This window comes from Ambystoma mexicanum, chromosome 11 (genome assembly GCF_040938575.1).
Source record: "Ambystoma mexicanum isolate Mex_15411 chromosome 11, UKY_AmexF1_1, whole genome shotgun sequence".
Lineage (NCBI taxonomy): Eukaryota > Metazoa > Chordata > Amphibia > Caudata > Ambystomatidae > Ambystoma > Ambystoma mexicanum.
This window is the reverse complement of record NC_090934.1, coordinates 864,120,997-865,264,978: the sequence shown is the minus strand read 5'-3', so window position 1 is coordinate 865,264,978 and position 1,143,982 is coordinate 864,120,997. Positions and strand designations below refer to the sequence as shown.

The 1,143,982-nt window shown below is 48.9% G+C and overlaps 1 protein-coding gene across 4 annotated transcripts; it reads right to left on the bottom strand.

The window, feature by feature from the left end:
- Positions 1-254,445: 254,445 nt before the first annotated feature.
- On the bottom strand, positions 254,446-929,595 carry INCENP (inner centromere protein). Of its 4 annotated transcripts, none has more exons than XM_069623903.1 (19): positions 929,575-929,595; positions 830,698-830,842; positions 830,261-830,374; positions 815,598-816,412; positions 717,209-717,254; positions 634,158-634,191; positions 633,608-633,749; positions 557,360-557,405; positions 517,992-518,118; positions 517,753-517,902; positions 418,001-418,012; positions 393,304-393,413; positions 393,004-393,124; positions 392,756-392,878; positions 346,923-347,128; positions 346,609-346,738; positions 343,204-343,380; positions 304,128-304,284; positions 254,446-255,034 (listed from the first exon to the last, which is right to left on the bottom strand). In XM_069623903.1, exons 2-19 carry the CDS (start codon positions 830,832-830,834, stop codon positions 254,820-254,822), a joined length of 2,862 nt encoding a protein of 953 aa, XP_069480004.1. In that variant the 5' UTR covers positions 830,835-830,842; positions 929,575-929,595; the 3' UTR covers positions 254,446-254,819. The 4 variants fall into 4 exon arrangements, with proteins under 4 accessions (XP_069480004.1, XP_069480003.1, XP_069480005.1 ...); XM_069623902.1 differs by lacking the exon at positions 929,575-929,595 and adding an exon at positions 877,154-877,351; XM_069623904.1 differs by lacking the exon at positions 929,575-929,595 and adding an exon at positions 865,900-865,919.
- Between the last annotated feature and the right edge of the window lie 214,387 nt (positions 929,596-1,143,982).

Here is a 1,143,982-nt window from a genome sequence, read left to right as displayed (position 1 = left end):
CCACACCACAATGGACCTCCCCATCACCTGTGACCATACCCTGCAGATGGCCCACCCCTGACCATACCCCGCAGGCAGCCCACACCACAAGGGACCCCATCACTTGTGACCATACCCCGCAGGCAGCCCAACCCTGACCATACCCCACAGGCAGCCCACACCACAAGCGACCCCCCCACCACCCGTGACCATACCACGAAGGCAGCCTACACCACAAGAGACCCCCCCCATCACCCGTGACCATACCCTGCAGGCAGCCCACACCACAAGGGACCTCCCCATCACCTGTGACCATACCCTGCAGGTGGCCCACCCCTGACCATACCCCGCAGGCAGCCCACACCACAAGGGACCCCCATCACTTGTGACCATACCCCGCAGGCAGCCCAACCGTGACCATACCCCTCAGGCAGCCCACCCCACAAGGGACCCCCCCACCACCAGTGACCATATCCTGCAGGCAGCCCACACCACAAGGGACCCCCACCCGTGACCATACCCCGCAGGCAGCCCATACCACAAGGGACCCCCCCCCAAGCACCCGTGACCATACCCTGCAGGCAGCCCACACCACAAGGGACCTCCCCATCACCCGTGACCATACCCCGCAGGCAGCCCACACCACAAGGAATCACCCGTGACCATACCCCGGAAGCAGCCCACACCACAAGGGATCCCCCCATCACCCGTGACCATACCCCGCAGGCAGCCCACCCAGGACCATACCCCGCAGGCAGCCCACCCGTGACCATACCCCGCAGGCAGCCCACACCACAAGGGATCCCCCCCATCACCAGTGACCATACCCCGCAGGCAGCCCACCTGTGACCACACCCCGCAGGCAGCCCACGCCACAAGGGATCCCCCCATCACTCGTGACCATACCCCGCAGGCAGCCCACCCGTGACCATACCCCGCAGGCAGCCCACACCACAAGGGACCCCCATCATCTGTGACCAAACCACATAGGCAGCCCACCCGTGACCATACCCTGCAGGCAGCCCACACCACAAGGGACCCCCATCACCCGTGACCATACCCTGCAGGCAGCCCACACCACAAAGGACCTCCCCATCACACGTGACCATACCCTGCAGGCAGCCCACACCACAAGGGACCCCCATCACCTGTAACTATACCCCGTAGGCAGCCCACACCACAAGGGAACCCCCCACCACCCGTGACCATAACACAAAGGCAGCCCACACCACAAGGGATTCCCCCCATCGCCCGTGGCCATACCCCGCAGGCAGCCCACACCACAAGGGACCCTCCATCACCTGTGACCATACCCTGCAGGTGACCCACCCCTGACCAAACCCCACAGGCAGCCCACACCACAAGGGACCCCCCCATCACCTGTGACCTTACCCCGCAGGCAGCCCAACCTTGACCATACCCCGCAGGCAGCCCACACCACAAGGGACCTCCCCATCACCCGTTACCATACCCTGCAGGCAGCCCACACCACAAGGGACCTCCCCATCACCCGTTGCCATACCCTGCAGGAAGCCCACACCACAAGGGACACCCCCCCACCCGTGACCATGCCCCGCAGGCAGCCCATACCACAAGGAACCCCCATCACCTGTGACCATACCCTGCAGGCAGCCCACACCCCAAGGGACCTCCCCATCACCCGTGACCATACCCCGCAGGCAGCCCACACCACAAGGGACACCCCACCACCCGTGACCATACCACGAAGGCAGCCCACACCACAAGGGATCCCCCATCACCTGTGACCGTACTCTGCAGGCAGCCCACACCACAAGGGACATCCCCATCGCCCGTGACCATACCCTGCAGGCAGCCCACACCACAAGGGACACCCATCACCTGTGACCATACCCTGCAGGCAGCCCAACCGTGACCATACCCCGCAGGCAGCCCACACCACAAGGGACCCCACACCCGTGACCATACCCCGCAGGCAGCCCACACCACAAGGGACCTCCCCATCACCTGGACCATACCCCGCAGGCAGCCCACCTGTGACCATACCCCAAAGGCAGCCCACACCAGAAGGGACCCCCCCATCACCCGTGACCATACCCGCATGCAGCCCACACCACAAGGGACCTCCCCATCACCCGTGAACATACCTGCAAGCAGCCCACACCACAAGGGACCCCCCACCAACTGTGACCATACTCCACAGGCAGCCCACACCACAAGGGACCCCCCCATCACCAGTGTCCATACCCCACAGACAGCCCACACCACAAGGGATCCCCCCCATCACCCATGTCAATACCCCCCAGGCAGCCCACACCACAAGGGACCTTCCCATCACCCGTGACCATACCCCGCAAGCAGCCCACCCGTGACCATACTCCGAAGGCAGCCTGCACCACAAGGGACCCCCCCATCACCCGTGTCCATACCCCACAGGCAGCCCACACCACAAGGGAACTTCCCATCACCTGTGACCATACCCCACAGGCAGCCCACCCGTGACCATACCCCAGAGACAGCCCAAACCACAGGAGACCCCCCACCACCCGTGACCATACCACAAAGGCAGCCCACACCACAAGGGATCACCCGTGACCATACCCTGCAGGCAGCCCACAAAACAAGGGACCTCCCCATCACCTGTGACCATACCCTGCAGGCAGCCCACACCCCAAGGGACCTCCCCATCACCCGTGACCATACCCCGCAGGCAGCCCACACCACAAGGGACACCCCACCACCCGTGACCATACCACGAAGGCAGCCCACACCACAAGGGATCCCCCCCATCACCTGTGACCATACTCTGCAGGCAGCCCACACCACAAGGGACATCCCCATCGCCCGTGACCATACCCTGCAGGCAGCCCACACCACAAGGGACACCCATCACCTGTGACCATACCCTGCAGGCAGCCCAACCGTGACCATACCCCGCAGGCAGCCCACACCACAAGGGACCCCACACCCGTGACCATACCCCGCAGGCAGCCCACACCACAAGGGACCTCCCCATCACCTGGACCATACCCTGCAGGCAGCCCAACCGTGACCATACCCCGCAGGCAGCCCACACCACAAGGGACCCCACACCCGTGACCATACCCCGCAGGCAGCCCACACCACAAGGGACCCCCCCCATCACCCGTGACCATACCCGCATGCAGCCCACACCACAAGGGACCTCCCCATCACCCGTGAACATACCTGCAGGCAACCCACACCACAAGGGACCCCCCCATCACCAGTGTCCATACCCCACAGACAGCCCACACCACAAGGGATCCCCCCCCATCACCCATGTCAATACCCCCCAGGCAGCCCACACCACAAGGGACCCCCCCCATCACCCGTGTCCATACCCCACAGGCAGCCCACACCACAAGGGACCTTCCCATCACCTGTGACCATACCCCACAGGCAGCCCACCCGTGACCATACCCCAGAGACAGCCCAAACCACAGGAGACCCCCCACCACCCGTGACCATACCACAAAGACAGCCCACACCACAAGGGATCCCCCGCATCACCCGTGACCATACTCCGAAGGCAGCCTGCACCACAAGGGACCCCCCCATCACCCGTGTCCATACCCCACAGGCAGCCCACACCACAAGGGACCTTCCCATCACCTGTGACCATACCCCACAGGCAGCCCACCCGTGACCATACCCCAGAGACAGCCCAAACCACAGGAGACCCCCCACCACCCGTGACCATACCACAAAGACAGCCCACACCACAAGGGATCCCCCGCATCACCCGTGACCATACCCTGCAGGCATCCCACAAAACAAGGGACCTCCCCATCACCCGTGACAATACCCAGCAGGCAGCCCACCCATGACCATACCCCGCAGGCAGCACACACCACAAGGAACCCCCCATCACCTGTAACAATACCCCGCAGGCAGCCCACACCACAAGGGACCCCCCCACCACCTGTGACATACCACGAAGGCAGCCCACACCACAAGGGATCCCCCCCATCACCTGTGACCATACTCCGCAGGCAGCCCATACCACAAGGGTCCCCCCATCACCTGTGACCATACCCTGCAGGCATCCCACACCCCAAGGGACTTCCCCATCACCCGTGACCATACCCCGCAGGCAGCCCACACCACAAGGGATCCCCCCCATCGCCCGTGACCATACCCCGCAGCCAGCACACACCACAAAGGACCTCCCTATCACCCGTGACCATACCCGCAGGCAGCCCACCCGTGACCATACCCCGCAGGCAGCCCACGTCACAAGGGACCTCCCCATCACCCGTGAACATACCTGCAGGCAGCCCACACCACAAGGGACCCCGCACCAACTGTGACCATACCCCAAAGGCAGCCCACACCACAAGGGACCCCCCCCCATCACCCATGACCATACCCGCATGCAGCCCACACCACAAGGCACCTCCCCATCACCCGTGAACATACCTGCAGGCAGCCCACACCACAAGGGACCCCCCACCAACTGTGACCATACCCCACAGACAGCCCACACCACAAGGGACCCCCCCATCACCAGTGTCCATACCCCACAGACAGCCCACACCACAAGGGATCCCCCCCCCATCACCCATGACAATACCCCCCAGGCAGCCCACACCACAAGGGACCCCCCCCATCACCCGTGTCCATACCCCACAGGCAGCCCACACCACAAGGGACCTTCCCATCAACAGTGACCATACCCCGCAAGCAGCCCACCCGTGTCCATACCCCACAGGCAGCCCACACCACAAGGGACCTTCCCATCACCTGTGACGATACCCCACAGGCAGCCCACCCGTGACCATACCCCAGACATAGCCCAAACCACAGGAGACCCCCACCACCCGTGACCATACCACAAAGGCAGCCCACACCACAAGGGATCCCCCGCATCACCCGTGACCATACCCTGCAGGCAGCCCACAAAACAAGGGACCTCCCCATCACCCGTGACAATACCCAGCAGGCAGCCCACCCATGACCATACCCCGCAGGCAGCACACACCACAAGGAACCCCCCCATCACCTGTAACAATACCCCGCAGGCAGCCCACACCACAAGGGACCCCCCCACCACCTGTGACATATCACGAAGGCAGCCCACACCACAAGGAATCCCCCCCCATCATCTGTGACCATACTCCGCAGGCAGCCCATACCACAAGGGTCCCCCCATCACCCGTGACCATACCCTGCAGGCATCCCACACCCCAAGGGACCTCCCCATCACCCGTGACCATACCCCGCAGGCAGCCCACACCACAAGGGATCCCCCCCATCGCCCGTGACCATACCCCGCAGCCAGCCCACACCACAAAGGACCTCCCTATCACCCGTGACCATACCCGCAGGCAGCCCACCCGTGACCATACCCCGCAAGCAGCCCACGTCACAAGGGACCTCCCTATCACCTGGACCATACCCCGCAGGCAGCCCACCCGTGACCATACCCCACAGGCAGCCCACACCACAAGGGACCCTCAAATCACCCGTGACCATACCCTGCAGGCAGCCCACACCACAAGGGACCTCCCCATCACCTGTGACCATACCCCGCAGGCAGCCCAACCGTGACCATACCCCGCAGGCAGCCCACACCACAAGGTACCCTCCCCCACCCGTGACCATACCCTGCAGGTAGCCCACCCGTGACCATAACCCTGCAGGCTGCCCACACCACAAGGGACCCCCATCACCCGTGACCACACCTGCAGGCAGCCCACACCACAAGGGACCCCCCCCACCAACCGTGACCATACCCCACAGGCAGCCCACACCACAAAGGATACCCCCATCACCCGGGACCATACCCCACAGGCAGCCCACACCACAAGAGCTCTCCCCATCAACCGTGACCAAACCCTGCATGCAGCCCACCAGTGACCATACTCTGCAGGCAGCCCACACTACAAGGGACCCCCCATCACCCGTGACCATACACGCAGGCAGCCCACACCACAATGGACCTCCCCATCTCATGTTACCATACCCCACAGGCAGCCCACACCACAAAGGACCCCCCATCACCCGTGACCATACCCCGTAGGCAGCCCACACCAAAAGGGACCTCCCCATCACCCATGACCATACCCGGCAGGCAGCCCACACCACAAGGGATCCCCCCATCACCCATGACAATACCCCCCAGGCAGCCCACACCACAAGGGACCCCCCACATCACCCGTGTCCATACCCCACAGACAGCCCACACCACAAGGGATCCCCCCATCACCCATGACAATACCCCCCAGGCAGCCCACACCACAAGGAACCCCCCATCACCCGTGTCCATACCCCACAGGCAGCCCACCCGTGACCATACTCCGAAGGCAGCCTGCACCACAAGGGACCCCCGATCACCTGTGACCATACCCCACAGGCAGCCCACCCGTGACCATACCCCGGAGACAGCCCAAACCACAGGAGACCCCCCACCACCTATGACCATACCACAAAGGCAGCCCACACCACAAGGGATCCCCCGCATCACCCGTGACCATACCCTGCAGGCAGCCCACACCACAAGGGACCTCCCCATCACCCGTGACCATACCCCGCAGGCAGCCCACCCATGACCATACCCCGCAGGCAGCACACACCACAAGGAACCCCCATCACCTGTGACAATACCCCGCAGGCAACACACACCACAAGGGACCCCCCCACCACCTGTGACCATACCACAAAGGCAGCCCACACCACAAGGGATCCCCCCATCACCTGTGACCATACTCCGCAGGCAGCCCACACCACAAGGGACATCCCCATCGCCCGTGACCATACCCCGCAGGCAGCCCACACCACAAGGGACCCCCATCACCGTGACTATACCCCGCAGGCAGCCCAACTGTGACCATACCCCGCAGGCAGCCCTCACCTCAAGGGACCCCCCCATCGCCCGTGACCATACCCCGCAGGCAGCCCACACCTCAAGGGACCCCCCCATCGCCTGTGACCATACCCCGCAGGCAGCCCATACCACAAGGGACCTCCCCATCACCCGTGACCATACCCCGCAGGCAGCCCACACCCCAAGGGACCTCCCCGTCACCTGGACCATACCCCGCAGGCAGCCCACCCGTGACCATACCCCACAGGCAGCCCACACCACAAGGGACCCCCCCCCCATCACCCGTGACCATACCCCGCAGCAAGCCCACACCACAAGGGAACCCCCCATCACCCAGGACCATACCCCACAGGCAGCCCACACCACAAGAGATCTCCCCATCAACCGTGACCATACCCTGCAGTTAGCCCACCCGTGACCATTATCCCGCAGGCAGCCCACACCACAAAGGACCCCCCATCACCTGTGAACATACCTGCAGGCAGCCCACACCACAAGGGACCGCCCACCAACTGTGACCATACCCCACAGGCAGCCCACACCACAAGGGATCCCCCCCATCACCCAGGACCATACCCCACAGGCAGCCCACACCACAAGAGATCTCCCCATCAACCGTGACCAAACCCTGTAGGCAGCCCACACCACAAGGGACCCCCATCACCCGTGAACATACCCCACAGGCAGCCCACACACAAGGGACCTCCCCATCACCTGTGACCATACCCCGTAGGCAGCCCACACCACGAGGGACCTCCACAACACCCGTGACCATACCCCGCAGACAGCCCACACCACAAGGGACACCCCCATCACCCATGACCATACCCCACAGGCAGCCCACACCACAAAGGATACCCCCATCACCCGTGACCATACCCTGCAGGCAGCCCACACCATAAAGGGATCCCCCCATCACCCGTGACCATACCCCAGAGGCAGCCCACACCACAAGGGATCCCCCCCATCACCCGTGACCATACCCCGCAGGCAGCCCACCCGTGACCATACACCGCAGGCAGCCCACGCCACAAGGGCCTTCCCCATCACCTGGACCATACCCCGAGGCAGCCCACCTGTGACCATACCCCACAGGCAGCCCACACCACAAGGGACCCTCCCATCACCCGTGACCATACCCCGCAGGCAGCCCACACCACAAGGGACCTCCCCATCACCTGTGACCATAACCCGCAGGCAGCCCAACCGTGACCATACCCCGCAGGCAGCCCACACCACAAGGGACACCCCACCACCCGTGACCATACCACGAAGGCAGCCCACACCACAAGGGATCCCCCCATCACCTGTGACCATACTCTGCAGGCAGCCCACACCACAAGGGACATCCCCATCGCCCGTGACCATACCCTGCAGGCAGCCCACACCACAAGGGACACCCATCACCTGTGACCATACCCTGCAGGCAGCCCAACCGTGACCACACCCCGCAGGCAGCCCAACCGTGACCACACCCCGCAGGCAGCCCACACCACAAGGGACCCCACACCCGTGACCATACCCCGCAGGCAGCCCACACCACAAGGGACCTCCCCATCACCTGGACCATACCCCGCAGGCAGCCCACCTGTGACCATACCCCAAAGGCAGCCCACACCACAAGGGACCCCCCCATCACCCGTGACCATACCCGCATGCAGCCCACACCACAAGGGACCTCCCCATCACCCGTGAACATACCTGCAGGCAGCCCACACCACAAGGGACCCCCCACCAACTGTGACCATACCCCACAGACAGCCCATACCACAAGGGATCCCCCCATCACCCATGTCAATACCCCCCAGGCAGCCCACACCACAAGGGACCCCCCCCATCACCCGTGTCCATACCCCACAGGCAGCCCACACCACAAGGGACCTTCCCATCACCCGTGACCATACCCCGCAAGCAGCCCACCCGTGACCATACTCCGAAGGCAGCCTGCACCACAAGGGACCCCCCCATCACCCGTGTCCATACCCACAGGCAGCCCACACCACAAGGGACCTTCCCATCACCTGTGACCATACCCCACAGGCAGCCCACCCGTGACCATACCCCAGAGACAGCCCAAAACACAGGAGACCCCCCACCACCCGTGACCATGCCACAAAGGCAGCCCACAACTCAAGGGATCCCCCGCATCACCCGTGACCATACCCTGCAGGCAGCCCACAAAACAAGGGACCTCCCCATCACCCGTGACAATACCCAGCAGGCAGCCCACCCATGACCATACCCCGCAGGCAGCACACACCACAAGGAACCCCCCATCACCTGTAACAATACCCCGCAGGCAGCCCACACCACAAGGGACCCCCCCAACACCTGTGACATACCACGAAGGCAGCCCACACCACAAGGGATCCCCCCCATCACCTGTGACCATACTCCGCAGGCAGCGCATACCACAAGGGTCCCCCATCACCTGTGACCATACCCTGCAGGCATCCCACACCCCAAGGGACCTCCCCATCACCCGTGACCATACCCCGCAGGCAGCCCACACCACAAGGGATCCCCCCCATCGCCCGTGACCATACCCCGCAGCCAGCACACACCACAAAGGACCTCCCTATCACCCGTGACCATACCCGCAGGCAGCCCACCCGTGACCATACCCCGCAGGCAGCCCACGTCACAAGGGACCTCCCCATCACCCGTGAACATACCTGCAGGCAGCCCACACCACAAGGGACCCCGCACCAACTGTGACCATACCCCAAAGGCAGCCCACACCACAAGGGACCCCCCCATCACCCGTGACCATACCCGCATGCAGCCCACACCACAAGGCACCTCCCCATCACCCGTGAACATACCTGCAGGCAGCCCACACCACAAGGGACCCCCCACCAACTGTGACCATACCCCACAGGCAGCCCACACCACAAAGGACCCCCCCATCACCAGTGTCCATACCCCACAGACAGCCCACACCACAAGGGATCCCCCCCATCACCCATGACAATACCCCCCAGGCAGCCCACACCACAAGGGACCCCCCCCCATCACCCGTGTCCATACCCCACAGGCAGCCCACACCACAAGGGACCTTCCCATCACCCGTGACCATACCCCGCAAGCAGCCCACCCGTGTCCATACCCCACAGGCAGCCCACACCACAAGGGACCTTCCCATCACCTGTGACCATACCCCACAGGCAGCCCACCCGTGACCATACCCCAGACATAGCCCAAACCACAGGAGACCCCCACCACCCGTGACCATACCACAAAGGCAGCCCACACCACAAGGGATCCCCCGCATCACCCGTGACCATACCCTGCAGGCAGCCCACAAAACAAGGGACCTCTCTATCACCCGTGACAATACCCAGCAGGCAGCCCACTCATGACCATACCCCGCAGGCAGCACACACCACAAGGAACCCCCATCACCTGTAACAATACCCCGCAGGCAGCCCACACCACAAGGGACCCCCCCACCACCTGTGACAAATCACGAAGGCAGCCCACACCACAAGGGATCCCCCCCCATCACCTGTGACCATACTCCGCAGGCAGCCCATACCACAAGGGTCCCCCCCATCACCTGTGACCATACCCTGCAGGCATCCCACACCCCAAGGGACCTCCCCATCACCCGTGACCATACCCCGCAGGCAGCCCACACCACAAGGGATCCCCCCCATCGCCCGTGACCATACCCCGCAGCCAGCCCACACCACAAAGGACCTCCCTATCACCCGTGACCATACCCGCAGGCAGCCCACCCATGACCATACCCCGCAAGCAGCCCACGTCACAAGGGACCTCCCTATCACCTGGACCATACCCCGCAGGCAGCCCACCCGTGACCATACCCCACAGGCAGCCCACACCACAAGGGACCCTCAAATCACCCGTGACCATACCCTGCAGGCAGCCCACACCACAAGGGACCTCCCCATCACCTGTGACCATACCCCGCAGGCAGCCCAACCGTGACCATACCCCGCAGGCAGCCCACACCACAAGGTACCCTCCCCCACCCGTGACCATACCCTGCAGGTAGCCCACCCGTGACCATAACCCTGCAGGTTGCCCACACCACAAGGGACCCCCATCACCCGTGACCACACCTGCAGGCAGCCCACACCACAAGGGACCCCCCCCACCAACCGTGACCATACCCCACAGGCAGTCCACACCACAAAGGATACCCCCATCACCCGGGACCATACCCCACAGGCAGCCCACACCACAAGAGCTCTCCCCATCAACCGTGACCAAACCCTGCATGCAGCCCACCAGTGACCATACTCTGCAGGCAGCCCACACTACAAGGGACCCCCCATCACCCGTGACCATACACGCAGGCAGCCCACACCACAATGGACCTCCCCATCTCATGTTACCATACCCCACAGGCAGCCCACACCACAAAGGACCCCCCATCACCCGTGACCATACCCCGTAGGCAGCCCACACCAAAAGGGACCTCCCCATCACCCATGACCATACCCGGCAGGCAGCCCACACCACAAGGGATCCCCCCATCACCCATGACAATACCCCCCAGGCAGCCCACACCACAAGGGACCCCCCACATCACCCGTGTTCATACCCCACAGACAGCCCACACCACAAGGGATCCCCCCATCACCCATGACAATACCCCCCAGGCAGCCCACACCACAAGGAACCCCCCCCATCACCCGTGTCCATACCCCACAGGCAGCCCACACCACAAGCGACCTTCCCATCACCCGTGACCATACCCCGCAAGCAGCCCACCCGTGACCATACTCCGAAGGCAGCCTGCACCACAAGGGACCCCCGATCACCTGTGACCATACCCCACAGGCAGCCCACCCGTGACCATACCCCGGAGACAGCCCAAACCACAGGAGACCCCCCACCACCTGTGACCATACCACAAAGGCAGCCCACACCACAAGGGATCCCCCGCATCACCCGTGACCATACCCTGCAGGCAGCCCACACCACAAGGGACCTCCCCATCACCCGTGACCATACCCCGCAGGCAGCACACACCACAAGCGACCCCCATCACCTGTGACAATACCCCGCAGGCAACACACACCACAAGGGACCCCCCCACCACCTGTGACCATACCACAAAGGCAGCCCACACCACAAGGGATCCCCCCATCACCTGTGACCATACTCCGCAGGCAGCCCACACCACAAGGGACATCCCCATCGCCCGTGACCATACCCCGCAGGCAGCCCACACCACAAGGGACCCCCATCACCGTGACTATACCCCGCAGGCAGCCCAACTGTGACCATACCCCGCAGGCAGCCCTCACCTCAAGGGACCCCCCCATCGCCCGTGACCATACCCCGCAGGCAGCCCACACCTCAAGGGACCCCCCCATCGCCCGTGACCATACCCCGCAGGCAGCCCATACCACAAGGGACCTCCCCATCACCCGTGACCATACCCCGCAGGCAGCCCACACCCCAAGGGACCTCCCCGTCACCTGGACCATACCCGGCAGGCAGCCCACCCGTGACCATACCCCACAGGCAGCCCACACCACAAGGGACCCCCCCCATCACCCGTGACCATACCCCGCAGCAAGCCCACACCACAAGGGAACCCCCCATCACCCAGGACCATACCCCACAGGCAGCCCACACCACAAGAGATCTCCCCATCAACCGTGACCATACCCTGCAGGTAGCCCACCCGTGACCATTATCCCGCAGGCAGCCCACACCACAAAGGACCCCCCATCACCTGTGAACATACCTGCAGGCAGCCCACACCACAAGGGACCGCCCACCAACTGTGACCATACCCCACAGGCAGCCCACACCACAAGGGATCCCCCCCATCACCCAGGACCATACCCCACAGGCAGCCCACACCACAAGAGATCTCCCCATCAACCGTGACCAAACCCTGTAGGCAGCCCACACCACAAGGGACCCCCATCACCCGTGAACATACCCCACAGGCAGCCCACACACAAGGGACCTCCCCATCACCTGTGACCATACCCCGTAGGCAGCCCACACCACGAGGGACCTCCACATCACCCGTGACCATACCCCGCAGACAGCCCACACCACAAGGGACACCCCCATCACCCATGACCATACCCCACAGGCAGCCCACACCACAAAGGATACCCCCATCACCCGTGACCATACCCTGCAGGCAGCCCACACCATAAAGGGATCCCCCCATCACCCGTGACCATACCCCAGAGGCAGCCCACACCACAAGGGATCCCCCCCATCACCCGTGACCATACCCCGCAGGCAGTCCATCCGTGACCATACCCCGCAGGCAGCCCACACCACGAGGGACCCCCATCGCCTGTGACCATACCCCGCAGGCAGCCCAACTGTGACCTTACCCCGCAGGAAGCCCACACCTCAAGGGACCCCCCCACCACCCGCGACCAAACCCTGCAGGCAGCCCACACCACAAGGGACCCCCCACCCGTGACCATACCCCGCAGGCAGCCCACACCACAAAGGACCCCCCATCACCTGTGAACATACCTGCAGGCAGCCCACACCACAAGGGACCGCCCACCAACTGTGACCATACCCCACAGGCAGCACACACCACAAGGGATCCCCCCCATCACCCAGGACCATACCCCACAGGCAGCCCACACCACAAGAGATCTCCCCATCAACCGTGACCAAACCCTGTAGGCAGCCCACACCACAAGGGACCCCATCACCCGTGAACATACCCCACAGGCAGCCCACACACAAGGGACCTCCCCATCACCTGTGACCATACCCCGTAGGCAGCCCACACCACGAGGGACCTCCACATCACCCGTGACCATACCCCGCAGACAGCCCACACCACAAGGGACCCCCCCATCGCCTGTGACCATACCCCGCAGGCAGCCCATACCACAAGGGACCTCCCCATCACCCGTGACCATACCCCGCAGGCAGCCCACACCCCAAGGGACCTCCCCGTCACCTGGACCATACCCCGCAGGCAGCCCACCCGTGACCATACCCCACAGGCAGCCCACACCACAAGGGACCCCCCCCCCATCACCCGTGACCATACCCCGCAGCAAGCCCACACCACAAGGGAACCCCCCATCACCCAGGACCATACCCCACAGGCAGCCCACACCACAAGAGATCTCCCCATCAACCGTGACCATACCCTGCAGTTAGCCCACCCGTGACCATTATCCCGCAGGCAGCCCACACCACAAAGGACCCCCCATCACCTGTGAACATACCTGCAGGCAGCCCACACCACAAGGGACCGCCCACCAACTGTGACCATACCCCACAGGCAGCCCACACCACAAGGGATCCCCCCCATCACCCAGGACCATACCCCACAGGCAGCCCACACCACAAGAGATCTCCCCATCAACCGTGACCAAACCCTGTAGGCAGCCCACACCACAAGGGACCCCCATCACCCGTGAACATACCCCACAGGCAGCCCACACACAAGGGACCTCCCCATCACCTGTGACCATACCCCGTAGGCAGCCCACACCACGAGGGACCTCCACAACACCCGTGACCATACCCCGCAGACAGCCCACACCACAAGGGACACCCCCATCACCCATGACCATACCCCACAGGCAGCCCACACCACAAAGGATACCCCCATCACCCGTGACCATACCCTGCAGGCAGCCCACACCATAAAGGGATCCCCCCATCACCCGTGACCATACCCCAGAGGCAGCCCACACCACAAGGGATCCCCCCCATCACCCGTGACCATACCCCGCAGGCAGCCCACCCGTGACCATACACCGCAGGCAGCCCACGCCACAAGGGCCTTCCCCATCACCTGGACCATACCCCGAGGCAGCCCACCTGTGACCATACCCCACAGGCAGCCCACACCACAAGGGACCCTCCCATCACCCGTGACCATACCCCGCAGGCAGCCCACACCACAAGGGACCTCCCCATCACCTGTGACCATAACCCGCAGGCAGCCCAACCGTGACCATACCCCGCAGGCAGCCCACACCACAAGGGACACCCCACCACCCGTGACCATACCACGAAGGCAGCCCACACCACAAGGGATCCCCCCATCACCTGTGACCATACTCTGCAGGCAGCCCACACCACAAGGGACATCCCCATCGCCCGTGACCATACCCTGCAGGCAGCCCACACCACAAGGGACACCCATCACCTGTGACCATACCCTGCAGGCAGCCCAACCGTGACCACACCCCGCAGGCAGCCCAACCGTGACCACACCCCGCAGGCAGCCCACACCACAAGGGACCCCACACCCGTGACCATACCCCGCAGGCAGCCCACACCACAAGGGACCTCCCCATCACCTGGACCATACCCCGCAGGCAGCCCACCTGTGACCATACCCCAAAGGCAGCCCACACCACAAGGGACCCCCCCATCACCCGTGACCATACCCGCATGCAGCCCACACCACAAGGGACCTCCCCATCACCCGTGAACATACCTGCAGGCAGCCCACACCACAAGGGACCCCCCACCAACTGTGACCATACCCCACAGACAGCCCATACCACAAGGGATCCCCCCATCACCCATGTCAATACCCCCCAGGCAGCCCACACCACAAGGGACCCCCCCCATCACCCGTGTCCATACCCCACAGGCAGCCCACACCACAAGGGACCTTCCCATCACCCGTGACCATACCCCGCAAGCAGCCCACCCGTGACCATACTCCGAAGGCAGCCTGCACCACAAGGGACCCCCCCATCACCCGTGTCCATACCCACAGGCAGCCCACACCACAAGGGACCTTCCCATCACCTGTGACCATACCCCACAGGCAGCCCACCCGTGACCATACCCCAGAGACAGCCCAAAACACAGGAGACCCCCCACCACCCGTGACCATGCCACAAAGGCAGCCCACAACTCAAGGGATCCCCCGCATCACCCGTGACCATACCCTGCAGGCAGCCCACAAAACAAGGGACCTCCCCATCACCCGTGACAATACCCAGCAGGCAGCCCACCCATGACCATACCCCGCAGGCAGCACACACCACAAGGAACCCCCCATCACCTGTAACAATACCCCGCAGGCAGCCCACACCACAAGGGACCCCCCCAACACCTGTGACATACCACGAAGGCAGCCCACACCACAAGGGATCCCCCCCATCACCTGTGACCATACTCCGCAGGCAGCGCATACCACAAGGGTCCCCCATCACCTGTGACCATACCCTGCAGGCATCCCACACCCCAAGGGACCTCCCCATCACCCGTGACCATACCCCGCAGGCAGCCCACACCACAAGGGATCCCCCCCATCGCCCGTGACCATACCCCGCAGCCAGCACACACCACAAAGGACCTCCCTATCACCCGTGACCATACCCGCAGGCAGCCCACCCGTGACCATACCCCGCAGGCAGCCCACGTCACAAGGGACCTCCCCATCACCCGTGAACATACCTGCAGGCAGCCCACACCACAAGGGACCCCGCACCAACTGTGACCATACCCCAAAGGCAGCCCACACCACAAGGGACCCCCCCATCACCCGTGACCATACCCGCATGCAGCCCACACCACAAGGCACCTCCCCATCACCCGTGAACATACCTGCAGGCAGCCCACACCACAAGGGACCCCCCACCAACTGTGACCATACCCCACAGGCAGCCCACACCACAAAGGACCCCCCCATCACCAGTGTCCATACCCCACAGACAGCCCACACCACAAGGGATCCCCCCCATCACCCATGACAATACCCCCCAGGCAGCCCACACCACAAGGGACCCCCCCCCATCACCCGTGTCCATACCCCACAGGCAGCCCACACCACAAGGGACCTTCCCATCACCCGTGACCATACCCCGCAAGCAGCCCACCCGTGTCCATACCCCACAGGCAGCCCACACCACAAGGGACCTTCCCATCACCTGTGACCATACCCCACAGGCAGCCCACCCGTGACCATACCCCAGACATAGCCCAAACCACAGGAGACCCCCACCACCCGTGACCATACCACAAAGGCAGCCCACACCACAAGGGATCCCCCGCATCACCCGTGACCATACCCTGCAGGCAGCCCACAAAACAAGGGACCTCTCTATCACCCGTGACAATACCCAGCAGGCAGCCCACTCATGACCATACCCCGCAGGCAGCACACACCACAAGGAACCCCCATCACCTGTAACAATACCCCGCAGGCAGCCCACACCACAAGGGACCCCCCCACCACCTGTGACAAATCACGAAGGCAGCCCACACCACAAGGGATCCCCCCCCATCACCTGTGACCATACTCCGCAGGCAGCCCATACCACAAGGGTCCCCCCCATCACCTGTGACCATACCCTGCAGGCATCCCACACCCCAAGGGACCTCCCCATCACCCGTGACCATACCCCGCAGGCAGCCCACACCACAAGGGATCCCCCCCATCGCCCGTGACCATACCCCGCAGCCAGCCCACACCACAAAGGACCTCCCTATCACCCGTGACCATACCCGCAGGCAGCCCACCCATGACCATACCCCGCAAGCAGCCCACGTCACAAGGGACCTCCCTATCACCTGGACCATACCCCGCAGGCAGCCCACCCGTGACCATACCCCACAGGCAGCCCACACCACAAGGGACCCTCAAATCACCCGTGACCATACCCTGCAGGCAGCCCACACCACAAGGGACCTCCCCATCACCTGTGACCATACCCCGCAGGCAGCCCAACCGTGACCATACCCCGCAGGCAGCCCACACCACAAGGTACCCTCCCCCACCCGTGACCATACCCTGCAGGTAGCCCACCCGTGACCATAACCCTGCAGGTTGCCCACACCACAAGGGACCCCCATCACCCGTGACCACACCTGCAGGCAGCCCACACCACAAGGGACCCCCCCCACCAACCGTGACCATACCCCACAGGCAGTCCACACCACAAAGGATACCCCCATCACCCGGGACCATACCCCACAGGCAGCCCACACCACAAGAGCTCTCCCCATCAACCGTGACCAAACCCTGCATGCAGCCCACCAGTGACCATACTCTGCAGGCAGCCCACACTACAAGGGACCCCCCATCACCCGTGACCATACACGCAGGCAGCCCACACCACAATGGACCTCCCCATCTCATGTTACCATACCCCACAGGCAGCCCACACCACAAAGGACCCCCCATCACCCGTGACCATACCCCGTAGGCAGCCCACACCAAAAGGGACCTCCCCATCACCCATGACCATACCCGGCAGGCAGCCCACACCACAAGGGATCCCCCCATCACCCATGACAATACCCCCCAGGCAGCCCACACCACAAGGGACCCCCCACATCACCCGTGTTCATACCCCACAGACAGCCCACACCACAAGGGATCCCCCCATCACCCATGACAATACCCCCCAGGCAGCCCACACCACAAGGAACCCCCCCCATCACCCGTGTCCATACCCCACAGGCAGCCCACACCACAAGCGACCTTCCCATCACCCGTGACCATACCCCGCAAGCAGCCCACCCGTGACCATACTCCGAAGGCAGCCTGCACCACAAGGGACCCCCGATCACCTGTGACCATACCCCACAGGCAGCCCACCCGTGACCATACCCCGGAGACAGCCCAAACCACAGGAGACCCCCCACCACCTGTGACCATACCACAAAGGCAGCCCACACCACAAGGGATCCCCCGCATCACCCGTGACCATACCCTGCAGGCAGCCCACACCACAAGGGACCTCCCCATCACCCGTGACCATACCCCGCAGGCAGCACACACCACAAGCGACCCCCATCACCTGTGACAATACCCCGCAGGCAACACACACCACAAGGGACCCCCCCACCACCTGTGACCATACCACAAAGGCAGCCCACACCACAAGGGATCCCCCCATCACCTGTGACCATACTCCGCAGGCAGCCCACACCACAAGGGACATCCCCATCGCCCGTGACCATACCCCGCAGGCAGCCCACACCACAAGGGACCCCCATCACCGTGACTATACCCCGCAGGCAGCCCAACTGTGACCATACCCCGCAGGCAGCCCTCACCTCAAGGGACCCCCCCATCGCCCGTGACCATACCCCGCAGGCAGCCCACACCTCAAGGGACCCCCCCATCGCCCGTGACCATACCCCGCAGGCAGCCCATACCACAAGGGACCTCCCCATCACCCGTGACCATACCCCGCAGGCAGCCCACACCCCAAGGGACCTCCCCGTCACCTGGACCATACCCGGCAGGCAGCCCACCCGTGACCATACCCCACAGGCAGCCCACACCACAAGGGACCCCCCCCATCACCCGTGACCATACCCCGCAGCAAGCCCACACCACAAGGGAACCCCCCATCACCCAGGACCATACCCCACAGGCAGCCCACACCACAAGAGATCTCCCCATCAACCGTGACCATACCCTGCAGGTAGCCCACCCGTGACCATTATCCCGCAGGCAGCCCACACCACAAAGGACCCCCCATCACCTGTGAACATACCTGCAGGCAGCCCACACCACAAGGGACCGCCCACCAACTGTGACCATACCCCACAGGCAGCCCACACCACAAGGGATCCCCCCCATCACCCAGGACCATACCCCACAGGCAGCCCACACCACAAGAGATCTCCCCATCAACCGTGACCAAACCCTGTAGGCAGCCCACACCACAAGGGACCCCCATCACCCGTGAACATACCCCACAGGCAGCCCACACACAAGGGACCTCCCCATCACCTGTGACCATACCCCGTAGGCAGCCCACACCACGAGGGACCTCCACATCACCCGTGACCATACCCCGCAGACAGCCCACACCACAAGGGACACCCCCATCACCCATGACCATACCCCACAGGCAGCCCACACCACAAAGGATACCCCCATCACCCGTGACCATACCCTGCAGGCAGCCCACACCATAAAGGGATCCCCCCATCACCCGTGACCATACCCCAGAGGCAGCCCACACCACAAGGGATCCCCCCCATCACCCGTGACCATACCCCGCAGGCAGTCCATCCGTGACCATACCCCGCAGGCAGCCCACACCACGAGGGACCCCCATCGCCTGTGACCATACCCCGCAGGCAGCCCAACTGTGACCTTACCCCGCAGGAAGCCCACACCTCAAGGGACCCCCCCACCACCCGCGACCAAACCCTGCAGGCAGCCCACACCACAAGGGACCCCCCACCCGTGACCATACCCCGCAGGCAGCCCACACCACAAAGGACCCCCCATCACCTGTGAACATACCTGCAGGCAGCCCACACCACAAGGGACCGCCCACCAACTGTGACCATACCCCACAGGCAGCACACACCACAAGGGATCCCCCCCATCACCCAGGACCATACCCCACAGGCAGCCCACACCACAAGAGATCTCCCCATCAACCGTGACCAAACCCTGTAGGCAGCCCACACCACAAGGGACCCCATCACCCGTGAACATACCCCACAGGCAGCCCACACACAAGGGACCTCCCCATCACCTGTGACCATACCCCGTAGGCAGCCCACACCACGAGGGACCTCCACATCACCCGTGACCATACCCCGCAGACAGCCCACACCACAAGGGACACCCCCATCACCCATGACCATACCCCACAGGCAGCCCACACCACAAAGGATACCCCCATCACCCGTGACCATACCCTGCAGGCAGCCCACACCATAAAGGGATCCCCCCATCACCCGTGACCATACCCCAGAGGCAGCCCACACCACAAGGGATCCCCCCCATCACCCGTGACCATACCCCGCAGGCAGTCCATCCGTGACCATACCCCACAGGCAGCCCACACCACGAGGGACCCCCATCACCTGTGACCATACCCCGCAGGCAGCCCAACTGTGACCTTACCCCGCAGGAAGCCCACACCTCAAGGGACCCCCCACCACCCGCGACCAAACCCTGCAGGCAGCCCACACCACAAGGGACCCCCCCACCCATGACCATACCCCGCAGGCAGCCCATACCACAAGGGGACCCCCCCATGACCCGTGACCATACCCCGCAGCCAGCCCACACCACAAGGGACCTCCCCATCACCCGTGACCATACCCCGCAGGCAGCCCACCCGTGACCATACACCGCAGGCAGCCCACGCCACAAGGGCCTTCCCCATCACCTGGACCATACCCCGAGGCAGCCCACCTGTGACCATACCCCACAGGCAGCCCACACCACAAGGGACCCTCCCATCACCCGTGACCATACCCCGCAGGCAGCCCACACCACAAGGGACCTCCCCATCACCTGTGACCATACCCCGCAGGCAGCCCAACCGTGACCATACCCCGCAGGCAGCGCACACCACAAGGGACCCCCCCACCCATGACCATACCCCGCAGGCAGCCCATACCACAAGAGACCCCCCCCATCACCCGTGACAATACCCTGCAGGCAGCCCACACCACAAGGGACCTCCCCATCACCCGTGACCATACCCTGCAGGCAGCCCACACCCCAAGGGACCTCCTCATCACCCGTGACCATACCCTGCAGGCAGCCCACACCACAAGGGCCCCCCCCACCACCCGTGACCATACCCTGCAAGCAGCCCACACCACAAGGTACCTCCCCCATCACCCGTGACCATACCCCGCAGGCAGCCCACACCACAAGGGACCCCCCCACCAACTGTGACCATACCCCACAGGCAGCCCACACGTGACCATACCCTGCAGGCAGCCCACACCGAAAGGGATCCCCCTATGACCCGTGACATACCCTGCAGGCAGCCCACCCATGACCATACCCTGCAGGCAGTCCACACCACAAGGGACCCCCATCACCCGTGACCAAACCCCATAGGCAGCCCACCTGTGACCATAACCTGCAGGCAGCCCACACCACAAGGGACCCCCATGACCCGTGACCATACCCCACAAGCAGCCCACACACAAGGGACCTCCCCATCACCTGTGACCATACCCCGTAGGCAGCCCACACCACAAGGGACCTCCACATCACCCGTGACCATACCCCGCAGACAGCCCACACCACAAGGGACACCCCCATCACCCGTGACCATACCCCACAGGCAGCCCACACCACAAAGGATACCCCCATCACCCGTGACCATACCCTGCAGGCAGCCCACACCATAAAGGGATCCCCCCATCACCCGTGACCATACCCCAGAGGCAGCCCACACCACAAGGGATCCCCCCCATCACCCGTGACCATACCCCGCAGGCAGTCCATCCGTGACCATACCCCGCAGGCAGCCCACACCACGAGGGACCCCCATCGCCTGTGACCATACCCCGCAGGCAGCCCAACTGTGACCTTACCCCGCAGGAAGCCCACACCTCAAGGGACCCCCCACCACCCGCGACCAAACCCTGCAGGCAGCCCACACCACAAGGGACCCCCCCATCACCCGTGACCATACCCCGCAGGCAGCCCACCCGTGACCATACACCGCAGGCAGCCCACGCCACAAGGGCCTTCCCCATCACCTGGACCATACCCCGAGGCAGCCCACCTGTGACCATACCCCACAGGCAGCCCACACCACAAGGGACCCTGCCATCACCCGTGACCATACCCCGCAGGCAACCCACACCACAAGGGACCTCCCCATCACCTGTGACCATACCCCGCAGGCAGCCCAACCGTGACCATACCCCGCAGGCAGCGCACACCACAAGGGACCCCCCCACCCATGACCATACCCCGCAGGCAGCCCATACCACAAGAGACCCCCCCCATCACCCGTGACAATACCCTGCAGGCAGCCCACACCACAAGGGGCCTCCCCATCACCCGTGACCATACCCCGCAGGCAGCCCACCCGTGACCATACACCGCAGGCAGCCCACGCCACAAGGGCCTTCCCCATCACCTGGACCATACCCCGAGGCAGCCCACCTGTGACCATACCCCACAGGCAGCCCACACCACAAGGGACCCTCCCATCACCCGTGACCATACCCCGCAGGCAGCCCACACCACAAGGGACCTCCCCATCACCTGTGACCATACCCCGCAGGCAGCCCACCCGTGACCATACCCCGCAGGCAGCGCACACCACAAGGGACCCCCCCACCCATGACCATACCCCGCAGGCAGCCCATACCACAAGAGACCCCCCCCCATCACCCGTGACAATACCCTGCAGGCAGCCCACACCACAAGGGACCTCCCCATCACCCGTGACCATACCCTGCAGGCAGCCCACACCCCAAGGGACCTCCTCATCACCCGTGACCATACCCTGCAGGCAGCCCACACCACAAGGGCCCCCCCACCACCCGTGACCATACCCTGCAAGCAGCCCACACCACAAGGTACCTCCCCCATCACCCGTGACCATACCCCGCAGGCAGCCCACACCACAAGGGACCCCCCCACCAACTGTGACCATACCCCACAGGCAGCCCACACCACAAGGGATCCCCCCATCACCCAGGACCATACCCTACAGGCAGCCCACACCACAAGAGATCACCCCATCAACCGTGACCAAACCCTGTAGGCATCCCACCCGTGACCATACCCTGCAGGCAGCCCACACCAAAAGGGATCCCCCTATGACCCGTGACATACCCTGCAGGCAGCCCACCCATGACCATACCCTGCAGGCAGTCCACACCACAAGGGACCCCCATCACCCGTGACCAAACCCCATAGGCAGCCCACCTGTGACCATAACCTGCAGGCAGCCCACACCACAAGGGACCCCCATGACCCGTGACCATATCCCACAAGCAGCCCACACACAAGGGACCTCCCCATCACCTGTGACCATACCCCGTAGGCAGCCCACACCACAAGGGACCTCCACATCACCCGTGACCATACCCCGCAGACAGCCCACACCACAAGGGACACCCCCATCACCCGTGACCATACCCCACAGGCAGCCCACACCACAAAGGATACCCCCATCACCCGTGACCATACCCTGCAGGCAGCCCACACCATAAAGGGATCCCCCCATCACCCGTGGCCATACCCCAGAGGCAGCCCACACCACAAGGGATCCTCCCCCCATCACCCATGACCATACCCCGCAGGCAGTCCATCCGTGACCATACCCCGCAGGCAGCCCACACCAAAAGGGACCTCCCCATCACCTGGACCATACCCCGCATGCAGGCCACCCGTGACCATACCCCACAGGCAACCCACACCACAAGGGACCCCCCATCACCCGTGACCATACCCCGCAGGCAGCCCACACCACAAGGGACCTCCCCATCACCCGTGACCATACCCTGCAGGTAGCCCACCCGTGACCATAACCCCGCAGGCAGCCCACACCACAAGGGACCCCACGACCAAACCCTGCAGGCAGCCCACACCACAAGGGACCCCCCCACCCGTGACCATACCCCGCAGGCAGCCCATACCACAAGGGGACCCCCCCATCACCCGTGACCATACCCCGCAGCCAGCCCACACCACAAGGGACCTCCCCATCACCCGTGACCATACCCCGCAGGCAGCCCACCCGTGACCATACCCCGCAGGCAGCCCACGCCACAAGGGCCTTCCCCATCACCTGGACCATACCCAGAGGCAGCCCACCTGTGACCATACCCCACAGGCAGCCCACACCACAAGGGACCCTCCCATCACCCGTGACCATACCCCGCAGGCAGCCCACACCACAAGGGATCCCCCCCATCACCCATGTCAATACCCCCCAGGCAGCCCACACCACAAGGGACCCCCCCATCACCCGTGTCCATACCCCACAGGCAGCCCACACCACAAGGGACCCCCCCAAGCACCCGTGACCATACCCTGCAGGCAGCCCACACCACAAGGGACCTCCCCATCACCCGTGACCATACCCCGCAGGCAGCCCACACCACAAGGAATCCCCCATCACCCGTGACCATACCCCGGAAGCAGCCCACACCACAAGGGATCCCCCCATCACCCGTGACCATACCCCGCAGGCAGCCCACCCGTGACCATACCCCGCAGGCAGCCCACCCGTGACCATACCCCGCAGGCAGCCCACACCACAAGGGATCCCCCCATCACCCGTGACCATACCCCGCAGGCAGCCCACCCGTGACCATACCCCGCCGGCAGCCCACGCCACAAGGGATCCCCCCATCACTCGTGACCATACCCCGCAGGCAGCCCACCCGTGGCCATACCCCGCAGGCAGCCCACACCACAAGGGACCCCCATCACCTGTGACCAAACCACATAGGCAGCCCACCCGTGACCATACCCTGCAGGCAGCCCACACCACAAGGGACCCCCATCACCCGTGACCATACCCTGCAAGCAGCCCACACCACAAAGGACCTCCCCATCACACGTGACCCTACCCTGCAGGCAGCCCACACCACAAGGGACCCCCATCACCTGTAACTATACCCCGTAGGCAGCCCACACCACAAGGGAACCCCCCACCACCCGTGACCATAACACAAAGGCAGCCCACACCACAAGGGATTCCCCCCATCGCCCGTGGCCATACCCCGCAGGCAGCCCACACCACAAGGGACCCTCCATCACCTGTGACCATACCCTGCAGGTGACCCACCCCTGACCAAACCCCGCAGGCAGCCCACACCACAAGGGACCCCCCCATCACCTGTGACCTTACCCCGCAGGCAGCCCAACCTTGACCATACCCCGCAGGCAGCCCACACCACAAGGGACCTCCCCATCACCCGTTACCATACCCTGCAGGCAGCCCACACCACAAGGGACCTCCCCATCACCCGTTGCCATACCCTGCAGGCAGCCCACACCACAAGGGACACCCCCCCACCCGTGACCATACCCCGCAGGCAGCCCATACCACAAGGAACCCCCATCACCTGTGACCATACCCTGCAGGCAGCCCACACCCCAAGGGACCTCCCCATCACCCGTGACCATACCCCGCAGGCAGCCCACACCACAAGGGACACCCCACCACCCGTGACCATACCACGAAGGCAGCCCACACCACAAGGGATCCCCCCATCACCTGTGACCATACTCTGCAGGCAGCCCACACCACAAGGGACATCCCCATCGCCCGTGACCATACCCTGCAGGCAGCCCACACCACAAGGGACACCCATCACCTGTGACCATACCCTGCAGGCAGCCCAACCGTGACCATACCCCGCAGGCAGCCCACACCACAAGGGACCCCACACCCGTGACCATACCCCGCAGGCAGCCCACAACACAAGGGACCTCCCCATCACCTGGACCATACCCCGCAGGCAGCCCACCTGTGACCATACCCCAAAGGCAGCCCACACCACAAGGGACCCCCCCATCACCCGTGACCATACCCGCATGCAGCCCACACCACAAGGGACCTCCCCATCACCCGTGAACATACCTGCAGGCAGCCCACACCACAAGGGACCCCCCACCAACTGTGACCATACCCCACAGGCAGCCCACACCACAAGGGACCCCCCCATCACCAGTGTCCATACCCCACAGACAGCCCACACCACAAGGGACCCCCCCATCACCCATGTCAATACCCCCCAGGCAGCCCACACCACAAGGGACCCCCCCCATCACCCGTGTCCATACCCCACAGGCAGCCCACACCACAAGGGACCTTCCCATCACCCGTGACCATACCCCGCAAGCAGCCCACCCGTGACCATACTCCGAAGGCAGCCTGCACCACAAGGGACCCCCCCATCACCCGTGTCCATACCCCACAGGCAGCCCACACCACAAGGGACCTTCCCATCACCTGTGACCATACCCCACAGGCAGCCCACCCGTGACCATACCCCAGAGACAGCCCAAACCACAGGAGACCCCCCACCACCAGTGACCATACCACAAAGGCAGCCCACACCACAAGGGATCCCCCGCATCACCCGTGACCATACCCTGCAGGCAGCCCACAAAACAAGGGACCTCCCCATCACCCGTGACAATACCCAGCAAGCAGCCCACCCATGACCATACCCCGCAGGCAGCACACACCACAAGGAACCCCCCATCACCTGTAACAATACCCCGCAGGCAGCCCACACCACAAGGGACCCCCCCACCACCTGTGACATACCACGAAGGCAGCCCACACCACAAGGGACCCCCCCATCAACCGTGACCATACCCGCATGCAGCCCACACCACAAGGGACCTCCCCATCACCCGTGAACATACCTGCAGGCAGCCCACACCACAAGGGACCCCCCACCAACTGTGACCATACCCCACAGGCAGCCCACACCACAAGGGACCCCCCCATCACCAGTGTCCATACCCCACAGACAGCCCACACCACAAGGGATCCCCCCCATCACCCATGACAATACCCCCCAGGCAGCCCACACCACAAGGGACCCCCCCCATCACCCGTGTCCATACCCTACAGGCAGCCCACACCACAAGGGACCTTCCCATCACCCGTGACCATACCCCGCAAGCAGCCCACCCGTGTCCATACCCCACAGGCAGCCCACACCACAAGGGACCTTCCCATCACCTGTGACCATACCCCACAGGCAGCCCACCCGTGACCATACCCCAGAGATAGCCCAAACCACAGGAGACCCCCACCACCCGTGACAATACCACAAAGGCAGCCCACACCACAAGGGATCCCCCGCATCACCCGTGACCATACCCTGCAGGCAGCCCACAAAACAAGGGACCTCCCCATCACCCGTGACAATACCCAGCAGGCAGCCCACCCATGACCATACCCCGCAGGCAGCACACACCACAAAGAACCCCCCATCACCTGTAACAATACCCCGCAGGCAGCCCACACCACAAGGGACCCCCCCACCACCTGTGACATATCACGAAGGCAGCCCACACCACAAGGGATCCCCCCCATCACCTGTGACCATACTCCGCAGGCAGCCCATACCACAAGGGTCCCCCCATCACCCGTGACCATACCCTGCAGGCATCCCACACCCCAAGGGACCTCCCCATCACCCGTGACCATACCCCGCAGGCAGCCCACACCACAAGGGATCCCCCCCATCGCCCGTGACCATACCCCGCAGCCAGCCCACACCACAAAGGACCTCCCTATCACCCGTGACCATACCCGCAGGCAGCCCACCCGTGACCATACCCCGCAGGCAGCCCACGTCACAAGGGACCTCCCTATCACCTGGACCATACCCCGCAGGCAGCCCACCCGTGACCATACCCCACAGGCAGCCCACACCACAAGGGACCCTCAAATCACCCGTGACCATACCCTGCAGGCAGCCCACACCACAAGGGACCTCCCCATCACCTGTGACCATACCCCGCAGGCAGCCCAACCGTGACCATACCCCGCAGGCAGCCCACACCACAAGGTACCCTCCCCCACCTGTGACCATACCCTGCAGGTAGCCCACCCGTGACCATAACCCTGCAGGCTGCCCACACCACAAGGGACCCCCATCACCCGTGACCACACCTGCAGGCAGCCCACACCACAAGGGACCCCCCCCACCAACCGTGACCATACCCCACAGGCAGCCCACACCACAAAGGATACCCCCATCACCCGGGACCATACCCCACAGGCAGCCCACACCACAAGAGCTCTCCCCATCAACCGTGACCAAACCCTGCATGCAGCCCACCAGTGACCATACTCTGCAGGCAGCCCACACTACAAGGGACCCCCCCATCACCCGTGACCATACACGCAGGCAGCCCACACCACAATGGACCTCCCCATCTCATGTTACCATACCCCACAGGCAGCCCACACCACAAAGGACCCCCCATCACCCGTGACCATACCCTGCAGGCATCCCACACCCCAAGGGACCTCCCCATCACCCGTGACCATACCCCGCAGGCAGCCCACACCACAAGGGATCCCCCCCATCGCCCGTGACCATACCCCGCAGCCAGCCCACACCACAAAGGACCTCCCTATCACCCGTGACCATACCCGCAGGCAGCCCACCCGTGACCATACCCCGCAGGCAGCCCACGTCACAAGGGACCTCCCTATCACCTGGACCATACCCCGCAGGCAGCCCACCCGTGACCATACCCCACAGGCAGCCCACACCACAAGGGACCCTCAAATCACCCGTGACCATACCCTGCAGGCAGCCCACACCACAAGGGACCTCCCCATCACCTGTGACCATACCCCGCAGGCAGCCCAACCGTGACCATACCCCGCAGGCAGCCCACACCACAAGGTACCCTCCCCCACCTGTGACCATACCCTGCAGGTAGCCCACCCGTGACCATAACCCTGCAGGCTGCCCACACCACAAGGGACCCCCATCACCCGTGACCACACCTGCAGGCAGCCCACACCACAAGGGACCCCCCCCACCAACCGTGACCATACCCCACAGGCAGCCCACACCACAAAGGATACCCCCATCACCCGGGACCATACCCCACAGGCAGCCCACACCACAAGAGCTCTCCCCATCAACCGTGACCAAACCCTGCATGCAGCCCACCAGTGACCATACTCTGCAGGCAGCCCACACTACAAGGGACCCCCCATCACCCGTGACCATACACGCAGGCAGCCCACACCACAATGGACCTCCCCATCTCATGTTACCATACCCCACAGGCAGCCCACACCACAAAGGACCCCCCATCACCCGTGACCATACCCCGTAGGCAGCCCACACCAAAAGGGACCTCCCCATCACCCATGACAATACCCCCCAGGCAGCCCACACCACAAGGGACCCCCCACATCACCCGTGTCCATACCCCACAGACAGCCCACACCACAAGGGATCCCCCCATCACCCATGACAATACCCCCCAGGCAGCCCACACCACAAGGAACCCCCCCATCACCCGTGTCCATACCCCACAGGCAGCCCACACCACAAGCGACCTTCCCATCACCCGTGACCATACCCCGCAAGCAGCCCACCCGTGACCATACTCCGAAGGCAGCCTGCACCACAAGAGACCCCCGATCACCTGTGACCATACCCCACAGGCAGCCCACCCGTGACCATACCCCGGAGACAGCCCAAACCACAGGAGACCCCCCACCACCTGTGACCCTACCACAAAGGCAGCCCACACCACAAGGGATCCCCCGCATCACCCGTGACCATACCCTGCAGGCAGCCCACACCACAAGGGACCTCCCCATCACCCATGACCATACCCCGCAGGCAGCCCACCCATGACCATACCCCGCAGGCAGCACACACCACAAGGAACCCCCATCACCTGTGACAATACCCCGCAGGCAACACACACCACAAGGGACCACCCCACCACCTGTGACCATACCACAAAGGCAGCCCACACCACAAGGGATCCCCCCATCACCTGTGACCATACTCCGCAGGCAGCCCACACCACAAGGGACATCCCCATCGCCCGTGACCATACCCCGCAGGCAGCCCACACCACAAGGGACCCCCATCACCGTGACTATACCCTGCAGGCAGCCCAACTGTGACCATACCCCGCAGGCAGCCCTCACCTCAAGGGACCCCCCCATCGCCCGTGACCATACCCCGCAGGCAGCCCACACCTCAAGGGACCCCCCATCGCCCGTGACCATACGCCGCAGGCAGCCCATACCACAAGGGACCTCCCCATCACCCGTGACCATACCCCGCAGGCAGCCCACACCCCAAGGGACCTCCCCGTCACCTGGACTATACCCCGCAGGCAGCCCACCCGTGACCATACCCCACAGGCAGCCCACACCACAAGGGACCCCCCCCCATCACCCGTGACCATACCCCGCAGCAAGCCCACACCACAAGGGAACCCCCCATCACCCAGGACCATACCCCACAGGCAGCCCACACCACAAGAGATCTCCCCATCAACCGTGACCATACCCTGCAGTTAGCCCACCCGTGACCATTATCCCGCAGGCAGCCCACACCACAAAGGACCCCCCATCACCTGTGAACATACCTGCAGGCAGCCCACACCACAAGGGACCGCCCACCAACTGTGACCATACCCCACAGGCAGCCCACACCACAAGGGATCCCCCCCATCACCCAGGACCATACCCCACAGGCAGCCCACACCACAAGAGATCTCCCCATCAACCGTGACCAAACCCTGTAGGCAGCCCACACCACAAGGGACCCCCATCACCCGTGAACATACCACACAGGCATCCCACACACAAGGGACCTCCCCATCACCTGTGACCATACCCCGTAGGCAGCCCACACCACGAGGGACCTCCACATCACCCGTGACCATACCCCGCAGACAGCCCACACCACAAGGGACACCCCCATCACCCATGACCATACCCCACAGGCAGCCCACACCACAAAGGATACCCCCATCACCCGTGACCATACCCTGCAGGCAGCCCACACCATAAAGGGATCCCCCCATCACCCGTGACCATACCCCAGAGGCAGCCCACACCACAAGGGATCCCCCCATCACCCGTGACCATACCCCGCAGGCAGTCCATCCGTGACCATACCCCGCAGGCAGCCCACACCACGAGGGACCCCCATCACCTGTGACCATACCCCGCAGGCAGCCCAACTGTGACCTTACCCCGCAGGAAGCCCACACCTCAAGGGACCCCCCACCACCCGCGACCAAACCCTGCAGGCAGCCCACACCACAAGGGACCCCCCCACCCGTGACCATACCCCGCAGGCAGCCCACACCACAAAGGACCCCCCATCACCTGTGAACATACCTGCAGGCAGCCCACACCACAAGGGACCGCCCACCAACTGTGACCATACCCCACAGGCAGCCCACACCACAAGGGATCCCCCCCATCACCCAGGACCATACCCCACAGGCAGCCCACACCACAAGAGATCTCCCCATCAACCGTGACCAAACCCTGTAGGCAGCCCACACCACAAGGGACCCCCATCACCCGTGAACATACCCCACAGGCAGCCCACACACAAGGGACCTCCCCATCACCTGTGACCATACCCCGTAGGCAGCCCACACCACGAGGGACCTCCACATCACCCGTGACCAAACCCCGCAGACAGTCCACACCACAAGGGACACCCCCATCACCCATGACCATACCCCACAGGCAGCCCACACCACAAAGGATACCCCCATCACCCGTGACCATACCCTGCAGGCAGCCCACACCATAAAGGGATCCCCCCATCACCCGTGACCATACCCCAGAGGCAGCCCACACCACAAGGGACCTCCCCATCACCCGTGACCATACCCCGCAGGCAGCCCACCCGTGACCATACACCGCAGGCAGCCCACGCCACAAGCGCCTTCCCCATCACCTGGACCATACCCCGAGGCAGCCCACCTGTGACCATACCCCACAGGCAGCCCACACCACAAGGGACCCTCCCATCACCCGTGACCATACCCCGCAGGCAGCCCACACCACAAGGGACCTCCCCATCACATGTGACCATACCCCGCAGGCAGGCCAACCGTGACCATACCCCGCAGGCAGCGCACACCACAAGGGACCCCCCACCCATGACCATACCCCACAGGCAGCCCATACCACAAGAGACCCCCCCCCCATCACCCGTGACAATACCCTGCAGGCAGCCCACACCACAAGGGACCTCCCCATCACCCGTGACCATACCCTGCAGGCAGCCCACACCCCAAGGGACCTCCTCATTACCCGTGACCATACTCTGCAGGCAGCCCACACCACAAGGGCCCCCCCCACCACCCGTGACCAAACCCTGCAAGCAGCCCACACCACAAGGTACCTCCCCCATCACCCGTGACCATACCCCGCAGGCAGCCCACACCACAAGGGACCCCCCCACCAACTGTGACCATACCCCACAGGCAGCCCACACCACAAGGGATCCCCCCATCACCCAGGACCATACCCTACAGGCAGCCCACACCACAATAGATCACCCCATCAACCGTGACCAAACCCTGTAGGCAGCCCACCCGTGACCATACCCTGCAGGCAGCCCACACCAAAAGGGATCCCCCTATGACCCGTGACATACCCTGCAGGCAGCCCACCCATGACCATACCCTGCAGGCAGTCCACACCACAAGGGACCCCCATCACCCGTGACCAAACCCCATAGGCAGCCCACCTGTGACCATAACCTGCAGGCAGCCCACACCACAAGGGACCCCCATCACCCGTGACCATACCCCACAAGCAGCCCACACACAAGGGACCTCCCCATCACCTGTGACCATACCCCGTAGGCAGCCCACACCACAAGGGACCTCCACATCACCCGTGACCATACCCCGCAGACAGCCCACACCACAAGGGACACCCCCATCACCCGTGGCCATACCCCACAGGCAGCCCACACCACAAAGGATACCCCCATCACCCGTGACCATACCCTGCAGGCAGCCCACACCATAAAGGGATCCCCCCATCACCCGTGGCCATACCCCAGAGGCAGCCCACACCACAAGGGATCCTCCCCCCATCACCCATGACCATACCCCGCAGGCAGTCCATCCGTGACCATACCCCGCAGGCAGCCCACACCAAAAGGGACCTCCCCATCACCTGGACCATACCCCGCATGCAGGCCACCCGTGACCATACCCCACAGGCAACCCACACCACAAGGGACCCCCCATCACCCGTGACCATACCCCGCAGGCAGCCCACACCACAAGGGACCTCCCCATCACCCGTGACCATACCCTGCAGGTAGCCCACCCGTGACCATAACCCCGCAGGCAGCCCACACCACAAGGGACCCCCCACCACCCGCGACCAAACCCTGCAGGCAGCCCACACCACAAGGGACCCCCCCACCCGTGACCATACCCCGCAGGCAGCCCATACCACAAGGGGACCCCCCATCACCCGTGACCATACCCCGCAGCCAGCCCACACCACAAGGGACCTCCCCATCACCCGTGACCATACCCCGCAGGCAGCCCACCCGTGACCATACCCCGCAGGCAGCCCACGCCACAAGGGCCTTCCCCATCACCTGGACCATACCCACAGGCAGCCCACCTGTGACCATACCCCACAGGCAGCCCACACCACAAGGGACCCTCCCATCACCCGTGACCATACCCCGCAGGCAGCCCACACCACAAGGGACCTCCCCATCACCTGTGACCATACCCCGCAGGCAGCCCAACCGTGACCATACCCCGCAGGCAGCGCACACCACAAGGGACCCCCCCACCCATGACCATACCCCGCAGGCAGCCCATACCACAAGGGACCCCCCCATCACCCGTGACAATACCCTGCAGGCAGCCCACACCACAAGGGACCTCCCCATCACCCGTGACCATACCCTGCAGGCAGCCCACACCCCAAGGGACCTCCTCATCACCCGTGACCATACCCTGCAGGCAGCCCACACCACAAGGCCCCCCCCCACCACCCGTGACCATACCCTGCAGGCAGCCCACACCACAAGGTACCTCCCCCATCACCCGTGACCATACCCCGCAGGCAGCCCACACCACAAGGGATCCCCCACCAACTGTGACCATACCCCACAGGCAGCCCACACCACAAGGGATCCCCCCATCACCCAGGACCATACCCTACAGGCAGCCCACACCACAAGAGATCACCCCATCAACTGTGACCAAACCCTGTAGGCAGCCCACCCGTGACCATACCCTGCAGGCAGCCCACACCACAAGGGATCCCCCTATGACCCGTGACATACCCTGCAGGCAGCCCACCCATGACCATACCCTGCAGGCAGTCCACACCACAAGGGACCCCCATCACCCGTGACCAAACCCCATAGGCAGCCCTCCCGTGACCATAACCTGCAGGTAGCCCACACCACAAGGGACCCCCATCACCCGTGACCATACCCCACAAGCAGCCCACACACAAGGGACCTCCCCATCACCTGTGACCATACCCCGTAGGCAGCCCACACCACAAGGGACCGCCACATCACCCGTGACCATACCCCGCAGACAGCCCACACCACAAGGGACACCCCCATCACCCGTGACCATACCCCACAGGCAGCCCACACCACAAAGGATACCCCCATCACCCGTGACCATACCCTGCAGGCAGCCCACACCATAAAGGGATCCCCCCATCACCCGTGGCCATACCCCAGAGGCAGCCCACACCACAAGGGATCCCCCCCATCACCCATGACCATACCCCGCAGGCAGTCCATCCGTGACCATACCCCGCAGGCAGCCCACACCAAAAGGGACCTCCCCATCACCTGGACCATACCCCGCATGCAGGCCACCCGTGACCATACCCCACAGGCAACCCACACCACAAGGGACCTCCCCATTACCTGTGACCATACCCCGCAGGCAGCCCACACCACAAGGGACCTCCCCATTACCCGTGACCATACCCTGCAGGTAGCCCACCCGTGACCATAACCCCGCAGGCAGCCCACACCACAAGGGACCCCCGCCATCACCCGTGAATATACCCCGCAGGCAGCCCACACCACAATGGACCTCCCCATCACCCGTGACCATACCCTGCAGGTAGCCCACCCGTTACCATAACCCCGCAGGCAGCCTACACCACAAGGGACCCCCCACCAACTGTGACCATACCCCACAGGCAGCCCACACCACAAGGGATCCCCCCCATCACCCAGGACCATACCCCACAGGCAGCCCACACCACAAGAGATCTCCCCATCAACCGTGACAAAACCCTGTAGGCAGCCCACCCGTGACCATACCCTGCAGGCAGCCCACACCACAAAGGACCCATCACCTGTGACCATACCCCGCAGGCAGCCCACACCACAAGGGACCTCCCCATCACCCGTGACCATACCCCACAGGCAGCCCACCCGTGACCATACCCCGCAGGCAGCCCACACCACAAGGGACCTCCCCATCACCTGGACCATACCCCGCAGGCAGCCCACCCGTGACCATATCCCACAGGCAGCCCACACCACAAGGGAACCCCCCCATCACCCGTGACCATACCCCGCAGGAAGCCCACACCACAAGGGACCTCCCCATCACCCGTGACCATACCCTGCAGGTAGCCCACCCGTGACCATAACCCCGCAGGCAGCCCACACCACAAGGGACCCCCCACCAACTGTGACCATACCCCACAGGCAGCCCACACCACAAGGGATCCCCCCCATCACCCAGGACCATACCCCACAGGCAGCCCACACCACAAGAGATCTCCCCATCAACCGTGACAAAACCCTGTAGGCAGCCCACCCATGACCATACCCTGCAGGCAGCCCACACCACAAAGGACTCATCACCTGTGACCATACCCCACAGGCAGCCCACACCACAAGGGATCCCCCCCATCACCCGTGACCATACTCCGCAGCCAGCCCACACCACAAGGGACCTCCCCATCACCCGTGACCATACCCCACAGGCAGCCCACCCGTGACCATACCCCGGAGGCAGCCCACACCACAAGGGACCTCCCCATCACCTGGACCATACCCCGCAGGCAGCCCACCCGTGACCATATCCCACAGGCAGCCCACACCACAAGGGAACCCCCCCATCACCCGTGACCATACCCCGCAGAAAGCCCACACCACAAGGGAACCCCCCCCATCACCCGTGACCATACCCCGCAGGCAGCCCACACCACAAGGGACCCCCCACCACCTGTGACCATACCCCACAGGCAGTCCACACCACAAGGGACCCCCCATCACCCGTGACCATACACCGCAGGCAGCCCACACCACAAGGAACCTCCCCCATCACCCGTGACCATACCCCACAGGCAGCCTACCCATGACCATACCCTGCAGGCAGCCCACACCACAAGGGACCCCCCTATCACCCGTGACCATACCCGGCAGGCAGCCCACACTACAAGGGACCTCCCCATCACCTGTGACCATACCACGCAGGCAGCCTGTTAGGCAGAGTCACCTGCAGTACCCTTGGGGATCACTACAGGCAATTAGGTCTACAAGTGTAAGCACAATTTCACCTTTGGTACAAGCCTGTACTACACAGTAAGTGGTAGCGATGGCTGAGCAGCCAGACTTATCTCAAGCGTTTAAGTGAGCAGTAGAACAACTTACACAAAGGGCCAACCAATATAGTATTTCAAGTAACCACTTACTCAAGGTTTCTTGGTAAAAGAATATACATTTATTTACTCAGTTAGAAACCATTACTGTAGCACAAGCAGCTCAATGTCACACACTAATACACCACAAAAATCCAACCGGTAAGTAAATGAACAAGTTTACCTCCAAAGTGAAGTGGGAGCAAAATGGCACTTCAGATACTTAATAGGGAAGGGAAAAGACAACGTTATAACAATAGACAGCCCAAATACATTCATAGGCAGGGCAAAGGGTTTTAGTTAAATACAACCAGCAATTCTTCTCAATAGGCCTGGGCCAAAGTCAATGGTTCAGAGTTTTTTGTATAGGATAGCACAGTTCTGGTAAATAACGATTAAGTCTTTGCCACGGAGATTAGAATAATGTAGCTAGGAGAAAAGTTTGACAAATGTTTAGGTAAGGACAAGCCTTTGTAGTTGAGGAAAGTTTCACACACTTTCTTGATGGCCGAAAAGATTTCCAGACCGCATTTGCACAGTACCTGGTCAATGAAGAAAGCTGTAGCTGAGGCAGTTGTTCCTGGCAGTTTGAGCAGATCTCGCTGTTCCTGAGCTTCAGTCGTGGGGACAAGGAGGACGTCGGGAGGTTCCTGCACTGCCCTGGTAAGAGGCCAAAAGCTGTAGCAAGAGTTTGGTTTAAAGTTTGAGTGCCTTTAAGTCCATGAGCTGGTTTCCGTCCCTCTAGCTATCTGGTTTTCAACAGCACTCTGATGAAAATTCGACCAGATGGGGACGGTGTCCAGGTGGCTTGTAAGTTGGTTGTTGCCACCAAACTCAAGGGAAGAAGTTAACCTTGAAGGGCTTCTATGTCGTCGGAGTTTCAGGCAATTCTGACCTGCAGCAGGGTTTCACCGGTCATCCAGGAGTTGCAGCAGTCCTCTTCCTTCCTCTCCTCTACGGTTCTTTTGCTCCAGTGGTCGACTCTGCTTTCCGAGTCCCAGAGACCTGCTTTTAAACAGTTTTCCCCCATTAATTCCAGCCTGGCTGTCACTCGCACAGCAGGGTGACTGTCCTTGCCGGACAGCCAGCTGGCCAATCATGCCAGAGTGCACTCAGGTCTCCTAGGAGACTAAGCACATGGAGTTTCGGGCACCTCCCTCACATCCTGTCCACCCCAGACACTCAGGCGCCAGAGGAGGGCTTCAGCACTGAAGGCCGCCAAAGGCCAACGAACAAAGGGGCCAAACCTGTTTTGGCACGCAGAGACAAACACAAGAAGGACCTTTCCTAAAAGAAATGGCGAAAATAGATGACCAGAGTCTGTTTTTACATATAGGTCTTGGGTGCCATATTGAAAAACATGGCTGACCCGATTTTTAGCTACCGTTGTTAGCGGTCGGGAAAAATCACGGTAGTTGATCTAAACCACTGCCACCAGCCATTTTAAGTAGGAAAGGGTAACATTTTACTTTTACATGAGTATTTTGACTCAGAGTGCGGGAGGAGTTGCTTAGCTTCCCCTATCGGAAGATAGTGTGTGCTGGGTCAGTAAATTTAAAGAGACTAGTAAAGTCAATTTAACTTTACATGCTCTGGGAGACAGTAGTCAGTCCCAGAGAAGGTATTTAAACCTTGGGAAGTCTGAAAGGTGCTTTGTGACACACAGAAAAAGATGATGCCTTGGAGTTGTTTTAAAACTCCATAACCAAAGAACATAAAAGTAAAACACATATCAAAATACTCGAAAGAGAGACCGGCCACCAGGGGGCGCACGTATGTGGTTTGACTCAGTGTGAGCTCCGTGAAACTGGGTCCCTGAAGTGGATTGAGCCCCCACTTTGCGCCCCGCCCCGAAACCCAAAATTGCAGAAGAGCTTAATGAAGAGCCCCCCCCCAATCGAGGCGGCAAAAAACCTGATCAAAATCGGATCCTGAAAACCTGAGAAAGCTCGTCCCTCTTGAAGACCCTGCAAGCAGCAGCTCCGCGGCCCCTTTGAATCCTGCGAGGCCTGTGCAACAGCCAGGGGAGGACTCTGGACCTGCGGAACGGGGTGAGCTCCGAAATACCTCGCCTCCTGCGCGGACATCACCACACCCCTGGAACCCTATCCCAAACATCAAAACAGGGACCGGCGCCATGTCTTCTGCGCCTGCATCGAAAGACGAACCAGACAGAGATACGAAACACATTCTCCGCCGGAGGGAGGTAGGCGGCCGCCCCCATTTCACTATCTACAGCTTCACGCGCAGTGTGAAATCACACCGTGCTGTTGCCGGACCCTTGGCGCTTTCTCCCAATGAACCACGCGGCGGCGGGTTGAGGCTTCCCCCTCCTCCTCCCTGACGGGGATCGTGTGAAGCGTGGGCGGCAGGCGGCCCGTTTACGGATGAAGGAGCATGCCCTGGGGACCCAGAAATGTAAATACCCATAAACACACAGAATTAGCGTGGGAAAAGTGGAAGACACTTCAACGGACCCAAAAGGGAAGGGGAAAAGAAGAGGGAAGGAGGTCAGGAAAGAACACAGAAAAAGGAAATAACTGCAGACACTCAGGAGCACAACCCCATATCTGACCACAGTACAACCCAAGTATATAGTGTGCCCCTCAGACAGCTAAGACACCCCTTGATCTGACCAGCTATAACTACGCACAGCCCACCTCCAGGGATCCAGCAAGCCCAAGTTGAGGCGACTACCACATCCATTGAAAAAAGTAAACCGAAAGGCCCCCACGAGGAGATCGTGTGCTGTGCCCAGTGGAGACCTCAGGGTCACCCCTCTGTGACGCACACATCTGGACAGGTGAGCAAATTGCTGACAAGTACCCTTGTGGAGGAGAGTGGAGGAGAGTGTTCCACCCCGCTGACGCACCCCCTGACCGCCAACCATTAAGAGCTATAGCCTGGACGCAAGGCCTAATACGACAAGAGGCACAAGGTCACAGACTACGAGCATTGACCTCCGAACCCCTCCATACAGGGAAACTTAACCGGGTCCCCTACAGGCCTGAGGGCCAATTAAAAGAACTGCTGGTGACCCAGCGACTCTTGTGCACCCTTCACACCCCCCTGTTCATCATCAAGGGCTAAGGAAACCCCTGGACCCTACCCCCCAGCGTACGACGAATTGGCCACGTCCACGAACAGCGCAGTGCAGAGGGTTGGGCCCCCGATTCAGGGTCGTGTACCTCCTCTGCCCCCGACCCCATCTTCCTGACAAACAGCATTGGTGACACCACAGAATCTCGGGAGAATCAATGGACATAAGGGAGAAACTGGCCCCGTTCTCCTACGTCTGGACTGCTGCCGAAAATCGTGATCCCAACATGGCGAACCACAATACTACGGTGAATGAATCAGCAGCTACCAAAGGGGACATTGCCGCCTTGCTGGCCGAAATAAAAAATATGGGTGCCAGCATTGGCTCCAAAATTGACAAGATCACCCAATGCTTTGACACCATGGAGGAGAGGCTGGAAGGGGTCGAGAACAATCAAACATCCATAGACACCCTAGAAGCACAACTCGACCCCACGATGACCGAATTGGAGCAACGTGAAGAGAATTTCAAACTCAAGCTTGATGACTTGGAAAACCGGGAGAGACGGAACAACCTGAGGATCTTCGGAATCCTGGAACGAGAAGGGGAGACGGAGAGCGATCTGAAGAACACTCTGCATGATATCATTAAACTCTTAGTCGTTGACGATGCGGTTGATGAACCCAAAACAGAGAGGATACACAGAGCCGGAGGGCCTTCAGGTGGACCAAGATCTGTTCTTGCTCGATTTCACTGCTTTCAGGTCAAAACAAGGATCCTCGAGAAAGCAAGAAGCAGCGATTCAATTACCCTCCAAGAATCCCAAATCTCGATATATCAGGATCTATCATCCATGACCTTGGCACTCCGACGCATGTGCAGGCCCCTCACCGGACATCTGAAGGAAAAGAGCATAAGATATAGGTGGGGATACCCCTTCTCCCTCTCCTTCGAATACAATGGAAATAAAATCAAGCTAAGCTCAGAAGGGGAGATCAAGGCATGCATCTCCGACCTCCTTGGACCAAGCACAGAGGAACATGATCGGGGAGACCCACGTAGAGAAGAAAGAGGGCCCCAGAAGAAAACGAGTCAAGGGATCGAAGACATTTCAGAGAGGTAACACCCCTCCAGGGGGAGAGAACTGATGAAATGCAACACTGGTAAGATGACATACATACTATTACACATGTCCATGTCCCGGGCTGTGAAAGGATGTACAGGCTCAAAAGAGACTCGGGCCAGGTAAATGGGGGGGAGGGAAAGGGGGCTGAATCAAGACTATGATGTTATAATAACCTTGGGGACGTGAAGTAACGGTCCCCAAACGTGGTTCGATGCTGGACCTGTGTCTTCAACTGGGTTCGCTCAGACGCCGTCAATGTGGGAAGGGTGGAGGATGGAGGGACTGGGCAGACAAGAAATGGGCAAGAGAATTAGGCATTATTGACAACACTAAAGATCACTCAAGAAGACGTGAGTCCTTATGTATACTATATCTAGAAAAAAAAAAACATACTATATCTATTTAACATGGGTCACAAATCCACAACCGAAATATTCTGATAATGGCACCAATTGAAGAGCAGAAGGGTAGGGAGTCCCTTAGGGTAGGAACACTTAACGTGAAAGGACTCAACTCGCCGACCAAGAGATCACTAGTGGCAAGAGAATTCCGTAGATCTCAAATTGACATTCTCCTTCTACAAGAGACAAAGTTTGCCAAGGGGGAAGAGAGAGGTATACTCGGGAAAAGAGGGGGAAAAGAATTCTGGGGCTCTGGCCCACTCAGGAAGGGAGGGGTTGGAATCCTGATCAAGAAAGGAATCAACTTAGAAGTAGATAAAACCTGGTCTGATGTAAGTGGGCATGCCCTCCTGATATCTGGGACAATCGCAAAAGTAAAAGTAACAGTTGCAGTAATATACTCTCCCAACACAGGACAAGCCAAGTTCCTAGAGAAGATAATACCCAAAATAATGTTGGAAGCATCTGGCCAAGTTATTCTTGGAGGAGACTTTAATGAATGGGCAGATCCGACAAAAGATTGGGAACCGGGCAACCCCGAGATAAGAAACTAAACGAGAAGTGAACGCACTGAGCTCTCCGACATAATGGAGATATATGACCTGCAAGATGTGTGGAGGATTAAACATCCTAATGAAAGAGGTTATACATTCTACTCCCATCCGCACAAAACATTCACCCGGATCGATTACCTGTATCTCACTAAGGACCTCTTTGATACCACGACCCTATCTGAAATAATTCTGATAACATGGTCAGACCATGATATGGTCCTGTCAGATATACGATGGGCAGACTTGCCTGTTTCAGGAGGGAAGTGGCGCTGTAATGAAAGCCTATGGAAAGAAGCAGTATTTAAAATTGAAATGACAACTGAAATTGAGGAATATTTTAAACTAACCAACAATGGTGAAGTCTCCAAGCAAACAACATGGGAGGCCGGTAAGGCCTTTTGGAGAGGCATCCTGATAAGTGAGGGATCTACCAAGAAGAGAGAGAGAAAGATCATTGAGCACAGACTTCGGTCCGAAATATGCCAACTGGAAAGTGAGAACAGGGAACATCCAGGCACGGATCGCGACATCATAGATATGGCGCAACATAAAAGGGAAGAACTAAGACTATTGGAGCACGAACAAATCGTGCGCAAACTCCAATTCCTCAAACAGAAATACTACGAGATGGGAGACAAGGGTGACACACTATTGGCAGCCAGACTCAGAGAGCAAAGGGCAGAGTGGAAAGTGAAAGAGATAATCGAAGAAAATCCTACGACCCCCCCTAACCCCTCACACCATCCCAGAGAGTTTTGCTAACTTCTACGAGGCGGTATACACCTCGGAAGTGCCCCCCAGACAATCAGATACAGATCACTATCTCTCCCTGATAGACATGCCCAAAATCTCGTACTCTGAAACTGAGCTTTTAGAAGCCCCGATATCCGAACTGGAGGTCCAAGAGGCAATTAAAAGATTGACCGTAGGCAAATCCCCCAGAGAGGACGGTTATACCGCTGGGTTTTATACGACCTTCAGCGCCCAGCTAACACCATTCTTGACAGAGCTCTTTAACGAGATACTAGAAACAGGGACAGCCCCCGACTCCTTTACGAAGGCGCTCATAACAGTGATCCCAAAGGAGGGAAGGAATCCAGAACATTGTGGTTCATACCGCCCAATTTCTCTACTCAACTTAGATGCCAAAATGTATACCAGAGTTCTGGCCGCCCGACTGGAAGTGCTGATCCCCCACCTCATACACAATGACCAGGTCGGATTTATACTGGGTAGGCAAGGGGCCGATACCATGCGCAAAACTCTGCACCTCATCCACTCATCTCCAGAACTACCAGGTGACCCTGCCCTATTGTCAATAGACGCAGAAAAAGCCTTTGATAGAGTGGAGTGGGAATTCCCGAGGGCAGTACTTCGAAAGGTAGGGATAGGACCGAGATTTAGGAAAGGAATAAGAGCAGTATACACCTCCCCAAAGGCATCTATCTCTGTTAATGGGGAATATTCCAGATGGTTTGAAATGGGACGTGGAACTAGACAGGGATGCCCCCTCTCTGCAATTCTCTTTGCGCTCTCTCTAGAACCCCTGGCCCAAAATATACGATCCGACTCCAGAATAGAAGGCATGCGATTGGGAACGAGAGAATTATGCCGATGACATACTTTTACACATAACCAACCCCTCTGTATCTGCCCCCCGCGCTCTCCAACTAATAGAAGAATATGGCCAACTCTCTGGGTTTAAAGTGAATAAGACTAAATCAATACTGTTCCCCCTTTGCAAGGAACGAAAGAGGAAAATGAAACTAAGTTTTTGCCCCTAGGCCTCAGACTTGAACATTCTGCGCTCAAATACCTAGGCATCCAAATCATTAGAAACCTAACAGAACTATAAGAAGCTAACTTCCCTCCCCTTCTCCAGAGTTTCTCGGCCGATCTGAAAAGGTGGGACAAGCTCACAATCTCGTGGCTAGGACGGATTAATGTGGTAGCACAAAAACAACGGTTTTGTAGGAAATAATGTTTTAATGCTTGAAAAATCTGAGGCAAAAAACTGGAGGTGTGTATCCTCTAACTCATAAGTGCAAGGCGTTTACAGGAGAGTGGCATTTCCAAAGTGGTTAGTGCTGGTATGCCTCCCCCGATTCCTGTACCCTTTTCAGATGTTACCCATTGAGATACCAAATGCGTTCTTTGAATAGGCCAAAAAACTAATGCTTAGGTTCCTATGGCAGGGGAAGAAGGCGAGGATCGTATACGACACTCTGACACTTTCCAAAGATAAAGGAGGAGTAGGTCTCCCCGACCTGCGAGCATACTACAAAGCCTCACAACTACGTATCCTTATCCCACACTTGCGTGACCACAACCAACTCCAATGGGTACATATGGACAATCATTATTTCTCACCGGCCACAGTATCAGAATGGCTATGGACCCCTCACAAAAGAGTACAATGGAAACTTAAGGGCCACCCAATACTGAGTACCATTTGGAACATCTGGCAACCAGCAAAGCAATGAGTAAGATCACTACTTGGCCATCCCCACTTAGCCACTTATTGTCTCCTGGCATAAACGACCATATACCCGAAGTAGGAAGATCCTGGTACGAGGTGGGCCTTGAAAGGGTAGGACAACTCCAGAAAAAAGACAACTTCATCTCTCTTCCAGACCTAACTGATGCCCTAGGGATAGGCCCATTATCCACCTTTCAATACATTCAGATAAAAGGATTCCTCACAAAATCTACATGGAAGGAAAAGCTGCAGAGAGAACTCGCCCCATTCAAACAACTCTTGGATTCTGAAGTCTGAACTGAAGGGTTTGATATCCGCAATGTACAAAGAGCTTATCGAAGCAGGGACTGGGGCCACGGAACATCTCCGAAGCAGATGGGCAAGAGACTTGGGAGAGGACATAGATCCCGACCAATGGGAAATGATGTGCAAAACTGCATCCAAAACATCCTTATCCAGTCAATATAAATCACATGCCATTAAACTCCTACACAGATGGCAATACGACCCACTTAAATTGTCTAGGATGTTTCAGACACAGCCCAAAATGTTGGCGAGAATGTGGGGAGACAGCCGACTATTGACACATGTGGTGGAGCTGTCCACACATAAAGGTATTCTGGGAGGAAGTCCTGGCATGGATCAAGGATATAGGCGGCATACAAAGAGACACTGACCCACGTTTGTTTCTGTTTGGGCTGGAAAGAGATGAGGATGAATGGACTAGACTAAGGGGTCTCGCTCCACAGCTACTACTTGCAGCCCGTGCACTGCTAGTAACAAAATGGACATCTAAAACGGTCCCAAGTAAGAAGGAATGGATCAATTTGTCAACCAACATCTACACAATGGAAATGATCACAGCATCCCTACACAACAAAGCGTTGCAATGTGAGACCCTATGGTCAGAATTTCGAGGCAAACACCTGTCAGAGAAGACAGACTCCCAACCCGAGGACACTACAGGGTCCTAATAAAAGCCAGAAATCTCTAAACCCTTAACAAGAAACAGTTATGACCCAGGAATCAAAGGGATCTCACAATAGTGGATTGAACATTACCCACGATGAACAAGTCAACAGAGAAAGATGCCGCAATGATGTCTGCCCAATCAGTGGGGGGGAAGTGGGTGGGTGGGGGCTGTGTTATACTGACTGTTACAACTGGAGAACAGAAACGAATACAACGATGATCTACGGTGTAATAAGACTTTAATTTTGTTCTCTCGCTGTAACCATATGCTAATAGAGTTGTAGCAAGTGAAATGTTTACATTTTTTATGTTTTGTTTCAAAAATCAATAAAACCAAATTTAAAAAAAAAAGAAAATACGCGAAAGAGTGGGGAAAAAAAGGCTCACACTCTTTCCAGGTAAAAAATCAAATTCTAGAAATCCAGCAAAGTTGCTGGCGGTCTCAAAAGGTAAGGGAAATTAGCACATATTGATAATTCTCCCTAACACCCCCCACCCCTCCAACACATTGGCCCAACATGCAATCATGTAGCATATGCGCACTAAAATGCCACCACACGCCGCCTGTCCACAGTGCACCACAACACCCATCCATTGGTTGTACTCTGCAGTACATGCCCCATGGCATGGCCATCACAAATTCACAAATGCATGTTTCAGACCCTCCAGTTTTAAGCGATTTTGCGATCCCGCAAAATGCCGCGAAAACGGCCGTTTTGTGCAAAAACAGCATCTTTATAAAAAAAAAGATATATTTTTTTTTACATTTTTTTTTAAAGTAATCTGCAAAAATTACTGTTTTAAAAAAAATAATACTCAGGGTGCCAAGTTTTCAACTTTTTTTTACACAAGAAATGAAATGCGCTAACACATCTCATCACTTGCGCCCCAAAAAAGTGCAGCCCAATCCACAAGGGACACATGAATGGGCACATTTCATATGCGTGCCCATTCATATGGCCTTTTTCACCTCTTTGATCAAATAAAGTAGCGTTACTGTCAATTTAAAAGCGCATCCCTCATTTCCAAGCAAGATGCACTTTTAAATGTGCAGAAATTGTAAGCAACCCTATGCGCACGGGATGTGGGGCTGCCACTGCATGACGGGGTCTTTCCTGACCCTGTCATGCATTTCTTTTAAGGTATGAACCGCTGCTGTGTCGTTTGCATTTCTGTTCCTCAAACAGGATAAAAATGCATTTTTTGTGTCACATTTTACAGCGGCAGGCACCTGGAGGGCCTGTCCCTGTGAAAGGCGCTGGGAGCTTGCAGAACACTGTCAGGAGAGCAATTCTATTCAAAGTACTGCCCATTTTGATGACAAAAATCTATTGAATGTTACAATTTGACCTATTTCATGCAGTACTATTTGATCGATTTTTATAAATACTGAACATGTGTTGGGGGGGTGTCACCCTCTCCCCATGTTCAGTATTTTTGGTGTAGGGTGGTTGAAGAAGTGTTTTCCCCTTTTTCCTCAAAATTGGAGGCGGGGACAGTGTTAGGGAGAATTCTCTGTTTAGGCTGAATTTCCTAACCTAGTGAGTCCCCCAGCAGCTTTGCTGGATTTCTGGAGTTTGTTTTTTTCCATCCTGCCAAGAGTGAGACTCTTTTCTCCCACTCTTGGACATGTATGTGTGTAATTCCTTTTGAAATGTCAATGTGTTCGATGGGCTATGGGGTCTTTTACTCCATAGGGTCTCATACGTTTTTCTATGGGTGTTACACCGCACCCTACGTGCCGTAACACGGGGGCGCCCTAGCGGGTCCCCCACCATAGACTCCATACCCGGGTCTGACTACTGTCTCCTCGGGCATGTAAAGTCACCATTGGCTTTACTAGACCTAAATTTACTAACAGAACTAGTACAATCCATCTTATTGTGGACGTACTAGTAGGGGTAATTCGATTACTCCTGGATCTGTTACTCGAGGGGGCACTGTCCCGTCCCCCCTCGTCGAGTTTTGGCTGGTAGCAGTGGAAACTACTTGTTATGTCCGTCCCCGAAGATAACCCTATGGGATTCGTCCCATTGTTGGAGATTGATAACTTTTCTCATTAATCTCTGACGTACCACCGATCTACTTGTCTTACATAAGTTTATCGAGTGGTATTTTCTGCCAGAACTCGGTTTGTAAAATGGCGTCTGTGTTCGTCTCTGTGACTCCTAAACCAAACATCGAGCCCTTTGTTCCACTTTTGGTGGGCTCTGTACAGAGACCCTCCAAAGTGGTGCCATTCTGTCTGGGTTACCACAGTGGTGTGGGAGGGGGTTTAGGCACCCTGGACCGAGTTGCCTTGCCAACTCCGGTCGCACTCTGGAGTGATTGGCCCAGGTGGTGAGCCTTTCCGCTCACCACTTAGCATGTGTTGTTTGACAGCTAGGCTGAATGAATGGGGGTATTCTGCATAAAAGCAGGGCTTTTGGGACTGGATCTTCAGAAGTCGCCACAGGACCTAAGAATCCGACGAGGGTAACGCTGAGCCGACCTGCACGACGACACCTCTGGTGGAGCCCTGCGGAACCGACTCACCATTTCCCGACGACAGAGGAGATCTCCCTGCCGGAGAGTCTCTTCCCCTGACTGGTGGGAACAACCAGTCCCCTTTGCTTTTTATTCGCCTCAGGACGCGGTGGTCGAATTGCCCGTGCAGAAGCACCTCGGCAACCGGATAGCCACTACCCCTGAACCGCGACCAAAAGGTGGTGCCTTGTGACGGAGCACTCCGCGGCTGGTCTCTTCCCTGGTGGTGCACCGGACTTCATTTTCTTCGACGACGAGATCTACTCTTGGCAAAGAACCAACGTGCATCCACCACCAGGAACAACTGCCCCCGCCGGAGCTGCCCTCCACAACAAGGTACCATGTCCGCCTGGCTTCCCTTTCGATCGGTTCGAGTGAGGTGTCTTAATCCTCTCCGTTCCGTTGGGTCACCTCCAAGCTTTTCTCATTCGTTGTTCTGAACTGGTTCAATCTACCGATAACAATTTGCAATACAGACTTGAATGCATCTCCACTAGAGACTTTTTGGGACATTGCGCCTTGCCTCTCTCCGAGCGGGCCTGGCCTCTGAACTTTACGATCTATAGTGATTCTTGCCTTCCTGCCTTGCATTTTATCCAATAGGATCGAACTGTGTTGATTTCGTAACCTGCCTATCTTTTTCTCTCCCGTCCTAATTAATATTCGAGTGTCATCTGGGTTGAGGTATACACCTCTGTCTGAAAATAAGTGGTACCAGTAGAACCTAGAGTTGTCGATATTGCTAGGGGGATTGATCGTCTACTCCGTAGAGTAATTGTGTTTGATTTGTTTGCCGTGATTTGCCTTAGTGTTTTTCATAGACATTTTGTTATAAATAAATACCTTAATATCTTTACACTAAGCCTCGTTGCGTGTTTGCTTGTCTTGCTGTGAAGGATTGCCCTATTTTGTATACTCCACATACTGCTCTACTTTTCTTGAGAGAAGTCTGACTGCTCAGCCACAGCTACCACGTGAATCTGTGTGGTGCAGACTGCTACTAAGTGGGTTCACCGCCAACGCCTGTAGTCCTAAATCTTTTGCTGTGGTCCCAGAGGGAACTGCACAGGTTTCCGCCTAACAGACAGAAAAAAAGAATAACGAAAAAGGGACCCTGCGGAGTCGGATCCGACCCGCGTTAGAGGGACAGATCTGGCACCGCAGGGTTGCAGGGGAAGCAGCAGCGACCAAGCAGTTAAGTAGGGGAGGGGGTGGGGTGGTAGTGAAAGGTACATTTTGGGTTGTTTGGCTGAAGTGCAAATCAATTTGCAGCGAAATTGACTACGGTCAATTCCGCCGCAAAGAATTACACTTCGCTCAAACAACCCAGAACACCATTCAAGGCAGCTGGCCAGTGCACAATTTGTGCTACAGCTCAAGCATGTGGAAATGCGCCAGTCACTTTTGAGAATAAGGTGACCTGCTCATTTCCAAAAATGGGTTGTCTAAAAATAGCATATCCTCCGTTCTTTTTTTAAATGCCCCATTATTTGAGGAACTGGGACAAAATCTACATTTAAAAAAAATAAAAAAATGGTTACACTATGAGAGAGAGGGAGAGTGATGGGTGAGATGTGAAGTGATAGGGAAGAAAGCAGAGGGAGAGCAGTGGGTCAGAGGAGGAAGCGCTGCACAAGAGAGCAGAGGAAACAGTGATGCAGTGGGCCAGATATCTGAGAGCGAGCAGAGGTACAGAAAGTAGAGGGAGCGTGTGGTCAGTGAGCCAAAAAGCAGAGAGGAAGCAGTTGGCCAGAAAGAGGCAGTGAGCTGCAGATTGGGAAAAAGGATGAGGGAAGAGTGCGATAGAATGGGAGAAAGGATGCAAGATGCAGAAGCAGCACAAAAGAATGAAGGACTGTATATTGCGGGAGGAATTGTAGAGTGTAAGGTGTCAGTTGGGAGTATGATTTGGAGTGTGGCAGGAGCTGGGCAGTGCAAATTGTGACTTGACAGTGTGACATAGCACGTGAGTATTTGTATGACAGAGTGAGAGGTTAAGGAATGTAAGTTGTGATGGAGAGTTGGTGAGATGTGTGTTGGTGAGAGAGGTGTGTGGGTGTTTGGGAGATTGGAGAACATAGAAGGGAAATATTTTCAGCATTACAATTGATAATGATCAATTTAGTTAATACTATTAAATAGGCATGAACATTAAACCAGAAATGTAGCCAGAGCAAACACTGTTCTGCCAAGCCAGAGACATCTAGGACTCTTACTATTAAATTAATACAAAAGATACATAATAATGATACCCTGGCTCTCTTGTAGCCTTGCACTCTGCCTATTTCCTGCAATGTGGCAATCTTACACCCTCCAGTTAATACAAAATGTCCAGCAAAAATGCCGCAATGAATAAAGGTTTGTGCCGCAAAATCCTGGAAGGTCTGATGTTTGCACACACATGAAGAACATAGATCAAGAGCAAGGACACGTAACTGAGCAAAGGAAGAGTGAGACATGCACCAAACCATTGAGAGCAGACACCACTTTGATTGCAAGGTATAAAAATGTATTAACGTAAAAGACAACCAGTAAAATCAACATGAATGTAATCCAAATGAAAATAAAAAATGTGATGGAAATAAATGTAAAACACAAAAAAGTTGTTCATGTCCAATGATGCCTCTCAAATTGCAAACAGAAATAATACAAAAACATTTCTCCATGGTGAATAAAAACATCCCAAAAAAGTTTTGGTCCAACTATACATAAAGCTACAGGGTCCATGATCCCAAAACATAAATCCAAATCCGAAAGAAACACATGAAAGAACTATTTACAAGATGCGGAGCAAAGTCCATGAACTCCAAATTAAAAACAAAAAAAGGAAACCTAACCCTAATGAACTATTTACAAAGGCAGCGGGCTAGTCCTACGACTCACCATTTCCCCCAAGAGTTTTGGCCAGGGCATCATTGTACTCTGCGTTTATTTCCCTGAGGCAGGCCTGTGCTCCCCTGTCGAGGGCCCGCAGGGACTCCATCGTGCTCCTCTCAAACTCCCTGCGAGACTCCTCAAGGAACTCGGCCCGCCTCTCCGCCCGACGCAGAGTGTTCTCCGCCCTGGCGATGGTGATTTGTGCCCCCTGTGCCCGCTGCCGCTCTGCTCCGATGTGCTGGCCTATTCGCTGAAACACGGAAGACATCCTTGTGTCAAGGTCCATGTTTCCCTCCTGCCCGATGGCCAATACCTGCCCCCCTGATGTTGAGGGCCCGAGTCCTGTCGCCTCCCACGTCAAGCCTGCTGCTGCCGAAAAGCCTGGTGCCTGTGCCTCCGGGACAGCCTCCAGGAAACTACTGTACATATGTATATAATATCCTCTTGCAAATGTGTATAATGATTCTTTGCTAGACTTGCATATCGGAACCCATGTGTAATGATTCTCTGTTATACCTGCATATCTGTAACCTTGTACAAATTGCGCCCTGATGCCTCCGGGCCTGTTGGTTCGCGCGTTATAAATAAATAAAATACAAATGATGACAACCCACAGGGCTGTTGTGCACGTGCCCTGCCGCTTGGTGCCTGTACTACCTCCACTGCCATTAGTCCTGTTGCTGCGGTGAACACCTCTGCTGATCTTTCTTCGACTTCCGACTGTGGCAGGGATGTGGGCTCCACCAGACTGGCCGCCGTGATCGGGACAGGTACACAGGTGGCCCTCCTGGTATCTGGGCCAGAAGACGGCAGGGAGGACGACTGGCACAGAGTGGAAGAGGAGGGGGGTCACAGCAGTGGACAGCACACGTAAGAAATGTTGTGACTGAGCTGAGCTAGCCAGTTCATGAGGTGACATGCCTCATTGTGATGATGTGCAAGCTCATGATTGGAAACCTGCACATCAACACAAATGGCGCCTGTACGCCTTGCAATACCGGCTAGCATCAGCTCAACCCTGTCATGAATTGCTTCATCCGCAGGCAGTGGAAGATCAGATTCTGTGGATGCATCCGCTACCTGCAGATGGGTCCGGCCTGAGGCATGCCTGCAGGTGCATGCTGATGCAGAGTCAGGGACAAGGTCAGTCACAGGCCCCTCCACAGTGACTTGCACTGCCTCCGGCCCCTGATCCTGGACTGCACCAGTCACACCTACCTCATCACCCCTGCCGAGTCCCATGTGCTGGGCTGATGTGGCCGCCTCCTCCTCCTCGTCCACCACCAAGATGGATGACTCCCCACTGTCTTCCGCATCGGATTGCCCCTGTGTGGTCTCACCTGTCCCTGCCGCTGCTGAGGAGCCCACGACCGACTTCACCCTCTTGGGCCTTCCCTCAGCAGCTGCGGCCGTTGTTGCGGACGCGGCACCAGTCTCCTCGCTCCCGGAAGATGTTTGTACCTGGGAGGATGACTGGGCCCTGCGTCTCCACCTGGTGGAGGCATCCCTGCTGCGGGGCTCCACAGCACCATCTCCGCCCTCTTTCTCCATCGCCACTATGGATAGGGAAACATGGAACACAAACATCAGGCTACTGAACATATCTGTGTCTGTCACAATGCAAATGTACATCAGTGGTACAGTCAAAGGTCACAGCCGTCATCACCCTCCAATACATACAGGGAAGTGTCATTCACAAACAGACTGTCATTCACAACAGACATCAACACCCATGGACAAGGCACTAACACAAGAGGATGACTGGGCCATGCGTCTCCGCCTGGTGGAGGCATCCCTGCTGCGGGGCTCCACAGCACCATCTCCGCCCTCTTCCTCCATCGCCACTATGGATAGGGAAACATGGAACACAAACATCAGGCTACTGAACATATGTGTGTCTGTCACAATGCAAATGTACATCAGTGGTACTGTCAAAGGTCACAGCCGTCATCGCCCTCCAATACATACAGGGAAGTGTCATTCACAAACAGACTGTCATTCACAACAGACATCAACACCCATGGACAAGGCACCGACACAAGATCACAATTGTGGAATCACCTCACAAGTATCATGTGACATACACATCTCTTCCCCACACATCACTTGACAGTCATGAGGCAGGTCATGGAGATATCACGTCACAGTGTACTCGAGTGCAAATTTGCAGCGTGAGGAAATAAACAATCCGGAACTCAAGTAACATACGCGCCGAGTGTTGTGCAGCCAGACACTCACTACTCAGACACCTGCACATGTACAACATGCATGCCCATGATGTTGACATAGGCACCCATCTGTCACACCTCACATGCCCCAGTCCAAACACAGGTATGCAGACATGTGCGAGTCGTTACATGCCGGTGCATGTCAGGCATTGCAACATACACACCATTGATGTGGAACACGCTTGAATGGACTCACAAGCAGCACTGTGAGGGACATACACACAGACATCTGTACAGTAGGTATGCCAGACATAAGGGCATGGTGCACACTCCAGCCACACCTCAACATGCACATGCACTATGGTGGACAAGAACACATGACACTTACCAGTCAACTCCAGACAGAGCACCAAATCCAAAACCTGGGCGTACAGTGCTGGGTCGATGCACTCCAGGACCCGCATCTCATCGTTGGTCAACCGGCCCCGGCACCTCGCTCGAGCATTACCAGCCTTGAGGAGGCACTGGGCCTTGTTGAGGGTCCTGGACCTGAAGTCTTCTCAGCGCTTACGGACATGTCGGTATTCATGGGGTGCCACCCCTTCCGCGTTTATGGCACCCACGATGTCCACGCAGATCTTACTCTGTCCTTCCTTGTTGACTCGCGATGGTCCAGGGAAGAGGGCATCATAATGCCGCAGGACTTGCTCCACCAGGATGCCAACTTCTGTGGAAGAGAAGCTGACAGCCCTTTGCCTCTCTTCCGGGGGGGTTCCATGTCTGACCCATGCCTCAGATGGAGATGGGTCAGACATGGCAACCCACAAGGTAGTTGTGGGTGGGCAGGTGGTCCTGGGGCTGGGCTGTGGAGCAATGGAATGGCAGTCGGGAGTCTTCAGGGTCAGCATAGGTGGTCACAGCAACAGGATCACTGGAAATGGCTTCGGAGCAGGCACCAAAATGCAGGGCACGTGGGCAGTGTGGGCTGGCAGCAGCAGATGGCTCTCGGAGGCAGCCCGGGGCAGTTGGAGGCAGGTAAATGGCCTTGTGGGCAGGAGTGTGGGTCTTCTGTGTTCTTTCGTGTGGTCAGGCGGAAACAGTGACTCCACACGTGATGAAACAGCGCATTAGCATGTAATCAGATGAAAGGCCCTAAGCGCGTAAGTTACGTGACACGCGCTGGACGTTGGGTGTTGCTGTTAGTACGGGTTAAAGGTCTGCGTAGGACAACAGTGCAATGTGCATGCTTTTCGTGGACACTGACGCGTGAGATTCATAATTTGTGTGGGCTCACACGCAAATTGTTCACTACTGTGGCAGTGCGAACTTCTTGTTTTGGCGGGGGAGTTGCTTACACGCACACGCGCATGGGTTTTTCTTCATTTTTCCAGGCAGACAGTGAGTCGCGCACGCATTTTTCCCACTGTGGTTGCCCCTGTGTGTCGCGTACCCCATTTCCGAGGTCATAGTAGCCTACGTGTTCCACGCATTTTTTTGTGTTTCTGGGTGCCACAGCATACTGCGGCACATTTTTTCATCGCACGTGGGCTACCGAGGGGTCACGTGCACGTTTGTTTTTGGGGTGCCTGAGTGTTGCATGACCCATTATTTTTTCCCCAGGCGTCACTTACAGCCTTGCTGGAGCACAGTCGTATGTTTTCCATCAGGTACCCTGCCCCCTCACTCCAATTGCCCAGGACAATTGTTGTCTGTACCTCCCATTGCGCTAGTACATCAGTGCCATGACTGGGAGGGTAACAACTGGTAAGGGAGGCAAAGCTGGGCGACCTCCCAGGGGTGGCCGCGGTGTGCGAGGTTGGCCAGGCTGGCCAGGGTGGCCAAGGTGGACATGGTGGGCAATGTGGCCAGGGTGGTCCATGAGGGCAAGGTTCCAGGCCCATGCAGGGATAGCTATGCCCCACACCCAAGCGTGCCAGGGAGATGCAGCTGCTGCTAACATCCACAGCACCCGTCAGACCCGACGTCCAGTTTTATCTGCTGTCCCGAGCAGCCAGGGTGTGGAAGCTGCAGGGGCCGCTGCGGCTACCACCACCCAGGGTCAGGGTGAGCCAGCCTAGACTGCAGTGGTTGCGGAACAGGCATCGGGTGACTCAATGGCAGATTTCCATGTATGGAAGGCCAAGCCACGTGTGGGGCAAGTTGCTGTCACCAGGACACGTGGATCTGTAGCAGCAGTGTCTCTGCTGTCCCAAGCAGCCAGGGTGCGGAAGCTGCAGGAGCAGCTGCAGCTACCACCCCCCTGGCTCTGGGTCACCTAGCCAGGACTGAATTGGTCCCGGACCTTGGCAACAACGCAGGTGTGGTGCAGGGTCCTGGCAACAGCACCCAGCTGCCAATACCTGCAGTCCGACCTTTGGTTGTCATGTCATTGCCTGATTCCATTGGCTAGTCCACCTGCGCTTCAGCCCCTACTGCCCAGAGTGGCAGAAGCCAATCAGGGTCTGCACCACCTCGCAAGAGGAAGAAGCGTGCTCCAGCGTTACAGGCTGGGACCCCAGGCACGGCTCAGGAGTCCAACACGTCAAGAAAACAGAGTTTCTGTAATGAGGAACTGGATGCACTTGTGGACTACGTGTTGGTTCACGGCCACGACATGCTGGTGCGGGCAGGGAGCACACATACACCTGCTCAGCGTAGGGCCCACTGGCAGCGCCTCGCAGACGATATCAGTGCCTTGGGACATGAGAGGCGCACAGCAAATGATTGCGTTAAGTGTCATACTACTCTGGTGACTGGCAGTAGGACACCACTAGAGGACGATTAACTCACTGCACATGAGGAGATCATTGGTGATTTCATCGCAGTGGAGCAGGTCCAAGGCGTGAGAGACCTGCCAAATTATGAGACAATGTCCGGTGAGTGGTGATGCGTGTGTGTCCAGGCCATGTGTATGTTGCTTAGGTGATGTGTTATGATTGTCTGCCAGTTCAGGCTACATTGATATGACTGCCATGTGTGACCCATGTGATGTTGGGCTGATACGTGCTTGTTGTCATGCAGACTGCATACAAACTCCTGCACACAGAGGCAATCCTCATCACCACACCTGCTCCCTCCTTCCATGTCCAGCTCTGTGTAGCCTCTCTTGGCCCTATTCTTGCTCCAAACTATGGTTACAGATAGCCTGTGATGATCGTCCACTGAACACTACCCTTCTATCGTCACATGACTGATGTCTCTGTAAGGTCACCCTGCAAGCTGTTCCTCCTCAGAGCCATTCTTCCTTACCTCCCCATCCCCCAGCAGCTCACTGTCTCCATGGGACTGGTGATTCCGATGGCGGACTACTGCAGCGGCCTGTACCCACATTTCTGTGAATATACACTCTTCCCTCTGCAACTCTGCCAGACCTGGACTGTGTGGAACGTCATTTGACCTTGGTGCAGTGTATCTCACTCGGACTGTGTGGATGGCACAGGCTCACAGTGGCTATGAGTGTTCATTCCTGGACCCTGTGCATTCCTAGCAAGTCCATATGGGTCATGGGCAAGCAATCCATTCAACTCCATCTCCAGTATTTGCTTCCTTCTCATGGTATTTGATCATCCCTTTCCTGCTCACTCAGGGTCAGTTGCTCCTCATGGCCTTCAGTTTGGGGTTCTCGTCTGTGTTGAGCGGAAGCCTCCCTCTTGTACAGCCTCCCTGCCTCTATGCAACTGCTGTTGTTGTTTATCCAGGTCTGGGGGCACCTCTGATGCTTCCTCATGTGTTGTGCTTACTGTCCTCCTCTCCTGTAGTCCCAGATGACTGAAAGAATGCAATTGACACCTACCCACACTGTCTGCTACAACATGGTACTCTGAGCAACCATTTTGAGCCATGCACTGCCTCCAAGCCATCCCCTGCCCTTGGGGGTGGGGTTTACTGTATCCCTACAACCCACTACCAGCACTTTACACAGAATTACTGCACTTGCCATTACACTGCCATCAGTCCATGACATTCACATTACTGCCTCTGTGTTCTCAATGATAGTTGAGGCTGCACACATGTTCTGTACTGCACCCACACACTTCTGAACCCTGTTCTCCCCTTCCACATGCCTATTCACTTGCGTGATGTCAGTGACCTGCCAGTGATGAATCCATGTGCCTTCCTTCACTGTATTTCAATATCCTAGCGTCGTTGCAGCCTGTGACACATGTGTTTTATCATAGTGATTTCAATGAAATGTCAAATGACATGCATTGTACATGGCTCATGGACAGTAGTATTGAGTTTCCATCTCGGTCTGGTTGACAGTTCGGGCATGGCTATGCTACGTACCATCTGTGTGTTGGCATCTATCATGTTTGTGGAAGGACTATGCCAGTCACAAGCTTGTGTGTGATGCAGGTGCTATGCACCATGCAGTACATGTCTTATTTTGCCATTTCACACGGATCCATGTCTTCTTTCAGGGTCCCCTTCCATTTCATTGACACTGCATGCCTGAGTTTGTGTCATGTGTGACATGGCTGGTTCATGTGTTGGCTGTCAACATTATGATGCCTATGTGTGTGACCTATGCTGTTAACATGTGTGTTCGTCTTCTTTTGATTTTCTGCAGGTGATAAGCACCGGATGCAGTGGAGGAGGACGGGAAGGAGGAGGAGATGGTGGAGGGGGTGATGTATTTAGAGCCCCAACTGGGCACCAGTAGAGGCCGTTGTGTGGTGGCCCATGAAAATCCAATGGTGCTCCAGACCATCCTGGCCAGGGGTGTCTGAGTACACCTCTGAGGAGCCGTATACCTCTGGTGAGGAACCGGACATTGAACCCTCATTGCTGTCGCAGGTGAGTGATTCTGCTGTGGATGCTGTTCTGTCTGACACACCTGCAGGGGGGTAGACCCCTCACAGGGCCAGTCAGTGTTGGTACGCCCGTCTGTGGTGGTTACGGATGCCGGGTCATGCTCCACACCATTTGCTCCTGTTCCTGGGACCGATCAGCAAAGGAGGAATGCAGTCCTGCATCCACAGGCAGTGCCTGCGCAGCAAGGGCCAGGTATCCTTGGGCCCGACAGGTGTGGTGTCTGGCAACACAGTGGCTGTGTGCCACCCGGGAATACTGTGTGGGAGAAATCCATGTATGCCATTGCACAGCAACAGGGGGTGTCACGCGAGATGATGGCTCAGGGCGTGGAAAGGGTGGCCAATTCCATTCTCCCCCCCCGAAAGGCAGATGGAGCTCCAGCAGCAGGCAAGGCGGTCCACATGCCGCCCGCACAGGCTGGACATGTTGGCCGCCAACAGGGACCGACGGGCTGAACTGGGGGCTCTGCGCACAGCCATAGCTGCACCGGCAGAGGCCCACAGGGATGCCCTGAGGGAAGATAACCCCTCCCTCAGATCTACTCTGGCTGCACTTGAGATGGCCCGCAGTAGACTGGCAGAACAGCAGATGGAGAAGCTGACACACAACATCTCTGCTTAACTCCATGCAACCCGGGAGGTCTTGCAGACAGAACTCCATGCTACACGTGAGGTGCTGCATGGGGACCTCCGTACCATCATTATGCAGAATCAGACCTTTCAGGCCCGCATGCTTGCTGCCATTGAGGAGCATACCAAGGCTATGCGTGGTCAGCCTCCCTTACCACACACACCTTCTAATGTTACACCAGAGGGTGCCAACAGCGGCGACTCCTCTCCCACTATAGGCTAGCCGTGCAGGCCATGAACCCATGGAGGTTTTTTTTTTTTATTCTCAACATCCACGCATGTGGGTGTTGAGGTGCACCCTGCCTCTTTTCCCCCCTGGTTGCCCCACCCCCCTGGTCCACCGTGGACATTTTTTTTCTTTTCTTTTTTTGTCAATTTTGCATTCATGAAACCGTGTGTTGCTTTGTGTGGCATCCAAAGGCATCCACTGTGTGTTCCAGCTGGGCCCATGTTATGAAAGATTTCCTAATTGTATTTAATTTTCCCTCCATGTGTCAACCCCCAAACTGTTTGCTGCTGTTTAGACACCATTGACTGACTTTGCCAGAGAAGCACAGCCCTCAGCTGCACTCCTCTGGGCTTTCGCTCACTTTTTATGGGGAAACTGACATGCCCTTAAGACAGTCAGTACTGGGAGACTTTGTTTCCCTTAGTCCTTTTCCAGTATTGCAACTTTTATGCAACATGTATCAAGTGTGCAATGTATCTTACCATGCAGCACACTTGGGTCTATAGTCATTTCCCAAGGCCCTAGATACTCTCGCTGGATTTTTTATGAACTGTGCAGATGGTGGCAGCTATCTTTTCGCATTATTTTTAACGGTTTCCTGCCATGTTAACCACGCTAACCGCATTTGGTTTGAATCGGTGCCCTGGCTCCAAAATGGCCATGTCATGAGGTTCTTTGTCCTGTCCTTTGGCCATCTTGCCCCTTCACCTTCTCCTGGAATGGAATATGCCTATCAGGAATGGCACTCTGTCAAGAATGGCACAGGGTACCCAGGTAGGTGTTGGGTGGCTGTGCTGAAGTAAGGTAGCAGATAAGCACACACAGCAGGACGTTCAACAAGAAAGAAGAGTAGGAAACTGTAGCTGTGAGCCAAAAGGGGCAAAAGATACAAAGGTACAAACAAACTGGATTCCCTCTTGGGGTGTATGCTGAAATGGGAAAGAGTGTTCCACGAACCTTGGGAAACTCCAGCCTTCTGCACAGATTGCTATAACAGAGGCCCATGCTGTATGCTCATGGCTGGGAACAACAGCAGTGGGTGTCTGTAACACTGAATACGTGACAAGGGAAGGGGCAGAGGTTGCCTGCCGGAAACCAACAGGCAAGCTCTGTACAAAGGGATTACATAAGACACATGAGAAGACAAGAACAGAAATATCCAGCGAAAAGGAAGTCAATGAGCAATCTAGCAGAAGGAAATGAAGGAAAGGCAGTTAGACTGAAGTAGATAACCTAAGGTGGAATACAGAGGACTCAAGGAAGAAAACAAAGGAGCAGCAGTCAGGAAAACAGAAGGGCTGCAAAGTAGGAAGCAGGTCTGCAGTGAAGAGTGGCACTAGGTGCAGGCAAACTGTAGTGGACTGCGGAGGACTGTAGTAGGCTGCAAGGCAGGGAGTCCAGAAGAACAGTACAGAGAGAGATTAGTAGTAGGCGACAGACAGAGAGCCCAAAAGAATAGGGCCGCGAGGTAGGGAGCCCAGAGGAGCAGGGCTGTAGGCAGCTAAGTGTAAAACAGGCTGTAAGCCAGAGGAGTGTAGCAAGCCGCAAGGCAGGGAGCCCAGAGGACAAGGGCTGTAGGCAGCGGAGGGAGACAGGCTGCAAGGAAGGAGCCCAGAGGACACGGGCTGTAGGCAGCGGAGGGAGCAGGCTGCAAGGAAGGAGCCCAGAGGACAAGGGCTGTAGGCAGCGAAGAGGTGCAGGCTGCAAGGTAGAGAGCCCAGAGGACAAGGGCTTGGAGACAGCAGAGGGTTGCAAGCTGCAAGGTAGGGAGCCCAGAGGACAAGGGCTGTAGCAGCCGGAGTGAGGCAGGCTGCAGGGCAGGGAGCCCAGAGGACAAGGACCGTAGGCAGCCGGAGTGGGGCAGGCTGCAGGGCAGGGAGCCCAGAGGACAAGGACTGTAGGCAGCCGGAGTGAGGCAGGCTGCAGGGCAGGGAGCCCAGAGGACAAGGACTGTAGGCAGCCGGAGTGAGGCAGGCTGCAAGGCATGGAGCCCAGAAGAGCAGGGCAGCAAGGAGTGAGCCCAGAGGAGCAGGGCCGCTGACTGTAGAGGGCTGCAGAGGACTGTAATAGGCTGCAAGGCAGGAAGCCCAGAGGACAAGGGCTGTAGGTAGAAGGAGCGTGATCGGCTGCAAGGCAGGGAGCCCGGAAAGGGCACTGGATCAAAACAGGATAATGCAGCAACAGGAACAGCATACAAAGTAAAGGGTCAAGGCAAACAGGAGCGGGGAGATCTCAAGATGCAAGACACTGTGCTCCTGCAGGCAGCTGCTTATATACAGCCCTGCCCTGTTCTGAGGCAGGCTAATTGACAGCACCTGGAGCAGCACACCTGAAGACAATCCGCCTGCTCCCTCTCTGGTCCTGAGCAGGTGGAAGCAGCACTGGCCGCTAGGGCTTCTGGGGATTGTGGTCCCAATAACGATGAATGAGAATAGCCAGGAATTGAGGACTGTAGCCAGGTGCATTATGGGAAATGTAGTTAATTGAATAAAACAAGAAAGAACCAAAGTTGAGCAAATGGAAATAAAAGACCAAGGCGTGAATAGGAGTTGTTCAAAGAGGATTAGGAGGATAAATGAGTACCAAGTGGTCCATGATGGTTGCCAATGCGTGCGCCAGCGGCGCGGGCATGACAATGCCTTGTGTGTGCCTCCAGGATGTGGGCTGGGACGTCTTGTTCCAATACACACCCTGGGTGCAAGAGAGTCTGGAGTGACATGAACGACTGGGACCATCGTGGTCCGTGATTGGTCCACGTTTGGAGTGTGTGTTTGTGAGCAGATCTCCCATTGGGTCCTCTTTGTTTTGGCGGGAAGGGAACTTTGGATAAGAGGAGGACACCAACACCCATACCATGTCGATCTCCTAAGTTCTCACTGAACAAAGGATAGGATCCAAGTATCCTGCAACTACGAAGCCCGAGTCGAGGAACCACTGGTGACCCACTGGAAGGTTTGGCACCGTGAGCCCGCTGTCGTCCTGTGGGACCCCTCTGCATCTGGTCGTCCTAGAAGGTCTGCTAAGACACTTCGACCCATTGGAATAGTGGGACTAATTACTCTCAGCACCTTCATCAAACCCTGCAAGTAAGCTTTCTCAGAAGTGTCCCTGGGCCAACCAGTGGGCTGACCAGCTTACCCAGTTGCTTTGCTCTGTCATCGCCGCCGTTTCGAGGAGGCCCTCGAAACTTGGTAGACTGCTAGCTCTGTGTCCCTAGCACCCTCACACCAAATTTCGTACACTTGGTCTTCCCAGGTCTGAAGTGAGACGAGTGCACCAGGACCGGAGTGAAAGCGGTTACTGTGTTGCTCTGCTGTGGCAACGTCTTTTGCAAGTACGCTGCATGTCTGACCCTCTTGTCCCTGAAGCCTGCTGCAGTGAAACTGGGTCAATTCATCCACCCGGAGCGGAGAAATCACCACTGTCCCATTTGGGAATCATCGCTGTATATCAGGAACTGAAAGCCGCAGAGACGTCCTTTTGTGTTTGAACCTGCAACCCGAGTGGACTGAACAGGTGACATTTGTGTCCGAGTGCGCCTAGGACCGGTGAGTACTTCTAACACTAACTAGTGGCTCCTAGTGCCAAGGGCCCCTTTTACACACAGGTGGCCCCAGGGGGCCACTCTCCTTTCCACTGCTAGGGCGAACTAGCGACTCCATCCCGCTCTCTGGAACTGCCTCTGCCTTCAAGTGGAGGTCCTCCCTGAATAGTGGGAACTTGTTTTGCATCACCTCATCCACCTTCCCGAGCTGCCAGAGACCCCTGAAGAGACTCTATTTTGCCCATTGGAACAACCGCGTGCGCTTGCATTGCATGTACAAGGCTTCTCTCTTCTTAGGCCTTGGACTGCCTCTTAGTTAGGTGTATTGTCAATGTTGAAAGTGGCCTAAAGACTATCTGCACTGCCTGTTTCCTTCCCCTCTAGGTTGTCAACATATTTCGTGCATTTAACCCTTTAGACCCCAATGGTCCTGTATATACATTGTATTGATAGTGTTGTGTTGGTTTACTTAGCGTTACTGCGATTGTTCTGCTATGGTCTGTTACAAAGGCCTTGTAATAAATGTGTCTATATTTTTGATATAACCCCTTTCTGGAGTAATTTGTAACTGTCCTTGCTTTGTGTGCTCATTGAGGTCCTTCAGTCACCCTCACCCCTCCTGAGACTTAGTCTTGACCGCCTGTCTTAGCTACCCTGATTGGTCTGGCTTGTCCAGAGGTTACCCTGTTCCAAGAAACTAGGCTGGCCTTCTGAACCTGTGCCCCTCCAGGACAGAGTTCTGAAATCCATCTTAACAGCCCATACAGGCTTGTCTTGTGTTTGTGGCTTGGGGTCCAGACACATATGCCACTCCTGCTTCCCCTTTCCAAGAGCTTGCAAAGCGGGCAGCGTGTGACAGTGGCTTACACAGAGGCATTGGGCTTCCGTCATTTATGTGGCCAGTCTGAAGTCCAACCTGTGTATACACCCATAGTGGGGATTCATGATTGTTTGTCCAGTGCATGGTTGGCATGTATTTTGGTTTGTATATTGGTAAATTGGCATTTTTTAATGTTACATCTTCATGTATTACCTTGCCTGTCTCCATTATTGATACCCTTCATGCTGTATGCATTACCCTGCTCCCTTTAGCTAGCAGAGACACACTCAAGATGGAAGGACATTGTCACTGTTGGATCCTTTGTGTATGATATGTTATGCTGGTAAATGGATGTTCTTGTCTACTGTTTCATTTTGATGTGTCAGAGGGAATGGTTTCTGACCTATTTCCATTTGGCGGTGTGCACTTTGTGACAGTTGTGTCATGTGTTGTGCATTTAATTTCGACTTTTTACATTGCATGCCATGGTGTGTCAGCCGGGTGACATGAGTTTTGGGAGGGTTTAGGTGACATACCAGTGACATACCAGTATTTGGATGTGCTGTTTTGCATGGGTTAGTGGCATACTGCATCTTGAATGTGTACCTTTTGATCACACGGGATTGTGTTGGTTTAAGTAGCTAGGGATGCACACAATGTACCACTTCCATGGACACATTCTCAGGGTGGTATGGTTATGACCGTTGATTGTCCCTTTGTCATCATCGATTGTCAGCTGGAATGTGCCAGGCCTGTGTGCACTCCGTAAGGGTGGGATTTTAGGTGAAAAATTGTGCCACAAGAAAGCTATAGCTGAGGCAGTTGTTCCTGGCAGTTCGAGCAGATTTCGCTGTTCCTGAGCTTCAGTCGTGGGGACAAGAAGGAGGACGTCAGGAGGTTCCTACACTGCCCAGGGAAGAGGCCAAAAGCTGTAGCTAGACGTCGGTTTAAGGTGAGTGCCTTAAAGTCCATGAGCTGGTTTCCTTCCCTCTGCTTATCCGGTTTTCAACAGCACTCTGATGAAAATTCGACCAGAATAGGAAGGAGCCCAGGTGGCTTGCGAATTGTCTTTTCCCACCAAACTCAAGGGAACAAGTTAACCTTGAAGGGCTTCTCTGTCATTGGAGCTTCAGGCAATTCAGACCTGCAGCAGGGCTTCACCGGTCGTCCAGGAGTTGCAGCAGTACTCTTCCTTCTTCTCCTCTTTGGTTCCTTTGTTCCAGTGGTCGACTCTGCTTTCCAAGTCCCAGAGACCTGCTTTTAAACAGTTTTCCCCCATTCATTCCAGCCTGGCTGCCAGCCATTCATGCCAGAGTGCATTCAGGTATCATAAGAGACTAAACACAGGGAGTTTCGGGCACCCCCTCACATTCTGTCCACCCCAGACACCCAGGCACCACAGGAAGGCTTCAGCACTGAAGCCCACCAAAGGCCAACGAACAAAAGGACCAAACCTGGTTTGGCACGCAGATACAAACACAAGAAGTAACTTTCCTAAAAGAAATGACAAAAAAAGATGACCAGAGTCTGTTTTTACAGATAGGTCTTGGGCACCATATTGAAAAACATGGCTGACCCGATTTTTAGCTACCGTTGTTAGCAGTCGGGAAAAATCACGCTAGTTGATCTAAACCACTGCCACCAGCCATTTAAAGTAGGAAAGTGTAACATTTTACTGTTACATGAGTGATTTGACCTAGAGCTAAGCAACCCCTCCAGCACTCTATAGGAAGATAGGGTGTGCTGGGTCAGTAAATTTAAAGAGACTAGTAAATTTAACTTTACATGCTCTGGGAGAGAGTAGTCAGTCCCAGAGAAAGTATTTAAACCTTGGGGAGTCTGAAAGACATCCCTGTGTCACTGCATTGAAGTTGCTGTGTGGCACACAGAAAAATATGATGCCATGGAGTTTGTTTAAAACACCATATCCAAAGAACACAAAAGTAAAACACACATCAAAATACATGAGAGTGGGAAAAAAAGGCTCATACTCTTTCCAGGTAAAACATGAAATCCTAGAAATCCAGCTGGGTCTCAAAAGGTAAGGGAAATTAGCACATTTGGAGAATTCTCCCCAACACTCGGCACTCCCAGACTAAGGGACAGGAGGATTGAATCCACTCCTGGATGAATCTCCTTACTCCAGTTGGTCAAACATCATGGAGAGACCATCAGCATTTTGGTGGTGACACCCTGACCTGTGTTCAATGGTAAAATCAAACCCTTGCATGCTGATTGACCATCTCAGTAGTTTTGGGTTTTCCCCTTTCATTTGCATCAACCATCTTAAGAGTTGGTGGTCAGTTTGAATCACAAAAGTAGATCCATACAAATATGGTCTAAACTTCTTCAATGGCCACACACTAGCAAAGCATTCACGCTCAATGGTTGCCCACCTTGTTTCTGGTTCCTTCAGCTTCCTGCTGATGAAGCAAATGGGGTTCTCCCTACCTTTCTCATCCAGTTGACTAAGGACTGCACCTATACCTGTATTTGAAGCATCTGTCTGCACAATGAAGGTTTGGTTATAGTCAGGAGCTCTTAGGACTGGAGCTTGACAAAGGGCTTTCTTTAGGCCTTCAAATGCTTGAGTGCACTCCTCATTCCACCTGACCTTTCTAGGAATTTGGGAGAGGAGATCACATTCAAGGGAAAAGCTATGGTCCCATAGTTCTCAATGAAGTTCCTATAGTACCTAGTGAGACCTATGAAGGCTCTCACAGGGGTTTGAGTAGTAGGGGCGGCCCCGTTTTGTACAGCTTGTACTTTGCTAGGCAATGGCCTTATTTCACCTCTTACCTCATGTCCGAGGTAGACCACTTTACTCTGACCAACTTGACATTTACTAGCCTTTATGGTCAGATGGGCCTGCTCCATAGCCTGCTAAACATATCCTAAGTGGTCAACATGTTCCTTCCAAGTGGGGCTGAACACTGAAATGTCATCCAAGTATGTCATGCAGATGTCCTCCATCCCATTCAGAACCTGATTAACCATCCTTTGGAATGTAGGAGGCACATTCTTTAATCCAAAGGCATTACCTGGTAGAGGCCTGTTGGGGTTGAGGATGTAGTTTTCTCCTTGGCATGGTCTGTCAGTGCTATTTGCCAATAGCCTGAAGTAATGTCAAATGTACTGAGGTACTTGGCTGAACCAAGTTTGTCCACCAGCTCATCTGTCCTTGGTAAAGGGTGGGCATCCGTCTTGGCGACTGCATTAAGAGCTCTATAGTCCACACAGAATCTCAACTCCTTGGATCCTGCCTTTGGTACTAGAACAACTGGACTAGACCATGGACTGGTAGAGGGCTCTATTACTCCGAGATCAACCATCTTGTTGACCTCCTCCTTTATGTGGGATCTTACATGATCTGACATCCTGTAACCTCTGTTTTTGACAGGTAAACAGTCACCAGTTTGACTATCATGCTGGCCCCAAGGGGCCAAGCCTGGTGATAGTGCAAACAGGGAGGCAAACTGATCTAACAGAAACTTGCACTTTTCCTGTTGTTCAGGTGTCAAATTAAAAGAGAGAATAACTCCTTCTATTTTTCTCATCTAAAGGCTGGCCTCTGGGTAGGTCAGGTAGAGGTTCACTCTCTTCCTTCTCTTGGGCTGAAGCTAGGAGCAAAGCTCCCACTTCTGGTCTTGAGACATAAGCCTTTAAACGGTTGGTATGAAAGACTCTGCCTAAGTCCTACAGAGAGTTGACCTCTCCAAGCTTACCCACAACCTTGAAGGGTCCAATCCACTTGTCCTATAATGCCCTCTGCCTTGTAGGTACCATAACTAAAACTTGCTGGTCTTGAGTAAACTCAACCATGTTGGCCTTCTGGTCATGCCAATGTTTGACCAGAGACTGACCTGCTTTTAAGTTATCTGATGCTTCTGCCATCCTGTGTGACATTCTCCTCCGGAAACCTATCACGTAGTAAGTGACTCTCGCTGGCTTGGGGGAAGGAGCACTCTCCAACCCCTCCTTAATTAGGGCCAAGGGGCCTCTAACTGGACGGCCATAAAGAAGTTTAAAGGGACTAAATCCTACTTCCTCCTGAGGGACTTCTCTATATGCAAAGAGAAGGCATGGCAGGGAAGGTCTCACTTCCTTTTAAGAGGTTCCTCTAAAGCACCTATCATGCTCTTCATTATATGGTTAAACCTCCCTACCAATCGATTTGTCTGAGGATGGTAGGCAGTTGAGAACTTGTAAGTTACTCTACAGTTTTTCCACATGGCCACCATGTAGTGGGACATAACATTGAATCCCCTGTCAGAGAGAACTTCCTTAGGAAAACCTACTCTGGTAAAAATACCAAGTAGGGTCTTAGCAACAGCTTGAGCTTTAACAGTTATCATAGGTATGGTTTCAAGATACCTAGTAGCATGGTCTACTACAACCAGGATAAACCTGTTTCCTGAAGATGTTGCCGGGTCTAAGGGACCAGAAATGGAGATTCCTACCCTCTCAAAAGGGACTCCACCACTGTGAGAGGCTCCAAGGCTGCCATATCCTTGGCTCCACACTTGCCAGAGGTTTGGCAAGTGTGACAGCTCCTACAGAATGTATCTACACCAGACCCCAATTTAGCCCAGTAGAAATATAAAGAGAGCCTTTCCTTGGTCTTCTTAAAACTTAAGTGACCAGCCAAAGGTATCTCATGGGCTTACTGTAGGAACTGGAGTCTGCTTTCAAGAGGCACTTCAAGTCTTCTGTAGTCCCCTGGGATAGACTCAATCGGTTCACTGTAGAAGAGGCCATCTTCCCAGTACAACCTATGCTTCCGTGGCTCTTGCCCATCCAGCTGGGAAGCTGCCTGTTGGCAAAGAACTTCAAGAGTAGGACACTCTCTCTGGCCTCTGCTGAAGTCTGCCCTACAGGGTCCACCTTCTGCCAGTAAAGACTGCAGCTCAGGATGGTCTGCAGGATCCAGATCTTCAACAGGAGCAAGGTCCTCTTCCAGCTCTGATTCCTCAGCAGCGGATTTAACCACACAAGGTTGTTCCACACACTCAGCCTCAGCTGGTAGAGGGATCACAGGTGTGATCTTGGACAGTCCTCTCGGGGATGTCCTGGTTGGTAGCACATGAGTGCTGGCTAGTTTCTTCCTGGAGGTTTTAGGTTTCCCCTTTTCAGGTAAGCCACGTGCAATGTGTTCCATGAATCGGAAAATGGGTGCTTGCGTGCGTTTAGCACACAAGCGCCCCATTTTCGACACACATTTATTCCATGATTCACCCCGATTGTCTCTTTTCATACAATCTTTTGCTTTAGGTTCTGGTTCAAAAAAGAAGTTCTGGTCAGGAGAATGACTCCCTTCTTCTGACCCACCTTTCATAGTCTTGAGGGCTGACTTGGGACAATGCTTAGCAATAGTTCTTCAAAGTCTCTTTACTTCCTTCCAAGGGCTTTGGAAGGTCAGCTCCACAACTCCAGCACCTCTTCCCTGTCTTTTAACATTAGTTAGTGTACTTCTAGACAGCTTTTGTTATCTAATCTCTTCTTTTTGGTTATTCTGTATAATCAGTTTGACATGGGAGACTCCTCTCAAGGCACTCTTTATCTCCGAGTCCTTTTTGGCAATCACTTTAACAAGGTAGAGTACTTCCGATATCTCCTTGGTTGTTATGGGAGATTACTCTTGGCTTATATCTTGCTCTCTGTATGTTCCCAATATTCACTGTGCCAAAGGAGAAGACTCTTGGTACAACTTCCACTCTCTGTGCTTCTTGGGTATTTACCATGATGAGGGCGATTACTCCCAGTGTAACTTCCCTTCTCCGTGCCTCTTTGGTAATTACTTTGGCGAGGGAGATCCCTCCCAATACTCTCGTGGCTCTTGCTTTTCTGAAAGGTACTACTGTGATGAGGGAGATCACTCCTGAGGCTTTGCTGACTCTTGGGTCCCTGGGCATCACTACTGTGATGAGGGAGATCACTCCATAGGCTTCCTTGACTCTAGGTCTTCCCCAAACACCTACCGGATCTCCTGCTGTTCCCGTTACTTTTATCATGTTGGGAATGTGTCACTGGTTCTTCCTGGGGTGCTGGGCTGCCTCATGCTGCTTCAGCGTCTCCTTTCTTCACTCAGCTTCCCGCTTCGTCCCTGCCGCTTCACAGAGACTTGGGCCTCATGGCTATGGCACAGTTGCAGGACCACATGGTCCACCTCCACGAGGTCATGCCACTGCTGGCTTCTGTCTGGTTCTTCCATCGGTCAGGAGCTTGGCTTCGTTTGCAGAGCTCAGCTGACCGTTCCATGCTATCCTCCCCCTTGAGGATTTCTGTCCTGTCTGCTTCAAGTTTGAATTTCCCAGGCTGGACTGGCTTCACGCCGGCTGCTCTCCCTTTGGTTTAGTCCCTTCTCACTCTTTATTGTTTGGGCTCGACTCCTCCCCAGTGCAAAGTCAGAGTGCTTCCTTGTTGTTGGTGAGGTAATCATTAGTCCTCTGGGCCAACTCTTCTCAGTGCTATGATCAGTTGATGAGGTGATCTTTATGCCTCCTTGGGACAAACTCTTCTCAGTACTATGGTCAGTTGTGGAGATCATTATGCCTTCTTGGGGGGCAACTCTTCTCAGTACTATGGTCAGTTGTCGAGATGATCTTTATGCCTTGTTGCTTCTTTTTTCGTCTGATTATATTGATGCAAGGATCAAAGGCAGAAGAAACCTTACCATAACAGACAGAAATGCTTTCAGAAGTTTCTACCAGGGACTTTGTCTCAAGGGGAAGGGATTTAGGCAGTTCCATCATGGAACCAGAGTCCTTATCCCCATGAGGTCTTCCCGCTTGTTACCACCTCTAGGGGGACTGATGGGTAGCAACCTATCTCAAAGGTAAGAGCTCCCTGCTGAGGAGAAATGACAGAATCCCATGAATGGTCACACCTGCCAGTGTTATTTCTAAATGGTCTGCTGAGAGTTAATGACTTAATTGCAGTTATATGTGCTCTACTAGTGTAAATAAACATCTTAACCAAGTGTGCCTTCAGCCACTTGATTTATACCAGTTCCTTGCATGGAGTCCTGTTAAAAACAGGTATTGACAAAGGCAACAGTTTTGGCGTGTTTATATTCAAAGCCAGATGTTTCGGTGCTGGCTGTTTTCCCACAACATGTTTGGTGCAAGACCCCCTTCAGCACGCTCTGTTGACCACAGCCAGCATGGCACACCAAAGGGGGACCCAACACCTCGCAGCACCGTACTTTGAATATACGGTCATGCAAAACACTAATACGTGCAGTGTTGGGGCTAAATGTATATTAAAGGGATTCATGCCCGCTCAGAAAGTGACGCTGTGCTGTCAACTTCACTTGCCGAGCGGGCCGTCATTCCTTGAATATACTGTCATCCAAAACTCTGCATTTATTAGTGCTTTGGGTAGCCCAATAGGTACTGCAAGGTGTTAAGATTCCTGAACACTGCTGGTCACAGCACACAGGCTACACTAAACGGGGGCCTGCAGGAAACACACCGAACCGAAACAGCCGGCGCTAAAAAGGCTGCACCAAAAGAGGGCAGATTGTTTATAGATACTGCGCGGCATTGTTAACATATGCCCAGGTAACTACAGCATTTTTCAGCTGTTGGCATTTTATGGTCAGGTAATACCATTATGGCAGTAGGCCTACCCCCATGCCTACACAAAAGGCAAACATGTTGTCTTTGCCAATGCTTGTTTTGCTTTCCAAAAGCAAAGTCCTAGAGCGCACCCTACTGTTTATGCCAGGCTGATCATTTTAAGTGGCAGCCCAGCAGGCATATCTTGTGATAAAGTAATAACCCACCTGATTAGTGTTTATCACCATTCACTGTGTAATGAGGAAGCCTGTGGAGCAGGGCCGCAGCAGAACCCGTACAGCTACTAGTCCATAAACATGGGTACTGCATTAGTGTGCTCAGATGTGGCTGTTAATGCACAAGAGCAGAACTGAGACACTACTTACCCGTTGGCATAACATAGTTAGTAATGATGGTGTGGGCAGCAATGTCTCCCACATTTACCAACAATTGATGCAATGAAACCAACTAAAAAAGTACAGTCCAGAAGCCAGGCCACGTGCAGACTTGAAATCGGCTGCTGCAAAAAGGAAAGGACCAGAAAACAAGCCTTCTCTGCCTGCGCCCCAAGACTATGGAATCTCCTCCCGTCAGCATCAGACTCGCCCCCATGCTCCTACAATTCAGAAAATAACTGAAGACATACTTCTTCAAGGAGTCTCTCCTCCTTAACACCAAGGCAGGGGTGGTCTGGCAAGGGGGGCAAAGAGGCAATTGCCCCCAAGGCTGGCTGGGATGTTGCCCAATGAGCCAGAGCTGAAAAATGTTAAAAAGGAAATTGAAAAAGATGAAAATCCTTCAGAATCTAGCCTGCCACAAAGGAACTGACTGCTGCAAAGCCTGCTCAGGTTCTGTGTAAATGGGGCAAGGCATTCACCTTGATTTCAGCAATGTTGTAGATTTGCCTGGGTGGCCCCCACATATGGGCCTCCACAGAGAGAGAGGGGTGTCTAGGCTGCAGTGGCATGTTCATACTGGGCAGTGGCAATGTGTGCATGTAAATAAAAGATTCTGTAACCCTTGGAAGCAAATCTTGGCACCACTGCTCCTCATATACCATTTGCTTGTTACAATCCACAGCAGTTTACCACGACTCCTACTTGCCAACGAAGTAAAGGTACATATCGTATTAAATGTTATCCTCTGATGGATTCTATACGAATGCTTCCCCTATGTTCCTGTGAATTTCTTGATCACCAATGGTTTCATACAAAAAGAGTTTAATAGCACCCATGGATGTTACTTATATATTGGTTATACAAATGCCTGTTGGACTGGTTGACATACTTACTTTTGGATACCGTTGAAAAACACACATAGAAAGATGTAATATTAAGGCATTTTTAGAGGACTACAAACTAAGGTGGTCATTCAGAGATGGGTGGATTTTTTGATACAGCTGAAGAAAGTTACCAGCTCCGACTGTGGTGTTTCTGGAAATCTGCTCTACTTAGTTTGCCACCAGCAGAGGAAGTATTTTCTAGAGTACCTCAAATGCTAATTCGGAAATACCACCTTGGATGCTGGTAATATAACTTGGTTATTTTAACATTTCTTTCTCAGTAATTTTCAGCATCAATGTGAATGGATACATGGATTATGTACAGTAGTGGCTCATATCACTACTGTTGATTTTATTTATGAACAAAAGGGTAAATTATGGCCCATTTATGCATTATATGGGTAAGGTAGTTAGAGGAGGCAATCAGAGAGGCCCACTTTTTTACCCCCTCAACATGACCATTTGTACAACATTTTTCACTCTATTGAAGGGAAGTAACTGTGCTTCCATTCTGTACAGTAAAAAGAAAATATTTAAAAAGATTGGGGCCAGTTTTGAAAATTGTTTCTGAAACAACGCACCTGCAAACCAAAACCGCCAGTACCCTGGTACACGCAAGAACTCAACAAAAGAGTCATCAACAAAGAAGAGGAAAAACTGGTGCTGCTCTGGGACTGCATCCAACCTGGCTCTCCTCAAGGAACTGCGAGCAACCCACCGACAACTATTCAACACAGCCAAGGCCTTCTACTATCAGAATACCATAGCAGAAGCCAACAACAAAAGAAGAGCCCTATTTAAAGCGGTCAAACATTTCGTCAACCCGCTACCCAACTCTGCCATAACACATTCCATCGAAAAGTCACCCTCCATCAACACCTTCTTAATCGACAAAATCAGCTATATTCACCAGCACATACACACCAGCTCTGCATCCACAGACCCACCTCCCATCCCTCCTCGAAAAATCTCTACACCCTGGACAACATTCAAGACACACTCGAAAGAGGACCTGGTAGAATCCCTGGCCACCCTCAAAGCCAAATAGTATACAGATGACGTCCTCCCAGCATCCATCTTTAAGAACCTCCCCGCAGAAGCTCTCCTTCCCTACCAGGAGATCATCAACAGCTCCCTAACTCAAGGCACCTTCCCATCAACCCTAAAAACAGGACAAATCCTCTCTCTACTAAAGAAACCCACTCTGAATCCCAAGAATGTAGGCAACTATCGCCCCATCACCCATCTTCCTTTCCTAGGTAAGATCATCGAGAAAGCAGTAGCTGCACAACTGCAGCAACACAGCTACACCAACAATCTTCTCTAAACCTACCAATCCGGATTCAGACCCAGATGCTGCATGGAGACAGCAACCATACTGGTGGTCTACAACACCCTAAACATCCTTGACGATGGCGACCCCTGCCTCCTGGTTTTGCTCGACCTATGTGCCGCTTTCGACACTGTAGACCACCAGGAGGTTCCGGACACCATACATCGGCGAATGGGGATCAGCAATCTTGTCCTACACTGGTTCAAGTCCTACATCACCAACCGCAAGCAGTTTGTTCAGATGGACTTTAATGCTACCCGTCACCTGTGGAATCTCACAGGATTCCATCCTCTCCCCAGTGATCTTCAATCTATACATGAAGCAGCTGGGAGCCTTCCTAGCCACACACATTATCCACATCCACCAATATGCAGACGACACACAGCTATACCTCAAGGTCAACTCCATCAAGGACATCCATAGGCTCAAAACCTGTCTCTCGCTGACCCAGTCTTGGAGGTCCAGTGCATACTTGAAGCTCAACCCCTCCAAGACAAAATTCCTACTCACCAACAACACTGAACACCCAGACATACACACCTAGCTATCAACCATGAACTCTGAGGACTCCACACCCGTGCTCACCTCCTGCGCCAAGTCCCTTGGGTTCCACATAGACAAACACCTCTCCTTCAAGACACACATAGCTAAGAAAACAAAGTCAAGCCCTTCCTCCCTCCCGACAGCTTCAGATCCACCGTTCAAGCACTGGTCCTATCCCACCTGGATGGGGGGCAATGCACTCCTCAAAGTCCTCCTGTCATCCTTCCTTGTGCCCCTGAGAAGTGCCCTAATTGCAGCTACACGCCTCATCAAAGGTCTACGCAGATATAACCACATCACCCTGACCCTCAACGACCTTCACTGTCTCCCACTGCACACAACCATCACCTTCAAGTCTTGCTGCATCATCGATAAGGCAGTCGCCCCCAAGTCACCCAGCTACCTCGCAGAGAAACTCAGCATCTCCGGCGGGCAGCGCACCACCAGAAGCCAGGACACATGCAGACTTGACATCTGCTGCTGCAAAAAGGAAAGGACCATAAAACAAGCTTTCTCTGCCTATGCCCCAATACTATGGAACCTCCTCCCCATCGACATCAGACTCGCCCCCATGCTCCTACAACTCAGAAAAGAACTCAAGACCCACCGAGGCCATCATGTCGCTCCTCGTGCCACCTGACTCGCTAGACGCCGCCTGCCCCTTTGCTCCCCGCCACGCAGTACAGCTGTACCTCTCATCTGTCCCCCTCCGTATCCTAATCCCCGCTGTATATCTGTTCTGTTGTTACCACTGAAAAGCACTCCGTTATGTATCTGTACTGTTGTATACCTCTGTCAAACGCTCTGTTGTGTATGTTTATTGTTGTATACCACTGTCAAGCTCGCCATTGCTTCTCGAAGATAAGTCTGTCCTCCATAAATACATAAGTCTGTCCTCCATAAATACAATAAACATAATAACAGTAGGACCAGTCAGGAAGCAACATTTTATTCCATGTGTTAGCTATGTTTTACTACGATTGCTGTGCTTTCCTATCTTCCACTGTATTGCTCAAAAAGTGCAGGATATAACTCAGCCACAACCACATCCTTGTATGCCTCCTACCAAGAATTCTGCCTAGCGGTCTCCAAAGCCCCACCCCCTAGACCTCATAGTATATCTTTTATTTCACTTGTATCTGTGGGGGCAATCATGGCTCACAAATGACATCACTGGGTAGGCTTAGAGTCAAACCAGCCTGTTATATGCAATATATGCATGCTATGTTATGTTATTGGGATTTATACCACGCACCACTGCCATTTGCATGGTCTTCAAATGCTCTAGGTGAACTGAAAGGGGCGGGGGTAGGTTAGGGCAGAGATGAGGAAAATGTAAGATAGCTTTGCTGTTGTGTTGGTCATACAAATTATTATATCCAGAGGAAGGTAGTTTTCTTTCAAACCATACGTGAATGAGTCTTTTTCTAAAGTGCACGCTTAAAACTATCTAATTCTTAGACATCACATTGCTGGCAGATAAGGAAAGTGATGCATAGTGAGGCAAATTTATATACCCAGAATAACATAGCTTCGTCAAATGGGGACGCTGGAATTTGAGCCAAGGTTTCCAGATTCCATGGTTTTTAGTTTAGGCAGAAAGCTACCCATCTTAAAATTCCATCTTAAATTTTACATCAATTTACTTTTTGTGTGCATAGTTGTCTTGAAAAAGATACTAGTATTGTTTACTACATGTAGTCCGTGCTCAATAAAGCATACTTACATAGCAACAAACCACATGGTAAACCCTCGTGACAAAATATAAGAACACTTTATAGAAATATGTTAGACAAAACAAGTGTGGTTCTATGAAAGGGCAAAAGAACTCAACAGTGTGCATACCTGTTATATGATGTAAGGCCATCCAGAAAAGCATGTGCATTTGCCTTGCTCTCCATAGTACAATGCCAAATGCAAGGAAGGTACACAGACGCGTATATCAGTGAGTGCCTCTGAATTACAATGAGTAATTTTCTGGAAGGTTGACAAACTAGGTGGTAATCCCTACTTCCATATAGTGATCATTAGTGTGCCCTGTTCAGATATATGCAACAGCCTCCCATACTCCTTGTTTTCTACCTTAGGGGCTCCACCTCCTCTCACCTTCTCTGCAAAACAACTGGGAGTTGTTTTCAAAGGTCATCTTTCCTTCTCCTCTCAGATTCAAAATACTGCCAAGAAACCTCACTTTCATCTATACATTCTGAAATGCATTCTCCCCTTCTTGAGCATGTCATGAAGAGTACAAGTGTCTTTGGTCATGGTGATATCTGTCCTAGACCACTGCAGTAGCCTCTACCTGGGCCACCCTTAACCCTTCAACTGCAGGCCAACCAGAACAAGGCAGCTAGGTTGAAGCTTTGCCTTGGCCACATCAATCCAACGTTGCTTGCTCTTTGCAACCCACTTCGGCTTCAAGATGCTCTGAATCATTGAGAGATCCTTTTTGGGCATCCATCCTGGGTACCTCAAGCACAAAGTGACGTTCTCTCCCCCTCCCCTGCCCTAGGCTCCTACCCCCCAGACCCCCTGTGGATCCCCCTCTACCCTCGTACCCCCTTCCTCTGACCCCCGCCCCACAAACCTCCTTAGGTCCTAGACCATTGTCCGGTGTGAGGACACATGAAGCCTCAGAGGCAGTTCTCTTATTCCAGACTTAAGCAAAATCACTGATGGTCCCGAAAAAGACAAAACATGATCCTTTTCTAAAAGCCATTTGCTGTGAACCCTAGAGCCACTTGCATATTAGTGCCAGCTGCATTGCCCTCCACCATCGACCCCCATCCTTTTCTCTCGCCCCTCATGTAAGTTATACATTATGGCATTGTATGCATTCGTCCCCTCTTTGCCTGCAGCCACTGGGGCTTTGCATTAGCAATGTTATATGCCCTTACTGTCGATTATTATTCCTCTAACCCTCCCCCGTACCACTCGCACTTTACACATCTGAATAGTTTCTAGGCTTGTGAAATATCGGAGGTCTGTATCCCTTGCATTAAAGGCGCTACTAAGCAGCTGTACCTGCAACTGGCATCATACAAAACACCAAGATATGAATGAATAAATAAATATATCCCAACACAGAGGGCAATGATGGTAGCAGAACATATTATGTTATGTTGCCAGATTTGTAATGCGCAAGAAAAATAGTGTTTTGAGAAGGCGACAAAAATGAAGATGATTCTCGACTCCACTTACGGCTGAAGGGGCAGAAGGAAGGGGGTTCCATAGTTTGCTAGCTGCCACAGAAAAGGCCAGACCGCCCATCCTAGACAGGCGGAACCTGGGACCACAACAAGATGACATGGCATTTATAACGAGCCTATACACAAGTGTTTCAAGGTGCGACAGATGGGAGGGAGCAGAGCGCAAAGTACAATAGGAGTGGAATTTATCCTGCAAATAACCAGCACCTTGGTGGTAGCAGGCACGACGCACTGAGCACAGTGACTTAAATCTGACCCTCTCTGCCACCAGAAGCCAGTGAAGAGCCCAAAGTACCAGGCTGATGCGGGCCCGATAGGGGGTGTAGGGAGCAACACAGGCTGCTAGGTTCTGTAAAAGCTGTAGCCGATGAAGAACTCCAACAGGTTGGGACAGGTAGAGGGTATTGCAATAATCAATGCGACTCATAACCATGGCAGATACCACTCAGGGACGCAGCCCTGTGGCCAGCAATGGCAGCACCTTGCAGAGTATTTTAAGAAAGAAATGACCAGTTTTACAGGTGACACCAACCTGCGGACCATAGAGAGAGTAGCCAAGAACGTCACACCCAGGTTCTTGACCACAGCCACAGGAATAGGTAGATTTCCCAATTCAGAAGGCCAAAAGGAAGACACTCTGAGAGAAGGATCATGGGAGAGCCCACCGCCAGAACCAGAGTCTTGTCCTGTTGAGTTTCAGCTAATTGTCGACCATCCACCTCTTCACGGCCACTGGGCATGCACACAGACGCAACGACACTTCAGGCTGGTTCGAATCCAAACGGACCAGAACTTGAGTGTAATCAGTGTTGGCGTAGCACTGGAAACCGTAGGAGAGGATTAGGGCGACAAGAGGCTGAACATAGATGTTGAACAACATAGGGGACAAGGCAGAGCCCTGAGGAACACTGCATGAAAGCAAGTGAGAAGAAGAACGGATGGGAGGCAGAGAGAGGAACTGACTCCTATCAGATAGAAATGGCAAGAACCAGGCCAGGACGGGGCCGGAAAGGTCGGCCATGCAGGACAGTAAAATGGAGTGGTTCACCGTTTCAAATGCGGTAGAGTGGTCCAGCAATATAAGTGCCCCCACTCCACCATTGTCCACCCTCATGGGGAGGTCATCCAATAAACAGACAAGAACACTATCCGTGCCCCTGCCCAGCCGAAATCCTGACTGTAGAGGGTTCTGAAAACAAGAGGATTGCAGGAAAGACGAAAGAAGAAGGGACACCAGTAACTCCAGAAGCTTCATAATGAAAGAAAGGAGTGAAATAGGGCGATAGTTAGACAACACTGCCAAGTTCAATAGTGGGATAACAGTGGCTTGTTTTAAGTCTGTAGGGGTGCAGCCCTATTGTTAAGAGAGGTTGACTGCCTTAGTAATCCAAGGAGGTAAATATCCTTGTGCACAGCCTAAGGAATAGGCTCAGATGGAGCGATGGACTTCAATTTATTCGCGACACAAGATACATCCTCAGTAGAGAATACTGGAAACTCAGACCAGTGACCGGCAGAGGGAATTTCTTGAGAGGCTGGGTTTACCTTAGTTGATTTTCAGTCATAATAATAAACCATATTTGGGTTCTTTCCTACATAAACTCAAATGGAGATTTCTTGCTTCACTTGTTTGCGGTGCCACTGGCTAAATGCAAAAAATAAAGGTGGCCTTGCCAAATATTTTGCCCGGGGCCTCACCTCACCCTGTGACAGCCCTGCTTTCAAGGGTGTGTTTGAGGTAAACAAAACGTATTTTGTTGAAAACTTTCTGAGCAACCGCGCTTATTGTCGATACAGCAAATCGATGTTCCCTATAAACACAAATTAGGTCCAACAGTGTCCAAATTGCACGTGCCCAGCCTGAAGCCTATTTTCAGAACCACCCTCCACTTGCCCATCTCTTCACTCAATTATTGCATCAGGATCTTTGTGAATATCTTAGCACTACTATTCAGCAGTTAAATGGACCTATAATGTTCTTAATAGGCATCATCCTTACTAACTTTAACTTCAGTGATCGCCCCCTCTGTCTTGTACGTAAGAAGTCTTAAAGCAAAACAATTTGCCCATAAAAGGTGCAAGAGTGTACTTAAACATCCTATACAATTCTGCTTAGGTGTTCAAATGCTTTAATCGGAAAAACCACATCTACGAGGCTAGACGTAGTCTACACTGGCTTCTGGTGGCGGCAGGAGTACAGTACCGCCTGCTATTGGTTACTCATAAATGCCGCACTGGACCCATGCCAGCGTGTTTGAAGGATCTTCTCTCAGAGAAACATAACGTCAGATCTCTTAGATCTAATGATACGCAACAACTGAATATATGCAACACCAGTAAATATTTAAAAGGGGCATTTATTAAAGCTGCCCCTAGGGCGGGGAATTCACTCCCTTCGGACCTAAGGGATATCAAGTCCACCGCAATCTTCAAAAGAAAACTAAAAACGCTGTTCTTTTGCTAGATTCCACCCTAACTTCTTATATTTCTGCCTTTAGTAGGTCCTAGGTCCAGACCCTGTTCTTCTCTTACCTGTATGTCCGTCGTTTACTGTGCGCCCTTAAGCCTAGGGGTCCTTGGTTGCGTGTTACAAATGTAAAGTAAACCCACCAGGTTCTGATACCTTGCAATGCTGTGTATTTTCGATTGCCAAGCAGACCTCTTCTGAACTCAAAGGTCTTGGTAGGCCTTCCCTATCCATTTTACTCGGGGCCAGTAGAGTAGTCCTGTGAAAAAATGATCAAGCAAATCGGGATCTGGGACAAGCAACTCTGCATTGCAGTCCTGCTAGAAAAGTAGAAACAGAAAATTGATAGATTCATTACAGGGGACTAAAATGCCACCTGTGTTATCTTTCAAGGTATGCCCCAGGCCGCCACATGACAATCACATGCACCTGCATTCGAGAACACTCAGACACGTCTTGGCTCTCTGTGGTCACGGTGGCAACTGGCGCGCACAGAGTCCCGTTTGTTGACCATGCATGCGCGGCCCAGAATGAGGCTCGCGCATGCGCGTTACAAAGTGTGTTGCGCTGTAACATTCCCCCATTTCTTTAAAGAACAACAATCAACATGATTATAACGTGGCCCAACAGGGCTGACATTGTGGTACAAAATATATTTGCAAAGCCACAGACCCAACGTGGTCCCAATGGTCGTACTTGAGGCTCAGGGGTCCATGTCCATTATAAAGTCTTGGAACTGTGCTGGACATCTGCACCCTTCCCTGTTCGAGCACCTTCGACTGGCACCTTGGGCCGGATGTGGAGAGCCCATGGGTGGTGTGTCCCCACCGCCTTCGCTGTCACCAGCTGCTGAACTGGCCTCAGAGTTTCTTGGCCCATTGTCTATTTGATCACCTTCAGCCGAGTGATTCTCAATTTTCTTGAAGTATGACATGTTCCGTGTCACTGTCCTTCGTTCGTCGGCGGCAGTCACCATGGACCCTTTTACGTGTGTCACGCCCATGGGCTTTGGTTCATATGTGAGGGACAATTTCCCTTTGGGGTGGCGATTGCGCACCAGCACAGTGTCCCCTACAGAGATAGTGGGATGTCAGAGATTCCTCCGGTCACTCTCCCGCTCATTGCGTAACTGCCGCTCCTCTCAGACCCTTTTGTTGTCTATGCTTCCCGACTCTCTTCCCTCAACTTCTGGAATGAGGCCTCTGGGGCACCACTTGAAGAGTGCTTCTGCAGGTGCCACTCCTGTGGATTGATGCAGAGTCACTCTGTAATCCCAGAGGAACTGAAACAGATTTCTTCCTAGCTCCCACCTTCATTCAGTGATATCCTGAACCCTTTATTCAAGGTTCGCATGAATCTTTCAGCCTCGTCATTGGCCCTGGGCCAGAGAGGAGTTACTTTGCAATGTTTTATCCCACACTCCTCCATATATCTTGTGAACTGTTGTCCTTGAAAAGGAGGTCCATTATCCGAACACAGCTCCATGGGGAATCCATGGGTGGCGAAGATTCTCTCCAAGGCTTGGAAAGTGTGGACACTTGCTGTAGACTCCACTAGTTCTATTTCTGGATACCGGGACCACTGATCGATCACCACCAAAAAGTATGTGCCCCTCCCCGTGGATCCAAAATCTGTGTAAACTGTGCCCCATGGCTTTTCACTCCTATCCATTGATTGGATGTAGGTTCCTTGGTTGCTGGGCTAATTGCTTGGCACGAAATGTATTGACGCAAATATTCATCCACACTCCGATCCATGTCTGTGAACCACACCTTGGCTCGTAGGCGGGCCTTGGTTTTGGCCAAGCCTTGGTGCCCTTGATGAGCCAATTCCAACACTTTACTCACCAGTGCTCGTGGTATCACAATTTGGCGCCCTCTCAAAATGAGTCCTTCATCTGAGATCGAAAGTTTGTTTCGGGCTCACCACAGCGCTTGCAAGTCCTGCTGGGCTCCTCTCTCCCTCTGGCTGTTGTTGGCCAGCATCTCTTTCCTGTCTCCACTTTCCATGGCAGCCTTGACTAGTTGAAACATTTCATCTGCTCGGGATGCGTCCGCTGGTTTCGGGATGGTCAAAGCTACAGGCATGGCCACCTCTACTACGTGACGGACAACCTCAGCGCATTCATCTTCATCCGGTTTTACCTGCATATTGCCGGAGCCAGGATGTCGGGATAAATAGTCTGCCGGGTTGTTTGTTCCCGGTCTATATTCAAGGTTTACCCCATACTCCATCGAGGAGAGCATCCACCGCTCCAAGATGGGGATCAATGGTTTATGGTCCATAATTACTGACCCAGGCTTGCCCAAAATATACAGACGAAAATGCTTACAGCCCCATAAGATTGCGAGCGCCTCTCTCTCGATCTGAGAGTATCGCTTTTCGGTGTCAGTCAGGGCTTTGCTTGCGTAGGCTATTGGATGCATCTGACCCTGTGCATCAGGCTGTAGCAGCACTGCCCCTAGTCCCACGGGACTAGCATCTACCACAAGTTCTGATTCCCTTTTAGGGTCAAAATAGGCCATGGTTTCATCTCCCGTTAGTGCTGCTTTGATAGGATCAAACACCTTCTATTCCCGGGCGGACCATTCCCACAGCATCACTCCTTGTAAGAGCCCTTAAAGGTTCAGAGAGCGAGGCTAAATCTCGGATGAATCGACCGCAATAATTCACCATTCCCAGAAAACTTCTAATGTCTGAGGGCAATTCTGGGAGCGTTGCCTCTCTGATGTCACGTACCTTTTCCGGGTCCGGGGAAAGGACTCCCGCGTGGAATACAAACCCAAAAAAATCTATTCTGTCTCTGAAAAATTCACATTTTCCTTTGTGTACAGTCAGGCCCAGCTCACATATTCTGTCCAGGGTTTTCTCCAGCCTCTTCATATGCTCTGCTTCAGATGAAGCGAACACTAGAATGTCATCGCTGAGGTTTATCACCCCTTTTAGTCCTGCAAGTGCCCCTCCGATAAGATTCTGAAAGACTTCAGCTGCTGAAGATATCCCAAAGCTTAAAGTCTTGAACTGGTACAGGCCCTCATGCGTTGTGAACGTTGTGATATAACGCGACTCAGGGTGCAGCTCCAGCTGATGGTACCCCGAGCGGAGGTCAAGTTTGGAAAACACTCTGGCACCTTGAAGTTCGCCAACTATGTTGTCCAGTGTCGGTGTTGTGCCGCTCTTGACAGATTGCCATGTTGTGCAGCCTCATATCTACGCAGATGCGCACTGCACCTGGTTGTTTAGGCTTGGCCGCCACAACGATTGGGGACACCCATGGAGTGGGGCCCTCTACTCTCTCAATTATGTCCATGTCTATAAGCGCCTGAAGCTCATGCTCGACCTGCGCTCTCAGGTGGAAAGGAATTCTCTGATGTTTCAACGCAGTGGGCCTCAATGACTCGTCAATATGGGGGAGTATTGGGTCACCCTTGAGTTTGCCAACTCCCTGGAATATGTCTGCATAACGCTGGGTGATGTTCTGTATGTCCTCCAGATACACAGACATGGCAAAATGCACGATGTTGAGAGCTTCGGATGCTGCACAGCTCAACAACAAGTGCGGGCTCACCTCTGTCACAAAAAACCTTGCCTTTAAGGATTGCTGTCCATGAGTGACCGGTGCTACAAACGCCCTTCTCAACGGCAAAGGCGTATCACCCCCAAATGTATAAATTCTGGCTTTAGTTCCTTCAAGCGTGGGTGGACCTGGTAGTGCTTCGTAGTGCCCTGCCGCCAGGACACACACCAATGCCCCAGTGTTAATCAGCACAGGTGTCGAAGTTTCACCGATGTTGACTACACATGTTGGTTGACGTCTCTTCCGGGAACCAGATGCAATGTTGGAGATGAAAAACACTTCATCATCGTCTTCCTCTTCTTCGGCAATGTTAAGTTCCTGCATCCCCTGCTCGACTGTAGAGACACTCTTCTGCTTTCTCTGGCTGCCACTGCTGAATCTCACGGGGCCCCTTGATGCAGCTACTGGCATGGCTGCCCTGCAAACCCTGGCGTAGTGTCCTGACACCCCACAGTGACCACACACTCTCGTCTTTGCCAGACATTCACCAGCATGGGGAAGGTTGTATCCACAACACTGACATGGTTGTGTCTGTTCAGATTTCTGAAAAGCCTCCTGCCGTCTTGTAGTCCATCTCGGCTTCTGAGCTGCATTCATTGCTGAGCGTCCCACAGCAAAAGCTTCCTCAACCCTCCCAGGGCAAACTGCCGCATCCATTCGGGCACCCCTACTTTCTGCCAGCTCATAGGCCCTCCCCATGTCCAAAATTTGTGCCAACGTCAGGCCAAGTTCGCGAAGCACCTGCTGTCTCAGCTTTCCTGAGCTGCACCCCTGTAAAAGTTGGTTCCGCACCATGCCCTCTTCATTTTCCCACCTGCACGTGCTGGCCAACTGCCTCAGCCTCCCACAGAACTGATCCAACGTCTCCTCCCCAGATTGTTTTTCTGCACACATGACAAACCTGTCGAAGCCCTGGTTCGCCAAGGGTAGAAAATGTTCTTTGAGAGCATTCTTAACTTCATCGTAGGTCATTGCCTGTGTGTTTAGCGACACAAAAATACAATGTACCTCCGAGCCTGCCGAATATAGCATGGTCGCAACCTTGGCATCATCTTCAGTCTCTCCCGTGGCTCTGAAAAACATCTCAAGCTTCTTGACCCACAAGAGCCATTTGGGACCCAATTTGGACGGGGGCCCTGACAGATCAAATTCAGGCATGGGTGCCAAAGTTCCTTGCCTTCTGCTTGTGGGCTGTGCTTGGGCAGCAGCATCAACCGGGTCACCCATCCTCCCAGTCCGCACAAGCACCTCACCTTGACAAAGAGGCCGCCTGTCTGTTCTGCTTCTGAATGATGTTGGTAGTTAGGGTATACAGTTCACCGTAGGCCAGCACACTGCGCAGGCTCCACAGTCCAGAATGATATGGAGAAAGTCTTCTGTCCTCCAGAACGCTGGTATGGGGCTGTGTGGGAGTTCAACAGATGTATGTTGCCCAGCCATCTTGTGAGGGATAGCTGAGGAGATTCCAAAATGTTTCCAATGGAATAGCACGAATGGCGCACGAGCACCCATCAGTGCTGCAACCGTTGTGTATTCTGTGAAAGCAAAATGGTGCCCGCGATTTCCACGTATGATTCGGCGTCTAGTGTGCGTCATCGAAAACAATCTCGAAGAGAAGGATTGCTTTCTTGCCCAATCAGGGCCTCATCGTCACCAATGTTATCTTTCAAGGTATTCCCCAGGCCGCCCATTGACAGTCACACGCACCTGCATTCGAGAACACTCAGACACGTCTTGACTCTGTGGGGTCCCGGCGGCAACTGGCACGCACGGACTCCCGTTTATTGACCGCGCATGCGCGGCTCAGAATGAGGCTCACGCATGCACGTTACAAAGCGTGTTGCGCTGTAACAACCCGGTTTATAGATTGCTTCGATATTCCTAACATTGGACATTTTGGACAAAAGCTTGGCCAGCAGCTTCCCAAGTCTATTTCCCAGTTCCCAATAAATGTGGCATGTGTAGAAGACTTAATAATGTACTTTAATGGAGACAAGGGAATTTAATTAATCCCTCAGAATATCCATACGTTTTCGACGATTCAAATAACTTGCCCCCGAATAGCGAATTTCTGCAGCTTTCAGTTTACTTCTAAATCCATCAAGTTTAATTTGTCTCTCTTTCCCGGGATGACGCAACATACCTAATGAGGGCCCCCCATCGGGTAGTCCTTCAAGGAGTTTTTGCACTATGACGTCACCGCGACCGTACGTCCACGCAGAGCGGGTTGCTGGCTTTTTATTCAATATAAACAGGCTTTTTCAGAAGGTGATGCTACTATTTATATCTGCGGTTGAATGCAACATGCAGAGACTTCTGGTAAATTATTAATGCATTATGCCCATGACCTTTGAGATCCACTGCATTTTCCGATGATGAAAGATTTGATATTTTTTTACTTTTTCCGACACCTTTTTCTTCTTTTTCTACAGATTCTTGATGAGTCCAATGCAATTTGCCCTTTGGCTTGTACATTAGAGCTCTAGGTATGGTTCACCAGTGAGACTTTTAAATTTGATTTTTTAATATTTAATTTTGTTTTATTTTTTCCATTCATTCATTTTAACACCCAAGTGGACCCTGGATTATTATTATTGTTTCTGGATTTCAGATTTTCTACGCTGAGACACCATGTTTTGTGTGGCACAAAGATATAACTTCTAGGCTAGCCATGCAAGAGTGATCTGTACCTACTCTTGTTAAATTACTAGGTGTCACCTCTTGCGGTATGAAGGAATACTCGACAGGCAGTTGTTTCCTTTAAAGTTCCTTTATTTTAGCATCCACACGCTGTTCTGCTCACAGCACCCTCATCAAGGCTGACAAAACAAAGGCTGGGGTTCAATACACGACTGCTCTTCTTTTCCCAGTTCAGAGTCTCTTCTGCTGTTGCTTGAGTTTGTTCTTAGTACACCCACACATACTCGTCCTGCTCTCCTTCAGCACCTTCCTGTAGAGTGATAAGAAGCAAGTCAGACTTTTGCACTACTGTCCCCTTTTATACACCCTCTCCTCACCCCATTGGTTGATTGTAGTCCCTGCACCCGATCTCCATTACAGCCAGGTGTCCGGAAGTAGTGTATCATCACCCTCCTCCCCTGTGGCCTATCACATTCCTGTTTGCAAGAAGTATGCTGAGTTTTCCCTGAAGCCCTGCCCCGCTCCTCTCCACGGTGCGAGAAGCCCACAATGCTACCCGACCCAAGACCTCCCAGTAAATAGTGCATGCCCCCTTTTCGTTGGTGAGGGTGTCCTCAGAGCTGCCCGGTTTCCATCCTGTGTAAGGGTATCCTGCTTTGCGCAACCTCCCGCCCTCAAGGGAGATTTGCCCCATCACAGCCTCCGTGCTGGCATCCTCCCGGTGTCCCAGGCTCACTGCCTATCACCACATCCACACGGTTGCTGCTCCCACCCGGCGGCAATCCACCGGTCACTCCATCACAGACCCTCCCCACCAAGCCCTGACATTCGGCCAGGGCAAAGGAGGACTTAGAAAGAATATGTGCCTGAGCCATCAGGCGACCGGGCCGATGCACAGGAGTAAAAGAGAAGGCTACACCTACAAGAACCACCTAAAAATCCTGTGATTCGAGTCCTTATGTCACACCATCCAAAACAAGGGCGCATGATCGGTAACCAAAGTAAAGTGATGACCAGCAAGTAATAACGCAGGGGTTCAATATTTCACTTCACTGCCAGACATTCCTTCTCAATGGTTGCATATCCCAGTTCATGGGGAATCAGTTTTCTACTGATGAACAAAATCGGGTGTTCGAGCGCATCCTTATTTCGAAAGAGGACAGGTCCAAGGCCAAAACCCGAGCCATCAGGATGCAAGTAGAATGGCGCCGTATAAACAGGGCAGTGAAGGATTGCATGTTCATCCAAGGCATTCTTCAATGTCAGGAAGGCCCTCTCTGCCTCCTCCTGACTTCTGGCTCTTTTCTTGTGGGAAGATGATTTCAGCAGATCTGTTAGGGGAGCGGCAATGGTAGCAAAGTGAGGAATTCATCGTCTGTAGTAACCTACAAACCCTAAGCAGGCCCTTATTTGTCTAGGCATTGTGGGGAATGTCAAACATTGAATCACCTCGACTTGAACCTGTTATGGTCGTATGGTGCCATTTCCAACATAGTACCACAGATAGTTACTGTGGAAGCATGCCACCAAGGTTTTCTTGGGATTAATCCTCAACCCGACCGTTGAAGTGTATTAAAGATCGCTCTGAGATGTTTCAGGTGGTCCTCCCAGGATGTTATGTATACAATAATTTCATTCAGTTAGGTCGAGGCATATTGTTCATGTGCTTTTAATAGCTTGTTCATGAGTGATTGGAACATTGCTGGTGTCCTGTGTAACCCAAACGGGAGGACTGTAAATTGGTACAAGCCCCTCAGCGTGGCAAAGGCTGTCTTTTCTTTATATTGTGGACGTAGGGAAATCTGCCAGTACCCTTTTGTGAGATCAATGGTGGTTACGTACCGAGCCACCCCACTTGGTCCAAAAGATCCTCTATCCTGGGCATGGGATATGCATCGAATGTTGAGACACAGTTCAGTTTTCAAAAGCCCATACAAAATAGGATTCTACCATCTGGCTTAGGAACAAGCACGATAGGCAAGCACCATTGGCTGTGGGACGGTTCGATGACTCCTATCTCAAGCAGTGACTGAACTTCTGCACTCGCGACCCCGATGCGGTCTTCGGAATCCGATAAGGACGCAGTTGTAATATAAAACCAGGGGGTGTTGATAATCAATGCTGTGCTTCAGTGGTTCGACCTGTTAATGATGAAAAATGTATTCTGGAACTCGCTGAAGAGGTTGTCTAATTCCGTCCTCTGACTATCCCCAAGTTCTAGATTGACACACAATGCCTCCTTTCCAATGGCCTCCAACTTAAGATGCACCTCGGTAGTGGTTTGTTCAGTGCTTATCACTGCCATGGTCGGTAGGTGTTCAACCCATTTCTTAAGGAGGTTGACATGGTAGGTCTGTACCAGTGTTTGTCGATTCTCCTGTTGGACTTTGTATGTGACGGGACCTAGTAACTGATGTATGACATAAGGCCCTCTGCACGAAGCCCACATCTTGGTCTCAGAGCTAGATAATAATACCAGTACCTTGTCTCCTACTTGGACACTCCGGAGACGGGACCCCTTGTTGTAATGCTTTTCTTGAAGGCATTGAGCCTGTTGCAGGTGAGTTAGTGCAATAGCCTGTAACTGCTCTACTCTCTCATTGAGATGGTCTGCATACTGTGTCATCATTATTTCCTTTTGGGGCTCCCATTCCTCTTTCAGAATGTCCAACAAAGTCTGTTCTGGTCGAACAAACAACAATTCAAAAGGAGAAAATCCTGTGGATGTCTTGGGAGGATGGGTGAGTTCCTTAATGTCATCAGGATCCACAGAATCAGTCGGTCCTAGTTACGATCAGTCTTTCAGTGCATTTGTTTAATTGTGTGGTTATACCTTTTAACTAGCCCACCCGTTTGGGGATAGTAAACAGCTGCCTTCAGCTGTTTGATGTGCAACGTTTGACACAATTGTTGGAGTACAGTGGACAAAGTTTGTTCCTCAGTCTGTTACAATTTCTCATAGTATCTCCACTTGAGCTATGAACGGTACCAGTACATCGCAGATCTGTTGGGCCATGGTACTACGTAAGGGAAATGCTTCCAGGTATAGTCGACTATCACCCAAAGGTATCTGTGTCCCCTACTGGTGGGCTCTAGAGGGCCCACAATATCCATGCCTATCAGATGAAAGGGTTCCATGATCAAGGACATTGGCTGCAACGGCGCTTTTGGTACGTTAGCTCTATTTCTTACTGGCATTCTTAGCACTGCTGACCTTAATCTGACAGTTTGCCCATAGATACTTGGCCAAAAGAAACGAGCCAGAATCTTCTGCATTGTTTTCTCTGTACTGAGGTGACCCTCTCCCACTTGTAGATCTTCAATTTGTGGGGTCTAGTAATTGAAGCACAGGTTCCGTGGTCAGGTTTTGTGTTACACAGTAGTAAAGTCAGTTATTCTTCATGAAGTATGTCATGCTCCCTTTTCTCTCTTCCTGCATGGCTGACATTTGGGCATTATGCAGGGTGGGGTGTAACTCCAGGACCATTCGGAAGCTATCTTCTTGTTCATCTAGCTTCCAGTCCACCATGACAGGCAACATAGCCCGCTCAAGCCATTGCTTCTGCAATTCCCTTATCTCTGCTCAACTTTTAGGAACTTTTGTAGAGGTCTCTGGTATATCCACCCCTTGAAAAGGTGCCTGAACTAGCTAGCCTTCCTTGATTTTCTGTATAATATGTAGTAGGCTCGATACGTTGGAGCCCAGAATCAATGGTTCAGGAAGTTCAGGTATTACAGCGGCTCTTAATGTAATTTGTTCCCACACCATTTTAACCCCGATATCTTTGGTGGGATATGACTTCACATCACCTTGCAAACACTGCATGTTAATGCCACCCGCACCCTCTTACTTCCACCTACCAGTTGTTCACTGAGGACCATCTGCAAATTTCCTGAGTCCACCATGGCTCGAGTAGCCCTCCATCTCGGCTTCACAAGTATAGGGATATGGGGAGATCTGATGTCCATGCTCAGCTCTGTGTTTTTTCTCATCAAGAGGGGCATCAAACAGGCTAATATCCATGGACTCAGGCTTGGTTTTCCTAGGACAATGTCTGGCAATATGTCCCCACTCACCACACTCGTAACATTGTGGCTGTGGGGAAACAGCATGCTGGGCTTGACCCCACCGTTTTCTCCACTATGCCTGGGCTTTGGCGCTTACCACTCTGTACATCTATTTTGGGGGCCTCGGGGTCTACCACCACAGGTTCTGGGTATAATAGGCAGAGTTGGCCCCTTTGAATGAGGGGGAAGATTGTAGGCCATGAGTCTCCCTTGCCCCTCCTTCTAGTAGGGGATGCTGTGTTTACCACCTCTGCTAGACTTGGGCTATGGTGTTTTACCCACCTTTGAATGGGGGTGTGTAGTGCAACTGCTCCCGAACAATTTGATCCGCCAAGTTTCTTTAAGTTTAAGTTTCTTCATCGCATCCCAGCCGTTCAATGACAGACTTTTTCATATCCACATAGTTGTATCCCGTGTCGGGTTGGCAGCTTGGTAGGCACTCTGCATTTCACCCATCATTAGCAGTGTTATGTAGTGGCCCCATTTGTTCAGGGGCCGTTGAGCGGTTCAAGACACTCTCTTGAAGTTAACAAAGAAATGCACCAGGTCTTTCCCCGTAGTAAACTTTTGTAACACTGTAGCCGGAACTTCAGCATGCCGTCGCAACTCTGTGGCATCCAGTAGTTGGCCTTCCTGTAGCTGGAGGGCCTGCTGGAAAGCTGGTCGATCCACTTGTGCCTGCTGACTTTGCACCTCGAAGGCTTGCTGTAACTGCTGCTGGCCTTCACTCAGGGTCTTGATTAGAGCCTCTGTGGCGCTGTCTTATCCCACTTCTGCCACCACATGTCACCTCTTGCGGTATGAAGCAATGCTCAACAGACAGTCATTTCCTTTAAGAATCCTTTATTTTAACATCCATGTGATGTTCTGCTCACAGCACTCTCATGAAGTCTAAGAAAAGAAAGTCTGGGGTTCAATCCACAACTGCTCTTCTTTATGCAGTTCAGAGTCTCTTCTCCTGTTGCTTGGGACTGTCTTTAATACGCCCACACGTACTCGGCCTGGTCTCCTTCAGCACCTTCCTGCAGAACGATAAAAAGAGTCACACTTCTTTCACTAGTGTACCCTTTTTATACACCCACTCCCCATCCAAATTGGTTGATTGTAGTCTCTGCACTTGACATCCATTCCCCCCAGGTGTCCCGGAGTAGTATATCGTCATCCCCTCCGCTATGGCCAATTGCATTCCTGTATGCCGAGGTTTTCCTGAAGCCCCAGCCCCTTCCTCTCCATGGCGCGAGATGCCCTCCATGCTACTGACTCAAGAACTCCCGGTAAGTAGGGTACTCCCCCCATGCGAGCCTCTTTTCTGCTGATGAGGCTGTCCTCAGGGCTCCCCGGGTTCCATCCTGTCAGGGTATCCCACTCTGCTGGGGTCCCTGCCTGCCCTCTGTAGCCTCCCGCCCTCATGGGAGATCCGCCCCAGTCACAACCTCCCTGCTGGCATCTGCCCGGCATCACATCATTGCTTCCTGTCACTGCATCTGCGCGGTTGCAGCTCTCGCCCAGCGGCGATCCACCAGTCACTCCATCACACTAGGGAACTTTTATCGCATCAAATGAGCTACTTTTTGTGGATGGTCACTAAAAGATTTTTTATTTATGCACAGACATTGCCCTAACAAAGGACCAGTTTGTTCTGAAATGCATTCGCCATTTTCTGTATTCTTCACAGAAATCGAAGATATTTTGTTCACATTACACTGATTTATTATACACCACAACTTCATTTGTGTGAATATATGTAGGTTTATGAAAATTACACTGTAGTATTCACTGCTAAATTGTGATTATCTTCAGAGTATAGCTCACTCTGCTGTTTTGTTTAGGCCTTCGGGAGTCCTAAAGCACTTGTCACTCTGCTGACCCTTAATTTTTCTACCAGAATCATTGAACCTAGTTGTTATTGTTATTGTTATTTTGCACTTATATAGCGCCTTATATACCATTGGTATGGTCTGAAGGCGCTGGTAGGTTGAACGCCCTTGGGAACCGAAGTTCAGATCAGTAGAGAGAGAACGGAGAGTCAAAAAGGTGCGTGTGAGCACCGGGTATGTGTGCAGCTCGTGCGGTACTCGTGTAATAGCTGCTTCTTAGCGGTAGATGTGGTGGTTTAGAGATCAGGAGAATGTGTTCGTTCTGGCAGGATTTATCCGGAACGGATGTGGCTGCGTTAGGCCTGAGGAAAACGCCTGGCTGGGGGTGTGATACCAGCAGTGTTTACATAGAATGATGTGGAGTAAGCGGCGGATGTTGGTATGAGAACAGATATACCGAATGGTGTCATAGTATCTCTGTGTTCTAGTTGAGTGGTGATGTAAGGAGAGAGTAAGCGTGGTGGTGTGATATGATGGGTTATATGCTCTTTCAATGAGCACACTTCTAAATGCAACTTTCCCAGAGAGGGTACTGGGCGAACTTCTAGATTCAATTTTCCATAGCAAAGCTACTGGGCGAACTTCTAAATACACTTTTCCACAGAGAGGTTTATTGGGCACACTTCTAAATTCAATTTACCAGAGAGGCTATTGGGCACACTTCTAAATTCAATTTTCTGGAGAGGCTATTGAGCACACTTCTAAATGCAGCTTTCCAGAGTGTCTATTGGATACACTTCTATAATCAACTTTCACCGATGCTATTGGGAACACTTCTAAATGCAACTTTCACAGAGTGGCTATTGGGAACACTACTAAATTCACAGCGAGGTTATTGGGCATACTTCTAAATGCAACTTTCACAGAGGGTCTTGGGCACACTTCTAAATTCGATTTACCAGCGTGGATGTTGGGCACATTTCTAAATTCACGGAGAGGCTATAGGGCACACTTTCTAGTGCAACTTTCACATGCTAACAATCACATTTCTATCTAGATGCGACGCAGGCCAATATTCACAATTCCATCTAAGAGTGGACATGCTAACATTCATAATTCCATCTAAGTGTGGACATGCTAACATTCACAATTCCATCTAAGTGTGGACATGCTAACATTCATAATTCCATCTAAGTGTGGACATTCTAACATTCACAATTCCATCTAAGTGTGGACATGCTGACATTCACAATTCCATCTAAGTGGGGACATGCTAACATTCACAATTCTATCTAAGAGTGGACATGCTAACGTTCACAATTCTATCTACGAGTGGACATTCTAACATTCACAATTCCATCTAAGTGTGGACATGCTGACATTCACAATTCCATCTAAGTGGGGACATGCTAACATTCACAATTCTATCTAAGAGTGGACATGCTAACGTTCACAATTCTATCTACGAGTGGACATGCTAACATTCACAATTCCATCTGAGTGTGGACATGCTAACATTCACAATTCCATCTAAGTGTGGACATGCTGACATTCACAATTCTATCTAAGTGGGGACATGCTAACATTCACAATTCCATCTAAGAGTGGACATGCTAACATTCATAATTCCATCTAAGTGTGGACATTCTAACATTCACAATTCCATCTAAGTGTGGACATGCTGACATTCACAATTCTATCTAAGAGTGGACATGCTAACGTTCGCAATTCTATCTAAGAGTGGACATGCTAACGTTCGCAATTCTATCTACGAGTGGACATGCTAACATTCACAATTCTAAGTGGGGACATGCTAACATTCACAATTCCATCTAAGAGTGGACATGCTAACATTCATAATTCCATCTAAGTGTGGACATTCTAACATTCACAATTCCATCTAAGTGTGGACATGCTGACATTCACAATTCCATCTAAGTGTGGACATGCTGACATTCACAATTCCATCTAAGTGGGGACATGCTAACATTCACAATTCTAACTAAGAGTGGACATGCTAACGTTCACAATTCTATCTACGAGTGGACATGCTAACATTCACAATTCTATCTAAGTGGGGACATGCTAACATTCACAATTCCATCTAAGTGTGGACATGCTGACATTCATAATTCCATCTAAGTGTGGACATTCTAACATTCACAATTCCATCTAAGTGTGGGCATGCTGACATTCACAATTCTATCTAAGTGGGGACATGCTAACATTCACAATTCCATCTATGACTGGACATGCTAACATTCATAATTCCATCTAAGTGTGGACATTCTAACATTCACAATTCCATCTAAGTGTGGACATTCTAACGTTCACAATTCTATCTAAGTGTGGACATGCTAGTATTATGGCACTCTATGTTATTGGTAGGTAAGATAGAGTGACAGAGGTTTTCTGGAGTAGAGTGATTGCTCTATTCCCCACCCATGCCACACTCACGGTTTTTGTTGGTGTCTGTTGTCTTCCTTGGCGTCCCCTGCGGACACCTGCAGACACATCCTGGAGCCGCCAATGTAGGAGCCGCCCTTGGCCTTCGGGCCCTTAGCCGCAGGGGGCTGCCGGGCAGAGGGCTGCCCTGGGGGTTTCGGATTTGTCTGTCAAGGGGCCAATCACGGTGGGGGTGGGAAAAATACAATCGGAGAGCTGGTCGGGATCGAGGCAGCTTATCAGGGATGGTGGGAGGGAGCGAGGGCGGGCGCAAGGGGAGGCAGGAAAGACACGGGGAAAGACGCGGCCTGCGCTGGGGGGTATGGAGGGGCTGGGGTCTCTAAAGGGGTTACAGGCAGTGGATTCAAGGCCTAAGGAGGCTGGGGGGCTCTCCCACTCACCTGCGCAGCCCAGATGGAAGTGGCGTGCAGGTCGAGGTGGCGGCAACAATACGGAAATCAAGGCAGCCTATCAGGGATGGTGGGAGGGAGCGAGGGAGGGAGCGAGGGCGGGCGCAAGGGGAGGCAGGAAAGACACGGGGAAAGACGCGGCCTGCGCAGGGGGGTATGGAGGGGCTGGGGTCTCTAAAGGGGTTACAGGCAGTGGATTCAAGGCCTAAGGAGGCTGGGGGGCTCTCCCACTCACCTGCGCAGCCCAGATGGAAGTGGCGTGCAGGTCGAGGTGGCGGCAACAATACGGAAATCAAGGCAGCCTATCAGGGATGGTGGGAGGGAGCGAGGGAGGGAGCGAGGGCGGGCGCAAGGGGAGGCAGGAAAGACACGGGGAAAGACGCGGCCTGCGCTGGGGGGTATGGAGGGGCTGGGGTCTCTAAAGGGGTTACAGGCAGTGGATTCAAGGCCTAAGGAGGCTGGGGGGCTCTCCCACTCACCTGCGCAGCCCAGATGGAAGTGGCGTGCAGGTCGAGGTGGCGGCAACAATACGGAAATCAAGGCAGCCTATCAGGGATGGTGGGAGGGAGCGAGGGCGGGCGCAAGGGGAGGCAGGAAAGACACGGGGAAAGACGCGGCCTGCGCTGGGGGGTATGGAGGGGCTGGGGTCTCTAAAGGGGTTACAGGCAGTGGATTCAAGGCCTAAGGAGGCTGGGGGGCTCTCCCACTCACCTGCGCAGCCCAGATGGAAGTGGCGTGCAGGTCGAGGTGGCGGCAACAATACGGAAATCAAGGCAGCCTATCAGGGATGGTGGGAGGGAGCGAGGGAGGGAGCGAGGGCGGGCGCAAGGGGAGGCAGGAAAGACACGGGGAAAGACGCGGCCTGCGCTGGGGGGTATGGAGGGGCTGGGGTCTCTAAAGGGGTTACAGGCAGTGGATTCAAGGCCTAAGGAGGCTGGGGGGCTCTCCCACTCACCTGCGCAGCCCAGATGGAAGTGGCGTGCAGGTCGAGGTGGCGGCAACAATACGGAAATCAAGGCAGCCTATCAGGGATGGTGGGAGGGAGCGAGGGAGGGAGCGAGGGCGGGCGCAAGGGGAGGCAGGAAAGACACGGGGAAAGACGCTGCCTGCGCTGGGGGGTATGGAGGGGCTGGGGTCTCTAAAGGGGTTACAGGCAGTGGATTCAAGGCCTAAGGAGGCTGGGGGGCTCTCCCACTCACCTGCGCAGCCCAGATGGAAGTGGCGTGCAGGTCGAGGTGGCGGCAACAATACGGAAATCAAGGCAGCCTATCAGGGATGGTGGGAGGGAGCGAGGGAGGGAGCGAGGGCGGGCGCAAGGGGAGGCAGGAAAGACACGGGGAAAGACGCGGCCTGCGCTGGGGGGTATGGAGGGGCTGGGGTCTCTAAAGGGGTTACAGGCAGTGGATTCAAGGCCTAAGGAGGCTGGGGGGGCTCTCCCACTCACCTGCGCAGCCCAGATGGAAGTGGCGTGCAGGTCGAGGTGGCGGCAACAATACGGAAATCAAGGCAGCCTATCAGGGATGGTGGGAGGGAGCGAGGGAGGGAGCGAGGGCGGGCGCAAGGGGAGGCAGGAAAGACACGGGGAAAGACGCGGCCTGCGCTGGGGGGTATGGAGGGGCTGGGGTCTCTAAAGGGGTTACAGGCAGTGGATTCAAGGCCTAAGGAGGCTGGGGGGCTCTCCCACTCACCTGCGCAGCCCAGATGGAAGTGGCGTGCAGGTCGAGGTGGCGGCAACAATACGGAAATCAAGGCAGCCTATCAGGGATGGTGGGAGGGAGCGAGGGAGGGAGCGAGGGCGGGCGCAAGGGGAGGCAGGAAAGACACGGGGAAAGACGCGGCCTGCGCTGGGGGGTATGGAGGGGCTGGGGTCTCTAAAGGGGTTACAGGCAGTGGATTCAAGGCCTAAGGAGGCTGGGGGGCTCTCCCACTCACCTGCGCAGCCCAGATGGAAGTGGCGTGCAGGTCGAGGTGGCGGCAACAATACGGAAATCAAGGCAGCCTATCAGGGATGGTGGGAGGGAGCGAGGGAGGGAGCGAGGGCGGGCGCAAGGGGAGGCAGGAAAGACACGGGGAAAGACGCGGCCTGCGCTGGGGGGTATGGAGGGGCTGGGGTCTCTAAAGGGGTTACAGGCAGTGGATTCAAGGCCTAAGGAGGCTGGGGGGCTCTCCCACTCACCTGCGCAGCCCAGATGGAAGTGGCGTGCAGGTCGAGGTGGCGGCAACAATACGGAAATCAAGGCAGCCTATCAGGGATGGTGGGAGGGAGTGAGGGAGGGAGCGAGGGCGGGCGCAAGGGGAGGCAGGAAAGACACGGGGAAAGACGCGGCCTGCGCTGGGGGGTATGGAGGGGCTGGGGTCTCTAAAGGGGTTACAGGCAGTGGATTCAAGGCCTAAGGAGGCTGGGGGGCTCTCCCACTCACCTGCGCAGCCCAGATGGAAGTGGCGTGCAGGTCGAAGTGGCGGCAACAATACGGAAATCAAGGCAGCCTATCAGGGATGGTGGGAGGGAGCGAGGGAGGGAGCGAGGGCGGGCGCAAGGGGAGGCAGGAAAGACACGGGGAAAGACGCGGCCTGCGCTGGGGGGTATGGAGGGGCTGGGGTCTCTAAAGGGGTTACAGGCAGTGGATTCAAGGCCTAAGGAGGCTGGGGGGCTCTCCCACTCACCTGCGCAGCCCAGATGGAAGTGGCGTGCAGGTCGAGGTGGCGGCAACAATACGGAAATCAAGGCAGCCTATCAGGGATGGTGGGAGGGAGCGAGGGAGGGAGCGAGGGCAGGCGCAAGGGGAGGCAGGAAAGACACGGGGAAAGACGCGGCCTGCGCTGGGGGGTATGGAGGGGCTGGGGTCTCTAAAGGGGTTACAGGCAGTGGATTCAAGGCCTAAGGAGGCTGGGGGGCTCTCCCACTCACCTGCGCAGCCCAGATGGAAGTGGCGTGCAGGTCGAGGTGGCGGCAACAATACGGAAATCAAGGCAGCCTATCAGGGATGGTGGGAGGGAGCGAGGGAGGGAGCGAGGGCGGGCGCAAGGGGAGGCAGGAAAGACACGGGGAAAGACGCGGCCTGCACTGGGGGGTATGGAGGGGCTGGGGTCTCTAAAGGGGTTACAGGCAGTGGATTCAAGGCCTAAGGAGGCTGGGGGGCTCTCCCACTCACCTGCGCAGCCCAGATGGAAGTGGCGTGCAGGTCGAGGTGGCGGCAACAATACGGAAATCAAGGCAGCCTATCAGGGATGGTGGGAGGGAGCGAGGGAGGGAGCGAGGGCGGGCGCAAGGGGAGGCAGGAAAGACACGGGGAAAGACGCGGCCTGCGCTGGGGGGTATGGAGGGGCTGGGGTCTCTAAAGGGGTTACAGGCAGTGGATTCAAGGCCTAAGGAGGCTGGGGGGCTCTCCCACTCACCTGCGCAGCCCAGATGGAAGTAGTCCTCAATAGGTTTTTCCACTGCCGTGTCTCTCTGTCTAGGAAGGGTGGGAAAGTCCAGCAGTTTTTACTCCTCCGAGCGCCTTTGATGTAGCTAGACATCCTTATGTTTGCGTGATCAGAAATGGCTTGAACATCAATCTCTGTTTTAGATACATATACCAGGTTCCTTGAGACAAAAATATAGTTAGATCTCGAAAACATATCCTGGGTTGATTCATAGACATTCATTTGTCTATAAATTGCGTAATTGAACCCTGTCTAGCAACCTTTTAAAAAGAGAACTACCTACTTGACAAGGCTCTTGACCTACCCGATCTTCCATCCAACACCAGGTTGAAGTCCCCTCGTTAAGCTTACATTAGGAAAGGAAAGGGAGGACAAGGCTGATGAGATCTTATTTTATTGAAAATTGTGGATTTTACAGGTGGCTCGTACACACAAACAATTATGTTTTCTGCATTATTTATATGCGGCAATAACCGCACATATCTGGCTTTTCCATCCTTCAAAATCTTGCCACCACTAAAGGGTAAGCCTTTCCTAATCAGGATGGCCACCCCTTCAGATGTAGATATATGGCTACATGAGACCTCGGCAGGGAACATTTTGTTAAGCATATATGCTTTGTTCCTCTCCAAGAGGTGTGTTTCCGGTGATGGGACTAGGTTGTACCTGCACATTGTCTGGTTTTTGAAGAGGAATAGTTAATTTTCTTTTATGTTATCTATTTGCATTCTTAAATAAAAAATGTAATTTGCTGTGCTGACTTAACATTTTTTGTCAATTTACATCATTTATGTAAAAAGTATGCAATGAACCAGTGTGTGAAGAAATTTAGTTCCTTTCAAAAAATGAAATTGAGAGATCTGGGCAAGACGTGTTTCACTCAAAAGTGAGCTTCTTCAGGGCTTTGGATCTACCCAACTAAATTTGATAAATCATAGTAAAGTCTAATGAAACAAAATGTTTTAACATCATTCATGTTAAGAATAAATAATACAACTAAAATAATATCAGAAGAATACTCTAATTGGCTGATGTATGAAGTTTTTTGAATATGGTGAACATTCCCTTCTCATGTTAGAGTATTGCATTCTTTTGCTGACAGTAATTACTTCGTGGTACTTTACCACAAAGTAATTACTTCAAATTTTCATCGAATATTTTAGGGAATTGTGGGGTGAAAAGGAGGCGAGAAGGGGTTTGGGGTAGTAACGAAGGGTAAGGGGGGTACCTGCCGCAAAATAAAAAAAATATAATTGATGACAAAATTCAAAGTAATTACTTTGTGGTAAAGTAGCACCAAGCAACAACTGTAGGCTAAATAACCTGGAAACGTTATTTAGAATGGAAGTGCTTCAAAAACCTCCAGGACCTGCTGCCATTGAATTTTCAATGGCTCAGAGGACATATCCATCCCTGAATCAAGTGTGGAAGAACCTGGTGCTTGATGTCGGGAGCCAAACACTGAAGGCTCCCCTCCCCCATTTCCTTGAGAAGAGGGAACTTCTGTATCGAGACAGAGTGAATACAAGGGGAGATGGCATTAACTATCACCAACTATTAGTCCGATGCATTTGGAGCTAGCCCGCTACAACCAGATAACAGAGCATCTTCGGCTAGAGAAGACTCAGAAGGCATTGCTCAGCTGTTTCTATTGGCCATGACTATATGCAGAGACCAAGCTGGTCTGTGTGCTGCCCCTTCTGTCAGAAGACTTCGCCTGATGCTGGATCAAATCACTCCTTCTGCTGTTTCCAATAATAGAGGTGCCCTTCCACCGGATGGGCATGTAAGTGGACTGCCCCCTGAAACCATCCAAATCCAGCAACCGATACATCCTGTTGATTGTCGACAATGTAACTTGATACCCCAAGGCCTTTCCAATGTGTAGTAACACCACCAAAGAAATCTTTAATGAAGAAAGGGATTAGCACCTTACAGTGGGATTCCTGCAGCGCTTCTTACAGACCAGGGGAGTAGTTCCAAGTTGCAACTGAGGAATGAAATGAAAATAAACACTAATGAAGATCCAAAATCTATGAATTTCCATCTACCATCCCCAGACCAATGGCCTAGTGGAGAGGTTTCACAAAACCATGAAGCACATTCTTAGGAAACTGGTTTTGGAAGATTGTCAGATTTGGTATGATCTCATACCTCGAGCTCTGTTTGCCGTACAAGCAACACAGCACCACAGTAATCAACCAGACTTTCCACCGTCAAGCTAGTGATCAAACAAAACCTCTGTGAAGACGTATTCGACATACTGGGGGAAGAATGGGAGGGACCCAACAGTTGACAATTAGAAACACCCAAGATTATATGGAGAAGGTCTGGCAAATGGTGAGAACCCAGCTGCAGGAAGAACAGAGCTGAAAAGAATAGGTATACAACAGAGAAGCTACGCTGCATACTTTTCAAGTGGGGATGGGGGGCAGGTAATGTTCTGGTTGCTCTCTACACCTAAAATGGTAGCTAGATGGCACATGCCATATCCCATAGCCAAAGGGGTCTCCTCAATAACATACAGAGTACAGCAGGCCGACTGTTTATATTATATAGTTGGAATGGCTTGTGACAATCTAAAAAGCTGGAGGGAAAACAGCAGTTCTCAATTGCTCCATCTGTATGATCGCTTTACCCGTCGGGGTCCAATGAGTAACCATAATGGTAAGGCTAACCCTTACAGAAAAATCAAGCACTAGCCCAATGGATCAAAGGTCACTCAGTCTTCACCCCAAATCCGGGTTGAGTACAGGCGATAGTTCATAATATACCTACCCCTCCTGGAAGGGTAGTTTATCTAAAGCCCTAAAGATTACCCAAAGTCAGAAAACAAATAACTCACAACGAACTGAGGAAAAGGCTCGATCTAGGGGTTATTGAGAGGTTGCATAGTGAATGATCCTCCCCAATTTTGTCTGTCGCAAAACCCGACAACATGTGGTTCTGTGCTGACTTTCGACGCTTCAATGAGATCTCCCAATTTGATGCCTATCCAATGTCAAGGATAGAGGAGCTAGTGGTGAGGCTGGGCCCAGCAAGATTTCTTTCTACCATGGGCCTGACAAAAAGGTTACTGGTAGGTGCCTTTGGTTGTAGGGGCCCAATCCAAGACCACCTTCACTATCCCAAACGTCCTGTTTCAGTTCACAGTCCTACCTTTTGAACTACACGAAGCTCTTGCGATGTTCCAAAGATTGATGGACCACGTCCTGGCTCCATGCCATGCCTTTGCTGAAGCCTACTTAGACGATACTGTTGCCTACAGTTCAACATGGAAGGAACATCTACAGCACCTCATGGCCTGTCTGCAGTCAATTGAGGAAGGCCCACCTTACCGCCAACCCAGCCATGTGCCATCCAGCCCGGTCCTCTGTAAAATAGTTGGGTTTTTAGGTGGAAAATGGCCAAGTATTCCCCCAGAGAGCCAAGATAAACATGGTCCAGCAAGTTCTGCGACCACGCACGAAGGAAGACAGAATTGCCTTTCTGGGCTTAGTCAGCTATTAAACTGACAGACTCAAGATGAGCCGTACCAACATTGTACAGTGGGAAAAGGGCCAAACTACCTTTGATTAACTCAAAATAGCCTGGTGTAAAAGTCCCATTCTAATCATGCCAGAATTCTCCAAGGAGTTAATCCTTCAGACAGACTCCTCTACTGTTGATCGATCTTGAGGGAGCATTGTCAAAGTATAATTGAATTTGGAAGCCTTAGCCATCAAGTGGGCTGATTATAATTTATGGTACTATCTAACCGGCCAACGGTTTAAACTTGTCACCTACCACGCTCTGCTAGTCTGGATGGCCAGGAATAAAGACAGAAATCCCTGAATCCCAAGGTGGTTCCGGGCCTTACAGCCATTCTCATTCAAAGTTGAACACAGGGCTGGCACAACAAAAAGCTAACCTAGACTTTCCCAATATTATAAGTCAGTTAGCGGACATGGTGAGGAGGAAAAAGAGGCACAGGTAGGTGAAAGTAAAAGTTGTGTGACAAATCAAGTACCCTGGCCTTGTGAAGACGGGGCGGGTGGGAGGCTTACTAGTGAGGAATCCCTGCAGATGAACCATCAACCACACTGCAGGCAAAATGCCACTATATTCACAACTGGATCATTTCTGGATTGGCCTGTATTGTCCCTAAGAAACCTTTCAAAAACTCTCAAAAAAAGAAACAAGCCAAATGGTTCACCCCCAGACATTGGGGCTGATTCATGGAATTGTGCGCCGAAAAATGGGGATTTGTGCACCATTCTGCCTGCAAATCCCCATTTCTCAAACAGGCATTTGCAAGCAGAATGGCGCACAAATCCCAGTTTTTCGGCACAAATAATTCCATGAATCAGCCCCTAAATTACTTTGAAAAAGGAACATCGTAAACTAGAGAAAATCTGGAGAAAAAACAATCTACACACTAGCAAATTCAACAGTTGCACCTTCACAGGGCTGAAGTACTCAAAGAATCTGGTCTGTACCTTAACCTCAGTGAAATCTAAAAACCAAGAGCCAGGAAGCACCAACACTCTCACTCGCACCACCCTGATCCCTCTCTGCCCCCTCAACAAACTTTACACTACTAAAATCGCTCATACTTACACCTCCCACACTCCTTCAGACGAGCACCAGGTCTACTGTTTTTAAAAGAGTCAGACCCTATCCATCTTCTATCAACAACCATGCTATCAATTGTGGCATCCCACAATCCAAGGGCTGCCTAGTGTGGATCAACCACTAACAGATTTTCATATCAGCAAACGGGTAACAGGTACTTCTAACCTGCATTCATCAACACACACCAAAGGTTTCTGCATCTGCCTTCCTGCTATCCGATCAGCACACCCTACCCTAAGTTCTTACAGAGCCATGCCCAGTGGGCGAAGTTTATATATCAAGAAGCACACATTGGGGCATTCAGGAAGGGGTGGTTCATTAAAAAATTGTTGGTGGACTATCAACACTTTTACAGCACTGCAAGATTAATAGTTTCAGTTCCAAAACTCTCTGAACCCACATAGTTTTGCGTGGAGGACATTTCTTGTATACAAAACATTACCACATGTGGTAATTAGTGCACGCAGCAATCATTGATCTTCAGAGTCCAATGGAACTCCAAAACAGAATACCATAATGGTACGCATGACTAAATCATGCAGGGCCTTCCGGTTAGTACATAGACAAAACTCTTAATTAGACCCATATAGTATTAGCACGTGAGATTTTCAGTCCGAGATGGAGATGAAATGCCCTGGAGCAAATTCATGCAGGCCAGCCATTGGCTGGAGCCACACAGACGAACACAGGTGTGGTGTGTGAGCGACAACGGACAGGCAGGGGGCAGAGACAGCCAGAACCGGGCATACAAACATTGGCAAATATCGACCTCCAAACACTGGCGGAGCAGCCGTGGAATGGCGTTAGGGACATCCAGACAAACTGAACGCCAGACACGAAGACAGGCAAATTATGATTATGAGTGAGCAGAAATAGACATGACACAGAAAGGCGGGCGCAGCAGAAACGGACAGACCTGGAAACTGGAAGAGGACAGGATTTGTAAACATTGCAACATACACTTTGCGACACAGACACCAACTCATTCGAAATCTCTAGAGGGCTTGCAGGTGAAAAATAGCCGCGCCTGCATTTCTAAACAGTGAAGAGGAAGAATATGCGGTTATTTTTTGTACTAGGATACCACTATGGCAAGTCCATATGGCATTTCAGATCCAGATAGTCCACTTTGAAGTAAATCCGTCCATGTAAAGATGGTTTGCCTGATATATGAGCAGTTTTCTTAACACCACGAGACAAGCGAACTTGTGCGTTTTGGGTTCTTTGACGATTATTGATTAGACATTGTGGTTGGTCAAAATAGAGGGCCTTTGTGTAGTCTACTGTGGCGTGAGCGTCGGGGCCCACTACCAAAGGTTGGGAGGTGACGGGGAGTAGGGGCGTGACGTTTGCAGAATTTTAATCTGGAGGAAACCGTTGCTCGTCACGAGTGAACACATCTGCAGTGCTCTGGTCACATCCTCGAAATCGACTGCATGTTCAACTTTATGCAGTTTGTGTGAAAAGAGGTGGAAGCCCCACGGTTCTATATGTAGCCAGTTCATGCGGGAACGTGATGATTTGGGATCTGTCATTTTTTTAAACTTATGATAGGTTTTAATGAAGCCTTATAAAATGAATGGCACTAAATATACAAAGAACCGTATGAACCTTTCATTACAAATATGTTTACATAATGTAAAATATATATACATTTCATGTTTTCATCATGTAATCCAAAATCACTGTAAACTACCATCTCAATTTGTTTCAAAATACTGCTAATGCCAGAATTAGAGAAACTGTTCTATATTTGTAATCAAAATTGTTCATTAGGTAACATGTCAACATTATAAACCATTTACCCATGTGTCATTCATTACTAGTCTCCGATACAGCAGCACAGTTAATTATAAGGAGTTTTAAAGTCTCAGCCTGTGCCTAGACACCCTCCATAGCCAGTTATTTTTCTATCTGGCTCCTAGGGCGTATCTTGCCTCCAGCACAATAAATCGAAAACCCATAATGAACCGTCCTGTTTCCCTATGGAGGAATCCACCAACATATTTCTAAGATGCACGACACTTTTGAAAAGCCTTTACATATTCAGTTCTCAGTGATTGGCCCTCCAACTGTTGGCAATTGCTGTACAAGTCCAAAATGAACAACTTCGATGTAATGTTTTGTTTAAGTCGTTGTATTGGGCCAGCCCAGTCCACCAACAATCACTGATGGACCAACAAGAGGGTAGGGGCTCGAATTCCACCGAGGTGGTGCAACTCCCTTTAGCAGGGGTGGAATTCCCCACCGAGAAAAAGTATCAGCCGCTGCTTTTTTGATCTTAAACCAAATCAGGTAACCCTGTACGATCTGGATCACCTATCAAGTTAACCCAGTCTGCTGAGAACACTATTTAAAATACCTTGAAGTCTACTAATATTGCCGAGGCGCTACCGGATGGCATTGGAATCAGCAGGAATGCTGATAGCCCCAGTGACATCGATATCACCAGAAAGGAACGACGTAGACTCAAGCACTTAAATAAAATATCATGGAGGTGAGAAAAAGCCCCCCAAGAAAGCAGAAACTAAGGCACACTCGCCCCCCAAGCCCCCTGAAGTTACGATTATCCCTTCCACCAGTCCAAAGTTTAAGCCAACCAGTAGGAAAGTAAAAAAATGCGGGCTTAAAGACGGTGTAAGAGGTCCAGACAACCTGGTGACTTGTCAACCTGGATCATTAAACCAGTCACTACCCATCCCAATAGGGATACTGGTATTGTTCCAACAGATAATGTTGCCACGTGTAGTTTACTGCTGGACTTATTTAAGCACAAGCTGGGGGGGTCCGAGGACAGCAGACACTCGGGTGTAGTAAAAGTGCAGCCACACTTCCATCGGATCTAGATGTCAGCCTGTACTTTAATGAGTATAGGAGACACAGGCAAAGTTCAAGCGGTTTCAATGTTACCTGACCTGTCCTCTTATGAGGCAGGTGTTGGAGGTCACCACTTAAGTCACAAACGTATTTTACCATATGTGACATGTTTGCAGAGAATCCAGATGCATTCATGAACCGCCTGTATATTTTGAATCTGTTGGCTCATATTCCTCCTCTAAGAGTGCTGAGCTCCAGGGGAACCGAATACATAGAATTCCTGGACTTGACACCTGCGCCTACTATACAAGTGCACGGTCCCTCTCCGGTAATTATCAATATGATTAAGGAGCATAAACAAAGCTTCCTAAAACTAGTATATGACCTAAATAGTCGAGATCAACTTACATTGCATAAGGGCCCTGCGCAGAAAGCAGTAAGGGATTTAAAAATTACCACTTCTAGTGCAGGACAGGCATTTATCTGTACTACAAAGGATTGATTGCACAGTCACTGGTCTTGGGGTTGGGCCTGGCTACCAAGGTTCCTGCCTGCTAGACTAATACTAAGGCCATGACCGTGTACACTGGTAACTTGGAACACCAGGGGGCACAGGCATTTCACAAGCAGCATTTGGGGGGCGTGTGATCATGATCTCCTAAACAATGCTGATTTATTCCTGGCTTACCAAATCTTTCTATATTGTAGTTGATATTTATATAGCGCCTTTTACCATTAATATAGTCTCAATATGCTAGTGGTGGGAACGCCCTCAGGGACCGAAGTCCAAAATGTGGGAAGTCAAGGAGTAGGTTTAGAATGCGTGTGCGCAATTGGCCACGATAAGACTCAGGATGGCTCGCTGGGCTCCGGTAAAAAGCATCCCACGAAATCAAGCATGTGAATGGGTGCCGAGAGAGGTCAGGAGAAAGCGTGAGTGCGAGAGACTCGTTATGTGTTGTGCTGGCCCTAATTTGTCATAGGTCTTTGCTACATACCGATGGCAGCGGTGTTGAGGCATAGTCTGTTGCAATTTGGCGGAACAATGTGACCCGCGTTACCAAATTTGTTGTAGTTGTTGCTGTATTCTGATGTGTGCAGGTAGCCATGCCTGCAATAACAATATTGTCCAAGCAGCTGTAGGTTTAGTTTCAAATTATTTTGGAAAAACAGATATCACTTCAAAAATGATTTTGGCTATATCATGTTCTGAAAGCAATCAAGATAATCTTATAGTAGAAAATCAAAATTTATTTTCATAAATATTGTGATTCAAAGCACAATGTACAGGTGCAGCTGGTGTCCACCGGAGTGGTGCGTTAATTCATACCTAGAAACTCAGATCGAGGTTAGTTGCAGATGCACTGGTTTGATCAGGTATTGTCATCTGTCGATTCTTGCGGCTGTAACAAATGGTTAGCAACACAGGCTAGCCTTCACAAATTACCACTACTAGAGCATGGGCTGTACTGTCAATCTCTTCCAAGTGCAGAGCATGGCAAATCTTCAAAAATAGTGCACACACGCTAAACCTTCAAATTATTACACGTACCATGAATGGCCGAATCCAAACAGTTCATCATCCAAGTGCGATACCCAGCCACCCCTCACATCCTTTCAGTTCGTTTCAAGGCAAGTCATAGTTCATTCAGGTGCAATACATGAGAAAACCCCACCTGCTCTTCAGTCGCGAGACAACGCCATGTCACACAATTCCTCCAAGGGCAAAGCATTCCCAGACACCACCATTTATCCAGTGCAGCAGGACTGTGGTTTTATCACATATTTGATTGCAATTTGCTTGTTTTCCTATAACAGGTGCAGTGACTAATCAATCTTGTGAGATTTAATGGTGTGAAGTTGGGGGAGTGCAGGAGCCGGCTGTCTTATTGATGCAGTTCGGGTGGAAGGGGCTGGTTACAAGATTTTTCAAAATCTGGCCACTCAAGGTTAAAAAGGGCACCCAGTGTGTGGAATATTGGTGCACAGAATCACCCAATGGCCACTCAAACTGACCCGGTTAGAAACAAAAACATACTGGCCATAGTTACACAGCAAACTGATGGGAGAAAGGGAAAGCTGCTGCTTGTTTACATCTACGACCCTCCTGAGGGTGTTGAAATTAGGAGAATTATGATTGAGCTGTAGGACAGCCTCTTAAATAACTGAGGCAACTGGAGAGGATGCCATAATGGTGTGTGGGGACTTTCACAGACATGTTGTGGATGGGTCAACCAATGTACAAACAGATGTTGTTCTCCAAACCAATGTCATGAGACAATTCTTGCCCAACAAACAAGTCAAGCTTTGGGTGGCAGGTTCAAGGATGACTATCCTGGCAATTATACCTGGAAGTCAGGTGCTACCAAAGCGATTATGCTTATTGCAAATACACCTGCGATTGATTTAGCAGAGACTTAATCTCAGCTTTTAATGAATACAGGGTCCATGCTATAGTTTTACTATGCACATCCTTTTAAATCCAATCTAAAGATTGATGATGCAGTGATCAACCATGGGGCTAACAGGCTAGGGTGAATTACACAGAATTTAAATGTGATTAACCAATACGTGGGTAGTCTACATGTAAAAGACAGAATCCTGCCCCGGTACTGTAGACCAGACAGCATAGTAAAGTTGATAACTTCTCTTACAGCTACATTCCTCCCTATTAGGGCTAGGCACTCACACACTAGTGACTACGAGGCTGGGGTATTTGTAACAGTTTATTGAGAGGCCTTCGCTCCCCACTCAAGGCGTCACGCATAAAAAAACTGTGCAATGCATTCTCTTCTTGAGCCCTACTTCAGAAGCAATTATCATGCCGCTGGATCTGTCCCCCTGAGCTAACAATGAGCCAAGAACCAGGCCGGTGTACAGGAAATATATTTGCATTTATTTAAATTAAAAGTTATAGCAATCACACTGAACTACAAGTGCCACCTTCTTTCTGGCTCACCATTAACTTCTTGTTACTCAAATCAATTACACAAATTAGTTTTAAAAACACAAACCACAATTCTTTACTTTCTACAAATGTCACTTCAAGAAATATTTCAACTGATCAATAACCAAAACAATTATAAATGAAGTGCTGTGCAATTGTGATTTTCCTACGGCTTAAAAGGCTAGCAGTATAGTTTCAAGATTGGTACAAATACATATAGCAATTATGATTTCACCCACACTTTTGGTTTAAAACAAACAGGGTGATTTAGCAGTTTGTTTTTCAGCCCCCCCCCCCTCCCGCCCCACCTACTATGGTGTGGGTTGGGGAAGTTTGACAGAAAAATTGGAATGATCTGGGAATTTTGGATTTTTGATCCCCCACCACTGAAAGGCCTGTGTTGGGGAAGCTGGATGGTTAAATTGGTATTATTTGAGAATTTAGGTTTTTCAGCCCAGCCCGATTGAATGCCTGTGTTAGGGGAAAGTTGGAGAAAAAGATTGGACTGATTTAAGAACAAAGACACCCCTCTTCCTTAAAGAAGTCGGGGTCAACAGGAAAAAAAGGATTACCCAATTAAATTATAGGCTATAGTTTTTCAGCACACACTGGTAAGTGATCTTTGTTAATTTCGAATTTTAACAAAAATCACCTGTAGTGTTTCACCAAATGGGGAATTAATTAAATTAACCTTTTTAGTCAAGTAGGCTAAAGATCTACACCATTTTGCCCCCCCCCACCCCCAGATCCACCTATAAAGGGAAAGGATTTAAGGCAAGCAGACTCCCCCACCTTTTGGTTTCCCAGGCTCAGTTCTACTTGCATAGAAAGACTCTGTTTAAAGTTCAGGAAAGCCAGCTGTATTTCAGGACACGCTGGAAAGATATGATAGGGTTCTGGCCACTCCACTCTCAAAGTTGCCCTCCTGCTGTCCCCATAGGATACAGTCAGTTTCTAGGCCTTCCTAGAAATAGACAGCTCCATCCAGATGCACTCTGAGCAATCTCCTCTGGTGTCTCCTTGCAACTGTCAGATGGTAAATTTCAGCAGCTCTGCCGCTTTCTCCTAGGGCAGTCCCCCTTATATAGCAGCAATTTTACAATCTTGGGGAAGTACCCTGCAAGAGTTCTCGCAACTAGGATTGGATAATTACCCTTCTCTCACCTCCCAAATCCAGCCCATCTCAACAGATTGGTTAAAGAGCCTGGAGCAGATATATGGCAGCCCCATTTGCAATCCCCATTTCTTCTCCTGTCAAATTTGTGGCAAAAACTGGTTATGTAGCAAAACCTCATAATTTTACTCGCAAACGCCATAACATATAAACTTTCCTCTTCAGTTAATCATGGGGAATTAAATATGATAGCCAGGTGCGCACCATGTTGCACGGCCATCTAACAATTATCTGCTGTTTTCACAGAAAGCATAGTAGTTATGAACATGTAATTTATTACCCATATTACTAATTTTATCCTCCACCTGTTCACCAACTCTCACATTTGGAACATTTTCAGATCAGGCAGAAGCCCATTTTAGATAGCCTTTACAGTTCCCAGAGTCACAGGTGGATGAATTTTATATCACTACAATCGGCCGGAAATTACATACAGAATGACAGATGAAAAGAATCCTACTTATTGTTGCTGGGAAAAAGGCCTAAATTATAATAGTCTTTTTAAATTAACAGTAAATCTTCATGTGGGACAAATGACAATTCTCCTGCCTTCAGGCCATTTGTTCACACTGGGCCCGCCTGTAACCAGAGTTTTTTTATTTTATCAGTCTCATTGTTGGAACCTTGTTCTTTGAAGTTGGAGATTCACCCTCTTTTAATGTTAGCCCCCATCTTCACACCTATTTTCTACATTCTGGTGATGCATCAGCCAAGGAAAATGGTCATGCAGAAACAGCTAGTCTAAAGGACACTTGGTTTTCCACACCTTCCAGATCAAGCCACATTTTATTGTAGTTATAAACACTAGGATGTAAGCCTTCCAGTGGGAGAGTACTTGAAATGCGTGTTCCACAGCCAGCAAAAGGGTTTGCCTCTCACCTACAGAAACTTTTCCATGGAAACAAAGTGGGCATATCGTTTCAAATGTCTGCTGATATTTTGCATGCAAAACATAATATACATTACTTTTTGTCAGCACGCACCATGTGCCTCATTACGAGTATGGAGGTAGCCATGGTGCTATTAGCGCAATGGCTACACACATACCGGGTTCCTTGAATGGGGATTTACCGGGTCATTCCAACCTTGGAGGATCCGGTATTTCCCCATTCAGGGAAGCCACCCCCATTCCCATTCCCATTTGAGCCCTCATAGGGCTCAATGGGAATGGGGAGGGAGCTAATAACGGGCCCGTTATTAGCTCGTGGGTCCTTTAGCGGCTCCCGCTAAGAGCGGCTGGTTTTACTAGCTGCCCTTAGCGGGACACGCTATAGGACCTCAGAATGCAGCAGTTAGGGTTTAACGGCACCAGCATCCTTACCGGCACCGTTAACCCCTTACCGCCTCACTCGGAATGAGACCCCATGTCTTTTTCCAAGACATTTTTCTGTTAACAGTGGTCACATTTAAACTGCAAACACACATGCAAAGCCGCTTTTGTGTCAGTGTTTAAAAATCCTGTTTTTCATGTGAAAGGGACCTTTGATTCCTTCTTCTTTTGTGGATTAAAATGCTGCTTTTCCTTTGGTAGTGACAGGTAGGCCTTTTCCACCTGGCCCTTCAATTTTAACTTGAAAAACACACATGCAAAGCCGTTTCTGTGTCAGTGTTGAAAAATCCTGCTTTTCAGATGAAAGGGACCTTCTGTTTGGGGCCTTTGAATGCACCCCACATACATGATGCTAAGATAAGGGACGCCAAGTGGGACATGCAACAAAAAATAAAATCAGTGGCTGCCAAAACAGCGATTTTACGGATTCTAAAAGGCGGTCTCAGATTGGACTGGAAATAAACAGGTACAATAACTCGGTCAAAATTGATCATTTGCGACGATCAATGCGCAGTGTCAAACCTTGTATTATATCTTACAAATGGGGGACACTCAAGAATTCTGGCACCTATTAAACAAAACCAGAGGGACGACAGCAGCACAAATGATCAATCCTATAGTTGTTGCTGAATGGCAATTATTCCTCGAGAAGAAATCTGCTGGGGCAGGAGGAGAACGATGAGTAAGAGTGAACACAGACTATCACGATTTAGGCATTGATAGAGACAGCATTGAGGAAGCAAAAATAAAATTGTTGCGTGCACCACAGCCTGGCTAATGTCACGCTAAAGAAAAATCCAGAATTCTGGGTGCCTCAGTTATTATTCTTCGGTTATCACCAACAATTCTATGCCAAGATCTTGTACAACAGCTATCCAAGAACTGGAAAGGGTTCCGTCATAATCCTAACAATAGCCTGTTGGCTCTCCTTGGCATACCTGGAAAAATCTCTGCAATTTTGGACTTGGGAAAGCTGAAGCAATGGATCCTCGAACAACATATATTGAGTGACTATCAGATTGGTTTCAGAGCCGGTTCGGCCACTGCTCACAACAGGCTGACTCAATGTGTTGATTAATGAGGCCATGGTAAAGAAGAAATCCCTGCTTTATATCAAACGGGGTGGAAAAGTTCACATACAATATATAGTGTACCGCAGGAAGCTATATGTCAAATGCAGAGTATGTGTATTCCTAAGGGACTTCTCAAAATGATTGCCCATCTGCATAGTGACACTATTGTGCAGCTAAGATTGAATGGCATGGGAGCAGTCACTGAGGCTATTCGGACTTGCAGAGGACTCAAGAAGGGCTGTGTGCTCGCTCCCATGCTGTTCATTGGGAGCCATGAGTGTTTTGTTACACTTACCCAGGTGTTAGGGAGAATTCTCTGTTTAGGCTGAATTTCCCTACCTAGTGAGTCCCCCAGCAGCTTTGCTGGATTACTGGGGTTTATTTTTTTTCTCCTGCCAAGAGTGAGACTCTTTTACCCTCACTCTTGGGCATGTTGAAGTGTGTTTTCTTGGGTAAACCTTGTGTTGAATGGGCTATGGGGTCTTTTACTCCATAGGGCCTCATATATTTTTGTGATGTGGGTTACACAGCACCCTCTGTGCCGTAACCCAGGGGTGTCCTAGGGACTCCCCAACATAGACTCCATACCCTGGGACTGACTGTCGCCCAGGGCATGTAAAGTCACCAAAGACTTTACTAGTCTTAAATCCTGAACAGAACCAGTACAAACCATCATATTGTGGACGTACTGGCTGGGGCAATTCGATTGCCCCAGGGTCTGTTAGTCGAGGGGGCACGTCTCCGTCCCCCCTGATCGAGTTTTGGCTGGTGGCAGTGGAAACTACGTTTTATATTCGACCGCGAATATTTTCCTATGGGATTTCCCATTGTTTTAGGCTAACACATTTAATTATTTATTTACGGTAGCCTTAAACATACCGCCGGTTTATATATTTATTAGTGTAACTCCGGTTGGGATTTTTTGCCAAAACTTGATGCTAAAATGGCGTTGGCATTCGCCTCTGTAACTCTGATCCAAAGTGGAGCCCTTTGTCCCACTTTTGGCGGGCTTCTCCACAGAAGCCCTCCAAAGTGGTGCCACTCTGTCTGGGGTACTTAGGAGGGGTGGAGGGGGATTTAGGCACCCTGGACTGAGTTACCTAGGTAACTCAAGTCGCACTCCGTCCTGATTGGCCCAAGTGGTGAGCCGGCCGGCTCACCACTTAGCATGTTTGAATGACAGCTAGGCTGGGTGAATGGGGGTTTGCTGCATAAAAGCAGGGCTTTGGGGACTGGAACTTCAGAAGTCGCCACAGGACCTAAGAATCCAACGAGGGACGAGCTGAGCTGATCTGCTACGACGACACCGCCGGTGGAGCCCTGCTGAACCATCTCACCACTTTTCCCGACGACCGAGGAGAACTCTTAACGGAGTGGCTCCTTCCCTTGACTGGTGGGGACAACCAGTTTTCACCTTCTTTCCGCTCTTCGAGGTATCTCGTGGCCGCCTTGCCAGTGCCAAGCACCCCGGCAACCGGAATACCCACCACTTTTACCCCAACCGCGAAAGTCGGTACGACCCTTTAACCGGAGGACTCCGCGGCTGGTTTCTTCCCGGGCAGTGCAACGACCTTCTTCTTCTGCTCTTCAGCGAGATGATCTTCTCCCCTGACCGACGTCGAGCCTTGCTGCCACTGCCTGGAACAACTGCCCCCGCTGGAGGATCCTTTCCGTTAAGGTACCGTGTTCCGCCTGGCTTCCCTTGCCACCGACTGTACGGGGTAGTTTTAGCCCCCGGCTTTCGATCCTGGGATTGCCTGGGACACTTTGGCTAAACTTTCTAAGCCTCTCTAACTCTTTTCCGAACTCTTTTGCAAGACTCTGAATCCCTACCAACTGTGTGATCTTGGGCACGTTTTCGCTCTGTCTGCTCTAAGAGTGGGCCCTGCTTAGTGACTTTTGCTCACCTGGGACTTTGTGCTTCTTTGAGCTTACAAAAAGTGTTCTTAACCTTAGAGTGGTGTGTTTATCCTAATTCTGCTCCTTCTCCCTTCTTTTTACCTACTAGAGTGTCATCTAACGTTAAGCGCTCACCTCTGTTTGAATTATGTGGTGTTAACCTAGAGTTGTCTAGATAGGAATAAGGATTGGGACTGCTTTCCATATAACTGTGTTTAGAGTGTTTTACTATATTTTGCTAGAGTGTTTTCAACTTATGTGTTCTTAAAAATAAATAACTATATACTTTTGAAACCAAGCTCTGGTCAGTGTTTGCTTGTGCTATTGTGTCTGAGTACATATTGTGTATACTTTGCATACTGCCTAACTCTTCTTGAGGGAAGTCTGACTGCTCAGCCACAGCTACCAGGTAAATCTGGGTGGTGCGGACTGCTACCAAGTGGGTTTACTGCTATACCTGTAGTCTTAAATCTTTTGCAGTGTTCCCCAAGGGAACTGCACAGGTTTCTGCCTAACACTGGTGTACAGCGGTGGGATTTGTATTGAGTATACATTTTATTGTGCTTTAAATACCTTAGTGCAACTAACCGCAAAGCTTAGCACTGTAAAAGTAATCCTCTAACATGTCAGTTATAGAAAGCTATAGTCAAGAGTCCCTTGCAGCCAAAACTGCTGATTGTTTAAGAGTGCTCTGTAAACATAAGGATCTCCTGACTAAGGGCAAGAAAATGGAGCTGATTGAAAGATTGTTAGCTAACCAAAGTCTGGGTGATGGTTCAGAGGAACCTACCACTCCAGCAACTGTAGATGACAGTATTGAAGTTAACATGGAGCAAAATGTTGATGATTCTGAGGAAGAGTCAGAAGAGGAGGGTGAGGCTGTTGTGACTGCCCCCCCCCCCTAGGCCTCTACCTGCTCTACCTGCTGTACCTACTGGACCTTTACCAGGTCCCACATTTAGTCCTCAGTACTTTGAACTGGAGAAAATGAAACTAGAATTGGAGTATAAGAAACTTAATGCTCAAACTGACAAAGAACTAAGGCTAAGGGAAATGGAGCTCAAGTATGACTTAGAAATGAAGAAATTATCTGTTGAGAATGCTTCTCTCTCTGGCTCCTCTAGAAGTTCCAGTCCTAAAAGACCCCAGATGCCTAAAGAATTGGTTGGTATGTATGAGCCTAAGTTGGATGTGTTGGATTGGTTGTCTCTGTTTGAATATAATCATGGGCTCCAGAACATCACAGGAAATGACTTACTCCCCTGGTTGTTCTCTAGGCTTCCCCCTGTTGCAACTGATGTGGTAATGGAGATGGGGGAGGAGGATAAGGAGGACTATGAATGTGTGAAGCTAGCTTTAATAGCTAGGTTTGGGAAGACCCCTTCCCAGTATCTTAAGAGGTTTAGGAGCCTCAAAAAGCATGATGGTACCCCTTGGGCTACCTGGGTGAGTGAAGGGTTGAAAAACTTAGAGGGATGGATTAAGGGTTACAAGGTGAACACTTATGAAGGTATGAAGAATTTGTTTATGTTGGAGACTATTTATGATGCCTGCTCTCCTGAGCTCAGACAACACTTGGCTGATTCCAGGGAATTAGATTCCCGGAGACTAGCTAAGGCTGCTGACTTGTGGGTTGCCAACAGGGCCACTCACAAGGATTCTGGGGTAACTCAGAAGAAGGATGGGGAGAAACAGCCTAAAAAGGACTCCAAAGAGAATTCTAATACTACCAATTCCAAAGAGGGCCCCAAACAAAACTATAAGGGTAAGCCACAAGGGAAACCAAATCAGGCTAGTGTACCTTCTGGTCCCAAACCAGAAGGAGGTCAGAACAAGCCTCCATTCCGGCGAGCCTTTGGCTCATGCTTTGTTTGTAAGGCTACTGACCATGTGAAAGGAGATCCCAGATGTAAGGGTAAACCTTCAGGGGTCCAGCTTGCCTCCTTAGCCTTCGCTCCAGAAGAGGAAGTACATATGGCAAGTGGAAACTTTCTATTACTAGCTGATGAACCCACTGGAGTCTCAGCTAGTGTTTCTTTAGTCTCTCTGGGGTTGTGGGAACAACAGAATTTAGATGTCTATAACTCTATCCCAGATAATACTAAAGAGTATTATAAGGACAGTGTCCAGGTGAATGGTCAGGAGACTCCTGCCATTAGGGACACTGGAGCCAGCATAACTGTGGTGGATGAATCATTTTTCAAGGCAGAGGATGTTGCTAAGGCACCCAAATGCCTCACCAAGTTAGCTGGTGGGCCTGTGCAGATGTGTCCCCAGTTACCAGTTCTCATCCAATGTAATGATATGGCTGTAAAAATACCTGTCAGTGTACAATGTGAAGTGCCAGGTAGGGTTCTGTTGGGTAATGACCTCAAAGCTCTTGGAGTTGTGTCACATACCCCCAGACCACCTAGCAAAAGGTTACAGGAGCTCACAAAACCTGCAAGAGAGAAAACCCTGCGAGGGTTACCTCAGGAGATGATGACAGAAATCACTCCTCTCCCACTGGAGCAACTTACTGCAGTAACTACCCGATCAGGAGCAAAGGGGCAACCCAAGACTCCTAGGAAAAAGCCAGCAGCAAGCACTCCAGTGCTTCCAACAAGGACTTTCCCTAGGTTGTCCAAAGTTACACCTGTAACTCCACCTCCAGCTGAGGCTGAGAGGGAGGTACAACCCTGTGTGGTTGAGCTAGACTCTGAGGAAGAGCTAGAAGGAGGCCCCAACCTTATTGGAGATTTGGACCCTGAGGACCATCCTGAGCTGCAGTCTTTACTGGCAGAAGGTGGGCCTAGCAGGGCAGCTTTTCGTAAGGGGCAAAGAGAATGTCCAACTCTGGAAGGTCTCCGCCACCAGGCAGCTTCTCAGGCTGATGGGCAAGAGCCTGGGAAGTATAGGTTACACTGGGAAGATGGCCTCTTCTACAGTGAACCGACTGAGTCTGAACCTGGAGACTACAAACGCCTTGTAGTCCCACAAGAGAACAGACAACAGTTCTTACAACTAGCCCATGAGATACCTTTGGCTGGTCACTTGAGTTTCAAGAAGACCAAGGAAAGGCTCTCTCTCTACTTTTATTGGCCAAAGATGGGGGCTGAAGTAGATAGATATTGTAAGAGCTGCCACACCTGCCAGACTTCTGGTAAGGTTGGTTCCAAGAATGTGGCACCTTTAGTGCCTCTCCCAGTTGTGGGAGTCCCATTTGAGAGGGTAGGGATTGACATTGTTGGTCCCCTTGATCCCCCAACCTCCTCAGGAAACAGGTTTATCCTTGTTGTAGTAGACCATGCTACTAGGTACCCTGAGGCAATTCCTATGAGGACTGTTACAGCTCCGGCTGTGGCTAAGGCCCTCCTTGGTATTTTTACCAGGGTTGGGTTTCCTAAGGAGGTAATCTCTGACAGGGGGTCCAACTTTATGTCCCACTACATGAAAGCCATGTGGAAAACCTGTGGAGTTACCTACAAGTTCTCAACCGCATACCACCCTCAGACAAACGGGTTGGTTGAAAGGTTTAACAGAACCATGAAGAGCATGATAGGTGCTTTAGAAGAACCCCTTAAGAAAAAGTGGGACCTTCTACTGCCATGCCTTCTCTTTGCTTATGGAGAAGTCCCTCAGGAGGGAGTAGGTTATTCTCCCTTTGAGCTTCTCTATGGCCATCCAGTCAGAGGTCCATTGGCCCTGATTAAGGAGGGATTGGAAGGTGCTCCTCCCCTCAAGCCAGTCAGAGTGACTGACTATGTGATAGGTCTCCGGAGGAGAATGTCACACATGATGGCAGAAGCAAGTGACAACTTGAAAGCTGGTCAAGCTCTGGTCAAACATTGGCACGACCAGAAGGCTAACATGGTTGAGTTTACTCAAGACCAGCTAGTTCTAGTTATGCTCCCAACAAGGCAGAGGGCCTTGAAAGACAAATGGATGGGACCCTTCAAGATTGTGGGAAAACTTGGAGAGGTCAACTATCTGGTGGATCTGGGCAGACCCAGGGAAGCTCCTAGAGTCTTCCACACCAACCGACTAAAAGCATACATCTCCAGACCTGATGTAGGAGCCTTGCTTCTAGCTTCAGCTGCAGAGGAAGAAGAGAGTGAATCTCTCCCTGATCTCCTCAGAGGTGTGCCTTTAGATGAAAAAGTTGAAGGAGTCAATCTCTCTTCAGACCTGACACCTGAGCAACAAGAGGAGTGCAAATCTATGTTAAATCAGTTTGCCTCCCTGTTCTCACTGTCACCAGGCTTGACCCCTTGGGGCCAGCATGAGATACTCACTGGTGACTGTCTGCCAGTCAAAAGCAGAGGATACAGAATGTCAGAACATATCAGAACCCACATCAAAGGAGAGGTCAAGAAGATGCTTGATCTCGGGGTAATAGAGCCCTCTACTAGTCCATGGTCTAGCCCAGTTGTGTTAGTACCAAAGGCAGGACCCAAAGACTTGAGATTCTGTGTGGACTATAGAGCTCTAAATGCAGTCACCAAGACTGATGCCCACCCTTTGCCCAGGACAGATGAGTTGGTGGATAAACTTGGTGCAGCCAAGTACCTCAGCACATTTGACCTGACGTCAGGCTATTGGCAAATAGCCCTGACAGACCATGCCAAGGGGAAAACTGCATTTTCAACCCCAATTGGCTTGTACCAGTTTAAGGTCATGCCTTTTGGACTAAAAAATGCACCTGCCACATTCCAAAGGATGGTGAACCAAGTTCTAGCTGGGATGGAAGACTTCTGCATGGCATACTTGGATGACATTGCAGTCTTCAGCCACTCCTGGGAGGAGCATGTGAACCACCTAGGACATGTGTTGCAGGCCCTTGAACAGGCCCATTTGACCATCAAAACCAGTAAGTGCCAGATCGGTCAAAGTAAGGTGGTCTACCTTGGACATGAGGTAGGAGGTGGAGAAATAAGGCCTTTGCTCAGCAAGATTGAAGCTGTGCAAAATTGGACAACCCCAACTACTCAAACCCAAGTGAGAGCTTTCCTAGGCCTCACTGGGTATTACAGAAATTTTATTGAGAACTATGGAACCATAGCTTCTCCACTGAATGTAATCTCCTCTCCCAAATTCCCTAAAAAGGTAAAATGGAATGAGGAGTGCAATCAGGCCTTTGAAAAACTGAAGAGAGCTCTTTGCCAAGCTCCAGTGTTAAGAGCTCCTGACTACCACCAAACTTTCATTGTACAAACTGATGCTTCCAATGTAGGTATAGGTGCAGTTCTAAGCCAACTGGATGAGAAGGGTAGGGAGCACCCCATTTGCTTCATCAGTAGGAAACTGAAGGATCCTGAGACAAGGTGGGCAACTATCGAAAGAGAATGCTTTGCTATTGTGTGGGCACTGAAGAAGTTTAGGCCATACTTGTATGGTTCTACTTTTGTTATTCAGACTGACCACCAACCCTTGAGATGGTTAATGCAAATGAAAGGGGAAAATCCAAAACTATTGAGATGGTCAATCTGCCTACAAGGGTTTGATTTCACCATTGAGCACAGGTCAGGGTGTCACCATCAAAATGCTGATGGACTCTCTAGGATGTATATCATCGACTAGAGGTATGAGGTTCATCCAGGAGTGGATTAAATCCTCCTGTCCCTTAGTCTGGGGGGGGGCGAGTGTTAGGGAGAATTCTCTGTTTAGGCTGAATTTCCCTACCTAGTGAGTCCCCCAGCAGCTTTGCTGGATTACTGGGGTTTATTTTTTTTCTCCTGCCAAGAGTGAGACTCTTTTACCCTCACTCTTGGGCATATTGAAGTGTGTTTTCTTGGGTAAACCTTGTGTTGAATGGGCTATGGGGTCTTTTACTCCATAGGGCCTCATATATTTTTGTGATGTGGGTTACACAGCACCCTCTGTGCCGTAACCCAGGGGTGTCCTAGGGACTCCCCAACATAGACTCCATACCCTGGGACGGACTACTGTCTCCCAGGGCATGTAAAGTCACCAAAGACTTTACTAGTCTTAAATCCTGAACAGAACCAGTACAAACCATCATATTGTGGACGTACTGGCTGGGGCAATTCGATTGCCCCAGGGTCTGTTAGTCGAGGGGGCACATCTCTGTCCCCCCTGATCGAGTTTTGGCTGGTGGCAGTGGAAACTACGTTTTATATTCGACCGCGAATATTTTCCTATGGGATTTCCCATTGTTTTAGGCTAACACATTTAATTATTTATTTACGGTAGCCTTAAACATACCGCCGGTTTATATATTTATTAGTGTAACTCCGGTTGGGATTTTTTGCCAAAACTTGATGCTAAAATGGCGTTGGCATTCGCCTCTGTAACTCTGATCCAAAGTGGAGCCCTTTGTCCCACTTTTGGCGGGCTTCTCCACAGAAGCCCTCCAAAGTGGTGCCACTCTGTCTGGGGTACTTAGGAGGGGTGGAGGGGGATTTAGGCACCCTGGACTGAGTTACCTAGGTAACTCAAGTCGCACTCCGTCCTGATTGGCCCAAGTGGTGAGCCGGCCGGCTCACCACTTAGCATGTTTGAATGACAGCTAGGCTGGGTGAATGGGGGTTTGCTGCATAAAAGCAGGGCTTTGGGGACTGGAACTTCAGAAGTCGCCACAGGACCTAAGAATCCAACGAGGGACGAGCTGAGCTGATCTGCTACGACGACACCGCCGGTGGAGCCCTGCTGAACCATCTCACCACTTTTCCCGACGACCGAGGAGAACTCTTAACGGAGTGGCTCCTTCCCTTGACTGGTGGGGACAACCAGTTTTCACCTTCTTTCCGCTCTTCGAGGTATCTCGTGGCCGCCTTGCCAGTGCCAAGCACCCCGGCAACCGGAATACCCACCACTTTTACCCCAACCGCGAAAGTCGGTACGACCCTTTAACCGGAGGACTCCGCGGCTGGTTTCTTCCCGGGCAGTGCAACGACCTTCTTCTTCTGCTCTTCAGCGAGATCTTCTTCTCCCCTGACCGACGTCGAGCCTTGCTGCCACTGCCTGGAACAACTGCCCCCGCTGGAGGATCCTTTCTGTTAAGGTACCGTGTTCCGCCTGGCTTCCCTTGCCACCGACTGTACGGGGTAGTTTTAGCCCCCGGCTTTCGATCCTGGGATTGCCTGGGACACTTTGGCTAAACTTTCTAAGCCTCTCTAACTCTTTTCCGAACTCTTTTGCAAGACTCTGAATCCCTACCAACTGTGTGATCTTGGGCACGTTTTCGCTCTGTCTGCTCTAAGAGTGGGCCCTGCTTAGTGACTTTTGCTCACCTGGGACTTTGTGCTTCTTTGAGCTTACAAAAAGTGTTCTTAACCTTAGAGTGGTGTGTTTATCCTAATTCTGCTCCTTCTCCCTTCTTTTTACCTACTAGAGTGTCATCTAACGTTAAGCGCTCACCTCTGTTTGAATTATGTGGTGTTAACCTAGAGTTGTCTAGATAGGAATAAGGATTGGGACTGCTTTCCATATAACTGTGTTTAGAGTGTTTTACTATATTTTGCTAGAGTGTTTTCAACTTATGTGTTCTTAAAAATAAATAACTATATACTTTTGAAACCAAGCTCTGGTCAGTGTTTGCTTGTGCTATTGTGTCTGAGTACATATTGTGTATACTTTGCATACTGCCTAACTCTTCTTGAGGGAAGTCTGACTGCTCAGCCACAGCTACCAGGTAAATCTGGGTGGTGCGGACTGCTACCAAGTGGGTTTACTGCTATACCTGTAGTCTTAAATCTTTTGCAGTGTTCCCCAAGGGAACTGCACAGGTTTCTGCCTAACACTAGGTCAGGAAATTCCAGTTGGGAAAAGTGATAAGGACTTCATAAAACACCAAAGTAACGAAAGCTAGCTCCTTGAGAGTGCTACAGACATTTGCAAGCAAAACAGTTGGCTTTCGCCTCAAAGGAATTTTACTGACGTACAAGCAGAGTTTTATGTCTCCGGCAATGTACAGCCTGGAAACCAGCCTGGGGAACCACAATATCTTGTTGCAGACTGGAGGGCACACTTTGGAGGAGAGTGGCAGGGTGTCTCGGAGTATTCCGATTAAAGCCTTGTATATTTGATATCACTACACATAAATGTGCTTATAAAGAGTTTTTTTTTTTAAACGTGTTTATTTTAAACAGGCAAGTTATGACAATACAAAGCTTAATCACTTGCGACATGAAGCATACAGTAATACCATTTGACGCTCCTCCCACCCCACCCTCCGGACTCAAGTTCCGTCTTCACGTCCCCGCTGGGGATCTCCATCCTGAATGGTTCTCCTGGCCAGATGGGGCTTGAATGTCAGGGCCAGGAACCTTTGGTCAAAATCCAATACCGGACCCCAGATGTTGCGAAAGCGATGTAGAGTGCCTGCCCCGGCAGCCGTCACCTTCTCAGCGATCAGGATGTCCCAGACTTTCATCCACTAGAAAGGCATGAGAGGGCCTTCCGTCGTTTTCCAGGTGCGGGCTATCACGTTCCTGGCTGCAAGTAGGCATTGCGATAATAGTTTGGCTTTGGGACCAGACCTTGGGTAGATCCCGGGGATCGGTGCTCCAAGGAGAATAGGTTCGGGGGCCAAGGGCAGTCGCACCTGAGTGATGTCCGCTATCGTCGCAAGGCATTGTTTCCAAAAGGCTTGAGCCTTGGGGCAGGACTACCACATGTGGAAGAAGGAGCCTATTTCGCCGCATTGTCTCCAGCATTGTGGGTGGAGTGTGGAGTTCATGTGATGAAGTCTTAGGGGAGGGTAGTACCACCGGAGGAGGATCTTGTAGGCACACTCTCTGTTTGTGATGCATGATGAGGAGGTGTGGGCCCGGGACCAGATGTCAACCCACTGTTGGTCTTCAATCGGATGGCCCAGGTTCGCCTCGCATAGGGCCAAGTACCGGGTCTTGGAAGTTAAGAAATCCGTTTGGAGGCGTTTATATAGAGAGGAGATTCTCCCTCGGGGCGGGAGCTCATTAAGGGTCAATTCGATGGCTGTGGGGGGACGAGTAGCTGCCTGGTGAGTCTGTGGGTGGGTGCACCAGTGGCACAGCTGGATATATGTGAATCCATCTTGTTCCTGGATCCTAAAGAGTTCTTTGCATCGCTCAAAGGTGCAGGGTTGGCCCCCTTCAAAAAGTTGTCCCAGGGTCTCTAGGCCTCCTGCAATCCAGGACTTAAAATTCCAGGGAGAAAGACCAGGTTAGAAGGTTGGGTTCATAAACACCGGGGAGAGGGGGCTGAGCCCTGTCGGGATAATCTTATTTTTCAACGCCTTGTCCCATACCGAAATGGTGTGTTTGGTGGTCACCAGAAGATTATGCCACTGTAGCCGTACGGGAGGGGGGCTATGTGGGAGAAAGCGCAGCGGGAGGGGTAATTGCGCCTGTTTGAGGTCCACCCATCTAGGGCTGTTGGTAAGGACTTGCCATGATTGGATGCAGGACAGTTGAGCCGCCATTTGGCATTTCTGCAAGTCAGGGACCCCGAGGCCACCGAGTTTCGCGTTGCCCAGCATCGTGTATTTAGGGATCCTGGGTTTTTTCCCCCTCCAAATAAACTGCAGCATTTTCTTCTGTAGGCGTTGAAGGGCTGGCACCGGTACCGGGAGTAGCACGCGTACAGAAGTCTTGGTAGTAAGTTCATCTTACAGGCTGTAATACGGCCCATCAGCGATATCTCTTGTGCCGCCGAGTGCCTCAAATCTGCCTCCAAATTTGTAAATAATGGGGGAAAATTTGCCCGATAGGAGTCCAGATCCCTGCCAACCCAAGCGAGGCCTAAGTAGCTAATTCCCCTGGTCGTCCATTGTACTGGGCACAGCGGAATTAGGGCTTCTCGGTCTTCCCGGGTCAAACCCACTCCCATGGCAGCTGATTTCCGGAAGTTGATGGCAGAGACTGTGACTTTGCCATAGCTCGCTATCTCAGCCAGGGCTTGAGGGTGGGAAGAGCGGGGTTTCGTGATAGTCAGGAGGACATCGTCTGCATAGAGGGCCAGCTTGTGGTGTGCCGGCCCTGATTGAAAGCCTTCGACTGCAGGGTTCAACCTGATCCACTGGGCGAACGGTTCCATAATTAGAGCGAAGAGGAGTGGCGACAGCGGGCATCCCTGTCGGGTTCCACAAGTTAGGTTGATGGGGGAGGAAAGGGTGCCAATAACTCTGAGAAGAGTTTTGGGAGCGTTGTAATTTGCCAGCGTCATAGTGCAGAAATCCGGGCCAAATCCAAAAGCCTTAAGGGTGAGCCTCATGAACGTCCAATCTACTTTGTCGAACGCCTTGGTCGCGTCCAGGGCCAGAAGCACCAGTTCCTGGGAGTCTCGGGAGGCAAGTTCCACCAGATCCAAGGCTCTTCGAATGTTGTCGGCCGTGGAGCGGTGTCTGAGGAAGCCACTCTGATCTGCACTGATTATCTCCGGCAAGAACTGAGATAGTCGTGATGCTAGGATTTAAGAGTATATATTAGCATCTATGTTGAGCAGGGCAATGGGTCTATATGATGCAGGGTTCTTCGGATCGCCTCCAGGTTTAGGTAGTAAGACCGTAATTGACTCCTGCATGGACGAGGTTACAGTGCCTGTGGTCTTGAACGAGTTAAATAATTGTACCAAAGGTGCTAATAGTTGGGGTTTGAAAATCTTGTAAAACCTGGTTGGATATCCACCAGGGCCAGGGGCTCGGGATTTAAGGGCTTTTATTGCCTCGTCCACTTCCTCGTCAGTAATCGGCGCCTCCAGAGAGTCACGGGCTGTTCTTTTTAGCCGGGGAAGCGCTGCACTCCCTAGGTATTCCTTCTGTTCCTCCATGTCTCGCAACGGAGCGGTCATCACATGAGTCAGGTGGGCCGTAGCGAGCTGCAGTTTGTCCTGGTCAGCGTAATGGACCTTGCCTTGTTGGTCCCGCAGGCCCACAATTGTGTTGTTTCTCTTCGCCTTGGCAAGTTTGGCCACTAGCAACTTATTTGGTTTGTTGTTTTTAGCATAATAAAACTGTTCAGCTTTTGCCATTTGGTGGGCAGTGTGTTCGGCGTAGTGGGCCTCGATCTTTTTTTGCGCTATCCGGATAGCCCGCTGAGTTTTATGGTCCAGCCCTTCTCCTTATGGGTCCTTTCTGCATTTTTAAGTTCTTCCTCAAGGCCCTGGCGAGTTTGACGTTCGTGTCCGTGATAGGCCGCTCCTTGCGCAATCAGTTCACCCCCGCACTACTGCTTTCATTGTGTCCCAAGTATTGGCGGTAGAGGTGTCTTCACTGGGGTTTTCTTTAAAGAAGTTGGTGATCGTGGTTGCGATCGCGTCTCTGAGTGGCATCTCATTAAGAATCGGATCATATAGTGTCCATCTGCGGTGTTGGGAGTTAGCTTGTTCCTGCACTCGGATTTCAAGGGTCACCGGGGCGTGATCAGACAAGATTCTGGAGCCAATTGTCACATTGTTGGTGAACGTGAAGATTTGTGGGGACACTAGGAGAAGATCTATCCTGGAGAAGGTTCTGTGGACATAAGAATAAAAGGAAAAGTCTCTTTCGGATGGGTGGAGTACTCTCCATGGGTCCACCACCCCCAGAGTTCTGAATAGTTGTAGGAGAGCCAGGGCTATGGTGAGGTCTCCGGCGCTGGGCGGGTGCAACTTGTCTTTCGTGGGGTCAGGGACCCCATTGAAGTCCCCTCCAATCATTATCTGGCCTTCCAGGATGGAGAGAGAGTTGTACTCAGGGATTCATAGAACAGTGCCTGGACTGAGTTGGGTGCGTATACGGAAATTATAGAGTAGAGTTGTCCTAGTAGCAGGCATTTCACCGCCATGTACCGCCCCTCCGGGCAGCTTATAGAGTCTAGAATTTGAGGGTTCAGTCCCCTCCCAATTGGATAGCTGTGCCCCCCCTCTTGGAGTTCCCAGATGCGAAAAAGTTGCTTCGGAAGGTTTCGGGAGCGTAGGCGGCTATGGTCTGCCGGCAGCAGATGGGTTTCTTGTAGCATAGCTACTGCTGCCTCGTCATTCTGAAGCTTCTGTAGGATGGACTTGCGTTTGGCGGGTGAATTTAGTCCCTTGACATTCAGGGAGACGAACCTCAGAGTTCGATGTTCTGGGACCAATTCCGGGGCCGTTGACGAGTCCTGGGGGAGAGGGGGAGATGTAGAGGGATCAGCCATGTTGCGGAGCGTGTGGCCATTCCCCAACCTGCCTATGGGGTTTCTTCTCAGGCTGCCAACGGGAGGGCTGAGTTTTAACTGAGGGTGGCGGACCTTTTGTGGGTCTAGTGCCTCCCTTGGCCAACGGGGCCATAGAACAGTGTGTAGCCAACATGGCTAACCTTACAGGTAGTCTTAGTGGTTTGTTCCAAGGGCTCATAGGTGGACTGTGCCTTGGAACCTGGCATGGACCGTGGAATAATGCCCGCTGCTTTTAGGGATGGAGCTCATCTGTGTTCCTGAGGGTGCTGATCAGATCATGGTGGCGGGCTGATGAGCCGGGATAGAGGTGGTGGCTCCATCATGGGGTCGCATCCGGCTATTTCCTCTTCCGAAATCTGGGAACCCTCGACCAAGAATTTTGTGTGGGGTTAGGGGAGGCCACCAGGTCTGAGTCAGCCGTTGCTTCGGAGGGCAGGGAGGACGAAGGCTTGGAAGCATCTGGGCACAGGATGTTGTCAGCATCCTCCAGATGGCTAATTTTCCTGAGTGAGCCCTTGTAGGTAAATTGCAAAGCTGTGGGAAAGAGCCATCTGTAGGGGATTTTCTGAGCTTGAAGGGTGGCTAGAGGGCGGAGGGCTCACCTCTTTTGAAGAGTAAGAGGAGAAAGGTCCTGAAAGATCTGGAGGGAGGTCCCTTGGAATGTAATTTCGTCTTTGGAGCGGCTTATCGCCGAGATGGCTTCCTTCGTGGTAAAGAACTGCACCCTAGTGATGACGTCAGGGGGGCCATCCGATTCCACTCCGCGTCGGGTGTTCAGCCTGTGGGTGCGATCTAGGAGAAGCTGTGAATCTTCAAGGTCAGGGAGGAGAGATTGGAAAAAGAGGCCCACATATTCAGCCAACCTCTTGTCTGGGATCGAAGTGGGAACCCCCGAATACGGAGGTTGTTGTGCCGGGCCCTTTTTTCCAGGTCTTCCTGCTTGTATTCCAGGATGTCGTACTTGTCCTGCAATAGTCTGATTGAGCGTTGGACCTCAGTTAGAGCGGAGGCATGATCTTGGATATGGTCCCCAACAATTCCCACTCTTTGTTCAACCTCCGAGACTTTTTTATCCGTACTTTCCAGCTTAGTAGTAAGGTCCGCCATACAAGAGCGGAATTCTGATTTGATATCCGCCATGAATTCACGTCTATCTTCTTTGGTCGCCAATGGTCCTTTGTTGTCTAGGGATTCCCGTGAAATAGAGGGCCAGGAGTCCTGTTTCTTAGCTTTGTCAGATGCGATCAGCAGAGTTGCTATGTCCGAAGACTTGGTGGTCTTTTGTTGCTTAGTCATCGCGCCGGTTGTCAGCGGCGGGACAATGGCCGCCGGGAGCACTGTAGCGGTGAAGGAGAGTTGCTACGGGAGCAGCTCAGGGGCTCCCAGAGGCCAGGAAGCGCTACCCGTGCGGGTTATAGGCCTTATCCGCGGGCAGCAGGGCCGTGGGCCAGGGCGCCCCAGGAAGGGCTCAGTGAGAAGAGCATGCTGGCTAAGCCTACCTTAAATCTCTCAAGGGGCTCCTGCTGAGGGCTCCCGCCTCCAACCGTTGGGGGGAGGGTCTCCCATCCCCGCTCCAGGAAATCGAGTCGCTTCAAGGGCCGTTGCATATGTCTATAGGCCGGAAGGTAGGCCCCACCGGGCACCCAGAGGAGCCACCAGTGCAGCCCGTGTAGGTCTCCGTCCGCCGGGCGTGTAGCTGTAAAGCGGGTTGGGACGGGGCGCACCAGGAGGGAGAGGGAGCACAAAATGGGGCCAGGGAAGTGGATCACTCTGCAGGGAAAACCCCCGCCAGTCCTCAGTGCATGGGGTGCTCCCTGCCGGTTTTAGGGTGGGCCCGGGCCCCCCTCCACAGGCCGATGGAAACAGTCCCTGCTTCTTGTCTGGATGTCCGGATGTTCGTCCATCCCCTCCGGCTTGTGTGTTATGGGGAGGCTTGCCTCCAACTCCCGACTGCGCACGTCATCATACGTGCGCCCGCCATCTTGGATTCCCCGATCGGCAGAGGGGGGGACCGGGATTCAAGAGGCGAGTACGGACATAGTGCTCCTTCTCCCGGCTTTCATCTTTGAGCTGCTAGTGCCCCATCAGTTCCGATCCACATAGCTGGCATCGGTGGATCTTGTAGGCCACAGGAACCGTACGATTTTAGCTATAGCAGCGGGCAGTCCACGGACGACTTTAGAGGAGCGACTGCATCGCGTCGGCTCCAAGCCACTCCCCCCAAAGAGTGGGTTTTTATATATCAAGGCCATAACAAACCCTGTTTGTCCCTTATTAACATTACTGGGGAAAATATTTCAATGTGAAGAGAGCCCTCTAGGTACAGAATTCCAGAAAATTAACTAGACCAACTTTCAGGAAATAGGATGGGTCTCCCAATGGTATAGAGGTTCTTTTTGAAAAAGGAATGTGTTATAAGCCAAAGCGCACGACTGGGTTTGGTCACATATACATGTAACCAAATTAGACTGGTTTACCAGGTTCACCAGGCTAGAACACCGGGCCCCAATGACACAGAATTACTTGACAGTTCCCATCACCACCAACTCGCAGAACTACTAAGAATAAACAAGCTCCCCACCCTCGCAGTTTGTGGGGTATGGTTTGCCTGCTGACAAGAGATCTTGCAGAATATATAAAATAAGAGGATATAGAGAGTAATCACAATGTAACTTTCTGTGGTGTTCGTCGGGGGTGGTATGAGGAAGCCCTGGGGAAATATGTGCATATTGCCAAATCCATACAACCAATGGCCTTTTGGTAGTGATGTTGAGTTGGGAGGGCACCAGTACATAACTAACATTGGCTATTATCAACCTTTGGTTTATCGAGGACAGAGTAAGTTGTATTGGTATTCCTAGCACCAACGGCACCGATTAGGAGTCGACGTGGGTGTAGCTGTGCAGATTATCCTTTCCTCCATGGTAAATCTGCTGGGCTCCGCTCAAAGGTAACATGAGCAGCACAAGGGAACCACACTAAGTAAAGCACATGTTATCTTGGGGCTGCAATGTAACGTAATGATTGTACACTTGAAGAGGCTTTACATGATCGAGCACAATCTAGGCACAATGCAATGCTGCTTATCTCTATATTGTGTATCTGCATATAGTACTGCTGCACTGCAATATCGCCTGCCACACTGAATTGTACTACTTGCACTGTGATGACTTTGATCATTTGTACATGCACATTGCACTTCACCACTGCATTCTTGCACAATGTTGCAAGTAAAGGTGTACATCATTTTATACAATATATTTATATAGCACTTTTTTCCAAAGCTATTTACATAGCACATATTTACATATATTAGCATTATTATTATTATTAGCACTAGTTATGTGGTATAATGTATTTGGGGTGCAGTATAATGTATTTGAGAAGAGTTAAAGATGGGAAACAATTATTTTTAAATGTGGATATTTTTAATGGGAAACATTGTAATGTTACAGAAATTGTGCAAGGGGTTCCTTGATCGGTACATTGTAGAAATCAAATGGTAAAAGTGGTAAAAATGACAGAGTATTTACCAAATGTAGAATAATAACGAGACTGATTGAATGATTTACTGTTATATTGTTCTTATTGATTTTGTATCTAATGTATTGTGTACCAAGTTTTATTGAAACTAGATCACACTAATAATAATAAGAATAAATGAGGAAAAGATAAAACTGTTCACAATAGCCAATTTATTTTGCATAATCCTACCAACATCCATATTTTAATATAAAGTCAAATACCAATAACTATTCAAGATTTTAAAAAAGGTCTTCCAATATCAATGTATACTCGAAACTAAAGACTTAATTCGCTGTTTTACATAACACATAGCTCAGAAAAAACATCTAATATTGGAATTCTAATTCTATTGTACACTTATCTCTTATTATTAACAGTAGGTTGTTGGTCCAATTTTATAAGTTCCCAACATCTCACTTCTAAATAATTTTCATTAAAGGTGACAGTTGTATTGCAAGCATATGATGAGCTGAGCAAACAACTTTTATATCAGCACCACGGACAAGGCTTATGGAAAAGGCTCAGTTTTCCCTTTGAAATATATGGATATTACCAAATAAAAGCTTTTATTTTCCAGAGCAAAACACCTTGATGTATTAAAGGGTTACAGAAGAATGAGATTATAAAAGTTAAATGGAAGAGGAAACAACAAATTCATTTTCTTTGTCATTGGGAGTTTTATTGACATTCAATTTGGAAGGAAGGGGAGAAATCAACCTCCTTTCGCCATGTCACTTTAAGGAGTAAAAGAGAAAACTTCAGGATTTTGTATTTAATATATGTTTTTCAAAGGTCAAGAATTTCATCAATCTCTTTAAATCTGTTAGGTATGTTATACACTGCACTTACAAACCCAAATACAATTTGCTTCTACGAAAACCCAGGAAATAAATTAATTACTGGAAAAGACAATTATGGTCTAGTTCCTCTTTCAGTGACATATCTTGGAAAACAGGGTTCCTGCAAAATACTTTAAATTTCTATCTGGAATTTTCATCAACTCGAGACATAGGCCTAAATGCTCTGGGATGTATGTACTCACTCAGGGGTGTTGCAAGGGTTGTAAAAGATCCGGGGCTAGAGCTCATGCCATTGCAAGTTTAGACATCAAATAACTACATCATATGAACGCACGTGCCACATCACGCTTTCGAGCGTTAATATTGCATATTATACTTCTCATACTCATTTGGAAGTACTGCTAACATGAAACTATACTGCCACTCCAAAGTGTGAGCATTTATCCAATAGTGCTAGGCAATACCTTATGAGATCATGAAGGCAAGTCCCTTTACGCTCACACCAGAAATAATACAACCGTCTAGGGAAAAAGGCCAAGAGATTGCTTGCAATGAGAACAAGGTTTAGTTGTACAAAAGAAAAGGGTGTCACCAGAGGACTCTGCTACTTGAGAACGTTCTGTCTGAATTTGAATGAACAGTACATTATAAGAGTCCACAATGTCACTAATGATGTCATTACACAGGGTCTAAACCTGCACAGCTGATTGGTGTGACGGTATACATGGTCCTGCTCCATAAGGGATGTCAGGCTATTGATTGGTTCTTCTCTCAGCCGTCTGTCCTTTCCCACGTGGGTCAGCTGGACTCATCTCTCCAGGGACTGAAGCTCAGGCTCTTCACATGTTCCTGTTCCAAAGTTACTATTGTACACTAAGGCTACTACTATATCATTATGGCACGCACCTGGATGGGTCGGGAACTGGCACCAAGGGGAAGGGAAGGAATACACTCACTATGACCCAAACATTCTGCACTCTGTCCATATCACACCCCTTTGCACCATAGGCTTCCACCCTCGTTTTTATCTACAATTTATCCCTAGCTGTACTTCGTACTACAAAGGGTGTATTTATGGGCTGAGGTGAAATAGTTGTGTTCGTTTAGATCATTTATGGCCACAGGTTTTATTGTCGGTGGCTGGAGGTCACCCATTTATGGTGACAGACAGGGGGTATTGGACTGGGTCATTGGGGGATGTCATTACTCTTGGCGGGCTGGGTGGGGGTTGCTGGTCTGCTGTTGGTCGGGCTGTGATGAATGTGTGCCGCAAGGAGTCTGGTGCTGTCTTATGGTCTTGCAGGGTGCATTCCTCTCTTGGAGTAAATAATTGCAACAGTTGAGGAACAAAGGGAAGTTTCTGTGAGAATTAGCCATGCTTGTTCATCTGCCTCCGCTGGGCTTGTTCAAGTTCCTCGCCGGGCCTGTGTTTACTGCGCAGCCATGCAGGACAGTTTGTCTACCATAACTATTAAATGGCATCTCTTTATATGCACGCCCTACATCTATGCATCTATGATACCTGCAACATTGTACTTGCACCAGGTCTCTTAGCACGGCCCTTTCCCCCCTGGTATATTACACATTCATCTATTGGACTCGCCTCACTCTAAAGTACCTGGGGGGGGTGGAACAGACTCATTTCCATCCCAACATTCCCCCCTTTTGTTACTTCTACAGTAATGAATGCTCCCCCATACTTGCACTCATTTTCTCTCTTTACTGCAGCTTCCTATGGGGGTGTTCCCAGTATTGGCCTCCATGTCCTACACACATTTCGTAAGCTTTCTCCCGCTCATGCATACTGTTCAGGAGTACATGTCATATAGATGTATCCCTCGTCTCCCGGCAAATCTACCCATACTTCCTTATAGTTTTCAGGGTCTGGGGGCGGGACAATGGTCGTGTGATAGAGTCGGTCAACTTCATCTCCATAGGGGATGAGGGACTATTTGGGGAATGGGGTGGTCAGTGTGCACGTCTCCCTCCTTTGTGCTACAAGGTACTTTTGGAACGCCAATAGAGACCATCATCATTGTGCTACTAGGCACTGCTTTGGCACAACACTGGCACGTGCAGAAGATAACCAAGACAAACACAATGATGGGCACCAGCATCTTCACCAGTGTTCCCCAGCCAGGATCGGACCCAGCTGAAGGCCAATGCGAACCAGTCCTCTTCTTGAACCCCAGCTTCTTTTTTCCTTTTTGCCCCTAGATCATGCACTGAAGCAATGACATGTGACAGGGTCCCATTTTCTGCATCTTTGGAAGACATGAACGTGCAACATGAACTCCCGATTTTTTGCACACACCTCTGTCCATCGGCGTCAGCTTATCGAAGACGTAGCGGTTCTGCATCGTCATCAGCCTCAGTGCGCGCAGCTCAACCCTTATAATGTTGAACCCTTGCTCAGTGTCATTTGCCAAATGGACCAATTCCCAGCACACAAACTGGAGCCATTTGGCATTAGCTTGTACTTGTACACCGGGTACCAATAGTGATTCAAAAATGTCTCTGCTCAGGTGAATAGCTTGTATTCCTCAGGTATTTCTTCAAGCAGTTTCAATGAGTCTTTGGATAGATAGTTCGATGTTCTCTTTCTTCTGCAGCTGGCCATATTTTTCTTTCCCAAGGAGGATGTGAAAGTCTGGTGGTGGCAGCGTGTTTTGGTCTGTGATCGTCAGGGGCACTATTGGTGCTTCGTCCCCTTTGAGGTGTTCTTTTGGGACTACTAATAGGGCTGAGTGCAGCATAGCTAGCAAACAATAGCCCCTCCGAGAAGGTGGGAGGTGCAAGTACGCTTGTTGGCCACACACCCAATAGTAGTCCATCAGTGCTGCTGTACCTCTCTACAGATCTGGGATCAACACTGTTCTGTTACATTATTCGTTTGAGCTGACAAAGAAAGCTCCTTCGCTGAAAAAGCACAATTCACAGTTCTTTTCTTGGGGCACTTTCACTGGCTTCTCCATTGCTGCAATCCATGTCAGTTTCGTGATGTGCTCCGTCCATGTTTTTGTGCATGTTCGTTCTGCAAGGGCTACAGTTTTTTCTTGAAACCCCAGGAGGCCTTCAGCTTTGCAAGTGAGGGTTGTTTCTTGACACTTGTTAACATACTTTGCTCCATCGATCACCATATTGAGTTGCTTTAGACAGTTGGTGTTTGTAGGACTGGTTTTACATCTCTGGGCATCTGAATATTAAAGTTGAAGATGTACGTTGCATGCTTGGAAAGTGCCTTTGATCCTACGTAGTTCCCAAAAAGAAAAAGGAAGCGACACAACCACAATGCAGCCGGAAGACAGACATTGTTTATTGTTTATATATTGCTAGTTAAGGAACAATGGACACCCTACTACAATAACGCTACAACACAGTGCATTTGATACTATAAATATGTTAATAAATGCCAATAAAATACTTTAACAAATAAAAAAAAAATTAGCGCAAGATGAATCAGGCATTGTGGCTCTATAATCCGTACTTCTTTTGGTACTAGAACCTTGGGTGCCCCCGATGCATGCAGTATTGACGAGCAAATATAGCAACTGCTATTGGTTGTTCGTCTATCTACTGCACTCATGTCGGAGTACCAACTGTTCGAGAGCTCGGGATGACCGATCTCTTCAACCGCATCCAGGCCTAGGCCATGGCATGCATCATATTTGAGCCTAAACGCTTGTCTTTTCATTCTGTCATGGCACGATATACATCTTCTTGGTGATCTACTCCTGTTCATTGTGGTGTTATCACTACTATCTGTGCTACAAAAGAGGTTTTTAATAGTCGGAAGTAGCATTTCAAACATTTTACTCATGCATACAGTCATACGGGTACTGGTGTTATTTGTTTGCCTCATATCATACATATATACAGTTGTGTTCAATGGTTCAGTTGAGTGGTGTGCTTTTTTGGATGGCTTGCCCAGATAAAAGATGACCCCCAATATATTCCTAACAACAATAACATAAGGAAGGTGAACAAAATGGCCGTAGAAAATGCAGGCCGCATTGGTACAAATACATTCTAGTAGAACTAATAACAGTTCTATTGCTCTGCAGTGAATAATTTGACGTTGAACCCTTCATCTTCTTTTCACCTGTAATGGGAACAAGAACGGGTATGCAAGAGGTGAGGGGGGGGAGGGGACGAAGCAGAAAGGAGAAGTGAAGAAGGGGAGGGGTAGCGTGAGAGAGCAGTTTTAATTTACAGAGCTATGCTTCTAGCAGCAATGCATGTTTGGCTTTCTTTTGCACATGCCTTTATTTTTTCGGCATTAAGCGAAGGAAGGTTAGGTAGACTGGTCATGTTACGTTAAGGTTTCTGGTGTGGAATTTGGTGGTGCCCTGGTAATGTCCAAGAGGTGTAGCCACTATCAAGGCCCTTTCACCTTTACTGCTAGAGGTGTGGGAAACAAAACTTCGTAGGGCCCATGGAACCTGGGGTTGTTCCATTTGCGCACAAAATCTCTGACATACACCAGCTCCCCCGGCAACAGTGGTTGGACGGGTGCTATGTCAGCCAGTGGAACCATAGTGTTTTGGGCATCGTATGGGTGAGGTGGTATGATTTGCTGTGAGACGCATTTGATTGCACGTGTTAGATTCCTTGAATTGCTCTCCCAGAATGGTTGCAGCCCTATGGGCATCTGATGCACGCCTCACAGGGGAGATGGGTGTTTGCATGCATCTGCCTGTCACCATCTCATGTGGTGAATAGTGATGGTCCTTGCTGTGCTGAGTGCGCAAATTGAACAGGGCCAGGGGGCAGGTAGTGCATCCATTTCTTTTTCAGGGTGTTACACAATTTAAAAGCCTACTTTTGAGAAGGCTGTTGATTCGTTGCACAACACCATTCGCTTGGGGGTGATAAATGGAACACATGTGGTGCTTACTGCCTAACAGTGCTGTGATTTCCTTAAAGAGTTCATTAAAAAAGTGAGTGCCGTTGTCTGATCTTAGAACATCACACCCCCCCTCCCCAATCGGGTGAATGCCTCACGTACGAGGAATTTTGCTGCCCACTTAGCGTCTGGGTGGGCACAAGGGCCGTCCTCAACCCATTGCGAGAATGGACACCACCACAATGAGGTATCAAGCTCTGTTACATTTCTCATCCATGTCCGCATAATCAATATGGAGCTCACGGAATGTCCCGATGGGGCGGGCGTAGTGCCTCACAATGTGCAGATTGTCATTCCAGTACTGAACTCTTGACAGGTGGTCCATTGCATGACCATCGTGGAGAGGTGTTCTTAGAGGTTTGGTATAAACCAATCTTCCTGTATGTCTGCTGCAATGTGTTGTTTGTAGCTGTGAGAGGGGTAGTGTAAATGCTCAACGGCCGTGTGCAACAGTTCCACGGGCATAACTATTTTCCCAGTGCATTGTTGCCTCCACAATAGGTCAGTTGGAGACTGTACGCACCCACGCTTGAGCCATATCGCTTGTTCTTCCTGCAGTGCCCTACACTGAAGCTCTATTATCTGCGCTATGGGCATCGCTCTGTATGGGTCTGTTTCTAGTCTCGTGGTGACGGCAGCAATGACGTACTCGGCAGGATTGGGCAGCAGGAGATATGCTGTTGCGTCTGTGGCTGCGTTTCCCAAAGACATTTTTGTTAGCGTTATTTGTGTGTGCTGCGCATTTGACGTCCGCCACCACAGATGGCTCTGCCAGGGTGGAAATCAGGGTGTTGAGTAGCGCTGCATGCTGCACTGGTGATCCCTCTGAAGTCCCTCCTTTTCCAGCGTGAAATGCCCACATGCAACCATTGTGAGGACACAGGCAGAGGGAGTAAATGGTGGCATAACACCCCTTTGACGCCTGAAGTGCTTCAATTAGTGCTAGGAGTTGTGTTGTTTGTGCTGAGTAATGCATGGGTAATATTTTCATTACTAGAGTCTCATACTGCCCCAGCATGTCTCTTCCCTGTGCCCTAGTCGATTGTCACTGAAACATCAATGAAAAGTACCTCGCCCTCCTCCAAAGGGCTGTCTTTGACTCTGGGGATATCATCCTCCTCACCCTAATAAGTGGCAGAGTCATATTGCTGTAAGTCTTCGTCTGTGCACGGTTCTGTTACGAACGTGGCAGGATTCACTGTTTTACATCTTACAATATGGATATGTGGGCTTGAGAGGATAATCTTGTATGCTGAAGCCCGCTGGGTGGTGAGAGTGGACTTTGATCGTTCTAGGATAGAAAACACAGAGTGTTCCATATACAACGTCATTAAGCACCCGATTACAATAGCGGAGCTCTGCAAAGGCAGCTGCAGCAGAGCCTTGTTTGAATGCAAACTGTCCTTGCATCACTAAGTCTAGTGTACTGCTGTAGTAGGCTAGTGGCCCTTTGTGCTCTTTTGCGTTAGTACCGCTGTCATAAGTGTGCCTTGTTAGCATGAAAATATGTAGAACTCCTTTGTATAGTCTGGGGTGGCCAGAACGGGGGCTGTCGAAATTACTTCTTTTAGATCATTGAAAATCTGAATCATGTTTGCAGTCTATTCTATTTTACTGTTTTCTTGGAGTGGTCTCATGTATGCTGCATAATCTAGAATCCAAGCCTGCAATTGTTACATAACCCCAAGAATTGCTGCATATCCTTTACTGTAACTGGTCTGGGCGTGCCGCACACTGTCGCTGTCCTATCAGGGATAATTATTTTGCCATCCACAGGAATGAGCTGCCCTAGATAGAGTACTTTGTGCTGGCAGTATTGGAGCTTGGCCTTATCAACCTTATACCCCTTATGGGCTAACAGTTGCAATAGGGTGAGTGAGTCTCTGTCACAGTTCTGTTCACTGTCACTGCACACCAATAGGTCATCTACATATTGAATTACTGTGCTGGGTACCTGGATGTTACCTAAGTCTTTGTGCAGTATCCTGTTGAATATGCTGGGACTCTCGCAGTACCCTTGGGGCAAACGAGTATGTCCATAGCGCTTTTCACCATGTGTAAATGCTGCGAAATTCTGTCTGGGAGTAGTCCATGCCAGGACTACCGTTGTAAACGGTGCCGGTGCATCCGACATGCTGTGCTCGCGGGGTTCCGCACTGCCCGCCAGGTCAGACCTGGCGGGCTGACAGGTACCTGCAAGCACAGCTCGTAGTATGGCGGTACGGTAGCAAATGTGCCGGTAGCGCTACCGGCACCATTGTTGCCTTACTGCCATACTTATAATGAAGCCCTATGCCTTTTCTGCTAAAAATGAGAAGGCTCTACTAGGTGGTCCGCTCACACCGTCTGTATTTCCACATAGATAAATATTAAGAGTGATAATTCATACACTGGACTTCAGTATATTTCTCTACTACCTTACGCACGGCAACATGTTTTTAATGTAACTTCCCATGACTTCTTTGCATACTATAGAGTCATTCTGTGATCACTGATGTCACTATTCAAGCAAATTAGGGGGGCCCACACATCTTTGCTGCTCAGGGCCCTGCAAATACTAAGGCCGGCCTGTGGAAAGTGTGTCATTGTTAACACGTACTGCATTTGTATGCACACATTTTTCAGCAATTAAAATCGTGATTAGGGTGTTAGTACTTTCATGTAAGTGCCAGGGAGCGATTAGCAAGCCATGGGGGACAGGAGACGACAGCTCATTCTCACAGAGCGAGTTAACAATTTAGCTTACAATTTAAGATGCAGTGAATAGTTTCTTTAGAATATGTAAAGAAGTTAGGTGCAGAGAAATATGTTTGGGTTAAACGACCCAAACATCTAGAAGGACCTGTGCGATAGTTCACTTGTCTTTTACATGTCTATTTCATTTTATTTTGTTTTTACTCTTCCATTTTGCATATTTCATATATTCATAATTACAGTAAAAGCCTTTTCACAAACACATTGGTGTATATATATATATAAAAAACAGACGTTTTTATTTCACAAAGGCCTATTTTTTAATGTGTCCAATGCATTTGTCCTAATGGCCATCTTCAGGGACAATCTCAGCCTTGTTTTGCACTTCTGTATATAGTAAATTACTTTTTGTCAATTAGTTGAAAATGTCCATTGTGGAAAACCTCTGGCATCTTATCTTGTTCTTGTGTCAGCATTTCTAACGGGGTTCATGTCCTAGTGCTCTGGTTCTTGTTGCAATGCGCACCCACGGGACTCCAGGACCTCTCCGAGGTGCACCCACAAGTAAGTTCGCCCCTCCTCCCACAGTCTCTAAAGTTAGTTCCTCCAAAGGTTTAGCACCTTTGCTATTGAAAAAAAAGTAGCGCAACCTTGGGACACCTACCTAGTCGCGCTGGGAAGGTGGCTGGTGAGTTTAGGGGCTCTGGATGTAAATAAAAGAGGGGATTAGAAGGGGGGAAAAGGGAAATTAGTGCGGAAAAAGGAGCAGGCTGAAAAATAGGGGAAACAAATTAATTTAAAAAAAGCTTACCTTCTCCTCGACTTCTCAGGCCGTGCTGCTGCTCGGCCGGCATTGTGTCCACACAGCATGGGCCGGCCAGCTATAAGTGAGCTGCCTGCCTGCTGCCTTGCACCGCATGTGAAACGGAAACGCCAGTTGCAAGGACAACCAGCAGCAGCTTCTGGTGGCCTGTCCCTAAACCCTCTCCCTCCAGGCCCAACCACCAATGGGAGGCCTGGTTGGGAGGGCTTATCTTCAAATGTGCGCATCAGAGCAGCGCGGGCAGGGCCTTGGCCACACCAGCAGGTCACAGTGACTCTCAGCGTCCTGCTGGTGGCCAAGCAGATCAACTGTCAAGGTGAAACTCCGGGGCCGGAGAGAGAGAGACAGTATGGATCTCCAAACAAAGGGCCATTCATGCTACTTCTTCTCTCCAGCCGGGAGGGAGCTCAGCTCCAAATCCTTTTTCCTGGGAGGTTCCTGGGCACTGGAGCACCCAGACACTCGGCACCCCTGAATCTCAGGGCTCGGGTCAGTGGTGCAAGTGGAAAAAGGAACTAGTGGTACTCTGTCTGCATCCAAAACGGAGTGGGTGGGATGGTGGAACAGATGGGGGTTATTGAGGGAAGGGACAGGGCGGGTATTGACCTTTGGTTTGCAATGTTCAATGGCTTTTTGCATTGTGGCCAGACTGGATATTGGCTGGAATACTAAACTATAACGGCACTAGATTGGTCCCCGACAGAAATATCAAAACAATCTCTCACTCCACCTTTCCGCCTCCACCCTTTGATCTTACTTCTTCTCTTACTCCTATTTTTACTAATCGCTCGTACCTCCAATTACACCTCTGCCTCCATTAACTCCTACCTCTCACCCTACTTCCCCGCCTCTTACTGTTCCTCTAGTTATAATCTGTTTCACTCTACACCAATAGCTACTCCTATTCCTCCCACTCACCTTTGTTCTTGCCATCTGTCTATTATTGCTCCTACTTCGTTGCTAACAGTATCCCTGTACTAACTTTACCTCCTCCTACTATTATTAGACTCTTCTATTCACTAGTGCTCGCTATCACCTTCTTAGACCAATTACCACTCTTGTTTCTCTCACTCGCAACCTCGCTATTCCTGCTAGCTACTGTCTTTAATCCCTACTACTACTACCTCAAAAACCTCAGGGTTATGGTGCCCTGCTCACCCCTTCCACTATCACAGAACCCAGGGATATGTGCCCTCCATCTTGCGTCCTGGCCCCTGTGAGGCGAGTGTCCCCCCCTTATTCTACGGCCTCTGCCATTCCTGGCTTTCTTGTGCGACCTCTCCCCTGTCCTCTTACTCGGCCCCGACCAGCCTCCCATACCCCCGATTGGCCTTTCCTTCAGAGGAAGGCAAAACCACCTTCTGGGACCAGGACTGCTCAACCCCATCTTGCATCCTGGCCCCTGCGAGGTGTGTGTCCCACTTCCCACACTGTGCACTCCCTGATTTCCCTTTTTGCTGCTTTTATTCTGCTGTTTGCAGCCTTCTTCTGTCTTTCCTTTTTCTACAGCCTCTGCCGTACCTGGTTTTCATGTGCAACCTCTACCCTGCCCTCTTTCCCTCTTTCTGTTTTTTTCTGCCGTTTGCATCCTTCTTCCAGGCGCAGGTGAGTGGTGCTGTAGAGCCCCCAACCCCTTTCTTGTGGTGTTCTGTGCAGGATGCTTGCAGATCCCAACCCCCACCCCTCTACCCGTTTCCATTTCCAAACCCTTTTGCTCCTCCAATCCCTCCAAGCCCCGATTGGCTGTTCAAACTTCCACCAACACAGAGGGTTAGACCCCTGTGTTGTAGCCTCTCATCTCACCTTTTTATCTTACAGGCGCAGGTGAGGGGTCTGTAGAGCCCCCAACCCCTTCCTTGTGGTGGTCTGTGCAGGGTGCTTGCCTCAACCCCCCATTCCCAACACCTGCCCCTCTTCCTAACCTTTCAGAGGTTGCCAAGGCGTAATCCCATCCCCAATCTTGATTTGTCCAGAGCCCTCATAACAATATTTGTGCTAGGGCAGCCCACTGCCTGTTGCAGCCGTTGCAGTGAAGGACCTGATGCAAAGGACGGCGCCTGCAGAGACAGCTCCAGACTGTGTCGGCCCGTGTTAGCCTGTGGCGCCTGCAGCCGTCAACCAGCAGCGTCTGATAAGGTAGGTGCAGTCTGGACATGAGGCACCAGAAATGACTGCTCCCCATTACACTGTCCAACCCATCTACATTAGCCTATTATCAAATTGTTTGGTCTGAATGTATCTACATAGTGCCCCATAGCTATATCTTGCATATTGTAGGTAGATTGTTCCTCTTATCCATATCTTGCATCTCGGTAGACTGTTAAGCTAATGAAAAGAACCTGCTAACCCAATTCTAAAACATCAACTTTCCGCATACACTTCTGATACAGAAACTCACAACCACTTCTCTTCACAGCAATCCGCACGTACTTCACCACATTGCAACAACAGACTAACAAAACATAATCCAGCACAACAGCACATGCGAATTCGCACCGATCTGAAAACCGCACTTAAGCTCATCGAACGGTGCAAACCGAACTGAAGCTGCCAACAGGACATCACAACTCTCACTTTCCTATTCCCACTACACCCTACTAGCCCCACCCACTCTCCCCCTTTTTTCAAACCCTCCTTTTCAGATCCACCAGAGCGCCTGGGGACCACTCCGGTGGCGACGGTGCACGGTACAAATACCATTAACATATTGTTGCCCAGTGCAATGTTGCCTCTAGATGTTCCAGGGCGAAGAGTACTATCCCACACTGGCTTGATATCAGATTGCCTTGTGCACTGTTGGGCAGAATCCTATGCAGTTCCCTTAGGGAGCACTACAGAAGATTAAGACTAAAGGTATATGCAATAAATCCCCATTGGTATCAGTCTGTACCACAAAGATTTAGTTGGTAGCTGTGACTGAGCAGTCAGACTTATCTCAAGATGGAGATGAGCAGTATTCAGGGTTTACACAATAGGACTGCAATACTATGGAACAAGGAAACACTGACCAAAGCTTTGTATCAAAAAGAATATATATTTATTTTACACACTCTGATGTTCACACACAAATCACTATTATTTAAGTAAGTTAAACCAGTCAAGAAAAGTATACACAACTCCCTATTTAAATGGTAGACAAGTTTGAGCCAAAGTGAAAACTGAGCAAAACGGCACAGTGTAAACTGAAGAAATTGTTAGTGCCATTTCTACTTAGTAGAGGGAGGGAAAGGGCATGTCATACAGGGTTAGACTCCTAAACACACCAGCAACACTTCCCAATTAGATTGTGAACAAGTTAGGCAAGGCAATACTTTAGTATGAACAATACTTTGATGAAAACCGAGCAAAATGGCACTTCAGCAATATAGAAAGGGATAGAAAGGTGGTTATAAGAGTTTAGGTGCACCAACACATTTCTTAGTGAGAAACAATCTAGAGAAGGCAGTTGTAACAGATATAGCCAGAGTCAAGAGGCCTGTGCCAGAGTCAATGGTACAAGGCAAGTGCCCAGGATAAAACGGTTCTAGTAGCTGCAGTCAAGTCTTTGTTTAACGAGTTGAAAAGGCGGTTGCAGATATAAAAATATAATGTTTAGACGAAAGGGGCGGCCAAGCCAGAAGGTAAGTAAAGGATTTAAAACACCTTTAGCAGTACCCAATGAAACAGGAGGCCTGGCGGAACAATGTACCTTAAAAGTGGAAGAGGCTCCTGCGGTGGTGGTAGTTCCTGGCAGTTCCTGCAGTTCGGGAGATGCAGCAGAGGAAGAGAGGCTCTCATCATGGAGGAAGGTTCGAGTTACTGCACTGCCCAGGGATGAAACCAGCCGCAGTGATGCCCAGACGAATAAAAAGGTGCACTCTTTAAATTGCGGTCGTGGTGGACGGGTGCCTGGCTATCCGGTCTCCTAGTGCTTGGCACTGGCAATTCGACCAAGGCAGTTCCTGGAAGGCGATTGATGAACTGGTTGGCCCCAACCAGCTCAAGGGAAGAAGACTTGTGCAGGTGAAGATCTTTTCAAGTCGTTGGAGAAAAGTGGTGAGGATCTGCAGCAGGGCTTCACTGGTGGTTCAGTCATTGCAAATGTCTTCAGCTTCTCTCCTCTTCAGGATTCTTAGTTCCAGTGGCGACGTCTTGCCCTCCAGTCCTTAGAGCCCTGCTTTTATGCAGAAAAAACCCCATTCATACAGCCTAGCTGTCACTCACACAGTGGGGTGGCTATCCTGGCGGCATAACCCCCCCAGCCCATCAGGGCAGAGTGCGACTTTGGTTGCCTAGATAACACTCTTCAAGGTGCCTATTTCCCCTCCCACACATCCTGTCTACCCCAGACTCAGTGGCGCCGAAAGGAGGGCTCTGTGCAGAAGCCCGCCAAAAGGACAAAGGATCCCCGACCTGGGTTAGGATTTCAGAAAGACACGAGAAAGAATTATTATCAAAGATCTGGCAATAAAAACCTACCGGAGTAAAGTTAATATTAAAATAAACCGGCATTACGTTAGAGGCTGTCAGTAAAAGTGGTAGCCTTAAACAATGGGAAAATCCTATAGGGAAATATTTGCGGTCGAATATTTACGGTAGTAACCACTGCCACTAGCCAGAAACTTTGGAGCGAGGGACTGGGCGGTACCCTCTCGAGAATGAGCACCAGGGAAAAACTATTAATCCTTTCCAGTACTTCCATAGTAAGATGGGTTGTACTGGTTTTGTTCCTTATTATTGACTAGTAAAGTCAATGGGGACTTTACATGCCCTGGGAGACAGTAGTCAGTCCCAGGGTATGGAGTCTATGTGTGGGGGTCACCATGACACCCCTGTGTTACTGCACTGAGGGTGCTGTGTAACACACATGTTAAAAAGAGGATTCCTATGAGGGTGAGAAAAACCCCATAGACCATAAGCACACAAGATAGCCTAAAACGCACACTAGCAAGCTGTATAAGAGGGGGAAAAAGGAGTCTCACTCTTAGCAGGAGAAAAAAATAAACCCTTAAAATCCAGCAAAGCTGTGGGGGGACTCTATAGGTAAGGGAAATTAGCCCTAGAAGAGAATTCTCCCTAACATGGGCTATTTTCTGAAACTAGTTTTGGCCTTCAATCTCACACCCAAAGAGGTATCAAGCTCATCAAGCTCATTTAAAAAGCAAGTATGTATCTGTATCTGTACTTTAACACCCGATATGGCCCATTGACTAATTTTTGCAACACTTTGGGCCCAATTCATAGAACGTTTCCCTGTGCGATTGAGCCATTATAAAATGCTACTGTGAATCAGGCCCCCAGTCTTTTACCCTTCTCTTTTGCTGCGTTACATACACCACATTGCATTGACTTGAGTCTGGGACATGGAAATAATGTTCCCACCTAGAGAAGTTTTTTCCACTCTATAGTCGGCAAAGACTTAAAAATGGTACAGACTTGTATGATACACCAATGCACACCATACGACCTGTTGACCACTTTCTGTGCTACACTGTCTTAAGCTTCCTAAATTGCCTTGTCAACCAACTTTGCCTCATCTAGCTTTCTTTTGGCCGCCTATATTTGACCAATTTGAACACCTAGAAAAAATATTCTACATCTGGACTGCTATACAAGCCAACACTACAGGTGTGCACATTTTCAACAAGTAACAAATAACCCAAAAACCTGACATACAACCTAACAGCTAAGAGGGGGCAGCTGTGGTGGAGAGAGGCCATTGGGAAGAAATTACTCTTCTAGCATAAAAGGATTTAACCTGTGAAAATGGCAATGCCAAGAAAGGAACTAGCAAACAGGACCCCCGAACAAGGAGAAAAAAAAAAGGAAAAATAAAATCGCCACCAGGCACACAACACCCAGTAAAAGTAAATAAACTACCACTAGCTGGAAAACCATGCAGAACAGACCCAAAATACCATCTCACATTCCCTATCCACTTCTGGTCACAATGCAGGGTGCAAAGTTCAACAAGAGGAATCGGGCAAGAAAGCTGCAATTGAGGGAGATGATACAGAAACCAAGGAATCTATAAAGTCACACCTGATCTGCAATCATTAGAAGGAAACAGCCCAGCAACACCAACACCAAGATACCGGCCTCCTGGTCAAGACACATGCTTGGAATCGCATAGCCTTAACACAAACCTCCAAAGTGAGCACTATCACTTCACAAAAGCCTAGCATGTTGCAAAAACCTAGCAGAAGACTAATCTAATGAACCAGCATGCAGCCTACTAAATCTGTTTAACAAGGAAGCAACTATATCAGAGTTCCAACCAGTCTCAACAGATAAAGTTTGCAACTAAGACACTTTTGCACAACCTCAGAACAGGACCGACCAAGGAACATCAATGACACTAATAAGAGATCTAGAGGCAGTAGATAGCAGCCTAATCAGTGCACACTCCATATCACAACACACCAGAGGTCTTTGAGATTCACTGTCAAGGAAGAACAGCCATGCTATTAATAATGGAAACATGGTTATCTGACAACTACAAGGTAATAGCAGACACATATCCCCAATACCTTTAGACACTTTCAAATCAAATAGACAGGCAAATGAGAAGGAATAACCGTGGCTCACAAAGAAAAGAAACTTCAAATCATATGTTTGAATTACACAGACATCCCAGATTGCGAAGGACTATTGATTACCCATGAACTTAACCACCAGACAAATGTATTCTTTCTACTCATATGCAGACCGCCATCCCGCAAGTCAACATGTGCAGGAAACCTCAGACAGGTTATCAAACCTTGAGGCAGAACACAAAATCGTAATCATCCTTAGAGACTTCAATATTTTTTTAGAGGAAACAATCATCTTCCAGATTCCTAGGATCCTACAAGGCCAGTTTCCACATCATACAAAGGATAAAGTAAGCCACACACTGGGTTGAGGTGGTCATCAAGCCTTCTTGACAGAAAATACCATCCACTCAGATTACTCTGGAGCGACCATCTTGTGATACCTTTCAGCATCAATGCACCAATGCGTACTACTTTCTACTTGGAGGCAAATCAACCACCGCAAGAAGAAGCCAGAGAACACTATAGCAGGAAGAACTTGAAAAATGCATTGAAGACAGCAATCCAAATTGGCACAAATCAGATCTTACGTAGGAAGATTTTCCTTAAGACCCTGTAGCCAGGGTCTTCAAGTATACCTTCCTGATCAAGTTATTACTAGTGATTCCCTCATGCTCACCAAGGTCTGCAAGTAGTAGTCATGGCAGAGCAACCCAGATCTATCTCAGAAGAGGTGGAGTGGTTCACAGGTACGGCACACACCGTTGGTTAGTTACAAAATAAGAGCAGTCCAAAACAATATATTTGTATAAACAAATCTAATCTTTGTATTAAGATAAGGTAAACAGAAAAACAATACACCAACACAGTGGCAGAGCCAGGGGGTTAGGGGGTCAGCCCCCCTGGCTCCCACCTTGTGCCCAGTGTACCTCCAGCCTTCCACTGGTCCACTATTATCTGCCCTCCCCTGGCACCAAAGGCTGCCCCTGTTACTACACCAACAGGTAAGTAAACCAATCTAAAACACATAATGAAGCAAGCAAGTTTGCCTTTTTAAATAAGTTATTTTTAGAGTCAAAGAGAAGCTGTAAAAGTTACATAATAAGCTTCACAGTTGAGGCAGGAGAGTTACCTTACTGCAAAAGCACCCGCCCCCCACCCCCAAGGAGCTGCACCTGGAGTACCTTTGGAGTGAAACCCTCTCGAATTTGTGAATATTAGGTGCTTGCCCAGGGATGTAGAAATGAAAGACAATGCCCACCAGTGATGCCAGAATGACAGGAGAGCAAAACCCTGAGAACAGGTAAGCAGCTCTGTAGGATGCAGTTGGTGGGTTTTTAGAGTTTGCTGTACACGTTGTTGAGTAAACACAGCGGGCTTTAGCAACGGTACACCCTGCCCTTGAGGAAGACTATTCTAGATTTGGAGATTGCCAGGCATGGTGTTTGATCCAGTGGAGCAGACAGGAGAGACGGCTGTGATCAGCGGTTGCTGGTAATGCAGGGTTTCCACATCATCCTCGGGCAAGGAGTCTGGCTTCTGAGGAGGGCTGGGGGGGGTCGCCTGGTCAAGACCCCAAACAAAGCATACAATGAAGCAACACTGATGAAAGCAAACCAGAGAGGAGCCAGCCACTGAAGATGGACGGGGAGGGAGAGAGTGCTCCGTGGTCACAGGAATGGAGGCAGCACAGCCTCTGGCGCTTTCCAGGTGAAGGGAGACTGAACTAGAGCACTTGCCTGAGGTTCTGTGGTTTAGAATGTCTGATGGTTTTGTGGGCAGGACACAGACTGATATGCACAGTGAGCTAAAGTGTGGCTGTGGACACATTTGAGTGGGTACCTTCCCAAAGAAAAGGTCAATGGGCTGTGTTCGTTCTCGCAGAGGGGAGCCTATTGACTATTTTTTTAAGGGACTACGGTTAAGTCAACCTAAGTTTCCTAGGGTCATCCAGACGTGGACCCCTTGCACACTGTGCTCAGAGAGGCACAGCTCCACCTCACTGATGAGGCCCAACAAGGCTGAAATACGTGTATGGGGTTGCTGTTGGTATTCTTGTTCAGAAGGGAATTGCCATATCATTTCGGTGCTGGACTGCCCATGTGGGCGGGGCAAAGAATGATATGCAAATGGATATTTCCCATCTGTGAAAGGTACAGTGAGCTAAAGTGTGTCTGAGAACTCTCGAGTGGGTACCTTCCCGAAGAACAGGTCAATGGGCCGTGTTAGTTCTCGCAGAGCGGCGCCTATGGACTATTTAGTAGTTCCAGACTGCATGAAGCACAGAGCACCACATTGTGTTGCAGTTTGCCCTTTTCATCTGACTAACCAGCCCACTCTTCCAGATATCCACCAGAGCCCCTGGAGACAATACAAATGGTAGCAGTGTGCTGTCCAAATCCAATACACATTGAGAATATATATATATATATATATATATATATATATATATATATATATATATATATATATATATATATATATATATATATATATAGCTGGTGGAGTGCACTCCCAAGAGCAGATGCAGGGGAAAAAGTATCCCTGCAACAAATAAGAGGAAACCGGACACCTCAAAGATTCCTGGCAACAAAAATGTCTTCTTTATTAGTATTTATGCATCAGGAAAGGGAAACATCCTGGTAGAAAAAACGACGCGTTTCGCGGTATGCAAACCGCTTGATCACGTAGGTTACAAACAACACAGATGATGGACTGAAGTTTAAAGTCTTGACAACTCTCTGATTGTGTGTAGAGAGTGTCTACCTGCTGTTTACCGCTTTTTTTCTCGTTTTGCCAAGCGCACATCTTTAAACATTCAAAAAATGCATGATCGTCATGGGTAGTTACACATAGATTACATTTTTACACAACACAAACTACAACCTAGAAGGTTTTAAGATGCAATCGCTGTTTTCTAAACTGACATAGTAAAAGTAATGTAAATGCCGTTTATAAATAAAAATAAAACTACTTTTGTTAAAGGCATTTATTTTTGCATTCTGTGTAGTTTGGTGTCTGATGTTTAGTAGCATTACTGGAAAATGCATGAGATGGTATTATATAGTATTAAATGCTGTTTTATGGAAATAAAGAAAAGCAGCCTTGACAGGATGTTAATGAGCAATAATGTTTACCGCCTGCTCGAGCAGCATGATGCTGCGCTCTATGTGTAGTCATTAGAAATAAGATGCTAGAATTGTATGTGTGATCCAACAAAAATGGGCAATGCTAAAAAAAGGCATGATAATAATATTGCCCGTTTGGTTAGGCTGTGCAAATACGCAAGAGAAGGAAAATACAAATGTTGGTGCAAAATGCATTTTAACCCCAAAAGATTTGCATTTGTAAAGCAGCAAGAAATAAAGTGCATAGTGCTCTCCGTCCATGCATGCAATCCAACCATAAATATGGTGCTCCGTAGACAGATGTTTGTATATGGATACTAATATCCTAATTATATTAAATTAGAGAATATCTCTCCTAATTTATTTATCTTTGAGAGCTATCAATACATGCATGGGCTGCTTACTTTGTTTTTAAAACAAAGGGAAGAGGAGAAACATTCCCTCTTTTAATAAAGTGCAAGGTGCGTGCAAATGTTGCGTTGATCTAAAGTGCAAAGTGCATTACATATCCATATTAAAAAAAAAAAATTGCCTATAAGTCATGTTTGGATAAATATTTGCCCATATTCATGCATCATATTGTAAGTTATAAAAACAATACATTTCTAATGTATTTTAAAATTACTATGTGTTACACCCATTTAAAATGATCTCGAATTTTAGCAGTTCGACAGATTAAAACAAGTCCAAAGATCTCCGAGTTGAAAGGGCGCTTAAAATAAGTACCAAAACCTATACAGCTACCAATTATAAACAATATTTAAAAAAGAAATAAACCACTCAATCTACAGAGGGAACAATCCAAACCAAGAATATATATAAGTCCACACAAAATAACTCAAAAGTAATGGAATAAAATATTTATACATAAAATACTCCAATATGGTAGAAAAATTCATTTCATGTCTCAAGGAACAACAGAGACTATATTTAATCCAATCTATACCTGGAAAGGAATAAATGATTAGTAAACCACAATGAAATGCTTATAGGTTCAATACAAATAGTTCTGGAAAAGAGTCTAAAAAAGGCCTCAGGTACCCAGGAAGGTGTATAACTCCTCATCGAGGTTGTGACCCCTGGGTTTTTTTGTTTCGAGGTCTAAAATACATTTGGTTTCCAATTGTCTTCTTGTAAGTTCACGGTTACCACCTCTTAGTGATTTATTGACTGCATGAATCCCAAAAAAGGTAAAACCCTCTAATTTACCACCATGTTTGTTCTTAAAATGGAGGGCCATAGGGTAGGTCAGATCGGCATTCTTGATAGCCCTAATGTGCTGTAGCACCCTCAGTTTCAGTTTGCCTTTGTTGCTTCCGACATACCACTTATTACATGGGCAGTTTAAAACATATACCACAAATTCAGTTTCACAAGTGATCCTAGATGAAATCTTAATGTTCTTTCCTACAATGGGATGTAGGTAGCAGTTGGTATTAACAGCATAAGTGCATGCTTTGCATTTAGAACATTTTTGGAAGCCTATCCTTTTGGTATTCATCCAACTGGCTCCCAATTGACCATGGAGAGGACTCATGAAACTTGGTACAAGGGTGTCTTTAAAAGAGGATGATCTACGGAATGTGATGTTCACTTTGGGTGCCAGTAGTTCACTAAGATGTTCATCTAACTGGAGAACATGCCGGTGTTTCTGTATCACCTGGCGAATGTTCTGAGCACCACTGCCATAGGTCAAAATTAAACGTGTGTCCGCATTATCTGTGGTCTTAGCTTGGACAGGATTGGAAACCAAAAGTAGGGAACGGTTCATGTCCCTTGCTTTTAAGAACGCTCTTTCCAGTACTTTGATTTGATACCCACGGTCTGTGGGCCATCAAGGCACATTCGCTATCAAAGATGTCAATGTTGGAACAGTTTCTTCGAATGCGAACAAATTCTCCATAGGAGATACTCCACTTCAGGGCTGTGGGATGGCTGCTCTTCGCATCTAATGGAATGTTGGAGCTAGTGGGCTTCCTATACAGGCTGGTGGTGAGTTCACCGTGTACCACAGAGACTTTTATGTCCATGAATACAATATCCGTCTTACTTGACTTTCGGTAAATGGCAGGTTAAGCTCATTGGAGTTTAATACACTCGCAAAGTCCAACCATTCCTGATCAGTACCATCCCAGATCACAAACAGATCATCAATGTAGGGTAGCCACAGTGCTATTTTGTCTGTATGTTTGATATTACTGGGATGCCAAACAACAAACTTCTCCCACCAGCCCATTGTCAAGTTTGCATACAAGGGGGAAAACGTAGTACCCATGGCAGTGCCTTGGAGCTGGATGAAGAACTCTTTGTCAAAGAGAAAACAGTTGTTGGTTAAACAAAGTTTAATCATCTCTAGTATCATTAGGCTGTGTTGCAGGTAATTCATGGACCTGGTATGCAAGAAGTGCTTGCATGCTTTAAGTCCATCAGAGTGTCTAATTGATGTATAGAGGGAGACTACATCTAATGTTGTTAATAGAGAAGACGTTTCCCATGGTATACTTTCGATCCTACTCAAGAAATCTTTAGTGTCTCTCAAATAGGAAGGTAGAGTAGTGACAAAAGTAACCAATGTTTCATCAACAAAGCATGAAAGATTTTCCAACAATGCCCCGCATACTGTAACTATTGGTCTGCCTGGGGGTTTAGTCAGGCTCTTGTGGACTTTGGGCAGAAAGTAAATTGTCGGAATGATAGGAAACTTGGGATGTAAAAATGTACAAATGTCTTCATCTAATAAGTCTCTCTCCTTCCAAGTTTGTAAAAGATGGGATAGTTGAACACTCATGGCTTGTGAAGGATCTACCTGTAATTTGGCATAGCAATTCTTATCCATTAGTTGTCTATGGGCCTCCTTGATATAGTCATTCCGATTCATAATGACTATATTAGTTCCCTTGTCTGCCGGTTTGATTATATACTCCGTCATTGCACTTAGTTGTTTCATTGTGCGTTGTTGTACAAGGGTTAGGTTTGTTCTCAATGGGGCCCATTTTTTCCGGATCTTTTTAAGATCATTGATAACCAAGTCCTGGAAAGTCTCTACATGGCCTCCCGGATTAAACATAGGGTTAAATCGAGATTTAACTTTGAGTGCTGTTTTCCCTGGCCAGTTAACGTCAACATTCATTCATTAATTCAAAGTTTTGATTCATGGTATCAATGTGGTCTGTGCTTTCATATTCCAGATCTTCAAGATTGTGTAGGAGATGAGTGTCCTGGATCGAGATATCACTGATGGCAGGATCTTGGTTTAGGCGGGTACATTGCGAAGAATTTTTTTAACCTGATTTTGCGCATATATTTGTCAAGGTCTATGCGGGTTTCGGCATAGTTGTAAACAGACGTGGGACAAAAGTTTAACCCCAGCTTTAGAACCCGTTTTTCAGTTGGGGTCAGTACATGTGTGGAGAGGTTGATTATGGACATATCTGGTGTTGCAGGAGTGGTTAACTTCATTTCTTTGTTCCAGAGCGTGTTAAGCGCTCCGGTTTCTCCACATTCATTGCGGATAATGCGCCTACCTCCCCTTGTTTTTTTCTTCCTCTTTGGCCTACTGTTTTGCCACGTCCTCTGCCTTTTGTTTTTTTGCCATTGTTTAGTCTGCCTTCCATGCCCAGCAATCTCATCTCTTCCAAAAAATTAAGTTTTCTGGGGGGTTGTTCGCTCTCGCTTTCAGTTGTATCGATGTCTGAGGATGATGGTTCTGTAGAACTAGCATTTGTAGTGGTAAGCGGTTGAGTAGGGAGTTTTTGTCTAAGTGTGTCAAAGCGTTTTGCAAAAGTTAATACTCTCCCTTGTTCATAGTCATTCTTGTCTCGAATGAATTTCCTCTGCTTACGTAGTTTAATATCTTCCTCAAACGATTTTTTGATATGTTGATACGCATGTTTTTACCCTCTTCACTTGCCTCTAGATTCTTCAACTGTTCCTCAACTTCCTGTATTTTGTCCAGTATCTTCTGTCTGTCCATTCTGGCATATTTAATCAAAATGTTAAGGAAATTTACAGAGCAGGTATTGCTGGACACTACCCATTCTTGTAACATGGCAGGGTCTTGTTCTCCGAACGAGGGTGTGGTGAGGATACGTAGACCTCTAGGGATGCGTCCCACATCAATATAGTTTTGAAGAGTATTCGTCCCACCATTTACTGATTTTCTCTTTTTTGCAGCTTCTCCAATTCTCGTAGAAGTTTAACTTCATTGTTGGGCTGTGTTTCTGATACTTGTTCCTTGGGTGTGTCTTTATTGGGAGTGGGTTGCTTTTCACAAAAGAGTGATGCAGTTTGTGCTTTGTGCAGGTTTTCCCTTTCCTGTTGTGTTGTCATAATTGATGCGCACTGTGTTGTCAGTGAGGTGCTTGCCACTTAGATACTTGAACAAATGTTCGCTCTCATGCATGTACAGCCAGCACCAGTGTACATAGTCTGTATTTTCTTTAATAGACTGCCTCTGAGCCTCACAAAGCTTATGTAAAGGAAAGCAGGAAGGAAATGCGCATATACAGACCTGCCACCTCCGATATGTGCTCCACGTATCCTCCGACGCGTTGAACTCTTTATCTGCTAGGCGGCCGGTTGCTGTGCCACGCACCTTCTCTGATTCTTCGTGATATGAAGTCGCTGCAGGCAGTCCGGAGCGCTCGAGCAACTCCAAGAAAGGATCAAATGGACGTTGTTGCGCGCCTCTGTAAAGCGAGCGGGTGCAGATTCCAGCGCCGTTGAACCTCTGGCGCGAAGATATGGCAAAGGGAACCCTTTCCTGAGAAAGGCAGCTGGTGGAGTGCACTCCCAAGAGCAGATGCAGGGGAAAAAGTATCCCTGCAACAAATAACAGAAATATTTTGTGAAAGGTATGTTCTGTAAAGTTGCACTAATAACCTATGAAATTCAATGAAAAAACTTTGTGAAAGGAACCTTATGATTACAAGTAAAACCGAAAAACCTCTGAAATTTGCCAGTTTTGTTAAGGTAAGCAACTATAACTTGCACCATCACCGTGCACTGCTAAGTCTAACACCCAGGACATCAAAGAGGACATCACAAATGTCACTGATGACATCAAATGTGAAATACATTTTGATGAAGTCCCTACAAGGAGTTGTGTTTACAGTGTTGGTAAAAAGATGTCAGGGGTGATCGGGAGACCTATCATGAACTACTTTACTTAATCTATTGAAGAATGTACTAATCTAAACAACATTGTTTTGGAGTGTTGTTAATACAGGAGCCTAATCATAAATAAACGTAGGCAATGGCTGCAGACAATGGATGTACTATAGAAGTGCACTATTTATAATCTTTTAATTTTGGATAGTAAAATAATGAATGCTACCTTATCAGAGTTTTGAGCAATGTTAAACAGGTAATAACTAGCTAACAATTCAAGACTTATTACACACTTGTGCTAGTACAAACAATACATACGAAGACCCACAATGCATACACATCAGAGGTACATACAGGGAAACTAAAGTAAGAAAGAAAGAAAAAGCATCATCAGAAAATGCTAACATTAAAGTTTATCTTCATTTATACAAATTGTGTGTTTGAGGCCTGCTTATTGCCCCATGTATGTGCACCACGAGCTGAGACCAAACCCTAAGGAAAGTACTTTAAGAACATATGACAAGGTTAGCGTCTAGATATATGTCCTCTTTCGCCCCTTTTGTTTAATTTGGTCCTGGAGCCGTTGTTGGTTTATCTTAGGCAGGAGCAGAATATCTGTGGTTGGAAGTTGAGAAATGATGAGGAGAAAGTCCTAACATATGCTGACGATCTGACGGTGGTCTTGAGGAATCCGGAGGTGGGTGGACCCTTATTGAGGAATATGTTGCAAGAGGTGGGAGAATTGTCTGGCTATAAAATGAACTGGGGTGAAACAGCAGTTTTCCCGCTTCAGATGAACCCGGTGAATGGGAGGTTGTTGGATTGGGATTGCCAATGGGCTGATGTTTCGGTGAAATATTTAGGAGTCTACTTGGTGCGCGATATTAAGAGAACGGTAGAATACAATGTAGACAAATTGAGAGAAATTTTGCTGAAGGATGTACAAAAATGGGAAAGATTGACTAAGCATCTGGGTAAGAATCAATGCTATCAAGATGATACTGTTGCCAAATGTCCTGTATTTTATTCAATCACTTCCCCTTAAATTTACTAAAAGAGTGCTCCGGAGCATTGATAGGATTTTTATGGACTTCCTATGGGGAAAAGGTAGTAGGCCAAAAATTCCACGATTTATTTTGGTGCGTAGAGTTGAAGATGGGGGCTTTGGTTATCCGGTATTGGAGAATTATTGTAGGGGATTTGTATTGAAGAAGGTTTCTTATTACTTTGAGGAAGGGCGGGGATCAGACCCATATTGGCTTTTAATGGAAAAGGAAATGCTGCATCCCTTTTCCCTGGACTGTTTATATTCGTATGGGAGGTTGGCAAATTCTGGTACAAAATTGGAGACTCTAGTGATTTCTAAGTCAGTGTTGGTTAATTGGATTCTGGGGTGTGGGCAATCCATATATTTGTATGATTCGGCCTCTATTTGGCTGAATCCGGGTTTAGAAATTAATAATAAAATGCTTAATTGGAGGGGCTGGGCTAACAGGGGCATTGTGAAAATAGGGGATGTATGGAGAGGGGGAGGATGGTTCCGTTTGAAGAATTAGCTAATCATTATAGTCTGCATAATAGATAGGTGGGTAGATATGGGCTTTTGGAGCGGTTGCTGATGGAAAGATTGCAAATGTTGTGCGGACCTTTGAGTGGTAGACCTCAGATTTGTGAGATTTTTGCTACGTCTCCTAGGACAGTTTCTACATATGTTAGGTTGATGCCTTTGAAGGACTGTATGAGGAGTTCCTGGGGTCAGTTGCAAATGAAGTGGGTGTCTGAATTCGAAACTGATCTTTCTGGTGGCTTGTGGGATAATAGCTGGAGGGCTTCGGTGAGGGCCAAGGTTGATTTAAATCTGAGGTATATTCACCAACGTCTTTTAGGCCGTATTTATTGGACACCAGTGAAAATGAAGGAGAGGGGCTTGGCTGATGTAGATCTGTGCTGGGGGTGTGGGGGCTCGAGCGGGACCTATCTACATATGCTGTGGGAGTGTAGTAGAGTGCTGGACGTTTGGAGAGAAGTTTTGGATTGCATTGATATGGTAACTAGTATGACACTGCCTCGTACTTTTCTGTCAGTGATTTTCCTTTCAACTGATAGTCGAAGTGTGGAGATGTGGGATTGTTCGGAATGGATTGATAGAGCATTGTTGATGGCCATAAAACAAATAATGAAGGTGTGGAAATCCAGGAAGAAGCCACATTGCGAGAACTGGGTGTCGGATATGCGGACGCTCTCTTGGTATGAGAAGACTCAGGCAGTTCGACAACATCGGGAAACTGAGTACGTGGAGAGATGGGGGTCATTCAGGATTTATTTGGATGAGGTGTAGGCTTTGGTTTATTTTGTGGATATTGAGGTTGGAGATTGGTAGGGGTGTATGTTTTGTCCTTTTTCTTTGTCTTTTGTGTTGTCACGTCTTGCCATGAGATAGGAGGGTGGGGATGTTTTCGGATTTCGTTTTGAATAGCTGTTAATTTAGTAGTAATTTGCATTTTGTTGCACTGATGTATATGGAGTAATCTTTTGCTTGTTCCCATTCTGCAGTTACTCTGTTGTATTATGTTTTGTATAATTATTAAATAAAGTTGATAAAAAAAAAGAATTTTAATATTCTGTCAGTGAACAAAACCACCTGGCCTAGATATGCCAGTGAACAAAAACAAGTGGCCCAGATGTGTGATGTCATCAATGACATTTGTGATGTCATCTTTGATGTCCTGGGTGCTAGTCTTAGCAGTGCACAATGGTGGCGCGAGTTATGGTTGCTAAGCTTACCATAACTGCTGAATTTCAGAGGTTTTTCAGTTTTACTTTTAACCATAACGTCCCCTTAAAGTTTTTTCAGTAAATGTCATGGGTTTTTACCAGTGCACGCTATTGTCCTACAACTTACTAATATCATACTTACCCCAATATAGCAACATGTGTCCAATTTACAAACTTCCACCTTAAATCTCTGTCATTTCCCACCGTCTAGCATCATTTTTAACACTTGTATACACTTTTTGTAACTTTTCCCACTGTTTTTGCATCCGTTGACGTCCACGAACGTCTGAGGTCATCGCAAACCTTCCGGGCAGTGCCACGTGACCATGCGCTCACGTGCGGTATGACGATGTGGCCACAATTCCCGACCGAGTCCGTGATTCGAGGACAGTTCGGAATGGCATTTTCTACTGATCTGGGAACTTTCAAGCTCAGAATTTACCCTTGAACAGCTCATACACCTATTCTTACTCATTGTCCATTAACAATCTAGTACAAAGCACATACTTGGAAGTACATTAGCAAAACTGCCATTTATCTTAAAAATGGCATCAACCCTTGCCATTCAACCTCCCCAAGAGCCACCACCACAACCACCAGCTGGAGGACCTACACAAAAAAAGCGCAGTACTTCCAAAGACAATGAAGAGGACCAAGAAGGTGAGGTAGAGGGAGTGCCTACCTTTAGCATCCAGAGAGAATCATGGGTGCGGCAGTTCTTTACGACTGTTGGGAATGTACCAAAGGCTAAAGCTACCAAAGTGAAATACACGGAGTGCAACTTTGCACTCAGTTGCAGACTACCTGGACAGTACTCTTACAGGACCACCTCCATGCGCTGCCACACCAAATCCAACCACTGCAATGCTCTCAGAAAGGTTGTTCATTTCTTAGCAATTAGTAGGCTTACTTCCTCCACCTCATCTTCCTCAACCAACACCAACACACAGCCTACTTCTGTGGCACACAAAATCCTACCAGCTAACTTGCAAGCAATAAAAGAGTCCTCTGTATACACTGCAACACACCATGTTGCAGGGGGAAGGAATTTCGAAGTGCTTTTGAAGCTGTAATCAAGGAGCCTGAGAAACATTGCCCCCTACCTTAGAAGTAACACACACGTAACATCTTCCCCTGTCCACCTGCCCCCTCCATATTAGTTCCTGGTGCCTCTTCAACCATTTCCCTCCCCACCTTACTTTCTAACCTCTCCTACAACAAAAAAATAAAATACATCAAAAAACAACAAAAGAAAGGTTCCTTTAGGAACCACCTTTCACAGTAAAAAAATAGAACTAAAAGAAAAAACCTTATGGACTCCATCTACTTTACATTTCTCAGTAAAGTACATAGACTCAATACGATTTTCCAACATTTCAATTAGCATTTTGTGTTATGCTAATGGGAATAATGTGGTGTTCATCCCCTGTTCCAGGCACTGGAATGGGGAATTACGGCCCAGCAGCCCAAGTTATCGGCCCAAGTGAAGCGAAGGCAGATAACAAGGGCTCTGGGCCATTATCCCCGTTCCAGCCCCTGCAATGGGGGATGAAGGCCATTAGCCCCCTGGGCTCCCAAAGCAGGAACCCGGGGTGCTAAAGAAAAAAAGCGATTTTTATTCCTACACCAGGATGCGTGCGGCATGCTGGTGTAGAAAGGAAAATCCTTTTCCAAGATGGCCACCATAGGAAAGGGAAGGCAGGGCTCCGTACAAAGTTCCTCTTCCCTTTCCATGGCAGCCTGCAGAAGGCAAAGAGAGAACCTATGACCATATTTACACATGCAAATTATTTTTCCCTTTCAAACCTATCCCACTTTTGAATAACTTTACCACATAGCCGGTCCCAGGTGGACAAGGCCAATTTAACACCATTTGTCGTCCCTCGTGGTCATGGCCAGTAGCCAGATTGTCCGGGTCATGACCCTATGCCATGACCCAACCAATATGGCCACTGGCCATGGCCACAGGCCATACGCCAGTCACCAAAGGTATATCACTATTATTTGTACCTACATTGTGACACTTGTCAAAAAATAAAACACAGGCACATTTGCAAAACCATGTTTTAAGGTCCTTGCCAATGCGCTGTACACGAGTTTGCTGTAAATCCGCCCATGTTTTATTTTTTCAAAAGTGTGAAAATGTATGTACATACAGTAGTCATATAACTTAGCCCCCACTTGACAAAATCCATTCAGACTCTACACAAAAATTTAAGGTTGGAGCTATAATCTTTCTGAAAACTTTTTTCCACATTCGTCAAATTCCAACAAAGTTATAAGCCATCTAAAAATGTTCAGAACCCCCTCAAATTTGGCCCCCTCTAGACAGAATCCCATTAAACTTTGCAAATACATTTATATCTAGATTTAAAATTGTTTACTCTACTTTTGTGCAGATTCGTCAAATGGCACCACATTTATAAGCCTTTACAATATTTTGGGACCCCCCTCTAATTTTGTTCCCTCTTTAAAAAACAGCTCCACACTTTCCAGAACCATTCAGAATCAGGTCTAGAACAAAAATCCAGAATGTCATACAGTTTCATTGAGTGCCGCCAAAGTTATAAGCCACCCAAAAACTGCTCTTCACCAACCCTGTAATGCAGAAATAGGCATAGATGTCCCTGAACATCTGAAGTGTTCGCAAACATCACAGGACTGTACCGGCCATCCGGAATGTTAGCAGACTCTGGGGATTGAAAACACCCATTTTTTACCTTCCTACGGCCATATCCCAGCCCATCCTCATCACCCCTCAACTCCGCAGAGATTGTTTGATAAGTTTGACAAGTGCAATGTTGTGTTTTTTAATATGTTTTTAATGCAATGTTCGCGGACGTCAGCTGTCCGCAAATCCAACATGGTATGCATTTCCAAAAATCGGATTCACTTCACGGTTTTCACCATACAATCAGTGGGCACGTCCGATGTCCACGGACCTCATGCCTGCCCCTGGGCCAATCAGAGGCACGTCTGCGGACTGAACCCAGATATCACAAATTATTTTTTTTAACTACTTTTGGCCCATTTTTAAAAAAAAATAACTAATGGATGGATTGACACCAAATTTACAAAATCACGCTTTTTGGGACCAAGCGGCCGTTCTTGCCACAAATCTGGTAAAAATACATCCAGTGGTTTGGGCTGTACACGTGAGCAAAAATATGTTTTCAATACGTCTATGGAAAAAAACAGAAATGTTGGGACCCCCCCATAACTTTGCCCCCCCTTGACAAAACCTCACTAAACTTCACAGAATTAATCTGACAGGGCCATACACTTATTTTGCAAAGTTTGGTAAGGATTTGTTCACAGGGGCAAAGTTATAAGCCGCCCAACAAGTGTTCTTCCTATGGTTTGAGCAACTTAACCATAATTACATAGCCGCTACCGCAGGCCCTGTAATATGTATATATGTGACTAAACCGGTATGAGATACAAAAAGACTGTTCCTGATAAGTTATATTGCTCTTCTGGGGCTTGTAAATCTGTTTAGAATCACATGTTATGCATAGATTTCCAAACAGTCTTGGCCTTTGCTGGTGGGTTGCAGTTGGTAGAGTTGCAAATAAATGCTATAAATGCCTGATCTACTTATGAGTTAGTTTAATCCGTATACCTGTACAGTTGTGGTTTGTGGAAATTAAATTAACTATGTTACAACTTTACATATTGGAGGTCATTACAAGTTTGCTGGTATCCAGCCGGTAATACCAGCAGGATACCAGCAAACAGAATAAGCATTCCCGCCGCCGGATCACCAGGTATTTTCTGGGATATTATATATGGTGGGAATGCTGGTAATTCCTCCATCCATGGAGTCCTACAGGACCCAATGGGAGGATTCACCTGCACCAGTATTACTGGCTTGTGTTGAGTGCACCCTTCGAACAGTGGACAGCGGTCGGTGTGCAAGGGCCTAGCACTCTTCAATGCAACTTAATAACGATTTGAAAAACATTGCTATTGTTTTGCACGTTATCATAGGGGCACACAAGTTCAACCACATCTCCCTACCCAACGCAAGCTGCATTGGTTACCCTTCCAGCTGTTATAAAATGCCTATATCACCTACAGGGCTACCTTGGCCGGCAGACCAACTTACCTGGCGGTCAAGTTAAACGCCTCTGGCGGATTGCAAACTACGAGCAGTATGACCATTGACAGACTAGACGGGCCTGCAAGAAGAAAGCTAGCTAAGTCGTTTTCCTGCTACACTCCAGTCCTATGGAATTCCATCCTCGATAGAAATTTGGCCTCCTCCCTCTAGTTCTAGAAAGAGCTGAAAAACTGGCTATTTCAGTCAAACATTGATATTAACTAGACTTCAAGACTACTCACCAGCCATGGTGTGACTATTCGCAACTCAAAGTTTTACCAGATTGTGAACACACAAAATACTACATTACTGTCTGCCCCTCAATACTCTTGCCTGTTAATGTTAACCTAATCCTTCCGAGCTAGGTTTGTGCTACATACAAAAGTATACTCCTGGAATCTTAGATAAGGTTCAGACATACATTACACCTGCAGTTTGCTCACACTGTGAGTAGATGTAAATGCTACTGACAAATTATTTACAATGTCCAAAACATCTCATAAAGAGCTGAAGAAAGTGCATGTAGGTGCAGATGGAAGGAAAGAAAGAAAAACAAGACCTCACTTGTCATGGTTTGTGTAGCCATGATTTGCAGGAGCTTAGATACTCCTACGGGGAGGACTGATGCTGCGTAGAGGAGGATCCGCTTTCGAGGTAAGGAAGTTGAAAGTGGTGTTCAAACTGGCTCGAGAACGCTATAGAGGAGCAAAGATTGAGACATGAGGTAAAACCCCAAATGCAAGAGTACTGGCGAAGACCACTGCATTGAGACATCTGTCAGGGATGGGTGTTGTCACAGCTTTTCTAAAGTCCAGCTAAGGGCTTCATAAAACCATATCTGAGGTAGTACAAAACTCCACTCTTAGTAGAAGGCTGTACCACCCAGAGAGCATTTGGTAGCGTAGACAGAGCAGCCAGGCTTATCTTAGGAGGGAGAGAGGGCTGTAGCTTGGTACAAAGAAATTGTAGCATACATATGGGCCAAAGAGAAACAAACACTACGTATTGTAAAAATACATTGTTTATTTAAATACAAGTAGGCTGAGATAACTCTTGGTTAAGTAAGTACTATAACATCTCTTATAAACACAATTATAAAAATCAACTCAATACTTATGGGTTACAACCCAAAGTATAACCTTCGATTACACGAAGCAGTCAAGGGTATTCAAACCTACAACACCTTCAGAATGGCAGTCAGCTATTCTTGGGGAGTAAAACCAGGTTATATACACTTTTAGAATACAATCAGTAATTCAAGGGTAAGAGACCATGTCAAGTCATGCAGTGACAGAAATCACTTAATAAACCAACCCAGTTTTAAGTATACAACGTGTAAAAGATATTACTTTGTAGAACACAGTTCAGAGCTAGTAATGTAACTCATACTTTCTGGAGGGCCGTAAGTTACTCAATGATAAGTATGAACACTCAACCATTTAAAAAAAGCACTAAGCAATTCAGGGAAAGCAAACATGCGGACATGCATCTACCGGCATCCCAAAGGCAGTAATAAGGGATACCGCGATGCCGGTATCGCCGGCATCGCAGATCACCCGCCAATAGCAATGTGCTGTGTACCCAACTGCCACAGGTGCACACAATCAGCACAGGTGGAGGCAATGGCGTCTGGCCCAGCACAAAAGGAGCACACTCACACACCACACCCCTTCCCACACCAAAATGATCCTACTTGCAGTTGCGATATTGGGGCTGGAGGACATGCTTGCATTGCTACACCATGAGCAACAACTACAACAGGTGTATTAAACATGCAATATATACAAAGGGCATTTTCCCTCAAACTCCCCCACGCACCCCTTTCCCCCCCCCACAAACCTCCTCCCCCTTCCCCTACAGCTCCTCACAAATGCGCCTGGAGCTTGACTCCATGGCCCCCGTCATTGCAGCAGTGTTCTCACGGGCCTCCTGCCTTGTCAGGGCACCATCAGACACATACTGTTTCACAAGCCCTGTGAGTTCCTGCTGCCATCCCTCCATTTGTGCCATGCGCCACTCTCCATCCCAGATGCCTGTAGAGGTGGATGGGACATCTGCCGAGGGGCCCGATGCTGGTGTGTCCTCTGTGGAGCTTCAGGCCTCTGGTATTGCCTCTCATCCTGACTGATCGAGTGTTGTGTTATTGGGGGTGCTCAGTGGGGTGTGCTGGGGTGTTTGCCCAGGGCTGGGTGTGCCTACCACATCCATGGACAGGTTGTCGTCCTCAGGGACAGATACCTCAGCCTGGCACTGTCCTTCATCACCACTCTGGCGCGTTGGCAGATGCCTCCCCTACAGAGCTGTTTGCAGCAGACAGGGTCCCATCTGCCACTGCCTCGGGATCAGTGGATTCCACAGGTTTAGCCACTGTTGGTTTTGAGGCAGATCTTTGCCGCCCCTGTGCCTTGCCATCCTGTGTTGGCATTGCCTTGGGTGGCTGGTGTTGCTTGTCTGGGCACTTAGATGTGGATGGCCTTTTGCCGTCATCCCTGCCCCTGCCCTTTTTGTATGGTGACGTGGCCTGTGCAGCTGTGTCCTCAGCATCGCTGTCCGAATCTGAGCCTGTGGGGGACCGAGAGAGGGACGACATCAGTGATGGTTGTACATGCATCATGCATACATTGTTATTAGTGCAGTTGTACGCATGTGATGATTTGCTGTTTTGGAGTTGTGACATACAGGTTGCTTGCTATATGTGGGGGTTATTCAGGCATACGTCTGATTCACACGTGTAATGTGGTGTATGCTGTGTGACATTCCATAGTGTTGTGGACTGCGTGCAGTGTGACACATGCCATTTCGCCGTTTGTTGGTTGTGTCTCAGGTATAGCATTGGCGGTGCTGGGGACAGCATCTAGGCAGGGATGTGTCCGTGTGTGTGTGTGTGTGTGTGATGGCCCATGCATTGGCTCACGTCACTGTCACATTTGTAGCCCATCATGCTTTGCATTCCAGTGGTTTGTGTGGACACACCTCCAACTGCCGATGACGGGACTCCACGCTCCATGTCTCCCACTCCCTCAATGGCCTCCATGCCAATCGTGCTGGCACATGTTTTTTCCCATTGGGTTAGCTTTATGGGGGAGTTGGACCCGCCGCCTGTAGCCAGGCCCTGGCTCCGCTTTGCCGATAGGATATTGCACACACGGAGGCGCAGGTCATCCCATCTTTTTTTTTTTTTAACATCTTTGATGGTGCGGGGGGTGGTGCAGACCGCACTGACCTTTTGGGCCACTTGCTCCCATATTTTTTTGTTTTTTTAGCTGGGCAGGTCGCCTGAGGTCTACTGCGAACACCACTTCTCCATTCTGGGCCAGAGTGTCTGCCAGCATATTTAACTCATCCTCCGAGAAGCGCACCTTTCGCTGGCGGGAGGCACCTTTTTTGATGGCCTTAGGCATTGTGCTGCAGATGTAGCTAGTGGTGTGTGGATCCAGGTCCTGTATCTGGTGGATTGCAATGGATTGTGTTTTTCAAGATGGCCGCCGTTGCATTTCCCGTTCCGGCACGATTACTTTTGGTTCAGGTATTGCCGGACCCGTTATTGCCGGTGCCCGTTATTTAGGTGTGGACAAAGGCGGTGGAGGTGTCAGCGCTTTGCATGATGCCGCTAACGGGGGTTTTAGGGTCATCAACGGCATGCCGGTACAGATTGTACCGGCATGCTTCTACGCCCGTGCACGCATTCTCGTAATCGGCTGCTGTTAGCGGCGTCAGTGCTACTCAGATGCGGTAATGCCTCCATGACGGTAAGGTTTGGTTTTTACCGCGATTCTCGTAATGAGGCCCAGTGTATTTCAAGGTACGTAAAAAACCTCATTCTTTTAAGAGGGGTTACAAGAAACTCAAAGACAAATATTAACTCTGACTGTTTTAGGTCTGTACAAAGCAGATCGGGGAAAGAAAAACCAAATAGTACACTTTAATAATGACAATCTGTTATTCAAAGCAGGTACCCCTATTGGGAAGTGTTTACACTAATTCAGTTATGAATAATAAAACAGTACCAACACATTACTTTGTAGAAGGGGGTGGGAGGGCAGGACACCATTCAAAGCAAGTAAAATAACTTGTATACTTTTAAAGGAGCAACCAGCAACTTAAAGTTAAGTATAAACTTAGACACTTTGTAACAGATTATTTCACAGAGATAGTTATCGCACTAAATTCTTTGGCAAGTAAGTACTTTTCAACTATTATAATTTTCCAGATAGAAGCCTTATCTTTTGATGTCCTTCCCTAGTCTATAGCATGAGTTTTCTCAGAGGCAGAAGAGGGACCCTAGTGGTCTAGGAGCCAGCTGTAGGCAGGTCAGGATAGGGTTCAGTTGCAGGAGATTCAGAGTTCCAGGGGCTATCTTCTTAAACAAGTAAGCATTCACTTTAGAATTAGCTGAAAGTGTTCAGGGACTTCATAGAAGGATCCCTATATGCGTTCCAGCATTAGCCCTGGGCAAGTGTGAAGAGAAAACTCCCAACCACACAAATCACCCGCTCAGCCTCACAGGATTCACACAAGATGTAAGGTACGTTTTACCCAAGCCAACAGTACATTAGAAGAAAAGAAGAGCTTCAGCGTGGATGCCTCCAGGATGCTGCAGCACAGGACCCAGTCCTTGGATTCTTGGTCTGGAGACGAAAGAACTCGACACTGGATGAGCACTTGTAGCAGCAGTCATTGTAGGGGGCTTCCAGCAAAGATTTCTTCACCGATTCTCGCGGCTCTGTGGATTTGGTACCCTTTTCCAGGAGCCAGATGAAGAATGAATATTGCTGGTCAGATTCTCTTCACCCTCTTCTCCTACACTCTGGCGAGGGGACATCAGGGATTAAAATCGTGTCTCTGGAGGTCCAGAAGGAGCCAACCAAAGCTTCAGACAGAATCGGACTTCGGAAGAACATGCACTGCCCACTGGCTCGAGGTCCCAGGGTATTAGCGTTTTCAGCCAAGCAAGGTTGCAGCACATCGTGGGATGGCTCAAAATGCAGGTCTTCTAGAGACTACTGGATCTCACAAGCCTCTCGATAGCAGAGGTCATTTTCGGGACCCCCAGGTAAATTTAGGGGTTACATCAGGCTTCGGGTACATAGCAGGCTCTGCGGTCGCTGAAAATCGCTCCAGATGTCTTTTCATCTTCCTCTTCGGATTTAGCTCCAGTGGTCGACTTATCAGCAACGTCCAGAATCAGAGTCTTTATCGGGAACTACAGCACAACCTCTGCAAACTCTGCCTGCAGTTTACAGAAAGGGGCAGTCTGGTGCTCCAATCAGGACAGCCAGCCCGCATTGGGAATTGGTTCCTTTAAGGCAAGGTGAAAGACAAAGGGCTGCAGAGTTTTAGACTCCTCCCTTGCTGCCTGCCTTTCCAGACACTCTGGAGCCTCTGCGGGGAATAAAAAAAGATTCCTTTTGAAGACAAAACTTCAACCGAGGTCATTCCCACCTAGAATGGCAGAAGACGACCTAGGAAACAAGCAAATGAGAAATGGCGAAAAAAGAAGGAGCTCATGATTCTAGCAGAATGGTGGCCCTCCTCTGCATTACCGAGGCTGATTTGACAGAGTAATAATGACTAAAAGTCATAAAAGTAGTTTCCCTGCCACCAGCAATTCAAGTCAAATTGCAACAAAAATGTTACCAAGTAAGAAAGAAAAGGGATACATTGTATCCCTGGGCACTACACAGAACGTGGTGTATGCTGTCTCACAAAAATAAATGTAAAGGGGATGGGAATAAGAAATAAGAGAAATAAAAGGAAGCCACTGCATTTAAAATGCTGTGTTCTGCCATGGTGCATTACAGTCAGTCCAAAGATATAGGGAACTAACTACAATCACCCACCATGGAGAGACACAAAAAGGTCACCCATAAAAAGAGTAAAAGATAAGTTGAGAGGGGAAAAAGATTTCCGCTCACCTAGGAATAAGGTCTAGCAGAAAGTCCTGGGGTTGACAGGTCAGGAAGATTTATCACTGAAATGAAAATCTTACCCAACAACGGGGAATGCTGCCAAACTGACAAACCCTTACAAATAAGGAAATTCCTGTGGTAGGAGTCTCCTCCTAAGGGCAAGGCTCTAGAGGGCCCTGTGCAAAATGTGAATTGATATGAGGGTTCTACACTCTAAGGAGGACAAAGGTTTCAGGAGCATTGGAGGTTCCTCTCATGGTGAATGTTGAGACACTATCTTGGGGCCTGAAGCGCAATGTTGGGTGCATCACCAAGTAGTTCTAGGCATGGGGTGTCACAGGGACACAATGTGAGTACATGTGGAGGCTAGGATGAGAAGACAAGCATCCATTTGGGAAGAGCAGCTAGGTAATTGCCCTTTAGTGATGGCTGCAGAGTGGTACTTGGGTTCCATAGACCTTTTCAGGTTCAGAAGTGTGGTCAGTGTCTAACACAGCCAGTGCATCCTGTGACAATCCACTCTACATAGCCAGATGTGGCACTTCTGGGTGGCCCTTGGTATGATCAGGAAGTGAGCTCTTGCACAGTGTTGCTGGACCATGTTTTCCTTGTTGAGCCGCAGGAAAAGTCACCCTAGCGTGGAACTGGGTTGAGCAGGCACCTGTGCCTTACCTTTAACCCTGGGAGCATTGATCGATAGAAAAATTCCTCTCATCACGAGTGTGGAGGTGAGGGATTCTAAAGAGTGTCAGAAAGCACACTGAGCAGGCCCACAAGCTGCATTATCATTCCCATGGCCTGCAGAAATGGGATCTTGCCCTCTGCCTATGAAAATTGTCAGACAGAATCTTGATAGACAACAGTTAGCACTCGAGCCACAGATTAAAGCCATCACAAGGGACTGAATCTTTCAACTCCAAAAGATCTGACACTTGATGCCTCGCCTGACTTGCACACAACCATGGCAGTGATCGCTACAGTACTCTCAAGACTAGACCACGCCAACAGCACTCAAGATGGGGGTCTCGGATTACTGAGAGAACAGACTACAATGAGTCCAAAACATGTCAGCGGGGCTTCTGAGACTCCAAAGACATGAACACTTTACCTGAGCCATCTGAAATCTCTACAGCGCGCGATCAAAAAAAGGGATTCACTTGCAATTAATCCAGCCACAACTCACCAGCCAAGGATTACAGGCAATGAAACCATTGGGTCAGTCTCCTCACCACCTCTAAATAGAATCAGACTTACCCTCTCCCTTTACACCAAATTGGAACAGCAAAAACCCACACTAAAGGATCCTGCTCACTTAATGAGAATACCCCCCCCACCCCTTTAACCGAATCTCATCTTTTCTCCACCTTACACTGGACACATTTGCACATGGCAACAACTGCCTACACACACTAATGGAGCAACACCATTGCTCACTACTAGCACTATTCATGCTGTCTCCAAACCCGGCCCCCCATACACAAGTAGCAAACTAGGTCCTTGCAGCACAGAGTCCACCTGATGAACCGTGGGCTCTCCGCTCTGGATTAAAAACAAATCTCAAGATTCTGTCTGTCGATACTCGCAGAGAATAACACCAGAAGTCGAGACATGGTTACTTCTGGCTTGCAAGCATCAACAGCACATAATTCACATCTCCCTCCCCCTCTATCCAAATACCAGCCCCACCACTTCACTTTTTTCTTTTGTAGCCACATTTTTAGTAACACATTTACAATACAATAGGTAAACCGGCTAAGAACAAAGCATGATGTTAGTTTGTCAGATCGCGAAACCTACTCCAAATTTCCTCATACTGATTAACCTTTTTGTGCTAACGTAAGATAACTCGCTCGAGCAGTGACATTTTGAAAAAGGTCTTCATCCCAAGTTGACCAAGAAGGATAGGTGGTACTCTTCCAATCCCGCAATAGGATTCTTTTTGCAGCGATAGAGGCCCTAAACACATTTCTGCGGGTATGTCAGATCTTCCAAGAGCCCATCCTCCCCAAGACAATGGTCACAAAATCAAAATCCAGATCAGATCGCAAAACCCTTTTCATAGTATCTGTAGCTTCAAGACAGAGTGATCTCACTTTACTTCATTCCCATATCATGTGCTCAAATTAATTCAACCTACACCCACAACAGCCATCCGAGTCACTCATATCTCTTGTACACAATTTGGTCGGCGTCCAATAAAGCTTGTTGGAAATTTTGAGCTGCTGCACTCTTTCTCCCAGATTCAATGAAGTCAGAGCCACATTCCTATACAGATTCTTCCATCTCCCTTCCGTTATTTCTGTGCCAATTGTATCTGACCATGACCCGAGTAGTTGATCATTGGAATTTCTGTAAGTCATTAGAAACTTGTACATGTTTGAAGCAAAATGACACTTTCCTTTAAAATTCAGCAAATGTTCTTTGAGAACATCTTGTCAATTCACTTCCAGGTTTCCAAATGCTGCCCTCAATCTTCTGTATTTGCCATAGGTGCAATCGTAAACATCTTTCTTCGTTGATAGTTTGTAAAAAAGGATACAGATGTTGTCCATGAATACGTCTCCAACCTATTCCACACCATTCAGATACCAGTGTGGGCAGAAAATGGGCTTCCCATTGATCTGGACCCTTGTATTTAGTGATGTTCTGGGGGACAATGTGGCTTCCACCCCAGTCAACTCCTCAAGCTTGCACCAAGTCTTTCTCAAAAATGTCATCACTGGAGGAGAGACACAACGCTTGACACTCCCAGTCAAAAGCACCTCAGGGGCAAGCAGTGTAGCCATGCTCGATTCCGCCTGTGCCTAAACATCAGGTGATTCCTTAAGAAAGGGGATTAGATGGATTGCAGAGAAAGTCAGATGATATAGAGCAAAGTCAGGGACTCCCAAACCCCCTCTCTCACTGAGGAGTTGCAGTCTCCAGATTTTCAGACTCAGCTGTTTTGGTTTCCATAAAAACCTTTGCAACAGGCTTTCTATGCCTGACGAGTTTTTCTTCTTCACATGAAGAGGCAGCATACTCAGAATGTAATTAATGCATGTAGCCAAAGTCATCTTGATAGCATTGACCCTACCCAAAAGGGACAAATCCAACTCAGACCATCTCTTGAGATCCATTTTCAGGTTCGAGGTCAAATGTCTCATGTTTTCATCCACCATAAATCTGACCTTCATCAGCCACACTCCAAGATAACTCATCCTTTCTGTACACCAGCGAAACACAAACCTGGTGACGCCTGTACTTTTGCAAGGAGGAGACGCTGGCATGGCGTCAGACTTGGACCAGTTCATTTTGTATCCAGAGAAGGAAGTAAAGGCCTCCATCTGTTTCATCAAGGCAGGCAGTGAAGAACCCAGTTCCTGTATCATAGGTAGCATGTCATCAGTGTAGAGAAATAGGTTCTGTAATGTTTCACCATAATGGACACCCTGTCTTTAGGTGTTCAATATAATCTTCATGTCCAAAAGTTCAATTGTCAGTACAAATAACAAGGGTGAGAGCGGGCAGCCCTGTCTTGTACCCCTCACCAGTTCAAACTTATTGAAGGACCACCACTGTTGGCCTGGAGTATAGTAGCGAAATCCACTTTCTTATCCCTGGCCCAAATACTAAACATTCTAGCAAAGTAAAAAGGAAATCCCACTCTAGCCAATCAAAAGCCTTTTCAGCATGAAGGGAGAGAGCAGCTACGTCAGACATCTGTTTTTGTCTCTCCAGTAATGTCAGTATTAATTCCCGCATATTGGTAGATGGATTACTCCCCTTAACAAATCCAGTCTGATTGACATTCACAAGTTGCGACAAGGCATCCTCAATTTGCATTGATAATACTTTTGCAAATGTCTTATTATCTGTGTTTATGAGCCTAACAGGGCTGTTGCTCGACATCCCTATAGGGGGTTTGCTCTTCAATAATAAAGATAGAGGCATGTTGCGTTGACTGAGGTAGCGTCCACACCAGTCTTGATGCCTGAAACACTTCCAACAACAACTCAAATACTGCATCTGGCACGATGTTATAAAACTCAGTTGAACCAGGGCATTTGCCCCTGTTTAGGTGATTAGCAGCTCTTTTCAGGTCATCAGCTGCGAGAGCCGAATCCAAATTGGTCCTCGTTCGAATGCTGCAAACTACTTCTATCTAGATATCTGTTTTGGTCTTCTAACTCTGGCTTCACTTTTGTAGTAGTCACAGAACTCTGTGTTAATTTCATATAGTTTATATGTCACTGCCCTGGAAGCACCAGTGATGGCACTTATGATTCAGTCACGCCCTAAACAGGAGTCTGTCCACCCTCTCCGATACCAACTTGTTCAACTGATATTTCTTATGCACCGGTGACTCTTTTTGCTAGGAGGAGTTCTGCAATAGTCACTTTCCTCTTGCTAGAGAGCCCTACGAGAAGACCATGCATAAAGCACTTAAAAGCCAACCATATGGACTCCACACTTCCTGTATCCCGTTTGTGGATATAAAGAAATTCTGCTTCCTTCACCAACGTATTCACTATTTTATTATCGTCTAGAAGCATAGTATTCATTTTCCTATAGTTTGTCTTTGGGAGTGACAATGACAATGCAATCTCGATTGAAACAAGGGCCTGGTCAGACGAGTATAATACCAATGTCAGCAAGAAGGAAATTCTGAGTACATTGACCAGTCACCAAAAGCATATCTATGTAGGAGTGAACATCATGGAACCCTGAGTGGAAAGTGTAACATTTATGCGATGTGTAATTAAGTCTCAACACATCCACAAATAGGAATTCCTGTAACGGTGCGTGCAACAACTGGTTTCTCCCAACCCACTAAGTGGTTTGATCTACTGCTATGGTATAAGAGAGCGGTCCACTGTCTTGTTAAAATCACCACCCAGCAGTACACTGTTTTGACCCATTTTCTGAGGATTTGGGCAAGCTCAGAATCTTGTATGTTTATAGTTACATAGACAATGATCCACCCCTTATTGTCTTTGTTAGTAGAAAGAACACAGAGGCAGGCCCTTCCTAATCAAAATATAGAGGAGGAAGCAGGAAGAGTAAACTCAGCCAACCCATCCTCTTCTCAGTTTGTCCACATTAGTATCCATAAGGAAAGTTTATTGTAGAAGAGCAACATCCACCTTTAACTCATTGAGATGATCCGGGACTCTTTTCTGCTTGTTGGGGGTTGTTTAAACCATTAATGTTCCAAGAAATCACTTTCAAACTCTGCTTAATGGAACTAGACATGAATTACCTTATTCCTCCAGCCAGATAAGTAACACAACAAAATAAAGGACAAAGACAGACAAACAAAACACATACAAACTTCCTGTAGCCACACCAGGCCATAGACCGCTTCAAAACCTTGATTGCGCTCCAATTACTCCAAACCCGGCTCCCCCCGACGACTTAACTCTCAATTTGCATCTAAACTCAGTTTTTGTGGTTCTATTTACACCATCTATGAACCAGAGTTGTACATTTCAAGGAGACCCCGCTCATGCCTCCAGCACTGCCTTCAACAGCAATTGGTGCATACATCTAACCCCAAGACCCTTTCATGTGAACTGTGCATGCAGCTGTAGTGGGCCGTTGCTAAACGACTTATCCTAGTCTATGATTCACAAACACCAACATCCTATACAAGGACTTGCAAAACATACCAAAGATCGCTAGTATGCAGTTCATATTAATCTTTTTAAACTGACGTTTTAGTAGGGGACCAGTCTCAATCCTCAAACCTCATGTGAGGGTGCATTTGTACAGAGGGGCACGATGGGCAATAAAGGTGTGAGGTGTCGCCCTATCACCCATATCACCCTGCAGAGTCTCACTCAAAGTTCAGGGCAGATTGTTATTGTTGCATGCTAGTATGAGAGGGCCCGATTAACATCTACCACCTAAAAGAAGTTCATTTTTAAACAGCAGGAAGTAAACGAGTTAGAAACAACGTTCATGAGTAGGATGCAGAACAAGTATGCAAATCAATCCGGCTGAATACATATATAAGACAGGAGTTACAGAAATCACCAGATAGTCTGCAATTGGCAAAAGGGTGTAGAGTCTGATCACAAATAATGAAATCCTATCCTGATGTCCCAGGTGCCAGCATGACACCAAACTGGCTGTAGGGGTTATGCAAATTCCATTTTACCGATTTCAGCACACTAACCATGCAACGTTGTGAATCAGTCGGGATAGCCCCCATTGGCACTGTGATAATGCATTAATCTGCTGAACCTGCTCAGCGGAGCACCCAACACCCCCACTAGAGACAACTCATTAGTGTAACCACCTAGCAGCCTCTGTGGATAATGCCAAGTTAGTGTTGGAATCGTACTCCCCACAAGACCCCACTCCAATGACTCCTGTCGAGCAGTGCCGAAGATCTCAGCAGCCCACCCCAGAGACAATCTCCATAAGCCACAGAATGGCCGACAGAGGGTCCAGATAATGTTCCACACATGGAAAAGCAGACCCCTGAAGCAAGGACAACAAACAACGGAGCACCACCGAGACCCAGACCACTGCTCCCTCCCAAACAGACCTCCATAAAGCCATCATTTTGACAAGCACAGGCCCAGGAACTTGTAACATTTAGTCTCACCAAAACTTCCTCATAGTGGGTGAGCGGGAGCTCGTATTGAACATTTTCTGGGACTAATACTGCGAGGCACTGCAGTTAGGTCTCATGGTGCACCTGTGTTGACTCTAGGTTTGTAGCGGTGTGAGGGCTGAGTGGGCATTTTAGCCCCATCTCATCCTTGTACTTTTGCATTGCAGAATTTAATTTGTCACAAGTACAAAATTGATGTATTTCAAATGTATAAAGCAGTATGAAGATAACAGAACAAATTACTTCTCTTTCGGCAATGTTTTTGATGGATGTTCCTCCCACAAATTCCTCATCTATGATCATCAAATCCCCAGTGCAGCTGTTTTGATACTTTTCCGCTGGCAGGTGTGCAGGGCTGCTCTGTGTTGGCTCCGTCCTGACACCTCTACATGCCCTGCTCCGCACATGACATTAAGTCCAGAATATATTGAGGTGCTGCCCCCACTGAATTTATGGTTCTTTAGTAACATGCATGCAATGGATCGATTCACAGAATAACTAATAAGAGTCCAAATAATCGAACCAACTCGGGAAGATGGCAAAGGTTGCGGTTTTATTAACAATTAACTAAAACAGGGAGGTTACAACGTACATCAACGAACTTTCGCTCAGCTCTCGACAGTTTTACCATACAAACATCCTTATACGCAAACAATATGTCAGAAGTGATGTCATAGTATGTGGCAAATAATAAAAAAACCTATCAAAGGCTGTGATAGGCTTATGGGGAACATCTAAGTATACATTGCATATCGACTAGGATTGCGATTGGCTGCCCACCGTCAGGTGGACAACTCATGCCCACCTCTAAAAACGTGTCATCTTCAACACTATTAAGTACACGGTTTATCATTGGTCTTCAACCTATAAGGCACTTCGTTATACGGCCCTCGATAATTGGTTGTCACGCTTGTGCCATGTCTGGAACATTCGGTTCACTTAGCAGCACGTAAGCTCAGACCCAGCTGCCAGGAGGTGGACTTGACCTCCCCACCCAATTAGCCCAACATCTCTCATCACCCATGCCTTTTGCCATGACGATTGGCTTTGAACTTGGCCTTGCAAAGTATCCTTATCTGTGGGAATATATGGAAGTGCAGGCTCTTGCTATCTTTTTTCTAGGACTCCGAGCTCAACTCTATTTCCATCCTTGGCTCACGTGACGGGAGACCATGATTTGATCTATTCTGCAGCATTTAAATGTCTTAAATTAATAAAACTTGGCACTCTTGGTGTTCTTTCTATGCACCTTAACAAGGGATGATTCATCCTTTGCACATTCGCTGCTTTCAAGAATAGATAACCGACCTTGGCTGCTTCAGTTTTGATAGCAAGCCAGACAGCCTCGCCGATGTACTTCCAAAATCTCAGCTTATTCTTGCTGCGACAAAATTCTCAGCCTTTCATCTACATGGGTCTGGGCTTACTAAATTCATGACACCAATGTCCAGCTCCTGTGCAATGGCGGCTTCACCTGCAGTCTAATCACTACTTATAGCCAGCTTCTACGATGACTTAGTCTACTTGAGTTACAGCATCTGTACAATTATTGGACAGTTGATTTTCTGCAGCACTTTGCACACATGCAATCTTCTTTTCGCATATGAAAGTTTACTCGACTCTTAACTTCATCAGTTTCTTGTAAGATCCATACATTCTCTTCAGCCAGTATTCTCAGGGCATTGTGCATGTTTCATGTGACGTCACTAGCTTCTCTCTTTTGCTCCTTGTCATAATCCTTCAGGGAGTTCCTTCCTCAGATTGTCATCTGTTCGGGGATACATTTGATAGGGTTTTCTCCATGGGTACCTTCTTTCGAATATCAGCTGCGGTATTGGCACAACTGCTGGTGTCAAACATGGCACAATGTCAGGCTTCCAACATATAGTTGGTCGTGGGGCGGGATTTCCTGCAGAGGCATGTAACTGCTCCTCAATTGTCCCCACGTCTTGATATTTTCTCTTGAAGAAGTGCTTCTTTGAAGTCCAGATCTTCATCTCCCCCCCTCAGGGTGCCAGCTGATTTAGCATACTCATCTACACTCCAGGTCATGTAGTTGCATTGTCCATTTGGATTACAATATACCCATCGTCCCACATACTTCTTATGATTCTTTGTATACATGAACTTCGTTCCGTCAGGTGCTACGATGATGGCCTCTATATATTTTCTAACATCTTTATCCATCAATTCCTTGGGTCCAAACCCAGATTCGACATTGATCATGATCTTTATTCCTACCGCCTTCTTTGCTGTTTTCTTGCACTGGGCGATCACTATACTGCTCACATAGAATCCAAATATCACCATCACCAATATTGCTCCAAGAATCTTGAATAGGTTTGCCAACCGCTGCAGAATCCATGAGAATATGCAGGCAAATCCATGAGAATATGCAGGCAAACCAACTGTCATCCGCAATGTCCTCTGTCCCGTCTTCCATTTTGTTATGCAGGTTTGTTAACAACGTTATGGCCTCTGTCAAGGTCCCATTCTCGTAATCATGTGAAGGTATGAATGTGCAACATGATCGCCCAAAAAATGTGCAAACTCCGCCTTCCATCGCTGTGATCATGTCAAGGACATATCTGTTCTGTAGGGTCATTAGCCGTATGGCCCTCAGCTCTTTCTTGCTAGCATAGAATCCCTTTATGGTGGCATTGATTTTCTGCAGATGCTCCCATCTCGTAATCTGCTGCCACTTGGCATTGGCCATCTTTTGGATCCTAGGCATGAATATAGTTGTAAATATGGAGGCAGTCTTGCTGAACAACCTGTGTTCATACACAATGGAATCATATGCTTCCATTGACTTGGCTGAAGTAATTCTCTCTTCTGGTCCGATTGAGAAATTCAAGCAATCTTTCTTAAATGGGCATCTGCTTTTGGAAATTCTCCAATGTTCAGGTCACTCTGAGGAATCACTAATGCTGGAACATGGATGAGCATCAAGGAGCATACTCCACCCCAATCCTTGGCCAGCTTCATACAAGCTCTAGATCCACCAGCCCAATATCGATCCAGGACGACGGCTGTCCCATCTCCCATCCTGGAAACATCAACTGTAGTCTTACACTCCTTGTTATCCCCACATGATTCTTTGCATGTCTTCAGAAGCACGATGTCGCATTAGCCAATGGGATTACAACCAATGGGCCCCGATTCATCTTCTACCCAGGCCAACAGTTTGGCATGTTTGGCCTATGACTTCAAACATCCATCGTCCAGTCTCTGTACCTCTTGTACATATTCTGGCTTCAGTAGATGAGCTGCACAGGACAGTCGTCCTTCCCACCCCTTCTTGGATTTCACTTGTCCATAGGCTAAAACTTGGGTTCGCCCCCAACATCCAGGTGATCCAGCTATTTCCGTCACATCAGGGCAATTCATTTTCTCCTTCAATTACCACCTCGTCCTGTCCTGCTGCAGGATGCACAAGCATCTTGCTCTTCCATCCAGTTTCCTTTTCCATCTGTGTGGTTTTGATATAGTCATCATGATATGGAAATGACCATTTCAATCTCCATCGTAGAGTGGCCCAACTTCCTTGAAATTGTCCTCTGGTCATACATGCTGCAAGATGGCTGAGGCACCTAGCATCGTGTTCTTGGACTTCTCTGGCAATAAAAGTTTGCACTGTATTCATGGCATAGGGTATGAGAGAGCAACTCTCCTTAGATGTTCTACACTCCCCCTCACCTTTCTCATGTGCTGGTACCACATGTTATTCCCCAAGTGTGCTGCATTATCTAGGTATTTATCCCATCATCTTCCTCTGCATTTCTCGTGTCTCCCAAAGGTTGTGTAATAATCGTGCAGTAAATCAAAAGTATTTTTCATAGTAGGGAGAACCATAGGGACTTCTGCGTCAGTGGGAATACTAACATGATAGAGACTTTGAAAGATGAGGAACAGAAAGACAGAGTAATCGTACAGGTGTATATTATGCATTAGAACATGGGCATCAATTTCTCGCGCCATCCTACTACTCATTTCACTTGTTCTTTGCCTAGAACCGTGCCACTTTACTCTTTAATCATTTTTAATACAATCATCAAATTTGTTTATGCTTGCAACTGTAAAATATGCTCAATTATCGCAATAACAAGCCTCATCACTGGGCCATTTTTAGGATCCTGTAAGCAAGTATGAATACCAATGTCTCTTCTGACAAGAGCAGGATAAGCTTGAAGTATAAACACAAAGACAGCAAGCACAAACTGATGATCACCATCGGCAAGTACCATATGTTTAATTGCTTAGAACAGGTATTCTCCAAGAAATTAATCTGGATACTGATCTCGTTTCCAATTTCCAATCAAGAACTGACTTTTAGGCATATCTCTGATGCTTCAATGTATCTCTAAAAGTTCATTTCAAAATTCCTGAAATTCTCTACAAGTCTTTGCACGCCTGCTAAAATATCTATAAGGAGTGTTCACTTGAATTTCAGTCCAATACAAAATCTGCAATAACTGCTGGTTGCTTTATCGTCCTTCGTCATCGATCGAGTCTGCACACCCTGAAATAATTCTTCTTGTCTTGCTTCTGGATCGGCAACGGTGGGAGGGGAGGTCTCATCTTTATATCACCCAGGTGAAGCTAAGCACGTCTCCCTTGGGGCTTCACAGCTGAAGGTGTTATATTCTCAACACAAAAAGGACCAATTAAACGTGGCTCATGCCACTTTATAGTAAAATTCTTGATGAGAACTAGGTCTCCAACATATAAGTTAGGTACTGATAGTTCAATTGGGTTGGTTGATGAATTGTCTTCTGTGTTCTGAGACCAACCTCCATTGTGCTTGATTTGATCTGAAATGAAAAATGCTAGAGGTCATGCATTTTAAATAGTCGTGCATTTCATCACCTAAAGTTTTGACTACACTCTGGGCATCACTTTTACTTCTAGATGGAGGAGTAAGGGGCATTCTCATTCGACACCTTGTCACTAGTTCATGAGGGGCGAGGTGATGGTTTGATCCTGGCGGATTCCGAAGGGCATATAAAGCTGGTACAGCCAACCCTTCTTCAAAGTCAATTTAATCTTGGCAATCCTTTCTTTAAGGAGGCCGTTGAGTCTCACATATCCCGTTCACTTGTGGGTGATCAGCAGAAGAAAACTTGTGCTTAATACTCAATAGAAGCCCTACATGTTTGAACAGCTCATTAACAAAATGTGGCCCATTGGTGGATCTCAGCACTTGTCACACACCCACTCTTGGGAAAGCTTTGCGCACTAAAAACTTTGCTGCGCAAGTGGCATCAGGATGTGTACACAGACCTGCCTTTATCCACCTAGTGAAGGGACACCACCTCACAATTTTTCCCACCAAGCCAGGTAGCTATGTCAGTAAAAATGCTCACTCCATATGGAAAAAAACTCTGGATCTACTGGAACGCCTTGCAGAGTCACTTGCCCCGTGAACGCCAGTATAAATTCTCCCACGTTTAAATAGTGTATTCCTGGAGTGGAACACACTATTGCTTGATCAGTAAATGAAACTTTCATGTCTAGTTTTGTCATTAAATCTCTTCCCTAAATGTTAACTGTCTGTCGTGAATATAACAAAGGAACAGACATGTCACATTCTCCAATAGAGACTGGTAATTTATTAGAAAAAGGAACTGGACTTCTAGCTCCAGAGAATCCTTGAGCATTCATGTCAATTCCTGACATTGGATATTTTTCCTCCCGTACACACGAATGAGTTGCTCCAGTGTCTACAAGAAAAGAAAAAGATTTGCCTCCTACTGTCACATCGACCCTTGGTTCCTCTTGGGGGTCTGGTGTCACAGATATTACTGAACACATCAAGTCACACCCCTGTGAGCTGTCGCATTGTGGATTTCCTCCTACCACAGTGATACCTCCTATTCTGGGTGTCAGTACTTGTCCTGTGTTCGCATACTGCTGTGACTGCATGGGGGCTTGTTGCAACTGCCCTTGTGGTGGATTCATTTGCAGTCGTTCTTGTTGCTGTACCTGCTTTACTTGCAGTGCTTGTGTCTGATTTGTGTGATCCTAGGCAAAAACCTCTGTAGGCTATATGGTGGAGGATAAGCTGTCCCCCCCCCCTCTTGAAAATTGGCCATTTTTTATTTTTTTATCTGTTAAGTTGTTTATGAGTTTGTTCAACAAACTTTTACAACAATCACATAGCGTATAAAAAATAATCTTTCCATGTATCATTCTTAGATATAAACAGTTAACTCGACATCACATTTTAACAAAGCAATTTTTTTAAACGCCATACAACAATGTATTACCAGCACACATCGATTTCACTAATAAAACTGTGTTCTCCAAAAAAGCTCACAAATCCTTCATAAAACAATTACTTTTTGTAATTTCATTAATTAGCCCTATCTGTGGACTTCACAAACTAGGACTATAACTATAGACATTTGACACACCTTTGTTATAATTTAGAAGACATTTCTACCAGAAATGTTGCTAAGGACAACACTGTCTTTGTTGAGTATCCCCACATGAATGACTTCCAGCACCATTCCCTCGCAGACAACGTTAAGCCCACTATATCCCAACCTAAGAAAATTGGCCATTCTGTACATTCCACTGGCTGCCACATACGCGCGCAATGTACCCTGTCATCCCACAAGTCCACCATACTGGGGGTGGGGGTCCCATCTGACAAGCCCTCCTTGAGTACTCTGGTTCCCATTCTGCGTACCTTGAAACCCACCTTGATTATTCTGAAATCCACCTCCTCTTCCTCTATAGCCTGTACCTTTGCCTCGTGGCACAAACCCATATCCACCTTCATCTATCACGCGCAGATTACTCGCCTGCGATGCACCCATTCTTTCCTGCAGTCCCAATCCATCTCTGCTTGTCAATACCACCCCTTCTATGGCACATTGACACTTTTTTCTGAACTAACTTAGCTTCCTCGATTTTCCTATTCTCATCTTTCTTCTTATTTTTCTCTTGTAATAACAGACAATGATGTACTATCGTCAGCTGTATCTCAGCCCATGGCTTCACTTCCATCCCTACTTGTTTTTCATCTGCCTCTGTACTGGCTAAGGAAACACCTTGCATAAAATGTGGTAAAATAATGCCACTGTCTTTTCCCATGGCTGGCGAGTTTCAAGTTGCCATTTCTCCTGAATATCCTGAATGCAAGCAATAGGGTCTCCATCTTCTTTTATCTTTCATGTCATAATTGCACCCATATCTGATGTATCGGGGTACTGTACCCTGAGAGCCCTCCAAACATCTGCTCTACAATTATTAAATGGCGCTGTATTCTGTGCTGTCACACTTTAATATCATGCTCTTCTTCCTATGTCATCTGCCCTCTCCCTAAGAATAGCTGCCAGAAGACCTTTTATGACCCCCATGGCCAACGTATTTCCTCCTGTCATTTTTTCTAATTTGTATATCGATTTCCAGTGCCTGAAGTCAAACTCGGGAGCTAACACCTTAAATTATCCTTTTCCATCTGCGGCCATGGAATATACTGTGGTCTTGCTCCCCCTTTTTCCAATAGGGGAAACTGATTGAACACCCTCCCAGAGGCAGATCCCATCACTGGTCTATCAATGGCAGGGACAATCGTTCCTGTCGGTTTCCTCATGAGTAACAACCTTATCCTGTTCACATATGGCGGCGGCTCTTCCTCCTCACTGTCCGGATATGCTATAGGTGCTGGCATCCTATCTTAGGCTGTTCGGGATCAGACTATCTCACTTCTTTATCTATATGCAGGCTTCCTTCAGGGGCGCACACGCTCCCTTATTTTACCCCAAGACTGGACTCTTTCCCCATCCGACATGTCTATTCCCCAACTAGTTTGACTGAATCTGGATATGGGTGAAGGAGATGATAGTCTACTTAAAGACAATGCTCTACATCCGTGACTAAATGAATTTTCTTCTTCGCTTTGTAATTGAAATGCTAGGGATTGATCACCCTTCCCTCGAATCCCATACTTGCTACCTTCTTTTAACTGTTGATAGACCTTGTTGATCCTTTCTCCAATGCTTGCCACATCAAATCTTTCTTCCAATACTATTCTAGACGCTGCTGGTGTTGCTTCCTTTATTGGAAGGGACTCTTCTATTCTATCCCGTCGTAGGTATGGGCTTGGCCCTATTGGTTCCTTACGAGGGACACTGGTATCAAGACCTAGTTCTTTCTCTAATCTTTTGTCTGCTAATCTTTGCACTTCCACCTCTTCTCTCTTCCTTTCCTGTCCTGTCTATCCCTCCCTTCTATCACTGTCTATTATCATACTTTCTTTGTATGTGGTTTAGAAAGAAAAAAACCTTTACAAATATCATGGTAAGCAAAAAATAAAAATTATATTTGACAAAATACATAAAATCAGTTAATTAACATTACTAAGATATCAAAAATAGGCACTCTCTTCCTATAGCTCATATCAGCTAAAATATCTCTTCAGATAAAAGTTCGGACCAATTACTCTCCTTCTGGATCACAAGCAGCCCCAAAGAGACCCCCCGATCTGTACCCCTTACAACACGGAATACCTTTTCCTTCAAGTTTACACAATACCTTAATGCTTCTTAAAAATAGATCTGGTCAGATTATAAAATCACATTGCCTCAAAATCCCACGACAGTAGAGGTCAGTGCTAATTCATGGCCCGATATTCTATCCCAAAGCTGTTCTGAGATAATTCCCTCCTCCCGAGACGCAAATCGTCTAAGTAAGGCTAATTTCACTTTCCATGTACCCTCACAATCCATTAGTAAATGCTGTAGTGTTTGTTTGGATGGAATAGCACATGTTGTACAGAGTTTACTAGATTTTTCACCTTGGTTTCGCTCAGCCAGAACTTCCCCAGTCTGTATTAGGTTAAACCTTGTTATTAGAATGTTGGTTCTAACTTGTCAGTCTGGAAATTTCACCAGGTAGTGTGGAAGGCAACCCAACTTCTTATCAACCACCAGAAATGTATTTATTGGAACTGAGCTCCTTACTCTGGATATTGTTTCGATCCAGTCACATGATTCCATGGTCCGTTTTACTTTCTGTTGATTTGTGAGCAGTGTCTCTAAACCTAAATCGATTTTCACTAAAGTCTCTGTTGCCTTTCCTTCTAAAGCGGCAAGGAACCTGGATTTTGAACGATCGAGGTGCATTTTAATGTCCCCAAATAGGGAACAGGTCCGGGAGGTAAGGATCTCCCGGTACAAAGCAATCAGCTTCCAATTGACTAAACAGCCGAGTGATTTTAGAACCAACTCAAATCGTAGGTTCCAAACAGGAGCACTCATTGGTAGGCCTCTTTCCATATGCAGCCCTCCCACCTACTCCAATTTGTGCCTCAGATCTCCCTTTCTTTGTTCTTCCGCTTGTTCTTCGCTCTCTGCTCTTCCTTTTCGTCTTCTCTCAATCTCTTCTCTCATTCTTTATCCTTTCTTTCTTGTTCATCCTGGTCTTCTCTTTGCCTAAATTGCTCAATACTTTTCCCATCTATTTTAAGTAATATCCGTCCTTCCATCTGTTTGTTCTGCACAAGCGCTATCTCATCAGCTTTATCCTTCCCTTCTTTCCATCTCTTAATCTGTCTATTTCTGTTGACAGATTCAAACGCTCACTCCTTTCTTTGTCTTGTATGCTCTTATAGATCTCTTTTCTCTTACTCTCCTCTGGATTATCTTCACAACTGTAAGCGAAGGGGTATTTATATCAGATTGCTATATCCCGTTGCCGCTTTCAACTACTTTAAAGGATATAACCCTATTTCCTCCGTACCAGCACCTTTTGCTTCGGGTGAGGTAATGTCACGGCCACAGGCCCCAGAATATAAAAACCACACCATCTAGTGATGGGGGCAATGGTCACTTGACTCACTTATGTCCCTTTGGGACTTATAAGCACAGGGGCCCTGGCTGGACCCCGTCCTGGCGCCTTTGGCTCACAGATGTGAGCAGGAACAATTTTCAGCCTGTATACGAGTGCGGCAAGTTCATCCCTCCCCCAGCTCATTCTCAGTGGCTGGGCCGGTGTTGTCGCAGAGTGATGCTTCGTTCTATTCACAGGGTGCACGGTCAAGGCAGGCGATTACTTCAAAGAATGCCCCATTATGTCATACTTATGTATACTGGCTTCTCGGGGTGAATGGGCCTGCGGAGCAGAGGATCTTGGCAAGGATTATGTTGTCTTCGCCGGAGCCTCTCAGGCAGCAGCCATTTTGTAAGCCGCGCAACAGCACCCTCCAGTGATACATACATGTTTGCTCAGTATTCAGGGTATAAAAAAAATAATGCCAAGTCAGAGTTATTCCCCCTCACGCCCTCCACTGTGCACCCAGCCAATCTTGGGGGATACGGCTGGTCCCCTCTTCATTTCAGGTATTTGGGGATTATGGGTCGTAGTCCTTGCATGCTGACAACCATGAGTCATATCTACAAAGATTGACCACTAAGTTGTTGCTCTGGGCGAGGCTCACAATTTCATTAAAAGGGGGGTGGGGGATCGCACTGCTTAAGACTCTGGTGCTCCCAAAATTGCTTTACTTTTTCTGTAATGTCCAGATATGGCCCAGGAGGGTCTTTTTCACTAGGTTTAGGGCATTTGCTACAGTATTTATTTTGGGGCAAGGGGCGGTGTAGGATTACCTGGGGGACAACTGACCGAGCTGTACGTGTGCGGTGGCCTTGCAGCCCCAGATTTTGAGCTCCATTATCCAGCCGCCCAGGCCCACTTTGCTGGACACTGGTATGCTGTGTAGAATAGGTTGGTAAATATACCACTTAAGCGCTATGGGGCATCGGCCACTGATCGTAGACCATTTATCTTCAGTGACAGGTATATTGACTCCTGCACATTTGATCCAATCGGAACCATGGTCAATTCAAGGTTGAGGAGATTCTGTAAATTAGAGATCAAGGCACCCTATATCAGGACGGTCCCCCTGTGATGTTTTCCTGGTATTTCCTCCTCATTTGATAGGAAGATTAGAAGGGCGTGGGACAGCTCTGGTAAATTAACTATAGGGGACATGTTCCCTGATGGGCAATTTGTGTCCCTGGAGGACTTATGGTGTTAGTTTGGGGTGGCCCCTTTCGGATGCACCGAAATGATCAGGTGCAAGCAGAATTTTGCGGAAAATGGCCCTTTCCAGTGAACCCAAGACGCATGACTGCATTAGTGCAATTGTATCGGTAGACCGGATGCAGCGAGGGGTGTCCAGGCTTTATAGTCGGCTTCAGACCCAGATCCCATCTAGGAACACTGAGGATGTCAGAGAAAGGCACTTGGGGCTTTCATTTTGGGGGTGAAGTAGATGTTTCCAATATACTAAAACAGCTTCACCGCTGGTTTGCAGCTAATACAATTTAAGGTCTTAAACCATTTACGCTATACTACAGCTAGACTGGCCAAATTTTCACCAGACAAAATTGACACATCATTTAAATGTGGTGGAGCGCAGGGTGATTCCTTGCATATTTATGGGGCATGTCCTCCAATCTTGGAATTTTGGGGAAAGGTGGCAGTGTGATAGAGGCTATGTTCGATTGTCCGTCAACCCCTTCACCGCTCAAGTACCTGCTGGGGGACATAGAAAAGGTTATTAGGAAAGGCACTGATGTTACACTCCAAGTGTTGATAGTAAATTCAATATAAGGATAGTTGGGGTGCAGAGAAGAGTGTAACCACCGTAGCACCAGGTGGAGTATAATATCAAAGAAAGGAAAGAGTCCCAAGTAAGGACCCTCGCGTCCCCTGCACAACCAAAATAATGAACAGTCAAAATTGTTCTTGTTAACAACAAGAATTGCTTTATAGTTAACAATTTATCATCAAAAACAGTGATTCAAAGGCACTTTTAATGAGGATACTTTCAAAGTAAATTAGATCAAACAATCATGAATGATGTGGTCAAAATAATAGATACAGAGCTCTAAGCGTTTCAGGTAATCCCCTTCTTCAGGAGCTTGAATTAGGTAATCAGTTCAACAGTCTCAATCTTCCATTACTACAAGGTAAATACAGTATGTGATCCATTTCTGTGTTAATGATCATAAGTGTCAGAAAAAACTGTAATATACCTTCTACATCAGCATCCACAGTTCCTTTCTAAAAAAAAAAAAAAAAAAAAAGGAAAACTAGAAGCAGCACAAAGAAACCTAAGATCAAAGAACAAGCTGCCGAACAGCTAGTGGTTAATATCTCTAGCAAACAATTATCAAAGTCACAAATGGATGTGCTGAATCTTGGCCTCTCATTCACACTGACACAAAATTCGATTTGAAGAAAGTGTCAGCCTTTTTAGGCTTATTCGCAAGAGGAGATTAAAAGTCTTCTTTGATCTGCAACCTCCACAAGAAGAACTATCACATACCTTTGATTATCTAGAGATAAGACCCAAAAGTCAGTTTGATCCACAGATCAATCTAGCACTTGAGCTTTTTTAAAACAAAAATGATCAAAGACCTGAAGAACATTAATTACACTAATTACACTAGGTTAAAAAAAATACAACATCCATAAATATCAAAGTATGTTGATAAGGCAGCTAGCAGATACTACACTTACACTTAAATCTGCAGACAAAGGTAGCGCAATTGTAATCATGGACACCCTATTTTACAGCACTCAGTGCAGAGTGCTGCTGGAGGAAACCTACATCAAGATAGACAATTACCCTACACTGATCATTTCATCACATGTGTATCAAAGCATTAGAGACATTGCCAGCAGATAGCACTTTAGTCTCTTGATGTACAAAGTCTATACATCTCCATCCCACACAGATGGGTTAAACGCTCTTGACTGGGCCTTGCTGAGAGAAGAGAATTACCAGCCGGCCAACATTTTTGTCACCGAGTTGACTTTACATAACTTTTTTAGCTTTGACACATTTTACTTACAAGCATCTGGGACATCAATGGGTTCAGCTATGGCCCTGCCTATGAAACATTTTCATGTTTCATCTTGAGCTCATACATGTGCTCCAGAACATTGAATGGTCCTCAATATTACTTGACTGGAAGAGATATATCAATTATATTTTCGCCATCTGGACTGTCACTATCGAACTTAAAAGGTTTGAATACCTTAATTCGATACATGACCGAAAAGTTCGCAATGGAAATAAGTGACCCTAAACTACACTTTTTGGATGTAAAGATCGAGAAAGTCAACAATGAACCATCTACTACCATCTTTAGAAAACCAACAGATTTTTTTTTCATTTTATTGTTTTTTTCAAACCTTTAACAACACTACAACATGTAAACATACAACATTTAAACATACAAACAGGCACCAATAGTAACAGTTCCAGGACACACTCCTTGAGCCATCTGTCATTTCTCACAGTCTCAGATTTTTACAGACGTGTTTGCTCTACTGGTGCCATCGTCAGACAGTATTCAATTATATCCAGGAGCCGTGTTAGTGGGAGTACCAGTTTTAAATCCGTTCCTTGAAACATCAACTTCTACCATTCGTCTGCACAGAAGGATGGATGATTTACACTCCATGAACCCAAATGTATTGTTCTTTCAGATCTTGGCTTAGTGCAGAATAGCACTAAGTGCTTGAGAGATTTGTTAGCTTGCAAGCAGAATCTACATTCAGGTTTTAGGGGATCATTGCCCTTCCAAGAACGAAGACGCTCGGTGGTTTTGAACATATTTAGTCTGAACAGTAAAAGCAACCTTTGTGCTTCCGGATCTGGGAACAATGTAATGTAGCGTTGTTGGCTATTGAAGGAGCGTGTCTCAAGTGGCACGTCACACATTGATTTGGCAGCAGATCTCTCCATACAAGTTTTCTCCCAGTCAGTGCGCCAGATTTGGAGTTGGCCGCATCCGGATTTTCATGGAGCATATCAACTTTGATGTATTTCTCTAATAACGCTTCACATCTGTTCGTCCACAGACACAATGTTAGAATTGCCAGCTAAGGCGCCGTGAAAGACGTGAAGTTGTGAAATTTGCGCACAAATGCATGTTTTGCAATATAGATTTAATGAGCTCCAGCAGATCCTGGCGTGAATCGATATTATAGATAGCTCATATCTTATACACGCAGTCTTCAGGCCCTTGGGGAGGGCTAGTACTTTACACCAGAAACAATTCTCTAATGAATCCCAAGTTTCATAGTAACAGCCAAGGGCATTTTCTACCCCATATGTCAAGACAGGAATTACCTTTTGTTGGTAGAAGGCTTTAGAGAGGTTTTAACAAGAATTTCCCGAATCTTTTTTGGATGATCAACGCCTGGCTTGCAAGTTGTTTGCATTTTCTTTTTGTTTCAGCAAGCCAAGGTCCGTCGTTTATCGATTAACTTATTATCATTCCAAGATATTTTACGCTCGAAGATATTTGGAGCGTGTCTTGGCCTAAGGTCCATTTTGTGTTTTGTCTATGGGACATCCATCTGCCGTTTAGATTTTGTAAGACCAGTATTTCAAATTTTTTGGTGTTGATCGATAAGTGGTTGGATGTAATATACTGTTGAACCGCATTTAATTTTCTTTGTAGCCCGATGGGCATTACATCCAAAACGATCAAGTCATCAGCATAAAGGAGCCAACTTAGATGTGATTTGGCAACATTCAGCGGGAATGACTTTACTGCGTCTATTGATTTGCCTATGTCTGATATAAACAGGCTGGAAATTGCAGCAGCTAGCGGACAACCTTGTTTGACTCCTTTAAAAGTGTCAATCGCTTTAGATAAGAGTCCGGTTTAGTCCAATCAAACTCAAATTGTGGTGTTAGTATGAGTTCTCTAATCGCCGCTGTTAAATCTGACGGGCATCCCCAGCCTTGCAATTTTTCCCACAGGATCGATCTATTGATGGTGTCAAACACGTACAAAAAGTCTATAAATGCTAGATAGACTTTCGTATTCGATTTTATCGCTTCCATTTTGATGATGTTTAGCAATAGTACATTTAGCAAGCATCCCACCTGTTTTACAAACCCGGATTGTCATTTGTCCTCGTGATTCGATGTTATAGCCGAGGCTACCAGTTTTTGTTGTAGCATGGTGGCATAGATTTTACCCAGTACGTCCAACAATGCAACTGGTCGATAATTTTTAGGGTTCGCTCTGTCGCCTTTTTTAAAGACTGGTACAATGATCGCGGACTTCCAGGATTTTGGGGTCTGGCCAGTTGTGTTTATTCGTTTGAACAATGTTACACAAATCTCGTCCCAAAACTCTGGGTGCAGTTTAATAGTGAAGTTTGTGAGGCCGTCTGGGCCAGGAGCTTGCAAGTTTTTTGCTTTCTTGGTAATGGCCACTATGTCGTCTTTCAGAAAAGACAGGGCCCAAGGTTTAGAGGTTTCATTATCAGGGCCATCAAGTGACTCACTTGCTTTGTATAAGCCTTCAAAATGGGTTATCCAATCTGATTCCAACACCATACAAGCTTGTATGGCTTTTTGCGGGGTATGCAAGTTATTAATGAGACTCCAAAAGTCTTTAGTGTTTTTATTTTGCAGTACCGTCAACATATGTTCCGCGTCATTTTGAAGCATAACATGCTTATGAGATTTTAACCAGTTTTTCTAGCTTTGCTGCCTTTGTGTCCCGCTTGTGTGTCTGGTTATCCAGAGTCTTAGTTATTCTAATTTCGCTACGCAGCAGGCGCTTATGTTTCAAAAGGTCCAGGTCGAAGCAATGTTGACGCACAAAAGCCATATGTTTGAGCCCTGCCTTCTTGGTTTTAAATTGCATCAGAAGTTGGTCATATTCGAGGTTCAAGCTAGCGTTGTGATATTGATTTGACAGAAGTTCCAGTTCATGTGTTTCCAGTCTCAACCGCACTCTGTTCGATTCAACTTGAATTTTGTGAGGCCATGTTGCAGAAGGTGCCTCCAGTGTGGTTGATAATTCCGTGACTAACATGTCGTGGTCACTCTTTTTTTGGTGACTTTCAACGATTTTATCCGTGGATGTAAGGCTTCCGACACAAACATGTAGTCGATGGTTGAAGCCAGGCTGTCACAATGCCAAGTGGGGGCTGGTGGCATGTCATCACAGGTATTTCCATTTAATAGTTGAAAGTTGGTTGTAGACATCTCCTCTGACATGAGTGAGCCAGCAATATTTTTTCCGCAGCAGATGGATTAATCAATGTTTAAATCGCTCCAAATGATTATGTTTGCCCAGCCAGACTCTTCCAACAGTTGGGCAAGTGTTTCCATAGTATGGTCTATAAAGTTCTGTTTACCAGCTCTTTTAGGGTTCCAATACAAGTTTAATATGCTTAACTGCTCAGTGCACGTCTCCATGGCCATGCAGTTCCATTGAGGTTACTTGGATAAATGGTGAGTAGTTGGTTGAGTTCACAATCCTCCAGCCAGAGGCTTTTCTAACCATAGTAACCAAGCCCGCCATCGGACGTCCTTTTAAAGATTTTATCGCAGGGTTTAGAGCCACCTCAAACTCGTTCACAACTGGAATTTTGCATTGCCAAGTTTCTTGTAAGCATGCAATATCGAGGGACTAGAGCCAGTTCGATTTAAACAGGTGTGAGAAACCACGTGTGTTCCAGGATGCAAGTCTACATATTTTGCAAGGCATTATCTTGGCATTATTGTTGATTTTTGCAACTCAAGGCTGCGGACAATCATTGCCACTGGTGCTTTCTGTGGTTGTGCCCAAGGATTTGTTACTAGGCACATTAGGGCAATCCAAGCCTACGTTTCCGTGAATAGTAATTCTTATTTTGTCTTTTTGGAGCTCCGTCTCAGTGGCATGTACGGCCGTTTCCTGGCCGAGGCTTTTCAGGAATTACTGAGTTTTTTCAACCGTATGCCCAGTTTGTTTAGATAGACAGGAATTCGTTTTTAAGCGTAGTGCTGACGGCTCCTTCGTTCTTGTCGTGCTTGCGGCAGAGCCCCCTGATGAGAGCTTGTGACGGCGAGGCTCGTCTCCATGGGACAATGGATGGGATGTTTCGATGAATTTAAAGACCTCAAATCCTAAAGAAAACAAGGCTACGTTGGCATCCAGCATGGTCGATACGATTAGGGATAATGAAACATGAAGCACCAGCTTGTCATTTCGTTTTTCATCAAAAAACTCCATGATCTTCAAGTCGTTGGAGCTTTTGGCACGTAAGGACGGCACAAGGTGGAGCAGCCTAATCGTGTTACCTTGTTTCAAGATTAACTTATCAGAGGATTCTAGCCTTTTGATTACAAGTTTATAAATAGGGGTCGTCATATAGGCACTTCACAACGTTGTTTTCTTAGGCATTCGAGAGGGATTCTGAGGCACCTTTGGGTTTTGCATTGATTGTTTACAGCTACCCGTCTCACCACTGACAGGGGTTTCCGGAAGCTCATTATGCATCAGAGAGGCCGCCAGCATGAGGGGGACATGGGAATTGAGCCATGTATTCTCGTGGCAGCAAAGTCGTGGGTCCATGGTCATGCGCGTCCTCTTTTCGTGTAGAGTCATAAAGGCCGGGCAAGTTTGCAGAATAGGTTGAACCTGATGTTCCTCCTTTTCTACAATAATGTGACAAATTCTTCCAGATGTAACAGGTTCCCGTCACATAGGTTGCAAGATCTCCTTTGAACAACTACTTGATTTAGAATTCTTTGTGTTTGTATTTCTTTTCTGAGACCCATTTGTAGGGCCCTTAGCAGGGCCATCAATGATAATGTGAGTGCCCTTTGCTCCGTCTCCCATGGTGGGGGTCAGCATCCTCTTCCATGTCTTCATACTCTGCCTCATCGTATGCTGATAAGTTTAGAAGCTCACTGGGTATGTCGTGATCCAGACCTGCCAAGTCCACTACTCGTTGAGTTGAAGGTGTGTCTATAGAGTGTGGTACTTGGTGATTTTTGATATTTGTTGAGGAGGAAGCCTTTAAGCACTTGATGTTACTAGCCACATACTGGACCACATTTATGTTCCGCAGGAACTTCTGAGCCCCCTGCAACGCCTTGTTTTTGATTCCCTTTTGATTTGATTTTTTCGCTCATTTTAGGGAAAAACTAGTAGGGGGCTTGGGTGTCAATGCATTCTTTGAGCTATGTGGGGCCGCGTTAAAGATTGGGTAGATGGTCGCTGGGTCAACTACGGGGCATGTAGTGGGAGTGATATTCACAGCATCTACACATGACTTCACCTGCGAGGATGATGCTGCCTGAGCACCAAGCTGCACTTGATTCGCACTGCTCCTCGCCTGCTCGAAAGCAGTATGAAACGAGATCTCAGCGATGTTGTCGTCGGAGGATGACCCTGGGGTTAACGTACCTTCTAGTCCAGAAGAAGGCATGTTCCCAGCTGCAGATATCAGGACTGGCATACTCACACCGCCTGGAACAGATGACATCACTAGGTTTTTTGGGAGAGGGCCATTCTGTCCAGACAAGCATGCTTGAACGAGTGCCTCAGGAACAGTTGCTCTTTGAGGCTCTTGTGGGTGTAAATTAATCTCACTTGTGCCACGTTCGTTAGGAGGCTTATGGCACGATTTAAGTATAGTACTCTGAGTTGAAGGTTTCTTGCCGATTTAAGGAGTTTGTCGATGGTGTTGTTTTTCCTTTGCTCGTTTAACAGATAGAAGGACCCATCCAATCTTTTAATTCCTTTGTGTTGTTCGTTGTAAGAACAATCACATACTTGTTCAAGATGAATCAATTTAGAATGCATTAATGCCACCACCGTTGTCAAGTCCTTGGTGGCTTCGTGTATGTTTTCATACAATTTCATGAAGGGAGCCAAAGAGATCACGTTGATGAGATTAGTAAGGCTTGTAGCTCTGCAGGCGGCATAGATTGACTCCCTTTAGGGATATTCTCATGAGCTTGGTGAAATAGTTTTTTCTTTGTAGGTTCATTTCGGGCATGGCGAATTTTCGGGAACGGACATTTCATCAGTGAAGAGTCTTGAGTCGTCAGAAAGTGATCCGATGGCTGCAGGCGACTGACTTCTCAATGGGCGACTTGTGAGCGCTACTAAAAAGCCGTTGTGCAGTTGTCAACCTTTTTTGGGAGGTCAGCATGGAGTCGGATACGTCGTGTTCGTGGCGGCCTTTAGGAGTATGGTCGGTTGTTTTAGGACGTTTATAGCACACTTTGGGCCATATGTCTTCGTTTGCTCCGGTTAGTTGGGAGATTTGCCTTTTTGCTGGATGTTTGTCCAATCTTGTCGGAGATGAGGGATAACCTCTGCAAGCTCTTTCAAAGCACTCTTTATTCATTGACACAAGGTTTTCTAAGACCTTGTTTGCGACGCCAAGTGAATCTCTCCAGGCGTCACTCCATGGTGCACACATGTCAGGTTGAGGCGTGCCCACGGCTCTTGGGGGTTCGTCATCCTGGTAACGAGGAGCAGGCTCCTGACCTGCACAAGCGACTGAAGGAATTGAGTGAGCAAACACATCGTCAAGGTGAGCCTCACTGTGTAAAGTGCTTGACTTGTGTACAAGAGAACTGGCGGAGGACGGCGAGGGAGCCACGTCTTCCCCAGCCGTCCAACGCTCCCATGCTCAACCCGTCGTACACAGGACCACTCTCGAGGGGAGCACACGCGTCCTCTGGTGCAGTCCCCAGCCTCTCCTCCACGGCAGATCTGGCGGCGTCAGCATCACAGCTCACCATCCCCCCGCCTCCCCCCCCCCCGAAGCACTCCACCCACAACCGCCATCCACGGCACTCAAAGACAGACACGCCCCAAGCGCGTCGCCAGATAATTCGGCAAGCATAACGTTGGACAGTTGAGCTGTTTTACAAGCGTTTTCTTTGTAATCAGTAATGACAGTTAACTATTCAGCTTGCAATGCGTCTAAAGACACAGAATCGTTACTCATGCACACGGCAGTCGCATTCACGTTTGACCGTGGACATGCGGCTTCACTATCAGACTTAAGTTTTTTTTTTTTATAAGATTGCTGCGTTCATTGCTTGCAACGGGGGAAATAACATGTTCATCAATGTCTGTCTGGGTTAGATGTACAAGAAAAGTAACAGCTTACTTTGTTCGTGTGAGGACGTTGGTTGGATATACTGAAGACGGCTCTGCTTACTCCCATTGTTTTTGAGCCAGAGTCCTTAAGGCTGGTGAGGTAGAGTCCAGCATCATGGGCGTTAAGGGAACTCCTGCTTGCCAAACAGCAGGAGTCCACAGCCCTTCTCTCCTCAGGGCTTAATGCCGCAAGGGCAGTGGATGCAGCCTTTTGTTGTCAGCTGGTCAGGCAGTAGCTGAAAGCATTAAAGGCACACGCACCTCTTCACACAAAAGGAACAAGTTACTTACCTGTAACTGTTGTTCTCCAGCATGGGTCTGGCATGGATTCACAAGCTCATGAATATTTCCCGTCAGGCTGGGAATCCTCGGTAAAGAAAAAATCAGTATCAGTTTTGTTTCTGATCTGTCTTTCTTAGTAGTAACCAATCACTGATCTCTGGGTCGTACTGCCCCCAGCCAATGACTGCCCTCTCCCTAAGCCCCGCCTCTGGCAGCCATCCTCAGATTTGGTAGCACGCCAAGTGGCAGTATGACCAAGTGAAAAGCCGCAGAGGGGTAGGTGGGAGGGTTCGCATGTGAATCCATGGCAGACCCATGCTGGAGAACAACAGTTACAGGTAAGTAACTTGTTCCTTGTCCAGCATAGGGTCTGGCATGGATTCACATGCTCATGTATAAAAGAATACATAGCAGTATACACATGCACAACTACGGGAGGTGGCAACAGGCTCAACATTAAGCAATACAACAACTCAACATTAAGCATCTCTTACCTCCTCACCAGGCTCACCTTAAGCGAACAGGTTGCCCAGCACTGCTTGGCCGACCCTGGACTCCTCCCTGGAGTCCCGATCGACGCAGTAGAATCTTGTGAAGGTGTGCGTCGACCTCCATGTAGCAGCCCTGCAGATGTCCAGCAGGGGCACACCAGACAGGAACGCCGTGGTAGCAGCGATCGCTCTGGTCGAATGGGCTCTCAGACGGCCGGGCAGCGGTCGGTTTGCCAACCGGTGACAATGCATGATGCAGCCGGAGAGCCATCTGGAAATGGAAGTCTTCGAGAGAGCCTTCCCCTGATCCAGAGACCCAAAGTTCACAAACAGTTGTGACGTCTTCCGAAAACTCTTTCTGCGGTCCACGTAGAACTTCAGCGCTCTAGCTACATCCAGCGAGTGCAAAGTCCTCTCGGCCGGCGTCGAAGGCGACGGGAAGAAAACTGGTAACACCAAGGGCTCGTTGAGGTGGAAGTCCGACGGCACCTTCGGCACGAAGGAGGGGTGCGTCCTCAGCACCACCCTCGTGTCATGAAAAGTCAAGTATGGAGGCTTGCAAGATAGGGCCTGAATCTCTCCCACTCGTCGTGCAGAGGTGATGGCCACGAGGAACGCTGTCTTCCATGACAGGAACTTCAAAGGCGCCGAATGCATAGGCTCGAATGGGGCTCCCATGAGCCTGGTCAGCACCACATTAAGCTCCCACATCGGGGCAGGAGCCTTAACCGGCGGGAACGATCGGAATAGTCCCTTCATAAATTCCTTCACCAGGCGAGACCACAAGGACGCACGTCCCGTAGTCCTGGTATATTGGGAGATGGCAGCCAGATGTATTTTTATAGAGGCGTGAGCCAGTCCAGCTTTGGCCAGCAACAGTAGGTACGGCAGCACTTGAGGGGCCGTAATCCGCAGCGGGTTAATCTTCTGTGCACGGCACCAGACAGAGAACCTCTTCCATTTATGACCGTAACACTTGAGAGTTGAGGACGCCCTGGTCTTTGCAAGAACCTCTCTGCAATCAGCCGGGATATCGTACCCTCCAAACTCTAGTGCTGCAGGAGCCAGGCCTGCAAGTTCAGCATCTGTGGGTCGTGATGGAGAATGGCGCCTCCTTCTCTGGAGAGAAGATCCGCATCCGCCGGCAGCTTGACTGGTGGGGACGTTGACAAGTCCAGAAGGTCCGGGACCCAGATCTGCCTCGCCCACGCCGGTGCGACGAAGATCATCCTGCACCTGGACTTCTTGAGCTGGTTGATGAGGCGGAGCAGCAAAGGCAATGGAGGGAATGCGTATAGAAACAGGCCGTCCCAAGGGAACGAGAAAGCATCGCCCATGCTCCTCGGCTGTGGGAACCTGCTGGCGAACCTCTGGCAGTTGGAGTTCGTCACCGTCGCGAACAGGTCTATATGGGGTTTATCCCATCGTTGGAAGAGTCGATCCATTTGATCCTGGCGCAGTTCCCACTCGTGGCACGAGCGCAGCTCCCTGCTGAGTGAGTCGGCAATGGTGTTTTTGCCAGGTGGAAGGGAACCAGAAACATCCCCTGGGCGACGGCCCAGTGCCACAGATCCTGGGCCTCCTTGGATATGGCTGGGGATCTGGTGCCTCCTTGCTTCCGTATATAGAACATCGTGGTGGTGTTGTCGGTTAAGATCCTCACCACTTTGCCCTTGAGGGACGGAAGGAACAACTTGAGAGCCCAGAACACTGCTCAGAGCTCCAGAATGTTGATGTAGAGAGACCTCTCCTCCGGGAGCCAAAGGCCTCTTGAGTGGAGGTCTCCAGTGCGGGCCCCCCCAACCCTCCAGAGAGGCGTCAGTCGTCACCGTCTACTGAAACGCCGGGATTTGAAAATCTGTGCCTGTCGTGAGGTGAGCACGGATGCCCCACCATAAGATCGCCAGACGGAACTCCTCGTCAAGAGGGATCCAGTCCTCGAAACAGCCCCTCGCCTGAAGCCAGCGGTCATCGAGGAACTCCTGTAGCGGACGCATCCGAAGTCTGCAAAGGGGTACAAGATAGATGCATGAGGACATCATCCCTAGGAGGGACTTGATGGACCTCACCCTGGCCACGCCCGTGGCTACAGGCACCGCACCTTGTCCAGGATAGTCTTGGTCCTCTCCTCTGAAGGGGAGGCCAATTGCCCCACTGTATCAAGCTTCGCTCCCAGAAACAGTGCTATCTGGATGGAACCAGGTGGGATTTGGGATAGTTGATGGCGAACCCCAGCTCCGTTAGCAACCGGACGGTCCTCGCCGTGTGTTCGACAGCGAGTTCCCTTGTCCTTGCTCGGATTAGCCAGTCGACCAGGTAGGGGTAAACGTGGATCCCTTGCAGGCGCAGCTGCGCCACCACTGGTGCCAGGCACTTGGTGAAAACCCTGGGTGCTGACTTTAATCCGAACGGTAGGGCTCTGAATTGGTAGTGGCGTCCCTGAACCACGAACCTGAGGAACTTCCTGTGCCTTTTTAGAATAGGGATGTTGAAGTAAGCATCATCCAGGTCCAAAGACGATAGGAAGTCGCCTTCCTCCAGCTGTCCCAGCGTGTGCTGGAGGGTGACCATCCTGAATTTCTGCACATTGATGTACTTGTTTAAGCGACGCAGGTCCAGGATGGGGCGCCAACTGCCTGTCTTCTTCCTGACGAGAAAGTACCTTGAGTACACTCCGGAGCCCCGGAGACTTCTGGGGACGAGCTCGATGGCACCTTTCTTGAGCATCGCCCTTACCTCCAACATCAGTTGAGGGACGTGATTTTCCTTCCTGGCCACGGGAGGAATGCGAGGGCACTTCTTTTGGAATTCCAGCGAGTGCCCATTGGCCAGGGTGTCCAACATCCAACGGTCGGTGGAGATGGACTCCCACGCGCTGATGAACTTCGTCAGCCGGCCCTCCCACTGGGGTGCTTCGGTGGGGGCCCAACAACATGGCCGGGTCAGTCTTGCTTGGAGGCGATCCTTGCCGCCTTGGCGACGACGGTGGGATCCCCCTTGCTTGCCGCAACCTGTGTTGGCCTCCTCGGAAGAGGAGCGGGCCGCCTGGCGGTAAGTGGAGGAGCCACCGCTGGAACCTTTGGAGGCACCATGTCTGCCTCCGGAGCTCCGAAAGGGCCGTCACTGTTGAAGCACCCCTAGGGCCCGGGCCGTCTCCGAGTCGCTCTTGATGGCCTGTAGAGACTCGTCCACCGCCTTGCCAAAGAGGTTGTTGCCGTCGACCGGCATGTCCAACACTCTGGTCTGGACGTCCTGGCGAAAGTCTCTCGCCTTGAGCCATCCTCGTCGTCAGAGGCAAACTCCGTTGCCCAGTTGGCGAAATCCGGTATCGGCAATGTCCGTTGCCACAGTTATGGCGTAATCCGACGCCACCTCGCCTTCCTGCAGAATTTCTAGGGCCTCCGCCCTATTGTCGTCAGGTAGGAAGTCTAGCAGGGGAGCTATCTTGAATCAGAGCTCTCTGTCGTAGCGGGCCACGATCGCTAAGGCATTGGCCGCCTTAATAGTCGTCGCCGCCGACCAGATGACTCGTCCCATGGAGTCCAACTTCTTGCCCTCGCGGTCCAGCGGGGAAGTGGAAGTTGAAGCCGCCGCACCCGCTGCCTTCTTCTTAGCCGCTGCCGAGACGACAGAGTCCGGCGTGGGCTGGGCCCTGAGGCACAAGGGGGCGGTATCGGGGACTCTGTACTTCTTCTCGTACCTGTCCATCTTGGCGGGTGCCGTGGAAGGGTTCTTGAGGACAGCAAACCCCTCGTTCCAGATGTCATCGAGCGAAGGCACCGCAAGGACCGTCTTCCTCTTGGCCTCTCGTTGTTGGTACAGAAACCCTTCCTTTTTTGTTCTTCAGGGCAGAGCTGGAAGAGCTCGGATGCCCTGGTTATCATGGCGTGGAAAGAGCCAATTTCGTCGGCTGGGGAAGCCCGCGGGGGGGTGATAACGGGATGTCCGCTGTGTCATCGCCGCCGTCATCGTCCGTCTCCGTATCCTCTCTATGGTCCGCTGAGGACGAGGGGTCCACAGGTCTCGCAGGCACGAAGGGCGGAGCGGGGTGGACTCTCCTCCGCTTGTTCGGAGGGCTTCCCGACAGGCCCGGTTCTGGATCCTCCGTTGGGGTCCGTGGTAATCTAGTCTTTATCTCGGTACATAAGGATTGGATTGCCAACAAAATGGCCGCCGAGCTATCCTGGGGCTCGGGTAATGGCTGCGACGGACGGGATGGCCGTTCCACTGGGCCCTCTACGTCGCCATCGTCGCTATCTTCGATCACGTCAGCGGGGACCGTCCCCTAGGATCGAACCTCTCGTTGAGGCCTATGAACCTCTCGTTGAGGCCTATAGACCTCTCGTTGAGGCCCTTCTCGGTTTCCACCAGCTCCTCCTCAGAGGCTGATTCCGAGTCTGTAATGGCCACCGCCCCCCCCCCTCCCTCTTAATCCATCCGCCAGGGGCTTCACGGGGGTCTTAACGATGAGCTGGAAAGAGGACTCCCTCCGCGGTGGCAGGGATACTCTGGGCCCAGAGGCCGTTTCCACTGGCGTAGTCTCAGCCGGCTTCACCAGGGTCGCAGAGACCACTTCGACAGGCCTTTGCCGGATGGATCAAAGCCCTCACCACCTTAGGTGGGCCCTGGGCCTTCGCCTTGGGGGAGGGTCAGCGCCTCGCTCCCCCTTCGAGATCGACCGGGTCCGCTTCAGCGGCTTACCCGGGTTCTCGGACTTCCTCTTCCCTGAACCAGAGCGCTGGCTCGTGGTTGAACGTGCCGGGGAAGTCGCGCCCTGCCTGGCAGCCGAAGAGCCCGACCTTTCGGCGCTCCCAGTGCCCGCGGACTCGCGGTGCTTGGCCTTCTGTTGGGCCCCCGTCACCGGGGCGCCCTCATAGGACTTAGAAGGCCGCTCAGACTTTTTCTTCGCCTTATCACCTGCTGTGCCCTTCTCCAGCCAGGCGGGAACGGCGATCTTGTTTGGTCTGTTCCGAAAGGTTCTTGCAGAACGCACAGTCCTTCTCCATGTGCATCTTGTCCTCATGAAGACAGTAGAGACAACGCGAGTGCTCGTCCTCCTTGAAAATGTTCTGCAATCCTCATCCAGGGCAGCACCTGAACAGCTTGGATCTGGGCGTCGAGCTTCCCTTGTCCTGGGCCATGTCCGTTGAGGTAGGCCGCAGATCTTCCGGAATCCTCCAAGAAGTGTAAACTCGACAGAAACTTCACCCTTGAGGGGCGTAGAATAATTCCAAAACGGGTCCCCGTTATCGGAAGTAGAAACGGTGGAGCTTGAGGCTCGATTAAACCAAAAAAATTAGAAAATCTCCTGAAAAAGTGAAATCGCAGCAAAAACGAGAGCAAAAGCACGAGGACTCCCAACACGAGTGTGCGGTACGAATCTGAGGATGGCTGCCAGAGGCGGAGCTTAGGGAGAGGGCAGTCATTGGCTGGGGGCAGTATGACCCAGAGATCAGTGATTGGTTACTAAGAAAGACAGATCAGAAACGAAACTGATATTGATTTTTTCTTTACCGAGGATTCCCAGCCCGACGACTGGGAATATTCATGAGCATGTGAATCCATGCCAGACCTCATGCTGGAGAATAACGTAGTTCAGTGCGAGCCACAGCAGAAGGAAAAGTGAGTGCTCAATCCAAGCACTCGCCACAGCCCAAACAGCAGGAGTCCACAGCCCTTCTCTCCTCAGGGCTTAACCAACAGATGTGAACAATACCCTACATTGACTAAGTCAGCATCCTAGACATTTTAAAGACAAACTACCAGTCAGTTTTTAAGACTAGGTCGAGTGATTTCAGGCTCAGAAACATTTGAAGAGGAATGCTATAAACTTACATTGAGATACCGGGAGAGGGGTTACCCTATCAGTATATTACAAGAAGCTTGCACTAAAGTGAGTGCTAGAACACAAGATGATCTATTGACCACAAAACATAATAGCAGAGAAATGGCTTTTATATACACCATGAGATACTCAAGCCAGAGTCACCACATATCAAGGATCATAAAAAAAAAATGGAGGCTTGTCCAGCTTGATACAGCTCAATAAACTGTTTCCCATTCACCAATGATTGCCTACAAGAGAGGCAAAAACTTTCCGGACCGTCTGGTAAAGGTAGAAAAGACAAAAACACACAACAAACCAGTTCTTCACAAACATAAGAATGGTACTTTTGCCTGTCTAAGTTGCAATAATTGCAATAACATAATAAAAGGCACATATGTGAGGCATCCCCGCACAGGGGCTAAGATCAAACAGATTTTGCCACATGTGACTCAAGCAATATCATTTATGGACTGAGATGCTCATGTGGCATCTTCTATGTTGGTCAGACCACGAGACGTGCTAAAGAAAGGTGGAACGAGCACAAGAGTAACATTAGAACTTCGAATAACAAGTCCCCAGTTGCTAGACATTTCACAGAGAGGAGACACAGTGGCACACCTCTACTGTATAATACTCAAGATTGTACACAAACCTCAGGTGTGAATTTATCTAAGAAACTTGGTGTTTGGAAAGATTCCCATTTATGTGAAGTTTTCCTTCCAGTGTGTAACCCCTCAACTTTTTGCTGCTGTTTTAACACCATGGTCTGACTTTGCCAGTGAAGCACAGCCTTCTGCTGCACTCCACTGGGCTTTTCACTCACTATTATGGGGAAACAGACATGCCCTTAAAGACAGTCAGTACTGGGAGACTGTTTCCCTTAGTCCTTGCTAATGTTGCAACTGTTCTGCAGCATGTTACAAGTGCACGTACCTTACAATGCGCTTGGGTCCTCATGTCAATTTCAAGGGCCATAGACACTGTCAAAGGATTTTTCGGATAAGTGCGGATGTGCCTTGGACAGGGCTGGTGGCAGCTTATCTTTTCATGTATTTTTTAACCCTTGTAACCATGCAAACCGCCTTTACCGCGGTTGACACAGAAAGGTGGCCTGGCTCCAAAATGGCCATGCCACAAGGTTCTTTGTCCTGTCCTTTGGCCATCTTGCCCCTTCACCTTCCCCAGGTTGAGCTGACCCAGGGGAGACCTTATTTGGGCATGCATTCTCCCGCGAAACACCAAGCTTGAACAGGCTCCTGCATGCCTTTTGTGTGAGCCCCCAGGATGTGGGCTGAACTGTCTAGTTGCAAGCCGCATCCTGGGTGCCAGAGAGTCTGGTGTGCTGTGAATGACTGGGACCACCATGGTCCGTGATTGGTACACGTATGGTGTGTCTGTATGTGAGCAGATCTCCCCTTTGGGTCCTCTTCGTTCTGGCGCAAAGGAGATTCTGGATAAGAGAAGGCTCCAAACACCCGTACCATGTCGATCTCTTGAGTTCTCACTGAACGAAGGATAGGATCCAAGTATCGTGAAACTAAGCTGAGTCGAGGGACCTCTAGTGACCTGCTGGAAGGTTTGGCACCCTGAGCACGCTGTTGTCCCGCTGGACCCCTCTGCATCTGATCAAACTAGAAGCTCTGCAAAGATGCTTCGACCCATTTGAATAGTGGGACCAACTATTCTCGGCACCTTAATCAAACCCTGCAAGTAAACCTTCTCGGAAGTGTCCCTGGGCCAACCAGTGGGCTGACAAGCTTGCACAGGACCTTAGCTCCGACACCGCCGCCCTTGCGAGGAGCCCCTTGAAACTTGGTAAATCGCAAGCTCTGTGTTCATGGCACTCGCACCAAATTTCGTACACTTGGTTTTTCCAGGTTTGGTGTTTGGGAATCCCGAGCTGCTACAGACCCTGCAAGAGACCTCATTTTCCCCCTTCTGCACTACCGTGTGCGCCAGCATTGCAAGTACATTTGAGCAATAGGCTCCTCTCAGTCTCCACTGGACTGCCTTTTAGTTAGGATTGTGATTACTGCAGGATTGCCTAAAGACTCTTTGCACTGCCTGCTTCCTTTCCTTTACAGGTTGTGGATCCATTTTGTGCATTAATCCATTAGGCTTATTGGTCTTGTATATATATTTTAGTAGGATTGTGTTGGTTTAAAAGTATTACTGTTGGGTATTACTGTGTGTTGAACTTCAAAGGCCTTAAATACATGTATTTGTATTTTTAATATATATACACCTGACGGAGTGATTTGTAAGTGTCCTTTACTCTGATCATTGAGGTCTTTCAGTCACACTCACCCCTCCTAAGACCTACTCTTGACCGACGCCAAGGCTACCTAGATTGGTCTGGCTTGTCCAGAAGGTTACCCTGATCCAAGAAACTAGGCTGACCTTCTGAACCTCTGCCAACCAGGTCAGAGTTCAGAAATCTATCTTAACACTTGGGCAACGTGAACTGGCACGGAGTGACAAACTAAACTGGCTTCAACCGATAGGGATGAATGAAGAATTATATTTGGTAACCTTTCTATAGGCCATCATGTGACCAATCCAAATTGTATTTATATTGTCTAATTTGTTATTGTCTAGTACTCACTAATTGTATAATACTGGTCTTGCTGCTCCAATATGAAGTGTATGCACCAGACAACTGGAAGCACCTATGCAAGTTAGTTTTTCCAGCAATGTTAAAATTTTCCAGTAGAACTGTTAGATGTAAACCAACGTTCATGCTAAAGGCTACAGGATCTGCGAGATTGTGACTGTATCAAGGAGTCCATATCCAACTGGATTCCTGAATTAGTGGCACGTACCTTTGGGTTACAAATTCTAGCTCACAGCACAGTATTGCAAGCCAACTTACTACCACTATGCACAGCAACAATGCACTAGGATTAGCTGTGCAGTGTAATTGGAATGATCTATATTTTCACGGATCCGGAATCCTTGACATGTGAATTTGCGATAATTATACACATCACAATTGATCTGGAGCCACTTTACTATTATCTTGCACGATGAGGGTTATTTGCTCATTCTAATGTACATGTTTGGAGCCAGTCACATATCGATCTGGCGCTTTGTTTACATTAGGACGTCATTGCGCTCACGTGAGGATGTCACACGCAACAATTTGCTCAAAGGCAGCCATTCGGAGCGGCCCGCGATTCTCTCACCTTGACAGACTCACGAGACGCAAGACCACACTGAAGCGGTAAGCAGGTTATCATCATTATCCGTCATCCCTCACCTTTTGAGGTGCACTGGAATATAGACACTGGGTTTTTCTGAATATGCCGGTATCTACAGCATACCAGACCGCACCTGCCATCACAGGCAGTCCTGGATATTGACATCACTGCAAGCCATCGAGATTTATGTTGCATACCTACACAAGGTAGCTTTTAGACCTTACCGTAGAGTTTACTCTCATCAGTTGTTCTGAACACTAGTTGACCTAGTGGGGTACAATACTTACAACTGAATTGTATTTGAATGTAGAAACGAGCTGAGCATACCTCTCTAAACCATATAGCGAAGCAAGGACGCCTAGTGTCTCCTAGCTCTAGGTAAAATCCTTACCTTAGGTACTTTGGTTATCTCTGCTATTCATTTGCTCTTTGGAATTTCCACCAATTGTAATGTTCACGTTCCCGCAGACCCTAGTTGAGTTATAAAGTTGATGAAGAGGAGTTATCCTCCGGATGACAATTTTAGACTTGTCATCCACCGGAATCTAGGTCAATAGGTCCCTTAACATGGAAGGTAGGTTCTTCACTTTTTTCTGACACTAATGAAGTTTAACACAGAAATGGCTAACATACTGTATTTACCTTGTAGTAATGGAAGATTGAGACTGATTACCTAATTCAAGCTCCTGACGAAGGGGATTACCCGAAACGCGTAGATCTATGCATCTCTTATTTTGTCCACATTATTAAATGATTGTTTGATCCGATTTAAAAAGTATCCCAATTACAAGTGCCCTTGAATCACTGTTTATGATAAATTGGTAACTCTAAAGCAATTCTTGTTGTAAACAAGAAACATTTTGACGGTTTTCAGTATTTTGGTTGTGCAGGGGACTCCAGGGTCCATATTTGGGACTCTTTCCTTTCGTGGGCATAGGAATGGTCTGAGTGATTACTCATAATTTCTTTAACACAGCATGAGTAGTAGCCAAGAGTTGTATAATTAAATATTGGAAGTCTAAACATCCCCCCAGTGTGAAGAGCGGCTATGTGAATTAGAATACGTGAATGAGCAGGAAGAGGGCTATGTTCTATCTGTGCCGTCTACATGCTGTCACACATCTGGAATCTGCTTAGACTGCATTTGGCAGGCAACGTTTGATGGTGCCTGTGGCAGAGCCACATCCCCGGACTGAACTCTTGAGTGCGTTCTAGTGTTTTTCGGCCATTTTAATGCACCATGTGGCCTGTTGCTACTGGTTATGTTTATATCACGATATTTGGACGAGTACACGCTTTGAATATTGTAACTTTGCACTGTATGCTGCTCAATGTATGACTGTCATACATAAAGGTTTTAAAGTTTGGCCTGACTCAGAAGCACTAATCATTTTGAAAGTACTGTTCGCTTTCTTTAACAACTTGCACAAAGAAAAGGTACTAAAATCAGGAATAACTAAATTGATGGATGTCGTTTAAGGTGATATTGATTTTTTCAACAAATACAAATGTTCAAAACTTTGTAACTATAGGTCAATTATTACTCGGTCCATAACATATTTCCCTCATCCCCTCCCTTCTACCACCTGCTGATCTACCCTCCCTCCACTCAGTTCCTGATACCACTATTTCCCCAATCATTCCTCCACTTTATCCCTTGGTTCCATTTCCTGTCCATAAGAACCTTACGAGTCCCCAACCATTTTGCCCAAATCCTTTTACATTTCTGGGGGCATCTTCTGTCTCTGTATGGCCTTTTCTCGAGCTCAGCACAATAGTCCATTTCCTCCAGCCACTGCTGGAAAATTATAAGTTACTCACTGTAGTGACAAACGTACTAGTCCATAGTCTCCTTTCCTCATACTGCATGGGCGTCCCTCGCTAGGGACGGGAGACAAACTTTTTCACCAGAAAAAACCTTTCCCATTAAATTTAGAGGCTCCCCAGACTCCACACACCAGCGCCACTCCTCAGTCCCCATTGACGCATCGACAGAATATTACCATTGCCCAATTACACCAGTTTTATTGGGGGGGGGGAGGGGGAGAATAGTGGGACATATGAAGGAAAGAGGACTATGGACTAGGAGTACGTTAGTCACTACGGTCAGTAACTTAGTTCCTACGTCCCGTCCCCTTTCCTCCATACTACATGGGCGATTACAACTGAATGTAGCCCCAGGACGGAGAGGTGACCCTCCTTAAAAAAACACGTTCCTTAATACTGCCTGTCCGAAAGCCACATCTGACTTAGAGCCGGCATCCAAACAGTAGTACTTGCAGAAGGCCAAAAGGAGTGGCCCACGTGGCCTCCCTGCTGATGACCTGCCACAGAATGTGGCTCTGGAACACAACTGCCGTGGCCTTGGCTCCAATAGCGTGGGCCTGCATGTTTGCTGGAAGTGGTTTGTGCTGCCCCTCATAGGCCTCCTTCATGGCCGTAACCATCTACCTTGCTATGGAGGATTTTGAAGCCTGATAACCCAGCCTTGACCCCTAGAAGGAGACAGAGCCTCCGACTTCTGGAAGCTTTTGGTCCTGTCCAGATAGAATTTCAGAGCACGCCTGACATTTAGACAGTGCAAGACCCTCTGAGCATCGTCCTTCAGATCCGCAAAGAAAGTAGGTAACACTATCTCCTCAATTCAGTGGAACGATAACTATGCTTGTACCTATCTGTAATGTTCCAATTACTGCTACCTTGACCTCTGTAACTAAGCTCATGCAAGTAACAGCACCTCAATGCCTTTGGGCTGCTTGCGTGCTATATAAATATAAATAAAACGCAGAGACTACTTTAGGTAAGAACGCAGGCTGTTCTCAGGACCACCTTGTCTCTATGAAAGGTAGCGTAAGGTTCTGAAGCCACCAGTGCCTGGATTTCACTAACCCTGCGTGCAGACATAAGACCCACCAAGAGAGCTGTCTTAATGGTGACTAGTCTGATGTCCGCAGACGCCACTGGCTCAAAAGGTTTGTGCGCCAGGGCGCCCAACACTACATTGAGGTCCCACACTGGTTGTGGCTTCTTGATCGACGGGTAGAACCTGGTGAGGCCCGCCAGATGTCTTAACCACTGGGTTGGAGGATGAGAAATCATCCTCTTCCAAGTTGCGGTAGGCTCTTATGGCCGCCAGATAGGTACAGCATGTGTTTATTTGCACCCGAGTGTGCAAGGTGTGCAGAGAAGGATAGCACATCGTCCAATGTCCAATGTGCAAGTAAGCGTGTCAACTTTCTTTGACTCCGCCCAGTGGCAAAACCTAGTCCATTTACTTTTTACTGGCTCCTCGTAGCATCACTCCTAGCGCCCTGTATGATGTGTAGGTTAGCCTGTGATAGACGCAAATGCTTTAGTGTGACCTGCTCATGAACCACGCTGCGAGGGCTAACTTCTGCAGAGCAGGGTGGATGACCCTGATTCCCTGTTGCGATAGATGTGCCGGGCCCAGTGGAAGGTGAATTGGAGGCTGGTCCGAGAGGCTGAGCAGCTCCGAGAACCATGGACTCGCAGGCCACCACAGAGCTATCAGAATGATGCTGAGGTGACGTGATTGCCTTATCTTGCAAATCACTGTGCATCAGGGGGGGTGGGAGGAAATGCATATGCGTTCATGCTGTTCCACTGTAACTGCAAGGCGTCACCCAGGGAAGCCGAGGCCTTGTCCCTGCTAGGACACGAAATGAGGGCACTTCTTTTACCAGGTGGCAAAAGATCGATTTGGGGATGCCCCATATGCTGAAGATCCCCCTGAAGGACCTGATAGTTCAATTGCCCTTCGTAATTGTCTGAACCCAATCTGCTGAGCCTGTCTGCCTCCAGGTTGGAATCCCCCAGGAGGTGGATTGTGCTCAAGTGACTGTTGTTCTCCAGAGCCCACTCCCAAATGTGGACTGCTAGGCTGCATAGGGGAGACCACCTGGAGCCACCCTGATGGTTGATTTAATACATGCTGGTGGAATTGCCAGTTTGAATGAGGATAGTCTTGCCTGATAAGTGGCAGGAAGGCATTGAGAGCGAGCCAGATCGCCTTCAGCTCTGGCCAATTGATATGGGCCTCCTGCTCCTGAAGGGACCAAACTCCATGGATGCTGGGGTGCACCAGGGTAGCCCCCACAGCCTTCCAAGGAGGAATCTGTGGTAATGGTAAGTTGAGGTGCTGACTACCAGAAGGGTCTGCCTATCCGCAAGTTGCAGTCCGTGCTCCACCAGATAAGGTTTTGGTGGAGAGATTGAAGAATGCTGACCGTTCCGCCTGGGAAGCCAGCTCCTGACTCCATTAGGCTGCAAAGTGCAGCTGTAATCTTAATTTTCAGCCTTGTGCAAGGCACTGCCAGTAAGCAAGCTGCAATGATACCCAAGAGGTGCTGGTACGACCAAGCCGAGGTAACCGCTCTCTTGAGAAAGTGCCCTGTGGCCCTCTTGATGGCTGTGATCTTGTCCTTCGAGGGGAAAGCTCTCAGAGCTCGTGTCCCAGATGAGGCCCAGGAAAGAGGCTCTACACAGGCTGCAGCGCAGACTCGAGATTGATGGAAAATCCCAATTTGTGGAATGTATTCACGAGGGAGGAGGTGGCGTGATGGACCGCCTCCGAGGATCTTGCCCTGACGAGCCAGTCCTCCAGGTACAGGTAGACATGGTGACCTTGGGCCTCGAGAAGGGCTGCCACGGCATTCATCAGCCTGCTAAAGATCCTGGGGGCTGAATTGAAGCCAAAGGGTAGAACCTTGTATTGGAAATGGAAGCCCATAATCCTGAACCTCAGGAAGGACCGATGCGGCTGCCAAATCGGGACGTGTAGGTAAGCGTCCTTCAGGTCCAGGGAGCACATCTAGTCTCCCCTGCACACTGTCTCAGCAATAAGCGCTGGTGTAACCATCTTGAACCTTTTAAGCAGGAGGGAAAGGTTCAGGGTGGAAAGGTCCAACACAACTCTCTGGCCAGCCTGGATCTTCACTGACACTTCGACAGATAAACTGCACCCCCGTACAACAGAACAAAGGTAGGGATCCAAGAAGAGAATGGGATGACGCCAATCCCCTTACTCCCACTATCGATACCCACGTCAATTGACAAGAAATGAAGAAACAACAGAAGTCAGCAACCCAATTATCAATCTCACAGACCAATTCAATGCTGAAGCCGCCTTCACAGAACCTCTACCGCTCGGAGGCAACATAAAAGCACCCCAACTGAACACCCATAAACCAAAACCTGGAACAAATGATAAACCAAATGACACCAAAAAATATCCACTGCAATCCAACACAAGATCAATATCCAAACACGCCACCGAAATATACAACCTCCTAAGTGACAGAGGCATCAACATCCTTTTCATAACCGAAACATGGCTAGATGACAACTACAAGATCACCCTCAATAACTGCCTGCCCGATACCTTCAAGTGCATCCAACTAAACAGGAAAACCAAAAGAGGGGGTGGACTGGCAATCATCCACAAAGAAAAGAACACCTGGAAATTAATGCAGAACACCCATTAAACAAATGCAAATCCCTAATCATAAGTCCATCAACAAATGCCAGAACAAACCTGAAATTCATACTGATATACAGACCACCAACATATGATGTGGCCTTCATAGACAACTTCATAGAAGCAATCACCAACCTAGCTATCCAGCGTAACCACCTGATTATCCTCCGAGACTTCAAAATCTGGTTTGATGAACCACAACCTCACAAAAATCTCTTACCAGCCAACTAACAATGGAACTACATCAGCTGGTCAAAGGAGCAACCCACACGGCAGGACATACCCTGGACGCAATCTTCGCCAACAGAAAACTAATTACCACGGCACCACCGATTCAGATCCTCTCGAGCAACCACCTCATCATTCCCTGCCCTCCATAACCAAGAAAAACTACTGATCATCATGAAGACAAACTGGAGAACCATAAAAAAAAACTCTACTTAACGGAACTGGAGATCACCAAACCACAACCATAGGCGAAGCTGACCTAGACACTAAAATAGATGTACTTCACAACTGGATCACCACAACAATCAACCGGATCGCACAAGAAAAACCTTTGAATCCATCCCACAAAAGAGCAACGGCAAAATGGTTCACCCCACTATTAGGCGCCATGAAAAAGAAAAATGAAAACTAGAATGGAGAAATAATAAAGACAGCAGAAGAAAAATCAAACTTCAACATGCCCATGCATACAAAAAGAAAATACAAAAAGCAAAAAGGAAATACTACGACAACAGAATCCTCAAAGCACCAAACACCCAAAAATAACTATTTAAAATCCTAAACAAAATAAAAAACCCACCAGGCTGCAACAACGTTGCAATACCATCAAAGAAATCATGCAGTGACCTTGCAGACCACTTCAAAAAATAAAATCATGACCATCCAACAGTCCATACAAAACAAACCATGCAACCACAACACTGAAGACACTCACTGATGCAAGTAACACCAGAATAAACTCAGAAACTTCCCGCACATATCAGTGGAGACTTTCATCAAACTCGTAAATCAAAGCAACAAATCGGGCTGACTCTCCCCCCCCTCCCCACCCCCGACATCTACAAATCAATCCTCTCACAAGGAGCACCAATGGAATACTACAGGAACATCCTCAACCAATCAATCTCAACAGGGAGAGTGCCTCAAGCTTCAAATTAGCAGACATCAAACCACTCCTCAAGGACACAACAGGAAACGGAGCGGCCCTCCCCAACTACAGACCAATATCCAACATCATCTACATGGCTAAACTCCTTGAAACACATATATAGAACAACCCAAGAATTTCTAGAAGAACACTGCCTATTAAACCAGGCATAAGTGGGTTTCAGACCGATGAGAGGAACAGACACAGCATTTATTTCAATCTGGGATGATCTAAAGGCCAACACAGACCCCAACAGCAGCACCGCTCTGATACTTTTAGACCTCTCTGCGGCATTCGACACAGTTAACCATGACATCCTCATCATGAGGCTGGAAGAATTTGAAATCCCTGACAACACCTTACTTTGGATCAGATCCTTCCTAACAAACAGAACAGAAACAATATGGACGAAACCTTACAAATCAAGCCCACGAGAATCGGCATGTGGAGTCCCACAAGGATCATCCTTCTCACCACTACTATTCAACATCTACCTGTCACAGCTACTTAAAATCATCAAAAGACATGGCCTCACCGGTTGCAACTACGCTGACACACAAATCTACAAAATACAAGACTCTCGAAGACAACTCAACACTAGATAACTGCCTTTGTGAAATATACAACTGGATGAACTTAAACTACCTCAAACTCAACCCAGGCAAAACAGAAATAATGATCACAAAAAACAGAAGACAACCTCTACATCCCATGGCCAACTGAACTTGGTGAAACCCCAGCCCCATCATTGATTGTAAAAAAAACCTGGGAGTGCTGATTGACAACAAACTCACTCTAAAGCCACAAGTAAAAGGCCCTAATCAAGAAATGCTTCTTTCTCTAGCGATCAGCTAAAAGGATCCTACCATTCCTCTCATTCACCAACAAAACTACCGTCATTGCCCTCATCATGTCCAGATTAAACTACGCCAACAGCCTACATCTAAGCATGCCCGAACGACTCCTAAATAAACTCCAATTCATACAAAATGCGGCGGCCAGACTGCTCCTTAAACAACCTCGAAGAGAACACATCACACCAGCGCTGAAAACGCTAGACTGGCCACCCATCAAACAGCGGATCAAGTTCAAATCAATGTGCATAATGCAGAGCAATCCACAACCAAGGTGCAGCGTTACTCAGAAGAAAACTAAACGTACATCACACTACAAGGCCACTCAGATCCAGCAGCGACATCCGTTTGAAACCCAAATCATACAACACGATAAAACTCAGAGGATCCTCTTTTCTCACCTCACCCCAAAAACCTGGAACGAACTACCAAACATACGGAACACAAGAGATCACCTACAATTCAGGAAACATCACAAATCATGGCTCTTCACCTCATAACCAGAAAGAATGCCCATAAGGACATACGGAACAAGTTACTTACCTGTAACTGTTGTTCTCCAGCATGGGTCTGGCATGGATTCACATGCTCATGAATATTCCCCGTCGTCAGGCTGGGAATCCTCGGTAAAGAAAAAACCAGTATCAGTTTCGTTTCTGATCTGTCTTTCGTAGCAATAACCAATCACTGGTCTCTGCGTCATACTGACCACAGCCAATGACTGCCCTCTACCTAAGCACCGCCTCTGGCAGCCATCTTCAGATTTGGAAGCACGTGAAGTGTCAGTATGACCAAGTGAAGAGCCGCAGAGGGGTAGGCGGGAGGGTTCGCATGTGAATCCATGCCAGACCCATGCTGGAGAACAACAGTTACAGGTAAGTAACTTGTTCCTTCTCCAGCATGGGGTCTGGCATGGATTCACATGCTCATGAATAAAGAATACATAGCAGTACACACATGCACAACCACGGGAGGTGGCAAAGGCTCAACATTAAGCAACACATCAACTCAACATTAAGCATCTTACCTCCTCACCAGGCCCACCTCAGGCGAGCAGGTTGCGCAGCACTGCTTGGCCGACCCTGGACTCCTCCCTGGAATCCCGGTCGACGCAGTAGAATTTCGTGAAGGTGTGCGTCGACCTCCACGTAGCAGCCCTGCATATGTCCAGCAGGGGCACACCAGATAGGAACGCCGTGGTAGCTGCGATCGCTCTGGTGGAATGGGTTCTCGGACGGCCAGGCAGTGGTCGGTTTGCCAACCGGTGACAGTACATGATACAGCCGGAGAGCCATCTGGAGATGGAAGCCTTCGAGAGAGCCTTCCCCTGATTGACAGGTCCAAAGTTCACAAAGAGTTGTGACGTCTTCCGAAAACCCTTCGTGCGGTCCACGTAGAACTTCAGCGCTCTAGCTACATCCAGCGAGTGCAAAGTCCTCTCAGCCGGCGACGAAGGCGACGGGAAGAACACAGGTAACACCAAGGGTTCGTTGAGATGGAAGTCCGACGGTACCTTGGGCATGAAGGAGGGGTGCGTCCTGAGCACTACCCTCGTGTCGTGGAAAGTCAAGTACGGGGCCTTGCAGGAAAGGGCCTGGATCTCTCCCACTCGTCGTGCGGAGGTGATGGCCACAAGAAAAGCTGTTTTCCACGATAGAAACTTCAACGGGGCCGAGTGCAGAGGCTCGAACGGAGGTCCCATGAGCTTGGTCAGCACCACGTTGAGCTCCCACGCCGGGGCCGGAGCCTTCACCGGCGGGAACGATCTGAATAGTCCCTTCATGAACTCTTTCACCAGACGATGAGACCACAAAGACGTCCGCCCCGTGGTTCTGGTGTATCGGGAGATCGCAGCAAGATGAATCTTGATGGACGCGTGTGCCAGTCCAGCATTGGCCAGCGTCAGCAGGTACGGCAGTACTTGGGGAGCCGTAATCCGTAGAGGGTTAATCTTCTGTGCGTGGCACCAGACAGAGAACCTCTTCCATTTGTGTCCGTAGCATTTAAGAGTCGAGGACGCCCTGGCCTTTGCAAGAACCTCTCTGCAATCGGCCGGTATGTCGTATCCTCCAAACTCTAGCGCTGCAGGAGCCAGGCCTGCAAGTTCAGCGACTTCGGGTCGTGGTGGAGGATGGCGCCTCCTTCCCTGGAGAGTAGATCCGCGTCCGCCGGCAGCTTGATCGGCGGGGGCGCTGACAAGTCCAGAAGGTCCGGGAACCATATCTGCCTCGGCCACGCAGGTGCGACGAGGATCATCCTGCACCGTGACCTCTTGAGCTGGTTGACGAGCCGGATTAGCAGAGGCAAGGGAGGGAACGCGTAGAGGAACAGGCCCTCCCAGGGGAACGAGAAAGCATCGCCCATGCTCCTCGTCTGGGGAAACCTGCTGGCGAACCTCCGGCACTTGGTGTTCGTCGCCGTCGCAAACAGGTCGATCTGGGGTGTGCCCCACCGTCGGAAGAGGCGATCTACCAGATCCTGCCGTAGTTCCCACTCGTGGCACGAGCGCAGCTCCCTGCTGAGTGAGTCGGCGATGGTGTTTTTTATCCCTGCCAGATGAAACGGCACCAGAAAAATCCCTTGGGCGACGGCCCAATGCCACAGGTCCTGCGCCTCCTTGGACAGCGCTGGGGACCTGGTTCCGCCCTGTTTCCTGATGTAAAACATGGTGGTGGTGTTGTCGGTGAAGATCCTCACCACCTTGCCCTTCAGGGACGGAAGGAAGGACCTGAGGGCCCAAAACACCGCACGGAGCTCCAGGACGTTGATATGCAGGGACTTCTCCGTCGGGAGCCAGAGTCCCCTCGCGTGCAGATTTTCGGTGTGCGCTCCCCACCCTTCCAGGGAGGCATCCGTGGTCACAGTCACCTGGTGGGCTGGGGTCTGGAAGTCCATGCCCGCCGTCAGATGCGCGCGGGTGCCCCACCACCGTATCGCTCGTCGGAAACTCTCGTCGAGCTTGATCCTTTCTTCGAAGCTGCCCGTCGTCTGGATCCAGCGCGCATCCAGGAATTCTTGCAACGGGCGCATCCGGAGCCTGCACATGGGAATGAGGTAGATGCAGGAAGACATCATCCCGAGGAGGGACTTGATGGATCTCACTTTGGCCGCGTCGGCCACCAACATCCGTTGCACCTTGCCCAAAATGGTCCTTGTCCTCTCCTCCGACGGGGAGGCCAGAAGGGACACTGTGTCGAGCCTCGCTCCCAGAAACAGTGCGACTTGCGCGGGCACCAGGTGGGATTTGGCGTAGTTCACGGAGAATCCCAGGTCCGTGAGGAGTTGGACGGTCCTTGCTGTGTGGACCACGGCGAGCTCCTTCGTCTTGGCGCGGATGAGCCAGTCGTCCAGGTAGGGGTAGACGTGGATCCCCTCGCGGCGCAACTGCGCCGCCACCGGTGCGAGGCACTTGGTGAATACCCTGGGTGCCGACCGTAGTCCGAAGGGAAGGGCTTAGAACTGGTAATGACGCCCTTGGACCACAAATCTGAGGAATTTTCTGTGCCCCTTTAGGATTGGAATGTGGAAGTAGGCATCCTCCAAATCCAACGACGATAGGAAGTCTCCTTCCTCCAGTTGACCCAGGACGTGCTGTAGGGTGACCATCCGGAACTTCTGCGCCTTGATGGACTTGTTCAGCCGTCGCAGGTCTAGGATGGGGCGCCATCCTCCCGTCTTCTTCTTGACGAGGAAGTAACGCGAGTAGACTCCGGAGCCCCGAAGCCTCTTTGGGACGAGTTCGATGGCGCCCTTTCTGAGCATCGCCTTTACCTCCAGGAGAAGTTGAGGGACGTGAAGTTCTTTCCTGGCCACGGGGGGGACGCGCGGGCACCTTCTTTGAAACTCGAGCGCGTGGCCCCGGGCCAGGGCGTCCAGCACCCAACGGTCGGTGGAGATGGACTCCCACACGCTGACGAAGCCCGCCAGCCGGCCTCCCACCGGGGTGCTTCGGTGGGGGCCCGACCCCACGGCCGGTTCAATCCTGCTTGGACGCGGCCTTGCCGCCTTGACCTCCTTGGCGACGACGGCGGGGTCCGCTAGACTTGCCTCGTCCTCTGTAGGCCTCTTGCGACGACGAGCGGGCCGCTTGACGGTAGGAAGAGAAACCGCCGCCGGAACCTTTGGAGGCGCCCTTGCCTCCGCCGCTCCGAAAGGGCGTCCGTCGTTGCTGCAGGACTCCAAGGGCCCGGGCCGTCTCAGTATCCGCCTTGATGGCCTGGAGGGAATCGTCCACCGTCTTCCCAAACAGGTTGTTCCCGTCGAAGGGCATGTCCAGGACTCTGGTCTGGACGTCCTGCCGAAAGTCCGTAGCTTTGAGCCATCCACGACGTCGAAGGCAAACGCCGTTGCCCAGCTGGCGGAACCCCGCGTCGGCGATGTCCGTCGCCACGGTGATGGCGTGGTCCGAAGCCACTTCACCTTCCTGGAGGATCTCAAGGGCCTCCGCCCTCTTGTCGTCCGGCAGAAAATCCAGCAGGGGAGCCATCTTGTACCAGAGCTCCCTGTCGTAGCGGGCCACGATAGCCAAGGCGTTGGCCGCTTTAATCGTCGTCGCTGCCGACGAGATGACTCTACGTCCCATAGTATCCAATTTCTTTCCCTCGCCGTCCGGCGGGGAAGTCGATGTGGAGGCCGCACCCCCCCCCCCCGCTTTCTTCCTGGCTGCCGCGGAGACGACGGAGTCCGGGGTAGGCTGCGCCCGGAGGCACAGGGGGGCCGTGTCCGGGACCCGGGACTTCTTCTCGTACCGGTCTCTTCTAGCTGGCGTCGTGGAAGGGTTCTTGAGGAGGGAAAGGCCCTCATCCCAAATGTCGTCCAACAGAGGCACTGCGAGGACCGTCTTCCTCTTGGCCTCGCGCCGCTGATAAAGGAAGCCTTCCTTTTTCTTCTCCTCAGGGCAGAGTTGGAAAAGCTCGGAAGCCCTGGAGATCATGGAGTGGAAAGATCCGATCTCGTCGGGCGGAGAAGCCCTGGTGGGAGGCGACGACGGAAAATCCTCGTCGTATGCCTCGTCGTCCGTACCCGTCGCCGCTGTGTCAGTCCCCGTATCATCCCCTCGGGTGGATGGGGAGGAGGGCTGGACGGGGCGCGACGGTTGAAAAGGAGGTGGAGGATGGATCCTTCTTTTCTTGGTAGGGGGAACACCAGAAGGTCCCGGTTCTGGATCCCCCGACGGGAGAGGTTCCTCCGTCGGTAACGGTAGCCTCGTCCTTATCTCGGAGCATAAGGACTGTATGGCCAACAAAATGGCCGCCGAGTTGTCTCGTGGCGCTGGCAGAGGGGAATCCGACCGGCGAGCAGGGGCCCCGTCGGTATCCTCGACGATGTCGTCGTCGTCACCTGCGTCGGGGCCCATTCCGACGGGCTGGTCTTGTTCCACGCCTAGGCCGTGGCTTAAGACCTCGATCAGCTCCTCTTCTGAGGTTGAGGCCGAATCTACGACGACGCCCTGCCCCCCCTTCTTCTTCCCCACGGAGGGTTTCACGGGGGTCCTATCGATGGGCACAAAAGAAGACTCCCTCCGAGGAGGCAGGGAGATTCTGGGCCCTGAGGTCGCCACCACTGGTGCAGCCTCCACAGGCTGGGCCAGGGCCGCCGCGACCGTTTCGATAGAGGGCTTGGTCGGATGGATCAAGGCCTTCACCACCTTAGGTGCGCTCACCGCCTTATCCTTGAGGGAGGGGGCACTGCCACGCTCCTCCTCTGCCTTAGAGCTCGACCGGGGCCTCTCCAGGAGCTTCGCCGGGTGCTCGGCCTTCCTCTTACCCGACCCAGAGCGTTGGCTCGTGGTTGATGGTGCCGGGGAGGGTGCGCCCTGCCTGACGCCCGTAGAGCCCGACCGTTCGGCGCTCCCGGTGCCAGCGGACTCGCGGTGCATGGCCTTATGTTGGGCCCCCGTCGCCGGGGCGCCCTCAAAGGTCTTAGAAGACCGCTCGGATTTCTTCTTCTTCTCGCCAGACGGGCTCTTACCCTCCAGCCAGTTGGCGAGACGTTGATGACGGTCCTTCATGGTCCGTTCCGACATGTTGCCGCAAAACGCACAGTCCTTCTCCACGTGCGTTTTGTCCTCATGAAGGCAGTAAAGGCAGAAAGAGTGTTCGTCCTCCTTAAAGACGTTCTGCAGCTGGCATCCAGGGCAAACCCTGAACAGCTTTCCGGGCGTCGAGCTTCCCTTCTCCTGGGCCATCTCCGAGACCGGGCCTGAGAAGCTTCTGGAGTCCTCCGAAGTGTAGCTCGACGAATCTTCACCCTTGAGGGGCACAGACGAATCCGACACGGGTCCCCGTTGATCGGATGTAGGATCGGTGGAGCTTGAGGCTCTTTTGACCGAAAGAATCGAAGTTTTTTGTGAAAAAGCGCGAAAAAATAGCACTAACGCTCGAGAGCAATAGCACGAGGATCCCAACACATGAACGTGCGGTAAAAATCTGAAGATGGCTGCCAGAGGCGGTGCTTAGGTAGAGGGCAGTCATTGGCTGTGGTCAGTATGACGCAGAGACCAGTGATTGGTTATTGCTACGAAAGACAGATCAGAAACGAAACTGATACTGGTTTTTTCTTTACCGAGGATTCCCAGCCTGACGACGGGGAATATTCATGAGCATGTGAATCCATGCCAGACCCCATGCTGGAGAAACAGTGGAACTAGGCTGTGAGAAGAACCTATCCTGATTCCCTAAATCATCAACACTTATAAAAGTAAGGATATACGGATTTAAAACATATCCACTTATCAATTAAACAAACCACATTGAATTATACCAAATAACACCCACAGATCAATCGGGAGAGCAAGGTATGACCCAGCAATAGTACCTGGTCCACCTCGTAAACAAGGGCAGCAATGGACCACTGAGAGTAAATGGATAGGAAGGAGTGGGGAATGATAATATAACACCACTACCTACGCAGAGATAATGCTCAACACTCTAGGGTGTACTAAGCTTAATAGCTTAGCTGTAGGCCAGCCTCACCACTGCCCTTGAAACTAGACAGTCAGGAAAGGGAAAAGAAGAATGTGCCTACCCAATGGACCACCGACAGTAAATGGATAGAAAGGGGCTGGTGAATGATAATACAACACCATCAAATTAAGGGATAATGCTCGCCCAACCGGGGGTACTTAGCCCAAATTATTTAGCTAGGAACTAGCCAAGGTATTGCCCCAGAAACTAGACAGTCAGTAAAGCAGGAGAAAGAATATACCTACCCAGTATGACAACCTGATACATAAAAAAAAAAAAAAACAAGGATTACGAGACATATAACCCACTAACCAAACCCTCAAATTTCTGCATACATAATTCAGACAAATACCCACACAACTTACTCTCTCACAGAAAACCACACAGAACTCAACACACCACAACAATTAACACATAGATCGCAACAACAGCACGCGAGGACTCTCTTCGATCCTATATGCACACCCAAGCTCAGCGCAAAGTGAAAACCGAACTGAAGCTACCAACAGTACACCACCTCTCACTTTCCTACGCCCTCTTCACCCAACCCCCACCTTTATGTTTACAGATCCGCTTAAGCGCCTGGAGACCAACCCTGTTGGTGACGGTGCGCTATATAAATACCTTTAATATTAACATTGTGTATGGTGAAAATCCTGGAGTAGAAGCCCATGCCCTGCTAGGAGGCTGGGACTTCTTCCACTGCCTGGTTCTCTACGAGTGATCGAAATTCCGCCAACAGAGTTGTCCCAATTTGTGGATGTGGAGGAGAAGGAGGAGGAACCGGTATGCGGTATCCCGTGGACACTATGGATAGAATCCAGGGGTCCGTGCGCCAATACTGTGTGTGAAGGGCAAGCCTGTTTGCCCCACCCCCCCACCGGAGAAACGTGAACCCAGGGGTGTTTGGGGGGGCGTGCCATGCCTTCTATCCCTCTGAGGCATGGGGTGAGGAGGGGGGACTGAAAGAAGCCCTTATTCCCTGCCTCACCGTGTTTGCAGCGGTGCTGACTCGGAGAACGGTCTGGCTGTCTACACCTTCGTTCTTGGAAGCCCTGGTACTCGCTGAAGGCCCGCCCCTTGTCAGAACGCTGGTGCATCTGGCTGTACGTTTTTGGCGTGGACTTCGTGAGGATTGATAAGGATTTAGCAGTTTAGGAACTGTTCTTATCAAGCTCTTCATCAGTGGTGGAATGAAAAAGGTAGTCACCCCCGAATTGAAGGTCCAATATGCGTTCCTGGACGTCCGGGTTGAACTTGGTAGCCCATACCCAGGCAGTCCTTCTCATGTCCATGGCGATACAGATGGCACAGCCTGAGGTGTCTATATGCACTACGGTAGAATCCATGATGTCTTGAGCTACCATTTTTGCTTCTGGCAGCTCCGCCTTGAAACGGGCCTGACTGCACAGAAGTTCTGGAAGGAAGTCGGCTACTCCCCCCCCCCCCAAAAGCCTCTGATTAATGCCTGCGAGCCTGGCGTCTGCATTAGACTGACGAAGTTGTAGAGAGGCGTTGGAATAGACGACCTTTCCATAAGCTTCCAAGATCTTCTCCGACTTGCCTAGAAGTGCCTAAAACGAGGTAGCCAAGGAAGACTGAGGCTTTGAGTAAAGTGAGGCCGCAGCAACCACCGAAGAGTGTGGCTGAGGGTGTGCCGACATCAAGAGTGGATCCCCCTCCAATTGCCTGTACTTGGCGTCGAGGCGCCGATTAGTACGCTGCGCCGAATGGTGTTTAAGCCATCCTTTTTGGCCATGGCAACTATGTCCTTTTGCATAAGGATCCCTGTTCTGGCTGTGGGGCGTAGAGTGAGAACCTCGGCCATGACCCCCCACCTCAAATTGTTGAACCTCGGTCTGTGGAAGTCCCAAGTATTTGGCCAAACCTGCAAGTCGTTCATGGATAGCCTTGGCTGAAGATGGCATGTTGAGGTTGTCCTCCTCATCTGTGTCCACCAGGGTGTCGGGCTGGTCTGGTACCGGAGGAGTGCTGGACGCTGAAGGCTGAGGGGAGACCGAAGCCTGGTGTGGAACCACTTGAACTGTAAGAGGCAGGGAAGCTGGAATCTAAAGACCCAGAGTGGGCAGCTGGGGCTGTGTGGGGGCCTGAGGCACTGGAGCCATAGGAGGAATGACTATAGGCTCTGGAGGCAGCATGTCCCTGATCACATCCCGAAGGATGGCACCCATCTGAGGGGACCTCAGAAGCGTGAGTAATTTCTCAAAAAAACCTGTCCTCACAGGCTGGAGGGGTGGTAGGTGGTATTTACGGAGTAGTGGGCGGCTGTTGGGGCCTGTGCATACTTTGCCTTGCTGGTTGTGGGGTATACCTCCCCTGCGACACTGAAGGATAAGCTGTAGGCCACGTACCTGGGGAAGACCAGTCCCACCCTTGAAATTCGTTCTCCAAGGGGCTGTATCAGATGAGTTGCCATTTTGTCAGGCTGCATGCCATGTGCCAGCGTAGTGGTGCTTGCCTCGTTGGGCCCAGCCTCCTCCTGAACTCTTGGCGGTGGAGCTTGAGGCCTACCCTGCACCTCAGGCCGAGGCCTGGTAGGCGTACTGCCCTCGGCTGTCACCGGTAGTGCTACTTACAGGCACCCCCTCATACATTTGTCCGGTAGTAGGGCATAGCCTCCCGGGTGGACATCCGGTAAAAGAAACTTGCGGTCCCTCAGCACCGTTTCCAGAAGGATCTAGCGATCCCTCAGACTGGAGGCCGGTAGCTGAATCAGCCTCGGTACCCGTGCTGGAGTGAGAACCTGATCAGTCCCTTCCGCTCAGACGTTTCCTTGGGAAGGAGTCATCCTTGCAGGGTGTGAGAGAAAAGTGGCCCTACCTTGGGCCTTGACTGGATCTCTCCCACTCGTCGTGCGGAGGTGATGGCCACAAGAAACGGTGTCTTCCACGATAGGAACTTCACCGCTGCCAAATGCAAGGGCTCGAATGGGGGACCCATGAGCCTGGTCAGCACCACATTGAGCTCCCATGTTGGGGCTTGAGCCTTCACCGCCGCGAACGAGCGGAACAGTCCTTTCATGAACTCCTTCACCAGGCAGTGAGACCACAGCGACGACCAGCCCGGAGTTCTGGTGTAGCCGGAGATGGCCGCCAGGAGGATCTTGGAGGCATGCGCCAGCCCCGTCTTGGCCAGCTACAGCAAGTATGGCAGCACTTGGGGGGCCGTAATCCGTATAGGGTTGATCTTCTGTGTAACGCACCAGACAGAGAACCTCTTCCACTTATGTCCATAGCACTTAAGAGTAGGACGCCCTGGCCTTAGCAAGTACCTCCTTGTAGTCTGCCGGGATATCTGCGTCCGTCGACAATTTGACTGGGGGAGGGGAGAGGAACGCTGACAAGTCCAGAAGGTCCGGGAACCATATCTGCCTCGGCCACGCTGGCGCGACGAGGATCATCCTGCACCGGGACCGTCTGAGTTGACTGATGAGTCGCAGAAGAAATGGCAAAAGTGGGAACGCGTACAGGAACAGGCCATCCCAGGGGAAGGAGAATGCCTCGCCCATGCTCCCCAGCTGGGGAAATCTGCTGGCGAACCTCCAGAACTTCGTGTTCGCCGCAGTCGCGAACAGGTCGATCTAGGGACTGCCCCATCGTCAAAATAGGAGATCCACTTGATCCTGCCGAAACTCAACTTGTGGCAAGAGTGCAGCTCCCTGCTGAGTGAGTTGGCGACTGTGTTGTTCACTCCTGCCAGATGAAGATACCAGGAACATCCCCTGGGCCACGGTCCAGTGCCACAGATCCTGCGCTTCCTTGGATAGGGCTGGGGATCTGGTGCCCCCCAGCTTCCGGATGTAGAACATCGTGGTGGTGTTGTCGGTGAAGATCCGTACCACTTTGCCCTTGAGGGACGGAAGGAAAGCCCGAGGGCCCAGAACATGGTTTGGAGCTCCAGGACGTTGATGAGCAGGGACCTCTCTTCCGGGAGCCAAAGGCTCCCCATCCCACCAGGGAGGCGTCAGTCGTCACCGTCTCCTGGTGCGTTGGGGTCTGGAAGACCATGCCCGCCGAGAAATGTGCGCGGGTGCCCCCACCACTGGATCGCCTGACAAAGTCTCGCTGAGGGAGACCTTGTCCTCGAAGCTCCCCGCCACTTGCATCCAACGGGCGTCGAGGAACTTTTGCAGTGGTCGCGTCCGCAGCCTGCACAGGCGCACGAGGTAGATGCAAGATGACAACATGCCGAGCAGGGACTTGATGGACCTCACCCTGGCCACTTCCATGGTCAACAGCCGTTGCACATTGCCTAGGATGGCTTTCGTCCTCTCCTTCGACGGTGAAGCCAACCGTGCCACTGTCTCGTTCTGTGAGCAGGCGGATGGTCTTTGCTGTGTGGTCGAGTACTCTTGACCTTGCACGGATGAGCCAATCGTCCAGGTAGGGGTAAACGTGGATCCCCTGCAGGTGCAGCCGCGCAGCCACCGGTGTCGGCCCTTAGTAAAGACACTTGGAGCAGACTTCAACCCAAAGGAAGGGCCTTGAACTGGTAGTGCCTGCCTTGGACCACCAAACGTAGGAACTTTCGATGTCCTTTGTGTATCGGGATGTGAAACTAAGCATCCTCCAAGTCCAGCGACGATAGGAAGTCGCCTTCCTCCAGCTTTCCCAGCACGTGCTGAAGGGTAACCATCCGGAATATCTGGGCTTTGATGTATTTGTTGAGGCGCCGAAAGGTCTAGGATGAGTCGCCAGCCGTCAGTCTTCTTTTGGACGAGGAATTACCGCAAGTATACTCCGGAGCCTCTTTGGGACGAGTTCTATTGCGCCCTTTCTCAGCATGGGTCGTACCTCCAGAAGCAGCTGTGGAACGTGGTTTTCTTTCCTAGCCATAGGAGGCAAATGGGGGCACTTTCTTTGAAACTCCAGAGTGTGCCCGTGGGCCAGGGCATCCAGCACCCAACTGTCGGTGGAGATGGACTCCCACACACTGATTAAGTTCACCAGCCGGCATCCCACCGGGGTGCTTAGGTTGGGGCCCGATGTCACGGCCGTTTCAATCCTGTTTCGCCGAGGCCTTGCCACCCTGGGCTCCTTGGCGGCGATGGTATCCACCGGTCTTGCAGCATCCTCTGTAGGCTTACTGCGACGAGGAATGGGCAGCCTGGCGGTACAAAGATGAACTGCTGCCGAATCCTTTGGCAGCGCCTTGAGATTTGCCTCCGAAAGGCCGGCCATCGTTGATGAAGAGCGCCTAGGGCACGGGCCGTCTCGGTGTCCGCTTTGATGGGCCGTAGCGACTCGTTCACCACTTTCCGAAAGGAACAAGTTACTTACCTGTAATTGTTGTTCTCCAGCATGGGTCTGGCATGGATTCACATGCTCATGAATATTCCCCGTCGTCAGGCTGGGAATCCTCGGTAAAGAAAAAACCAGTATCAGTTTCGTTTCTGATCTGTCTTTCGTAGCAGTAAACAATCACTGGTCTCTGCTTCATACTGACCACAGCCAATGACTGCCCTCTACCTAAGCCCCGCCTCTGGCAGCCATCTTCAGATTTTTACTGCACGTTCATGTGTTGGGATCCTCGTGCTATTGCTCTTGAGCGTTAGTGCTATTTTTCACGTTTTTTCTCAAAAACTTAGTTTTTTTCGGTCAAAAGAGCCTCAAGCTCCACCGACTCTCCATCCGATCAACGGGGACCCGTGTCGGATTCGTCCACGCCCCTCAAGGGTGAAGATTCGTCGAGCTACGCTTTTGGAGGACTCCAAAAGTTTCTCAGGCCCATCTCGGTCTGACGCCACCTTGCCTTCCTGCAGGATTTCAAGGGCTTCCGCCCTCTTGTCTGGGAGGAAGTCCAGGAGGGGAGCGATCTTGAACCACAGCTACGTCATAGCGTGCCACGATCGCGAGGGCCACCTTGATGGTCGTTGCCGCAGACGAGATGACCACCCGCCCCATGGCATCCAGCTCCTTTCCCTCGTCGTCCGGTGGGGAAGTGAAAGTTGATGCAGTCGCCCCTGCCGATTTCTTCTTGGCCGCCGCGGAAATTACCGAATCAGGGGACGGTTGTGCACTGAGGCACATAGGAGCAGAGTCTGGGACCCGGTACTTCTCGTACCGGTCCCTCTTCGCAGGGGCCGTGGGCGGGTTCTTCAGCAGGGACAGTCCTTTGTCCCAGTTGTCGTCCAGTAATGAAACCGAGAGGATGGTCTTCCTCTTGGCCTCCCGTCGTTGGTAGAGGAAACCTTCCTGATTCTGCTCTTAGGGACATAGCTGGAAAAGTTCAGATGCCTTGGCGATCATGTCGTGAAAGGAGCCAATTTCGTCAGGGGGGGTGGGGGGAGAGGTAGGCCGGCCCGGGCAGGGGGGTGATGGGAGATCCGTCCCGTCGTCACCACCGTCGTGGTCTGTCCCCATAGTCGCCGTCAGTCACATCCCTCGGAGGGGATGGAGGTGAAGGCTTGAAAGGAGGGGGGAGGCTGGATTCGCCTCCGCTTGTTCGGTGGGCTCCCCGACGGTCCAGACGCTGCTGGATCCTCTGCTGGGGGTAAGGGCAACCTTGTCCTTAGCTCCATACACAGGGTCTGCAAAGCCATCAAGATTGCTCCTGAATTGTCCTGTGGCGTAGGCATTGGTTGCGACGGGATCGACGGCTGGGGCGCAGGGTCCTCAATTTCCTCCACGGCCTGCGGCTCCACCGTTGCTCTCCATGTCTGCCTCATCGGGATACCTCCCGTGTTAGGCAGAATCCAATGCAGTTCCCTTAGGGACCACTACAGAAAATTAAGACTACAGGTATATGCAATAAACCCCTTTGGCATCCGTCTGTAGCACAAAGATTTAGTTGGTAGCTGTGGCTGAGCAGTCAGAGTTATCGCAAGAGGAAGAGAAGCAGTATTCAGGGTTTACACAATAGGACTACAATACTATGGAGCAAGGAAACACTGACCAAAGCCTTGTATCAAAACGAATATATATATTTATTTTACACATTCTTAAGTTCACACACAAATCACTATCATTAAAGTAAGTTAAAACAGTCAGGAAAAGTATACATACTCCCTATTTAATTTAAATTGTAGACAGGTTTGAACAAGAGTGAAAACTGAGCAAAACGGCACAGTGTCAAGTAAGCAGAAATGGCACTCTAAAAATTTCTTCAGAGGGTGGGAAAGGACAAGTCATACAGGGTTAGACTCCTAAACACACCAGCAACACTTCACAATTTGATTGTGAACAAGTTAGGCATGGCAATACTTTAGTATAAGCAATACTTTGATGAAAACCGAGCAAAATGGCACTTCGGCAATATAGAAAGGTGAAGCAAAGGTGGTTATAAGAGCTTAGGTGCACCAACACATTTCTTAGTGAGAAGCAATCTAGAGAAGGCAGTTGTAACAGATTTAGCCAGAGTCAAGAGGCCTGTGCCAGAGTCAGTGGCACAAGGCAAATGCCCAAGATCAAACTGTTCTTGTAGCTGCAGTCAAGTCTTTAACGAGTTGAAAAGGTGGTTGCAGATGTAAAAAGATAATGTTAGACGAAAGGGGCGGCCAACCCAGAAGTTAAGGATTTAAAACACCTTTAGCAGTACCCAACGAAACGGGAGGCCTGGCGGAACAATGTACCTTAAAAGTGGAAGACGCTCCTGCGGAGGCGGTAGTTCCTGGCAGTTCCTGCAGTTTGGGAGATCCAGCAGAGGAAGAGAGGCTCTCGTTGTGGAGGAAGGTTCGAGTTACTGCACTGCCCAGGGATGAAACCAGCCACGGCGATGCCAAGACAAATAAAAGGTACGCTCCTTTAAATCGCGGTGGACGGGTGCCTGGCTATCCGGTCTAGTGCTTGCCACTGGCGATTCAACCAAGGCAGGTCCTGGAAAGCAATTGGCGAACTGGTTGGCCCCACCAGCTCAAGGGAAGAAGACTCTTGCAGTCGAAGATCTTAACAAGTCATTGGAGAAAAGTGGTGAGAATCTGCAGCAGGGCTTCACCGGTGGTTCAGTCGTTGCAGAGGTCTTCAGCTTCTCTCCTCTTCAGGTCTTAGTTCCAGTGGCGACGTCTTCTCATCAGAGCCCTGTTTTTATGCAGAAAACCCCCCATTCATACAGCCTAGCTGTCCGTCACACAGTGGGGTGGCTATCCTGGCGGGATAACCCCCCCCCCCCCCCAGCCTATCAGGGCAGAGTGTGACTTGGGTTGCCTAGGTAACCCTGTCCAGGGTGCCTAATCCCTCTCCCACACATCCTGTCTACACCAGACTCTGTGGCACCGAGAGGAGGGCTTCTGTGCAGAAGCCCGCCAAAAGGATCCTCGACCTGAGTTAGGATTTCAGAGAAAGACAAGAGAAAGAATTATCAAAGATCTGGCAATAAAAACCTACCGGAGTAAAGTTAATATTAAAATAAACCAGCGGTATGTTAGAGGCTGTCAGTAAAAGTGGTAGCCTCGAACAATGGGAAAATCCCATAGGAAAATATTTGCGGTCGAATATTTATGGTAGTAACCACTGCCACCAGCCAGAAACTTGACAGGGACTGGACTGTACCCTCTCAAAAATGAGCACTAGGGAAAAACTATTAACCCTTTCCAGTACTTCCATAGTAAGATGGGTTGTACTGGCTTTGTTCATATCTATTGACTAGTAAAGTCAATGGGGACTTTACATGCCATGGGAGACGGTCAGTCCCAGGGTATGGAGTCTATGATTGGGGTCACTATGACACCCCTGTATTACTGCACTGAGGGTGCTGTGTAACACATGTTAAAAGATTATTCCTATGAGGGTGAGAAAAGCCCCACATACCATAAGCACACAAGATAGCCTAAAACACACACTAGCAATCTGTCTAAGAGTGGGAAAAGAGAGTCTCACTCTTAGCAGGTGAAAAATATAAACCCTTCAAATCAAGCAAAGCTGCTGGGGGACTATAGGTAAGGGAAATTAGCCTTAGAAGAGAATTCTTCCCCAACACCGTAGGTCTCAAACAAACTTGTCCAGGATAGCTTTGACGCCAGCCAGCTCATCCTCGGAGGTGGTATCTGTCCGCTATGGCAACCGTGCCCCCCCCTTCTTGTCCAGGGGTTTCATGGGGGTCGTCTCGATAGGCTAGAAAGAGGATTCCCTCCGGGGTGGCAGAGAAACCTCCACTGGGGTAGCCTCCACAGGCTTCGCAAAGAGGCCACCACAACTCCTTCAATCGAGGCCTTCGCTGGGTGAATCAGGGCATTCACGACCTTGTGCTTCTGAGGCCTTCACCTTAGGGGGAGGGTCACCGCCTCGCCCTGGCTTTCTACGCCAGGATCTACCGGGGCTTCTCCCGAAGCTTACCCGGGTTCTCTGGGTTCCTTCCCCCCACCACCCCCCCAAGCCAGACAATTGGCTCGTGGATGATGGCATTGGTGACATCGAGCCCTGCCTGCCAGCCAAGGAGCCCGAACCAACAGCGCTCCCGGTGCCCGCGGAATCGCAGTGCTTTGCGTTTTGTTGGGCCCCCGTCACCGGAGTGCCCTCAAAGGTCTTAGAAGACCGCTCAGACTTCTCACCTGCTGCTGGGCTTTTCCCCTCCAGCCAGTTGGTGAGCCGAGTACGACGGTCCTTCATTGTCCGGGGGGACACGTTCTTACAGAACGCACAGCCCTCCTCCACGTGCAACTTGTCGGCGTGAAGGCAGTAGAGGCACCGGGAGTGCTCATCCACGAAGACATTCTGTAATCCACATCCTGGGCAGTTCCTTAACAGTTTGGATCCAGTAGGTGTCGAATCTCCTTTGTCCTGGGCCATATCCAAACCGGGGTAGGCCTCAAAGATCTTCCGGAATCCTCCAAGAAGTGTAATGCGATGAAAATCTGCCCTTGAGGGGGTGTAGAAAATCCCAAAACGGGTCCCCGTTGATCAGAAGTAGAATCGGTGGAGCTTGAGGCACGATTGACCAAAAAAATAAGAGTAAACTTAGAAAAAAAAGCAATATGCAGTAAAAGCTCGAGAGCTACAGCACGAGGACTCCCAACACTGAATATGCGGTAAAAATCTAAATATGGCTGTCAGAGGAGGCACTTGGGTAGAGGGCAGTATGACCCAGGAGCAGTGATTGGTTATTAGTAGAAAGACAGTTCAGAAACAAAACTGATTTTTTCTTTATCGAGGATTCCCAGCCTGACAGGGAATATTCATGAGCATGTGAATCCATGCCAGACACCATGCTGGAGAATGACTTGATTCACATGCAGAAAGGGCCACTCTGTGATAGTGCTTTGAATTCTAAAGTGAGTCAATCTCTAGGATTTCGATCATACCTACCTTTAACCTAGACGTCCCATACTCTACCGCCCACTATCTGAAGCCTAGGCCTCTCCTGCTGTCCAGTCGCCTCAGATCTGAGTGTTGTATTACCGTTCTCTAGAACCTAGATCTTCCTCTAGTTACCAAGGGGTCTCGAAACCAGCTACTCCAACTACCACCGGAGAATGTCTGAAACTCTGCCCTCTCTGGCCGTCCAGGTCCCAACTGAAACGTTAAGCACTGTGTGCCAATATCCATCATCAACATCATTGAAACCTAGTCCCTGGCACCAAAACACCTGAGAACCCATCGCTACCTACCTTAACTCAGTCCTAGACCAACCGACAGTTCAACGCCTTGCACTCCACCAAAACCCCCGGACATTGCACCTGTAGGAAACACCTGACCCATCGATAGGAAGTTCAGACAGAACCTGAGAGCATCCAAGCATATCAAGATTAGAGGACGCATTAATCCTGTCCTTGAACATCGCAATGGGCTGCACCGAGAATCAACCTATCCTGATGCAGAAATTGACTCAGAGAAAGCAAGATCATGCAACAATGGACAGGGATACACAAAACCAACTGCCCCCAGTAGAAGTGGCCTTAAATGCAGGCAACACCCCGCTTAAAACAGTTATCACCAGAACAAAGTACGTAAGAGAAAAATCCTTATATCTTACACCATACCTCGCGACAACCAGAGAGCATCGATACCTCAACACTGAAATTGCGAGACAAGCAAAGAAGCACCCCCCCCAGTCCAAACATCCAGAAAAAAGACCGGAGCACCCAATAAGAGTGGGATGACTCCAACCCCCTTAACCCATACATCACAAGAACAGGAGGGCACGATCGACACCCACAACACACCAGACAAGACGAGGCCCTGGTAACCAACAACCGAACCTTTGAAACACTTGTGTATGCGCACATTACAAATGCCATATCATATCATTAACCTAACAGACCGATTCAATGATGAAGCCAATGCTGATCTTCAACCAATTGGTACCACCGAAGAACCACGATAGAACAGCCATGCTATCAATCTATTGCACCACTTCAATGAAGAAGCAGCTGTCGCTGTTATTCATCCAACCAACATCAATACAGATGCACCACGACTGAACAACAAACTAAAACAAGGAACAACCACTAAACCGAACTACACCAAAATAAATCCACTGTAATTTAATCAACACAAGGTCAATGTCCAAACATTCAACCGAAACATGGCTAGACAACTACAAGATCACCCTCAACTGCCTGCAAATTTCAAATGCATCCAAGCAAACAGAAAAACCAAAAGAGGCGGAATGGGGGAGGCAATCATCCACAAGGAACACCTGCCGATTAAACTGGAAGACTCATTTAACATTGATCCATGCAAATCCTTAATACTACGCCTATCAGTAAACTCCAAAACAAACCTGAAATTCATACCGATATACAGACCACCAACCTACGATGCAACCTTCGTAGACTCCTTCAAGGAAGCAATCACCATCCTAGCCATCAATCAATCATCCTGGCGATGTCAACATCTGGTTCGATGAAGAAACCACAACCACACAAAACTCTAACTCCCCAACTAGCAGCAATTGATCTACAACAACTAGTCAAAGGAGCAACCCACTCGGCAGAGCATACACTTGACGCAATCTTCGCCAATAAAGAACTCATTACTACAGCACCCCCCAAATTCAAATACTCTGGAGTGACCACCTCATCATTCCATTCATAATCACAATGACCATTCCAATGAACAAGCAACAAGCCAAACCGCCGATCACCTTGAAAAGAAACTGGAGAACCGTCAAAAACTCCAACCTAACTGAACTCCTGGAACTCAGCAAACCACAAACACCTATGGAAGAAGCGGACCTGGAAAAAAAAGTAGCCCTACTCCACACCTGGATCGTAACAACCATAGATGACATAGGCAAAGAAAAACCTCACTACTTCACATAAAAGAACAATGGCAAAATGGTTCACACCACTACTCAGCTCCATGAAAAGAAAAAAAAAACTAGAATTAGAATTGAGGATCAAGAACACTGCAAATAAACTGAAATTTCTGCGCTCATACAAAAAGGAAATACAAAAAGCAAAGAGGAAACACTACGACAACCGACTCTTCAAAGCACCAAACACCCAAAAAGAACTCTTCAAATCATAAACGAAATAAAAATCCAACGGGCTGCAACAACACACCAATACCATCGATGAAACTATACAATTACCTAGCAGACCACTTCACAAACAAAATTATTACCATCCAACAAACCATACAAAGCAGACCACGCAATCATACTACAGACCACGCCTACCCTCACGAGGAACATCTGAACGAATTACGAAGCTTCCGGGAAATATTAGTGCAGACTTTCGTCAAACTGGTAAATCAAAGCAACTAATCAGGCTCTCCCGAGGACCCCTGCCCCTCCCCCCTCCGGACATATACAAACCAATTCTCAAGCAAGGAACTCCCATGGAATACCATAGGAAGGTTCACAATCTTTCAATCTCAACAGGTAAAGCGCCACACTCCTTCAAAATCAGCGTACATCAGGCCGCTACTCAAAGATACAGCAGGAAACAGAGGACCTCCCCAACTACAGACCCATCTCCAACATCCCGTGCATAGCCAAACTCCTCGAAACCTACATATACAAAACAACCCAAGAATTCATATAAGCGCACGGCCTACTAGAACAAGCACAAGTTGGCTTCAGATCAATGAGTGTAACGGAATCAGCTCTCCTCTCAATATGGTACGACCTAAAAGCAAATGCGGGCTCAAACATTATTGCCCTGATACTTCTACACCTATCCGCAGAATTCAATATTCAACCATGACATCCTCATAACGAGATTAGAAGGACTGGGAATAACAGACACCGCCCTACTATGGATCAAATCCTTCCTATCAAATAGAACGGAAAGCATAGGTTATGTTATTTTGCATTTATATAGTGCCTTATATACCATTGGTATGGTCTGAAGGCGCTGGTAGGTTGAACGCCCTTGGGAACCGGAGTTCGGGTCAGTAGAGAGAGTAGAGAGTCCAAAGGTGCGTGTGCGCACCAGGTATGTGTGCAGCTGGTGCGGAATTCGTGTGGTAGCTGCTTCTTAGCGGTAGGTGTGGTGGTTGAGCGATCAGGAGTATGTTCGCTCTGGCAGGATTTATCCAGACCGAGTGTGGCTGCGTTAGGCCTGAGGAGAACGCCTGGCTGGGGGGGGGAGGGGTGAAACCAACAGTGTTTACTCAGGGTGATGGAGTGAGCGGGAGATGTTGATATGAGAACAGTTATACCGAATGGTGACATAGTATCTGTGTTCTAGTTGAGTGGTGGTGTAAAGAAGAGTAAGCGTGGGGGTGTGGAATGGTATATGCTCTTCCAAATGTTCCCTGCATTCCAAAGCATATTACTTCTAGATGCAACTTTCAGAGAGGCTATTGGGCACTTTCTGGATGAAACCTTACAAGTCCACACCAAGAGACTCCACATGCAGAGTACCAAAAGGATCATCATCATTCTCCCCGCTATTACTCAACATCTACCTATTTTTATTAATCAAAAGCATCAAAAGACACGGCCTCACCTGCTACAACTACGCCGACTACATCTTCAAAATACAAGACACCCAAGAAGAAAAAACAGTAGAGAACTGCCTTCGCAATGTATTCCACTGGATTAACTTGAACCACATCAAAATGAACACAGGCAAAACAGATAATGATTGTCACAAAAAACGGAAGACACAACTACATCCCTTGGCCAAGAGAAACCCAGCGCCATCGTCGATTGAATAAAATATTACAAGTTACTCCCCGTAGTGACTAACGTACTCTTAGTACCCTTTCCTCCATAGTGCATGGGCGTCCCTTCCGAGGGACGGGATACAACCTTTTTCACCAGAAAAAACCTCCCCCTTTAAATTTAGAGACACGCAGCCCAGGGAGCATGCGCTGCCCTGACTCCACCCTGGGTGCCACACCTCAGTCTCCCATTGACGCGTCGACAATAGATTTAACATTGCCAAATGATACCAGTAATATTAAGGGGGAGGATGGTGGGACGTACGGAGGAAAGGGTACTAAGGACAGAGTACATTAGTCACTTCGATGAGTAACTTATAATTACTTGTACGTCCCGTCCCCTTCCCTCCATACTGCATGGGCAATTACAACTGAATGTAGCTCCAGGGTGGAGAGGAGACCCTCCTTAAGCAAATAGGTTCCAGAGAACCGCCTGTCCGAAAGCCGCATCAGATCTAGAGCCGGCATCCAAACTGTAATGCTTGCAGAAAGCCGAGGGCGTGGCCGCCCTGCTTATGACTTGCCAAGGGACATGGCGCTGGAATGCGATGGCTGTTGCCTTGGTTCTGACTGCGTGGGCATGCATGTTGGGCAGGAGCGGCTTGTGCTGTCCCTCGTACACTTCTTTGATGGCTGAGAACATCCAGCGGGATTTGGAGGCCGGATATCCTGGTCTTGAGCCCCCGAAAGTGACAAAGAAGGCGTCCGATTTGCGGTAGCCCTTAGTCCTGTCCAAGTAGAATTTCAGGGCACGCCTGAAATCCAGGCAGTGCAGTACTCTCTGCTTCCTCCTTAGGATCGGCAAAGAAATAGGAAGGACTATTTCCTCGTTCAAGTGGAAAGCAGACGGCACCTTGGGCAGAAATGCTGGGTGCGCCCCAGGACTACTTTGTCCCTGTGAAAGGTAGTATATGGTTCAGAGGCGACCAGCGCCTGAATTTTTCAGACTCTACGAGCCGAGGCCGACTAGTAAGGCCGTTTTGATGGTGACCAGCCCGATGTCAGCAGACACCATTGGCTCAAATGGTTTGTGCGAGGGCGCCCAAGACTATGTTAAGGTCCCACACGGGATGCAGCCTCTTGATGGGCGGGTAGAGCCTTGCGAGCCCCGTTTAATGTTTGACAATAGCATTGGAGGAGAAAATCCCCTGCTCAGAGGTCCTGTAAGCCCCGATGGCTGCAAGGTATGTATGGTAGGTGTCTACCTGCACAACAGAGTGGGCGAGGTGCGCTGAGGAGAGCACGTCCTCCAAAGTACATGCCAGGGGGGTTGATTATCTTGGAGTCTGCCCATTGGCAGAACCTAGTCCATTTACTTTTATACTGGGCCCTAGTAGCCTTACTCCTTGCGCCCTGTATGATTTCCAAATTGGCCTGGGAGAGGCTGATGTGCCGCAGCGTTACCTGCTCAGGCACCACGCTGTGAGTGTTAGTTTCATAGAAGATGTGCTGGGCCCATGGGGAGGTGAATCGGAGGCATGGCTGAGCAGAAAACCATGGCCTGGCCAGCCACCAGGGAGCTATTAGAATGAGGTTAAGCTGGCGAGACTCCTTGATCTTGCAAATCACTCTGTGAATCAGCGGAGTTGGGGGGGGGAGGCGTAAGCTGCGATGCACTACTTGTTGCGCCAGGTGGCAAAGAGATCCACCTGGGGATGACCCCATCTGTTGAAGATCTCCTGAATAACGAGGTTGTTTAGCTGCCACTCTTAATTGTCCACCCCCAACTGCTGAGTGTTAAGGAGAATTCTCATAAATGGCTAATTTCCCTTACTGAATGAGTCCCTCAGCAGCTTTGCTGGATTTCTATCCACCTGGTAAGAATGTGATCCTTTTTTCCCCACTCTTGCATGTGTTTTGCTGTGTGCGTTTTCACTTTGTGTGATCTTGAGCACTGGAGCCTCACCTACTCCATGGCCTCATATTTTTATGTGCGTTACACAGCACCTTCAGTGCAGTGACACAGGGTTGTCCGAGACTCCCACCGACTCCATTTTTTTGGGGGGGCTGACTACTGTCCCCCAGAAAAGGGTAAAGTTGCCATTAACTTTACTTTAAACCACAGACCCAGTACACCCCATCTGACATGGAGTATCGGAAAGGGTTAACTCTTATCCCTTTTTGTCTGTCTCTTGGAGCATTGTTTCGCTCCCTTTACATTAAGACTTGGCTGGTGGCGGTGATAACTACCCTAACTTTGACCGCAATTATCTTATATAAACGTGGTGTTGTTTTAAGCTATTATATTAGCCTCGAAGATAAACCCGCTTGACCAAATACATTTTATTTTGGTTCTGGCTGGCTTTATTCGACATTTCTTTTTGTTAAAGTCTTTCTCGTGTTTTTCTCTGCGCGCCAAACCGGGGAGGATTCCTTTGTTCGCTGTCTTTTCAAGGGCTTCTGCACAAAAGCCCTCCTTAAGGCGCCTGAAAGTCTAGGGAGGACGTGAGGGAGGAGTCTTCGGACCCGTGCCATGGGTTCCCTTGGTAACCCAAGTCACACTCCTGCTTGATTGGCTAAGGGGACTGTCCTTGCCAGGACAGCCACCCTGCTGTGTGATTGACAGACAGGCTGTATGAATGGGGGAAAACTGCATAAAAAGAAGGTCTATGGGACTGGAAAGGCAGAGTCGCCACTGGAACGAAAGAACCAACGAGGAACTGGCAGAAGAGGACCCCTACAACGACTGAACTGCCCAGTGAAGCCCTACTGCAGGTCCGAATCTCCAGAATCTGACAGAAGATCCTCCAAGAAACTTCTTCCCTTGAGCTGGTGGGACCAACCAGTTCGCCCAAACTGCAAGCCAGGACCCCTCCTCTGGTTGAATTCGCTGTACAGAACTACAGTTGGCCGATAGCCAGGAAGGTTGGACCCCGCTTGGGTTTTAAGGCGCGCACATTTTATCCGTTGCTTTGATCTGCTGCTGGTTTTTTCCCCTGGGTAGTGCAGGACCCTCCAGTCTTCCTACTTCGTGTCAGTCCGACAGTCGCTTCAGGAACCGTGAGCCTGCAGGAACTACCAGGAACGTCCGCCTAAGCTACAGCTCCCTCTCCGTTTTAAGGTACTGTGCAAATCCGGTTGTTTGTTTCTTTCAACCACGGTGAAAGTGTTTGAAATCTTTCTCCAATCCGAGGGCTGGTCTTTATCTTTGAACTAACTTTTCCATGCCACAAGCTTTACCGCGAACTACCCTGAACTGTGTGATCTTCAGCAAAAGGCTTTTGACCCATTGACTTTGGCCCTAAGCCTTTTCTATCTGATCTCCTCACTGAAGTTACTCTTGTTCAACTGTCCCGAGTACTTACCTGTTAGTTTGATCTAATATCTAATAACTTCTGCTTTCTCTCCCTTTTAAATTGCTGGAGTGCCATTTTGCTCCCACTTCATTTTGTGAGCTTAACTTGTCTGGAATTTAAGGGAAGTGGTGAGGTGTATTAAGATTGTGATTTTTGACTTGCTTATAATAGTGTAATGTTATAAAACTGAAGAGTGAAATAAATTTATGTTTTTACTTGAAAACTTTGAGTCATTCTTTGCTGTCCTTTGTGTAACTATCTTCTACTGCTCACTTACTCTTGAGCCAAGTCTGGCTGCTCCGCTACTGCTACCACTTTAACAGTGTAGTACAGGCTTGTACCAAAGGTGAATTTGTACTGTCACTTGTAGTCTTAATTCTGTGTGGTGTTCCCAAAGGGTACTGCATATAATTCCATCTAACACAGCCTGCCCGCCTCCAGGTTGGATTCCCCCGGGAGGTGGACTGCCGTGAGGTAGATGTCATTTCCCAGGGCGCCACTCCCACATGCTAATTGCCAGTCTGCACAGAGGAAGGGATCTGGTACCTCCCTGCTTGTTGACGTAGTACATGCTGGTCGAGTTGTCTGTCTGGATGCGGACAATCTTGCCCCTGAGAAGTGGTAGGAATGCTCTGAGCGCTAGCCAGATGGCGTTCAGCTCCAACCAATAGATGTGGTATTCCTGCTCCTGGCGAGTCCAAGTGCCGTGGACCGAGAGATCGTCCAGGATGGCTCCCCAGCCCTCGAGCGAGGAGTCTGTGGTGATGGTGACCTGTGGGGTGGGTGGCCAAAAGGGCTTACACCTTCGTAGATTGCCGTCCCTGGACCACCATGTTAGGTCCGGGTGGAGAGATGGAGTAACGTTTATCTCGGATTGAGAGCCCCGCTCCTGGCTCCATGAGGCCACGAAGTGCAGCTGAATCCTCCTCATCAATCTCGTGTGTGGAACGGCTAATAGGACCGCCAAGAGACCTAGGAGATGCTGGTACCACCATGCCGAGGTCACCTCTCTGCTGAGGAAGTGGGTGGTGGCCCTCTTCATGGCCGAGATCTTGTCCTCCGACAGAAAAACCTTCTCTGAGCACGTGTCCCAGATGAGACCCAAGAATGTCAGTCTGCGTGGGCTGCAGCTGCGACTTGAGATTGAGTGATAAGCCCAGATCGTGCGGTGTATTCATAAGGCCATGGGAAGAGTAGTTAACCGCTTCCAGAGATGTAGCCCTGACGAGCCAGTCGTCTAGGTATGGGTAGATGTGGAGGCCCTGCGCTCTGAGGAGGGCAGCCACTGTATTCATGAGCCTGGTAAAGACCCTGGGGGCCGAGTTGAGGCCAAAAGGAAAGACCTTGTATTGAAAATTGTAGCCCATGATCCTGAACCGTAGGAAAGAACGATGGGGCTGCCAAATAGGGACGTGTAGGTATGCGTCCTTCAGATCCAGTGAGCACATCTAGTCTCCCTTGCACAGTGTCTCTGCTATAAAAGCTGGAGTAACCATCTTGAATTTTTGTAGGGGTAAGGAGAGGTTGAGGGTAGAAAGGTCCAGCACAACTCTCAGGCCTGGCTGGTGGTTCTTCTGGATGGCGAAAATCCTGGAGTAAAAGCCCACTTCCTCCACTGCCTGGCTCTCTACGAGAGACCGGATCTCCGCCAAAAGAGTTGCTGTCCCAACCTGTGCTAGTGGAGAAGAGGAGGGAGGAGAGGCTGGGATAGGGAGGCGGCACCCTGTGGATACTACAGAGAGGATCCAGGGGTCTGCAAAATTCTAGCGCCAGAAGTGTGCGTGGAGTGCAAGCCTGCCCCCCACTGGAGACACGTGGACCCGAAGGGGCGTGTCATGCCTTCTTTCCCTCAGAGGCTGCTGAGGGGGACTGGAAAAAGCCCTAACCCCCATTCTCCCCCCTTTTGTTGCTTGTGCCAGTTCTGAGACAGCGAGCAGTCCGGCTGTATGGATCTCCGTTCCTGGAAGCTGGGGAACCCTCTGTACGTACGACCCCTGACGGAGCACTGCTGAGACTGGGTGTACGACTTGGGCGTGGTCTTCGTCAGGATGGATAAATGCTTGGCCGTTTTTTTAGCCATTTTTCTTTTTGTCCAGCTCTGTCTGTGGAGGAGTGAAAGAGCACCCCCCCACCCTCAAACAGTAGATCTAATGTGTTCCTGGACATCCAGGTTGAACTTTATTTCCTGGAGCCAAGCTGTCCTCATATGCGTGGCGATACAAATGGCATGGAAGAGGTGTAAATATGGGCCACAGTGGATTCCATGAGGTCATGCGTCACCAGCTTGGCCTCACCCAGCCCCAACCTTAAAACCAGATTGGTTTAAGGTAGGGACACCAGTAGGGAGTTCTGGGAGGAAATCTGCAATTTCCCACCATAACCTTTGGTTGGCAGCTGCCAGCATGGCATTGGCCTGACGAAGATGCAAGGATGCGTTGGAATAGTCCTTCCCGTACGCCTCCAAAATCCTCTCCTTGCCTAGCAGCGCCGCAGAGGACGAGGCTGAGGACGACTGAGGCATGGAGTATAGTGACGCTGCAGCAATCACCGAGGAGTGTGGCTGAGGATGGGCAGAGAGCAAGGGTGTATCCCCCTCCATCTGTCTGTACTTGGCGTTGATTGACCGGCGGTGCTGAGTGGGGCTTGAGCCAACCCGGCTTGGCCAGGGAGACTACATCGGTTTTGCAATGGAATCCCCGTTTTGGCAGAGGGGCCTTGTGTGAGGACTTCAGCCAGAACCCTGGCTGCTCAACCTCTGGTTGGGGTAGGCCCAGATACTCCGCCAGCCCTGCAAGACGTTCGTGGAAGGCCCTGGCGTGAGGATGGTGTATCAGGAGGATCCTCCTCATCCGTATCCTGTGGATCAGGACGATCCTGCGGAGGTGGAGGAGTAGTTGGCGCTGGTGTACAGGGACTGCGGCCGGAGGCTGATATGGAACAGCCTGCGGAGTCAGCGGCTGCACCGGGGTCGGGGGGTGCTTGTGGTGCACCTAGCATTGTAGGGAGGACTTCCCTAATGGCGTCCTTGAAGATAACCCCCATTTGAGGTGACTTCATGAGGCTGAGGAACCGCTCAAAGAACCACTCTTCACTGGCCGTAGGAGGTGGCAGGGATAATGACTGGTTAGACAGGAGCTGCTGAAGCCGCTGCATACCCTGCTGCATGGACAGTGGGAAACTGCACTGCGCATAAAGAGGATAGGCTGTAGGCCACGCACCTGGTTGAGGCCTGTCCCACCTTGACACTCATTCTTCGCTGAACTCCTGGAATGGCGTCAGACCGGTGCATCTGGCTGGCGCGGCAGCCATCTTGTCGAGCTTCCTGCCACGTGTTGCTCAGCTTGCTGGGCCCAGCCTCCCCCAAGACTCTTGCGTGTGGTTCACGAGGCCTACCCTGCTCCTCGAGCCTAGGCCCGGAAGGTGGGACACCCTCGACCTGGGGGTTGTTAGAGCTGCATTTAGTCACCCCCTCAGACATATTGCCGGTACTAGGGCATAGCCCCTCAGCCATATTGCCGGTACAAGGGCGGAGCCCCTCGGACAGCTATCCAGTACAAGAACCTTTCGGTCCCTCAACACTACCACCGGGAGGACCAGAGGATCCCTCGGCCCGAATGCCGGTAGCTACTGCAGCCTCGGTGCCCGTGTTGGTACAAGGACCTGAACGGTCCCTCCCTCTCAGGAGAGTCCCAGGAAAGGAGTCTCCCTTGCGGGGTGAATAGGAAAATATTGGCCCTACCTTGGGCCTGGCTCCATGTTTCACGAAGTTCTTGAGGTCCTCTGGAGGCGACTTCTGGAAGATCTCCCTCCACCTGGCCAATTTGTTCTTCAGTGCTTTCGATGACAGCGAGCCACCCGCTGTGCAGGCTTGCCAACCGGGGTCTGGGCCAAGGCAACGTAGGCAGAGGGCGTGGGGGTCTGAAGCTGGGAAGAGCCCGTTGCAGGATGGACACCTGCCGAATCCTGTGGAAGTCAACATGCGCCGGGAGGAGCATGATGCCCGAGGAACGAGTACCTAAATGATAGAAAAGACCGTATCATCAGTGCGTGGAATTACATGGCCAAAGCCGAACCCAGGACTGCTGGTGAATTCGGCCTGTTCCAGTCGACGCGGAAAAGGGGACCGAGTTGTGGCGCCAGAGGGCGGAGTCAGAGCAGCACATACTCCCTGGGCCGCACCCCTAAATTTAAAGGGGAAGAAGGTTTGTTCTGGTGAAAAAGGTTCTGTCTCCTGTTCCTTGGAAGGGACGCCCATGCAGTATGGAGGAAAGGGGACGGGACGTAAGAGTACATGGGGGTCCTGATCGACAACAATCTCACTTTAGAGCCACAAGTAAACGCTTTACTCAAGAAATGCTTGTCTCCTGCGAGCAGCATGAAGAATACAACCGTTCCAGTCATTCACCAACAAAACACCATCATCGCTCTCGTCATGTCCAGAGTAGATTACGCCAATAGCCTATACCCGAGTATGCCTGAACGACTTCTACAAAAACTAAAATGCATACAAAATGCAGCAGCCAGACTGCTAACCTGAAGAGAACACATCACACCTGCACTAAAAACACTACACTGGCTACCAATAAAACAAAAAAATTCCAAATTCCAAACCACATAATGAGAGATCGCAATGAGAGGACACTAAAGACTGAATACTTAGGCAGAACAAGACGGAAGCACTTTGACGAATAGCATCCTGGCCTTGTACCATACCCTAGCTCCAACAGACCCATTTCACACAGACGGCAAGGGAACAGGGGCCACCAAACCCCAGCTACGCTATTTGAGGAGAAGAGACACGCCCAATCACATTATACAAAGCTCATTAGACTACAGAAGGGAGTGCGCTGCGCTAACACCTACAACAGTCAAATGGTCAAGAAAGGATAGTAGCAACTAATCCCACCCATAGTAATACAAATTATATGAAAGATGTACCTCAACCAGGATTCTCAACCCACTAACCCTACCTTCAAAACTCTGAATACCCAACTCACTCGAAAATTCACACAACCAACTCTCGCCCTGCAAACCGCAAGCACTTTACCACACTGCATCAACAACAAAGCAACACAAATGGCACACAAAGTCTCGTCCCGGTCCAATACTTGCAAAGCTCAGCGTACAGTGTATACCGAACGGATGCTGCAAACAGCACACCACCTCCCTCACTCTCCTACTCCCTCTTCTCCAGACTAACCCAACACCAACCGCCTTCTTGCTTTACAGATCCGCCAGAGCACCTGGGTACCAACTCTGTTGGCGACAGTGCGTGCGCGATATAAATACCTTTAACATGTGGGCACACCCTGCGTTTCTACCTAAGGTACCCTCCACGTCCCATCTAAACGAGGAAATAGTCTTACCTACTTTCTTTGCTGACCCGAAGACCAAGGTTCAGAGAGTCTTGCACTGTCTGGATGTCAGACACGCTCTGAAATTCTATCTGGACAGGACCAAGAGTTTCCGCATGTCAGACGGACGTTTTTCATCACATTTAGGGACTCCAGGCCTGGGTATCAGGCATCCACGGCCTCTATTGCATGATGGATGGTTTCAGCCATCAAAGAGGCATACGAGGAGCAGCACAAGCTGCTGCTGTCTAGCATGCACTCCCACGCGGTCAGAGCCAAGGCCATTGCTTTCCAACTGCAGGTTCCGTGCCAGGTCATCAGCAGGACGGCCACCTGGGCCACCCCTTCGGCTTTCTGTAAGCATTACTGTTTGGACCCCGGCTCCAAGTCAGACGCAGCCTTTGGACAGGCGGTTCTAAGGAACCTATTTGCTTAAGGAGGGTCTCCTCTCCACCCTAGGGCTACATTCAGTTGTAATCGTCCATACAGTATGGAGGAAAGGGGACAGGACGCAAGAGTAATTTATAGTTACTCAACCCTTTCCTCCATACATCGCACCATCCTCCCCTCCTAATAATTCTGGTGTCATTAGGCAATGTTAAATATTGTCGACGCGTCAATGGGTACTGAGGTGTGGCGCCGGTGGGCAGGGTCGGGCGAGCGCATGCTCGCAGGGCCACACCCCTGCGTGCCTCTAAATTCAATGGGGATGGTTTTTTCTGGTGAACAAGGTTCCTAGGATGGGACGCCCATACAGTATGGAAGAAAGGGGACTATGGACTTAAGTATGTTAGTCACTATGGTGACTAAGTATACATTGATTTGAACTGTTCATTGTTTTCACAGAAATGTTCATAAGCACTGCCCAATTTGTCCAGTATTGTTTTGTGTTTAATCTATTAATACGAAAGAAAAACAAATGCAAAACGGCTAAGAATGGAATAATTATTAACATAATGGCTAGTTACATGCAATTAAAAATGAATAAAATTGATAGTCAATCTGAGACGGTCACCTCGATAAAACATGGTGTCGCAAAACTTTGTCTATGACGCCATGAACCTAGAACCAGGCTCTGGATGGGTTCCAAAGGCAGATTCACTCTAGCCATTACCTTTGATTAAGATTATATACACTAATGACGGAATGTTGAATTATTAAGTGGCAGAAAAACTTTAGCATAACTAGGATGAAGCAAAAAGGTTCTTCAGAACCGCCTGACAAAACATTGCATCGCTCCTGGAGCTGATGTCCAGCGAATTGTGCTTACAGAAGGCCGTAGTGGCCCAAGTAGCCAACTTGCCGATGGCATCCCAAGATGCATATATCTGAAAAGTGATGGCTCTGACCGCATGGGCATGAATCCCCTCAGGAACAATTCTGCCCATGGCTGTGTACACCTCCGAAATAACCGAACCATCCAACAAGCGATGGAAGCCTAAGAGCCGAGGACCCTCTTGAAGTCCAAGGAATGCAGGGCCCTCTCTGCCTCTGACTGAGGGTTTGGCAAGAACACCGACAGGCAGATCTCTTGATTCAGATGAAATGGGTAGACCATCCTGGGCAGGAAGTTTGGGTGCGTGCACCAGATGACTATGTCTTTGTGAAAGGTGAAGGGCTCGCACGAGGACAACTCCTGTAGTTCACTAACCCTGCGTGGGGAGAACCACCAGTAAAACTGTCTTTAGTGTCACCAAGCGGACGTCCACAGAGGCCACCGGCTCGAAAGGCTTACACTGCAGCAAGAAGCAAAATGGAGGTACCAGACCGGGTTCGGCCTATGCACGAACTGAAAAATCTTAGGCAACCCCTTAAGGTGGGCCTTAAACCACCGGATTGGCCGCAGGAAACATGCTCAGGCCAATTCTTGTAAGCCCCAATGGCTGCCTAATAAGTGCGGCAAGTATCTACCTGAACAAGCCAGATGTGCTATAAAAAAAGCCAGTACGTCATCCAGGGGACAGGTGACTGGGCCCAGAACCTTGTCACAAGCCCAATGACAGAACCTAGTTGATTTACTCTTATACTGGGCCCAAGTCGAGGGCCTCCAGACCTGCTGAAAGATGTCCCTGTTTTCAACCATAAATTGAGCATGTTTGAAGTTTCAGTTGCTCAGGAACCAGGCCGTCAGTGCTAGCTTGGCAGGATCCGGATAGTCCAAATCACCTGCCCTCCCCCCTGCACCCCCCCCCCCGCCCACCCAAACCACTTGCTGTGTCAGGAATTCCCTGCTGAAGATCGGAAGGTTGACAGGACTCTGGGAGCACAACCATAGCAGATATGAAAACCAGGGTCTCGAAAGCCGATGGGTGTGGAGGGTAATCAGGATGAGGCTGCAACACCCCAAAGCACGAAAATTGCAGAGGGTCTGTTGGAGCAGAAGGGTGGGCAGGAACGCATTACACCTGCGGCTGTGCCAACAGATCTGGAATGCATCACAGAGACCCCTGTCCACAAACCAAACTGGGGGCACTTTGAATTCAGAGGGGATGCAAACAAGTCCAGGTCCGCGAACACCCCGCCAAACGCTGGAAGTGGGGCAACAAGGAGTAGTCGTGCAACTCCCACTACTAGGAGTTGAACATCAAGCGGCTCAGAAGGGCCGCCTCTATATTGCCCCGGGAGGATAGCTCAGCAGCAACATGCTAGCCTTGGAAACAAGACAACACGAAGCAACACAGGTTCGATCCCCGGGTCTGCGCTTAGAAACCCCTGGGTATTAAGCACGTTATAAATACACAACCTAGACATTCCTGTAATTTCTGTGGGTGGGTCGCAGCACTCTATAATGGCCCTTCGGCGAGAGTCCTGGTCAATGGGGGCACCTCAGAGCCCTTTTCCCTCTCTAGGGGCACTCGGCAAGGATGTCCCCTGTCGCCCCTATTGTATGCCTTGGCAATGGAGCCTATAGCCATAGCGGTTAGAAATGACCCGGAAATTACGGGCCTACGGTGTGGCGAGTGCGAGTTTAAGCTTTCCCTCTTTGCAGACGACATTTTGAACTACCTAACCAACATTCAAGATTCCTTACCCCGGCTGTTTGATCTTATACACCTCTTCGGCTCTTTTTCTGGTCTGAAGATAAATGCGTCCAAATCAAGTATCATGCCCATGGGCTTGGGGGATCAGGACATTGGAAATAACACCGATATTCTTGGGGTTAGAATTGAACGGGTATCCACTAGGTACCTCGGCACCACCATCCCCAGGGATCTATCCCAACTATACCAGAGCAACTTCCCGGAGATCCTCGCTCAAGTCAGTAATGACCTCAGGCGTTGGGCACACCTCACGCTTTCCTGGCTTGGGCGCATGGTCACAGTGAAGATGAATATTTTGCCCCGCCTCCTCTATCTATTCGCAGCGCTTCCCATTGTGATACCCGAGTCCTTTTTCGAGGTGCTTCAATCTAGAGTTCTCATGTTCATTTGGAACGGTAAGAGGCCAAGGGTCAAGAACTCCACCCTGACCCTCCCGAAGTCCCATGGCGGTTTCGGCCTCCCCGACTTCCGGCTTTACTACAAAGCAGCCCAGCTCAGGGTGATGTTGGAGCATATGCGGGACGACATGGGCACTTATTGGACATATATTGAAGACGTTCACACCCACCCGAAAAAAGTTAGAGACCTCTTATGGGCCTCTCCAAGGGCTCTCCCCTCTCAAATCAGAACACACCCCACCCTAGCGGCCCTGTGGGCACCATGGAAACCCAATAAAGCTAATAAACTATTGTCATCATGGCCCTTACCGCTGTCCTCGCTCTGGGCCCCCCCCCCCCATGGATCTGGGCTCTAGGGGTTTCCAGGACACTCAGGCCTGGTCTGATATGGGGTTGGAAAGGGTCTCCCAACTCTTGCGGGAAGAGGGCTTCATAGAGTACGGTAGCTTGACCGAGGCTTTGGCAGACAACCCTTTGAATACCTGCGGTTGAAAGGGATTTTGACCCACCCTTGGTGGGCCGGCCAGCTTGGACGCCCCCTCACTCCATTTGAAACCATATTGGCTAAAAGTATAACTCGAGAGGGCTCGATATCCAAATTTTACGGGGTTTTGATAACTGCTGATCTAGAGGGTAGACAGCCCTTCAAAAGCATATGGGAAGAAAGGCTGGGCATGCCACTGGATGACCACACTTGGAGGGCTGTATTTAAAGGTATTTTCTCGGGTTCTCTGTACACCGCTGCCATGGAACATAGTTTCAAGATCCTTCATTCGTGGCATCGCCCCCCGGCCTTGTTGTCCAAGATGTTTCGGGATGTGTCCTCCTTTTGCCCAAGGGGCTGCCACCAACGGGGTACCTGGTTTCACATGTGGTGGGGTTGTCCGGCCATACAAATTTATTGGTCGGAGCTGCTTAGCTGGATTAGGGATATTGAGGGGTTTAGCCCGTCTCTTCATCCCCTGGAGGTTCTGGTGGGCACTCCCACGCCAGAGATTGAAGCTAATGTGTATCCCAAGGTCATCGGTGTCATGCTGCGAGCAGGGAGATTGGCGCTGGCCCAAAAGTGGAAGAGCGCCCTGGCTCCCTCTAAAGAGGAATGGCTCTGCAAACTTAGGATGATCTTTGTATATGAAAAAATTACTGCAATAGCAAATGATACCATGACTGATTTTGTTCAAGAATGGACTGCAGTTCTTCTGCACGATGATTGTGTTTCCATGAGGCTGTAAAACGAATACTGAGCTCGGTTGTGACGACATACCCTCCTACACCTCCCATGTACCCAAGATGAACCCTGAACGATGGTCCTCCTTTCGAGCCTTTCTCAAGTAATATTTTTTGCAACCATGTAATAAGCAAGTGTTCTCCCCTAAGGTTTGAGAGTTTGCAACACCCCTAGACTTGGCATGTTATTTGTTTGGGGGGGTGGGGTGGGAGGGGGCAAGGGGAAAGGGAGTTAATGTTAAAAAAAAAAAAGTGAAAATAATACTGACAACTTGGTTTACTTTGATGTTTTTTGCCGGTTGGGTCAGCATTCTTGCTCAACCTCATTTGCGTATTGTCAATAAAAACAATTTGGAAAAAAAAAATGCAAAGAACAAGTTACCAACTGTAACGTTCTTTCGATTGGATGTTCCTCCCATGTATTCCTCATCTTAGATATTTCCCTTCCCTTCAGCTTTGCTGCTCCGGAATATTTTTCTCTCCCCACCAGAGGGCGATCCACTCGAGGCCGGGGCGTCGATGTCCCTCGGCGGCATCCATCGAGCCCCGACATCATCCGCTGTATATATGCCACAAGCGTGCCTGTTGGCCTCTGTTCGGATTTTTCATGTATTGTAGCCCATGGATTATAGTTAAAAGGGCATGCCTCTTTTGACCCAGGTCTTAAAAAAATGTAAAGTGTAAATCACAAACTGTACTGTGGGGTAGGCTCGGAGGGTCGATGAGGAATATGTGGGAGGAACATCCAATCGAAAGAACATTACAGTTGGTAAGTAACTTGTTCTTCGAATGGATTGTGTCCTCCCAGATATTCCTCATCTTAGATAGACTTCCCAAAAGTTTTGTATTGGAGGTGGGAGTACAGAAATTTTGATCATGTACAGAATGAAGTACTGATTTAGCGAATAGACCTTGAGAAGAAGTCAAATCTAGAGCATAATGTTTTATAAAAGTGTTCATGGATGACCATGTGGCTGCTGCGCAAATATCTTGCACAGGGACACCCCTTTGAAGTGCTGTCGAAGTTGCCAGGCCCCTGGTTGAATGAGCCCTCAGCCCATCTGGCAGTTTCCCAGGCAATCTATAACATTCTGTTATAGCTAAAATTATCCATCTAGATAATGTTTGTTTAGTTACAGAAAGTCCTAGTTTGCGGCCAGTGTATCCCACAAAAAATTGATCACACTGACGTATTTTTGCAAATCTTGAAATATAGTAACTAAGAGCTCTTCTAGGATTTAATCTATGTAGCCATTCCTCTTCCTTACTTGCATGAGGGGGGAGGATAGAAAGTAGGCAGTGTTATTTTTTGGGACAGGTGAAAATCAAACAATTTTCAGCAAAAAAAGATGGTTTTACTCTAAAGACTACTTTAACTTTATAAAAGATGGTGTGAGGACCGCTAGAAAGCGCCTGTAACTCACTTACCCTGCGGGCTGAAGTCATTGCCACAAGAAGTATTGTTTTTAAAGTAAGGAGCCTCAATGGACAAGAATGTAAAGGCTCAAATGGAATACATACTTTAGAACCAAGTTTAAATCCCACACAGGAACCTGAAAAGGTATTGGGGGAAACACATTATTTAGGCCCTTTGAGAATTGAATTATTAAAAAAGGTATCTTAAAGTAAGGTTCTTCCTCTGAGGAACGCTTAAAAATGGATAGCGCTTCTAAGTATCCTTTTATCGTACCAACCTGGAGCCCCAGATTAGCCAAATGTAATAGAAAAGACAATACTGTGGGAATATTACATTGAAAGGGGTCCACATTCTTTTCTCTGCACCAGTTACTGAACTTGTTCCAACAACACAGATAAAGATTTAGTTGCTAGCCTTCTGGCCGAAAGCAAGATCTCCATTAGGTCATCCGGAATGTCCCAATCCTTGTATCTCAACCTCTCAGAAGCCACGCGTGAATGTTGAGTGTGTTGACCTCTGAATGGAGAATGTGACCTCCGTTTTGCAAGAGAAGCTCCTCTTTTTGGAAGACGCATTGGATGGTAGATTGACTTGTCCAGAAGGTCCGGGTACCACGTTCTCCTGGCCCAATCCGGAGCAATTAGGATCATGGTTTTCCCGAACTTTCTCAACTTTCCGATTATTTGAGGGATCACAGGGACTGGAGGGAACATGTACAGAAGTGGTAATTCCCATTCCACCACAAATGCGTCCCCTAGAGCTCCTCTTGGGGGAAATTCCCTTGAGCAATACAGTTTGCACTTCCGGTTGGCAACGGTCAAACAGATCCACTTGAGGGGTTCCCCAAAGGGCAAAGATCTCTTGGACTTCCTGAGCTAGCTCCCACTCGTGGGAGACTGCTCTGCCTGCTCAGAGCATCCGCCGCCGCGTTTTGCTCTCCGGCTAGATGAACTGCCGACAGATCCCTTCTTGGATTGCCCAAAACCAGAGCTGCATTGCCTTTCTGCACAGTGGCAGTGACCCTACTCCTCCTCTCTTGTTGAGATAGTATATGGCCACCGTGTTGTCCGTCATTAGGACATGCTTTCCCCGTACAGAGGGCAGGAAGGCCTTCAGCGCTAGTCTGATTGCCCTCAGCTCCAATAGGTTGATATGTAGTTTGGACTCCAGTGGAGACCAACGACCGCTGATTGTCAGATTGTTGGTGTGAGCTCTCCACCCCGTGAGTGAGGCATCCGTTACTACTGTTCTCTCCGGCCATGGTTGCCAAAAAGATTCTCCCTTGAGGATAGGTTTCATGCAAGCCCCCCACTGTAGATCCTGTGCTACTCTGGTTGGAACTTGCATTAGATCGGACATTTCCCCTGAAAATTCAGACCATTAAGTCACGAGAGCCCATTCAAGGGATCTCATCCTCAATCTGGCTTCGGGCACTAGAAAAATGCAGGACACCATTAGACCGAGCAACCTGAGAAAATCGAAGGCTGGTAGATACTGGGCATTCTAGAATTTTATTACCATCTGCAGAATTTGGTGAGCTCTCTTCGGGAGGTGAGGCTTTGCCCAAACAAGTATCCAGGACTGCTCCGATAAACTGGAGTCTTTGTGATGGTATGTTTGACTTTTTGAAATTCATGGAAAACCCTAGTTTGTGAAGGAAGTGGAAAGTCTTGGACAGATGATCCTGTGCTTGTTCTGGAGAACGTGCCCTGATCATCCAATCGTCCAGATAGGGGTAGACGTGGATCCCCCCTCTCCTGAGACTAGCTGACACCACCTCCATCAACTTGGTGAAAACTCTTGGGGCGGAGGTCAACCCGAATGGCAGAACTAGAAATTGATAGTGAGAATTGCCAACCGCCAACCTCAGGTACTTTGTGCTTGAGATGGATTGGCACATGAAAGTAAGCATCCTGAAGATCCAATGACACCAACCAATCCTGGAGTTGGAGAGCCTGAAGAATCTGAGAAAGTGTGACCATCTTGAATTTGTCCTTCCTGAGGAACTTGTTCAAGTCTCTCAAGTCCAAGATGGGTCTCAGTCCTCAGTCTTTCTTTGGAATGAGGAAATATGGGGAATACCAACCCTTGTTCCTCTCCGCTGCAGGTACATGTTCTATTGCACCTTTCTGTAGCAGGGTTAAAACTTCCTGCAACAGGAGCGGATCTGGATGTTTCACAGAGTTGTATCCCGGTGGGTGATTGAGGTTTCTTTAGAAAAGGAAGGCAGTAACCTTGGGATACTGTTTCCAGTGCCCAAGCATCTGAAGTAATGCCCCGCCATTCTTCCAGATGCTGTGAGATCCTGCCTCCCCCCGGCATCTTGTGGGTCAAAACCTCAGAGTGGTTTTGCTGCACCTGCTGAAGGGACAGATGCCGCTGCAGGGGCAGATCTAGCACCTTTTCCTCGCCCCGAGGACCTTTTCTTTGACCTCTGACTGGCCTGTCCCCTTCTTTTTCCAATTGAGGAATAAAATCGAAAGGGATGACCCCTCCAGTAAGATTAGCCCGTGTAGCCTCCAGGAAGATGAGTCTGTGTAGTGGTGTTGAGGTGGTCTTATAGCGGCACTGAGTGATTTTGCTGCCGCTTTGGAGGTCTGCAGCTTCTCCAAAATTTCATCTGCCTTGCTGCCAAACAACCTCGAGCCGTCAAATGGCACATTAAGAAGCCTGGATTGTACGTCCGGTGCAAAGCCAGACTTCCTTAGCCACGCAAATCTACATAGCACTGTGCTAGATGCCGTGGGCCTACCGTATGGTCAGCTGTGTCCAAACCTGACCGAAGGTATTCCCCCGTAGCCTCCTTGCCATCCCTTATTATGGCTAGGAATCCATCACGTTCCTCACCTTCTGGGATGTGCTCAGCTGCCGCTGACATGACGTCCCACAGGGTATATGTAAATCTTGCAAGGTTGCAAGTTACATTGGTGGATTTTAAAGCCATGCTTCCAGATGTAAAAATCTTTCTGGGCCATGCATCAACCTTTATCATCCCTATCCGGGGGAATTGTAGGGTATGCAGCATTTCTAGTAGAGGTAGCTGCTTGAACTAACAGACTTTCTGGAGATGGATTCTTGCTCAAGTATTCCGGGTCTGAATTACAGGGTCTATATTTTGACACGATTTTCTTATTTACTGCTGGAATGGTTTCAGGATGTTCCCATGCAGTATTAACCCTTCTTTGTAAGGCTACATGAAAGGGAAGTATGGGGTCTTGCTGAGGGCCTCCTGACAGGATATCAGTCATGTCATCTTGACAGGTGAATTCCTACCCCATCGCATGAATTCAGTAACTACTCATTAACTTTCTATAGCCCGCATCAGCATGTTCTGCTGGGTCAGGCTTTTCAAATTCGTATTCTGGAGAAGTATCCAGACCACTTGCTGATTGCAAGCCCTCGTGTAAGTCTTGTATTTTCGATTGAGGGTCAATTAATTCTTCAGGTACTGGTCTTGTGCCAAATTTAACACCAGCAGGAGAAACTTCATCTGCTGATTACTCTCCTTCGTATATGGATGACATGGTCCTAAAAAAATCATGTCTACTCTGGATGAAAAATCTTTTCAGGTGGTATAGGTTTTGATATTGGCATAGGCATGGGCATCGACAAACACGTCGATGGCGTCAATGTTCGATGTTGTAGCTACAACCTTCGACATTGTCGAGGTAGCCTTCGAAGGAATCGAAGGAGTTGTCGAGACCATCAATGCCGTCGAAGGAGCCTTCGAAACTGTCGACTGTACACTCAACGTCTTTTTAGGTGGAGTCATCAACGCCTTGTACTAGACCGTTCTCGATGGCTTAGAGGACGTTTTCGACGCAGCCTTTTAAGACGTATGAGAGTCTGACGCCATCTTTTTTACATCTACCTCCGATTTATGCACCGGTAGGCTTTTTCCATGAGGTGTCTGGGAGGAGTCCCTGGATGACACCCTCGACAACTGTCGGATTTTCTTGTTTTAGATCTTCCCCTGTCACTTTTGTGAGCAGGGGCATGGTCTTCGTCAGACTTTGAGGGGGTGTGGGCCGCGCTCTCAAAAATCTTTAACATAGAAACCCTAAAGGCTTCCCATTTTGTCGGAGGGTCATGTCTTGAAGGACATGTTATAACTTCCTCAGATGACGTCGAGGAAGAAGAGACCGGTGTAGTCTTTTTTTCACCTTTTTGGAGGTCAAAGAAGGACTCTCCTGATCAGCTCCTCGATCTAGATTTATTATGTTTCATCGAAGACTCAGTCGAGTCTTTTCTCCCCTTTGAAGAAAACTTTGAGGATCCCTCCCCCACCGCCAGTTGACAAGAACCGCAGTCATCTATACGATGGTCGGAGCCGAGGCACCAGAGGCTATTTTTATGGGTATCGGTCAGCGACATCTTTTCCCCACATTTCTGGCATTTCTTGAATCCAGTTTTAGGTGTGGAACCGTTCGATGAAGACATTCACACGAAACTGAAGCGCCGTTATAAATATCTGAAGTCAAGCTACCGGAAAAACGGAAAGAGGCCAACGGGCGCGCTCGAGGCATTTATACAGCGGATGACGTCGGGGCTCGACGGATGCTGCTGAGGGACATCGACGCTGCAGCCTCGAGTGGAGCTCCCTCTGGTGGAGAGAGAAAACATTTCAGAAGCAGCAAAGCTGAAGGTAAGGATATGTCTAAGATGAGGAATACGTGGGAGGACAATCCATTCGAATACATTTTTTTTTAAAGAAAGAAAAAAAATGTACTGTCCCTGGGAGGTTGATTGCTGAAATTCAAACCCGCTCTGCCAGGGCCCATTCCAAGAGCGACACCGACCCAATGCAGAGGGGTGTGGGGGGCGCAGAGATCTGGGAGAAATTGGTGCCACCCTGCTTGTTCAAATTAAACATTGTATTAAAATTAACCGTCCTGGCCAGACCAGACCTGTCCCTGATAAGAAGCAAAACTCCTCGAGTGCCATGCCCACTGCCCTGAGCTCGAGCAGATATGCATAAGGGCTTCCGACCTGGACCATGCTCCATGAATCGTGTGGCCCTCTAGCATAGCATTCCAAACCAAAAGGAGTCCGTCATTACCACCACCAGGGTCGGCTCTGGTCGGGTGAAGGGGATCCCAAGGAAATATTGCCATCCATTACTTAAAAGCAAAAATGAGGCAGTAGGAGTGGTGGTATTGGTATCTAGCTCGAGCCTCCTGTTCCCAATTAGCCACCAGGTGGAGCTTGAGGTGCCTTATCTTGAGGCGAGCGTGCTGTACATAGAGCACGCAGGGGGGCCATCAGGACCAGACTATGCTGGAACCACCATGCTGAGGTGAAGTTGGCCAGAATGTGCTCCACCGCCTTGTGGAGGGACAGGAGCCTCTAGGGAGTAGGGACCACAGCTAAACTTTAGTGTTCCAACGCACCCCTGGGAAGACCAGCTCCTGTGATGGGCACAACTGACTTTCTCTGAGGGAGAACCCCAGCTGATGAAGGTGATCGGTCGGTCTCTGGCAGGAGTTGGACACCCCCTCGGGGGACCCCACCCTCAACAACCAACCAGTCCAAGTAAGGGTACAGATGGTGGTCCTCCAAGCTGAGAAGGCCCACTGCTACTTTTATCAACTTTGTGGAGAAACGAGGGGCCGAGTTCAGGCCGAAGGAAAGCACCTTAATTGTGAACTGCAGAAACTTCCAATGCGGTTGGTAGATGGGTACGTGCAGGAACGCGTCCTTGAGGTCCAGGGAACACATGCATTCTCCTGCACGCAGACACTGCTATGTGCCTGGGAGTAATCATCTTGAAGTGTTGGAGCAGTAAAAACAGATTTAGAAAGGACAGGTCCATGACAACCCTCAGGCCAGCCTGGTTGTTGTAGGGTACTGCAAAGGTCCTGGAATAATACGCAGAGCCCCTGTCTGAAAAAGGAACCAGTTATATCACCTGCATCTCCAATAGTGAAAAGACCCGCCGTAAAGAGCAAGGGACCCGATCTGACTAAGAGGAGAGTAGAGGAAGACTGACACCTGTGGAGAATATGGATAGAACCCACAGGTTGCTGAAAAGACACATCCAGGAGTCCTGGAAAGGAGCCAAACGGCCCACCACATGTGTTCCCCAACCACAAAGTCACTGCTTCTTGGCATCAGTGGCAGAGGAGGGCGAGCGGAAAATCCTGTGCAAAGTCCTCTGCTACTTACTCCTGTTGTCGCTGGGCAACCAGTCAGACCTCTTTATACCACAGTCCCAAAACCGCTCGAAGCCGGAGAAAGTGCAGGGTTTGAACTCTGTCCTGCCCAGTTACTGAGGTAAGGATTTCTGTCTAGCTTTTGTCAGGATGTTCAAGGACATGGCAGGTTGAGTTGGTTTTCTTTTTGCCAACTCGTCATCGGTTGACGAATTATAGGTCCATGCCCTCGAAGGGCAGATCAAGGATCCGCTCCTGCAAGTCAGATGAAAACTTAGTGGCGTGCATCCATGCCGTTGTCCTCATCTGGAGACCAAGGTACAGTCCCCGGCTGGCTGTGTTGATGTGGGAGACCAAAGAAGCCATGAGCCAGGCGTCTGCCTTGAAGGAGGCTTGCTTGTATGAAGAGAGGTCGGACAGAAATTCCTGAGCTCCCGCCACAGTTTCTGGTTAGCCACAGTCTAGAGGGTGCCTGCGTTGACTTGCAGCAGATTCAGTCCAGAGATGGAATAACAGCACTTTCCTAAAAAGTGGAGTACTTTGTCCTTTAGCGCCACCTGCAGGACATCCTTCTGGAGAGTGATGCCAGACAGGATCATATTGCGCTTACCCAAGACCTCTGCTAGCACTCCCGACTCTTGGGGGGCTTCTGCAGGCAGAGGGACTCCCAGGAACTTCGCCAGGCCTGTAAGGCAGTCATGAAAGGCCTTAACGAATATCAAGGGTTCATCGCCCTGGGCGTCCTTCATCGCCCCCTGCCCCTTTTTAATAAACCAAGGGAAGTCCAGGCCCTGGGACAGGTGCCAACTGTGTTCTCTCTCCTTTTTACCCCTCCCAACTCGCCTTATACTCACTCACCCCCCCTCCAAGTCCAGAGCTGAAGAAAGGTCCAACAGATGTTGAGGGAGAGGCGGTGGTACAAAAGAAGGTGGAGCAGTCAGAACAAACAGTAGGGCATGGACGACTTCCTTCACAATGTACATCAGGAGCCCCTTTATTTGAGGGGAACGCATGCGGAAGAGGAAGCGCTCGAAGAAGCCGTCCTCGCAAACCGCCTGGTCCCTAGGGGCCCGGCCCTCTGAGGCACTGGGCCTCCGCTCCTGGTCAAAGCACTGAGGCGCCTGGTGTGTGTAGCCATGAAGCTGTGATGGTAGATGTATCCCAGATGAGACCAGAAGCCTGCATCGTATGATCCGCTGCTGCTTCCACAGGGAAGGTGGCTGGGATCATCCTGAAAAGCCCATTCAATGGGTGAAAGCAGTGGCGGGCCCCGAGCTGGATCCAAGATGGCCACCGGCCCGACAGTCTCCACCATGTGACTGCCATTTTGAAGTCTGCCCTTACAACCTGGGCGGGAGGGCGCGAAGGCCCTGAGCCAAGAGAGGCCTTAGACACAGGAGGATCCAGCTTGGGTCATGCACCCGAAGTAAAGGTGGAGAGAGATCACTCTGGTAGGCGCCGAGTCCTCAGCCGGTAGTTGAAACGCCCCGACTCTTTGAGCAAGCTTGGTTAGGCTGGACAACCTTGGCACCTGTGCCGGTAGCTGTGCTGGATCGAGCCGAAAACGCCCCCGAGCCGTCAGCTTGGGAGCCGGTAGCCTGGATGGCCTCAGGTCTGCCCCCGGAAGAGCCCCCATGCCCCTCGGCTCGGAAACCAGTTGCCTTAGATGCCTTTGGCCTGCCAGAACCCGAATCCAAGGAACCCCTATTCGTTGCTGCGCTGCACAGCCATGCTGAACAGAGGGCCTACCTTGTCTTGATGAGGTCCTGGAGACGACATCCTTGAGGTGGAGCAGAAGAGAAGTGTTGAAGATCTCCATCGGCAACAGATTCTTCAATGCACTGTGACTTAGTGCTGCAAGCCGAACACGTGTCCCAGCGATGGTCGGGCCCAAAACACAAGACAGTGCGTGGTGGTCGAAGGCTCGGGAACGAGCGGTCGAATGAGGCCCGTCTTGTGAAGCCTCCAGCAGCAGACATGCGTTGGGGGAGGCGAGCCACCCAGGGAAGTTAAATGAAATTGGAAAAAAAAACCAAGGAGCAAGCGGAAAGCTAAAACAGAAAAGTCTCTATGCTGGCTGACAGGTCTGACACAGTCCATGCAGAAAAAGGGACTGAGGTGAGGTGCCAGAGCTTCTGCGGGGTGTTTCTATGCCCCTGCATGCTATACTAAATTTAAAAAGGAAGCTCCATTTTTCACTGCCAAGGGTTCCGGTAATGTCCCCATGTTGGGGGGACACCCACAAGGATGGAGGAAAGGGGCTAGAGTTTGGTGGGTGGTGCCTTGTTGGTTCAGAAAGCCGGGCCACTGCATGCATGTGCCCCCCTGCATGGTTTAAAAACACTCCAAAAGTGTATTTGAGCCAGCTTACCCAGCCCACCTGAAAATGCAGACTATTCCAACCAGTTGTGAAGGAGAGCATGCAGGATGAGGATTTCTGAAAATGTATTGGCTACAGCTAATTTAGCTTTTCTCAAACCAGCTTCTCTTGTTAAAATCTGACCCAGAATCCAGATCATAGGTAGATACACTAGTGTTTGTTCAAACACTAGCTCTTCGTCATTAATCTGGTGTCCAAGAAGGTGGGACGAATTCAGAACAAGATTGAAGCACCAGAAACAATTTAAAAAATGCTTAGAGACCCATTACAACACTTAAAAAAAATACATTAAGTCCCATGACTTTTGTTAAAGAAAGCATATTTCCACACTGTCACTACTACAGACACATTTCCAAACAATTGGGACGGAGGCAAGAGAAAGACACCCCGTCAACCCCCCAGTCAAACACCAATGATTGGCAGCAGTATGGAGCTAAACTTTAATACAATATTTAAGTAATTAAAAAAGTAATTTTTGCATCCTTGCAACATTATTTTTTAAAAGGTGCATATACAAAAACCAGACAAGTACCGATCTCCCAAGAGACGGCATGCATGAAAGTCCACAGGCAGTCCTTATGTACAATAAATCCATAACATTCAGTGCCATTAAAAAAAAAAAAAAAAAAAAGTCACTGAAAAGTCGACCAATGTTCAGCAGCAAGTCTGTCCCAATACCCTTTAGCTGCTTGAGCAGATTGCACTTATGCAAGCACTCCTTGCCGTTTTCCTAGAACAAGCCAACTCGAGTGCCAACTGTTTTTACTTCCTCTGGTAGCAGGCGCTGTAGGTTATAGAAGTCAGTATTTTTTCATGCCATGTGGCAGGACCACATTGGAACAGCGATTGTTCATAGGAGGGGAATGCCAAACTGCAGAACTGGTGCGCTTAACGTAACGGGGTTTGCTCTTGTAAAACATTTCCTCCAGTTTTGGGCTCTCAATGCGTCCAAAGGTATGATCCACATTGATAGGGTTGTAGAATTGTTGGCGCATAGCATCACTCAAAAACTTGCCTGCGAAATAAACAAGATAAGTGATTGGTTAACACTGTGGTAAGGTTTTACTTGCTAGCATGAGTCTTCAGGGACAGCAATATCAAGGTCACCTGTACCATACCCACTATTTTAGGGTCTAATTTCAAAAGTAAATGTTAGCCATACCATGCATTTCAAAAGATGGTTTCAAGATCTGCGAATACTATGCTGTGAATCCTAGTTGAGAGTCTGAGCGCCTCGCCACTCAACCCCCCTCCCACATCGACCCACCTTGCAACAGAAAGTTGCACATTGCAGTGAACACTCCAAACCACTTTCTCATACTTGAAGCAGTTAGCGCCTTCAGGGATTGGACCGGAGGGCATGAAGGAGGAACCATTGAAAATACTGGTGCAGACACATGCAAGCCAGCAGTTGCTCCAACAAGCTCTCTGTCGAAACGGCCAATCTTTGTTAAAAGATTTAAATCAGTAAGGCAGTTTAGGGGGGCTGATGGGAGAGACATATTGAGAAAAGTAGATTAGTAGTACAGTAGTCCTTACATTAAGTAAAATGATACTTTCATGCAGGAATACATTTCTCTTAATATTAATTTCTTTGACATAGATGTGCATATTTGTTTAAATATTTCCTCACATTGAAGCAGGAATTCCAGCGCCCCTCACTTTACAATATACTTTAAGCATACAGGCTGTTCCATTATAAAAGCTTCACATTCATGCTTTCACTCTCCAAGCCTAGCCAACAACTAACTCCCAAGAGAGGTCTGGAGGGTTGCACATAAATACAAAAAGGTACAAAGTGTCATTGCAGAATTCCATTTTTGGGGTACTGTAGTCTTGTTAGGGGAGTTTTTACTAAAGTCCACTTTGTAAGTAGACTTCACAAAACTATCCAAATGGTTTGTAGATGCCCCCACCCCCCCAACTCTTCGTATCAGTCAGTACTACTAGAACATTGGTAGAGTGGCAGAGCAGTCAGGCATGTTCTAAAAGGAAGATGTGAGCTGTATGCAAGTACACTGAACCTAGTTAGTAATGCACAACAAAGAAACACATACATTTGTATTTGTTTATTATTTGTATTGCGCACCAGACCCAAGGGTATCAGGGCACAGAGCATATGATTCAAAGCTTACACAGGAGAATTACAGGAATAACCAATTAAGCACACAGAGGAATATGGTACAAAGTGAGAATAACAAAGGGAGGTACAATATTACAATATACAGAAGCAAGAGTAAAACATGGTAACAAGTAACATGCGGAGAAAAGCTGTACAGTTTGAAGGCAGGTATTTACAGTCAATATTTACAGTCATGTTGCAGTCCAGTGTCTAGTACCAACTATAGATCTGATTCTTTAAGCCATTTGATGGTACTCTTGCGGAAGTTGTGGAAGGACTGATCGACTTAGTGTAGGTGGTAGTGAGTTCCATAGTTTAGCTCCCTTGACTGGGAAGCTACAGTCCCCAATTCTCGATAGCGTGAATCTAGGAACTGCAAGGTGATTAGTGTTCGATAGTCTAGTGATCCTAGTTGAAGACATCTTGTTGAATCTTTGACAGGTAGCTGGGTGCAGCATTGTTGAAGCATTTATAGGTCAAGGTTGCAACCATCAACTTAATTTTGTCGAGTGTAGAAAGCCAGTTGTTGGCTCTTTGTGTGTCAGAGATGTGTTCTCGTTTAGCAATTCCTAATGCGGCTCTAAGAGCATTATTTTGCAAGGTCTGGATCTTTTTGATAATTTATTAGCACCTATGAATAAAGCTTTGCAATAGTCCAATTTTGATAAAATAAGAGCTCGGGCTAAGGTGATACAACTGCTATTTGTTAGCAAAGGTTTGCTAGCCCTAATCAATTTGCACATATAGGCTGTGGAGGAGGCCTCCGCATTGACTTGCTTGTTGAGATATAAGGTCGAATCTAGGTAAAATCCTAAAGTCTTCACCTCTTTGGTCATAGGGATAGTGTTATTATCAATATTTAAGGTGGAGTAATTAGAATTTAATTTATTGAGGGATGCAGTGGTGCCTAGGATGATCTCGGTCTTATCCAGGTATACACCATGGGTAGCCATCCATACCTGGATGACGAGGTAAATCCTATTCACAAAGGCCAAATCCTTGTCGTAATCACCAGAAAGAGGTAGGAGGATCTGGGTGTCATCTGCATAGTTAGTGTAGGTGACACCCAAATGATCCAGATCATCGAAAAGGGCCTTAGTGAAGATGTAGAGGGTAGGTGAGACACATGACCCCCTGAGGCACTCCACAAGTGATAAGGATGGGGTCAGCAGCTGCCGTCGGGGAGATAAATCTCACAGTCCGGTTGCTGAGAAAGGATTGTATCCAGACTATAGCTTCCGCTGAGAAGTGGGCAGCTGTGTCAAGGTGACTACATAAGACTATGTTCAAGTCAAATACCGCGGAAATATCCAATAAGAGAAGGACGACGGGAGTCCCCTTGTCTGAGTTAGTCAATCTACGCCTTTAAGTCTAATAAGGCTGTTTCGGTTCCATGCTGTGGCCGGAAGCCAGACTGACGTGAGCCCAATAAGGAGCTGGAACAGGAATGGCAGTGGTGATGGGTCGGTAGTTGGTAGGGCTAGTTGGGTCCAATGTCTGTTTTTTTTTTTTTAAGCGTGGGAGCACCCACGGTTCCTTTAGGTTAGCTGGGATTTTGCCAGATGAGAAAGAGTTGACCAGTTTAGTGCTGAACGGGGCCAAGTCTCTAGAGGCATCCTTTATAGTTGTGCCAGGCAATGATCTCCCTTATAGTTGGACGGTTTAAGTGAAAGGATAATTATTTCTGTCTCAAGTATAGTAACCTTAGTGAACTTGAAGCGTGGGGTGTGGTCAAGGCTATTGGGTGCTGTATCAGCTGTGAGGGGAGATGGGGGTGATGTTCTGATTAGTGACTTTTTGGCGATTTTCGTTTGTAGGGTCTTGACTTTCTTAACTAATGCGTGCTGAATGTCCGAGCACCAAAGCATGTCTTTTGTGCAGTTATCCGGTATAGGGATTGGGGTTTCCAGCTCTAAGTATAGCAAAGAGTTCCTTCGTGCTTGACTTAGCCTGGGCTATTCTAGTGTTTTAAGCTTCACATTTATGTTACAATATCGATTATATTTACACAAGAATCACTTACATACTTGGCACAATTAACAAAAACACTAAGGAGAAATACAATAAGTAAATTTACTCTGCAAACACATAAGATAATGACTTAGGAAGGAACATTGTTACTGTGATAAAGTTACTCGCTGTAGTGACTAGAGTGCTCATAGTCCATGGTCCCCTTTCCACCATCCTTGTGGGCGTCCCCCAATATGGGGACAGTACCAGAACCTTTGGCAGGGAAAAATGGAGCTTAGTCTTTAAATTTATTATAGCGTGTGGGGGTGCGGCCTGTGGCGCCTCACCTCTGTCCCCTTTTGACACATCGGACACTTAGATACCTGGCTACTCTTAGTACATTTTAGCCCTTGGCATACTACCAGGGGAAGGTGGGTGGGACGTATGGAGGAAAGGGACTATGGACTAGGAGTACTCTAGTCCCTAGGGTGAGCTATTACTCATATGTCCCGTCCCCATGCCTCCATCCATGGGGGTGATTCCACCAAACAAAACCATAGGGTGGAGCTGCGACGACCAGACTCGTATCTAGAATAAAGCGAAAATGTATTTCAGAACAGACTGATCAACCTCTGCATCGCGCCTGGAGCTGGTGTCCAGTGAGCAGTGCCTACAGAAGGCCGTAGTGGACCAAGTAGCCGTATTGCTGATGACATCCCAAGAAGCATTTTTCCGAAATGCGACAGCCATGGCCTTAGCTCTGACTGCATGGCCATGAATCCTCAGCAACCGGTTTGCCCATGGCTGTGTATGCTTCCGAAAATGGCCTAACTATCCAGTGGGCGATGGAAGCCTTGGATGCCCGAGAGCTTGTGGAGGTGCCACCAAAAGTCACCAACAATGCCGTGGACTTCCTGAAGGATTTAGCCAGAGAGAAAACTTGAGAACCCTTTTGGGGTCCATAGAATGTAGGGCCCTCTCTGCATCAGACTGTGGGTTCGGGAAGAACACCTGCAGGCAGATCTCTTCATTAAGATGGAATGCAGAGACCACCTTGGGCAAGTAGTTCAGTTGAGTATGCAAGACTACCTTGTCGTGAAACGTGGTGAAGGGCTTGCACAAAGAAAGCTTGCAGCTCACCAACCCTCCGTGCAGAGGCGAGAGCCACCAACAAAACAGTCTTTAGTGTCACCAAGCGGATGGCCACAGAGGCCATTAGCTCAAATGGCTTGCGTTGCAAAGCTGCCCGAACCACATCGAGGTCCCAGACTGGATGCGGCCTATGTACCGGAGGAAAAAGCCTAGAGGAGTGCCTTAACCACTGGGCTCACATGCTCAGGGGAATTCTTGTAAGCCCCGATGGCCACCAAATACGTGCAGCAAGTATCCACCTGAACTCCAGAATGAGCCAGGTGTGCTGAAAAAGCCAGTACATCATCCAAAGGACAGGTGACAAGGTCCAGACCCTTGTTGCGAGCCCAATGGCAGAACCTGGTTGAGTGTCTCCTGACCTGCTGAATGATGTCCAAGTTATCTAAAAATTAAAGCACGCTGAAGCCTCAGCTGGTCAGGAAGCAGACTGCCAGAGCCAGTTCAGCCGGGTCCGGATTTTCCACTGCCTCGCCCTGCTGCGTCAGGAAGCCCCTGCTGGGGATCTGAAGATGGACGGGACCGTGGGGGGCGCAACTGCAGCAGATCCAAAAACTAAGGTCTCAAAGGCCAGTGGGGCAACCAGGATGAGGCTGCAGCCCACCGAAGCACATAACCTGCAGAGTGTATGCTGGAGCAGAGGGATGGGCGGGAACGTCCAACGCCTGCAGCCTTGCCAGTAGATCTGAAAGCCATCTCCCAGTTACCAGCCCCTCCACCCCCTCCCCTACCTGTCCATGAGGCAAAATTATGGGGGAAATGTGAACAAATTGAGGTCCACGAACCCCCAGGTGGTGTTGTGCAACTCCCACTCGTAGGTGTTAAACCCCAAGCGACTCCGCTGATCCGTTTGTGCATTGCAGTCCCCCGGCAGGTGGACTGCTGAAATCCAAATCTCCCCTGTAAAGGTCCATTCCCAGATCGAAACCGCCTCCCCGCAGAGGGGAAGTGGGAGAACGGGTGCCACCATGCTTGTTCAGGTAAAACATTGTAGAATTGTCTGTCCTGACCAGACCAGACCAGATTTATCGCCGATTAGGGCAAAACCGCCTTGAGGGCCAGGCCCACTGCCCTGAGTTGAGCATTTTGATATGTAGGAGGGCTTCTGTCCTGCACCATGCTCCATGAATTGCAGAGCAGCCCCCAGCCCTAAAGAGGAGTACGTCGTCACCATCCGGTTACCAGACCTGCTTCTTTGATCAAAAAAGTTTGTTAAAAAAAGTTTGTAAAAAAAAATATTAACAAATTTGTTCACAAATTAGCAAAATTGGCAATTTAAGAATCATTTCATGTGCTTTTCCATTTTCAATGAAAAGTTATTTTGTTGATTTATCCTTCAAGATTATATTTTCTTTACTGATTCATTCTTTAAGGTTAGGCTCCAGTCGGGTGAAGGGGGCTCCCACAGAAGCATTGCCATCCATCAGCCACCAACGTTTATTGGGCAGAAGGAGCAGTGGAATTGGGATCTTGTCCAATTGCAACCCTGTCTCTCCTAGTCCCAATTGGCCGCCAGGTGGAGCTGGAGCTCACCTCGAGACTGACGTGTGGTGCAGTCAGCATGCAGGAGGCCATCAGGCCCAAAATATGATGGCACCACCATGCAGAGGTGGTCTAGTTGGCCAGAAAGTGCCCCAGCACCTTGCGGAGGGACATAAGCCTCTTGGTTGAGGGAAGACCCCAGATGATTGAGGGTATCCGTCGTCTGGGTGACCCTGCCCTAATGCCGTGCAAGCAGAGAAGGCCCGCCACTTATCAACTTCACAAAGACACAAGTGGCCGGGATCAGGCCAAAGGGCAAAACTTTGTACTGTAATTGGTACGACAATAGTGAACCGCAGAAGCGTCCCATGCAGCCAATCTACATGTAGGTACGCATCCTTGAGGTCCAGGGAACACATCCAGTCCCCTACACAGACTGTTAGGTGCGCAGGAGTAATCATCTTGAAGTGTTCCAGCGTTAGATTTAGAAATTACAGACCCAGGACTACCCTCATGCCAGCCTGGTTGTTCTTTGGTACTGCAAAAATCCTAGAATAGTAACCAAAGTCCCTCTCTACAAGAGGAACCGGTTCTATTGCCTGCATCTCCAAGAGCGAAAGGGCCTCCCGTAAAAGAGGATACCGATCTGACGAAGAGGAGGAGAGGATGGTGGAGGCAGAGGAAGACTGAATGCTGTGGGAGACTACAGATGAACAAGTTACTTACCCCTGGTAACTCTTTTCGATTGGCTGCCCCCTCACCCCCACACCTACACGTATTCCTCATCTTGTGATATTATATCTCGCCAGCTTTGCTGCTTTGGAATAAAAAACATTCTCAGCAGAAGGCGCTATATGCAATGTCCCTCGAGGGCCTCCGTCGACGTCAGTACAAATAGCGCATGCAGCACCCGTTGGCTTCAGTTTTTTTTCTCCCCCTTTTCGAGGAAGTAACCAGGTGTACCCAAGACCGCAAGCTCTCAAAGCGCAGAGTGTAATACATTTTACGGCGTGGTAGGTGATGAGGAATATGTGGGAGGAACATCTATGTTACCAGGGGTAAGTAACTCGTTCTTCGAATCGATTGTATCCTCCCACATATTCCTCATCTTGTGATTGACTCCCAAAGCAGTGACAAGTTGGAGGTGGGAGTATCAATCAATTTAATCATGGACCGAATGGAGAAGCAAAAAGCCCTTGAGTGGAGGAAAAATCCAAACAGTAATGTGTGCATGGAAGACCAAGTGGCCGCTGAACAGATGCCATTTATTGGGACATCCCTTTGGAGAGCGCAGAGGTTGCCATGCCCCTTGTGGAATTTGTGGAATGAGCTCTTAGCCCTTCCGGCAGGTCCTTTCCCGCAAGTCTAACATTCTCCAATGGCCAGTATGATACACTTGGATATAGTTTGTTTGGTGACTGCCAGGCCCAATATGGGGCCAGTATACCCAATAGAAAGTTGATCATCCTGGCAAAATTTAGCCATTCTTGAAATGTAAAAGCTTAGAGCCATTTTCGGGTCTAGCCTATGTAGTCTCTCTTCCGCTTTGCCTGGAGGATAGAAAGTTGGTAGGGTTATCTTCTGCGAGAGATGGAAGTCGGAGACTACCTCCGGTAGGAATGATGGTTTTACCCTGAGGCTGACTTTATCTTTATAGAAAGTAGTACAAGGAGGCTTGCATGAAAAAGCCTGCAACTCACTTACCCTGCGGGATGATGTTATTGCAATAAGTAGGACGGTTTTCAATGTTAGGAGCCTTAAAGGACACGTATGTAAAGGCTCGAATGGGATACATGACAGGAATTTTAATACAAGGTTTAAGTCCCAAACAAGTACATTAAATGGAACTGGAGGGTACACATTAATAAGTCCCTTCAGAAATTGTACAATCAAGGGGATTTTGAAATGGGAAACCTCTTCAGAGGAGCACTTAAAAATGGAAAGCGCTACCAGGTATTCTTTTATGGTTCCAACCTGGAGCCCCAGATTGGCTAAATGCGACAGGAAAGAAAGCACCATAGGTGTGCCACATTGAATGGATGCACGTTCTTATACTTGCACCAGTTACTGAATGCATTCCAACGACACCGGTACAAGGATTTGGGTTGCTGGCCTTCTTGCCGAAAGCCAAATCTCCATTATGTCATCCGGGAGGACCCAATCCTTGCATCTCAGCCTCTCAGAAATCAGGCGTGAAGGCGGAGTGTTTTGACCTCCGGATGGAAAACCCAACCTTCCTCTTGCGAGAGCTGATCCTCTTTGTGGATGACTTTGTAGAGCAGATGGACATGTCCAGAAGGTCCGGGTACCACATGCTCCTACCACAAGCCGTAGCAATTAGGATTATGGATTTCCTGACCTTTCTCAACCCCCTGATCACGTGATTAATGACAGGGACCGGAGGAAACGCATACAGGAGTGGAAATTCTAAGTCCACTACGAACGCGTCCCCTTGAGCTCCTCTTGGGGGAAGATTCCCTTGAGAAATACAGTTCGCACTTCCGGTTGATACTGGTCACGAACAGATCCACTTGAGGGGTTCCCCAAAGGGTGAAAGGACTTCCTGAGCTAGTTCCCACTTGTGGGAGACTGTGCTCTGCCTGCTCAGAGTGTCCCCCGCAGTGTTCTGCTCTCCGGCTAGGTGAACTGCCGATAGAGATTCCTTCTTGTATTGCCCAGAACCAGAGCGGACTTGCCTCTCTGCACAGTGGTAGTGACCCTACATCACCTCTTGTTGAGATAGTACGTGGCCACTGCGTTGTCAGTCATTATCAGGAAATGTTTCCACCGTAAAGAGGGCAGGAAGGCCTTCAGCGCTAGTCTGATTGCCCTCGGGTCCAAAAGGTTTATGTGTAGTTTGGATTCCGATGGAGACCAACGACTGCTGATTGTCAGTTCGTTGGTGTGGGCTCCCCACCCCGTGAGTGAGGCGACCGTCACTACAATTATCTCCGCCATGGTTGCCAAAAGATTTTCCCTTGAGAATATTGTCTTTGTAAACCCACCATAGAAGCCCCTGAGCAACTCTGCTTGGAAATCGCAGTTGGTCCGACATATTCCCTGAGAATTGGGACCACTGAGTCCTGAGGGGACATTGAAGGATTCTCATTCTCACTAGAAAAATGTAGGATGCCATGAGACCGAGCAACTTCAGAAAATCGAAGACCGGAAGATGCTGGGCATTCTGATATTTTGTTACCATCTACTGAATGCGTTGAACGCTCACCTCGGGAGGCGAGGCTTTCCCGAGGAAGTATCCAGGACTTCTCCAATTAAATGGAGTCTTTGGAATGTTATCATATGGGACTTCTTGTAATTGAGGGTGAAGCCCAGTCTTTGAAGGGAGTGGCAGGTAATACTGAGATGTTCCTGGGCTTGTTCGGGTGAATGAGGCCTGATCAGCCAATCGTCCAGGTAGGGGTAGACATGAATTCCCCTCTCCTGAGACTTGCTGCCACTACCGCCATCAACTTGGTGAAAACCCTTGAGGCGAAGGTAAACCCGAATGGCAGAACTCGAAACCGATAATGAGAACTGTGAACCTCCGGTACTTTGTGTTTGAGATGGATTGGCACATGAAATTAAGCATCCTGAAGGTTGCATGATACCAACCAGTCTTGGAGTTGGAGAGCCTGAAGGATCTGAGAAAGATTAACTATCTTGAACTTGTCCTTCCTGAGGAACTTGTTCCAGTTTCTTCAGCCCAAGATGTGTCTCAATCCTCCATCCTTCTTGGGAATGAGAAAGTAGGGGGAATACCAACACTTCTTCCTCTCTGCTATAGGTACATGTTCTATTACACCTTTCTCTAGCAGGATTAAAATTTCCTTCACAAGGAGCGGATCTGGAATTTTGACAGAGTTGGATCCTGGGGATGATCTGAAGGTCATTTTTTAAAAATAAGGCAGTAACCTTGGGCAACTGTTTCCAGTGCCCAAGCATCTGAGGTAATGCCCTGCCATTCGTTCAGATGCTGAGAAATTCTGCCTCCCACCAGGGTCTTGTGGGTGAAGGCCTCAGAGTGGCTTAGTGGCTGAGGGTAAAGTTGCCGCTGCTGGGGCTGATTTAGCACCACTTCCTCGTTAACCACGAGGAAATCTTTGTCCGGCCTGTCCTTTTCCTCTACCAATTGAGGAATAGAAACAAAAAGAAGGACCCCCACCAGGAAGATGAGCCTGAATGGGGTTGTTGAGGTTGTTGAATGGGGGCGCTAAGGGATTTAGCTGCCTCAGCTTCTCCAGACTCAACTGTCTTGCTGCCCAACAACCGTGAGCCGTCAAAGGGCATGTTGAGCAGTCTGGCCATCACGTCTGGTGCAAACCCAGACTTCAACCACGCAAACCCGTGAAGTACGGTGCTAGCAGCCATGGATCTGCTGATGCCATCAGCAGTATCCAATCCTGACTGGAGACGTTCTCCCATTGCCACACTTCCATCCTTAACTATAGCCAGGAAGCCGCCTTTCTTCGCCTTCCGGGATGTGATCAGCCGCCATGGCAACAGTCCCACAGGGTATAAGAAATCTTGGCAGAGTACAGGTGACATTGGTAGATTAAGGCCATGCTGCCTGATGTGAAAACCTTATGAGCCCAGGCATTTACCTTTTTTGCCATCTCTATCTGGGGGGGAGGGGGTAAGCTGATTGCCTGGTTGATGTGGCAGCCAGAACTACCAAGCTCTCAGGTGTGGGGTGCTTGGTCAGGTATTCTGGACCACTGCTGGATGGCCTGTACTTCCTTGGAAAGTTTGTTAACTGCAGGTCCAGATTCCGGGTGTCAGGCAAGGATGTATGCAGTACCCTTTGGGTGCACTACAACAACCTTGACCTCCTGGCAATAGGAACCCATCCTTTGGTATAAGTCTGTATTACACAGGTTGGTAGTGTGGCCGAGTAGCCAGGCTCATCTCAAGAGGGGTCAATGTGAGCTCTAGGAGAGTTAGAGATTCACATTGACAAGTATTTAAATAAACTCTTACACACAAGGTTTCTTGATTAAACAATTATTAATTTGTCAGTTAGAATAAGCCTTCTTCAGAAGGGAGCAATATAAAGTAACACAAATACACTCCAAAAATAAATACCCTTAGTTATCTAAATCAGCAAATACCCATTTGGGATGAGACACAGGCACTACCTACACCCTCATGTGACTGCAATGACTAGGGAGTGGTTGGCATCAATAGATCACTGTTGCATTTAGAATATTCTTAGTAGTAGTGTTAAAGAGAAGAGTTCAGAATAAAACAAGTATTCATACAGTTATTATCAAGTAGGTAATTACATTCAAAACAACCCCCCAATGCAAAGTCAGTTAACCCTTTCCTTTAAGGAAGGCAAAAACACTTAGGAGAGAAGAGTAATTCAGGGAGCCAGGCCAGCCAATGGTTAAGTTGGCAAACGTCAAGGTAACTGAAGCACTTCTTGCAGGTAGGTAGAAAGTATTTGCCAATGTTTTAAAAAGTCTGTAGAATAGGAGAAATCAAAGTAGGGCCACAAGCGGTTTAGGCTTGTGAGGTAAAGTAGCTCATAGCAACTCTACAGATGCAACCAAGCAAATCTCCAAGTAGGACAAGTGGCTACACAACAAGATGAAAGTTCTTAGACTTTCCAGTACCTTTAGGTTGAAGAAAAAGTGCAGCAGATGACTTCTGTTCCTGTGCAGATTTCACCGTTCCTGGGCCTCAGTCGTGGGTACAAGAGGGAGGACTTCTGGGGACTCCCACCGCTTGTAACTGGCAATCTTCAAACAAGTAGCACTTCTGTGTCAGCTCCTCACGTCTACCGCAAATCGCAACACTCCAGTTCCTGGCTGTAGAGATGGGCTTTCCTTGCATCTGGGATCCCGCACTCTGTTGAGGGGGCTCAGGCTCGGTCAGTACTGCTTCCTGGGAGCCCGGAGGATCTTCCTGCAGCTCTTGCCCAGCTTAAAAGCTTTGCACACAAACTGGTGTTCCGCTTCTGGCCTATCCGGTTCCAGCAGTGACTGCAGTGGAAACTCGACCAGCTTTGAGAGGATGTCAAGGTGGCTCACTTTGGAGTTCATTGGTTCCACAAACTGAATGGGAGAAGTTGTCTTTGCAGGGGCTTCGCTGGCAATACGAATTTGGAGTTTCAGCACAGCAGCAGGGCTTCACCGGGCAAACCAACAGTCCAGGAGTTGCATCAGGCATCCTCTTCAAGTAGTTCATCGAATTCCTTTGTCCAGTGGTCGACTGCCTTCCAAGCGAAAAAGCCTTGCCTTTTATGCAGCTTGCTCCCATTCATTCCAGCCTAGCTGTCAGTCACCCAGCGGGGTGGCTGTCCTTGCCAGACAGCCAACTGGCCAATCACCCAAGAGTGCATTCCTGTCTCCTAGGAGACTAAGCACAGGGAGTTACGGCACCTCCATTGCTTCCTGCCCTCGCCAGACACCCTGTAGCCAGAGGCGGGCTTCACTAGTGAATCCCACCAAATGCAAAATGAACAAAGGGACCAAACCGAGTAAATCTCAAAAAGGAACTTTCCACAAAGAAAGGTCGAAAAAAGAAAGGTCGAAAAAAGAAAGGTCGAAAAAAGAAAGGTCGAAAAAAGAAAGGTCGAAAAAAGAAAGGTCGAAAAAAGAAAGGTCGAAAAAAGAAAGGTCGAAAAAAGAAAGGTCGAAAAAAGAAGACTGGGGATTTTTTGACAAAAATGGCACCCATGGGTGCTTTACCGTGGCTGCGAACGCAGCACACAGTAGAATCCCATTATGGTAGTAAAACGTAAACCACTGCCACCAGCCATTCAGTGAGGAAAGGGTAAGAAAAGTGTTACATGAGAAGCTAGACATAGGGTTTACTAAGTAACCCCTCCAGCACCCTATGGTAAGTGTGTGTGCTGGGTCTAGAAAGTTACAAATATAAGTATAAGTAAAGTCAATTTCACTTTACTGCTCTGGGAAACAGTAGTTTATCCCAGAGAAGGTATTTAAACCTTTGGGAAATCTGAAAGACTTCCCTGTGTTACTGCACTGAAGATGCTGTGTGACAATGTAAAAGGTTATGCCTATTGAGTTTGTCCGGCTCCACAACCAAAAAGAAACCGTGTACAAAAATCACAAAATACATGAGTGGGAAAAAGGGTCTCACTCTCTCCAGGTTAAAAAAAATCAAGTCCTCAAAATCCAGCAAAGTTGCTGGGGGCTCCAAGGTAGAGAGAATTAGCACATTTCTGAGAATTCTCCCTAAAACCGGGGCTTCCAAATTTGCAGTAACCTTCCTCTGAAGGGCTTTGTGAAAGGGCAAAACTGGGTCCTTCAGAGGGCCTTGGTCTAGGATGTCGCTCACATTCTGTACATAGGCATGGGAAGCGCTGCTCCAACCGATATATTCTGTGACCCTATTCATGAGATTTCTATAGGCGGAACCCCAGGGTTAGGCCTGCCAAAATCCAGTACTGGCAAGGTGTCAAGACCACTAGCCGACTGGAGAGAATCAAAAAGGTTTCTAATTTTGGACTCTTGATCAATTAGTTCTTCAGGAGCATTCTGAACGCCAAATTGCAACCCAAAAGGAGGGGAATCTTCTTCAGAGGGCTGTTCCTCCTCATATATTGAGGACATAGATTTAAAGTCTGTTTTCACAACAGGTTTGTAAACCTTATCCTGAATGGGCAAAGGCTTTGACAAAGTCGAAGTGGTCGTCAACAGTGTCGAAGACAGCTTCGAAAATGGTGCCAGTTTACTCCATCACCTTTGGCGTCGAGATGTTTGACTCCGATTGAAGTCGGCAAAGTAGCCGAGTTATTCGACGATTTGTGTTTCTTCGATGGTATCTAAGGAGGACTGTGCCCGAGTCGCTACTCTCAACGACTTCATCAGGTCGAGCACTCTCTGCGTATTGCTGGCTTCATGCTCGGCTTCTAAGTAGTAAGCTTCGACTTCCCCGAGTTGTCCAAAGGAGCAACCGGGGCATGGCTCTTGCATGATTCTTTCGAAGGGGTCCAGGCCGCATTCTCGAAAATCCACATTTCAGATCTATAAGCATCCCATTTTCTCAGGGAATCTGATTTTGTCGGGACATCCGATTACCTCAGTAGAGGAATTGGCTGATTAAGAGAGATCTATGGCGTCTGTTCTTTGCCTTATTTGAAGAAGACCAATACTGCCTTGAACAACTCCTCGATTTCTTACACTGGGAGGAGTCTAAACTCGCCAGACTTTTTTTCTTCGAAGACTTAGAATGCTCCCTCCCCACTGCCAGTTTACCTCTGCGTTCTCCGAGATCTTCTGTCATGGCCCGACAGGACCGACAGTCAACAGTACAGTGCCCAGAGCCCATACACCACAGGCAGACGCTGTGAGGATCCATAATAGACATCTTCGTCCCACAGTCGTAGCATTTTTTTTTAAACCAGACTTTGGGGGTCGAAGGAGTCGAAGATATTTCCTATGAAGAAAACTGAAGACGGTTCTTGTAGGAGGCTTGCTTATCCGAAGGGAGGTCTGGCAGAAATTCCCTGAGGTCCCGCCACAGCTTCTGGTTAGCTGCAACCAAGCAGGCATTCACATTGGCCTGCCGCAAATGCAGCCCCGAGATGGAGTAAGGAACAAGTTACTTACCTGTAACTGTTGTTCTCCAGCATGGGTCTGGCATGGATTCACATGCTCATGAATATTCCCCGTCGTCAGGCTGGGAATCCTCGGTAAAGAAAAAAAAACCAGTATCAGTTTCGTTTCTGATCTGTCTTTCATAGTAATAACCAATCACTGGTCTCTGCGTCATACTGACCACAGCCAAAGACTGCCTTCTACCTAAGCACCGCCTCTGGCAGCCATCTTCAGATCTGGAAGCACGTGAAGTGGCAGTATGACCAAGTGAAGAGCCGCAGAGGGGTAGGCGGGAGGGTTCGCATGTGAATCCATGCCAGACCCATGCTGGAGAACAGTTACAGGTAAGTAACTTGTTCCTTCTCCAGCATGGGGTCTGGCATGGATTCACATGCTCATGAATAAAGAATACATAGCAGTACACACATGCACAACCACGGGAGGTGGCAAAGGCTGAACATTAAGCATTACATCAAACTCAACATTAAGCATCTTACCTCCTCACCAGGCTCACCTCAGGCGAACAGGTTGCGCAGCACTGCTTGGCCGACCCTGGACTCCTCCCTGGAATCCCGATCGACGAAGTAGAATTTCGTGAAGGTGTGCGTCGACCTCCACGTAGCAGCCCTACATATGTCCAGCAGGGGCACACCAGAAAGGAACGCCGTGGTAGCTGCGATCGCTCTGGTGGAATGGGCTCTCGGACGGCCAGGCAGTGGTCGGTTTGCCAACCGATGACAGTACATGATACAGCCGGAGAGCCATCTGGAAATGGAAGCCTTCGAGAGAGCCTTCCCCTGATTGACAGGTCCAAAGTTCACAAAGAGTTGTGACGTCTTCCGAAAAGACTTCGTGCGGTCCACGTAGAACTTTAGCGCTCTAGCCACATCCAGCGAGTGCAAAGTCCTCTCAGCCGGCGACGGGAAGAACACAGGCAACACCAAGGGTTCGTTGAGATGGAAGTCCGACGGTACCTTGGGCATGAAGGAGGGGTGCGTCCTGAGCACTACCCTCGTGTCGTGAAAAGTCAAGTACGGGGCCTTGCAGGAAGGGCCTGGATCTCTCCCACCCGTTGTGCGGAGGTGATGGCCACAAGAAATGCTGTTTTCCACGACAAACTTCAACGGGGCCGAGTGCAGAGGCTCGAACGGAGGTCCCATGAGCTTGGTCAGCACCACGTTGAGCTCCCACGCCGGGGCCGGAGCCTTCACCGGCGGGAACGTTCTGAACAGTCCCTTCATGAACTCTTTCACCAGACGATGAGACCACAAGGACGTCCGCCCCGTGGTTCTGGTGTATCGGGAGATCGCAGCAAGATGAATCTTGATGGACGCGTGTGCCAGTCCAGCTTTGGCCAGCGTCAGCAGGTACGGCAGTACCTGGGGAGCCGTAATCCGTAGAGGGTTAATCTTCTGTGCGTGGCACCAGACAGAGAACCTCTTCCATTTGTGTCCGTAGCATTTAAGAGTCGAGGACGCCCTGGCCTTTGCAAGAACCTCTCTGCAGTCGGCCGGTATGTCGTATCCCCCAAACTCTAGCGCTGCAGGAGCCAGGCCTGCAAGTTCACCGATTTCGGGTCGTGGTGGAGGATGGCGCCTCCTTCCCTGGAGAGTAGATCCGCGTCCACCGGCAGCTTGATTGGCGGGGACGCTGACAAGTCCAGAAGGTCCGGGAACCATATCTGCCTCGGCCACGCAGGTGCGACGAGGATCATCCTGCACCGTGACCTCTTGAGCTGGTTGACGAGCCGAATTAGCAGTGGCAAAGGAGGGAACGCGTAGAGGAACAGGCCCTCCCAGGGGAACGAGAAAGCATCGCCCATGCTCCTCGCCTGGGGAAACCTGCTGGCGAACCTCCGGCACTTGGAGTTCGTCGCCGTCGCGAACAGGTCGATCTGGGGTGTGCCCCACTGTCGGAAGAGGCGATCCACTAGATCCTGCCGTAGTTCCCACTCGTGGCACGAGCGCAGCTCCCTGCTGAGTGAGTCGGCGATGGTGTTTTTTATCCCTGCCAGATGAAACGGCACCAGAAACATCCTTTGGGCGACGGCCCAATGCCACAAGTCCTGCGCCTCCTTGGACAGTGCTGGGGACCTGGTTCCGCCCTGTTTCCTGATGTAAAACATGGTGGTGGTGTTGTCGGTGAAGATCCTCACCACCTTGCCCTTGAGGGACGGAAGGAAGGACCTGAGGGCCCAGAACACTGCACGGAGCTCCAGGACGTCGATATGGAGGGACTTCTCCGTCGGGAGCCAAAGGCCTCTCGCGTGCAGATTTTCGGTGTGCGCTCCCCACCCTTCCAGGGAGGCATCCGTGGTCACTGTCTCCTGGTGGTCTGGGGTCTGGAAGTCCATGCCCGCTGTCAGATGCGCGCGGGTGCCCCACCACCGGACCGCTCGGCGGAAACTCTCGTCGAGTGTGATCCTCTCCTCGAAGCCGCCCGTCGTTTGGATCCAGCGCGCGTCCAGGAACTCCTGCAACGGGCGCATCCGGAGCCTGCACATGGGAATGAGGTAGATGCAAGAATACATCATTCCGAGGAGGGACTTGATGGACCTCACCTTGGCCGCGTCGGAAACCAACATCCGCTGTACCTTGCCCAGGATGGACCTGGTCCTTTCCTCCGACGGGGAGGCCAGAAGGGACACTGTCGAGCTTCGCTCCCAGAAACAGTGCGTTTTGCGCGGGTACCAGGTGGGACTTGGCGTAGTTCACGGAGAATCCCAGGTCTGTGAGAAGGTGGACGGTCCTTGCCGTGTGCTCCACGGCGAGCTCCCTCGTCTTGGCTCGGATGAGCCAGTCGTCCAGGTAGGGGTAGACGTGGATCCCCTCGCGGCGCAGCTGCGCCGCCACCGGTGCAAGGCACTTGGTGAATACCCTGGGTGCCGACCGTAGTCCGAAGGGGAGGGCTTTGAACTGGTAGTGATGCCCTTGGACCACAAACCTGAGGAATTTTCGGTGCCCCGAAAGGACGCAATTCACTTGGTCAATCTTTGATTCCTGCAGTCCAGCACTCTGTTGAGGGGACTTTGATGGGTTGGATTGTGTCTTTGGAGGTTTACCTGGAGTCAGCAAAGACTTGGACGAATTTGCCCTGCACTTCAACTGGGTTGGTGGTCTTCTGGTCTTGGGGGTTCCGCAGCTCTGGAAGCACACAGGAACTCCGATAGCTCAGATTAAAATTTGTCTTGAGACTGGTTGTTCCCACCAGTCAAAGGGAAGGAGCCCTCTTCAGAGTTCCTTTGTCACACAGAAAACTGGGTCAGAACAGCAGTGGTCGCATCATCGTGTTGCAAAGGGTCTGCCGGCGTCTCTGGTCGTCTTTTTCGAGTTACTTCAGTTTCCAGTGGTCGATCTGCCCTTCACCTTAGGAACCTCACTTTATATACAGTTTCAGCACTCATTCCTCTGCAATCTCTCAGCAGTTTACAGACCGGGGCAGGTGGCTGTCCAGTCAGGACAGCCAGACCCCAAGTGGGAGCTGCTTCCATTCAGGCACTCAGGCAGACAAAGCAGGGCAGTGAAATACTCACCCCAATTCCTGCCTGCCCAGACACACTGGAGTCTAGGCTGGGACACTTAAGGGTTCCCACCAAAGGCAAAAAGACCTCCCACTCCCAGAACGGTAGAAGGGCTAACAACCACACTTGAAATGTTGAAAAAAGCAGCCACCAAGTTAATACTTGGGTGACCCCATTGTGCATAACCGGGGCTATGGACATAGCCTGCAGTCGATCATTCACACAATTCCACTGCCGCCATCCATAACTAGGAGGTTGTCCAACATAAAAGTCACAGGAGCAGAGAGAGGTATCCCCTTGGAACTCCACATAGGTAGTGTGTCTGGGAACCCTGTGGGTTCTCCTTGGAGATTCATTTGTATATCCTAGAGTAACTACAGTTCTTAAGGCTATTGCACTTGGTGCTTTTCACACTCCCATTTTGGCTCCAAGATGGTCACACTACATTGGTTTTAGGATGTCGGCTCTACCTTTTGGCTTCACCACTGGTGCATGCCCTTACCAAATTAGCAGCACAATGTACCTTTTGGTAGCCATTGGGGTATTCATGTTTTAGGGGCTTTTCTGTGTCTAGGAAAACCACCAGTACGGCCTAGATTGGAAGTTGACCCCTGGGCTCACTTTGATCCCAGATACGCACCCTCCATAACGGTTGAAATGGTCTACATAAGTTCCTTGCCATTACACATCTCGTCAGAGGTGAACTTGAATAATTATTAGCTTGTGTGTATAAAGATTTGTGGCCAGCTAACACGGTAGATTACGATTCTCAAGCCTGCCCTCGGGCACATGAGTATAGCTAGCTGAACACCCAAGCCTGCCTCAATTCTGCTGGCATACTGCAGGTTTACGTACCTTCTGCAGTATTCTGCCACAAAAGTGGCTGTGTTTTAGGAACAGGTTGGGCCATACGGACTGTTTTGGATCTTCCTTGTTAACTGGTTTGAATTTCTGGCTGCTGGGCATTCGTCATGTGCTGTCCTTAATCTCTCCCAAGTACCACCACACCGGATGAGCTGGAATATCCTTACATGAACTGCTCTGGTCTGTTTCACCGTTGCCTCGTTTTACCACCTCGATCCAGAGTCTTGGTGTAGGAACCTACTTCTGGATAATGGTATTGTGACCCCCCCTCAAACGCCCCTCCCCCCACCCACCCCAGTACTCCGCCTCTGATGGTAGTTTGGACCATACTGGGCCACCTCTATCGTGGGACTGTTCCGTTTGCTGCCTAGTCCTGTCCACCAATTCACCAGAATCAGCTTGGTCGGGTTTTACACCTTGCTCAACTGTTTTCACTCCTGGCTGGTGGGTCTCCTTCCTGTGAAGGCATAGTGTTCTTTTGGGTTACTGGGGTCATTGTTGGGTGACTTGTCCTGCAGCTCAACTTGCAAAGGAAGACTGTTCCCTACTTGCGAGCCCTGGGTTGCTGGATTGTTCCAGATAATTACCAGAGATTTCTATGGCCGCTGGGTTCTGTAAGCCCCCTTACACTGAATTTTCGCCTCTCATTTGCATTGTATTTCTTGCTGTGTACCTTTGTAGTAGGCCCTGATGGGGCTGGATAGTGAGAGTCTAAAGTGAACTTTGATACACTCATAGCTTTGTTGGACAAAATATATCCACTGTTTACGCTCTATGAGCTATACCACTGTGCAGGGTGGATATGCTTTATGTACATCACTTTTAGTGAAGGAGGAAAGCTGTAACTAATTTGTGTGGCATCTTGAGCCCTGAATGAGAGCAACATGTTTTTACTGTCAACAGGATGCTAATCTTTCAAAATCTATACACAGTGTACCACTTGGAACGGTAATTACATTTAAAGGTTTCAAGTAATTTATTAAGACTGCTTCTGGATAAGGTATTAGGCATTTCCACTGCGCCCATGTTATGTTAAAAGAACTTATAAAGCGCGCGTACACCCTAAGGCAGAATGGGGCTCAACAAGCATTCTGAAGGAGCTGAAGATAGCCAAGCCTGCCTATCTCATGCACTAAGTACAGCTCATTGCAATAGTCAGTATTGCAGAGTACAAGAGCAGCCACCACAGGGGCCTGAACTTGCACAGGAAAGAACAAAAGAACATTCCTTAAAATGTTAAGTTAAAACGGCCAGATTTACAAACTGAAGCGACCTGGTCACACAGAGATAATAGGAGATTTTAACCCCCAGATCCTTAATGGAGGAGGCAGGAGAAGGAAATGGTCCAGGAGTAACCGCCCAAAGGTCCGGGGTCCAGAAAGTCAGGGCTGGAGGTGCCAACAACCAGGACCTCGGTCTTTTCACCATTTAGTTTAGCCAGTTCTCGGCCATCCATAAAGCCAAGGCAACCCCTAAACCCTTCAGCAGTATCAGGCTTAGACAGATGGAGGCTAACCAGGATCTGTGTATCAGCATAGGAGTAACAACTGAAGCCATGGAAATGGATAAGGCGGAGAAGTGGCTGAACATAAATGTTGAATATTGTGGTGGAAAGAGCAGAGCCCGGCGGGACTCTGCAAGATAGATAACAGGTTTAGAGCAAAACAGAGAAAGAAAAACCAACTCGGAACGGTCCGCCAGGAAAGCAGAAAACCAGGCCAAAACCTGGCCAGACCTGTGCACAAAAGCCGGGAGATCAGTGTTGGATGATCAATAGCATCGAAAGCAGCAGAAAAATCTAATAAAATCAATGCCCTGACACCGCCAGGATCAAGAAGGCAGACTAGATAGTCAATCACGGATGTAAGAACTGACTCATTGCCTCTCCCACGACGAAAACCAGACTGAAAGGAGTCAAAGAAACGAAGATTCAAGGAAGGATGAGAGCAGAGGGGACACCAAAGACTCCAGCAACTTCATGAGAAAAGGAAGGAACGAAATAGGACGGAAATTAGACAGCAGCCAAGGATCAAGAGAGGGTTTCTTTAGCAAGGGAATGACCAGTGCATGTTTCAGAGCACAGGGAATATGCCCAGAGGAGAAAGAAATACTGAAGATGTAATCAGTGTAACAATCTCCCCCGGGATATCTTTAAGAGCAAGAGGAACATGATCAAGTGGTGAAGCAGACTTAAGCTCATGAAAAGCAGTGAGAAAGTCATGGTCAGAAAAAGTGGGAAAAGTAGACCAGTGAACATTAAGCACTGGTAAATAAACAGGAGACAAGGGAGTTGCAGATTGCATAGCAACATTACTAATATTCTGACGAATACTATTAATCATAATAACCATCACCACCGTAAAGGTCTTGCGGTGCCTGATCATTGAGAAAAAAAAAAAGCGTACTGTGATCCTGCAAGGGTGTAACTAGACCTTGGTCTGAGGGTAAAGAAAGGTGAAGGTAGAATCAGATTGACTAAGAAAGGCCAGGTGAAATTAGTAAGAATGGCAACAGGAATGAGGTAGAGCAAAATATAACACATGGAGGTGAAGACTAGGCGAAAGGCTGGGAGATCTGGTTGTGGATGCCAAGGATCGGACATGTAAAGGTGAAAGCGTGGGGAGAAACAGGAGGGGGAATATTGAAGAGGTGGCTCAGAGGGACCTTTCTAGCTCTCCATAGTGTTTGGATTTAAAGTTTCCCTATAACTTTTGGGCTGTATGTATTTTACTATGGCAGCACACACACCTTATGTGCTGGGTTGCCTTTGGGCTTTGCTTTTTTTTTTATGTACCCTGGGTGATTTCCAACCACTTTTTATTTTATAGGCGAGTCCAGCAGAGCCCACCTTATGTGGAGTGCTTGGAGATACCGGGTATCCCTTTCTCACTGATCCATTACATGGGAGTAGTTGCTTACCTGTAACTCAATTTATCCACCGATGGTATCGCTCATGGATTCACATGCTGTGAATATTCCGTGTCAACAGGCTGGGAACCCGGTCACTTTAACCTAGCATTTTCCTATGGAAAACTAACACTTCAGTGTCCCATCAACATCCTTTTTGGGTGCTTTAGTCCCCACCAATAGGACGTAAGCTATAAATAGCCCCGCCCCCGCGACTTCCCTTTAGATTTTAACCTCCAAATTAGAGGAAACCCGAATCAGGTTTGCCTGCAGGTGCGGCCGGAGGGCGCATGTGAATCCATGAAAGATACCAACGCTAGGAGTTATAGGTAAGAAACTACTCCCTTCTCCAGCATTGGATCTTTCATGGATTCACATGCTGTGAATAGATTACATAGCAGTACCAATCATGCATGGTGGAGTGTAAAGGCAAACCAATACAGACCACAGAATCACATACATGAGAAATAAACCCAGACAGTGATCAAGTTCAAAATAAACACCCTGAAGCTGCAGGGTTTACCTTATTGAAATAGGCGCTGCAGGCCCGCCCATCCCACCTGCACATCACCATGCTGCTGCCCCAGACAGTAACGCCGGGTAAAGGTATGCAGCACCACCCACGAGGCCGCCTGGCCTCGTGGGTGGTCCACCAGCATAATCCCGACCATAATGCCGCAGACAAAGCAGTAGACCTCGTAAAGTGTGCCTTCGGAGTCCTTCCCAAAGGCTTCCCAGCTTTAGTGTGGCAGAACGAGATAGCAGAGGACACCCAACGAGACAGACCTTGTTTGGAGATGGCCCGTCCCATGAATGGACGGCCCATAAGCCACAAATAGCCGTTTAGATTTCCTGAAATCATGAGTATGATTCAAATAAAACAAACGCCCTCTTTACGTCCAGCGAATGCTGAGCCCATTCTGCAGGCCTGGATGCTGAAGCAAAAAACGAGGGCAAAACTATAGAAGAGTTTTTGGAATGCTGTTGGCACTTTAGGGATAAAGTACAGATTGGTAACCAACACAACCTTGTCCTTCAAGAACCTCAAGTATGGGGGGGTCCACAACCAATGCTTGCAACTCGGATATCCTTCTGGCCGACGTAATGGCCACCAGAAAAGCCACCTTCCATGACAAACTGCAAAGGAGCCGTAGACAGCGGCTCAAAAGGCGGTCTCATCAGACCCGAAAGTACCACATTAAGGCTCCACACCGGTGCAAACTTATTGACCGGAGGAAAAGTACGAAACAACCCCTTCAAGAAATGCTTGATTAGGCGATCACTAAACAGAGGAGCCGCGTGACGCCTCCCAGTAAATCTAGAAATCGCTGCCAAGTGAACCTTTATGGAGGATAACGCCAGGCCCTTTCCGCCAACTGCAACAGGTAGGGGAGAACTTGTTCAGGGGAAATGTTCAAAGGGTCCACCCCCGGCTGGCTCTTACACCACACAAAACCTTTTCCATTTCCATGCATAGGAGACATTCGTGGATGGCGATCTTGCCGCCTCCAAAATTCGGTGAGTCAATGGAAAGCCTTAGAAGGCCAAACTCAGTAGTCAGGAGCCAAGCCGCCAGGCTGAGAGATCCCGGATTGTGGTGCCACACATGCGACAGAAGGTCCGGTGTTGCTTCCAACCGAATCGGCTCTGCCACCGACAGGTGAAGGAGATCCGAGAACCACGGCAGCCTGGCCCAGAACGGAGCCACCAGAATCACACGGCATGGGTATCTCTGAATCCACTGGAGGGTCCGTCGGATGAGCGGAAACGGAGGAAATGCATGCGCAAATGGCCCGTAAAGGGGAACTAGAACGCATCCCCAGAGACTCGGGATGAGCCTACCTGCTGGCAAACTCAATGCACGGTTTGTTCTCCATCATTGCAAAGAGATCCAATGGAGGATGGCCCCACTTCCTGATGATCATGGACACCTGTTGCTCCTTCAGCTGCCAATCGTGCAGCTCACCTACATCCCTGCTGAGCGCATCTGCCTGCACATTCAACACTCCCAGCAGATGAAAAGCCACAATGCCAATGTCGTGCCAAAGTTCCTGTGCTTCCTTCGACAGCACCCTAGAATGCGTGCCCCCCTGTTTCCAGAGATAAAACATTGTGGTGGTATTGTCTGTCAACACCCTCACCACCGAACCGCGTATGCGCGGCAGAAACGATTTGAGGGCCCAATGTATTGCTCTCAACTCTAGCACATTTATGTGGAACCGAGACTCCACCCGAGACCACAGGCCTTGAACTTGGGAGTCGCCGAGATGCACCCCCCCCCATCCCGTCTGAGAGGCATCCGCCACAATCGTAAATTATAACTCCAGCTCCAGCAACAGCATGCCCCGAACCAGATTGAGCACTGCCACCAGCGAAGAGCGTCCACCAGAGTGCTGTTGATCCACAAACTGTCTGACCAAGAGCCGCGACTCTGAGCCCACTGCTCCGCGAGGAACTCTTGCACCAACCTCATGAAAAGACGACAGTTTGGCAACAGCGGAATGCATGACGCCATGGCCCGCAGCAGAGACATGTAGGTCCGGACTGACACCCTTATACCGATCGTCCACTCTGCCGCCCTTTGCAGGAGCTTCCTGACCCTCTGGCCCGAGAGCTTCACAAGTCCCAGTTCAGTCTGAAACTCCGCCCCCAGAAACACCAATCCAGAAAGGATTTCTCGAAGTTTATGGCGAAACCTAGCTGTTGCAACAGCTGCATGGTAGCACCTAGATTTTCATGCATCTCCCCTGGCGACGAACCTCGAACCAGCCAGTCGTCCAAGTACGGGTATACGTGATGATCCTCCCGTCAGAGCCACACTGTCACTGGTGCCAAACGTCCTGGGGGACGACTTTAAACCAAACGGGAGTACCCGAAACTGGTAATGATCTTCTCCTACGACAAACCGCAGAAACTTGCGGTGCTGTCGACGCATGGGGATGTGAAAGTATGCGTCCTGTAAATCCAAAGACGCCAGAAACTCGTGCGGCTGTACCGACCGGATGACTTCCTGAAGAGTGAGCATCTTGAATTTCAGGCGTTGCAGAGTCTTGTTCAACGCCTGAAGATCCAGGATGGGTTGCCACTTGCTGTTGGGTTTCTTCACTACAAAGTAGCGGGAATGAACTCCCTGGCTTCACTCTGCCAACGGAACCAGTTCTATAGCCCCTTTCTGTAGCATAAGAACTACCTCCTGCCGCAGAATGCGGTTGTAAGGAATACACTGGAGGAATGGAAACCGGGGAACACTTGAACTCCAGCGAGTGGCCCAGATGCACTGTGTCCAACACCCAACGCTCCGACGTAATCTTTCACCACTCGTCCACGTGCATCGCCACCCTGCCCCCCAATAGGTGGCCGTGAAGGCAGTCATTGTTGGGGTCTAGCATGCCTCCCCTTAGAGGTGGAGGGCTGCACGCCCCTTTTCCATTGGGACTGAAACTTTCGACTCTTCTGCGCCGAACTCAGATACCCCTGGGAGGAATAACCCGACTGACCGTAACCCTGATCTCTGGTGGATGCAAACCGGGCATTACCCGAAGCCCCCCTGAACAGGTGAAAGGAGCGGAAAGAATGCCCACTCTGTAAAGTCCCCAATGATTTAGCAGTCTCAGTGTCTTCCTCAATCCCTTTGAGGGCATCAATTTTCTCACCAAACAAATGCTCTCCCTCACAGGGCATGTCGAGAACCTTATAATGCACCTCTGGCCGAAAGTCTGCACTTACGCCAGGCTTGGCGACGCAGCACTATCCCATTGTTAATCTGCTTAAAGCCGGATTCCGCTAGATCAACGGCAATATTAATACTGTGATTGGAAGCTTCCTCCCCTTCACGCACCAAGAGTATGACAGTCTTACAGTGCTCCTCCGGCAGATGTTCCAAAATAGGTGCTAGCCGATGCCTCATCTCATGATCATAGCATGCCACGATCGCTAAGGAATTGGCCGCTTTCACCGTCGTCGCCCCAACAGTCAAAACCTTCTCCACGAAGGCATCCTGTTTCCTGGCCTCACTGTCCGGAGGAGTAACACGTGTGCGGACTCCCGGCCTTACGTCTGGCCGCCGACACCACAGATTCAGGAGTGGGCTGCGATACTAAACACTTCAGCCAACAAACCAACCGCCGATTGCGGTCCGAGAGTCTTCTGCGAAAACCCTCTACAAATCTCGCAAGAGTCTGCCGAGTGATGGGGTAAAGGAAGTAAAGGCAATCCATATGCCCGTCCCTCTCATACACCTTCAACCCACAAGACACACAAGGCCGGAACAGAGACTTCCTCGGAGCACCAGAAGCCATTGCAATAGAGAATAGCACAAGCATGTGCAAAAAACACAACGAACACAAGGTGATCCCAACACTTTGGAGACGGTTGAAATCTGAAGGGAAGCCGCAGGGGCGGGGCTATTTATAGCTTATGTCCTACTGGTAGGGACTAAAGCACCCAAAAAGGACGTTGATAGGACACTGAAATGTCAAAGTTTTCCATAGGAAAACGCTAGGTTAAAGTGACCGAGGTTCCCAGCCTGACGAAAGGGAATATTCACAGTATGTGAATCCATGAAAGATCCAATGCTGGAGAATTTTTGTTACAAAAGCATGCCAACTTGCATAACTGGTGGCAGTGGTTGTAACTTAATGTCTTGTTAGTCATTACTCGCAGGCTGTGAAATCCGATGTGGTAATGCACATTCTGCTAGAATGGTGGTCTCCTTTTTTGCCATTTTGAGTACTCAAAACGATCCACTTTGAAAGAGACAGGGTCCCCTTGTCTACCAGCTGCCACTGAAACGAAAAACTGGTTTGTCTTTCTTAGTGGTCTTGTTCTTTCCAGATAATAGATAACCGCTCTCCTCACATCAAGTGTGGAGGCTTCCGTCACGTTATGGGGTTCTGGAAAAAGGTGGGTAGTTCTATTAATTAGTTCCCATGGAACTTTGAAATAAATGTAGGTGCAAATCGTGGTTGCGTGCGTAGGACCACCTTATCCTTGTGAATCGTGACAAATGGGTCTTGAACTGAAAGTGCATGCAGTTCACCAACTCTACTTATTGATGTGACTGCCACCAAGAAGGCAGTCTTGTAAGTGAGTGCTTTAAGGCTAGCCTTATGTGAAGGTTCAAAGGGAGGCCCCATTACTCTAGTAAGAACAATGTTCAGGTCCCACCCGGGAGCTGGGTTGGAAATAGGGGGATGAAGTCTTTTAACCCCTTCTATAAAAGCCTTGATTACTGGAAATTTCCACCACAAAACCTTCTGGGACGTGGTGTATGCTGAAAGTGCAGCTAAGTGGACGTTTAAGGAATTGAAAACCAGGCCGGAATCCAGTAGGTGTTAGGTACAGGACAATATGTTTTTGGTGTGCATTCAATAGGGTTGATGCTCTTGCCATTGCACCTGATAAAGCGTTTCCATTTGCTGGAGTAGCAAAGTCTGGTGTTAGGTTTTCGTGCTTTCCTAAGTATGTCCGTACATCTTTGAGGGAGTTGGAGGTACCCAAACTATGACCTAAGGAGCCAGGCTGGTAAGAGAGTTTGCAGGTATGGATGTAGTGTCCCCTACACCCTCTACACCGCCCAGTCTTGTGACAGAATGTTGTACAGGCATGGCAGCTTAATGGGAGGGAGACTGAAATTACCATAAGAAGCGAACCAAGTTCGGCGGGGCCCACATCAGGGCCACCAGAATCATTTTTCAGGGTGGCGGGTGGGATAAGGTGGAGAGGGATAAGGGGGGGGGGGGGGATAAGCATAGACAAATTTCCCTGACCATGTTATCCAGAGCCTGTTTCACTCACAAACTACTTTTCTCCTATAAACTGAGCACTCTGCATACTATCCCCAGCCAATGAATGCCTTCTCCCCAAGCCCCTCTGGCAGCCATCTTCACATTTGGTAGCACGTAAAGCGTCAGTATGACCAAGAAGAGCCACAGAGGGGCAGGAGGGAGGGTTTGCATGTGAATCCATGCCAGACCCATGCTGAAGAACAACAGTTACAGGCAAATAACTTTCTCCTTCTCCAGCATGGGGTCTGGCATGGATTCACTTGCTCATGAATAAAGAATACATAGCAGCACATACATACATACACAACCACAGGAGGTGGCAAGGCTCAAAAGAAGCTCTTACCTCCTCACCAGGCTCACCTTCAAATGAACAGGTTGCGTAGCACTGCTTGGCCGACTCTGGACTCCTCCCTGGAATTAGTGTCGAAGCAGTAGAATTTCGTGAAGGTGTGTGCAGACCGCCACGTAGTAGCCCTGCAGATGTCCAGCAGGGGCACAACAGACAGGAAAGCTGTGGTTGCAGCGATCGCTCTGGTAGAATGGGCTCTGACAGCCAGGCAGTGGTCGGTTTGCCAACCAGTGACTGAGTGATGCAGCCGGAGTGCCACCTGGAAATGGAAGCCTTGGACAAGGCCTTCCCATGGTTCACAGGACCAAAGTTCACAAAAAGCTGAGAAGTCTTCCAAAAACGCGCAAGCCACATCCAGCGAGTGCAAAGTCCCTTCAGTCGTCGACAAAGGAGTCGGAAAAAACACAGGCTGATGCGGAGGCGTCGGTATTTTATCTTTTTCGCCGGGGCTTACTGGGTCCGGGGGCATCCTTTTCTGTATTTCCGACACCAATGTGTGTAGGGTTACAAGGATGTCCAGCAATACATCTCTTATTGTAGTCAGAGCGTTAGGCCTACTAGGCGCCATACCGTTGTTCCCGTCGCCAGTGTCCCACACATCCTCGTGGATCGTGTGCGTGGACTCCTGGTCCTCCTAATCCAAGGAAGAAATATCTGTCTTGGGGGTATGGCCCGTGGGAGGCCCGAGGCTGCCTCGCCCCTTGCCCCTTTTTGCATCCCGAAAGGCCAGAGCCGGGCTCAGATACAGCATCCTCTTTTCCGGTGTCTTCCTCACCGCCCCAGCCGAGGCCTCCTGCCTCGGAGGCAGGGATACCCTGGACGTAGTCGGGGCTACCTTCACCAGGTCAGCCTCCTTGGCCTTTGTGAGAGCTGCCGCCACCATTTCAATCGTAGACTATAGATCTTGCGTCGCCTGGGCCTTCTTGGGCAAGCCGGCCACCTTTTCTTCCACCCTAGGCCTTTCGGACCTCTCCTGCAGTTTAGCCAAGTTTGGCGATTTCCTCTTTGATGAGAAGCTGGATTGGAGGCTCGAGATTGAGGCAGATGGTGAGGTTGATCGCACCCTGCCCATCGCGGGACCCGCTTTGCAGAGACCCAGACGGAAACTGACTCGCAGTGCTTGGCCTTATCTTGGGCCTCCACTGATGGAGCACCCGGTCCTGGGTGAGGCATGACCTTGCTTGGAGCCAGAGGCCTTGGCGCTGAGCCACGCCGCTAGTCTACTGTGACGATCCTTCATTGTTCCCTTCGAGAACCCGAGGCAGATTTTGCAATCTCCTTCGCTGTGGCCCAGGTGAAGACAGAGGCACTGAAGGCGTTTGTCCTCCACAAACAAGTTCCACAGTCTGCATCTGGAGCAGAACTTGAAAAGGGGGCTTTGCTTCTTTCTTCTCTCCCGAAATGCTCTGGGTGCGGAGTAGGCCCTAAGGTAGTCAGGAAACTTCAACAAAACTCAACGAGCTTTGTCCTTGTGGGGCGCTCAGATTTGCCGACAAACTGATCCCCGCTTCTGGGCAGATGAAGAGAACACAGGCTCTTTTTGACAAAAATAGGACTCTCAAAAAAGCACGAAAAAAAAAAAAATAGTTCACAGAGCAAAACTCAAGGACTCCCAACACTTGAACATCTGGTAAAAAACCAGAAGATGGCTGCCCGAGGAGGGACTTAGGGAGAGGGCAGTCATTGGCTGGGGGCAGTATGACCCAGAGTACAGTGATTGGTTTAGAGGAGAAGAACAAGTTACTTCTTACCTGGTAACGTTCTTTCGATGGGATGTTCCTCCGACGTATTCCTTACCTATGATAATTGTATCTCCAGCTTGCTGTCCTCGGAAAACTTTTCACCAGTAGAGGGCGCTGCACGTCGACGTCCGTCGAGTAGGTGTTCGACAGCCACTGTATCAACACCATCATGCCCATAAATAGCCACGCGCAGTGTCCGTTGGTCAGTTCCGTTTTGTAGAGTAAGATAGTCTTTGCATGAACTAGTTATTACCCTTGTAGGAGCGTAAGCTGCAACCACAAGGGAAGTGTTACTGCGGGGATGGATGGGAGGGGCGATAAGGAATACGTCGGAGGAACATCCCATCGAAAGAACGTTACCAGGTAAGAAGTAACTTGTTCTTTGAAGGGATTGTGTCCTCCGACGTATTCCTTATCTATGATAGACTCCCATAGTAGTGGTATGAGATTGGAGGCGGGAGTAAGAGATGCCATGTTACCCTTTAAGAATGGACAGAGTGTAACACAGCTTTGCCAAATCTAGTCTCTTGACTAGAGGAGGAATCCAGGCTATAGAATTTGGTAAAGCTATGTGCTGACGACCATGTGGCAGCTGCACATATGTCTCTAATTGGTACCCCTCTTTGGAGAGCTGAAGAGGCTGCGATACCCCTGGTCGAATGAGCCCTTAGATTTTGAGGGGGCTCCTTCCCTGCCAATTTATAACATTCCAGAATGGCCAAAATAATCCATTTGGAAATGGTTTGTTTCGTTATTGGTAATCCCAATTTATGTCCTGCGTAACCTACAAAGAGTTGGTCTGCTTGCCTAATCTTAGCAAGTCTGCTGATATAAAAACTCAAGGCTCGCTTAGGGTCCAGCCTGTGGAAAGAGCCTCTTCCTCTTTCCCCGGATGGGGAGGAGGATAGAATGAAGGTAAAGTAATCTTCTGAGTGATGTGAAATTCAGAAACTACCTTTGGGAGGAAGTTAGGTTTCACCTGTAGAACAACTTTGTCCTTATGAAAAATTGTATGAGGAGGTTTACAAGATAGGGCTTGTAACTCGCTAACCCTTCTAGCAGATGTTAATGCTATTAATAAGACAGTTTTGAGGGTGAGAAACTTCAATGAACAAGAGTGGAGTGGTTCAAATGGAGCACCCTTTAGGAAGTTTAGAACTAGATTTAAGTCCCATAAGGGAACTTGGAATGGTCTTGGAGGATAAACATTAGTTAATCCTTTCAGGTATTGTATTACTAATGGAATTTTGAAATACGATGGCTCCTCTGCAGTGCGCTTGAAGATCGACAGCGCTGCGAGATAGCCCTTAATAGTGCAAACTTGAAGGCCTGAATTTGCCAAGTAAAGTAAAAAGGATAACACCGCAGGTGTACCACATGAAAAGGGTTCGATATTCTTTTCTGTGCAGCAGCTGCAAAATTTATTCCAACGGCAGCGGTATAGAGTCTTAGTTGCTGGCCTTCTGGCCGAAAGCAACACCTCCATGACGTCATCTGGAAGGTCCCAATCCTTGTACCTCAACCTTTCAGAAACCAAGCGTGAAGGTTGAGGGTCTTGATGGCTGGATGGAGAACCTGACCTCCCTTCTGCGAGAGAGGATCCCCTCTGTATGGGAGATGAAACAGAGGGCAGATGGACATGTCCAGAAGGTCCGGGTACCACGTTCTCCTGGCCCAATCCGGGGCAATTACGATCATGGTCTTCCGAAACCTTCTCAACCTCCTGATCATTTGAGGAATGACAGGGACCGGAGGAAACGCGTACAAAAGTGGGAACTCCCAGTCCACTACGAACGTGTCTCCTAGAGCTCCTCTCGGGGGAAATTCCCTGGAGCAAAACCGGTCGCAGTTCCAGTTGATACTGGTAGCGAACAGATCCACTTGAGGGGTTCCCCAAAGGGCGAAGATCTCTTGAAGGACTTCCTGTGCTATCTCCCACTCGTGGGAGACAGTTCTGCCTGCTCAGAGCGTCCGCTGTCAAGTTCTCCTCTCCGTCTAAGTGAATTGATGATCGAGAGATTCCTTCCTGAATTGCCCAAAACCAGAGCTGCAACGCCTCTCTGCACAGTGGTAGTGATCCTACGCCTCCTCTTTTGTTGAGGTAGTGCATGGCCATCGTATTGTCCGTCGTCAGGACCTTTCTCCCCCGTACAGACGGCAGAAAAGCCTTCAGTGCCAGTCTGATGGCTCTCAGCTCCAACAGGTTGATATGTAGTCTGGACTCCGATGGAGACCAACGACTGCTGATGGTCAAGTCGTTGGCATGGGCTCCCCACCGCGTGAGTGAGGCATCCTTGACTACTGTTATCTCGAGCCATGGTTGCCAAAACAGTTCTCCTTTCAAAATGTTCTCCCGACAGGCACACCACTGAAGGTCTCGAGCCACTCTGACCGGGATCTGAAGATCGGTCATTCTTCCTGAGAACTGTGACCACTGAGTTCTTAGTGCCCACTGAAGAGATCTCATCCTCAGGCGAGCCTCTGGCACAAGGAATATGCAGGATGCCATGAGGCCTAGCAACCTCAAAAAGTCGTAGGCTGGGAGACGTTGGGCATTTTGAAACCTGGTGACCATCTGCAGAATATCTTGAGCCCTCACCTCTGGTGGCGAGGCTTTTCCCAGGGAAGTGTCCAGGACTGCGCCAATGAACTGGAGTCTCTGTGATGGTATCATCTGCGACTTCTTTAAATTGAGGGAGAAGTCCAGCTTGTGAAGGAAGTGGCAGACATAATCTAGTTGGATCTGAACTTGTTCCGAAGATACCGCTCTGATCAACCAGTCGTCCAGGTAGGGGTAGACTTGAATCCCTTCCCTCCTTAGACTTGCAGCCACAACCGACATTAGCTTGGTAAAGACCCTCGGGCGGAGGTCAGCCCAAATGGCAGAACTCGAAATTGATAAATGAGAGTTGCCAATTGTGAACCTCAGGCATTTCCTGTGTTTGAGATGAATTGCAACATGGAAATAAGCATCCTGAAGGTCCAGAGATACCAGCCAGTCCTGAAGCTGGAGGGCCTGAAGGGTATGGGAAAGAGTTACCATCTTGAACTTGTTCCTCCTGAGGAACTTGTTAAATTCTCGTAAGTCCAAGATGGGTCTCAGTCCTCCGTCCTCCTTCGGTACCATGAAGTAGGGAGGAGGAGGGGGGGGGGGGAAGGAAAGAGTATCAAACCTTGTTCCTTTCCGCTACAGGTACCGGTTCCATGGCACCTTTCTCTAGCAGGTCTAGAATGTCCTGCAGAAGGAGCGGATCTGGAAACTTCCAAAGAGTTGTTCCCCGGTGGATGGCTCTGAGGGGTGCGTAGGAAAGGCAGGCAGTAACCTTCGGCCACTGTCTCCAGAGCCCAAGCATCTGATGTAATAGCCTGCCATTCCGTCAGATGGTGTCTTAACCTGCCCCCTACAGGTGTTTTGTGAGGGGAGACCTCAGAGCGGTTTGGGAGCGGCTGATGCAGATGCCGAAGGTAAAGCGGCTCCTGCGGCTTTCTTTCCTCTACCCCGTCCACCATGGGTAAATCTTCCTTGGCCTCTTTGAGCCGGCCGTCCTCTGCCTCTTCCGTATGCGGAATAGCGAAAGGACCTTCCTCTCCAAGAGGATCCTGAGGGACAAAAAGTAGTCTGACGGATTGCAGCTCCTAATGATTTTGCTGCTGCTTTGGATGTTTGCAGTTTTTGCAGACTGTCATCCGCCTTTTTACCGAAAAGGGAAGAGCCGTCAAAGGGCATATTCAAAAGTCTGGCCTGTACGTCTGAAGCAAAGCCAGACTTTCGTAACCACGCATGCCTGCGAATTGTGGTACTTGCAGTCATGGCCCTGCTGATACTGTCAGCAGAATCAATGCCAGTTTGAAGGGACTCGCACATTGCATCTTTACAATCTGATATTTAAAAATGCGTCCCTTTCTTCTCCTTCCTGGAGGCAGTCAGCCGCTGATGAAGCACACTCCCAAAGAGTGTGGCTGAACCTAGCGAGCGTACAAGTAGCATTAATAGATTTTAATGCCATGCTACAAGCAGAAAAGACTTTCTTAGCCATAGCATCATATTTTTTGTCATCACTGTCCTGTGGAGCAGTGGGGTATGCAGATGTACTGCCTGATGAAGTTGCTGCTTGGACCACCAGACTCTCTGGAGTAGGGTGCTTAGATAGGTATTCAGGGTCAGCAGCAGATACCCTATATTTTGTGGACAACTTATTAACTGCAGGGATAACTTCAGGAGTTTCCCAGTTAGTTAAAATCTTTCTTTGTAAAGCAGAATGAAAGGGAACCACAGGATCCTCCTGTGGACCTTTATCCAGAATGTCTGTGAGGTCATCCTGTTGAAAAATAGGTGAAGGCGCAGACCAACCCATGAACTCCATGATTCTTGACATTAGGGTTCTATAAGGGGTTTCAGCATGTTCCCCTGGGTCTGGTTTGACAAATTCCACTTCTGGGGGAAGTGTCTAGGCCACTTGCTTCCTGTGTAAATGTCCTCGAAGGCGCCGGCAAAGGCGTTGAGAAAACTGGAAGAGGCCTCGAAGAACTCGAGAGGATCGGAATCCTGCTCGAGGATGTCGACGACGTTCGACGTCGTGCCGGAGGCTCTTGGTATAACCGTTGGCTGTGGAGTAGCCGTGGTTTTTTCTTTTATCGGCGTCGATTCGATCGACTGATGCGTCGAAAGACCCTTCGATAATGGCGTCGATCTATGCGTCGAAGGGGCTTTCGACGATGGCGTCGAAGATGCTTTGTTTCCCGATGGCCCGTGGCGCTTTCGGGTATATTCTTTCGCCGGGTGCTTTGACTCGCAGCGTTTAGATTTTTTGGGCTTTTCACCCGTGGTATCACCCTCAGCTGTCTTCGAGGGGGTCGAGGCTGCTTTCTCGAAGACGCTTAGCATCTTTTTTCTGAATTCCTCCCACTCAGCCTGAGAACTGTGTTTTGTGGGGCAAGGGACTTTTTCAGGGGAATTAGAAGACGAAGGGGATCTTCTACGTCTCTTTTTCGAGTGTCTAGATGTCGACGAGTGGTGGGAGCCACTTCGAGACCTACAACGAGAGTGTTTGACGGTGAGGAGACAAATGTCTCGACTCTACCGCGGAAACTTTCAAGGAAGTTTTAACTGACCTACCTCTCTCGAGCTTCCCCTTACGCTCCTTCAAGGCTTTCGCCGTCATGGACTAGCATTCCTCACACTCCGAACACTGGTGCTCGACTCCCAGACACCACAAACAGATCCTGTGAGGATCCGTCAACAACATTTTCTTCCCACAGTCTCGACATTTTTTGAAGCCGGACCGAGGAGTCGTGGGGTCGGAGGAGGAAGCCATCGAGTACGAGTCGGTATTCGAGGAATAATTAAGTATATTTCGACTGAAGAACTGAGCAACGATATTCCGAGGCACACGAAGCGCGGAAAAACGGAATTGAGCAACGGACGCTGCGCGTGGCTATTTATGGGCATGATGACGTCAGCGTCAATACGGTGGCTGTCGAGGAACACCTACTCGACGGACATCGACGTGCAGCGCCCTCTACTGGGAAAAAAGTTTGCCGAGGCCAGCAAGCTGGAGATACAATTATCATAGATAAGGAATACGTCGGAGGACACAATCCCTTCGAAATACAGTTTGGAAGCGAAAGTGACATTTTTCTTTTACCAAGGATTTTCGGCTTGATTGGGGAATATTCTTGAGCATGTGAATCCATGCCAGACCCCATGCTGCAGAAATATGGGATGCCCAACTTCCCGTCCCAAGGGGATGCGAGCAGGAAACAAGACTGATCCACAACCGAGTCGAGGTCCACTACATCCCTTGTTGAAAAGTTTCCGAGCAGCAGAGCTGGATGAGGATATCAGATGACTAATCTGTGGGAGAAAAGCAATCCATTGAAAGAAGAGATGTAAAAGCTCAGCACTCTTATGGTCTAGTCTGTGCAATCATTCTTCATCCTTACTGGGGTGTGAAGGCTAGAATGTTGGCAAAACCTATCCGAAATATGAAAGTCAGAAACTACTTTCGGAAGAAATGTGAATTTAACTCTCAGGACAACTTTGTCCTTATATAAAGTTGTAAATGGTGGCTTACATGATAAAGCTTTTAACTCGCAAACCCTTCGGGCAGATATTAAAGCGACGAGTAAGATTGTCTTAAATGTCAAAAGCCTCAATGGACAGGTGTGAAGAGGCTCAAATGGAGCACACAAGGAATGTTAGTACTGGACTTAAATCCCAATGGGACTAGAAATGGGACTGGAGGGAACACATGTGAGTCAGTTTAGGTATTGAATAATTAGCAGCATCCTGAAGTAAGACATGCACTCAGAAATTGAAGCGCTGCGAAGCAACCTTTGATGGTTTCAATCTGATGGCCCAGATTGGCTAGATACAATGGGAAAGACAACACAGTAGTTGTGTCGTACTGAAGAGGGTCCCCATTCCTCACCAGCTGCGGAACTTGTTCCAGTGGCAGGAAGGAACAAGTTACTTAACTGTAACTGTTGTTCTCCAGCATGGGTCTGGCATGGATTCACATGCTCATGAATATTCCCCGTCGTCCGGCTGGGAATCCTCGGTAAAGAAAAATCAGTATCAGTTTCGTTTCTGATCTGTCTTTCGTAGTAGTAACCAATCACTGATCTCTGCGTCATACTGACCACAGCCAATGACTGCCCTCTCCCTAAGCCCCGCCTCTGGCAGCCATCTTCAGATTTGGTAGCACGTGAAGTGGCAGTATGACCAAGTGAAGAGCCGCAGAAGGGTAGGCGGGAGGGTTCGCATGTGAATCCATGCCAGACCCATGCTGGAGAACAGTTACAGGTAAGTAACTTGTTCCTTCTCCAGCATGGGGTCTGGCATGGATTCACATGCTCATGAATAAAAGAATACATAGCAGTACACACATGCACAACCACGGGAGGTGGCAAAGGCTCAACATTAAGCATTATATCCAAAACTCAACATTAAGCAATTCTTACCTCCTCACCAGGCTCACCTTAGGCGAACAGGTTGCGCAGCACTGCTTGGCCGACCCTGGACTCCTCCATGGAATCCCGATCGACGCAGAAGAATCTTGTGAAGGTGCGAGTCGACCTCCACGTAGCAGCCCTGCAGATGTCGAGCAGGGGCACACCAGACAAGAACGCTGTGGTAGCAGCGATTGCTCTGGTTGAAGGGGCTCTCGGACAGCCGGACAACGGTCGGTTTGCCAACCGGTGACAGTCCATGATGCAGCCGGAGAGCCATCTGAAAATGGAAGCCTTCGAGAGGGCCTTCCCTGGGTTCACAGGTCCAAAGTTTACAAACAGCTGTGATGTCTTCTGAAGACTGTGCGGTCCACGTAGAACTTCAGCGCTCTAGCCACATCCAGCTAGTGCAAAGTACTCTCAGCCGGCCACGGGAAGAAAACAGTTAACACCAAGGGCTCGTTGAGATTGAAGTCCGACGGCACCTTGGGCATGGAGGGGTGCGTCCTCAGCACTACCCTCGTCTCGTGGAATGTACGGTATGGAGGTTTACACGGTAGGGCCTGGATTTCTCCCATTCGTCGTGCGGAGGCGATGGCCACAAGAAACGCTGTCTTCCACGACAGGAACTTAAACGGTGCCGAATGCAGAAGCTCGAATGGCAGCTCCATGTTATCGGAACAGTGCTTTCATGAACTCCTTCACCAGGCGATGAGACCACAGAGATGACCGCCCCAGAGTTCTGGTGTAGCGGGAGATAGCCGCCAGATGGATCTTGGAGGCATGTGCTGGGCCAGTGATGGCAAATACGGCAGCACTTGAGGGGCCATAATCCGCAGAGGGTTAATCTTCTGTGCATGGCACCAGACAGAGAACCTCTTCCATTTGTGTCCATAGCACGAGAGTCGAGGACGCCCTGGCCTTTGCAAGCACCTCCTTGCAGTCCGCGGGGATATCGTACCCTCTGAACTCTAGTGCTGCAGGAGCCAAGCCTGCAGGTTCAGCAATCCTGGGTCGTGATGCAGGATGGCGCTTCCTTCCCTGGCGAGATCATCTGCGTCCGTCGGTAGTTTGACTGGGGGGTGGGATGGCAGGGGGGACATGCTGTCATGTCCAGAAAGTCCGGGAACCAGATCTGCCTTGGCCACGCCGGTGCAACGAGGATCATCCGGCACCGGGACCGTCTTATTTGACTGATGAGTTGCAGTAGCAACGGCAACGGGGTGTTGGGGGGGCATCAACAGGAACAGGCCGTCCCAGGGGAATGAGAAGGCATTGCTCATACTCCCCGGCTGGGGAAAACTGCTGACGACCCTCCGGCAATTGTCGTTCGTCGCAGTTGCGAATAGGACGATCTGGGGATTGCCCCATTGTCGGAATAGGAGATCCACTTGATCCTGCCGAAGTTCCCACTCGTGACACGAGCGCAGCTCCCTGCTGAGGGAGTCGGCAATGGTGTTCTTTATTCCTGCCAGATGGAAGGGCACCAGGAACATCCCCTGGGCAACGGCACAGTGCCACAGATCCCGCGCTTCCTTGGATAGGGCTGGGGATCTGGTGCCCCCCTGCTTCCTGATGTAGAACATTGTGGTGGTGTTGTCTGTGAAGACCCTTACCATCTTGCCCTTGAGGGACGGAAGGAACGACCGGAGGGCCCAGAACACGGCTCGGAGCTCCAGGACGTTGATGTGTAGTGACCTCTCCTCCAGGAGCCAAAGGCCTCTCGCATGGAGAGCTCCGGTGTCTGCTCCCCATCCTTCCAGGGATGCATCCGTCATCACAGTTTCCTGATGTGCCGGGTTCTGGAAGTCCATGTCAGCTGCTAGATGCACGCGGATGCCCCACCACCGGATCGCTTGGCGGAAGGTCTCCCTGAGTGAGATCCTGTCTTCGAAGCGGCCAACCGCTTGCATCCAACGGGCATCGAGGAACTCCTACACTGGACGCATCCGCAACCTGCATAGGCGCACGAGGTAGATGCACAAGGTCATCAGGCTGAGTAGGGACTTGAAGGACCTCACCCTGGCCACATCCATGTCAAGAGCTGTTGTACCTTGCCCAGGATGGCTTTCATGCTCTGCGCCGACGGTGAAGCCAAATCGCGCCACTGTGTCGAGTCTGGCTCCCAGGAACAGGGCGTCTTGCAACGGTACCAAGAGGGATTTGGCGAAGTTGATTGAGAATCCCAGATCCTTGAGAAGTTGGATGGTCTTCCCTAGACTATGCTCAGATGAGCCAATTGTCCAGGTGGGGGTAGACATGGATCCCCTGCAGGCGCAGCCGCGCCACCACTGGTGCCAGGCACTTGAAGACCGTGGGCGCAGACTTCAATCCGAAGGGAAGGGCCTTGAACTGATAGTGTTGCCCTTGGACCACGAATCGCAGGAACTTTCGTTGTCCTTTGAGAATGGGGACGTGGAAGTAGGCATCCTCCAAGTCCAGCGATGATGGGAAGTCACCCACCTGCATGTGCTGGGACAGCTGGAGGAAGGCGACCATCCGGAACTTCTGGGACTTGATGTATTTGTTTAGACGAAGGTCCAGGATGGGTCGCCAACCGCCGGTCTTCTCGGACGAGGAAGTACCGCAGGTACACTCAGGAGCACTGGAGCCTCTTCGGGACGAGTTCTATCGCGCCCTTTTTCAGCATTGCTCGTAACTCCAGAAGTAGTAGTTGTGGGACGTGGTTTTCCTTCCCGACCAAAAGTGGTGGACGGGGACACTTTGTTTGGAACTCCAGAGCATGCCCGTGGGCCAGCTCATCCAGCACCCAACGATCGGTGGAGATGGACTTCCAAACGCTGACTAATTTCGCCAGCCGGCCTCCCACTGGGGTTCTTCAGTGGGCCCCCCCCCCCCCCCCCCAACGCTGCGGCCGGTTCAATCCTGCTTCGCCGAGGCCTTGGCGCTGACGATGTCCTGCGGCCTCTGTAGGCCTCCTGCAACGATGAACGGGCCGCTTGCCGGTACGAGGAACCGCCACCAAATCCTTTCGAGGCACCTTGAGACTTGCCTCCGGAGGTCCGAAAGGGCAGCCTTTGTTGGAGAGAACCCAAGGCCCGGGCCGTCTCGGTGTCCGCCTTGATGGCCTGCAGTGACTCGTCCACTGCCTTGCTGAACAGGTTGTTCCCGTCGAAGGGCATGTCCAGCACCCTGGTCTGCACGTCCTGACGGAAATCGGTGGCCTTAAGCCAACCGTGCCGGCAAAGGCAAACGCTGTTGCCCATTTGGCAAAAGAAGGTGTCGGCGATGTCCGTGGCCACCGTGATGGCGTGGTCCGAAGCCACCTCGCCTTCCTGCAGGATTTCAAGGGCTTCCGCCCTCTTGTCTGGGAGAAAATCCAGGAGGTGAGCGATCTTGAACCACAGCTCCCTGTTGTAGCGTGCCACGATCGCGAGGGCGTTGTCCGCTTTGATGGTCGTCACCGCCGACGAGATGACTCATTGCCCCCATGGTGTCCAGCTTCTTCCCCTCGCCGTCAGGTGGTGACGTGGAAGTTGATCCCGTCGCCCCTGCCGATTTCTTCTTGGCCGCTGCGGAGACCACCGAATCCAAGGGCGGCTGAGCTCTGAGGCACATCGGGCGGAATGTGGGACCCAGTACTTCTCATACCGGTCCCTCTTCGCAGGAGCCGTGGACGGGTTCTTGAGTAGCAACAGTCCTTCGTCCCAGATGTCGTCTAGTAACGGTACTGAGAAGACGGTCTTCCTCTTGGCCTCCCGTCGCTGGTAGAGGAAACCCTCCTTCTGTTCTTCACGACAAAGTTGGAAGTGCTCCCAAGCTCTGGCGATCATGGCGTGGAAAGAGCCAATTTCGTCGTGAGGGGAGGCCCGGGCAGGAGGTGAGGGGAGGCCCGGGCAGGAGGTGAGGGGAGGCCCGGGCAGGAGGTGAGGGGAGGCCCGGGCAGGAGGTGAGGGGAGGCCCGGGCAGGAGGTGAGGGGAGGCCCGGGCAGGAGGGGAGGGAGGCCCGGGCAGGAGGGGAGGGAGGCCCGGGCAGGAGGGGAGGGAGGCCCGGGCAGGAGGGGAGGGAGGCCCGGGCAGGAGGGGAGGGAGGCCCGGGCAGGAGGGGAGGGAGGCCCGGGCAGGAGGGGAGGGAGGCCCGGGCAGGAGGGGAGGGAGGCCCGGGCAGGAGGGGAGGGAGGCCCGGGCAGGAGGGGAGGGAGGCCCGGGCAGGAGGTGAGGGAGGCCCGTCCCATCACCACCGTCGTCGTCCGTCCCAGTCGTCTCCGTTCCCGTCTCGTCCCTCGGTGGAGGGGAAGGAAGAGAGGGCTGGAAAGAAGGGGGAGGATGGATTCATCTGCGCTTGTTCAGTGGGCTTCCCGACGATCCAGGTGCCGCAGGATTGTCCGCTGGGGTTAAGGGCAACCTTGTCCTCATCTCCGTACATAGGGCCTGGATAGCCATCAAGATTGCTCCCGAGTTGTCCTGTGGCATAGTCACCGGTTGCGACGGGACCGACGGCTGGGGAGTAGGATCCTCTGTCTCCTCCACGATCCGCGGCATCTCGTTTCCACTGTCGTTTCCTACGTCCGCCTCGTCGGGATCCCTCCCAAAGCTTACCCGGGTTCTCCGACTTTCTCTTCACAGAGCCAGAGCGTTGGCTCGTGGTTGATGGCGTCAGTGACATCGTGCCCTGCCTGGCAGCCAAGGAGCCCAAACCATCGGTGCTCTCGGTGTCTTGCCTTTTGTTGGGCCCCCGTCACCAGAGCATCCTCAAAGGTCTTAGAAGACCACTCTGACTTCTTCCTCTTCTCACCTGCTGCTGAGCTCTTACCCTCCAGCCGGTTGGTGAGCCAAACGCGACGATACTTCATTGTTCGCTTGGACATGTTCTTACAAAAGGCACAGTTCTTCTCCACGTGTGATTTGTCGTCGTGAAGGAAGTAGAGGCACCGAGAGTGCTCATCTTCCTTGAAGACAATCTGAAATCCGCATCCAGGGCACCTCCAGAACAGCTGGCGTCGTGTTTCCTTTGTCCTGGGCCATGTCCACGCGGGGTAGCCTCAAAGATCTTCCGGAATCCTCCAAGAAGCGAAAACTCGACGAAAATTCTCCCTTGAGGGTCGTAGAAAATTCTGAGTCCCCGTTGATCGGAAGTAGAACCGGTGGAGCTTGAGGCTCGATTGACCGAAAAAATAAGAGTAAACTCTTCGAAAAATTGCAACACACAGTAAAAGCTCGAGAGCTATGGCACAAGGACTCCCAACACTTGAACGTGCGGTAAAAATCTGAAGTTGGCTGCCAGAGGAGGGGCTATGGTAGAGGGCAGTCATTGGCTGGGGGCAGTATGACCCAGAGACCATTGATTGGTTATTAGTAGAAAGGCAGTTCAGAAACAAAACTGATTTTTTCTTTACCGAGGATTCCCAGCCAGACGGGGAATATTCATGAGCATGTGAATCCATGCCAGACCTCTTGCTGGAGGAAGTAAAGACCCGCAAATTAACAGTTGTGTGATGTGAACTAACAAATGGCAGGCTAGCACCTCTACCCACCATGGGCCGAAATACTAGACCCAATCAAGCAAAAACAAACATTCCCAACATGATGCATTTTAGCTGAGTACTCCGTGACGTGTCATTGTTAAACATTAGTCAGATGTTCGGGTTAGGGAAGTGACAATTCTTTTTAAAAAAATACAGGATGATCTACTGACAGGGGACAACTTCAGAGCAGCAGACATGCTTGAAAACGCAACTTTAAGTCTTCATCCTGGCTATGTCCACTCACCTCCCCCTTTCCACCGATTAAAAATGCTGGGGATGGGCAGTTTCCAAGAATGTGTAGGGAATTTCAGATTTCAGGCAATGCATGCGATTTTATGGGCTGTCATCCATATGCATGTGCAGGATCCATTTTATGCTGACCGCAGCAGCGTGGCAAGGTGTAATGAACATGATCGAGAAATGCGTATGGGCTAGTATAGGGCACAACTAAAAGGAGAAGCCTTTTCACGAGCGAGTCAGGGTGCTTGGAGCATCAGAGCGAGCGGACAAAGGGGACCTTGTTGAAAGCCTGACCAATGAGAAACTATTTCTGATCATGTGCCTGATTTAGTCAACCTTTTAATTGAAAACCGCAACAAGTACTTAGGTCAGTAAGTATTAACCAATGGCTCTGTGTTCAACATGGAAGCAATGAATGTTATGTCGATCAACCTTTTTTTTCATACAAAATACACTAGCTTCTTCCAAAATGGTCAAGTGCATGTGTTTTATAAATAATGGTGAAGGAACAAGTTACTTAGCTGTAACTGTTGTTCTCCAGCATGGGTCTGGCATGGATTCACATGCTCATGAATATTCCCCGTCGTCAGGCTGGGAATCCTCGGTAAAGAAAAAAACCAGTATCAGTTTCGTTTCTGATCTGTCTTTCGTAGTAATAACCAATCACTGGTCTCTGCGTCATACTGACCACAGCCAATGACTGCCCTCTACCTAAGCACCGCCTCTGGCAGCCATCTTCAGATTTGGAAGCACGTGAAGTGGCAGTATGACCAAGTGAAGAGCCGCAGAGGGGTAGGCGGGAGGGTTCGCATGTGAATCCATGCCAGACCCATGCTGGAGAACAACAGTTACAGGTAAGTAACTTGTTCCTTCTCCAGCATGGGGTCTGGCATGGATTCACATGCTCATGAATAAAGAATACATAGCAGTACACACATGCACAACCACGGGAGGTGGCAAAGGCTGAACATTAAGCATTACATCAAACTCAACATTAAGCATCTTACCTCCTCACCAGGCTCACCTCAGGCGAACAGGTTGCGCAGCACTGCTTGGCCGACCCTGGACTCCTCCCTGGAATCCCGATCGACGCAGTAGAACTTTGTGAAGGTGTGCGTCGACCTCCACGTAGCAGCCCTGCATATGTCCAGCAGGGGCACACCAGAAAGGAACGCCGTGGTAGCTGCAATCGCTCTGGTGGAATGGGCTCTCGGAGGGCCAGGCAGCGGTCGGTTTGCCAACCGATGACAGTACATGATACAGCCGGAGAGCCATCTGGAAATGGAAGCCTTCGAGAGAGCCTTCCCCTGATTGACAGGTCCAAAGTTCACAAAGAGTTGTGACGTCTTCCGAAAACACTTCGTGCGGTCCACGTAGAACTTGAGCGCTCTAGCCACATCCAGCGAGTGCAAAGTCCTCTCAGCCGGCGACGAAGGCGACGGGAAGAATACAGGCAACACCAAGGGTTCGTTGAGATGGAAGTCAGACGGTACCTTGGGCATGAAGGAGGGGTGCGTCCTGAGCACTACCCTTGTGTCGTGAAAAGTCAAGTACGGGGCCTTGCAGGAAAGGGCCTGGATCTCTCCCACCCGTCGTGCGGAGGTGATGGCCACAAGAAACGCTGTTTTCCACGACAGAAACTTCAACGGGGCCGAGTGCAGAGGCTCGAACGGAGGTCCCATGAGCTTGGTCAGCACCACGTTGAGCTCCCATGCCGGGGCCGGAGCCTTCACCGGCGGGAACGATCTCAACAGTCCCTTCATGAACTCTTTCACCAGAAGATGAGACCACAAGGACGTCCGTCCCGTGGTTCTGGTGTATCGGGAGATCGCAGCAAGATGAATCTTGATGGACGCGTGTGCCAGTCCAGCTTTGGCCAGCGTCAGCAGGTACGGCAGAACTTGGGGAGCCGTAATCCGTAGAGGGTTAATCTTCTGTGCGTGGCACCAGACAGAGAACCTCTTCCATTTGTGTCCGTAGCATTTAAGAGTCGAGGACGCCCTGGCCTTTGCAAGAACCTCTCTGCAGTCGGCCGTTATGTCGTATCCTCCAAACTCTAGCGCTGCAGGAGCCAGGCCTGCAAGTTCAGCGATTTCGGGTCGTGGTGGAGGATGGCGCCTCCTTCCCTGGAGAGCAGATCCGCGTCCACCGGCAGCTTGATTGGCGGGGACGCTGACAAGTCCAGAAGGTCCGGGAACCATATCTGCCTCGGCCACGCAGGTGCGACGAGGATCATCCTGCACCGTGACCTCTTGAGCTGGTTGACGAGCCGGATTAGCAGTGGCAAAGGAGGGAACGCGTAGAGGAACAGGCCCTCCCAGGGGAACGAGAAAGCATCGCCCATGCTCCTCGCCTGGGGAAACCTGCTGGCGAACCTCCGGCACTTGGAGTTCGTCGCCGTCGCGAACAGGTCGATCTGGGGTGTGCCCCACCGTCGGAAGAGGCGATCCACCAGATCCTGCCGTAGTTCCCACTCGTGGCACGAGCGCAGCTCCCTGCTGAGTGAGTCGGCGATGGTGTTTTTTATCCCTGCCAGATGAAACGGCACCAGAAACATCCCTTGGGCGACTGCCCAATGCCACAGGTCCTGCGCCTCCTTGGATAGTGCTGGGGACCTGGTTCCGCCCTGTTTTCTGATGTAAAACATGGTGGTGGTGTTGTCGGTGAAGATCCTCACCACCTTGCCCTTGAGGGACGGAAGGAAGGACCTGAGGGCCCAAAACACTGCACGGAGCTCCAGGACGTTGATATGTAAGGATTTCTCCGTCGGGAGCCAAAGGCCCCCTGCGTGCAGATTTTCGGTGTGCGCTCCCCACCCTTCCAGGGAGGCATCCGTGGTCACTGTCTCCTGGTGGGCTGGGGTCTGGAAGTCCATGCCCGCCGTCATATGCGCGCGGGTGCCCCACCACCGGATCTCTCGTCGGAAACTCTCGTTGAGTGTGATCCTTTCCTCGAAGCTGCCCGTCGTTTGGATCCAGCGCGCGTCCAGGAACTCCTGCAAACGGCGCATCCGGAGCCTGCACATGGGAATGAGGTAGATGCAGGAAGACATCATTCCGAGGAGGGACTTGATGGACCTCACCTTGGCCGCGTCGGCCACCAACATCCGCTGCACCTTGCCCAGGATGGTCCTGGTCCTCTCCTCCGACGGGGAGGCCAGAAGGGACACTGTGTTGAGCCTCGCTCCCAGAAACAGAGTGTCTTGCGCGGGTACCAGGTGGGATTTGGCGTAGTTCACGGAGAATCCCAGGTCCGTGAGAAGTTGGACGGTCCTTGCCGTGTGAACCACGGCGAGCTCCCTTGTCTTGGCTCGGATGAGCCAGTCGTCCAGGTAGGGGTAGACGTGGATCCCTTCGCGGCGCAGCTGAGCCGCCACCGGTGCGAGGCACTTGGTGAACACCCTGGGTGCCGACCGTGGACCGAAGGGGAGGGCTTTGAACTGGTAATGCCGCCCTTGGACCACAAACCTGAGGAATTTTCGGTGCCCCTTCAAGATGGGAATATGGAAGTAGGCATCCTCCAAATCCAGCGACGACAGGAAGTCTCCTTCCTCCAGCTGACCCAGAACGTGCTGGAGGGTGACCATCCGGAACTTTTGCGCCTTGATGAACTTGTTCAGACGTCGCAGGTCCAGGATGGGGCGCCATCCCCCCCCCCCCCCCCCCCCGTCTTCTTCTTCACGAGGAAGTATCTCGAGTAGACTCCGGAGCCCCGAAGCCTCTTTGGGACGAGTTCGATGGCGCCCTTCTTGAGCATCGCCTTCACCTCCAGGAGAAGTTGAGGGACGTGAAGTACTTTCCTGGCCACGGGGGGGGACGCGCGGACACTTTCTTTGAAACTCGAGCGCGTGGCCCCGGGCCAAGGCGTCCAGCACCCAACGGTCGGTGGAGATGGACTCCCACACGCTGACGAAGCTCGCCAGCCGGCCTCCCACCGGGGTGCTTCGGTCGGGGCCCGACCCCCCGGCCGGTTCAATCATGCTTCGACGAGGCTTTAGCGCCTTGTCCTTGGCGACGACGGCGGGGTCCGCCAGGCTTGCCTCGTCCTCTGTAGGCCTCCTGAGTTGACGAGCGGGCCGCTTGACGGTAGGAGGAAAAACCGCCGCCGGAACCTTTGGAGGCGCCCTTGCCTCCGCTGCTCCGAAAGGGCGTCCGTCGTCGTTGCAGAACTTCAAGGGCCCGGGCCGTCTCGGTGTCCGCTTTAATGGCCTGAATGGAATCGTCCACCGTTTTCCCAAACAGGTTGTTCCCATCGAAGGGCATGTCCAGGACTCTGGTCTGAACGTCTTGACGGAAGTCCGTAGCCTTGAGCCATCCACGCCGCCTAAGGCAAACGCCGTTGCCCAACTGGCGGAACCCAGTGTCGGCGATGTCCGTCGCAACGGTAATGGCGTGGTCCGAAGCCACCTCACCTTCCTGCAGGATCTCCAGGGCCTCTGCCCTCTTGTCGTCCGGCAAGAAGTCCAGCAGGGGAGCCAGTTTGTACCAGAGCTCCCTGTCGTATCGGGCCACGATAGCCAAGGCGTTGGCAGCTTTAATCGTCGTCGCTGCAGACGAGATGACTCTGCGTCCCATAGCGTCCAATTTCTTTCCCTCGCCGTCCGGTGGGGAAGTCGATGTGGAGGCCGCATCCTCCCCCCCCCCCCCCGCTTTTTTCCTGGCCGCCGCGGAGACGACGGAGTCCGGGGTAGGCTGCGCCCGGAGGCACAGGGGGGCCGTGTCCGGGACCCGGTACTTTTTCTCGTACCGGTCTCTTCTAGCTGGCGTCGTGGACGGGTTCTTGAGGAGGGTGAGGCCCTCATCCCAAATGTCGTCCAATAGAGACACCGCGAGGACCGTCTTCCTCTTGTCCTCGCGCCGCTGATAAAGGAAACCTTCCTTCTTCTCCTCAGGGCAGAGTTGGAAAAGCTCGGATGCCCTGGCGATCATTGAGTGGAACGATCCAATCTCGTCGGGCGGAGAAGCCCTGGTGGGAGGCGACGACGGTACATCCTCGTCGTATACCTCGTCGTCCGTACCCGTCGCTGCCGTGTCAGTCCCCGTATCATCCCCTCGGGTGGACGGGGAGGAGGGCTGGAAGGGGCGCGACGGCTGAAAAGGAGGTGGAGGGTGGATCCTTCTTTTCTTGGTAGGGGGAACACCAGAAGGTCCCGGTTCTGGGTCCCCCCACGGGAGAGGTTCCGTCGGCAACGGTAGTCTCGTCCTTATCTCAGAGCATAAGGACTGTATAGCCAACAAAATGGCTGCCGAGTTGTCTCGCGGCGCTGGCAGAGGGGAATCCGACGGGCGATCAGGGGCCCCGTCGGTACCCTCGTCGTCACCTGCGTCGGGATCCATCCCGACCGGCCGGTCTTCTTCCACGCCGAGGCCGTGGCTTAAGACCTCGACCAGCTCCTCCTCCGAGGTTGAGGCCGAATGTACGACGACGCCCTGCCCCCCCTTTTTCTTCCCCACGGGGGATTTCACGGGGGTCCTATCGATGGGCACAAAAGAGGACTCCCTCCGAGGTGGCAGGGAGACTGAGCCCCGAGGTCGCCACCACTGGTGTAGCCTCCACAGGCTGAGCCAGGGCCGCCGCGACAGTTTCGATAGGGGGCTTGGCCGGATGGATTAAGGCCTTCACCACCTTAGGTGCGCTCACCGCCTTATCCTTGGGGGGGGGGGGGGGACACTGCCTCGCTCCCCCTCCGCCTTCGAGCTCGACCGGGGCCTCTCCAGGAGCTTCGCCGGGTGCTCGGCCTTCCTCTTACCCGACCCAGAGCGTTGGCTCGTGGTTGATGGTGCCGGGGAGGGTGCGCCCTGCCTGGCGCCCGTAGAGCCCGACCGTTCGGCGCTCCCGGTGCCAGCGGACTCGCGGTGCTTGGCCTTATGTTGGACCCCCGTCGCCGGGGCGTCCTCAAAGGTCTTAGAAGACCGCTCGGATTTCTTCCTCTTCTTCTCGCCGGACGGGCTCTTCCCTTCTAGCCAGTTGGCGAGACGTTGATGGCGGTCCTTCATGGTCCGCTCCGACATGTTGCCGCAAAACGCACAGTTCTTCTCCACGTGCGTCTTGTCCTCATGTAGGCAGTAAAGACAAAAAGAGTGTTCGTCCTCCTTGAAGACGTTCTGCAGCTGGCATCCAGGGCAGACCCTGAACAGCTTTCCGGGCATCGAGCTTCCCTTCTCCTGGGCCATGCCGGGCCTGAGAAACTTCTGGAGTCCTCCAAAAGCGTAGCTCGACGAAATCTTCACCCTTGAGGGGCGCAGACGAATCCGAAACGGGTCCCCGTTGATCGGATGGAGTGTCGGTGGAGCTTGAGGCTCTTTTGACCGAAAAAACGAAGTTTTTGAGAAAAAACGTGAAAAAAATAGCACTAACGCTCGAGAGCAATAGCACGAGGATCCCAACACATGAACGTGCGGTAAAAATCTGAAGATGGCTGCCAGAGGCAGTGCTTAGGTAGAGGGCAGTCATTGGCTGTGGTCAGTATGACGCAGAGACCAGTGATTGGTTATTACTACGAAAGACAGATCAGAAACGAAACTGATACTGGTTTTTTCTTTACCGAGGATTCCCAGCCTGACGACGGGGAATATTCATGAGCATGTGAATCCATGCCAGACCCCATGCTGGAGAAAATACATTTTTTTTTAAATCAGTCATTGATTGATGAAAATCTTTGAGCGAGATTTGCAATAGGGTGAATTCTTCTATCCTACTTATGCACGCAATGAAAATGAACAAATTTGTGTGTTTACACTGTAAAAAACAAACAGCATCTGCAATTTGTTGAAGGGGCACACGGGGAAACAAACATTCTGGACATTTTTTAAAACACTGAAAAAACACCCACCAAAGTAAAATAATTTAATTACACTCATCAAACAGGAAACTGTATATACAAATCAAACTCATGTACAATAAGGCTGAAAGTTTAACTAAGCCAAAGGGTCCTCTCTCAGCAAACCATATTTTTTTAATCATCATGCAAAACATGGTCCATGATGTACTCACCAGATGCCCAGCTTGGAATAGGCTTACGTGGCTCGCTCTCGTCATCCGTGGAGTCACCACTGTTTAGATCCATCCCATAATCTTCATCGCAGATCTTAGGTGGCTTAGGTTTACTGCTTTGCGGAGTCATCTTGTACGATTCATTGGCAGGCGATTTCTAGGAAAAATGCAATACTTTGAGGGAATACTGTAACAGGGTACATTTACACCACAATACATCAGACTTGCTCAGATTAGGCAACACACCCAAGTGTTAACTCCTGCAATCTTGGTTTCGATGGTACAAATTGGTCAGGGGTATTCCTTCAATAAATAACTTCGCGACAAAATGTTGTAGAATGTTTACAGGAGCAGTAATTTATTTTTAAGTTTCCTCTCGTTAGGTGAGGAAGATCATGAAGATAAATCTTACCCGTGTCAACACCAGAACTTTTTTGCTTGGACTTGGTCATTATTTTACCTGGTAAAAAAATTTCATCCTTTACCATCTTTTACTCTTTTTATGGTTGACCTTTTTATGTCTCTCCATAGTGTATGCTTGGAGTTAGGTTCCTATAACTTTGCACTGACTAATGTACTATGGGAGCACAGCATTTTGAATGCAGTGGCTTCCTTTTTAATTCTCTTATTTCTTGGTAACTACTGTTCCCTAGAAGTAAGGTGTGATTTCCATCCCCTTTACATTCTATATAGTAAGCCAGCACACCCCAACTTATGTGAAATGCTGGGGGTATACAATGTGTGCGATTTCTTACCCAGTAAGACAATGCATTACTTATCGTAAAAGCATTTCTGATGGTTGTATCTGCTTAGATTCACATGCTGTGTATAGTCCGACATCCAGTGGTCACTGCGGAGTATTGCATTTTGTTTTTCGTAGTCGAAAAGGGGACGTCGACAAGGCGTGTCTCTAACACTATCCCTATAGTGACGTGCGGTGTACCCACAATCCCGCACGCGTCGAGGTCCCTCTGTATTTTTACTGCCCTGAGGGAGCCTTCTAGAGGTGAGTACAGAAAAGAGATATAAAAAGATGTCTATGTTCCTTCCATCCGAGCGGGGACGAAGGGTGGGCGCATGTGAATCTAAGCAGATACCGTAAAAGCATTTCTGATGGTTGTAAGTAATGCATAGTCTTCTGATGTTTGTTAATCTGCTTAGAATCACATGCTGTGCATAGACTAGCGAGCAGTACCCGGAGTTGGAGGTGGGTTGTGAAAAGGAACAGTAGAGAACAGATGTCTTAATACTGCTTGTCCCACCTGGGAATCAGATCTAGAGTGGGCATCTAGACAGTAGTGTTTTGTAAAGGTGTGTACAGAACTCCAGGTTGCCGCTTTGCAAATGGACTCAAGGGGAACATTTGCAATGAATGCTATGGATGCCCCAGTGCCTCGAGTAGAGTGTGCTCTTGGCTTGAAGGGTAGTTCTCTCTTAGCAAGAGAGAAACAGTTATGCATTGAACAATCCATCTAGATAAAGTGGACTTTGAGACTGCATCTACTTCTCTTCCTGCTGCCACCGAGACAAAGAACTGATTAGTCTCTCAGTGGTCTAGTTCTTTCCATATAAAAGATGACAGCTCTGCGCACATCAAGTGTATGCAGGCTTTTTTCTCCCAAATATGAAGGGTTTTAAAAGAATGTTGGTAGTTCTAGTGACTGTTTGACATGGAATTTCGAGATGAATTTCGGTGCAAACCTCGGGTGTGTGCGTAGAACCACCTTATCTTCGTGAACCGTTACAAAGGGGTCTAGAACAGAAAGAGCCTGTAGTTGACTTACTCTCCTAATGGAGGTGATAGCTATTAGGAAGGCAGTCTTAAGAGTGAGTTCTTTAAGAGTTGGCTTGAGCATGGGTTCAAAGGGTGAGCCCATGAGCCTGGTAAGTACCACATTTAGGGCCCAGCCGGGAGCTGGGTTTGCTATCGGAGGGTGTATTCTCTTTACCCCCCCCCATAAAGGCTTTAATAACTGGGACTTTCCACCATGACACTAAGTTGGGAAGTGGTGTATGCAGAAAGTGCCGCTAGGGGGACTTTAATAGAATTGAATACTAGACCTGAGTCCAGTAAATGGGTCAGGTACAGAACAATTTGTGTGGGAGAGCAGTAAACAGGGTTGATGTTTCTTCCTCTACACCAGATGACAAATCTCTTCCATTTGCTAGAATAACAGTGACGAGTGTTAGGTTTTCTAGCCTCCCTGAGGATGTCCATGCATCTCTGCGGGAGTTGTAAATGTCCAAATTATATGATCTCAGGAGCCAGGCTGCTAAATTCGTGGTCTGAGGGCATGGATGCAGTGTCCTGCCCTTGTCCTGTGACAGCATGTTGTACGGGCAGGGAAGTTTCACTGGAGGAGAGCGAGACATCTCCATCAGGTGAGCGAACCATGGCTGCCGGGCCCACATAGGGGCCACTAGTATCATGGTAACTTGTTCCTGGTGCATCTTGTGCCCAATCTTGTTGAGAAGGGGAGTCGGGGGGGGGGGGGGGGGGGGGGGGAGCGTAAACACATTTCCATGACCATGGAATTGATAGACCGTTCCCCTTGGATTGGTTCTGGGGGTACCTGGAGGCGTAATCTTGGCATTGTGAGTTCTCCAGAGTTGCAAACAGGTCTATTTCTGGGAATTCCCATTGTGTAAAGACGTCGAAGACGATGTTTTCGTGTAAACGCCATTCGTACTCTGAGGGCAGAGGGAAGTCTCTGCCGAGTTCGTCTGCTAGCAGATTGAGTTCCCCTGGTACATGTGACAGTAGGAACATGCGTCTGAGAGCCCACTTCCAGATGTTCTGGGACAGCTTGGACAGTCCTGGAGAGTGAGTGCCCCCTTGTTTGTTGAGGTAGTACATGGCTGTGGTGCTGTCCGTGAGGACCATCACTGTCTTCGCTTGTAGGTGTGCCTGGAAGGCTTTTAGTGCCTTGAACACAGACAGTAGCTCCATTAAGTTTATGTGCTTGAATGCTACGCTCGGAGTCCAAACTCTATGAGCAGTCTGATGGGATAGGTGAGCCCCCCCCATCCTGTGAGGGATGCGTCTGTGGTTAGAGTGGCTTCCATTGCGGGGGTGGAGAATGGTTTTCCTATTACCAGGTTTTCCTTCGACCACCACCGTAGCCAGAGAACCAAGGCCTGCGAGACCACCACTAGATCGTCCCATTGTCCGCTGGCCTGACACCACTGGCTGTTGAGCCACTCTTGCATTGGGCGCAGGCGCACGTGGGGTACCAGATAAATACATGACGCCATCATTCCTAGCAAGCGCATTGCTTTGCGTACCGTCACCTCTCGACCTGCCACATATTGAGGGATCTGAAACAGCATGTTTTGGATCCTCTCGTTGGAGGGGAAGACAAGGCCGTCCTTTGTTCGAATTAGAGCCCCTAGGAATTGTTTGACTTGGCTGGGGTCTAGGCTGGACTTCTTCTCGTTGACGGAGAAGCCCAGTTGGAACAAAAGGTGTACAGTCTTTTGGGTATTTGAGAAGCATGTTTCGTAAGAATCCCCTGTTATGAGCCAATCGTCGAGGTAAGGGTATACTGGGATGGACAACCTGCACAGGTGGGCCGCTGCCAGTACTTTTGTGAATACCCTTGGTGCTGATGCGATCCCGAAGGGTAGCACTCTGAACTGGTAGTGTTTGCCCTCTATCATGAACCTGAGGTATTTTCTGTGCGCTGGCAACATTAAAATATGAAAGTATGCATCTTTCATGTCCAGTGTTGTCATGTAATCTCCTTGTGATAGCAGGGGGATCACTTCCTGTAAGGTCACCATACGAAACTTTTGAGGTTTGACAAATTTGTTCTCTGGGCGCAGATCTAATACAGGGCGCATGGTTAAGTCTTTTTTGGGTACAAGGAAGTACACTGAATAAATACCTTCCGTTGCCCGAGATGGAGGCACGACCTCTATAGCTCCTTTTTCCAGTAGCTGGTCCACTTCTTGCAGAAGGATGGCAAGGTGTTCTGGTGTCATGCGTCGTCCCCTTGGGGGTCTGTATGTTGGGGAACTGTTGAATTCTATACAGTAGCCGCGGGCTATGGTTGATAGTACCCAGCGGTCTTATGTTATTCCCTCCCATGCTGGAAGAAAGGATGTTAACCGGCCCCCGACCAGCGATGCATGGGAGGGGACCCGAATCTTCGAGTCATTTGGTGTTGGTGGCTTGGGAACCTCTAGGGGTGGAACCCTGACTTCTCCCTTTGCCACAGCGTTGTCCTCTCTGGTTGTATTGCCCACTGGTGCCTTGGTTAGAGGACCAGTTGTTTGCAGAGTATTGCTGCTGCTGATTTTGCTGCTGGCGTTGGCCTCGAAAAAAGCGCCTATTGCCATAGCCACATTTGTTAGGTGGCCTAGAAATCTGGTCTAGGGTTTTGATGGTGTCAAACTCTTTCTTTGCCGTTCTTAGTGCCTCATCAACCGCCTTTCCAAAGAGGTTGGCATCTTCTATAGGCTTGTTGATTAGAGATGCTTGTGTTTCAGGTTCAAACCCCGAATTACACAGCCAGACATGGCGTTTGAGGAGTATTCCTTGGACTAGTGAACGGCCAGCCGTGAGTGTTTTTCACAATGCTTTGGTTGACTAGGGTCCCTTCAGTAATTGTGACCAGAAGCCGTGTACGTAGGGGTTCTGGTACCTCCTCGGCGTCCTTACGTAGCTTGCTCCATTGTGCATCTGCGTAACTTGCTAGCAAGGAGTTGTTGTTTGCAATCCTTGCGGAAAAAGCAGCGGAGGCTGTGATCCTCTTTCCCTAGGGCATACAATTTTTTACCCTCTTTATCTGGTGGTGCTTCGCTGGTAGACAGCGGGACCCCTGCTCTTTTCCTTGTATTTGTCACCACTAGGGAGTCTGGTACAGAGTGGCCCCTGACGTACAACGGGTCTGAAGGAGAGGGACTGAATAGTTTTTCTATCCTCGGGTTGACCCCTCTGACCAACGCGGGTGTAGATAGTGAAGGGATAATTTGTCTCCTTACTGAGGCGAGGAGGGGAATGGTTTGGCTGACAGGGGGGTTTCGCCTCGATTACCTTCTCCACAAAGTCAATGTCAGGAGAAATCTCCCCAGTGTCTATTTCGAAATGTGCTGCTGCCTTGCGTAGTAGTGCATTAAATGTAGGTTGATCGTCTATAGGTGACGTGTTCCTATTAGGCGAGTCCTCGGGAGGGGACAGGTTTAGTGCATCAGGGTCCGAAAACCCTGATGGGGACTGCCAGGGCTATGAAGCACCTTCCTCTGGGTCTTCTCCGAAGCCCCCCCCCCCCCCCAACCTATATCTGGATTATCTTCAAAACCCTCCTCCTCTAGGTTTTGTTCCTCTTTGTTGCCTAAAAATTCGTCCTCCTCCTGAAAGTGGGGGTCCTCTTCAGTAAGGTCATAAATCTACATCCACGTGGGAGGGATTATACAGCCTAGGGAATTTAGCCCTGGGGTCCACCTGAGGTCCCTCTCTTGCCCTTTTGGGTGGTGGTAGGTTTTGAGTCTCCATAAACCTCTCCATCTTCTCCAAACAGAACTGGAGTCTCTCCAGGGTCTCATGAGGTACCCCTGAGCGGTCTGGGGAGGAAAACAATGGGGTTTTGGGCCTGAAAATGCTTTGACCTCTCCCATTACGTTGAAGAAAGGTCTCTGTCTGAAAAACCTTCTGGCAGGCTAGGAGTCCCTTTAGATGAAGGGGGCAGTTCCTGCCTTCCGGCCTTTTTCTAGCCTTCTGATCGGTATTCGACATATCTTTCAACGTCCGCCTCTGGCTATCGGCGGAAACAATCCTCGCCAGGCTCTCGACGACTAGTCTGTCTGTGGACGGCTCTGGTATTGACGTTACGGGCGGCGTGTGTTCTACGGCGACGGGCGATCTCTGACGGAGCGCTTCGTCTGGCGGTTTGGGGGTAGCGCCCTTATCTGGGGGAAGCCCAGTCGCTGGTCGCGTCTGCGAGGGGGGCTTAAGACTCTTACGGCCTGAAGAGGATGCCGGTGGAAGCCCTGTCTGTTGGCGCTGATGGTCTCTTCGTCTTCGACGAAGAGCCGTGGGTTATGTGTTTATGGGAGTTTTTCTTGTGCGCGTCAGTGTCGCCGGGGTGTTCATCCCCATAAGCAGGGCGTGAGCCGAGCTTGTCGGGGCCGGGGACAGACTAGGAGCGCGAGCGCTCCTTAGAGAGGTCTACGACTTCCGAAACGGATGTCGGGTTATCACATTCCTCGTCACTTTCGGCGGCGGCGGGTGAGGAATCGGACCTCGACATGGCATAGGCTGCCCACCTTTTGACGCTGCGGTCCTTTAAAGTCTTAGGCTTAAGAAGCTGACAAGCCGCGCAGCCGTCTTCCTTGTGGATAAGGGGCAAGCAACAGTTACACCGTTTATGCTGGTCTTTCCAGGCGAACTTGGCCTTGCAACGCGGGCAAAACCTAAAGGGTGCCCTCTCCATAGCTGAGGAAATATTTCACTGTGATAACAACTCCGAGGGGGAAAAGGAAAGGCATTCTCACAGAGAAACAAGAAATGTCCCACAACCCCACTCTCCCTACTGTCTTTTGGCCGGCAAGGCCAGGCCACGTGTTCGGCAGCGCCGAAGGATCTCCTCCGTCTCGTCCCCGCCGTCAAAGTTCTTACTCGGCGGAGAAACAGCTACGTCGAGGGAGGGATCTATGTAATAGATATTAATAAGTAACGACCAAAGGTCGAGTAAATGAATTTGCAATGTCTCTCGAGGAGCTCTGCGTAAAGGCGACTAATATCGGGGCGGAAAAAAACAATCGGAGGGACCTCGACACGTGAGGGATACACCGCACGTCACTATAGGGATAGTGTTACAGACACGCCTTGTCGACGTCCCCTTTTCGACTACGAAAAACAAAATGCAATACTCTGCAGTGACCACTGGATGTCGGACTTTGCACAGCATGTGATTGTAAGCAGATTAACAAACATCAGAACATTTGTTACAATTACAAATTAACTTGAATGGCTGGTGGCTGTGCAACTACTTTTATGACTTTCAGTCATTACTCGCAGGCGGTCAAGCCTCGAATTCACAGGAGGGCCACCATTCGGCTAGAATGGTGGTTTTTCTTTTGCCATTTCTTGTTTCCTAGTTAGTCTTGTGCCATTTTAGGCGCAAAGGACCTCAGTTGAAGTTTTTGTCTTTGGCAGAAATCCTCTGGATTCCCGCCAGAGGCTCCAGAGTGACTGAGAAGGCCTGAGTGAAACTAGTTCCAATTGGCCGGATGGCAGTCCTGCAGGACAGCCACCCTGCTGTGTGATTGACAGACTAGGGCTGTGAATGAATGGGAACTTGCATAGAAAGCTTTTTGGGACTAAGAGCAGAGTTGACCACTGGAGGACAACATCCAAAGCAGAAGACACCAGCACCACCCTCCTGGACAGCGAAGTGCCCGGTGAAGCCCTGCACCTGTGCTGACCATGTTTTCAAATAGACAGGGGAGACACGTAAAGGACAACTTCCTCCCTTAAGCTGGTGGGTCCAACTAGCCTAGAGAAAACTATTTTGGCGCATCCCGACTTGCTGCGACTTCAAGGCAGCAGAAGCCCAATACCCGGGGTACCTCAACCACCTGTGAGTGCATGGTCTTCTGAACTCCGAATCTGGCAAGATCTTCGTGGGCATTCAGATGACCCTACAGAAGCACGAAATCCGCGTTGAGTCCCCCTCACCAGAGTCCAGGAATCCAGGAAATCCTAACCACAGCTTTTCGTTCTTTGGCGCTGAGAAAAAGGCACCAAAACCACAGAGCCACTGAATCGACAGAAATCTATTGCTGTAGAGTCCCTCTCTCGAGTGCTGCCGCAGGAGCCTGCCAGACATCCGCCCTTTTGTCACCACGACCAAGGACCTGCAACAAGGGTTTTCTGCATTGCATCGTGAAGGCATCCAGCTGGAACAACTTCATTTCAAAAAGTTACTGTGGGGTTTGTGGTACATTATCCTTTTGCCATTTGGGGTACTTCCTATCTTTGGCAATGCAATTAAACCCTACACTAAGATGACCTCAACTTACCTGCATTGGCCTTACAGCTTGTGCTTTCCAAAGGGGACTCCTCTTGCGTTGCTGTGATTTCTCCTTTGAACACTATTTTAGAAAATATTTCTTATAAGAGAATCAGATCTTTGACTTTGGCTGTCCTGGGTCCCTGACAGGTTTTAAATGTAAAACACTTTAATGCTGGGACTGTCTGCATCCCTTCGGGAGAATGTAACTGTTCGTACAAACCATCAGTCTGTTCTGATCTAATCCAAACCTTTCCTTCCTTAAATAACTCAATACTGCAAAGGTGATACTATATACATGCGATACTCACCTCAAATGAAGGGTGCTGGAGAATGTGTAACATGAAATACTCAACTGCTGTATTGTTCACCGTTTGAATTGAATCCTACCTTGGGATTAATGTTACAGCTAATTACTGCTTTTTAAACAATGCTTTAACTAGCTCTGTGTATAAATATATAACTAAGTGTTTAACTGGATATTTGTATTTACCGATTTCATTCTACAGCTCACATTAGTCCTCTTAAGGTAAGGTTGGCTGCTCAGTCACACTACCAACTTGTGTAGTACAGGCCTATATTAAAAGGTGGATTAACTAATACCGAGAGATAAGTTGTGTAGTCCCACACCAGTTGGACTGCACTAATTACTACCAAACAAGGGGGATACTAGGTATCCCCTTGGCACTCCACATACTGTGGTGTGTGCCAATGTCTCAGAAGAACAAGTTACTTCTTAGCTTGTAACGTTCTTTCGACGGGATGTTCCTCCGACGTAGTCCTCATCTTAGATATATATCCTTCCAGCTCTGCTGGCCTCGGAAAAAAATTTTCTCCAGAGGGCGCTGCGCGTCGACGTCCCTCGAGTCGATGTCCTTCGACAGCCGCCATATCGACGCTCGACGTCATCCTGCCTATAAAGGCCGCGCGCAGCGTCCGTTGCTCAGTTCCGTTTTGTAGCCCACAGTATGACTGTCTGGACTAGACTAATCACCCTGAAGGAGCGTAAGCTGCAACAACAAGAGAAGTAGAACTGCGGGGATGGATGGGAGGGTCGATGAGGAATACGTCGGAGGAACATCCCGTCGAAAGAACGTTACAAGGTAAGAAGTAACTTGTTCTTCGAAGGGATTGTGTCCTCCGACGTATTCCTCATCTTAGATAGGCTCCCATAGCAGTATTCTATATTCGGAGGAGGGAGTACTGACTTCACGCTGTCTTCTATTGATGAATAGAATGCAGTACAGCCCTTCCAAACCTAGTCTCTTGACTAGAGGAGGAATCCAGATTGTAAAAAAGTGTAAAGGTATGGACAGACGACCATGTAGCGGCCACACATATGTCTTTAATCGGCACGCCTCTTTTGAGGGCCGATGAAGCTGCAATACCTCTGGTCGAATGAGCCCTAAGGTTTTGAGGGGGCTCTTTTCCTGCCAGTTTATAACATTCCAGAATGGCTAGAATGATCCATCTGGAAATGGTCTGCTTAGTTATTGGTAACCCCAGCTTGTGACCTGCGTAACCTACAAACAGCTGGTCTGCCTGTCTTATCCTGGCTAGTCTACTAATGTAAAAACTTAAAACCCTCCTAGGGTCTAGTCTGTGTAACCTCTCTTCCTCTTTCCCTGGGTGAGAAGGAGGATAGAAAGATGGTAGGGTAATCTTCTGAGAGATATGGAATTCAGAAACTACCTTTGGGAGGAAATTAGGCTTCACTTGCAGGACAACTTTGTCTTTGTGAAAGATTGTATGAGGGGGTTTACAAGAAAGAGCTTGTAATTCGCTCACCCTTCTAGCAGATGTAAGTGCTATTAATAAAACAGTCTTAAGGGTAAGGAATCTTAACGAAAAAGAATGGAGAGGTTCGAAAGGTGTACCCATCAGGAAAGTTAGTACTAAGTTTAAATCCCATAGGGGAACTTGGAATGGTCTTGGGGGATAAACATTGGTTAACCCCTTTAGAAACTGTATTACCAAGGGTAATTTGAAATAGGATGGTTCTTCCGCAGTGCGCTTAAATATGGATAGCGCTGCGAGATAGCCCTTAATGGCGCCAACTTGAAGGCCTGAATTCGCCAAATATAGAAGGAAGGACAAAACCATTGGTGTACCACATGAAAAAGGGTCGATATTCTGTTCTCTACACCAGCTGCAAAATCTGTTCCAACGGCAGCGGTATAAAGACTTTGTTGCTGGCCTCCTTGCCGAAAGCAACACCTCCATAACATCATCGGGGAGGTCCCAATCCTTGTACCTCAACCTTTCAGAAGCCAAGCGTGAAGGTTGAGGGTTTTGATGTCTGGATGGAGAACCTGACCTCCCTTCTGAGAGAGTAGGTTCTCTCTGAGTGGAAGTCAAATTGGAGGGCAGATGGACAAGTCTAGAAGGTCCGGGTACCACGTTATCCTGGCCCAATCCGGGGCAATTAGGATCATGGTTCGCCGGAATCTTCTCAACCTCCTGATCATTTGAGGAATGACAGGGACCGGTGGGAACGCGTACAGAAGCGGAAACTCCCAGTCCACTATGAACGCGTCTCCCAGAGCTCCTCTCGGAGGAAATTCCCTTGAGCAGAACAGGTCGCATTTCCTGTTTAGGCTGGTGGCGAACAGATCTACCTGAGGGGTTCCCCAAAGGGCGAAGATCTCTTGAAGGACTTCCTGAGCTAGCTCCCACTCGTGGGAGACTGTTCTGCCTGCTCAGAGCGTCCGCTGTCAAGTTCTTCTCTCTGGCTAGGTGAACTGCCGATAGAGAGATTCCTTCTTGGATTGCCCAAAACCAGAGCTGCATCGCCTCTCTGCACAGGGGTAGTGATCCTACGCCTCCTCTTTTGTTGAGGTAATGCATGGCCACCGTGTTGTCCGTCACTATCAGGACGTTCTTCCCTTGTACAGCTGGCAGGAAAGCCTTCAACGCAAGTCTGATGGCTCTCAGCTCTAACAGGTTGATGTGTAGTCTGGACTCCGATGGAGACCAACGACCGCTGATGGTCAAGTCGTTGGCGTGGGCTCCCCACCCCGTGAGTGAGGCATCCGTGACTACTGTTATCTCCGGCCAGGGTTGCCAAAACTGTTCTCCTTTCAGAATGTTCTCCTGACAAGCCCACCACTGAAGGTCTCGAGCCACCCTGCCCGGAACCTGAAGAAGATCTGTCATTCTCCCTGAGAATTGTGACCACTGAGTCCTCAGTGCCCACTGGAGGGATCTCATTCTCAGGCGAGCCTCTGGCACAAGGAAAATGCAGGATGCCATGAGGCCTAGCAACCTCAAAAAGTCGAAGGCTGGGAGACGTTGGGCATGTTGGAACTTGGTAACCATCTGTAGAATATCTTGAGCCCTCACCTCTGGTGGCGAGGCTTTTCCCAGGGAAGTATCCAGGATCGCTCCTATGAACTGGAGTCTCTGCGATGGTATCATTTGAGACTTCTTTAAATTGAGGGAGAAGCCCAGTTTGTGAAGGGAGTAGCACACGTGATTTAGCTGGATCTGAGCTTGCTCCGGAGAAACAGCTCTGATCAGCCAATCGTCCAGGTAGGGGTAGACGTGAATCCCTTCCCTCCTTAGACTTGCAGCCACTACCGACATTAACTTGGTGAAGACCCTCGGGGCGGAGGTCAGCCCAAATGGCAGTACTCGAAATTGATAGTGAGAGTTGCCAATTGCGAAACTCAGGTATTTCCTGTGTTTGAGATGGCTAGGCACATGGAAATAAGCGTCCTGAAGGTCCAGAGATACCAACCAGTCCTGAAACTGAAGGGCCTGGAGGATCTGAAAAAGAGTGACCATCTTGAATTTGTCTTTCCTGAGGAATTTGTTCAATTCTCGCAAGTCCAAGATGGGTCTCAGTCCTCCGTCTTTCTTCGGAATGAGAAAGTAAGGGGAGTACCAGCCCTTGTTCCTCTCCGCTACAGGTACCGGTTCTATGGCACCTTTCTCTAGCAGGTCCAAAATTTCCTGCAAGAGGAGCGGATCTGGAGCTTTCTGAGAGCTGATCCCCGGTGGATGACTGAGGTATACGTAGGAAAGGCAGGCAGTAACCTTGGGCGACTGTTTCCAATGCCCAAGCATCTGACGTGATAGCCTGCCATTCCGCCAGATGTTGAGTCAACCTGCCTCCTACAGGTGTCCTGTGAGGGAAGTCCTCAGAGTGGTTTTGGGGCGGCTGATGCAGATGCCGATGGTAAAGAGGCACCTGCTGTTGCTGCGGCTTTAGAATATCTACCCCGTCCACCTCGGGTAGTTCTTCTTTGACCCCTTTGAGCCGGTCGTCCTCTACCTCTTCCGAATGCGGAGTAGAAGCGAAAGGACTTGCCCCTCGCAGAGGTTCCTGTGGGACGAAAAGGAGTCTGACTGATTGCAGCTCCTAGGGATTTTGCTGCTGCTTTTGAAGTTTGCAGTTTCTCTAAACTGTCATCCGCCTTTTTCCCGAACAAAGAAGAGCCATCAAATGGCATGTTCAAGAGCCTGGCTTGCACATCTGGGGCAAAACCCGACTTTCTCAACCAAGCGAACCTCCTGGTTGATGTACTTGCCGCCATTGCTCTGCTGATACGGTCAGCCGAATCAATGCCCGTCAGGAGGGATTCGCACATAGCGTCTTTACCGTCCTGTATAATATTCAGGAACGCATCCCTTTCTTCTCCCTCCGGGATGCAGTCAGCCGCTGTAGAAGCACACTCCCAAAGTGTATGGCTGAACCTAGCAAGGGTGCAAGTAGCATTAACAGACTTTAATGCCATGCTACATGCTGAAAAGACTTTCTTTGCCATAGCATCATATTTTTTATCGTCCCTGTCCTGTGGGACTGTAGGATAAGCCGTCTTGACATCGGTAGAGGATGCTGCTTGTACCACCAGACTTTCTGGGGATGGATGTTTAGACAAGAACTCTGGGTCTGTGGAAGATACCCTGTACTTTGCAGACAGTTTTTTATTTACTGCTGGTATTACATCTGGGGTTTCCCAGTTTGTCATGATCTTTCTCTGAAGAGCTTTATGAAAGGGCACCACAGGATCCTCTTGTGGGCCTTTGTCAAGAATATCCGTGAGGTCATCTTGCTGGAAAGATTGTGAAGGTGTAGACCACCCCATGAACTCTGTAATCCTGGCCATTAAGGCTCTGTAGGGGGTTTCAGCATGCTCCCCCGGGTCTGGCTTAGCAAAACCCACCTCAGGGGAAGTGTCTAACCCACTTGCCTCATGTAAAGAATCATGAAGATCCTTTAATCTGCACTCTTCAGAGGAAAATTCCTCTCTAACTGGGGTTACAGGTCCCTGTAACTCAAATGTGTCTTGTTCAGACAAATCACCCTCTTCTAAAATTGAGGATATAGTTCTTAATTGTTCTGAACTCATAAAGGGAGTAAATCCCATTTCCAAGGCAGAGGGTGCCGAACTTGTCATTATTGGCGTCGAAAACAGAGGTGGAGTCCTCGAGGACCTCGACAGAATTGGAATTCTACTCGACAATATCGACGCCATCGACGTCGAGGGCCTGGGGATCGTCACTGGATGTGTGGTCACCGTGACTTTTCTCGGCGTCGACGCCGGTGTCAAGGCCGGCGTCGAGTCGACAGACCCGTGTGTCGAAGGTCCCTTCGACAACGGCGTCGAAGACATAGACGTCGACGGAACCTTCGAGGAAGGTTTGGAGGTCATAGTCCTACTCGAGGGTTCGAGACACGCTCGAGAGGTTTCTTTCGCCGGGTACTGCGACTCGCGGCGTTTTTGACCTTCGGATCTTTCGACCAGAGCATTGCTCTCGGCAGTCTTCGAGGGGGTCGAGGCCGCTTTCTCGAAGACGCTCATCATATTTTTTCTGAATTCCTCCCATTCAGCCCAGGAACTATGTTTCGTGGGGCAAGGGATTCTTTTTGGCGAAACAGAGGAAGACGAAGACGGAGAAGGGGATCTTCGACGTCTCCTCTTCGAGTGCTTCGATCTCGAGGAGTGATGAGACCCACTCCGAGACCTGGAGCGCGAATGGTGACGAGGAGACGAATGTCTCGACTTCGTCGACGAAGAAGAAGCTTTAAAAGTCTTACCTTTCTCCAGCTTCCCCCTACGCTCCTTCAGGGCCTTAGCTGTCATGGACATACAGTCCTCGCACTCCGAACAATGGTGTTCGGCTCCCAAGCACCACAGACAATTTCTGTGAGGATCGGTCAACGACATCTTTTTCCCACCATCTCGACATTTCTTGAAGCCGGATCGAGGAGTTGTCGGTTCCGACGAGGAAGCCATCGAGTACGGATCGAATAACTCGAGGTAAATAGGATTATCTGACTAAGAAACTGAGCAACGGTATTCCGAGGCACCGAGTAGCGCGGAAAAACGGAACTGAGCAACGGACGCTGCGCGCGGCCTTTATAGGCAGGATGACGTCGAGCGTCGATACGGCGGCTGTCGAAGGACATCGACTCGAGGGACGTCGACGCGCAGCGCCCTCTGGAGAAACATTTTTTCCGAGGCCAGCAGAGCTGGAAGGATATATATCTAAGATGAGGAATAAGTTGGAGGACACAATCCCTTCGAATATGAAGTTTTAGGAGATACAAAGCATCTCTCTATCCTTAACGGTAGAAAGTAAGGATAAGGTAAGAATCTCAAAGGAGAATCCAAAGGGTTCCCAGCAACACTGCCCATAAGGAGTTGTGTGCTGCAAAAGTAAAAATAGATGCCTTAAATGAGATATGGAGGATAGACTACATAGAAAAAGTAGAGCAGCGTTTCAAACGGTAGAGCCCATAAAAATGAAGGCGTGGAAAAAGGCTCCACTCATTCAGGATATAAAGAAAAAGGAGAGGTTATGAAGCATTATAATGATAAATCTCCCCAACACCACCTCACCAGAAGCATCACCGCTCTGTGTCAGTCTGGAACTTTGATCGCGAGCTTGTGCCACAATTTGCCTTCTCCCTGAATTCCAGCTCCCACCTCCAAGGGAACCCGTCCTGGAAAAGCTGCTGCGACAGGAAGGACACTAGTAGCCTGCAAAAAAGTTGATCGTCGCTGGAACTCTCCTTCATCCAGTGAAGCGTTGCAAAGAGGCCTGCATCATTGGATTTTGCATTTCTTCACTGTTGGTGGTTGCAGTCTGCTTCACTACCCTAGACCCTGCAACTCTTTGGCACCTCTCACTGGAACAAATGGCGGAAGATTGAACCCCAAGCAATCCCCTACGGGAAACTGACTAGTCCCCAAGACCGTACTGAGAAGAAGAAATTACCTTTGGATAATTGACGTGCCTCCTACAGGTTCCTCATCTATATTGATTTTCAAGTGCCAGGTGCTCTGAAACTTTGCTGCCGCCAGTGGGCATAGGGCCACATCACCTCAAAAACACCCATTTTGCTACCTCTCTGATGCGGAGGGACTGCAGAAGGTGTACCAACTACCCCAAGAGGGGCAGGGAGGGCCATGAGGAATCCGTGGGAGGAACGTCTGTAAGCGAACATTGCTTAAAAGTAAGCTGTTCTTCTAATTAACTCCTTCATCCCATGAATTCCCCATCTAGAATAGACTCCCAAAGCAGTACAATTACCAGCAGGAGGGAGGGTTGCAAGCACACTTTCTAAAAGCAGATAATTCGGGAAGGACGCTCTTACGAAATGAGCATTCTCATTTCCAAGCAGTAATGCAAGACAAACATTTGCTTGGAAGCCCCGGTATTCACTTGGCAAATATCAAGAACATGAACTCTGTGTTGCAAAGCCGAGGTGGCGGTCAACCCTCTAAAGCGAGCCATGAGATCTCCCTGCCAGCTAGATCGTAAAATACTGTGATGCAGAGAATGATCCACAGAGACAGTCCGTTTGGTAATGTTGGTGAGATGTGGTCTTTTATTCCCCCTCACCATTTCCTCAGTGGCAGATCTCGCGTATGCTAAAAGGGGGAGACATAATCTGTACTAATTATCCCTCTGATCACTAACAAAAGGCAAATCACGTAACCAAGCGGAGACTCCATTTTGTGACACACAGAACACCATCTTTTGCTATAGTTCTCGTCACTGATGACATTTTTCTACCTTGTAATGTGCTGCCCGTGTTTTGTTGGCAGAGTGCTCTCAGGGCAGCAGAGTTCTCTGCGTGCACAACTATCTTATAAAAAACATGTTTTACTTGCAATCTATCCCCCTGGTCTCATTCCCTAGCGGGGTGTGTCCATTATTTAGACCATTGGTTATTGTGTGCTGGGGAGTGGGTGCCTTCACTAACCACCGTGCAAGCTCAGGTACATGGTCATCAGTCCCATTCCACCCCCCCCGAACCCCCATGGTGGCTTTTCTTTGTAATTTATAGTGTGCTTGTCCTTTCGTTCTCCTTCTGCCGTCCGCGGTTGGCGAGGTTCTGGTTGCAATTTGGTCTTCGGCGCGAACCCTTTGTGTAGCCTGCAGAGGCATCAAAGTGTCTCCCTTTGTATTCTTGTGTGCCTGAGAGAATGCCAGTCCCCCCTGGAGGGGCGGGTAATCCCGATTACACAGCCACCAGCCCCTTTCTGTAAACTGCAGGGAGTTCGCAGAAGATGTGTGGGTTCCTGTATAACGTGCCTGATTCTGGAAGCTGAAGACAAGTCGACCACTGGAGCTGAATCCGAAGAGCAGACTGCTGTAGCTACTTCCAGCGAGCTGATATGCCCGTGAACTTGTACATCCCGTCCCTTTTCCTCCATCCTTTTTGGACGTCCCACAACATGGGGATGGTGCAAGAACATTTGGCAGTGAAAAATTAAGCTTCCCCTTTAAATTTAGAATAGTGCGTCGCCTTGGACGTGGGAATGCCGCCCCCAGTCCCCGTTTCCACACAGATGGCGTCGGACCTGGCAGCTAGGCAGAGACTTTATAACTTTCCGCATGCTCCCATTTCTTCACCTCCCTTCGGTGCCTCGCCTCCCCGGCACATGTCAGCTGCAGGAGGATTCATGAAATGTGCATCCTGCGACATCTCGTTCGCAGCCTCAGATCCCACCCCCACCCCCCATGCTCTCTAATACCATGGGCCCGACGACTGCTGGGATGCGTGCGTGCATTGCAGTGCTCACGGTCAGCGGGCATTGAAGAATCGGTAACTTTGGAGAGAGATCGTCCACACTAAGTCACTTTGAGGGCATCTTCTCCAGGACCTAACGTCAAGACAAGGAAGGCCCTTTGTTTAGTATGGCTTCTTGGCACGGAGACTCCTTCCCAGGCGTCTCCACGGGCAAGGTTTCCTTGGATTCAGGTTCTGAGGAGCCAGGGGCTCTGCCAGGCCGTGCGTGGGCAGATCTGCGGCCGTTAAGGCTACCAGCTCCCAGGCTGACGGTGTGATCAAGATCGCCCTCTACCTCCAAGACTCTGTCCTTAGCACGATCCATCACGACTACCAGCGTAGGAGCAGAGGGTGCACAGCCTACCGGAGCTGTCTGAGGTCGTGCGTCAGGGAGATTCTACTACCGGCCGAGGGCTCTCTGCCTACCAGTGATCTCTAGTCGACACTTCTGTTTTAGGTTCAAGACCCAAGGCGTGTCCTCTCATATCCGAGTCAGCACGTGGCACAGGACCTCCGCACCCTCCCACCCCAGGCAAGGCAAAAGGCCCCCTCCCACCCCAGGCAAGGCAAAAGGCCCCAAGTATGAGCACGTGGCAAAGCCTGCTAGGCCAGCGGCCATCTTGGATTCAAGTCAGGACCCGCACATACTCTCACCCGTTGAGTGGGCCTTGCAAGAAGGTTCCAGTACCCTTCCCTCGGGAAGCGGCAGCAGATTAGGGTGCAGTCGAGTGGTAGCTGCAGGGCTACATCTACCCTTCACAGCCACAGCGCTTCGATCAAGAACTGAGGCCTAGCGCCGCAGAGGGCGAAGCCCCCGGGACCCGACTGCTTGAGGACAGCTTATTTGGGCACCTCCTCATGTGTTCCCCGCAGATGACGGGGTTTTTCAAAGATATTGCCACGGAGGTGACCCTGCAGGTTGTGACTCGGGCCTTCGCTTGTTCCCCTGGCGCTGCCAGTGCCTGGCCCTCCCCCGGTCTAGGCCTTGCCTATTATCCAGACCCCTCAGCCTACTCCTGTACCAACGCCTCCCCCTGAGCCCTCAGCAACTGTTGGATCCGTCTTCGGGTCTGGTCCGGGGTCTGTGGCCGGTGGCAGAGGACAGCAGGCCACTGGCACCCGTGTCTCAGGGTCTGGACACCCACCAGTCTTAATTTTTATTTTTTTTTAAAAAAAAAAAAGGTATTTGACGCCCAGAACGAACCCTCTGCATGCATGAAGGCCATTCATGACCACCTTCAGGGTCTTGCAGAGTTCCTGGGGGCCCGCCTGCCCGACGAAGCCCCCCCGGGAGTCAGGAGAACTAGCAGAGGTTTTGGGCAAGCGCACCATGAGCCGTTCAGGCATTCCGCTCCAGAAGTATTTCATGCAGGTGGCGAGAAAGGTGTGGGAGAAGCCCAGGGCCAACGCCCAGACGAACAAGGTAGACCGCAGGTTCAGGCTGACTGATGCAGAGCCAGTCTTCCTGGCCTCCCACCCTCACTCTTCAGTGGTGGCTGCGGCCTCGCTCTATTCTAAACCATAGTCTAAGTCTTCCCCCTTGGGAGCCACCTCGGTGGTCTATGCAAGGTCCTCAAATCTGTGGGCAAACAATGCTATGCCGTCTCAGGGCTGCATTTGTGGCAGGCCAATACAGACTCCCCTTTAGCTGCGGCTAACCAGAAGCTGTGTCAAGAGCTTAGAGTTTCTGCCTTACCTCTCCCTGGAGAGGCAACCCTCCTAGGCCGGTCTGACGGATGCCCGGCCATTGCGCGGGACCTCATGAAGTCTTTGGTCTCCCACATCGACACAGCAAGCAGTGGGCTGTGCCTTGGGGTCGATGACAGCGAGGATGCATGCCACTATTAATCTGATGTGCAGGAGCCGATCCTAGATCTTCCCTTTGAGGGTGTGTACCACTTTCATTCGCCCGACTACAAGTTGACAAAGAAGACCGACACACACTGCCAAGTTCTTAGCCATCCTGACAAAGTCAGGGCAGATGTCCTCCCCTCATTCTCAGGGCAGGGCCGACTTCAAACCCTGCACTTTCAGGCTTCAAGGGGTTTAGGGACTGCGGTACACAGAGGCCCGACAGGTCGCCCAGCGGCAACAGGAGGAAGCAGCAGAGTACTTTGCACAGATTTTTCTACTTCCCCCTGCTCCCAAGAAGCAGTGGTGTCATGGAACACAGCTTCCCAGAAGGAGGCCAGCTGGCTCTTTCAGGACAGCTGGAAGAGGTATTTCATGAGTCCTTGGATCCTTTCTATAGTGTCCATGGGCTTCAGTCTTCCTATTCCTCTACCATCCTCTCCTCCATGTCAGATAGGGTCCCCGACTCGCTTACGGGAGATCCTTTCTCTTTTGGAGACGCAGGCGGTGGAACCGGTTCCTCAGTCAGATTGGGCTCTGGTTTCTACTCCAGGATTTTTGCAGTACCTAAGAACAAGCAGGCTGGCCTGAGGGTAGTCCTAAACCCGACATTTCTAGACCGGTCTGTACCGCTCGAACGCTTCAAGATGGTTACTCCTGCACACAGCAGAATCTGTGTGTGCAAGGAACTGGATGTGTTCCATGCACCGCAAGTATGCGTACCTTCATGTCCCCTCTATCAGCCGCATCAGAAGTTTGTGCGGTTCACGATTGTCGTACCCTTTACAGTACAAGGTGCTGCCTTTCGGCCTGAACTCTGCCCCTCGTGTCTTCACAACATGATGCATAGTAGCAGGTCTCCTCCACCTGGAGGGCAATCACTTCTATCCTTACCTGGATGACTGGCTGGTGAGAGCCAGCTCGCCCGAGGGGATGGTGCACTCTTGCCAAAGGCTGGTGGACATTCTTCACCTGCTGGGGTTCTCCCTCAACAAGAGGAAGTCAGTTGTTCCCCTCCCAGGATCTGGTCTTCCTCGGAGTGCGCTGGAACACGGCCATTCAGCGGGTGTTCCCCACGCCTGAGAGGCTCCCCTCCCTTTGCAAGGCGATAGGGCACTTTCAGGCCAACTCAACCACCTCGGCATGGTGGTTCCAGCACCTTCTGTGTTTGATGCTTTGTGTGTTTGCAGTGCAGCAGATGAGGCTCCTCCGAATCCACCTGGCAGCAATAGGGACCAAGAGGCGGGTGTCCAAGCCTGACAGGCTCCTTCCGGATCGTCACTGGTTGTTGGACAATGCGTTAGTGGGAGCCCCCTTCACCTGACGGAGTTTACCCTGGTGGTGACGACTGACTCCTTTTTTGGGCTAAGGGGGCTACTCCGGAGGGCTACACGATGCTTGGCGCATGGTCCAGGGCGGAAGCATTCCTGCATATCAATCTACTCGAGCTCAGGGCTGTGGGCTTCGCTCTCAAGGCTATTCTGCCCCTCATCAGGGGCAGGGCGAGGGGTTTCTGGTCAGGATGAGCAACTCTACAATGTTCCACCTAAACAAGCAGGGTGGCACCCGTTCCTCCTCCTGTGCACGGGGCCGGTATTGTTAGGGGAGTTTTCCTGAAGTCCTAATGTTAGTAAGACATTAGTAAGCAATCCCATGGTTTGTAGATCTCGAATTCTTAGTATCAGTCTGTACTAATTCAGGACCTTGGTAGAGTGGCAGAGCAGTCAGGCTTATCTTAAGAGGAAGATGTGAACTGTAGTTAAGTACACCGAATCTAGTTAGACAGGCACAGCAAAGAAGCACTTGCACTTATAATTTATATAAAAGTATACATTTATTATATTGCTACCAAAAATCAAAATACTTTAGATTTTTATACTAGAAATGAACAAGTTACTTCTTACCTTGTAACGTTCTTTCGACGGGATGTTCCTCCGACGTATTCCTCATCTTAGATATCTCCTTCCAGCTCTGCTGGCCTCGGAAAATGTTTTCTCTAGAGGGCGCTGTGCGTCAACGTCCTCCGAGTTGATGTCCCTCGACAGCCGCCGTATCGACGTCATCCTGCCTATAAAGGCCGCGCGCAGCGTCCGTTGCTCAGTTCCGTTTTGTAGCCCACAATAATACTTTCTGGACTAGCCTAATCACCCTGAAGGAGCGTAAACTGCAACAACACGGGAAGTAGAACTGGGGGATGGATGGGAGGGCCGATGAGGAATACGTCGGAGGAACATCCCCGTCGAAAGAACGTTACAAGGTAAGAAGTAACTGGTTCTTCGAAGGGATTGTGTCCTCCGACGTATTCCTCATCTTAGATAGGCTCCCATAGCAGTATTCTATTATTGGAGGAGGGAGTACTGACTTCACGCTGTATTCTATTGATGAATAGAATGCAGTACAGCCCTTCCAAACCTAGTCTCTTGACTGGAGGAGGAATCCAAATTGTAAAAACTTGTAAAGGTATGGACAGACGACCATGTAGCGGCCGCACAGATGTCTTTAACCGGCACACCTCTTTTGAGGGCCGATGAAGCTGCAATACCCCTGGTCGAATGAGCCCTAAGGTTTTGAGGGGGCTCTTTCCCTGCCAGTTTATAACATTCCAGAATGGCTAGAATGATCCATCTGGAAATGGTCTGCTTAGTTATTGGTAACCCCAGCTTGTGACCTGCGTAACCTACAAACAGCTGGTCTGCCTGTCTTATCCTGGCTAGTCTACTGATGTAAAAACTTAAAGCCCATCTAGGGTCTAGCCTGTGTAACCACTCTTCCTCTTTCCCCGGGTGAAGAGGAGGATAGAAAGATGGTAGGGTAATCTTCTGAGTGATATGGAATTCAGAAACCACCTTTGGGAGGAAATTAGGCTTCACTTGCAGGACAACTGTCTTTGTGAAATATTGTGTGAGGGGGTTTACAAGAAAGAGCTTGTAATTCGCTCACCCTTCTAGCAGATGTAAGTGCTATTAATAAAACAGTTTTAAGGGTAAGGAATCTTAACGAACAAGAATGGAGTGGTTCGAAAGGTGTGCCCATCAGGAAAGTTAGTACTAAGTTTAAATCCCATAGGGGAACTTGGAATAAACATTGGTTAACCCCTTTAGAAACTGTATTACCAAGGGTAATTTGAAATAGGATGGTTCTTCCGCAGTGCGCTTAAATATGGATAGCGCTGCGAGATAGCCCTTAATGGCGCCAACTTGAAGGCCTGAATTCGCCAAATATAGAAGGAAGTACAAAACCATTGGTGTACCACATGAAAAAGGGTCGATATTCTGTTCTCTACACCAGCTGCAAAATCTGTTCCAACGGTAGCGGTATAAAGACTTTGTTGCTGGCCTCCTTGCCGAAAGCAACACCTCCATAACATCATCGGGGAGATCCCAATCCTTGTACCTCAACCTTTCAGAAGCCAAACGTGAAGGTTGAGGGTTTTGATGTCTGGATGGAGAACCTGACCTCCCTTCTGAGAGAGTAGGTTCTCTCTGAGTGGAAGTCAAATTGGAGGGCAGATGGACAAGTCTAGAAGGTCCGGGTACCACGTTCTCCTGGCCCAATCCGGGGCAATTAGGATCATGGTTCTCCGGAATCTTTTCAACCTCCTGATCATTTGAGGAATGACAGGGACCGGTGGGAACGCGTACAGAAGCGGAAACTCCCAGTCCACTATGAACGCGTCTCCAAGAGCTCCTCTCGGGGGAAATTCCCTTGAGCAGAACAGATCGCATTTCCTGTTGATGCTGGTGGCGAACAGATCCACCTGAGGGGTTCCCCAAAGGGCGAAGATCTCTTGAAGGACTTCCTGAACTAGTTCCCACTCGTGGGAGACTCTGCTCTGCCTGCTCAGAGCGTCCGCTGTCAAGGTCTTCTCTCCGGCTGGGTGAACTACCGATAGAGAGATTCCTTCTTGGATTGCCCAAAACCAGAGCTGCATCGCCTCTCTGCACAGGGGTAGTGATCCTACGCCTCCTCTTTTGTTGAGGTAATGCATGGCCACTGTGTTGTCCGTCATTATCAGGACTTTTTTCCCTTGTACAGCTGGCAGGAACGCCTTCAGCGCAAGTCTGATGGCTCTCAGCTCTAACAGGTTGATATGTAGTCTGGACTCCGATGGAGACCAACGACCGCTGATGGTCAAGTCGTTGGCGTGGGCTCCCCACCCCGTGAGTGAGGCATCCGTGACTACTGTTATCTCCGGCCAGGGTTGCCAAAAATGTTCTCCTTTCAGAATGTTCTCCTGACAGGCCCATCACTGAAGGTCTCGAGCCACCCTGTCGGGAACCTGAAGATCTGTCATTCTCCCTGAGAATTGTGACCACTGAGTTCTCAGTGCCCACTGGAGGGATCTCATTCTCAGGCGAGCCTCTGGCACTAGGAAAATGCAGGATGCCATGAGGCCTAGCAACCTCAAAAAGTCGAAGGCTGGGAGACGTTGGGCATTTTGAAACTTGGTAACCATCTGTAGAATATCTTGAGCCCTTACCTCTGGTGGCGAGGCTTTTCCCAGGGAAGTGTCCAGGATCGCTCCTATGAACTGGAGTCTCTGCGATGGTATCATTTGTGACTTCTTTAAATTGCGAGAGAAGCCCGGTCTGTGAAGGGAGTGGCACACGTGATTTAGTTGGATCTGAGCTTGTTCCGAAGAGACAGCCCTGATCAACCAATCGTCCAGGTAGGGGTAGACATGAATCCCTTCCCTCCTTAGACTTGCCGCCACTACCGACATTAACTTGGTGAAGACCCTCGGGGCGGAGGTCAGCCCAAATGGCAGCACTCGAAATTGATAGGGAGAGTTGCCAATTGCGAACCTCAGGTATTTCCTGTGTTTGAGACGGATAGGCACATGGAAATAAGCGTCCTGAAGGTCCAGAGATACCAACCAGTCCTGAAACTGAAGGGCCTGGAGGATCTGAGAAAGAGTGACCATCTTGAATTTGTCTTTTCTGAGGAATTTGTTCAATTCTCGCAAGTCCAAGATGGGTCTCAGTCCTCCGTCTTTCTTTGGAATGAGAAAGCAAGGGGAGTACCAGCCCTTGTTCCTCTCCGCTACAGGTACCGGTTCTATGGCACCTTTCTCTAGCAGGTCCAAAATTTCCTGCAAGAGGAGCGGATCTGGAGCTTTCTGAGAGCTGATCCCCGGTGGATGACTCTGAGGTATGCAAAGGAGAGGCAGGTAGTAACCTTGGGCAACTGTTTCCAATGCCCAAGCATCTGACGTGATAGCCTGCCATTCCGCCAGATGTTGAGTCAACCTGCCTCCTACAGGTGTCCTGTGGCGGCTGATGCAGATGCCGATGGTAAAGAGGCACCTGCTGTTGCTGCGGCCTTTGAATATCTACCCCGTCCACCTCGGGTAGTTCTTCTTTGTCCCCTTTGAGCCGGTCGTCCTCGACCTCTTCCGAATGCGGAGTAGAAGCGAAAGGACTTGCCTCTCGCAGAGGTTCCTGTGGGACGAAAAGGTGTCTGACGGATTGCAGCGCCTAGGGATTTTGCTGCTGCTTTTGAAGTTTGCAGTTTTTCTAAACTGTCATCCGCCTTTTTCCCAAACAAAGAAGAGCCATCGAATGGCATGTTCATGAGCCTGGCTTGCACATCTGGGGCAAAACCAGACTCTCTCAACCAAGCAAATCTCCTGGTTGTTGTACTTGCCGCCATTGCTCTGCTGATACTGTCAGCCGGATCAATGCCCGTCTGGAGGGATTTACCGTCCTGTATGATATTCAGGAACGCCTCCCTTTCTTCTCCCTCCGGGATGCAGTCAGCCGCTGTAGAAGCACACTCCCAAAGTGTATGGCTGAATCTATCAAGGGTGCAAGTAGCATTAACAGATTTTAACGCAATGCTACATGCCGAAAAAACTTTCTTTGCCATAGCATCATATTTTTTATCGTCCCTGTCCTGTGGGACGGTAGGATAAGCCGTCTTGACATCGGTAGAAGATGCTGCCTGTACCACCAGACTTTCTGGGGATGGGTGTTTTGACAAAAACTCTGGGTCTGTAGAGGATACCCTGTATTTTGTAGACCGTTTTTTATTTACTGGGTTTCCCAGTTCGTCATAATCTTCCTCTGAAGAGCTTTATGGAAAGGCACCACAGGATCCTCTTGTGGGCCTTTATCAAGAATATCAGTGAGGTCATCTTGTTGGAAAGATTGTGAAGGTGCAGACCACCCCATAAACTCTGTGATCCTGGCCATTAAGGCTCTATAGGGGGTTTCAGCATGCTCCCCTGGGTCTGGCCTAGCAAACTCCACCTCAGGGGAAGTGTCTAACCCACTTGCCTCATGTAAGGAATCATGAAGATCCTTTAACCTGCGTTCTTCAGAGGAAAATTCCTCTCTAATTGGGGTTACAGGTCCCTGCAACTCAAATGTGTCTTCCTGTTCAGACAATTCACCCTCTTCCAAAATTGAGGACATAGTTCTCAATTGTTCTGAACTCAAAGGGTGTAAATCCCATTTCCAAGGCAGAGGGTGCCGAACTTGTCATTATCGGCCTCGAAAACGTCGATGTCGTCGACGAAGGCTTCGAGTTGGCGTCGAAAACAAAGGCGGAGGCCTCGACCTCGACAGAATTGGGATTCTACTCGACAATCTCGAAGCCATCGTCATCGAGGACCTGGGGATAGTCACTGGGTGTGTCGTGACCGTGACTTTTCTTGGCGTCGACGCCGGTGTTGAGTCGACAGACCAGTGTGTCGAAGGTCCCTTCGACAACGGCGTCGAAGACACCGACCTCGGCGTCGACAGAACCCTCGTCGACGGCACCTTCAAGGAAGGTTTGGAGGTCATAGTCCTACTCGAGGGTTCGAGACGCGCTCGAGAGGTTTCCTTCGCCGGGTACTGCGACTCGCGGCGTTTTTGACCTTCGGGTCTTTCGACCAGAGCATTGCTCTCGGCAGTCTTCGAGGGGGTCGAGGCCGCTTTCTCGAAGACGCTCATATTTTTGCGGAATTCCTCCCATTCAGCCTGGGAACTATGTTTCGTGGGGCAAGGGATTCTTTTTGGCGAAACAGAGAGAGAGAGGAAGACGGAGAAGGGGATCTTCGACGTCTCCTCTTCGAGTGCTTCGATCTCGAGGAGTGATGGGACCCACTCAGAGACCTGGAGCGCGAATGGTGACGAGGAGACGAATGTCTCGACTTCGTCGACGAAGAAGAAGCTTTAAAAGTCTTACCTTTCTCCAGCTTCCCCCCTACGCTCCTTCAGGGCCTTAGCTGTCATGGACATACAGTCCTCGCACTCCGAACAATGGTGTTCTGCTCCCAAACACCACAGACAAACTCTGTGAGGGTCAGTCAGTGACATCTTTTTTCCACAATCTCGGCATTTTTTTGAAGCCGGATCGAGGAGTTGGGTTCTGACGAGGAAGCCATCGAGTACGGATCGAATAACTCGAGGTAAATAGGTTTAATCTGACAAGAACTGAGCAACGGTATTCCGAGGCACTGAGTAAGCGCGGAAAAACGGAACTGAGCAATGGACGCTGCGCGCGGCCTTTATAGGCAGGATGACGTCGATACGGCGGCTGTCGAGGGACATCGACTCGGAGGACGTCAACGCGCAGCGCCCTCTAGAGAAAAAATTATCCGAGGCCAGCTGAGCTGGAAGGAGATATCTAAGATGAGGAATACGTCCGAGGACACAATCCCTTCGAACATAAGTTACTCACCGTAGTGACTAACTTACTCTTAGTCCATAGTCCCCTTTCCTCCATACTGTACGGGAGACAGAACTTTTCACCAGAAAAAAAACCTTCCCCTTTAAATTTAGAGGTGCGCGGCCCAGACTCCGCCCTCGGCGCCGCACCTCAGTCCCCATTGACACATCAATAGATTTAACATTGCCTAATGACACCAGTATTATTAGGGGGGAGGTTGGTGGGACATGGAGGAAAGGGGACTATGGACCAAGTATGTTAAATTACTCTTATGCCCCTGTACCCTTTCCTCCAAACTGTATGGGCAATTACAACTGATTGTAGCCCCAGGGTGGAGAGGAGAACCTTCTTAAGCAAATAGGTTCCCAAGAACCGCCTGTCCGAAAGCCGGATCAGATCTGGAGCTGGCGTCCAAACAGTAATGCTTGTAGAAAGCCGAGGGAGAGGCCAAGCGCCCACCCTGCTTATGACTTGCCAAGGGACATGGCGCTGGAATGCAATGGCTGTTGACTTGGCCCCGACTGCGTGGGCATGCATGTTGGCCGGGAGCGGCTTGTGCTGACCCTCGTATGCTTCTTTGATGGCAGAGACCAACCAGCAGGATATGGGAGCCTTAGAGGCCTGATCGCCTCGTCTTGAGCCTCTGAAAGTGACAAACAGGGCGTCCAATTTGCGGAAGCCCTTGGTCCCGTTCAAGTAGAATTTTAGGGCACGCCTGACATCCAGGCAGTGCAGCACTCTGTGCTTCGTCCTTGGGATCGGGAAAAAACGTAGGAAGGACCATTTCCTTGTTCAAGTGGAAAGCAGACAGAACCATGGGCAGAAATGCCAGGTGTGCCCGCAGGACTAATTTGTCCTTGTGAAGGTAGTGTAAGGTTCCGAGGCGACCAGCGCCTGGATATCACCGATTCTACGATCCGCGGGGAGGCCGACCACTAAGGCTGTCTTGGTGTCCAGCCTGATGTCCACGTACGCCATTGGCTTGAACGGTTTGTGCGCCAGGGCGCCCATGACTATGCTAAGGTCCCACACCCTGTGCAGTCTCTTGACGGGCGCGTAGAGCCTTGCGAGTCCCGTCAGATGTTTGACGCTAGGATTGTTTCTTGACAATAGGATTGGGGAGGAGAAGATGCCTTCCTCAGAGTTCCTGTAAGCCCCAATGGCTGCGAGGTATGTGCAGCAGGTTCCACCAGCACGCCTGAGTGGGCGAGGTGTGCCGTAAAGGAGAGCACGTCGTCCAAGGTGCACGCCATGGGGTCGATTCCCCTGGAGTCTGTCCAGTGGCACAATCTGGTCAATTTGCTTTTGTACTGAGCCCTGGTAGCCTTGCTCCTGGTGCCTTGTACGATCTCCAGATTGGTTTGTGAGAGGCTGAGATGCCGAAGTGTTACCTGCTCAGGTACCTCGCTATGAGGGCTGATTTCCCTGGCGCAAGGTGGATGACCCTGCTGTGCCAGATGATGTAATGGGCCCATCTGGAGGTGAATCGGGGGCACCCTCCAAGAGACTGAGCAGCTCCAAACACCATGGCTTGCCTGGCCACCATGGAGCTATTAGAACGATGAGGAGATGGCAAGACTCCTGGATTGTGCAAATTACTTTGTGAATCAGGGTCATGGGCGGAAAGGCGTAGGCTTTCATGCCGGTCCACTGGAGGTGAAATGCGTCGCCCAGAGAGCCGGGGTGCAAACTCGGGACAATTCTTGTTGTACCAGGTGGCGTAGAGATTCACCTGGGGGTGACCCCACCTGTTGAAGATCTCCTTAATAACGAGGTTGTTAAGCTGCCACTCGTAATTGTCCACTTCCTGCCTGCTGAGCCTGTCTGCTTCCAGGTTGGATTCCCCCGGGATGTGGACTGCCATTAGGTAATGTAGTTTACCAGGGCCCACTCCCATATGCTGATCGCCAGTCTGCACAGAGGAGGGGGATCTGGTGTCTCCCTGCTGGTTGACTTAGTACATGCTGGTCGAGTTGTCCGTCTGGATGAGGGAAAACCTTCTCCGTGGTAATGTAGTTTTCCAGGGCCCACTCCCATATGCTGATCGCCAGTCTGCACAGAGGAGGGGATCTGGTGTCTCCCTGCTGGTTGACTTAGTACATGCTGGTCGAGTTGTCCGTCTGGATGAGGAAAACCTTGTCCGTGAGAAGTGGTAGGAATGCTCTGAGCGCTGCCAGATGGCGCACAGCTTTAACCGATTGATTTATTTCTGCTCCTGTCGAGTCCAGGTGCCGTGGACCGAGGGATCGTCCAGGGTGGCTCCCCAGCCCTCGAGCGAGGAATCTGTGGTGGTGGCGGCCTGCGGAGTGGACGGCCGAAAAGGGCTTGCCCTGCCATAGGCTGCAGTCTCTGAACCGCCAAGTCCGGTCCGGGTGGAGGGATGGAGGAACGTGGATCTCGGATTGAGAGCCCTGATCCTGATTCCATAAGGCAGCAAAGTACCCCTGAACCCTCCTCATACTTAGTACCGTGTGCGGGACGGCTAAAAGGACCGCTGCCAGTAGACCCAGGAGATGTTGGTACCACCATGCCGAGGTCACCTCTCTGCTGAGGAAGTGGGCGGTGGCCCTCTTGATGGCCGAGATTGTGTCATCTGATGGAAATACCTTCTCTGAGCACGTGTCCCAGATGAGGCCCAAGAATGTCAGTCTGCGTAGGTTGCAGCGGTGACTTCCTGAGATTGAGCAAGAAACCCAGATCGTGCAGTGTGTTGATAAAAAGGCATGGGAAGAGTGGAGAACAGCATCCGGAGAAGTAGCCTTGAGGAGCCAGTCGTCGAGGTATGGGTAGATGTGGAGGCCCTGCGCTCTGAGCAAGGCCGCCACTGCATTCATGAGCCTGGTAAAGACCACAGGGGGCCGAGTTGAGGCCAAAGGGAAGGACCTTGTATTGAAAATGGTAGCCCATGATCCTGAACCGTAGGAAAGAACAATGGGGCTGCCATATCGGGACGTGTAGGTATGCGTCCTTCAGGCCCAGGGAGCACATCCAGTCTCCCTTGCATAATGTCTCTGCAATAAAAGCTGGTGTAACCATCTTGAATTTTTGCAGGGGTAAGGAGAGGTTGATGGGGGAAAGGTCCAGCACAACTCAGGCCCGCCTGGTTCATCTGAATGGCAAAAACCCTGCAGTAAAAGACAAAGCCTCGCTAGGAGGCTGTGACTTCCTCCACTGCCTGGCTCCCTACGAGCAACTGGATCTCCGCCAAAAGAGTTGCTGTCCCAACATGTGGGAGTGGAGAGGAGGGAGGACAGGCTGTGATAGGGAGGCGGTATCCCTACGGAGGGGATCCAGGGGTCCGCGAAATTCTGGCACCAGAAATGTGCACGGAGAGCAAGCCTGCTCCCCACCAGAGACACATGGACCCGAAGGGGCATGTCATGCCTTCTTTCCCTCGGAGGCTGTCGCGGAGGAGGCAGACTGAAAAAAGCCCTCACTAAATCCTCCCCCCCCCCTTTGTTGCTTGCGCCGGTTCTGAGACTGCAAGCGGTCTGGCTGCCTGGATCTGCGTTCCTGGATGCCTCCAAACCCTCCGTATGTACGACCCCTTTTTGAGGGCTGCTGAGATGGTGTACTATTTGGGCGTGGTCTTTGTAAGGACGGATAAAGACTTAGCTGTGTGAACTGTTTTTCTTCTTGTCCAGCTCTTCGTCTGTAGAGGAGTGGAAGAGATCCCCCCGCCCCTCCTCAGACCACCCTCCAAAGGTAGATCTAGTATGCATGCCTGGACATCCGGGTTGAATTGTGTTGCCCGGAGCCAGGCTGTCCTCATGTCCGTGGCAACACGATGGCACGGCCTGAGGTGTCAATATGGGGACCTGGATTCCATGAGATCATGCGCCACCAGCTTGGCCTGGCTAGCCCCGCCTTAAAGTGTGATTGGTTCTGTGTGGGGAGTTCTGGGAGGAAGTCTGCAATTTCCTGCCATAATCTTTGGTTGGCGGCTGCCAGTATGGCATCAGCGCTGGCCTGACGCAGATGTAGAGTGGCGTTGGAATATAGTTTCTTGCCATACGCCTCCAAGATCTCCTTGCCTAGCAGCGCCACCAAGGAGGCGGCTGAGGATGGGCCGAAAGCAAGAGTATTCCCTCACCACCTCCATCTGCCTGTACTTGGCGTCCAGGCGCCGATTGACCGGCTGGGCCAAGTGGGGCTTGAGCCAACCCTTCTTGGCCAGGGACACTATCGGTTTGCTGTGGAATCCCCATTTTGGCAGAAGGGCGTTGCGTGAGGACTTCAGGCAGAAGCCCCTATGCGGGCTGCTAGACCTCGGGTTGGGGTAGACCCAGGTACTCTGCCAGACCAGCAAGACGTTCGTGGAAGGCCCTGGCTGAGGACAGCGTGTCTGGATCCTCCTCTTCCGTATCCTGCAGATCTGGAGGATCCTGTGGAGGAGGAGTAGTAGTTGGTGCCGGAGGCTGGGGTACAGGGACCGCGGTTGGAGGCGGAGGAGGTTGAGGAGTTGGCTGTGGAGCCGGAGGAGGCGGCTGCACAAGGGCCTGGGGCACCGATGGAGGAGTCTGTGGTGCCGCTAGCATGGCGGGAATTACTTCCCTGATTGAGTCTGAGGATAGCGCCCATCCGAGGCGACTTCATGAGGCAGAGGAACCTCTCTAAGAAAACTCCTGTCTGAAGCGGTGGCATGGGTGTCGAAGGCGTAGCGGGAGGCTGCTGAGGCCGCTGCATACCCTGCCCATACGGACGCAAAGGAAAGCTGCCCTGCGCGTAAGAGGGGTAAGCTGTAGGCCATGTACCTGGTTGAAGCCAGTCCCACCTTGACACTTGTTCTTCGCCGAATTCCTGGAATGGCGTCAGATGGGTGCCTCTTTCTGGCGCCACGGCCATTTTGTCCAGCTGCCTGCCACGTGTTGCTCGGCCCGGCCTCCTCCAGGACTTATGTGGATCACAAGGCCTACCCTGCTCCTCGGGGTAGGTGTGACTCCCCCGACCCAGGGGTCGGTAAAGCTGCGTTTAGGCGCCCCCTGGGACGTATTGCCGGTATTAGGGCATAGCCCCTCGGCCATGGTGCTGGTATAAGGGCAGAGCCCCTCGGGTGAAGACCCGGTAAAATAATCTTTCGGTCCCTCAACACTGGCACCGGGAGGATCCACGGATCCTTCGGCCCGGGGGCTGGTAGCTGCAGAAGCCTCAGTGCGCGTGCTGGTAGAAGGGCCCGAGTCCCTTGCGCGGTGCAATGGAGAATATCGGCCCTACCTTGGGCCTGTTTCGATGTTTCACGAAGTTGTTGAAGCCCTCTGGAGGCAACCTCTGGAAAAGCTCCCTCCACTTGGCTAGTCGGTTCTTCAGCGCTTTTGAGGACAGCGAGTCGCTGAACAAGATTGCCAACCGTGGTCTAGGCCAAGGCAACGTAGGCAGAGGGTGTGGGGGTCTGAAGTAGGGAAGAGCCTGTTGCAGGATGGACACCTGCTAAACCCTGTAGAAGTCGACATACGCACGAGAGGAGCGTGACGCCTGAGGACAGAGTACCTGAATGATAAAAAGACTAAAAAGAAGACAAATTAGTATTCGCATGTGGAATTACTTGGCCGAAGCCAAACCCAGGGGGGCTGGCGAATTCAGCCCGTTCCCCTCGACGCATGCTCCCTGGGACGCGCCCCTATATTTAAAGAGGAAGAAGGTTTTTTCTGGTTAAAAAGGATCCGTCTCCCGTCCCTGGGAAGGGACGCCCATACAGTATGGACGAAAGGGGACAGGACGCAAGAGTACACTTAGGAATACTTTAAACACTTCAAAGGTCACTTTCACTTGTGTATGTCCGCGGTTACATTGATAGCAACGTAAGAAAGGGAAAAGACAATGTTATCGTATTATCGGCTATTGCACACTCATGTGGTTTTCAACTGTTTATACAATAATGTATTTACTCTGCAAACATAGTAAAGGCACTTCAAGGGAGGAAAATGGTTAGTGTAACATGAGCTTGGTTCAGGGTTCTAGATAAGGTTTCTTCACATAGCAAGTCCTTTAAGTCCCAAAATGCAACCCTAGCTAAAGGCAGTTCGGCGAGAGCTTTAAGTCTTGACAAGCAGCAAATTATGAAGAGTTCTTGTGGATTTCTTCCAGTCTAGTGATATCGAAGCAGCAAATTATCTACTAACAAGGGAGACCTTAAAACGGACTTGAGGCAGCTTGGGTCCGAGGTAAGGGGGTTGCCCTGGACAACTCTACAGCCACTCCAATGTTCAGGAGGGGCTTCTTGGAAACAGTTAAGCAATACCCTCTCCCCCCCCACAGTTCCTAAGGTTAGAAGAAAATGTTTGTGTTAGATGCTCCGCGAGGAACAAGTTACTTACCTGTAACTACTGTTCTCTAGCATGGATTTACATGCTCATGAATATTCCTGTCAGATCGGGAATCCTCGGTAAAAGAAAAACAGTTTCACTTACAAACTGTCTTTCTCTTATAAACCAATCACTGAGCTCTGGGTCATACTGCCCCCTGCCAATCACTGCCCTCTCCCTAAGCCTCTCCTCTGGCAGCCATCTTCAGATTTTTACTGCACGTTCAAGTGTTGGGTGTCTGTTTTGCTCAGATAGCTTTTCTACGTTTTCAAGCTTTTTTCGATAAGTTCCTATTTTTGTCAAATAGCGCCCGTGTGCTCTTTCGTCCTTTGCCCGGCAGCACCAAAGGACACGGATGGCCTGGTCAATATTCACTTTCTGCAGTCCCACGCTCAGATGAGGAGGTCTGGGCAAGTTGGATCGGATCTCTGGAGTGCCCTTACGGTTTCAAGGATTTGGACGGATTCAGCCTTTCCAGGACAATGCACTCAAAATGGGCAGGTATTCCGGTATTGGGGTTCTGCACCTCTGGAAAATCCTAGGATCTCAGGAGACTGCTCTATTCAAAGTTAGTCTTGGGACTGAATGTTCCCACCAGCCAAATGGAAGGAGGAATCCTCTTCGGAGCACCTCTGTCGCACAGAAAACTGGGTCAGTACAGCAGTTGTCGCTACAGTGTTGCAAAGGGTCTGCAGGCGTCTCTGACAGTCTTCTTTGGTTGATTCAGCTCCCAGTGGTCAACTTGTTCGTCACTCCAGAAGCCTCACCTTTTATACAGCTCCAGTACACCCCGCTTCTGCAAGCTCAGCATTTTACAGAAATGGGCGTTTGGCTGTCCAATCAGGACAGACAGACTCCCCTATGGGAGGAGCTGGATCTATTCAGGCACTCTGGCAGTCAAAGGACAGGGGGGTGAAAAACTCCTCCCCTATTTAGCCTAGGCGGGGATACCCAAGGGTTCCCACCAAAGCCAAAACACACAGACCTCCCCCCTACCAGAATGTTATAAGAGCTGACACAGTACAACCACGCTAGTAACGGCAAAAAAAGGAGGGGCCCCAAGTTTGGCTTGCGTGCCCTTATTGTGCAGCACCAAGGCTATTTACATAGCTTGCAGTACCTAAAAATACACAATAGTTGGTAGAAAACATCCACTGCCACCAGCCATAACTAGGTGATTGTGACTAAAAAGACACAGGAGTAGAGGGGGGATACTAGGTATCCCTTTGGCACAGCACGGAAGGTGGTGTGTGCCAATTTCTCAGACTATAGAATTTTGGCAGAGACACCAATTATCTCTCTATCCATGAAAACTGTAGTTACTTGGGGATATTAAAAACTTATCTTAAAGGAGGACCCAGAGGGACCCCAGCAACACTGCAGTAGTAAAACACACATGCCTTTAAGAGCTATGTAGCAGAGACTATAGTATAGGTGGAATACAAAGAATCGAGTTCCAAAAGACAGAGCCTAAAAGAATGAGTGGAAAAAGGCTGCACTCATTTAGGATTTAAAGAAAAAGGTTCACAAGTCCAGCAAAACGTGCTGGGGGTCTCACTATGAGAGGGAATGAAGCATAATGATAAATCTCCCCAACAACCCTAAGAAGGTCCTCACTTTCAGGGGCTAGTCCCCCCAGCTTCCAAGGCTTCCATCGTTCCCGTTTTATGGTTCGGGACATTTCAGAGTCGAAATTCGGCCATGGGCAAACCTGTTTGAGGGGATTCATGCCCATGCACTAAGAGCTAAAGCCCAGGCTGTCGCGTTTCAGATGCACGCTTCTTGGGATGTCATCAGCAGGGCAGCTACTTGGTCCACTCCGCCGGCTTTCTGCAAGCACTATTCTCTTGAAACCAGCCCAGACGCGATGAGTTTGGTCAGGTGGTTCTGAAGAGCCTGTTTGCTTCGTCTTAGATGGTCTTGTATGGTGTAATCACCCAGAAGGATGAAGGAAAGGAGACGGGACGTATGATTAAAGTTACTAACCGTAGTGACTAGGAGTACCCATAGTCTCCTTTCCTCCATACTTCGCACCCGCCGTCCCCAGATTGTTGCCAGAGTCTAATTTATCAAATAGAGCCATATAGCTAAGCGTCCTATGTGTCAATAGGAGACTGAGACAAGGCACCAGAGGGCAGAGCTTCGGGGGTTACAAGTAACTTATTCCCTTTTGCTGCCAAAGGTTCCGGTACGGAGCACATGTTGCGACTGAGCAACTTTAATCACTGCTGACACCTTTGATGCAACAGGAGTCCCGAAGAAGACTACTCTGCCCCATAGACTGGTGGGACTAAAGTCTTAAGACCTGTATTTCGAGCCATCCCACAGCAAGCTGGGACCTTCCTGACCTGCAAACTGCCAATATCCTGCATACTTGCCAACCCTACCGATTTAGGCGGTAGGATACCGCTTTTTAAGCAGTCCTACCGCCTACCGATTTTTTGACATCAAATACCGATTTTTTTTTGTAAAAAAAAAAAAAAAAACAATTTTTTTTTTTTTACATTTTTTTTTTTTGCCCATACCAGCTCGGGGAGTCTTTCAAGGGCTCCCCCGAGCTGGCGTACCGGGAGAATGCCAGGCATGCAGGCTTTTAATGTCAAAGGCACCCACGGCGGTGGGCTAAAAGCGCCCTTCCGCCGCGGGTGCCTTTGGCAAAAGGCGCCATTAGCCCCCCACCACGCCAACTCGGGGAGTCTTTCAAGGACTTCCCCGAGCTGGTGTAGCGGGAGAAGGCGCGGCATGCAGGCTGTTAATGTCAAAGGCACCCACGGCGGTGGGCTAAAAGCGCCCTTCCGCCGCGGGTGCCTTTGGCAAAAGGCGCCATTAGCCCCCCACCACGCCAACTCGGGGAGTCTTTCAAGGACTTCCCCGAGCTGCCGTAGCGGGAGAAGGCGCAGCATGCAGGCCTTTGATGTAAAAGGCGTCCACTGCGGTGGGCTAAAGGCGCCCCTCCGCCGCGAGTGCCTTTCACAAAAGGCGCCATTAGCCCCCCCACCACGTCAACTCTGGTGAGTCTTTCAAGGGCTCCCCCGAGCTGGCGTGATGGCAGAAGGCGTGGCAGGCGCCTCATTGTCATTGAATGCACCCGCGGCGGCGGGCTCATTCAATGACAATGGGCTGCTGACGCGCCCTATTCCTATCATTACCTCCTCGACTGACTATTTTTGAAACTTTAAGATTCCTACAGATTTTTGGTCACAGAATGTTGGCATGTATGTATCCTGGGACCTCGAGTCCAAGTGTTGTGCAACGTTCTGAAGAACGAATTGCGCTGCAACTTCTCACTCCTGCTGGAGCTCAGGGACACGATTCCACAAGTCCCCTCACCAGAGTGCTGGGCTGAGATAGGTGAATCTGACCAGCGACAACTGTCCATCTGATGGTTTGAAAAGGGCACCAAAATCCGAGCCGCAAGAAGCGCTGAAAATTCCTTTGGGAGCCTTTTCAGTCAACTGCTGCAGCAAGTTCCAATCCAGTGTCAGTTCTTTCATCACCATGACCAAGAATCCATAGACTGGGTCCTGTGCTACCAGGTTTAAACTTAATCTCCTCTCCTAGGCAGACCGCCAGCACTTTTTGCTGGACTTCTGGACATTTCTCTTGTTCTCCTGAATGAGGGCCCACCCCCCCCTTCCATTCTTTCTTGCTCTGATCATGGGAACCCCCGTTCTGTAAGGTTTACTTCATGTTGTCAGTGTGCTTAGGGGTGCCACAGCCTGTGGGATGCCAGCAGTAGGTACTGGGCTGCCTTGCTAGGCTGAGCAGGGGCTGGAGCGTCCATGAGTTGAGAGAGCGTTGAGCCCAGGCTTGGAGCCAGAAGCAGATGGGTAGGAGGTGAACGCTACAGGAGCACAGGCGGAATTAGGTCTGCAACGATTCCCCTCAGGATAAGTCATTTGAGGAGTTTATTAGTGTGAGGAATTTCTCTAAAAAAAACCTTTGCACACTGGCAAGGTGTGCTCCTGCACAGGTACTGACGGTGTGCGACCGACATGTATTGCTGAGCTCTTCTAGCGTTGTACCTGGCCTGAGGGTAGCTTGCTTCTGTGTAGCGCACCTGTCCAGAGGGCACAGGGTAGGATCTGCACCACGTTACTTGCAGCATGCTCATGGGAGACCATTCCACACTCAGGGTTAACTCCGGTCTTTGGGGCTCACTGGAGTGCCACGCTTCTGCCCAGGCCGCCATTTTGTCTGACTGCGTCACCATTTTGTCTTGTACCGCGTCACGTACGGCCCGCTTGTCCAGAGGTACTGCTCTGGCCTCTGCCCGTTTGCTTGTGCGCGTAGGCTCAGACCTCCCCTGCACCTCAGGTGTGGAGCTGGTAGGCAGTTTGCCTCGGACATGGTGCCGGTAGTACTTTTGAGTGTAGGTGCCCTCTCAGGATTGGGACTGGTAGTAAAGCAGAGACCCTCGGGGGAACACCCGGTAAGCGCTGTTGGGATGCTACGCGCTGGGACTGGGAGGATCCGTGGACCACTCTGCCGTGAGCTCGTGGAGCTTGGTACCCTTGCTGGTGATAGAGCCTGATTGGCCCCTCACACCGGGTCGATTTGCGGGGTGCTTTAGAGAAGAGAACACTGCGCTTGGGTTGCCTATGTACGTACTCCTTGATCTGTTCGGGAGGAGATCTGAATAACAGCTCCCTCCACCTCACCAACTGGTCCTTTAGACACCAGGGAGTAAGGTGTTGCAAGACGAACAACCGTGGTCTACTCCATGGCACCGGAGGCAGAGCGCATGCGGGTCCGATGTAGGAAAGAATCAGAAAAAAGCTGGACACACAGTAAAGCCTGCTGCGGCCGACATAAGCCAGGGAGGGGCGAGGTACCGGAGGAAGGTGTACATTTTAGTTCCTATAAAATGAAATCTTGATTAGTAAATGGACAATAAAATAGGCCCAATATCCCTGGGGAAGGCTCCGAAGGCATGGAATAAGTGAAAAGGGCCTCAAACCGCATAGTTGAAGCAGGTCCGCTCCAGTCGACGTGGAAAAAGAGGACTGAGGTGTGGCGCTGGAGGGAGTCAAGGGAGCGCATGCTCCCGGGGCCACATGCATGCAAAAAAATGTAAAGAGTAAAGACTTTCTGGTGAAAAGCGTTCCATTCCTGTCCTTAGTGAGGGACACCCATACAGTATGGAGGAAAGGGTACAGGACGCAGGAGTAAATGCAAATGTGAAAGACTAAAAAAGGCTTCACTCGACTCCAAAAGTCAGGAAAAGTTCACACAATAGAAGTAGGGTGTCCTATTGATGTCTATGGAGGGAAAACAGCAAAAAGAAAAATCTTTCCCAACAATACACCTCGATACTTTTCGAACACAACTTCATTTTAACATGTATTAACAGTTAAGTTTCAAAGGTGCTTTATACCTCGATTTAGATTATTCTTTCAAAGTAATAAAGAGTTACCCTGCATTCATGCCCAACAAATTCCCTTTAAAGTTACTCAATCTAAAACAGTAACTTAAAGACAGCCAAGCAAAGCTTAAAGATAGATTATCTGCTTCAATTTAGTAAATTAGCACAAGCCTAAAGACAGCTGGACTATTCCATCTAACCAGGGACTTCAGCATAGGAGGGCCAAGGGCAACAATACCTGCATAATTGTGTTGCACAAAAAAGCCAATTATGCCCAACCTATCTCCTGCAGCCATAGTGGATTAGTGTAGTTGCGCCAATTCTGCTTCTGGGGTTCTATCAATTTTTCAACAGTTCTGTTTTATCAGTTTGTTTGCCGCCTGTCCCAAATGAGTATTTTTTTATAAGAGAAAGTGCACACCAATAGGTTGTTAGATGCAGAGATAAAGATGGATACATGATATGTATGGATTGAATGTAGTGCTAAAGGCTATTCAGGTGAAGAAAGATCTTTGCGTAGAACACAATCATTGATCCAATAAAAAGCTTTGTCAGAGTTGAATACCCAAGGTTTCATCCCTGATGCCATGTATTATCAAAGCTCAGCAACAACAGTCTGGCACATTTAAAAAAAAAAAATACATTCAAGAATTAGAAGTCGGCTCAGGGTGATTAAGAAGATTCACAAACGTGGAATCTGGGCTTCGCTGGAACAGATGAAATACTTGTCAACATCAGTGTACTTAACATGGAAGCAATAGACAACTCTGGTGCATACACCTGATTGAATACAGGACACCCAAATTGAACAAGGACAATAGTTCATACATTGAGGAATGTAGACCTAAGCTTGGCTTACATGGACCTCCTGCGTGACATTAAGGGTTTTAGAGGCCAAGATGGCAGCCTGCTGTTCCTTGGCCCTCTTCTCTTCTCTTGCTTTTTGCTCCTCCTTAGCCCGCCTCTCTTGCTCCTCCTTGGCCCGCCTCTCTTGCTCCAGGTCCTTGCGCAGTTTCTCATGCCGTTCCTGCTGCTCCTGCTCAAATAGATCAGGTGAAGTGGGTACAGTTACTCATCTGAAACACATTGGTAAATTACAGCTCACGTATGAGGTGTGGTATAAATCAGTACATACATTGATCCAAAGAAACACTTACACATTAAGTTATATCAAAAATAGTTATTTTTGATACACACAAAGCAATAAATGCACTATCAACTTAGAAACGTACACCAGGATAATAAGAAATAAAGTGAGTAAATCACAATATAGTCTTGCAACCAATGTATTGATGACTTTACAAGGGTAGGTAAAAGCACTTCTTGCAGTGATTCAGCAATACTTTGTTGTAGGTAAATCAAGAATGCAAAGATCCAACATTAGCAGGTAATCAACACTGTACCAAATCTTAGTAAGGCTTAAGCAGTATTCTCCCAACTAGAAAAAGAGTTCAGGTTTGGAAGAGAACAATCAACACCTGAAGTCAATAGAAATGGAAGGTTTGCTGTTTGGTAACAATGAATGCCAAAGTCAATGGATATGCAGCAGTTCTGATGAAAACCTTCATGGTACAGTTAAAAGGCTAGTTGGATTACACAAAAAGAGCACAAGGATTTCGGAGAAGCCTCTATAGATGTACAAGCTTTTAGGCCTCAGCGACTGAATTTGGGTTAACTTCCAGCTTGAGGAAACAGCACTCCCAGAACAAATGAGCGACACAAACAGCTCAATGTAAGTTTAACAAGAGCGAGCATTATGCAGCTGGACACCTTCACGATGCATGTATGTAGACCACGTCGCCTAATTCTTGGTCGTGGTGACGAGCGGGACCATGTATGGGCTTCTGCAGCAGTAATCAAGAGAAGGGCTTGCCAGCAAGGAAACAGTCTTACTCCCATGTCAGTTAGTGATTTTTGCACCATCAACACCAGGAGCGAACGATCTTTGCTGTTTGGAATCTTCCAACTTACTCGGTCCTGCACTCTGGTGAGGGGACTCTGGGGTGGATTCATGCTTCTGTAGGTCCACACAGATATGTTGGGACCCCTTTTGCACTATTATCCAGAAAGACTGGGGTTCTAGGTTGTGTGCGAAACACTGGAAGTGTGCTGTTTAACGTGTTTTGGATTAGGTTGGGTTTCATTTTTTCCTTAACCTTTTTGTTGCAGTCATGAGTCATCCCAGCTCAATGAGGTGGTAGTGATCCTATATAGAATTTAGTGATTGTAATAGAATCTAATGGATGAACGGGCAGTGAGGTAGTTTGGAATATTGGGCAAGATTCTAAACTCCCTTTCATTCAGCCATCAACCAGAGAAGGTCACAGCATTTTGAACTCCATAGTATTACAGATATCTGAACTGAGTAAAGTGAGTTTTGGGCAAGACCTATCGAAAGACGAAAAGTCTGAGTAGTAACAGCATCAAGAGAACCAGAAAAGGCCAAGTGATTTTATTTCAGATCAAACAGAACATTCTATAAACTGTATTTAAAGTTAAATCTAAATAATCCAGAAGACCAGTGATTTTAAACTTGAGTTACACGAAGGACTAAGAATTGTACATAGTAACTTAAGTCAGTTGATGTTGTGGATTTAATTTCCTGAGCTAAAGTAAAGAGAATTCAAGGAACTGAGCAGTATTTCCTATGAGTAACTGTTCATGTCAGCAAGTTATCTGAGCAAAACACAAGTTTGACAGGTTTCATATGTTTTTCTTAATCTAAGGTTGCTTTTCAACTACTAACTGGCACACGTGTATACTCTTTTCTTTGCTGTGCGCGCCGGTGTAGTGTTATATTTTGTTCCAATTCAAAGTCTACCCTAGCACCGGAGAAAGCCTTAGAGGAAAGGACCCTCAGTCGTGTATGAGCATGGTGCACGCCATACTTTTGTTTAATACATTGGGGAAAAACTGCAGTGTTTCATAACCCTCGTCAGGGCGTCTGGTGTCTGCCAGCCGACAGAAAAAAAAACACGCGTTGTGGAATAAAAGCCACAGAGATCACAGCAAACAGCGTGACAAGGAAAGTTAACAAATTGCTAGTTTTATTAGGAATTTCAGTATAAGACATTGGTGAAAGAAAGATGAGCATTTGAAATAAAAAGGGTTCAGATTAGTATCCAAGCTGCAAGATTTTCTTTGAGACATCCATAGACATTTTAAGAGACTAAAAGTGAGGAAAACACAAGATCTGGAGATTTGAGATACAGGTACAGTGAATTTCTGAAGGCCTTTCTACCAACAGTAAATGTTCTACAGGTATTATATTTTCTATGGGGGTGGTGGTTCAGTTGGTGGGCAGAGGATATCTCGAGTCAGGTTAACCATTTACATGTTCCATTGCAAGTAACAATCGGCAAGCAGGGAGCAGAGATAAAGCAGCTGGAAAACGGAGACCTTTTAGTTTTATCCACTTCCTCTTTTCCCCAGGGGTTGCCTATACTGAAATTGTAAAAGAAAGATTGCAGAGTGTGCAAACCTAGGGGGTCTGTTAGGTCATCATCCACTCCTGCAGGAAGAATTTGCTGGGACCTCTTAGGATGCCACCATCGTTGCAGCGAGATTTGATTGCGGCAAGACTATGCACACAGTTGATCGAGGTACCCCGGTCACAGTACATTGGGGACAGCTCTAAAGGTGGTCTTGAGGCTAGTTATGCCCACCAGGTCCTTGGAAGAGCTTCCCTGTTGGTATAAAAACAGCCCTCAAACATGGGGTGAGGGGGGGGGGGGGGGGGGTTGCGGTGTCCTACCCTCTAGAATTACAAACTTAGCAATTATTTAATGCAGCTACATTTGCACCCTTGCATGAAACCCATGAGGCTCAAACAGCTCAATCTCATGGGTCAGCGACCTAAAAACACACAACTAATATTTCTTCAGCTTTTAATTTAGCGGTTGTTGCTTAGTATTTTGTATTATATAAGATGAAAGTACTAGTGATTGTAAATATGCATTGTATGAGCATGATTTAAGTGTAAAGATAATGAATTATGTAAAAAGAAAAATTGTAAAGGTTTAAATATTATCCAAAAAAATAAAAAAAATAAAAAATGTCCCAATCTTCCAATTTGAGACTGCAGTAGAGACAGAACAAGGGGAATATCCCAGAACATGTTAAGGTAACTTCTTTCTTGTACTTTAATTGCACTGAAGAACAAGGATTAGAAGCTTACGTGATTTATGAAAGCAAATCGCCATGCTTTAGAGCCCCTCATTTACCCTGTACATTAGGATATTTAACTGAGCTGGGAAAGCATCACCTTTCTCTTGCGTTCTTCTGCCTCTTTCCATAGCCTCTCCTTCTCCTGAGCAGCCGCCTCATCACGAGCCACTCGTTCTTGATCCCTTTGCAGCTGGAGTATCTTTTCCTTTTCCTGGCGCTCACGTTCTCTGGAAAGTAGAAACAAATTAAACATGCAGTGTAGGACATCATCTTGGAAAACTGCAGGAACAAAAATCCAATAAATGAAGGTTTGTAGAGTGTGTTACCGCACCAAGCCTGGCATACACAATATGGAGCAAATGTTAATTTGTTAAAAAGGCATCCAGGGACGTTATAGACTAATTGTCTTACTTTTCTGCCTGAATTCGCTCCAGTTCTTTCTTCCACTCTAGTTCTTTTTCAGCAGCTAACTGCTGTTCCCGCTGGCGCTCTCGTTCCAGCTCTGCCTGCCTCTGCTCTGCCAATTTCTTGGCATCAGCAATCCTCTTAGTCCGTTCCTGCTCTTCCTCCTCGCGCTTCTTCTGCATGAGCTCCTGGTGTTTGCGCTCCTCCTCTTCCTGACAATAAATTTTTAAAAGGTTCACCAGCGGAAAGTGTTTTAGTTAAATGAACAGTCCTCTAAGTTACCAACTACAGAAAACGCTTGGTGCACTTAGTGGAACAATCAGAGGGAATTTTGAAGATTTAAGCAATGGTCGGGTCCATAGGATTCTTCATGCTAAGGGCAATGTCAACATACATTGCCTAACCTAGAAGTATATTCAAAGCAGAGTCTCAGCCCAACAGTAAACTAGTTGCAGATTTCCTCAGGCACAAGGTTGGCAGAAGACATCAAGCCATTGGGTGGCCTTCGGAAGGGAGCCGCATGGATTGTAAAACTAAGGTTACCAAAACAAACAATACATATCCTAGTCTATGAGGAAAAATCAAGTACCTGTAATAAAAACTTTCCACCATAGATTTTTTTAATTGTGAAAAAGTTAAATGTTGTGATAGTCTCCACTTCTACATTATCATCATTTAGAATAGGAATAGCAGCATGCAGTTCAAGTTGAGTAAATTAGTGATACACATTTAGAATGGCAATATGCTATTGAAGGGGAGTAAAACCACATCAGTACACACTTAGAATGGCCTAAGGCAAATCAACGTAAGAAGACCCCATTGGTAGTACATTAGGACGCATTCAGTTTCCAGAATATAGTTACACCAACATTCCTTTTCAGAATCATGGAAATTAATTCTAAGTTACGCAAGAACTCATGAATTACAGGTCACATTTACTAGGGAAAGGCTGCTCCTACCTTACACAAAGCGGTGGCGGAGGACCGTGTGTCCAACTGTTGATTCCTTGTTGGCATCTTCAGCCAAGCAGTAATGCTTGGCGAATGTGTGCTCCAGGTCGCAGCTCTGCAGATGTGCTTTATCGGTACCTCCGTGTGAAACACGACCAAAGCTGCTCTTCCCCTGGTGGAGTGAGCTGAAGGAGGTCTGGCAAGTGGGTCGCCTTTAGACTGATGGCAGGGACTTGTGCATTAAGTCACCCAACGTGACTTTTACAAGCTATGATAGAATCCAAAAAAAGCTAACCTTACTGCCAAAGATCACAATCGTAAGGCATCTAGCTCTCTTAGACCCGACTGCCCTCCTTTCCACTTCTCCCCAGTCACAGAGGATGAAGTAGTCCACATAATTGCCAGCCTCAAACCCTCTAATTGCAAAGGAGACCTATGCCCAGCCTCAATTAAGGATGGGCCTAAAGACCTAGCTCCTTTCATCACCACCTTGATCAATTCATTATTTAAGAATTTGACTGTCCCTAATAACCTCAAAGAAGCATGGGTCCTACCACTTCTCAAAAAACCCAACCTTGGCCCCAATATACCAACCAACTACAGACCCATCACAACTGTCCCTTTTCTCCTGAAAATACTAGACATAGTGGCCTGCCTCCAAATACATTTGGAAGACAACCTCTTAGGTCTGCGTCAATCTGGCTTTAGACCCAGGCATGGGACAGAAATAGCCCTCCTGGAACTAAAAATCCAAATGGACGAAGCCAAAGAGAAGAGCAAAGTGGCCATCTTGCTTTTGTTGGACCTGTGTGCAGCCTTCGACCTGGTTGATCATCAAATTCTGACCAAACATCTCTCTTCGGCTGCTGCATTCTCCCAGAATGCCACTCACTGGATTCAATCCTTCCTCTGCGACAGAACGACTAGGGTCTTCGCCCCCCTCTGCTGCGGCCAACCATGTCCCCATCCAAAGCGGAGTCCCTCAAGGGTCATGCATCTCCCCCACGCTTTACAACATCTTTACTAAAGTTCCTTTTCAACCGACTTGATTTGGGTGTGACATACACAAATTATGCTGACGACACCCAGATCCTCATTACCCTCACCGGTTGCTATGAGAAAGATGTAAAACTTAATGAAGTTTACCTTGAAATCCAAGCTTGGATGGCTACCCACAGCCTTTGTTTAAACGACGACAAGACGGAACTGTTGATAGTGGGCTCTCAGGCTCGTCTCAACAAACCCGACTCTAGGTACCAGTCCTTCACCATTGACTAACAAAACTTTCAAAAGAAGTCAAAACAGTGGGTGTATATCTATATTCTACGCTCTACCGTAAAAAACTAATAAACGCCACTAGCTCATCTACGGCATACACCAATAACTTGATCTATGCCTGTAAACAATTTCTTATCCTCCAACAGTTGCCTCACTTTGGCCAGGGCCCGGATTCTGTCCAGATTGGATTACTGCAACACACTCTTTCTGGGTACCACTGATCACAATCTGAACAGACTACAGGTTCTCCAGAACACCACCCCAGATGTGCCCTCAATATTCCTCGCAAGGTACATATCTCCACCTTCAGAAAGGAAGTCCATTGGCTCCCCATTCGCAACAGAAGTTACGCTCACTTGTCATTACACATAAAGGCCTCGCCATGACAGCACCACGCTACCTATCAGACAAATTTACCAGACAAACCAGACCCCCCCCCCCCTCCCATCTGCACCAACTAAACATTCCTAAATTAAACCTTAAAACAGCAGGGGGAGCAACCTTCCCTGTGCTAACAGCAAAATGTTGGAATTCACTCCCCAAGGACATCAGAGCTGACTCCTCGTTCTAGTCGTTCAGAGCCAAGATGAAAGCCCTGCTTACGACTCAGTAATACTATTCTAATGTACAGGTTTGAGGTATGTTTACCCTAAATCTGTCTTCCTGCATCACCTGTGCTATACTAGACTGACTACAATGTAACTTGGTCCATCGTGTAAATAACTGCTTTCTACGGACTCTGACCATTCTGTAACCTGGTCCCACATGCTATTTATTGTACTTATTGTTGTCTTCAGCATCTTACCGCTGTGCAACATTGTAACTGTGTAACGTGTTTATCTAGAAGTTGAATGCGCCCAGTTAACCCAGGGTTTGGCTTCGCTATTCAAACAAACAAACTAATGTGCAAGACTCGGTTTCTAGATATGCTGTCCGTTTGTGCGACCAGAGAATGCTATGAAAAGCCTTGTAGTGGAGTGGAACTCCTTGGTGCTTTGTATGTAAAATTTGAGGACTCGTGCTACATCTAGCGAGTGCAGTGTTCTCGGCATTAGAAGTGTGCTTCATGAAAAAAAGTTGGATGCACGATGTGCTCCGAAAGTGACATTTCCGATAGCACCTCGGGTAGGAATTTCGGATGCATTTTAAGGCTGATGTGGTCCCATTGGAACATGGTAAATGGTGGTTCTGACGAAAAGGCTTTCAGTTCACTGATCGCCCTAGCTGATTTGATGGCTACTAGGAAAGCAGCTTTCCAGGATAGCATTTCATGTCACACCTATGTATGGCTCATATGGTGATTCCATGAGCGCTGCCAGGACAGTGTTCAGGCTCCAAGAAGGAACCGGCGCTGGTGTTGGTGGAAAAGTACGCAGATACCCCTTTAAGAAATATTTGAATAGCCGCGTTGGCGAGTAAAGATCGTTGGTTTGGATTTGTGTAGGCCGATGTAGCGGATAAATACACCTTAATGGAAGCCAGGGAGAGCCCCGCTTTACCCAGGTGTAAGAGGTATGATAGCTCTTGTTCCACTGACAGTGAGTGGGTTCACCAGTGAGGTCTCTCACCATTTGGTGAAACTAGTCAATTTCTGGATGTATGCGGTCTGCGTGGACGGAGCTCTAGGGGCCTTGGTTATGTCCCAGCAAGCTGGAGGGTGTGAAATTAGCTAGTTTTCGCTGCTCAGTAACCACGCCTTGAGTGACAGACTTGCTGGGTCGTGGTGGTGAACCTTGTGATTCTGCCGTGTCAAAAGGTTCTGGTGAGCTCTGAGGTGAACCGGGGGCCCCTGGGAAAAATGACAGAGGGTTGGATATCAAACTTGACGTGCCCATTCCGGTGCAATGAGTATCATTCTGCATGTTTGTTCCTTCAATATGCGAAGTACTCGTGCTATCAGAGGAACCAGCGGGAAAGCATACAGAAACTTGCCTGTCCAGTTTACTTAAAAGGCATCCCCTAGGGACAGAACTTCTGGATATCTGGAGGCGAACAGGTGACATTTCTTGTTGACCTTGGTGGCAAAGAGGTCTATCTCCGGATGTCCCCACTCGCGCAATATCCGTTGAGCTTCTGCTTCGTCCAGTTCCCATTCGTGGGATGTTGAGAAGTATCTGCTCAGCTTGTCTGCTAAGACATTGTCCACTCCTGGCAGATGTTCTGCTTTGATCTGAACTTTGTGCTGTAGTGCCCAGGTCCAAAGCCTCTGTGCTTCCTTGGACAACATCTCTGATTTTGTGTCTCCCTGCTTGTTGGTATAATGCATGGAGGTTGTGTTGTCCGTCTGGATCGTTACTACATGCCCTGCTAGAACAGGCAGAAAGGCTTTCTGTGCCCAGCGTATTGCTCCGAGTTCCAGAACTTTGATATGTAGTTGGGACTCCTGGTCTGACCACGTGCCCTTTGTTTGCAGATCTGCCAGGTGCGCCCTCCCAGCCTGATAGTGATGCATCTGTTCCGAGGAGAAGCGTTGATATCGAGCTTGGAAAGGCATTCCCTGCGACAGATTTTGAGTTGTGCTTTGTGGAAGGTTACTGGAAGCTGGATGATCTCTTCCTATGACCAGAGTGCTCGTCTCCACTGGCGGTCCAAGGTCTCTTGGATTGGCCTCATGCGAAGTCTGCAATTTGGTATGAGAAATATACATGAGGACATCATGCCCAGGAGTGATTTGAAAGAGCATATCATGGCTGTTACTTTGTCGCGGAACCATGAGGTTAGTTGAAGTATTGCTGATATTCTGTCTGCTGAAGGCCATACCCTGGGTATGCTGGTGTTGAGTTCTGCTCCCAGGAAGAGAACTGTCTGGTCGGGTATTGGACAGGATTTGGCTTTGTTAATTGAGAAACCTAGCACCTTCAGAGGGTTAATTGTTTTTGTGCTGAGGTTGCAAGTCTGAATCAGCTTGCCCTTATTAAGCAGTCGTCCAGGTATGGATAAACCCCTGTTCCTTTTCGTCTGAGTTTTGCTGCCATCGGTGCAAGACACTTGGTAAAGACTCTTGGTGCTGACCTTAGCCCGAAAGGGAGAACACTGAATTGAAAATGTCACTCCCCTATTGCAAATCTGAGGAACCTTCTGTGAGCAGGGTGGGAATATGAAAGTAGGCGTATTCCAAGTCCAGGGTGGCTAGAAAGTCGTGTTTAACCATGGGAGGACGTTTTGTAATGTCATCTTGCATTTGATGCGCTCAATGAATTTGTTTAGCACCCTTAAATCCAATATTGGTCCCCACTAACCTTTCTTTTTTATCACAAGGAAAAAACAGGGTATAAGCCTCTTCCCCTTCGTTTTTCTGGAACTGGATCGATGGCTGCTTTCTGAAGCAACTTGCGGATTTCCATTGTCATTTGTTTAAAGAGGTGTACATTGTGTGGAATGGGAGCAAGAGTGGGGTGGGGTGGGGGGGGGGGGGGGGGTTCTTCCAGAAATTCAAAAGTGTGACTCTCGCGAATCGCTTGCAACACCCACTTGTCCAATGTTCTCTTCCGCCAGTGTTGGTAATAGCAGCTTTTTCCTCCCCCCCACAGGGGTGTGTTGTGGGTGGGGAAGGGGAGTTGTCAGTTCTGTTGGTTTTGTGTTTTGGCCTGGTTAGAGCCACGTCTCCCCTTTGGTTGTACCTGGCCGTCGACTGATGGCATCTGTTATCTTGAACGGTATTGCCCTGTGTCTTGACTGTAGGATGGATGCTTAAAACCTCTGTACTTGGATGATCCTCAAAAGGATCTGCGTTCCTTATCCTTAAAGAGAGCTGATAGCTCGAGCTGCATCAGTGTCAGTTTTAATTCCTTTGAGATGGTCATCAATCTTTTGTTCAAAGAGATTGTGTCCATTGAAGGGCAGATCCAGTATTTGAGCTTGGACCTCTGATTTGAAGTTTGTTGCTTTCATCCAGGCTCGTCTTAGTACCATACCATACCATGGGCCATTTGACGAAACCCTGTGTCTGCTACGTCTACTGCTGCGTCAATCATATGATCGGATGTAGCTTCAAGGACTGATATGATTGCCCTAGCCTCTTCTTGGAATTCCGCCAGTGGGTGTTTGGATAGCTATGACATGCGAAGCCATAGTTGACGGTCAAGGGGCAAGGTCACGGCCAGAGCGTTGGCCGCCCTGATGGTAAGTGAAGCTGACCTGCCCATAGCTTCTAATTTTCACCCTTCCTGGTCAGGTAGGGCTGACAAAGGAGATGACTGGTTCGCCAATTTCTTTCTGGCTGCCACTGATTACGGAATCTGGCTTCGTATGCCCTCTTAGGCAAAGTGGCGCTGTGTCCGGGGCTTTGTATTTCTTTTCTGGCCGCGAGACGAGAGCAGGTGTACATAGTATCTTTGCTCCCGAGCCCCATATGGCATCTAAAAGAGGGATAGTGAGGAATGTTCTTCTACGCTTATCACTATGTTCATATAAAACTGACTTTCTTCTGACGTAACTTGTAGCTTGAAAGGATCTGCCGCATTGCAGATAATTGTATGGAACGATACCAAATCATGTGGCGAAGTCTCTCCTGGAGAATCCTTTTTCTTGGGTTTCTCTATTATGTAGCCCCATTCGCTTTGTGTGTCTGGGTCGTAATCTCCTTCAGGTTCTGAAAAGTCACTAAAAGGGGTGAGAATAGGTTCACGCATGAATTTGGTGTCAGAATTTTTTTTCCTGTAGAATGTCTTGCAGCTCTGCAATCTCGCTCAAGGGAGACAACTGCGTTATTATTGGTTCTTCGTGGGCCTCTGAGTGTGTTATCACTGGTTATCTGTGTTATCCTCATTAGACGGCGTAACTGGGATGTCTGTGGACGGCGTCTCAGGCTTGTTTTAAACTGTCGACGTGGGAGTTGGTAGTTTCGTCAACGACGCGGATTGCTTTGTGGATGATGACTGTCGACAAGCGATGAACCCTTGGCTTAGACGACGAAAGCTTAGTCGACGAATGATGAGTTTCCTTTTCGATTGCTTCGTGGACGACGAGGACGTGCTCGTCGATAACAAGGTTTGAAGAGTCATTGTGGACGTCTTCGGCGATGAAGACTGTCTGGTAGTCGATGAGCCCTCATCACTGGTGCCACTTGTAGACTGAGAGGAGATCAAAATAGGACATTTTGAAAAATAGCTTGCAGGTTAGAAAATACAAAAAGCTCAGAGCTGGAGGATTCCCTGTGTCAGACTGCAGTAAAAAATCTGAGATGGCCGCCTGGAGCCGAGGTTAAGCCCTGCCACCTCATTGGTTAGGGTCATAAAGGACCAAAGTGAGGTGGAGGGACTACAGAAAGGAATGCCTCATTGGGCATAATGGTCAATCTCCATTAAATTTTTTTTATGGAAATGATATATAATTTTTAATAATTTTCAATCACTGAGGATTCCCGGTCTGACAGGGAATATTCAAGCATCTGAGTTTATGAAAGACAAAAATGTGCTCATTCCATTTTACCTTAGAGACCCCCAGCTCTTTTGCTGGACTTTAGACTTGATTTCTAACCTGGAGAGAGCAAGACCTTTTTCTCACTCATGTATTCTTCTGTGATTTGACAAAATCCATAGGCATTATCTTTACATTGCGACAGCATCTTCAGTGCAGTGTCACAGGGAAGTCTTTCAGATTTCCTAAAGGTTTAAATACCTTCTTTTGGATAACTACTGTTTCCAAGAGCAGTGAAGTGAAATTGACTTTAGTTACATTTTGTAACTTTCTAGACCCAGCACACACCATCTTACTATAGGGTGCCGGAGGGGTTACTTAGTATCCCCTTTGTCTAGTTACTGGCACCAGAAGAATGCAGTATGCCATGAGGCCGAGCAACCTCAAGAACTCAAACGCTGGGAGCGTCTGGGCATGCTGAAACTTGTGCATCATCTGCTGAATGTGAAGAGCCCTCACCTGGGGAGGGAAACACTGCCCCAGGGAAGTGTCGAGCACTGCTCTGATGTACTGGAGCTGCTGTGTTAGCGTCAAATGGGACTTCTTTAAATTGAGGGAGAAGCCCAGCCTGTGAAGGGAGTGGCAGGTGACGGACAGATGATCCAGGACTTGCTCGGGAGAGCTCCCCCTGATCAACCAATCGTCCAGGTAGGGGTAGACGTGAATCCCCCTTGCCTGAGATGCGCTGCCACCACCACCATGAGCTTGGTGAAAACCCTCGGGTGGAGGTCAATCCGAACGGCAGGACCCGAAAATGAAAGTGCGAGTCGCCAACCGCGAACCTCAGGTACTTCTTGTGCTTAGGATGGATCGGCACATGGAAGTAAGCATCCTTGAGGTCGACAGACACCAACCAGTCCTGAAGCTGAAGGGCCTGGAGGACGAGAGAGCGTAACCATCTTGAACTTGTCCTTCCTGAGGAGTTTGTTCAAACCGCGCAAGTCCATGATGGGTCTCAATCCCCCGTCTTTCTTTGAAATCAAAAAATAAGGGGAATACCATCCCTTGTTCCTCTCTGCTACAGACACCAGTTCTATGGCGCCTTTCTCCAGCAGGGCTTGAATTTCCTGTGCAAGGAGCGGATCCGGGCTCTGCAAAGAGGTTCCCCGGTGGATTGTCGTGAGGCCTCTGCCGAAAGGGAAGACAGTAGCCGTGGATTATGATCTCCAGGACCCACACATGTAATGGCATGCCACTCTACAAGATGCTGCGCCAGCCTTCCCCCAACCGGCGAACTATGGGACATGGCCTCATGACTGAGTGATAGCGGCTGCGGCGTTACCTGAGGGCAAAGAGGCAACTGCCCGAGCGGCCTTGGCACCACGGGTACCCTGTCGTCCACCTCTGGTACCCCTGCGCTGGCCTCTTTGACTGCCAGCTCCTCTCGCTTTACTGAAGGACGAGTAATGGCGAAAGGAACCACCCCTCCATTGCTGTCCCCTAGAACGAAAAGGCAGAGGTTGGCGAACTGCAGCACCCAACGACTTCGCTGCAGCTTTGGAGGTCTGCAACCTCTCAAGGATCTCGTCAGCCTTGCTGCCAAAAAGGTGTTCACCGTCAAAGGGCATGTTGAGGAGCAGAGACTGCACATCAGGAGCAAACCCCGACTTCCGCAACCACGCAAACCTGCGTATCACGGTGCTCGCCGCCATGGACCTGCTGAAGCATTCAGCCATGTCCAAACCCGACTGAACGGACTCACACGTGGCATCCTTACCATGCTGGACCATAGCAAGGAAACCATCCCGTTCGTCCCCTTCGGGAATATGTTCAGCCGCTAACGCAACACAGTTCCACAGAGTGTGTGTGAAACGAGACAAGGCACAAATGGAGTTGGCCGCCTCAAGCGCCATACCACCAGAAGAAAACACTTTCTTCGCCCAGCCATCAAAACGTTTGTCGTCCCCATCAGGAGGGATGTTAGGGTACGACGCCTGCTTTGCCGGGGCCGTGGCCGCCTGCACCACCAAACTCTCCGGATTGGGGTGCCTGGACAAGTAGCAGGGGTTGCTACTGGCTGGACGGTATTTTCGCGACAAGGACCTGCCCACCGCCGGGAGACTCTCCGGAGCAGTCCAAGCCGCCGCCACCCTTCTCTGTAGAGCCATATGAAACGGCAGTACCGGGTCAGTTGGGGGACCAACATCAAGGATGTCCGTGAGATCATCCTGCACAAACTCCCCTGGGGGAGCAGACCATCCCAAGTACTCGGAAACCCTAGCCATAAGGTGCCGGTACGAGGAATCGGCATGAGAGCCAGGCTCAGGCCTACAAAACACTACCTGCGAAGAGGTGTCCAGTCCACTGGCATCATGCAGTGACTGCCTCAAATCGTCAAACTGACTATGGCCCGAGACCATTTCATCTGGAACCTGACTAGGAACCAGGCCATCAGAATCCTCATCCACCTCCGAAATATATTCCAGGTGGCGAAAAGAAGGCACCCGAGAGTGCTTGCTCTTAACCAGAGCCTTCCTAGGGGGTTCCCCGTGCCACGGGGTACCTCCGACACCCCGGCCTCGAAAGGCGTCGAGTGAATCGGCACCAGCGTCGAGAGACCAGGCATCGGCACCGAGAGGATCGGCGTTGTCAGATGCAACGCCGCCAGCATCGACGGCGTCGACACAGTCCTCGAAGCCGGAGCTCCGAGCGTGTCCTTCGCCGACCTGAGCGTAGGCGACTTCCTCGGAGCCGGAGCCTCGAGAAAGCCTGTCGACGCCATCGACGCCTCAGGCGTCGATGTCTTCCTCGAAGACATCACAGGTGCACACTGTCTCGAACGAGTCGAGGACTGGGACCTGGAATGGGTACGTCGAGAACGAGTCCCCTTGTCCGAACGGGACCTCTCCCGTGACTCGTGCCGACCACTCTTGCGAGTGGTGTCTCTCGACCTCTCACGGCCGACCCCACTCGGGGGCGCGGACGGTTTAGTACCCTGCGACTCAAGAATCGCCAGCATATTCTTCCCGAAGGAAGCCCATTCCTCCGGCGTCGCACGGCTGGTGGGGTAAGCGACGTGCCGGGCAGAGTCCTCAGAAGAGGACCTGGAAGACGACCGCTGTCAGCGCTTCCGAGAATGCCTCGAAAAGGCCGAGGAGTGGCGAGACCGACTCCTAGAAGGAGACCCACGCGACTTCCGACAATGACGCGGAGAGTCACCTCTCGAATCATCCTTCGAAAGCCCCGCAGACTTCGACTTCCGGAGCTTGGACACCCGACCTACCGACAACAACTTCTTACGTTCACGTAAGGCCTTGGACGTGAGCGACTGGCAGTCGATAGGGGCCTCCCCGAGGCACCAGAGGCAGACGTCGTGCGAGTCCATCACCGACATCCTGGACCCACACTCCCCGCACTTCTTGAAGCCCGGATGCGGGGTCGAAGACGAAGTAGAAGACATCTTCACAACAAGGATTTTCTCACAAAAACGAACAGGTTCGAAGAACCGAGAAGAACAGAACTCCAAAGAGTCAAGGCGTAACCGAGATTCACGAAGCAACACGTTCGCGGAAAAAAACGGAACTGAGGCTACGGGCGTCGTGCGTCCTACTTATCACATCGGATGACGTCGGAGGAGGAGGTCCTCGACGACGGCGCATCGACGCAGGAGCCGAAAAAAGTTTCCGAAGCAGCACAGCTGTGGTGATTACATGTCATAGATATGGAATACGTCGGAGGACCCAATCCCCTCGAAACTGCCTTTCATTCAAGATATGTTCAGGTGTGGTCACAGCGCTCAAGAGCTCCACATAAAGCAAGATTAACCAGAGGAAATTAAAATCTATATCCCGATACAAGACCAGCAGAAAGAGCCAGGAACATTGCTTATCCAGATCAGTGACTGAAGTTATCACTAAGTCAAAGATTCAAGAAAGTATTTTCAATTCAGTTTAAAATTTGAAGTTGACTGTACAAAGTTATATAGAAGTTCACAGAGGAAAAGCAAAAGACTTTTCTACAAATGTCTAACAATTCTCAAGTAAAGTTAACTTAAGAATAATACTGAAAGAGTTGCTAAGTGTCAAGTTGAATTGCTTACTGTGCGCGCGTCATTGTAGAAGCTGTTCGCTTACAAGCCGGAACGCGCGCGAGTTCGGGAAGTTTATTTCGTATGCAATTGCAAGCGCGTCATGATCCGGCCTGCACTAGAGAAAAGGACATTACGGCATGAGGAAGCGTGATGATGCAAGGTGCGCGCGTCAAAGGAAGCGGTTACCATTGTAGTGGCGTAATATTAACAAGCAGCTGTGGGGCGCGGATGAGAGGTTTAAAGTGTAGCGGATCGAAAGTACATGAAGCGATTTCATTAATAACGTGTTCTGCGGCGGCATAATAGTTTAAGGTAACGCAAGTGCGCGAATTCTTGTACAGATTCGAAGAAGTAGCAGCGTTCAGTTAAAGATTCACTACGTGTGCAAGCAGTAGAAAATGTCAGTTGTGGCACAATTAAAACCACATTGACTCAGCGTTGATGTAACATCGCATAGAAAAAGAAGTATTGGAATAACAAGTGTGAAGAGACAAGCTATACAATTACACATGGCACAGCACAGTTATGACCAGAGGAATACATTAACAGTGAAGAGGTCTATGGCAACATGAAGCAAGAATTCCTTTAAGGGTAGAAATACAAAGCAAAATAAACTATGTACATTTAAAAGAAAGATTGATTCATTAGAAGTAGCAACAGTACGAAACAGAAGAGGTTCTGCAGAGCAAGGTAGTCACCTTAAATGCAGAAAAGGTGTTTGGGAACACAGAATTCAGCAGTTGAGTATCAGCAGAATTACAAGAACCCAGCTCTACTGCAGCCTCTCAGATATCAATATGAGGCAGTCAGGTAACCAGAGGTTCATGTGAGGTACATTATGAGAAGTGTTCGAATGTTTTAGTTTGATGTTAACTGTGATATGTAATTTGCATGAATCCTGAGTTCAAAGGCGTCTAGAAGCTGAGGAGACTAGAGCAATCCTGACTGTTTATTATTTTCTCCAATTCCCCTTTTCCCCCCACTCTGGTCAATCCAATAGTTGTACAATTGACTGTTGGGTGTACTGGTTTGAGGGATTAGGAAGGCTATTCGTCTGCTCCTCCAGGATTTAGGCGCTGGGACCTGATAGAATGAAAGGCCCACGTTAAATATCTGCCTGAGCAGAGATGGAGCCTGAAGCAGAGGTGTCTTTAGGCTCATTAGCTAGGATGCTTTCAGAAATGAGGGAAGAAATGGTGAGGTCCAGGAAAGAGACTACAGAGTTGAGTGATATGCTAAAGGAGTAGAGTGTTTTGGTGAATAATGAAGGATTAGAGGCTGAAAAACCAAGTGTTTCAGGTTTGAATCCAGAAAGAGAACAACCAGTGTTATATCCAGAAGTGGAGGGGTGGAGAAGTGTGAAGGGGGAGTTCCAGCGATTTCAGAGGCGACTCTATAGGCACACTGTAAAGGAGGCCATCCTCCCCGTACAGCCTGTGCTTCCCTGGCTCTTGCCCTTTCAGTTGGCGAAGTCCTTCAAGAGTAGGACACTTGTTGACCTCTGCTGAAGTCTGCCCTAGAGGGTCCACCTTCTGCAAGCAAAGTCTGCAGCTCAGGAAGGTCTCTAGGATCCAGATCTCACATACGGAAGGGCTTCTTTCAGCTCTGTCTCACCAGTAGCCGATTCACCATTCTCTGGTTGTTCCTCACACTCCGCCTCAGCTGGTGGAGGGCTCACAGGTGTGACGTTCAACTATCCTCTCTGCGATGTCCTTGTTATTTGAACAGGGGGGACACCTTTCTTTGCTGAGACCTTGGGTTTCCCCTTTGTCCTAGAAGTAGAAGGGTGTTCTTCCAGTGGACTGGAAGTTAAAGGAATCTCTAACTTTCCATTGAGAGTCATCTAAAGTTGCCTCTCTGGCCAATCTATTCTGCTCCTGTTTCCTTTTACTGGGAGGCCTGGGGGTGCTTTATACAACTCCAAGAGTTTAGGTCATTCCCCAACAGGACTCTCCCAGGCACATGGCTTTGTAGACCAACATGTATTCTTACAGTCTTATTGTTGCACTGGATAAGAGCTGGCAGTCAGGAATCAACTGGAGTGGGCCTCCAGCAACTTTAGTGGGAGCCTTAGCTGCCTCAGCAACATCCTCTGGCTTGAAAAAATCTTCATCCACCACTGTAATGCTGGCCTGACTGTCTCTAATGGCAGGGGTCTCCTGTCCATTCACAAGTACATTGTCCTTGTAATATTCTTTGCTATCTGTAAGAGTTATACACATCTACATTCTGCTGTTCCCACAGACCCAGGGACACTAAAGAAGCACGGTCTGAGACTCCAATTGGGTCTTCAGCCGATATTTGAATAGCTGCCACATGAGCTTCATCCTCAGAGATGAAGGCTAAGGAGGCAGTGTGGACCCCTGAAAGTTTACCCTTGCATATGGGATCCCCTTTCACATGGTCAGTTGACCCACAAGCATAATAATTACCAGATGTTCTGTTGAATGGGGCTTCTGCTGACCTCCCTCTGGTTTAGCAGCAGAGGTTTCACTAGACTGACCTGGTTTCCCATGGTGTTTACCCTTTTTCTGTTGGTGGCCCTCTTTTGGGTAGTTGGAATTTGAATTCTCTGTCATCTTTCTTGTGCTGTTTCCCCTCTACCTTTTTGGGAGTGGCCCCAGAATCCCTGTGAGTGGCCCTGTTGGAAACCCACAAGTCAGCAGTCTTTGCTAACTTCTTGGGATCAATCTCTTTTGAGTCAGCCAAGGGCTGCCTGAACTCAGGAGAGCAGGCATCATAAATAGACTAACAAAAATAGATTTCTCATTCCTTCAAATGAGTTCACTCTGTAACCCTTAGTCCAAAGCATCCAAGTTTTTCAAATATTCACACGCCAAGGTAGTCCAAGGGGTACCATCAGTCTTTTTGAGAGTCCTAAACCTCTTAAGGTATTGGGAAGGAGTTTACCCCAAATCTGGCTATCAAAGCCAGCTTCACATTCTCATACTCCAATCTTTCAAGTCCCCCCCCCCCCCCACCTTTATTACAGCATCAGTTGCAACCTGGGGGAGCTAGACAAAAGCCAAGGAATCAACTGATTCCCTGCGAGACCCTGAATTCCAAGATTGTACTCAAAGGCACCCAATCAATCCAAAATATAGAGTTTCACATCATACATACTCGCTGCTTCTTTAGGCAGCCAAGGCCTCTTGGGACTGGAAGACCTAGAGGACTCGGAGGGAAACCGTTTCAAAAGACAATTACTTAATTTCAAGAACATGTTGCATTTCCAATTCCTTGAGATTGATGTCCTTATGTTTGGCTGGAGCTTGCAACCTTTTAAATTCCAATTCAGTCTCATTTTCTCAAAACACATATTCTGGACTCAGTGATGGACATTTTTAGGTCCCAGTGGACATGGCTTGAGGCAAAAGAGCCTGCTGAGGCAAAGAGGTGTTCCTATCCTGGGACTCCTCTACCTCGGACTCTTCTATGACATCAGAGTTAGACTCTGAACTATCATCCTCATGATCAATTTCCACATTTCTTTGGTTAGTAGGTGTGACAGGCCTACTACCCAGTGTTTAATTTGTGCCTGTGTTAGCCGGTAACACCGGCACTCTTTTTTGGGGACCGGAACATCATTGGGCGGCTGGCGCACATGTAATTCCTTTGTTTATTCCAACTTCGACTAGTTTCCATGCTCATAAATCATTCTGCTGCTCTCCTTGCAGTTGCAGGCCATGACCGGCTGGGCCTACAGCACAACAACGTGCGTGCGTGTGTAAGTCACGTGGGTCTGTTGCATAGGCAGGCCACCTTCACTTCACAAGCACACTGTTAAGGCGTGGCGTGAGACTCGTGACTGAGAGCCTGCTCTGCACGTGTGGTTCCGTTCCGTCTGCGGCCTAGTAACTTGCAGCTTAAGTTCCTCAGGGGCAGGCCACTGCTTACTCAACACAGTAAGTCACTTGTCTTTAACTTAACTTTCTGTCCGGATTCGGCTAGGGCCTAAGCTTACATTATTGCGTCCGCCCACCGCCCTGAAATGAATACGAGTCGTCGTGACAGCTACAGCGGCGCCATAATAATGGTGCGAAGTACGGCCACACTCCAGAGAGCTTCCCCCTAACTTTGACCGCAGACGCCAGAGTGGCGTGCATGCAGCTTCTCGTGTGCCTGCGGTTGCCGCAGGGCAGGATTTGGCCCGAGCTGGCAGCAGGCTGCGAGGCAATGCGAGCGGCTGTGTGATAAATCTGCAGATCCCATAACCAGTGCGGCTGTACGCAATAATGGTAATTGTGAAGCGCCCCGCCCCCACGGCAGCCTTGGTCGGACGAGTCGATCTAGGCAGCCTAGGTCATCCGACCAAGGCTGCCGCTTACCTACATTATTATTGCGGCCACCGCAGGCGGTGGGCGCAATAATAATGTAAGGCAACTTAGCCTTAGGCTGCCTAAAGAAAGGCCGCCCTTCCTTGCAGCCTAAGGCCAAGTTGCCTTACAGTGCGCAGAACAGCAACTGACGTCCACCCTAGGGCAACCATTACAGAGGCACTTTTATGCAGACTTGCCCCAGAGTGTGGGGGCAGCAGTGAAAGGGTCTGGATTGAGGTAAGTGGCGAATCCGATGATCAAGTCATCGCGGAACAAACTCGCGTCGGCTGCAAGACTTTCCCATAACTTCCAAGTAAAATTCGGGGTGGACCGTGGACGCTCCGAGTCCCTGCTCCCACTGACATTATTATTGCGGCCACCGAAACGTACAGTCTTCATTCTGAAAGGCATGAAACATGTATGGGCAGAGGTTGGCTAATGGGATTCTCCACTTGCAGCGTGTGTACAAGTACAGTATATGGTCCTGAATTTGAACTTCAGAGCATTTTGGTACACACGAGGGAATTGCATGGACGTTTATCAAGGGGGTGCAGCTAGCATGTATGATGGATCCTTTTGCCAAGACATGCCACAAACTAAAATGTCTTGGCACTTTATAGTAGGTGATGTCCTCACATAATGTAATGGCGCTCGATTTATTGACCATAGAATGAGCCAGAGCTGCCCGACTTCCTGAGAAACAAACCTGCCGTAGTGGCTGCACACAGAGGTCAGCAGTAAGTGAAGGGACGGCGTCAGGGCATTTACATTTTTTCAAATGAAAGGGGACGGGGACAGCAACTGCCCCCAAGTTGCCAGTCAGCAGTGCCCTTTGCAAGCGCTCTCGTCACCTCATTGCCTTATAACACTGGTTCCTACACGTCATTGGTCACTTATTGACAAAGAACAGTCAGAGCTCTTTAGTGGGCATTTAATGTTTGGAGCTCCCTGCTGGCTGGCCTCATGATAATCGGCAGCTATTAACCTCATCTTTGTGGCCATTGTAATGACGGCACTCCACAGGTGTCTCAGACTGCTTTCACTCCAAGCACTGTCTGGGGCCCACCACAACCATCATGTTGAAATGGGCCCAGCTGCGGCGGATGTTTCTGCATACTAGGATAAAAACAGGCTCTCACACCAGAGCTCTGATACAGAAATTCCTCTGATTAAATGCACTTGTTTCAGCCCTTTCGCAATGCCAATGTAAATTTCAAGAACCGTCCAGAACAGAAAACGGCTTCATGGCGTGGCGTCTCTTCCTATTAAACCCACAGCCCTTAGAAGGACGGCACATGTCGAGTGGGAGGGGATGTGCTGTCCCTCTCGCACGAGCCCGCCCTGCCCAAGAAAGGGAAGCCATAGTGGGGGTGGCGGGGAGTGCATATCCTCGTGTCCTTACCACATCGCCTTGATTGTAGAGAGAGTTCTTCTATCAGGCAACAGAATATGGGACTGTAACCGAGCCACACCTAGCAGGCCTGCTCAGAAAAAAATGGAACTTGAAGAAAAAAGAAAACAATTGGTACACTGGGACCATGGCCGGAGGCCGAGGAAAAGGAGGAGGCTGGTATGGAACCACCTGCGGAGTAGGCTGAGGAGCCGGCTGCGCTGGGGCCAGAGGCGTAGACACATTGATTTTTTCAAAGGAACAAGAGCAGCATGTGGAGCATGTAAAGAAAGTGAGAAGTTGCGAGAGAACCACCTGTTCGCTAAGCTGGTGAAGAGCCAATTACACACGGATTGTGTGGACATTTTAGGCGTTGTGCTGTCTCCTGAAGGTCTTGAGATGGATTTGAGTAAAGTTAAAGCAGTGAGAGATTGGCCTCAACCGGCTTTATTGGATTCGTGAATTTTTATCGCTGGTTCATCCAGAATTTCACAAGTTGTCACTCCAATAACTAAATTGCTGAAAAAAGGAGTGAAGTTTGTCTGGACTGAAGAAGCGTTTCAATTTCTGAAGAAGTTCATTACTGGATCAATTTTGTTGCATCCTGATGTTGACCAACCTTTCTTCGTGGTGGCTGATGCTGGATTGTGGTATGGGTGCAGTACTTTCTCAACGTCATCCGGTAACGGGACAGATTCATCCAGTGGCATTCTTCTCAAAGAGATTTTCGTCGGCAGAAAGAAACTACACAATCTCCGATAGAGAAATGTTGCCCATCAAGGCGGCCTTCGAGGAATGGAGGCACCATCTTCTGGGAGGACGTCAACAAGTCAGTCTTGACCTATCCTAGAAATTTGACTTTCCTTTGTTCCGCTAAAACTTATCAAGACAATTACATGGGTCATTTTTTGATTTTGTGATTACGTTCAAGCCAGGACGTCAAAATGGGAAGGCGGATGCCTTATCCCGATGTTTTCCAGGAAGCACCTAGACGGATATTTGTACTCCTGTATCGTTGTTTGAGAAGAATTTTAGCGTGCGAGAGGTGCACAAAGGAATAGATCAGGAACAAATTCAACAACTATTGTCGAAGAAGCAACTAGAGGAATGGGAAGCCGAGGACCCTGTGCGAAGGGTAAAAGAAGGATTAACTTAAGTGGATGGAAAATTGTTTCTACCTTCAGAGGAGTTACGGGAAAAGGAATTGAAGGATTGTTATGATTCACCGTTGGGTGGGTGTTACGCTGACCTAGTATCACGGGGGCGCCACACGATACTAGATTGAGGTCTAAGCGCTATCCCGGACCCCACTCCGCTTGGTTATGTGCCAGACGTTGGGTAGCGCCTATAAGAGGAGAATGGCGGTTAGGAACAAGTTACTTACCTGTAACTGTTGTTCTCCAACATGGGTCTGGCATGGATTCACATGCTCATGAATATTCCCCGTCGTCAGGCCGGGAATCCTCGGTATAGAAAAAAAATCAGTATCAGTTTAGTTTCTGATCTCTTTCTTAGTAGTAACCAACCACTGGTCTCTGGGTCATACTGCCCCCAGCCAATGACTGCCCTCTCCTTAAGCCCTGCCTCTGGCAGCCATCCTCAGATTCGGTAGCACGTAAAGTGGCAGTATGACCAAGTGAAGAGCAGCAGAAGGGTAGGCGGGAGGGTTCGCATGTGACTCCAGGCAAGACCCATGCTGGAGAACACCAGTTACAGGTAAGTAACTTGTTCCTTCTCCAGCATGGGGTCTGGCATGGATTCACATGCTCATGAATAAGAGAATACATAGCAGTACACATATGCACAACCATGGGAGGTGGCAACAGACTCATTACGCAATACAACAACTCAACATTAAGCATCCCTTACCTCCTCACCAGGCTCACCTTAAGCGAACAGGTTGCGCAGCACTGCTTGACCGACCCTGGACTCCTCCATGGAGTCTCGATCGACGAAGTAGAATCTTGTGAATGTGTGCGTCGACCTCCACGTCGCAGCCCTGCAGATGTCCAGCAGGGGCACACCAGACAGGAACGCCGTGGTAGAAGCGATCGCTCTGGTCGAATGGGCTCTCGGACGGCCGGGCAGCGGTCGGTTTGCCAACCGGTGACAGTGCATGATGCAGCCGGAGAGCCATCTGTAAATGGAAGTCTTCGAGAGAGCCTTCCCTTGATTCACAGTCCCAAAGTTCACAAACAGCTGTGATGTCTTCCGAAAACTCTTTGTGCGGTCCACGTAGAACTTCAGCGCTCTTGCTACGTCCAGCGAGTGCAGAGTCCTTTCAGCCGGCGACGAAGGAGACGGGAAGAAAACCGGCAGCGCCAAGGGTTCGTTGAGGTGGAAGTCCGACGGCACCTTGGGCATGAAGGAGGGGTGCGTCCTCAGCACCACCCTCGTGTCGTGAAACGTCAAGTATGGCGGCTTGCAAGATAGGGCCTGGATCTCTCCCACTCGTCGTGCGGAGGTGATGGTCACGAGAAATGCTGTCTCCAACGCCGGGGCAAGGGCCTTCAACGGCGGGAATGATCGGAACAATCCTTTCATAAATTCCTTCACCAGTCGATGAGACCACAAGGACGCCCGTCCCGTAGTTCTGGTGTATCGTGAGATGGCAGTAAGATTTATCTTGATGGAAGCGTGAGCTAGTCTAGCCTTGGCCAATGACAGTAGGTAGGGCAATACTTGAGGGGCCGTAATCCACAGAGGGTTAATCTTCTGTGCACGGCATCAGACAGAGAACCTCTTCCATTTATGTCCGTAGCATTTGAGAGTTGAGGACGCCCTGGCCTTTGCAAGAACCTCTCTGCAGTCGGCCGGGATGTCGTACCATCCAAACTCTAGTGCTGCAGGAGCCAGGCCTGCAAGTTCAGCGACTCCGTGTTGTGGTGAAGAATGGCGCCTCCTTCTCTGGAGAGAAGATCTGCGTCCGTCGGCAGCTTGACTGTTGTGGACGTTGACAAGTCCAGAAGGTCCAGGAACCAGATCTGTCTCAGCCATGCCGGTGCGACGAGGATCATCCTGCACCGGGACCTCTTGAGCTGGTTGATGAGCCGGAGCAGCAACGGCAGCGGAGGGAACGCATAAAGAAATAGACCGTCCCAGGGGAACGAGAAAGCATCACCCATGCTCCTCGGCTGGGGGAACCTGCTGGCGCACCTCCGGCACTTGGAATTCGTCGCCGTCGCGAAGAGATCGATTTGGGGTTCGCCCCATCGTCGGAAGAGTCGATCCACTTGATCCTGGCGTAGTTCCCACTCGTGGCACGAGCGCAGCTCTCTGCTGAGTGAGTCGGCGATCGTGTTTTTTATTCCTGCCAGATGAAGAGGCACCAGAAACATCCCTTGGGCGACTGCCCAATGCCACAGATCCTGGGCTTCCTTGGATAGGGCAGGGGATCTGGTTCCGCCCTGCTTCCGGATGTAGAACATCGTGGTGGTGTTGTCGGTGAAGATCCTCACCACCTTGCCCTTGAGGGACGGAATAAAAGACCTGAGGGCCCAGAACACTGCACGGAGCTCCAAGATGTTGATGTGGAGTGACTTCTCCTCCGGGAGCCAAAGGCCTCTCGCGTGAAGATCTCCGGAGTGCGCTCCCCAACCTTCCAGGGAGGCGTCTGTCGTTCACCTGGTGAGCTGGGGTCTGAAAATCCGTGGCCGCCGACAGATGAGAGCGGGTACCCCACCACCGGATCGCCTGACGGAACGACTCAGTGAGAGGGACCCTGTTCTCGAAGCTGCCCGTCGACTGGACCCAGCAGGCGTCGAGGAACTCCTGTAACGGGCGCATCCGAAGCCTGCAAAGGCGCACCAGATAAATGCAGGAGGACATCATCCCGCAGAGGGACTTGATAGATCTTACCCTGGCCATGTCCGTGGCCAGCAGACGCTGCACCTTGCCCAGAATGGTCCTGGTCCTATCCTCTGACAGCGAGGCCAGCCGTGCCACTGTGTCGAGCTTGGCTCCCAGAAACAGGGCGACTTGCGACGGAACCAGGTGGGATTTTGGAAAGTTGGAGAATCCCAGGTCCGTGAGCAGCTGGACGGTCTTCGCAGTGTGCTCCACGGCAAGCTCCCTTGTCCTTGCCCGGATGAGCCAGTCGTCCAGGTAGGGGTAGACGTGGATCACCTGTAGGCGCAGCCGCGCCGCCACCGGTGCGAGGCACTTGGTGAACACCCTGGGTGCCGACTTCAATCCGAACGGGAGGGCCTTGAACTGGTAGTGCCGCCCTTGGACCACGAACCTGAGGAACTTTCGGTGTCTTTTTAGAATGGGGATGTGGAAGTACGCATCCTCCAAGTCCGACGACAGGAAATCGCCCTCCTCCAGCTGTCCCAGCACATGCTGAGGGTGACCATCCGGAATTTATGGGCCTTGATGTACTTGTTTAGTCGTCACAGGTCCAGGATGGGGCGCCATCCTCCTGTCTTTTTTTACAAGGAAGTACCTTGAGTAAACTCTGGAGCCCTGAAGCCTCTTTGGGACGAGCTCGATGGCACCCCTCTTGAGCATCGACCTTACTTCCAACAGTAGTTGAGGGATGTGATATTCCTTCCTGGCCACGGGTGGAACGCGAGGGCATGCCCTTGGGCCAGGGTGTCCAGCAACCAACGGTTGGTGGAGATGGACTCCCACACGCTGGCGAACATCGCCAGCCGGCCTCCCACCGGGGTGCTTCGGCGGGGGCCCGACCCCACGGTCTGTTCAATCTTGTTTGGAGGCCGCCTTGACCTCCCTGTTGACGACGACGGGCACCACCTGACTCACCGCGTCCCCTGTAGGCTTCCTGGGATGAAGATCTTGCCGCTTGGCGGTACGTGGAGGAGCCACTGCCGGATCCCTTGGAGGCACCTTGTCTGCCTCTGGAGCTCCGTAAGGACGGCCGTCATTGTTGGAGCACTCCCAGTGCCCGGGCAGCCTGTGCTGGTCTTGATGGCCTGAAGGGACTCATCAACCACCTTCCCAAATAGGTTGTTCCCGTCGAAGGGCATGTCCAAAACCTTGGTTTGTACATCCTGGCGGAAAGCCGTCGCCTTGAGCCATCCTCGTCGTCTCAGGCAAACGCCGTTGCCCAACTGACGGAAACCGGTGTCGGCGATGTCCGTTGCCACCGTGATGGCGTGGTCCGAAGCAATCTCACCTTCCTGTAGGATTTCAAGGGCCTCAGCCCTTTTTGCATCCGGAAGGAAGTCCATCAGCTGGGTGATTTTGAACCACAACTCCCCGTCGTAGCGGGCTACGATAGCCAGGGCGTTGGCCGCCTTGATAGTCGTCGCTGCGGATGAGATGACCCCATCGTCCCATCGTGTCCAGCTTCCTGCCCTCGCCGTCCGGTGGGGAAGTTTATGTCGAGGCCGATGCCCCCCCAGCTTTCTTCTTTGCCGCCGCCGAGACGACCGAATCTGGGGTAGGTTGCGCCCGAAGGCACAAGGGGGCAGCGTCAGGGACCCGGTACTTCTCGTACCGGTCCCTCTTTGCCGGCGGCCTGGTAGGGTTCTTGAGGAGGGCGAGCCCCTCATCCCAGATGTCATCTAGAAGTGGTACGGCGAGGACCGTCTTCCTTTTAGCCTCGCGCCGTTGGTAAAGGAACCCTTCCTTCTTCTCTTCTGGGCAGAGCTGGAAGAACTCGGATGCCCTGGAAATCATGGCATGAAAGGATCCAATCTCGTCGGTTGGGGAAGCCCGGGCAGGGGATGACGGGGGACACGTCCCGTCGTCGCCTCCGTCGTCATCTGTACCTGTCGTAGCCGTGCCTGAATCATCCCCATGGGTAGTAGACCGGGGGGGGAAGGCAGAGCAGGCCGCAGAGGTGGCGTAGGATGCGTCGTCGTCCTCTTATGCGGTGGACTTTAAGAAGGTCCTAGCTCTGGTTCCCCCGTCGGGTCTGGCTCGGTTACCTCAGTCGGGGGGGTGGGGGGGGGGGGGGGAAGGCAACCTTGTCCTCGTCTCCGAGCATAAGGACTGAATCGCTGACAAAATGGCCGCCGAAGTGTCCTGCGGCGCCGGAAACGACCGGCGCGAGGGCTCTTGAGGAACCTCGTCGGCGACACCGTCGCTCTCGTCATCGCCCTAGTCGGGATCCCTCCCGATCGGCTGGGCCTCTTCCACAACTTCGATGAGCTCTTCTTCAGAGGTCGTGTCCGTATCCACAATGGCCACCTGCCCCTCCCCCACCTTTTCCAACGAGGACTTCGTGGGGGGGTCTTCTCAATGGGCCTGAAAGACGACTCCTTCCGCGGTGGCAGGGAGTCTCTGGGTCCTGAGGTCGCCTCCACTGGCGTCGCCTCCACAGGCTGAGCCAGGGACGCTGCGACATCCTTAATAGAGCTTTTAGCAGGGTGAATTAAGGCCATCGTCACTTTCTGTACGCCTGGGGCCTTCACCTTGGTGGGAGGGTTCGAGCCTCGCTCCCCCTCTGCCGGAATCTTCGAGATCCACCGGGGCCTCTCCAGAAGCTTCGCCGGGTTCTCGGACTGCCTCTTACCCTAGCCAGAGTGTTGGCTCGTGGTTGATGGCGCCGGGGAGGATGCGCCCTGCATGGCAGCCAAGGAGCCCGACCGTTCGGCGCTCCCGGTCCCCGCGGTGCTTGGCCTTCTGTTTTGGCCCCCATCGCCAGGGCGCCCTCACAGGACTTAGAAGACTGCTCGGACTTCTTTTTCTTCTTCTCGCCTGACGGGCTCTTCCCTTCCAGCCAGTTGGCGAGACGGAGGTGGCGATCCTTCATGGTCCGCTCCGACATGTTCCCACAAAAACGCAGTGTCCTTCTCCGTGTGAGTCTTGTCCTCATGGAGACAGTAGAGGCATAACGAATACTCGTCCTCCTTGAAAACATTCTGAAGCTGGCATCCAGGGTAGGTCCTGAACAGCTTCCCGGGCGTCTAGCTTCCTTTCTCCTGGGCCATGTCCGGGGTAGGCCTCGGAACTTCTGGAATCCTCCAAAAGCGTAACTCGACGAAATCTTCAACCTTGAGAGGCGTAGAAAACTCTGAAACGGATCCCCATTATCGGATGTAGAAACGGTGGAGCTTGAGGCTCTATTTAACCGAAAAATGAGAAAACTCTCCTGAAAAAGCACGAAAACGCAGCAAAAGCTCGAGAGCTACAGCACGAGGACTCCCAACACTTGAACGTGCGGTAAAAATCTGAGGATGGCTGCCAGAGGCGGGTCTTAGGGAGAGGGCAGTCATTGGCTGGGGGCAGTATGACCCAAAGACCAGTGATCGGTTACTACTAAGAAAGACAGATCAGAAACAAAACTGATACTGATTTTTTTTCTATACCGAGGATTCCCGGCCTGACGGGGAATATTCATTAGCATGTGAATCCATGCCAGACCCCATGCTGGAGAAACTAGTTATGTGATGGGTGGACTCCCACCTCCCTCTGGTCCAAATCCCCTCCCTTGGGGTTATTGCTCATCTTAGGTTTTTGTACATTGAACTATCCGTCCTGCGTCTCTGAAGGGGCACGTAGTTGGTGCGGACGTTACGTGGACCTATTTGCTTCACTGGTCCGTGTGCCCTTATGCTGGGTCCAGACCGGCTGAGACTATGACTCTGCTGTCTTCCAAGTGAGTTATGTCTTTTCCGTCTTTATTCCGTCTCTTTCTTTCCCTTTGTCTTCTCAGTGTCTTGCTCCACTACACTGTTCCCTAACAAGGTCTTTGTTTTCACGGGGATGGGTGCCATCTTGGAGTTGCCGCGCCGATGGCAAAGACCACAGTGAGTTAGGATCGGGCTGCCGGAGAAGCAGATGAGCAGGAGCTGGACACGGTGAGAGTTACGCTGCAGGAGTGCAGAATAACGCAAAGCGTGTTCTGCTGTTTGGGTGTGGTTTAAATAGCCCAGGCCAAGTAGTTCCAGGCCAAGTAGTTCCAGGCCAAGCCACACCCAAAACACTAGACCGCATGACTTGGTTCTAAAGAACTGAGCTGTGTAATAGGCATCCATGTTGGATTAAGGTCCAAAACAGGTATTGCTTTATACCCGCTAATGAGCCTGGCGCCAAAGGCGCCAGGACTGACTCCATGTACGTTTCTGATGGAGTTTTAAGGCCCTTGGGGCCAGTGTGAAGGGCTTTAGCACCACTGCTGCCAGGGGGCTGTTATACCTGAGGGGGTCAGGGGCATGGATCTTGACACTGGGCACCCGGGCCTTAAGACGTTGGAATTGCTACGGAAAGAATTCTGGTGGGAGAAGATGCGTGAGGACACTGAAAAATTACATCAGAACTTGTGAAGATTGTATTCGAGCCAAGTCAGATCATCAGAGAGCTGCAGGGTTACTGATGCCTTTACCAATTCCACCGCGTCCTTGGCATACAGTATCCATGGACTAGTGGATTTACCGTCTGACAAGGGATGTTCGACAATTCTGGTGGTGTAGATGTATTCTCTAAGGCTGGACATTTCATTCCAATTAAAGGAGCCGCTACAGCTACGTCGATGGCACAGACATTCTTGCAGAATGTAGTGAAGCTTCATGAATTGCAGAGTCAGGTGATTTCGGATCAGGGGGCTAAATTTGTTTCGAAATTTTGGCAAGCCTTTTGTAAGCAGTTGGGAATTTAAATCCATTTGACTACCAGTTATCATCCTGAGGGTAATGGTCAGACAGAAAGGGTGAACCAGGAGTTGGAGAAGTATATACAGTGTTATCTGGGTTCTGATCAAGGTTGGGTGGAATTGCTGTGGTTGGCAGAGTTCTGTTATAATAACACAGTCAAGGACTCAACCTACGTCACCATTTTTTGTGAATCAGGGGTTTTATCCTGGTTTTTTAGGGGAATGGGTTAGAGGAAGTGGCGGTTCCAGATGTGGAGTGCAGGTTAAGAACTATGGGACAATTTGGAGAAGGCAATTAGGGCTTTGAAGGCAAGTAAGTGGAGTTGCAAGATCTCTGCTGATAGAAAGCGCAGAGATGCTCCTAGATATCAAGTGGGTGACAAGGTGTGGTTATCTACTAAGAATTTAGCTCTGAAAGGAAAGAATAAAATTTAGTCCCCGTTTTATTGGATCATTTGAGATTGAGCAGGTCTTTTCTCCAGTTACTGTAAAGTTGAGTATGCCATCTGGGTTGAAGGTTCATCCTACATTCCATGTCAATTTGTTAAAGCCATGCAGGAGAGACACTAGATTACATGGGTCTCCGGGTCCAGTATTTTCTGATGACGATAGTGAATGAGGTACAAGCTTTTCTGGATTCTCAGGTATTTTGAGGTAATTTACAATATTTAGTGTACTGAAAGAGTTATGGACCCGAGGAAAGATCTTGAGCGAGGACGTACATGTCCCTAGATTGGTCAGGAGGTTTCATTGTTCTAAGCCGGATAAGCCAAGCCCTGGGGCAGGGCTTTACGGAGGGGGTACTGTCAGGATTCCACACTATGTTCTGCACACTGTTCAGGTTTCAGGTAACTTGCCGTTTTAGGCATTTGTTCTGGAGGTGTAGAAAGGGAGGTCTGTTTAAGTATTAGGTTGGTTGGGAGAGTTTGCTTTGGGTGGCAGGTTTGGGTTTATGAGTTTGTTATCCTTAATTTTCCTTATCAGGAAGCCTATGTTTCCCCAAGCCAAGATGGAGGATCAATACTACAACAGTGATTGGCTCTGAAATTGTGTTGTCACCACTTAGAACTCAGTGGAGTTCTAAACTGCCTTTCATTTTAGTTTATCAGAATAGGTCATGATATCTTGTATTCCAGTAAACAAAAGCTTTTACATTCCTTAGAAAGTCTATAGACCCTTTGTTTAGTGATAGTTTAATGCCCAATCCATGTTCAGGTGAAAGAAGGAGTCTGCAGCTGAGGTCATTTGAAGAAACAAAAGTAGCAGAGAAAGCAGATTTGCAGTGCAGTTGAAGACCAAAGCTAAGTGTGCTAATATTCGTAACAGAGAGAAATTAAGTCTGGAGTAAACTGTAAGGAGAGCTGTATCTTCTACTATAAGAAGTGTGTGAAAGAGTGTGAATGCAAATCTGGAAGGAGATACAGTAGCAGTTTTTAAGAATGTGCTGAATTCAGTGGAGGGAACAGTAAGAGCAATAAGCGTGTTTTCACTTTAATCATCGGCACGTGTAACATACAATATCTATTAATTGGGCGAGCGCACAAAAATCGCTGCGTTACTAATTGTTTACATTTATTAAGTACTAACATTTGCTATGGGCAACTTTCCCTGGAGTTCGTTTGCGACGGCGGGCGCTTAACTATAGCTTTCCGCCTAGCGCAAGTTAGAGGAAGGGACCTTACGATGTGGCACGTGCGTCGCGGCCATTTTGCGGAACGACCGTGTCTTTTTGTCGAGACCGCAGCATTTTCAGAAGAGAGCGAATAATTCTGACTGAATATCTTTGACGAGGAATCTCTAATTCCGGACTTCGTGCAGCAGCAAGTGACTTTTCAGATCAGAATTTCAGTAAGTGGATATTAAGAGACTTTGCGCGTAGTCATGTGAAAATCTCATGCTCTGAACAAGTAAAAAAAAAACAATTGAGAAGACACGCAGAAATATTTTTGTGAGTAAAGATTAAATTGACATTTGGGCTAATTTAATTGAAGGTCACACCAGAGATAAAGCGAGAACAGAGGAAGATGCGATGAGGCTAACAGGGTTTTCAGCGTTTGAGCACGCAGAGCCAGTGTGACTAATGAAAGTTTCACAGCAGTTAGTTTACGAAGTTATTGAAAGCCTAAAGGGCAATAAAGTTTAGGCCACAGGTAAAGGAGGATGGAGTTGGGGGCGGAGGTAGTTTCCAGGAGGGTAATATGAGCAAAATTAACATGTTATAATTCCCTTTTAGGAACTCTACTGATTAGGCCAAATCGTGAAAAGACAGGCAGAAGACAAAAGCAGTAGAAGATCCAGAGTTTATTTTCTCCATTCCCCTTGGGTTTGCCTGTCCAATCGTTTTTTAAGTATCAGGATTGTTGGCCCGGCAGGCTTAGGGGGTCTGGTGGGCCAGCTTCACTCCTGCAGGATTCTTCACGCAGACTCAACACCCAACCTCCCTCTCGCGAGAGAAGGTCCTCTCTTTGTGGAAGATGCATCGCAGGGCAGATGGACATGTCCAGAAGGTCCTGGTACCACGTCCTCCTGGCCCAATCCGGAGCAATTAGGATCAGGTGTTTCCTGAACCTTCTCAACCTCCTGATCACATGAGGAATGACGGGGGCTGGAGAAAATGCGTACAGGAGTGGAAACTCACAGTCCACTACGAAAGCATCTCCTAGAGCTCCTCTTGGGGAAAATTCCAGTGAGCAATATCTTTAGCACTTCTGGCTGACCTCGGTCGCGAACAGATCTATTTGAGGGGCTCCCCAAAGGGTGAATATCTCTTGAAGGACTTCTTGAGCTAGTTCCCACGTGAGAGACTGCTCTGCCTGCTCAGAGCATCTACTGCTGTGTTCTCTCCGGCTAGGTGAACTGGCGATGGGGAGATTACTTCTTGAATTGCCCAGTACCAGAGCTGCATTGCCTCTGCAGGGGCGCGCCCTCTGAAGTGCCTGAGCAAGTGCCTGTCGAGCCTGGCGTGAGCCTCTGGTGAACGTTGTGCAAAAGCTGCTACGCGTTTACTTGGAGCCGCTGCACCTTTGTTTCTACTGTATTCGTGTTGCTCCGCCCCCCCCGCCCCCTGAACACAGGTCACCTGCAATATTAGGCACAGGCACGCACCCCTGCACGCGCGTCCCCGGAAGTGCCTCAGCAAGTGCCTGTCGAGAGGCTCTAGTGAACTTTGTGCAAAAGCTGCTATACGCTGCTACTTGGAGCCGCTGCAACTTGTGAGTGAAAACTGTTGCAGACTACCTCGATCTTTGTTGAACTGAACTTGAACTGATTCCAGTGGAATTCTTAAGTTTTTTTCTTCTTTCATTAGTGTTTCTACTATATTCTTGTTGCTCTGCCCCCCACCCCCTGAACCCAGTCACCTGCTATATTAGGCACGGGCACACACCACGGAAGTGCCCCAGCAAGTGCCTGTTGAGCCTGTCTGGCTATGGGTGGCTCGGTGGCGCAATTATGTTTATTCAAGTGCTCCTTTTATTTCTGTGCAAATTAGATCTGTACATAGTCGTATACTTATCCGGGAAGAGCTTTGCAGAGTTACCTGCTGAATTAGTGTGTGCTCTGACTTACTTTCAATTGCTGTATTCGGCGTGTATGTTTTTCTCCATCTAGTAACAAGCTAGAAGGCTGTAAAACTCCTTTGCGGGGCTTATAATATTGTGCTCAGAGCACTATAAGAGAGCCCTCCTCAATTGTAATCACCTAGGGTAATTAAGATTGCATATATTACGACTAATTATATTTTGCACATGGTGTGCTTGCCAGTTAATATCCAGCTTAAAAACAAGAATAACATCGACGTTCATCAAACCGAGACAGAGGCTTGCTATTCCTTTCATTGATATAAATGTGCCATGTTAGCAGAGTATAACAAATTCAATGCATAGCTCTTGCTAATAATTGTAGGTGGTTGTTTATTGGAGAGTCTATATTGATTGGATATAGAAGCTATTGGTGTGTGAATTTGTGTGGTTCTTTGGCCTTTTTTTGGTGGTTGTGAGCAGTCAGTTTTCGTGAGGGAGCAAATATGGAAACTAGTCTTCGGAGTGGTAAACGCCTTAAATGTCCAGAGATGAAAAAGGACTCAGTCGTTTAATCTCCGACCCGTAGGAGGGACGGGGACACATCCTCAAAAGGGGAAAAGTGTAAATTGGGAAACCAATTAACTTCATCTATATCAAACTCAGTACTCCCTACGTTATCAAAGCTGCCATATAATGCCTCGGTCACGCAAATAGAAGAGCAGGGACTTGCGATTCAGCACATACCTAATGATGAAAATGTGCTTTATCTAAATGAAGTCAATGGACTCCTAGAAATCCCGGTTGACTCCAGGTCATTCTGCTAAAAGTTAGCTGTACTGAGACAGTTAAATGAAAAAAATGTTTCTGAAGATATCGTTGATATCTCAATGTTAGCACCAGACATAATGGTGGAACGGACAGACGGGTTTGTCTGTCTTAAGGACCATCAACCCCAGTGACTAAACATCGTAGTCAAAGATTTAGTCCATCTGCATATCAACAGTGGCACAGATTTGCGCAGGAACTCAAATTCTACGCACATGTCATCAACTAAGGATTATGAAAAACCGATTAAACTATCTGACGCCCCAACTCTTTTTGAGTCGCATAAAGATTGTCACTCCCACGGGTACAGGGTTTTTGATTCTTTTGCAGTGGCATCCAATGATTATGATAAGGGAGCCCCTCGATAATCTTCAATGACCCATCAGGAAAATAACCTCATAAATGAGATTATGCTTGATATAAACTAGCAGAATTGTCAAACCTTTCCACTCTTGAGATCCTCAACCTTCTGGACAAGGGGCACAAATTCACCCACTTTGCCATACGGGAGATGAGGGTCAATAGTGGAAATGAGGGCATTGAACAGGTTAGACTGTTTCATGCTAGCCCATGAATCAATAGGACAACTTCAAGAAACGCAAAGGGCCAACTCTAACCTAACACACTGCGCATCTCCTTGTTTAATCATCCCACGTGGGAAGTTGATATCTCAAGCTACATAAACAATTTATATTGACCAGAAAGCAAAAACTACTTCCAACACATGTAAAGTCATCATTAGAAGATGCAGCATGTGAACCCTTTCAGGAAGACATTGAAAAGATCGATTTAATAAACGTAGCTAAATTGCATCATGGTAAGAGTCCTGTTAGAGAGTCTATTGATTAAGGCCAACCTAGTACCATCAGAAGTTGTGGGACAGCACTAGGTCATGCCCCCTAAGGAAGAGATCATAGATTAATCTGTGGAGACATCCGATAGTCCTTCTGCATTGACTGCAATCCTTGATCAACTGGATCTCAGCCAATTGTATTCATAGAAGATGCTGTTAAGACAGGATAATCAGGAATGGAAATACTTTGTCCCGTAAAGCGACAAAAGCTACAGTTAAGAGCGAAAAGACAATTGAAAGTACTAAAACGGAACCAAGTACTGCTTTAGAGAAAGCAGCAGTAAAAAATGACCAAAAAGGAGTACACTAGTACCAAATGGTAGTAGCAAGGACTCTAAAAACGTATCCATTCATGTGTTGGATGAGCCAGGTTTATATCTTAATCCGCTGGATGAAGAATCCAAGGCTCACCTACAGATGGATGATCAGGAACCTCAGAATGACCTTAGTAATACACAGAACAGGCCCTTAGTATTGAATAAAGCAGATCACCCCTCTGTGTCACAGGTCTTACAGAAACCAGTAACAGGAAACACCCCCTCTGTTTGTTCAGGCTCTTTGGCTGCCACTAATTCCCAAGGTGTATCGATGAAACATTCCAATTTGGCTTCATTTTATTAGACAACAAAAAATAAAAAAAAACCTTTAGAAGAGATAGTTTTGATGGAGAACACGCCAAAGTGGTAACCTTATTGGGACCATCAAAACAAATAGAAGCCAAGCCTACATACATTTGTCTGAAGCACAGTAACCAGAGTAAAGGAAATGTACCCACAACCCTTATTTGTAGTGGGGTTCTGACGGGTAAACCTAGTGCAAGCACAAATGAAGGACAAGAGACTGTTCTAAATAAGCTTGAAAATGCAACACAAAATGAGGAGAATCAGGAGCACATCAATATTAAGGGTGAGATAATAGGGGTAGATGGACCCATAAAAAAAGATGTAATCCAGTCTCAAAGTAATCCTGATATTGATACTATATATGACGATATACCGAAAGAAATGAAAATGTATATTGGATGGAGTAGCGATGTAACATTGCATGGAAATGATAGAATCAATTGCTCTCATTTACTAAATTTAATTCAACAAATTCCCACATTGCGTAGTTTAAACTCTCAGGACATAGAATGGATTAAACTAACAATAGGATGTTATGCAAAGTTAAATCTCTCTCAATTACCAAAATATTGTGAGAACCGTACATTTCAATCTACTCTGATACAAACTTTATGCCTTTGAAACCATACAAGATACAACACGCTTTATTGAATTTCAAACACAGAAGATGGCTCGTAGTGAAAATCTAGGTATACAAGATGGAACCAATTGTGTTCTAAATCAAGACACGCGAACACAGTTAGCTTCAGCTGTGAATGCCATAAAGGGATTAGCATGTTTAGAACCGTTCTTGAAAATTGCGAGTTCCCTCGATACAAAGCAGGTAAACTCAACCTTCAGTATTCTCCATTTATTGTTGGAATTGTTGTGGGTTTAGAAACGTGCTCAAATGCCATTCTATGGATTTGTTATAAACACAAGTATTGTTTTAATACAAGAAAGTATGGATGTGAATCATGTTAATTTGGATGGATTTACCTCAGTCACACTGCAACACGTGGGATTCTTGGTCGACCCTTATGAGGCCTTTTGACATTAGTTCATAATAGTCTAAAGATGACTACTATTTCTTCCACTAACAAATTATTGGTCATTGAGGTAATATCCATACTCTAATTATTAATTTATATTGGAACCCTAATTCACGATCACAAGAAAGCATACTATCCGACTTAGATGCGAGCTCAAAAAACGCGTTCCTACGAAACTCTCATTATGAGATGATTATTGGAAGAGATTTTAATTCGATATTAAAGGGTTATTTACTTAACCCTCTACAGCGTAAACATCCTCCAAACTTCTGAGAGAGGATGTTGTTGGGCTAACTTTTTGGTATATTGGAACATTCATTTAATCCCACATGCCAATGATCAGCTTGAATTCACTTTGAGGAGAGGCAGCTTGAATTCACTTTGAGGAGAGGGAACTCAGTCTTTAATCAACTACATTGCTGTGTCAGAAAACTTGTTACGGATGTGTACACTTGTTTCAATAATTAAGCCGGGCTTGTTTCAATAACGAACCTGGGTCTGAGTGATCATATGCTATTGGAGATTGGGCCAAGTATTCCAGTATAATTATTTGAGCAACTTCTCAAGTTATCACTAATTGAATCAGATCGGTATGCGCCATCGATCAGATAGCATCCGAAAGTGCAGACAACTAACATTTTTGGTGAACCGCGATATGTGGACCACACATACTAACCCAATGCCTCTTGGATCAAGAATTGGGATTGAAGATCGTAATATCTCTTTGATAACACATCACCTTTATATATATTCTCAAAAACAGGCTACACAGATAAATACTCAGCAAAACAGTTACCTTATAGAAATTGCGTTGCTTAAAAGTGAATGCAATAGGGATATTAGAAGGGCAAGAAGGTTGGAACCCGATTGTCTTTTAGTAAGATAAAAAAGCAAATTCAAACTCGAGGCAAGAATAAGATCAAAAGGCTGAAGATAGCAAGTGCATTGGCTGGTAATCAAAAAATGATCTCCTTATTTTGTAAGCGTGAGACAAAAGACATCTGGTCCATACTTTGTAATTATGGTAGATCAGTACCCGCTGAATAAGTGTGCAATTTCAGGCGAGGTGTGGAGTATATATATTAAAGAAAAGTATGCTTTACTCAAAAGCTTTCTCCCTGTTGACATTACTTCTCTGATTAAAAATATACCTTTGAAATGCTCATGGCAATTGGAGGATCTGAGATGGGCTATCAACAAATTGACTTATTCGAAGGCAGCGGGTCGCAACGGGCTGCTGCCCTGCCCATTAAAGGATGAACCCTGTTTTTGGGCAAAAACTCTTAAACCAAGACTCGACCTGATCATCGAAACTAAAAAGCACCTCTCCATCATGGCTCACTGCAATTATTGTTCCTATTCATAAAAAAAGGCCCATTGACGACCCATGTAATTTTCACCCCATTTCATGGATTGATGTACCAATGTCAGAAACAAGGGCTGGAGTCGAAGAGGAGGGACTAGAATTGACAATTAAGGACTGACCATGAAAAGACTACAATTCCCAGCATCAGGTGGGAGAAGAGTAGTTCTAACGCGTGCGGGTTGCCAGCTGCCGTAGATTGAGGACAGCTTAAAAGCAGGCAACGGCGCGTAGCAGGTGTGGCTTATTTTCATTTTGGGTGCGGTTGGAGTCGGAGCAGGACAGAGTTGCCGCAAGATCATGGAGGGTTGAGCTTTTGGGAAGGTGTCATATGTGACTTCTTGTAATTGAGGGAGAAGCCCTGTCTGAAGAGATTGTCAGGCAACGTTCAGATGAACCAGGACTTGTTCAGGAGAACGCTCCCCGATCAGCCAATCGTCCAGGTAGGGGTATTTTTTTGTTTTGTTTTATTCACATTTATATAGAGCAGAGCAGTCAAAGGATATCGTGGCACTTGTTGCAGTACAAAGCTTAGTTACAGGGTCAAGATTCATACATATGTTACATAGTGAGCATTAGTGGTACATAGGATAGCAGTATATATACACAGGTTAATATAGCTATATTACATTTATGTTACAATATACAAGACAGGGGTAGGGTAGGAGGTCGCGTTACTCTTCGAGGAGAGTGGTCTTGAGGTTGCTGCAGAAGACCGATGGAAGTTTCAGTACTGAGGGTGGCAGGGAGTGAGTTCCATAGTTTTGGTGCAATGTAAGAGAAGCCTAGCCCTCCAGCTGTGACTCTTGAGAGGTATGTGTAGCTGATTTCAATCCCCCCTCTCCTGAGACTCACTGCCACCAGTTTGGTGAAAACCCTTGGGACGGAGGTCCGCCCAAATGGCAGAATTCCAAAGTGATAATGAGAACCGCCAACTCCGAACCTCATGCATCTTTTTTTTAATGTTTATTTCTGTGCTTGCGATGGATTGGCACATGAACCATAAGCATCTTGAAGGTCCAAAGACACCAACCAACCCAGGAGTTGGAGGGCCTGAAGGATCTGAGAGTGTGACCATCTTGAACTTGTCCTTCCTGAAGAACTTGTTCAAGTATCTCAAGTACAAGATGGGTCTCAGTCCTCTGTCCTTTTTGGGAATCAAAAGATATGGGGAGTACCAACCCTTGTTCCTCTACAGTACAGCCACTGGTTCTATAGTACCTTTCTCTAGCAGGGTTAAAACTTCCTGCACAAGTAGCAGATCCAGAATCCTCAAAGAGCTGTACCCCAGTGGATTGCTGGGAGGTCTTTTTTATAAAAGGAAGGTAGTAACCGTGGGCTACGATTTCCAAAGCCCAAGCATCCCAAGTAATGTCTCGCCATTCTTCCAGATGCTGAGTCAGCCTGCCACCCCACCCCCACTGGTAAGCTGCGATTCAAAACCTCAAAGTGGTTTTGCAGCGGCTGATGCAGAGGGGCGATGGTATGGAGGCTGCCGCTTGAGCTGGCTTGTCCTCGTCCACCACGAGGAAATCTTCTCTGGCCTCCGACTGGCCATTCCTCTCACCCTTTCAACTGTAGTAGCAAAAAGATAAACCCCTCCAAGGTTGCCCGCTAGGACAAAAAGGCTGAGGTTGCCTAATAGCGGCGCCTAAAGATTTGGCTGCCACCTTTGAGGTCTGCAACTTCTCATGGCTCTCGTCAGCTCCGTTGCCAAAAAGGTGAGACCTGTCAAATGGCATGTTGTGAAGCCTAGATTGCACAGCAGGTGCTAAACAAGACTTTCTCAACCATGTAAATCTGTGCATAACGGTGCTGGTAGCCATGGATCTGCTGATGCCATCTGCAGAATCCAATCCTGATTGAAGGGACTCGCACATGGCCTCTTTGCCGCCTCCAACAGTAGCTAAGAAGCTGTCCCTTTCACCCCCTTCGGGAATGTGCTCTGCCGCCATGGAGATGCAGTCCCATAGAGTATATGAAAACTTTGCGAGAGCACAAGTGGAGTTGGCAGTTTTATTTTAGTATTCCATTACAATAAGAGTCATGGGGTCAACATATTCTGTCTCTACCCGTCACGTTATATCACAAAAAATACATAACTTTAAGATTGCTACGTCTAAAGTCCCTATATCAGAGTATAAGACCCTGTACAGAGAATCTTGCTGTCCATCACTGTGTCCTGTCCCTAGAAAGCACTGCAGTAAGTCCTATCTAGTGTGGGGGATAGACAAAAGACTCACATATCCTCTCACTACTTTTGCTAGATGCTAAAATTATTGCACACTGTTTGGGAGTCGATTTTTCTATTTTAATATTATCGCTTCCAATATGTGTGTCTTATTCTTCTCAAACAAATACTTCATTAGTCCTAATCAAGTGTTTAAAACACAATTCTGTTTAATCAATTGCTTAGTAAATCTAAAAAGTGATGTCCTTTAACCAAGCTCACAGAAAATAATGTGCGTCTCAGGTCATTATACCTGAACCTTCATTTTGTCGACCAGTTTCAGCGGGTTTGGGAACCTTTCCGCTTTCTTCAGGACATATACAAGGACATTAATTCATCATATACAAGAGTAAAAAAAGACAATATTCTAATTCTTTGTCTTGGTTTCCACGTATTGGGGAGAGCATCGCAAAGTTTCTCTGATGCACGTTGTAGTTTCCTTCCGCATATCCTAAAAGGGGAAAATACAAAAAGGCTGGGCACCATAAGTATCCCAACTCGAAAATTCTTTATTTCTTTTTAGCATCTATCAGGTTAGACAACAAAGAACTTCAAAAGTTTGTCAAAGACTTATGCTGAATCTCTGGTGAGGAACTAGAAGAGGTCCTTACCCGTCTTTCCAGCCACACACATTCCGCGTGTGGTCGGTTGTGTATTCAATATTGTGTGTGGACAAACCTGCAAATGAAAGAACTGCATTTATTCTCACATCAATGTCCTACACACTATGCGTGTTGTCCCGGATGTTACTGGGCAATATAGTTCCACTGTTAAGTGCAGTTCTCTGTATCACGTTCAGTGTTATTAGAGTAAAATCCCATACTTTAAACGATCCGTTTTAATGCGGATTGTCCTTCGATCGTAACATAGGAGGCACCAACTCTCCTGTGCGAATTTGAGCACGTCATAACTGTTCCCCAGGTATTATGGGAAATGAAGTCCTATTCTTTATATTCACACCATGCTTTTTACCCGAACATTTTTTGGGGATGTATCTAGGTGATATAGTTCCAATGTCTCGTGTGGTTCTCTGTGTCGCGTTTGGTGTTATTAAAGTGCAATTTAAACATTCCGTTTTAATGCAGATTCATTTTAAAATCGTAAGAAAGGCGGCACCAACTCTCTTGCTAAGGTGGACACCACAGTTTACCAAAAAGGTCATTGACAGGAACTCTTTTGGAATGCAATAGTTTCCACCAAAGGACACTCAAAGAGAACTTGCCCTTTGTGCAATTCCTTCTAAAACAAAAACTGCACAATGAGAACTGAATAGGACATGCAAGCAGAGAGATTAATGGGATATCTAAGAGAAACTATCCTGAAAAAAGACGCCAGAAAAAGGGGAAGGAACATAACCAGAGAGGTAACTAATACAACAAGAGAAAAAAAGTCAGAGGGGAGGATGAAATAACGGCTGTTTTTAGCCACTCACCAGTAGCCAACCACATAAAAAAGGAAATAAGGAAACTGTGGCACATCCACAATGTAGGAGATACAAATTTGAAGCTCCCACTTTTTGCGATCAAGAGAAGGAAAACCATCAGAGATGTATTGGACCACACATACAAGGAAAGTAGTAAAGAGACTGAGAACCATGAGAACCAGCCCACACTATGGGACTTACCAAGAGCCACTGGACATACTCAATGTGGAGGATGCTCAGTATGTCATCTCACAAAACGTACCACCACTATTGATATAGGTTAGAATACACCTTGGGAGCGAAGATCGCTCACCAATTGCAACACCACAAATGTAGTGTACAAGGTATATCTTGGCATGACAACAAGAGCCATTAAAATATGAATTTGTGAACACACGTCCTACATCAGAACCAGACGCGTGAAAGCTCCACTTGTTGACAATTTTCATACAGAACCATCACTCAGAGAATGACATCAGGTGAACAATATTAGAGAAAGTAATGGTCCCAAAGAGGTGGAAATATATGAGCTTTATTACTCAGAAGCAAACAGATGTGGATATATAGGCTCAAAAGTCATCAGGAAGGCCTTAACGAAGACATTTGCTGGCAATCCCTAGTAACATTATAACGTTTAAGTCCGGACAGGATTGAGTGGCTGACTGGTACACAAAAATGTTTTGAAAATGGAGTCATCTACTCAATACAGCACATCCAATCTCTAGGTACCTATAGAGACAAAATAACAGAATTAGAGATGGTAAATAGAAGCAGAACATACGACCCTGTACAAATCAGATACATACGAGACCACGTAATTGATCCAGTGACGCCATCAATAACCAGCGAGTAAGAACATAAACCAGCAATTCTGGGAAGAAGATGAAGCGAACAGGTTACAAGTGAATAGAACAACAAATGAACTATAACCAGTTGAATGTATGGTCCGGTTTCAAAATAGGCGATTACTGGCTGTAAACTATATTGGAACTACATTCCCCAGAAGACATGAGGAGAATGTTATGATGTACAGGCATTCACACATGAGTGTTGATACTGCCACTGTAGTGAATGACCAAACTGAATCCGCATTGAACATAGAGGTATTAATGGAAGGTCTAAGAATGAGTTCCACTTTACAAAAAATTTCAGTGTAATAGATAGAACGATAGGAGATAGCAATACCATACTACCCATAAAATGTTCGGGTAAAATGAAGGGTGTGAATAAAAACAATAGTACTTTATTTCCCATAATACCTGGGGACAAGTCATGACGTGCATGAATCCGTGCAAGAGAGTTGGTGCTGCCTTTGTTACGATTTAAAATTAAACAGCAAGTATGGGATTGTACTGTAATAACACCGAACGTGATACAGAGAACTACACGAAACAGTGGAACTATATTGTCCAGTAACATCTGGGACAACACGTATAGCACGTAGGACATTGTGAGAAACCATGTGACTAGATTCATTATACAAAATAGGTTTTCCAAAGATGGCGGTCGCAACCATAATCTGGATAGAAAATAGGATCCTGCTACGCTGCCATAAGCTAAGACCGAATAAGGAGAGATGGACCGCTTATTATATAGACACGCCACATTATGAACAACATGGAACAGTTCTGCCACCACCCCCCTGTTTAGCATAAAGCGATTTGTGAAGTGTAACTTGTAATTCAAAACCGCAACAGAGTTAGGTGTGGGCATGATACCCAGCATTTTTGTCATCTGTTTGTTACTAAGGAACTTGCCAATCGTATTGTGTAATCCTAAACTATGATATATAGATGTGGAGAGAACACTGAGCATTCCGATTGCAGGCATACCACATCTGTAAGACACCGCAAGGGAAATATTGTGCATAAGAATGGGACAATTTTGAACACCTTAACTATTCAAGAAAAGGTAAGAATTTATGGATACTTTCATATATAGCTGTCCACTAACGAATGGACAGAATAAATGCAGTTCTTTAATTTGCAGGTTTGTCCACACACAATATTGAATACACAACAGACCACAAGCGGAATGTGCGTGGATGGAAAGAGTCAAGGACCACTTCTAGTTGTTCACCAGAGATTCAGCATAAGTCTTTGACAAAAGGATAGATAGTATAACCAGGTTTCTGATTTACAGATCATACCAAGTCACTAATACACACGAAATGAACATGCTAACTAATATATGAAGAAAGGAAAGAACTTTTTAAGTTTTGTCTAACCTGATAGATGCCAAAAAGAAAATAATTTTAGAGTTGGGATATTTATGGTGTCCACCCTTTCTGTATTTTCCCCTTTTAGGGTATATGGAGGGAAACTAAGACGTCCATCAGAGAAACTTTGAGACGCTTTCCCGAATCCAATACGTGGAAACCAAGACAAAGAATTAGAACATTGTCTTTTTTTTACTCTTGTATGAGAATATGAATATATGTCCTGAAGAAAGCAGAAAGGTTCCCAAACCTGCTGAAACCGGTCAACAAAAATGAAGGTTCAGGTGTGATGATCTGAGCCCCGAGAGACATTTTCTGTGAGCTTGGTTAAACAACATAACTTTTTAGATTTACTAAGCAATTGATTAAACAGAATTGTGTTTTAAACTCTTGATTAGGACTAATCAAGCATTGAAGAATAAGACTCACATATTGGAAGAGATAATAAAATAGAAAAATCGACTCCCTAACAGTATGCACTAATTTTAGCATCTAGCAAAAGTAGTGATAAAGGATAGGGTGAGTCTTTTGTCTATCCCTCACATTAGAGAGGCGTTACACAAGGGACAGCAAGATTCTCTGTATAGTGACTTATACTCCGATATAGTGACTTTAGAAGTAGGAATAATCTTTTAACAGATTTTAGTGCCATGCTCCCTGCAGAAAATACCTTCCTCGCCCATCCATCTACGCGCTTGTCACTTTGGCGTCTATATAATCGGCCTGGTGGATGTCAAAGGCACCGCCGGCGAAGGAGTCTATGTTGTCAATGACCTTAACTTCCTTATATCTCGGATGATCCTTTGGTTTTTCAGATCGAGGCCTCAAAGGCTCATGATGCGGATCAGGCCTTTTACCCGGGCAGAGGGCGTGCAGATTTTTAGACTAGACCTTTCCAGTTTCTTTTGAAGGCTTGGTAGGAGCATGGCTTTGTTTTTAAAAAATCTTTAACATTTCAACCTTGAAGGCCTGCCACTTTGGCCGGAGTGGACTTTTTTTTTGTAGGGTAAGCAATCCTATCAGGGGAAACGTCAGTCAACCCACCTATGGTGCCTTCTCGATATCTCCGAGGACGAAGAGCAGTGGTTTGAGCCACTCCCCGACCTGGATCGCTTGGCCTTGTTCCTCCAAGGAGAATCACCTCTCGACTCGTCAGTTTCGCAGATTGGGTAGGAGATTTCTCTAGGGATTTTTAATACCTTTATTTTCCCCTTCAGTTCCCTCAAGGCTTTTCCCGTCATGGACTGGCATTTCGAACAGTCAGAATTGTTGTGGTCCGCTCCGAGGCACCAAACACAGATACAGTGCGGGTCACAGAGTGACATTTGACCCGCAATCCCAGCACTTCTAGAAGTCGGTCAACGAAGACATTCTACTCAAGAGGTGATTTTGTAACATCACAAGATGAGGCTTGCCGTATTTAGCTCGAAGCTATTGCAGAAAAACTTAAGGCCAACGGGCACTGCACGTGCTATATATGCCCCTTCAGTGCAGTGTCACTGAGAAATCCTTTAGATTTCTCATAAGGTTTAAATACACTTTGTGTGAACTAGTTCGCAAGACTAGTAAAGTGACATGGCTGCTTCACACAAGGATGAGCGTTTCTTCGTATGTATAAAGTTGAATCTGATGACATTTGTGGTCTGGAGATGCACATTCCAGCATCTCCACGCGATGGTCACCATTTCTGTGCCTGTGATTATTCAGTTTTATCAGTACGGGGGAGGGGGGCAGCAAATACTCTGTCAGCTGTTTCCAGATGGGTTCATCTGCTGGCATCGTTATTTAAAGGGTGGGTTTTTTTTGTTACAATTTGTGGAACGGTCAGTCTAGTCTGTTGCGATGTACACAATGGCTGTATGTTGTATATGAAACTTTTTTTTTTCCAAACTAAAAACGCAGGAAAAGGGAGGGGAAAAAAAAATAACTACATTTTATGTGGAGTGCTGGGGGGTTAGCTAGTAGCCCCTTATCCTACATTCTCATGTAACATTTTTTGTTACCCTCACTACTTTAAATGGCTGGTGTCAGTGGTTTACTTTTTCCTACCATTGTGCTTTTCTACCTCAGGCTGAACCCTCAGCTGCAGCACCGCACCCATGGGTGAACATTTTTTTAAAATGGCCGTCTTTTTTTGCCATTTTCTGTTTGTGTGGTGTTTCTTGGGTTTTACTCTGTGCGTTGACAGATTTTAGCCCTTTGTTCATCTTGCCTTTGGCGGGCTTCAGCCCTGATGCCCCGCCTCAGACTCCAGTGTGTCTGGAAGGACAGGATGTGAGGCAGGGTCCCGAAACTCCCCTGTCATTTGTCTCTAGGAATGGATGAATGCAACTTGTCTTGATTGGCTGGCTGTCCTTTCAGGTACTGTTTAGGATTGGGGTGCTTACCTTATTGCCTTGTAGCCATGCTCTTCTCAGTTGGGAATTGCATTGGCTTACTTTTAGAGTTGATTCCAACTCCCCCTTCTCACAGGTGAGACATTACGTCAGATGCTTGGGCTTTGGGGTCCTCCAGATGTCCTCCCTCTTGTCCCCACGACTGAAGCTCAGGAACACTGGGTCAGCACCGCTGTAACAGGACAGAATCAGCTGGACCACTCTTCAAACTAGTGGTACGGTTTAGACTTGGGGTACTTACCTCCTTGTCGTCTTAGCTGTGCTCTTCTCTGTTGGTAATTTCAGCTTACTTTTAGAGTTCATTCCAACTCTCCTTTGAAAGGCATAACAGCTTGTGACCCTTTAAGAGATTTTTCTACAAACTCTAACTTTGTGCAAGACTTATCTAAGGGTTGCCTCCGCTCCATAGAAGTTTTCGCTTTGGCTGTCCTGGCTACCTGTAGACTGAGCCCACTGACTGATCTTGTTTGTCCCTCATAAGTGGTAACTTATTGTTTGCTTGTTAGGTGCTTATACAATAAGAATGTACAGTTTCAAAGCGCCCTTGTGACTTATTGCTGGAAAAGGATTTCATTGGAAGATTTAGTTGTCCTTGCATATACCGAGTACCTGTTTAACCTTTTTCCTTCCTTACACCTTTCCTTTCTGCAACGTATACCGAGTGCAATATATAAATGCCATTAATGTCATTGTGATTGAAGTCACCTCAGGGTGTAGGAATTGTGTAAGAAGCATGTCCAAAGATTATCCCCCAACTTGTTCGGATTCTGAAAAGTATATTTACATTGTTACATGAATTGCCTTTTTAAAGAATGCTCATTTAAACTTGTCAAATAAATATTTATAACAAACCTTGAGTGTAAGGGTTACTTGTATTGATGAAATGTCATTGCTACAGCTCACATTTACCCTGCTTGAGATTGGCCTGGCTGCTCAATCACACTGCAACTTGTGTAGTACAGACCTATACCAAAAGGTGCGTTACCTAATACCAAACAATTAAGTGGTGTGTAGTCTCACACAGTGTGACTGCACCAATTCATACCCAACACCATACCAAACCAAAATAAGATGCCTATGTAGTTTGTCAGACTCCAAAAACAGTGAAAAAACAAAATCCAAATCAGGTCAAAACACGAGAGATTGAGAAAAAGGTCTCTTACCCCAGAGTTAAAAATTAAAAAGTCCCAAGTCCAGCAAAAGCGCTACGGGTCTAAGGTGGGAAGAATTTAGCACTAAAAATGAAAATTCTTCCTAACATAAGTACCTGTTTAACATTCTTTTGTGTTATCTATTGCGGCTAACTGTTCCGGGAAAAGCCAATTTTTGCCGACTTGTGACTTTCTTCCACACAAGCTTATATCTTCCACGGCAGAATGGTCTGGTGTACTTTCATCCTTGGGGTCTTCCCAAGTCGACTCCAGCCACTGAAGCCAGTGCCAAAGGGTGATGTGGGAGCTCTTCATCAAAGACAGCCACTGACACCAGCAACATCTGCCTGCTCCTCTACCTCCGGCCATGTCATCTGCCAATGTAGACTCCTTCCTAACAGTCTGAGTCCATATGCATCGTTGTGCTGTCACTGGAGCAGCATGTACAGAAACTGTCTCTGTAAAACTCCTATGGCCAAGAATCCTACGAAGAGCAGTAAGTTGACGACCCAAGGACAACTTCTGCAGTGGACCACCATGCCCTCCAGTGACCAGCTCCGTGAAGCCATGCTCTTCTGCAAGATCCTAGTTGGTGCTTCGACCCTTGGACTAATGGGACCAACTAGTGTCTACGCTTACTCAAGTTTGAATGCCCCAAGATCCTTAGGCAGTGTCCCTGGACTACCCGGTGGACTGACCACGTCCCTCATGGGCTACATCGCCGGAAGAGTCGCAGCTACGCGTTCGAAACATTGTCAGTCGCCAGCTTGTGCCACAAGTCACCTTCCCCACAAATTCCAGCTTCCCATCTTCAAGGGAATCTGTCCTGATCAGCTGACGCGACTGGAAGGATGGCTGTGTGTGCTACAGTAACCTAAGTGCCCTAAGGAGGCCTCTGCATTTCTTCACTGACAGATTGCATTTTGCAGTTGCACTGTTAAGTAGATTTTCCTTTTTGAGTGTAATTCTCCCCACTTTGTCAATCACCATATTATTGCTGGACTACGGGATTTTTGGACTGATTCACCCGAACCTTTTTCCACACTCATCCATTCTTTGACTCCAACTATGGTAACCCTTTTTGATAATTTTTTTTATGGCTTTAGGATTTCCTCCAACTTTTCTGGCATCTGAATTTTCCTACTGCAGTACTAAGCACTTTCAGTGCAGTGTTGCTGGGAACTCCTAGATCTTCACCATTTATTATACCTGGGCTAACATACTGTTACCAGGGCAGGGGGACACTGTCCCACCTGTGTTTCATGTTGCGAGATCAGCACACCCCACCTTAAGAGAAGTGCTGCGGGATACCAGGTCTCCTTTTCCCCGCCTCTCCAGTAGCTTAGTTACTGAGACAAGTTTATCTCACAGGCTTGGGACAGTACCTTTTTACACAATGTTGTGGACTTTTGTTGCAGGCTGTCTTAGCAAATGCAGTAAAGGACCCAAGAGTCACAATTTGCCTAAAAAGCCCTGTCCGATGATATGTTCTTTCTTGAGCCCTCTTTTACTTAGCAGGGTAAGGGCAGTCTTCCTTGTTTTTTTTCGCAGACTTCTTTCCGAAAGCCTGTGAAGACTAAGTGGCGGAACGGACAGGAAGTGGGAGAGGTAACCAAAACTCCCATGGTCTTTGTTCTGTAGTATGCCTGCCTGAAAACAGTTTGTGCTGGGAGGCTGGCTGTCTCCATAAGACAGCCACCCAAGTTTGAATGGATGCATGCCGGCTGAGTTATGGGCTGAGCCAGTTTTCCTGCATAAAAAGAAGTGTCCTTGAGCAGAAGCTCCGAGTCGACCACTGGACTGGACACCTGAAAGAGGAATCTGTAGGATTCCCCCAGCAACTTTAAAGCAACTGCAAGAACAGTTGAGTGACTGCTGCTGACCTGACCCACAAATTCCAAGCGACAGGGAAGATTTGCTCTGCCCTAGTTGCTCATAAAGAGAGTTTGGGTACATCTTCTATTTGAAATCCTGTCCAACACTTAGGCTAAAGGGGGCTCTGAACAATATAAACAACAAGGGGAAGGGTTTTCACTCTTGAAAGAGAAAGGCTAGTCATGAGTAATGGAGGCTAAGGCAGGTGCAGGTCAAAGTAGGGAGGCAACAGGTGAATGAGTAAACAAACTGAAGACATTTAGACGAAAAACACCAAATGGTTATCAACATATGGAATTTTTAATAATCTTTTTGCCAATTGTTTTTTCAGAATACTAATCGTGTGGAATTGTCCGATTTTTGAAGGGGAAAAACAGGCTTTTACCATCTGCTGGATTTTCTGTCTGCGCACCTCCTCGTCTTGTCTGCGACGGACCTCAACCTCCTCCATCTTCTTTGCAGTCATCTTTTTTTTGGCCTTTTCCTCTGCTAACCGATCCTCTCGTACCTGGTGAAAGCAAGACCATAACAGGAAGATTAAGACACCACCACCCTTTTATGCCATTTTAATTAACTCTACATGTTTCAATACTACTGAACTCATACTCCCTCATAGCACTTTCAAAGACTTGCCTTTTCACTCTTCTCATCGATTTGTGCAAATTTCTGCTCAATTTTCCTTTTTTTCTCCTCTCCAATCTGCTCCACACGCTCACGGGCCTGCAGCACCTTCCGCTGTCGTTCCTCACGCCTCCTGAAGGGGGTTGAAAATCATACAGACTGAACAACAGATGGGAATGGTTTAAAACTATGGCGATAGGGCATGGGAGGAGGAGACGCTGAAAAACCAAAGATGAAGAAAACCAAGTAATGAAAGCAAGGCTGTAAAACAGCAGGATATGAAAGGCCTTTGCAGAACAGAGAGGGTCTTACAATTTGAGCTCTTCCAATTTTCGTTTCTTCTCCTCCTCCATTTTCAGCTTTCGCTGGATCTCAGCCTCCTGCTTCTTGCGCAGATTTTCCAACCGCTGACGCTCTCTCTCCTTATATGGAACAAAAACAAGTTATTCAAGAAAGCCCACACCAAGTTGAAAACCACCCATTTCTTTCAACCCAAGAGCAGAATATCCACCCAAAGTGTTGTGAGGGAGAGATCCAAAAAAGGTGCTCCATGCCCACAACAAATGCTAAGCACATGGGCTCAAAGACCACAAGGGTGGGTGCGACCAGCTGCACAACCATTCACACAGTTAACCTATCAACATTTAAGGGATAAATTTGGCAGTACCGCATTAGGTTTTGCATTGTAGTATCACATGTATGCCAATTACTAACACTAAAATTGAGGGCAATCCAAGTCCCCGCTTCGATAAAAAAAAGCAACTTTTATCCTTTTATTCCCTTCTCCAGGTTTTCCTCTGTTCCGGGGATTTTTCCTACCTGTGGAGAGACTTTAGGAAACTATCCATTGGTGAACAGCCCCCAACTTCTAGTATAAATCTTTACTACTCAAGGGTTTGGTAGAATGGCAGAGCAGCCAGGCTCATCTTAGGAGACAGATGTGCGCTGCAAGTACACTGAACCCAGTAAATACATAGGCCCAAAGAAACTTACACTTGTAATTATAGTAAAATAGACGTTTCTATAAACACAAGGTAAGGTTATATTAAGTTGAGTGCTATTTGTAACTAATCAACAATAGAAAACATGAGCACATTTTCATTTGAGTAAACCAATAGAAGGGAATCACACAGATCATGAACACAGTTCACTGGTAAGTACAAACTTGTTATAGTAACTCAGAAAATGTGTTGTGGCAATGAAAAGGGTTATTCAACAATAGCAGTTCAATACTTTCACAGAATTGTAATACTTTTCAGAAGCCTTTAGCAGTTCGGGAGAAGAAGTTACTTTCTTACCTGGTAACGTTCTTTCGATGGGATGGTCCGACGACGTATTCCATATCTATGACATGTAATCACCACAGCTGTGCTGCTTCGGAAACTTTTTTCGGCGTCTGCGTCCTGCATCGATGACGTTGATGCGCCGTGGTCGAGGACCTCCTACGACGTCATCCGATGTGATAAGTAGGATGCACGACGCCCGTAGCCTCAGTTGTAGTTTTTCCCCCAGAACGTGTGACATTAGTCAACTGCCAGTCAGACACAAAGCCTTGCGGAACGTAAGATGCAATCGCAAAAGAAATTCTGCAGCGGGGAAGGCAGGGAGGGAGCGATATGGAATACGTCGTCGGACCATCCCATCGAAAGAACGTTACCTGGTAAGAAAGTAACTTGTTCTTCGAGGGGATTGAGTCCTCCGACGTATTCCATATCTATGACAGACTCCCAAAGCAGTACCAGAGCAAGGAGCAGGGAAGGAATTTAGAATCAAAATTTAGAATTGCCAATCAAATAGCAGAGCAAAGGACCACCTTGCCAAAGGCCAGATCCTGTCCTCGGATGGAATCGAGGGAATAGTGACGTACAAATGTATGTACCGAAGCCCAGGTGGCTGCATCACAGATGTTGCGAATAGGAACACCCCTTTGCAGGGCAGTAGATGCAGCCATACCCCTTGTAGAATGGGCCCGCAAGCCAGCCGGCGGGTCCTTACCCGCCAAACGGTAACACTCCGAGATGGCCAAAACAATCCAGCGAGACAGTCTGTTTCGTCACAGCCTGTCCCAAACGCTTTCCAGCGTAACCAATAAAGAGTTGATCGTCCGCTCTGACCAGGGACATGCGTGAAACATAAAAGCTTAAAGCTCTCCTAGAATCAAGCCTATGCAGCCTCTCCTCTTCCTTACCAGGATGCGGAGGAGGATAGATAGCCGGAAGAACAACCTTCTGGGCCAAATGAAATTCCGAAACCACCTTCGGAAGAAAAGAAGGACAAACTCTAAGGACAACTCTGTCCTTGTGAAATACAGTGAAGGGTGGCTTAACTGAAAGGGCCTGTAACTCACTCACTCTGCGAGCAGAAGTAACCGCAACCAAAAACACAGTTTTCAGAGTTAACAGCCTCAATGGGCAAGAGTGCAAAGGCTCAAACGGAGCACCCATAAGAAACTTAAGAACAAGGTTCAAATCCCACCCGGGCACCAGGAAAGGTGACGGAGGGAACACATTAGTGAGCCCTTTCAGAAACTGAAATCAAAGGGATTTTGAAACAGGAACACTCTTCAGACGAGCGCTTAAAGATGGACAGCACCGACAGGTAACCTTTAATGGTACCCACTTGTAAGCCCCTGTGGGCCAAAGAAAGTAAAAAGGACAGAACCATGGGGACGTCACATGCAAAAGGATCCACATTCTGAACTCTGCACCAGTCGCAGAACTTACGCCAACGGTACAGAGACTTTGTTGCTGGCGTCGGGCCGACAGCAACACCTCCATCACGTCTTCAGGGAGGTCCCAATCCTTATACCTCAACCTTTCAGAAGCCAAGCGTGAAGGTTGAGGGCTCTGACCTCTGGATGGAGAACCTGACCCCCCCCTCCCGTGAGAGCAGATCGTCTCGGTAGGGAAGCCGCGGAGGGCAGATTGACAAGTCAAGAAGTTCCGGGTACCACGTCCTCAGAGCCTACGCCGGAGCAATGAGGATCATCCGGGAACCGAACTTCCGTAACCTCCGCAGCACTTGCGGGATGACGGGGACTGGAGGAAACACGTACAGCAGCGGGAATTACCACTCCACCACGAACGCGTCTCTTAAGGCTCCTTTTGGAGGAAATTCCCGCGAGCAGAACCTCTCGCACTTCTGGTTGACACTGGAGGCGAAGAGATCCACTTGAGGGGTCCCCCAAAGGGCGAAGATCTCCAGGAGAAGCTCCTGAGCCAACTCCCACTCGTGAGAGATCGTGCTCTGCCTGCTCAGAGCGGCCGTCACGTTTTCGTCTCCGGCCAGATGAACTGCCGAGATCGAAACTTCCTGCTGGATGGCCCAGAACTCGAGCTGCATCGCCTCCCTGCACAGAGGAAGTGACCCTGCCCCCCCTTTTTGTTGAGGTAGTGCATGGCCACTGTGTTGTCCGTCAGGATCAGGACATTCTTTCCTCGCAGTCGGCAGAAAAGCCTTCAGGGCTAGCCTGACGGCCCTCAGCTCCAACAGATTGATATGGAGTCCGGACTCTGACAGAGACCAACGACCGCTGACTGTCAGCTCGTTGGCATGAGCTCCCAATCCCGTGAGGGATGCATCCGTCACAATCGTCACCTCCGGCCAGGGAAGCCAAAATGGAGCCCCCTTCATCAAGTTGCCTTCGACGGCCCACCACAGAAGGTCCCGGGCAACCGAGGGTGGCACCTGAACCGGGTCTGACATCCTGCCGGAGGACTGCGACCATTGCATCTTGAGTGCCCACTGCAAAGATCTCATCCGCAGGCGAGCCTCTGGCACCAGAAGAATGCAGTATGCCATGAGGCCGAGCAACCTCAAGAACTCAAACGCTGGGAGCGTCTGGGCATGCTGAAACTTGTGCATCATCTGCTGAATGTGAAGAGCCCTCACCTGGGGAGGAAAACACTGCCCCAGGGAAGTGTCGAGCACTGCTCTGATGTACTGGAGCTGCTGTGTTAGCGTCAAATGGGACTTCTTTAAATTGAGGGAGAAGCCCAGCCTGTGACAGGAGTGGCAGGTGACGGACAGATGATCCAGGACTTGCTCGGGAGAGCTCCCCCTGATCAACCAATCGTCCAGGTAGGGGTAGACGTGAATCCCCCCCTTGCCTGAGATGCGCTGCCACCACCACCATGAGCTTGGTGAAAACCCTCGGGCGGAGGTCAATCCGAACGGCAGGACCCGAAAATGAAAGTGCGAGTCGCCAACCGCGAACCTCAGGTACTTCTTGTGCTTGGGATGGATCGGCACATGGAAGTAAGCATCCTTGAGGTCGAGAGACACCAACCAGTCCTGAAGCTGACGGGCCTGGAGGACGAGAGAGCGTAGCCATCTTGACTACCATCCCTTGTTCCTCTCCGCTACAGGCACCAGTTCTATGGCGCCTTTCTCCAGCAGGGCTTGAATTTCCTGCACAAGGAGCGGATCCGGACTCTGCAAAGAGGTTCCCCAGTGGATTGTCGTGAGGCCTCTGCCGAAAGGGAAGAAAGTAGCCGTGGGTTATGATCTCCAGAACCCACACATCTGAAGTAATGGCACGCCACTCTAAAAGATGCTGCGCCAGCCTCCCCCCCCCCCCCCAACCATCGAACTATGGGACATGGCCTCATGACTGAGTGATAGCGGCTGCGGCGTTACCTGAGGGCAAAGAGGCAACTGCCCGAGCGGCTTTGGCACCACGGGTACCCTGTCGTCCACCTCTGGTACCCCTGCGCTGGCCTCTGACTGCCAGCTCCTCTCGCTTTACTGAAGGACGAGTAATAGCGAAAGGAACCACCCCTCCATTGCTGTCCCCTAGGACGAAAAGGCAGAGGTTGGCGCACTGCAGCGCCCAACAACTTTGCTGCAGCTTTGGAGGTCTGCAACCTCTCAAGGCTCTCATCAGCCTTGCTGCCAAAAAGGTGTTCACCGTCAAAGGGCATGTTGAGGAGCCGGGACTGCACATCAGGAGCAAACCCCGACTTCCGCAACCACGCAAACCTGCGTATCACGGTGCTCGCCGCCATGGACCTGCTGAAGCATTCAGCCATGTCCAAACCCGACTGAACGGACTCACATGGCATCCTTACCATCCTGGACCATAGCAAGGAAACCATCCCGTCCGTCCCCTTCGGGAATATGTTCAGCGGCTAACGCAACACAGTTCCACAGAGTGTGTGTGAAACGAGACAAGGCACAAATGGAGTTGGCCGCCTGAAGCACCGTACCACCAGAAGAAAAACACTTTCTTCGCCCAGCCATCAAAACGTTTGTCGTCCCTATCAGGAGGGATGGTAGGGTACGACGCCTGCTTTGCCGGGGCCATGGACGCCTGCACCACCAAACTCTCCGGAGTGGGGTGCCTGGTCAAGTAGCAGGGGTCGCTACTGGCTGGACGGTATTTTCGCGACAAGGACCTGCCCACCGCCGGGAGACTCTCCGGAGCAGTCCAAGAAGCCGCCGCCCTTCTCTGTAGAGCCATATGAAACGGCAGTACCGGGTCAGTTGGGGAACCAACATCAAGGATGTTCGTGAGATCATCCTGCACAAACTCCCCTGGGAGAGCAGAGCATCCCAAGTACTCGGAAACCCTAGCCATAAGGCGCCGGTAAGAGGAATCGGCATGATAGCCAGGCTCAGGCCTACAAACTACCTCCGGAGAGGTGTCCAGTCCACTGGCATCATGCAGTGACTGCCTCAAATCGTCAAACTGACTATGGCCGGAGACCATTTCATCTGGAACCTGACTAGGAACCAGCCCATCAGAATCCTCATCCACCACCAAAATATATTCCAGGTGGCGAAAAGAAGGCACCCGAGAGTGCTTGCTCTTAACTAGAGCCTTCCTAGGGGGTTCCCCCGTGCCTCGGGGTACCTCCGACACCCTGGCCTCGAAAGGCGTCGAGTGAATCGGCATCGGCGTCGAGTAAATCGGCAGCGTCAGATGCAGCGCTGCCAGCATCGACAGTCCTCGAAGCCGGAGCTCTGAGCGTGTCCTTCGACGACCTGAACGTCGACGGCTTCAACGACTTCCTCTGAGCCGGAGCCTCGAGAAAGCCTGTTGACGCCTCAGGCGTCGCTGTCTACCTCAAAGACATCACAGGTGCACACGGTCTCGAACGTGTCGAGGACCGGGACCCGGAACGCGTACGTCGAGAACGAGTCCCCTTGACCGAACGGGACCTCTCCCGTGACTCGTGCCGACCACTCTTGCGAGTGGTGTCTCTCGACCTCTCACGGCCGACCCCACTCGGGGGCGCGGACGGTTTAGTACCCTGCGACTCAAGAATCGCCAGCATTTTCTTCCCGAAGGAAGCCCATTCCTCCAGCGTCGCATGGCTGGAAGGGTAAGCGACATGCCGGGCAGAGTCCTCAGAAGAGGACCTGGAAGACGACCGCTGTCGGCGCTTCCGAAAATGCCTCGAAGAGGCCAAGGAGTGGCGAGACCGACTCGAAGGAGACCCCCGCGACTTCCGACGATGACGCGGAGAGTCACCTCCCGAATCATCCGTCGAAAGCCCCGCAGACTTCGACTTCCGGGGCTTGGACACCCGACCTACCGACAACAACTTCTTACGTTCCCGTAAGGCCTTGGACGTGAGCGACTGACAGTCGATAGTCATCCGTGTCGTGGGCCTCCCCGAGGCACCAGAGGCAGGCATCGTGCGAGTATGTCACCGACATCTTGGACCCGCACTTCTTGAAGCCCGGACACGGGGTCGAAGACGAAGTAGAAGACATCTTCACACAAAGGATTTTCTCACAAAAACGAACAGGTTCGAAGAACCGAGAAGAACAGAACTCCAAAGAGTCGAGGCGTAACCAAGATTCACGAAGCAACACGTTCGCGGAAAAAACAGAACAACTGAGGCTACGGGCTTTGTGCGTCCTACTTATCACATCGGATGACGTCAGAGGAGGTCCGACAACGGTGCATCAACGCAGGACGCAGAAAAGAGTTCCGAAGCAGCACAGCTGTGGTGATTACATGTCAGATATGGAATACGTCGGAGGACCCAATCCCCTCAAATTGTCATTTTAGTGCTGAATTCTTCCCACCTTTGAGATCCCCCCCACACCTCGCCTCCTCTACCCCACCCCCCTGAGCTCTTTTGCTGGGCTTTAGAACCTTTTAATTTCAACCCTGGAGTGAGACAGTTTTCTCACTCTTTGTTTTGACCTGATTTGGACGTGTTTCCACTGTTTTTGGAGTCTGACAAACTCCATAGGCATCTATTTTTTGTATGGTGACACAGCACGTTTAGTGCAGTGTCAGATAAATCCTTTAGATTTCTCCTAAGGTTGAAATACCTTTTCTTGTGTGAACTACTGTTTCCAAGAACAGTAAAGTGAAATTCACTTCACTTACCTTTTTTCTTTGTGCGGCCAGCACACACCATCTTATGTGGAGTGCTGGGGAGTTACCTAGTAGCCCATATCCTACATTTTCATGTAACAGCTGGTGGAAGTGGTTTAATTTGCTACCATTGTGCTTTTCTACCGCAGGCTGAATCCTCAGCTGCAGTACAGCGCCTATGGGTGACCATTTTATCAAAATGATCCTGGTCTTTTTTCGCCATTTTCTGTTTGTGGGGTCTTACTTGGGTTTTACTCTGTGCGTTGAGCCAGATTTGAGCCATTTGTTCGTTTTGCCTTTGGCAGGCTTCTGCCCTGAATCCCGCCTCTGGCTCCAGTGTGTCTGGAAAGGCAGGATGTGAGGGAGGTTCCCAAAACTCCCCCGTCCTTTGTCTCTAGGAATGTCCAAAGGCAACCAGTCCTGATTGGCTGATTGGTTGTCATTTTAGGACAGTCACCCAGCTGTGATTGTCAACCTAGGCTGTGCATGAATGGGAGAAAACTGCTTAAAAGGTGAGGGTTTTGGACTAGAGGCAGAGTCAACCACTGGGAGAAACACCGGAAAAAACTGAGAAGATTGCTGCATCCTTCTGGACCTTTGAATTGCCTGTTGAAGCCCTACTGCTGTGCTGAAACTCCTTTTTCTGATGGACAAGAGAAGCTCCGGAAGGGACGACCTCTTTCCTTGAATTAGTGGAACCAACTAACCTTTAGACAAACTCCACTGGACCAACCTCCCCCCTCCCCGATTGGCTGTACTACTTCGCTGCTGCAAGGACCGAGTGCCGGGGGTCAAGCAATCCGTAGTTGAGTTCAACGTCTACAATCCAGCCAGAAGCTCCAGGAGTTTAAGGACCCTACAGAAGCAGGACAACCAGAGCTCGAGTCCACTCAGAGTGCAGGACCCAAGGAGTGAAGGAAGCCCAATCGGTATCCGAGATATGTGGTGGTGCCATTAACCTAGCGCAAAAATCGCAAAGTGCCGCTGATCCAAAAAGAGCCCGCAACTGCCGACGACCACCGAAATGCTGCCGCAGGAGACCCCCAGACGTCCTCCCTTGTTTCCCCACACCTGAAGCTCAGGAACCCAGGATCTGCATGGCTGCAACAGGACATAATCCAGCTGGACCACCATTCTTCAAACCAGGGGTACTGTGTAGACTTGGTTGCTTACCTCAGTGTCTATTTGAGCTGTGCTCTTCTCAGTTGAGACTTGCATTGGCTTACCTTAGAATTGATTCCAACTCTGCTTCTCACAAGCTTAACAGCTTGGACCCTTTTTATCTAAGAAGTCACTCTGCTCCATAGACTGTGCTCCAATAGACTTTGGCTATCCTGGCTCCCTGCAGACCCTTCTAGTCCATTGACATTGATATGTCTGTCCGTCATAGGTGGTAACTTGTCCTAAACAGTTATTGCTGGGAAAGGCTTGTCTAGACTTCACTGAAGATTTAAGTATAATCACATGCCCTGAGAACCTGTATAACTAGCGATATATAAATGCCATTAATGTCCTTGTGAATGAAGTCAACTCCTGGTGTACGCAGTGTGTAAAAAGCATCTCTAAAGAGTATCCACTAACTTGTGCCAATTCTGGAAAAAGTTTTTTTTTAAAGTAGATTGTTACATATCTTGTCCTTTTTAAAGAAGGCTTATTTAAAAATGGATGTTAAATAACTAACTGAAACCTTGAGTACAAGTGTTACTTGGCTACCGGTATTTGTGAATTTCATTGCTACAGCTCACATTTAACCCTCTTGAGATCAGCCTGGCTGCTCAGTTGCACTACCAACTTGTGTAGTACAGACCTATACCAAAAGGTGGATTACCTAATACCAAGCAGATAAGTTTTGTGTAGTCCCACACATTGTTACTACCTAACAGCAGTCGATACCCATCTAGATAGGAGTTCTTACAAGTCAGATTGGAGGTAAAACAGATAAGGCACAGCAGCAAAGACAAAGTTCCAAAGGATTCATCCACTAAAGGTTAGTAAACCTGTTGGTCAAAAAGGTTTCAGAGACCTTGGGATCCTTATGGGCGGAAAAGCGTTCAGTCTGGGCAAATGGTATGGGTGAACATCTAAACACCAAAATCAGCACTCCAGAAGCAAAAAGGAGCAACTTGAGGTATGTACTAACATGAGTTCCACAGTACCCCAGGAGTTGTGAAAATGATGCACCTGGATTCTTTCACGGGGCAAAAGCGGTGGACCTGGTCTCCTGATCCTTGGTTGTGGCGAGGAAAGCAGGGACTCTGGAAGGGATGTCACAGCAACAGTCGAGAGAAAGGGCTTCCATCAAGGAAAGCTTTGTGCTTAGTCGGTCTGCAGTTTTGGCTTCTTTTCATAGGCTCCAAGGATGAACATTTACCACCCCTGGTCAAACTGCCTCGATTCATCAGTCCTGCACTCTGGTGAGTGGAATCTTGTCTGTGGAAGTCCAACTGAGGCTCACCAAAGTTCAGGGAGGATTCGTTCATGGGAAGACTATGCACTCCAACATGGTCGGAGGCCCGCAGGTATTGGCAGTTTGCAGTCCAGGAAGGTCACAGCACGTTGAAGGAAGACTCATCTTGCAGATCGTCTAATGGCTGGTTGGTTCCAACAACCAAAGGGAACCTCTAACCTTCACAACAGTAGTTAAGGAACATTTTAAAGGTAATGCCCAAAGGGCTCTGAGCAACACTGCACAAAGGGTGATGTGCGCTGTAAAAGTGAAACAGATGCCTTGAAAGTATGGAGGAAAGCAGGACTCCATAAAAACAAAGTAAAATCACCATTCACAGGGTTCCGATGGTCAGAGCAAAAAGGGGGTAAAAAAGGACCCCTCATTCAAAGCAACCCTAAAAAGGTCGAATTCATAACTTTAGTAATCCCCAAACATTGATAGCTTTTTGGTTCTAAAGACACTTTGCCGTCAGAAGACTTTTGGTCATGATGAAGCTGCAGTTCATTTGCATGTGCATCAATTAGCCTATATGGCTACCTGCTAGTCGTTGGCAGGCAGGGAGATGGTGGGGTCTTACATCTAGTGTTAGGAGTATGCTGCTGGCAGTAATTGAATGTACTTTTGGTTTTACCACTTAGTAGCCATTTCATTACATTAGTAACCATTTGCCCCAATATGGCGACATTAACAAGGCAGTCAAGGAACCTTTCTTTCTGCTCCAATTCCTTTCAATATGACACCTCTTACTTTCAATTGCATGTCTGATCATGGTCACAGTTAGATATGGTTTTCATGAAGTCATGGTAGGACTTTAGAAAACTGTCCTGAGGCAGTACAAAAACTCCACTTAGTACAAAGCAGTAGCACCTGAGAAAGAGGTGGCATGGGCAGAGGGTTGTAGCTTGGTACAAAAATTGTAAGACATGCATTACTTACCATAGTAGCATTTCTGATGATTGTCTCTGCTTAGATTCACATGCTGTGCATATGGTCCGACATCCACTGGTAACCGCACAGTATTGTATCTGGTCTTTCGAGGGCCGAAAGGGGACGTCGGCATAGGCGTGTCTGTAACACTATCGCTATCGTGACGTGTGTAGTACCCAAAATCCCTCACGTGCCGAGGTCCCTCCGATTGTATTTTTTCTGCCATGAAGGAGCCCAAGGCTATAATGAGCGAGTACATGAAGAGAGAAAGTAGTAAGACGTCTATTTTCCTTCCACCCCGAGCGGAGAGGTAGGGAGGGCGCATGTGAATCTAAGCAGATACAATCAGAAATGCTATTACAGTAAGTAATGCAGGTCTTCTGATGCTTGTTAATCTGCTTAGAATCACATGCTGTGCATAGACTAGCAAGCAGTACCCGGAGTTGGGTTGTGAGAAGGAACAGTAGAGAAAAGGTGTCTTAGTACTGCTTGTCCCACCTGAGAATAAGACCTAAAATGAGTGTCCAAGCAATAGTGTTTTGTAAAGGTGTGTACAGAACTCCAGGTTGCCGCTTTGCAAATGGACTCAAGAGGAACATTTGCAATGAATGCTATGGATGCCCCAGTGCCACAAGCAGAGTGCTCTAGGCTTGAAGGGCAATTCTCTCAGCAAGAGTAACAGTTGATGCATTTGACAATCCACCTTGAGATAGCCGATTTAGAGGCAGGGTCCCCTCCTCTACACCAGCTGCCACTGAAACGAATAATTGTTTAGTCTTCCTTAGTGGTTTAGTTCTTTCCAGGTAAAACATGACTGCCCTGTGCATGTATAGTGTGCGAAGGATTCTTTCGGCCTTGTTAGTAGGGTTCTGGAAGAAAGTGGGTAGTTCGATTGATTGGTTCACATGGAACTGCGAGATGAATTTAGGCACAAACCTGGGGTGTGTGTGCAGAACTACCTTATCTTTGTGGACTGGAACAAAGGGGTCTAGAACAAAAAGGGCCTGTAGTTCGCTAACCCTTCCAATAGAAGTGATAGCCACTAAGAAGGCAGTCTTATAAGTCAGGTCTTTCAGACTTGCTTTATGCATAGGCTCAAAGGGAGCTCCCATGAGCCTGGTCAAAACCACATTCAGATCCCTTCCAGGGGCTGGGTGAGAAATAGGAGGATAAGGAACAAGTTACTTACCTGTAACTGTTGTTCTCCAGCATGGGTCTGGCATGGATTCACATGCTCATGAATATTCCCCGTCGTCAGGCTGGGAATCCTCGGTAAAGAAAAAAAACAGTATCAGTTTTGTTTCTGATCTGTCTTTCGTAGCAATAACCAATCACTGGTCTCTGCGTCATACTGACCACAGCCAATGACTGCCCTCTACCTAAGCACCGCCTCCGGCAGCCATCTTCAGTTTTGGAAGCACGTGAAGTGGCAGTATGACCAAGTGAAGAGCCGCAGAGGGGTAGGCGGGAGGGTTCGCATCTGAATCCATGCCAGACCCATGCTGGAGAACAACAGTTACAGGTAAGTAACTTGTTCCTTCTCCAGCATGGGGTCTGGCATGGATTCACATGCTCATGAATAAAGAATACATAGCAGTACACACATGCACAACCACGGGAGGTGGCAAAGGCTCAACATTAAGCATTGCATCAAACTCAACATTAAGCATCTTACCTCCTCACCAGGCTCACCTCAGGCGAACAGGTTGCGCAGCACTGCTTGGCCGACCCTGGACTCCTCCCTGGAATCCCGATCGACGCAGTAGAACTTCGTGAAGGTGTGCGTCGACCTCCAAGTAGCAGCCCTGCATATGTCCAGCAGGGGCACACCAGAAAGGAACGCCGTGGTAGCTGCGATCGCTCTGGTGGAATGGGCTCTCGGACGGCCAGGCAGCGGTCGGTTTGCCAACCGATGACAGTACATGATACAGCCGGAGAGCCATCTGGAAATGGAAGCCTTCGAGAGAGCCTTCCCCTGATTGACAGGTCCAAAGTTCACAAAGAGTTGTGAAGTCTTCCGAAAACACTTCGTGCGGTCCACGTAGAACTTCAGCGCTCTAGCCACATCCAGCGAGTGCAAAGTCCTCTCAGCCGGCGACGAAGGCCACGGGAAGAACACGGGCAACACCAAGGGTTCGTTGAGATGGAAGTCCGACGGTACCTTGGGCATGAAGGAGGGGTGCGTCCTGAGCACTACCCTCGTGTCGTGAAAAGTCAAGTACGGGGCCTTGCAGGAAAGGGCCTGGATCTCTCCCACCCGTCGTGCGGAGGTGATCGCCACAAGAAACGCTGTTTTCCACGACAGAAACTTCAACGGGGCCGAGTGCAGAGGCTCGAACGGAGGTCCCATGAGCTTGGTCAGCACCACGTTGAGCTCCCACGCCGGGTCCGGAGCCTTCACCGGCGGGAACGATCTGAACAGTCCCTTCATGAACTCTTTCACCAGACGATGAGACCACAAGGACATCCGCCCCGTGGTTCTGGTGTATCAGGAGATCGCAGCAAGATGAATCTTGATGGACGCGTGTGCCAGTCCAGCTTTGGCCAGCGTCAGCAGGTACGGCAGTACTTGGGGAGCCGTAATCCGTAGAGGGTTAATCTTCTGTGCGTGGCACCAGACAGAGAACCTCTTCCATTTGTGTCCGTAGCATTTAAGAGTCGAGGACGCCCTGGCCTTTGCAAGAACCTCTCTGCAGTCGGCCTGTATGTCGTATCCTCCAAACTCTAGCGCTGCAGGAGCCAGGCCTGCAAGTTCAGCGATTTCGGGTCGTGGTGGAGGATGGCGCCTCCTTCCCTGGAGAGCAGATACGCGTCCACCGGCAGCTTGATTGGCGGGGAGGCTGACAAGTCCAGAAGGTCCGGGAACCATATCTGCCTCGGCCACGCAGGTGCGACGAGGATCATCCTGCACCGTGACCTCTTGAGCTGGTTGACGAGCCGGATTAGCAGTGGCAAAGGAGGGAACGCGTAGAGGAACAGGCCATCACAGGGGAACGAGAAAGCATCGCCCATGCTCCTCGCCTGGGGAAACCTGCTGGCGAACCTCTGGCACTTGGAGTTCGTCGCCGTCGCGAACAGGTCGATCTGGGGTGTGCCCCACCGTCGGAAGAGGCGATCCACTAGATCCTGCCGTAGTTCCCACTCGTGGCACGAGCGCAGCTCCCTGCTGAGTGAGTCGGCGATGGTGTTTTTTTATCCCTGCCAGACGAAACAGCACCAGAAACATCCCTTGGGCGACTGCCCAATGCCACAGGTCCTGCGCCTCCTTGGACAGCTGGGGACCTGGTTCCGCCCTGTTTCCTGATGTAAAACATGGTGGTGGTGTTGTCGGTGAAGATCCTCACCACCTTGCCCTTGAGGGACGGAAGGAAGGACCTGAGGGCCCAAAACACTGCACGGAGCTCCAGGACGTTGATATGTAGGGATTTCTCCGTCGGGAGCCAAAGGCCTCTTGCGTGCAGATTTTCGGTGTGCGCTCCCCACCCTTCCAGGGAGGCATCCGTGGTCACTGTCTCCTGGTGGGCTGGGGTCTGGAAGTCCATGCCCGCCGTCAGATGCGCGCGGGTGCCCCACCACCGGATCGCTCGTCGGAAACTCTCGTCGAGTGTGATCCTTTCCTCGAAGCTGCCCGTCGTTTGGATCCAGCGCGCGTCCAGGAACTCCTGCAACGGGCGCATCCGGAGCCTGCACATGGGAATGAGGTAGATGCAGGAAAACATCATTCCGAGGAGGGACTTGATGGACCTCACCTTGGCCGCGTCGGCCACCAACATCCGCTGCACCTTGCCCAGGATGGTCCTGGTCCTCTCCTCCGACGGGGAGGCCAGAAGGGACACTGTTGAGCCTCGCTCCCAGAAACAGAGCGTCTTGCGCGGGCACCAGGTGGGATTTGGCGTAGTTCACAGAGAATCCCAAGTCCGTGAGAAGTTGGACGGTCCTTGCCGTGTGAACCACGGCGAGCTCCCTTGTCTTGGCTCGGATGAGCCAGTCGTCCAGGTAGGGGTAGACGTGGATCCCTTCGCGGCGCAGCTGCGCCGCCACCGGTGCGAGGCACTTGGTGAACACCCTGGGTGCCGACCGTAGTCCGAAGGGGAGGGCTTTGAACTGGTAATGACGCCCTTGGACCACAAACCTGAGGAATTTTCGGTGTCCCTTTAGGATGGGAATATGGAAGTAGGCATTCTCCAAATCCAGCGACGACAGGAAGTCTCCTTCCTCCAGCTGACCGGGTACGTGCTGGAGGGTGACCATCCGGAACTTTTGCGCCTTGATGAACTTGTTCAGACGTCGCAGGTCCAGGATGGGGCGCCATCCCCCCGTCTTCTTCTTCACGAGGAAGTATCTCGAGTAAACTCCGGAGCCCCGAAGCCTCTTTGGGACGAGTTCGATGGCGTCCTTCCTGAGCATCGCCTTTACCTCCAGTAGAAGTTGAGGGACGTGAAGTTCTTTCCTGGCCACGGGGGGGACGCGCGGACACTTTCTTTGAAACTCGAGCGCGTGGCCCCGGGCCAAGGCGTCCAGCACCCAACGGTCGGTGGAGATGGACTCCCACACGCTGATGAAGCTCGCCAGCCGGCCTCCCACCGGGGTGCTTCGGTGGGGGCCCGACCCCACGGCCGGTTCAATCCTGCTTCGACGAGGCTTTGCCGCCTTGACCTCCTTGGCGACGACGGCAGGTCCGCCAGACTTGCCTCGTCCTCTGTAGGCCTCCTGAGACGACGAGCGGGCCGCTTGACGGTAGGAGGAGAAACCGCCGCCGGAACCTTTGGAGGCGCCCTTGCCTCCGCTGCTCCGAAAGGGCGTCCGTCGTTGTTGCAGAACTCCAAGGGCCCGGGCCGTCTCGGTGTCCCCTTGAATGGCCTGAAGGGAATCGTCCACTGTTTTCCCAAACAGGTTGTTCCCATCGAAGGGCACGTCCAGGACTCTGGTCTGAACGTCTTGACGGAAGTCCGTAGCCTTGAGCCATCCACGCCGCCTAAGGCAAACGCCGTTGCCCAACTGGCGGAACCCAGTGTCGGCGATGTCCGTCGCAACGGTAATGGCGTGGTCCGAAGCCACCTCACCTTCCTGCAGGATCTCCAGGGCCTCTGCCCTCTTGTCGTCCGGCAAGAAGTCCAGCAGGGGAGCCAGTTTGTACCAGAGCTCCCTGTCGTATCGGGCCACGATAGCCAAGGCGGTGGCAGCTTTAATCGTCGTCGCTGCAGACGAGATGACTCTGCGTCCCATAGCGTCCAATTTCTTTCCCTCGCCGTCCGGTAGGGAAGTCGATGTGGAGGCCGCACCCCCCCCCCCCCGCTTTTTTCCTGGCCGCCGCGGAGACGACGGAGTCCGGGGTAGGCTGCGCCCGGAGGCACAGGGGGGCCGTGTCCGGGACCCGGTACTTTTTCTCATACCGGTCTCTTCTAGCTGGCGTCATGGAAGGAGGAGGAGGCGAGGCCCTCATCCCAAATGTCGTCCAATAGAGGCATTGCGAGGACCGTCTTCCTCTTGGCCTCGCGCCGCTGATAAAGGAAACCTTCCTTCTCCTCAGGGCAGAGTTGGAAAAGCTCGGATGCCCTGGTGATCATGGAGTGGAACGATCCAATCTCGTCGGGCGGAGAAGCCCTGGTGGGAGGCGACGACGGTACATCCTCGTCGTATACCTCGTCGTCCGTACCCGTCGCTGCCGTGTCAGTCCCCGTATCATCCCCTCGGGTGGACGGGGAGGAGGGCTGGAAGGGGCGCAACGGCTGAAAAGGAGGAGGAGGGTGGATCCTTCTTTTCTTGGTAGGGGGAACCCCAGAAGGTCCCGGTTCTGGGTCCCCCGACGGGAGAGGGTCCGTCGGCAACGGTAGTCTCGTCCTTATCTCTGAGCATAAGGACTGTATAGCCAACAAAATGGCCGCCGAGCTGTCTCGCGGCGCTGGCAGAGGGGGCCCCGTCGGTACCCTCGACGATGTCGTCGTCACCTGCGTCGGGATCCATCCCGACGGGCCGGTCTTCTTCCACGCCGAGGCCGTGGCTTAAGACTTCGACCAGCTCCTCCTCCGAGGTTGAGGCCGAATCTACGACGACGCCCTGCCCCCCCCCTTTTTCTTCCCCACCGGGGATTTCACGGGGGTCCTATCGATGGGCACAAAAGAGGACTCCCTCCGAGGTGGCAGGGAGACTCTGAGCCCCGAGGTCGCCACCACTGGCGTAGCCTCCACAGGCTGAGCCAGGGCCGCCGCGACAGACTCGATAGAGGGCTTGGCCGGATGGATTAAGGCCTTCACCACCTTAGGTGCGCTCACCGCCTTATCCTTGAGGGGGGGGGGGACAGTGCCTCGCTCCCCCTCCGCCTTCGAGCTCGACTGGGGCCTCTCTAGGAGCCTCGCCGGGTGCTCGGCCTTCCTCTTACCCGACCCAGAGCGTGGGCTCGTGGTTGATGGTGCCGGGGAGGGTGCGCCCAGCCTGGCGCCCGTAGAGCCCGACCGTTCGGCGCTCCCGGTGCCAGCGGACTCGCGGTGCTTGGCCTTATGTTGGACCCCCGTCGCCGGGGCGTCCTCAAAGGTCTTAGAAGACCGCTCGGATTTCTTCCTCTTCTTCTCGCCGGACGGGCTCTTCCCTTCCAGCCAGTTGGCGAGACGTTGATGGCGGTCCTTCATGGTCCGCTCCGACATGTTGCCGCAAAACGCACAGTCCTTCTCCACGTGCGTCTTGTCCTCATGTAGGCAGTAAAGACAAAAAGAGTGTTCGTCCTCCTTGAAGACGTTCTGCAGCTGGCATCCAGGGCAGACCCTGAACAGCTTTCCGGGCGTCGAGCTTCCCTTCTCCTGGGCCATGACCGGGCCTGAGAAACTTCTGGAGTCCTCCAAAAGCGTAGCTCGACGAAATCTTCACCCTTGAGGGGCGCAGACGAATCCGACACGGGTCCCCGTTAATCGGATGGAGAGTCGGTGGATCTTGAGGCTCTTTTGACCGAAAAAACGAAGTTTTTGAGAAAAAACGTGAAAAAAAATAGTACTAATGCTCGAGAGCAATAGCACGAGGATCCCAACACATGAACGTGCGGTAAAAATCTGAAGATGGCTGCCAGAGGCAGTGCTTAGGTAGAGGGCAGTCATTGGCTGTGGTCAGTATGACGCAGAGACCAGTGATGACGGGGAATATTCATGAGCGTGTGAATCCATGCCAGACCTCATGCTGGAGAACCTGAGAAACTTTGTGTCCGTTTAGAATGGGGATGTGGAAGTAAGCATCCTCCAAGTCCAGCGACGATAGGAAGTTGCCCTCCTCCAGCTGTCCCAGCACGTGCTGGAGGGTGACCATCCTGAACTTTTGTGCCTTGATGTATTTGTTTAACCGCCGCAGGTCCAGCATGGGGCACCAACCGCATTTCTTTTTGATGAGGAAGTACCTTGAGTATACTCCGGAGCCCCGGAGCCTCTTCAGGACGAGCTCGATGGCACCCTTCTTGAGCATCGCCCTTACTTCTAACAGCAGTTGAGGGATGTGATTTTCCTTCCTGGCCACGGGAGAAATGCAGGGGCACTTTTGAAATTCGTGGGCCAGGGCATCCAGCACCCAACGGTCGGTGGAGATGGACTCCCACACGCTGACGAACTTCGCCTGCCGGCCTCCCACCGGGATGCTCAGGTGGGGGCCCCAAGCTACGGCCGGTTCAGTCCTGCTTGGAGGCGGACTTGCCTCCTTGGCGACGACGTCGAGATCCTCCTGACTTGCCGCATCCTCTGTAGGCCTCCTGCGACGAGGAGCGGGCCGCCTGGCGGTACGGCGAGGAGCCGCCGCCGTATCCCTTGGAGGCACCCTATCTGCCTCCGGCGTTCCGAAAGGGCAGCCGTCGTTGCTGCAACACTCCCAAGGCCCGAGCCGTCTGTGTCGGTCTTGATGGCCTGAAGAGACTCTTCCACTGTTTTTACAAACAGGTTGTTCCCATCAAAGGGCATGTCCAAAACTCTGGTTTGCAAGTCCTGGCGGAAATCAGTTGCCTGGAGGCATCCCCGCCGAAGGCAAACACCGTTGCCCAACTGGCGGAATCCGGTGTCAGCGATATCCGTGGCCACTGCTACGGCGTGGTCCGATGCCACCTCACCTTCCTGCCGGATCTCCAGAGCCTCCGACCTCTTGTTGTCCGGTAGGAAGTCCAGCAGGGGGGGGCGATCTTGTATCACAGCTCCCTGTCGTAGCGGGCCACAATTGCTAGGGCGTAGGCCGCCTTAATTGTAGTCGCCGACGAGATGACTGGTCGTCCCATGGCGTCCAGCTTCTTTCCTTCGCCGTGGGTGGGGAGGTCGAAGTTGAGGATGATGCCCCCGCCGCCTTGTTCTTGGCCGCCGCCGTGACGACCGAATCCGGGGTCAGCTGTGCCCCAAGGCACAAAGGGGCAGAGTCGGGGACCCGGTACTACTCGTACCAATCCCTCTTGGCAGGCGTCGTGGACGGGTTCTTCAGGAGAGCAAGTTCATCTTCCCAGATATCGTCAATCAATGGTACCGCAAGGACCGTCTTCCTCTTGGCCTCGCGCCGCTGATAGAGGAAGCCTTCCTTCTGTTCTTCAGGGCAGAGCTGGAAAAGCGTGGATGCCCTGGCAATCATGGCATGGAAGGCGCCAATTTCGTCGGGCGGGGAGGCCCGAGGGAGTGGTGATGGAAGGCCCATTCCGTCGTCACCACCGTCATCCGTATCCGCTCCCGTATCATCCCTAGGATCAGGGGAAGGTGATGAAGGCTGAGTGGGCCGCAAGGGCTGGAAAGGTGGGGGTGATGAACTCTCCTCCGCTTGTTCGGAGGGCTATCCGACAGGCCCGGTTCTGCTGGGTCGTCCGTTGGGGTTAGGGGCAATCTCATCCTTATCCCCATGCATAGGGTTTTGATTGCCCTCAAAATGGCCACCGAGTTGTTCTGAGGCTCGGGCACTGGGTGAGATACTGGGTGAGATGGGTGCGATTGTTGCCCCTCCTCCACGGGAGCGTAGTCGGCAACACCGTCGCTCTCCTCGTCCGCCTCCTCGTGCCCCCCCCCCCCCACTGGGACTGGACCTCCTCAAACCTCTTGAGGCCCTTCACGACTTCAACCAGCTCCTCCTCGGGAGGCTGTATCCATGTCCGTCACGGCCACCTGCTCCCCTTTTGCCACCGGGTTCTTCACGGGGGTCTTATCGATGGGCTGAAAAGAGGATTCCCACCGTGGCGACAGGGAAACTCTGGGCCCCGAGGTCGCCTCCACTGGGTTAGTCTCCACAGGCTTCGCCAGGGCCACCGCGACTCCCTCGATAGAGGCCTTCTCCTGGTGAATCAAGGCCTTCACCTTGGGGAGGGGTCACCGCCTCGCTCCCCCTCGGCTGATCCCTTCGAGGTCGACCGGGGCCTCTCCAGAAGCTTAGCCGGGTTCTCGGATTTTCTCTTCCCCGAGCCAGAGCGTTGGCTCGTGGTTGATGGCGTCTGAACGTGCGCCCTGCCTGGCAGCGAGGAGCCCGATCCTTCGGCGCTCCCGCTGCCTCGGTGTGCTTTGCCTTCTGTTGGGCCCTCGTCGCCGGGGTGCCCTCAGAGGACTTCAAAGACCGCTCTGACTTCTCACCTGCTGGGCCCTTTTCCAGCCAGCTGGCGAGGCGGGTCTGACAATCCTTCATAGTCCGTTCCGACAGGTTCTTGCAAAACGCAGTCCTTTTCCACGTGCGTCTTGTCTTCTTGAAGGCAGTAGACATCTCGAATGCTCATCCTCCTTGAAAACATTCTGTAATCCGCATCCAGGGCAGTTCCTGAACAGCTTGGATCCGGGTGTCGAGCTTCCCTTGTCCTGGGCCATGTCCACGAGGTAGGCCTCAGATCTTCTGGAAGCCTCCAAGAAGCGTAACTCGACGAAAACTTCGCCCTTGAGGGGGGTAGAAAATTTCGAAACTGGTCCCTGTTGATCGGAAGTAGAAACGGTGGAGCTTGAGGCTCGATTGACTGAAAAAAATGAGATTAAACTCCTTGAAAAAACGCAAAACGCAGTAAAAGCTAGAGCTATAGCACGAGGACTCCCAACACTTGAACGTGCTGTAAAAAAAAAAATCTGAGTATGGCTGCCAGGGGCGGGGCTTAGGGAGAGGGCAGTCATTGGTTGGAGGCAGTATGACCCAGAGACCAGTGATTGGTTACTAAGAAAGACAGATCAGAAACGAAACTGATATTTTCTTTACCGATGATTCCCAGCCTGACCGGGAATATGCATGAGCATGTGAATCCATGCCAGACCCCATGCTGGAGAAAGAAGAGAATTTTTGGACTACAGACAGTACCACTGGAACAAGGAATATGAACACGAAAACGGGCAGAGACGCCAGCAGCTCCTGCAAGGAATGCAAAAGCACTGGTGAAGCCTTTCAGCTGTGCTGACCCAGTTTTCACATCGACAGGGAAGACCCGCCAAGGACAACGCCCTCCCTTAGGTTGGTGAGACCAACTAGCCACAAGATCTTAATTTTGGGCCATCCCATGCTTTGCTGTGACTTTCCCGAGCTGCAGAATCCCAATATCAGGCGTACCTGAACCATCAAGTGCATCGTCTTCCGAAGATCGAATTCGGCTGAAACTTTGCAGGCATCCCTGTGGACCTACAGAGGCAGGAATTCTCAAATGTCCCATCACCAAAGTTCAGGACCGAGTAATCAAAGAGAATCCAACCAGCAATATTCGTTTCTGCTGGAGTGAGCTGAATCCATTCCTGCCGACCACTTCTCCAGAGTGCTGCCGCAGAAGCCTGAAAGAGGTTCTCCCTTTCGTCACCACGGCCTAGGAGCCGGAATCTGGGTCTGCAACAGTGCACTTTGAAGGAAGCCAGCAACATTTTCTTCTTCACTTTCAAGCTACTGTGGGGCTTGTGTTGCAATTACCTTATGCCATTTTCGGTGCTTCCTGGCTTGTGAAGTACAGTTTTCTATAATTGAGAGTTGACCTTAACCCCTTTGTGCAGGCCTTGCAACTTCTGTGATCGGGTAGGCTCCCCTTGAGCTCCTGTGTTTCTTCAGAACCACTGACTGGTTAACTAACTTCATCTGAAGATCAGACCTGGAACTGTCCATTTGACTTTGGCTATCCTGGCTTCCCAAAGGTCCATCTTCTGATCCTATTCGCTTTGGCAACGCTGGTTCCTCTATAGGTTGTAATTGTGAACACTAATTGCTAGGAAACAGACTGCCTATACCCCTCAGGGAGAGTATGTTATTTACAGTTGCTGGTTGTGGATGCATAAAGGGTACTCGTAGAGGGTAAAGGAGCGAAAGACACCCAGATAGCAGTAATTATGAAGCTGGCAGGTACACATCCTAGGGCACAGCGCCCAAGGGCTATGGATCATTGGCCACAAGACTTGAATAGATTGTTAGGGAGAATTTTGATTTCTGTGCCAATTCCCTATAACCTTACAAACGGGTTTGCCATTCTAAAAGAAAGTAGATGTGAAGGTATATCACTCTTGTTATTAGGTTGTGCCTCTTCCTAAAAGTAATGTGTTGGTATCACCAGATTAGTCCTTTGAGGATAATTGTATGAGTGTTCCCCAACTGATTCTTGCTTCCCGACTTGCTGATGGCCTGTACAGAATAAGTCTGTATTAATCAGGTTGTTGCCTACCTAGAATAACTGAGTCATTCAGTAAAGTGTAACATTAGGGTTTTCTTTCCCTGTGCTATCTAACCCAGTGTCTGTGGTTCTGAGATTGAATATGTTGGGTTTACTTACCGTGAGTTGGCTGTGTGCCATCCAAAAATAATTTACAAGAGTTACTGCATCTCTCCATCTGTGTTTCACGGATCTCAAAAGCACCTGTAATTTAATATTACATCCTTAAGTTTTACTCACCTTGTATAACTTATCACAAAAGTAGTTATATGTTTTTACTGTACCTGGAATAAGTGTTCCACTGTTCACAATAAGTAGTGTTTTGTTTGTATAATTGTGATTTCAGATGTGTTCGTACTTATTTACCCCTAGATTTATCTGGGCCTACCTGTATTTAAATAAATCCTTTATTTTTTACAATACATAGTGTGTGTTTCTTTGGACCATTTGTATTACAATTTCATTTTCACCATTTCTACAGCCCTCTCTCCCTCCTAAGATAAGCTTGGCTGCTCTGTCTATGCTACCATGAACTCCGGTGGAACAGCCTTATACTATACTAAGAGCGGAGTCTTGTACTGCCCCAGTTGAAAGGTTTTACTAAGCCCTTAGTTGGACTTCAGAAGCAAAAGGGGAGCTCAAAGGGAAACCCTGTAACAATATGGTTTATACCAAACGCTATCAAAGGATAAAATTACAAGGGCACTGGAGAATCTTAAAAATGGCACCCATAAAAAGAGTAAACAAACTTGTGTGGAGAAAGGTTCCCACACAGATATAGGGAAAAATAATCCACCACTCCAGAAAACATTTCTGTGGTTCTCAGAAGTGAGGGAGATTTAGCACTAGAGTTAAAATCTTACCCAACAGTGCACTCCAACGCTCTGGAGCGGCTTTCTGGAATAAGGTAAGCTTTAGCCTTTCCCCCAGAGAAGCTTAGGTTTGAACAACTTTCGTGCTGGATGCTCCGCGATGTTGCAGCTCTAGAGCAGATCTCTGGATTCCTTGGTCTGATGACGAAAGGCAGGACAATGAATGGGATCTCAGCAGCAGTCTCGAGTGGGGATCTCTGGCACGGCTTTCATGAACTTCTTTGGGCACTGCCGTTTCAGCGCCTTTTCGGCAGCACCAACAGATGCAATTCACCCGGCGTTTCATGCAGTCCCACACTGAGGGTGTCTGGACAAGTCGGATTGTGTCTGGAGTGTCGTTGAGAGTTCAGCAAAGACTTGGACAGATTTAACCCTTCAATGATGATGCACTCAAAATAGGCCGCAGGTCTCCTGGTATTGCAAGTTCCACAGCTCTGGAAACTCACAGGACCTCGGGTGATGGCTCAAATCAAAGTCAGTCTTGGGACTGGTTGTTTCCACCAGTCAAAGGAAAGGAGTCCTCTTCGGAGTTCCTCTATCACACAGAAAACTGGGTCAGGAAAGCTGTGGTTACTTCACAGTGATGTAAAGGGTCTGCAGGCGTCTCTGGTCATCTTCGGTTACTTCAGCTTCCACCAGTCAACTTGCTTTTCACTCCAGGAGCCTCGCCTTTTATCTAGTTCCAGCACTCCTTCCTCTGCATTTTACAGAAAGGGGCGTTTAGCTGTTCAATCAGAGCAGCCAGGCCCCCAGTGGGAGCTGGTCTCATTTTGGCACTCTGGCAGACAAAGGACGGGGGGAGGGAGGATACTCCCCCCGACTTACTGCCTGCCCAGACACTCTGTAGCCTAGGCGGGGTCACTCAAGGGTTCTCGCCAAAGGCGAGAGAACAGACTCCCAGAATGTTAGCAGGGCTGGCAAAGAACCACCACAATAGTAATAGCAAAAAAAAGAAGGAATGCCCCAAGTTAGTAATTGGGTCCCTCTATTGTGCACTACCGAGGCCATCGACATTGCTTGCGGTAGAACAATCACAATAGCAGGTAGGACACGTTCACTGCCACCAGCCAGAATTAAGAGTTTGTCTAGGTGACTAAAGTCACATGAGTAGAGGGGATGCTAGGTATCCCTTCAGCACTCCACATAAGGTGGTATGTGCCAATCTCTCAGACTACAAAGTTTTAGGAGAAATACTACGTGTCTATGCATAAGATATGGTAGTTCCTCTAGGATAAAGAAAAGAATCTCCAAGGAGGACCGTAAGGGCCCCCACCAACACTGCCCACAAGGAGCTTTGTGCTGCAATTGTAAAATACAGATGCCATTAAGGGTGAAGGACAGGTGAATACAAATAATAGAGTTCCAAAAGACAGCCCATAAGAATGAGTGAGTGGAAAACGGCTCCACTCATTCAAGATGTCAGGAAAAGTTCCAGTAGTCCAGCAAAAAGTGCTGGAGGTTTCACTAGGGGTGGGGATGAAGCATACACATGAAATCTCCATAACAATTAGCAATTGGGCCAAAGTACAAGGAAACAGTCAGGTTATTAATGGTTACACTAAACCTCAGTGCACACACCACAACCAACAGCCAGGGTCAAAAAGAAACGCAAATGTTGTAAGCAGCAACAGGGATGACCTGGATGCAAGCATGCATAGAAAGGGTTTAAGTAAAAGGAAAATGTACAGGATATCAAGCAAAAGAGCAATACTCACCACATCGCTCTGTGAAAGGGTAAATGGAAAAAGCAGATTACCAAATGCTCTACACAACCACACAGACCAGCTGAACAACCACACAAGAATCCCCCCTTTGAAACTGCAAAAGGAAGGAACAATACTTACCACAAAATCACCCTGGTCAGATCAAAGAGGGAACAGATGGAGGAAAAGAAAAAAAGAAAAGATAGGCAAATGAGGATTACCAAGTCTGAGCAACATATAAAATATGCAACAGCTTTCCACATACTACAGTCACAAATGTGAGATTGTCTCTAGTTGTGCCAAAAACCCAACCTAGCTGGAGCACACTGAAGAAGCCACATTTGGTCTGGGGTGGAAAGTGCAAGGTGGTGGTGGGCAAATTGTTTGGAACCAGGAGACAAATATCAAGTTGCAAGCTAATGGCCAGATAATCACTTACCACCTTCATTCTCCAAATAGAGCACAGTTTTAGTCAGTTAACACTAGCCGATGCTTATTGATGAGTGCACATATTGAGCTCTGCTATAACAGCCTTGCATGAAGCAGACAATATCCAGATAATTGCAGAAATACTTTTACAAGTTGTTCGTATTAAGCTGCATTTCTAATATCAGGCCTGGTCGACAGATTTTAGGAGGTTACCCTAGTTGTAGTGAACAGGGGGACACTGAGGTTAGTCAAAACCAAATCAAGGAAGCAATGGAAAGCAGTCAAGGCTTTTTCTGGGGAGAGAATTAGTAAGGTCAGGGGCCCTCAATAAATTCACACTGTACATCACACCAATTCAATTTAAATGATAAAAAAGATGATATGCCTTCTAACATACCAGAAAAGAAATCCAACAGCTAATATCACAACACTGAAACAAATATGACATGCATTACTTACAGTAATCATTTCCAATGCTTGTATCGGCTTAGATTCACATGCTGGTAGGACCGTTTCTAAAGTCCAACTAAAGGCTTCATAAAACCATACATCTGAGGCAGTACATAAACTCCACTCTTGGTATTAGGCTGTACCACCTGAGAATGAGGTAGCATGGCCAGAACAGCCAGGCTGATGTTGGGCGGGAGAGAGTACTAGCTTGCATATCGTAAAAAAAAAAAACTAAAAAAAAAAACGATGTATTGTAGAAATAAATGGTTCATTATTATGAATCTTGGGCAAATAAGACGGGATACATTACTCACCGTAATCGTATTTCTGATGCTTGTATCTGCTTAGATTCAGATGCTGTGCATAGGCCGACATCTAGTGGAAGCTGCAGAGTATTACAGTTTTCGAAAATCGAAGAGGGACGTCGACAGGGTGCCAGTAATACTATCCCTAGTGTGAGGTCCACTGCACCCATGGTCCATGCGTCGGGGTACCTCAGATTGTTTTGTTTCTGTCATGAGGTAGCATGAAGTGTAGCGTGCGTACAGGTGTATCCAAGCAGATATGTATCTGACAAGCTCATGATCATCCATGCACCTTCTCTCCAAGGGGAGGCAGGGTGGGCGCATGTGAATCTAAGCAGATACAAGCATCAGAAATACGATTACGGTGAGTAATGTATCCCTTCTGAGGCTTGTGGAATCTGCTTAGATCACATGCTGTGCATAGATTAGCGAGCAGTGTTCAGAGAAGGTGGTGGGTTGGGAGAAAGTTCATGGGCAAACATGTTTTAGAACCGCTTGTTCCACCTGTGTATCTGTCCTGGAATGAAGGTCAATGCAGTAGTGCTGAGTGAAAGTGTGTACTGAGCTCCATGTAGCTGCTTTGCAAATGCTGTCTAAGGGGACATTTGCAATAAATGCCAGAGTAGCTCCTGTGCTCCTTGTGGAGTGAGCTCTTGGCTTGAAAGGCAGTGTCTTGTCTGACAGGGAATAGCACAGTTGTATGCATCTGACTATCCATCTGGAGCTGGCATTTTTTGGAAATGCAGTCCCCTTCTCTGCCTGGGATTATGGAGACAAACAGTTGGTCTGTTATTCTCAGAGGTCTGGTCTTGTTTACATAGTAATGGACCGTTTACCTCAGCTGAGCTTTTTGGGTTCTGGAAGAAAGGACGCTCAATGGGCTGGTTCACATGACATTTTTAGATTAACTTCGGAGAGAACCTAGGAGGAGTACGTAAAACCAATTTGTCCTTGTGTATGACAAAGAAAGGATCCTGCACTGACAATGCTTGCAATTTACTAACTCTTCTTATGGAAGTAATAGCCACTAAGAAGGCAGTTTTGTAAGTCAGGTGCTTAAGTCTTGACTTGTGCATCAGCTCAAAAGGAGGTCCCATGAGCTTAGGGAATACTACATTGAGACCCCATCCTAGCGGTGGGTTCGAAATTGGAGGGTGGAGTCTCTTTACTCCCTCCATGAATGCCTTGATGACCGGTAACTTCCACCACAATACTTTATTGTGGGAGATGGTGTAAGCCGATAGGGCTGCCAGGTGGACCTTTATAGAGTTGAATACTAAACCCAAGTCTAGCAAGTAGAGCATATAGTTTTGAATGTGGGGTGGGGTACATTATATGGGGTTAATTTGTTTCGACTGGCACCAAATTACAAATCTCCTCCAGTGTCTCGTGTTAGGCTTTCGTGCCTCCTTGAGGACATCCATACACCTTTGTGGTAGGTTAAGATGTCCGAACTCTTACTTCAGGAGCCACGCTGCCAAGTTCAAAGAGTGAGGTTACAGGTGCACTGTTAATCCCCCGTGCCGAGTAAGTTGTTCTGGTACGGGTGCTTGTTGGAGTCGGATATCGCCAGTTTGCGCGGATGTTAAGGCTATGTTAAAAGGACATTTGTACAGCACACTATCACCACCGGAGTGGCGGCACTGAAAGAGGGAGGGGTTGAGTTAGTGGGAGGAAGAAGGAAAAGTGCAAGAGAGCAGTGATGTGCTGTTGGCGGCCTCAGCCAGGTGGGTCCGTTGGCTGGGCCTGGGGTGTTTGCGGCCGGTAGTCGTGTACTGTTGTGCAAGACCGTTTTTGTTTTGTTGCTGCAATGTAGTGAAGTTTGAGCAGTTTGTTGTGCAGTAGGTTTTATTTGGTTGGGTTTGGTTTGGAGTTTGAGAGGTGTATACAGAAAGGGAAATTGTTAGTAGGGTTGGTTAGTTTGCGTCTCCATCCCGAATTGAGGCGCTCGGTCCGCGCAGTCTCCTCCGATGCAGCACTGTCCCGATCTGGGTCCGACTGGCATACAAGGTTCCTTACTCCTCTGGCCCCCACCTCTAACAAGCTCTCTCATAGCTCCCCTAGTCCTCCCTTCATACTCCTGTGGCCAGTGCACGTGCCAATGTCAACCTCTCAGGTAGTGTGGCGATTGCCAATATCTCGACAATTCCACACCACTGTGGTACCTGGGAGTAACCAAGGGCATGCGAGGTGTTGGTGGGATGGTCTGTGGTGGTTGACTCGGTCTCTGTGCGTGCCGCCTGTGTTCCAGTCCATCTGGTGTCACCTGTCCAGGTGCTGTGCTTGATCGGAGGGGTCCCGTTGGTTTAGAGACTTATTTTCTTTTGCAAGAATTCTGCTCCTTGTCTGCCGATTGCCCTGTGCGTTATGCACATTGTTTTGAAGGTGATGCAATGTTTTACTGGGAGCCAGTGTAGTGTTTTTAGGGCTGGAGTGATGTGGTCTCTTCTGGATAGTTTGAGGAGTAGTCTTGCTTCTGCATTTTGGATCCGCTGCAGTTTCTTCAGGAGGTATTCTGGTTTTTTCCGAGATAGAGGTTGTTTGCATAGTCGATTTTTGCCATGATTAAGGCGACGATAGTGAGTGTTCTGTGCGTGAAGGAGAGGAAAGGTAGAATTCTTCTTGCCGTGTGGAGGAGGAAAAACATTTCTTCACTGTTGCATTTATTTGTGGTTCCAGGGTTAGGGTGTTGTCCATTAGGACTACCAGGTTTTTTACTACCTTCGATGGTGTTGGTGCGTTTCCCCATTTCCGTAGGCCACGGGATGGTGGTTTCATTCTCTTGGTCTTTGGATACGATCATGATTTCTGTCTTTCCTGGGTTGATCTTCAGGTTGTTGGCATCCATCCAGTTGAAGACTTCTCTTAGACAGTCGGTTAAGGTTGAATGGTCAGCATCAGTGTCTTTGATTTTGTAGATCTGAGTGTCATCTGCATAGTTGTAACATGTAATTTTGTATTTTTTGAAGATTCTGATGACCGGAGTCTGATGTTGAAATATAGTGGAGATAGTTAAGATCCTTGTGGCACTCCACAGTCGTTAACTCGTGGAGTAAATTTGAAATGTTTTATCCATAGGGTTTCTCTGTCTGCTAGGAATGATTTGGTCCAGCATAGTGCTGTGTCTGTTATGCCTAGGTCTTCTAGTCTTTTGGTCAGGGTGTCGTGGCTAACTGTCAAAGGCTGCAGAGAGGTCGAGCAGAATAAGGGCTGAGGTAGTGTTTGAGTGTGCGTTAGTTTTGAGGTCGTCCCAGATGGATAGTAGTGCTGTTTCCGTGCCTCTCGCCGGTCTGAAATCGATTTGAGCTTGGTCCAGCAGGTGGTGTTTTTCTACATGTTCTTGGGTTAGTTTATATACGTAGGTTTCTAGAAGTTTTGCTGGGTAGGGGATGTTGGAGATCGGCCTGTAGTTGGAAAGGTCATCTACGTCACCACTTGTGTTTTTCAAGAGTGGCTTGATGTAAGCTGATTTGAAGATCTTCGGTACAGTCCCTGTCGATAGTGATAGATTTAGAAGGTTTCTGTAGTGTTCTGCTGGTGATCCTTGCGCAAGGATTGATTTGCAGATGTCTGGGGGACAGGGGTCCATGGGTGATCCCGCTTTCTTGCTTCGTTTTACCAGCATTGCTAATGCCTCTGCTGATATTTCAGGAAAGCTTTGGAGTTTGTGCTGTGGTTCCGTGTTAGGTTTGTTGGGTTGTATGTTGTCGTTGGTTGGTCGCTTTTGTATGGTTTGTCGGATGTCATTGATTTTTTTTTTTTTAAGTGGTCTGCCAGGTCCTTGCATAGTTTTTCTGAGGGGGTTGGGGTGTTATCGCAGCCTGGTAGGTTTCTCATTTCTTCAATGATGCTAAACATTTCTTTTTGTGTGTTGGTGGCATTGTTGATTCTGTCATCATAATGTCTTCTCTTTGCCTTTAGAATTTCCTTCTTGTATGTGCGGATTTGTTTCTGGTACAATGTTTTTTTCCCTGGGTTGTATTCTTTCCTCCATTCCAATTCCATCTTTTTGTTTTCCTTTTTCATGTCGTTTAGTAGTGGGGTTAACCATTTTGCCATTGCTCTCTTTTTGGATGGGGTGAATGTTTTTTTCTGGGGCGATCTTGTTTATAGTATCTGCGATCCATTTGTGCAGCATCTCTGCTTTCCCGTCTATGTCAGCTAGCTCCAGTTCTGTAACTGAGGGTTTTGTTAATTCCAGTTGTTCGAATAGGTTGCTTTCTTTGACGTGTTTCCAGTTTCTTTTGGTGGTGGTTATGAGTTTCGGATGTAGGCTTGGGTAGGCAGGGTGATCACGAATGGGATGACGAGAGGTCGCTCCACAGTATTTGTATCGGAGGTGCCGTGGTGATGAGTTTTTCTTTGGCGAAAAATTGTGTGTAGGGTGTGTCCTGCCGGGTGCGTTGGTCCTTTGACTAGTTGTCGTAGTTTCATGGTGCCGAGTTGTTTAATTAGTGAGTCTTGGGAGTTGGCGTGGCTGTCTTCAAACCAGATGTTGAAGTCCCCCAGGATGATTAGGTGTTCGTGGTTGATGGCTAAGTTGGTGATGGCTTCTATGAAGACATCGACGAATGTTGCATCATATGTCTGCGGTCTGTATACCAGGATGAATGTGATGTTGGTTTTTGGGCTCACTGTTAGGTTTATTACCATGGTTTCGCAGTTGAGAATGTTGAGTGGTTCGTCAGTTTTTATTTTCAGGTGTTTTTTTAATGCTATACCGATGCCTCCTCTTGTTTTTTCTGTTTATTTTTAAGCATATGAAGTCAGTCGGAAGCAGCTTTGGAGTGTCATTTTGTAGTTGTCGTCCAGCCATGTTTCTGTGATAAACAGGATGTCAATTCCGTTGTCGTCGAGTAGGTCGAAGATCTCTGTTGAGTGTTTTGACATTGATCTTACGTTTATTAGATTGCAGTGAAGTTTGCAGGTGTTTGGTTTGGGCTTTGTCGAGTTTGTCTTCTGCTCGATGTTGAGGTTTCCTTCCTGGTCGGTCACTTGTTGGGCTGTGGGATTCGGGGTGTCAGCGTCGAAGAGTTCTTCTAGGTTCTGTCTTGGGTTTTTTGTGTTTTCATCGGGTTCGTCTTCCGGGGGTTGTGGTTGTTGATTGGAAGTTCTTCTTGCTTTGGTGATGTAGGGGGTTATTGCGTCGGTCGTCTGTTTGTATTGGTCATCCTTCTACTTGCTTGCGTTGGGTTGTTTGGTGTTGCTGCTTCTAATGTTGGGTTGGATTGCTGTGGTTAGGTAGAGGGATGTTTTTCTTCTCTCAGAGTTGCTTTGGTTTGTGTTCCTGCCTGTGGGGGTCCAGTCTAAGGTGGTTGTTTTAAGTTGCTGTTCTGGAGTGTTTGCTCTTTCATCTTAGTCTTTTCCTTGGAATGGGTCGTTTGCGTGGCATTGTAAGATTGAGAGTTCTTTAAGTTGTTTAGTCTTTGTTTGGCGACGTCTAGTTGGTCCTGTTTTGGTCTGGTTGTCTAGCGGTGTAGCGGCAGATGAGGGGGGTGTCCGCTACTAGTTTGGGCTCCGTCTGTAGGTGGCATTCCGGCTGGAGAAGGCGATCCGTTCAGTCGCTGTCCTAGGGGGAGGTAAGAGGGGTGGTAAGGGTTATTAAGTTGGGTGTTATCAGTGGCTCTTTTTTTCTGTCCGTCTCCCTGAGTACGGTTCACTGTGGTGAGCCGGCTGTGTCGGTTGGAGAGGGTGGCTTGGACGGGCGCAGCTTGGACTTACGCCTTGTGATGCGAGAGGCCCTAGTCAGAGTCACCCACCACCATAATTCACTGGTGGCTTCTGTCTCGCTTGAGAGTTGGCTAAATTTGCGAGTGAGCTAGATTTGAGAGTTAACTAAATTTGAGACACCTGTATAGTGGGAGAGAGGCCCATCTATGCAGTTTGGAGATCACACAATGCAATTTGGGCACAGAGGACCTGCTATCAATGCAGTTTAGAGATCACAGTGCAATTTGGGCACAGAGGCCCTGCCAAGTTTGAGACACCTCTACAGTGGGAGAGAGGCCTATGAAAGCAGTTTGGAGATTACACAATGCAGTTTGGGCACAGAGGCCCTTCTGAGTTTGAGACACCTATATAATGGGAGAGAGGCCCATCAATGCAGTTTGGAGATCACAATGCAATTTGGGCACAGAGGCCCTGCTATCAATGCAGTTTGGGGCAACAGGGGGTGATCACATTGACGAATGTTGGTTTTGCCTAGTGGTCGGGTATCTAGGGTCGAGCTGTACCTCTCCCCAACCCAAGCCACCCTACCTTACTGGTCCTTGTAGTTGCTGGTTGACGGCTGGCCACTGGCTTCCCCTGCGGACACCTGCTGACACTTCCTGGAGCCGCCTCTGTTGCAGCCGCCCTTGGCCTTGGGCCCTTAACCGCAGGGCTGCACGGGCAGAGGGCTGCCCTGGGTGGACCAGTGATAGAGGGTGAGAGGACCAATGAGAGCAGGGGGTGGGGGGGTGGGTCGGGAGGGTTGGGGAAACGGGAAGAGGGCACGGGGTGGGAATCGGGCTGCAAAGGGGTTGTTTAAGGGCCTTGCGGCCTGCATACATTTACTAAAATGGCCTCACAAACTGGGGCAGCACTCACCGTGCTCTGGGACACAAATTGAGCCGGTGGAAGCTAGCTAGTCAGGCCACTCCAGGCACACGGTCCAGGGACCAATGAGAGCGGGGGGGGGGGGGGGTGTCGGGGCGGGCGGGGAAACAGGATGTGGATAGCATCGCTGTCTTGCCCACATAGGGGCAACTAGGATGAGTCACTTGTTCCTTGTGGATCTTGTTCACTACTTTGTTCATGAGAGGAGTCGGGGGAGGGGGAAAGGAGGGTCGGGGGGAGGGGAATTTTGCATAAGCAAATCTCCCTGACCAGTTCATCCATAGGGCGTTCCCCTTGGAGCCTGGATGCAAAGTCTGGGCATGGTTTGTTTTTGCTTGTAGCAAACAAATCTAGCTTGGGGAAACCCCATTGAGAGAAGAAGTCGTCTTTGACCTGATTGTCTAGTTGCCACTAGTGTTCCTCTGGTAGGGGATCTCTGCTCAGCGAGTCGACTAGAGAGTTGAGCTCCCCTGGAACGTGTTGTGAGGATAGGAATATTTTCAGTTGGAATGCCCATTTCCAAATTTGTTGTGCTAGTTTGGACAGATTTGGAGAGCGTGTGCCCCCTCCAGTTTGTTGATGTAATACATTGCTGTAGTGCCGGTGAGGACTTGCACGGACTAGTTTGCTAGGTGTATCTGGAATGCCTGAAGAGCCTTGAATATCGCTGTAGTTTGAGCAGATTGATGCGGTTCTACGCCATTGCAGGAGTCCACACACCCTGTGCTGTGTGAGGAAAGTGATGAGGCCCACCCCCCCCAACCCGGCGAGAGACGCGTCTGTCATAACTATCGCCTATACTTCTGGATCGTGGAAGGGTTTCCGCTTAACAGATTTTCTTATCCACCAGCAAAGGCTTTGTACTAGTGTTGGCGAAACGACCACTAGATCCTCCCACTGACCGCTTGCCGGAGGCCACTGTTTCGCTAACCACTCCTGCATGGGTCGCATGAGCAGGCGTGCGTGTGGGACCAGGTAAATGCAAGCTGCCATCATAGCTTTGCATATGCTTATCTGGTGGCCGGCCTGATGAGGTATTTGCAGTAGCATTTTGGACTCTTGTCCGACGGGAAGACTAATCCCTCTCGAGTCTACTACAGCTCTGAGGAACTGTTTGGTTGTGCTTGGCACTAGCCTTGATTTTTTCTTGTTTATTGAGAAGCCCAATTGAAAGAGAAGGTTGATAGTTCTTTGAATCTTTAGTCTGCAAATATGGGGTGTGTCCCCTGTAATTAGCCAGTCGCCCAGGTAAGGGTACACTGGGATTGCCTCCCTGCGCAGGTGGGCTGCCACCACCGCCAGTACCCTTGTGAATACCCTTGGAGTGGATGCTACTCCGAAGGGTAGCACCTTGAATTGGTAGTGCTGGTGCGCCATCTTGAATCGCAAGGATCTTGTGCGCTGGAACATTGAAATATGAAAATAAGCATCTTTCATATCCAATGTTCCCATGTAGTCTCCCCGCTTTAGCAGGGGGGATCACTTCTTGTAGCGTAGTCATGCAGAATTTTTATGGCTTGACATAGGCGTTTGCAGGGGATAGGTCTAATACTGGACGCATTGTTAAATCTTTTTTTGGCACAAGGAAGTAGGTTGAATAAATACACTTGTTTATCTGGTTCGCCGGGACAACCTCTATGGCGTCCTTTTGGAGCAGCGGTGCGATTTCCTCGAGAAGGATGCGCTGCTCTTCCTTAGACTGAGTCTTGAAGCAGGGGATGGTTCTGAAGTCGCTGGATCAGTTCCACACAATAACCACCTGCCAAGGTGGATAGCACCCATTTGTCTGAGGGGATTCCCTCTCATGCTCGGGTGAAGTTTGAAATAGGCCTTCCTAGTGGAGAGGCATGGGAGGCCACCTGAAGCAGGTAGTCACTTTTAAAAAAAAAAATATTTTCAAAAAAGTTCACATCATAGAAACATATGTACAATAATATAACATGTAATAATCATAACAAAACCAACAAAACTATATACATCAGAACCCCCGCCCCCAGGAGTCACAAATCAATAAACAGGTCTAATACAGTAAAAGAAATGTACCCCAAATTTTGTTAAATAATGCATTTTTCTTTTCTCTCCGATACAGCACTCTCTCCATATCCACTAGAGAATGCATCCCTGCAATCCATTCCTCAATAGTAATAGGGGTAGAGGTTTTCCAATGTCTCAAAATTAGTTTCTTCCCCACCATTTCCCCTCGAAAGATCCATTTCCTCTGAGAAGTAGTCAGGTCGTCCAACAAATCCCCACTACCCAGCACTATGGTCTTAAAATCCATATGAACCTTCTCTTCAAGAATCTCTTCACAGATCTGGTCAAACTCAAACCACAAACCCCTCACCCTCGAGCACTCACATAACATATGCTCAAAGGTGCCCACCTCCTGTAAGCATGCTCAACATTGAGCTGTCACTCATTCCCCTTGTCAACATTCTCTCAGGTGTCCAGTATGTTCTATTCAAAATCTTTAGTTGACGAAACCTATCAGCAAGACAAAGAACACAGCTTCACATTCTCACAAATTCACGTCCAATCATCCTCCGTAATATCTTCACCAATTCCGATTCCAATCCAATCTCAAAGCATCATTAGCCCAATAGTTTGACACAACCAGTCTATAAACATAGCTAACTAGGCCACATCCACTCACCTCAGGCACCCAATCAAGCAGGTCTATATTGATTCTCTTTTCCAAATCCACATCCCCACCACCCTCCTGATCTTCCGATAGTCCGCCAAACAAAAAGTCGGAATTTCAAACTTCAACCGTATCTCCCTAGCCGTCATCCAATTCAAACCATTGAACAGATCACCAATCCACCGCACCCCAGCTAGGTACCAATCCTGTCAGAACAAAATGTTTCCTTCATGTGTAATACTCTGATTCAGCCAAATTGGGGTCCAATGCATTAAGAGATCCGAGTGCTTCAAACACTCACACAAGGCCACCCACGTGTTCCATAAACTCCTGGTCAGTGGGCCTTCCATCTTTGCACGAAGTGGCTTACTGGTCAACATAGCCCTAGGCTAGGTCCCGAGGGAGACAAAGGTTGCACACTGCGTGTTTGCCGACCCAGGGGAATTTTTTGTTGCACTTTCGGCAGTACTTGAAAGGGGTTCTATCCATAATTAAATGAAATGGCAGCTAGGCCAAGATAGTGTATGAAAAGTGGTAAATACATTCTCAATGTCCTCCCTCCTCTCTCCCTACTTTGTGGGCCGAAGCCCGAAGCAGCCCTCCAAGGCCAAAGGATCCGTCGATGGGAGTCTTCGACAGTCGTTTTCTTCACCACTGTCGGTGATGTTATCGATAGCTGGTGAACGAAAAATTATAAGTTATTCACCATAGTGACTAACATACTCTTCGTCCCCTTTCCTGCATGGGCGTCCCTTTCTAAGGACGGGAGACAAACTTTCACTAGAAAAAAATGTTCCCGTTTAAATTAAGAGGCGCACAGGGATGCAGTCCTGGGAGCATGTGCTGCCCTGACTCCGCCGCCACACCTCAGTCCCCATAGACGCAGAGACAATGGATTAACCTTGCCTAATGACACCAGTTTTATTAGGGGGGGGAGGGGACGTATGGAGGAAAGGGGACCAACTAGTCACTATGGTGAGTAACTTATATTTACTCTTACGTCCCGACCCCTTGTCCTGCTGTTAGGCGGAAACCTGTGCAGTTCCCTCTGGGACCACTGCAAAAGATTTAGGACTACAGGTGTTTGGCAGTAAACCCACTTGGTAGCAGTCTGTACCACACAGATTCACTTGGTAGCTGTGGCTGAGCAGTCAGACTTCCTTCAAGAAGAGTTAGGAAGTATGCGGAGTATACAAAATAGGGCAATCTACACAGTAAGACAAGCAAACACGCAACAAGGCTTCGGTGTAAAGATATATAGTTATTTATTTATAAGAACACATCTATAGAAAACACTCTGGCACTTAATACGGCAAACGATTTCAATCACAATAACTCTACGACTAAAATATCAATCCCCCAACAATATTTCGACAAGTCTAGGTTCAACGGCATCACTTATTTGCAGACAGAGGTGTATGCTTTAACCTAGATGGCACTCTAGTATTCGTTAGGAAGGGAGAGAAAAATAAAGCCGGTTATGAAGTCAACTCGATACCAATACTTTACGGACAAATGCAAGGCAAGTAAAGCAGGGTCTACTGCAGATCACAAAGTTCAGAGGCCAGGCCCACTCGGAGAGGGGCAAGGCAATATGTCCCAAAAAGTGTCTCAGTGGAAATTCGCTTCGAGTCTTTATCGCAAATTGTTATGGAAAGATTGGACCAGTTCAGAACAACAAGTTAAAGAAAGCTTGAAGGCGACCCAAGGGAAAGGTGAGGATTAAGACACCTCACTCTCCGGCAGAAAAGGAAGCCAGGCGGACATGGTACCTTGTTTGTGGAGAGACAGCTCCGGCGGGGGCAGTTGTTCCTGGTGGTGGATGCACGTCGGGTCTTTGCCAGAGATGATCTCGTCGAAGAAAAGTGAAGTCTGGTGCACCACCAGGGAAGGGACCAGCCGCGGAGTGCTCCTTCACAAGGCACCACCTTTTGGTCGCGGTACAGGGGTAGTGGCTATCCGGTTGCCGAGGTGCTCTGCACGGGCAATTCAACCACTGCGCCTTGGAGCGAAGAAAAAGCAAAGGGGACTGGTTGTTCCCACCAGTCAGGGGAAGAGACTCTCTGGCAGGGAGATCTCCTCTGTCGTCGGGAAGTGGTGAGTCGGTTCCACAGGGCTCCACCGGAGGTGTCGTCGTTGCAGGTCGGCTCAGCTTTACCCTCGTCAGATTCTTAGGTCCTGTGGCGACTTCTGAAGATCCAGTCCCAAAAGCCCTGCTTTTATGCAGAAAACCCCCATTCATTCAGCCTAGCTGTCAATCAAAACACGCTAAGTGGTGAGCAGGGCAGCTCACCACTTGGGCCAATCACACTAGAGTGCGACCGGAGTTGGCAAGGCAACTCGGTCCAGGGTGCCTAAACCCCCTCCCACGCCCCTGTGGTAACCCAGACAGAATGGCACCACTTTGGAGTCTGTCTGTACAGAAGCCCGCCAAAAGTGGAACAAAGGGCTCAACCTTTGGTTTAGGAGTCACAGAGACGAACACAGACGCCATTTTAAAAACCGAGTTCTGGCAGAAAATACCCTCCGATAGACTTAAATCTGTGGTATGCTAGAGATTAACAAGAGAAGGAACAAGTTACTTACCTGTAACTGTTGTTCTCCAGCATGGGTCTGGCATGGATTTACATGCTCATGAATATTCCCCGTCGTCAGGCTGGGAATCCTCGGTAAAGAAAAAACCAGTATCAGTTTCGTTTCTGATCTGTCTTTCGTAGTAATAACCAATCACTGGTCTCTGCGTCATACTGACCACAGCAAATGACTGCCCTCTACCTAAGCACCTTCTCCGGCAGCCATCTTCAGATTTGGAAGCACGTGAAGTGGCAGTATGACCAAGTGAAGAGCCGCAGAGGGGTAGGCGGGAGGGTTCGCATGTGAATCCATGCCAGACCCATGCTGGAGAACAACAGTTACAGGTAAGTAACTTGTTCCTTCTCCAGCATGGGGTCTGGCATGGATTCACATGCTCATGAATAAAGAATACATAGCAGTACACACATGCACAACCACGGGAGGTGGCAAAGGCTCAACATTAAGCATCACATTAACTCAACATTAAGCATCTTACCTCCTCACCAGGCTCACCTCAGGCGAACAGGTTGCGCAGCACTGCTTGGCCGACCCTGGACTCCTCCCTGGAATCCCGGTCGACGCAGTAGAATTTCGTGAAGGTGTGCGTCGACCTCCACGTAGCAGCCCTGCATATGTCCAGCAGGGGCACACAAGATAGGAACGCCGTGGTAGCTGCGATCGCTCTGGTGGAATGGGCTCTCGGACGGCCAGGCAGCGGTCGGTTTGCCAACCGGTGACAGTACATGATACAGCCGGAGAGCCATCTGGAGATGGAAGCCTTCGAGAGAGCCTTCCCCTGATTGACAGGTCCAAAGTTCACAAAGAGTTGTGACGTCTTCCGAAAACCCTTCGTGCGGTCCACGTAGAACTTCAGCGCTCTAGCTACATCCAGCGAGTGCAAAGTCCTCTCAGCCGGCGACGAAGGCGACGGGAAGAACACAGGTAACACCAAGGGTTCGTTGAGATGGAAGTCCGACGGTACCTTGGGCATGAAGGAGGGGTGCGTCCTGAGCACTACCCTCGTGTCGTGGAAAGTCAAGTACGGGGCCTTGCAGGAAAGGGCCTGGATCTCTCCCACTCGTCGTGCGGAGGTGATGGCCACAAGAAAAGCTGTTTTCCACGATAGAAACTTCAACGGGGCCGAGTGCAGAGGCTCGAACGGAGGTCCCATGAGCTTGGTCAGCACCACGTTGAGCTCCCACGCCGGGGCCGGAGCCTTCACCGGCGGGAACGATCTGAACAGTCCCTTCATGAAATCTTTCACCAGACGATGAGACCACAAGGACGTCCGCCCCGTGGTTCTGGTGTATCAGGAGATCGCAGCAAGATGAATCTTGATGGACGCGTGTGCCAGACCAGCCTTGGCCAGCGTCAGCAGGTACGGCAGTACTTGGGGAGCCGTAATCCGTAGAGGGTTAATCTTCTGTGCGTGGCACCAGACAGAGAACCTCTTCCATTTGTGTCCGTAGCATTTAAGAGTCGAGGACGCCCTGGCCTTTGCAAGAACCTCTCTGCAATCGGCCGGTATGTCGTATCCTCCAAACTCTAGTGCTGCAGGAGCCAGGCCTGCAAGTTCAGCGACTTCGGGTCGTGGTGGAGGATGGCGCCTCCTACCCTGGAGAGTAGATCCGCGTCCGCCGGCAGCTTGATCGGCGGGGACGCTGACAAGTCCAGAAGGTCCGGGAACCATATCTGCCTCGGCCACGCAGGTGCGACGAGGATCATCCTGCACCGTGACCTCTTGAGCTGGTTGACGAACCGGATTAGCAGAGGCAAAGGAGGGAACGCGTAGAGGAACAGGCCCTCCCAGGGGAACGAGAAAGCATCGCCCATGCTCCTCGTCTGGGGAAACCTGCTGGCGAACCTCCGGCACTTGGTGTTCGTCGCCGTCGCGAACAGGTCGATCTGGGGTGTGCCCCACCGTCGGAAGAGGCGATCCACCAGATCCTGCCGTAGTTCCCACTCGTGGCACGAGCGCAGCTCCCTGCTGAGTGAGTCGGCGATGGTGTTTTTTATCCCTGCCAGATGAAACGGCACCAGAAAAATCCCTTGGGCGATGGCCCAATGCCACAGGTCCTGCACCTCCTTGGACAGCGCTGGGGACCTGGATCCGCCCTGTTTCCTGATGTAAAACATGGTGGTGGTGTTGTCGGTGAAGATCCTCACCACCTTGCCCTTGAGGGACGGAAGGAAGGACCTGAGGGCCCAAAACACTGCACGGAGCTCCAGGACGTTGATATGCAGGGACCTCTCCGTCGGGAGCCAGAGTCCCCTTGCGTGCAGATTTTCGGTGTGCGCTCCCCATCCTTCCAGGGAGGCATCCGTGGTCACAGTCTCCTGGTGGTCTGGGGTCTGGAAGTCCATGCCCGCCGTCAGATGCGCGCGGGTGCCCCACCACCGTATCGCTCGTCGGAAACTCTCGTCGAGCTTGATCCTTTCCTCGAAGCTGCCCGTCGTCTGGATTCAGCGCGCATCCAGGAATTCTTGCAACGGGCGCATCCGGAGCCTGCACATGGGAATGAGGTAGATGCAGGAAGACATCATCCCGAGGAGGGACTTGATGGACCTCACTTTGGCCGCGTCGGCCACCAACATCCGTTGCACCTTGCCCAAGATGGTCCTGGTCCTCTCCTCCGACGGGGAGGCCAGAAGGGACACTGTGTCGAGCCTCGCTCCCAGAAACAGTGCGACTTGCGCGGGCACCAGGTGGGATTTGGCGTAGTTCACGGAGAATCCCAGGTCCGTGAGGAGTTGGACGGTCCTTGCCGTGTGGACCACGGCGAGCTCCCTCGTCTTGGCGCGGATGAGCCAGTCGTCCAGGTAGGGGTAGACGTGAATCCCCTCGCGGCGCAGCTGCGCCGCCACCGGTGCGAGGCACTTGGTGAATACCCTGGGTGCCGACCGTAGTCCGAAGGGAAGGGCTTTGAACTGGTAATGACGCCCTTGGACCACGAATCTGAGGAATTTTCGGTGCCCCTTTAGGATGGGAATGTGGAAGTAGGCGTCCTCCAAATCCAACGACGATAGGAAGTCTCCTTCCTCCAGCTGACCCAGGACGTGCTGGAGGGTGACCATCCGGAACTTCTGCGCCTTGATGAACTTGTTCAGACGTCGCAGGTCTAGAATGGGGCGCCATCCTCCCGTCTTCTTCTTCACGAGGAAGTATCTCGAGTAGACTCCGGAGCCCCGAAGCCTCTTTGGAACGAGTTCGATGGCGCCCTTTCTGAGCATCGCCTTTACCTCCAGGAGAAGTTGAGGGACGTGAAGTTCTTTCCTGGCCACGGGGGGGACGCGCGGGCACCTTCTTTGAAACTCGAGCGCGTGGCCCCGGGCCAGGGCGTCCAGCACCCAACGGTCGGTGGAGATGGACTCCCACACGCTGACGAAGCCCGCCAGCCGGCCTCCCACCGGGGTGCTTCGGTGGGGGCCCGACCCCACGGCCGGTTCAATCCTGCTTGGACGCGGCCTTGCCGCCTTGACCTCCTTGGCGACGACGGCGGGGTCCGCTAGACTTGCCTCGTCCTCTGTAGGCCTCTTGCGACGACGAGCGGGCCGCTTGATGGTAGGAAGCGAAACCGCCGCCGGAACCTTTGGAGGCGCCCTTGCCTCCGCCGCTCCGAAAGGGCGTCCGTCGTTGCTGCAGGACTCCAAGGGCCCGGGCCGTCTCAGTATCCGCCTTGATGGCCTGAAGGGAATCGTCCACTGTCTTGCCAAACAGGTTGTTCCCGTCGAAGGGCATGTCCAGGACTCTGGTCTGGACGTCCTGCCGGAAGTCCGTAGCTTTGAGCCATCCACGACGTCGAAGGCAAACGCCGTTGCCCAGCTGGCGGAACCCAGTGTCGGCGATGTCCGTCGCCACGGTGATGGCGTGGTCCGAGGCCACCTCACCTTCCTGCAGGATCTCCAGGGCCTCCGCCCTCTTGTCGTCCGGCAGAAAATCCAGCAGGGGAGCTATCTTGTACCAGAGCTCCCTGTCGTAGCGGGCCACGATAGCCAAGGCGTTGGCCGCTTTAATCGTCGTCGCTGCCGACGAGATGACTCTACGCCCCATAGCATCCAATTTCTTTCCCTCGCCGTCCGGCGGGGAAGTCGATGTGGAGGCCGCACCCCCCCCCGCTTTCTTCCTGGCTGCCGCGGAGACGACGGAATCCGGGGTAGGCTGCGCCCGGAGGCATAGGGGGGCCGTGTCAGGGACCCGGTACTTCTTCTCGTACCGCTCTCTTCTAGCTGGCGTCGTGGAAGGGTTCTTGAGGAGGGAAAGGCCCTCATCCCAAATGTCGTCCAACAGAGGCACTGCGAGGACCGTCTTCCTCTTGGCCTCGCGCCGCTGATAAAGGAAGCCTTCCTTTTTCTTCTCCTCAGGGCAGAGTTGGAAAAGCTCGGAAGCCCTGGAGATCATGGAGTGGAAAGATCCGATCTCGTCGGGCGGAGAAGCCCTGGTGGGAGGCGACGACGGAATATCCTCGTCGTATGCCTAGTCGTCCGTACCCGTCGCTGCTGTGTCAGTCCCCGTATCATCCCCTCGGGTGGACGGGGAGGAGGGCAGGACGGGGCGCGACGGTTGAAAAGGAGGTGGTGGATGGATCCTTCTTTTCTTGGTAGGGGGAACACCAGAAGGTCCCGGTTCTGGATCCCCCGACGGGAGAGGTTCCTCCGTCGGTAACGGTAGCCTCGTCCTTATCTCGGAGCATAAGGACTGTATGGCCAACAAAATGGCCGCCGAGTTGTCTTGCGGCGCTGGCAGAGGGGAATCCGACGGGCGAGCAGGGGCCCCGTCGGTATCCTCGACGATGTCGTCGTCGTTACCTGCGTCGGGGTCCATTCCGACGGGCTGGCCTTGTTCCACGCCTAGGCCGTGGCTTAAGACCTCGATCAGCTCCTCTTCTGAGGTTGAGGCCGAATCTACGACGACGCCCTGCCCCCCCTTCTTCCCCACGGAGGGTTTCACGGGGGTCCTATCGATGGGCACAAAAGAAGACTCCCTCCGAGGAGGCAGGGAGATTCTGGGCCCTGAGGTCGCCACCACTGGTGTAGCCTCCACAGGCTGAGCCAGGGCCGCCGCGACCGTTTCGATAGAGGGCTTGGTCGGATGGATCAAGGCCTTCACCACCTTAGGTGCGCTCACCGCCTTATCCTTGAGGGAGGGGGCACTGCCACGCTCCTCCTCTGCCTTAGAGCTCGACCGGGGCCTCTCCAGGAGCTTCGCCGGGTGCTCAGCCTTCCTCTTACCCGACCCAGAGCGTTGGCTCGTGGTTGATGGTGCCGGGGAGGGTGCGCCCTGCCTGGCGCCCGTAGAGCCCGACCGTTTGGCGCTCCCGGTGCCAGCGGACTTGGCCTTATGTTGGGCCCCCGTCGCCGGGGCGCCCTCAAAGGTCTTAGAAGACCGCTCGGATTTCTTCTTCTCGCCAGACGGGCTCTTACCCTCCAGCCAGTTGGCGAGACGTTGATGACGGTCCTTCATGGTCCGTTCCGACATGTTGCCGCAAAACGCACAGTCCTTCTCCACGTGCGTTTTGTCCTCATGAAGGCAGTAAAGGCAGAAAGAGTGTTCGTCCTCCTTAAAGACGTTCTGCAGCTGGCATCCAGGGCAGACCCTGAACAGCTTTCCGGGCGTCGAGCTTCCCTTCTCCTGGGCCATCTCCGAGACCGGGCCTGAGAAGCTTCTGGAGTCCTCCGAAGTGTAGCTCGACGAAATCTTCACCCTTGAGGGGCACAGACGAATCCGACACGGGTCCCCGTTGATCGGATGTAGGATCGGTGGAGCTTGAGGCTCTTTTGACCGAAAGAATCGAAGTTTTTTGTGAAAAAGCGCGAAAAAAATAGCACTAACGCTCGAGAGCAATAGCACGAGGATCCCAACACATGAACGTGCGGTAAAAATCTGAAGATGGCTGCCGGAGGAGGTGCTTAGGTAGAGGGCAGTCATTGGCTGTGGTCAGTATGACGCAGAGACCAGTGATTGGTTATTACTACGAAAGACAGATCAGAAACGAAACTGATACTGGTTTTTTCTTTACCGAGGATTCCCAGCCTGACGACGGGGAATATTCATGAGCATGTGAATCCATGCCAGACCCCATGCTGGAGAAAAAGTATTAATCTCCAACAATGGGAAGAATCCCATAGGGTTATATTCGGGGTCGAATATAACAAGTAGTTTACACTGCCACCAGTGTAAACGCGACGAGGGGGGACGGGACAGTGCCCCCTCGAGTAACAGACCTAGGAGTAATCGAATTACCCCTACTAGTACGTCCAAAATAAGATGGTGTGTACTAGTTCTGTTAGTAAATTTAGGTCTAGTAAAGCCAATGGTGACTTTACATGCCCGGGGAGACAGTAGTCAGTCCCCGGGTATGGAGTCTATGATGGAGGTCCGCTAGGACGCCCCAGTGCTACGGCACGGAGGGTGCGTTGTAACACACATAGAAAAACATATGAGACCCTATGGAGTAAAAGACCCCATAGCCCAAAGAACACATTGACATTTAAAGGAATTACACATTCATGTCCAAGAGTGGGAGAAAAAGAGTCTCACTCTTGGCAGGATGGAAAAAAACTCCAGAAATCCAGCAAAGCTGCTGGGGGACTCAGTAGGTTAGGAAATTCAGTCTAAACCGAGAATTCTCCCTAACACCTGCATGTACCTGTACACTTGTTCACCTGCATAAGTCTGTTATGTTGAGCAGGGTGTGGCCAAGGGCTACACTGTTGGTGTATGGCAAAAAGCCTGTAGCCCGTAGCCCGTAGGCCAGTCACCGAAGAGGCTAGGCCTGCTCAATAGCACGCCACCATAACGCAGACATGCACTTTTAAGTATTCATGTCTCTGATGGTGGCGACGTTGAAAAAAATGGTTCTGCAGGACCTTGTAGATGTGGTTGAACAGCACAAGTGAGGTGATGTGTCCGGTGCCATATGAGACCCATTATGCCACTACCTTGGACATTAGGGAGCCACATGGTGCTACTGGTAGTTGACATGAGTTGCCCTTTGCACCACCCATTATGTGTTACATTTCTGGATTGTGGTATGTGGGAAATGTTCTCATGAGGCCATTATGTTGTGCTGGGTGTAGTAAGGCCTACAGTATTTGGTACATGGCCAAGGGCTGTAGGCGGTTGGTTATGCACCCAAGAGTCGATCCCTTGACGACAGACAGCATACCATACTGCAGCCATGTAGAGTTGCCTCTGTTTCTGTCTGAGGATGGTGCCCTTTGAATAATGGGTGCAGAGAGCATTTTACACTTGGTGGAACAACGAAAGTGAGGTGCTATGCGTTCGCAAGCAAATGGTGTAGGTAATTGCATGTGTTGCACACCCAGCTCAACATTACAGACTTATGCAGGTGAACAAGTGTCCAGGTACATGCAGGTCACCCCTAGCCACTTCTAAGCATCCACTACTTCAGCACTTCTCCCACAGGACACTGGAGGAGCAGTCACTCCATCAGGTTCAGGCATATACTACATAGTGTAAGAATTGCAACCAATACCAACAACCATAAAAGCAACACACGCTTGCATCCCGTCCCCTTGCCTCCATACTGAATGGTCGTGCCTTCCAAGGGACGGGAGACAAACTTTTTCACCAGAAAAAAACGTCTTCCCCTTTAAATTTAGAGGAGCGCTGGGGTGTGGCCTATGGAGCATGCGCTGCCCTCCGGCACCACACCTCAGTCCCCTTTTCCGCGTTGACGGGAACGGGCCGAATTCACCAGCGCTCCTGGGTAAGGCTTCGGAAAGTAATTCCACGCACGGATACTTTGTGGTCGTCTTGTTTTTTTATCATTCAGGTACTCTGTCCTCCTGCGTCACGCTCCTCCCCGTTGCAGGTCGACATCTACAGGGTTTAGCAGGTGCCCATCCTGCAAGGGGCTCTTCCCGACTTTAGAGCCCCCACACACTTTGCCTACGTTGCCTTGGCCCAGACCACGGTTGGCAATTTTGTTCAGCGTGTGACTGTCCAAAAGTACTGAAGGACAGACTAGCCAGGTGGAGGGAGCTCTTCCAGAAGTCGCCTCCAGAGGACTTCAAGAACTTCGTGAAACTTCCAAACAAGCCCAAAGTAGGGCCGATATTTTCCATCGCACCCCACAAAGGAGACTCCTTCCCGGGGACTCGCCTGTGCGGGAGGGACCGCTCAGGCCCTTCTAGCGGTACGTGCACCGAGGCTGCTGCAGCTACCAGGCCGAGGGATCCGTGGATCCTCCTGGTGCCAGTATTGAGGGACCGAAAGGTTCTTTTACTGTGTCTTCACCCGAGCTGCTCCGCCCTTATACCGATACCGTGGCCGAGGGGCTGCGCTAAATACCAGCAATATGTCCGAGGGGGCACCTAAACGCAGCTCTACCATCCCCGGGTCGAGTTTGTCGCACCTACCGGGCCTAGGCCCGAGGAGCAGGCTAGGCCTCGTGATCGATATGCAAGAGTCTGTGAGGAGGCCGGGCCCAGCGGGCAGAGGAACACACTAATTTGCAACACTGTAAAGGGTGTAATTTGCCCACAGATAGAGGTCGGGAGGTGTTTTATAAACAGAAGCATGTGTGCTTTTATGTGCAGTGCAGGGATGTTCAGCACCAACTATGACAGCATTAAGGAGCAAGATTTGCAGTGGGTCCAAGGAAATGGCATTTTATGACCTTCATTGGCAATGCTGTCTTGTTTGCCACTCTGCATGCAGCATTGCCTAAAATCCTGTAGAACTGTAAGAGAAGAGTTGACTTTCAGTACGTACAAGTGTGAGGAGAAGGGAACAGAAACGCATCGAAAGACAAATAAAAAAAGGGTGTAAGAAAGCATGTACATAAAAACAGGACAAAAAACCCCCAAAAAACCTTTTCTTTTCTGAGACAGTACTAAAGACCCAACTCCTTATCCTGTTTTACAATTAATTCCCCAACCCACTCCTCCCTACCACAAAAAGTATGTGGTTTACACTGTACTTCGTGCCACATCCAGCCATTTTCTGGATGGGAGCCATGGAAAGGAAACTGGAGCGAAAGACATGGTTTATAAGGTTGGTGGGTCAGGTGTGTAACTCAGTGTATCAGAAGGTTTCTTTGCATGTTACTAACTCCAAAGGAATACAAACAGTTGATGCATACACCCAGGCTGCCTGCTCCTTGCATTGCTCACTTCCACCATAGCCTCCTGCAATTCTTTGCGCAAAGTGTGCCCAATATATTGTAAAAATATTGCCTTAAGTGGGGTAGTGCAGAAAACAAAAAACTTTGCAGTGTAAACGGAAAGTGGCAGGCATCCTACTGTCGTGTATGCATTGTGTGTATGATATGCGATTGTATGCTATGGCATTCATAATGCGCCTACACCGAAGTCTAGCAAAGCACAACGAGGCAAAGGAAGGCAAATGGAGGGGGGACAGACAATGAACGAACTAGCTCAAGTGCATGCGTGGAAGGAGAGGAAGGTATAGTACATGGGAAGAACAAATGACAGTAAGTAAAAATGTGGGCCAATTGCGCCAAGTGCACCGATAAGTTCACACACAAGGTGGTGGCTGCACTGTTAGGCATTCAGGAAACAGTCCTCAAGTGCAGGGTTTGCTAGAAAGCCAGTCTAGGGGTTCGATTGGCAGGGTGGGAGGTGACATGGGTCTGACATCACAGAGTCGTCAGGTAAGTAATGCAGATTAAGTGTACGTCATGCAGTTAGCTGGGGAGATGAGCAGAAACAGAAGACGTGAAGAGAAAGACTTTGCGGTGCTTCCGGAACCGGCGATCGTTCCCCCTCAAGTGTCAAGGAGGCAGGGAGCATGTTGCAGAGGGAGGGCCCAGATGAAAAAGCACATCTACTAACAACTGTTTTTTTTTTGTAGAAGCGTGTGACCCTGAGGGAGTTGGAGACGTATGAGGGAGGAGCTTGCGCACGCAGATATATAAGGAGTTAGATTTGAAGGTATTGTGGTCCCAGGAAGCAGAAGGTCTTCTGCATAATGCAGAGTCTTCTCACTTTACTCCGTGCAGCCACTGGGAGCGATTGCTGACATTTTGGTGCAGGAGATACCATCCCAAGTCGCGCACTCCTCTTCTGGAAGCCTCACAGAGGGCAGAGAGTTGAAGGGGGCAGATTTAAAAAGAGCCTGCTGTAATAATGCAGCCTACCCAGAAGTACAGCCGTGCAGACAATGATCTTTTGGAAAGTTGCCTTCCCTGGGTAGGATCCAATGCTGCTATTGATTTTTTTTTTTTTTAAACACTTTATTTTTAACTTTTTGCTGTATCAAATAGGCAGTGCTCCAACAGGGAGCTGCCTAATGCAAGCCCCAACAACAGCCCGCCCCCCAGCCCCGTGTCCACCATGACTTTGAATGTCGCTATCCATTGTTCAAGACAAATAGAAAGTCTTCCAGGTTGCCCCTGTATATCTCCATCCTATGGTCTCTCGCTCTGGGAGCTTGGATTGTTCGAATCTGAAGCCTCGGCAGTGTTCATCAGGTAAGTGATGTATGGGCCCCAGAAGTCGGGGGGGGGGCGCGCATGTAATGGCAGGGTCCGGATGAATTCGGTGTCCATATCTTGGCAATAAGTTATATCCTTTTCCCAGTCAGCTATCTTGGGGAGCGGGCCACGACCCCACGACATAGCAATTCTCCTTCGTGCCAGTGCCATGAGGAGCGCTGCTAACTTGCGTGATGCTGGCCGTAGATATTTAGTGAGGCCGAGAAGCGGACTCAACGGTAGGGGGGTCACCTGCTCACCTATAATGTCGGATGTTATCTGTATAACGGAAGTCCAGAAGCGTTGGATACCAGGACATCCCCATGCCAGATGAAGAAAATCAGTGCTGGCAAATGTACATCTCTCGAACTGGGCTGACACTTCAGGGTGGTGTCTATGTTTCCTGACTGGAGTGTAGTATGTTTGGTGCACAAAGTTAAAGTGTATTAGCTTGAGTCGGGAATTTAACGCTACCTTCTGAGTCTGACGAAGAATGTAGGCCCAGTCCTCCTCACTAATCGGTTCTTGTAATGCTGATTCCCACCTTTGTTGCACTTTAGGTTGGAGTTTCCGCGTGTCTCCCACCAGGGTTTTGTATAGAGTTGACACCAGTCTGCCCTCACCCTGCGCTAAGATGGTATTGTGTAGCAGATCCCAGGTGGGGGGTTGTTTAGGGAATGTGGGGAATAGCCCCTGGAGGGTGTGGCGAAGTCTGAAACAGAGGAAGACGTCTACGGATGTGTTCCCTCCCCGGTCTTTTGCCATTTGGGGGGTCAGAAAGGTGCCCTCTGGGAAGAGGTCTCCCAACGATTTAATCCCTATTTTATCTATCCATAACAGGAATACTCTTTCGTTCGTGAGGGGGATGCCGGGGATGAATTTTATCGGCAGAAGGGGGGAAAATCATATAGCCACTCCGTATTCGCCAGCAATCTTCTTCCATATCGCATATGTGGATTGGACTGTATTCAGTGTTTTATGCGGCACGGGAATGTGGCTTATTATGACTGCAGCAAGCAGGTCGGGGGAAGCCAGGGCACTTTCCACTTGCACATGTGGTCTAATGTAGTGGGTTGAGTACCAATGGCTTAGGAATTGGGCCTGTGCCGCCCAATAGTATTTTTCTATATCGGGGAGAGCCAGGCCCCCTTTTGATATTGGTAGAGTAAGTGTGTTGTACGCCACCCGCGCTGGTTTCCCCGCCCATAATTCAAGGATCGCGCTCTTGATTTTTGATAAAAAGGATTTGGGGAGAAGTAGCGGGATATTCGTGAAAAGGTATAGAAGTTTGGGGAGAATGACCATTTTTGTCAGTGAGGTTCTGCCCCACAGCGTCAGTGGTAGAGATTTCCATCTTTGAATACGTTCTTGTAGTAACTGCAGTGTGACTACGTAATTGTCTCTAAATATATCGTGGTGGCTTCGTGACATCTTAATCCCCAAATAGCGCACCTTCGAGTTTTCCCACTTGAACCCGTGGTCATCTGCAAACTCCAAAGTGCAAGGGGTCAGAGGGAACACTATCGATTTGGAATGATTGGTTTTGAGGCCTGACATTAACCCGAATTTTATCACCTCTCGCATTACGGGATTAAGATTGGTTTGAGGATCGCTGATGAACAGCATGACGTCGTCAGCGTATAGGGAGACAATTAGCCTGTGCGGACCCAGCTTTATCCCCTCGACCCAACTGCTCGGCTCGCAGCCTTGACGCCAGGGGTTCCATCACCAGGGCAAAGATAAGGGCCGAAAGTGGGCAACCCTGTCTCGTTCCGCGTTCTAGTGTGATCCCTGTGGATTTGGTGTTCCCTAGTGTGATGTATGAGCGTGGTTTGTTGTATAACAGAGCTACTAGCTTCAGGAAGAAGTTACCCAAACCCATCTGCCTTAGTGTAGCGAACATGAAGGGCCACTCGACTGAGTCAAACGCCTTCTCGGCATCCAATAATACCGCTATTGCCTGCTGCGCCGGGTCCAAGGCCTCAATGACGCCAAACAGTCTCCTGATGCCGTATGTTGTACTCCGCCCCGGAATGAACCCGGCCTGGCCACCCAGCACCAATGCCGGCATCAAGGGGAGCAATCTGGTTGCCAGGATTTTAGCTAGGATTTTGTTGTCTAGGTTGATCAATGAGATCGGCCTGTACGAAGCGCAGTTCTCTGTAGACTTTCCAGCTTTGTGCAGCATCATTACGTTAGCCTCGCGCATCGTGGGAGGGAGCGTCCCCCGCTCCACCGCCTCCTCGTAGACTTGTAGAAGAAGGGGGGCCACCACCTCCAAGTGCGCTTTGTAAAATTCGCCATTGAGTCCATCGAGACCGGGGTCCTTGGTGTTAGGCAGGGATTTGATTGCTGTCTGAATTTCTTCGAGCGATATGGGCGCGTTCAAGGGTTCGCGCAGGTCCTGGCTCACCCAGTACAGTTCTGTGTCATTAAGGTACTCTTGTATCGCTACGGGATCTGCTGCTCCTTTTGAACTGTACAGGTTTTGATAGAAGTCTCGGAAAACATTGGAGATCTCCTCTGTGTAAACCCTCTGGCCTTGCGCGTCTGTGATACATTCAATGCGGGGTGGGACTTTGTCTATGGTTAGTAGCCTGGCCAGCAGTGCACCTGGCTTTTGCCCCTCTCCGTATTGCCTGATCTGTTGCCTGCGGCCCAGGAGCTTTAGTTCACGGTCCGCTGTCTCCCTGAACCCCAAGAGTTCTTTTTTGAGCTCGGCTTGGGTGCGAGGGTCTGGAGCATTGGAGAGGTTTCGTTCTAGTTCTTTCAGACGACGCTCTTTGTTGGATAATTCGCCACGGATCAATTTCAACAAGCCATTTTCTTTTGTCAGGCAAATTCCTCTTATGTAGCACTTGAGTGTTTCCCAGGTGGTGCATACGGAGTCGACAGAGTCTTGGTTGATCTCCAGGAAAGAGACTATCTCGTTACGTAGTTCTGCAGCAAATACGGCGTCTGTGAGCGAACCGGGCTTGAATCTCCAGTTGAGGCCAGGCACTGTTACGCCCGCCAGGGTGGCCTCCAATACAACCATTGAGTGGTCGGAGTAGGACCTTGGCAGGATATGGCACGCTCCCCATCTGAACGGGCTATGGGAGGATGCCAGGATATAATCGATTCTGGAACTGGTGTCGTGTACCGCTGATCGGAAGGTGTAGTCCCTGCTGTCCCGGTTGTGTCTTCTCTATATAGATAGATTGAAGGCCTGACAAATTTCTTGAACCCGAGTGCTAGCCTTGGATGGGACTCACAATGTATTATGGGACCTGTCGAGCCTGGGATCAAGTGTGGTATTGAGGTCTGCACCCCACACCACAGTCGTCGCGTTGGTCGCGTCCAAGTGGGACATTAGCCAGTTGAAGTTATCAGGTCCGTCTGTGTTCGGTGCGTATGAGTTCACCACCACCACCTCTTTTCCTGCGATTATCCCCCTCACCATTAGGGCCCTCCCCTCCGTGTCTTTCTTTAACTCAAAGCTGAAATTAGTTCTTCTGTCGATCAGGATCGCAACACCCCTGGCGAATGAGGAATAGGATGAGAAGTACCGATGACATCCCCATGACCTGGCCCAGTGTTCTGACGCGGGCAGCAGATGAGTCTCCTGGAGTATCGCTATGTTGATTTTGTGTCTCCGAAGATATTGAAGAATTCTCCTCATTTTCGTAGGCTGATTGCCACCACGGATATTCCAGGTGGCGATTTTCAACGTTGCCGCTGCCATCTGGAGGGGTCCAGATCATCATGTCGAGACGAGGATCGCGGGATTGGCTGGAGTCGCTTTTCATAGAGGAGCAGGGAGGACGTGGCAATCGTTAGATGCATAGTACTTCGTGTGACTGTCGTGGAACTGGGGTATGCGGGTTGTGGCGGTTTTACTAAACTAACTTCCCTCCCCTGCACGGGCAACCCCCAACAAGCCCGTGAAAAACAAACCCATTTTAACCGTATAACCAGCATTGCTGTGCTCGGGGCGCAGGTGGCCCTCCAAGAGGGGGCTGGCTCCCTTCTTCGGATACACTGTTGAACTGTGGTGGCCGCTTCTAGGCAATCTTGAGGTCTCATGCGGCCGTTTTGGGTGTCCTATAGGCAAATCTTACGGCGGGTTTCTTCTTGGTCTGTCGCCCCTTTGTGGTCTTCCGTTGGCTGTAGAGGGTCTACATCCAGAGCGGTCCAGATAGTCGCTTGTCTCTTCTGGTGTATTAAAGAACTGGGTCCTGCCCTCGTGTTGAATACGGAGTTTGGCTGGGAAGAGCATGGAATATTGTATCTGGTTCTCTTGCAGTCTGCGCTTCACTGCCGTAAACGATCTTCTCTGCACTTGGACCGCTTGGGAGAAGTCCAGGAAAACCTGGATCTTGTCGCCGTCATATTGGAGGTCCCCTTTTTCCCTAGCCGCCCGTAGAATGGCATCTCGGTCCTTGTAGTTAAGCAATCTCGCTATGATTGGGCGGGGATTAGCCCCGGGGATCGGTCTGGTGTTGGGGACTCGATGAGCTCTCTCTACGACGAACAGTTTGGACAGGATTTCTGTACCGAAAAGGTCCATGCATAACTTCTCAACGTAGTCTTCCATTTTCACGGTAAGTTGTTGTTCCCTGGCTCCCACCATCCTGATGTTGTTGCGCCGCGAGCGGCCCTCCAAGTCTTCGTTTTTGGCGCTTACTGCTTTCATTTGTACTTCTAGTGAGGCCACTCGGGATGTTAGGGCCGCTGCACCGTCGTCGAGGTCGGACACTCTCTGCTCGACTGTGTCCAATCTGTCAGCGTGTTTGTCCAGCCGGTGCTGGAGAAGGTCGACCTTGGAGGAGAGTGTGTCGAGTTTGCTTCCAAGACCTCCGATCCCGGCCTTAAGGTCAAGGAGGATTTCCCTGATGTCGAACCCGTGGGCCTCCTCTCCATCTTGGGCTGTGGCCTGGACGGGAGACTGCGCTCTGCTGTTCGAGGTGGTTGCTTTGGTCGCGGAGCTACCCTCGAAGTTCAGCTTTTTTTGAGATCTGTCCGTTTTCCTCGAGGACGCCATTGGTGCCCGCATTGCAGGGGTCAGGAGGTACCGGGAGGCGGACCAGGGGTCCCGGGGCACTCGGTTTGTCGTTTTCTGGCGGTGTGGCTCTCAGGAGATCTTGCCGCTGAGCCGGTTCGGGCCGGGAAGTACCACGCCTCCACCCAGGGCGCGCGAGCGAGGGCGCACGGGGCGCGCGTACCCGATCCTCAGCGGCGCCCAGGGAGCCCTTCGGCGTCCCTCTATGGTGGCCCCTCCAGGGCTCTGCAGGATTTCTTTTTCGTGTTCGCCAGCTCCGAGCGGCACCCCCGGGTCCCAGGCCTCCTCCACCGCCGTTCTACCGCGTCTGGCCTGCGCCCGCGTCCCGCCCGCAGGGGGAAGGGGGCTCTTCACCGTCGAGGAGACCGGATCCGGCGCTCGACGGATGAATACCCCGTTCTGCTCGGGATCGTCTCGGCTGCAATCTGGAGGCGGCTGCGGACAATTTGCACATCACAGAAGCTTCGATTGATCAGGATTTCAGGGGAGCTCGGCGGAGCTCACAGGGAGGCCGCCATCTTGGACGGCTCTCTAGCGCCCTCTCCAATGCTGCTATTGATGCCATTTTTGGACAATTTATGTAGGAGGTGGGTTAGTGGGGAAAATATTTTGTAGCATTGTTGGAAGCAAAGCATGGAGTTACTGCGTCGATATTACACTGTATGAAATGGGGCAATGAGAATGTTGCAAGCACATCACCAACGTGCCACTTCATGGTAAGGAATGGGGAAAAACCAGTATGCTTTTACAGACCGTAATGGCCGCTCAGTGGCAGATACCGTGCGCAGAGGCACTTATATCACAGTAATACGCATAGTGCAGAAACATTTCTCGTACCTTAAATTTGTGGTAGTGGATGCACAAATTCTGCAATCCATTACCAAAATTTGTACTGGATGTGCTGGCAAGTGACAGTATAGTAACAGACTGATTTTCTAACGGTACCTATGCAGTGTTGTGCAGCACGGACAGTGTTAGATGGCAAAGTCTTGGATGGCATTGGTAGAATCGTGTGCCCATTTACCCGTACCAAACAAGGTGGTGCTGGAGAAAAGGTAATGGAAAGGGGAGCACTGTTACTGCTTTCCTGGGGTGCGGCCCTCGTGGTACTTTGGGAACCGCATGTGCCACAATCTGCGCTTTTTATGTTGTCCAATGAACATGGGACTTTTGGGATTATCTAATCAGGTACTGTGGGTGTGGTCACAAGAAGGGGCGTTCAAACTGCTGTACATTAGTCTCTGCTTAGTGAGGCTGGCGGACATGGCGAAACCCATTGGGTTGCCTATAGGTGATGCCTTTCTACTAGATCTGCACAAGTATGCCCTGGAAAGAAACTTTGATGGTTGGAAGCATTGGTCGCATTGTGGAACGGTGTTAGACGCACTGTAGCACATCAGATTTTGTGCACCATTACTTACAGTGCAAACCTATGTGGCCTGCCTGCTATTTTCTTCAGCAAAGCTGCAAAGTGATTGCAAACTGATTGCATAGCACCTCTGGGATGTGCCCTTTTGTAGGGTTGCGGTGGACAACTTTCACCCGAAAAGCAGGCGTACATTGTTGCAAACCATTCATACATGTGCAACAGCACATTGTGGTGTGTCTAAGAGTGTACTTTCCGAAAAACACTGTGTAGTTTGCTCAACCAAGCACTTTCCCACTGTTCGAGGGTCTGGCTCCTGCCCCCGAAATACGGCCTCACGCCCAGAGTGGGTGCTGTCGCATGGTGACGTTGCCACTGTTCTTTGGGGCGGCTGCACACATTTTGCGCCGAACACGTTGTGCACACGTGCATAGATGTCCTATGCACACCGTTGCTTTTTCTCTGACCAAGTGCGCCACACGTGTGCGAACAATTTAGGGAGACGCTGGGTATTTATAAGGTACAGCAGGTGGGATGTTTATCTGCATAGCTAACTGTAGGACGTGGGTGGACGCCCCTACCTAATTAAGGTTCCTTTGCATATGCTGCACAGTGGCGATGTCCGCAGGACACAGGAACACACACATGCATGCACTTGCACTACGCAAAAAGGGTCCGGGCGTACACGCATTGCTTGGTTGTGGACAAAATGCGGACGTGCGGAGCATGCTGGCGGCGTACGGATATCTCCATTGTCATTGCGGATAAGCCGACAGCTGCAGTGTACGTCGGACACTTACCTTTTTCTTACTTGCGGTCATTGCACTTGCAAGGGTATCCTGCTAAAAACCAATGAAATTCACTGACAAAAAACATTGTTTAAAAGGATGTTATGGTTACAGGTAAAACCGAAAAACCTCAGAAATTCGCCAGTTATGGTAAAATAAGCCACCATAACTCGCACCACCACTCTGCACTGCTAAGACCAACACCCATAACATCAAAGATGACATCACAACTGTCAGTGATGCAATCACATGTACATTTACATCTCATGAAGAGATTCCACAAGGGATTGTCAATATAATGTTGCCAGGAAACTACCAGAGGTCTTTGGGTGAACTCATGATGCATAATTCATTACACAATGCATTGCTATAAACACAATTGCAGTATAGAGTTCTTTCCAGTATGGGAAACAAGTCCTGCAGAAACGTAGTCATTGTCTGCAGCATTCACCATGGAGGTGCAATAATCACATTTTTGCCCTGTTGGATAGTAAAATGATAAATGCTTTAGTATCAGTTTTACATACTTTCAAACTTGTAATAAGTAGCCAAAAACATCTCGCTCACTTCATATTGGTACTACTACAGACCACAACACACAAATAAGCCCATATACAGGGAAAGTAAAGTAGGCAAAAAACCTGCAGTATTACCAGAAAGTGTTCATAACCTAACTGGTTATCTTCATGCCCACAAATGATTGCTGTGTTTCAGGCCTGCTTCTTCCCTTATGTATCATATGCTGTGACTGAACCCTTAGGAAAGTAGTGTAGGAACATATGAGAAGGGTAAGGTCTACAAACCTAATACCTTTTGAATGTTTATTTCCTGAATGTCAGTGAACAAACCCACTTGCCCTACATATGTCTGAACAAAAATAAAGAGGGAGCCAGACATGTCATGTCATCAATGACATTTGTGATGTCATCTTTGGTATTATGGGTGTTACTCTTAGCAGTGCAGAGTGGTGGCGCGAGTTACGGTTGCTTAGCTTACCATAACTGGTGAATTTCTGCATATAGTTCAATAGCCACACAACACCAAAAAAGAATGCAATTGGCATGGGGACGACCAAGACTACAAAAACTCCCTAGCACATGATTATCGCAAAAAACGTTTACGTTTATTAACACAATTGTAAAAAACATTAAAAAACCATTGACTTGCGAGCAATTGACTCCTAGAACAGGAAGACAACTCTTAGGTAAGAATGAGTGCAGTCCAACTGGTGTGGGACTACACAAGACTTATCTCTTTTGTATTAGGTAACCCAACTTCTAATATAGGCCTGTACTACACAAGTTGATAGTTTGACTGAGCATCCAGGCTTATCTTAAGAGGGGCAATGTGAGCTGTAGAGCTGTGCAATGAAACCAGTAAATGCAAGTATCCAATAAAACACTCACACAGTTATAATAAATTATTTATCCACAGATATTTAAAGCCTTCTTTAAAAAGCAGTAATAAACTAACATTAATAACAAATGAGGATGCAATTCAAAAAGTAATTCATATGTTACACATGTTCCAGCACCCAGACGGAGGCGATGTAATTTGAGGTCAGTATAGCATTTATATTATCACCTTTGCAATATTGAGTTTTTCAGAAGGAAAGGTTAGTGTTAGATTAGAACAGACCGATAGGTTATAAGAACAGTTAGATTTTCCCAAAGGGATGTAGGCAGTCAATTATCACAGCATTAAAGTGGTCAACATTTAACAAGCACTGCCAAATGCCAATAGGTTCAGAAGGAGGCCTTTAGGGAGCCAGGACAACTAAAGTTAATGCAAAGTCAGTTCAGATGCTCTTAGAAAATGTCCATAAATAGTGTTCAAAAGACAAATCACAGCAAATCAAGAGGAGTCACCTTTTAAAAAGCACAAGCTATAAGGCCAATGAAGGTAAGATGAGGTTAACCGTGTTGGGTTAAATCGCTCTCCCAAAGGTAGGAAGCACCCAAAATGGCAAAAGGGTAAAATAACCTATGCCCCACAGTATCTTGAAAATTAAGAAAGTGTTGCAGCTCTGTTATGATGCAATGCAGTAGACCCTTGTTCTTGGTGACGAAAGGGTCTGTGCGTCCCTGCAGCAGCACAAGAGAGGGGCTCTGCAGCAATGGATTTGTCGATTCAGCGGCTCTGGTTTTGGCGACTTTTCTCAGCGCCAATGAAAAAAGAAAAGCTCTGGTTAGGATTTCCTTGATCCCGCAGACCTGGACTGTTGATGGGACTTGGATGCAGATTTCTTGCTTCTGCGGGGTCCTCTGGATGCCCACGAAAATCTGGCCTTGTCAGTATAGAAAAATGGATACCTCTAATTTGTGACCGCAAACCTATTTTGGTGGCCGTGGGCCAACCGTCTCATGCACGATATGAAGAATATAGGTTTTCGAATTTGCCAATGAACGGCCATTTTGATGTAACAAGAATCGCCATTTTGTTTTCTAACCATTGCTCATTGCTTTCTGTTCCTATTGCTTCGCAGTATATTTTCCGCTTACACTGCTCAACTGTAAAACATTGTTGTCTGTACGTAAAAAGGACAGGGCCGCAGGACCGAGAGGATAACAAGAGTTTGTTGAAACACAAACTTAGGCAGCGCCAGGAAGAATGCCCGGCTCCCTCCCGAATGTAGCCTTGAAGCAGAGCTGCAGGGCATTTAATCATTTCGCAGCTGCCAGCCAGTCTCGTTATATGGTAGAATATGTTAGAATAATATAGCTGAAGGCTTGAATTATGCTTTTCTTACGGTCCCCCCCCCTTTGCTGAGCCCGCTAGAGCATGTCGGCTCCCAGGACACGAATAGCACCTAATAGATAGCAAGGTCCGGAATGCAACTCTTCATCACCCCCTCCCCCCGTATGTAGCTCGCTTCCAAGAACAGAAGCACTGTGTTCTATTCAACAACTGAAAGATGCCTTCGCACTCACAAATTGCAAATTGTTACTAGAATAGATGTTTGAAGGTGTCAGTTGTCGGAGATGTCCATCACACCTAGTTCAAAGTAACCCAATAAAACGGGGTGTTAAACATGTCATAGCTGATGGTTTGATATGCATTTTGTATATAAGTAACTGATGTACGTAATTCACTCTCTTGCGTCCCTTGAGGTCTAGGGATGCACGTCGCATGGCGTGAGAGTGAGTTGGCCAACTGAGACTTTTTGCTTTGCAATAAACCCTAGCTTTGGGAATACAACCTTGTGTCTGGCATATCTATCGTGTGTGGTGGCTCGCCTTGTTTCCATGGATGTTAGGGACCGCTAGGGGCCCCTTTCAAGATGGCGCCCGAATAGGGACCCTCCACACTTGTTCCATCGCATAAAGTTGTAATTGAGTAAGGCGGAGAACGGCGAGGACGGGACGATCGAGCCGGGATCAAGAGGTGTTCGGGGCGTCCTGTAAAAGTGATGAGACTCCTTTGCAGATCTGCAAACATCTGATCCCTGATCAACGTGTCTGGCGAGAGAACAAGGAGGCGAGGGTCCCGAAACGAGGCGGAAGCCAAGAAACGCAGACACGACGTCCTTTGGTGCGTCAGTATACAGACGACTTGATTAATCAGGTGAGTCATTCCCCGATTCAAAGTAATCCTGATATTGGTTGAGAGTTGACTTTGCAAAATCAAACGCCCTAGGTAAGGTTGATTAACCAGGGGGGAGGTTGAAACATGCCTGGGGTATTGTCCACCTTAGCAGGGTTTTTCCGCTGTGGTAGACAATCTTTGGAAGATGGCCAAATTGTACCACCTGGGGGAACGCCGGCGTATGAGATTTATGTGAAGTATGGAGTGGGTGCGATAATATTCTGTGAGACTTGGCATAGGCAAACCAGAAAGCAACAAGACCATCAGTGGCCGATTAATGGTAGTTTTGAGCTAGCGTGGATAGACAACCTGGAAAGGGTGTTGATAAGAAAGAAAGCACGTCCTGTAGCATTTGAGACCATTAAAGACTGGAGAAAGGAAGCAATGCTCCGATTTAAAAGCAGAGCGAAGCATGCGTGCAGGCATAAATTGAAAGGTGAAGTAGCAGAAGAGAAAGAGGAGGAGTGGACTGAGAGTCTAAGAAGGGCAGGGAGGCGAGACCAGTTGAATATAGAAAAGATATATCCACAACAGGAATTACACATAGCAGATGAATTGATAGAAAATATATTGACCCATACAAAACAAGGCCCAAGATCAGAAGTGAGACCAGACACGTCAGTAGCTATTGCCCAGACCCCGCCCGTAGCCCAAGCTCCCCCTCCGGTAGCTCAAGCCCTCCCACAGCCACAGACCGCGCACGTAACACTTCCTATTTCCCAACCAGGCCCACAACAGACACTCCCTGTTCCCATTGTCCCATCCGCACATCCCGCCTCAGACAGACTCGGTACCGTCTGTTCCTCCTGGGGTTGAAATTGAATCCACAAGGGCAAGTGGCAGGACTGACCAACGGGGATGCACGAGGGTAACTCGCAGTGCGATCAGCAAAGAAAGCAAGGTGGAATTGCAGCAACAGGCAGAGATGTATATAGACAGGAATGATGGGACTGGCTTCGATGTAGGACTTCCTGTCTTTCGTTGCTTCTTCGGTAGTGTTGGAATGCATGGGTGAATATTTGGTGGAGAAATGGAAACAGTTAATTGGGAAATTACCACCGCAGCGATTGTTAGATTTGAATGCATTAGCACGCTGTAGGGAGAGGGATGAAGAAGTGAGAGAACATGTATGTAGACTTTGAGCATAGAGATGAATTAGATAACGATTATGTCGAAATGTTTACTACACCTGTCAAAATGTTAACTACACCTGCATACATGAGTAGGGATATCGGGAGACCTGGGAAGGGGGAAAAAGGGGGTCGCACAATAAACGGCAGCAGTTACCATCACCGGGACAGACGGAGATGGTAAACAAATTATCATTGCTAAAACAGGTCGGGGCAGACTTGAAAGAATGTCTATTGAGAACACAGGTATTAATGCAGCAAGTAGTAGGAAATAGAGGGAACGCACAAGGAAGGAGTAATTTGAATATGCATGGGGGAACAGTGGGACCGAATCAGTGTGCGTATTGTAAGAGGAAGGACATTGGCGAGCACAAATTCCGCATCTAAAGAATAGAAATGGGTCTGGTCAGAGGAGACAGCATAGAGGACACCCAGGAGCGAATGGACCATATAGGAATAGTATGCAGCAGCATCACAATAACGGAGGAAATCAAAACCAAGGCCAAAACCAAAATGCCCCAAATCAGAGTCAGGGACAGCAAAAACAACAAGATGGAAACCAGAGTCGGGGAAATAGAGGGAAGAGTGGGAACATTTTCGATACACAGCCAAACACGTATTACAGTAATAGTAATGATTACACATCGGACGATGTGTTATTCCCGCAATAGGACAGCCCAGGACAGGGGTCGGAACCAGTGTCTATTCCCGTGAATCAGAGAGGACCCTACGTAGAAATGAGTCGGGAATGAGGATCACCGCTTTCTTGTAGATACAGGAGCGCAGAAGTGTTCAATAGACCACCACTTGGTCCCGGATATACCACTGTCAGGGCAAAAGAATGTTTCCGTAGGGTTCGCAGGTACACCAGTCATAAACCCAGTGTCCAAACCAGTCCCAGTTACAATACGACCATTTACTGAACATTGTCCTTTCCTTTTAACAGAAAATTGTGGGGAGAATCTGTTGGGATTACATTTGTTGAAAAAACTAGGTTCCGTTATACATTGCACAGCGGATGGAGTGTTTCTAACGATTTGGCCACACGATGCGCCTGTGTCAGAATTAATGTCTGAAGCGTTACCAAGGGAAGTAAAGTACCAACCTGTATATGGGCAATGCATGACAATGATGTAGGATGTTTAAAGATAGAGCCAGTAAAGATCATTTTGAAAGAAGGTGTTACCCTACCGCGAATACCCCAATACAGAATTTCGGCTGAAGGTGAGAAAGGATTGAAGAGTATTGTTAAAGATTTGGTGAGACTAGGGGTAATCGAGGAAATTACAGGCAGTACATGCAACAGCCTGATTCTTCCAGTTTATAAAAAAGGAGGCAATAAGGTACCATACCGTTTTATAATTGATTTACGCGCATTGAACAAGGTAGTAGATCCACAATTTCCTCTAGTGCCAGATGTCACTACAATATTGACAATGATACCTGTTTCAGCAGAATATTTTAGTGTAGTAGATTTGAAAAACGCGTTCTTCAGTATTCCAGTGGACGAGGACAGCAGATATTTGTTAGAGTTTACAGTAGGAGGACGATCATTTACATTTACGCGGATTCCGCAAGGTTACACGGAAAGTCCAAGTATTTACAGTAGAGCATTAAAAGAGCAGCTAGACATGCTAGAATTACCCATGGGTTGTGTACTCTTGCAATACATAGACTATCTATTGTTAGCTGCTGACAGAGGAGATTTGTAAAGAAAGCACTGTATTACTACTGTCACACCTAGCGGCACATGGCCATAAAGCTAGTTTGAAGAAATTCCAATATAATCGAAAGGAGGTGGCCTATTTGGGCTACTTACTTTCGTAAGGAGGGAGAAGACTAACGCCAGAACGCATAGAAAGTATTTCTTGTATGCCTATTCCAAAGGCACAAAAAGGAGTCAGAGCCATAATAGGCATGGCTTCATATTGCCAACACTGGATTGGTCATTTTGCGTTAATTGTGAAGCCGTTGGTGAATTTGACTAGAAAGGATGCGGTTAAGCCTTTGCAGTGGGATGAGGAATGTCAAAGCATTTGATGGATTGAAAATTGCATTATGCTCGGCTCCAGTTTTGGGCACGCCGAATTATGAGAACATTTTTAGACTATTTGTGTGTGAAAGTGAAGGATGTGCATTGGCGGTTTTGACAGAGGAACAAGATGGAAGAAATAGGCCATGCAGCTATTTTTCTTCTGCGCTGGACCCTGTAGCGCGCGCACTACCACGATGTTTGCGATCTGTCGCGGCGGCTGCTGCGTCAGTGAAACAAACGGAAGGGATGGTATTGGGGCACACTTTAATTTTGATGGTGCCACATGCCATAGACGTTCTATTAAATAAGACACAGACGCAACACCTCACCTCTGCTAGATATCCCACAGAAAGAGCCAGATGGAGTTATTTTGTGACGGCTCATGTTTTAAATTACCAGATGGCACGACAACTGCCGCATATGCTATCACTACCCTAGAGAGCGTTATAGAAAGCAAAAGAATTCCCTACAATTCGGCACAAGCCGCAGAGATAATAGCATTAACCAGATCCTGCGAGATTTCTGAAAATTTGAATGTGAATATATATACTGATAGTCAGTATGCTTTTGGAGTGGTTCATAACTTTGGTCGACTCTGGGGTGAGAGGGTTTTTGACATCACATGGTGCCAGAATTCAACATGGCCCTTTGATTGTACGATTACTGTCTGCACTCACGCTTCCAAAGCACCTAGCAATAGTGAAATCCGAGGCACACAAAAAGGTAACATGCAAAGTAGGAGAGGGAAACGCGTTTGCAGACAGGATTGCGAAACAAACTGCCACTGATTTGAATACCAAAATGATGACGGTTCAGACTGAGGAAGTACCCTGTATGATAGAAAATGGAGTTGCCACTGTCAAAGAAATGCAGGCCGAAGCTACGGCCAATGAAATACAGGGGTGGGCAGAGGGATCTGCTGAGTTGGATCTGGAGGGTTGTTAGGTGGACAAGGGAACTAGAAACTGGATGTTGCCAAATTCGTACGTGACTGCAATGGTCACAATAGCCCACAGCCCTATGCACATCTGTGCGAAGATGATAATACAGCACCTTTCTACAGTTTGGCAGAATGTAAACATAAAAAAGAATGCAGAGAGGTTGGTGCAGAACTGTATCACGTGTTTGCAACACAATGTAGGGAAGGGAACAGTGACTCCAACAGGCAGTTTTGGCCCGCCCTCTATGCCATTTGAGGTGATCCATTTTGATTTCATAGAGATGGAGGTGCCCAAACTCAAAATACGTCTTGGTGGTGATCTGTGCATTCAGTAAGTGGGTGGAGGCATATCCCTTGAAGGACTGCACAGCAATGAGCACGGCAAAGGTAATGCTGAAGGAGTACTTTTCCAGATTTGGCTTGCCCGGTGTCCTATGGTCTGATAATGGACCACATTTTGTGGGCGCAGTGGTATTACAGATATGTGCTGGTCTTCAGATTGATAAGAGATTCCATAGTTCAAGGCATCCGGGTTCTGCCGGTCTTGTGGAGAGGCACAACGGGATTCTTAAATCAAAGATTAGCAAGATTTGTGCAGGAAGCAAGTTGAGTTGGGTGGATGCATTACCAATAGCACTATTATGCATGCGTACGTCTGTACAGGCTAAAACTCCCCGTACGAGATCGTGATGGGGAGGCCGGCAAATGTATGGTGCGCACCACAGCCAAAACGACTTAGTGAGGTAGAACATCCTGTGCTTAGTACTTATTGTGGCCTTTTAATGCAGAAATTGCGTTTGATTCATCAGCAGGTGCAGGAGGCATTACCAGTGAGATACACCGGTCCGGGGCACGCGCTGGAGACAGGCGACTGGGTGCTGCAAAAAAGATTTTTTTGAAACAAAGTCATCATTAGCACCCAGGTGGCGCGGGCCTTATCAAGTACTCTTGGCGACGCAGACGGCAATAAGGGTGGATGGAAGGAAGTCGTGGATCCATGCCAAGAAGATTCCAACTGCACTGAAAGATTGCTTGACACTAATGATCGGAAAGAGACAGCGGTCCCAGAAACGAAAGAACCTGTTGCCAGTAAGCAGCCACCTAATCTGCCAAAACGAGAAGTGAAACTCGAAACAAAGCCTGAGACGATTGCCAAAGAGGGGGAAGGGCAACGAGTGCCCCAACGTTGCCCAGCAGAATCGACATCACTGCTGGCCGACACGAAATCTGCCTTGCAAATACTAGCAGAAACAAATCGTGTACCCCTTTGGCGCCCACCAGCACTTGCCAGCATGCCAAAGTACGGATCTGCATCATTGGCGCGGCGCACACCAGCAGTAGCGCCACAGGCTGACTTTGAGCCTGAATCTGGAAGTGCACTGGCATTGTACACGGATCACACGATACCAGGAGTGAGGCGATACAACTTGAGGCCTTGAAAGAAAGTGATCTGCAGTTCTTTTTTGATGTTTATGTCAACCTATGGTTCAGCTCATGGACGGAGAAGGAACTAGAGGTGTAGAGGAGAGAAGCGTGAGAATTGTGCAAGTCGGACAATTCAAGACTCGCGGCTCCTCGATGCGATCATAAAAGTACATGTGTCAGGAACCAGAGCGGACAAACTGGGCGCACATGGTACTAAGGTGATAAGAAAACTGATCAAAGGTCCTCTGAGCAGTATAAGAAAGGACAAGTGATCTTGCCTAAAAACGAATAAAAAAATCCAGGCTAAAAAGGACAGGCAGAACTGAACTGTGACAATTCCGTTGAACTTATTGACATCAGAGCAAGCGCGATGAAGAGATATCCACAACGAACTGTGATAAGAAAGAAGGATGATGAGAAACATGCCGGGACCGGTTCCAGCCTCCTCCTGCACCACCACCGCTGAGAATGAGTCAATTATAAAGACTGTAAGCTTAAGAAAAACGCATTGGTAAAACGAATTGTATGCTGGTACTGACAATAATAATGTGCTTTATGAGCGTGATAGCACCGATATCGACAGCCCTAATATTATGGTATGTGGAAGCAGCCATTAGAAATGTTTTTACCAATAATTAATATATCCACTACTGAAAGCCCGGTTCAGGTGATCACTTATACCCTGCCCCAATGGAAGAAAGACACAGGGAAGGTTTTGGAAATCATACATTGCTATTGATCATGAACATGACACTTGCAATTCTGAAGAAAACAAATTGCTGGGTATGTGCCCATTTACCACAGAACGCTGGGAAAGGAATAGGGTGGTATGTACAGCCACTACCATTAAGTTCTGCATGTAGTGCATCTTTAGGTGCAATGTTTTATGGGAAATGGAATGAGAGTAGTACGGGTCAATTAGACAAAACCAACATGAATGAGTTTGAGGAGATAATGAAGCCTGTGGGTTGTTCCATTTTCCATAAAGCACAAGTAATAGCCCCAGAGCCCACGAGAAAAAGTACACGAAAGATAACACGACAAAATACAGATAGATTGTCCCCACCAGAAAAAACATCTGTAATGACGTTTCGTGTAAGAACAGAAGGGGACAAAGATGCAATCCATCTTACACAGTGAATTATAGCCCAAGAACTGTCCCTTTTTGTCTGAAAAAGAAAAGCTCTTTTTCAGTCGGAACATATACTGGATGCATGAATACAGTGGTATTAAAATGGGAAATGGAATCAGTATATGTAGGTGATCCAGTTTATTTTATATGTGGAGAGAAAGCATAGCCTTGGTTGCCCAGAAACTGGGGAGGGTCTACTGTTCCCAGGAGTATTCCTCTTAGAAACAGCAGCCATGGCCAGACTATCCAGAACTAGAGTCAAAAGGACTGACAAGGGTGTTTTAATAGCAACTGATGTAGCAAAATCATTCATTCCATTCTTAGGGCAGATAGTGAACTCCTATAATATAAGGAAACTGTCCAGAATCCTAAAAAATACAATAAACACAACAGATATACTATTTAACATGACGTTGGAAGAAAGAGGAATCAAGTTAATGATGCTGCAAAATAGAATGGCTCTCGATGTGATCCTGGTTGATTGTGGGGGAATTTGCAAAATAGTGGGATCAGCGTTTTGCGTTTATGTCGAGGACTATTCCCCCCACGATCTTTGAAGCAATAAAGAAAATGTACGTCCTAAACTCTGAACTCCCTACTGGAGAAGGAAGCTGGGGAATAGGATCTTGGTTTTGGGGAATACTACGTTCCTGGGGATGGAAGTTGATCTCAATATTAGTAGTGGTGTTTGTAATATTTCTAACATGCTGTTGTCGCATACATTGTCTACCCATAGTTTGCGCTGAGGTAACTGAGGGATGTACGGAAGGATGTATGCATATGATAAAGAAAAAACAACCTCATGGTCGAACTGACCAAGACCCAAATGAGATGAGCAGTAAAAGAGTGGATGGCAATAGATATTGATGAAGACTAGGTTTACGATAGCATGCAAAATTCAGACATAAGTACTTCAGACTCATCACTAGAGGAGGTTTCAATAAATAGATGAGACGTTTGGCATACGGCCAAAGGAGGGTTTGTCAGTCTAGAATAATGGATACCTCTAATTTGTGACCACAAACGTATTTTGGTGGCCGTGGGCTAACCGTCTCATGCACGATATGACAGAATATAGGTTTTCGAGTTTGCCAATGAACGGCCATTTTGATGTAACAAGAATCGCCATTTTGCTTTCTAACCATTGCTTATTGCTTTCTGTTCCTATTGCTTCGCAGTATATTTTCCGCTTACACTGCTCAACTGTAAAACATTGTTGTCTGTACGTAAAAAGGACAAGGCCGCAGGGCCGAGAGGATAACAAGAGTTTGTTGAAACACAAACTTAGGCAGCGCCAGGAAGAATGCCCGGCTCCCTCCCGATTGTAGCCTTGATGCAGAGCTGCAGGGCATTTAATCATTTCGCAGCTGCCAGCCAGTCTCGTTATATGGTAGAATATGTTAGAATAATATAGCTGAAGGCTTGAATTATGCTTTTCTTACGGCCCCCCCTTTGCTGAGCCCGCTAGAGCATGTCGGCTCCCAGGACACGAATAGCACCTAATAGATAGCAAGGTCCGGAATGCAACTCTTCATACCCCCCCCCTCCTCCCCCCGTATGTAGCTCGCTTCCAAGAACAGAAGCACTGTGTTCTATTCAACAACTGAAAGATGCCTTCGCACTCACAAATTGCAAATTGTTACTAGAATAGATGTTTGAAGGCATCATAGTTGTTGGAGATGTCCATCACACCAAGTTCAAAGAAACCCAATAAAAGGGGGGGTGTTAAACAGGTCATAGCTGATTGTTTGATATGCATTTTGTATATATGTAACTGATGTACGTAATTCACTCTTGCGTCCCTCGAGGTCTAGAGATGCACGTCGCGGGGCGTGAGACCGGGTTGGCCAACTGAGACTTTTTGCTTTGCAATACACCCTAGCTTTGGGAATACAACCTCGTGTCTGGCGTATCTATCGTGTGTGGTGACTCGCCTTGTTTCCACAGATGTTAGGGACCCCTAAGGGCCCCTTTCAGCCCGATTCGGACTTCGGAAGACAATGCACTCAAATGGTCAAAGTACCCCAGGTATTGGGCTTCTGCAGCCTTGGAAAGATGCAACAAGTCAGGGCTTGCACCAAAATAGTGTTTGCCTCGAGGCTAGTTGGTCCCACCAGCCTAAGAGAGTCAGTCCTTTACGGGTCTTCCCTGTGAATTCGTAAACTGGGTCAGCTGCAGGGCTTCAACAGGCACTACAAAGTCTTCTCTAGTCTTCTTCGGATTCTGTCCTCCAGTGGTCGACTCTGCTTCTAGTCCCAAAAACCTCACCTTTTATTGCGAGTTCCCATTCATTCACAGCACTGGGCTGTCAATCACACAGCAGGATGGCTGTCCTAGAGGACAGCCAGCCTGCCAATAGCAATTGGTTTCACTCAGGCACACCTAGAGACAAAGGACAGAAGTTTCTGGAGCCTCCCTCACTTCCTGTTTTTCCAAACACACTGGAGCCTGGGCGGGCTTCAGGGCTGAAGGCTGCCAAAGGCAAACTTACAGAAAGGGCTCAAACCTGATGCAAACAGATCAAAAGCCTAGAAGAAACAAGAAATGGCGAAAAAAGAAGACGGGCCATTTTGGGAAAATGGTCACCCTTCTGTGCAGCACTGCAGCTGAGGTATCAGCCTGCAGATACATGTCACTACGTTGTAAACAAAGAAACCACTGCAACCAGCCATTTAAGCGAGTTAGTGTATGTTAATGTTACTTGAGGAATGGGTTAAAGGAATTCCTATGAAACCCCTCAACGCCCGCAGCACTCCAAATAGGGTGGTGTGTGCTGGACCCATAAAGTAAAGGCAAGACAGACCAGGGTCATATTACTGTTCTTGGGAACAGTAGTTCATCCAAGAAAATGTAGTTCAACATTAAAAGAAGTGCAAGGGACTTCCCAGTGGCACTGCACAAAAGGTGCAGTGTGGCACAATGCAAAAGCAGATGCCTATGGAGTTCACCAGACTCCATAACAGTATGGAACATAGCAAAACAGTCAGGAAAATGCGAGTGCGTGGAAGAAAAAGAAGAAAAAAAAAAGCCCCACTCACAGGAGTAAAATTTCATAAAGCCCAGAGTCCAGCAAAAGAGCTGGGGCTCTCTATGGTTAAAGGGAATTGGCACAGAAGAACAAGTTACTTCTGACCTGCCAGCGTTCTTTCGATGGGATGTTCCTCCGACGTATTCCTCATCTTTAATAGATCATCTCCCAGCTTGCTGGTCTCGGAAATTTTTCTCAGTAGAGGGCGCTGCGCGTCGACGTCCCTTGAGCCGATGTCCCTCGACAGCCTCCGTATCGGCGCAGACGTCATTGCGCGTATAAATAGACTTGCGCAGCGTCCGTTGCTCAGTTCTGTTTTGACGTCAACATTTGTTTTACATGAATTGGTTATTGACCTTGAAGGAGCGTAAGCTGCAACCAAAAGGGAAGTATTACTGCGGGGATGAATGGGAGGGGCGATAAGGAATACGTCGGAGGAACATCCCATCGAAAGAATGTTACCAGGTAAGAAGTAACTTGTTCTTCGAAGGGATTGTGTACTCCGACGTATTCCTTACCTTTGATAGACTCCCATAGCTGTGGTGTGTAATTGGAGGTGGGAGTAAAACGCCATGTTTCCTTTTAGGAATGAACAGAATGTAATACAGCTTTGCCAAACCTAGTCTCTTGACTAGAGGAGGAATCCAGGTTGTAAAATCTTGTGAAGGTATGTGCGGACGACCATGTAGCAGCCGCACATATGTCTCGAACCGGAACCCCTCTTTGGAGGGCCGAGGAGGCTGCGATACCCCTGGTTGAATGAGCCCTAAGATTTTGAGGAGGCTCTTTCCCTACTAGATTGTAACATTCCAGAATGGCCAAAATAATCCATCTGGTAATGGTTTGTTTTGTTATCGGTAGTCCCAATTTGTGCCCTGAGTAACCTACGAACAGTTGGTCTGCTTGCCTAATCCATAGTCAGGATCGTGGACAGGATCGTCATGGACGCGCTCGTCGATGGTGGCATCGATGAGGGTTTTTGGACCACTGTGGAGATAGCTGTGCTGGACGAAGGCCTTGATTTCATAGACTATCAGGGTTCAGGACCCTTGACGTCACCATGACCGGTTTTCTGTCTGCGGATGTCATCTGCGCGGTCGACGGATGGATTTTTAACGATTTTTGCCTCCTTTTTTCCTGTTGAAGAAGCAGAAGGCAGCAATCTTTCTTCTGACCTGCACCTTTTGGGAGTTTTGGGCCCGTCTGCCCTGTTATCCACCACACCTCTTGAGGATTCTGCTGATGAAGGGGGGTACCTTTAGCCATAGGGCAAAGTGCCACAAATCTCAGTCCAACAGTAAGTGGTTGAGGCAGAGAAAATATATGCATTCAGCAAGTTATCCCCTCATACACAATTTTAATGCCACATGTCTGGCATGCCTTAAACAGGGATTTCGATGATTTTGCTTCCATTATAAAAGACAAGTCGCTTATCTATGCAGAGGTTGACGTTTTTGGAAATGTGTAGGTTTCTTCAAGTATTTTCAAGCATCTGGAGATATATGGGATACATTACTCACCGTAATCGTATTTCTGATGCTTTTATCTGCTTCGATTCACATGCTGTGCATAGGCTGACATCTAGTGGAAGCTGTGGAGTATTACAGTTTGTTTTTCGAAACTCGAAAATGGGCGTCGACACTGGGCGTGCCAGTAATACTATCCCTAGTGTGACGTCCTCCTTACCCATGATCCCTCACGCGTGTAGGACCCTCAGATTGTATTTTTTCTGACATGAGGTAGCATGAGGAGTAAGGGTGTCACAGTATTAGTTTTATGGCGGTATGATAACCTTGTCAAATGACGGTATATCATGGTTATCGCGGTATAGCAGGTGGAGTTAACTAATCTTAACCAATATTTTCTTAAAAGGTCATAAATTGTCAGATTTATCATCACAAACAAAACTAGGCACCCAGGGCCAGAATTGGGTTTTTCAGCATACTTTCCACTGAAATACCACCCCTTGCTTCCACCAAACACAAACGCACGTGTGGAGAGGAGGAGGAGGAGTTGGGGAGTTGCATTTTTTTGGAGCCACATGGCATGGGCATCATGACCCCTCGCTGTGACAAACTCTTTATCCCATTAAAGGGAGAAAAGTCACTCGCGTGCGGTCTAAAAGCCCATGTCATTGTGTTTCTTTTGTCAAAATGTCATAGCCAACACAGACACACCGAAAGGTTGCATAGTGATCTAATCACTATAGCTTGTTTACCATCTGCCTGGTGTATTATGAAGGTCTGATGTTTGAGTCACCACTGACCATGTAATCCTAAAGGGACAGCATTCAGTGGGCGCAGTTCATTTCTTTCTTGATTCTTGCAATACATGTTCATTTACCTTCTTAAAGAAACGGACAAAAAAGTGGCAAAAAAAAACGTTGAAAATGACAAAGTTAAAATACATATCGGCACAAATATGGCCTAGACCACCACATCACCACAGCCCCATCATTACCGTTTTCCCCAGGTCTAAGTGCATTAGGACCCTTGTGATGTGAGTTCAGAGGGATGAATGCTTTCATGGGTGGTGTCACAAATTGAGAATAGACCTAAGAAATATTTCACCCCCATTGCTCTGGATACTTCAAATTGAATGTAGAATCTGTCCTGCCAGCTTGAGTCCAGTGCCATATGCAGAAGGCAGGTAGGTGAAGGATCAAGCAAAGCAACAACTCTAGTGCCAATGTGCAAATCTACACAGAGGACAGTGGGGGGGGGGCAGTTTATATACTAGCAGAAAGTACTTGTAGGCAGAGTGTTCACACAGTCTACAGCAGGGTCGGACTGGGGCATAAAAGTGGCCCACAGTTGCAAATGGGAATTCATTCCTTTTGGAACACTGTTTGAATAGTATGCAAGGGGGATAATTTTGATAAAATGTGATGCAAATTGAACATTTAAAAGATTATTTATTCAGCAACAGTGGTCAGAACAATTAGCCGCATAATGAAGTCACTCATCAAACTAACCCACTTTGACCCAAAAAACTGGCCCACAAAAGCATTTCACGTTTTTGGTTTGGCCATGGCCCTATTGCCCTAAAGGCCAGTCCATGCCTGGTCTACAGAGCTACAGTTGTTTGTGAACATGCATCAGAAGGGCATCCAGTCAATTTCCCCCCCTTTGAATTCTGGGATGTGTAGTTCCCCATCTTTCAAATTGGTGGAAAAACTACGAATCCCAGAATTCTAAGCTAAAACAGAACTGGATGACTATCCGATCCATGACCAAGAGTAATTTGATATGCATGACGTCACTGGCCGTCCTTTGCGATGCCGGAGCAAGAGCTGTTCCAATGTGTGTTTGCTCAGTGCAGTAGGACCTTGACTTACTGAACTAATGGCAGATGTTGCCGGGCCAGGCTGAATGGATACTTTTCTGCTCCTGCTGGCTGAGTGGTTGCTAAGCAAAGTTCTCCTGGCTCCACTGTTTTGTAAATAACTGAACCTTTTATTACATTTGTTTACATATGAATAAAAGGAAAAATAAAATGCTCACTTTCAGTTTGGGCCCTCAGCTCACCCTCGTGATGTCCCTGTGGTCTTGCTAATTGCAAATTGAAAATCGGGACAACCACCATAGAAGATCTGAACTGTAGCGCGGAGCAGCATGACTATGTTTAAATGTTTTTTTAAAAAAACGTTTAAAATCTGTATGCTGTCTTTCAAATAAATAATGCCTGAAACAAAATAACTTGGTTCTAGTTTGCCCATGAAATCCAGTTCTGGCGGAGTCTATGAACTGGAGTCTCTGGTATGCTTAAAGAGACAGTCGGTCTGCTCATCGTTATTAGATTTGCACGGGGAACACAAAGGTTCAGGCACTGGGCAGCTTCCAACCCAATTTGCACAAAGTTGGCTGATCTTTGACCCGACTCTACTAATCACAGAGAAAGAGCGGTCACAGCAGCAAAGCTGCATTTACTAATGTTGCCTCACTTTCCCTATGCTCTTGTCTGCCAAACAAGGCCCCCTCGGCAGACGGCAAATCCAACAGTGCAATATCAAGACTGCAGCACTTGCTTACTGCAGCCTTTCCAAATCAGATTGAAAAGCACACTTAACGGTATATACGGTATAAACAACGTGACGGTTATTATTGTTCAATTAAGTTGTTCACGGTATCGTTAATGGTATACCGTTACACCGTTACATCCCAAATGAGGAGTAGCGAGAGTACAGATTATCCAAGCAGATAAAGGAAGATAAGACTACAAGCATCCATGCGCCTTCTCTCAGAGGGGAGGAAGGGTGGGTCGCATGTGAATCTAAGCAGATACAAGCATCAGAAAAACGATTACGGTGAGTAATGTATCCCTTCTGAGGATTGTGGAATCTGCTTAGATCACATGCTGTGCATAGATTAGCGAGCAGTATTAGAAGCAGGAGGTGGGATGTGAGAAGGGTCCTGAGCAAACATATGTCTTAGAACCGCTTGTCCCACTTGGGTATTTGTCTTGGAATGAGCGTCAATGCAGTAGTGCTGAGTAAAAGTGTGAATAGAGCTCCAAGTAGCTGCTGTGTTCAAGGGGTACATTTGCAATGAAAGCCAGAGTGGCCCCAATGCCTCTTGTAAAGTGGGCTCTTGGTGTGAAAGGCAGTTTTTTCTGAAAGGGAGTAACACAGCTGGATACAATTAACAATCCACTTAGAGATGGCATCTTTAGAGATGCGATCTCCCTCTTTGCCTGTAGCCACGGAGACAAACAGTTGGTCTGTTTTTCTTAGCGGCCTGGTCTTGTCTACATAGTAGAGGACCGCTCTTTGCACATCTAGAGTGTGTAGTTTCACCTCAGCCGAGCTCTTGGGTTCTTGAAAGAAAGCCGGAAGCTCAATGGACTGGTCAACGTGGAATTTAGAAATAAACTTAGGTGAACACCTAGGGTGTGTATGTAGAAACAGTTTCTCTTTATGAACAGTAAAGAAAGGATCCTGCACTGACAGTGTTACGCTCACCTGGTTCCCACAGGGGCGTCGATCGGACCTGGACAGCTGCGGTCTCCACCAACGTGATGCGTACTGAAGAGAATACAGTCTGGACTGGCCCGCCTAATCTTGTCTGCTGGACTCGTAGAAGTATTTTCCTGCAAGTGGAGAAAGGGATTTAGCCACCCATGGTTTTTAGTGATGCCCCCTCCCCCCCCAACAGTTCTCGTTCTCCCCACTAATCACCTCCGATATCCCCTTTTGGTAATCTCACCTTATGTTTTTAAATGATGAGCTCTCCATCCTGCATGGCATGCAGGGGTGCGTAGATACCAGTTACTTCACTGGGTTGAAGGTACTGGAGGAGTTTGAGGAATATTAACTCCAGTGTCTATAAAGTTCAAGGAGTTCAATAGGTCCGATGTTCCCTCTTGTTGCATTCCCTCGTTAGGTTGCAGCTGGGTCCAAAAGAACAAGTTACTTTCTTACCTGGTAACGTTCTTTCGATGGGATGGTCCGACGACGTATTCCATATCTATGACATGTAATCACCACAGCTGTGCTGCTTCGGAAACTTTTTTCGGCGTCTGCGTCGATGACGTCCATGCGCCGTCGTCGAGGGCCTCCTCCGACGTCATCCGATGTGATAAGTAGGACGCACGACGCCCGTAGCCTCAGTTGTAGTTTTTTCCCCCAGAACGTGTGACACTAGTCAACTGCCAGTCAGACACAAAGCCTTGCGGAACATAAGCTGCAGTCGCAAAAGAAATTCTGCAGCGGGAAAGGCAGGGCGGGAGCGATATGGAATACGTCGTCGGACCATCCCATCGAAAGAATGTTACCAGGTAAGAAAGTAACTTGTTCTTCGAGGGGATTGGGTCCTCCGACATATTCCATATCTATGACAGACTCCCAAAGCAGTACCAGAGCAAGGAGGAGGGAAAGAATTTAGAATCAAAATTTAGAATAGCCAATCAAATAGCAGAGCAAAGGACCGCCTTGCCAAAGGCCAGATCCTGTGCTCGGATGGAATCGAGGGAATAGTGACGTACAAATGTATGTACTGAAGCCCAGGTGGCTGCATCACAGATGTTGCGAATAGGAACACCCCTCTGCAGGGCAGTAGACGCAGCCATACCCCTGGTAGAATGGGCCCGCAAGCCAGCCGGTGGGTCCTTACCCGCCAAGCGGTAGCACTCCGAGATGGCCAAAATAATCCAGCGAGACAGTCTGTTTCGTCACAGCTTGCCCCAAACGCTTTCCAGCGTAACCAATAAAGAGTTGATCGTCCACTCTGACTTGGGACATGCGTGAAACATAAAAGCTTAAAGCTCTCCTAGGATCAAGCCTATGGAGCCTCTCCTCTTCCTTACCAGGATGCGGAGGAGGATAGAATGCCGGAAGAACAACCTTCTGGGCCAAATGAAATTCCGTCACGACCTTCGGAAGAAAAGAAGGACGAACTCTAAGGACAACCCTGTCCTTGTGAAATACAGTGAAGGGTGGCTTAACTGAAAGTGCCTGTAACTAAGTAACCGCAACTAAAAACAGTTTTCAGAGATAACAGCCTCAAAGGGCAAGAATGTAAAGGCTCAAACGGAGCACCCATAAGAAACTTAAGAACAAGGTTCAAATCCCAACCGGGCACCAGGAAAGGTGACGGAGGGAATACATTAGTGAGCCCTTTCAGACTCTGTGAAATTAAAGGGATTTTAAAGTAAGAACACTCGTCAGACGAGCGCTTAAAGATGGACAGCGCCGCCAGGTAACATTTAATGGTACCCACTTGCAAGCCCCTGTGGGCCAAAGAAAGTAAAAAGGACAGAACCATGGGGATGTCACATGCAAAAGGATCCACATTCAGAACTCTGCACCAGTCGCAGAACTTACGCCAACGGCAACGGTACAGAGACTTTGTTGCTGGCCTTCGGGCCGAAAGCAACACCTCCATCACGTCTTCAGGGAGGTCCCAATCCCTATACCTCAACCTTTCAGAAGCCAAGCGTGAAGGTTGAGGGATCTGACCTCTGGATGGAGAACCTGACCCCCCTCCCGTGAGAGCAGATCGTCTCGGTAGGGAAGACGACGCGGAGGGCAGATGGACAAGTCGAGAAGGTCCGGGTACCACGTCCTCCGAGCCCACGCCGGAGCAATGAGGATCATCCGGGAACCGAACTTCCGTAACCTCCGCAGCACTTGCGGGATGACGGGGACTGGAGGAAACTCGTACAGCAGCGGGAATGACCACTCCACCACAAACGCGTCTCCTAAGGCTCCTTTTGGAGGAAATTCACGCAAGCAAAACCTTTCGCACTTCCGGTTGACACTGGAGGCGAAGAGATCCACTCGAGGGGTCCCCCAAAGGGCGAAGATCTCCAGGAGAATCTCCTGAGCCAACTCCCACTCGTGAGAGATCGTGCTCTGCCTGCTCAGAGCGTCCGCCGTCACGTTTTCGTCTCCGGCCAGATGAACTGCCGAGATCGAAACTTCCTGCTGGATGGCCCAGAACTCGAGCTGCATCGCCTCCCTGCACAGAGGAAGTGACCCTGCCCCCCCCCCCTTTTTGTTGAGGTAGTGCATGGCCACTGTGTTGTCCGTCAGGATCAGGACACTCTTTCCTCGCACAGTCGGCAGAAAAGCCTTCAGGGCTAGCCTGACGGCCCTCAGCTCCAACAGATTGATATGGAGTCTGGACTCCGACGGAGACCAACGACTGCTGACTGTCAGCCCGTTGGCATGAGCTCCCCAACCCGTGAGGGATGCATCTGTCACGATCGTCACCTCCGGCCAGGGAAGCCAAAATGGAGCCCCCTTCATCAAGTTGCCTTCGACGGCCCACCACAGAAGGTCCCGGGCAACCGAGGGCGGCACCTTAACCGGGTCCGACATCCTGCCGGAGGACTGCGACCATTGCGTCTTGAGCGCCCACTGCAAAGATCTCATCCGCAGGCAAGCCTCTGGCACCAGAAGAATGCAGGATGCCATGAGGCCGAGCAACCTCAAGAACTCGAACACTGGGAGCGTCTGGGCATGCTGAAACTAGTGCACCATCTGCTGAATGTGAAGAGCCCTCACCTGGGGAGGGAAACACTGCCCCAGGGAAGTGTCGAGCACTGCTCCGATGTACTGGAGCCGCTGTGTTGGCGTCAAATGGGACTTCTTTAAATTGAGGGAGAAGCCCAGCCTGTGAAGGGAGTGGCAGGTGACGGACAGATGATCCAGGACTTGCTCGGGAGAGCTCCCCCTGATCAACCAATCGTCCAGATAGGGGTAGACGTGAATCCCCCCTTGCCTGAGATGCGCTGCCACCACCACCATGAGCTTGGTGAAAACCCTCGGGGCGGAGGTCAATCCGAACGGCAGGACCCGAAACTGAAAGTGCGAGTCGCCAACCGCGAACCTCAGGTACTGCTTGGGATGGATCGGCACATGGAAGTAAGCATCCTTGAGGTCGAGTGACACCAACCAGTCCTGAAGCTGAAGGGCTTGGAGGACGAGAGAGAGTAACCATCTTGAACTTGTCCTTCCTGAGGAGTTTGTTCAAACTGCGCAAGTCCATGATGGGTCTCAATCCCCCGTCTTTCTTCGAAATCAAAAAATAAGGGGAATACCATCCCTTGTTCCTCTCCGCTACAGGCACCAGTTCTATGGCGCCTTTCTCCAGCAGGGCTTGAAGTTCCTGCGCAAGGAGCGGATCCGGACACTGCAAAGAGGTTCCCCGGTGGATTGTCGCGAGGCCTGTGCCGAAAGGGAAGAAAGTAGCTGTGGGCTATGATCTCCAGAACCCACACATCTGAAGTAATGGCACGCCACTCTACAAGATGCTGCGCCAGCCTTCCCCCAACCGGCGAACCATGGGACATGGCCTCATGACTGAGAGGGAGCGGCCGCGGCGTTACCTGAGGGCAAAGAGGCAACTGCCCGAGCGGCCTTGGCACCACGGGTACCCTGTCATCCACCTCTGGTACCCCTGCGCAGGCCTCTTTGACTGCCAGCTCCTCTCGCTTTACTGAAGGACGAGTAATAGCGAAAGGAACCACCCCTCCACTGCTGTCCCCTAGGACGAAAAGGCGGAGGTTGGCGAACTGCAGCGCCCAACGACTTCGCTGCAGCTTTCGAGGACTGCAACCTCTCAAGGCTCTCGTCAGCCTTGCTGCCAAAAAGGTGTTCACCGTCAAAGGGCATGTTGAGGAGCCGAGACTGCACATCAGGAGCAAACCCCGACTTCCGCAACCACGCAAACCTGCGTATCACGGTGCTCGCCGCCATGGACCTACTGACGCATTCAGCTAAGTCCAAACCCGACTGAACGGACTCACACATGGCATCCTTACCATCCTGGACCATAGCAAGGAAACCATCCCGTTCGTCCCCTTCGGGAATATGTTCAGCCGCTAACGCAACACAGTTCCACAGAGTGTGTGTGAAACGAGACAAGGCACAAATGGAGTTGGCCGCCTGAAGCGCCATACCACCAGAAGAAAACACTTTCTCCGCCCAGCCATCAAAACGTTTGTCGTCCCTATCAGGAGGGATGGTAGGGTACGACGCCTGCTTTGCCGGGGCCGTGGCCGCCTGCATCACCAAACTCTCCGGAGTGGGGTGCCTGGACAAGTAGCAGGGGTCGCTACTGGCTGGACAGTATTTTCGCAACAAGGATCTGCCCACCGCCGGGAGACTCTCCGGAGCAGTCCAAGCCGCCGCCACCCTTCTCTGTAAAGCCATATGGAACGGCAGTACCGGATCAGTTGGGGGACCAACATCAAGGATGTCGGTCAGAACATCCTGCACAAACTCCCCTGGGGGAGCAGACCAACCCAAGTACTCAGAAACCCTAGCCATAAGGCGCCGGTACGAGGAATCGGCATGAGAGCCAGGCTCAGGCCTACAAAACTCCACCTCCGGAGAGGTGTCCAGTCCACTGGCATCATGCAGTGACTGTCTCAAATCGTCAAATTGACTATGGCCCGAGACAATGTCATCTGGAACCCGACTAGGAACCAGGCCATCAGAATCCTCATCCGCCTCTGAAATATAGTCCAGGTGGCGAAAAGAAGGCACCCGAGAGTGCTTGCTCTTAACCAGAGCCTTCCTAGGGGGTCCACCCGTCCCACGGGGTACCTCCGACACGAAAGGCGTCGATGGCGTCGAGCGAATCGGCGCCGGCGTCGAGGAAATCGGCGTCGACGTCAGATGCAGCGCCTCCAGCATCGGCAGCGTCGACACAGCCCTCGAGGCCGGAGCCCCGAGCGTGTCCCTCGACGACATGAGCGTCGACGGCCTCGACGACTTCCTCGGAGCCGGAGCCTCGAGAAAGCCTGTCGACGCCTCAGACGTCGATGTCTTCCTCGAAGACCGCACAGGTGCACACGGTCTCGAACGCGTCGAGGACCGGGACCTGGACCTGGAACGGGTACGTCGAGAACGAGTCCCCTTGTCCGAACGGGACCTCTCCTGTGACTCGTGCCGACCACTCTTGCGAGCGGTGTCTCTCGACCTCTCACGACCGACCCCACTCGGGGGCGCGGACGGCTTAGTACCCTGCGACTCAAGAATCGCCAGCATTTTCTTCCCGAAGGAAGCCCATTCCTCTGGCGTTGCACGGCTGGTGGGGTAAGCGACGTGCCGGGCAGAGTCCTCCGAAGAGGACCTGGAAGACGACCGGTGTCGGCGCTTCCGAGAATGCCTCGAAGAGGCTGAGGAGTGGCGAGACCGACTCCTAGGAGACCCACAAGACTTCCGACGATGACGCGGAGAGTCACCCCTCGAATCATCCGTCGAAAGCCCCGCAGACTCAGACTTCCTGGGCTTGGACACCCGACCTACCGACAACTTCTTCTTTCGTTCGCGTAAGGCTTTGGATGTGAGCGACTGGCAGTCGATAGTCATCCGTGTCGTGGGCCTCCCCGAGGCACCAGAGGCAGGCGTCGTGCGAGTCCGTCACCGACATCTTGGACCCACACTCCCCGCACTTCTTGAAACCCGGACGCGGGGTCGAAGACGAAGTAGAAGACATCTTCACACGAAGGATTTACACAAAACGAACAGGTTCGAAGAACCGAGAGGACCAGAACTCAAGAGTCGAGGCGTGAACCGAGAATCACGAAGCAACACGTTCGCGGAAAAAACGGAACTGAGGCTACAGGCGTCGTGCGTCCTACTTATCACATCGGATGACGTCGGAGGAGGCCCTCGACGACGGCGCATCGACGCAGGACGCCGAAAAGTTTCCGAAGCAGCACAGCTGTGGTGATTACATGTCAGATATGGAATACGTCGGAGGACCCAATCCCCTCGAAGAATATTGCCTGGAGGCAGCTGATGGAGTTCAGGTAAGAGTCTATTACCAAACACTGTCCGGTAAAAGTTGCATGAGTTTAACTTGCTGTATTCTCTCCCTTTATAGGTGCGGCATAGGAAGATGCAGCGAATTAAAGAATACCACCTCTGGTGGTAAAGCAGGTAAGCCTATGGTGGCAAAGAGATTGTCTTTGTCGGTTTTCTCGGCTCACCTTGTTATTCCTTTTGTTTTCCCCCCCAGGTGCTGGATTTCGACGAAGAAAATGAAGGAGGCAGCGCTGAGTGGAAAGATGCGGTGGACTGGTGAGTAGAACGCGGCGCTGCTGCTGGCTAAGCGACGCGTGCTGAAATAATGTCCTTTCCAGGCTCGGAGATGTGCTGGGTCTGGAATCAGGTAAGGAATCAAATAATCAGGAAGCAAAAAATGAGTGGGCACCACTGGAACATTAATCTTCTTTACAGTCTTAATGTTAATACACAAAGGCTCTGATAAACAACTCCCTCTGAGTCGGAGCTGGAAGTATTGTCCGATGCGTATTTGAAAAGTTTCTTGGGTGCTACTGGACCGTATCTGTCCATCCAGGTGTATACTTCATCATTTATATAGTCATCCAAGAATTATCAAAGAATTTGACAACCCTTAGCACAGAAATTGAGGAGATAGAAAAGGAGTTGGTCAATACACTTGGAAGTGTATAATATGATTCTATACTATTAGAAATTAACACAAAGCTGGAGGATTACAAGTCTGAACTTGAGCAAAAGAAGGTTAAAAAATTCAAACGTGATACTTATGACTATATAAATGATTAAGTATACACCTGGATGGACAGATACGGTCCAGTAGCACCAAAGAAACTTTTCAAATACGCATCGGACAATACTTCCAGCTCCGACTCAGAGGGAGTCTGAGCCTTCAGCCGAACCAACCACAGACAACCCAGTACAGACCACAAGCCCCTCAGCACAAGCACCGTCGGCTTCATCTTTTTTAGGCGCCCGCCGAAAAGAACCCGCAGGGGGAGGAGGAAACATAAAAAACAAACCTCAGACCAGATTGCAGCAAAAGACAATCTAGTTATAAACATATCTAAGAGGAGATTGAAGAAGTCTGAAGAAGAGACCCTCCAGAGGGGTCTTCGTTTTGTACCCACGTACGGAACCACCTTGTTTGATACGAAGATCGAACTGTACAAGTTTGTACGCAAGCTCAAAGTCTTCTTCGAGGAACAGGAAACACAAGATAGTCCAACCAAGATTACAGATTATCAGGAATTCAGAGTCAAAAGTGGATTACAGTACCATCCATAGAAATGTTCAGAAATTGGTAACTCGTGACCTGGAACGCATCAGTTATAAGAGTCCTCCACACAGGAACCTAAAACCACACGAGATGAGATTAATCAGGGACCTGTTCAGTGACAAGAGTATCACCATCCGTCCAGCAGACAAGGGGGGAGCTTTGGTCATCCAGAATACAACTGACTATGATGCTGAGTGTAACAGACAACTTCAAGATCACACCACTTAGGATCATGACCCAACTCTCTCGATTAAACAGAACTTGGAGAGCCTTTTGGCTAAAGCACTCGAATTGGAATGGATCAATGAACATACACAAAAATTTCTTTCCAAAAGTCACCCGAGAATACCAAACTTTTATACGTTGCCAAAGATTCATAAAGATGGTATTAAACCACCAGGCAGACCAATTGTTGCAGGAATAGAAAGTATTAATCGACCTCTGAGTATCTATATTGACTTCTTCTTGCAGCCTCTAATTCAGAAAACTTGTACCTACACTCGGGATACCACCCATTTCCTTCAAAAGCTCAACTCCTCGACAGCTTTACAAGAAGATCTAATGTTCACAATTGACGTGAAGAGTTTGTACACCTCGATACCTCAGGACTTAGGAATAGAAGCTGTGGAGTGGCTGTTACTTGAAGCACCTAAAATACGTGCCCAGAAGGAGTTCATATTGGCTCTTTTACAATTCATTGCAGAAAACTCTTATTTTCAGTATGGCAATCAGTTTTATCTACAAACTGCAGGGACGTCAATGGGGGCCACCATGGCACCCTCATACGCCAACAGTTTCATGCACAAATTTGAGACTGATTATGTATTGAACAGACAGGAATGGAACAAGGACATCCGGATATGGACAAGATATATAGATGATCTTTGGAGTTTGGAAGGGGACCAAAGAATCTTTTGAGACATCTTTTGAATATTTAAACAGCATTGACCGAAGGATACAATTCACTAAAGAAATTTCATATGACACCATAACCTTCGACGTCCAAGTCAGAAAGCAGGCAACCAGCTACAGTACTACACTGTTGCGGAAAATGACAGATCGCAATAATCTCCTGCATCGCCTCAGCTTCCACCAGCCGAGTCTACTTAAGAACTTGCCAAACAGTCAGTTACTACGGGTCAAAAAGATAGTGAGTGATCCTGAAGACTGTAGAATACAACAGATGGAGATGAAAGAAAAAATTCTGGCCCGTGGATACAAGCAAAATGAACTCGATTTAGCATCGGACAAAGTCAATGCCCTGTCACGAGAGACTCTTATCAGTACAGAACCCCAAGAACAAGAGAATTGAATTCACCGGTATATGTGTCCAAGTTTTCCATTCAAAGTAATAAAATCAAGAGAACCATCATGAAACACTGGGAGATCTTTAAGAATGACATTCGAGTACAGAATTTGTTCAGCGAAAAACCAGTCTTTGCCTATCAACGCAGTAGGAACCTAAGAGACGAACTGGTGCAAACTAAACCTATAGCGAAGGGACCCATAACTCAACATACTGGAACATTCCCTTGCCTCCACTGTGTCAACTGTAACTTTGTTATCAAAGGTAACACCATTAATCATCCAAGAAAAGGGCGCGAGATTGTACTCAAGACTTTTGGTACTTGCGACAGCAGCAACATCATTTATGGCATCAAATGCCCTTGTGGTAAATTCTATGTCGGACAGTCGACAAGAACAGCTAAACTGAGGCGGGGTGAACATCGGTCTTGTATCCATAATGCGAACACCAATTCAGCTGTGGCACGTCATTGGTTAGCTAATGGACATAATGTGACACAGATTAGATTTGTAATTTTGGAGGTTCTTACTAAAAATAGTCCCCATGAAGATTTATGCCAACGCCTGAATCGCAGAGAGTCTTACTGGATAGACAAACTAGGCAGTTTGGTACCTAATGGACTAAATGAGGAGATTAATTTTCACTGTTTTCTCTAATTGTATGTTTTCTCTTATTGTATGTTATTTTTTCTGTTTGAATGAACCTGTTTGGATTCACATTTGGGTGTAAGTGGCACCATGACTTACATGATACTGTTGATGTTAACTTGTAAATGATTTAGTATTCTAAAGTTTCATGTATATATGGGATTTTGTAGTAATTTCTATGTGTTTAGCTTGCATGCTGCATATCCTGGATCTCCATCCAGGACCCAAGTGCCGTCCTGTATGACGGCACCACTGGCAGCACCAATATATACAGGTTTTGAACATATGTTAGATATTGTCTAGAATTTTAACAATACATCGACTTTTTCTTTTTTAGAACCCTGCTCTGCCCCTATATCATTTACAATTTCACAGAACACTGGATTTTCATTTCCAGTATTTATTCACTTTTCATGATTTCCTGATTTTTCAAATCTTTAATTTTTATTGGATTAATATTCTAAGAGCCCAGGATAACCCTAAAATAATTTTTCGACCTGATTCAAGACTATTGGCTTCATTGCGGCCTCGACACGTATCGTATAAGTGAGGGTTGCCCGGCAACGCTCCGATGCGGCGAGGACAGTCTGCTTTAGGCAGACAAAGAGAGAACAGCTCCGTTCCGTGCATTACAACAGTAAGCGCGAATATAACGCTGTATCATACAGGATGCGTTCAACAGCGCTCACGTAGATTTCTAAATGACATGCTTCCACGTTTACAGACACTGCTCACAGATCACGGTGTAGCGGGTCGTTTTTGACGCTTTCAGCGCTAAGTTGGTTTAACTGCAATACATTTACCTAACTTTCCACTCTCCCTGCTTAAGGCCATTATGAACCAGTACTCAACTTTCTTACTGATTGGTTTTCTCATTTCTTTTATTTATTATGTTTTCCCCGGCCTGCCTTCTGCTACTACATACATGACTACTGGGTATGTGTTCCATTTTCAAACGTTAATTCACATGACGCCCTTTGTTATGTTTCTACATACATTTCTTGCATTGATATGTTTGATGGTATATGGATATTACTCATGACATTATTTGCATTATTTATTTCAATCATTTGAATGTACATGTGTCCACATTGTATGGACTTGCCCTGATGAAGTAATTTCCATTCCGAAATGCATTAGCATAACCAAAGTCTGTTGATGAAGTGACTCGTGGCAAACTCTTCGTCACTAAATATTACTAGTGTCTACTCTTTATTTTTCAAAAATGAACTTTGATTTGACTGATAAAATCATCTTTGGAAAAACAACTGGATTTTTTTGAGTTTTGTTACTTAATAATCTTCAAGGTTCTTATTGAAGGTTCATAAAATTTGCACTTAATTAAAACCTGGATCGGGACTCCAGAGAGCGGTTGTATGACTGGGTATTTTACCTAGTCTCTTGCCTCCACAAGGAATCAAATAATGTCCTTGATCTAACCTCTTCTACTTTCTTTTCCTTTTGTCTAGGAGCTCCGGGTTCGAGGCGGGCATGGCAGAAGACTGGATGCTGACTTGCAGACAGGGTGAGCGTCATGCTGCTGGATGCAGAATAACGCGAAGCATGGGCTGCTGTTCGGGCGTGGTTTAAATAGCCTGCAAAGTAGTCCCAGGTAAGAAGTTCCCCAGAACCACACCCGAGTGAAAAATAGTCCCTGTAATAAAATAGTCCCATCCAGGCCTCACGTTGGCTTGGACTCATTTGCAGCATGGTCTGCATAAGGTAAGTAAAGTCTATGAGCCTGGCACCTCTGGCGCCAGGACTGTTTTCTATGATGAGCCTAGCGCCTAAGGCGCCATGACTGAATCCAAACAGCCCCCAGCCGGGGCTGTTGGGGTTTTAATGAGTATCTGGATGCCTGCTCCCAGGGCTGATGGACACGATCCGGATGCCCGGGGGTAGGCATCATGACAGAGCCTGAATTTCACTGACCCTTCTTATGGATGTAATGTCTACTAAGAAGGCAGTTTTATAGGTCAGGTGTTTAAGACTGGCTTTATGCATGGGTTCAAATGGTGGCCCCATGAGCTTAGCAAGCACCACATTAAGGTCCCAACCCAGTGGTGGGTTAGAAATTGGAGGGTGGAGTCTCTTTACCCCTTCGATAAAGGCTTTAACCACTGGTACTTTCCAGCACGAGATAGATATATATATGTGAGTGAAGAGTATGTACCACCCCCCCACTCTCCCTACTTGTACAGGGCCGAGGCCAGAGGCCTTCCGAGGCCCAAATTCCCTCGTGCATCTCTCGACGGTAGTTTTCTTCTCCGGGCTAGCATCGAGCTTCGATGACTCGACGTGGGTATGGAAGAAATGGGGAAATATTCTAACTTTTATCAAAATTATGCCTAAAGCCAGGGAACTCCGCGGAATGCTTCCGACCAGTATGGCGGAAAAAACAATCTGAGGGTCCTACATGCGTGAGGGATCATGGGTAGAGTGGACATCACACTAGGGATAGTATTACTGGCACGCCCAGTGTTGACACCCATTTTCGAGTTTCGAAAAACAAACTAATACTCCAGAGCTTCCACTAGATGTCGACCTATGCACAGCATGTGAATCTAAGCAGATTCCAGAAGCCTCAGAAATGGAATATTCAAAGCATGTGAATCCATGAAAGATACAATGCTGGTGTAACGCTCACCTGATTCCCGCAGAGGCGCCGGACTTGACTGGGTGAAGGCCGTATCTTCAAAGGTGATGTGTAACACACGGTTGGCTCTTTGGGCTGGACCTCTGTGCACTGTATGTCTGACTCGAAGAGTAAGATGTCTGCAGATAGAAAATATGGGATTAATGAACTGGGGTTATTGGGTGCCTCTCTCCTCTTCCCTTTCTCTTCTCCTGTAGAACCCCAAAGGTTAACGCCCTCACCTTAGGTAAGTGAACGCCGAGCTCTCCATCTGCATCGGGGCAGGGTGCCGTAACCAGTTTCTTCACTGGATAAGGGTGCAGGCCTCTTGACCTCAGAGGACTGCTGTCCGTCGTTAACTGCACGAACGGTAAGTTCTGGGCACTTCAAATGTCTTAAGTCTTTTGTAATGATATCTCTTGTTTTGCAGGGTTCCGGCGATGGCGGATGGCGGGCTGATGAGAGTTGAGGATCGAACCCGCGTGAAGAATAGAAGCGCCTGGAAGCACGTAAGTAAGCGCTTGTAGCCTGCTTCACGATGCGCACTAACTGTCCCTTTTATCTTGCAGGTACAAGTTCGGAGCTTTAGAGAAGCTGAAGGGTGCTGGAATACCCACTGGATTCGGCGTGGGAAGGAGTAATGGCAAGTGAGTAATAAAGTTGCCCAATATCTTTAAACGCACCTTCTTTTGTCTTTCAGATGCGGGATGCAGCGCCGAAGGCCTCCGGAGCATGCGAAGAGTAGGTAAGCCTTTGTCTTTCAGATGCCGGAATGCAGCGCGAGGCGTTGGTGACAGCCGATGGACCAGGTAAGAGATGCGCTGCCACTGAAGACCGTAGTGCTAACCTGTTCTTTCTGGTCTTTACAGGTGCTGCTGAAGACTGGATTCCAGGATGGTAAGCCTTTGTTCCCTTAGGCCCAGGATCAGAAGCAGAAGACACGATGAGCGTTCTTGCTGCAGAGAATGCAGAATAACACAAAGCAAGATTCATCCATCGGGTGTGGTTTAAATAGCCTCCTGTAGTGCTTAGGTGTCTCCTTCCACAGCCACGCCTAGGTAAGAAAAGAGTTCCTGCTTTCCAGAAGAGTTCCAGTGTTCTGAACCTAGGGAGTGGCTCCTGCCCCACCCAACAGGAAAAGTAGTCCCAAACAGAAGAGGATCAGGGGTTCAACTGGCTGGTAAGTAAGCAGCATGGTCTGCTGCAGGTAAGTCCACCCAAGCATTATGAGCCTGGCGCTTCCAGCGCTGGGACTGGGCATCTTTATGAGCCTGGTGCCACTGGCGCCAGGACAGGGTCCAAAAGGTCCCAATTGGGACTGGCTGGCACTCGGAACCGGGGTTATGGGTCTGCTTTCAAGGGAGTCTGGAAAGTCCTGATCTTTTGGAAGCAGAGATCATGACAGCTGGAGAAGGTTTGCATCAGGCTCAGTTTACACAGTAGGCTCTCTGGTCACTGGAAATCGCCAGAGACGTCTTTTCTTCATCTTCGGAATCTGCTCCGGTAGTCGACTTGTCAGCAGCTTCCATGTTTGGAGTATTTTTTTCAGGAACTACAGCACAACTTCTGCTATCTCTCCTGCAGTTTACTGAAAGGGGCAGTGTAAGGCAAAGTTTGTATGCAGTAACTTTTGGGAACACTACACACAACTATGACTACAGGTCTAAACAAACCAACCTTTGGTATAAGTCTGTACTACACAGTTTTGGTAGCGTGTTGAGCAGTCAGGCTCATCCCAAGAGGGGAACTGTGAGCAGTAATGATGTTACACAGAGGTCTACAATCACAGGTGTTCAAATAAACTTACACTCAAGGTTGCTTGGATAAATACTTATTAATTTATCAGTCAGTTATAAATCATTCATTAAAAGGAGGCAATCATAGTAACACAAATATACTTCGATATTGTATTCTAAGTTTCTGAATCAGACAAGAGCCTTTTGGGATGGCCTACAGACAACCTACACCCACAGGTGACTTTAGTAAATAGGGTGCTGGGAACATGAATATCTTACTGTTGGCATTCAGAATACTTTAAGACGAGTAAAAGGCAAAGGTTATCAGAACATAAAAGGTTACAATTATTCTTAGACAGTGCAAATACTTTGAATTCACCAAAAGAGTCAATTCAATTCAATAGGCTAGGCCAAAGTCAATGGGCTAAAGTCTTGGATAGGATAAAGCAGTTCTGGTAAATAAACAAAAAAGTCTCTGCACAAGTTCTTAGGAGTAGTTTTTAAAAAGAATAATCATATGTTGGGTCACAAGCTGATTAGGTCTGAGTTGCAAACGTTTCAAGCACTTTCACCATGAGAGGCAAGTTCTCTGTCTTGTTTTACAGTACCTTACAATGATGAAAGATGCAGCTGATGACTTCTGTTCCTGCAGATCTTGCTGTTCCTGTGCCTCACTTGTGGGGACAAGATGGAGGATGTCGGGGGACTCAAGAACTGCACTGGGACAGTGAAAAGCTTGCAACTGGCAATTTCATTGGCTGTTTAGCGTTCCAGTAACTGCACTGGTAACAACGCTGATCCTGGCTGTCAAGGTGGACTGTCCTTATTTCTGAGGTCCCACACTCCGCTGAGGGGGGTCAGGCTTGGTCGGTCCGACGTCGTGGGAGTCCGGAGGATCTTCCAAACGCTTTAGGCCAGCTTACAAGTAATGCACACAATCTGGTGTCCCTCTCCCTGGCGCTACGGTTTCCTGCAGCAACTCTTGAGGAAATGCAACCAGCTCCGAGATGGGTGTCCAGGTGGCTTACTTGGGAGTTGATCGGTCCTACCAACTCAAAGGGAGACGCGGTCGATGCAAACTGGCAATTCGGACCGACAGCAGGGCTTCACCGGGCAAACCAACGATCCAAGAGATGCAGCAGCCGTCCTCCTCAAGCTCTTCTTCAGGTTCCAGTGGTCGACTGCTTTCCAAGCCAAGAGACTTGCCTTTTATTCAGTTCTCTCCCATTCATTCCGGCCTAGCTGCCACTCACCCAGCGGTTGGCTGTCCTTGCCGGACAGTCAGCCAGCCAATCACAGCATGCATTTGGGTCTCCTAGGAGACTGAGCACAGGGAGTTTCAGGCACCTCCCACATTTCTTGCCTACCAATGACACTCTGGAGCCAGAGGCAGGTTTCACTCCTGAAGCCCGCCAAAGGCGAATGAACAAAGACCAAACCTGGTTTGGCGCACAGAGAAAAACTCTAGAAGGACCTTTCCACAAAGACATGGCGAAAAAAGAAGACTCTGAACCATTTTAGCAACGATGGCTGGGCGCCATCTTGGAAAAACATGGTTCCCGCGGTTTAACGTTCCCGGAGCTAAGAATAGTTTGCGTTCGGTAGTTTGTTGTAAAACCACTGCCACTAGCCATTCTGGGAGGAAAGGGTAACATTTAAATGCTACATGAGTATCTAGACAGGGATACTAAGTAACCCCTCCAGCACTGTATTGTAAGATAGGGTATGCTGGGGCTAGGAATTTGAAAAGACTAGTAAAGTCAATTTCACTTTACTTACTCTGGGAAACAGTTTATCCCAGAGAGGTATTTAAACCGTGGGAAAGCCTTAAAGGCTTCCCTGTGTCAATGCACTGAGGGTTCTGTGTGACAAAAGAAAATGATGATGCCTATGGAGTTGGTTAGACTCCATAACCAAAGGAAACACAAAGGTAAAACACATATCAAAATACGAGAGAGTGGGGAAAAGGGTCACACTCTCCAGGTAAAAAAATCAAGTCCTCAAGATCCGGCAAAGTAGCTGGGGGTCTCTAAGGTGAAGGGAATTAGCACATTTTTGTGATTTCTCCCTAACAAGCGGTGTGGCTGTCCCATTGAGACCTGGTTCCCTTCAGGCAAGGTAAAAGAAAGTGCTGCATGGTTTTGAACTTGTCCCTCGCTTTCTGCCTTCTTACAATCTGGAGCCTGGGCTTGGAATACAAATGTTTCCCGCCCAAAAAAAAACATTTCACCGAGGTCGTTCCTGCCTAGAATGGCTGGGGAAGATCGCAAACAATAAGCAAACCATAATAGCGGAAAAGGAGCTCACCATTCTAGCAAAATGGTGGCCCCTCTGTGCATTACTGAGGTGGATTTAACAGCCTGCGAGTAATAAAACTAAAAAACTACTGCCACCAGCCATTCAAGTAAACTTGCAATTGTAACAAAAATGTTACCAGGTAAATTCCATGTTACTCACCGTAGTGTCTAACATACTCCTAGTCCATAGTCCCCTTTCCTTCATACTGTATGGGCGTTCCCTTCATACTGCATGGGCGTCCCTCGCTAGCGACGGGAAACCTTTTCACCAGACAAATGTGTCTTCCTTTAAATTTGGATGCGTGCAAGGGTGTGCTGCCCTGGGAGCATGCGCTCCCCTTACTCTGCCCACCGGCGACACTCGGTCCCCTTTGACGCCTCGACAATATTACAATTGCTTAATGATACAGATTTATCAAGGTGGCTGGGAGGGGTGGGACGTATGGAGGAAAGGAGAATTGGAGTAGGTTAGTCACTACGGTGAGTAACAATTAAAAATCCCATCCCCTTTCCGCGATACTGTATGGGCAATTATAAATAAATGCAGCCCTGGGGAGGAGAGTTACCCCAAGAAAGCAAATTCTTCAAAACCGCCTGGCCAAATGCCGCGTCAGATCTGGCACTGTCATCCAAGCAGTAGGGTTTGGAAAAGGCTGATGGGGAAGCCTGAGTAGCCGCCTTGCCGATAGTCTACCATGGAACGCATCTTTGGAAGGCCACAGCTGTGGTCTTGGCTCCGATGGTGTGGCGGTTTGCTGGCAAAGACCTGTGCTGCCCCTCATACGCCTCCTTGTTGGCCATCAACATCCACCTATATATTGAAGCCTTGAAGAATGGACAGCCCGGTTTTGACCCGCCAAAAGTAATGAACAAGGCATCCGATTTACGGAAGCTTTGTCCTGTACAGTTAAAATCTTACAGCACATCTGCCATCCAGACAGTGCAATACTTTGTGCCTCATCCTTTGGAGCCGCAAAGAATGTCGGAAGACTATCTCCTCGTTAAGGTAAAACGAGGACACAACCTTAGGGACTAATGAAGGGTGCGTCCCAAGCACCACCTGTTCAGGTAAAATGTGGTATACGGCTCTGAAGCCAGCAGTGCTGTATCTCACTGATCCTGGGCACTGATGTAAGGCCAACCACTAGAGCAGTCTTTATAGTAACCAGCCTGATATCCGCTGACGCCATGGGCTCAAAAGGCTTGTGCCCAGCACCACTTTTAAGGTCCCAGAACAGATGCGGGTGCTTGCCAGGGGATACAATCGGGTCAGGCCCGTCAAGTGCTTTCTGACTAGCGGATTGGAGGCAACGATGTTATCGTCAGAGTTTTTGTAAAACCCTATGGCCGCCAGATAAATACCAGAATGAGCCAGATGTGCATAGAAAGATCGTCCAGCGAGCATGCCAGAGGATCCATCTTGTTTGCCTTGGCCCAGTGACAGAACCTGGGCCATTTGCTTCTGTACCGACTGTTAGGCAAGGATTGATGTAGCAACCCTGTGGGAGACTACACAACACTTGTCCTCTTGGCATTAGGTAACCCACCTTTTGGTATAGGCCTGTACTACACAAGTTGGTAGTGTGACTGAGCAGCCAAGCTCATCTCAAGAAGGGTAAATGTGAGCTGTAGAACTGTAGCAATGAAATCCACAAAAACATGTAGCCAAGTAACATGTACACTCAATTACTTATAACAAAAAAACGTATTTATTAAGTTAACAGTAGTTTTTAAATACGCACTCTTTAAAAAGGGCAATATATGTAACAAGCAAATTTACTTTAAAATACTTTTCCAGAATCAACACAAAGCTATTAGATACACTTTGGAGATGCTTCTGACACACTTCATACACCTTGAGGCGACTTCACCAACTAAGACAGTAATGGCATTTATATATCGCTAGTACACTTTGTAGATTCTGAGGTTTGTAGAAAAGGGAAGGAAAGGCTAACAGGTTCACAGAGCATGTGATCACTTAAATCTTCCAATGAAGTCTAGATAAAAACATTTCCTAGCAATAATAGTTAAAAACCAAGTTATCACCTATGAGGGACAGTAACTATTAAAGTCAAATGGACTAAAAGAGTCTGCAGGGAGCTAGGACAGCCAAAGTCAATTGGAGCACAGTGTATGGAGCTGAGGCACTTCTTAGATGGCAAAGTCTTGCAAAAAGGTAGAGAGTTTGATGAAGAAAAAGAAAAGTCACAGTAGGCTCACAAGCGGTTTAATCTTTTTAAATTTGTTTTAATGTTTTGGTTCAAACATCAATGTGTAAACCTTTCACTATTATACAAAAAAGAAGTAAAATGAAGGAAAAAATACAGAGAAAACATTCTCATACATACATTAAAAATGTCCAGTACTTCAAATATCCAAAAATCATCATTACCTGAGAAGCCAGCAGCTACCAGACATCAACAAAAACTGTAAGTGTGGCATGGGTGGGGTGTAGAGCAATTACTCTACACCAAAAAGCCCCCACCACTCTACCTTACATTGCCATAACACAGACTACCATAGACTTAGCCCATACATACTTAGAAAGGTTTGTGACCACCAGCCCAAACCTATACTGAAAATGCCGCCTTGCACTGCATCCTAACATATTAATCAATGTTAACAAGTGTCACAGCTGGAGGAAAGTGCGAACATTAGCCTGCTTCGCATCTAGACAGAATTGTGAATGTTAGCATAGGCCACACTTACACGGAATTGTAAACATAAGCCTGTGCAGTATCTAGATAATATTGTGAAGATTAGTGAGTGCCATACTCAGACTGAATTATGTAGGTCAACAAGTGCTACACTTAGACAGAACTGAATGCTTGCATGCTAAATGTCACATAAACCACTAACCAATATAAACTCAGACTCTCTGCATACTTAAACTCACACAACCATCTCTCGCACAACAAGCTGCACGCACTTCACCACACTGCAACACCACAAGTCACACCAACAGCACACGCGGACTGACACCGATCCAATACTTGCACCAAAGCTCAGCAACCGGTGTTTACCGAGTTGAAGCTGCCAACAGTACACCACTCCTCTCACTATCCAACTCCCTCTCCACCTTACTAACCCATCCCACCTTCTCATTTAAAGATCCTCCATAGCGCCTGGGGACCAATTCCGTTGGTGACGGTGAGCTATACAAGTACCGCTAACATAATACATATCAATTGAAAAGAAATGCATGTTGAGATTCTTTTGAGGATGAGCTTTCTAATCATTGTCCTAACTCTGCAATGTAGGGTCACAAGCAGTTACACTTGTGAAGGGTAGAGGTGAAATCAACTCTAGCAAAGTAGCTACTGCAAGTCTCAACTGAGAAGAGCAAAGCTGAAGACAAGGAGGTAAGTACCCTCATTCGGAAGAGTGGTCCAGCTGGCTTCTGTCTGGTTGCAGCAATGCAGATCTTGGGTTCCTGGGCCTCAGTCGTGGGGACAAGCAGTAGGACGTCTGGAGGACTCCTGCGGCAGCAATTCGGAGGACGGTGGCAGCTACGGGCTCTTTTAAGACCAGCAGCACTTTGCGGTTTCAGCACTACCGCGGATCTTTGTTACTGGTTGGGCTTCCTTCCCTCCTCGAGTCCAGCACACTTAGTTCACAGTTTCTTCGTCGGGTTGTTAGTCCCAGTGGTCGACTGTCTTCAGTTCAAAAGCCCTTGCCTTTTAAGCAGGTTTCTCCCATTCATGCACAGCTTAGCCATCACTCAAACAGCAGGGTGGCTGTCTGAAAGGACAGACAGCCAATGAGGACTGGGTACATTCAGGCATTCCTGAAGACAAAGGACAGGGGAGTTACTGGAAACCTTCACTTCCTGCCCTTCCAGACACACTAGTGCCAGAGGCGGGTTTCTGTACTTAAGCCCGGCAAAGGCAAAACTAACAAAGGGCTCATACCTGGCTTGGCACGCAGAGTAAAACCCAAGAAAGACCTCCACTGGAAAATGATGAAAAAAAGACTGGGCCATTTTGACAAAATGGTCACCAATGGGCGCTATAATGCAGCAGAGGATTCAGGCTGTGGTAGAAAAGCACAACGGTAGGAAATGTAAACCACTGCCACCAGCCATTAAAATTAGTAACATACCATTTTTTACATGAGTAGGTAGGATAAGGGGCCACTAAGTTACCCCTCCCCCACCCCCCACCCAGCACTCCACATAGGATGGTGTGCTGGACCTACAAAGAGAAAAGGTAAGTAAAGTCAATTTCACTTTACTAGTCTTGGGAACAGTGGTTCATCCAAGAAAATGTATTTTCTAAGGGATCTCCGACACTGCACTGAAGGTGCTGTGCGTCACCATACAAAAAGTAGATGCCTATTGAGTTTGTGAGACTCAAAAACAAAGGAAACACATCATCCAAATCAGGTCAAAACACATGAGTGATAAAAAGGGCTCTCACTCCAGGGTTAAAATTAAAAAGTCCTAAAGTCCAGCAAAAAAGCTGGGTGTGTCTAAGGTGGGAGGAATTAAGCACTAAAAAGAAAAATTTCCTCCAACAGACTCGTGGTGGAGTTGCTTCTTGCCCCCTGAATGATAGCCAAGTTGTCCTGTAACGGGTGCAGATGTTTCAGGGTGACCTGGTGAAAAGGAACAAGTTACTTACCTGTAACTGTTGTTCTCCAGCATGGGTCTGGCATGGATTCACATGCTCATGAATATTCCCCGTCGTCATGCTGGGAATCCTCGGTAAAGAAAAAACCAGTATCAGTTTCGTTTCTGATCTGTCTTTCGTAGTAGTAACCAATCACTGATCTCTGCGTCATACTGACCACAGCCAATGACTGCCCTCTACCTAAGCCCCGCCTCTGTCATCCATCTTCAGATTTGGTAGCACGTGAAGTGGCAGTATGACCAAGTGAAGAGCCGCAGAGGGGTAGGCTGGAGGGTTCGCATGTGAATCCATGCCAGACCCATGCTGGAGAACAACCGTTACAGGTAAGTAACTTGTTCCTTCTCCAGCATGGGGTCTGGCATGGATTCACATGCTCATGAATAAAGCATACATAGCAGTACACACATGCACAACCACGGGAGGTGGCAAAGGCTCAACATTAAGCATTACATCAACTCAACATTAAGCAAATCTTACCTCCTCACCAGGCTCACCTTAGGCGAACAGGTTGCGCAGCACTGCTTGGCCGACCCTGGACTCCTCCTTGGAATCCCGATCGACGCAGTAGAATTTCGTGAAGGTGTGCGTCGACCTCCACGTAGCAGCCCTGCGGATGTCCAGCAAGGCACTCCTAATAGGAACGCCGTGGTAGCTGCGATCGCTCTGGTGGAATGGGCTCTCGGAGGGCCAGGCAGCGGTCGGTTTGCCAACCGATGACAGTACATGATACAGCCGGAGAGCCATCTGGAAATGGAAGCCTTCGAGAGAGCCTTCCCCTGTTTGACAGGTCCAAAGTTCACAAAGAGTTGTGACGTCTTCCGAAAACACTTTGTGCGGTCCACGTAGAACTTCAACGCTCTAGCCACATCCAGCGAGTGCAAAGTCCTTTCAGCCGGCGACGAAGGCGACGGGAAGAAAACAGGCAACACCAAGGGTTCGTCGAGGTGGAAGTCCGACGGCACCTTGGGCATGAAGGAGGGGTGCGTCCTGAGCACTACCCTCGTGTCGTGAAAAGTCAAGTACGGGGCCTTGCAGGAAAGGGCCTGGATCTCTCCCACCCGTCGTGCGGAGGTGATGGCCACGAGAAACGCTGTTTTCCACGACAAGAACTTCAACGGAGCCGAATGCAGAGGCTCGAACGGAGGTCCCATGAGCTTGGTCAGCACCACGTTGAGCTCCCACGCCGGAGCGGAGCCTTCACCGGCGGGAACGATCTGAACAGTCCCTTCATGAACTCTTTCACCAAACGATGAGACCACAAAGACGTCCGCCCCGTGGTTCTGGTGTATCGGGAGATCGCAGCAAGATGAAACTTGATGGACGCGTGCGCCAGTCCAGCCTTGGCCAGCGTCAGTAGGTGCGTCAGTAGGTACGGCAGTACTTGGGGAGCCGTAATTCGTAGAGGGTTAATCTTCTGTGCGTGGCACCAGACAGAGAACCTCTTCCATTTGTGTCCGTAGCATTTAAGAGTTGAGGACGCCCTGGCCTTTGCAAGAACCTCTCTGCAGTCGGCCGGTATGTCATATCCTCCAAAATCTAACGCTGCAGGAGCCAGGCCTGCAAGTTCAGCGACTTCAGGTCGTGATGGAGGATGGCGCCTCCTTCCCTGGAGAGAAGATCCGCGTCCACTGGCAGCTTGATTGACGGGGACGCTGACAAGTCCAGAAGGTCCGGGAACCATATCTGCCTCGGCCACGCAGGTGCGACGAGGATCATCCTGCACCGTGACCTCTTGAGCTGGTTGATGAGCCGGATCAGCAATGGCAATGGAGGGAACGCGTATAGAAACAGGCCCTCCCAGGGGAACGAGAAAGCATTGCCCATGCTCCTCGGCTGGGGAAACCTGCTGTCGAACCTCCGTCACTTGGAGTTCGTCGCCTCAAACAGATCGATCTGGGGTGTGCCCCACCGTCGGAAGAGACGGTCCACTAGATCCTGTCGTAGTTCCCACTCGTGGCACGAGCGCAGCTCCCTGCTGAGTGAGTCGGCGATGGTGTTTTTTATCCCTGCCAGATGAAACGGCACCAGAAACATCCCTTGGGCGACGGCCCAATGCCACAGATCCTGCGCCTCCCTGGACAGGGCTGGGGACCTGGTTCCGCCCTGTTTCCTGATGTAGAACATGGTACTGGTGTTGTCGGTGAAGATCCTCACCACCTTGCCCTTGAGGGACGGAAGGACCTGAGGGCCCAAAACACTGCACGGAGCTCCAGGACATTGATATGGAGGGACTTCTCCGTCGGGAGCCAAAGGCCTCTCACGTGCAGATTTTCGGTGTGCGCTCCCCACCCTTCCAGGGAGGCATCCATGGTCACCGTCTCCTGGTGGCCGGGGTTCTGGAAGTCCATGCCCGCCGTCAGATGCGCGCGGGTGCCCCACCACCGGATCGCTCGTCGGAAACTCTCGTCGAGTGGGATCCTCTCCTCGAAGCTGCCAGTCGTCTGGATCCAGCGCGCATCCAGGAACTCCTGCAACGGGCGCATCCGGAGCCTGCACAGGGGGATGAGGTAAATGCAAGAAGACATCATTCCGAGGAGGGACTTAATGGACCTCACTCTGGCCGCGTCCGCAAACAGCATCCGCTGCACCTTGCCCAAAATGGCCCTCGTCCTTTCCTCCGACGGATAGGCCAGAAGCGACACTGTCGAGCTTCGCTCCCAGAAACAGTGCGTCTTGCGCGGGCACCAGGTGGGACTTGGCGTAGTTTATGGAGAATCCCAGGTCCGTGAGAAGTGGACGGTCCTTGCCGTGTGCTCCACGGCGAGCTCCTTCGTCTTCGCTCGGATGAGCCAGTCGTCCAGGTAGGGGTAGACGTGGATCCCCTCTCGGCGCAGCTGCGCCGCCACCGGTGCGAGGCACTTGGTGAACACCCTGGGTGCCGACCTCAGTCCGAAGAGAAGGGCTCTGAACTGATAGTGACGCCCTTGGACCACGAACCCGAGAAACTTTCGGTGTCCCTGTAGGATGGGAATATGGAAGTAGGCATCCTCCAAATCAAACGAAGACTGGAAATCGCCCTCCTCCAGCTGACCCAGGACGTGTTGGAAGGTGACCATCCGGAACTTCTGTGCCTTGATGAATTTGTTCAGTCGTCGTAGGTCCAGGATAGGGCACCATCCTCCCGTCGTCTTCTTCACGAGGAAGTATCTTGAGTAAACTCCGGAGCCCCGAAGCCTCTTTGGGACGAGCTCGATGGCGCCCTTCTTGAGCATCGCCTTTACCTCCAAGAGAAGTTGAGGGACGTGATGTTCTTTCCTGGCCACAGGGAGGACGCGCGGGCACCTCTTTAGAAACTCGAGCGCGTGACCCTGGGCTAGGGCGTCCAGCACCCAACAGTCGGTGGAGATGGACTTCCACACGCTGACGAAGCTCGCCAGCCGGACTCCCACTGGGGTGCTTCGGTGGGGGCCCGACCCCACGGCCGGTTCAGTCCTACTTCGACGAGGCTTTGCCGCCTTGATGACGACGGCAGGGTCCGCCTGACTTGCCTCGTCCCCTGTAAGCTTCCTGCAACGACGAACGGACCGCTTGACGGTAGGTGGAAAATCCGCCGCCGGAACCTTTGGAGGCACCCTGTTTGCCTCCGCCGCTCCGAAAGGGCGGCCGCCGTTGCTGGAGAACCCCAAGAGCCCGGGCCGTCTCCGTGTCTGCCTTGATGGCTTGAAGGGAATCGTCCACTGTTTTCCCAAACAGGTTGTTTCCGCCGAACGGCATGTCCAAGACTCTGGTCTGCACGTCCGGACGGAAGTCAGTAGCCTTGAGCCATACACGCCGCCTAAGGCACATGCCGTTGCCCAACTGGCGAAATCCAGTGTCAGCGATGTCCGTCGCAATTGTAATGGCGTGGTCCGACGCCACCTCTCCTTCCTGCAAGATCTCTAGGGCATCCGCCCTCTTGTCGTCCGGTAGGAAGTCCAGCAGGGGGGGCCAGTTTGTACCACAACTCCGTCGTAGCGGGCTACGATAGCCATGGCGTTGGCCGCCTTAATCGTCGTCGCTGCAGACGAGATGACCCTGCTTCCCATCGTATCCAATTTCTTTCCCTCGCCGTCCGGCGGGGAGGTCGACGTAGAGGCCGCGCCCCCCCCGCTTTCTTCCTGGCCGCCGCAGAGACGACCGAGTCCGGGGTCGGCTGTGCCCGAAGGCACAAGGGGGCCGCGTCTGGGACCCGGTACTTCTCGTACTGATCCCTTCTAGCCGGCGTCGTGGATTGGTTCTTGAGGTGGGCGATGCCCTCATCCCAAATATCGCCAGTAGAGGTACAGAGAGGACCGTCTTCCTCTTGGCCTCGCGCCGTTGATAAAGGAAACCTTCCTTCTCTTCCGGGCAGAGCTGGAAAAGCTTGGATGCCCTGGCGATCATGGAGTGAAACGATCCAATCTCGTCGGGTGGGGAAGCCTGGGTGGGAGGGGACGACGGCAGATCCTCGTCGTAAACCTAGTCGTCTGTACCCGTCGCAGCCGTGTCAGTCCCCGTATCATCCCCACGTGTTGTGGACGGGGAGGAGGGCTGAACAGGGCGCGATGGCTGAAAAGGAGGTGGAGGATGAATCCTTCTCTTAGGGGGAGGGCTCCCAGAAGGGCCTGGCTCCAGGTCCCCCGTCGGGAGCGGTTCCTCCGCTGGTGGTAACGGCAGTCTCGTCCTCATCTCCGAGCATAAGGACTGTATAGCCAACAAAATGGCCGCCGAGTTGTCTTGCGGCACTAGTTGAGGGGAGTCCGACGGGAGGTCAGGAGCCCCGTCGGCACCCTCGACGTTATCGTCGTCTCCTACATTGGGGTCCCTTCCGACAGGCTGGTCTTCCACGCCAACGCTGTGGCTTAAGACTTCGATCAGCTCTTCCTCAGAGCTTGAGGCCGAATCCACAACAACCTCCTGCCCTCCCCCCCCTTTTTCTTCTCCGTTGGAGGTTTCACGGGGGTCCTGTCGATGGGCATAAAAGAGGACTCCCTCCACAGTGGCAGGGAGACTGAGCCCCGAGGTCGCCACCACTGGTGTAGCCTCCACAGGCTGAGCCAGGGCCGCCGCGACTGTCTCGATCGAGGCCTTGGCCGGATGGATTAAGGCTTTCACCACCTTAGGTGCGCTCCCCGCCTTCTCCTTGGGGGGAGGGTCACTGCCTCGCTCCCCCTCCGATGGGGCCTTCGAGCTCGACCGGGGGTCTCTCCAGGCACTTCGCCGGGTGCTCGGCCTTCCTCTTACCCGAACCAGAGCTTTGGCTCGTGGTTGATGGCGCCGGGGAGGATGCGCCCTGCCTGGCGCCCGTAGAGCCTGACCGGCGCTCCCGGTGCCAGTGGACTCGCGGTGCTTGGCCTTGTGTTGGTCCCCCGTCGCCGGGGCGTCCTCAAAGGTCTTAGAAGACCGCTCGGATTTCTTCTCGCCCGACGGGCTCTTTCCTTCCAGCCAGTTGGCGAGACGTTGATGGCGGTCCTTCATGGTCCGCTCCGACATATTGCCGCAAAAAGCACAGTCCTTCTCCACGTGCGTCTTGTCCTCATGTAAGCAGTACAGACAAAAGGAGTGTTCGTCCTCCTTAAAGACATTCTGAAGCTGGCATCCAGGGCAGACCCTGAACAGCTTTCCGGGCGTCAAGCTTCCCTTCTCCTGGGCCATGTCCGAGATGGGCCTGAGAAACTTCTGGAGTCCTCCAAAAGCGTGGCTCGACGAAATCTTCACCCTTGAGGGGTGTAGACGAATCCGACACGGGTCCCCGTTGATCGGATGAAGAAACGGTGGAGCTTGAGGCTCTTTTGACTGAAAAATCGAAGTTTTTGAGAAAAAAACGTGAAAAAAATAGCACTAACGCTCGAGAGCAATAGCACGAGGATCCCAACACTTGAACGAGCGGTAAAAATCTGAAGATGGCTGCCGGAGGCGGGGCTTAGGTAGAGGGCAGTCATTGGCTGTGGTCAGTATGACGCAGAGATCAGTGATTGGTTACTACTACGAAAGACAGATCAGAAACTAAACCGATACTGTTTTTTTCTTTACCGAGGATTCCCAGCCTGACGACGGGGAATATTCATGAGCATGTGAATCCATGCCAGACCCCCATGCTGGAGAAGCTGATTACACTTGTGAGTAGTATAAGATGCAAGCAACTCTACAGTGAGAGGTAAGTTCTCAGACTTTACAGCACCTTTGACTTGAAGAAAAAGTGCAGCAGATGACTTCTGTTCCTGTGCAGCTCTGCATATCTCACTGTTCCTGGGCCTCAGTTGTGGGGACAAGAGGGAGGACTCCTGCACTTCAATGGGACGGTCACCGCTCGCAACCAGCAATCTTCAAATCAGTGGCTGTTTAGTGTTTCAGGTCTTCACGTCTACCGCAAATAGCAACACTGCGGTTTCTGGCTGTCGAGATGAACTTGCCTTGCTTCTGGGGTCCAGCACTCTGTTGAGTCCTGCTTCCAGGGAGTCCGGAGGATCATCTTCCGTAACCAAAAGAAACAGAGTTCAAAATCACTTTAAAATACGAGAGGGTTACAAATTTGAACAAGACCAGAGTCTTCCGGCATTAGAATTCTTAAGGTTGCTCGGCCTCATGGCATCCTGCATTTTTCTGGTGCCAGAGGCCAGGCTGCGAAAGCGATCCCTTCAGTGGGCTCTACGGGCTGAAGGGTCCCAGTTTTCAGGCAAGATGTCGGATCTCCTTCAGGTTCCGGACAAGGTCTCGCAAGATCTTCTGTGGTGGGCCAGCAAAGAAAATCTCATGAAGGGAGAGCCTTTTTTGTAACCGTGGCCGGAGGTAACAGTAGTGACAGACACTTCCCTAACGGGGTCGGGGGGCTCATGCCAGCGATCTGACCATCAGCAGTCGTTGGTCTCCATCGGAGTCCAAACTGCTCTCAGCTCCAAAAGATTGATGTGTAATCAGGCTAGCACTGAAGGCTTTCCTGCCGCCTGTACGGGGGAAGAATGTCCTGATAATGACGGACAACATGGTGGCTATGCATTACCTCAACAAGAGGAGGTGTAGGGTCCCTACCTCTGCAGGGATGCGATGCAGCTCTGGTTCTGGCCAATTCAAAAGGGCATCTCCCTATCGGTGGTTCATCTGGCCGGAGAGGAGAACATGGCGGCGGATGTTCTGAGCAGGCAGAGCGCAGTCTCCACAAGTGGGAACAAGGTCAGGAAGTCCTTCAAGAGATCTTCGCCCTTTAGGTAACCCCGCAGGTGGACCTGTTCACGACCAGTGTCAATCGGAAGAGCAAAAGGTACTGCATGCGGCAGTTTCCTTCGAGAGGAGCTCTGGGAGACGCATTAGTCTTGGACTGGTCATTCCCGCTTCTGTACGCGTTTCCTGTGATCTCAGTCATTCCTCAAGTTCTCAGGAGGTTGCATCGGTTCGGGACCCACAGGATCCTCATTGCTCCAAATTGGGCCAGGAGAGCACAATACCCCAGACGTTCTAGACATGAACATCTATCCTCCGAAGCGGCTTCCCTACAGAGAGGATCTTCTCTCACGAGTGAAAGGTCGCGATCTCATACAGCAGTCAAGACACTCAACCTTCACGCTTAGTTTCTGAAAGGTTGAGATCTAGGGATTGGGACCTCCCAAATGATGTGATGGAGGTGTTGCTTTCGGACATGCGGCCAGCAACAAAGTCCCTGTACCATTGGGGAAAATTCTGCGATTGGTGTAGAGGAAAGAATGATTATCCTTTTCGGAGCTCGATTCTGGAGGTTCTCTACTTACTTTCTTTGGCCCACAGGGGTCTACAAGTGGCAACCATTAAAGGTTACCTGGCAGGGCTTGCCATCTTTAAGAGCTTGTCTGGGGAACGTTCTTATTTTAAGATTACACTGATCACTCAGTTTCTGAAAGGGCTCATAAATGTGTTCCTGCCGTTGCCTTTCCTTCAGGTGCCGGTCTGGGACCTTAATTTGGTCCCAAAGTTTCTCATGGGTGCTCCGTTTGAAACTTTGCATTCTTGTCCGTCGAGATTGTTGACATTTAAGACTGTTTTCTTGGTTGCAGTTACAGCTGCTCGCAGAGTGAGCGAGATGCAGGCACTGTCTTCTAAGCCACCCTTTACTTTGTTACACAAGGACAGGGTTGTATTGAGAGTATGCCCGTCCTTCCTACCTAAGGTAGTGTCAGGATTTCATTTTTGTCAAAAGGTGGTGCTCCCCCGCCTTCTATCCTCATCCTAGTAAGGAAGAGGAGAGACTCCAAAGGTTCGATCCTAGGAGAGCCTTGAGCTTTTATCTTTCTAGGATGTCCAATGTCAGAGTGGAGGACCAGCTCTTTTTGGGGCATGCTGGACACAGATTAGGCCAGGCTGTTTCTAAGCAGACCTTTTCTAGGTGGATCATCCTCACTATTTCGTAATGCTACAGATTGGCTGGCAAGGACCCACCTGAGGGCTTGCGGGTTGTTAGGCAGAAACCTGTGCAGTTCCCTTAGGGACCACTGCAAAAGGCTTAGGACTACAGGTGTTGGCAGTAAACCCAATTGGTAGCAGTCTGTACCACCCAGATTTACCTGGTGGCTGAGCAGCCAGACTTCTCTCAACAAGAGTTAGACAGTATATAGAGTATACAAAATAGGTACAAGGATACACTGACCAGAGCTTGGGTATAAAAGTATATAATTATTTATTCAAAAACACACTTGTAAAATACACTAACATGGCAAGCAAGTTCAATCACAGTCACTATCACTATATATGCATCCCTGATTACTTATTGAACAAGTCTTAGTTAAAACACCACTTATTTGCAGACAGAAGTGAGCGCTTAACCTAAGATGGCACTCCAATAAGTTAGTTAAAAAGGGAGGGAAAAGGCAGAATTAGGAAAGTACACAATACCAACACTTTAGAAAGAACCACAGCAAGTCAGAAAAGGCAAGAGTCTACTGTTAGAGCAAGAAAGTTCATAGGCCAGGCCCACTCTTGGAGAGAGCAAGGCGGAATGTGTCCAAGATCACACAGTTGAATAATACTTTAAAAAGTCTTTGCATATAGTTCAGAAAAGGGTTGGATCAGTTCAGAAAAAGTTAGTTAGCAGGTCCCAAGTCACCCCAGGATAGAGAGTCAAGGATTTACGGGACACCTTGAACAGTCTGTTGCAAGGGAAACCAGGCGGGACACAGTACCTGAAATGGTGAGAAAGCTCCAGCGGGGGCAGTTCCTGGCAGCGGGTGCAAGTCGGTGCTTCGTCCAGGGGAAGAGAAGATCTTGCCGTGGAGGAAAGCTGGAAGTCGTTGCACTGCCAGGGAAGAAACCAGCCGCGGAGTTTCCCAGTTAAAAAGGTACTACCCTTTTATTCGCGGTAGTGGTGAAGCGTGGCTATCCGGCCGCCAGGGTGCTTGCACGGGCGATTCTACCACGAGACGATCGAGGAAGGCGAAAAGAGGGCGAACTGTTTATCCCCACCAGTTCAGAGGAAGAAGACTCTCCGGGATGAAGATCTTCTCTGTCGTTGGGAAGTGGTGAGACGGTTCAGCAGGGCTCCACCGGTGGTGTCGTCGTTGCAGGTCGGCTCAGATTCTCCCTCTTCGGATTCTTTGGTCCTGTGGCGACTTTTTAAGTTCCAGTCCCCAAAGCCCTGCTTTTATGCAGAAAACCCCCATTCATCAGTCCTAGCTGTCACTCAAAAATGCTAAGTGGTGAGCCGGGTGGCTCACCACTCGGCCAATCACACAAGAGTGCGACGAGTTGCCGAGGCAACTCAGTCCAGGGTGCCTAGACCCCGCCCCACACATCCTGTAGACCCAGACAGAGTGCACCACTTTTGGAGGCTTCTGTGCAGAAGCCCGCCAAAAAGTGGAACAAAGTGCTCAACTTGGGTTGGAGTTACAGAGGCGAACACAAACGCCATTTTAAAACCGAGTCCTGGCAAAAAGACCCAACCGGGGAAAAAATATTAAATAACCCGGCGGTATCTTTAACATTGCACCAAAAAAAGAGGTGCGTTTAAAATGAATGGGAAAATCCCATAGGAAATATTTGAGGAATATTTTGCGTGGTAACCACTACCACCAGCCAGAAACTCAATGAGGGGGGACTGCACAGTGCCCCCTCGAAAAATAGACCCAGGGGCAATCTAATTACCCCTACTTCCACAATATGATGGTTTGTACTGGTTCTGTTCACAATTTAAGACTAGTAAAGTCAATGGTGACTTTACATGCCCTGGGAGACAGTAGTCAATCCCAGGGTATGGAGTCTATGTTTGGGGGTCACTATGACAACTGTGTTACTGCATTGAGGGTGCTGTGTAACACTTACCAAAACCACATGAAACCCTATGGAGTAAAAGACCACATAGCCCATAAAACACATTACAAAGTCAAAGGATATCGCAAATCATGTCTAAGTGGCAGAAAAAGAGTCTCACTCTTAGCGGGAGGAAAAAATAACCCCAAAAATCCAGCAAAGCTGCTGGGGGACTCGCTAGGTTTGGGAAATTAGCAACAGAGAATTCTCCCCAACCCTGGCTTATTCCACCAGGGGAACAGCTACATCCACAGCCCTGCAGAAGGGTGTACCGGAAAAAGACCATCTGTGATGCTGGAACGTGGTCTTCCATACACACGTTTGTTAAGCATTATTCCCTGGATACTTCCCATGCTCAGGGTGCAGCCTTTGGTAAGGCAGGGCTTTACTCTGCCATTTGTGTATGCCAGATGAAACTTGAATGTTAGCATGTGTCACACTTAGAATTGTGAACACCAGCCCGCGTGGCATCCAGATGGGGCTGTGAATGTTGGCATGCCCACACCCGGACAGATTTCTGGACACTGGCCTGCGCCGCATCTGGATAGGACTGTGAAGGTTGGCCGGCAGGTGCCACACTTGGACGAAATCGTGAATGTTAGCACGCTAAAGGCCAGGAAACCCACCGACAGCTCAAACACTGCATACTTACCTCACTCAAAAAACTCACAACCATCTCTCGCACAACAAGCCGCACGCACTTCACAACACTGCAACAACACATAAGTAGGAGCAACAACACATAAGCCGGAGCAACAGCACACGCGGACTGACACCGATCCAATACCCACACCAAAGCTCAGCACCCGGTGTATACCGAGTTGAAGCTACCAACAGAACACCACTCCTCTCACTATCCTACTCCCTCTTCACCTTACTAACCCATCCCACCTTATTTACAGATCCGCCAGAGTGCCTGGGGACCAATTCCGTTGGTGACGGTGCGAGGTACAAATACCTTTAACATGTCTAAATTCTTCTCCCTCCTCCTTTCATGGGTACTGCTTTGGGAGTGTCAGATGAGGACTACGTTGGAGGAAACAATCCATTTGAAGAACAAGTTACTTACCACTGGTAACGTTCTTTCGACTGGATGTTCCTCCAACGTATTCCTCATCGCCCTCCCAACCTACCCATCTCGAGAATTCCCCCATGCCATTACAGCTTCCGTTCCAACAAGGCTAAGTGCAGTCAATGCTGTATTATGGGCACGTGTGCCAAATGTTGTGAGGAGGAGAAAACAAACTGAGGCTACAGGCGCCATGCGGGCTACTTATAACATCCGATGACGTCACCCTTGACCAAGGCCTTCGAGGAACATCGACCCTACGCCATCAATGCAGGGCACCCTCTGCCGAAAACATTTCTGAAGCAGCACAGCTGTTGACATTACATGTTATGAGGAATATGTTGGAGGAACATCCAGTCAAAAGAATATTACCAGTTGTCAAGTAACTTGTTCTTCACTTCACTGCTCTTGGAAACAGTTTCACCAAGAGAAGGGATTTAAACCTTTGGGATATCTGATATGATATGGCATTTGTAACGCGCCTATACACAAGTGTTTCAAGGCGCGACATCCCTCTGTCTGCACGGAGGGTGCTGTGTGACAATGTATAATTGATGCCTATGGAGTTTGTCAGACCCCAAAGTCTAAAGAAACATTCCAAATCACAGAAAAACACGAGAGTGGGGAAAAATTAAAAGTCTTAAAGTCCAGCAAAAGTGCTGGGGGTCTCTAAGGTAGAAGGGAATTAGCACATTTCTGAGAATTCTCCCCAACACTCGTCCCCCCAGACTAAGCAAAAGGAGGATTTGATCCACCCCTGGATGAATCTCTTTTACTCAAGTCGGTTATACTTTCTGGAGAGAGACCATCAGCATTTTGGTGATTACACCCCGACCTGTGTACTATGGTGATATCAAACCATGTTTCCCCTTCATCTGCATTAACCATCTTAAGGGTTGGTGGTCTGTTTGAATTATAAAAGTAGATCCATACAAGTATGATCTAAACTTAAGACCACACAATGGCAAAACACTCACGTTCTATGGTTGCCCACCCTGTCTCAGGGTCCTTAAGTTTCCTACTAATGAAGCAGATGGGGTATTCCCTGCCTTGTTCATCCAGCTGACTCAGAACTGCACCTATGCCTGTATTTGAAGCATCAGTTTGTACACTAAAGGATTGGTTGTAGTCAGGAGCTCTTAAGACTGAAGCTTGACAAAGGCCTTTAAGTCCTTCAAAGGCCTTAGCGCTCTCCTCATTCCACCTGACCACCTTGGGGAATTTGGGTGAGGAAATCACATTTAAGGGAGAAGCTATGGTCCCATAGATCTCAATGAAGTTCCTATAGTAACCTGTGAGACCTAGAAAGGCTCTCATCTGGGTTTGAGTAGTAGGGATGGCCCAGTCTTGTACTTTGCTAGACAATGGCCTTATTTCACCTCCTCCTACCTCATGTCCAAGGTAGACCACTTTACTCTTACCAATTTGACATTTGCTTGCCTTTATGGTCAGATGGGCCTGCTCAAGAGCCTGCAAGACATATCCAAGGTGGTCAAGATGCTCTTCCCAAGTGGGGCTGACCACTGCAATGTCATCCAAGTATGCCATGCAGATGTCCCTCAACCCATTCAGAACATGATTCACCATCCTTTGGAATGTAGCAAGTGCACTTTTTAGTCCAAAAGGCATGACCTTAAACTGGTAGATGCCTCCTGAGGTGGAAAATGCAGTTCTCCTTGGCATTGTCTGTTAGAGCTATTTGCCAATAGCCTGATGGTAGGTCAAATGTACTGTCCTTGGTAAAGGATGGGCATCAGTCGTGGTGACTGCATTAAGAGCTTTATAGTCCACACAGAATCTCAACTCTTTGGATCCTGCCTTTGGCACTAGTACAACAGGACTAGCCCATGGACTTGTAAATGGCTATTACCCAAAGATCAAGCATCTTCTTGACCTCTTGGGTTCTTACAGAATGTCAGACCATGTAACCCCTGCTTTTGTCAGGGAGACAGTCAACAGTGAGGCAAACTGATTTAACAGAACTTTGCACTCCTCCTGTTTGAGTCAGATCTGAAGAGAGATTAACACCTTTTTTTCCATCTAAAGCAGTGGTATTCAAACTGTGGGTCGCGACCCCCTAGGGGTCCGCGGGTGCATCCCAGGGGGGCCCTGAGAGCTCAGCATTTTTTTTTTTTTTTTAGATTGGAAGAAATGGGCAGGGGTGGCCCACATGGGCGGGCTGAAGCATGAAACTGTCTCAGGCAACAATGAAAAAGTGGCCCACAGTTGTAAATGGATATTCATTCCTTTAGTCACAGACTTGGCCTCATTACTACTATGGCGGACCAGTAACAACGGTGCTGGTAAGCTACCGGCACCGTTGCTACCGTTCCGCCATAGTAAGAGTTGTGCTCGTGGGTGCTTGACAGCCCCCGCCAGGTCTGACCTCAGCTCGTCGGATGCACCAGCACCGTTATTAACGGTGCCGGTGCATCCGAGCTCCCCATTCCCATTTGAGCCATATGGGGCTCAAATGGGAATGGGGATGGGGATCTACTGGCACCTTCGAAAGGGCAATTATGTCCGCCTAACTCGGCATGACCTAGTAATTGCCCATTCGCAGGTGCCAGACCCGGATGCAACTCCAGTGGCAGCCGTGCCGGTTTTACCGGCACAGCTACCGCCAGAGTAGTTATGAAGCCCACTGTTTCAATAGTACCCAAAGGGGTGCTTTGTGTTAAAATGTAAGTAAATTTTGATATATTCAGCAACAATGGTCAACATTACTAACTGCATAGTTAAGTAACTCATCAAAATGGTCCACATTGGCCAAAATGGTGGCCCATTTTGATTGGCCCAAACTAGCATTTTACATTTTTGGTACAGGCATTGCCCTATAGGCCTGTCCGAGCCTGGCGGCTCATCCATAATGGCAAGAGGCGCCCACCCAGTGGCCCCTCACCCATTATGGAGGAGCTAAGGAGCCAGCCCAGTGAAACAGTGAGCACTCCCTCAGCTGCTTTATCCAGCTAATGGAGTGCTCCTGGGCTGGCTGAACTGTCAAAGGGAAACACTGTTTCCCTTTGACAGTTCAGTTTAGTTCCCCAGCCGCACATGCTCACTGAGCCATGCAAGTGCTGGGGCGTTTTGCTTCGCCAGCATTGCATAGCTCATTGGAAATGCTGGCTGGGGCACTGCATGTCTGTATGTCCGAGGGGGAGCTCCTGCGCCTCCTCGCACATACGGACAGAGCAGCTGGAGCAGGCCGTTTCAGCACCCACACACAGGCCAATGCAGAAGGTACGTTTATGTTCATTGTTTTTATTTAAACATGTGTATGGATGCGTTGTGAGTGTATGGTGATGGATGCTCATGTGAATGATAGAGTGATTGCTATATGAATGTGCAGCGCCTTGCATATACACATAATCATGTTCATTGTGTTAGGACCAGTGGGGCCCAGGGGACAGGGATGGTATCTTTTTACCGGACATCTATCATTCAAAACCCTCTGCCTTGTCCACAAGGCTTTCTGGGGCCTTGGTCCAAAATACCTTCAGCTATTCCTCCGCAAATACCTCCCCTCTCGAGCTCTTCACTCCTCTACCTCCAACTCCCTCAGGGTCAGTCGTTTATCAAAGAAACGAGCTGGGGGTAGATCTCCATCTTCGGCTGGGGCCTCCCTCTGGAACAGCGCCCTGCCACTCTAAAACTTAAGGAGAACCATCTTTCTTCCTGCACTTATCAGACCTACCCTGTCTGCTGCCTTAAACGTAGCACTTGCAAATTGCTGGCTGCACTACCACTGTTTGTTGCCTTTATTATTTATTTATTGTTATTTATCTGTTTCTCCTCTGCTTCGCACTTTCCACTTCTCCCCCCTTCCATGCACTTTTCCCCTCACACTTGCGCGTTCTCAATGTCACTGGGCCTAGTAAGATCGCCGTTTTATTCTCCTCTGTTCCCCTCCCTTGCCTTGTCACGCTCTGAAACACTTGTGTACGAGCGCGATAGAAATAAAATATCAATGCCTGCCCCCTGGACTCCCAGCAACAATTGCAAACTGTTTGGCTATTTACCCATTTTTTGTTAAAAGTATGCTCTACAATGCAACATTTTAACCTATTATTTAAAAAAATAATCACAGGGGGAAACCCCCCCCGAACCTCCCCTTAATGCCCCTCCACTTAAAAAAGATTCACCAGCCGCCACTGGCCCTCAGACTGTGTTGGGAACGGGATGGGGGAACCGAGGGACTATGGTGGGAGCACAATGGGCGGGAACCATGGGATAGTGATGGGAGCAGAGTGGGGAGAGCCCTGGGTGTGTGATGGGGAGAGACCAGCGACTGGGTAGGAGTGGGATGAGGGAGCCCAGCGACTTTGATGGGAGCAGGTGACGGCGCGCAATATATACTGTCCATTTGGCATTTCTGGGGGGTCCCGACCTGCCCAAATTTTGCTCAGGGGGGCCCTGGCCAAAAAAGTTTGAAGACCACTGATCTAAAGGCTGTCCCCTGAGGTCAGGTAGAGGTTCACTCTCCTCCTCGTCCTCTTCATCAGATCCTAAGAGCAAAGCTCCCAGTTCTGGTCTGGATACATATGCCTTTAGGCGGTTAGTGTGAAAGACACTAGGGACTCCTTGGGATTGCCCAAGTCGACCAAATAATTGACCTCTCCAAGTTTGCAAACAACCTTGAAGGGTCCAATCCATTTGTTCTGTAAGGCCCTCACCCTTGTAGCTGGTCTTGATTAAACTCAGCCATGTTGGCCTTCTGGTCATGCCGATGTTTAACCAGAGCCTGATCTGCTTTCAAGTTATCAGAAGCTTCTGTCATGTGTGCCATTCTCCATCTGGGACCTAACACAGTCAGTGACTCACTGGCTTCAGGGAAGGAGCACTCGCTGACCTTTCCTTGATTGGGGCCAATGGACCTCTATCCGGATGAACGGAGGAGCTCAAACGGGCTGATGCTAACCCATTCCTGAAGAAATTCTCTATAAGCAAAGAGATGGCATGGCAGTAGAATGTGCCACTTTCTTCTAAGAGGATCTTCTAAAGTACCTATCATGCTCTTCATAGTTCCATTAAACCTCTCTACCAACCCATTGGTCTCGAGATGGTAGGCTGTTGAGAACTTGTAGGCCACTCCAGTTTTTCCACATGGCTTGCATATAGTGGGACATGAAATTGGTTCCCCTGTCGGAGATAATCTCCTCAGGAAAACCAACCCTGGTAAAAAAAACCAAGGAGGGCCTTAGCCACTGCCTGAGCAGTAACAGACCTCATGGGAATGGCTTCAGGATATCTGGTAGCATAGTCTACCAGAACCAATATAAATTGGTTGCCTGAATATGTGGGAGAGTCTAAAAGGGACCAACAATGTAAATCCTACCGTCTCAAAAAGGAACTCCCACCAGTGGGAGAGGCACCGAAAGGTGCCATATTCTTGGCCCCACTCTTGCCAGATGTCTGACAAGTGTGACAGCTTCTACAGAATTCATCTACATCGGACCCCATCTTGGACCAGTAGAAATATATAGAAATTCTTTCCTTGGTCTTCTTAAAACGTAAGTGACCAGCTAAAGGAATCTCATGGGCTAACTGTAGAAACTGAGGTCTCACCTCCTGAGGCACTACAAGTCTTCTGTAGTCCCCTAGGGTAGACTCAATAGGCTCACGTTAAACAAGGCCATCTTCCCAGTAAAGCCTGTGCTTCCATGGCTCTTGCCCTTCCAGCTGGGAAGCTGCCTGCTGGCAAAGTCCTTCAAGAGGAGGACACTCTGACCTCTGCTGAAGTCTGTCCTACAGGGGCCACCTTCTGCAAGCAGTCTGCAGCTCAGTGTGGTCTTTAGGATCCAGATATCCAACAGGGGGAATGGTTCCTTCCAGCTCTGTTTCACCAGTAGCAGGTTCACCATCCTCTGGTTGGTCCTCCTACTCAGCCTCAGCTGGTGTAGGGATCACAGGTGTGACCTTGGACTGTCCTCTCAGGGATGTCCTTGTCCTATGTACAGGTGTGATACCCTTTTCTGAGAACATGGGTTTCCCCCTTTGTCTCCTCCTTTGTCCTGGAATCAGAAGGGTGTCCTTCCTGAGGACAGAGTTATAGGTACTTCTGTAACTACCCAGTGAGAGTCATCTACAGTTGCCTCTCTGGCCAGTCTAGTCTGCTCCTGCTTCCTTTTATTGGGAGTCCTGGGGTTACTTGATACAACTCCAAGAGCTTTTAAGTCATTCCACAACAGGACACCGACAGGAATTCTTACAGTCATATTGTTGCACTGGATGAGAGCTAGTAGTATTGGAACTATCTTGACAGGGCCTCCAGCAAACTTAGTGGGGCCTTTGGCTGCCTAAGCAACATCCTCCGGCTTGAAAAAGGTTTCATCCACCACTGTAATGTTGGCCCCCAGTGTCTCTAATGGCAGGGGTCTCCTGACCATTCACAAGTACACTGTCGATGTAATATTCTTTTGTCATCTGGAATAGTTATACACATCTACATTCTGCTGTAACCACAGACCCAGGGACACACTGGCTGATACTCCAATGGGGTGTTCAGCCAATAGATTAAAGTTTCCACTTGCCATATGAACTTCTTCCTCAGGGATGAAGGCTAAGGCGGCAGTGTGGACCCCTGAAGGTTTACCCTTGCATCTGAGATCCCCTTTCACATGGCCAGTTGACCCACAAGCATAACATTTACCAGATGTTCTTTGAACTGGGGGGCTTCTGCTGACCTCCCTCCGGTTTAGTACCAGAGGTTTCACTAGACATTGTTTCCCATGTGGCTTACCCTTCTTATGTTGTGGCCCTCCTTTGGATGAGAGGATTTAGAATTCTCTTTGTCATCTTTCTTGTGCTGGTTCCCCTCATCCTTTTTGTGAGTGGCCCCAGAATCCTTGCGAGTGGCCCTGTTGGCAACTACCAAGTTGGAAGCTGTTGCTAGCTTCTTAGGATCAATCGCATGCGTCCGCCAAGTGCGGTCTCAGCTCAGGAGAGCAGGCATCAAAAAGACTCCAAAAAGACTTCTCATGCCACCAAAGGAGTTCACTCTGTAACCCTTAACCCAACCATCTAGGTTTTTCCAACATTCACACACCAAGGTAGCCCAATGGGTACCGTCAGTCTTTTTGAGGGTCCTAAACCTCTTCAGGTACTGGGAAGGAGTTTTCCCAAACCTGGCTATCAAAGCCAGTTTCACATTCTCATACTCCATTCTTGCAAGTTCCCCGACCTCCACTACAGCATCTTGTCCCGGCAGGATAGTTAAGCAGCAACATACTTGCCTTGGAAACAAAACGACATGAAGCATCACAGGTTCAATCCCCATGTCCGCGCCTATAACGCGTGTTATAAATACACAACTAAGACTAACAGCGCCTCAATGCCCCCGGGCTGTGTGAGCGTTTTAAGTATGCAAATAAAACCAATTGCAACCTGGGGGAGCCTAGACAAAAGCCAAGGAATCAACAGATTCCCTGTGAGACCAAGAATCCCATGATTGTATTCAAAAGCAGCCAACCGATCCAAAATATCAGGTTTCACATCATATATATTCACTGCTTCTTTGGGCAGGCGAGGCCTCTTTGGACTGCAAGACCTAGAGGGATCTGGGAGGGAAATATTTTCAAGAGACATTTTTTTCATTTCAATCGCCTGTTGCATTTCCAATTCCCTGAGTTTGATGTCCTGATTGGCTTCAGCTTGGGCTTGTAACCTTTTAAATTCCAATTCAAGTCACATTTTCTCAAAAGACACAATCTGGACTCAGTGATGGACATTGTGCGGTAACAGTGGCTAAAGGTTGAGGCAAACGGGCAGGCTGAGGCAAAGAGGGGCTCCCCATGCTGGGACTCCTCTGCCTGTCCTAAGACATTAGAGTAAGACTCTGAATTATCTTCATTATCAATTTCCACATTCCCTTGTTAGCAGGTGTGACAGGCCTACTACCCAAACTTTGATGATTCCACAACCTTGCAATCAATTCATGTTTCTTTCCTTTAACAGGGAGATTCCCGACTTTACACATTTCTTTCAGTTGATAAACTGTTAAAATTATCATGGCTTCCTGACTGAAGTTGGCATGTCACAATTGCTGTTCTAGTGGAGCTTAGCCTTGTGAAGGTTTTTAGTTGAACAAAAAGCAGAGCAAAACACTCAATGTAACACTACAATAGATCCCACTGCTGCCATCCGTATTAAGCGAGATTGTGTGCAGTACCCTTTGGGAGACTACAGCAACCTTGACCTGGCAATAGGAACACAACCTTTGGTATAAGTCTGTAATACACAGGTTGGTAGCGTGGCTGAGCAGCCAGTCTGCTCAAGAGGGGTCAATGTGAGCAGTAGGGTTTTTACACAGAGGTTCACAGTGTTAAGTATTCAAATAAACTCTTAAACTTAAGGTTTCTTGATTAAACAATTATATATTTAAATCAGTTGAATAAGCCTTCCCTTCTTCTGAAGGGGCAATATAATACTAACACATAAATACACACTTGGTTGCTCTAAATCAGCAAGTACCCATTTTGGGTGGCACACAGATTATTCCTACACCCTGAGGTGACAAATAACTAGGACACTGGACATTAATAGATCACTGGTACATTTAGAGCAATACTAAGTTTGGTAAAATAAAAATAAAAAGTTCAAGAATAAAACAAAGATCACACAAATATTCTGAAATAGCCAAGTACTTTTTAACCCCCAACGCAAAGTAAATTAACCCTTTCCTGCAGGAAAGGTAAAGCACAAAGTCAGAGGTAAGAAGGAGCCTTTCAGGGAGCCAGGCCAGCCAATGTTAATTGAGCAAAAGTCTAGGGGAGAGGAAGCACTTCATGTAGGTAAGTAAACGTCTTGCACAATGTTTTAGAAGTCTTTGTAGAAAAAGTAGAATCAATGTAGGGCCACAAGCTGGGAGGCTTGTGAGGGGCAAAGCTACAAGCAACTCTGCAAAGCAACCAAGTAGTAATGCTACACAACAAGAGATAAGTCCTCTTAGGTTTACATTACCTTTGGTTGGAAGAAAACTCAATCCAGCTGCACCTATGTAGGTCTGCAGATCCTTTTTTCTTGGGCCTCACTCGTGTGGACAAGAGGGAGGACGTCTGGGGACTCCTGCACTACGAATGGAAGGTCGGTGGCAGCAATGGGCAAACTTCAATTCAGCAGCACTTCACGGTTTCACCTCCTTGCGTCTCAGCAAACAGCACCACCGCAGGTTCTCGGATACCACTCTTTGCTCGCATATGGGGTCCAGCACTCTGTTGAGATGGCTCAGGCTTGGTCAGTCCTGCTTCCTGGGAGTCCGGAGGGTCTTCCTGGAGGTCGGGTCAGACTTAAAAGCGATGTACTCAATCTGCTGTTCCTCTCCCTGGCACTTCTTTACATTGTGACAGCAGCTCCTGTGCAGTGGCACAGGGAAGTCTCCTAGATTTCCCAAAGGTTTAAATACCTTTTCTTGGATAAACTACTGTTTCCAAGAGCAGTGAAGTGAAATTGACTTTTACATTTTGTAACTTTCTAGACCCAGCACACACTATCTTATTACAGGGTGCCGGAGGGGTTACCTAGTATCCCCTTTGTCTAGTTACTCATGTAAGGTTTTGATGTTACCCTTCCTACAATTAATGGCTGGTGGCAATGGTTTACTTTTTACTACCATTGTGTTTTTACCGCAGGCTGTAATTGCAGCCTTGGTAAAGCACCCATGGGTTCCCATTTCGTCAAAATGGCCCTGGTCTTTTTTCTCAATTTCTTTGTGGAAAGGTTCTTCTTGAGATTTACTCTGCATGCCAAACCAGGTTAGGTCTTTGTTGCTTTTCAGTTGGCCAAGAGCTCCAGGAAGATCCTCCGGACTCCCAGGAAGCAGGACTAACCGAGCCTGAGCCACAACAGAGTGCTGGACCCCAGATGCGCGCTATTTGCTTAGACGCGAGGAGCTGAAACTGCGAAGTGCCATTGAATCGAAATTTGCCCATTGCTGCCACAGACCGTCCAGATCGTAGTGCAGGAGTCCCCAAACGTCCTTGTCTCCACGACTGAAGCCCAGGAACAAAGGATATGCAGACCTACACAGGAACCGAAGTGCGCTGGGTCCAATTTTCTTTATTCAAAAAAGGTACTGTAAACCTAAGAGGACTTACCTCTTGTGTAGCTGACTTGCTTTGTCGAGACTGGTCTAGTTTGCCTTGTAGAGTTGCTCACATCTCTGCCCTTCTCAAACCAGACAGCCTGTGGCCCTTTAGCAGGTGTTCTTTATTTCTACAATCTCTTTTGAAAACTTTCTGAAAGACTTCTTCGCCCACCTGAAAATCTTCAGCTTTGCTAGACTGTGCTCAACTAACACTGGCCTGCCTGGTTCCCTGAAAGACTTCTATCTTTGACTCTGCCTTTAAATTTCCCTAGGAAAGGGTCAATTTACTATGGATTGGAGGGTTTTAAAAGTACTTACCAGTTTATTGAGTGTTTTGTTTGAACTATATTTTACTCCTATATCTAACCTTTATACCTGAACAGTACCAATCTAAATGTACCAGTGATAAATCAATGTCCACAGTGTCCTAGCTATTTAAGTCACCTGTGGGTCATCCCCAATGGGTATCAACTGATTTAAATCAACTGCCAGTTTGTTTTGAAGTATACTTCAAAGTTACATGTGGTTTGCTCCCTTCTGAAGGCTTACATACCGGACTGTTAAATTAATACATTTTTTAATCAAGAAACCTTCAGTGTAAGTGTTTATTTGAATAACTTGTGTGAAACTGTTACAAACTTACTGCTCACATTGACCCCTCTTGAGATAAGCTTGGCTTCTCGTCCACACTACCAACCTGTGTAGTTCAGACTTAAACCAAAGGTTGGGGCCCTATTGCCAGGAGGTCAAGGTTACTGTAGTGCATTCAAAGGGTACTCCATACAATCTTGCCTAACTCTAATTAGGTCACATTCAGGAATACATTGAAAACTTACCTGTTTAAGTAAACTCTGTAATTACCCATTCGTTAGTCAGGCAGCTCTTCAGGTTTGGTTAAGCCAAGTATCTCGTCCACATGTATATCTTTCTTGCTTAGTGTCTCTTTGTTGTGCCATGATGGTTGCGAGCTTCCGGCGCAGTACAAATTAAAAAGGGGCTGCTGCTTGAGATGGCTTAGTGTTGGAAAGAAATCTCATAAATGTGCTAATTCCCTTCACCTTAGAGACCCCCAGAAATTTGCCTGGATTTTGATGAGCCTTTTTTCCCCCACTCATGTATTTTGATGTGTGTTTTACTCTTGTGTTCTTTGATTGTAAGTTTTAGACAACTCCACAGGCATCTTTTCATGTGTGTCACACAGCACCCTCAGTTCAGTGACACAGGGAAGCCTTTCAGGCTGTCCCGAAGTTTAAATACCTTCTCTGGGATAAACTACTGTTTCCCAGAGAAAGAAGAGAAATTGACTTTACTAGTCTTACCAAATTTCTAGACCCAGCACACACGTTCTTACAATAGTGCGTTGGAGGGGTTACTTAGTATCCCCCCATGTCTAGAAACTCATGTAGCAGTCAAATGCTACCCTTTCCTCTCGAAAAGGCTGGTGGCAGTGATTTAACAAACTACCATGATTTTTCCCAACCGCGAACACCGGTAGTGTTAAATCGCGGGAGCCACATTTTTCAAGATGGCGTCGGAGCCTCCTTTGTTTCAACGGGACCCAGTCTTCTTTTTCGCCATTTCTTTTTGCAAAGGTCCTTCTAAAGTTTGTCTATGCGCGACAAACCAGGTTTGGTCCCTTTGTTCCTATGCCTTTGGTGGGCTTCAGCACTGAAGACCGCCTCTGGCGCCCGAGTGTCTGGGGTGGGCAGGAAGTGAGGGAGTTGCCCGGAACTCCCTGTGCTTAGTCTCCCAGAGACCCAAATGCACTCTGGCGTGATTGGCTGGCTGACTGCCCAGCAAGGACAGCCACCCTGCTGGGTGAGTGGCAGCTAGGCTGGAATGAAAGAAAACCGTTTAAAAGGCGAGTCTCTTGGACAGGAAAGCAGAATCGACCACTTGACAGAAAGAAATGAAGACGAGCTGGAAGAGGACGACTGCTTCAACTCCTGGACCGTTGGTTTGCCCGGTGAAGCCCTGCTGCAAGTCCAAATTGCCACATTCATCTCGACCGAGAAGCCCTTCAAGGACTACTACTTCCTTTGAGTTGGTGGGACCAATCAACTCGTAAGCCACCTGGATACCACTCTCTGAGCTGGTTGTATTTTCCTCAGAGTGCTGCAGGAAACCGATTAGCCATGGATAAGGACACCAGTTTGTTTGCTGGACTACAGCTACCGGAATCAAAGATTTGCCTTTGCCAGCTTTTATACCAGTCCCATTGCAGGAGTCCCGACGTCTTCCCTCTTGTCCCCACGACTGAGGCTCAGGAACAGCGAGATCTGCAGGAACTGCCAGGAACAAACTTCAGCTGCATCCTTTTCTTCATTGTAAGGTACTGTGAAAACCCGACCGAGAGAACTTACCTCTCACTGCGAAAGTGCTTGAAACTTTGCCAACTTGCGGGCCTAGTCAGCGTGTGACCCAACAAATGAATCTCTCTTTTACAAACTACTTCTGAGACGTTTGGCAATGACTTTTCCGTTAACCTCCAGAACTGCTTCATCCTATACAAAGACGTTCGCCCATTGACTTTGGCCAAACCTATTACAGTGAATCAACTCCTTTGGTGAACCCAAACTATTTGCACTGTTTTAGAGTAACTGTAATATTCGTTTTATTAACTTGTGCCATTTTGCTCCTCCTTCAAAGTACTTTAAATGCCTCCGAATCGGATATTGTGAAGTACTGAAATATATTTGTGTGATATAGATTTCCTCCTATTCTAGTGAATGTTTTATAATTGACGGAAATAAAATTAATAAGCAATTGTTTTACCAAAATACCTTGAGTATAAGAGTCTTTGAATACTGGTAATTATAGACCTCCGTGTAACACCCTTACAGCTCACATTCCCTCTTGAGAAGCCTGGCTGCTCAGCAACGCTACCACAAAACTGTAGCACAGACTTATACCAGAGGTTGGTTTTGCTTACACCTGTAGTCTTCGTTGTGTGTAGTGGTCCCAAAGGGTACTGCACACAAACTCTGCCCAACACTTATCACCTCTACCTCGTCCACCACGAGGAACCATTCTTTGGCCCCTTTCACTGGCCATTCCTTTCGCCCTTCCAACTGAGTATTAGTAGCTAAGATATATACCCCTCCACGGTTGCCCACTAGGACGAAAAGGCTGAGGTTGCCCAATACCAGCACCTAAATATTTGGCTGCCATCTTTGAGGTCTGCAACCTCAAGGCTTTCGTCAGCCTTGTTGCCAAAAAGTTGAGACCCGTCAAACGGCATGTTGAGAAGCCTAGACTGCACAACTGGTGAAAAGCCAGACTTCCTCAACCACACAAATCTGCGCATGACATTGCTGGTAGCCATGGATCTGCTGATGCCATCTTCAGAATCCAATCCGGATTGAAGGGACTCATACATGGCTTCATCCTTAATAGCTAAGAAGCCGTCCCTTTCTTCCCCTTTGGGAATATACTCTGCCACCATGGAGATTACAGTCCCACAGAGTATATGAAAACTTTGCGAGGGCACAAGTGGAGTTGGCAGATTTCAATGCCATGCTCCCTGCAGAAAATACCTTCCGCGTCCATCCATCTACGCTTAATCGTCCCCATCAGGAGGGATAGCAGGGTACGCAGTCTGTTTTGACGTTGCCGTAGATGCCTGCACCACCAGACTCCCCAGAGTGGGTTGTTTCAACAGGTAGTCGAGGTTGTTACTGGAGGGGCGGTAGTTTGTGAGGTTCTTGTCGACTGCCGGATTTGACTCTAGTCTCCCAGTTCCTTGCCACCATTTTTTTTAATTATTTTTTTTAAGTGCCTCATGAAAGGGCAAAATGGGATCAGTTTGAGGTCCCTTGTCGAGAATACCCATTAGGTCTTCTTGGTCATAGGTTAAAGAGGGCCTACTCCAACCTAACTATTCAGTCCCTTTTGATATAAGCCGACGATAGGAAGCATTCTGCTCTCAGAGATTAAGCTCTCTGGTACATTGGGTGTACCATATTGTAACCCAAATGGTGCTCCCTCATTCGAATGTTCCTCCTCTTCAAAAATAGAAGTGACTTGAGAAAGTCCGTCGGGAGCAGCATAAACTGTGTCTGGTTTAGTAACCACAGGCTTCGACGTCGAAGTAGTCCACATTTTCTTTGTAGATGTAAGAGGAGCACTAGGCGCAGACACTGGCTGGCAAAAAGGTGCAGCTGGCGTCGAAGACTTTGGCACCAATGTCAACATCGAGGACTTAACAGGCGTTGAGGGCCTGGCGGATGTCGAAGGCACCGCTAGCGTCGACGACCTCGACTTACCACCATGCTTCCGGGCTCGAGGGCGTGCACGTTTTTGACCTAGACCTCTCCTCCTTTCCAGCTTCATCCAAAAGGCACAGTCAGAGCATGGCTCGGTTTTTGAAATATGTTTAACATCTGCACCCTGAAGGCTTCCCATTCAGATGGTGTCGAATTTTTTAGAAGGGCAAGCAACCCTTTTATGGGAATCGTCCGATGAAGGAGACAGTCTGTGTCTCCTCTTCGACTTTCGAAGACGAGGAGTAGTGGGAACCGATCATTCGCCTAAAACGCTTGCCCTTTTTCCTCAGAGGAGAATCTTCCCTCGACTCATCAAAGGCCTAGCTTTTCGGGAAGTTGACTTTTCGGGGGCTTTTCCTACCTTGAGTTTCCCCTTCCGTTCCCTCAAGGACTTTGCTGTCATGCACTGACACTTGGAACACTCAGTAGTATCGTGGCAATCCCCGAGGCATCAGAGGCAGATGTGATGCGGGTCAGTAAGTGACATTTTCAAGTCACAATCTCTGCATTTCTGAAATCCAGACTTCAGCGCTGACCGAGTCAATGACATCATTTTCGAAGATTTGTAATGTATGTCACAGATGAGGCATGCCGAATTTCACTCAAAGCAAGTGCTAATGCGGAACAACAGAACTGAGGCCAATGGGCGCTGCGCAAGCTATATATACCCTTAGACAAAAATGTTTCCAAATCTTGACACTACATGTCAAAGATGAGGAATACATGGGAGGACAATCCATTTGATGCATCTATAGCAGGTTTCCTGTTATTTTATTCACTTTGCCTCCGCCTCCACCCCCAATTCCCGCCCCCCTCCGATCCCCCCACGACCTCCCAGGGTCGGTCAGCTCAGTAGTTTAAAGAGATTGCTGGGAGGACCAGACTAAGGGGTCTGGAGGACTCTAGTCTGCTCCTGCAAGTTTCAGAGCTGGGACCCGATACCAAGTGCACCGTAAGTCAAACCATCAACCACAACAATCTTTGGCGGTTACGTGTGATTTTTACGAATCCAAAAGAATTTGTTGTAATTCGATTAGTTATTTGGTTATTCATATAATCACGGCATACCATCTTTGGCTGCTACAATCCATACGGGTCAGATGCTTTAGGCACAAAATCCCAGGAAAAAAATGGAATTCTTAACAAAACTGGGAACGTCTTCCAATAGCAAGTAATTCTTGTTACAAGACAATTTGTAGCTTGCCCTGGGCATCTCAGATTGAAGCCTCCTGGAAGCATTGTCAAGAATGGAGAGGGAACTGGGCCAGTTGGAAGGACAGAATTCTATTGTGATCGAGATCAGCGAAATAAAGACTGTGGGAGAGGTTGGGATCTACTTGGTGGGGGACCCAGCATTAGTCTCAACAGAACATTTAAAATTCAATCGTTTTGCCTGAGTCAAGAGTTACAAAGCAGCCTACATGAAACTTTAAAAGATATGGATGACCGGTAACTATTTACCCCAGCCATATCAGCATCGAGTTCTTTTGTGAACCTATATGAGAACATAAAAGATACCGTCTGCAAATGTCTTACAGTCGAGTGAAATAAAGCTGGCTATTGTCACGTTAAAAGATGTGGTGGAAAACCAGTAATAAGAGCTCAATGCATCAAATAAAAACATTGTGTCCCTGAAGACCTAAATCAGAAAACTGAAAGGATTGCAAACACATTGGAAAGCTATGATAGTAAGATTATGAACCGTATGCAAGTGATTACAGCAAGGGATGATCCCGTAGGAGAATTGGACAAAGAAGGCAACTAGGCCCAATTAACTAGATCAGCTACTGTAGCCTTTAATATAATGTAATCCAGAAATTCTAGGGTCTCAATCGAACCTGGACAGCCCAAGTCAGAAGGGCCGATTTGGTAAATGAAACAATTATAGATCTGGTTGTGGGCCAAAGTCAAAATCTTGGGGGAAATGAGCAACAAAATTGGGGGAGTAAAAAAAAAACAGGAAAGAAATAACAAAGGATCGAGAAAGTATTTGAGATTCCTGGATTTATCTCAAGCTATAAATAATGTGGAAGATAAAGTGTCTGGTGGAAAAGAGAAAAATGATAAAATGACAAGGCTGCTATCATCTGGGCAGAGCGATTCCAGGAAAAGATCAGGCACTGCTTATTTTCAGGATGCTCAGAACGGTGATACACCTGTACAAACCTCAGTTTCAGATTACAGAGAATTTGAATATACTGAACAATGTGGTGAATCCATGAAGGAGAAAGCGAGAAGCGAGAACATTCCAAGAAAGGCGCAGACACGTCGATTTGAAACAGTTTGAACTGCAGTTAGAATTGAGACATCGTAAAGGAGGCCCAAAAATTGGCCCTAGAGAGTTGGGCACCGATATTCCACATGGGAAAACATAAATCTAAGCCGGTTCCTGTAGTAAAAGCTCTACCACCTTCTGAAAATTATCCACCATCAAATTTAGAAGGGGAGAGATTAGTACGTACTTCGAGTCAACTACAAGCTAGCCAAATAAACCCACAACTATTGGGTCCAATAAAGAGTCTGTCCCTTTTCCCCTTCAATTGAGTTCAACAATCAAGAGGAAGATTCCCAAGGGAACGATGAGTTGTCTTTTTTTGCAAGTCCACATGTCTGGTTGTAACATTTGGCTGAGCCAGGAGAACAGATGGCTTTAAAAAGACAATAGATTCTGAGGATAGTGACGGATGTGCCAGATCTCTTATTTACTATCAACACAGGATATAGATTACATTCACTTTCCCTACAAAAATCTAACAGTGGAAATTTGTCTTCACTCGCGTCCAGGGGGACCAGGGGGGTGGGGGTGGGGGGTCTGGTTCCGACGCCTTGCTGATGTCGGAAAAGGCATTGCTGAAAATGGGATTTAAAATTTCAACCAATAAACCTAAAGAGAATAGAAGTGTTATAAGGAAAGGTCTCATCACAAGCAGAACAAGACTTGTAATTTGATCCATGGGCAAATTCTACTTAGACTTCACTCCCCGTGGAAACCAACAGTTAAGGGGCGATGAGTTGATATGCATCATAAAATAGGCTTGTGATCAACAATGGCTATACTAGTGGGATTTTGCAATCCCACTAAAAAAGGAACTGTATTCAGATGGTCTATTGATGCACAATATATCAATACAGTGCTGGAAACCAGCTAATTTGGTTTTAGACTTGTAACGCATCCATATGTGCCGGTGGAGGAGAGGATGAAAACCAAGCTAGATCAATTAGCTGCACAGATGAAGAGTTTTAATGGGGCTTACTGTAAACCGATTCCACTGAACATTCTACAACGGTAAAGTCATCCCGACTCTGACCTAAGGCATCGACATCGACTCCCAGGCATTGGGCCTGGATTGTTAACGATTGGAGGAAAGGCTCTGGTAGATGGTACCAGGACTACCACAGTATCTTCCAATAGCCTCGTTCTGTTATGAGCTGGTCCTGAACTCACTTTGGGCAAGTATGGAGTGGAGGCTGCTCAATTGTATCGGACGATTAAGATCCTCGTGGAAAACCTTTTATAGAAGTGAACAAAGGAAATAAGGCAATCCAACGCCTTTATGAATAAATGGACCAAAAAAAGGTAAACCTTGTTCTCTCTAATCTATCAAGGACGGTGGAGGATCGAATGACCAATCCTAATATTAAGAAGGTGATAAATGAGAAGGATTAGATAATTAGCAATTAAATGCACTAATTGAAGCTCCAAAGTACTTTTTCAATCTTAGCTAAACCTAGAAGGATTATGAAGTCCTACTTGACAAGGTTTCCCAAAGGAAAAATGTTCTACTAACTGGAGAAATCCAGTCCGTAAAGGATTTGTGTCCTACATGACAAAGTGAGATTCGACTATTATGTTATGATTGAGTGTCCAGGAACCAGAGAACTAAGGACGTATTTCTTTAGCTGCTTTGTAAATCATCAGGAGTGACTACAGACCAAAGGTTTCTGGTATAGACTGTACTCAGGGCATGAAACCTTTATCAATTGAACTTATAAAAGTGTTGAAATTACTCACCTGTATAAAACTTATACGCCATACTGAGCTAGAAACTGAGGAATAGTTAGAACCTGTGATTTTGCTTCTTTATGTAAATGTGTTTGTATAATATGTTTTATTAAGATGAGATTTTGTATGATGGGAAAAGCCAAAGGTATGACTAAATATATATATTTTTTAAAAGCATGCATTGACAGTTATCTGAACAGAAACTAACCGCACATCAAATCTCTCTAGCGCTTTACCACTCTATCCCACTAAGCCCTTCCATCTGCATTTCCAGATCCGCCAGAGTGCCTGGGAGACAATGAAAATGGCAGCGGTGCACGGTATAAACAAAAACCTTTACAACTCCAACAGCAGTGCAAGGATGCATGTTAAACCTTAATGAAAGAAAAGGCAACAGATCGCCTACATTGGCGAAACTGTTCCTTTACCATTGTCGAGCAGAAACTCTAGGTTCAGGCGTGCCACATCAGCCCTGATTTGTATAATATTGTTCATGGCAAATATTCACTGCACATTACTAAAAACATGCCTACATACCTTGTCGGTCTTGAGAGGAGTTGTTCGCTTAATGAAAGACTTGACAAAGTTCCCTTTCGTAGAGCTAGATCCTGGAGTACTCATCAGCATCTGGTTCTTCTGCACAGTGTGCAAGAAGGTTCTCATGTGAGAAGGTGGGGGACGCACTACCTACGAGACCGGAGGGGGGGGAAACAGCAGTTTGAAAATGAACATGCACTAATCTGACCAGTTTAAGCAGAGCCAAGACAACCACATACCTTGTTAGTGGGGCATGGTGGAGAGGGGGTCTTCTTTCTTGGAGGAGACTGCCCTGCATCATCTGCACCTTGCTCGTCCAACCCTTCATCATACAACGAATCAACGGCTCTCTTGTAACTTTTCCTCCTGCAAAAACAAGTCAATGCAAGTAAAATCTTCTCATATGGTGAAACAAAAGCAGGTAAATACTCAAACACCAGAAGCGTCTTGGTTACTTGCGTGTAACTATTTCCCCAGCATTGGTAGCTTTCATACATCACACGCTTGAATATTCCCAGTCAGACTGGGGATCCTCCAATTTAAATGTTCAGGATCAGGCACAATATTTTTTTACAGGTTATCTATGATAGATGTCCATTAAGAAAATACCACCCCCGACCCATGGACCCCACAGTGCCTAACACAATCAATATGTGTGAATGCAAGGGAGGCTGGGGGGACCAGGAGATGGTGGGGGGGGGGGGTTCGCAGTGGGGGCAGGGGAAAGCCTATTTTTGACTGCATATCTGTGGTAAATGTCCAGTAGAAAGATACCATCCCTGTCCCCTGGGCTCCACAGCGCCACAGGAGAGCTGATTTTGGCAGGTGGGTAGGGGGATTGTACAACAAAGGCATTTTTAAAATGCCTTTGTTGTACAACACCTTCACCCCTGTTGACAGTTTTTCTGAAGTCAAACTAAGGGCTTAGTAAAACCATTCAACTGAGGCAGTACAAGACTCCACTCTTAGTATAAGTCTGTACCTCCCGAGTTTAGCATAGACAGAGCAGCCAGGCTTATCTTAGGCGGGAGAGAGGGCTGTAGGATCAGTACAAATGAAATTGTATTACAAATGGTCCAAACACACACTGAAACACTATGCATTGTAAAATTAAAATGGTTGATTTAAATACAAGTAGGCCCAGATAAATCGTGGGGAAAAATATACATATATTACACGGCAGTTATGGTGAAGTTGCTAAACTCATAGGATGAGCACTTTTTTGGCGGCTTATAACTGCTCTCCCCATAGACGAATCCTCACCAAGCTTTGCGAAAAAAAAGCATATGGGCCGCTCTGAATTCTTTCGCCAACTTTGTTGAGGTTTCATGCCAGGGTATAATGATAATGATGTGTTATTTATAATGCGCCTTATCCAAAGCGCTTTACAGAGCACATATTCACATACAATATCCCCCACCAAATTTGGTACTCATTATAGGGGGGGTCCAAACTTTATTTTTTCCATAGACTGAATAGGGAAAAACTTTGAGCACGGCTACAGTCCGAACGGCAGGACGGATTTGCACCAGGTTTGGAGCAGGGGGCTTGTGTGGTTGGTTTGAATCCAATCAGTACTTTTGTTGCCAACAACGGTAATGTACATCTCTAAAATAAAAATGTGATATATCTTGGTCCACTCCGTGGACAGAGTCATTGGCTTGCGGTACGGCATACTGTCGGAGAACTTTGGACGCAGCCTATGGTTGGCTGGAGAGAAGCATGCTCCGAGTAAAAAAAAAAAAAGGCAAATGCTGCCATGGTGCATCGGAGGATAATGCGCCGGCGGAAGGGTCTGCAAAATATACCGTATGCCATGTGTTGGGGACAAGAAGAGAGGGGGAAGGGGGGGGGGGGGGAACGGGGAGTGGTTCAAGTGACATATGCAAATAGGTGGAAGACCACAGAGGAGTGGCTGCAGTCTCAGTGCATATTGTGCCAATTCGCAGGTACCTAGATAGGTGACTACTTTCTGTGGTGATTGGAGGCAGCGGTCGTAACGGCCCGATAGCTTCTACCATGACCTGTTTGTGGCAATCTCTTTCCGTGGTGAGTGTGGCACGTGAATTTCAGAAGGGGAGTGAATTGCACATGGCATAGGTTGGGTGGGAGCCTGTGCCATGCGGATGGATAGCGGTAGTTGGGGCACATGTTGGAATGCATGGGTGCATGAAGTTGCGGTGGGTCTGTTGAAGGATTAGACTATTGGGTGCATGGCCGAAGGCCGTAAGATATGCACTCAAGAGCCTAGGGCTGGAGCACACCCATGGCATTAATGCATTTTTGACTCTGCATCAGTTAGAGGGTGGTGGCTTGTACAGAATGGGTGTGGAGCATATTTCAGACGCAATAGAGCAGCAGAAGTGAGCTGTCATGCGTGTATGTTTGGTTTCGCAGGTCGGGGGACTGTTATAACATGGTAACGTTTTTCATGTGTGTTTGGAGATGCTGCATTAAAAGGTTTTGCAGTGTGGGCACTGGGTTTAGTGTTTGCACATCGTCAGTATGGTAGAGGGTATGGTTGACGGGCATCTTATATGTGTTTGGATAGTGTGCAGATTGCTTGGAGTATGGGAAATGTAAACATTTTGTGGTTAGGTTGGCAGTGACAATACTTTGAGTGGAAGTGGGTAAGAATAGTATGTGAATGAAAGGGCGCAGGGGTGCCGGAGACAGTGTAATGTTTACTGTTGCATGCAACGCTGTGCCTACCCATTGCGGTGTGGAGGTTGGTTAGGAGTGCTGGTGCCAGTGGTGCGTATGTGCATAGTGTTAGTTGGTGATATGCTGACATGCATGGTTGCATTACAGTGCAGGGAATGTGTGCAAGGAGCACACCCACTGAAGAAATACATGTTTGACAGTGCATCAGGCACAGGGTGGTGATCTTTAGAGAATGGGTGTGTAGCACATTGAAGACGTGCTACAACAGCACAAGTGAGTTGCAAAGCATGTATTGTGAGTTTGTGCGTTCCATGATTGTGGTGATAGTTGCAACATGCTACAATATTTGGTGTACGGCAGGAGATGGTGCAGTGAGAAGTTGTGTAGTGTGGCCACAGGGTGCAGCGTTTATGTGAGTATGGAAGAGGGTATGGTTGAAGTGCAGCTTATATGAGGTTGGTTACTCTGCTGTGTGCATAGGTTGCCAGTAACAATACTTTGTGAATGGCAGTGGGTTGGGTGGTGCAGGCTGTGGTATGTTTGTGGATTCTGCCAAGTGCAACACTTTCGTGAATGGGCTTTTTATGGTGTGGGGGAGTTGGGTAGAAGTGCGCCTATGTATGTTACGTTTGTGCATAATGTGAGGTGCCCACATGGTCGCTTGCTTGGATCCATAGTGTTGTGGTGGGTGTGTAAAGGGATGCACGGTTGTGTGCATGGACAAAGGTGTGTTAGGCGCGTCTTAGGATCTTTGTGGATGCTGCAATCGTGCATTCTTTAACAGAAGTTTCTGGTGGAGGGGCTTTGCAATCAAACGGAACGTGTACTGAGATTGTTTAACGGTAAATGTCGAGTAGTGTACAGAATCGACAGTGTGCAATGCAGAGGTTTTGTATGTGACTGCTGCATGCGGGTTTGAAAATTTGACCGTACCCAATGGGAGTGCTGCAAACATGCCTGTGCAAGGGGAAGAAGTATTGTGTGCTTTACTGAGCCATGGCCCTCACTGTAGATGGGAAAGTGCACGTGCCACATCCTGCCAATATGAGCAGGTTGGAAATGGAATTGTGGGAAATAGGCAATTAGGTGTTTAAGGTGTGGTTCACCGGAAGGAGCCGTACCATTTCGTCCCAATACTGTGTCGTGAGGGTGGCCGAGATGGAGAGACGCACAGTGCTTATAGTCTGTGATACCTTTGTGTGCCATCTGCACAGGTGGTGTGTGCAAAGAGGCTTTGCTGGTAATTGCGGGTTGGAAGGAGTGGACGCTTTCTGGGGCTGTCAGGGTAACTGCAGTTTCAGTGGGATGGTTCGCCTTTGCAGATATATGGCATCCGCCACAAACGTCGACTTTGTCGTGGTGCACTATGGAAGTCTACATTTGGGTTACATGTCGTGTGGACGTTTGATCCGTCACCTGAAGATGTTGCTGAACGCAGTAATGCAGATTTTTCCTACTGCCAAGGTAATTTTTTCATGCATAACACCAAGAGGAGTATGGGTCCATGACAGTGTAATTTGTCCCCAGCCAGAGGTCGGAAGGTGTGCCATAAACTGAATCATGCGTGAATGTATGGAGACTGCTGGCATGTTCTCCACCCACTATGAGATCATGAGGTCGCAAAATATGCAGTGGTTCCGTAGAAATGGCATTTATTTGAGCGCCATTGGCAATGCAGTTTTCTTTTAAACTGTGCAAGAAGCATTGACCAGAAGGTGGTAAAAATGTGAGGAGAGAAACAAACGCATAAGAAAAAACAAGTTGCAGGCACGAAAAAAAAACTTCCTACATCTACCATGGAAGACCGAATCCCCTACCCAGCTTGCTATTCTTAACCCCTCTCCCCCTGCCTGCCCCCCGCTCCGCTATCATGAAAAGATAGTGGATTACGTTGTAATTTCAGGATTACAAGTGCCACATCCTGGGTGGCCATGTGGATGTATGCGGATGGAGAAATCGTGCACACTTTAACTGAACTTTGTAGCAAACTTGCTTTGGATTGGCACAATACTTGTACTGTAAATGTGTAACGGTTGTTAGGCAGAACTGCCTGCAGTACCCTCTGGGACCACCACATACAATTAGGACTACAGGTGTAAGCAAAAACCAACCTTTGGTCTGTAATACAGTTTGTGGTAGCAAGCTAAGTAGCAAGGCTCATCTCAAGAGGGAATGTAAGCAGTACAAGAGGTTACACAGAGGTCTTACAATCACAGTGGTTCAGGTAGCCACTTACACTCAAGGTTTCTTGGTAAAACACTTATTAATTTATTACACAATAATTTAGAATACATTCACTAGGAGGAGGCAACTTATTATACAAAAACACTTCAATAACAAACCAATACGTTTCTGAACAAATTAGGCTCCTCTGAAATAGGAGCAAAATGGGGCATTTCAGTTACTTTCAACGGGAGTAAAAAGGCACAAGTTAGCAGAATAGATCACAAATACTCTTAGGCAGTGCAAATAGTTTTAGTTCACTCGAGGACTCGATTCAGTTCAATAGGCCTAGGCCAAAGTCAATGGACTAGGTGACTCCGATAGTAAAGAGCAGTTCTTGTAGTAAACGGTAGTCTTTGACAAAGTTCTCAGAAGTAGTTTGTACGAAACAGAATCATATGATGGGTCGCAAGCGGATTAGGCCTGCAAGTTGGGAAAGTTCCACGAACTTTCACCGCGAGAGAGACGTTCTCTCAATCGGGTTGGCACAGTACCTTAATATGAAGCTAAACATGCAGCTGAAGACGTTGGTTCCTGGCAGTTCCTGCAGATCTCACTGCGCGTGAGCCTCAGTCGTGGGGACAGGAGGATGATGTTGGGGAGGTGTGGAGGGGAGGGGCGGGGGACTCCTGCACGGGATCATCGGAAAACGCTGACAAAATGGAGTCACTTCAGTTCCAGTAGCTGTCATTCAAGCACACAAGCTGGTGTCCTACCCCGTGGTTAATCTAAACCAGCTCCGAGAATGGTATCCAGGTGGCTTACGAGTGGATTCGTCCCACCAACTCAAAGGAAGAAGTCGCCCTTGAAGAGGCTTTTCTGTCGAGATGAACGTGGCAATTGGGGCCTGCAGCAGGGATTCACCGGGCAAAGCTACGGTCCAGGAGTTGCAGCAGCCATCCTCTTTCGTTCCAGTGGTCGACTCTTTCCAGTCCAGGAGACTCTCCTTATAAACAGTTTTCTCCCATTAATTCCAGCCTAGCTGCCACACACCCAGCAGGGTGGCTGTCCTTGCCGGACAGCCAGCCAATCACGCTAGAGAGCATTTGGGTCTCCTAGGAGACTAAGTACAGGGAGTTTCGGGCACCTCCCTCCCTTCCTGCCCACCCCAGACACTCACGCGCCATAGGCGTCTTCAGTCCTGAAGCCCGACAAAGGCATGGAAACAAAGGGACCAAACCTGGTTTGGCGCACAGAGAAACACTAGAAGGACCTTTCCAAAAGGAAATGGCAAAAAAAGAAGACCAGGACCTGTTTAAACAAAGGAGCTTTAGGTGCCATCTTCAAAAACATGGCTCCCACGATTTTTAGCTACCAGGGTTCAGGAAAAATCATGGTAATTCATTGTAAAGCCACTGCCACCAGCCATTTCGAAAGGATAGCATTTGACTGCTACATGAGTTTCTAGACAGAGGAGATACTAGGTAGCCCCTCCAGCACTATTGTGAGCTAGTGTGTGCTGGGTCTAGGAATTTAAGACTAGTAATGTCAATGTAAGCTTCCATTCTCTGGGATACAGTTTATCCCAGAGAAGGTATTTAAACTGTTGGGAAGTCTAAAAAGACATCCCTGTGTCACTGCACTGAGGGTGCTGTGTAACACATGAAAAGATGCATATGGAGTCATCTTAAAACTCCATAACCAAAAGAAATAAACACAGAAAACGAACAGAATAAAAAAGTTAAAAGTCCCAAAGCTTAGCAAAAGAGCTGGGGGTCTCTAAGGTAGAGCGGAATTAGCACATTCTGAGAATTCTCCCTAACAATGATACATCTGAAGGGTTGTACAGGAGTGACCGTGTTGGATGATGGCGTCTTCCAAGCGATTGGTGGATGCGTGTGCGCCTATTTGTGTGTAACCCAATGAGTTAGAGCTGCAAAGAAGATAGTGAAAAGGGAAGGACTGCTCCAGCTTTATAGGGGTGCGGCCCTCGCGGTTCTTTGGGAGGCGCACTTGACACAATCTGCCCTTCACACCATGTTGGCCAATTGACATGGCACTGTGGGGATTAGCCAATCAGGTAGTGCGGTGAACAGGAAGGGGCGGTCAAACTGTTGTACATTATACTCTGCGTATTGAGGGTGGATGACATGGCGAAATACATTGTGTTGACTGTAGGTGATCCCTTTGTCATAGATCTGCACAACTATGCCCTGGAAAGACACTGACTGCAATTTTGGTTTGGAAGGAGTGGAAGCATTGTGGAACGCTGTGTATGAGTGCAATTTCGCCAATATGCATGCACTTTACAAAGATCTGGCCACTTTTGCAGCAGTAGATATCATCCACAGATTCTAGGAACAGTATTGTTAGGCAAGATTGTATGCAGTACCCTTTGGGTGCACTACAATAACCTTGACCTCCTGGCAATAGGGACCCAACCTTTGGTAGAGGTAGAAGTCTGAACTACACAGGTTGGTAGTGCGGCGGAGCAGCCAGGCTCATCTCAAGAGGGGTCAATGTGAGCAATAATGGGACACTTTCACAGTAGCAGTTATTAAAAAAAAAACGCTTACACTCAAGGTTTCTTGATAAAACAATTTCACAGTCGTATAAGCCTTCATGAGAATGGAGCAATATACTTAATAAAATACACTTCAAAACAATCTTAGTTTCTCTAAATCAGATGACACCCATTGGGGATGGCACACACTTCCTACACCCTCAGGTGACTTAAATAGCTAGGACACTGGACGTATCACTGGTACATTTAGAGTAATACTGAGTTAGGTGTAAAGGATAGAAGAGCGGAATAAAACAAAGGTTGACAAATAATTCATGAACCGGTAAGTACTTTCGAAACCTTCCAATGTAGATTAAATTAACCCTTTCCTGGGGGAAAGGCCAAAGCACAAAGTCGGACGTAAAGAGGACTCACGGGGAGCCAGGACAGCCAATGTTAATTGCAAAAGATCTTCAGCTCCACTTGACATTGTGCAGGTAGGTAACAAAGTCTTGCAAAGTTTTTGTAAATGTTTGTAGAAAATAGAACACTTGAAGGGCGACAAGCTGGTAGGCTTGCAAGGGGCAAAGCTTTAGCAACTCTGCAAGGTAACCAAGACTGGTCTTAACTGAGAGCAAGTAAGGCTACACCACAAGAGGTAAGTTCTTAGACTTTACAGTACCTCTGGTTAGAATAAATGGTTCCAGCAGGCTTCTGTTCCTGTACAGCTCTGCATATCCTGTTCCTGAGCCTCAGTCGTGGGGACAAGAGGGAGGACATCTGGGACTCCTGCTCTTCAATGGGAAGGTCAGCGGCAGCAAGGGCGAACTTCAATTCAGCGGTTCTTCTGTGTATCAGCTCGTCGTGTCTGACAGCAAAAAGCAACACTGTGGTTCTCGGATACCACTCTGGACTTTCCTCGCATCTGGGGTCCAGCACTCTGAGGTGGCTCAGGCTTGGACAGTCCTGCTTCAGGGAAGTCCAGAGGATCTTCCTGGCACTCTGGTCTGACTTAAAAACAATGCACACAATCTGGTGTTCCCCTCCCTGGCACTTCGGTTCAAACAGCAGCAGCAGGATGGCCAGACGGGCTTACTTTGGAGTGGATTGGTCCCACCAACTCAAAAGGGAGAGGTCGTCCTTGCAGGACTGCTCTAGTCGAGGCAAATTCAGGGCTTCAGCACAGCAGCAGGGCTTCACCGGGCAAACCAACGGTCCAGGAGTTGCAGCAGGCGTCTTTTCCAAGTTCTTCTTCGGATTCCTTCATCCAGTGGTCGGCCAAGCCAAAAGTCTTGCCTTTTATGCAGGGTTCTCCCATTCATTCCAGCCTAGCTGTCAATCAAACAGGGTGGCTGTCCTTGCCGGACAGCCAGCTTGCCAATCTCCTTTGGGTACATACTTGTAACTAAGGGGATTAAGCACAGGAAGTTTCTGGCACCTCCCTCACTTTCTGCCCCTGCCAGACATACTGGAGACAGAGGCGGTCTTCACTCGTGAATCCTGCCAAAGACAAAACGAACAAAGAGCAAACCTGGTTTGGCGTGCAGAGTAAATCTCAAGAAGGACCTTTCCAACAAGAAATGGCAAAAAAAAGACAGGGCAATTCTGACAAAATGGGCACCCATGGGTGCCTTACTGTGGCTGCAAAGGCAGCCTGTGGTAAATGGACAAGTTACTTACCAACTGGTAATGTTCTTTCAACTGGATGTCCCTCCAACGCATTCCACATCTTTGACATGTAATGTCCACAGCTGTGCACTTCGGAAACTTTTTGGCAGAGGGCGTCCTGCGTCGAGGTCGACATCACAGGATGTTATAAATAGGACGCACGGCGCCCGTAGCCTCAGTTAAAGTTTTTTCCCTCCAGAACGTGTGGCACCAGTCTGATGCCTGCTGGACTGCACTTAGCCTTGCGGAAAACGGAAGCTGCAATAGCACAGGAAATTCTCCTGAGGGGCAGGCTGGGAGGGCGATGTGGAATGCGTTGGCGGAACAGTCGAAAGAACATTATTAGTTGGTAAGTAACTTGTTCTTCGAATGGATTGTGTCCTCCAACGCATTTCACATCTTTGCAGACTCCCAAAGCAGTAGCAGTAAATGGAGGAGGGAAAAGAATTTAGAGTACCCAATCAGATTGCGGAATAAAGCACTGCCTTCCCAAAGGCCATTACCTGAGCAAGGATTGTATCCAGGGAATAATGTTTTACAAAGGTGTGTATGGAAGCCCAAGCAGAGGCATCACAAATATTCCTAATAGGAACACCCCTCTGGAGGGTGGTGGAAGTAGCCACGCCCCTTGTGGAATGAGCTCTCAACCCATCAGGAGGGTCCTTAACCGCTCATCGATAACATTCTGAAATGGTGCGGATAATCCACCTGGACAAAGTCTGTTTGATAACAGCCTGGCCCAATCGGTGTTCAGCATATCCTACAAAGTTGATTGTCCACTCTGACCCTGGACATCCTAGAAAAGTAAAAGCTCAGAGCTCTCCTAGGATCCAACCGATCCTTACCAGGATGAGGAGGAGGGTAGAAAGATGGAACAACCACGTTTTCACTCATATGGTATTCAGAAACTACCTTAGGTAGAAAGGAGGGACGTACTCTGTACAACCCTGTCCTTGTGAAACACAGTAAAGGGTGGCTTAGAGAAAAGTGCCTGCAATTCACTCACTCTGCGAGCGGAAGTAACCACAACCAAGAACACAGTCTTGAAGGACAGTAATCTCAAAGGACAAGAGTGCAAAGGTTCAAACTGAGCACCCATGAGAAATTTCAAAACCAAATTCAAATCCCAAACAGGCACCTGGAAAGAGGACGGCGGGAATACATTAGTCAGTCCTTTAAGAAACTGAGAAATCAAAGGAATCTTAAAATAACATTCTTCAGACAAGCACGTCAAGATCGACAGCGCTGCCAGGTAACCTTCAATGGTACCTACTTGAAGGCCGATGTGGGCCAAAGAAAGTAAGAAAGACCAAACCATAGGAATGGAGCACTGAAAAGGATCAACATTGTGATCTCTGCACCAGTCGCAGAACTTGCGCGAACGATACAGGGATTTGGGTGCAGGCCGCCTGGCCGAAAGCAACACCTCCATCACGTCATCCGGGAGGTCCCAATCCTTCTACCTCAACCTTTCAGATACCAAGCATGAAGGTTGAGAGTCTTGACCTCCGGATGGAGAACCTGACACACAAACACATTTCCTCCCCCCACCGCCCCCGCACCCTCGCAAGAGCAGATCCTCTCAGTGGGGAAGACCGCATGGAGGGCAGATGGACATTTCCAGAAGGTCCGGTACCACGCTCTCCTGGCCCAATCCGGAGCAATGCAGATCATGTGGGAACCGAACCTTCGTAACCGCCGCAACACTTGAATGACAGGGACTGGAGGAAACGCGTACAGCAGTGGGAATTGCCAATCTACCACAAACGTGTCTCCTAAGGCTCCTCTTGGAGGAAATTCCCTTGAGCAGAATCTCTTGCACTTATGGTTGACACTGGCGGCGAAGAGGTCCAATTGCGGGGATCCCCAAAGGGCAAAGATCTCCTGAAGGACTTCCTGAGCCAACTCCCACTCGCGGGAGACCACACTCTGCCGGCTCAGAGCGTTAGGCAGAATCCTGTGCAGTTCCCTTGTGGAACACTGCAAAAAGATTAAGACCACAGGAGTAAGCAGTAAACCCAATTGGTAGCAGTCTGCACAACCCAGATTTACCTGGTAGCTGTGGCTGAGCAGTCAGACTTTTCTCAAGAAGAGTAGGGCAGTATGCAGAGTATACACAATAGGGTCAAAACAGAGTAGAGCAAACAAACACTGACCAGAGCTTTGTATAAAAAGTATATAATTATTTATTTAAAACACTTTATGGCATATAATAGCACTCTCAATCAAAAGCAAGTTAAAACAAAGTCAGGTAAAGTATACACACCTCCCTTAATAGTTATCAGACAAGTCAGGGTTAAAATACTACTATTTGTTAGAACAGATGTGAGCGCTTAACCAAGATGGCACTCTGATAATGTAGTTAAAGGGAGAGAAAAAGGCAGAGCATAAGAATAAAACAGTTCCTAACACTTTTAAGAGTTCAGAGCAACGGGAGAAATGCAGGTTATTCTATAGAGCCAAAGTTCATAGGCCAGGCCCACTTTAAATAGAGCAAAGCGAAATGTGCCCAGGATCACACGGTTTAAAGTGCACCGAAAGTCTTTGCAGAGTGTTCAAAAGAGGTTGGGGAGATTCAAAAGCTAGTTAGGATGCCTGGAGCCAACCCAGTTTAGAAGCCAAGGATTGAAGGGTCACCTTTAGCAATCTGTAGAAAGGGAGGCCAGGCAGGACACAGTACCTTAAAGAGAAAGGAAGTTCCAGCGGGGGCAGTGTTCCTGGCAGTGGTTGAAGTTCGTGGTTCCGACCAGGGAAAGAGAAGATGTCGTCGAGGAGGGAACGTGGAGTCGTTGCACTGCACAGGGATGAAACCAATTAGTTCCCAATTAAAAGGTGCGGTCCTTTTATTAGCGGTCAAAAGTGGTGAGCTTGGCTATCCGGCAGCCGGGGTGCTTGGCACGGCCGATTCGACCAAGAGACATCTTTGGAAGGCGAAAAGGGCAAACTGGTTGATCCCACCAGCTCAGGGGAAGAAGACTCGTCCAGCAGAAGATATTCTCTTGTCGTTGTTTAAGTGGTGAGGTAGTTGCAGCAGGGCTTCACCGGTGGTGTCGTCGTTGCAGATGGTTAAGCTTCTTCCCTCTTTGGATTCTTACGTCCTGTGGCGACTTCTGAAGTTCCAGTCCCAAAGGCCCTGCTTTTATGCAGAAAAACCCCCATTCATCAGCATAGCTGTCAATCACACATGCTAAGTGGTTAGCCGGGCGGCTCACCACTGGGCCAATCAGAGTACAGTGCGACTTGGGTTGCTAAGGCAAAGCAGTCCAGGGTGCCCATTTAACCCCCCCCCCACCCTTCCTGTGGAACCCAGACAGAGTGGCACCATTTGGAGGGCTTCTGTGGAGAAGCCCGCCAAAATAGTGGAACAAAGGGCTCGACCTTGGCCAGAGTTAGAGACGGACACAAACGCCATTTTAGAATCGAGTTCTGGCAAAAAGACCCAACCGGTGATTTAATATTAAATAAATCGGCGGTATCTTTAACATTGCACCAAAAAGTGGTGCGTTTAAAATCAATGGGAAAATCCCATAGAGAATATTCCGGTGGAATATTTTGCGTGGTAACCACTGCCACCAGCCAGAAACTCAACAGTGCCCCCTCGAAAACAGACCCAGTGGCAATTGAATTACCCCTACCAGTACTTCCGCAATATGATGGTTTGTACTGGTTCTGTTCACAATTTTGGACGAGTAAAGCAAATGGTGACTTTACATGCCCTGGGAGACAGCAGTCAGTCCCAGGGTATGGAGTCTATGTTTGGGGGTCACTGACACCCCTGTGGTACTGCACTGAGGGTGCTGTGTACCACACATACAGAAAAACAGATGATACCCTATGGAGTAAAAAGAAACCCCATAGCCCATAAGCACATAAGTCAAAGACATACCTCAAATCATGTCTAAGAGTGGGAGTAAGAGGCTCACTCTTAGCAGGAGAAAAATACAAACACCAAAAATCCAGCAAAGCTGCTGGGGGAACTCACTAGGTTTGGGAAATTAGCCCTATAAGAGAATTCTCCCTAACAAGTGTCCGTAGCCGCATTGTCGTCTCCGGCCAGATGAACTGCCGAGATCGAAATTTCCTGCATGATGGCCCAGAACCAGAGCTGCATTGCCTCTCTGCACAATGGAAGTGACCCTATTTCCCCCCCCCCCCCCCCCACGACCCTTTTTTGTTGAGTTAATGCATGGCGACTGTTCTCCGTCATGATTAGTCCCCCATACAGAGGGCAGAAATGCCTTCAGGGCTAACCTGATGGCCCTCAGCTCTAATTGATGTGGAGTCTGGACTCCGACAGAGACCAACGGCCGCTGGCGGTCAAGTCGTTGGCATGAGCGCCCCATCCTGTGAGGTAAGCATCCGTCACTACCGGCCACGGTTGCAAAACTGTTCCCCCCGCATCAGGTTCCCTTAGTTGGCCCACCAGAGAAGATCCTGGGAGTCCGAGAATGGAATCTGAACGGGATCTGACATCTTGCCCGAGAACTGCGACCACTGTATCTTGAGCGCCCACTGCAGGGATCTCATCCACAGCCGGGCATCTGGCACCAGAAAAATGCCGGATGCCATTAGGCCAAGCAACCTTCAGAATTCAAAAGCCGGGAGACTCTGGGCATGTTGAAACTTGTCCCCCATTTGCACAACGTGATGAGCCCTTACCTTGGGAGGTAAACACTTCCAAGGAAGTGTCTAGAACAGCCCCGATGTACTGGAGCTTTTGGGAAGGTGTCGGATGCGAATTCTTGAAATTCAGGGAGCAGCCCAGTCTGTGGAGGGTGTGGCAGGTGACACCAAGAGGATCCAACGCCAGCTCAGGAGAGCGCGCCCAGATCAGCCAGTCGTCCAGGTAAGGGGAGACATGAATTCCCCCCCGCGCCCTCTCGCCGGAGGTACGCTACCACCACCATTAGCTCGTTAAAGACCCTCGGGCCGTAGGTCAATCCGAACGGCAGGACCCGAAACTGAAAAGGTGAGTCGCCAGCCGCAAACCTCAGGCACTCTGTGCGTGGGATGAATCGGCACATGAAAGTAAGCATCATTGAGGTCCAGAGACACCAACCAATCCTGAAGTTGAAGGTCCTGGAGGACTCAAGAAAGAGTGACCATCTTGAACTTGTCCTTCCTGAGAAGTTTATTCAACCAACGCAAGTCCATGATGGGCATCAATTCGCAGTCTTTCTCTGGGATCAAAAAATAAGGGGAATATCATCCCTTGTTAATCTCCGCTAAAGGCACCAGTTCTATAGCTCCTTTCTCCAGCAGGCTCAAAATTTCCTGCGCAAGGAGCGGATCCGGAAGCTTTAAAGAGTTTCCCTGGTGGATTGTCGTGAGGCCGCTGAAGGAAGGGAAGGCAGTAGCCGTGGGCAATGGTATCCAGAACCCACGTATCTGAAGTAATGGCACGCCATTCTTCGAGATGCTGAGACAGTCTGCCCCCAACCGGCGAACCATGGGACATGGCCTCACGACTGAAGCGACTGCGGCAGTGCCTGAAGGCAAAGAGGCAGCTGCCTGAGTGGCTTTGGCACCACGATTTCCCAGATCACCACTGGTATTTTTTCGCTGGCCCCTTTGACTGGCGGCCTCTCTCGTCCTACCAGAGGAGTAGTAACGAAAGGAACCTCCCTCCACTGCTGTCCCCTAGGACAAAAAAAAGCCTGATGTTGACGCACAACAGCGCTTAAAAGATTTCGCTGCAGCTTTTGAGATCTGCAACCTCTCGTCGGCCTTGCTGCCAAACAAAATGTGTGCCATCAAAGGGCATGTTGAGAAGACTGGCCTGCACATCAGGAGCAAACCCAGACTTCCGCAACAATGCAAATCTGCGGACAACGGTGCTCGCAGCCATGGATCGGTTAACACTGTCAGCCGTAGCCAAACCAGACAGAAGGGATTCACGCATGGCCTTCTTGCCTTCCTGCACGAGAGCAAGGAACCCATCCCTTTCTTCCCCCTCGGGAATATGCTCAGCCACCAAAGAAACAGTGTGTGAAAACCTTGCCAAGGCACACATTGAGTTGGTCAATTTCAGGGCCATGCTACCAGCAGAAGAACAAGTTACTTCTTACCTTGTAACGTTCTTTCGATGGGATGTTCCTCTGACATATTCCTCATCTTTGAAAATACGTCTGCAGCTTGCTGGCCTCAAATCTTTTCTGTAGAGGGCGCTGTGGTCCGACATCCACCGAGTCGATGTCCCTCAACGGCCAACGTATTGGCGCCAACGTCACCATGCCCATAAATAGCCACGCGCGGTGTCCGTTGCTCAGTTCCGTTTTGTAGCATAAGAAAAGTCATGCCCGAATTGGTTACTGACCTTGAAGGAGCGTAAGCTGCAACCGCAAGGGAAGTATTACTGCGGGGATGGATGGGAGGGGCGATAAGGCATACGTCGGAGGAACATCCCATCGAAAGAATGTTACAAGGTAATAAGTAACTTGTTCTTCGAAGGGATTGTGTCCTCCAACGTATTCCTCATCTTTGACAGACTCCCATAGCAGTGGCATGTAATTGGAGGTGGGAGTAAGAAGGTCATCCCTTTAGGGATGGACCGAATGTAATACGGCTTTGCCAAATCTGGTCTCTTGACTAGTGGAAGAATCCAGGTTGTAAAATTTTGTGAATGTGCGGACGACCACGTGGCAGCTGCGCATATGTCTGACCGGTACCCCTCTTTGGAGGGCCAAAGAGGCTGCGATACCACTGGTTAATGAGCCCTAAGATTTTGGGGTGGCTCTTTCCCTGCCAGTTTGTAACATTCCAGAATGGCCAAAATAATCCACCTGGAAATGGTTTTGTTACAGGTGATCCCAACTTGTGACCCGAGTATCCTACAGACAGTTGGTCTGCTTGCCTGATCCTAGCCATTCTGCTGATGTAAAAGCTTAGAGCTCGCCTTGGGTCCAGCCTATGTAGCCTTTCTTCCTCTTTCCCCGGATGGGGAGGAGGGTAGAACAAAGGTAAGGTAATTTTCTGAGTAATATGAAATTCAGAAACCACCTTCGGGAGGAAATTAGGCTTCACCTGTAGGACAACTTTGTCCTTGTGGAAAATTGTATGTGGGGGTTTACAGGAGAGAGCTTGTAGCTTGCTCACCCTCCTAGCAGATGTTAGTGCTATCAATACGACAGTTTTAAGCGTGAGAAATCTCAGCGAACAAGAGTGAAGTGGTTCGAATGGAGTGCCCATTAGGAAGTTTAAGACTAAATTTAAGTCCCATAAGGGAACTTTGAATGGTTTGGGAGGATAAACATTAGTTAATCCCTTGACAAATTGTATCACTAGAGGTAGTTTGAAATACGATGGTTCCTCCGCAGTGCGCTTGAAGATTGAAAGCGCTGCAAGATAGCCTTTTACAGTGCCAACTTGAAGGCCTGAGTTTGCCAAGTAGAGTAGAAACGATAACAGTTGGTGTACCACATGAAAAAGGGTCGATATTCCCTTCTCTACACCAGCTGCAAAATTTGTTCCAACGGCAGCGGTATAAAGACTTTGTTCCTGGCCTTCTGGCCAAAAGCAACACCTCCATGACATCATCAGGGAGGTCCCAATCCTTGTACCTCACCCTTTCAGAAGCCAAGCGTGAAGGTTGAGGGTTCGGATGTCTGGATGGAGAACCTGACCTCCCTTCTGCGAGAGAAGATTCTCTTTGAGTGGAAGACGGATTGGAGGGCAGATGGACATATCTAGAAGGTCCGGGTACCACGTTCTCCTGGCCGAGTCCGGGGCAATTAGGATCATGATTTTCCAGAATCTTCTCAACCTCGATCATTTGAGGAATAACAGGGACTGGTGGAAACGTGTAAAGGAGTGGAAACTCCCAGTCCACTACGAACGCGTCTCCTAGAGCTCCTCTCAGGGGAAATTCCCTTGAACCGAACAGATCGCACTTCGTGTTGGTGCTTGTGGCGAATAGATCCACCTGAGGGGTTCCCCAAAGGGCGAAGATCTCTTGAAGGACTTCCTGAGCTAGCTCCCACTCGTGGGAGACTGCTCTGCCTGCTCAGGGCGTCCGCTGTCAAGTTCTTCTCTCCGGCTAGGTGGACTGCCGATAGCGATTCCTTCCTGAATTGCCCAAAACCAGAGCTGCATTGCCTCTCTGCACAGTGGCAGTGACCGTACGCCTCCTCTTTTGTTGAGGTAGTGCATGGCCACCGTGTTGTCTGTCATTATCAGGACATTTCTCCCCTGTACTGATGGCAGGAAAGCTTTCAGCGCTAGTCTGATCGCTCTCAGCTCCAATAGGTTGATGTGTAGTCTGGACTCCGATGGAGACCAACGACCGCTGATGGTCAAGTCGTTGGCATGGGCTCCCCACCCCGTGAGTGAGGCGTCTGACTACTGTTATGTCCGGCCATGGTTGCCAAACCAGTTCTCCTTTCAAGATGTTCTCTGGATAGGCCCACTATTGAAGCTCGTGGGCTACCTTGTCCGGAATCCGGAGGAGATCTGTCATTCTCCCTGAGAATTGCGACCACTGAGTTCAGTACCCACTGAAGAGATCTCATTCTCAGGCAAGCCTCTGGCACAAGGAAGATGCAGGATGCCATGAGGCCTAGCAACCTCAAAAAGTCGAAGGCTGGGAGACGTTGGGCATTCTGAAACTTGTTGACCATCTGCAGAATATCTTGAGCCCTCTCCTCTGGTGGCGAGGCTTTTCCCAGGGAAGAGTCCAGGACCGCTCCAATGAACTGGAGTCTGTGATGGTATCATCTGTGACTTCTTTAAATTGAGGGAGAAGCCCAGTTTGTGAAGGAAGTGGCAGATATAATCTAGCTGGATCTGAGCTTGTTCCGGAGATACAGCCCTGATCTGCCAATCGTTAAGGTAGGAGTAGACGTGGATCCCTTCCCTCCTTAGACTCGCAGCCACTACCTACATTAGCTTGGTGAAGACCCTCGGGGCGGAGGTCAGCCCAAATGGCAGAACTCGAAATTGATGATGAGTCGCCAATTGCGAACCTCAGGTATTTCCTGTGTTTGAGATGGATTGGCACATGGAAATAAGCATCCTGAAGGTCCAGAGATACCAGCCAGTCCTGGAGCTGGAGGGCCTGAAGGATCTGAGAGGGAGTTACCATCTTGAACTTTCCTTCCTGAGGAACTTGTTCAATTCTCGTAAGTCCAGGATGGGTCTCAGTCCTCCGTCCTTCTTTGGTATGAGAAAGTAGGGGGGAGTACCAGCCCTTGTTCCTGTCCGCTACAGGTACCGGTTCTATGGCACCTTTCTTTAGCAGGTCTATAATTTCCTGCAAGAGGAGCGGATCTGGAACTTTTAGAGAGCTGTGCCCCGGTGGATGACTGAGGGATGTGTAGAAAGGGTAGGTAGTAACCCTGGGCAACTGTCTACAATGCCCAAGCATCTGACGTTATAGCCTGCCATTCCGTCAGACGGTGAGTTAACCTGCCCCCTACAGGTGGTGTGTGGAAAGACCTCAGAGTGGTTAGGGGGCGGCTGATGCAGATGCTGAGGGTAAAGAGGCACCTGCTGCGGCTTTAGTACTTTTGACCCGTCCACCTCGGGTGGATCTCCTTTGGCCTCTTTGAGCCGGCTGTCCTCTGCCTTTCCCGAATGCGGAATAATAGCAAAAGGACTTTCCTCTTCCAGAGGTTCCTGAGGGGCAAAAAGGAGTTTGGCGGATTGCAGCTCCTAACGATTTTGCCGCTGCTTTAGATGTCTGCAACTTTTCCAGACTGTCATCAGCCTTTTTTCCGAATAATGAAGAGCCGTCAAAGGGCATATTCAAAAGTCTGGCCTGTAAATCTGGAGCAAAGCCAGACTTTCGCAACCACGCATGCCTGCGGATTGTTGTACTTGCCGCCATGGCCCTGCTGATACTGTCAGCGGAATCGATGCCAGTTTGAAGTGACTCGCACATGGCATCTTTGCCAATTTAATAATGTTAAGGAAGGCTTCCTTTTCCTCTCCTTCGGGTATGCAGTCAGCCGCTGATGAAGCACACTCCCACAGTGTGGGAGTGAACCCGACGAGCGTACAGGTGGCGTTGATGGACTTCAACGCCATACTACAAGCAGAGAAGACTTTCTTTGCCATAGAATCGTACCGCTTGTCATCTCTATCCTGTGGGACAGTAGGGCAAGCGGTCCTGCTGCTTGATGAAGTTGCCGCTTGGACCACCAGGCTCTCTGGAGTCGGGTGTTTTGATAAGTATTCAGGGTCAGCTGCAGCTACCCTATACTTGCCTGATAATCTTTTATTAAAAAAAGAAGTATCTATCAGAGCACACCTAATTACTCAAAAACTAAATAACTATTTAGAGAAATTGTATTACAATTCTGGGTTCTGGGGAGGAATACACGCCCTGACACTGGAGCATGTGTTAAACATAAAACAAAAAGTGTCTAAACTTAAAGACACTCCCGTCCCCTGCACACCTTACAAGCTGAAATAAATCAGTCAAATTTCATAACATTTGCACTTTTATATATAGAAAGAATTGTCAATTTAGAACATAGGTAACAAAATATCTTCATAAAAGTACAGAAAAAAGGTATCAACTGACTTCCAATATGGCCAGCATGAAAAACAAATCAAACCAGACAAAAAAATAAGCTCCCAATTTTTAACTGCAGCTTCAAGCTCTACACGTTTCGGGGACTATCCCCTTCTTCAGGAGCAAAAATATCTGCAAGTATAGATATATATATGGGATACATTACTCACCGTAATCGTATTTCTGATGCTTGTATCTGCTTAGATTCACATGCTGTGCATAGGCCGACATCTAGTGGAAGCTGCGGAGTATTACAGTTTGTTTTTCGAAAGTCGAAAATGGGCGTCGACACAGGCGTGCCAGTAATACTATCCCTAGTGTGACGTCCACTGTACCCAAGATCCCTCACGCGTGTAGGATCCTCAGATTGTATTTTTTCTGACATGAGGAAGCATGAGGAGTAGCGTGAGTACAGATAATCCAAGCAGATAGACAGAAAAGGTAAGACTACAAGCAATCATGCGCCTTCTCTCGGAGGGGAGGAAGGGTGGGTCGCATGTGAATCTAAGCAGATACAAGCATCAGAAATACGATTACGGTGAGTAATGTATCCCTTCTGAGGCTTGTGGAATCTGCTTAGATCACATGCTGTGCATAGATTAGCGAGCAGTACCAGAAGAAGGAGGTGGGATGTGAGAAGGGTCATGAGCAAACAGGTGTCTTAGAACCGCTTGTCCCACTTGTGTATCTGTCTTGGAATGAGTGTCAATGCAGTAATGCTGAGTAAAAGTGTGAATAGAGCTCCAAGTAGCCGCTTTGCAAATGGTGTCGAGGGGAACATTTGCAATGAAAGCCAGAGTGGCACCAATGCCTCTAGTAGAGTGGGCCCTTGGCGTAAAAGGCAGAGTCTTGTCAGAAAGAGAGTAACACAGCTGTATACAGTTGATAATCCACTTCGAGATAGCGCCCTTAGAGACGCGATCCCCCTCTCTGCCTGTAGCTACGGAGACAAACAGTTGATCTGTTTTCCTTAGCGGTCTGGTTTTATTTACATAGTATAGGACCGCCCTACGCACATCTAGGGTGTGTAGTTTCACCTCAGCCGAGCTTTGCGGGTTCTGGAAGAAAGCCGGAAGCTCGATGGACTGGTTTACATGGAACTTGGATATGAATTTAGGTGAGAACCTAGGGTGTGTGCGTAAAACCAGTTTGTCCTTGTGGATAGTAAAGAAAGGATCCTGCACTGACAGAGCCTGAATTTCACTGACCCTTCTTATGGAGGTAATGGCTACTAAGAAGGCCGTTTTATAAGTCAGGTGTTTGAGACTACTTTTATGCATGGGTTCGAATGGGGGTCCCATGAGCTTAGCTAGCACCACGTTGAGGTCCCATCCTGGCGGTGGGTTCGAAATAGGAGGGTGAAGTCTCTTTACTCCTTCCATGAAGGCTTTAACCACTGGTACTTTCCACCACGAGACCTTGTTATGGGATGTGGTGTAAGCCGAGAGGGCTGCCAGGTGTACTTTCAGCGAGTTAAAAACCAACCCTGCATCCAGCAGGTGGAGCATGTATGTCACAACGTTGGAAGGAGTGCAATCAACCGGGTTGATTTGTTTATTCTGGCACCAGATAACGAATCTTTTCCACTTATCAAAGTAACAGTGCCTTGTATTTGGTTTCCTGGACTCCTTTAGAATGTCCATACACCTCTGTGGTAATTTGAGATGTCCAAACTCTATGACTTCAGGAGCCATGCTGCTAGGTTCATAGAGTTGGGTTCCTGATGCACTGTTTGACCCTGTTGCTGGGACAGTAGGTTGTACCAGGCTGGGAGTTTGATGGGTTCGCACACCGCCATCCTGCGTAGGTGTGGAAACCATGGTTGTCTCGCCCACATGGGAGCAACTAGGATGAGCGTCATAGATTCCTTGTTCATCTTGTACACCACCTTCCTGATGAGAGGAGTTGGTGGAAAAGCGTACGCAAACATCCCTGACCAGTTCATCCACAGGGCATTCCCTTGGGAGTCCGGCTGGGGGAACCTGGATGCAAATCCTGGGCATTGTTTGTTTTCGCTTGTGGCGAATAGGTCTATAGTGGGGAAACCCCACTGAGAGAAGAGATCTTCTACTACGTCTCTGTGAAGGACCCATTCGTGTTCTTCTGGGAGGGAGTTTCTGCTTAGAGCATCCGCTAGGGAATTGAGCTCCCCTGGAACATGTTGCGATGACAGGAAGATGTTCCGTCTGAGTGCCCATATCCATATTTTCTGGGCAAGCTTGGACAGATTTGGCGAACGAGTCCCCCCTTGCTTGTTCAGATAGAACATGGCTGTCGTGCTGTCCGTCCTGATCTGCACCGACAAGTTCAGTAGATGGGGCTCGAACGCCCTTAGCGCTCGGAATACTGCCAGAAGCTCTAGCAGATTGATGTGGTTCTTGGCTACTGAGTGAGACCAGAGACCCTGAGCTGTGTGGTGGAGATGGTGAGCTCCCCACCCAGTCAGGCATGCATCTGTAGTCACCACGGCTTGTACTTCGGGATCGTAAAAGGGTTTCCCCTTTGCGAGATTCTCTCTTGTCCACCAGTGTAGGCTCTGTACGAGTGTTGGCGAAACGACCACTAGATCGTCCCAATGACCACTTGCCTGAGACCACTGTTTCGCCAACCATTCCTGCATGGGACGCATGCGCAGACGCGCGTGGGGGACCAGGTAAATGCATGACGCCATCATGCCCAGTAACCGCATAGCTTTGCGTACTGTTATCTGTTGACCTGACTGATAATGCGGAATTTGCAGAAGTATATTCCGAATTCTCTCTTCCGAAGGGAAGGTCAATCCTTTCTGAGTATCTAGGATAGCTCCTAGAAACTGTTTTGAGGTGCTTGGCACCAGACTTGACTTTTTCTCGTTGATGGAGAAGCCTAATTCGTGGAGGAGGTCGATAGTCCTCTGAATGTTTGACCTGCAAATTCCTGGGGTTTCCCCCGTTATGAGCCAGTCGTCCAGATAAGGGTACACCGGGATTGCTTCCCTGCGTAGGTGTGCAGCCGCCACCGCCAGTACCTTGGTGAATACCCTTGGTGCTGAAGCTATCCCGAAGGGCAGTACCTTGAATTGGTAGTGGCGACTGTCCACCTTGAAGCGCAAGTACTTTTTGTGCGCTGGGAGCATGGAAATATGAAAATAAGCATCTTTCATATCCAAGGTTGCCATGTAATCCCCCTTTTTTAGGAGGGGGATTACCTCTTGTAGCGTGGTCATACGGAATTTTTGGGGCTTGACATATTTGTTGGCAGGCCGTAAGTCCAATACTGGGCGCATTGTCAAATCTTTCTTTGGCACAAGGAAGTAAGTTGAATAGATACCCTTGTTTACCTGGTGTCCTGGGACGAGTTCTATCGCGTCCTTTTCTAGCAGAATGGCGATCTCCTCGAGAAGGATCCTTTGATGCTCTAGGGAGTGCACTCTTTGTCGTGGAGGATGATTCCGGGGACGCCGCAGTAGTTCTATACAATATCCTGCGGATACTGTTGACAGCACCCATCTGTCTGAGGTGATCCCTTCCCAAGCCTGGGTGAAGGTGGAAATGCGTCCCCCTACTGGGGTTGCGTGGCAAGGGACCCTGAACTGAGCGTCACTGTTTTGGTGGAGGCGTGCCACCGCCCTTGTTGGGGCTGCCTCTGCCTCTTCCACGACCTCTCTTGTTACCCCTGCCGTAACTCTGGGTAGACTGCTGGTTGTTATTCCATTGTGTACCTTGTCCCTGGGCATAGTTGCCTCTTTGTGAATTTTGGCCGCGTGGGCGACGAAAATTATTGTTCCCCCTCTGGTTAGGGGGTTTGTTGGTAAGCTGGCCAAGGGATTTGAGAGTCTCATATTCATCTTTGGCATTTTTAAGTGCGTCTTCGACCGCTTTCCCAAACAATAGGTCGGGTTCCACTGGCTTGTCTATTAAAGAAGCCTGGGTTTCTGTCTTGAATCCCGACTGCCGTAACCACGCATGTCTCTTGATAACAGTACCTTCTGCTATCAATCTCCCTGCGTTGTCAGCGGCGTCGAAAGTTGCTTTTAAAATGCAACCAGACACGGCTCTCCCCTCTGCCGAGATCCGAGCCAGCTGGCCCTTTAACGGTTCTGGAGCAGAGGCAATGAGCGCCGCGACTTCTTCCCATTGATGGCAATTGTAACTAGCCAACAGGGTGGTGGAATTCGCAATCCTTGCTTGGTAGGCGGACGTTGAGGCTACCTTTCTGCCAAACCCGTAAAGTTTTTTGCTCTCCTTGTCGGGAGGAGCTTCTGATGAAGATAAGGGCGTGCCAGCCCTCTTTCTAGTGTTGGTCACCACTAGGGAATCTGGTTTAAGATGTCCCTTTATATACAGAGGGTCAGACTGGGCTGCCCGGAAAATCTTTTCAATTCTGGGGTTGACAGCTCTGGTGAGGTTAGGATTCACCAGGGAAGGATCTATTCTTCGTTGGATGGATTTGAGGATAGGGATGGTCTGAGCGACTGGTCTTCTCTCTCCTACAAACTCCTCCGCGAAGTCCCTTTCCTCCTGTACACCGTGGGTGTCGATGTGGAAGTGTTCCGCTGCTCGAGCGAGAACCTCGTTAAGGAGGGGCTGGTTATCAACTGGAGAGTCAGTAACTGGGGCTTCGCTTTGTACTGGGGAATCTACTCTGTAAATTTCCTGCTCATCTTCTCCCTCCTCCAGGTCCTCATCCTCTGCATAGTAATCTGTCCCGGTTTGTTCTTCCATAATTGCAAACTCCTGGTCCTCTTCAGGGAAAACTTGTCCCTGATAACTGGGGAGTGGAGTAGAATATGGAGTGGAGTAAGGCTGAACCTCGAAGGGTTCAGGTCTTTCGACCCGGGGCTTTTTACTTAGCGGGATAGGATCGGAGGAGCCTGAGGGTGTGGCCCCTTGAGGGTTATATGAAAGAAAGTGTTCTGGGTTCTTATCATAAAAATCAGCCAAGGAAGACATCCTAGACATAACCCTGTCTATGTCTTCACTGGACCATTCCCTGGAACAGGGTATTAATTTAGCAGGTGATTTATTTTCAAGGGTAGACTTGTGTTTGCTTGTCTGCTTAGGCTTTACAGGGGTGGAAGGCTGTGCTTTCCGCTGTTTCCCCCCTTCTCCGTGCGTGGAAAAATGTTTTCCCTGTCCCTTGGGGGCCCCAGCGACTTTCGACGCCTGGCGTCGAGGGTCTGGAAAGGTATCTGTGTGCTTCGGGCGTGGGGCCTCACTGGTGTTAACCGCGGTCTCGGTATCTTGGAGCGCGGCCTGGGGGTGGAAGTCGTCTTCGTCTCCCGACGATCGAACTTCCGTTAGTGTGTGTAGCGAGGCACTCTTGGCAAGAGTGGATGATTGCCTTGCGTCGTGAGGCGATCTCGATCGAGAGCGCCCAGAGGACACCGAGTCGGACCGTTCTTTTTGTGCCTCTTTCCGGGAAGTCGACGTCGTCGAGGTCCGGTTGGTCTTAGTGTGTTTAGTGTGTGTTAGGTGTGTAGCGCTTGCGTCGCCGGGGGTCTTCCCCATAGCCGCCTTGCCGGACGACCTTCCGAGGTCGGGGACCTGCGCTCGTCGGCTGTCTTTCGACGCCGTAATGCCCTCGCCGTCCGAAAGTACGGCGTCGCTGCCATCGCTGAAGGCGCCCTCCGCTGCCATGGCCTCCTGCCTGGCGTGGTGGGCCCAACGCTTTGTCGAACGGTCCTTAAGTGTCTTAGGTTTAAACCTACTACACGCTCTGCAGTACGCTTCGGGGTGATCCCTCGGCAAGCAGAGATTGCACGTGGCGTGCCTGTCGACCCAAGGGTATTTGCGATTGCACTTGGGGCAGAATTGAAAAGGGGTACCCTCCATACGCACCTTAAGGCAGCGGGCTGCTAAGTGTAGGAATATATATAAATGTAACTATATATCAAGAGTGAAGAGTATGTACCACCCCCCACTCTCCCTACTTGTAAGGGCCGAGGCCAGCGGCCTACTAGGCCCGGGCCGAGGCCAGCGGCCTACCGAGGCCCAGATCCGTCGTGCAGCAGTCGACGGTCGATGACTTCTCCAGCCGTCGTCGAGGTTGAGGGTCGACGTTGGGGTGGGGAAGGGAATGAATAAGAATTAAAATTATAATAACAGCAAAAGTATGGCTAAGGCCAGGGAACTCCGCAAGATGCTTCCGACCAGTATGGCGGAAAAAAACAATCTGAGGATCCTACACGCGTGAGGGATCTTGGGTACAGTGGACGTCACACTAGGGATAGTATTACTGGCACGCCTGTGTCGACGCCCATTTTCGACTTTCGAAAAACAAACTGTAATACTCCGCAGCTTCCACTAGATGTCGGCCTATGCACAGCATGTGATCTAAGCAGATTCCACAAGCCTCAGAAATATATATATATATATAATTAGAGGACATCTCACATAACATTAAAAGTTTGGACAAACTAAACACATTAAATAAAGAGAATACATTAAATAATTATGTACACATAAATCCAACCACAATTCTACATAACATAGACAAGAGGTTGTATATTCACAGTGGTACAACTGGTATGGCTCCAAATGTTAATCTCAAAATGCATTAAAACCTAAAAAACTTATACATATGTACCTCACAGTGGGAATGTTGTCAAAGAAAATAGAGTCTGTCTGTGCACGACGTACACAGAACCAGGATCCCTGCGAATACTCCTGCCGTCCTCAACAAGTGAAATGTGATTGCCGAACTCTGGAATACCAAAGCATATCAGCTCCAATTACACGTAGTTAAATCACCAAACCTTAATGACTAAACAACTAGTTCAAAAAACACCTATTACTCATTGGCAACTAATCTGTGCAGCTCAACGATCACCAAAATCCACAACCTTGTGCCACCACCTCATCTTTGTGCCAACACATCTTAACACAAAGTTAAAAAGCCCAAATCCTCAAAGAAAACCCAAAATTTAAATTGTGCAACTCTTCCAACATATATTATTTACCTAAGGCAAATCAATAGCCAATCCAATCCAAATTCAGGACTTCCAGTACCCCGCATCCAATGTAAAGCATCCTGCTGATTATAGAAATGTATAATGCAACTAAAAAACAAACACAAAATATACCATATACAAACTAACACCACCTTTCCAATACAAACATAAATATAAACACATCCACACAGCTTAAACTTACTTCCAGAAGCGCACCTCTTCACCTCAGATTCAACGGCTCCTCTCCAATTCACACGTAACAGATCCCAACCCACAACACACTTCCTGGCTCATTTTATACTGTTTCCTGGTAGTCAAATGATAAAGTCACGTGACCCGCCGGCACCGAATACTAAAAGAATGCACAAAGCTCCCTGCAACCTGCCAAATACACAGGTAATGCTAACTAAGCACACAGGTACTGAGTGAGTAAATCAAACAAAATAAAAAAGACACCAAAGATGAATGTGTGTGTATTTAAAAAGGAGATAGACATAGAAGAAAGACTGCATTTTTGAAAAAAATAATAAATAAGTGCCTTAAAACTATTGCTGTCCATCAACCATACCTAACTACGCGGCAAATTCAGAAATAACCAAGTAAACTAGTTATGTACTAATTACCCAAACCCAATAACTACTATTCCATACACCTCTACTGGAACAACCAGTATGTAACCTCCGGAAAACACAAATCCCCTCCATGTGACCTCAAACTCATATCAATTTATGCATTATGAACTACGCGGCAAATTCAAAAATAACCAAGTAAACTAGTTATGTACTCATTACACAAACCCAATAACTACTCTTCCATACACCTCTAATGGAACAACCAGTATGTAACGCCCGGAAAACACAAATCACTCCATGTGACCTCAAACACATAAATGTATGCATTATGAACGACAAACCATTCACCAACCATACCTCGACACCTACACAAAACAATTCAAAGAGAACTCTTCATTGAGCCCTCTTGGAGATAAAGTCCCCAAGAGGTCAATCCAAAACATCTCTCTCTGGGCTAATATTCTCAAAAAGTCACCTCCTCTGGGTGGTTTCTTCACCACTTCCAAAACATTAAACCTCAAATTGTGCAATAGTATGTCCAGACATATTAAAATGCCTAGCAACTGAAGATTTCTCATTTTTACACCGTATTTGAGATTTATGTTCAGTCCATCTTTCACGTGCGGATCTGGCTGTCTGTCCAATATACATTAATCCACACGGGCACTTAATGCTGTAAATCACCCCTGTGGATCTGCATGTGGCAAAATCTCTAAGAGTGATTTTTTTTTGCCCGTCTGCGGGTGAAGAATGTATTCTCCTTTAGCCACATTGTTACAATGACTACACGACAGACAAGGAAATGTTCCCTTTTTTTTTAGTCACCAATGTCATCTGAATTTCCTTCGGGCCTCTTTCGGCTCTCACAACCCTATCTCTCAGGTTCCTACCTCTTCTATACACCATCATTGTTGGAGATGGAAACAATCTCAGAAGTGTAGGATCATGATGGAGAATCGACCAGTGTTTATGTATGATTCTTTTAACATGCCAACTTTGTCGAGAGAATTTGGAAATATGCAAAATTGCATCAGACTCCTTCACCTTAGGTGTAAGCAATTGCACATGAACGTGCGGTAAAAATCTGAAGATGGCTGCCAGAGGCGGTGCTTAGGTAGAGGGCAGTCATTGGCTGTGGTCAGTATGACGCAGAGACCAGTGATTGGTTATTACTACGAAAGACAGATCAGAAACGAAACTGATACTGGTTTTTTCTTTACCGAGGATTCCCAGCCTGACGACGGGGAATATTCATGAGCATGTGAATCCATGCCAGACCCCATGCTGGAGAAAGATGGTTTAACGTTCAGAACTAATTTGCCTTTGTAAAATTTGGTGTATGGAGGTTGACATGAGAAAGCCTGTAGTTCACTAACCCTGCAGGCTGATGTTAATGCCACAAGAAGGACAGTCTTTAGGGTTAACAGTCTCAATGGACAGGAATGCAGAGGCTCAAATGATCTACATGTTAGGAATTTAAGAACTAAACTTAAATCCCAAGTTGGAACATGAAATGGTATTGGTGGATCTACATTTGTAAGTCCTTTTAGGAACTGTATTATTAATGGTATTTTAAAGTAAGAAACCTCTTTCGATGAGCGCTTAAAAATAGACAGCGCAGCAAGATATCTTTTGATTGTTCCGATCTGGAGCTGCAGATTGTCTAGATGTAATACGAGGAACAAGTTACTTACCTGAAACTGTTCTCCAGCATGGGTCTGGCATGGATTCACATGCTCATGAATATTCCCAGTCGTCAGGCTGGGAATCCTCGGTAAAGAAAAAAAATCAGTATCAGTTTCTGATCTGTCTTTCTTAGTAGTAACCAATCACTGCTCTCTGGGTCATACTGCCCCCAGCCAATGACTGCCCTCTCCCTAAGCCCCGCCTCTGGCAGCCATCCTCAGATTTGGTAGCACACCAAGTGGCAGTATGACCAAGTGAAGAGCCGCAGAGGGGTAGGTGGGAGTGTTCGCATTTGAATCCATGCCAGACCCATGCTGGAGAACAACAGTTACAGGTAAGTAACTTGTTCCTTCTCCAGCATGGGGTCTGGCATGGATTCACATGCTCATGAATAACAGAATACACATGCACAACCACGGGAGGTGGCAACAGGCTCAACATTAAGCAATACAACAACTCAACAAAGCATCTCTTACCTCCTCACCCTTCTCACCTTAAGCGAACAGGTTGCGCAGCACTGCTTGGCCGACCCTGGACTCCTCCCTGGAGTCCCGATAGACGCAGTAGAATCTTGTGAAGGTATGCGTAGACCTCCACGTAGCAGCCCTGCAGATGTCCAGCAGGGGCACACCAGACAGGAACGTCGTGGTAGCAGTGATCGCTCTGGTCGAATGGGCTCTCGATCGGCCGGGCAGCGGTCAGTTTGCAGACCGGTGACAATGCATGATGCAGCCGGAGAGCCATCTGGAAATGGAAGTCTTCGAGAGAGCCTTCCCTTGATTCACAGACGCAAAGTTCACAAACAGTTGTGACGTCTTCCGAAAACTCTTTGTGCGGTCCACGTAGAACTTCAGCGCTCTAGCTACATCCAGCGAGTGCAAAGTCCTCTCGGCCGGCGTCGAAGGCAACGGGAAGAAAACTGGTAACACCAAGGGCTAGTTGAGGTGGAAGTCTGACGGCACCTTGGGCATGAAGGAGGGATGCGTCCTCAGCACCACCCTCGTGTCAGGAAAAGTCAAATATGGAGGCTTGCAAGATGGGGCCTGAATCTCTCCCACTCGTCGTGCAGAGGTGATGGCCACGAGGAACGCTGTCTTCCAAGACAGGAACTTCAAAGGCGCCGAATGTATAGGCTCGAATGGGGCTCCCATTAGCCTGGTCAGCACCACATTAAACTCCAATGCCGGGGCAGGAGCCTTCACCGGCGGGAATGATCGGAATAGTCCCTTCATAAATTCTTCACCAGGCGATGAGACCACAAGGACGTCCGTCCCGTAGTCCTGGTATATCGGGAGATGGCCACCAGATGTTTTATGGAGGCGTGAGCCAGTCGAGCTTTGACCAGCGACAGTAGGTACGGCAGCACTTGACGGGCCGTAATCCGCAGAGGGTTAATCTTCTGTGCACGGCACCAGACAGAGAACCTCTTCCATTTATGACCGTAGCACTTGAGGGTGGAGGACGCCCTGGCCTTTGCAAGAACCTCTGCAGTCAGCCCGGATATCGTACCCTCCAAACTCTATCGCTGCAGGAGCCAGGCCTGCAAGTTCAGCGACTGCGGATCGTGATGGAGAATGGCGCCTCCTTCTCTGGAGAGAAGATCCGTGTCCGCCGGCAGCTTGACTGGTGGGGACGTTGACAAGTCCAGAAGGGAAGGCCCCTCAACCCTCTAGAGAGGCGTCCGTTGTCACCGTCTCCTGAAACGCCGGGATTTGAAATTCCATGCCTGTCGTGAGGTGAGCACGGATGCCCCACCATGGGATCGTGCGACGGAACTCCTTGTCGAGAGGGATCCTGTCCTCGAAACAGCCCTGTATCACAGTCGATTGCACACTGTCCGCGCATCCGAAACGCTGATAATCTAGGTCCTCTCCAGCTGACAGTCTCCTGAACGGCAGCCGGATTTTGGAACCACACAGCAGTGGCGTACTTGTTGGCACTCTCCCTTTTGTGGGGCAGATTGGACTTTCACCATTTTTTTGCCTCAGCACGCCATCCAGACTACAACGTTGCTTTAACCCTTCATAGCTGCGCCATTCTTGGTACCCCTCTCCACGCGAGGTCCCTAGCACCCCGTGACGATTAGATCTGTTCCTCAACAGACACCCAGAACTCACCAGCCCTGATGAAGGCGGAAAATGAAAACTGGTCCTCAGCCGTTAAGGGACGAGCCTCCGCCGAAACGCAAGAACGTGAGGGGAGCGTGGGGATCACTTCATCCACCCACACATCCTTTTAAATCCATTGGAAGAGATTCCCCCACTGTGTTGGCAAACCTTGGTAACAGACGATATATCTGAAAAATATTATCAGGATTTTTTCTGTTTGATTTCACTCTTCCAGACCTCTATATATTGGGACTATTAAGGACACACTCCCTGACTAGAGCAGCACAATAAAAGGTCGTTCGTCTTGGAATTTTTCCGAGACCGTGGCAGGACCGGCAGACGCATCCAGGTCCTACCACTCTGCTGCCAACACTAACCGCATTTCCGGTTATACTTTTACAGTCTATCACTCCTTTACTGCATATCTGTCACTTTTTGGACACCGCCGCTTTGACTTAAATGCAACTTTTTCTGTGATGAAGTAACAGATTAAGTTTAGGTGTGTGTCACCCCACACCAATTTGCTTTATATGGTTTGAGACTTATATGTTTTTATTGTTGTTTCTTCACTGTTTTTTTCCTTGTTGATTCATCACTTGTTGATTGCTTTACATATATTAAAAACGCTTGTTATGTGATACTTGCTTCCTTTTGGTATCTTACATATTGTGTCAAGAGGATTTATTTTCTCAAAATAAACGATTGCAGCATTCACTGCTTAAACATTGAGCTACCTGGGGGAGCCCTGGGAATCAAATGACCCCCATTTCAGCTCTAAACCCCTGGCACAGCGACAATTCCCTTCTTCATGATTTATAGAAACAGCCCCTCGCCTGAAGCCAGCGGGCGTCGTGGAACTCCTGTAGCGGATGCATCCGAAGTCTGCAAAGGGGTACGAGATAGATGCATGAGGACATCATCCCGAGGAGGGACTTGATGAACCTCACCCTGGCCACGTCCGTGGCTAGCTGGCGCCGCACCTTGCCCAGGATGGTCTTGGTTCTCTCCTCCGAAGGGGAGGGCAATTGCCCCACTGTATCGAGCTTTGCTCCCAGAAACAGTGCTATCTGCGATGGGGCCAGTTGGGATTTGGGGTAGTTGATGGCGAACCCCAGCTCGGTGAGTGACCGGACGGTCCTCGCCGTGTGCTCGACGGCGAGTTCCCTTGTCCTTGCCCGGATTAGCCAGTCGTCCAGGTAGGGGTAAACGTGGATCCCCTGCAGGCGCAGCCACGCCGCCACTGGTGCCAGGCACTTGGTGAAAACCCTGGGTGCCGACTTTAATCCGAACGGTAGGGCTCTGAATTAATAGTGGCATCCCTGAACCACGAACCTGAGGAACTTCCTGTGCATTTTTAGAATAGGGATGTGGAAGTAAGTTTCCTCCAGGTCCGAAGACGACAGGAAGTCGCCTTCCTCCAGCTGTCCCAGCACGTGCTGGAGGGTGACCATCCTGAATTTCTGCGCCTTGATGTACTTGTTTAAGCGGCGCAGGTCCAGGATGGGGCGCCAACCACCTCTCTTCTTCCTGACTAGGAAGTACCTTGAGTACACTCCGGAGCCGGGAGCTTTCTGGGGAGGAGCTCGATGGCACCTTTCTTGAGCATCGCCCTTACCTCCGACAGCAGTTGAGGGATGCGATTTTCCTTCCTGGCCACGGGAGTAATGCGAGGACACTTTTGGAATTCTAGCGAGTGCCCGTTGGCCAGGGTGTCCAACACCCAACGGTCGGTGGAGATGGACTCCCACACGCCGACGAACTTAGTCAGCCGGCCTCCCACCGGGGTGCTTTGGTGGGGGCCCGACAACATGGCCGGGTCAGTCTTGCTTGGAGGCGGCCTTGCCGCCTTGGCGACTACGGCGGGATTCCCCCTGCTTGCCACGACCTCTGTAGGCCTCCTGGGAAGAGGAGCGGGCCGCCTGGCGGTAAGTGGAGGAGCCACCGCTGGAACCTTTGGAGGCACCCAGTCTGCCTCCGGAGCTCCGAAAGGGCCGACGCTGTTGAAGCACCCCTAGGGTCCGGGCCATCTACGAGTCGGTCTTGATGGCCTGTAGAGACTCGTCCACCGCCTTACCAAAGAGGTTGTTGCCGTTGAACAGCATGTCCAACACTCTGGTCTTGACGTCCTGGCGAAAGTGTCGCCTTGAGCCGTCGTCGGAGGCAAACTGTTGCCCAGTTGGCGAAATCCGGTATCAGCAATGTGCGTTGCCACCGTTATGGCGTGATCCGACGCCACCTCGCCTTCCTGCAGAATTTCTAGTTCCTCCGTCCTCTTGTCAGGTAGGAAGTCTAGCAGGGGAGCTATCTTGAACCAGAGCTCCCCGTCGTAGCGGGCCACGATCACCAAGGCATTGGCCGCCTTAATCGTCGCCGCCGAGATGACTCGTCGTCCCATGGAGTCCAACTTCATGGTGGAGGTGATGACGGGATGTCCGCCGCGTCATCACCGCCATCATCGTCCGTCCCCGTCGCTGTGTCCATCGCCGTATCCTCTCTAGGGGCCGGCGAGGACGAGGGGTCCACAGGTCTCGCAGGCACGAAGGGCGGAGCGGACTCTCCTCCGCTTGTTCGGAGGGCTTCCCGACGGGCCCGGTTCTGGATCCTCCGTCGGGGCCCGTGGTAATCTCGGCCTTATCTCGGTACATAAGGATTGTATTGCCAACAAAATGGCCACCGAGTTATCCTGTGGCTCGGGTAATGGCTGCGACGGATGGGATGGCCGTTCCACTGGGCCCTCTACGTCGCCATCGTCGCTATCCTCGATCACGTCAGCAGGGGCCGCCCCCTGGGATCGAATCCTCTCGAACCTCTCCTTGAGGCCTATGGACCTCTCCTTGAGGCCTTTCTCGGTTTCTACCAGCTCCTCTTCAGAGGCTGATTCCGAGTCTGTAATGGCCACCAGCCCCCCCCCCCCCACCTCTTTTTCCGCCGGGGGCTTCACAGGGGTCTTAACGATGGGCTGGAAAGAGGATTCCCTCCGCGGTGGCAGAGATACTCTGGGCCTAGAGGCCGTTTCCACTGGCGTAGTCTCATCTGGCTTCGCCAGGGTCGCAGCAACCACTTCGGCAGAGGCCTTTGCCTGATGGATCAAAGCCCTCACCACCTTAGGTGCGTCCTGGGCCTTTGCCTTGGCGGGAGGGTCAGCACCTCGCTCCCCCTTCGAGATCGACCGGGTACGCTCCAGCGGCTTACCCGGGTTCTCAGACTTCCTCTTCCCTGAAACAGAGCGCTGGCTCGTGGTTGAACGTGCCAGGGAAGTCGCGCCCTGCCTGGCAGCCGAAGAGCCGACCTTTCGGCGCTCCCGGTGCCCGCGAACTCGCGGTGCTTGGCCTTCTGTTGGGCCCCCGTCGCCGTGGCGCCCTCACAGGACTTAGAAGCCCGCTCAGACTTTTTCTTCGCCTTCTCACCTGCTGTGCCCTTCTCCAGCCAGGCGGCGAGGCGGGAACGGCGATCTTGCTTGGTCCGTTCCGAAAGGTTCTTGCAGAACGCACAGTCCTTCTCCACGTGCGTCTTGTCCTCATGAAGACAGAGACAACGCGAGTGCTCGTCCTCTTTGAAAACTTATTGCAATCCGCATCCAGGGCAGCACCTGAACAGCTTGGATCCGGGCGTCGAGCTTCCCTTGTCCTGGGCCATGTCCGTTGAGGTAGGCCGCAGATCTTCCGGAATCCTCCAACAATTGTAAACTCGACAAAAGCTTCACCCTTGAGGGGCGTAGAAGAATTCCGAAACGGCTAACCGTTGTCGGAAGTAGAAACAGTGGTGCTTGAGGCTCGAATAAACCGGAAAAATGAGAAAATCTCCTGAAAAAGCGTGAAGACGCAGTAAAAGAACTCTAGCCTGACGACGGGGAATATTCATGAGCATGTGAATCCATGCCAAACCCCATGCTGGAGAAAGGAAAGAACCTTTGGTGTGCTACATTGAAAAAGGGTCCACATCCTTATCTTTGCACCAGTTACTGAACTTAGTCCAACGACACTGGTACAAGGATTTTGTTGCTGGCCGCCTGGCCGAAAGCAAAATCTCCATTACGTCATCTGGAAGATCCCAATCCCTGTATCTCAACCTCTCAGAAACCATGCATGAAGGTTGAGTGTTGACCTCTGGATGGAGAACCAGACCTTCCTCTTGCGACAGAAGATCCCCTCTTTGTGGAAGACGTACTGGAGGGCAGATGGACATGTCTAGAAGGTCCGGGTACCACGTTCTCCTTGCACAGTCGGGGCAACTAGGATCATGGTTTTCCTGAACTTTCTCAACCTCCTGATTACTTGAGGAATCACGGGTACTGGAGGAAATGCGTACAGCAGGGGAAAATCCCAATCCACTACGACCGCGTCCCCTAGAGCTCCTCTCGGGGAAAATTCCCTTGAACAATACAGATCGCACTTCTGTTTTACTGTGGTTGCGAACAGATCCACTTGAGGGGTTCCCCAAAGGGTGAATATCTCCAGAAGGACTTCCCGAGGGAACTCCCACTCGTGGGAGACTGTGCTCTGCCTGCTCAAAGCGTCTGCCGCCGTGTTCTGCTCTCCGGCTAGGTGAACTGCAGACAAATTCCTTCTTGCATATTACCCAGAACCAGAGCTGCATTGCCTCTGCACAGAGGAAGTGTCCTACGCCCCTCTTTTGTTGAGGTAGTATCTGGCGACTGTGTTGTCCGTCATTATCAGGATATTCTTTCTCTGTACGGAGGACAGGAAGGCCTTCAGCGTTAGTCTGATTGCCCTCGGCTCGAATAGGTTGATGTGTAGTTTGGACTCCGATGGAGACCAACGTCTGCTGATTGTCAGATCGTTGGTGTGAGCTCCCCACCTCGTGAGTGAGGCGTCCGTCACTACTGTTATCTCCGGCCATGGTTGCCAAAAAGATTCTCCTTTAAGGATGATGTTGCAAGCTCACCATGATAGATCCTGAGTAACTGCACTCGGGACTTGCAGAAGATCCAACATATTCCCTGAGAAGCGAGACCACTGAGTTTTGAGGGCCCATTGGAGGGATCTCATTCTCAGTCTGGCCTCTGGCACCAGAAAAAATGCAGGATGCATTGAGTCCTATCAACCTCAGGAAATCTGAGGCTGGCAGATGTTGGGCTTTCTGGAATTTTGTTACCATCTGCTGGATGTGGAAAGCTCTCACCTCGGGCGGCGAGGCTTTTCCTGAGGAAGTGTCCAAGACTGCTCCAATAAGCTGGAGTTTTGGGATGGTATCATTTGGGACTTCTTGAAATTGAGGGAGAAGCCCAGGTTGTGGAGGAAGTGGCAGGTGGTCGACAGGTGTTCCTGAGCTTGTTCTGGAGAACGCGCTCCGATTAGCCAGTCATCCAGGTAAGGGTAGACGTGAATCCCCCCTCTCCTGAGACCCGCTGCCGCTACAGCCATCAGTTGTGTGAAAACCCTCGGGGCGGAGGTCAGCCCGAATGGCAGAACTCAAAACTGATAATGAGAACTGCCAACTGCGAACCTCAGGTATTTTCTGTGCTAGGGATGGATTGGCACATGAAAATAAGCATCCTAAAGGTCCAATGATACCAACCAGTCTTGGAGCCGGAGAGCCTGAAGGATCTGAGAAAGGGTTACCATCTTGAACTTGTCCTTCCTGAGGAACTTGTTCAATTTTCTTAAGTCCAAGATGGGTCTCAATCCACCGTCTTTTTTTGGGATGAGAAAATAAGGGGAGTACCAACCTTTGTTCCTCTCCACTACAGGTACATGTTCTATAGCACCTGTCTCTAGCAGGGTTAAAATTTCCTGCAAACGGAGCGGGTCTGGAGTTTTGGTAGAGCTGGCTCCCGGTGGATGATCGTAAGGTATTTTTAAGAAGGGAAGGCAGTAACCTTGAGCTACAGTTTCCAGTGCCCAAGCATCCCGCCATTCTTTCAGATGCTGAGAGATTTTGCCTCCCACTGGTGTTTCGTATGATAAGACCTCAGATTTGGAGGCGGCTGTAGGAGCGGCTGAGGGCATAGATGCCGTTCCTGAAGATGGCTTTGTAGTCTTTCCTCATCCACCACAAGTGACATTCCTCTTGCCCTTTTGAAAAGCCTGTCCTCTCCCTCTACCAACAGAGAGTAGTATCGAATAGTGTTTCTGAGACTGTCTCAGGGAGGCACTAAGATTTAGCTGCCGCTTTCGAGGTCTTTAGTGTGTCTAGGCTCTCATCAGCCTTACTACCAAACAGCCTCGAGCCATCAAAGGGCATGTTGATAAGTCTGGTCTGCATATGTGGTGCAAACCCCGACTTCCTCAAACACGCAAATCGGCGTAGCACTGTGCTTGATGCCATGGATCTGCTAATACTATCAGCAGTATCCAGTCCAGACTGGAGGCATTCCCCCCCATTGCCTCCTTTCCGTCATTGACTATATTCAGGAAGCCTTCCCTTTCCTCGCCTTCCGGAATATGTTCAGCCGCCGCCGAAATGCATTCCCACAGGGTATGTGTGAATCTGGCAAGGGTAGAGGTGACGTTGGTCGATTTCAAAGCTATGCTACCTTAAGTAAAATCTTTACGAGCCCAGGCATCAACCTTTCGGTCCTCCCTATCCGGAGGTATGATTGGGTATGCTGTCTGCAAGTAGTAGCGGCTTTAAATAACCACACTTTCTGGTGTAGGGTGTCTACTCAGGTATTCTGGATCAGAAGTAGAAGTTCTGTACTTCTTTGGGAGATTGCCGTCTACTGCAGCAATGCCATCAGGTTTTTCCCAGTTCTTTTCAACTGTCCTTTGGAGCGCCCTATGGAAAGGGATAACTGGGTCTTTCCGGGGTCCCCGGGCTATAATGTCCATCACATCGTCTTGTTCAAAAGTAGGGGAGGCTCTTCCCCAACCCATATATTCAATCACCCTACTCATCACATTCCTATACCCAGAGTCTGCATGTTCTGCAGGATCAGGTGTAGCAAACTCCAATTCGGGTGATGTGTCCACACCACTAGCAGAATGCAGAGTTTCAGATAGGTCTAATTTTTGTCTCAGGATTTACCAGTTCCTCTGGAACTGGTCTGGTGCCATATTTTACTCCAAAAAGGAGTGATCTTATCTGAGCCAGATTCTTCAAAAATTGAAGACATGGACCTAAAGAAGTCAGATTTTGGTAAAGGTGTAAACCTCTCTTGCTCCTGATTTTTCGAAGGAATCAGTGTTTTCTTCGAGGGGGTCGAAGGAACCTTCGACGCACTCGACAAAGCCTTGGACAAAGGCATCGAGGATAATATAGGCTTCGTTGTCTGAGCTGTCGGCGCCGATGGCGTCAAAGTTGCCCTCGACTTCGACAACTTGTTTTTTATGAGGGATTGGAGAAACACTATTTCCGAGGATCTCTCGACGATTTGTCGACTCGAGATTTATGGGTACTAATAGGCTTCACCGTCGTAGTTCCAGACTTCCCTGTGTCATCCAATGGAGCAACCGGTGTCTGGATTTTCTGAGGTTTCTTTGAGGGAGGTTGAGGCCACGTTCTCAAAGACCTGCATCATTTTTCTCCTAAGGCTTTCCCATTTTGAAGGGGAATCTGATCTAGTCGGACATCGAACCAATTCCGTTGATGAATCGGACGATGAAGATCTATGTCTCCTTTTAAGCTTTTTAGAAAACTAAGATCGTCTCGACCTGCTAGGAGATCGGGATCTCTTCAATGTTTTTTATGACGTTCCAATTCCTTTGAATCGGACGATTTCTTATGTCTTTTAGACAAGGCTTTCGAAGAGCTCTTCGACGCCTCCCACCCCACTGCTAACTTACTTTTCCTCTCACGGAGGGCCTTCTCAGTCATTGACTGACAGGAGCCACAGTCGCCGGTTGGTTGGTCTGAGCCCAGACACCAAAGACAGATATGGTGAGGATCGGTGATAGACATCTTCGACTCGCAGTCGTTACACTTCTTAAACCCAGTTCTGGGAGTCGAAGCGGTCGATGAAGACCTTTTCTTGACAGAAAATCTCGAAGTGCGCCGTTCACGAGAGCGAAGCAATCGAAAAACGGAACTGAAGCCAATGGGCGCGGCTCGAGCTACTTATACCAGTGACATCAAGACGGTACAGAGCCCGTCGAGGGACATTTGACACCACGGCCTCGAGCACAGCGCCCTCTGCTGAATTTTTTTCCCGAAGCAGCGAAGCTGGCGAAACGAATTATCACAAGATGAGGAATACGTGGGAGGACACAATCCATTCGAAGTAAGGTTATGTACTCACCTGTGAATCTGAGGAAGAGTTGTAGATGAGGGACTCATTACTCGGTGTCCCATTGGATGGTGCCTAAAGCACCCATAAGGAGGGTGATGCATACAAAATAGGCTACTGTTTTTCTTTGGAAAAGACAAAAAGGTAACCAAGGATTTCCAGCTTTATGCTGGGGAATATTCCCAGCATGTGAATCTATGAGCCAATGCTGGAGAAGTGAAGAAAACTAAGTAATATCCTAAGGAACAGGATATCCTAATAGTGAAGCATGCATAGTAGTGAGTGCCAGTGCCTTTTTAGGATTGATCGTAAAAGCTTGACCACCACTGGGAATCTAGGCTTATGGGTAACGAGAAGCCAAGACCATTGGACAACCTTGTGGCTTAAACTGTCCCCTTAAAGTGGGCAATGGGGGGGGTCACAAAAACAAGAGCAGTTGCAAAAGAAATATGAACAAAGTATGGAATGGCAATTTAAGATAATTTGCTTATGAACTTGAACATCTATTCCACCCTGATTTACACCCCCAATCCCCAACACAAACACTGTTCCCCTCACCCTGGGCCAAAACTGTAATGGGCGCAGTTGATAAAACAATCATTAACAGAACTTACCGAGCACACTCTGGGTCTTGAATTTCGGAAAAGTCCGGCACATTCTCTGCAGAGAAAAACACAAGTCTAATTTCATCAAAACAGTCAGTGTCCAAACCCTCCATAATCTGGTTCCCACAAACTGTCCAATCCAAATACTGCTCAACCACCATGGGAACTCTGCCCAAATATACTACCATTGTCCAAAGCCACTTTGCTATAAGAACCCTATCACCATCAGGTGATGCCCATATCCAAACACTGCCTGAATATCATACAAAATAATTGGTCAAAAAATGAGAACAAAAAGGCACTCCAAAATCTGCCCATTTACTAAAGAAAAGCACACAAGGGAAAATGTAAAGTTAACATATGCTCCAACATACACCACTAGGCAAACCTGAAATAAGACTTAAGTAAATACAGATATTTTATGGTATTTGTATAGCCCCCAGTGCCATTGGTATGGCCTAAAAGCACTGTAGGTGAATGACTTGGGTGGCTAGGTCTTCGATAGCCACCAATGGAGAACTGGCTTGTGGATGGGTGCTGTGCAGTCACGAGAGAGTCAGGAAGACAGATATTGTGCAGCGCTAGACCAAATTTTCTCCTGGGACTTCGCTGCATTCTAGAGGCAGAGGTGATGTGCAATGTGTTCAAGTAGTGGAAGATTGCAGATGGATGTGAGTGTTAGGGAGATTTTACATTTTTATGCCAAACCCCCTCTGTTCGGTAAGATATTCATAGCAATGATAAGTCTTCCTGGCCTATGTCAACCCCAGAAATGTTTGCCTTACTGGTGCATTATTTCTCCCTATATCTCAGTGAGTGGGAACCTTTTTCCACTCCCCCAGAATCTTTTAATCTTTTTATGGGTGTCATTTCTAAGACTCTCCATAGTGTCTTGGTTATCCTCTTTGACAACTCTTGGTATATACACCCATAGGTGACCATTTTACCAAAATGGACCAAGTCGTCTTTTTTTCACCATTTCAGTGTTCCTTGTCCTTTCTTGGTGCTTCCCCTGACCGCCAGGGTGAGAGAATCCTGTGCGTTATTTTATCTTCGGCGGGAGATCTCAGTCAAGCAAGCCCAGGCTCCAGAGTGTCTGAGGCAGGAGTCCACAACTCCACAGCCCTTTGTCTTCAAGCCAGACTGCGAGAATCCAGTTCAAACTGGGAGGCTGGCTTGCCTGAAAGCACTGCCAACTCTCCCCCCCCCCTTACCCACTTCCAAGTTTGAATGTTGCACTGCTGTTGGATTGGCTGGGCTCCTGCATAAAATTCTGATCATGTAAGCTGAAGAGGTAGTCAACCACTGGAACCAAATCCGAAGAGAAAGAAAACGCAGCCGAGACAATTTTCAGCGACCAGGGAGCCTGCGGTGTAACCGAAGCCTGCGGTTACCTATCCTTCCAATCGATCTGGGGTCTCTGAAAAAGACTAACCTGAGCCTGGTTCCACCCACTAGACTCAGGCGACCTGCATTTTGAGCCATCCCATGTCGTGCTGCAACACCCAAATACCCTGGGACCTCCAAACACTGGAGGTGCACGGTCTTCCGAATTCTGAATCTTACTGAAACTTTGTGGGAATCATGCTGGACCTCCGTGAATAGAGTTGGAAAAGTCCCCTCACCAGAGTGCTGAACCTTGCAAACAACGAGAATCCGACCAGCGATATTCAGTCTTCTTCTGGCTCCTGAAAAGAGAACACTACTTGCCTGGAGTCTTCCCAGTTGATCTTTGCAGGAAAAGTCCTTCCAGGGTCAGTCTTCCTGCAGCCAAATACCCAGTGACTGAATTCCATAAGTTTCCCCCATTGCAACCTCTTCTGCCGTGAGTAAATCATGTGAAGATCCTCTTGCCTAGAGGCTTCCCCCATGATCCCTGCTGTAAAAGTCCTTCCAGTGTCCGGTCTTCTGTCTTCATGATAAAGAAATCCAACGTCCGGCTTTTTGGCTGCAGAGTCTCCTTGCTGGAACTCTTCTTGCATGCAAAGTTACTGTGCTGGCTGGGGTATTTACTTAAGCCTTTGCAATTTCTATAAAGCTTTGGGGGTGTTCTTGTGACAGAGTCTACTCGCCCATTTCACCCAGGCCCACTGCTGGAATCCTCCAAGGGAGTCTTCTCACAAGTCCCTGGACCCTCAACTAACTCAAGTGAAATACGTACTTGACCATTATTCCTTAGGAACTTGACTTTTGCTAATTCTATGCCTTCCTAAACTGTATGTTGGATCTAGTGCCCCCGCACCCTCCCTTCTCAGAGAACATTCATGCTCCAAGAATAAGGGAAAGACGTTCCAAGGATTGTCCTGTTGCCTAGAAAAGAGAACAAGTGCCTAGACATTTACTCGTCTTCGAGAGTGAACACTTACAAACGTTCTTACTTACCTTGAAAGTGTTCTGCCACTTGTTAAAGTATATGCATGGTCATTTTACTTATCTTGGAAATGTTCGGCCATTCTAAAAGGTAAATGTAAAGTCTTACTTTCCTTAGAAACGGTTTAATCATTCTAACAAAGTAGATGTAAGGTTAATGTACTCACCTATGAATTGGGCCCCCCCCTTTTCCTAAAACATAATGCTGTTGGTTTCACTTTACTATTCCGGTTAGGATATAAACGTATGAGTGTCACCAATTGGGTCTTGCTTCCCCCGACTTGCTGTTAGCATGTCTAGAATAAGTCTTCCTTAGGTTATATTTACCCCTAAATTGCTGATCGCTATTTTAAAAGTATATAGGTTTTAATTACCTCTAGTTAGCTGTGTGCCATCCTAAAACAAGTTCCATTATTGCCTACCTCAAACTGTTTCACTGATCTGAAAAGCAACTGTAATTATATATTGCACCAAAATGTTTCACTCACCTAGAATAAACAGTGGTATCCTAAATAATAAGTATAGGTTTTTACTGTTCCTCTATTCAGAAAGATATATTTGCAAGTTGCTTTACTACGCAATTTCTTTGTTGAGCGTCACTACATAACGGACAGTGTCTACTACCCTTGTATTACAGAAAGTAATTCAAAAGTAACTTATGTTTTTCCTCCAAGAATAGGTGTGACCTTTACTGAATGTGTATGATAAGGTTTGACTTCCCTAGATTAATAATCTTCAGTATTCTGAATAAGGTTGTATGCTTTGGTCTGTGTACTTTCAAGCATTGTGGTGCTTTTAAATAAATGTGTTTAAGACTCCATGACCAGTACTTCCCCCAATACTTAACTTGGCCTACTTGTATTTAAAATAAATCTTTATTTTTTACAATACGTCTGGTTGTGTTTCTATTGAAACCTTGGTGTACTACAGGTTCAGTGTACTTTCCTACAGCCCTCTCCCTCCTAAGCTAAGCCTGGCTGCTCTGTCTACGCCATCATATACTCAGGTGGTACAGCCTTATACTAAGAGTGGAGTCGTGTATTGTCTCAGTTGAATGGTTTTACTAAGCCCTTAGTTGGACTTCAGGAAAAACTGTTCCAACACCCTCTACCTGCGAGATCCCCGGCACTTTCTGCTGGACTCCTGGATCTTTGTTCTCCTGAATGAAGGGAGCCTTCCCCCCCCAGAACCCACTCATTCATTCGTTTTTCTCAGACTATGGAACCCTTGTTCATTCTGCTTTTACTTTATTTCATGCAGTCTTGCTTGCCTCCATATTTTCTAAGGCATTCCTTTCACTTTTGCAGCACAGCACCTTGTGTGCAGTGTTGCTGGGAGCCCCTTGGGCTCTCCTTTTTATACACTTATTTTATACACTTATTGCGGCAAATTGTGCCTGAACCGTTGGAGTAATGAGCTGGACAGGTGCGCAGCCTCAGAGCGCCGGATCTATAACGCACGGGGCTGTCCCCGTAAATTTGAAAAAATATGGGGTAAATGGCTCGACGCTAGCTGAGACCTGCGGGTGGGAGTGCATCAGCAGCACGGTTAGCATGGTTTGCCTGCATTGGCCTATTGATGTTTTACGGTCCTCGTCCCTGTGGGCCCATGCGAGCTGTTATTGCCAAAATGCCTTCGTCATATGTATGCCGCCGATTCATGTCTCATTTATGTTCATTTCTATGTTATGTTGTTTAAACTCAAACAGAGTTATAAAAAAAATAGTTAGGGTGCTGGGGACATTAATATCTTACTGTTGCAGTTAGAATACTCTTAGAACCTGACCAAAGGAAACGATTATTACAACAAACAAGAGATCACAAATATTCTTAAGCAGGCAAATACTTTGGATCCCCTTAACAGAGTCATTCAGTGTAACATGTTAAGCCAAAGTCAATGGGCAAAACTCTTATGTGGGCTGAGGAACTTCTGGTAGCTAAGTAAGAAAAGTCTTTGCACAATGTTTTAGAAGTCTTTGAACAAAGGAAGACTCAATGGAGGGCCACAAGCTGTTTAGGCTTGTGAGTAGCAGAAGATGCAATAAACTACAGTAAAAGTTAAGTTCACTCAGACTTTACAGTACCTTTGGATTGAAGAAAAAGTGCAGCAGATGGCTTCGGTTCCTGTGCAGCTCTGCAGATCTCACTGTTCCTGGACCTCAGTCGTGGGGACAAGAGGGAGGACATCTGGGGACTCCTGCACTGCAATGGCACTGTCACCGCTCACAACTGGCAATCTTCAAACCAGTGGCACTTCAATGTTTCAGCTCCTTGCGACTACTGCAAATAGCAACACCGCTGTTTCTGGCTGTCGAGATGGACTTTCCTTGCCGCTGGTGTCCCGAACTCTTGAGGTGAATCAGGCTCGGTCAGTCCAGCTTCCTGGAGCTCTTGGCCAACTTAAAAGCAACGCACACAATCTGGTGTTCCTCTCCCTGGAGTTTCAGTTTCCAGCGGCAACTGGAAATGCAACCAGCTACGAGAGTATGTCCAGGTGGCTTAATTTGAAGTGGATTGGTCCCACCAACTCAAAGGGAGAAGTCGTCCTTGCAGGGGCTTCTCAGTCGATACGAATTTGGAGTTTCAGCACAGCAGCAGGGCTTCACTGGGCAAACTAACGGTCCAGGAGTTGCAGCAGGCTTCCTTTTAAAGCTCTTCTTCGGTTCCTTCGTCCAGTGATCGGCTCTCCCTTCCAATCCAAAAGCCTCGCCTTTTATTCAGTTCTCCCATTCATTCCAGCCCAGCTGTCAGTCACCCAGCAGGGTGGCTGTCCTTGCCATACAGTCAGCCGGCCAATCACTACAGAGTGTATTTGGGTCTCCTAGGAGACTAAGCACAGGTAGTTTTGGGAACCCCCCCTCATTTCCTGCCAACCCCAGACACCCTGGAGCCAGAGGCGGGCTTCACTCGTGAAACCAGCCAAAGGTAAAGCAAAATTATAAGTTACTCATCGTAGTGACCAACATACTCAGTCCATAGTCCCCTTTCCTCCATACTGCATGGGCGTCCCTTCCAAGGGACGGGAGACTGAACCTTTTCCCCTCCCAGAAAAAAAATTCTTCCCTTTTAAATTTAGAGGCACGTGGGGTGCGGAGCTGGGAGCATGCGCTGCCATGACTCTGGTGCCACACCTCAGTCCCTATTGACACGTCGACAATAGATTTAACATTGCCTAATGACACTAATATTATTAGGGGGCTGGGGGGAATGGTAAGACTTATGGAGGAAAGGGGACTATGGACTAAGAGTACATTAGTCACTACGGTGATCAACTTAGAATTACTCTTACGTTCCGTCCCTCCATACTGCACGGGCGATAACTGAATCTAGCCCCAGGGTTGAGAGGCGACCCTCTTTAAGCAAATAGGTTCCTGAGAAACGCCTTTTCGAAAGCCGCATCAGATTTAGAGCCTGCATCCAAACAGTAATGCATGAAGAAAGCCGAGGGAGTGGCCAAAGTGACCCACCCTCCTTATGACTTGCCAAGGGACATGGCGCTGAAATGCAATGACGTTGCCTTGGCCCTGACTGCGTGGGCGTGCAGGTTTGCCGGAAGCGGCTTGTGCTGGCCCTCTTATGCTTTTTGGATGGCCGAGATCATCCAGCGGGATATGGAGGCCCAATAGCCTGGTTTTGCACCTCCGAAAATGACAAAACAGGTGTCTGATTTGCGGAAGCCCTTGGTCCTGTCAACGTAGAATTTCAGGGCACACCTGACATCCAGGCAGTGCAAAACTCCGTGCCTCGTCCTTAGGATCGGCAAAAAACATAGGAAGGGCCATTTCCTCGTTCAGATGGAAAGCAGACAGCACCTTAGGTAGAAATGCTGGGTGTGTCCGCAGGACTACTTTGTCCCTGTGAAAGTTAGTACATGGGTCTGAGGTGACCAGCGCCTAGATTTCGCTGACTCTGCGAGCAGAGGTGAGGCCGACTAGTAAGGCCGTCTAATGGTAACCAGCCTGATGTCCGCAGACGCCATTGGCTCAAACTATTTGTGCACCAGGGCACCCATGACTATGTTGGGGCGGGGTGTGGCCTCTTGATGGGCGGGTAGAGCCTTGCAAGCCCCGTCAAATGCTTCTTGACAATCAGATTAAAGGAGAAGTCCCCCCCCCCCCTCTCCTCCGAGTTCCTGTAAGCCCCGATGGTTGCCAGGTAAGTGCAGCAGGTGTTCACCTGCACGCCAGAGTGGGTGAGGTGCGCCGAGAAGGAGAGCACATCTTCCAAAGTACATGCCGGGGGGTGGGGGGGAGGGGGTCGATTTCCTTGGAGTCTGCCCAGTGGCAGAACCTGGTCCATTTACTTTTATACTGGGCCCTGGTAGCCTTGCTCCTTGCGGCCAGTAGGATTTCCAGATTAGCCTGAGAGAGGCTGAGGTGCCTTAGCGTTACTGGCGCAGGAACCACGCTGTGAGGGCTAGTTTCTGTGATACGGAGTGGATGGTCCCCCCCCCCCCCCCCCCTGCTGCGCCAGAAGATGTGCTGGGCCCGTCGGATTGTGAATCACTGGCATCTCCGAGAGGCTGAGCAGCTCCGAGAACCATGGCCTGGACGGCCACCATGGAGCTATAAGAATGATGTTGAGCTGGCGAGATTCCTTGATCTTGCAAATCACTCTGAATCAGCGGAGTGGGAGGGAAGGCGTACGCGGTCATGCCGTTCCACTGAATCCAAAATGCGTTGCCCAGGGAGCCAGGGCCCTGTCCGCGCTTGTTGCGCCAGGTGGCAAAGAGATCCACCTGGGGAGACCCCATCTGTGGAAGATCTCCTGAACAAGGTAGTTTAGCTGCCACTTCCAATTGTCCGCTCCCAACCTGCTGAGCCTGTCCGCCTCAAGGTTGGATTCCTCCGGAAGGTAGAAGTGGTTTTTCAGGGCGCACTCCCACATGCTGATTGCCAGTCTGCACAGTGGAGGGGATCGGTTGCCTCCCTGTTTGTCGACGTAGTACATGCTGGTCGAGTCGTCCGTCTGGATGAAGACAACCTTACCCATGAGAGGGGGAAGGAATTTTCTGAGCGCTAATTAGATGGCGTTCAGCTCCAACCAATTGATGTGGCATTCCTCTCGAGTCCAGGTGCCGTGGACCGAGAGATCATCCAGGGTGGCTCCCCAGCCCTCGAGAAAGGAGTCCGTGGTGATGGTGACCTGTGGGGTGGGAGGCCAAAGGGGATTGCCCGTCCGTAGGTTGCAGTCCCTAGACCACCATGTGAGGACCGGGCGGAGGGATGGAGGAACGTTGATCTCGGATTGAGAGCCCCGCTCCTGGTTCCATGAAGCCGCGAAGTGCAGCTGAATCCTCCTCAGTCTCGTGTGTGGGACGGGTGATAGGATCACTGGCAAGAGACCAAGGTGATGCTGGTACATACAGGCCGAGGTCACACCTCTGCTGAGGAAGTGAGTGGTGGCCCTCCTGATGGCCGAGATCTTGTCCTCTGACTGAAACACCTTCTTGGAGCAGGTGTCCCATATGAGGCCCAAGAATGTCAGTCTGCGTGGGCTGCAGCTGCAACTTCTTGAGATTGAGCAAAAAGCCCAGATTTTGCAGTGTGTTCATAAGGGCATGGGAAGAGTGGCGATCCGCTACCGGAGATGTAGCCCCGACGAGCCAGTCATCGAGGCATGGGTAGATGTGAAGGCCCTGCGCTCTGAGGACAGCCACAGTATTCATGAGTCTGGCAAAGACCCTGGGGGCCGAGTCGAGGCTAAAAGGAAGGACCTTTTATTGGAAAAGGTAGCCCATGATCCTGAACCGCAGGAAAGAACGATGAGGCTGCCAAATTGGGACGTGTAGGTACATGTCCTTCAGATCCAGGGAGCACATCCAGTCTCCCTTGCACAATGTCTCCGCTATAAAAGCTCGCGTAACCATCTTGAATTGTTGTAGATGCAAGGAGAGGTTGAGGGTGGAAAGGACCAACACCATTAACAGGCCCGCCTGGTTCTTTTTCTGAATGGCGAAAGTCCTGGAGTAAAAGCCCAAGCGTCGCTGGGAGGCTGGGACTTCCTCTACGGCTTAACTCTACGAGCGACCGGATCTCTGCCAGAAGAGTTGCTGTCCCAAATTGAGGGAGGGAAGGAAGGAAGGAAGGAAAGGCTGGGATAGTTAGGCGGTATCCCGTGATACTACGGAGAGGATCCAGAGGTGCGCAAAATTCTGGCACCAGAAATGTGAATGGAGAGCAAGCCTGCTCCCCACTGGAGACACGTGGACCCGGAAGGGTGTGTGATGCCTTTCCCTCAGAGGCTGATGCGGAGGAGGGGGACTGGAAAAGCCCTTACTCCCCCCCCCCCCCACCCCCTTGTTGCTTTCGACGATTTGGAGTCGGCAAGCAGTCCGGCTGCCTGGACCTCCCTTCCTGGAAGCTGCAGAACCCTCCGTACATATGCCCCTTGTTGGAGCGCTGCTGTGACTGTGTATGATTTGGGCATGGTCTTTGTCAAGATGCATAAAGACTTGGTCGTTTGTGAGCAGTTTTCTTTTTGTCCAGCTCCTCGTCCGTGGTGGAGTGGAAGAGGCCTCCCCCATAGCAGGTCTAATATGCGTTCCTCGACATCCAGGTTGATTTTTGTTGCATGGAGCCAGGCTGTCCTCATGTCCGTGGCGATACAGATGGCACGGCCAGAGGTGTGAAAATGGGCCACAGTGGACTCCATGAGGTTCTTTGTCACCAGCTTGGCCTCAGCCAGTCCCTCCTTGAAACGTGATTGGCTCTGCGTAGGGAGTTCCGGGAGGAAGTCTGCAATTTCCCCGCCATAACCTTTGGTTAGCGGCAGCTAGCATGGCATCAGCGTTGGCCTGACGAAGATGCAAAGGCATGTTGGAATACAGCTTCTTCCCTTAAGCCTCCAAGATCATCTCCTCCTTGCCTAGCAGCATCGCAGAGGAGGCGGCTGAGGCTTGGAGTATAGTGATGCCACAGCGATCACAGAGGAGTGCGTCTCTCCCCCCAGTTTGGTTTCTGATCTGTCTTTCTTAGTAGTAACCAATCACTGATATCTGGGTCATACTGCCCCCAGCCAATGACTTCCCTCTACCTAAGCCCCTCCCCTGGCAGCCATCCTCAGATTTGGTAGCACGTAAAGTGGCAGTATGACCAAGTGAAGAGCCGCAGCGGGGAAGGAGGGAGGGAGGGTTCGCATGTGAATCCATGCCAGAGAACAGTTACAGGTAAGTAACATGTTCCTTCTCCAGCATGGGGTCTGGCATGGATTCACATGCTCATGAATATAAGAATACATAGCAGTATACACATGCACAACCACGGGAGGTGGCAACAGGCTCAACATTAAGCAATACAACAACTCAACATTAAGCATCTCTTACCTCCTCACCAGGCTCACCTTAAGCGAACAGGTTGCGCAGCACTGCTTGGCCGACCCTGTACTCCTACCTGGAGCCCCGATCGACGCAGTAGAATCTCGTGAAGGTGTGCTTCGACCTCCACGTAGCAGCCCTGCAGATGTCCAGCAGGGGCACACCAGACAGGAACGCCGTGGTGGCATCGATCGCTCTGGTCGAATGGGCTCTCGGACAGCGGTTGGTTTGCCAACCGGTGACAGTGCAGGATGCAGCCGGAGAGCCATCTGGAAATGGAAGCCTTCGAGAGAGCCTTCCCTTGATTCACAGGTCCAAAGTTCACAAACAGCTGTGATGTCTTCCAAAAACTCTTTGTGCGGTCCACGTAGAACTTCAGCGCTCTAGCCACATCCAGCGAGTGCAAAGTCCTCTTGGCCGGAGACGAAGGCGACGGGAAGAAAACAGGCAACACCAAGGGCTCGTTGAGGTGCAAGTCCGACGGCACCTTGGGCATAAAGGAGGGATGCGTCCTCAGCACCACCCTCGTGTCGTGAAAAGTCAAGTATGGAGGCTTGCAAGATGGGGCCTGGATCTCTAGCCCTCGTCGTGCGGAAGTGATGGCCACAAGAAATGTTGTCTTCCACGACAGGAACTTCAACGGCGCCGAATGCATAGGCTCGAATGGGCCCCCCCCCCCCCATGAGCCTGGTTAGCACAACGTTGAGCTCCCACGCCGGGGCAGGGGCCTTCATCGGCAGGAACGATCGGAATAGTCCCTTCATAAATTTGTTCACCAGGCGATGAGACCACAAGGACGCCAGTCCTGTAGTTCTGGTGTATCGGGAAATGGCAGCCAGATGTATCTTCGAGGCGTGAGCCAGTCCAGCTTTGGCCAGTGACAGTAGGTACGGCAATACTTGAGGGGCCGTAATCCGCAGAGGGTTAATCTTCTGTACACGGCACCAGACAGAGAACCTCTTCCACTTATGTCCATAGCATTTGAGAGTTGAGGACGCCGTGGCTTTTGCAAGAACCTCTCTCCAGTCAGCCGGGATATCGTATCCTCCAAACTCTAGTGCTGCAGGAGCCAAGCCTGCAAGTTCAGCGACTCTGGGTTGTGATGGAGAATGGCGCCTCCTTCTCTTGAGGGAAGATCTGCGTCTCTCGCCAGCTTGATAGGTGGGGAAACTGACAAGTCCAGAAGGTCCAGGAACCAGATCGGTCTCGGCCACGCCGGTGCGACGAGCATCATCCTGCACCTGGACCTCTTGAGCTGGTTGATGAGACGGAGCGGCAACGGAGGGAACGCGTGCAAGAACAGGCCATCCCAAGGGAACGAGAAAGCATCGCCCATGCTCCTCGGCTGGGCGAACCTGCTGGCGAACCTCTGGCACTTGGGAGTTCGTCGCCGTCGCAAACAGGTTGATCTGGGGTTTGACCCACCGTTAAAAGAGCCGATCCACCTGGTCCTGGCATAGTTCCCACTCGTGGCACAAGCGCAGCTCCCTGCCGAGTGAGTCGGCAATGGCGTTTTTTATTCCTGCCAGGTGGAAGGGAACCAGAAACATCCCCTGGGCGACAGCCCAGTGCCACAGATCCTGGGCCTCCTTGGATAGGGCTGGGGATCTGGTGCCTCCCTGCTTCCGGATGTAGAACATCGTGGTGGTGTTGTCGGTGAAGATCCTCACCACTTTGTCCATGAGGGAAGGAAGGAACGATTTTAGCACCCAGAACACGGCTCGTAGCTCCAGGATGTTGATGTGAAGTGACCTCTCCTCCGGGAGCCAGAGGCCTCTTGCACGGAGATCTCCGGTGTGGGGCCACCCATCCCCTCCAGGGAGGCATCCGTCGTTACCGTCTGATACGCTGGGGCCTGAAAGTCCATGCCTGCCGAGAGATGCGCACAGGCACCCCACCATAGAATCGCCCGACGGAACTCCTTGTCGAGCAGGATCCTGTCTTCGAAGCTGCCCGCCGTTTGAATCCAGCGGGCGTCGAGGAACTCTTGTAGCGGACGCATCCGAAGTCTGCAAAGGGGCACCAGGTATATGCAAGAGGACATCATCCCGAGGAGGGACTTGATGGACCTCACTCTGGCCACATCCATGGCTAACAGGCGCTGCACCTTGCCCAAAATGGCTTTCGTCCTTTCTTCCGACGGAGATGCCAATCGCTTCACTGTATCGCGCTTTGCTCCCAGAAACAGTGGCACCTGCGACGGGACCAGATGGGATTTGGGGTAGTTGATGGCGAATCCCAGCTCCGTGAGCAGGCGGACGGTCCTCGCTGTGTGTTCGACGGCGAGTTCTCTTGACCTTGCACAGATTAGCCAGTCGTCCAGGTAGGGGTAGAAGTGGATCCCTTGCAGGCGCAGCCGCGCTGCCACAGGTGCGAGGCACTTGGTGAACACCCTGGGTGCTGACTTTAATCCCAACGGCAGGGCTCTGAATTGGTAGTGACGCCCCTGGACTACCAATCTGAGGAACTTTGTGTCCTTTTAGAATGGGGATGTGGAAGTAAGCATCCTCCAGGTCCAGTGACAAAAGGAAGTTGCCCTCCTTCAGCTGTCCCAGCACGTGCTGGAGGGTGACCATTCTGAATTTATGTGCCTTGATGTACTTGTTCAACCGACGCAGGTCCAGGATGGGGCGCCAACCGCCTGTCTTCTTTCTGACGAGGAATACTCCGGAGCCTCTTGGGCACCCTTCTTGAGCATCACCCTTACCTCCAACAGCAGTTGAGGGACGCGATTCTCAATCCTGGCCACGGGAGGAATGCGAGGACACTTCTTTTGAAATTCCAGCAAGAGTCCGCGGGCCAGGGTGTCCAGCACCCAACAGTCAGTGGAGATGGACTCCCACACACTGACGAACTTCGTCAGCCGGCCTCCCACCGGGGTGCTTCGGTGGGGGCCCGACGCTACGGCCGGTTCAGTCCTGCTTTGAAGAGGCCTTGCTGCCTTGGCCTCCTTGCCGACAGCGGCGAGACCCTCCTTGCTTGCCACGGCCTCTGTAGGCCTCCTGGAACGAGGAGCAGGCCGCCTGGCGGTAAGTAGAAGAGCCGCTGCTGGATCCCTTGGAGGCTCCCGGTCTGCCTCCAGAGCTCCGAAAGGGTCGCCGTTGCTCAAGGACTCCTAGGGGTCGGGCTGTTTGTGTCTGTCTTGATGACCTGGAGGGACTCATCCACTGTCTTTCCAAACAGGTTGTTGCCGTCGAACGGCATGTCCAACACTCTGGTCTGGACGCCCTGGGGAAAGTCCGTCGCCTTGAGCCGTCGGAGGCAAACCCTCTTGCCCAGTTGGCGAAATCTGGTATCGGCAATGTCCGTTGCCACAGTTATGGCATGATCCGATGCCACCTCTCCTTCCTGCAGAATCTGTAGGGACTCTGCCCTCTTGTCATCCGGTAGGAAGTCTAGCAGAGGAGCCACCTTGAACCAAAGCTCCCTGTCGTAACGGGCCACACTCGCTAAGGCATTGGCCGCCTTAATCGTCGTCACCGCAGCCGACGAGATGACTCGTCCCATGGAGTCCAACTTCTTGCCCTCGCTGTCTGGCGGGGAAGTGGAAGTTGAAGCCGCCGGACCCCCGGGTTTCTTCTTGGCCGCTGCCGAGACAACAGATTCCGGCGTGGGCTGGGCCCTGAGGCACAAGGGGGCGGCATCGGAGACCCGGTACTTCTTCTCGTACCTGTCCCTCTTGGCGGGTGTCGTGGAAGGGTTCTTGATGATAGCCAGCCCCTTGTCCAGATGTCGCGCAACGGCACCGCAAGTACAGTCTTTCTCTTGGCCTCTCGTCGTTGGTACAGAAAATCTTCCTTTTTCTGTTCCTCAGGGCAGAGCTGGAAGAGCTCGGATGCCCTGGCTATCATGGCGTGAAAAGAGCCAATTTCGTCGGGCGGAGAGGCCCGAGGGGGGGTGGGTGATGACGGGATGTCCCTTGTGTCATCGCCGCCGTCCGTCGCTGTATCCGTCGCCGTATCCTCCCGAGGGTCCGGTGAGGGGGATGAGGGGTCCACAGGCCTTGTGGGCACGAAGGACGGAGCGGGATGGACTCTCCTCTGCTTGTTCGGAGGGCTTCCCGACGGGCCCGGTTCTGGATCCTCCGTCGGGGTCCGTGGTAACATCGTCCATCTCAGTACATAAGGATTGGATCGCCAACAAAATGGCCGCCGAGCTATCCTGGGGCTCGGGTAATGGCTGCGTCGGGACGGGATGGCTGCTCCACTGGGCCATCGTCGCTATCTTCGATCACATCAGCAGGAACCTTCCCCTGGGATCGAACGTTCTCGAACATCTCGTTGAGGCCTTTCCCGGTTTCCACCGGATCCTCCTCGGAGGCAGAATCCGAGTCTGTAATGGCCACTGGCCCCCCCATCCTCCCCCTCTTTCAGCCGGGGTCTTCACCGGGGTCTTAACGATGGTCTGGAAAGAGGATTCCCTCTGCGGCGGCAGGGAAACTCTGGGCCCCGAGGCCGCCTCCACTGGCGTAGCCTCTGCCGGCTTCGCCAGGGCCGCTGCGACAACCTCGATAGAGGCCTTTGCTGGGTGGATCAAGGCCCTCACCACCTTAGGTGCGTCCTGGGCCTTCGCTTTGGGGGGAGGGTCATCGCCTCGCTCCCCCTCGGCTCCCTTCGAGATCGACCGGGGCCTCTCCAGAAGCTTACCCGGGTTCTCGGACTTCCTCTTCCCCGAACCAGAGTGCTGGCTCGTGGTTGATCGTGCCGGGGAAGTCGCGCCCTGCCTGGCAGCCGAGGAGCCCGACCTTTTGGCGCTCCCGGTGCCCGCAGTCTTGCAGTGCTTGGCCTTCTGTTGGGCCCCCGTCGCCGGGGCGCCCTCACATGACTTAGAAGACCGCTCAGACTTTCTTCGCCTTCTCACCTGCTGTTCCCTTCTCCAGCCAGGCAACGATCTTGCTTGGTACGTTCTGACAGGTTCTTGCAGAACGCACAGTCCTTCTCCACATGCGTCTTGTCCTCATGAAGGCAGTAGAGACATCTCAAATGCTCGTCCTCCTTGAAAACATTTTGCAATCCGCATCCTGGACAGCTCCTGAACAGCTTGGATCCGGGCGTCGAGCTTCCCTTGTCCTGGGCCATGTCTGTTGAGGAAGGCCACAGATCTTCTGGAATCTTCCAAGAAGCGTAACTTGACGAAAACTTCACCCTTGAGGGGCGTAGAAGAATTCCGAAACTGGTCCTAGTTATCGGAAGTAGAAACGGTGGAGCTTGAGGCTCGATTAACTGAAAAAATGAGAAAAATCTCCTGAAAAACGTGAACACAGTAAAAGCTCGAGAGCTAAAACACGAGGACTTCCAACACTCGAACGTGCGGTAAAAATCTGAGGATGGCTGCCAGGGGAGGGGCTTAGGTAGAGGGCAGTCATTGGCTGGGGGGCAGTATGACCCAGAGATCAGTGATTGATTACTACTAAGAAAGACCGATCAGAAACGAAACTGATACCGATACCGATTTCTTTACCGAGGATTCCCGGCCTGACGGGGAATATTCTTGAGCTTGTGAATCCATGCCAGACCCCATGCTGGAGAACGGTCCCTCCCGCACAGTTGAGTCCTTGGGCAGGAGTCTCCCTTGCCGGGTGCGATGGAAAATAGAGACCCCCTACCTTGGGCCTGGATTGATGTTTCACGAAGTCCTGAGGTCCTCTGGTGGCGACTTCTGGAAGAGCTCTCTCCACCTGGCTAGTCTGTTCTTCAGAGACCTCAATGAGAGGGCGTCACACGCTGTACAAGCTTGCCAACCATGGTCTGAAGTTGGGAAGAGCCCGTATCAGGATGGACACCTGCTTTGCCCTGTGGAAGTCGGCATGCGCCAGGGATGAGCGCGACGCCTGAGGACCGAGTATCTGAATGATAAAAGACAAAAGAGAAGTATCCGCGCATGGAATTACATGGCCGAAGCCAAACCCAGGAGCACTGGTGATTTCGGCCTGTTCCCTTCGATGCGGAAAAGGGGACTGAGGTGTGGCACTGGTGGGCGGAGTCAGGGCAGCGCTTGCTCCCAGGGAAACCTCCCCACCCCCATCGTGTGCCTCTAAATTTAAAGGGGAAGAAGATTTTTTTCTGTTGAAAAAGGTTCCATCTCCCGTCCCCTGGAAGGGACGCCCATGCAGTATGGAGGAAAGGGGACGGAATGCAAGTACAAAAGGGACCAAACCTGGTTTGGCGCGCAGATTAAATCGCAAGGACCTTTCCACAAAGAAATGGCAAAAAAAATCCTGGCCCATTTTGACAAAAAAGGCATCCTTGGGTGCTTTACTGCAGCTGCAAATGCAGCACGCGGTAAATGCTCACCACGGTAGTAAAAGTGAACCTCTGCCACCAGCCATTCATCGAGGAAAGGGCAACAAAAATGTTACATGAAAAGCTAGACAAAGGGGATACGAAGTAACCACTCCAGCACCCTATTGCAAGATAGTGTGTGCTTGGTATAAGTTACAAATGTAAGTAAAGTCAATTTAACTCTACTGCTCTGGGAAACAGAAGTTTATCCCAGAGAAGGTATTTAAACCTTGGGGAAATCTGAAAGACTTCTCAGGGCCACTGCACTGAAGGTGCAGTGTGACACAATGAAAAAGATGATGCCTATAGTTTGTCAGACTCCACAACCAAAAGAAACAGTTCAAAATTCACATTAAAATACATGAGTGGGGCAAAACGGTCTCACTCTCCAGGTTAACAAAAAATCAAGTCCTCCAAATCCAGCAAAGTTGCTGGGGGTCTCTAAGGTGGAGGAAATTAGCACATTTCTGAGAATTATCCCCAACAGGTTTTAAAAAAAGGGGCGCACTTAAACACCCCTGTCTGACACCTCTCCCCAACTTGATGAGCTCCGACAGATGTCCCTGGTCATCAAGACGCACTCTCAGAGAGGTGTTCCTATGCAATTCAACCAGTATTGCAAGCAACCCCTCTGGAATCCCCCCATCCCCGATCTCCTTAATTTGTTCCAGAGGTGTGCTCTATCGAGCTGATCGAAGGCCTTTGAGAGATCCACCCAAGACCCATAAACGGAAGATCTCCTTTACCCATGGTGTAGTCGCTGGCAAAATTCACTACTAAACCATTCAGGGCGGTAGATAGAGCTAGTCTAAACCCTGTTTGATGACCGGACAACATCTGAGCACTGTCCACCCATTTTGTAATTTCATTCAGCAGGAATTTCATGAATACTTTGCTTTCTATATCAAGGAGGGCGAACGGGGCGATAATTCGCCGGTTGTAACTGATCGCCCCCCCTTGAAGAGTGGAATGACTATTGCGATCTTCGAAGAAGAGGGAAACATTTGTTGCAGAAGTATTTTTTTAAAGAGCCGATTTAACAGCCTGGACCAAAGTGTCAGATTGTTCTTGAGGATTTGGTATTCAAGTCCATTCGGGCCGGCAGCTCTAGAGACAGATGACTTGGATATTATGTCAATTATGTCTTCCTCGTCAAAAGGCAGGTGCCAAGGAACATCTAGAGAGGTTTTATTCAAATTTGTATGGGGGTTCTCAAAGTTTGTCAAATATTCGACCCACCTAGACTGATACCAAATTGCTTGAAGTGCTACTGGAATACGATTCCAACTTGCCGATAACCGACCAGAAGTTTCTAGAGTTTTTTGTTTAGTAGTTGCAGCATCAACTCTCCATCCTGTTGCAAACATCTTAGCCTCTAGTCTATAACTCTGAGTAGAGTTGCATTCTCTTTAACTTTCACAATCTGTCCGAGTTCCTTTTTTTTCGCCTAGGTTTCTTCATCAAAGCTGTGGATGTGAATTTGTTTTCTCCCTGCTTAGATTTCACAAGGTGATAGAGTGGACCAGATACATTTTACAGATTTTGTGGGCTGACAATTTTCCAGCAGAATGGAATCTAGAATGTTCTCTAAATGTATCGCTCCAGGACTGAAATCTCTGCACTGGCTCCCAGTGGCTGCGAGGATTAAGTTCAAAGTCCTTTGCATTGTCCACAAGGCCTTCTGGGGCCCCAATACCTGCAACTCTCTTCCTAAATATCTCCCTTCTCAAGCTCTTCACTCATCCGCCTCCAACTCACTCAAGGTCTGTCACTTCACCAAGCAACTAGTTGGTGGTATATCTCCTTCGGCTGGGGCCTCCCTCTGGAACAGCCTCCCTGCCTCCCTGAATCATTAGGAGAACCATCTTTGGTTCCGGAAGCTCCTTAAAACCCTCCTCTTTGCTTCTGCTTTCTCTCCCCCTCTCCCGGCTGAAGTCCTGCGGATACCGTTACTGCAGGGTTACCTGGCCACCCGTCTGATCTCGGGCCCATGCCCTGCCAGTTGCACGCCTGCACTGCCTCCCCGGCAACCCCTGCACATGAGGACTGTTTCTGTATCCCTACAGTCCTAACCTGACCTTTGTCTGCACTCACCGTGCACTTGCCATCAGCTGCCCGTTCTTTTATTTATCATCCTATGTACTGCACTTTCCCTCCCTCCTGCCCCCCGCACTTTCCTCCCCCCCCCCCCTTCCCCTGCACTCGCTCGATGACACCTGGCCTAGTAAGATCACTGTCAGTCTTCCCTCTGTTCTCCCTCCCTTGCCTCATCGTGCCTTGAAACACTTGTGTATAGGTGCGTTATAAATGCCATATCAAATTGCTGTTTAGAATATTCTCTTGCCGTTTGTATTTAGAAAGCCATATTTTCCATTTTTTATTTAATAGTTTTTGTATGTCGGATGGTACAACTAATAGATCAGGGAGCAACAGCTCTAAACGGGAATGATCACCCCCCCCCCTCCCTGTCATGCTTTATAGACGGGATGAACAGCGGGATAATAACCCTGATGATACAAAGATATAATCTAATGTAGATGACTTGCTGCAATGCCAGGTTGGAACAGAGGGAGTGCCCCCCCCCCACACCCCCGAAGGACCCGTTTAGCATCTTCAGGCCCCAAGAGCCTAAAAAAATCCACCCAGGTTCTGCCTTTTTGGGGAATTTGTTTCCCCGCTCGTTATTTCTTTCCCCGGTGTTGGATACACTCATTGGGTGTTCAGGTCCCCCGCAAAAATTATATTAGCACCTTCAAACTTTATTTTGATCTTTTGCAACAGGCTATTGTTTCCAGGATTTCAGAGCAAGCCGGGTTCCAGCAAATGTTAACGAAATCAGGATCTGGCATGTCAAACTTTAAACGGACTTTACAAGCCTGAATTCCCATTGCAGTATTAAATATTAAATATGGGAATTATGGTATTAACGGTCGAGAATTTAAATGCCATCAGAAGGACCCCACCGAATTCCCCCCCCGCTCCCCCCCCCCCACCCCCGACGGTCTTCCTTTTGCTTTCTGTAATGCAGGTACAAAGTGGATTGTCGAGCCTTCGATCTCTATAGGGTTGACAAGTTAGGTTTCCTGAAACAGTAGAATATTGTTTATCTCAAATAGGTGTTCTCTCATCGTTTTGGTTTTATAAGAACTGGAACCCCCCCCGTGTTCCAACTTATTAAACAAAATTCCTTTAGTCTAAAGAGGCTAAACTCCCACTCCCAGTTTCGGAAGTACTTTAGTCAAAATTTCTGGGAGGATCCGTGCATTTTCATGCCTGGTTTCTCGGATGTCTTCACCACTCAATAATGGCCTCCTGCAGTCCCGCTCCTCCCCCCCCCAACCCCCCCCCCGCTTGAGAATCCACTTTATAGCCCCCTGGGGTTGAGCGGCTTCCCTGTTTGACTTCTAGGGGTAATGTGGAGAAAGTTTTTACTCCATGTCGCTCTAATTCTCTTGCAGAGTTCAGGATGGCCAGCTGTGCCTTTCTTGAGGTAAGGTCAATTTCCACAACATGAGTTTTGTGCGTAGGGAAACCTCACAAACTGACCTTCGACGATAGTAAATAGTGATTTGACACTTTCTTTTTAAAGTGAAGTAAGATCACGCTTCTGCTGAAGGACTTGTATTGTTTGGTGTTTGCCAATAGCATTAGCCAAACTTTTGGAATCGCAAAATCAGATGTTTCTTCATCATTTCTCATCGTGACAGGTGGATTCCTACTGTGAACATGTTGACCTGGGCTATCCTTTTCTGGGATTTTCAGAATCTGTCGACTTTGATGCCGTTCCACATTCCCGGAATTGCAGAATGCTTTCCTTGCCCCATTTCCACCTCCAGGGCAAAAGGTGGGTTTTACTAACCCTTCAGATGTGGCAATTCTTTTTTTGCTCGGTTTTAGGAAGATTGGGGCCAGGTTCAGGCTGTCCACCTGCAGGATTCATTGTGTTTTGCCAGCAGAAGAACTCTGAATTAATGCAGAACATTTTTTCTGCAAAAATATTGGAGCCCATGGAATCCATTTACTGGGGGTCACAGCCGATTTGTAGATGTAACTGTCTTGCCGCGACTTCTCCATTACTTTGGTCACCTCCAAGATATTTTTGTTTGCAACTGTGCCAGACTTTTGATGGTTGCACCTATGGATCTGTCTGGAGACCCACACTCACATTTATGATCTCAATCACTTGTTGTGGAATTCCTTTTTGGTCCTTCCTTGACTTCTTTTGCAGTTTCCCTGTGGTTTACAAGTTCTTAAATTTGCTTCCCGGCTCGCGTCCAGACCTCTTTCGTCTGGCTTAGCTTTCCGCTTTGTCTCCATCACTTCGCCTCTTGAAGGCGACGAGATGGTTGTAAGGAAGAGATTTACTTCTGAATTCTTGACCCTGAAGTTCTTCTGGTTCTTAGGTTTGTTAAGGTCTCTTTGGTTGTGGGGGCAGTATTCTTAATCTCCTTCCCGCCTCTCTCTTTTCTTTCTTCCTCTATAATTCGGACGACTAGTGGCAATCCAAGCTGTCTCCGTCTCTTCCAGTTCCACTGGTGTCCCCTCTGCTAGAGTTTGAGGGGATTCGATGCTTGGCTCCGCGACCTCCACGACATTGGCCAATCTCCTGAATTCCCCTCCAATGTAGATTCTGAGAGGAAGATTGAGAGTCGGGTGTCATCAAATGGGAAATTTGAATCGTTTTCCCTCTCCTTGCAGTGAAAGCGGCGGAACTTTCAGATGTTGCAATAGTTCTTGTAGCAGCTGTAGGGAATCTTCCTCTCTTTTTTGAGAGTAAAGATCCTTGAATTGATGAAATGTCCAGGCCTTGTTTGGCCACTTCTAGCCTAACTTCTTTGATGGTCGGGATAATGATACAATTAATGGTGTTGCCAACGCCCCCCCCATTGCTGATTCACAATTTGCTGTTTCTTTAGTGAGCTCAAGGAGTATCCCTGCTTGGGATTGGACCTCCATTTTAAGTAAGTTTGAAAACAGGCCAACGAGTTCAGCACAAAATTCAACGCCAACAAATTTCCTTCATTGGTTTGTGAGTTGTCAGCCTTTTCATTGGTCACCAATGGTGAGATTATTTTGCTTGCATTTTCTACTCTCCTTTCTGAGTCTGGACTGATGTCATGATTTGTAGCTAGAGTTTCCCCCTCGAAGACCTGGATCTTGAATTTTGCTCCCTTCCCTGTTGGTTACAGGATGGTCATCCACCCCTTACAAAGGAGCGTGTGACGTTTGCAGCGAGGTCCACTCGAGATCAGTCTCCCCCTCTGCGTCGTTCAAGCTTTTGTTCCTTGTCTTACAAAAATGGTAAGATTTTTTTGTGGTTATTTTTCGTGGTGACTAAACTCCAAGCCACGTTTCAAACCATGGACCAGTTCAAATTGCATCTCCTTAACTGCCCGTCCCCCCACCGCACCCCACCGGGTGTAGGAAGGGAGTCTTGGGCATGGACTTTGACCATAGTTGTTATTTATGTATTGAGTAAGGCCGAGATTGTATTAACTGCTGCAGGAGAAGTTCTGGGCACAGCTGTAGGCTCTGAATACGACCCATCCCATGTGTTCTTATTGTGTCTAATGTTGCTGTGCTGCACAACTTCATTATGCTTGCCCCCTCTTGTGCCTCCACACCAAAATGAAGTGGCCGATTCCCATTGCCTGAGCACTCAAATCGTAGGAGCACAGCTTGAATGCTCCTCCTGAAAAAAGAAGATCTGTTGAATGATGTGCATGCACAGAGGTTTCCAGCTTTAATATTTTCCTTTTCCTAATGCCTAGGTGCAGCAGCCCAGGGTCACCTTGTATGGCACGATTTTTCCTGCCCGGCTGGTGACTTAAAAATCATACTTCTTTCTGTTAATTCCAAGTGCCTAATGTCTTACGCGCAAATAGTGTGTGGGTTCCCCAGAGATTATCGGGTTCCAACGAATTGGAAGCATTTGCTGGCAGACACCCACACTACCTTTCACGGCTTTGGCAAAATAAATTTGCTGGTGAACTCAGTAACAGTAAAGTCACAGTCATAAATATGGGCCATTCCACTGTTTGCAAGCACCCTGTTCCCAATCTTACTGCGGTCCATCTTCGTCCTGGTCTTTTCCTCCCACAACTTCAGCTGGACCTGGACTAAGAAAGGATACTAACGGCCGTGGATTTGTATTCCTTCGTTCCCACTTAAGGCTGCCCCTTAGCACAACACAAGGACAGCAGAGAGGCCGCAGGATTGCAGACAGTTAAAGATGTGAGAGCCTTCCAGACTCAGCAGGCACGAAGAATCCGAAGACCCAAAGACTCTTCGATCGACTCGGCACCTACCCATGTGGTGCGAGGTTTTACAGAGGTCCTCATGTATACTAGTTTGGAAATGTTTTCTGGTTTTGTAAAAGAACAGTAAACATTAGAAATGAAAAAAGGGACGAAAGCACATACAATAATATTGGGACAGACTGCTGGTATACATGGGGTGTCACAAGAACAGGATGTGTTGCTATGAAACACGTGTAAGACTTCTTGAGACAGTGTAAGATGTTGAACAGCTGCATAGTAAATGCGTGAACAGTAATTTCCCAAAATCCAGTAATGTAGCAATAAAGACTTTGCTATTCTGTATTAAAGGTTTAAACAGTACTCTGGTGGTGTTTGGACATTGTAGGCTGTTCAGTTTGGAAAAGAGGAATGAATAGAAAGAAAGAATAATTAGAATAGAGGATTGCCTGGAATGGTAGAGATGGGAAACCTATATGTCGAGATACCATAAGCGTTGTACGGTCGTGCCCGTGTCGTAAGGAAGGAGGTCTCTTCGATTGTGTTGTATAGGTGATTTATATAGAGTCCTCCCCCCCCCCCACACGTTTGGCCTCAATGCGCTTTGTAGTTGGAACACAGTCAGTGACCGAAGTCCATGTGTGGGAGATTCTAAGAGTTAATTTAAAGATGCGTGTGTGAATTTTGCCAAGTTAGGACTTTGGTGGGCTAGCTAGGCTCCAGTAAGCAGCCCGGAGGTCAGGCACGTGGGCGGGTGCTGTTGGTTGCTTAGGATAGAGTGTGAGTGCTGAGAGTCGATGTGTGCCCAGCTAGACGGAAGTTATTTGTAGGTTGTTCAGTGTGTAGGGTTTTGTGAGCTGCTAGACCGAAATAGCAAAGTCATAGCTGCATTCTAGAGTTTATGGATGGGTGGCCGTGCCTGCGGTCTGTGTCCACAGATGATGTGCTTAGTATACATATCATAAACCTGGATGGAGTCCATCTTCAATGTTTTTCTAGGTCCAACGCAATTGGCTGATGTAGCCGGTTGTGGTCACCCTAGATTGAAGTCTGAGCAATGGGAGAGTGGCCCGGAGGGACAGGGGTGACGTACGATAGTCTGTGGGGGAGGGGGTGGGGCGAAAAATTTCTGTACCGCTGCAAATGCTGCCGGCATCCATGGGGATATGGGTGGATAGGTGTGTTGGGTTTGGGTCAGTGTTTGTGCACGTGTTTCAAGAGTACCAAGGGGAGGGCTTTTCTGAATGGCAAGTGCTTGTCAATTCAGGCCCCTAAATGTCACTTCTGTCCTATGTGATAACCTCCCTCTGATTTATTTAATTTATTTGAATTTGTAAAGTGCCAAACTGCCCTCTTGCATCGTAGCACTGTTAAGAAGGCTTAGTTACATAAGAGCATTAGGAGGCATACATACATTCCAATAAGTGCTAAGTAGTGGTTACATAGATTGTTTGGCAAGTATATGGTGCCAGCCACATCCTATACCGAGGCAGCTACATAAAGTTGCGAGGTCAGCATCGGTAGGCAAGAGCATGGTGCTAGCCACATGTTGCATGGTGGCAGCTACAAACAGTTGCGTGGTCAAAATTAAGTGCATATACAGATGCCAACAAAAGTTGCAATGCGGCAACACAAATGCACTGTCAGGTCAAAGGGTAAATGTGTGGTGCCCGGCAAAGAATACAGAGGAGGCAAGCTACACATGGGTGCATGGTTAGTGTCAACCTAGAATAGCATGGGGCCAGTCCCGTATTAGACAATGGCAAGTGCATACTAGTACATAGGTTTCCAATCAACGGGCATCAAAGTGGAGCAAATCTCAGGGTATGGTGGGCAGCTGCAGATACTTACTGGGGTGGAGAGGGGTGGCCCGGACAACTACGGGGAGTTCGTGGGGGTGGGTACAGACGTAGGGGGCAGTGGCGGGGCGGGGGAGGGTACAGACATACAGGGGGCAGCGGAGGGGCGGGGGAGGATACAGGGGGCAGCGGAGGGGTGGGGAAGGGTACAGACATACAGAGGAAGCATAGGTGTGGGTACACATACAGGGGTGGGGGAGGGTACAGACAGGGGCAGCAGAGGGGAGGGGTCATGCATACAGGGGCAGCAGAGGGGCGGGGGAGGGTACAGGCATACAGGGGCAGCAAATGGTTGTGGAGGGTACAGGCATACAGGGGGGCAGCAGAGGGGTGGGGGGAGGTACAGGGGGCAGCGGAGGGGTGGGAGGAGGGTACAGGCATCTGGTGTACCGTGGTGGACAGTGCTTCAGTGTGGGACTTCGTTAATGGTGGCCGGCTCCCGCCTTCCGGTTGGCCTGATTGGCTTAAGGGCCAAGACACAGCAGGAAGATTATGGTTGCAAAAACAATGCAGCCATTTTAAGAGGCACAAAACACCAGGCAGGGCTACAAGATGCCGAAAAGCAGGGGAACGAAGCCAGTGATGCTGAAAGTCGTTTTCCCACTGACATAACATCTCGTATAACATCTCATTTTCCGACTGTCACATGCACGTAGCCCTGTATCACCAGCATGTAACTCATGCACTACGCCAGCACCTCTGCTTGTGCGCCCCTCGCCACCCCATGTGGCCTGCCACAGAACAATCAGACTGTACGCTACATCTCCTGCAGTGCACCATAATAGGATGGAGTCTATGCTGCAGATATGCCCACAAGCACTACCGATGTCCTTGTGGCAAGCCCCCGCTCATCCCTTACCCAAGTTTCTCCCACATCCTGCGATACGCCCTGGGAATGCCAAGATTACACTCAAAGCTTCAATGGCGCTCCGTCCATGCCGCAGAAATCTTGCCCAGTGACTGTCCTGATAGAATTCGGATTATGGTTCCTACACTTTGTGAAACCACTTGTATACGGGTCTCAACGTGCCACACCACCAGAAGCCACCAACAGGGAGTTGAAACCCATGCATCCAGCCTCCACCCAGGCTAGAAACAATAGGCTAGCCGTAAGATTAGTCCAGTTATTTCCCCCCACCCTCCCGTCTCATCAGTACCATACTAAGGAACTGCAAACTATTGGAACATACTGACTATTCTCAAAGTAAACCCAAAATGGCATCCAGCGGCATACAGGCCTACCAGTGTCCAACTTGACACTTAATCCCCCCCAAAACCCAACCTACCAAAGACATCCATTCCAAACCATTTTCCTAACCAGGTCACCCATGTCAAGAAACCACTAGTCAGGCAGGTCACAGTACCCTATACCTACCTCCTCACCTCCCAACATCACCCCTCAGCAGCCCAGACACAAGCACAACTTCTGCTACAAGGAGCCCCAATAAATGAAATGTCAATTCCAGTACTTGCCCTAGACAAACTAATCACTTCACACAACCTTGATTTGTTAGCCATTTCAGAATCCTGGCTACATTCTGTATCTGGGCCAGCCTTGTCCAGCCCCGGTCCTTAACTATGCCAGAACGGTTTTTCACCCTGAGAACCGAACGGCATACTTCCAGAGGATGCGTTGCTGCTCATCTTCAAAGGTTCCCTCCAAATACGACCAGCTAATAAAAGTCTATCGAGGGTAACTGCGATGCGCTATCCATCAAATTATCCACCTCCCCCCCTGACTCCACAACTATCCAGGTTATCCATCGACCTCCAGCATCCTTAAAGGAGGATCTGGTCCACACCCTAGGGGATAATTATATCCAGCCTACCCGCAAAACTATTTTGTTAAGCGACTTAATGACGCTATGGGTCACAAAGCCACCTCTCTGGCGAACGCACTCTGTGCCCTTTGCTTCAGACACCGATAACCCCCACCCACAACAAAGGTCACGCCCTAGATTGCATTGCAGACCTTAACAGCCATGTCACCATGTCCTCCAACTCCCCTTGGCCAGCCATCACATTGTGACCAATTCCTTCCCACCCACTAAGCAGTCCCCACAAGCCCCCTCCCACCTACATGGTCCCAGAGCTCACACAAGTTGACTAAAGTATCATGCCCATACTCTTGCCACTTCAACTTGAATACCTTCACTCCAGCGATCCAGGTGTTCTAGCTGAAATGTACATAATCACATTGACAAGAGCAGTTGATACAGTAGCACCCCTAGCTGCCTGCAAGGCCAAACCTGTTACACATCAACTCTTGGTTTACCCCTGACCTCATAAAGCTGCATTCTAAGAAATGCCTGGATGAAGCGACCAAGAGAAAATGCTATTTGGACGCCCTTAAACAGTTTAATAATATTTCCAAACAATACAAACAGGCTATCGTAGCAGCCAAATCTGCAGCATATAATACCAGGATTTCCAGCGCCAATTCCAACACCGAAGAAATCTTTAAAAGACTCAAAACACCATCCTTACGTCTCCGCAATACGTGTAACAGGTCCTGCAACAGCAGCTTGATGACCACGAGTTTATATGTAAAAATAAAATAAATGTTAGATGTGCAGAGTTCCAGAGGATCAGCGCTTGGATGAGTAGGGGAATCTGCCTAGTCTGGACAAGTTTGTAAAACACGCCGCAACACAGGAGATATTCTACTTTGAAGCCTAGCTCATGATAAACTTCAGAGCTAGTTCACAACACCAAACTACTTCACAGCGAGTATGCCACGGCGGTATAATGGGAGGTTATCCTTCTTAAATACTACAAGACTTGAGACACCAAACACATAAGGGGTAAATCATTCCACAATGACTACATGTGGCATAGATGGAGATAGAATGAGACTGACGATACCAACAGTTGATACCAATTGAGGATTCTTGACTATTTGAACAAGAATTCTGCTTTCACAACCGATACCCAACACGAGAAAACTGTCCCAGATACTGGTTAGAATATAAGATTAATACATGGAATCGATGCATATTGCTTCCTGAAAACACTGCCATACAGACTGTTTGAGTTTTGAAGAATTGCCACTTAATTGCTCCTGATTAAGGCATTTAATTTTCCTGAAACGAGTTACACCAGATACATTGTTTTACAGATCATGGTTTAATAAAATATTGTTTGTAACATACTATTGATTTGCGTTAATACAAGGGACATTAACTTGATATCATAACCAAGATTATCCTTGCCTACAGTAATTATATATATATATATATATATCTCTGGTTTCACCAGTAACTAAGGTGTGCAGGGGACGGGAGTGTTAATTGAGAAGCAGGTATAGACCACCTATTTTGCCCACTATATAACATTTCAGAACATACATGGTATGAGCTATTAATGATGACTAAGTACGTTTGATTAGTGAGGCACGTGGACCTCCAGGAATTTATTCTTGGAAAGTCTATTGGGATGGTTGAAGCTTAGGAGGTTCTAGGGGATTCCAAATATATGAAAATCTCAGTGATTTTGCACCTTCACAATATTTTTTCTAGTCCGACATGAACATTGAGTTCCACCATGCTCTGCGAGATGCTCCTGATGTATGCGAGTTGGACTTATGCCAACTCTTGGGGTCAGATGCTTCTCCAAGCAGAGAGTGGAAGGGGGGTGGTTACCTGGCCGCCCGCTGCATTTACAGGACCAGGCTCCTGCACAAATGGCTGCCCTTGCATTGCCTCTAGCCCTCCCAACCACTTAAGGGACTGCATTTGCATCCGTACAGTCACCTGATTCTCTGCACTTATGAGTCAGCTCCCAGCTGCACTTAGTTACTTTGCACACCCCTCCACCCCCAAGCCCCTCTTCACTCCTGGCACTTCACCCCCTTGCCCCTCCCCCCCGCATTTGGGCGATCTGAATGGCACTGGCGTAGTAATATAGTTTTGTCCTCCCTGTCTTGTGCCTAGAAACACTAAGCACACGTTATAAATTATTTGCATCATGTCAAAAATTGACACTTGTCCCAAGCAAATCGCTCCGCTCCCCCTTTCCCCACCAGCATCCCAGATACTTCTGCAAGTACTGAATCTGTCCTGTCCACTTGTGTCTTGTACTGCGTACTGTGGTCAGGTGAGTGGTGGAGGGCCAGAACTGTAGTGCCAGTCTGCAAACCCACATGCAGGAGGGCAGGGGGCACATTATCTATTAGTCTAGTAGGAAGCACTAGCAGGACCAGTGGCCGCATACTGCATGGCTCAAGTTTCCCGCGGACATGAGCATGCAATCCAGTCTGGTTATCCCTTTTGGATTCTGAAACTTCTAGTTTTCTCTACTTTCAAATGAACTCTACAAATCAAACAATTTCAGGAAAACACAAGACTAGAGTTATTACTCGCACTGGGCCACCAGAAACAGAGCTCAGACCCTTGACGAGTGACTGTACAGCCACCTTGCACAAGATGCAGTGCTCGAGCAAGAGCTGTTGCAAGTGTGCTCAGTGCTGCAAGACATTTACTAAAGTGACTAAGGAACAAGTTACTTATCTATTTTTCTCCAGCATCGGTCTGGCATGGATTCAAAGGTCCATAAATATTCCCTGTCAGGGTGGGAATACTCTGTAAAAGAAACCAGTTTCACTTTCACTTACAAACTATTTCTCATCTAAACCAATCACTGAGCTCTGGGTCATGCTGCCCCCATAACTGCCCTCTCTTTAAGCCCCTCCTCTGGCAGCCATCTTCAGATTTGGTAAGCATGTAAAGTGGCAGTATGACCAAGAAGAGCCGCAGAGCGGCCGGCAGGAGGGTTTGCATGTGAATCCATGCTCATAAATACATAGAAGTACAACATTACACAAACATGGGAGGTGACAAGGCTCAAGAGAAGCAAATACTCTTAGTTTCCGGAACAGGCTAACCTTCAAGCAAACAGGTTGTGTAGCACTGCTTGGCCGACCCTGTACTCCTCTCTGGAATCCTTGTTGACGCAGCAGAATCTTATGAAGGTGTGTGGACCTCCAAGAAGCAGCCCTGCAGATGTCCAGCAAGGGCACACCAGACAGGAACGCTGTCGCTGCAGCGATCGCTCTGGTGAAATGGGTTCTGAGAGCCGGGCAGCTGTCGGTTTGCTAAACAGTGACAATGCGTGAATGCCGGAGAGCCACCTGGAGATGGAAGCCTTGAACAAGGCTTCCATCCCCATGGTTCACAGGACCAAAGTTCACCAAAACTGTGCGTCCCACATAAAACTTCAGAGCATGCGCCACATCCAGCAAGTGGAAAGTGCTTCAGCCGGAGAAGGTTTCAGAAAGAACACAGGCAATACCAAAGGCTTGTTGAGGCGGAACTCCAACAGAACCTTTGGCATGAACGAGGGGTGCGTCCGCAGCAGCACCGTCTTTTCGTGAAAAGTCAGATAAGGATGTTCGCAGGATAGAGCCTGGATCTCACCTTCCCTCCTGGCAGAGTTGATGGCCACGAGGAAAGCAGTTTACCATGAGAGGAACCTGATGCATAGGCTCGAAGGCGCCCCCCCCCTCCCATGAGTCTCGTCAGTACCATGTTGAGGTGCAACGCCAGGGCAGGAACCTTCACTGATGGGAACGGTCATAGTCCTTTGAGGAACTCTTTGATGTGACAGTGGGACCAAAGAAGACCATCCTGGAGAGCTGGTGTAGTGTGAGATAGCCGCCAGATGCACCTTGATAAAGTTGTGCGCCAGCCCCGCCTTGGCCAAGGACACCAGGTACGGAAGAATCTGCATGCCCGTGACCCTCAGAAGATCAACCTTCTGAGTTCGACGCCACGTCGCGAAACACTTCAACCGTAGCACTAAGTCAGCGGCTTTCTGGCCCTGGTAAAGGACCTCCCTGCAGTTCGCCGTCAACTCGTACCCTCTGAACTCTTGAGGCTGCAGGAGCCAAGCATTCAGGTTCAGCGACGCTGGGTCATGATGTAGGATTGTACCTCCTTCTCTGGTGAGCAGATCCGCAACCACTGGCAGCTTGACCGGGGGCGATGTCGACAGGCTGAGAAGATTTGGGTACCAAGTCTGCCTCGGCCATGCCGGGGCAACAAGAATCATCCTGCATCGGCACACAGTTTCGCAGGAGGAGAGGCAAAGGAGGGAATGCGCACAGGCCTTCCCATGGGAAGGAAAACTTGTCCCCAATGCTCCTCGACAGGTGGAACCTGCTGGAAAATTTGTCATTTGCAATTCGTCACCGTCGCAAACAGATTGATCTGGGGTCTGCCCCATTTGAGGAAGAGTCTGTCCACTTGATCCTGTCGAAGTAACCACTCATGACAGGAGCACAACTCCCTGCTGAGCGAGTCGGCGATGGTGTTAGACTGCCAGGTGATGCGTAACGTCGCTTGGGCTACGGCCCAGTGCCATAAGTCCTGCACCTCTCTGGAGAGCGCTGGGGATCTGGTGCCCCCTGCTTCCAGATTTAGAACTTCGTGGTGGCATTGTCCGTAAAGCCCCTCACCACTTTGCCCTTGAGGGATGGAAGGATCGACTTCGGGGTCCAGAACAATGCCCGCAGCTGCAGGACATGTATGTGGCGATACCTCTCCTCCGGCAGCCACAGGCCTCTGGCGTGGAGACGTCCGGTGTGGGCTCCCAGCCCTCCAGGCAAGCATCCATGGTGACGGTCTCCTGGTACGAGGGACTCTGGAAACGTGTGCCCTGAGTGATGTTGGAGCGCAGGCCCCACCACCTTATTGCTCGACGGAACTCCTCGTCGAGGGCAATCTGGTCTGTGAAGCTTCTGGACACCTGGATTCACCGAGCATCCAGGAATTCCTGAAGGGGTTGCATCTGCAACCTGCAGAGTAGGATTAGGTAAATGCACGACATGCCGAGCAGCGACTTGATTGTCTGCACTGTGGGGGTCTTCAGTGCCAACAGCCATTGCACCTTGCCCAGCATAGCAGCTATCCTCTCCTGCAAGGGGGCTGCCAGGCAGGTGACCGTGTTGAGCCTGTCCCGCAGGAACAGCATTTTCTGTGATGGTATCAAGCAGGACTTTCGATAGTTGATGGAGAACCCCAGATCCGTCAGTAGCCGGCCGGTCCTCTATGTGTTCGACGGTTACTTCCCTTGACTTGGCCCTCGAGGTACAGGTACACATGTATCCTTTGCAGACGCAGACGGTGCTCCCCCCCTCTGGTGCCCCCCCCCACTGGTGCTAGGCACTTCATGAACACCCTGGGCACCGACTTCAGTCCGAAGGGGAGGGCCTTGAGTTGGTAGTGCCTTCCCTGTACTATGAAGCGCAGGAACTTCTGATGCCCATCAATCTTGCTTCGGGGCTTGCATGCCACCTTGGGAGCGATGTCGGCCACCTCCACCGAAAGCCTCGGAACAGCCTAGGCTGGCCTCCTGGGTCGTGGACTGGGAGGGTTTGCAGTACAAAGAGGACCCTCTGGCGAAACTCGATCTGCCAGACGTCCCCACCGTAAGCACGAAAGGACGGGCGGTGTTGAAGAGTGCCAAAGGCACAATGTCAGTATTAATGGCATGCAACGAGTCGACGGCCTACCAAAGAAGATGTCCCCGAAGGGCATGTCCAGAACCCTCATCTGGACTGCCTGAAGAAAGTTGGTGGCTTTCTGTCAGCCACAACAATGGTGGCACACAGTTCCTCTGTTGGTACCCCGTGTCCGTGACGTCGAGGGCCACTATATTGTCATGGTCCGATGCCACCTCCTCCTCCTGGAGCATGGAAAGTGCTTCGACCCGCTTGTTGTCTGGTAGGAATTCCAGCAGTGGGGCAATCTTATACCACAGCTCCCTGTCGTATCTGGCCAGGATTGCAAGGGTGTTGGCCGCCTTGACTGTGGACGCCGCCGAGTAAATTAACTTTTCTTCCTATGGCATCAAACATCTTCCCCTCGCTATACAGAGGGAAGGAGGATGAAGTCGAGGGGTTAGACTACTTCCTTGCAGCCGCCGAGACCACCGAGTCCGGGGAAGGCTGTGAACATAGGCACTTGGGTGTGGACTCTGGCACCCAGTATTTTTTCTCCAGACGATCCTCTTGGCTGGGTTTCTCAAAGCCAGGCCCTACCTCCCCCCCCAAACGTCATCCAGGAGAGGCACCGCCAAAATGGTTTCTGCTTGACCTTGCGTCGTTTATATAAGAAACCTTCCTTGCCTCCTCTAATGCCAATTGGAAGAGTTCCGACGATCTGGCCACCATGGCATGGAACGACCCCACCTCGTCTGACGGAGAAACCGTTTGCTGCAACAAACCGCCTGCCGTGGCCAATCGTCCGTCTGTAGTTGCCATGTCTGTCCCCGTTTCTCAGGGGTTGGGGGGCACATTTGGAGGTTGATGCGGTAGTGTAGTGCCGCTTCCTCTTTTTGCCGGAGGTTGGCCCGGGGCCAGCGGTGTCATCTGCATCAGTTTCTGAATCTCCGACACCAGGGTGTGCAGGGTCAAAAGGATGTCCAGCGATATATCCCTCGGATGGTTCGAGCTGTAGGCTTACTGTCCGCTGACATCACCCCTTCTCCATCCAGATTTTTGCCATCATCCCCCACGTCCTCCTGGATTGTGTGTACAGACGCCAGGTTCTCCTCGTCCAAGGAAGAAATATCCATGCCCTCTAGTATGGTTGAGGCCTCCTCTCCCACTCAGTTTTTTGCATCTCGGGGAGTCTGGTTCGAGCTCAGGGATGGCATCTTCTCCGGTGTCCTCTCTACCGGATTAGCCGATGCCTCCCGTCTCGGGGGCAGGTATTATTGTGGGCACTGCAGGGGCTACCTTGACTGGGTCAGTCCCCTTGGACTTCGAGAGGTCGGCCGCCATCAACGGTCTTCAACGACGACTTTGCCGGGCCAATTCGGTCGTCTTTTCCTGCGCCTTCGTCTTCTATGGCTTTTCCCGCAGATTTGCCGGGTTAGCCGATTTAGTCTTCGAGGAGCAGGAGCGATGGCTGAAGATTTAGGCAGATGGTGAAGATTAGCACACACTGCCCATCGCGGTACCCGCTTGCGCAACGCCCCCGACGGAAACAAACTTGCGGTGCTTGGCCTGGTCTGGGGCCCCCACAGATTGAGCGCCCTCAAAGCACTTAGAAGCCCACTCTTCAGAAACGCCGGATTTGGGTGAGGCATGCCCCTGCTTCTCTCACGGGGCAGAGGCCTTGCCGCTGAGCCACACCGCCAGCCTACTGCGACGGTCCTTGAAATTCAAGGACAAACGAATCCCCACTTGTCGGCGATGTAAACAAAGAGCACACTGGCTCGGGGGACAAAATTCGAACTTTACTGAGAAATGTAGATCCGCTCACAGAGTAAAACACGAGGACTCAACTCCCAACACTTGAATGTGCGGTACTAATCTGAAGATGGCTGCCAGAGGAGGGGCTTAGGGAGAGGGCAGTCATTAGCTAGGAGCAGTATGACCCAGAGCTCAGTGAATGGTTCAGAGGGCAAACAGTGTGAAAGTGAAACTGTTTTTTTAACCAAGGATTCCCAGCCTGACATTCATGAGCATGTGAAGCCATGCCAGACCCCATGCTGGAGAATGACGAATACAGCCACCTATGCTGAAAGGATACAATATGCTCTTGATCGACGAGTGGTTTCTATGCAACTGGTATACTGCTTCCATTTTATTCTCGGCACAAAGTTACCACGTGGCTATACATGTACAAAAGAAAGTTACTTATCGCCAGCCTGCTTTGAAAATGAACAAGCCACTCCGCATAACCGTGTCGGTTTGATAAATGATAGTTGCAAATTAAGCGGAATACAACAGAAAATTTGATAGGTTAGCATCCAGGAGAGGCACTGCCAAGATGAAGGCGCGCAGGGTGCGGCCCTTGGAGCATGCGCTGCCCTGACACCGGCGCCACACCTCAGTTCCCAAAGACGAATCAACAATAGATTAACATTGCATAATGATAACAGCTTTATTAGGGGGGGAGGCTGGTGGGACGCATGGAGGAAAGGGGACTAAGGATCAAGAGTATGTTAGTCACTACGGTGAGTAAGGAACAAGTTACTTACCTGTAACTGTTCTCCAGCATGGGTCTGGCATGGCTTCACATGCTCATGAATATTCCCAGTCGTCAGGCTGGGAATCCTCGGTAGATTTGGTAGCACGCCAAGTGGCAGTATGACCAAGTGAAGAGCCGCAGAAGGGTAGGCGGGAGGGTTCGCATGTGAATCCATGCCAGACCCATGCTGGAGAACAACAGTTACAGGTAAGTAACTTGTTGCTTTTCCAGCATGTGGTCTGGGCATGGATTCACATGATCATGAATAAAAGAATACATAGCAGTATACACATGCACAACCACGGGAGGTGGCAACAGGCTCAACATTAAGCAATACAACAACTCAACATTAAGCATCTCTTACCTCCTCACCAGGCTCACCTTAAGCGAACAGGTTGCGCAGCACTGCTTGGCCGACCCTGGACTCCTCCCTGGAGTCCCGATCGACGCAGTAGAATCTTGTGAAGGTGTGCGTCGACCTCCATGTAGCAGCCCTGCAGATGTCCAGCAGGGGCACACCAGACAGGAACGCGGTGGTAGCAGCGATCGCTCTGGTCGAATGGGCCCTCGGATGTCCGGGCAGCGGTCGGCTTTCCAACCGGTGACAATGCATGATGCAGCCGGAGAGCCATCTGGAAATGGAAGTCTTCGATAGAGCCTTCCCTTGATTCACAGACCCAAAATTCACAAACAGTTGTGACGTCTTCCGAAAACTCTTCGTGCGGTCCACGTAGAACTTCAGCGCTCTAGCTACATCCAGCGAGTGCAAAGTCCTCTCGGCCGGCGACGAAGGCTGAGGGAAGAAAACTGGTAACACCAAGGGCTCGTTGAGGTGGAAGTCCGACGGCACCTTGGGCATGAAGGAGGGGTGCGTCCTCAGCACCACCCTCGTGTCATGAAGTCAAGTAATGGAGGCTTGCAAGATAGGGCCTGAATCTCTCCCACTCGTCGCGCAGAGGTGATGGCCACGAGGAACACTGTCTTCCATGACAGGAATTCCAAAGGCACCGAATGCATAGGCTCGAATGGGGTGTCCCATGAGCCTGGTCAGCACCACATTAAGCTCCCACGCCGGGGCAGGAGCCTTCACCGGCGGGAATGATCGGAATAGTCCCTTCATAAATTCGTTCACCAGGCGATGAGACCAGAAGGACGCCCGTCCCCTAGTCCTGGTATATCGGGAGATGGCAGCCAGTTGTATTTTTATGGAGGCGTGAGCCAGACCAGCTTTGGCCAAAGACAGTAGGTACGGCAGTACTTGAGGGGCCGTAATCCGCAGAGGGTTAATCTGTGCACGGCACCAGAGAACCTCTTCCATTTATGACCGTAACACTTGAGGACGCCCTGGCCTTTGCAAGAACACCTCTGCAATCAGCCGGGATATCGTACCCTCCAAACTCTAGTGCTGCAGGAGCCAGGCCTGCAAGTTCAGAGACTGTGGGTCGTGATGGAGAATGGCGCCTCCTTCTCTGGAGAGGAGATCCGCGTCCGCCGGCAGCCTGACTGGCGGGGACGTTGACAAGTCCAGAAGGTCCGGGAACCAGATCTGCCTCGGCCACGCCGGTGCGACAAGGATCATCCTGCTCCTGGACTTCTTGAGCTGGTTGATGAGTCGGAACGGCAACGGAGGGAACGCATACAGAAACAGGCCGTCCCAAGGGAACGAGAAAGCATCAGCCATGCTCCTCGGCTGTGGGAACCTGCTGGCGAACCTCTGGCACTCGGTGTTCGTCGCTGTCGCGAACAGGTCGATCTGGGGTTTGCCCCATCGTTGGAAGAGTCGATCCACTTGATCCTGGCGCAGTTCCCACTCGTGGCACGAGCGCAGCTCCCTGCTGAGTGAGTCGGCGTGGTGTTTTTTTATTCAGCCTGTTTAAGACCCTGGGGGCTGAGTTGAGGCCCTTTTAGGAAGCACCTTGTATTGGATATGGTAGCCCTTGATCCTGAATCATGGAAAAGAACGATGAGGCTGCCAGATCGGGACGTGTATGTACGCGTCCTTCAGATCCAGGGAGTACAGTTTCCCTTACACAATGTCTCCGCTATCAAAGTTGGCGTAACCATCTTGAATTTTTGTAGAGGTAGGGAGATGTTGAGGGTGGAAAGGTCCAGCACAACTCTCAGGCCCACCTGGTTCTTTTTCTGAATGGCGAAAATCCTGGAGTAAAAGCCCAAGCCTCGCTGGGAGCGTGGGACTTCCTCCATGGCCTGGCTCTCTACAAGCAACTGGATCTCAGCCAAAAGAGTTGCCGTCCCAACCTCTGGGAGGGGAGGAGGGAGGAGAGGCTGGGATAGGGAGGCGGTACAGAAATGTGCATGAGAGCAAGCCTGCCCCCCCCAATGGAGACACATGGAGCCGGAGGGGCGCATCATGCCTTTTCCCTCCGAGGCTACTGCGGAGGAGGGGGACTGGAAAAAGCCTGTTCCCCCACCACCCCAACCGCCTTTTGTGGTTTGTGATGTTGAGTCGGCGAATGGTCAGGCTGCCTGAAACTCCGCTCTTGGAAGTCAAGGAACCCTCAGTATGTACGCCCCTTGTCTGAGCGATGTGACTGGGTGTATGTTTTAGGCGTGGTCTTTGTCAGGATGGATAAAGACTTGTAAGTTTGTGAGCTGTTTTTTCTTTGTTTTTTTTCTTTTTGTCCAGCTTCTCGTCCGTTGTGGAGTGGAAGAGATCACCCACTTCGAACGGAACATCTAAGATGCTTTCCTGGACATCCGGGTTGAATTTCGTAGGACGGAGCCAGGCTGTTCTTCTCATGTCCGTGGCAATGCCGATGGCACGGGCAGAGGTGTCAATATGGGCCACTGTGGACTCTGCGAGGTCCTGCGCCGCCAATCCCGCTTTGATTCACGATTGGCTCTGTGCCGGAAGTTCTGGGAGGAAGTCCTTGGCAAGGAGTCACCCTTCCGGGCTGCACTGGATAAAAGCGGCCCTACCTTGGGGCTGGATCGATGATGGCCTAAGTCCTTTAGGTCCTTTGGAGGCGATCTATGGTAGAGCTCCCTCCACCTGGCTAGTCTTGAGGAAAGGGCATTGCATGCGGTACAAGCTTGACAGCTATGGTCTGGGCCAGGGCACTGTAGGCAGAGGGCATGGGGGTCTTTAGTCGGGAAGAGCCTGTCGCAGTATGGACACCTGCTGAACCCTGTTGAATTCGACATGTGCCAGGGAGGAGTTTGACGACCGAGTACCTGAATGATAAAAAGACAAAAAAGAGGTATCCGTGCGTGGAATTACATGGCCGAAGCTGGTCGGAAAAACAAAAGTTTGGCAGAGGGCGCTTTGTGTCGATGGCATGGAGTCGATGTCCCTCGAGGGCCTCAGTCGATATGGGCTACATTACTCACCGTAATCGTATTTCTGATGTTTGTATCTGCTTAGATTCACATGCTGTGCATAGGCCGACATCTAGTGGAAGCTGCGGAGTATTAGTTTGTTTTTCGAAACTCGAAAATGGGAGTTGACATAGGGTGTGCCAGTAATGCTATCCCTAGTGTGACGTCCACTGTACCCATGATCCCTCACGCGTGTAGGACCCTCAGATTGCATTTATTCTGACATGGAGTAGCGAGAGTACAGATTATCCAAGCAGGTACATAAGACTACAAGCATCCATGCGCCTTCACTCAGAGGGGAGGAAGGGGGGGCGCAGGTGAATCTAAGCAGATACAAGCATCAGAAATATGATTACGGCGAGTAATGTATCCCTTCTGTGGGTTTTGGAATCTGCTTAGATCACATGCTGTGCATAGATTAGCAAGCAGTGTTAGGAGGTGGGATGTGAGAAGGGTCATGCGCAAACAGTTGTCTTAAAACCGCTTGTCCCACTTCGGTATCGGTCTTGGAATAAGTGTCAATGCAGTAGTGCTGAGTAAAAGTGTGAATAGAGCTCCATGTAGCTGCTTTGCAAATGGTGTTTGTTTTGTTTGTTTGTTTTATTTCTAATGCGCTCCAGACCCGTAGGTAGAAGGGCGCAGCAGGTAGGATAATGCGAAACTTACATTGTTACAGATTATACAGGATACAGTAAAAGTTATACATATTATACAAGATACAGTAATGGATATTATAGAAGTTGTGCAAATTATACAAATTATACAAATTATACAAGTTACAGTAATAGTATACAAATGTATACAAATGTGCAGGACCATCATCGTGCAGGTCGATGAGTTACATAGAGGATGGTACGCATAACATATCGTGGGAAGGAGGAGAGGGACAAGTGTCAGGTCTGGGAATATTATAAGCCTAAATCTAGTGGTCGTTGGAGATAAGATATTGGATAGCATTCCTTCTGAATAGTGAGTACGGCTGGTCTGCTCTTAGATTGTTGGGTAATAGATTCCAGGTTTTGGCCGCCTTCACAGGGAAACTATTCCCACCGACCGTGGTAAGTTTAAATCTAGGTACTACCAGACAGTTAGTATTGGTAGCTCTGGTAGGTCTAATAGAGGTTTTTTTTTGCATTTTGTTCGTGAGGTAGCTTGGGGCGGCGTTGTTAAGAGCTTTATGTGTCAGGGAGATAATTTTTAATTGAATTTTGTGGTTTGTAGATAACCATTTGTGTTGGCGTCTAATGGTGGAGATGTGTGTTCTTTTGTTTATGCCAAGCGCTGCTCGCAAAGCATTATTTTGGAGCGTTTGAAGTTTCTGTATGGTAGATTTGTTGGCACCACTGTAAAGGGCATTACAGTAGTCGATCCTGGAGAGGATAAGTGCTCTAGCCAGGATCATGCAACTGTCATTAGAGAGGAAAGGCTTGCCTGCTCTTATCAGTTTGCAGGTGTATGCGGTGGTGGAGGCCAAGGATTTTAGTTGTTTGTCGAAAGATAGTGTGGAATCCAAGTAGAAACCGAGGGTTTTTACTTCCTTGGAGACCCTGATACGATTTCCATCAATATTGAAGGAGGAGAATTCCTGACCTAATTTTTTGGTGTTCATATGTGTTCCCAGGATTATCAACTCCGTCTTGTCGTCATTCAAGCACAAGCCATGTGTGGCCATCCATGCTTGAATAACGAGATATACCCTATTCACCAATTCCGAGTCCTTCCTATGATCCCCAGAAAGCGGGAGGAGAATCTGTGTATCATCTGCATAGTTAGTGTAGGTGATACCCAGAAGGTCTAGATCATCGAACAAGGGCTTGGTGAAGATATTGTATAGGGTAGGCGAGACACAGGAGCCCTGGGGAACGCCACATAATATAGGGGTAGGGTCAGCTGCGGCCGATGGGGAAAAAAACTCATTGTTCTTTCGCTGAGGAAGGATTCGAGCCATTTGATGGCCTCAGGAGAGAAGTGGGCAGCAGAATCCAGGTGTTTGCAGAGTACCTTGTGATCGACCAAGTCGAATGCTGCAGAGAGATCAAGTAGGAGCAGGAGTGCTGTTCCTCCTCCATCCCTCAGCTCGTCGACCTGCGTCTTTAAATCAATTAAGGCGGTTTCCGTTCCATGAAGTGGACGGAAATCAGATTGTCTTGCTCCTAGGAGCTTATACAGGTCAAGGTGTTTTTGTATCTGAATATAGGCAGCTTTGTCCAATATTTTGAGGAGGAATGGCACAGTGGTAATGGGGCGGTAGTTGGTTGGGATAAGTGGGTCTAAGGTCTGTTTTTTGAGAAGTGGGAGCACCCAGGAATGGTTTAAATTGGCTGGGATGGTGCCTGATGTGAAGGAGGCATTGATTAATTTAGAGATAAATGGTGAGAGGTCTCTGGCAGCGTCTTTTATTAACTGTGCTGGGCAAATATCACCCTTGCAGTTAGAAGGTTTGAGTGAGAGAATGATTTTTTCTACTTCTAGTGGGGATGTTTTGGAGAATTGAAATTTGTTGTTTGCCTCTGGTGGGATACTATATGTAGAGGTGTTAGGGTAGTGCTGAAGGTTGAGCATATCTTTTTTTTGTTGTATTTTGGTTTGAAGTGTATTGATTTTATTTGCTAGCGCATTTTGAATATCTGTGCACCAGGTCTTATCCTTGGTAACTAAGTCTGGTATGGCTATTGGTGACTCTAATTCCTTCAGTATGGCGAAGAGTTCTCTCATGCTAGAATTAGAGTTGGTGATACGTTCATCATAGGAGTTCTTTTTGGCAAGGTTCACTTCTTTTTTGAAGTGAGAGGAGATGGAGGATAGTTTTGCTTTATTTTCGATAGAGGGACATAGTCTCCAGGAGTTTTCACTTTTTCTTTTTAGGAGTCGTAAATCTCTCAATTGGGGAGTGAACCATTTGTTAAGGTGCGCTTTGGGTTTGCTTTTTCTAAGTTTGAGCGGGGCGATTTTGTCCAGTGTGTTGAGCATAATTTTGTTATATTCTTCAACTAGAGTACTAGGGTCTAGATTGTCCGATAGAGCGTTTAACGTGGGTAGGATGGCAGGGATGACTTTTTCCGCTGTAATACTCTTTTTGTTTCTGGTTAGACAAGGCGGGGCTAGCAATGGGACCGTCGGAGAGGGTCTGGCTGTAGATAGGTTAAAGGTTACAAGCGAGTGATCTGTCCATGATTGGGGAGAGATGGAAGTGATGGAGGCTGTGCAGTTGTAATCTGCTATCCAGTCTAGTGTTCTCCCTTTGGAGTGAGTGGGTCTGTTGACTTTCTGAGACAGGCCTGATGCATTGATGGTATTGGCTATGTCTGAGGCTGGTTTGTCCGTGGGGTCATTAAAGCCAAGGTTAAAATCTCCTAATAATAGTAGAAGCTGGGAGGTAGGTTTAAGGTTGTTGGTGATCAGGCTATGCAAGTCCTCGTCGAAGGTACCGAGAGGACCTGGGGGTCTATAAATTAGGTGGATGGTGAGGGTTTGTATGTCATTTATCTGGAATTTGACCGAGATATTTTCACAGGATTGTAGGGTTTGAGGAGGGGATGTTCTGAGAGAGAGGCTCAATTTGGAAATGATGGCAATTCCGCCACCTCGTGTGCCATCCCTATCTTGTCTTGTTATGGTGTAGCCTTCTGGAATGGCTAGCATTAGAGATGGTCCAGCTGCGTTATGTAGCCAGGTCTCGGTTACTGCCAGGAAGTCCAGATTGTGTTCTGTAATGAGGTCGGCTATGTCGAGGGCATGGGCGACAAGGGATCTCGCATTCAGGAGTGCTCCTTTGAGTACTAGCGTCTCTTTGGGCATGTTTGCTTGGCTAGGGGTAGTTGAGTTGGTATCTGAAGTTTTGGACTTTTGTGTTTTGATTGTAGTGATATTTGTTGTTACCGTCTGGTGTGGTTTATGTGGGTAATTTGTTTTTAGGTTGGTTGATGGTAAGGTTCTTCTAGGTGGTTCAAAAAGTTGTGTGAGTCTTGCGAAGTGTAAGATTTCTGTGTAGTAAGGTGCGTGGGAGGGAGGTGAGGGTTTCACCTCTGGTGCTAATATTATTTGGTGGAGAGTTGGTAGGGTTATTAGTCACTATGTTGGGCAGCGTATGTAAGGCCGGGTCTGATATCAAGGCAGGAGATGCCGTAAGGTGGTCTTGGGTCATGGTGATAAAACTTAGAGTAACAGCTGTAGTGCAATAATGGATGCAGCATTTTTAGTGGGTCCAGATATATGCACGTGGGTGCTTAGGACTATAGGCAGGGTGGGGCGTTCACTAACACGGCACAAATGGATGTTCAATGGCAAGGTGCATATGGGCGTTCAGTGGCGGGGCACATATAGGCTAGGTGGGGCGTTCACTATCAAGGCACAAATGGGCAATTTAGTAGCAAGGCACAGCTGGACTAGGTGAGGCATTCGCTAACGAGGCATAAGTAGGTTAGCATTCACTAATGAAGCATGCCTAGGGCGCAACAAGGTCCAACTTAAGGCTCAGCATAGGTTAGATGTGGTCGAATGGCGACCATAGGGCACAACACAAAGCTCAGTTTAGGTTAAATGTGGTCGAATGGCGACCATAGGGCGCAACACAAAGCTCAACCTATATAAGATATGGTCGAATGGCGACCATAGGGCGCAACACAAAGCTCAACCTAGATAAGATATGGTCGAATGGCGACCCTAGGGCACAACACAAAGCTCAGTTTAGGTTAAATGTGGTCGAATGGCGACCATAGGGCGCAACACAAAGCTCAACCTAGATAAGATATGGTCGAATGGCGACCCTAGGGCACAACACAAAGCTCAGTTTAGGTTAAATGTGGTCGAATGGCGACCATAGGGCGCAACACAAAGCTCAACCTAGATAAGATATGGTCGAATGGCGACCCTAGGGCACAACACAAAGCTCAGATTAGGTTAAATGTGGTCGAATGGCGACCATAGGGCACAACACAGAGCTCAGCAAAGTCAAAGGGAGATTGGACATGACCATGGGCCACAATATGTACTACTATGGAGGAGCAGATCATTTAGAGAAATCACAATAGCAGAAATGCGGTACGTCAGCCGATGGGGGGGGGGGTAAGGTTGTGAAATTAGTCTTGGGCGGGGATGCAGGGACAATCAGGCAGCTGCAAGGATGCTATTGAGCGTTTGCCTATAAATTTACCTTCGTGCTGTGAGCCTTATATGCAGGCAAGGGGTACATTTGCAATGAAAGCCAGAGTGGCCCCAATGCCTCTTGTAGAGTGGGTTCTTGGAAGAAGGCCGGAAGCTCAATGGACTGCTTAACGTGGAATTTAGAAATGAGCGTGGGTGAGAATCTAGGGTGTGTTTGTAGAACCAGTTTATCCTTATGAACAGTAAAGAAGGGATCCTGCACTGACAGGCTTAGAAATGAACTTGGGTGAGAACCTAGGGTGTGTTTGTAGAACCAGTTTATCCTTATGAACAGTGAAGGGATCCTGCACTGACAGCCTTAGAAATGAACTTGGGTGAGAACCTAGGGTGTGTGTAGAACCAGTTTATCCTTATGAACAGTAAAGAAAGGATCCTGCACTGACAGAGCCTGAATTTCACTGACCCTTCTTATGGATGAAATCGCTACTAAGAAGGCAGTTTTATAGGTCAGGTGTTTGAGACTAGCCTTATGCATGGGTTCAAAAGGTGGGCCCATGAGTTTAGCAAACACCACATTAAGGTCCCATCCTGGTGGTGGGTTTGAAATTGGAGGGTGGAGTCCCTTTACCCCTTCCAGGAAGGCTTTAACCACTGGTACTTTCCACCACAACACCTTGTTATGGGAGGTGGTGTAGGCGGACAGCACCGCCAGGTGTACCTTGAGTGAATTAAATAGCGACTGCGTCCAGCAGGTGGAGCGTGTAGGTAACAATATTGGAAGGAGTGCACATCAACCGGGTTGATTTGTTTATTCTGGCACCAGATAAATCCTTTCCACTTATCAAAGTAACAGTGTCTTGTGTTTGGTTTCCTAGATTCTTTTAGGATATCCATGCATCTCTGTGGCAGGTTGAGATGCCCAAACTCTGACTTTAGGAGCCATGCTGCCAAGTTCATTGAGATGGGTTGAGAATGCACCGTTTGACCTTGGTGCTGGGATAGTAGCTTGTGCCTGCATGGGAGTCTGATGGGTTCGCACACTGCCTGTCTGTGAAGGTGTGGGAACCACGGTTGCCTCGCCCACATGGGAGCAACTAGGATGAGCGTCATCGATTCCCTGAGCATCTTGTTGACCACCTTCCTCATGAGAGGCGTTGGTGGAAACGAGACGGCAAACATCCCTGACCAGTTCATCCACAGGGCGTTCCCCTTGGAGCCTGGCTGGGGGAACCTGGATGCGAATCCTGGGCATGGTCTGTTTTCACTTGTGGCGAATAGGTCTATAGTGGGAAAACTCCACTGTGAGAAGAGGTCTTCTACGACTTCTCTGTGTAGACACCATTTGTGTTCTTATGGGAGGGTATCTCTGCTCAGTGTCTGCAGTGAATTGAGATCCCCTGGAACATGTTGAGATGACAGGTAAATGTTCCGTCTGAGTGCCCATGTCCAAGTTTTCTGGGCAAGCCTGGACAGATTTGGCGAACGAGTCCCTCCCTGCTTGTTTATGTAAAACATGTCTGTCGTGCTGTCTGTTAAGATCTGCACTGACAGGTACATCAGGTGGGGTTCGGGTTCGAACGCTCGAAGCGCTCTGAAGACTGCCAGAAGCTCTAGCAGGTTGATGTGATTCTTGGCCACTGTGTGAGACCAGAGACCCTGAGCTTTGTGGTGAAGGAGGTATGCTCCCCACCCAGACAGGGACGCGTCTGTAGTGACTACAGCCTGTATCTCCGGATCGAAAAGGGGTTTCCCCTTTGACAGGTTCTCTCTCGTCCACCAGTGAAGACTTTGTACAAGTGTTGGCGAAACGACCACTAGATCCTCCCACTGACCTCTTGCCTGAGACCATTGTTTCGCCAACTATTCCTGCACGGGTCTCATGCGCAGGCGCGTGTAGGGAACCAGGTAAATACATGACGCCATCATGCCTAGCAAACGCATCGCTTTGTGCACCCTTATCTGACGACCGGACTGATAGAGGAATTTGCAGTAGTATATTCCAGAGTGTTTAGGACAGCTCCAAGGAACTCTTTGGAGGTGCTTGGCACCAGGCTTTATTTTTTCTCTTTGAGAGAGAAATCAAATTCTAAGGGGAGGTCAATAATTCTTTGGATGTTGGACCTGCAAATTACTGGGGTTTCCCCCGTGATGAGCCAGTCGTCCAGATGAGGGTACACTGGGATTGCCTCCCTGCATAGATGTGCCGCCACCAGTACCCTGGTGAATACCCTTGGAGCGGAGGCTATACCGAAGGGCAGCACCTTGAACTGGTAGTGCTGAATGTCCACCTTGAAGCGCAAGAATCTTCTGTGTGCTGGGAACATGGAAATCTGAACATAGGCATCTTTCATGTCCAATGTTGCCATGTAATCCCCTCTTTTTAGGAGGGGGATTACCTCTTGGAGAGTAGTCATGCTACATTTTTGGGGCTGGACAGATTTCTTTGCAGGGCGTAAGTAATACTGGGCGCATTGTCAAATCTTTTTGGCACAAAGAAGTAATTTGCATAAATACCCTGGTTTACCTGGTTGCCTGGGGCAAGCTCTATCGTGTCCTTTGCGAGAAGATTGACGATTTCCTCAAGGAGGATCTTTTGGTGGTCCAGGGAATGCATCTTGTCGTGGAGGGTGGTTGCGGGGGGGCTCCAGCAGTTTGATGCAGTATCCTGCAGACACTGGACAGCACCCATCTGTCAGATGTGATCCCTTCCCATGCTTGGGTGAAGTTGGAAATGCGCCCCCTACTGGGGATGCATGGGAAGGGACCCTGAGCGGAACATCACTGTTTTGCAGGTGGCATACCGCCTCTGCCTGGGCTGCCTCTCCCTCTACCACGGCTCCTTTTATTACCTCTGCCGTAACTTTGGGAAGTCTGTTGGTTGCCACCCCACGATGTAACTTGCTGCTGTGCATAATTGGAGCACCTCTGCGAATTTGGCCGCGTGAGCGACGAACATTACTATTCCCTCTTTGCTTCGTGGGCTTATTAGTCAATTGTCCCAGGAACCTCAGTGTATCGTACTCGTCTTTGGCAGTTTTGAGTGCCTCCTCTACTGCTTTGCCAAACATGACATTCGGTTCCACCGGCATGTCGATAATGGTAGCCTGGGTCTCGGCTTTAAACCCTGACCGTCGTAGCCAAGCGTGCCTCTTAATGACAGTGCTCTCTGCGATCAGCCGGCCTGCATTATCTGCGGCGTCAAAGGTCGTCTTTAGAATGCATCCGGACACAGCTCTACCCTCTGACATGATCTGGGCTAACTGGCCCTTTAGTGGTTCCGGTGCGGAGTCAATGAGAGCAGCTAGCTGCTCCCACTGGTGGCAATTATAGCCTGCCAGCAGAGTGCTGGTATTGGCAATTCTTGCCTAGTAAGCGGAAGTGGCGGCCACCTTCCTTCATAACCCATAAATCCTCTTGCTCTCCTTGTCTGAGGGAGCTTCAGATGCTTATAAAGGCTCTTTTTCTGGTTTTAGTGACTACCAACAAGTCGAGCTTAAGTTGACCCCTTATGTAAAGTGGGTCTGACTGGGCAGCCCTGAACATCTTTTCAATTCTGGCGTTTACAGCCCTAGTGAGATTAGGGGTGAAGAGGGAAGGATCAATTCAGCGTTGGATGGATTTCAGAATATGAATGGCTTGGGCAATGAGTTTCTTGTCCACCATGATCTCCTCTGCAAAGTCCCCCTCTTCTTGCGCCCCTTGAGTGTCTATGTGGAAGTGCTCTGCAGCTCTAGCCAAGACCTCATTTAGAAGGGGCTGGTTATCTACTGGAGAGTCAGTAACCTGTGGTTCTTTGCCAAGAGGAGAGTCTATATTGTAGACTTCTACCTTGTCTTCCTCCTCCCCATCTTGGCCCTCGTCATTTCCATAATAATCGACTCCCGTTTGGTCGTCCGATATTTCTATGTCTGGATCCTCACCATACTGCTGGTAAGGTTGGATGTAGTAAGGGTCTGAAATCAGGCCCTGAGTTGGAGTCTGAAACGGAGGTCTCTTATTAGGAGGCCGAGTGTCCCTGGATCCTGAAGGAGTAGCATTGTCAGGGGTACTCTGATAACTGAGGAAATGTTCTGGGATTTTTTCGTAGAAATTAGCCAGGGAAGACATTCTTCTCATTACCCTTTGTCCTCATTGCTCCATTCTCTGGAGCTGGGGATGACAACCTCCTGTTGAGGTTCCTCTTCTATTCCCATATCCTGAGGAGTGAGAGGGATAAGTTTGGGTTTGGAGACAGGGACAGTGGTCTTGGATATATCCTTATCTGAAGACTTGTGTCTGTCCTTGTGTACCTGGGGTGCAGACGTTGAGTGTGATGACTTTCTGCTGCTTATCCCCTTCCCCTTGACTAGAAGTGTTTTCCTGATGTTTTGACCTTCTCAGAACCTTTCGATGCCTGGCGTCGAGATTCGAGGGTGTGTAGGGTACTCTCTGAATCTTTAGTGTGCACATCGACTTTCGGAGGCAGACGCCGAACAGGCTGCCGGAGCAGACTCTAAACGTGCAGCTTGGGGGTAGAGGTCAGATTCGTCATCTGACGAATATACCTCCGTGACTTTGGGGAACGAGGCACTCTTGGCAACTGTGGATGGTTGCCATGTGTCGTGCGGCGATCTCGACCTCGAACGCCCAGAGGACACCGATTCTGTGGACCGCTCTCTATGTGCCTTTTTCTGCTGAGAACTCGACACGTGTGTCGAGTCTCGGCTGGCCTTAGTGTGTTTAGGTGTAGTAGTTTGGGTAGCGCTTGTGTCGCCGGATGTGGTCCCCATAACTGCACCGCCGGACAATCCTCCGAGGTCAGGGACTAGCGCTTGGGTGTCTTTCCACGTCCCTGTGCCCTCGCCGTCCGAAAGTGCGGCGTCGCTGCCATCACTGAAGGCAGCCACCGCTTCCATGGCATCGAGCTGCCTGCCGTGGTGGGCCCAACGTTTAGGGGAGCGGTCCTTTAGTGTTTTCACCTTAAACAGGCTACACGCTCTGCAGGTAGCTTCAGGGTGGTCCCTAGGCAAACAGATTACAGGTGCCGCGTTTGTCAACCGAAGGGTACTTGCGGTTGCACTTGGGGCAAAATTTAAGTGCAGTACTCTCCATATGTCACCTTCTGGGAGCGGGCTAGTGTATGTAGGAAATAATAGCAAGTGTGAGTATATTTCCATCCCCCCACTCTCCCTACTTGCAGGGCCGAGGCCAAAGGCCTTCAGGGGCCCAAAGTCCGTTGTGCAGTCTCGACGGCTGTTTGTTCTTCGGACCGGCATCAATCTTCAGATCGCGACATGGGAGTGAAAGAACGTAAATAAGTATGATTTTTAGCAAAATGGCTGAAAGCCAGGGAACTCCGCAACAATGCTTCCGACAAGTATAGCGGAAAAACCAATCCGAGGGTCCTACACGCGTGAGGGATCATGGGTACAGTGGACGTCACTAAGGATAGTATTACTGGTACGCCCTATGTCGATGCCCATTTTTGTTTCGAAAAAAAACTAATACGCGTCTAGGATCCTCAGATTGTATTTTTTCTGACTTGAGGTAGCATGAGGAGTAGCCTGAGTACAGATAATCCAAGCAGATAGATAGAAAGGTGAGACTACAAGCAACCATGCACCTTCTCTCATAGGGGAGGACGGGTGAGTCGCATGTGAATCTAAGCAGATACAAGCATCAGAAATACGATTACGGTGAGTAATGTATCCCTTCTGAGGCTTGTGGAATCTGCTTAGATCACAATGTGCATAGACTAGCGAGCAGTATCTGTGGGATGTGAGAAGGGTCATGAGCAAATAAGTGTCTTAGAACCGCTTGTCCCACTTGTGTATCTGCCTTGGAATGGGTGTCAATGCAGTAATGCTGAGTAAAAGTGTATAGAGCTCCAAGTAGCTGCTTTGCAAATGGTGTCAAGGGGTACATTTGCAATGAAAGCCAGAGTGGCCCCAATGCCTCTAGTAGAGTGGGCTCTTGGCGTGAAAGGCCGAGTTCTTTCAGAGAGTGAGTAACACAGCTGGATACAGTTAGTAATCCACTTCGAGATGGCATCTTTAGAGACGCGATCCCCTCTCTGCCTGTCGCTATGGAGACAAACAGTTGATCTGTTTTCCTTAGCGGTCTGGTTTTATTTACATAGTAGAGGACCGCCCTACGCACATCTAGGGTGTGTAGTTTCACCTCAGCCGAGCTTTGAGGGTCCTGGTAGAAAGCCGGAAGCTCGATGGACTGGTTTACGTGGAATTTAGATATAAACTTAGGTGAGAACCTAGGGTGTGTGCGTAAAACCAGTTTGTCTTTATGGACAGTAAAGAGGTGATCCTTCACTGACAGCCTGAATTTCACTGACCCTTCTTATATAAGTAATAGCTACTAAGAAGGCCGTTTTATAAGTCAGGTGTTTGAGACTGCTTTTATGCATGGGCTCGAAAGGGGGGCCCATGAGCTTAGATAGCACCATAAGGTCCCACCCTGGTGGTGGGTTTGAAATAGGAGGGTGAAGTCTCTTTACTCCTTCCATGAAGGCTTTAACTACTGGTACTTTCCGCCACAAGACCTTGTTATGGGAAGTGGTGTATGCCGACAGGGCTGCCAGGTGTACTTTCAGTGAGTTAAAAACCAATCCTGCATCTAGCAGGTGGAGCATGTATGTAACAATAGTGGAAGGAGTGCAATCAACTGGGTTGATTTGTCTACTCTGGAACCAGATAACGAATCTCTTCAACTTGTCAAAGTAACAGTCCCTTGTGTTTGGTTTCCTAGATTCTTTTAGGATGTCCATACACCTCTGTGGTAAATTGAGATGTCCAAACTCTATGGCCTCAGGAGCCATGCTGCCAGGTTCATTGAGTTGGGTTGCTGATGCACTGTTTGACCTTGGTGCTGGGACAGTAGGTTGTACCAGGCTGGAAGTTTGATGGGCTCGCACACCGACATCCTGCGTAGGTGTGGGAACCACGGTTGTCTTGCCCACATGGGAGCAACTAGGACGAGAGTGATCGACTCTGTTCATCTTGTTGACCACCTTCCTGATGAGGAGTTGGTGGAAAAGCATACGCAAACATCCCTGACCAGTTCATCCACAGGGCGTTTCCCTGTGAGTCTGGTTGGGGGAACCTGGATGCAAATCCTGGGCATTGTCTGTTTTCGCTTGTGGCGAATAAGTCTATAGTGGGGAAACCCCACTGAGATAAGATATCTTCTACGACCTCTCTGTGTAGAGCCCATTCGTGTTCCTCTGGGAGGGAGTCTCTGCTCAGAGCATCCACTAGGGAATTGAGCTCCCCTGGAACATCATGTGATGACAGGAAGATGTTCCGTCTGAGTGCCCATATCCAGATTTTCTGGGCAAGCTTGGACAGATTTGGCGAACAAGTCCCTCCTTGCTTGTTCAGGTAGAACATGGCTGTTGTGCTGTCCGTCCGGACTTTTTGCACTGACGGGTTTAGTAGGTGGGGCTTGAACGCTTGAAGTGCTCTGAATACTGCCAGAAGCTCTAGCAGGTTGATGTGGTTCTTGGCGACTGAGGGAGACCAGAGACCCTGAGCTGTGTGGTCGAGATGGTGAGCTCCCCCCACCCTGTCAGACATGCATCGGTAGTGACTACTGCCTGTACTTCGGGATCGTAAAAGGGTTTTCCCTGTGCAAGATTCTCTCTTGTCCACCAGTGAAGGCTTTGTTCTAGTGTTGGCGAAACAACCACTAGATCGTCCCACTGACCACTTGCCTGAGACCACTGTTTCACCAACCATTCCTGCATGAGACGCAGGCGCGCGTGGGGGACCAGGTAAATACATGACGCCATCATGCCCAGCAAACGCATTGCGTACTGTTATTTGGTGATCGGACTGATATTGCGGAATTTGCAGTAGTATATTCTGAATCCTTTCCTCTGAAGGAAATGTCAACCCCTCTTGAGTATCTAGGATTGCTCCTAGGAACGGTTTGGAGGTGCTTGGCACCAGGCTTGACTTTTTCTCATTGATTGAAAAGCCTAATTCGTGGAGGTGGTCGATAGTCCTTTGAATGTTTGTCCTGCAAATTACTGGGGTTTCCCCCGTTATGAGCCAGTCGTCCAGATAAGGGTACACCGGGATTGCCTCCCTGCGTAGGTGTGCAGCCGCCACCGCCAGTACCTTGGTGAATAGCCTTGGTGCCGAAGTTATCCCGAAGGGCAGTACCTTGAACTGGTAGTGCTGACTGTCCACCTTGAAGCGCAAGCACCTTCTGTGCGCTGGGAACATGGAAATATGAAAATGGGCATCTTTCATATCCAAGGTTGCCATGTAATCCTTTTTTTAGGAGGGGGATTACCTCTTGTAGCGTAGTCATACAAACTTTTGGGGCTTGACATACTTGTTGTCAGGCCGTAAGTCCAATACTGGGCGCATTGTCAAATCTTTTTTTGGCACAAGGAAGTAAGTTGAATAAATACCCTTGTTTACCTGGTGTCCCGGGACGAGTTCTATCGCGTCCTTTGCTAGCAGATTGGCGATCTCCTCGAGGAGAATCTTCTGATGTTCTAAAGAGTGTACTCTTTGTCGTGGAGGAAGGTTCTGGGGACGCTGCAGTAGTTCTAATACAGTACCCTGCGGATACTGTTGACAGCACCCATCTGTCTGATGTGATCCCTTCCCAAGCCTGGGTGAAGTTGTAAATGCGTCCCCCTACTGGGGTTGCGTGAGAAGGGACCCTGAACTGAGCGTCACTGCTTTGGTGGAGGCGTGCCGCCTCCTTTACTGGGGCTGCCTCTGCCTTTACCACGTCCTCTCCTATTACCCCTGCCGTAACCCTGGATAGACTGTTGGCTGTTCCACTGTGTACCCTGCCCCTGGGAATAGTTAGATCCCCTCTGGGAATTTAGGCGACGAAAATTACTATTCCCTCTCTGGTTAGGGGGTTTATTGGTTAACTGGCCAAGGGACTTGTGTCTCGTATTCGTCCTTGGCATTCTTCAGCGCGTCCTCGACCGCCTTACCAAACAGATCCGCTTCCACCGGTTTGTCCAACAATGATGCCTGGGTAATGCCTTAAAACCAGACTGCCGTAACCACGCATGTCTCTTGATAACAGTACCTTCTGCTATCAATCTGCCTGCGTTGTCCACAGCGTCAAAAGTTGCTTTTAAAATGCAACCAGACCCCGGCTCTACCCTCTGCGGAAATTTGTGCTAACTGGCCCTTTGGGGGTTCTGGTGCAGAGGCTATGAGTGCCGCGACTTCTTCCCACTGATGGCAGTTGTAGCTAGCCAACAGGGTGGTGGAGTTAGCAATCCTTGCCTGATAGGCGGACGTTGAGGCTACTTTCCTGCTGAAACCATATAGTTTTTTGCTCTCCTTGTCTGGAGGAGCTTCGGACGATGACAAGGGTGTTCCAGCCCTCTTACGAGTGTTAGTGACAACTAGGGAGTCTGGCTTCAGATGTCCTCTTATATAGAGAGGGTCAGACTGGGCTGCCCGTTTTTCAACTCTGGGATTGACTGCTCTGGCGAGGTTCGGGTTTACCAGGAACGTGTCTATTCTTCACTGAATCAACTTAAGGATAGGGATGGTCTGGGCAACAGGCCTCCTTTCTCCCACTAACTCCTCAGCGAAGTCCCTCACTTCCTGGACACCGTGGGTGTCAATATGGAAATGTTCTGCTGCACATGCGAGAACCTCGTTCAGGAGGGGTTGTTATCGACAGGGGAGTCGGTAACCGGGGCTTCCTTCTCTACCGGGGAATCTACTCTGTAGGTTTCAGGGTCTTCCTCTTACTCTTCTTGGTCCTCATCATCCCCATAGTAGCCCGTCCCGGTTTGCTCTTCTACCATGCCAAAATCTTGGTCCTCACCAAAGGAAGTCTCTCCTTGATACAGTGAGTATGGCCGCGAGTATGGTTGTACCTCGAAGGGGTCTGTAGACCTTATCGGTGTCTCAAACCGGGGCTTCTTACTCGGGGGATAGGATCATTAGAGCCTGAGGGTGTAGCCCCTTGTGGATCATATGAAAGGAAATGGTCTGGATTATTATCGTAAAAGTCTGCCAAAGAAGACATCCTTGACATGACCCTATCTATGTCATCACTCGACCATTTTTTGGAACTGGGAATGACTCAGAAAGTCTAGGAGATTTATCTTGAGTAGATTTGCTGGTTTTAGAAATATCAGCAGACCTGGTCTTGTCTGTCTGTTTAGGAGGAGAGGAGTGTTTTACAGGTGTGGAAGAGTGCAGAGGCTGCTTCTTCTGCTGTTTTCCCCCCTCCCTGTGAGTGGAAAAGTGTTTTCCCTGTCCCTTTGTGGCTCCGGAGGTTTTCGACGCCTGGCGTCGAGGATCGGAGGTAGAGTCCCTGTCCTTCGAACGTGGGGCCGCGCTGATCTTGTCTGCGGGCTCCGACTCCTGGAGCGCGGACTGGGGGTGGAAGTCGTCTTCGTCCTCCGACGATCGAACTTCTGTTAGCCTAGGGAGCGAGGCACTCTTGGCAAGAGTGGATGATTGCCTGGAGTCATGCGGCGATCTCGATCGAGAACGCCCAGAGGACACCGATTCGGACCGTTCTGTTTGTGCCTCTTTCCGAGAACTCGACGTAGTCGAGTCTCGGTTGGACTTCGTGTGTTTTGTGTGAGTGGTGTGTGAAGCGCCTGTCGCCGGGGGTCTTCCCCATAGCCATCCCTGTCGGACGACCTTCCGAGGTCGGGGACCTGCGCTCGGCTGTCGTTCGACGCCGTAATGCCCTCGCCGTCCGAAAGCACGCGTGGCTGCCATCGCGGAAGGCGCCCTCCGCTGCCATGGCAGCCTGCCTGGCGTGGTGGGCCCAACGCTTCGAACGGTCCTTAAGTGTCTTAGGTTTAAACCTACTACATGCTCAGCAGTTCGCTTCGGGGTGGTCCCTCGGCAAGCAGAGATTGCACGTGGCGTGCCTGTCGACCCAAGGGTATTTGCGATTGCAATTGGGGCAGAATTGAAAAGGGGTACCCTCCATACGCACCTTTAGGCAGCGGGCTGTTAAGTGTAGGAAATGTATAAGGTGTACCTATATACCAAGAGTGTAGAGTATGTCAAACCCCCCACTCTCCCTACTTGCAGGGCCGAGGCCAGAGGCCATCCAAGGCCCAAATCCGTCGTGCAGCAGCCGACGGTCGATTTCTTCTCCAGTCGGCGTAGAATGTCGAAGTTCGACATTGGTATGGGGAAAGGATGTAAATTAATCAATATTTTAGCAAAAGTATGGCTAAGGCCAGGGGACTCCGCAAAATGCTTCCGACCAGTATGGCGGAAAAAACAATCTGAGGATCCTAGACGCGTGAGGGATCTTGGGTACAGTGGACGTCACACTAGGGATAGTATTACTGGCACGCCCTGTGTCGACACCCATTTTCGAGTTTCAAAAAACAAACTAATACTCCGCAGCTTCCACTAGATGTCGGCCAATGCACATCATGTGATCTAAGCAGATTCCACAAGCCTCAGAAATAAAATTATATATATAGATATATATCACATGCAGCGCCCGTTTGCCTCTGTTCTGTTTTCCCTCCTCTTGCAGCAGAGATAACCGTAAAAACACAGGAGTGACCGTACTCTGCCTTGATGGAATGGAAGCTGTAATAGCACAGGATATTCTACTGAGGGGTAGGATGGGAGGGCAATGAGGAATACGTGGGGGGGAACATCCAGTCGGAAGAAAGTTACCAGGGGTAAGTAACTTGTTCTTGAAATGGATTGTGTCCTTCCACATACATATTCCTCATCTTTGAGGGACTCCCAAAGCAGTATTGGGTTTGAGGGAGTAGAATTGGAATGTATCATTTTCATGAACAGAGTGAAGTACTGCTTTGCCAAAAGAACCATCCTGGCCAAGAGAAGAATCCAGGGAATAATGCTTAGTGAACTTGTATATGGAAGACCATGCTGCCGCTTCACAAATTGTTTTGACTGGTACGCCCCTTTGAAGGACCCAGATGCAGCCATGCACCTAGTGGAATGAGCTCTTAAACCTTCAGGAGGGTCTTTTCCTGCGAGCCTGTAACATTCAGATATTGTCAGAATTATCTATCTAGATGGGGTCTGTTTGGAAACAGCCTGACCTAACTTGTGTCCAGATATCCGATGAAAGTTCATCAATTTGAAACTTAGACGTAAAAGCTTAGCGCTCTCAGAGGATCTAACCCATGTAGTCTTTCCTCCTCCTTTCCAGGATGAGGTGGTGGATAGAAAGACGGTAGAATATTTTCTGACTCAAATGAAAATGAGAAAAAACAGTGCAGGTCAATGAGTGAAACTTTTGACCTGCAGTCCTGGGACTTCTTGAAGCCGGATTTTGGAGTTGACAGTGTCGATGAAGAAGACATTTCTCGAGAGGATTTACCAATGTCACAAGATGAGGTGCGCCAAATTTTGCGCAAAGTTATTGTCGCAGAAAAACGTAACTGATGCCAACGGGCACTGCACTGCTATATATGCCCTCGATGACGACATCCTCAATAGAGGCCATCGACCGACACCATCAACACACAGTGGCCTCGGCCAAAAAAAAATTCAAAGTAGCTGAAGCTGTGACAACTAGTGTCAAAGATGAGGAATATGTGGGAGGACACTCATTCGAATTTTCATTTTTATGCTAAATAACCCCGAGACCTCCAGCACGTTTTGCTGGACATGGATTTTTCTAGGTTTCCTTTTCCCCACCTTAACCGCTTACCCCAACTATGGGATTCATTTTTATGTCTCCCCAAACTATTTTTGGAGTCATACTTTCCAATAACTTTACGGGCATCTGTAATTTACTTCTGCAATGCACACTACTTTCTGTGCAGTGTTGTTGAGGAGCCCCTTGGGCTTTTTTCTATTTTTCCTTGTGTGAACTAATGTTCCCCAATGGTAGCTGGATACTAATCTTTTTGATATTTCCAATTGTGAAATCAGCACACCCCACCTTATGTGGAGTGCTGAGAGGTACATTTTTAATTTTATTGGGTATTTATAAATGTAACTCTACATCAAGGTGTTTCAAGGCGCAACAAAACAGGGTTGGGGATCCCCTTCCTCCCAGCTCATGTAATATTTCTGTTAAAGTGACAAGCCTACCTGAATGGCTGGTGGAAGTGGTTGGGTTTTACCCACCGTTAGGCAGAATCCCGTGCAGTGCCCTTAGGGACCACTACACACAATTAAGACTACAGGTGGCAATACAAGTTTTACATTTGGTACAAGCCTGTACTATGTTAAAGTGGTAGTAGTAGCGGAGCAGCCAGGCTTATCTCAAGAGTATATGAGCAGTACCAGAGATTACACAAAGGGACCACAATTACTGTGACTCAAGCAAACGCGGACTCAAGGTTTAAGGTAAAAAATATAAGTACATTAATTTTTAAACCATTTGTTATCAACACGACACTTCTATTAATTCAAAAACCACACGTAAAATATACTACAACTAACCAATTCACTTTGTACAGTATTACTCAAGGTAAGTACCCTGTGTTTGAATGGACCGCTGTTACGAAACAGAACACGTTACCGTGAATACAATTGCAATCAATTTTTGACAGTTCGGTCTACTACATAAACGCGTATCCGCGGTAAGAAATGCTACCGGGGCAAAAATACACTTCGCAACCGAGATACCCAGAGCGAGTTGGGGCAAAAAAAAAACGGGCAATATGTTGGTTAGGAAGACAGAATCGAAGAACACAGACAGGAATTCAAGAGTCAAAGGGCCGGAGCCAAAGTCAAGTAACACCGGGTGCCTGTTGTCGAGGATCACAGTCGGACAGTTCAAGATTCAACGTTGCCAAGAGTACTTTGATATTGTCAATGTTCGGAAGCAAAAATTATAAGCAGGAGGGAAAAGTAAGGACCAGCCTTAAAGTAGAGAAATAGGGATTCCACCCAAAATTCCTCAAACAGGACACAGTACCTTTCTCAAAGAAAGAAGCTGATGCCACAGAAGTTGTTCCTGTTGGTTTCCAGCAGACCCACACTTTCCTGCAGCTTCAGCACGAAGGACAATGAGGGGGTCCGCACCAAACAGGGATGAGGCCGGCAGCAGGGACAATGAATACAAGGTGTGCTGCTTAAAAACAGGAGGTTCTTCAGGTGGCTACCCGGACCACTACAGCAGTGTGCAGCGATTTCGACCACGAAGGCAACCTCTGGCTGAAGATGAGCTTGTTATCCCCACCAGGATCAAGGGAAGAAGACTCCGGACTGGATCTCCTCTTAGTCGCTGAAGGGTAGATAGCTCAGGACTGCAGCAGGGCTTCACCGGTACGGGGTAGTTGCAGCAGTCGACCTCTCCTCCACTTCTCATCGGTTCCTTGTAGTTCCAGTGGTGACTGACTTCCAGCCCAAGAGACCTGCCTTTTATGCGCAAAACCCCCATTCACACAGCCTGGCTTTCAATCCCCCAGCAGGGGGGTTGTCCAGCACGGACAACCACCTCGGCCGATCATGACAAAGTGCGACTTGGGTGTCCTAAGATACCCTGTGCAGGGGGTGACTACACCCCTCCCTCACATTCAGCCCACCTAGACACCCAGGCACCTTGAGGGCTTCTAGGTAGAAGCCTGCCAAAAGACAGTGAACAAAGAAGGCAAACCTAGTTTGCAGCGCAAAGTAAAACACAAGAAGGAGTTTAACAAAAAGAAATGGCGAATAAACCGTACCGGAGCCAAACGAAAAAGGATTTGGTCAAGCGGGTCTAAGTTTGAGGCTAACACAACAGCCTACAATATTACCACGGTTATATAAGATAACCGCGGTAGAAATGTAGGGTAGATACTGTCACCAGCCATGTCTAAATGTTTAAAGAGCGAAACAATGCTGTAGGAGGTACAGATAAAGAGTTAAGAGTTAACCCTTCCAGCGCTCCATGTAAGATGGTGTGTACTGGATCTGTGGTTAAATTTGACTTAGTAAAGTTAATGGTAACTTTACCCTTTTCTGGGGGAAAGTAGTCACCTCAGAAATGGAGTCCGTGGGAAGTCTGGACAATCCTGTGTCACTGCACTGAAGGTGCAGTGTGAGACACAAAGAAGGGGGCTACTGAAGTGGTGTACTCCAGAGCTCACAATCTTAAAAACAAGTAAGAGACACACAGCAAAATAGGTGTAAGAGTGGGGGGAAAAGCTCACACTCTTACCAAGTGGAAAGAAATAACTCCAGAGATCCAGCAAAGCTGCTGAGGGGCTCACTAGGTAAGGGAAATTAGCCATAGAATGAGAATTCTCCCTAACACCCACTTGTGTAATTTCTTACTCGCAGGCTGTGTTCACGGCCACAGTAATGCACAGAAGAGTCACCATTAACCCAAACTAGTGGCTGTATTCTTTTTTTTGCCATTTGTGCGCATGTCCTTTCTTGGTTGCAGTGCTGGGTGGGGGGAGGTCCAGGTTTGAATGGTCTTCAGCAGGACTCTTTTCTGAAGCCCCAACAAGGCTCCAGAGTGTCTGAACTCAGGAAATTAGGGAGGAGTCCAAAACGTCTCTTGTTATCTGGCATGCCTGCCTGTAACCAGTTCCAACTGGGATGCTGGCAGTCCTGAAAAGATAGCAACCTCCTAAAGTTTGAATGTAGCACGAGTGCTGTTGGCTGGGCTCTTGCATTAATGGCTTGGATCCTGAGGCTGACAAGTCGACCACTGGAGCTGAATCCCATGAGGAAGAAGACTCCTGTAGCCACTTCCAGCCATGGGAGATGCTAGCCGAGTGATTGCTGCTGTGCTGACACATTCTATCATGCGACAAGAGTCTAAGATGACTCCTTGCATTGGACTGGTGGGACGAATCAGTCTCAAGAAGACCTGCATTTCGAGCCATCTCAACAATCTCAAACCTTCCTGGGCTGCAAACCACCAATACCCTGGTACCTCGAGCCTGAGTGCTGTGAAACATCTTCCAAATAACGCATCTCGCTGAAATTTTGATGGACTCTGGCTGGACTTCAATACACTATTCCATCCTTGAAGTCCCCTCAATGCTGACCGAGATTGTGAGACAAATCCGATCTGCAACAACCATCCATCTGGTACATTGAAAAGGGTTGCCACATCCATACAGGAGAGAGAAGCTCAGAATAATCCTTTGTTGGGAGCCTTTCCTGTCGACTGCTGCTGCAAATTCCCACCCAATGTCTGATCTTTCATCACCATGACAAAGAATCCAGAGATCAGGCCCTGTGCTACTGCATTGTGAAGGCGTCCATCAGCCAGCACTTCATTGCTGAGGTACTGTGTGGCTTGGGGTAAATACTTACCCCATGTCTTGTGTTGCCCATGTGGCTAGGGTGGCGATTAGTGTATTTGGGAGATCGCACATACCACTCACCCAGGCCAAACACTGGAAGTCCTATAGAGTAGTAGTCTTCTCGCAGCATCAACGGATCCTGTCCTGAAGCAGCTTCTATGGCCACAACTAGGATGACACGTGTCCTCACTTTTGTGCAAAGACCATACCTGAACTCTGCTTCCTCCAACCCGTGAAGTGTCCTGCCTCTCCCGGGCACCACTCCCTGGAACAGTCAGCAGAAGGTGGAACACCCAGCAACTCCCACGCAGCCACAAAGTCATCTGGGAAAATCAGTCAAAGGGAGGAGGGTAAACGCAGCCCATCTGCCCGCAAACCCCCCCACACTTTGTCCTCCCTGGGATAACAATGAACACTTCCCTGCATCGCCTACATTCCACTACCTTTGGGTCGTCGAACCTGGGTAGAGAATTCCGAAATATTAAAACATTTACTTACCGTATTAAAATTGTTGCAGAGTATTTTTAACCATCACCAAAACAAGTAAATTACAACCTATCTGCAGAGGCACCATTCTGGTGAAAAACATTGTGGTTCCTATGACTTTGGGGCACAAAGCCCCATTCTTCTTAGCGATTGGCCTGCTAAAACTATTTTAACTCGTCACCTGGTTCCATCATTTACTACATCCAATGTACTTACCTTCTTTGCCGATTTGGTCATTTGAGGCAGATTTGACCCTATGGTGAATTTATATATTTGTAACAGTGTTGTGTGATAATACTGCCCGTTAGTTTCATTTTTCAGTGCGTGCCAAAGGCATATAACGATTTTTATACTTACCTGTCGAAAAAAATATGCGCCATACTGTGTGTACCCATTGAGGGCCACCCACCCCCGAGACGAAGCCTGGACTGCTCATTGACCTACCTGGATTGTTTTTTGGCCAACCTCTCCGTTCACTATAACTAGGGTGTCATTCTAAAATCTGGCCAACACAAACACATTCTTAATGTCATCTATGGAACTGCTTAATCCGCACTTAAGGTGTGCAACATTTCCTGTTGTCAGAAATCTGGCACTGCCTTTTTTTTACTCCTATCGCAGGCATTGGTTGCCACGTCACAGGATTACACAGCGTTACACAATAGGCATTTCAAACCACATGCATCAGTGACCCTCTTACATTACAGTAGTTCCAGTCTTTTAACATCTTACTAAAAAAAAGTCCACGTTGCCATTTGCAACTTTAACCCTGCAAAGCCTGGTATGGTACTAAGGAACAAGTTACTTACCTGTAACTGTTGTTCTCCAGCATGGGTCTGGCATGGATTCACATGCTCATGAATATTCCCCGTCAGGCTGGGAATCCTCGGTAAAGAAAAAAATCAGTTTAGTTTCTGATCGGTCTTTCTTAGTAGTAACCAATCACTGATCTCTGGGTCATACTGCCCCCAGCCAATGACTGCCCTCTCCCTAAGCCCCGCCTCTGGCAGCCATCCTCCGATTTGGTAGCACGCCAAGTGGCAGTATGACCAAGTGAAGAGCCGCAGAGGGGTAGGCGGGAGGGTTCGCATGTCAATCCATGCCAGACCCATGCTGGAGAACAACAGTTACAGGTAAGTAACTTGTTCCTTCTCCAGTATGGGGTCTGGCATGGATTCACATGCTCATGAATAAAAGAATACATAGCAGTATACACATGCACAACCATGTGAGGTGGCAAAGGCTCAACATTAAGCATTACATCCAAAACTCAACATTAAGCAATTCTTACCTCCTCAACAGGCTCACCTTAGGCGAAAAGGTTGTGCAGCACTGCTTGGCAGACCCTTGGCAGTAGAATCTTGTGACGGTGTGCGTCGACCTCCACGTAGCAGCCCTGCAGATGTCCAGCAGGGGCACACCAGACAGGAACGCCGTGGTAGCAGCGATCGCTCTGGTCGAATGGGCTCTCGGGTGGCCGGGCAGCGGTCGGTTTGCCAACCGGTGACAGTGCATGATGCAGCCGGAGAGCCATCTGGAGATGGAAGTCTTCGAGAGAGCCTTCCCTCGATTCACAGACCCAAAGTTCACAAACAGTTGTGACGTCTTCCGAAAACTATTTGTGCGTCCACGTAGAACTTCAGTGCTCTAGCTACATCCAGCGAGTGCAAAGTCCTCTCGGCCGGCGTCGAAGGCGACAGGAAGAAAACTGGTAACACCAAGGGCTCGTTGAGGTTGAAGTCCGACGGCACCTTGGGCATGAAGGATGCGTCCTCAGCACCACCCTTGTGTCATGAAAAGTCAAGTATGGAGGCTTGCAAGATAGGGGCCTGGATCTCTCCCACTCGTCGTGCGGAGGTGATGGCCACGAGGAATGCCGTCTTCCATGACAGGAACTTCAAAGGCGCCGAATGCATAGGCTCGAATGGGGCCCCCATGAGCCTGGTCTGCTCCACATTAAGCTCCCACACCGGGGCAGGAGCCTTCACTGGCGGGAACAATCGGAAACGTCCCTTCATAAATTCCTTCACCAGGCGACGAGACCACAAGGACGCCCGTCCCGTAGTCCTGGTATATCGGGAGATGGCAGCCAGATGTATTTTGATAGAGGCGTGAGCCAGTCCAGCTTTGGGCAGCGACAGTAGGTACGGCAGTACTTGAGGGGCCGTAATCCGCAGAGGGTTAATCTTCTGTGCACGGCACCAGATAGAGAACATCTATCACTTATGACCGTAACACTTGAGGGTGGAGGACGCCCTGGCTTTTGCAAGAACCGCTCTGCAGTCAGCCGGGATATCATACCCTCCAAACTCTAGTGCTGCAGGAGCCAGGCCGGCAGGTTCAGCGACTGTGGGTCGTGATGGAGAATGGCGCCTCCTTCTCTGGAGAGAAGATCCGTGTCCGCCGGCAGCTTGACTGGTGGGGACGTTGACAAGTTCAGAAGGTCCGGGAACCAGGCCACGCCGGTGTGACGAGAATCATTCTGCACCTGGACTTCTTGAGCTGGTTGATGAGGCGGAGAAGCAACGGCAACGCGTAAAGAAACAGGCCATCCCAGGGGAACTAGAAAGCATCGCCCATGCTCCTCAGCTGCGGGAACCTGCTGGCGAACCTCTCGCACTGGAGTTTGTCGCCGTCGCGAAAAGGTCGATCCGGGGTTTGCCCCATCGTCGAAAGAGCAGATCCACCTGGTCCTGACGTAGTTCCCACTCGTAGCACGAGCGCAGCTCCCTGCTGAGTGAGTCGGCGATGGTGTTTTTTATTCCTGCCAAGTGGAAGGGAACCAGAAACATCCCCTGGGCGACGGGCCAGTGCCACAGATCCTGGGCCTCCTTGGATAGGGCTGGGGATCTGGTGCCCCCCTGCTTCCATATGTAGAACATGGTGGTGGTGTTGTCGGTGAAGATCCTCACCACTTTGTCCTTGAGGGACAGAAGGAACGACTTGAGCGCCCAGAACACTGCTCGGAGCTCCAGAATGTTGATGTGGAGAGACCTCTCCTCCGGGAGCCAAAGGCCTCTTGCGTGGAGATCTCCAGTGTGGGCCCCCCCAACCCTCCAGAGAGGCGTCCGTCGTCACCGTCTCCTGAAACGCCGGGGTTTGAAAGTCTGTGCCTGTAGTGAGGTGAGCACGGGTACCCCACCATAGGATCGCCCGACGGAACTCCTCGTCGAGAGGGATCCTGTCTTCGAAGCAGCCCGTCGCCTGAAGCCAGCGGGCATCGAGGAACTCCTGTAGCGGACGCATCCGAAGTCTGCAAAAGGGTACAAGATAGATGCATGAGGACATCATCCCAACGAGGGACTTTATGGACCTCACCCTGGCCACGTCCGTGGCTAGCAGGCGCTGCACCTTGCCCAGAATGGTCTTCGTCCTCTCCTCTGACAGGGAGGCCAGTTGCCCCACTGTATCGAGCTTTGCTCCCAGAAACAGCGATACCTGCGACGGAACCAGGTGGGATAGTCTGGGGTAGTTGATGGCGAACCCCAGACAGTCCTCGCTGTGTGTTCGACGGAGAGTTCTTTTGTCCTTGCCCGGATTAGCCAGTCGTCCAGGTAGGGGGTAAACGTGGATCCCTGTAGGCGCAGCCGCGCCGCCACTGGTGCCAGGCACTTGGTGAATACCCTGGGTGCCGACTTTAATCCGAACGCTAGGGCTCTGAATTGGTAGTGGCGTCCCTCAACCACGAACCTGAGAAACTGTCCTTTTAGAATGGGGATGTGGAAGTAAGCATCCTCCAGGTCCGACAACGATAGGAAGTTGCCCTCCTCCAGCTGTCCCAGCACGTGCTGGAGGGTGACCATCCTTAATTTCTGCACCTTGATGTATTTGTTTAACCGACGCAGGTACAGGATGGGGTGCCAACCGCCTGTCTTCTTTCTGACGAGGAAGAACCTTGAGTACACTCCAGAGCCCCGAAGCCGCCTGGGGACGAGCTCGATGGCCCTCTTGCGCATCGCCCGTACCTCCAACAGCAGTTGAGGGACGTGATTCTACTTCCTGGCCACGGGAGGAATGCGAGGGCACTTCTTTTGGAATTCCAGCGAGTGCCCGTTGGCCAGGGTGTCCAGCACCCAACAGTCGGTGGAGATGGACTCCCACCCGCTGACGAACTTCGTCAGCCGGCCTCCCACCGGGGTGCTTTGGTGGGGGCCCGACGACACGGCCGGATCAGTCTTGCTTGGAGGCCTTGCCGCCTTGGCCTCCTTGGTGATGATGGCGGGAACCCCCTTGCTTGCCGCGACCTCTGTAGGCCTCCTGGGACGAGGAGCGGGCCGCCTGGCGGTATGTGGAAGAGCCACCGCTGGATCCCTTGGAGGCACCCTCTCTGCCTCCGGAGTTCCGAAAGGGCCATCGTTGTTGAAGTACCCCTAGGGCCCGGGACATCTCAGTGTCGGTCTTGATGGCCTGGAGTGACTCGTCCACCGTCTTGCCAAAAAGGTTGTTGCCGTCGAACGGCATATCCAACACTCTGGTCTGGACGTCCTGGCGAAAGTCCGTCGCCTTGAGCCAGCCGTGTCGGAGGCAAACTCCGTTGCACAGTTGGTGCAATCCAGTATCTGCAATGTCCGTTGCCACCCTTCTGGCGTGATCCGACGCCACCTCGCCTTCCTGCAGAATTTCTAGGGCCTCCGCCCTCTTATCAGGTAGGAAGTCTAGCAGGGGAACCATCTTGAACCAGAGCTCCCTGTCGTAGCGGGCCACGATCGCTAAGGCATTGGCCGCCTTAATCGTCGTCGCCGCTGACGAGATGACTCGTCGTCCCATGGAGTCCAACTTCTTGCCCTCGCTGTCGGGCGGGGAAGTGGAAGTTGAAGCCGTCGCACCCGCTGCTGTCTTCTTAGCCGCTGCCGAGACGACAGAGTCCAGCGTGGGCTGGGCCCCGAGGCACAAGAGGGCGGCATCAGGGACTCTCTTACTTCTCGTACCTGTCCCTCTTGGGGGGTGCCGTGTAAGGGTTCTTGAGGATAGCAAGCCCCTCGTCCCAGATGTCGTCGAGCAAAGGCACCTCGAGGACCATCTTCCTCTTGGCATCTCGTCGTTGGTAAAGAAACCCTTCCTTTTTTTGTTCTTCAGGGCAGAGCTGGAAGAGCTCGGATGCCCTGGTTATCATGGCGCGAAAGGAGCCAATTTCGTCGGCTGGAGGGGGGTGATTACGGGATGTCCGTTGTGCCATCCCCATCACTGTATCCGTCGCCGTATCCTCTCTAGGGTCCGGCGAGGGGGATGAGGGGTCCACAGGCCTCGCGGGCAGGAAGGGCCGAGAGGGGTGGACTCTCGTCCGCTTGTCCGGCGCGTTTCATGACGGGCCTGGTTCTGGATCCTCCGTCGGGGTCCGTGGCAATCTCGTCCTTATCTCGGTACATAAGGATTGGATCGCCAACAAAATGGCCGCCGAGCTATCCTGGGGCTCAGGTAATGGCTGCGACGGACGGGATGGCCGCTCCACTGGGTCCTCTTCATCGCTATCTTTGATCACATCAGCGGGGATCGTCCCCTGGGATCGAACCTCTCGTTGAGGCCTATGAACCTCTCGTTGAGGCTCTTCTCCGTTTCCTCCAGATGCTCCTCAGAGGCTGATTCCGAGTCTGTAATGGCCACCAGCCTCCCCCTCAACCCCCCTCTTTTTCCACCGGGGACTTCACAGGGGTCTCAACGATGGGCTGGAAAGAGGATTCCCTCCGCGGTGGCAGGGATACTCTGGGCCCAGAGGCCGTTTCCACTGGCATAGTCTCAGACGGCTTCGCCAGGGTCGCAGCAACCACTTCGATAGAGGCCTTTGCCGGCTGGATCAAACCCTCACCGCCTTAGGTGCGTCCTGGGCCTTCGCCTCGGGGGTGGTCAGCGCCTCGTTCCCCCTTAGAGATCGACCGGGGCCGCTCCAGCAGCTTACCCGGGTTCTCGGACTTACTCTTCCCCGAACCAGAGCGCTGGCTCGTGGTTGAACGTGCCGGGGAAGGCACGCCCTGCCTGGCAGCCGAAGAGCCCGACCTTTCAGCGCTCCCGGTGCCTGCGGACTCATGGTGCTCGGCCTTCTGTTGGGCCCCCGTCGCCGGGGCGCCCTCACAGGACTTAGAAGCCCGCTCAGACTTTTTCTTCGCCTTCTCACCTGCTGTGCCCTTGTCCAGCCAGGCGGCGAGGTGGGAACGACGATCTTGTCTGGTCCGTTCCGAAAGGTTCTTGCAGAACGCACAGTCCTTCTCCACATGCGTCTTGTCCTCATGAAGGCAGTAGAGACATATTGCGAATGCTCGTCGTCCTTGAAAACGTTTTGTAATCTGCATCCAGGGCAGCACCTGAACCGCTTGGATCCGGACGTCGAGCTTCCCTTGTCCTGGGCCATGTCCGTTGAGGTAGGCCGCAGATCTTCCGGAATCCTCCAAGAAGTGTAAACTCGACGAAAACTTCACCCTTGAGGGGCGTAGAAGAATTCCAAAACGGGTCCCAGTTATCGGACGTAGAAACGGTGGAGCTTGAGGCTCGATTAAACCAAAAAAATTAGAAAATCTCCTGAAAAAGTGAAATCGCAGCAAAAACTCGAGAGCGAAAGCACGAGGACTCCCAACACTTGAACGTGTGGTAAAAATCTGAGAATGGCTGCCAGAGGCGGGGCTTAGGGAGAGGGCAGTCATTGGCTGGGGGCAGTATGGCTCAGAGATCAGTGATTGGTTACTACTAAGAAAGACAGATCAGAAACGAAACTGATACTGATTTTTTCTTTACCGAGGATTCCTAGCCTGACGACAGGGAATATTCATGAGCATGTGAATCCATGCCAGACCCCATGCTGGAGAAACAAGCATCCTATGCGCAGAACTTTTGAAAATGTTGCACGGCATGGAAACTATGAGCAATGCAGCGATGATTAAGTTTAAATGTGTACATTTCTTGCCGCATCAGAAAGTGGACCACAAGTCTGTGATAGGAACACTTCTTTTGTACGGTAGTACTATTTTGCTAAGCATTAGTCTCCTGGAGATGGATAGGCAAAGGGCAGGGTGAATCTTCCTGTTGCCCAACAATGCCAAGCCTATAGCCTATACAGAAAACGTCAGTGTTGAGGTGGTCCTTTCTTGGGTGTTCAAGAGTAGAAGTCTTGCACACTCTAGCAATGGATGTGATGCCCGAGTGGCAACGAGGCCCCACTCTGCGCAGTTCCTCTGGGCTCATCCAGTATTGATCAGGTTAACCCTTCCATCTTCCATTGCCAACGGTGCACACCCAGACATACAGCCCAGCATATGCTCAGCAAGATCCAGGGCTCCCTTGAGAAACCGACATGCATCCCGTATTTTGCCTACAGGACACATTCTGCATAGAAAGCAGTTTAGTTGTATATTTCAATGCAGTGCTGCTCTACACTGTATGAGGGGCAAGCCTGAACCCATACACTGATGTAGTGGGCACAAGACGTCTAAAATGTTACGATACTTAATCTTCCAACATTCCATGCAGGACTGTCACGCCACTGGAGTATAGTAAAGGGGCAACGCGCGGAGCACCAGAGGTTTGAATCCTGGATCTATCTACAGTATTAGACATGTTATAAAACACAAAGAAATAAATGGATGCTATTCCAGGGGCATATGCGGACTAACTAAGATAGGCACTGTGAGTTCAAATAGGCACCGTTTTCGCGAGGCCTGGCTTTAGGCCTACCTTGTCCTGAAGGAAGGGGGGGTGAGGGGGCTTCTCTGCGGGTTGGCTGGTGTAAATTATAAGCAATGCAAAAATGATTAAAATACCTACAACCCGGGGCCGATTGACGCCGCCAATTCCACCCACCGCAGCTACTTTATCTGCATGCATGCTTGCTTCCAGGGTACTCCAGGAGACCACGTCTTCACCGTGTCATTTTCAAGATAGCAGGACCAAATCAGAACGCCAGGTAATGTTATATAGTAGGACTTATTTACATATACAGCAATTACCTATACAGGGAAGCATTGGTGTCCACCAAACAGGAAACTGACTTCCAACTGTCCTGAGTGGAACACTGCTACATAATCTTCAGATACATCACGTGTGCCGAGCCGACACCCATCCAGCATCACAATAGATGTCAGAGTAATTCAGTTTTCGCACACTATGAGGACTACCATACTGGAAACTATTAGAAATGATAGTAAGGCATTTCTATATTCAGTCTTTTAAATATCGCCCCCCCCCAGGCCCTAACGGTGCAGCTCACAGGGTCAAATTCACATGCATCTGTCTCGTAAATGACAGATTTGATATCTGTGGGTGCAGTGGTGTACTCCTCTATCCAGGTGTGTGGTGAATTATCTACCTCATCATACCAGTACCTTGCGAACTGAGCCTTCGCCACTATGCAGTAGAGCTCAAAATCTGTTGCCGCAATCCCCCCCTGTTTCATATGGTTCTGTCATCTTTTCCCAGCTGATCCTGGCCACCCCCTCCTCCCCCCCGCTCCCGAGAAACGACACCGCCATGGACCTAAGCCTGGAGAAGAATTCCTTTCCCGGCCATATGGGGATATTTACAAACAGGTATAGCAGATTCGGGAGTACTATCATCTTAAGGATGGCGATTCTGCTGAATATAGAAATGCCATATAACCCCGAGACTCCCCTTTGGAATTATCCAAACATCCCCCTACATTTGATACTAGTATACAGGAGGCCTGGGACCCTGACAGAGAGATGAAAGTGGGAGATATGTATATAGAGGGGAAGCTCGCAATCCTTGATGTATTCACAAGAGGCGTGGGAGGAGGCCCACTCCGTATATTACAGTACTATAGAATGAGATCTGCATATCAAGCATGCTGGCTGTCATTCCCGGACGAACCCACCTCTCACCCTTGCAAACAACTGGTTACAACACAGGACGGGCTGGGTATCTCCAAATTGTATAAGGTAATACAGATCCACACCCCCAAGGCCAACCGGGTGAAAGAAATGGGAAACAGATATGGAAATGCAAATACCTGACGACAAATGGGGCAGATATTGCGCACTCACGAAAAAGGTATCCCTCAATGGGGGACCACGCCAGATAAAATTCAAGATTCTCAATAGGTTACACTACACGCCTGCAAAGGTTGCTAAATTCACACCAGACGATTCAGGCAATTGTCCCAAATGTGGGATTCTGCCCGGAAGTGGCACGGTTTTGGGAACAGGTAGCTGCCATGTTGGCTGATGTCACACAGATTCCTCCGCATTTGTCTCCCCAAATATATTTGTTCGGGGACATCGGTAAATGCTCGGAAAAAGTCAGAAGACTGTTTAATGTATCCTGTATTATTGCTAAGAAATGTATATTTCAAGTATGGAAAATCTCAAAGCCCCCTACCATGAACACTTTTGCGAGAACTAACATACATCAATGAGTGTGAGGAACAATATGTGCTTACCCAACCCAGCGCGAGCCGACCGAAGGACATCTGGAGCCGTTTCAGGACATATCTATGTGACATACTTACGGACAGCGAAACAGATGTGAACGATGAACTGCTTGACATGTGATGATGCTATTGCTGTAAATTTACCATGAAATACATTGACTGAGTGATGTTGTAACTGATGAGAACTTAATAAAAAGATGTTTAAAAAAAAGAAATGATAGTAAGGAACAAGTTACTTACCTGTAACTTTTCTCCAGCATGGGTCTGGCATGGATTCACATGCTCATGAATATTCCCCCGTCAGGCCGGGAATCCTCGGTAAAGAAAAAATCAGTATCAGTTTCTGACCAGTCTTTCTCAGTAGTAACCAATCCCTGGTCTCTGGGTCATACTGCCGCCTGCCAATGACTGCCCTCTCCCTAAGCCCCGCCTCTGGCAGCCATCTTCAGATTTGGTAGCACGCAAAGTGGCAGTATGACCAAGTGAAGAGCCGTAGAGGGGCAGAAGGGAGGGTTTGCATGCGAATCCATGCCAGACCCATGCTGGAGAACAACAGTTACAGGTAAGTAACTTGTTCCTTCTCCAGCATGGGGTCTGCCATGGATTCACATGCTCATGAATATAAGAATACATAGCAGTACACACATGCACAACCAACGGGAGGTGGAACAAAGGCTCAACATTAAGCATTACATCAAAACTCAACATCAAGCAGTTCTTACACCTCCTCCCCAGGATCACCTTAGGCAAACAGGTTGCGCAGCACCGCTTGGCCGACCCTGGAATCCCAGTCGACGCAGTAGAATCTCGTGAAGGTGTGCGCGTCGACCTCCACGTAGCAGCCCTGCAGATTTCCAGCAGGGGCACACCAGACAAGAACGCCGTGGTAGCAGCGATAGCTCTGGTCGAATGGGCTCTCAGACGGCCAGGCAACGGTCGGTTTGCCAACCGATGAGTGTGTGATGCAGCCGGAGAGCCATCTGGAAATGGAAGCCTTCGAGAGGGCCTTCCCTTGGTTCACAGGTCCAAAGTTCACAAAAAGCTGCGATGTCTTCTGAAAACTTTGTGCGGTCCACGTAGAACTTCAGCGCTCTAGCCACATCCAGCGAGTGCAAAGTCCTCTCGGCCGGTGACTAAGGCGACGGGAAGAAAACTGGTAACACCAAGGGCTCGTTGAGGTGAAAGTCTGACGGTACCTGGGGCATAAAAGAGGGGTGCGTCCTCAGCACCACCCTCGTGTCGTGAAAAGTCAAGTATGGAGGCTCTCGCACTCGCCGTGCGGAGGTGATGGCCACAAGAAACGCAGTCTTCCACGACAGGAACTTCAACGGTGCAGAACGCAGGGGCTTGAATGGCGCCCCCATGAGCCTGGTCAGCACCACATTGAGTTCACGCCAGGGCAGGGTCCTTCACCGGCGGGAACGATCGGAACAGTCCCTTCATAAATTCCTTCACCAGGCGATGGGACCACAAGGACGCCCGCCATGTGGTTCTGGTGTATCGAGAGATCACAGCCAGATGCATCTTGGAGGCGTGAGCCAGTCCAGCCTTGGCCAGCGACAGTAGGTACGGCAGCACTTGAGGGGCCATAATCCGTAGAGGGTTAATCTTCTGTGCACGGCACCAGACAGAGAACCTCTTCCACTTATGTCCGTAGCACTTGAGAGTCGAGGACGCCCTGGCTTTTCCAAGGACCTCTGCAATCAGCCGAGATATCGTACCCTCCAAACTCTAGTGCTGCAGGAGCCAGGCCTGCAAGTTCAGCGACTCCGGGTCGTGATGACATATGGCGCCTCCTTCTCTGGAGAGAAGATCCGCGTCCGTCGGCAGCTTGACTGGTGGGGACGCTGACAAGTCCAGAAGGTCCAGGAACCAGATCTGCCTCGGCCACGCCGGTGTGACTAGGATCATCCTGCACCGGGACCTCTTGAGCTGGTTGACGAGTCGGAGCAGCAACGGCAACAGAGGGAACGCATATAGGAACAGGCCGTCCCAGGGGAACGAGAAAGCATCGCCCATGCTCCTCGGCTGGGGAAACCTGCTGGCGAACCTCTGGCACTTGGAGTTGACGCCTTCGAACAGGTCGATCTGCGGTTTCCCCATCGTCGGACGAGTCGATCCACTTGATCCTGACAGTTCCCACTCGTGGCACGAGCGCAGCTCCCTGCTGAGTGAGTCGGCGATGCGGTTCTTTATCCCTGCCAGATGAAAGGGCACCAGAAACATCCCTTGGGCGATGGCCCAATGCCACAGATCCTGGGCTTCCTTGGAGAGGGCTGGGGATCTGGTTCCTCCCTGCTTCCGGATGTAGAACATTGTGGTGGTGTTGTCGGTGAAGATTATCACCACCTTGCCCTTGAGGGGCGGGCGAAAGGACCCGAGGGCCCAGAACACTGCACGGAGCTCCAGGATGTTGATGTGGAGCGTATTCTCCTCCGGGAGCCAAAGGCCTCTCGCGTGAAGTTCTCCGGTGTGCGCTCTCCACCCTTCCAGGGAGGCATCCGTCACCGTTATCTGGTGGGATGGGGTCTGAAAGTATGCCCGCCGTCAGATGTGCGCGGGTGCGCCACCACCGTATCGCTCGTTGGAAGGTCTCGTTGAGTGGGATCCTGTCCTCGAAGCTGCCCGTCGCTTGGATCCAGCAGGAGTCGAGGAACTCTTGCAGAGGGCGCCTCCGAAGCCTGCACAGGCGCACAAGATATATGCAGGAGAACATCATCCCGAGGAGGGACTTGATGGACCTCACCCTGGCCACGTCCGTGACCAGCAGACGCTGCACCTTGCCCAGGATGGCCTTCGTCCTTTCCTCCGACGAGGCCAGACGCGCCACTGTGTCGAGCTTGGCTCCCAGAAACAGTGTGACTTGACTGGACCAGGTGGGATTTGGGAAAGTTGATGGAGAATCCCAGGTCCGTGAGCAGCTGGACGGTCTTCGCTGTGTGGTCTATGGCGAGCTTCCTTGTCCTTGCTCGGATGAGCCAGTCGTCCAGGTAGGGGTAGAAGTGGATCCCCTGCAGCCGCGCCGCCACCGGTGCGAGGCACTTGGTGAACACCCTGGGTGCCGACTTCAATCCGAACGGGAGGGCCTTGAACTGGTAGTGCCGTCCTTGGACCACGAACCTGAGGAACTTTCGGTGTCCTTTCAGAATGGGGATGTGGAAGTACGCATCCTCCAAATCCAACGACAACAAGAAATCGTACTCCTTCAGCTGTCCCAGCATGTGCTGGAGGGTGACCATCCGGAACTTCTGTGCCTTGATGTACGTGTTCAGTCGTCGCAGGTCCAGGTTGGGGCGCCATCCTCCTGTCTTCTTTTGCACAAGGAAGTACCTTGAGTATACTCCGGAGCCTCTTCGGGACGAGCTCGATGGCACCTTTTTTGAGCATCGACCTTACCTCCAATAGCAGTTGAGGGATGCGATTTTCCTTCCTGGCCACAGGCGGAATGCGGGGGCACTTTTTTTAGAAATTCGAGGGCGTGCCCCTGGGCCAGGGCGTCCAGCACCCAACGGTCGGTGGAGATGGACTCCCACACGCTGACGAACTTCGGCAGCCGGCCTCCCACCGGGGTGCTTCGGTGGGGGCCCAACACCGCTGTCGGTTAAATCTTACTTGGAGGATGCCTTGCCACCTTGGCCTCTCTGGCGACAATGGCGGGGCCCACCAGACTTGCCACGTCCTCTATAGGCTTCCTGCAACGAGGAGCGGGCCGCTTGGCGGTATGTAGAGGAGCCACCACCAAATCCCTTGGAGGCACCCTGCTTGCCTCTGGTGCTCTGAAAGGACAGCCTTCGTTGCCGGAGAACGCTTAGGGCCTTAGCTGTCTGTGTCCGCCTTGATGGCTTAGAGGGACTCATCCACCGTTTTCCCAAACAGGCTGTTCCCGTCGAACGGCATGTCCAACACCTTGGCTTGTAAGTCCTGGCGGAAATCCGTCGCCTTGAGCCACCCTTGTCTAAGGCAAACGCTGTTGCCTAGCTGGCGGAAACCGGTGTCGGCAATGTCCATTGCCACCGTAATGGCGTGGTTTGACGCAACTTCGCCTTCTTGCAAGATCTCCAGGGCCTCGGCCCTCTTGTCATCCGGTAGGAAGTCCAACAGGGGGGGCGATCTTGTACCATAACTCCGTCGTGGCGTGCCACGATAGCGAGGGCGTTGGCCGCCTTAATCGTTGTTGCCGCCGACGAGAACTCGTCGTCCCATTGCGTCCAGCTTCTTTCCCTCGCCGTCAGGCGGGGAAGTTGGCGTTGAGGCCGATGCCGCCCCTCCCCCCCCCCCCGCCTTCTTCTTGGCCACCGCTGAGACGACCGAGTCAGGGGTCGGTTGTGCCGTAAGGCACAAAGGGGCAGTGTCGGGGACCCAGTACTTCTCGTACCGATCCCTCTTGGCAGGCGTCGAAGACGGGTTCTTTAGAAGGGTGAGAACCTCGTCCCAGAGGTCATCCAGCAGAGGCACGGTGAGGACTGCCTTCCTCTTGGCCTCGCGCCGTTGGTAAAGAAAACCTTCCTTCTACTAGTCGGGGCAGAGCTGAAAAAGCTTGGATGCCCTGGCGATCATTGCATGGAAAGATCCGATCTCGTCGGACGGGGAGGCCCGGGCTGATGGGAGCTCCGTCCCGTCGTCATCGGTACCCGTCGTGGCCGTGTCCGTTCCCATGTCACCCCCAGGGACGGGGGACGTGGGTAAAGGCTGAGCAGGCCACGAGGGTTGAAAAGGTGGGGCTGGATGGATCACTCTTCTCTTGTTCGGGGGGGGGGGGGGCTTCACGCTGGGCCTGGCTCTGGCTCCTCCGTCCAGCCTGGTTCCAGATCCTTCGTCGGTGGCAAGGGCAATCTCGTCCTTACCTCTGAACATAAGGATTGTATTGCCAACAAAATGGCAGCAGAGTTATCCTGCGGCTCCGGAAGCGACGGGCGTGACGGGTGACGACTATGACCCTCGCCGGTGCCGCCGTCACTCTCGTTGTCACCCTCGTCGGAATCCCTCCCGTGGGGACGGGTCTCTTCGACGCCCTCGTTGAGGCCCTCTAAGACTTCTACCAGCTCCTCCTCGGATGCTGTGTCCGTGTCCACAATGGCTACCGCCCCGCCCCCCCGCCTCTTTTTCCGCCGGGGTCTTCTCGATGGGTCTGAAAGAGGCTTCCCTCCGCGGAGGCAGGGAGACTCTGGGCCCTGAGGTCGCCTTCACTGGTGTAGCCTCCACAGGCTGCGCCAGGGCCGCCGCGACTTCCTTGATAGAGGCCTTGGCCAGGTAAATCAAGGCCTTCACCGCCTTGGGCGTGCTTGAGGACTCCACCTTGGGGAGAGGGTCACGCCTCGCTCCCCCTCGGCCGAATCCTTCGAGATCGACCGGAGCCTCTCCAGAAGCTTACCCAGGTTCTCAGATTTCCTCTTCCCCGAACCAGAGCGTTGGCTCTTGGTTGATGGTGCCGGGGAAGGCGTGCCCTGCCTGGCAGCCGAAGAGCCCAACCGTTCGGCGCTCCCGGTGCCCGCGGACTCGGTGCTTTGCCTTCTGTTGGGCCCCCGTCACCGGGGCACCCTCACAGGACTTAGACCGCTCAGACTTCTTCTTACCTGACGGACTCCTTCCTTCCAGCCAGTTGGAGGCTCGAAGGTGTCGGTCCCTGATGGTCCGTTCCCGACATGTTCCTGCAAAACGCAAAGTCCTTCTCCACGTGCGTTTTGTCCTCATGAAGGCAGTAGAGACATTTCGAATGCTCATCCTCGAACACATTCTGTAGCTGGCATCCAGGCCAAACCCTGGACAGCTTTCCGGGCGTCGAGCTTCCTTTCTCCTGGGCCATGTTCGAGTAGGCCCCAGAAACTTCTGGAATCCTCCAAGAAGCGTAACTCGACGAAATCTTCACCCTTGAGGGGCGTAGAAAAAAATCTGACATGGATACCCGTTAATTGGATGTAGAGACGGTGGAGCTTGAGGCTCTATTTGACCGAAAAACGAGAAATTCTCTTTGAAAAAGCGCAAAAACGCAGCAAAAGCTCAAGAGCTAAACACGAGGACTTCCAACACTTGAGCGTGCGGTAAAAATCTGAAGATGGCTGCCAGAGGCGGGGCTTAGGGAGAGGGCAGTCATTGGCTGGGGGCAGTATGACCCAGAGACCAGTGATTAGTTACTACTGAGAAAGACAGATCAGAAACAAAACTGATACTGATTTTTTCTTTACCGAGGATTCCCGGCCTGACGACGGGGAATATTCATGAGCATGTGAATCATTAGAGCCACTTTTACTTCCTTTTCCATTTTAATAGCTTATTTTGCTGAAAATACACACCACTTTCTTTGCCTCTCAAAATGCAATTCCTTTTTGGAAAAGGGCACGCTACAAAGTCAGTTGAAATTTCGTGCAAAGGCCGCTGATAGGTTGCAACCAGGTCGAGAGGCGGGGCATGTACCAGACAGAACAGACTAGTGTGCACCTGACAACGCACTTCTCCACTGAAAAACAGAAGAGTATGCAAGGGCTACATGTACACACGATACTCCAGACACAGTCCAAGGCAGACTCCGTATTCTACCTGATCAAAGGGAGGACCCCAGTGCCATTTCCTTACAAATTATAATGTACTGTAAGAATTTCTTTGCATAATAAAAAGAGATTAAAGACCCCCCCCCCCTCTTAACGGTTGTTTACAAATGTCGCTTTATCTTTAGTAATCAGTTTGCTTGCAGCCCTTTAGAATATGATTTGATATATTATTTATATCACGCTCGTACACATGTGTTTCAGAGCGCGACCAGGCAAAGACAGGGTAACGGGAGAAAACAAAAACAGCGATCTTACTAGGCCCTGTGACATCGAGAACGCGCAAGTGCATGGGGAAGGGAAAAAGGGGGAAGTGCATGGCAGGGGGGAGAAATTGGAAAGTGCAGAGCATAGGAGATTAATAAGTAAATAAATAAGGTGATCAAAGACGGTGCTAGTGCAGCATGTGAGTGGCAAAGTGCAAGATTAGTCAGATACAGTATCTAATAAGTGCAGAAGAATGGGGGACTGTATGGGTACAGATACAGGCCCCAGTGCAAGGTGAGGCCAGGAGGCAGTGCAGGAGGGTGGCAGGGTGAGCAGGTACCTGGGCCCAAGGACTGAGGGTGGCCAGGTGCAACAGTGCCGATAGAGGAAGCAGATCAGCAGGGGAGAATAGGGGCAGGGGCAGAGGCGAAGAGGAAGATCTTGAGGAGCTTCCAGAACCGTAGATGGTTCTCCTCAAGTTTCAAGGTAGCAGGGAGGCAGTTCCAAAGGCAGGCACCGGCCAAATAAAGATCTACCCCCAGCTTGTTTCTTTGAAAAACGACTGACCCTGCGGGAGTTAGAGGAGCGAAGAGCTCAAGAGGGGAGGTTTTTATTTACAGAGGGATAGTTGAAGGTATTTTGGACCCAGGCCCCAGAAAGCCTTGTGGACAATGCAAAGGGTTTTAAATTTAATCCTTGCATCCATGAATTCAATGGCAGAAATAAACTGTATAAAGATGGTGATGTGGATTGTACAAATCTGCACTCCAATGGTATATAGTCACACTATTGCTTCAACTTAAAAACAAGAAGAACTACCCGACAGTCACTAGAACGCAGTGTTACAGACTCAATGCAGAAGCTGTTTCACCAAATGATAAAGCAACTTATTGTGCCAATTGGCACTTCCCCATTTTATGAAACACAAGAGGGGTCTGTGGTTTCACATACCTTTATCTTCTCCAGTTTTTACTACTGCCAAATTCTGCCGGGTAACTCTACGGAAAGGTTGTTCAGGTTCAATGGGCGGGTTACTGATGGCAATCTTCTTAGCATTCCTGGAACGTAGAGACCTCCTTGGACTCTGGCATTCCTAAAGCACAAGGCACAATTTAAGGCAGCTATCCCAATAACCCCTCATCCCCCCCACCCCATCTACTCCCTCCGCCATGATCAGTCTGGCCATTACAAACCACAGAGGCATGTATAAGATGGACCCCCATGGAGATGACTATGGTGAACAGCAGGTCATTGGCGAGCTATGCATGCATACAAAGGCTTCCATGGTGCGAGCAAGGAATTCCTCTATGCAGAGCTGCAGAGGAGACTGCAAAGGTTGATTTTCAACTGCAGTGTCTTAGCTGGCATGACTGAAGATACAGGCTTCAAGCTCCCAACCCCATTCCTTAACACAATGAAAAAAAATAAGATCAGATCAGGGGGCGGGGGCTAAGGATACTGATGCAAGGTACCCATATGCACAGAAACCCTGAGATCTTACCTCTTTTTCTTCAACACTGGAAATTGGCTCTGGCCTGAAAGAAAAATATATCGGGTCATCACACCAAAAAATGTCATACAGCCATCAAGCCATGAAAGGCACATAAGTTATCAAAACACCTTAAAGAAAGCCTTCGCTTATGAGATGCCACATCTAGGAGGCCAGAGCAGGGAGCTTTTTAGCACCTGCTTGTAGCCTAAAAGCCTTGTTAGCCTGACAAACTACCAGGAGCTACTTTTGGCTCACCAGGCCAGTGGATGCTGAACACCTATGTGAACTTAAATTTGTGCATCTGGGTCATCTAAAAACAAACATTAGGACACATTCACCATTTAAAGCACAAGGGGTCATAAATAAGGCACAAAATTGTAAGATTGCATTTTATGTGGAAGTTACATTTGCAAAACACCATGTACTAGCTCCTTGTTTCCCAGTGGTAGCTCGTGGTCACTGGTTAATGCTGGATAGCCAGGAGCTGCTTTTAGCTCCAGCTTATTTGACCTTAATTTCGAGTCCTGCAGAGGCAGCAGGCGACATCCAGTTCTGCGTTTTGACCCAGTAGCACTGCTACTTTGCTAGGTCCTTAATTATTTTCAAATCCCTTGTTTATGAGAAGCTAAAGGAGGAAATCCACAGTAACTTTCGTAATATCCATTTAGCAAAAACTGTTGCCATAGCTTTAGGATAGAAAGCCCTCGTCACCAGCCCCAACTAGTATTTGTGTTGGGTTTCTTCTGTGTCCAGCCCCATTTATCCACAGCTAGACTTTCTGCCAAAGCCCCAGTAAGAACCGTAATGCTATTTTAAATGGGCTGCATTGGTGGCACAGAAGTCTACCAGGGCAGTCGTAAAAACAAGTAGACCATTTCATGCCTGTGTAATAGCATGCCAGTGTACTAGGCTGGTGGCAGCCCTTTACTACTTTGAAAGTTGAACCACTGTGTAGCGATTTTATAACAATCATAGCAAACGGAGCCATGAGGAGCAAATGGCCTGCCTCGTGCGCTTGCCCTTGCCACGGTCTGTGGGCCCTAGCCTCAGCAGTAAAGACATTCATTGGCTGGTTGGCCCAAGTAAGATCGAAGCTCAGAAAAGCTTCAGTGGATCCCATTCTAACAGAAAGATTAACTATCCCTCCAATTGCCACTGCTGTACCCACTAAATTTGGAGGCGGTTCTGTAAAGCGAATTGTTCCTAAAGTCCACCCAAGGGTCTTGAGAAAACTGTACTTTGGGCAATACAGTAAACCAACTCTAAACATAGACCTGCACTGCATAATTTGGTAGCGTGGACAGAGGAATCAGGCTGATCTTGGGATAGAGAGAGGGCCGTAGGAAGATACAAAGAGCTTGTAACATACATATGGTCCAAAGAAACGCCGATACACTTATGGATTGCAAAAATAGTGGTTTTACAAAGGGAAATCATTCCTTAGAAAGGTAAGCACCATTATTATCCATAAACTATTATAAAAACCAGCACTACATAATTATGGTATGTAAAGCAAAGTAGAAGGTTACGTTACTTACCTGTAACTATTGTTCTCTGGCATGGATTCAAATGCTCATGAATATTCCCTGTCGCGAGGCTGGGAATCCTCAACCAGTTTCACTTTAAAACTATTTCTCCTCTAAACCAATAACTGTTCTCTTGGTCATACTGCCCCCATCCAATGGCAGCCCTCTCCCTATGCCCCTCCTCTGACAGCCATCTTCAGAACTTCAGGGCACGAGCAACATCCAGCGAGTGCAAGGCCCTTTCTGCTGGGGACGAAGGTTTCAGGGAAAAAAACGGGCAACACCAAAAGCTTGAGGTGGAATTCCGACAGAACCATCGGCATGAAAGAGGTATGTATGCAGCACCACCCTCGATTCATGGAAAGTCAGGTAGGTTTGCCTGCAGGATAAGGCCTGGATCTCGCCTACCCTTCTGGAAGAGGTGATGGCCACAAGGAAAGCAGTTTCTTTCATGAAAGGAACTAGAGGGGCCCAATGCATAAGCTCGAAAGGCCCAACACCCTCCCTCCCCCCATGAGCCTCCTCGGAACCACGTTGACACGGGGCAGGAGCCTTCAGCAGTGGGAAAGATTGAAAAAGTCCATTGTTCCCACCGACTTGTCAAGAAATTTCTCAAAGTGAAGATCTTCCTGGAGACCTGGTGTAGCAGGAGATAGCCGCCAGATGTACCTTGAGAGGCGTGCGCCAGTCCGGCCCTGGCCAAGGATAGCAAGGAAGGAACTGCAGGGCCGTGACCCTCAGAGGTAATCTTCTGAGACCGGCACCACGTAGCGACACGCTTCCACTTGTGACCATAGCACTTCAAAGTCGACAAATCCCTGGCCTTGGCGAGGACCTCCCTGCAGTCCGCAGCCAACTCATATCCTCCAAACTCTAGGGCTGCAGAAGCCAAGCCATCAGGATCAGTGATCCTGGGTTGCGATGAAAACCAGTGCCCTGGGTGATGTTGGAGCTGACACTACCATCCTATCGCCCGACAGAACTCTTCGTGAAGCTTCCGGAAACCTGTATCCAGCAGGCGCCCAGGAATTCCTGAAAGGGTTGCATTTGCAACCTGCAGAGACTGACTAAGTAGATGCAGGACGACATGTCCAGTAATGACTCGATGGCCCGCACCGTGGCAGTCTTAATCGACAGTTGTTGCACCTTTCCTTGAATGGCTGTTATCCTTGCATCCAAGGGCGAAGCCAGGCAAGACATCGTATTGAGTCTGGCGCCTAGGAACAGCACGTTCTGTAATGGCGTAAAGCAGGACCTGGGATAGTTGACGGAGAATCCCAGATCAGTCAGTAGAGGGATGGTTGTCCGTGTCCTTTGGCCAGTTCCCAGGTACATGTATATGTGAATGCCCTGTACACGTAGATTGGCCGCCACTGGTGCCAGGCATTTTGTGAACACCCTGGGCCGACTTCAAGCCGAAAGGTAGAGCCTTGAATTGATAATGCTGTCCCCTGCACCATGAAACTTAGAAACATCCGATGTTACTTGTGAATGGGGACATGGAAGTAGGCATCCTCAAGGTCCAACTACGTCACGCAGTCTCCTTTTTCCAGTTGGCCGAGCGCATGTTGCAACTTGACCATCCCCAATTGGAGACTTGAGGTATTTGTTGAGACGTAGGTCTAGGATGGGCCTCCAGACCAATCGTCTTTATGACCAGAAAGTATCTGCAATAGACGATGGGGGAACTAGCTTGATGGCCCCTTTTCCCAGCATGGCTCATACCTGTTCCAGAAGCTGAGGGATGTGCTGCTCCATACTGGTAACCAGGAGGGATCCAAGGACACCTGCGGTAAAACTCCAGGGTGTCCCCTTGGGTGAGAGAGTCCAACACCCATCTGTCAGTAGTGATCTTTCTCCACTCGCTGACGAACCTAGTCACCCGACTGCCCACCGGGGAGCATGAGCGGGGGCCAGACATCCCGATCGGTTCAGGCTTGCTTCATTACCGGTGGCCTGCGGCAACGGCAACGCTGTCCTCTGCTACCGTAGGCCTGGAAACTGCTTCAATAGCTTCCTGCCTGCATTGAGGATCTGGAAAGCTGTCAGATGGAGAAAACTTGTGAAGACCTGCTCGACTTTCCCATGGAGGAGCGAAAAGACTAGCAGTGCTGCTGTAGGGTGCCGAGGAACGGGCATGTCCAGCACCTTCGCCTTGACCTCCTGATGGAAATTTGTGGCTTTGATCAAACCTTGGTGACGAAGGCAGACACTGTTCCCCATCTGTCGGAACTATGTCGGCGACCTCCAAACCACTGATGGCGTGATCCAAAGCCACTTCCCATTCCTGAAAGAGAGGGATTGCCTCCATCTTATCGTCGGTGAGAGACGCCAGGATCGGCCCCAGCTTGTACCATAACACTGTCGTACTTGGCCAGGATCGCCAGTGTGTTGGCGGCCTGGATAGTGGACGCTGCAGTGTAAATCACCTTTCCCATGGCGTCCATCCTCTTCCTCTTGCTGTCTGAAGGGACTGAAGACGAGGACAGGTTGGCCGACCATTTCCTTGAGGCCGTTGATATCGAATCCTGTGAAGGCTACGACATCAGGCACTTGTGTGCGGAGTCCCGCACCCTATATTTCTTGTCTAGCCTATCCAGTTTGGCTGGAGCCATGCAAGGGTTCTTCGTGAGGTTCAGAGCCTCATACCAAATATCATCCAGAAGGGGAACCGCCACAATAGTCTTGCTCTTGGACTCACGCCTTTGGTACAAGAATCCCTCCTCCTTGGTTTCCTTGGGCACCAAATCGAATAGCTCAGTGGCTCTGGAGATCGAGTGGAACGATCCCACCTCATCCGGTGGGGACACCCTATGTGGAGCATCCAAATGTGGATATCCATCTGCTGCGACGATATCGGTCGTTGTGGCCGTACCCGTGTCTGGGTCTGCTGGGGAGAAGGGACCCGATGTGGTGGCCAAGTTTGAAAGGGGGCGTTGGATGCTTCCTCTTTGCTGGAGGATGATCGGGGACCACAGGTACCAAAGGGACCCTCATCTGGATCTCTGCTGACACCAAGGGGAGTAGTGTCTACACAACATCCAAGGAAATATCCCTCAGCTGAGAAGGCATATCAGGAAAACTAGGCTCTACCCAGTCGTCCTCAACGTCCTCATGGAACGGGTGTAGGGATCCTGGTCAATGTCGTCCATGGAAGAGACCGCCACGGTTTGAGCGACGGCCGTTTTGGGCCCCCCAACCCCACGGGTCATGAACCGGAGCCAGAGCCGGCTTCACCCCTTCTGGCGTGCCTGCAGGCTTTGCCAAAGTCACTGCAGCAGTGTTGCACCTTGGGGGTACAGACACCCGAGCTGTGGGAGCTACCCAAGCAAGATCAGCCCACTTAGCTGTTGTGGCAGCAGCGGTTGTCGACTGAGTCGCCAACAAGGTCTCAGTCTACTGGTTCAGTTAGGCAGAATTGCATGCAGTACCCTCTGGGACCATCACATACAATTAGGACTACAGGTGTAAGCAAAACCAACATTTGGTATAAGTCTGTACTCCACAGATTTGTGGTAGCGAGCTGAGCAGCCATGCTCATCTTAATAGGGAATGTGAGCAGTACAAGAGGTTACACAGAGGTCTTACAATCAGTGGTTCAAGTAGACACTTACACATTTAGAAAACATTCACTCGAAGGAGGCAAAATATTATACTCACACACTTCAATAACAAACCAATGAGTTTCTGAACAAATTAGGCTCCCCTGAAATAGGAGCAAAATGGCATTTCAGTTACTTTCAATGGGAGTAAAAAAGGCACAAGCTACCAGAATAGATCACAAATACTTTCTTAGGCAGTGCAAATAGTTCTAGTTCACTAGAGGACTCTATTCAGTTCAATAGGCCTAGGCCAAAGTCAATGGACTAGTGTCTTGGATAGGAAAGACCAGTCCTTGAAGTAAACGGTAAAGTCTTCTCAGAATTAGTTTGTAGGAAAAAGAATCATATGTTGGGTCACAAGCCGATTAGGCCTGCAAGTTGGGAAAGTTTCACAAACTTTCACCGCGAGAGAAGCGGTCTCTCAATCGGGTTGGCACAGTACCTTAGAATGAAGCAAAAGATGCAGCTGAAAATGTTGGTTCCCGGCAGTTCCTGCAGGCTCTGTTCCCAAGCCTCAGTCGTGGGGACAAGAGGTAGGACGCCGGGGGACTCCTGCACTGCACGGGTCTGTCGGAAAACGCTGACAAAATGGAGTCACTTCAGTTCGAGTAGCTGTTCATCAAGCACACAAGCTGGTGTCCTTCCCCCTGGTTAATCCTAACCAGCTCCCAGAATGGTATCCAGGTGGATTACGAGTGGATTGGTCCCAACAACTCAAAAGGAAGAAGTCGTCCTTGAAGGGGCTTCTCCGTCGAGGTGAACTTGGCAATTCGGACCTGCAGCAGGGCTTCACCGGGCAAACCAACGGTCCAGGAGTTGCAGGAGCCGTCCTCTTCCAGCTCGTCTTCAGTTCTTTCGTTCCAGTGGTCGACTCTGCTTTCCAGTACCAGAGACTTGCCTTTTAAACATTTTTCTCCCATTCATTCCAGCCTAGCTGTCACTCACCTTGCCAGACAGCCAGGCAATCACGCCAGAGTACATTTGGGTCTCATAGGAGACTAAGCACAGGGAATTTCGGACACCTCCCTCACTTCCTCCCCACCCCAGACGCCAGAGGTGGTCTTCAGTCCTGAAGCCCGCCAAAGGCATGGAAACAAAGGGACCAAACATGATTTGGCACGCAGAGACAAACACTAGAAGGACCTTTCCAAAAAGAAATGGCAAAAAAAGAAGACCGGGACCTGTAAACAAAGGGGCCGAAGGCGCCATCTTGAAAAACATTGCTCCCATGATTTTTAGCTACCGTTGTTCGCGGTCCACAAAAATCATGGTAGTTTGCTGTAAAACCACTGCCACCAGCCATTTCGATAGAAAAGGGTAGCATTTGACTGCTACATGAGTTTCTAGACACAGGATACTAGGTAACCCCTCCAACACTCTAGGAAGATAGTGTATGATGGGTCTAGGAATTTGAAAAGAATTTAACCTTACAATCTCTGGGAAACCGTAGTTTATCCCAGAGAAGGTATAAACCTTTGGGAAGTCTAAAAAGACATCCCTGTGTCACTGCACTGAAGATGCAGTGTAACAGATGAAAAGATGCCTATAGAGTTATCTTAAAACTCCATAATCAAAGAACACAAGAGTAAAACACATCAAAATACATAAGAGTGAGGAAAAAAGGCTCACACTCTTTCCAGGTAAAAAACCAAGTCCTCAAAATCCAGCAAAGTTGCTGGGGGTCTATAAGGTGAAGGGAATGAGCAAATATTTGTGGCCTGCTCGGGCGGGCTGTCCGGCCTGGTCTGCAGCTTCTAGGATTTCTCACATAGTTTAGCCGTGGTAGATTACTTCCTCTTCGAAGAGGAGCTAGATTGTCAGCTGGCAATGGAGGCGGAGGGTGATGTTGATCGCGCCCCTTCCACTTTGGGACCCGCTTTCGTGGCAAACCGGGTGGACTCGGTTTTTAGACTTTGCCTCATCTTTGGCCCCCGCCCCTCCACAGATGAGGCGCCCTCAAAGGATTTAGAAGACCGCTCTGCGGACCGGCCGGTCCTGAGTGAGGCAGGACACTGGTCAGAGCATGGGTCAGAGACCTTGGTGTTAGCCATGCCGTCAGCCTACTACGCCAGTCTCTCGCCTGCTTGCAGAAACCGAGGCATATCTTGCACTCGACCTCCTTGTGGTCCGGGTGCAGGCAGTAGAGGCATTGCAGGTGCTTGTCCTCCACCAGCACGTTCCGTAGCTCACATTTGGTGCACGGCCTGAAGAGGGACCTTCCCCTCCTCCTCAGTCATGGTCGGAGGGCGCGAAGTAGGCCCAAGGAGTTGTAGAGTCTTTGCCGATCTTCGACCTTGAGGGGTGTGGAACTTCACTGACAACGGGTCCCTGCTGTCGGCAGATGAAGAAAAGAGCACACTGGCTTCTTTGAAACAAAATTACTTTTTCTGTGAAAAACACAAAAAAAACGTACAAATAGCTCAGAGAGCAAACTCGTGGACTGAAGCGTGCGGTAACAGTTTGAAGATGGCTGCTAGAGGAGGGGCTTAGGGAGAGCACTGTCATCGGATGGGGGCAGTATAACCCAGAGGACAGTGATCCTTTAGAGGAGAAATACAGTTAAGTGAAACTGTTTTTTACCAAGTATTCCCAGCCTGACTGAATATTCATAAGCATGTGAATATATGCCAGACCCCATGGTGGAGAACTTATATAGTTAGGAATGGTATTGCATGACTGTTCCTGATAAAGGTACACATACAGGTATTTGCTTTAGAGTATATAGTTCACTTAATAAAAGTATCAAGCAGATTAAGTCTGGTTTTCAATTGTTTTAAAACAAAAAAAAAACAATCTTGCCTAGCACTCCTACACAGGCCTCTCCTACTCCAGAGTAAAGGAGAGGATTACAATTGCACTCCCTCTCCATTAGTCCCTTTAAATTTGCAGTGATCAGAGAGGTTGGAGAGAGCTTTTGGCATGCAGGGTGAGCAGTGCTTTCATTTAACATTGTAACTTAAATAGCTAACTTTGCTACACAAGTGTCAACTTAATTAGCAAACCTACAGAATTGAACAGCGAATTAATATGCTACGCTGCTTATTTTATACCTTGCATATGCTTTCGGCCTCTTTAGTTGTCAATATTTAGCATTCACAAATGTTCGCTCAATTACTTAATCTAAGAAATGTCCTGCGTATATTCCTTATCCTTGTTGACGCCCTTCATACCCTGCAATTCTTGCTGTGGCATTCCTTGATCTCTGGAGGAGCCTCTGGTTAACGGCTGCCAGCATGGCATCCACGTTGGCTTGACGCAGGTGCAAGGACGCATTGCAATACAGCTTCTTCCCGTACGCCTCCAAGATATGCTCCTTGCCTAGCAGCACCGCGGAGGACGACAGATGATTGAAGTATATTGATGCTGCAGCGATCACTGAGGAGCGTGGCTCAGGATGGGCCAATAGCAAGAGTGTATCCCCCTCCATCTACCAGTAGTTTGCGTCCAGGCATTTATTTACCGGCTGGGCCGAGTGGGGCTTGAGCCAACCCTTCTTGGCCAAGGCAACTACGTCTTTCTGCATCATGATCCCCGTTCTGGCAACGGGACATAGCGGGAGGACTTTTACAAGGACCACCCTCTGCTGGTTGCTCGACCTCGGGTTGAGGAAGGCCCAAATACTCTGCCAGCCCTGCCAAACGTTAATGGAAGGCCTTGGCTGAAGTGTCAGGGTCCTCCTCCTCATCTGTGTCCACCTGCACTGGAGAGGAGGAGGGGAGGGTGGGGGGGGGGGTGAGGGAGTACTAGGAGCTGCGGGGACTGGAGCCAACTGCAGCGGATGCTGGTACGGAACCGCCTGCACAATCATTTGGCGGGCCGGAGCGGGCTGCTGAGGCTGAGCAGGGACTGGAAGGGCCTGTACTGGAGCCTGCGGCGCCGGAGCCACTGGAGGAAGCAAGTCCTTGGTGGCATCCCTGAGGATCCCCCTCCACCCCACCATCTGTGGAGACTTCATGAGCCCTAGGAACCTTACGGAATCTGTCCTTGCAGGCTGGATTGGTGGTAGTGGGTACTGACAGGGGTAGCCTGCGTCCATACGGGAGTGCCCTGCCCATATGGACGCAGCGAGAACCTGCCTTGCGCAAAGGAAGGCTAAGCTGTAGGCCACATACCTGGTTGACACCAGTCCCACCTGCCTTCCCTGGAGGGGCGTCGGCCGAATGTCTTGATTTTCTGTCGCGGTGGCCATTTTGTCGAGCTGCCTTCCACGTGCCTGCATCGATCCAGGCCTCTCGAGTGTAGATCATGGGGCCTACCCTGTTCCGGGAACCGAGGCCCGGTAGGCGTTTCACCCTTAGCAGATCTGCCCGTAGAACTGCGTAAAGGCGCCACCTCGGACATGTTGATGGTACTAGGGCGTAGCCCCTCGGGTGAAGACCCGGTAAAAGAACTATCCGGTCCCTCAGCACCATCACCGGGAGGATCTACAGATCCCTCGGCCTGTCGGCTGGTAGCTGATACAGCCTCGATACTTGTGCTGGTACAAGGACCAGAGCAGCCCCTCCCGCGCGGGCAAGTCCTTAGTAATGAGTCTCCCTTGTGGGGTGCACTGGAAAAGAGCAGCCCTACCTTGGGCCTGGATCGAAGGTAGATTAAGTCCTTTAGGTCCTCCGCAATCTGTGGAAGAGCTCCTTCCCCCTGGCCAGTCTGTTATTCAAACACCGAGGAAAGCGTGTTGCATGCGGTACAAGCTTGCCAGCCGTGGTCGGGGCCAAGGCACCGTAGGCAGAGGGTGTGGGGGTTTTAGTCAGGAAGAGCCCGTCGCAGTAGAAGTCAACATACGCCGGAGAAGGAGCGCAACGCCCGAGGACCGAGTATCTGAATGATAAAGACAAAAAAACACAAAGACTAAGTATCCGCACGTGGAATTACATGTCCGAAGCCAAACCCAGGAGCGCTGCTGCATTCAGCCCGTTCCAGTCGAGGCGGAAAAGGGGACTGAGGTGTGGCGCCAGAGTGGAGTCAGGGCAGCACATGCTCCCAGGCTGCACCCCCACGCGCCTCTAAATTTAAAGGGAAAGAAGGTTTTTTTCTGGTGAAAAAGGTTGTCTAGCGTCCCTTGGAAGGGATGCCCATGCAGTATGGAGGAAAGGGGACGGGACATAAGAGTAGGATCCATTTGTGGACCCTTAATCAAGTATGTCCGTAAGATCAGCCTGCTCAAAGGGGAGGGTAGGCCTACTCCACCCCAAGTAGTCTACAACTTTAGACATTAGATGTCTTTATGAAGCATCTGCATGCTCAGCAGCTTCAGGTCTACCAAAGTCCACCTCTAGTGCAGTGTCTACCCCACTGGCTGATTGTAAATGGTCATAAAGATCTTTCAATCTAGACTTCTGAAATAAAGCTCAGGCATATTTGATGTACCAAATTGAAGGCCAAATGGCACATTGTTGGATGGCTCATTTTCCACATAAATTGAGTTAAGAGATTTGAAATCATCTTTCCTCGGTAAAGGAATATAGGTTTAGTCTAGGATCGGCATCGAAGGCTTAAGAAACTGAACGCAACGCTTGAGGAGTTGAAATCTTCTTTTTAGGATAGATGGCGCAGTCAGCCTCGATGACCTTGTTCTAGACTGACTTTTGGTCTTATAGCTTGAAGGATCCTTCGATTTATCATCGTGTCAAGGCCCTGACAGGTCTCGATGAGGATCTGGCCTTCGTCTCGGGCTCAAGAGTGCATGGGATTTGGCTCCAGCCCTTTCCTTGCCGGCTTCTTTGGAAGGTGCGGTAGGAGCAGGGCTTCCCGAGGATCTTTGCTTTTCGAAATATTTTCAGCATTTCAGATCTAAATGCTTCCCATTCTGCAGCTGTGGAGCTTTTTGTGGGACAAGATACCCTCTCAGGGGAGGTGTGTCGACTAAGTCGAAGGTGCCCTGCGATGCCCCTTTCGACCTCGACAAGTGGTGGGAGCCACTCCTCGACCGGGATCTTTTAACCTTCGTTCGAGGAGAGTTGCCTGTCGGCATGTCCAAAGGTTCGATGGGGATTTTTGTGGTTTTTCACTTAACGCCAACTTCCCTTTTCACTCCTTCAGAGCCTTTCCGGTCATTGACTGGAATTTGGAGCAGGCTGAGGTCTTGTGCACCACCCCGAGACACCATAGACAAAATATGTGGGTCGGTTAACGATATCTTGGAATCACAGTCTCAACACTTCTTGAACCTGGTCTTCAGGGTAGCAGGTGTCAAGGAAGAAGAAATTATCGTGACTAGAACAAAAGAAGCGCACCGTAGTTTCTCAAAGCGTAAGCTTACTCAGAAAAACTGAACTGAAGCCAACGGGCGCGGCGCTTGCCATATATACTTTCGATGACCTCATCCTCAAGATGGAGGCCCTTGAGGAACAGCCTGCTGCATTGACGAACATCACCCCCTACAAAAAAGTTCGCTGAAGCTGGATATCAAATATCAAAAGGTGAGGAATACGTGCGAGGACACAATTCAAAATGTTCTGCAATATAAGACGTGGATGCCAGAGGCCGCAAAGTCTGATATAAAAGACTGAAAAGAAGCTTGTCGCAGATCAAGCTTTTTCGCTAGACACCAATGACAAAAATGAAGTCACTTACTTTTGTACCAAGCTTTCGTAGAAGGCTTACGTACCACCTGAATTATGTGCAGATTATCCTCTGAAAGATTAAACTGTGCCAAGGACCTGAACTCAGGTACCAGGCCGCCAAGCTGAAGGATTGTGGGGAGGGGGTATCTCACTCGATTGCTCTAGTGAAGACGGTCGGGAATCTGCAGCAATCTGATCGGGTCGCATATCGTTAGGTGTTGCAGCTCGGACAACCAGAACCTGGCTGGCCACCAAGCATCTATGAAGAGGAGAGTGCTCTTGGAGACACTCTGAGCTTCCACAGCGACTGATGAATCAATGGCAAAGGCGGGAAGGCATAATACTTCATGTTGTCCCAAGGAATCTCGAGGGCATCACAAGGGAAGATGCTCCAAGACAGTCCCTGGAAGCGTAGAGTGATTGTTTCCCGTTTGTTGCAGTCGCAAAGGAGGTACACCTTTTGAGAACCCCACTGCTGTAAAAGTATGGTAAAACCATGGCTGTTTATTTCCCACTCGTAATTGGCCACAGACTAGCGGCTCAGGGAATCTGCTGCAACAGTGATGTGACCCAGAATGTGCACAGCCTGTAGCCAGACATTGTGTTGGACTGACAATTCCAAATCTGGATAGCTAGATCCACCAGGGGTGGAGCCCTGGTGCCCCCTTGCTTGTTGATGTAGACCAAAGCTACAGAATTGCCAGTGCGAATTTGCATCACTCCGTCGATGATAGAAGGCTGGAAAGCTTTCAATTCCAGAAAGACGGCCAGAAGTTCTAGGTAGTTGAGACATTCTGTCCTGGGGTGTCCACAGATCTTAACACCTCGAGGTGTCCCAGCGTCGCTCCCCACCCTAGGAAGGAGGAGTCGGTTGTAACCATAATCTGTGGGCAGGGCTCATGGAAGGAAGTTCGCACTGAACGGTTGCTGGCGGTTGACCACCACTGAAGATCCGCGATCATGGAGGAAGGTATCGGAGTCATTTTGAGTCTGGGGCCACCGCTTGGAACAGCAGCCCCAAAGCGCTAGGAGTGTGCGCCTCATTTTCTGTCTTGCAAGAGGTTGGGCTAACACGCATGAAGCCATCAGGCCCAGGAGTCTCTGGAACCACCAGGCGAACATGTGGGAGGAAGTAGGGAAAATAATGGCACGTGGCCGATAAATCTCTAATTCTGTCCTCAACTAGGAACACTGACATGGACATTATCCCAACAGAAACACAGAAATAAATAAATAAACTGGTTTTGAGCAACTGTCAGATGATTTCCACCAGTTCACCGACAGCCCCAGTTGGAACAGGAGTTGGAGTGACTGAAGATTGGCTGTTGCAGCCGATAGACAAGGACTCCAATCGTCAAAATAAGGATAGACATGAACTCCACATAGTCTGAGGAATGCTGTGATAAACGCCATCACCTTTGTGAAGAGACGGTGCCGAGCTGAGACCAAAGGGCAGCACTCGATGGAAGCGTTCTGTTCCCAAGGAATACCAAAAGTATTTCCGATGTGAGCCCCAGATCAGGATGTGCATGCAAGTGTCCTGAAGATCTACCACACGGAGGGAATCGCCCTTCCAAAGAGAGGAACTTATCTGGCTGGACGTGATCATCTTGCATTTCTCTTGGGGTAGGAAAAGATTGAAGTTGGAGGTAGAGGATAGTGAGCAGGCCAGCCTGGTTTGGTTTTGGCAGTGTAAACAGATTGGAGTAATAGCCGTCCCCTTGCTCCCACAAGGCAACAGGTTCCACCGCTCTCCGGTCGAGAGGTTTCTCTACCTCGGCTCTGAGGGAGGACGACCCAGTCTGCTGAAGAGGGTGAGAGGGTGGGGTATGAGGGAGGTGAGAGGGTGGGGTATGAGGGAGGTGCAAGAGGAAGCCCACCCGGGCGCCAGACAAAACCCATCCATCGTCTGATGGTCTGCCACACCTCCAGATGAGACGATATATGTCCTCCCACTGGATTCTCGTGTGACTGATGGAAAACATTTGGATGGTGGTCAGCGGCGAGACCACCTGTTGCCAAAGAGGCGGCCGATAACAGAAAAACTGGCCAGTTTGCCTTTGCTGTGAGGTTCGGAGGAAACTGCTTGGCGTGCTAGATGCTCCTAGAACCCTCTGAAACCCGAGAAGGACCCTTTTCTGGGTACTCTACCTCTGCGCATAGGCCGCTTTAGCTGTGGGTCTGGCAAGGACCGACTAAGATTTCACTGTTTGCGTGCTTGCCTTTGTTTTTATTAAGTTCCTCATCGGTGGAGGAGTGGAACAGCTCTTTAACTTCGAAGGGAATAGCAAATACTTTGCCCTGAACCTCCTTTAAGAACATTGTAGCATGCAACCACACTTAGCGGGAGAAGTCTACTCCCACCATAAGGGTCTACATGATGGACCGTGGCTTCTAGCAGGTCCGGACCAGAACTCTGGCATCAGATAGACCCTCTAAAATCTTCCAGCCTGTCCTGAGGGATACATTCCTGAAATTTGGAATGCTCCTTCCACAGCTTGAGATTTGCTGCCGCAAGGATGACTATGGCATTTGCCTTGTATTTGCCTGGCACAGCTGAAGACCAGAATTGGAAAACACTATCTTCCCAATGGCGTCAAGAATTTGCCCTCTTTGGACAGGACCAGAGAGGCAGCTGTAGACAGCTTAGACTGGAGCATAGCTGCCACCACCACCGTTGAGGGGAGTTGACATGCATTCAAGGTAGGTCTTCTGAGTGTAGCTCGTAGCGAGCATTAACTTTCCCATTTATTTGCTGCCCAGAGGTTTTTCCTCAGCAAGCACATCCTTTTGAAGGCAAACGCCTGTGCGCTCCCGTGTTGTAAGAGTTGAGGCTCCTGAAAGTACACCTTATGGAGCCGGAGGCCCGGGTATTGGAATATCCAACAACGCCATCATATCCACGACCCGGTCATGAAAGGCTCCGACAGAGTTGGGCAGGTCTTCGCTATCCAGGTCTGCTTGTTCCTCGTCAGTTGTGGCAGGGAACAGAAAACTGATCAGAAGCATGTGATACCTCACACTGTGGGCATACTTGTCTATGCAGCTTGTGTCTTCAACACTGGCGAAAGTGGAGGCAGTGTAGGAGGGGGCCCCACAGGAAGAGGGGGCAGCACTACCGAAACCTGCTGAGGTGTAGGAGCAGGCTGCAGCTCAAGAGGCTAAGGATACATTTCTTTGAGTAGATCCTTAAAGTATGCCTTCATCGTGTCAGAGTGCATGAGGGCCTGGAAATTTCCAAATCACGCATTCTCTGAGGAAATTCTAGACAGAGGAGTGGGCAGAGGCCTTTCTGGAGGGGCATACCCCCAGGAATCCAAAGAGGATGGTTACCAGGATGGCACTCCAACTGGATCCACAAACTGAAGGAGCAGACGCAGGAGGAAGCGAGACTGGCAGCGGAAACAGAGCATGCCAATCCATTGGAGGGCGGAAAGGATTCCTATTGTCCACATTACGTGAGAAATGCTGCTCGGCCCCAAAAATAGACCCCTCTGCACCAGCCGTTGAGAACGTTATGTGAAAGAGCTTGTAAAAACGGCCACCTTAGGCCTTGTGGGTTGAACCGCCATTTTGTCACTGACTGAGGTGATCTGCGTCACAGGTTTCAGTGAGGCCAGTGTCACCACCAGTGTTCTAGGGGCTTTTAAAATCCACTTTAGCCTTGTGACAGGGAACTCCCGGCAGTGCCGGAAATTGTAATGGTTTATTTACTAGCAGTATTTACTAGCAGATCTAGAGTGCCTTTGAGCCCCCTTGGATTCTGCAGAAGAATTGGCCGTTGGTGAGGGAACCTTTGCATGGCTGGTACTTTAAGACTTAGGGCTTTTGCCCCCTCAGCAGGATCTGTTAAGACCACAAGTTTGTTTGTGGGACGGCTTAGGGTCACACAACATAGCCAGAGCCACTGGAGAAGCCCCCTCGATCTTGGCGGTTTTAATTACAAACAGGGGATAACCCTGGTACCTGTAGTCACTGTACAGGAAACCTGGAGGCTAGGCTTGGTACGTCTAGTCCCAGACTTGTAAACCTTGGGAATAACCCCAGTCAAAACTGCCCCAGAAATGCAGGGCTTAGCCTTAGCACCCAGATGGGGAACCTCTGATGAATATTCAGTCCCGACAACCCCTGGACAAAGGGTCTCGGAGCCAACTCCAGAATCCAGGCTAGATTCCCTTTGGGACACCTCAGTGAGAACCCTGATACCAGAGCCACTTGGGCCCCTCCCGGAACCTGAAGACCCCGGGAAAGAGTCCACTGGCCGGGGTGCCCTAAAAAGGAAGGCACTTAACGGATGCTTCCTTTTTTCCATCGATGAGCAGCTGTAAATGTGGAGGAGGAAGCTGTTGGAACACCTCCTCCCACCTGACGAGTCTACGCTGGAGTTCCCGGATGGAGAGAGAGAGAGTCTCGCAGTAGAAGCAAGAGGCCCACTGAGGTTTAGGGCCCAAGCACTCCAGACAGAATGGGGATCTGCCCTTACAAAACGACGTTAGCACAAAGCACAAAACACTAATCCCAGATGCTCCGGCATCGAGGGAGGAAAGAAGACACTGGAACCGTAGCAGGAAGATAAAGGACAAAGGAACAAAAAAATTACATTCCTTACGATGCAAGTGCATCCGAACCAGACTGCGTGGAGAAGAGGACTGAATGGTGATGCGCGGGGCGGAGCTCAGGAAGGTGGTGCTACCGTCACGTGCGGTGGTCCTGCATACACATAAAAGGACAAAACATTTTTTATGCTTCAGTGCTCTGGTCCCGACATAATGTCCCAAAAGTATGAAGGAAAGGGGACGCGACATAGGAGTATTTGTATTTCCAGCATCTGTCAACTCTGCAGCCTTAGTCCCTTTTCTTCGAGCCTTTGACTTATTATTCAGAGCAGACGACGCTTCACCCATGTATTATTTTCTACTGCAGCAAGATGCGACTCATTTACCTTGCATTTCTGCATATATACATGTACTACTCATCTGGTTACTTAACCTTTGTATATATGGTTTCGTCCCACTGGTGTGTAGGCTTACTCTGGTTTCTTCCGTTATATCTTCATTCTTTAAGCATCCTCATATCGCTTTAGTGCGTCATTGCATCCTCTCCTTACGACACCCATCAGATTTTCTTTACAGCTCTTCAATATTCAGAGGTGTCTGCAGATCTCCTGCTGCCACCTCAGTTTGAGGGTATATTTGTACAGTTGTCCGAGTGCATAACATCTCATACACTATGCAGTATTTAATGATACCTGGTGTCATGCAGTGTTGTGTCCTTGATCCAGTACGTCTGAGGTGAGGTGGTGCTTTCCATTAATGGCGTACAAATCTGCTTCTCTAAAAATAACTCAACATTAACTGTCTAAAGGCAGCATCTTCATGCTCTGCTAGTTCTGGCTTGCCAAATTACAACTCTAGCGATGTATCTATGCCACTTGCGGATTGTAAATTTCCATAGAGTATCTTCATTCTGGATTCCTCCGCAATGAGGGCCTCAGGAATTGTAGGTGTTCCAAACTAGAGTCTGAAGGGCAGTGTTCCGGGATGGATGGCTCATGTTCTTTATTTCCTTCGATGAAATTGAAGGTTGACGCCAACTGTGTGACTGACGTGGATGGCATCGATGACTGCCGTTTTGGCATCAGACTTCAATGCTATCTGCGTCGATAGAGTCCTCGAATGACTCAACAAGACTCAATGGAGTCTTCAACTGACAAGGACTGGTCCAGGTGACCAGTCAAGGGGGTCAATGGCTGGTCTCTCGGGTGCGCAGGATTTGGCCTTAGACCTGTCAGCGCAACATGCATAGGACTTTTCGCCTTCTCCTTTGAGGTGGCTGGGGCCACCTTCTCGAAGACGGAGCATTTTTTTGTCTGAATACCTCCCACTCGGCTGTAGTCGCCGACTTACCTGGGCAGGCTATTTTCCTTTCTGGCAAGGAATCAGAGGATGAGGGAGGAGATCTATGGCACCTTTTCTCATCTTTCTAGATGAAGTCGGGGAGTGGTGTGAACTGCTTCAGGAGCGAGAGTGTTTTAGACCTGTGGAGTGTCCCCTCGACTCATTCGACAAGCACCTTGGACGTGTCGAAGGGGATTTTCTAGGGGGGCCTATCCACTGCTAACTTTCCCTTACGCGCCTTCAATGCCTTACCGTTAATATGGACTGACGTGACCCACAGTCTGCTGTCCTATGCTCACCACCAAGGGACCACAGAGACCCTATGGGGATCTGTAATGGACATCCTGGCGCCACAGTCATGACACTTCTTAAACCCAGTCTTCGGGGGTCAATGAAGTGGCCATTTTCTCAAATGTCGCAGTTTGAGGAAACCGAAAGACTGCTGTAATCTTCGAAGTATAAGCAGTCACGGAAAAACAGAACTGAAGCTAATAGGCGCTGCGCGTGTTATATATACCAGTGAGGACGTTCACCTCTAGACGAAAGCCCTCAAGTCGGCCACATCTATGCACAGCAACCTCTGCCGAAAAGAAATTCAGAAGCAGCCGACGCTGGAAGGGAAGATATTTCAAGATGAGGAATGCGTTGGACACAATCCATTGTAACATGTGTTCTGCAAGTTAAGGCAAGAGAAAATAAAGAAAGCCCAACAGACAACCTACAAAACTGCACAGAAAGTGCTGCGTCCTGCAATAAAATGTAGATGCCCAAAATTATATAGGAAAGGATACATAAAAAAATAATAAGCAATGTAGAGTCAGAAAAATGATACTGATTAAAAGTAAAAGAAAGAGTGGGGAAAAGGCTCCCACTCACTTAGGAACATAGAAAAAGAATCCACAAGTCCTACAAAAACTGCTTGAGGTCTCGCATATGAAGGCGATTTGGCATTTAAATGAAAATCTAACCTAAGGTGGCCTCCACTCCCTGGGAGGCTGCCAAAACTGAATGGTGAATTGGTTGTGGATGGAGGGGTGGCATGGCCCCCTAGTTAGGGCTCTCCAAATTGTAGAATGAATGGGCAGATAAGGCATGTAAGTGAAGGATGGTTTAGAAGAGACAGCGATACACAAATTAATGGCCACACACCTTCTCAGATGTATTCACTCAACAGATCTAAATATATATTGTTCATAATAAGTGTGTAAAGTAGTACTTGCAAATTAAGACTGGTAAATAACCTTCAGAATAGTAGAAAACAACAAGTGATTTGTCACTTATCATATTTGTCATAATACTGGTAGTAATTGCTACATTAAAGCTTACCCCATCCTAAACCACCAACTCCTGCAATAAGTACTTCACCCACTAAACCTACATACACGCCCATGACACCCTTGAGGAATCTAGTGTGCACCCATTTACATGCCAACATTGAAAAATCCATTGTATGGTGAAACCCAGGCCTTTTCTCCCACTATCTAGGACACTAAATCCATGTCTTTTTGTCTCATTGACTGCCATTTTGTGAAACCTAGGGTTCCCCAGCCCCCACTATCTAGGAACCACATCTAGGAGTTTCCCATTGCCTGACATCTGCAAATCCTAGGTCCTCCATTTACCCTGGAACACCAAACAACCACTGAAATCAAGTAACAGCCTGGTCACTGCCCAAGTTAACTAGGAACCCGTTGTCCAATTCCCATATCCAACTGCGCTGCCCTCTTCCAACGCATAGTATCCTGCCAGCGTCCCCCCACCTAGACCGTGCATCCATAGAGGAACACCAGAACCTAACCCACTAATTGGACAACCACCCATAGAGGGCATCCAGATATAACATCACAAGAGGATATTCGAAATCATCCAAACCACATAAGGCACGACAGGCAGGCTACTGCACCTGTAACCTCAATATCAAAACTATCAGACTACCAAAAAAATACAAAATGCTGACAGTTTGACACTGTCAAAGAGAATCGGAATAAGTAAACAAACCAGACTTGCGCCCTCACCCTCCTCCAGGAGAGAGTCACAAATGCAGAACACACGCCAACAAATGCAGCCAACAGAACAAACGTCACGAGAAGAGAAAAATCCCTAGATCTTACAGTACCTTGCAACAACCGCAGCATCCCGGCACTTAAACGTCAAAGACATGTCTAGACACGATGAGAACCTATTGGAACGCCGCAAAAAGGAGGACTCCAGAAAGGAAAGGTACAAAACCAAGGCCCTCACTCTGTATATTACAAAAACACAAGGGCACTGCCAGCAACCCCATCAAGCCATATAAAACAAAGTAGAAGAATTAATCAATCAACCCAACCATCAATCTAACAGACCACCTCAACGACGAAGCAGACTGTACGGATCACCAACCAATCTACAACACATAAGCACTCCAACTGAACAGCCGCAAGACAATACAAGGATCAAAGAAGAAAGCTAACCATGTAAAAAAGATCCACTGCAACCTAATCAACGCTAGCTCAATGTCCAAACATGCCAAAGATTTACAACCTCCTGTGCGACGGAGGTATCAACATCTTATTCAGAACGAAAACATGGCTAGATGACAATTACAAAATTGCACTACACAACTGCCTCCCTGACAACTTGAAGTGCTCACAAGCAAACAGGAAAAAACAAAAGATGACTGGCAAAAGCATACAAGGAACACCTGCAAATTACAACTGAATAACCACTGAATATCAAAAAGTGAATCCCTAATCCTTCGCCTAACCGCAAACCCCAAAACAAAACTCATTCATCCTGGTATACAGACCGCTGACATACGATGCAACCTTAGCTGACACCTTCACTGATACCATCACCAAATAAGCCATCAAGCAGGAACATCTGATAATCCTTGTAGACATCTGTTTTGACGAAGAAACCGCCAACACAAACATCACCATCCAAACTGTAGACAATGAAACTACATGAGCTAGTCAAAGGAGCAATTCAAGTGGCGTGACATACACTAGACGCAATCTTCGCCAACAAAAAAAAAAATCACCACGTTGCCACCAATCTTATGGAGCGACCACATCATCCCCTTCGTGATCACGCTAGCCACAACCAGACAAGCTGCCGACTATCATGAAAAGAAACTGGAGGACCATGAACAATAGTAACTTAGAACTACTGGAAATCAAACTTCCGGCAACGACACTGGATGAGGTTGACCGGTAGAAAAAACAGCTTTCCAGAACAAAAAGATCTCCAAGGAAAAACCTTTCACCCCCATCGTGCAAAAGAGCAACAGCAAAATGGTTAACCCCGCTACTGTGTGCCATGAAAAGGAAGAACAGGAAGCTTGAACTAGAATGGAGGGAAAAAACTATCACATGAAGAAATTAGAATTCCAACAACAAATCCACTCATACAAAAAGGAAATCCATAAGGCCAAAAAGAAATACGACAGATTCACCAAAGCCCCTAACAAAAAAAAAAAAAGAACGGTTTAAAATCAAACTAAATGAGAAACATCTGGCTGCAACACAGATACCTTCACTAAAATTATGCAACAACCTCCCAGACCACTTCAAAAACAAATCAGCGCCATCCAACAGATCATACAAAGCAGAACAAACTACTATAACATGGAACCCACCCAGCCATCTGAGGATCCCCAGAACAAACTCTGAAGCTTCCCCAAAATATGAGCGGAGACGTTAGTCAAGCTGGTAAGCAATTGCAACAAAGCAGGCCCCCCTATGGATCCCTGCCCACCCAGACATACACAAATCAATCCTCATACAAGGAACACTCATGGAATACTACAGAACCCTTTCCAACCAATCACTTTCAACTGGGACAGTACCAAGATCACCCAAATCGGCATACATCAAACCACTCGAGGACACAGCGGGAAACATGGAGGACCTACACAACTACAGACCCATCTCCAACATCCCATACCCAGCGAAACTACTCGAAACATACATCTAAAGAACACATTCATAGAAGAACACCTACTGCTGGATCAGGCACAAGTAGGCTTCAGATCAACGTGAACTATGGAAACTGCACTGCTTTCAATCGAGGACGATCTGAAGGCGATTGCGGACTCGGATAAAAGCACAGCTCGGATACTTTCGGATCTCTCTGCAGCATTCGACACAGTCAACCACGACGTAAGCCGGAGATTGGAAGAAATAGGAATCGCGACCTAACCTTACTATGGATCAAATCCTTCCTAACAACCCAAATATAAACAATACGGATCAAACCTTTCAAACCACCTCAAGAGAATCCACCAGTGGATTACCACAAGGATCATCCTTCTCCCCATTGCTCGTAAACATATACCTGGCCCCACTAATCAAGCTCATTAAAAGGCACAGCCTCACATGCTACAACTATGCTGACGGCATACAAATATTTAACAATATACAAGAAACGCAGGCAGGAAATAACACTGGAGGGCTGTCTGTCTCCAAGTACTCTTACGGCTGGATGAACTTTAAAGGGATGGTCTAGTAAACATTATTTAAAAAATAGATAGGCAACATAAAAAAAAATACTAGCATTCTCTGTTTTAAAACTTCCTATGTAAAATTTTGAGCTATTCAAGCTCAAAATTCGCAAAAGCAAGCACATGGGCGCATCCATTTTGTGAAATGGAGGCCCTCCTGTGCTGGCTTTTGCAGCACTAATGAAGGAAAAGCCAGCCAGCTGTAGTAAACAAAGGCTACCGCTGGGTGGCTTTCCCTTCATTAGTGCTGTAGGCGGAGGATGGGGACCGGAGAACAGAGCAGGAAAGCTGCAGCTGAATCTCGGTAAGTGCCATTTATTTATTTTTTAAAAATAAACACTAGCTGCGGTTTTATTTCTAAGTTTTCCGGGCTGGAGGAGCCCGGAAAACTTAGAAATAAAACTGCAGCTTTTAAAACGTATTTATGTTTGCGGTCGCTTTTGAAGCGACCGCAAACAAATATGTTTTGTGTTGGAAAGAAAAACCGCAGCGTTTTCCAACACAACCGCGTGTGTTTCTGCCTGCTGTGGCTATTTCTTTGGGTCTCCGGTGCTCCCAGGGGAGCACCTGAGACCCAAAGTGAAAGCCACAGCAGGCAGAAACAACGCGGTTATGTTTACATGCCGCGTAGTGAGTGTTTTTACCTGCAGCTGATTTCCCATTTGGGGCTCTCGGGCTCCCCGTGGGTAGCCCGAGAGACCCAAATGGGAAATGCTAAATGCTGCCTTGTCTGCCTAAATCTGCTTTCCCATTTGGGGCTCTCGGGCACCAAATGGTAAAGCATATTCAGGCAGACAACGCGGTTGTGTTGGAAAGTGCTGCAGTTTTTCTTTCAGAGTTGGAACTTGGAAAGAAAAACCGCAGCGTTTTCCAACACAATAAGGTTGTATTTATGTTTGCGGTCGCTTTTGAAGCGACCGCAAACAAATACAACATTTTTAAAGCTGCAGTTTTATTTCTAAGTTTTCCGGGCTCCTCCAGCCTGGAAAAATTAGAAAAAAAACGCAGCTAGTGCTCATTTTTTTTAAAAAAAAAATAAATAGCACTTACGGAGATTCAGCTGCAGCTTTCCTGCTCTGGTCTCCGGTCCCCGTCCTCCGCCTACAGCACTAATGAAGGGAAAGCCACCCAGCAGTAGCTTTTGTTTACTACAGCTGGCTGGCTTTTCCTTCATTAGTGCCGCAAAAGCCAGCACAGGAGGGCCTCCATTTCACAAAATGGATGCGCCCATGTGCTTGCTTTTGCGAATTTTGAGCTAAAATAGCTCAAAATTTTACATAGGAAGTTTTAAAACGGAGAATGCTAGTATTTTTTTTATGTTACCTATTTTTTTAAATAAAAATTTTTACTAGACCATCCTTTTAACCTCAAACTCAACCCGAGCAAAACAGAAATAATGATCATATCTAAAAGCGGAGAAAACAATCACTACATCCCATGGCCGACGGAACTTGGTACAGCCCCAGCTCCATGGACGATAATTGTCCATAAAAACTCCCAGGTTCTTTACTATTGGAAGAGCCACAAGTAAATGCTATAATAAAGAAATGCTTCTTCCTCATACGTACAGTAAAAAGGATCCTACCAGTCCTTTCAACCACAAAACGCTCACCATCATCGCTCTTATGTCCAGAGTAGACATGCCAACAGCCTATACCTAGGAATGCCAGGACAACTCTTAAAAAACTTCAACGCACCCAAAATGCTGCAGTCAGACTCCTGCTCAAACTACCACAAAGAGAACACATAACAGCACTGAAAATGCTACTCTGGCTACAAATAACACGAATAAAGGTATAATATATGTATAATGCACAAAGCAATCCACGGCCAAGGAGCAGAGTTCCTAAAAGAGAAAAACTTCGACCACCCAACAAGACCACTCGGATCAAGCAACTACATCTGCCTAGAAACAAAACCGTAAAACAAAAAGGAAATTCTGAGAATAATCCTCTCACCTGGCACCAATAACCTGGAATGTGCTACCCAAAAAAAAAAAATAAAAAACATACGTAACACTAGAGATCTTCAATTCAGAAAACTACTCAAAACATGGCTCTCTGCTCCAGAACCAAATGGAAAAGTCTAGGAAGCATATACGCAGCAGTAAACAAGAATCCCAGAGAGGTAACCTATCCTCCCCAACTTATCTTCCCTAACCGGAGGGCGGATTCCATTACTGCACACTACTATGCCAAAGAGGCAAGGTAGGTAGTTTAGGATCTCACTTGGGAATGTGCCAAGGCCGGGGGGGGGGGGGGGGGTGGAGGACGCCATAGCCACATACCGCAAGTCCATAGAACAAACATAGGCAGTTAAGGACTAACCAACATGGAAATGGGCAGGAAGAGAGTTGAAATCTGTAAAATATAAAGGGAACAAGCCTGCTTCAACCAGGTACACAAACCACTAAAGTAGCACAGAGGAAAATTTCCCCCCCCCCCCCCATCATACCTGCCAACTAGATGGACAAACTACAATACCAAACTCCCAGGATAGCCATAGATGTGGAAAAAACGCAAAGACTAAGAGGTAAGAAAAAACCCACTAACCCCATTAAACCTCAACTTTCCCCATACACTTCTCACACAAACCCACACAACCACTTCTCCGCAAAGCAATCTGCACATACTTCACCACACCGCAACAAACACTAGCCTTTATAAACAGCACATGGAAACCTTCACTGATCAAATAACTGCACTCCGTGCAGGGTGAAAACCGAATTGAAGCTACCAACAGGACATCAATGCTCTCCCTCTTCTACTCCCACTACACCCTGCTAACCCCATGCCTCCTCTTTCAGATCCACCAGAGCGCCAGGTGACCACTTCCAGTGGTGACAGTGCACTGTACAAATACCTTTAACATTAATAAGTTATTTTAAAATATATTTGTATATACACAAGGCACAGACGCAAATCTCAACTACAGCAACTAACAAGAACATTCAATGTAGAAATGGAATCAAATTATAGTAAGAAAAATAATTCAGGCGAATAACTTTTCATATCCAGCACACAGAGTGAGATCAATTAAGGTCAGTAAAAACACTTAGTATACCCTTTGCAAACTTGTGTAAGGAGGGAAATAAATGTTATACAGAAAGCTAGCAACCGTTAACAAGCACTCTCTGAAAGATTTTGTCAGTCTGTTTCCTAACAATAACATTGTTAGGAATGTCTATGGAGGAACCAGCATTGCCAAAGCCAACATGATCAAGAAGTTGGAGCTTTGGGAAACCAGCAAAGCCAAATGGACAGCACCAGTTCTGATGATTATCTTCAGAGGAAAATTAGTTAACCAAGGGTTCATGAAGAAAACAAACGTACAGCTGGCTTCCGTCTAGCTGCAATATTGCAGACACCAATTCCTGTTCTTTGGTCGTGGAGACGAAAGGAGGGGCCTTTGGCAGGCTTCTGCACCAGCACTCGGGAGGGGTGGGTTGACAGTGATGGATTCAGCTCACTTCAGCTGCTCTGTGGTTTTGGCGCTTTTTTCTCAGCGCCAAGAAGAAACTAATATCGCTGGTTGACTTCTCTTCGATTACTCAGCCCTGAACTCTGGTGAGGAGACTTTGGTGAAGAAGTCCTTCCTCTGGAGGTCCACATGGATGCTTGCAAAGTTTCAGCCTGGTTCCATCTTAGAAAGACGATGCACTCGATAATGGTCCAGGTAACCTGGGTATTGATGTTCTTGTTAGGCCGAAACCTGTGCAGTTCCCTAAGTGACCACTGCAAAAAGTTTAAGACTACAGGAGTAAGCAGTAAACCCAATTGGTAGCAGTCTGCACCATCCAGATTTACCTGGTAGCTGTGGCTGAGCAGTCGGACTTCTCTCAAGAAGAGTTAGGCAGTATATATAGAGTATACACAATAGGGCTAAAAATACAGTAGAACAAGCAAACACTGACCAGAGCTCTGGTATAAAAGTATATAAAAAAACACTTCTGAAAATACACTGGCACTAATATATCGAGCAAGTTCAAACAATCACTATAGGTATATACACCTCCCTAGTTAATTGACAAGTCTAGGTTAAGACACCACTTATTTAGCAAAACAGAGGTGAGCGCGTAACCGTATATGGCACTCCAATAATTCGTTTAAAAAGTGAGAGAAAAGGCAGAGTAGGGGAATAAGACAGTACCAACACTTTTAAGAAACCACAGCAAATCAAGAAAGGCAGGGTCTACTGTAGAGAAAAAGTTCATAGACCAGGTCCACTCTTGGAGAGAGCAAGGTGGAATGTGCCCAAGTTCACACTGTGGAAATGCACTCAAAGTCTTTGCAAAAAATTCAAAAAGAGGTTGCATCAGTTCAGAAAGGCAATGTTAGCAGGTCTGAGATCAACCCAGTTAGAAAGTCAAGGATTTACGGGACCACAAAAAAACACTGGGAGGTTGAGGGGAAAACTTGGAGTCACCGGCAAACCCTCGCGTAAAGGGTGCAACCCTTGGTATATACAAACAAACCCGTGAATCACAAAACACCGCTCTCATAGAATGAATAGGGGATACTAACCCATGTACTCAAATGTCAACACATTAATCAATAATGCATAATACCAGAGTTAGAAAATCTAAAAACATTACATTTTTTTATTTGAAAATTCATACACATTTCATATAAATTGAATACAAAAGTGAATTAGAAAATATTCTCATTGTATTAAGTACTCTCTTGATTTATCCAGAGAAAACAAGAACGTAAACAGAAAAAAAAAAAATCACTCCACAGTAATGATGCAACGTAATTCCACAAATGTAACCCATAAATGGAAGCCTAGGTGATAGAGTGGTTTATACACAGTGATAATACGTGATCAAAATTCACTTACTATTCCACTTCTCACCCTTCGTACCATACACTCATGCATAAAGTATGCTTCATTCATCCACATACACAAATAAGGATTTACGGGACACCTTGGACAATCTGTTGCAAGGGAGAACAGGCGGGACACAGTACCTGAAATGGTGAGAAAGCTCCAGCGATGGCAGTTGTTTCTGGCAGCGGGTGCAAGTCGTGGCTTCAACCAGCGGAAGAGATGATTTTGACGAGGAAGAAAGCTGGAGGTCGTTGCACTGCCAGGTAAGAAACCAGCCGCAGAGTTTCCCAATTAGAAGTTGCGACCCTTTTATTTGCGGTAGTGGTGAAGCATGGCTATCCGGCCGCCGGGGTGCTTGGCACTGGCGATTCTACCACGCGACGTCCAGGAAGGTGAAAAAGTTGAACTGGTTGATCCCACCAGCTCAAAGGGAAGAAGACTCTCCTGGAAGAAGATCTCCTCTGTCATCGGGGAAGTGGCGAGTTCGTACAGCAGGGCTACACCGGTGGTGTCGTTGTAGATGGCTCAGCTTCTCCCCTCTTTGGATTCTTTAGGTCCTGTGGCGACTTCTGAAGTTTCAGTCCCCAAAGCCCTGCTTTTATGCAGAAAAAACCCCATTCAACAGCCTAGCTGTCACTCAAAACATGCTAAGTGGTGAGCCGGGCGGCTCACCACTGGGCCAATCACACAAGAGTGTGACATGAGTTGCCAAGGCAACTCAGTCCAGGGTGCCTAATCCCCATCCCACACATCCTGTAGACGCCAGACAGAGTGGCACCATTTGGAGGGCTTCTGTGGAGACGCCCGCCTAAAAGTGGAAAAAGGGCTCGACTTGGGTCAAGAGTTTGAGGCAAACACAAACGCCATTTTAAAAAATAAAGTCCTGGCAAAAAGACCCAACCGGGGAATAAATATTAAATAAATAACCCGGCGGTATCCTTACCATTGCACAAAAAAAATGGCGTTTAAAATGAATGGGAAAATCCCATAGGAAATATTCCGGTGGAATATTTCGCGTGGTATCCACTGCCACCGGCCAGAAACTCGACAAGGGGGGACTGGACAGTGCCCCCTTGGAAAACAGACCCAGGGGCAATCGAATTACCAGTACTTCCACAATATGATGGTTTGTACTGGTTCTGTTCACAATTTGAGACTAGTAAAGCCAATGGTGACTTTATATGCCCTGGGAGACAGTCAGTCCGAGGGTATGGAGTCTATGTTTGGGCGTCACTATGACACCCCTGTGTTACTGCACTGAGGGTGCAGTGTAACACATACCAAAAACACATGAAGCCCTATGGAGCAAAAGACCCCATAGCCAATAAAACACATTTACAGTCAAAGGACATACACAAATCATGCCCAAGAGTGGGAGAAAAAAAGAGTCTCACTCTTAGCAGGAGAAAAAATAAACCCCAAAAATCCAGCAAAGCTGCTGGGGGACTCACTAGGTTTGGGAAATTAGCCTTAACAGAGAATTCTCCCAAACAGTTCTGCAGACCAGTAAAGTCGCAGGATGTCAAGGGATGGCCCAAAATGAAGGTCTTGAGGCCAGTTGGTCCCACTAGCCTAAGGGAGGAAGTCGTCCTTGGCGGGTCTTCCCTGTCCATTTCATAACTGAGTCAGCACAGCTGCAGGGCTTCACCAATGTTTCTGCGATCCTGAAGGTGCTGCTGGCGTTTCTCATCTAATTCAGATTCCTTATTCCAGTGGTCGACTGCCTGTGGTACTAAAATCCTCGCCTTATATGCTGAAACCCATTCATGGAGCCGTCAATCACCTGGGGGTTGGCTGTCCTGCAGGAAAGCCAGCCGCCCAGATTGAAATGGTTTTGACAGGCACAGCTACAGACCAAGGACAGAAGTTTTGGGACCCTCCCTCACTTCCTGCCTTCCCAGACACTAGAGCCTGGGCGGGAGTCAGAGCTGAAGCCCGCCTAAGGCAAAACTCAAAGGACTGAAATCTGTTCTAAACGATAGATGAAAAGGACAGAAGAAACTGACAGACGAAAAATAGAGAAAAACAAAAACAGGGGCCTTTGAGAGAATGGTCACCCCTGGGTGCTGTACTGCAGCCGAGAAATCAGCCTGCTAATAACCTGCACAAAAGGTAGTAAAAGTAACCACTGCTACCAGCCATTTAGTTTAGACAGTGTAACAAAGTTACAAGGAGTGGGAAGAGTTACAATATAACCCTCCCCACACCCCACCATCTCACATAAGGTGGTGTGTGCGGGACCGACAAAAGAAAAAGATTCTTACTATTCATGGGAACTAGTTCACAAGCCAATGCATTTAAACAAAGAAGTCCAAGGGACTCCTCCGTGACACTGGACAGAGGGTGCTGGGTGTCACCAAGCAAAAAGCAAAAGACTATTAAAAATATTATGACTAACATACTCCCACATCATAGTCCCCTTTCCTCCAACCTCTATAGGTGTCCCTTGCTAGTGACGGGAACAGAACTTTTTTCAACAGAAAAATAACACTCTCCCTTTAAATGTATATGTGCTGGTCCGCGCCCCTGTGCTCCCCTATCCCCGGCACCCACCTGTGTCACCTTTGGCACATCGGAAGTATCAAACTGTTCAACCTGGCTGTTCTTTTTTAAGGGGGGGGGGAAATGGAGGAAAGGGGACTATGGAGTAGGAGAATGTTAGTCACTCTGGTGAGTAACACTTAATTAATCCTATGTCCCGTCCCCTATCCTCCATCCTGTATAGGCGACTACAACCGATACAACCATCCTGGGGAGGAGAGCTCGACACTCTAGGCAAACAGATTACAAAGGACAGCCTGGCCAAATCCAGCGTCAGCCCTGGCACTGGTATCCAGACAGGCCACCCCATCGCCTTTTGCAAGCACCATGTCGCTGCCCTGCTAATCACTTGCCACGGTATGGGACACTGAAAGGCAACAGCCGCTGCCTTGGCCCTGAAGACGTGAGCCTGTATGCCCCTTGATTATTTGTGCTGAGCATTTTATGCCTTATGGATGGCTGGAGTCATCAATCTAGCTATTGAAGCTTTGGATGCTTGCTGTCCAGGCCTTGAACCGCCAAATAAGGAGTGTCTTGCAAAGGTCCTTGGTTCTGTTAAGATAGAATTTTAGTATTCGGACATCCAAACAGTGAAGAGCCTGCTCTGTGTCATCCTTGGGGTTTGGAAAGAAAGTGGGGAGCACAATTCATTTGTTTATGTGGAAGGAGACCACCTTTGGTAGGAACCTGGGGTGAGTGTAGAGCACAACATTGTCCCGATGAAACAGTGTAGGGGTCGGAGGCCACCAGAGCCTGAATCTTGCCAACTCTGCGAGCTGAATTAAGCCTCACTAGTAGCGCTGCCTTGAGCTTGACCAATTTGATGTCCACTGTGGCTATGGGCTTGATGGTTTGTGCACGAGGGCGCTAAGAAACAAGTTGAGATGCCAGACTTGTTGCGGGCGTCGGACAAGCAGTTACAGCCTGGTTAACCCCCCTAGATGCCTCTTCACTACTGGATTGGCTGAGAAGGTACACTTGGCAGAGTTCCTGTATGTGCAAATGGCTGCTAGGTATGTCCGGCAAGTGTCGACCTGGACCCCCTGATCTGGCTAAATACGCTGAGAAAGACAACACATGCTCAAATGTGTAAGATAGCTGGTCCACAGAACCTGGTCCATTTGCTTTTGTACTGCTTTCGAGTAGACAGACTCTTGGCTCCATGGATGATTTCTCATTTATCCTGAGACAACCGGAGATGTTGGAGTCACCTGCTCTGGTACCAGGCTGCTAGGGGAAACCCCCCCCCCCACTTCTGTGCCAGAAGTGGGCCTTTACTGAACAGGAGAGGGACTTGTGGCTGGATTTACAGCGGTCAAAGATCTGACAACCGAGGCTTGGCCGGCCACTGGCAGTGGAAGATAGAAGCCAGAGGAGACTCTCAAGATCCCCCATGAGTTCGTAAAACATGAGCGCCAAGCTTGACTGTGCAGGGCCAACCTGCCGCCTGGGGTGCTGTGGATCTGAAAAGAGGAGTCATTGCTTTTTTGGCTCGGAGGCAGATGACTGGGAGGAAGACTGAAAAAAAGCTCTTGTGCGAAGACTTCTGGTGTTCGACCATGTTGGCTGGGCGAACTGTCCAGTTGCCTGGCCCGGCGGTCCTGGAAACCCCGGAACGCAACAAAGGACTGCCCTCTGTTTGATCGAGGGTGGGCCTGTGCAAAGGTTTTGGTTGCTGGCTTGCTGAGAATGGCCAGGAATTTGGCCGTCTGCGAGCTGCTCTTTTTATCAAGTTCCTTGTCAGTGGTGGAGTGGAACAAGTCGCTGCCCTCGAAAGGCAGGTCTAAGATTTTGTCCTGATCAGGATTGAATCAGGTCGCCCTGAGCCAATGCCGTCCTTCGCATGTCAGTCGCCACACAGGGATTGTCCCGCTAGCAGTATCTGTGCGCCACTGTGGCTTCCATGATGTCCTGAGCCACAAGTCGCTTCAGCAAGTCCTGCCTTGAAAGAGGCTTGTCTGCTGGAATAGCCGGGAGGAAGTCTGCAATTTCCCTCCACAGCCTTTGATTAGCAGCTGCCAGGATGGTTTTGGCCTGCCCAAAGTGGAGCCCTGCATTAGAGTACACCTTCCCATAGGCTTAGAACATTTTGTCATCCTTGCCAGTAGTGCTGAAGTTGAGGTGATCGTGGTAGAGGTCTTAGGCTTGGCATTCAGTGTTAGCCAGAAACCTGTGCAGTTCCCTTAGGGACCACTGCAAAAGATTTAAGACTACAGGTGTTTGGCAGTAAACCCACGTGGTAGCAGTCTGTACCACACAGTTTCACTTGGTAGCTGTGGCTGAGCAGTTATACTTCCCTCAAGAAGAGTTAGGCAGTATACAGAGCATACAAAATAGGTACAGAATTACAGTAGCACAAGCAAACACTGACCAGAGCGTGGGTGTAAAAGTATATACTTAATTTAACACACACTACACTAGCACTAAATTGGTAAGATAAGTTCAAAACACAATCACTATTATCATATGTACATCCCCGATTACTTGTTGGACAAGTCTTAGTTAACACCACTTATTTCCAGACAGAGGTGAGCGCTTAACGTTCGATGGCACTCCAACAAGTTAGATAAAAAAGGGAGTGAAAAGCAGAATTATGGAAGCATACACAGTAAACACTTTTTAAAGACCCACAGCAAGTTTAGGAAGGCACAGTCTACTGGTGAGCAAGGAGGTTTGGGTGCCAGGCCCACTTTCAAGGGAGCCAAGCAGAAGATGCCCAAGATCAGACAGTTACACAGAGTCTTCAAAGTTTGTGGCGGTAGTTCAAAAAAGGTTTAGTTCAGTGCAGAAAAGTTACCCAAGGTGTCCCAGGCTAACCGAGGTTCGAGAGATGAGGATTTAATACACCCCGTTCAAACGGTTGCAAAGGAAGCCAGGCGGAACACGGTACCTTAAATGGAGAGGATCCTCCAGCGGGGGCAGTTGTTCCTGGCAGCGGGTGCAAGTCGCAGCATCGTCCAGAGGAAGAGAAGATTTTGTCGTGGAGGAAGGATGAAGATCGTTGCACTGCCAGGGAAGAAACCAGCCACGGAGTTCTCCGGTACAAAGGACTACCCTTTCGGTTTGCGCTAGTGGTGAAAACGTGGTATCCCGGTTGCCGGGGTGCTTGGCACAGGCTAGGCGGCCACGAGATGCTCCAGGAAGGCGAAAAGAAGGTAGACTGGTTATCCCCACCAGTCGAAGGAAGAAGACTCTCCGGGCTGGAGATCTCCTCTGTCGTTGGGAAAAGTGGTGAGACGGTTCAGCAGGGCTCCACCGGTGGTGTCGTCGTTGCAGGCCGGCTCAGCTTCTCCCTCCTTGGATTCTTAGGTCCTGTGGCGACTTCTGAAGTTCCAGTCCCAAAAGCCCTGCTTTTATGCAGCACACCCCCATTCACTCAGCCTAGCTGTCAATCAAACCTGCTAAGTGGTGAGCCGGCCGGCTCATCACTTGGGCCAATCACATAAGAGTGCGACTTGAGTTACCAAGGCATCAGTCCAGGGTGCCTAAACCCCCTGCCACACCCCTGTGGTACCCAGACAGTCGCACCACTTTGAGGCTTCTGTGGAGAAGCCGGCCAAAAAGTCGAACAAAGGGCTCGTCTTGGGTTGGAGTCACAGAAGAGAACACAAAAGCCATTTTAGAATCGAGTTCTGGCAAAAAATACCAACCGGCGAATTAATATTAAATAAATAAACCGGCGGTATGTTCGAGGCTATAAGAATTAAATAATTAAAGTTGGTAGCCTCGAACAATGGGAAAATCCCATAGAGATATATTTGCGGTCGAATATAAAAAGTAGTATCCACTGTCACCAGCCACAACTCGACCAGGAGGGATGGAGACGTGCCCCCTCGAACAACAGACCCCGGGGCAATCGAATTGCCCAGACCAGTACGCCCACAATATGATGGTTTCTACTGGTTTCTGTTCATAATTTGGGACTAGCAAAGCCAATGGTGACTTTACATGCCCTGGGAGACATTAGTCAGTCCCAGGGTATGGAGTCTACGTTGGGGGGTCACTACGACACCCCTGGGTTACGGCACGGAGGGTGCTGTGTAACCCACATAAAAAAAACATGAGACCCTATGGAGTAGAATACCCCCATAGCCCATAAAACACATGGAAAGCTAAAGGAACACCTCAAATCATGTCCAAGAGTGGGAGCAAAAGAATCCCTCTTAGCAGGAGAGAAAAAAAATAAACCCCAAAAATCCAGCAAAGCTGCTGGGGGACTCACTAGGTTTGGGAAATTAGCCTTAAAGAGAATTCTCCCTAACATTCATAGACGCCGCAATGACTCAGTTGCTGGGGTGAACTGACAACAGCAGAGAGTCGCCCTTCACCTGCCTGCATTTTGCATCAAGCCTTTTATTTGTTGGATGAGCGGAATGGGGCTTGAGCCAGCCAGAGCCCCCAAGTCCTTCTGCAACGGGATGCCAGATCTGGATTCTGCCAGTACCCCCGACACAGCAGCTCCTTCTGGGGCTGAGGGATGCCCAGGTATTCAGCTAGGCCAGCGATCCCATCATGGAATGCCCTCGCCGAAGACGGCGTGTCCTACACCTAATCAGTGTCTTGTTGGTCATCCGAGTTAGAAGGGGCCTCTGGGTCAGCAGGCATTCGGTCTGCAGCTGGAGTTGGCATAGGCGCTACAACTGGAGGTGTAGGCGCTGCAACCGGAACTACCAGAGGCATGGGGACCAGTTGTGGAGGTGAAATGGAAGACAAGTTCCTCCCTCGGTCTCTGGCATTTCTACGCTGTTTTGATAGAGTGAGGTGTCGCTGGAAAGGGGACTCTTCTGCTTGACAACACCTTCCTTGGAGCATTGCTGGGCACGGATCGCTCGATCCACGGCCAGCAATGCCACTAGACCACCAGTTATGTTTTTTAAGTGGGTGTCTCTTCACCCCCCCCCACACACTTCCCCCCCCCCCCCCTAAAGCATGTGGCAGTACGTTTTGCCCACTCTGGGGGCAGATGGGTACAGTACAAACATTCAAAAAAGGAATGGAAAGGGGGTTCCCAACCCCAAATTGATGAGGGGCATCTCATGTAGCCCTCCCTGGGGGCAGATTGCTAGTGCAATCTGCCCCTAATAAGGGGTACATTTGAGTTTACTGGGGGTTGCGGGGTCACTAGACCACCAGAGATAGTTTTTATAAAAAGGGCAGACAGGCCCTCTACCCCCCTAGTCCAATTGGATGGGATATGTAATTTAGCCCTCCTCAGGGGCATCTATAGGAAAGGGCAAATGTGTTTTTACTGGGGGTGAGCATCACTAGACCACCAGGGATGGCTTGAAAGGCGGGGTGGGCGGTCATCGGAGCACCATAGTTATGATTTGTTTTTGCTGGGCTGACCACACAATGAATGTGTGCTCAGTTTACAGTTTTTTTGTTTTTACCACCAGAAGCTTCGATGTTATGCAAGTAGTTTTTTTATTCTACGGTTAGGGGCCCATTGTCAGTGGGGTGGGTGGGGTGGGTGGGACTGGGGCTGGATCGTTAGTGTGGGCGGAGTGGGGTATTTTTACCAGGTCACTCACCGTAGTGACCACCTTACTCCTAGTCCATAGTCCCCTTTCCTACATACTTATGGGACATGTCTCCGTCCTGTGGGACGGGACCAGAGCACTTTGTAAAAAGCATCCACATTTTTTTCAAAAACGTGTCCCTCTTTCCTGCGCGGGGCCCGGCACGCGGACGTAACCCCGCCCACCTTGGCTCCACCCCACGCATCGCCCATCAGTCCTTTTCTATCGCAGGGTCAAAGACCCATTAGTAATAACAGAGGAACCTTATTAGAGGAGACGGCGGGCGTATGGAGGAAAGGGGACTATGGACTAGGAGTAAGGTGGTCACTACGGTGAGAAACCTGGTAATACTCCTACGTCCCGTCCCCTTTCCTCCATACTTATGGGAGATTCCCAAGCACTCCTTACAGGAACTATGGGTGGACGGAAACACCCCTTACTGAAACAGGTTCTTCAGCACAGCCTGGCCGAACTGAGCATCAGCTCTAGAGTTCATATCGAGGCAGTAATGCTTACGGAAAGCAGATGGGGAGGCCCTAGTAGCCGCTTTAGCGATGGACTCCCAGGGAACATACTTCTGAAAACATCCAGGCAGTGTAGAACCCTTTCCGCCTCCGAGGCAGGGTTCGGAAAAAAGATCGGAAGGGAAATCAACTGATTCAGATGGAATTCGGTCACTACCTTTGGTAGGAAAGCTGGGTTCGTCCGAAGGACTACTTTGTCCTTGTGAAAGACCAAGAAAGGGTGCTCCACCGACAATGCCTGGAGCTCACACAGTCTCCTACTTGATGTAACGGCTACCAGAAAGGACACTTTCCAGGACACGTACTTGAGGTCAACCGTAGCCATTGGCTCAAAGGGTTTATGGCACAGCGCCGTCAGGACTACATTTAGGTCACAAGGCGGGTGCAGACTACGAACCGGAGGGTAGAGGAGTGTCAAGCCTGCAAAATGCCTCTTAACCACTGGGTTACTCAGAGAATAAGAGCATTGGTCTATAGCAAGATAAGCGGAAACCGCTGAAAGGTAAGTTCTGCATGACAGAATGTAAACACCCGACTCTGCTAGGGAGGACAGGAAGGACAGCACCTTGTCAATCGTAGCCCCCCTTGGATCCAACTGCTTTTCCAAAAACCAACAACAGAACCTGAGCCATTTACTCCTGTATTGGGATCTGGTCGAGGGTTCCCTGGCTGCCTGGATAATACGCATGTTATCTGTAGACAAGTTAAAAAGCTCCAAGACTTGAACTCAGGCACCATGCCGCCAAGCTGAGCGATTGTGGGGATGGGTGCCACATTTGCTGTTCCCCTTGATGAAGATCTGGGGTTACTGGTAACCTGATCAGCAGAAACACCGACAGGTGTTGAAGTTCTGAGAACCAAAAACTGGCCGGCCACCACGGGGCCATGAGCAGAAGGGAACAGTTCACAGAGTTCTTCAGCTTCCCAATTGCTCGATGAACTAGAGGCAGAGGCGGGAAGGGGTAAGCTCTCGTTGTGCCATGGAATCCCGAGAGCATCCCCCAGAGAGGAGGCTCTCAGCCCCTCTCTGGAGGCATACCGAGGAGGCTTCTTGTTTACCACCGTAGGGAAGAGGTCCACCTCCGGTGTGCCCCAACGCAAGAAAATCCATGAGAGGATCTCCGCCTTCAACTCCCACTCGTAGCTGACCACTCTCTGCTGGCTGAGGGCATCCGCTGTGACATTCAGCTGGCCCGGGATGTGCACCGCAAGCAGCCAGACGCCATGAAGCATGGCCCACTCCTATATCTGGATGGACAGATCAACCAAAGGTGCCCACCCGCAGGCAACAAAAAAAATAGTGCGGAAGGGGTATCCGAGCATTCCGGTCATAAAATGACCGATAAGGATGCGCACAAGGCCGAGAAACCAGCCCTACACCTGAGGCCGATGGCGCAGCTGTAGGGGGTAGCGTTCAAAATGGCTACCGCGGTCGTAGCGGGAACGGGCGCCCTTTTGTCATCACCTGAGGGGAACTGCAGCACGTGAGGAAGGAGTCCCCGTCGATGGGTCAGGGGTCTTAATTTTAGCCTTAACGTAAGGAGCCTCGGCAGAGCTGGTACTATGAGGCCTGGAATGTTTCTGCGACCAACCGCCAACTGAGCCTTCGAAGGAAGGGCCTCGGCACTGCCGGTAAAAGAAGAAACTTTCTTCTTTGCCACCTCAACAGATCTCGTGTCACCACAAGAGCGGGAACGGTGCACTTTCACCGACAGGACCTTGCCCGGCCCCTCAGAACTGTTGGTATCCTTAGCCTCTGTACGAGGGACCTCGGACCTAGGCCCGGTAGAAGCCTTATCGGCACGGGCCTCTAACATCCGTTCGGTAACCTCAAGCCCAGCCAATACCTCGGGGCGCACCCCGGTTTTGTCTTTGAGGGAAGCCGAAAGAGCGGCCTCAAAGCAAGCTCCGGTACCCCACGACTCAGTAGAACTGGGTCTACAAACAGCCCCCACAGGAGGGGCCTCGGAGCATACTCCGGTGGACACAGGCCCCTTACGGAGACCCTTGGAGAAAACTCTGGTAGAATTATTAGGCCGGACAGGCACCTCAGGGCGAACCCCGGTAACAAAGCGATCAACGCCCCTCCCCGCTCGAGAGGAACCCAGAAAGGTATCCCCCGGCCAGGGTGCTCTGAAAAAAGTAAAGAACTTAATGGGCGTTTTTTCTTCTCGTCGATGAACGCCTGAAAATGCGAAGGAGGAGTCTGTCCGACCACCTCCTCCCATCGCTCCAACCGACGTTGAAGTGCCCGGACCGAAAGGGAGTCACAATAAAAACAGTAGTCCCAACGGTGTTCCGGACCCAAACACTCTAAACAAAGAGGATGGGGATCCGCCCTCGTGAAGCGACGGTGACACGTTGAACAGTCTGGAAAAACTAGTTTAAAAGACAGACTAGTAAACGAACGCTAGCGAGAGCCAGAGAGGGAAAAAGGGAAGAAAGTCTTCCGAGGATGCAAGTGCGTACGGCCCCGATCGTGCGGAGAAAAGGACTGATGGGCGATGCAGAGCCAAGGTGGGCGGGGTTACGGCCGCGTGCCGGGCTTCGCGCAGGAAAGAGAGGAGGGACACATTTTTGAAAAAATGTGGATGCTTTTTACAAAGTGCTTTGGTCCCGTCCCACAGGATGGAGAGATGTCCCATAAGTATGTAGGAAAGGGGACGGGACGTAGGAGTATGGTGGGCTGGGACACAATTGCAGGGTCAGGCCACAAATGGGCCCCCCCCCCCCATGCCAGCAGAACAGTGGTGTTTCCCTGGGAGCGGCTGTCTCCACCTGCAACCATCCCCAAGTTCAGCAGCAGTCCCAGGGAGCCCCGCCAGGTTCCCCATCCCTCCAGGGAGGGAAAAGCTGTAACGCAGCCCAGTCAGAGCTCCAGGCTGGGCTTGGGGACGGTCGACCCACATGGAAGACAGACGCCAAAGGCCGGGGATATCACCCCCTACCATCCTAGAGCTCTGGCAGGCCAGAGTTACTGCTTCTCCCTCTGGGAAAGGAAGGGGAACCTGCCGGACCTCACCGGACCACTGCTAGGCTTAGGGACGGTGTAGCCCACATAAGGGACAGCTGCCCAAGGCCAGGAACATGACACCCTACCACCCTGGAGCTGTGGCTGGGTTGCATTACAGCTTCTCCCTCTGGGAAAGGACGCAGACCCTATCGAGACTCTCTGGGAAGAGGGTTGAGGAGAAAGTGCAAGACATAGGATAAAAACATCAAAAAACGGGGTTAAGTGCAGACAGCAAGTGTTAGATAAATGCAGGTAAGGGACTGTAGGGTTGCAGATACAGCCCCAAGTGCAGGGCTGCCAGGAGGCAATGCAAGTGTGCAACTGGTAGAGCAGGGACCTGGGCTCGTGGTTCAGAGGGTAGCCAGGTAACCAGTGCAGTATCAGACAGGAGATCAGCAGGGAAGAGGAAGAGAGCAGGCAGAAGCAAAGAGGAAAGTCTTGAGCTGCTTCCAGACTCAGATGGTTCTGCTCAAGTTTCAGAGAGGCAGGGAGGCTGTTCCAGACAGAGGCGCCAGCCGAAGAGCAAGATCTGCCCCCCAATTTGTTGCTTGGAAAAGCGACTGACCCTCAAGGAGTTGGAGGAGCCAAGAGCTGAAGAAAGGAAGATACTTCTGAAGAGAAAGCTAGAGTTATTTTGGTCCCAGGCCCCAGAAGGCCTTGTGGACAATGAAAAGGGTCTTGAACTTGATCCTTGCAGCCCCTGGGAGCCAATGGAGAGATTTCAGTGCTGGAGTGATACGATCCCTGGGCTTTAGGTCAAGGACAAGTCTTGCAGTCCTGTTCTGGATGAGTTGAAGAGGACGGAGAGTTGAGGCGGGCAGATTTAAAAAGAGGCTGCTACAGTAGTCAAGCCTAGAGAGAACCATAGCTTTGGATACAGTGAGTTTCTGGGGAAGCAGGGGAAAAGAATACCTCAGAGGAGATGCAGATGGTAGTTTAACTTCGAGACATTGGAAATGTGAGGAGAGGAGGAGTGTGGAGTCGAAGATAACCCAGAGGTTTTTAACCGCACAGGTGGGAGCAGGAAGAGTGCCAAGGGAGGCCGGCCAGAGCGTGGCGGGAAAGAGTGGTGCAGGAGTGGCTATGTGGAGGATCTCAGTCTTGCTAGCATTCAGGCATAGATCATTGGCGTAGCACCACTCCTGGATTGCAGACAGACAGGATGAGAGGGAGAAGAGGCGGCAGTCGGGAGCCTGAAAGAGCTGGGTGTCATCTGCATTACACTGGAAGTTGGAGCAGAGAGCAGCAATGCGGTGGGAAAGAGGTGCAAGGTATTGGTTTAACCACCAGGGAGAAAGGTTAAAAACCCGGGGAACACCGCAGTTGGAGAGAAATGGAGGAGAAGAAGGACCCAAGTTGGACCTGGGAAGGTCAGAGGAAAGAAGTCAGCCAGGTCAGATCCTGATCAGTGATACCCACGTTATCACAGAGCCGGTTGAGCAGGATGGCATGGCTGACCATGTCAAAGGCATAAGAGAGATCAAGTAGGATGAGGACAGAGGGGTGATTAGAATAAAGGTTGGAAAGCAGTTTCCATGCTCCTAACTGCTCTGAAGCCAGACAATGGCCATGGAGATATCCAACAGATTCAGTGAGAGGATTAAGCTGGGAGATGGCCAGCTTTTCCAGGAGTTTGCCCTGGAAAGGAGTGATCGAGATCGGGTGATAATTAGCTGGAGGGATGAACAAGAGTGCTTCGGGGGGGAGGGGACGGATCCAGAGGCGAAAGAATGGTTGCAGAAGTCAGCTAAGGCTGGAGCGAGGGTGTCAATGTGGTCCTTGATGGTTTTGGAAAAACAGGGACGAACTTGTTTTGATTAGGTTTTCATAGATCAGACTGATCTAGAAACCTTGTTAGGGGAGAAGAGAGGAAAGGCATAGAAGGGGGGTGGCCCCATGGGGGGGGGGGCAGAGGAAGAGGTGAGACTGGAGGGAGTAGCAGGAGAGGCAGCGAGGGTGGACAGGATGTCCTGAGTTTGAGATGAAGTGAGAAGCCAGGGCCGTACACAGGGCATGGGATGGGACAGGAGAGGTAGAGACTGCGGCAGTATTGGCCAGCTCCTTGCAGATTCTAAAGAATTCGGCAGAGTTGTTCGATGCTGCAGAAACGCGGGCTTGGATGGGAGCCCTGTTCTTAGTGAGGACAGAGTAGGTATTGCTTTGGAGCAGGAGGCAGGCCAGTTTGTCAGAGTATGTACAAGAGGCCAACCATTTCCTCTCAGCCACCCTACACATGCGTCTAAGGGTGACTAGGTCTGAGCTGTACCAGGAGATGCACTTTATTTTACGCTTCATACAGAGACTCATGACAGGGGCAAATACATCGAGAGCATCAGTGATAGAGTGGCGCATGGAAAGGGCTGTGTCAGCCATAGGTGCAGGAGGGGGGAGAGAAAAAGATGCGGCGAAAGTCTCAACTGACACAAGCTTCATGGGTCTAATGACTGAAAAGGTGGGTGACAGTGTGGGGGTAGGCTTGGCCTGAGGGTTAGAGGAGAAAGTGGTAAATCCAGGAGAGTAGTGGTGAATGCGATAGAGATGGGGAGGTCTGAGGAGATCAGAATAGTGTGCCCTGCAGTGAGAGTCGGGCCAGAGGGAAGAATAGAGTCGCAAAGGTCACGAAAGAGACTGTGGCGGGACAGGAAGCATCCAGGTGGATGTTGAAGTCTCCAAGGAGGAGGAGTGGAGTGGTTGAGGCCAGGAGGGAAGAAGAGAGGTCTGCCCACTAGGACATGAAGGGACTGATCTGGCCAGGTGAACGGTAGATAGTGGCCACTGAGACAGTGGCCAGGAGAGTGGGAAAGCCTACAGAACAGGCATTCCAAAGAGTAATAGGCCTGCATAGGAATGATAGAGACATGAATCAACTCTGGGAAGATCAAGGCTACAACCCCACCAGAACGGTTGGATCTGGGGCGCAAAGAGGATCTTTTAACCATCAGGAAGGAGTGTCAAAGCTCGTGACAGAGCTGGCCGTGAACCATGTCTCGGTGAGACCAATGATATCAAGGTCGAGTTCTTCTAGGAGACGGCAGATGTCAAGAGTGTTTGACAGCTGAGCGAGAGTTTAGAGTGGCGAGGTGGAGAAGGTTGCCATTCTTGAAAGACTTCCGGAGAGGGGTACTCCCTGCAGAGGTGTAGATGGAGCCCAAGGGAGGGCAGAGGAGGTAGGAGGAGAGGGCAAGGTAGCTGAGGAGGAAGAGGGGGCGCCAAAGGTGGCAGAGGAATGAGTCAAGGAAGCCAAAGAAGAGATTGAAGGGACAGCAGGAGAGGAAAAGAAATTGATAAGGCGTGGGATGAGTCAATCAGAGAAGAGGTTGTCCTGAGGGCCTTGGACCACGACAGTGCCATTGAGGTAAACATTATTGATGACCTTAGAGGAGTGGAAGGAAGCCAGGAGGGCCTCCCACTGGGTGCCAGCATGAATGGGCAAAGAGTAAGGAGCGAGCACAGAGACCATACAAAGAGTCTATAGGTCTGGCGAAGGAACGACGGAGGATGTCAGTGAGGGTCTGTCTGGAGGAAGCACTGGTGTAGGCATCAGCGATAGGGAGGCCTGTGTTGGAGATCAGGATATCCTTTTTGAACTTTTTCTTACCAGACCTACTGAGAAAGGTAGGATAGACGATAGAGAAATAGGAGAAACAGAGCACCATAGGTGATGAAGACTGGGAAGATGAGAGCGGTCTGGGGGCGGGAGGATGAGAAAAGAGCAGAGGGGGGACGGTACAAGCAGAAGAGATGGAACAAGACAGGAACAGAATTTAAAAAAAACAATGCAGCCAATGGGCACAGCTAGAGGTAATGAGTGTGGGTGTCCAGGTGAGACGGACCGAGGGAGGGACAGTGAGGTGCAGGAGTGTTCGTTTTAGTATAGGCGACTAGTCCACAGGGAAGTGAAAGTGTCACAATGTTTTCAGTGGGCCTGAGAGAGTACAGGTTCACATCGGCTACCAAGCGTTCAGATGGGGTGTAGAGGAGGGCCCACCACCGCCCCCAGACCGGGCCAGGGAGCAGACAGGGCCTTAGATGTGGGCCTTTGAGAGGGGGCCAGCTTAAGCCTGCCAGTCCCCCAATTGGCCGCAAATGCAATGGTGCACCCAATCAGGAGGGCTCAGAAAGAAGGCCTTCTACAAGTCGGGAAGGCGGTGGCCATCTTGAAATCACTGCATGGACAATGAAGCCGGTACTCAGCTAGGAGATTCCCCTTACTGCCTCAAATTGCACACTGCTCACAGTGCAAGTAAAAATTAATAGTTACTCACTGTAGTGAGTAACATACTCTTAGTCCATAGTACCCTTTCCTCCATACTGCATGAGGGTCCCTCGCTAGGGACAGAGAACCATTTTCACCAGAAAAACCTTTGTCCCCTTTAATTTTAGAGGCGCGGCCCTGGGAGCATGCGCTTCCTTGACTCTGCCCACCGGTGCCACACCTCAGTCCCCATTAACGTGTCGATATTAAGATTGCCTAATGACACCAGTATTATTAGGGGACGGGGGATGGTGGGACATATGGGAGGCAAGGGGACGATGAACTAAGGGTATATTAGTCACTACGGTGAGTAACAATTAATTACTCTTTCGTCCAGTCCCCTTTCTGCCATACTGCATGGGCTATTACAACTGATTGTAACCCCAGGGTGGAGGTGACCCTCTGTGAGAAAACAAGTTCCTCAGAACCGCCTGTCCAAAAGCTGCATCTGACTTAGAGCCGGGATCCAAACAGTAGTTCTTGCAGAAAGCCGAAGGGGTGGCCCAGGTAGCCGCCCTGCTGACCTGCCACTGTTACGCTCACCAGGTCTCTACGGGGACGTTGGTGCACGGTTTCAGCCCTCCCGGGAACTGGCTCCCCTTGGTCAGGCTTCTTCCCCCTGCTCCTGTGTTGTGGACTGCGCTGGTTGTTGGTACTGCCCCTGCGAGAATACAAGAGGCCGTGAGAATGCTGCGATATGGCTGGTATCCCTCGAACCCTTCTTCCCAGAATATGGTGAGCATGCACCTACCCATATAGTCTCACCTGTTCAATTATGATGGCGAGCCCTCCGTCCTGCTTCTCACTGCAGGGGCGCTTTTTAGATAGACCGAGTTTCTTCACTGGTCCATGTGCGTGGCAGCCCAGACCGGCTGTGGCTGAACCACTTCAAAAATGTAAGTATCCTTCGATAAGGATTATTGTCCATATCCTTTTGTAATGTCTGTTTCCTTGATTATGGTCCGTATCTCTTGTAATGTCTTTCCTTCTCCCCAATAGGTGATATGAAGCCCAGCGGTAGTTGTGGTGCAAGAAGCGAGCCCCAATGGAGAAAAGGGGAGTTCACAATGTCCCAATAGGTGGTAAGTTTGGTTCTTCGGTCAAGTGCGAGGATTGGTTTGAGCGCGACCTTAGCGTAATGTCTTTATAGTTTTTCTAACCTTATTTTGTCCTTTTCTCTTGCAGGGATGGCCTGGCGAAGTCAGACTGGAATGCGGTTATCCTGAGATCTGCCGGCAGATGAAGGATGCCTGGATCTGTGATGAAGCTGGCCGAAAATTGACTCGAGTAGTGTTGTGGCTGGGAGCCGGAATAAGGTAAGGATGCGCTCCGACTGCGGTCGCTGCTGGAATCGGGTAAGGATGCGCCTCTTCTGCAGTTGCTGCTGGATTCAGATAAGCGGCTGGATTCAGGTGAGGATGCGCTTCAGGCAGCGGTGAGCGTTACACTGCTGTAAGCAGACCAACGCAAAGCACCTGCATGCGGACGGGCTTAAATAGCCTTGTCCTGGCCACACCCATTTGTTCCGACTCGTGGCCTCACTGCCACTCCTAGAGGATGCTGCACATGCAGCTCAATTAATTCCTATGGCCACGCCAGGTCTGGAGGCATGCGGAATCCCTGCAAGGGGAAAAAAAGGGCACGTGAACCAGAATAAAGTGTGCAAAACTGGACCTTTTATGTAGTGGCGCTTGTGGTCCTTGCCCAGTGGCCATGACAGCCACAGGACTGGTCTCTGGAATGCGACAGCCGTGGCATTGGCTCTGACAGCTTGGGCATGCATGTTAGTTGGAAGTGGTTTGTGCTGCCCCTCATAGGCCTCCTTGATGGCCGAAACCATCCACTTTGTTAGAGGCCCTGGATGTCTGATACCAGGGCCTTAAGCCCCCCCCCCCCAACCCCCTCACGCAGCCCCTCCCCGAAGTTGGCAGTGCATCTGACTTGTGGAAGCTCTTGGTGCTGTCCAGATAAAATTTCAAAACGTGTCTGACATCCAGGGTGTGCAAGGCCCTTTGTGCACCGTCCTTCGGATCAGCAAAAAATGGGTAACACCAGCTCATTTAGATGGAAGGCAGAGACAACTTTAGGTAGGACCGCAAGGCGCATTCTCAGGACAACCTCATCCTTGTGAAAGGTAGCATAGGGTTCTGAAGTCACCAGTGCCTGAATCTCGCTGACTCTACGAGCAGAGGTGAGACCCACCAACAAAGCTGTTTTAATGATAACCAGTCTGATGTCCACGGACGCCATTGGTTCAAAAGGCTCATGCGCCAAGGCGCCCAACACAATATTGAGATCCCAAATGGGGTGTTTCTTGATGGGCAGGTAGAGCCTGGTGAAGCCTGCCAGATGTTTAACCACCGGGTTCAAAGAGAAGACCTCCTCCTCTGAATTCCTGTAGGCCCCTATGGCTGCCAAATAGGTGCATGTGCCCACTTGCACCCATGGGTGAGCGAGGTGTGCAGTGAAGGAGAGCGGAGTGTCCAATGTGCACGTATGGGGGTCAATCTCCTTAGATTCTGCCCAGTGACAGAACCTTGGCCATTTACTCTTGTACTGGCAACTAGTAGCTTTGTTCCTAGCGCCCTGAATAATGTCTAGGTTAGCCTGTGACATGCTCAGATGCTTCAGCCTGACCTGCTCCGGAACCACACTGCTAGGGCTAATTTCTGTGGCGTGGGGGTGGAGAACCCTGTGCCCTGCTGCGCCAGAAGATGTGCTGGGCCCAGCGGCAGGTGAATGGGTGGCCTGTCCATGAAGCTGAGAAGCTCCGAGAACCACGGTCTCGCCGGCCACCATGGAGCTATAACAATGATGCGGAGGTGACGTGATTCTTTTATCTTGCAGATCACCCTGTGTACAAGGGGTGTGGGAGGGAAGGTATACGCCATCATGCCGTCCCACTGTTTCTGGAATGAGTCTCCCAGGGAGCCGGGTTCTTGCCCCGGCCAGGACTCGAACTGCTGGCACTTCTTGTTGGTCCAGGAGGCAAAGAAATCCACCTTCGGGAACCCCCATCTGCTGAAGATCCCGAGCAGGAACAGTTTGTTCAGTTGCCATTCGTAATTGTCCACTTCCAGGTTGTACTACCCCGGGAGGTGGATGGCCAACAGGCAGATGTTCTCAGGGGCCCATCCCACATGCTGATCGCTAGGCTGCACAGCGGAGGTGACTTGGTACCGCCCTTCTGGTTGACATAGTACATACTGGAGGAGTGGTTGGTCTGGATCAGGACAACCTTGCCCCCAATGAGCAGAAGGAAAGCTTTGTGAGCTAGCCAGATGGCCTTGAGCTCCAGCCTGAAAAAAGCCTTTGCAGCAGATGTTCTGGAAGGAAGTCTGCTATTTCACGCCAAAGCCTCTGGTTGACGGCTGCCAGCATGGAACCTGCGTTGGATTGACGAAGATGCTGCGAAGCGTTGGACTAAAGCTTCTTCCCATACGCCTCCGATATGGTCTGCCTTGCCTAGCAGCGCTGAGGACGAGGTGGCTGAGGACGACTGAGGCTTAGAGCAGAGTGATGCTGCAGCAATCACCGAAGAGTGCGGTTGAGGGTGTGCCGACAGCAAGAATGGATCCCCCTCCATTTGCCTATACTTGGCATCGAGGCACAGATGGACATGCTGGGCCGTGTGGGGCTTAAGCCACGGCGAAAACCTCCTTCTGTATCGGGAACCCCGTTCTAGCCACTGGGCATAGAGTGAGGACCTCGGCAAGTACCCCCGCTTCCAGTTGCTCGACCTCGGGTTGAGGAAGGCCAAAATACTCTGCCAACCCTGCGAGCCGTTCATGAAGGCCTTCGCTGATGAAAGCGTGTCGGGGTCTTCTTCCTCATCTGTGTCCACCAGGGCGTCTGGCTGGTCCGGAGTGTGCGGAGAACTGCTGGCCATCAAGGGCTGTGGAGTAGAGACCGGAGCCGAAGGATGCAGCGGAGGCTGGTATGGAACCACCTGGACTGTGGGAAGAGGGGAGCCGGAATCGAAGGAGCTGGCAAGTGCAGCAGGGGCTGCACTGGGGCCCTGCAGCACTGGAGCCACAGGAGGAATGACTATAGGTGCAGGCGCCGCGCATTTCCCTGATAACATCCTGAAGGATAGCCCCCACCTGAGGAGATCTCTTGAGCGTGAGGCACTGTTCAAAGAACCTGTCCTCACAGGCCAGTGGGGTGACAGGTGATATTGACAGGGTAGCGGGCCGGTGCGTACTTTGTCTAGGCGCTTGCTGGGTAAACCTGCCATGCAATGCCGATGGATGAGCTGTAGGCCATGTACCTGGTCGACACCAGTCCCACCTTGTAACTCGCTCTTCCACCTGCTCCATTCCCAGGGGCGGTATCGGAAGAGCAGCCATTTTGCCAGGTGCGGAATCCATCTTGTCGAAGTGCATGCCATGTGCCGAAGTCGTGGTGCCGGGCTCACTGGGCTCAGTCTACTCAAGGACTTGTGGCGGTGGAGCATGAGACCTACCCTGTACCTCAGGACGGTGCCCGGTAGGCAGGCTGCCCTCTGCAGTACTGCAGGTATTGCTGTGTGCAGTCACCCCCTCAGACATCTGGCCGTTAGAAGGGCGTAGCCCCTCGGGGGTACACCTGGTAAAAGAACCTTATGCACCTTCAGAATTGATCTATTGACCCCCCCCCGCCCCCAACCCCACACGGCCTGGCAGCCAGTAGCTGGAATAGCCTTGGTACCAGTGCGAGAACCAGAAAAGGTTCCTCCGCTCTGGCGTTTCCTTTGGAAGGAGTCTACTGTGGGGTGCGATGAGGGGGGGGGGGGGGTGAAGCAGCCCTACCTGGGGCCTTGACTTATGTCCGACGTAGTCCTTCAAGTCCTCTGGAGGAGACTTCTCCAAGAGCTTCCCTCCACCAAGCTAGCATGTTCTTCAGAGCATGTGGTGTAAGCGCGCCGAACGCGGAACAACCCTCCCAGCTGTGATCGGATGTAGGGAAGAGCCCCTCACAGGCTTGACACCTGCAGAAGCCCGCTGAAGTCGACATGCGCCAGGGAGGAGCATGGTGCCAGATGACTGAGTACCTGTATGATAAAGACAAAAAGACAAGTATCCGGGAAGAGCGCATGGTATTACATGGCCAAAGCCAAACCCAGGAACGCTGGTGAAATCGTCCCGTTCCCGTCGACACGGAAAAGGGGACCGAGGTGTGGCACCGGTGGGTTGAGTCAGGGGAGCGCCTCTAAATTTAAAGGGGAAGAAGGTTTTTCTGGTCTCCCGTCCCTAGCGAGGGACGCCCATGCAGTATGGAGGAAAGGGGATGGCCGTAACAGTACACAGGTGTAATTGGCGCGTTATTGTAAAAATAAAAAAAGCTTCATTGTAAAACCTTTTTTTCTTTCCGGCTGTTACGCAATTCGTAATTTCTTAATGCAGATCAATCAAACGGAAATAGCGCGCATACGGCATAGCATTGTAGTTGTGGTGTCAGCAAAGGATCCCAGCTGCAACTTGCATCTTCGAGGTCAGGCGGCAGGACCCTTTGTTCTGTAGTGAAAATAAGGAGGCAGCTGCAGTTGTTAAGGGCCTTGATGTAGGCTTTTGAGAGGGGGCCGGCTAAAGCCTGCCGGTCCCCCAATTTGCCCCGGCAGGGTCCTGGTTCGTTTCCAGAGGGAGAAGCTATAACGCAGGCTAGCCAAAACTCCATGATGGTTGGAGGTGATGCCTCCGGCCTTCAGCGCCCGTCTCCTATGTGGGTCGACAATCCCCAAGTCCAGCGCAGGCAGGGTTCCCCATTCCTCCCCAGAGGGAGAGGAGAAAAAAAAAAAAGAATTGGTAACGGAGCCCAGCCAGAGGTGCAGCCTGGGCCTGCAGACGGTCGACCCACATGGGAAACAGGTGGCCAGGGATATATCCCCGAACATCCTGGAGCTCTGGCTGGCCTGTGTTACAGCTTTTTCCCCACCAGGGAGTACCAGCAGTGTGCCAATACCGCCCTGAAGGGAAATGCTCTAACGCAGCCCAGCACGAACTCCAGGACGGTTGGAGCTGATGTTCCCGGCCTTGGGCATCCGTCTCGCATGTGGGTGTACCGTTCCCAAGCACAGCGGCATTCCCTGCCCATAGGCAGGCACCAGCTTCTGACATGGGAACCAACTTGTCTGCACGCGCCACCATCTTGTCCATGCCTTCCGCGCAGGGGACCATGGATGACATGGGCCTGGGCTCTGCCTGCATTAACGCATGGGCCCTGCACCTCAGGTGTGGGCCTGGTAGGCTGTCGACCATGGGGCTGAAGTGCTGTCTGCGCTGCGTGTAGGTGCCCCCGAAGGAGTGTGCCCGGTAGAGCCGAACCTCTCAGGATGTGTCCCGGTACAGGTAGGACCCTTAAACCCCTCGGCCATTAAGCCGGTGGCTACAAGAGCCTCAGTGTCGCTGCTGCCGGTGCAAGGTCAGACTGATCCCTCCCATCAGCAGTCTTCCCGGGGAAGGAGTCGCCCCTGCGCGGTACTTTTGAGAGTATGCTTCCCTTCTTGGTCTTCCTGCGTATGTATTCCTTAATGCTCTCCGGCAGAGTTCTGGAGAACTCTCAACCGCGCGCAAGCTGGTTTGAAGGACCGGGGCGCGAGCGTTGCACGCAGAGCAGCCTTCCCATCCGTGGTTCCCCCTCAGGAACCGGAGGCACAGCACGTGTGGATCAGATGTGGGAAAGGAACAGACTCAAGACAGGCACCTGCTGAAGCCAGCCACGGCCAACATGCTGGTGGACCGTGTTCCCAAAATCTGAAAATTAGAAAAAAATCTAAAGATTAGGAAAATCGCATGGAATTACAAGGCACAAGACTTCTCCCATCTATGTGGAAAAGATGACGTAGGTGTGGCAGGGTTAGAGAAGCGCATGCTCCCAGGGCCAACATAAGGATAAGTGTTATTTTTTCTGGTGAAAAAGGTTGCAGTCTAGCAACAGACACCCATAAAAGGGGAGGGGACGAAGGAGTAATGGAGTTCTGGAAATAAAAATCCCAATAAGAGAAAGAATGAGCGAGGTGTAAAAAGTTCCACTCAGGAGACTAAAATCAAAAAAAGTACATGCAAAAGTGCTGGGGGGCTCAGGTTAAAGTTACAGAAACTGAAAATTCTCCCCAACCGTAGTACAACACAAATAAAGGTTAACTGGGTCTCTCCTGCACCGGTAGCCGTAACAAACTGATCCAAGACTAAACCGGACCCAGACATGCCAGCTTACAGACGTGCCAGCTTCATAATGAAATGACAGAATTCATACCTTCTTCATAAGAATTAAAATCAGAACGCTCATCAACCTCTCCAAGTTGAATAAAGTGCTTCTTTCCATCCCCACCACAGGGACAAACTTCCTGCTCCCATCCCATAACTATCCCGGATACACTATGCTCCCTTAAACCACTACATACACTGAAAGTCGGCCCAGCCTCACTTATCAGTTTACCCACCCAGCACTTCATATGTTCCTCAGCATAATGAAACCTTCCGAGAGTTCATTCTCAGACACACTGAAGACAGGTCTCATACAAGCACCTCTTAAAGAAGCCCCAAGTGAACCAAGCCAACGACACATTCATCTCTTCTTCCGTTCATTGGGAAACTCATAGAAAATGTTACTGCATCCCAATATTGGCTAAAATCGAACTCAACTAATCTGGCTTCCGCCCCAAACGCAGTAGAAGCTGTAATTATCCAAATGGATTCATTAAAAAAAAAAAAGGACTCTAAAACCTCTCGGCTACATACAACAGTGCACCATCGGACACTCCTTGTTGGTGGGATGGGCTTTCAGGTACAGTCCTAAAATGGTTTGCTTCCAACCTATTCAATAGTCACAAAGCCATACGATTCAAACTGCTCAGTCACAAGTGGGGTCCCCCCCAAGGTTCCATCCTCTCCCCAATCATCTTAAACCTCTACAAGAAATCTCTGGTAATTTATAAAAGACCTCTGCATATCATTACTTCAATACACAGCAAACACCCCCACTGTAACTCAAAGGCCTCCAGGACATCACCCACCTCTTGAGTGCCAGGCCATCATCCAAAATGAAAACTCAGTTGACCGTGAATCAATTGAGACAATTCTTACTAAGATCAGCCTCTCCAGGGCCCCTGGGCCCCATCGAACATTCTATTCAAGGGGAATCCAGAGGCATGGTAGTCTATCCTGGCCATGCATTTTGAACATATAGTTTCCCTTTGTTTTCGCAAATCATAGTCAACTGTATATATCTTATCCATTTACAAACAAGTATCTCAATTCTAACTGTCCAATTGCAATCTCGGACGCTGACAGCAAGGTTTTTGCTGCCTTACTGTTGAAACATTGAGGATTGGCAATTGAGTTTGGTTGAGATTAAGAAGTGGCAAACTCGTTTTTAAAAAGTACCTCGGAACACCTCTTAATGGTTTCACTCTGAAGTGCATCATGAGTCAGGCAGGATTTAAGAAATATGATACCATATATTTGGCAACAAGAGACCTATTAGCCATTTTTTTTGATGCTCTGGATAGGGGGACTTGTACGCCAAATTAAGAAAATGGGGGATCCCTGAGGGGTTGTTACGCCTTATTGTTTTATATGCAGAATCAAATATTCAAGTTAGGCTTGGTCATAAAGGGACCTCATCTTCTAAGATTCCAACATTTAGAGGAGTTAGGCAGGGTTGCGTTTTGGCGCTGACTTTTTTTTATCTTTTTATGTCAGATATTGAGTACTTTCTGCTACCAGCTACATTTGCCTGCCCTAAAATTAGTTATCTAAAGGCAATGTGGTTAGCCTATGCTGATTTTAATTTTGGATTGTTCTTAACTCAGCCTACAACATCTGATCAATGCCTTTCTGGAACTCGCAAAAATTCACTTTCTTCAGTTGAACTCTGATAAGACCAAGAGATGTACAGTCTGGAAGAATGCCCCAAAATGCGAATTGAAAGCAGGGTATGTAGTACTTTAACAAGTTGTGAGAATTGTCAATTTAGGCTCCCTCAACAAGCTGATGAATTGTTTCCTTAATAACTGGTTTGATACTCGCGCGACTACAGATGTTAAGTGTCGATGCCAAGTATAGCAAATATTCATTGATTCCCATTATTAGATTTTATCTGGGTACGCTAATGCCAAAGCTTTTGTATGTGGTTGAAATACTTCCATCATGGATTCAAGACTTTTTACCCATCTTGGAAGCAAAAATGTGGAGAAAAGCCCTTAAGCTCCCCAATTGTGTTCCACTTTCGGTGATCGATATGGAGTCTGCAATCACTCAAATCCAGGGCCGGTTGGAAATGCATCGCTCATTTATAAATTATTCTGCCCAATAAAGGACTGAGGTTTTTAATGAGAATAAAGGAAGGATGATAGTTTTACTAACCTGCTTGGTGAAATTGGTCTTTTAAATAGTAAGCTGATCTTTAACCCACTACGAGTGAAACTGTTGCTATTCAAACAGGACTGATAAACTGTATCCAGCAAGCATGGTTATTAATCTGAGACTGGGGAAAAACAAGAATGTGGGGATTAGAAAGAAGAGAAATACCGGCGTATAAGACGACTTTTTAACCCAGGAAAATCTTCTCAAAAGTCGGGGGTCGTCTTATACGCCGGGTGTCGTTTTATAGGGCGGGTACATCCCAAACTCTATATTTTAACTGGAAAAGTTGGGGATCGTCTTATACGCCGGAACATATGGTAGATACCTTATTTTCCTGGTTTTAAGTGGGGAAGAAGGGTATGCACAAAAAAAATATATATCAACTCCAAGTAAGGGGCATTAAGGATTCCCGACGCAAGGGCAAAAAGAAGTGTGTATCAAACTCCGAAATGGGGTAAAAAGTGAGATGAAATACATTTACTAAAGCTAGTAAAGTAAGGTGTAGGCAGACAAGTGCACGTGTGTATGGGGTTATAAATCTGTCAGTATCAAATCAACGGTCTAGATTTGGAGATAAAACCATGGTAAAAAAATTAAGGTGGTCAGATTTTTTAAATCAAGAGATTGATGTCAATCAGTAGGGTAAAAATCTGAGAATAATAAAGCAAGAGACCTTAAAAACATCAATAAACGAGATAGCAAAAATTGATAGTGTAAACGAATCAACAAAATTATCATTGCATAGATTTTCAAAGCAATTAAAAAAAGGTTTTTTGGTAGTAAGAGGCGATTGATGGTCCCTATTCAAATTAGTGTGGTATACTTGAATAAAAATACAAAATGTGTTAAGTATTGACAGTCACGATCAATGTTCCCTGTAAGGTGCACGCCTGTGCGGCCGCGCACCTTTTGATTGTGAGCCGCGCATAGTGCTTATTTTGCCGCGCACTCCAATCATCATTTAGTGATTTTTTAAATTTTTTTTTTTTTTTTAGTGATTTTTATTTATTTATTTTTTTCCCCCAGCCCGCGGCCGGGAAGTCAAGTCAGACTCCTGGGGGCTGGGCTGGGCAGGGCAGGGCAGAAGCCAGGAGGCACCGGCGGCACTGTCTGCAGACTGCACTCTGCAGTGTCTGCACACAAATCATCATAGCAAGGTAACACTAGATGTTGTTACCTTGCTTTGATGATTACATCATGCATTCATCATAATATATGATGCATGCAGATGCATGTGCAGCAAGCAGCATCATTCAAAATGGTTGCACGGCCGCCGGTGGCCTGCCCGCCACTGCAGGGGCCGATGCCGTGTGGTGCTCGGCTCACGCTCTGCTCGGGCCGGCACGGCCGAGTTGAACGGTTACTTTGATTTGTGGAGGGAGGCGGTTGAAGCAATTGCACACACTAAAGCAATAGTAACACCTGCTGCCTCCCTCTGAGTCCAACTGACCCTGGGGGGGCAGCCTGCCTGCAGGGCTGAGCTGCCTGGGGCCCAGTGACATTGCACACTAGTTGCTCCAACTTTGAAGGAAGTAACAAATTTGTTGTTGCACTTCTTTACAAAGTTGAAACAACTTCCACTTGTGCCTGGGTGGCCGCCGCGGAAGAACAAGCCAATGAAAATTCGTGCCCGCCCCGCGCCCAGACTCTGCCGCCAGGTCCATCACGGCGTGATGTACGTGACCGACTATGCTATTGGGCTCTGACGCACCCCGGCTGGGCATGATTTATTGGGGTGCTCCGTTTTCGCGCCCAGGCCCTCCAACCTGAAAGAGGCACAGGCCCAGCCAGCAGCTCCTGGGGATTTATGGAGGGGGGGATGGGGGGGGGGGGGGGGTGTCTGGCTACCGGCTGCCGCCGGCCCCGTCCGAGCACCGATCGGACCTTGCCTTCACGGCGTTGCCGTATCCTGCTGGGGGGGCACCCCACCTAAGACACTCTTAAGCGGGGTGACCCGTCGGCTCAGGAGGGCCATGGGCTCGCCTGGGGCCGACAGGCCAGTGGGCACACTGCACCGGGCCTGCTCGCTATCCGACTGGGTCTGCTGGCTGGCAGCCAGGGCCGAATTTATGCAAATCTCGGGCGGAGCAGGGCCTGATAACGGAACTGTGCTACAATGTGCCCCTTCTGCTGGGCTCTGCCTGCTGGAGCTTCCCCCTGCACGTGGGACAGGCAGCTCTGCAGGTGCTCAGGGCTTCCTGGAGGGCTGGGTCAGGGCCTGCATTTCTCACCCTCGCTTAGCGGGGCTTCCAGACAGGCCCAAACCCTGCCCTCTTGCTCGCAACTCACACTTACCTGGCAGGGGAGCATCTGTGATCAAAAAGGCTCGACTGCATTATTTTTGGTAGTGGGGGACTGCGTTCGTGCTTTCCCCCGATTTATTGGTGGAAGAAAGAAAATGTTTATTATGCGAGTCAGGTTGTTTGCACACAGAGCCCCTGGTCGTGCAGGAGAATTTCTTTTGCTGCAGTCAAGAGGGCCAGCCCCGAGCAGCTCAGGGGTCCAGCCCTGATGCATTGGTGAAAGAAAGGAAAAGGCACTCACGTGTGCGAGTAGGTTGGTTGCGCACAGAGCTCCTGAATTTTGCTGCAGTCAAGAGGGCCAGCATTCACTGGAGGGGTCAAGTCAAGTGCACAGGCGCCTAACCCCAGACTTGTGCGGATGTCGTGGCATGGTCTCCTTAGCCAGCAGATGTTCTGTTGGGCTGTATACAACGCTCCACTGCCATTCGTACGGTCTCCAGGCGCTCTGGCAGGTTTGGAATTAGGGGTTCTTCTTGGTGAGGTTAGTGGGAGGGGAGAAGTGGGAAACGCAGGATGATACTCAGTCATAAGACCGTGTTTGGAGATACTCTAGGGTTTAAGGGTGTTCGAGCTTGAGGAGGAAGGGGCGCTCATCAGGGTTTGAGGATACACTAGCGTATCGGGGCACTAGAGCTTGAGGGGGGAAGGGGCGTTCATTATGTTTTTGGGATACACTAGGGCTTGGGGGTGTTGGAGCCTGAGGGCGCGTGGGGGCTGTTCATCAGGGGGAGCACCTACAAAATAGGTGTGTTTTTGACTGAAGCAGCAGTATTCGAGAAGGCCTCCCTCAGAAGCGTCCTATGGGGCCTGCTGAAGGCACCCCCCGAACCCCTTTCCTACAGCTCTGAAGTTGCCAGTGGCAGGGTTCACGCAGGAGCAGGGGCGGAGCCGGCCTCAGAAGTTTTAGGGTTTGGGGCTGTTGGACAGTTTTAAAAAGCAGGTTGAAAGTGGGGCCTCGAGTGACAGAATATCCATCCAAATGCTTGCATGTCTGTCCCCCATCATAGAGCCGAGGCCACGCAAGTGGCGACAGGTCACGGTGCATGACCGAGTAACACAACATAGCCTGTGCCTTACATAATACAGCCCGTGCCTTTTATCTGTGCCTTCTGACCTCGATGACGCTCCTGCGTATGCTGTTTCTTTGCTCCTAACGGTTTGGGAAAAAAAATGAGGGAAAAAGTGTGTCAGTACTTAGTACCGAAAAGTCAGTTGAGCTGGGAGCAGGCTGGGACTAGCCTGTAGGACAATAGGCCCAGGGCCAACAAAAAAACAAAATGCTGGTGTGGGTCCGTTTTTTTGGCCAAAGTGGGACCCTTATTGGCCCACGTGGGCCAGTTTGATGAGTTAATTTACTCTGCTGCGACTAGTAGTTTTGACCAGTGTTGCTGAATAAATTCTTTAAAATGTACAATTTGCACGTCACTTTATCAAAAAGCTCCCCTGGGTACTACTCAAACAGTATCACAAAAGGAATGAAAAGCCATTTGCAAGTGCAGGCCACTTTTTCTTTGGTTCCCGAGACAATTACATGGCCCAGTCTGACCCCGGATGATAGCTAGCCTTTGTTGCTGTGTGCAGTTCGGAAGCACCCCACAGTGTCTTTGTCGAGGGCATAGGTATCCCGAAAGGGGCCAGGGTCAGGTGGTGATGTTGTGTAAGTTGGCTGTAGAGGCGTTGTCTGGAATGTTGCAATGTAACAGACATGAACCCTCAATATGTTGAAATGGGGATATGTGTAGAAGAGATAAAGCCATCCCGTGCTTGCCACACGATTGTTCTCCACCCGACCTGGTGTGTGGAAGGTCAGTACTCAATGGTGCGACAAGTAAAAACCCTGTAGAATTAAATCCAGTTGCAAATACACACACAGTGGGCCTCGTATGGGCAGGGTATTGTAGAATGAACACCTTTTCTCCACTGGTAATCATATGGAGATCACGTGATCTAAAAGTTACAACAGACCTTATGCTTATACACTGGCAGTCACATGACATTCACAAATGGCATTGGTGAGGTGACATCCTGATATTAAAATATAAAATATCATTCACTGTGCCACTTTGGGATTGTCTGCAGGATAGAGGAGCAAGCATTTCTACAAATCAAAAAGCATTAACACCTGAATAACCGACTCCTTGACAGAGCAACCATATCTCTTGTACGGACTATAAAGTCAAGGAACTTCATACATTATGCAGCCCGCAGTGTTCTACATAGAGTGGTGCTTGTGCAGCTTTCTTCCATGTTTGATATCATTCATTTTGCCGGTCCAGGTTTGTGAACCCACGTCGGATCCCCCCACGTGGCCCAAATTAAACAGATGAACATAGAACACTGTCTTTAAGTCGACAGGGACGAGATGTGGAAAGGGACAAAACAAGAAAGTGCGAAGAGAAGGCGCAGGCGGGTTGGTCAGACCTAAAGGACTCTAAAGAAAAAACACAGAAGCGATACCATACACTGAGCGACCACAAGCACGGTCGAACAGTGCAGGGGATGTATCCTTGCCGTACGTAAGCAGATGAAGGTCACTACCAGGACGGAGACGAATGGATGAGACTAGCTCCACCTGGAAAACAAGTGTTGGTGGGTATGATTATGGACCAAGGTTTACACAATTCACATAGAAAAAGGGGGGGGCAACCACAATTTATTCCATGGCCACAAATGGAAAACGAGAATTTGAAATTTAAATAACCTAGTTTGACTTCAGGTGCAGGAAAAAGTATTTATGATTTGAGAGAATGACATCATGAATGAAGTTAGTCACTGGTAAGATAAAAAGCCTGCTAGCAGCAATTCTAGGGGAGAGGGCTGATGACATTTGGAAGAGAGCAGGGTATGCTGGTGTGACTGCACAAAACGATGGAGAGCCATTTAATACTAGATGTATTGAGGCCGTTGAGTACAATATCCAGATACATCCGATATGGATACGTTTACGACTAGGAAGATTGGTGTGGATGAACATATTGTTGCCGATATTAAAGATGGATGGCGTCTCGAGACGAGAGAACCTTCGGGTAAAACGGTGGCACTATTTTAAAACATTTTTTGTTAGGGACTGCCAGAGCCAGTGCAAAGGCAGTAACAGGTAGGGATGGAAGCGAAGCCATGGCCAGAAATACAAACTATCATCGTGCACCATTGCAGATTGTGACAAGCGAAGAATCAAAAAAAGTAGAAAGCAGGAGGAAGCAAAGTTAGTTCAGAAAAGAAATGTAAAAACTGCCCATTGAGGGACCAATATTGACAAGTAATGACTGTGTGGCAGCAGAAGAGATGAGACCAGTGCAGCAAAGTAATGTAGTATACCACATGGATCAGATTGGGTATATTTTTTGGTCAAGAGGAAGAGGCAATGGACCTGGGGGAGGACGAGGCGGATTTCAAAACACTCAGGGAGGAGGATTTAATGGCCAACAGCCGCAACAATGCTGGATCTGGGGAGGATGGGGCATAGCCAGAAAAAAAGTAGAGGGGCATTCAGCAGAATTGGCAAGCTCCAAGGAGGTGGGATGGGCTATGTTCCACAACAGAATACAGAACCACAGGAGTAGTATGATAAACATCACACCCATAATCAGACACTTGTGTCACAACCACAGCAAACTCATTACAAATGCAATCACCTCAGGGGCAACAGCAGCAAGTGCCTATGCAAACACAACAGAAACAGACCCAGCAAGCAACACCACAACAGGTCATGGTAACACAATGGACCACAAATGTGGGAATACCACAAACACCTGCACCTACATTAGGGAGTGTGACAGTGGTAGGAGGACATTCTTTCACAGGTACTGGGATGAATGTATATCCACAATAGGACAGTCCACAGAGCGACCTGATGTGTTCAGTACTATCAGTGACACCAGACCGCCAGAAAGAAGCAAGGGTCAATGCAAAGATAAGAGGCAAGACATTTCCATTCCTTATAGACACTAGAGCAACTCGTTCCGGTGTCCAAGAGGGAAAATACCCAATGTCAGGAATTGCCATGAATGTGCAGGGATTATTTTGGGCGAGGTTTACAGATTAATGATCAATCTATTGGAGAACACGAGATGTCAATGCCATTATTATATTCTAGGCAGACACGAGTTCACATATTAGGGCGTGACAATGAAAAAACATGACGATATCAATTACTGATGAGGGGATAGTGTGCTCCGCTCCAGGGATACATCACGTGAAAGAACTAATTTGCTTTTACAGGCCAGATGGCAATACAAGGAGTCCCTTTAGATACAAAATATTTTTGTATGGCGTGACTGTTTATCGTGGTTACCAAGTTGGTAGGTAAAATATTGAGTATACCTGTAGACAGCAAATACCAATGGATAAGGAAGAACGGCAGGTTATCATTTAGAGCTAGAAGAAGCTGTGGGCAGAGAGGAAAGCGTGGTTGTCCATTGAACAGATGAGGGGTGAGCAGCGATAGCCCTAGTGAAGGATAAAGATTGACAGACTTAGAGCTTTTTTTTTTTTTTGTTAGTGCTCTATGGCAGATTTCTTTTTTTATTTTAATGATTTTTATTGTTAAAATATTGATTTTAATACAGATATCAACAGGTTACAGACTTTGAATAAAACAAGAACCACAAAGAAATGACATAGTAAATGATTTTGATCCTTTGTAATAGTATTTCTATAAGGCTAAGTCATTTGTTAAGTTCACAGTGACTGTAATATGAACTATAATAGATATAAACCGTGTTAATATAACATGTAGTTTAGAATTAATTATATCACAGGTCTGCAACAAGTGACTTATATGTAGTGAAAATAGAGATTTGGGGGAAGACGTACAGGGAGACAGACTTGAAACATATAAGGATAAGTAGGGAAGAGGGTAGGGGGGAATGGGTATATTGGATTATGTCATCAAAATAATCTAATCATTTCAAACATTATCAAGTTCTAGCTCTAGCATTTCTAAATAAGTATGGAAATATGAATAATGATGCTTATATAAGGGTGTAAATTTATGTACCATGAGCCGTTGCATTAAAACAGTTAAGATACCTGGTGAAATAATACCATTTAGCATTATATTTAGGAATTGTGTTGTGATTATTGGCCATGCACATCTCTAGTTTATGAGTGTTACAAATGGTGTTCCACCAGATTTTGGTGGAAAGTAAACTAGAGTCTTTCCAGTTAGCCGTAATACATTTTAAAGCTATACAGATGAATAAGTCATAAAGTCTTGCAGAGTCAGATGGGAGATACGTTGTAATGGCTATACTTCCTAAAAATATGTTAACAAAGGAAAAGGGCACATCAACACAGAAGATACATTTAAGAAGCTTCCAGATTTCCTGCCAAAATTTAACAGTAAATGAACATTCAAAAAACATGTGCATATACGTGGCGGGAGATATGCCACATGACCAACATTTAGCATTATAATTCGGATTAGACTTAGCCAATTTGGCCGGAGTAATAAATGCTCTGTGCATGAAGAAATAGGAGTGTTGTGATATATTTGCTGATACCGATATTTGTTTGATTTTAGCAAACAGACGATGCCATATTTCATCTTCAAACATGAAGCCCAAATCGTGTTCCCATTTCAGACGTATAGGGCAAATCTTAAAATTTGATGTGAGCATATTGTAAATTTTAGAGGCTCGAACTTCACCACCTATGGTAAGGTGCATTAGTCTAAGGACATCTGGAGTAAGAATTTCATTGGAAAATTGGGCAAGTGCATCAAGGCAGGAATTAATTAAGTTGTTATAAAATTGAAAGTCTTTTTTAGGAATGTTAAAAGTGGTGGAGAATTGCTGAAAGGAAAGGACATACGGGTCATCTATAATCTGTTGGATGAATCTGATACCCTTTTGAATCCATGTTTTTCGGTTAAGGATCTTGTTATTAATTACTATGTTCTTATTATGCCATAATAGTGGGGAAAGATGCTTATTAGGAGTTATAGTGTGAGGAAAAAGAAAGGTTTGCAGAGCAGATATTGAGGCTTTGATAGGGTCTGAGATCTTTTTAGTTGAATGTTTGAAAATGTGTATGTAGTCCGTAATTTCGTGTGGTAAAACTACTTGTTTTTCTAATATACACCAGGTTGGGATATCAGCGGATGTAGGATCCATGAACCATTGACGAGATTGTTTTATAAGAAATGCATGATGATATGATTTAAAGTCAGGGAATCTAACTCCCCCCATATCATAGGGGGCTTTCAGTTTCGTCAGGGCAATTCTCTTACTTTTTCCTTTTCCCCATAGAAAATTAAGTAGTATAGAGTAAATGGATTTGAAAAAGGAAAGGGATAATGGGACGGAGAGAAGTTGCAAATAGTATAGTATTATGGGAGTGAGCATCATCTTGATAGTATCTAAGCGCCCCCACCAGGAGAGGTATAGTGGAGACCATTTGGATGTTAGATCCTTGAGGGTGCCCAGTAGTGTTTCAGTGTTGAGTTTGATCGTATTTGGGATAGTTGGGGCAAAACGAAGACCTAAGTATTTGACTGAGCTATTGCACCATTTGAGGCCAAAAGTGACGATATCATGTTTAAGGCAGTATGGATTTAAGGGCATAATTTCTGATTTCTGTGTGTTTAATTTATATCCTGATACTTGACCGAATTGTGATAAAATACTCAAGAGGTTGGGAATGTGAAGTTTGGGGTTTTTAATTAATATAAGAATATCATCCGCATATGCAGCTATTTTATTTATTGAAGCACCGACTTGAATTCCCGGGATGTTTTTTGTAGATCTTATTAATTCTAGAAGTGGTTCAAGAGAGAGGATATATAGTAATGGTGAGAAGGGGCAACCTTGACGCGTTCCTCTTAGTAAGTGAAAGGAGGAGGAAGTTTGACCATTTAAGTAAATAGCGGAGTTAGGGGCAGAGTAAAGCAGTTTGACCAGTGAAATGAATTTTTCACCACAACCATGCCACCGTAGAGTTTGAAACATAAAATTCCAATCGACACGATCGAAAGCTTTTTCCGCATCTAATGCAATGGCCGCATAGCCTTGTGTATCTTTTTTGTCATTGGCTGCAAGGTTGATGGCGTTTAATAGGAGTCTTGCATTAGAGGATATATTACGTCCTTTTACATATCCTGTTTGGTCTGGTTTAACTAGATTTGGGAGTGAGGATTCGATTCTATTGGCAAGTATTTTGGCAAAAATTTTGCTTTCAATATTGATAAGGGAAATGGGTCGATAGTTGCTAGGAAGAGTAGGGTCCTTGCCAGGTTTTGGAAAAATGATAAGCAAAGCTTCAGAAAATGATCCCGAGGAACATTTTTGTGAGATAAAATATGAAAAAAGGTTTTTGAGCTTTGGTGTTAAGGATTGAGAGAATGTGTTGTAGAATTCTGTAGATAGTCCATCAGGGCCTGGTGCTTTTCCTTTTCCGAGGCCATGAATGGCTTTGGTAATTTCGATAGAAGTGATGTCTTTTTCTAGATGAGATAGATCAATGTCAGGGTAGGTGGTTCTACTGATGTTATTCAAAAAGGAGTCAATGTTTTCTCTGGGAATGGCGCATTCTGGAGTATATAGTTCCGTATAAAATCTTCTAAAGCATTCCAATATTTCATCAGGCCTATGATGCATCTTGCCCAGCTTATCTTGAATGTGAGAGACTTGAACTTTTTCTTTTTTGGTTTTTAGATAAGAGGCTAACATTTGACCTGCTTTATTAGAAGTTTGATAGATCTTAGTTTTATACTTCAGAATGGTTCCTGCCGCCAACTCGGTAATTTCTTTATTGATTTCAAAGCGTATCTTAATGACTTGTCGCAGATTAGCTGAGTTAGTGTCAGTATAATAATGTTGTTCTGCAATAGTGAGTTTAGAGTAAAGATCATCGAGATGTTTTTTCCTGATTTTTTTATTCTTGCCTGATAGGGCCATTATGTGACCACGAAGGGCTGCTTTGAAAGCATCCCAATTATTGACAGTGGAGGTATCTTGATCTTGGTTTTCGTTAAAGTATTGTTGAATGAAAGCGTTGATGGATTGAATAGATTTAGGATCATTTAAAAGAAAATTGTTAAGTTTCCATCTGGGAGAACCTTTTTTCATATCTGTAAGGGAGAAGGAAGTAATGACAGGAGCGTGGTCAGAAATAATGATATTGGCAATCTTGGAGTCTATAATGGATCCTGAAAGAGTTTTTGTAGCAAAAATATAATCAATACGTGACAATGTGTTGTGTGGGGGAGAATGGTAGGTATAATCCAAATGTGAAGGATGAGATATCCTCCATGAATCAATTAGACCTGTCTCTCCCAGACAATTTATAAAGGATTTGTGAGTTTTGTTGGGTTTAAATATGCAACTGGATTTTCGATCCAAAAAGGGGTCAAGGACCTGATTGACATCGCCACACATTATCAGGTTGACGAAATCATTTTTCAAAATCATTTGTTTGATATTATTCCAAAAGGAGGGATCTGGTAGTGTAGGTCCATAAATGTTGAGAATTGATAATTGTGTCGTGTCAATTTGCAGTTTCACCCATACCCATCTACCATCTGTATCCGCATCTTGGGCAAGGATTTTGTAGGGTAGTTTTTTGCTAATAAGTATCGCGACACCATTTTTCTTGGATAAAGCTGGGCTAGCAACAACTTCCTTCACCCAAAGAGACTTGAGTTTCATTGATTCTGTGAGGGATAGGTGTGTCTCTTGTAGACAAGCTATTGTTGGTTTAAATTTATTTAAGTGAGATAGTACTTTACATCTTTTCATTGGATTCTTGCAACCCTTAATATTCCATGTTATGCATTTAAATATCATCTAGCTGGCGGAAATTTGATATTCATACATCTTATAGCTATCGTACAGAAATACACATATACCATTGTCATTCGATTGAAATAATGTTTACACCAATATTTGTGCTGAAGGAAGGAACATTGAGGGTCAGGGAAGGGAGATAGGGGTTTGATCACATCTTGACAGGTAGTATACCATGACGAGTGAATGAATTTAGGGATCAAACAGGACATGGGATAAGGAGTTGAGGGGATATATATATGGGGGATAGGAAACGCCTACTGAGTCGCTAACTAGGAAGAAGCGACTTCCTGTGGAAGATGGACCCAAAAGAGCGACCCCCTCACATAGTTAATATCAATGTAAATTCAATGCATTAGGTAATTAGATACTTATGAGTGTAAAAGTCAAGTGATGAGGAGCCAGTTTCAAGTAGTAGATGAATTAGAGGCCGCCGCAGGAGAAGAGGTGTCCATGTTTTCATTTTTGATGGAATGTATGAAGAGCCTTAGGTCAGCAGGATCATCATAGACTGCAGAGCGTCCTTCGTATGTAACTTTAAAGGAGCAAGGGTGGAACAGGCCATATCGGACATTAAGTTGTTTAAGGGCAGGCCGGAACGCCAGAAAGACCTTTCTTCTTTGGGCTGTACTTCTAGCCACATCCTGTGAAATAAATAACTTACTGCCATGCCAGATTAGAGATTTACGTTCTTTAGCTGTGGAGATGATAAGTTGCAGTTGAGAGTATTCTAACAGGTAAAAAATGAGTGTTCTTGGTGGCTGCCGAGCTGAGGGAGAGACTGAGGGTTGGCCAATCCTATGGGCACGTTGTATATTAAAAGTGGTTTCCAAAGGCAAATGTAGTATGGCCGGTAGGAATTTTTGTAGGAAGGCAATGGGGTCCGTGCCCTCAGCTCCTTCAGGCAGGCCCGAGATGCGTAGGTTGTTACGCCTACTCCGATTTTCCAAATCTTCATTATGTTTTTGAAGCTCTTTGATGGATTTCTCCATTTGTGCAACCTTGGGTGATAAATCTTCAAGCGCGCCAATTCTTTTCTCTGCCTCATCTACTCTGTTGATAACTCCCATCCACCTTTCATCTAGTTGTTGTAACTTTGTGTTAGTGGTTTCCATAAAGGGTTTGAGTGCCCTTATTTCAGCTAGAATGGTTTCAATCGCGGAGTCTGAGATTCCAATTGGAGGTGGGGAGTCACTTTTGGGTCTTTTTAGAGTAGTTGAGGAGGCGGTGGCGTCTTTGGTAGAGGTGCCATTTTTTTGGTTGGCTTTGCTGGTTGCCATATCTGAGCAAAAGTTAACAAGAATAAGTAGTTATGGCGTATGATTCTTTGTAGAAGTTATTTATGATGCCTTGTAGTATATAATTATTACATCCATATTATTCTTAAGGCTTTGCTCTGAGCTAGAGAGAGACCAAAAAATGGAAAAACCCAGAATAATAAGGCATATACTACTGAAAATTACAATAGATTTGTTGTTTAGAGCTGTTATCCAAACAAAGAGGTTTGCACCTGTGGAGCTGTAGGAATACGCCGGTTGGATGCGTGTAAACCTGTCTGACTGTGCAGTGTTAGAAAATTGCAGCGATACGGTATGGCAGTGGTGTAAAATTTACAGGGCAGAAGAGTTTTTGCAGAAGTGAGACTGAATAACGTGTTCAGTATTATAATTTTAATTCTCAGTATGACTTTACTGCCGGCCCCTTCAAAGTACTTTTAGTCTCCTAAATATAGTTGAAGACTTGTATTTCTGCTGTCATTGTCAACTTAAAACACACACTTTTTTTTTTTTTTTTCCTTCAGTATGTATTCATGTTACTGGTTATTAAGTTCGCTTTAAGATTGTTCCTTACTTTTTTTTTTTTTTCCCTTTGTCTTGACTCCCAGCAGGTGGCGCACTCGTGGGAAGGTGCTGCACGTCTAGGCCCAGTCCGGGTTGTCAGCTGATAGGGAACGCCGCTCCTCTCCTCACGAGGGGCGGTTCGCGTTCTGACGTGCGTCCGATGCGGAAGCCCGCGAGAGGAGCCTGCAGCGTTTGAAGTCTTCCTGCACGCCGGAGCCGCGGAGAAGTTCCACCGAGTGAAAGCGGGATGTTGGCGGTGCTCGGCGCGAAGAATAAGGTAAGTTTTGTAAAATATTATTAAACCTAATGCAATTTAAATGTTTTTGTGAGGGGGAGCCGATCCTCTAGGCAGCCATCTTGCTTCGGCGCCTAGCCACGCCCCCTATGGCACAGACTTAGAGCTTTTTAGGGATGATTATTCAGATGAATTACTATTTTTCATAAGTCTCACTTATTGGATTAAAGTAGAGAACATTTTTCCAGGAAGATCTGGAGAAAGTGGCAAATAGTTTATGGACCACCAGTCCATATGACATGGGCCTATTGAATGGAGTAGGAGCAGTTAAAAAAGCTTAAACCAGGAGCAATGTTGCCACAAGCAAAACAATGTCACATGTACCGAGAAGCAGATTAAGGTATATTCTAGACCATTTCCGCTTTAATGAAGCAAGGAATATTTGACAGTGGCGACACGGTAGAATGGCTGCTTAGTGCTGAAAATTCAAAAATCTATAAAAGACAGACGGCAAACCCAACTTATGCAGGGGAGGACACTGTTTCCCGATCAAGTGAGGACCACAATATTGGATGAATATCCATAAGCGCATCACCAATAGTAAGTGTGAATTGTGCACCCTCAAACCTATGTGGTTTTGACATGCACAACATGGCTTTTTTGTATAAAAAGGCAGTTAGCCCCGAGGAATTTCCAATAGCATTACAATTTTATGTAGAGGAAAGAAACATGTTGGGATGGAGTAGTATGATTAAATAAGAATGTGTGAGTAAGAGTTGGAATTAAATGTGATTTGAGTTTTATTTGAAAAAATTGTTTTGCACAGCACTTGACACTTTAATATCAGTGTTATGAAAGATCTTTTTGCACATAACTGTCTCCATGTACTGTTGTGTATATTGCACTAATCTAAAATTCTAATCTATTTGTATACAAATAAAATATGTATTTTTGTGATCAAATTTCAGATGTTTGACGAGAAGTCCAGAGAAAGTGAGCGCCCAATAAGAGCGGAATCCTTTTAGGATAGTGACCGGTGCCCCCCTGAAACATTGTTCACCTAAAAGTATTTGTGTTATTTAAAAGGTTCAAAAACCTACTCGAGGGGTTGCTTGCAGAGGTAGGTTCACCTCCCTCACAGTATTAGATAGCAAGGAATACTGGTGCCATCACACAGCTGTGTACCCAGTAAAGTAATCAAATGGTGGCGGCGGGGGGTTGGGGGGGGCGGTTCGTGGAAATTTATGAAGGATCTTCACCCCCTAAACAATATTGTTGAAGCAGATTTTTTTTTTGTTCCAATTCCTGCTACAATATTATGCAACATTACATGTAACACCAAATAGTTTACAGTTAAAGTGGCTTAGTCTTATCAAGGTATTATATATTACTGCCCTCCTTACATCAAGTGCATTGAGGCTACTTTCTGCCAAGGTAGTGGGGTTTTAAAAGAAAGTGGGAGGATTGATTGATCACATGGAACTTCCAAGATGAATTTAGGCACAAAAGGACCTAGTCTTTGTTAATTGTTACAAATGGGTTCTGAACTAAAAGGGCATGCAGTTCACCAACTCTCCTTATTGAGGCGATTGGCACTAACAAGGTAGTCTTAGGGGTGAGGGCCTTAAGGCTAGCATTATACATGTGTTCGAAAGGAGGCCCCATCCAACTTGTAAGGACAACATCAACATTCAAGTCCCATACGGGAGTTGGTTCTAAATAGGGGGCCAGGGGGAGTTGTGGGGGGGAGGGGTGAAGTCTTTTACTCCTTCCATGTAATCCTTAATGACAGGTATTTTCCACCATGAAACCTTATGCTGAGATGTGCTATACGCAGAGCGCGGCTAGGTGGACCTTTAGGGAATTGGAAACGAAGTCTAAAAGTTGCGTTCGATAAAGGACAATATCTTTAGGGGAGCAGTCAATGGGATTGAGTTTTTTGGTATTACACCAGATAAAGCGTTACCACTTACTGGAATAACAATGTCTGGTGTTGGGTTTTTTCGAGCTTCCCTGACTTCTGTCCATAAATCTGAGGGAGTTGGAGGGGCCCAAACTCGGACTTCAGGAGCTAAGCTGCTAAATTGAGTGTTTGGGGGAACGAGTGCAGGGTCTCCTTCTGGTCTTGAGACAGCATGTTGGATGGGCATGGCAGTTTCCTGGGAGGGGAGACCGACTCATGAGATGGGCGAACCATGGCGGCGGGCCCATATTGGTGCCACTACAATTGTGACTTTTTCCAGGCGCCATCCTGTTCAGAAGGGGAATCGTAGGCAAATCACTCAGACCATGTTATCCAGCAATCGTTCCCTTATAAACCCTGGAAGTTTAATCTTGGCATTGGGCGTTCTCCAGAGTCACAAACAAGTCGATATCTGGAAAACGCCATTCTGCAAAGAGAGTAGAATGTGCTCTTGCAAGAGTCACTCATGCTCTACAGCAAGTCTCTGCTGAGCACATCTGCCAGGGGTCTAACCTCTGGCCCTGGCTTTTCAACAAATACCTGGCAACTCTTGCCCACTGCATTGCCACTTTCTGCTCAAATTTCCAGTGCTACGCTGACAACTCATTTTCAGGCTGCCCTCTGCCACCTCCTCCCCATCTCTCATTGCCTAACTGCCATCCAAGATTGGTGTGCCGCCAATGATCTTTGTCTGAATGCCAGCAAGACGGAGATCCTCCTCATCAGCACACCTTCACCATCCTTTCCCCTCACTCTGGCCGGCCTCCCTTGGCCCTCCTACCCCCACCTGCGAGGCTAAGAACCACGGGGTCATCTTTGACTCCACCCTTTCCTTATCCGCCCACATCCGAGGTCCCTAAAAAGTCAAATTTCCAACTGCACCTCCTCAGAGGTACTCTGCCTTTCCTCTCCTTCCCCCAGAAGCTCATGGTATCGCAAGCTCTGGTTCTCTCTAGCTTGGACTATTTTAACAGCTCTTTCTAAATCTACCTGCCTCTACTCTCTGCCCTCTGCAACTAATCCAGAACAGGACTGCGACACTTGTCCTTGGCCTCAAGCCCTGGGATCGTATCTCTCCAGCTCTGAAATCTCTCCATTGGCTCCCAGTGGATGCAAGGATTAAATTCAAAACCCTCTGCATTGTCCACAAGGCTTCCTGGGGCCTGGGTCCAAAATACCTTCAGCTATCCCTCCGCAAATACCTCCCCTCTCGAGCTCTTCGCTCCTCTACCTCCAACTCCCTCAGGGTCCGTCGTTTTTCAAAGAAAGGAGCTGGGGGTAGATCTCTCTCTTCGGCAGGGGCATCCGTCTGGAACAGCCTCCCCTGCCACTCAAACTGGAGGAAAACCATCTCCGGTTCCGGAAGCACCTCAAGACCTTCCTCTTCTTCTGCCTTCTCTCCCCCTCTCCCCTGCTGATCTGTTCTCTTGGCACCGTGCACCTGGCCACCCTCTGTCCTCTGGGCCCAGGTACCTGCTCACCCTGCCACCCTCCCGCACTGCCTCCGGGCCACCCCTTGCACTGGGGTCTGCATCTGTACCCATACAGCCCCCCCCCCTTTTTCTTCCTGCACTTATCGGACCTACCGTGTCTGCTGCATTAAACCTAGCACTTGCAAATTGCTGGCTTCACTAAAACAGTTTGTTGCCTATTTATTGTTATTTATCCGTTTCTTCTCTGCTTCCCACTTTCCACTTCTCCCCCATTCCATGCACTTTTCCCCTTCCCCCTCTCCCATGCACTTGCGCGTTCTCAATGTCACTGGGCCTAGTAAGATCGCTGTTTTGTTCTCCCGTTCCCCTCCCTTGTCGCGATCTGAAACACGTGTACAAGCACGATAGAAATAAAATATCAATGTCAATTCCCATGGAACATGTGAAAGGAGGAAAATGTAATGTTTGAGTGCCCACTTCCAGACTTTAAGGAACAGTTTGGCTAGCCCTAGAGAGTGAGTGCCCCCCAGTTTGTACAGGTAGTACATGGCCTTGGTATTGTCTGGAAGGACAAGGATGGTTTCCCCCTGAAGGTGTGCTTGGAAGGCTTTGAACACTGCAAGCAGTTCCAAAAGATGAACAAGTTACTTACCAACTGTAACGTTCTTTCGACTGGATGTTCCTCCCACATATTCCTCATCTTAGATACATCCTTACTTCAGCTTTGCTGCTTCGGAAATGTTTTCTCTCTCTCCACCAGTGGGCGCTCCACTCGAGGCGGTGGCAATGGCCCTCGGCGGCATCCGGCGAGCGCTGACGTCATCCACTGTATAAATGCCTCGAGCGCGCACGTTGGCCTCAGTTCTGTTTTTAAGTATATTGTAGCCAATGAATTGTAGTTAAAGGCGTGCCTCTTTTGACCCAAGCCTTACAGAACTTCGAGTGTAAACCACGTAAACTGTACTGTGGGGTAGGCTGGGAGGGTCTATGAGGAATACGTGGGAGGAACATCCAATCGAAAGAACGTTACAGATGTTAAGTAACTTGTTCTTCGAATGGATTGTGTCCTCCCACGTATTCCTCATCTTAGATCGACTCCCAAAGCAGTTTTGTATTGAGGTGGGAGTACAGAAATGTATTTAGTCATGTACAGAAAGAAGTACTGATTTAGCAAATAGACCTCCTTGAGAGGCAGTCGAGTCTAGAGCATAATGTTTTATGAAAGTGTGCATGGATGACCATGCGGCTGTTGCACAAATATCTTGTACAGGGAAACCCCTTTGAAGTGCTGTTGAAGTTGCCATGCCCCTGGTTGAATGAGCTCTCAACCCATCTGGGGGATCTTTCCCAGCCAATCAATAACATTCAGTTATAGCTAAGATTATCCATCTAGATAATGTTAGCTTGGTTACAGCTAGTCCCAATTTACAGCCAGTGTATCCCACAAAAAGTTAGTCACAATGACGTATTTTTGACAATCTTGAAATATAGAAGCTAAGAGCTCTTTTAGGATCTAATCTATGTAGACGTTCCTCTTCCTTACTTGTGAGGAGGACGGTAGAAAGAAGTAAGTATTTTTTGTGACAGGTGAAAATCAGACGATTTTTGGCAAAAAAGAAGGTTTGACCCCAAGGACAACTTTATCTTTACAAAAGATGGTGTGAGGAGGACCACTAGAAAGTGCCTGCAAATCACTTACCATGCGGGCTGATGTCATTGCAATTAGAAGTATTGTTTTTAGAGTAAGATGCCTTAATGGACAAGAGTGTAAAGGTTCAAATGGAACACATGCGAGGCACTTTAGTACCAAGTTTAAATCCCACACAGGAATTTGAAAGGGTATTGGAGGAAACACAGTTAGACCTTTTATGAATTGGATTATTAAAAAAGTTATCTTAAAATAAGATTCCTCCTCCGATGAGCGCTTAAAAATGGATAGCGCCGCCAAGTATCCTTTTATCGTACTAACCTGGAGCCCCAGATAATCCAAATGTACCAGAAAAGATAATATTGTAGGAATATTACACTGAAATGGGTCCACATTCTTATCTCTGCACCAGTTACTGAACTTGTTCCAACAACACAGATACAGAGAATTAGTTGCTGGCCTTCTGGCCGAAAGTAAGATCTCCATGACGTCATCCAGAAGGTCCCAATCCTTGTATCTCAACCTCTCAGAAGCCATGCCTGTGTGTTGACCTCTGGATGGAGAACATGACCTTCCTCTTGCGAGAGAAGAGCCTCTCTTTTTGGAAGACGTATTGGAGGGCAGATGGACATGTCCAGAAGGTCCGGGTACCACTTTATCCTGGCCAAATCCAGGGCAATTAGGATCATGGTTTTCCTGAACTTTCTCAACCTCTTGATTACCTGAGGGATCACAGGGACTGGAGGGAACGCATACAGAAGTGGAAACTCCCATCCACTATGAATGCGTCTCCTAGAGCTCCTCTCAGGGGAAATTTTCTTGAGCAGTACAGTTCGCACTTCCTGTTGACAATGGTCACGAAAAGATCCCCTCTTGGGGTTCCCCAAAGGGAGATCTCTTGAAGGCATTCCTGAGCTAGTTCCCACTCGTGGGAGACTGCTCTGCCTGCTCAGAGCGTCCGCCGCTGTGTTTTGCTCTCTGGCTAGGTGAATTGCCGACAGAGATCCCTTCTTGTATTGCCCAGAACCAGAGCTGCATTGCTTCTCTGCACAGTGGTAGTGACCCTACCCCTCTATTGTTGAGGTAGTACATGGCCACTGTGTTGTCCGTCATTATCGGGACATTCTTTCCCCTTACAGAGGGCAAGAAGGACTTCAGCGCTAGTCTGATTGCCCTCAGCTCTAATAGGTTGATGTGTAGTTTGGACTCCGATAGAGACCAACGACCGCTGATTGTCAACTCGTTGGCCCGAGCGCCCCACCCCGTGAGTGAGGCGTCAGTTACTACTGTTATCTCCGGCCATGGTTGCCAAGATTCTCCCCTGAGGATATGTTCCTTGGAAGCCCACCATTGTAGATCCTGTACTACCCTGGTTGGAACTTGTATAAGATCTGACATTTCCCCTGAAAATTGGGACCATTGAGTCCTGAGGGCACATTGAAGGGACCTCATCCTCAATATGGCTTCTGGCACCAGAAAAATGCAGGATGCCATGAGACCGAACAACCTGAGAAAATCGAAGGCCGGTAGATACTGGGCATTCTGGAATGTTATTACCATCTGCAGAATGTGGCGAGCTCTCTCTTCGGGAGGCAAGGTTTTGCCCGAACAAGTATCCAGGACTGCTCCGATAAATTGTAGTTTCTGTGATGGTATCATATTTGACTTATTTAAATTCAGAGAAAGCCCTAGTTTGTGGAGTAAGTGGCAAGTCTTGGACAGATGTTCCTGGGCCTGCTCCGGAGAACGTGCCCTGATCATCCAATCGTCCAGGTATGGGTATACGTGAATCCCCTCCCGAGACTCACTGCCACCACCGCCATCAACTTGGCGAAAACACTCAGGGCAGAGGTCAACCCGAATGGCAGAACTCGAAACTGATGGTGAGAATTGCCAATCACGAACCTCAGGTACTTTGTGCTTGAGATGTATTGGCACATGAAAGTAAGCATCCTGAAGGTCCAATGATACCAACCAGTCTTGGAGTTGGAGAGCCTGAAGGATCTGAGAAAGTGTGACCATCTTGAACTTGTCCTTCCTGAGGAACTTGTTCAAGCTTCTCAAGTCCAAGATGGGTCTCAATCCTCTGTCCTTCTTTGGTATGAGGAAATATGGGGAATACCAACCCTTGTTCCTCACCGCTACAGGCACATGTTCTATTGCACCTTTCTGTAGCAGGGTTAAAACTTCCGGCAACAGGAGCGGATCTGGATTTTTGTCAGAGTTGTATCTCGGGTGGGTTATTCTGAGGTTTCTTTTGAAAAGGAAGGCAGTAACCTTGGGATACTGTTTCTAGTGCCCAAGCATCTGAGGTAATGCCCCACCATTCCTATAGATGCTGTGAGATCCTGCCTCCCACTGGGGTCTTGTGGATCAAAACCTCAGAGTGGTTTTGCGGCAGCTGCAGCAGCGGCTGAATGGACAGATGCCGCTGCTGGGGCACATCTAGCACTTCTTCCTCGCCCCCCGAGGAAATTTCCTTTGTTCTCTTTGACTGGTCTGTCCTGTCCTTCCTTTCCCAAATGAGGAGTAAAATCGAAAGGGAGGACCCCTCCAGGAAGATGAGCCTGTGAAGGGGCGTTGTTGAGGTTGCCTTATAGCAGCACTAAGTGATTTTGCCACTGCCTTGGAGGTCTGCAGCTTCTCCAAACTTTCATCCGCCTTGCTGCCAAACAACCTCGAGCCGTCAAATGGCATATTAAGAAGTCTGGATTGCACATCCGGTGCAAAACCTGACTTTCTTAGCCACGCAAATCTGCGTAGCGCTGCGCTAGACGCCATGGACCTACTGATACTGTCAGCAGTGTCCAAAACTGCTTGAAGCCATTCCCCCAAAGCCTCCTTTCCATCCCTTACTATGGATAGGAACCAATCACGTACCTCACCTTCCGGGATGTGTTGAGCTGCCGCTGACATGCAGTCCCACAGGGTATGTGTAAATCTTGCAAGGGTGCAAGATACATTTGTGGCTTTTAGAGCCATGCTCCCCGATGTCAAAATATTTCTAGACCATGCATCAATCTTTTCATCATCCCTATCAGGGGGAATTGGAGGGTATGCAGCATTCCTAGTCGATGTAGCTGCTTCAACTACCAGACTTTCTGGAGATGGGTGTTTACTTAAATATTCTCTATCAGAAAGACGGGGTCTATATTTTGGACACATTTCTTATTTACTGCCGGAATAGTTTCAAGTTTTTCCCATGCAGTATTAACCTTCCTTTGTAAAGCTATATGAAATAGAAGTATGGGGTCTGGCTGAGGTCCTCTGGACAGGATATCAGTCATGTCATCCTGATACAGGTGAATTTCTACCCCATCCCATCAACTCCGTAACCCTGCTCATTAATTTTCTATAACCTGCATCAGCATGTTCTGCTGGGTCAGGTTTTTCAAATTTGTATTCTGGAGAGGTATCCAGACCACTTGCTGATTGCAAGCACTCATAGATCTTTCATCTTAGACTGAGGATCAGCTAATTCCTCAGGAACTTGTCTTGTACCAATTTTAACACCAGCAGGTGAAACCTTCTCCTGAGGACATTCCTTCATACATAGATGACATGGTCCTAAAAAAAAAAACCATGTCTACTTTCTGGGTGAAATACCTTTGCAGGTAGCATAGGTTTTGACATTGGTGTCGATTTCACCATTGTAATGGGCATCAACAAAAGAGTCGATGGCGTCGATGTTGTAGATACTACCTTCGATGTTGTCAAGGTAATTTTCGATGGCTTCGAAGGAATCGTCGAAGGAGTTATCGAGACTATCCACACAGTCGAAGGAGCCTTCGATATCATAGATTGTGTACTCGACGTAACCTTTTTAGGTTAGGTCATCGACCCCTTGTTTTCGACCACCTTCGATAGAGGCTTCAGACAGGTTTTAGATAAGGACTTTGATGACGTATGAAGGTCTAACGCCATTTACTTATGTTCTACCTCCGATTTATGCACCGGTTGGTTTTTCTTTTGAGGTGTTTGGGAAGATTCCCTGGATGACACCCTCGACAATTTGTCTGATTTCCTTGTCTTGGATCTTCCCCCGTCACTTTTTTTGTGCGTAGGTGCATGGCCTTCATCATACATTTTTGAGGGGGTCTGGGCCGCGTTCTCGAACTTTTTTTTTTTTTTTTAACATGGATGCTCCGAAAGCTTCCCACTTTTTAGGGGAGTCATGTCTTGTCGGACATGTTATAACTTCCTCCGATGACGTCGAGGAAGAGGGCGATCGATGTCTTTTTCTTCGCTTTTTTTTTTTTTTAATGGAGGAAGAGGACTTCCTGGATCTACTCCTCGACTTAGATTTTTTGTGACTTTTGCTGAAGACTCAGAAGAGCCTTTCCAACCTCTAAGAAAACTTCGAGGATTCCTCCCCCGTTGCCAGTTTACCTCTTCGTTCTTTTAAGGACTTATGGGTCATCAACTGACAAGAACCGCAGTCATAAATACGATGGTCGGAACCGAGGCACCAGAGGCAATTTCGATGAGGGTCAGTCAGCGACATCTTTCTCCCACATTTCTGCCATTTTTTAAACCCAGTTTTCGGTGTGGAAGGGTTTGATGAAGACGACAATCGTTCGAACTGAAGCGCTGTTTATATTGATCCGAAACGAAGCTAACGGAAAAACTGAACTGAGGCCAACGGGCACGCTTGAGGCATTTATACAGCTGATGACATCAGCGCTCGACGGATGCCACCGAGGGACATCGACGCCGCTGCCTCGAGTGGAGCGCCCTCTGGTGGAGAGAGAAAAAAAATGCTGCTTCAGAAAAGCTGAAGGTAAGGATATATCTAAGGTGAGGAAGACGTGGGAGTACACAATCCATTCAAAGTGATTGGATGCTGAAGGTGACCACACACTGCATCTGTTGAAGGCGATGGGTCCCCCCCCACCCTGACTAATGCATCAGTGGTGAGAATGGCCTCTGCAGTGGTCAAGGGAAAACCTGCAGGGGCAACTTAGCCCCGCAGTAGAGACTGAACAAGGGCCGTCGAGACAACTAGATCGCCCCACTGGCCTGACACCATTAGCACGAGAGCCACTCCTGCATGGGACTCATGCACAGGCTAGCGCGAGGAACTAGGAAGACGCAGGAAGCCATCATTCCCAGAAGCCTCATGGCCTTGTGAACTGTTACCCGGGGATTGGCTATATAATGAGATCTGGAACAGCATGTTTTGAACCCTCTCGTTGGAAGTGAAGACTAGTCAGTCTTCTGTCATAATTAGGACCCCCAGAAACTGTAGGATTTAGCTGGGGACCAGGCTCGACATCTTCTCATGGATAGCAAATCCCGGTTTGAAAGGGAGATCTACGGTCTTCTGGGTATTTCCCCAGGCGTGTTCCGTACAAGTCTCTGGTTATGAGCCAGTCTAGATAAGGATACACGGGATGAACTGCCTGCGCAGGTGAGCCACTAGTACCTTTGTGAACCCCCTTGGTACTGAGTCGATGCTAAAGGGGAGAACCTTGAACTGATAGTGTGTGTCCTCTATCATGAGCCCAAGGTATTTTCTATGCACTGGCAACATTGAAATCTGAAATTATGCATCTTTCATGTCCAATGTGGCCATGCAATCCCCTACCGCAGCAGTGGGATAGCTTCCTGAACTTTTGCGCTTTTAGATCTGCATCTTGTGAACAAGTATGTCAAACAGGGAGAATGGTTAGATCTTAGTCTATTAAATAAATGGCATTGATTACGTGGAGATAAGGGACAACTTCGATGGCGCCCTTTTTCCAGCAGGACCTGGACCTCCTGCAGATGGTCTAGTGACAGTAGTCTGCTTCACGGTGGCCAGAGAAACTCTAAGCAGTACTCGTGGGCGACGGTCTCCAGTAGTGATCCCCTCCCATGCGTTGTTCAAAGATGCTAAATGTCCCGACTGGGGAAGTTTGGTAGGGCACCAATATCGCTGAGTCACTTGGAGGCGGAGACTGGAGGGCCTCTGGATGCAGAGTTTCTACCTCTGCCATTCCCCCATCGAAACCGACTGGCAACCACCGGAGGAGCCATGTCCGGAAGCCCCGTCGGATCCCTCGAGCTATACTTTCCATGAGGGAGAAGGACTGCCGAGATCAGATTGAGCGATTTAAGATCTGATGCTCCTTTTTGGTGGTCTCCAGAGCTTCATCAATCGTGGTGAACGTGGGTGTAAGAGGTAGTCAAAATGGCCACCGCCAACCACAGGGGTTTGCCCGGCCATTTTGTGCACACCTGAGGCGAACTGCGTCACAGTTGTTATTGAGACAGTGGCCACCACAGGGGAGTCAGAGGTCTCATTTGCCATCTTAGCCTCATGACAAGGAATCTCGGCAGAGCCAGTACTAGCAGATCTAGGGTGTTTTCTGGGACACCTTCAAGACTACTGACAGGTTATTCTCAAATAGGGCAGCCTTAGCAGAGCCGGTACAAGACGACTTATGGTGCGCGACCAGCTTCTGTGCCCCATCAGCAGGATTGGTACCACCACAGATGTGGCCAGACTTGGAGTCAGGCCCGTCAATCTTGCCGGTCTTAGATATAGCCCAAAGGGAAACTCCAGGAATAATCCTGGTACATTAAGTAACCTAGAGAGGAACCTCGAGCTGACCCTCAGTACACTTTAGTTCCAGAAGTGGAAACCTCAGGGCTGATCACACCAAAAAAAAGCACCAGAGGCCCAACTTTAGCCCCCAGAAGAGGAACCTCGGATTTTGGCAGCCCCCTTGCAGGGGACCTCGGAAGATATTCTGGTACGTCTGTAGAATCCTTGCGGGACACCTCGGGATGTCCCCAGTAACAGAACCGCTTGAGCACCTCCCGGACTCTTCCAGACCCATAAGACCACAGGAAGGAGTCCCCTGGCCGTTACTTTTTTTCTTCAATGAAGAGCTGTTAATGTGGAGGAGGAGCGTGTTGAAACACTTCCTCCCACCTGACAAGCCGACGGAGTGCCCGGATGAGGAGTCGCAGTAGAAACACGCGTCCCAACGATGCTCCGGCACTCCAGGCAAATGAAGTGGGGAAACTATGTTCTCAGGATGAACAGGACACGAATCGCAGACGCTCTGGCATAAACAGAGATGTTATGTTAACAGATATTTGTACTGTGCACTATCGCCACCGGAGTGGTCCCCTGGCGCACTTGGACCGTGGAACTGGCGCAGGATTGAAGGACAATGGATCAAAAAGAAAAATATTCTGAGATGCTAGTGCGTCTGACACAGAATCCATGGAGAAAAGCACTGAAGGGAGATGCACAGGGTGCAGTAGGCGGCGTAAAAAATATACAAAAATTCATATTTTTGATAAGTGCTCCGATCCCGTCCCGAAGAACGGAATGTGCCACAAGTATGGAACAAAGGGGAAGGGACAGGAGTATGGCATTTATATATCAATGAATACACTTTGAAGATTGAGGTTGCAGAAAGGAAAGGTGTAAGGAAGAAAAAAGGTTAAAACAGGTTTTCATTATAGGTGAGGACACTTCAATCGTACAATGTGATCTAGACAAGACTTTCCCAGCAATAACAGTATTAAACAAGTTACCACCTATGAGGAACATAAATATCAAAGTCAATCGACTAGAAGAGTCTGCAGGGAGCCAGGACAGCAGTCTATGGAGCTGAGGCACTTAGATAAACAGTCCTGCACAAAAGTTGAGAGTTTGTAGGAATCACTTGTAGGGTCACAAGTTGTGAAGCCTGTGAAAAACAGAGTTGAAATCAACTCTAAGGTAAGCTAATGTAATCCCTAAATGAGAAGAACACAGCTAAAAAGACACCAAGCTAAGTACCCCAAGTCTAAACAATACCTCTGGTTAGAAGAGTGGTCCAGCTGCATTCTGTCCTGTTGCAGCGATGCAGACCGTGGATTCCTGTGCCTCAGTCATGTGGACACGAGGGAGGAACTGTGGAGGGCTCCTGCATTGGCAATTTTGAGGTCAGCAGCTACGGGCTCTTCAGTTCAGTAGCACTTTGCGGTTTCAGCACTCTGTAAAGAGCACCGTCGTGGTTCTCAGATACCAGTTGGGCTTCCTTCACTACTTGGGTCCTGCACTCTGGTGAGGGTACTAGGGTCGTACAGCTTCTTGAAGGTCCTTAGGAGACTCCTGGAGCTTCTGCCTGGATTTCAGACATTGCACTCTATGGATTTCTCAACCCCTGGCACTCTGTTCTTGCAGCAGCAAAGTACAGCCAATCAGGGAAAATTGTCCAGTGGCATTCGTCTCTGGGTAGTTGGTCCCACTAACCAAAGGGAAGTCTTCCCTTCCAGAGTTCTCGGTTGAATTGACAATTTCTGCACAGCAGCAGGGCTTCACCGGGCAACTGAAATGTCCAGGAGGATGCAGCAAGCTTAGTTCCCGGTTTCTTCATCGGGTGTTTGTCCCAGTGGTTGACTGCCTCTAGTCTCAAAACCCTGGCCTTTTAAACAGGTTTCCACCATTCATGCACAGACTAGGCTGTCAATCACACAGCAGGGTGGCTGTAGTGGTGTAACGGTACACTGGTGTACTGGTATAATTACAGTGACCCTCATTTAACAATAACCTTGTACATACCAGTTTACCGTGTGTTCAGCATCAAAGCAGTTTTGTTTTCAGTGTTCCCCTTGCTCAGATGAACACGTGGGCGACAGGCAAGGCAGCAAAGCAGATTTGTTCAGGGCTGCACACGCAGACAGTGAAGTTCTGACCACTTTACTATTTTGTTTCAATTGCATGTAGCTGCATGACACCCAAGTAAGCCAACACCCCCACTGATCAGAACAAACAGATAAGCTGATGTCAACGAGGCGAAGCTGCATTCTACATGAGGCTCCAGTGAAGAATGAATTGGAACCTCGCACCACATCTGTATTGCTTGGGCCCTCTAGTAATACATTATTTTCCACACAAAATATGTTTTGCATGACAAAAAGTCTCATGTGGAATGCAGAAAGGGTTGTCGTCTGATGTTCAGAGCCTGTGTGTAAAAAAAGCTTTGTATTTTTTCCATTTTGTTTTGCTTTCGTAGCTTAGCTAAACAGAACGTTATTTGAGAGAGACCAACAAGTCGGCAGGCCCGTTGCACAGCAACCACCCCGCCAGCAGGATCATAAAGCTATCAATTTGGTCCAGGCCCTTTAACACTCCACAGAAGAACACTAACTCCTGCCCTGCAACACACTTTGCAAAAGCTGAGTGGTGGTCTGGGGCCAAGCTGCTTTGTTTTGGCAAATGCCATTGCAGTCGAGTCTCGCCACTGTATGCAAGGTTTGGAGTGGGGACACTGCAGAGTTAAGTGCTACATATAGGTTAGGCGTGGCCTATGGTCAACAAACTTCAAGATAGTTCTTTGCTTCTGCTCGCCCAACTATGTGGAGGGCTCAGACCTCCACGCTATCAGTTTATACCCTTCAGAAAAGCCCAATCGTACTGAAAAAGGCAGCTTTATGCGAGAACATGAGACATGTGGTTTGTTCCTTTTACATGGCAACCATCTGCATTTTGAAAACATTTCTTAAGTGCTGTTAAGCATATAGCCTACTTTCGAGGCATGCAGACTGTTCCAAAAAGAGAAGTATGCAATTGCAGGAGGTCCAGAACCATTTTAGTAAACAGAATGTGTCCCGGTTTTCACAGGGTCTTAGGGGGGGTGACTGAGCATGCAGCAAACATTTAAAATGTTTGCACGTGTTTGTGGTTTCTTTGGACCCATTTTTGGGATGACGGAGTGATTGCCAGGAAATATCCATTTACCAGCTGTTTTGTTATGGGTACCTGCAGATCTGGTTGAAGATGCACGCTTGCCCATTTCAAAATGTTATTTGGGGAGCCCCATTCCCTACACCTGGAAAAAGCAGCCTTCACATGTGAACAAATGTAGTGTTAGTTTATGATTTTCAAAGTCAAAAGGGCAGCGAGAAAATGGCAACTATTTTTGGGTACAAACAGTTTCCGGTGGTTCAGTTTTGTATCCCTGAAGCACATCCCGGATGACAAAAACAATAAATTGGAAGGAATGAGAAGGAAGTAGTTCATTCAATGCAACATAAGGCATCTGTGTAGTTTGTAAATTATTATGGATTATATAAATTACATTTTAGATTGTAACATTGTAATGGAGAACGTGTTTTCTAATGCATACTACTGAAGTCCCCGATTTTATCATTGAATTTCAATAATGTCCAAATGTATCACTGCTGCACCACACCCACTAGCTGAAAGCAGGGTGAAAACGGTCTGATTACTGATCACCTTTTGGAGCAATTTATCTTTGGCCACCAAATATGCATTTGAAGTAACACAGCTCAGCCTGTGCTTTGATATTGTGATTTTAGATAATCAAGGGACGTTAACTGCAGAACAAAAAAGCAGCCTAATTGTTGAGCTGAAACCCTAAATGACCACTTAAACAATGCTGTAAGCTTTCTTTGAAAGCTTAACAGGGCCCAGAAAGGCTTCAGGATCTACTTCTATAGAAAGGTTTGAAGTTCATGCCTACCTATACCCTCATCCAGACATTTGTCCAGCGAGTTAACAGGGCTTTACCCTGGTGATATGTGCAGTCAGTTTTTGCTACGCACTCAGTGCAGCCAAAGTGCACTCAGTAAATGAAGAAGGGAGTTTGGTTTTCCCAATTAACAATTGCCCACTTTTGTCACTTCTACTAGAACATTTATATACAAAGACAACTTTCTTGTGGGGTAAATCTGTTAAGAAAAGTCAAAAATGGTCACAAAGTATTAAGGTTACTTTAACATGTGTGCTATACCGCGATAAGCATGGTATACCGTTACTTTGCAAGAAGGTTATCATACGGTCCACAAATCCATACCGTGACACCCCTAGGTGGCTGTTCTGAAAGGACAGCAAGCCAATCAGGACTGGTTGCATTCATGCACTCAGAGATAAAGGACAGGTGGACTTCGGAACCTCCCTCACATCCTGCCTTTCCAGACACACTGGAGCTAGAGGCGGGCCTTCATGGCCGAAGCCGTCAAAAGCAAAACCAAGGGCTCAAACTTGGCTCAACGCACAGAGTAAAACTCAAGAAAGATAGTTGGTTGAAGTTTGGAGGACAAATGGGCCCCTGCGCCAACTAGTGATAATTGAATTTGTTACTGTAACGAGACCTGCAGCCTAACACATGGGTTGTCAGAGACCCAAAACTCCAAGATTCACAATGAATGAGTTTAGAGTCGGTTTGTTTGGGAAACCTTGTGAAGTAGAGGCGCTGGTGGCTGGTTTTAACCAATGTTGTAGCCATGGATTACAGGATTCTTGGTTGTTGAAATAATGGAGCAACACCAGACTTGTCATCAGTGAGGGTTTTAATGTTGTTACACAAATAAACCAGAGGGCCTAGCAGAAGATGCAGCAGAAGTTGCTAGGGGCATGCAAGAGGGGAGCCAACACGTGTTTCGACCGTAGTCTTTGTCAAGGCATATGCACGGTGGATGGTCCTGTATAGGAGGGGTTGCGCCTGGTGAGTGATTCCCAATTCGTGCTGGGCTTTGGGCTTGTTAGCCAATCTGTCGACGGGCGAGATGCGTTCCGTGGTTCTGTGAAAAAGAAGACCGGGCCATTTTGACAGAAATGGTCAGCCATGGGTGCTGTAGCTTAGGATTCAGCCTGCGGTAGAAAAGCACAATGGTAGGAACATTAAACCACTGCCACCAGCCATCTAAAGTAGTGAGTGTAACCTAAATGTATTTACATGAGAATGTAGGATAAGGGGCTACTAGGTAATCCCCAAGCACTCTACATAAAATTGGGTGTGCTGGACCTCCAAAAGAGAAAAGTTAAGTAAAGTCAATTTCACTTTACTATTCTTGGGAACAGTAGTACACACAAGAAAAGGTAGTTTAAACCTTCAGAGGAATCCAAAGGATTTCTCTGTCACTGCACTGAAGGTGCTGTGTGTTACCATACAAAAAGTAGATGCCTATGGAGTTTGTCAGACTCCAAAAATAGATTAAACCCAATCCAAATCAGGGCAAAACAAGAGTGAGCAAAAGGTCTCTCACTCCAGGGTTAAAATTAAAAAGTCTTAAAGTACAGCAAAAGAGCTGGGGGTCTCCAAGGTTGAAGGGAATTAGCACAGAAATGAGAATTCTCCCTAACACTGCAGCACACCCAATTACAGCGGCAGGCCTGCATATTCAACCACATTCTCCCTCCCCTTGCAAGCTTAATGGGATCCCCTCCTGCTTGCATCAGATTCAAAACATCTGCATTATCCACACCAACGTACCTCGGGGGCTAAACTCCACACCCACAAACAGTCGTGCAACCATGCCCTGGTCCTCTTGAATGCCATCCTGTCTGCAGGCTCTAAATGCCCCCAACACCCTCAAGTTCATGGCTCTTCCAACAATACTTCCTGCATGATATTTACGTTTTCCCCTCCTTCTGCCAGCAGCACATCTCTGTCCAAAAACTCAATACCAAACGCTGGCTTCGACACGTAAAGCACACCCCTGCTCTCAAAGTAGGTTTGCAATGTAAATTAGAAAAGGCGTGGTCTACATGGCATAGCCTAATAAAGAGAATGTCAAAGTGTACACATGTTCTTATGTACTATATTTATGTTGAACACCTATGATAATAAATGCATACAGGCTGTGTTTTAAAGGTTTTTCCAGTCTATGGAAAAAAGAGCTTGAAAAAGTCACAACGTTAAGTCAGCTATACAAGCTGCCTAGCAGTCCTATGTAGCATTGTTATGGTGGCATTCACAAGTAATGCATTGAGGTTCTGTATAACTGCTCCCTAAACTCTTCCTACCGTGCTTTAATTGTGTCTTCATCCACGCCATCATTAGAACTTTGATCTAAAAAAAAATAAAAGAAAATTGGTCACAAAGAGCTATTAAAAATACCAACAAAGCCACCTACACTTTACTGCACCTCTGCATCAGATTGTGAAAAAGCAACTTTAAAAACACTGCAAAGTGATGTGGATAGTGAATTCTTCTCCAATTCACCACCCTTTGACAGCAACCATGACACCCTTTCCCTTAATGCGCTTCATCACTGTCCATTCCCCTTGAAGCATTTTGTATATTCAGATGCTGATCTTTACACAACTGTTTAATTCACCTTCCAGTAAATCATTTATGTCTTGTTTTGTTAAGTGCAATTAAAATTTTCACTCAAAACGTTTACCATACACTTCTCAATTTCACAAACCTATGCAGCCACACCTACACAGAGACCTAATTGTGCCATCCCCATCTGCGGACATAGATTAGGTCAAAATGACTGGTCTTTTGCAGATTCAGTATACCTTTTGCTGGCTCTTTGGATACAGACTTATTATTGACATTTGATAATTTATATTTTAATATCAGCATTAAGCTTTCAGAACGCCAGACTGAGCAGAATATTTAACATGTAGCGATGATAATTTTAAAAGCATTATTTGCTCCTAGGGGTAGCAAAACCAATGCGTTTAGTAGTACTAGCAACACTACAGAAACCCTTAAGCAGAAATGTGTATGCTTGGACAGATAAAAAAAAAGAAATAATTGGGAAATCACCACATTGAGGCAATATATAGAACAAGACAATCTACCTAGATGTCAGAATTCTGATCTTCCCCGATATTAATAACCCAGAGAGATCGTCTGTGCATCTCCAGGATTCTGTCAAAAACAAAAATCGTATTGTTCCAAATGGTTTGTATGTGCAGTACGGTTAGGATCGATTGTGTATTAGGTGGGTGGTTATTACTGGAATAGTATGTAGCGCCATCCTTGTTTGGTACAATCCAGGAGGATCTGAGGGAAGGGAGTAGTTTACCTGTAACTCCATTTCTCCAGCGTTGGTATCTTTCATGGATTAACATGCTGTGAATATTTCCCTGTCAGGCTGGGAATCCTCGGTACCTAACTTTGCGTTTTCCTATGAAAAACTGCGACACTTTAGTGTCCCATCAACGTCCTTTTTGGGTGCTTTATACCAGACATCCTATTGGGGGGGCCTAAATAGCCCTGCCCCGACGGCTTACCTTCAGATTTTAACCTCCAAAGTAGAGGGAACCCAAACCCAGGTTTGCCTGCAGGGGCAGCTGGCGGGCGCATGTGAATCCATGGAGAAAAGGAGTCACAGGTAAGAAACTACTCCTTTCTCCAGCATTGGATCTTTCATGGATTCATATGCTGTAAATAGATTACATAGCAGTACAACCAATGTATGGAGGTGTGTCACAGGCAAACCACAAACAGTATTATATCACATACATGAGACTACAACCCCAGCAAGTGACATAGCAAATATAAAGAACCCCGAAGCTGCAGGGCCTACCTTACTGAAACAGGCGTTGGAGGAGCGCTCGCCCCACCTGCACATCTACCCAATGTTGCTGTCCCAGACAGTAATGCCTGGTGAAGGAATGCGGCACGGCCCAGGAGGCTGCCTGGCAAATGTCCATCAGCGGTATCCCAGACAACAACACCGCTGTGGACCGCGTAGAATGAGCCTTCGGAGTACACCTCAAGGGCTTGCCCAGCATTTGTGTGACAAAACGAAATTGTAGAGGAAACCCAACGGGAAAGTCCTTGCTAGGAGATGGACTGCCCCTTGTTGGAAGGTCCAAACGCCGCAAACAGCTGCTTTGGCTTCCTGAAGTCCAGTGTGCGATTCAGATAAAACTTTAGGGCTTTTGACATCCAGAGAATGCAGGGCCTTTTCCGCTGCCGTGCATGCATTAGCAAAGAACGAGGGCAATGAAATAGAGGTCAGTTTGTGAAATGCGGACGGCAATTTCGGGATAAAGTGGGTTTAGTAGCCAGGAGAACCTTGTCCTTCAGAAACGGGGGTCAATGACCAGTGCTTGCAACTCTGACACCCGCCTGGCCGATTTAATTGCCAATAGAAAAGCCACCTTCCACGAGAGGAACTTCAAGGAAGCCGTCTACATGGTTCAAAAGGACGATTCATCAAGCAGACAGGAACACATTAAGGCACCACACCAGTGCAAACTTCACCGGAGGAAAAGTCCGAAACAAACCCTTCAGAAAATGTTTCACCAAGCAATCACTAAACAGAGGAGCAGCATGGCGCTTTCTCGTGAATCTAGAAATCGATGCCAAATGCACCTTAATGGATGACAACGCCAGGCCCCTCTTCCGCTAGGTGCAACAAGTACGGGAGTACCTGAGCTAGGGAAACGTCAAAATGGTCAACCTCAGGATGACCCTTACACCATTCACAGAATCTCGTCCATTTATGACCATACGAGACATTCGTGGAAGGCGCCCTTGCTGCCTCCAAGATCCGTTGACACTCTCTGGATATTCTGAGATGACGAACTCCGAGTGGTCAGGAGCCACGCCGCCTGGCTGAGACACGCCGTATCGTGATGCCACACTCTGCCGTCGTCCTGAGACAGGAGATCTGGATCCACTCCCAACCGAGTAGGCTGTCCCACCGCCAGAAGGTGATGTGAAAACCATGTCTGCCTGGTCCAGAACGTGGCCACCAGAATCACCCGGCACTGGTACTTCCGAATCCACTGGATGGTCCGCAGAATGAGTGGGAACGGAGGAAACGCAAACGCGTCCCCAAATGACTCGGGCAATTTCTACCCGACGTCCTATTGGTGGGGCCTAAAGAACCCAAAGAGGACTTTGATAGGACTTTATATGTCTTTGTATTATCTCTGTACCTGCCTGGTGCCAGACATTAGCTTCATGCCTAGGCCCGCAGGTAACTTCAGTATCCAACACAGATACTTTTGTTATGCATGTTAGCATGTGCCACATGGAATTCTTAACTTTAGCCTGCGTCCCCATCCAGATAGGATTATCAATGTTAGCATGCGCCACACTTAAATTAAACTGTAAATAATGACAAGTGCAACACCTGAATGGAATCGTGATCACTAGCCTACCTCCCCATCTAGACAGAATATTGAAATTTAGAAACCGTCACACTCCGATGGAATAGTGAATGATAACAAGCACCACACCTAGACATAATTGCAAGGACAGCACTGCCAACTAACCAATCCACTAACAATTTCATCCCTCTGCATACACCTCTCAAACTAACCACCACAAGCCTAAAACGCAGCAATCCGCACAAACTTCACTACACTGCAACAACAAAACAAACCGCACAGACCTGCACAACAGCACACGACGACTACCGACCGTAAAGCACCCCAAGCCCAGCCAACGGACCCACCGGGCTGAGGCTGCCAACAGCAAATCACTGCTCTTGCACTTTTCCAGCTTATTCCCACTAACCCACCCCCATCCCCTTCCCTTCCCTTCCCCTTCCCTTCTTCAGAACAGCCAGAGTGCCAGGGGACCACTCCTGTGGTGATAGCGTGCGGTACAAATATCCTTTAACATTAACATGTAAGAGAATGTCAGAGATTTGCTGGTCATGGATGTAACAGATGGACTTACTAATATTAAATTGTGATAATAGAACTATGCTCAAAAGGACCAGTCGTGGAAAATTGTATTAAAAAAAAGTTAACTAAGCACTCTGCATCAATGAACTTTTTTTATCCTGGTCAGTTTAGGGCACACACAGTGGACTTGCCTTGCAGAACAAAAAATAATTTTCTCTGAACATTTGCATTTATTCTTGGAGCAGTTTTCAGGAGTAGAAATAGCCAGGCGACAGCTGCATGTAGTAAACTTGGACCCTGGCCTGTGTTAACATTTAGCCTGAAGATGGAATGCTGGTCATAAAACAATGTATAAAAGCTAATCACTTAAGCCCCTGCTTCAGCAAATAAATAATAAATGTTCAGAGAAGCACTGGAAGTCGCTCACCCCACACCGGCATCCTGTCTCACCAACCTCCAAGTAAGGTAACTTCTCCCAACCCCGCGAGGGCTTTCCACATTCGTTCGCTGCCACAACGTCCCAAATAGACTTACTGCCCACAACGTTATGTTTTGTAAGTTTGCAGCGTGATCTCTTTGCTGCCACTATGCTTGCCCTCGGACACCCAGTTTGTTGAAATCTACACTACGACGTGTGTGCCAGAGCTCCTAGCTAAAAATGTAAAAAAATCCATCTGTGCATGACCATCTTCTATGTGCCATCTAGTATTCCAGCCTACACCAAACTGCGGACTATATACACGTGTACTGTATCAGGCTTCTTTCATATACCTTGGGTTATACCCGATAATCTTAGCTCATCTGCATGCTAGCGTGTTCTTCACACAATCTTCCCGGTGTGGTATTTGTCAGCTCCTGCTGCAGTGCACCAAGCGTCAATGTGCCTTAAATGTGTCAAAACTGCTAAAGTTGCGCTACCATGTATGCCATTAGCCCTAGACTGCATTATTACCATGTGTGATACCTGCCTAGCCTTCCACTGAATAGCATTTGGCTTCTATGCATGTTATTGTGTCAAACCTGTTATGTTATTGTGTCAGACTCACATTATTACGTATGCAAATAGATAGCAGCCCCACACTGCATAATCCCCAACTAGTTCTCTGAACACAATGTATTTCCCACTGCTTTACACTGTCCTACTAAGAACTCTTATACATCACTAGCCTACAGGACAGTACCATGTTGTTTAACTCACCTCCACTTGCGCCAGCGCAGAATGTCCTCAAACAGGCTGCCATGATTACAACACCCTGTACTGTATCACAGAGGAAACCTTAAATTACGTGCCAGACTCCCTAGGCTTTATGACCCCTTAACTAAATCAGAGAATAGCAATGCTATTACCCTGCGCAACTCAAGCCATCCCCGGCACCCACTCCAACTTAACAGCAGACTCTTCCAAGAACCTATCCTTCCCCCCGAAATGCAATCCTAAAACACAATCATCACTCCTGAAACCAGTACCGTCTGGGACAAAGGGTTCACTTATAAATGCCCGCTCTATGGTAGCCCACGCTACAGACATAGCCGACTTACTACACAATGAAAATTTAGACTTCCTAGCTATTACCGAATCCTGTCTCCAAACAGCAGCTGGCCCAGCAATTATGCTAGCCGTACCAGACGATTACACCCTTTTAAGACTTGATCGTACCACCTCTCAAGGTGGAGGTCTTGCCATTATAGCTAAAACTAACCTAACACTGAAACTCTCACCACCCCACAACATAAGCTCATGTGAATCCCTAACGGCCAAGTTAACTTTATCTAATACGCAGTCTGTATCTATTCAACTCATATACTGACCTCCAGGCCCTTTAGGATCTTTTGAAGAGGACCTAACAAGCATATCGCATAATCTCAAGAACCCGTCCCAAAGTATCATATTAGGAGACTTCAACCTTGGTCTTAGTGACCCTTTAGATTCCAATGTCACCATAATCAACACCACCTTAGAGGAACTAGGCTTCACCCAGAAAATCACAGCTCCCACCCACACCAATAGGTAGAACCCTTGACTGGCTAGCTGTGCACAACTGCCCACTTACAGTCTCATCTACAATGCCACAGCCTTGGTCTGATCATCACCTGATCACGTTCTCCCTAGAGCCTGTACTACCCATGCAACTCGACAGCATAGCTCCAGCTGTCCCAACTAGAAATAAGAGAAACATCACTCCTGAAAACCTTATCCCTCTGATTATACCTACTCTTAACTCCATTCCCGACCACACAGATCCTTCAACTATGGTAGATTTGTATAATAAAGTAATGCTATCTTTCCTCGATGCCATAGCACCTTAAGCTAAGAAAGAGCAAACCTTGCAAACACGTGAATACCTGGTTCTCTCCCCCACCTTAAGGCGATCAGACAGGAGAAACAACGCTATGAAAAAATCTGGAGATCAGATCCATCAGAAAATAATAAGAAAAACTTAAGCAATTTAGCTTCCCAGTACAAAAAAGAAATTAACCTTGCAAAACAAACCTCTTACAACCTTCGAATTTCTCATGCAAAATCTAACACTAAAGAGCTCTTGGCAATTCTGAAAGAAGTAGAAACCCCTGTCCAGTCGCCTGACTCCTGTATCAAGGACAAAAACTGGTGCACAGATATGCAAAATGCTCTAGCCAACAAAATTACTTCTCTGCAAACTAAGATTAGTAATAAAAAAGAATCCCTTCTCTCCATCTCTAAAATCGAGCAACACCAGCTCCTCTTTGGCACAATCCATCCCGATGCCTCTTCCTATGCCTATTCCCCACTTCAACTTCAGTAAAGTATCTACTAAAGAGGATTGAAAGTTATTCGTACACTCAAACCTTCGAATTGCCATGGGGACCTATGCCCTGCACAATTGATAAAAGATGCAACTCGTGAACTCTCCCCATTTATTACTAAATTAATAAACGCATCCTTTAAAACAGGTACCATACCCAACAATCTGAAACAAACTTGGGTCCTCCCACTCCTTAAAAAAAACCTAATCTAGATCCCTCTACTCCCACCAACTACCGTCCGATCACTACAGTGCCATTCTTACTCAAAATCCTTGATAAAATAGCGTACCAACAAATCCAACACTACCTTGAACTTAACCACCTTCTTGGAGTCCGACAGTCAGGCTTCAGACCCCAGCACGGGACTGAGACTGTGCTTATAGATTTTATGGCACAGATAGATGAGATGAGGGCAAGACAGCACTACTGTTACTTCTCGATCTCCCAGCTGCTTTTGATCTGGTCAATCATGAGATCCTTTGCACACACAGTCGGCAGCTCACTTCTCCCAAGAGGCTACCGAATGGATTCATTCCTTCCTCAACAACCGCACTATGCGAGTTCCCCCCCCCCCCCCCCCCACCACCCATCAGCAGCTGCTGACCCTACGCCCATTACTTGTGGTGTGCCACAAGGCTCCTGTGTCTCCCCTACCCTGTACAACATTTTCACAAAGCCCCTTTGACGATCTAGATGGCCTGGGTACCACCTACACTAACTATGCTGATGATACCCAGATCCTCATCCCGTTGACGGGGGATTATGACACGGATTTGGCCTTTGTAAATGGAGTGTACCTCATCATCCCGGCATGGATAGCCTCTCATGGTCTATGCCTGAATGATGACAAAACAGAACTCCTTATCCTAGGCACCACACGCAACCTTAATAAACTAGGCCAAAACTACTCTCTTGTAATCGACAATAATATCACTGTAGCCAAGGAGGTTAAAACCCTTGGCTTCCATTTAGACTTACCTTCAAAAAACAAGTTAATGCTATGGCATCCGCCACATCTTATACATGTGAACTTATTAGAGCAGCCAAACAGTTCCTCTCATCGAATAATTGCATCACTTTAGCAAGAGTGTTGATCCTGTCCAAGCTGGATTATTGCAACGCTCTCTATGTAGACAGCAACAAATACATCACGTATAAAATTCAAACCCTACAAAACAATGCCTTAAGAGCAGCCCTAAGCCTCCTGAAGAAAGCCCATATCTCAGACTAGAAGATCGGTCAATTGGCTTTCTACAAAAGACAACATTTTCCTTAAATCTGTCTCTGACTCAAATGCCTACACCAAGCTGCCCTCAATACTTGATAACGAGATTCACCAGACCGACTTCTTGCCGCCCCTCTAGAAAGGTCAACTTAAACCTCCTAGTACCTAGATTCAAACGTACTAGGTCTGGTGGGAACAGCTTTCCTGTCAAAGCAGCTCAATTTTGGAACTCCCTACCACCATCCCACAGGGAAGACCTTCTCTACCCACAATTCAGATCCAACACCATCCGTTGGATCAAGGAACATGACATCTAATGCATTTCCACTGCCGCGCTTACTATAAATTGTATATCCTTTCATCTTCTATGCTTAGATATATTTACAACCAGTAAACTATGTATATTTACCTGTAATTATATTTTGATATATCGGTTCTAATGTTTTGATGCTTCCAACATTGTAACCCAGTTGGATTCATCTACTGCGTGCTTTATAACCTAAGCTATACAATCCTCTTGTCACTTTTGCGCCCTGCTACCCACGGGTTAGGTGCGCTTTACAAATAATAAACATACAAACTATGGCTATGAAGCTTTGAACTATGAACCTCATTAAGCTGCTTATTGACGCAGGCGTGTGTTATACCAATTATTGCCCACACTAGATAACCGAAGGGCTCTAGCAGTGAGATTGACGGAGAGAAAGTTGGATGTAGCAAGGCCCCAAGCCCCAGAAAGCCTTGCGTATGATGCAGAGGGGCCTTGAACTTCACCCTGACAGCAACTGCAAGCCAGTGGAGAGATTTTAGGGCTCAAGAGATGTGGTCCGTGGGCTTGAGGCCAAGGATAAGTCTCACATTCCTATTCTGGATTGGTTGAAGGGGCAAAGGAAGGCATCCAGCCTGGAGAGGAACAGTGCTGTGGAGACAGATTCTGGTGGAAGGGGAGGAAAGTGAAAATGCCTATGATCAGGTGCAGCTTAAAGTGGGCCTTCTTAGCAAGGTCTGATGTGTGGAAAGAAGGAGAGAAGTCAGAGGACACCAAGGTTTTCTGCCCCACAGGTGGGTGACGGGAATGAGCCCATGGAGGGCGGCCAGAGTGTGAGTGGGAAGGAGGGAGTAGGGGTCCCAATGAGGATCCATCTTACTGGCATTAAGGGAGAGATCGTTAGTGCACCATGCCTGCATAGCAGACAAGCAGTCAGGGAAGAGGAGGTGGCAGAGGGGGGGGGGGGGCTTTAAGGAGACATTCACGTCCTCCGCATAACACTGGATGTTGAGAGAAATATATCAAATGGACTAGAAGGGCCAGGTAGATGTTGAACACCAGGGCAAGAGGATAGAGCCCCGAGGGACAATGCATGAGGAGTTTGAGATGGGGGGAGAAAAAAGGGCCCAGTTGAAGCTGAGGGTCAGAGAAGGTCAACCAGTTGAGAGCCGGTATAAAATTTGAGTTATAGTTTACTATACATTTGGAATGGTTATGTACTATGGCAGCACGCAGCACGTAAATGCAGTGGTTTCCTTTTTAATCCTCTTATTTCTTGGGTGAGCTACTCTTCCCAAGAAGTAAAGTGGGATGCCCATCCCCTTTAAATTGATTTAAGAGAGCCAGCACACCCCATCTTATGTGGAGTACTGGGAGGATATAATGTATCCCCTTTCTTACATACCTGGTAACAGTTACAATTGCAGGTTTACTTGAATGGTGGCAGTGGACTTTTTTTTTTTTTAAATAAAACGCTTAATACCAGAGATCGGTTTCTAAACGCAGGATCGGGTTTTGAACCTGCGCTGTGTTGCTTCGTAAGACAAATGTATTGCCCCCCGAGCTATCCCCTTACTCGCAGGCTATTAAATCAGCCTCTGTAATGCACAGAAGGGTAACCATTCTGCTATAATGGTGGGCACATTTTTTTGCCATTTGCTTGTTGTCTGAGGTCTTCTCCTGCCTTTCTAGGCAGGAACGACCTCAGGATAAAGTTTTATCTTGGTGGGATTCGTTTGTATTGCCTGCCAAGGGAGACCATGCAGTGCACTCCGGCTTGAGGTTCCATGGTATTTGCGGTTTTGCAGCCCATCAAAGTTGCAGCACGTCAATCAGGATGCCCCCCGCCGCACCCCCACGCAAACTGGTTCTTTTCAGGCAAGGTGAACGACAAAAGGCTGAGTTTTGGACTCCTCCCTCGGTTCCAACCTTCTCAGTCTGGAGCCTCTGCAGAGAATACAAAAGGAATCTAGTCGAAGACAAAACTTCAACAGTGGGCGTTCCTGCTTAGAGTGGCAGGAGAAGACCCAGCAAACAAGCAAACGAGAAATAACAAAATAAAAGGAGCCCACCATTTTAACAGAATAGTGACCCTGCTGTGCATTACCCAGTATTTTCACAGGCGGGGGGTAATAAGGACTTAAAAAGGTAGTTTCACTACCACCAGACATTCAAATAAACTTGCAATTGTAACAAGAATTTTACCAGATAACCAAGAAAGGCAATACATTGTATCCCCAGCACTCCACATAATGTTGGGATAGCTGCTCACTGTAAAGGGGAATCCCACTTTAACTCTTGGCAACAGTAGTTCACCCAAGAATTAAAAAAGGAAGCGACTGCATTAGTCAGTCCAAAGTTATAGCAAACTACAATCATACACTTTGGAGTGACATAAAGGTCACCCATAAAGGGTAGGTGAGCTGGGGAAAAAAAAAAAGATTCCCCACTCACCTAGGGACAAGGTAAAATAATTACCAAGTCCAAGCAAAAGGTTCTGGGGTTTACACAGCTCAGGAACATTTATCACAGTAATGAAAATCTTACCAAACATTGAGTTGGTTTTTAGAATTGCGTTCATATGATAGGTTATTGTACTTCCTGGAATACTTGTATTTAAATAAACCATTTATTTTCACAATACATAGCCTTTTGCTCGTCCAGCGACTATATTCCCATTGGGTTGTAGTACCTCCCAGGAGCCGAAGATAGTCCCTCAACCTGCACTGAGAGAATTGGCCAATCCTGGACGCTTCTCCCTGATGTTATCAAATACATGTTCTCTTCCTGCCCACGCAGATGAGATCTGGTCTCTTCTTGTATGCCCTGCTCTATTATGTCTGACAGACGTGGTTACAAGCGAGCTCTACACCATCCCTTGTTCAAGCAGTTCCTCCTGACTATGGTATTCATGTAGATGGACAGCCACCCCATCATGGGGGTGGGATTGCAGTCATCTACAGGTCAGAGCTTACTTTAACTCAACTTAACTGCCCCCACAAAATTCCCATGGAGGACTTACTTTTTGGGTGTGTAATCTTGTCTGTGATTACCTGCCATTTTCTGCTTGTAGATCACCCTCCTGGTTCCCCCACCCCCTGTGTAATTTCCCTGAACGCTTTCGGATTGATTAGCAGATCTCCAAATGCAATACTCATTTGGTGGTCCTAGGATTTTTTTTAAAATTTAACCAACCCAGACCTCCTGCCTTTAATCTGTTCTTTGACAGTCTGTCAGATCTTGAACTCCGTCAGCATGTGAAAAATCCCACACAAGCTAGGCAACATGCTAGATCTGATATTTTCCAAAGAATCGTTCGTGACGGTGCAGTCAGTCGAACCTACACGGTGGTCTGACCACTTCTTGGTGTCCTGTGCTCTTGAGGCAGGGGGGATGTAACCTAAGTCCCCAGCAGGGAGAATCTGGCAGCGCTCATGGTGCTCCGCAGTCACTCAGGGCATGGTTTCCTAGATAAGTGCCAAGTGCAGAACAGCCCTAGTGGCCTAGCTGTCCCTTCTCTCTCAGGCAATACTAGAGGCAGCAAATGAGGTGGTTCCCCTGTGACTGGTTCAACCTCGCAGGCTGCCATCGGAGCCTTGGTTCACGGATCTCTTGAAGGCTGCCCGGCCTAAATTACGACAGGCCGAACGCAAATGGCGTATAGCCTAGGAGCCAATTCCCAAACCACAATACAAGGCCTGCTCAGTAGCTTATTCTGATGCTATTAAAGCTGCTAAACATACTACACCTCCAAAATAAAGTCTTCACTTTGCCAGCCCAGGGCCCTCTTCTCAGCAGTTAAGTTTCTCTTCTTCAGCGAAACTGACTCAACGTCATACCCACTCAGGAGCTGTGCGCGATGCCTCATCGCAATAATTTATCATGGCGATCAAAACTATTTGCCAGAACATTTTTACGGCTGTTACTACTGCTCCTCACAGTGAGAATAACTTCACTCAGGCGGTGGCTCCTACCAACCTGAAGAGCTGCTCAATCTTTCCTAAGTTCCCTGAAGAGACAGTATTGGCCACCATTCAAAAATATCAAATCCTGCACCCCCTCTGATGCCATCCCTCTGATGGTCATTAAGATCACCCAGACCTCCCCATGGAGATCACATGGCTATTAACGACTCATGTCAATCAGGGTTGGGCCTGCAGGAATTGAAGGCGGCCGGGTGATCCCCTCTTGAAGTCAGCTTTGGACCCTGCTGTTCTGTTCAATTTCCATCCGATCTGGCTTCTACCTTTTCTTTTGAAGCTTCTGGACCCTGCCCAGTCTGGCTTTAGACCTGGAAGAGGTACTGGAAGCGTACTGGTCGCTGTCCAGGAGAACATGTCCAGGCAGGTGGAGTAGGTGCCCCGATCTTATTTGACCCATTAGCGGCATTCGACACAGTCGACCACCCCATGCTGCTGTCCCGTCTTGCCCAGATGGATACATCTTGACAGATACTAGCCTGGTTCACCTCATTCTGGGCAGATCGTACCCAGACCCTCTCTATGCCCCTTTTCTTTCTGCTCCATGTAACCTCAGTTGTGGAGTGCCACAAGGCTCCTCCCTGTATCCGGTTCCATTTAGTATCTATATTTGGGCCCTTGTGAGTTTTCGGCGTTGGATGTTACTCGTACACCGACGACACTCAGATTTGGATCCGATTAGATCTTGATCAGTCTGAGGTGTCATCGTGCCTGCGAGAATGAGACGGCCGTGGGGAGTGGATGAACAGCAATTGGCTCAAATTGAGGTGATGGATCCTACACTCTGGTGTCCTCTTTCTGGCCCGCATCTTTGGGTCCTCTCCGTGCCAGTTGGCAAAGTGAAATATCTGGGCATAGTCCTGTCAGCGTCGCTATCCATGGACAAGCAAGTTAGCGCTGTGTGCCAATCCGACCACTTCCAGCTTAAAGTACTAAATAAGTGCTTCCCATGATCCCCGCCGCGTCCTCCAGTGGTGGCAGTCACGGTGATATGAATCCCGGCTAGATTACTGCAACTCTTCATTTGGCACAGCCGAAGGGTCTGATACAACAGTTGCAATGACTACAAAATTTTGCAACAGGCACGCCCTATGGAGCTCACATATCTTGGGTGCTTCGAGCCCTGCATTGGCTCCCGGTGACCCAACAGGTCTACCTCAAAGCACTGCATGCCCTCCATGATCAGGATTCCAAAAACCTTCAGGCCAAGTTTTCCCGTTACAATCCCAGCTGTAGGCTGCGGTCCACCTTGGCTGACCAGCTGGTGGTTCCTACCTACCAACAGGTACGGGCTGGAGGACGGGCCTTCTCCATAGCAGCTGTGGTGCTGTGGAACAAACTCCCACTGGCCATTAAGAAAATATCAACTACTTGGCCTTTAGACTGAGGCCATGCTCTGGTCCTGGCTGCGGACCCTCCCTCAGCGCCAAGATACCTCAGGGTGATCATGCGCTATAGAAGATGACTTAACATAATTTCTTTGTACTTTCCTACAGCCCCCTCTCCCTCCCAAGATAGGCCCTCCTGCTCAGTCTTTGCTACCAAGTGTTCTCAGGTGGTACAGCCTTATACTAAAAGTGGAGTTTAGTACTGCCTCAGATATGGTTTTGTACTAAGGGTGCAAATTCAGCACCAGATCGGGGAACGCACATGCCACCTTTGAGAGTAAGGGGGAGACAGGGAGTTAGGCAAGATTTGGAGCAGTACCCTTTGGGTGCACTACAACAACCTTGACCGCCTGGCAATAGGAACCCAACCTTTGGTACAAGTCTGTACTACACAAGTTGGTAGTGTGGCTGAACAGCCAGGCTTATCTCAAGAGGGTTCAATGTGAGTAGTAGGGTGGTTAAACAAAGATTCACAGTGACAAGCATCAAAACAAACTTACACACAAGGTTTTTTGATTAAACAATTATTCATTTAACAGGCAGTATAAGCCTTCTTCAGAAGGGGCAATGCAATATTTACACACATGTACTCCAAAAAACTCAAATTTCTCTGATTCAGCAAGTATCCATTTGGGATGGCACACAGACACTTCCTAAACCCTCAGCTGACTTAAATAGTTAGGACACTGGACGTTAATATATCACTGTTGCATTTAGAGCAATACTGAAGCATGTCAAAGAAAAGTGTTATTAGAATAAAACAAGAGATTACACAAATATTCTGAAGCAGGCAAGTACTTCTGAAGCCCCCAATGCAAAGTTAACCCTTTCCTGGAAGGAAGGCAAAACAGAGGGAAGAAGTCATTCAGGGAGCCAGGCCAGCCAATGTCAATTGGGCAAAAGTCTAGGTGAGCTGAAGTAGTTCTTGTAGGTAAGTAAAAGTCTTGCACAATGTTTAGAAGTCTTTGTAGAAAAAGTAAAAATCAATGTAGGGCCACACACTGGGAGGCTTGTGAGAAGTAGAAGATGCAAGCAACTCTACAGGAGCAACCAAGACCAGTCTCAACTGAGAACAAGTATGGCTACAAGACAAGAGGTAAGTTCTCAAACTGTACAGTACCTTTGGTTAGAAGAAATGGTTCTAGCTGGCTTCTGTTCCTGTGTGGCTCTGCAGATCCTGTTTTTTCCAGGGCCTCAGTCGTGGGGACAAGAGGGAGGACTTCTGGGGACTCCTGCAACACAGGGACGGTCGGCAACAGAAAAGGACTTACTTCTATTCAGCAACACTTTGCGGTTCCAGCTCCTTGCGTCTCAGCAAAATCACACCACCAATATCTCAGATACCACTCTGGACTTTCCTCGCATCTGGGGTCCAGCACTCCGTTGGTGGCTCAGGCTTGGTCAGTCCTGCTTAAAAGGGAGTTCCGGGGGTGGGGTGTGGCAGGAGGGGGGGGGGGGGTTGGGGGAATCTCTTCCTTCAGCATGGGTCCCCCTTAAAAGTGATGCACTCCAATCTGGTGTTCCTCTCCCTGGTACTTTGGTCCCAGCAGCAGCAAGGAAGTACAGCGAGCTTCGAGAGGATGGCCAGACAAGCTCACTTTAGAGTGGATTGGTCCCACCAACTCAAGGGGAGAAGTCGTCCTTGCAGGGCTTCTCTAGTCGAAACGAATTTGGAGCTTCAGCACAGCAGCAGGGCTTCACTGGGCAAACCAACTGTCCAGGAGTTGCAGCATGCGTCTCTTCCAAGTTCTTCCGATTCCTTCGTTCAGTGATCGACTGCCTTCCAAGCCAAAAATCCTCGCCTTTTATGCAGGTTTCTCCCATTCATTCCAGCCTAGCTGTCAATCACACAGCAGGGCGGCTGTCCTTGCCGGACAGCCAGCCGGCCAATCACCTTTGGGTGCATTCCTGTAAGCAAGTGAATCCCGCCAAAGACAAAACAAGGGACCAGCCTGGTTTGGTGCGCAGAGTAAATCTCAAGAAGGACCTTTCCAAGAAGAAATTGCAAAAAAAAGACTGGGGTCATTTTGACAAAATGGGCACCCCTGGGAGCTTTACTGGAGCTGCGAACGCAGCCCGTGGTAAAAACTCCCAATGGTATCAAAAAGTAAACCACTGCCACCAGCCATTTATTGTTGAAAGGGTAACGTAAAAACGTAAGTAACTAGACAAAGGGGATACCAAGTAACCCCTCCAGCACCCTATTGTAAGATAGTGTGTGCTGTTTCTAGAAGGTTACAATGTAAGTAAAGTCAATTTCACTTCACGGTTCTTGGAAACAGTTTATCCAAGAGAAGGCATTGACACCCTGGGGAAATCTGAAACACTATCCTGCGTCACTGCACTGAAGGTGCTGTGTCACAATTTAAAAATATGCCTATGAGTTTGTCAGACTCCAGAACCAAAAGAAACAGTTTAAATCATAGTGAAATACACAAGAGCGTGGAAAAAGGGTCTCACTCAAGGTTAAAAATCAAAAAGTCCTTGAGTCCAGCAAAAGTGCTGAGGGTCTCTAAGAGAGGAATCCGCACATTTCTGAGAATTCTCTCCAACACTGGGCACCTGCTAGTGGGAAGGGAATAGTTTACCTGTAACTCCATTTCTCCAGCATTGGTATCTTTCATGGATTCACATGCTTAGAATATTCCCCGTCGTCAGACTGGGACCCTCGGTACACATATATAGCCTTTTCCTATAGGAAAACTTCCGACACTTTGGTGTCCTATCTAAGTCCTTTTAGGACCCGCCTACGCATGCTCCGTAGGCCGTCCCAGTATAAGAGGCCCGCCCCGCGGCTCCCCTTCAGATTTCGGCCCCTCCAAAGTAGGAAGGGTTAAACTTATCAACCAAATACATTGCATTCCGGGGAGGCTGGCGGGCGCATGTGAATCCATGAAAGATACCATTGCTGGAGAAATGGAGTTACAGGTAATAAACTATTCCCTTCTCCAGCATTGGATCTTTCATGGATTCACATGCTTAGAATAGATTGTATCGCAGTAACACCTGAAACGGCTGTGAGAATGTAATGTAATATACCCTCACCATAATACACAATGCATATGTACAGCAGGAATAAGTTAAATCATATAACCTTACCCACATAAAGTATACTGTCATCAAAAGGTAGAAAACCGACTCTCCACAGCGTGGAGCTTACCTTACTGAAACAGATGGCGCAGGACAGCTCTTCCCATCTGCACCTCGTCCGCATGCTGCCTGGCAAGGCAGTAGTGGCGGGTAAACTTGTGGGGCACTGAACATGCCGCAGCCTGGCATATGTCTGTCAGCGGAATTCCTGCCCATAATGCCGCTGAGGAAGACGTTGATCTTGTAGAATGGGCTCTAGGATGCCCTTGCAGCGGCCTTCCGGAGTGGCAAAACGCAATCGTCGATGAGACCCATCGAGCCAATCCTTGTTTAGAGATTGCTTTTCCCCTCGTCGACGGACCATATGCGATGAACAGTTGTCGAGTAGACCCGAGTTCCTGTGTACGATGTAGGTAAAATTTCAGAGCCCTCTTAACGTCCAAGGAATGAAGAGCTTTTTCTGCTGCAGATGGGGTCGCGAAGAAAGTAGGGAGTACAATGGACGAGTGTTTGTGATACACTGTTGGAACTTTTGGGACGAACGTAGGATTAGTTGCCAGGACCACCTTGTCCTTAAAGAATCTCAAGTATGGTGGGTCTACGACCAGCGCTTGCAGTTCCGAGATTCTCCTAGCTGATGTGATAGCAATTAAGAATGCCAACTTCCACGATATGAATTTCATGTCCGACGTGGCCATAGGCTCAAAGGGCGGTTTCATTAAGCCTGCCAACACTGTGTTGACACTCCAAGTTGGAGGGAAACGTTTCACCGGGTGGGTGGGGGGGGGGGGGGGGGGGGGGAGTTCGAAATAAACCCATCATGAAGTGTTTCACCAGTCTGTCGCTGAATAGAGGAGACGACTGTCTCTTCCTCGTGAACTTCGAGATGGCCGCCAGGTGCACCTTTATCGATGTGAAGGATAAAGCACTCTCCGCCAAGAGAAGCAGGTAAGGTAGAACTTGTCCCGGCGTCACCGTCAACGGTTGTAGGCCTTGCGGTCCTCGACACCATTCACAGAACCTCCGCCACTTATAGGTGTAAGATTTGTTGGTAGAAGGGGCTCGAGCCGCCTGCAGAATTTTTTGACAATCCTCCGAAACGTCTAAAGCACCGAACTCTGAAAAGTCAGGAGCCAGGCTGCAGGGTTGAAACTGTCCGCGTCGTGATGTCACACCGTGCCTTTGTCCTGGGATAGTAGGTTCGGGACTCTCGGAAACTCTATTGGATGTTCCAGCGACAGGTGAAGCAGGTCGGAGAACCACGGTTGCCGCGGCCAATACGGTGCCACTAGAATTACCCGGCAACTGTATCTGCATATCCACTGTACTGTCCCCCGTATGAGGGGGAATGGAGGAAAAGCATAAAGGAACATGTCCGTCCATGGGAAGGAGAATGCCTCCCCCATGGAACCCTCCTGAGGCCATCTGCTTGCGAATTGCTCGCATTTCTTGTTGTCCTTGGTTGCAAAAGCGTCCAGAGGGGGGTGACCCCATTTCTCGAACACTTTCATCAGCTGAACTGTGTCCATTTCCCATTCGTGTATCTGGGCCATGCTTCTGCTGAGGGAATCTGCTTGCAAATTCCTCACTCCCGGGAGATGGTGAGCCACGATGGAAATCTCGTGCTTCAATGCCCAATGCCACGTTTTCTGGGCCTCTATGGAAAGCGTTCTTGATCGCGTCCCTCCTTGTTTTCTCAAATAAAACATGGCCGTCGTATTGTCGGTCAGTACTCGTACTCGCGATCCCTTGATGTGTGGTAGGAATGCCTTCAAGGCCCATCGTACTGCTCTGAGCTCTAACACGTTTATGTGTAGGAGTGACTCCGTTGGAGACCAGCGACCTTGCGTTTGAAGAGTACCCATGTGAGCTCCCCATCCGGTTAGGGACGCATCCGTGACTATGGTTCGCTGAAACTCCGGTTTCTGTAGGGGTACACCTTTCAGATTGTGGAAACTCTGCCACCACTGAAGGGTCCGAAGCAGCTTGTCGTCGATGGTCATCTTGTCTGACCACGATCCTTGGGCCTGCGTCCATCGGTCCGCGAGGAATTCCTGGACTGGCCTCATGAATAGCCGACAGTTTGCCACCAGATGGATGCAGGATGCCATGGCCCCTAGGACCGAAACGTATTTCCTCACTGAGAGCCTGGTGGTTTGTCGTAGTCGGCTCGCCAGCTGATTGAGTTGAGGTTCTGTCGAGAGAAGGCTTCACTAGCCCTAACTGGGTCTCGAACTGTGCCCCCAGGAACAACAACGTTCTCGATGGGCGCAGAAAGGATTTTTCGAAGTTTATGGCAAATCCCAGCTGTTGCAGAAGCAGCATGGTGGCTTGCAAACTTGTGTTGGTCGACGCTGGGGAGGATCCCCTTACCAGCCAGTCGTCGAGGTATGGGTATACGTGGTGGCCTTGCTTCCTTAGCCAGGCCGCTACTGGGGCCAGGCATTTCGTGAGCGTTCTGGGGGAGGTCTTGAGCCCAAAGGGAAGAACCGTGAACTGGTAGTGAGTCTGCCCTATTACAAATCTCAGGAATTTCCTGTGTTTGACACATTGGAATATGGAAGTACGCGTCCTGTAAATCCAGGGACGCTAGAAAATCCCCTTCTTGAACGGCGCGGATCACTTCCTGCAGCGTGAGCATTTTGAATTTTAGGCTCTTTAAAGACTTGTTGAGATCGCGTAAGTCTAAAATGGGATGCCATTTGCCGTTCGGGTTTTTTTACGACAAAGTATCTTGATTAGACTCCTTGACCTCTGATGTTGGAACTAATTCTATCACGCCCTTTGCTAACATGAGTGTTACCTCTTGTTGCAGTATCCTCAGATGGGAATGAGCGGTGAACGCAGGTGGAATGTGCAAAGGGCTGTGCTTGAATTGTAGAGAGTGCCCGTTCCTTACAGTGTCCAGCACCCATTGATCCGTCGTTATTCGTTCCCATATGCTGACACTCTTCCCCCCAGAATGGTGTGTTGTCTGTCACTGCTGATCTTTATTTTGCCTGTCTCTCGACGACGACGGATAGGATGGTCTCTTCCTGGACGTCTGGAAGTTCCGGCGTCGGTTTGCCGTTTGGGAAGCACGCCTGTATCCCTGGGAGGGGTAAGCCGACCTGCCAAAGGATCTGTCTCCAGACGCATAGAATCTGGAATTACCTAAAGCCCCTCTAAAGGGACGAAAAGACTTGTAGCTTCGGCCACTCTGGAGGGCACCCAATGAACGTGCCGTGTCCGAGTTCTCTTTCATTCCCTTTAGGGCCTCGTCTACCTTCTCTCCAAATAGAAGGTCTCCCTCAAAAGGCATATCTAATACTTTGTATTGTACCTCTGGTCTGAAGTAGGTACACTTAAGCCATGACCGTCGTCGTAATACGACCCCATTATTGACTTGCTTGAAGCCTGACTCAGCGAGGTCCACCACGATGTTTATTGCGTGATTGGAGGCTTCCTCACCCTCTGACAAGTAACATCGCTGCCTTCTTATGCTCTTCCGGAAGATGATCCAGCAACGGCGCTAGCCTGTGCCACATCTGTCGTATCTGGCTACAATAGCCAGAGAGTTTGTGGCCTTTACTGTGGTTGCTCCCACGGATAGCACTTTTTTGCCAAAGGCATCCTGGCGTCTTGCTTCGTTTTCAGGCGGGGTCGTGCACTTGTGCTGGGCCTTCACCTTCCTCGCCGCTGCCGCCGCCATCACCGATTCTGGCGTTGGTTGGGAGGATAAACACTTGGTGGTAGACTCTGGAGCCTTAAACTTTTTCTCGAGGCGTCCTTTCACTGCCGGCTCCGAAAAGGGGTGGCGCATTGTCTGCAACCCCTCCTTCCACACGTGGTCTAGTATTGGTATTGAGAACACAGACCTCCTCTTACCCATGTGGTCAAACAAAAAAACAGTCCTTTTTCTGTTCTTCCTGGGACAAACCAAATTCCTTACACGCCTTCTCCATCATAGAATGGAATGATGCAATGTCGTCCGGAGGGGACGGATGAGCTGGGCTTCTTGGGGTTTCTAACTCCACCTCTGACTCCCAGGTTGGATCCCTGGAGGGGGATGAAGAGCTATCCGACATGGCTCCCCTGTCAGACTCCGAATCTGGCAGCTCACCTTCCTCTTGGGGTGCCAGTGCTGAGATTGGCGTGCGTAAGTGCGTCGGTGGACGGGACGGGCCCGGCTCGTCGACGGGTGACTCTGGCAGGTTTACCTGAGGTAGTCTCTGGTCCAACGACTGTACCAAAGACTGAAGCGTGGACAGAATTTCCAACGACAAAACAGATTGAGAAGAGGAGCGGGTACCGGTATACCGGAACCCCTCGTCGACGACGTGTCAACCACTCGTAGCCCGAGGTCTGCCGGGCCAGCTATTCTCCCGCTCTCGTCCTCCCCCGAGGACAGCGACACAGCCTGTTCTTGCAATAAAGTATCCGGGGGATCGGATCAAAAACTTCAGGCCTCCAGGCTTCCTGTAGAACCCCCGTTGACGAGGCCACCGTCGCAGTCGTTGTGATGGTGGATACCACATGCGTCAGTGGCAGGGTGGAGGCCAATGACTGAGCCGCCGTCGACGATGGTGACTTAACAGGTGGTTTAGGCGGTCCTGCCTTTTCCACACTTGGCCTGCCTTTACTCGACTCGAGGTCGATCTATGGTGATCGCCCGAGGAGGATTTCGGCCTTTCCTTGTCATACTTATTTGATGAAGATGATGATTTTTTCGACGAGGATTCTCTAGCTGAATGACTCCGAGAAGACTGTCGGTCGAGATTTCTTCGCCGGTGGTTCCGACGAGGCAGCGCGGTGTGATGTTTTCGGCGATTGTGTGGAGCCTACCTCCGAAGGGGGGTATGCCCCCGCTCCATCATTCAGAAATGCCACCAGCCGTCGATTTTGGTCTTTGAGGGTCTTTTGAGAAAACTCTATGCATATGTCGCAGTTATCAGCCGAATGATGAGGGTGGAGGCAGTATATACAATCCATATGTCCGTCCCCCTCAAACTTTTTTCAAGCCGCACGTCGCGCATGGACGGAACAGCGCTTTTCCTGACATGAAGGAAAATTTTCCTCGAATTCCAACTCCAGTACACAACCTTGTACAAAATAGTAAGACGACGCGAGGAGATCCCACTACTTTGGAGACGGTTGAAATCTGAAGAGGAGCCGCGGGGCGGGCCTCTTATACTGGGACGGCCTATGGAGAATGCGTAGGCGGGTCCTAAAAGGACGTAGATAGGACACAAGTGTCGGAAGTTTTCCTATAGGAAAAGGCTATATATGTGTACCGAGGGTCCCAGTCTGACGACGGGGAATATTCTAAGCATGTGAATCCATGAAAGATCCAATGCTGGAGAAACATGGGTACACAAAGCCACAGTCACTCTATAAAATACCTCACTGGGAAGGGCAAGGGTAGAAATGTATCGTGTGTGCAGCCAGGCCAAGGAATCTTTATACTAGCACAAGATGGGGAAAAACAATCTTTCTTAAACCCATTCGACATGGAAACCCCTGGGGCAGGCTCACCCCGGGAAACCCTTATCTGAAAGACATGACCAACACTCCAGAGGCCTGGGAGGAGGGTGACGAAGGTCAAGCTGTTAGTCGCAGCGAAATTCAAGCAGCTAAAACACGTATGCAATTACAGGGCAGTCAGCCAATCCAGCAGTCACAGGGTTGAGGGGAAATGGATCTGAGCCAGTGTACCAGGCAGGTGGCTATGGTAAAGGGACAATGGACAAAGTGGCATTCCTGGGAGAACCAATCAGATGGCAAGTCAGTTACTGTATGCTTTCATTTTTTATTTATTTGTATAGTGCTGCCAAAACCCTGGGGCAACTGGGTGCTGAAACTTACATGAAGATGCATACAAACAGTTACAGATAGTAGCAATACAAATAGATACAATAAGTGGTGTGATACAAAGAAAGCATGTTACTCAGTCAAATATATACAAATGGTGGCAGATTATACAGTAATGACGTTCAGGGACAAACAGTATTGTAGAGCTAAGTTCTGCAATAAGTTTTATGAAGTGGGTGGTGGCCATCCTTCACAGTATCAAACAGGGCTTGCAAAGGCCATTATCTAGCAGGGGCTGTGTGAATGTTTCCTTTCCCACAAGAAGCAGGGTGTCTTGTGTCCCATTCTCAATGAAGCTGACCAATGGCAGTTCAATAAAGTTCTGGCAGTCATCACAAATGTTACTAATTGCCAATTGTTGCAGGTGGGCTGACAATGTGGCACCACATGGGGAGGAGGATGTGTTGGGCTACTGTTGTAATGTTTGCTCCAATCACTTCACTAACATACCTGCAGCACAAAGGATATGACAATTTAGAAAGTTCACATTTTCATTGGCTAGTCTAGGTGTTTCAAAGGGTCTTGACTATTGTGTTTTATTGTATAAAACTAATGTTCGCAGAACTTTCGGATGTCAGTTATCAGATCTTTTCCACTGTTCTGTAATGTGTGCTTGCCCAGCTGTAATAAACAGTGTTACTTCTTACCCGGTGTGTGCTCCTTTTTTCGAGTATGTGCTTTTATGGTGTGATCGGAGGACAGACACACGAAGGAGGAAATCCACATAAGGGGAGAAAGGAAATATTTAGCAGACAGAAAAGAATACGTGCCAATAGGTGGAATGCGTTATTCAGTGAGGCGGAACGGGTAATAGGAGGTGAGGAAAGAAAGTGACACCAGGGGGAATAGCTCAGGGAGAATACAATTTAAACTTGGAGAAAGAGGGAAAGAAGAAAGGGGAGTAAAGGGACGAGGCAGCATCGGGTGGAGTGATGGGGATAATGACAAGTGGACACAGAAAAACTAGGAGTGGGAGATAAGAGCGAAAGGACAGCTACAGGAGTGACTGGGATTGCTTCATTTTCCTCCGTAGCAGGGTGGGAATGGTCAAGATGGGAACAATACAAGCTACTAAAGGGGGAGGGATAGTTCCCAAGACACAAGAAACGACATTACTAGAGAAAAGGAGAGGGGTGCATATTATGTACCATGGCAAACAATGGACTTCAACAAACTAATATGCAGCCCTGCCCTCCTTCATGCCTTTTTTGCCAGTAAATTGATAAAGGTGCTCGAGACAAACTCAGAAGAGGTGACATTAGCAATTGGGGACATGAAGTTTATTTGCTGCGATCATATGAGAGCAGGGAGACAAAATATGGAACCAAGCAGGCTACAAAGGAGTAATATTAAGCACAAATACGGGGCTCCCTTTAATAACTGTTGAGCACATGGAGTGAGGAGTATGTATCCTGACAGTTACGACAAGGGAACAGCAGGGTTCGAAATGGCCAGGAACTGGGAGCTATTTAGCTCTTGGTTAAAGCCAAGGCGAGCCTGGTTAGCTTGAAACCAACAACCACCAGCAGGTACATTTGACTGCTGTGGCACGTAGTGCCATACAAGCATAGCCAAGTGATTAACTGCATGTTTGGGAATGTATATCGAGGCAAATAAATAACTCGCTTAAGGGACATTTAGCATATTGAATAATATAAAATTGACAAGTTAGAGTTTGCATCTTGCGCAACGTTCGATTTGCTGTGCGCTACGTGCTAGCTCCTGGTTTCCTACTGCCCAACTGATGCTAGATACCGGGGAGCTGCTTTTTGCTACCGGTGAACAAATCCAAATTTAGAACCCTGGGACAGTAATCACCCAAAAAATGAAATTCAATGACCCTGCAGACTATATAAAGCAAGTACAAGTCTTATGGATGCAAGAGACACGAAGGACATGGGATGAATGCATACCCTTATTCCATCAGATTCTGAAAAGAGTTGCCGACAGACGTACAGGCATGTTAGGCAGAATTGCATACAGTACCCTGTGAGACCACCACATACAATTAGGACTACAGGTGTAAGCAAAACCAACCTTTGGTACGGTCTGTACTCCACAGTTTAGTGGTAGCGAGCTGAGCAGCCAGGCTTATCTCAAGAGGGAATGTAAGCAGTACAAGAGGTTACACAGAGATCTTACAATCACAGTGATTCAAGTAGACACTTACTCCCAAGGTTTCTGCCACTGCCACCAGCCATTTCGATAGAAGAGTGTAGCATTTGACTGCCACACGAGTTTCTAGACACGGGGGATAGTAGGTAGCCCCTCCAGCACTCTAAAGGAAGATAGTGTGTGCTGGGTCTAGGAATTTAAGTCAATTTTATTCTTACATTATCTGGGAAACAGTTTATCCCAGAGAAGGTTTTTAAACCTTTGGGAAGTCTAAAAAGAACTCCCCGTTTCATTGCACTGAGGGTGCTGTGTGACAAACATGTAAAGATGATGCCTATGGAGTTCTCTAAAACTCCATAATCTAAGAAATAAACACAGAAAAACAGAATTAAAAAGTAGAGTCCCAAAGTTCAGCAAAAGAGCTGGGGGTCCCTAAAGTAGAGGGGAATTAGCACATTTTGAGAATTCTCCCTGACAGTATTTATCAGGCTGGCCGATTGCAGGAGACTAGTCCTCATGGCAGCCAGGACACTTCCAAAAACAGACTCCATACTTTAATTACCTACAGATCTCTGCAGGAAGAGTGGAAACATTGTGCTATTGATGTTTCAAGTCTATTCCCAGGCATCACACTGCTGTAACCAGATGAAAGGAAGCAAAGCCATGTACAGGGCAAATAATGAATGCTAAACTAACAAGACTGTACCTTTGGGTTAACGCTGGTTCTGATCGATACAATGCATCCTCTGCAGGTTCCTTTTCTTCAAACTGGCCAGTCGCAAGGTTGAGACCAGAAACCAGCATAGGACGAGGTCTGTGCAGCCACAAGGGCAGCTTAAAGTGGCGATGCCTAGCCAGATCTTAAACTTTTCCTAGATAATTCTGCCTCTGGTCTCTAGGGAAATTGAGTAAAGAATGAAGGGAAGATGGCATGCGAGAAGGAACCTATAGATGCAACATTTTAGCCTTCAGAATCAGCATTGCCTGTCATATGCACCTTGTTCTATTGGAAAACATACCTGCAGATTGCTTCTTTGAGAAAGAAAATTAGAAATGACAAGCAATTTAGAAGGATGGGCCTTTTGTTAGAATATAATATGCATCTTTCTTAACCACAAATTAATAACTTTTTGCAATCAAAACCCTGTTCTCTTAATAATGTTCAAAAAGCAATCGCATTTGTAAGTCATTGAGTAAAACAAAATGGAAATGTTGTTGTGGCTTTTTCTGTCAGTCATTACAGGAAAAGACGGTTTGTGTAGAAGGCAGGTTTTAGCTGCCTGGCCTTCACTGATAAACCTAGGTTAAACAATAATAAGGACAGGGCCTCCCATTCAGCGATTTAAGAAAAGTTGTTCCAATATAGTACCATTTTCTTAGCGGAATTCTATATAAAGACTGACTGCACTAAGCAGAGTTTAGTTACACACCGAGTCAGTGTTCAGCCCTTCCACTTTTGTTAAAATGCACAAAAGTTATCTTTTAAAGGTTGTGCAAATAGGTTGACCATTGTTGGAACGAAGGGTAGGTGGATTCTATGTTTAAGACCTTAAACATAAGTCACTGTCCATGAAATGGGAAGGTGGGGGGGATAAAGGAGATGGTTAAGCTATAAGCAAGGCAGAGATGGACATAGCAAATAAACTGTTGAAAATGCAAATTGTCCTACCCTTTTGGATTTAGGTATATTATTGTGTATGCAGTTTAACCAGATGTGTTCTCTTTTGCAAATTAACAACAAAATGACCTATGTTGATGCAGGCACTGTTTTTTGTATAAAAGAGCGACACAGTGAACCAGTCAGGCACTTTGTTCACACACGACCAGCATTTCATGAGTCTGCTTGATTATATGATATGCGCAAAATAAACTTACCTTGCAATTTTTAAATTATGTCTCAGATGCTCTACTTTGTTTGAATTATAGCGCTTTGAAGTCTCACTGGAATATTAAAAACATTCAGAAAGGCTTTAAATATAGCAAGTAGCTATTTAAAAGTTGAATTGTTTTGCTAGTTTGAAAAATATATACAGGTGGTAGATATTTCCCAGTCCCATTTCTAGCTTTCATTAACCGCCAGGCCTGGACACGCATGATAAGCAGTGCTGTGCTTGTCACTTCTTGCCACCGAGGTCTGATGGAGTCAGATTGGTTTTGGGAGACCATTTCTGAGAGCATCACCACAACCCTGCACTGCCATTACTGGCCTATTTAATGGTTGCTTCCCTCGCTAGCATGCTGCTTAGGAGTCAAAGGATTACCCATCTCCAATTTGCATGCAGCTTTTGTAACTATTCACCAGATCTGGTCACGTGTCTCTCCAGAGGGAGCCCTTTTCCATGAAGCTAGACTGCTACCCAATAGTCCCCCTAGGGGAAGTAGCATACAGCAGGACTGCAGGAGGACTCCTCCTCTCCTGGGGACAAGGATGGTGCTCTGGGGCAAAGGCCCCTATAAACATCAACCCTACAAGGCAACAATAGCATCAATCCTTCATGGGTAAAAGGCTAGTATCCCAGGAGTACAATTCCTCACCTTTGATGCCTCTAGATCCGGGGAGTTTGCCTAAAAATGACATTACATTGCATGCCATCGTCATCTCCTGTTCCCTCATTTGGTGAGCATCGTTAGTAGAAAGACTGAACTAGATATAGTAACTGATGCCAGTCCTCCGTTCAATAGGACAAGATTAGAGGGTTCACACCAACCACTACTACTGTAAAAAAATTAAAACACATTTAAAAAACACAACTAAAGACTAGGACGAGAAAGATCAGATGTGACAAGTACCAGTACGAGATGGCCCTCAGGGGGCATGGAGACGGAAATGTGAAAAGGAACGTACTTTCCACCTGGCAGGAGCTGGCAACTAAGTATACAAAGAGACCGAGGCCTATACTCTCAAGCCACCCTTGGACTATTGAGTCAAGAGGAAGCTGCCAAATGCAGGAGTCCAGAAGTGATGAAGTCCAGAGACTGGAGGATGCGAGCGGGAAGCAGCACGTCTGCAGAAGATCCAAGGACTGGTGGAAAGTGTCAGTGGTGTTACCTCCCACAGGGGGCGAACCGTGTGGTCCCACAACAACGCCAAGACTGCAGAGAGCCGACAGACATGGAACCGGGGCGAAACAAAGACGGCAGGAAGCCAGGAAGAGACAGACGTCAGTCCCTGGAGGAACCAGCGCTGTGAATGCTGCACCCAACAGGTAAAGGGAAGCACAGAGACCAGTGAGGACAAGGGAAGAGTCAAGGAATCTCCGCTTCCAACCATCAAATGTGGCAGAGCCTGCAAGTGAGCCATTGGTCAGGACACTACAATGTATCGCGTGCATCCAAGGAATACTTTGCCTCAGTTGAGACAGCGAAACCACCAGAGAAGGGGGTCAGGTCCCTAAAAATAGTTGAAAGAACGGAGAAAGTCCTCAACCCAGCAAACACAAGAAGATCACTGAATAATGGATTAGGGTCGGGAACACAAAAAGTGGAATACAGCCTATGGAAAACATTCCCCAAGTCAGAGGCACGTCACTGAAACTCAGAAAGTTGGGAATACTACGCCTGGGACTACAGGTCAACAGAATTGCCAAGCTGGCAGGGTTTAAGAACATTAAAAGTTATATGTCGAGAACCAGGGTAAGGAGCCCTTTTCCCTCTGGTCCAAAGTGTGTGGACACAGAAACAGGAGGCATTCTCCGGGTAAATAATCAGAAAGCTGAACTAGAATAACAAGCCACCAGAACATGTTGGGGGAAGGGAGTCTTTACCCCTTTTTGTAAAGTGAACTTTTCTGGCATTCTCCTGGTTGAAGATCTTTTGTGTTCCAACTGTCGGAAGAAGGGAGACATTTTATTGGTGTAAGACTGCTTTATTAAGCATTCTTTGTAAGGGACAGAAGAACAAGTTAATTACCAACTGTAACGTTCTTTCGACTGGATATTCCTCCCACATATTCCTCATCTTCGATATTCAATATATTCAGCTTTGCCGCTTCAGAAAAACATTTTCTCCACCAGAGGGCGCTGTGCTAGAGGTCACGGCGTCGATGTCCCCCGGAGGCAGCCGTCGAACATAGACTTCATTCGTAGTATAAAGGCTCTAGCCGCGCCTGTTGGCTTCAGTTCTGTTTCGTATATATTTTTTTTTTTAAATGAGTAGATAAGGTGTACCCCTTAGACCGTAAGCTCTCAGGGAACATGGAGTGTGAAGACATGCAAACTGTACTGCGGGGTAGGTTTGAAGGGTCGATGAGGAATACGTGGGAGGAACATCCAGTGGAAAGAATGATAGTTGGTTAATTACATGTTCTTCGAATGGATTGTGTCCTCCCACGTATTCCTCATCTTAGATAGGCTCCCAAAGCAGTATGAATTTGGAGGAGGGAGTACCAGAAATCTTAATTATGGACTGTATGAAGTACAGCTTTTGCAAAGAGACTCCCTTGTGATGATGTAGAATCTAGAGAGTAATGGTTCACAAAAGTGTGCATGACCAGGTGGCTGCTTCACAAATAGCTTGCACTGGGACACCACTCGAGCTCTTAGCCCATCTGGAGTATTTTTCCAGCCAACCTATAACATTCAGTGATTGCCAAAATTATCCATATGGACAATGTTTACTTTGTTACTGCTAAACCCAATTTGTGTCCAGTATATCCCACAAAAATTGGTCACATTGTCAAGATTTAGCCAATCTGGATACATAGAAACTAAGAGCCCTTTCAGGGTCCGTCGGTGTAACCTTTCTTACTCCTTACTTGCACGAGGATAAAAATAAGGTCATATTTTTTGTGACAGATGAAAGTCTGACAATTTTTGGTAGAAAGGAGGGTATAACCCTAAGAATAACTTTATCCGTATGAAAAATGGTGTGAGGCGGCTTACTAGAAAGCGCCTGCAACTCACTCACCCTGCGGTCTTATGCAATTGCCACTAGAAGTATTGTTTTTAAAGTAAGGCACCTTAGTGGGCAAGAATGTAAAGGTTCAAATGGAATGCATGTGAGAAATTTTAAAACTAAATTTAAATCCCACACAGGTACCTGAAAGAGTGTTGAAGGGTACACGTTCGTGAGCCCCTTCAGGAACTGTACAATGAATGGCATTTTGAAATAAGACTTCTGAGGAGCACTTAAAAATAGATAGCGCCGCCAAGTATTCTTTTATTGTGCCAACTTGGAGCCCCAAATTGTCAAAGTGCAAAATGAAAGAGTACTGTAGGAATATTACATTGGAATGAATCCACATTCTTACTCCTGCATCAGTTACTGAACTTGTTCCAAAGACAACGGTACAAGGATTTAGTTGCTGGCCTTCTGGCCGAAAGCAAAATCTCCATTACGTCATCTGGAAGGTCCCAATCCTTATCTCTCAGCCTCTCAGAAACCAAGCGTGAAGGCTGACTGTCTTGACCTCTGGATGGAGAACCCGACCTTCCTCTTGCGAGAGAAGATCCTCTCTTTGTGGAAGACGTATTGGCAGGCAGATGGACATGTCCAGAAGGTCCAGGTACCACGTCCTCCTGGCCCAATCCGGGGCAATTAGGATCATGGTTTTCCTGAACTTTAACCTCCTGATTACATGAGGACTCACGGGGACTGAAGGAAACGCGGACAGGAGTGGAAATTCAGTCCTCTACAAATGCGTCCCCTAGAGCCCCTCTTTGGGAAATTTCCCTTGAGCAGTACTGGTCGCACTTCCTCTTGACACTGGTCGTGAACAGATCCACTTGTGGGGTTCCCAAAGGCTGAAGATCTCTTGAAGGACTTCCTGAGCTAGTTCCCAATCGTAGTACACTACTCTGCCAGCTCAGAGCGTCCGCCGCCGTGTTCTGCTCTCCGGCTAGGTGAACTGACGACAGATTCCTTCTTGCATTGCCCAAAACCAGAGCTGCATTGCCTCTCTGCACAGTGGTAATTACCCTATGCCTCCTCTTGAGGTAGTACATGGCCACAATGTTGTCCGTCATTATCAAGACATTCTTTCCCCATACAAAGGGCAGGAAGACCTTCAGCGCTAGTCCAATTGTCCTCGGCTCCAAAAAGGTTGATGTGTAGTTTGGACTCCGATGGAGACCAACGACCGCTGATTGTCAGATCGTTGGTATGAGCTCCCCACCTCGTGAGTGAGGATCATCTCCGGCCATGGTTACCAAAAAGATTCTCAGAGGAGATTTTCCTTGCAAGCCCACCATATGATTTTGAGCCAGAAGATCTGACATATTCCCTGAAAATTGGGACCATTGAGTTCTGAGGCCCACTGAAGGGATCTCATTCTCCTCAATCTGGCCTCTGGCATCAGAAAAATGCAGGATGCCATGAGGCCGAGCAACCTCAGAAAAAGCAAAGGCCAGCAGATGTTAGGCATTCTGAAACTTTGTAACCATCTGCAGAATGTAGTGAGCTCTCTCCTCGGGAGGCGAGGCTTTGCCCGAGGAAGTATTCAGGACAGCTCCGATGAATTGGAGCTTTTGAAGTGGAATCATTACTGACTACTTGTAATTGATGGAGAAGCCCAATCTGTACAAGAAGTGGTAGGTCATGGTTAGATGTTCCCTGGGCTCGTTTGTGTGAACTTGCCCCGATTAACCAACCGTCCAGGTAAGGGTAAACGTGAATCCCCCTCGCCTGATACTAGCTGCCACCACAGCCATCAGCTTGGTGCAAACCCTTGGGGCCAGAGCTCAACCTGAATGGCAGAACTCAAAACTGATAATGAGAATTGACAATCGCCAATCGCCAACTTCAGGTACTTCGTGCCTGAACTTGTCCTTCCTGAGGAACTTGAAGTGTCTTAAATCCAAGATGGGTCTCAATCCTCCATCCTTTTTTGGGATTAGAAAGTATGGGGAATACCAACTCTTGTTCCTCTCCGCTACAGCTACATGTACTAATGCACCTTTCTCTAGCAGGGTTAAGATTACCTGCAACAGGAGCGGATCTGAAATTTTGGCAGAGTTGTATCCCGGAGGGTGATCCTGAGGTTTTTTCTGAAAGGGAAGGCAGTAACCCTGGGCCACGGTTTCTAGTGCCCAAGCATCTGAAGTAATGCCCCGCCATTCACTCAGATGCTGAGACATCCTGCCACCCACCGGGGTCTTGTGGATCAAAACCTCAAGAGTGGTTTTGCGGCAGCTGCAGCAGTGGCTGAGGGGACATAGGCCGCTGCTGGGGCTGATCTACCACCTTTTCCTTGTCCCCGAGGAAGTTTCCTTTGCCCTCTTTGACTGGCCTGTCCCCTTTCCCTTCCAAACGAGGAATAAAAACAAAAAGGACAACCCCTCCAGGAAGATGAGCATGTGTAGGGGCGTTGTGGAGGTTGCTGTATGGAGGCATTATGACTTAGGTGCCGCCTTAAAGGTCTGCAGATTCTCCAAACTTTCATCTGCCTTGCTGCCGAACAACCTTAAGCCGTCAAAATGGCATATTGAGAAGTCTGGCCTGTACATCTGGTGCAAAACCTGACTATCTCAGCCACGCAAATCTGCGTAGCACTGCGCTAGATGCCATGGAACTACTGAAGCGGTCAACAGTGTCCAGACCTGATTGAAGGCATTCCCCATAGCAAATCACAAGGAACCCTTCACGCTCTTCGCCACCAGGAATATGTTCCGTATGACGGCGGCAGCTGATCTATGCAAAATCACCAAATCCAAAAGTCTGAGTCCCTAAAGTTAGTTTTTTTTTGTTTTATTGCCGTTACGCTCACCTGGTCTCTGCAGAGGCGTTGGGGCATGGTTGCAGCCCTCTCAAGAATGTCATCACCCCCGTTGGAATCTCTCCCCCTTCGCCTGGATGTGGGCTGCAACAATTGGTGACACTGCTTCTGCGCGGATATGAGAAAACGTGAGTGCGCTTATCGGTGACTATGGTACCCCTCAAACCCTTCTACCCAAGGTGCGATTTCTGTGGGCATGCACCGGCCCATAAGGTTCACCTGTTAATTATTGATGGTGGGCTCTCCGTCCTGCTACTTCTGGCAGGGGCGCTTGTCAATGGGATCTAGTTCCTTCACTGATCCCTGGTGAGTAATAGTCTAGTCCGGCTGCGACTAGTCTTCTCCTGGTTGGAAGCGTTTCTCAATGTCTCTCGTCTTTTCCTCTGTTTTCCCCTTCTCACTTTGTCTTGTATTCTTGCTCTTGATTTCTTATCAATTCCTGAATAACGTTTTCTCTGCTGTTTTCTTCCCAATAGAAGGAATTGCAGCTCAACGGCAACTGTGAAGGTGTGGAACATGGCCGGGAGGAAGATAGCTGGAACCGCAATGTCCGACAACAGGTGAGTGATGGTTTAAGGAAAAGCGCAAGATGCGGTGGATTGCAACCTTAAACCTAATGTCTTTTTAATGTCTAACCTTGCCATTTGCTTTTACTTGCAGGTGCTGCGGTGGCGGACGAAGCGCGTAATGCTGCAGTGCCAAGGAGGTTTCAACGTCCTCGAAGCCGTGAAGATGAGCTGCGGTCCCTGGGTGAAGAGCTCAGCGCTCCGGAAGGTTTGAAGGTAAGCTGCGGTGCCAAGATGAAGATGACAGCGTCCCGGAAGATTTGTAGAATACACGCACAGGTGAGAACAGATTCCCCAGATGGTAAGTATAGAAGCAGGATTTCCAAGGTAAGGTTTAATCCCAGGCAGCGGTGAGTGTTACGCTGCATGGATGTGCAGAATAACGTGAAGCGTCTGCCTCGTGGATTGGAGCAGTTTATATAACTGATTGTGGGCACACCCACTAGGCCTGGCTTGCCTGCCTCTCCTAACGAGTCAGCACGTGCAAGGCAACCCATTAATAGCAGCCCCACCCCAGAGTACATGTGGGGCTGCTTTAAGTGATGGAAGTTCCCACGTTAAATGCACCTTGCACCCAGAATGAGGTGCTATGCTTGTAATAAAAGCATTCTGTCCCGAATAAATGTTCTTGATTACTTATGCGCCAGGCCTGTGTACATCCAGGCTCGGTCTGTGTTCTTGGCCCATACTTTTGGGCTTCTGACTTTTTGCCCTCAGTAATGTCGTACAATACCCAGTCGTACAATACCCAGTCATACAATCCCACAGGGTGTATGTGAATCTTGCAAGGGTGCAAGCCACATTTGTCGATTTTAATGCCATGCTTCCCTTAGAAAAAAAATCTTATGAGACCATGCATCGACTTTGTCATCCTATCTGGGGGAATTGTAGGGTATGCAGAATTCCTAGTGGATGTGGCCGCCTGAACCACTAAACTTTCAGGTGACAGATGCTTTATAAAATATTCAGGGTCCGAGAAGAGAGCCTGTATTTACTTGTGAATTTTATTTACTGCAGGAGCCGACTCAGGGGTTTCCCATGAAGCCATCACCTTCCTTTATAGAGCTATGTGAAAAGCAAGTATGGGATCCTGTTGAGGGCCTCCAGAAAGGATATCCTTCATGTCATCCTGTTGGCAAATAGGGGAATTCCTGTTCCATCCCATGAATTCTGTCACTATATTCATCAGTCTCCTGTATCCTGAGTCTGCGTGATCAGCAGGGTCAGGTCTTTCAAAATCTAACTCAAATGTGTCCAGACCACGCTGTCCGCAGACTCTTATAGGTCAGCAATTATAGAATGAGGGTCAATTAACTCCTCAGGAACCTTTTTTTCCAAACCTACCACCAGAAGGTGAAAAGTCCTCCTCAGAGGATTGCTCTTCATAAATGGAAGAAATGGATTTGATAAAAATCCTATCTAGTTTCTGGATGAAAACCTTTCTCCGGTGGCATAGACCTTGGCTTCGAGAAAGGGGACGATTTGGGTATCGGAATTAACGATGCCCTCGACAAAGGCATCGAGGTTATCGACACAGGCTGCAAAACCGTCAAAGGAGCCTTCAACACCGTCGAGGGAGTACTCCATGTAAAAGTCTGAGTGGGCTGTTGACGCCTTCGACCCTGTCGCATTCGATGGAGGCGTAAAGTAAGCCTTCAATATAGACTTTAATGGCGGTTGGGCATTCAAAGCCATTTTGTCGAGTATTGCCTCCGGTTTATGCACTGGTAGGTGTTTGTTTTATTTTTATGAGGCGTCTGAGAGGTTTCCCCTCGATGACACCCTGGACGATTTCTCGCGGGATTTTAATCTTTTTGTCTTTGATCTCCCTCGGTCACTTAGTATGACCAGGGGCTTGGTCTTCACTAAATTTGAGGGGGTTTGGGCCGCATTCTCAAAGATTTTCATCTTTGAGTCTCTGAAGGCTTTAGGGGAATCATATTTAGGAGGGCAGGTAACAACCTCTGCTTCCGATGACGAAGAAGAAGAGTGAGATCGGTGTTGCCTTTTCTTCGATTTTTTTGAAGACCACTTCCTAGACCGACTCCTCACCTTGATTTCTTCGATTTGTGACGTTTGTCACTCGACTCAGCCGAGTCTCTTTTCAAAGAAGACTTGGAGGATTCCTCCTCCGCGGCCAGTTTACCTCTACGTGCCTTGTTGGTCATTGCCTGACAGGAACCGTACTCGTCCACCCCATGGTCTGGACTCAAACACCATAGGCAATTTCGATGGGGATCGGTAATTGACATTTTCAATCCCGCACGTGACATTTGTTGAAGCCAGTTTTAGGCTTGGAAGGATTTGACGAAGACATAGTTCAAAGAACTGAAGCGCCGTTTTCTTGATATGAAGCGAAAGCTATCGGAAAAACAGAACTGAAGCCAACGGGCGCGGCACTAGCCATTTATACTACGGAGGCAGCCATTTAACGTCATCCTAGGAACATCAACGCTGTGACCTCGAGCACAACACCCTCTGGTGGAGAAGTCTTTTTTCCGAAGCAGCAAAGCTGGATATTGATTATCTAAGATGAGGAATACGTGGGAGGATACAATCCATTTGAAGTAAGGTTTTGTGCAAGGACAGATTGACGGATATTCTGAAACTTGCTTAGTTTTAGGCAGGCAAGGCCCCCCTAACCCCCCCTGCCACCTCTCAGTCACCTACTTCTACACCGTTGCACTTTGGAATTACTACATGTATGTTCACTCTTGGCGGATTCGGGCAAATAAGGGTGCGAATAAACCACACTATCAAAGTAAAATGACGCTGAAATGCCCCAAGGGGTATGACTGAGCAAGAGCTGGCAGCATCCCGTGCCATTTGAGATTCTGGCCAGGAATTTCCTTGCCAAAGCAGCACATGCAGTAGAGAATGCAGTCTTGCAGAGTAAAATAAATCAGGCAATTTTGCATAGGGAAAACAAATCATAAAGCCCATCCAAATGGTCCTTTTCAGATCAGTTTTGCTACCATATTACTGAAAGTCATTTATACAATCTGCATCTTCATGCAGAGATGGGTAAAGGGCAGCAACCAAAAAGAAATTACTTGCATTTCTTAATGATTTGGGACAAGGCCAGACTGGACTCCAAGTGTAAATGCCTGAAAGAAAACATGACAAGGTTGACCTCAGGCAGGACAGCAAAATACAAGGTGGTGGCTGGAAGGTTCTGAATTTATCTTAACCTCTGGCATTGCTCTGGGCAACCCTCCAGACTATTGTTCACCTGCCAAGCCATTATAAAATGGGAAGTCCAAATGAAACTCAATCTTGGTCCCACCCCAAAAAGGGACAGGCCAGCCCAAACTGCTAGGTGACATCCCTTCTGCAAAAGACCACAAGCATCCCTAAACATGTTTCAACCTCGTTTGGCCTTATTAGGGAAGACGCAGAAGGTTATCTGGTCCCTTGGAGCTAGACACCCCATCCAAATGTGTGGGACTGAGGCCTTAACATACGCAAGGTAGCATAGTCGTCCAACACACCTGCTGAAGCACTAAGCAGCTATGGGTCAGAGGTTTCAACAGCAGCAAGATAAATAGAAAGTTGGGAATACGCATTGGCCCTTTAGTAAACCTATTCTATTCCACCATGAAAGCCTTAACCCAATTTGTGTGTTCAGTTGTCCCCTGGCTTCTCCACTTATCAAATGGTGTGTTGCTGTGCAAATAATTCATTCTCAATGCCAGTTTCCTTACCTCAAAAACATGGGAGACATTGGAAATATCCCATACAGAGATAATTAGGTATCAGAAAAAATGTAAAAACTCCCCACCCTTGCCACTCCCCCAAACCTGCTGGTTTAAAAACAAAGAAAAAAAAAGTAGACTCCAAGGGCCCTCTTCTGCAGCACATCTGCCATCGTTTCCATATGCACACGTTTAATATGACATGCATTACTTCCCGTAAAAGCATTTGAGGTTTTATCTGCTTAGATTCACATGCTGTGCATATGGTCCGACATCCAGTGGTAACCGCAGAGTATTGTATCTTGTCTTTTGGGGACCGAAAGGGGACGTCGGCATAGGCGTGTCTAACACTATCCCTATCGTGACGTGTGTATTACCCAAAATCCCTCACGTGCCGAGGTCCTTCCGATTGTATTTTTTCTGCCATGAGGGAGCCCAAGGCCATAGTGAGTGAGTACATAAGAGAGAAAGTAGTAAGAAGTCTATGTTCCTTCCACCCCGAACGGGGAGGCAGGCAGGGCGCATGTGAATCTAAGCACATACAATCATCAGAAATGCCTTTACGGTAAGTAATGCATGTCTTATGATGCTTGTTAATCTGCTTAGAATCACATACTGTGCATAGACTAGCGAGCAGTAGCCGGAGTTGGAGGTGGGTTGTGAGAAGGAACAGTAGAGAAAAGATGTCTTAGTACTGCTTGTCAAACCTGAGAATCAGACCTAGAATGAGTGTCTAGGCAATAGTGTTTTGTAAAGGTGTGTACAAAACTCCAGGTTGCCGCTGCAAATGGACTCTAGGGTAACATTTGCAATGAATGCTATGGACTCCCCAGTGGCTCGAGTAGTGCGCTCTAGGCTTGAAGGGCAGTTCGCTCTTCGCAAGAGTGTAACAGTGTGATGCATTTGACAATCCACCTTGCGTTTGCTGATTTAGGGACAGGGCCCCCTTCTCTACCAGCTGACACTGAAACAAATAATTGTTTAGTTTTTCTCAGTGGTTTAGTTCTTTCCATGTAGAACATAACTGCCCTGCGCACATCTAGTGTGTGAAGGCTTCTTTCGGCCATGTTAGTAGGTTTCTGGAAGAACGTGGGTAGTTCGATTGACTGGTTCGCATGGAACTTCAAAATAAATTTCGGCGCAAACCTGAGATGTGCGCGCAGAACTACCTTGTCTTGTGGACTGTAACAAAAGGGGTCTAAAACAGAAATAGCTTGTAGTTCACTAACCTTTCTGATAGAAGTGATAGCCACCAAGAAGGCTGTCTTATACGTCAGATCTTTCAGACTTGCTTTATGCATGGGCTCAAAGGGAGCTCCCATGAGCCTGGTCAAAACCACATTCAGATCCCACCCAGGGGCTGGGTGAGAGATGGGAGGATAAATCCTCTTAACCCCTTCCATAAAGGTTTTAATTACTGGTATCTTCCACCACAATACTTTTTGCTGTGATTTGGTGTAGGCCGACAGCACAGCCAGATGAACCTTTAGGGAATTGAAGACTAACTCAGTGTCCAACAGATGGGTTAGATACAACACAATGTGTGAGGGTGAGCAATCAATGGGATTGACGCCTTTGGAATTGCACCAGACGACAAACCGTTTCCATTTGTTGGCATAGTAATAACGTGCATTAGGCTTCCCTGAGTTGGTCCATGCATCTGAGGGAGTTGCAGGTGTCCAAATTCTATGATCTCAGGAGCCAGGCTGCTAAATTCAGAGTTTGTGGGCATGGGTGGAGGGTCTCCCCTTTGTCCTGAGACATGTTGTGCGGGCAGGGCAGTTTGACTGGTGGGGAGAGGGACATCTCCATTAGGTGAGCAAACCAGGGTTGGCGGGCCCACATGGGGCCGACCAGTATAATGGTAACTGGTTCCTGGTGCATTTTATGCACTATCTTGTTGAGAAGGAGAGTCGGGGGGGGGGGGGGGGGTAAAGGGAGGGGGGCGTAGACAAATCTCCCCGACCAAGTTATCCAGAGACCGTTCGACCGTTCCCCTTGGATCGGTTCTGGGGGTACCTGGAGGCGTAGTCTTGGCATTGGGCGTTCTCCTGAATAGCAAACAGGTCGATCTCTGGGAAACCCCATTCTGCGAAGATGTTGAACACAATGTCTTCGTGCATGCAGCCGGCATTCGTATTCTTCTGGCAGAGGAAAATCTCTGCTGAGCAAGTCTGCCAGAAGATGGAGTTCCCCTAGAACATGTTGGGACAACAAAAACATTGTGTTTGAGAGCCCATATCCAAATGTTCTGGGACAGCTTGGATAGCCCTGGAGAGTGAGTGCCCCTCTGTTTGTTCAAGTAATACATTGCTGTGGTGTTGTCAGTTAGGATCAGCACTGTCTTCCCTTGCAGTTGACCCTGAAAGGCTTTCAATGCTTTGAACACCACTAGTAGCTCCAGTAAGTTTATATGGGGAAACGGTAAGTTTATATGATTGGACGCTACCTGAGGGGACCACACTCCGTGTGCTGTCTGCTGTAGCAGGTGAGCCCCCAACCCCGTGAGAGATGCGCCTGTCGTACGCCTGTCGTAAGAGTGGCCTTCCACTGCAGGGGTGGTGAAGGTCTTCCCCTTCAAGAGGTTTTCTCTTGACCACCACTGCAGAGATAAAAAACCCAAAACACATGTGGCTGTTCTTTAAGGAAACGTCCTGTGCAGTGCACTGAAAGTGCAAATTTCAACTTCTTCCTACACTTTTATTTTAAAGCGAAAACGTTGCGTTGTGCTTAGAGAGGCATCAGCTTCATCTCACTGATGATCCCCAACAAGGGTGAAACACGTGTATGGGGTTGCTGGTGGTACTCTCGTTCAGGTTGGAATTGCCATTGCATTTCGGTGCTGGACTGCTCCTGGGCGGGATAAAGACTGATATGCAAATAGATATTTCCCAACTGTGACAGGCCAGTGAGAAAAAGCAGTGGCTGCGAACTCTCAAGTGGTTAATAACCACTGAACAGGTTATCAAGCCTTGTTCTATCGAGAGAGGGGCGCCCGCTACCTTTGCAAATCCTTAGAGGGTTGGGCATTGTAGAATGAGCCTCCCCACCCACTTTGGAAATACATAAATAATCCATAGTTTTTCTGTAATCACGTTTCCCGCACACGGGAAAGTTTCAGCAAATTGCAATTTAGCTCCATTTCACCACATGTCAAAACAGTGGTTTGTTTTCAACTGCTGAAATTCGTTTTCAATCTGATAATCATTCATGAATCATTGCTAGTGTTTACCTGAACCAATCCAAAATAACTCACTTATCCTGAATCTCCTTTAGTGAATTAAAATCATTTTAGCATATTTTCCCTTTCATTGCAATCACACTCAAAAGCATTTTTGACCTGTGTTTAAAATTGTACCCGTTTTCTCTAAGCTTGCTGCGGGAACTGGAATTGAACTGCATTATTGATTGTATTCTTGAAACCTGTGTGCCCTCATTTCCATCTCTCCATATTGCATAGCTGGGGGAGTGAGTAATAACAGGGGAAAAAGTGATCATATTATCGTTTGATTGAAATCATATCAGGTTTATTTCTGTGTTGCATTCTTTCCCATCATTGCATTCCCTTGAATCATACAAAGTATTCTCTGCTACCTTATCCTTTCTATTCCTACTCCTAACTGATTAAAGAGATTGTTGATATTGTAATATTACCCATTGCGGCTCACTGTTCATATTCATAAGTGTGCTATTCAGATATTCTATTCATAAAAGTGCGATATATATATTGTTCAATTCTTGAAATAAAACTTAATTTGCAAAACAAACCTACTTCTTGGCTCAGTGAGGTCGGGGAGATTCAAAGAGAGGGGCGTTATATAAGGGTTCATCATCCAGATTTAAAGAACTTTGACATAAAAATATATAAATAAGGGCTTCCATTGGGCATACTAAGCATTGACTTGGAGTGCTGGATTGAAGTCACTTACAATACTAAAACAATATGGCCACCCCACCCCCACTCTCCCTCATGTATAGGGAGGCCATAGGGCCCAACCACGTGGACAATCCGGCCGCCGGATCTTAGGCGCCAAAATCCACAGCCGTAGACTATTCCCCCGTAGTCTTCGTTGTAGTTATTGGCGAAATGACTTAACAGGGAATAAACCGACAATTCGGTAAGAAACAATGTCTCTAGTAAGAGCTCTGCTATAGGGCGGCCAGTTATCTGGGTGGAAAAAACAATCTGGGGGACCTTGGCGCGTGAGGGATATTGGGAACAATACACGTCACGATAGGGATAGTGTTACAGACACGCCTATGCCGACGTCCCCTTTCGGTCCCCGCAAGACAAGATGCAATACTCTGCGGTTACGACTGGATGTTGGACCATATGCACAGCATGTGATTCTAAGCAGATTAACAAGCATCAGAATGACAGTTACCTTAATGCCCAGAAAATTCACTTCCTTTTCGTTCGGGCCATGTAACTGGCAAACGATTAGTGCCCTCAGGCCTGATCGTTCAACAGAACACTAGCAATATGTCCAATCCTCAATTTGACCAAAAAAAACCTTCGGACATCAGCTTTATCCTCAGGCTTGCTTTCAACAAAAACTTTGCACCCTAGAATAGTGATCTTCTCAGTCAGATGACTTAGTCTGTATCCCTACCAAGCAGTGCTTCCATCTCATACATACTACCAGGCAAGGTTTTCCACTTGGAAGACAATCTATATGGCACCCCTCTCGAACACCAGTGCCCAAATGTAGTCTGGAGACATTCCAGTATAACTTGTTAAGAGATGGAATGACAGCCTGCAGCTTCTTTATGTGGCACCCAGTTCATGCGAGATGATTCCAGAACTGCATAATCCTGAATCGCTGTCTCAAAATACACACTACAAAAGGAGCTAACATGGGGGAGCACTGACTCAATGACAGCGGACCAATCTTACTGAAGGATCCTTGAGCAGGAACCCAGACTTGGATAACAAATATTTGCAAAACACTGAATCGCTTGTGAAACGAGAAGTCTTCCAGCTTTTCAGTTGGAACCAGCAGAAGGACTCCAGCTGAGTGCCTTGTTTACAAGTGCGCCGGCTCCACAAAGCTGCTGCAAAATTCCAGCGGTAGTCAGATTTCTATCTTCTGGGACATATGCCAATGCTATATAGGCCACCAGGTCTTGCGGGCAATTCACGGCACTTAAAGCATGTGACCGTTGGGACGGTTCAAGTCCACAATTCCCAGGGAATTCTTAAATCTGGCTACTTGTGGGATTAGAAAACAAACTCTTGGGCTTGAAAGGTTGGCACCATATACACACTAGAGATCAATTCTGTTGGAGGTAACAAATTGTGTCAATTAGATGCAGGGCTTCTACTTGGAGGCCAGACTCCTCCCCAAGAGTAAATGGAACACACGTAAAATGCTACATTCTTTAGGCGAGGAGCAGGAAAGTAAAAAAATAAATTTAAAAAAATAAAAGTAGAGCGCACCACACACAATAAGTGACTGTCACCACAGTAATCTGTCCTTATATAGTCATCCATTCTACATGCACAGATGAACAAATAGACAGGATGCAACTGTTTAGCTGTGGAATTTGAAGACACCCACTTCCACTGAAGTTACTCAAGTACTCAGGGTGCAGGAGTTTGTGTTTTGCTACAGTTCTAAATCCCCTACGATAGTGAACAGTTAAGCAGAATTCTCAGAAATGAGCTAATTCCTCTCTAATTTAGAGACCCCCAGCACTTTTGCTGGACTCTAGGACTTTTAATTTTTAATCTGGAGAGAAATCTTTTTCCCCACACTCGTAATTTTCTGTGATTTCGACTATTTCTTGTGACTTTGGAGTCTGACAAACTCCATAGGCATCATTTTTACATTGCGTCACAAAGCACCTTCAGTGCAGTAGCACAGGGAAGTCTTCGATTTCCCAAAGGTTTAAATACCATCTCTTGGATAAAATGTTTCCAAGAGCAGTGTAGCGAAATTGACTACTTACATTTTGTAACTAGCTAGACCCAGAGCATACTATCTTACAATAGGGTGCTGGAAGGGTTACTTCGCATCCCCCTTGTCTAGTTTCTCATGTAACAATTTTATGTTGCCCTTTCTACAATTAATGGCTGGTGGCAGTGGTTTACTTTTTACCACCATTGTGTTTTTAGCGTGGGCTACAATTGCAGCCTTGGTAAAGCACCCATGGGTGCCCATTTTGTCAAAATGGCCCCTGCCTTTTCGAGATTTCTTGCTGGAAAGGTCCTTTGAAATTTACTCTTAGAATAAAACTAACCTGTTGGATATCTCTGCCAAATACAAAATACAAAAAAGAAATACGTACTAAACAGGAAACTTACAATGATGGGATCAATAAAGCTACTTCAAGTACCAAGCCCCCATCCCTCCAACAGACACTTGCATGAAGGATAAACTCTGGTGCACTAACATTCAGAACGCTTTAACCAATAAAAAAAATAAATAAAATCGCCCTCCTCCAAAACAAAAACCAGACAAGAGCGTACTTACCGAATTTAGGTATGCACACCAGAACACCAGCCCATACTACTAAACATCTTCAATGCTTCAAATTCTCCCAAGTTGCCATCCTTGAGGTAGAACACATTGCCTTCCTCAAACCTTCAAGGTGCCAGGGAGACAGTAGCCTAGCTCAGATAAAGAAGCTGCCAGAGATTTGGTGCCATTTATCTCAAAATTAATGCATCATTCTCATCTGGTACTGTCCCTAGCAATTTAAAAGGAGTCTTCGGTCTTACCCCTCCTGTTCCTACTAAAGATATTAGACAAAGTGGCCTATCTCCAGATACAGGAATACCTAGAGACCAATCACCTCTTAGGTGTCCGGCAATCAGGTTTTAGGCCTCAACATGGCACTGAAACTGCGTTGATTTATCTAAAGACCCAGATCGATTAACTTAAAGACAAGGGGAAACGGCCCTATTACTACTCTTAGCTCTGTCTGCCGCCTTTGATTTGGTGGACCATAGAGTACTATGTAAACACCTAGCCTCAGCGGCCCATTTCTCTCAGGATGCCATAGCATGGATCCAATCATTTTTGAATAGGACCATGAGAGTCTCTCCGTCAGCGGCTGCAGACCCTATCCCAATAACATGTGGAGTGCCTCAAGGCTCTTGTGTTTCACCAACAATGTATAATAAAATTCACAAAGCCATTTTTTGACGACCGGTACCATCTGGGTGTCACCTACATTAATTATGCAGTTGACACCCAGATCCTCATACCTCTAACTGGAGAGTGACACGGACGTGGCTCTAGTGAATAAAATGCATCTAATCATCCAGGCATGGATGGCCTCCCACGGTCTCTGCCTGAATGATAAAACTGAGCTCTTGATTCTCGTAACCGTAGCAAACCTCAACAATCTCAGTAATAAATATGCCTTGTTCAACATTGACAGGAACAACACTAAATTGGTAAAAGAGGTAAAAACTCTAGGATTCTGCTCAGATTCAGTAGTTCTTAATGTAAGTAAACAAGTCAATGCCATGGCCTATGCAACGGCATACACTTGTAAATTGATAAGGGCCTGCAAAACCTTTCTCTCCTAAGAAAGGAGTACTATCCTAGCCAGAGCCCTCATCCACTGAAAGCTGGATTACTGCAATGCCCTACACCTAGGGGCAAGCAAGTACATTTTAAATAAAATCCAAATCCTTCAAAATAATGCCCCCAGAACAGCTCTTTGCATACCAAGGAGAGAACACATCTGAGCCGAGGAGAGAATGGCTTTCCATTCAGGCCAAAATCCTGTTAAAAACAGTTTCCTTGACCTATAAATGTCTCAATCGAGCTGCCACATTATCTCTCCGGGAGAATGTTCAAAAAAATCTTCATCACGACCCACCAGGACGGCCAACTCATACCGTCTAGTAGTACCTAGATAAAAACTAAAAAAAGCCGGCAGGCGCAGCTTCCCAGTTATGGTGGCGCAGCATTGGAACATCCTCCCTCCTTCTCTGAGAGCGGACCAGTGCTTCCCCAACTTCAGGCAAAATACCATAAGTTGACTTTCAGCTAATGACCAATTATATACCCAGGATTATTTCCTCATAGTTTGATCCACTCAAACGTTGATACGTGGCTCCTGAAGCTCCTAATTCGTTTAGACTAGAGAGGTCCTGCAAAGACGACTTCTCCCCTTGAGTTGGTGGGACCAATCAACTCCAAAGTGAATTCATCTGGACATCCTCTCGGAGCTGGCTGTGTGCCAGGGAGAGGAACACCAGATTGGAGTGCCTCACTTTTTTTTTTATTAGCATCAATTAGTTGAAGAAAACTTTAAATGTGAATAATTCATTAAAGCAAAAAAAAAATAAAAAGAGGAGAAATGACAAACTAAAATTACACATCTATATAGGGAGGAAAGTTTGAGACCATAGTGATTGCGTGTCTATATTTGAGAAGGAACAAGTTACTTACCTGTAACTGTTGTTCTCCAGCATGGGTCCGGCATGGATTCACATGCTCATGAATATTCCCCGTCGTCAGGCTGGGAATCCTCGGTAAAGAAAAATCAGTATCAGTTTCGTTTCTGATCTGTCTTTCGTAGTAGTAACCAATCACTGATCTCTGCGTCATACTGACCACAGCCAATGACTGCCATCTCCCTAAGCCCCGCCTCTGGCAGCCATCTTCAGATTTGGTAGCACGTGAAGTGGCAGTATGACCAAGTGAAGAGCCTCAGAGGGGTAGGCGGGAGGGTTTGCATGTGAATCCATGCCAGACCCATGCTGGAGAACAACAGTTACAGGTAAGTAACTTGTTCCTTCTCCAGCATGGGGTCTGGCATGGATTCACATGCTCATGAATATAAGAATACATAGCAGTACACATGCACAACCACGGGAGGTGGCAAAAGGCTCAACATTAAGCAATACAACAACTCAACATTAAGCATCTCTTACCTCCTCACCAGGCTCACCTTAAGCGAACAGGTTGCGCAGCACTGCTTGGCCGACCCTAGACTACTCCCTGGAATCCCGATCGACGCAGTAGAATCTCGTGAAGGTGTGCGTCGACCTCCACGTAGCAGCCCTGCAGATGTCCAGCAGGGGCACACCAGATAGGAATGCCGTAGTAGCAGCGATCGCTCTGGTCGAATGGGCTCTCGGACGGCCTGGCAGCGGTCGGTTAGCCAACCGGTGGCAGTGCATGATGCAGCCGGAGAGCCATCTGGAAATAGAAGACTTCGAGAGAGCCTTCCCTTGATTCACAGGTCCAAAGTTCAAAAACAGCTGTGATGTCCTCCGAAAACTCTTCGTGCGGTCCACGTAGAACTTCAGCACTCTAGCCACATCTAGCGAGTGCAAAGTCCTCTCGGCCGGCGACGAAGGAGACGGGAAGAAAACAGGTAACACCAGGGGCTCGTTAAGATGGAAGTCCGACGGCACCTTGGGCATAAATGAGGGGTGCGTCCTAAGCACCACCCTCGAGGCATGGAAAGTCAAGTACGGTGCTTTGCAGGATAGGGCCTGGATCTCTCCCACTCATCGTGCTGAGGTAATGGCCACCAGGAATGCAGTCTTCCACGACACAAACTTCATCGGTGCGGAGTGCATCGGCTCGAATGGGGGCCCCATGAGCCTGGTCAGCACCACGTTAAGTTCCCACGCCGGGGCCTTCACCGGCGGGAACGACCAGAACAGTCCTTTCATAAACTCTTACCAGTCGATGGGACCACAGGGACGTCCGTCCTGTGGTTCTGGTATATCTGGAGATCGCCGCCAGATGAATCTTAATGGGGGCATGGGCTAACCCATACCAGATAGAGAACCTCTTCCACTTGTGACCGCATCATTTGAGAGTCGAGGACGCCCTGGCCTTTGCAAGAACCTCTCTGCAGTCGGCCGGTATATCGTACCCTCCAAACTCTAGCGCTGCAGGAGCCAAGCCTGCAGGTTCAGCGACGCAGGGTCGTGGTGGAAGATGGCGCCTCCTTCTCTGGAGAGAAGATCTGCGTCCGCCGACAGCTTGATGGGTGGGGACGTTGACAAGTCCAGAAGGTCCGGGAACCAGATCTGCCTCGGCCACGCCGGTGCGACGAGGATCATCCTGCACCGGGACCTCTTGAGCTGGTTGAGTCGAAGCAGCAACGGAGGGAACGCATACAGGTATAGGCCGTCCCAGGGGAACGAGAACGCATCGCCCATGCTTCTCGGCTCAGGAAACCTGCTGGCGAACCTCTGGCACTTCGAGTTCGTCGCTGTTGCGAACAGGTCGATTTGGGGTTTGCCCCATCGTCAGAAGAGTTGATCCACCTGATCCTGGCGCAGCTCCCACTCGTGACACGCGCGCAGCTCCCTGCTGAGCAAGTCGGCGATGGTGTTTCTTTCTCCTGCCAGGAGAAAGGCAACCAGGAACATCCCCTGGGCGACCGCCCAGTACCACAGATCCTGTGCCTCCTTGGATAGGGCTGGGGATCTGGTGCCTCCCTGCTTCCGTATGTAAAACATTGTCGTGGTGTTGTCCGTGAAGATCCGCACCACCTTGCCCTTGAGCGACGGGAGGACGATTTGAGAGCCCAGAACACGGCTCGGAGTTCCAGGATGTTGATGTGCAGGAGCTTCTCCTCCGGGAGCCAGAGGCCTCTTGCGTGGAGATCTCCGGTGTGGCGCCCCAACCTTCCAGGGAAGCGTCCGTCACTGTCTCCTGGTACGCCGGCGTCTGAAAGTCCTTGCCCGCCGTGAGGTGCGCTCGAACGCCCCACCACTGAATCGCCCGCCGGAACACCTCGTTGAGGGGGACCCTGTCTTCGAAGGTGCCCGTCACCTGCATCCAACGGGTGTCGAGAAATTCTTGAAGAGGGCGCATCCGTAGTCTGCAGAGGCGCACCAGGTAGATGCAAGAGGACATCCCCAGGAGGGACTTGATGGACCTCACCCTGGCCACGTCCGTGGCTAGCAGGCGCTGCACTTTGCCCAGATTGGTCTTCGTCCGTTCTTCCGACGGTGCCGCCAGGCGCCTCACTGTATCGAGCTTCGCTCCCAGAAACCGGGCCACCTGCGACAGCACCAGGTGGGACTTTAGGTAATTTATTGCGAATCCCAGGTCTGGGAGTAGCCGGACGGTCCTCGCAGTGTGTTCGACGGAGAGTTCCCTCGTCCTTGAGCAGATGAGCCAGTCGTCCAGGTAGGGGTAGACGTGAATCCCCTGCAGGCGCAGCCGCGCCACCACAGGTGCTAGGCACTTGGTAAAGACCCTGGGGGCCGCCTTCAATCCGAACGGCAGTGCTCTGAATTGGTAGTGGCGTCCCTGGACGACGAACCTGAGGAACTTTCGGTGACTTTTGAGGATGGGAACGTGGAAGTATGCATCCTCCAGGTCCAGCGACGATAGAAAGTAGCCTTCCTCCGGCTGTCCCAGCACGTGCTGGAGGGTGACCATCCTGAACTTTTGTGACCTGATGTATTTGTTCAAACGACGAAGGTCCAGGATGGGGCGCCAGCCGCCAGTCTTCTTCCTGACGAGGAAGTACCTTGAGTACACCCCGGAGCCTCTTCGGGACGAGCTCGATGGCGCCTTTCCTGAGCATCGTCCGTACTTCCAACAGCAGTTGCGGGACGTGATTTTCCTTCCTGGCCACAGGTGGAACGTGAGGGCACTTCTTCAGGAATTCGATAGAGTGTCCTCTTGCCAGGGTATCCAGCACCCAACGGTCGGTGGAGATGGACTTCCACACGCCGACGAACTTAGTCAGCCGGCCTCCCACCGGGTTGCTTCGCTGGGGGCCCGAGGCCACGGCCGGTTCAGTCCTGCTTGGAGGTGGTGGCCTTGCCGCCCTGGCCACCTTGCCAACGGCGGCAAGGCGCTCCCTGCTTGCCGCGACCCCTGTAGGCCTCCTGAGACGAGGAACGTGCCACCTGGCGGTAGGACAACGAGCCACCGCTGGATCCCTTGGAGGCCCCGTCTGCCTCCGGAGCTCCGAAAGGGCCGTCGTTGCTGAAGGGCTCCTAGGGCGCGGGCCGTCTCCGTCTTTATGGCTTGGAGGGATTCGTCCACCGCCTTCCCGAACAAGTTGCTGCCGTCGAACGGCATGTCCAACACCCTGGTCTGGACCTCCTAGCGGAAGTCGGTCGCCCGGAGTCAACCCCGTAGTCGTAGGCAAACTCCGTTGCCCAGCTGACGGAACCCGGTATCGGCAATATTGGTTGCCACCGTTATGGCGTGGTCCGACGCCACCTCACCTTCTTGAAGTATTTCCAGGGCCTCGGACCTCTTGTCGTCCGGTAGGAAGTCCAATATGGGGGCCAGCTTAAACCAGAGCTCCCTGTCGTAACGGGCCACGATCGCCAGGGCGTTGGCTGCTTTGATCGTCGTCGCCGCCGACGAAATGACCCGTCGCCCCATGGCGTCCAACTTCCTTCCCTCTGCGTCCGGAGGGGAATTCGACGTGGAGGCTCCTGACCCCGCCGCTTTCTTCTTCGCCGCGGCCGAGACGACTGAGTCTGGCGTTGGCTGGGCCCTGAGGCACAGGGGAGCGGTCTGGGGGACCCGGTACTTCTTCTCTTACTGGTCCCGTTTGGCTGGTGCCGTGGAGGGCTTCTTGAGTACCGACAGGTCCTCCTCCCTGATGTCATCGATTATAGGAACCGCAATGACAGTTTTCCTCTTGGCCTCCCGGCGCTGATAGAGGAAACCTTCCTTTTTCTGCTGCTCCGGGCAGAGCTGGAACAATTCGGACGCCCTGGCGATCATGGCGTGGAATGAGCCAATCTCGTCGGGCGGAGAGGTCCGTGCGACGGGAGACCCGTTCCGTCTTCGCCCTCAGAACCAGTCATCGAGCCCACCGCACCGTCATCTCCCGACTCGTGGGAGGATGAGGAGGGAACTGCAGGCCTTACGGGGCGAGCGGAGGAGAGGGTTGGGTCCTCAGTCGTTTGTTCTGAGGACTTCCCGACGGGCCAGGTTGCGGGTCCTCCGGCCTGGGCCGTGGTAATCTCGTCCTTATCTCAGAGCATAAGGACTGGATCGCAAACAAAATGGCCGCCGAGCTATCCTGAGGCCTAGGTTCCGGTTGCGCCGGAAGGGAAGGCTGCTCTTCCTCGCCATCGTCGTCTTCCTCGATTATCTCCCGAGGATCTTCCTTGCGGGATCGAACCTTCTCGAATTGGACATCGAGATTCCTCACGACCTCGGTCAGTTCCCCCTCCGAGGCTGACTCAGAGCTCGAGGAGGCTACCGTGTCCCTCCCCCCCCCCCCTTTCCATCACAGGGGCCATGACGATGGGCTGTAAAAGAGGATTCCCTCCTTGGCGGCAGGGAAACTCTAGTCCCGGAGGCAGTCTCCGCTGGCGGGGTCTCTGCCAGCTTGGCCAGAGTCGCCGCGATCGCCTCGATAGAGGCCTTTGCCTGCTAGGTAGGGGCCTTCACCACCTTAGGTGCGTCCTGGGCCTTCTCCTTAGTGGGAGGGGCGATGCCTCGCTCCCCCTCTCCCGGGATCGGCTTCTCCCGAAGCTTACCCAGGGTCTCGGACTTCCTCTTCCCCGAACCGGAGCGCTGGCTCGTGGTTGACGGTGCCGGGGAAGGTGCGCCTTGCCTGGCGACCGAAGAGCCCGACCTTTCGGCACTCCCGGAGCCAGCGGACTCGCGGCGCTTGGCGTGGTGTTGGGCCCCTGTCGCCGGGGTGCCCGCACAGGACTTAGAAGCCTGCTCTGACCCTTTCTTCTTCTTCTCACCCGTTGAGCCCTTCTCCAACAAGCTGGTGAGACGGGATCGACGGTCCCTCATGGTCCGCTCCGACAAGTTCTTGCAGAACTGGCAGTCCTTCTCTACATGAGTCTTGTCCCCATGAAGACAGTAGAGGCATCGCGAATGTTCGTCCTCCTTAAACACATTCTGCAGTCCGCATCCAGGGCAGCTGCGAAACAGCTTGGGTCCGGGTGACGAACTCGCGTCCTGGGCCATCTCGAAGTAGGCCGCAAATCTTCTGGAATCCTCCAAGAGGTTGATTCGACGAAATCTTCACCCTTGAGGGGCGTAGGAAAATCCTGCAACGGGTACCCGTTAACGGAAGTAGAAACGGCAGAGCTTGAGGCTCGATTAAATCGGAAGAATGTGAAAATTCACCTGAAAAAGCGCGAAACACGCAGCAAAAGCTTGAGAGCTAAGCACGAGGACTCCCAACACTTGAATGTGCGGTAAAAATCTGAAGATGGCTGCCAGAGGCGGGTCTTAGGGAGATGGCAGTCATTGGCTGTGGTCAGTATGACGCAGAGATCAGTGATTGGTTACTACTAGGAAAGACAGATCAGAAACGACACTGATACTGATTTTTCTTTACCGAGGATTCCCAGCCTGACGACGGGGAATATTCATGAGCATGTGAATCCATGCCAGACCCCATGCTGGAGAAGATGTCTCTCACAAAGTTCAACAGTGCCAAGGTCAAAGACACTTCCTCCCCCATCTTAAAATAGTCCACCTCTCGTGCGGAGAATTCGTCTCGAAGTTCTTGAAATGATTTCCCAACCATTTTTCTCTGGAGGGCGAGAGTGGAACACAACTCATTACCAAATGCTGTAAAGTTTCTACCTCCAAACCACAGCTTTGGCACAGAGTTAGCCCATCTTCCCTTTTTTTGGACCTTCTCCCCAACACCTCCCTAGTTGGGAGAAGGTTCAAGCGAAATCTCAGAAAGAGCTGCCTTTGAGTAAGACGGGAATTTTTCGAGGTATGGGAGCAATGTACCTCTGCTATAGTGTTCATCAAGTCCCAAGGTTATGGATGGCAGTAGACTGAGCCTGTCCTGGGTAACAATCCAACCCCAGTCCAACAGTTTGTTCTTTACCCTGGACGGATTTTCCAGTAGCTTGACTGCATTTTCGGCAATAACTTCCAAGATGCCTGTGCATGTATTTAAAGCTGGTATCTGGTTACCAGACAGTGCTTCTTTGATAGCCATGAAACCACTTCTTTCCGGAGGAACCAAACATTTGCTGTTAAGGGTTAGTGTTTTCCAGACCATAGCGATATACAAAGAGGTAAGCCCCAGTTCTTTCCTCACGCATTCAATTGGGAGAAATGAAGGTAGGCTCAGTACCCTTTTCCAGAACTGGCTTTCAAGCACACGCCAAACCTCTGGTGCAAGGAAGAAGTTGGCCTCAGCTGCGTAAGTTAGTACTGGAGAAACTTTGAGTTTGTAGAAGTCAATGAGGTGACGAAGTGAGAAGGAACAGTAACGTGACTTAATTAGAAGTGCTTGAGATGCCAAGTTTTTAACTTTGCTTCTTAGCCTAAGAACACCCGGACCATCTTGGATGCGGTCGTTAAGTGTGATGCCGAGGTAGATCATGGACGAGACCACTGGGACGACTTCCCCTGTTAGATGCCACCTAAAGGTCTTAGTCGACTTCATTGTTCCTAATCCCATGATTTTCAATTTTTTTGGGTCGATTGTCAGTCCGTTTTCCTGAACGTACAGTTCCAAAGCTTTCAGCTGTCTCTGTAGACCCATCGCAGTCTGATCTAACAGGTCATCTGCAAACAGCCTACCCACATGGGTCCCCCCCCAATTTTTGGAGGGAAACTTCTTACTGCCCCAAATGCTTCAAACATATCTGATATGAATAGGCAGAAGACAGCTGGTGCCAGACGACACCCCTGCTTCAGCCCATTTTCGGACACAACTTTGTTGGATAGGGTTCCTTTTCTGTCCAGTCTAATCTGAATGGTTGTTCCTGTGTGAAGAGCCTCCAGTGGTTCCCTCAGGTTGTTTGGGCAGCCCCATTTCCTTAGTTTGTTCCACAAGAGGCCACGATCAACAGAGTCAAAAGCCTGTTCAAGGTCTATTGACGCGATATAGATGGTTTTGTAGGTTTTCCCTTGACCATACATTTTAGTATGTTAATGATTGGTATGTTCAGGGAAGTTCCAATTCCCTTGCGGAACCCCGACTGCCAGGGATCCTGGTGATGTGACCGCCAACTCCAAGCGTTCAGATGTTTGAGGAGCACTGTGGTGAATATTTTGCCCACTACATCCAGTAGGGCGATAGGTCTGTAGTTCCCAGGTACAGACCTGTCACCTTTCTTAAAGATCAGTACAATTATAGACCTGGTCCAGGAGTTAGGGATCCTTTTGAGTCTAATTATGTTTTTGAACAGAGTATTTATAAATTCAGCCCATTTCTCCGGGTCTCTTAAGGATGTTATTTGTGAGACCATCCGGCCCAGCAGCACAGGATGAATTTGACTTGTTGATGAGATCCACAATATCTTGTTTGTCGAATTTGAAATCCCATGGTTTGTCCGATGGTAAGAATTTGTGGGGGCCGCTGGTGTTTCCTGCGGAGTAGAGGTTCTGATAGTGCTCCTCCCAGGCCTTCGGTGGAATTGGGTTTACAGTTTTTGAATTGACAGGGATGCATATCTTGTTGATTAATTTCCATATACCAGAGATGTTTTTACTGGTGACTAAATTTAACATCTTCTCACTATCTTTTTGCAGTAGGAGGTGTTTATGTTGGGTGAGCCAGTTTCTGTAGCTGTTCCTGGTATCTTTGTACAGAACTAGGTCACCAGGCGTGTTTTTTTTTTTAATTGCCTCCTGGCCCTCTGAACGGCTTTTTTTTTAGCTACGATTTGGTGGTCATAGGCATGCCTATATATAGTGGTACCACTCCTATCCACAACTTTTTTGTGGAAGACCTTCAATACCTCGATGTATTCCATGGGATTTGCGTTTTGGTCTCGCTCGACCGATTGTAGCCCTAGTAGCTTGTCCAGTATTGCACCCATGTCTTTTCTCTGGATCCTGATTCTGTTTCCACCGGGGGTCAGGTCGAGTTGATATTCCGGTAGGTGTTGGACAGTCTGAGTGATCTGTATTCCATTCCTCAGTTTCAAGTTCCAGGATGTTATGATCGCTCAAATCTGTTTGGATCACACTCAATGTTTTTAGTTTCCCCATCAATGGCTCCGTTACAAATATGTAGTCCAATGTACTGCCTTGGTTTGCCCGTTTCCATGTAGTAACAGCAGGTAGGTCGCCCATTAGGCTTCCGTTTACCATTAAAATGTTTCTACCTGCTAATTCTTTGTCGAGGTCAACTCCTCTTGATGTGTTTTTGTGGAGTGCAAGGACAGGAACTCTATTTTTCACCCCTTTTTGTCAAAACATTCCATGTCAAAGTCTCCACAGAGGAGGACCTCCAGGTTTGGCGGCGAGATCCTGGCGTCATCGATCGCTTTAAGCAAGGCTTCCTTGAAGTTGTCCTGTTTTCTTTCCGTGGGTCTCCAGTAGATGTTACAAACGAGCAGGTTCCATTTCACCAGGTCAGACCCTGCCTTGGAGTTTATTTGGACTGTGGTTAGTTGTATCCAAGGGTTATGATTTATGGACGAGATCACCCTTAGACCAGATGTGCGTTTGATGCCCAGCAGGAGGCCTGAGCTAGGTCTACCTTTAAGGCCCTTTATGGCCGGGTTCAGGAACATTTCATATCCGTCTAGGAGGGGGTAGGTCGCACAGCCACGTTTCTGGTAAGCAAAAGGTCGTATTTTGTTAGGTCCCAGGCTTGTTTGCCAAACAGGTGGGTGAATCCCCTTGTGTTCCAACTCATGATAGTTTTTCCTTTAACCAAGGTGTTTCGTGGAGCACTGGAGGGAGCCGGCTGGCATTATGATTTTGCTGCTAGGAACCCTGCCAACCACCTCCAGTCGTCCGGGCTGCTTACAGAGTTCTCCTCGAGTGCGTTTGGGGAGCTGCGCGTTGGAACCCCTCAGACGTCGGCCTGTATTTCGTCCTGGGCCCTTTTCACCAAATGCGATGGACGACCATGTTCCAGTGCTGGTTTGTACTTTTGAGATCTTTCGTGGACGTGGTCCCTGTCCTTAATGCCTTCAGAAGAGGTACGCTTGCCATCCTCCAACTCCTTAAGCGAAAGCCCACAAACACTGAGTTTGGGGCCTAGTTTGAGGAGTGCAGATCTTGTATTCCATTTCCCCATATTAAGGATCACACTGTCATGGCGCTGCTCATTGTGGAATTCGGTCAGATCAATGTCCTTTGATTTCAAGTTGTCGGGTGAGTCAATTGAATGTACAAGGCGCATGACATTGTTTCGATTCATAGTGAGGTTATCTTCATAACCAAGAGTTCTCTCTAGAAGTACTCTATAAGGGCCCTTACCACCCTTTGCGTCCGGTCCTTTGTCTTCGTTTTTGGGCCCCGATCTTGAGCACGTATCAGTATTTTCGCCCCAGGACACTGTTTGTGTGTTCTTTACGCACTCATTTTGGGGTTTAGAGTTTGTTTCTTTTCTTACGTTCTTCATTTCCAGTATAATCCTCTTGCTTTCGAGGGTCTTGAAAGCCGTGACTCCAGAAGTGTCCTTGATCTCCCCCTCCTGCACTGGGGCACAAGCCTGGCTGACCCTTGGAATGTGGACTCTGGATTTCCACAAAAAGTTCCTAGCTGAGTCAACTCCCTTTACATCTAGTTTTATTGCCTGGAGGATGGGAGATTCAGCTAGGACGTTTCCAACTTCTTCGGACCTTTTGTTGGCGCCTTCCACTTTTTGAGCTGCGCCAGTGGGTTCTGATATTGCCAACAGTTCCTCTTTCTCTAGACTAGATTCGGGTGCCGTAGATGCTGGGTCCACCTCTTCAATCCAGGAATCATTCGGGTCCGAGTAAACTGATGAATCCATGAGAGAGCCGTTCACGCCATCGTTCTGCCTCTCATTGTCTGAGAGGTAGTCGGTCTCTTCGATAAGGACCTTTGATTGTTTAGTGAAGGCCGTAGCGGATTTCCTTGAAGTTCTGTCATAGATTAAAGGTTGGTCAGGTAAGACCAAATTTCTGGGTAGAGTTAGCCTGGTTGTAGCTTTTGGACGAACTGGTGCTTTTCGTAAGATGGATGGCGCAGAGTCTGACTGTTTTGTCGACCCAGAGGTCGCTTTTCCATAATTTCTGTCACCTTTTTTGTTAAGTTCTAATTTTTCATTGGCCATCAGATTAACTCTGTTTGGTTTTGTGAACAGATCGTATAGTTTAACTCTGTCCTTAGGTTGGGTCGGTACAATTGGCACGATGTTCCCTGGAGGTAGAGGGTCCACCACCATTGGGGTAGTTGAACTTGAGTCTTTGTAAGAAGTGCCGCCCCTCGTCTCTGTAGCGGCTTCAGTGCCAGTGGATTTGTCCTGATGTAATGGCGAGTTTAAAATTTCCTCAGATCCTTTCCCAAATGACGGTGTAGTCTGGTTTAAAGTCTTTACTGGACTCACCACGCCCACCTGGGCGCCACCGTCTCCTTCTAGAAGACTCAACCTCTCTGATCTCCTAGTTTCTCTGTCCTTGATTATTGGCTCAAATGATACTCTTTAGGATTTCTGCGGTCTGATCAGCACTTTTGTCCAGGTTTGACTGGATCGCAGTAACAAATCCTTCTACGAAGATCATTTTAGAGTATAACATGGCGATGGTAGTGGTATGATCCCGTAACTGTTTGTTTTGTGACTCAATTAGTTTCATATATGGGGCCATAAGAAGCGCAAATGCCGTGATCATTTCTGTGTCTATCTTAGGATCGTTTTTGGCAGCCTGAGTGGTGGCCAAGATCGTTAAGAGATCTTCATCCGTCGGTGAAGGTTGTCTTCTAAATCGTTTACTAGGAAACGGGGCCTGCTGCGGAGGACGTCCTTTGCGAGTCCTCAAGGGGTAACCTCTGAGTCGGTTTTTATCTTGGTGTAAGGTAACTTCCCCCATCTGGGGGTGTTTGGTCCCCCTTTGAGCACTGTGCTAGGGGCGCGTGCCTCCAATGATCAACGGATCGTGGGATATTTAGAATGGCTGGATCAGTTTGAAATGAAATTCCTGAAGGTTTCCATCCTCTATTGAACCTTTGGTTTTGGTGCTGTGTAAGATTTGTCCTATTGTCTTTTCCAAAGACAAAAGGGGCACCATCATGGGCATTGCTGCGCTTTTGTAGAGCACTGGAATTGTCATTTCCGACTGTCGCAAGTTTTTTGAGGCGCCTGGCTAGGTACCTTAATTGGCAGCTCTTTCACCATTGTGTTCTTGTCGGAGCTCGTATCACCACCCACCACTCCAGAGTGGAATATATTATTTAAGGGTTTTGAAAATGACTTCGGTTCTAGGTGGTGAGTGTCGGCTTTTTTTTTTTTTTTTTTTTTTTTTTTTTTTTTAAATCGGGCTAGTCTCTTCGACGCCCTCCTCCGTTGTTTCGGTTTCGGATTGCAAGGTGTTAACATGCGACTTAGTTGTACCAGTGATTTCCACTTCGGGATAAAGTTCCTGGACAAGCCTGTCCTTTTTTTCCTGTGGGACAGAACTGTCTTCCATTATGAGTGTTAAGATGTCCTTTTGCTGGTAATTGGGGGGTGGAGTGCCTAGAGTGCCTAAAGGAATAATTAGCTCCCCCACTAAATCTATTTGGCCTGTATCCTGGTGTTCAGTAAACAGTTTGAAGTGCCTGAAGCAACCCACCACAAGATTTGCTTGTTAAGTGTAAGCCGTAAACAGTGTGAATTAGTAGTGAGGTTTACCTTCCAGCCTTCGCACTTCGCTGCCGTGGACTGTTGTTGCTGCAGCTCCTCATGTGAACGGACAGGGGTTCACCTTTACACCTAGGCACAAGTGGTGAGTGAATTCTTGAGAGGTATCAAAGAGGGAAGCCTCCACAGTCTCCCAACTGAGTGTAGCGCCACCTGCGCCAAACATCCGCAAATCAGTCGGCGCCCTTTGCACCTATCGGGCTAAGCGCCGCAAGGGTAGTGGCCTCTGTGTTTTGTTGTCCAAAGGGAGTCACGTGCAGGGTCACGTGACCAGCCCGGCTCCGCCTCCTCCAGGAAGCGTGTAACTCCCGACAAGAGCCCTCCAGTGGCTCGCAATGTCGGCGTTGGATTAATGCTGCAGTCGCTTTCTTTTAGTTTAAGACAGACCCATGCTGAAGGAAGATCCCCGGACTCCCTTGAAGCAGCACTGACCAAGCCTGAGCCACCTCAGAGTGCTGGACCCCAGATGTGAGGAAAGTCCAGAGTGGTGCGGCTGAATAGAAGTTTGTCCTTTTCGGTCATCGACCGCCCGTTGCAGGAGTCCCCAGAAGTACTCCCTCTTGTCCCCACGACTGAGGCACAGGATCTGCAGAGCCACACAGGAACAGAAGCCAATTGGAACCATTTCTTCTAACAAAAGGTACTGTACAGTCTACGAGAACTTCCCTCTTGTGTAGCCTTACTTGATCTCAGTGGAGACTTGTCTTGGTTGCTTGTGTAGAGTTGCTTGCATCTCCTACTTCTGAAGCCTCCCAGCTTGTGGCCCTACCTTGATTTAACTTTTTATACCAAGACTTCTAAAACATTGTGCAAGACTTATTCACCTGCAATAAGTGCTTCAGCTCACCTAGACTTTTGCCCAATTGAGAATGGCTGGCCTGGCTCCCTGAATAACTTTCCTCCGACGTGTTTTACCTTTCCTTCCAGGAAGGGGTTAACTTACTTTGCATTGGGGGTTCAAAAGTAGTTCCCTGCTTCTGAATAATTGTCTGATCTCTTACAACCCTTTTCTTTGACATGCTAAAGTATTGCTCTAAATGCAACAGTGATATATTAATGTCCACAGTGTCGTAGCTATTTAAGTCACCTGAGGGTGTAGGAAGTGTCTGTGTGCCCTCCCAAATGGGTACTTGCTGATTCAGAGAAACTAAGTGTGTATTTCAGTGCATTTGAGTGTTATTATATTACTCCTTCTGGAGAAGGCTTATTCAAACTGACTGTTCAATAAATTAATATTGTTTAAATCAAGAAACCTTGAGTATAAGTGTTTATTTGGATACTTATCACTGTGAATCTGTGCAACTCCCCTACTGCTCACATTGAACCCTCTTGAGATAAGCCTGGCTGCTCAGCCACACTACCAACCTGTGTAGTACAGACCTTTACCAAAAGGTTGGGTTACTATTGCCAGGAGGTCAAGGTTGTTGTAGTGCACCCAAAGGGGACTGCTCCAAATCTTAGAGTAAAGTGGAAAATCTGGGGAAAAGCCAACCTGTCAATTTTTCTTGACAGCAGTTTGATGAAAGAATCAAACACTGGCTCGTAGCAGGTCTGGTCATTTCTGCTCCCCGCTCTAGAGTTGAGCTACATATTTCCCAGCGGTTACCCCATCCAAAGGTTTCAATGTGGCAACCACTCCTGACTGGGTATTTTTGAATGCATCACCAGGCCTCATTCATAAATGCCCCACTAGACCTGGAAAGCAAGTTCCTTAATGTTCTTACACAAAGATATGCATTGCCCCATGGTGACCGACAATATTAACCAGTGTTTCTGTCAAATTGTGAATGTCACCATTTGCACAAGGCATTTGGTGCAATGCTGCCACCCAAGGGCCAGCCATGCACAAGGAAACATATTTTGTCATTTACTGCAAACGTTTGTTTTGCTGTAAAAGTTCCAAATATCCCCCATACTCCGCCACAAGGTAGAGAACCATGTAAAATGAACTTGCCCTTCCCAAAATCTCCCCACCAAAGAGCGGGATAGTAGATTTTTGCCAGTACTGAATATACCAGATGGGGACTGGATGTGCATCCAACCTACATGGTCTGTAACTTTAAAGGAATTTTCAGAACCAGCCCTATGGAAAGTTTGAGGCCACCCTAGTTGATGGAGAGGATAACTGACACTTCAGTATAGTCAAACTGGACTGAGCAGTAAGGCAGCGTTGGGAGATATGGGGGCTTGTTACATAAAAGAAAAAAGTAGTTAACTACAAAGTGCACTCTAATAAGTGTGTGTGTAGAAATGAGGTGGCAAGTGACTGGCTAGCTAGTAGACTGCAACTTGACATTTTACCCCCTGAATAAGTCATGTAGCATTCAAGTTAAAAAATACCATTTTAGTACTCAAAGTAAAAAGTATCTAGTACCAAACAAATATAAACATACACAGTTGAGATAGCCCACACTTGCGCACAAAACCATAAAAGCAGTTCAAGCTAACTGAAACAAGTTGAACTGGGAGCAATGGAGAGAATGAAATGCCAAAAAAAATAAAAATTAACTTCCATAGAGGCCCTAATAACTTAGGCAGCCATCCCTTTAAGTAGGCAAATAAATGCATGAATGTTCCAGTCAAGTACCATGGTCTCCAGTTGTTTCAACACATTAATTACTTAGTGGTAATTTACTTCACTGCAAACACTTCGAATTAGGTAGATTCATTTGAAGGTTAAGGGGTTAAAAAAAGGGGGGGTGCGTTAGGTATTGCATGGGTGTAAATTCTACTCCTAGGTCAGGATAGAGGCAGGTATGTAAGCTTGTGTCCTGTACTGAGATATCCCGAGTGGCCAGCCCTAGAGCACTTAATTGCTTGAGGGAGTTATGTCGTTGGTCCATGGGACGCAGGTGCAGTGACTGGTTCTATATCGATGCCAGTTACTTGCACCAACGGGATGGTTCCGATGTTCTTCCAGCAGGATGGCCCAGATACCCAAGAACAGCAGGTCCCAAACCGACAGGAGGCCACCAGGACATGAGATAGGCCGCAGCAAATTTACCTCCAATCAGGTGGCAGCAATTAGGACTTGTGGCAGTGATAAAAGCTCCGAGAAGACACCTCTGCATGCAGGATATCGGAGGGGACGACTTAAGCCACAAGTCCACCGGCAGTGTCCAAAGTGCCAACTCGGGATTCGCCGATGTACTACAAATACGCTAGCCCACAGGATTGTCCAGGGACACTTCAGATGGTGGGGTTCTTGTGTATGTGTCCTGAATGGCTGACTCCCACCAGCCGAAGGGAAAAGCACAGTGTGGGGGGGGGGGGTGAGGTGGGGAGGGGGGAATGGGAAAGTGTTTGTTAGGTAGGGATGTAACGGTATAACGGTATACCGTTAAAGATACCGTGAACCACTTAAATGAACAATAATAACCGTCACATTGTTTATACCGTTATGTGTGCTTTTCAAACTTATTTGGAAAGGCTGCAGTAAGCAATTGCTGCGCAGTCTTGGTTTTGCACTGTTGGATGGGCCATCTGCCAAGTAGTTTCAGTTGGAGCAGTTTTTAATGCCATTCCATAAACCACACGTGCCTTACACAAAATCAATATGTTAGCAATAGGAAGAATAGATACAGTGCCAAGAAGGAAAAGGGTTTACTTTGGGGTGGCGGCTTTGGGGTTTATATATTTATAATGGATAATGTTCTCTAAACATATGGCAATGGGGGATTTCCCTGGTTCTATCATTGAATTTACATATAATAAGTCACACTGCGAAATTCACTCATCTCTGTGGGTATTCCCTGCTGCCATACCAAAGGGTAACATGTCAGTGATTACTGAACACCTTTTGGCCCGCAAGTAAACCAAAGGCTGTAACGTAAAGAGAAAGCGCGTGCGTGCGTGTGTGTGTATGTATGTATGTGCACAAGCGTATACTACCATCAGCCTCCATTGATCTGTGGCATGCAGGTTATCAAGATGGCAACATGTTCATCTTCACCAGTAGCCAGTGGGGAAGCAAAAAGCCTAAATGACCACTTAAGAAAAGCTATTCAGTTTGATTTGCCAGTTGCAGCAGGCCTCCAACCCCACCCCTCCTCCCCACACGTGTGTTTGTGTTTGGTGGAAGCAAGGCATTTCAGTGGAAAGTATGTTGAAAAGCCCAATTCTAGCCCTGGGTGCCTGGTTTTGTTTGTGATACATTTGTCAATTTATGACCTTTTAGAAAATATTTGTTAAGATCAGTTAATTCCACCTGCTATACCGCGATAACCATGATATACCGTCATTTGGCAAGAAGGTTATCGTACCGTCATTAAATGAATACCGTGACACCCCTACTGTTAGGTAGTCAGGGCTTCACCAGGTCACCGCTTTAGCAATGCAATCGCCCTAAGCAGCAGTCTTTGGGCCTTCATCAAGGTCGCGCCTTCGGGCTAGTCTCCAGTCGACCCCTTAATCCTTAAAAAAAACTGCAGTCTACATCATCTCACCAATGGTAAGGATCTGCACCATTCAAATTGGCAAGGACTGTCCAATCAAACTTTTGCTCCACATCTATCCAGCAACATGCATAAGCCGACAGTTTAATTCCCGATATTCAGCTGGGATGTTCACACCTACACTGAAGCTGAGCGGAGTTTCGTACTCCTCCCTCACTTCCTGTCTTCAGACACGCTGGAGCCTCGGCAGGCTACAAAGAGGCCACATAGAGACAAATACATCCCAGACCACCACCACCTAGCATACTAAAAATGGCGAAAAGAAAGAAGCCACCATTTTAGCAGAATGGTGACCCTTCTGTGCATTACTGCAGCTGTAACGACAGCCTGCAAGTAATAAATGTCAGTAAAGTATGTCCAGTGCCACCAGCGATAATAGTAAGCTGGACACTAACAAATGTTATAGGAGCAGTGAGAAAGGGGATACCATGCATCTCCCTAGCACGCCAAGGTGGGGTGTGCTGTCTCAATATAAAACGTAGAGTGGATGATACTCTACCCTTGAGAGCAAGTGCTCTGCAAGTTACGTTAAGAAGGCAAGCCCAAGGGGCAACCCAGCAACACTGCACAGCAAGTGCCGCATCCTACAATAATAAAATGTAGATGCCCAAAGTTAAAGAAAGCATACATTCAAAAATAACCTAGGGAGTGTGCTTCTGTTTGTGCCAATTCCCTTTAACCTTCGAGACCCCCAGCTCTTTCGCTGGACTCAGGGCTTTTAAATTTTTACTTTTGAGCAAGTGGGACATTTTGCTCACTCGTTTTTCTGACTAGGATTTTTGTGTCTTACTGTTTAATGCAGTCTAGTAAACTCCATGGGCATCTGCTTTTTGCATTGCAACAGCATCTTTTGTGCAGTGCCACTAATAAGTCCTCTGGACTTCACTTAATGTTGAACTACATTTTCTTGGGTGAACTACTGATCCTATGAATAGTAATTTGACTGTCTTACGTACCTTTTCCTTTGTGGGTCCAGCACACAACACCCTATGTTATGTGGAGTGATTGGAGGGGGGGGGGTTGCAGTTACCCCCCCCCCCCCCTTATCCCTCTTCTCAGGTAACATTCTTTTACACCATCTTGAATAGCTGGTGGCCGTGGTTGGTTTTTTTTTTACTACCTTGTGCCATGTATCTGCAGGCTGATTACGCAGCTGCAGTACAATGACCATTTTGTCAAAATACCTGTGTCTGTTTTGCTATTTCTTGTCCCTTAGTTCCTTCTGGGCTTTTACACTGTTTGAATCAGGTTTGAGTCCTTTGTGCATTTTGCCTTTGGCATGCTTCAGCCCTGAAGCCCGCCCTGGCTCCAGTGTGACTGGAAAAATCAGGAAGTGAGGGAGGGTCCCGAAACGTCCATTTCCTTTGTCTCCAAGTGTGCCTGAGTGAAACCAGTTCCGATTGGCCGGCTGGCTGTCCAGGAGGGTGACTGACACCCTAAGGCTGTGAATGAGTGTGAACTTGCTTAAAAACCTCACCTCTTAAGCGACTAGAGGCAGAGGCAACCACTGGAGGACAACATCCGAATAAGACGTGAAGAGACACCAGCAGCACACTCCTGGACCGCGAAGTGCACGGTGAAGCCATACAGCTAAGTTTGGTTGCGAGAACCACCATGTTTTTACTTTGTGTCAGAAGGAGAGGAACGTGTGTTCGAATCTTAATACAGTAGGTAGCTTGTTCCAGGTCTTAGCCGCGATCACCGGGAAGCTAGAGCCTCCTGCTTTAGTAAGTTTATATTTCGGGATGTTTAGGCAGTGGGCATAGTTAGTTCTGGTGGGTCTAGTTGATTCTTTTCTGGTGAATTTGTTCATCAAAAACGTAGGGGCGGGGTTGTTGAGGCACTTGTGTGTGATCATTAGAGTTCTAAAGGTGATCCTGTCTTGGATAGGGAGCCAGTTGGCGTTTCGTCGGGTATGTGAGATGTGGTTGGCTCGAGGGATACTGATGGCACATCTCAGCGAATTATTTTGCGAGACTTAACTTGTGGAGACTCCTCTGTCTGGTGCCCAAATAGAGCGCATTATAATAGTCCAGTTTGGACAGTATGAGAGCTCTTGCAAGGGTGATGCAGCTGCTAGGAGTCGAGACAGGTTTACAGGCATTTATCAGTTTTGCTTTGTAGGCAGTTGAGGAAGAGGTGGCATTGATTTGCCTTTGAAGGGTTAAGGCAGAGTCAAGGTAGAAACCTAAGTTGACCTGAACTCACTTGCACTGGCCTCCCAGCTTGTGCCTCTTCAAGGTGGCCCCTCCTGAGCTTCTGTGATTTTCTATTTGAACTACAGACCATTTAAAAAAAGATTTCCTAATCAGAGAGCATCAGAACATTGAACTAGCCCATTGACATTGGCTACCCTGGCTCCCAAAAGCCACCCCACCCCCTCTGAACCCATTGGCTTTGGCAGTGCTTGTTCCCTTACAGGTTTTAATTGTTGAACACTATTATTGCTGGGATACAGGACTGGCTACATCCCTCTGGGAGAATCTAATTTTCCAAGTACAAAATATGTTGTGATCCAACTAGAACCTTTCCCGTCTTTTAACTCAATATTGTAATGGTGATCAAGAAGAAGTGTTATTACTGACCTCAAATGACTTCACACAATGTGCTGGAATATGTATAACATGAAAGGTTACTCGCCTGCTTTATTGCTCTTGTTGCAATTTAATCCTAACTATGGGATTAATGTTGTTAGTAGTTGCTGCTTTTTATAGATTGTATAAGTGTTTGTGTGTATCTATATATCTATATATGTGTTTACTTGGATACCTGTAATTACTGATTTCATTGTACAGCTCAGATTACCTCTTAAAATGAGCCTGGCTGCTCAGTCACACTACCAACCTGTGTAATACAGGCCTATATTAAAATGTGAGTTACCCAATACCAAGAGAAGTCTTGCAAAGTCCCACACCAGTTGGACTCTACAAATTCTTACCAACAGTCAAAAAAATGTAAGATTAAAAAAATGAACTATAAAAAGTAAAAGAAAAGGGCGAGTTGGGGAAAAAGGTTCCCCCTCAGTAACAGAAAGAGAATCCACAAGTCCAGAAAAAAGGCGATTGTCGCGTGAAGGAGATTTGGCAAAAAAGTGAAAATCTACCGTAACAGTCCCATGCATATGCAGCAAGGCGACTCCAGGCACTGAACACCCCCTTATCCCTACATAGCTCGCTGTCCAGTAGTCTATTGTCACCTAGGCTGTACCAGACTGAAAACTAAATTTAGGGGGTAGTACGTATGAGAAAAGGGGGGACACTATAAACTAGTACAGTAGACAATATGGCCACTTCTTACTCCCAAGACATTCCAACTTCCTCCATACTTGGGGGAAGAAAACCAATGCTCTCTGAAGGGGTTGTGTGGTCCTGACACTAACCAAAGTTCTGCAGCACTGAGAAGTCCAAATAGTAGTGCCAACAAAGCAGAGAGCAAGACCAACAAGGCGGCACTACCAATGACCGACCAAGGAACTGGTCATTTAAAAGTAGCTGAGGCCACCTTGGCAAGAACAGCACGAACATGAAGACCCTTGGGAGGCTACAGACCGTAAGACGACACGGCTTCTATAATGCGAGACTATAGAACCAGAAATGGAACCTGTAGTAGCAGCCAAACTGAGTGTTCAACAACCCCCACCACCCCTTGGCAAAGTATGTTGCAAGATCTAGATCTTCGGTCCTCTCCAAGTGAAAATTAAGTGTTACTCACCGGAGTGACTAATGTACTTCTAGTCCATAGTCCCCTTTCCTCCATCCTGTATGGGCATCCCTCGCGAGGGACCGGAACCTTTTTTCCCCACCAAAAAAATTAAATGTTCCTCTTTAAATTTACTGGCGCACAGGCTCACTTAACCCTGCCCACCAGAGCCACACCTCTGTCCCCTTTTTGACGCATCGGCTGTATTAAAGTTGAACAAACTCGTAGGTCTTATTATAGGGGGATGGATAGTGGGACATATGGCAGAAAGGGTGACTAACAATTACTGCTACGTCCCATCCCCTTTCCTCCATCCTGTATGGGTGATTACAATTGACAAACGCCCTCAGGGCAAGAGCCTTTCCTCTCTGATTGCGCAGCACCGCTTGGCCAAAAGCTGCTTCAGCCTTGGCGCTTGTTTCCAAGCAGTAGTGCTTGCAAAACGTTGAAGGCGTGGCACATGTTGCCACCCTGCTGATCAGCTGCCAAATGTAAATGCATCCGTCTTGTGAATGCCCTTCGTTCTGTCTAGATAAAATGTCAATGCCCTCCTGACATCCAGGTAGTAGAGCATTTTTTCTGCATCTTCCTTGGGGTCCGGGAAGACTGTGGGGATCACAATCTCCTTATTGATATGGAAGGATGAAACTACCTTCGGAAGAAATTTGGGAGGTGTGCGGAGCACAATCTTGTCCTTGTGAAATCTAGTGTATGGCTCTGAGGCGACTAATGCCTAGATCTCAGTCAGAGGTTTTACTACGGGATTGGCCAAAAACAGTACAAGGGAGTCAAAGTTCCTATACGCACCAATAGCAGCTAGGTACATTCTGCAGGTGTCAACTTGGACGCCGGACCTGGCAAGAAAGGCCATAAAAGGACAACCTGATCGAGGGTGCAGGTCAGTGGGTTTGCACAGTGTTCCGTTACCCAAAAGCAGAATCTTGTCCATTTGCTTTTGTACTGTTTGCGTGTAGCCTGGCTCCTGATATTTTGTATGATCTCCAGATTGTCAGAGGACAGCTGAAGGTGCTGTAGCGTCAGCTGCTCGGAACTAGGCCACTAGGGCTAGCCTCTCTGGAGAGGGGTGGAGCACTGAGCCTCCCTGCTGTGCTAGTAGAGGGGCCCTTCCAGAGGGGGAGCAGAATCTCCGGCTGAAGTGACATCTGCCTTAGGTCCGAGAACCAGGGCTGCGCCGGCCAGCGAAGAGCCACAGAGAGTATTGAGGTTCTTGGAGCTCCTGATCTTGCTCACTACCTTGTGCACTAGCATTGTGTTTGAGGGGAGGGGGGCTGCCCATCAGAATATTCTCTTCCTGTTGCCACCATCTGAGGTTGTAGTCCAGGTGGTTGTGGAATGAAGATGAGGCCCCCCGATGGCCCGATTCCTGATCCTGACGGAGCCTCCTAATGTGGAGCCTGGTGTACGGGTTTGCCAGGAGACTTGCTGCCAGCACTCCCAGAAGGTGTTTATACCACCAGGCTTTCTGCTGCAGAACTGTGATACTGCTGACCGGATCACTGTCACCTTGTCCCCCATGGGGAACACCCTCTGCTGCTGTGTCCCCCACAACTGGCCCCAGAAACACAAGCGTCTGAGTAGGGGTGAGCTGAGATTTCTGGTAGTTGATCGAAAACCCCCGGTAGAGATAAGTCTATCTGCTGAGTACTGGACCTGTTCCAGGGAGGAACCCCCGACTAGCTAGTCGTCGAGGTACGGGTAGACATGCAAACCCTGCGATCTGAGGAGAGCCAACACAGCATTCATGAGCCTTGTATAGACTGCAGTGAATTCAGCCCAAAGGGCAGAACACTGTACTGGAAGTGCAGACCCATGACCTGGAACTCTAGGAAGGCCCGGTGAGGCTGCACAATGGGAACGTGGAGATAGGAGTCCTTCAGGTCCAGGGAACATGTCCAGTCTCCCGCACACCGTCTCGGCAATAAGCGCTGGCGTCACCATCTTGAATTTCTGAGAGGGTAAAGATTCAGGGAAGATAGATCCAACACCACTTGCAGGCCCACCTAGTTCTTCTGGATCGCAAAGTTGGAGGAGAAAAAGCCCTGCCCCTGCTGGGAGGGAGGACCTGCTCTAGCGCTTTACTCGACAAGGGAGCAAATATCTGCTAAGTGTGATGGGGTGCCGATCTGTCCAAGTGGAAAGGAACTCCAGGGGGGAGCAGGAAGAATTAGCCGAAAGCCCCAGGCCACTACTGAGAAGACCCCAGGCGTTCGCAAACTTGGCCCACCAAGCTGACTGTGCAGGGCCAGCCTGTCCCCGACTGGGGTGCTGTGGACCTGACGCGGAATGTCATCGCTTCTTCTGGTCAGTCTGCTGCAGAGGGGGACTGAAAGAACACCTTATGAGCAGTTTTGTGGTGCTTTCTCCGGTGTTGACTGAGACGTGTCCTGCTGCCTGGCGTTGCGGTCCTGGAACCCCCAGAAGCTGCCACACGAGTGTCCCTTGTCTGAGTGAGACAAAGACTGAACAAATGGTTTAGTGGCTGTTTTAGCAAGTATGGCCAGACACTGCTGTCTGGGAGCTAGTCTTCTTGTCAAGCTCATCGGTTGAGGCTTGGAAGGGATCCCTCCGCTCAAATGGAAGATCAAGGATTCTGTCCTGGACATCTTGGTTGAACCTAGTGGCCTTCAACCAGGCAGTGCGCCTCATGTCTATTGCCATAAAGATCGCTCCATTAGCCGTGTAGATGTGGCCCAACGATGCCTCCATCATATGTTGGGCTATGATTTTCACCCCTGCCACACCTCGGCTTGCTTGTCCTTCAGGATATCGGGCAGGAAGTCTGATCTCCATCCAAAGGCGTTGGTTAGCAGCAGCGAGGATAGCGTCTGTGTTGGCCTGCCTGAGGTGTAGGGCTGCGTTTGAATAGACCTTCTTGCCATATGAATCAAGGGTCTATAATTCCTGGTTGAGTGGGGCTGTAGTGGCGGTACTGGACGAGGAAGCCTGGGGTTTGGCATACAGACACTGCAGCAATTACTGAGGACAAGTGCTGGGGTGTGTAGAGAATGGTATGCGGTCATTCCTCAGTTTGCCTGAACCTAGCATCAAGTTTCTCATCGCAGGTTGTGCGTAGTGGGGCTTGAGCCAGCTCTTTTTGGCCAACGCTTCACATCTTTTTGCAGGGTGTGCCTGAACAAGCCTTGGCCTTAATGCTCAGGACCTCCACCAGAACTCAAGCTTCAGGGAGCTCCTGTTGTGGCTGGGGGATACCCAGGTATTCTGCCAAGCAAGCAATTCGGTCAGCACGCCTCAGGGGTTCCTCTGTGGTGGCGATATGGGACCGCACAGGAATTACTGGAGGGCTGCTGCGATGGGGTTGTGGGGGAGGCATGAGGTGCATTGGGCAATGCCGGGGCGGGCTCTGGCAACATGTCTTTAATAATTCCCCTGGGGATTGTGCACCCATCATAGGGGAGTGCATTGTTGACATGAACTTGTCCTCAAAGGCTTGGTGTGAGCAGTCTTGCGCTGGGGAGCCGGTGGGGGCATGCCAGCTGTCTGCCTAGCCCATGACCGTACATGGGGATATTGAACCCAGGCCCCGGGATGGTAGGATAAGATGTAGACCAGGTGTCAGTGGTGCCCAGTCTGTCAGAACCGCACTTCTCCTTTGCTGTTTGGTGGGCTGACAGGCCTCGCACCCGCCTGCGAGGCTTCCTGCCTTTAAGGTTCGGAGTGGCAGCCATCTGGTCTCTAACAGCCATTTCGTCCGTGCCTCGAGCATGTGGACCTGCAGCTGGTGTCTTCCTGGGCTCGGCCTGCATGCTCTACTGCACCGGCTCTGCCCTACACCTCGGGTGTACACCAGGTAGGCAGTAAGCCCTCTGCCTCCCAGCCGGTAGTGCTGGCGCTGCGTGAATGGCGCCGACTCGGGTAAGGACCTGGTATCTGAGCGATGCCCCTCGGGATGTGTCCCGGTGGTCATAGAGCTCACAGGCCCCTTAGCTGCAGGAGCGGGGACGGACCCTTGGACCTCCCTCAGCCTTGAGGCCGGTAGCTTTGTGAGCCTCGGTGCCCGCTGCACCGGTGTGAGGGACAGACTGACCCCTCCAGCCAGAGGCTTCATCGGGAAGCAGCCGCCTCTGCGGGGTGCCTTAGAAAGCAATGCACCTGTCTTGTGTCTTACTCCGGACATAGTCTTTGATGTTCTGTGGCGGAGTCCTGATGAAAAGTTCCCTCCAACGCTAGAGTCGGTGCTTGAGCGCCCTGGGCGTGAGAGTCATACACGGAGCATCCGTCCCAACCATGGTCCTCACCAAGACAGAGCGCATGGGGATTTGCTGTTGGGAAAGAACCGCCGTACAACGGATACCTGCTAAAGCATGTTGGGGCCGACATACACCGGGGAAAGAGCTAGGGCACCGGTGGACTGTGTTCCCAAGTCTGCAACAGAAGGAAAAAAAGTACTACTAGGGAAGCGTGTGGAATTGCGACGCAAGGCCTCACCCAGGAGCAATGGTGGAGCGGTCCGTTCCAGTTGACGCAGCAAAGGGCATTGGGATGTGGCGCTCATGGGCAGGGTTAAGGGAGTACATTTTTTTTTATTAATTTATTTTCAAGATTTACAATAACCAAAATATACATCAAAAGTTCAAACAGAGTATTAAACATAACAGTGTTTCATAGGTACCGAAGCAAAAAAGTCCAAATCATGGATAAATATTGAAACATTTCAGATAATACAAGACACATTTTGTACTATTCTTAAAATAAAACACCTAATCTCAAAATAATTCAACAATAAATGCAACATAGAACATTACAAAAACATAAAGACCACACACAGACTACATAAAACAGAACAAAAACAAAAACAGGGGGAAATCCTCAACTGATGCACGCCAGTACATTTAAAGGGGAAATGTCTTTCTGGTGGAAAAGAGGTTCTGTTCCCGTTCCTCGCGAGGGACGCCCATACAGGATGGAGGAAGGGGGACGGGACGTAGGAGCATTTCAGTGCTCGACAAACTTAGTGGAGCACCCTTTCCCTCTGCAAAAAGGGGTTAGTAAAGGATTATCGTAAGGCAATTTCATGGTTTATGTGGCCATCCAACAACTTTAGGCAAGTAGGCCATGTGCGCACGGGGCACCACCTTCACTATAGTAAAGGCTTCAACTGTTGATTGGGCAAGCAGATCACCAACTAGGCAAGCAAAGCCACCAAGGAGGCTTTCCAGCCCACCAACTAAAGGGCCTTTGTGGCCCTTGGTTCAAAGTGCGAAGGACCAAAGACTGAGGGGAAATCGCAAGTGGCTTCATAAGTGACCTGGCTGTTGGGCTGCCGTGCTGTTCGACCCCTCATCTTTACTTACCACGACTCTGTTCTTGGATTTATGGTCACACTACATCAACAAGTCAACAAGAGGAAGTTGGACTTCCCGCAACTCTCCCAAAGCGCGTTCCTCAAACAAAAATAAGTAATTCAAAGAGGACTGTGCTCGTGCACACTTATGTTTGTGACTATTTTCTTTCTTTCTAGTCACGGGCTTGTAGTCAACTCACTTAGTTTTCATTGTTTCAGCCCGCGTGCCCCTGGACACCCCCTCTGTCACGCCCCCAACATAAGCCAGAAATCAGCCTCAAAAGCCCTGGATATTTGCATCACAAGTGGCTTCATAAGTGACCTGGCTGTTGGGCTGTTAGGGTGAAGGGTGAGTGGGGTGTCCCCTTCTACCAACTTTTACTAACAAAGTTGGTTAGTTAGGGTTCGTGAGCGCGCATTTATTTAACAAATACTTGCCTTGGTTGCAAACTTAGCTCCTCGATTATGGCTTCTGGGTTACGCAGCGGCCGCCTGACGGAGCTGCCCGCTTTGCCTATATTAAATGTAGATGCACTAATTTGTTCTGGCAACACTGCTTACTCAGAACCCTTAGAGATCTTGTTGAATCCTAATTTACACATGCCTAATAATGAAAATATGCGAAATAGTGTTCATTATGGCTCCACCGCCACATTTAATGAGGCCCAGGAGGATATTCCAAATTCGTGCACTATTCAGATTCCAAGCAACTCTGAGAAATGTACTTCTAATACAGGGGAGCTTGCTATTCACAAGGTGGTGGGTGATTGTAAACTCTGTTACGGGGCTGAGTCACCGGAGGCCTTGAACTCTTTGACCTCATCCTTGTTGGAAGGTGGGATGATTAACGCCATCTCTGGTGTAGGGGCTAAGGATATTATTGAATTAAATAAGAGAATCACGGTTTCTATTGGTGTGTTAACTCCTCTGGTCCATCGTAAAATTCCTTTTGATCAACCCATCTTTACACCTGTGTTGGAGTCCCCTCATTTAAAGAGCTGACACCAGATGAAGTGGATGCTAAATGCTTCACTAATCAGAATAAAAATACACCAAGAAGGAGGGGTCAACCTCAAAACCCCACATGGGGTTAATTCTAAGACGACACCCTCAAATAATGACACGGAATTTGATTTGCAGCATGAGATGGCGCACAATGACCCACCACCCCTAGCATTCAATCCAGTCGAGCCCTTATTAATGTCCTGTTATAATTAGAATTCTTGACTTACTAGATAAAGGGCACGATTTTACCCATCTTGAAATACAGGAGCTAAAAGTAGCTTTCAATGAGATGCTCCAAAATCGTCTCAAAGGTTTCATGATGGCTATTAAGTCAAGTCCACCTGTAAATTGCCCACATGTTATGCCGGATAAACATTCAGGCATTACAAATGAGTGTGACTCTGGAAGATAAGCAGACACAATATATTGATCAGATGATACCTGGGGTGGTTCCATTGCGACAAGGGGTCTCTCCAGGCCCACTACATTTGCAACAATCTTATTCTTGAAAGCTTGATGAAGGTCATCAATCTCAAAGGACATTGGTGAAATTAAGCTTAATATCTTAGCAGTCAATGTCTTCTCCGCCATTTCAGGAGGCAGAAACCGCGGATAGCCCCTCTGTTCTTGTCAAAATAATCGAACAAGATCAACAAGAGGAGCCCCCTGCTCTGACAGCAAAGGAAAAAATCTGGGTTTGTCTCGCCGTGCCGTGTCTTACCTAATCAACCTTCTCAGACGGTCGGAATGTGCCTCCTCTTCCCTGTGATACAAAAAAAATAAAAATAAATAAAATTCAGTCAAACAAAAACCAGCCACCTAAAACAGAGAAGCTTGAAAGTACCAAGGGCAAAGCATCCGCTCTTGAGGCTCAGTCCACCCAGCCTTAATATCTCTTGAACGATACTGAGAAAATGCAGATCATGATGAATTACTACCCAAAGGTCGGTGTTCGGTCTAGTGCAAAGAATGCAAATGTTGTGGACAACCCGACGGTACTCAATGAAACTTCTCCCGCTGTTAAGCCCAAGGTGCATACATCTATTCACAACTTGAAGGTGAATACTGGGGCTTCGTATGTGGAAGCTGCCAGTTTATCAAATAGAACTTCCAACTGCAAACATCCACTCACGAAAAATGATTATGTCATTATTAGCGGACCAGGTAAATGTCACGCCCTTCCTCGCTTTGCAGCAACCGAAGCGCTTAGAAGGGGAAAAAAATCACCATCCGTTTCTCAAATTTCTAGACCTATGGAGAATGTTCAATCAAGTGCTCTAATCACACCATTAATGGATTCCATCTCATGCAAGGACATCTCAATCAGAGCTCCCCACGGTCCGACTCTTTCTAACAATGCTAATAGATTTTTGCCTAATCCACCTACATATGTAAATATTATTCAATCCTTGAATTCAGCGGTTGAATGTGCAAAAATCGATGCAACTTGAATGAAGCAGTGGTTGCCTACCCCCCACGATAATCTCCCCCCCCCCCCCCATTTTTCCCTTCGATGGGGTAGAGGATGCAGGACGTCAGGCCCTTGGTCCACATGAGAATGTATCATTATTGAGGACTAGTGGTTACACTGAAGGTGCTACTGCCTTATTTGGCCGTACTGTGTCCCCTATTGATCCACGAAATCTGTCAACCCACTCGGCACAGTCTCAACCCTCCAATAAGGGAGTGGAGCAAACGAATCATGAGCATAACATTATTGGATTGGAGAGCAATGCCGATGTGTTCCGTGGTGAACAGATCAATCGCAGATACCTTGTGGACTTGATTGCTCGCATTCCTTCAATGCGCAGTCTCAAGCACAGATTTTGAGGGGATTTCCTTTGCACGTGTAAATCATTTTTGCATGCTTTGTTATGAGTCCAATGTTAATGTATTGAAATACATTTGGGGATTCAGAGCCAATCTCTTGGAGATGGGTTTTCGGTTATACACATTCAATTGTGTAGTAGCAGCGAGTTTCTGCAAATGCCCTCTTGCACTGAAGATGGTTGAGCCAACCACACATGGAGTATTGGATGGCGTTTCAGCTGAGCAAAAATGTATAATACAGTTGCTCGCAATTGCAGCAGGCAAACAGGAATTGGCTTGGGTGGATCTTGCGCTCCATTTCTAGCATTAAAACTGGGGCTACCTCGAATTAGCTAATGAGGAAATTCGGGCTCGATATCATTTCATGGAATTCATATGGCCACCTGTCGCTCCATAGGTGGTTGGCTTCATCTCTTAATAAAATAAAAATAGACATCATATTACTCCAAGAAACTATGAGCACCCATGGTGTAACGCTCGAAGGTTTTAACACATATTGTAGTCATGCAATCAAGGATTCAGAAGGCCGCCCGATGGGCGGACTAGCAATTGCGGTCAGTAATCGCAGATGTAAAGTTGGTATTATGTATTCCTCCAAAAAGACCTTAACGAGAAAATAGAGGAGTCATTAATTGTGCTAACATTATATTGGAACCCCCTAAAACCTAAAAGTATCACTGGATGACATGTTTAATCTAGATTCATGCATTGAAATTATCTCTATCCATAGACGGTTATGTAAAATCATAATTGGCGGTGACTTTAACGCGATGTGTATAATTGGAAAGGATGAAGTGAGTCGCCCCGTAAGTGCTGGAAAGCATTTAGCGAAGATTACAGGTAAAAGATGGATCGCATACTTTGATAGTTGGGAGATACCTTTTGTAAAATATGGAATTCTGTCTCGATCGATTTTTTTTGCAATTTCTAACAGACCGATACATCTAGTGGAACCGGTATTGATCCATCCTATAACCTCGGGTGATGATACACCTATCCAACTACACATGGCAATCCCCCTTCACAGTCAGTGAATAATCTACTCACCCTAACTGAAAATGATCGGCCTAAACTTTCAATCAGGCGCAATCCAGCCTTACGTTATAAAATAACTGAAATGATGAATTTGACAAATCTTATGTCGCATTAATCCAACACAAATCTATGTGTCATTTAGATGAAACCAAATGTGTGTTATTGTTGCTCATGTTATAAATACTGTACGGGCAAACGATGTGGCCAAACACGCGTTACCTCCACTTCAATACGATCCAGAGATTCAATTACTAAAAAAACACCAAAAAAAATTAAAATAACTTTGCATTATCAACTCTGCTGTAAGTAATCCTCAGCAGTATTTGTACATTAAAAGACGCTTACTTTTAACTTACAAAAATAAAATCGAAATTCCTATGCATTTTAAAACAAAATAACTAACTGCGAGTTCATAAGAAAGATATGTAATCACTATTCTAAAGCTATATGGGCTGTAATTCGCAATCCACATAACCCATTAGCAGCAAGTAATGAGAATATCATACCCGCACAAACATGGGTAAAACACATCTGAAAAGGTTTCCTTGCCGTTGCGTTTTGAAGGTATTGAAGTCGAGCTGGACCCTCTTGAAGTGGGACTTCTTTCGTTGGACAAAGCTCGACATTATTTGGGCTATAAAGAAGCTTTCCCACTCCAAAGCCCCTGGCCCTGATGAGATCCCTCCATGTGCATATAAATCGGATCCCTCCTTATGGGCAGATCAAATTTGAATTCTAATTCCAAGAAGTGAGGACACACCCGAACAATGGGGGCCAACCAGAATAGTTCCTATACATAAAAAGGCGATTCTAGGGATCCCATCAATTATCGACTGATATCCCCAATTGATACTAGCGCAAAAATATTTGCGAGTCTGGTCCTTCATGAGCTTGATAAATTTATATTGCAGAACATCTTTTCTAAAGCCCAGATTAGATTTAGAAGGACATGGGGACCACTCAATGAAACTTTAACGAGTATAGATATGTCGTCTGCCTTTGTTACAGTGGTAAGGGAGCATTTGTGGAATAAATTGAAAAAAGTTGGGATCCCTGAGATACTCATCTTTTGGATTATGAGGCTATATTCTTTCACCACATACATAAACCGAATTACTAGAAATGGAGCAACCACTTAGCCCATTAAAACATCCATTGGATTAAAGCAAGGATGTAACCTTGCTGCGACTCATTTTAATTTGTATACAAGTGACTTAGGGAACCTATGGACATTGTTGGGAATGTACCCCGTAACATTAGGCAGCCTCAGAATACACTGGCTTGTTTTTGCTGACGATTTAATTATCATGGATACCACTCCGTCTAGATTTCAAGCCAAGTTGTATGTATTTAAAAAGTACGCCTACGATTTGAACTTAACGCCCAATGTAGGGAAAACAAGCATTTTGGTACTTCATGCAGGAAAGAAATTGAAATCTTTCAAATGGAAATTAGGTGAGCTGGTGGTTCAGCAATTGCCCGAGATATGCTACCTATAGTATAATTTGAGCAACAACTCTTCGATGCAATTATGGAAGGAAAGGGTTAACCATAAAGCTCACCCTTTGGCGAGTCAGTTGAAAATAATGTATTCAATATTGTCAATTTTCTTTAACCCCTGGACTTCCTAAAAATGAAAGTACAGGCGGTTCTAATCTATATATTAGATGCGTCTGTTTGACTTGAGTGTATACTTTGATTTGTTGCAGGGTCGGCTATTGAAAGGCGCTTTACATCTTGCGTTATCGATCCCCAACTGCTTAATCCGTCATGAGCTTGGACTCCTATCACCATCATGTAGGGTCCTTTGGCACGCTCTATGCAATTACGCAAAAATACTAAATCCTCCTAACAATTGTCTATACAAAGAACTCCAAATTGTCATGGAAGCACAAAGTGTCCATTCGGTGAATTTATTTAAAAAACAAATGCAAGTTGTATTAGATTGTTTCAGTATCACAAGAAAATGTGTGTTTTAGACCTGCTCTTGTCAAAAAAAAGTTTGAAAAAAATTGGATCGACACTCGACCAACTGAAACATTATGGTACTTTCACAGAATATGCCAGATTTATGCATAAGAGACTACCTTGTTCCCAATATATTTACATCTTTCCATGCAGGTCTACAAGATCTTACAATAGTTGTTTCAAGCTGAACCAATTTAGAACTAAGGAACGGTGCTGTCATTGGGCAGGTCTGTCTCCTACTATGCAATCTGCAAATCTACAGTTCTTAAGCAATGAGCCACTTGAAACATTAAGACATCTAGTCTTAGAATGTCCTCAGTTCAAAATAGCGCGTACGGAGTCTATAATGAAATTTGTGAATGCTGATTTTGTAGATTGCACTGTATTTTTATGGGAAAGGATGGTGAATGGAAATTATAACCCTTTAATATTTGCTGTAGTCCATCTATTAAGAATTATTGAAAAAGATCTTGAATTGTACAAATAATCTCCAAGAAAAGAGTAGGATTAACTTTGAAGAGCATATTTCTGAAAACAACAACTGAATTTGATGTTTTAGAGTTTTTTAGATATCCTTTGGAGGTTTAATGTTTTTAAAAGAATGTATGTAACCTTTTAGCAGCATATTGTATATCTGCAATATGTAAATGGATTTTTTTGTTGTTTTAATGTTTTCATAAAGTTTTGTAAAGGTTTTTAACCAAAACCAAAAAATAAAATTAAAAAAAAAGACAGACGGAGGAAAATATTGGAGGTCCCAGGCATTTGAGCCCATCAGTCACTAATACTCAGGGGAAGGATTCCCCCTCCACATCTTTGTAAACTGTGATCCGTCAGACAGGTGCACCATGACCCAACCGAAAACCCCTGAATGAAGCACAAATCAGACCTGAAAGAACAGGAAACAATGTGAAAGACCTTTCCAGGGACAAAATGCCTTTCAAGGGACAAAATGCCTTTCAAGGGACAAAATCTCATCCATCTGCCCTTGTACTGAGCCCTTGTGGATCACGGCTTGGAAAATTGACTTCCCAAGTTCTCTCAGAACAACAGCTGACCCAGTGTCACCTCTTCAGGAAGCAGACCTATAACTGAAGCGCTTGTAGGGACGGATGCTAAATCCCACCCCGTGAAAAGATCCAGCCTTGACAGAAAGCAACATATCCAGAACCTTCAGGCCCGAGAACCAATACCTGGCTGGCCACTAGGGGTTAGACCAAGCTGATGGACTAGTTTCTGGACCCTCAGAACTTGGAACACCCTGTGATTCAGGTTGTGGGAGGTGAGGTGGCGTTTTGTCAGGGGAAGGAACATTAAATTGCGCTCCCTCAAGAAATCACCAGACCATCCCCCAGGGAGTTTCAGTGCGCCCAAGCCAGGTGGCACAGAGGGCTGTGTTCAGGGAGTTTGCAAAGGTGTTAACGGAAGGTACTCCCTACATCACAAAGAGGTCCTGTACAAGTGGAGCTCCCACTCGTGGATCTGCTGAGCAAGTCTGTCCCCCTCAGAGTTCCTCTCCAGTAAAGTGGCAGGCCCGCACATGAATGCTCTGTTAAAACATCTTCCCACAATTCAAATACCAGTACGACCAGCTGTGGGGACAAGTCCCACCCTGCTTGTTCAGGTAAAAAAAAAAAAAGCAATTGTATTGCCCTTCAAGACTTGCAAGCAAGAATCCAGATTGTAAGTAAGCTATTGAATTTGGCCTTTAGCGCCAAAACATTGTGAAACGTCCTTTGCTTTCAGTACCACAAAAGCATGTGCCCTGTGTCATGGAGGGTGGCTGCCCACACCACCAGACATGAGCCCATGGATAGGGTCCATGCCATGAGGTGAGACGCTCCTTAAGTCGACCCCACTCGAGGGTGGAGCAATTGTTCCACCACCGCAGTTCAGATTGTAACCACAGCGGGATCCAAATATCTACTTGCAGGTGCTCCATTTGTGGCCAGACCAAAGCCAAATAAATCAGAGTCCTCCTCATCTTGAGACTGGCTTGAGGCAGAGAAGACATGGGCAGCCATGAGACCTAGCAGTCTCTGGACGACTAGGATGTGGCCAAAGAAACGGTCATAAAAAATTTTGCATCTCAAAAGGAAATACTCATCTCTGCCAGAAAGGCCCCGACCAGGCAGGCATTCCCAAACAAAGCCAACCACCAAAAACACACCAGGAATAACTCCACTGGGTTTACTGGCAAGACCAAGGTGAATCATTCAACATGACCTAAAGAAACACCACGACCTCTGGACTAATGTACACAACAAGCCAGTCACAGTAGGGTAGATGCAGATGCCCCCCTGCCTTAGGACGGGTGCACTACACACATTTTGTGTAAGAATTGTGCAGTTCCCAAATCGGGGTATGCAGATAGGCGTCCTTCAAATCCAATCCCCCGACGTAGGGCAGACCTGATCTGCACCACTGATCTAGAACCATTACAAGGGGAGGAAGGTGTTAGAGGACAGATGGACACGCCCGCTGTAACGCTCACCTGATTCCCGTAGAGGTGCCGGTCTTGACTGGGCGTATACCGTATCTTCAAAGGTGATGTGTAACACACGGCTGGCTCTTTGGGCTGGACCTCTGTGCACTGTATGTCTGACTTGAAGGGTAAGAGGTCTGCAGATAGAAAATATGGGATTAATGAACTGGGTTATTGAATGTCTCTCTCTTCTTCCCTTTCTCTTCTCCTGTAGAACCCCAAAGGTTAACGCTCTCACCTTAGGTAAGTGAACGCTGTGCTCTCCATCTGCCTCGGGGCAGGGTGCTGTAACCAGTTTCTTCACTGGATAAGGGGAGCAGGCCTCTTGACTTCAGAGGACTGCTGTCCGTCGTTTACTGCACGAACGGTAAGTTTTGAGTAATTCTAATGTCTTTAAAGTCTTTAGTAATGATGTCTCTTGTTTTGCAGGGTTCCGGCGATGGCGGACTGAAGTGAGTTGAAGATGGAGCCCGTGTGGTGAATAGAAGCGCCTGGAAGCACGTAAGTAAGCGCTTGTTGCCTGCTTCACGATGCGCTCTAACTGTCTTTTTATTTTGCAGGTACAAGTTCGGAGCGGCTGCAGGGTGCCGGAATACCCACTGGGTTAGATGTGGAAAGGAGTAATGGCACGTGAGTATTAAAGTTCCCCAATGTCTTTAAACGCACCTTGTTTTGTCTTTCAGATGCGGGATGCAGCGCCGAAGGCCTCCGGAGCGTGCGAAGAGTTGGTAAGCTTTTGTCTTTCAGATGCCGGAATGCAGTGCGAAGACCTCCGGAGCGCACGAAGAGTAGGTAAGCCTTTGTCTTTCAGATGCCGGAATGCAGTGCGAAGACCTCCGGAGCGCACGAAGAGTAGGTAAGCCTTTGTCTTTCAGATGCCGGAATGCAGTGCGAAGACCTCCGGAGCGCACGAAGAGTAGGTAAGCCTTTGTCTTTCAGATGCCGGAATGCAGCGCGAGGCGTTGGTGACAGCCGATGGACCAGGTAAGTGAAGCGCTGTCACTGAAGACCGTAATGCTAACCTGTTCTTTCTTGTCTTTATAGGTGTTGCTGAAGACTGGATTCAGGATGGTAAGCCTTTTTCCTTAGGCCCAGGATCAGATGCAGAAGACACGATGAGCGTTCTGCTGCAGAGGATGCAGAATAACGCAAAGCAAGATTCATCCATCCGGTGTGGTTTAAATAGCCTCCTGTAGTGCTTAGGGTCTCCTTCCACAGCCACGCCTAGGTAAGAAAAGAGTTCCTGCTTTCCAGAAGAGTTCCAGTGTTCTGAACCTAGGGAGTGGCTCCTGCCCCACCCAGCAGGAAAAGTAGTTCCAAACAGAAGAGGATCAGAGGCTCAACTGGCAGGCAAGTAAGCAGCATGGTCTGCTGCAGGTAAGTCCACCCAAGCATTATGAGCCCGGCGCTTCCAGCGCTGGGACTGGGCATATTTATGAGCCTGGTGCCACTGGCGCCAGAACTGGGTCCAAAAGGTCCCAATTGGGACTGGTTGGCACTCAGAACCTGGGTTATGGATCTGCTTCCAAGGGAGTTGGGAAAACCCTGACCTTTTGGAAGCAGAGATCATGACACCCGCTTGCTTGTTTTCCTCAAAGATTACAGTACGGAAGAACAGTCCTTCATGCACCAATGGCCAAGAGCTCCAGGACCTCAGAAGCTAAAGAGTGCTGGAGCTAGAGAAGATCTGTTGGGGGCATAGTCTGTCGAAGGGGTAGGCAGTACACCAACCTTACGACAGAGGACCCCAAGACTCTGGTGGATGTTAATACCAAACAAGACCATCATGCTTTTGGCTTGGGATCTGCAGGGGGGGGAATAGAAGAAACCATGAGGTGGAGCATTTCTGCTTATTCCTGGGCTGTGAGGGGCCGGGGGGAGCAATCATCTCTACCCTGCCTCTGCAAGAAGCCCATGAACATCCCAAAGGAACATTCCCAACCCTCGCGGCTGTGAGTAACGAAAAGCCTTTTGGGCTAGCTTAGACGGTACTACCAGGGACCACAGAGATTATTGGTAACCTTCTTCTGGAATTCATCTTTTGAACAAAGAAAAATAACAGTCTAAGAATGGAAGGTCCATGATTTGGTCAGGATGTCAGACAAAAATGTAGTTGCCCAAGTAAATCGACTCTTGTTTAGACCCCACTGCCAGGTCTCTGGAGGCAGGATCCAAATGGCCTGCTAATTGGAGACGATCCTGAGCAATCCGTTTGGTTTCAAAGAATGTCATGGAAGGCCTTGAGCTGTCTGCTGGTAAGAGGTACCACCACAGCCACCGATTGGCTGCACCTAGCAATGCCGCACTGTTGACCTAAGTGGGAAGACAGTTTGGTTACACCTTCACGCCGCAAGGGTCCCCAAGAGCTCTTTACCAAAAGCAGAGGTTGCTATTGTGCACAAAAAGTAGGGCTGGGCAATAAAGCAATACATTTTCAATATCAATATAGTATTTGACAACATTGAGATAAATACACTGCATATACTACAATTTATTTATATTTTGATATTTTACACACCTGCGGACCTCTGCATTTGCAATTGCGACATCTCACATGTAGTTGGTGGCTTACAACTCAGCATTTATCCCACAAACAGTATCGAGATATCGTATATCAAGAAATGGCCCAACTAAGATATGACTTGGTCCATATTGCCCAGCCGTACCAAAGAAGATTGGGCCTTGAGAGTGGCAGCCTCCACTACCAATGCGGAAGGCTCAGTGCGGCAAACAGCGTCTGAGATCTGTACATGTCCATCGATCTGTTCACCACTGGGCTCAAGCCATATTCAGAGGGTCCCTGCCATGACATCTTTTTTGAAAATGCATGCTGATCCCCGTGAGAGCCAACAGTACCCCAGATAAGTCCCAACCAGAGGTCTTCCCAGTGTGTGGGGTTAGGTTTCAGAAATTTGAGCAAGCCCAGAATCTGTTCATGAAAAGCCCTTGCCGGGGAGGGCAGTTCCTCATTCTAGTCGGTCACCCAAGTCTACTGTGTCCCAGAGGGAATTTTTGGGGAAGGGGGGGCAGATGTGGGCGACTATGGTGGGGGGCCCCGATAGCAATGGAAACTGTTATAATGTTAAAGGTCATTTGTACCGTGCACTATCACCACCGGAGTGGTCCCCTGGCGCTCTGGCGGCTCTGAAAGAGGGAGGGAGGGGTGGGTTAGTGGGTGGAGGCTGGAAAAGTGCAAGAGAGCAGTGATGTGCTGTTGGCAGCCTCAGCCCGGTGGTTCCGTCGCCTGGGCCTGGGGTGTATGCGGCCGGTAGTCGTCGTGTGCTGATGTGCGAGTCTGTGCGTGTTTTGTTGTTGCAGTGTAGTTAGGTTCTTGCGGTTTGCTGCGCTAGAGGTTTGTGGTTGTGTTTGATTTGGAGTTTGAGCGGTGTATGCAGAGAAGGAAATTGTTAGTGGTATTGGTTAGTTGGTATCTCTATCCTGGATTGAGCCAGTTGGGCTCGTGTAATCCTACACGACGGAGTGCTTGTATGCCCTGTGCCTCAGGAGGTATGTGCCCGTTTTTGCATTTGAGGCCTTTTGAGGATTTAGCGGTCCCCTCCGCCCGCTCCCTTAATAACTTTGCATGCTCCTCACCCCCCCACATGATTAGCGCAGCTGCTAGGGTCCATACTTCCGATTGTGGGGTGATTGGTGGTATCTCGTCCGTTCCACAGCCCTGTGGTACCTAGTTGTGGCTGTACGGGCGGTGGGGGATGGTAAGGGTTGGCTGGAGTTTTTGCCTCCGTCTCCCTGGGTCTCGCGGGTGGACCCTTGTGTCCAGCGTCAGCCCTACTGGTGCTTGGAGTACTTCTGTCGTTCTATGGGTTTGTCAGTGTCCTTTGAGTCGTTTGTTTTATTGTTTCGGTTTTAGTCTCTGGTGTTGAAGAGGTAGGTTTTTAGTAGTTTTCTGAATTTAAGGTGATATTTGGTGTTGCTTATTACTTTTGGGGTGTTGTTCCAGGTTTTCGCAGCTAAGTGGTAGAAAGCGGTGCCTCCGAGTTTCTTCTTGATGTAAGGTTTTTGTTTGTCGGATTTCGTTGATTGATCCGAGCGGTCTCCTTGGCTTGTAGATTGTTATTTTTTTTGTAGGAATCCTGCTCCTTGTCCGCTGATTGCCCTGTGCGTTATGCACATTGTTTTGAAGATGATACGCTGTTTTACTGGGAGCCAGTGTAGTGTTTTTAGGGCCGGGGTGATGTGGTCTCTTCTGGATAGTTTGAGGAGTAGTCTGGCTGCTGTGGTTTGGATCTGTTGTAATTTCTTCAGTAGGTATTCCGGTATACCGAAGTAGAGGCTGTTTGCATAGTCGATACATGATGAGGCCGACGATGGTGAGTGTTTTGTGTGTGTGAAGGAGAGGAAAGGTAGTATTTTTCTTGCCGTGTGGAGGAGGAAGAAGCATTTCTTGGCTGTTGCGTTCATTTGCGGTTCTAAGGTTAGGGTGTTGTCCATCAGGACTCCCAGATTTTTTACTACCTTAGATGGTGAAGATCCCATTTCCGTTGGCCACGGGATGGCGGTTTCCTTCTCTTGGTCTTTGGATATGATCATGATTTCGGTTTTTCCTGGGTTGATTTTCAGGTTTGTTGGCATTCATCCAGTTGAAGACTTCGGTTAAGTTTGAATGATCGGCTTGGGTGTCTTCGATCTTGTAGATTTGAGTGTCGTCTGCGTAGTTGTAACATTTGATGTTGTGTTTGATGTTGTGTTTCTTGAAGATTCTGATTACTGGGGTTTGGTAGATGTTGAAGTACAGTGATGATAGTGAGGATCCTTGTGGTACTCCACAGTTGTTGACTCGTGGGGTGGATTTGAAGGGTTTGATCCAGACGGTTTCAGTTCTGTCTGCTAGGAATGATTTAGTCCAGTGTAGCGCTGTGTCCGTTATGCCTATGTCTTCTAGTCTTTTGGTTAGGGTGTCATGGCTAACTGTGTCAAAGGCTGCGGAGAGGTCGAGCAGGATAAGGGCAGATGTTGTGTTGGAGTCTGCGTTTGTTTTTAGGTCATCCCAGATGGATAGTTGAGCTGTTTCTGTACCTCTTGTGGGTCTGAAGCCGACTTGAGCTTGGTCTAGCAGGTGGTCTTCAACGTATTCTTGGGTTAGTTTGTATACGTAGGTTTCGAGGAGTTTGGCCGGGTAGGGGATGTTGGAGATTGGTCTGTAGTTGGAGGTCATCTACATCCCCGCTTGTGTTTTTCAGAAGTGGTTTGATGTAAGCCGATTTGAAGATCCTTGGTACTGTTCCTGTTGCCAGTGATAGATTTAGAAGGTTTCTGAAGTATTCTGCTGGTGTTCCTTGTCCGAGGATTGATTTGTAGATGTCCGGGGGGCAGGGATCCATCGGTGAGCCCGCTTTCTTGCTGTGTTTTATCAGCATTGCGAATACCTATGCTGATATTTCTGGGTAGTTATTGAGTTTGTGCAGCGGTTCTGATTTAGGTTCGTTTGGTTGTAAATCGCTGCTGATTGGTCTCTGTTGGATGGTTTGTCGGATGTCATTGATTTTCTTTTTGAAGTGGTCTGCAAGGTTGTTGCATAGTTTCTCCAAGGGGGTTGGGGTGTTGTCACAGCCTGGTGGGTTTCTCATTTCTTTAAATGATACAGAACATTTCTTTTTGTGTTGGTGGCATTTGTGATTCTGTCATCATAATGCCTTCTCTTTGCCTTTTGAATTTCCTTTTTGTATGCGCGAATTTGCTTCTGGAACATTGTTTTTATGTTTGGGTTGTAATCTTTCCTCCATTCCATTTCCATCTTTTTGTTTTCTTTTTTCATGGTGCTTAGTAGTGGGGTAAACCATTTTGCCATTGCTCTCTTTTTTGATGGTGTGAATGGTTTTTCTGGGGCCATCTTGTCAATTGTATCTGCAACCCATTTGTGTAGTATCTCAGCTTTCCCGTCTAGGTCAGCTAGGTCTAGTTCTGTTGTTGAGGGCTTGGTTAACTCCAGTTGTTCGAATAGGTTGCCTTTTTTGACATCTTTCCAGTTTCTTTTTATGGTGGCTGTGAGTTTGGGAGGTTGGATGTAGGCTTGAGTAGGCAGAGTGATTACGAATGGGATGATGAGATGGTCACTCCACAGTATTTGTATGGGCGGTGCCGTGGTGATGAGTTTTTCCTCTGCGAATATTGCATCCAGGGTGTGTCCTGCCGAATGAGTTGCCCCTTTTACTAGTTGTCGTAGTTTCATGGTGGCGAGTTGTTCAATCAGTGAGTTTTGTGAGTTGGCATGACTGTCTTCGAACCAGATGTTGAAGTCCCCCAGTATGATTAGGTGTTCGTGGTGGATGGGTATGTTGGTTATGGCTTCTATGAAGTTGTCGACGAAGGATGCATCATAAGTTGGGGGTCTGTACACCAGGATGAATATGACGTTGGTTTTTGGGTTAGCTGTAAGGTGTATGATCATGGACTCGCAGTTGGGGATGTTGAGTGGTTCGTCTGTTCTTATTTTCAGCTGTTCTTTAAATGCTATTGCGATGCCTCCTTTTTTGTTTTTCCTGTTTGTTTGAAGGCAGCTTTGGCGTGTGATCTTGTAGTTGTCGTCCAGCCAAGTTTCTGTGATGAAGAGGATGCCGATGCTGTTGTCGTCGAGTAGATCGAAGATCTCTGGAGTGTTTTGACATGGATCTTGCATTTATTAGATTGCAGTGGAGTTTAGAGGTGTAACTTGGTTTGCCTTGTTTTGTTAGGGTCGTTTTCTGATCTTGTTCAGGAGCAGTTTTCAGCGTTCGAGTAGTTCTTCTAGGTTTAGTGTAGGGCTTTTGTTTTCATCTGGTTCATCTTCCAAGGCACATGGTTGTGGGTTGGGGGTTCTTCTTGCTTTGGTGATGTATGGTGTTATTGCTTCAGTTGTGTGCTTGTTCTATCTGGTAGGGTTTGTCCTTCGTGATGTTGGTAGGTTGTTCAGTGTAGTTGGTTTTGGCGTCACGTTGGTTCGATCTGGTGAGTAGGTCTCAGCGAGGTATGGAGTTAGGTTAAGTGATTTGTCTCTTCTTTCCGCGTTGGTCCGATCTTTGAACCTGTCTGTGGGGGTGTGTTCTGTTGTTGCGGTTCTTAGTTGAAGTTTCGGGGTGTTTGTTCTTTCTTCTCCTCTTTCCCTCTGGGTGGGTCGTTTGCGCAGCATTGTACGATTCCGAGTTGTTTTTAGTCTAGTTGTTGTCTTGGTCGGGGTGTAAGGGTGGAGTTGGGGGTTGTATAGTTATATAGTTGGGTTCTAGCAGTGGCTTTCTTTAGTCTCCACTCTCTTAGCGACAGTGCAGTTTGGGCACGGTGGCCCTGCTGGGTTTGAGACGCCTGTATTGTGGGATAGAGGCCTATCAGTGCAGTTTGGAGAACAGACAATGCAATTCGGGTACGGTGGCCCTGCTATCAATGGAGTTTGGGGAACAGACAATGCAATTTGGGCACGGCGGCCCTGCTAAGTTTGAGACACCTGTATAGTGGGAGAGAGGCCTATCAATGCAGTTTGGAGAACAGGCAATGCAATTTGGGTACGGTGGCCCTGCTATCAATGGAGTTTAGGGAACAGACCATGCAATTTGGGTACGGTGGCCCTGCTATCAATGGAGTTTGGGGAACAGACAATGCAATTTGGGCACAGCGGCCCTGCTAAATTTGAGACACCTGTATAGTGGGAGAGAGGCCTATCCGTGCAGTTTGGACAACAGACAATGCAGTTTGGGCACGGCGGCCCAGCTAAGTTTGAGACACCTGTATAGTGGGAGAGAGGCCCATCAGTGCAGTTTGGCCAACAGACAATGCAATTTGGGCACGGCGTCCCTTCCATCAATGCACGAGGTTAGGTATCTAGTGTAAAGCTGTACAACTCCCAACCCCGGCCCTCCTACCTTACTGGTCCTTGTAGTCGGTGGTTGACGGCTGGCCACTGGCTTGGCTTCCCCTGCGGACACCTGCTGACACTTCCTGGAGTCGCCTCCGTTGGAGTCGCCCTTGGCCTCGGGGCCCTTAGCCACTGGGGGCTGCCGGGCAGAGGGCTGCCCTGGGAGGACCAGTGATAAAGGCTGGGGGTACCAATGAGAACGGTGCGGGCTCCGAGGGTGCCACAAAGACCAAGTGGTGTAGGCTTCCCCACCAGAATTAAAGGAAAAATGCTTGTCAAAAGGTGCCACTGAAGGTGCGGTCTGCTGGAGCAAAACCTCAGAAGATAACCTGAAAGTAACCCCACATGACGTGCGACTGCATGATCATAGCCAGAAACTAGACCTCCCTGCCCCCCTACTACAACCCCCCCCCCCGGTCACCCCCACCGGTCGTCTCACCAAGGGTCAAGCACTCAGGCAGTCAATGAGTATCTGCTGCGTGGCTGTGCTTCAGGGGGCATGTTTCGTCGGTGGTCAGTCAAAATGTTGAAAAAAAAATATTGAAAAAAAGAATGTATTATTTTTTTATTTATATGTATTTTTTGGGTTCGGTAAGTATAGAAAAAAGGGTTTGGGGTGGAAACCCTCCCACCCCCTCCATTTCGAAAAAAAACTTACTGAAAAAGAAATGCGACTTTTTTTCGACATTTTCTCCTCTACATTTTGACTGACATTTTTGTTTGACCAAATGACTATAAACCGGTTTCGTCTCTCACTCATCCCGCTTTCCCCACCCCTCCCAGTGAAAACCGCCACCAGTATGGAGGAAGAGGGAGGAGATAGGCGGTGTGGGTCAGGCTCAACTCTAAACATAGGTTCTCAGAAAATCCTTCCATTAAGAACGTCTTAGTCACAGCTTGCACCCAATGTCATCCTATGGGCAAAAGGTGAGAAAAATCATCAAATTTAATTTATTCGGCCTCATTACGAGTCCGGCGGTAAAGGGCCAGGTTACCGCTGGACTCGTATTACCATTCCGCCTCCGTGATTCCCGGAATTACCGGGGCATTACAACACCAGTGACCTGGTAATTCCGGAGGCGGACTGGTGCAAATCCCCATTGAGTCCCATCGAACTCAATGGGAATGGGATCATGGAAACACCGGCACCATCTCGTGATGGTGCCGGTGTTTCCTCGTCCGCCTGCAGGCGGGCGGTGTTAAACCCGCCAAGTCAGACCTGGCAGGATTGACGCCTCCGCCTGCAGGATTTACCGCCACCTTTGTTTCCATACCGGGTGAGTTGTAATGAGGACCATAGACTTACTTGAGGCCCCACAAGTCATTGTTCAACAGAGTATAAAGCCAGCATTTCCCCCAGAGAAGGGGGCATAAAGTACTCTGGGCAATACAGTGAGGGACGACTAACGAGATGTTAGAGTATAGTTTCACATATTCAGAAGCCAGGACAACACTCTAGAATTAAGTGGTACATAAGGAGGCACGTCTAGGGCCAAGAACTTGCAGATGAGCTGTAGGTAGCAGAGTCTACCTAGACAAAACTACACAAAGTGGGACAGTCTTGCAGGAGATTTACATGAACAGGGGACTGGCATTTAAGTAACCAAGATGGTCAAGCTTAATCATTAAGGTGCCACCTGTGTGATTTTCTGTGTGTACAGGTTAGTTGCATAGAGCCATCTGTTGCAGGTTCATGATATGGCACAGCAGAGCTGGTCTTCCTTGGATGAGTTACTCTTCAGGACAAGTTCCTTTTACTGACCAACGTAAAGTGCAGAAAGCATTCTTGGCCGCTGCACACACATCCAGCTTTCACTCAGGCACACTGCACCAAACATATGGCTGAAACTCAATGCAGGTGGTCACCAGACTAAAAGCTTCTCTAGCAACAATCATGATTGGGAGTCAGAACCGAAAAAACACCTGTTGATCTATCTCACCATATCCTGCCAGGGCTTCTCTGTGCTCCTAAACTTTAATCTTGCAGCATAAAGACAGGCTTGTTGAAGAGTCCTGAGCTGCTAAAACAAGGTTGCCATCTTAAAAGACATGCAAAAACAAGTCTGTTCCATGAAGAGCAGAAATGGCTGAAGCAGTCAGAAACCATTTAAAGGTACACAGATATCAGCCAGTAAGTTATTAAAGCAATGCAGGGTACCTTTGGGGAACCATTACCCCCAGATGTACAGATGCCAAGAGGTACATGCACAGTACCATTGCTGTGGGCAGGCCTTACCACCATGTAGCGTGCAAGGTAAGGCAGCCAAGAACTTGCACTCACAGGACACGTATGAGGAAAAAAACATTACCACAGCATAGACCACATATTAAGGTACCAGAGGAAACTAGTGTTGAATGGGAGAGGGGGCGGGGGGCAGAATGAAGGACACCGGGAACAATTACCTGCTGTGCTAGAACGAACAAAGGTGCACCATCGAAGGGCAGGACATTTTCTTTGCTAAAACGGAGGGATTGTGCAGTCTAAAGGTACCACGGGCCCACCCTTGCAGGACCAGTATACCATTAGCACGAAGGAAAGGGGGTGGGACGTAGGAGTACTCTAGTACATGAAAGAACGTTGGAAACAGTCTTTTTTAGCTTCATTCCTTTTTTCGCTGGGGTATTCTACTTCCTCCGCTGCCAATTTTTGCCCCCCTCACCCCCTCAATCCAACTTGTTAAATACTTGCCTCTTCATGCCCCTGGTGCAAAACAGGAGAACAAGTTACTTACCCCTGGTAACGTTCTTTCGCCTGGAATCTGTTCCTCCCATGTATTCCTCATCTTTGAAATAGCCCGCTTCGGCAAAAGAATTTCAGCAGAGGGCGCTGTGCATCGATGCGGTCGACTATATGTCACTCGAGGGCCTCCGTCTCGAGGTTGGGGTTATCGAAGGCATAAATAGCACATGCAGCACCCGTTGGCTTCAGTACTGTTTTTCATTCTCAAGTAGAACTACCCGCATCAAAATGTGTTTGACCGTACTGGGCTTTGAAGGAGCGGAAGCTGTAAAAGCATGGGAAATTCTACTTGGGGGTAGGCTGGATAGGCGATGAGGAATACGTTGGAGGAACATCCAGTCGAAAGAGCTTTACCAGAGGTAAGTAACTTGTTCTTCAAATGGATTTTGTCCTCCCCACGTATTCCTCATCTTTGAGACTCCCAAAGCAGTGTTCGTTTTGGTGGAGGGCGTAAGCATTGTGTAACTAATGGTTTCCATGAAGCGAATGGAGAACAGCTTTTCCAAAGCTTCAATCTTGGCCTAGGGTAGAATAAAGGCAGTAATGCTTTGTAAAGTGTATTGTGGAGCGCATAGCTGCCTCAAATGTTTTTAGGAACACCTCTTTGCAAAGCAGAAGAGGTAGCCATGGCCCTAGTAGAATGGGCCCGCAAGCCTTCTGAGGACACTTGCCCGGCAGCCTGAAGCATTCTGAAATCGCTAGAATAATACAACTGGATAAGGTTTGCTTTGTCACAGCCTGACAAAGTCTATGACCTGTATAACCTACCAATAGTTGGTCGTCCAGACAACAAAGGTTTGACAACCTTGAGATGTAGAAGCTCAGAGCTCTACATAGATTGAGCCTGTGCTACCTTTCCTCCTTGCCAGGATGAGGTGGAGGGTAGAACGTGGGTAACCATCTACTGTCCTAAATGAAAGTCTGAAATGACCCTAGGTAAAAATGAATGCTTAACCCTCAGGAGGACCTTGTCCTTGTGAAACACTGTAAATTGAGGTTTTGAGGATAGTGCCTGCAATTCACTCACGCTACAGGGAGAAGTTAGTGCTACCAACAAGATGGTCTTGATGGTTAGTAACCTTAAGGGACTTGAATTTAGAGGGTCAAATGGTGTACACAAGAAACTTTAGCACCAGATGGAGGTCCCAAACGGGAACCTGAAAGGGAGATTGAGGGAACACATTAGTAAGCCCCTTCAGAAATTATCACCAAAAGGTATCTTAAAATATGAACTTTCCTCAGACGAGCGCTTGAAGATGGATAGAGCTTCCAAATAACCTTTAATGGACCCAACCTGGAGCCCGACATTGGCTAAGTACAGTAGAAAGGATAAACACCTCTGGTGTTTCGCAAAGTAAAGGGTCCCCATTCTTGTCCCTGCACCAGATGCAGAATTTGTTCCAACGGCAGTGGTACAAGGACTTTGTTGCTGGCCTTCTGGCCAAAAGAAAAATCTCCATTGCGTCATCCGGGAGGTCCCAATCCTTGTATCTCAGCCTCTCAGAAACCATGCATGAAGGCTTAGAGTCTGGACCTCTGGATGGAGAACCCGACCCTCGTCTCGCGAGAGGAGGTCCTTGCTTTCAGGAAGACGTATTGGAGGACAGATGGACATGTCCAGAAGGTCTGGGTAGCACATACTCCTGGCCCAATCCGGAGCAGTTCGGATCATGCGTTTCTCGAACTTTCTCAACCTCTGGCTCATTTGAGGAATGACTGGAGGAAATGTGTTACAGGAGTGGAAACTCCCAGTCCGAGAACCCCATCTCCTAGAGATCCTCTTGGGGGATATTTGCTGGAGCAGTACAGTCTGCACTTCCGGTTGACACTGGTCGCGAACAGATGCGCTGGAGGGGTTTCCCAAAGGGTGAAAATCTCTTGAAGGTCTTCTTGAGCTAGTTCCCACTCGTGGGAGACTCTGCGAAGCCTGATCAGAGCATCCACCGCTGTGTTCTCTCTGGCTAGGTGAACTGCTGATAGGGAGATTCCTTCTTGAATTGCCCAGTACCAGAGCTGCATTGCCTCTGCACAGTGGTAGTGACCCTACACCACCTCTAGTGGAGGCAGTACATGGCCACTGTCATCTGTCATTATCGGGACATTCTTTTCCCGTCCAGAAGGCAGAAAGGCCTTCAGTGATTGCCCTCTGCTCCAAAAGATGGATGTGGAGTTTGGACTCCGACGGAGACCAATGACCACCGATTGTCAGATTGTTGGTGCGGGCTCCCATGAGTGAGGCGTCCCTCACTATTGTCATCTACGGCCATGGCTGCCAAAAAGGTTCACGTCAGAACATTGTCCTTGTAGGCCCACCATAGAATATTGTCATGATGCCTACCCCCGGGCATCCGGACCAGGTCCATCTGACCCGGGAGCAGGCATCCAGATACTTGGGGGGGAAAAACCCAGCAGCCCCGGCTAGGGGCTATCTTGGTACAGTCCTGGCGCTATAGGCGCCAGGCTCATTTGCTTTCACTTACCTCATGCAGACCATGCTGCTCAGCATTCAAGCCAATGTGAAGTCTGAAGGGGGACTACTTTACCTCAGGGACTATTTTCTTACTCGGGTGTGGTCTTGGGAACTCTTACCTGGAACTACTTTGAAGGCTATTTAAACCACGCCCGAGGAGCAGCTCACGCTTCGCGTTATTCTGCATCCTGCAGCGTAACGCTCACCGTGCCTGCAAGTCAGCATCCAGTCTTCTGCCACGCCTGCCTCGAGTCTGGAGCTCCTAGAAAAAAAGGAGCAAGAAGGTTAGAACAAGAACAATACTTTTATTCTTCACCTGATTCTGGATCCATCGCGCCTTCGAATAGGAATAAAGACGTTATTTGATGCGCGTTCCATCGCCTGCTGCAGCACCGTGCTATACTCACCAGCCTTCGCAGCACCTCCACGATCCACCTCTGTCTTTATCTCTTCTTCGAACTCCGGCACCTAAGGGGGACAAAAAGAACAGCAAGGTGAGCCAAGAGAATAAATAAGGCAATATTAGTCACTACCATAGACTTACCCGATTTACCGCCGGAGGCATTCTTCATCTCCACGGGCCGGCGCAGCCTGCATCTCATCTTCGTCGAACTCCGGCACCTAAAGGGAACAAAAGGACAGCCAGGTGAGCCGAAAGAACCAAGGGAATCTTTCACCATAATAGACTTACCCGATTTTACTGCCAGAGGCATTATTCCTCAAGACATCATAATTTCTCACTCTGCACCTGTAATAAGGGAGAAAGCAACTGATTACATACAGGTGTCATTTGCCGCACAGTGTTGGGTAATACAGACTGTTACCTGGACTTTACCAGCCGCCACGAGGCAATCTTCTCTTGGGTCAAGCAGCAAGCTGCAAGGAATCGGACAAGAGTGAAAGTCGGACATTTTGAACTTTTACGAACTATATACTTACGGCTCCTCGCCAGGAACCCCAGTCAATATTGTTCTGGAACTCCCCAATTCCTTCGAACCAGTGAAGTAACTGGTTATCCACGCGCCCTTGCATTCCACGCAGGATGAGAGCTCATCTTTTAAAAACCTAAGGTGAGAATATAAAAGGAGACATCGGAGGTGATTAGAGGGGAGAACAGGGGGGGAGGGGGATATCACACAAATCCACAGGTGGCTAATTCCCTTTCTCCACTTTCAGGAGAATACTTTTACGGATCAAGCAGACGAAATTAGGTGGGCCAGTCCAGTCTGTCATCTCTGCACTACGCGTCACGTGGGTGGAAACCGCAGCTGTCCAGTTCCGATCGACGCCCCTGTGGGAGCAAGGTGAGCGTAACAGATATCCTGTGCGACCTTGCTTGGAACCTGAAGTAGGTCTGACATGTTGCCCGAGAAATGTGACCACTGGGTCCATAGAGCCCACAGAAAGTATCTCATTCTCAGGCGAGCCTCTGGCACCAGGAAAATGCAGGATGCCATGAGGCTAAGCAACCTCCAAAAGTCGAAGGGCAGGAGACGCTGGTGGAGAACATCTGCAGAATGTCTTGAGCCCTCACCTCGGGGGGCGAGCTCTTTCCCAAGGATGTATCCAGTAAAGCTCCGATGAACTGGAGCTTTTTGGGATGGTGCCATGTTAATGTTAAAGAATATGTGTACCGCGCACTATGCAAGATAGCAGTGATGTGCTGTTGGCAGCCTCAGCCCAGTGGGTCCGTTGGCTGGGCTTGGGGTGTTTTACGGTCGGTTGTCGTGTACTGTTGTGCAGGTTTGTTTTGTTGTTGCAGTGTAGTGAAGTTTGTGCGGATTGCAGCGTTTTAGGCTTGTTGGTGTGTTTGGTCAGAGTTTGAGAGTTGTATGCAGAGGGGTGAAATTGTTAGTGGATTGGTTAGTTGGCATCACTGTCCTTGCAATTATGTCTAGGTGAGATGCTTGCTACCATTCACTATTCCATCGGAGTGTGGTGCTTGCTAATTTTCAATATTCTGTCTAGATGTGAGACAGGCTAGTGATCAAGATTCTATTCAGGTGATGCACTAGTCATCATTCACAGTTTCATTTAAGTGTTCTAACATTCACATTCCTATCTAGATGTGACGCAAGCAAAGGTTAATAATTCCATCTAAGTGTGGCACATGCTAACATTTGTGATCCTGTCTAGATGTGACGCAGGCTAAGGTTAATAATTCCATCTAAGTGTGGTACAAGCCAACAATCACATTTCTACCCAGAAGCGGCGCAAGCTAAAGTTAATAACTCCTTCTAGATGTGGTACATGTGAACTGATAATTTAATTCTTGTAATTGAGGGAGTAGCCCAGTCTGAAGAGAGTGGCAGGTGACGTTCAGATGATCCAGGACTTCAGGGAGACAGTGCCCCGATCAGCCAATCGTCCAGGAAGGGGTAGACTAAAATCCCCTCTCCCGAGACTTGCTGCCACCACCGCCATCAATTTGGTGAAACCCCTCTGGCAGAGGTCAGCCCAAACAGAACTCGAAACTGATAGAGAACCCTAATGACCCTAAAGATAAAGCTGCCACCTCCCTTACTAAGGAACTCTCTAAATTAGGCTTCACACAAAGTCTCCAGCCCCACTCATTCCAAAGACCGCACCCTTGATTGGGTAGCACGCTACTATCACCGCCAACTCAGCGCTACCCTGGACTGCATTGAGTTCACCCTACCCTCCTCCACAAACACCAAAACCCTCACCCCTAAACTAGTCAGAAGTGCCAAAAAACTAAAAGAGCCTTAGACTTCACCCCAATATTCCAGCACTAGCCCCCCCCCCCCCCCTCTGCAACAACCCCAATGCACTAGCCAATATCTACAAAGATACCCTATCCAGAGCCATCAACTCCATAGCGCCTCTCGAACCCAAAAAAGTAAAAAAAAAAAATCTCTACACTCCAACTCTTGGTTCACAGATGAACTACAGGCCCTACGCTCACGCAAAAGGGAGGCTAAAAATATTTTTTTAAAAATAAAGAAATAAATATGATAGCAGACCATAGTGCGGACACCAAAATCAGTTTCAACCAAATCTCCCAACTCTACAAAAAAGCCATCACTAACGCCAAAGCCAATTCCTTCAATGCTGATATTGCCAACGCCAAATCACAATCCAAAGAAATCTTTGCCATATTCAAATCACTTATAGCTCCAGCTAATACTCCAGTAGCCAAGCCGCCAATCTTAAAATAGAACTCCTTCAAAACAAAATCAAGGATCACCACAAAGCTCTAGCCCACACCCATGGTCCTAATCCTTTTGAACCCCTCCCCCCCTGCAACCAACCCCAAACCATGCTTCACCTTTAAAGATATCTCCGAACTGGAAGTTGCAAACATCCTTAAAAATGTAAAACCCTCTATGTGTAAAGGAGACATTTGCCCACCCAAACTTATCAATGACTGCTCAGATCTCCTTGTCCCACTTATAACAGCCTTCATCAATGCCTCTTTTAGAGCAGGCATTATCCCCGACAGCCTTTAAGAAGCTTGGGTACGCCCCCTTTTTAAAAAAAAAAAACTTCCCTTGACCCTACTCAGCCTAACAATTACCGACCCATAACCACTGTGCCATTCCTCCTTAATATTCTGGACAAAGCTGCTCACTGCCAAATCCAAGACTATCTCGAAACCCATTCCATTCTCGGCTCTAGGCAATCTGGGTTCCGGAAAGGACATGGCACAGAAACAGCGCTCGTAGACCTAAAAAAAACAGATCACCCGGATAATGGATAAAGGAAAGCCAGCCCTACTACTCCAAGACCTCTCCGCGGCCTTAGACCTTGTAGATCACAAGACACTCGCATCACACCTCACACACTCTGCCTACTTCTCTAATGAAGCTGCACATTGGATCACCCCCTTCCTAGAGTGCAGAGTATTCTCAGACACAGCACATGCTGCCCCCACCACCATCCACTGTGGAGTCCCGCAAGGCACCTGCACCGCACCCACCCTCTACAACTTCTTCACCAAGCCCCTCTTCGACAAGTTGGATGCGCTAGGTATAGCATGTACCAACTACGCCGATGACACGCAGGTACTACTACCTCACTGGCTCCTACACCAAAAATGCCCAATCACTGCACGACATTTAAACCACCATCCAGGCCTGCATGGCAGCAAACAGCCTCTTAATTTTTTTTTTTTTTTTTAAAAATGGAGAATACCATCCTTTGTTCCTCTCCGCTACAGATACAGGCTCTACAGCGCCATTCTCTAGTAGGGTCTACATTTCCTGCACAAGGAACAGATCTAGAACCTTCGAAGAATGGCTCCCTGTAGGGTGCCGTAGGCGCAGGCTCGGGCAATGGGATATGAATAAGTACTTACGGCTTTGGTGGCCACAGTAACGGACTACCCAGGTCCGGACGGAGAAAAACAGGCACAGACTGGCCCTTTTGCGTGGCTCTTCGGCGTGTAGGCGAACCGGTGAAGGCAGGGGCGGGTATAGTGCAGCTCTGCTAATCTGCGGCCGGCTGATAGGCAAGTTGGCAATACAGGAAAGTGGAAGGGATGTGCGGCCATTGACCACATTGTGAATAATGGCGGCTCAATGAGACGCACGACAAAGCTGCGGCTGTGGACTGCGCAACTTCGCGGTCTCAGCGCTGCAAAGCACGATTCAGGAATTATAGATGCAGAAATGGGTGAAAATTGATTCATGCCCCACTTTGTCATCATCGTGGTTAAGGCAGTGGATGGCTCCTTACTGCTGAAATAGGATGCCTAATGGGGAGAGAAGGCTCCTGCCCTCTCCTCCCAGCAGGGCGAGTAAGAGGAGATCGGGCACAGACAGGCCCTTCGGCATCTAGCCCCGGCTTCCGCCTACCGGTGAAGGCAGGGGCCTGATATAGTGCAGCTCTGCCAATCCGCGGCCAGGGCTGCCGATAGACAAGTTGGCAATACGAAAAAAGTGGCAGGGCGGTGCGGCCATTGACCACTTGAATAATGGCGGCTCAATGAGACGCTAGGCATATAGATGGTTCAGTCTGGACTCCACTGAAATTAAGCTATCCGGGACATTTGGTGTGCCATACTGCAACCCAAAGGGCGCATCAATATCAGATGGCTCATTGTCCTCAGGTCAGAGATTTAAATAATTTCTTGGTGAAGAAGCTTTTTACAGGTTATGGCGTCGAAGGTTTCGAAAATTTCAACTCCGATGCTCGAGAAGTCGATGTCTTCGAGGAAGACGTTTGACTTAGATTGGCCCACTGGCTTTGATGGCGCAACTGGCATCAACGACCACATCGACTGTCTTTCAACTTATGAGTCAAAAGATACCTCGATTTCTCATCATGTCGAGGCCTCAACAGCTCTAGATGTGGATCTGGCCTTCATCCCAGGCTCGAAGATGTGCAGGATTTGGCTCGAGCCCTTTCCTCACCGGCTTTTGAAGGCGTGGTAGGACCATGGCTTGTCGAGGGCTTTTGGCTCTCGAATATTAAGAATTTCTTGCCTGAATGCTTCCCATTAGACAGGAGTGGAGGCCTTTGTGGGACATTATCTAGTTCTCAGAAGAGGAGTCGGACGTCGATGCAGGCGACTTATGGTGCCTCTTCGATGAGTGCTGGGACCCACTCCTTGACCTGGACCCTTTTGCCTTTGAGGAGAGTCGCCTCTCGCATTGTCAGGTTTCTTCGACAGGGATTTCTTAGGACTATACCTACTGCCAATTTCCCCTTTCGCTCCTTCAGAGCTTTACTGGTCATCGATTGACATTTTGCACAGGCCGAGGTCTTGTGCTCCACACACCGAGACACCACACGCATACTCAATGTGGATTAGTCTGTGACATCTTGGCATCGCAGTATTGACAGTTTTCAAACCCGGTCTGTGTCGAGGATGTATATTTTGAGAGGAAATATTGAAGCACAGAAAAACAGAACTGAAGCACACAGGTGGTGCACGTACTATTTATGCCTTCGATGGCATCCTCGAGGCGGTGACGCCCTTGAGGGACATTCAGTCAGCTACATCGATGCACAGTGCCCTCTACCAAAAGCCGAAAAGAAATTCCAAAGTAGATGGAAGCTTCTTTTTCTCTTCCACCACATTCACAGTTCTTGGTCTTCTCTTCCTCTCCCTATCCCTATCTTTTTCCCTCTCCCTTTCCCCACCCTTCACCTCACTATATACTTTGCACTTATTCCATCCAAAATGTCATCAGGCCTAGTACGATAGTTGCTGGTCTCATCTCCTTAACCCCAACGCCCCCTTATCTTTGTCATAGCTCTTGCAAATGTCGCCAGGCCTAGTACGATAGCAATTTCACATTTTCATGTATCAAGGCCAAGAATGTCATTGTATTTTTCCCTTGCTCCCTCCCTTGTCTTGAAGCGCTTTGAAACATTATGTATAGGCGCTATACAAATAAACAATCTATATTGAATATCAAAGATGAGGAATACGTGGGTGGACGCCAACCATTCGAAATGCAGTTTTGTATTTCTCTAGCAAATGCAAGATTTAGCATTAAGAACTTGGTAAATTTAAACTGACATTATTGGATAAAATGCATTTCATAGGGTTTATGCAAGTGACTGGCCCATACTCAGAAATAAAGGGAATAGCTGAATAAAAAGAAATGTTTCACAGACATAGCAAAGGTAACAGGGTTGGCTTTGGACAACTTCCATAAATACAGCCTGCAAAAATCAGAAAAGACGACAACGCATTACAGATGAAGGGGAGAGAGAGGCAGCTTGTAGAGTGAGTCAGCAAGGGAGAGGGGAACTGGGACAGTTTATTCAACACTCATGTGAAACAGAAGAGACATTTAACAGAACTTACAGCTGGATGCAGAGGATTCCCAGGCCTTTCTCGAAATGGACTTTCGGATTGACCTCCGCATGGCCTCTCGTGTCATGCTCTCCCTTTTGCTTGCCAGAGAGTACTTATCCATTAGTGAGTGACGCCTTGAGTGCCTACCCACCAGACTTCGACGAACAGACCTGCGGTCTGTTCTGGAGCCAGTGGGTGTTGATTTGCTAACCGATATGTTAGAGACTTCTGCAGCAGGCACCTTCGGGACTTCCTGGGCCCCAACAATCTGGTCCATGAGAACAAAGTCCTCATTTGCCACATCCTGAGCCTTATTGGAGCCTTCTGTGCCAGGGGCACCATTCTCCTGGTCAGAGATGTCCATTTGAACAATGTCATCACCTCCATTTTCTTTCGGAGTAGATGCTGCAATCTTTACTTTGGTTGCACTGCGGGATTTGGCATCTGGAGTCTTGTGAGCATCCACATTTGAGGATGGCAGTTGCGCTTTCACCTTCGGGGAAAGGACTTCACCAATGGAAGGTACAACCTCATCAACTGTTCCCATCAGGTCCACAACATCCTCTGCACTCTGGCGATCTTTGATGCTAATCTTGACATTAAGCGCATTAACACAAGATTGCTGTGTGGTAGGTTGCTCCAAGACCTTTTTGCAGACACCCTCAGGAATGGCACAAATAGCCTTTTGGGCCTGTGCCCTTGTCTGACGGATGACTCGCAGCGGCTCTTTGCGTGTCATATTCTGCTCTTCATCCTCACAATTCTGGAGCTTCATAGAGAGACGTCTGACAGAGGAGCGCCAGTTATTGCTCCTCCTTGAAAGCCTGTAAAAGAAATGCGATTCTTAGGTCTTGTGATCAACTGGTTTAAAAACGACTAACTAAAGACAGTAGCAATAAATGACTGTCAAGAACATGGTGTCCTCTAAACTAGACAGGTAGCTTAGCTACTATAATCCAACTGGAAGGCATTTAGCTATAATGCAGAAATGTAATACAATAAAAAATGCAAAGCTCACCATAACTTTTCCTCTTTACGATCCACATGTGATAGAAAGGTGCTGTGCATCTTTGTCTAACATTTACTAGCCAGAAGAGAACCAGACTTCACTTGCTGCACAATAGCACATTATAAACCTGATCTGAATGTTTAAAAGTGTCCCAGATGAAATCTTTAGTGATTTCATCAACTAGCCTGTCCATTCCAAAATGGAGCCACTAGATCCCAGCAAAGGAAAACTAGCAGGGTTAACTGGACTCGATCATTCGCCTCCTACTGATAAGCAGTTGCACACTGTACCCATTAGTGACTTGCTTCCCAGTGCACTTGTTTTCCCAATTTATCAAGTGTCGCACGAGCCAGACCATTGCATAAACAAACTTTAAACCGTTGCTTTATAGTCATAATTTGTTTTGTGGGGAACAGATTACAACCTTGTTACACATTTTTCTATAAGAAGGTTATTGCAGTCTCTTCATGGATGACTCCAGCTCTTGCATTTAATTGCTGAAAGACTGTAGTACTTCACTGTTAAATCCTGCCTATTGAGTACTAGAACCATGCAATCAAGTTTGGGTGTGGATTCCAATTTTTTTTTTACGCCAGAGCCCATTCAGTATTAGGGAAGTAGGATTAACTTACTTTACAGCAATTCGAATTGCTAACTTTGAAGGGAGTATTGGGGACACGGAATATCTGGCTGTCAGTATGTAAATAATCACCCAATCCTTTCATTTTCTTTAGGATTTTGTGCAATTTCACATATTATTCAGTAAGAGAAGAGATGAAAAACTTCTGTTCCCAAAAGCCCTACAACTACAGGCTATAGAAAAATAGTTCATGAGACCAAAGAAGGATTAATAGCAGAAGCTTTGCTTCATGCTCCAAGCGGTAGCTCTTAGACCCTGTCTGTCGACAGTATACCATCTGCAGAACCTCTGCAAGTGTTCAGTCTTGTCCCACTCGGTAAGGAAATAAATGACTCGCGGGTTGGAGTTTAGTTCCTGTAGCCTTCTCAATTTGTCTTCTAGCTTTTTATCCCTCCACGCCCCTAGGTCACAACCTGCAGACTGCCAGGCAGGTTTGGTTCTAGGGGCATAACCATTAAAAGGTCAAGTTCTACATTTTCTCTGCCACCCTACAGTCAACTTTGGGCTCCACTGCAATTCACAGAATAAGCCAAGTCAGTCCCAAGCTTGAACAGTTTGGTTGGGGGATTTGGGTTTCTTGTGCAAACCGATCCAAGACAGGTTTGATATTTCAACTGTTCACTTGAGCACATCAAGCCCATCACAGAAAAAACTCAATTTTCACAGTAAAGGGTAATCCTGCAAGCTTTTAGCTTAGTAGTAGAGATCATGCATGCAAGATTAGTAAAAGCATGACCTTCCTACCCCATCTGTAAAATTACAAATCTGCACGGTTCCAAGATGGCCCCTTAGAGCCTAAGCTCCTCCCACCCGGGGCCAACTTCAGCAAATGTAACCCTCCTGACCGGCATTTCTGGCAAGAGAGGCTGGTTCTCAGTGACGAAACCAGCTGAGATGCGTTAGCCTGATTGGAATCCGCCTGCAATGGCTCCTTAGATCCGTGATGGCGGGGAGTGGGTGTGAAGACTGCAACAAAGGCGCGCAATTTTGCTAGCTCTGCCATGACTTAATTGAGCACCAGACACCACCTCTGCACTGGTCTGGCTGTGGAGTGCACCAGTGATCTTTTCCTTGCTGTGAAATCTTCTCCGATGAACACCAGTCAGAGTCAATCCCATTGCTCTGAGCGGAAGATGGAAGAGTCTGGCGGACCAGTGAGCGGCACATTCGAATACCAAGTCTTTGAGGTCTGCATTTCCACCAACACATTAATGCGGACTGAGGTTGCTACTTGACACATGGACCTACAGTAAGTGCACAGACGCATTTTCAACTGGCACCAACATCAACCCTCGTCTTAGCAGTTCACATACTGGTGCCATGAACAGGCTTCTGCGGCCTTCTCTGGGGATGCTGGTTGCAATAATCTATGGGAGACACTAAGGGCAACTTCTTGATACCTTCTCTGCACGCATATCTAAGCAGTATGTATCATTGGGATGGTTGTACAGGGGTTATCTGATTTCAGTTGGAAAAGAGGGGTGGTGGTTGAACAGTATAGGTTCCTGCTTGTTTGTGAGGGGGAGTGGGATGTGATCTAGTGGAGGTGGATGGCTGATGGTGCTTATTTTGGCCAACATTATCTGAATTAATGGAAATCGCCGGCTTCGGGTTTCTGGAGTCACCCTAACACGAAGAAGTACCCGCTGCCTGATATCGCATTCCCTTTATCCAGCAGAATCATTTTCTCCATTGCAACACTTAGCACCCTCCTTCTATACCCCAAGGAGCCGAGTAGCATGCATTTGGGGTGGCCCAACAGCATTACCGGGATTGCTGTGCTGGGGCAGAGGTGCCTACCTCCAGGTGATCCAAAACGGTGCCTGGTTGATGGGCACCGTGGGGGCCTCATACCTTATCTAGCTCCTCTCTCTGCTAGATCCCCCCATATTGCACTGAAGTCCTGTGGACAAGAGTGCTGTGCATCAGTGTCACCCAACACCTGGCACAGCTGCAGAACGATCATTTATGTGATAATAAAGGAAGCAAGAAGGAAATAAAAGCCACATTAACATGTTCACCAAAGCGACGTAAAGGCGGCACCTAAGGTCCAGGGCCGCTAGGAGCTACTTCTGAGCCAGTGGAACCGTTGGCATTTCAACACATGATGGCCATCGCGCAGGAGGGCCTCACTGCCGTCCACAGCAAGCTAGACCTCATTGGCACGATTGGACCCATTGAGGTGACGCTTGAAAAGACTGACCTGCGACTCCCAGAAGCTGAAAACTGTCTGAGCGGTGGGAAATAATGTTGTTCAATTTAACCTGGACGTGACCACCCTCATGAAGCAGATGCAGGCCGTCACCAAGAAAAATGAAGAATTGGAATCTAGATCCAGATTGAAATTCGGATCATAGGGGTCCTGGAAAAAAACATGGGGCAATGGACGATTGTGGAACCGACCAGGATGTCCCTGCTGCATAAAACCGAGCTGTCTCCACAGTTTGCGATTGAGGACGCCCATCGCTCGCTTGCACCCAAGCCAAAGCCTGGTGCTCCCCCCGATAACTGCATGCTTACTAAATTATCTTGACAGACCCAATCCTGCGGGCAGCGTGAGAAAAAGGCGAGATGATTTTTAGATCCAACAGAATATACATTTACACAGACTTGTGTTGCAGTACAGCAGGAGAGGAGACTTTTTGAAGCTGTAAAGAGGCGGCTCTGGGAGCTCAATATGAAGTTAAATCGGGCTAAACTTTGCATAGAAATGTACTTTACCATTCCAGAAGTGGCCATGAAGTTACTCTATTAACGCCCTGCCGCAACCTGAACTGTTTTCTTACTTTGACATCTTGCCTCGTCACTTTCAACCAGTGATCCTGTTGCCTTGAGTCCCTCCTGGTCTTAGAGGCACCCTTTTCTAGAATTGGCTTACTTTGGTGCATATAATCTGGTGTGGTACGATTACTTAATGTGTTGTTGCGGTCATCAGGAGGAAAACATTCTAGACATTGTGCTCCTTTAGAAGCTGTTGTAGGGCCCAGGTTGATGCCCATGCGCCAACTCCCCTCCCCACATGCAGTGCTGCAAAGTTTGAGTAACTGGTTTCAGAGTGCCATCTTCAGAGTGGAGGGGGGAAAATGAGGTTGGTGGGAGGGTTTTGTGGTTAATACAAAAGGCACTTGATGGGAATAGGGCATTATTATATAATAGTAGTGACTGGAAAGGTGACAAATGTTATGCCATCCAAAATAAATTCCATAGGTTTGAGAATAACGGATGGTGGGTGAATTTATATGCACGAGTTGGAATGTGAGGACTGGGGATACATATGAAGCGTCTGAAGCTTCAGCTGTACATAGAACGCCATTGCGTCAAATTGTTGTTTCCGCAAGAGACTCATGCACTGGCAGCGTGCCGAGGGGATTGCCAAGCACGGGGGAAAAAACAGGTTTTACACTACATATTAATTTCAACCCAGAGGCATGCTGATTTTAGTCCATAGGTCGCTACCATTTGTACACAAGAGAGTCCACCGAGATCCATCTGAATGTATGTACTTGTCTTTGGGACGTTGGTAGGGAGGTTATCTTACTGAATAGCTATGGTCCTAATATCGATGACCCAGGATTCTATGTTGATCTTACGGACAAACTGTTGCTATATCCTCCAGTGCCTATATTGTGCACAGGGGACTTCAACACCATTCTAGATGTGGACAGAGACCGGTCTGGACGAGGCCACAAGGTATTGTACAAACAGGGATGGGTGACTTAAAACTGGTAGATGTTAGGAGGGTCCTTAATCCTTGGAAGAGCACCTACAAATTACTCAAACCTACACGACTCCTTTTCCTGCATAGACGTCTGGCTCATTTCAGAATGATTTCTGGGGGCGGGTGAGGGTCAGAAGAGGGGGGCGGGGGGGGGGTAATTTTACATCCAAGTGAACATGGGATCAGTCTCCAGGGCAATACTCTGGAATACATCCGCGGTATAGCAATGGCAACTGAATGTGGGGTCCTCAGATCCATTTGGCGCATTATCACGAAAGTTACTCACGTAGTGACTACCTTAGTCCATAATCCTTTCCTCCATACTTGTGGGGCCATTCCGTCCTTCGGGACGGGACCAGAGCACTATCAGAAAATGAACATTTTTTGTCCTTTTATTTTTACGCTGGGTCACCGCAGCCCCACCTTGCTGAGCTCTGCATCGCCCTTCAGTACTGTTCAATCGCCAGGTCCAGGACCAGAGGGGACGTTGGGTGGACGTATGGAGGAAAGGGGACTATGGACTAGGAGTAAGTTAGTCACTATGGTGTGTAACTCATACTCCTACGTCCAGTCGCCTTTCTGCCATACTTGTGGGAGATTCCCCAAGCACTGTCCAAAGAAAACGGGAGGATGAAATTCCCATATTGAAATAAATCATTAAAACTGCATGGCCGAAACGGGCATCAGTCTGGGAACGTGGGTCAAGACAAAGTGCAAAAAGCCGAAGGGGACGCCCACGTAGCAGCCTTGGCTATGGACTCCCAAGGGACATATTTTTTGGAAGTTAACAGCAGCCAATTTGCCAGGGACCAAATGCGCATGAATGCCCTTTAGGGACTGAAGGCCTTGTGTTTTGTAGGCCTCTGAGATACATGAAGCTATCAAACGAGAGATGATGCCTTTGAGACAGGTTTCCCTTTTGTGTAACTAAGAGTTGTGAAGACATTTTAAGTTTGCTTGTTCTGTCGAAGTAAAACTTCAGAGCCCATCTGACGTCAAGGTTGTGTAAAACCCTCTCGGCATCGGAGACTGGGTTTGGGAAGAACACTGGTAAGGCTGGGAAGGAAAGAAGGATGAGTGCGAAGCACAACTTTATGCTTGTGGAAAGTTAGGAACGGGTGTTTGACAGACCTTGAAGCTAACTTACTCTTCTTGCAGATGTTATCGCAATCAAGAAGACCACTTTCCAAAAAAGGTATTTGAGTTCTGTAGTAGCCATAGGTTCAGAAGGCTTACGACACTGCGGTGAGGACAACATTCAACTCCCATTTTGGATGAAGCCTGACCGGAGGGAAAAAAAAAAATTATGAAAACTGCCTGCAAAATGTCTGTCGATAACGGTTTGCCAGTGAAAAAGAGCAACTTTCTGTAGACCGAGAACCTGCAATGGCAGATCGGTATGTCCTACATAAGACATGGATGTCAGAGGGTGCAAGGTCAGATATACAAGACAAAAACAGTCATTGAAAGCCTGTCGTCAATCAAGCTGCTTATCTAGACACCAGTGACAAAATCAAAGCCATTTGCTCTTATACTGAGCCCTCGTAGAATGCTTACGTGCCGCCTGAATAATGTGCAGGTTATCCTCCGACAGGTTTAACTGTGCTAGGGACCGGACCTCTGGTACCAGGCGACCAAGCTGAAGGATTGTGGGGAGGGGTGCCACAATGGGCGATTGCTCTGGTGAATAAGGTCAGGAATCTGCAGCAACCTGATAGGGTTGAGCACAGACAGGTGCTGCAGTTCCGAAATCCAGAAACTGGCTTGCCACCAAGGAGCTATGAAGAAGAGAGTGCAGTTGGAAGCACTCCCAGGTTTCCAGAGCAACCGATGAATCAGTGGCATAGGCGGAAAGGCATAAGCCTTCATGTTTTCAAAAGGGATCTCGAGCACGTCCCCCCAAGGAAGATAATCCAAGACCGTCCATGGAAGCATAAAGAGTAAGTTTCCTGTTTGTTAAGGTTGCAATGAGGTCCACCGCTCATCTCCCGGTTGTAACTCGCTGCAGATTTGCGGCTGAGGGAGACTGCTGCCACATTAATGTGACCTGAAACATGCACTGCCTGAAGCCAGACATTGTGCTGGACCGCCCAATTCCAAAGCCCAATTTCAAATTTGGCTAGCTAGATCCACCAGAGGAGACCACCTGGTGACCCCGTTTGTTGATGTAGAACATCGCAACGGAATGGTCTGTGCAAATTCAAACGATGCTGTTGACACAGCTGAAAAGCCTTGAAAACCAGAATAACTGCCAGGAGCGTTAGATAATTGATCGATAATGGATATGGGACTGTGTCCTGGGGAGTCCACAAATCTTACATGCAGTGTCACCCTACACCCTAGAAGAGAGCAGTCTGTAGTAACCGTTACTTGTGGGCAGGGTTCCTGGAAGGGAGGTTCCCACTGAAAGGTTGCTGGTGGACAACCACTAATGAAGATCCGCCGTCAAGGAAGATGGAACTGGAATCATTTTAGAGATTGGATCCGAAGCCCGAGACGAGCAGCTCCGAAGAGTGAGCTGAGGGCGGCTCATTTTCAGTAGTGCAAGAGGTAGAGCCAACGCACTAGTCCATCAGGCCCAGGAGTCTCTGGAACCACCAGGCCGACATGTGGGTGCACTGCAGGAAAAGCAGTCACGTGGTCGACGGGTCTGCAATCCTGTCCTCTGTCAGGAACACTCTGGTTCTGACAGTATCCCAACAGAAACCTAGAAAGATCAGGTCTTGAGCAACCATCCTAGATGATTACCGCCAGTTCACCGACAGCCCGAGATTGACCAGGAGCTGAAGGAGTGACTGAAGATTGGCCATTGCGGCTTGTGGGCAAGGACTGCGCATGAGCCAATCGTCCAAATATGGATATACATGGACTCCGTACAATCCGAGTAATACTGCGATGGCCGCCGTCCTCTTCATAAAGACACGCAGCGCAGAGCCGAGACCAAACGGAAGCACTCGATACTGGAAGTGTTCCGTTCCCATAGAGAACCACAGATATTTGCGATGTGGGCTTCAGATCAGGATGCAAGCGTCCTGAAGGTCTACCACGCTGAGCCAATCGCCCTTCCGGAGAGAGGACTTTACCTGGCTTGGCGTAATCATCTTGAATTTCTCTTGGGGTAGAAAGATTGAAATTGGTGAGGTCGAGGATAGTGCGCAGGCCAGCCTGTTGGGCGTTTGGGCACTGTAAACAGACGGGAGTACTAGCCCTCCCCTTCCTCCCGGAAGGGAACAGGCTCCACCACGCTGAGGTCTAGAAGTTTCTGTACCTCTGCTCTGAGGGAGGGCGACCCAGTATGCTGAAGAGGAGGGCGAGAGTATGAGGGACAAGCGGAAGCCTGCCCGATAAGCAGACATAACCCATCGGTCTTCTGTGATTGTCTGCCACGCTCCAGATGAGACGATATTCGTCCTCCCATCGGAGTCTAGTGCGACCCACGGAAAACATTTAGATGTTTTATCGGCAGGGAGATGTTGAGTTGCTGAATAGGCAGCTGATAACCAAGAGAAAAAACTAGCCACCTTCCCTTTGCTGCTTGCGGCGAGGGCCACCAGCAGGAGCATCTGCCCGGGGCACACAGTGCTCCTGGAACCCTCTGAAACGAGAGGAGGACCTCGTTTGATAGACTCTGACCTCAGAGTCTAAGTTGCCTTAGCTGGGGCTTGGCAAGAACTGAAAATTACTTCATGCTTGGCTTAGTTGTGGAGTCCCTCATCAGTGGAGGAATGGAATAGTTTGTTACCTTCAAACGGATGATCAAGTACTTTGTCCTGAACCTCCTTCGAGAATGTTTAGCATGCAGCCACGCTTGGCGGGAGATGTCTACTCCAACCATAAGGCCCTGAGCGAAGTGTCGACATGATGGGCTGTGGCCTCCAGCAGGTCCTGGGCCAGAACTTTGCATCTAATAAGCCGCCCTTAAAATCTTCAAGCTCCTTCCACAGCTTGAGATTAGCAGCTGCCAGGATGACCTCGGTATTAGCCTGTCGCAGCTGAAGGGGTGAATTGAAAAATATTTTTTACTTAATGGCGTCAAAAAGCTTGTCCTCCTTGGAAAGGACTTGGGACGCTGCAGTGGAGGATGTAAAGGATGGCTTACACTGGAGCGTAGCTGCTGCCACAACCGTCGATGAGGGGAGTGGACATGCAGTTCAGGATGTGTATTCAGACGCGTGTAGCTAGCGTCAATTTTCCCGTTTAGGTGCTGCCAGGAATGAGGTTTTTCCCTAACCTTGTGCGCTTCGGACAGGACATCCTTTTGAAAGAAAAGGCTGGTGCGCTCCTGTGTCGACAGAGTAAACGCTCCAGAAAGTAGACCTTGTGGAGCCGGAGGTTCGGGTATTGAAATATCTAGCAACGCCATCATATCCACTACCCAGTTGTGAAAGGCCACAATAGAGCGGGGCGTGTCGTCGCTGCCCTGGTCCGCATGATCTTCATCCAGTGCGGCAGGAACATAATTCTGATCAACAGCACGTGGCACCTCAGACCCTGTGGGCAGACTTGACTGCGCAATGGGAGACTTTAGCGCAGGTTAAAGTGGAGGCAGAGGAGACAGTGTCCCACTCGAATCAGGGGAAAAGGTGGTGTCACTACCGGAACTGCAGGGGAGTAGCTGGAGCAGGTTGCGGTTCAGGTGGCTTATTATACATTTCTTTGAATAGATCCTTAAAGTATGCCTTCATCGGATCAGAGTGCATAAGCAACTGGAGTGGGTAAAGGCCGCGCGTAAGAGGCATACCCCCGGGATTGCAAAGAGGATGGTTGCCAGGAAGGCCCTCTACCAACTGGATCCATGTAAACCGAGTGAGCGATACTGTGTGGCAACAAAAAAACGAGTACGCCAATCCATCGGAGGGCAGAACGGATCCGTATTATCTACATTACGTGGAAAAGGCTGCTCAGCTCCAAAAACAGGCACCTCGATAGCAGCAGTTGAGAACGTTGGCGTGAGGGAGGTAGTCAAAATGGCTGCTGTAGTCCGTGGGGGTTGGCCCGCCATTTTGTTACTGCCCAAGGTGAAGTGCGTCACAGGTGACAGTGAGGCCATTGTCACCACAGGGTACTTCTGTTCCATTTTAGCCTTGTGACAGGGAACCTTGTTAGAGCTGGTGGTAGCAAATCTAGAGCGCTTTTGCGACCCATTAGTGTCTGCTGAAGAATTAGCCCTCAGTGAGGGAACCTCAGCGGAGCCGGTACTTTAAGACTTGAAGTGTTTAACCACCTTCTTTGTCCCCCTCAGCAGGATTGGCTCGACCACAGGCTTGTGTGGGGTCAGGCTTAGGGTCACCCCCCCCCCCAGTAGCCAGAGCCCTCAGGGAAGGTGGGGGGTGCTTGACTTTGCCAGTGTTGGATTATAGCCCCAGTAGAGGCAAGAGTCCCACTGGTGTTCCGGGCACAAGCATCCGCCCTCGCAAAACTACATTTACACAAAAAACAGGACATGAACCCCAGATGCTCCGGCACAGACGGAAGACAGACGACTAACCGGAATATGAAAAACAAAAGAAAACAAAAAAGAAACAAATTCCCTAAGATGCAAGTGCGTCCGACCCTGACCGCATGGAGAAAAGGACTGAAGGGTGATGCGTGGGGCGGAGCTCAAGAAGGCCGGGCTACTGTCACGTGCAGTGGGCCCGCGTAAAAATAATTAGAAAAAAATAAAGGACAAAAAAGTCTCACTTTTTGATGCTTAATAAAGTGCTCCAGTCCCGTCCCGATGGACGGAATGTCCCCACAAGTATGGAGGCAAGGCGACGGGACGTAGGAGTAAGCGAAGAAACTCTCAGTCAACTAGAACAGCGTCACTCCGCAGACCCTCCCACTGCTACACTTCTACAGGTTAAAGCAGCAGCTACGTTTCGAGATAATGCAGCGAGAGAACTGACATTTCTGACTGCACCAGTGGCAGCAAGGTGATATGGCAAGGGTGACCGCCCAAGAGGACTGCTGGCCCACCGGATTAAACCAATAAGGCAGTGCTGCATCCCACTTGTCAGGGATGACTGGTGTCCAGGTTCACACACCATCAGGGGTCAATGTATTTGAGACGTTCTACTCAAAATTGTATGTGAACAATGACACAGGACTTTAAGCTGAACTAGACACGAGGGACTCCAGCTCACAAGTGTGTTGTCTGAAGTGAACTGTCAATTAGATCTCCCCATTAACCAAAACGAAATTGCTAGTTCCATCAGTGCTGTTCCCACTGGTAAAGCACAACTGCCCTGGTGCCTTATTTACATGTGTGGGTTTAGGCCCTGGAGGTCAGCACGCTCCCTAGCACGATGAGGGAAGCGGCCATTACAATACTACTGAAACCCAAGAAACCGGCCAACCAGTGTGGTTTATAAAGGCCCCTATCCTTGATTAATACAGATGTAAAAAACTCCTGGCCGCCCGCCTGTCACCCTACATGCCTTGTAATATACACCCTGATTAATCAGGCTTTATACCGTTCGCTCCACAGCATTTCACTTGTGCCTCCTTTTTAATGTTCTTGCTCAGATTGATTCAAAGGCTCAGGCAGTGGCAGTCATGCTCGACATACAAAAAGCATTTGACTCAGTTTCATGGCGTGTCATGTATACAGTACTGGGGAAGTGCCGTTTTTGCCCTGGTTTCATATCCTATATAGGCCTTCTTTATGCTTCTCCACTTGCACGGGTTAGCACAATTGGGATGCTCTCAGCTCCAATTCACGTTGCCTGGGGCACGCGGCAGCAGGGATGTCCCTCGTCACTGCCTCTTTGCTCTTGCAACCGAGCCGCTAGCAGATCTAATCAGGCACAAACACAAACAAAGGGGCGTCAGGATAGCTGGAGGACCGGAGATTATTTCCCTGTACGCTGATGACGCTATATTATACATAAGAACATAAGATAACCGCACATCCACTTGCGCCCCATTATGGCAGCTATAGATATCTTTGCAAAATGGTCAGGCCTGCAAGTGAACTACAGTAAAATCTGAGCTATTCCTGCTTACTGACACTACGGCTCTGCCCAGAGACCAGATTGGCTTTGTGTGGGCTCCACTTACAGTGCGGTACCTGGGGATCAGGATAACCAGTCACCATACATCTTTGTATGTAGCTAACCATGCTAAATACTTGGCTTTGTTCACAAAAACGTATGCCCTGGGCGTGAATGCCACCATCTATAGCAGTTAGAATCTCCCTACTCAAAATGATAATCCTCCCAAAAATGTTATACTTCCTGAACATATCCTTATGGCCTGGACAGAAAGTTTTTGGGGAAATTAGCGATTGCAGTCAATGCCTTTGTATGGCATTCTGGGGCGGTGCGCCTCAAATGGGAGGCTGACCAGGCCGTATGTGCGTGGGGAGGGGGGTTTGCTGCATCAGACTTCCAATTATACTGATTGCGGCACAGGTGCAATTCACAGCCTACTCGTTTGCTGGATTAGACACCATTCCACATGTCAAACTTGAAGTACTCAGACGAGCGCTACCTCTGTATCCCTGGTATTGCCCCCCTGTATTGACCGATAACTGCCCTTTTGACCCTGCTAGCACAATCTCTTGCATAGTGCAAGGCGCGGAGACCGTTGAGTCACACACCCCTACCATACTAACTTCACTTAGTAATTGTGACCCAGCGCTCCCCGCGGTAGATACCGTCTGAGCAATGGTGGTTACAGGGAGAATTTGGGAATGTTAATGAATGGCAACTTCATATCCATGCAGGACTTCCCTACACCCACACTATATAAATCCTCACAATGCTGCAACGCATGGGGGACTGCAGAGTATTTAGAAGCCAATGGAGGAACTTTCCCACTGAACTCAAGAGCGATCCCTAACTGGGATATATTGCTATGGCGTACAGCTCTTCGGGTGTGGTCTCTTCGCTATACCGGCTGATACAAGACTGCAAGCAACAACAAAGTTACGAGATAAATGGGAGAGGGACATGAACCTTACAATTACTGATACATGGAAAGATGTGTGCTCACAAACCCGGAAAGGTTTCCTTTAACTCTGATTCCGGCTGATTGAACTCCAAGTACTCCGCAGCTATCACTACTTACTAGCAAGAATGAAGCGATTTTCCCAAACTGCTACAGGGAGTTGTCACTGGTGCCAAGAGATGGCTGCTGGGTACTTTTATATGGTGTGGAGTTGTCCCATGTTAGATGATTATTGGAAAAGAGTCTGCACTATACTCACTGATATGGCGGATGTTGGGCTAGACACCACACCTATGCAATGCCCCTTTCATGTCTATGGTAGTCAGGAGGGGAAGGGGCGTGAACTTGTAAACATGCCTGCTGCTTGCTTTATGGTGCTTACTCTTGCATTGGTCTGAACCCACTGTAGCCTCAACTAACGGGTTAGACCTGCTGTCTGAGCGAGCGATACAGAGGAGCAATGGGTCGCTAAGCCGTCTGGGAGGAACCTTCCGAAGGACATCTGATTGCCCTTTAAGACCTACCTGATCTGCAAGGATCAGAATCCCCCTTGAAACTGAAGATGTCCTATATGCGTCTCCAAGGGCAATGTCTTGGTGTTTCCCCGATATGGTCCTCTCATGTATGAATACATATGGTTTGTTCATCAACGTCGCCTCGAGGTAGCCGTCTACGCTTGTATACAATTGTCGTGATTGCCAATTTACATGTGTATGATTATGTTTGTGTAATGCAATGCCCTGAATCAAGTGCCACAATAAAACAAGTTAACAAAATAAATCCACCCAATTCAAGGTACCAGGAATTTTAAGTATTTAGCCCATTTTGATCTCTGCAAGTATTTTAATATTCTGGGTGCCCTTTTTATAAGGGGATACACAAAGTAGCTAGTTCGTATTACACCACCAAAGGGATACAAAGAAGCAAGTTCATATTACACTTCAAGCGACTGCCAAAGTTTGATCCCAAACCAAATTTCTGAGAACCACAGCCACTTCACCGGTAACACAAAGGTAAATATTCTTGCTCCCTCACCCAGCATTCCACACGGTTTGCATGGCAAGCTGGCAGCAGTTGACAGGGGGCAAGACTAATAGCAGGTTTCTTCCAATACAAATGTGTGCACCATTAAAAACTCAAAAGTAGGTAGCTTTCAAAACAAAAAGGGTTACTCCCCATTTTTGACACCCTACCCACACAATGAAAAGCTCTTTACAGCAATACATGGCGATTAGGTTAGTGGGCTATGAAAGGCAGGCAGGGCTATTCCGTCACTGCCCTTTTAGGTCAAGGATAAAAGCACCTTGCACTTCTCATGCAGCAATGGGGAGGCCAACACTACATTCAACTAGTAGAAAACAGCATCCTCCAACCTGCGCCTGGTTGAGTCCTCCCGGTCCTCCAGAACCCCAGATGGCCTCGCTTTCCTCCGTCGCCTCTTTTGAGAGGGGGTTTTTGGCATCAGCTCTGGTTCTGCATTGAAGTCACTGTTAAGGGATAAAGACCAGGTAATGTGTTTAAGCCGCATGCCACAATGTAGTGCATCCCAAACCAGCAGTAAAGAAAAATGCCAAGTATGCTCTCAAATCTTCTCAAAATGTTTAGGCTAGTGTAAGAATTGCATAAAGGCAGTTCCACTGAGACAGTAAGCAACACATCTAAAGGGCACAAATATACCCAGCTGTGATAAGTGTCAGCCATTACATTCTGGCAAGATCCCCAGAAGCAGGACTGCAACAAACAGTAAAGATTAAGACATGCTGTAAAGTCACGATAAAAGGTGAAATATTAGAAGACTCAAGAATCTCACCTGCTGAACATCCTACGAGCTTCCTCCTCAATCTCCCTCAGCCATACCATGTGCTTGTTTTCCACGTTTAGGGAGAACTCTTCATATTTTCGTGCAAACACATCTAACATTTGGGAGGCCCCCGTCATATCTACCATGGTTTGGCCTAAAAAAAATAAAAATAAAATTAGAATAAAACAGTACAAGGTGGAGTAGTAAGCACAAGATAAACCAGTGACTGTTTAGTAGACACACACAGCCTGGCACAAATAGTGTTCAGAAAACTGAAAGTTAGTATAGGCCATTGGGTTGCCTCACATTTGAAAAAAGTTCAATTATGACCCTGCTTATAAAAGGTCAGGTTATTCTAACAGAACCCGATATACCAAGAAATGCTGTACGTACACTACAAAGCAGCAGATACAGAAACTCTAAATGTTCACCTCTACTCAAATTTTACAAAAGACCGCACCACAGGTGCCCATCAACTCTGAAAGTGCAGCATCTTTCACTGGCGCTACAATCCTGCAAAGTACAGGGATAGAAATTAGAGACATGGAGCTACTTAAAGATTGAAGCCTAGAAGGGTTAGCTCGACACAACAGCGCTCATGAAATGCGTTTAGGTCATCTAGTGCCATAGACAAGTTCAGGAAATAAACAAAGTACCATTGCAAACCGATAGGACCCTTAAAGCATGATGGGCATATCATGGAGCGAAGTTAAAACTTTGGTAATGCAACTTCCACATACGATGCAACAGGGTACATACTAGCCCTCCATTCCAAAGGTTGTGTCTGCTCACCACATCTTTTTCAATCACTGCAAGTAACAGATCACAATTTGCCGTTTGTGTCGTTTGTAAATGTGCAGAGGTAATATACATTGTGTTAGCTGGTAAAAAGCACATTATTCTAAGTTTACAAGCCTGAAATGCGCAGTTACAACGTATGTGAAAATTCCAAACAAAGCAAACATGCAAAGAAGAAAATACCTGTAACTACATATTAATGACCTACCCTTCAGTGGCCTTAAATTAAAAATATTCTCCCCAGCTGCAGTAGAATCTTTGCATGACCGAAGAACAGTAAAGCTCATTGGAAAAATGTACCTGGCGCAGCAAATGAGACCATCTCAGAACCCCAGAAAGGAAAATGGTACCCCACAAGGTTGCAGAAAAGAAAATGTCTACTCACCAAATTAACTCCTGTATTAAAACTTCCGCTCCATCGGTCGCTCCAATAATACATCCTTCGTTCAGGGTACGATTCACCTTTTAAGTTCAGAAGCAGTGTCAGGATCAACTCCCCCCCCGCCCCCAGCTCATGTCAGTTCCACTTTGTTTACCCAGAAGTGAAAATTATATTATGATATGGTCTAAACCATATTGGTTACTCAAGAGTAAAATAGGCATCATTTGTCAGTCAAACCTACACAGGTAAAATCTCCATGACCAACTACGTAGCAATGTGCACTGTGTCCAGCAGGCTACACTGTACAAACCACCTGTTGAACCATAATTCGGATACACCTGCTTGACTCTTGATTCAATGGTGAAATCCATCAACGCTGAAGATATTTAAACCAACAATACAATGATTCCAACAGTACTCGCTATTGGAGTAGCATTCTTCTACTCAGCAACTTGTCTCCAGCACGTCAATTGTATCGGGGGAAGACCTTCAATTACCTCAACCCAAGCGGACGCACCACCTAAGGTACAAGTGCATGTTTTGTACGTAAAGCAAGTTTATTGTACAATCATCCTTGGAGCAGTTACATGGCACAGTGGAACCAAAGTCTCAAACCACATCAGTTGATACATTTTTGCAACAGTTAAAACACCAAATACTTTATTACAATCCAACCCCATGTGATTGGACAAAACCTTTTCTAAGAAATCCCATCGTTCTCCAATTGCTACACTCATTTGTAGCAGTTACCTTAACTACCATCTTCAGCTCATGTGTAGAACACAACTTTTAGCATTTGTCTGTGGTAGGTCATCACATCAGCCAGTTAAACATTTGTATGCAAACATAATTCATTACTAGTAATGACTGGCCTAAGCTCTTTTAACCTCAACTCTTAATTGCACATGGTTCGCATAAATACTTCAAGCGATATGAAGGAGGCTGCCATTCATCACATACAGCACATCTTGAGAATACAAAAAAATCTCCTGTGTTTCAATAACTTAAACCCTGAGCATTGGCTCACCCAACGTTTTACTACTGGTCAAAAACAAGTAGTGACAACTGTCCAGCTCCCATGCATTCAGGAGGTTACATCTGCTATCTGCAATATTCGGACCATAAACACTACGGCTGGATCCTTCAGCTGAGTGGACCATTGTCTGTGTTAGGACTTTAACTGTCCTACCAAGACTTCATTAAAAACCATATCTGAGGCAGTACATAAGCTGCACGCTTAATATAAGCGGATATGGGTAGCATGGACAGCAGTCAGGCTCATCTTAAGCGGGAGAAAGGGCTGTAGCTTGGTACAAAGAAATGAACATACATTATGGCTCAGAGAAACATTGAAACACTATTGAAAAACTATTAAGTATTTAAATACAATGAGGACCAGATACATCTTGCGGCAAGAAGTCATAGCATACATAAACACAATTATAAAAACCAACTCAGTACTTATGGAAAACAACCCAAAATATAACCATATTGAGAAAACAGTCAAGGTGAGTGAAACCTACAACATTCGGAATGGCAGCCAGCTATTCTTGGGTAATAAAACCAGGTTAGATATACTTTTAGAATACCATCAGTAATTCAAGGGTCGTAGACCCCGTCAGTCATGCAGTGATACTTCGAGAAATCAATTAAACCAATCCAGTTACAAGTATACACCTTGCAACATTACTTTTTAGAACACAGTTCAGAGCTAGTAAAAACAGCTCAAACTTCCTGGAGGGGCCTCAAGTTACTCAATGATAAGTATTGAATGTACCAAGAAATTCAGGGAAAGTACAAACCAATTACACAGCAAGACAATGTATTTCATGGTAACTAATGGACCCATTGTTAAATGACTATCCACTACCGAATAGCTAGTTATACCCAGTATATTAAGAAACGTACAATACAGTTTAAGATAAGACTTGTCGCCCATATGGGTCTTAACTCAGGTTTTAGCTCTGTATAAAGCAGAGCAGGGAAAGCAAACCCCAATTGTACACTTTAAGAATGACAATCTGTTATTCAAAGCAGGTAAAGCCTATTGGTAAGCTTGCATGCTCAGTTGAGAATAAAGAAACCACACCATTACTTTTTACAATGTGGAACACCAACTTGTATATGCTACTGCTTAAATAGGGTCACACCCACAATTGTTACAAGAAAATGACAGTAATAATTACACTTTCCACTGTTTAACTAGTAGTGGCTTGATCTAGCAATTATTAGAGCTAAAACACTGACAGTATGTTTATACTTCTTCCAGTTTCCAGACAAAGTTTTCTCAGAGGCATAAGAGGGACCTCAGTAGTCTAGGTGCCAGCTGTAGGCAAGTCAGGATAGGGTTCAGTTGCAGGACGTTCCAGAGGATATCGCTCTTAACAAGTAGGTATTCGCTTCAGAGTTAGTTCAAGTGTTCAGGGACTTCAGAGAAGGCTACCTATAGGTGTTCCAGTATTAGGCCTAGGCAAGTGGTATGGTTAAACTCCCAACCACACAAATCACCCCCTCACCCTCACAGAAGTCACAAGAAAAAGCTAAGTATTACCCAAGCCAGCACAGTACCTTAGGAGAAAAGAAGAGCCAAGTGGATGCTTTCAGGATGCAGCAGCACAGGACACGGTCCCTGGATCCTTGGTCTGGCGACTTAAGAAATGGACACTGAATGGGACCTTGCAGCAGTCGTCAGGAGGCTTCCAGCAAAGGTCTCTTCATGTATTCTTGCAGCTGTGAATTTGGTGCCTTTTTACAGCAGCCATATTAACTAATGTCGCCAGTCGGATTCTGTTCACTAATCTGTACTCATGAGGGAGACTCAAGGATTCGAATCTCATCTCCGAATATCCAGCGAGTCTAAAGTTTCATCTGGATTCGGACTTCGAAAGACCATGCACTGCACTCAGGCTCGAGTTCCTAGGGTATTACATGTTTGTACCCATAAAGGTCGCAGCACAGCTCAACATGCAGGTCTTCTTGAGACTAATGGATCTCATCAGCCTCTGGTTAGGAGTCGTCGCATTCGGGACCCCCAGGTCGATTGTCAGGAAGGGTTGCATAAGGCTCCAGTTACACAGCAGGCTCTCTGGAATCGCTACAGACTTCTCTTCATCCTCCTCCGGTTTCAGCTCCAGTGGTCGACTTGCAGCTTCGGAGTATTATGGCACAACTTTTGCAATCTCTCCCTGTAGTTTACGGAAAGGGGCGGTCTGGTTGTCCAATCAGGACAGCCAACGCCCCACCTCCATTGAGATTAGGATCCTTTCAGGCAAAGTGAAGGAAAAAAGGCTGCAGAGTTTGGACTTTTCCCGCGCTTCCTGCCTTCTCAGACACTCTAGAGCCTTGGCTGGTAATACAAAGGATTCCCACCGAAGAAAAAAACTTGATTGATCGCTCACACCTACAATGGTAGACAACTAAAGAAACCACAAGCAAACGAGAAAAGATGCAATAAGGAGCCCACCATTCTAGCAGAATGGTGGGCCTCCTATACATTACTGAGGCCGATTTGACAGCCTGCTAGTAATAATGACAAAGTCAGAAAGGTAAAACTGCTGCCACCAGCCAATCAAGTAAACTTGTAATTGTAACAAAAATGTTACCAGGAGGGGATAATGGTATCACCAGCACTCAACATACGGTGGGGTGTGCTGGCTCGCTAAAATCAATGTAAAGAGGATGTGAATATCACTTTCCCTCTTGGGGAGAGTAGTTTAACCAAGAAATAAGAATACAAAGGAAGACACTGCATTTAAAATTGTTGTGTGATGCCATAGTGCATTGCAATCTGTCCAAACTTATAGGAAACTAACTCCCACTATGGACAAAAAAAAAAAGTCACCCATAAAAAGAGTAAAAGACTAGTGGAGAGGGGGTAAAAAGGATTCCCAATCGACAAGGTAAAATAATTATCAAGCACAAAGTATGCGACTTGTATGATGCACTGCCACGTATGGTGTTAACCTTTAAGAGGATGCCACTAGAAGACTCCTTGAAGAGCTAGGCAGAAACATATCAGTAAAAGAGTCGGAGGGGTTGTGGAAAGTGGCGACAAGGGCTACAATGGATTTGAATTTACGCTATACTCAGAATTCTAGTTCTCTCTACTGGACTTTGCGCGGATGTGTGGATTGACATGCTCGACAACAAGGTGTGCTGAGGCTGTGGTCAAGAAACGGGCTTGCTGCTGCATATGCTATGGGACTGTTATTAGGGTTATTGACTTCTGGAAGGATGTGAATGATAGAATGGATGCAATCTTGGGGGTGGCATTCTGGAGGTCTCCGTCTGCCGTGGTTTTACCTTCACCCAAAGGTAGATGTGATGTGGCACGTGACTCGTCATATTGGATTAAGCACTTATTGTGGAAACCAAGCAAATCCTGAGAGTGTGGAAAACAAGGAAAAAGCTGCTAGTGGCGTATTGGCTGTCAGATGTGCAGACTCTTTCAAACTTTGAAAAGCAGATGTTGCTGAAGCAAAACCAGGAAGAGGTTTATCTGGAGTTATGGGGACCTTTCAATGAGATGTACAGTTGTATGCGATTTGGTGCAATATATGAACTATAGATGTGTATGGTCCGTGACTTGTCCTGTTCAGTCTCTGTAGATTGTCTTTATGTATTATATTTTGTTGACCTATGGGCACTGGGTATTTAGTTATAGCAGCTTGAGAGGTTTTAATAGATATGATCAGAATGGAAATATGACATGCATTACTTACCGTAAAAGCATTTCTGATGATTGTATCTTATTAGATTCATATGCTGTGCTTATGGTCCGACATCCAGTGGTAACCGCAGAGTATTGCATCTTGTCTTTCGGGGACCGAAAGGGGACGTTGGCATAGGCGTGTCTGTAACACTATCCCTATCGTGACGTGTGTAGTACCCAAAATCCCTCACGCGCCGAAGTCCCTCCTATTGTATTCTTTCTGCCATGAGGGAGCCCCAGGCTATATTGAGAGAGTGCATAATAGAGAAGTAGTAAGACGTCTATGTTCCTTCCACCCCGAGCGGGGAGGCAGGGAGGGCGCATGTGAATCTAAGCAGATACAATCATCAAAAATGCTTTTACGGTAAGTAATGCATGTCTTCTGATGCTTGTTAATCTGCTTAGAATCACATGCTGTGCATAGACTAGCGAGCAGTAGCCGAAGTTGGAGGTGGGTTGTGAGAAGGAACAGTAGAGAAAAGATGTCTTCGTACTGCTTGTCCCACCTGAGAATCAGGCCTAGAATGAGTGTCTAGACAATACAATAGTGTTTTGCAAAGGTGTGTACCGAACTCTAGGTTGCCGCTTTGCAAATGAACTCTAGGGGAACATTTGCAATGAATGCTATGGATGCCCCAGTGCCTTGAGTAGTGTGCTCTAGGCTTGAAGGGCAGTTCTCTTTGCAAGAGAGAGTGTGATGCATTTGACAATCCACCTTGAGATTGCCAATTTAGAGACAGGATCCCCTACTCTACCAGCTGCCACTGAAACAAAGAATTGTTTAGTCTTCCTCAGTGGTTAGTTCTTTCCATGTAAAACATGACTGCCCTGCGCACGTCTAGTGTGTGAAGGCTTCTTTTGGCCACGTTAGTAGGTTTCTGGAAGAACGTGGGTAGTTCAATTGACTGGTTCACATGAAACTGAAATAAATTTCGGCGCAAACCTGGTATGTGTGTGCAGAACCAACTTATCTTTGTGGACTGTAACAAAGGGGTCTAAAACAAAGTGCCTAAAGTTCGCTAACCCTTCTGATAGAAGTGATAGCCACTAGGAAGGCTGCCTTATAAGTCAGATCTTTCAGACTTGCTTTATTCATAGGCTCAAAGGGAGCTCCCATGAGCCTGGTCAAAACCACATTCAGATCCCACCCAGGGGCAGGATGAGAGATCGGAGGATCAATCCTCTTAACACCTTCCATAAAGGCTTTAATTACTGGTCTCTTCCACCACAATACTTTTTGCTGTGATGTGGTGTAGGCTGACAGCACAGCCAGATGAACCTTTAGGGAATTGAAGGCTCACCCAGAGTCCAACAGGTGGGTTAGATACAACACAATGTGTGAGGGTGAGCAATCGATGGGATGGACGCCCTTGGAATTGCACCAGATGACAAACTGTTTCCATTTGCTGGCATAGCAATAACATGTATTAGGCTTTCTCGCTTACCTGAGTATGTCCATGCATCTGAGGGAGTTGCAGGTGTCCAAACTCTATGATCTCAGGAGACAGGCTGCTTAGTTCACAGTTTGTGAGCATGGGTGGAGGGCCTCCCCTCTGTCCTGAGACAACATGTTGTACGGGCAGGGCAGTCTGACTGGTGGGGAGAGGGACATCTCCATCAGGTGAGCGAACCAGGGTTGGCAGGGCCACAAGTATCATGGTAACTGGTTCCTGGTGCATCTTGTGCACCATCTTGTTGAGAAGGGGAGTCGGGGTGGGTGATCCAAGCGTAGACCAATTTCCCCGACCAAGTTATCCAGAGACTACTCCCCTTGGATTGGTTCTGGGGGTACCTGGAGGCGTAGTCTTAGCATTGGGCGTTCTCCTGAGTAGCGAACAAGTCGATCTCTGGGAAACCCCATTCTGCGAAGACGGACACAATGTCTTTGTGCAGCCGCCATTCGTATTCTTCTGGCAGAGGAAAATCTCTGCTTAGTATGTCTGCCAGAAGATGAGTTCCCCTGGAACATGTTGGGACAACAAAAACACCTTATGTCTGAGAGCTCATATTCAAATGTTCTGGGACAGCTTGGATAGCCCTGGAGAGTGAGTGCCCCCCTGTTTGGTCAGGTAATACATTGCTGTAGTACTGTCTGTTAGGATCAGTACTGTCTTCCCTTGCAGTTGCCCCTGAAAGGCTTTCAATGCTTTGAACACCGCTAGTAGCTCCAGTAAGTTTATATCATTGGGCTCTACGGAGGGGACCACACCCTGTGTGCTGTCTGCTGTAGCAAGTGAGCACCCCACCCCGTGAGAGATGCGGCTGTTGTAAGAGTGTCTTCCACTGCAGGGGTGGTGAAGGTCTTCCCTTTCAAGAGGTTTTTCTCTTGACCACCACTGCAGAGAGAGAACAAGGGCTGGCGAGACAACTAACAGATCTTCCCATTGCCCGCTGGCTGGACACCACTGGCTGTTGAGCCACTCTTGCATGGGACGCATGCGCAGCCGCGCGTGGGGAAACAAGTATATGCATGACACCATCATCACTAGCAAGCGCATTGCTTTGCGTACCGTCTCCTCCCGACTGGCTACATACTAAGGAACCTGATAGCATGTTCTGAACCCTCTCGCTGGAGGGGAAGACAAGGCCGTCTTCCGTCCGAATGAGCGCTCCCAGAAATGGCTTTACTTGGCTGGGGACTAAGCTGGATTTCGTTGATTGAAAAACCCAGGCTGTTTTTAGGGTGTTCGAAAAACAAGCGTTCAACGAGTCCCCGTGATGAGCCAGTCGTCGAGGTATGGGTAAACGGACTGATTGGCTGCAGCACTCCTGCGCAGGCTCTGCCAGGACTTTGGTAAACACCCTTGGCGCTGAGGCGATGCCAAAAGGTGAGTACTTTGAACTTGCAGTGTTTGTCCTGAATCATGAACCTTGGGTATTTTCTGTGCGCTGGCAACATTGAAATATGAAAGTATGCATCTTTCATATCCAATGTTGCCATGAAGTCCCCGTTTCAGCAATGGGATCACCTCCTTTAGTGTTACCATGCAAAACTTCTGGGGCTTTATGAACTTGTTCGCTGGGAGCAGGTCTAGAACATGACGCATGGTGAGATCCTTTTTGGGTACAAGGAAGTACACTGAATAGATTCCCCCCCCATTGTTTACCTGAAGAATCGGGACGGCTTCTATGGCGTCCTTTCCCAGCAGAGCTTCCACCTCTTGGATTGGGATCTGCAGATGGTCCGGTGAAAGGCGCCACGATTGCGGCGGTCTGAACTGTGGCGGTCGGGCGAATTCCAAGCAATAACCGTGGGCGACCGTCTTTAAGACCAACTGGTCTGAAGTTATCCCCTCCCATGCCTTGAGGAAAGATGTTAATCACCCCCCCGACCGGGGAGACATGGGAGGGGACCTGGACTTGGTGGTCATTTCTGACCAGAGGCTGAGGCTCCTCTGGGATTGGGGCCCCTGCCTCTACCCTTACCGCGTTTGACCCCTTTGGGGGTAGTAGGTAGGGCTTCCTGGTGTTAAGTTACCCATGCCGTAGTTGTTCTGACCGGCACGGGCCTGCCCTCGAAAGGCCCGCCGAGAATTATTACCCCTCTGGGAGGAGGGTTGCTTTGTAATCTGATGCAAGGACTTTATAGTCTCGTGCTCCTTCTTGGCCGTCTCCAACGCTTCATCCACTGCTTTCCCGAAGGTGTTAGTCTCCTAAATGGGTTTATTAAAGAGAGGCCTGAGTCTCAGGCCTGAAGCCCGATGTCCGCAGCCATGCGCAAGGCATAAATTAGTTTTCAGGAAATGATTAGCAGAGTTTGCCATTTAACATATTCTTGATTAGCAAACACACCCATTTGATTAGCAATGTTGTACTAATATTTTTAATCTCACCAGAAGTTATTTGCATCCAAAACATAAAATGAGCATCAATACAGCATTTTTGTGTACTGCTGAAATAAATCATTAGTGAGATGAATAAGGCCTTGCAAATTCTTTAAAATTCTACTAATAGACCTGCAGGTTAAGTAATTTAGTTTACCTACTCGACCTAAAAGAAATGCACATGACCTATCGCAACGGGTGACAATGTAAATGCGCTCTCTGTAAAGTGATCCATGTCAGCACAAACCCACTTTATGTTTGGCACGCTGCTAACAGCTAAGCGCAGTGAAACATTTGACATACACTGCAAAAAAAGTCTATTTTACATAAAAGTTTCAAACAACCCCTGCAAATGGGAGTGGGTGAGTTAACTTTGCAAGCTCTGTCTGAGTGTCTGTAAAAGGTTAGATGCAACAAAAAAAGAGATATGATAAAAAGGCTCTGAAAAGAGTTTGGCCAGCTCTCTCCTGCAGGTGCTAACATGCAATGCAATCATAATCATTGAGCAAAGTGAGCTCTGGAGGCCAATTACAGCGTGTTGTATTGCAGGAGATATGTCGATATAAAGTTTGGATGGAACGATTGATCATTCTTTTGCGTAAACATCTATTAAGCCTTGTGTATTCTTTGTGTTAGAGGAAAGAAAGTAAGAGACTAAGCAGAGTAGATGGCATAGATAGCAGGCAGAGAATTGGACAAACTAGGTGGAATATTGTAGTTTGCTGCCATCTCACTTTCAGGCTAACTGGTATAAAACCTCATCGGTTGAACACTAGCTGCACAGATAAATGCAACCAGCAGGTCACTCACCTAGATGTGTTATTAAAAGCAGTTGGCCATGGGACCATGTACATTTTCAAAAGTGTTCACTTGTCAATGTGATGCAACTTCCCCAACAAAGAAAAATCTAGTGGACACCGAGATTTAGATACACTAACCTAAATGTTACTGTAAATCATGGAGACGGTGCAGTGTTTTACAGAAGCAATACTGTAGTTATGCATTATGGAGCAACTTAAATTGTTAGGAATGGAATTGCATGACTGTTTTTAATAAAGTTACACATACTGGTCTTTGCCAAAGAGGATATAGAGAGCTAATAAAAGTATCATCCAGATCACTTCTGTTTTTCAATTGTTTGAAGAAGAAAACAAATTTTGCCTAGTACTCCCACACAGGCCTTTGGCACTTAAGGGTAAAGGAGATTATTACTATTGCACTCTCTATTAGCCCCTTTGAACTTGCAGTGAAATGAGAAGAGTAGCAAGAGCCAGAGAGGAATTCAGGTGAGCAGTGCTTTCATTAAGCTGGGTAACTTAAATAGCTAACTTTACTACACAAGTGTCAATTTAATTAGCAAACCAACATAATTGCATAGCAAATTGCTATGCGACACTGCTTATTTTATGCCTTGCATGCGTCTTTAAGAGTGCCTTGCGCAAGAGAACTGCCTGATGTTTCTGCTGTGTCCAGGGTGTTCTTGACCACATTTTGATTAACCAGTTTTCCCTCCGCAACAATGGCGAGAAGCTTTGTTCTGTCTGGTTCCGGAACCTCCTGAAGGCTTTCTTGGAGCAGGTTCCATTGGGTATCAGCGTAGCTTGCTAATAGCGTAGTAGTATTAGCAATCCGAACGGTGTATGCAGCTGCTGAAGTGATACGTTTGCCCAGGGCATACAACCTCTTAGACTCCTTGTCCGGTGGTGATTCTCCCATGGCAAAGGGTACCCCTGCCCTCGAGTGGTAGTCACGACCAGTGAGTCTGGGATTGCGTGCCCTTTGATATAGAGGGTCGGTCGGAGAAGGCCGAAATAATTTTTTCGACTCTTGGGTTCACTGCCCGTGTCTGAGCAGGTGTAACCAAAGATGGGGCTACCCGCCTCCGAACAGAGTTAAGGAGGGGGATGGATGGACTCGCTGGAGGTTTTTCTTTGATAATATCCTCCACGGAATCCTGCTCCGGTACCGCCTCTTGGGTGGCAATCTTGAAGACTTCTGCTGCTTTTTTCAACATGGAGTTGAAAGCCATTTGGTCATCCACAGTGGAGGCCTGGCAAGCCGGGGTGGAGGGAGGAGAGTCCAGGATCACAAGATCAGCGTCCTGATCTTGTATCCAAGGGTTTTCATCTTTCTGCTGGGTCTCCTCCCAGTTGTCTGTCGTGTCCTGTTGATCCTCCTCAAAGTTTGAGAAAGGACGCTTCCTCTTCCTCATTAAGTATCCATATGGATCAAGTCTTCTTGTTGGAAAACCTGAGGGTTAGGGTCTACCTGTGCTTTTTTCGGGGGCGGATGATCTGAAGAGGCGATAATCTGCTCCAGCCGATCCATACAACCCTCAAACTTTTCTGTAGTCCATTTAGAGGACCTGAACGGGCCGGCGCGAGGAGAAGTGACATTCTCCACCCTTTGGCGTCGACAGTAACCTCTAAGGGTGTCAGAGAGAGTCCCTTGACTATCTACGTTAAGTCCCATCGGAATCAGGAACATAATACGCCGAAAACTTTTCCGTGGATTGACCCATAATCTTTGGCGGGACCGGGATAAGACCCACTGCTGCCGCGATCCTTCCGATGCTACAATAGACGCTGAATCGTCGAGAGACAGACCGTCCGTGCCACCAAGAGGTTAAGCAGACGGGTTTCCGGGTAGAGGCCTAGTCGTTTTTTTTGTGCCTATAGAGACCTTGGGACTCGAAGTGTCGGGCTCCCGACTTTCGATCTGTGTAAGATTAGGAGTAGCGCCCTTAGTCTTTTTTGATTGCCCAGTCGCCATGCGCTGCTGCGAATGCAGGGGGGGGTATGGGGGAGGCCTTGGATCAGAGCCATCCGTGGGAACCGGCGAAGATTTCAGCGGCCCCGTTAGCGCTTTCGCCTTTTTCAACGCAACCGTCGAAATTGGCATAGGGGTTGTGTGCTTAGTGTTACGGTGCGATTGTACGCCCCTGTCGCTGGGTGTGGTCCCTGTAGCAAAACCAGAGTCGAGCCTGGAAGGAAGTGTCCGCCTCATGGTCTATAACATCCGCATTGGACGTTTGGTCATCCGAAGTACCCCCATCACTTTCGGTTGGTGTGGCGGTGGGGGAGTGGGGCTCCACGCGTGACATGCCGTACGCAGCCCACCGCTTTACACAGCGCTCCTTAATGGTCTTGGGCCTAAGGAGTTTGCACGCCGCAAACCGCTTCTCGTCGTGCTCTAGGGGGAGACAAGTCCTGTGCTCGTCCTTTCAAGGATATCTGACCCTACACTTAGGGCAGAATCTAAAGGGAGTCATTTCCATAGCAAAAGGGAAGGATGACCAGACCAAAAGGGAAAGGAGGAAAGATATACTAAAACAATATGGCCACCCTGACCCCACTCTCCCTACTATATAGGTCGGCCAGAGGGCCGGACCACGTGGACAATCCGGCCACCGGATCTTAGGCGCCGAAATCCACAGCCGTAGACGATTTCCCCCAAAGTCTTCATTGAAGTTGTAGTTATTGGCAAAATGACTTAACAGGGAATAAACCGACAATTCGGTAAGATAAACAATGTCTCTAGTAAGAGCTCCGCTATAGGGCGACCAGTTATCTGGGCGGAAAACAATCTGAGGGACCACTGCGCGTGAGGGATTTTGGGTACTACACACATCACGATAGGGATAGTGTTACAGACACGCCTATGCCGACGTCCCCTTTCGGTCCCCGAAAGACAAAATGCAATACTCCGTGGTTACCACTGGATGTCGACCATATGCACAGCATTTGATTCTAAGCAGATTAAAAAGCATCAGAAATATAGAAAGCATATTCTAATGTTTAATTCTAATCTGTATAATTTTGGAACCCATGTGCTATTGGATTATTTGTTATTTATGAAAATTTAAATAAAGTATAAAAATAATAACTACCACGGCCAAGCAAAGTGTTCTGGGTTCACATAAATCAGGAAGATTTATCATATAGATGAACACACTGGTTGTGCAGAACCAGTTTCTGAAAGTCAACCCCTGACTGCAAAGTTGGTTTATAAAAAGCCCACTACATGGAGATTCATAAATCCCCTTTATGTTCATATTATTTATTTTAATTTTTGTACTGAGCCTCATGCCAGTAGACCTCAGGGCACACATGAAACAAGATAAAAGATCAAAGAGGTCCAACTAGGGATGAGCAGAGGAAAATAAGTGGCGCATTAGTCAGGACTAAGGTTAAAAAGGTGAGTCTTATTGGCTTTTTTAAAAAGAACAATTGTCAATGAGACGGGAAGAGAGTTCCAGAGAAGGGGAGCTTGAACATCAAAACGTGTACCGCCAAAACGCACCAGTTTAAGTCTTGGTTGGATAAGTGTGGGTGCTGCAGAGACCGAAGAGTTCTGGTGGATTTCTTACTCTTGGTACGATCAGTTAAATATGTAGGACGAGAGGGACAAGCACTTTTGGGCCAATGTTATAATTTTGTGCGAGATCCTTTGTTTCACGGGAAGCCGATGTAGGGCGTTACTAAATGTGTAAACAGGTGTACAACGAGAGAGATCAAAACTTACGTGTACTGCGTTATCCTGCGTAACAAGAAGGGCTTGAATGTTGAGGTGGTATCAACCAACAGGCTATTACAATAATCAAGCCTGGAATTGATTAAAGCAGTGGAAAGCAGAGCGCAGTGGTGATAAAGGAGCGAATATATAGTGTATGCGATTGGTAATAAAGCCACATGTAGACCGGATGTGAGATACATGAGGCTTCATGGACAGTTCATCATCCAAGACTACTCCTAAGGTTTGAACCTTCTTAAAAAGGACCGGCATAATATGATCCGCAATTAAAAAAACTTGAGTAATCAGATGTTAGCTTGCACTGACAATTTTTGGGGGCAATGGTCGTGAGTTTGGTCTTCCTACAGTTGAGGGCCAGAGAGTTACAAGCCATCCAATTGTGTATGTTGTAGATTGTGTTGAGGGCACAGAGGTCCTTCTTGTAGTGCCCGCTGAGCTGAAGAACAACCTGGATATCATCAGCATAGTTGGTATATTGGACTCCCAGGCTTTTCAACAAGTCAAAGGCCGGATGTAGATATTAAACAGGAGCGGAGACAAACAGGAACCTTGAGGGACACTGCAGGTTTGTGTAATGGGAGAAGAGTGGTCGTTCCCTACACAAACTCATACAGTGAGAGGGCCCAAGAATGAGGCAATCCAGGTGGATGCTAAGGTGGCACAGTTGGCGACCTCTCTGAGCCTAGTCACTAGTAATGCATGATTGACAAGATGAAAGGCTGTGGAGAGGTGTAAGAGCATCAACAGTGCAGGATGACCTTCATCTGCCATGCCATCCAGAGTGGATTTAAGGTCAAGCATGGCAGTTTCTGTACCGTGCTGTGCTCGCTAGCCAGACTTGTGTGCCTAAGATATATACCTCAACGTGTGCCTGGAGATGAATATAAGCCAATTTATCTAAGATTGAGGATAAAAGGCACATTAGTTATAGGCCTGTAGTTATCTCTAATCAACGGGTCCAGGTTGTCCTTTTTCAACAATGGTGTTACCCAAGCAGCTTTTAGGGAGGACGGTACAACACCCTCATCAAAAGAGAAGTTGATTAACTTGGTAAGCCAGGGAACAAGTAAATTAAGAGAGACTCTTTAAAGAAGTTAGTGGGACAGTAATCTCCTGGGCATGAAGTGGCCTTTAGGTCCTGAACAACCTTACGCACTTGTTCCTCCTTATGACTAAAGGAGAAAGATGGAGTTATTATTAGTGGAGATGTTGGATGTGTGTTCCGATGAAACCGAATCACGAGAGTTGAGAGGGTTTTTGATATTTTCCTTAAGGGCTGCAATTTTGGACGTTAAGCCATTATGGACTTCACACCAAGCAAAGTTCTTAATAAGATCACTTTTTGTAGCTGGGGAGTCTTGAATTCAGCTAGGATTTTGCAAAGTTATCCTACATTCGACTGGGCATTGATTATTCTTTCATTCTAGTGGGTAGCTTTAGCCGATATAGGCACCTTAGATTTCAAGACAGACTGCTTAAAAAGGCCGAATTAATTAAGATTCTTGCACTAGATTCTCTCAAGTGCCCTTTTGGCTTGTCTAGCGGCAAGATCTTCTGAAAACCAGGTGTTCTGGTTAGTTTCGGGTTTGATCAGTTTCATGTTCATAGGGGCAAAGACATAGAAATGGTTAGATGTTATACCAAAGAGGAAGGATCAGAAAAACTGTCTAGAGGCTGCAGATTAGAGGACAGAAGCACAGAGAAATTAGCAGCAGTGATATTCTTGAGATTCCTAATAAGTTTACAAATGCAAGGCAAGGAGCTTAACTTGGGTGGTGGATCGGGTAACGTAATCCTCGCTTGAATGGGAGCATGATCAGACCATACACATGGGACCATCAATTGAGAAATGTCGACTCTGCGAGATGAGCCAGTTCTGTGTGAACGCTCTTTTGATTAAGTGTTGTAATCCGTTGTTTAAATCCAGTGGATGTGAGAGAATTCAACAATGTCGAAACTTGCTTGTCAAGTGGGTCGTTTGCCCAGAAATTAATGTCTCCCATTATTTTAAGTGGACTTTTGGATTTGGAAATATGAGCAAAAAGATCAAATGCTTGCTCTTCAAAGGGGGCATTACTTTTGGAGGTCTGTAAAGTGTCAGCAACTTAAACCAAGTGTTGGGCGACGTTTCTAGTTTTATCCAGAGAGATTCGCACTCGTCAGGTGAAATGTGGGGCATGACAATCTAAGTTAGTCTTGCACATGAGCGCAACTATCCTCTACTTAGCATGCTATCCGCCCTGAAAAAGAGTATAGTCATTTGGCATAAAGAGCATGGCCTTAGTAGGTAAATTGGGATTAAGCCAAGTCTCTGCAACATAATCTGCCAATTCCACACCATGTTTGATCAATGAGCGTGTGTTAAGTAGTGAGAGAACTAGCAAGGGTGCAATGCTGTTGAGACTAGCACCTTGCGAGTGCAATATGCCTCCTAAACAGGACGACCAAAACGTTCTCCGTGTGTATGCATGTTTAATAAATACTGTCTTTCCTTTGCAGTGGATTCTTGGAGGACAGGCCCCCTCTTGCATGCGCATTATGAATAAAACTCCCCATTGCCTGCTTCTGGGCACTCTATAGCATATTATGTCCTACTTGCATTTAGATTTAGTTTGGCCCTTTTAGAATTTGTCTTTCTATTCGCATGAATATGTATTAGTTTAACCATTGGTTTATTGTATATGGTTTACAAAAGAAACCATTACAAAAAGGGAAAAGAAAAAAAATAAAACATTAATTGCAACTAAATTTCATTTATACAGACAGTTTCTTTTTAAAATAATACTGTAAAAACAGATTCAATTTCCAGATTTTAAGACTCATAATACAAGCAACACATTTTAAAAGATTCAGTGCAATTAGAATTCAACAAAACATTAGAATTTAAAATACATCTTCAGATAGCTAATAAACAACTTTTACCAAAGATATCACAGAAGTTTGAAATTTCATGTAAACAAACATAATCAGGCAAGGGGGGTCGTACAAATCTAGGGCTTTAATAAAACCCGCCACAGCAGGCCCATCCTTAGTATTAGTAAGAGCAAGACACTGGCCAGATAAGCCCCCAATTGGCCCAGTGTGTTAAATCTACCAAAGTATTTGTCCCTTAGACTTTTCAAAGCAATGCATTCTAGAAAAAGATGTCGAGAAGACTCAATCACCCCCAGAGTTTTACAAAAGCGGCAGGTTGGGTCTAAATCAGAAAACTCCTTCCTTCTTTGTAGAACTTCCTTAGTGGGAAGGAGAATCCATCTACGTTTAAGGAGAAGTGAGCGGTAATAGTGATTAGGGAATTGAATCAAAATAAAAGACAGCAAGCCTCTTTTCTTATGATCAAATTGTAGGTCACTGAGAGAAGGATAGGTATGCAGTTTTTCCAGTGTATTACTCCAGTCATGACTAAATAGACACTCCTTAACCTTATTGGGATTCGTTAACAAAGTATCCCTGTCAGTAGAAATCTCTGAAAGGGTCTTATCACAAAGATCACTGAATCTATTGAGATATAGGTTACGATCCAAAGGTCCCTGTGAGAAAATCGTATGGCCCACATCAACGTAGAGGGTACCAAGTTTGGGAGAGAGCAAAGCAGAGAAAAGGGTAAGGACTCTCCAGAGAATCCTAGCTCGCAATGAAACTAACCCTAGTTCGTATCTTATGGCCACTGTTGGAACAGAGTTCGGCAGTTTCAAAATTTTCCTCCAGGAGATACCCTCAAGAGAATCCCAGAATGTCAAAAGAGCCAAATAATGGAGTTCCATTCCATAAAGTAGCTTTGGGGTAACCTTTCCCTTCAAGAAATCTACTATAGGTTTAAGGGAGAACAAGCAATATTTATTGTCTAATCTTATGGATTGGGAGATAAGCGGGAGCAATTTGTTTCTAAGAAAACGTCTTAATTCAATCGTCGACGGTTGGGCCAGAAAGAGAAATCCCAGATACACGATTTTGTGTGCTCTGATATTTTCACCACCTATTTTCCACACTTTGTTATTCCCTTTTCTCCCCTTTGAAAAGACCATTGTTCGGGTTTTGCCCGGGTTAATATTCAGCACATTAAGAGTGGCATATTCTTCGAATTTGCAGATAAGCCTCTGCAAACCAACTTTGGTATGATCGAAGAGAAGAAAATCATCGGCATATGCCAACCAGGAGAGCCTGCGATCCCCCAATTTAGCCCTCACCATGCCTGAATTTCCCAAAAATTCACCAACATCTGCCATATAAAGGATAAAAAGACAAGGAGCTAAGGAGCAACCCTGTCTCACCCCAATACGGGTCCTTATCCTCCTAGAAAAGAGTTCCTGCCAAATCAATCCTAATATGGACCCCCCCCCCCCCCCCCCCCCCCCCCCCCCCGAGTTCTCATACATTGCCATGATAAGAGTGAGAAGACCAGCCGCAATACCCCATTTGGTTAACTTTTCCCAGAGACGTGACCCGATTACCAAGTCGAAAGCATTTGACAAATCGATTGAAGCAACAGAGAGAACCGTCATATTTACCCCCAGATAGAGCTTTGTAGGGCAGTAATAATAAAACCGTTGAGATTAGTTGAATGACCAACCCTGAAACCCGTTTGTTGTTTCGGGAGAATATGATTTTCCTTAATCCAGACGTTGAGGTGGGAAAGTAGCATAGAAGCAAAAAGCTTGCAGTCCGCATCAATAAGAGAAATAGGTCTATAATTTTGACCAAAGTACGAAGACATCTCTTAAAATGGGAACAATGTGAGCTGTCTGCCAGCTAGTAGGTACATTACCAGAATTAACAATATCTAGAAATAATAAGGAGAGAAGGTTGCCCCGGAGTTCTGGTTCAGCTTTTAATGTGTTGTTAGTTAGGCCATTAGGCCCCGGAGCCCTGGATTTCTTAGCTTTAGAAATAAGCTCAAATACTGTCTCATAATCGATTACAGGCTTCCAAGAATCCTTTAGCACATTCTTCCCCAAAAGACATAATTCCAACCCCTCTCCCCCTATATCAAACAATTCAGTGTAATACTCTACCCATTGAACCTCTGGGATAGCATTCAACTGATCAGCCTCCGCCACATCATCTAGGCTGGACATAGTAACCCAGAATGCCCTCAGGTCTCTTCATTAATACTTCAAGCATATGCTCCGCATCGTTTTGTAACATAATGGCTTTTCTTGACTTGCAGTAATTTTTATATTTTTGACGGATGGCTTTAATTTTTATTTTTTTATCATCCCACTCAGTGTCCAGAGCTTGGACACCTCTAATGAGTTTCTGAGTGTGGGCCTTTTCATTAGCCAGCTTTGGATCAAATCTGTGAGGATGAGATTTTTTAGAGACACCCTTCCTAAGCAGACCATAGATACTGCTATGGAGAGCTTTAAGAAAACTGTCAAAATAGACAGTATTGAAAACTGCTAATTTCCAAGAGAGGTATGATTAAGGGAAGAAATCAGTTTACAGTTAAGCAAGCTGATATTTGTAGGTGACCAACGTACCCCTGTCCCTTGTCCCGCAGTTTTAAGGTGGCTTGGCCACCCCCAGCGGGCAGAAACTTCATGGGAAATGGCATAGAAAAGAAACCCGCAGAATACCATGGTCACTCCATGGGTTAAAGGAGACCTCGACTTCAGACGAAAGAGAAGTCAAGGAATGATCTACATAGACAGTCTAGAGTAGATGTTGAGTGTTCTACGCCATGTAGGACAAAGTGAGGAAATAGCATCATAATAGCCATTAAGACAATAGACGAACCGAATCCAAAGCAAGATTCCAAAGGCGACCCCATACACATTTCTGACCCAAGCGAGAGTCAGCCTCCATAGCCAGACCCAGATCATATTTGGATTCAGAGATAGAGCAGTCAGAGTTAAGATCACCAGCCAGAATCAATTTCCCCCCTAGGGTGTAGAGATCTCCAAGATAGAAGCGTATCCGTTAACCTTTCCAGAAACGGCTCAAGTGCAGCAATGCCCTTATGCCAATATACATTGATCAAAAGGAGGTTAACCATTTGATCAAGAGAAGTAACCTCCAGAGCCAAGATACCAAAAGGCATATCCGGAAGAACCTTATTCATAAAACCAAAGGAGGTTCTAATTGCTATAAGGAGACCCCCAGAAGCCCTCCCTCCCAGACTAGGTTTAGCATTTTGGGAGTAGATATCAAATCCGTCTAAAACGGGAATTGAAAGCATCCAGGTTTCCTGTAGAAAAAACCAGTGCGAAGCCCTAATCATAGTTACAGTGTCCGAGTTCGTAAAGAGATGGGAATTACCTCTGGAATTCCAGGAAAGAAACACAAAGCTATTCAAGGGGAGAACCTTAGTAGGGAGTTCAGAGTGATTAGGAAAGTACTCATTTACACAGACCTTAGGTAACCTGGGCCCAGTTTCGAGCATTTCCATTGAATCTGGGCGTACATTGCCTCAATTGGTGCTGTGGAGCTCTTTTCGGATGATATACCATAGTAAGGTTTCCCCTATACTCTTCACACCCTTCATTTATGCTGGGAAATGATTGAATACTAATAGGTTTACTTCAAAATCAAGCAGCTTTAACCCTTCTCTGTACCCCATAATCCGATCCAATACCACTCTTGATTTAAGAACAATATTGCTCACATCTACCCGACCCTGAATCGGAAAGAAAATTCTCTCCATATCATAACTAGAAATAAGTGAGTGATGGTAGTTGGTGGAGAATTTTTAGAATATTGCCACGGTTAAGACAGATTGGCATATCTTGACCCCAAAGACTAGTAAACTGCAAAATATCAAGGAGATCTTTGGCCTCTGCTGGTTGAGGTAGAGAATCAGTAATCTTTTAAGTGAACTGACTTAAGAAGCCAACCTCCAAATCAGTGCCCCTTGCACCCTTTTAGTATAGTCCTATTTTAGATTACGTTAGGACCATCAGGGAATCTTTCAGACAATTTGAAAGATTTTCTGTATTGGGCGGAGTCAGGCCCAGGACGAGCACCTTCATGGCCCATAATAGGACCATCATTTGACATACTAGAATAACCAGAGTTAAGAGAGTTGGGTGCATTGAGACCCCCCACTGGTCTGACTCCCATACCACAATCCCTCATTGTAGGCTCAGTATTGGCAAAATGACCCTCAGAAACGAAGGATAGATGGGGATCCATAGATAAAGAGGGAGTAGATGGAGCTCCATCCTGAGATGGAATTTTAATTGACTGAGACACCACCCCATTAGCAGTTCGAGAAACAAGTAGCTCCTGAAATAGATGTTTAACCATATCAATATTGACCAAGTTTGCTGGAATCTGAGACATAGTGATCTCTGGATGGAGCGGATCTACCCCAGGTATAGGGTTACATGGTATAATTAAAGATTCTACGGTCAAAGAGGATTCCTGCGGCTTGATAACAATATTGATGTTAGATTCATCAGAAACAATGGTAGAAATCGGCTCTAATAAAGTTGAAACTATTTTCGGAGGGCAAGAGACAGGAATGTCCTCAACCCCCACAAAATTAAACTCCACTACTGGAGGAACAGTATGAATGTAATAGAGCAGTCTACCGGAGCGTCAGGTGGACGGGGTAGAGCTAGCATAATAGGAAGTGAATTAACTTCAACAGGAATGGCCACTGTATTAGGAATAGAGGTCACAGAAACCGCTAATTCAACAGGGTTCACAGTCCCCTTGGAAGCGAGAGAAGGGGTAGTAGGAGCCGAGGTATTAGCCAAAAATAGATTTTTTAAAAATTGATTAGTAAATGAAGTAATTTTTTCCAAATTCTTCTGATTTTTAGTTTTCTTTATTTGCTGATTAAGTTTTTTTCCCCTATGCAAATAAAACCTTTTTGGTGTATCATTTCTTTAGTAAGGACAATAGGATCAGATTGATTCTCCAAATTGGGAGCGGATACAAGATCCACAGAGGAGGCAGCATAATCTCCCTTAAGTGGATCAACGAGCTCTGATGTCATCCCTACAGAGGTTAACCCCTGAGGGATAGGATTAAGAGGATAGCTGGCGAGTCCCTCTTGGACTTTCCACTCTATTAATTCAGTAATTACATTTATGTGAGGGATAGGGAGTTTTACCTCCATGCCAAAAACCTCTAGAGCACCCACAGAGGTCATTGAAGGAATCATGGGTGGATGATCACATGTATCCTTATCCGAGCAACGAGGGTCAGTGGTACCCGAACCCATATCTAGAACTTCCCCTTGTATACTTGACAATTTCCCATTGAGAACTTTAACAAATGGATATCAGCAGTTGGTTGGTTAGAAGAAATCGGATCAGAGCAATGTGTTGGCAATAAGGGATTATCTTCCTTAATTATTTTTACAAGCTCTTCAAATCTATCAAGTCCCTGTAACCTAGAATAGATTTCAGAGAGTAGAAGAGTGTGATCTAACCTCTGACCACATATGGTCATACAGGCTCACAAAAGAACTCAAAACCATATTCAGAGCAGAGTGTGTAGGTTGAGAGAGTTTTATTCTGTCATTCGCCTCTTGAAGAGTACGATGCAGAATAGACTCACTACCATAATCCTTTTTTGATTCTGGGATTAATCCCCTTTCTCTCAACCAATTTTGGTTTTTCTGTATGCTCATCAATAAAATTAATGAGATGAGAGCCCACATAAGAATCATCACAAATTTGCTGGCTGACATTTGTATTAGTAGAGTTGAGACCCAGATGGTTATCAGCAATTGCCTTATCAGCACATTCTATGATACGGATATCAATATCATGAGCTAGGGGATCTTCAATCTCTAGTTTAACTACATCTACAAGAGGAGTAGTAGGATTTGACAAGGATGTTAGTAGCAGACTACTTTCCAAAAAAAATTGATTTTTCTTCCCCTTGGATACCCAAATTTTATTTTAGGTGTGAAATTTAAAGTTTTATTAAGTGGAGTTTTAAACACAATACATTTCACTGTAGTACTTATTGGGGTTTCCAGCAAGGTTAGCAGAAAGAATAACATGAATAGAGGAGGTATGGTTTACACCCCTAACAGAGGAAAAAAAAAAACTTTAATGGGGGGGGGGGGGGGGGGGTGAGTACCATAATTCCTATTAACCACTGGGGGGGGGGCGAGTTGACGATCAATAGTCTTTTATCAGACCCGGAGATTCTGTAGCATTAGCTGCAGAGTCATCCATCATTACGGGCGGTAGAGGAAGTCTAGGATGCGATTGAACGGGGGTGGGAGCACAGTGTTCACCATAGTATTGTTAGGGTGATCCATATGTACCGTGGCCCTTGGTAGACTACCGCCTTCCTCGAGATTAGAGGCTATAGTAGCTGCTAGACGCTCTTCCTGTGCATCTATGGATATGTCTTGTTTTCCATTAAAGATGCAACTATTATTGGCTAGGGTGCGTGGAATAATACCCATGTTATTCAATACCTCAGACCTATCTCTAGAATGAATTTGGGCCTGGGCCAAAGCTTTAAGGACAGAGGAGTCCTGGGAACCATCCACTGATAAATATTGTGGATTGCCCGGGACAACAGGGATAGAAGTAACTGATAAATTACAGACTGGCGAAGCAAAGGTGAGATCCCCTTTAACAGCGGGAGCAGAATCGAGAGAATCCTCCATAGCTGCCTGGCTTTGAAGTCCCCTACGTGTCATTCAAACGTGACAAAACCCAATAAAGAAAACGAGAGAACTTGAGAGATGAAAGTAAATAAACTTTTTAAAAAAACAACAAAAACTCAAAGGCTGAGTTTCAATATGTAGCAATTCCAGTAGAGAAATAAAATAGCATGTGGAGCAGTCTGAGATAATAAGCACCAATATTTTAAAAAATGCACTGAATTCAGGGAGCAGCTTAAAACCAAACACTGCCCCAAAGCACTCTTGAAAAAAAAAAAAAAAAAAAAACAGATCGGTATGGATCTCTGTCCGACAATTGCAAAATTGTAAGTACAGGTATTATATAATTTTTTTTTTAATATTAAAAGAGTGTGCTTTATACCAATATAGGATTAAGGAATAGCTTCATTCATCAGCAAAACCCAATGGTGCATTCAGTCTCAGGGTAGGGAACGCCCGACAGCTTATGGCGCTGCCAGAGTCCGACTCTCCACCCCTTACCCTGAGAACTGGAGGTGGTAGTGCAAGAAAAGTTACAGCTTAGGGCCCAGGACCGAGTTACTCACAGGTCACAGCCAAACAGCAAAACAGAGGCTCCAGCCCTAACTGCCTAAAGGGCTTATCGCCACAAGGGTGGTTGGGCTGGCAATTTGTAGTACTGATCAGTCACGTGATGCGTCATGTGTCTGTATTAGGCCCCGCCTCCTCCAGGAGCAGGAGAAGCAGCAAGAGCTTGGCTCGCAGTGCTGCTCAATTCGAGGTAATTGCAGGCAAGTTGGACCGTTGAAACATTCCAAGCACAATGCGCTCTCACTCAGGGAAAATTAGTTTAACCAAACATTAACACACCATTCACATTTAACTATTATGGATACATATGAAATTGCAACATCGTGCCCAGAAAGGAAAAAAACTGTCTCCAGCATGGATTCACATGCTCGAATATTCAGGCTGGGAATCCTCAAAAAAAAAAAAAAAAAAAAAAAAAAAAAAAAAATAATAATTTCTGAACTGTATTTCTCCTAACAACCAATCACTGAGCTCTGGGTCATACTGCCCAGCCAATGACTGCCCTCTACCCAAGCCCCTTCTCTGGCAGCCATTTTCAGAGTTGGTAGCACAAAGTGGCAGTAGGACCAAGAGACGAGCCACAGAGGGGCAGGCGGGAGGGTTTGCATGTGAATCCACGCAAGACCCATGCTGGAGAACAGTTCAAGCATCTCTTACCTCTTCACCAGGCTCACCTTCAAGCGTACAGGTTGTGAAGCACTGCTTGGCCAACTCTTGACTCCTCTGGAATCCCAGTCGACGCAGTAGAATCTCGTGAAGGTGTGCATCGACCTTCACTTAGCAGCCCTGCAGATGTCCAGCAGGGGCACACCAGACAAGAATGCCGATGTAGCAGCGATTGCCCTGGTGGAATGGGCTCTCGGACAGCCAGGCAGCAGTCGGTTTGCCAACCGGTGACAGTAGGTGATACAGCCGGTGAGCCATCTGGAAATAGAAGCCTTGGACAGGGCCTTCCCATGGTTCACAGGACCAAAGTTCACAAAGAGCTGAGAAGTCTTCCTGAAACTTTGTGTAGGCCACAAAACTTCAGCGCTCTAGCCACATCCACCGAGTCCAAAGTCCTTTCAGCCAGAGAAGGAGTCTGGGGAAAAAATAAAAACACACCGGCAACACCAAGGGCTCATTTAGATTAAAGTCAGACGGCACCTTAGCCATGAAGGAGGGGTGCGTCCGCAGCATCAACCGCGTCTCATGGAAAGTCAAGTAAGGTGGTTTACAAGGGAGAGCCTGGATCTCACCCACTCGTGCAGAGGCGAGGGCCACGACAAAAGCGGTTTTCCACGACAAACTTGAGTGGAACAGAATGCATAGGCTCGAATGGTGGTCGCATGAGCCTAGTTAGTACCATATTGAGCTCCCACCCCGGGGCCGGAGCCTTCACCAGCGGGAACGAGCAAATAGTCCCTGGACGTCCTGCGATGACTTCGCATAATTCACTGAGCACCCCAGAGCCAGTCCTAAGGGTAGACTCTGGGTGCTGACTTCAGCCCGAAAGGAAGGGCCTTGAATTGGTAATGCTTCCCCTGACCGATGAAGCTCAAACTTGGTGTCCCTTGTGAATGGGGATGTGGAAGTACGCATCATCCAGACCCAATGACGACAGTAAGTCTCCCTCTTCTAGCTGTCTGAGCACGTGTTGAAGAGTGACCATTCAGAACTTCTGGGAATATGTATTTGTTTAGTCGTCCTAGGTCGAGAATGGGCCTCCAGCCTCCCAGTCTTGTTTCACACAGGGAAGTACCTAGAGTAAACTCCGGAGCCCCGGAGTCGCTTTGGAACTAGCTCCATCGCCCCTTTCTTTAGCATGGCCCGAACCTCCAGCAGCAGCTGAGACATGGTTTCCTGCTGGGCGACCAGTGGTATCTGGGGGCACTTCTGTTGTAACTCGAGGTGTTTCCGTGGGCGAGAGCGTCCAGCACCCAGCGGTCGATGGAGATGGTCATCCACACGCTGATTAAGTTCGCCAGCCGGTCTCCCACCGGGGTGCACGTCCGCCCTGCCGGCCGGTTCATTCTTGCTTAGAGGTCAACGGCCCGCCTTGGGGTCCCTGGCAAGGACGACCTCCTCGGTCCATGTTGGTCTCTTGGGCTAAGGAGCAGGAGGGTTGGCGGTAAGAGGAGCCGCCCCAGCCATAACCCTTCGAAGAACGGGGAGGCTTGCCTCCTGAGGACCGAAAGGACAGCCATCGGTGCTGTAGCGTGCCCAGGGCATGTGCAGTCTGTCTGCCTTGATGGCCTGTCCAGACTTCCCGGACAGATGTCTCCATCAAAGGGAATGTCCAAAAACCTTGTCTGGACCTCATGTCGAAAATTGGCGACCTTAACCAGCCACAGTGGCGAAGGCAAACGCCATTGCCCATCTGTCAGAAACCTGCATCCGCGATGTCAGTGGCCACAGTGATGGCGTAGTTCGACGCCACCTCACCCCCCCCCCCTTGTAGAATCTCCATTGCTTCTGACCTCTTATCGGTCAGGGAGGGCGTTGGCGGCCTTGATGGTAGTCGGTAGATAACTCAATTTCCTCGCCCCCATCCCCCAACATAGCCAACATCTTTCCCCTGGTGTACTGTATGGAGGGGTGGACGCTGCCAAAGACAGAGCCCGACAAATTCTTTGCCGCTGCAGAAGCCACCGAGTCTAGCAACGCCTGGGCTCGCAAGCACTTGAGCGTGGAGTCCGGCACCCTGGACTACTTCTCCAAGCGGTCCCTCTTTGCAGGGGCCGTAGAAGAGTACTTGAGCACCAGTCCTTCATCCCAAATGTCATCCAAGGGATTGAAAGGATGGTCTTCCCCTTTGCCTTGCAGTGCAGGCATAAGAAGCCTTCCTTCTCCTCTGGCACGAGCTGAAGAGCACCAATGCTCTGGAGATCATTGCCTGAAACAATCCCATCTCTTACAGGGGAGAGGATCTGGGAGGAGGAGACGGGAGGTCCCCCATCCCGTCATCGTCCGTGCCTGTCAGCATGTCAAACTGTCTCGCCTGTAGGGGTGCAGCAGAGAAGGTGACAGTTGGCAAGGAAGCAGCAGATGCCTCTTCCTCTTCTTGGATGGCAGTTCCCCAGTCAGTAGGCCAGATGGCATCGGCGAAACTGGGAGAGTAGGCAGAGGCGTCACCAGCATCCTTTTCTGTATCTCAGATACGAGAGTATGAAGGGTGGAGAGAATGTCCATTGAAAGGTCCCTAGGTTGCTGTTTTGTAGAGACAGGCTGGGGCGTAGGAGCAGGGCCAGGGCACTAGTCTTCCTGAGGCCCTACATCGCTTCCCTGAACGGTATCCGTCGTCGGCACCCTCGTTGTAGGGCGCGACTCCGACATTTCTCTCATCGCCACCCTCCTCTGGGATGGCCTGGAGGTAGATTAGTACTTTCTCAGCAGAAGAGATATCTGTGTCCTGGAGGACTTCAAAGCGCTGCCCCCTATTCCCCTACACAGACATGCTTGCCTTTAGAAGGGCACCCTGCGGGTCCGCCCCCGCAGCCTTCGAAAGGCACTCTACTACCACCTCGATGGATGGAGCCGCTTTCGTCCGGTGCACCTGGGCTTTCACGGTCAGGCCAGGCCGCTTGGCCTTTGCAGTCGCCCCAGACGTCTTGTCCCGTCTTCTCCTTGGGGGTCAGCTCGGAGGTCTGGAACCCTTTGGCCTTCTCCACCAAGAATAGGCGGGACGCCATGCCCAGTTTGTTCTTCTCCTTGACATAAGGCAGTGAGGACCACATTCAAATCCCACTTGGGATGAGGGGTCCGAACCGGCGGAAAAAGAAGACCTGCAAATGGTGTTGCCAGTGAAATAGAGCAACTGTCTGGACAGATCAAGGCGCAATGGCAGATAATTATGTCCTGCACGACGAGACATGGATGCCAGAGGCTGCAATGTCAGATATAAAAGACAGATACAGTCAATAGAAGCCTGTCTGGGATCAAGTGGTTTAGCTAGACACCAATGAACAAAATTGGAGCCATTTGCTCCTGTATTGAACTATCGTAGAGGGCTTACGTGCCGCTTGAAGTATACGCATGTTATCCTCAGAGAGGTTGAACTGCACGCTAATGATCGGAACTCAGGTACCAGGCCACCAAGCTGAAGGATTGTGGGGAGGCGTCCCCCAAGGAAGACACAAACACACAGTCTGTCCCCGGAAGCATAAAGAGGAAGTTTCCCATTTGCTGAGGTTGGAAAGTGGTCCACCGATGGATAACCCCATCGCTGGAAGATCTTGGTGAGAACATCAGTGTTCATCTCCCACTCGTAACAGAATGGCAGCTGAGTGAGTCTGCAGCCACAAGGATGTGACCCAGAATGTGCACAGCCTGAAGCCAGACATTGTGTTGATAGCCCAATTCCAAATTTGGATAGCAAGGTCCACCAGAGACTTGGTGCCCCCTGTTGGTTGATGCAGAATATTGTGTACAAATTCAAGAATATTGTGTACAAATTCAAACCACACTGTTGGTGCTAGAGGGTTGAAAAGCCTCGAGCGCCAGAAAAACTGCCAGCAGCTCTAGGTAATTGATATGGGACCGCCTGTCCTAGGGCATCCACAAATTGTACATCTAGAGGTGGTGCAGTGTCGCTCCCCACCCTAGGAGGGAGGAGTCTCTAGTAACATTTAAACACTTAAAGTCTGAACACATTCCTGAAACTCAGCCAGCCCCTTCCACAGCTTGACATGAACTGCCGCCAGGATAAGCTCAGTATTAGCCGGACGCAGCTGAAGGGCCGAATTGAAAAAAAACTTTGTTCCCCAATGGCATCAAGAAGCTGGTCCTCCTTGGAAAGGATCCAAGACACTGCAGTGGAAGATATAGAAGACTGCTTTGACTGGAGCACAGCTGCTGCCATCACAGTCGATGAGGGAAGTGGGCATGCAGTCAAGGAGGTCTTCAGACGCATGTAGCGAGCATCAATTTTCTTGTTTAAGTGTTGCCCCGAATTAGGGTTTTCCCATATCTTGGAGGCTTCGGCCAGGACATCCTTTTGGAGGAATAGGCCAGTGCGCTCATGTCAGAGTAAAGGCTCCAGACAGAACACCTTCCTGTGGAGCCAGAGGCTCGAGTATTGGGAGGACTAGCAACGCCATCATATCCACAACCCGGTCGTGAAAGGCTCTAATAGAGCACGGCGGGTCGTCGCTATCCTGGTCCGCTTGGTCCTCATCCAGTGTGGCAGGAAAAGAATCCTGATCTGCAGCACGTGGCACCTCAGTCCCAGACGGCGGGTTTGACTGCACCGCAGGAGTCTTCAGCACAAATGACAGTGAAGGCAGAGGAGACAGTGGGGGGGCCTCACTGGTGGAGGAGGCGTCACGACCGGGACCTGCAAAGGAAGTGCCAGAGAAGGGGGCGGTTCAGGTGGCTTAGGGTACATTTCCTTGAATATTTATTTATTATTTTTTACATTTGTAAAGCGCACTGCAGCCCTGAGGCATAGAGGCGCTGATAAGTGGTACGTAAGAAGGCTTGATTAAGGGTTACAAAAAAGCCACCCCAGACGAGTTCTTAGAATATACATACAGTGGTACAGGGTAGCGAAACAAAAAACAGGCACATTATTTGAAGAGACTAGTCTTGATGGCCTTGCGAAAGGCAGTGTGAGAGTCGAGTCGTCTGATGTGCGGTGGAAAGGAGTTCCAGAGGGTGGATGCCATGGTGGGAAAGCTCGTGCCACCAGCACGCACTCTGCGGGTTTTTGGCACAGTTAGTAAATTGGAGTAGGCCACTCTGGAGGGCCTGGAAGCACAGGGTTTAGAAAATCTCTGGACGAGATATATAGGGGCCTGATCGTGAAGACGTGTGTAAGGGCAAGGGTTTTGAACAAGAATAAATGCTTAAAGTATGCCTTCATTGGCTCAGAGTGCACAAGCGTCTGAAACTTGCCAAAAAACGCATCCTCAGAAGAAGGCCAAAAAACGCATCCTCAGAAGAAGGCCTAGGCACTGGAGTGGGTAGAGGCTGCTCTGAAGGGGCATACCAAAACGTGAAAAGGCTGCTCACCCCAAATACAGGCAACTCGGTACCAGCAGTTGTGAACGTTGGTGTGAGGGGGTAGACAAAATGGCTGCTGTAGATCGTGGGGTTGGACCACCATTTTGTTAATTCATGAGGCTGTGGTCACCACAGGGGTATCAGGGGACTTATGTTCCATTTTAGGCTTGTGGTAAGGAAACTCAGCAGAGCAGGCGCTAACAGATCTAGAGGGCTTTTGCGACCCGACTGCTGATAAATTAGCCACTGCTGAGGGAAGCTCATCGGAGCCAATACTACAAGACTTAAGGTGTTGAACCAGCTTCTTTGCCCCCTCAGCAGGATCGGTTCGACCACAGGTCTGAGTCACCCCCTGAAGCCAGAGCCCTCGAAGGGGGGCCCCCTCAATCTTGCTGGTCTTCGCCCCAAAACCTCCTCAGGAGGTACCCCCGGTACTTTTAGTCACCTTAACAGGAACCTCGAGCCGAGACTCAGAACACTTAGTTCGATTAGAAAACCTCGGGACTGACCTCGGTGACAATGGCCCCAGACGTACTGGGCCTAACTTTAGCCCCCAAAAGGGGAACCTCGGATGAAGATCCAGTCCTGGCAGCCCCCTTGCAGGGGATCTCAGAGGAAATTCTGGCACGCCATTTATCCCTTTCGGGACACCTCAGGGAGATCCCTGGTAACAGCCACTTTAGCCCCTCCCAGACCGCGAAGACCCCGGGAAGGAGTCCCCTGACCGGGATGCCCTAAAAAGGAACAAACTTACCGGTCGCTTCCTTTTTTCTTCAATGAACTGCTGTAAACGTGATGGAGGAAACTGCTGAACACCTCTTCCCACCTGACAAGCCGACGCTGAAGTGCCCGGACAGAGAGGGAGTCGCAGTAGAAGCAAGAGTCCCACCGGTGTTCCGGCCCCAAGCTCTCTGGGCACAGAGGGTGGGGAACCGCCCCGGGAAACTACGTTTGCCCGATTAACAGGACACGGTCCCAGACACTCTGAGCAAAAAGAAATATTCCAAGATGCAGGTGCGCCTGACTGAGGCGAAAAAGACCCAAGGGCGATGCAGCGCTCAGGAAGACGGAGATGCAATCACGTGCGGTGGCCCCGCGTAAAAGAAAAAAAAGTTCATTTTTTGATGCTTTAAAAGTGCTCTGGTCCCATCCTGATGGGCAGAATGTCCCACAAGTATGAAGGAAAGGGGACGGGACATGGAATTGTTTTAGGATTGTGCTAAACATGATCTTGCATGCCAATTCACTTCATTTCACACAGTTACATGTGCTATTGGATTAGTGTTTTGGAAAGTGGCGTGCTCTCTGCCCATACAAAGAACAGTATGATTCCAAGGCCACACAAGGGAAGCACTTGTAATCTGAAACATGTGTTCAATTTATAATTAATAAACATTTACTCCGTGAATTAAAATAGACTGCGTGATGACAGATGCTGTCACAGAGCATGTGAACAGGTTCGAAGGCCATGGCAGATCATGCCCTGGTTCAAACTCTTAATACTGAACCCTGGAACATGGTGTATGGGAGAAAACGTGTCGGAAGCTTGCTGACTGAGAATAGAAATATGCAGACCCAACTGTTAAAAGATGCTAGAACAATAAAAAGCTTGGCACAGTGATCTGCCGCCACCTAGAGGCTTCATGCACAGTGCTGCATCTTTACTATAAAGAAGTATTTCCTGAAGAGGCTCACCCGCCCGGACTAGTAGAACTAAAATGATACACCCAGGGTCTATCATACCTGCTACATTACGTCCCAGGGCAGGCACCACCACCTTTTACTTCACTATAGATTCCTCTTCCCCTTTGTATACACATTACATCTGCCTCCTACTGGAAAAGGCGGTTGTATTAGCGCCCTTGTTTTGAATAACTTCTCCCCTTTTCTTTAGTGTGGCAGGTTTGCATAATACCTAGCCATAGTCTGAATCTGGGCAGCAGTTTGAGACGGCCATGTAGACTCATAGGTCTGAATGTCATTCTTTAGAGGAGGCAACAATCAGGTAACAATCCCTCTACAAAGTGTGAACAAAATGCTTTCTGTCCCTCGGACATGTACATTCCACTGAACGAGGTAAAAGCTTCTTCCTTTCGTGTATAATCTTTCAACCAACTCCCCTTCGTGCATGCACGCAGTCAGTTTATCCCAATTTGTTTGCTTGCGGGGAACCACTTGCTGGATACATGTGATCAACAGTGCTGGAAGAGCCATTTCTTTGGACAATTCCCCACTCTTCCCCCTTTCACTCACTGCATCCGTCAGCTCATCCCACGTTCTGACAGGATCTAAACGGTCTAGCATTATGCATTGGCACTATTTATCTGCTGCCATAAGGCATGAAAACAACTGATCTATATCTCCCAACGTGAGCAGAATGGTTTTAAGAACCCGGTCCGGCTGGGTGTACCAATGTTCTGGATTTTGTTTAACATCTGGATAATCTTTAGTGAAAGAAACTCCATCCTATTCCAGGGGACATGAACCTGGTGTGTTGGATTATCACTATCAATACCAGAACTTCTGTCATGGGCAACGTTTGACTAACCATAGACTGTTGGGGCATTTATGGTCCAAAATAAAAATGTTGACACTATTGCAGGACAGAAGTTTGAATCAAGCTTACACCCATGGATTGCTTGCTTTATGTCCTTATCGCTCGGGAGGGGGGTACACTTCACATTTGCTCTTTTATGCAACAGCCACATTTGTTTGCATAGCTTTTTTACTATTTCAAATATAAGAGCATCTCGTTGTTGGGGCACATACACTTTGGCTTGTTCTATTCCTTCTACCCAGTTGTTGATCCATGCCAACACTACCCTTTCTGCAGTTTGTGTCGTAGATTGTAATCCTGTGGGCACCCGGTGGCAAGGAGAGCCACTCATCACCAGATATCCTACCATTTTTAATGTTGAATGGTTAAAAGGCCTTCCCACCCTCCACCCCCACCTGTCTCATCCTCATAGGTCACTATTGATTCGGGTGTCGGGGATGAGGGACAAGCCTTGGCTAAATGCACACCCGTAACTCATTTTACCTTCACAGGCTCCCTCTCCCCAATCCTCCTTCATCTCTGTATGATCATGTGTGTGCTTCATCCTTTTTGGATTGTGGTTCATGGTTGTTAATCTTTACGTCTCCGATTTTCGTGTAGCATAATAGTTGCATCGTTTATATGTTTCCCATGGCAGGGGGTCTAATAACCTTAGCGGCTAACATTTCCCGTAAATATCCTTTTTTTCTAGGTCAAAAGACCCATGTACGGAGAATTGTAAAATCAGGGTTGTTTGGAGTGTATTTATGCCATTTGCACAAAAACCCCTACACCCAAACCATTCTTGATCATCAACTGCCATCCTGGCGTACCTTCCAGGTTAGTAGATTCAGGTTTTTCCAATTCTGAATGACCGACAACATTGCAACCCACAACATCCTTTAGTGCATGAATTTCCCCAATTCGGTACAGTCACCATCGCTTGCGATCACAAGGTTGCATTGATATGTCCCACTTAACGCAGTGCGCCCACATTCCATACAAAATACATGCTCATTTCATAATCCATCCATCGGATGCAACCTGTGTACATAAATTGTATTTTCTCTTTGGCCCATTTAACAGTTTGCTCCGGTGCATGTACTCCAGTACTTGCCCGGTGGATCCATTTACCAATATCGTTAATGGTACGCCTGGCACTGATTAAAATGATAATTCTTCCAAAAATATTTTATCTCTTTAATACAATCCCAGTGTGGGCAGGACAAGCCTTCTTTAACAAGATACAAGGAGCATGTGCGAACTTCATATGGAAGGGGCAATCTTGAATGAGTTAGAAACGACTCACTGAACATTGAGAGTGGTGGGCTAGCCGCACCTGACTTAACTCTACTTCCTCTCAATGCAAGCCAAATACGCAGCATACTGGACAAAGGAAGGCCCCCAGAGCATTGCACATAGTGCCAGACACACAAAGAGGGTACCACAGGGCTCCTACACAGGATAGCAGGGAGGGGCGGAGTGTTAACACTATGAATCCAGCGCACGTGACTTGCAGAGCATGGGACAGACTAGCTGGTAACTCTAGAAACAGTACTCTACCACCCTGGGATGCCTATACGGGATGCACCCTACCTACCCCCGATGCAAGATGGGACACAGTCTACAAAGTGGAGGGAGAGAGGCATCGTACGTCGCAGATTGTGTTAATTGACAAACACGTCGTTAGCTGGGACACGATCAAAGGGATCGTGGGGGACAATCAAAGTTGCAATATTTCAAGTTGCGCTCGGCGATGGCCATTATATGGCAGAGCTTCCCTGACGAACCCCCTATGCATCCAAGCCTGGGATACATACTCACCCAGAGTCCAGAGTCCATCGAAGAAATCTGCCTTCACACTCTACAAAATCTCCCTATCAAACAGAATAGTCCAGATCTCGAATGTTAGAACAGGATGGGAACATGACCTAGTGACCACTTTTACAGACACACACTGGACACAATTATGTGGGTTAACAAAGAGTATATCATGTAATTACAGGTACCGGCTGATACATTACAAAATACTCAACAGGGCACACTACACCCCCACCCGACTCAAACGTTTGTATAGCACGGCGTCAGGAAATTGTCCCAGATGTCGATGGGACAATGCTGGCATACTGCACATGTTGTGGTCCTGTATAAAGCCAAAACATAAAATAAGCGGTGTCGCATAGCAATTTGCTATGCAATTCTGTAGGTTTGCTAATCAAATGGACAGTTGTGTAGCAAAGTTAGCTAATTAAGTTGCCCACTTCAATGAACGCACATCTCACCCTGCATTCCTCTTACCCCTGGTGCTCTCTTCGCCCTCTTTTCTCTGCACACTTCAAGTGCTAATGGAGAGAAAATGCAGCAGTAATCATCTCCTCCACGAGTGCCAAAGGCATGTGTGTCAGTGAGGAATTCACTTTTCAAATAGTTGCAATCCAGAAGTAATCAGACTCATACTTTTATTAAGCTTTCTAGATCTTGTCTGGGCAAAAAAAAAAAAAAAAAAGAATTTAATATATATATATATATATGAGTCATGCAATTCCATTCTTAAAATGTAAGCTGTAACCTAATGCATAATTACAGTATTAATACTGTAAAACACTATCATCTCCATACTTTACAGTAATGTTTAGGTTAGTGTATCTAAAGGTCAGTGTCAACTATATTTCATTTTGTCGGGGAAGATGCATCATATTTACGAGTGAACGCTTTTGAAAATCTACATGATCAAATGCTTTTGATGACAAACCTTGTTCTGTAACCTGCAGGTTGCAAAAATCTTGTAACTGGTGCTCAACCCATACTCCTCGACATTCTATATTATCACTTTGTTGCTTTATACCAGGTACCCTGAAAGTGAGATGACCACAAACTACAATATTCCACCTAGTTTGCCCAGTTCTCTGCCCGCTACGCAATCCACTTCGCTTAGTCTCTTTCTTGCCTCTTAGATAATGAATACACAAAGCTAACTAGATACTTAAGCAAGGTAGTGACCAGTAGTTCCAGTCTGTACGTCTACAGATCTACTGCAATACCAAACATTGAAGTTAGACTCCAGAGCTCTCTTTGCTTTATGCTTCTATTATATATTACCACCTGTGGAAGACAACTGGCAAAACTGTTTTCAGAGCCTTGTTCATCATAGCAATTTATTTGTGTCCATTGATGCAGCTAAGCTTTCACATTTTACAGTCTCATCTATGGCTCGCAAAGAAAAAGACTTTTCTTTGGGAGCCATAGATGACTCGCATAGTAGAGTACATTTTATGAAGGGCGAGTAGTATTTACAAGAGAAGTTTGAAACTTTTGTTTACAGTAAATGTTGAATACAAGTTTCACTGTGCATGGCTGGCCTCCTGGGGGGCAGCAGTGTGCCAAACAGAATGGGTTTGTAGTAACATGCACCATTTTACAGGAATCGCATTTTAAAATGTGTTGTCTTCCATTCCTATGGGACAAGTGTATTTCTCTTAGGTTGCATAGGTAAACTAAAATTACCCAACCTGCAGGTCCAACTGAAATATCAAGGATTGGCAATGCCCAACTCCTCTCACTAATGTCTTATTTCAGCGGTAGCATAACTGCTATATTGTTGCTTATTTCATGTCTAGGGTACAAGTAACATCTGGTGACATTAACAATATCAGTACAACATTGCTAACCAAATGGGTCTGTTTGCTAATCAAAAAACATTAGCAAACTGTGCTAATCAATTTTTGAAAACTAATTTATGCCCTGGCATGGCCTCGATACTCACAGCCGTTTATGCTTCACCATTGGCATTACGTTATTTTTCAAAAGATGTGCATGTAGGCGATTGATTGACAGATTGACTCACTGTATGAGTGATTAAGTAAGCATTTGTGGAGGATATGGAATTCCAAGTTGTATGAATTTAGATATGGTGGTCATTAGATATTTTCATGCTTGGGACAAACATTGCGTACTAACGCTTTTCTAATGGTCTTTATTACCTCAAAAGTTAATCCAATTTAATGTGGCATAGGAGTTCCCCGTTTTCGAATCACTAAAGGAAGTGCCTGGGCCAATAAACGTGTGCTTTACTCATATAGCCAGTACACATATGGCATGTTGCATTTGTATAGCATCTCCTGCCATTTGTTATTGATTGAGGTGCTGCAGGTAAGGTTGACCCTTCCGAAGATTAGACTATAGTGTAAGACGAGAGAAAGGAGCGCAGCACTAGTAGTTTAAGGAACTGTTTGGGAAAAGCAGAGAGACTGCCTAACGTAGATACTGGAAGACAAAGGGTGGATCGAGAAAGGGTGCAGATTGTATTCCAATTAGTTTAGTTTCTTTATTTATACCGCGCGCCGAACCCTGACTTAGTGGAGGTTACAGCAGAGTATAGACATACAAGATAATAACATAAGTGCAATTGACCAGGTTACATGGTGGTCGAAAGGCAGACAAAAGGATAAAAATACATGTATTAGTGTGTCAGACAGAAATGGAGCTCTTGTTGGCGAGCCAGGACTTTTTGCTCTGAAGGTCCAAAAGGATGGTTCTACTCTGAGGTTCAGTGGTATAGAGTTCCATTGTTTGGCAGCTAGGACCGGGAAGCTAGAGCCGCCTGCTTTTTTTGGGGGGTGGGGGGGTTTGGGGATAATTTGGGGCTGGATAGGCAGTGAGAGTACAGGGTTCTGGTTGGTCTGGTCGAAGTGTGTTTTTTGAACATGCCTGCCAAGTATTTGGGGGCGTCATTAGATAAGCATTTGTGGGCGACGAGGGATCTAAGCGGGATTCTGTCTCGTACAGGGAGCCAATGGGCATCTTGTCTGAAGCTGGAGATGTGCGAGTGCCGCTGTATACTTAAGAGCGGCTCCGAGGGTATTATTCTGTAGCACCTGCAGTTTCTTCAAGTTGCTTTCTGAGGTGCCAAGAAAGAGTGTTGCAGTAGTCCATTTTTGAGAGCACTAGCGCTCTGGCTAGTGTGATGCAACTGGAAGGGTTTGCAAGCATTGATGAGCTTATTTGGATAAGCTGTGGAGGAGGCTGTGGCGCTCACCTGTTTGAGCAAGAGTGCAATCTAGATAGACCGCTTAAGTTTTAATTTCTTTGGCCACTGTGATTAGGTTACCATCTATGTTGATAGAAGAGTAACGGGGCCAGTTTGTTTAGCGGTGGTTGGGAGCCGACAAGAAGGAGCTCAGTTTTCTCGTTGTTGAGGCATAAAGCCATGTTCTGCCATCCAGGCTTGGATCTCCAGGTAGAGGTTGTTGATCCGTATGGAGTCCTCTTCATAGCAACCTGTTAGGGTGATGAGAACCTGGGTATCATCAGCATAATTGGTGTATGTGACACCCAGGTTATCAAGGCTGTGTTACGCTCACCTGATCTCTGTGGGGGCATTGGGGCACGGTTGGAGCCCTCCCTCGGCTTGGCTCCCCTGTATCGGCTGTCTTCCCCAGCTGCTGTGGAGTGTGCTGTTCTGGATGCTGGTATTGCCCCTGTTATTTTGTAATGCTGAGCTCTCCGTCCTGCTTCCTTCAGCAGGGGCGCGTAAAGTGGGCCTAGTTGCTTCACTGGCCCGCGAGAGTGGCGATACAGACCAGCTGCGACCAATCCACTTGAGAGGTAAGTCTTTGATTATGGTTATTGTTGGTTTATAATAATGTCTTTGGCAATGAGTCTTGACTTGATGGTAAGTAATAATTCTTGCAATGTCTCTGCTCTTCCCTATAGGTGTGAAGATGGTAGATCGGAAGCGTGAGCAGATCCGGGGATTCCCTTGAGGATGATGGGACTCTCAAAGTCAACAGGTAAGCTGGCCGTTAAAATTGAATTCAAGACTCAGGTATGGCACGGCCCAAAGTTTGTTATGTATACGATTTCTAACCCATTGTGCGTCTTTCCCCTTGTAGGAGCGGTATGACGGCGTGGAGCAGAGCCTGGATGCTTGAAGGCAGTTCCGCGGCGCCGGATGAAGAGGAGAAGAAGCGAAGCTCCCGCGTCGCTGGAAGTCCGGATCGGGTGAGAAAAGGCTCTGACTCCGATGGCGCTGGAATGCAGGTAGGATGCGGGTACAGCGATGAAGTGGCTGGAATCAGGTAAGGTGCGTCTCAGCGATGAAGCAGCTGGAATCAGGCATGGTGCGCCTTCAGCGATGGAGCAGCTGAAGCCAGGTAAAATGAACCTTCAGCGATGGAGCGGCTGGAATCAGGTAAGATGATCTTCAGCGATGGAGTAACAGGAACCAAGGTGAGGAACAGCGGTAAGCGTCACGCTGCAAAGCAGACTAACGCGAAGGGAGGGTATGTGGTTGGGCTTGCCTTATATAGGCTGGCTCTGGCCCCTCCCTTTGGCCCCACCTTGCCCCTCCCAAGGACTCTGGCACGTGCCTCCTAATGATATTCTATGGCCAAGCCCGGCTCTGATGCACGTGCCTTGCACAGGGTGTGCAAAGCACACCTTTCTGGACTGGGTCCATTTGGACCCTGGAGGTGATGAAGGCCTGGGCACTTGCCCAATGGCCATGACAGGCAGTCAAACAGTAGCTTTGTGAAGATATTGTAGAAGGTTGGCGAGACGAAGGTTGGCGAGGCGCACAAGCCTTGAGGAACGCCACAGAGGATGAGGATGGGGTGGGCTGCAGCCCCCCCGTGAGAAAACCCGGGTGGTTCGGTTGGCTAGGAAGGATTGGACCCAGGCAGTGACCTGGCTAGAGAAAGCAGCTGAGGCCTTCAGATGTTCAGTGAGGATCTGATGGTCGATGAGGTCAAAGGCTGCCAAGAGGTCGAGCAGCAATAGAATGGCTAGATTGCCTTTATCCTTTGCCTCATCCATCTGGATTTTTAAGTCCAGGAGGGCTGTCTCTGTTCCGTGCTTTGGTCTTAAGCCAGATTGTCTAAGGCCCAGAAGGTTGTTCTCTTCCAGATGATTCTGAATTTACAGGTAGGCCACTCTGTCTAAAATCTTTAGGATGTCTGGGACGGTGGTAATTGGCCTATAGTTAGTTGGGTTGTTGCGGTCTAGGTTAGTTTCTTTTTTTTTTTTTTAGAAGAGGCATGACCCAGGCCTCCTTGAGGCTGTTAGGGACTGAGCTTGATTAGGGCTGTTATGAAAGGGGCCAGATTGTTGGCACCTTCCTGAATGATGGAAGCTGGGCAGCAGTCCCCTTGGCATCTGGAGGTCTTGAGGCCTTTGATGATGCTTTCCACTTCTTTTGTTGACACCGGGGTGAAAGAGAAGGGGGGGCATGGAGTTTTAGAGGAGGGTGGTAGTGGCGGGTTTGCTTTTTTGGCAAGGCTGAGTTTATTCTGTTCAATTGTGGATTGTAGCATGGCAATTTTGTCTGCCAAAACTTTTTGGCTCCTCTCACACCAGTCTGCATCTTTCAAGTTTCTGAGGGTGTGGAGGGGGACTCTAGTTCCCCGACGATGAAGAGCTCTTTTGTTCTAGATTTGGCGTTCTGAATTCTGTTGTCTTAAGTCTCTTTTTTGGCCCCGAGGATAAAGGTGTTGTATGTGGTGGCCGCTACCTTGAATAGCGTTTTGTTGGCCTGGTTGGGTGTTTTTCTCCAGGTGGCTTCATCCGCTCGTTTGGTGTTCCGAAGGATTTTAAGCTCTGGGGTGAACCATTTGTTCAAGTGGGCTGCTGGTTTAGCTTTAGTGAGTTTGATAGGAGCGATGATATCTACTGCTGATTCAAGTGTTTTATTATAGAGGTCAGCAAGTTTAACCACATCTAGGTTGGAGTAGTTTGCGGGAGCAAGGATGTTGTGGATTAGAGGGCGAAGGCTCTGCAAGGTGATGTTGCGGTTATTCCTGGTGAGGGTTTGCAGCAAGGTAGCTGGAGGGGTGTTTGGTTGCGTCTTCCCTTTGATGGAGAAGGAGATGGCGTGTGCGATTGGTTCATTTTTGAGGATGGAGGTGGAACAGTTGTGCTCTGCCAACCAGTCCAAGGTTCTGCCTTTGTTGTGTGTTGGGGCTGTGATCCTGTGCCTGAACCCTAGTTGGGAGATAGTGTTTTCCAGAGAGCGCATTGGTGTCATTCAGCTCGCCGAGGCCCAAGTTGAAGTCCCCTAGAAGTATGACTTGAAATCCTTTTTTGGCATTAGTGGTCAGGAGGCTGGATATCTTTGTCAAATGTGGAGAGGAGGCCTGGAGGTCTGTATATGAGGTGCATAAGGATGGTTTGTGTAGCGGAAAGTTGGAACTTGGAGTTAAGCAGAGCGGAAGCTGGACGGAGGGGCCATTCCAAGGCCAAGGGATGTTTTAGCGATAAAGGACGACGACTCCTCCTTTACCCGAGACCCTGTGGTTCCTTAGTACAGCCCTCTGGGATGGTGAGGGAAAGAGCTGGGCCTGCTGCAGCCGGGTTTTAGTGATAGCCAGGAAATGCAGGTTGTTAGCGGAGAGGAGGTCTGCGATGTCAAGTGAATGGGCGACCAGTGATCGAGATTGATGAGAGCACCTTTGATGAAAGGGTGTGCAATTATGCCAGTGGGGGCTTTCTGGGTGTTGTCCCTTATTTGGGAGGAGCTGGCTTGAACTTGGTTATGTTGAGAATGAATGGGGTGTTTTTTGATGATAGACCTGGTGGGTAAGAACCGGGCGCCGAGTCTCAGGTTTCTGTCCTTCACCGGGCATGGGTTCCAGGGTGAGGGGGAACGGCAGCAAATCAGTGGATCCAGTCTAATGGGCTGATGGAGCATTTTGGCTTGAATTGTTTATTATTGACACCATAGTCCTGGTGTATGTGAGATGTTGAGGCAGAGGTGATTGAGGTAGTGGATTCGTAGTGAGGAGGGATGTGTTGGGTAGGAGTAGGTAGAGGGTTGCCGTCAAGGTAAGAGTGGTTAGGTAAAGGTGTGCCATGAACAACTTTTTGGGTCCGGGGTTCACTCGAGTTTGTTCTGTCACAGTATGCTAGTACAATCAGGCTACAACCGGCTAGTTCCAAAAAATACACAATGGGCTACAACAGGAGTTTAAAAATAGGCATAGTGTACTGCAATAGGCTAGTTCAGAAGTAGGCACAGCAGGCTACAACAGGCTAGTTTAGAAATTGGCACCGTAGGCTGGTACTGTCAGGCACAATGGCCAAAATAATTGGAGACATAATGGGCTAATGCAGTGGTGGCATAGGTGTTCGGCACAGTCATAGCATAATATGGGTATGTGCATGTACAGAGCAGCATGTAAAATACATGCATTTTTATTTAATTTACATTTTTAAAACGCTCACACAGCCCGCGGGCATCGAGGCGCTGTTACAGGAATTTGTTGTGTTTTTAGTTATGTAATTGTTTTTTTTGTCTTAGTTGCTATTTATAACGCGCTTATACACCCAGAGGATTCTAAGCACGGACCCGGGGATTGAACCTGCGTTGCTTCGTGTCGTCTTGCTTCCAAGGCGTGCATGTTACCGTTGAGCTATCCTCCCAAGACAAGCATGAGGTCATATAGGTAGTGCAGAGGACCAACAACCATAGCAAGAGAGTGTGTGGAAATACTATACATCGGTGGAGGAAATCACAGCAGTCATGTCAATTACATACAGTATGTCCATGCTTGTGAGTAGGCGTGGATGCATTCAGCGGGCAGTGAGGCAATTTGATAGTTTTTGGCCACGGAGCAACAGCAGACATGGAACTCATTGGGCAGGGTGACCCTAAGCAGGTCGCTCGCTATTCAGCGGGGGGCGGTGCGCTTGGGAGGGGTCTCATGGCAGGTGCTCTCGGCACAGGTGCTAAAAAGGGAAGCAAGGATTGCGAAGGGTCAAGCATATAAAATATAGTCTTACCCTGCGGCTGCATTTGTTGCGGCGAGCGCGATACGGATAGTCATAGGCGGTGAGAAACAGGGTTCTGCGCCCTGCGGCCTCGGGTCGGCCCAGACAGGCTATAGCCTTATGAGGTGAACCTCCCCCAACGCCTTCTGGTGGTGCCGGGCAGTGTAAAAATGGAGCTGGGCCCAATCGGAGCTCGTGTACACGGTTGCTTAGCAACCCATCAACAAATGGTAGAGACTTGACAGCACGACCAAACTCACGGGACTTGGCTGTTTTCTCTTATAGCGGGGCGCCCATAGCAAATTTACTGGGAATACAATTGTAAGTTTGAGGAAATCAGAATAACTGGAAACGTATGCATGCACCCCAGTGAGAATTTTTGATAATTGCCATTCAGTCATAATTGACTCCATGTAGTACCATTTAAGTCTTTACATTTTTTTTAGACCCACATTCAGGAAAGTACTGCTTCCACAATTCCAAAGTATTTATTTGATAGCATCAGCTCTCCCTCTCCCCACTAGAAATGAAAAGGGACATAACCAAGGAGAAACTCCTCCCTCTGCCACTCCCATCTCTTAATGCTGCCTCCGACTCCTGTATTGATCCCACTTCCCTAGCAGACATCTACAACCGTAGTATGCTCACGGCTATAGACTATATCGCCCCCATCAAACTCAGGAAGGCTAAACCACATGCACATCTTAACTCCTGGCTCACACCACAGTTAAGAATGCTCCGCAAAGCTATACGCTGTGCCGAAAATCGTGGAAAAAACACCCTTCTGACAAGCATAAAGACGGCTTCTTCCTTGCATCGCTCACCTACAAAGAAGCCATATCACTGCAAAAAAAAAAAAAAAAAAAAAGACTCCCTTAATAGCCGTATCCTGCAAGCTGACTCAAACACAAAAGGAACTTTTTAAGATCCTTTAGAGCTTGAAACTCCAGCCACCCCTCCTGACACCTGCACTAAAGATAGTATATGGTGTGCCAACATTCAGTCAGCCCTACTGAATAAAATCTCTATCCTACAGTCCAAAATTAAAGAGAAACAAGATAGTCTGAAATTGGACAACCGTCCTTCCACCTCTGGATGGGCCCTCTGTCTAGACTCGTCTAATACCAAACCTTTTGCCTTCTTACCGCTCACTATTGCTGAGTTAGAAAACATCATCCTGAGGATCAAACCATCCAATTGCCAAGGTGATCCGTGCCCTGCTCCCATTGTTAAGGAATCTGCCCACGATCTGGCCCCATTCATCACTTCCTTATCAACTCCTCCTTCAAAACAGGTATTGTCCCCGACAACCTCAAGGACGCATGGGTGATCCCACTGCTTACAAAAACCATCCTTAGACCCGAGCATATCCACTAACTTCAGACCCATAACCACCGTCCCGTTCTTGCTCAAAATCTTAGACCGTGCAGCATACCTTCAGATCCAAGATTACTTGGAATCCAATAATCTTCTAGGTCTTAGACAATCTGGGACTGAAACTGCTTTGATAGATCTAAAAACCCAAATAGAAGTCCTGAAGCACAAGGGCAAATTAGCAATGTTACTTCTCCTCGACCTCTCTGCGGCATTCGATCTGGTCAATCACCAAATCTTATGCAGGCACCTCCACTCTGCTGCCCACTTCTCGCCCTCAGCCACATCCTGGATCAAATCCTTTCTGAGCAATAGATCTATGAGGGTCTTTTCTACGTCCGCAGCTGAAGATCCCTCCCCAATTCACTGCGGCATTCCTGAGGGTTCTTGCGCGTCACCTACACTCTGTCTTTACTAAACCGCTCTTTGATGTACTTGACTATCCGGGTGTCTCCTACACAAACTACGCTGACACCCAGATACTCATTCCCATCACTGGAGACCACTTAGCGGACACCAAGGCCCTTAATGACGTCTACCTGGTCATCCAAGCCTGGATGGCCCAACACCAGCTATGCCTCAATGACGACAAGACGGAGCTCCTCATCCTGGGCACTTCGCAACGCCTTAGCAAACTAGAGCCGTCCTACCAGTCGTTTATCATTGATGGCAATACCATCCAAGTTCCGAAAGACACAAAAACCTTAGGCTTTTACCTTGACGCCTCTCTATCCTTATCTCGACAAACAAATGCCTCTGCATAGACCTGTAAACTCATTGCAGCTTGCAGGCCGTTTCTGACTACTCTGAATAGTGTCACACTAGCCATAACCCTCATTATGTCTAAAATTGACCATGGTAACGCCCTCTACTTAGGAACTAGCCAAGAGAACCTGAATAAATTGCAAATCACCCAGAACAACGCTATCAGAGCTGCCTTAAACATCCCTCGAAACCACCACATCTCCGAATCCAGAACCAATCTACAGTGGCTACCCGTCAAGCAGAGAATTTCACTGAAAACACTTGCCCTCATGCACAAATGCTTGGCTAACAAGTTCCCCCCGTACCTCTGCAGTCGGCTATCCCGCCATGCGCCCACCCGACCTCAAAGAACCTCCCAGACCTACTGTCTATCGATCCCTAGGTTCAAACTCCAAAAAGCGGGGGGCACAAGCTTCCCTGTCCTTGTATCCAAGCTATGGAATGCCCTCACCGTCACCATTATATCTGAAGACTCCTTTAACTCATTCAAGTCCAAAACGAAATCATGGCTCTTCTATCAGCACTGAGACTTGCTCTGTACACCACAGCCCTACAAGCAACGGCCCACAGATCCCGCATGCTGTACACTTATGTCTCCAAGCCCCGTGTCAAACATTTGCTCTGTAAATTATGTCTATTGTTAGATTCACTGAGTATCCTTTGTTTAGAATTATGCATGTATATATGCACTGTATGTAACTTTGCACAAGTTGCGCCCTGGTGCCTCCAGGCCTGATGGTGCGCGTTACAAATAAAACAAATACAAAAATATGAATACATATAGTCACGATAGCAGAGGCCTAACATCCCAATTTTATGTCATCTAAGTACAGAGCTCACCCATATCGCATTCCCATTCTGGCTTAAAGGAGAACCAATCGCAAAAAAGCAATCTGGAATTGGATACTAGACCCACTACAATGCCAGGCAACAATCGAATCTGGAAAGTAAGATAAATTGTGCTTCCAACATAGAACAAGAAAGGTCTTCAAATTTCAAACAATCTTGTATAAAGGAAGGTGTTTCACGTGAGTGCATACCATCTGCCACTACTACATGCAGCAGAGCCCTCGATTATGCGAGTTAACCCAAAAAGTGAAATGTTCTGATTTCATAGCATAACCAAAAACTCGGATAAGAATGCATACACAACAATTGGGTAGATTTTATTTTGCAATTGTTTATGCTGCGGACTGAATGTATGGATAACACTAGCTTCGTACACCCAAAGACTGCCATTCAAGAAATAAATAAAGATCTCACAAAAATAACAAATCTCCGACTGGTGAATTGTGCAGTCATCTATGTGGGACGACTCAGGTAAGCCATCAGTTCAGACACCGCAGACAGTAACAATCCATAACTCAGGGACCTACGAGCTGCCCGTAGCTTAGAAGGGGTAGTGGGACCCAGCATCATGTTGGACAATAACACTCAGGAGAATTCGATTCCCGGTTATACGGATGTAAACGCGAGACCAGCACAATCATGACACATAAAGGATCAGGAGTAGGCCAGTACACATGGGCACAATCCGGGAACCACGGTACAAAATCATTGAACGTTGCACGTCGCTTTAGACCTTACAACAACACACATTCTACCACGTTTTCTGCACTCGCAATTCCTCTCTGCTCTCTCGTATTTTTACCTTTCGCGCGATGCTCATACAACCCGTGTGCCGATGGTCTAATCTGCGCAATTCAATTTCAGCTCCCTAGTTGATCGTCAGAACTCCCACTGTTCTGTTGCTCAGTACCGGATCCGCTCTGCGCCTGTCAAAAATCCGTGGCGGCTCCGTCAGACTCCTGGAGTCACAGGAGAACCCGCTCAAAGACTTATTCAAACTGCAACGGCCGCCAATGCTCTCTGCATTGACATCATCAGGAAACAAGGTTGGCCAATAGGAAGTCGAAATGCTTATGGGGAACATGGAGCAATAGAGTCCGGGTTGGGAGAGAACGTCTTTGTTTATGCGCCAGCCTTTTAAACTTGCAAGAGGATCTTTTCACTGCGCACGACCATCAAACTTTTAAACCCATCGTTCCGCTGGCTACTTCAAAAGGCATATTGTGATACATTTCTGGCACTTCAGGGAGCTTTTTATAATATGCAAAGTAATCCCACGGTTTTGTATATATTAGGAATTCGAGCTAAATGTTAACGCGACACTTTGTCAGTTTTGCATTAGAGTTTTTTGTCGGATATTCCGGAATGTTGTATATTTTGTTATTGTGGCCATTTGTGTATTGTGCTGACAGATGTCTTTATTCGAACTCCCTGACTACTTAAGCGCGCCATGTTGGAAAGGTATTACCTTCTATTTGATGGCTGGGCATATCAATTAGGGTGGCGAATATCCCATATTTTTAGCATAGCTCTCAACTCACACGCTTTTGGCGGGTGTCACCCGCCTTGTAAAAAGCTGACTCACCCGCCAAGTCTCCTGCACGCCCATTCATTTCAATGGGCCTCTCACCCCCCAAAAATAAAATCGTGTGTTTTCACCCGCCTTTGCAAAATAAATGGTTGGGAGCTATGTTTTTAGGGACTTTCTTAAGAAATTGGAATGGTGGGTGATGATAAGAAATTAGACGAGTACTTATTGCTGCATGCTATGTGAAAAACAATTAAGATTTTCAAAACATGTTACAGAAAGTCAATTCTATTAATGACCGAAGGTGAAGGATTATTGTTGTGGCCTCTAAGGACGACAGGCCGCTTAGACAGTTCTAACTGGCTTTATTATATATGACAACAAGGGTGAGCTCACTGGTCCATGTGCTGGTCAGTGTTGTGTGGGGGTCTAGTTGTTTGGTCAACGTGAGCGCCGTGACTGTGTCATGACGCTCATGTGCTCCTTTAATAAAAGGGGCTCTGCTGGCGCTGCAAGGGCGGAGAGCAGCAGAGCCCCAGGAAGTGGCAACTCGTGTCTGTGTTTCCTTGGGTTGTGGGCCTGCCACGTGATGTGGCCTCTTGTGTACCGTGGCCCGAGTGCCCTCGGAGCTGCGGCTGTGGAGACTGGGGGTGACACCCCCGCACCGTGAGTCTTGCGCCCGGTGACACCGGGCGCCGTAGGGTGCTCCCCTACGCAAAGTTCGCCGGCTGGTACCCGGCGCACCTCTCGTTTCGGGTGATCCCGACACCATCGGTGGGCTGCCCCGGAGACCGGAGGCAGCCCACAACACTGGCGACGAGGATGGGATCCCCGGGCCCTCCTGGTTGAAACCACGCGCCTGGGGGCCGTGCGGAGGTGCGCGCCCGCCCCAGAACAAAGAAGAGGGGCGGGGCCAGTCCTCCGGTGCAGTGCGGCGTCGGCAGCTGGAGGAGAGGCTGTGCAGCGGTGTCAAGCGCTGCGACGGCGGCGAAAAGGGGAAAGTGAGAGTCTTCCCTGGGCCGCGGCGGTGATCGGACCGGCCCTGCCATGCCCCCATCGCACCGGGGACAAAGAGAGAGGGCGTGGCCCCAGCAGGCCTGGCAGTCTGGCCGAGAATGAAGAGGGGCGTGGCCCCAGCCGACACACAAATGAAAGGGGCGGGGCCTGGAGCTCCGGCCCACTGCTCGCTTGCACATCTCGTCGGAGCGGGGAGAACACCCGCTGAACACGGGTCGGATGAGGGGCAGCTATTCACCTTGCCCATAGTTTAGTATAAGGAAAGGGTGGCGTGCACCCCACCAACACTGCCCCATAAACAAAATAAGGGGCGTGGCCTATATGGACAGATGGCCTGTAGTGTCCCTAGGAAAAGGGGAGAACCGGGACGTGGGGGTGAGGAGCCGGGGCTGGGCCACACTGCATGTGGGCCCATCAACATCCGGGCCTGAATAATGTGGATGTAAAGACTGCCTGAAAAAGCGGTGTCAGAACAACCCCGCGAGCTCTGACTGCTCAGGCCCTAGAGGTTGCGGCTCCACTTGGAGTGCTCATGCGCCCCTGGGCAGGAAGAACGGCGGGCACCTATCAGCACCAGTGACTGCATTCGGCATTCCCAGCGGCTGTCAGCATGTCGGACGACGAGGGAGTATGTCGGGGTCAGCTGGCACCAATACCCCATTTCGATATCCTGGGGGCGCCTGTAAGTCTGGGGTCCCGGTGGGCGGCCTGGGTGGAGAACCTGGAGCTATACTTCGCTGCGGTAGAGATCAAAGATGCAGCTAAGCGCCCGACGCTCCTGTACTCCGCCGGACTGGCTGTTCAGAGGTTGTTTAAGACACTACGGCCATCAGATCAGTCCTACGGCGCTGCCATCACGGCCCAGAATGGGTACTTCCGACCCATGGTCAACCGGGACTACGAACGGTTCAGAATGAGGTGTGCCAGGCAGGAAGAAGGGGAGAGCCTCAATGCATTCCACGGCAAGTTGCGTGGCATTGCACTGTCCTGCGATCTGGGAAACTTCGAGGAAGACTTGGTCAGAGCGCAGATCATCTACGGCTGCAGCTCCACCAAACTGCGCAAGAAGGTTCTGAGGGACCCAGCGCTGACCCTCAATCGAATACTGGAGCTTGGCCGGGCCCAGGAACTGGCGGAGGTGCGGGCCTCAGCCATGGATTCCTCTAGACACCACCTAAAGGTGGAGGTCCCCACGCAGCGAGTGAAGGTTGAGGAGATGACGGCTGTCGGCAGGTGGCCAGGAGGGGAGACTGGCCGAAGAAAGACCCCAATGCCACAATATGTCATCAGTGTGGGTGGGATCTGCCACACCCGCAGGACTGCCCGGCGATGGGACAAATTTGTGGAAGGTGCGGGAAAGGAGACCACTTCGCACAAGTGTGTCTCGCTCCAGCCCCAGCCGGCATGGCGGGGGCATCAAGGGGGAACGAGGTGAAGGGGAGAAAGACCCCCAAAGTGGCGGCGGGCCAGGTGGCAGAGAGTCCCCTAGAAGCACCGTATGATATGGGGGAGGAGTACGAAGAGAATATATTCTTCTTGTCCTGCAGCGGCGCCAGGGGCCAGTTTGATCCCGGGATTTTCTGAAGTTGGAGGACCCCGTCAAAGGGCCCCGTGGTGTGGGGACTGGAACACACCTGTTTGTTTTGCAGTGTCAAAAATGTTTGAGTTTGAATAGCGGTTAGGTGGTGTGCGGACTGGAATGCACCAAATGTTTGTGGTGGGTTTTGTTTGATTTTTGTTTGGTTATAATAAAGGAGGGAGGTTGTGTGGGGGTCTAGTTGTTTGGTCAACGTGAGCGCCATGACTGTGTCATGACGCTCACATGCTCCTTTAATAAAAGGGGCTCTGCTGGTGCTGCGAGGGCGGAGAGCAGCAGAGCCCCAGGAAGTGGCAACTCGTGTCTGTGTTTCCTTGGGTTGTGGGCCTGCCACGTGGACGTGGCCTCTTGTGTATCGCGGCCCGAGTGCCCTCGGAGCCGCGGCTGTGGAAACTGGGGGTGACACCCCTGCACCGTGAGTCTTGCACCCAGTGACACCGGGCGCCGTAGGGTGCTCCCCTACGCAAAGTTCACCGGCTGCTACCTGGCGCACCTCTCGTGTCGGGTGATCCCGACACCATCGGTGGGCTGCCCCGGAGACCGGAGGCAGCCCACAACAATCAGGGGCAGGTACTCACAATGTCAGGCTGGGCCTACCAGTTATTTCACTGGGGGCAGGGTGTGCAGTTGTACTGCACGCTGTTTACTTCCAGGGCCCCCATGAGGCCTCCTGTGGCATTGGACTTATGCCCTGGAAGTTTGCTGTGTAAGCAGTGAGGGCCTCAGGTGCGTAGGCCCCTTATCAGGAGCAGCGCTCTTCAGCACGGCTGTCTGGCGCTCTGCCAGCATCAACTGGCGCCAAGTTATTTTGCAGAGCGCGGGTCCGCAAGATCACGTTGGGACGAGATCTCGTGAGACCTCGCTCCCGCAATCACGTGACGTCCCCACACACCTCCTTTGCTGGGAAAAAGGATGGATGGTCATTCCATGACGAAGTCTGCAAACTTGCTGGGTTTCCTTTTCTCTCTCTGTGGTCTGCCTTGATCTAGAAGCGGGGCAGTGTTGCGGGAGTTCTCTTGGGGAGATGGGGGTGATTCAGGTTCTCCTTGTCTTGCCCTGCGCTGTAGCTACCTGAGTGGGGTTGGGGAGTTGGTGTTCGAGAGTTCGTCGCCGTAGGGTATCTCCGAGGCATCTCTTCCTGACTGGCAAGGGTTTTCGGATGACTCTTGCTGGCCTTGATCTTCTCCGGTTTCCCAGTGTGGCGGTTCAATAGCTTCTTTCCTGTGGTACATGGCCACCCTTTTTAGATTCCATTTCCTTCCGTCGCTGGTGCAGATGTAGTTTGACCCTTTGGCATCGACTTCTATGGGACTGCTGTATCTGGAGCCGGTTGAAGTGTCTTTGTGGGGGAGACGTATCTTGACCAGGTCGCCTTTGTTGACCTCTGTGTGGCGAGCGGGCCGACGCGTGTCCCCGTGAGCCTTCATGGCTTCTTTGTTCCGCTGCATGCGAAAAACTACGTCTTCCATGTCCACATCTTCGTCAACCCTCACTTGATGGAGCCACGGTGGTACCAGTGTGGATGCTGCCCTTCTCCCGCTTAGCAGATGGAATGGTGGCACGCCGGTGACGGCGTTGGGAGTGATGCGGTGGGCTGCGACGGCCTTCTTGACAGTCTTGTACGGGTTTAGGCCTGAGGCATGCGCTAGTTGCAGCGTCCCTTTGATGAAGCGGTTCGCCCGCTCGACCAGGCCATTGTTCTGTGGGTGGTAGGGACTTGCTCTTCGCCGTTGAATATTGTTGAGTTTGAGGAATTTCTCCATTTCTCGAGAGACCAACTGGCGGACCGACGCGTGTCCCCGTGAGCCTTCATGGCTTCTTTGTTCCGCTGCATGCGAAAAACTACGTCTTCCATGTCCACATCTTCGTCAGCCCTCACTTGATGGAGCCACGGTGGTACCAGTGTGGATGCTGCCCTTCTCCCCCTTAGCAGATGGAATGGTGGCACGCCGGTGACAGCGTTGGGAGTGATGTGGTGGGCTGCGACGGCCTCCTTGACAGTCTTGTACGGGTTTAGGCCCGAGGCATGCGCTAGTTGCAGCGCCCCTTTGATGAAGCGGTTCGCCTGCTTGACCAGGCCATTGGCCTGTGGGTGGTAGAGACTTGCTCTTCGCCGTTGAATATTGTTGAGTTTGAGGAATTTCTCCATTTCTCGAGAGACCAACTGGACACCATTGTCCGTCACAATTTCCTCCGGGAGGCCTTCGCACTGGAATATGGCGGTGAGTGCGTCAATGACTGTGTTTGTGGTGATATCCGAAGTAAAATCAACTTCGACCCATTTAGAGAAGTAGTCGACCGCGAATATTCCATGTTTATGTTCTGGGGGCATGCTGTCCAGCGGCCCGATGAAGTCCAACCCTAATTTGCGCCACACTCCTTTAGGGATTTCGGTGGGCAGCATGGGGGCTTGTCTCACAGACAGGCGCTTGTCGCTGTTTGTGCACTCATGGCACCTTTCAACCATGTGTCGTATGTCCTGATCCATGCCTGGCCACCACTAGGCGTTGCGTATCCTGCGCCTGGTCATGTTGCACCCCAGATAGCCTGAGTGCACTCTGCACAGTATTACTTTGCAAATTCCGCTGGGCGGGATCCCTTGGTTGCCTTTCAGAATGAGACCGTTCATGGCAGTGATTTCGTCGTTCACCTTCCAGTAAGGAAGTAGGCCTTCGGGAATCGCTCTTTCGCCAGGGCACCCTTCGCGGACCGAGGCTGCTACGTCACCGTAGGGCATCATCCTGCTCGAACTCCTCCTGCCAGTGCCGCTCACGCAGGTCCATGTACTCGCCGTTCCTCAAGTAGCCTATAGAGGCTACGACACATTCGTCTTCTAAGAATGTGGTCCCAGGGGCGCTTTGATTCAGGAGTCTGGACATGCAGTCCGCTTGTGCGTTTTTCCAGCCGGCAATGTGGGCTTTCTCGTATGTGTACTCTTGCAGTTTTGCGGTGATACTGGCCAGTCTCGGGGTGGCAGTCTTGGTGCCGCCTGGGCTCAACATGTGGATGAGGGGTTTGTGGTCCGTGACCAATCTAAATTTCGTGCCCCAAACGTAAGATCTGAAGTAGTCGACGGCCCAGGCACAAGCCAACATTTCTTTCTCTACGGTGGAGTAATTCTTCTCCGCTGATGATAGTGCTTTTGATGCGAATGCCACGATATTTTCATTGTCACCCTTCTTCTGGGTCAGAGTGGCCCCCAGTCCGTACGCGCTGGCATCCGTAGTGATGCAGGTTTCCCATTCAGGGTTGAAGGGTTTTAGGCATGGTGCGTGCAGAATCCTGCTTTGGATTTCAGTGAAGGCTTCGTCTTGCTGTGGCCCCCAGGAGTAGGTCGCCCCTTTCTTCAGAAGTTCCCTCATGGGGGACGTGGTTTCGGAGAACCTTGGGACAAATTTTGCGTAGTACTCCGCTAGGCCCAGGAACAAGTGGAGTTCTTCTCTGGACATCGGGGCCGGGGCGTCTGCTATGGCCTCCATAAAGTTCTTCTTGGGGCTCACCCCTTCGCTTTAGATGCAGTACCCAAGGTATTCTACCTTGCTCACTCGAAAGACACATTTCTCATGGCGAAGATGAACGCCTGCCTCCTGAAGCTTGCTCAGGACTGCCCTGAGTGCTTTGTCATGTGTCTCGTTGTCCTTGGCATACACGAGGATGTCGTCCTGAAAGCATGAGACGTTTGTGAGTCCTTTGAGTAGGGAATTCATAATTCTCTGAAATGCGGACGCTGCCGGGGACAGCCCAAACGGCATTTGGGTGTATTGAAAGGTGCCGAAGGGAGTGATGAATGCCGTAAGTTGGCGTGAAGACTTGTGTAGTGGAATCTGGTTTTAGGCGTCACGCATGTCCAGCTTCGAGAAGATTGGCACCTCTTTCATCATTAGGACAATTTCGTTGATGCTGGGGAGCGGAAAGCTATCAGTATCAACCTCTAGATTCAGACTTCTCAGGTCGATGCATATTCTGAGGTCGTTGCTGGATTTCTTCTTGACTAGAACCACTGGACTCAGCCACTCTGAGGATTCCACTGTCTCAATGGTCCCTTCTTCGACCATCTTCCGGAGATGGGCATCTAACGCAGGTCTCGCCGTGGCAGGCACCAGTCTAACTTTGTGTTTCACAGGCACGGCATTAGGTTTCAAACGAATCTTGTGGACAAAGTCTCTCACTTTCCCCGGTTTCTCGGAAACAGGCTAGGGAAAATCTCCTTGAAATTTTGCGCTGCTCCTGAGGAGACCATGAGTACCTGTTCCGGAGTGCTGGGGTCTAGTTTAATGCTGAGTCTGTGTTGATCGTCCCACCCGAGCACGGCTGGACCTTTGGGTTAGAAGTACACCTTGGTGGTGGTAGACCTCCCTTTGAATTCAATTTGGGCTCTGATGTAACCCAGAAGGTCGACAGTTGCAACTCCAAAAACCGTCGGCTTTTGCCTGGTTGTTCTAATCTCTACTTTTGCTTGTCCCATCATCTCCTTGTACATGCCGATGGGAAGGATAGTGAGGTCTGATCCTGAGTCTGCCATGACGCGTGTTTCCATGCCGTCCACTTTAATGGTGCAGTGGGGCTTCTCTCTCCTAGCATGGAGGGCGTTGACCATGATGACCATGGGTCTGTCCTGTAGCTCGTCATCGTCAGGAGACGTTTTTTTCCCGCCACGTGCATGCCGTGGGCCACATGACCAATGCGTCCGCACTTGGAACACTCCTTACTCCTGGCGGGGCAGGCAAGATCGTTCGCCATGTGTTTGGTGCTGGCACATCTGTAGCATTTCGGCACATCCCTCTGCCTGGGGCCTTTGTCTCTGGGGCTGTCACGGGACTGATTGTCTCTGCGCCCTCTCCATTGTAGTGCCGTAAGTTCGGGTACAGGTAGATGACTTCCCGCCTCTTTGCGCCTGCTGGAGGTTTCTTCCTCGGCTCTGGCGATTTGGATGGCCTTGTCGAGGGTCACTTCCTTTTCTTGTATGGACTTGTCCTGCACTTTCCTGGAATTTGTGTGAATGACCAGCATGTCGCAGATGACTTGTTCTGAGTTATCCCCGAAGGCGCATAAGGATGCCAGCTCCCTCATCCTGGTGATGTAGTCGTCCACGGGTTCGCTCCCTTCTTGCTTACGGGTGTAGAATCTCAGCCTGTGTAGCACCACGTTCTCTTTATTAGTGAACTGCTTTACGATGCGACGGGTTGCCTCTTTGTAGACGTTTTTGTCGTCGTCGTCCACTGGTATGGCTGTTAAACTGACAAAAATGCACTGTCCCTCGACGCCCATTGTGTTCAGCAGCATAGCCTTCTTCCTGGCGGGGGCATATCCTGTGCCGCCTACAGCCTCCAGATACATGGAGAACAGAGGCTCCCACTGCATCCACGGGATTGCCGGGGTCCCCGCTGAGGGGAGGAACGCAGGGGGCGGTGTGGTGCCTTGCATGGTGGGTCCGTGGGTACTCTGATATCCTCGTCGCCAGTTATGTTGTGGCCTCTAAGGATGACAGGACGCTTGAACAGTTCTAACTGGCTTTATTATATATGACAACAAGAGTGAGCTCACTGGTCCATGTGCTGGTCAGGGGCAGGTACTCACAATGTCAGACTGGCCCTCCCAGTTATTTCACTGGGGGCAGGGTGCACGCTGTTTACTTCCAGGGCCCCCATGAGGCCTCCTGTGGCATTGTACTTATGCCCTGGAAGTTTGCTGTGTAAGGAGTGAGGGCCTCGGGTGCGTAGGCCCCTTATCAGGAGCAGCACTCTTCAGCACGGCTGTCTGGCGCTCTGCCAGCATCAACTGGCGCCAATGTTATTTTGCGGAGCGCGGGTCAGCAAGATCACGTTGGGACGAGATCTCGCGAGACCTCGCTCCTGCGATCACGTGACGTCCCCACAATTATGCGTTCCCTCTTCTTAACTTTTTCGAGCAGCAAAACATTAACAATAAATAATCTAGCACAAAGCATAAAACTACTACCCCCAACGTAGTTTGAGTCTTTGGTACTTCATATTGTTATTGGTACTTTAAAACGTGAGTCTGGAAGGATGAAAGACTGAGTTGACTTTGCCAGATTTGATCCTGCGACCTGCAGATCACACACGATCATAGCAGCAAGCACTCCACCTGCTGAGCTATTGCACCGGCCCCTATGGCCTCTGCCCAGGAAGTGTAATGCCCCATGTAGAGTGACCCACAAGCCTCCCAGGAAGTGGGATCCCTGAAACACCATATGCCATTACAATAGGGTCTTTTATCCATCTGTTGATGGTCATGCAGAAAGCATCAAGCCCTCTATTAGCCAGTGGAGTAACATTGCTGAAAACGTTGGTGGGGAGACATGACATCTAGAGGAAAAAGGCCCATGCCAATTGAGGGGGATGAAATGGCGTGCCATGAAAGTTGGGGGGACAAACACCATTGTCCCCCCCTAAAATTATTCTGTTGGAGAACCTTGTTTTTGCTGGCTACTGCTGCCTTAAGGCTACAAGTCCCACCCACCTGACAGAATACATAATAACTTGTGGGCGTGAATCGGCGGCCTGAGAGCTCGGCGCAGGAGTTTGTTGGAGTGGCTGTGTGGCGGGTCGCTTTCCGTGAGATCCTGTTTTGGAGAACCTTGTTTTTGCTGGCTACTGCTGCCTTAAGGCTACAAGTTCCACCCACCTGACAGAATACGTAATCAATCCTTTGCGCGAAGCACCGGCGCGCAAGTTTGGCGCAGGAGTTTGTTGGAGTTTGGCAGAGGTGCGCGGAGGGCACCCCCGATGGTGTTAACAACTGGACCACGGACGCAGCACCAAACCAAGACGACCCCTGCAACTGAGGTGTCACACGATGTACAGACACCTAGCATCCCCGACCCTCCCCCTGCTCAACGTGGGCTGGATGAACCCGCAACGAAGAATGAAACCGACCAAGAGACTCAGATTCAGGTGCACCAGAGCAGGGTGAGTCTACTAATCCAGAAATGATGGAGGCATTGGGGTGCCTGTTAAAACAGAATAGCGGGGAACCAATACAACATATTCCCAACGACACGCCCTCCTTGACAAATAATCAGGAAATAGCTCGGGCCAGCGCTAGCGCGGCTGGGTTGAGCGAGCCAAATCCGGAGCCTGAGTCTGCAGTGAGCAGCAATCCTCTTAAGGGCATGAACAGCAACAAAAAAGCGGAACTCTGCGTCGATACTCCCCACTTCCTGAGAAACAATACACCTTCACAGCATTTGGATCTGCCGCTTAATGAATATGAGTATGTCTCAGCGGATATGTGCGAAACCAGTAGTGCAGGTGCTGCAACAGAGGCAGAATGTGCCCCAAATCCTGCAACCGACAAAATGGAAATGAAGCAGGTAGAGACTGCCACCACACCGATAAAAACCCTAAGGAACAGTGCAGCGCAGGCCAAACTCATTTGGCAGCAAAAGTTTACCTCTGTGAGTCTTCCGACAAAGAACATGGATACTGTCCCTCCCCCAGAGATTAGACGAGTGGCACGGCTGTCTCTGGACATAACAGAGATTGAATCCCTCATGTCTTTTCATGAGAAGAGGAACGCAGTCTTTGGGCTTACTCTTCCGATTATGCCAAGAAATAACTGTCAGGAATCAGGGGTTGGGGTGCAGGAGAAGACGTGTATCGCCTATGTAGGGGAAAACACTACAATTCCCAGCAGGAATGGGGAATGGGTGTAGTTTTCTGAAGCGTGCTGGTAACCAGCTGCAGGTACTTTGCATTAGGAGAATGTGCTCTTAACGACCGCCCGCCCATGCTCAGGTGCTGATGATTGATGTTAGAGAGCACGGGCGGCGGAGCAGCGAAGTGAGAGGCGGAGGCGGACAATTCAGGCTGCTGAAGAACTAACGCTAACCATGCTTGGTGGCATTCGCATCTCCCGAGCCGCGGCGGTGAACGCTGGTTAATGTGTGATCTGCTCTCTTCCGTCAGGTCCAGGGCAGCCGCAGGAGGCGCCCGGACACTCAGTTAAGTGTTTATGTGTGTTCTGTGTCCTTCTGGGCTGCGGCAGCGACATGTATTGAGCAATGCTTCAACTCGTTGATGTCCGGACGTTATGAGGAAACATCCGGACCATTAGTTAAGTGTGCTTCCTTCAAGTGTGCCCTCTTAATAGTATCTCTTGTGTTACTTGCTACTATGAACCCTATGTTTTGATGCTACGGTCTGAATTACGGCATGGATATGATTGCAAACCAGAAACGACCAAAAGCTTGCTAAAATCTGCTTTCCTCAGTCACCTTGTTTTCTCCACAAGGGGAAAGCGTTGTGCTATGTACAGGAGTTTGTGTCAACCCATAACTGGGGCATGTTGTTGTCTCACTGTCATTGCTTGCTATATGTTTGATGTAGCTTTAAGTCATTCCTTTGTAACTCATGGTCACTAACATTCGAAAGGTCATGTATATTACTCCATGTGTTTTGTGAAAACTTATGTTATGTCCTACTAGTTTATGTAGATAGAGTCAGGTTAGGTTTCCAGGGTGTTACAGTATCAAGTCAGGAATTGTATGTGATTTTGCTGTTTAAGTCTAGTTGTTTTTCCTTCCTTACCTTTATTAGTCCATCCCTTTTCCCTAACTCCTTCTTCCCCCCATTGGCTGCCACATGGCTACCTGTACTTCAAAAATCCAGGCGCCCGTGCCAACCACAGTGGGAGGGTCGATCCATTCAGCTTCTGTGGTTCGGGTGAGGGGATTGATATCCTCTTCCCTTAGTTCTATTTGTGACAGAATCATCAGCCCCAGACTTCGGGATTATTGAACCACCAAGGCCAAATGGAGAACCCTCCCGCTTTAGCAGAAGTGCTGAAGGCACTACAGGATATTCAGGTGGAATTGGTACATGTAAGACAGGAATCTAGTACTCTGACGGCTCAAGTGCAAGGATTGGTAGCACAGGGGACTCCGTTGGAGGAAGCAGGGTCCTCTACCGGCAGAACAGGAGCTAGAGCGTCCACTGTAGTGGTTCAAGCTCCTAGTAGTGAGCCCTTGGCAGCGCCCGAAAGATTTTCCAGAGACCCTAAAAAATTCATGATGTTTTTGACCCATTGTAGGTTACATTATCTTTGTAATCTGCATTTGACACTATTCAAGCGAGGACTGCTTTTGTAATTTCATACTTAACAGGAGATGCGGCAGCTTGGGCGATGCCATTGGTACAAAAAGATGACCCGTTACTTTATCATTGGGATAATTTTTTGGCAGAATTTGGACGATTGTTTGATCGAAGGGAAGTGTCATTGGCAGATGATAAGGAGTTATTGGCGCTAAAACAGGGTACCAGCGATTTGGTCTCTTATGTGACACACTTTAATAGATTGGTAATTGAAACAGATTGGCCAGAAAATAAACAGACAGTTTTGTTTTATCAAGGATTGAAAGAAGAATTAAAAGACGCTATGGCACAGGTAGAGCCTCAGCCCAACACGTGTACAGCTATGATTGACTTGGCATTAAGGTTGGATCATCGGACGAATGAACGAAAGGCAGACAGGAAAAAAACAGAGGTGGTACCCTTTGTACGGTTGGATAGAGGAAGGGTGAACAGGAATGGTGAGGGTGAACCTATGCAGATTGGAGGGGTGAGGGGACCATTATCGGCTATGGAAAAGGAGCAGAGAAAAGCAAATAATTTGTGTTTGTACTGTGGTCAACCTGGACATTATATTCTTACTTGTCCAAACACTCCCAAGAAGGTAGGTGGCGGAGAGAAGAGCAAAGGCGAGTCGGGAAAAGGCTTGGGCCGGCCTTAGGGGGAACTCAGGTGTCAGGCTCAATGGTAGAAAGGTTCCCCACTTTAGTAGCAAATACTACACGAAAAGGTAACTCCCATTTGTATATTCTAGTAACTTTATTTTTTGCTTGTACAAAACAAATGGTGTCAGCCATGGTAGATTCGGGAGCAAATGGAAACTTTATTTACATTGACTTGGCCAAACGGTTGGGGTTGCCATTAAGAGAAAATACTCAGGTGGATGGTGTGCAGTCGGTGGATGGGTCTCCTTTAATATCAGGACCCATTTGTCAGCAAAATCAACCAATAGAAATGAGGTGTCAGTCTGGACATGTGGAGGAAATTGTACTGGATTTAATTGCAGCTCCCCAGTTTGGTCTTATTTTAGGAATTCCTTGGTTGACTCAGCATAACCCAAGAATTGACTGGGCGGCTAGAGAGGTGTTTTTTGAGAATCCAGAATGTATAGGTCACATTGAGGAGGAGGTGAGTCTGGCATTGTTTTTGGCAGATCAGCCACCGGCTGTTCAAGTGGTGGGGGCTGTGGGGTTACAGGTTCCGGCTCAATATCAAGAGTTTGTGAATGTTTTTGACAAAGGAGGAGCGGAAAGACTGCCACCCCATAGACCATATGACTGTGTCATAGAGTTAGAACCAGGGGCTAAATTGCCATGTAGCAGAATATACGCATCAACGGAAACAGAAAATCAACATCTGCAAGAGTATTTGGATGATATGTTACAGAAAGGATTTATTAGACATTCCACATCACCAGTCTCATCACCATTGTTTTTTGTTCTGAAAAAAGAGGGTACGTTGAGGACATGTATTGATTATCGGGCATTAAACAAGGTGACAGTAAAGAACAGCTATCCACTACCTTTAATTTCTGGACTGCTGGATCAAGTAAAGACAGCTGTGGTGTACACAAAACTTGATTTACGTGGAGCATATCATTTGATTCGGGTCAAGGAAGGGGATGAGTGGAAGACTGCATTTAGAACTAAGTTTGGATTATTTGAATAATTGGTTATGCCTTTTGGTTTATGTAATGCTCCTGCGGCATTTCAGTTTTTTATGCAGGAGGTATTAAGTGAGTTTTTGGACATTTTTGTTATTGTATATATTGATGCCATTTTAATTTATTCTAATTCACAAGAGCAGCATGTAAGTCATGTAAGGGCAGTGTTAAAGAAATTACAAGAACATCAGTTATATGTGAAATTAGAAAAATGTGCTTTCCACGTGAAAAGAGTGGAGTTCTTGGGTTTCATATTGACCCCAGAAGGGATAATTATGGACAAAAGCAAGGTGCAAGCATTTCTGGATTGGCCCACACCCCAGTGTATTAAAGATATTCAATCTTTTTTGGGTTTCGCTAACTTCTATAGACGATTTATTACTAATTTTTCACAGACTGTCGCACCTATAAAAAGATTGTTAAGAAAGGCAACACGTTTTTGTTTGGATGTGGGAGCTGAAAAGGCTTTTCAAGAACTAAAGATGGCATTCACCTCAGCCCCAGTATTACAACATCCAGATCCTGATAGGATGTTTCAAGTGGAAACTGATGCGTCCAATGTGGCAATAGGTGCGGTGTTATCTCAGAAGGATTCAGAAGGGATTTGGCACCCAGTGGCCTACTATTCACGAAAACTCACTCCATGTGAACAAAACTATTGCATTACAGATAAAGAACTATTAGCTAATAGGGCAGCTTTTTGGAATGGAGGCATTATTTACTGTGAGCCAAGCAGCAGGTGGTGGTAGTGACAGATCATAAAAATCTACAGTATTTCAAGACAGCTCACGCATTGAGCCCTAGGCAATTACGGTGGTCCCAATTTTTCAACGAGTTTGATTTTGTGGTGACCTTCAGGCCGGGGAAAAGAAATGGAAAGGCAGATGCATTATCTCGTCAACAAAATATGGACAACGTGGTACCGGAGACAAAATCTATAATCCCGGCAGAGAAGGTGGTAAGTGCAGTTGTCTCCAAGTTGGTGAAGCAATTGAAACAGGCAATGAGGAATCAAAAGAATCAGAGTTGGGGAGTGAATAATCCCTTGGAAACATTGAAAACTAACCTCCCTTACTATGATGGGCGGTTGTATTTGCCTAATTTGGAACTACAAAGAAAGGCTATGCATTGGTGTCATAAATCACCCTTGGCCGCACATTCGTGTAGTAAAAAGACACAGACTCTAGTAGAAAGATACTTTTGGTGGCCAAATATGAGACGAGAGGTAACTAGGTACGTGCAGGAATGTGAAACATGTGTACGAAGTAAAGCAGATCATACCAAGAAGTCAGGTCTACTTAAACCATTGCCTACTCCAACTAAAATATGGACACACATATCAATGGACTTTATCACAGATTTACCACCGGATGATCAGTATGATACAATATGGGTGGTACTGGATTACTTATCTAAACAGGCTCACTTTGTGCCTTGTAGAGGCATTCCAGGAGCAGGGAAGTTGGCTGAATTATTTCTGCAGCATGTGGTTCGACTTCATGGATTACCACGTACTATTGTTTCAGATAGGGGTCCACAGTTTACATCAAGGTTCTGGCGCGCCTTCTGTCAGATGCTAGGAATACATTGTGCCCCGTCCACTAGTTATCATCCTCAGACAGATGGACAAACGGAAAGAGTGAATCAGATGTTTGAACAATACTTGTGCTGTTATTTACATGACGGAATGGAGTCATGGGTTCAAGCATTATGGTTAGCTGAATTCACCTATAATAATACTGAACATGCTTCCCTGGGAATGACTCACAATGAGTGCCTGTATGGGCAGGTACAGGAAATGTTACCGGAGCAGCTACCAGATGTAGAAATCCTTCCAATACTCCAAGACAGAAAACAATTGCTTCTGAACATCAGACAGAAGGCTCGAGACATTCTTGAACACGCAAAGACTCAATATAAGATGTATGCAGATAAACGGAGACGGGAGGCTCCTCAGTACAAGGTTGGGGATAAGGTGTGGCTATCCACACGTAATTTGCCTCTAGTAGGATCTCGAAAATTTGCTCCAAAAGGTATTGGACCCTATGAAATTGTCAAAAATGTGTCAGAAGTTGCGGTAAAATTACATTTGCCTAAAACTTTAAAAATCCACCCGTTATTCCATGTGTGTCTGCTTAAACCCGCAGTGCCTGGAACACGTGTGCAGAGACCTCCAGCCATCCACAAAGAGGGTCAGTTGGAATATGAGGTAAAGAAGATTTTGGACTCGAAAAGGAGAAGGCAAGTTCTACGGTACCTGATCCATTGGGCTGGATACGGACTGGAGGATTGTTCCTGGGAACCTGCTAGTGCACTTCATGCTCCTCGCTTGGTAAGAATGTTTCATGCAAAATATCCAGAAAAAGCAGGTCCTGGGAAGAGCCCTGGAAGGGGAGGTACTGTCAGGAATCAGGGGTTGTTGTGCAGGAGAAGACGTGTATCGCCTAGATAGGGGAAAACACTACAATTCCCAGCAGGAATGGGGAATGGGTGTAGTGTTCTGAAGCGCGCTGGTAACCAGCTGCAGGTACTTTGCATTAGGAGAATGTGCTCTTAACGGCCGCCCCCCCATGCTCAGGTGCTGATGATTGATGTTGGAGAGCACGGGCGGCGGCAGCAGCAGCAGCGGAGCAGCGAAGTGAGAGGCGGAGGCGGGCAATTCGAGGCAGCTGAAAACTAACGCTAACCATGCTTGGCGGCATTCGCATCTCCCGAGCCGCGGCGGTGAACGCTGGTTAATGTGTGATCCGCTCTCTTCCGTCAGGTCCAGGCAGCCGCAGGAGGCGCCCGGACACTCAGTTAAGTGTTTATGTGTGTTCTGTGTCTTTCTGGACCACCGCAGTGACATGTTGTTAGGCAGAAACCTGTGCAGTTCCCTTGGGGAACACTGCAAAAGATTTAAGACTACAGGTAGAGCAGTAAACCCCTTTGGTAGCAGTCTGTACCACCCAGATTTACCTGGTAGCTGTGGCTGAGCAGTCAGACTTCTCTCAAGAAGAGTTAGGCAGTATGCAAAGTATACAAAATATGTACCAAAACACAATAGCACAAGCAAACACTGACCAGAGCTTGGTTTCAAAAGTATATAGTTATTTATTTAAAAACACATAAGTTAAAAACACTCTAGCAAAATATAGTAAACACTTCAAACACAGTTATAATGCAAGTAGATTCAATCCTTTCTCCTATATAGACAACTCTAGGTTAACACCACTTAATTAAAACAGAGGTGAGTGCTTAACGTTAGATGACACTCTAGTAGTTTCCAAGAAAGGGAGAGAAAAAGCAGAAATGGGTTAAACACACCACTCTTAGGTCCAGAACACTTGCAATAGGCTCAAAGAAGCACAAAGTCACAGGTGAGCAAAAGTCACTAGGCAGGGCCCACTCTTAGAGTAGCCGGAGCGAAAATGTGCCCAAGATCACACTGTTAGTTAGAGATTCAAAGTCTTGCAAGGAGTCAAAAAGAGTTTAGAGTGGCTCAGAAAGTTTAGCCAAAGTGTCCCAGGCACTCCCAGGTTCGAAAGCCGGGGACTAAATCTACCCCGTACAGTCGGTAGCAAGGGAAGCCAGGCGGAACACAGTACCTTAAGCGGAAAGGATCCTCCAGCGGGGGCAGTTGTTCCAGGCAGCGACAGCAAGGCTCGACGTCGGTCAGGGGAGAAGAATATCTCGCTGAAGAGCAGAAGAGAAAGGTCGTAGCACTGCCCGGGAAGAAACCAGCCGCGGAGTCCTCCGGTTAAAGGGTTGGTACCGACTTTCGCGGTATGGGGGTAAAGTGTGGTATTCCGGATGCCGGGGTGCTTGGCACAGGCAAGGCGGCCACGAGATACCTCAAAGAACGGAAAGAAGGCGAAAACTGGTTGTCCCCACCAGTCAAGGGAAGGAGCCACTCCGTTAAGAGTTCTCCTCGGTCGTCGGGAAAAAAGTGGTGAGACGGTTCAGCAGGGCTCCACCGGGTGGTGTCGTCGAAGCAGGTCGGCTCAGCTCTTCCCTCGTCGGATTCTTGGTCCTGTGGCGACTTCTGAAGTCCCAGTCCCCAAAGCCCTGCTTTTATGCAGCAAGCCCCCATTCACCCAGCCTAGCTGTCACTCAAACATGCTAAGTGGTGAGCCGGGCGGCTCACCACTTGGGCCAATCAGGACGGAGTGCGACTTGAGTTACCAAGGTAACTCAGTCCAGGGTGCCTAAATCCCCCTCCACCCCTCCTAAGTACCCCAGACAGAGTGGCACCACTTTGGAGGGCTTCTGTGGAGAAGCCCGCCAAAAGTGGAACAAAGGGCTCCACTTTGGGTCAGAGTTACAGAGGCGAACACCAACGCCATTTTAGAATCAAGTTTTGGCAAAAAGTCCCAACCGGAGTTATAAAAATAAATATATAAACCGGCGGTATGTTTAAGGCTACCGTAAATAAATAATTAAATGTGTTAGCCTAAAACAATGGGAAATCCCATAGGGAAATATTCGCGGTCGAATATAAAAAGTAGTTTCCACTGCCACCAGCCACAACTCGATCAGGGGGGACGGAGACGTGCCCCCTCGACTAACAGACCCTGGGGCAATCGAATTGCCCCAGCCAGTACGTCCACAATATGATGGTTTGTACTGGTTCTGTTCAGGATTCAAGACTAGCAAAGTCTTTGGTGACTTTACATGCCCTGGGAGACAGTAGTCAGTCCCAGGGTATGGAGTCTATGTTGGGGAGTCCCTAGGACACCCCTGGGTCACGGCACAGAGGGTGCTGTGTGACCCACATCACAAAAATACATGAGGCCCTATGGAGTAAAAGACCCCATAGCCCATTCAACACAAGGTTTAACCAAGAAAACACACTTCAACATGTCCAAGAGTGAGGGTAAAAGAGTCTCACTCTTGGCAGGAGAAAAAATTAAACCCCAGAAATCCAGCAAAGCTGCTGGGGGACTCACTAGGTAGGGAAATTCAGCCTAAACAGAGAATTCTCCCTAACACTCGCCCCCCCCAGACTAAGGGACAGGAGGATTTAATCCACTCCTGGATGAACCTCATACCTCTAGTCGATGATATACATCCTAGAGAGTCCATCAGCATTTTGATGGTGACACCCTGACCTGTGCTCAATGGTGAAATCAAACCCTTGCAGGCAGATTGACCATCTCAATAGTTTTGGATTTTCCCCTTTCATTTGCATTAACCATCTCAAGGGTTGGTGGTCAGTCTGAATAACAAAAGTAGAACCATACAAGTATGGCCTAAACTTCTTCAGTGCCCACACAATAGCAAAGCATTCTCTTTCGATAGTTGCCCACCTTGTCTCAGGATCCTTCAGTTTCCTACTGATGAAGCAAATGGGGTGCTCCCTACCCTTCTCATCCAGTTGGCTTAGAACTGCACCTATACCTACATTGGAAGCATCAGTTTGTACAATGAAAGGTTGGTGGTAGTCAGGAGCTCTCAATACTGGAGCCTGGCAAAGAGCTCTCTTCAGTTTTTCAAAGGCCTGATTGCACTCCTCATTCCATTTTACCTTTTTAGGGAATTTGGGAGAGGAGATTACATTCAGTGGAGAAGCTATGGTCCCATAGTTCTCAATGAAATTCCTGTAATACCCAGTGAGGCCTAGAAAAGCTCTCACTTGGGTTTGAGTAGTTGGTGTTGTCCAATTTTGCACAGCTTCAATCTTGCTGGGCAAAGGCCTTATTTCTCCACCTCCTACCTCATGTCCAAGGTAGACCACTTTACTTTGACCAATCTGGCACTTACTGGCTTTGATTGTCAAATGGGCCTGTTTCAGAGCCTGCAACCCATGTCCTAGGTGGTTCACATGTTCTTCCCAGGAGTGGCTGAAGACTGCAATGTCATCCAAGTATGCCATGCAGAAATCTTCCATCCCAGCCAGAACTTGGTTCACCATCCTTTGGAATGTGGCAGGTGCATTTTTCAGTCCAAAAGGCATGACCTTAAACTGGTACAAGCCAACTGGGGTTGAAAATGCAGTTTTCTCCTTGGCATGGTCTGTCAGGGCTATTTGCCAATAGCCTGACGTCAGGTCAAATGTGCTGAGGTACTTGGCTGCACCAAGTTTATCCACCAACTCATCTGTCCTGGGCAAAGGGTGGGCATCAGTCTTGGTGACTGCATTTAGAGCTCTATAGTCCACACAGAATCTCAAGTCTTTGGATCCTGCCTTTGGCACTAACACAACTGGGCTAGACCATGGACTAGTAGAGGGCTCTATTACCCCGAGATCAAGCATCTTCTTGACCTCTCCTTTGATGTGGGCTCTGATATGTTCTGACATTCTGTATCCTCTGCTTTTGACTGGCAGACAGTCACCAGTGAGTATCTCATGCTGGCCCCAAGGGGTCAAGCCTGGTGACAGTGAGAACAGGGAGGCAAACTGATTTAACATAGATTTGCACTCCTCTTGTTGCTCAGGTGTCAGGTCTGAAGAGAGATTGACTCCTTCAACTTTTTCATCTAAAGGTACACCTCTGAGGAGATCAGGGAGAGATTCACTCTCTTCCTCCTCTGCAGCTGAAGCTAGGAGCAAGGCTCCTACATCAGGTCTGGAGATGTATGCTTTTAGTCGGTTGGTGTGGAAGACTCTAGGAGCTTCCCTGGGTCTGCCCAGATCCACCAGATAGTTGACCTCTCCAAGTTTTCCCACAACCTTGAAGGGTCCCATCCATTTGTCTTGCAAGGCCCTCTGCCTTGTTGGGAGCATAACTAGAACTAGCTGGTCTTGAGTAAACTCAACCATGTTAGCCTTCTGGTCGTGCCAATGTTTGACCAGGGCTTGACCTGCTTTCAAGTTGTCACTTGCTTCTGCCATCATGTGTGACATTCTCCTCCGGAGACCTATCACATAGTCAGTCACTCTGACTGGCTTGAGGGGAGGAGCACCTTCCAACCCCTCCTTAATCAGGGCCAATGGACCTCTGACTGGATGGCCATAGAGAAGCTCAAAGGGAGAATAACCTACTCCCTCCTGAGGGACTTCTCTATAAGCAAAGAGAAGGCATGGCAGTAGAAGGTCCCACTTTTTCTTAAGGGGTTCTTCCAAAGCACCTATCATGCTCTTCATGGTTCTGTTAAACCTTTCAACCAACCCGTTTGTCTGAGGGTGGTAGGCGGTTGAGAACTTGTAGGTAACTCCACAGGTTTTCCACATGGCCTTCATGTAGTGGGACATAAAGTTTGACCCCCTGTCAGAGATTACCTCCTTAGGAAACCCAACCCTGGTAAAAATACCAAGGAGGGCCTTAGCCACAGCCGGAGCTGTAACAGTCCTCATAGGAATGGCCTCAGGGTATCTAGTAGCATGGTCTACTACAACAAGGATAAACCTGTTGCCTGAGGAGGTTGGAGGATCAAGGGGACCAACAATGTCAATCCCTACCCTCTCAAATGGGACTCCCACAACTGGGAGAGGCACTAAAGGTGCCACATTCTTGGAACCAACCTTACCAGAAGTCTGGCAGGTATGGCAGCTCTTACAATATCTATCTACTTCGGCCCCCATCTTTGGCCAATAAAAGTAGAGTGAGAGCCTTTCCTTGGTCTTCTTGAAACTCAAGTGGCCAGCCAAAGGTATCTCATGGGCTAGTTGTAAGAACTGTTGTCTGTTTTCTTGTGGGACTACAAGGCGTTTGTAGTCTCCAGGTTCAGACTCAGTGGGTTCACTGTAGAAGAGGCCATCTTCCCAGTGCAACCTATACTTCCCAGGCTCTTGCCCATCAGCTTGAGAAGCTGCCTGGTGGCGGAGACCCTCCAGAGTTGGACATTCTCTTTGCCCCTTACGAAAAGCTGCCCTGCTAGGCCCACCTTCTGCCAGTAAAGACTGCAGCTCAGGATGGTCCTCAGGGTCCAAATCTCCAATAAGGTTGGGGCCTCCTTCTAGCTCTTCCTCAGAGTCTAGCTCAACCACACAGGGTTGTACCTCTCTCTCAGCCTCAGCTGGAGGGGGAGTTACAGGTGTAACTTTGGACAACCTAGGGGAAGTCCTTGTTGGAAGCACTGGAGTGCTTGCTGCTGGCTTTTTCCTAGGAGTCTTGGGTTGCCCCTTTGCTCCTGATCTGGTAGTTACTGCAGTAAGTTGCTCCAGTGGTAGAGGAGTGATTTCTGTCATCATCTCCTGAGATAACCCTCTCAGGGTTTTCTCCCTTGCAGGTTTTGTGAGTTCCTGAAACCTTTTGCTAGGAGGTCTGGGGGTATGAGATACAACTCCAAGAGCTTTGAGGTCATTACCCAACAGAACCCTACCTGGCACTTCACATTGTACACTGACAGGTATTTTTACAGCCATATCATTACATTGGATGAGAACGGGTAACTGGGGACACATCTGCACAGGCCCACCAGCTAACTTGGTGAGGCATTTGGGTGCCTTAGCAACATCCTCTGCCTTGAAAAATGATTCATCCACCACAGTTATGCTGGCTCCAGTGTCCCTAATGGCAGGAGTCTCCTGACCCTTCACCTGGACACTGTCCTTATAATACTCTTTAGTATTATCTGGGATAGAGTTATAGACATCTAAATTCTGTTGCTCCCACAACCCCAGAGAGACTAAAGAAACACTAGCTGAGACTCCAGTGGGTTCATCAGCTAGTAATAGAAAGTTTCCACTTGCCATATGTACTTCCTCTTCTGGAGCGAAGGCTAAGGAGGCAAGCTGGACCCCTGAAGGTTTACCCTTACATCTGGGATCTCCTTTCACATGGTCAGTAGCCTTACAAACAAAGCATGAGCCAAAGGCTCGCTGGAATGGAGGCTTGTTCTGACCTCCTTCTGGTCTGGGACCAGAAGGTACACTAGCCTGATTTGGTTTCCCTTGTGGCTTACCCTTATAGTTTTGTTTGGGGCCCTCTTTGGAATTTGTAGTATTAGAATTCTCTTTGGAGTCCTTTTTAGACTGTTTTTCCCCATCCTTCTTCTGAGTTACCCCAGAATCCTTGTGAGTGGCCCTGTTGGCAACCCACAAGTCAGCAGCCTTAGCTAGTTTCCGGGAATCTAATTCCCTGGAATCAGCCAAGTGTTGTCTGAGCTCAGGAGAGCAGGCATCATAAATAGTCTCCAACATAAACAAATTCTTCATACCTTCATAAGTGTTCACCTTGTAACCCTTAATCCATCCCTCTAAGTTTTTCAAACATTCATTCACCCAGGTAGCCCAAGGGGTACCATCATGCTTTTTGAGGCTCCTAAACCTCTTAAGATACTGGGAAGGGGTCTTCCCAAACCTAGCTATCAAAGCTAGTTTCACGCATTCATAGTCCTTCCTATCCTCCTCCCCCATCTCCATTACCACATCAGTTGCAACAGGGGGAAGCCTAGAGAACAACCAGGTGAGTAAGTCATTTCCTGTGATGTTCTGGAGCCCATGATTATATTCAAACAGAGACAACCAATCCAACACATCCAACTTAGGCTCATACATACCAACCAATTCTTTAGGCATCCGGGGTCTTTTAGGACTGGAACTTCTAGAGGAGCCAGAGAGAGAAACATTCTCAACAGATAATTTCTTCATTTCTAAGTCATACTTGAGCTCCATTTCCCTTAGCCTTAGTTCTTTGTCAGTTTGAGCATTAAGTTTCTTATACTCCAATTCTAGCTTCATTTTCTCCAGTTCAAAGTACTGAGGACTAAATGTGGGACCTGGTAAAGGTCCAGTAGGCACAGCAGGTAGAGCAGGCAGAGGCCTAGGGGGGACAGTTACAACAGCCTCACCCTCCTCTTCTGACTCTTCCTCAGAAACATCAACATTTTGCTCCATGTTAACTTCAACACTGTCATCTACAGTTGCTGGAGTGGTAGGTTCCTCTGAACCATCACCCAGACTTTGGTTAGCTAACAATCTTTCAATCAGCTCCATTTTCTTGCCCTTAGTCAGGAGATCCTTATGTTTACAGAGCACTCTTAAACAATCAGCAGTTTTGGCTGCAAGGGACTCTTGACTATAGCTTTCTATAACTGACATGTTAGAGGTTTTACTTTTTCAGTGCTAAGCTTTGTGGTTAGTTGCACTAAGGTATCTAAAGCACAATAAAATGTATACTCAATACAAATCCCACCGCTGTACACCAGTGTTAGGCAGAAACCTGTGCAGTTCCCTTGGGGAACACTGCAAAAGATTTAAGACTACAGGTAGAGCAGTAAACCCCTTTGGTAGCAGTCTGTACCACCCAGATTTACCTGGTAGCTGTGGCTGAGCAGTCAGACTTCTCTCAAGAAGAGTTAGGCAGTATGCAAAGTATACACAATATGTACCAAAACACAATAGCACAAGCAAACACTGACCAGAGCTTGGTTTCAAAAGTATATAGTTATTTATTTAAAAACACATAAGTTAAAAACACTCTAGCAAAATATAGTAAACACTTCAAACACAGTTATAATGCAAGTAGATTCAATCCTTTCTCCTATATAGACAACTCTAGGTTAACACCACTTAATTAAAACAGAGGTGAGTGCTTAACGTTAGATGACACTCTAGTAGTTTCCAAGAAAGGGAGAGAAAAAGCAGAAATGGGTTAAACACACCACTCTTAGGTCCAGAACACTTGCAATAGGCTCAAAGAAGCACAAAGTCACAGGTGAGCAAAAGTCACTAGGCAGGGCCCACTCTTAGAGTAGCCGGAGCGAAAATGTGCCCAAGATCACACTGTTAGTTAGAGATTCAAAGTCTTGCAAGGAGTCAAAAAGAGTTTAGAGTGGCTCAGAAAGTTTAGCCAAAGTGTCCCAGGCACTCCCAGGTTCGAAAGCCGGGGACTAAATCTACCCCGTACAGTCGGTAGCAAGGGAAGCCAGGCGGAACACAGTACCTTAAGCGGAAAGGATCCTCCAGCGGGGGCAGTTGTTCCAGGCAGCGACAGCAAGGCTCGACGTCGGTCAGGGGAGAAGAATATCTCGCTGAAGAGCAGAAGAGAAAGGTCGTAGCACTGCCCGGGAAGAAACCAGCCGCGGAGTCCTCCGGTTAAAGGGTTGGTACCGACTTTCGCGGTATGGGGGTAAAGTGTGGTATTCCGGATGCCGGGGTGCTTGGCACAGGCAAGGCGGCCACGAGATACCTCAAAGAACGGAAAGAAGGCGAAAACTGGTTGTCCCCACCAGTCAAGGGAAGGAGCCACTCCGTTAAGAGTTCTCCTCGGTCGTCGGGAAAAAAGTGGTGAGACGGTTCAGCAGGGCTCCACCGGGTGGTGTCGTCGAAGCAGGTCGGCTCAGCTCTTCCCTCGTCGGATTCTTGGTCCTGTGGCGACTTCTGAAGTCCCAGTCCCCAAAGCCCTGCTTTTATGCAGCAAGCCCCCATTCACCCAGCCTAGCTGTCACTCAAACATGCTAAGTGGTGAGCCGGGCGGCTCACCACTTGGGCCAATCAGGACGGAGTGCGACTTGAGTTACCAAGGTAACTCAGTCCAGGGTGCCTAAATCCCCCTCCACCCCTCCTAAGTACCCCAGACAGAGTGGCACCACTTTGGAGGGCTTCTGTGGAGAAGCCCGCCAAAAGTGGAACAAAGGGCTCCACTTTGGGTCAGAGTTACAGAGGCGAACACCAACGCCATTTTAGAATCAAGTTTTGGCAAAAAGTCCCAACCGGAGTTATAAAAATAAATATATAAACCGGCGGTATGTTTAAGGCTACCGTAAATAAATAATTAAATGTGTTAGCCTAAAACAATGGGAAATCCCATAGGGAAATATTCGCGGTCGAATATAAAAAGTAGTTTCCACTGCCACCAGCCACAACTCGATCAGGGGGGACGGAGACGTGCCCCCTCGACTAACAGACCCTGGGGCAATCGAATTGCCCCAGCCAGTACGTCCACAATATGATGGTTTGTACTGGTTCTGTTCAGGATTCAAGACTAGCAAAGTCTTTGGTGACTTTACATGCCCTGGGAGACAGTAGTCAGTCCCAGGGTATGGAGTCTATGTTGGGGAGTCCCTAGGACACCCCTGGGTCACGGCACAGAGGGTGCTGTGTGACCCACATCACAAAAATACATGAGGCCCTATGGAGTAAAAGACCCCATAGCCCATTCAACACAAGGTTTAACCAAGAAAACACACTTCAACATGTCCAAGAGTGAGGGTAAAAGAGTCTCACTCTTGGCAGGAGAAAAAATTAAACCCCAGAAATCCAGCAAAGCTGCTGGGGGACTCACTAGGTAGGGAAATTCAGCCTAAACAGAGAATTCTCCCTAACACATGTATTGAGCAACGCTTCAACTCGTTGATGTCCGGACGTTATGAGGAAACATCCGGACCATTAGTTAAGTGTGCTTCCTTGAAGTGTGCCCTCTTAGTAGTATTTCTTGTGCTACTTGCTACTATGAACCCTATGTTTTGATGGTACGGTCTAAATTACGGCATGGATATGATTGCAAACCAGAAACGACCAAAAGCCTGCTAAAATCTGCTTTCCTCAGTCACCTTGTTTTGTCCACAAGGGGAAAGCGTTGTGCTATGTACTGGAGTTTGTGTCAACCCATAACTGGGGCATGTTGTTGTCTCAGTGTCATTGCTTGCTATATGTTTGATGTAGCTTTAAGTAATTGCTTTGTAAGTCATGGTCACTAACATCGAAAGGTCATGTATATTGCTCCATGTGTTTTGTGAAAACTTATGTTATGTCCTACTAGTTTATGTAGAGAGAGTCAGGTTAGGTTTCCAGGGTGTTACAGTATCCAGTCAGGAATTGTATGTGATTTTGCTGTTTATGTGTAGTTGTTTGTCCTTCCTTACCTTTATTAGCCCATCCCTTTTCCCTAACTCCTTCTTCCCCTCATTGGCTGCCACGTGGCTACCTGTACTTCAAAAATCCAGGCACCCGTAACAACCACGGTGAGAGGGTCGATCCATTCGGCTTCTGTGGTTCGGGAGAGGGGATTGATATCCTCCTCCCTTAGTTCTATTTGTGACAATAACAGAGCAGAGATGACGTCCACCCCACTCCATTTCGGGCCTAGTACAACCTTCAAAATGCCGACAGGAGTGATAGTAGGAAAGACTGCGCAACTAATTGCCGGAATATATGATCCGAATGTACCATTAAAAAACAATGATACCACACAAATTGGATTGAACTATAAGAACAATTGAAGGAGGGAGAGGATAGAGGGACGCGACTCCCTTCTGGACTCAATAAATGGTAGTGAGCAGAGTGCAGCTCCACCATCCCACTGCCAATGCGAACAAAGACCTCAGGAACATTATCCATAAAGCCCCACCACAATGATGGATCTACAAAACTCATTGATGGCAGCTTCCAGAATTGCATTGGCTCCCTTTTACAAATTGTATGAGTCATATAGCGAGGCAATGAAAGACCAGGCAACATTGCTCGCAAGTATTCATACAAAGCAAATACACATGGAAGCCTTTGTAAATAAAATTGAGACAAGACTATATATGGAAGACGAGACCTCCGCACAATGGCAAGCACAGCTTTTTGACATAGCAAGTAGCAACCATAACGATAAAGCCTGTATGACAACAGCAATGATGGATATGATTAAAATACTCTGAAGTGAGATAAGACAAGTCCGGGAGATTGCGAAGGGACACACCAACAAGAACTGAAAAGAAATCCCGATAAAGGTAAACAAGATGATGACCAGATCTAGAGAAGACTGTGAACTCTCAAATCATAGACCTGGAATCGTCCATGACGTTAAGTCAGAGATCTAATAACAATGTCGGCAAAATTCCCACAATAGAGCTAGCGAAACAACTTTCACTATAGGCGGCAGTTATGTCGACCGCAAAGTTGAATAAAGATGTACAGGAAAGAATAGACCAAAGATTGCCTCCTAAAGATATACAACAAAACAAACAGGCTAAGAGACTAACTTTAACAACAGACCTGGTAGATCGAATTCCAAATAGGAATAACGTTCAGCATCCGGTGCGACAAAATGCTATAAATCAACTTACCTTTGCCATCTTTGAAATCTCTCAAAAAAAGATGCTCCCAAAGCCCATCACGAATAAGAAGAATCAAGAACAAAAGAAAAAGAAATCAACCATCCGGAGCGAAATCCAGTACGAAAGGCTCCCAAGCATTCTTGAGAAATCTCAACTTGCCTGTTCCCAATATAGAATGTCCACATACAAATTTTAATAAAAAATCAAAGGCAATAAGGTTACCAGATTCTGGGAGAAAACAAGAGAAATCTAACTCCAGCTGGTCGAAAGAAGAAATGGAACAAAGAGAATTCTTGTTGAATCTCTCAGTTTATATAACGGACGGGGAACAGTGCAAAAAGATCCCCCACGGAGTGGAGACTGATTTATCAGGCGAATACATTTCGGACACTGATCTGGAAAATTCTGTGGGAGCATCTGCGACTACTAGAGAAATCGCAGACTCGCATAATATATTAGCAGCCTCACAGAGACTGTTATTCCAAACACTAGCACAAAAACGTGCCTCAATGATCAAAGACCAAGATCAGCAAAAAAAAACGAAACTACAAACAGAGCGAAATGAAGAAGCACAAACACTACCCATCTTTGAAGACCTGCGACCAAAATCCATTACCAATTCCATTGTTATTGAAAGATTGGTGGATGGGGAGGATGGGCTAATTCTGAACAGAACCAATGCACTTAGGCACCCACACGTGCTACCCAAACTTCAATTCATCAGGACCAATGACATTAAAATAGTTGAATTTGTACGAGAAACAAGAACGGATTGGGTAGCAGTACATCTTGTCGCAATGTTCTGACTTGAGTGTCGTGTAGACCGTTGATACCTCCGTCCTCAAGTGACGCACAGGGGAACTGAAAGAAACCCGCTGTGTGACCTTTGGGGCCACAGGTGGGAGGTGTTACTTCCCGGATCCACGGAACCTCTGGAACACTGATGCTGCTGTTAAAAAGAACGAGGTTAAGTACCAGGCAATTACAATGTATCACATTAACCAAAGGATCTGAATAGCCTTACCTATATGGTGTTAGGAAAACCCAGGAGACCGAGGAGGGAGGTTCGAGACTCAGATGAGGCGGTCCCTAGAACAAGAGGACCGCAGAAAAGCGTGGATGCAGGAGAAGCCACCTGTAGGACTGTAGGCGTGACTTGAATCCCAAAAGGGAAATGGCATAGAAGTTCAGCAAGATACCAAGGGATGATCCAAAAGCAAATCAAGGTCGGGTCCAAAATCCGACAACAGGTAATCAGTTCCAAACAAAGATACAAAGGGGTAATCCAAAGGGAGTCCAAGATAGAGTTCCGAGATCAAGGTCACAGCAAAGCAAAACGTAACGCCAAACAGGGTCTGAAGACACCTGAGAAGCAATGAGTGTTCCGTGTCTCAAGCCTTATAAACTGTGCGTTTCTGGGTCATGTGACGTCCACCAAGGTCACGTGAGGGACGCCACTCTGGATCACGTGATCGGCGTGGAGATGTAACGCCGCCCCTTCTGCTGTATGTTCTCCATGGCAACTGCCAGTGCAGGAAGGGTTGCAATCGAGCCCGTACACCATACCTGGTACGGAGCTTTCGGTCCTTTGGGTAAACCGAATCACATGAGCCTCGAACCCTGGAAGGAAGTTTTGGGGAAATGTGAGCAGTGTTCTGGTGTGCAGTGGATCGGTGTGCAGAGGATCGCCTAACACGCAAGAAGAATTCATGCGACCATATTAGACCACAAGGCCGCTTTTCTGCCGCTAGGATTTTACTTTACTAATGCTATCACTAAAAATAAACCCACTCCATGTGAACCACACAACAAACGATGCGAAAACAGCAAAGACTCAGTGCCCAAAGCTCCAACGAACAAGCAAATTAACAGTCCAAGCATATTGGAGAAGAATACTGATCGTCACTATATGAAAATAAAGTTTGATTCCCTAGATGGAACGCAGCCCAGAGAAATTGAAACTACAAGGAGCCATTCAGAAAGGACAAGAAACCACACATTCTCCCTAAACTAGCACACTTATGGGGACTTGCACCCATAACCATCATTTTCAGACGAGAATTCACGCTGAACACTCTGCTCATGGAACACGCAAGGGTCTGCTCACCTGTTTAGGGAAAGAAATCAAGATCTTCAAAACTATGATATAATTTGTCGACAGGAGACCTGGATGAGCAAGCAACATATCTGCGATGATTATTCAACCTATATAACCCAGCCATCACAAGAGCGAGGCAACGCCCTTCCTCCGGGCTCCTCACGCTGGTATAATCTGCAGCTAATCTGTCAATTATCGAGATCTTCAATCCTAACCATTTAATACAAGTCACCGTAATTGAGACCGGTCAAAGTGACTTTAAAAGTGAGCATCTGGCCAATAAAATAGCAAATCGAAAGATGCTTGTGATTTTTAATTTATACTGGAACCCAGCAGCCATAAACTACAATATATTCATCGATACTCTTCTTTCAAGCATCAACAACGTACAGAGGTGCTACAAAACACCAGAGGTTATTCTTTGCGGAGATCTGAACATCCACCTTTTTACCAACACCAGGATTCTAATTCTGCATAGAAAATTACCCTTGAAAGACCAAGTTTGGCTGAAAGAGCTAATACGAAGAGACATCTTGCTAGCGAACGGGCAACTGAGTGAAGATATTCCTCCAGTACCAACATGAAAAAAAGGACAGTCACAAGCATATTTAGACTAAACCTTGGCCTCTCAGCCGCTTTGTTCCAATCTTGACACAATGAAGATAATCCCTTCTACAAACAGTGACCATCAAAACTTAACTTTGACATGGAAAGATCAACAGGAAAGACCATTAGGCTAGAGCCTCCCAAGACTTGAATTGAACAATGGGAAAAACAGACTCTGTATCACACAACAACAGACACAAAGGCTAAAAGAAACCTTCTCCAAAACACGAATGGATGCTGCCGCGAAGCTGGGGTATGAATGGTTCTTTTTCCATTTAGAACCGCAGATCCGAAATCATTGAATAAGCAGCATAAACATGAACATTTATATAGCAAGCTAGGAAAAAACAACTGCAAGCCCAATTGAAGTCTGTGCTGTATCTTAATACGGAAGATCACAAGTAGCTCACGAGAACATACAAACAAAGCTACCGTAATTGGCTCCGCAACACACGAGCAATACGCTCCCAAAAAGACGCTGAATGCATGTTAGGTGCTCTAGCCCAACGAAACACTTGAGATCTTTGCAGGCTCTTAAATGGAAACTCACAGCATTCAGACCTCCCAATCTCAGATGTACCGGAAGCGACATGGGTGATCTACTTTACCCAAACTCTTTGCCAAGTCCGTAGAGCTGTTCGACCCTCATCAAGCCCAAACTGCAAAGAATTGGGATATAGAATGGGAACACAATGAGATTCTAACCCAGATTAGGCATCTCAATTTATCCTGCGGTCCCGGACCCGACGGGTTCACCAATGCGACTCTTAGAGCAAACCCTGAAGCCTGGTCAGATCTTTGCCAGCCTATATTTACATTAATAATAACAAATTCCTACTACATGGAAAACAGCATTTCTAATTCCAATTTTTAAAAAAGGCGATAGAAAGATGGCATCAAACTATCGGCCTATAGAACTCCTGGATCCAATAGGCAAAATATTGGCTTCCATCCTGTTACGGCGACTAACCAACTGGTCTATACTGACCAATAGAAAGGACCCAAGACAAACAGGGTTTATCAAAGGCATGGGCACTAATATTAACCTGATGATTTTGAATCTCCTCAAATTGGAAGCAATAAGATCAAAAACACAAACCCTAGCAGTGTTTATAGACTTACAACTTGCATTTGACAGTGTAAACCATCCAAAACTATGGCAGAAATTACATTCTTGGAAGTGCCCGACGGATCTTGTGGAGGTGATTAAAGCATTGTACTCGAATACCACCATACGAGTAAGGTTAATAGAAAAGTGGGCAGCCACTAACGAAATAACAACCTGGAACAGATTTAAACAAGGCCGCCCGTTGGCAGCCACGCTTTTCAATCTATACATCTTGAACCTTTCCGGCATCTCAGAATTTATTAACCCGCAAATTCACCGATCTTAAAAGGGATCTCTGTACCTTGGATTATGTATGCAGATGATCTCGTTCTACATGGCAGCACGCAAGTGGGCCTCCAAAGTCGAATGAACGCCCTAGGGAAAAACACACAGATGTCAATGATCTTACCATCAATACAACAAAATCGCAATCCATGTCCTTCGCATACTAACAAGGAAAAACGAAGAAGAACGTTGCAGTTTACTTAAAATCAAGGAAGCTAGAACATGTTAAAACGACCAAATACCTGGGAGTATGGCTAAACCGGAGAAATTGCAAAAAGGAATGGGCGAGGGGGGCGCTGTTGAGCAACAAGATGGCCGCCTAAGAGTGGAGCTCCTCTCCGGCGTATAATCCTGTTAAAAATATATCCTTTATCTGCCTTCCTCTGTGCTCCTAGACCAGTGGCATTGATCATAGTAGCTGTCCTGCATCCACCGGAAAAAACAACGGGTGAAATCAGACCCTGAGTGCCCAAATACGAGCAACGACACGAGCGGGAGGCCCTGCGCTGCTCCGCGGCTCCGGAGTGAATGACACATGTCCCGTTGCTCCAGGTGGTGCGTGGGCCCTGCAGTGGGTGGACCCGGCTCTGCGGGCTGTGCAGACGGCGGACGGAGACACCCTTGTCCCGGACCACCTCGTGTGCTGTCGCGAGGAGGACGGCATATGCGCAACGAGGATGGGGATATTCTCTGGTAGGAGAGCTGCATGCACTCAACTGTCCCCTATTCACCCAGCGCTGGGGGCGACCTTCGGTCCTCACGCTGCCCTATGTGGCGCTGACGGCGTTGAGCCCCCACTGCTGGCGGTGGGCTCCATCTTGCATCCGGCGGCACCTGGGGTAAATTAAAAAAGAAAAGGAAGGAAAAAGAAAGAAAAGGCAGCGTCCCTGACTTCATTCCGTTGGGCCGGCTGCGAACGAGATCACGCAGGCCACCAGCGCCGGTGCGCGAGGTACAAGCAGCCGCTGAGCACGGTCATCCGCAGGCTGATGAGCGAAGCAGGCACCACTGTATAAACACTGTGTGCGATCCCACTGGATACTTGAGCAGGGGGCCACTGAAAGAGGTCCCCGTTGTTAAAAAAGGCTTTCTAAACCATACAAACGCTCACCTCACGTGTGGAGCCTGTCTTGGTCCTAGGGCCGGTGGCATCCTCGTGGCACAGCACGGCCCGGGGGCTAACTACCGCATCATTCCTCCTTGGTAGTGGCAGAGTGGGGAATACAAGTGCTCCTTCCTGGATTAAACAATTTCAACGCAAGTTGGGGCAGAGACCCTATCAACCCACCTGACGCATCCGCACAAAGACAAGTGGTCCCAGCTGATCATCGCTGGCGCAGGGACCGGACGGTCTCTCAACTGTTGGTGCCCCTCCGTATTAGCTGTCCTGGAATCCTCCTCATATCTGTTACGGCTTGGGCAGAGGGCAGCACACCCCCAAGCCTAAGTGATCCAGCTGGAGATCTTTGACTCCCTCCGGCATAATCCGTACAAACACATGACCACGTGAGGGGGCACTGTCTGTTCTTGAGATCATAAGGGGAATCGGTGGTACTGGCGGAAAACGCACCCTACGCTGGACAACACTACGAGACACGCATCCCACGGCGCAGCCTACACTATCCCCCAAATAACCCTACACTCCCCGTCGCAGTACTAAGAAACGGGTGAACTACAAGATTTGGAATACTGAAATAACACAGATATGTGGGAGGGCACAGTCCATTCGGAGAACACTGGTGGGACAGACGGAATGCACGATTAATGCTGACCAAATCATAAAGGCAAGTAACCTCTGGTACACCCCCCTTGCTGCCCAAATCGACTCATTCGCCGAGTGGTGAGACAAATCGGCCAACAGAACTAGAAACCTACACTTGTTGTGGCTGAAATCGCCCGATCAGGGGGGCGACATGGGCGCAGTCTTACTCAAAGACCGAGGTGGACCGTGTCTCCGCGTTCACTCACGTTCCTCACAGCAATCGATATAACCAAGTGGATACCCGCGTGATGCCTGGAAAAAACGTGGTTAAAAGCAGGAAGACCGGGCCGATGGATTCCTTCACAAACTCCCAAACATCCTCAGAGGGCTCGGGCCCAGCGACAGCTTCTGACCCCCCAACTACAGAAGACTCCAAGTTCGACCATCTTCTAACAACGGTCCAAAATGGGTTCCTGGCAATAAATGTCAAATTAGATGATATTGTCTCTGCAATAGGTTCCCTCAAAGCCAGGGTAGATAAGGAAAGCACCAGAATCACAGATGCCGAAAACAGAAAAAGTGCAAACGAAGATTCAACGCACTAAAACACTCATGACATCACTATCTTGAAAAGCGAAATGAACAAACTCTGCGATAAGTGTGATGATTTGGAGTCGAGGTCGAGAATGAACAATATACGCATTGTCGGCTTATCAGAATCCTTTTGCGAAGGCCCGATGGAAACCCAAATCAAAACCCTCTTGAGGACCCTCCTAGGTTCGGACTCTTTCTCCCCTCAATTCTTGGTAGAACGGGCACATCGCACACTTGCCCCCCCCCAGCACGATCGTGGTAAAGCTACTGATTTACATAGATAGAGACGCTGTTTTGAGACTGGCAAAAGAAAAGGGCACTTTGAGACACGGCAATGACAATATACATATATTCCCAGACTTCTCTGCGGGAGTCCAAACCCAGAGACGTTCCTATGAATCCATCAAAAGTCAGCTGCGAGTAAGACAGGTTCCATACGCTCTATTGATTCCAGCAAAGCTACGCATATAACACGGCGGACGTGTGCATTTCTTTGACTCCCCGGCAGCTGCATTGGCCTATGTGGAATCCGCCATCCCTCTTCCACTTGGAAGAAACAAACTCGATCAAAATCTTCTACAGCAGCCAGTATAAATCTCGTCCTTGCACACTGATCGACCACAGCACTTAATCTCCTCCTTTCCCCAGCTAGACGCACATTTTTGTGGCACCAGAGAAAGGCAACACTGTTCTTTTTTTCTTTCATTTTTTTAAAATTAGTTGTTATTATTCTCCAATCATTAAAGAAAGCCAGGTGAGATGCGCTCGGCTACGAGAGTGGTGTTGTAGCACTCGTCCCCCTCCACGAGTGAAACCACAGGGTTTTAAATGGGGTTCATCATCAAGTTGGGCCAGATGTTGTCGGTGGGGGTGGGTACTGGGAACTTGGGTCTGTTTCGTTGGCCAGATATATGGTCGTTCACATTGAAAGCCCCAGTTGGGCAATTTGAGAAGCAGTTAGCTGTTGTGTTTAATGTTAAAAATGCAATCACAGAGTCATGTGCTGATCCCCCCATGGTGACACCCTCCCCTCCCAAGATTGACCGTAACTTGCTAAAATAGCACAGAGGGCACACACTCCCAGCGGGTTGACACTTAAATTGTTAACCTGGAACATCTGAGGTCTGAACAGCAGAGCAAAATCCAGCAAAGTGGGGGCAAACATTAATAGGCATCGCCCGCACATAGTAATGCTTCAGGAGACCCATGCTTTGCGGGGGACTAATGAAAATGTCTTGAAACAATGGGGTAACACTAGGTATTATACTGAATACTCGTCACAGAACAGAGGTGTCCTTACGTTGATACATCCCTTATTCGGGTTTGCCCCCGAAAAAAGTAAAATTGACCCCTTGGGTAGATACGTAGTGGTATGGGGCATAGCGGCAGGTGAAAAATTGGTACTGGTCAACTCCTATGGTCCAAACACGGATGATCCCGAATTTTATGCTCATCTCCTCAACGAAATTGGCACAACAACTGATGCATGGGTGCTGTGGGGTAGGGACTTTAACACTGTCCTAGATGTACTATTAGACAGGTCCTCCAGTAGACAAAGGACACTCACAAGATCCGCCAACACTATGCATCAAGCCCTGCAGGACATAGCTCTGACCGATGCCTGGAGAGGGATGCACCCCACAGACCGTCAATACACTTTCTACTCATCAGCCCATGACTCCGAATCCAGGATAGACTACTGGTTCATATCCTCTCCCCTGCTGAGCTCTGTAGTGAGCTGTGAAATACTCCCCCGTACACTCTCTGACCACTCCCCGGTTACACTTGAGATATCACTCCAGAACATTAAACAACCAATTCAGCGCTGGAGAATGCCCCTGAATATCCTGAAGGACCCTAACGTTGTTGAATCACTGCAAGTCGAGATGGAGGAATTCTTTCAGTTGAACATGGGGTTGGTGGGCGAGTGGGCCACAGTATGGGAAACATTTAAAGCCTGGGTGAGGGATAGTCTAATGTCTAAAACTACTGGCCTCCTGAAAAGTGTCAGATCCAACTTAGACAAGACCGAAACACACCTGAAAACACTTGAAAACGATTACAGTGTAACACACAACAAAAACACATTGGCCGATATTAATGCACACCTTCTAACATTCAATGAGCTAGCAATCCAAGAACTACTATACATGTCCGTTCCAACTAGGGCCCATAGATACGGTGAAGGAAATAGAGCAGGAAACCACCGGGCACGTATATTACGAAATGAACACAACCATGCCCCCATCTCGAGCATCATGAATGACAAAGGCGAACCCTTACACATAGAGGAAGAAATCAATGCCGAATTTGCTAAATATTACACCAGCCTATACGCAAACCATGACACACGAACTCAGGAAAACATTGAAACATATATGAATGAGATCGGTCTCCCTAGACTTACACCTGAGGACAATCTTGCCCTTGAACAAGAAATAACCAAGGAAGAAATTGCTGAGGCGATTAAGTCACTGGCAGCTGGAAAAACCCCAGACCCAGATGGCCTAAACTCCGACCTCTACAAAACATACTCTGCAATACTATCCCCTATATTAACACACATATGGGAGGAAGCCTTGAACACTGGCTCACTCCCAGAGTCAATAACAGATGCAGTCATAACAGTCCTACTGAAGCCTAGACGCCCAGCCCATGAACGCGCGTCCTATCGCCCACTGTCCCTTATAAATACAGACGCCAAGATATACGCAAAAGTATTCGCAAACAGACTACTCCCTAAAATGACCAATCTAATACACCCTGACCAATGTGGCTTCATTCCAACGAGGTCCACTGCCCTAAATCTGCGTAGACTGTTCAGTATTATCGCACAGATCAAAACAGACGCACAGGCAGTGGCCATTTCGTTGGACGCTGAGAAGGCGTTTGATTCCGTCTCATGCAGATACATGTTTGAGGTCCTCAAAAAATTCGGCTTTGGCCCATACTTTACACCATGCGTCAGGCTTCTCTACACCTCTCCCAAAGCTAGGGTCCTAACAAATCGCACTCTCTCTACCCACCTTACTTTACACCGAGGCACCAGATAAGGTTGTCCCTTCTCCCCCATGCTTTTTGCACTCATTATCGAACCAATGGCGGCTGCAAGTAGAAGAGAACAAGAAATGAGGGGCATAAAGTTGGCCGGCATCTATCAATCTATTTCACTGTATGCGGACGATGCATTATTGTATATACGTAAACCTGAGAACAACCTAGAGTCCATATTGGCAGTGATACAGGACTTCACCTTACATTCTGGATACAAAATCAACACTGCCAAATCTGAAATTTTCCCATTGACACAGGCCACCACCTGCCCCTCACGCACGCATGGTCTGAGATGGTCCTGCGATCACATCAGATATCTGGGGCTCCTGGTATCACTATATATAGATAACTACGAATCCACATTGCAGACGATCCAAACTAAACTCCAAGTTTGGACTAGATTGCCCATATCACTTGCTGGTCGGATAGCGGTACTCAAAATGGTAAACCTTCCCAAGCTCCTATATATCTTTAATAATGTACCAATATGGCCAGGCAAGCCTTTTTTTGAAAACCTTCGGTCCTTGGCAACCACCTTCATATGGAATGGGGGTGCCAACAGGCTCAAATGGGAAAAACTGGTGGAACCCTACGACATGGGGGGCTTCGCTGCGCCCGACTATGAACTGTATTACCTAGTGTCACAATCTCAGTATGCCAAATACTGGCAGAACACCACAATAGAAGCACCACACGTCCCCATAGAACGGCACTCGGTCCGCCCAACGGACCTATGATCTATAATCTTTGCGAAATCTTACAAAGGCGAATGCAGATATGACCCCGCATCTTGCACAATTGCAGCATGGGCTGCAATCAGCAGGCGACTCCACATTGAAACTCCCTATGACTCCCAAGCTCCATTATGGAATTTCCCGGGTATTGCACCCATGTACGACACCGGTATACAGAAAGCTTGGATTATGAACTACGACATCACAATTAAGGCCATGTTCCCAAACAGTAGTTTCATTACCCCTGAAGACTTCGCAGACACAGTGGGGCGGGGCCAACTCGTCAGTTCACAATATCACTGCATGAAGGCAGCGTTCAAGAAATGCTGGCCATCTTACCCAACTGAGCAGCCCGATCACCCCTGTTACCAGGCACTTCATGCACAATCTGGCATAGGTGTCTCCACACTTTATAACATAGTCCAAACACACACAAAATCATCCAACAACATAAAGGCCTCCTGAGAAGAAGACATGGGTACAACAATAGAGGAAGGAACGTGGACCAGATACTGTCTAATTACAAAGAAAGTCTCCCTCAATGTAGGGCTCAGACTCATACAATTTAAAATACTTAATAAGCTTCACTATACCCCTGTCAAAATGGCTAAATTTAAGGAGTGCACAAATATGAACTGTCTCAAATGCAATAACCATCAAGCAGACTCATACCACATGTATTGGGCTTGCCCTAAAATAACTTGATTCTGGAGGGAAGTAGCAAGCATTTTGGAAGCTATTACACAAATCCCTGCACAACTCAAGCCCCAAAAATATCTGTTCGGCGACATAGGAAAACTCCCAGAAAAAAACAGGAGACTGTTCAACATTGCATGTGTAGTGGCTAAGAAATGTATCTTGCAGAAATGGAAAAGCAGCTACGCCCCTCGCGCAGAACAGTTCCTTACAGCATCGCCATACGTACACGAATGTGAAGAAACATACATAGGACTAGTCCCCTCACCATGTAGACCTAAAGACATTTGGTCAGCATTCAGAGCTTACCTTCTTACCACCTCACCAAGCTCTGGAGAGTAGATACCGACTGAACTATTTGCTGTGACTCTTGCAAGAAACGCCTAATGTGTTAAAAATAAGCCCTATCATCAGAAAATGCAATTATATATTGAATTGAGTGGGAGAAAACATTGTTTATGCTATGTGCATCATGTATTACCGGGTAGTTGAAGCGTATGTAATGTGAATTGCAACCAAAAATAAAGTTTAAAAAAAAAAAAGAAATGGGCGATGCACCTGAGAGCCAAAACAGAGTCACTGCCCCGTTAAGGTATGATTATACAAAACAAATATGGGAAGTTTTCCCTAAGGCCACTTATTGCCTTCTACCGCCAGAAGGTTCACCCCCATACTTACCTATGGGGGTGAAGCAATTCTTTATCTACTGTGGCAGGATTAGGATCTCCTTGAAGGCATTTTTTGGAGAAAAATCTTGTCCCTTCCTAAGTCATATCCTGTACAACAGATACATTTTGAACTAGCTTTAGAATCCATGCATTCAATCATAGCATGGAAATCATTAGACTTGTTCAGAAAAACCTTGACAGAGGACAACCTACCACCAATAGACATATTAAGATCAAGACCTAACTCCTCACACGACACAGTGCTCTACATAAGGAAAGAAGCTTGCATACAGATGATAGACAAACTGGAATGCACAGTGGAAATGCTGCAACAGCGACCTCTCGCAGTGAAAACAAGAATACAGCGCAATGATTGGCTAGAGACCACAGACAATAAAAGTCAATACAAACTGTCGATAAACTGTATCCATGAACAGAGCGTTAAATCAATTACCGCCATATCCAAAGCTCTTCTCCTGCCAACAGACCAGAGACATATTTCTCAGAATGCCCCTTAATCAACTACCGACAAGAGAGGGTTTGGTACAAACCAAACAAATTCCGAAACCTCCATCGCATGTCGATTTTGTCAATTTGATGCCACCCGGAATCACTCTATCATCTCATCATGGAATGCCCAGCCCTAACCAATGTAAGAAGAAAGTATTCCACTATGCTTCCCTCAGAAGTGTGCTCGCTTTCTTGCGAAGATCGCTGGGCCACCCTGATGTTGGGCAGTGACAAAAACCTCATACTTAGAGTGGTACAATTATGAAAAGAAGTTACTGAAAATATCTTAATATAGTTTAGATAAGAGTTTGGCAACTGACAATCTGCGGGCCATCAATTGATTGGACCAGGATACCAGGAAAGCAAAATCCTGACATTCTTAACTGTTAATCTGAGACATATGCTTGCACTGTCTTTTTACTTTGCCTCTTCTTTTTCTTTTATTGTGTCTTTTCTTTTTTTCTTCTTCTTGTTTTTTTTCTTTCTTTCGTTGTTCACTTTTTAGTTTTGTTTTCTAATAGTGGTCTAGTAGAAAAGAAATTTGAGGATATAATGAAAACGTTTGTTAACAAACAAAAACATTTAATTTAGCAATAGCCTGGAAATAATAGGATCAGAGTCCCCCGACAACCCCATGTGCCCTGACAAACAGGATGTCGCTGATCAACCTTGACAATAAGATTCTTGCGAAGGTTCTCACCGCCAGACTGCTCCCTTTAATGCCCAGACTGGTACTATCAGACCAGGCAGGCTTTATTCCGGGTTGCAATACAACGTTCGGTATCAGACAGCTGTTTGGCGTCATGGAAGCACTTGCTCCGTCATCTCAGGCTGCTACAATTCTACTCGATGCCAAAAAGGCCTTCAACTCGAATGTCGAATGGCCTTTCTTTTCACAGTCTCAAGATGGATGGGCCTCGGGATCCACTTCCTCAAATTAGTCTCCCTCCTCTAAAAACAAAACACCCCCTGCTGAGAGTCATCCTGGGGAGAACAATGTCTACAAGTATTGAACTACAAAGAGGGACCAGTAAGGGCTGCCCCCTGTCAGCCCTGCTGTTTGCTTTGGTGATGGAGCCACTGGGCACCGGCCTTCGGTTCCGACAACTGGACAGGAGCCTCTCCCTCGGTCCCCACAGACTAATAATCTCCCTGTATGCCGACGATGTGGCCCTTTTCATCGGCAACCCTTCGGTGAATCTAAACCCAGTCATGCAAGAGGTGGTCAAATTCAGTACCCTTTCGGGTCTCAAAATCAACCACACTAAATCTGTCATTTTCCTCCTAAGCCCTGAAACCAGAGAATTTGCAGATGGCTATGGGTTTAGATGGGAAAACTCCCAAGTTAGATATCTGGGAATCGTAGTGTCTAGGGACCACCAAAACCTCTTCCATGACAACTACGAGAGGGTAAAAGAAACGCTACGAGACAAAATAAACAGATGGAAGCTCCTTCTGCTTAAGTGTGGGGCCGTGTCTCCCTTGTGAAGATGGTGATTCTGCCCAAACTTCTTTACCTCTTTGCAAACTTCCCTCTCCTACTCCCACAAAAATTCCTCTTACATCTGCAGAGTCTGATTCTTGAACTCATCTGGGCCGGCAAACCCGCAAGAGTGGCATACACAACGCCGATTCAACCAGTTACAAAAGGAGGGCTGGCACTACCCGACCTAGAACGCTACTACTGGGCCGCCCAGGCCGAATTTCTTGGCCACTGGTACACTACACACTTCATCAGACCTCACGTCCAAATAGAGCGAGCCCTGATCACCCCCAACCTGCTGAGGGCAGCTATTATAGGCCACATGCAAGTACCACAAGCAACTCTAAATGTAGTACTCTGTACCTATGCAATTTGGAGGAAAATGGTGCAGAAATGTAATGACTCAGTCAGATTCTCCCTCCTTATCCCAGCGAGATTCTTCCCAGGAGTTCCACTGACTGCAGAAAAGGTATATCTTCAGTGGGCCAGCAAACTACAGATCAACACGTTAGGCGGCCTATCGCCGAAGGAACCTTTCTAACACCCCAACTTGTACGGGACCGAGGGCCACCACTGCCCTAGATACCTTCATATACTTTTGACTATGCCATGCACTCCAATCACTTTTCCGTAAGTTCCCGCTGCAACCACCTACTTGGCAACTGGTACATGGAGTGATCCAATCTCAAGGAGAGGGGAAACTAGTATCCACAATCTATAAAGCTCTCTTGTCCAATACAACCGTCCAACCAACGGCGTCGAGAACAAGATGGGAAAAATCCCTGGGGGACGCGATTCGAGACGAAGGCTCGGCCTTCATCCTGAGTCAGACCCAGAAAGTAGCTCTAAATTCGCGTTACAAACAGATACACTTCAACTACTTACACCAGGTGTATCACACCCCAGCAAAACTCCACAAACAACGTCCGATAATACCAGCGACATGTGAATGCTGCAACACCCCAAGAGCGGATTTTATACACCTGGCCTGGGAATGTTCATCTGTAAACCGATTCTGGAGTTCAGTGATAGAAAAGACATCCACAATTATAGGCGAACAAATTGAACCCGACCCAAAGGTTACGTTACTGGGTCTAATCAGGAAATTAACGACCTCAGTGAGGAAACTTGCTGGACTACTATCGGTGGTAGGACGCTATGTCATGGGGATGGGGTTGCACTCCCCCCCACAATTATGGCTGCAAGATATAGCCAGGTGCCAAGACGCTGAATCAAACTTTATTTATACCCTACCCCTGCATGCTAGACCCCTGGACATATGGGGTCCCTACATTGCCTATCTGCTGTCGGCTCCGGCCACTGACTCTCCACACGGCTCATCCCAATGAACAATATTCTACCAGCTGCTACATTCTTTCCAGCGAGAAATGCAATGCACATAACCGGCATTTCTACGACTGTCTTATATCCTCTTAATAAATCACTGTGGGGGGCACGGGAGGGCGGGGGTCACAGGGCGCACTGTTTTTTATGTCGGCCCACTTAGCCTTCAGAGAGGAGACAGAAAAACTCAGCTGAAACCGGTCTTGAAGAAATCTGGAAATGTCAGTAAAGCACAATCTAGAGGTAACAAGCAACAGGCCGGGAGGATAGCTCAGGGGCAACGTGTTTGTCTTGGAAGCAAGACAACACATAGCAACACAGGTTCGAATCCCAGTCTCGCGCTTAGAAACCTCTCCGGTTATAAAAGAACAATTATAACATTATTATAGCAAAGAGTTCCCGGCACACTAGTTAGAAAATGTGTCCCGCTCTCTATCATAAGAACGCAGAGTTGATGCCTTCTTGGATCCCTGTACCGCCAGAGAGACAGGAGAAGATAATACTTGCTACTCCAACCCCTTCCTCTCATGGACCAGCCTGCCCAAATCCAGCTGTTGTGAGATGTCAGTTCTGCTGCCAGAATGGATGGAGGAGATACTGGAAGGAAGAAAGGCAGGGTAGCCTCCAGGTACAGTGGAATAGGATACCATGCTCTGTGTGTCCAATATGGACATTGGATGATCTGATCCTCCTCAGCACTCGACAAAGCAAGGGACTAGGCGGAAACATGTTCAGCAGCCCTGGAGACCACAGGACAGAAAGGGTATCCACTGCCCAGGTCTCCCCCTCCCCACCCTGGAGCAAAACCTGGCCACCTTCTGTTTGCTGCTGGTGGCAAACATGTCTACCTCAGAGAGACCAAATTGCTAGACTATCCCTGAATGTGAATGGTTCTTGACTGCTAGACCATTGCAAAGTCAATGAGAGGTTCCTGCTAAGACCATCGGCCAGGGAGTTGCTCACTCCCCTGATGTGGGCTGCCTTCAGAGACAACAAGTTCTTCTCTGCCCAAGAACCCAATTTCGTGCAAAAACTCCACCAGCAAGGGGGAGCTCATCCTGCCCTGCCGATTCACACAGGAGACCGCATTTGTATCGTCTGAAAGGACCTTCAGCAGCCAAGTAACAATCTGGCAAGTGAACCCCAGCAGTGGCCATCTGACTGCCTCCAACTCCCTCCAATTCGAAGAATGACGGGACTCAGAGGGAGCACACCATTTTGGCATGATCCAAAGGACTGCGTCAAATCCAATGGTGCTGGCATTTGTAGTTAAAACTGTGTGCAGAGGAGCTTTGAGTGGAAACACCTTGAGGAGATTGCAACACTCCAGCCTCCACTGCAAGGCCTTTTCTACTGTGGCTGTCACTGGTATTAGTCTCTCCAACTCCTAAGCCACATACTGCCAGAATTGATACAGATGCCACAACAGTGGCAAAGATCAAGTCTTGGCCAAGGTGTGATAAAAACTGTCGCCATCACCAGACCCTAGATCCATAACCATTGCCTGGCTGACACCCTTTCCTGATGGTAGAGAAGTTTTACTGCCCTCCAGGGATTCACTGCTCTTTCCTCTGGGAGACACGCCATGCCCAGCATCATCTCAAAGCAAGTCCCAAATGAAGCGGACATCCTGAACTAGCTCTAGTTGGAATGTATTCTGTTTGATAAAGAAGCCCAACTGCTAGACCCTTGACACTTCCAAGACTGCTTTCTGTGTCTCCGGATAAGAAGCTTCCTGAACAAGAAGATTGTCCAGGAAAGCATAGGCTCTTAGACCCGTCTTGTGTAGCAAACCCACTATTTATGCCAGGGTCTTTGTGAAAACTCTGGGAGCAGTACCATGTCTGAACGGTAAAACCACAAACTGGAAATGCTAGCCCAGCACTGCAAACCATAGAAACCTGTGGCAGGATTGATGGATTGGCACATGCAAGTAGTCATCTCTGAGTGCCAACTAGGATGCCAAGCAATCCCTGGTTGTTGTTAGCAGGATGATCTTCTATGCCGTATTAATCCTGAAAGGTCAAACACTGGACTCCCTGTTTTACTCCTTTTAGATTCAACACCAGTCTGAATCCCCCTGATACTTTACCTATCAGGAAGATCCTGGAGTAACACCCTTGTCACCATGACTCTTGCCTAACAGGCTGAGTCACCCTCTTCTACAGCAGGCTCTGTATCTCTGACATCAGACAGTCCCTCTTGAAAGGATCCCAAGGCCAAGGGATCTCTTCAACACCTGTCTCTACAGAGGGCAGTGAACTCTATTTGATAACTTTCCTTCAGACCTTTCCATGCTCAGGGATATTTCAAGAAGGGGAGCCGGGTATCTTTGAAGAGAGAAATCCTCTCCCTACTGGAATCCGTCTTGAATCTCCCCGCCAGTCAGGAGCGTGCTATTTAGGGGGAATGAGGACCTGAACTTCAGAAGTGGCAACCTCCACCTTCTCATGAAAGAAATTCTTCCATGATCGTGTGGAAGAATGCGTGGAACTTGACTGCTTCCAAGAAGCCGCAACCTGTTTAGCTAGCTGTGGCCCCTTCTTCCTCAGAGTTCCTGAGTGTTTATCTTGATTATGGACTCCCTGAACTTTCTCCTCAAGCTTGTCCCAGGACAGCTTTGCTCCCTGAAAGGGCAGATACAATGCTGAATTTTTCTGAGAATTCTCATTCTGTCAGTCTGTAACATGGATGTACCTTGTGGCTGAAACTGTAGTGCCCATGAAAATAGAGGCTTCTTGGACCCGGTTTAAGGCAAAGTCTGACATGAGCTCCAGTACGGCTGAAAACCCTTGCCCCTATACCACCATTGCAAAGAGCCCTTGAAAGCCTTCCAGGAGAGCCTGCATGGTGAAGGAGGTTTAGGTTGATGAATGCAGAGACAAATGAGAAGCTGCATAATTTCTACATAATGCTGAATCTACGCTTTTAGCCGTAGGATACAGAACTGCTGTCTCCTCTGTGATGAATACCTCGATGTGGTCACTTCTCCCTGAGAGGGAGACCCTTCCCATGGGGACAGGGAGGTGAGGCCACTACCCGAGAATCCCCCTGGGGGTGGTACTCAGCGGGAGAATCCCATGGATGTGGACCCTCTCTCTGGGACTAGATTAAATATTAGGGCACCTGGCAAAACCCTGAAAAACCCAGGTAGGTATATTAGAGTAAACAAAAACAAATTTTCAGGGTGAGAGGTGACACCACTCCAGCATTCTGAACATATATCACAGTCACTGGAAATACATTTGTTTCACATCTATGGGGGTCATTCCGAGTAGGGCGGTAAGGGTTAACGGTCACCGGTAACGAGACCGGTGCCGTTAAACCCTTACCGCCCTATTCCGAGTTCCCTTTGCGGGTTGGTACTTAACGCCTGCTTTTTGCAGGCGTTAAAAAAACAACCCGCAAAGGGACCTAGGAGCTAATTACGGCACCGTAATTTACGGTGCCGTATTTAGCGCCTTCCGCATTCCCATTGAGCCCTATGGGCCAAAAATGGGAATGGGGAAGGGCCCATGGTGAATGGGGAATTACCGCCCCCGCCAACCTTGGGGTGGGGCGGTAATTCCGCCATTCACCATGGCGGAGTCGGAAAAACAACGGCGTCAACCAAGGTGCTAATAGCGCCTTAGTTAACGCCAGGGTCGGAATGAGGCCCAATGTGTTTTAATAACATCTGTATAAAACTGATAGAGATAGAGCACCCAGGAGTGTTTGAGAACACAATACAAATAAGTATGATCCAGTGGACAGAACTGGATCTCAATGCAATAAACAGCAACAGCAAAATGTTACTCTTGTTCGATTATAACACTTGTGCGGTCACAGGAACGAACATAAACTCAATTTCATGAACATGTATACAATAAATCATAAAGAAAAACAACAATGCTAGGATTGTGCACTGTTCAGGTGGTGTTTCACGTCGACACAACAGTGTTTCATCCTAAAGGAGCTGTGAAGTGCAGCTTGGTGGACAGGCCTTCATCAGGACGTGTGATGGAACCAATGGTAGTCCCGGGATCTCTATCAAAGACTTATCCAGTGCAAGGGTAAGCGAGAAAATCCATCATAAGTATAGATGTCTAGACGGCCTTGAATGCGCCGTAAGGGAAACAAGTATGTACCTCAAGCGGTAAGGAATGTTTTCAAAGTTGATAATGGTGAAGACACTTCCTGCAGAAGGTATCTGCTAAGCCAGATTGTCCAACAGTGACAACGCTTCTGTGAATCGAAGGGTTCGTCTCTGCTGAGAAGCGCGGGTCCGCTCTGAACGCCCTTTCCGCGTTCAGATACCTTCTGCAGGAAGTGTCTTCACCATTATGAACTTTAAAAACATTCCTTACCGCTTGAGGTACATACTTGTTTGCCTTACGGCGCATTCAATGCCGTCTAGACATCTATACTTATGATGGATTTTCTCGCTTACCCTTGCACTGGATAAGTCTTCCATGAGGAAGAGCAGGGTAATGAAGAGCCCTACGCAGAACCAATACGAACATGCTAGCTGTTGGAAGCTAGAAAGACAATCAGGCATAAAAACTGATGAAGGACCCTCCATGTTGTCAGTCCAGCCCAGTAGCAGCTTCACGCTGGGGAGGGAAGCATCACAGAGGCAGAGAAGATGCGCTGCAGATTCTAATGCCTGGAAGGAGCAGGCGGGGACCAAAAAGGCAGAGAAGAGCCACGACCTACCTGGTTTTTGGGAGATCTGGCGCCTGGTGGCAAAATCCAAGCCAGTGGAATGGTCCAGGTGAGGCCCGACTTGCAGTGAGAAACCAGCCTGGTGGAGCTGCCGAAAGCTGCAAGAAGGCACCGAGAGCCTGGGGAAACCACAGAAGCTTACTTGAGTTGCTGAGTGCCGGTACCCTCGCAGAACAAGGTACAAAGGTACACAGAGGGGGCTTAGAAAGGTACAGGAAGACCCCAGAGGCTGTGGTTGGGACGAAGTGCAGGGGCATCTTCTGCATCTGGCCATGGACATCGTACCAGCCTGCCCCTGGGACACTATGGGACACCAGTGTCAGGGAGGCCTTATACCTCTGAGGATGGAGGTGTGGGGGCTGGTCAGGGACCTCGCACCAGTCCCCCCCCTGAGGTGCTATGGGATGCCAGCACCTACGAGGCTGGGTACCTCTCGGGTTGGCAGGTCTGGCCCTGCCGGCATTGGCGGACCATGGCTGTCTTCTTGGCACGGGGCCTCATGGCAACCTGGCCTGCAGGCCCTGCTCACTCAGGGTGGGCTTGCAGGCCTCAATGAGAGACACACACTCAGATCATACCGTTATGGAGTTTGCAGCCATTCTCTCGCACATGCCTCCCGGGCTCCCTTTTATTAACTTGGGCCATGACACAGTCTTGGCCCATCTTAAAAGGGCAATGCCTATGGGAGGGACACATCCCCTTAAAGGGGAAACACACATGGGATGGTTCACTACACAACATCCCTCCTTCTTCATAAGGAACAAAACAACTAGTAATACAGCATAACTGATTTTCCCCCCTCCCATTACAGAATGACATTACTTCAGAGCCGTGGGACCAACTTCAAACAGGATGTGCTATTAACACACGTATGGTCTCACATTCTTATATGCAACTTATCACCTACCGACCCATCACCCTCAGGTGATGGTCACAGGGGCACGCCCCCGGTGGATGGTTGGCAATTGGACCGCAAACTATAAACCCTTTATTAACCTGGGATACGGGCTTGCCACCATTGCATGATGCTCACGGATAGCCACTGGTACCATTTAGAGCACCCCTACCAACTGCAGGAGCACAGCTTCACATCATGGTCCTTTACTGAGACCACTTTAAGCATGTAAATACTATGCAGGTCCACAGCATCAAAACTCATGTTTACTGAGTCCTCTTAAAGCAATGGCAGGACTGCAGGAGACCAGTTCACCTTCCTTCCGCGTCCGTTCAGGAGTCACTTCCCCAGGTCCAGGTCCATTGATGGTACAGTTCAAAGCCGGCAAAGCCGCACCTGGCAGGTGCCAGGGACCACTTCGGCCTAGTCCCTTGATGTTGAGCGCAGTCCGTGCAGGAATCACGTCTCGGGATCCAGGTCCATTGATGGTGCAGCTCAAACCCGGCAAAGCCGCACCTGGCACGTGCCAGGGGCCACATCGGCATAGTCCCTTGACTTTGGGGCAGTGCAGCGAGACACAGCTCGCCGGGCATCCAGGCTGCTCGACGTCCTGCTTACAGGGTACGGGGCGATGGGACATCACTCACCCCCTTTCCCGGCAATGTTACTCCAGTCCGCGACGTGCTGCTCTCCAGTGGCATGTGAGGGCGCACAAGCACTCCTGAAGAGCTGCAACCCTCCCCTTGCCCAATGTACCACTTTCTTTGCGGCGGGTGTCAGGGCCGCCCGTGTTCGTTGGTCAGATCACAACTGCAGGTTGAACTCAGGGGGCCAGTAGGTACCTCCTCGAGGCCCCCGTTGGCCTGGTCATTCAGCGGGACAGCATGCCGGGTGATGTTAGTGGCCGGCAGCCATGGTATCATCAGTGGCAGGCCGTCAGGGCCACTAGCTCCCTCGTCCTCCGATGGTACAGTAGGGGGTATTCTTGGCATGATAACGAGGCCACTTGTGGGGCAGACAGGGTTTCTTGTGTGACAGGGGGACTTCCCTGGCATAGTGTCTTATTTTCCGGATGGCACTGCTCCGGGCCGATTGCTTCTATGCTGGTTGGCCTTGTGGGACTGGATTGGCGTTCCTGGTGCGTATTGGGAGTCAATCTCTCAGATCACCTGTCAGCGCCTAGCTCGTCTCCCCCGGTGCTGGAGTGCCATCCCTTTGTCGGGCTAAGCGCAGGCAGCATCACCTGCTTGTTAACACTGGTGGGATGTGCAGTGCACAGAGCGCAGGATGCCCCGGTGCTCATGCCTGTGAACCCTGAATAGCATGAGGGTGACAGTCCCACATTGGCCACAGTGTGGCCATTGTTGGTGCTGGGTCAATGCCATACTTCAGTCAAACAGGGCGGTATTTGGTGGGCAGAGTCCTTTGTCTTGTACTTCTCTTGCACAGAGGCATGGAGCTCATCTGTCCCTGTCGCTGTCATTAGGGTTCAGGAATTTACGGCTGTCACGACTCGCTCCCTTCGCTCCCGTTCCCGCCACTTGGGGGCATGTTTTGGGGCTTATTCCTTGCTGGACATTTCCTCCGAACCTAATGCCACAGTGCTGTAATGAATTGGGAGCGCTAAATCCCTATTTTCCAAACTACTTCCCTTCCGGATCCATTCCAGGTTTTTGGCAGCCAGCATGCTTCTTTAACCAAATGACTGTGCTTCCCAGAATGCCTGGCCCACTGCTCCACCTCCACCCTTGCAGGACAAGGTTGGGTGGAGGATAGGCAACACCTGTGGCTGCAGGTGCAGCAGTCAGCACACCTGAGGCGTGTGCTCGTTAAACAGCTTTAAAAGCCTCAGTCTCACTTCAGTCCAGCGCTGGTCATCGTTTGCAGTGTTCCTGTTTTTGACTAGTCCCTGGTTCCTGGTTCCTTGCCTTTGTACCTACTTCCATGTTCCTGTTTTCTTGTTTCCTCCGCCCTGAATTTCGGATTCATGCGCTAATTGATTTCTGCTTCCTTGATTTCCCTTTTTGTCTTCCTCTGTTTGCAGGCAGCATTTCTCAGTGCTTTCCCCTTTTAGATGCAGCCCAGTTTGTCTGTGTTCTATATTTCTTTGACTCTGTCCTTTGCTGCTGTTACCCGTTTGCCTTAGCCTTCCTCTTAGTTTAGTTTCCTGTCTTTTCCTTGGAGGGGTAGGGAGAAGTTTGCATAGGTTATTTCGTTTTTCCCTGCTCCTGATCCTTACTTTCTAGAGGATCCATTCCATGTTTTCCACTGCACTTCTGCATTTATTTTCCCTTTGATTTAGGTGTGGTGTGCGGTAGTAGCTAGCTCCTGTGTGAATGCTTATGTTTTCCTCACTAATTTGTAAACACTATTCCCACTTAGGTATTTAGTTTTCCTTCCATTGCTGTTCTAGCCTTTCGGGGTCCCAGTTTCTTCAATAGGATTCGTGGGCTAGCTGACATTCAAGAGGTTTATCTCGTCCTCGTGAGTACAGTTCTTAAGTTCCCTTATGTAATACCATCAAGAGTGTTAGTACACAGATCCTGTCATTGCTTGCCCTCCACGTGGGTTTAGCGCTGTCAGTACCTGTAACAGCAATTGGGGGTAAGGCGCTTGCCGACTTTCCTCGCGGTCAGGTGCTTACCCCACATCCCTTTTCATATATATATTAGTGTCACACTCTATTTGCACTCCTGGGTTCTAGCATACCTGAGTCGTAGTTCCTGGGTGCACATTTCCCTTGCCATATTCGCTGCCTTTGTACTCGCCTGACTAATCTTGACAGTATGACCAGCCCAAAATTCCCATTGAATATGGCAAGTTTAAAGAAGAAAGGCAGCAAGGCCTCTAACAAGTTAGTACAGAAAGCTTCCCCTACATTTACCTGTGACAATCAAATCACTAGTCTTGGCTTAAATGAACTCCTTGTCACGAATGGGCATTTACGAGCAAAGTATTTTTCCCATAGGATGGCACATCCTACATTGCCTGATCCTAGTTCGATCTTTTGTTCTGATCCCGATTCTATGTCAGCGCAAGCCTTAGCCGCAGAAAACAACACACTGTTAGACTTATTATACAAGAGTACCTCTGTTGTTGAACCCCATGATTCCAGTTGTGCTTCACCTCAGATAGAACAGTTTCATGGTACAAACATAACGAATGGAGGGGTTCCTTGCATAACTTCAGTTTTCTACCCTCAGTCCAAATACTTCTTTGCACAAGTACATACGGTAGTCCCTAATGTCAAGAGGTCTAAGGTCAATAGATTGCTTAAGGGTAACACAGACCAAGTTAGTATGAGAAAGTATAAATCTCAGAACCTGAAAGCAGTTGAGGACAATGCACAATCGGTGCACATCCAGATTGCTAGTGCAGGATCCAGCCCTGATGCCACTATGCCTCCCCCTGTGCCTACTGATAGTGATGTACAGTTAATGCAGGGCATGCTAAGAGCTAAGCTTGAGGAGTTAACACAAGAATTCATTTCTTTACAAGAGGAGAATAAGATCTTGCACGCATACCTGAATACACCTCAGACTTTATCCATTGATGTTGATGAAGTGAAAACAGTTCAGCCCCTGAGTGCAGAGACTTTGGTAAACCATGATAATTGCCAATATGTTAGATCTATTGGAAGTGAAAGTCTTTCTTCTAGCACAGCGCTCAATCTGGGCACAGTTTCTAACAATTGTTCTGCTGATTGTCAGGGATTGCAGTTAGCTGAAGATTTACAAGCCACTCCTTTACCTAAAGTTTCCTGTGTAGCAGTCTGTCATAATTCTGAGCTAGCACACATACAAGCTTCTGATCTCCAAACACAATACACAAAGGTGGCATACACAGATTCAGTCACTACAATAGGCTTAGGTCCTGCTCTTGATACAGCTGCTGAGACTGAAGTAGATGTTAAAGCTGATGTGGAAGACGATCTTACCTCTGGGTTCACTCTTCCTTTTGCCAATTCTGATCAATACGAACAGTCAGAGACAGTACAGATTTCATGTTCTGATGAACTCATTCCACAGTATACAGAACCAAAAGACCAGCAGGCGATTCCTGAACTGTTGATTGTTAATCTGCCTCTTTCAGAAGCTAAGACAGAGGAATGGACAATTGACGAAATCCTGATTAACAGAGACTTTACTATGGTGATTCCACTGGTTGATTTTGACTTCCACAAAGAAAGAGACTCTGTGTCACCCACTAAAGAAAAGGACTGCAAGGGTACAGTTCAGTCCTTGGTTACTGGAGCCAAGGAGTCTAATGCCCTAAAGGTGCCCTCCATTCCTGAGCCACTAATGTGTCTATCAACTTCTGAGACTTCTGTGTGTCCTCCTACAACCATTGACTCTTCTATGATCCAATCCACAGCCCTGCAGTCATCTTTGGTACACGTGTCTTCAATCAATGAACCGCTGTCATGTCTGCCATTTAATCAAGAGCCTCCACCATGCACGGGGTTAGTCCCAAAGACCCTGACATGTTTGGATTCAGCTACCGAGATGGCTCCAACTCGCATGCCTTCAGCTTCAAAGTTTCCTCTGGCCTGCCTGTCTTCAGCTACAGTGACTCATCCAGAAGATCATCCTTCAGCCAGAGAGCCTCCGGTAGTCCATCATATGTGCATGTCTTCAGTTCCAGAGTTTATTGCTTGTTTGCCTTCAGTTCATGATACACCGGTATCCTGCTTAGCTTCGCTTCCAACATCAGAGGTATACCTGTCTACACCATCAGATCCTGCTATATTTTCTACTGCTCCAGACAGTCCTCCTGAATCCCAAACATTTACTGTCGATGAACGTTTAGATTGCCTTTCTTTTGCTTCAGGAGGAGCACCAGAATGCCTGCCTTTTCCACAAGACGATTCTCCCAACTGCTTCACTTTAGCATCAGAACCTCCTAAAAATGCAGCATCAGAGTTTGAGACTTTTGCCAGCTCCCGCTTCAGAGTCATCAAGCTGGACCAAGTGGTGAGTCAGAACCACTCACCTGGGTGTGCACAGGGGGTGGTGCAGACCGGCGTATTACCTACAGAACTGGTGCAACAGAATACCGCCAAGAAGCACCAGTTGGGTGCTAGCAGCCAAAGGAAGGGAATGACTGCTGCAGTTCAAGATGTGTCTGTTATTGCTCCTTCTGCGAGTGTGCCTGAAATACCAAGTACTGTGTCTATCACTCCTATCGGTAGGCCAAACGTCCCTGCTGTTTTATCCAACGTGCAACAAAGTGGCTACACGACTGTCACCAGGAGTACCAGCCTCGTACAACCCATGGGACTTCCAGGCATCCAAGGCGTAGAATATGTGCAGTCAAACCTTAATCATTTTCAACCACAAGCCTTTTCCCAGATGGATGACAGAAAAAGATCTGAACCTCTACCTCAGCCGCCACTTTCTCTAATGGCTGAACATGAACATTTCCTGAAGCCTGCAACTTCCTCACCTCCCGCATGTCCGCTCTCGGCAGAAAGGCTAACAGAACTTCTACCATCGTCTAAGGCAAGTTGCACCAGCCTGCCTCCCTCCTCAAAGACTTACAAGGGTCCACTTCCAGTGACTGAGCTTCCTGGACCTTCCAACTCTGCTCCAGGTCCTGCAAGTTCTTCATGCCTTTCTTCGAACCATGAGTTTCTTCCTCACCAGAAGTCACCGTTTCCATCAGTATCACCTCCAAAGACAACACACTCCTATCATGGAAGCCCATCTGCCTTTGCCCACAAGCCACCATTTCCATCAGTGCCACCTCCAAAGAAAAAGCACTCCCATCATGGAAAGAAGAAGTCTCGTACGGGTGGCGGGCACCCGAAGAGGGCCGTAGGAGGGGGTATACTGTCACGACTCGCTCCCTTCGCTCCCGTTCCCGCCACTTGGGGGCATGTTTTGGGGCTTATTCCTTGCTGGACATTTCCTCCGAACCTAATGCCACAGTGCTGTAATGAATTGGGAGCGCTAAATCCCTATTTTCCAAACTACTTCCCTTCCGGATCCATTCCAGGTTTTTGGCAGCCAGCATGCTTCTTTAACCAAATGACTGTGCTTCCCAGAATGCCTGGCCCACTGCTCCACCTCCACCCTTGCAGGACAAGGTTGGGTGGAGGATAGGCAACACCTGTGGCTGCAGGTGCAGCAGTCAGCACACCTGAGGCGTGTGCTCGTTAAACAGCTTTAAAAGCCTCAGTCTCACTTCAGTCCAGCGCTGGTCATCGTTTGCAGTGTTCCTGTTTTTGACTAGTCCCTGGTTCCTGGTTCCTTGCCTTTGTACCTACTTCCATGTTCCTGTTTTCTTGTTTCCTCCGCCCTGAATTTCGGATTCATGCGCTAATTGATTTCTGCTTCCTTGATTTCCCTTTTTGTCTTCCTCTGTTTGCAGGCAGCATTTCTCAGTGCTTTCCCCTTTTAGATGCAGCCCAGTTTGTCTGTGTTCTATATTTCTTTGACTCTGTCCTTTGCTGCTGTTACCCGTTTGCCTTAGCCTTCCTCTTAGTTTAGTTTCCTGTCTTTTCCTTGGAGGGGTAGGGAGAAGTTTGCATAGGTTATTTCGTTTTTCCCTGCTCCTGATCCTTACTTTCTAGAGGATCCATTCCATGTTTTCCACTGCACTTCTGCATTTATTTTCCCTTTGATTTAGGTGTGGTGTGCGGTAGTAGCTAGCTCCTGTGTGAATGCTTATGTTTTCCTCACTAATTTGTAAACACTATTCCCACTTAGGTATTTAGTTTTCCTTCCATTGCTGTTCTAGCCTTTCGGGGTCCCAGTTTCTTCAATAGGATTCGTGGGCTAGCTGACATTCAAGAGGTTTATCTCGTCCTCGTGAGTACAGTTCTTAAGTTCCCTTATGTAATACCATCAAGAGTGTTAGTACACAGATCCTGTCATTGCTTGCCCTCCACGTGGGTTTAGCGCTGTCAGTACCTGTAACAGCAATTGGGGGTAAGGCGCTTGCCGACTTTCCTCGCGGTCAGGTGCTTACCCCACATCCCTTTTCATATATATATTAGTGTCACACTCTATTTGCACTCCTGGGTTCTAGCATACCTGAGTCGTAGTTCCTGGGTGCACATTTCCCTTGCCATATTCGCTGCCTTTGTACTCGCCTGACTAATCTTGACAGTATGACCAGCCCAAAATTCCCATTGAATATGGCAAGTTTAAAGAAGAAAGGCAGCAAGGCCTCTAACAAGTTAGTACAGAAAGCTTCCCCTACATTTACCTGTGACAATCAAATCACTAGTCTTGGCTTAAATGAACTCCTTGTCACGAATGGGCATTTACGAGCAAAGTATTTTTCCCATAGGATGGCACATCCTACATTGCCTGATCCTAGTTCGATCTTTTGTTCTGATCCCGATTCTATGTCAGCGCAAGCCTTAGCCGCAGAAAACAACACACTGTTAGACTTATTATACAAGAGTACCTCTGTTGTTGAACCCCATGATTCCAGTTGTGCTTCACCTCAGATAGAACAGTTTCATGGTACAAACATAACGAATGGAGGGGTTCCTTGCATAACTTCAGTTTTCTACCCTCAGTCCAAATACTTCTTTGCACAAGTACATACGGTAGTCCCTAATGTCAAGAGGTCTAAGGTCAATAGATTGCTTAAGGGTAACACAGACCAAGTTAGTATGAGAAAGTATAAATCTCAGAACCTGAAAGCAGTTGAGGACAATGCACAATCGGTGCACATCCAGATTGCTAGTGCAGGATCCAGCCCTGATGCCACTATGCCTCCCCCTGTGCCTACTGATAGTGATGTACAGTTAATGCAGGGCATGCTAAGAGCTAAGCTTGAGGAGTTAACACAAGAATTCATTTCTTTACAAGAGGAGAATAAGATCTTGCACGCATACCTGAATACACCTCAGACTTTATCCATTGATGTTGATGAAGTGAAAACAGTTCAGCCCCTGAGTGCAGAGACTTTGGTAAACCATGATAATTGCCAATATGTTAGATCTATTGGAAGTGAAAGTCTTTCTTCTAGCACAGCGCTCAATCTGGGCACAGTTTCTAACAATTGTTCTGCTGATTGTCAGGGATTGCAGTTAGCTGAAGATTTACAAGCCACTCCTTTACCTAAAGTTTCCTGTGTAGCAGTCTGTCATAATTCTGAGCTAGCACACATACAAGCTTCTGATCTCCAAACACAATACACAAAGGTGGCATACACAGATTCAGTCACTACAATAGGCTTAGGTCCTGCTCTTGATACAGCTGCTGAGACTGAAGTAGATGTTAAAGCTGATGTGGAAGACGATCTTACCTCTGGGTTCACTCTTCCTTTTGCCAATTCTGATCAATACGAACAGTCAGAGACAGTACAGATTTCATGTTCTGATGAACTCATTCCACAGTATACAGAACCAAAAGACCAGCAGGCGATTCCTGAACTGTTGATTGTTAATCTGCCTCTTTCAGAAGCTAAGACAGAGGAATGGACAATTGACGAAATCCTGATTAACAGAGACTTTACTATGGTGATTCCACTGGTTGATTTTGACTTCCACAAAGAAAGAGACTCTGTGTCACCCACTAAAGAAAAGGACTGCAAGGGTACAGTTCAGTCCTTGGTTACTGGAGCCAAGGAGTCTAATGCCCTAAAGGTGCCCTCCATTCCTGAGCCACTAATGTGTCTATCAACTTCTGAGACTTCTGTGTGTCCTCCTACAACCATTGACTCTTCTATGATCCAATCCACAGCCCTGCAGTCATCTTTGGTACACGTGTCTTCAATCAATGAACCGCTGTCATGTCTGCCATTTAATCAAGAGCCTCCACCATGCACGGGGTTAGTCCCAAAGACCCTGACATGTTTGGATTCAGCTACCGAGATGGCTCCAACTCGCATGCCTTCAGCTTCAAAGTTTCCTCTGGCCTGCCTGTCTTCAGCTACAGTGACTCATCCAGAAGATCATCCTTCAGCCAGAGAGCCTCCGGTAGTCCATCATATGTGCATGTCTTCAGTTCCAGAGTTTATTGCTTGTTTGCCTTCAGTTCATGATACACCGGTATCCTGCTTAGCTTCGCTTCCAACATCAGAGGTATACCTGTCTACACCATCAGATCCTGCTATATTTTCTACTGCTCCAGACAGTCCTCCTGAATCCCAAACATTTACTGTCGATGAACGTTTAGATTGCCTTTCTTTTGCTTCAGGAGGAGCACCAGAATGCCTGCCTTTTCCACAAGACGATTCTCCCAACTGCTTCACTTTAGCATCAGAACCTCCTAAAAATGCAGCATCAGAGTTTGAGACTTTTGCCAGCTCCCGCTTCAGAGTCATCAAGCTGGACCAAGTGGTGAGTCAGAACCACTCACCTGGGTGTGCACAGGGGGTGGTGCAGACCGGCGTATTACCTACAGAACTGGTGCAACAGAATACCGCCAAGAAGCACCAGTTGGGTGCTAGCAGCCAAAGGAAGGGAATGACTGCTGCAGTTCAAGATGTGTCTGTTATTGCTCCTTCTGCGAGTGTGCCTGAAATACCAAGTACTGTGTCTATCACTCCTATCGGTAGGCCAAACGTCCCTGCTGTTTTATCCAACGTGCAACAAAGTGGCTACACGACTGTCACCAGGAGTACCAGCCTCGTACAACCCATGGGACTTCCAGGCATCCAAGGCGTAGAATATGTGCAGTCAAACCTTAATCATTTTCAACCACAAGCCTTTTCCCAGATGGATGACAGAAAAAGATCTGAACCTCTACCTCAGCCGCCACTTTCTCTAATGGCTGAACATGAACATTTCCTGAAGCCTGCAACTTCCTCACCTCCCGCATGTCCGCTCTCGGCAGAAAGGCTAACAGAACTTCTACCATCGTCTAAGGCAAGTTGCACCAGCCTGCCTCCCTCCTCAAAGACTTACAAGGGTCCACTTCCAGTGACTGAGCTTCCTGGACCTTCCAACTCTGCTCCAGGTCCTGCAAGTTCTTCATGCCTTTCTTCGAACCATGAGTTTCTTCCTCACCAGAAGTCACCGTTTCCATCAGTATCACCTCCAAAGACAACACACTCCTATCATGGAAGCCCATCTGCCTTTGCCCACAAGCCACCATTTCCATCAGTGCCACCTCCAAAGAAAAAGCACTCCCATCATGGAAAGAAGAAGTCTCGTACGGGTGGCGGGCACCCGAAGAGGGCCGTAGGAGGGGGTATACTGTCACGACTCGCTCCCTTCGCTCCCGTTCCCGCCACTTGGGGGCATGTTTTGGGGCTTATTCCTTGCTGGACATTTCCTCCGAACCTAATGCCACAGTGCTGTAATGAATTGGGAGCGCTAAATCCCTATTTTCCAAACTACTTCCCTTCCGGATCCATTCCAGGTTTTTGGCAGCCAGCATGCTTCTTTAACCAAATGACTGTGCTTCCCAGAATGCCTGGCCCACTGCTCCACCTCCACCCTTGCAGGACAAGGTTGGGTGGAGGATAGGCAACACCTGTGGCTGCAGGTGCAGCAGTCAGCACACCTGAGGCGTGTGCTCGTTAAACAGCTTTAAAAGCCTCAGTCTCACTTCAGTCCAGCGCTGGTCATCGTTTGCAGTGTTCCTGTTTTTGACTAGTCCCTGGTTCCTTGCCTTTGTACCTACTTCCATGTTCCTGTTTTCTTGTTTCCTCCGCCCTGAATTTCGGATTCATGCGCTAATTGATTTCTGCTTCCTTGATTTCCCTTTTTGTCTTCCTCTGTTTGCAGGCAGCATTTCTCAGTGCTTTCCCCTTTTAGATGCAGCCCAGTTTGTCTGTGTTCTATATTTCTTTGACTCTGTCCTTTGCTGCTGTTACCCGTTTGCCTTAGCCTTCCTCTTAGTTTAGTTTCCTGTCTTTTCCTTGGAGGGGTAGGGAGAAGTTTGCATAGGTTATTTCGTTTTTCCCTGCTCCTGATCCTTACTTTCTAGAGGATCCATTCCATGTTTTCCACTGCACTTCTGCATTTATTTTCCCTTTGATTTAGGTGTGGTGTGCGGTAGTAGCTAGCTCCTGTGTGAATGCTTATGTTTTCCTCACTAATTTGTAAACACTATTCCCACTTAGGTATTTAGTTTTCCTTCCATTGCTGTTCTAGCCTTTCGGGGTCCCAGTTTCTTCAACAGGATTCGTGGGCTAGCTGACATTCAAGAGGTTTATCTCGTGCTCGTGAGTACAGTTCTTAAGTTCCCTTATGTAATACCATCAAGAGTGTTAGTACACAGATCCTGTCATTGCTTGCCCTCCACGTGGGTTTAGCGCTGTCAGTACCTGTAACAGCAATTGGGGGTAAGGCGCTTGCCGACTTTCCTCGCGGTCAGGTGCTTACCCCACATCCCTTTTCATATATATATTAGTGTCACACTCTATTTGCACTCCTGGGTTCTAGCATACCTGAGTCGTAGTTCCTGGGTGCACATTTCCCTTGCCATATTCGCTGCCTTTGTACTCGCCTGACTAATCTTGACAACGGCATCGCTCCGATGATGTGAGGTCTGACGGCATCCCTCCGATTATGTGAGATCTGACGGCATCCATCCGATGATGTGAGCACATGATCTGTCTGTGCTGACATGGAGTCACATGGAGTCCTTTCCTACTCACTGCCGGGTCAGGGATCACCGTCGGGGCTGCCTCAGTAGTTGTATTTGCACTGGAGTACTTCACCTGATCATCAAGCCCCCCCCCCACCCAGTCTGGGCTTTTCGGTATGGTTTCTCATGACTTCCGCTCCAGCAGGGAGCATATCTTTCTCCTTCGGTTCTTACCGGAGCACAGTGGTAGTTACTGCAGGTGCCCAGGATCTTGCTGGGGCTTACCCGGTGCTCAGGATCCTGCAGTCACTGCCGGTGCCCAGGATCTTGCTGGGGCTCCTGCGGTGGCCAGGATCTTGATGTGTCTCACACAGGAGCCCAGGATCATGCTGTGGCTCCCAAGGGTGCCTAGGATCGTGCTGTGGCTCACCTGGGTGTCACTCCAGGCTGTAGCACCTCTTTACCTTCACCGCCAGGCCCAGGTTCGTGCGAGGGGCCCAACTGTGGGTGTTCGTTTTGCTCCTACCGGAGTACTGTGGCAGCGTTCTCAATCGGAGTACTCTCTCCATGTCACTGCTGCAGGGCCCGGGATCAGGCTGGGGCTTTCCTCGATGTCGCTCCGTATTGGAGCCCTACTTTGTTTTATTTGCCACCGGGGCTCGGGGTCATGATGAGGGCTCCGGCTGGTATTTCATTTGCCGCCGGAGCGCCTCCTCCATTTACAGCCCTGCTGGCCCCGAGATCACGGTGCGGGAGGGGCAGTGGTCCTACCCTCTGCTATGGTCGATGGGCCGAGGCAGCAGGCGCAACCCGAGGTGTCATCCAGGTGTCCCACTTTACTGGTTGCGGGTGCCACGTTGGGCAGGCACGGCGGGTGTTGCATGGGCAGGCTGCCTCCTGCCTCCATAACCTGGCAGATCATGCTGGGGCCAGGCTGTCTCCCGCCTCGCAGCCTGCCGTGGCTGCCGCCTCGCCTCACCTCTTCTTGTATGCTCCTGATAGGAGCACTGTATTTCACATATCGCCAGGGTCGGGATGACAATGGGGGCCCGGCGCATCTTCATTCCACTGTGGCAGACGTGCCGGGGGCCACAGAGGAGCTTCCTTTGTGCACGCGGCAGGTGCCGCAGGGAGCTGCATGCTGGATCCTCCCCTGGCTGCACGAGCACCCACTCACAGAGGGCCGCGGTCGGGGAGGATCCCTGATGAAGGGTGCCTCTTCTCTTGGCCTCTCGGCTGGGTAGGGTGGCACTGCTTTCCCCACCAACGGGAAGCTCTTTTACTGCCGCAGCTGCGGCCGCACCATTTTCTTCCCGCCTACGGCGGCGGATGCCACAGAGAGGGGATTTGCAGCCTGGCGCTCGCCTCGCAGCCCGACGGGCTGCCACGTCTCCTCCTCTTTCCCCTCAGGGAGAAAACAGCTTGACTTCCTCTCTCTGCGTGGGAGACAAAGTTTTCTTCGCCGCAGCTGCCGCTCTTTTTCTTTTCATTCCCAACACACGAGAGATGGGCGGGGCTCGTTGTCTTCTTCTCCCTATTCTGTGAAATGGAGATTCCGACTTCCTCGTCGCCAATGGGGGGAGGGCTGGCCATGGACATCGTACCAGCCCGCCCCTGGGACACTATGGGACACCAGTGTCAGGAAGGCCTTATACCTCTGAGGATGGAGGGGTGGGGGCTGGTCAGGGACCTCGCACCAGCCCCCCGGGGGTGCTATGGGACGCCAGCACCTATGAGGCTGGGTACCTCTCAGGTTGGCAGGTCTGACCCTGCCGGCTAATGCGGACCCTGGCTGTCTTCTTGACAGGGGGCCCCATGGCAACCTGCCTGCAGTCCTGCTTACGTAGGGTCGGCTTGCAGGCCTCAATGAGAGACACACACTCAGATCATTCCGTTATGGTGTCTGCAGCCATTCTCTCGCACGTGCCTGCATGGCTCCCTTTTATTAACTTGGCACATGACGCAGTCATGGCCCATCTTAAAAGGGCAATGCCTATGGGAGGGACAAATCCCATTAAAGGGGAAACACACATGGGATGGTTCACTACACAACAAGTGGGACCAAAAAGAGAGGTCAGTTGAGAATGGAGGATGTGAAGGAGCACCCCAAAGAGACTCAAAGAGAGTCCTGGAAGGATAGTGAACTGGTCCTAGTGAAGAGACATTATAGAGCTGAAAGAACATTTGTGTACTCGAATTTTGAGTCACGAAAATTCCAGGGGTTGAGATCCTTTGACACCAGTTACGAGAAATCCAGGTGTAAGAGATCCTTTGGCACAAGTTACGAGAAGTCCAGGGGGAAGAGATCCTCTGGCACAAATAACAGAAAGTCCAGGGGGAGAGATCTTTTGGCACAAGTTACGAGAAATCCTTGGGAAGAGATCATTTGGCACAAGTTACGAGAAGTCCAGGTGGGAGGGATCCGTTGGCACAAGTTATGAGAAGTCTAGGGGAATAGATCCTTTGGCACAAGTTACGAGAAGAGCAGGGGGGAAAGAGATCCTTTGGCAAAAGTCACAAAAAGACTATAGGAAAGAAGAGCATGAGAACGGCTTGGGGAAGAGAGATGCCTTCGCAAGATTGTTTTGGAACTTGAACATTGGAACTTTGCTGACACGGTCTGGAGAGAGACGGACCTCCTCCCCGACCACGGGAACAACACGTTAAAACCTAGGGAAGAAGAATATTCCCCCACCATTTATGAACTGCCTGAAATATCCCCAATGTTATGTTAACCAAGGTATCATGGTGCTATAAGAAAGAGAGATGGAGAAGGAGCAGTAGCAAAAGTCTATTGAAATAGGTGAGTTTTCAACAATTTCCTGAAAGCCAGATGATTGAAAGATTGTTTCAAGGCGAGGGGCAGATCATTCCACAGTCAAGGGGCACCGACTGAGAAAGCTCTACCTCCAATCGGGCTAAAGGGAAGGACAAGACCAGCAGAAACCGAGCATAGCTGTTGTGTCGGAAGGTAGCGTATGAACTTGGAACGAAGATATTCGTGCCCCCTGATCATGCAACGGCCGGTGTACCAGACAGAGGGACTTAAAAATAATGCACTGGGACACCGGCAGCCAGTGTAGAGACCGCAGCACAGGTGAAATGTGAGTCCCATAGGGGGAACCTGTTGCTACTCTGGCCTCCATATTCTGAAGACGCTGCAATCTCTGAATTAGTGCTTTAGGCTGAGCAGATAAAGCGAGTTGCAGTAGTCTAAACGACTGAGCACCAAGGCTGCGACCACAGGTGGGCAAAGGTGAACTGGAATGAGGGGGAGCACCCTCTTATGTATTTTTAGATGGAAGTGGCCCGCCTGGCAGACTGCCGCCACTGGAGCCCCCATAGAGAGTGAAGATGAAATAACTACCCCAAGGTTCTTGACCTTGGCAGATGGAACTGGAAGAGGGACCAGAGAAGAAGGCCTAAAGGAAGACACCCAAAGTGAAGGATCAGGTGGAGGTCCAACCACCAGCACCTCCGTCATGTCTCCATCAACTTCAGCCAATTGTGGCTCTTCCATGCCCCCACGGCAGTCAGGCACTGATTCAGGCACAACGACATCTCAGTCGGATCGGGATACAACCGGATCAGGATCTGAGTGTCGTCGGCATACGAATAGCACCTGATGCTGAAGGAGTGGATGAGGCACACAAGAGGTCAGATGTAAATATTAAAGAGAATAAGAGACAAGGCGGATCCCTGAGGGACACCACAAGTGAGTCGGAAGAAAGCAGAGAGAAAGGGAGGGAGTGGAGTGAAATAATCTGGGTACTTTTGGTCAAGAACGAGGTGAACCAGGCAAGAACCTGGCCAGATATTCCCACCTGGGCCAGGTGGGCGAGCAAGATGGGGTGGTCAACGGTATCAAAGGCCGCAGAAAGGTCTAAAAGAATCAGAGCACCAATCCCACCAGCATCAACTAGCCTGGCCATGTCGTCCTGAACCGACAACCAGCACGCTCTCCAGGTCTGAAACCAGACTGGGAAGGGCCGAAGAGCCCGGTGGACTCCATGAAAGAAGAAAGGAGAGGAGACACCATTGATTCCAAAAGGTTCATGAGGCATGGTAAGAGAGAAATCAGGTGATAGTTGGATGGTAGCAGGTGATCAAGCGCCGGCTTCTTAAGAAGAGGAATCGCCGTCGCAGCCTTGAGCTCAGTAGGAAAACAACCCTGCTGACAGGACACATTTCCTGCCATTGCGATCTCCGACAGCATCTCAGAAGAGATATCTTTCATCGCCGTCAGAGGAATGGCATCCGACGGTGACCCTGACGTGATGAGCTAGATGGTAGCAAGCACATAAGTCTCTGGAAAAACAGGAAAGGAGGACCAGTCGTCCGGAATTATCAGGCTCATGGGGGCTTGAGTCAGCACTTCTGAAGGAGGGGTAGACATGGTCAACTTAATATTGGTATGAATTGTTTCGATTTTTTCAACAAAAAAGCATGCCAGAGAATCACAAAGCTCCTGTGTGGGACTAACAGACGGAGTCAGTGTAGCTGTAGAAGAAAGAGCTCTAACCATAGAGAAGAGCACCTTCAGACGGCATAATGAGGATTCAATTTTATGGGCATAAAAATATTTTTTAGCTAATATAATTCTGCGCCATTTACGTTCTGCCTGCCTTAAGGCAAGACAAAGTGTCCTAAGGTCCTTGGTGAAGCAAGGTTCTGGAGGCAGCCGACGAGGCTCAATAAGCCCGGGAGGAGCCACCTGGTCTGCAGTTTCATCCTGTTGTAAGTAGAATATATTCTTAGTTACAGGTTTTCTGTTTAAGTGTAAGGGACAGGAATAGGTTTGTGACATAGGGCAGTGGACTATTTAATTTTGACGGACAAGCTGATATCTTCCTTAGTTTTGTTTGAGGCAGGGAAAACCCTCTTACTTATAGGTACAGGTAGGGTGTTTTTGTTTACTCTTAAGTTTAATAAAATTTTATGCCAAAAAGCATTCCACCTCTGTGTCCTGTGTCTACTTCTGCACCCTTATGCTTCTGGGTATCGTTTTCCCATAAATCTGGGCATGTTGAACCTGTCTGACCTCTTCCATTCTGAAAGCACCATGTCCTGAATATCTTCAATTACGGGGAAGCTTTGTTTCACAGTTTTCTTGAATTGACTCACTGTGGGCCTCGTATTTAGGAATGCATTTTCTACCTCTAAATGACATTCTCATGGCCACATGTTCCAGTACCTTGCTGTAAGGAAGGCATGGTATCAACAGTTAGACAGATACAAGTGACCACAGTTCAAGGGTGTTTATTGGACTTCAAAAAGGGGTTAAAAAATGCCTACCTAATCCCATATCTACAGATGGGAGTAAGCTGCGACCATCAAATCATAATAATGCAGTCCTAGTTGTGTCTTGTCAAAATAAAAGGGCCTATACTAATAAACCTATTGACAATCCTTACCTCTAAATACAAATAGTGTGGGAAACAATGTTACATTAAAGAAAGAATTGTTCAAGAAATTATATGTCAGGATGTTCAGGCCGTTGGCCTCCCTTCCCCACATTTCCAGCGCAGGATAAGGCGGTACACACGTGCTTAGCAGTATCTCTGGCTTCTCTAGCACGAGGATACAGTTTGAACATTGGAAAAAGGGGATGAAGGTGCACACTCTAGATTTTACGGTTTGAATAGATATACATTTAAGGATCAAAGGTTAAGGATTTTAGGGTGCGGGGGAGGAAAAGCGGTCCTGGCACAGGGCAACAAAAATGTAAGAAAGTGAGAAAAAGAGGATCCAAAATGGAACCCTCCCGTCCCCTGCACACCTTTAAATTGCGTCGATATGACGCCTAAACATTGATTCAAAACAACTTGTACATTGTCCAAGGTAAAAATGTACAATTCTAAAGCACGTGTGGCTCTTTCTAATAATACAATCAGATGTATAAATATTACAACAAGTGTTGTTTATTCCAAACGCAAACAGTAGAGAAGATTGAATTCATTGTAGATGGCTGACGTGTTTCGAGATACCAATTCTCTTCGTCTTGAGCCATAAATCATACATATGAACTAAAATGTAAAGAATACAAAGGACATATAATCAGGGTTGTAACGCTCTCAAGTCAAGACCGCAGTCTGTATCTAGTGCACATTTACTCATTTATCATAGACTGTAAGTCACCATTTGTATAAAGTAACATAGCCCCAGGGCAGCAACCAGTTTCTGTGTGGACATTTCTAATAGTATATGCTGATTTATCCAAAGCCACAAACAACCCAACCTAAGCATAGCCGCCATGATCAATTTAGATGGAAAGAAAAAAATGGAGTTGTCCTTGCAGAGTTAGATAATGCCCTAGGGGCTAGATATAAGCTCACCATCAATGGCAGGATCCTTAGTCCTATTGCGTTTGATGATGTAAAAGGGTAGTGAGGGTTCAATCAGTCAAAGGAGACTCCAACGGGCATCAATTACACAGGAGCCCCATGTCCTACAATAAGTGATGTAGGGAATTAATGATATTTAAAGTAGCACAGAGCAGCAGCTTATTCATTGTGTTTGTAGAACCATTTGTTTATGCTTTCGAGGTACTTCCGCTCTGATGAGTTTGTCTCTAAGGTTCTTACCGCGCATGAAGGCCATCATGGGTGTCTTACGAAATAACTTGTTCAGCGTCCGGTCGTTATGGAGAATGCTCCAATGTTTCCTGATGGTTTTACCTATTTGGAAGCTTTGTCTTGAGTATTTGGTGATGTGTAAGAGTGGTGTTTCTTTCGTTTTTGCTTTTGGGATCAGCAGATCTTCTTTGCTGATAAGATCAGATCTTTCTTTGGCTGCATCGAGAATAGTTTCAGGATATCCTCTGGCTTCAAACTTTTCAAAAGGTTTAGTGCTCTCTGTATCGAGACCTGCAGGATCTGAGATTATGCGTTTAAGCATCAAGATTTGGCTATATGGCAAACTTTTCAGCAAAACGTTCCCATGCCTTTGTTGTTCACACTGCAACAACGTCACTAAGGGGGACAGTATCACTCACCCATACACGGGTAAAAAGATCAAACTACGACATTTTGCCACCTGTATGTCCACCGGTGTGATTTACGCGATCAAGTACGCATGTGGCAAACTTTACATCGGTCAAACAACAAGGACAGTTAAAGAGAGACTCACAGAGCACAAATCTAATATTAGGTGTAAAAACATGAAATCACCACTCTCGAGACACTTCTTGGAAAATAACCACACTGTAGCTCAAGTCAAATATCAGGTCCTAGAAGTAGTTAAAAAACCCTACAGAGGTGGCAACTATCAGTCAAAACTTTCTCGCCTTGAACACACTACTCCCTAAGGGCTTCAATGATGAGTTCTCGCTGAAATGCTTCATTTAATTAGACACTTATAATGAGTCCTCTAATTTTGAAAAAATAATCAGGTGCTCTCTATAGATAGCCCATTCTGCCTAGTACACAGTGGGCCTCATTACGACCCAGGCGTTAAGGGTTAACGCCGTCGTTAACCCTTAACGCCTGATTCTGATTTTAACGGCTGCTTTTAGCAGCCGTTAAAATCCATGGCGCTAACCTGCCATGATGCTAATTACGCCACCGTAATTTACGGTGGCGTAATTAGCGCCTTCCCCACTCCCATTATGCCCTATGGGGCAAAAATGGGAATGGGGAAGGGAAAATGGGAAATGGGGATTTACCGCCCCACTCACCTTGGAATGGGGCGGTAAATCCGCCATCCACCATGGTGTAAATGTAGTTTACACCATGGTGGTAAAGTTGGCACAATTAGCGCCTGGGTCGTAATGACCCCCAGTATCATTTAATCTAATCGGATGGTCATCTAATGTTTCTACTTTTTACAATGCACTGTAGAACTATGTTAACATGCAGACCTTGTTTACTTTGAATTACTGTCGATTGAACTTTATACATCAGACCTTGTTATGGTATACCCACAGTGCTCTCATCTGTTCAAAAAATAAAAAATAATCTTCATTGTGCACTTTGTAAATCCAAAGCCAACCAACTCTAACTCGCATATATCTGCATTTATAGTTCCTTTAGTCATTTTCCTTTTTCTTTCATACTCCATAGAGCTTCGAGTCATATCATTATTTTATCTCTTACAAGTACGTTCAAATATGGCCGCCATTAAGGACAGACACTTAGGAACGTTCTTCAATCTATGTATTACAACATGAGTCCGTTTTCCACCTCTACATAACACGAACTACATACACAGTCTTACGCGTGCAGGAGGGTCCTTCATTCCAGACGGAGCGTCCCCTGCTTAGCAACAGTTTCTATCTACTCCCAGCTCGTTAGTGTGCCACTTCTGAGATCGGCTCCGCGACGGACGAAGATTCCAATACACAATCGCGTATTGTGTTTACACTAGTAAGTTCCTGCATCCACACATGGCATTGTGCCGGCTTGGTATTCCACTCTAAGACTTTCCTTTACTTATCCGTAGCTCCTCTGCGCTATTTCTTATATTCACAGACCGTGTATCTTTCAGCACTGTCTAGTGATTCCACGTTGTCCTTTGGACGCAAGTTACCGGACTCCACTGGCAATTGGCGAAGAGCATACATACTCACCTTGCCAGGGTGAGTACCTCCCTTTCTTTCTTTACCGCTCCGAATTTATGCCGATTATGTTACAGCCCTGAGCCCATTCTTTGCATATCTTTAACTATCTGATTTGTCCACAATGAATACGCTGCTGCTCTGTGCTACTTTAAATATCATTAATTCCCTACACCACTTATTGTAGGACCGTGGGGCTCCAGTGTAATTGATGCCCGTTGGAGTCTCCTTTGACTGATTGAACCCTCACTACCCTTTTACATCATCAAACGCAATAGGACTAAGAATCCTCCCATTGATGGTGAGCTTATATCTAGCCCATAGGGCATTATCTAACTCTACAAGGACAACTCCATTTTTTTCTTTCCATATAAATTGATCATGGCGGCTATGCTTAGGTTGGGTTGTTTGTGGCTTTGGATAAATCACCATATACTATTAGAAATGTCCACACAGAAACTGGTTGCTGCCCTGGGGCTATGTTACTTTATACAAATGGTGACTTACAGTCTATGATAAATGAGTAAATGTGCACTAGATACAGACTGCGGTCTTGACCTGAGAGCGTTACAACCCTGATTATATTTCCTTTGTATTCTTTACATTTTAGTTCATATGTATGATTTATGGCTCAAGAAGAAGAGAATTGGTATCTTGAAACGCGTCAGCCATCTACAATGAATTCAATCTTCTCTACTGTTTGCGTTTGGAATAAACAAGACTTGTTGTAATATTTATACATCTAATTGTATTATTAGAAAGAGCCACACGTGCTTTCAAATTGTACATTTTTACCTTGGACAATGTACAAGTTGTTTTGAATCAATGTTTAGGCGTGATATCGACGCAATTTAAAGGTGTGCAGGGGACGGGAGGGTTCCATTTTGGATCCTCTTTTTCTCACTTTCTTACAGTTTGAACATTAGCATTAGGGCCTTCTGTGTCCAAGTCTCTTTGCCTTTCAAAGTCTCTTCTTTCAGAGGGCCTGATGCGACAAACAATAAGTTCCTTTCCTCTTAGGTTTTTCACACAAAAACCAATTTCTGAGGTGATTCACCATCCACCTTGGGATCCTACTCAGCCGGGCTCATATCCCCTTTAATACAATGTTTTTCAGATTTCCACGTATCCAATCTCTCGAGTGATTCACGAGTAACAGTTCCTCGTCGAAAAGGCCCAGGGCATTACCCTCCTTGCGAACCCCTTCTGTTTTGCCGACTTTCTCCTTGTGTTAACCTGCCATCTTGGAACTGCTGCTTCCTCATGTGCTTTGCCTTGCTCAGAGTATGCTCTCGTGCTCTGCCTCTTATCCGTGTGGAGTGGTGTAATGGAAGTCAGGTGTGTGTGATGGTCAGTAATTGCCTGACTCTGCCTGACATTGTATTGGGACATGTGAGGTATACGGCTCAGGTGTTAGTCCGTTATCTCTCATAGCAATCTGTCCGTGAGAAAGTGTTCATGTTGTGAGGGGTGTGGGGCTGAGTTCCTAAATATCCTACCTGGTAGGATGAGGTAAAGGTGTTATCGGGAAGCGGATACCGCATCTCACCATCCGGGGCCCGACTCCACGAAGACCCCTGACCCAGGTGATCCTCTGCACTGGTCCACCCCAGGAACTTGATCCAAAAGCGATGGCTGTGTCCTGGCCACCTAGATGACAGATCCCCGGGGACTGCGATTCTGACACTTTCAGGTTTCTCACACTTGCCCACTGCCTCCTAGTCCAGGTAGCCCTTAGATCAGTAGCTGAAGACTTGTGCTGGGGTAGAAGAGAATACCCTTCTTCAATCTGTTTTGGGGCCTTTTCTTCATAAAGAGGACTGCTCCTCCATCAGTGTTTCTCTAATGGTAACTTTCCTTTTGGCTTTAATGCATTCCTTTCTTCTTTCCTGAGGAGAAGAGGAAGAGGGACTACTGGATTCACTGGAGGTTTCCTTGCATCTCTTATGTCTTCCATGCAATTCCATTGCTGCCCTATGACATCTTCCAAACGGGCAGACAAAATCCTAGCAATCGCCACACACATGGGGGCACTGCAGGGCTGTACATAGTGGCAAAAGTGGAGAAAAGGAGCTAGTTATTCTCTGGCTGCATCCAGAACGGAGGGCGTGGGGTTAGCAGGAGGAGTGGGCGAGAGATTTGAGAGGGGCAGAACAGGCTAGACCTTTGATTTGTCATCTTCATTGGCTCCTATTGCATTGGGGCTTGACTAGTGTGAAGGCATCATAAAGTAGACACAGACAACTGAGTTAAACGTTTGGGATATAAACTTTTATTAAACATAAAAAAGGTTGGAGAAGGCCTCACTTGCCCTATGCCAAGTGAATGAACTCATCCCCAACATAGATCCCAAAATTGGAATAAATGGACACACCCCAGTAGGGAATGAGACCAGGAGATAGATTGCAAGTTGAACAAAGTTTTATAACAGATAAAAGATGCATGCAGAGAACTCTGCTGGTCTGAGAGCGCTCTGCCGAACATTACACGAGCAGCACATTATAAGATTGAAACGTGTCACTACTGAAAATTTGATATAGGTACATAATACTTGAATGTAATAGGCTCAACGTGCAGAACCAGTATGGATACATAAGAGACAGTTGCACCGGATTGGCTCAAGGCTTGGGTGTTCGTTGAGCAGCACGTGGGTCAGCTGGGCTCATCTCCGTGGGGTGAAGGTCAGACACATACGATGAAACATAGCTAACTAATCTATCTTAGCAAAACAGGAACTGAAGGCATGCAACAAATAACAATTGGAAAAAGTGGACAGTCATGGGGATGCTGTGGAGTTCATTTTGTTCGATATCTGATTAATTTTGCTCTTTGAACCTAAAGGACCTTTACACTCTGATGTCAGGGCCCAGGTGCCCACCTTGGACGTTTTGCTCTGTTTGATGCCTCATGATATAAGCTGACATGTGTTAGTCTTACTAGTGAAATATAACAGTGGGGGATTAGACCTGGGATGGGTGGTGGGCCTGTTCATAAAATGGGGGTCATATGTGTATCTGCATCAAGAGAGGTTGGGGGAATGTGGCTTCTCAAGGTGGGGGTCAAAGGCCATAGACAGATTTGTTGAGACGGATGGGCACACAGGCAATGGTTCGGCTCTGGTCACACACAGGGCAGTGAGCTCAGAAGAAGAGAAAGAATACTGTATCTGTTTGCAACAATTCACACCTTGGCTTCCGTGAGAAAAGAGCTTGTGCATTGCAGACAGAGGAGGAGGTGGTGGGGGGCAGCTGGGCTTGCTGTGCGCGGCACTGGACAGTGGGAGAGATGGCTTCTGGAAATCATTGTGTGGCCTAGTAAAAAGATGGAATTTGGGGAAGTACAAACTGGAGTCTTTATGTGTCATCCAATGGCTCCTATCCTCTGTTTTCAGAGGACAGAACGTGGGACGTCTCCCGCGATTGGATGAACATAAGATTCATTGCATACAGAATGTACAGGGGGGGCGAAAGGACCCTTCCTCGCTTACATTCCCCCCTTTTGTTACTCCTAACATAATGAATACCCCTTACTGTTAGTACGTCTGCGCTCCTCTGCCTCCATTACAGCTTCATCCCATGCTGGGGTCCCCTTTATTGGCATCCAGGCCATGCACAAAGACCTTAAAATTTGACCCCTTCTCGCATATTCTTCAGGAGTGCAGGTCATGTAGATGCACCCAGCATCCCCAGCCAGGTCAAACCACACCTCCTTATACCACTCCACTCATGGGGTTCTTTAATAGTCGTGTGCCACAAGTTATCTACCCTATCCCCTGTGTTGTATACTGCTGTCATGCAGTATTTGGGCTCATTGTTATCACCTGTTTGTACTTGTGAATCCTTTACATCATGAGGCATCTTTGTCCACTGTCACAATCATCATTGCACTACTAGGCATAGATTTTGCACAACATCAAACCCCTATCTGGCACACACAAAAAATGAGTAGCAGGAAAACAATGATGGGTACCATCAATTTCATTGTAGTCTCGAACCAGGATGGAACCCAGTTGAAAACTGTGTCGAACCAGTCACTTGGCTCAATGCCGCCTTCTTTTTTCATCCTTTCTCCGAGGTTGTGTACTGCAGCAATTACATGTGATAGTGTCCCATTATCAGCATCTGCAGAAGGTGTAAATGTGCAACATGTACTCCCAATTTTTCAGCAAACACTGCCTTCCATTGCTGTGAACAGGTCCAAGGCGTAGCGGTTCTGCGTAGTCATCAACCACAGGGCTCTGAGTTCTATTTTGATGACATCGAACCCCTCTTCAGTGGCCAACTGGATCAGCTCCCACCTTACAATGTGCAGCCATTTAACGTTTGCTCGGGCCTGGATACTCGGTGTAAGTGACGCGAAAAATGTCTCTGCCATGTTGAACAGCTTGGACCAGTCCGGTATCTGTGCTAAGAGTGCAGAAGAGTCTTTGAACATGTATTTTGATGCCCTCTTTTTACACAATACTCTGTCTTGCAGCTAGTCCTCCGACAGCACATCATACATGGGGGGTTCTTTGGTTGTTGACTGGGGTGCCGACGATCGTCCAGTGGGCACCCTCTCCTCTTGGACATGGCTCTCCGAAATTACCATTAGGGCCGAATGCAGCATAGCCAGGGCACAAGTACCTCTCCATGACTGCAGGAGGTGCAAGTATGCCTGTTTGCCACATACCCAGTAAGTGTCCATCAATGCAGCGGTTCCTTTTCGCATGTCAGGGAAGACAAGTCTTTGGTTGCAGTATTTATTTGAACCCATGGGCACCTTCACTTCTCCGTGAAAACAAAGTTTGTATTCTACTTTGCGCTGGATCTTGATTGGTTTCTCGAGAGCTGTTACCCATGTTAGCTTAGTAATGTGCTGAGACCAGGTTTGAGTGCAGGTTCTTTCTATCCATTGAAATTTCTCTTCCGACAGTCCTTGTAGTGCTTCTGCTTTGCACATCACTGTTGCCCCTTGCCATTTGTTTTCTGCAAACATTGTCCCTTTGATGCTGAAAAACGGTTCCTTGATGCAAATTACTCCTTGACGCTTACCGTGGCAGGCCTTCTCGTTCTGGATTAGTTGTAATGTTACTGTGTGTACCTGCAAGGTATTTCGAATTCTACAAAGTGTGAGATGAACGAGGCACTGGGCATCCACTATGGCAGAGGTCTTCAATATGTGGGGTGCGCCCCCTCCCCCTTGGGGGGCGCGTCACCATGCCTGGGGGGGGGGCGCGTGATGCCTTGCAGAAGAAGAAAGAGTAATGCTTTTTTTCTCTTTTTTTCCCTGCTGCACTGAACTGAGCATGTGCAATGGGGAGCCACTGGCTCCCATGCACATGCTCAGCCAGTGCGATGTGGTGGAGCCCAGCAATCTGCCATGGGGGAGCCGCGTTTTAAACAACACCGACAGGGCAGTTTTGGTCCCCTGCTCGCCTCCTCTCCTCCATGCCCCCTAATGTGGAGCTCGCAGAGGGAGAGGGGCGCAGGGAGGACCGGTGTTGTATTAATAACGCAGCTCCCCATGGCAGATTGCCAGAGCCCAGCAATCTGCCATGGGGGAGCTGCGTTATTAACAGTTGCAGCCTTTTCATAACCCTCCTGTGTGGCTGATCTTCAGATGTCCACCTGCTCATTGCCCCGGACCTGCACTCGCTCCCCGTCCACCCATCCTGCCAGCTCCAACGCCTGCAGCCTTTTCATAACCCTCCTGTGTGGCTGATCTTCAGATGTCCACCTGCTCATTGCCCCGGACCTGCACTCGCTCCCCGTCCACCCATCCTGCCAGCTCCAACGCCTGCAGCCTTTTCATAACCCTCCTGTGTGGCTGATCTTCAGATGTCCACCTGTTCATCGCCCCGGACCTGCACTCGCTCCCTGTCCACCCATCCTGCCAGCTCCAACGCCTGCAGCCTTTTCATAACCCTCCTGTGTGGCTGATCTTCAGATGTCCCCCTGCTCACTGCCCCGGACCTGCACTCGCTCCCCGTCCACCCGTCCTGCCAGCTCCAATGCCTGCAGCCTTTTCATAACCCTCCTGTGTGGCTGATCTTCAGATGTCCACCTGCTCATCAGCCCAGACTTGCACTCGCTGGAGCCCAGCAATCTGCCATGGGGGAGCAGCGTTATTAATGCAGCACCGGTCCCCCCTGCGCCCCTCTCCCTCTGCGACCTCCACATTGGCATGGAGCAGAGGAGGCAAGCAGTGGAGTACCTTTGCTGAAAATGTTGGGGGGGACATGACATCTGCTGAAAAGTTTCCCCAGCTAAATGAATGGGGATAAAATGGTGTGCCATGAAAGTTGGGGGGGACAAACACCCCTGTCCCCCCTAAAATTACACCCATGGAGGCAAGCAGGGGTCTGGAACTGCTCTGCCGGTGTTGTGTTTACAACGCAGCTCCCTCATGGCAGATTGCTGGGCTCCAGCAATCTGCCATGGGGGAGCTGCGTTATTAATACAGCACCGGTCCTCCCTGCGCCACTCTCCCTCTGCGACCCCCACATTAGGGGGTATGGAGGAGAGGAGGCAAGCAGTGGAGTACCTTTGCTGAAAATGTTGGGGGGGACATGACATCTGCTGAAAAGTTTCCCCAGCTAAATTAATGGGGATAAAATGGTGTGCCATGAAAGTTGGGGGGGACAATCACCCCTGTCCCCCATAAAATTACTCCCATGGAGGCAAGCGGGGGACTGAAACTGCTCTGCTCTCGCCTCTGCCTGTGTTACCCTCGCCTCTGCCTCGGTTATGTGCTGTATGTGACAGCCATTTAATTTTTAATATGTCGATGGGATGAGCATACGCTATACACAGGGACCTTTTCATGTATTGCTCTGAGCTGCAATGCTATTCCCAACTGACCATTTCCCCTCTCTGCACAGCTGTCAATGGAAGCAGCATAGTGCTAGGTCTGCTTCTCACAGAAGCACCTTCACTGTCTTGCTACCAACATGTACTGTTTACTTGTCACACCTCGGATCTGCCGGTGTTGTGTTTGCATGTTGAAAGCCTGTCTTTAACTGTGATGCCTCCCCACCTCTGCTCTAACACCTTCTGTCCTCTCCCCAGACCTGCAGCACTTGCGCCAGAAGACCTTCGCCTTCCCATACTTTGATGGATCTTTCCTGCCCGTCATCCAATCTTCGTATTTCCCTGGTAGGTGCCAATGCTGTTTGAGAATAGGTAGGAAGGGCGTCTGGGGGACAGGGGTGGCAGCGCCATGCGGGTCATGTATTTGAATCAGGGATTTCAACCCTTTCTATTTCTGGGGCTGTACCTATCTCTGATGCATTTTACCCAAGAGCTGGGTTTAGCTCCTGCTCATCTAATCCTAATTTGAAGTCTCGGAAAGACCCATATATCCTTGTCTAACTGTTCTGTTTTCATTGCAGCAGCATTGCTTCATGTAACCTTGACTAACTGTTCTGTTTTCATTGCAGCAGCATTGCTCCATGTAACATTGACTAACTGTTCTGTTTTCATTGCAGCCGCATTGCTCCAAGAGTCAGTCTATCAACCAAACCACCTGTGTTCCGGCAAGAAAAACCCAGTGAAGCACTTTCCCCAGTCACGCAGGTAAGTATTTATTTTCCCTTTGTGCCATTGGATGAGTAAATATGCTGAAGTTTTATATCCACCCTGTGCAAGGTTGCACCTGCAACCTAGTCCGGGACCAGACTGCAAAAAGAAATTAGAGCTAGGCCTGCATGATCTGAATAGTAATTCTTCTGAGGCTTGTACCAATGTATTTTAATCCAACCAGTGTTTCTGACCCATTTTTGTGTGGGGCTTCCCTCCCCCACACCCAAGCTTTTCAGACCGTTTTTTTGTTGAATTTTTGCTTTTTTAAAATCTCCTCTCTTTTTTTCCCCACCCCATATTTCTGACCCTTTTTTGCACGGGGTGTTTCCCACCAACCCCAACCTTTTCACATGGCTCAGTTTAACTCTTTGCATGTGGTGTTTGCCATGTTTACACTTTTACACTTTTTTTGGGGTGCATTTTTACTTTTTTTAAACCGTTTGCAATGTTTCGACAGGTTCAGTCTCCTTTTCTCGATGGATCGTTTTCTAGTGCCCAAAGATGGTAGGGATCTGAAACGTAAAGCAGAAGGAGAGGTGGGAACAGACAAAAGAAATGCAAAAACACGGAAATATGAACACTCTTATTTGGACTTTGGGTTCACATGCATCACAGTCGCTGGGGAAGTGAAGCCGCAGTGTGTGATTTGTGGTGCTACATTAGCAAATGACAGCCTGAAGCCAACAAAATTAAGGCGGCATTTGGAAACCAAACATGCCGATTTAGCAAAAAAGACCAGGGATTTCTTTGTACGGCAGCTGCAAGGCATGAAAAAGCAAAAGGAGACTGTTAAAAGTATGACATTTGTACCTGCAAATGCTTTGAAAGCATCTTACCACATTGCATACTTTCTTGGCAAAAACAGATGCTGAGAAAGTGATTCTCACAACCATTCTCGCTGTCAACCGGGTAATGCTTGGTGAAAGTGTAGCAGAGAAATGCAAAAGTATCCCTATGTCAGACACAACAATTTGCCGCTGTATTGCTGACCTGTCCTCTGATATCAGTACAGAATTGATATCGCGCTTGAAAGACAGCCAGTTCGCCCTACAGTTGGATGAGGCCACTGACATATCAAAGGAAGCTCACTTGATTGCCTATGTGAGGTACTGCCATGGAAAGGAGATGTTGGAGGACTTCTTGTTTTGTAAGCAAATTAAGGGCAGAGCAACTGCACCTGAACTCTTTGAAATTTTAAACACTTCCTAAGTTCCAAGTGCCTAAAGTGGGAGGCGTGTGTTGGTATTTGCACGGATGGTGCTCCTTCAATGTGTGGTACTAGAGCTGGGCTAAAAGCAAGAGGATTGAAAGTAGCTCCACATATTGTGTGGACACACTGCATGATACACCGAGAAGCTTTGGCTGTGCGCAATATGGGCCATGAACTGACACAGGTTTTGACTTCTGTTGTAAAGATCGTACATTTTATTAAGATGCACCCCACAAGAGCCCGTCTGTTTGCCACCTTATGTGCAGAAATGGGAGCGGACCATGATGCTTTACTATTTCACACAGAGGTCAGGTGGCTATCCAGGGGAAAGATTTTAAATCGCATCTATGAACTCAGAAACAAAGTGAGACACTTTCTCCTGGAGTTAGACCAGACATAAGCAGAGCCTCTGTGTGATCCACGCTGGCTTATACTGTTGGCTTACCTTGGCGACATCTTTGAAAAGCTAAATTTTCTAAACCTCTCTCTGCAAGGCACAGAAAACACATCATTTGCCATGAATGCAAAAATATCGGCATTCAAGAAGAAGCTGGAGCTCTGGAGGAGGAGGTTTGATATTGGCATAGCCGATGCGTTCCCATTATTAGAAGATGCTCTTGAGGAGACGGAGTATGATCTTTCATGTGTTTCTGAAGTAATTGGAAACCATTTAAATGCTCTCAGAACCAGTCTCGAAAAGTACTTTCCTGACGACAATTGCAACATGAATGACTGGGTGGTTCAGCCTTTCCTAGCTGACGTAGGAGCCCATCTCCCAATACAACTCCAGGAGGAACTAATGGAGCGCCAAAGTGACCGCCTACTAGAGAGCCAATTCAGAAAATTGTCTTTGGGTGCATTTTGGCAACATGTGTCTGCAGAGTTTCCAACTTTATCGAAATGTGCAGTCAATTTACTGTTACCTTTCAGCACCTCATACCTGTGCGAAATTGGGTTCTCTGCACTTGCAGCCCTAAAGACAAAGAGGCCGAATCATGGAACAAAAGTGTGCCGAAAATCCCAGCGCAAGCAGGCGCAAGGAGGCGCAAGCAGGAGAAAGCAAGCGCACGCGCACGCGTGCGATTCAAGGAAGGCGCTGTGCTACTTTCCCACTGGTTGTGTGCCAAATCCGTGCATGGCGCACGGTGGCGCACACGTCTCCAAACAGCGTGCGCTAAGTGCACAGCGAAAGCGCACATATCGCAGCGCACACAACAAAAGTGGGAGGAACAGTGGGCGTAACACGCGGAATGGGGAATAACAAGTGAAAAAGAAGGCGTAACTGGGGAAGTACTGCAGGGAAATACACGGAACACCCACACGCACGCGAACAACCCGTATTCATGGATTCGAATACGGGAAACCCGCGCACGGCAAAAGACGCGCACAGGCGTCAATGCATCCGCCACACGAAGGCAGGCGGAAGCGTCCCCGCGCACAGCATACAAGTGCGCACAAACAACAAACACGTACATACAGCTACGATGAATGCCCCATTTGTCGCAGCACTGATCGTGGGATACCGCAAGAGGAGGAGAATAGCCAGGGCACGCATTTTTTCACCACGGACAAGCCTTTTTGGGATGCCTGACGACCAGGTCTATGGCAGGTATGGGTTTCCACCCCATATCATCCTAGACCTGGTCAGGGAGTGGGAAGATGACCTAACATCCCCCACCCTCTGCTCCCAAGCATTGAGCCCCTTGGAGAAGGTGCTCAATGTCCTGCATTTTTTGGCCACTGGGTCTTTTCAGCGGACTATTGCCATAGTGGAGGGGGTCTCACAGGCCACCAGTCACGCTGCCTACACCAGGTATTGGCAATCATGACAGCGAGCCCCTCAGTCCGCAGGCACATATACATGCCCAGAACACCCGCAGAAAGGCAGGCCATTGTCCAGGACTTTTACAGGGTGGCACACTTCCCCAAAGTGCTCGGTGCCATAGATTGCACCCATGCGGCCCTACGTCCACCTAGGGCCACTGAACACATCTACCGAAACCGCAAGCACTGGCATTCCATCAATGTACAGGTGGTATGCGATGCAAAGGGAATCATCACCTCTGTCTATGCAAACCACCCTAGCTCTACCCATGACAGTTTCATATACAGAATGTCCGCCCTGAGCCGGGCCCTGGAAGCTGAGCAGCATGGCGACACATGGCTCCTAGGTAAGTACAAATGCCCGTGCACATGCATGCATGTCACACACACACAAATATACAAACCCCAATAATCACAACCATTATCACCTCTCCAGGGGACAGTGCCTACCCTCTGAGCAACCACATGATGACGTGAATCCGGAATCCCACCACACCACCCCAGGTAAGATACAATGCGCCCATATTGCAACCAGGGCCATAGTGGAGCGCACATTCGGAGTGCTCAAGTCACGCTTCCGCTCCCTTGACCGCTCTGGCGGGCAGCTACTCTATGCACCCCCAGTAGTGTGCAGCATCATTGTGGCAGCATCTGTCCTGCACAATGTTGCAATACGGTAGGGCGTACCGGTGGACATGGTGGTGACCCCACATCCCCAACCACAGGCACAGGCGCTGCCCATGGGAGGGGATAGGGCACGTGGCGAGGAAGCCCGGACCCAGCTTGTGACCAGATTTTTCACCTAAACTCCCAACCCTGCGGAGTGCACACAGGCATGGCACATTCCAGGTGACAATCGATGATGACAAAGAGACAGTCAACTGTCACAACCTTACCACCCTGAGATTGTTGCCATGGAATTGCCACATTGTGTGCATCCCTAGCTACTTAAACACAAGCAATCCTGTGTGACCAAAAGGCACACATGCAAGGTGTGAATCACACAGACCTGCAAAACAGGCCATGACTATCACTGGTATGTCACTCAAACCCTCCCAAACCACAACATGACATGGCAAGCAATAGCCATACACCAACACAGTACCAAAAAGGTACAAATTGCCATGTGAAAAATGTAAATGGGCACCAGACAATGATGCCTGACATGGAATCAGATGAAATGACTGACCAACAACCTCCCACCAAAAATAAGTCATACCCAAATGCATTCCAAAAGTTGTATTTTAAACATAACAATCAATGCCTGTCCACATGCACAATGTGCATTGCAAAATCAACACTGCAGCTACTGTGTGCCCTGTCCACCTCCCGCAACACACTGCTCAGCGCACAGAACAGTGAACAGCCATTGTGTGTGATGCACACCCTGAGCATCACATCTAAGCGACAAACTACATAAAAAAAACAAAATAGGCATGTACAGGATCCACAAATGGTCATAGAACATATGCTGCAGGGACACAGTGGGCACCAGAAGGCAAACAGAGTGTACACGTGGACATGTAAGGGTGGTTGTACATGTAGTGGATCATAGTGCGAGTGTGTGGGTCAGTAGGGACATGCACTCAACATATGCATGTGAAATCAAGTGACCATCAGTGTCCTCTACACATCACATGTGAACATTCACCATGTGTATACCCCAGCATGTAAAATCACAACTAACCCCTCACACCTGACAGGTAAACACAACACATGAACAGGCATTGATCAGCAGAATACATCATGTGAATAGGAAAGCACAATTACAATTTCAGGGTGCCCATCACACTGCAGGACAAGGCAACTATCAACAAAAAAACACCCCCCCCTCCCTCACAAATCACCACGACCCACTGAACAACTGCATCTGGGTTATTCATCCGACATCCTTGAATTCCACCTGGCCACAGGATCACCCTTCCCCTTTGTCACCATCTCCCACCTTGTGTGTAAAAAGTTGCCAGCACCCTCAGAGTCCACCTAGATTTGCAAAAGCACAAAATCCAACAGAACTCAAAGCAGGACAACACAGAAGCCAAGCAAATAGCCTGCAGGCAGTAAAACAAACCAGACCAGCCTCCAGTAGATGACTTGAAGTAGCAGTACGCCACAAAGGCCAAGTACTACCATAATGATGTTAACAACCAAGGTAGCACAGTAAAACAATGTCAAAACAGGATCTGAACCATGTGTGGCACATAACATAGAACGATGCACCACGAACAAATGTCTACTGTCACAGCTCCCATGTACAGGTGTAGGAGTGGCACGAAACAACCACCCCCACCGTGGTCTGGGTGCCTGCAAGGTCTAACTCACACAGGCCTCTGGGTGCATGGCAAATGGAACAGCAATGTGTCACGACTCACACAACATGCAATGTTCCCTGTGTAAGCAGACAGATGCATATAGCAAAGTCTGACTTCAGAACAAGTCCTGTACCACCATGACCAAAATAAAGTAGCCAGTGCATGTATCAATTTCTACCTGGAAATGAAATGCACTGCACCCGAGTCTGTCCCTTGCTGTCTGTCCCTGTGAGCTGCTTCATTCCATGTCTCGGAACGCTACATGGCTAATACAAGTGCCTCAATGGACCATAGTAGACCGGAGGGTATGTGCCACCGCCCCTGCAGGTGCCCCAGACAACTTTCACATCAACTAGCCATCAGACCACTAACACATCTGAGCTGTATTGTGCATTTCTACACCAATATTTGTCCAAGTTCACTGTCAGTGCTGCTAATAAGCATGCATGTTCAACTGGCCAGATGGAAGGTTTGCTGTGTTGTGACCCCCCTGTGCTGCTTACCTTGCCTGGAGTCCCTTGAAACACGTCATCAATTTTCGGATGTATGATCGCAATCCCTGTGCCTCTGCTTGCGCACACATGCGCATGTCGGCAGCACCAAACGTGTCCTGATTCCAGACGTCCAATGGCCCATGTCTGCTGGCAAAGGTGGTCTTGAGGCTCATCCCCCTGCAGAAAGTGCATGAAACACATGATTAATGCTTAATATTCATCTGTGTGTGTCTCTTCAGGCATTACATGACTGGACCATGTCAGAGACGTACATCAGAAATCACACCATCAGTCCGTCTTTCACAGCAACAGTGTGGAACACACTATCTACGGCATGATTTGCAACAAGCACATGTTCATTAAAGATAATAAACATACTACACAATGCATAGCAATTAATGTACACATGAATCATTAAACACCCCATCTAGCAAAAAAAGAACACTGGATAATTACACCCCAATCATCCCCACTAGGGGTGTTAACACAAATTCCACAGCAGTAGACATGCCACAGATATGACAGTCCATTGCCCTTGTGTAATAGGCTGTTACACCAAACCATCCTTGCAAGCCCATGGATAAGAGAAGCAGGAGTGGCATATGTGAGTCAAGGACCCCAAGCAGCAAACATATACGCAAGACAAGCTTGAAGGGCCCAGCTGGAAGAGACAGTGGATGCTTTCAAAAGCCACAAAGCACCACACTGGCACATGAAAGTACAATAGACTAGCAATTTTAAACTATATTAACTAATTACACTAACTATGAAAAACCTACTTTACCTATTTAAACTAACTATCAAACAGTACTTAACTAACTAAACTAAAAGAAAAATCAAAAATGGCCACATACGACCCGGGGTGGGCACCCAGGAGGGGGGAGGTACAGGGTGCTGCTCAACACCCACATGCGATGATGCTGAGGAAAAAGAAAAACTCCATGGGCTCAACGCCTGCACAGCCCGACCTATGTGGGAGATAGATTGTCGTCCGAGTCTGGCTCTTCCTGGAAAGGAGGACGTGGCACAGGAGCATGACCACGCCTAGCCGCAGCTTGCCCCTCGTCGGCAGCAGGTCTGCCGGACGGGTGAGCCTGGTTCTGTGTGGTGATGACATGTAGGTCTGCATGCAGAACCTCCCGTGATACACGTGCTTCCTCTTGCAGGGTAGCATGTGTAACACGAAGTTCCTCCTGCAAGGCCTGGCTTGACAACTGCTGCACCTCTCGGCAAGCATGTAGCTCAGCCGAGATGGTACGCTCAAGCTGTGCAAACCTCTCCTCTGCCCGCTCCCTCTGGGACATCAGAAGGACACCCAGAGTGGATCTAAGGGAAGCATACTCCTCCCTCAGGGCCTCCATGTGTGCCTCTGCGTGAGCAGCAATTGCTTCATGTAGAGACAACATTTCAGCCTGGCGTGCCCTGTCTGAGGCCGCCATGCCCAGCCTGAGCGAGCGGACCGTGGACTGTGCCGCCTGCTGCTGGAGAAGCACCTGCCTAGCAGGGGGAGCACAGATCGAGCCACACGCTCCATGCTCTCAGCGATGTTCTCCATTGCTGCCCCCTGGCTTTCAGAATTGGCAGCCATGTCTTGCTCCCACTCAGTATACAGCGGTTGCGCGCGGCGACCGCGTTGCTGGGCTTGACCCCTGCGGGACCCAAGGACTGGGTGTCCTCGTTGTGTTGGCACTGCCCGCGGCTGCACGACTACATGCCCCCGTCGACGTGATGTCCCAGGCACATCAGTGACTGGTGTGGAGGGTGACCCTGCGTCCCAATCCACCATGGGCGAAGGTTCCAAGGCTGTCTGACCCTTCAGTGGAGGTGTGGCGGACAGAGGAGTGTCCACATCAGAATCACTCACCCCTGACATATGGACCTGATGCTCATCCAACTCGACATGGTCGTCAGAGTGTTCATCAGGGCTGGACTCATAGGCAGCCAGAGACAAGATGGACTGTAGCACTTGGTGGTTTTCGTGGCCTACCACCCCACGACCCCCACTTGTGCTGGGTTGATGTAGTGATAACAACCCTGTGCCTGGCATGACAACACCATCCTCTGGCTCCATTGCGTCATCACCTGAAAAATAGAGAGGAAAAAGGTCACTACACATGTTAGAAGCACACTACACACACACACACACCGACACAAAATAGAACCTGGCATGCATGCTGGGTAAACTTGAAATTGCTTCTGTGATTAGACCTGTGGAAAGGTGGCAGTGTGCACTGAAGTGGGTCTATGCAGTGCAGCAAATATGTATGTTACTCACTATCTACATGTACAAGGACTTCATGGTGTGTGTCAGAAAATGTGAAGGCAGTGCAAGGTCAACTTCAGGCATCATGTGCAATGTGCATTCAATGGGTAGCATATCTACAAGCAAACCACCCCTCCCCCCAAGTGCAAAAGCAGGGATGCCTAGCCTGGTATCAAAAGGCTGACCATAGACCTGTGTATTGACAGACAGTGTTGACTAGCATCAACAGCATCATGTGAGTCAAGTGACAACACAGCAAATGATGATGGGACAGTAAGCAGGACACATGATGAAACCTCTGGAGTACACCCACGTGTGAAGAAGACACTACACCAGTTGGACAGAGTCATTGGCCATTAAACAGGCTGAGGCCTGTGACCCACACAGATTGTCAGACCCTAAACATGTGTGCAACGCAGTACTGAGCCACAGTTGACATGGGAAGGCAGATGAAATGCCATGCAATGTGGGTCATCATGGACTTGTGTAACAGTGATCATCCAGTCATGGACACATATGGGCATGCGTGAAATGCACATGGAGCATGAATGGGCACTCATGTCCCTGCGGGGCATCTGACCTATGCACAGTCCAAGTGAGACACCCTGCATCAAGTACTAAGGATGTACCTCAATGGATATGTCTGGCAGATTGGCCGCTGGATGTTAGAATGTACACAGGAGGCATGACCAGGGAAGTAACCAAGGGCAATATTGTAGCAGACCAGTGCTAAGATGGAACTGGGGTGCAGAGCAGGGGGTTGAGGGGTGTAACGCTCACCTGATTCCCGTAGAGGCGCCGGTCTTGACTGGGCGTATACCGTATCTTCAAAGGTGATGTGTAACACACGGCTGGCTCTTTGGGCTGGACCTCTGTGCACTGTATGTCTGGCTCGAAGGGTAAGATGTCTGCAGATAGAAAATGTGGGATTAATGAACTGGGTTATTGAATGTCTCTCTCTTCTTCCCTTTCTCTTCTCCTGTAGAACCCCAAAGGTTAACGCTCTCACCTTAGGTAAGTGAACGCCGTGCTCTCCATCTGCCTCGAGGCAGGGTGCTGTAACCAGTTTCTTCACTGGATAAGTGGAGCAGGCCTCTTGACTTCAGAGGACTGCTGTCCGTCGTTTACTGCACGAACGGTAAGTTTCGAGTAATTCTAATGTCTTTAAAGTCTTTAGTAATGATGTCTCTTGTTTTGCAGGGTTCCGGCGATGGCGGATGGCGGGCTGAAGTGAGTTGAAGATGGAGCCCTTGTGATGAATAGAAGCGCCTCGAAGCACGTAAGTAAGCGCTTGTTGCCTGCTTCACAATGCGCTCTAACTGTCTTTTTATTTTGCAGGTACAAGTTCGGGGCGGCTGCAGGGTGCCGGAATACCCACTGGGTTAGATGTGGAAAGGAGTAATGGCACGTGAGTATTAAAGTTCCCCAATGTCTTTAAATGCACCTTGTTTTGTCTTTCAGATGCGGGATGCAGCGCCAAAGGCCTCCGGAGCGTGCGAAGAGTTGGTAAGCTTTTGTCTTTCAGATGCCGGAATGCAGTGTGAAGACCTCCGGAGCGCACGAAGAGTAGGTAAGCCTTTGTCTTTCAGATGCCGGAATGCAGCGCGAGGCGTTGGTGACAGCCGATGGACCAGGTAAGTGAAGAGCTGTCACTGAAGACCGTAATGCTAACCTGTTCTTTCTTGTCTTTATAGGTGTTGCTGAAGACTGGATTCAGAATGGTAAGCCTTTTTCCTTAGGCCCAGGATCAGATGCAGAAGACACGATGAGCGTTCTGCTGCTGAGAATGCAGAATAACGCAAAGCAAGATTCATCCATCGGGTGTGGTTTAAATAGCCTCCTGTAGTGCTTAGGTGTCTCCTTCCACAGCCAGGCCTAGGTAAGAAAAGAGTTCCTGCTTTCCAGAAGAGTTCCAGTGTTCTGAATCTAGGGAGTGGCTCCTGCCCCACCCAACAGGAAAAGTAGTTCCAAACAGAAGAGGATCAGAGACTCAACTGGCAGGCAAGTAAGCAGCATGGTCTGCTGCAGGTAAGTCCACCCAAGCATTATGAGCCTGGCGCTTCCAGCGCTGGGACTGGGCATATTTATGAGCCTGGTGCCACTGGCGCCAGGACTGGGTCCAAAAGGTCCCAATTGGGACTGGTTGGCACTCGGAACCTGGGTTATGGATCTGCTTCCAAGGGAGTTGGGAAAACCCTGACCTTTTGGAAGCAGAGATCATGACAGTACCCCCCCTCAAGACCCCTCCCAAACCGGGCTTCTCCGGGGGTTTTGGCTTGTCAGGAAATGTTCGGTGAAATCTTTTGATTAGGCGAGGAGCGTGGACATATTCAGCAGGTTCCCAGGATCTCTCTTGGGGGCCGTAGCCTTTCCAGTCAATTAGGTAGAATAGTTTAGATTTGGAGATCTTGGAGTCCAGAATGCTTTTGACTTCAAACTCGAGTTCTCCATCAACTAGGATAGGTTTTGGAGATTTGGTTAGTCGGGTTTGAGGTTGCACGGGTTTTAATAGAGAGACGTGGAAGACCGGATGTATCTTCATGTGCGGGGGCAAGTCCAACTTGACCGCTACTGGGTTTACTATGGTAGTGATGGAATTCCATTGTTGAGCCTGAGCGTGTCGGAGCGGTCGCCGTAGCCCCGTGTGGCCTGCTGCTGAGGCTGCCTCCCGAGCCCCGTTGGGCTCCAGTTAAGCCTCCAGTTTTCTTTATTTTTGTGAATCGTTTTCTTGTTGCCAGCGCTCCGTGCGCGTCTGTGTGCTGCCCCCTGCCCCCTCCCTCCCCCTCACTTCCTGGTCCTCTTTCTCCCCTCTCCATTCCCGCCTCCCTTCCCGCCCACACCCCCCTCTGATTGGCTGTCCTTGCAGCCGCTCCGGGACTACGGCTCGACCGCTCACCACGCTCGCTTCCATTGTTGAGCCTGAGCGTGTCGGAGCGGTCGCCGTAGCCCCGTGTGGCCTGCTGCTGAGGCTGCCTCCCGAGCCCCGTTGGGCTCCAGTTAAGCCTCCAGTTTTCTTTATTTTTGTGAATCGTTTTCTTGTTGCCAGCGCTCCGTGCGCGTCTGTGTGCTGCCCCCTGCCCCCTCCCTCCCCCTCACTTCCTGGTCCTCCTTCTCCCCTCTCCATTCCCGCCTCCCTTCCCGCCCACACCCCCCTCTGATTGGCTGTCCTTGCAGCCGCTCCGGGACTACGGCTCGACCGCTCACCACGCTCGCTTCCATTGTTGAGCCTGAGCGTGTCGGAGCGGTCGCCGTAGCCCCGTGTGGCCTGCTGCTGAGGCTGCCTCCCGAGCCCCGTTGGGCTCCAGTTAAGCCTCCAGTTTTCTTTATTTTTGTGAATCGTTTTCTTGTTGCCAGCGCTCCGTGCGCGTCTGTGTGCTGCCCCCTGCCCCCTCCCTCCCCCTCACTTCCTGGTCCTCCTTCTCCCCTCTCCATTCCCGCCTCCCTTCCCGCCCACACCCCCCCTCCCCTTCCTCTCCCTCTGCTTTTTATCCCACTCCCTCTGGGCAGCCCCCCTGCCCGGCAGCCCCCTAGGCCAAGGGCCCCTTAGGCAAAGGGCGGCTCCTACAACTGCGGCTCCCTGTGTGTCTGCAGGTGTCCGCAGGGGACGCCAGGCGCCAGTTCCACCTGCTCTCCGCTCTCTGGCCCCCCCCTCCTCACCTTGCTCACCTCATCCTCATGACGCCTCGCCCCCCCTATTCCAATTGTTTGGTAAACTAGGGTGTTTTTTCTCCCCTCGCAGGATTCTCAAACTTAGGTGGCCCTGACCTACTACGCATTACTGTTTGCTCTGCATTGTGGTAAACTAGGGTGTTTTTTCTCCCCTCGCAGGATTCTCAAACTTAGGTGGCCCTGACCTACTACGCATTACTGTTTGCTCTGCATTGTGGTAAACTAGGGTGTTTTTCTCCCCTCGCAGGATTCTCAAACTTAGGTGGCCCTGACCTACTACGCATTACTGTTTGCTCTGCATTGTGGTAAACTAGGGTGTTTTTTCTCCCCTCGCAGGATTCTCAAACTTAGGTGGCCCTGACCTATTACGCATTACTGTTTGCTCTGCATTGTGGTAAACTAGGGTGTTTTTCTCCCCTCGCAGGATTCTCAAACTTAGGTGGCCCTGACCTACTACGCATTACTGTTTGCTGTGCATTGTGGTAAACTAGGGTGTTTTTCTCCCCTCGCAGGATTCTCAAACTTAGGTGGCCTTGACCTATTACGCATTACTGTTTGCTCTGCATTGTGGTAAACTAGGGTTTTTTTTTCTCCCCTCGCAGGATTCTCAAACTTAGGTGGCCTTGACCTATTACGCATTACTGTTTGCTCTGCATTGTGGTAAACTAGGGTTTTTTTCTCCCCTCGCAGGATTCTCAAACTTAGGTGGCCCTGACCTACTACGCATTACTGTTTGCTCTGTTTGCTCTGCATTGTGGCAAACTAGTGCCCTCCACTCACTTCCTGTCTGCATACTCGTGTCGTCCGCCTCCCATCCTACTCCATGGTGCTCTCTATCTCGCCTATCTACTCTAACTGCTTCTCTATTGACTATCCTGCTCTCCTCACTAAATCCGGTAGGAAAAAGTTTAAAAAGGACATCCTGGTCTCCAACCCAGGCCTCCCTATCGCTGACACCTACACGAGCGCCTGCTCCAAGGAAACTCTCACTGACATTCTCTTTTTCGTGCCTTCACCTGACCTATGGACCCTTCACATGGTCGCTGTGCTCTCTCCTTTCTCTACCTCTCCCATTAATGGTGGCACCCGTTGGGATGTCCTCTTGGCCCCTTTCCACTCCTCTAAAGCCATCATTAATGTCTATGCTAACGGGACCGTCTTGGTCCAAGGCCCTCAGGCCAACCTTCACCTCTTTGATAGACGCTTCCCATGCCTCATCAACTTCCTCTCCGCTCCCGCTGTCCCCCCTCCTCTGTCCTCGGCTACCTTGCCTCTCCCCTCCCTCCCTGCCCCTTCTCTTGCTCCCTCTTCAACTCCTTCTCTAACACCTCCGCAGGGCGTACCTCTGATCTGTACCCCTCCCCGGAAGTTTTTCAAGGATGGCAATCTTCTCCACATTGCCACTCTAAACTCTCGCTCTGCCATCAAGCACTCCTCTGATATCTGTCGCCTTCTTGAGGAACTGGACCTCGACGTCCTCGGTCTCACTGAGACTTGGTTCACTGCCAGCTCTGCCACCAGCTTTGACACACTGCTACCTGACGGCTACAAGATCCTCTCCGTGCCCAGGCCCAACCGTTCAGGGGGTGGTGTTGCCCTTATCTTCCCTGAGTGGATTCCTGCCACTGTCACTCCTACGCAGACCTACTCCTCTTTTGAATGCCTTGTCTGCCGACTTTCTCTCTCTCCTAGCCATTCCCTTACCGTGGCTACTATCTATCGGCCACCTGGCCAAATTTCCTCCTTCCTCTCGGAGTGGGCTGACCTCTCCTCCTCACTCCTGTCCTCATCCACCCAACTCCTCTTTCTCGGTGACTTCAACATCCATCTCCATGCCTCCTGTCCCCCCTCAGGTCTCTTCCGCGAACTCTGCAACTCTCTCTCACTCTCTATTCTCCCGTCTGGGCCTACTCACTCTGCAGGGCACACTCTTGATGCTCTGATCTCTTCTGACCTTCCCCTCTCCCTCCCTCTCTCCACTCCTCTCTCTTGGAGCGATCACTTTCTCCTATCCTCCCACCTCTCCCTCCCTACCCCACAGGCAAAGCCACCCTCCTCACTGCCACCCACCTTCTCGGTCATCCGACCCATGAAGCGCGTGTCAGCTGAGGCCTTCGCTGCTACCTTCTCAGCCCCTTCTCCCCCCTCGGCTGACTCCCACCCTGACGCAGCCCTCTCCATGCTCTACTCCTCTATATCTGATACTCTCGATATCCTTGCCCCCGTCATGAGAATCCGCCTGAAGCCCAAAGCCAAATGCAACTCCTGGTATGACTCGGATCTCGTCACCCTAAAACGCAAGTGCAGGGTGGCAGAGAGGAAATGGCGTGCTTCATGTTTATCCTCTGACAAACTGGCCTGCCGCCTGCTCCAAAGGCAATACCGGCTCTCCGTTCTCACCAAGAAGAGAGCCCTTATCCAAGCCCGCATCTCTGAGGCATCTAACAACTCGGCCGAACTCTTTAAAATCTGCAAGGAGCTGGCCAACCCTGCTGCAGTCTCTACCTCTCCTGTCCCCTCCCAGGCCCTCTGCACTGCACTGGCCTCGCACTTCATCTCAAAAACTCAGGACATCCTGTCCTCGCTCTCCTCCTCTCTCCTCCCTCCCTCTCTTCCCTGCTCTTCCTCTTGCTCTCCTGCAGCCGCCCCTCCGCCCTCCTTCTCTGCTTTTCCACCTTTTTCTGCTGATGAGGTTTCCAGACAAGTCCGATCTATGAAAACCTCGTCTAAACAGGTTCACCCCTGTTCCTCCAAAACCATCAAGGACCACATCGACTCCCTGGCTCCTGCCCTGGCTGACTTTTGCAACCACTCATTCGCCTCTGGAGTCTTCCCATCCCCCCTCAAGCACTCCCTTGTGCACCCCCTCCTCAAGAAACCCTCTTCTGACCCCTCCTGCCCGGCCAACTATCGCCCAATCTCCATTACTCCCTTCCTGGGCAAGCTCCTGGAGAAATTGGCCATCTCCCAGCTTAACCTCCATGCTGAATATGTTGGTAATCTTCATGACCATCAATCCGGCTTCAGAGCGGCCAGAAGCACGGAAACTGCTCTCCTGAACATCCGTGAGGACCTGCTCCTGAACCTCGATTCCAACACTCCCTGTGTTCTCATTCTGCTCGATCTCTCCTCTGCCTTTGACACTGTCAACCATGCCATCCTGCTCAACCGTCTCCGTGATAACCTGGGTATCACTGGTCAGGCTCTGGCATGGCTGACCTCTTTCCTTTCTGGTCGACCCTCCCAGGTCCAAATGGGCTCCTTCCTCTCTGACATCTTTTTCTCCACCTGTGGTGTCCCCCAGGGATCCAACCTCTCTCCCTGGCTTTTCAATCAGTATCTGGCACTCCTTGCCCACCGCATCGCCGCTCTCTGCCCCCACTTTCAGTGCTATGCGGACGATACCCAGCTCATTTTCAGGCTACCCTCGGCCTCCTCCTCTCCTTCCCTCATCTCCGACTGTCTGTCTGCTATCCAGGAATGGTGTGCCGCCAATGACCTCTGCCTTAACGCCAGTAAGACTGAGATTCTACTCATCGGCACACCCACTCCCTCCTTTCCTGCAGCTCTCTGGCCGGCCTCCCTTGGCCCCCTTCCTGCCACTACCTGCAAAGCTAAAAACCTCGGGGTCATCTTCGACTCCACACTCTCCTTCTCTCCTCATATTTCCGACGTCTCTAAGAAGTCACATTACCAACTGCACCTCCTCAGAGGTATTCTTCCCTTCCTCTCCTTCCCCCAGAAGCTCACTGTCTCCCGAGCCCTGGTTCTCTCAAGGCTGGACTACTGTAATAGCCTCTATCTTAATCTGCCTGCCTCCACTCTCCGCCCTCTGCAACTTATCCAGAACAGAACTGCGAGACTTGTCCTTGGCCTCAAGCCCAGGGACCGTATCTCTCCAGGACTGAAATCTCTTCACTGGCTCCCAGTGGCTGCGAGGATTAAGTTCAAAACCCTCTGCATTGTCCACAAGGCCTTCTGGGGCCTGGGGCCACAATACCTTCAACTCTCTCTTCCTAAATATCTGCCTTCACGAGCCCTTCGCTCATCCGTCTCCAACTCCCTCATGGTCAGCCGCTTCTCGAAGCAACGAGCTGGGGGCAGATCTCTCTCCGCAGCAGGGGCCTCCCTCTGGAACAGCCTTCCTGCTTCCCTGAAACTTGAGGAGAACCATCTCCGGTTCCGGAAGCACCTCAAAACCTTCCTCTTCGCTTCTGCCTTCTCTCTCCCTCTCCCCTGCTAAACCTGCTTAACTCCCCTCCGAAGTCTGCACTTAACCTGCATCTGGGCCACTCTGTGACCTCGGCCCAGGGCCCAGCCACTCTCCACTTGCACTGCCTCCCTGGCTCCCCCTGCACTGCGGGACTGTCACTGCATCCCTACAGCCCCCTTCCCAGCACTTGCTCTGCACTTACCTCGCACTTGCCACCAGCTGGCCCTTTTATTTATTATTTATTATTTTATTACGCTACTTACCTTGTATTGCACTTTCCCCCCCACCTCCTCCCCCTGCACTTCTCCTTTTCCCCTTACCTCTGCACTTGCGCGATCTGAATGACACCTGGCCTAGTAGGATCGTTTGTCTGTCTTCCCCTTGTTTCCCCCCCTCCCTGCCTCGTCGCGCCTTGAAACACTCGTGTATAGGCGCGTTACAAATACCATATCATATCATATCATATCATAGGGACCAAGGTATCTTGGGTTGAATGTGCGTGGCCCTTTTAGAGGTAGATATTTGGTGGATAACCAGACTTGATCCCCTACTTGATATTGAGGGGCTTCCTTCCGATGTTGATCTGCTCCTTTCTTGTATTGTTCTTTAGCCCTTTGAAGGTGAGAAACAGCTTCCTTAAAGGCTTGGGTGATTGTAGAATGCAGGTAGTCTACTGCTGGTGTTTCAAGATCTTGGAAGGGATCCAACTCCGAGGTTCGAGGGTGACTGCCGTACAAAAGAAAAAACGGGGTTTTCCCAGTTCCCGAATGGACAGAGTTATTGTAGGCATATTCGGCTATCCAAAGGATGTCTTTCCAAGTTTTTTCAGTTTGTTGCAGCATGCAGCGTAAATACTGTTCCAGAGTTTGATTGGTCCTCTCGGTTTGTCCGTCGGTCTGAGGGTGGTGACTGGTCGATAGTCCCACATCAATTTGAGCCGACCGACAGCAACTTCGCCAAAAATGAGAAATAAATTGACTACCTCGATCCGAAATTAGAACCGAAGGAAAACCGTGCAGTCGGACGATGTTTTCGAGAAATTCTCGGGCCAGAGTTGCTGCTGTTGGCAAGCCTTTGAGCGGGATGAAATGCGCCATCTTGGAGAATAAGTCCACGATTACTAGAATCGTATTGTATCCGGAGCATGGAGGTAGATCGGTGATGAAGTCCATAGAAAGCGTATGCCAAGGGCGAGGTGGGATGTCAATAGGGCGTAAGAGGCCTGCTGGTCTTTCCTTTTGACTCTTGTTTTGGGCGCATACTCCACAAGACATTATAAAGTCTCTGATATCTTTTTTCCAAGACGGCCACCAGAAGTAGCGCTTGATCTTTTCTGAGGTCTTGGCCATACCGGGATGTCCTTCCATTAAAGAATCGTGATAACAAGAGATTACTTTTTTCTGTAAATCTGTGCTGGGTAGGTATAATCGTTCTTGGAAATACAATAAGTTGTCCTTTACTGCAAAGTCCTTTCCCTGCAGATGCCAATTCTGTATGTCTGCTGGAGTTACAAGTTGCCTGGCTTTATCCTTAACTTCCTCTATGGATTCTGTGGCGATTACACCCAGAATTCTTTGTTCGGGAATGATTGGTACAGGTTTAGGGTTGATCAAGTGTTCTTCCACTCCCATCCGAGAAAGGGCATCAGTTTTACCGTTTTTTGTACCTGGTCGATAGGTAATTATGAAGTCAAACTCGGCAAAGAATAATGCCCAACGGAGTTGTCTAGAGGATTGGGCTTTTGCGGTTTTCAAATATTGCAGGTTTCGGTGATCCGTAATCACAGTAACGGTGTGTCGGGCCCCCAGCAGATAATGCCGCCAAGCCTTAAAGGCAGACTTGATAGCCAGAAGTTCCTTGTCAGTAATCGTGTAATTGATTTCAGGAGACGAGAATTTGCGGGACCAAAATGCCACGGGATGCAACTGATTGGTTACCAGGTCCTTTTGTGATAGAACTGCCCCCATGGCAAGGCTTGAAGCATCAGTTTCCACGATGTAGGGGAGTTCGGGGCGAGGGTGTTTTAAGATTGGTGCAGAGATAAATTTAGTCTTCAAATCCTGGAAAGCTTGTTCCGCCTCGGTAGACCATTCAAAACGTTTGTTTTTCTTTAACAAGGCAGTGATGGGCTGGACTATTCGAGAGAATTCGGGGATAAACCTGCGGTAAAAGTTAGCGAAGCCTAACATGCTTTGCACACCTTTTACGGAGGATGGTGATGGCCATTTGAGAACTGCATCGAGCTTCTTTGAATCCATACGCACTCCGCCAGGTGATAATATGAATCCCAAGAATTCAACTTCAGTCACATTGAAAACACATTTTTCCAACTTAGCGAAAAGTTTGTGTTGACGCAATCTTTCGAGGACCATTTTCACGTGTTTCCGATGTTCAGATTCCGATGAAGAATAAACGAGGATGTCGTCAATGTAAACAACAACACACACATCTATGAGCTCTCTGAGGACATTGTTCATAAAATATTGAAAGGCGGCCGGGGCATTACAAAGTCGGAAGGGCATGACCTGATATTCAAATAGCCCATACTTGGTGCGGAAGCCCGTCTTCCATTCATCGCCCTCTTTTACTCGTACCAAGTGGTAAGCTCCTCTAAGATCCAGCTTTGTATATATGCATGCTTTTCTGACTTGGTCCAGGAGTTCAGGGATCAAAGGTAACGGATATCTATTCTTAACGGTGATCTGGTTCAGGGAGCGATAATCTATACAAGTTCTAAGGTCTCCTTCCTTTTTTGGAACGAAGAACAAAGCTGAAGAAGCAGGGGACTTGGAAGGACGAATAAACCCATTTGCCAGGTATTGATCCAGGTATTGTCGAAGGTGAAGCTTCTCAGGCTCGGTGAGGGCATAAATTCTACTACAAGGAGGAGTAGATCCAGGTATCAGGTCGATCTGGCAGTCATAAGACCTATGAGGAGGTAGAGAGTTAGCCTGATCCTTCTGGAAAACATCTTGGTATGCTAGGTATTCGGGAGGTAACTGGGGAGTCTCTGAAGAAATTGCTGCCAGTGCAACACCATGTGGAGGGTGACAAGTAGAGACACATTCTGGAAACTGGACCGTTCTTGCTCGCCAATCGATCAGAGGATTGTGTTTCTCTAACCAAGGTATTCCTAGAATAATCTGAAACTGAGGGGCCTTGATCACATCGAACATGATCTTCTCATGGTGTCCATCTTGACTTACTAGCGTCACTTCTTGAGTGGTATGCGTTACTGGCCCGGAGGCTATCTCCGTACCATCCACCGTAGTAATGACGTCCTTTACAGCCTTGGGACAAAGAGTTAGATTCATCCTCAAAACCATTTCATGATCCACATAATTGCCGATGGCACCGCTGTCGACGTAAGCTTCAATTGCATGTAATCGATACGGATTATCAGGGCTGATGAGGACCATAGGTATCACGAAATGCGAGGTCACGGAACTGGTTTTCACGCTCGGCAAGAGGACCTCTATTCTTGTCGGGCGAGGTCGTTTCCCTGCTCAGAGTTTGTAACTTTGGTAACTGCAGCTCCTACTGCCTTCTTGGCAGGTTTCACCGGACAGTCTCGAAGAAAGTGCCCTGAGTTTCCGCAATAGAGGAATAATTGCAACTGTTTTCTCCTTTCCCGCTCCTTTTGTGTTAGAGGACCTTTCAGACCCCCTATTTGCATGGGTTCCCCGGAGTCTACTCCTTTGGAAGGAGTTGGCGGTTTGGAAAATACTCGAGCATCAAACTTGGAACGATCGGCCTTCCTGTTCTGCAGTCTGTGATCTATTTGAACGACTAAGTCTATATAGTCCGAACAATCTTGTGCGGGATTCACTACTTGGGCTAACACATCTTTGAGCTCTCCGCGTAGACCTCTATAAAACAGCGTAATCCTTTTGTCCTCAGGCCAGTGAGTTTCCACTATCAGTCTGTTGAAAGACGCAATATAAGCCAAAAGGTCTTGATTACCTTGTCGCAACGAAAGAAGCTCATTGTCCAAGGCCTGCCCCTGTGAATGTCTTGCGAACAGTTTTTCCATACTGAGCTGAAAAGCTTGAAAATCATGGAGGACCAGATCATCTTGATTTACTAGAGGGATCGACCAGTCTGCCGCATTGCCACTAAGGTACGAAAGCACGAAAGCTACTTTAGCTTGATCAGTTGGAAAGGCTGCTGGCCGGCATAAGAAATGCAACCGGCACTGATTGATAAATACTGCAAACCTCTTTGGGTCACCAGAAAATCGTTCGGGCGGAGCCAGAGGTACATTCCCAGGTAGGTTGATCTGCACTGGATTCATAGAGGATGTAGAAGGAAGATTTCCCTCAGAAGCGGGTAACGGGGTCTGTCCGGCTTGTGACTGTAGCAATTGTCTAGCGAGATCATCTGTTCGCTCCTTGGAAATAATCAGTTCCCTTCTTAGAGCGTTCGTTTCCTGACGGGCTGCATGCACTTCTGCCCTTAGTTCCCCAAGTAACTGGGCTAGCTGGTCGGTATCCGAGGTTTCCATAGCGCCTGGACGGGAGTTTTGTGGTAGGCTTTGCGTTCTGTAACGCTCACCTGATTCCCGTAGAGGCGCCGGTCTTGACTGGGCGTATACCGTATCTTCAAAGGTGATGTGTAACACACGGCTGGCTCTTTGGGCTGGACCTCTGTGCACTGTATGTCTGGCTCGAAGGGTAAGATGTCTGCAGATAGAAAATGTGGGATTAATGAACTGGGTTATTGAATGTCTCTCTCTTCTTCCCTTTCTCTTCTCCTGTAGAACCCCAAAGGTTACCGCTCTCACCTTAGGTAAGTGAACGCCGTGCTCTCCATCTGCCTCGAGGCAGGGTGCTGTAACCAGTTTCTTCACTGGATAAGGGGAGCAGGCCTCTTGACTTCAGAGGACTGCTGTCCGTCGTTTACTGCACGAACGGTAAGTTTCGAGTAATTCTAATGTCTTTAAAGTCTTTAGTAATGATGTCTCTTGTTTTGCAGGGTTCCGGCGATGGCGGATGGCGGGCTGAAGTGAGTTGAAGATGGAGCCCGTGTGATGAATAGAAGCGCTTGGAAGCACGTAAGTAAGCGCTTGTTGCCTGCTTCACGATGCGCTCTAACTGTCTTTTTATTTTGCAGGTACAAGTTCGGGGCGGCTGCAGGGTGCCGGAATACCCACTGGGTTAGATGTGGAAAGGAGTAATGGCACGTGAGTATTAAAGTTCCCCAATGTCTTTAAATGCACCTTGTTTTGTCTTTCAGATGCGGGATGCAGCGCCGAAGGCCTCCGGAGCGTGCGAAGAGTTGGTAAGCTTTTGTCTTTGAGATGCCGGAATGCAGTGTGAAGACCTCCGGAGCGCACGAAGAGTAGGTAAGCCTTTGTCTTTCAGATGCCGGAATGCAGCGTGAGCCGTTGGTGACAGCCGATGGACCAGGTAAGTGAAGAGCTGTCACTGAAGACCGTAATGCTAACATATTCTTTCTTGTCTTTATAGGTGTTGCTGAAGACTGGATTCAGAATGGTAAGCCTTTTTCCTTAGGCCCAGGATCAGATGCAGAAGACACGATGAGCGTTCTGCTGCTGAGAATGCAGAATAACGCAAAGCAAGATTCATCCATCAGGTGTGGTTTAAATAGCCTCCTGTAGTGCTTAGGTGTCTCCTTCCACAGCCACGCCTAGGTAAGAAAAGAGTTCCTGCTTTCCAGAAGAGTTCCAGTGTTCTGAATCTAGGGAGTGGCTCCTGCCCCACCCAACAGGAAAAGTAGTTCCAAACAGAAGAGGATCAGAGACTCAACTGGCAGGCAAGTAAGCAGCATGGTCTGCTGCAGGTAAGTCCACCCAAGCATTATGAGCCCGGCGCTTCCAGCGCTGGGACTGGGCATATTTATGAGCCTGGTGCCACTGGCGCCAGGACTGGGTCCAAAAGGTCCCAATTGGGACTGGTTGGCACTCGGAACCTGGGTTATGGATCTGCTTCCAAGGGAGTTGGGAAAACCCTGACCTTTTGGAAGCAGAGATCATGACAAGGGGCAAGGGCGCATGCCTACATTGGCTACCCCCTTGCAGGCAGAGCATGCACGTCAGTCATGCTATGCATAGTTCCTGGGCTGAGAGGAAGGTCACCCCATGCTACATGCAGAAGTGCCAGTGAGCTGGAACATGGATCGGAGGGGCATACTGGTAACCAGCATGTGACTATGGTGCAAAAGTGGTGATGTGGACAGTCCCCGTCTGCTCCACATGTCCACCATCCAGCAGAGTAGACATGCATCAGGGAAGCATTGCATTACTCACACATTATAACCATGTACACGTGACATGTAGTGGCAGTCATGCACAACACATCACACAAGTAAAACACACACGTCCTCGACAAACACGCATCAACACTCACTGGACTGGGCATCAAAGTCTGGCATCTCTCCCATTCCTTCGACCAATTCAGATGGTATGACTTCCGCAACGAGTGACTCATGCGGAGTGAGATCTTCCTCCTCTGGTGCAGGCCCACCGCCAGTCACCGCAGTCAAGTTGTAATTTGAGGCACGCTTAGCATTAGCGCTGCGTTTGAGGTCAATCCAACGCTTTTTGCACTCTTGCGCCGTGCGCACCTCATGGCCAAATGCACTCACATTTTCCGCACTTGCTTCCAGTGGGTATCACGATGGGCAGCCGTAGTCTGACAATTAGCAGCCACTAGCATGTCACGGCTGTGTTTCCCCACATAGCCCATGAGGAAGTCCAGTTCCTGTTTGCAGAAAGACTTCTTCCTCGACGTGCAGGAGGTCGTGGCTGTGTGTGGGGTCCCAGCCTCTGCTGCAGGTGCAACCTTCCTCCTCTTGGATTGTGGCGCAGACAATGGCTGGCTAATGCTGCCCTGATCAGTATGGCCAGTGGGTTCGGTGGATTGAGCCAAGGGAGTGGCAGGCGGAGGGACGACCAAAGGCCTGACTTGTGTCAGTGGCAGCTGGGTGCCCTCTAATGGACCCTGCGCAGCAACATCCTCTGTGGCAGGGTCATTGACCGCAACTGTCCTGGTTGGCAGACTCACAACCGGGGTGTTGTTGGATGCATCTGCCCCTGCACTTGCCAACACCCGGCTGTTCGGGGCAGCAGAGGACATAACTGCCCCAGGGACATGTGTCTTGGTCAGGGCAGCCCTGCGTGCCCCTACGGTTTCCCTCCTGGCCTGTTGGAAATCTTCCAAGGGTTCTTCAAGTGCCAACGCAGCCTGCGCTGGCAGACCCTGAGCCTGGGTGGTGGTGTCCACAGCTGCACCTGCAGCTACCACTACCCTTGGGCCCGTGGCAGTCGATGAAACGGACTGCCGGGTCACACGGGCGCCAGTGCCAGATGCAGAAGCTGCATCTCCCGGAACCACAGGGGGTGGTGACATGACTGCACCGACACATGGCACAACATCGTGCTCAAGTGGCGCACCCATGCCTCTTCCCCCTCTGCGGCCACCCTGGACACCCTGGAGTCCCCCTACTCCCTGGTCAACCCGGCCATGTCCCTGACCACGCCCGCCATGAGGAGGACGCCCAGCTGAGGCGCCCCTCACCTTTGGTGGCCTCCCAACCATGGCACAGATGAAGTAGTGCCGGCACAGATAGAGTAGTGCCAATGGGAGGTGTACACCACAATTGACCTGGGCAATTGGGGTGAAGAGGGTGGGATGCAAGATGTTAACAGCCTCGCTGCAGCTGCAAGGCTGTATGTGACCCTGGTGATGTAGTGACGGGTCATGCAATGCTCAGGCACCCCAAAACTGCAGTAAAAAAGTGCACGCAACCCTGCAGCCTACGTGCATGGAATCAACCTCCCGCAGTATGCGGTGGCACCCAGTAACACGAAAAACGCGTACGTGTGGGACACGCAGGCTACTATGACCTCGAAAACGGGTGCGATACACAGGAGCACCCGCAGTGGGAAAAATAGCATGCGCGACTCACCGTCTGACTAGCGCGATGCAGGAAAACACATGCAGCCAATACCCCCGCCAAAAGAAGAGATACGTCCTTGATAGCTGTGAAGTTGTGATGGCGCGCGAAACAACACGAAGCAGGAACACACGTCGGTCTCCACGAACTGCTGGCCCTGCCCACCTTTAAGCCGTGCTAAGGGAAACGCCCGCGTGCGTCACGTCACTTACGCGCGTATGCCCTTTCCTCGGATTACAGGCATTCACACGCGGATGTGCAGTTTTTTCACGCACGCTGAACCGCTATGCCCACGTCAGGAGGGAAACGCCCGCGCACGTAACGTCACAGAAGCACTTACGCGCTAAGGGCCTTTGGTCCAATGAAATCGCGTACGTGTGCTGACGAGCTTACGCGCTAAAGGGGCGTTCCTCCAATTACACACTGACGTGCACATTTTTTCACGTGCCAAATCACTCCGTATCAAGCTGGCCATGCAACAACACACGGAACACCACGCTCCTGCCCAGAAGGCCAAATTAATGCCCCCCAGAGCCCCGAGCACCTTCCCACCTGTCATCTGCTGCTACCTGCCTGCCTGCTGCCCACGTGCCCTGCTATTTGGTGCCTGCACGTCAGCCAGGGTTCCAGTTGCTGTGTCCACCCCTGCTGGAACAGAAGACTCCCGACTGGGATACCATCACTCCACAGCCCAGCCCCAGGACCCAGTTGCCCACCCACGCCTGCCTCGGGGGTCGCCATGTCAGGGCAAACACCATCTGAGACCACTGGCAACCCCCAGCCAGAGAGGCAGAGGGCCCCCAGCTTCAGTGTGAAGGAAGTTGGTGTCCTGGTGGAGCATGTCCTGGGGCATTTTGATGCCCTCTTTGGAACATCACGCGCCAACAAGGAAGGACGGGAGAGGATCTGGGACGACGTAGTGGTTGCCATCAACGCGAAGGGGGTGGCAACCCACGACATCAAGCATGTCAAGAAGCACTGGGAGGACTTGAGGTCCAGGAACCTCTACAAAGCCCGGCGCCTCGCGGAGAGGGGCCGGGTCAGCATGAGTGACATCCAGATGAGGGACCTGGAACGCGCTGGCCCAGCACTCCATGCCCAGATCCTGCAGAGGAAGACCCGTCTGGAGTTGAGCGGTAAGTGGCCAAGCATTGGTGTGTGAGACAGGGCATGTTGCAGTGTGCTGGTAGTCTGATACTTGCCTGTATGTGTGACATAGGCCATGTATGGATGTGTGTGTGCAGGGACATCATGGTCATGCATGTGAGACCAGTAATGTGTGAACCACATGGTTGGTGCATGAGTTACAATGCAACATGGGTAGCTGTATGGCAAATGCACACATGGAAGCATGCCAGTGTCTGTTCTTGCACATGGTGGGGGGGTGAGGGATGGGTGCTGTTGTCATGTACATGTATGGTGCATATGTGTGTGTGTATGAGAAGTGTGTGTGTGACCTCGGCATGCCATGGATTCATGACACATGTCTGTGATGATGTGTACATTCGCTCATGCAGTGCGGTCACCGTTGTATGCACTGTGTCTATCCACTGTGTCTGTGGTGTGCAAGGCATGATGCATGACCCTCCGGTGATGTGTGTGCATGGGATCAGTGTGAGCCATGATGCATGTGAGTTTGAAGGCAAGATTTTGGTTAATAGAGGCCCTTGTACATGGATGCTGATGTTGATTGCATGCGCCGTGCCTGTTCATGCATGTGTGTTGCGTGCATTCACCCATGTGTTGTGGAGGGACAGGTGTTACACTTCGGGCTTCCTTGCAGAATACGACTCCTTTACAAGCTCCTCTGTGGAGCAGATACAGGTTGCCATGGCACCTGTACAAACTACGACGGAGTCTGTGTCAGCTGACACGTCCTGTACGTGGAAGACGTACGGCAAGACACGCCCCCATACGGCTTTAAAATCACCGTCTTTCAAGGGGCTTGTTGCTGCTAATTAGCGTTACAAGCTACAGCGGTTACGTCTGTTTACTCCTTCGTGTTTTCTCCGCACTAATTCCTGTTCTGCTTAGCTGGTATTGACCCTTGCCTGGCTTCTGGATTGGCTTGCCTCCTCCTTTATTCCTGTCGTGCTCGCCTGGCTTTTGACCCGGAACGTTATTGGATCCTGCTTCCTGCTGTCTCTTGCGGTACTTTATTCCTGCTAGCTGCTACTAGACGCGGAACGACTTTGCCTTCCTCGCAGGTGACTTGTTATCAACCATTCGGAACTTTTCTACGCCTTATCTGGATTCGTGTGTGCTCAGGTACATACTTGTAATTGACAATTCCATCCCTGCTATTAATTTTCTCCACGACCTTGCTTGGATCTTTGCCTTCTGTTGGATTCTGGGACATTGAGTGACTGTCTTGTGAACTTGTCTTCAAGTGTATATAAACGCTTTGCTGATACTGCTCCAACCCGGCACTAGTGCGACCCTCGTGCCGTTCGGGGCTATTTCCCTATACTAACATTCCTGTTTGTTATTTTCTCCTTTCGTTGCCTTCTGTTTCATGGACTACTTTCCATCCTCAAAATATCCATATTCAGGTTAGTTGTTATTGGTTCGATACATTAAGACGTCTCTTTAGAATTATTCCCACTCATTGTGCTTATTAATATTTTTGTAGATTCACCTCAGGAAAGCTCCACTCCAATACTTACCTAGGGATTTCCCTGTTATATACTGCTGTTCTGGTTACTTGGTTTATTTTCAACACTGTATAATATCTTTGTATTCCTTTGCAGCATTGGTATTGGCGGTGTGTGTTCTCCCCGCTCTTTTATTCAATTGACACCTCTGTCTGTCCCAATCGAAACAGCGGAGAGGTACATTGTAGAAAAGAGCCCCTCTTTGAGGAAGCCTGAGTCTTGTACTCAGGGGAGCTGGGATGGAAGGCTGAATATCGATTCTTGTACAACCATCATCTCCAAGGTCACTCATCCAAATCTTGGGCCTACTTCGGAGTGGTGAGTAACAGAATTAGCAGCCGCAAACAATGTCCACGGAGGCCAGTGATGCTTTGACTCAAATCGTGCAAATGGTCACGGACCTACGGACCGACTTGACCAAAGAACAAGAGGTACTGCGCCAACATATGGACGCCATTCAGGCCTTGGTTACCACACCAGCGCCACAGATGGCCGGTGCTGGTGCTACAGCTTCAGGATCAGGGTTTCCAACTCCACAGCAGGAATCAAACCCTATTATGCTTACAACCCAGTTCCCTCTAGCTCCTCCTGAACGCTTCCTAGGCGATCCTAAACAATACCAAACCTTCATCCACCAATGCAAACTGCATTTTTTGTGCCGTCCCGCTTCATTCCCTACTTCTACTACTAAAGCAGCTTTTGTTTTGTCACATTTAGGAGGCACTGCAGCTGCATGGGCTAACCCATTGTTAGAATCCAACAGTCATGTTCTCTACAATTGTGATGCCCTTCTTGCTATGATGAGTAAAGTATTTGATACACGTTATACTACTCAAGCTACTGACCTGGAACTCTTAAAACATCGACAAGGGAACAACTCCCTATTGGTTTATTTAGCCCGTTTCCATCAGTTGGTACCAGCAACTGACTGGCCCGAAGAAAAGAAGACTGCAGTCTTCTATCAAGGCCTCTCAGATGAGTTAAAGGACATCCTCTCCACTGTTCCCGTAGTCCCCACGGCATTTGGGGAACTGCTAGATCTAGTCCTTCAGATTGATGCCCGTAAATCCGAAAGACGTGGCGAAAAGAAACCTGCCTTGGTCAGCACGGTTCCAGCAGAGACCTCGTCCTCTTCACTTCCTGCACCAGAACCTATGCAGATTGGTGTGGTTAGAGGTCCACTCACCCCTGCTCAACAAGAATATCGTAGATCGCACAATCTCTGCGTGTATTGTTGGGCCTCTGACCATTTACTGCCCGAATGTCCCAAAAAACCCAAAAGAAAGGCGGGAAACGCCAAATCCCGACAGTAGACGGAGTCCCTACGTCGGGAAGTCCACCTTTGGACTCTACAGTACAGAACCCGAGCCATCTAGTTCGCCTACCTGTTACGTTTTCCCTGAATCATGGTGTTTCATTCCAGACAACAGCAGTGATTGATTCAGGAGCAACGGGTAATTATGTTGATCAATGCTTTGCCTCTATGTCAGGGATACCATTGATTTGCAAAGCTATACCTGAAACAGTGAATGCAGTGGACGGTTCAATCCTTGTATCCGGAATGGTAACTCAGCAGACGGTTCCATTACATATGAGTACCGACGAAGGCCATACTGAAGAGATATAATTCGATGTCATCAAAGCGCCGGCCTACATAGTCATTCTGGGTATTCCATGGCTGAAGCTTCATAACCCTGCCATCGATTGGTCGACATCTCAGATTCAGTTCCCTTCCAATATATGCAATACCCGATGCACTACATTGCTTGGAATTAGCCAGGATAGTACTGTGGGGCACTGGTTTCTCCTACTATGCATATTGGAGCCATTTCTAACAACGCTGTCTCTATGGTACCTTCTCAATATGCAGACTATGCGGATGTCTTCGACAAAGGGATGGCAGAGACTCTACCTCCACATAGAGTCTATTATTGCCCAATAGACCTAGTACCGGGGGTAAAGATACCATCCGGCAGGGTGTATTCACTCATTCTTAAAGAAGACGAAGTACTTAAAGAGTACATAGACAAGGCCTTGGCCATGGGATTTATTCGTCCATCCAAATCACCAATTGCATCACCGCTTTTCTTTGTTCCTAAGAAGGAAGGGGATTTACGTCCCTGTATTGACTATCGTGCATTGAATGCAGCCAACAAGTTACGGTCTATTTAAATACCTTGTGATGCCCTTTGGGCTATGTAATGCCCCGGCCACCTTTCAGGCATTCATGAACGATTTGTTTTATGACATCCTTGACCAGTTTGTTGTAGTCTACTTGGACGACATGTTGATCTATTCACGAAACTAGGAAGACCACGAAATACATGTCAAAACAGTGCTCCAACGTCTGAGGGATCACAAATTGTTTGTAAAAGCTGAAAAGTGCATATTTCATGCCTCAGAGGTGGAATTTTTGGGGTATGACCTTACTAACAACGGGGTGCGCATGAGCCAGTCCAAAATTAGTGCTATCCTGGAATGGCCTGTACCCAATTCAGTCAAATCTTTGCAATCATTCCTGGGATTTGCACATTTCTATAATCGCTTCATCAATGGCCTTTCTGAAATCTCTGCACCTCTTACCTCCCTGACAAGTGCCAAGGTGCCATTTGTATGGTCTTCTGAAGCTCAGAAGGCTTTTGATCAATTAAAATCCGCCTTCACCTCCGCCCCTGTCCTCAAACATCCTGATCCCGATCTTCCTTTTTTTGTTGAGGCTGACGCCTCGGGTTATGCTCTTGGGGCGGTGTTGTCACAAACCTGTCCTCATTCGGGCGAGATTCATCCTGTTGCCTACTTCTCTCGTAAATTGACACCTTACGAAAGGAACTACTCCATCACGGAACGCGAATTCTTAGCCATCATAGATGCATTCTTGGAATGGAGACATCATCTTCTGGGGGCCAAACACCTTGTAATGGTATACTCGGATCACCGTAGTCTGTTAGCTTTCAAATCTATGAAATGTCTTACAGCTAGACAGGCGCGGTGGCATTTATTCTTTTCACAGTACCAATTTGTTATCACATACCGTCCTGCTAAAGCTCAAATTTCGGCTGACACTCTCTCACGCCTCCATGCGGGTGGCCAGTCCCAACAGGTCAAAGCACTTCCTCTCCTACCGAACAAAGTTGTGTGCGGGTGTTCGGTTCAGCCCTCTTTGCATTCAATCATCCTTGATTGGGTCTCAACCCATCCAAAAGAAATCGCTGATTTCAACTTGGATGTAATTCAGAGTATGCCATTTATCCAAGGGCGCGTCTATGTACCCTCAGGTCAAGCTAGAACCTTAGCTCTCCAGTGGTCCCACGATTCTTTGGTTGCAGCACATCCAGGAAGTCAAAAAACTCTTGAGGCATTACGGCGTTGGGCTTGGTGGCCTTTCATGGCTCGCGATGTAAAGGACTACATTTTGACCTGTTCCATATGCACTCAATGTAAGACCTCTAGAGACAAACCAGTGGGTTTATTACAACCTCTGCCTGTTCCATACAAACCTTGGCAGATGGTGGCAATGGATTTCATTGTGGAACTCCCCGACGTCCAGGGTCATGACACCATTTGGGTGATTGTGGATTATTTCACAAAATACGCACTGTTCATACCTTGTTCCAGCTTGCCTTCGGCTCCGGAATTGGCGAGACTGTTCATGACGAATGTGTTTCGTTTCTTTGGCTTACCCTCGGTCATTGTTTCCGACCATGGTACACAATTTACTTCACGATTTTGGAAGGCTCTTACAGCTTCCCTGGGCATCGAGGACAGGTATTCCTCAGCATACCATCCTCAGACGGATGGGCAGACTGAGAGAACCAACGCTACCATAGAACAATACCTACGCTGTTTATGCCTTCAGTTCCAACAGTCCTGGTTTACTTCTCTGCCTTACGCGGAGTTTGCATATAACAACTCTATGCATACGTCAACAGGAGTCTCTCCCTTTTTTGCCCTGTATGGTGGTCATCCTAGGGCACTCCCACTTGATCCGGTATTGCTGGCTGCCAACCCAGCTGCAAGAGACTGCGTGAGAGATCTCGATAAGATTCATCGGGATGTACGCTGTCATTTGCTCCGAGCTCAAGACCGTGCCAAAAAATATGCTGATGTGCATCGTTCCTCGGCACCGGTCTATCGGAGCGGCATGAAGGTGTGGTTGTCGTCCCGTAATTTACGAATTGCGGGCAAACGTTCGCTTTTGCCTAAATACGTGGGACTCTATGCCATTACTGATGTTATAAATCCTGTGGCGGTCAAGCTCTCCCTGCCGCGCTCATGGCGTATACATCCAGTTTTTTACGTCACCCTGATCAAGCCTTTCATCCAGGGAACTCGTCTACCTACACGTCCCTCGCCGATCTTGGTGGATGGAGAGGAGGAGTACGACGTTTCGCGCATCCTGGACTGCAGGGTGTCTAGGGGTACGTTGTTCTACCTAGTGGATTGGAAAGGTTATGGGCCTGAGAACCGTACCTGGGAGCCTTTGTCCAATTTACATTGTCCGGAGCTTCTGAGGCGTTTCCATTCCGCCAGGGGGTTGCCGGTGTCTTTGCGGGAGGATGGTGTTACACTTCGGGCTTCCTTGCAGAATACGACTCCTTTACAAGCTCCTCTTTGGAGCAGATACAGGTTGCCATGGCGCCTGTACAAACTACGACGGTGTCCGTGTTAGCTGACACGTCCTGTACATGGAAGACGTACGGCAAGACACGCCCCCATGCGGCTTTAAAACCACCGTCTTTCAAGGGGCTCATTGCTGCTAATTAGCGTTACAAGCTACAGCGGTTACGTCCGTTTACTCCTTTGTGTTTTCTCCGCACGAATTCCTATTCTGCTTACTTGGTATTGACCCTTGCCTGGCTTCTGGATTGGCTTGCCTCCTCCTTTATTCCTGATGTGCTCGCCTGGCTTTTGACCCGGATCGTTATTGGATCCTGCTTCCTGCTGTCTCCTGTGGTACTTTATTCCTGTTAGCTGCTACTAGACGCGGAACGATTTTGCCTTCCATGCAGGTGACTTGTTATCAACCATCCGGAACTTTTCTACGCCTTATCTGGATTCGTGTGTGCTCAGGTACATACTTGTAATTGACAATTCCACCCCTGCTATTAATTTTCTCCACAACCTTGCTTGGATCTTTGCCTTCTGTTGGATTCTGGGACATTGAGTGACTGTCTTGTGAACTTGTCTTCAAGTGCATATAAACGCTTTGCTGATACTGCACCAACCCGGCACTAGTGCGTCCCTCGTGCCGTTCGGGGCTCTTTCACTATACTAACATTCCTGTTTGTTATTTTCTCCTTTCGTTGCCTTCTGTTTCATGGACTACTTTCCATCCTCAAAATATCCATATTCAGGTTAGTTGTTATTGGTTCGATACATTAGGAAGTCTCTTTTGAATTATTCCCACTCATTGTGCTTATTCTCATTTTTGTAGATTCACCCCGCGGAAGCTCCACTCCAATACTTACCTAAGTATTTCCCTGTTATATACTGCTGTTCTGATTACTTGGTTTATTTTCAACACTGTATAATATCTTTGTATTCCTTTGCAGCATTGGTATTGACGGTGTGTGTTCTCCCCGCTCTTTTATTCAATGGACACCTCTGTCTGTCCCAATCGAAACAGCAGAGAGGTACATTGTAGAAAAGACCCCCTCTTTGAGGAAGCCTGAGTCTTGTACTCAGGCGAGCTGGGATGGAAGGCTGAATATCGATTCTTGTACAACCATCATCTCCAAGGTCACTCATCCACATCTTGGGCCTACTTCGGAGTGGTGAGTAACAACAGGATGGAAGTGATGTTATACACTGCAACTCATGTGTTATTGCTTCCTGTCTAGGGGAATGTTGTACTGTATCCTGATGTTTGTGTTCTATGTCTCCCTCTACGCAGCGTTAAGGGCAGAAGAGGGCGGAGACTGCGCTGTGGAGCCAAGTGGCGGGGATGCCTCCACTGGGCGGCGACGCAAGGCCCAGCCACTCTCCCAGGACTTGCCATCATCCGGGAGCAAGGGGGCTGGTTCCGCGTCTGCCACTACGGCTGTGGCGGAAGGGCCGGGTGAGCCCCCACAGGGACTTGCAATGGCGGAAGACGGTAAGGAGACATCCAGGTTGGTGGTCTCCACAGAGGAGGAGGAGCCCGCTACTGAGCCGCACTTGGGGCCTGGTGGGGGTAGTACCACTGGTGCAAGTGGTGTAGTGAAGGGCCAGGGTCAGGAGGCAGCACAGCTCACTGCGGAGGGGCCTGTGCATATCCCTGTCCTTGACCCTGTGACTGCACCACCAGGCACCAGTAGGGATGCCCCATCCCAGGCCCGTCCGCAGGTAGGGGAGAGTGCCATGTCATCTGCCTCTCCACTACCTGCGGACGGGGGGGGTCCCATGAACGTATGGGCTCCGTCCTGATTGGTGTCGCGTTGCGCACACGTGACATTCGTGATGACGTGCGTTCTTCCTGGGCAGAGAACGCACGCCATCACGAAGAGCAGCGTCGCAACGTGGCACTGTTGCGAGGGGCCCTGGTTGGTGGGTTCCTACATGTGATGCGCACTCTGGCGGACCTCTCCTCCTCTGTGGAGACTATGCGCCAGTCCTTCTCCCTGCCGTCTTCCGGCCTAGATTCCACCAGTGCCCCCTGTGGACCTGGCCTGACCAACACAGCCAGCTTGGTGGAGATCCCATCCCTGCCACAGTCGGAAGTCGGCAGTCGAGCAGGGGTGGACACCACAACTGGAGACCAGCTGATGGAGGATGTACAGGCATCATCGGACAGGGCACATGGACAGCAGCAGCAGCAGGAGCAGGCTCTAGGTGGGAGAAATGGTGGCTCAGGGCCATCGACATCAGGGGGGCAGGCATCGGCCAGAGGGCAGGAGGACCCTGGAATGGATGTGTCTTCCGTGTGGCTGCGGTTGGGCCAGCGTATAGGTGTGGAGCGGCGGCAGGCGGAAGAGGCGCGGCTCACCATGGTCAGGGCAGAGTTCTCCATGTGTCGGGCGTTGAGGCGGGCAGAGTGCCTCGAGGCGACTCGCAGGGAGTTGGAACAGGCCATGAGTGCCTCCCTGCGAGACCTCGGGGCCAGGACAGAGGCCCGCCTCCAGCAAATAGACATGGAGTTCGATGATGCCCTGGCCGAAAACATCAATGAGTGAGCCGCAGGACTTGCCCGTCGCCATTGTAAATAGTTTATAGTGTTAGGTTTCCTTTTTTTATTTTGGGGCTTTTGCACTATGCCCCATACTTTTGTAAATAGTTTTTTTGTTAGGTAGGTTATTAGATAGGTTTCATTTGTTTCATTGGGCTCATGGACCCTTGAAAATTGTATTGTACATAGTTGGACGTTGGATTTATTTGGACATTTTAATTTCATTTCCCCATGGATCAATGGATTTACCTTTTTGCGTTTCATTTGGATTTGGTTTGGTGGACAGAGAGTTTTGGCCATTTTTCTTTTGGATTACTTGGATTTTTTTGAAGAATTTTTTTATTTTTATTTGGACATGCATTTCATTTCATGTTTGCCATTATTTTATGCTTTAAGTACTTTCAATTGGTTTTCATGTTAATACATTTTGATCTTTTACTTCAATGTGTGTGATTCACTCATTGGGTTCATGCATGGTGACATGTGGGTATACTCAATCAATGGCAACCTGCGTGTGTGTGTGTGATGGACATGTGTTGATGTACATAGTTTACATTTGGTTTGTGTCATGAGATGGGCATGTCACTGCTGGATGGGTGAGTGGATGGGGGGACATGAGTGGGACATGAGTGGGGGCCTGCTGGAAGGTGCCCCTCACTGCTGGGGGATGCAGGGGGACATGTGTGGGGGCCTGCTGGCAGGTGCCCCTCACTGCTGGGGGGTAGGGGTGCAGGGGGACATGTGTGGGACATGAGTGGGGGCCTGCTGGCAGGTGCCCCTCACTGCTGGGGGGTGGGGGTGCAGGGGGACATGTGTGGGGCCTGCTGGCAGGTGCCCCTCACTGCTGGGGTTTGGGGGTGCAGGGGGACATGTGTGGGACATGAGTGGGGGCCTGCTGGCAGGTGCCCCTCACTGCTGGGGGTGCAGGGGGACATGTGTGGGGGCCTGCCGGCAGGTGTCCCTCACTGCTGGGGGGTGAGGGTGCAGGGGGACATGTGTGGGACATGAGTGGGGCCCTGCTGGCAGGTGCCCCTCACTGCTGGGGGGTGGGGATGCAGGGGGACATGTGTGGGGGCCTGCTGGCAGGTGCCCCTCACTGCTGGGGGATGGGAGTGCAGGGGGACATGTGTGGGACATGAGTGGGGGCCTGCTGGCAGGTGCCCCTCACTGCTGGGGGGTGGGGGTGCAGGGGGACATGTGTGGGGGCCTGCTGGCAGGTGCCCCTCACTGCTGAGGGGTGGGGGTGCAGGGGGACATGTGTGGGACATGAGTGGGGGCCTGCTGGCAGGTGCCCCTCACTGCTGGGGGGTGGGGGTGCAGGGGGACATGTGTGGGGGCCTGCTGGCAGGTGCCCCTCACTGCTGGGGAGTGGGGGTGCAGGGGGACATGTGTGGGACATGAGTGGGGGCCTCCTGGCAGGTGCCCCTCAATGCAGGGGGGTGGGGGAGCAGGGGTACATGTGTGGGGGCCTGCTGGCAGGTGCCCCTCACTGCTGGGGGGTGAGGGTGCAGGGGGACATGAGTGGGGGCCTGCTGGCAGGTGCCCCTCACTGCTGGGGGGTGGAGGTGCAGGGGGACATGTGTGGGGGCCTGCTGGCAGGTGCCCCTCACTGCTGAGGGGTGGGGGTGCAGGGTGACATGTGTGGGACATGAGTGGGGGCCTGCTGGCAGGTACCCCTCACTGCTGGGGGGTGGAGATGCAGGGGGACATGTGTGGGGGCCTGCTGGCAGGTGCCCCTCACTGCTGGGGGGTGGGAGTGCAGGGGGACATGTGTGGGACATGAGTGGGGGCCTGCTGGCAGGTGCCCCTCACTGCTGGGGGGTGGGGGTGCAGGGGGACATGTGTGGGGGCCTGCTGGCAGGTGCCCCTCACTGCTGTGGGGTGCAGGGGGACATGTGCGGGACATGAGTGGGGGCCTGCTGGCAGGTGCCCCTCACTGCTGGGGGGTAGGGGTGCAGGGGGACATGTGTGGGGGCCTGCTGGCAGGTGCCTCTCACTGCTGGGGGTGGGGGTGCAGGGGGACATGAGTTGGTGATCATATTGCAAGGTGACATGTGGCTTGGCTGGGGGGCATGCCCATGGTGATGGGCTGCCTGCAGGATATGACCAGGGGTGCAGGGTAGTCCCCTGTGGTGTGGGCTGCCTGCAGGGGCCGTGGAGGGGGTAGAGGGGACACCTGGGAGGACCCACACTGCCAATTCACGTGTAGGACTCCCCACGCACCACACTGGATACAGTACCCCACTCTGACAGCAAAATCGCATGTGAAACTTCCCACGAACCCAGTAATACACGTACCCCACTCGCACAGGCCCTTTCGCGTGTGAAACTTGCCACAAACCCCAGTAATACACGTACCCCACTCGCACAAGCCCTTTCGCGTGTGAAACTTCCCGCGAACCCCAGTAATACACGTACCCCGCTCGCACAGGCCTTTTCGCGTGTGAAACTTCCCGCAAACCCCAGTAATACACGTACCCCACTCGCACATGCCCTTTCGCTTGTGAAACCTCCCACGAACCCCAGTAATATACGTACCCCACTCGCACAGGCCGTTTCGTGTGTGAAACTTCCCGCGAACCCCAGTAATACACGTACCCCACTCGCACAGGGCCAATTGCGTGTGAAACTTCCCACAAACCCCAGTAATACACGGACCCCGCTCGCACAGGCCCTTTCGCATGTGAAACTTCCCGCGAACCCCAGTAATACACGTACCCCACTTACACAGGCCCTTTCGCGTGTGAAACTTCCCGCGAACCCCAGTAATACACGTACCCCGCTCGCACAGGCCCTTTCGCGTGTGAAACTTCCCGCGAACCCCAGTAATACACGTACCCCACTCGCACAGGCCCTTTCGCGTGTGAAACTTCCCGCGAACCCCAGTAATACACGTACCCCACTCGCACAGGGCCTTTCGCGTGTGCAACTTCCCGCAAACCCCAGTAATACACATACCCCGCTCGCACAGGCCCTTTCATGTGTGAAACTTCCTGCGAACCCCAGTAATACACATACCCCACTCGCACAGGCCCTTTCGCGTGTGAAACTTCCCGCAAACCCCAGTAATACACTTACCCCCCTCACACAGGCCCTTTCGCGTGTGAAACTTCCTGCGAACCCCAGTAATACACGTACCCCACTCGCACAGGGCCAATCGCATGTGAAACTTCCCGCGCATCCCAGTAATACACGTTCCCCGCTTGCCGTGTGCTGTGTGGCCTGCCATGTATAATGGTACAGGGTTAGCGCAGCCCTTTGCGCTGGATTGGGGATTTTGATGGCTTTTCCCTGCACGAGGGGCGTTCTTGGGGGCGTAACTGGCGCTGCTGCAGGGTTGCTGCGCCACTGTGTGCCGCGGCTGGTTTTGGTAGCTAAAATCCATGAATACTCTGTGCGCCAGCCGCGTGGCCACTTGTGCGCTAAATTCTATGAATTACCCCCAAAATATCGGTCGAAGCTGGAGGTGGAAGAAAGCCTGCGGTTGGCTATTGAAAAAAATGAACCCAATATTGACAGGCTGGCTGGTGAAAGGCAGGCCCACCCTTCACACTAGTTCTCCAGTATGCCACTGTCCAACTTGCAAGTGACAGCATTGACAGTACGTTGTTGTACTTGAGAAACCAATTGTTACAGCACTTGCATAGCAAATGTTACTACAGGACAGCATTATTGGGTGTTTTCATTTGTGTGAAATAAATATCCAACACTATTTTTAGTCGAGTCCTCTGCATTACAGCAAAATAATCGGAATGTTTTGTTCACAAATATGTGTCCTCTAATCTGATTTGAATCATTGCACGCAATGATTTTGAAACAACGTGGTGTTTGGCATTCACTCCTTCGTTAGGGGCACCACTCTACTCCAGCGGGCGATAACCGTTCGCAACTGAGTACAATTTTGGAGTCAATGGGCCTCATTACGACCCAGGCGGTAATCTTCCGTCATTACCGCCATGGCGTAATGAGCGTTTACGCCGTGGGCTGATGGCGTAAAGAGCGCCACATTACGACCCATCGTGCACGAGCATTACGCCATGGCGGTAATGCAATTAACGCCATGACGGAAAAGGCCCCTACCGGCATCGTAAAGCGAGCAAGGTGCACTTCCGCCACCGTAAGTAGCGGCCACCGTAATTAGCGGCCACCGTAATTAGCGGCCACCGTAATTTGGGTGGCCGTAAAAAGCAGGACCGGAAATAGCGTCATTGCGCCGGAACGGGAAACAGCACGTCGGCCATCTTTAAAAACACAATCCATTGCCATCCTACCGAACAACACCAGATCCAACCCTGACACCTGTCCCAACCAATCACCCACCCATCCAACTACCCGAAAATGCCTAAATCTGTTAAGAAGGCATGTGACCACCAGCGCCAGGAAAGATTCAGCCGGGAGGAACTCTGCATGCTTGCGGAGACCCTGCAAGACAACGCAGCTGTCGGTTTCTCCCCTGAAATGACCAGGACAGCGATAGGGAAAAAGAAGGCCATCTGGGCCCTGGTGGACGAGCGTGTCAGCGCGGTGGGGACCGTACCACGCACCCCACAGCAGTGCAGGAAGCGCTGGGACGACCTCCGCATACGGGTCAGAGCGGTCATCTCTGCGAACCGCAACCTTGCAATGGGTACCGGTGGAGGGTCGGAATCCCCACTAAAACTCCAACCGTGGGAGGAGATTTGTGCAACCACGATTGGCATGGAAGCCATTGAAGGCGTCGGAGGGATGGAAAGGGGAGCTCCGACATCAGGCGATGAAGGTAGGTGCCTCAAACAAGACATGCCATAGTCACTGCAGTCCATTCATGTGTAGCACAAGGTTGCCCTAGAGTGTAAATGCAACACATTTCCACACTGCCCATAGCCACATGCGAGCACCACCCTGTATACACTGCTGGCACCCGCATACCTGCATCCACATTCCACACTAAAAGGGGACAACCTGCATGGCCCTGCCTGAAATCTGCCTCATCTACTGACCAGAATAATGTCTATCATTGTCATTCCAAAGTCCGCAGACCCATCAATAACGCCCTCCCTCCTTTGCTCCACCACAGGCACAGATTCACACCCCGAGGACCAGGACACCCCTGCGACGAAGAGAGCCAAGAAGGCCAATTATACCGTCCCCGCACCCTCGACCTCAGCTGCAGTGAGGCAGACCCCACAACAAGCAGGACCCACTGCAAGCATACCGGACGTCCCACCGGCAAGCACCCCTGTAGTCAGCAGGCCAGCAGCAGCTGCTCCACCTCTACCAAAATTGCCTGCCACAGAAGGCACCGGGTCAGCGGCCAGCAGCAACATGGGTGAGACAGCTGCAATAGCTGCATGTTCAGACTCAGACATTGAGGAGCACGAAGTCAGAAGCCCCACTGACCTACTACATTCTCCCTGTTTGTCAGACGCCAGCCCCCATGAGGATCACACACAGGGGCACACAGAGGTAGAGGAGTGGCCTTCTACCCCATGCCCAGTCCTCAGTCCACAGGAGGGGAGCAGCCCCTCCATCACACCACCGGCACTGGCCATGGGCCAGCAGGGGCAGCAGTCCCTCAAGGACATCACAGAACGGCAGCAACAACTGTCCACGATGCTGGCTGAGCATGCCGCGGAATGTGTGGGGGCTAGGGCAACCATTGAAAAGGCCACGGAGACCCTAAGGGCCGAAGTTGCGCAGAGCACTGCCACCCTAAGGGATGCCATGCAGGCCATGTCCAGGGACATCTGTGCTGAACTTGCCGGCTTGCGTCGTGCGCTCACTGAGCTCACCCACACCCTACAGGACGTGCATGCACGGGGGCAGGCAGGGACATCCTCCACTGCCAGTTCTGCACAGAGCAGCCCCGTCCGACGTTCCGGACGTAACCTGCGCTCCACAGCCAGGGGTGCCCTGGGGGCCGGGAGAGGGGGCTTGTAACAGCCTGTGCCCACTGTCACAGGCATCTGTTGACACCTACATGGGGTATGTTGGGGTGTGCAGGGGGAGGGGGGAGGGGGTGTGTTGGGGTGTGCAGGGAGGAGGGGGGAGGGGGTGTGTTGGGGTGTGCAGGGGGGAGGGGGGAGGGGGTGTGTTGGGGTGTGCAGGGGGAGGGGGGAGGGGGTGTGTTGGGGTGTGCAGGGGGAGGGGGGAGGGGGTGTGTTTCATAGTTTAAATACACTTTTTTCTTTCCCAAAATGAAATGTGTGGACATTTTCATTGCGTATGTGTGCTTTATTGGTGTACAGTCCACAGTGTACATGTCCCAGAGACACACAGTGCCCCAAGTGCAGTCTCCATGTGATTCACACCAGCCAGGGAGGGGGTGTGTTGGGGTGTGCAGGGGGGAGGGGGCGTGTTGGGGTGTGCAGGTGTGCAGGGGGGAGGGGGGAGGGGGTGTGTTGGGGTGTGCAGGGGGGAGGGGGGAGGGGGTGTGTTGGGGTGTGCAGGGGGAGGGGGTGTGATGGGGTGTGCAGGGGGAGGGGGGAGGGGGTGTGTTGGGGTGTGCAGGGAGGAGGGGGGAGGGGGTGTGTTGGGGTGTGCAGGGGGGAGGGGGTGTGTCACGACGTTTCATAGTTTAAATACACTTTTTTCTTTCCCAAAATGAAATGTGTGGACATTTTCATTGCGTATGTGTGCTTTATTGGTGTACAGTCCACAGTGTGCATGTCCCAGAGACACACAGTGCCCCAAGTGCAGTCTCCATGTGATTCACACCAGCCGTGTCTGCTAGAAGCAGTGGTCGATGATACTTTGGCGCTTTGCACGCCCCTCCTGTGCGTCGCCTCCTCCATGGGGTGCCGCCCCATCTGCACCCTCCTCATCCTCATCGTCAGGTGGTTGCAGTTCTGCGTCAGGGGGCAGGGGCACATTCCGTCTGACGCACATATTGTGTAGCATGACACATGGTATGACGATCTTTGCCACCTTCTCATGGTGGTACAGGAGTGCCCCACCAGACCTGCTGAGGCTTCGGAACCGTGCCTTCAATAGGCCGAATGTCTGCTCTATGACCACACAAGTACGTGTATGTGCACGGTTGAAGTCCTCCTCGTGCTGGTTCTGCGGGTTACGGACTGGTGTAAGGAGCCACCTCTTCAGGGGATAGCCTGCATCACCTGTATGTAGACGAGAATGTATGTGTCAGTCATGTCGTCTGATCAAGAACATGATGTGCCAACATGGCTTGCATCCAACTGTTACTTTGGCTCACTTCTACATGCACTAATTGATTCACACAATGCAACCAGTATATGCTCATGGCTCCCATGGCCTGTTTTGCATGCCATCACCCAATGTATGCAGAGGGATTGAGTGCATTGTGAGTGCCCATCCTCTGTCTCTGTGTTACTCACAGCCAGGTGGAGTATGCATCATTCCCCCCCCCCTTTCAGCCAGGTGGAGTATGCATCATTCCCCCCCTTTCAGCCAGGTGGAGTATGCATCATTCCCCCCCCCCCTTTCAGCCAGGTGGAGTATGCATCATTCCCCCCACTATCAGCCAGGTGGAGTATGCATCACCCCCCCCCCTTTCAGCCAGGTGGAGTATGCATCATTCCCCCCCCTTTCAGCCAGGTGGAGTATGCATCATTCCCCCCCCTTTCAGCCAGGTGGAGTATGCATCATTCCCCCCCCACCCTATCAGCCAGGTGGAGTATGCATCACCCCCCCCTTTCAGCAAGGTGGAGTATGCATCATTCCCCCCCTATCAGCCAGGTGGAGTATGCATCACCCCCCCTTTCAACCAGGTGGAGTATGCATCATTCCCCCCCCCCTATCAGCCAGGTGGAGTATGCATCACCCCCCCCCTTTCAGCCAGGTGGAGTATGCATCATTCCCAGGTGGAGTATGCATCACCCCCCCTTTCAGCCAGGTGGAGTATGCATCATTCCCCCCCCCTTTCAGCCAGGTGGAGTATGCATCATTCCCCCCCCCCTATCAGCCAGGTGGAGTTTGCATCATTCCCCCCCCCTTTCAGCCAGGTGGAGTATGCATCATCCCCCCCCTATCAGCCAGGTGGAGTATGCATCACCCCCCCCCCTTTCAGCCAGGTGGAGTATGCATCATCCCCCCCTATCAGCCAGGTGGAGTATGCATCACCCCTCCCCCCCCTTTCAGCCAGGTGGAGTATGCATCATTCCCCCCCTATCAGCCAGGTGGAGTATGCATCACCCCCCTTCAGCCAGGTGGAGTATGCATCTGTACGTCATTCACCTGCCCACTTCCATGACATTGGACTCACCGAGTAGCCAGGATCTTGGGCCTGCATGTCGCTCCATGTAGCGTGGTATTGTGGAGTTCCTCAGGACCATAGAATCATGGGTTGATCCGGGGAATCGGGCACAACAATGTGTGATGATCTTGTTGCACGTTGATTGAGTGGAACTGTTTCCGGTTGCGGTACGGTACCTCCATGGCACGTGGAACCACCAATTCCACATGGGTGCAGTCGATGGCACCAATGCAACTGGGTATGCCGGCTAGTGCATGGAAACCCACTTTGGTGTTTGCAATGTCCTGGGCAGTCCTTGGTAATGAGATGTGGTCGTCTGTGTGCTTGAGGAGGGCATCGAGCACTTGGATGAGTGTTCGTGAGAATAATGGTTGTGAAATGCCATGCAAGTGCCCCACTGTGTGCTGGTAGGTGCCTGTGGCCAGGAAGTGGAGTACAGACACTACCTTCAGTAGGGGGGGATGGCGGTTGGAGTTTCTATCATGCTGACGATGTCGTTGTGTATCATGTCTACGATGGCGGTGATGGTGTCCCGGTCCAAACGGTACAGGGTGTGGATCTGCTCAGCAGTGAGGTTGAATGGATTGGCTCTGGTGCGTGGGATTGGGGGCTGCCTGCGTGGTGGCACTGGCTGTGCTGGTGGGGCTTGCTGGGCCTGCCTTGCCCTCCTTCTCCTCCTGCGTCTCCTCTGTGCTGCCTGTTGTTGTTGTTGCTGTTGTAGCACATGCATTGCTATCAGGTCCTCCAGCCCCAACATTGCTAGTCGTATTGGTATCATTGTGGAGTGTGAATGGGTGTGGGAAGGGGTGGGGTGTGCTGTTTTTGTACTTCCTGAGTCTGTATTGCCTTCACCTGTGCTGTTTCTGTGCACCTGTGGCAGCTGCATTCAGTTTACATGGCCCTTTACGGTTGGTTCGCGATGGCGTAATTAGCACCATGGCGGTAAGGTACTTAACGGGCTGGGTGATGGCGTTAGGTGCATGTCCGCTTGGGTCGGCATTTGCGTACCTTTCCGCCATGGCGCTAAGTACGGTGTGGCCGGTCGCGTGCGCGCACCCTTAGCGCAGTTAGCGGCAGCGTTAACTACGATGCCGCTAATGGCATCGTAGTTAACGGTCACGGGTCATGATCGGACCTGGCGGAAAACGATGGCGGTAACCATTTACCGCCATCGTTTTTCACTTAGCGCCAGGGTCGTAATGAGGCCCAATGTGTATAGGTGGGGCCTGGGCCGGAGAAATTTTTCTTAGGGTGGGCTTGGGGTCAAAAAGTTTGAAGACCACTGCGCTATGGGGACTTCTTGTGGTATTGCCTGTTTACCCATGGTGCTCATATCAGAGTACCATTTGTTAGACTGGTATGGGTGGCAGGGATCTTCTACTGCGTCCAGTGCTGGGCCATGGTATGCATCATATCTGTTTCGTTTTGTTTCCCTTTTCATTCTGTTAGTCCCCCGTAGGCCATGCCGTGTCTGTACAATTCTTTGATAGAGGATAGGAAAAATAGCTGTATTCAGTTTTTCATTCTGTTCATAATTTTGTTGCCAATACTGTGTGTTTGGAGGAGTGTCTAGCGTGGTTGCTTGGGACATAATGTGCATGTGCTCAACATTCGAGGTAGGATCAAAGGTTGTCTGCAAGTGGGTGAGTGACAGTACTGAAACATTAGACATGGATTGATATTCGTTATACTCATAAATTACATTTTCACTGACACTCATTGGTGTGGCTCCCAGCTGAGATTCTATTATTGTGCGGTTTTTATACAAAGTGGTAAGATTTGCAGAGGTGTTATGGGCCCATATCAACTTTATCCCATCCCAAATCAGCTGTTTTCCTTCTTCTACCAGTTTTCCCTCACCCTCCCTTCTTTTATATCTCCAAAAATAAAGGAAATGCTCCAATACAGTCCTAAGCATAATAATAATGTTGAAAATACAATGGCCATAAAATAAAGACCACAATCATACGAGTATGCCCTAGTGGCGCTAACATTGTCCCTACTGCTATCTAATTCTGTTGTTGTCCCCTGCAGGGCTCTCCTTTCCGCCATTGTTGCACCCACAGGGGGGAATACAATGGGTTAAATGCACTTTCAATTATATTAAAAAACGTATAATTTCACGTCATCATTTTAATTTTGAGAGAGAGAGAGAGACTATATGACACTCATTTCATTTACACTATACATATATATATATATATATATATATATATATATATATATATATATATATATATATTCACTAACAAAAAACGTTGTTAAAGGGACGTTATGGTTAAGTTGCACCACTTAAAAAAACTATGAAATTCAATGGAAAAACGTTGCTACAGGGACATTATGGTTAGAGGTAAAACCTTAAAATCCCAGAAATTCACAAGTTATAGTACGGTACGCAACCATAACTCGCACTACCACTGTGCACTGCAAACACTAATACCCATGACATCAAAGATGACATCACAAATGTCATTGATGACATCACTGATGACATCACATTTGCATTTAGTTGTCATGAAAAGCATCCAGAAGTGTCATGATTCCTGCCCCTCATGTCCCCAGCCCTCCAAGATGTCAGGCTGGAGCCAGGCCACGATCACCTACATGGCCCTCAAGGGCCTCTCCATCCCTCCAAAGACCCACTTGGAGTCAGACTTGGTGCTTGTGGCACCAGACTCACTCACTCCCATAGGATAACATTGGGGATTGGACTGGTAGTGCATTGATGGGGACAAGATGGATACCCCCACATATTTCGGTTCCCAGAACTGCTTGTGCATTCTAGTCTTTTGGGTGTGGTTCAGCCCAGAGACATCTGGGATACCCAGAGACGATTTAAGCCATGCCCAGGCTGAGAAAGATGCTTTGTGTTTTCGGCACCTGCAGCGTGACACTCACCGTGTTCGGATTGGTCTCCAGTAGGCCTGCATCTTTCCTCTGCGCTCAGCTCCTGCAAGAACAAGAACACCGTTAGGAACAGACTTACCTTGCGCCGCGTCTGCCCATCATTCATCGCTTCTTCTGTTCTGCGGGCATCTTCGGCGGTGTCATTCCCATCCCGGCACGCCGCTTCCTAAGGAAAAGTGAAAAGAACAGATAAAAGGCATTAGTAAGCATTCAGCAAACCTTTGCTTATTTTTAAAGTCTGTACGAGCTTCAAATGCTTACCTGAATCCCAGCTGCTCTGGGGGAACTCTGTCTCTGGAACTTCTCACCCATCTGCAAGAGGGAAAAGACACTCCAGGTTAGCGTGGAAACATCTAGAGGTGCCGCATACCGCGCTTACTCACTGCATTTCTTCTTCATAACCGGCATCCATGCTGAAAACGTTGCAGCACCTAAAAGACACAGAAAAAGAACTCAGTTCAATACAAATACGAAAGGGTCGCATCGTGCTCTCACTCACCTTCAACGTTACTCATCTCAGCAGGACATCGCCATCCCCGGACGCCGGCCATCATCTAAGGAAGGAAAGGAACGAAGTTGGAGAACTGTTCAAAAGACTCATTATACTTACCTGTCGGACTCTTGCCAGTGAAGTAACTAGGCAGCAACGAGCCTGCATCAATCAACGCGCCCCTACGCTGAAAGCAGGATGGAGAGCACACTTTCCAAGAAAACAAGGTGAGCTGTGGATCAAAGGGAAGGGTTGGACCCCGGGGAATTAGGGGTTGAAGCACACAGAGACAATGGGAGTTAAACTCTACCAATCCTGTGTTTCAGGCCCAGTCTCCAGTCAAGTAGACTCCAGGGAAGGGTTTGAGGTCGTAAGAGGTCAGAACAGGCGGAGTGACGTCCCTGTGGATACCAGGTGAGCGTTACAGAACACAAAGCCTCACATCAAAATCCACCTGGGCGTCATGGAAACGTCAGAAACCGACCAGTTAGCCCACATGTTGGGGCAGATACATTCCGAAGTACATGCAGCCAGGCAGGAGACCAACACCCTGAGGAGAGAGCTTATAGTAGCCAAAGAACGCACTGATGATTTAAGCCAGCAACTTCTCCAGTCACAAGCAGGGCATCCACCATTGCCGGGAAGTGTGCCCTCGATGTCAGAACCATCAGCCAATCCCGTTCAGATAACTCTTCCTGAGGCAGCTCCCTTGGCCCCGCCGGAACGATTTACGGGGGATCCCAAAAGGTTTGCAACGTTCATGAACCAGTGCCGCCTGCACTTCCTTTGTAGAACAGGGGCCTTTCCGAATGACCAATCACGGGTCGCTTTTGTGCTATCCTACCTGAGTGGTAGCGCCGCGGACTGGTCTGTACCCTTTGTGGCCAAAGACGATCCTTTGCTGCATGACTTCAGGGGCTTTCAGCAGGAGATGGAAAAGCTGTTCGCCCGTCATACTCATGGGCAGGCATTAGACAACGAACTTCTGTCCCTACGGAATCAAGACCTATTAACATACATAGCCACGTTCAATAGACTCGTAGTTGAAGCAGAATGGCCAGTGGAGAAGAGAACCACGTTATTTCATTGGGGGTTGTGGGGGGAGCTCAAGGATGTTCTCGCACAAGTAGTGAACCCCCGAAAGACTGCTCAGGATTCATTGACCTTGTTGTTCAACTGGATCACAGGTTGCAGGACCGAAGAGCAGATTGAACCAGACCGGACCCTCGCCCTATGTATGTGCGTTCAAAGGACAATATTGCCCGCACAACGGAAGGTTCGTGAGAACCAATGCAAATCGGGGGGTCAGATCCCCCTTGACTAAAGCGGAAAGGGATAAAAGGAGACAGCAGCAGTTATGTCTGTACGGTGGAAGGTCAGGTCATTTCCTTAAAGAGTGCCCTGTGAAGCCACCGAGGAGGATGGTAGGGGCCACGGACAAGGAAGATACCATCAAGGAATCGGAAAACTCCCCAGCCCGGCAAGTGTAGGGGTCCACTTGTCGAGCGAAGAAAGTGAACTACAGACCTCCCATCTTGCACTATCTATGGTCTTGATCAATCACCAATAACCATCTCGGATGCACGCAGTAAGAGCGTACATTGACAGTGGAGCCGTTGGGAATTACATCGACCAGGATCTTGCGGCAAAGATGGGGCTTCCGTTACGCCCTAAATCAATCACTGACACTGTTACCACTGTTGACGGCACGGAAATAGCTTCTGGTCCAGTATCCCAATGCACTGCAGCTTTAACCCTTCTGTGCCAGGATGGACACCAAGAATCTATCGTTTTTGACCTCATTAAGGCACCACAGTTCCGGTTGATTTTGGGAATGCCATAATTGGTAGCTCACAATCCTCAAATCAATTGGTGAGCAAAAGAATTGGCCTTTCCCGAGACTTGCGCCCACACATGTTATCGCCAAGAGAAACAACCAATAGACACCAGAACCTCCATGCTTGCAACTGTGGCAATTGGCACCCTACCAAGTGAATACCAGGACTTTCAAGATGTCTTTCAGAAAGAACAGGCTAATACCCTGCCACTGCATAGACCATACGATTGCCAAATCGACCTGATACCCGGCGCACAAATCCCTTGTGGGCGAATTTACGCACTCACGGAACCAGAAAACCAGCACCTGAAGGCCTATCTTGACCAATACCTGGCCAACGGGTTCATCCGTCCCTCGAAGTCTCCAGCAGCCAGTCCTCTATTCTTCGTACCGAAAAAGGAAGGGGACTTGAGAACGTTCATCGACTATCGCGCACTGAACCAGATTACCGTAAAAAAAAACGCTACCCCCTGCCACTGATCCCTGAATTGCTTGATCAAGTCAAAGATGCCCAAATCTACACAAAACTAGACCTGAGGGGGGCATATTACCCTCTTCGCGTAAAACAGGGGGACGAATGGAAAACCGCTTTTCGCACCAAATACGGCTTGTATGAATATCAAGTAATGCCCTTTGGCCTTTGCAACACGCCTGCAGCATTTCAATACTTCATGAACGATGTCCTATGGGAATTGATTGATGTCTGTGCTCTAGTGTACATCGACGATATTCTAGTATATTCCGCATCAAAGCAAGACCACGTTAAACACGTCCGATCCGTATTGGAGAAACTTTGTCAGCACCAGCTCTACGCCAAGCTCGAAAAGTGCTCATTCCACGTCTCCGAGGTGGAATTCCTGGGCTTTATTCTGAGCCCAAATGGAATCCAAATCGATGTACACAAGGTAGATGCTATCCTGAACTGGCCATCCCCAAATTCATTCAAGGGGGTTCAAAGAATGCTGGGTTTTGCAAACTTCTACCGCCGGTTCATCCCAGGATTTTTGCAAATCGTGCATCCAATCACGTCATTGCTAAGGAAAAGCAACAAAATGTTCCAGTGGACAACAGAAGCCGATGAAGCTTTCCAGGAACTCAAAGCAAGATTCACATTTGCCCCAATCTTACGCCACCCTCGCCCTGATCTCCCATACCTGGTGGAAACAGATGCCTCAAGGATGGCTACGGCAGCTGTCCTCTCACAAAAGGACTCCGAAACAGGCCAGTTACACCCTGTTGTCTTCTGGTCGCGTAAATTCACACCCCCTGAACTCAATTACGCTATCACAGACAAAGAACTCCTGGCCATTAAGTCAGCCTTTAAGGCATGGCGGCACTACCTCTTGGGCGCCAGACACACAATCACCGTAATAACTGACCACCGGAACCTCCAGTACCTAAAAACGGCAAAGGCCCAATACTCACGACAACTACGTTGGGCTCTTTTTTTTGCTCAATATGACTACGTGATTACATTTCGACCAGGGGTGAAAAACGGAAAGGCCGATGCCCTTTCCCGTATGGGGGTGGAAGAGCAAGGGTATCAGACCCCTGACCCAATAGCAATCATCCCGGGTGACAAGCTCCTAGGAATCACAGCAACCATAACCCAGAAATAATTACATGAAGAAATCCAAAACCTGATGAGTCTGGAGCAATTACAGGCGTGGAGTGCACAAGGAGAACATTACATGATAAAAGATCAGTTGCCCTACTTCAGGAATCGTTTATTCTTACCAAACCAAGAACTACGAGAACAAGTCATTTCCGGTTATGATGATTCCTTGATCGAGGGCCACACCGGAATCGCTAAAACCCTAGCCAAGGTAAAACTAAATTATTGGTGGCCCACGTGGCATAAAGACATTATCCAATTCATCCTATCTTGTGGAGTGTGCGCTCAAAACAAGTCATCCAAGCAGAAAATGGCTGGGCTATTACAACCATTGGAAATCCCACCAGCACCCTGGCACACCTTGTCCCTCGATTTTATTACTGACTTACCACCCAGTCAAGGGTTTAACACTATTCTTGTGGCCGTGGACCTATTTTCAAAAATGGCACATTTCATTCCTCTTAAGGGGCTCCCAAATCCTTCCACTCTGGCAAAGGTATTTCTTGAAGGCATCGTACGGCTCCATGGGTTTCCTTCAGTTTTAGTCTCAGACCGAGGTACTCAATTCGTATCTAACTTCTGGAGAAAATGCTGCTCTATGGCCCAGATCGACATCCGGCCATCCACCAGTCACCATCCCCAAACGGATGGTCAAACTGAGAGGACAAATCCGACGCTCGAGCAGTATCTGCATTGCATGCTACATCAAGCTGAAGGAAGCTGGTTCAACCTATTATGGATAGCTGAATATGCTTATAATAATTCCCTACACACCAGCACTGAGCAGACACCCTTTTATACCATGTATGGCAGGCACCCACATACTTCTGAGTTGGATGTTCCTACAACCCTGGAAATGCCAGCAGTCAAAACCTTGCACACGACCATTTCTCAAACCTTTAAAAGGGCAGCTGAACACCTACTTCAAGCTAAGAATCGCCAAAAGAAGTTTGCTAATCAACACAGAGCAAAGGCCCTCAACTGCCTAATTTTTTTTTTTTTTATTGAAATTTTATTTCTATCGCGCTCGTACACAAATGTTTCAGAGCACGACAAGGCAAGGGAGGGGAACAGGGGAGAACAAAACAGCGATCTTACTAGGCCCAGTGACATTGAGAACGTGCAAGTGCATGGGAGAGGGGGGGAGGGGAAAAGTGCATGGAAAGGGGGAGAGGTGAAAAGTGCGAAGCAGAGGAGAAAAAGATAAATAACAATAAATAAGTAATAAAGGCAACAAACAGTGGTAATGCAGCCAGCAATTTGCAAGTGCTAGGTTTAAGGCAGCAGACAGGGTAGGTCTGATAAGGGCAGGAAGAAAAAGGGGGGGGGCTGTATGGGTACAGATACAGACCCCAGTGCAAGGGGTGGCCCGGAGGCAGTGCGAGAGGGGGGCAGGATGAGCAGGTACCTGGGCCCAAAAGACAGAGGATGGCCAGGTGCACGGTGCCAAGAGAGAACAGATCAGCAGGGGAGAGGGGGAGCGAAGGCAGAAGAAAAGAGGAAGGTCTTGAGGTGCTTCCGGAACAGGAGATGGTTCTCCTCAAGTTTTAGAGTGGCAGGGAGGCTGTTCCAGAGGGAGGCCCCAGCCGAAGACAGAGATCTACCCCCAGCTCGCTTCTTAGAAAAACGACTGACCCTGAGTGAGTTGGAGGTAGAGGAGCGAAGAGCTCGAGAGGGGAGGTATTTGCGGAGGGATAGCTGAAAGTATTTTGGACCCAGGCCCCAGAAAGCCTTGTGGACAATGCAGAGGGTTTTGAATTTAATCCTTGCATCCACTGAGAGCCAGTGCAGAGATGTCAGAGCTGGAGAGATACGATCCCAGGGCTTGAGGCCAAGGACAAGTCTCGCAGTCCTGTTCTGGATTAGTTGCAGAGGGCGGAGAGGAGAGGCAGGTAAATTTAGAACGAGGCTGTTACAATAGTCCAAGCTAGAGAGAACCAGAGCTTGAGATACCATGAGCTTCTGGGGGAAGGAGAGGAAAGGCAGAGTACCTCTGAGGAGGTGCAGTCAGAAATTTGACTTTTTAGAGACCTCAGAGATGTGGGCGGAGAAGGAAAGGGTGGAATCAAAGATGACCCCGAGGTACTTAGCCTCGCAGGTAGGGGTTTGAGGAGGGCCAAGGGACGCCGGCCAGAGAGTGCGGGGAAAGGATGGTGAAGGTGTGCCGATGAGGAGGATCTCCATCTTGCTGGCATTCAGACAAAGATCATTGGCGGCACACCAATCTTGAATGGCAGTTAGGAAATCAGAGATGAGAGAGGGAGAGGAGGTGGCAGAGGGCAGCTTGAAAATGAGTTGAGTGTCGTCAGCTTAGCACTGGAAATCTGAGCAAAAAATGGCAATGCAGTGGGCGAGAGTTGCGAGGTATTGGTTGAAAAGCCAGGGCGAGAGGTTAGACCCCTGGGGAACACCACAAGCAGAGAGGAAGATAGATGAAAGGAAGGACCCAAGTTGGACTTGGGAGGGTCGATCTGAGAGGAAAGAGGTCAGCCAGGCCAGAGCCTGATCAGTGATACCCAGGTTTTCATGGAGACAGTTGAGCAGGATGGTATGGTTGACCGTGTCGAAGGCAGAAGAGAGATCGAGGAGGATGAGGACAGATGGAATGTTAGAGTCAAGGTTGGTGAGCAGAGCTTCACGGATGTTTAGGAGAGCAGTTTCCGTGCTTCTGGCAGCTCTGAAGCCAGACTGGTGGTCATGGAGACAGCCAACCGAATTGGAATGAAGGTTAAGCAGAGAGATGGCCAACTTTTTCAGGAGTTTGCCAAGAAAGGGAGTAATGGAATTTTGGCGATAGTTAGCTGGACAAGAAGGATCAGCTGTTGGTGACAAAGTCTGGCAGGCGTCTAAACACGTGTCCATTAAAGGAACCCGAATTTCCGTCCAAGATACCTGGGTCCATTCACCGTCACCTCCGTGATAAATCCTGTGGCGGTCAGACTAGCTTTGCCGTCAAACATGCAGATTCATCCTGTGTTCCACGTGTCTCTCCTTAAACCTGTTCAACCTGGGACCCGGGTAGCAACGCCACCACAGCCAGTAGTAGTCGCCGGGGAGCCAGAATTCGAAGTCAAGGACATCCTGGATTCAAAGTATGTCAGATCCAAATTATACTACTTAGTAGACTAGAAGGGGTATGGTCCACAAGCCAGGACATGGGAGCCTTGTGATTACATCCATGCACCTCGCTTGCTTAGATGCTTTCATCAAAACCATCCAAACAAACCAGGATCAGACAGAAGAGCCACCTTGAGAGGGGCCTTGGGGGGGAGTGCTGTCGTGATTCCTGCCCCTCATGTCCCCAGCCCTCCAAGATGTCAGGCTGGAGCCAGGCCACGATCACCTACATGGCCCTCAAGGGCCTCTCCATCCCTCCAAAGACCCACTTGGAGTCAGACTTGGCGCTTGTGGCACCAGACTCACTCACTCCCATAGGATAGCATAGGGGATTGGACTTGTAGTGCATTGATGGGGACAAGATGGATGCCCCCACATATTTCGGTTCCCAGAACTGCATGTGCAGTCTAGTCGTTTGGGTGTGGTTCAGCCCAGAGACACCTGGGATACCCAGAGACTATTTAAGCCACGCCCAGGCTGAGAAACAGTGTTTTCTGCACCTGCAGAGTGACACTCACCATGTTCGGATCGATCTCCAGTAGGCCTGCATCTCTCTTCTGCGCTCAGCTCCTGCAAGAACAAGAACGCTGTTAGGAACATCCTTACCTTGCGGCACTTCTGCCCATCATTCATCGCTTCTTCTGTTCTGCGGGCATCTTCGGTGGTGTCATTCCCATCCCGGCACGCCGCTTCCTAAGGAAAAGGGAAAAGAACAGAAAAAGGCATTAGTAAGCATTCAGCAAATCTTTGCTTATTTTTAAAGAATGTACGAGCTTCAAATGCTTACCTGAATCCCAGCCGCTCTGTGGGAACTCTGTCTCCGGAACTTCTCATCCATCTGCAAGAGGGAAAAGACACTCCAGGTTAGCGTGGAACCATCTAGAGGCGCCGCATACCGCGCTTACTCACCGCATTTCTTCTTCATAACCGGCATCCACGCTGAAAACGTCACGCCACCTAAAAGACACAGAAAAAGAACTCAGTTCAATACAAATACGGAAGGGTCGCATCGCATATCGCGCTCTCACTCACCTTCAGCGCTACTCATCTCAGCAGCACGTCACTATCCTCGGACGCCGGTCATCATCTAAGGAAGGAAAGGAATGAAGTTGGAGAACTGTTCAAAAGACTCATTATACTTACCTGTCGGACTCTTGCCAGTGAAGTAAATAGGCAGCAACGAGCCCGCATCAATCAACGCGCCCCTGCGCTGAAAGCAGGACAGAGAGCACAATTTCCAAGAAAACAAGGTGAGTTGTGGATCAAAGGGAAGGCTGAGTGACGTCCCCGTGGATACCAGGTGAGCGTTACAGAAGGGATTGGAATTCTAATGTTGGCAGAAAACTATCAGAGATCATGGGGAGAACTATCATTACATAAGTAGGTCATTAGACAAGGCATTGCTATAAACAGTATTGCATTACACATTTCTTTACATTACATGACCTAACTCATGTACAAACGTAAGCAGTGTGTGCAGCATGCATCACACAGGGGAAATATCCAAATTCTTCCCATGTTGCATAGTGAAATGATGCATGCTTTCCTGTTAGATTTTTGTGGCCTGTTAAACATGTGATAAGTAGCTATGAATCCCTCAGTTACTACACAAATGTACTACTGCACACAAAACTGAAAAACAACACAACGCATACCAATAGCAGCATATACAAAGAAAGTAAACTAAGCAAAAACGTAGCAGTACTACCAGAAAGTGTACATAACCTAACTGATTATGTTAATGCACAGAAATGATTGCTGTATTTCAGGCTTCCTTCTTCCCATATGTATATGTAGCATGTGATATGAAAGAACCGTAAGGAAAGCAGTGTAAGAACATGTGAGAACGGTTAGGTGTACAAATACAGTAACTTTTCACTTTGTAATTCCTCACTGTTAGTGAAGAAAAGCACATAGTGTAGATATGTCACTAAACAAAAAAGAGGGAGCCAGACCTGTGATGTCATCAGTGATGTCATCAATGACATTTGTGATGTCATCTTTGATGTCATGGGTGTTAGTCCTTGCAGTGCACAGTGGTAGCGCGAGTTATGGTTGCGTACCATACGATGGGCCTCATTACGACCCGGGCGGTAAGGGAATACCGGTACCGGTAAGGGCACTGGTGCCGGTAATCCCTTACCGCTCTATTCCGAGGTCCCTTTGCGGGTCCTCCCTTAATGCCTGGTTTTACCAGGCGTTAAGGACAGGACCTGCAAGGGGACTTTGGAGCTAATAACGGTACCGCAATTAGCGGTACCGTTACTGGCGCCTTCCCCATTCCCGTTTGAGCCCTATGGGGGCTCAAATGGGAATGGGGAAGGGCCATGGTGAATGGGGAATTACCGCCCCGCCAATCTTGGAATGGGGCGGTAATTGCTCCATTCACCATGGCGGAATCGGTAAGGTTTTGGAGGCAACCATGGCGCAAATAGCGCCATGGTTACCGCCTGGGTCGTAATGAGGCCCCATAACTTGCGAATTTCTGGGGTTTTAAGGTTTTACCTGTAACCATAACGTCCCTGTAGCAATGTTTTTCCATTGAATTTCATAGGTTTTTTAGTGGTGCAACTGAACCATAACGTCCCTTTTACAACGTTTTTTGTTAGTGAATTTTATAGGTTTTTAATTGGGCACTTTAACCATAACGTTGCTTTAAACTAGTTTTTTCATTAAAGGGGAAATGTTTTAATAGTGCAACTTAACCATGACGTTCCTTTAACAACGTTTTTTGTTAGTGAATTTCATAGGTTTTTAATGGGGCACTTTAACCATAATGTTGCTTTAGGCTAGTTTTTTCAATAAAGGGGAAATGGTTTTAGTAGTGCAACTTAACCATAATGTCCCTATAACAACGTTTTTGTTAGTGAATTTCATAGGTTTTTAATTGGGCACTTTAACCATAACGTTGCTTTAAACTAGTTTTTTCATTAAAGGGGAAATGTTTTAATAGTGCAACTTAACCATGACGTTCCTTTAACAACGTTTTTTGTTAGTGAATTTCATAGGTTTTTAATGGGGCACTTTAACCATAATGTTGCTTTAGGCTAGTTTTTTCAATAAAGGGGAAATGGTTTTAGTAGTGCAACTTAACCATAATGTCCCTATAACAACGTTTTTGTTAGTGAATTTCATAGGTTTTTAATTGGGCACTTTAACCATAACGTTGCTTTAAACTAGTTTTTTCATTAAAGGGGAAATGTTTTAATAGTGCAACTTAACCATGACGTTCCTTTAACAACGTTTTTTGTTAGTGAATTTCATTGGTTTTTAATGGGGCACTTTAACCATAATGTTGCTTTAGGCTAGTTTTTTTCAATAAAGGGGAAATGGTTTTAGTAGTGCAACTTAACCATAATGTCCCTATAACAACGTTTTTGTTAGTGAATTTCATAGGTTTTTAATTGGGCACTTTAACCATAACGTTGTTTTAAGCTAGTTTTTTCATTAAAGGGGAAATGTTTTAATAGTGCAACTTAACCATAACGTTCCTTTAACAATGTTTTTTGTTAGTGAATGTCATAGGTTTTTTGTTGGGCACTTTAACCATAATGTTCGTATATTATAGTTTTTTGAGGAAAGGGGATAGGGTTTGAGTTGCACAAGTGAACCATAGCGTCCCTATAATAACGTGTCTTTGACTAAATTGCATTAGACTTTTACAGGATACGCTTAGTTTGTAAAGATGTACTGTACAACATACTGAAGCCGGAGGCTCTATAGTAATAGGCACAAAGGTTAGGAACACTGCGTCCGTTTGCGGGGATTGGGTGGAGTCCAACGTGCCCAGAAAGGGAGGGGTGGTCATAAAAAGTTGTAACATGCAGCAAATACAAAAAACATATACAAACAGCAGCAAGCGCGTGAATGAGAAGGGAAAGGACCATAGATGTACAAAATCTGTACTTTCGCAACAAAATGCACAAAGGCATAGGGTATGCAGCATAATGGAAAGCACCAACAAGAGAAGTGACGTTTGCCTTCATCAATGTTACTGCACACCTGCTGCACAATTAAACAAAGAACGAAGAGGCAGAGGAGCAAACGGCAACTACCGAGAACAGAACGTCAGAGCAACGTGGTAAGTACACGAAAGTTTATCTTGTAATTGCACAGGTCCGGTAGTGTACAATAGTAGCAAAGCATGATGTTTTCTGTTTGTGCGCAGCAATGGCTTCCACCCTAGAATGGCTGGAGGAGAATTTTCTGCATGAAGAAATGAGTGATGATAGTAGGCCCATTGTTACCCGCCACACTGGTAAAAGGGAAAAAGTAACTGCAAGGCCATGCACCCCAGAATGGCTGGAGGAGAATTTCCTGCATGACCAAATGAGTGAGCATAGTAACCCCATAGGTAGGGAACGCGGTGGTAAGAAGAACACAATCACAATATAATACTTCATGTGAATTAACCACATTTGTTGTCTTTTAACAGAACATACCGGAATGCAAAGCAGTACACCAGAAGCAGCACCTTTCCACAGGAACATACTGCCACTGAAATGGAATTAAACGCTGGGCATATACAAGTTGACCGCCTGGACGCCAAAATAGATCAATTGTTCCTCCAATTTGCTGCCTTGAGAAATTTTGTTGAAGAACATATAATGGGGAAAATAAGATATCACTGCCCAACTTGCACATGCCCGCCTTCCCCATATCCCAGCCCCCATTCCCTGCAAAATAAGTGTCACGAAAGATGCTTCGATGAGACCTCAATCCCTTCTTCCCCTCACCAGCAGCTTGTTTAAATGGGAAAATCCCCAATATATTTATCTTTTTCTTGCCCCCCTTCCCTTTCCCAATAGTCACAAGTCCATTGTAAGTGTGAAGGGCACAGCACTAGTGGGGATAATTGCAGTTGAGAAAAATGGAGGAGGCGGTGAACCGCCGCACCTGGGTGCCCTATGCGTAATCACAGTAAAAGCATCCGTAGGACGCCACTACAGGCCTCATGTTTGCCTGCACACAACTGTCTGTAAATAGTTTCAGGAGCGTTTGTTTATTTGTGGCACAACTGTGCACATGCATATATCATCCTGTGACGCCAGGTAACACTGTCCCTGGTGAACATATGCGAATAAACGTGTGATCTAGTTGTACTAGCTGGAAGCGTGCAGCCACGTCCTGCGAGTATATTTCCACGTAAACATTCCACCTACTGTATCATGCTCACAGCAAGCGCAGGTAGAAATGTGAAATGTAGGTGTGCCATATGTTTAAGTAGTCCGGGGTGGGCAACAATATCGGTAAATAAACTATGCACGTGGCACAAAGTATAACGTCCAATATACATCCGGCAGACAAGTTTGCAAATGGAGAACAATGGCGACGTCAGCATGGTAACGTATCAACAGTGCGCGTGGTCCATAATTTGGCGGACACGACCCAGATCCGTACACATCAAAAGAGGAAATGTCTCTGCAATGTATGGAGTGTTACAGTGATAGTGCACCCTTACAGAGATCCTCCACTCTTCCTTCTACATGTAGATATTGTAGGGAAAGAGTTAGTGCCACTTTGCGGTGTCACATGCTCCACATCAGCCCTATAAAATAGCACACCCCACAAGTGCTCTGTTTGCCTTTCTAGAAAAGAGCACCAGTGCACATTGGTTCGGGCATAACTTGCTTTCTCACCAATTGTGTGCCTGCAAACTACTTCTCCAAGTAATGGCCACCAGAGCTTCTGCTACTACTGCTGACTCAGTAGAACTCACATCTCACGACCAACACCTCCTTGTAAAAGTCCTGAGCAAGGGGACAGGCGTCATAATGTGGAAAAACATTGAAAAGGAAACGAGAATAAAGTAGAAGGAATCCCACATTGCCTACAGCCAGCGGCAATCCTGGGTGTGGAAGCTGTTTAGGACCATTGGAGATGTGCCAAAATCTCGTGCTAACCAGGTGCAGTGCACTGAGTGCAACATAGTACTCAGTCACAGAAAATCTGGCTTGTACAGCTATGGCACCACCTCCATGCGGCGGCACCTGAAAGTGAACCAACAGGCAGCTATTCTGAGGGTTGTCCCATTCCAAGCTGGCAGTATGTTATTGTCTTCTACAGCATCCTCCGCATTGGCTCATGTCACCACTAGGGACACTCGAGTGGGCCACCTCATCCGCTTGCAGCCTCGGAGGACATACGCAGTGCAACAAGCCCCTACCTTTCAAAGGTCACTGTATTATGCATACACTGCAACGCAGTACTGTATAGGGGAGAACATTTGCAAAGTGCTTTTGAGGCTGCAGCCTGAGACCATGACAAACACTGCCCCCTGCCCAAGTAAGGTGCACCCCACATCTTCTGCTCTCCACGTACGATTTCTTATCTCTGTGGTTGGTACCCTTTGCCAAATCTCCCTTCCACTTGTGGCTTTCTGGCTTGTCTTATAACAACAGGAAAAAAGCTACACAGCCATAAGTTGGGGGGGACAAAAAGGCTCTTTTCAGAGCCACCTTGCACTGTTCAAAAATAGAAGTTGAATACAACCATGCAGGCGGTGATGCTGCCTATAAGCGCCGCGTACAGAGATGGCAACAATGGGCTGCGGGACGCTGTCAAAAGCATTGTATGCATTTGCAAAAAGAAGTGGTGGCTCTGAAAAGAGCATTTTTGAGCTGTTTGTATTTTCAACGTTATAAGTGGTGAACAACCACAGGGAAAATGCATCCTACACTTTCAGGAAGCGCTGCACAGCATTTTGGATATTACCCAGAAATATCTCATTGCCAGCATCAGTCAGGTGAACTCCATCTGAACGAAAAAGGTCCCTCATACAAAACATAATGTTTTCATTGTGGGAAGAGAACATGTCAACGTCGTGCAAAAAAACGCAAACAGCCTTGTTCACATTGCGCCGTGCTTTCTCCATTTGTGGGCCACAGAAGGAAGAACGCAGCTACATCTGTCTATGGGCAATGCGAGAAAAAATGATCTGTGATTTTGGAAACATTTCCATGAGTTGCCAAAATGTCTCCTTCCTTGCAAACTGCAGTGAAATGCCAGTAACACGGCCTAAACTGTTCCCTTCACAATGAACAATAATAATGTCTGGACAAGCAAGCATCACCAAACTACCACGAAGAGGACCCACATGGAACCACTGCATCCCACGTAGTCCGTACCAGTGCATATCGACATTATGGAAACCAAGGTGTGCTGCTAGTGCACAACGCTCTGTGTAAACCTGTACCCAATGTATCCACAAGTCACCCAACAGCCATATAGTCTGCCTACGGAACGGAACACCCGCCCCCGTGACCATGTCCACTCCTATTGGCAAACAGACGTTCTGGCACAATCTGTTGCTACACACCACACCCACAAATTCATATTGACCAATCCCAACTCCTGCATAGTCCCATTTCCATTGCAGCCACCCTCAAAAGACCCGGATGTAACATATTGCCCTGTGTACGGGGCTACACAAACACATTTTAAGCGTCATAGAAAATGGGCATCTTCGTAGAAGTTGTGCAAAGTGTTTTTTTCTAATTTTGCCAAAGGCACATGTAAATAAACACCTTTTTGTGTGCTCCTTGTTAGTGGTTGTTGTCGGCTTGTCCTCCGTACATTACTACACGTGTGTATGCAGCGTACATTGTATATACTACAACAGATTACTAATTGCAATAGGGGGAAATAAAATGTCACCGCCACTGACAAACGTCACACTACAAGCACTAGCATTGTCATTGGCACAAAAGAACATCCTACCATGGAACACAAAAGCAGACATACACATGAATCTCTGAACAGTAGTCCCATTTCCATTACAAGCACATTACGAAGGATAGCATGTAGCATGTGCGATATTCGCAACTACCGCGAGGTCCATGGCCCAGTTAAGCAGGGCCAGTCCTTCTTCCCTTTCAAGTTCTCTTTCAGCAGCACTCCCTCATTGGCTACTGTTAAAGTATTACATACGCATCCACCAATTACATCCAAAAACTGTGCATGTAATGCTATCACATCTAATGAACAGTGCATAACAGCCGTTACACAAGCAGAGGTGAAATATCCTGTAAATCAAAAGCACCTGCACAAGAAAGTACTGTACAACGATCTACGCGTTCTGCACCCACAAACATCAGCATCTCTACCCATCAACACACCCAGTAGGTATTACAATTTTTTGTATAGTACAGTGTCAACTGTGTTATACGTGAGTATAGCTCTCAACTCACACGCTTTTGGTGGGTGGCACCCGCCACTTAGGCAGGTCTCTCACCTGCCAAGCTCCCTAAACGCCCATAGGAGTCACTGGGCTTTCACACGCCAATTACAAAATCGGCTGTTTTCACCCGCACAAGGGTCATGAAAGGTTGAGAGCTATGCGTGCGTATCAACAGTGTACCTAGGAGTAAATCTGCATAAAGTACTCCACATTTGTACTGTTATGTCTCCCATCACCTACCATTAAATCGCTCCTACAGTGGTAGGTGGTCCCAAAAGTTCCATTTGCCCACAACAGGCATTGGTATACAAAAAAGGTTACTGTGTTCTTTTGTTCTGTAATTTTTACAATGCTTTCCCCCATTAAAGCACCTCCTGGCAAATTTGTACAAATCGCACACAAAACTATCAGGCAGCCTTTCCGACCAAACTATGCAAAGTGCATACAGTTCAAGCATAACAACAGTTTCCACCTGCACGTCATGCATAACAACAGCAGTTAAGCAATTAAAAAAGTTAGTGCCACATTCACAACAATAACATTCGTAAATGTGCATAATGCAATTAAAACCCTGAAGCAATGCCTGCACTCATGTACTAAGCATACATATGCAAAGAATTGCATGCAAATGGACGCCCACAAACATTGTGCTTTGCACTCTTTCCGCACCTTTGTCTCATCCTTCCATAATGCGCAGTACTGCATTTGTCAAGTAAATAGTCCTACACTAATACACACACATTTTTTATAACGAGTGATACACTAAACTCCCAAATAGCCCACCTGCTCCCTTAGCAAACATGCTTATGCTCCCAAGCACCCTTCATATTGTACACCTTCCATTTATAAACACATACTTTCATCTTCCTGCCAAGCCATCCCCCTATAGTTCTGAAGATTGTAATTTACAAATGTAAGTACTATGTCATTAGCCAACATATTTCCTTACCATCTTCTTATATAGGAGCAATACCCACCTGTCTCTGGAAAGCTACTGGAGTGTGCACTTCAAAATACAGCCTGCAATAAACCTACTCTCTGCAATCAAAAAAGTAAGTACAATACCAGCATACTATTGTATGTCTTACTAAACGAGTGCACTATTATTGTACTGTAGCATATAGCTGTGTGCCCATCCAGCAGTATGTACTTCATTGTTACTGATCACACCTCTACAGGTGTCAAGTGTTTGTTATGTCGCCACCATTAGAATAATGTCCACATACTAACATAGTGTCCCCAACCTAACCTTACACACCAGTGCACAGACACATACTTGCACTTAAATACCTGCCTACCTTCCCATTCACCCACTGATGCATATTGCACACATATACATGTGAAATTTTGCACACCCACACTTCCCTTTCTTCGCCAACAGCTACTACACAATGCCTACCAAACGGCAATTCCGTAGAAAGCAACGTAGAAAGCGAGCCACGCAACCTACAAACACAGAAAGTAGCCTTCCACTGCAATTTCAACGTGAACAGAAAGGTCAAGGAGAAGAGGTAATTCAGTCATGGAAAACGAATGCATCTACCAGTAAAGACAGTGTAGGTGATCTGGCAAAAGGTGACAATGTAAAGGAAACCACTAAATACAGTGCAACGCACACTACTGCTAAGAGAGCACGTACAAATGGTAATATAATCACAAGCAAGCATTCTAAAAAAGTAATTTTACAAAAAAAATTCCACCTCAGAGTCATTCAGAACCTTCCAAGTAGAGGGCAGAAATCACGCTCAACCCTCAAAACCTACCGCAGAAAAGTCGTGCTAGAAGCTCTTGTAGACAGTGCTATAAGCTTGAAGCGGAAATAGTTTATAGTAATTTTAAAGAGAATGAAACCAATAACAAGATTAATTGGTAAATTGCAAGCACTACTTCAAAACAAACGCAAAGTGACCATAGATACCTTTGGCCAAATCTGTACAGTTGAGTGGAGTCACACCACCAACACAGAGCCATACTTCAATGAAGAATCATACAAACAACAACAAACAAACCAAATTGCAAGCACTACTTCAAAACAAACGCAAAGTGACCATAGATACCTTTGGCCAAATCTGTACAGTTGAGTGGAGTCACACCACCAACACAGAGCCATACTTCAATGAAGAATCATACAAACAACAACAAACAAACCAAATTGCCTTACATCAGAGTGGACGAGGGTATGAAAAGATACACAATACCATAAAGGAAGAGGAAACACTGCTTTCAGAAATATCCCCATCAAACTTAGATGTCACTCTCCAATCCACCAAAACAACACACCTCACCTACAAATGGCCTTGCACATCAATGTGCAACGTTCGCCAATGTCTAATCAAAAATGTGCAGCAATTCCTCAATCAGTATGTCAAAGGCAACGACAAAAGAAAAAAATCGAAATCCTACAAACTATGGACTCCTGTCCAGTGCGCAACTACACTGGAATACGAGGACATTCCTTAGCCTGTATTTCTGGACCAGCTTGCAAAAGCACCTTCCACCATATTAAAATGTTAGCAACCCACCATTCAACAGTCAGAAATCTAGTGTACAAACTGTACAATGCAAAAACTCCAGCTTTAGCACTCCAACATTTAAATTATATTCTCCTACATGGTAGACCCAAACAGGTGCTCGATGAAATTGAGCTCATCCAAAGGAAATACTGTGGAACTGAAGGGCACTTACTCACTCCAACATTTTCAGACAACAGTACTGACAACAGTGCAGCTATCAACTTTTTATATCACACATACAGAAAGAAAATACAAAAGTTCAAAGGCACTTCTGCTGAAATGCCAAACCAAATATGTGTGTTGTCGTAGAACTTTCTATAAAAAGAGCACCAAAACTGTAGATATAATGCAGAAAATAGAAGGCAATGAGGTATCCCAATGGTTTCAATTAGCTCTGTACCTTCTAGCAGAAAACAAATACGACATTACCAACACCTCCCTACTGTGCACATACTGCACTGCAAAACTTGACAATAACCAAAGGCCTTCACAGCAATTAGTAAATAATTTGGATCTATTTCCACTGCCAAACGCACTGCAGCAGCTTAATTTGTATGAGAGCATTATAACACAAACAGTGCACCAATTTCAAGCAATAATACGTCTTCAACCAAAAACTGCAAAATTACCTCCAACCAAATTACTTAAAGGCATTTGTGGTAAAGTAGTCTATTTACCCTTAGATCTCAAAGAAAATGTAGACACTGTACGAGTGCAAAGGCCAATCTGGTAAATGGTGTACCTACAAAAGACAAACAAATTTGGCAACACCTAGTGGACTTAACCAATGTTAGAGAGGCGTTGTAGTACCTTAAAGAAAACAATGAATAGTACAAGGAAATAGACGTTCAAGAAAACTTGAGAGAAACTACCAAAAAAATTCAGGACTCTTCAACAAGTGGCCAATTTGAACGTCTAGATCCTAGTGCAGCCTCCAGTATTTTAGACCACTATACAATTCACCCACTGCACTCCAAAGACACTATAGACGATGCACTAGAAACATATCAAATGCGGTAAGCCAAAGGAGCGCCAATCAGTATGTGGGAAAAAGTGTGGAAGCACAAGCCTTTCCTCTAGTCTTCCCTACTGGAAAAGGTGAAAGATATGATGAGAGAAGCACTCAAATGACAGCATCACAATACTGTTGTTTACGAATGTATTCTGAAGATGCTAGATTTAGACAGAACGTGGAGTACATATTCCACCTGCTGTTTGAAAGGGAACTAGCAACACTATGCTATGGAGTTGCCCACACATTAAAAACAGGTTCCCATTTCCAAAACATGTCTGCTACACAACTACTTCAAAAGGTGCAAGAGAGGACAAAGTTTTACAGTCAAGTGTTACAAATCTCTTGGCAAACATGCATGGTATGAAAGAGTACTGGTTCCGACGGCACGCAGATGTACAGTGTATGCTACACAACCTTGGCCCTCCTGCATGGTTTGTCACTTTAAGTTGTGCGGAGGGAAGACTTGCACACTTTCCTACATATAGCAAACAAAAGCAAAACAGATGTAGAGATGAAAACACCAGGAGAGCTGTGCTCTCTCGATCCAGTAAATGTTTCACGCTATGTTCATCATCGCTTCATTTCCATGCTGCACTTCATTTGCAATAAAGCAGTTCCTCCCCTCGGAGGAGTGGAACACTTCTTTTGGCGAAAAGAATATCAAGCCAGAGGAGCACCACACATCCACATGCTTTTGTGGATTATATATGCTCCTAAATCTGGTGAGGAAAGTGATGAAACTGTTTTCCAGTTCATTCACAAATATGTCAGAAAGCACCCATAGTGACCTACGAGCACACATTTTGCAATTCCCAAGACACAAGTGTGGCAAGTATTGTCGACGCAAATATAAGAACAGAGGCAAATAGTACACCAAATGCTGCTTTGGTTTTCCTCGACTAGTTTCAACAACAGGCCAAGTAAACAGCTTCATGTCTTCGGTTCGACACAGTGTGAATGAAAAATCTCCTAAAAACACATACTGCATAAAAAGGAGTGAAGCATCAAAGTACATCAATGATTACAATGCAATTATTGCCCTCTTATGGAATGCCAATGTTGATGTACAGTACATTGCAGACAATTCCACTTCTGTTGCATGATATGTCACCGCCTACATAACCAAAGCAGAGAAAACAGAACTGAAAGACCGCTGGGATGACATATTCTCTGACAAAACACTGGCACAAAAATTGTACAGTTTTGGCATTAAAATGCTGTCTCATAGAGAATGTGGCAGCTACGAAGCCGCCGACCGCTTCACTGGCAGAGCCTAATATGGGAAATCTGATAACATAGTGTGCCTAAGCATTGGGCCTGCTACATTCAGAAGAAGAGTACTTAAATTGTATGAAGACATACAAACAATAGCCAAAAGCGATCCCAACAGCCAGGACATTTTGAAGAACAATTTACTGGACACCTACTACCCAAACAGAAGTAGTACTTTAGAAGCCTTGTGCTTGTACCAGGTAGCCCAAAACTTCTCATACAAAAACAACAATATGCCAAATGAGGAAAAAGGTAGATACAGAGTGGAAAGTTGTGAAGGCAGTCTGGTGTAACATTTCGGGCCCGCGCTGTAGGCGCACGGCCCGTTTAAATACATTCAGACGGTTTGCATCTCCATTCCTCCAATGTTGGAGGTTGCCGTGGAGACGCGGGGCTCGCCTCTCTCACCTTGGCTCTGAGTCACGTGGAAGTCAGCTGACGGCGACACACTGAGGCCGCGCCCCCCCAGCAAGGCATTCATAAACTCCAACTGCGCATCAGAACGCTGCTTCTAATTAGCGTTCCTCACTTTTTCTAAATACAAAACTTGATTCCTGTTACCAGACCTCGGACCTCGACCCGACCTTGCTGCTTGTCTACTCCCTTGGATTTGTCGAACTGGTTCCGGTTACCATACCGGTCTTTTGGAGGTATTTCCTCTATAAAGTCTTCCCTGCCTACTGCAGCGTCCTGGACTTTCCTTTTTTGCTTGCTGCCTCTTCCGCTGTTAATATTCCATTCAGAGCTTCATTCATTCTCTCCTCCAGCGGCAACAGGCAACCTAACATCACCTCCAATACTTCTCTCCTGGAATTCTTGACACAGCCCTGTCAGCCTCAAGGTGAGATCCCAATCCTGTTTTTGTCAATGCTGTATTACCCCTGCAATACATTCATACTACCGCTTAGCTAACCCAAGGGTGGGTTGCCCTTATTTCTTGACACTCTTCTGGAAATCAACCCGCCTGTTTCCAAGTGGACCTTTTGATCTCATTGCCTAGTAGTGATTCTTTCTGTGTGGAACTGTACGCCTTGGAACCCTTGTGCACTGTGGACGCTATCCTGTTGTTAGTGCACCATCCCGGCTCTAGTTTTCATTCCGCTTGTCGTCCAGGGTACTTCCCGCTACTAACCTTCCTATTTGTTATTTTCTCCTGTCGTTGTTTCGCAACCTCTTGGCCCTTCCTGCCTCATCAAGGGTAAGAACTTAATAGGGTACTTATATAGGCATTATCCTATCACCTAAGGGGTTAACTGGTTCCTTCTTGTTTTATCTCTTTTTTGTTCCAGTTGTTGGCTATTTGGTAGAGATCCATTCCTATTGAATCCCAAGTTCTGTCTAGGGGAATACAGGTAGATTAACTTACTACCCCCATTTGTTCTGAAGGTAGTCCCTTTTCATCAGACTAACCTGTTGTTGTTTTTTCCTTACAGTCTTCGCGTAGCGGTGTGAATATCTCCGCTCTTTTGAGTAAACCACCATTCTGTCTGTCACCCTACACAGCAGAAGGGTATATTGCTAAAAAGAGTTCCTCAAGTTGAGGTGGCCTGGTTCTGGGTGTATTCCCTTTTGGGAAAAACACCACAGCTTGGGCTGACCTATTATCCGGAGCAGCTCCCTCTCATCTGTGCATTGAGGTTGAGCAACGCCCCGGCCTGTTCAGCTATCGGAGAGTTACACCTGGTGAGACTTACCAAATGCAGCCTAATTAATCATATGAAGTTGTCCTTAAAAACTCCTCACAAAGAACTGTACTACATGGCTGTATTGCAACTTTTCATACCATGGAGAAAAGAAGATTTATTAGCCACCTACAGCTCCTTTGTAGATGCTTTCAAAGTCACTAAAAGAACAAATACAGATGAAAACTTTACATAGTACAAAACCATATTGGACAATGCACGCCAACAAGAAGAAGAACTTCAAGTACAACTAACTGTAGACACTTCTGAGAGCAGTGAACCTTCGCAAACAGGCAGCCAAGAACCACTTGGAGAGCCACTCATAGCAAATGAGGCAGAATTAGCCATGACGGAGGTAACCACCACTATGCTACAGTATGAGCATTCTACAGAAGAGTTGGCAGTACTTAAATCTCAACTAAACGATGAATAGCGTACCATTTTTGTAGAAGTAAGTGAAACCATTGAACATGGCATACAGCACAAAAGTAAAACTTGCACCTGTGACAACTACAAACCTGTACTGCTGTATGTAAGTGGTGAAGCTGGTTGAGGTAAAACATTCTTAATAAAAATTATCAGTAAATACCTCCAACAACTAACAAACAACAACCTTTCTGCGGTTATAACTGCCCCTACAGGTTTGGCTGCCTACAACATAGGTGGAGTCACTCTACACTGATTGCTACTCCTTCCAGTAGAACAGCAAAACAAATTACAGTACTATAAACTTTCAACAGAATCTGCTATGGAGCTACGCAGAGTTTTGAAACAAATGAAAATGCTCCTAATCAATGAGGTGAGCATGGTCTCCAACCTAATGTTGGCTTTGATTCACCTCAGAATACAAGAGGTACTCAAAACAGACTACGAAGAACTCTTTGGAGGAAAACATGGCATTGTTTTCAGAGATCACCTTCAATTGACACCAGTCAAAGATGAACCTATCTTCAAAACCGTAGGACACAAACAGTGCCTTAAAAGTCTTGGAAGCATCGGGAATGAAAATATTTGGCAACATTTCCAATACAGAGAACTAACTCAAAACATGCGTCAGTCTGCAGACCTCACCTATGTCAACATTTAAAAAAACATACGGATTGGTGTACTATTATAGGAGGCACAGTCTACCCTCAATAGTAGACGCATCCATGAGCTGTATGGGTGTAACACATGTGCTACTGATGTCATGTAACAATTAGCTCAGACAAATGTCAGCTGTATGGCCTTAATGCCAACTCTAGCAAGTTGTGCACAATTTAATGCAACAATGCTGCAAAAAGAAAAACAACCACTAGTGCAAATTCAAGCCACAGACAAACTTGACGTACACGGTATGACAATACTTATGTGTCAACAAGGCATAGCATGACTACAAGCCTTGGAGAACTCCATCTCCATCACAGCTGGTTTGGAGAAAATGTTAACTTTATGGGCCTCATAACAGGTTGTGCGGTCCGGACTTAACGCCGGTGGTAAAACCATACCGGCACCGTTTCCGCGTCTGCCTAATCATGACCTGCGGACACGGAAATAGCACCACTTTCAACCGCCACCGCGGAGTTAAAGCTCCCGTAAACTCTGCCTGCACGGAAACCCCTCCGTTACCGGCGATACGAAACACTGTGAGCATCACAAGTAGCGCAGACATGGAAAAACCGCCAAGAAAATGGCGTTAAAACCGTGATCGCGGTGGTGGTACCGCCGCCACGGCGAACATGACGTTAAACAGTGGCTGGTGACCTGAATCAGGTCACAGGTGCACCAAATCAGGGAGCCTACAAGAGGGCCACACCCAGCCCAACTCAAAACAGAACCATGCAGGCAGCAGCTCTAGCAGCATTGGGACTGGGCCCACTCAACCAACAGGCAGCACTGCACATGATGGCAGTAATGTTGCAGAGGAGGAGGCGTAGGAGGCGCAGGTGGCAACCAGCTAACCCTGTACCTGTGGCAAACCCCATTGTGCAGCCGGCACCACCCCGCAGGCAGCATACAATACCACGCATCACAGCCTCACCCTGGAACCTCACTCCAGGACAGATCCACACATTATACCGGCTGGACCGTCCAACAATCCTGTACATCACCGGCCTGATAGAGGACGACATCAGCAGCCACATAGACACCCCCACCGCCATTCCCCCCCTCCTGAAGGTCGTGTCTGTACTGTACTTCCTTGGCACCGGTACCTATCAACACACAGTTGGTGAGCTGCACGGCCTATCACAACCCTGTTTCTCCAAAATCCTGGTTCAGGTACTGGATGCCCTGTTGCGACATGTGTCTGAACAGATTGACCTACCCTGTACCCTCCCCCAGGTAATTGCCACCAAGTTGGCCTTCCATGCCAAATTGCATAGGTGCAGTCGACTGCACCCACATTGAGCTAACAGTACCACGTGCAATTGAAATGGTGTTCCGCAATAGGAAACAGTACCACTCAATGAATGTACAGATGGTATGTGATGCCACGTAAGTGATAACACATTGCTGCACATGTTTCCCGGGCTCAACCCATGACTCAATGGTACTGCGGAATTCAACATTGCCCCGGTACATGGAACGCTATGCTGGACAAAGCACATGGCTATTGGGTGAGTACAGCTGCCATTGCTCCAGACCTGTGGAAGTGGTGTCTGTGGGTGTCCAGGGCAATTAGCAATGTGAGTGGGCTGCTGCGACTGCACATGCATCACCCCCGCCCATCCACTGAATAGACAGCAGAACCTAAACATCATAAAGCAACACATGACAGGTTGACACAATGTGGCCGTACACACCCTGCCATCTGGCACACACAGCCTGAACTCCCGCTGGCACACACACCTGGAGCCACTGCAAACCCCCACCCATAATATGCAACACTGCCCTCACAATGCACATGATGGCTGTACCTGAGACGTACTGCATCTACTATATCATCACTGTGGAGTGACTCTGCCATGTGTGCACATCACTGCACAATGCCATACTCACCAGCCACATGCACACCAATGCATTGGTCAATGTCCAGCTGCCAACGTCCACTATGATGGACATAGAAGATGAACACCCATCACTAAAACCACTGCATGACAAATACGCATGAATGAACAATGACACAAGATTGCACTGCATCTGATGAAGACATGATACTATAAACACTGACATGTCTCCCACATCTACATCCCATGTAGGAGATGCTGGATATGCACTCACGCCATGGCTGATGACGCCTGTACGGAGGCCAAGGAACAGGCATGAGGAGGCGTACAACAGGGCACATGTCCGCAAACGTGGCATGATTGAGAGGACATTTGGACTACTGAAGGCCCGGTTACACTGTTTAAGCAGATCTGGCGGATGACTGCTGTACAGCCCAGTGAAGACGGGTAAAATTACGCTTGTTTGTGCCATGCTGCACAATCTGTGCCTGCGCAGGAACATTCCAATGCCCCCAGACGGAGATGATGAAGATGGGGATGATGACGGAGACAGAGACGGAGATGGGGATGGGGATAGGGATGGGATGGCACAACCACCTTCTGGGGGTCCACTAGATGGACAACGAGCACGGGATGCACTGATTCGCATTTACTTTTGAGAGACAGCACATTCACAGCATTTCATGCATATGTTGATGCCAGTAAATGAATTATTGTACTGCAAATGAAATGATGGATGTTCACTCATGTATGTTTTTTTCAAATGAAGATATATTGATGAAATCACAACAGGGAAGGAGGTGCAATGGTTAGGGAAGCTGTAAACCCGTGCCCACCCACCACCCAAACATACCCACCCCCAACCAGGCCCCAAAACACTAACCCCCTAATGGACCTCCCCCACCACCCAAACGTACCCACCCCTCACACCCTTCAAGTCCACATGTGTACTGCAGTGCCCGACACACATGCCATCACTTCCGTGTGCGCTTCTGTGCCTGTGGATCCTTGCCCGAGAGCCCTGTCAGCCGACTCGAGCGCCTCTGTGGACTGGCAGTGGTGGAGCTTGATGGGGTGGTGGTGTTGGATGGCACAGAATCAGGAATAGGTGGCATGCGTGCAAGATTAGCCTGTTGGCCAATCAACATGGACTCAATGAGCCTCGAGTTGTTGTCATTTCCCTCCCGCACATGGCGTGCCAGGGTGACTATTGTGCTTGCAAAGCGTCCAATGGACCTTGAGAGGCGACGTACTGAAGTGCTGTAGCACTCCCTCTGCAGCCTAGATTCCTCGGGCTGCCTCTCCAGCAACTGGGTGAGGGTAGTCTGCTGCTCCTCCATCCGCTGCATGCGGGAATTTAGCTCGGCCATTGAGGGGGTAGGTGACCTCATGGGACTCCGGAGTGATGTGGGGCTGAACTCCAGCTGATGGAAGGATTCCAGGTCATCCAATGTGGGCATCTCCCCCTGTGGCCCTGTATCAGACTGCACTGCCGGGGCACTGTTGTCACTACAGGCTGCCTCCTCTGCAGTGCAGATGTTTTCTGTGGTGTGTTGAGTAGGCATGATGGGTGCCCGTGGCACCTGTGTTGCATCAGGCAGTGAGGAGACGGTGGGGATGTTGGTGATGGTGGCCGGCACTTGTGTTGCAGTTGCTACTGGGGGCAGCGAAGCCGAACTGCTGGCAGCATCCTCCTGGGCAGTGGCGCGGGCTTGGACACGTGCAGGAGCTGATTGCCTGGCCGGTTGTGCAGTATCACTGTCACTCGAAACGGCTGTGGGGACACAGAGGGCATGCAGTTAGTTATGTGTGGTGCCTGATGGCTGCATCATGCATCATACAGGTTGTTCATTTAATAGTGTCATTTATATGCATCTACTTGCTGCCGGAAATGCATGGTAGTGATATTAGGCACCATATGGATCATGATGGGTCCTTTGGCCCAGTCATGCACTGCCTGGGGGGGGGTTGTTAGTGGGTCCTTTGGCCCAGTCATGCACTGCCTGGGGGGGGTTGTTAGCGGGTCCTTTGGCCCAGTCATGCACTGCCTGGTGGGGGGGGGTTGTTAGTGGGTCCTTTGGCCCAGTCATGCACTGCCTGGGGGGGGGTTGTTAGTGGGTCCTTTGGTCCAGTCATGCACTGCCTGGGGAGGGGTTGTTAGTGGATCCTTTGGCCCAGTCATGCACTGCCTGGGGGTTGTTAGTGGGTCCTTTGGCCTAGTCATGCACTGCCTGGGGGGGGGGGTTGTTAGTGGGTCCTTTGGCCCAGTCATGCACTGCCTGGGGGGGGTTGTTAGTGGGTCCTTTGGCCCAGTCATGCACTGCCTGGGGGGGGGGGTTGTTAGCGGGTCCTTTGGCCCAGTCATGCACTGCCTGGGGGGGTTGTTAGTGGGTCCTTTGGCCCAGTCATGCACTGCCTGGGGGGGTTGTTAGTGGGTCCTTTGGCCCAGTCATGCACTGCCTGGGGGGGGGGGTTGTTAGTGGGTCCTTTGGCCCAGTCATGCACTGCCTGGGGGGGTTGTTAGTGGGTCCTTTGGCCCACTCCTGCCCTCAACATATATTCATATGCCATTCATGTTTGCGCACTTACCAGCATCTGCAGGTGGGCTCACTCCTGCCTCAGCCTCCCCGATCCCATGGATGCCCTCCAGGTGGGGGACACTGCTGCAACGCTCCTCCCATGCTTGCAGCCTCAGTGGGGAAGGGGGTCCTCCACCTGTCCCACTGCTGCGTTGGCGGTGTGTGGAAATCAGGTTCCGCACCCTCAGCCTGAGGTCGTCCCACCGCTTGTGGCAGTCCTTCACACTCCTCACAGTCACGCCCACGGCGGTGCACTTGCGTGCTGCTTCAGCCCACACTTCCTTCCTCTGCTGCTGTGTGGCACACTGTTGATCGGCACTGAACAGCATCTCAGCATGCTCCACTATGTGCTCGACAAGAACACTTAACTCCGCCTCACTAAAGCGCGGTTTGCGCTGCCTCTGGGCTGGAATCCTGGCAGACATGTTGGTGGTCCCTTTTAGCTTCTCACAGTGTAAAATCTGTTTGTGCTGACTCTGGATGGCAATGTATGGTGCTTTATATGATGGCCGCCTCTCTGTTTCCGGTTTCGGTGATCATGGTATTTCCGGGTCCGTGGCGACGGTGGCGATCATGGGTTTTCCGCTACTTGTGGCACCGCTATGTCCATTTCCGTGGGTGTTTTCCATGACGGCGGTTACAATGTTTCCGCGTCAGTGTGGTGCGCGCGACCTACAGCACGTAATCGGCCGGTTTTTCCACAACCTTGCGGACGTGGAGACTTTGTTACCGCCGCCGCGGAATCACTGCGGTCCGGACCGGAAAAGTTGTAATGATGCCATATGTGTCAACTGTAGAGTTATGCTAAAGCGTAACATTGACGTAGAGCAAGGTTTAGTTAATAGAGCAATTGGTACAGTTGTTGGCTTCCAGACATATCCACAGGACAACAGCATTCAGTTTGTAAACATCAAGTTTGATTCATTTTTAGAAATCAAAAATATAGGATGCACAACTGCGAGATTCCTTCTTTTCAAAGACATGTATGTACTCAGAGAACTGTTTTCTCTGTCGCTAGCTTATGCAGTAACTATTCATAAATCGCAAGGTCTAACCTTAGATCAAGCATTGATTGATATTGCAACACAGTCTTCAAAGAAGGCATGAGTTACGTAGCACTGTCACGGCTGTGTACACCGGAAGCTCTGTATCTAGTTAATTTTGATGCAACTCCAGTCAGTGCAGAAATCCCTTGCATCATAGAGTACAATAGACTATGTGCACTGTACACACTCCATCTAAAAATGTACCCTATTCCTCAAAAAACAAAAGGTTTGAAAAGAAGGCTCATTCCATCAGAATTACTAAATGATTTCGCCACAGTACCATCAAGGAAATTGAAAGAAACTCATACTAGAAGAGGTACCAAAAGCAAATACAAAAGGAGTAAAATGGACAAACCATACCCAACTCCACCCACAAAGAAAAAATGCCTCTGCAAAAAAAAACACGTACCCTTCCATCAAAGGGCTCAGACACAGAAGTACCTGAACCATTCAAATTTTCCAATACTAAATGATTGGTGTTAACTGCTATGCAAATGTAATAATCAATGTTCTATTTCAAATAACAGCAGTTGTAGAAAACATTTATTTATATGGTGTAGACCAGTTGTGTTTGCAAATGCTCGTCCTTCACAGAAACGCAGTAAGTAATCCTGCCACCATTTACAGTGTCTCAGGAATAAGGCAAGAATTGGACTACAGTGCTCGAATGGTGAAATTCACTTTAAACCGACAAGAAAATCCACAGGAATTTCTAATGCACTTACTACAAATACTGAAAAGGAAAAATATACTCATAAATGAAATCATTTACATTTCCTACATGTGGAAACATACATGCACTCTGTGCAACCATGTAATTCAGGAAGAAGTTCCTAACAAATGCTTTGTGTATGTATCAATACCTAACTGTGACTCCGTTCCATTTCAGCAACTGGTGCAAAATGCAAACCATAGCATGTGGTGTGCGTTGTGCAATTCTGATATTCGTTCGATGCTACATATACGCTCACATAGTCAATATGTGATATTAATGCTCTTAAGATACAATGCAGACGGTACCAAAAACAACTGCAAACGTACTGCCTTCACACACGGACATGTATCACTTGGCAAAAAAAACTTCACATCTGTAGCCATAATCTACCACACAGGGGACTCCACCAATGGAGGCCACTATACTGCATACATTAGAAAGCAATCGTCATGGTGGGAATGCAATGATACTTCCATTTATTAATATTCTTGAAGCCAAAATGTATTAATTGATGTACAAACCTACTATACCTTACTCCCCAGCACCAACCAGTACCTTCGTAAGTGGACAAAAAATGTTTTCCCTTCCACACTATCTACCTAAAGCAACATACCATACTTGAAGCATTGACAAAATGCACTTCAGTGTGTGGTAGACAATTTTATCCTCAGTGAACCCAAGGACTACAGTCACACAATCAGTATGTGTACACAAAGCACAGTGCCAGTATTTTCCAAAGGATACGTGGAAGGGAAAGTGCTAAGTATGAGGTTTCAAAACTATCCTCAGTAACCTCTAAAATCACCACTTAAGCAAATCAGTCACCAGCTCTCCGAGAATAGTCATGCAACTCCAACACATATGGACGTATCACCACGTAAATCCACAAATGGACAGTACCACTTCAAAATGTACACAGATGTCCAAGTAACCACAGGAATGCCCAAGCTTCTCTACATACCCTTTACAAACGGGACACTGTAAAAAGTTAGAATACTCCACCTGGTATCTAACTGCAACCTGAATACGACAATGTTATTTGCAGCATCACAACTACCCAACTCAACCTTCAACAAATACTGTGCTATAAACATAGCGTCAAGCACTTCCAAAGTATGATCAGTTACTGTACGCCAACAGGTACGTAACTACCGTCAGAATTCTGCATTAGCACAGAACAATGTCATAATACTTGCAAACCTACAGCAGCAACCAAACGCATAAACAAATAGTGGTACAAAAAGAAAGCAGGAAAACATTTACAAATCAACACCTGCTATACAACGCTACCCATACTACCAACATGTATAGTCCAGATATCGTACACCATTACATTTCCTCCTACTTCAAGAGTACATCTTAAGCAGTGCTGTCTTAAGCAGTGCTGTAACCACTCCAAACATCACTATCATTCATTGTGCACCAGAGTAGCAACAACATTTCGAAGTTTTTTTAAAAATCCAGCATGGATTTTATTTCCCCACAGACCCAATGACTATGCAAAGAACCACAGGAACTGCACTGATTGCACAGTACACTGGTTCAAAGCATAGTACTTACAAAGTACTGGTTAATAAAGAAATGTATGCTATGTAGTGGACTGCAAACTAACAAAATACCTGCGCTAACATGTTCTGTTCTCTTTTACCACAGATAATGCAGCAACCAGTACGACAACATTTTACACTCCATACTCAAACCACAGTGCAGGCCTTCATCAATCCAAACAGTAAGTCTGCAACAATTGCTATTATACCTCTCTACAATATCCACAGTGCAATAAGTGCACTTATTTCTGCTATACACATACCAATACCACCATTTACAATGCACACATATATTACCCTATGCAGATTCTGACTATGCCCTACAGGCTTCACTACACCCTGTACATTGTAGGGCCTCCTTCCATACACTAAACATTGTACACCCTGCCCACTATTGCCGCTGCACTGCAGAACTATACATACAAACATCTATCCACGTACCACTAACCCCACACATAACACAGCCACCTACCCCTTAGCCACTACAGTTGACATTTGCTGCAATTTGTTCCACAGAATACATAACCTGTTTCCTACGTACACTGGTCACCTAACCCTATCATAAGTACACACACTGAATTAACAACACTACAGTAACCTACCCTACAATGTGCACAATCACAACAATACAACTTCATGCATACATCAATACATCTTCCGTAACTGTCCTACCTGCTTCAACATTTGGCTCCTTGCTTTCCACTGGCACTGTCTAGGCCATTAGGTAATTTTCATTGTTATGTACACCATTTCCAAGAAACGTATCCAACCCATATTTCACTGCAGCGCATAGATCATAGCTCCCTAACCATATTGCAACCACTGCCTTACTGCTTAACTTTGTAAACTTCTGTCTCCTTTTTTTCTTGTGTGAAGGAAACACCATTTAACGCCCATAACCACCTTACAATGTTAGACAAACATTCACACTAACTGCTTTTCTTTCCTGAACAGTAGCCCCAAACAAGGTCATGCAGCATGCCACCAAAGTGTGTGCGATGGACCACCCACCCACGTCTTCTGAAACAGCAAACGCAGTGTGACACTACCCACCGTCGCCTCGTAACACACTGCACATATAACTGGTCCTTACCCACTGTGAAAGCACATTTTATGTATGTTGCCATGTGTGCATTCACGGGACCATTTGTAAGGCACCATCATATCAACTTGTACGTTGCACTACCTTCACTGTATTGTCACTACTAACATTCGTAAATACATGCTACAATCGAAACACGTTGCCTGCTGATTCCTTCCTTTTTTTCTTGCATCATCTCCGGAAATCGAAACATAACATACCTCTCCTTAAACAGGACACACGCTCATTGTAAAACAGCCTTGAGGGGGAAGCATGTTTAGGCCCAAGGTCAGATATTATATAGAAGTCTAGCAAAAAAAGATACATAACTCACTCTGGAGTTCCTCTGTCCATGAGCCCCAAAGATAGTCTGCAACAATTCCATACGGCGTACACTGCAATTTCACGCCCACCCAATAGAAGCATGGAGTTTGCCAAAATTATGAAAGTACACCTTTACATCACATGTGTATTACGATTAACATTTGTCAACGTGCTCCTCAGTATGCATATTTCAAAATGTCCTCTACCGCTCACTTTCTCTCTGTACATTACACAAACCTTTGTAATGGCAGTAGAAAAACGCAGTTACACTGCCATGTCTCCACCATTCCCAGTAAATTGCAACTGTCATTCTACTTTCATTTGCTGCCATTCTTCCCCAACCCCTCCAAATGCAGACATACAAGGCAAGACGAGCATGGAACACACGTCGTACACTAAAGCACCACACCTTCTGCACACTCGTACACTGCTACATTCCCTGTTCTACCCTTTGTATGCCCTTTGACACAATTACTACGTCTACGCACCCTCAGTGTACTGTACGTTATAACGGCCACAGGTGCACGCAGCGGTCAAGCGGCACACAGACATCTACAGCTCACATTTCATTGAACCACTTCTTACCAAAGCAGCTCATCCATTCTCCAGCAATCCGAGGTTACCCCCAATTACATTTCTTATTGTATTACTTTCTGTGAAGACACACAGACGCATTGTGCCGTGGGTCCAACTACACTCGCTACCACTGTCAACTTTTGTAAAAAAAAAACACATGAAAACAGCATGTATTCCCAACGGTTCCAAGACATTTTCTTGTGTGCAGCTGCACAATCACAGTATTACCTACAAACCAGAGAGAAAGGCAGTGGGTTAACATATGACGCTACGCACTTACACACAGTTCATGGTCCATTAGGCATGCAGCTATTACTACATTATCCTTCCCACAAAGTTTTGTCCTGCACGCTGCAACTAATACCCGCTAGTTACAGCTTCTCTTATTCCTATTTCTATTCAGATATCTTGCACCCTACTGCGTGTGCCACTCTTTCCACATTCCAATAGACGGCTGGTGGACCAACCATTGGAAGATTACCATAAGCAATGTCTTTGCCATCATTATTATCTGGGCCGACCAATATGGCCCGGTATGTCCACTTGCGGTTCCTGCTATACAAACCAACCTGCAAACCTTTATTCTGTAAGCCATCCCAGAGGCACCAGATGCTACCTTCACTACCTTTCAAAGAAAATGTATTCTTCCACACGGGCCACCAAGCACCACTACGTACTCATTTTCCTGCTTTCTTAGACGAGAACCGAAGTACAGAATTGCACAGACGGCATTGGTCACTGGATTTTGTTTTTGCGAAATAAAAGAGCGCTGCATTCACCAACTGGCACATTGTTGTTTCCATTCTGTGGCAAAATAAAGCACTTCCAACCACTCACTGTAATGTTAGTGAAGTATGGAATGTTCTGGATCTGTATACTCTGTGTGCGCAAGTCCGCTTTTGCTTTTGTTTATGTTGTCCCTTCCCAGAGCCAGGTGCTCAAATGACAGAGTGCACTACGCTTGGCACGCACATAAAATAAATACCTGGAATGCATGCCGTAAGGAACGACTGTCCTCAAGTGAAGGCACGAACCCCACTGACTGCTGCAATGGTGTATGCGGCATACATGCATAGCAAACGGAAGCGATGCACACATTAAAATTGCACACACTAAAAGCTCCACCCACTTCCATTGGCCATCTCAACAAGTACGGCAAGCAAAGATAACAGTCAGATGGAATTAACAGCGTTCATGATGTTGTCGCCTGCAAATGTATGTGTGTTGCACTGAGAGATAAATAGGCGGAACCCTCTTTTTTGAAGGGGGCTTGACTCCAGAGGGTAAGAGGTACAATAAGAGAGCCAGATAGAGTCAAAGCTACCCTAACCAAAGGCATGACATAGGGTCACAGAAATGCAGCGGAGCTAGGAAGCTGCTAGCTCAAAGGACAAAACACCTTGAGATAAAGAACTATCAAAACAAGGTTTTATTTACACTAACACAAAAAAAGACATATTTACAAAAAGCGCCGTAGCACTAAATATATGCATTGTTGAGCACATTATAGTCTGCATATTTGTGGTTTAGTAGGCAGAGTGACAATTTATTACATGTATTGCTTTGGATGACAATACGTTAACATTGTCAACACACAAATTGGTGTTTCCGGTTCGGTGTATTGATGGCAGGTAGCAGTGGCTGTATAGAGTGAAGCATCGCTGCTGGGTAGTACTGAACGGTCTTCAGGACAGTTAGTTGTGGTCGGGTCGATGTTGAGTAAAACATGCGTCCACCTATAGATGACAGGGGACTTGGTTAGTCAAGCGGAGGTGGTGTCTGGTTGTTAAAGAAAAGAAGCTGCAAAAAGTGAACCTACCGTGTTCAGGTAAGTAGGCGAGTTTGCGCAGTGCCAGGTCTCTATCGCCTCAGTGAAAGGGGTTGCCCACTGTTTGTGGTATTGCCCAGAAAATGTCATTGTGGGTATGATTTTTGGCCTTGAAATGTGCCAACAAGGGTTTGTCCTCTACTTGGTTGCGCACACATGAGCGGTGTTCGCAAATGCGTTGCCTTATTTCTCTTTTGGATTTCCCTACATAGATGAGGTATGAGACATTTGATTATGTATACAGACCATTTAGTTTAGCAATTTGTGAAAGAATTTAGGGTCCAGAGGTTTCCTTTCAAGTCAATGGTTGCTTGAAGTGTCGACTTCAGTGTACATGTGCATACGTACACTGAAGCCGACACTTCAAGCAACCAACAAACCACGCTATGGCACCTTCCAGCAGTAAAAGGGCATATATTTTTTGTTTTATTTGCATTTCTAAAGCGCGCGGCTGCCCTCGGGCATCGTGGCGCTGTTACAAGAAAGTTTACTTGGCATGGTGAAAATAACGACAACAGAAATGGAGACATGGTTACAGGCATGGCTACAGTTCCGAGGTTACATGGGAACAGTGAGCATGGTACAGTTGTAATTTACAGACGTTGTTGCATGCAGTAGTATTATAAGTGAGATTCACTTAAATCGGGTGGTTTTCAGAGCTTTTCTGAAAGCTATGAGGGATGTTTCAGCTCTTAGTTTAGGCGTTAAGGAGTTCCAGGCTTTTGGTGCTAGGACTTCAAAACTCAAGCCGCCAGCTTTAACTCTAGTGAAGTTGGGGATTGCGAGTTGGTTAGCGTACAAGTCCCTTTTGGGTCTGAGTGACTGGACTGGTTGTATCTGTTCAGTAAGGTAGCTTGGGGCAGATTGGGATATGCATCTGTGGGTAATGGTGAGAGTCTTGAACTGAATGCGCTCTTTGACTGGGAGCCAGTGGGCATTTTGTCTTGCTAGGGAGATGTGTTCCCTCCTTGGAATATTGAGGGCTGCTTGCAAAGCGTTGTTCTGTGCGATCTGAAGTCTATTAATATTTTTGGCAGAGGTGCCTAGTAGGAGGACATTGCAGTAGTCCAGTTTAGCGCCTATGGTGGCCCTGGCGATGTTGAGGCAGTTTGTAGTGGACAAGTAGGGCTTTACTGCGTTGATTATTTTGGTTGTTAGGGCTGCTGAGGAGGAGATGTAACTGACATGTCTGTCCATGGACAGGGTAGAATCTAGGTATACTCCCAGTGTTTTTACAGCATAGGAGATGGAGATTACCGAGTTCTCAATTACGAAGGTGCTGTATTTGCTGTCTAGTTTGTTGAGGGTTTCTTTAGGGCCCACCAGTAAGATCTCTGTCTTGTCTCCGTTGAGACAGAGGCCATTGGCTGCCATCCAGGCCTGGATGATGGCATAAGTGTTTTGTAGGGTTTTTAGGTCTTGCTCGTAGTCACCAGTTAGTGGTAGAAGGATTTGAGTATCGTCGGCATAATTGGTGAACGTTATGCCAAATTCTTCTAGGTCATTGAATAGCGGGAGTGTGAATAAGTTGTATAGTGTGGGGGAGGTGCAGGACCCTTGTGGAACTCCACAGTTGATGGGGGAGGGAGTGGCTGACGCTTGGTCTGAGTAGATCCTCATCGCTCTGCCCTCCAGGAAGGATGAGATCCATGTTGTGGCTTTATCCGAGAAGTGAGCTGTATTGGTGAGGTGTGTCCTTAAGGTTTTATGGTCGACTAGGTCGAACACAGCTGACAGGTCAAGGAGTAGGAGGATGGCACATTTGCCTTTATACATATTTTTTAGGAGTTGGTTCTTTAGGTCGAGTAGCGCTGACTCTGTGCCATGGCGTGGGCGAAAACCGGACTGTCTCTTGCCTAGGATGTTGTGAGATTCAAGGTAGGCTTGTATTTGTAGATAAGCGGCCTTATCCAAGATTTTCAGCAAGAATGGCACTATTGTAATGGGTCTGTAGTTGTTGGGTGAGTCTGGGTCTAGAGTGGGCTTTTTTAGTAGTGGGCGAACCCAGGCTTCCTTGAGGGAGGAGGGTACTGAGCCAGTGGCGAATGAGATATTAATAAAGGTAGCGATGAACTGGGCTAGGGGCTCAGCGCATTCTTTGATTATGTTTGCTGGACAGATGTCCCCCTTGCAGAGTGAAGGTTTTATGTGTTCCATGATGCGTAGGACCTCAGGAGCGGTTACCTTTCTGAAGGTAAATGGCGGTGGAGGATTGCTGTTGTGTTGGGTAGGGTGTTTAGGGCTGGGGGCAATCCGCGTTTTGTGAGGAACCTTGGGTAGACTGTCAAGGTTGGTTTTGATTTTCTTTTGGAGTAGGTCTATTTTGTCAAGCATAGCCTTCTGGATGTCATTACACCATTTCTCGTCTTTGACTGTTTTATGTTTGGATGCGGGCGGTATGACTAGTTCATTGAAGATAGCGAATAGTTCTTTTGAATGTGATTGGGCATTGTCGATTCTAGTGTTGTATGTGTCAGCTTTAGCTTTGGCTATGGCGTTTTTGTATTGGTTAGCAATAGTTAGGTATGAGTCGCGTAGTGGGGCGTAGGGGCAGGATTGCCATTTTTTGAGTGCTTGTCTTTTGAGTGTTTTGAGGTCACAGAGGTCTTGGTTGAACCATGAGTTGGTGTGGAAGAGTTTTTTCGCTTTTTTTGTCTCTAATGGGGCAATTGTGTCGATGATCTCTTTAATGGTGGTGTCGTAAAGTTCGACTAGTTCGTCGGGGTTATTGGAGGTGGGTGATGCTAATGCTGAGACTTCTAGGAGTGGACACATTCTCTCTTTGGTGAGTAACTTTTTTGATCTGGCTAGGGCCGCTGGCATGGGAAGGTTTTGACTAATAGGTGCCTTTGTTGGGATGTAGAAGTGGATGAGGTGGGGGTCGGCCCATGGTTGTGGCGGGTTTGAGCTGATGTCTATCCTGCAGTTGTGGTCGACTAGCCAGTCTAGTATGCAGCCTTTAGTGTGAGTGGCAGAGTCAACTCTCTGGATGAATTGTAGGTCTAGAAGGGCTTTAGCAAAGTTTATACTGTGTTTGTCTTTTGTGTAATTAAATCCGAGGTTCAGGTCTCCTAGGAGTATGGCTTTAGTGTTAGGTTTGAGGTTGTTACCTAAGAGGTGTAGGATGTCGGCTTGGAAGTTGAGGAGTGGGCCAGGTGGCCGGTAGATCAGGTGCATTGTCATGGTGTCGTTGGGAGATAAGGAGATTTTAACTGATAGGGCATTGAAGTTCTCGGATGTGATGGGTTTAATTTGTCTAGCCTTCAGTGTTTCTTTGTCTATTAGGGCCACACCTCCGCCTTTGTGTGTTGGTCTATCTTGACAGAGGATGATGTACCCAGGGGGGAGGGACTGGCATATGGCCGGTCCAGAAGCTTCATGCAGCCAAGTTTCTGTAATGGCAAGAGCGTCTAGCTCGAGGTCAGAGATTAGGTCGTGTATTTCTGTGGCGTGTGCTTGTAGGGATCTCGCGTTAATGAGAGCCAGTTGGATTTGGGAGGGTTCATGTGAGCTCGGTTTGGTGGAGTTGGTGTGGTGTTTGGTGGTGTTGGTATGGAGTTTAGTGGCGGGGTGTTGGGGTACAGGACTGGGAGTGATAGTGGAGAGTGTACGGAGTGACTGCAGTGTGAGTTTGTGAGTATTAGTGTGAGCTGTGGAGGTGCGGGCTCCTAGTCTAGCATTTCTTCTGTGCACTAGCAACGTGTGGGATGTGCTACCGGCAGTGGATTTGGGGTTGGGGACAGTGTTAGTGGGTGGGGATTGGAGGTTGTGGCGCTCGTGTGTGAGTAAAGCTGGTAGGAACGGAGTTGGGCGAATGAAGTCAGAACATGGAGGCCTGTTGGGGTGAACGGGGGCCATGTTAAATATGGTGGGTGTTGCCTGGGGTATGGGTGAGGGGTATAGGTGCATACAAAATGGGCAAATTCGACTTTAGGTTAGGTGCAGACAAAATAGGCAGATTCGACTTTAGGCTAGGTGCAGACAAAATCGGCAGATTCGACTTTAGGCTAGGTGCAGACAACATAGGCAGATTCGACCGTAGGCTTGGTGCAGACAAAATAGGCAGATTCGACTTTAGGCTAGGTGCAGACAAAATAAGCAAATTCGACGTTAGGCTAGGTGCAGACAAAATAGGCAGATTCGACTTTAGGCTAGGTGCAGACAAAATAGGCAAATTCGACTTTAGGCTAGGTGCAGACAAAATAGGCAGATTCGACTTTGGGCTAGGTGCAGACAAAATAGGCAAATTCGACTTTAGGCTAGGTGCAGACAAAATAGGCAGATTCGACTTTAGGCTAGGTGCATAGGCTAGTATATGCACGTTGACATGGGACTAGGCGGCTGTGCACAGACATATGGCAGATTTGCAAAGCAGCAGGTTGGGCTTATCATTTTGTTTTACACGCCCGTGTGGGTCTCCGAAGGTCTGGCCATAATGAATAGAGGGCTAGGAGTCAAGGCTATGTGGTCGCATATGAGGTGGCAATAGGGTCTTGTGATATAGCGGTAGACAGCAAAGCAATTTAAGTGTGAAAGCGCACCAACAGCAGGTATAAGTTAATGGCTACCAAGTTGTCAACACTAACAATCAACGTACCAGTGCTGCAGCATGGCTAAGGCCCTCGCTTGTAAGTAACCACTAAATGTCAAATAGGTAATAGAAGTATGGTGTAAAAGTCTTACAGATAGTATTGCGGGCTTGCAGGGGTCTGGGCCCTCGGCTCTTCCGGCTCCTGACAGGCTCACAACAGGAGGAAGCCTTAGACAGTGTGCCTTTGGAGGTGGGCCGGCTGAATCGCCTGCCGGCTTGCCATTGGCTGGAAGTACAGGCTGCAGGCCAATCGGTGTGAAGATCAGGGCTCACAATGTTTCCTCATGTGGAAACTCCCAAACGAGGATGCGGGCGGCCATTTGCGACTGGCAAAGAACCTCGTGGTCCTCAATGGCGGAAATACCCACGACGGTGCTGCAGACAGGCACGGTGGCGAACGGGTGGTATTGGGCACCCGTTATGTATTGTATTGAAATATGGAGGGGCACGGGTGGATGAAGCGAACTTTTCAGTAGAAATGCAACATGCTTCCAGGGCACGTCAGCGCTAGGCAGAATGCCTACCTTCGTGTGTGGGGCTACAAATGCGGTACTTGCTCTGTCTGCTCTCTGACAACTAATCTAAAAAACATTAACTTGAAAGGAAACCTCTGGACCCTAAATTCTGGACCAGCCCTCTACCGGCAAACAGCATTGAATGCAAGGCCAACACACACTTACCTGATTTGTTTCCATTTTACTTAGCTCCAGTTATCCGACTCTCGCAGATAGCGCCCCAGTCAAAATCAAATACTGGACAATCAAGACCTCAACCTAGGCGCCTACTTACCTGAACATGGTAAATCCACTTTTTGCAGCTTCTTTTCTTAAACAGCCAGACACCACCTCCGCTTGACTAACCAAGTCCCCTGTCATCTATAGGTGGACGCATGTTTTACTCAACATCGACCCGACCACAACTAACTGTCCTGAAGATCGTTCGGTACTACCCAGCAGCGCTGCTTCACTCTATACAGCCACTGCTACCTGCCATCAATACACCAAACCAGAAACACCAATTTATGTGTCGACAATGTTAACGTATTGTCATCCAAAGCAATACATGTAATAAATTGTCACTCTGCCTACTAGCCCACGAATATGCAGACTGCAATGTGCTCAATGCATATCTTTAGTGCTACGACGCTTTTTGTAAATATGTCTTTTTTTGTTAGTGTAAATAAAACCTTGTTTTGATAGTTCTTTATCTCAAGGTGTTTTGTCCTTTGAGCTAGCAGCTTCCTAGCTCTGCTGCATTTCTGTGACCCTATGTCATGGCTTTGGTTAGGGTAGCTCTGACTCTATCTGTCTCTCTTATTGTGTGTTGCACTGTACATTATCCATACTTTTCATGTGTAATTCTTATTAACTCATGTCATGTCGCACTACCTTCCTTCGCTCCCAAAGTACAGGGTATTATGAGAGATGTACCATACTGTACATTAATTGTGGCTTCTCAGTATGTGAATGGCAACTACGCCAATGACGTTCACCATATTCAAGTGCAGTCACTTCACGTCACCTCTAGTGCTGTGCCAACTGCAAACTTTCCTACACAACCATGTTGTGACAGTGAGCACCCACAGGAGACATACATATTTCCAACCGTATACGTTGGAGCTACATATCAGTATAAGAATTGACCCAAAGAAGGCAACATTCTGAAACCTACTTTCGAACAGTGTCCACATTGTTACGTCAAACACCCGTAGCCATCCATACACGGCAGTAGGCGCTTGCCACTCCAAACACAACATGGTACACCGATTACAAAAATCCATATATCATCTTCAATATACTCCCCATCCCCAATAGCCTCTGAAGGGTGTCGCCTTCGCACCTACCCCACAACGCTTTATATGTTAATATCTGTGTTCATGGGCCATGTCGCAAACGTTACTCAATAAAACAATCCTTGCATGTCCCACTTTCTTACTGCACTCCCTGAAGCGAAGTTCTGTTCACGTCCACACCACTCCTAACGCAAATGGTGTCTTATCTCACCAATGCTCCTTTACCAACTGGACCTTGTACTCCACAGTGATTCTGCAAAGGCACAGACCTTACGGCACTTACATATTTACAACGTATTGTATGGCACAAGGTATACTTATAATAACTTATGAAAATGACCTAAAGCAAAGTGAAAGTACTGTTTGTACATATGTCTGCAATCCACATACCAATATCACAATACTCCCATACATAGCAGCATTGCGTTGCGGGTTTTTTAGCAACAGCCTACCCCTTTGCCACACACACTGCAAAGCAATAGACCCATGCATGGAACCATGTCACCCCTTACCTTTTCTGTCCAAAGGCACATAGCAGTTCAGTAATGAACCCAATCAACGCACTTTCTGTCACCTACCTCAAACCAGTGCCCACCCTGTTATGTCCAAGGTCCCCAGCCATGCACAGCAGCCAGTATGGGTTTTCCAATCAAATACAACATAGCACTACGACTGCAAATATCCTCATATTGTCTCCAATGCACTCCCCACCCCAATGGAGTCTGCCTGCACTCACCAAAAAATGATAGTCGGCTCCACAACTGCTCACCAATAAAGTATATTTGAGTACCGGCATACAAATTCCTTCCATGTACCAATGTCTGACTGCCCTCCCTAAAGCAAGGCTGTGCCAAAGCCCTAGGCTCTTGGGTACATAGGCAGAGGCCTATGGCCTCCGCGCATGCACCCAATTGCCTAGTCCTACTACACACCCACTGGAAGGCAATAGATGCATGCATGGTAACATTTCCCACAGTGCTTTCCTGCCTACAAGTACGTATAGCTACACTAACAGACTCAAACAAGGCAACAGTCTCACACCTACTTCCAACCAGTGGCCAAACTGTTACATCCAATAGCCCTAGCCACGCGCACACTCCAGTACACCTTTGCAGGCACAACACACCATCATACATCAACTGCAAATACCCTCATATTACCTCCAATTCACTCTCCATCCCCAATGCCCTGTACCTGGACTCAATGCACTCTTTTTACATATGTCTGCAATTCACACACCATTATCACAGTCCTCCCATACATGCCTACATTGCGTTTCATGTATGGTGCCGAACACCTACACTACTGTTTGTACATATGTGTGAAACATTCTCACACCTACTTCCAACCAGTGGCCAAACTGTTACATCCAATAGCCCTAGACATGCACACAATCCAGTACACCTAGCAGGCACAACACACCATCATAAATCAACTGCAAATACCCTCATATTACCTCCAATTCACTCCCCCTCCCCAATGCACTGTACCTGGACTCAATTCACTCTTTCTACATATGCGTGCAATCCACATACCAATACCACAGTACTCCCATACATTGCAGCATTTCTTTGCAGTTTTATTGCCAACAGCTTACTGCTTTGCCACACCCACTGCAAAGCAACTGAGCCATTCGTGGAAACATGTGACCACTTATCTTTCCTGTCCATAGGTACATATTGGTACAGTAAGGAACCCAATCAAGGCAACATTCTATAACCTACTTCCAACCAGTAGCCACCTTGTCATGTCCAAGGGACCAAGGCAACATTCTATAACCTACCTCCAACCAGTGAACAACCTGTTTTGTCCAAGGGCCCCAGCCATGCACACAAGCCATTAGGGGTTTTGCAGGCACAACACATCATAGCACTCCAACTGCAAATATCCTCATATTGTCTCCAATGCACTCCCCATCCCCAATGGAGTCTGCCTGCACTCACTGAAAAATGATAGTCATCTCTACAACTGGCCACCGATAAAGTATATGTGAGTAACTCCGTACAAATTCCTTCCATGTGGCAATGTCTGACTGCCCTCCCTAAAGCAGGACTGTGTCCAAGGCCTAGGCTCTTGGGTACATAGGCGAGGCCTGCGGCCTCCACCCTTGCACCCAATAGCCTACTCCTTCAACACACCCAGTAAAATGCAATAGAAGAATGCATAGTACCATGTGGCCACGTACCTTTCCTGACTACAAATACGTATGGGTACACTAATGAACTCACACAACGCTACATTCTCCAACCTAATTCCAACCAGTGGCCAGCATGGAAACATGTCACCACTTACCTTTTCTGTCCACAAGTACATATCAGTACAGTAATGAACCCAATCAAGGCAACTTTCTGTTACCTACTTCCAACCAGTGGCCACCCTGTTATGTCCGAGGATCCCGGCCATGCACACAATCCAGTATGGGGTTTGCAGGCACAATACAACATAGCACTCCAACTGCAAATATTGTCTCCAATGCACTTCCCGTCCTCAATGTAAACTCCCTGCACTCACAAAAAATGATAGTCGCCTCCACAACTGCCCACCAATAAAGTATATGTGAGTACGTCTGTACAAATTCCTTCCATGTGCCAATGTCTGACTGCCCTCCCTAAAGCAAGTCTGTGGCCAAGCCCTAGCCTCTTCAGTACATAGGCGGAGGCCTACAGCCTCCGCCCATGCACCCAATTGCCTAGTCCTACTACACACCCACTGGAAGGCTATAGAGGCATGCGTGGTAACATTTCCCATGGTGCTTTCCTGCCTACAAGTACGTATAACTACACTAACGGACCCAAACAAGGCAACATTCTCACACCTACTTCCAACCAGTGGCCACACTGTTACGACCAAGGGCCGTACCATGCACACAAGGCAGAAGGGTCTTTGCAGTCACAACACAACATAGTCCACTGACTGCACATATCCTCATATTATCTCCAATGCACTCCCCATCCACTATACAGTCTGCCTACACTGACTAACATATTATAGTCCCCTGTGCACCTAACCACTAATGCAGTGTTTGTCAGTAGCTGCGGGAATGGTCCATATCGCAACAGTGTGCTGCCAAACAATCCTTCCATTTCTCCATGTTGTTGTGGCCTCCCTTGCAACAACGGTGTGACCAGACCCGCCCGCACACCTAACCACTAAGTGCCTCACTGCTCTCCCTTGCATGGAGGCATTACAATGTGGGGATGGTGCCCAAGCCCTAGGCTCTTTCTACATGCCATGCCCATGCAGTAAAAAGGCTATGCCTTACCCACAACCACTACAAGCCAAGTCAGACAAGCATGGGAACAGTTCCCCACAAACCCACCGCCGCAAAAGACTGCAACACACTAAGTCAACATAAACACCGGCAGCCGTAGCCTACAGCACAAAACATTGCCAATATCTTTGCTTTGCCCTCTTTCACCCAGCCGATCCTGCAAACCATGTTTTCCAACGCCTTTTGGCGCGACACTATCCACCATGGCAGCGTTTCCCAAAAACGTTGACGCACATCACGCTTCCCTCCAGCCAACCCCCAGCAGCGTCCACTGTTCGCCGACAGCACGGGGTACCGCAGGCCAATGACACTGTGGTCAACGGAGTGAACAGGGAAATGGGTCAGCGAAGCAGACACAGATATCACACATTTTTTGGGATGTGCATTTCAGTAGTTTGCAAATAAATTACTAGTCGGATTTCTACCAAACACATAAACGCACGCCTTCTGGCCCAAGCCCCCTGCTCCTGTCGCAAGTTTGGTGAAAATCCGTCCAGCCGTTCGGGCTGTAGCTGTGCGCAAAGTTTTTCCCCCATTCAGTCTATGGAAAAAAAAGTTTTGCGACTCCCCCTATAACTTTGCCCCCCCCCGCATGAAACCTCGCCTAACTTGGCGAAAAAATCCAGAGTACATTTTTTGCAAAGTTTGGTGAGGATTCCTCCAGGGGGAGCAAAGTTCTAAGCTGCCGAAACAGTGCTCTTCCATTGAGTTTAGCAACTTAACCATAACTACACGCCCGCTTCCGCGGGCCGTGTGATATACATGCAGCCGTTGCTCTCGTACTTATTTTTACTCTTATCATTTTTCACTGTGCTCCTCTGCACCCTGTGTGTCTTTTTATACCCTTAGGGCACTGCTGCTTCTTGCTCATTGTGTTGCCCTTCTCCTTGTGTTATGCTGTCATGTGCCTTCCTAACATTGGATGGGTGCACCCAATATTTCAGGGCCTTTAATTTCACCACTGATGGTGTGCAATATATTACTTCATAAGAGCCCGGAAATCTTGGAGGATTCCACCTTCTCACAAAACTTCATACGTACAATAACTACCCTGGCATTAGTCGGCTTGTTGGGCTATCAATAGCTACTGTAGTGGTGTCAGTTTCTTTGTCTTTGGTGAAGGGCAGGGCCATTTGTTTCGCTATGTTCCTCACAACTCGTGCGAATTGTGTCAGATACTCCTTGAATTCCGCACCTAGTATTGTCGCTGTTCTGTGTGCATTGGACACTCTTCTTGCTGGTGACAAGGGACTGTGCTTGTGCCTCCCTGTCACTATCTCGTGTGGGGACAAGTGGTGGTCTTTGCTGGTTGCGTCCGCAATTGAAACAACGCCAAAGGTAGGCAATAAACCCAATGTTTCTTGAGAGTATGACATCATTTTGAGAGCCTACTTTTGAGGAGGCCGTTGACCTTCTCGACAATCCTGTTTGCTTGTAGATGATAAATTGAGCACATTTTGTGTGTAATCCCCAGTAGGGTGTTACCTCCTTGAATAGGTCATTAACAAAATGCGTTCCGTTGTCGGATATTAACCCAACGTGGGAAGACTTCTCTCACTAAGAACTTTGCTTTGCTGCGATTTTCGCATCTGTGCACATGGTCCTGCTTCTGCACACCGTGAAAACGGGCAGACGACCACTATTAAGTATCGCACCACATTGCACCTTTCTTCCATTTCTGCATAAACAATGTGCAGCTCACAGAAAGGTCTGATGGGGTAGGGCAGCGTTCCTCGTAAGGTTCGGAGGCTCATCCCTGAATTGTATGTTTGACATGTGACACATTCGATCGTGAAATTCACTAAATGCTCATGAAGGTTTGGGACAAACCAATCCTCTTGAATGTCTGCAGCTATATGTTGTTTTGTGACATGGGAGGGGAAGTACAACTGTTGGAATGCTATTTGTAACAGCTCTATCAGCATTACTACTTTCCCTGTAGCGTCCTGTCTCCATAGGAGGTCTGTTTATGATTGTGTACAACCACTGCATACTGTTCTTCTCCATCCCATTGTTCCTGCCCGTTTGCTCTCCATGTCGCTACCATCCTGGCCTATAATGCTATCTCCCCCTCCTCTAATTCTCCCTGCCGTTCTGAGGGCGGTGCAGCTGTTACAGCCGCGACCTTCACTAACTTGCTCTGTACAAGTTTGGCCTCGTCAGCCAATCTATTTTGTGCAATTTCTTTTTCTCTCTCTTTGCTCATCCTTCAATGGTGTACTATGATGCTTTGTATTTCGGACCAACCTTTGGCTTCTATCCCAGCAATTTTATAATGGGCCTTCTGTACCTCCTTTGGGAGCCCTCTCTTGATAATGAAGTAGAAGAGGGAGGTAGACTGATCCCAGGCTGTGCCCGTCTCCGCCCTCCACATATCCTGTGCCCGGAGAATGAATTGCGCAGGATCTTCCCCATCCCCCATAGTGCATTGCATTACAGAGTGTAGATCAGCGGTGTCAGGGAAGATTCTCCGCAGTGCATCCCATACTTGTGCCCTTACATTATTAAAAGATGGTACATCGTGCCTATCATTGCCCATTGTCACTACCGGGAACCCCGCCTTCACCCACACTCTGTCAGCTTGGTCACCCACCGCTGACACCAGAAGGCTTTTGATGTCCACTATGGCCAGTGGGACCCCCTCTGAGTTTTTCTAAAAAGCATATATCCATTTCCCAGTGCCCCCAGAGAGTGGAGGAAGCGCCTTCAACAAATAGTTTTTATCCATTAATGCCCAGGGCACATCATGAGGTCTTCCTGCCCCCTTGTGAATAAGGGGCATCTTCAAATTTGTCGTCCCCCTGTTTTTACTTACCTTCACTCCTTTTTTCTTTGCTAATCCCATTCTTCCCAACCTATTTTTGAGCCTTTCCTGCCATCATTCCTCCTCCCCTCAAAACCTGTGGTGTGTGCCACTTCACTTACGGGCCCCCTCGTACAGCCCCTTCCTCGTACTCGTCAATATCACTCCAACATTCTTCTTCTCTATCAGATGCCACGCTATCATACCCTGTACTTACCGGGTCACCCTCTCATTTCACCCACACTCTTCTAATCGGAGTACTGTCTAAACGGAAGAAGAAGTGCCGAAACTTCCATTCATCCTCGGGTATTACAGAGGAGTTTCTTAATGGGGTTGGCAATTGTGACTGCCCTCCCCCTGCCGATGACAGTGTCTTTTCACACAGTGTCCTTAATCGGGTTAATTCTGCTTGAGTACAGTTCACCATCGCTCCCAAATCCTGTGTTGTGGGTCTAACAGTGGTTGGGGGCATGCTTGTTGGACCATATAGGCCCTTGAGATCATAGGGGGTAGGGGGAGCCACTGCTGGGGCAGTTGGTGCACTTGGCTGGGGCAGAAATAATGGGTCACAGTGTCTTCCAGAAGGCTTTGTCAGTAGTGGGTATAACCTTTTTGGCTCTCCTCCCTCCTTGCTCTTTTCTTCCCCCTCCATCTCGGTTGCGATCATATTTTTTCCTCCCTTCTCCTTACCTGCTGTGGGGGGTCTTTATTTGAACATCCTCCACAAATCCAGCACCTCTCTCCTATTTTGAAGCTGTTTCCCCTTATATTTAACCATTAAATAGGTCGCTACAAGGTCCACACAGTCTTATCAAAAGACCCTTCTTCTGGCCAGATCTGAGATAACCCCTCCCATTTAATCTCCGTTAACCATTGCGCATGGTAGTTCTTTATTTTTTCGCTATATAGGGAAGGTGCTTGCAAATGTTTAAGAGTGTTGTGTCTGCCCCCATGATGCCTTTGTGTGTACCAACACTGTTAACACTATAAACTTCTGGTAATTTAGCAACGAAATGTTCAAATTACACTTCAAAGCATATTACTTATTTCTTGTATTATCTTAATTATTGCATAAGAAGAACAGCCACGTTAAGACATAAACCAATTGACAGGTTAACAAAACAGACCAACGCACCTTACTGACAACATAAAACATGAAACATGTATATAAGGTAATTCTTCACCCCCTCAACCTTACTTCAAAACACTATCTTTCCCCTACTCTCACACTGCTCATTCACCTCACTCTGGCCCTCCTGGGCCGCTCCTCAGAAAGACGCAGAATACTAAAAAGAAGTCAACAATACTATTTTCCCGAGCCCACTGAATATACTTGGCTCCTACTTTTTTCTCTTACTCTTATTACCTGCACTGGTCGAGACAGTACTATGCGGTGCCGCCTTCCACCCCCTTTTGGAGCTAGGTTCCTGAATCTCCTCTTATTTCATCACCTTTAGTCGTTAATATAAAAACCTAATGGCCATGGAAAAAGAAGACCTTTGTTTCAAACATTCACTCTGTTCATTCATACTTATTTTGTCCTGATTGTTTCCCCTTATTTAGTTCTACTCTATCCCTATATTTAGTTCTACTCTATCCCTATCCCACTTTAATTCTTCCTGCAATCAATACTCACGTGTCCACGTTGTTCTGAGAGCCTCCGTTCGCGGTCTATCCACAATCGGGGTGCCTCCCCCAATCAAGCCGTGCCCGGCTACAGGGAGCTGTTGGGTATTCGCAAAGCCAGGACCCGCGGAACATGCTCAGCAGCATACGCGTTTTAAATACTTGTCAGCTGTAGATGGGGGAGGTCTTGATGGGGGCGCCCCGGATCTCACCGCAGTAGGGGGATGTCTTGGAGCAGTCAAATCATGTCAAAGGGGTCACCAAATGAATGGACTCATCCCCCAACATAGATCCCAAAATTGGAATAAATGGACACACCCCAGTAGGGAATGAGACTAGGAGATAGATTGCAAGTTGAGCAAAGTTTTTTAAAACAGATAAAAGATGCACGCAGAGAACTCTGCTGCTCTCAGAGCGCTCTCCCGAACATTACACGAGCAGCACATTATCAGATTGAAACACGCCACTACTGACGATTTGATATAGGTACATAATATGATATGATATGATATGGTATTTATAACGCGCCTATACACAAGTGTTTCAAGGCGCGACTTGAATGCCATAGGCTCAACGTGCAGAACCAGTATGGATACATAAGAGACAGTTGCACCGGATTGGCTCGAGGCTTGGGTGTTCGTTGAGCAGCACGTGGGTCAGCTGGGCTCATCTCCGTGGGCTGAAGGTCAGACACACACGATAAAACATAGCTAACTAATCTATCTTAGCAAAACAGGAACTGAAGGCATGCAACAAATAACAATTGGAAAAAGTGGACAGTCATGGGGATGCTGTGGAGGTCATTTTGTTCGAAATCTGATTGATTTTGCTCTTTGAACCTTAAGGACCGTTAAACTCTGGGCCAGGTGCCCACCTTGGAAGTTTTGCTCTGTTTGATGCCTCATGATATAAGCCGACATGTGTTAGTCGTACTAGTGAAATACAACAGTGGGGGATAAGACCTGGGATGGGCGGTGGGCCTGTTCATAAAATGGGGGTCAGATGTGTGGTTCCATGTAATTTCATTGCAGGATATTTTTTCGTGTTTTTTTTTTACCGTGGATATTTTTATGAAAAAGCTCATCGAATTTTTATTTTTTTTATTTTTAGGGGGTTTACCCACCCCAAACCCCCATCCCCTTTAACTCTTTTTATATTCCCGTACACCCACACCCAATTTATATATTTTTCTACCCCCCCCGCCAAACAAATTAGATTAGTTTTTTCGGCAAAATATTTGTGGTAAAAAACCCCACGAAAAAACATCCTGCGATGAAAGGACGTTGTACCAGATGTGTATCTGCATCAAGAGAGGTTGGTGGACTATGGCTTCTCAAGGTGGGGGTCGATGGGCCATAGACAGATTTGTGGAGATGGATCGGCACACAGGCAGTGGTTCGGTTCTGGTCACACACAGGGCAGTGAGCTCAGAGGAAGAGAAAGAATACTCTATCTGTTTGCAACAATTCGCGCCTGGGCTTCAGTGAGAAAAGAGCTTGTGCGATGCAGACAGAGGAGGAGGTGGTGGGGGGCAGCTAGGCTTGCTGTGCGCGACACTAGCCAGTGGGAGAGATGGCTTCTGGAAATCATTGTGTGGCCTTGTAAAAAGGTGGCGTTGGGGAAGTACAAAATTGAGCGTTTATGTGCCATCCAATGGCTCCTATACTCTGTCTTCAGAGGACAGAACGTGGGGACGTCTCCCGCAATTGGATGAGCATAAGATTCATTCCATACAGAATGTACAGGGGGGTCAAAAGGACCCTTCCTCCCTTAAACAAGGTGGGCTTTTCTTACCTAAATAAAACTAAGCATAATCTGAGTCAGGAAGTCCAAAGCAAATAGCTGTCTGTGTCCAAAACCTATACTTGCCCTCACATCTATTTGTATACAATGTGCAGGGATGTCAGCCTCAAAATGATAAGTGTTCAAATAAAGGTTCAGAGTTTCTTCCAGCTCTTGGTTTTTAGAGGGTTTCCCTTCCCCAAGGTGCAAAAAGTTCACAGTACAACAAGGGGTTCCCTTCCCCAAGCTTTCAGGTCTTTCAACAACTTCAAAACAACACAATTCCCTGCAATATTTCTCAGGTCTTCTGATTTGGTTACCTTTCACCAATTTCATAGAGTTCAGATAACACAATATGTCCATATAGTCAATAACAAGCTTCTTTGTGCGTGCTTTAAGAGGCTTTTCCATAGATGGGTGTACTCAGTCTGGGTGTGGTTGTTGGATCACATGGATCAAACGCTCCACCCATTACAGGTCACGTAACTGACAAACCTTACTTGCTTCTTCTTTATAACCACGTTGCCACTGCTTCGGCTGTATAGTGGTGCTTGATATGATATGATATGATATGATAGAGCATTTATAACGCGCCTATACACAAGTGTTTCAAGGCACGACGAGGCAAGGGAGGGGAAACAAGGGAGGACGGGCAGCGATCTTACTAGGCCAGGTGTCATTCCGATCGCGCAAGTGCGTGGGAAGGGGGTGGGGACAGTGCAGTACATGGGAATAGATAAACAATAAGTAAGTGACGGCCAGCAAGTGGCAAGTGCATGGGTAAGTGCAATATCAGGTGTCAAGAGCTGGTAAGGGGACTGTAGGGATACAGAAACAGTTCCCAAGTGCGGGGGTTGCCAGGCGGACAGTGTGGGTGTGTGGCGTTGGCGGGGGGAGGGACCTGGGCCCAAGATCAGAGGGTGTCCAGGTTGCCAGTGCAGATCCGCTAGCAGCCAGGATGTCAGCAGAGGAGAGGAGGAGAGAAAGTAGAACCCAAGAGAAAGGTTTTGAGGTGCTTCCGGAACCGGAGATGGTTCTCCTCAAGTTTAAGGTAGGCAGGGAGGCTGTTCCAGAGGGAGGCACCTGCCGACGAAAGAGATCTACCACCAACTTGTTGCTTGGAGAAGCGACTGACCCTGAGGGAGTTGGAGGCGGATGAGCGAAGAGCTCGAGAAGGAAGATATTTAGGAAGAGAGAGTTGAAGATATTGCGGCGCCAGGCCCCAGAAGGCCTTGTGGACGATGCAGAGGGTTTTGAACTTAATCCTCGCAGCCACTGGGAGCCAGTGCAGAGATTTCAGTCCTGGAGAGATACGATCCCTGGGCTTGAGGCCAAGGACAAGTCTCGCAGTCCTGTTCTGGATAAGTTACAGAGGGGGGAGAGTAGAAGCAGGCAGATTTAGAAAGAAGCTGTTGCAGTAATCCAGCCTAGAGAGAACCAGAGCTCTGGAGAAAGTGAGCTTCTGAGGGAAGGAGAGGAAAGGCAGAATACCTCTGAGGAGGTGCAGCTGGTAGTGTGACTTCTTAGAGACGTCGGAGATGTGAGGAGAGAAGGAGAGTGTGGAGTCGAAGATGACCCCAAGGTTTTTGGCCTTGCAGGTGGGAGAAGAATGTGGACCAAGAGAGGCCGGCCAGAGAGCTACAGGAAAGGAGGGAACGGGTGTGCCGATGAGGAGAATCTCAGTCTTACTGGCATTAAGGCAGAGGTCGTTGGTGGCACTCATGGATTGCAGACAGACAGTCAGAGATGAGTGACGGAGAGGAGGAGGCCGAAGGTAGCCTGAAAATGAGCTGGGTGTCATCCGCATAGCACTGAAAGTTGGGGCAGAGAGTGGTGATGCGGTGGGCAAGGTGTGCCAGGTATTGGTTGAGAAGCCAGGGAGAGAGGTTAGACCCCTGGGGGACACCACAGGTAGAGAAAAAGATAGCGGAGAGGAAGGACCCAAGTTGGACCTGAGAGGGTTGGTCAGAGAGGAGAGAAGTCAGCCACGCCAGAGCCTGACCAGTGATACCCAGGTTATCACAGAGGTTGAGCAGAATGGCATGGTTGACAGTGTCAAAGGCAGGAGAGAGATCAAGCAGGATGAGGACGGTAGGGGTGTTGGAGTCAAGGTTGGAGAGCAGGTCTTTGCAGATGTTCATTGCTTGCTTGCTTCATTCTCCTCTCACATCCTCATGATGCTTTATCATTGTTTGTTTTGCCACCATTCACTTGTTGCAATTTCACATACTCTCCTTGCTCTTGCCAATGCTTGTTCAGTCAAGTAACACAGTTCCTGTATGGCTATTACCAATGCTTGTTCACTCAAATGACACAGTTCCCTTTACGTCATGTGATTTCACAAAACTGCTTTTTTCCATAACAGTATTCAACCGTACATGTTTTCATTTCAGATCGGTATACAAAAGACTTGCTTTCATTTCAGATCGGTATTCAAAATACTGTCTTTCATTCAGATCGATATTCAATATGCTTAGTGTACAAAATACAATTTAGATCGGTATTCAATAGGATCTGCGTGAAATTACAGACTTGAAAAGTCTGACCACCAAAAGTCTTTTTTTTTTTCCTCAATTCATTTGCATATACATGTATATATATATATATATATATATATATATATATATATATATATATATATATATATATATATGGGGGTGACCCCCCACATCCCCCACCTTACACCTATACACTTTTATTAACTTTACCCCCCCCCACATATACATATGCAAATAAATGGTGGTCAGACTTTTGGTGGTAGGACTTTTCTACTTAGGTAATTTCGTCCTAACCCATTCAATATGCTTGCTTTCATTTTCATTAACTTTCTAATCAGTCTTACATGGTCGCCTGCCGTTACAGTGTCTCCCTTCCTAGGTTGACTTACTGGTCGGTGCTTACGGTGTCCCGGCTGTTGCAAGCTCTCTCTTGCTCACGCAGTGCCTCGCTCCGTCTTCTCAGCGGCTCTCTGTGGCTTCGCTCCCACCTTCGATGCGTCTTTCGCAGCTCGGGCCTCACTCCACAGCTTTGCCTGGTCACGCGAGTTCCGTATTCCGCCACAGGCCTTCAGCTTTCTTTAGCCTCGCTTCCAGCTGCATACACTCTGCATCTTTCCGGGGTCCTCGAGCACTGCATCAGCCATGCCGCCTTCCAGGAGAGATCTGCTCTCGTCCAGCAGTTCGTAGACCTGCTTCCACAGCCGACTCTATGTTTATCATTCTTCCTGCTTTTAAACCTCCCGCTAGGTTGATTGGTCCAAGAAGGACTAGACCGCTTATTGCTGTTTTCTTTGGGAGTTCTGCATTGCTCTTGTTTGCCTCCTCCTTGTCCCAGTACTGAACTGGTGTGTGCGTGTGTGTGGGGTGTGTGTGTGTGTGAACGTCAATTAAGGCAGGATGCATGGCTCTGGCTTGTCTCTTCCTCGCCCCAGTACTTAATTAGTATTTACAGGGAGATGATCTTCAGGAAACATAGGGAAGGGACTGGTAATAGTCTACAAAGGCCTGGGGAATATTGGACTCATTATAAATAGGGAAATAGGGTATACCATGTCTTACGTAATGGTGCTTTATCCCCACTCCCCAAGTGTCCTCCACCCAGGTGATCCTCCCTCGCATATCCACCCTCAGGGGCAGGATCCGATAGCGACAGCCTTCCCCTGGCCACCCAGGAGGAGGATAATTGGGGGAAAGAAGTGAGGTCACCCTCAGATGACTCACACTAGGCAATGCCTGGAGAAATACTGAAAAATGTACTAGATTCATTGTCAGGACCAAAGCCAAGACCAAACCAAGACAAGGGGTGCAGAGGGGCATGGTGGGGGCTGTGATGAACGTACAAGTTGGGTCCAGAAAGCTGTATCCATTTAAAAGGCTGCTGTGCCCCTTTTGCAGAAAAGCAGCCTTCAAAAACTACAGCTCCCAGCAGAAGCAGTCTCCTGCCTACAACTCCCAGCATGCTCGGGGGCGCCACGGGCCAATCAGGAGTCCAGCAGGGTGTGGCACATCAACGTGCATGCGCAAGCCCCGAGGCACGGGGCTTGCGCTTGAGACTTCGGAAGGAGAGGACGTGCAAAGCCCAGCTCCTCCAGAATCATTCGCGAGGGGCCCCGCCCCGCCGGAGAAGCAGTTCGGCCCCTCGCTCCCGCAAGATAAGTCTTTTAACCCATCTTGGGGATCAGAGGGATCGGGGGAGAAGCGCAGGGGGCTCTAGCCCGCCCATTCCTAGCCCCTGCACCTACAGGAAAGATAAGTGGGCGTGTCCTAGGCGCGTCGCTAATCCGCGCTTGCATTTGTAGTGGGGAAGCGAACCGTACGAAACACTAGTACGTGTGTTCCCGCCTCCTGGAACCAGGGAAAACTCGGCGCACGGGAGGCGAAAACACATGGGCAAAAGTTACCGCGGCAGTCTGAAGGAAGACCCCTGTGGGAGTTAACACTGGCATTTTTTTCCACATCAGGAACAAGTGGAAAAGCCCCGAAGAGTGGCGAACTTTGGCACACTCAAAAGTCCGTGATTTGAGCCCGGGTGGCCGCTAGAATGTTGTGTGTTTGTGTGTGTGAGGAATGAATGAGAAGGTTATGGGAATGCGGAGGCAACACCCTAACTTGTGTTATTTCTTTTAGCTTCTTGGACCAGCACTGAACAGTACGGACCTGCCACAAGACTTGACGGCTTCATCATGGACAGGACACTGAAACCCAGAGCTAAGTTTGCATGCTGAAAAAAAATGCTAATTAGTTGTGGACAGAATTAGGTGCATGGCTTAGACTTGTACGTTAGATTGAACAGTGAGGGGGCCTAAGTCTGACTATGTGGAGGTGGTGTGCAAATAACTACTTGGTACCAAGTACAAACTAAAGTGTGCAACAATCAACCCTTCAATTCCCCGTCCTATCCACAACCTCTACCCAACCCTCAATCCGGTTTCCCTAAAATCCCCCAACCTATCCAATCAACAAGACCCTAACCCTCCTTCCCTGCTCTGGTCCGGGTAGCCTGCGTAAGCTTCGACTTGCAGGCTCCACGACCATAGTGGGGGTGGTTGGTACTGCGTCGCTCCTGCGCCTAGGACCAGAGTGTTCTGACAGAAGCGCAAGCCCACGTATTTTCCAGGCGCCTGAGCGGCACAGCCAACCCTCACAACAAGTCATGGAAGAAATTGCTAAAGCCTTGCAGGATTTGCTAGGGGAGTTAGCCGCATCCAGGCAAGAATATGCAACTTTGTCCGCGCAGGTGCGGAATCTAGCTGCCCAAGCATCGCCCTTACCTGGTCAACCATCTACCCCGGTACAGGTACATGTAACCCCGGAAGCCATAGTTCCCCTTGCACCTCCAGAGCGATATGCAGGGGATCCGCAAAGATTCTCTACGTTTTTGACCCAATGTCGTCTTCACTTTCTCACCAAGGCATCAGCCTTTCGGTCTGCTCAAGCACGTACAGCCTTCGTGATATCGTACCTTACAGGGGACGCCGCCTCTTGGGCGAATCCTTTGGTTCAAAAGGACGATGCCGTCCTGTATGACTGGGATGAGTTCCTAGGGGAATTTGAGAAGATCTTTAATCGACAGGCAGCCACCCTCTGTAAGGATCGGGAATTGCTGAGTTTAAGGCAAGGCAATAGGGAACTGGTGACTTATGTCACGCAGTTCAACCGGCTAGTAGCAGAAGCCGAATGGCCCAGAGAAAAGAGGATGTCCCTATTTTATCAGGGGTTAAAAGATGAGTTAAAAGATCTTATAGCTCAGGTTGATCCACAGCCAAGAGAGTGTTCGGATATGATAAACTTAGCCTTGCGTCTTGACCACCGCTTGGCGGAAAGGCGAGGCGACAAGAGAAGAGGAGAATCTCGTCCTGTACCACGGTTAGACCAGTTTAAAGGATCTCGTGGGACGGTGGACAAATCTGAGGGGGATGAGCCGATGCAAATCGGCTCCATCCGGGGCCCCCTAACAAAAGAAGAGAAAGAGCAGAGAAGAAAAGACGGGGTCTGTATGTATTGCGGTAAGGCTGGGCATTTCGTTCGCGAATGCCCCGCCAAACCAAAAACCCAGGGAAACGCCTTGGCTCGTCGGTAGTGGGGGTCACCCGGCCGAGCCTAGTCAGCAGGGCCCCAATTGCAGGCTATTCGAATCATGGCCCCTATATCACTCAGAAGGGTTGCTTAGAGTTCTTGACAAAGAGGAAACAGGTTACACTGCTAATCGACTCGGGTGCGACTGGCAATTTCATCGATGCCCAGTTCGTGGGTACTTTAGGAATTCCGGTGCAATGTAAACCTACGTCAGAACTGGTACATGCAGTTGACGGTACCCCCCTTAGTTCAGGTCCCGTTACCCATAGTACCTGTGTTATGATCCTTCGTTGTGGAGATGGGCATACAGAAAAGATTGCCTTTGACATTATTGCCGCCCCGCAATTTGGGCTTATCCTGGGTTTGCCATGGTTAAAGAAACATGACCCTCACATTCAATGGACCTCAGGGTCGATAGACCTGAATTCTCCATATTGCAAAGAACATTGGTTAAAAAAGGCTTTGCCGGACATACGCTCCATCTGCATTGCTAACAGTCAATCAGAGGTACGTCCTGAAGATCTTCCCCAAGAGTATGCCGACTTTGTGGATGTGTTTAATAAACAGGCTGCTGAGTCTTTACCTCCACACCGGCCCTTTGATTGCCGGATAGACCTGGAGCCAGGAGCGGTATTGCCATGCAGCCGCATCTACGCTTTGACCGAGGCTGAAAATGACCACCTCCGGGAATACATAGCATCAAACCTCAAGAGTGGTTTTATTCGGCACTCCAATTCTCCGGTTTCGTCACCTCTGTTCTTCGTACCGAAGAAGTCTGGGGAGCTCCGGACTTGTATTGATTACCGCGGAGTGAACCGGATAACCATTAAAAACCGTTATCCGCTCCCTTTAATCCCAGTACTTCTTGACCAAGTCAGGGATGCGGTCATCTATACCAAGTTGGACCTTCGAGGCGCATACCACTTGGTACGGGTACGTGAAGGAGACGAGTGGAAGACCGCCTTCCGAACCAAGTTCGGATTGTATGAATATCAGGTCATGCCATTCGGCCTCTGTAATGCCCCCGCCGCCTTTCAACATTTCCTGGATGAGGTACTTCGAGAATATTTAGATGTATGTGCCGTTGTGTACATTGATGACATCCTCATCTATTCCAGTAGTCTCCAGGAACATGTCCGACATGTTCGTGCGGTGTTGCAAAAATTGCGAGAACATCATCTCTACGCAAAGTTAGAAAAGTGCGAGTTTCATCGTACTACTGTGGAGTTCTTAGGTTATTTCCTAACCCCAACCGGCGTACAAATGGATACCAAAAAGGTGCAGGCAATTTTAGATTGGGCACCCCCTGCTAATGTGAAGGATATACAATCCTTTCTAGGATTTGCAAACTTTTACAGTCGCTTTGTTAAGAATTTTTCTGCATTGGTTACTCCAATCACGAAGCTTCTTCGTAAGAGTTGCCCGTTTGTTTGGGATGCCTCAGCCGAACAGGGTTTTAATCAGCTCAAAAAGGCCTTCACTGACGCTCCGGTACTAAAACACCCAGACTTGTCCAGACCATTTGTGGTTGAAACGGACGCCTCCAGTTATGCTTTGGGGGCCGTTCTGTCCCAAAGGGATCCCATGACGGGTTTATTACATCCGGTGGCCTATTATTCTAGGAAGCTGCTGCCAGCCGAGGTGAATTATATCATCGCAGATCGAGAACTGCTGGCAATAAAGGCAGCATTTAGTGAATGGCGGCACTATCTGATGGGAGCACGTCATACGATAACAGTAATCACGGACCATCGAAACCTACAATTTATCAAAACCGCCAAGACCCTGAGCCCGCGTCAGCTGCGTTGGGCCATGTATTTCGCGGAGTTCGACTTTATCATCACATATAGGCCCGGAAACAGCAACCAGAAAGCTGACATCTTGTCACGCTATCCCGAGCCGACAATTCGAGAGGTGAACCCCACGCCCCAATCAATAATCCCCCCCGCTCATATTATTGGAGCCACCTCTGATTTCTTTGAAGGAATTCAGAAAGAAATCTCTATGCAAGAACTGCACCATTGGTGCAAACAGGACCCTCGGAACGTAGTTCTTGCAGGGCTTCCCTACCACGCTCATGCTCTGTATTTGCCTACTGCGGCACTCCGGGAAAAGGCCATGTCGTGGTGTCATGATTCATCCCTTGTAGGTCATCCGGGAAGGTCAAAAACACAAGAGCTGGTGGCTAGATACTTCTGGTGGCCAAAGTGGCGACAAGATGTTCAGCAACACATATTGAAGTGTGACACCTGTGCCCGCAATAAGGCCAGTCACCAAAGACCTGCAGGCCTTCTGCGTCCTTTACCAACTCCGGACGTACCATGGCATACTGTAACCATGGACCTCATTGTGGATCTCCCGCCGATACAGGGTTACACGTCAATATTGGTTGTAGTAGATACCTTTTCAAAAATGGCCCATTTTATTCCTTGCAAGGGAGTCCCAACCGCTAGTGCAATTGCAGAACTCTTCCTGCAAAACGTCATTCGCCTACACGGGCTTCCACACCATGTTATCACCGACAGAGGCCCACAATTCATTTCACGATTTTGGCGTGAATTTTGTAGGATCGTTGGGATGGAAGTCCATTTGTCATCCGGGTATCATCCCGAGACTGACGGCCAGACCGAGCGTGTAAATCAAGGGCTCGAGCAATACTTGCGTTGCTTTGCTGCAAGCAGGGAAACCACTTGGGTCCAGCATACTTGGTTAGCTGAACTGGCCTACAATAATGCCTTACACACGTCCACCAAAAAGACTCCCTTTTACTGTCTTTATGGACGACATCCACGTATTCTTCCCGTAGCTGTCCCGTCCTTAGAAGTGGAATTGCCCACACTAGCGGGACAGCGGATAGAAATTGAGCAAGTTTGGAAGGAGGTACAAGGTAATCTCGTTAGAGCAAAAAACTCTTATAAATATTATGCAGACAAAAATCGCCGTGCCAGTCCTCCCTATCGTGTGGGTGACAAGGTGTGGCTTTCCACCCGCAATATTCGATTGGATGGTCCCAGGAAATTACAGCCCCGTTACTTAGGCCCATTCCCAATTGTACGGATCGTGAATCCAGTTGCAATTCGATTGGAATTAGCCTCCCAAATGAAAATCCATCCCACGTTCCACACGTCCCTGCTAAAACCTGCCCCGCATGAAACTCCCGTTAAAAAAAACCCCCCGATAATTGTTCACGGGGAACCTGAATATGAGATACGTGCAATTTTGAACTCCAAAAAGAGCACTAACGGCCAATTGTATTATTTAGTGGACTGGGTGGGGTATGGACCTGAAGAGCGCTCGTGGGAGCCCTCACATCACGTTCATGCTCCGAGATTGTTGCGCACTTTCCACAAGAATTATCCAGATAAACCCGGAGGGCCTACCTTCCGTGGGAGGGGGAGTGCTGTCAGGACCAAAGCCAAGACCAAACCAAGACAAGGGGTGCAGAGGGGCATGGTGAGGGCTGTGATGAACGTACAAGTTGGGTCCAGAAAGCTGTATCCATTTAAAAGGCTGCTGTGCCCCTTTTGCAGAAAAGCAGCCTTCAAAAACTACAGCTCCCAGCAGAAGCAGTCTCCTGCCTACAACTCCCAGCATGCTCGGGGGCGCCACGGGCCAATCAGGAGTCCAGCAGGGTGTGGCACATCAACGCGCATGCGCAAGCCCCGAGGCACGGGGCTTGCGCTTGAGACTTCGGAAGGAGAGGACGTGCAAAGCCCAGCTCCTCCAGAATCATTCGCGAGGGGCCCCGCCCCGCTGGAGAAGCAGTTCGGCCCCTCGCTCCCGCAAGATAAGTCTTTTAACCCATCTTGGGGATCAGAGGGATCGGGGGAGAAGCGCAGGGGGCTCTAGCCCGCCCATTCCTAGCCCCTGCACCTACAGGAAAGATAAGTGGGCGTGTCCTAGGCGCGTCGCTAATCCGCGCTTGCATTTGTAGTGGGGAAGCGAACCGTACGAAACACTAGTACGTGTGTTCCCGCCTCCTGGAACCAGGGAAAACTCGGCGCACGGGAGGCGAAAACACATGGGCAAAAGTTACCGCGGCGGTCTGAAGGAAGACCCCTGTGGGAGTTAACACTGGCATTTTTTTCCACATCAGGAACAAGTGGAAAAGCCCCGAAGAGTGGCGAACTTTGGCACACTCAAAAGTCCGTGATTTGAGCCCGGGTGGCCGCTAGAATGTTGTGTGTTTGTGTGTGTGAGGAATGAATGAGAAGGTTATGGGAATGCGGAGGCAACACCCTAACTTGTGTTATTTCTTTTAGCTTCTTGGACCAGCACTGAACAGTACGGACCTGCCACAAGACTTGACGGCTTCATCATGGACAGGACACTGAAACCCAGAGCTAAGTTTGCATGCTGAAAAAAAATGCTAATTAGTTGTGGACAGAATTAGGTGCATGGCTTAGACTTGTACGTTAGATTGAACAGTGAGGGGGCCTAAGTCTGACTATGTGGAGGTCGTGTGCAAGTAACTACTTGGTACCAAGTACAAACTAAAGTGTGCAACAATCAACCCTTCAATTCCCCGTCCTATCCACAACCTCTACCCAACCCTCAATCCGGTTTCCCTAAAATCACCCAACCTATCCAATCAACGAGACCCTAACCCTCCTTCCCTGCTCTGGTCCGGGTAGCCTGCGTAAGCTTCGACTTGCAGGCTCCACGACCATAGTGGGGGTGGTTGGTACTGCGTCGCTCCTGCGCCTAGGACCAGAGTGTTCTGACATTCATCCTGACAGAAATATTGAACCAATATATTCATAAACACAAAACATTGAGTCAAATTTGCATGCAAATTAAACAATATACTATTTGACAAACGCACAACTCCTTCGAACATGTTTATTAATGGTATTTGTGAGTCATCCTGCAATTACAAACATAGCTTAAACATATTGTGATTGCCATTAAATTAAAACTGCATAAGTATCTAAACATGTCTGTAGGTAAACATTGCATTTTTCTGCATTCATAGTAGAGGAAGTAAATCCAGCTATGACAGGTGACACTTTAATTTTCATTTTATATTATTACAGCATCTTATTCTCTCAATAAATAATTTTAATTATAAAAAACATTAATTTGGGAAACAGAAATTCTATACTTTGTTCAAGCCCATAACTGGACCTTAAACTCAGTACACTTTGTAGCTGCCAGCAATTGTCTGGCTGCAGTCACTTCCACTGAATAAAATTGACCTGTGGAAAAAGCAAAGCCCAGGAGCGGAGTTGTGTGCCTCCATGAAACAGTACCATCTGGCAACCCCAGTCCCTTGTGAGATGCTACTCTAGTCCATCGCCCCTTTTGTACACATCTCCCTGGTGAGTCACTCTCTTCTGGTTTGTTGACCCTCTGGACCCCATGGCTCAGTTGCCTCTCTGGTCTTTGGCTGCTCTGGAAAGTTACCTCTCTATTATTGGGCTGCTGTGGTGACACCTCTGGTCCTTGGTTCTCTTGTGAGTTCCTCCTCTGGTCCTTGGCTCCCTGATGGGTTGACAGCAAAACAAAAAGAAACCAAATGCTTCCCTTTTGTGTGTGCTGTTGATGCCTAAAGTGCATTTGGAAAGACCCAAATTCCCAGGCTTGTATGTTGTGTCCATCAAAATTGACACCGATTTTTGAAGAAGATTGAGGAAATTGTGGCGGCAGGCAAAGTCCGGTGAAGAGGGAGGATCAGGCAATCCGGTGCCCGACGCTGGAAGTCTAAGCAAACTTCTCATCAGATGCATACGCTGCCAATCTATATGTGCCTTTAATGAGGTAATCCCTAATTCATGTTGAATTGCTGCCAACGGGATTCCTGGTAGCAGTGACAATACTGTTTTCCATAACTTAGATTCAAATTTTCCCATTCCACCTCACATTCCTGAGTCTCTGCTCCATATATGACTCTAAGGGCCTCATCACGAGTTTGGCGGTATCCCGGCGTAATATCCGCTGAGCGCTATTGCGTTAACGCCGCAACGTGTGGCGTAAACAACGCCAGATCATGAGTTGTCGTGAACACACACACACACGGCCGTGGCTTTAACGCAAATAGCGTCCAGCAAAAACAATGACCAGGAACCCGAAAATCCAGCGCGCATAGTGCTACTGTCAGGCTACCGCGCTAATAGCGCCAGGGGAAATGCATCAACCACCGGAATGGGAAATAAAGCAGCAGCAATTTTGGAAATCACAATCTGTTGAAAATCGCAGCCCCAGCAAGCCATCCACCACGGCAAACCGTGCAAAATATCCCAGGAGCATACCGGGGAAAGCCTGCCTTGGACATGGTCAGAAACCCCAAGTTCTCTGACCAAGAACTGACAATACTTGTGGAGGAAGTAATGTCCCATCAAGATGAGCTGTATGGGCCATAGCAGCGTAAGACCAGCACACATTGGCGCACACAGGTCTGGCGAGAAGGTGACTGAGGTGGGTGTGTGCCCAGGGACGGGGAGGACTGCCGGAAGCGAGTCAACGACTTGCGCGTCCGTGGGCTCCTGGCCCAGCACAGGAGTGAGAGCATGGGGACTGGAGGAGGGCCACCACCACCACCGGAGCTCACACCGTGAGAGGAGTAGATGACCACCCTCATTGACATGGGGACAATTGAGGGAGTTGGAGGAGCGGAGGCAGGCACTGGCACCCATGAGGATGCAGGTGAGAAACACCAACCCTTTGAAAATGCATCATTGTGTGTGGGCCGCCCCTCCATGATTGTTAGTGGTTGCAATGCGTGTGATGCACCGCAGCCACCGATGACTGGTCCCTTGTACCACTGTAACCTAGCACCACCAGGTATCCAGAGTAGACTGAAGTACCACCACTGTATCAATGTTAACCCCAAGGGAAATATATCCATGGCCTGGCCACAGCAATGTGATGTGTGTGTGTATGTGAAAACCCCCCCTCACTTACAGGGCCATAGGAGCTGTGCATTCACATCAGACATCGAAGATCCAACATGTCCAAGCAGTGTCCCTCCCCTATAACACGTGCAAGCAATCCCAATATATTGAATGACAAACATGTAGTGCCAAAGCATGATACCAAATGTGCCCTCTCCCCCTGCAAGTAATTAAATGCATGATACAAATGTAAGTTGCCATCGCCTGATACCAGGCCCTTTGCACACTACAGACACGCAGCAATCATTACAGGGCAACATTGCCGGAGAAGAAGCAGGCCCATCCACACGCACGCCCAGACATGCATCGACCAGCATCACCACCCCAGGAAAGGTGTGGCATGAGAAACTACGGCGTAGGACGCACCTCAGCTGACCCCAATGCAGCTCAGTCAGACCAGCTAAAAGTCCACAAGCCACCAGGGTTTCACCCCCACTAACGCCCAAAGCCACCAGGAGATTGTAGGATGTGGAGGTTGCCACCAGTGGCACACACATGGACAGATGAAGAACATGGTGCACCGGTGTTCTCACCTAGCCAGAGTGGCAATCAGGACATGGCCACACCCCAAGGTACCCCGGAGCAAGTGGCAGTTGACATACACACCACCCATGTTCCTGCACGTCGACATCGTACCCACACACCATTGCCCGATGTGTACACCCCCTCATATGAAGGCAGCCCCTCCAACCGCCGCAGCCCCACCAGCCAGGCCGCCATGTCTAACAACAGCACCCCTACCACCCTGCATAGACCTGGCAGGCCAATGAACACCACACCTGACAGACCCGTGGTCACAGGTGCTGCCGTAATGGGGCGGCTGGACATAATTGAGGAACGCCAGAGGATAATTGAGGCCATGGCAGGTGAGCACAACCGCCACATAAAGGCGATCAGCCATGCTATTTGGGGGGCAGCCAAGACCATTGCGCAGGACAATGCCGCACCCGTAGAGTGGTAGAGGGGTGTACTGTGGCCCTCATGGGATTTGCCCAGAGAGTATGGGAGCTCTGCGAGGTGCAATCTGCACATGCAGAGCAGATGAGGAAGTCCAATAATCTCCTCCTCCAGCCGCTGCAGTTGGCGGGTTCATTACCATCGACCTTCACGACACCCACAGAGGGATCCCTGCAGGGTTCACTGAGGCGACGTTTCTTGCGCCATCCCCAACGCCGCTCACCAGAGGGATCCGGACGTGGAAAGTGTCATCGTCCATCATAGAAGGACAGTGCACAGCTGGGCTGAAGCCCATGCACATGAACACACATGCACTGTTTTGTGGTGTTGGGGGTTTAGGGGGGCATGTGTGTTGGGGTATTAGAGGGGGGGAATGTGTGTTGGGGTGTTGGAGGGGGGAATGTGTGTTGGGGTGTTGGAGGGTGTGAGGGGGGAATGTGTGTTGGGGTGTTGGAGGGGTGGAGTCAGGAATGTGTGTTGGGTGTTGGTGGAGGGAGGTGGGTTTGTTCAATGCAAAATAAATCCTGTTCATACTGCATAGAAGGCTTGGACATTCATAATTGTGTTCAAGCGCTCTTTATTTGACAAGTGAAGTAAGTGACAAGTACACATCCACAAGATCAAAAATTATTTTCAATCAAGGTCTGTCTGGCCAACCTCCCCTCTCTCACCCCATCCCTGTAATGCATTTGTCCCGTTATGGGCACATGCTCATCGTCACTCCCTACACCAGGTGGTTGGCCATCAGCATCCAGAGGCAGTGGCACATGCCTGCGGCAGCAGATGTTGTGCAGCATTGCACAGTTGAGTACTATTTTCCCCACTTTCTCTGGCGCGTACTTCAGTGCCCCTCCCGTACGGTCTAGGCACCGGAAACGTGTCTTCAGCAATCCAAATGCCATTTCCACACAGCCGTGTGTACGACCATGGGCAATGTTATATGCCAGCTCAGCTGGAGTCTGTGCATTATAAACAGGGGTCATGAGCCATGTGTACTGTGGGTATCCAGAATCACCTGCAGGGAGAAAACGTGTCCATTAGGTCTAGGTAGGTTCAATAGATGTACAAGGCTCAGACATCAATAACCTAAGCATTATAGTAATGTATGTGTGCAAAAGGTACATGCTATCTCATTGCAATGTTGGTATATATCCTTCACCTTTCGGGACATACATGGGCTGGGGTATACATGCAGCCTGTGGAAATTGGAAAGGTGTTATGCCGCAGGTTAATTTTGCATGCACTTGGTATCAATGTACATGCAGCACAGCAGTGGATCGATTTATATGTTTTTGGTTATGTGTGTGACACTCATGCTGAACAAGTACAGTCATTTTTAAATTACTACTTTCATTATGGTGTCTTCATGTGCACTGTGTGTGCTCTGCAATGTGCAGCATTTCCTTTATGGGGTACTTACTGCTTGCACCACCCCTGTGTCTAATTGCCACAGTGGTCCATACTTTACTTCAGGATGAGGCTCCCCTCATATCTGCCTGTTCGCGTAATATGTTGTTAGGTGATGTGTTGTGGCAGTCCCTATGGCGTTCGCTACTTGACACAATTATGTGCATTTGGCCAGGCATGTGAATGGCCATTCGGGGGTAACTATCTCAGGGATGGTCATGGTCGTGACTCCACCTACTCGTCTACTGTGGTTTTGTGGATGTGCTTACAATTGGATTCAATTGGCATTCCTGTGTGGTGGCCAGGGTGAGATAGCTCTTGGGTGTCAGAGTGAGGAGCAGCACTGCAACAAACACAAGATCCATTGTTGTTGTTGTGTTTCCATATGTGATTGTGCTTTCACAAGTGTGCGGTGTTGTGACCTGGGTAAGCCCAGTGATAGCGTGCGGGCCCCCCAGGGTCTGAGTACCAGCGTGGGCGGGCGGGCGCGCAAGAACGCACGCCGGAGACGTCTGTGTGTTCCGGTGCTCCGGCGCGAACTGCCCGGGCACCGCCTTTATTAACTCCACGCGCATGCGCCGGCCCGGCGGGCCCGGGCACCGCCTTTATTAACTCCACGCGCATGCGCCGGCCTCGTGTACACAACATGTGGCGTTCTGGTGCTGTGTGTTCTGCTGTGTGGAACGTGTGCAAGTGTTCTTGTGCGACACACATGCATGAAATGGTGCAGTGCTAGTGCTGGCTGTGTCTGCTGGTGGCATGCTGGGATTCCTGTGTGTCTGCCCCCCCCCTCTTTCAGGTGAACATTGACATGGATTTCATTCATAATGTGTACTCACCCAACATCCATGTGTGTTGGCCTCGGTGCCTCTCCATGTAGGCTGGCAGGGTACTGTTTTGCAGTACCATGGAGTCGTGAGTGGATCCTGGGTAGCGGGCGGAGCAGTGACTGAAAATTAGATTGGGGCTTCAGGTCATCTACACGTTCAGGGAATGGAAACTCTTCCGGTTCTTGTAAACTGCCTCATGGTCCCGGGCTGCTACCAGTGTAACATGTGTGCCGTCTAGGGCTACAATGACGTTCGGGACTTGGGAAATGGCATGGAACTGTGCCTTCACCTGGTTGACCTGTGCCTGCGTGGCTGGCAATGCAATGTACTCATTGACATGGAGCAGCAGTGCATCCAGCACCTGTCCCAGCACGGCACTGAATGTGGACTGGGCCATACAATGCATCATGGCAACAGTGTTTTGGAAGCTTCCAGTCCCGAGGTACTGTAAGACGGACACAAGCTTCACAAGTGGTGGCACAGCAGTGCTGATGGCTATACGGCGGCCTATGTCATGCTGGATTGTGTCCATCAACTGGGTGATGGTTGCCCTGTCCAGCCTGCACGCAGTCACCAACTGGCCATCAGTTACGGCCCAGGGTGTTGGCCTGACCCTGGAGATGGCTGGCCGGCCTTGCTGGTCTCCTCCTCCTCTTCCTCACCCTCACCCACCCTGCTCACCCACTGTGCTCCCAGGGCCCTGGGCTGGTTAGCATGCCTCTGTAGCTCCAGGCGCAGCATGTACATGTTCACATCAAGGCTTCCGGCTCCAAATGGCAACATGGTGTTGGGGAGGGTGTGTGGGCCATGGGTGGGTCTTTTGTAGGCCTCTTGTGTGCAATGATTCCACCTGGGCCCTTATTGCTGTCTCCTCCCTGCTCCTAATGGCTACATGGTGTTGAGGAGGGTGTGTGGGCCATAGGTGGGTCTTTTGTAGGCCTTGTGTGTGCATTGCTTCCACCTGGGCCCTTATTGCTGTATCCTCCCTGCTTCTAATGGGTACATGGTGTTGGGCAGGGTGTGTGGGCCATGGTTGGGTCTTTTGCAGGTGTCTTGTGTGCATCACTTCCACCTGGGCCCTTATTGCTGTCTCATGTGTTCTTTTACCTCCAGCATTTGGCCAGGGGTATTTTTGGCAGTATTACCACCGGTTTTCTGCCACCAAGAGCGCCAATGCTGTACTTGTGATGGCTCTGTAATAGCGCGCTTGGTTGCCGCTGCTATTACAGCCGGCTGTATTAGCGCTGGCTGTGATAGCGCCGCCGGGATTTACAGTCGTGATCCGGCGGAGCGGTATTGGCAGCGCAAATACCATTTTCCGCCGGATTTAAGGGTTACCGCCTAACTCGTGATGACCCCCTTCTGAGTATAAAGTTTAATTACTGGATATAACAAAAAAGTGACCTCATTTATTATCCAAAGGCCAAAGTTATGCAGCAGCAGCAGCAGCAGCAGCTCCTGCAACATTCAATTGTTTCTTTACCAATCATTTTAATTCCTAAATATTTTAAACTTTGGACACACTTTCATTTTGAATTGCCAATCTTCCAAATAATAAAGGTTTCTTGGCCTCTTCCCTTTCCAAAAGGATTTACAATCATAATGTTAGGCTTAGGAATGTTAAGCTCTAGATCTAGTTTCTGGAAATACTTGTTGTTAGGCAGAATTATATGCAGTACCCTTTGGGAACACCACACACAATTAAGACTACAAGTGACAGTACAATTTCACCTTTTCGTCTGTACTACACAGTTAGAGTGGTAGCAGTAGCGGAGCAGCCAGACTTATCTCAAGAGTAAGTGAGCAGTATCCAATAGTTACACAAAGGACAGCATTTACTATGATTCAGGCAAACACTGACTCAAGGTTTTCAAGTAAAATAATATACAATTATTTCACTCTTCAGTTGTATAACATTACACCATTATAAGCAGTCTAAAAATCACACTCTTAATACAGCACACCACTTCCCTTAAATTCCAGACAAGTAAAGCTCACAAAATGAACTGGGAGCAAAATGGCACTCCAGCAATTTAAAAGGGAGGGAAAGACAGAAGTTAACAGACATTAATTCACACCAACAGGTAAGTACTCAGGGCAAGCGAACAAGACTACAATGATAAAATCAGATAGAAAAGGCTTAGGGCCAAAGTCAATGGGCCTCATTACGACCCAGGCGCTAAGTGAAAAACGATGGCGGTAAATGATTACCGCCATCGTTTTCCGCTAGGTCCGATCATGAGCCGTGATCGTTAATTACGATGCCATTAGCGGCATCGTAGTTAACGCTGCCGCTAACTGCACCAAGGATGCACGCACGCGAGATCCCACATCCGTAATTACCGGCATGGCGCAAAGGTACGCGAATGCCGACCCAAGCGGACATGCACCTAACGCCATCACCCAGCCCGTTAAGTACCTTACCGCCATGGTGCTAATTACGCCATCGCGAACCAACCGTAAAGGGCCATGTAAAGTGAATCCAGCTGCCAGGTGCACAGAATCAGCACAGGTGGAGGCAATACAGACTCAGGAAGTACAAAAAGAGCACACCCAACCCCTTCCGACACCCAGTCACACTCCACAATGATACCAATAGGACTAGCAATGTTGGGGCTGGAGGACCAGATAGCAATGCAAGTGCTACAACTGCAAATACAACAACAACAACAACAAGAGGCTGCACAGAGGAGACGCAGGAGGAGAAGGAGGGCAAGTCAGGGCCAGCAAGCCCCACCAGCACAGCCAGTGGTAGCACGCAGGCAGCCCCCAATCCCACGCATCAGAGCCAGTCCATTCACCCTCACCGCTGAGCAGATCCACACCCTGTACCGACTGGACCGGGACACCATCACCACCATTGTGGACATGATACACAATGACATCGTCAGCATGATTGAAACACCCCCCGCCATCCCCCCCCTACTGAAGGTAGTGTCCGTGCTCCACTTTCTGGCCACAGGCACCTACCAGCACACAGTGGGGCACTTGCATGGCATATCACAACCATTATTCTCACGTACACTGATCCAAGTGCTGGATGCCCTCCTCAAGCACACAGATGACCACATCTCATTGCCACGGTCTGCCCAGGAGATTGCTAACACCAAAGTGGGTTTCCATGCACTAGCTGGCATACCTGGTTGCATTGGTGCCATCGACTGCACCCATGTGGAATTGTCGGTCCCACGTGCCATGGAGGTACCGTACCGCAACCGTAAACTATTTCACTCAATCAACGTGCAAATGGTCTGTGACTCCAACAGGATCCTCACACATTGTTGTGCCCGATTCCCCGGATCAACCCATGATTCAATGGTCCTGCGTAACTCCACAATACCACGCTACATGGAGCAACATGCAGGGCCAAGATCCTGGCTACTCGGTGAGTCTCATGTCATGAGCATGGAAATGTGAAGTGGGTAGGTGATCGACGTACCAATGCATACTTCACCTGGCAGAAAGGGGGGGAATGATGCATACCTCACCTGGCAGAAAGGGGGGGGATGATGCATACTTCACCTGGCAGAAAGGGGGGGAATGATGCATACTTCACCTGGCAGAAAGGGGGGGGAATGATGCATACTTCACCTGGCTGCGACTAGCAGTAGCCAGATCATACCCTGAGGCAGCACTTACGACATCTGACACCTATATACATGATGCCTGACCTAAGCAGCCCTAACATGTGAATGAAGGTGTGTCCCAACCATGACACAACCATCTGCAAGTGCATTGTACAAAATGGGACCACATTGACTCCAACGAAATGCACCTACATGCACGTCACCAAACACCATCTACTGAAAGGCCCGTCCCCCATAACTGTGCTCAAAGGAGGCACATGTTGGACTGGAACATCAATGCACCACAACACAGACAGCAAGGCCCACAAACTGTCCCTATTGACATCAGTATTGTTCACTGGGTTCATAATGAGGCAGACAGCAATGTTGCGATCATGTGAGCGTTAACCTCACAGGACACGTGCCAGGTCACCTAAAGATACGGCCTGAACGTACACAGTGGATGGGCACTCACAAGGCACTTGCCCCCCCTACATACATTGTGTTTTGGCATGCAAAACAGTACATGAGAGCCATGAACATATACCGGTTGCATAGTGTGAATCCATTAGCGCAACTAAAAGTGGTGCAAAGTTACAGTAGAAAGCAAGGCAGGTGGCACGTCATGTTCAGAAATCAATTCCATCCCTGACACATTGTTGCCCACATACAGGTGATGCAGGCTATCCCCTGAAGAGGTGGCTTCTTACACCAGTCCGGAACCCACAGAACCAGCATGAGGAGGACTTCAACCGTGCCCATGCACGTACCCGTGTGGTGATTGAGCAGGCTTTCGGCCTACTGAAGGCACGTTTCCGCTGCATCAGCAGGTCTGGCGGGGCACTCCAGTACCGCCATGAGAAGGTTGCGAAGATCGTCATGGCATGTGTCATGCTACACAATATGTGCGTCAGACGAAATGTGCCCCTGCCCCCTGACGCAGAACTGCAACCACCTGACGATGAGGATGAGGAGGGTGGGGATGTGGCAGCACCTCAAGGAGGCAGCGATGCACAGGAGGGGCGTGAAATGCGTCAGAATCTCATTGACCAATGCTTCTAGCACACACGGCGGGTGTGTGTAACATGGAGACGGCACTTGGGGCACTGTGTGTGTCTGGGACATGCACACTGTGGACTGTACAAAAATAAAGCACACATACGCAATGAGCAATGTCCACACATTGGATTTGTGCTAAACGATAAAGTGTATTATAATAGTGAAAAGGTATGACACACCAATTCCTCCCTCCCCCCTCCCCCCTGAACACCCCCAACACACCCACTCCCCCCTCCCCCCTGAACACCCCAACACACTCCCTCCCCCCTCCCCCCGGAATCCCTATGAAGGTGTGGTTCTGTGCAGCAGTGTGTGATGTAGTTCTTCTCCACTGTCCGGGCACTAATGACAGTCCCCTCCCCTGGCCCCCGGGGCACCCCTGCCCGTGCTGCACAGGTTCCTCCCTGATCTGCGGATGGGGCTGCTCTGTGCCGAGCTGGTAGACGAGGAGGGTCCTGGCTGCATATTTGGACGGCTGTCCCGAATGGTCTGCACCAGTTCTGAGAGGACGTGCCGCACAGCGGCGAGTTCTGTGCAGATGTCCTTCGTGGAGGACTCAATGGCAGCCGTGACTCTGTCTGCGCATTTCTCCATGGCATCCCTTGCCCCCACACTCTCTGCAACGTGTTCATTGAGGAGGGTGGATAGCTGCTGCTGCCGGGTGACAATATCATCCAGGGTCTGCTGGTTCCTCTGGCTCATGGCCAATGGCATTGGCATGCCCATTGGGCTGCTCACCTCCGGCAGCGGGGATGGGGTGGCTGGCCAATCCTCGGCCTCCATCTGCCCCTGTGTGGCATCCGCCTGCAAGGGGCTTAGGGATGTGTAGGGGGAATGTGGGTGGGCAGTGGGGCTTCCATCATCAATCTCCTCGATGCTCCGTGCCTCACTGTCGGAGGATGCTGCTATGGCAGCAATTTCACCAAGGGTGCTGCTTGCAGCAGAGCCTGTCCCTTCGGTGGGCACGATGTGTGTCATGTGCGCTGCTGCTGCTGGTTCTGTGGTGACAGTTGTGGTGGCTGTCAGTGCCCTGTCCTCTTCCCCTGGCAGGGTTTGTGGCTGCTGGGGTGTCATCCTCGGGACGGCAGAGGTGGAGGCTTGCGGCCTAGGCACAGTTGTCCTGGCCCTCCTGGTGGCTGTGGAGGCAGTGGTGTCCTCATCCTGGAGGTCTGAATCAGAGCCTGTGGTGGAGCAAAGGCGGGAGAGTGTTGTTGATGGGTCTACGGACATTGTGCGTGCATTGTGACGAATGACATCTTATCAGTAGGTACATGCAGCACATTTGAGGCAGGGGCATACAGGTTGTCTGCCTTTATGTGGAAGTAGCATGGTGGTATGTGGGGGCCGGCAGTTAGGGTGTGCATGCTGCATGTGTACAGGGTGGATTTCGGATGTGTCTGTGGGCAGTCTCCTGCTGATGTGTTGCATTTGCACTATGGGGCAACATAGTACCTCACATGATTGGACTTTGGTGATTTTTGCAAGGCTTGATTGGAGCCACCTACCTGCATCTCCTGATGTCGGGACTCCTCTCTCCATCCCTCCGACTCCTTGTATGCTCTCCATTCCAATGGTGGATGCACATATTTCCTCCCATGCTTGCAATTTGATGGGGGAATCACATCCACCCCCGGTTGCCGTGCCCAGGTTCCTATTCGCCGAGAGGATGCTCCTGACGCAGAGCCTCAGGTCGTCCCACCGCTTTCTGCACTGCTGTGCATTGCGGGGTACGCTTCCCACCGCACTGACACGCTGTGCCACCAGGGACCATACGGCCTTCTTTTTGGCTATTGCCGGCCTGGACATTTGCATAGAGAAGACCACTGCAGCATTGTCCTGGAGGGTCTCAGCAAGCATGTTTAGTTCCTCCCGGGAGAAGCTGTCCTGGTGCTGCCGGTCGCGTGCTTTCTTAACAACTTTGGGCATTTTCAGGTTGGTAATTGGGTGGGTTATGGGTTTGGACAGGTCTCAGGGTGGGATGTGGAATGGTTGGGGAGGATGGCAATGGATTGTGTTTTTAAAGATGGCCGCCGTGCTCTTTCCCGTTCCGCCGCGATGACGCTACTTCCGGTTCCGCTTATTTACAGTGACCGCTAACTGCGGTGACCGCTAATTACGGTGACCGCTCACTACGGTCGCCACTATGATGGGTGGCGGTAGTGCACCTTGCGCGGCGTACTATGCCGGTAGGGGCCGTTTTAGGGTCATTTACGCCATGGCGTAATTTACATTACCGGCATGGCGTAATGCTCATGCGCGATGGGTCGAATGTGCCGCTCTTTACGCCATCGGGCCACGGCATAAACGTTCATTACGCCATGCCGGTAATGTTCAATACTTACCGCCTGGGTCGTAATGAGGCCCAATGGTTCAAAAGTCTTTTGCTCAAGATAATACAGTTCAGTGTAGTTTGCGGTAAGGTTTGTGGCAACGTTTCCGGACGAGGTTGGTTGGTAGAAAAGTTAGTTCAAAGAGAAGAGAAGGACAAGCCCTCGGATTGGAGAAAGGTTTCAAACACTTTCCCCGTGGCTGATCGAAACGAACAACTGGATTTGCACAGTACCTAAAAACGGACAGGGAGCTGTAGCTGAGGCAGATGTTCCTGGTAGTTCCTGCAGGTTCACAGATCCTGAAGCGACTGTCGGACTGATCAGAAGTAGGAAGACTGGAGGGTCCTGCACTACCCAGGGAAGAAACCAGCAGCAGAGCAAAGCAACAAATAAAAGGCGCGCTCCTTAAAACCCAAGCAGGGTCCGACCTTCCTGGCTATCCGGCCCACTGTAGCTCTGTACATCGAATTCGACCAGAGGAGGGGTCCTGGCTTGCAGTTTTGGTGAACTGGTTGGTCCCACCAGCTCAAGGGAAGAAGTTTCTTGGAGGATCTTCTCTGTCGTCGGATTCTGAAGATTCGGACCTGCAGCAGGGCTTCACCAGGCGATTCAGTCGTTGTAGGGGTCCTCTTCTGCCAGTTCCTCGTTGGTTCTTTCGTTCCAGTGGTGACTCTGCTCTTCCAGTCCCAGAGACCTGCTTTCTATGCAGTTTTCCCCCATTCATACAGCCTTGCTGTCAATCACACAGCCGGGTGGCTGCCCTGGAAAGGACAGTCCCCTCAGCCAATCAAACAGGAGTGCAACTTGGGTTACCAAGGGAACCCATGGCAGGGGTCCTAAAACCCCTTCCTCGCATCCTGCCTACCCAGACTCTCAGGCGGCTAAAGGAGGGCTTCTGTGTGGAAGCCCGCGAATAGGCGATGAACAAAGGGACCAAACCTGGTTTGGAGCGCAGAGTAAAACACGGGAAAGACTTTAACAAAAAGAAATGGCGAATAAACCCAGCCAGTGCCAAAATAAAATGTATTTGGTCAAGCGGGTTTATGTTCGAGGCTAATATAATAGCCTAAAACATTACCACGTTTATATAAGATAATCGCGGTAGAAATGTTAAGGTAGATACCACTGCCACCGGCCAAGTCTTAATGTAAAGGGAGCGAAACAATGCTCCAAGAGGCACAGACAAAAAGGGATAAGAGTTAACCCTTTCCAATACTCCATGGAAGATGGGGTGTACTGGGTCTGTGGTAAAAGTGACTAAATAAAGTTAATGGCAACTTTATTGTTTCTGGGGGACAGTAGTCAGACCCATAAAATGGAGTTGGTGGGAAGTCTAAAAGACAACCCTGTGTCACTGTAATGAAGGTGCTGTGTAACACACTTGGAAGAATATGGTGCCAGGCAGTAGGTGAGGCTCCAGTGCCCAAGATCACACAAAATGTAGAAATACACATAGAAAAACACATGTAAGAGTGGGAAAAAAGGCTCACACTCTTACCAGGTGAAAAAAAAATCCTAGAAATCCAGCAAAGCTGCTGAGGGACTCAGTAGGTAAGGGAAATCAACCATTTATGAGAATTCTCCCTAACACTTGTGTACTGCTGTCAGCGAACCCTGGAGTCCAATTGGGGTGTAATCACTCGCTCTCCCTCCCTCTTCCCCCCATACTAAGGGACAGGAGGATTTAATCCACTCCTGGATGAATCTCTACCTCTAGTCCGTTAAACACATCCTAGAGAGACTATCAGCATTTTGGTGGTGACATCCTGCTCTGTGCTCAATGGTAAAATCAAACCCTTGCAGGCAGATTGACCCTCTTAGAAGTTTTGGGTTTTCCCCTTTCATTTGCATTAACCATCTCAAGGGTCGGTGGTCAGTTTGAATCACAAAAGTAGATCCTTACAAGTATGGTCTAAACTTCTTCAAACTCCACACAATGGCAAAGCATTCACGCTCTATGGTTGCCCACCTTGTCTCTGGTTCCGTCAGTTTCCTACTAATGAAGCAAATGGGGTGTTCCCTACCTTTCTCATCCAGTTGACAAAGGACTGCACCTATACCTATATTGGATGCATCTGTCTGCACAATGAAGGGTTGGTGGTAATCAGGAGCTCTTAGGACTGGAGCTTGACAAAGGGATTTCTTCAGGGTTTCAAAGGCTTGAGTGCACTCCTCATTCCATCTAACCTTTTTAGGGAATTTTGGAGAGGAGACTACATTCAATGGAGAAGCTATGGTCCTGTAGTTCTCTATGAAATTCCTGCAGTACCCAGTGAGACCTAGAAAAGCTCTCACTTGGGTTTAAGTAGTAGGGGTTTTGCACAGCTTGTACTTTGCTGGGCAATGGCCTTATCTCACCTCCTCCTACCTCATGACCAAGGTAGACCACTTTACTCTGACCAATTTGACATTTGCTTGCCTTTATGGTTAGATGGGCCTGCTCAAGAGCCTGCAAAACATATCCCAGGTGGTCAATATGTTCTTTCCATGTAGGGCTGAACACTGCAGTGTCATCCAAGTATGCCATGCAGAAGTCCTCCATCGCATTCAGAACTTGATTAACCATCCTTTGAAATGTAGCAGGTGCATTTTTTAGTCCAAAAGGCATAACCTTAAACTGGTAGAGGCCTGCTGGGATGGAAAATGCAGTTTTCTCCTTGGCATGGGCCGTCAGGGCTATTTGCCAATAGCCTGAGGTTAGGTCAAATGTACAGAGGTACTTGGCTGAACCAAGTCTATCCACTAGTTCATCTGTCCTTGGCAAAGGATGGGCATCAGTCTTAGTGACTGCATTTAGAGCTCTATAGTCCACACAGAATCTCAACTCCTTGGATCCTGCCTTTGGTACTAGAACAACTGGACTAGACTATGGACTTGTTGGATCTCACATGTTCTGACATTCTGTAACCTCTGCTTTTCACAGGTAAACAGTCATCAGTGAGAATATCATGCTGGCCCCAAGGGGTCAAGCCTGTTGATAGTGAAAACAGGGAGGCAAACTGATTCAACAGAACGTTGCACTCCTCCTGTTGTTCAGAAGTCAGTTGAGAAGAGATATTAACTCCTTCTATGTTTTCATCCAAAGGTTGGCCTCTGAGGAGGTCAGGTAGAGGTTCACTCTCCTCTTCCTCTTGAGCTGAAGCTAGAAGCAAATCTCCCACTTCTGGTCTCGAGACATAAGCCTTTAAACGGTTGGTGTGAAAGACTCTGGGAGCCTCCTAATGTCTGCCTAAGTCCACCAGATAGTTCACCTCTCCAAGTTTGCCCACAACCTTGAAGGGTCCTATCCATTTGTCCTGCAAGGCCCTCTACCTTGTTGGAACCATAACTAGTACAAGTTGGTCTTGAGCAAACTCACCCATGCTGGTCTTCTGGTCATGCCAATGTTTGACCAGAGCCTAACCTGCTTTTAAGTTATTGCTTACTTCTGCCATCATGTGTGACATTCTACTGGCTTGGGGGAAGGAGCACTCTCCAACCCCTCCTTCATCAGAGCAAATGGACCTCTGACTGGATGGCCATAGAGAAGTTCAAAGGGACTGTAACCAACTCCCTCCTGAGGGACTTCTCTATATGCAAAGAGAAGGCATGGCAGTAGAAGGTCCCACTTTTTCTTAAGGGGTTCCTCTAAAGCACCTATCATGCTCTTCATAGTACAATTAAACCTCTCTACCAGTCCATTTGTCCGTGGATGGTAGACTATAGAGAACTTGTAAGTGACACCACACATTTTCCACATGGCTTGCATGAAGTGGGACATAAAATTGGATCCCCTGTCGGAAATCACTTCCTTAGGAAACCCTACTCTGGTAAAAATACCAAGTAAAGCCTTAGCCACAGCCTGAGCCGTAACAGTTCTCATACGTATGGCTTGTGGGTATCTTGTAGCATGGTCTACTACAACCAGGATAAACCTGTTCCCTGAAGATGTGGGAGGGTCAAGGGGACTGACAATATCAATGCCCGCCCTCTCAAAAGGAACTCCCGCCACTGGGAGAGGCACCAGGGGTGCCGCATTCCTGGCTCCACTCTTGCCAGAGGTTTGGCAAGTGTGTCTGCTCCTACAGAATGTGTCAACTTCTGAACCCATCTTAGCCAGTAGAAGTAGAGAGAGAGCCTTTCCTTGGTCTTCTTGAAACTCAAGTGACCAGCCAAATGTATCTCGTGGGCTAACTGTAGGAACTGGAGTCTGTTGGCAAGGGGCACTACAAGTCTTTTGCAGTCCCCAGGGGTAGACTCAGTTGGTTCACTGTAGAAGAGGCCAACTGTTACGCTCACCTGGTATCCACAGGGACGCCACCCAGCCCGGTTACTCGCTGGTATGCTTCTCAGCTTTGCCCAGATGTGGTCTGCGGGGAAGGTTCTGCCTGAAAACACAGGAGGACTGTGTTCAAGACTGACCGACCAGGGTAAGTATCCTCCCTCCACCCCCGTATGATTTCAGCCCCTCTGGGCTCTCTCCTCACCTGGTGGTAGAATTAGGCGTGCTCTCCGTCCTGCCTTCTTTGCAGGGGCGCGTTGTCTTTCATGGGCGTGTGCGGTCCAGTTACTTCACTGACGTCCGCCCTTTTGATATTGTTCAGGTAGGTCTTATTGCTGTTCTTTAGTTTTGTTGCTATCCTGCATGCCTTTCTTTGTTTAGAATGTCTCTTTTTCCTCCCTTAGGTATGCGGAGCTTCAGCGCGGCAAACTGGCTTGGTTGAGGCCCGCTGGTAAATGATGGCGCCTTAAGAGCGCTATGATGCGGTAAGTAAGCGATATGCGCAGCACTGCAAGTCTTGCCTTTACTAACCTGTGTTTTCCTTCCTTGTAGGTCGCAGTGTTCTATAGCGCAAGTAGAATGTCCGGAATGGTGCCAGCCATGAGGCGACCAGCCAGGTAAGCCTTTTGAGCAGTTCGTAATTTACAAATGTCTCTACTGCTTTCTTTAATGTTGCCTCTATCTTCCTCTTTCAGGTCGTACTATCCAGGAGGCGTGCTGATTCAAGGAAGCTGTTCTCAGAAGCTCCGAGTGGTTAAAGATGAAGACTGCTGGTAAGATGCTGCTGCAAATGATGTTCCTTTTGTCTCCTTGCAGCTTCTGCGAGGTTCGAGGGAATAGCTGGACACGGTGAGCGTCACGCTGCAAGCTGCAAAGTAACACAAAGCATGTTGTCTTGCTCGGGTGTGGTTTAAATAGCCACAACAAAGTAGTCCAGGTAAAGTAGTCCCTAGGCTATCACACCCAAAACACTAGACCGCATAGCTTGATTCTTGGGAACCAAGCAATGTGGATGCCTCCATGTTGGCTGGCAACACAATAAGTAGTTCCCAGGCACATGTTTCTCATGGTGTATGAGCCTGGCGCCATAGGCGCCGGGAGTGGCCCCAAGAGGGTTTTGAAAAAGGATGCCTGGCTCTAGAGGCCCGAGTCCTGACTCCACCTGGCCAATGGGTTTGCTAGAGGGGGTTTTGGGAGAGGGTCGTGACAGCACGCCCCCCAAGGTGTTCCTCCTGTCTGGCCCAGGTTTGGTTGGGAAGTTCCGATGGAATTTCCTGATTAGACGTGGTGCGTGGATATTCTCACTGGGCTCCCAGGATCTATCTTGTGGTCCAAATCCTTTCCAATTGATGAGATAGTATAGTTTGGTCCTAGAATATTTACAGTCCAAGATATCTTTGACTTCGAATTCGGGTTCTCCATCAACAAGTATGGGCTTAGGTGGTGTCCCAATTCGTGTGCCGGGTTGCATTGGTTTCAGGAGGGACACATGAAATACTGGGTGTATTTGTAGATTAGGTGGTAAACCCAGTTTCACGGCTACTGGGTTGATAATTGCCTTAATGGTATAGCGTCCCAAGAATCTGGGATGAAAGGTCCGGGTTCCCTTGATGGGTACGAATTTAGCGGCTAACCAAACTTTGTCTCCTACTTGATAATCAGGAGCCTTTTTCCAGTGTTGGTCGGTGAATCTTTTTTGTTTTTCTTTGGCATGAATAAGGTGTTCCTTTGCCCTTTTGAAAGCTTGGGTAATGGTTGTGCGTAGAGTCTTTACCGCTGGCATTTCCAAGCTGGCTGGAAGGTCTAGTTCAGAGGTACGTGGATGTCTGCCATAAAGGGTATAGAAGGGCGCTTGTCCCGTGATTGAATGCAAAGAATTGTTATATTTATATTCGGCTATCCATAGTAGGTCTTTCCAATTCCTTTGTTCGTGGTGCAGCATGAACCATAAACATTGATCGAGTGTCTGATTGGTTCTCTCGGTTTGGCCGTCCGTTTGAGGATGGTGACTGGTAGATAGCCGAACGTCAATCTGCGCCATTGCACAACATTTTTTCCAGAAGTTTGAAACAAACTGGCTGCCTCGATCAGAGACCAGAACCGAAGGGAAGCCATGTAGCTTAACCACGCCCTCCTGGAACACTTTCGCTAAAGTGGCTGCGTCTGGGAGGTCTTTGAGAGGAATAAAATGGGCCATCTTCGAGAATGAGTCCACAACTACAAGGATGGTGTCGAACCCTTGGCTTGGAGATAGATCAGTGATGAAGTCAAGGGAAAGAGCGCTGATCCGTGACCAGCAACCCACTAGACCACCATGGATCCGTTTGTGACTTGGGGGGCCGGGGGGCTGTTTCAATTAAGGGGGCACAGCGCTGGAGACCACATGAACAAAATGGCCAGTGGCGAAAGACTTGGGGTTACCAGTGGGTTACCCTTTTCCTTTTGCCCCCCCAGTAGGTGCACCCACACATGTGAGGTACTGTTTTTATCGGGACACGTGTGGGGACGCGGGAAGGTAGGCTATGTTTTGGGAAAAGAGGACACCCGTGGGAATGCACAGAGGTCTGACTTGCGTGAAGTGGCACAGAATTTATTACCCAGAACCCCAGATAAAGTGAACAATGTGTTTTATCCCCACCAAATATCACACTTTGTCCGGGATTGTGGCTAATAAAAACTAGGGCAATTTGCGCAAGGCAGACCTCTGTGTATTCCCACGGGTGTCCTCTTTTGGGAAATGCATGGGGTTCCCTGTTTTCCTTGCTGGCTTCGACACCCTAGGCCCAAATCTGTAGGTTGCCCACATGAACAAAATGGGCAGTGGCGAAAGGCCTGGGGTTACCAGTGGGTTACCCTTTTCCTTTTGCGCCCCCGGTAGGTGCACCCACACATGTGAGGAACTGTTTTCATCAGGACACGTGTGGGGATACGGGAAGGTAGGCCATGTGTTGTTGGCGGTGTGTTTCGGTGGGTGGCCAGAGGGAAATTTCTGAGAATTGTCTTCATTTCCAGCCAATTTCAGAGACATTTCCCTGTGTCCACTCACCGAAACACGTCGCCAACAACAGATATCATACCTTCTCGCGTTCCCACAGGTGTCCCGACGAAAAAGGTACCTCACATGTGTGGGTGCACCTACCGGGGGGGCAAAAGGAAAGGGTAACCCACTGGTAACCCGAAGCCTTTCGCCACTGCCCATTTTGTTCATGTGGGCAACCTACAGATTTGGGCCTAGGGTGTCGAAGCCAGCAAGGGAAGGGGAACCCCATGCATTTCCCAAAAGAGGACACCCTTGGGAATACACAGAGGTCTGCCTTGCACAAATTGCCCCAGTTTTTATTAGCCACAATTCCGACAAAGTGTGATATTTGGTGGGAAAAAAACACAATGTTCACTTTGTCTGGGGTTCTGGGTAATAAATTCTGGCCCGCTTCACGCAAGTCAGACCTCTGCGCATTCCCACGGTGTCCTCTTTTGGGAAATGCATGGGGTTCCCTGTTTTCCTTGCTGGCTTCGACACCCTAAGCCCAAATCTGTAGGTTGCCCACATGAACAAATTGTGCTGTGGCGAAAGGCCTGGGGTTACCAGCGGGTTACCTTTTTCCTTTTGCGCCCCGGAAGGTGCACCCACACATGTGAGGTACCTTTTTCGTCGGGACACCTGTGGGAACGCGAGAAGGTATGATATCTGTTGTTGGAAATCTGTTTCGGTGAGTGGACACAGGGAAATGTCTCTGAAATTGGCTGGAAATGAAGACAATTCTCAGACATTTCGCTCTGGCCACCCACTGAAACACACCGCCAACAAAACATGGCCTACCTTCCCGCATCCCTACACGTGTCCCGACGAAAAAGGTACCTCACATGTCTGGGTGCACCTACCGGGGGCGCAAAAGGAAAAGGCTAACCCACTAGTAACCCCAAGCCTTTCGCCACTGCCCATTTTGTTCATGTGGGCAACCTACAGATTTGGGTGTCGAAGCCAGCAAGGGAAACAGGGAACCCCATGCATTTCCCAAAAGAGGACACCCGTGGGAATACACAGAGGTCTGCCTTGCGCAAATTGCCCCAGTTTTTATTAGCCACAATCCCCGACAAAGTGTGATATTTGGTGGGAAAAAAACACAATGTTCACTTTGTCTGGGGTTCTGGGTAATAAATTCTGGCCCGCTTCGCGCAAGTCAGACCTCTGCGCATTCCCACGGTGTCCTCTTTTGGGAAATGCATGGGGTTCCCTGTTTTCCTTGCTGGCTTTGACACCATAGGCCCAAATCTGTATGGTGGCCGGTCGGCAGAGAGTCTGAAATTCCGGTCTGAAAACAGACTTGGGGTTACTTGTGTTTTAGGCTTTCCCCTTGGCGCCCAGGTAGGTGCACATGTGAGGTACCATTTTCATCGGGACACCTGTGGGAACGCGGGACAGTAGGCCATGTGTTGTTGTGGGCGTGTTTCGATGGGTGAGCCGAGCAAAATGTGCGGAAAATGCGTTTTTTTCCCCACATTTTGGACTTTGCGGGGGTGTCTGGGTAATACATTCTGGGGCGATTTGCCCAAATCGAACCTCTGCGGATTCCCATGGGTGTCCTCTTTTCGGAAATGCATGGGGTTCCCTGTTTTCCTTGGTGGCCTGGACACCCGTGGCCCATATCTGTATGGTGTGCCGGTCGGTAGAGAGTCTGAAATTCCGGTCTGAAAACAGACTTGGGGTTACTTGTGTATTAGGCTTTCCCCTTGGTGCCCAGGTAGGTGCACCCACACATGTGAGGTACTGTTTTCATCGGGACACCTGTGGAAACGCGGGATGGTAGGCCATGCGTTGTTGGGGGTGTGTTTCGATGGGTGAGCCAAGCGAAATGTGCTGAAAATGCGTTTTTTTCCCCACATTTCGGAATTTGCGGGGCTGTCTGGGTAATAAATTCTGGGGCAATTTGCCCAAATCATACCTCTGCGGATTCCCACGGCTGTCCTCTTTTCAGAAATGCATGGGGTTCCCTATTTTCCTTGATGGCTTGGACACCCAAGGCCCATATCTGTATGGTGTGCTGGTCGGCAGAGAGTCTGAAATTCCGGTCTGAAAACAGACCTGGGATTACTTGTGTTTTAGGCTTTCCCCTTGGCGCCCACGTAGGTGCACCCACACATGTGAGGTACCGTTTTCATCGGGACACCTTAGGGAACGCGGGACGGTAGGCCATGTGTTGTTGGGGGCGTGTTTCGATGGGTGAGCCGAGCGAAATGTGCGGAAAATGCGTTTTTTTCCCCACATTTCAGACTTTGCGGGGGTGTCTGGGTAATACATTCTGGGGCGATTTGCCCAAATCGAACCTCTGCGGATTCCCATGGGTGTCCTCTTTTCGGAAATGCATGGGGTTCCCTGTTTTCCTTGGTGGCCTGGACACCCGTGGCCCATATCTGTATGGTGTGCCGGTCGGTAGAGAGTCTGAAATTCCGGTCTGAAAACAGACTTGGGGTTACTTGTGTTTTAGGCTTTCCCCTTGGCGCCCACGTAGGTGCACCCACACATGTGAGGTACCGTTTTCATCGGGACACCTTAGGGAACGCGGGACGGTAGGCCATGTGTTGTTGGGGGCGTGTTTCGATGGGTGAGCCGAGCGAAATGTGCTGAAAATGCGTTTTTTTCCCCACATTTCGGAATTTGCGGGGCTGTCTGGGTAATAAATTCTGGGGCAATTTGCCCAAATCATACCTCTGCGGATTCCCACGGCTGTCCTCTTTTCAGAAATGCATGGGGTTCCCTATTTTCCTTGATGGCTTGGACACCCAAGGCCCATATCTGTATGGTGTGCTGGTCGGCAGAGAGTCTGAAATTCCGGTCTGAAAACAGACCTGGGATTACTTGTGTTTTAGGCTTTCCCCTTGGCGCCCACGTAGGTGCACCCACACATGTGAGGTACCGTTTTCATCGGGACACCTTAGGGAACGCGGGACGGTAGGCCATGTGTTGTTGGGGGCGTGTTTCGATGGGTGAGCCGAGCGAAATGTGCGGAAAATGCGTTTTTTCCCCACATTTCAGACTTTGCGGGGGTGTCTGGGTAAAACATTCTGGGGCAATTTGCCCAAATCGTACCTCTGTGGATTTCCACGGGTGTCCTCTTTTCGGAAATGCATGAGGTTCCCTGTTTTACTTGGTGGCATGGACACCCGAGGCCCATATCTGTATGGTGTGCCGGTCGGCAGAGAGTCTGAAATTCAGGTCTGAAAACAGACTTGGGGTTACTTGTGTTTTAGGCTTTCCCCTTGGCGCCCAGGTAGGTGCACCCACACATGTGAGGTACCGTTTTCATCGGGACACCTGTGGGAACGCGGGACAGTAGTCCATGTCTTGTTGGGGGCGTGTTTCGATGGGTGAGCCGAGAGAAATGTGCGGAAAATGCGTTTTTTTCCCACATTTCTGACTTTGCGGGGGTGTCTGGGTAATAAATTCTGGGGCGATTTGCCCAAATCGTACCTCTACGGATTCCCACAGGTGTCCTCTTTTCGGACATGCATGGGGTTCCCTGTTTTCTTTGGTGGCTTGGACACCCGAGGCCCATATCTGTATGGTGTGCTGGTCGGCAGAGAGTCTGAAATGCCGGTCTGAAAACAGACTTGCGGTTACTTGTGTTTTAGGCTTTCCCCTTGGAGCCCAGGTAGGTGCACCCACACATGTGAGTTACCGTTTTCATCGGGACACCTGTGGGAATGCGGTACAGTAGGCCATGTGTTGTTGGGGGCGTGTTTCGATGGGTGAGCCGAGCGAAATGTGTGGAAAATGCATTTTTTTTCCCACATTTCAGACTTTGCGGGGGTGTCTGGGTAATAAATTATGGGGCGATTTGCCCAAATCGTACTTCTGTGGATTCCCACGGGTGTCCTCTTTTTGGAAATGCATGGGGTTCCCTGTTTTCCTTGGTGGCTTGGACACCCGAGGCCCATATCTGTATGGTGTGCCGGTCGGCAGAGAGTATGAAATTCCGGTGTGAAAACAGACTTGGGGTTACTTGTGTTTTAGGCTTTCCACCTGGCGCCCAGGTACGTGCACCCACACATGTGCGGTACCGTTTTCATCGGGGCACCTGTGGGAATGCGGGACGGTAGGCCATGTGTTGTTGCAGGTGTGTTTCTATGGGTGAGCTGAGCGAAATGTGCGGAAAATGTGTTTTTTTCCCATATTTCAGACTTTGCGCGGGTCTCTGGGTACGAAATTCTGGGGCGATTTGCCCAAATCATACCTCTGCGGATTCCCACGGGTGTCCTCTTTTCAGAAATGCATGGGATTCTCTGTTTTCCTTGGTGGCTTGGACACCTGAGGGCCATATCTGTATAGTGTGCCGGTCGGCAGAGAGTATGAAATTCCGGCGTGAAAACAGACTTGGGGTTACTTGTGTTTTAGGCTTTCCCCTTGATGCCCAGGTAGGTGCACCCACACATGTGGGGTACCGTTTTCATTGGGATGCCTGTGGGAATGCGGGAAGGTATAACATTTGTTGTGTTTGTGTTGTTTTCATAACGTTTTGACCCATTTCCTGGTGCCCTTTGTCACACAACCCTTTCATTTCCCAAATGTGACCTACATGTATTCACTGCTTTAGCCACCATACACTTTTGTAACCTGCACAAGTCACCTACCCTTGAAATGGTCTGCCTGTGCTCTTTCAAAAAATGTATGCTTGCCGTTCCTCACCACATTGGTTTTCCCGATTTACACATGCTAAGTGTGTCTGTTCAGGCCGTGAGCGTAAAACTCCTGTGTACCATGGCTCAGTGTTTGGCTAGTGGTATTGCTTGTTTTGTAAAACACTACAAAAAATGTGTGCTCTCCTAACTGCAAGAGTCGGAGGAATGTAGTGGAGCATTGATTTTCTCAAAATTCATAGAAGCCATTGCCGTACCAAGCCAACCATGTCCAACACATACCTTCTTTTTCCGTCATTTTCCCGCTTTTCCCCCAATCTATGGCAGTTTCCCCTACCTAGTTGTTGTCTGACCTACGTAAATCACCCCTTCCTAAACTTGGAATTTTGTCTACTTTTCAGAAATATATGCCTTTCTGTCCTCCAATTCGGCTTTCCTACCCTTTTCTCCCATTCCATCCATGCATGTCCAATTGGCAAAAATTGCCAAAATCGCCTACCACTCACAAAACTGTTGATAACCACATCAAAATAATTTTTTTTTCGTTTCCACTCAACCTGTTTTTGAAAGCCAGGAAATTGGGGAACTCAGCACAGCAAACCATTTGTTCCTAGCTCTTACGAGGAAAAAACCACAGGCTTCTTTGTACATAATTTTATTGGCATTTTTTGAAAAAACCCAACATTTTTGCACTTTTTGCTTATTTTCTCTCACCACTCTACAGCAACCTAGGATTCCTGGGTGGCGTTACGACCGCCTACATGTTGGAAAAAAAGGAGCCAAATTTGGCCGGGATAGCTCATGTGAAAGAAAAGTTACAAGCCATTGAATGGCCACATACTGAAATCACCAAAAAAGGCCCTGGCACTGGGGGGAAATACCTATGGCAGTTAAAGGGTTAACTCCCTTAAGACGTAATTCATGAAATATTGCAATGCCGCAGGAGCGTTGCATAACCCGAAGGGCATGATTTGATATTCAAACAAGCCGTACTTAGTACGGAAGGCGGTTTTCCATTCATCTCCTTTTCTGACTCTGACCAGATGATACGCTCCTCGAAGGTCCAATTTGGTATAAATCTGGGCATCTTTGACTTGGTCTAGCATCTCAGGGATAAGTGACAAGGGGTAGCAGTTCTTCACGGTGATCTGGTTCAATGCGCGGTAGTCAATATAGGTTCTCAAGTCTCCTTCCTTTTTCGGTACGAAGAACAAAGGACTGGCTGCGGGGGATTTCGAAGGACGGATAAATCCGTTTGCAAGGTACTGGTCTAAATAGGATTTCAAATTAAGGTTTTCCGGTTCTGTGAGAGCGTAGATCCTGCCGCAAGGGATTTGTTCACCAGGAACAAGGTCGATCTGACAGTCATAGGGCCTGTGCAGCGGCAATGTATTGGCTTGATCCTTTCGGAAAACATCCTGGAAATCATGGTATTCACTTGGCAAGGTGTTAGTTGCTCCCAGGGTTGATACTGTCGTCCGGGAGTCATGGGGATACAGACGTCGGGTTTCTCCTCTTGGTAATAGCAGGCGGGGGAGCAGTCACTAGGGAAGGTTAATTTTCGTGCCCGCCAGTCTATCAAAGGGTTGTGAGCAACAAACCATGGCATCCCTAGTATTGGCCTGAACTGAGGTGCCCTGATGAGATCAAATTAAATAGACTCCCGATGTCCGTCCTGGCACAGCAAGGTTACCCTGGCTGTGCACTGGGTTACTGGTCCGGAAGCGATTTCTGTCCCATCCACCGTGGTTACCTTGTCCATAGTTGGCTTAGAACACGAAGCACGCCCCATCTCTGCTGCCAGTTCTTGATCAATATAATTTCTAACTGCTCCGCTATCGATGTATGCTTCAACGGCATGCATTCTTGACGACTGTCGGTGATTAATTAAGATCACTGGTATTGCAAAGTGCGAGGTCAGCAACTCTTTCTTCTCACTCGACGAACTGACCTCTACGTTTGTCGAGCTTGGTAGTTTTCCGATTCCTTAGCTTCATCCTTCTCTGTGGCCCCGACTATTGTTCTTGGGGGTTTTACTGGACAGTCCTTCAGGAAAATGCACTGGTTTCCCACAATACAAGCAAAGTTGTTGTTGTCTTCTTTTGTCCCACTCTTGTTTCGTTAATGGAGGCCGTATCCCTCCAATCTGCATGGTTTCTACAGCATTTTAAGGTACATGGGGTGTGTTTTCCCTTGGTCGAACATACACGGTCCGAGGGTCCGTCTTAGACCGGTCTGCTTTTCGGTCCTGCAACCGGTGGTCTAACTGCACGACCAGATTTATGAATTCGGCACAGTCTCTGGGTGGATCAACCACCTGGGCTAAGACGTCCTTTAATTCGCCTTGTAAGCCTCGATGGAATAACTGTGGTTCTTTTGTTTTCTGGCCACCTAGATTCGGCAACCAGTCTGTTGAAGGTAGCAATGTACGTTAACAAGTCCTGATTCCCCTGTCGGAGGGACAAGAGTTCATTGTCTACTGCTTGTTCCTGGGTATGGCGAGCAAAAAGTTTTTCCATTTCTCTCTGGAACCCCCCAAAGTCATGTAATAGAGGATCGTCATGGGTTACCATCGGCACCGACCAATTTGCTGCGCTACCACTCAGGTATGATAAGACAAAAGCTCCCCGAGCTTGGTCATTTGGAAATGCTCCAGACCTACAAAGAAAATGAAGGTGACACTGATTGATGTAGAAGAGGCCAACTGTTACGCTCACCTGGTATCCACAGGGACGCCACCCAGCCGGGTTACTCGCTGGTATGCTTCTCAGCTTTGCCCAGATGTGGTCTGCGGGGAAGGTTCTGCCTGAAAACACAGGAGGACTGTGTTCAAGACTGACCGACCAGGGTAAGTATCCTCCCTCCACCCCCGTATGATTTCAGCCCCTCTGGGCTCTCTCCTCACCTGGTGGTAGAATTAGGCGTGCTCTCCGTCCTGCCTTCTTTGCAGGGGCGAGTTGTCTTTCATGGGCGTGTGCGGTCCAGTTACTTCACTGACGCCGGCCTGTTTGATATTGTTCAGGTAGGTCTTATTGTTGTTCTTTAGTTTTGTTGCTATCCTGCATGCCTTTCTTTGTTTAGAATGTCTCTTTTTCCTCCCTTAGTTATGTGGAGCTTCAGCACTGCGAACTGGCTTGGTTGAGGCCCGCTGGTAAATGATGGCGCCTTAAGAGCGCTATGATGCGGTAAGTAAGTGCTATGCGCAGCGCTGCAAAGTCTTGCCTTTGCTAACCTGTGTTTTCCTTCCTTGTAGGTTGCAGTGTTCTTCAGCGCAAGTAGAATGTCCGGAATGGTGCCAGCCTTGAGGCGACCAGCCAGGTAAGCCTTTTGAGCAGTTCGTAATTTACAAATGTCTCTACTGCTTTCTTTAATGTTGCCTCTATCTTCCTCTTTCAGGTCGTACTATCCGGGAGGCGTGCTGATTCAAGGAAGCTGTTCTCAGAAGCTGCGAGTGGTTAAAGATGAAGACTGCTGGTAAGATGCTGCTGCAAATGATGTTCCTTTTGTCTCCTTGCAGGTTCTGCTTCTCCGAGGTTCCAGGGAATAGCTGGACACGGTGAGCGTCACGCTGCAAGCTGCAAAGTAACGCGAAGCGTGTTGCCTTGCTCGAGTGTGGTTTAAATAGCCCCAACAAAATAGTCCAGGTAAAGTAGTCCCTAGGCTACCACACCAAAACACTAGACCGCATAGCTTGGTTCTTGGGAACCAAGCTATGTGGATGCCTCCATGTTGGCTGGCAACACAATAGGTAGTTCCCAAGCACATGTTTCTCATGGTGTATGAGCCTGGCGCCATAGGCGCCAGGAGTGCCCCAAGAGGGTTTTGAAAAAGGATGCCTAGCTCTAGAAGCCCGGGTCCTGACTCCACCTGGCCAATGGGTTTGCGAGAGGGGGTTTTGGGCGAGGGTCGTGACACCATCTTCCCAGCTTAACCTGTGCTTCCCAACTTCTTGCCCAATAAGTTGGTTAGCAGCCTGTTGTCGACAACCTTAACGAGTAGGACACTTCTCCTTTACTCCTTTACTGAAGTCTGCCCTGTTGGGTCCACTTTCTGCCAGTAAAGACTGCAGCTCAGGATGGTCAACAGGGTCAAGATCCCCAACTAAGACAGTGTCTTCTTCCAGATCTGACTCTTCAGAAACTGGCTCAACCACTCAAGGTTGCACCTCACGCTCTGCTTCAGCAGGTGGAGGGATTACAGGTGTGATCTTGGACAATCTCGGTGATGTCTTTATTGGCAGCACAGGGGTGCTGTCTGTCTTTTTCATGGAGGTCTTGGGTTTCCCCTTTGCCTCATTCTTTCTAGAAATAGCAGTGAGCAACTCGTGTGGTGTGTGAGTAATAGTTTCCTCTATCATCTCCTCTGGAGAGCCTCTCAAGGTTCTCTCCCTTGCAGACCTAGTGAGCTCCTGTCTCCTCTTACTGGGAGGCCTGCGGGTGCTTGACACAACTCCAAGAGTTTTCAGGTCATTACCCAACAGGACTCTCTCAGTTAATTCACTCTGCACACTAACAGTATTTTGACAATCGTATCATTACACTGGATGAGAGCTGGTAACTGGGGAAGCATTTGCACAGAGCCTCCAGCTAACTTGGTGAGGTGTTTGGGTGCCTTAGCAACATCCTCCACCTTGACAAACGATTCATCCACCACAGTTATGCTGGCTCCCGTGTCTCTGATTGCAGGAGTCTCCTGACCATTTACAAGAACACTATCTTTATAATACTCTTTAGTATTATCTGGGATGGAATTATAGACATCTAAATTCTGTTGTTCCCACATGCCCAGGGACACTAAAGAAACACTAGCTGAGACTCTCATGGGTTCATCAGCCAGTAGGTGAAAGTTTCCACTTGCCATAGGGACTTCTTACTCTGGGGAGAAGGCTAAGGCGACAGTGTGGACCCCTGAAGGTTTACCCTTGCATCTGGGATCCCCTTTCACATGGTCAGTTGACCCACAAACATAACATTTCCCAAATGTCTTGATGAATGGGGGTTTGTTCTGACCTCCATCTGGTTTGGGTCCAGATGGTGCACTAGCCTGATTTGGTTACCCTTGTGGTTTGCCCTTATTTTGTTGTTTGGGGCCCTTTTTTGGATTGGAGGTATTCGAACTATCTGTGTTGCCTTTCTTTGGTTGTTTCCCCTCATCCTTTTTCTGAGTAGCCCCAGAATCCTTGTGAGTAGCCCTGTTGGCAACCCACAAGTCAGAAGACTTAGCTAGATTCTTTGGATCTATCTCCTTACAATCAGCCAAGTGCTGTCTGAGCTCAGGAGAGCAGACATCAAAAATAGACTCCAACATTACAAGATTTCTCATTCCTTAATAAGTGTTTACTATGTAACCCTTAATCCAACCATCTAAGTTTTTCAAACAGTCACATACCCAGGTAGCCCAAGGGGTACCATCATGCCTTTTGATGGTCCTAAACCTCTTAAGGTACTGGGAAGGGGTCTTCCCAAATCTAGCAATTAAAGCTAGCTTCACACACTCATAATCCATCCTAGCCACCTCCCCCAACTCCATCACAACATCAGATGCAACAGTGGGTAGCCTAGAGAAGAGCCGGGGAAGCAATTGATTCCCTGTAAGACCTTGAATACCATGCTTATACTCAAAAATTGCCAACCAATCCAAAAAATCAACCTTCTTAACCTCATACATATCCACAATTTCTTTAGGCATACAGGGTCTCTTAGGACTGGAAGACCTAGAGGACTCTGGGAGAGAAGCATTTTCAAGAGACAATCTTTTCATTTCTAGTTCACGATTCAACTCCATTTCTCTGAGTTTCAGTTCTTGATGTTTTTGTTCAGTTTGAGCATTTAAACGTTTGAATTCCAGTTCAAGCCTCATTTTCTCTAGAGCAATGAATTCAGGACTGCATGTAGGACCTGTGGGGATCCCAGTGGACAAGGGTTGAGGTTGCTGAGCAGGTAAGGGAGCAGAGAGACCTACATTAGGAGATACATCTACTTCTTCCAATTAATCAGTAACAGATATATTACCATCCTCAATACTTTCCACATTTGCTAAGGAGTCAGGCATTTCAGACCCTCTCCCTGGACTTGGACTCTTTAACAATTTTTCAATCAATTCAGACTTTTTGCCTTTGGCCGAGAGTTTCCTTTCTTTACACATGTTTCTTAAATAATCAGCAGTGTAACTCAGGAGGGTCTCCTGACTGTGGCTTTCCATATCAGACATGATTAATATTGCTTTTTAGTGATTTTAGCCTTGTGGCTAGTTGATCCAAGGTAATAGCAGCACTCTAAGTGTAATTACTATACTTTGATCCTCACCGCTGTACACCAGTGTTAGGCAGAATTAAATGCAGTATCCGTTGGGAACACCGCACACAATTAAGTGACAGTACAATTTCACCTTTGGTACAAGCCTGTACTACACAGTTAGAGTAGTAGCAGTAGTGGAGCAGCCAGACTTATCTCAAGAGTAAGTGAGCAGTATCAAATAGTTACATAAAGGACAGCAATTACTATGATTCAGGCAAACACTGACTCAAGGTTTTCAAGTAAAAGAATATACATTAATTTCACTCTTCAGTTTTATAACATTACACTATTATAAGCAGTCTAAAAATCACACTCTTAATATACCACACTACTTCCCTTAAATTCCAGACAAGTTAAACTCACAAAATGAAGTGGGAGGAAATAGGCACTCCAGCAATTTAAAAGGGAGGGAAAAACAGAAATTAACAGAAATTAATTCCCACCAACAGGTAAGTACTCAGCGCAACCGAAGAAGAGAGACTACAATGATAAAATCAGATAGAAAAGGCGCAGGGCCAAAGTCAATGGTTCAAAAGTCTTTTGCTCAAGATAATACAGTTCAGTTTAGTTCGCGGTAAAGTTTGTGGCATGGTTTCCGGACGAGGTTGGTTGGTAGAAAAATTAGTTCAAAGAGAAGAGAAGGGCAAGCCCTCGGATTGGAGAAAGGTTTCAAACACTTTCTCCGCGGCTTTCTCCGCGGCTGAACGAAACAACCAACCGGATTTGCACGGTACCTTAAAACGGAGAGGGAGCTGTAGCTGATGAAGACGTTCCTGGTAGTTCCTGCAGGCTCACGGTTCCTGAAGCGACTGTCGGACTGATCAGAAGTAGGAAGACTGAAGGGTCCTGCACTACCCAGGGAAGAAACCAGCAGCAGAGCAAAGCAACAAATGAAAGGTGCGCTCCTTAAAACCCAAGCAGGGTCCGACCTTCCTGGCTATCCGGCCCACTGTAGCTCTGTACAGCGAATTCGACCAGAGGACGGGTCCTGGCTTGCAGTTTGGGTGAACTGGTTGGTCCCACCAGCTCAAGGGAAGAAGTTTCCTGGAGGATCTTCTCTGTCATCGGATTCTGAAGATTCGGACCTGCAGCAGGGCTTCACTGGAGGTTCAGTCGTTGTAGGGGTCCTCTTCTGCCAGTTCCTCGTTGGTTCTTTCGTTCCAGTGGTGACTCTACTCTTCCAGTCCCAGAGACCTGCTTTTTATGCAGTTTTCCCCCATTCATACAGCCTGGCTGTCAATCACAGCAGGGTGGCTGTCCTGGTGAGGATAGTCCCCTCAGCCAATCAAACAACCCATGGCAGGGGTCCTAAAACCACTCCCTCACATCCTGCCTACCCAGACTCTCAGGCGCCTAAAGGAGGGCTTCTGGGTGGAAGCTCGCAAATAGGCGATGACAAAGGGACCAAACCTGGTTTGGCGTGCAGAGTAAAACACGAGAAAGACTTTAACAAAAAGAAATGCCGAATAAACCCAGCCGGAACCAAAATAAAATCTATTTGGTCAAGTGGGTTTATGTTCGAGGCTAATATAATAGCCTAAAATATTACCACGTTTATATAAGATAATCGCGGTAGAAAAGTTAGGGTAGATACCACTGCCACCAGCCAAGTCTTAATGTAAAGGGAGCAAAACAATGCTCCAAGAGGCACGGACAAAAAGGGATAAGAGTTAACCCTTTCCAATACTCCATGGAAGATGGGGTGTACTGGGTTTGTGGTAAAAGTGACTAAGTAAAGTTAATGGCAACTTTATCTTTTCTGGGGGACAGTAGTCAGTCCCAGAAAATGGAGTCGGTGGGAAGTCTAAAAGACAACCCTGTGTCACTGCACTGAAGGTGCTGTGTAACACACATGGAAGAATATGGTACCATGGAGTAGGTGAAGCTCCAGTGCCCAAGATCACACAAAAAGTAGAAATACACATAGCAAAACACATGTAAGAGTGGGAAGAAAGGCTCACACTTTTACCAGGTGAAAAAAAAAATCCTAGAAATCCAGGAAAGCTGCTGAGGGACTCAGTAGGTAAGGGAAATCAACCATTTATGAGAATTCTCCCTAACACTTGTGTACTGCTGTCAGCGAACCCTGGAGTCCAATTGGGGTGTAATCACACAAGACCACAAAAGACCACACCATCTGCATATAAGAGATAATGAATGGGAAGATAACCCAACTGTGGAGGAGTTGCCCCAACCTCACTTAAACATTAATTCTGTTACGCTCGCCTGGTATCCACAGGGACGCCACCCAGCCGGGTTACTCGCTGGTATGCTTCTCAGCTTTGACCTGATGTGGTCTGCGTGGAAGGTTCTTCCTGAAAATACAGGAGGACTGTGTTCAAGACTGACCGACTGGGGTAAGTATCCTCCCTCCACCCCGTATGATTTCAGTCCCTCTGGCACCCTCTCCTCACCTTGTGGTAGAGTTAGGTGTGCTCTCCGTCCTGCCTTCTTTGCAGGGTCGCGTTGTCTTTCTTGGGCGAGTGCGGTCCAGTTACTTCACTGATGCCGGCCCGTTTGATATTGTTCAGGTAGGTCTTATTGTTATTCTTTAGTTTTGTTGCTATCCTGCATGCCTTTCTTTGTTTAAAAATGTCTCTTTTTTCTCCCTTAGGTATGCAGAGCTTCGGTGCGGCGAACTGGCTTGGTTGAGCCCTGCTGGTAAATGATGGCGCATTAAGAGCGCTATGATGCAGTAAGTAAGCGCTATGAGCAGCGCTGCAAAGTCTTGCCTTTGCTAACCTGTGTTTTCCTTCCTTGTGGGTCGCAGCGTTCTTCAGCGTGAGTGGAATGTCCAGAGTGGTGCCAGCCGAGAAGCGACCAGCCAGGTAAGCCTTTTGAGCAGTTCGTAATTTGTAAATGTCTCTACTGCTTTCTTTAATGTTGCCTCTATCTTCCTCTTTCAGGTCGTTTTGTCCGGGAGGCGTGCAGATTCGAGGAAGCTGTTCTCAGTAGCTGCGAGTGGCTAAAGATGAAGACTGCAGGTAAGATGCTGCTGTTAATGATGTTCCTTTTGTCTCCTTGCAGGTTCTGCTTCTCCGAGGTTCAAGGGAATAGCTGGACACGGTGAGCGTCACGTTGCAAGCTGCAAAGTAACGCGAAGCGTGTTGTCTTGCTTGGGTGTGGTTTAAATAGCCCCAACAAAATAGTCCAGGTAAAGTAGTCCCTAGGCTACCACACCAAAACCACTAGACCGCATAGCTTGGTTCTTATGAACCAAGCTATGTGGATGCCTCCATGTTGGCTGACAATACAATAACGTAGTTCCCATGCAAATTTTCTTTCATGGTGTATGAGCCTGGTGCCATAGGACAGGACTGGCCCCATGAGGGCTTTTGAAGTGGATGCCAGGCTCTAGAGGCCTGAGTCCTGACTCCACCGGGCCAATGGGTTTGTCAGAGCGGGTTTTGGGCGAGGGTCGTGACAGCACTCCCCCCTAAGGCCCCTCCCATGGTGTTCCTTCTCTCTGGCCCAGGTTTGGTTGGGAAGTTCCGATGGAATTTCCTGATTAGACGTGGTGCGTGGATATTCTCACTGGGCTCCCAGGATCTATCTTGTGGTCCAAATCCTTTCCAATTGACGAGATGATATAGCATGGTCCTAGAGTATTTAGAGTCCAAGATATCTTTGACTTCCAATTCTGGTTCTCCGTCAACAAGTATGGGCTTAGGTGGTGTCCCAATCCGTGTGCCGGGTTGCATTGGTCTCAGGAGGGACACATGGAATACCGGGTGGATGTGTAGATTAGGTGGTAAATCCAGTTTCACGGCTGCTGGGTTGATAATTGCCTTCATGGTATAGGGTCCTAAGAATCTGGGATGAAAGGTACGGGTTCCCTTGATGGGTACGAATTTAGCGGCTAAACCAAACTTTGTCTCCTACTTGATAATCAGGGGCCTTTTTCCGGTGTTGGTTGGCGAATCTCTTTTGTTTTTCTTTGGCATGAATAAGGTGTTCCATTGCTCTTTTGAAAGCCTGAGTAATGGTTGTGTGTAGAGTCTTTACCGCTGGCATTTCCAAGCTGGCTGGAAGGTCTAGTTCTGAGGTACGTGGATGTCTGCCATAAAGGGTATAGAAGGGCGTTTGTCCCGTGCTTAAATGCAAAGAATTGTTATATGCATATTCGGCTATCCATAGTAGGTCTTTCCAATTTCTTTGTTCGTGGTGCAGCAGCACCGTAAATATTGCTTGAGTGTTTGATTGGTTCTCTCGGTTTGGCCGTCCGTTTGGGGATGGTGACTGGTAGATAGCCGAACGTCGATCTGCGCCATTGCAAAACATTTTTTCCAGAAATTTGAAACAAACTGGCTGCCTCGATCAGAGACCAGAACCGAAGGGAAGCCACGTAGCTTAACCACGCCCTCCAGGAACACTTTTGCTAAAGTGGCTGCGTCTGGGAGGCCTTTGAGAGGAATAAAATGGGCCATCTTCGAGAATAAGTCCACAACTACAAGGATGGTGTTGAACCCTTGGCTTGGAGGTAGATCAGTGAAGAAGTCAAGGGAAAGAGTGTGCCATGGAACTGGAGGAATGTCCAATGGTTGTAGGAGACCTGATGGTTTTTGTTTCTGTGATTTATTTTGTGCGCAGGCACCGCAGGACTGAATATACTGAATGATGTCCTTACGCCAGGTAGGCCACCAAAAGTTCTCTTTCACCTTAGCTAGGGTTTTGGCGATCCCAGGATGCCCTTCGATTAATGAATTGTGATAGTTTGAAATAATATGCTGTTGTAATTCCTTCTTGGGTACATATAGAAGATCCCTAAAAAAGGGTAGATGGTCTTTGATGGTATATTGTTCTCCTTGAGTTTGCCATGCGAGGTATGCATCAGGATTCATTGTCCGTTGGATTTCTTTTCGTAGTTCTGCTTGTGTTAAGGCTGTCGTGATACCTAAGAGTTTGTCTTCAGGTATAATAGGTACTGGGTCTGGAGTTTTATATACTATTTCATCTATGCCCATGCGAGATAAGGCATCTGCCTTTCCGTTTCTGACTGCTGGTCGAAATGTGATTACATAATCATATTTGGTGAAGAAAAGGGCACACCGTAATTGGCGCGAGGACTGGGCCTTGGCTGTTTTGAGATATTGCAGGTTTCGGTGGTCTGTAATGACTGTAATGGTGTGTCTGGCCGCCAGAAGGTAGTGCCTCCAGGCTTTAAAGGCGGATTTGATAACCAGGAGTTCCTTGTCCGTGATGGCATAATTAATCTCTGGAGGTGAGAACTTTTTCAACCAGAAGGCCACAGGATGTAGCTGGCTGGTTTCCGGGTCTCTCTGTGAAAGGACAGCCCCCATTGCGAGATTGGACGCATCAGTTTCAACGACATAAGGGAGGTCTGGATGAGGATGTTGCAGGATTGGAGCGGAGGTAAACCTTTGTTTAAGTTCCTGAAAGGCTTCTTCTGCTATTGTTTTTTTGTAATAGTACTGTGATTGGGTGCACAACCTGAGAGAAGTCTGGGATGAACCGGCGGTAGAAGTTCGCAAAGCCCAGCATGCTTTGTACCCCTTTCAGAGACGTCGGTGAAGGCCATTTCAGAATGGCATCTACCTTGTGCACGTCCATTCTGATTCCTCCTGGAGTAAGGATAAAACCAAAAAATTCTACTTCGGTGACGTGAAAAAAGCATTTTTCAAGCTTTGCAAACAAGCGATGTTGACGGAGCTTGGTGAGGACTGAACGAACGTGCCTGACATGATCTTGTTCAGAGGCTGAGTATACTAAGATGTCGTCTATGTACACTAAGGCGCACACATCAATTAACTCCCTTAAGACGTCATTCATGAAATACTGGAATGCCGCATGAGCGTTGCATAACCTGAAGGGCATGACTTGATATTCAAACAAGCCGTACTTAGTACGGAAGGCGGTTTTCTATTCATCTCCTTTTCTGACTCGGACCAGGTGGTACGCTCCTCGAAGGTCCAATTTGGTATAAATGTGGGCATCTTTAACTTGGTCTAGCATCTCAGGGATAAGTGGCAAGGGGTAGCGGTTCTTCACGGTGATCTGGCTCAATGCGCGGTAGTCAATACTGGTTCTCAAGTCTCCTTCCTTTTTCGGTACGAAGAACAAAGGACTGGCTGCGGGGGACTTCGAAGGATGGATAAATCTGTTTGCAAGGTACTGGTCTAAATAGGATTTCAAATGAAAGTTTTCTGGTTCTGTGAGAGCGTAGATCCTGCCGCAGCGGATTTGTGCACCAGGAACAAGGTCGATCTGACAGTCATAGGGCCTGTGCGGCGGCAATGTATTGGCTTGGTCCTTTCGGAAAACATCTTGGAAATCATGGTATTCACTTGGCAAGGTATTAGTTGCTCCCAGGGTTGATACCATCGCTCCGGGAGTCATGGGGATACAGACATCGGGTTTCTCCTCTTGGTAATAGCAGGCAGGGTAGCAGTCACTGGGGAAGGTTAATTTTCTTGCCCGCCAGTCTATCAAAGGGTTGTGAGCAACCAACCATGGCATCCCTACTATTAGCCTGAATTGAGGTGCCTTGATGAGATCGAATGAAATAGACTCCCGATGTCCATCCTGGCACAGCAAGGTTACCCTGGCTGTGCACTGGGTTACTGGTCCGGAAGCGATTTCTGTCCCATCCACGGTGATTACCTTGTCCATAGTTGGCTAAGAACACAAAGGAAGACCCATCTTCACTGCCAGTTCTTGATCAATATAATTTCCAACTGCTCCGCTATCGATGTATGCTTCAACGGCATGCATTCTTGGCGACTGTTGGTGGTTAATTAGGATCACTGGCATTGCAAAGTTCGAGGTCAGCAACTCTTTCTTCTCACTCGACAAACTGACCTCTACGTTTGTCGAGCTTGGTAGTTTTCCGATTCCTTAGCTTCATCCTTCTCTGTTGCCCCGACTGTTCTTCTTGGGGGTTTTACTGGACAGTCCTTCAGGAAATGTCCCGGTTTCCCACAATACAAACAAAGCTGTTGTTGTCTTCTTTTGTTCCACTCTTGCTTTGTTACTGGAGGCCGTGTCCCTCCAATCTGCATGGGTTCTACAGCATTTTCAGGTATACGGGGTGTGTTTTCCCTTGGTCGAACATACACGGTCCGAGGGTCTGTCTTAGACCGGTCTGCCTTTCGGTCCTGCAACCGGTGGTCTAGATGCACGACCAGATTTATGAATTCTGCACAGTCTCGGGGGGATCAACCACCTGGGCTAAGACGTCCTTTAATTCACCTCGTAAGCCTCGATGGAATAAAGTGGTTCTTTTGTTTTCTGGCCACCTAGCTTCGGCACCCATTCTGTTGAAGGTTGCAATGTACGTTAACAAGTCCTGATTCCCCTGTCGGAGGGACAAGAGTGCATTGTCTACTGCTTGTTCCTGGGTATGGCGAGCAAAATGTTTTTCCATTTCTCTCTGGAACCCCCCAAAGCCGTGTAATAGAGGATCGTCATGGGTTACCAACGGCACCGACCAATCTGCTGCACTACCACTCAGGTATGATAAGACAAAAGCTACCCGAGCTTGGTCGTTTGGAAATGCCCCAGGCCTACAAAGAAAATGAAGGCGGCACTGATTGATGAATGCTGCATACTTCAGTGGGTCGCCTGAGAACCTTTCTGGTGTAACGTGATCTGTACCGGAGTGGGTGGTATGGTGGGGTTTTGCATCGTTGGATTGCTTCCAAGTAGAGGTGTCTGTCCTGCCTGTCATTGCAAGTATTGCCTGCTAATCTCTTCAGTGCGTTCTTTGGTCACTATTAGGTCTCTCCGGAGGGCATTAGTCTCTTGTCGGGCAGAATGAACCTCAGCACAAATCTCTCCTAGTAATTGGGCCAATTGGTCCATTTCTGATGTCTCCATGATGCCCAGGCGGATTTGTTGTGGTAGGCTTCGCGTTCTGTTACGCTCACCTGGTATCCACAGGGACGCCACCCAGCCGGGTTACTCGCTGGTATGCTTCTCAGCTTTGCCCTGATGTGGTCTGCAGGGAAGGTTATGCCTGAAAATGCAGGAGGACTGTTTTCAAGACTGACCGACTGGGGTAAGTTTCCTCCCTCCACCCCCGTATGATTTCAGTCCCTCTGGCGCCCTCTCCTCACCTTGTGGTAGAATTAGGCGTGCTCTCTGTCCTGCCTTCTTTGCAGGGGCACGTTGTCTTTCTTGGGCGAGTGCGGCCCAGTTACTTCACTGACGCTGGCCCATTTGATATTGTTCAGGAAGGTCTTATTGCTGTTCTTTAGTTTTGTTGCTATCCTGCATGCCTTTCTTTGTTTAAAAATGTCTCTTTTTTCTCCCTTAGGTATGCAGAGCTTCGGCGCGGCAGGCTTGGTTGAGTCCCGCTGGTAAATGATGGCGCATTAAGAGCGCTATGATGCGGTAAGTAAGCGCTATGCGCAGCGCTGCAAAGTCTTGCCTTTGCTAACTTGTATTTTCCTTCCTTGTAGGTCACAGTGTTCTTCAGCGCGAGTGGAATGTCCGGAGTGGTGCCAGCCGAGAGGCGACCAGCCAGGTAAGCCTTTTGAGCAGTTCGTAATTTGTAAATGTCTCTAGTGCTTTCTTTAATGGTGCCTCTATCTTCCTCTTTCAGGTCGTTCTGTCCAGGGGGCGTGCAGATTCGAGGAAGCTGTTCTAAGTAGCTGCGAGTGGCTAAAGATGAAGACTGCAGGTAAGATGCTGCTGCTAATGATGTTCCTTTTGTCTCCTTGCAGGTTCTGCTTCTCCGAGGTTCGAGGGAATAGCTGGACACGGTGAGGGTCACGTTGCAAGCTGCAAAGTAACGCAAAGCGTGTTGTCTTGCTCGGGTGTGGTTTAAATAGCCCCAACAAAATAGTCAAGGTAAAGTAGTCCCTAGGCTACCACACCCAAAACACTAGACCGCATAGTTTGGTTCTTAGGAACCAAGCTATGTGGATGCCTCCATGTTGGCTGACAATGCAATAAAGTAGTTCCCAAGCACATAGTCTTTCATGGTGTATGAGCCTGGCGCCATAGGCGCCAGGACTGGCCCCATGATGGCTTTTGAAGAGGATGCCAGGCTCTAGAGGCCCGAGTCCTGACTCCACCTGGCCAATGGGTTTGCCAGAAGGGGTTTTGGGTGAGGGTCGTGACAATTCAAGTCTGAAATGTATGCGTTAAACAGGAACGGGCCCAAGACGCAACTCTTGTGTAGGCCTCCTTTAGTCAGTATCCAGGTCAAAAATGTTCCGTACAAATCCAGCTTGACCCTCATTCTTGTGTCTCTGTGTAGTAGTGTCATCATTATTAGCAAAGCCTCAGGGCACTCCTGCTCCCTCATCTTCTCCCATAACTTTGATCTTATCACAAAGTCAAAGGCTTTACTATTATCTAAGAAAGCCAAATAAAGCTGTCTTTTTGCACGTTTAACTTGTTTAGATAAAAGATTAATTACAAAACAATTTAATGAGATATTAGGGCCTCTTTTAAAACCAGATTGATAATAGTCTGAGCACTTCATACCCTTAGATGAGCTATTAAGCTTTCTTAGAATAAATGTGGAATATACTTTATAAGAAACACCTAGCAATGAAATTGGTGGTCAAATATATAAAGCGATGCAATATAACCGAGTGGTGCCCAATTGAAGGTCTCTGTTTAATGTATCCCGAATGGTGAAAGACAGTAAATAGAAAACAAAGAGGTCATGCAGAGGTGTTTGTAAGAAACCCTTGCACAATCGAAAGTCTTTGATTGGAAAAGCTTTGTGAATGGAAGGTTCAAGCCCAACAGAGGGGCACCTGCAATAAACTATGAGAAAATTGTGAGTGAAAGGTCAGAGCCCGACCGAGGGAGACTTATTGTGAACTTGGGTTTAAAGGGGTCCGAGCCCAGCTGATGGAGACCCATGGTGAACAGTGAGAAATTGCAAAACAAAGAGAAATTGTGATTGCAACTTCCAAGCTCGACTGACGGAGGCCTATTGTGAACTTGCATTTAAAGGGGTCCGAGCCCGGCTGAGGGAGGCCCATTATAAACTGTGAACCTGAAAACCTATGAACTTTAAACTCCTGAAGAGAAGGAACTTTGTTTTATGTGTACCCAAGGCATTCTACGAATAAGAGGCTTTGGGCCTCATTAGTGGTCCTGACTTCCCGGAAACACCATGGGATTACAACCTTGGAGGAGCGGAATGTCAGGCACTGGTAAAATGTTGTCCCCATTCCCATAGAGTTCCATAGGACCGTACCAGGCACCATTAATAACGGTGCTTCATTGACGTTCTGCCTATGTCATGGCCATTGGCTCAGGCCTTCATCACCCAGCCAGGCTCATGGAAATGTGTGCTTTGCACACTCTGTGCCTAAGGCACGTGCATCAGGGCCGGGCGTGGCGTGGCCATACAACAGCATTGGGAGGCACGTGCTGGAGTCCTTGGACGGGGCAAGGTGGAGCCACAAGGCGTGGCCAAAGAGAGGGGCCGGAGCAAGCCTATATAAGGCCAGCCCAACCACATGCCCTCGCTTCGCGTTACTCTGCTTTGCAGCGTGACGCTTACTGCTGTTCTTCACCTTGATTCTGGTTACTCCATCCTCTGAAGATCATCTTACCCACCTGATCCAAGCTGCTCCATCGATGAGGCTCACCTACCTGATCCCAGCCGCTCCATCGCTGAAGGTGCACCTACCTGATCCCAGCCGCTCCATCGCTGAGGCGCACCTATCTGATCCCAGCTGCTCCATCGCAGAAGGCCCACCTACCTGATTCCAGCCGCACAATCGCTGAAGGCGTGCTTACCTGATTTCAACAACTCCATCGCTATGCGCACACCCAACGTGCATTCCATCGGAGTCGGGGCCTTTTCTCACCCGATTCGGACTTCCAGCGACGCGGGAGTCTTCGCTTCTTCTCCGCTTCAACGCAGTATCTTCCTCCGGAGCTGCTGAACTGTCTTCTAGCATGCGGACTCTGCTCCACGCCGTCAGACCGCTCCTACAAGGGGAAAAGAACCCAACATGTTAGAACCTCATAATAACAAACTCTTGGCCGCATCATACCTGAGTCTTGACTTCCATTATAACGGCCAGTTACCTGTTGACCTTGAGAGTCCATCATCCTTAGGGGAATTCCAGGTTCCGCCCCATGCTTCTGATCTATCATCTTCACACCTAGAGAAGAGCAGAGACATTGCAAGACATCATTATTACTTACCATCCAGTCAAGACTCATTGTTAAAGACATTATTGAAAAACAAACAATAACTATAACCAAAGACTTACCCTGCAAGTGGATTGGTCACAGCTGGTCTGGATCGCCACTTCGCGGGCCCGTGGAGCAACTAGACCCATTCTAAGCGCACCTGCTGAAGGAAGCAGGGCGGAGAGCCCAGCATTACAAAATAACAGGTGAGCTTGCATGGGAAGGCTCTTGCGCACTCCGTTTGGGCATGAAAGGGGCGAGGGAATTCGTAACACCTCCGCTCCATTCTCATTGCCTCTCCTCTTCTCCCAGGGGCAATACCAGCATCCAGGCAACATACTCCGCAGCAGCTGGGGAAGACAGCTGATACAGGGGAGCCAAGTCGAGGGAGGGCTCCAACCGTGCCCCAACGCCCCCGCAGAGACCAGGTGAGCGTAACAGCCTACCGTGGCCGCTGTGTGCCCAGCAGGGTCAGACCTGTCGGACACAGTGGCTCCGGCAGGCAGACTTGTAGTATGCCGGTCCGGAAACAACAGTGCCGGTAAGTTTATCGGCACCATTGTTTCCAGACTGGCATGCTTGTAATGAGCCCCTTTGTGTGAAAAAGAGACTTTGTTGCGGAAGGCCCTAGCTTGTGTGCCAAACTGCATCCTCGTGCCGAAAAGGCCAGAGTGTGTTCCAAAACCCGAGTGTGCAACCTTGTCCCCTGCTAAAAAAGTGGGGAAGGAAACCTCACTGTTCAGACATCCTGATATATTCCCGCACATATTTGTAATAGCGTATTGTAATAGTGTAAGGGCAGGCAATAGATTTATTTAGTATAGGCCATTTTGTTTTGGCAGACTCAACTAGGACTGAAGATCGGCAAAGGGCAGTCCTGCAGCAGACCCTGTGCAGTGAGGAGGACGAGGAGAGGCTCCCACACCTGCTTTCCCTTAAAACACCTTGGAGAGGTGAAGCCCGGCGAAGGGCGGCAAAGGGCAGTCCTGCAGCAGACCCTGTGCAGTGAGGAGGAAGAGGAGGTGCTCCCACACCTGCTTTCCCTTAAAACACCTTGGAGAGGCGAAGCCTGGCGAAGGGCGACAAAGGGCAGCCCTGCAGCAGACCCTGTGCAGTGAGGAGGAAGAGGAGGGGCTCCCACACCTGCTTTCCCTTAAAACACCTTGGAGAGGCGAAGCCTGGTGAAGGGAAAAGTGCAGTCCTGCCGTCCAGCAAGCTCACATGAGAGAGGACTGGGACTGGACTGGGTGGGTGAAAAGTGGAAGGAGTAGGAGTAGTGTGTAGCACCAGTGGCGATTGAGGACAAGGTACGACAAGGTAATTGCATTATTGCACATCCAATTGTATTTTGCGATATTGCATCCAACACTGGGTTCTTGAACCCTCTGCCCTCTGCTCCAGAGCACTGGATTTACAATGCGGCATCGGACATATCCCCTACCTTGCCTTGCAGGACCCGTTACTGGATCTTTTGACTCTCTTCTGGCTGCTGCGCCTGTGTTTGTCTGGGCCACGCGCCTGAGTGCCGGTGCGGGTGGATGCTGCTGGCATGGTTGGTGGGTAACTTGCGGGTGCTCGGGCTGGTAGAGCGCTGACATTTGCCGAACCAGAAGCTGATGGAGGTGCTCCCTGGTACTGGATTCGTGACTGGAGTCTGGAGATTGGGGCCTGCAGAGGCTGCTCGCTGCTGCTGGCCCAGTGAGGAGCCCGGGCTATTTTTATTGTTGTATTTTTGCAATTGACCCAGGGGAATTTTTGGACCGGTCAGTCGCCTGGTGCATTCAGATTAACCAGTCTTTCGCAGAGATCTTTGACATTTGCAGCCCAGCCCTGCTGTGAAGCAGCAAGCCACAAATAAGCTTGTGGAAGCAATTTAACTACGCGGGAGCGGGGGATGTTGTCGGACTCAGGCAGCCACTTGAGCTTGTCATGGCATGCCTCGCTTGTCGCCTGATCCTTTTTTTTTAAAAAAAAATGGGGTTAAGCGTGTTTGTAATGGCATTTCATTTCGTTTTATTTTTTCATTTTGTACTGTGACATTCCAAAATTTGTAAAAATGTGTTGGGATCTCGCGAGACACGCCCTGCGGTAGTCTCGCAATATTTGGGGCGCAACTTGGCGCCAGCCCGCAAAAGCGCGCCCGGCGCGTTCTGAAGGCACCAACCTATGGAGTAGCAGTGCTCCCAGCGCTACTCCTTCCCAAGTGATTAAAGACAGCGAATAGACTTTTTTATGCACTAGTTTTACACGTTATGTTTATATGGTTCTTGGACAGTTACAGAGCCATACCTTTGTCAATGCTGTTGGAGTTGTCAGAGAAATAAAAGCTATTGAATTACATTGGCTCATTCTCATCTTTTACACTACAAGATGTATGTGGATCTTAGGGTGGGAACCTTTGCTTTTTACATATTGTCTATTGCACATTGCACTTTCTGGGGTGGCAGATTGTAGCAGTCCCCTGTAGTATTGAGTGGTGGTCTCTCCAAAGGGTACACAAACTACTGGGACGATGTCCAAAAGGAAGGCAATAAGTTTGCCAGCTAGTGCTTCAGCCAGGAAACGCACTACGAAGCGCATGGATCGCATTGAGGAGGCGAATGCGATGATTAAGAAGATTGCAGGTTTTCTACATGATATTGTCCCAGAAACCGATACAGTTAGTAGTGGAGTAGCTAGCCTCCCAAAGGGTAAACGAGACAAGAGTGACATCAATGCATCAGCACCCAATATTAAGAAGGCTTCCTTTTGGCTTAAAATCATATGTTCTATACATTTTGAAGTAACATGAAGCACAACCAGGTCCACTTGTATGTCCTCTACAAATTCCACCAAATGTATATCTCAAGATTCGAGGAAACGTAAGGATGGAATCAGATCAAAAACATTGACATGGTTTGAATGCTTTAAGGGTGTGTCAGTGAACTCTAGAAACAAATGCAAAGGCAGATGGATCTTGAAATTGCAAATTGTGCCATGCTGTTGGCAAGGAGCCTTGTCTTGCAAAGTCTGGAATGTCCATCAATGAGGATTACATCTCCACACTGATTGTTGTTTTTCCAATGTAAAATATAAGGTCAGTACTTTCTTCTTGGCGACAGGACCCTGAAACGGTTCTTTGACAATTGTCCCAAGCGTGGATTCCGCCAATAACTTTAGGTCAGACGCCTTGGTTATTTGGATCTTTGGTGCTTTTTCTTTGGTCAGCAAGCTTAAAATCCCTGCTCTTTTGGGAATGAATCGATTGCTTTTGCCTTCTTTTTCTTTTTGGATTTTGTAGTTTCAGTGGAAACTACAAAAAAAAAATAATTTTGTTTTTGTTTGGAAGGTCCCACAGACTTATTTTATATACTTACCCTTTGATTATTTTATATACTTACCCTTTGATTTGCTCATGTTTTCAATTTGGTCAGGGTCTGCTTCACCTGGAATAACAAATATGAAATTGTGTTCCAGATTCAAAGATCTAAGGAAATTCCATCAACTCTGTTTTTTTGCAATTGGATTTACAGTTGGGTATTTTTCGCCCCTCTCCCTCTCAACATATCCCACAATTACACTGTAGCTTACTTTACTACAAATAACCGGGCCAGACCAAGCTCGTCTTATTGTGGCAAAACAAGGCTGCAGTTTATTATTAAATATTTACCACCATAAACTTCAAAAACAGACATTCATTTTTTATGACACAGACGATCGGCAGCACGTTTTGTTTAGTCTTCCTCTTCATCAGCACCCCCCCTTTACCTTTTATCTCTTTTTCTCAGGGTGAATCACATTGACAGATGCCACTGTTGGGCTGCAAGGAGCACTGTTATGCTTTTCATTCCCCCAAACAAGGTTAGAAGCTGACAACCAAGTGGGAGGTGCACCTCTGTATCTGACCTTGCCGCCCCCACTGTGTTAGGCTAACAGGGGGATACTTACTCCTGGTCATTCTTGGCCTCCGCCACAAGGTCAGTTTTGGCACTGCTCAATCGCCTGAGTAACCGCTACAGCAAAAAGGTTTTTTTGTGCCTTTGCTGCCCCCACCAGTATAAACTTTGATTTGTATTCACAACCTCATTCTCTTAGGGCATCTTCTAAATTCAATAAAAAGAGGTTCACACCAATTTCCGACAGGTGAACCCCATTCTTCTCATAGTAACCTTGCACTCCTAGGTTTACCAGCCCATACCCTTGTCATTGAAAAGCCAGACCTCCTGCAAAATTTTGCCATGGCTATGTTCAATTTCTTTCTTGACTTTTCCACTGCTGTATGCGATTTTGCCTCTCACCAAGAAAACCTATATATCATCTCGGGCCAAATCATTTTGCAAGCCCCCAGGTCCTTGCTCAGAGACAAAAATGTGAGGCACATCTCCTTCAGCAGTTGTCCACTATTACTTTACACTACTTACATAGTCAACCCTTGCACATGACATCAATCCCCTTACAAAATACCACACTATGAATACACCACAAACCCAAATCCAAGACATCCAGACCAGAAACATGCCACTATACAAGAAGGACAAAGAAACCAGAATGGAAAACACAAATAGGAAGGAAATCGCACCACAGTGGAACGGGAACCACCTACCAGAATTCACAACACCTCAAAATATCCCCCAGTCACCCACAACTAAACTGACCATAGATACAGACCAAGACAAGAACAAAAATAGAATACATCTCCCGCTATCTCTCCACCTACGAATATACCTCAACAGAATACAAACAGCCCACAAGAAAGGACTCAAACAGTCCTGGACGCCAACAGACTACCAAACCGCACACCAAAACAGACTGAACCCAGCAACTCTAAATATATTTTTGGAATGACCTAAGGAAAAATCAGAGCTAAGCTAGAATCCCTAACCATCCACACCCCTTGCAAAACCAAAGACTGGAAAAAAGACCACATGTACAAACAAACAACCCACTACTATGAAACAGAACAAAGAAACCCATCCCTCAACCTAATGGAGCTCCTCCACGAAGAGGCAGAGGCCGCAACTACACAATCAGCAAATAACAGCCTCATCCATGAAAGAACCTCAGGAAAAGAAAACCCAACAAACACCAACCCAACCGAGACGCAGGAAACAATAAACAAGGAAAAGCACACACTCTACACGGCAGCCTACTCAATGTAAGATCCATGGGCAAACATAAAACAGAAGTGTATGACCTCCTAAGCGAGGGGGGCGCTGACGCACTCTTCTTCACAGAAACATGGCTATTGGCCAATTACAAAACAGTCACCCACAAAGCCATACGAGACAACTTAAAACTAATATATTCCAACAGAAAAGACCAAAGAGGAAGTACAATCGCAATAGCACTCAAAGACCACAACTGCGCCCCACCACTCTCCCCAACTCAGATAGTAGACTGCGAATCACTCCTAATCAACATCAACCTCAACTACCAAGCCAACCTACTGCTCCTCCTGATCTACAGACCGCCATCCTACAGCCCCAACTTTGCAAAAAAGCACACTGACACCATTGCCAACCTCTCCACTTATCATGATAACATAATTGTTCTGGGGGACTTCAACATCTGGTCGAAAGAGAACCACAGCTAACTCAGTACTGTTTAGGCACATGTCTAACCGACACCACGCATAGAAGGCCAAGCAGACCAAAATGGAGGCCTACATGTGTGGTGGGGAGAATAAAGCAGTGCCCCAAGCGGGCGACGGGGCCGCACAGATGCCTAAGCCTTCGAACAATATGCGGGAGGGGAACAGAAGAACCTTCAGGCCACTACTGCTCTACAGTCCTGCTACAAGGAAATAATCGATGCGATCATGACAGATGTGGGCCTGCTTATGCAAGATTTTAGGGCACTGTCACAAAAGACAGGAAATGTTGAGATGCAGGTGAATGAAAATACTGCAAACATCATGAGCATACAGTCCGAAAGTTAAAGAGCTGAAGCAGAGGGTGAGGGTGCAAGAGAATTGCACTGAAGACGCAGAGGGCAGGGCCAGGAGAAACAATGTGCAAATACTAGGCCTGCCGGAGTGGCCTGAGGGTATGGACCCCACGTCCTTTGTTGAGAACATGCTCCTTTAGGAAGTGGGCCGTGGGACACTGACACAGGGCTTTACAGTGGAGCGTGCACACAGATCCCTGACCAAGAAACCTCTGTCTGGGTCATCCCCCCAAGGCCAATCATTGCCAGAATCATGAATTACAAGAACAGGGAGCAGATCCCGGCATTTTTGAGGGAAGGGGCATCATCCAAAAAGGGTCTGCCAAACTGGCCCTATATCCTGACTACACACTCCAGGTCAAAGGCGCAGAGCCCAATTTGGTTCCGCGAAAGAATGACTGTGGCGGGCTGGACTGAAATATATGCTCATTTACCCTGCCAGGCTCAAGGTGACACATAATGGCAGGTCACTTTTTATTGAAAGCCCAAAGGAGGCGCACACATGGATAGACATGATGATGATGGCCCCACTTGAGGAGCGGTGAGGCATTGCGGATGTATTGGAGGGCAGCGTGGGTCTGACCGTGTGGGTCCCCTCTGGAAGGCTGGTAGCAGTAGACAGGCAGCGTCTGGCTGAACCTCTGACTGGTGCACAGAGTGTGGCTTGACGCACTGAAGAAGAGTCTGTTCTGTTGACGGACTATCCACAAACTGCACTGTAGGGTGGCAGTGATGTTTCAGGTGCACTGCAAAGTTTGTATTTTGTCTACGGCAGACAGACCCACTGCAATCGGCGCTAGCGGCACCCCCTGTTGAGTTGAACTTTACAATACCAGTTCAAAGGTATTTAGCTGCTGCATTCTGGCCTGACTAGCTGGTGCTGGCTGTGGGCCATGCGAGAGAAGCGGCTGCGCCCGAGCATGCAGTGCATTGCTCAGCAACTGTTGGGGTTGTTCGGCCTTTGGTGGGGTGGTGTTTTTTTTAAAAACATGTTTTATTTGTTTTCTCAACAAAACATAAAAAGAAAAGATCACAATAACCATTATTGCTTGACATAGCGACACGGATAAACAGATATTGATTGATATATAACTGCAGGCTCCCCATTGATTGTCCGTTGAGTAGATCAATACAGCCGCCTTGACATTGCCACCCCACCTGTAAATCTCCCCTAGCCACCCCTCTCTCCTCCCATTTGCCCCAGACCTTCGCAAACTTTGTAGGGCACCCTCTGGCATTATACACTTGTCTTTCCAAGGCCATGTTCATATCCATCTTAGCCATCCAACTGGCCAACCGTGGATGATCAGAGATCCCCAGTGCGAGGCTATGACTCTCTTAATCAGTCCCAAGGCAACTGCCAAAAATATTCTCTCGTATTTTGAGAGCCCTCTCTTCCCCCATACCCTGAGTAGCACACATTTCGGGTTCTAAGGGACTTCCACCTTCAGTACATTGGACGGGGGATGTTTACTGTTTTGTTTGTTCTGCCTTTCAGACTGTTCAGGCTTTCTCTGGGATGCATTGCCAAGAGATGGGGTAGAAGTAGTTAGCACACTCCCTACAGTGATGACATTACTGGGTCCATGCGGTAGGCGGTGGGATCAGTTGTTGGTGCTGAGCTCCGGCTCGTGTTTGTTGGGCTGCGGTGTGATGTAATTAGGGTCTGGCAGGGGTTGTGGGGAGTGAATAAGGGATGTGCGACAGCAAGACACACTTATATTTTAAACTCTATGCCTGGGAGCCTGACAGTGGCCACCTGGAATGTGCATGGCCTAAATAGCTTTATCAAAAGGAACAGGTTGTTGGCATACCTGAGTAGGCACAATGTCAGGGTGGCGATACTGCAGGAGACACACCTTACGGAAGATAGACAAAAAAGGATTGCCAGAAAGTGGGGAGGACACACCTTGGGCTCCACTTACTCTGCACACGCCAGGGGGGTTCTAATATCGATAGCGCTGTCAATGCAGGTCCAAAAGGACGATGAAGGCAGGATGGTGCCAGGATGGTGCCGGTGCATGGCTTTCTTGAGAACAAGGAGATATGTATAATCAACACATGTGCCCTTAACCACAAAGCCACTACCTTCTTTTGCTCCTTTTATACCAGGCTCGCTCATTACAGGAGTTACTTTTGAATCTGGGGTGGCAACTTTAACTGTACACTTGACCGAGGTTAAATAGGTCTGATTCCAAATATCTGAAGCCGGCTCTGTGGTCCTTTCAGTTAGTCAACGTTTGGAGGACCTTAAATGTGGACACTCGAGGTTACTCACATTATTCGGCACGCTTGCGGTGCACACCCAAATTGATTATGTGTTCACGGGGTCTGAAGTTGTGGGTAAGTTTACAACAGCTGAGAACTGGACGTGAGTCATCTCAGACCATGACTCGCTCTTCCTTACCTGACAGAGCATGCCGCATAGACCGACCATTCCTATGTGGAAACTAAGAGCAGACAAAGGCTAAAATCATTACTCACCAACTGAACTGAAAGAACATATTTACCGCCATTCACATCTAACTCCAAAAACATTAGCTTTGCCATACCACAAGGATTTAGCCTCTCCCCACTCTTCTTCAACATCTGCATGACCCCCTAATGAAACTCATTCAAACCCATGGACTGACCACCTACAACTACACAGACAATACCCAACTCATCTTCAAGATAATCTCATCCCAAGACCCAAATAACACCCTGAACAAATGCCTCATGGACATATACACATGGATGATAATCAAAAATTTCAAACGAAACCCGACCAAAACAGAAATAATGATCTCACCTGCAGAGGATAACCCAACACACACAAACCTGAGCTGGCCACCATGCATGGGAACGCAGCCGGAGACATCTTCCATTGTTAAAAAACCAGGGAATAATGGAAAATGGACTCTTGCTAGAACCACAAGTCAACGCAATAGCAAAGAAATGCTTCTATCGCCTGCAACTTATTAGAGGGATACTCCCCTACTTCACCTTCACACACAGAACTCTCACAATCACCTCCTTGGTATTACTGAGACTAGAATACGAAAACCGCCTCTACCTTGGAATGGCAGAACGCCTCATAAAAAACTCCAACACATCCAAAATACTGCAGCAAGAGTACTCCTGAGACTAAACAGAAGAGAACACATCACACCAGCCCTGAGATGCTTACACTGGCTCCCAGTAAATAAAACGCATTAATTTCAAAGCCCTCTGCATCACTCACAAATCACTATTTGGACAAGGAGCCAAATTTCTCCAAGCCAATATCAACGCTATCAACCAGGAAGAAACCTAAGATCGAGCCACGACATCCAAATCGAAACAAACTCTATGAGAAAAGGAAATTCAGATGAACTGCATTCTCCTGTTTGATAGCCAAACTATGGAACTTGTTACCGAAGGAAATACAAATGACAGAAGATCACATAAGCTTCAGAAAACGACTGAAAACATTGCTATTCAATTCACTGAGACAAGCATAAAACGGGCACCTCCCACAACTCATACCGGGACCCAGGCAATCATGGGACAATACGGATACTAGAACAGACAATAAAACATCCCCAAAGTACTAACTACTAACCACCCTGCTCCCTGCTCCTTTCCCACATACCTCCTACGTACCACACAAGCCCAAACTGGCTAGCCATACTACACACAAAACACACAAGCCACACACCCGCCACAAGAACAAACAGCCACAAACAACAAACAACCTGAGGCCTACGGGCATGTGGCACTTATACAAATTAAAATAAATAAATAAAATAAATACAATAACCCAGACATTAGACGTTACCCCTCTGGACACAACAAGCCCAGTGCACTCAATCAAAGCACACTCAGAAAGCCGACACACCCAGACACCAGTTTCTACTGGTTCTGGAAGCATCAACAGAAGAGCACAACCTCTATCATATCCCTATTCCCTCACTAACCTACCCCACCCACTTTCTTACAGAGCGACATGAGCGCCTGGAGACCATGCAAATGATGGCATTGCACAATATAAATCAACATAACATAACTAATATAGTTCTATCACACCCCTAATCATACAGAAGAGCGGTTAACCCAGTCTCGTAGTGCTGACCTCCATTCGTTTGATCTTGTGCTCTCCCTTCCAGATGAAACACACACCCAACTGCCACCAGTACAAACCACTTAGAAGTTATACTGGAATGCATGCCTAAGTACTTCTGGATTGCGTGCATCAACTCCTCAGCTTTTGCATCTGGCACCTCCTCTATCCCACTAACAACCAACCCCACTCCTCCTTCTCTTGCAAGGCCACAGGCAACAAGACTGACAAATTGGCAGAGGAGCACCATACAAGACTACTTTACATTACAATAGAACTGATCCTAAACACTTCCACCCAGTCCTTATTGCCAATATGTCTAACTTTGGCATTCTCATAGCTCACTGGAGGCAAAACCTTGCAAATAGCTCTACATGGGCTACTCCACCAATAGTCTGCCCCTTGGGTGGCAGAGACTGTGAACCATACAATATCAGAGCACATCTGTAATTGCTTTTTGGGGGATACCTCCCACCTTGGAAAAGTGAACCGGAGAATGTTTCACAAAGTCAGAGCACTACGTCATAGGACATTATTAGTTTCTCCTCCTTGTATTCAGTGCGGCTTGATTCCGTGAGTCTACTGCCGTGCTGTGTCGTGACGTGTGATGCGTGATGAGGTTCTTTCCTCTAACAAGAAGAGACACGACGAGACGAGCTGCTGCAGCAGTGTCTAGTGTTTGTGTTCGGACTGCTTTTACTCTTTGCCCTTCATCCTTCGCCCGACCCAGTCCGGCCTGACCTGGGAGACCCGCGGGGAGTAGGGACCTGCGGAGTTCGGCAGGAGTTTGGCGGCGGAAGGGCGGCATACAAGCTACCAGGCGCCAGGGTTGAATTACGCTGCAGCTCGCTGTGGGCTAAACGCTCAGTGCTCGTTTTTGTGACTGGCAATCTATGAGCTAGTAAAAAAAAAAAGGTAAACCCTATACCCTATATCTCTGTTCTAAAAACTTACTTTAAAAACCTTGCTGATTTGGCCTTTGGCTTTTTCATTTAAGCATTTAAACGTTTTTACAATCACTGCCGCAATCCCCTATATCCGTTTCGCTTTATGCAAAGCGGATAGACGGTGATAGGCGGTGCTATTCGGGCATACGCACTGTTTTGGTTGAAAAGTGACTGAAAGGTGCGCCTGACGAGTGGTGAAGAGCTGTGTGTGGTTGTGCCGAACCAAGCGGGAGACTGTGGAGCCTCGACTCTTTGATCCCGCATAGCAGGTTTTATTTTATTGGGGCACACGTGGCACATGAGGAACTGTGAGCTCTTTCTCCCTTGTGTTTTTCAAAAACATAGGCTTCAGGGATATAAAGGAAGAAAAGGATAAAAAAGAAAGGGGGAAGGAGGGATTAGGAAAAAAAAAAAAAAGTAAAACACAAGCAAATGCCGTTCTGTGCTTTAATTCACAGCTGGAAAACCAAAGCGCAACTTTAAGAACCTAAAAAAAACAAACAAGGAAAAGTGGTTAGGGGGGGCGCAGGTTGGGGTGGAACCTATTCTTGAGCACCAATACCAACCACAGATCCCAGCAGCACCGTGACCGTGAGCTTTAACATCAAATGTTGCATTGCGGCGGAAGCTAAATAGGGAAAAAGAGGAAAGAGAGGAAAGAGGGGAGAAAAGAAGAAAGAAAGCAACGGGGAGGAGGAGAGAGTGAGAAGAAGTGAACCAAGAGTAATATTTGACTCACTGGGTAGTCCCCCCCAAAATAAAACTAAAAAAATCAAAAAGAACAAAGGAAAAAAGAAAATGGAACTACGGAGTACAGCACACCTGGACCTGACTAAGGCACCAGAATGGGATGAATCCTACTTAGAACCAGTGGCACAATCTACCACAATGGGGTCCCCCTCAATGAGAGGAGAACTGGAAAATATGCCAAGTAACCAGCTTTCAATTGTGGCTCAAATCCACAGTGCATATCAAACGCTAGAGACAGTGGACAATGGCAAAGAACCTCAGACAGATCGAATAAATCATTGGAAAAGAGGACTACAATATACAGTCACAACTAAACATTTTCCCAAAAAAATCAAAGAATATTTTGAGAGAAAAAGGAGCAAAAGTCAAAATGAACTTGTTGAACAATCAGACACCAATTGGTCAAACCCGCTAGAAGAAAATGGAAGGAGGGAAAACAACCAGAACGAAGCACAGCAGCTACAGGAAAGTGTAGAAAGTGAAATAGAAAGTCAGGGAGATCGGGGAAGGGCCAACATCGAGCCAGAAAGGAGAGACACCACAACAGAAGATATCTATAACGGGAACCAAGAGGAAGAGAAAAATGGAAAAAAATGGAAAAAAGAACACAATCCAACCCTGAGTAACGCAACATTAAGTGCCCTCAGCTATGTCTTGAACTCACTTGTGTCTGTCTTTGAGTTATTAAAGGGAGAGGTCCAGTCTCAAGCAGGAATAGTTCTGGAACTAACAAATGAAGTGGCAAAATGCGAAGCGTCTATGGTCGGCCTCAGTAATGTGATCAACACCACAGTAATTCCATCAATAGATTAAATTAAAAATAATCTATAAATAACAAAAAAGAAGCAGCTCTCCTTCGAACCCTCCTAATTGAGAACGGGAAAGTAGAGGAGATTGGAAGAGAACAGATTCAGAAGATGCTACAAAACTGGAGTGGAAAACCGCCAACAAAAGATGTGGAGTGTCAGGCTAGAGAACATAAATCAAAAGAGCCTGAAGACACGCCCCTGTCAGAATCCACCATAGAAGAACCTTTGAAAACAGCTCAAATAGTGGAAGAACAAGAGGCCTTGGAAAAAGAGGATAACAGGATAATAGAGGAAGAAACTGGAGACACCATAAACGGCTTAAATGTAAGCTGGACAGAAGCAAGCAATCAAAATTATAGAAGAAGAAGAAAGACAAAGAAAAGTCAAAAAGGGAGAAAAGACGAGCAAGAAGCTATCCCTCACCTGACCAAGAATCAGGAAAAAAAACTAAACAAACTAAAAAAATAGGGAACTGTAAGTGAAGAAAACAAACAAGGGGCCCCAGAAAAAGGAAAAAATCAGAACGAAAATAACATCAAAGACAAAGAGGTAGAAGACGGGCAAGAACCAACAGAAGGAAGCCCAGAGATGTGAAATCAAAATCAGAAGGTCACGAAAAAGGCAAACCAAAAAGACCGACCAAACATATCAAAAATAATCGGCGTGAGTATCAGCCTGCAAACTGAAGTATCAACTAAGGCCGGCGAAGTACAGGAAATCAATAGCAGTAAACATCTGAAACTGGCCCCGATCTTTGCTAAAAAGAGCAAAATTCCTCAAAAATTGGGGAAACTAAAAATTGCCCCAATATAAAAAAAGATGAAGAAAAGTGAGCAGATGCAGCAGTCTATGGGACAGCAAGAGCCCCCAATCAAGGTGTTCATGAACCTAGGTAATAGAAAATCTCAGACCATCCCTGAATTGGAAATAAAAGAGGCCAGTCCAAAGAAAACAGGTCAACAGGATCTAAATACTGGTGCAGAACTGGGGAGACAGAACAATGATCCAGCGAGCCATGAGGCAACATCTACTGGCTTTGAAATCCCAAAACTATGGATGAAGATGTGCGCAAAAACTTCAAAATCTAAATCCCTCAGCAGAATGACGATCTTGTCCATATTCAAAAAAAGCAGTTGTCTCTACCTATTTTCAACAGAAGATATGGAATACGTGAATTTCCGGATTGTGAAAACTCATTTATGGTGGAAATTGGTTTGACCTCAAAAAAGCACAAACCGTAATCCTAAAAGCAAGTAAAGTACTTGAACAAGAAGGCTTAACAGTGTATACCTCTCTCCGGAACCCCTTCGAGCCCAACAAAACCAACAAGAGTGGAACAAGCAGAAAAACCAATGGGATGGAAGGGGCCCCCGGGGTTTAGGAGCAGAAGTGAAAAGAACAGCTACTCAAGAAACATCATTGCAGGAAAAAACATTGGCAGCTCTACCGGACATACTGACACAAGTTTTGGGAAACATGGCTTGGGCTCTCAGAGTCTTTAGTCGCAAGGGACTGAATATAGTTAGCTGGAACACAAGAGCCTCAAGCACATTCAGGGTGAAAGAAATAAAAGACTATCTATTTGGGAAGATGGACATCCTGGCATTTCAAGAAACCTGGCTGGCTAATCCCATAGAGCTAGAAGGATTCACAACATTCTGTTTACCAGCCAGTCAAAAAGCAAAAGGAAGGCCGGTGGGGGGACTAATCATCTCGACTAGGAACTTTTGCAGTAAACAAGCCATCCAAATTTGGAAAGATGAAATTGGAATACATGCGTGCAAAATTCAATTTACCAACGATGCAAAAGAGACTGCTTTGATTGTGATAAATATTTTGTTGGAACCCAGCATCCTCTACAATTCATATTTTCTAGGAAAACTATCAGAATTGCTGGGCAAGACAAAGACAGAGTGGCAAGGAGCAGATATTCTGCTGGCAGGAGACTTCAATGCAGAATGTGTACACTACAAAAGAGGGCCTACGGGGTGCGAGAAATGTGCACCATCTAATAAAGGGAGGGCTTGGCTTGATTTTACAAAAACTTGGGACCTGAAAATGCTAAACAATATCAATCAAGAGGAGGAAGAACCCTGCATGACATGGCACAGAGGCAAATCTGCCTCAGTGCTAGATTACATCTTTGTCAGCGAGGGATTATTCTCCCGCAAATCGAAATTAGAAATAAAACAAGAAGGGGGCAGCGACCATTCGAGATTAGAACTATCCTTTATAGACAGCCCTGAACTGTCCGAGTTATGCTACAAACAAGAGCTAGAAGTGACAAAAGGAAAAATAAGGCTGATGAAATACAACCAAGAAGGGAAAGAGTTAAACAAAAGATTACAAAACATTTTGGAACAGATAACCCAAGAGCTATCCCAACCAAAAAAGTTTACTAATATAATATGGTCACTAGCCCCCCCCCCCGGAAAACCTCCAACAATAAAGTAAAGCAGACCTACCTTCATAGCTTTGACGAAGAAGTCAGAGAAGGAAAGAGAAATCTAAGAAAAAGCATTAGAAGAATAAAGACCCAAAAAATTGATCAAGAGTCCTACACCCACCAAATACAAATAATCAGACGAAACTACAAGGCCTGGATAAAGAACCATAAAGCCCTCCTTCACCAAAGAGACGGGGAGCAAATGTTAAAACTAGTTTCGGACACATCCTCAAGAAGCTTCTGGTCGGCGATACGAGAGCTAGACTCTCAAACTAATAGCACGCTATGCAATCTGGTGTCTGAAAAAAGATGGACAGAGCATTTGATTAACAGCTTTGGGAAAAAACTAAAAGAACCAGAATGCGTGCCATTAGACAAGGGCTGGAAACTGCGAGTAGAAGAGAATGAAATATTGGAGGAAATATCCAAGGCCTCAACATCAAAAGCCGCAGGTCCCAACGGCCTCACCTACCAGGTACTCAGAAAAAACACACCACTGTGGGCAAAACTATTAAAACGACTTTTCTCTGAGATCCTACAGCAAAAGAGCTTTCCCCCGTCCTGGAAGACAGCAGTGATAATACCATTCTTCAAGTAGGGGGAAAGACTAAATCCCTCCAACTACCGCCCTATCGCCCTCCTGGATATCGAGAGTAAAATATTCATGAGGCATTTGTTAAATGAAGTCACGATATGGGTAGAAAAGGAGGAGGTATTGTCCAGATGCCAAACTGGGTTTAGAAAAGGCCTATCAACAGCCTTGAATGGAATTATGCTAAACCTACTGAGTGAAAAATCAATGGTCAAGGGAGGAACCCCCAGGGATGTCATTTCACCAAAATGCCAGGGGTAGTGGAAGTGACATCACATGACCCTTGACCCCTGGTGACATCACAGGAAGTGATGTCATTTGATCCCACCCCAAAGTGATATCGCGAGATGCGATGGCACATGACCTTTCACCCATTGACAAAACAAGAAGTGCTATCACATAGCATTGTACACTACAAAAAATATGGTTACGATATCACTATAATGTGATGTACATTTCATACAAGAATGGATCGCCATATGTATCGTTATGATCAGTGTGTATAAGCCCATATTACCAAATTACTGTGAATGCAAGCAGACGTCCATGACGAAATGATAATGATGTGTTATTATATAGAACTTACGTTTAAGCGCTTTATATAGAAAAAATATACACCCAATATCACCCAACCTGTGTTGGTACTCATTTATCAACCTCAGAAGGATAAAAGGCTTAATTGAGGCGTTTAAGAACAGACTAAATCAGTGACTCACCCCCTGAAGTGTCCCTGAAATAAACCTTTAATGTGTCTATCAATTATTGTATAGAATTCCAGAAAGACACATTATTTGGTATTCCTAATCTTTTTTATTTAGGGTCAGTGCTGAAAGTGTCAGACTTGTGTCACTCCTTTTCTGCTTTTTCTTCTTTTTTTAAGGGGCTTTAACAAGAAAGCCAGCCACTCCAAAACTAAAGAGCCACATGGTGCTGGCCACAGCCCATGAGCTTGCATTACCAAAAAAAAAAATATATTTATTTTTTTTCTTTTTTTTTCTCTGGAGGTTGCAAGGGTGACCAGAGGTCGCAAGGGAGAACTCAGAGGTCACAGTTGCAACCTATGGCGACCCCTAATGACGTGCCTGGGAACCCCATTATTCGGGGCTTGGATAGACTTGTCCAAAGCCTTTGACCAAATTGACAGACCTAAGCTTTGGCATAAACTGAGAAAAAAGGGGATCCCAGAGGCACTCCTGTCAATGTTAATAGAACTCCACAGAGGAACCAGCGTAAGGGTGCGATTGGACAACAAGGGCCATTTATCTGATTCAGTCTCAGTAGAAAGAGGGGTAAGACAGGGTTGCTTTGGGGCACCTACATTCTTCAACCTATTCCTAGCCAATGCAGGGGAACATTTGAACTGGGCCAGCCCAGAAATTGGTGCTGAAAAAATATTCTGGCTGGCCTACGCAGAAGACATCGTTCTACTTGACAGAATTGCTATCGGTTTACAGCGACTGCTGAACAGCCTGAGCAAGTATGCAAAGGAAAATGGGTTGATAATTAAACCCAAGAAGTCTAGGATACTGGTATTTAAACATCCAAGGAAAAAGACCAATTTCAAGCAATGGGTCCTAGATGAGTAAAAAATCCCACAAGTAGAAGAGCTCACGTACCTAGGCTATAAGATCTATGCAAGTCCAGCTATCCACAAAGCAGAAAGAGATCTACTCTCCAAAAAAAATTCCTTAATTCCCCATTTAATCAAAATTAGAGGGAAATACTGTAAATTCTCAGTGGTTCCAATGATAAAATATTATCTGGTTAAAATAGTGCCAATTCTATTATATGGCTTGGAAGCTAAACCGCAATTGTGGGACTTGAACTGGGCTAAAGTGGAGGGCAGAATCTGGAGGAAAGCTCTAAATCTGCCATGGAGTACATTAGGAGGACAGTTGAGATTTGAACTGGGATTAAAATCCCTGAACTGCGTAGCAGAATGGAAGTTGGTATCCCTCTACAGGGAAATCGCATATCCAAAAAATGGCTCCCTATACGAGGAGATCAAAAAACATCATAACAAACTGAAATCTGGGATCCTGCAGGGACTAGAACAGAAAACAAAAAAACACTATCCAGAGCAGGCCAAAGCTGGAAACATTGGAGAAAAACCCTCTGAAGGTAAAAAAAAAAGAGCTGGAAACATTAGACTGGATAGAGACAATCGTGAAAATAAGATCATCAATCCCAGAGAACACCTTCCTGGTCGTGGATAAGAAAATGGGAACCCTCTCTAGATACCTACAAGAATTCCCAGACGAAAAGATCAGGAACAACTTTCTCAGAGCAAGACTAAATCTATTACCCACAGGGGAAATACTGAAATGCAAAATCAATCTGAACGGGCAGTACAATATTGTGAGAGATGTGCGATCCCAAGGAACCAGTCCCTGAGACATCTACTGCTTGATTGTAAAGAAACATCGGATCGAAGAGCAAAAATATTAGGAAGATTCGTAGAAAGAACTGATTGGCTGTTATCAGAAAACACTTTGCATATAATAATAGCAGGGCATAAAACACAGCTCACAGCAGCAGTGGTAAGATTTATCCAATCAATAAACTTGACAGACTGCAACATCTCAACCAAAAAGAAAGACTGAAGAAACAAACATAGACCAGTAATATCGGACATTTAATGAACAGCCGGAAAACTGGTTGGTGTAATAATAAATTAAACACATTTCGACATATTTATTACTTGGAGGGGGAGAGGGACATTCAAATAGAAATTAGTTAAACACCTGTCTCAGTATGGAGATCTTCATAAACCTTATAACAAACATGGCCCCTAATGAACTGTGAAAGAGAAAGGAAGAAAGTTCGGACTCCAGAAAGGTTTTATCTCTTCTATTTGCTTTTGTTTTTTTTTCTTTCCCTCTCCTCATCTTCCTCTTTAGTTTTTTAATCTATTTTACTTTTTTCGCTTTTTGTCTTTTCTTTCTTAACTTATTATCAGAAACGAGCAAGACTAACAGAAAATGATTTATACATTTTATTTCGGAAGGTTGAACATCAAATTGTAAAGGTTTTTCTTAATCTATTGCATGTAGACTGCAAACCAAATACAATTAAATAAAAAAATAAAAAGAAAAAAATGTTTCTCCTGTACACGAAACCAAACGGATCAGCTCAGTCTCCAGCCAGTCTCTCCTTTTAAAGAATGAGTTCTCAGTACCAACTGTCAAATTTTGTCTTTGTCACTTCATTAATCAGTCCCATACTCCTTTCAGTCACAGTCTGCAAACAATGGACCCTCCCATATTACATAACCATGGACACCACGCTTCCCCCAAAGGTGAGAGCTCTGTCACCGTAGTCCAGGCAGGATGTGCAATAAAACACCACTGATGCAATTCACAGGTCCAGGAAGCCAGGAAAATGTACTTTCTAACTACCAGTCCACAGGTCCCATGGCAGAAAAAATATGTAAAATGATACATTAGAAGGCCCTAATATGACCAGGAGGCAAAAATGAACATGAGTAATGGTAGAAAATCTCAATGCTTTGCCTAACTACCAGGGTCACATATGAGTGCTCGTGCGGCATGGCTGTTTTGTGCAAATGCTGTCGGCAGTCAGAGGGTTCCTGCATGTCTGCATTGGGATACTGCAAAGAACTAATAAATAAAATAATTGTATAAAAGCAGAGTTATCAACTAATCTTCATTTGGTGCTCTGACCAGCCTTTTATAAGCATTTTCAATTAGAAAAAGTAAAATGTTCCTTTTGTGAACATCCAACATGTTAATACTGTCCAATGTCAGTCTTTTCAATGTCGGTGCCCTCTCGTTTCAACTTTGAAAGGTCGAGAGATTTGAAGAAAACAATTTTGCCCATGGTCAGTCCATGAATCATGGTCATAATGTCCATGGTCTCTCTCCATGTAACAGAGATAGATAAAGCTGTCCATTGTCATACGTTGTTAGTCTTGACTGCATTAAATATAATTTAACCATAATTTTCCATGACCCATGGACATGGATCTTTGATTTTGCTCCTCTCTTTTGTTGTGGATAATTATTAAGCTCCACGGGTGTTAATGTTTGGGATCAAAACCATTATGTCGGTTAATATTTATTTTATTTATAAACTTACAGGACAAGGGTCAGAACAGGTGGAGAGAAGGGGGAAGGGAATCAGTCAAAGAGGAAGATTTTGGGTGATCTCCTGAAGTATCTGATGTTGACTTTTTTCCGTAAGGGCATTGGAAGAGTATTCCAAATCTTGGTTGGACGTACGGCAAAGGATTTGTCTGTTTGAAGGTTGGGCAGTTTACCTGCCTCAAATTAGATGAGAGCAATGATCTTGTTGCCTTGCAGTAGGTCATTAGAGTTTTCATGTAGGCTGGAGTTTTCCCATGAAGACATGTATGCACCATGGTGGCTGCCTTAAATTGTACTTGGGCCTTTACAGGGAGCCAGTGCATTGCCTGTCTGCAGAGTGATATGTGATTTCTTCTAGGGATCTTTTTTATTATAATTATAAGTTGTTTTTATAACGTGCTTAATATAGCAAAGAGGTTTCTAAGCGTGGCCCCAGGATTCAAACTTGTGTTGCTCTGCCTTGTCTTGCTTCCAAGACGAGCGTGTTGCCACTGAGCTATACTACTGTGAGAAACCTAGGGGTATTCTCCCATTTGGACCCCGTGAATCCTCTATTCGGTAGGCCAGGACACAGCCATCGCCTTTGGATCCAGACCCTGGGGGTGGACCAGTGCGGGAGGATCACTTGGGTAGGGGAGTCCGGGGTCATTCTCATGGGAATACCCTAGGCGAGACGCAGTATTCCAATTTTTCGAATGCATCCTTACCCGATATCCCAGCAGTCTTTATGGGATGTTGTCACCAAAATCCCCCCCTCCCCCCACACCCCGCAGCACTTTCCCTTACGGAAAAGACAGAGAAAACAACATGGCAAATCCAAATTACCTCTAAAACCCCAAAAAATGTTACCTTTCCACAATACTACAGCTCCCATAATTCCAGTCCCCCATTGAAATCCACAAGGACCGGGATGAGGAAGAGACAGATGGGATTTATGGGGATTACCAATAGGAATCAATGGGCAATGGATTCCTATGAGCAGTCTCCATGTTGTCCCGATAACGAGGTCAGGCAGGGACGGACAACTATTCACACCTGACTCCAATTAACTCTAGCTGGGAGTATAAAAGCAGCAGCGAGGAACAACATTGTGAGCGTCCTGCACTGAAGACAGAGGACGAAAGATCCTGCATGCGAGACGCGCCTAGTTGGTATGGGCGTGGCAGCCGTTTGGAATAGGCAGTGTGTTTTGTTGTGGAAGGGGCAGCATGTGTTTGGCGCCGGGGAGGTTAAAAGTGACACCCTAGTTGGTTGTTGGTATGTGTGTGGTGGGTGTCCTTGACCACCGATATGAGTGGGCAGGGGAATGCTCTGGAGAAGGCGGCTGCAGGCTACGGTACAGGGTTGGGGGTGCAAGATGGCATAAGGCCTGCTCCTGGGTGGGGTGATGCATTGAGCAGTGAGGGTACCCTTGGGTCTGCAGGGGTTGGTGGTGGTGTGCCTGACAAGGGGTCCCTTAGGACTGGGGGGGGGAGAAGTGGGAAGAAAGGTTGCAGGTGATGGTGGGAAAGGGAAATTGGGTGTAGGTGGTGGTCGGCAGTCTCTGGTGGAGGGTTTGGCGGGAGCCGGTGTTGATGGTGGGGGAGGGAAGGGGGGTTGCATGGTGATGACAGTGGGCCGCTGCTTCGTAGTAGATCCCCTGTGGATCGGAGGGTTGAGGGCAGTTGGGGTTCTGGTGGTGGACAGCAGTGTGTGGGTGGGTATGAGTCTGGAGTTGAACCCATGGAGGCAGAGAAGGTTGGCAGGTAGTTATAAAGTCGACAAAGCCTGATCAGGATCTTAGTGGAGTTAGCCCTTTTGTGGTGTCAGAGTGGGTCTGGAAAGAGATTGGAGCTGTGTAGTCTGTCCAGGTAATCAGTGGAGGGCGTTTGTTAGTTGTGGGTGAGGTGACCAGGAACAAGGCATTGGATTTGGGTTGTCTTTGGAGACATCCTGTTTCCGTGTCAGAACAGGGCAGTGCAGTGTGTAAAGCAGTGATTTATGGGGTACCTCTCTGTGTGCATGCCAAGGATATTGTGAGTACCTTGCAGGAGTTGGGTTTTTTGTAGGTGTGGCGGTTGGGTAAGAAAGGCCCTGATGGGGGCAAACTTCTATGATTGTGGCTATTCGGTTTAGGGGGTGTGAGGTGCCAGAGCACGTCTTTTGGGGGTTTCAGGGTTTTAACGGTGAAGCCTCATGCTTCAGCTCCTCTTCGGTGCTATAAGGGTCAGGAGTATGGCCACGTGGCGCGATCTTGTTGGAAGGAGAGGAGGTGTGGTAAGTGTGGTGGTCCCCTTGATATTAAAGTTTGTTTCTCGGTGTGTACGCTAAAGTGTTGCAATTGTGGTGGGGATCATGTTGCTTCCTTTAGGGGGTGTGTTGTACAGGTGGAGGCATGTAAGGTTGTGAGTATGAAGGTGAGCCATAACATCAGTTATGCTGCAGCAGTTCAGAAGGTGCGGGTGGAGCGGGTGGTTGTGGTGGGTAGTCCTGCTGAAGTGGTGAAGCAGGTGGAGGTGGGGGAGGTTCAGTCTTTGGGATGGGGGTGATTGGCAGGGGTGTTACTATCAGAATGTTGGATTTGTTATGTTTTATTATAGCAACTATTAATATGACTGCTGAGTGTCAGTCAAAATCGGACAGGCTGCAGGCGGTGGTAAAGGCCGCGAAGATGTATTTAAAGATTGGAAATATCACAGATAAGGATGTTCATAGGTTGATGAGTGGTGGTGACTGTAATGCTCACCTGATTCCCACGGAGGTGCTGACCCAAACTGGACTGCTACAGTTGCTTCTATGACTATGATGAGGCGTAGAACTCGGAAGACGCTCTGGGCAGGACCTCCGAATATTGACTGTCTGGCTTGTAAGGTGAGTTTTCTGCAGGTGGAAGAAAAAGGGGTAATTACAAGCTGGTTGGATAAGTTCTCCCACCAATCTTCTGCTTTTCCCACTTCTTGGTTCTCGACTGGTCTCCACGAACTCTCACCTTTGGTTTAGTAAATCGGAGCTCTCCATCCTGCTTCTGGTGCAGGGGCGCGTGGAATCCAGTTACGTCAGTGGATGATTTCAGTGTTTAGGCTCAGTGTCCTTTTGTGGCTTGTAATAGTCCTTCAGGTGCCGAGGAGCTGTTGGCGACACCACCACTGCTGTGCAAGAAGAGGCTCGTGAGTATAGAAGATCTGAGGCCGCTTCTGAAGGAGCACCCTTTTATAATGTCCTTTTCTGTCTTTCAGGTGCCGAGATGCTGTGGGCGATGCCGCCGCTGTTGCACGTGCGGTGGCACGTAAGTATAACTGAATTGTGGCCGTTTCCAAATGGGCGCCTCTGATAATGTCTTTTCCTTCCTTTCAGGTGCCGAAATGCTGGGGGCGATGCTGCCGCTGCTGCGCGTGAAGAAGCGCGTAAGTGTTACTGAATTGTGGCCACTTCAAAATGGGCACCTCTAATAATGTCTTTTGTCTTCCAGGTGCTGGATGCTGCCAAAGCAAAGGCCGCGGTAAACTCCGGTGTGATCACGGATGGATAAGGTAAGCGAGCGCAGCTGCGAGCGTGTTGCCGTTTTCTAACCTTATGTCTTTATTTGCAGGTTGTCGGAGACTGGACTCTTGTGGCTGAATTCTGGTTAGTAGATGTTCCTGTGCCTTTTCTTCATCCACAGGTTGCTGCTCGAGAAGCTGAGGGTGTGTCTGGACCTGGAATGCAGGAGCCGACTCGGTGAGCGTCCTGCTGCTGTTGCAGAATAACGCGAAGCACGTGAATTCTATTGGGCGTGGTTTAAATAGTGGAGAAGTGCTTTGGTGCGTATTCTTCCTCCAGCCTCACCCAGGTATGAAAAGAGTTCCAGTGTCAGAGGATTAGCATCAGCCCCACCCAGGTAAGAAAAGAGTTCCTGTAACAGAGGATTGGTCCCTCCCAGCCAGTGGCTGGGACTTCACCCAGCTTGGATTGTTCTAGGTGAGTATGCAGCATGGTCTGCCACAGGTAAGTCCACCCAATCACTACTGCACACTTTAAGAATATGAGCCCGGCGCCCATGGCGCCGGGACTGTGGTTCCTTATGAGCCTGGCGCCAGAGGCGCCAGGACATGGTCCAAAGGGCCCCTGTAGGGGTCTGCTGGAACCGGGGGTGTGGATGATGAGCCTGCTTCCGGGGACGCTGGGCCAGTCTTGGCTCCTCGGGAGTAGCGCTCATGACAGCACCCCCCCTCAAGGCCCCTCCCAAACTTGTCCTCCCCGGGGGTTTTGGTTTATCGGGAAAGGTTCGGTGGAATTTCCTGACTAGACGAGGAGCATGGACGTAGTCATAGGGTTCCCAGGATCTTTCCTGGGGTCCTTAGCCTTTCCAGTCGATTAGGTAGAATAGTTTTGATTTGATGATCTTGGAGTCCAAAATGTTTTTAACTTCAAATTCGGGCTCTCCATTCATCTGAATGGGTTCTGGAGGTCTGGCAGTCTGGTTCCAGGTTGCATGGGTTTCAAAAGAGATACGTGAAACACAGGATGTATTCTCATATGGGTTGGCAAATCTAATTTAACGGCCACTGGATTAATTATGGCCGTAATTGAATATGGTCCCAGGTATTTGGGGTTGAAGGTGCAAGGTCCTTTTAGCGATAAATGTTTGGTGGACAACCAGACTTGATCCCCAACCTGGTATTGAGGGGCATCGCTTCGGTGTTGGTCTGCTCCTTTTTTGTACCTTTCTTTAGCTTGTTGTAGATGTGCAGTCGCTTCCTTGAAAGCTTGGGTAATAACAGAGTGCAACTGATCTACGGCGGGTGTTCCAAGATCTTGAGGTGGGTCGAGGTTGGAGGTTCGAGGATGAATTCCATACAAGATGTAGAAGGGACTCTTCCCGGTTCCCGAATGAACTGAATTGTTGTATGCATATTCAGCTATCCAAAGGATGTCCTTCCAGTTGCTTTCAGACTGTGGTAGCATGCATCGTAAATATTGTTTGAGAGTCTGGTTTGTTCTCTCGGTTTGCCCATCGGTCTGGGGGTGATGGCTGGTTGAAAGTCTTACATCGATTTGAGCTGACCGACAACAACTACGCCAAAAGTGAGAAATAAACTGGCTTCCTCTATCAGTGATTAGTACCGACGGGAAGCCGTGTAACCGGACAATGTTTTCAAGGAATTCTCTGGCTAGTGCTGAAGCTGAAGGTAAGCCTTTTAGCGGAATGAAGTGGGCCATTTTAGAAAACAAAACCACAATAACGAGAATAGTGTTGTACCCGGAACAAGAGGGTAAGTCTGTGATGAAGTCCATGGAAAGGGTATGCCAGGGACACGGTGGAATGTCTAATGGTTGCAGAAGACCAGCCGGTCTTTTCTTTTGACCCTTGTTTTGAGCGCACACACCACAGGACATCACAAATTCTTTTATGTCTTTTCTCCATGAAGACCACCAGAAGTGTCTCTTCACTTTTTCTGTGGTTTTGGCGATGCCAGGGAGACCCTCCATTAATGAATCATGATAACAGGAGATTACCTGTTTTTGTAAATCGGCGTGTGGTAGGAATAATCGTCCTTGGAAATAAGGCAAGTCATTGTTTACGGTGAAGTTCTCTCCTCTTTGTAACCAGCTCTGTAAGTCTGATGGGGTCACAAGTTGTTTAGTTTTTGCCTCAATATCCTCGATGGATTGCGAAGAAATCAGACCCAAGATCCTTTGTTCAGGAATTATTGGTACGGGTTCGGGATTGACAACGTTATCTCCCATTCCAATTCGGGAAAGAGCATCCGCTTTGCCGTTCTTGTTGCCCGGGCGGTAAGTGATCACAAAGTCAAATTCAGCAAAGAATAGAGCCCAGCGAAGCTGTCTGGAGGATTGAGCTTTGGCGGTTTTCAGATACTGTAGATTTCGATGATCGGTGATCACCGTAACGGTGTGTTTGGCCCCGAGGAGATAATGCCGCCAGGCCTTAAAGGCGGATTTAATAGCTAAAAGCTCTTTGTCCGTGATGGTGTAATTAATCTCAGGCGCCGAGAACTTTCGAGACCAAAACGCCACAGGATGCAGTTGGTTAGTCTCTGGATCCCTTTGTGATAGAACTGCTCCCATTGCTAAGCTGGAGGCGTCGGTTTCAACGATGTAAGGGAGATCCGGGGGTGGGTGTTTCAGTATTGGCGCCGAGGTGAACTTGGCCTTTAGCTCTTGGAAGGCTTGTTCAGCTTCTGCAGACCATTCAAAGCGCTTATTTTTTCTTAATAGGGATGTGATGGGTTGTACCACTCGTGAAAACTCTGGAATAAATCTGCGGTAAAAATTGGCAAAGCCTAGCATGCTTTGAACGCCTTTCACAGAAGTAGGAGATGGCCATTTGAGGATTGCGTCAACTTTTCTCGAGTCCATGTGGACTCCTTTGGGTGTCAGAATAAATCCCAGAAATTCAACCTCGGTGACATGAAAGGCACATTTCTCGAGCTTGGCAAAGAGTTTATGTTGGCGAAGTTTTTCAAGGACCGCCCTAACATGATTTCGATGATCAGCTTCCGAAGATGAGTACACAAGAATGTCGTCTATGTAGACGACAACACAGACATCAATGAGCTCTCTGAGGACGTCATTCATGAAATATTGGAAGGCGGCCGGCGCATTGCATAGTCCGAAGGGCCTCACTTGGTATTCAAATAGCCCATACTTAGTGCGAAATGCCGTCTTCCATTCATCACCTTCCTTGATCCGTACCAAATGATAAGCTCCCCGGAGATCAAGCTTGGTATAAATACAGGCGTTTTTCACCTGGTCGAGGAGTTCCGGGATCAGAGGTAAGGGGTATCTGTTTTTTACTGTTATCTGATTCAGAGCACGGTAATCAATACAGGTTCTGAGGTCACCTTCTTTTTTTGGTACGAAGAACAGAGCCGAGGATGCAGGAGACTTTGACGGACGGATAAAGCCATTGGCCAGATACTGGTCTAAATACTGTCGCAGATGAAGGTTCTCAGGCTCGGTGAGGGCGTGAATCCTACTGCAAGGGGGAGTTGCACCGGGTAGCAGATCTATCTGACAATCGTATGATCTGTGAGGTGGCAAGGTGTTAGCCTGTTCCTTTTGAAAAACATCTTGGAACTCTCGATACTCTTGAGGTAATTGTGGACCGTCAGTCGTTGCTGACGCTCGGCCAATGCTGGGTCGTGGATAGTAGGTTGGTGTACACTCAGGGAACATTATCGTCTTTGCTCGCCAATCAATATGAGGGTTCTGTTTCTCTAACCAAGGGATTCCTAGGATTACTTGGAATTGAGGAGCCTTGATCACGTCGAACACAATTACCTCCAATGCCCGTCTTGGCCTAGTAGCGTCACTTCAGCAGTGGTATGGGTTACCGGTCCGAAGGCGATTTCGGTCCCATCCACCGTGGTAATGACGTCTTTAACTGCCTTTGGACAAAGAGGTAGGTTCATCCTGGAAGCCAATTCGCGGTCCACGTAATTTCCTATTGCTCCACTATCCATGTATGCCTTAATAGCATGCAAACGTTCTGGTTGCTTTGGGTTTACGAGGACCATAGGCATTATGAAGTGCGAGGTCAAAGAACTGGTTTTTAAGCTCGGCAAACGGACCTCTACACTTGTCGGGCGAGGTCGTTTCCCGGCTCAGGCTTTTCAGAGTTCTTGTCAGAAGCTCCTACTGTTTTCTTAGGTGGTTTTACCGGGCAATCTCGAAGAAAATGTCCAGAGTTTCCACAATAGAGGCACAATTGCATTTGTTGTCTTCTGTCACGCTCTTTCTGGGTTAAGGGACCCTTTACGGCCCCAATCTGCATAGGTTCAACGGTGTCGACCCCTTTGGCGTTGCTTTGTGTTTTCGTGAATACTCGGGTTTCAAACCTGGATCGGTCTGCCTTTCTGTTTTGGAGGCTATGATCCAATTGGACCACCAAATCAATATATTCCAAACAGTCCTGAGGAGGATTCACGACCTGGGCAAGGACGTCTTTAAGTTCACCACGCAGACCTCTGTGAAATAGCGTGATCCTTTTATCCTCGGGCCATCTAGTTTCCACGATTAACCTATTAAAAGATGCAATGTAGGCTAAGAGGTCCTGGTTGCCCTGTCGCAGGGAGAGGAATTCGTTGTCCAGGGCCTGCCCTTGGGAATGTCTTGCAAAAAGTCTCTCCATACTCGCCTGGGAGGCTGAGAAGTTCCAAAGAATTGGGTCATCCTGTGTAACCAGAGGGATCGACCAATCAACGGCGCTGCCGCTAAGATACGAAAGTACAAAGGCTACCTTGATCTGGTCAGTTGGAAAGGCTGCGGGTCTACAAAGAAAGTGCAGTCGGCATTGATTTATAAACACTGCAAATCTTTTAGGGTCACCAGAAAAGCGTTCAGGTGGTGCCAATGGCACATTTCCAGGTAGGTTGATTTGAACGGGATAGGTTGAAGTAACTGGGGTATAATTCCCCCCTGAGTTAGGTAGAGGAGTTTGCCCCGCTTGACTCTGTAATAACTGTCTGGCGAGATCATCAGTTCGTTCTTTTGACATTATCAATTCCCTCTTAAGGTCGTTCGTTTCCTGGCGAGCAGCATGGACTTCAGCTCTTAATTCCCCCAACAACTGGGCCAATTCGTCTGTGTCGGTAGTTTCCATAGCGCCTGGGTAGGAGATTATGGGTAGGCTTCGCGTTCTGTAACGCTCACCTGATTCCCACGGAGGCGCTGACCCAAACTGGACTGCTACAGTTGCTTCTATGACTATGATGAGGCGTAGAACTCGGAAGACGCTCTTGGCAGGACCTCCGAATATTGACTGTCTGGCTTGTAAGGTGAGTTTTCTGCAGGTGGAAGAAAAAGGGGTAATTACAAGCTGGTTGGATAAGTTCTCCCACCGATCTTCTGCTTTTCCCACTTCTTGGTTCTCGACTGGTGTCCACGAACTCTCACCTTTGGTTTAGTAAAGCCGAGCTCTCCATCCTGCTTCTGGTGCAGGGGCGCGTGGAATCCAGTTACGTCACTGGATGATTTCAGTGTTTAGGCTCAGTGTCCTTTTGTGGCTTGTAATAGTCCTTCAGGTGCCGAGGAGCTGTTGGCGACACCACCACTGCTGTGCAAGAAGAGGCTCGTGAGTGTAGAAGATCTGAGGCCGCTTCTGAAGGAGCACCCTGTTATAATGTCCTTTTCTGTCTTTCAGGTGCCGAGATGCTGTGGGCGATGCCGCCGCTGTTGCACGTGCGGTGGCACGTAAGTATAACTGAATTGTGGCCGTTTCCAAATGGGCGCCTCTGATAATGTCTTTTCCTTCCTTTCAGGTGCCGAAATGCTGAGGGCGATGCTGCTGCTGCTGCGCGTGAAGAAGCGCGTAAGTATTACTGAATTGTGGCCACTTCAAAATGGGCACCTCTAATAATGTCTTTTGTCTTCCAGGTGCTGGGATGCTGCCGAAGCAAAGGCCGCGGTAAACTCCGGTGTGATCACGGATGGATAAGGTAAGTGAACGCAGCTGCGAGCGTGTTGCCCGTTTTCTAACCTTATGTCTTTATTTGCAGGTTGTCGGAGACTGGACTCTTGTGGCTGAATTCTGGTGAGTAGATGTTCCTGTGCCTTTTCTTCATCCACAGGTTGCTGTTCGAGAAGCTGAGGGTGTGTCTGGACATGGAATGCAGGCGCCGACTCGGTGAGCATCCTGCTGCTGTTGCAGAATAACGCGAAGCACGTGAATTCTATCGGGCGTGGTTTAAATAGTGGAGAAGTGCTTTGGTGCGCATTCTTCCTCCAGCCTCACCCAGGTAAGAAAAGAGTTCCAGTGTCAGAGGATTAGCATCAGCCCCACCCAGGTAAGAAAAGAGTTCCTGTAAAAGAGGATTGGTCCCTCCCAGCCAGTGGCTGGGACTTCACCCAGCTTGGATTGTTCTAGGTGAGTATGCAGCATGGTCTGCCACAGGTAAGTCCACCCAATCACTACTGCACACTTTAAGAATAAGAGCCCGGCGCCCATGGCGCCGGGACTGTGGTTCCTTATGAGCCTGGCGCCAGAGGCGCCAGGACATGGTCCAAAGGGCCCCTGTAGGGGTCTGCTGGAACCGGGGGTGTGGATGATGAGCCTGCTTCGGGGGACGCTGGGCCAGTCTTGGCTCCTCGGGAGTAGCGCTCATGACAGTGACGTCCCCCGTGAGGGTTCAGGGGTCTGAGGTTGTGGCAATGAAATGCGAGGAGTGTGTTGGCGAATGGGCAGGAGTTGAAGAAGGAGTTGTTGAGGGTGGGTGATGTTGACATCTGTATGTTCAGGAGACATAGTTGAGAGATGGTATTAATTTCTGTTTTCTGGGGTAAGTGTTGTTTAGGAAGGATTGCGGGTCATGGGGGAGGGGTTTGCATTTTGGTGAAGAATGGTTTTCAAGGTTCTGTCCTTGAGTTTGAAGGGGAGTTGGAGAGGATTGGTGTGAGGTTGTTTGTGGGTGATGGTGTGTTGGTTGTTTTGAATTTTTACAATCCGTGCAGACCTCTTGACATGGGGGCTTTGCAGCATCCCTTGGGGCACAGCAGCAGATATGTTTTTTGTGGTGATTTTAATTGTCACAAAACGCTATGGAATAGTGCTGTGACAGACGTTAATGGGGCTAGTCTTGAGGTGCTGGCTGATGAGTGCGGGCTTGTCTTATTAAACTCACCGGAGCATACTAGGACTGATATTCATACGGGTATGGGGTCTTGCCTGGATTTGACCTGGGTATCAGCTTCTTTGGCTTCTAAGTGTGTGTGGAAACTGAGGACGGATGGGTTGATGGGGAGTGATCATGGGTCTATATACGTAGAGGTAGATGTCAGGGTGGTGAAGTCGACAAGTCCTGCCCTGAGGGGTTATAACTTCTGTAATTTGGATTGGGTGAAGTTTGGAGAGGGGTGTAGCAGGTTGATGGGTGTGATGGGGATGGGTGATGCCCAGGGGGTGGGGGTACCGACCACTGTGGATGAGTTGGATTTGGCTCTGGTAGGATACTTTCGCAGTGTTGTGGCGGAACTGGCCCCGGCTCGAGGTAAGATCTTCCGGAAAGGCCATGCGTACTAAAGCAGTGGCAGACATTATCACATATAAAAAGTCTAGGGCACTGGTGCAGCGGGTAATTTGGTGTCATAAGGGGGTGTATTGGAGGAATTTTTGTAGCACTCTCTCTGGTGATAATTGTTTGTTGAAGGTGTGGGCGAGGTTTTGGCGTATGTCCGGGCAGGCGGGAGGTGGAACTCGGATTTCAATGATTACTGATATGGGGTGTGATATGGTGGATGATGGTAGTAAAGCGGAGGCACTGGGTAAGTATTTTGTGGGTAAAGTAAACGTAACGTAAATTTATTCTCTGGTGTCCAGCAAGAAAATGTCAGAGTTTGTGGCTGCTAATCAGGGTGTGTTGAATGCTGTGGACAATTGGACATCCAGTATAGATATGTCCTTCACTTTGAGTGAGTTGCAGGCTGTACTGGGGGGACAACGGGATTCAAGTCCGGGTGAGGATGGGGTGCGTTATGTTTATTTGCAGCATTTGCCTTGTTTGTTTGCTGGAGGTGTTGCAGCTGTTTAATGTAGTGTAGGATAGTGGTACATTGCCTAGAGGGTGAAGACGGTTGTCATCCTGCCGATTATGAAATTGGAGAAGCCTGCTGGCTTATGTGGGTCATATCGGCCCATTGCTTTGACTTCTGCTTTGTGCAAGGTGATGGAAAAAATGGTGTGTGACCCTCTGGTGCACTTTTTGGAGCTGGAGCAGAGGCTGAGTGTGTTTCAGCAGGGGTTCCATAAATTTAGATCAGTGATGGATGCAAAGGTGGCTTGGCGACAGATGTGGAGGAGCCCTTGTCCTGTCGGGAGATTGTGGGGGCGATATTTGTTGCTATGGAGAAGGCGTACGATATGGTGTGGATGGATGGGTTGCTATTTGTGTTGCGAGAGAAAGGTGTTAAGGGGAAGATGTTTTCTTGAATTAAGGATTTTCTGGGGAATATGGTTGTGACAGACCACTCGGACTAGGCAGGTAAGTTGAACAAAGGTCAGTCTTTATTGACTTTTTAAGAAATAAAAAGAAGATTTAAATCAAGTATCAGTTCTCTTTTTAGCATAGATGACTCTGATGGGGTTTTCTGCGAGTGCAAGGCAGAAATCTCTGGTTAATCCTCGTAAGCCCACTGGTATGGACTTGTGGTCTCCTCGCTTCCAAACCGATTCTGAAAGAAGAAAGAGAAATCCCCATCAGTCCTTCTTCTCTCTTTGCTTTATATAGGGGCTGGCCACTCTTGACCCAATCAGGTCTCTCCTTAGCTCCGAGGATAGAAAAACCCTCCCAAACCCCACCCCCTTCCTTCTGTGCTCCCAGTCGCCATGATGTCTCCCCGCCATGTGCCACGAGGTGAAGATTGGGGTTTATAAAGTCAGAGGTCCCCAGCTTGGGTAAGGATAAAGTCCCTCTAATATCCTTCTTTTTGGTATCTTTTCTCTGTTTTACGAGTGTAAGGTTATACGGTTCTTTTGCTTCTCTTTGCTCCGTTCCCCGTTTGTGGCGTCTTGGCCCAACAACCTCCCCCCTTTGGGCGTTCGTGCTGCGGTACACGCGGCACACGCCGGCAGTCCCTTGCTCCGTCTGGGCGCCTGTGTCGTGGTTTCCGCGTTCCCCACCCGCAGGACACACGCCACCTCTCAACCCAGTTACCGCTACCGGCCGTGCGTTAGGGTCTCCACTATCTGCACCCAGGCAACACAATTCGCGGATGGCCCCCAGGTCTGCCCCCAACCACAAATGACTGCTTCCTTCAGCGGCCTCCTCCTTCCGGGCCATACGTTCAGGCTCGAGTCCTGCTTCCCCAGTGTCCACCTCAGTGCTTCCCGTGGGCCCCTCCGTGTGTTTTCCGGGTATTTGGTGTTCGCATGGCGTCCCATGACCTCTGATGCAGTCTGGCTGTTACAATGGTGTTTCGGGTGCGCATTGTGTCATGATCTCTGCTTCCAAAAGGTCAGGGTTTTCCCAACTCCCTTGGAAGCAGATCCATAACCCAGGTTCCGAGTGCCAACCAGTCCCAATTGGGACCTTTTGGACCCAGTCCTGGCGCCAGTGGCACCAGGCTCATAAATATGCCCAGTCCCAGCGCTGGAAGCGCCGGGCTCATAATGCTTGGGTGGACTTACCTGCAGCAGACCATGCTGCTTACTTGCCTGCCAGTTGAGCCTCTGATCCTCTTCTGTTTGGAACTACTTTTCCTGTTGGGTGGGGCAGGAGCCACTCCCTAGATTCAGAACACTGGAACTCTTCTGGAAAGCAGGAACTCTTTTCTTACCTAGGCGTGGCTGTGGAAGGAGACACCTAAGCACTACAGGAGGCTATTTAAACCACACCCGATGGATGAATCTTGCTTTGCGTTATTCTGCATCCTCTGCAGCAGAACGCTCATCGTGTCTTCTGCATCTGATCCTGGGCCTAAGGAAAAAGGCTTACCATCCTGAATCCAGTCTTCAGCAACACCTATAAAGACAAGAAAGAACAGGTTAGCATTACGGTCTTCAGTGACAGCTCTTCACTTACCTGGTCCATCGGCTGTCACCAACGCCTCGCGCTGCATTCCGGCATCTGAAAGACAAAGGCTTACCTACTCTTCGTGCGCTCCGGAGGTCTTCACACTGCATTCTGGCATCTGAAAGACAAAAGCTTACCAACTCTTCGCACGCTCCGGAGGCCTTCGGCGCTGCATCCCGCATCTGAAAGACAAAACAAGGTGCGTTTAAAGACATTGGGGAACTTTAATACACACGTGCCATTACTCCTTTCCACATCTAACCCAGTGGGTATTCCGGCACCCTGCAGCCTCTCCGAACTTGTACCTGCAAAATAAAAGGACAGTTAGAGCGCATCGTGAAGCAGGCAACAAGCGCTTACTTACGTGCTTCCAGGCGCTTCTATTCATCACACGGGCTCCATCTTCAACTCACTTCAGCCCGTCATCCGCCATCGCCGGAACCCTGCAAAACAAGAAACATCATTACTAAAGACTTTAAAGACATTAGAATTACTCGAAACTTACCGTTCGTGCAGTAAACGACGGACAGCAGTCCTCTGAAGTCAAGAGGCCTGCTCCCCTTAGCCAGTGAAGAAACTGGTTACAGCACCCTGCCCCGGGCCAGATGGAGAGCACGGAGTTCACTTACCTAAGGTGAGAGCGTTAACCTTTGGGGTTCTACAGGAGAAGAGAAAGGGAAGAAGAGAGAGACATTCAATAACCCAGTTTCTTAATCCCATATTTTCTATCTGCAGACATCTTACCCTTCGAGTCAGACATACAGTGCACAGAGGTCCAGCCCAAAGAGCCAGCCGTGTGTTACACATCACCTTTGAAGATACGGTATACGCCCAGTCAAGACCGGCGCCTCTACGGGAATCAGGTGAGCGTTACACATTGGGGATGTGTTGTCCCTAGAGTTTTTGATGGAAAATGGGACACCCCAGGGTAGTGTTGTCAGCTCTATTTTGTTTCTTGTAGCGGTGGATTGCCGTATAGAGAAGGCTCGGGAGTGTGGTTGTCTGGTGGGATTCTATAAAGATGATGGAGTGATTTGGGTTAGGGGTAAGGTGGGCGGAGTGGTTAAAGGAAGGTTGCAGGAGGCTTTGGAAGTAATCGAAATGTGGTGTTTGGCTTAAAGTTTTACGGTGTCCTCCTCCAAAACTGTGTATATGCTGTTTAACAGGCGACGTAGTGGTGTCAGTTTGGACCTCAAGTTGAGCGGGGCTGTGTTGGTGCGGGTGTCGGAATTCTGGTATCCTAGTGTGCTCTTGGATGAGCACCTGTCGTGGAAGTGGAGAGGACTGTGGCGAAGTGTAAAAGACATCTTAATTTGTTGAAGGCAGTGTCTGGTCAGGAGTGGGGTGGAGGGCAGAGGAGTATGCGGATGTTGTACGTGAGGTTGGCCAGGAGTGTGCTGGAGTTCGGTGTTCAGCTGCATAGCAGTTATAGTCGGGCTCAGCTGGATGTGTTGGATGGTGTCCAGGCAAGGGCGATGAGGATTGTGACTGGGATGGTTCGATCATCCCCCACAGAGGATGTGCAAGTGTTGGCAGGGATGTTGCCATTGGATTTGAGAAGGGAGGAGCTGAGTGCTAGGAATTGGTTGAGACGTAAGTCCCTCAGTGTGTGGCATCCTGTGAAGAAGTGGCTGGTGGTTAATTGGCTGCATGCCTATAAGAGTTGGAGTTGGCAGAGGCAAGGGCAGACTTTTGGGTTCCATGCGGACAGGTTGGTGAAACGATTGTGGGTGGAGGGGTTGTGTATGCTGGAAGATGTGGGTAGGGTGGTGGTGGTGGCGGTTTGGATGCAGCATGATCCAATTATCTGTTTGGATTTGGCAAAGGTGGTGGTCAAGAAGAGTGGTGATCGGGGGTGATTAAGTGATTGGCAGAGCAGTATGTGGGGGGCGAAAGTTGGCGCTCAGGTATTTACGGATGGTTCCAGGCACCCGGAGAGGAACAGGGTTGGTATGGCCTGCGATTTTCAGACGGATGAGGAGTTTTGGGTGGCTAAGTTGTCAGGTAATATGTCCGTCTGCACGGCGGAATTGATGGCTATTAATATGGCAGTGCTTCGGATTATGGGGAAACAGTTGGCTAGGGTGGTGTTGTTTGTGGATTTGATGAGTGTGTTGTTGGCTATCAAGGAGGGGAATTGTGATGGGGGGATATAGTTGTGCTCATTAGAGAGTGATTAGAGGAGTGTGTTGCGGGGCGTACTGTGGTGGAGTTGGCTTGGGTCCCCAGTCATTGTGGGGTTTTGGGTAATGAATTAGTGGATCGGGCTGCATATGGGGCCACGCTGAGGGGGGAGGTGGATGCCGAAGTCCCATTAAGTGCGGCTGAGGTGATGGTGCGTGGCAAGATTAAGGATATGTGGCAAGATCGGTGGGATATGAGTTCGAAGGGGTGGCAGTTGTAGGCAGTGTGCAGGGAGGTGCAGGTTCGGGCATTTGAGGGGGGTGTAAAGTTGGCACAAAGGGAGGAAACTATTTTGAATCGCCTTAAGGTGGGCCATGCAGGGTTGGCAGGGTGGAAGTGTATGATGGGTACAGTTTCCTGGGCAGCATGGGAGGCTTGCGGTTGCCCGGAGACGGTGTCTCATTATATATTGGATTGTGTGAGGTTTCATGTGCAGACGGAATTGCTCAGATTTAGGATCAGTGGCATTGGGGTGGTTGTACGGGGGTTACCTGATTTGTTTTGTTGGAAAAGAGGGGTGGAGGATAAACAGTGAAGGTTCCTGCTTCAGTTTTTGCGGGAGACTGGGAAGTGGGAAGAGATCTAGTGGTGATGGTTGGCTGATTGGTGCATATTTTGCCGAACATCATCTACTTAGATGGAAATCGCCGGCTCTGGGTTTCTGGAGTCACCCTAACAAGAGGAAGAAGAAGAAACATTGTCAGTGAGTCGGGGATGCTGTAAGGTCCTTGAGAGAGCCCCAGTGAGATGGCTGGAGGAGAAGGAGAAAACCACCCAAACACTGGCCCTGCTACCAGAGAGGAGATTGCAGTGTGGAGGAGGTAACCATCCCTCCAGAAGGCAGGACCATGGGCAGCTGGGGTTGCCTGGAGGTACCAACAGTTAAACTCCTCCCCTGGGCCAGGCAGGCGAACCCAGGTCTCTGAGGAGCAAAGGGAGAAGCCCTGATCTCCTACAAACATCCCCTTTTAGCTCCTTTTAGCTCCTGCAGCTTACAATGACAAAGTGCCATTTCGGGGAGCAAAAGAAGTGGGAGCAAAATTAGCCAAGTGCATTCTGGGACTAGAAGTCCCACAAGCTTTTTTTGGGTTAAAATTGTGACTTTTTTAAGCACGGTCCGTCCTGGAAGAGGGAGGCCTTTGTGAACCTAAAAAGGGTTCCGAGCTTGACCGAGGGAGAACCTTGAGGAGCTTCAAGAAGGTTCTGACCACGACAGAGGGAGACTAGTGGTGAAACTATAAGACAAAATCATACCTTCAAAATCATACCTTCAAGACCAGCTGCAGAGTGTTCCGGCACCACGTGGTTGCTCGTGTGAAATACTCTGGCTGATCCCACTTTGTTTTGCATTTGAAACTACAGATACCAGAAGGCCGGTGGTGGGGCCACCAAAATAGGTCAAAGTGGTCATACAGAGAGTCTAGCAAAATCCCTATACAATCAAAAGACTTTGATCTACAAGCAGTGTGAAAGAAAGGGAAGTGAATCCCGCAAGCAATTGTGAATTTGAAGTTGTCAATAGTGAACCCGAACAAGGGATGCTGCTGGGAGGGGTGAAGTCATCACCCAAGTACTGCAAATCAAGAGGGGTCCGAGCCCGACCAAAGGAGATCCAGGGGTGAAGCCATCAACCTACGTGAAATGGTGGTAAACAGCTGAAAAGGGTCAGCGCCAGGGATGTCATTTCTTCAAAATGCCAGGGGTAGCGGAAGTGACATCACACAACCCTTGACCTCTGATGACATCACAGGAAGCGATGTAATTTGACCCCACCCAGAAGTGACATCACAGGAAGCGATTGGAACACAACCTTTCACCCATCGACAAAAAAGGGGAAAAAAGGGGAAATGGCATAACATAGCATTGTTTCTAAGTACACTATGAAAAATATGGTTACAATATCACTGTAAAGTGATATACATTTCATACAAGAATGGATCACCATATGTATCGTTAATATCAATAGGTGCATAAGCCCATATTACCAAATCACTGTGAATGCAAGCAGACGTCCAAGGCCAAACGATAATGATTTGTTATTATATAGCACTTATGCTTAAGCGCTTCATATAGAACAAACATACATACAATATCACCCAACCTGTGTTGGTATTCGTTTATAACCTCAGCATGATGAAAGGCTGAGTTGACCTTGCTGGGAGTCAAACCTGCAGATCACACACACATTGCAGCAGCCATCGCTCAACCCACTGAGCTATTTTTGTTAGGTGGAAACCTGTGCAGTTCCCTCTGGGACCACTGCAAAAGATTTAGGACTACAGGTGTTTGGCAGTAAACCCACTTGGTAGCAGTCCGTACCACACAGATTCACTGTTGGTAGCTGTGGCTGAGCAGTCAGACTTCTCTCAAGAAGAGTTAAGCAGTATGTGGAGTATACAAAATAGGGCAATTCTTCACAGTAAGACAAGCAAACACTCAACGAGGCTCAGTGTAAAGATATTAAGGTATTTATTTATACTGAAACATCTATCAAAAACACTATGGCACTATCACGGCAAATAAATCAAACACAATTACTCTACGAAGAAGAAACGATCAATCCCCCTAGCAATATTTCGACAAGTCTAGGTTTTACCGGCACCACTTATTTACAGACAGAGGTGTATGCCTCAACCTAGATGGCACTCTAATATTAGTTAGGACGGGAGAGAAAAATAAGCAGGTTACGAAATCAACACAGTTCAATACTTCACGGGAAAAATGCAAGGCAAGAAGGCAAGAACCACAATAGATCATAAAGTTCAGAGGCCAGGCCCACTCGGAGAGAGGCAAGGCGATATGTCCCAAAAGTCTCTAGTGGCGAAGCGTTCGAGTCTTTATAGCAAATTGTTATCGGCAGATTGAACCAGTTCAGAACAATACGTGAGAAAGCTTGGAGGCGACCCAACGGAAAAGGAGAGGATTAAGACACCTCACTCGAACCGATCGAAAGGGAAGCCAGGCGGACACGGTACCTTGTTGTGGAGGGCAGCTCCGGCGGGGGCAGTTGTTCCTGGTGGTGGATGCACGTCGGGTCTTTGCCAAGAGTAGAGATGTTCTCGTCGTCGAAGAAAAGTGAAGTCCGGTGCACCACCAGGGAAGAGACCAGCCGCGGAGTGCTCCGTCACAAGGCACCACCTTTCGGTCACGGTACAGGGGTAGTGGCTATCCGGTTGCCGAGGTGCTCTGCACGGGCAATTCGACCACTGCGTCCTAAGGCGAATAAAAAGCAAAGGGGACTGGTTGTTCCCACCAGTCAGGGGAAGAGACTCTCTGGCAGGGAGATCTCCTCTGTCGTCGGGAAGTGGTGAGTTGGTTCCGCAGGGCTCCACCGGAGGTGTCGTCATGCAGGTCGGCTCAGCATTACCCTCGTCGGATTCTTAGGTCCTGTGGCGACTTCTGAAGATCCAGTCCCAAAAGCCCTGCTTTTATGCAGAAAACCCCCATTCATTCAGCCTAGCTGTCAATCAACACATGCTAAGTGGTGAGCGGGGAGGCTCACCACTTGGGCCAATCACTCCAGAGTGCGACCGGAGTTGGCAAGGCAACTCGGCCCAGGGTGCCTAAACCCCCTCCCACACCCCTGTGGTAACCCAGACAGAATGGCACCACTTTGGAGGGTCTCTGTACAGAGCCGCCAAAAGTGGATCAAAGGGCTCAACCTTTGGTTTAGGAGTCACAGAGACGAACACAGACGCCATTTTACAAACCGAGTTCTGGCAGAAAATACCATCTGATAAACTTAATAAAGATAAGTAGATCGGTGGTATGTTAGAGATTAACGAGAAAAAGTATCAATCTCCAACAATGGGACGAATCCCATAGGGTTATGTTCGGGGTCGAACATAACAAGTAGTTTCCACTGCCACCAGCCAAAACTCGACGAGGGGGGACGGGACAGTGCCCCCTCGAATAACAGATCCAGGAGTAATCGAATTACCCCTACTAGTACGTCCACAATAAGATGGTTTGTACTAATTCTGTTAGTAAATTTAGGTCTAGTAAAGCCAATGGTGACGTTACATGCCCGGGGAGACCGTAGTCAGTCCCCGGGTATGGAGTCTATGGTGGGGGTCCACTAGGACGCCCCAGTGCTATGGCACGTATGGTGCGGTGTAACACACATAGAAAAACATATGAGACCCTATGGAGTAAAAGACCCCATAGCCCATAGAACACATTGACATTCAAAGGAATTACACACATACATGTCCAGTAGTGGGAGAAAAAGAGTCTCACTCTTGGCAGGATGGAAAAAAACAAACTCCAGAAATCCAGCAAAGCTGCTGGGGGACTCACTAGGTTAGGAAATTCAGCCTAAACAGAGAATTCTCCCTAACACTCGCCCCCCCCAGACTAAGGGACAGGAGGATTTAATCCACTCCTGGATGAATCTCATACCTCTAGTCGATGACATACATCCTAGAGAGACCATCAGCATTTTGGCAGTGACACCCTGACCTGTGCTCATTGGTGAAATCAAACCCTTGCAGGCAGATCGACCATCTCAATAGTTTTGGGTTTTTCCCTTTCATTTGCATTAACCATCTCAAGGTTTGGTGGTCAGTCTGAATGACAAAAGTAGAACCATACAAGTACGGCCTAAACTTCTTCAGAGCCCACACGATAGCAAAGCACTCTCTTTCGATTGTTGCCCACCTTGTTTCAGGATCCTTCAGCTTGCGGCTGATGAAGCAAACAGGGTGCTCCCTACCTTTCCCATCCAGTTGACTGAGTACGGCACCTATCCCTACATTTGAAGCATCTGTCTGCACAATGAAGTGTTGGCGGTAATCAGGAGCTCTGAGTACTGGGGCTTGGCAAAGAGCCTTTTTCAGGTTTTCAAAAGCCTGATTGCACTCCTCGTTCCATCTAAACTTCTTTGGACATTTGGGCGAGGAGATGACATTCAGTGGAGAAGCTATGGTCCCATAGTTCTCTATGAAATTCCTGTAATAGGAAGGCTCTCACTTGGGTTTGAGTAGTCGGTGTTGTCCAATTTTGCACAGCTTCAATCTTACTGAGCAAAGGCCTTATTTCTCCACCTCCTACCTCATGTCCAAGATAGACTACCTTACTCTGTCCAATTTGGCATTTACTCGCCTTTATGGTCAGATTGGCTCCTCCAAGAGCCTGCAAAACATCTCTCAGGTGGGTTACATGTTCTTCCCAGGAATTGCTGAACACTGCGATGTCATCCAAGTATGCCATGCAGAAGTCCTCCATCCCATTCAGAACCTGGTTTACCATCCGTTAAAACGTAGCAGGTGCATTCTTCAATCCGAAAGGCATTACCTTAAACTGGTATAAGCCAACGGGTGTAGAAAATGCAGTTTTCTCCTTGGCATGGTCTGTCAGGGCTATTTGCCAATAGCCTGACGTCAAGTCAAATGTGCTGAGGAACTTGGCGGTGCCAAGTTTATCCACCAACTCATCTGTTCTTGGCAAAGGGTGGGCATCAGTCTTGGTGACTGCATTAAGAGCTCTATAATCCACGCAGAATGTAAGTTCTTTAGATCCGGCCTTTGGTACTAACACAACTGGGCTAGACCATGGACTAGTAGAGGGCTCTATTACCCCGAGATCAAGCATCTTGTTGACCTCACCTTTGATGTGGGTTCGTACGTTCTCTGACATGCGGTATCCTCTGCTTTTGACTGGCAGACAGTCACCAGTGAGTATGTCGTGCTGGCCCCAAGGGATCAAGCATGGTGAAAGCGAGAACAGAGAGGCAAACTGATTCAACATAGATTTGCACTCCTCTTGTTGCTCGGGTGTCAGATTGGAGGAGAGATTTACTCCTTCAATTTTCTCATCTAAAGGTAAGCCTCTGAGGAGATCCGGAAGAGCTTCACTCTCTTCTTCTTCCTCGGATGATGCTAGAAGCAACGCTCCTACATCAGGTCGTGAGACATACGCTTTAAGTCGGTTGGTGTGAAAGACTGTCGGAGCCTCCTTGGGATTGCCCAAGTCCACCAGATAGTTGACCTCTCCGAGTTTACCCACAACTCTGAAGGGTCCCATCCACTTGTCTTGCAAGGACCTCTGCCTTGTTGGGATCATAACGAGAACGAGCTGGTCTTGAGCAAACTCAACCATGTTAGCCTTTTGATCGTGCCGGTGCTTGACCAATGCTTGTCCAGCTTTCAAGTTATCGCTTGCTTCTGTCATCATGTGCGACATTCTCCTCCGGAGACCTATCACGTAGTCAGTCACTCTGACTGGCTTGGGGGAAGGAGCACTCTCCAACCCCTCCTTAATCAGGGCCAATGGACCTCTGACGGGATGACCATAGAGAAGTTCGAAGGGAGAGTAAGCTACTCCCTCCTGACCGACTTCTCTATAAGCAAAGAGAAGGCATGGCAGTAGAAGGTCCCACTTACGCTTAAGGGGTTCTTCTAAAGCACCTATCCTGCTCTTCATGGTTCGGTTGAACCGTTCTACCAACCCATTGGTTTGTGGGTGGTACGCTGTTGAGAACTTGTAAGTAACTCCACAGGTTTTCCACATGGCTTTCATGTAGTGGGACATAAAGTTTGAACCCCTGTCAGAGATTACTTCCTTAGGAAACCCGACCCTAGTAAAAATACCAAGGAGGGCCTTAGCCACAGCCGGAGCTGTAACAGTCCTCATAGGAATTGCCTCAGGATACCTAGTAGCATGGACTACTACAACAAGTATAAACCTGTTGCCTGAGGAGGTTGGAGGATCAAGGGGACCAACAATGTCAATCCCTACTCTCTCAAACGGGACTCCCACAACTTGAGAGGCACTAAAGGTGCCACATTCTTGGAGCCAACCTTACCAGAGGTCTGGCAGGTGTGGCAGCTCCTGCAGTGTTTTTCTACTTCGGCCCCCATCTTCGGCCAATAGAAGTAGAGAGAGAGCCTTTCCTTAGTCTTCTTGAAACTCAAGTGACCAGCCAAAGGAATCTCGTGGGCTAACTGCAAGAACTGTGGTCTGTTCTCTTGGGGTACTACAAGTCGTTTCTAGTCTCCAGGTGCAGACTCGGTCGGTTCACTGTAGAAGAGGCCATCTTCCCAGTGCAACCTGTGTTTCCCAGTCTCTTGCCCTTCAGCATGAGCTTCTGCCTGGTGGCGAACACCTTCCAGAGTTGGACATTCTCTCTGTCCCTTACTGAACTCTGCCCTGCTGGGTCCACCTTCTGCCAGTAAAGACTGCAGCTCAGGATGGTCAACAGGGTCCAGATCTCCAATGAGTTCCTGGCCTTCCATTAGCTCTTCCTCAGAGTCTAATTCTACCACACAGGGTTGTACCTCCCTCTCAGCCTCGGCTGGAGGTGGAGTTACGGGTGTAACTTTGGACAACCGCGGGGAAGTCCGTGTTGGCTGCACTGGAATGCTGGCTGCTGGTTTCGGGATAGAAGTCTTAGGTTTCCCTTTTGCTTCTGATTTCTTGGAGACAGCGGCCGACAATTCCAGTGGAGCAGGAGTGATTTCTTTCTTCATCATCTCCTGGAGAGTACGGCGCATGGTCCTCTCTCTTGCGGGTCTGGTTAGCTCCTGTAACCGTTTACTAGGAGGTCTGGGAGTATGCGATACAACTCCGAGAGTTTTCAAATCGTTACCCAACAGTACGCGTCCTGGTACCTCACTCTGTATGCTGACAGGTATCTTCACAGTCATGTCGTTACACTGGATGAGAACTGGTAATTGGGGAAGCATCTGCACAGGCCCTCCAGCTAACTTGGTGAGGCGTTTGGGTGCCTTAGCAACATCCTCAGCCTGAAAAAACGATTTATCCACCACAGTTATGCTGGCTCCAGTGTCCCTAATGGCAGGAGTCTCCTGACCATTCACCTGGACACTGTCCTTATAATACTCTTTAGTATTATCAGGGATAGAATTATAGATATCTAAATTCTGTTGTTCCCACAACCCCAGAGATACTAAAGAAATGCTGGCTGAGACTCCAATGG

What these genes read in the sequence shown, in the direction of transcription:
- INCENP (XM_069623901.1), bottom strand. Translation starts at nt 925,022, where the DNA reads ATGTCCATGGCCAGATGCAGAAGATGCCCCTGCACTTCGTCCCAACCA. An exon ending in GAGGACTCAACCAGGCGCAG is followed by an intron (nt 816,413 to 830,260) that starts GTTGGAGGATGC and finishes TTTCTTTTACAG; the next exon opens with GCTTTCAAGGAGGAGCAATA. An exon ending in TATTCCAAGCTGGGCATCTG is followed by an intron (nt 255,035 to 304,127) that starts GTGAGTACATCA and finishes TTTATTTCGCAG; the next exon opens with GCAAGTTTTTGAGTGATGCT.